The sequence below is a fragment of the Dromiciops gliroides genome, chromosome 1 (genome assembly GCF_019393635.1).
Source record: "Dromiciops gliroides isolate mDroGli1 chromosome 1, mDroGli1.pri, whole genome shotgun sequence".
Lineage (NCBI taxonomy): Eukaryota > Metazoa > Chordata > Mammalia > Microbiotheria > Microbiotheriidae > Dromiciops > Dromiciops gliroides.
In genome coordinates, this window is record NC_057861.1 from 179059562 (window position 1) to 180212994 (window position 1153433).

Genomic DNA, 1153433 nt, shown 5'->3' on the forward strand with positions numbered 1-1153433 from the left:
AAGGAACATAAATAAACTGTTGGGGGCAGAGTCTATTCTCCTTAGAAGTATTTGTGTTAAGTAATGAGAGCATTTCAGCATTCTGAAAGCAATAATGTCATTTCCCACTAATTACCTTTCTGGACCTGTGTGGCCCTTGTGGTAGATAATTAAATAAATAGATTTACAGTTAGAATTCCTAGTCTTTGCTATTTCACATAATAAGTACTTTTGCCTGAAGACGTAAAGCACATCTTGATGTTTCTAATGATTCCTCGGATTCAGCTTTGTTTTTAGTATGCTAAGCTCTTGATTACTTTTATTGGGAAGGACAGGCTCACTGCCATCCAAGCCTCTGTTGCCAAAGTCAGGGAGAGTAATACATTGAGCTAAGAGGGCAGGAAAGCAGAAGCTGCCACCAATATCCCCAGTGAGGCTGCCAGCATTTGAAAGCAGTCATGATTAGAAGATGCTATGAAGATGACACAGTGACAATGAAAATATGGTGACAAAGTCAAGGTGTCATGGTGATGGTGATATGGGGAAATGGGAATGATGATATGGGAATATAGTGATGGTGATGTGGTGAAGGTGAAAAGTTGACAGAGTGATGGAGACACAATGGTAGTCCAGTGATAATGACAAGGTTACACAGTGAGTATGAGATGGTGATGATGGCAGGGTAATGGTAACTATGTGACATGGCAACAGTGACATCAGGGCATGGTGTCATTGACACAAGAACATGGTGATTAACATAGTGACAGTAACATCGGGCCATAATGGTTGTGACACAGGGACATCATGATGTGATATGATAATGGTGAAAAGTGGCATAGTGACAGTGACTTGGTGACACAGTGATGTCAACATCCAAGTGTCCATGTCAAAATACAGTAGTAGAATCTGGGATCTGAACCAGAAGTTAAGATTTGGGAATTAAAAGCTGGAACATGGAGTCAAAATTCAGAACTCACAATCTGGGGGTAGGAGGGTTGAGAGTCCAGTTGCAAGAGTCAAAATTCAAAAGGTAAAACCTGGGAGTCAAAATTCTGGGGTCCAAATTCAATACTGGGAGTCCAAATATGTATTTCAAAATTCAGGAGTCAAAGTTCAGGACTAGAAGTCCAAATCAGAATTCAAATCAGGGGGTCAAAATTAAGATTTAAGATGCAATGTTTGGGAGTCAAAGTTCCATATTGAGAGTTCAAATCAGAGAGCCAATATTCATATCAGGGAATCAAAATCCAAGAGTCAACTTTCAGGTCCAAGAGTCAAAATTCAGGACTGGGAGTCAAAAGTGAAAGTCAGTATTCAGGATCAAGAGTCAAATATTTAAGAGTCAAAATGTTTCTTTCTAAACTCAGCAGTCAAATTCAAAATGGCACTTCAAAATTATGGAGAAAAAATGGATGTGTCCCAATTGGGGATGTGGAGTCAAGTAAGAATTCAAGAATCAAAATACTGGAAGGGAAGGGAAATTACTAGAGCCATATTGCTCAGAGTCAAAATTCAGGACTAGCAAAGCGAATAGGAAAGAGGTAAAAACTTGGAAACAGAGTCATAATGACATAGTGATATTGATGTGGTGACAGTGACAAGGAGACAAAGTGATGAGGTGATGGAGGAACAGTGACCAGATGAAACCAAGAAGGTGACAGTGACAAGGTGACATAATGACAGAGACAAAATGCCATGGTAATGGTGACATGGGGAAAAGGGGGTGGTGATATGAGAATGTGATGATGGTGACATGGTAAAGGTGACAAGTTGACACAGTGATGATGACACAATGTTAGTTGCTATAGTGATGATAACAAGGTTACACAGTGACTTGGTGGTAACAGGGTCATGGAGACCATGTGACATGATGATAGTGACACAGCAACAATGATATCAGGTTATGGTATCATTGACACAAGAAAATTGTAATGGTGACCAGGTAACACAATCTCAGTGACATTAGGCTGTGATGGTGGTGACACAGTAACATGATGATGTGACATGATAATTGTAAAAAGGTGACAATGACAACATGACAGGGGGATGTGATGACAATGACAAAGTGATGCAAGGACAGGATGACATGATTACAGTGACATGGTGTCATTGACCATAGTGACAATGAAAAATGGCATGGTGACAGTGATAAAGTGACATAGGGATGGTGTCACAAAAACATAGTAATGTTGTGGTGGCACTGATATAGTGATAGTGACAAGATGATAGAGTGAAAGTGAAAATGACATGGTGACAGTGACACAGGGACATGATGACATGGTGAAAGTGATATGGTGTTAGTGAGAATGACAAAGTGAAATGGTGGCATTGAAAATGACATGGGTACAGTGACAAAGTTATATAGGGACATGATGACAGTGACCACAGTGATAATTACCAGGTCAAAGTAACAAAGGAACTTAGGGACATGATGACATGGTGGCAGTGACCATAATGACAATGGCCAAGTGACATAGTGACTATGACCAAGGGACATGGGAAAATGAGGTTGGTGTCACAAAGACATGGTGATGGTTACAAGCTAGCACTGACCATGGTGAGAGTAATCCAATAACACAGTAACGAGATTATAGAAAAATATAGTGACATGGTAACAGTGACCAGGTAACACAGTGGTAGTGACCATGAGGACAGTAACAAGTGACAGGATTATGGAGACACAGTGTCACAGTGATGGTGACATGGAGACAATCCCAATGTGACACAGTGACAGTGACTAGGAGAAGGGGTGAAAATGACTGTGGCAGTGAGCATAGTGATAAAGAAAAAGGAACAAATTGTCCATGACAATGAGATGGTGAAATGGTGGTGGAGAAATAGTGAGAGAGACAAAGTAACAGAGTGATAGTGACATGTTGACAATGGCAGAGTATGCACTACCTAAAAGTTATTAGTATTATTACTATAATTAGTATTCTATTGATTAGTAACTTGCTATTGTCATCAATCCGGGAGCCCACTTTTAAGAGCCAAGGACTCTAAATCTAAGAATCCAAATCCAAAATGGAAAGAGTCAAAATTAGGAGCAAAAGGCTGGGAATAAAAATTTGGGCATGGAACTGAAAATGTAGCCATCTAAGTCTGGGTGTCAAAATTCAGGAGTCAACATCTAAGTCTGAGTATCAAAATTCAGTAATAGAATCTGGGATCCAAACCAGAAGTCAGGATTCAGGGATCAAAACCTGGGACAGGGAGTCAAAATTCACAACTCTCAATCTGGGGGCTGAGTCAATTGTAGGAATCCAAATTCAAAAAGCAAAATCTGGGAGTTAAAATTCATGGGTTAAAATTTAGTACTGGGAGTCCACACTTGGGTGCCAAAATTCAGGACTGGAAGTCCAAATCTGAGAATCCAAATAAGGGAGTCAAAATTCAGGAGTCAAAGTTCCAGACCAGGAGTCCAAATCAGAAAGACAAAATTTATGACAGGGAGTCAAAATTCGAGAACATTCAGGTCCAAGAGTCAAAATTAGAGAGTTAAAATTCAGTACCAAGAGTCAAAACTGGGAGTCAATATTCAATACCAAGAACCAAACATTTAAGATTCAAAATGTTGCTGTCTAAATTTGACAGGCAAATTTAGGAAGGCAAGTAAAAACTTAGGAGTCAAAATTCCTGAGCTAAAAGTCAAAATCTGAAAATCAAAATGAGGAAAACAAAATTCAAGACGGAGAATCAAATTTCAGGAATCATAGTTCAGAACTGGGAGTCTAAATTGGAGAGTCAATATTCATGACAAGGTTTCAAAATCAGAAAGTCAACATGCAGGTCCAAGTGTCAAAATTAGAGTCAAAATTTGGGACCGAAAGTCAAGGAGAGAGTGAATATTTAGGTGCAAGGGCCCAACATTTTAGAGTCAGAATAATTTTTTTTGGTCTAAATTCAGCAGTCAAATTTAGGATGACAAGTCAAAATACAGGAGTGAAAATCAAAATCTAAAAATCAAAGTCAAGGAGACAAAATTCAGGGTAGACAGTCCAATTTCAGGAGTCATAGTTCAGAACTGGAAATCTAAATCAAAAAGTTACTATTCATGACAGGGTTGAAAAATCAGAAAGTTAACATTCATGTCCAAGTGTCAAAAGTAGAGTAAAAATTCAGGACCAAAAGTCAAAAGAGAGAGTCCGCATTTACAACCAAGGGTCAAATAATTAAGATTCAAAATGTTTCTCTTTAATTTAGACTGGCAAATTGAGAATGGTGAGTCAAAATTCAGGAGTCACAATTCATGACTCAAAGTCAAAATCTGGGATATCAAACCAGATGGTCAAAATTCAGGGTTAAGAGTTAAAGTTCAAGATTCAGAATTCAGGAAAGGGAATCTAAACCAGAGAGTAAATAATTCAGGAGAGGGTGTCATAATCAAGAAGTTAACATTCAGCTCAAAAAGTCAAAATTAGAGAGTCAAAATTAAGTACCCAAAGTAGGAGACAATATTCAGACGTAAGAGTCAAACATTAAAGAGTTAAGATTTTGTTTTTAATCTAAATTTGGAAGTCAACTTTAGGATGGTGGGTCAAAATTCAGGATTATGTCAAAATTGAAGAATCAAAATTCAAAGTTGAGATTCAAAATATAGGACTAAATATTCTGGACTGGGAGTATAAAAGAGAGAATCAACATTCATTACAGGGAATCAATATCCAAGAGTCAATAGTCAAGTTCAAAACTCAATATTAGGAGTCGAAAATCAGGACTGAAAGTCAAAAGTGGGAGTCAATATTCAGGAATGAGAGTCAAACATTGAAGAATTAAAATTGTTCTGTCTAAATTTGGCATACCAATTCAGAATGGTGCATCCAGACTCTGGAGTTAAAATTACCAAGTACAAATTTAGGTGTCCAAATTGGGTACAGAGAGTCCAATTCTAAGTAACAATCTACAGTCCAAATTATGGTCAGGAAGGGAAATTGCTGGAACCACCATGCTTGGAGTCCAAATTCAGGATTGGCAGAGATAATAAGAGAGAGGAAAAGAACTGGTAACAAAGGGGACATAAGGACATTGTCACCAAACACATGGTGACAGTGACAAAGTGATACAGGGACATAATGATATGGTGGCAGTGACCACAATGTCAATGACAAAGTGACATGGTTACAGTGACAAAGTGACAAGGGGATATGGGGACAGTGTCACCAAAACATGGTGATTATCTAGATAGTCAAGGTGGCACTGACCATGTGACAATAACAAGGTGACACTGTGACTAATTGACATAGTGACATGGTGACAGTAACAAAGTGACACAGGGACAGAGTGGCATGCTGACAGTAACAGGGAGACTGAGATCATGGTGATAATGTTTAAATGACATGGACATGGTGATGATGACCAAGTGACACGGGGATGGTGTCACCAGGACCTGATGATGGTGGTAAGGTGACACTGAAAATTGTGACTATAACAAGGTGATACAGAGACACAATGACATAATGATAGTGACATGGTGACAGTGATCATGGTGACACTGAGACAGTGAAAGGTGGCATAAGGACATGGGGACACTGTCAAAAGTCCATGGTGATGGTTACAAGGGGGCAATGACATTGGTGACAAAGACAAGGTGACCCAAGATTCCAGACCAGCAGTCTACATAAGAGCATCAATATTTATGACAAGGAATTAAGACCCCAAAGTCAGCATTCAAGTCCCAGAGTAAAAATTCAGGAGTGGGAGTCAAAAGTGGGGAGTCAGTATTCAAGACTGACATTGAAGAGTCAAAATTTTTCTGTCGAAATATGGTAGACAAATTCAGAATAGTGCATCCAAACTATGGAATCAAAATTATTGTGTCCAAATTGAGGTGTTGGAATTGGGCACAGAGAATCCAATTTCAAAGTAGCAATCTATAGTCAAAATTCTGGACAGAGAGAAAAAATGCTGGAGCCACAGTGCTTTGACTCAAAATTCAGGACAGGTGAATGGAAATGGAAAAACTTGGCAACGAAGGGGGCATAAGTAAATTTTCACTAAAACATGGTGACAGTGACACAGGGACACAATGACATGGTGGCAGTGACCATGGTGAAAATGGGACAAGGGTACATAAGCACAATCTCACCAAAACTGGTGATTATTAGGTGACATTGACCATAGTGATAGTGACAAGTTGACACAGTGACAAAGTGACAGAGGGAGAGAATTATGTGGTGACAACGACAAAGTGACAGGGATAAGACGGTATGGTGATAATGACAAGGAGACAAGAACCATGTTGATAATGTTTAAGTGACATGGCGATGTTGATCAAGTGACATGGGGATGGTGTCAGCAGGACATGGTGAAAGCGACAAGGTGGCACTGACTGTGGTGACAGCAACAAGGTGACAGAGTGACAGAAAGTCAGTGAGAAGGTGACAGTGACAAAGTGAAAGAGACACAATGATATTGATGATGACATGGTAGGAGTGACCATGGTGACAAAAGCAAAGTGACATGGTGACAGTGGAAAAATTATATAGGGACAAGGGAACTCTGTCAAAAGTACATAGTGATGTGATGGTGATGATGACAAGGAAGCACTGACAATGATGATAGGGACAAGGTGACACGGTGATCGTGACAAAATGACAGAGGGAAATGATGATAGTGACAGTATTATGGTGGCAGTGGCCAAAGTGACAATGACTGACACATTGACAGTGACAAAATTAAATGTAGACATGTGAATGGGGTCATAAGGACATGGTGATGATGATAACATGTCACTGGCAATGGTGACAGAAAAAAGGTGATCCAGTGTTGAGAGTCAAAGTTCCGGCGTCGAAGTTCCAGACTGGGTGTACAAATCAGAGAGTTAACGTTCATGACAGGGAGTCCAAATCCAAGAGTCAACACTTAGGTCTAAGAGTTAAAATTAGAGTCAAAATTTAGGACTGAGAGTCAAAAGAGGAAATCAACATTCAAGTCCAAAGGAAAGAGATTTAACTGTCGAAATATTTTTTGTTTAAATTTGACTGTCAGGGCAGCTAGGTGGCGCAGTGGATGGGGCGCCTGCCCTGGATTCGGGAGGGCCTGAGTTCAGATCCGGCCTCAGACACTTGACACTGGCTGTGTGACCCTGGGCAAGTCACTTGACCCTTACTGCCCTGCAAAAAAACAAAAACAAGAATTTGGCTGTCAAATTTGGAATGGCAAGTCAAAATTCCTGGGCTGAATGTTAAAATATGAGAATGAAAAACAGGGTGTCAAAATTCAAGGTCGAGAGTCACAGTTCAGGAGTCAAAGTTCCAGACCTGGGCTCTAAGTCAGAGAGCCAATATTCATGTCAGAGTGTCAAAATCAGAAAGTCAACAACATTCACATCCACGAGTCAAAATTAGAGAGTTGATATTCAGGCCTGAGAGTCAAACATTGAACAGTCAAAATGTTCTTTATCTTTATTTAACATTCGACTTTAGAATGGCAAGTCAAAATTCAAGATTGGAAGTCAAAATCTGAGAATGAAAATCAAGTAGTCAAAATTCAGGGTCAAGAGTCAAAGTTCAAACTCCCATGTTTCAGACTGGGAGTCTGAATCAGAGCATTGACATTCATGACAGGGAGTCAAAATCCAAGAGTCAACATTTAGGTTTAAGAATCCAAATTCTTGAATCAAAATTCAGAACTGGGAGTCGAAAGTGGGAGTTGATATTAAGACCTGAGAATGAATCTGAAGAGTCAAAATTTTTCTGTCTAATTTTGGCAGACAAATTTAGAAGGATGCATCAAATCTCTGGAGTCAAAATTACTGAACCTACATTTAAGTATCCAAATTCTGAATTGAGAGTCCAAATCAAAAGTAACAATGTATAGTCAAAATTTTGGACAGTGAGGAAAATTGCTGGAGCCACAATGCTGTGAGTCAAAATTCAGGACTTGGGGCAGTCAGGTGGATAGAGCACTGGCCCTGGATTCAGAAGGACCTGAGTTCAAATCTGGCCTCAGACACTTGACACTTACTAGCTGGGCAAGTCACTTAACCCCAATTGCCTCACACACACACACACACACAAATTCAGGACTGGTAGAAAGAATGAAGGAAAGACCTAGCTACAGGTTCATAACGACACAGACTGAAGCATGCTATTTTTCACTTTCTTTCATTTTTTTCTCTTTTATTTGAGTCTTCTTAAATAAAATATGGAAATGTTTTACATAATTGCACATTTATAACCTATATCTGATCACTTGCTTACCATCTTGGGGTGGGGGGAGGGCTAGAATTTGGAACTTGAAACTTTAAATAAATTTTTTTAATTTTAGAAATATAATTTATAGTTCATAAGAAAGAATACAAACAAAATAGACTTTTAGCACAAATCAAAGGTGCTTCTCATATGTAAAATAAAGCATTAATAAAAAAGATACCAGATATCATGGTGATGTTTTATTTTTGTTCTTCGGTTGTGCCCAATTCTTCATGACCTTATCTTATTTTATACATGAAGAAACTGAGGCAAGCATGGTTAAGTGACTTGCCCAGGTCCTATAGCTAGGGTCTGAGGTCAGATTTGAAGTGAGGAAGATGAATCTTCCTGACTTCAGGCCCAACACTCTATGCATTATACCACCTAGCTGCCCTATCTATAAAGCTGATTGAGAGGGAAGGAGAAAGAAGAGGGCAGAGAAGTACAGCTCTGGGAAGTATTATTACCTTGCTGTGATTGCATTTGCCATTTTGGGTCCTAGAAGAAGATGTGGCTGGGGCTGTGCTGTGAGCTTCCTGAGGTTTTAGGCATTTAAAAGGAGAGAGAGAGAGAGAGAGAGAGAGAGAGAGAGAGAGAGAGAGAGAGAGAGAGAGAGAGAGAGAGAGAGAGAGAGAGAGAAGGTGTAGCTAGGATAGAGCACCGGCCCTGGAGTCAGGAGGACCTGAGTTCAAATCTGACCTCAGACACTTAACACTTACTAGCTGTGTGACCCTGGGCAAGTCACTTAACCCCAATTACCTCATCAAAAAAAACCATTAAAAAATAATAAAAGCAGTAATGACTGTTTCATAAAATGAGTAACAGGTTCATCTTTGACAATGCCTTTTGAGCCTTTCCATATTCTCTTGGTTGAACTTGTGCCAGTGATCTTGGGACATTAGCAGTCAGTGCTTGTGGATACCCTAACCCATTTAGAATATATTGTCTTCCCCCAACCTTTTAAAGAATTAAAAGACCCTTTCTCCCCAACCTCTCCTAATAATTTTAACCCTGGACAATGTATCACTCTTGTTACATTCTTATATGATTTTACCCATTTTCCCCTTAACCTTCCTATTCTAACATGCTTAAATTTGTCAATTAAGTGAAGAGTCCAACACATGCCTTTCAAAGGCATATAGATTCCTTTAGCAATATATATTCTAATTTTGTTTGTTTTTCTCACCAATGCAGAAAGCTTCTGAGTACCACTGATTCCAAGAATTATTGTAATTAGCATTTTATGACTTGTCACCATCACCAAGCCATAGTTTTGTGCTTTTGTCCATGTCATCAGTTGTATGACCAGTGATGATGCATCACCTGCTGGTCACCTTTCTGTCCACAGTCCACTCTAAGCTTAGCTAGGCTGGTCTTATGATAATAGACAGGTAGGCTCTTGTCATCCTGGAGATTTTTGAAGGCTTCCCACCTCCCTCCAGGTTGACTCCTGATATGCTAATGCTGGAAGGGACCTGAGAAGTCATTTATTCCCTCATTTTACAAAAAGAACCTCAAATCCAGAGAAGTTTAGGGACTTGCTCAAAATTGAGCAGCCAGTAAATGGAAGAGCTTTGACTTAAACCCAGGGTTCCTTAAGTCTAAGGTCAATACCCTGACCACTCCACTTGTATAAGCTGTGAGAACACAGAACTATCACAAAGGCATCAGAGGAAGAGTTCCACAGAATTGCATCTCTCTGAAGGTGAACCATGATCATTTTCCCAGGTGGATCCCCATTTGAACTCTCTTCCTGCAATCTCATAGCTCCCACTCTCAGGAGATGCTGCTGCTGGGTAAAATGTGTTCCTAGCATCAGTCCACCTGCAAGGCCTTGGCTTTTTTGATGACATGGTGGGGGGGACAGGAAGGGAATAAAAACATAATGGAGGTAACAAGGCACAAACATCTCCAGGTCCATTTCTCAGAGGTGGTAAGCCCAGAAGGTAATGCACCATACTAAGGTGTTGTTGTTTTTTTTTAATTACCTCCCATGATCCTCATAATAATGTAAGTTAACACACAATTAATTACTAAGTGCACATCTTTTCTGGGTGTTTCACCAGAGGGATCACCAGCCCAGTAATTCATGAATGACTTTCTCTGTATAAGGCTGCTAAGGTAGGAACACATACCAGATAGTTGGAAATAAACACTAATGTTGACCTCCAATACACTTTCCAACTTAAGGACTGAACAGTAATTTCAGCTGCCATCTTCTCCTTTATTCACTAGTAACCCCATTTCTTGGGGATGGTTAACGATTATAGGAAGGCACTAAGACCAATAGCATCTTCCATCAACATTATAAGCCAATATTTATGGTTTATAATTAGGTTTCACAGAGTGCCAATCTTGTCCAAATTAATGCATTTCATCAGAATTAGAAGAAAGATGTATTGGTTCATGGGCACTTTTGTAATAATATTGCTCACTCATAATAATGAACTTAAAACCTAGTTTAAGAACTGATGACGAAAGCTATTTTTCAATTTCAAGTGTCAAAGTGCCCTCTAGTGGTGCAAGAGGGCAGTGCAATTGACGATGTACCATTGCAAAAGGTACTGGGGAGAGATGATTCAGGTAGTATTCATGATGCTATTGACATCTTACTTTCAGTCTGCTCATCAGCTCCCCTTGTGTCTGCTGCACTGCCTCAGAGTTTTTGCAGCCTTGCCTCCCTTTGTATTTGTAAACTTTTTCTTTAAAAGAATCTGCCTAAATACTAAAAAGTCGAGATTCAAAATATTTGAGCCTTTTCAGTGAAGTGAAGTATGCAGCCTTCATCATGTGCTAAGTCTGTCTGGCAATTTCTTTTATGTAGGCTCAAGATAAATCATACTTTGGGATCTGCTATTCAACTAGGAAAGATCCATATTATTGGAATGGCTAGAAGCATACTTAAGTCAGGTCGGTGGCACAGTGGATAGAGTGGCAGGCCTGGAGTCAGAAAGACTCATCTTCATGAATCTAAATCCAACCTCAGACACTTACCAGCTGTGGGACCCTGGACCGGTCACTTAACCTTGTTTGTCTCAGTTTCCTCATCTGTAAAATGAGCTAGGGAAATAAATGGCAAATCATTCCATTATCTTTACTAAGAAAACCCCCCAAAAGGTCATGAAGAGTTGGGTGTGACTTTAAAAAAAACACAACAAAAAAGGCATATGTGTTGTTTTATTTTTTTATTTGGGGGGGTTGGTGTTTTTTTGGGGGGGTTGGCAGGGCAATGAGGGTTAAGTGACTTGCCCAGGGTCACACAGCTAGTTAAGTGCCAAGTATCTGAGGCTGGATTTGAACTCAGGCCCTCCTGAATCCAAGGCCAGTGCTTTATCCACTGCGCCACCTAGCTGCCCCGTGTTGTTTTATAATACATTAGCCTGGATGGAGCCTTTGTTCTCCCCAAACTTGTTCTTTCCTTTGGTGGCCAGCAGCCAGCTGTCCTCAATGACCAAAATAATTTGAGGAAAGAGCAGTTTGTTTTTTAGAATTTGAGATTTTCTGATGAAAATAATGATGACAAGTCATAAAATGTTAATTTCAATAATACTTAGAATCATTGGTGCTCAGAAGCTTTCTGCATTGGTGAGAAAAACAAACAAAATTAGAATATAGATTGCTAAAGGAATCTATATGCCCTAGGAAAGGCATGTGTTTGACTTTTCATTTAATTGACAAATTTGAGCATGTTAGAATAGGAAGACTAAGGGGAAAATGGATAATATAGTGGAAAGAGCATTAGTTTGGGTTGTAGTAGGACCTGAGTTCAAATCCAGACTCTGTCACTTACTCCCTATATCATCTTGGACAAATAAAAAACTTGGGTTCTGTAGCCCCCAGTTTCCTTATCTGTGTAAGGGCCTAAAATTCTAGCTATGATGTCTAAAATCTAATGAGTGGTCGCCTTAAATTAGAAGCTTTAGCAAGAGTTTAGACTTTTAAGTATTTATTAAAGTGCATCAGAAGTTGGTGAGGAAAGAGAGAGAGAGGTAAAAATATAACTATCTCTAAGAGCGCCAGGCATCTCACCTGCCAAACCAAGGTCAGGAACCCCCCAAAAAGGCTACTCCCCTCCTCAGCTTCTCCACAAAGCCCCTGTGAAACAGGAAATAGGGTCATCCACAGACACAGCTCCAAGCTAATTGGCTGGTAGCTCTGATTGACAGGACCCATGAGCAAACATCACTTCCTGATGTCGAACTGACCTTTGAAACCCCAGAAAAGGTCATTTCCAGATGCTAAAGTCACATGGTTTCTTTTCTGGCCAGAGCTCACAATGTTCCTCCCAGCAGGGGGTGTCATTCCAATTCTCACATCTGGAAAAAAGGGAGGTTAGATAGGCTAATTGACTTCTAAGGTTCTTTCCAATCTGCCATCTGTGATTCTGTAAATGCTGTTAATACTCTATGAGAACCAAGCTAAACTGTGGACTTAATCACTTCTTCCCTCTATAGAGACTGAGGAGTGCAAGGAGAGAGAGGAACAAGACTAGAAGGGAGTATGTAGATTTGTGATAAGACCTTCTGAAGTAATTCCTTTGTAAAAGCTCCACTATATTACATTTATACATATATATGTATATGTGTGTACATGTATATCTATTTATACACACACACACATATATATACATATACATATACATATTTTTTTTTGCATGGCAATGGGGGTTAAGTGACTTGCCCAGGGTCACACAGATAGCAAGTGTCAAGTGTCTGAGGCCAGATTTGAACTCAGGTACTCCTGAATCCAGGGCCAGTGCTTTATCCACTGCATCACCTAGCTGCCCCCTACACATATATTTTTAATAATCATTCTCCAAAAGATAAATGATCAAAGGATAAGAGCAAACAGTTCTCAAAAGAATTGCAAAGAATTAACAACATGAAAGCTCTAAAACACTAATAACAATAGAAATGCAAATCAAAATAATCCTGAGGTTTTGCCTCACACCCTACAAATTGGCAAAAATAGCAAAAAATTACAACTGTCAATATTAGAGGGATCGTAGAGAGATAGGCACACTGATACATTATTGGTAGAACTGTGAAATGCTCAACCATTTTGGAAAGCAATTTGGAACTATGCAAAAAAAGGTATTCATACCTTTTGTGTGCTGTGGTTGTTAGCTCCAAGGAGCCTGGGCCCCTCCTCCACCTGGGCCACCACTACTGGAGCCTACTTCCTGGTTCGCGGCAGGGGTGAAACACCCAAGTTCTGCCTCAGTGCCAGCACAAACCCCTGTCATCTTCCCCCAGCCAACCACTTAGCACTCTCACCAGACCATGAGCTTAATTCCAAATGACACTGGCACTGGAGCTGATTCAGTGGTTCTGGGGGTCTCTTTCTCTGGTGAGGTCTGCCTGGGACTTGATCTGTGTTAGTATGATCACTGGGTTGGACTCCACTCTTGCCCCAGCACAGCAGCCCCCTCCTTCTAAGCCATCTTTGGCTAAAAAATGGTCTCAGCCTATTCTTTTGTGGGTTCTGCTGCTCCAGGAATTATCCTATGGCATTATTTGGAGGTTTTTTTGGAGCAATTGTGTCATGAGTTCTGAGAGCTTACTGCCTTTCCTCTGCCATCTTGGCTCTACCCCCAGAAGTCAAGTCTGTTCATATCTTTTGAAGCAGAGACACCATTACTGGGCATTTCCCCCAAGTTAGTCATTGATTTTTTAAAACTCCCTGCATACTCCAAAATATTTATAGTAGCACTTTTTGTGATAGCTAAGAATTAGAAATAAAGTAGATGCCCATGAATTGGGGGATGGCTAAACAAATGTGGTACATGAACATAATGGAATATTAATGTGCTATAAGAAATTATGTGAGATGAATACAGAGAAGCACGAAAAGATCTATATGAACTGATTGTAGAATGAAGTAAGCAGAGCCAAGAAAACAACATACACAGTAATTACAACAATGTAAAAGGGGGGGGGGGCAACTACACACTAAAAAATCAAAAGTAAGTGTAACAGGGCAGCTAGGTGGTGCAGTGGATAAAGCACCGGCCCTGGATTCAGGAGGACCTGAGTTCAAATCTGGCCTTAGACACTTGACACTTACTAGCTTGTGACCCTGGGCAAGTCACTTAACCCCCATTTCACTATTTTAAAAAAACAACAAAAAAAGGAAATGCAACAAAATTATGAAGATCAAAGAGGATTCCAGTGAAGAGACACAAAAAGACATCACTAACTTATGCTTTAGGAGAGGTGGGAGGTCCATAGGTATCACACATTGCACATGTTTTCAGACTTTTTCTAATATATTAATCACTTATAATGATTTTCTCTCTCTCTAAAAAATACTATTTATCATATAGAATGGCTCTCTGGAAGTCAGAGAACAAGGGATGCTTGGGATAACTACAGTTATATAAGAAACAGAAAATATCAATAAAACATTTTAAAAATCAAATCTTCAAGGAACTTTTATTTTAAAAATTCTGCAGTGAGGAGTAGCAAAGAGCCAGGGAAAGAAAGAGCACTGGACTTGGCATCCAATGACTTCAGTTCAAATCAGAGCTCTAACATTTACTGACTATAGGGGCAGCTAGGTGGTACAGTGGTGAAGAGAGTACTAGCCCTGAAGTTGGGAGGATCTGGGTTCAAATTTGACCTCAGACACTTGATAGCTGTGTGACCCTGGGAAAGTCACTTTACCCCAATTGCCTTAAAATATCCAGGGCTATTTCCAGTCATCCTGATATGTCTTGCCACTGGACCCAGATGATTCTGGAGAAGAGAGTAAGGTTGATGACCTTACACAGCCCTCCCTCACTTAAATCCAATTTGTTAAACCCAATCCAAATCAGGGTGATGTCATGATCCTCTTCAGGAACAAGGAACAAACAACAACAACCACCTTAGGTAAATTGCTAAACTCTGTCTCATTTTCTTCTTCTCTAAAAGGGGGATAATAATATTTCTACTGCCTATCTTATGGACTTATTTTTGAAGAATCTTCTAGGGTTGCTGCAGCTGGGTGGCACAGTAGATAGAGCACTTTCCTTGGAGTCAGGAAGACCTTAGTTAAAATATGGCTTTAGACATATAATAACCCAAGTCACTCTCTGTCTGCCTCAATTTCCTCATATGTAAAATTAATATAGCACCACTCCCATGGTTGTTATGAGGACCTAATATAATAACATTCATAAAACATTTTATAAACCATAAAGCCCTATATGCTTTCTATTATTATTATTATTTCTTCATCATCATCATATCATTGGGGGAAGCACTTTGTAAACCTTAAAGCTCTAGAAAAATTCAAGCTATTATTACTAGACCAATGAGTTGGAATAGACCTTGGAGGTTATCTATTACAATCTCTTCCTGAAGAGAAATTCTCAAGAATATTTTTGATAAATTGTCATCTAGCTTCTGTTTGAATACTTCCTATGATGGGCAACTCACTAATGAGATATCTCATTTTATTTATGGACAACTTTAATTGTTAGGAAATTCTTCCATGTATGTAGCCAGAATTTGGTTTCTGTAATATTTCACTCACTGGTCATAGTTTTGCCATCTCAAACTACACAGAATGATAATATTCTTTTTCCATTCCCTTTTTTCCTCTTTTTCCTTTTTTCTTTCTTTCTTTTATTTTTTTTTTCTTCAGGGCAATGAGGATTAAGCGACTTGCCCAGGGTCACACAGCTAGTAAGTGTCAAGTGTCTGAGGTCAAAGTTGAACTCAGGTCCTCCTGAATCCCAGACCAGTGCTTTATCCACTGTGCCACCTAGCTGCCCCCAGACAATATCCTTCATAGATATAACAGCCCTTCAGATATTCAAAGGCATCTACCACTTCCCCTCTAAGTCTTCTCTTCTTCATGATAAACATATCCAATTCTTTCAAACGATCAGTACATGGATCACCAAAATGAGTTACTTTTTAAAGGGAATAATCCTGGGGTAATGAAAATAATTAGTCACAGAGATGAAAGAAAATATCCTGTCCATATCTAAAATTCTATGATTCTGATAACTTCTTTCTCAGTTTCTATGTTTTGGACTTTCTTAAGATGATGGTACTTCTGCCAAATTTCATTGCTCTGGATATTACTTGGGGTTTTAAAGTTTTAGTTGTAGTTGGTCTACTATAAGCTTGTCAAGTCAGAGTCAGTTTCTACATCACAGTAATAGAATTTTAGCAAGAATGTGACAAGCTGGGGCACTAGATGGCGCAGTGGTTAAAGCACCGGCCCTGGATTCAGGAGTACCTGAGTTCAAATCCGGCCTCAGACACTTGACACTTACTAGCTGTGTGACCCTGAGCAAGTCACTTTACCCCCATTGCCTGCCCCCCCCCAAAAAAAAGAATGTGACAAGCATTAAATTAAAAGAAAATTAGGAGGGGCAGCTAGGTGGCACAGTGGATAAAGCACTGGCCCTGGATTCAGGAGGACCTTTGTTCAAATCCAGCCTCAGACACTTGACACTTACTAGCTGTGTGACCCTGAGCAAGTCACTTAACCTCATTGCCCTGCCCCCCCAAAAGATAAAAAAAAGACAATTAGGAATCAGATTATTAACATCTTAAAAGATTAACATTTTTTTTTTAGTTGTTGGAGTATGAAATACTTACAGGATCTGTCATTTCATAGAAGTGAATACTCAGATCATAGCCTTTCTACCCCTTAGTATAGTAAGCCATAGTTACTATGGCTTAAACAAAAGAAATAAATCATCATCTGGAGGCCAGCCTTTGATCAATAAGTCCATTTAAATTTAACCAGGCTAGTCCTTGAATGCATAATTCACAGCTCATCTTTCACAGTCTTCCACTGAATTATAATTTTCAATATCTTTTGTACCACCATGCCATACTACCAACAACCCTTTGAATTGAAGTCATTAAGGATTAAGAGATAATATAAATTCAGGTCTTTGGTCCAGACTTGTGGTTTGGAGTAGAGGAGACTCTACCAGAGCAGATCAACAACTTCCTATCACTAGGGTCTTAGAGTTGTGTGAGGCCCTGAGAGATTTAGTGACTTACTTCAGGGTCACATGACTAGTATATGTTAGAAGTAGGAGTTGAACCCAAGTCTACTTGAGTCTGAGACTATCCCTCCACTGCCTTCCCACACCACCTAGCAACATTTTGACATCGGACAGTCTTCATTAGTTCAGCAATGAATTTCTTGACCTCTTCACCTTTGAATTAGAGATTGGTACATAAAATGCAGTAGTCTTTCTGAAAATACTTATCATGGAGCAGAAGGCAGAGGAAGATAGTAGAGAGTTGACCTTTGTGTGGGGAAGACCTGCATTCCTGTGACACATACTGATTAGATAACTGTGTGCAATTCTCAGTGTCCCAGGCAACTATATAAGTTAATAAGCAAATTTATAAATTGCTGAGTAGTCACTGATCTAAATTGGTGGAGAAATTCTTTCAAAGCAAAGAAAACACAATTCTGAACCAAAAATAAACAAATGAAAGACTGAGTCTTGTAATAAGAGATGACCAAATGTCCCATGAGATGACATTTCTTTATTCCTTTTTCTTTTTTGCTCTTCTGAGAACCTTTAAACCATCTTTCCATTTAGCTGCAATTTCTTGTTTCCAGTTTGATTTACAATAAAAAGTTTAAGATTCAGATGATTTGGGCCCTCCCATTGTAGGTCCATCTGTTGGTGTTCCCTGGACAAGGGTCTTAAGTTTAAAGTACCAATCAGTTCATGTTCATAGACAATTTAAAAACAGGGCAGTTCTGAGGCAGCTAGGTGGCGCAGCGGATAGAGCACCGGCCCTGGATTCAGGAGGACCTGAGTTCAAATCCGGTCTCAGACACTTGACACTAGCTGTGTGACCCTGGGAAAGTCACTTAACCCTAACTGCCCAGTACAAAAAAATAAAAACAATTTTTTTTTTTAAAAAGCAAAAACCAAAACAAAACAGGGCAGTTCTGAGGACCCTTTGCCTCCTTTCCACACAGACCCAGTCAATGAAGAAACAGAAGGGGCTTTACCAAAGACTAAGGTATATTCTGTAATTGGCTTCATAAGGACAAGTAATTTGTTTCCAAGTGGCCAGCCTGCTGGTGATAGACCTCCATCCAGGTCTCAGAATGAGGAGATAATTGTTCCTGGGACCATGCTCAAAGCTTTCCTCACATGATGAAGTCTTCTAGAGCTTACACTTTGCTGGCATAACCTTCGGTGACCCAGAGTTACCTTCATACCACAATTGAGTAGGACTTTAGTGGAGGAATGCATTAGCTGAAAGAAAGATTAGTGTGGATTTGGGTTTGAATTAGAAATACAAGGCTCAAGTGAGGTAAAGGAGAGATGAATGGCAACAGGGAAGTGGGTAAACATTCATTACTGCAATGTTCTAGTAGTTCAGCAAATTATTTATGGAAGTAGTGAATTTTTAAAGAGAAAACTTAAGGATGCCTAGGATGTAGGTTAAAACTTCTTGGATGAATAATAGTTTCATTGAATGAATACTCATTCCATTCACATAGAGCAGCATGGAAGAAGGAAATATTTTCCCCTGTTCAAGCTTTTAAAGTATGCCCAATCCCCAGCTTTATAACACATGATTTAGCCTTTTAAGCCATGAGAAGATTGAGGTTTTCAAAATTATATGGTGGCTCCCTCAACATCCACCCCTGAAAACTTCCTGGCATCTTTACCCATTTCTTCCTCCTTTTCTCAGGTCATAAAGGAAGACCCTACTTGCAAATTAGGCTAATCTCCTCTACCTGCAACCTTGATACTTTTATTTTGTGTCTTTTCTATACAGTAACCATTTTCCCTCTCTTTCTTTTATGCATTTGTCTACAAACATCTTCAGTCTCCTATTCTGAAAAAAAAAAACAGCCTTTGCTCTCTCTAGCCATCCCATTGATCCTGTTTCAGATTATATAACTTCCTATTCACTTAGCTCTGGACTTTATTGATACTCTGAAAACTGGGCTAGCATCAAAACCAGGAAGATCTGGGTTCAAGTTATGTCTCTGATACATATAGGCTGTGACTTGGGCAAGTCATTCAACCTTTCAGCGTTCTAGCAAGTTTTTAAAGATAACAAACTGCAGAGCAGATGCAAATCTGTATTGTCAGAGAGAATCCCTTTTATTAATTTAATCATATCAGGTCCAAACAACTTTTTTTTACATATAATTCAGAGGCTACATCAACAGAAGCATTGTCCGTTCTAGCTTTTCTTAAGTACATATCCCCCCTCTCCTCCCTCTATGAGGAATGCACATGGTCTTACTGGCTTACTTCACCCATTTTTAAATGGGGGTTTGAATACCATTAGTCCTATTTTACAGATGAGGGGTTTAGAAAGACTGTATCATCTCAAATCCCATAGCTGATAAGTGGTAGAGGAGTCTTTTAACTTCAAGTCTAATGTTCATTTCTCTATACCAAGCTTCTTGCTATTGATCTTCTCTAAAACCAGATTGCACAGTCCAAGAGAAATCATTCCTACTTATTCAGCAACTATTTATTAAATACCTACAGTTTTTGAGTCATTTTAGTCATGTCCAACTCCCTGCAACCCCATTTGGGGTTTTCTTGGTAGGTATTCTGAAGTAGTTTCCTTCTTCAGTTCATTTCACAGATGAGAAACTGAGGCAAACAGGGTTGTGACTTGCCCAGGGTCACATAGCTAGTACATATCTGAGGCTAGATTTGAACTCAGGTTCCCAGACTCCAGGGCTAGTGATCCACTGTATCACCTAACTGCTCTAAATACCTACTGTGTGTCAGGTAACACAAAGTAAACTTCACCCTTGTCCTTATGGGATTTACAGTCTAACCAAGGAATAAAACATGCAGTACACAAAACATACTATATTCTAGGATTTCTGTTTTGCTACAACTTGAATAGATGGGTTTCTTTGTTATCTTTGCCCAGCCTCATGCAAGGAGGACCCTAAGCTCTTCTTCAAGTAAGAGTGCTTTGAGTTTTCTTCCATGAACTCACATAGATAACTAACTTACTAATCACTTTCTCTGCTTTCATATTTTCAGACTCTGCTCTTAAAATACTCTGTAACAAATACTTAGGGACCAGCTAGCACATCACCTGCTCCATGGATTATCAGAATGAGGAGAAAAACCTGACACTTTCTTATACCCAAAAGAGTAACTTCCAATTGTGGGGAGCTGTTTAGACCTTTCAGTTTTCATAAACAGATATCTGTTCTTTAAGCCCTGTTCCTAGAGTCTAACATTCAAATGTGTGCAATAACTGATACCTGTTAAAGGGGAAGTGGAAAGAGTGCCTGTCCTGGAGTCAGGAAGACCTGAATTCAAATCTAGCCTCAGACACTATCTGTATGATCCTGGGCAAGTCACTTAACCCTATTTGCATCAAGTTTCCTCATCTATAAAATGCACTGGAGAATGAAATGGTAAACCACTCCAGTATCTTTGCCAAGAAAACCCCAAATGGAGTCAGGAAGAGTAAGACATGACAAACCACTGATTAACAAGTACTGAGTGTAAAGCCAAGAATATTCCAAATAGAGTCATGAAGAGTTGGACACGACTGAACACAACAACAGCGACAAAACACCTGCTAAAAGGGCTGCTTAAAGTGAACTAGAGGGTTGAACCTGGAGAGTTAAGGAAGTTAGGAAACATAATCCAAATGAAAAAAGTCAGTTTGGTGCCTCAATTTTCCAGATTGGCTCTTTAAACTTTTCCTTCTGACCTTATATAACACTTTTAGATGTGACTCTTGAAAAGACTGTCCATCTAATTGTAGCCAGACAAGAGTAAGCCCCATGTGTGTAGTTGAGACTTCATGTGTTGGGAAGCCTGCTAAATGGTGATGAAGGGCTGACCTTGTGTGGCTCAAAGGGAGACAGAATAGATACATCTAGCATCTTCTCCCCCTACCCTTCTCCAAGGGAGACTTTGATTCCTGCCAGGAAGAGAAGCAGGAGTTTGGAGTCTATAAAAAATAATAACTTAATCTAATCTGAAAATTTATAGAACTGTACTTACATGAAAAATTATAAGTATATGAGAAATTTTAAGTTTAGAAAAATTATAATTTGGGCTGTAAAGCCCATCTGGGTCATCATTCAAATGTAAAAATATTTTTACTGACTTACTGGGGTCTAATTTGGCTGGCGGGACCTAATCTAACTGGAGGACTAATCTGGGGACTTTTGACTGGCTGACTATCTGATGGCTATTAATTTCCTAAGACAATCTGTTAGGGCCTTTTAAAAATTTCTTGGGGCGGCTAGGTAGCACAGGGGATAAAGCACCGGCCCTGTATTCAGGAGTACCTGAGTTCAAATTCGGCCTCAGACACTTAACACTTACTAGCTGTGTGACTCTGGGCAAGTCACTTAACCCCCCCCGTTGCCCCGCAAAAAAAAAAAAAAATTTCTCCACACTGCTTCACTCCCAAATTGATAAGCAAAGATTAAGAAGCCTCTTAAGTAAATAATCAAAGCAAAATTTATTTATAAAAATCAATGTAAACAATAAGGGTTAAGAAATGCAAATTATACAACCTGTCTGCTTTTAATATAATAAGGGCCATCTCAACCTCTTGCCTTAGGGTATGCTCCAGCTTTCTTCAACTTTCACTCTTTTTCTCCTTCACTCTAGCTCCCCTTTCACTGCTCAGCTCCTTTCTTCTAACTCCAAGCCGCTTTCACTTTGTCAACCACCACCTCTGTCTAACTTTCCTCTCCATACTGCCACGCTGAACCCCTGCGTCTCTCTCTCTCTCTCTCAGACCTGCTTCTCCTTGCATTCTCTTAGTCCTCTGGTGTCCACCTGCGTTTCCCCCAGCATAGCTTTTTTCTCCATCCTCCTCTGTGCTGACCACCTCTGTGCTGAGTGCCCCCCTTCAGCATCTCTAGTGTCTCCGTATCCTAGCCCTTTCTCACTTTCTCCATCCACTGTACCAACTTCCCCCCTTTTTTTGTTGTTTATTTTGTTTTGTTTTGTTTTTTGGTGAGGTAATTAGGGTTAAGTGACTTGCCCAGGGTCACACAGCTAGTCCATCTCCCCCTTTTTATCAACTCCCAGGGCTTAAAGAACAGATATCTGTTTATGAAAACTGAAAGGTCTAAACAGCTCCCCACAATTGGAAGTTACTCTTTTGGGTATAAGAAAGTGTCAGGTTTTTCTCCTCATTCTGATAATCCATGGAGCAGGTGATGTGCTAGCTGGTCCCTAAGTATTTGTTACAGAGTATTTTAAGAGCAGAGTCTGAAAATATGAAAGCAGAGAAAGTGATTAGTAAGTTAGTTATCTATGTGAGTGCATGGAAGAAAACTCAAAGCACTCTTACTTGAAGACTGAGGCCTAGTTTTGTAATGATTGGAATGACGCCACCTGCTAGAGACTTACTGTAGAAGAGTTCCGTCCATGAAGCAAAGGTCTTTGAGGGCCAGACCAGGAGTCTTTTCTTTGGCATCAGGAAGTGACGCGGGCTAGTGGGAGGAGGAAGGAAGAGACTGGCGCTCGGTCTCACTTTTTTTTTCCTGGGGACTCTGGCTGAGAAGGGAGCTAGAAACGTGCTCTCCCTTTAATAGATAGATGAATGTAGGCCTTTCTCTCTCTTTACCAAATTCTTATTCTCCTTAATAAATGCTTAAAAGTCTAAACTATTGCTAAAGCTTATAATTTATTGGCAACCACTCATTAGATATTTTAGACAGACTAGCTAGAATTTTAGCCATTAACAGTTTGACGCCTCTGTCTGGATAATCCGTGGGTCCATAATCTTGTATTTCTGAATAGTATTTGGAACTTCAGAGGAGGTGGTAACTTAAAAAGAGCTGGTCCATCTAATGTCAGTACAAAATTCACTAGAAAAAGAGAAAGTTTCAAGTGCAAAAAAAAAATCCCATAAGAAAGACTTATTTAGGGGCAGCTAGGTGGAGCAATGGATAGAGCACTGGCCCTGGAGTCAGGAGGATCTGAGTTCAAATCCGGCCTCAGACACGTAACACTTACTAGCTGTGTGACCCTGGGCAAGTCACTTAACCCCAATTGCCTCACCAAAAAAAAAAGAAAGAAAGAAAGACTTAGGTTCAAATTTCCTGGATTTGGTTCATATGTATCTAATGACAACTTTGGATAGTTCACGGTTGATTATGCATCTACTTCAAATGTTATTAGGTGCTTCTCCTCCTGCTTTTTCCTGCTGGCTGCCTTTGAGGCAGTGCATTCTAGGTTTGCAGTGAGGGGAGGTGATAATGGGGAAAAGACTGAGGCCACTAACTAAAATTGAGCTTTCACAAAGCAAATGAACTTTGATTATTGATGACCTCTTACTATGAACGACAAGGGAACTGTCTGCATTTTCAAGATCTCAAAAAGAAAGTTTCTTCCTATCTACCTTGATACATGGTGCTCTTATTCAGTTGACTTGCCCAATTCTAGGAACAAGAAAAGTTTTCATTCTTTGGGTCAAGGGCTGAATACTGGATTCTTTGTTAAGAAACATCAATTTTCTGAATGTTTGCCCTTAAACGCAACTATGGATACATCGTTTACTTACTTCCTTCTCTAGGGAGGTTCTGGATTGGGCTCTATGAAATTTTCCATCCAAACATGTACCAAGCCACTTAAATCTGTGGAAACAAGGGATCTATTGCAGCTGTAGTTCCCAATGACCTCATCATTACACCCTCTCTGCTCTACTTAGATGCATAAAATTATTGGAAATGTGTCTATTTCTCTCCATCATATTTGACCCTTGTCTATCCTTCCTCCCCTCTCCTTTTCATCCTGTCCATTTTCTTTTCTTTTTTCTTTTGAAAATAGTATTTTTCCTCAATCACATATAAAGATAGCTTTCAACATTCACTTTAATAAGATTTTGAGTTCCAAATTTTTCTCCCTCCCCTCCTTTTCTCTCCCCTTCCCAAGACATCAAGCAATCTGATATAGGTTATACATATGCAATTGTGTTAAATATATTTCCACATTACTCATATCGTAAAAGAAAAAACAGAACAAAAGGGGAAAACCACAAAAAACAAGTGAAAATAGTATGCTTCTATCTGTATTCAGATGCCACAGTTCTTATTCTAGATGTGGACAGCATTTTTCATTGTGAGTCTTTTAGAATTGTCTTGAATCACTGTATTGCTGAGAAGAGCTAAGTCTATCATGGTTCATCATTGCACAATGTTGCTATTACTGTGTACAGTGTTCTCCTGGTTCTATTCACTTTACTCAGCATCAGTTCATGTATGTCTTCTCAGGTTTTTCTGACATCTACCTGCTCATCATTTTTCTTATAGTACAATAGTATTCCATAACATTTGTAATGGTTGGAATGATGCCACCTGCTGGAGACTTACTGTAGGAAAGCTCCACCATGAGGAGAAGGTCTCTGAGGGCAAGACCATGCATCTTTTCTTTGGCATCGGGAAGTGACGTTTGCTTGGGGGAGGAAGAAGGGAGAGGCTGGTGCTCTGACTCTCGCTCTTTCCTGTGGACTCAGGCAGAGAGTAGAGCTAGGAATGCTCTCTCCCTTTAATAGATAGATGAATCTAGGCCTTTCTCTTTCTCTTCACCAAATTCTTATTCTCCTTAATAAATGCTTAAAAGTCTAACTCTTGCTAAATCTTATAATTTATTGGCGACCACTCATTAGATTTTAGACAGACTAGCTAGAATTTTAGCCCCTTACACATTCATATACCACAACTTGTTCAGCCATTCCCCAATTAATGGGTATTCCTTAAATTTCTAATTTTTTGCCACCACAAAAGGGCTGCTAAAATATTTATGTAAATGTAGATCCTTTCCCCCTTTTTATGATTTCTTTGAGATATGGACCTAATAGTATTGTTGAATCAAAGGGTATGTAGAGTTTGATTGCCCTTTGGGCATACTTCTAAATTGCTCTCTAGAATGGCTAGATTACTTCACAACTCTACCAACAATGCATTGGTATCCAAATTTTCCCGCATCTTCTTCAACATTTATCATTTTCCTTTTCTGTCATGTTAACTAATCTGATAAGTGTGAGGTGGTACCTCAGAGTTGTTTTAATTTGCATTTTTCTAATCATTAGTGATTCAGAGCATTTTTTATGACTATAGATTGCTTTAATTTCTTCATCTAAAAACTGCTTGTTCATATTCTTTGACCATTTATCAATCGGGGAATGGCTTGTGTTCTTTTAAATTTGACTTCATTCTCTACGTATTTTGAAAAATGAGGACTTTATCTTTCTGATAAAAATTAGCTATAAAAATTGTTTCTTAGCCACTCTGTCCATTTCCAAAAGTGTTTTGCCTTTGCCTTTTACATCCTCCAATCTACCCTCCCCTGTCAGCCTTCAGCCTTCTCTTATCCCTTTCCCATTCTACTTTCCTGTATGGTAAGATAGATTTCTATACCCAACTTAGTGTGCATGTTATTTCCTCTTTGAGCCAATTCCAATGTAAGGTTCATGTGCTTTTCTCCCCCCTCTCCCATCTTCCCCCTTTCCCTCTCCCCCCATGGTAAAAGCTCTTTTTCATGCCTCTTTTACGTCAGATAATTTACCCCATTCTACTTCTTCCTTTCCCATTCTCTCAGTGCATTACTCTTTCTCATTTCTTAATTTTTTTTTGACAATGATCCCATCATACTCAACTCACAGGCATGCCCTCTGTCTATGCATACTCCTTCTAACTGCCCTAATAACAAGAAAGTTTTTAGAAGTTACAAGTATCATTTCCCCATGTAAGAATGTAAATAGTTTAACCTTATTGGATCCCATATGACTTCTCATTTCTGATTACTTTTTTATGCTTCTCTTAAGTCTTATATCTGAAAGTCAGATTTTCAATTAAACTGTGGTCTTTTCATGAAAGTCTTCTATTTTATTGAATGTCCTTCCCCCCCCAAAGGATAATACTCAGTTTTATTGGGTAGGTGATTTTTGGTTATAATCCTAGCTCTTTTTCCCTCTGGAATATCATATGCCAAGCTGTCTGACCCTTTAATGTAGAAACTGATATCAACTAGAACGAACCAACCTCTAATCTGTGAATGGCCAGAGCTGAACAGAGCAGGCTAGAGGCAGGTGGGTCAGAAAGCAAACAAACGTTTAATTTCAAAATGTGGGAAACAGCTTGCAAGTAAAGTCCTCATTTCTAGGGAGGGGGCTCACCCACTTATGGCAGGGATAGGGTTTTTAATTGTGAAAACTACAAATGGCTGAACCACAACACAGGCATTCTTGGGTCTTGAGTAAACAGTCTCCAAGTCCACAGCTGGACTACAACAGTCTCCAAGTTGCTAGGTTTGTTGAGCCTTGTGGTTGTTCAGCAGAGCACAGAACTGGGGTTAGGGTGGCCAGAAGCAGCTGCAGAACACATGGTTCAGTTCACTTGGTGGTTACAAGGACAGGAGATTGTTGTTATGTCAAACTCAGGGCACAGCTTGCTTGCTGGGTCTTAGCTCTGGAAAACAGTCTCTTCTAATAGTATCTTTTTTTTTTTTTTTGGCAGGGTAATGGGGGTTAAATGACTTGCCCAGGGTCACGCAGCTAGTAACTGTCAAGTGTCTGAGGTCAGATTTGAACTCAGTTACTCCTGAATCCAGGGCTGGTGCTTTATCCACTGCACCACCTAGCTGACCCCTCTAATAGTATCTTAACACTGATAAATCTTGTGTTATCCTGACAGTGGCTCCTTGATATTTGACTTTTTTTTTTTGACTTCTTGCAATATCTCCTCCTTGGAGTGGGAACTCTGGAATTGAGCTATGATATTCCTGGCAGTTTTCATTTGGTATCTCTTTCAAGAGGTGATTGATGGGTTCTTTCCATTTCTACTTTACCTCCTGATTCTATAATATTAAGGCAGTTTTCTTTGATAATTTCTTGAAAGATTATGTCTAAATTCTTTATTTATGGATTTCAGGTAGTTGCAATAATGCTTAAATTTTCTCTCCTGGATCTATTTTCTATGTAGGTTGTTTTTCCAATGAGATATTTCTTTCACATTTTCTTCTGTTTTTTTTTCATTATTTTAATTTTGTTTTGTTGTTTCTTGATGTTTCATAAAGTCATTAGATTCCACTTACCCAATTCTAACTTTTAAGGAATTATTTTCTTCAGTGAGCTTTTGTACTTCCTTTTCCATTTGGTCAATTCTGCTTTTCAAGGCATTCTTCTCTTTAATGGATTCTTGTGTCCCTTTTCCCATTTGGCTGATTTCATCTTTTAAGGTGTTATTTTCTTTGGTATTTTTTGTGCCTCCTTTACCAAGCTGTTGACTCTTTTTTTTTCATGCTTTCCTTGCATCACTCTCATTACTCTTCCCAATTTTTCCTCTACCTCTCTTACTTTATTTTGAAAATCTTTTTGAACTCTTCCATGGCCTGAGATCAATTTATAGTTTTCTTTGAGGCATTGGATGTAGCAGTTTTGACGTTGTTGTCTTCTGAGTTTGCGTTTTGATCTTCCCTGAGACCATAGTAACTTTGTATAGTCAGGACAATTTCTTCCATTTGCTAATTTTTCTAGCTCATTTCTTGACTTTGAACTCTATGCTAAAGTGAAGCTCTGTTTCTGGAGTGGAGGGGGTACTGTCCCAAGCTTCAGGGTTTTTTTCTGTAGCTGTTTCACAGATAATTCTGGGGACCTGTAAGTTTTTGGTTCTTCCATGGTTCTTACCATCTACAGAATTGTATCCTTACTACTCTTCTGGCCTGTACTCTGGTCTGTGAGTGATCACAAGCATTCTTTTCTGCCCTGGAACTGTGACCAGGGTACCAGCTCCCCTGTGACCATCAGCTCTGGTATGCTAGTGCTCCTCCTTGCCCTGGGACTATAACCCAGATCTAACTATAGGCAATGCAACAGAGTCCTGCCCCTGGTACCAGCAAAGGGAGCCCTATAATCTCCTTCTGACCCCTTTCCTGTCTATGGGCCAAGAGGTCCAGAACCACCACTGCTACCTTTGATTCAGTTGCCTTAAAGGTCTACTGCTGGTTTTTTGAGATGTAGGTGGCACTGAACTATGTTCCACTCTCACCCTGGTGCAACAGACCTTTCCTACCAACCTTTTAAGTTGTCTTAGGCTGGAAAATTGTTGTACCCCATCCTTTTGTGAGCTCTACTGCTCCAAAATTTATTTAGAGACATTATTTAAAGTTTTTTGGAGTGGTTTTGGGAGGAGCTCAGGAAAATCTCTTTTTCTCTGACATCTTGGCTATGCTCACCTTTATATCTAACTCATTCATGATACCCTCTTGATCTTTTGGTAAAAAATTATGGGGGGCAGCTAAATGGTGCAGTGGTAAAGCACCAGCCCTGGATTCAGGAGGACTTGAGTTCAAATCTGGCCTCCAACACTTGACACTTACTAGCTGTGTGACCCTGGGAAAGTCACTTAACCCTCATTGCCCACTAAAAAAATATATATATATATATATATATATATGCTGCTTCTTTTATCAATCAAACCAGATGAGTGAATAAATTCACTAATTAAAAATAAAGATATTCGATTAAAACATAATAACAAGGGATTGTATCAGGTATTAAATAAAACTAGCGTCCATTCAAAATGATCACCACTCCTACAAATTTCTCTTGGGAAACTCTAGTCTTATCTCTCAGTTAACCACTGTTTCCATAATACCTCCTAACTCTAACTCATATCCCCTTTTTGTGGTCTACTGAACTGTGGGGTGGTGGTGGAGGGCATATATCAGTCACTGTCAGAAAGCTTCTGGAGAAATTTGATGTCACTCATAGATACACTGTGGTTCTGAGGATAATAGTATTAGGTTTCTCAACACAAGAAAATGTGCTTTCTAAAACCCCAGACTTAACTCACTCTTCATCAAAGGCTAGAAATGATGCCAGAGCATAGGACATATGCCATTTTCTTCCTCTCTCTCCTCTACTTATCTCCTCTAACTCCACACCTCATCCTTCATAAGACTTCTTCTAATGCCTTTCAAAGCATTCTCTGCAATCTAATGATCCTCATGATGTAATTTCACACAATCTTCTAGGGATATAGTTCTAAAGAGAACATAGAGTATATTACAAACATCTTACAGAATACTTGGGAAACCTCAAAAAAGAAACATTAAAGCTAAGTAAGGAAATAAATAATCAAGATACTCATTTGTACTAATAAATCATGACCTATGACTATAAGATTTAACTCTCAAATCATCATTAAATTCAGTTAGTTTTCACAAAGTTCATCTTCTAGAATGTCCAAATTTGGTCAATCGGTAGTCAGTCATTTTTTATTTCTTTGTGACCCTATTTAGGGTTTTCTTGGAAAAAAAAATGGAGTGGTTTTCCATTTCCTTCTCTAGGCCATTTTAGATGAATTAAGTGACTTGTCCAGGGTCATATACCTAGTAAGCGGCTGAGTCACATTTGAACTCAGGAAAATGAGTCTTCCTGACTCCAGGCCTGGCACTTTATTCACTACTGCACCTAGGTGCCCTGGAATGTCCAGAAACTACTCCTAAATGTGGCTATTGCAATATTCTTAGTAATATATTCTCTTAATCATAAAATCACAAACTCTCAGTGGGTTTGTGATGTAAAGAATTAATTGTTATTTCAGGTTTTTATGACCCCATCTGTTGGCTAGAATTTTTTTTAAAAAACCTCGGCACGTGCACTGGCCTCCGGGGCTCCGCAAACCACATGGTGCTTCACCCACTGGTTGTAGCCGTCGCCATAGAGCTGGCACCTCACATCATCACCACTCGCTGACGCCTACATAGGCCTGGCAAAATTATGATTGGAAGCCTAGTAAGGGCAGTCATGTGATTGTCAGAGCATCCAGCCAATTGGCTGGGGGCTGTCTGGGGTCTGCGGGGAAGAAGGGAGGAGATTCGCCATTCTAGCTTGAAGCTGGAAGGCGACAGGACACTGCTGTGTGTTCTCAACTGATTTCTGGGTGGTAGTGTTATTCAGGTTGTATAATTTCCCTTTTCCCCATTTTATTTCTTTTCCCTTGATCCTACTGATCCTGTTTGTGTTTTTTTAAGTTCATTATTGTTAAATAAATCCTGCTCTGTTTTGAGGGAGGCTTCCAGTCTCCTTCCTTGCCCCAATAGCGCAGTGAGCCACTTAGCTAACACTCCCCAATTAAAAATTGGTCCCCACACTGAGAAGGCCTGTAGTTCTAACTATACCTGAATAAATATCTAAACAGTGGTCCCAATAATGGTCATCCAGTCTCCATTATACACAGAACTTTCAGTTATCTTTGGAAAAGAAGTGTGAAGTATTTACATGGCTTTTGCCTTTAATAGGTGTGAAGACAACCTGATGAAATTATAAGGCAATTTCTCTTTTGAAGTTTATACTGCAGCCCACTAGTATTGCATAAGGATATTAGTAGACTTTGTATCCTCTGGCAAATGAACGGATCAGAAAATGGGAGTAAGCTCTGGCTGGAACAATCAATGCACTTGTCCCAGGGTGAAGATTACCTCTCTCAGTCCACTCAGTTAGTGGGCAAAAATGAGATATTTTTAGATTTTTAAAGTCTGGGATGGACCCTGTTCAAGAAAGAAAGGTCTTAGCCCTGTGGATTCAAGAGCTTGCTTCTGGAGAAGCAAGGTATGAGGTTTGAGAAAGCACCTGGAGCACAGATTCAAATGAAATAATTCGGGCAGCTAGGTGGCACAGTGGATACACTGGCCTTGGATTCAGGAGGACCTGAGTTCAAATACAGCCTCAGACACTTGACACTTAACTAGCTGTGTGACCCTGGGCAAGTCACTTAACCCTCATTGCCCTGCAAAAACAAAAACAAAAACAAAAACAAATGGAATAATTCCAGAGAGAAGTCAGGAGTTTGATGTCAAGATCCTGCTCAGGAGATGTCAAGCTACAGAGTAGACTCCTCTGATTTTAGGAGGTGACCTTTGGTCCTTTCGAAACGTGTATAACAGAACTCCAGTCTGGTGTCTGCTGAGCCTAAAGTTGAAAGTAACAACAGGAAAAACAGGAAAAACCAGAACCCTTTAAGAACCAGAACTATTTTTCTGGCCTCAGGGTTAGGCTTCAGGAGCCCCACGGACCTATTCTTTGCTCAGCAGAAATACCTTATTTTGTGATTTGGATCATTCTATAAAACAACCTCAGAAGAAGACTAGTGGGGAGGGGGTTGCTGTAGCACTAGGCATTATGAATGTGTTTCCTATTCTACATCTATGTATTTTCAAGAGAGTATATCCCAGGCAATGTTTTGTTTTTGCTGTTCTTTCTCTACCATTTCAGTATACCCCTTTGGTAAAGGCTACTTTTGCCTTCTGGCTGACTATTGAATGTGGCCACACGAGTAGGGACTCCTGAGCTATAGTTTTAGGATTGCAGACTCACACATATATAACAAGGAAGAGAGAAGAAGACAGTAAAAGGAAAAGGAAAATCATGAGCAAAAGAAGGCAGTGTGGCAGAGCCAAAAAAAAAAATAATAATCTGAGCTTCTCAGTTTAGCTTTTGACTCTGCCCCTTACTACCTATGTGAATGTGAATCTATGGTTTTTGTGCCTTCCAGAGACTCTTCCTTTGAGTGTGAGTTGGAAGAGTAGGGGATAACCCAGAGAGAACATTACATAGAGAACTCCCAACATCCTGAGGTAGGCAGTCCATTGCACTATTAGATGTTTTTTGCTATGAATTTCCCCCTTATATCCACCTTACCTTAGTCTCTTTTCAACTTCCAGACGTTGTTTTCAGTATTGCCTTAAGTGGCTAAATAGAGGAAGTCTAATTCCTCCACACATGGCAGCCCTTCAAATGCATAAAGAAAGCTACCATTGTTCCCATGAAACCTTCCCCTCTCCAAACTAAACACACCCTGGTTTGTTCAACTGATCCTCATGGTTTCTAGCCATGCCAAAATCATCACTGCCCTCCTCTGAACCCATTCTAGGTTATCAGAGCATTCCTCTGCTCAAAAACTTTCAAAATTCAGGCTGTTGCCTACTTTGCACTGAATAAGCCCAACCTCCTTTGTTTAACATTCTAGGTGCTTCAGAATCTGGCTCCAAATAACTTTGCTAGTCTCACTACTGCCTTTAATATAATCTTTATTCCATTCAAATTGGACCACCTAGCACTTCCCATTCTTTCCTGGTACTCCACATTTGCTCAGAACATTTCCCATACTTAGAATGCACCCTAGCTTCTACCCCCAATCTCCACTTGTTGACATTTTTTCCCTCTTTCAAGGTCCAACTCTCATATACCTCCTGTCAAAAAGTGATCTCACCCTCCTCAATGATCCTTTTTTTTTTTTGCACTGCTCAGATGCACTTATCACTTCACTTTCTACTTGTTGCAGCATTATAATTATTTGTATACATATATCCCTTACTAGATTAGAAGTTCTCTGAGGTTTTTTTTTTTCTAATTTATATCCCCCCTCAGTGCCCACCACAATTCCTTGCGCACAATAGGTACTCAATATATAAAACGTATATTTTGTTAAATTGTTGTTTAATTCCCTCCTGGGATTTGACCCACCATAAAGTCCATTTTTTTTCTTTTCTTTTTTTGTGTGGGGCAATTGGGGTTAAGTGACTTGCCCAGGGTCACACAGCTAGTAAGTGTCAAGTGTCTGAGGCCAGATTTAAACTCAGGTCTTCCTGACTGCAAGGCCAGTGCTCTATCCACTGTGCCACCTAGCTACCCCTTAAAGTACATTTTTTTCACTATTCTTTCCCCAAATATATTAATTGCGTATGTAGTTCCCAAATTAGGTAACAGCTTCATGTCAGCAGAAGAATGAATCCCTTACCAAAATCCCTCCCCATTTATGTGAACCTTGGTGTAACATGGTTACTCTGACCCTTCTCTCTCAGGGCCTCTTACATGCTCCCTTCAAGGTTCTCAGGTACACTGGGAGGGAGAGTTGGGAGTGTCTCTGCCCTCTTCTGCCATTGGTTCATGACCAGGCAGTATTCCCTCTATTTTTGAGGGTCTGTTTATGAACACTTTAATTCTATTTAACTACTTAAAGTGATTAGCTTTTTACAAAGTGATATTTACTTCACAAATATAAAAAGAAAAAATGTATAAACATTTCCCACAACAAGTTGGGAGCATAATCTCATCATATAAGTCCCTTGGAGTGGGGGATGAGGTGATTAAGCTCACAATTTAGTTAGTATATAATAGTAGTCATACCTAGTTCATCTCCAAATGTGGCATCATCGTCAGATTTTGCTATTACTTATGTGGAATATGCAGGTCTAGGGAGGCTAGATCACCTTTCTATTTACCTCAAGTATTTTTCTCTTTTGGTAAATTTTCACTCAGATTAGTATTAAAATCAAGATTGCATAGGTCCTTTGGGATTATAGAGATCAAAGTAAGAGCGAGATGCTTGAATTTTGTGTTATTATACTATTTTGGAGTGGGGTGGGGAGATGTGGAACACTTTGGTCATTAGTCTTCTAAAGGTAGAAATGTATCCTAGAGCTTTGATCATGGGTCAAGGTAGTTCTTTTCTGCTTAGTTGGCTGATAGAGGGTGACTCCAATTATTTCTTTCTTCTTCCCTCACTTCTTCCTGAGATTTGTTCATCTTGGTTAGGAATCTGTATTTAAAGGATTTTGATGAGGGTTTATGCCTCACGCCTGTGTTCAAAACCTCTCTGAACACCCTGCTCATAGAAGAAAGGACAACTGACAGCTCATTCCCATCTCAGACCTCAAAATGATATTGTTAAACCTGTAGTAGAATCGTAGGAAGGTCCTGGGATTCAAATGTCTAGATTAGATCGAAGGGAAGTATATTGTCCAGATCTCTCAAGATAGGAGTTTTCATATTTCTAGCATTGGGGCAGGTCTTCAGGGACCCCAAACCAATAGCCACAAGGTAGGAAAATGAGTTTTCTGGCTGATTTCTACCAGACTCCTAAAGGTCTTTCTTTTCTATCTTGACCTTGATATCCCTCATAATGGTAAATAGTCATATGACTCTACATCTAAAGCACATGTCTAGATAGACATTACATCACCAAATCTGGGAAGCCTGCCACTGTTGGCTCTTTTCCACGGAATTAGACCCAGGGCTTCACTGCCTGTTCACCCATACCCTTCATTCCTCCAGGACTTGTGCCTACTCCTTCTGGCATGCCATTTTCACTGGTTTTTTTTTCACCAATTCTGCTGGTCTACCTAAGGCAAAGTGGTCTTGAAGCTTGAGGTTCAGGTTCATCCTAAATATATCCATCAATACAGTCTCTTCCCAGCCCTAAATGGCTTTCAATTGGTAAAAATTAACTCCTTTGCTTAAATTAGGGTCTTATACCTTGCTTAATGCTTAACATGGAAATTGGAGCATCTTAAATCCTATGGAAATCCCTGTGGTAAGATTATTGGAATTTGGCTGACTCATTGGGAGGGGCCACACCTGGCCTGCCCTGAAGTGATGTATGCTGCTGATGTCAGAAGGAGAAACCACTCTCCATAGGCAGTTTTGAAGGACCTCCCCTTTTGGGGGAGAGAGAGTAAATGTTTGCTGAGGGGAGCTCATTTTCTTCTGGAGTCTTCATTCCTCCCAGTGGCATAAGCAGTAGCAGCAGCAGACAAGTCCTTCAGGCCTGGCTGTAAGCTGTTTTTTCCATTGAAGCTATGGGCTTCAGGTGGTGAGTTAACAAACGACCTCTGCTCCTTTGAACAGACCTAGGTTAGAGTTAGGAGGATTATCCTTATTTCTTTTTCCCTATTCCCTTATCTTTGATTTTATTAATTTCACCTTTTCTGTTTACTTTATTCCCATGAATAAAACCTAATTCATTTGTGGAAAAGAGGCTGTTAGGCTCCTTTTTTATTGGTCTGGGAAAAATATCTAAAAAGGCAGTTCGGAGGGGAGGGAGCTTTGAACCTAGAGGTCCCTCATTATTCCCAGGACCCCAATATTTCGGTGAGCCACTCAATTAACTCTCCATATATTAAATTTGGCCCTCACATCCCTAAACATTAAATGGAACCCCACCTACAAATGTGCCACATTCCCTCTAGCCTGGTGATCAGATAAAAGTATTTGAAGAGGGATTGGGTTCAAATCTCAACTCTGTTTCTCATTAGCTGAGGTTTCTGTATTAATGTGAGCATAGCTTCTTCCTGAGTAGTCAAAAGTATGAGTAATTGACTCAAAAGCAAGGGTTCTTAATTTTTCATGTCTGTCATGTCTGTCACATGTGTGACACATGTGTAAGTCTGGTGAAACCTATGGGCCCCTTGTCAGAATCATGTTTTTAAATGAATAAAATAAAATACAGAGAATTATGAAAGAAATAAATTATATTGAAATACCATTATCAAAGTATTAAAATAACAAGTTCACAGACCCTAGGCTAAGAACCCTCTTCCCTAAAAGGTGAGCTACCTCTAACTCAGGAATTTTCTGGGGGGGGGGGGGAAGAGCATAATCGTTGGCTCCTGCTGCATAGCCTGCATGGAAGGGTCAAGATACTTACTTGCCTAGGGTTCCTGTCGGGATTATAGCTACCATGATAATAAACTAGCATTTATGAAACACTTTAAGGTTTGCAAAGTACTTTTTATGTTAGCTCATATCCTCTTTCAAAAAACCTATTATTATTATTATCTATAATACTATTCTCATTTTTTACAGATGAACTGAGATACAGAGCAGTTAAGTGACTTGCTCAGGATCACACAACTAGTAAATGTCTGAGGCAGCATTTGAACTCAGGTCGTCCTAATGCTTCCTATGCTCTATCCACTGAACCATCTAGCTGCCCAACCCCCATGCCTAATCCCTGGAAAACCATCCAGTGTACTGGGATAAGGAAAATATGTTTCCTTGGTTGCAATATTATAAATATTAGGTTGCTTTATATTCCTCCAATCACCCTTCTTCAACAAGTTCAGCTGATGCTGCTAACTTGAAGTTTATCAGACTAGCTGTGCTATCACAAGTTGACCAGCTTTCCTATAACAATAATACATGCCATGTGGATAGTCATAAACCTTTTTAATTGATTTTTTCATAAAACTATAGCTTAGTTTTATTTATAGATTCTATAGTTTTCTTACTTTCAAATTTATTAATCTCTCCTTTAATTTTCAGAATTTCTTCTTTCTTTCTTTCTTTTTGTTTGTTTGTTTTGGGGTTTTTTTAATGAGGCAATTGGGGTTAAGTGACTTGCCCAGGGTCACACAGCTAGTAAGTGTTAAGTGTCTGAGTCCGGATTTGAACTCAGGTACTCCTGACTCCAGGGCCGGTGCTCTATCCACTACGCCACCTAGCTGCCCCTTCTTTCTTTCTTTCTTTCTTTCTTTCCTTCTTTCTTTCTTTCTTTCTTTCTTTCTTTCTTTCTTTCTTTCTTTCTTTCGGTAAGTGTCAAGTGTCTGAGGTCAGATTTGAACTCAGACCCTCCTGAATCCAGGACTGGTACTTTATCTACTGCACCACCTAGCTACCCCTAATTTTCAGAATTTCTACTTTACTAATTAATTGGAGATTTTTAATTTGTTCTTTTTCTAGCTTTTAAAGTTGCATGCCCAATTAATTGATCTCCTCCTTCTCTATTTTATTCATGTAAGCATTTAGAGTTTAGATATAAAATTTCCCCCAAGAACTTCTTTGACTGCATCCCGTAAGTTTTGGTATGTTGTTGTTGTCACTCTCTTGGATGACGTTATTGATAGTTTCTATGATTTTTTTGTTTGTAGTTGTCTACCTTTGAAGTAAGTACTGTAACTATTATTAGCTCCATTTTACAGATGATTAAATTGAAGATTATGGAGGTTTTCCCATAGTCACAAAGCTTAGAAGAGTTTGAGGTAGAAACCCAAGTCTCTTAAATGAAATGTTACTTCATTCAGCCTCTTCTTCAGGAGCCCTGGGGCCCTAGAGTTTTGGTTGGTGAAAGTTCTCCGTTATCTCCCCAACCCAGACCCAGTGTGCTGTCCTCTGTCTATTTTCATTCCATTGTCATCACACATTTCCTCCCCCTCCACTCCTTTCCACCTCTATGGCAGCAATAATCAAATTAACCCATTCATTCCCCGGAAAGGACATGTCAATCAACTATCACCCATTTTGTCTCCCCTACATATTATCTAGTCCATACCTTAGCAGTCTTTCTACTTCCTAGCACCTCTAAGCACCTTTGGAGCTGCTCATGCAGTCAAGCCCTCTGCTCCTCAGCTGTTCTGAGAGGGTGAGAGCTGTGGAGGGCACCATCTTTGATGTGGTAAGAGCAGCAGCTGTGGACCCCTCTGCGTGGAGGCCTTGAAGCAAGGCTGGCTCCTGGAATTCCACAGCTCTGACTTCCACTGACTTCAAATTATATTCACAGTGCCTATGGTTCCCACAGAAGTGGATCCCTGGATAGATTGCAGGTGGTCTATGAACTTGGCTGGAGAAAAAAATTACACATATATTTTTATTCACCTTTGGTTTCTTTTGTAATTCTTTGTATTTTATTTTATGCATTTAAAAGCATTATTCTGTTCTGAGAAGGGAGTCAGATGCTTCACCAGAAACCTAGGAAGTTCCCACATCTCCTCAAGCCCCAGCAACAAGCCATAAAATAGTAGGGGCAGCTAGGCAACACAGTGGATAGATAGAATGCTGGGCCTGGAGTCAGGAGGACCTGAATTCAAATCCAGCCTCAGACACTGACTAGCTGTGTGATTCTGGGCAAGTCACTAAACCCTGTTTACCTCAATTTCTTCATCTGTAAGATGATCTAGAGAAGAACATGGAAAACCATTCCAGTATCTCTTCCAAGAAAACCCCAAATGGGATCACAGAGAGTAAGACACGACTGAAATGACTCAACAACAATAAAATACCAATTTAGAAAAATCAAAGGTAAATTCAACTTCTCCAGAAAGGAAAAGCTTTCTTTCTGGGTACAGATTCAGTTCCACAGAATCATGTCTAATTAGTTGATTTAAAAAATCAGAGTAATAGTGTCTAGGAAGGGGATAGAAAGTTTGGGAATGAGAACAGATCAAGATGACAAAATGTAAAGACTGGGCCAAGGATGAGTGAGCCAAAAAGAAAGAACTATCAGGGTAAGTGCTTTATTATGCCAGCTTTACTTCTTATAGCTGGATGATTTGGGGTAAGTCACTCATTTCCTTCATCTATAAAATGAGAGAATTGCCATAGATGATATAAATATCTTTAGCTTATTTCTTTCTTTTCTTTTCTTTCTTTCTTTCTTTCTTTCTTTCTTTCTTTCTTTCTTTCTTTCTTTCTTTCTTTCTTTCTTTCTTTCTTTCTTTCTTTCTTCCTTCCTTCCTTCCTTTCTCTCTCTTTCTTTTCTTTCTTTACTACTTCCTTCCTTTCTTTTTCTCTCCTACCTTCTTTCTTTCCTTCTCTTTCCCTTCCCCCCCCAAAAAAGACCATTTATCCAAGCCAATAACAAAACAGAAATCAGAGAAAGTATACAAAGGGAAATATATACCAGACAATACAGAGTAAAGAAGCTTTCCCATTGGAAGTATAATTATTGTCATTTCTAGCTCTAAAGTAACTTGTCATGGACCCCTTGGAGAGCTGGGTAAAGCCTATGGACCTCTTCTCAGAATAATGTTTTAAAATGCATAAAATATAAAGAATTCCAAAAGAAACCAAAGGCTAGTGAAAATAGAGATAATTTTTCCCAGCCAAGTTCAGGGGCCTCCTGAAATCTATCCACAAAACCCCATTTATGGACTTCAGATTATGATCTCCTATAGTAAATTTGATGATTCTTTGAACCAGGAAAAACCTTGGAATTCTTTCCCAACTTTGTGCTCCCATTCGCCCCCTTGTGGTTCATTCTTCAGAAAGTTCAATGCATTCCTTTTTCATCTCTCCTCCTGACAAAATCTGCTCTTGGAAAAGGAATTTACGTCAATCATTTACAATTTAGTATGAATTTGGATTGAATGCTAACCCTCGGTGGTTATTTGCATTTTAAGTTTTATAATTAACTGAAAAATTAAAGACCCAATCCTCTGTTAAAGGGATTTCAGAGAGTATTCAAAAGATAGAAAGCTCACAGATCTACCTGAAATTACATCTATGTGATCTATGGATAGGGCTGACCCTTGATCTGGGAACAAAGCATATGGGGAGAAAAGAAAGAAAAACTGTATCCTTTCCACAAGTCCATCTATACTAATGACTGTTGTCTAGAGCCTCATCTCAGATTTACTCTAGCCTTATTTAGAAATGATTCCCCAATCCAGTGAGGATGAGCTATTCAAATTCTGTCATGATAAGATATCAGAAACTTGAGCTTACTATACTAGAAGCCTTGAAAGAAAATTGGAAGGGGAAGGGAGAGAAACAAACAAACACGTGCCTCACCTGAAACTGACAGGACAAGATAATACAATAAGACCTGAAGGAATGTGGCATGTTATTGATGGTCCCCTCTTTGCACAAATGGGCTTAAATCAACTCCATCAGCCATCCAGGAGCCAGGAAAACATGGTAATTTCAATTATAAAGGGAGAGGGGCAGCTAGGTGGCACAGTGGATAGAGCACCGGCCCTGGATTCAGGAGGACCTGAGTTCAAATCTGGTCTTAGACACTTGACACTATCTGTGTGACCCTGGGTAACCCCAATTGCCTCACCCCCCAAAAATATTATAAAGGGAGAGCTTTCGCTCAGGTGTATATCCAGTTCCTCTGAATCATACTTAATAGATAGGGTGTTGTTTTTTTCAAACTCAGAGCAATAGTAGTTAGACAGGGGACAGATAATTTGGGAATGAGAAGAGATGAAAATAAAGATAAGTGGAAAGGTTGGGTCCGGGATGGGTGGGCCAAAAGGAAAGAACAGGTGGGGCAGGTACCTTATTATTTCCATCCTATTTGAACCTTCTGATTAAGCTAACATCTGCTTAGCTGGGTAGCCTTATTTTGAGGCAGCAATGGGTAGATATTACAATGGGTACACACAGCATCCTCAGGTCCAGGCCATTGTTCAGCTAAGATTTTTCTTGGTTTTGATAAGTCCTCTCCCTTCTCCCCACCCCTCCACCCATTTCCATTATGTTTAGCAACTTCAGCAATTACAATGAGCCAGGGTCAAGGCAGGAATGGAAGGAAGAAAAAAGGTCTGCTGCTTTGGGATGCTTAATGAAGCTAATTATCCAGGTTCCCACAGGCTGGAGCAGAAGGACCAGGAGACCCAGAAGGGAAAGAGCCACTACATGGGAAGCCTGGGGATGTAGATTGTTTAGTTTCCCACAGTTTGCTGCTTTCATAATCCTAATCCCCATCCTAATTCCAAAGCAGGAGGGGGAAGCAATGGTGGGATTCCCACCACGCTCTCCCTTCTTACTTCCTCTCCTCTGCTCCTACCTTTTTTATAATTTCCATTACCTCAAAGGATGAAAAAGTAAATTGGTTCTGAACTTTACAATGGCCATAAGGAAGGCCTAAAGTTGCACCACTGGGAGAAAGTGGGACAAAGGGAGGAATTTTGAGATCATCCTTGATTTCAGGTGCTAGGAATTTGAGTGTTTGTTATTCCAAAGATGTACAAATACACAGGAACCACTGGGGAAGCACTGGGAAATAGAAGTGGAAGTTAGTGGGGACAATGAGCAAAGACTGAAGGTGTTGCCTTTTTAAATTTTTTTTAATGGCTAAGCTAATTGAGCAATGAGACTTCCGGAGCTCAAGTTACCCAGACCAACTTTCATCTCCTGGGGAAGAATTACAGATGTCACTAAAGATTACTTTTCTTGTCATCCAGAGCTTTGATTTCATGAATGTCAGGAACTCAGTTTTTGAAACCCCCTCCACAGATGCAGATGAGCAGCTCTCTGACAATTGCAATATTATTAAGGTGTCTATCCCAAAGACATCCCCCAAAAGAGAAAAAGACCTATTTGTACAAAAATATTTATAGCAGCTCTTTTTGTGGTGGGTAAAAATTGGAAATCAAAGTAATGCCCATCAATTGGGGAATGGCTAAATAAATTATGGTGTATGATAGTAATGGAATATTACTATGCAGTAAGAAATGACAAACAGGATGACTTCAACAAAGCTTGGAAAGACGTGTATGAAATGATGTATTGGAAAGTGAGAAGAACCAAGAGAACACTATACACAGAGATAGCAATATTGTTCGATGAAGAACTGTGAGTGACTGGACTATTCTCAACAATACAACAATCCAAGACAATCCCAAAAGAATATTGAATATTATCCACCTCCAAAGAAAGAACTGATATTGATGGAATAGACTGAAGCATGCTATTTTTCACCTTCTTTCATTAAGTGACAAATATGGTGATGTTTTGCATGATCATATATGTATTATCCATATTGGATTGTTTGCCACCTCGAAAAGGGGGGAGGGGAGGGAAGGGAGGGAAGGAGAGATAGAGATTGGAACAGAAAAATATAAATAAAAATGTTTAATCTGAAAAAAAAGGTGGGGGAGGGGTGTGCTGGGAAGGGTACCGGATGTATATATGTATCTATATACACACACATAAATATATATGTTGTGCATATATGAGTTATTTGTCTTATTTATATAGTAATTATATTTAAACAAATTTGTCATATATATTATTTATATAAATAGATATATAGATATATACGCATTATTTATAAAACTGACTGTTTATTAACCAAAAAAAAGGAAGAGGAAGAATTTAAAATACTAAGTGATATGTACCAGAATATATCTATCTAGGTATATCTAAATGTAATAACAGAAAATATTCAGTATATGTCATATATGTGTGTATATATTATATTTATGTTTGATATATGTATAAAATTTAATTATATCACAAATTTTAAAAAGGTATCTAGCATCACTAAGAGGTTGAGTGTCTTGCCTTAATTATATTCAGTAGGAACCTGGAACCTAGAACTTATACCCAGGCCTTTCTAACTTGAAGGTTAACTTTATATACACCACACCTCTTTGTAAAATCATATAATAATAATAATAAAAATAATAAAAGAATCAACAAATAATTAATAAGCACCTACTTTGGGGACATAAAATAAAGAACAAACCAGTCTCTAGTCTCAGTTCTAATGGGGAAATGAGAAGGGGAAGGTAGGAAGTAAGCATTTATATAGTGCCTAATATGTGCCAGGCATTGTGCTAAGTGCTTTACAAATATGATCTTGTTTTATCCTGGAAACAGCCCTCGGAATTAAGTGCTATAATTATCCTTTTTTTCATATCACTATTATTTATCTCTTCAGATGAGCAAACTGAGATATGACAAGTTAAGCAACTTGCCCAGGGTCACACAGCTATTAAGTGTTTGAAGCTGGATTTGAATTCAGGTCTTGCCTGACTCCGATCCCAATGTTCTATTCACTGAGCCGCCCAGTTGCCAACTGTCCCAGATGACAAGAACATATATACATATGTACAGCATTAATACAAAGTGAATAAATATAAATATGTGAAGTAGTTAAATACAAGGTAATTTACAAGGGAGGGTGAAACCAACTGGGGGATCTGGAAAGACTCCACGCAGAATATGGTGCTGAAGCTATAACATTTTATGCTTACCAAAAGGATCCTAAAGTATTTTATAGACTTGATTCAAATTGCACAAAGTGTTGCCTGCGCATTGTCCTTCTCACCAAGGAAATGTTTGCTTCTTTTTCCATGTCATATTTCTGTCCTAAATAGCTCTACCATGCTCCTGGGCCCTGTTAAAAATTCCAGAGAGTCATCCTAGTAGTGACTATTAAGGTAATTGTTCATTGCTTAAAATTTATTTCAGCTCTTTGGAGAAAGGTGCTCTATGAGTCAATAAATATGGAATGAGATTGTGATCATCATAAATGAATCTTTAATGGGAGCTGAGAAGTGCAAGGAAAAAGGGAATGGGAAGCTTTGAATTACGGCCCTACTCTGATGCTAGGATTGATCAGGACTGGAGAAAGAGAAAACATTTTTAGTACAAAGAGGGAGGCCCAGAGTCCTTAAAGGAAACCAGAAAGTTTCACCCAAAGAAAAGCCCCAAACCCTAAACACCAGGAAAGGGCATACTAGTCACTTACTCATTAGTGTATTGTCTCACCTGTGGCTCCAAGAAGCTGTAGTATGCGCAGCAACCACACCCCAATAAAATCAGCTCAGCAGATGGACTAAACCAGGTGGAAGGCAACTGACAAGGCACAAATCCATTGGTGAGTTAGGGGGATGAACCCTGAGCATGTGAAGATTCCCCCCATAGAATGGTTGAATAAGAACACTTTGTTGTGCTTAGAACTTGATTAGACATCAAAGACACCAAGGTCTTCCACTGAATCCTGGGCCATCGCCGCTGGGTCTTAATTTTTGTCTTCCCACTGGATTTTGATGACTTTGGAGGAGAGAGTAGGGCTGATGACTTTGTGCAACTCTGTCTCAGATAAATCCAATTCACACACAAGACATCACCTGTGTTGTCATTGGCCCTCCTTGAAAATGAAGGATGAACTACAACAATGCATTGTAGCAGTTTCCACACACCTAATGAGAAAGCCAAGGCTTCAGTATACTGACTCCTGAGGCATTCTTATATGGTAGAAGAACAGTTAGCCAAAATTGTGTAGGAGAAAACAGGTCACTCACTGTAGAGATTGTATGTGTAATATGTCTACTCCTTCCTCATTACTGGAAGTCTCTTTGAACCTCCCATCTTGAGTTAGCCCTTGAACCAAATCTTTGAGGTCAGTTTGAACAACAATCTAATCTTTGGAATTAATTAATGAGCTCTGATTCTTCATCATTTGTAAGATTTATTTTTTTAAACTGATTCCCAATTTCTATTTATCCTTTGATTTATTTTTTTTGGTGGGCAATGAGGGTTAAGTGACTTGCCCAGGGTCACACAGCTAGTAAGTGTCAAGTGTCTGAGGCCAGATTTGAACTCAGGTCCTCCTGAATCCAGGGCCGCTGCTTTATCCACTGCGCCACCCAGCTGCCCCCTATCCTTTGCTTTTTAAGGAAAGGAAACACACGTGTCAAACAGTAACCAAAAACCAAAGACTTCAAAGCTGGGGGAATCTTGGAAATCATCTAGTCTGATCTTCTCATTTTTATAAATTAGGAAATTGAGATTCAGCAAAGTTAAATACCTCGCTCGAGGTCATGCAGATAAGGGGCAGAGAGTCAGGATTCAGACCCAGGTTGTCTGACCCCAAGTCTGCTTTGCTCTGCCTACAATCCATGAATCTTGTCATTCATTTCAGATACCATTGATTAAACACAACATCTCCCCATTGTGCATTGTGCATCCTTTCATTCACTGTCTTCCAGCTGTTCACATCTACTGCCCTTGTCTGAGGCTTCTCTAAGGGTAAGACCTTGATTTCAGAATCCCTTGAAATCCATGTCACAGTTCAAAAAGCATGTCTTTCATTCTGAAGCCTTTTCTCCTGCTAAGGTTCTTATAGTCATTAGGCTTTCAAAAAAGAAGCTTCCTGAAGTTTAGGAGAACCAGCCTTACCTTGCAACGGGCAGACAGGTATCTCTCCCTCTTTCCATCTTGACTTGAGGTAATTTAGTAATTTGATGCCCTCTCAACTTCAGCAGAGGCAGCTAGATAGCTCAGAGGACAGAGTATTGGGCTTGGAGTCAGGAAGACCTGAGTTCAAATATGATCTCAGACACTTACCAGCTATGGGACCTTGGGCAAGTCACTTAACCTCTGTTTGCCTTAATCCACTGGAGAAGGAAATGACAAAGCACTTTAATATCTTTTTATAAGAAAACATCATTTGGGGTCACAAAGGGTTGTACAAAACTGAACGAGTGAACCACAAATGCTTCAATACTTGAGCAGTATTACTCCTTTCTATGTCAGTACCTCCCCAGGACTAGAGACTTAGAAAAGCACACCAATACCTCTCCAAATGCCATTCTCCCTGGGGCATCCAGGTTAAGTTATGCCAGTTACTTAAGGGTGCTCCCTGAAATATCTAGTAGAGACACAAACTGCTTTGGGGAAAAGAAATATTTCTTATTCTGCTTACAGTTAAAAATTATTTTTCTTATATAGTAAATGAATAAGAAACAAAGTTTGTCTCTGAATATACTTTTCCAGGTCTCTAAATAAGAGTGATTCATATACATTACACGCAAGATTAAGAGCAACAATCTCTGATTCATTCAGATTGAGTCCACCTCGGGAAGCAATCGGGCATCTATTCAAGGTTTTATAAGGTAACTTTCATTCAAGGCAGTTTTAGATTGAAGAGGCTAGAAACTCAGCTCAGTGTGGCCCAGTCTTAGAGGATTTTCCTCACCTGCCTTAGGGACATGGGAATCATATAATGTGAGAACTGAAATGGATATCAGAGATTCTCTATTTCAACCACATCATTTTGTATGGGGAAAATAACTGAGCCAATGGGAGGTTATACAGATTTGCCTCCAAGTTACACAGCTTGTTAACAGTTAAATTGGGACTAGAACTCAGATCTCCTTAAAGAAGCTGAGATATTCTGGATCCCAGTGTGGTGCTGGTTACTTGGGACCACTTTTTGTAATGCTAAATTGGGCCACCTTTTGTCTCAGTTCTTACCTAGCTCTTAGTCCTCATGAATGGATGTTGCCTCAGACAAAGTGAACCCTGGGAAAGACCTTAATTTAGAAAGGCCAAGATCATCCAATTGCATTCTGGGCCATTACCAGTCATCTTGACTTTTGTCTTGCTGCTGGACTTTGATGACTCTGGAGGAAAGAGTGAAACTGACAACTTTGCACAGCTCTGCCTTACCTGAATCCAATTCATAAGTCAGTCATCACCCTCATAATGTCTTTGGTCTTCTTCAAAAGCAAAAGATGAACAACAAACCTCCCAATATATGCAAGCCCAGAAGAAAGCCTCTAGGCATGAAAGAAGGAAGAACCTTTAGTCTAACCTTGTAAAAAGTCTTTTGTTTTTATAAATGTGAAGCTGGAATTATGAGAAAGGGGAATTTGTTGTGTAGGGGAAGGGATTTACTATCCACATACTATTCAACAATAGTTGAAGATATAGCATGAATTGAAATGGTTCTAATGTACTATTCAATATATGTCTATTGCTTACCCTATTTTAATTACAAGCATCTTTCCTGATAAGTTTCTATGTGGGGTTTTTTTTGTTTGTTTGGTTTTTTTTGTTTTCCTGATAAGTTTCTTGCTCATGTCCTTTCACAGAGGATTTTGGGATGTCTGTGTCTACATTTCCATGATATTCCACCATTGCTTATTCAGGCCTTTTTGCAATAAAACAATAGGGTCAATAGAGAGTAGCCACTCATACCTTCAAGGTCCCAGAGCTGACTTAACCCTTATTTTAAGATAAATTTATTCTGGGAAAAAATACAACTCAATATTTTCCACTAAGAAAAGAAGATGGGTAATTCATAGTCCAAGGAGCCTCTCCAATTAATTCAGAGTAAGCCTTTACTTCTTTGGGGGTTTTTTTTTTAGTCAAAAAGGACATTTTATCAAACTGCACACCACTGGCCAATCACTCATTCATTCAGCACTTAGCTCACTGCCTGGTCATAGTAGATGATTAATAGATGCTTCTTAGGGCAGCTAGATGGCGCAGTGGATAGAGCACCGGCCCTGGAGTCAGGAGTACCTGAGTTCAAATCCGGCCTCAGACACTTAACACTTACTAGCTGTGTGACCCTGGGCAAGTCACTTAACCCCAATTGCCCCTCAAAAAACAAACAAACAAACAAACAAAAAAAACAAAATAGATGCTTCTTGACTTGATTTGAAATTCACTGCTAGGTCATAGGCTTCAGTATTATTGACTTGGCTAGTTCTTCTTCTCTCACTCTACTCTGAACAACTCTGAGCTTCCATGTGGCTCTCCTGGCAATACTGCTGCATTTTGTTCAGCACTGACAATTTATCTGAGGGCAAATTTCTCCTGGCAGTTATTTCAGCTGGGGGACAAAACTCGATTTATAATTGGAACACAGAAAAAAAACCTGAGGGACAGTGAACTATTCTCTTTATTTTCACTTATTTTTATTTTTGCAGGGCAATGAGGGTTAAGTGACTTGCCCAGGGTCACACAGCTAGTAAGTGTCAAGTGTCTGAGGCCAGATTTGAACTCAGGTCCTCCTGAACCCAAGGCCGGTACTTTATCCACTGTGCCACCTACCTGCCCCCTCTTCTCTTTATTTTCAATAAATATTTTTTGTGGGCCTATTAAGGCCAAGGCAATATGGTGGATGCAAAGATGATTGTGTGACAACATCACAGAACCCTGGAGTTGGAAGCCTGCCAACAGCCATTTAGTCCATTTCATCCCTGAACCAAAATCCTATTTATCACACACACCCAACAAGTAGCCATCGTAGTTTTACTTAAAGAACTCCAGTGAGAGAAATGCATTCTTCCTGAGGCAGCCCTTTCCATTTTTGGCTGGTTCTTATTGTTAATAGTAAGCAGGCTCTTACAAAATAAAAGGACTTAACCAAAACCAGGCCCAGGAAGGTTTCCCGGGTAAAGCCTGACAAAATGCTATCTTAATGGCATCCATATCTCCTTTCCATAAATACATTATGGTTATTTTAAAAACATAATTCATTTTAAAATTTATGGAATAAAACAAGCATTTCCATAACATAGTATAACAAAAAAAGATGATTGTACATGAAACTGCAAATCTATTGTGCACAATTTGCTATTCCTTTTAAATATATAATAAAATTATCATTTAAATTCCCCGCTTTATTTTTCTTCTTCCCACCCTGCCCTAGAGATGGCTACCATTAGATACAAATAAGTACTTTTATGTAAAATTATTCTATACATCTATTTAGCCATTCTTTCTCTGGATGCAGATAATGTCTTTCTTCATATGTCCTTCATAGTTAATTTGGGTATTTACAATAGACAAAATAACTTATTTGCTCAAGTCATTCTTAAAACAATATTGCTGTTATTGTAAACAAGGTCATTTCTCTCTTCATTATTATATGCAAGTTTTTCCATGCTTTTCTAAAGTCATTGAGATCATCATTTCTTTTAGCACAGTAGTGATCATGTACCACAACATGTTCAGCCATTTCCCAATTGATGGGCATCCTTGCAACTTCCAGTTCTTTGCCACCACAAAGAGAGCTGCTATAAACATTTTAGAATATACAGGTTCCTTTTCATTTATTTAATAGATATAGGACTTTCCCAGAATAACCCTTTATGCAATCAGTTAGCCTGCTTCTGATAGTCAGAGCTGCTTCCCCTTCCTGGGCCTTCATTCCCCATCTGTAAAAGAAGGGCTTGGATTTAAGCAATCTTTAATGTCTCTTCCTGCTCTAAACCCAGTCATGTATCCATGAATAATATTTATTCATAGTTCTGCAGGAGATGCAAAGAGGTAGAACAATAATAGGTAATATTTTAAGGTTTTAAAGTGTTTTAAGGTTTGCAAAGCACTTTCTATACATTATCTCATTTGATCTCAACACCTTGGGAGGAAGGTGCTATAATTATCCCCATTCTTCCCATTTATATATCTTGTTTGTTTATAGTTGTTTACATATTATCACCCCCATTACAATGTGAGTTCCTAGATCACAGGGACTATGTTTTTGCTTTTCTTTGTATCTCCAACAATTAGCACAGTGTCTAGCACATAAAAGGTGATTTTTGTTGACATTTTTCACTCATATCTGACTCTTCATGACCCCTTTTGAGGTTTTCTTGTCAAAGATACTGGAGTGGTTTGCTATTTCCTTCTCCAACTCATTTTACAGATGAGGAAACAGAGGCAAACAGGGTTAAGTGACTTGTCACATAGCTAGTAAGTGTCCGATAATGGATTTGAACTCGGGAAGACTCCTTTTCTCACTTAAGGCCCAGCATTCTATTTACTGTACCACCTTGCTTCCAGAAGATGCTTAATAAATGCTTATTGTTGATGGCTATTACAGTGATTTTACAAATGAGAAAACTAAGACTGAGAGGTTAAGTAACATTTAGGGTCACATAGCTAGTAAGTATGAAGCTAAATTTGAACTCAGGTCTTCCTGATTCTGTATCCAATGTTTTATTTATAATAGAGGCAGCCAGGTGATACAGTGTATATATAGACTGCTGGACCTAGAGTCAGGAAGGCATGAGTCTATAGCTGGCCTCAGTCTCCCACTGCTCTGTGACTCTGGACGAGTCATTTAACCTCTGTTTGTCTCAGTTTCCTCATCTGTAAAATGTGGATAATAATACCACCTACCTCCCAGGGTTGTTGTGAGGATTGAATGAGATAATATTTGTAAAGTGCTTTGCATAACTTAAGTACATAGACATGCTAGCTACCATTATTACTGGGGGCACAGTGGATAGAGTCACAGAGTGGGCCTGGAGACTCCTCTTCCTGAGCTCAAATCCAGTCTCAGACACTTACTAGCTGTATGATTCTGGGCAAGTCACTTACCCCTGTTTGCCTCAGTGTCCTCATCTGTAAAAATGACCTGGAGTAGGACATGCATACCATTCCAGCATCTTTGACAAGATTTGGGGTCACAAAGAGTTGGTCCTGACTGAACAACAACAACAAAATCATTGTTATTATCCTCTTTTCTCCTTGGTTGCTTTGAGACTTCTCTAAATATTCCTTTGTGCAAATAGCTGACTTAATTTTTATAAAAGACCCACTCTACCAGTTTCTCCTCTGATTCATTTTGGGTTAATGGGTAACTGAAATATAATATTTCTTGCACTATGTTATTTCTTTCTGTAAACTGCCCTGAGTCAAAAACCCGGGCAACTCCATTAGGAGTCCTCAACCTTTTGGGGATAAGATCTGACTTCACAATTTATCCAAAACCTCAAGTTCATCAGGGGTAAGAGTGTTGCTGACCATAAAGTGCCCAAATGGCTTTTTGGGGCTATCGAATAGCCCAGTCCCTCAGCAGGGGCTGGTAGAGTCTGTGAGAGTACCTGGGGGTGAGTGGCTTGGCTCTCCCTCCAGCATGGAAATTGTGACACACCAAGGAGATGGAAGATACCAGAAAGAGCGGGAGTGGGAGGTGACCCTAACTAGCTTGTAACTATCTCAGTTAAAGTTTCAAGACTGTACTTTTTAAATGACATACAGAAACACACATAGGCACATCAACAGGGAGAGGGTGGAAGGCCAAAGATCTATACTCTTGGTTATAAAAGGAATTCAACCTTTTCCCACACATAACCCTATTTTAGAGAAGAAAGTGCTTCGTGGCCTTTACAAGGTTAAGGATTGTGAATTACAGTTATCCCTTCCACAATCCTGGGGATTAGGGGTGTGATACCCCCATGAGTGGAAAATGCATGTAAAATTTTTACTCTGAATGAGTATTGTGATGTTTAAAATTTAATGTGTGTGTCCTTACCTGCCCTCCCCCAGTGTGGCAGGGGACTAGCTAAGATTTACTGATAAATTCAGCAACAGTTTAGGCTTTTAAGTATTTATTAAAGTATTTTAGAAGTTAGTGAAGAGTGAACACAGGTCTCTGAAAGAATGGAAAAACCTAGCTCAGATCTATTCGAGATAGACAGAGAGAAAACCCACCTTCACCTAGCAGCTCACACTTCCCAAGAGCATGAGTCCCAGCCAGTTCTCTTGGAAGCCCCTTGTGGAACTGGAAGCAGAGCAGTCCCCACACACAGCTCCAAGCTAATTGGCTGGTCCATTGATTGACATGACTTACAGGTGGTTCTATGAATAGAGGCAACTTCCTGCTAGTCTGACCTTTAGAAATCTAAGGAAGGTCACATGCTTTCTCATCAGGGGGTGGGGCCCTGGTTCTCACAATGTCTTTCTCAGCAGGAGGTGGCACCCTGGTTCTCACACTATGGCATTAAAAGATAAAATATGTTTATATATACAATACTACACATATATTTTATGCATTTTTGAGTTTATAACTTCCACAAAACTCTCCACCCAAAATTCTCATTTAATTCTTGTGCTGATCCATGATATATCAAAACTGAGATGGGTAACTTTGTGATGTGGAAGGAATAACCATACTAATAGTGTGATTTTTATTTTAGCCATGACTGTATATAGTCCTGGGTCCATTCTTACCATTAAAGTAACAATTCACATTGTTACCTTTGGTCTCTACTCCTTGCCCACTCTATTCTACCCATTGTCATACTGCTTCCCGTCACATGTCCTTCAAACACAGCATCATAGCATTTAGAGTTGGCAGGAACCTTACAGAAAATCTGGTTAAGATCAGATCAAGCCATTCTTCTGCTCAAAAGTCTTCATTAGCTCCCTATTGCCTTACATATAAAGCTCAAAGTCTTTTGCCTGGCATTCAAGGCCTTCCACAGAATACTATCCCCTACCTATCCAGCCTTATCTCCTATTCCACTGCTCTATAACTTATAAGTCCCAGACAAACTGGTCCACTTGATACTTTTTTTTTTTTTAGTGAGGCAATTGGGGTTAAGTGACTTGCCTAGGGTCACACTGCTAGTAAGTGTTAAGTGTCTGAGTCCGGATTTGAACTCAGGTACTCCTGACTCCAGGGCCGGTGCTCTATCCACTGCGCCACCTAGCTGCCCCCACTTGATACTTTTTAATAATGATGTTAATATAATTTTTAATTTTTTATTTTGTTTGCAGGGCAATGAGGGTTAATTTACTTGCCCAGGGTCACACAGCTAGTAAGTGTCAACTGTCTAAGGTCAGATTTGAACTCAGATCCTCCTGAATCCAGGGCTGGGGCTTTATTCACTGCACCACCTAGTTGCCCCTTACTATTATTTCCAACCACTCCTGCATGAGGCAGTGGAAGGAAAACTAACCTTGACATGATAGGAGATCTGTGTTTAAATCCCAGATCTTATCTGCGAGCAAATCACTTGATCTCTCTATGCCTTGGTTTTGTCATCTGCTGTCTCCCAAACACATGATTTGTTCAAGTTCTTCCTTGTGGTTAGATTATCTTCCTTCTTCTCCTGTAATGAATTCTTAAGCATTCTTAAAAGGGAAGAGAGACTACTAGACTTGCCATTTCCTAAGAAGAGGGAACTCCCTTGTGAAGAAACTCTGTTTACCAATTCAAGTTGGTTCTTTCCCTGTCATTTAATCTTAGAAAGTTTCCTAGAGCCATTGAGAGGTTAAATGCACCTGGTGTCACCTAGCCAGTATATGTCACAGGCAGGACTGAAACCCAAGTCTTCCTGCCTTTGAGGTCTCCTCTCAATCTACTATGCCATACTGGCCAGCTCAAATGCTACTTCTGCCAGAAAACTTCCCTTGTTCTCACTGTTCACATTAACCTTCTTCCTCTAAACCCACATAGCAACTTGCTTTGGACTCATAATATGTTATCATGTATTCTAATTATTTATGCATGTGGTACATGGATACAGGGTACAATCCTACTTAAATTTTGCATCTCCCTCCCCACCAGTGCCTCACACAGTGCTCAGCACTTCACGGAAATCAGGTAGTTGAATTAAATTGAACCAGGTAATGCCACTACCCGCCCAACCACCTCAATTTATTCTTCGGCTGGATTGACAACTGTATAGTTGAAAGATGAGACTTCACAGATAAAATGCTATTCTGAGCTGCCACTTAGTTCACCAACAGAGATGGACTGAGCATTACAGCCAGCTGTAAATAGCATCAGGAGAGGTTGTCTTTGTCATCATCCACAGCCAGCAGAACTGAGAGAGGAGAGACAGGGTGGAAGAGTGTGCTAGAAGACTGACGATACTGGCAGCAAACTAGCCACTTGTTAACAGCTTGAACACATTGGCAGCTTATCTGTCCACAAGGGATCTGAGATAGGTTCAAGCTGCAGCCTGGTTTGTCTGTTCTAAAAAAAAAGACAAACAACAACAACAACTACCCATGAAGACTTGGGCTGTTTAATCACTCTGGCTTTTTGTTCCCCTTTTTTGATCACTTTCCAAGATAACATTTTTGAAACCTTCTGTAACTGTCAACTGCCTGTCTTGTTCAAGATCAGGGCATATGCCACTTGTACATTAACTCTCCACACTCAAAGAGCTTTACTGACAATAATTGTATCTTAGAAATGGGTTTGTGCCTATGTAGTCCTATAAGAATGCAGGACAGACCAAATCTAACTGAGGCAGTGAGTGAATCCCAAACAGGAATACCATTTCACGAGAGGCCTCGGACACACTTCTTCCTTCACTCCCAGCTCTACTTATTATCCCTATTGATCTGTCTCCTTTCTGGGAATGGGCTCCCTTCCCAACCCCCCACTCCTGGATTTCCAGCTCCCCATTATGTTTTGCCTGCTTTTATTAGAAGTTCCTTGAAAATAGATATATCTTATTTTCTTGTATTTGTGTCTTCAGCATTTAGCACTGTGACTGGAACACAGAAAGTATTTAATTATCTATCTATCTATCTATCTATCTATCTATCTATCTATCTATCTATCTACTTATCATCTGTCTAGCTTTACATCGATCTCTCTATCTTTACATCTATTTGTCTATCTGTCTATCTTTACATTGATCTAGCTATAGATTTGTCTATCTAGCAATCTATACATCTTCTATAGATCTTTCCATCAATTTGTCTATAGATCTATCTAGCGATCTATACATCTGTTTATCATCTATCTGTCTATCTTTATATTGATCTGTCTGTAGATCTGTCAATCTAGATATACATCTACCTATCTATCTATCTATCTATAGATCTATAATCTATTGGTCTGCCTATTTATCAATTGATTTGTCTATTTATCTATTGTCGCCAAAGGGATATAATATTGTTCACTCTTCCTATCTTTTTAACTTTTCTTTCTTTTAAAAATAACAAAAAACTTTGGAAAGTAGTGCACTTATTATCCCACTTTACAGATGAAGAAACCAAGGCAGCCAGAAGTCAAGTGACTTGCCCAGGGTCATACAACTGTTAAGTGTCTAAGGTAGGATTTGAACTCAGGTTTTCTTGACTCCAGGTTCAGCACTATTTACTGCAACTGCCTGTTGCATTTACTTTTTTTTTCTTCATGGAAACCAGTGTCTGAAGGGCAGCTGTGAGCGTATTTTTGGTAAATAAAGGCATCTATTCAATTAAAATGAGCAAAATGGAGGGCAGTGAAAGGAAATGAAGGAGTGCTGAGTGAGAGGAGGGAAAAAGAGGAAATAGCTCCTTTTGGGTGTCTCCTGGAAAATCAACAGACTAAATAGGTTGATTTTTACCCCATTGATTTTTTTAAAGTACTGATGATAGATGACATTTAGGGCTAAAAAGGTTTGCAAAGCATGTTGCCAGATATTTCTGTGTATTAATTGGTTTTATTGAATTTTTTCTCTTCTGCTTTTTCTTTTTCTTTATTTAAAATGAACTTTTAAGAGATAGGTCTCTTGAAGGCAAAGGGGAGAGAGATTCATGGAGAAATTTAGGCGGTGTAAAACCCAAAAGATATCAATGAAATTTATTTTAAGAAGAAAGTTTGCAACGTTTTGATTTTCTCTTTATATCAGTCCTATGAAAGAATATGCCATTATTATTGTCAGTTTTACAGATAAGGAAACCAAGGCATAGAGAGACTAATGAATTGTCCAGGGGCATACAACTAGTAAGTGTCCATGGCAGGAATCTCACCATGGCCATCCTGATCTCCTGTCCAGTCTTTTTTCTTACTACACCATGCTGCCATGTGTTTACAAGGCTGATTGATTAAATTTCCCTCAAAATTATGACTCAGATGAAGCATTATGAGAAATCAAGGAAGAGAAAAACTTAAAAACTGTGCTTAAGTGATTCAGTATTAGGGTTGGTAATTAAATTTATTTAAAGTGAAGTGTCTATCCATGCAAATGTGCAAAAAATGTTTATAATGAAATTACTGAACAGAAACCGATCAAATCAAAGGTCACAGAAAGGAGAATCCCAGAAGGTCCTCCCTTTGGAAGGAAGATTATCCTCCCTCCTTTGCATACTTCTTCCATCTTTCCACTGCTGCATCATCAGAATTAAGAATAAGTGTGGAGAACAGACAGTGTAATAGTAATATAATAAGAAAAACATTCAGGTTTTTAATACTCAATTTGTTCCAAATGGGGTAATCTCCCAGAGCCCAAGCTTTAAGCAGCTCAAAATGGCCAATTTTGAACATGAATGCTCCAAAGACAAATGGGATAGTATCAGACAAGTATTGTAAAGAAATAAAGTTTAATGATTTTTTTTTTTTGCGGGGCAATGGGGGTTAAGTGACTTGCCCAGGGTCACACAGCTAGTAAGTTTCAAGTGTCTGAGGCTGGATTTGAACTCAGGTACTCCTGGATCCAGGGCCGGTGCTTTATCCACTGCGCCACCTAGCCGCCCCAAGAAATAAAGTTTAAAAAAAATAAACATTTTTGTGTAAAATTTTGAGTTCCAAATTCTATCCCTCCTTACCTTCTTCGCCTCCCCCCTCCCCGAGGTGGTAAGCAATCAGATATAGGTTATACATGTGCCATTATGTAAAACATTACCATATTAATCATTTTGTATAAGAAAGCTTGAATAAAAGAAGAAAATGAAAGAAAGTGAAAAATAGCATGCTTCAGTCTGTGTTCAATCAACATCAGTTCTTTCTTTGGAGATGGATAGTATGCTTCCTCATTAGTCCTTTGGGATTGTCTTGGGTCATTGTATTGTTAAGAGTAGTTGTCATTCACAGTTCTTCATGGAACAATATTGCTGTCACTGTGCACAACATTCTACTGGTTCTGCTCACTTCACTATACACCAGTTCATGTAAGTCTTTCCAGGACTTTCTGAAATCGCCCTGCTTGTCATTTCTTATAGCACAATAATATTCCATTATAATCATATACCATGACTTGTTTGGCCATTTCCCAATTGTTGGGCATTCCTTTGATTTCCAATTCTTAATCACCCTAAAAAGAGATGTCAGAAATATTTTTGTACAGATAGGTCTTTTTCTTTTTTGGGTTGTCTTTGGGATATAAACCTAAAAGGGGAGGGCGGAGCCAAGATGGTGGAGGAGAAGCTATGACTCCCACAAGCTCCAGTTAAACTGGTCCACTCACTCCCAAATAATGCAGTAAAACAACAACAACAACAAAAACCCCAGAGTAAACCTAAAAGGGTATACCCTTTGAGCATAGTTCCAAATTGCTCTCCAGAATGGTTGGATCCATTCACAGCTCCACCAAAAGTAGATTAGTGTCCAAGTTTTCCCACTTTCCTCCCAACAACCAATATTTTCCTTTTTTGTTATATTTTCCACTCTGATAGGTGTGAGGTGATACCTCAAAGTTGTTTTAATTTGCATTTCTCTGATCAATAGTGATTTAGAGCATTTTTTCATAAGTCTATAGATAGCTTTGATTTCTTTGAAAAATTACTGTTCATAGCCTTTGACCATTTATCAGTTGGAAGATGAAATAAATATACTTTTTAGCCATCTGGACTGCCACATGAAGATACAGGGAGTAAATTTCAGGGAACTAGCAATCATATCTTCTTGCCTGGCATAGTTTTCAACTGGTAAATTGAAAGGTTGTTTTTCAGATTACATTGGGCTAATGCTTCATTGTTTTTGTACATGGAAATCAAAATGACCAGTCATAATATTTCTGCTGATATAATTCTGCACCTTGGAAACAATTTCTATATGTTTATGTGTATTTTTTTGTGAGACAATGAGGGTTAAGTGATTTGCCCAGGGTCACATAGCTAGTAAGTACCAAGTGTCTGAGGCCAGATTTGAACTCAGGTCCTCCTGAATCCAGGACTGGTACTTTATCCACTGTACCAACTAGCTGCCCTATGTTTGTATGTATTGGAAGAGAAGGGGTGTTAGCCAAATGTCATTGGTTTAAATATTTCCTTGGCTTTCTTTCACTTAAATGTACCTTCTATTAACTTCTGCGTGGTCTTGAATCTAAGATTCATTGGTATTTTTGGAACATAAAATCTTCACATGGGTCAGAATACGGCAAAGAATCATTCTCCTCCAACAGTTTATACAAATGGCATGGTGGTTCTGTCAATTCGTTCCAAGTTCTGCAAGATAGAGTGGGAAACTGTAGCAGCTAACGGAACTGTAATAGGGTAAGATGGCCCGAACTTTGTCCCAGGGTGCCAGGTGAGAAAAGAATTATTCCATTCTGCAGTAGTCCTCTGAACACAACCCATATCCTTAGGGAGGAATATGCTATTCCTTCACTTGTTCTAGTTTGGGATTCCCAGGAAACTAAAGATGTGATATTCCTCTCCCAAAACCTGTTTTCCTAGCATTACCCTTGTCTACTGTATGCTGTCTCTTTACCTCTTGCTCTTTCCAAGGTTTGGAGTATTGGTTGTATTTCTCCTGGGGTTTAGACAGTTGGAGTTCACTTCAGGGATACAGTTTGGATTCTCTAGGGGATGGTTTACCCCCTTTCTTGGAGCAACTATACCTGCAGTGGATTACCATCTTTTCCCTGCCAATGTTTTATCCATGTTCCCTCCCTACCCCCAACTGAATTTGCCTTAGCACAAGGACTCCAAGTTGGGGCTTTGGCAGCTAACACATCCTGCATCATTAACCCAGCCCCTTAGTGTCATCACACTGTCATATCGATCCCTGAAATCTCCATGAGAATCCCACCCCTCTCATTTGCTGTCCTCCGGATGTTCTATTCTATCTGGTGACATCATCAAAGGAATTTGCCCAGCCTGCTGATAGGAGTTATCACAACCCTACTTACCCCAGCAGTATACCTTCCAGGGATGTACACATAGATGATGAGGTTGCCACATGCATTGCCAGGACTACATTAGCATTTGGGAGGCTCCCAAAAAAGTGTGGGAGAGAAGAGGTATTAGGCTGCTTACCAAACTGAAGGTCTACAGAACCACTGTGCTGACCTCATTGTTGTATACCTGTGACACCTAAACAGTGTACCAGCACCATGCTAGGAAACTGAATCACTTCCATTTGAATTGTCTTAGGAAGATTCTGATGATCACCTGGCAGGATAGGGCACCAGACACCTAGTTCTTTTCTCGAGCTGAACTTCCAAGCATTCAAACTCTACCGTGGAGAGCACAACTCTGATGGGCTGGCCACATTGTTCAAATGCCTTTACATTTACCTTAAAGACAGAGAATTCACACAAGGTAAGTGCTCACGGGGGTGGGGGTAGAGTCAGAAAAAGTGATGCAAGGACACTCTCATGGTCTCTCTGAAGAACTATGGTATCAGTTGTGAGACACTGTCAGAGGACCACCCATTAGGGTGTGTTCACATCAAAGAAGGTGCCATGCTCTAAGAATGAAGCAGAATCGTGTTGCTCAAAACATAAAACGCACAGATTTAGAGCCATCTGCTCCAAATGTTCATATAGACTATTTGTGCCTGACCTGTGGTAGAGTCTTCTGAGCTCCTATTGGTCTGATCAGCCACAGTGGGACCTGCTATACCTCGATACGAATATTAATGTCATTTTGATCCTCTTCAAAACAGGAAGGACCACATCCAACCAGGTACTTTAAAAATGTTTGTTCCCTTCTTTTCTGGCCCTCACTCCACTTGCAGTGGCTGAAAATTTTCTTTCAGTGTGGCCAACCTTCTGATGATGGATTTCTCCAAATTTAGCTAGGCTGGTCTTCACAGAAAAGACACCTATTCCTTCTCCAAGCCTGATTCTAAACCTTTTCCCACATGGTAGAACCTGCCAGCTTGGGTACTCTGCTGACACAGCTGCTGAGAACCCATAGGCACTGCCAAGCCACAGTGACACTTCAGAGTAGCAGTTGAGGTCAGGAAGTATAAGAGAATGAGTGGATGTGACTAAGATGAGAACTACGATACAGGGGGAAAGGACGAGGGAGAATTAAGAAATCTTAGTGAGGTCTCATTGGCTGACTATCAAATGCTTATCTTAGTATATACAGGCTACATTATAAGAGCAATCCCAGGGGTCTGATTGCTTTATTTTGGAGGGCTATCTTGGTTTAATATTCATATTGGGCTGTAGTTATATTATGTCTTTTACCAGAACAAAATGCTGTAAAGAATATTATTATCAGGTTCTTTAAAAATTGGGATATTTTTGTTTTTTTAAACTTGAGGTGGTATGGTGCAGTGGTCAGAGGAATTGGAGTTAGAGTTCCCACCCTATTTACCAGTTGTGTGACTATAGGAAAATAATTGAATGAGTGCCTTAGTTTTCCCATCTGTAAAAAAAAAATGGGGTTTGAATAAATGACCTCTAAGATCTCAAAGTTCTATATAGTCATCAGAGTTGTTTTATCTTAAAGGCAACACTGATAGGCATAGGACAGTTAATTTTAAAATTCTCTTAAATATTCAGGTAACTGGCAAGAATTATGTTGTCTTTTGTTTCCCTTGACTGAGGAAGAAGAGAGGAGGAACAGGGAAGAAGCTGAGGAAGTCAGGTGGGTTTTGTTAACTGCATAATATCATTTGATTGGCATTTACATAATTTACTATTGTGTGTCTTTATCATAGGCTCATCAGCCCAGGGCTAGAAGGAAACTTAGAGGACATTTAGCCAAATCACCTTATTTAATAGATGAGGACTGAGTATTTTATCTAGTCAGGAAGATTTTATTGAATCTATTTCTGGCTATTAATGAGATCATAAAGCTGGGGGACCCTAGTGAGTCACTGAACCCTATTTGCCTCAGTTTCCTCATCTGTAAAATCACCTAGAGAAGGAAATGACAAACCACTCCAGTATCCTTGCCAAGAAAACCCCAAATGGGGTCACGGAGAGCCGGAGACAACTGAAAAACAACTAAACAACAAAAACCCTGGGTTCCAGGAAAATTCCAAACTTTTGGCTCATTGAAAACCCACGTGTGCAGGATCTATACTTGCTACTCTCCTCCATTGTTTTGTTTCTTTCTTTTCAGCAGAATCATTAAACATTAACCAAATGGATGTTTTTGTATTCGCTTATTAATTTGCTTAGAGGAGTAAGAATTCCTCAACCCTCTCCCACTTCCCTACAGACTCCTTAGGGCCATGGTTCTTAACCTTGTTTGTGTCATGGACCCCTTCTCTGAATGTTTTTAAATGAATGAAATGAAATACAAAGGAAACCAATTATACAGAAATAAAGGTGTATTTTCCCCCTCCAGTTTCACTTCCCACACACCCTATCCACAGATATAGACCCCAGGTTAAGAACCCCTGTGGTAGGACCTGATTTTCTCACAAGGGAGAGGCCTTGCTAAGTCACTGGCTGAGAAATTGAACTTGGTGTAAATCTCTAGAAAATAGGCAAGAAGATGCAAGGCTTCTCTCCTTTACCTTTAAATCCAACACCAGAGTGACACTGTACTCGGCATCTAGGCTAAATATGTATGTCCCCGGGTTCAACAAGAGTGTCATGATGGTAAACTGAAACAGGAAGCAAAATAAGAAAGATAAGGAAGGGTATATATAGAGTGTAGCCATGTGTGCCTATGTGCATATATATATATATATATATATATATATATATATACACACACACACACATACATATATACACATATATATACACACACATACATATATACATATAGATATACATACATACATATAGATATATAAACCATAACTATGTATATGTTATACATACACATTATACATGGATAGAGACACAGAGGAGGAAAGGGGGAGAGGGAGAGAGAGAGAGAGAGATTGAGAGAGATTGATTTTTCCTGTAGAAGGAAAAAATCCTGTAGATTTTTATATATTTTCTTTTAACCTAAAAAAGAACAAAAGAAGAAAGATAAGGGCATATAACGTATATCAGTTTTGCCTAGAGATAAATATGTATATGCAATTTATAACTAAATATGTGTTATATATGTATATATATGTATATTTGGAGAGACAGAGATAGAAAGGGAGATGGGGGGGAGGAGAGGGAAGTGAGAAAGAGAGATTCAGAAAGACAGAGACAGAGAGACTGGGAGAGAAAGCCAAAGATAGAGACAGAGAGGGGGAAAGATAGAGATGGGGACGGCGGGGCGGGGGGGGGGGGCGGGAGAAAGTGAGAGAGACACGGAAACAGAGACGGAAAGGAACAGAGAGATAGAGAAAGAGAAAGAAGGAGATATAGCCAGATACAGGGACAGAGAAGGGGAAAAGATAGGGTTGGGGCGGTGAGATAGAGACAGAGAAAGAGAGACACAGAGATAGCCAGAGACGGAAAGATGGGAGGGGGTATTGTCCACTGGGGCGGGGGGCGGGGTGCAGCAGGAGTTGTTTTCATGTATTTTTGTTTTCCCATCAGCTTGTCCTGAAACCTGGAGCTTCCTGTGGGATAACCATCCTTGCCCAGCCCTATTTTCCAGACACACTCAGTGCTATCGATTACTCTGCTGCAGTGCCCTGGCTCACACCCCGTTCCATTTGGAGGGAACGCTAACGGGAGTGGGGCGGGGGAAGGGAAGGAAGAAGGCGGGGGGGGGGGGAGGCACAGAGGGAGGGAGGAAGAGTGAGCCAGCTGCTGAGAGAGCCCAAGCAGGAAACAGGAGACAGCGAGCCGCCGGGCGTGCGCTCTGCAGAAGCCGGTTCTATAAACAGCCCTCTCCTAATAAAGCGATGGAGCGCCCGGCCTCCCAGTAATAGTCGCCGGCTACAGACCGTCAGCCCCGGCCGCCCCGCAGCCCAGCCACCCAGCGCCGCCCCTTCCCCTGCAGCAAGAAGGGGACTGCTCTCCCGGGGCCAAAAAGAGAGGGGTTGGCCGAGAGAAAGAGAGAGAAAGCCGTCCTGCGGATCCCACAAGATGCCCCGGGTAGATGCAGACCTCAAACTGGACTTTAAAGATGTCTTGCTCAGACCTAAGCGAAGCAGCCTCAAAAGCCGAGCCGAGGTGGGGGCCGAGCCTGAAGCCGCGCGATGCTTGTGTGTGCTTTGAGTTCTCTCTCTTTTCCTTTTCTTGGTACCTAACGTCAGAGTTCTGTAACATTGCTTTCCTTTCTGGGATTCTTGAGCTTAACGCTGGGTTCTTCCCCCCCCCCCCCCCCCCCCCCGGACCAGATGTTGCCAAGGTCAGCAAGTTTCCTTGCTAGGGCAAGGAGAATGCTTTAGGGCAAAGAGAGACAGGGGAGAATGGGGAGTTCTTATTTCTTAAGAGCAGGGTAGGGGTGGGGGTGGGAGTGGTAAGGCAGATGGAAGAGGAATCGAGAGTGGCCCTGCCACAAGTGAGCAAAGTAAGAATTGTTTCATCGGGATGCCTTTGGACAGGACTTTTATGTCTCTGTATGTGTGTGTGTGTGAGAGAGAGAATGTGTGTGTGTGAGTGTGAGAGTGTGTGATTGTGTGAGAGTGTGTGTGCGTTTTGCGTTGCTGCTGTTCTCAATATTGAGGGCTGCTGCTGCTGACTCCACACTTGTGAGTCCCTGTAGTTCTGTGACTTCGTAGATGTCTTTGACAAGGAGCTCCAGATGACATTCCGATTGCCTGTGGAGCCGGTGGGCCTGGTAGGGGGCTCTTTCTGCTGGGGTGTGGGGGGGTGTATTTCCATTCTAAATATAACACCAAGGAATCAGGCAAGCCTGCTGTTGGGTGTGGGGGAGAAAGATCCCAGCAGGTGGTTGCGCTTTTTGACATTTCTCCTTGGGGTGGAATGAAGGCCTTGTAAATGACTTAAGGGGAAAGAAGTGGAAGGGCATGGATGGTTGGTATGGTAGCCTGGCTGAGGAAGGGGACAGGTCACGGAATGGACAGGTTAACTTATTCTTTGTACATAGTGGTGGCGACACTTTGTGACAATAGTAGCTTAAGAAATTGGACACCATCACTGAGCCTAGAGACATAGGAGTAAACAGAGCAAGCCAAAGCTTGCTCTATAACAGTTTCAAAACCAGAAGCCTGAATACCTGAGGCAAGGACACATACCTGCCTGCCCTGTTGTCTGGGGGGCACCTGGTACTACCATCCAGAGAGCCTTATCCCAGCTGACTAGGGGCAGCTGTGTGCTTTTGCCCATGAATGAGGAGTAAAGTCACCTTTGTGGAGTAGCAGGGCTGGCTGGTTGGCTGGGGTGTGGTGCAGTGTGGTACAGGAAGAGGTTGGTCTAGAATTAACTCTCGCCACTCTAGCTGGCAGAAGCTTGGTACCTTTCCTTGCTGGTACCCTTCCATAGAGCCAGGGATGGAAAAGACTTTGGTGGGATAAGCTGGGCTTGCCACTTGGCTCGCATGATAGGCTTTCGGGGACCCAGGGAAACTTCCCTCTTCCCCGTTTTTACTCCTCCCCTCCCCCTCCCCCAGGCCCTTCAGAAATCTCATCCACCTCCAGGCTGAGGCCTGACATTCTTTTAAGGGATAAAATCTCTTGGATTTCATAACTGGGGATCAGGGTCAATCATGTGGCTAGGAGAGGTAATGCCATTCATCACTTATTCGGGAACCTGTTCCATGCCGATATTGGGGTGAAAATAGCTGAGATCAGCTATTTTACTGGATAATGGGAAAAAGGAGAGAGTGTTGGGGCACTGAAGGTGGCACTGAGGGATATTAGGGGGACACTAAAGGGAAACAGTTGATTACACAATAAATGTTCTGGGAGCTAGCCCTGATGATGGGGCAAGAGGCATTGTGAGAGACGACAGGGCAGAGAGAACAGAGAACCATCTGGCTTGGTCAGGCACTCTCAGGCTTCTGGCTGGCTGGGCCCCCTGGGGCCTCCCTGTTTGTAGAACAAATTCCAAGTGTGATTACTAGAATATAACAGGTGTTGCCTATTCACGAAACCCCAAATGTAGCAAATGACTGGGCCTCTTAGTGCCTAGACAAGCCTGCTTTTTGGTGCTTTCCATTTCTACCCTTGTCTTGTCCTTGGCCTCCCAATAAGAATATTGCCTAGGCATCACTTTATATGAATCACTGGGAAGGCCCAACAGCCTCCAGCTGTAACATCCCTGACATAGGAGTCATCTAGCCTTCTTTGGGAGGCCCCTAGTAAGGATCACTGCATCATTAAAGGAATCTTAGAGAACATTTAACCCGACCATCACATTTTGCTGATGAGGTCCACAGAGGTTAGGTGACTTGTCCAAGGTCACACAGGAAGTAGAAGGCAAAAATTTGAACCCATCCCTTCTGGGTCCAAATCCCATCTTTCTCAGCCCCCTTTCCACCAGGTAGAAATGTCTACTTCTTAAGTCAGTCCATTCCATTTTTGGACAACACCAATGATAAGGGAAGTTTTTTTTCTTCCGTTAAGCCTAAATTTTCCTCTTCCCATCAAAAAATTAGACAGATAAGGCATTTATTAAGTGCTTACTGAGTGTCAGCCATTTTGCTCAGTGTTAGGGATACAAATACCCAATAAAACTCCCAAACCCCAAGATGGTTCTTACCCTCATGGAGCTTACATTCTAATAGAGGAGGACAAAAACATAAATGGGAGCTGGGAAGGGTGGAGAAGGAGGAGCCTTTTGGAGGGTGAGTTGAGCTGAGAGTGAGTGAAATGAGCTCAGCCCACCTCAGGAAATGGTGATCCTGGTCTGGGACTCACCAGTCTAGACAACAGGTCTAGGGCCAGGAGCTGGAAGGGGACGTTAGAGGTAGTTTTGTCCAAGCCCTTCACTTTACAGGTTTGGAAACAGGGAAGTGACTCTTCCAAGGTCACAAAACCAGCAAGTAGCAGACCCTTGGCTTCTGGGATGAGACAAGAAGCCTTCCCTGCTCGCTGTGTATCCAGACGCTGCTGTTCTTCAGTGCCTCAGAGTAGGGGTGTAGCCATTTCATCATGACCAGGGTTCTTTTTAAATTTTAAATCCTACCCTACATTTCTGACTTCAGTCCTCCTTGCCTTCGATCTGGTCTTTGGAATGGCATGGTGATACTTACTGATGCATCATCCCTGGTCTGATTTAGGAAATCTGGGATTCCATGAGGTGTTGAAACAAACTGATGAGTCCTTTTCACACCAAAGGAGCCTGGGTTTGAGAGTGCACTCCTCTAATGGGGAGCAGACCTGGGGGTCATATCCTAATTATTCCTGGCTTAAAGGCCTCAGGGAGATCAGATCATAGTCCTTTGGTGAACTTAATTTTCACCCTAGCACTGGTATGGGGTTGCTCCCTATTTAACTAGTGCAAGTCACTTAAATTCTCCAGGCCTCGTTTTCCTCTTCTGTAAAACCTGTGGGTTAGACTAGATTGCATGTAAGGTCTCTTCATCTTCTAAATCTATGATTCTGTGGGGCAGCTAGGTGGGGCAGTGACTGGCCTTGGAGTCAGGGGGACCTGAGTTCAAATCTCACCTCAGATACTTAGTGGCTGTGTGACCCTGGTCTAGTCACTTGACTCCAAATGCCTTAAAAAAAATCCAGGGCCCTCTCCAGTCATCCTGATATGTATCTCGCCACTGGACACAGATGGCTCTGGAGGAGAGAGTGAGGTTGGTGATCTCGTACAGCCCTCACTTACTTAAATCCAACTCAGTACAAGTCATGACATCTGTCATGGTCTTTGAGAATGAAGGACAAGTGTCTTAATTTACATAATGAGAGTTGGAACATAAAGCTGCTTGCAGCTCTTAAGATCCTGTGATCTTTTAAACTTCTAGTTGGGCCTCAGAACTGCCTGAGACTTCTTCTGAATTTTGGGAACTAAGGGTGATAACTTCCTGGGGGGTCTCTCTAAACTACATATCCTTTAACCTATACTATCCTAGGCCAGAATCTCTTTTAAACACCCAGGTTAGATGGCACCTCAGTAGGCACTTCCTACAGGGCAACTGGGCACAGAGCTATTTGAATGAATACTTGTCTCCCCATTGACCTTAAAGGCAGTGAGTTGATTAAGTTATGTTCCTGCTTAAGGGACCTAAATCAGGCTTAATAGCTGGAATGTGGAGCCTTGTGGGCCTCCTCCAACCAGAGGCCAACCACTTCATATTAAATGTCAGCATAGTTTCTTAAATGCCACTGATATTTTAGAAGTAAATTATTTCATTGTTCATCTCTGTGTATTAAACTAATAATAATAATAGTTATCATGCATATACTGCTTTGAGGTTTGCAAAGTATTTTACAAATACAATCTCCTTTCATCTTCACAACAGTCCCAGGAGGTGGGTGCCCTTATCCCCATTCTACAGATGAGGAAACTGAGGCACAGAGAGGCTGAGTGACTGGCCCAGGGTCACATAGCTAGTAAGTACCTAAGGTCAGATTTGAACTCAGATCCTCCTGATTCCAAAGTCAATATTCTATCCACATTTATAAATGGCCTGAACAATGCAAGACACTATTAATAAATTATCTCATTTACTCCTTAAAATAAACTACTTAACAAGGCATGTGCAACAGGTATTATTATCCCAATATTATGAAAGAATAAACTGAGGCTGAAAAAGATTAAATGTTCTATCCAGGGATACAAATATACTAAGTGTCCAAGGCCAGATTTGGGGCATTTAGGTGGCACAGTGGATAGAGTACCTGACCCAGAGTCAGGAAAACTCATCTTCCTGAGTTCAGATCTGGCCTCAGAAGCTTACTAGCTGTTTGACCCTGGACAAGTCACTTAACCCAGTTTGCTTCAGTTTTCTCATCTGGAAAATGAGTTGGAGAAGGAAATGAAAACCACTCCAGGATCTCTACCAAGGAAACCTCAAATAGGGTCAGAAAGAGTTTGATGCTCCTGAAACTACTGAACGACAACAAACAAGTGCCTAAGTTCAAATTCGAACTCAGGTCATCTTAATTCCAAGTCTGGTTACCTACCGGTTGTACTGCTTTAGAACAGAGATTAATCACACATACCCAGACCCTTAGTAAATATGTAATGGAACAATTCCCCAAGAAGGAAAAAATTCATCTTGTATAAAGGTCTGGAGATTATCAGGGCTTTGTTGCCTTTTCCACATCCAGTTCTGGTTTCTATATGTTGCTAATAGTTCTTGGATTGCCAAGGCAAAACTTCCTATGATATCGCTAGAGTGCACAGCTCGAATCGAACTATATGAATCTTTTCGTCTTGTTTTTTGTTTTTCTAATAGCATTTTATTTTTCTCCCAATTACATGTCAAGACAATTTTTAGTATTCCTTTTAACAAGATTTTGAGTTACAAATTTTTCTCCCTTCCCTCCCCTCTTCCAAAAATGGTAGACAATTTGATATAGGTTCAAATATATGCATCTTGAAAGTATAAATGCAAATTTAGTTTTTGAAAGACTGTTTATTTAGGCCAGAACAACTAAATGGCAAAACCATTCTCTGTTCAGATCATGGCTAACCTGTTCATTAGTTGTATCTCAGAACTTGTCTCCTCATGGCAGTAGAACCAAGACTATGGATGGAGAAGGAGATAAGCTGACACATATTTATGCAATTATGGGATCTTACTTCTCTTCATTGATTGTTTGCTTTTTAAAAAAAAACCATTGGTGTGTGTTATATATGGTATTATTCATTCTGAGGAGGAATGAGCTTGATGTGGAGAAACCAGGCAGGTGGTTGGAATGTATACTGTCTAAAAATCTTTTCAGCCTAATAATAAGACCCAATAATTCCTGTGGTTAGACTGGCCACCTGCATAGTGAGACACTCTCTCATCTAAGTGGATCTCTCTTTTTACTGAACAGACTTTGGTGACAGAAATAGATATGCAATCACTGTATGCAAAAGCGGTGCTCTCAATATTCATTGTGAGCTTATTGGTCTGAGCTAGTCCACAAATTTTTCTACCTGGATGATGATCTTGAAACATGAAATTATTTTCAAATGAAAGGGAGAGGCCAGGTGAAAGGACAAAGAGACTCTAAGTATGTGTTACTAAAAAATGAATACTCTTGCCAATCCATTGGGGCATGGGGAACTAAACAAGTTATGGAATGTGATGAATGTGATGGGAAACCATTGTGCTATAAGAAATGATGAAGAGGATGGTTTCAAGAAAAACCTGGGAGGACTTATATGAATTGATGCAAAGTGAAATTAACAGAACCAGAACAATTTACACAGTAACAGCAATACTGTAAAGATAATCTACTAGTGGGGCAGCTAGGTGGCGCAGTGGATAGAGCACCGGCCCTGGAGTCAGGAGTACCTGAGTTCAAATCCGGCCTCAGACATATAACACTTACTAGCTGTGTGACCCTGGGCAAGTCACTTAACCCCAATTGCCTCACTAAAAAAAAAAAAAAAAAGATAATCTACTATAAAAGATTTAGTAACTGACTAAGACAATGATCCGCCAAAATTATAGAGGACTCATGATGAAATATGCTATTTATCTCCGGATAGAAAATTTCTGGACTTAGAGCACAGATTAAAGCATATTCTTTTTTTTTTCTCTTTCTTTTTTTACCATCCCCCCAACATGGCTGACGTGGAAATATGTTTTGTATGACTTCATATGTATAATAGGTATTGCATTTCTTGCCCTTTCAATGGGTGTTGGAGGGCATGAGGGGAAGGAGATAATTTGGAACTAAAAATAAAAAGAAAATTGAGTTTAAAAAAGAAAATGAAAAAAAAAAAGAAAAGAAAAAGAATACTTTTGGTTTAATTAAGAGCTATAGTGTTAGTGTAGACTTGGTTCCAAGGCATTATAAGAGCAGTAAAACCATCTCTGCATTTGTTCAATAATTCTTGGTATCTTCAGCATGGCATCTAGGTGACTGAAAAAAAAAGCTGCAAATGATCACTTTTTTCTAGGAATTATAGGTTGGCCAGTTGCACGTTCTTTTGTCAGTGTTTTGCTGAGTGGTGTGATGGTAAATGTTTAACAACTGGCTTCCCAGAAAAACAACAACCCCAAAACAAAATTAAAAACCTATACTCATCTAAAACACAAATTTAATCTGTATTATTAATTTTTTCTCCATTTCTTGAGTCTATACAATCAATAAAACAATCAATCAAGCCCTGGTTGGTAGAATTTGCCTTCCAAGGCATAAAAGCTCTCTCTGAAAATTTAACAGTTTGCCCTCTTGCCCCAGTTTGAGATAACTTCAACATATCTTCATGTGATCCCTCTTGGTGAGGCTACTACTGTGTCAATCATATTGGAGGTTGCTGATCTCGGGATTGGAAAGCTGCCCCCTAATCATGTCACCTCAGAATTCCAATAGAAGGAATGTCCCTCCTCTTCACCTCCTTGAAATCTAGAGGGGGTGTATATAAATATAAGCATTCAGATCTCTGACTTATCATGGGACCAACTACAACTGTGTAGAGTTAGACTCATAAGAGTAAAGCAGATGAGGAACTAGAAAAGATAAACGATTATGTGGAGATGATGAAACAGTTATTAAAACATCTGGGTATGGATGGGGCTAGTTATGAAGGAAGTGATTTTGAAAATGAACCAGTTTCAAAAGAGGTTTGGCAAAGACACTGGCAGGGAGAATTGTAGGACAGCCTGGTTTGGGCAATGTACAGAATGGGCAAGGGCAACAGATGGTCTTTCAGAGCCAGAATCAAGTATATGAACTAGGAAGTGCTAATCTAACTAGGTTAGATTTGGAAAGTTAGGAAAAGAAGGGCCTAATAGCAAAAGGCCCTAATACCTCTGATTGGGAGCTTCGTTTTGTGCCAGAACATTGTTTTTAGTCTGTATGAATCTTTTGAAGAAGTCATTGTAGCAGACTCAGCCAACAGAGATGATTTCAGCTTTTAACTTGGATACAGCCTGATGCCTTTTGTACTTGGTGGTATACAAAGAAGATCCTTTATTACTCTGTAGAAAATCAGTTTCTTAGCACCAGAATGGATTCACTGAATCATGTTCTTCATTTATGTTCTGCCTATTCCCCAACCCATCTCCACTAAATTCTTCATGCTCTGAACAAGCCACGTGGGAAAGCCCAAAGAGGACATGAAGAACTCACTTACCTTTTCATTTTTTCCCCAATAGGTAGATCTTAAATGCAGCTTCACATTTCGCAATTCCAAGCAGACCTACTCAGGGATCCCTGTCATTGTGTCCAATATGGATACAGTTGGTACATTCGAGATGGCAGTGGTGATGACTCAGGTAATCTGTTGGGGAAGAAGGATCTTTCTCTTTCTTCTCTGTAGTTGGGAACTGGAAAGTTGCCCTCTGGATGTTTGTAGGTTGATATGAGTTCCAATGAGTGTTTGATCAGCCAGCTGCAGATGCAGCAATGGTGGGAGGGGGAGGAGAAAAGAATTTCGTTTATTTCATTTGGGAAAGTAGAGTAGTTCCATTGGCCATGGTGGTTCTTCTCCTGGTCAGAAACTTTAGTGAGATCAGCTCTTCACTCACTGCAATCAAATGAAAATAAAGGTGATACATTCAATGGGGAACCATAAATCAGCATCCCTTCTTTTCCTGCCCATGTTTCATAAAAGCTAGTTTGGGGAGCTTGAAGTATTAAGAAGCTAAATTTCCTGGTTGACTCTAGAGAGAAGAGCTATGATGTCAGGATTTAAAGCATAGGCTTTTTAGTTGCACTTTAAATAAATCTATCTTTTAAAAAACATTTTGATAGTGCTATCAGAGTATCTCTTCTGGTCTTGTGGGGTTTTTTCCCCATTTATCTTGGACTTGAAATGTCAATTCAAGATGAGAGATAGACTTGCCACCCCACCCTAACCTCTTCCAGGAAATGCCTCTCCCATTCAACTTTAGTTACTGTCATTCTGAATTAGAACAACTATACACCCCTTGAAATTTTTTTCTTTATTTCTTGGGCTTCTTACTGCACAACACAGTGCTTTGCACATAGTAGACCCTTAATCAACATTCCCTTGACAGTAATGACGTTGCACATGATTGTAAATCTATTTTGGTGGCCAAAGTGAAAAGAAGGAAAAGAAAAATCTTTGGCTAAAAAATGATATTTCCCATAAATCTAGTCACAGGGGTTACTGGGGCTTATCATTATGATTAAGGTGAAAATTTTTTTTGAACAATGGCCATACTTAGCAAATGGAGTTAGAGTCATATCATTAAAATTATACCAGTGACCTTAGAAGTCATTGAACATAACCTTCTACCCAATGTCTTAGATAGGTAGTCATCCAATAATTTAATATTCCCAGCAATGGGGTATTTTCATTGTCATATAAAGTCAAGTTGACAAGCATAAGCACCTACATGGACCAGACATGTTGCTAAGCTCTAGGGATTCAAAAAAAGGCAGGAAACAATCTCTACTCTCAGAGAGCTTCTTGAAGCCCTTTAATGCTTCAAGTTTTTCACAACAAACAAGTGAGGTCAATAATCCAAGCATCATTATTGTAATAGCTAACATTTATATAGCACTTATTCACCATCAGACACTGTGCTGAACACTTGACAATTATGATCTCATGTGATCTTCACAACACTCCCGGGAGGCAAATGCTACTATAATCCCCATCTTACATTTGAGGAAACTGACTCAAACAGAAGTTGAGTGACTTGCCCAGAAACACACAACTAGTAATTATCTGAGGCTGGATTTGAACTCAGGTCTTCTTGACTCCAGGCCTGGTGCTCTATTCACTTCTCCACTTAGGTTATCATTTCTATTTTTAGATGAAGTGGCCCATTCCAATTTTAGACATCTTATTGATACAATGTCTTCCCTATATTGACTTGAAATATGGCTCCATATAACTTCTTCCCTTTGGTCTCTGTTTTGTCTATTGAAACCCAAAGACCAAGTCAATGAGTCAACAATGTAGCATGCCACCCAAGCAAAGCACACACAGTGTTAGGCTTCATTAATAGATGATACAATCCAAAATAATGGAAGTAATATTTACACTGTGCTCTCTACAGACCACATTTGGTTTATTTAGTTCAGAGCTTAAGATGTCACATTTTAGGAGACATGAGAATATCCAGATGAAAGACAACCAGGATGGTTAGAGGACCTGAACTTGGTCAATTCAATTCAATAAACTTTTGTTAAGCACCTACTATGTGCCAGGCACAATGTTAAGGATATAAAAAGAAGCAAAAGAAAGTTCCCCCCTTAAGGAGCTTACAATCTAATCTTGTAGCCATGCAAAAACCACTGGAAGAATATCACTATTGAAAAGATGGGCTGTTATTCTTGGCATGCCATTGGAGTTCTCCCTTCTTTGATATATCTCCATGTCCTCAAAGTGATCACCTCCAGGGTGGACTTTTTTTGGTGCACTTAATCTATTCCAGTTGTTCTTCCCACCTGTTTTCTTTAGTGCTGTTTCCACTTCCTAAGGCCTCCTGGCCTCTACAGAGTTCCTACTATCACACCACACTTCCTCTAACAACTCAACTCTTCCAGGTTTATGTTCAGTACAAGGAAGAGCTTCTTGAGAACCAGCCTTGGGATCAGTTACCAGGAAAAACACAGCTAATGCTTTGTCTTGGTGCAGCCCTTTCTGGACCGTGGGTTTGATTTAGAAAGAGAATTAAAGGTTCCCTTGACACAGGGATGATTGCCTTGGCCATTTGGTCCATTGGTGACATGGAGTCCTGAGCAGGAGATACAGAATCTCTGATGTCAAGGCCTTATTGGCCTGGTTATAGATGCTAATCTCATCGAGGGTGCTGTCTGATCAGGACAAAATTGCAAGCATGGTTTTATGAGTGTCATTACTTACCCAGACACCTTAGCTAACCATTACCTTCTGGGAACATATTCAAAGCAAGGTACATGTGAGTGTCAGGAAAATGGATTCTCCGAGGTTGTGAGATAATAACTGCCATATGGGCAGGAGGAAAATGGGCTGACTTGGCTTTTAACCCTAATGGTGTTGTTTTGTTTCCCAGCATGCCATGTTCACAGCAATTCATAAGCATTACACCCTGGAGGACTGGAAGCTGTTTGCCACAAATCATCCAGAATGCCTGGAGGTATGATCACATCATGATTATTGATCATTTCTATTGGGAAGAAAAGAAACCTGGGTTTTCAAGGGTATCTAGATTAGAAAGAGATTTTAAATGTAGTGTGTGATGTTTTTATGCAGAAAGCTGGCTCAAGTGGAGTGACATGTGCAGTTCTAAGGGCTTGGGTTAGATGACTTTCTGGCATCTCAATTCTGGGATTCACTTTTATGATTCTATGATCTTATTGCTAAGAGATCCTCCAGTGGTAGACTCAATTAAGCAGGCAGACAGTGATGCCTCCTGGGAGAGTAAAGACCTAAAAATAGAAGAAACTAGATTGATTTTTTAAAAGGGATGGGGGAGAGCAAAGGAAGACAGGTATATATATATATATGTATATATGTATATATATATGTATGTATGTATGTATATATATATATACACAAATACATATATATATGTATGTATGTATGTATGTATTGTCTAAGCAGCTGACAAGATCCCAACTAAGGAAAATCTGGTAGAGGTAACTATGTTCTACTGCTAAGATGGAGATGTCAAGAAATTAAGAGAGAAAAAGAGAGGAACAACAACCTGCTGGAAGGAAGCAGAGAAGCACAGTGGAAAGAGCACTGCTTCTAAAATCAGAGGATCTGTGTTCAAATCTTGCTTTTGACACTTAACTATGTGAGCATGAGTGAGTCACTTTGCTTCCTTGGACCTCAGTTTAATCAACAGTACAATGAGGTGATTGGACTAGATTGCTTCTGGGGTCCCTTCTGATTTTAGATCAACATTCCTATGATGGATCCTGTGAATAATAATTGTTCTAAAGACTGGAATCCAAAGATAAACTCTGTCATCAAAAGAGGGATCTATTTTCAGGTGTGTTCTGATCCAATATGGAATCACCAGCAAACTGTTCAAATAATTCTTTTTTTTTTTTTTTTTTCAGGGCAATGAGGGTTAAGTGACTAGCCCAGGGTCACACAGCTAGTAAGTGTTGTCTGAGGCTGGATTTGAACTCGGGTCCTCCTGAATCCAGGGCCAGTGCTCTATCCACGGTGCCACCTAGCTGCCCCTAATTATTTTTTTAATAGATTAAAGTGAGTAATGTGGAGTTTTGTATGACAGAGAAAACTCCTTACCTTTTTTCCCCTTGATAATCCTATTTTGTGTATGAATGTATATGTGTATATTAAGGGGGCAGCTAGGTGGTGCAGTGGATAAAGCACTAGCCCTGGATTCAAGAGGACCTGAGGTCAAAGCTAGCCTCAGATACTTGACACTTACTAGCTGTGTGACCCAGGGCAAGTTATTTAACCCTCACTGCCCCACAAAAAATAAAATGAGACTGGAGAAGGAAATGACAAACCATTCTATTACTTTTGCCAAGAAAATCCCAAATGGGGTCAGGAAGAGTTGGGCACAACTCAATAACAACAACAATTTTGTAACAATACCTGGAATTCCTACCTCCCCAGGTAGTTGTAGATAATGTATGGAAAGTGATTTGTTAATATTAAAGTGCTATAGAGATTTGGAAAGGAAAAATGACTCGAGTAGACAAAGAGAAAATGGCCAGGAATCAGTATCAGAAGAGGAATTAATATGTGGTGGTGTTAGAACAGAAACAATGGGGATAAAAGTCAGATGGGACTGAGTCACCTTAAGGAATCCAGTCATATACAATAGAAGGCACTCGTGTTTCTTAGAAAAAATAGCTTGGCTTTCCCTTGTGCCATTAATAGTTTTGAAAGGGAAGACTGGGGAATAGGACCTCTGTTTCTGGCCTGAAACTCCAAGGTGAATCCTATCTTAATATAACTTCTGAATATAAAAGCAGCAACTCCTTTCAAGCAAGAAAAAGCAAGTATGATGGAAAAGGAAGGCAGACAGGACCACCTCTGCTTCCTCTTTCTTCATTCCTAAGGGCTTTTTGTCAGTGGTTTCTGAGACAATGCTAACAGAAAATTCATCATAGGCCACGTTAGAGATGCTCCCCATAGGACTAAAAAAGGTCACTTTGTGACTGCCAAGTTCCATCACCTCATTCTAATTGCTTTTGTTGAGGCCACATGTAGTTCTCTGTTACCTGAGCAGGTCCATTAATTATGCCTGGATTCTGATTAATGAGAAGATGGTTCTCTAAGATAAAAGATTTCTGTGACTCCAGCTCAGTGACTGAGCACCTGATATTTTATTTTCAGTTTATAGTTTGCAAGTGAATGATGTCTGTTTTCCCTTCCTTTCCCTTTGTCTTATAACAACCTTTTGAGAAAATTGTGGATGGATAATCAATGATTTTTTCCAAACCTCCATTTCTGTAAATGCAGTTTTGGACGATATTTTATTATACAGAACCTCAACCTTCATTATGAACTGAAAATCTGATGTAGTCTCCCAGAATCTAATTAGAAAGTATAAATTTTAAGGCTCATAAGTACTGGGGAAGAACAGTAACCCAAACTCATGGAATCTCAGAGTTGCAAAAGACCTATCTAGACCAACCTGGGCCTTTCCAAGAATCCCTTTGGTGATATATTCAACAAATGGTCACACAGCCTTTGCTTGGGTTGAAGTCCTCTCCTGAAGGAGAACTTATTAACTTCCTAAGACATCCCAGTCCACTAGGGATCACTAATTGTTAGTGAGTCTTTCCTTTTTTTGTTGTTCAGTCATTTTCAATCATATTGGCTTCTTCCTGACCCAATGTGGGGTTTTCTTAGCAAAGATACGGCAATGGTTCGCCATTCCCTTCTCCTGCTCATTTTATAAATGAGGAAACTGAGGCAAACAGGGTTAAGTGACTTGCCCAGAGTCACACAGCTAGGATGTATCTGAGGCCCAGATTTAAACTCAGGAAGAGGTGTCTTTTTGACTCCAGGTTGGGCACTGCATCCACTGAAAACCTACCTGCCCTTGTCTTTTTTGCGTTGAAATCTTTCTCTCAATTCCACACATTATTCTAGGTTCTCTCCTTTGGGACCAACAAGAGAGGTCTAAATCTACTTCCACATGGATAGAGATAGGAGCTAGACCTGTGATTTAATTGGTACAGGGAATTCACGGATGAAGAAACTCCCCTCCCTGTACCAATCCAGTTCACCACCTTTGTTGCAGGCCTTAGAGTCACCTACAGCAGTGGGTGTCAACATCAAATAGAAACAGGGATCATTATATCTTACATAAGCACCCCTGTGGATGCATATTACTTAGAAAACCACATATTTATATTATCTATATTCCATTGTATTTTTTATTTATTTTGCTAAACATTTCCCAATTATATTTTAATCTACCTCAGCAGCACTCTGATGAATGTTTGATATCTCCAGTATAGAGCACTGAGATGAAAGTGACTTAGCCAGGATCACACAGCCAATATTTGTCCCAGGCAGGACTTGAACGTAGATCTTCCTGATTTCAAGGCCAGATCTCTATGGACTATGTCATGCTGCCTCCACATGATATCATTTCAAATGCTTAAAGATGGTTATCAAGTCTCCCCTAATTCTCCTCTCCAGACAAAACATCTTCAGTTAATTCAACATTTGTATGATTTGATTTCCAGGTCTTTGACCATTCTGGTCACCCATTCCTAAATACTCTTCATCCATGTTAGTTGCAACATGCAGCTCCCAGAACAGAATGTGCTCCATATAACTTGACCAGGAGGGCATACAGCAGGGCCACATGTCCAAGTAGTCTCTGGTGTATTTCAATGCCCATATACTTCTGTTTCTGTCTCCACTGATATACCCCCAAATGTTCTGTGCTTGCTTTCCCCTCCCCCCATGAATCTATCTTTGCAACATCCAAGTGCTCCTCTGTAACTCCTCCCTGCCCCCTCAATTTCACCCCCCAACATTCTTATGTTTCATTTGAATAAGGCACAATGGATACCCTTCCAATACCATATTGCAGTAATGGGCCCCATTCCCATCAAATCTCAGTGATACATATGAGATAAAATTTGCCTCCTTTAAAATTTAGGGGTAGTTCAGTAGTGACGTGGAAAGAGCACTGGGCCTAGAGTCAGAACTTTGTTCATATCTGACCTTAGATATTCACTAGTTGTGTGACCCTGGGCAAGTCCCTTCACCTCTGTCAGCCGGTTTTCTCAATTGGAAAATGGGGATAATAATAGCACCTATATCCCAGGGTTGTTGTGAGGATTAAATGAAATAGCTGCAAAGTGCTTAGTAAGATTCCTAGCACACGTCGGCACAATATAAATGCTAGATGATGTTATTGTTATCATTATCTTTATCATCTCTTGCCCACCTTGCTTATCACCCATACTCTGTGTATCTGACGTTGTGGCTTGACTACCATAGTTTTTCTTGGATTTTGTCTCTTGGTAATTTGAGGGATACATCTAGTGTTATTTTTCTTCCTGCTACTTTCTGTGGTTAAGAGCTAGGTAGATATACATAGATCACTTTCTTTCCCTCCCTTCACCTCTCTTCCTTTTCAGTTTTAAAACCCCTTTTATTAAATTTGCAAGATGCCAGGCATGTACATCTGATTCAATTTGGAAGACTGTGACAAATTTCCACCCTTAAGTGGGAGGCAGCTGGTTATAGGCTGAAGACTCCATCCAGTCCTGCTCCTGCCAGACTTAATCTTTTTGGGAAGTTTATTCAATCTCTTTGACCCTTAGTTTCTTTAACTATAAAATGGGATGAATAATATTATGCCACCTACATCAGAGGATTGTGGTGAGGGTCAGTTAAGATAAGGTATATAAAAAATTTTGATGTAGTGGAATTCTACATAAATGAAATATAGAAGGTAGGAACTAAGCAGAGATGAGGAAGGGCACGGGAGACAGCCAGTGAAAAGATACAATTAAGCGGATGGAGAATTGTTGTGGGGAACAGCAAAAAGGTTAGTGTCCCTGGATATGGATCATAGAATATGGTGGAGGTGAGCAAAGTATAAGACTGAAGAGGTAGGAAGGGGCCAGGCTGTAACAACCTTTAAAAGCCAAGGAAAGGATATCAATGTATCTATGTATCTATCTATGTATCTGTATATCTATCTATCTATCTATCTATCTATCTATCTATCTATCTATCTATCTATCTATCTATCTATCTATCTATCTATCCATCCATCCATCTGTCTGTGTCTATCATCTGTCTATCTACCTACCTACCTATCTACCTATCTATCATCTATCAATCTACCTATCATCTATCTACCTACCTATCATCTATCTATCAATCAATCAATCAATCTATTTTATTCTAATAGTATTTTATTTTATCCCAATTACATGTAAAGATAGTTTTCAACATTCATTTTTATAAGTTTTTGAGTTCCAAATTTTTCTCCCTCCCTTCCCTCTCCCCAGTGAAGCCAACAAGCAATTTGATATAGGTTACACACACACACACACACACACACACACACACACACACATAATCATGTTAAACATATTTCCCCATTAGTCATGTTGTGAAAGAAGAATCAGAACAAAACGGAAAAACCTCAAGAAAGATGAAACAAATAACAAAAACAGCAACAGCAAAGAAAGTGAAAATTATATGTTTCTATCTGCATTCAGACTCCATAGTTCTTTCTCTGGATGTGGAGAGCATTTTCCATTATGGATCTTTTGGAATTATCTTGGATCATTGTGTTGCTGAGAAGAGCTAAGTCTAGCACAGTTGATCAAGAAGATATTATTTTTGATCCCAGGGGTAATAGGGAGGCATTGGAAGCCTTTTGAGTATAAAGGTGACTTAGTCACACTTGTGATTTAGGAAGACAATTTTTGGTAACTGAGGAAGATGAATTGGAGTGGAAAAAAGAATTAAGGGAGGCCAATGAGAAGGCTACTGTAATAGTCCAGGTGTGAAATGATGAGGGCCTGTATCAGGCTCAGCTGTCACAAAGGGAAGAGTAGAGGTTCTAGAAATAAACTTCCTTGAGTAGATTGTAAACACCTTAAGGGCAGGGCACTGTACGTGTGTGTGTGTGTGTGTGTGTGTGTCTTCAGCACCTAATGCAGTGCCTGGGATTAAATTGAATAATAAAATCATTGATTGAGACCTGTTTAAGTTCAGAATAAAATAAAGATGCTGCAAATCAATCAATCAATCAATTCTAATTGAATTGAATTAAAGTTAAAAAAAAAAGATTTAGAGCTAGAAGCTTACATTGGAAGAAACTTAAGCACATAAACCAGGATTTGAATCTGTGTCTTTATGACTCAGCTGGGTAGTCTGTCACAGGGAGAGCACAGATGAGCAGAGAGACTTTGAAAGCAGACAACTGTCTCGTGGAGATCCATGCAACTTCAATGTAGCTGACTTTCTTAACTCACATTTCTGTAGTACTTCTGAGTCATCTTCAAAATTAGCTTAGGAGATAGGTAATGCAAGTATTATTGTCCCCACTTTAGAGATGAAGAAACTGAGACCCAAAGATGGTAAGTGACTTGCCTCAGAGTTGATACTGGGACCTCAGCACTCTTCATAGCTCACAGTTGCCTTAATTTATTGAGATGATACATTATGGTGGTACATTAGAAAGAAGAATGGTTCTAGAGTCAAGTCAACTCTATTGGACAAGTTACCTAAGCTCCCTGGGCCTCAGTTTCCTTATCTGTAAACCAAGGAATTAGACTAAATGGCCTATGAGGTCTTTTTGTTTTCTATATCTCTGATCTCTGTTAATATTTCTTGAATTACATTTTTCCCCTTAGATGGTAAGCTACAGGGGGCAGCTAGGTGGCACAATGGATAGAGCACCAGCCCTGGAGTCAGGAGGATCTGAATTCAAATCCTGCCTCTTAGTAAGTTAAGTAAGTGTCTTAGTAAGACACTTAGTAGCTGTGTGACCCTGGGCAAGTCACTTAACCTTGATTGTCTAAAAAAACTAAAAAACCAAAACATAAACTACATGACGACAAGCATTGCTTTGTTTTTTTATTCCTACTGTATGAGATGATTATGGATTTGAGTCAGATTAAACTCTGAGGATGGGGTCTGGAAGATACCCAGCCCCGCCCCAGTATAGTTAGTTTAAAAGTTTATTGCTTGTCAAATTCTCACTGTCTCCTTTAAGTTTTATTGCCAATTAACAGTATTTTTACTTCTGCTCAGTCTCCCCACTTGTCAGCTACATATTAGTTTTATCTGGAATCCATCATGTGTCAGAACCCCAGTCCCTGTTGAATGGATCGGGAAGTTTGCCCACCAATTCAATACTTGGGACTCAAGAAGAAAGGACAGGGCTCAGCACAGGATGCGGCAATTAAGTTGAGACCAGATGTTAAGTGACATGTCTCTTTTTCTTAGAACAGAATCCCCTTGACCCTAGGGTCCCAACAATGGATTATTTTTTATTCTTTATTCTATTTCTTTGATTTCCCAACATAGCCGAAGATAAATTTTAGCCCTGTCATTCTTCTAAAATTAACATGACTACAAAACAATGCTGAAACACCTGAGTGACTCTTCCTGTTATTCAAGTTGAGTATCTTTAGAGATAGGGGCCGAGAGAGGGGAGTCAGTGGGAACTGTGAGATCTGAAACATCTGACTGTCACTCCCCCGTTCCCTCTTCCTTCAGTTTGACCTTGTTACCCCTCCCCTTTTCCCCCTTGTTCCTGGAACACATATGCATGTCTCCATACATTGATCATGAGCTAAACACGCACCCTGGGTGAGACAGGATTGGATGTTAGATTGTGAGCTCACCCCAGTGTGCGTGGGGACTTCCCCCCTGCCCAACATTCCTATAAAAGGTCAAGGCATGTATTAGCTATGGTGACTCAGATATTGAGTTTGCCCATTCCTGCAGGAATGTAATAAATCTGTCTCTGCTTGACTTGGTGGTCTCCTCGAGTTATTTGGGTAAACTGAGGCAGTTTGCCCCAAACACTACCATTTAGCATATTTGTTGTTGTTTAATCATTTCATTCATGCTGACTCTTTGTGACCCCATTTAGTCTTTTCTTGGCAAAAATACTGGAGTGGTTTGCCATTTCCTTCTCCAGCTCATTTTCCAGATAAGGAAACTGAGGCAAACAGGGTTAAATGACTTGCCCAGGGTCACATAGCTAGTCTGTGTCTAAGTCTGAATTTGAACTCAGGTCTTCCTGACTCCAGGCCCAGTGCTCTATCTACTGCACCACCTAGCTGCCACCGCTTTGATTATATTTACTCTATGCCATTTACCTGATGTATTTTAAGTGCTTTATTAGTTGATTGATTGATTCTTGCCAGTGTATGGACTGATTAGGGAAATGAGAAGAGAGGAGGGTAAAGAGAGACTTCACAAATAACCAAGAACTTGTTGATTTCTGGAAAGGTCTTATGGCCAACATCCAGGCTTAAGGATATATGGCGGGTTAATGGTAGAGATGGGAAGTGAACTCAGGTTTCATGACTTGGTCAGTTTCATTTACACTGTGGTCTTGTTATCTCAAAACTGGTCACACATGACTGATAAGGAATGTGCCTCAGTAAGTTGCTGGTAAGTGGGTTGGAGTTGAGACTGTTTTCCTGAGACCTGCCATTCATGTCTGGTTTTGTTTTTTTTTTTCCATTTTTCCAGCATGTAGCTGTGAGCTCAGGCAGCGGGCAGAGTGACCTGGACAGGATGAGCAGTATCCTAGAGGCTGTGCCACAGATTAAATATATTTGTCTGGATGTGGCCAATGGGTATTCCGAGCACTTTGTGGAATTTGTGAAGCTTGTCCGAGCCAAATTCCCAGAACACACCATTATGGTAGGTATGGCAGAACACGCTGTTATTAGTGGAGAAGGAAAGGAGAAAGGGAAGCTGGAACAAGGGAGAAGCTGAGCTAGATAGTGGGCTCTTGGGGGCTTCAGTGCTTCTTGTAAAAAGAGAATCATCAGGAAAAACACAAGTAGCTACCATGGAAAACCTCATGGCTCTTCTCCATTCCTTACTAAAATGAAATCTATTAGAATACTTCATCAGCTCTTAAAAATAGCATTGCCTCTTATCTTTGTTAGATATTACCAAATACTTTGGATTAAGTCATACCATTCCCCAACATCTCTCATTTTGTCTCCAAAGATATTTGCTAAAGTAAATTTTGTTAATGTAACGCTTTGAAAGATCTGTCATTTCATTAGGATGAATACTCCTATATTGATACAAATTGCAAACATTTTATACCTAAGTAGATAATTTATGATTTCAATAATATTTATCTTTTATTGGCTAATCCTCTGGTGAGGAACCTTGATGAGCTTAGCTGGGCCGGTCCTTAGGGGCTAAACATCCCCATTTGTCAGTGTTCTCATCCTATCTGAACCCCTTCCAGGTCATAGGCTCACCAGCTCACAGATTTAGTGCTAGTAAAAGACCTTAGAGGTCATGAGTCCGAACCCCTCATTTTACAGCTGAGAAGGAGGAAAAGAAAGGCAAAATGGTTTGTCCAGGCTCACATAACAAAGATTTGAACCCAAGCCCTTTTGAGTCCAAGGCCAGTGCTCCATTTACTGCCTAAAACTATCTCTCAGATGGAAGGTCCTGCCTGATCACATGCTCAGATAATGACAGCTAACATTTATATAGTTTGGGAAGATTTACCAAAAAAATTCACAAAAATTATGTCATTTGATCTTCACAATAACTCTGTAATATGGGTGTTATTATTATCAGCCCCATTTTACCAATGAGGAAACTGAGGCTGAGAGGTTAAATGACTGAGAACCTGAGGTTGACTCTCCACTAAAAATGATAATTGTGTTTTGGTCTTGACATGTGATTTTACCAGCAGAGAATGATGCCAGTGCTTTCACTAAATTAGATGAGCAATTGTCCATGGCTTAGGGTCTTAAAAAGGTGCATGGGGTATTATGGAAGTAGGTGACTTGCCCAGGTTCACATAGCTAGTACATGTCTGAGTAGGACTTGAATTCAGGTCTTCCTGACTCCAAGGTTGTCTCTCTCAATTATGCTACACTGCCTGCCTTATCCTTTCCTAAAGTAATATAACACAACATTTTAAAATAATTTAAAATTGTCGACAAGATTCATTCTGTACCATTTGGACGTATCTCCGTCATGGTGGTCTTTAAACGTTTTTGCTCAGAGAACAGAATTATTCTTTGTTGTGAGGAATCTTGGCACAAGAGGGGAGACTCAATTAGAAATGTAGGTTCTGTATATTAGGGTGAGCCTGGAGTATGCAAATGGAAGTTTCAAATGATTCCTGGAACACTTGGTGGAAATCTGGGGGTGGGGGTGAGGTGGGTGAAATACCCTTTGAGAGCCACCATTCTGTTCCAACCAGTACAAGTAATTATTATTACTTCATTATTATGAAGATAATAGGAACAACAATAAGAACAACTAGCATCACATAGCTATGTGCTGGGCACTGTGCTAAGCACTCTATAAAAATCTCATTTTGGGCAGCTAGGTGGCACAGTGGATAAAGCACCGGCCCTGGATTCAGGAGAACCTGAGTTCAAATCTCATCTCAGACACTAGCTGTTTGACCCTGGGCAAGTCACTTAACCTCATTGCCTCACCCCTCCCCCCACCCCCGCTGCCGCCAATCTCATTTTATCCTCACAACAACCCTGATAAATAGGTACTATTATTATCCCCATGTAACAAATGAGGAAACTGAGAGAGGTTAAGTTACTTTCCCAGGGTCTCTGAGGCAGTAAGTGTCTGAGGCAGGATTTGAGCCTGGGTCTTTATGACTCCAGGCCCAGCCCGTTATCCACTGTACCAGCTAGCTATCTCTGAACACATTTCCAAGTGAACACCTTTCACCTTCATTCTGTTCAGTTATACTCGTTATTGTTTAGTTAAACCTATGGGACAAAAGCATAGCTGTGGCCAATAATTGATTGCTCAGCCTGGTTTGAAGACCATTGAGTGACTTTGTTAGCACCTTCTGGGAGGGAGGACGAGGTACCATCAGGGTGTCAACCAGAAAGAGAAAGTGAACTAGCAGTCCATTTTTCTGGGGAGCAAGGGAGAGGGAGAGAGAAGCAATTAAGGATCTTGTTAGAAGTAACTTGTCCAAAAGCAGGTTTTTGGTTCATATATGTCTTCCCCACACACACACACCCCCTTTCATTTTTTTAAAAAATAATTTTACTGATGCGTGTCTGTGGTCATTTCCCTGGCAGTGTTCTGCCCCTCCCATCCATGCCACTTCTCCTTTGTAACTAAGGATAACATTTTAAGCAAAAACAAAGACATAGCAACCATACCTGGTCTGACCAGCATATACCACATTCCACATTTTTGGCTTATCTTTTTAATTATTCATGTTTCTTTCTTCTCAGCTAAAATAACCAGTTATGCATCAGTGATACAGGCATAATTTTATCAAATACCTTTACTGACCTTAATAAAACCCCAGTTTCTGCCTATGCCAACCCTGTGGGGTAGATTCTATTAGAATCAGGGATTCTTAACCTATTTTGTGTCCTGGACCCCTTTGTCAGAGTGGAGAAATCTATGGACCCTTTCTCAGAATGTGTTTGTTGGCTACACTAATAATAGAAGGAAATGTTAAATTTCATTTGGAGGTTAGTGACAATAAAGATGTATTTTTCCCCATCCAAGTTCACACACCCTTGAAAATTTGTCCATGGATCCCAATGGATCTATGGACCTCAGAAGAAAAATCCTTGCCTAGATAATAAATTCCTTGAGAACAGGGTCTTGTTTTATTCCTCTTTAAATCACCATTAGTATTTAGCATAGTGAATTGCATACGATAGGCATTTAATAAATGCCAATTGAATACATGAATAGAGCAATTATTCCTTCTGTTTTCTAAATAGAAGGCACTTCTACAGCTCCTTAAATCTAAGATCTTCCAAGCACTTTTTGGGGACATAGATCTGAAATTTTATTTCACATATTTTAGGTAAGCATGTCTTACAACATTGTTGAATACTCATGTTTGCATCTCTTTAATTTAGGTGATTATGTTTTGAAGTTGGATATTTAGAAAAGTATTAAACCAGCATCACTTTCCATATATTTTTTCAGTTAATTTCTTTACATATGTTGCCCCAGTGCCAAAGCCCATTGGTATACACTCCTCAGTGGTGGAGATCAGTACCCGATGTCTGCTGAAGAGGTGGGAGTAGAGTTGGCAAGAATGGGAGAGAGTCCCACATCATTAATGGACTTTGGGTTACATAAACACACACACTATATATGTATATGATATGCATATGTATGTGTACGTATGTATATCTCTATATATACATATGTGTATATACATGTATATTCATAGTATCATATATTAGAAAATGGAATGGACCTTAGAGGTCATTGAATCCAAACTACTAATTGTATAGATAAGGAAGCTGAGGCATAGACAAGTGAAGTGACTTGTCCAAAGTCACAAAGCTAGTAAGAATCTGGGGTAGGATTTAAACCTAGTTTTCCATGCCTTCCTCCAAGTCCAGCATCTTATCAACTACATCATGTTAATTTGTATTTGGTTTTTACATTACTATTGTTCCTGGGAATAACCCCTTTCCTACAACCTCTAATTTGTATCCTCCTGTGTAAAAAAGGAAATTAATCAGTTAAGCAGAAACACCTCAAACAGTGGCCATGTCTAATAATATGTATGCTGTTTTGTTCCAGCGGTGCCCAATCTCTAAAGAAGAGGGAAGTATTTTTATTATCTGTTTCCAGGGACCATTATTTATTTTTAGTTGCCTTTAGATGAGCTTCCTTATAGTGATTTTTCATTTATATTATAATCAGAAGTATTATTCTTTAGGTTCTGCTTTTTTTTCACTTTGCAATTGTTCATACAAATCTTCCCAACTTTTTCTGAATTCCTTATATTAGTCATTTCTTATTGCATAACAATATTCTATTGCACTTATATAACACATTTTATTAAGCAAGTACTCAATAGATGGGCTTCTACTTTGTTTCTAGTGCAAAAAGTAGTGTAATTAATATTTATAAATATATTGTGACTTAGTTTCTATCTTTGACTTCCATGAGGTATAAATACACCATAGTGAGATGTTTGGGTAAAGGAGTTTAAGAAATGTAGCCAATTTTCTTGCATAATTTCAAATTGATATCCCTAATGTTTGGACCAATTTGTAGTCCCATCTAAAGAGTATTAGTGCTAGTCTTCCCAAAGCTAGGGGCAGAGTTCTTAAACAATCCATTAATCAACAAATATGGTTACTATAAGCATTGGGGATAAAAATAAATGTAAAAGCACAAACATAGTCTACCATCACACCCAGAAAATTGGCAAAGGTGAGGAGAGATGGAAATAATCAATGTTGGAAGGTTTGGGAAATGAGATATACTAAAGCACTGTTGGTGGAACTATGAAATAGTTCAGCCATTTTAGAAAACAATTTGGAATTATGTTAAAATATGTTTTAATTTAAATTTTCAGTTCCAATTACTCTCCTTCCCTCTACCCCTCCCTCATTCATTGAGAAGACAAGGAATATACTACACATTATACATATGAAATCATGCAAAACATTTCCATATTAGCCTTGTCGGGGGTCAGAAAGCAAAGAAAAAGTGAAAAAATATTCTTCAACTACACTCAGAGTTCATCCATTCTCCCTGGAGGAGGATAGCATTTTTCATCACTAGTCTTTTGGAATTGTCAGAGATCATTGTTTTGAGTCTTTCACAACTGATTATAATTACAATATTGCTATTACTATGTATAATGTTCTTTCTGCTCACTTCACTTTTCATTAGCTTACATAAGTCTCCCCAGGTTTTTCTAAAACCATCTCCTTTGTCAATTCAACACTATAGTATTCCATCACAATCACATACCACAACTTGTTCAACGATTCCACAATTGATGGGTATCTCCTCAATTTCCATTGTTTTTGCTAATACAAAAAGAACTGCTATAAATATTTTTGTACATAGGTGTCCTTTTCCTTTTCCTTTGAACTCTTTGTGTTATAGACCTATTAGTGGTATTGCTGGCTCAAAGGGTATGCAGTTTTATAACCCTTTGGTCATAGTTTCAAATTGTTCTCCAGAATGGTCAGACCAGGTCAGAGCTCCAATAATACATTAGTGTGCCTATTCTTCCATATCCCCTCCAGCATTTGTACTTTTACTTTTCTACCATGTTAGCCAATCTGATGGATGTGAGGTGGTATTACATGTCATAATACTATTGATTTGATGTCTTCTTCTGAAACCTGCCTATTCATATCCTTTGACTATGTAGCAATAAGAAATTACTCTTATTTTTATAAATTTGACCCAGTTCTCTATATATTTAAGAAAATGATCTTGACCAGAAAAATTTGCTGTAAATGCTCCACTCCCAATTTCCTACTTTCCTTCTAATTTTGGCTTCATTGGTTTTGTTTATTTAAATACTTTTTAATTTAATGCAATCAAAATTATCAATTTTATTTCCCATGATCCTCTCTATCTCTCATTTGTTCATTAATGCTTCCCTTATCCATAGATCTGAGAGGTAATTTTTCCATCCTCCCCTAATTTACTTATGATATCACCTTTTATGTTTAGGTCATTTACCCATTTTGAGCTGATCTTGGTATATGGTGTGAGATGTTGTTCGATGCCTAGTTTCTGCCACATTACTTTTCAGTTTTCCCATCACTTAAATTAAATTTTTTATTCATTTTAAACTTAAATACAAAAAGAAGAAAGAAAGAATATCTTCACATACACAGCATAATACAAAGGAGAATTCAATATAAAACCATGAATTTCCTTTTCCCACTGTTTACTTTTGAAAAACTATGTAATAAATACTATATATCATTTTCAAAACTATCTTGCTTTTCTATGTTAGGTTTCAGGTTTTCTTTTGTTCTCTACTGTGCACTTTTTTTCCTCCATCCCTTTCCACCCTGCCCTAGAGAAGGCTATCATTAGATATAAGCATGTGTGTATACATATATATGTATATAATTGCATACATATGTAAAACCATATTATACATACTTCTATTTATCAGTTCTTTCTCTGGATATAGATAGCATCTTCCTTTACAATTCCTTTGTATTTTATTTGAGTATTACTCAACATGACTTAGTGGTTCAAAGTTGTTCTTAGAACAATATTACTGTTACTATGTTCAACATTGTCTTGGTTTTGCTCATTTCATTCTTCATTATTTCATTCAAGTCTTTCCATGTTTTTCTAAAATCAACCAACTCATCGTTTTTTATAGAACAGTAGTATTCCATCAGAATTGTATAACACAACTTGTTTAGTAATTCCCCAGTTGATGGAAATCCTCTCAATTTCCAGTTCTTTGCCACTACAAAAAGCTGCTATAAATATTTTAGAACATATAAGTTCTTTTCCTTTTTTCCTAATCCCTTTGGGAAACAAACCTAATAGTGTATTTTGGGGCCAAAGAGTATGTGCTGTTTCATAACTCTTTGGGTACAATTCCAGATTGCTCTATGAAATGGTTGGATTAGTTCACAGTTCCACCAACTGTAAATTAGTCTCCCAATTTTTCCACATTCCCTCCAAAGCCTTTTTCTTTCCCCTTCTTATAGATCTTATAGATGTAAGATGATACCTCAAAGTTGTTTGAATTTCCATTTCTCTAATCAATAGTGATTTAGTGCATTTTATATGAATGTAGTTTTTTATTTCTAAATTGAAAAACTTACTGTTTATATCCACTGACCACTTATCAATTGCTGAATGACTCGTATTCTTATAAATTTGACAAAGTTCTTAATCCTTTATCTGAGAAACTGTCTATAAAATTTTTCTTCTAAATTTTTGTTTTCCTTCTAATCTTGCCTATATAGGCTTTATTTGTATAAAATATTTTAATTTGATGTAATCAAAGTCATCTACCTTGAAATGTTCTCTCTTTCTTGTTTATTCATAAATCGTTCTCTTATTCATAAGTCTAATAGGTAATATGTTCCATGTTCTTCTAATTTTCTTATATCTCTCTTTCTATCCAGGTCATGTATCCATTTTGACTTTATCTTGGTAACTGGTATAAGATATTGGTCTGTGTCCAATTTCTGCCAGTTTGCTCTCCAGCTTTCCCAATAATTTTTACCAACTAATGAATTCTTATACCCAAAGCTTGAATCTTTACCTTTATCAAACACAAGACTACTATAATCATTTGCTATTATGTATTGTATGTCTACTTTGTTCCACTTATCTACCTTTCTATTTCTTAGCCAGTCCCAGATAGTTTTGATAATTACTGCCCTATTGTATAGTTTAAGATTACTTAATGCTAAACCTCTTCCCTTTACATTTATTTCATTAGTTTCATTGATATTTTTGCCCTTTCATTCTTCCAAATGAATTTTGTTATTATTTTTTCTAGTTCAGTAAAATTTTTTTTGGTAATTTAATTGGGATGGCATTAAATAGATTAATTTAGTTAAAATGGTCATTTAAATTCTACTGGATCCACCCACTAATGAATAATTACTATTTCTCCAATTATTTATATTGTAGAAAAATTAATTGTTAATAACTATAACTAACATGGAAAAATTATATATAATTTGATTTATGAAAAATTATGATTATATGAAAACTTATAAATTTAGAAAAATTATAATTGGTCCATAAGTCCCTTCGTGGTCACCATTAAAATGTTAGAATATTTTTGAATTGACTAGCCTAATTTGGGGACTGAAGCTGACTGGAGGACTAAACTGGGACTTATGACTATTTGGCTATCTGACTGAATTTAATTTAATGTGGGCTGTTTATAAAGTTCCACCACACTGCTCCCAAACTGATAGACTAAAGATTAAGAAGCCTCTTAACCAAATAATCAAAGCAGAGTTTATTTATGAGATACTATTTCAAATTAGGAATACAGGGAAATAAAGTACAACCTGACTGTTTTCCTGCGGTCTCTTTCCACTGTCTCTTTCTCACCTGCTGCGCTTGGAACTTCTTGAATACAATAAGGGCCTTAGCCGCCTCCGGCCTCAGGGCACATTACACTTTCCCTGGTTTGTATTAAGGCCTATAACCTTCTGTCTGTCTGCTCTGTCAGTTTGAGCTCCCTTCTAGTCACCTCTCTAGTCCCTCTATCTAGTCCATCCTCAAGTCTTCTTCCTCTAGTCTGTCTCCCCTAGGCAGCCCTTCTCTTTCTAGTCTATCTAGTCCATCTTCCTCTCGTCAGCCCCTCCCTTGCTCCTTTAGTCCGTCCTCGAGTCTCCTCCTTTTTGCCGTCTCCTCAGCCGCCTCTTGACCTCTTCTTGTCTGTCTGAACCCCTGAGTCTTGTCTATCTAGTCTGTCCTCAGCCTATCCTCTAGTCCGTCTCCTCGCTCCTTCCTTAGTCCATCGTCCCCCCTAGTGTAACTCCCAGGTCTATATATACCTTTTCTTCTCTCCACTCAAATCTCGGGGCTTCCTTTGCCCCCACAGACCAAGCTAATCCACCAGCCAGAGCTGCAACTGGTGTGGGGGGGTGTGCTCTCCCCCTTCATGTGCCTCAGCACAGGCTATCTTTCAGATAGCTCCGCTCAGGTGGGAGGGAGCTGGGGGCTTTTTTGTTCCCCCAGCTGTCTGACCTGGTGTCTTGTATAGCCCATGGGGCTTTTTCTCTCAGCTGAAGCTGAGGAGGAGGGGGAAAGACCCTGAGGGCCTAAGGCTTTCTAATCTCAGCCTAAAGGTAGGGTCCCCAAATCAAAATAAATTTCCACAATATCAGACTTTATTTGTATGCAAAATATTTTATAATTTTGTTCATATAGTTCCTGGGTTTGTTTTACTAGGTATACTCCCAGGTATTTTATACTGTCTGTAGTTATTTTAATTGGGTTATCATCTCTTGTTATCTCTTCCAGTAGGGTTTTGTTGGTGGTATATAGAAACGCTGATGATCTATGTGGATTTATTTTATATTCTGCTATTTTGCTAAAATTATTTTTCCATTTTTAGTTGAATCTCTAGGATTTTCCAAGTATATCATCATATTGTCTGCAAAAAGAGATAGTTTTATTACCTTATTGCACATTCTGATTTCTTCAACTTCTTTTTCTCATTTTGTTGCTATTGCTAGCATTCCTAATATGATATTGAATAATACGGGTGACAATAGGAACTCTTGTTTCACTCCTGATCTATTGGGAAGGCTTCTATCTTATCCCATTACAAATAATGTTTGCTGATAGTTTTAGACAGATGTTTCTTTTTATTTTAAGGAAAAATCCCTGTATACTTATGCTTTCAAGTGCTTGTAATAGGAATGTGTTGTATTTTATTAAAAGCTTCTTCTGTATCTACTGACACAATCATATAATTTTTACCTTTATTATTATAAAATCAATTATGTTAAAAGTTTTCCTTATGATAAACCATCCCTGCATTCCTGATATAAATCTCACTTGGTCACAATGTATAATCTTTGTAATATATTGTTATAGTCTCCTAGCTAGTATTTTATTTAGAATTTTTGCATTCATATTCATTCCCTTTAGTTTTTGTCATACAGTAAATTCTTGCCCCATTGGTTTGGATCTTTGGATATGCTAAAAATTGACTGAAATGTTCATAGCCTTTGACCCAAAGATCCCACTGCTAGTCATATACATTAAAAGAATTCAAAGACAGAATAAAAGATCCCATATTCACCAAAATATTCGTAGTTGTACTTTTTATGGTAGGAAAGAACTGGAAAGAAAATAGCCATTGATGGCTAAATGAACTGAGATACATAAATATGATATTATAAGGCCATAAAAATGATGACTATGAAGAATTCAGGTAAGAATGGAAAGAATTACATGAATTGATGCAAAGTAGAGTAAGTATAACCATGAAAACACTATATACAATTCTTATAGCAATTGAAACAACAAAATAAAAGTAAATGCTGCTTAATTTCAATAACCAAGTTTGGCCTGAAAACAAAAGATAACGTTAGTTTTTTTTTTTTTAATTTTGAGTTCCAGGAGCAGCTAGGTGGCACAGTGGATAGAGTACCAGCCATAGATTCAGGAGGACCTGAGTTCAAATCTGGCCTCAGATACTTAAATACTTACTAGCTGTGTGATCCTGGGCAAGTCACTTAACCCCAATTGCCCTGCAAAAAAAAAAAAAAAAGAGTTCCAAATTTTCTCCCTTTCTCCCTCCTCTCCTGGGAAGGCAAGCTGTTTGGCACAGATTATACATGTGCAGTCATGTAAAACATATTTCTTTATTAGTCATGTTGTAACAGAAAACACAGACAAAAAAACAAAGTTTAATAAAAATATGATTTGATCTGCATTTAGACTTCATCAGATCTTTCTCTGGGGGTGGATAGCATCATAAGTCCTTGGGAAATGTTTTAGATCATTGTATTTCTGAGAAAAGCTAAACCATTTGCAGTTGATCATTATATGATATTGCTGCTTTGCTGTTTACTATATTCCCCTGGTTCTGTTCACTTCACTTTGTATCATTTCATGTAAGTCTTGCAAGGTTTTTCTGAAAGCATTCTGTTTGTCATTTCCTATAGCACAATAGTATGCTATCACAATCATATACTATAACTTGTTTAGCCATTCCCCAAATGATGGGTGTCCCTTCAATTTCCAATTCTTTGCCACCACCAAAAGAGCTGATATATTTTTGTACATATAGGTCCTTTCCCTTTTTCTTTGATTTCCTTGGATTACAGACCTAGTAGTGGTATTGTTGGGTTGAAGGGTATGCACAAGTTCATGGCTCTTTAGGCATAGTTCCAAGTTGTTCTCCAGAATGGTTGGACCAGGTCATAGCTCCAACAATGCATTAATGTTCCTATTTTGCCACATCTTCTCCAACATTTGTCATTTGGCTTTTCTGATATATTAGTCAGTCTAATAGGTATGAGGTAGTACCTCAAAGCTGTTTTTGTTTGAATTTCTATAATTGATTTTTTTCATATGACTATATATAGCTTTGATTTCTTCTGAAAACTGCCTGTTCATATCCTTTGACTTTATCAATATAATGACTTATATTCTTATAAATTTGACTTAATTCTCTATATTTAGATATGAGGCATTTATCAGAGAAACTTGTTATAAATCCCTCCCCTCCTAGTTTCCCAGCCTAATCTTGGCTGCATTGGTTTTGTTTATGGAAAACCTTTTTAATTAGATGTGATTAATATTATTCATTAAATGTCCCACAATGATCTCTATCTTTTGATTGTTCATAAATTCTTCCCTTCTTCATAAATCTGATAGGTAAAACATTCCATGCTACCCTAATTTACTTATGATATTACCCTTGATGTTGAAATCACGTACCCATTTTGACCTTATCTCAGTATGTGGTGTGAGATCTTGGTCTATATCTAGTTTGTGTCAAATTGCTTTCCAGTTTTCCTAACAATTTTTGTCAAATGGTGATTTCTTGTCCCAAAGTCTTGGGTATTTTAGCTTATCAAACATTAGATTACTATGATCATTTACTATTGTATACCTAATCTTTTTCACTGATCTACTACTCAATTTCTTAACTTGTACCAGATTGTTTTGATGATTATCACTGTAATACAGATTAGGGCAGCTAGGTGGTGCCAGGCCCAGAGTCAGGAAGACCTATCTTCCTGAGTTCAAATCTAGACTCAAACACTTAGTAGCTGTGTAACCCTGTTTGCCTCAGTGTCCTCATCTGTAAAATTAGCTGGAGTAGGAAATAGCAAACCGCTCCATTATCTTTGTCAAGAAAACCCCAAATGAGGTCACAAAGAATAAGATGTGGCTGAAAATGACTGAACAACAAAAGAATACAGTTTGAAATCTGATACTGCTAATTCACCTTCCCTTCACATTTTTTTACTGATTCCCTTGACATTCTTGACATTTTGTTCTTTCAGATGAATTTTGTTATGACTTTTTCTAGTTCTATAAAATAGCTTTTGGTAATTTGATCAGCATGAGCCTAGTAAGATCTTAATAAATGCTTGTGGACTATGTCTTTTTTCTCCTTCTCTGACTCTTTAAAGGAGAATGGGGAAGCTGTTTTCCGTGTGAAGGTCATGCTTGCCAGGAGAGTGTGAAGGTCATCCTTGCCAGGAGGGAATCTTTTGTCATTGAGTCAATAAGAACTTATGAGACCCCATTCATTCTCTGTGGGACAGTCTTTCACATAGCAGGAGCTCATTTGGCATTTGTTGAATTACTAGATGAAACAGGAAGCAAGTTTTCCTCCTCTGTGTCTAGGAGAGTGCATTGCTTATATCCTCCTAAGGCTAGAGGAAGAAAATGGTCCCAGTGATTGCTTTTTAAATCCCTTCATTTACAAGGAAGGAAGAAACCATAGAAGATTTGGCTGTCTGTCCTGTGCTTCCTTCATATTTCTCTGGGCAGCCAAGGACCTTTCTAGCCAGGCCATTTGGCATATGGTCTATCCCTCATTAAGCTGTAAAATGTCCTTCTCTCCACCCCCCCCACCCCCCCCCCCACTCCCTTGACTAAGAACTTAGAAAAGGGAGAAAAATGTTATTTTGAAATGACAATGGCAAGTAGGATCAGCTCTGGTTTGCAACTGATTAGACACTGAAAATTCAATGGGTTTAATAATTTTCATTTCCTGGGACAAGCCCTTAATACAACTTCCAGCAAGTTTTTGTACCCCTGCTTCCCTTGCACTTTGTAACTGGCCAGAACATTGTTATATGAGCCAAGGCAGAAGCAAATATAGGGAATGTTGTTATTATATAGCTTGGGTTAAAGAAAGAGCCACTGGTATGGCTCTTTTGCCCAAGAGATGGTGTACTATACCTGGAGTTGGGAAGACCCAAGTTCAAATCCCACCTCCAACACATACTAACGATGTAACTATGGGGCTACTCATAGTCTCTTAACCTCTGAGAGAAATGATTATTAATGACCATGAATTTAGGAGATCAAGAATTCCCCATTTTTCTTAAGTCCTCATTTCAAAAGCTCAGTTTCTGATGTTTGAGCTAGCTTTCTCCTCAATTCTGATCAGACTCCATTCAGTTTTATAAGGAATCTCTAATCTAAGGTGAATTCTTGCCCACTGTGTCCTATTCAAGTAAGTTTGGGTTGAGATAGATCCTTTGTCTAGATTGCCCAAGGCTGAGGATGACCTGGGTGTACATATAGTCTCTTCATCCAAGAGTGACATGATTTCACTCCCAGCCCTTCATTGGAATGAGCCTACTACTCATTGTAATATTCATTTTCTCATTAATTGTTAACAAATCAGAGTCGATCACCATACTCAGGAACACCTACTCTTCCAAGGGCATATAAACTGTGAGTCCACCACCATGAAGGGTATTTGGCATTTGAGAGTGCCCTTGACCCCTTTTATTAATAAAATGCTATCATCAATAAAATGACTACCCAGAAATTATCTCTCGAACTCTTAAAATGTCACAGTTCTCAGCCTCAGTTTCTCCACCTGTAAAACAGGGATAATATTGCTTGGATGGTCTGCCTTACAGGGTTGTTGTGAAGCTTAGGTGAGATGGTATATGTAAAAGTGCTTTGAAAACTTTAAAGTGCTATACAAATATCAGTCATTTGCATTATTTTTATAAGTTCTAGATAAATTGAATTGTACAAAAGGCTAGGAGGTGACAGTTTGTGAAAGAGCAAAATAACTTCAACATTAGCAGGAGGAGGGCAATGTGGTATGAAGGAAATTACATGGCATTTGGAGGCCTAAGACTCCAGATTCGAAACTTGTTCTGCTATCATGTGACCTCAGGGAGGTCATTTCCCCTCCCTCAGCCTCAATTACCTCATTTGTGAAAAGAGAGGGTTGGACTAGATTGTCTTTGAGGTCCCTTCTAACTTCAAATCCTGATATTGTAGATGATTTTTTTAAATCATTTTTCTCTTTTATAAAGCAATGGGGAGGAGGGAGTGAAAAATTACTTGGGGAGGACAAAAGATCCATCCATCCAGGAGCTCTCATTTTCAGCACAGAGCTCTACAGCACACTCTCCAAAAAGCTGGCCCAGAGCCAGCCTGAGCTGCCTGTTTCTTTAACTCTGGGGAGCCTGCTCTCCATTCCTAAGGGACAAAGAGCCAGAAGAGAGGGCAGAAGAAAGAAAGGAGGATGACTGAAAAAGACAAAGGGACAGTGCCTTCTTGTCATCATGGGTCTGGCTGGGGGATATCAAGCTTGAGTGTAGGAAGCAGGATTCCTACCATCCTTAGTAACCACTGGCAACGGCCTGTCTGGTACCTATGTGCTGGCCAGAAATGTGTTTTCATTGCTCACTGTGGGTTACTTAGAAATAGATTGCTGACCCTCCCCTTTGGCTAGGAAGATGTTTATTCCTAAATTATTCTTTTCCTGCCCTAACCTCTACCCTCCCCCTCATCTGTAATTCATTAGGAGGAATCAAATACTCCTTCACCCTCCATTTTTCACTGTCATTTTCATTTGTCATTCATGCCTCCCATGACTGTTGTGAGAATGAATTAATGTTTGTAAAGTGTTTTGGAGATGAAAGGTGCTTCATGAGTGCTAAGCATTATTATGATCATTACAATACAGTGAACAAAAGTGATGCTCAAAAATGCCCTTGGCAAATGTCAACAGATACAGGCCTTCTCATGACCGTACACAAGCATGCACATGTGCACACACGCACACACAAACAAGCATGCATGGGTCTTCATTTTCTTGTACTATGCCTATGGTGCTCTTGCTTAGCAATGGGTCAGGAATACAAACCTAAATGTTTCCTTGACCTTTGGGTCCATCTAAAGTCTGGGTCACGTGGAGATAATTAGGGTGGGGAGAAAGAATAGGGGATCATAGGAACATACTTTTAGAGCTGAAAGAGATCTCAGAGACCATCTACTGACTAGATTCTAGTCTAATCCCCTTATTTTACTGATGAGGAAACTGAGAAGCAGGCAAGCAGGATGGCTTAGTAGGAAAAAACATTAGTTTGAGACTTAGATGAATTGGTGAATTGGTGTTCAAATCCCTTCCTTACATATGTGACCTTGGACAAGTTGATTAACTTCCCTCAGCTTCAATTTCCTTCTCTGTAAGAGGGAGTTGGAATAGATGACTTCTGATGTCCCTTTCCCCTTTTGAGCTTTGAATGCATGAAGTTTAATAAGGTTACATGATTTGCCCAAGGTCACAGAGGTAGGAAGTCTCAGAAGTGGAATTTGAACCTGGGTCCTTGGACTGTAGATCCAGTGCTCTTTCCATTATATTTTACTAACAACATCCAAGAAGCAGCTCACTAGGGTAAAAGAGGGTTCATTGTAGAAATGGATCTCTGAACATGTGTGATTTTCAGGATAGCGCTCTGGGCCTAGAATCAGGAAGATTCATCTTCCTGAGTTCAAATCTGGCCTCAGACACTTACTAGCTACATGACCGTGGACAAATCACTTAACCCTGTTTGCCTCAGTTTCTTTATCTGTCAAATGAGCTGGAGAAGGAGATGGCAAACCACTCCAGTATCTTTGCCAAGAAAACCCCAGATGGGGTCACAAAGAGTCAGATATGATCGAAACAACTGAAGAACAATCACCCTTCACTTGGGTTTTGGTGAAGACTGGACATGTGGGAGAGAACTATAATAAAATCCCTGGATTTATATGATGTCTGTTCCTGAAGGTCATATAACACGGAGCCTAAATCAGTCATGCACCATGAAAGATAGAGGCCTCTGAAATAGTCTTCTAGCCAGAGGGCCCTGTGCAGTGATGGTAACTGAGCAGCAGGTAGATAGCTATTTTCTGAACTCTCAGGGAGTGAGAAGACTCGGGACATTCTCCTATTACACCCTTTGATCTGCTGTGAATACACCCTCTCCTCTACTGGGGAATGGAATTTCTCACAGTTAGGGGCCCCAAAGGAATTAATAAAAGCAAATAGAGAGAGAACAGTATGAAGGCAACATAAATTGCTTTCTTTTTGCCTGTGGCTTTTTGTCACTGGGGGGAAGGGGAAGGATCGGAGAGATGTTTTTATAATGGACCTTTTGTTTTTGTTTTGTTTTTTAAAAATTGAGGAGGGGAAAAAGTTATGTTCCCCTCCATTTTCCTTTGTTCTCTAAGCCTTCGTATCTCTACTTTTGTTGTGTCAAAGATCAGTTGTTAATATCAAGAATGTAATTGAACCTGAACGGTACATCCCATCCCCAGTGGGAAAAAAAACAGCCATTGGCAGAGCCTTCCCCATCTGCTTGCCATATTACATTAAAAGAGGAATTCCCTTTCTTTCTTTCTTGGGCCCACAGAGTATATTGAATTTTATCATGACTGTTTTAGTGCCAGCTTGTGCTATTTAGAGACCCCAAGGGACATGGAGGAAGCCAATCAAGTGCTTGAGCCCACTGTATGTCCCCTCTGCTGTATAATACCATGCTGGCAGCTCTGTATATGCTCAGCTCTATGAGATATTTTCTCAAAGATAAAAGTAGCCTTTTTAATATCCATGCTGATGGCATGTTTCACTCCCAGATTTACCAGAGCCCACACCTTCCAGCTCAAGCTCAGGAGCCCTATCCATTGAATTGGGCAGTACTTTACTGGATTTTTAGCAACAATATTTTAACATGTGGAAATGGTGAGAATCTTAGGGAGTTAGTCTGTGATGGAGAAGAGGATAACCTGACACATACCTTAGTTTGAGGAGAGAATATTTCAAAAAGTTCAAAGAAAGGAGAATTAGTTTATACTAAAATTCTCTTGGGGGTGCTAGGCCAGGAGGGAGGGGAAATGGATCTATGAAGATAAATAATTTTAGTGAGAAAAGGAGGGGATCTAAGTTAACATCTCAATAAAGATGACTCAGATCTAATTTACATACCCACAGCTAATTTCTCTTGAACTTGAGTCCCACATCACCAACTACTTGTTGGACATCTCCAATTGGATGTCCCGCAGGCATTTCTCACTCAACATGCACAAAACGAAACTATTTTCTTCTCTTTCTTCTACTCCCTCCACCAATCTTCTTCCAGATGTAAAAAAATCCCACTCTTCCAAACTTCCTGATTTGTCTTAAGGGTATCACCAATTTTCCTATCACCTAGGTTTGAAACCTCAGATGCCTACTCAATTGCTTATGATCCCTCAGCCCATATATACAACAAATTATCAAATCTTATCCATTCTACCTTCATAGAATTTTCTGAATCTACACCCTTCTCTCCTCTCACATAGCCACAGCCCTAGTTTGGAACTTTGTTGACTTTTTCCTGGATTATTGTAGCAGCCATGAAATTGGCTTCCAGTGTCTCCTTTTCCAATCCATTCTCCACCCAGAATAACCTTCCTAAAGCATAAATCTAGCTTTGTTACTCCCCTCTGTTCAAGAACTTTTAATGGTTTTCTCAGACAAAGTACAAACTTCCCAGTTTGGCATTTAAAATCCTTCACAGATTGTTTCTAGTTTTCCTTCCCAGGATTATTGCACTTACTTCCCTTAATGAAATCGATATTCCATCCAAAATGGCTTTCTTGCTGTTCTTGGAACTTGGCATTTAATTTCCTGACTCTATGCCTTTGTACTGGCTGTCTTCCACACCTGAAATATACTTCTCACATACAGTCACCTCTTATAATCCCTAACTTCCTTCCAAACTCAGCTCATGGGACCACCTCCAATGGGAACCTTTCTTGATGTCTTTAGTGGTTGGTATTCTCTTCATATTATTATGTTTATACTAGTCTGTTTATGTGTTTTTGTAATGTCCTCCCCTTTCCCTTAGTAGAATGTATGCTTCTTGAGGGTATGGGCTACTTTTCAGTACCTTGGACAGTACCTCAAATTTAGTAAGTATGTATGTTCTTATTGCATTGGGGGAACTCACCAACTAATTAGATTTGAAAGAGCCATGTACATAATATGGAGAGAAGGATGAATACAAAGACATAGCACAATTCTATAAGAATAGTGTCTATAATGCTAAGGCACATAATGAACTTGGGGGGGGCAGAAAGATAAGGACAACAAAATGGGGACTAGATTTTTTGAACTATGTTGGAGAAAGAGACTAAAAAGATCTTATGTCTAAAGTTGGAAAGAATCTTAGTGGTCATTGAATATATTCCCTCATTTTACATATGAGGAAACTGAGGCAAACAGGGTTAAGTGACTTGCCCAGGGTGAGTCAGATTTAAACTCAGGAAAATCAGTCTTCCTGACTCCAGGCCAGGCACTGTTGCCACTGCTCTACTTAGGTTCCCTGCCACAGGACTATAGAGGGGCAAATCTTATCCTGATTTTTAGAAAGGGAAAAGATGCATATATAAAATTATTATTATTAGAGGACATTGATTTTGACTTTTAATTCTGAAGATTCTACAGTGCATTATTAAAAAGCAAGGTTGTTAACATCTAGAAAAGGAATCAGTAACAACAAATAAGCAGTATGGTCCTAGCCATACCTGGCCTTGCTAGTCTAACCTTATTTCCTTTTTTAACAAAGTTATGGGATTTGTAGTTCATGGAAGTTCTGTAGAAAAGGTATACCAAGATTTTATCAATACATTTGATGAAGTCTTTTATGATTCCTGTAGAAAAGATGGGTTAGTTAGTCATGCAATCTAATGGTTTAGAAAATAGATGAATGGCCACACCCAAAGAGTTATAGTATTTTGAAATCATCTCGGAAGACTGGTACAGTGTCCCAGGAATCTGTGCTTGGCCCAATGCTATTCAACATTTTTCACAGTGATTTGGATAAAGGAACAGATGGAACTCTTTTCTTTTTATTAAAAATTAATGAAAAAGTATGTTTTGGTAATATACAAACCAATCTTTATCATATAATAAAATCATACGTAGATATTAATGACATAAAATAACTATATAATATTGATATGTTGTATGGGCTTGTTTTTTGGTACAGTTTCTCAAAAGGTGGCATCTTTAATGACACTGTTACTCATATTCTTTTTCAAATACTTATTTTTTTATTTCTTACATTTCTTATTTTCTTGTATTTCTCCGGTCCCTTGCCCACAGTAAACATATACAAACATACAGCAAAATAGCAATAACAACAAATCAGGTCCTCAAAACACACATGCATATTCTGGCAAAACAAATTCCCACTTTGACCATATCAAAAAACATATGTATCTTTCTGCATTTTTAGTTCATTATTTCTCAGGAAGAAAGTAAATGGCATGTTTCATCTTTATTCTTTTATTTGGAACATTTTTTCATGTTTGTTGACAGTTTGAATTTCTTCCTTTGAAAACTACTTGTTCATATCCTTTAATGATTTATAAATTGGGTAATAGACTCTTAGTTTTATAGTTTTGAATTATTTTTTCATATATCTTGAATGTATGACCTTGATAAATGTGCTGCAAAGATTTTCCCCCTAGTTTCCCAAATATTGTCCCTTCCAATTTTAACTACTCTACTTGGGAAAAACATTTAAAATTTTAAATAATAAAAATGGTCCATTTTATCTTGTATGATGTCACACTTATCCAGTTTGTTGATGACAGAAAGCCAAAGGGAATGTTACCATGATGGCTAACAGAGTCAGGTCTTAAAAAATATCCTGACAGGTTAGAACATGGAGAAAAATTTAAGAAGATGAAATTATCTAGGGATAAGTATAAAGTCTTACCCTTGGATTGAAAAAAAAATAAATTCACAAGGACAGGGTAGAGCAATTATGCCTAAACAGGAGTTTAAAAAAAAAAACAAACCAATATTGAGCTTTTAGTGGATTATAAGCTCAATATGAGTTAACAAGTGTGATATTGTAGCCACAATAGCCAACTTAATTTTAGGCTCTATTAAGAAATGAATAGTGTTCAGGATTGGGAAGGGGATTGTTCCACTATACTCTGCACTGGTCAGACCATATCTAGAATTCTAGATTCATTCTAGGAGCCACTCTTTAGGAAGCATATTAATAATATAGAGGGCATCCGATAGACAGCAACAAGGATAGGGAAAGGCCTCAAAATCATTCCATGTAAGGGTCAGCTGAAGGAACTGGGTATGTTGAGCCTGGAGAAGAGAAAACTTAATGGGAACATGGTAATTTTCTTCAACTATTTGAAAGGCTTCTGTGTAAATGAGGGACCGGTCTTGTTCTGACTCCAGGAGAAAAATCTAGTAGTAGTCCTGTGTCTCACCACTTCTAGTTAGTAGTGCCTGCCTGAAAACAAAACAAAACACCTCTCTCACTGACCAGTAGACACTGAAGATGCAGGGGATTCCCCTTGAGTAGAGTTCTTCAGGTGTTGCTTGGATGATCACTGGTCATATTTGTTCAAGTATGGGTTCAACTAGATAACCTCTGGGCTCTTTTCCAATGTTTAGATTCTTCTGTTTTATAGAGAAGGATCTGCTTCTCCTCTTTTCACTCCTCTGATCTCTACCCCCTTGACTTAGTTTCCCCTCTTGGTGATAAAACTGGATGTGTAGCTTTTTCTTCTTAGAAGAAAAACTCGCAAACACAATGATTTTTTTATTATTGTATCATCCTTTTCTTGATCAGTGGAGAGATTGTTGCTTTGTAACCAGTTAGTGGCTTGCATATGTTCTATTAGGGGCCATGGTCATGGTTTATGGGCAGGATGATTTCAGAAAAAGTACCTCTACTCAGTGCTAAATCCTCTCATATTCCAAACAGCACCTTTTTGGATAGGGTGAGCCATTGCTTGTCCTTTACCTTGAAGATAAATTAATCCATTCTAGCTCTGGACTGAAACACATTCCTACTGAATGAATTTCTGATGGCTATAGTAGGTCTTGGGCACTGCCAAGTAAAATTCTGTTCAGATGGCATCAGAAACTTTTTAAAAATAAAGCATGTCCATATTTAAAAGAAAAATAGCCATGTGCTTGGTTCAATGGTGGATTATTTAGAAAGCCAGCAGATAAGCTTTCAGAACCTTTCTTCTCACTCCTTTTTAAGTTCCCTTTGAATAATAGGGCTTGGGTCGGGGGAGGATAGGTGGCACAGTGGATAAAGCACCGGCCCTGGATTCAGGAGGACCTGAGTTCAAATCCGGCCTCAGACACTTGACACTTACTAGCTGTGTGACCTTGGGCAAGTCACTTAATCCCCATTGCCCCACCAAAAAAAAAAAAAATAGAGCTTGGTTGTGACTGAGAAAAATGGCCAGCGCTATATACACCCAAATGTGTCCAGTCCCCAGCAGTCAGCCTCTTGCCAAGTATGTTGTTCACCACTTTGGGGAAATCTGCCTGTCAGTGAGTTCTCACAATTTCTCATGAAGGTCTCTTCTGGGGAACTGCTATCTCTGACTTCACACCCCTGCAGCAAGGGAAAGCTTGGACTATTGCCAACCCAGATGTATGCTTGAGGTCTGTAGCTTCTTCCAGCTTCCTGGCTTTCTTAATTGCACTGCAAATGAATTTCAGAAAAGTAGCTATATGTTGTTTTCAAATGAAAGACAAAGTATGTTTCAGTGTCGACTGGTCAGCGAGAGATGTGTTTTGTTTTGTTTTCAGGCAGGCGCCTACTACTAACTTGAAGTGGTGAGACACAGGACTACTACCAAGGAGTGTGGTAAATTAGAAAGAACATTGAATTCAGAACCAGGATACCCAAGTCCTCTCTAGGGTTTTATATGTCACACGTTCACTGTGTGACCTCAGCAAACAGGCTGGCACACTCACTCACAATATATGATATTTTTTATTGTATCATTCACTTTAGCTCACTGTGCTGTGGTTTGCTCATCTGTCAAATGAGGAAATTGGAAGGTGACTTCTTACGTCCCTTCCCAATGACATTTTATGCACTTACTCTTCTAATGATCTTCCTATAGAGGTCACCAGGTGTCACAGTGGAAAGAGCACTAGAGTTGGAGACAGGAGAGTTATTCAGTCATGTCTGACTCTTTGTGACCCCATTTGGGATTCTCTTGGTAAAGACACTGGAGTGGTTTCTCATTTCCTTCTCCAGGTCATTTTACAGATGAAAAACTGAAGCAAATGGGGTTAAGTGACTTGCCTAGGATCATACAGCTAGTAAGTATTTGAGGCTGGATTTAAACTCAGGGAAATGAGTCAAAGACTTTGTTTCAAATCCTACCTCTGACACCAGCTTAAATTAACTCCATAATAAAACAAAATTAGGCGTTTCTTTCAAACTGACGAAATTTTGAAAGCAAAGTAACTCAAAATAAAGCACTTCCATCAAGCTCCTTTACAAAAGCAAATAGTTATCTAAAAAGATTAGCATTCATGTCAAGGATCATGAGGTGAACATGAAGCTAATTTGAAGGAATGGTAACGTTACAAAATATAATCAAAGTTTCACTTGACAAATGTAACAGTGCTTTCTGTTTTATACCTGGTCATCACAAGTTCAGTGACATACCTGAAAATTTGCTTAAAATTGGTCTCACTTAGAATCCTTTATGTGCCTCATTTAACACTGCATTAATGAGTTTTCACTTTATTTAGAACTCTAGTAGTCCCCTAAAAAGCAGGATTTTGCCAAATTTAAAAAAACATTGCTTGTGTTACAGTACCTACCAAACACAATCTAAGAAAAGACAAATTGATGGGATAGCTCTAAGACCAGAGGACGTGGCAAGAGTCCTCATGGGCAAGTCACTTCACCTGTCTTAGACTCAGTTGCTTCATCCGTGAAATGTGCATAATAACAGCACCCACTCGGGGCAGCTAGGTGGCACAGTGGATAGAGCATGGGCTCTGGAGTCAGGAGGACCTGAGTTCAAATCTGGCCTCAGACACTTAATACTAGCTGTGTGACCCTGGGCAAGTCACTTAACCCCAATTGCCTCAAAACAAACAAACAAAAAAAGTGAGCTTCTTCCCTGAATAACAGCACCCACTTCATAAAGTTGTGAGGATCGAATGAGATAATGTATATAAAGCACTTTGGTTCTTTGCATGCCTTAACATATCGTATAATTGTTAGCAATTGTTATTATTCTTCAAAATAGCTCTTATGGATCTTCAAGTCAAGTATCCAATCTTTTTACATCTTACCCTCTTACCCCCTACCTCTACCATTTGCTTTGCAATCCAGTGACCCCGGCCTCTTTACTGTTCCTCAAACAAGACTCCATCTCCAGACTCCAGGCATTTTCACTGAATGTCCCTCATGCTTGGAATGTTCTCCCCCTTCATCTCTGCTTCCTGTCTTCCCTACTTCCTTCAAGTGCCAGCTAAAATCTCTTCTCTTGGAAACCTTTGTTTATCCCCCTTAATTCTAGGGCCTTCCCTCTGTGGATTATATGCAATTTGCCCTGCATAGAGGTTGCATGTACATAGCTGTTAACATGTTGTTTCCCCGATTAAAAAGGTCCCCTCTTTGAAAGCTGGGCTACCTGTTTCTTTTCTTGCCTTTCTCTGTATTCTCAGTGCTTAGCATAGTGCCTGGCACATAGTAGGCACTCTTAATACATGTTTATTGACAGACTGACTTTATAGGGGAGGAAGCTAGAAACAGTGGAGCCCAGATCCCGAATCTTCTCTCCACCTTTCAGAAGAACACCTTGGGTTGACGATGCTGTTCTCTCTATCTCAGGCAGGTAACGTGGTGACTGGAGAGATGGTAGAGGAGCTTATTCTTTCTGGAGCAGACATCATCAAAGTGGGAATTGGACCAGGTAAGGATTGTCTGGAACACAGAATAGCCAGGATAGCATGTGAGAAGCTTGCCTAGGAGAGGTGGGGGGGGGGAGGGAGGAGGTCCTGTTGCTAGGGAGTGATACCTCATGAGTGAGACACAGAAGAGTTCAAGGAAAGCCTGTGAATCCATTGATAGGAAAGCGGCTGCTGACCCTGGATAGTCTCTAAGGGAGTTTGGCCATTATTTGCATACTGGCTTGTGGTTTCAGAACATGAGTATAGAAGGAAAGAATGCTGGCTTCATTGATTTCTCAGCCTATGACCCTCTACGGGGGAGGGTGGAACATCTGTGGGAAAAATGTTTTACTCTTCCCATATTAAATTCAAGAAAAAATGTATTAAGTATTTCTATATGTAAGGACATTTTTAGGCAGTGGGCATACAAAGATGGAAAATAACAGTGTCTGTCCTCAAGGAGCTTATAGTCTGATTGAAAAGGGGAGGGATAAAATGTGTATCTAAAATAAGTGACACAAAATAGAATGTGATAGGGACAAAGGATAGCCAAGAAAATATTCAGAGAATTTTGAGGAGAAAGGAATGATTGGAATATTGAAGAGCCCTACAAACGGCTGGTTCACATCTGAAGTTTTCATTGAGCTTCATGTCTTGGGCTTTTTCCATAACCACATTTTTCTCCCTTGACATGTAGGGCTGTATTTTTCTAGCCTGTTCCAGGGCACAGACTTCTGACTACTCTTCCTGTGGGTAGGTGGAGACCACACTCACTCACTCACAAAGGCCAGTTCAAGAAAAGCTCTGACCTTGGCTTCCTCTCATAATGTGTCCTCTGAGTTAACTCTTAAAACCCAGCTGGCTCTTTGCTCTGGGAAAGAACCACCAGCCCTATGTCAGGAAGTCTATATGTGGTGCTGGCTTTGCTGTATCCTCCAGGGGTCCTTAGGAGCTAGTTGGAAAACACATGAAGTGCATAGCTCCCGAGTTACTGGGATGCCTATGTGGAGATTGGATGTCAGTATTCCATTTATTCACTCAACATTTATTAAACACTTGTTATGTACCAGGCAATGGGCTAGTCACAGCAGGGATACTAAAATGAATAAGATAAGATTTCTGTTCTCTAAGAGGTTAAAATCTACCAAGGGGTTGAAACTCATACACAAATAACTCCAATACAAAATGGGCAGTGAGAAGTTCCTAAGAGGTACAAGTTGTTAGATGAGGAGAGATGGAGGAGGGTCCCTTCTGACCAGGAAGATCAAAGAGGAAACCTCCGGGGGAAAGAGGCATTTGAGCCATAATTTTAAGGACAGGTAGACTTTCAGTGGGCAGAGTTGGAGAGAAGTTGTACTCTAGGCATAGGAAACAGTATGAACAGAGGCAGGGGACATGCTAGGATAGTTGTAAGAAGTCTGAGTTGCATATTTTTATAATTCTCCCCAATCCCCTATTCCTCTATTTAATTGTGCTTTCATAGAATCATAAATGTAGAGCTAGGGGGCAGCTAGGTGGCACAGTGGATAAAGCACCGGCCCTGGATTCAGGAGGACCTGAGTTCAAATCTGGCCTCAGAAACTTGACACTTACTAGCTGCATGACCCTGGGCAAGTCACTTAACCCTCACTGCCCAGCAAAAAAAAAATGTAGAGCTAGGAGGGACCTTGCACATCACCTAATCCAATTCCTTTATTTCAAAGAAGAGGGAACAAGCTAAGAGGTTAGATGATTAGCCCAAGGTCATCAAGGACAGGATTAAAATCCAGGCATGCTCCTTTATCCATAACCACTATCACTTAAGTTTATTTTCAAGTCAAGGCAACAAGCATTTATTAATCATCTCCTATGTGCCAGGCAGTGTACCAAGTGCTAGGGATATAAGGAAAGAAAGGCAAAAAAGGTCTTTGCTCTCAAGGAGTTCACAATCTAATTGGGGAGATCGAATGCATAGTGATCTTATGTGTACCTTGAAGAGAAATACATGATAAACCAGATAGAATCTCAGAAAGAGGGCCCTAAGATTAAGGAGAACTGGGATAGACTTCCAGCAGAAGGAGGGACCTTTTCTGAGACTTGAAGAAAGTCAGGGAAGCCAGGATGAGTTGATGAGGAGGGAGAGAATTCCAGGAATGGGGGGCAGCCAGTGAAAATGCACAGTCAGCAGCAGAGGTCAATGACACTAGATCACACAGTGCCTGGCCAGGGAGTGAGGTGTACATAGACTGAAAGGGCTTTAAAAGCTAAGCAGAGGGGGCAGCTAGGTGGCGCGGTGGATAAGGCACCAGCCCTGGATTCAGGAAGACCTGAGTTCAAAGCCGGCCTCAGACACTTGACACTTACTGGCTGTGTGACCCTGGGCAAGTCACTTAACCCTCATTGCCCCACAAAACAAAACAAACAAAAAAAGCCAAGCAGAGCATCTTATATGTTATTTCTTCTCTTCTGACATATGGATTAAATGGAGATCTGGTAATAAGATATAAAGAGGTTTTCAGATAAATGAGCCAGATTGTAGAGGGGCTTGAGGGCTAATCTAAGGCACTGGGGCTCTGTGCAGTTGACAATGGGCAGTCATTAATGAATTCTGAGCTGGGATGTTACAAGAACTATCACAAATAGCAAGATTAATTGAGGAGTGGTGTTTGGTATGGATGGGAAGAGAAATAGACTGAAGGCAGGCTGACTGGTTGGGAGGCTGTTATAATAGCTCAGGTGAGAGGAGGGCAGTGTTCTCTCCATTTCTGGAGCCAATAGAACTACCTCTCAAGGAGCAAGCTGTGAACACGCCGAGTGATAGGAACACAGCGTTATTCTTTGTAATAACAAGTGGAGGTAAGCAGTTGGAAATGGTGAGAGTCCCCCTTTACTCTTGGCCCCAAGAGGACTCTAGTACCAGAAGGCTAACAATGAACCACTCAGCTTCAAATATAAGCTTTGATAATTTGTACCCTCCAAGGAAAGGTAACCACCTTGGTGGTCATGGTTGAGAGGGTAGAATAATGTCTGAAGCTAGATGTGGCACTAAAATTTTACTGGCATGAATTAGTTCAGTGCCGAGTTGTTGTTTCTTTTTGGTTGTATTATTTCCTCGCTCCCTCCCTTTCCTTCCCTTACCCCTCCAAAAAGAAAGGCTAGAGGGAAAGGAAGGAAAACAGAGATCTCTCTTAAGGGTTTCTTATGTACATCAGAAGAGAAAATGAGCATAAGAAATCTCACTTAGGCATAAGATAGTATTTCTTGGTTTGTCACAGGCCCTGGCTCTGTCACTAACAATTAAACATTGGGTAAATCACTTAACCTTTCTGGTCCTTGGCTTCTTCATCTGAAAAATGAGGAGGTTGGGGGCAGCTAGGTGGTGTGGCGCAGTGGATAGAGCATGGGCCCTGGAGTCAGGAGTACCTGAGTTCAAATCCGGCCTTGGACACTTAACACATACTAGCTGTGTGACCCTGGGCAAGTCACTTAACCCCAATTGCCTCACTAAAAAAAATAAATAAATAAAAATAAAAATAAAAAATGAGGAGGTTGGATTAGATGGTCTCTGAGGTCCCATCCAGCTTTGAACTGATGATCCAGTGAAAGGATGAGAATTGATGATTTGGGGAAAGTTGTGAAAAAAGGCCTCTTTCAAGGTTTCTTGAACTTGATTTTCCTTCAGCCTATAGTCCACACTTAGGTGGGTGCTTTGTCATTATTTTCAAGCTGTTTTCTGTGTGTGGCCTAAAGCAGGGTATCTTAAGGGTTTTGTTTGACGCATGGATCCCTCTGGAAGGTTGCTGAAGCCCACAACTCCCTTCTCAGAATCATCTTATTAAATGCATAGGACAACAAAATAAACCAGTTATTTGGAATTATAGTTATCAAAAATGGTTGTTGTTTTTTTTTAAAGTTTCCATTTCCCAGGCTAAGAACTCCAGTCTTGAAGGGTTGAAAAATCTCTAAAGAGCAGGAATACCCTATAGAGTTTGGTACACAGTAGATATTTGTATGTCTCAGATGGTTTAAGGTCTCTGCCTTCAGGCAAGTCTACACTTAACCAATAGAGTTCCTGAGATCTCCATACTCCATTGAGATACAGCAGAAAGACCACTGGATTAGAATTTTTGGATCTTATTTTGGGCTGAACTGGAAGATCTTAAAGGTCCCCTCTAAGGTTTAAGAATCTGTTACTTCTTACCTGTAGAGCATATTGGATTGCATAAACTCTGACAATCCAGCATTAATCTTCTATGAAATTATCCTTTTGTTGGGGGTCAGTCAGTAGTCAATAATAGTCATTAACATTTATTAAGTATCTACTATGTGCCAAGCACTGTGCTAAGCACTAGAGATACAAATACCAAAAAGAAAGAGAACCCCTTCCCTCAAGGAGTTTACAATCTAACAGGTAAAGACAATACATAAAAGAAAATCGAAAAGCTAGGAGGAGAGAAGGTTGGAGAGGGCAGGTGGATTGAAGGTTCTAGGCTTGGAGGGCATGGTGGAGAACTCAAAGAAGTCCAAAATGAATGCAATTGGCAGCCAAGGGGGTGGGAGGGAATGGGATATCTGTCCTATAGCTTCTAACCTTAAATGAGGGATGAGGAGTTCATGGCTCCACCTTCCAGAGTGTACTGATGAGATGTGAGTACAAAGGCTGATTGGTTCTTGCAGGACAACAAAGCTTTCCAATCATGAGATTACTGGGGATATGGTGGAGAAGTGAAGAAGTCCAAAATGTGCGCTGTCAGATAGGAGATAAGTAGTGGCAGTGGGGGAGTAGCAGATGGCAACAGATGTGGGGAGATAGGAACCACTTTAGGATGGTCAGACCTGTTTGGCTCCTGCTTTGCTTTTGGCTGAAGATAAATTCATTAAGATCAAGATGTTCAAATAATGTAAAATTAATATTAATGGAGGGACACATTGTAACAGTTTAAAGTTAAGTCATCCTCCTGGTCCACTCTCCAGACATTCCATGAAGGGTTGAGGCTGCTCTAGAATTCTGAAACCTTCCCTTTGGCTTGACTTAGGTTATTTGGCCAGGCCTTGGTTGGAGGAATGACTGCCCTTGGAGATGTCTTGGGATTCCATGTCATTCAATAAATCAGCAAACACTTGTGAAGAATCTACTATGTGTCAGACACTGTTCCAGGTGTTGGAGATACAAGGACAAAATTGAAATAACCCCTGCCCTTAAGGAGATTACAATGTAGGTGGAGGAAACCACATGTACATATATAGGTATATGTAAAATGGATACAGCTGTAGGGGAAAGGCAGCAGCAGCTGGGGGGCAGAGGGGTGGTGAGGAAAGCCTCTTGTGGAGGGTGGCATTTGAGCAGAGGCTAAAGGAAAACTAGAAATTCCAAGAGACCAGCTGAAGAGGAAGTGCACTGCAGGCCTGAGGGACAGCTAGAGCAAAGGAATGTTGATGGGAGATGGAAGATATGGAATGCCTTGTTAGGAGGAATGGCAAGGCCAATTTTATTAGACTTTAGTATACAGGAAGGGGAGTAGATGTAATGGGGCTAGAAAGATAGGCCGGGGCCAGGTTGTGAAGGGCTTAAAGGGACAAACAGGAGTTTCTGATATCGTGCAGTAAACCCTTAGATGAAGGGAACTGGGGAAGGGGCACTACATGGTGGGAGGGGATGGTTCCAGCAGGGTTTCCCTGAGCTGCAGTGCTGAGGTGGTTGTGGGTTTTGCCTCTTTATGTACTCATATGAGCCAGGGGCTGGATTGTTTCATCCTAGCTGGCATATGAGAAGACAGACTAATTCCACATGCCTGGCAATTGCAAATGGAAACCTTACCAAGGAGGAGACTTGGCCGTAGGGCACATAATCCTCCTCCAATCATCCTCACCCTTTTTATTTTAGGAAGACTCGCAGTACAGCTTGTGCTTCTCTGTAGGTGAAAGGGGGTGGGGGGAGAATGGAGTTCAAGATTAAAGTGATCATCAGAAAGCAAACTGGATGCCAGCCCCCTATGAGACAGAGCTGCCAGGGACAACAGGTCTTTCTGTACCAAGGGTGATGAGGTATGGTAGGAGGAAGACCAGGTAAGAAATTAGGAGACCTGAACTCTATGTTATCATTCTGACTAATTTATACGTATGTGTCCTTGCATAAATTATTTCTCCTTTCAAACCTAAGCTTCATCAATAAAATGGAGCTAATAATACTTGTACATACTTTCTAAGTTTACTGAAAAGAACAAATGAAAGAATGTATATGATACATTCTGAAAACTCTACAGCATTGGAATTAAGAGTCTCCGATTCGGGTTCCAGATTTGATACTGACTGGCTGTGTAACCTTATGCAAATCACTTAATTTTTCTGGGCTAAAGCCCAGAAACTAGTTTCATCATCTACTGGCCTCCCTGGTACTGGTGATCTGCTAAAAGGAGTGTGGTACAGTGGGAAAAGCACCAGCCCCTGAGTCAGAGGACCTGGGTTCAAATTTTACATCTTATGCTTGTTACCTAGGCAACCTTGGGTAAGGCAATTGGCTTCTTTGGGTCTTGATTTTCTCATCTGTAAAACAAGAAGGTTGGATTCAATAGCCTTTGAGTTCCTCACCAGATTTAGAACTATGATCCTATAATCTAGTGTTTCTTCTTTTAATAGTCTGTGCTGTACAAATACAAGACATGGTTATATCTTGAAAAATTGTAGAGTATGCATACAAAGATATTTTGATTCATTCTCTTGGTCCTGAAAGTGTGTGTGTGTGAGTGAGAGAGAGACAGAGACAGAGAGACAGAGACAGAGAGACAGACAGAGGGAAAGAGACAGAGACACACAGAGAGAGATATAGAGACAGAGAGACAGAGGGAGAAAGAAAGGGGTAGAGAGAAACAGAGACACAGATAGTGAGATAGAGGCAGAGACAGAGACAGAGACAGAGAGACAGACAAAGAGACAGACAGAGACAGACAGAAGGAAAGAGACAGAGACACAGACACAGAAAGAGATATAGAGACAGAGAGACAGAGGGAGAAAGAAAGGGGTAGAGAGAAACAGAGGCACAGATAGTGAGATAGAGGCAGAGACAGAGACAGAGAGACAGACAGAGACAGAGACAGACAGAGGGAAAGAGACACAGACACAGACACAGAGAGAGATATAGAGACAGAGAGACAGAGGGAGAAAGAAAGGGGTAGAGAGAAACAGACACAGATAGTGAGATAGAGGCAGAGACAGAGACAGAAAGAAAGAAGGGAAAGGTGTCCTTTCACTCCCCCACTTTGTCAGTGAACATTCCTTAATGCTTCTTATCTTGGGTCTTCTTTTCCCCTTGCCAGGCTCTGTATGTACCACTCGGACCAAGACTGGTGTGGGCTACCCTCAGCTGAGTGCTGTTATTGAGTGTGCTGACTCTGCCCATGGCCTCAAGGGACACATTATCTCTGTAAGTTGGGACTCCAGTCTGGTGGTGAGGCTGGGGTGAGGGCAGGTATAGGAGGGTCATGAAGGGTAATTATAGTTCTCAGCCCCAGGGGAGGCCTTTGTGTTCTCTGTCCAATGTCTCCTTCCTCCCTACTTGTGGGACTAAGCTCCTGGGGAATGTAGAATGACATCATAAAACTGTAAATGTTGCAGTACAACTTCATTAATGCAGGCTAAATGGGTGAAAGGGTTTGAACAAGTTAATAAAGAGTCCAAATCATAGTATAGCTCACGAAGAAATGTCTTGCTATAGTACGTTTGTATCTTAAAAAAGAAGATTATGGATACTAATTAACTGTGTGATCTTGAGGGAAGCTAGGTGGTGCAGTGGACAAAGCACTGGCCCTGGAGTCAGGAAGAAATGCATTCAAATCTCACCTCAGACAGTTATTAGCTGTGTGACTCTGAGCAAGTCATTTGACCCCAATTGCCTTAAAACATCCAGGGCCATCTCCAGTCATCCTGATATATATCTTGCCACTGGACCCAGATGATTCTGGAGGAAAGAGTGAGGCTGGTGACCTTGCACTCTCTCTCTCTCACTTAAATCTAATTCAGTGCTAGTCATGACATCATCCCATGTCATGGTCCTCTTCCAGAACAAAGAACAAACAACAACAACAAAACAACAACTATGACCTTGAATAAATCACTTTAGATCTCTAGGACTTGGTTTCTTTATCTGTAATAATGAAGGGATTGAAATAGATAATCTCTAAGGTTCTGTCAGGCTTGTAAGTAGCTAGGTAAATGGCACAGTGGGCAAAATGTTGGACTTAAGAGTAGGGAAGACCCAAGTTCATGATTCTGTCTCAATTACTTCCTGGCTGATTGTCTGGGGAAGTCAGTTAACCTTTCAGCTTCAGTTTCCTCATCTGTTAAATGGGGATAATTATAGCACCTCCTTTATAGTATTGTGAAGATAAAATGAGATTTTATATATATATGTATACATATATATACACATATATATGTGCTTATATATCTACATACAAACATATAAACATATAAACATGTGTGTATGTATATATATGTATATATATATAAAATGCTTTTCAAACCTTAAAGTACTATACAAATGCTAGCTATTGTTACTTTGAATGTTCATTCTCATAAGTGAATTATATTAGTTATTGACAAAATACACATAGAATCCCAGAATTTTAGATTTGGAGGTCAATATATCCAATTAGTTGCGAAGTCTCATTGATTCTCTCTTCACAACATATCTCATATCTGTCCTCTTTTCTCCATTCACATGGCCACTGCCTCAGTTTAAGCCTTTGTTGATTGTCAACCAGACTGTTGTAGCAGCCTCCTAACTGGTTTCTCTTCTCTACTTACCTCTTCCACACAACTGTCAGAATCATCTTTCCAGAGCACATATCTGAACATAAAACTCCTGTACTTTCAACCCTCACCAGCTACCCACTGATTGGAAGACAAAATAAAAACCCTTGAGCCTGTCATTTAAAGACTTACATAATTTGGCTCCCACCTACTTTTCTGTGCCGATGTCATACGAATCCCTTTCATGAATTCATTGTTCCAGCCAAAGAGAATTGCTAGTCATTTGTAGAATTTGGCGTTCTTTCCTTCTCTTGCCTTTCTTCTTTCTCATGGACTGTCACTTGTACCTTGAACAAACATTCCCTATTCACTTCTCGGAATTCCATCTTCCTGCAAAGCTCAGCTGAGCTACTACCCTTTCCATGAAATGTTCTCTCTCTCTCTCTCTCTCTCTCTCTCTCTCTCTCTCTCTCTCTCTCTCTCTGTCTCTCTCTCTCTGTCTCTCTCTGTCTCTCCTCCCTCTTCCCCTTCTTTCTCCTCTCTCCTCTCTCTCCTTCCCCGTCCTTTTCTCCCCCTCTTTTACTTCTTCCCTCTCCCCTTTTCCCCTCCCCCCTCTGTCTCTGTCTTTCTCTCCTCTCTCCATATAACCTTGTATTTATTTATCTGAGTACATGTTTTATCCACCAGTAGACTATAAGCTTCTTGAGGGCAGAGATTATTTTGTTTTTATTTTTGTATTTCCAGCACCTAACACAGTGCCTTGCACACAATAGGCATTTAATAAATATTTGTTCAGTTCAGAGAATTTTGAGTGCAATTCCTCCTCAGTAAGGGATCATTTCTTCACTATTGCTTACCCATGGCCATACAGTTTCTATTTAATTGTATTCAGTTAAGGGGCATTCACTGCCACTTGGAGAACTTTATTCCATTGTTGAATAGATATATTCAGTAGGGGGTTCTCCTTCATGTGGAAATTAAATTTATTTCTTTGTCACTTCTGCCCACTGAGCCTGCTGAGATCCAGTTTGCATAAAGAGCACTTGGCTTTGGAGTCAGATGACCTAGGTCCAACCCTAACTCTCCCTCTTATTGGCTGTGTAAACCTTGAGAAAGTAATTTAACTACTATGAGCTATAATTTTTTAACCTATAAAATGAACATAATGGTACCTGTATCACAGGTTTGTTTTGTGATGAGATGATGTATGTGAATGGTAAAGTACCATTTAAAATCAGCCATTATGGCTGATTCTAGTTCAGCTTTTGGGGGCAGCATAGCACAAGTCTTTTCCCTCTTTTTTTTCCCCAAGATACATGGCAGCCCTTCAAATAGTTATAACATTGCTCTCATATCTTCTCTTAGTCTCTTCTTTAGGTGGACTTTTTCCTTATAAAATATGGCTTCTATACCCTTCACAATGTTGGCTTCCATTTCTCTGGATTCATTCTGGTTTATCAATGGCCCTCTTATAGGGTGGCAAATGCCCAGGATCAAATATAATGACCCTTACAGGTATGATCTGACCTGTGTAGAATACAGTAATATATAGCTCCCTACTGATCAATATAAAATGCCACTGCCGATGCAGCCTCAAATCATGTTTCCTTTTTCAGTTATTGCATTACTCTATTGGCTTATGTTAAAAACATGATCAGCTAAATTCTGAATATCATTTTCACATAGGTGGCTGCCAAGCCAGATCTCTTTCTTCCTATACTGGTGGAATTTGTTGTTTGCACCTAAATGTCAAACTTTGCATTTATCCTTGTTGAATTATACCTTGTTGCTTTCAGTTCACCATTTCAGCCTGTTGTCATGGTGCTAGTTAGCCATACTAGCTTTGTGTTCTTTATCAATTTGGTAAATATGTACTTCTGTGTTGGTCCCCTCCCCCCTTTAAAAAGTTGAATAGTATAAAACCAATAGCAGATCTGTATGGCTTTTTGTTTTTTTTAATCTTTGTTTTTTGTTATTGTTTTGTCATATCTGACTCTCTATGACCCCTCTTGGAGTCTTGGGGTTTTCTTGGCAAAGACACTGGAGTGTTTGCCATTTCCCTCTCCAGATCATGCTATAGATGAGGAAATGGAGGCAAACAGCTAGTGACTGGGGTCACACAACTAGTAAATGTCTGAGGCCAGATTTGAACTCAGGAAGATGAATCTTACTGACTCCAGGTCCTGTACTCTATCCACTCTACCACCTAGTTGCTTTTATGGCTTTTCACAGAAAAGAGCTTCCTTTAAAGTTTTTCAATCAGTCAATCATTCAATCAATCAATCAGTGTTTGTTGAATTTCTACTATGTGTGTATCAGGCTACTATGATTAAAACCCCACAATGGTCTTTCTGTTTCCAATGCTGCTCTTCACTGGGGAGCATGCTTTAGATCAAGTTTTCTTAAACTTTTCCCACACATGACCCCTTTTCACCCAAGAAATTTGTAAATGACCATAGTTATATAGGTATTTACAATAGGTATACAACTGTCACATTTTTCATGAGCCCCACATTCAGTTATGTGACCCCCGTATGGGGTTGCGACCCACAGCTTAAGAAGCTTTACCTTAGATCTCAGCTGACAATGAGCCTGAGACTAATAATATACCTTACTTTGAAAGAGATACACAGTCAGTTAAACTAAGAGATCTGAGGCTTCTCCATTAGATGGGCTTCTTGAGAGGAAGGACTCTTTTCTGCCTTTCTTTCTATTCCCAAGACTTAGCACAGTGACTGGCACATAATTGCCAGCTGATTGGCAGACTGGGGTTGTCCTTCCTATTGCCTGCATCCAAGCAGAATGTACACTCTGGATGTTCCCCAGCACTGGGAATGGATTTTATGGACTCAGCTATGCTTCTTCACATGGTCCCCCTCATTACCAAACACACGCACACATGTGGGAGACAGCTGTGGCCACAGAACAAAGTGAGGCTAACTGGCCTGGGGAGGAAAGGAGCCCATAACCTTGACCTCATTAGTACTGAGCTAACTAGTTGAACTAGCTGAGGTTCAAAAGCATCATCACTCCTCAGCCACTTTCTAATGGTGTTTCCCAATTACATTTGTGTTGCCAAGAGTTCTGTAGCCACTGGAAACTCATCAGACTTTTTGGTTACTGCCTTTTTGTCCAATTGCCAGCTGTCTCATTTTACACTTTAGTTGTTAGTTGCTGAAATAGCACATCTGCTCTATTAAAGTGCAGAAGCAAGCCACAGCAAGGAGTCAGTTGGGCCCAGGGGGTTATGCTTGAGATAGTGTTTCTGTTTATTGTAACTCACAGAGTCTTTCTGCCATACTTAGAAAAGCAGGAGTGTTTTCCAGTAAAGGACAGATCTGAACAGTTCAGGGTAAGGCCAGCATATATCGAGGATATGGAGGCTGTCCCCTCTCTCTTGCATCATTCACTAGATCAGGGGGTCATCCCCTTTTTTGTGCCCTGGACCCCTTGGGCAGACTGTTGAAGTGTGTGAGTCACCTCTCAGAATCAAGTTTTTAAATGCATAACATTGGGTTTTTTTGGTTGGGCAATGAGGGTTAAGTGACTCGCCCAAGATCACACAGCTAGTAAGTGTCAAGTGTCTGAGGTCCTATTTGAACTCAGGTCCTCCTGAACCCAGGGCCGGTGCTTTATCCACTGTGCCACCTAGCTGCCCCCAAATGCATAACATTTTAAAAATAGGATCACAAAGGGAACCAACTGTATTGATAACACATATTTAAAATATTTAAACATCAAGTTCATACACTCTAGATATATAAGAGGAAGAGAGATTGGAAGGTACCTTCAAAATAATGTAGTACATGCCTGTCATTTAGAAGATGAAGAAGCCGACACCCAAATAAATGAAGTCATTTATATACTGTCACAGGGCTAGATAGATGGTGGCCAGGCTGAAACAAGACCCAGGTTTCCCTGACTCCCATTTCAACATCTTTCCTGCCATATTTTACTCCCTCTCTGTATTTGTCTTTAAAAAAATAATCATTCTTCCCCTAAAGCTCTTCAAAATGTCTGGTCTTTACATTTGTCCCAATATCAGCTCTGCAGTGTAAGTGACAAAAACAGTCTGCTCTTGTTTAACCATTTACAAGGGAATAGTAGCTTGAATCAATTTTAAGAAAAAGTTTTCATAATGCATTTTTTCTGCAGCAGAAATATTATTTGGTTTTCATAATGTATGTTTTAATGCAGCTAATCAACCTTATTGATTTTGTTTTGAGAAAACTAACATCAAGTTTTGCTTTTGGTTTTGCTCTCTTCATTATATATTTTTTCAATCAATGAAGATATAGGAAGCCTAATTACCAGTCTATAGAAGACCCCCCCAAAATCCCCTTAGAATAATAGCTAATATCATTATGACAGAATGAAGGTTGTAACATTTTAAAAAATTATTAATGCTGAACCAAAACCATAAAAGCAAATACTGTAAAATGTTATATTTAGCTTTTTAAAAATGTACAAATAATGAATGGAGCAAAGTTGGCTTGCCAGCCATTCACATGGCTCTCAGTACTTTAGCTGACCATAAACTCAGTCTGAACCAATGCAAACTTCAGCTGAAAAGATTGAAATGTAGCATTCTGGGAAGATCACGAGAAATAATAGTATCATTTCACTTTGCCACAGTGAGACCACATTTGAAGTATTGTATTCAATTCTCTTCTCTTTTAAGAGAGACAAAGACAATTCAAATTTTAGCAATTCCTTCACTACTGTGTCAACTCATTGTTCAATGGGAATATCTCATAATTAGAGTACCACCCATTAAATGAAATGTAGCTAGGTGGCACAGTGGATAGACTCTAGCCCCAGAGTCAGGAAGACTCATCTTCATGAGTTCAAATATTTCTTTTTTCTTTTCTTTTCTTTTTTCATGAATTCAAATCTAGCCTCAGACATGCATTGTGTGACCCTGAGCAAATCATTTAACCCCATTTGCCTTAGTTTCCTCATCTGGAAAATGAACTAGAGAAACAAATGGCAAACCAGTCCAGTACATTTACCAAGAAAACCCCAAATGGGGTCACAAAGAGTCAGACACGACTGAAAATGAATGAACAAAAAAAAATCTTAAAGTACTTTATGAACTGAAGACTATATAATATTACAGGCTTCAGAACAAGGCTTCTTTCAGGCAGGGATTTTATCTTCTGGACCACAGCTTAAAATAAAGAAATGCCAAGCCACTGGTCAGGTATGGAGTATACCTAACAAGGGCTGATAACAAGGTACTTGTCTGGTGTCTTATAAATTTAATGAAAGGGACTTTAAGATGAAAAGGAAAATATAGAAACAACCCTGCTGATGTATATTGACCAGGTGTAGGAAGAATAATATTAGAGATATTTAGATGCTCACAAAAGACCTTAGTAGGATGTGACCAATGATGGGACTATGGGTCTGGATGGATATGCTTTATTCAAAAGAAACAGGATATGTAAAAAAGGATCAGGTCGGAAGATTGCATATAAAGATAATATATGAATGTGAGAAAATAGAGGAGGAAATCATGAAGGAACAATGGAGGCAGAAATGGAAGTGATAATGCCATTGGACATTAGACAGAAACAAGACCTAAACAGAAACAGGAAATTAATGAGGTGTTGGGGAAACAGATCAAAAACCTATCAGAGGGGCAGCTCCAGTGCATAGAGCACCGGCCCTGGAGTCAGGAGGACCTGAGTTCAAATCCGGCCTCAGACACTTAACACTTACTAGCTATGTGACCCTGGGCAAGTCACTTAACCCCAATTGCCTCACTAAAAACAAACAAAATAATGTCAAAAAGAGGGTGTCCCCAAAGTTTTAGTGCATCAGAGCTTAAAACTACAGTAAGACTTTTGGAACACCTGTAGTTTATCCTAGAGGCAATAGGGAGGTTCTTGAAGAAGGGGTTGACATCATCAGACATATAATCTTGGAACTAGACTTTTTTTTTCTTTTGCCAGACAGCGAGGGTTAAGTGAGTTGCCCAGGGTCACACAGCTGGTAAGTGTCGACTATCTGAGGTTGGATTTGAACTCAGGTCTTCCTGAATCCAGGGCCAATGCTCTATCCACTACACCACCTAGCTGCTCCCCTGGAAATAGACTTTGGCAGCTGTGTGGAGAATAGATTGGAGAGGGAAGACAGAACTGGCAGAGAGACCAATCAGGAGGCTATTGCAATAGTCCAGGCAAGAGGTGATGAAGGCTTATACTAAGGTAGTGAACATTCAGTAGTTTAAATCTGGCCTCAGATGCTTACTAGCTGTGTGACTCCAGACAAGTCACTTAATCCTGTTTGTCTCAGCTTCCTCATCTGTAAAGTGAGTTAGAGAAGGAATGGCAAACCTTTCCAGTATCTCTGCCAAGTAAACCCCAAATGGGGTCATGAAGTGTTGGATAAAACTGAAAGAACTAAACAACAACTATATATGTTTGTGTATGTATGTATGTATGTATGTATGTATATATGTATATACACACACACAAATATACATATCTGTGCTACCAATAACTAAGTCTGATTGATTCTATTTCCAAACCATCATTTTTATATTTATGTGTATATGTGTGTATGTCTGTCTTTATATATGTGTATATATACATATATACATTGTATATACATTGTATATACATATATATGTGTGTGTATATACACACATATACATTATCTAGTGATTGGTAGTATATGGTGGGGTAAGTCAAGCCCACAAACATTTATTAACCACCTACTATGCACCAGGTACTGGGCTAAGGGAGAGCAAGGAGTTAAGGATAATTCTGAGGTTGAGAACCTGACTGGCTGACAGGATGGTGATACTCTCAGTAGAAATAGTGAAGTTAGAAAGAAGGCTGATTTTTAGGGAAAATATAATGAATTTTTAAAAGCATTTATTAAGCTCTTAATTTATGTCAGGCGCTGTGCTAACTGCTGGGAATACATATGGAAAAAGTGAAACATTCCCTGCTCTTTCTAGTCTCTTCCCTTCAAGATTATCTTACACTGAATATATTGTATATCTGCCTAGTTATTTACATGCTGACTCCACCCCCCCCATTACAATATGTTGTTATTGTTGTTCAGTTGTGTTTGACTCTTCATGAGAGTCGTTTGTGGCATTCTTGGCAGAGATACTGGAATGGTTTGCCATTTTCTCCTCCATCTCATTTTATATATGAGGAAACTGAGGCAAACAGGGTTAAGTGACTTATCCAGAGTCACACAGCTAATAAGTATTTGAGGCCAGATTTGAACTCAGGAAGATGTCTTTCTGATCTCAGGCCCAACACTCCATCCACTGCAACATGTAGTGGCTCCACATTAGAACCTGAGATCCTTGAAATCAAAGACTCTTTTGCCTGCCTTTGTATCCCCAGTGCTTAACACAGTGTGTGGCACATGGGTAGAACTTAATAGATTCTTGTTGACTGACTGACTGATTTTAAAGAGCTTCTACTCTAGTAGAGGGAGGCAAAACATAGAGGGGAGTTTTGATCTGGGGACTCAAATGGATGGTGAAAGGAGTCATAGCACAATTGATTGATGTGTTCCTTCCAGGAATTATACTATTGTTTTCATTGGGATGGGGGGGCCCCCCCCCCATTTGAGTCCAGATGGCCAGAGTACAATGTGGTGAGTCTTGCTACACTAGATATGGTGAACTCTCAGTGATCAAGAGCACAGGGCAATATTTATAATGACCAATATAGACATTAAAATGACATTCAGAGAATGGAAGCAAGGGCAGGTAACATAAGCTGAATCCTTTTATATTCAGGAGTGGTCTGGTCCTCTAGGAATAACATTATGAATGCTAAATCTCAGAGCAATCTGAGGTAGCAGAAAAAAGCCAAGGACAGCAAAAAATGGATTTTTAATAACAATATTGGAGAAGAGAGAAGGATCAGAATGGAAATAGGTTGAACCAATGTGGGGGAAGGCAATAAGCATTTAGATGGCACTTAATGTGTGCCAGGCACTCTCCTAAGTACTTTGCAAATGTCTCATTTGAGCCTCACGACAACTTGCAAGGTAGGTGCTGTTATCATTCACATTTTACCGTTGAGGAAACTAAGGAAGACAGAGGTTAAATGCTTCGCCTAGGGTCACACCAAGTATCTGAGACAGGATTTGAACTCAGGTCTTCCTGACTCCAGGTCCAGTACTCTGCCCAATGTGCTACCTAGCTGCCTCATTAACAAAACTGATGCTTCAAACAAAGATGACCCAATTGGCTAATCAGTAAGCATTTATCAAGCATCTTCTATGTGCCTGTTGATACAAGAATTCTAGTTCCCAAAGAGTAGACATTATCCAGGGGAATGTTATTGATATTGCTTATCTAGTCCTCAGCAAAGCATTGAACAAAATCTCTCAAACTCTTCTGGAAAAGACAGAGAGATGTGAGCTAGATGGGTGGTGTCAAGCTGAAATAGAAATGGATGCTGCAAAACTATGCATAAGGACCCCCTGGGTTGCGAATTGACTTAGGAAACCACAAATTAACACCATCTATGTTTTACTGGGTTTTTATTTATTTTGTTAAAGATTTCCTATTTATATTTTGATCTGCTTCTAGCCACCCTCAGGAGTGTCAGTGGGCTGTATATTTGACACCTCTCATCTAGACAATACTGTCAATATCTAAAACCAGTCAAATGGCTGGACCCATAGTGGTGTCATAAATTATTTGATACCGTCTTGGAAGGAAACTTTTAGTGGAGTGCCACAGAGATGTGTGCTTGATCTTTTGCCATTTAACATTTATCCGTGATGTGGATAAAAGCAGAAATATGATGCATGTCTAATTTACTGTTGACACAAAACTGGAAAGGATAACACATGATGAATGATAGTGATGATTCAAGATCTTGACATGGTAGAACACTGGGCCAAATCTAAGAAAATCATATTTAATAGGGATAAATGTAAAGTCCTTTACTTGGGTTCAAAGAAAAAAATAAAGCTCACCAGTAAAGGATGGCATGGTAGAGCTAGAGAGCAATTTGAAAACATTCAGGGACTCTTAGTGGACTGCAAGCTCAATGTTAGTTATCAGTGTGACATGACAATCAAGAAAGCTTATGTGGTCTTAGGCTGTACCTAGCTATTTTCCAGGACTAGGAGGCTGAGAAAAGAGGAAGTTGAATGGTCATTGTGCTCTCCTCAGAGAGAAGGGTACCAGTCTAGAATTATATCTCTGTTCCCTTAAGCATTACTAGTTTAAGAGATATAATTTTTAGGTTCAAGCTACACTCCTGACTGCTGTTCCCTAATGGAGAAAGGAGTTTTATATCAAAAGCTTAACCCCCTTTCAACCCAAACCATTAACACACATACACACATATACGCACACACAGAGCAAATAGGAAAGAAAGCCATTTATCCAAGTTGACAGCAGAACAGAAATCAGAAAATGTATGCATGTGAAACATATATGTATGTGTAATATACATATCTGAGTGTGTGTACATTTGTATTTATGTTAATACCAGATGATATAGATTGAAGGAATTCTCCCATTGGGAGTGAGGTAACTCAGCTCAAATAAGAGAATCCTGGATTTCACCCAAAGTCTTTCTCTAGTGTAGTAAACTGTGGTTAGAGACTTGATAGAGATTGTCAGTTCCTCTTGGGTAAGCTTCGTCCCAGTCTTTCTTCTTTGGTGGCCCTGAAGAGAAGTTAAAATTCTCTATGTGTTCCCTTTTAATGTTGGAGGCCAGAAAAAACCCCAAAGACTAAAAAGCTCAATTATTCTCTCTCACTCTCACCAACTCTATCCTGCTGCTCTTCATGTAGGTAGAGTGCATGGACCTCCACCAATGAGGAGATAGTTCTATACCAATGGAACTTGGGGCCCAAATTACAAATGGATAATCTACATGTTAGCAGTTGACCTTATTATTTTCATTAATAAAATAATGAGATTGAACTGGATGACCTTTGAGGTCCCTTACCACTCACAAATCCCATGAGAAAGGCTACTACTTGTAACTACAGTCAGCCCTAGGCAAAATTATTAAGTAGACCCATTTTGTTCTCCTTGACCCTTATCTACTTCCCCTTTGAGTATCTTTTTAATTGATTTTCATATATCCTGAATCTTTCAATCTTCTCTTTTCCTACTCTAGGTGCCTAATGAATTAGTGCTCTGAAGCCTTCCTTGCAGGAAGGAAAGAATCGGATAAATTTATACTCTTTAAGTCAAAGGCACTTAACCTGAGGTCTATGAAATTTAAAAAAACACAATAAGTATTTCAATTTAATTGGTTTCCTTTGTAATCCTATGTATTTTATTCTATGTATTTAAAAATCTTATTCTGAGAAGGGGTCCATACACTTCACTAGACTGCCCAAAGGGTCTGTGATACAACAAAAGATTAAAAGCTACTGTTCTAAGTTATTACTGATTCAATGTGTTACCCCTACCAGGAGTACTTGTAAAATAAGGGAGCATGATTCTCTAATGGTGGAATATCAGGCATTGGGTAGGGGAAATACTTTTGAGCAAGGAGCTATCCCTACCATATGTCCTAGGATTCTGCCAGAAATCAAATGATTCTTGCCTCCATTGTTTTTTGAGAGGCCATTATAAGGTAATATAAGTTGTTGAGCTATAGCAAATTTGCCCTTTTTTGCATATGTAGTTTTGGTGTGGTTATTTGCTAAAGACAAAACATGAAAATTATACCCCTTAAATCTATAAATAATGAGTACATGTGTACATATATGTGTTTGTATCAGATCCTGAGTCTCTCTCTGCTCTCTTGCCTTTCAGCCAAAAAAAAATTACTCATGATGAACTTTTCAATTTGCAATTCTTAAAAAAGTAGGCTTGAGAACTACTGGAAAAAATAGCCTTAATGAGGGCTCTAGGGAAGCTATTCAAATGATTCCCTGGGGGGGGGGGGGTTGACCTGAAGTACACAGAAGCAACATGTGAACAGAACTATGTGGACAACTATAATTAGAGATGTATTTGTGGAAAAAAATTATCTGATACATATATTTACTTATTTATTTATTCATGTACTCATTCATCTGTCATCTATCTACCTATCTATCCATTCATCCATCTTTCTTTCCTTCCTTCCTTCCTTCCTTCCTCTCTCTCTCTCTCTCTCTCTCTCTCTCTCTCTCTCTCTCTCTCTCTCTCTCTCTCTTCCTTCCTTCCTTCCTTCCTTCCTTTCAGTACAGATCTATGATGTCATTGGTGTGGGCTACTTTTGATAAGGAAACCTCATCTATCACTTCTGATCAGTAACTGTTCTGTACCTTACAGGAAGGAAGGAAACAAGCATTTATTAAGTTACTACTATGTGTCAGACACTGTTCTTTACAAATACTGTCTCATTTGATCTTCACAACATCCCTAGGAGGTAGGTGCTAATATTATCTCTATTTTACAGATGGGTAAACTGAGACAAATAGCAGTTAAGTGACTTGCCCAGGGTCACACAGCTAGTTAGTGTCTGAGGCTGGATTTGAAGTCAGGTTTTCCTGATTCCAGGCTGAAAATTCTATCCACTGTGCAACCTCGCTGCCTCTAATTACTTCCTTAAGTTTTAGTAATGTCCTGAAGGTCACTCAGCCAGCATGTGTCAGAGATAGGACTTAGACCCAAGCCATCCTGACTGAGGCTGGCCCTGTAGGCGCTGTTATTATCCTCATGTTACTGAGGAGGAACCTAAAACTGAGATAGATTAAGTAATTTTCTCAGTGTGTCAAAGCTAAATTTTCGTAGTTTTCAGTGTTTTAAGTATCTGAGGCAGGATTAGAACTCAGGTCTACCTCATTCCAATTACAAAGCACTATCGTCTATGCCATATAGTAGATAAAGCACTATTTATAGATATTTCTTAGGGCCCAATTTTTTTTTTAAATTTGATTGAGTATTCTTGCAATAATATATGGTGTTACCTAGAAATAGACACACTCAGAAAGGTAGCTAAGAATAATCACAGATAATCACAAAGTTAGTCACAGCATGCTCCTATCCCTCTTAGCCACAATAAGAGTAGAAAACTTGTGAAACCCATCTAATCACGCAGCTAGGTGGCACAGGGGATAGAGTACTAGGCCAGGAGTCAGGAAGATGCCTCTTCCTGAGTTCAAGTCTAGACTCAGACACTTCCTAGCTGTGTGACCCTGGACAAGTCACTTTACCCTGTTTGCCTCAGTTCACTCATCTGTAAAATGAACTGGAGAAGGAAATGGCCAACCACTCCAGGATCTTTGCCAAAAAAAAAAAAACCCAAATGGGGTCATGAAGAGTCATACACAACTGAACAATAATAATGACATCTTCCACAATTACTCCTTGAACTGAATCTTTTCCTGGGGATAATGTAGTTCCTAAGGATATTTGCCCATGTAGTGCCAATGGCCCCTTTTGCTACCTACCAGGTGGCTGGCACTTAGGTCTCTATCTTGGTCCTAATTGCTTGTTGGCAGTCCTGGGATCATAAAATCTCTGAATCAGAAGAGACTTTGTGGGTCATCTAATCAAACCCCCAAACTGATACATGAGGACCTTCTACAATATCCATGACTGCTGGCCACGTCAGTCTTTGCTTGAACACTTTGGGGAAGGGGGCCCTCACTACTATATCAGGAAATAGCTCGATCCACTTTTGGACAGTTCTGAGAGGCTGGAATTTCTTTACTTAGATTGAGCTGAAATCGGCCTCCCTGTACCATCTACTCACTGGTCATCGTTCTACCTTCCAGCGCCAAAGAGAATGAGTCTGATCCATCTTATATGACAGCCCTTTAAATATTTGAAAACGGTTCTCATATGCCTTTTGAGTCTTTTCCTCTTCAGGCTGAATTGCGCCAGTTCCATTAAACTATCTTTCTGTGACATGGTTACCAGACCTCCCCTGGCTCTGGTTACCTTACTTTCTTTTTTCCCCCCAGGGCAATGAGGGTTAAGTGACTTGCCCAGGGTCACACAGCTAGTAAGTGTCAAGTGTCTGAGGCCAGATTTGAACTCAGGTCCTCTTGAATCCAGGGCCAGTGCTTTATCCACTGCACCACCTAGCTGTCCCCTGGTTGCCTTACTTTCAAAGTGTTCCAGTTGGTCAAAGTTCTCGCTAAGATGTGACATCTAGAACAGGATATGACACTTCAGGGCAGAGCCCAGCAGGACTATATGACACTAGTCTTCTTGCAATGGAGACTATATTCACACTGGATTCCTTGGCATTTGCTGTCTGCTGTTGGCAGATATTGATCTGGTTAAGTTCATGTTTTTGTTTTTGTTTTGTCACAAAACTTGCTACTGTCAAACTGTTTTCCCCATCCTGTAATCATGCAGTCAATTTTCTTCCTCTCTCTCTGAGTCAATGGGGTTAAGTGACTTGCCCAAGGTCACACAGATAGTCTGAGGTCAGATTTGAACTCAGGTCCTCCTGACTCCAGTGCCAGTGCTATATCCATAGCACCACCTAGTTGCTCCTCTTTTAACTTCTAATTACAGTCCTAATTTATACCCAGACATATTTAAGCAAATGAGATGAAGGTATGAAGTAAATCATCATCCCCTTGGTCATTTTGGAAGGAGTGCTGGATTTTGAGTCATGAGGCTTGTGTTCAATACTCAATACTTGACTCCAATACTCAATAGATATGTGACCATGGACAAGTCTTTGAGCCTGTCTTCTTATCTGTGGCTAACTACTTGTACTTAAACTACTCCTCAGAGTTGTTGTGAAGAAAGTACCTTTAAACATGAACATGTGGGGCAGCTATTTGGCGCAGTGGATAGAGCACCAGCCCTGGAGTCAGGAAGACCTGAGTTCAAATCTGGCCTCAGACACTTAACACTCACCAGCTGTGTGACCCTGGGCAAGTCACTTAACCCCAATTGCCTCACTAAAAAAATAAAAAAATACAAAAAATTAACATGAACATGCTCATGAAATATAGGCTGTTATTTTGTGCTCTGTGGGAAAACAGTGACCACCCTTCCCCATCATCCTAGGGTCCTGGTCTGTCTCTCCTCCGCCCTATGTTAGAAGTAGAGATGCTATTCCTCATCACCATCCCAGACATATGTGTTCATGAAGAGAACATGGCACCGTCTTCCTGCTAAATATGAAGCCATTTTGAAAGGTTAGAAATGGGCTGTGTAGAAGATGCAGTGATGTGCAAGTGGGTCGGATGATATACACTGCCCTGAATGGTTTTTGAGTTGGCTTTAGAGGGATGGTATAAATTATATAAGCACAATAGCATTCATGTTAAGTGCGTTTTTTTTTTAAATGCAGGAAATAACCCAATATCCTTTCCCCTTCCCTCAAACTAATTTGCCATTTGTGCCAAAGAAAAGCCTACCCCATCCACCACCCAGTTGCTAGCACATTTCTTTTTTTTTTTTTTTTAGTGAGGCAATTGGGGTTAAGTGACTTGCCCAAGGTCACACAGCTAGTAAGTGTTAAGTGTCTGAGGCCAAATTTGAACTCAGGTACTCCTGACTCCTGGGCTGGTGCTCTATCCACTACGCCACCTAGCTGCCCCTGCTAGCACATTTCAAGCAGGGTTGGGAGGTTGGGGGGTGGTGGTGGAAGGCTAACAATTAAATCAGAAACTGAAAAGTGTTAGTCCTGTTTTATAAACACGAGCACGAATAGCCCGGGGAGAGGAAGATTCAAGCAGAAATAGCAGTGCCTGGATGGATTATGTAAGCCACTCATGTAGGATGAGGTCAGAAACTATTTCCAACCCAATAGTACACTTTCCCCACCTCCTGGGTGCACTGTGCATACACAATGAAGAAGCTTGCGATGACGGACTGGCTCTGGATGTTTAAAATGGGGTTGGCTAGAATGAAAACCAAAATAAACTCAGGGAGGCCATAGGCAGAAGCACATTGTACTGCTCCCTGGGGGCAGAGGAACAGGAGGTTCTTTGGCAAATGCGGCAGACCCCTGCTAGGGTAATGGGAAAGGAACTCTGGGGAAACTGATTTGATTTCTCTCCCCTCCTCCCCCCTTGCCCCATTCTTCCAGGGTAGTGCCTCTAGGTACCAGCGGACACTTTTGATTATTGCATATTTGGGCTTCCATTCTATTGTAAGCTCACCGGGCATAGGGTCTGAGATGTATTTGTCATCTTATCCCTAATATCTAGCACAGTGCCTTAAAATAGTAGAAACTTTTAAAATGGCTGCTGAATTAAATGGAAGTGATATGCTTTAGCACAGGTGCTGTTCTTTAGGAAAATGCAAAGTAAATCAGGTGGGGAGGCATACATGCTCTATAATATTTTTGGCTTTAGAGGTGAAAGGAAGCATAGACATCGTCTAGTTCAACCTCTCGTTTTCTAAGTGAGAAAACTGCCGTGCCTTTTCTATTATATCTATTGTCAATACTCTATTTAAAAATGTTTTCCCACTTCCCCCCACATATCTGTTTTAGCTCCCTTCCCCCTTCCTTCCTTTTCTCTCCTTTGTATATGTCTCTTCCTTCTTCCATCTTTCTATCCCTCGTCTGCTCTCTCCCCTCAATTTTTCTTTCCCTCTCTCTTTACTCTATTTTACTCCTCCCTCATCTCTTTCCCCCCTGTCCTCCTCCTATCTCCTATAGCTGAATATGACTTAGGGTGTGGGGGTATTTGTGTGTGTATCCTACACAAATCCCCTGGAGGTGAACCACTCCCAGAGGGCACCAGGGGCTCTGCCTTTCCTGACTGGCTCTGACTCCTTGCTTTTTCTTTTCTTAAGGATGGAGGCTGTACTTGTCCAGGAGATGTCGCCAAAGCATTTGGTAAGCCCAGGCACAAATGTTAGCCAGCCGCATCCATTGGGAAGAGGGGGGCTGAGGGAGGGACAGGTTCTAGACGAAGGAGGAACAAGCATGCAGGAGCTAACTTACGGGTCTGGAGGTGCGAAGCAGGGCATGATGAGGATAAGGAGAAAAGTTCTCAGGGCGCTCATTAGAACAGTCTCCCTTTGGGTTTCTGTTGATAACATCTCACTCGGTTTTGCTTATGGGACAGAGTCTACGGGAGGCTGGCCACCTCCAGAGTTCCCCTGACTCTGCTTGCTCTCCTAAGTCAGAACCTGGAATTTGGCACCTTAAGAGCTAAAGAGCCCTTAGAGATCATTTAGTACAGGAAAAGTGAAGTGATTAACCCAAGGTCACAGAGCAAGCTAGTCAAAGAGCAGGGAGCCTGGTCTCCTAACTCCTGGGTCTCTGATGAGCTCTAGCCCTTATCAGTCAGATGGAAGCACCCTTTTTTCCTGATCGAAGGGTGGGGCTTAGGAAGCCTTTTGGGAGAAGTGCTCTTAAAGATCAGGGGAAATGACCTATCACTTTCCTGCTTCTCCCTCCCCTGCGCCCCCACCTTGTACCCATTTCAGGATGTTGAGAACACTCTGAATATGCCTTTGAGGTACACAAGGGGGCAGCAGAGGGCAATGCTCAGAACTGCAGCAGGCCCATAGGCTGTAGCCTAAAACATTTCTACCTCCAGCCTCTCAGATTTACTCAGTGAAAGGGATGCGTGGCTAGGGAATTTAGCAATGGACACTCTGTGAGTTCTGCCAGTCAGGGGTTATGTCACCTTGACTAAGTCAAGTCTCCTCCCTAGTCTAGCCTTCCTTTTGTCCCATTGGAGCAGGCGGGGAGAAAGCAGTGGCCACTTCCTTCCCAGCACTCCCATTGGGTGCACTGAGCTAAAGGCATTCCCAAGCATGCAGCCGAGGAGAAAAGTCCTCTTGTGAACCTATGCCTGGTTCACATGGGAGGGGGCTCTAGCCTTCTCCACATTCCAGTCAAGAACACTGAGGAGGGATTGTAAACCACAGCCTGCACTCTGAATGTTCTTGTGTAGATCATTCAGAGTGACAAGTCACAAAACACTGCGGTCACCATTCAGGGGCAGACACCCAAATTCTCCTCTCCTTGTAAAGGCTTTGACCAATCCACTAACTGACCTCAGGACTAAAAGCTCAGTTGAGCATTGCTAAGAGGAAGCTAGGAGGTTCAGTGGATGGAGTGCTGGGCTTGGAGTCAGAAAGGCTCATCTTCCTGATTTCAAATCTGGCCTCAGACACTTAACTAGCTGTGTGACCCTGGGCAAGTCACGTCACCCCATTGGCCTCAGTTTCCTAATCTGGAAAAGGAAATGGCAAAATCATTCCAATATCTTTGCCAAGAAAACCCCAAATGGGGCCATGAAGAATTGGAAGCAACTGAACAACAAAAAGCACTAATATCTTTTTTTCTTTCTAAAATTTCATTAAATCTTTCCCAATTACATGTAAAAAATTTTTTTCATTTTAAAAATTTTGAGTTCTGAACTCTCTCCTCTCCTCCTCTCCCAGCCCTTTAGAAGACAAGAAGTGAGATGAAAAAGTGATACGAAGTGATAAGAAATACATGTGAAGTCAGAGCAGCAGTATCTTGCCCTGTGCTCAGAATTTAGGCCCTTGGTTGAATTTACTCTGTAGGATATATGGAAGATTTGTGTGTATTATTTAACTGAAAGGGTTCCCATTTGTATAGGACACACTGGGAGGTAGTCAACTTTGACAGTCCATGACCTTCAGGAACTGCTTATCCTCTCACCTCTCAGCATGATAACCTGGTGAAAAACTGATATTGCCTAATATTTAAAATGGGCGATTATTTATTCATATTAGTACTGATTCATTCTTATGAAATTATAGGCAGCTAGGAAGCGAGGGGGATAAATGTCTAGACCTGGAGTCAGGAAGACGAAATCGAAACCTGCCTCCAACGTGTGGTCCTGGACAAGTCATTTAACTTCTACTTGCCTCAGCTTCCTTATCCATAAAATGGGGATAATAAAGCACCAATTTCCCAGGATCATTGTGAGAATCAAATGAGATAATATTTGTAAAGTGCTTTACAAACCCTAATGTGCCATATAAATGCTGATGATGATTGAATGGGAGTTTTATATTGAGAACATGATGTCTGAGATATCTAAAGCCTTTCAGACTTCCAATGTTATATAAAGTATGATGCACTTGGGTTCCCTTCTGAAGACTCAGATTAGGAGAAAACAGTAATAAAGGCACAGCCCCCTTCACTGGAGGGTATTTCAGTAGACACTGAAAGAATAGTCAACAAGCATTTATTAAGCACCTACCATGTGTCAGGTACTGTGTTATATAAATCATTGTGGGATTGTTTCTGTCTAAATTATTGGGGAACTAGGCTGGGGTTTCTAAATATTGCTACTTATAAATTAATGGCTATTGTACCCATTTTTGGCATTAAGCATTTGTTATTATTAAATCATATTAAATGTTAATAAAGAGTTGACCATGTGGCAGATAACCCAAACCTAACCTCCCCCCCACCCCAGTGCCATATTTCTAAGAAAGAGAGCACATGGCTTCAAGCCCTACATTACCCAATGAGGAGAGTGCTTACCTACCAACCATGGGTACAGACCAAAAGTGAGTTCCAAGATGGTGCTGGCCTGGAGCCTCCTCTGCACTTGACTTTTATCCGCTTTTGATAGAATCTTGTCACTACACACTGATCAAAGCTTAATTGGTCATCCACATTCGATTCCAATCATTGATGTGACTTGAAGGTGGCCCATATTAAAATGAGTTTTACCTATGACCTAAAGATGGGCCAGGCGAGTGAAGTCCGGGTGTGGCTAATCCTATCAAGTCAATCTCCATTTCTATGGATCCGCCCTTGGGCTCCTGGGTTGGTCTCAAAAGAGATTAGCTAAAGTTTCTAAGAACTACACTTTCCCCCAAAACCCATTATTAATCTTTATTTTCTCATAGTACTAAGCTAAACCCTAGATTGTGGATTCTATAACTTGGAAGAATTCTTAGACTTCATTTAGTCTAATCTTTTCATTTTACAGACGAGGGAACCAAAACTCAGAGGGAAGTGACTTATCTAAGGTCATATAACTGCTGTGAAATAAGTAAATAAACAATCAACCAAATAAATTAAAAAACAAATGTATAGATAGATGAACAGATAAATAAATTAGCAAACACATAAGTAAATAAACAAGCAATAAAAAAATCAACAAATGACAGGAATGAAGAAAGAATAAATAAAGAAAGTCATATAGCCATAAGTAAGTGGCTCTGGGTGGGAAGTTGGCCCAGATGACCTCCATGAGACCCCTTCAGGCTCTTACCCTTGGATGAGCCTATGGGACTATTTTCACTAATACCATGAATCCACAGCACCAACTATCAGCTTTAATTGGCTTGCCTTTTGCCTCTGCAATTCAGTGCTCAAGTTATGTGACTCCTGGCTCTCTGGGGGGGAGGGGGGGGGCATCAGTCTATCTCCTTTCGGTGGCACAGGCGGTCTTCTTGGCTCTAGGTCATACTTGTTAAAAAAGCAGGGGCAGCTGGCACAGTGGATAAAGCACCAGCCCTGGATTCAGGAGCACCTGAGTTCAAATCTGACCTCACACACTTGACACTTACTAGCTATGTGACCCTGGGCAAGTCACTTAACCCTCATTGCCGAAAGAGAGAGAGAGAGAGAGAGAGAGAGAGAGAGAGAGAGAGAGAGAGAGAGAGAGAGAGAGAGAGAGAGAGAGAGAGAGAAAGAGAGAGAGAAAGAAAGAGAGAAAGAGAGAGAGAGAGAAAGAGAGAAAGAGAGAGAGAAAGAGAGAGAGAAAGAGAGAGAGAAAGAAAGAGAGAGAGAAAGAGAGAGAGAAAGAGAGAGAGAAAGAGAGAAAGAAAGAGAGAAAGAAAGAGAGAAAGAAAGAGAGAAAGAAAGAGAGAAAGAAAGAGAGAGAGAAAGAAAGAAAGAAAGAAAGAAAGAAAGAAAGAAAGAAAGAAAGAAAGAAAGAAAGAAAGAAAGAAAGAAAGAAATTTTCTCTTTGTTGTGCCCACAATAGTATCAGAGGCAATTCTGACTCTGCTGTCTCTTGTCCTCTTATGTTTTCTTTGTCCCTTTGCAGGGGCAGGTGCTGACTTTGTCATGCTGGGAGGGATGTTCTCCGGTCACACGGAATGTGCTGGGGAAGTGATTGAGAGGAATGGTCAAAAGGTAAAGCTCTTCTATGGGATGAGTTCTGAGACGGCAATGAAGAAACACGTAGGACGAGTCGCTGAATACAGGTGAGAGAGCAGCCTCCAGAGCATTCAGCCTTGGATTGGTTCTGTCTTCAATTTCTCCAGCTGCTTTGGGGGTGATGGAAATGGGACAGAGCTCAGCTGAAAGGAAATGAGCTGCAGGACTTTGCTTGTCTATTTTTCTTTTGGAAACTGCTCTGGGGAAAGGGCTGGAATGTACCCTGAGCTCATTTAGCAGGAGGGAGGCCTGTTCTTTTTTTTTTTCCCCGAGTATAATTAAAGCCTTTAGGAGACCTGATTTGGGAGCTAGTTATGATGCTTCCTTGCCTTTCTTCTAGAAACTTTCTTTCCCAAGCATCCCTTCTCTCTCCCTAATTTTCAGTCTTTCCTTGTCCATCTCCTTCCTTACTGCTAAAAAAGGTGCCAAATGCTCCTCTAGCTTTAAAAAAAACAACAAAACAAAACACCAAAAACCTTAATTTGATCCTAGCTAGCATCTCCTCGAGTTATTATCTTGTATTTCTCTTCACTTTTGCAGCCAAACTCCCAGGGGGTAAAGAAAGCTGTCTTCACTCTTCTCTCCTTTCTCACCTCCCACTCACTTCCCAACCCCTTGCAATCTAGCTTCAGACCTCATCACTGAAACTCGTTTCTCCCAGTTACCAGTGATCTCTTAATTATCAACTCCAGTGACCTTTTCTCAGTGCTCATGCTTATTAGCCTCCCTGCAGAATTTGTAACTTGACTGAATATCAGTGAAAATCCCTTCTTTCAGAAACCATTTCAGATCCACCCTTAATGTTAGTGCCTTCTCTCTAGGATTATTTCCAATTCATCAAATATATATGTCTTGTCATTACAGAGTTGTTTGTTTGGTGTTTTGTTTTTGTTTTTTGGTTCTTTTTGTGGGGCAGTGAGTATTAAGTGACTTGCCCAAGGTCACACAGCTAGTCAATCGTCTGAGGCTGAATTTGAACTCAGGTCCTCCTGAATCCAGGGCCGGTGCTTTATCCACTGTACCACCTAGCTGCCCCATTACATAGTTGTTTGCATGTTTAGACATGCTTGCATGCTCCCTCTAGACTGTGAGCTCCTCAAGGGCAGGGACTGTTTTTGTGTCCCTTTTCATCCCCAGTGCCTAGCACAGTGTCTGTCACAGAGTAAGCATTTAATAAAATTTTGTCCACTTGGCTTAAATGTCCCTTCTTCACTGAATATTCATGACACTGCCCTCTCCAGGTCCTTTTCTACCATTCTAATCTTTCCTCAATCTCTTCTGCACTATTGTCTTGTGTTCTGCCCCATGGCCTAGGCTGTATTCCAGGGTTCTCTTTTCCTCTTCCTCTGCATATCTTGGGAATCTCATCTGTCCCCTGTATCCAACTGTGAAGGTAACTCTTAGATCTATATGGCCAGTCCTTGTCTCTCTCCTGAATTCCTGTCCCACATTTTGTTCAGTCAGGTTTTGTTTTTTGTTTTTGTTTTTGTTTTTGTCATGTCCAACTCTTTATGACCCCATTTGGAGTTTTCTTGGCAAAGATACTGGAGTGGTTTACCATTTCCTTCTTCTGCTCATTTTACAAATGAAGAAACTGAGGCAAACAGAGCGAAGTGACTTGCCCAGGGTCACACAGCTAGTTAAGTGTCTGAGGCTGGATTTGAAGTCCTGAAGATTAATCTTCCTGACTGTAGGGCCAACTTTATATCCACTGCTGCCTTGTAAAGTGCTTAGCCAACCTGAAAGCACTTATTCCAGTCAAATCTACATAAATCTACATTTCTTCTGTTTTTCATACATAACATTTAATCTCCTGCCTCTATGTTTTTGCACAAACTGCCCTCCAGGCCTAGAATACAATTGCTTCTCTGCTTTGCCTCTTAGAATCCTTTCAAAGTTTGCCTAAGCCCATCTTGATCCCCTACCCTGTGGCTTCATCCCCTACCACTTGATTCCCCCTAAAAATTCCTTTTTGAGTGTGTACCTACATATGTGTGCATGTATGCCATACACATATATGTATATTTATGTGTGTGTGTGTGTATATATATATACATATAATGTGTATTTTTTCCTGTGTACTTGTTGTACCTCCTCCTTCCTTCATACAAAGTTTATCAAAGGGGGCAGCTAGATGGCACAGTGGATAGAGCGCTGGCCCTGGAGTCAGGAGTACCTGAGTTCAAATCCAGCCTCAGACACTTAACACTCACTAGCCGTGTGACCCTGGGCAAGTCACTTAACCCCAATTGCCTCACTAAAAAAACCAAAAAACCAAAAAACAAAACAAAACAAAGTTTATCAAAGGTAGGAAGTGGTTTATTTTTGTCCCTTTATCTCTATTAACTAGACTAGCCTGCCACATAGAAGACACTTAATCAGTGATTCTTGAATGGATAGTTTTAGAGAAGTAATGTGGGCTAGCTACCCTCTTATTTAGAGACGATTAGCCCATTGAGGTTAAGTGCACTGCTTGGGGCAACAGGTGGCAAAACTGGCATTTGAACCCAGGACTTATGACTCCAAATCCAGCACTTTTTTTATGCTAACAAGGCTTCTGGGGGATCTTGGATTTCCGCTGGCACTGCTGGGTCAGGAATATCCCGGAACCAGTCCTCAATGAGATCGAGACAGGGAGAACAGTCTGACTTCTCTTCCCCAGGAGCATGTGGGGAGTGCTCTGTCTAATAGCATCACCTCCAGCCTGTGGGGAGGTCATACAGCAGTCACCAGCCTTGGAAATTATGTCTTTGGGTGCTTAATAATGCAACTACTGTCTAGACCACAGGATGGTGTTCAGATAATTCCTTAAAGGCAAATTTACTTAAATGTAGCCAGTTTTCAAAGCTGCCTCGAGGCACAGATGGAAAGGTTGGACAGTTGATGGAGGCAGTCGAGTTAACCAATTATGTTACTTATTGCCAAGGGAGACTTTCATGGATGAACACCAATGATAACCTGGCCTTTTTCCTTTTTCCTTTTTCCTCTGTGTGTGTGTGTGTGTGTGTATGTATGTAATAAACCCTATAACATTATATTCATTCATACACTCATACCATTCCACAACATCTTACATCACTTAACATTGTTGTTGTTGTTGGTGGTGGTCCTTCATTCACTTTCTTTTTTTTTTTTTTTTTTAGTGAGGCAGTTGGGGTTAAGTGACTTGCCCAGGGTCACACTAAGTGTCTGAGGCCGGATTTGAACTCAGGTACTCCTGACTCCAGGGCCGGTGCTTTAACCACTGCACCATCTAGCTGCCCCTCACTTTCTATTACAGAAGTGGAGATGGTAGGCCAGACAAAGTGAACTGGATAGCCCTCAATTCAACTTAATTCAATTATCAGTCATCAATGATCAGTTATCAATTCCTAACAATTCAAATGAATTCAATTCAGTAATTATGTATTAAGTGACTACTATGTACAGGGCACTGTGCTAGGTGCTGAGGATATAAAGCTAACATTTCCATTAGGACATACAATATTTAATAACAGTAATGATAGCATTTATGTAACACTTTAAGTTTGTGAGGTACTTTACAAATTTGATCTCATTTTGGTCCTTGTTTCAGTTCTGGGAGGCAGGTGATATTATTGTTGTTGTTGTAGCTATTGAGAAGGTAGGTGCCACAATGGAGTCAAAGAAGACCTAAGTTCGAATCCAGCCTCAGATACTTACTAGCTGTGTGACCCTGGGCAAGTCACTTAACCTCTGCTTGCCTCAATTTCTTCATCTTTGAAATGGGGATAATAAGGCACCAGTCTCCCAGGGCTGTCATGAGGATCAAATGAGATAATATTCTTCAAGTTCATAGAACTGTGTCTGCCACAAGTATTTAATAGACATGTATTCCCTTGCCTTCCCATTCTCCATTTTACAGATGAGGATACTGAGAGGGGCTACAGCTAGTAAGCGTCTAAGGCTGAGATTTTAACTCGGGTCTTCTTGACTCCAAACCCAATGCTCTCTCGACTCTGCCACTTAGCAGCTTATAGGAAAGACGTAAATCCAATATGGTTTAAGTAAGAAAAAAGGACTAAGGAGTAGAGGGGTAGCAAGAAGGTACCAATTTAAAGAGGCAAATTCCAAGAGTTCCTTTTACTAAACTTATCCAAGTCTACTTCAGACATGTGGGAGCCTGGGCATTGGTACAAGAGATCAGCAAGGTGGTGCTAAAGTCAGGCTTCAGTGTAGGGAGCACAAAGTATACTAATGAGGAATAAGTCTAGAAATTTGGGCTAGAGACATAATGAGAAAAGTTCGAAATACCACTTAGAGGAGTTGGTATTTTATTACAGAATTAATAGGGAACTGTGGATGAGTGGATAGCTAAGTGGTGCAGTGGATAGAGCAATGGGCCCAGAGTCAGGAAGACCTGAGTTCAAATTTGACCTGGCTCTGACTAGCTATGTAACCCTGGGCAAGTCACGTCACCCTGTTTGCCTCAGTTTCTTCATCTGTAAAATGAACTGGAAAAAGGAAATAACAAACCACTCCAGTATCTCTGCCAAGAAAACCCAAACAGGGTCAGGAAGAGTAAGATATGACAAACCACCGAACAACAAGTTTTGAGCATAAAGTGTTACAATCGACTGTTACAATCCCTTCTTACCTAGGGTGAGTCACTTCACTTTTCTTAGCCTCAGTTCTCTCCTACATAAAAAGAGGGAGATGGACTAAATTATCTCTTAGGCCTTTCTGTCTCCAAATCTATAATCCCATGATGTCACCAGGAAGTTGCCTTTAAGAAAAATACTCTATAAGCAGCCGTCCTGCAAGACTCTCATTTTCCTCTTTTTTATTCTCTAATTTATGAGCCTGGAAGATGGTTAGAGGTTCCAGGGGGTGGAGGATGTTATACAAATGCCTTGGAACCTTCCGTACAATTGAGAACAAGAGACACAGCTCATCCCCTCAAAGCCTCAGTGGCCTTGGAAAGACTTCCTTCTCCCATGTGGTAAATGATACCTCAGGTTACATAGTGCTGCTAGGGAGAGGAGGGAGGAATTCCTACCTCCTGTGGGAGCCTGGGCCTAGTGCCAAGAAGCTTAATGATCTATCAGAATCCGTTGTCCCTGTTTGAGAGACTGGCACTACCCTGGACAGATACAGTTATATAAACGGGGACATTGTGGAGAAGAGATGGCTAGCTCCCCTGCCTAGGACAGATTGGATTTTTCTTTGAACCATTTTTTTAAACCTTTGCTTGTTGCATCTGCTTTTTATTCTAAGTTGGGGCTGGGGAGGGATGGACTCCAATTTAGCACACCAAAATAGAAACCTAGGAACTGAAAGAATACAAGTCTCCTGTAATTTCAGCAGGGTTTAAACATAACCGAGAATGAAAGATTCAGAAGTATCAAGGCACAGTTCTGGAAAAGAAAACACTGAAATAATTCAAGTCCCAGTCAAGCAAACCACTGGCCGGGGCTCCACTTACATGGCTAGGGCCCTCCTCACTCCCTGCGGTGCTTCTCAGGATGCTAGAAATGACTTATGGACAAGAGATGCTCATTACAATGACCTCTTCTTCATGAGGAGGCTTCTCCTACTTTGACGTTACATTCAATTAGGACGCAGCTCCTTATGCTTTAATAGTTCCTTGGCAATCATTTACCACTTATTCCTTGGCTCGTCCCTGAGAGGCTGATCAGTCAGGGTAATTACCTTCATTTTATAGCTTTAATTTTTCTCCTGAGCTCCAGTCCCAACTATCTATTGGATGTTTCCATCAGTATGTCCTCCAGGCATCTCAAACTCACTATATCTGAAATAGAACTCACTGATTCCCACCCCCCCTCCTTATTTCCCCAACCCACCCTTTTTTCTGAATAGATGTTAACACTATGCTTCTTTCCAGTCACTGAGATTCACAACCTCATTGTCATCTTTTACTGTTATACCACATACACAAATGGTTGGCCAACCTTGTCTTTTCTACAACTACAACATCTCTTGCATCCATCCCTATATTTCTACCCAAGCAAACACAACTCTTGTTAAGGCCTTCTTCATCTTTTACCTGCTCTATTAGGTGATATAGTGAAAGAGCACTAGACCTGAAATAGGAAAGTTGTTGTTGTCGGTCAGTTGTGTCTGACTCTTTGTGACCCCATTTGGGGTTTTCTTGGAAAAGATACTAGAATGGTTTGCCATTTCCTTCTCCAACTCATTTGACATATGAGGAAACTGAGGCAAACAGGGTTAAGTGACTTGCCCAGGGTCACACAACTAGTAAGTATCTGAGGCCAGATTTGAACTCAGGAAGATGAATCTTCCTGACTCTAGACTCAGAACTCTATCCATTGTGCCACCTTAGGCTGCCCAGTAAGGGATACAAACCCAAATTCAAATTCAAATTACTAGCTGGGTGACCCTGGGCAAGTCGATCTCTATCTGCTTTAGTTTTACTCATCCATAAAATGAGGATAATAATAGCTCCTACTTTCCAGGGTTGTTGTGAGGATCAAACGAGATAATTGTAAAACACTTTGCCAACCTTAAAGCTCTAAATAAATGCTAGTTATTCATTGGTTTCTTAACCTCCCTCTTCCAATCTATCTTCATTATAGCTACTAGATTATTTTTCCTAAACCATGGTTCTGACCTTGTTACTTCCTTTCTCAGCAAAACCCAGTCACCCACTCTTACCTTTAGGATCATATATAAAATCCTTTTTGGCATTTAAAACACTTCATAACCAGGTCTCTTCATACCTTGCCACCCTAATTCACCCACTCTGTGATCCAGTCTTATTGGCTTTTGTGCTTTTCTTCCAACATAGCATCTTATTTCCCATCTTTATGTCTTTGCCATGGTCCTCTTCCATGCCTGGAATATACTCCCTTCTTGCTTCCATCTCTTAATATCCCTCGTATCCTTCAAGTCTTTTGTGTATCTTCTACATGAAGCCTTTCCTCATCTCCACTCCTCAAATCACTACATATCTATTTTGTATATATTCATATATTTTCCTGCTATCTCCCCCAATGGAATGCAATCTCCCTGAGGGCAGGTATTACTTCACTTTTGTATTTGTGTCTCCCACATAACATAGTGCCTGGCATTTTGTGAGACCAGCTTAATAAATGCTTATTGATTGATTGAGGAGACACACACTCTGAATTCAATTCCATTCAAAGAATATTTATTAAAGTTCTTTCTGTGTCCTAAGTACTGTGCTAGGTATAGGGGATATAATACAAAGGAAAAATATCCCTTGACCTCATGTAGCTTATAATCTATTTGAATAGATATGCTATATATGTGGACAAGTAAATAGAAAACATATACAAAGCTATTTCGAGAGAGAGAGAGAAAGAGAGAAAGAGGAGGGCTGCCAATAGTGGGGAAGAAGGGTCAGGAAAGGTCTCATGTGGCAAATGAGCTATGCATGGAGGAAGCTAGGGATTCTAAGAGGAAGTGGCAAGGAAGAACTGCTTTCCACACATTGGGGAAAGCCTGGATAAATATGGCACAACTTGTTTGCAAAATGGTGGTGATGGGAATGCAGGTAACCTAGCATAAGTCCAATGGGAAACCAGAGAATCTCTACATTTATGGGGGGGGGGCGGGGCGGGAGTAGGGGAACTGGGGGAAGGATCTTTTGCATTGCTAGCAGTCTAGAGGTTGAGATAGGGAATCTTCTACCTTTCTTGCTGCCTGAGGTGACCAAGGGACATCCACCTCCTTCTTCTCATCTTTTCCTTTCTCTGTCCTCAAGAAGCTCTGGTTGGGAAGATGTCCTCAGCTTCAGGTTCTTGGTAGAGAGTCTTTTCCTGTTGTTGTGTAATTATGGGAAAAGTGAACATATCTCCTGGTGTACTAAGAAACACCTTTCAGAGCTTGGGAAAAAAGGAAATACCTGCCCAGAAATAAAACAATGTGTTGCTTCCTCCCTAGAATGTTCTAGACTATTGGTAATTAATGAAGTGCCTCTGGGTTAAGGCAGAACAGAAGGGTTAGTTGCTTTCATTCGGATCTGGGGTGGGGATTGTGATGCCACACATCTCCTGTTCTCTGTGTTGTAAGCTCAGATCTTTAGCTGCATCAGAAGTTGTTATGGAGGAATTTTTACTCGCTCAATTTGGGGATTTGAAAGCAAGTGGTAAATCTCAGGCACTGGAGACTGCTTTCATTTTTAGCTGAGATTTCATGAGTTTCAGGCTTTGAATGGGCCCAAAGGAGAAAACCTTGCCATCTTACTGAAATGCTAAAGCCTAGGTTTTTAAAAGAAAGGGATGAAGAAAGAAACGAAACCCAGAATAATCACTGTTTTCTCTCCCCAGGGCCTCAGAGGGCAAAACTGTGGAAGTGCCTTTCAAAGGAGATGTGGAAAACACTATCCTGGATATCCTGGGGGGGCTAAGGTCCACCTGCACCTACGTTGGTGCCGCCAAACTCAAAGAGCTCAGTCGGAGGACGACATTTATCCGGGTTACCCAGCAGCACAACTCAGTCTTTAGCTAATGTGGGGGGACCAAAAACCCTTTCGACTAGAGTGGAAGCTTTGACATGCACCCGCTTTGCCCACAGTGTCCCTTGTTGTCTTGTGTAAGAGCTTCCTCGCTCCTCATGTTGGAAGATACCTCCTCTTCTTGCTCATCCTCCTCTGAGCAGATGGAGGGCCTCTGGAGCCCATAACTAGCATCTCCTGCAGGCATGTAGCTGGGGATGGACTTAGTAGCCAAGCCCAGTGCTGCAGTGTAGAGTGTTTGCTGCCCTTGACAAACACTCTCATTGATGAAATCCATGTAAGACCCTTCCATTTTGTTTGTTTTTAAAGAAAATAGTTTTCACTTTAATATAATGCTGTGTCTTCACAAAAGATGGCTAGAGTCTCCACTTGCTGAAATCAAGTCTTGTGGTGACTCTTTGGACAGCTTTCTGCCTCTCCTCCAGATGTGGTAACAGTCACACTAGTATTTGTTAGTATTAGCAGTCAGACAGTGCTTCCCTAGTGGTGGCTACTGTCCACTGGTGGCTGGGCAGGCTCCCCACGGGGGAGAAGAAGATCCCAGCAAAGCAAAGCCAGATAGCATAGTGACCTTGGTTCCTGAGAAAGCACCAAGGGAAGATTGTAAGTATAAGAATATGAAGCATAGACTTTCAAAGTGAGCTCTGGGATATTTATGGGTTTGGCCCTTTATCTTTGACTTGTGGAGGCCAGAGGTTCATTACATGTGCCTTTTAGGGATGTCCTAACTACATATTCATTGAGTCCATTACTTGTGGAAGGCTGGGATGGTGTTGGCTTTCCCTCTTTGGACTTTTCCCCTTTCTCCCTCACCCCACCTTTTTATCTACAAAGAACATATGTTTAGTTGTGTTCTCACATTAAATATATTATAGTATCTTCTTATAAAGATCCTAGTGAAACATTTGTAATGAAGAGGCCCATCATTACTGGTAATGGGAGGGGAATCTCCCATTAGTATAGCTCTTTACCAGAATCTAGTGATAAGACTCTAAGTTAAGAGACTTCTTTTGGATATGGTAATGACTATTTCCGATAACATGTGACTACTATTTAATGGTGGAGTAATTGACAGATTTCAATGACATTTTCCAGGAAGTATGCATGATCCTCAGAGGAATCCCACAGAAAGTCATGGTGACATATTAACAGAATGAACACTGGATGAATTAATGCCTGGCTCCTTGTTTTAAAGAGTTACTTGGATACCACTATACTGGGAAGTTTAAGCAACTTAAAGTAGACTTTGTTTTTTCTAGACACAAGACAATAAACAGAAATTCAGTCTTCTTAGAGATGAGTGAGGTTTTTGGGAAAAGAGAATGTGGACAAAGCAGGAAGCTTGTGTGTCATTGCCCACTGTGACTTAGGCCCGTGGAAAAGGTCTACCTCTGGTGTTTGATCATGCTGAATATAAAATTCAACCTTACCGCCCCCCCCCCCCTTAAAGGTATTTGAAACACAAGGCATGGGCTGAAAAAATTATAAATCTTTCCATGGCCCCAGAGGCACATATCTTGCTAATACCTTCAAGTATTGTAGAAGCAATTTTACCCCTTGCCGCTCTCACAAATACACAAACATAGCTCTTAACGTCTATATAAAGATAAATGTGTAAGTGAGTTACTGTTGGGAAACAATGCAACATCTGGATAATGTGGGCGGTAGATGGGGATTCAGAATTGGAAAAAACCTTAGAGATTGTCTAGTCCAGCCCTCTCATTTTACAGAGGAGTAAACTAAGGCTCAGAGAGACTATGACTTGCTTACAATCACCCAGCTAATTAATGGCAGACGCAGGATAGAGCAAGGTGTGGGCCTATCCCGGAAATAGCAAAATATCACACTTTCGATGCTTTTTTTTTGGTAGGGGGAAGGGCATATGCCTTCAACTTCATGAGAAATAGGTTTCCTTTGTCCTATTTTCTTTATAGTTACCCTTTCTCTTTTGAAATGACTGATTCTAACCACTAGTTGAAGGAAGGATTTTTTTTGGAGGGAGGAGGAGGGGTAGGAGGGCAGGTTGCTGCTGATGGGTTTGGGAGAAGTCGAAGGAAAACATGAAAGGAATTTTTTAAAAGTTCCTTTCACCCCTAACAACAGACATCTTTTAATTATGGCTAATTTTCTTTCCTTTGCTCTTTCCCCCCAAACATTTCGCCCCCAAGGTGAAAACATGATGAGACACTTAACAAATCCCATACCTAGAGAGATGTGGTTTATTAGCTCATAACTACATAACTGCTGCCCATTCTGTGGGATAATGGGACAGGGTCCCAGATCTGTCTCCCACAGGACCTTATACTGGGACTTAGAAGGGACCACAGGGGATGTCTAGCTCAACCATTTCATTTTTCCCAAGGGCTGGGGAGACTGACATGTCCAAGGTCACACAAGCAGTAAGGGTAGAAGCCCAAGTCCTATACTCTTTCCAGGGCACCCTTTGCTAATCTTTGTTTTTAAGGAAATGGAGGCTGGCAGAAAATCCAAAGTATATATATTTGCAAATATCAATCTGCTTCCTCAGGATTGAGAATATTCCCCATCTAGGTTGGGCTTTAAAGGTTAAACGTGTTTTCAGAGACGATGTTTCATTTGATCCTGTGACAGGTATATGGAGCAGGACGTATTACCTCCTTTTTTTCTGATGAAGAAACAGAGGGCCAGATATTAAATGTGGTTTGTCGGGGGCAGCCATGTGGTGCAGTGGATAAAGCACCGGCCCTGGATTCAGGAGGACCTGAGTTCAAATCTGGCCTCAGACACTTGGCACTTACTAGCTGTGTGGCCCTGGGCAAGTCACTTAACTCTCACTGCCCCGCCCCCAAAACAAACAAACAAACAAAAAAGTGATTTGTCTAATCACTAAGACCAAAAATATTGTTGGGGCAGGGCAGAACCAGGATTGAAACCTAGCACCCAGGCAATGGAAACATAGCATCATAGATTTAAAACTGGAAGGAACTTGACAGTTCTTTAGTCCAACACTCTCATTTAACAATCGAGGAGACTGAGACCAGAAGAAATTAAGTCACTTGCCCAAGGTCAATGACAGAGTCAGGATTAGAACCCGGGACCTCTAGTTCTAATTTCGACATTCTTTCCATTGTATCACTGCTGAGTTTTGGATTCCACCATGTTGCCTCGGTGAGCAGCTAGGTGGTGCAGTGGATAGCATGCCAGGCCTGGAGTCAAAAAGACTCCTCTTCATGAGTTCAAATGTGGCCTCAGACACTTAACTGGCCGTGTGAACCTGGGCAAGTCGCATTAACCACGTTTGCCTCAGCTTCCTTGTTTGTAAAATGAGCAGGAGAAGGAAATGGCAAACCAATCTAGTATCTTTGCCAAGAAAACCCCAAATAGTCACGGAGAGTCGGACAGGATTGTAAAATGACTAAACAACAAATATTGCCTTGGTAGTGAGACTAAGCAGCACTCAGAGGGAAAGGTACCTAAGCTTACCCCCAGTTGGTATTTGTAGCATCAAGCTGCAGCTGTCATTTGCTTTGGTGCTGACTGAATGGACAGATGACACATGCATCCTGCAAAAGTTTTTCCATGTGTGAGTCAGAGGAAAGAGCACCAGGGCTGCTTTCCTAAATAAAGACTAGCTGGGAGATGTTGACACAGTGTTGGGTTTACTTACCTCGATCAACAACTGCTTTAAGTAATGTGGATTCTAAATACTTCTCATTGCTTTGGCTGACCTGCTATCATTTTACTGTATTTTCAAAATCCTCCCTATGCAGCAGAGTGGCTAAATGCTCCTAGCCTAGCCAAGCCAACCCATTAAAGAGTTGTGTACTGTCATGGACCCAGATCTTCCTGTCAGAATTGCCCCTGGCTATATTGTTAAAATTGGATCATCTGCCAAGGAGAGCAGGGCTAAGGTCAGACAGGTAAGAGCTTGGTCAGAATGCTTCGGGAGAGCTGCCTAATTTAGTGGCTTACTCATTTTAGCATGCCACCTTCCAGAGTGGGAGATGACCAGCAGCCTTCCTCAGTCCTGATTCAAAGTGGTCAGGCCTTTGCCTTCTGGCATGTAGGCACCAGTATTTCCAGGTCACTTGCTCAAATCTTAAATTTGATAAGCAGTGAAGAGTTCAGGTCAGACATGACAATGCTACCCAAGAGGTGGAGTCAGCAATTTTCAATTAGGCTAACAGAATGAGCTGCCTTCTGTGGCTTAGTTAAATTTTCGCATGAGAGTTTTCTGTTGACAATTTCCCCTTCATCTCTTTAATCTCCACTGGATGACATTTTGGGCTGAAAGCCTTTAGCAGGCAAGTAAATGACTTGGTGCCAGAAAACATACATCTTTCACCAGGAGGAAGCTGATGAATGATCACTTTTGGTCTTCCTGGAGCTTGGCCTATATAGGCTATTTCTAAAACACATACATGTATCAGTCGTCATTCTCTATGCACATTCACGGCCTAGCAACTCTGAGATGAACAAGTCATGCTAGTGGGAATCCACAATGGGAAATCTAGCACTTGTGTGTTTGTGATAAGGCACATGGGCATGCACAGCCACACTGAAGACAGCAGAACTGGATATGGTGTGTCCTTCATTTCCCATAAGTTCATGAGCTGCCAAGTGCTTGTTTAAAGCAAATATTCTTGCAAATGGCACCATTCAAGTCTTGAGAATAAAAATGTTTAAATGGATGAGCCAAGATGCCAGATGTGGAAATGTGCCTGTTTTCTATGAACTCTGTCTCCAGGATCCCAAAATAAAGTGAGGTAGGTGTGAGGCAGAGAAAGGGGAACAACTCTGTTCTCACTTGCCCCTTTTTGACAGACCTACACTATGGACAACAGTGGTCAAGGTGAACAAGGAAGGTGGGAAATAAAACAGGGATGGCTGTTTTTTTCTCTGGCCCATTGTTTATCTTTGGGAACCTAACAGAGAGGCAGAGACACAAGCTTGCAATTGGCACTGTTATTTTATTAGTACGAGTATACTGAAACAATAAACTTGTACTGGTATACAGACAATTTCTTTAAAACAATTTTGTTCAAATTTTGAATCAAACATTGTTTTATTATAATAATGAAATAATTTCTATCTAGAAAACCTGCAAGCACCATCAAAGAAAGGGACCATAAAATTCAATAAACAGACTCGAGTGTATCCTACAAATAGACACACCACGATTAGAAAATAGAATATGAATTCTTCCATTTTTTTAATATTTGTTTTAAAAAAGCTAGTGCAAGTACAATATTTTACACTGGAATTACAGAGAGTATGCACGCATATGGAAAAAAGTTCTCCTGTCACAATAAAAGCTCTTAACTATGTATGCACTTAAAATTTTTTTTCTTTTCAATAAGGTGCAAAACATGATTCCCTCCCTAGTTCTCCTTGGTACTGGCCATGTCAGTGCCCCAACAGTGCCCCCAACACAAATCTCCAGTGTCTCTTTTCACTTGGCCCGTGGGAGGCAGAAGATTGGAAGTGTGATGGGACGATGACCCAACATGAAAACATCCAACAGGACAAATCTCAGAGATGGTTCTGGGCCCAGGATGGATGACCCTGGCTAGAAACGAAGATTCTCTCTTTGTGCCTAAGGCCACGGAAAATACTGACAGGGCTAAGAAAAAAAAAAATAAAACCTCTTTTTAGTTGACACTGTAATTTGAGTTTATAATCAGTGGGTAGGGAGTGGGTTAAGGGGGAATCCCTATGTTAACACTGCAAAGAGGCAGTGTTCTTGGAAATAACATATGCTTAAGAACCAAGCAAGTCTATGAACTAAAGTATATAAATATCGAGTTTCAACATCCATTGACTGTCTATGAGGAATATTCCACTCCTTGACCATATAATAACTTAAGGGCTGGTAGGTCATCTAAGCTTCAGAGTGGGGGGGAGGGGGAAAAGGGGGGGCATGAACCTAGACTCTTGGGGTAACTGCTGATTAAAGCCAGCTGACACTTCCAGGTTGTTTTCTCCCATGGTACTTTGAAGGTCAGTATCTGCTGCAGTGAGTATGACTGTAAACAATACTTCCAATACAGGCCTACAGATTAGCCAAGGGAAAGGAGACAAGCTCTCTGACCACCCAGAAAGGAAATGAACCAACAAATAAAAAAGAAAGAAAATGTGGATGAAGTCTCCAATTTATGCTCAGTGGAAGACTTGAGTCCTTTTAAAGATAACAAGAAAAATTACTGAAATCCTTAAAGACTGTAATTGTATAGATACTACCTATTGGTCAAATGCACTTACATGTTAATACAGTTGTCATTTTTTATGTAAGTTTTGGGGATATCACAAACTAACCCCATTCTCTTCTCCCCTCCCCCAAATGTGGCCAGACAGACACCAAATATAAGGGAGGGGGAAAGATTCTGAAATTTTAAGAACTGTGGGTAGGTTTCAATGACCCTCAACCACCCCCATTCACTCCACAGCTGTTCAGGTTTCCTGCTGTCCAACCTGATCTTTGGACCAGAACAAAAGGGCTCTTTTCTCAGAAACTGCTCCACATTCCATTTATTTTGGCCTCTGAATCACAAGAATTAAAAAAAAAAATTAAAGTAAAGTAACCTGTTGCAAGGAAGTTGTGGCTTTCAAATGAAAATCCACGTCTTTACCACGGCCCCCATTTAAATGAGGTATGAGGGGAGGGTGAGACAAAAGGCCAACTTTTTTTTCTTCTCTAATGAGTCCTTTATTTATTGGTAGCTAGGATCCTTTGTTACAAACACTTCTTGTTCAAAATTATTTTCTTTGGATTTGTTGGAACAGGAAGTGCTGAAAATATCAAACATCATTTCAGGAAAAAGAGAAAAGGAAAGGAAAAGAGTTGCAATGGCTTATAAGTCAAAACTGGGAAGGGTGGGAGAAGAGGAGGGAGAAGTTCTGAGGACTTTCAGCACAGGTACAGGTGGACAGTGCTCTCTCAGCTGAGGATAGAGTTCCACCTCTCCCAAACCAGGGACTCATGTAACATAAACATAACATTAAGCATAGTTGTAGTTTAAGAGCCTTTTAAATAGTAACTCCTCCTGGCCATAACCATACAAATCCCATCATCTAGACACGACAAATTTCTATTTACAAAAAGGGAAAAAAAATAACCAACATGTAACTTTTAACCTTTCTCTGCTTTTTTTGTTTTTTTTTTTTACAAACAAGGTATGAAACTCACTGTTTCAACAGATCCATGTCTTTCAAACACTGAATGAATCATTTCAACATTCATTTTTCTTTTGTGCAATTAAAAAAAAATTACCTGTACTCCTCAATGTGAGTGCTTCAAAAAGTTTTTCTTAAGTTTTTCAAATTAGGTTTACGTTAAAAAAAATATTTCCACAAGGTATAGTGCTACAAGGAAAGATTCTATCAGTAAGGTAACACATCTGAAGCGAGGTCGTCTATGTAAAAGAAATTTTAGCTCTGGAGTAGAGGTGTGCAAGTTGTTTGGAATTTCCCTATTAACAGAAACACAACACTGTCCTTGGAAAATAGAAGAAATCAGTTGAACGCAATATTATATTGTATGTGCTTTTTTTTTATAAAAAAAAAGTCATTTCCCTATGTATCTCTATTACTCAAAGTGTTCTCAGATTTTACATTGATGAAATTTGGAATTAAACACACACACAAAAAAGGAATTAGCAGCCCCCACTCCACTTACAAAAGTATAATTCATTTCCTTTGCATTTCCCATCACCAGCAAAGCATTGGGTGGGACTGCAGAATCTGCAGTCCCAATTCTTCTGGGGTGCCATTGTAGGTGACACGAGAAAAAGGAAGCGTGAAGGGCTTTAGTAAAGCCTAGGCCACTGTTTGTCCTGTTCCCATTCCCTCCACGGGAGCCGAGACAACAGCCAGATCTTGTGAATGGGGCCTTCTAGCCTAAGTACTCCGATTCGCCCATCTCTGAAATAACACGGCGTTAGTGTCTTAGAAAGCTTTTCAGATTTGCTCTTCACCAAAAGGGAATTGATTTTCTTTAGTAGTAGTAGTCATAAGTGTTAACAGGGTATTGTCGATGGTTTCCTTTGAAAAAACAAAAACAAACAGACGAAAGAAAAAAAAAAAACCAAAGTTTTGGCAACAGATTTCTGTAAAGATCAAACTTTGTGCACAGAGTAGATTTTGTGATCTCTAAGAGCTACAGTTCGTCCTGAACGTGCAGCGTCGTATTGCAACCTATGCAGTCTCTAGAAAGTAGTCCACATGATGCAGGAAATCCAAACTCTCCTTTGAAATTGAACAGCCCTACCCCAGAACAGACAAAGTGCTGCTTCTGGACACATCAGTGCACCACACACACGCCAGCCCCATCCCTGAGTTAAGAGGTGTGAAAGGTTCCGCAACGTTCCTTGATAGGGGAGACAGAGGAGTGATGCCACTTCCTGGTACACACATACACAAAAAAGTTGACACAATAGGAGGTTCACAATTCAGAGTTACAACTGGGATCAAAAGAAAAAAAATTGTCCCAGCCCAAATTCAGATGACTTGAAGGCGAGTAGAGGTGAGATGGTAGGGATAGGGAGAAAAAAATCAATAAAAAGTCATCATGTGAATTAAAATGAGTATGAAATTTGGATTTCCACTAGGAAGGACTTGAGGTAAGTGGCATCGAACTCCATATCCCCCCCACCCCGATGTGGCCCAGACAAACTGAAACAATTCCTAAGTTAAACACTCTAAAGAACAGTCATTTATATATTTAGAAATCCCTATAAAGAGAGGTTTTTGTTATTATTATTATTATTAATATTATTATTATTTATGTTTGCCCTGACTAATTTCTTGGTGATTGTGTTCCATTGTAAACGAAAAGGCCTGGTATTAGTTAAAACAAAACAAAATGAAACAAAACAAAAACCCAACTTGGTAAATATTGCAAAGTGGGAATTGTACAGAGAGGTACATGACTGATTCTCTTAAGCTGAATGATAGCTAAATATTTCTATGCCTGTAATTGTTATTTTCACTACAGAAAATAAAAACCAAAACCAAAAACCCAACCAAAACCATCAGGTCATTGCAATGGGAGCAACAGTTCCGGAAGCCATGAGCTAAGGCTAACCAGTTTCTGTCAGTTGAAAGGACCACGGCCCCCCCCCCCCCCCAATACTTGTGAATCCTCTGTAACAGATGCCGCTGCTGTTGAGCAAGTCGCCACTGTTTGGCTTGGATTCCACTACTAGTAGCTGACAGCACAGTCCTGAAATGGCCCCAATGCTTATGTCTGGACAACACCCAGGATACACTGGGACCTGTACTCACCCAGAGACACAACTACAGGCATAAGTGAGCAGACAGGATTACTCACGTAGAAGACCATTTGGGAAATGGATTGATTCCTGGCTAAACTTCTGGTGAGCCCATCACATGAATGTCTGTTCCCTCCATTAACCCCTTCCATCTATAAAAATAGCTTTTGTTGTCACTGGGGGAACGACTAAGTCTTTTTTAAAAAATGATTTTCCTTCTCCTGGGTCTGGTCTGCATTTTGGATTTGTTGGTTGTTATTTTTGAAATGTGAAGACAAATAGGATACCTCTTCAAAAGATGAAGAGCCTCCTTCTGCCCCTGAGTTGTGCATGCAGTGCTCAGTGACAAGAGCAGGGAGAAGGGTGGCAAGGAATAATTTTTTGAATCTGCTCCATCTCTACAGAAGGTTCTGGGAAAGAGAAGAAGAATAACCAAATGGTGACAAAGTATGAAAGAGAGCTACCAGCACACAGGTGAATCTACATTGGCACACGAAGTATTGCACATGCTAAAAAAATAAATAAATAAAGCAAGAGAATCAAATGGGATAACATTGAGAAAGAACCAATTATTTTATAATTCCTATACCTGAAATAGAAAGCACATAAATTATGATTATGTTCCTATTGCTCCAAACAGTGTATGTTTTCCCATGTTAGTGTTGAATAATTCCTTATGTCCAGTAAGTTTGAAAGTCTTTGCTTCTTGGTTCATCAAAAGGTATGTGTCTTTCTTGAGTACGTGTGAAATCACCATCTATAGTGAGTGGTGCTGATGAAAACTAAGTCTGGACTGTGGCCCCAAAGTTCTCTTACTATTAAAGATTAAAAAGAAAAGAAAAAGAAAAGTGAAACCCATTGAATGGCAAGTGCCCTGAGCAGAGTATATGGAAGATTAAGCAAGTTCTCCGAGCAGAAACATTTAAAAAATACAGCACTAAATAAGCAGTGTGACTGCTATTTGCTAACATGCTGAGAGGTTAATAAAATTCAAGGAAATTCAAGAAAAGTTTCAAGCTATTTTAAACTTACTCAGATTTTTTGGTACACCTCAGAAAACGGTACAAAAAGAATTAGTTCTGGTGTGAGCTAAATTTCAAGTAACAAACAAGGAAGTCAAAAGTTGGGTTGATATTTGAATTTTCTGAAAATTTCTATGAGGAGTTGGAAGTATTGTGTTAAATGGCAAAGAAAATATCAGATGAGGATTTGTTCCATTTGGTTATTACAACTTGAATGTAGAAACTGTGAATTTGGTTTTCCCTCTTCATTGGTACAGTTTCTTAAAACCACTGTAAAAATGCAAACTCAAAACCCAAAATGTTTCAGATTTCTGGGAATGAAAGACTGAAAACTCTGATACCCTTTCCTGTTTTGTACCAAACTCTGAAATCTAGATTTGATTTCAAATGGAAAAGAAGTCATTATTAAAATAATAATAATAATAATAACAATAATAATAAAATAAGTTCTTAAAAAAACTCGATCACATATAGAAATGTCTATTATGGACAATTTTCAATGAATCTGAAGATTTTCAGAGTTGTCCTGCTAAGTCCTGGTTCTTTGTGATAGATGTGATATAAAGATCAAAATGAACTCTGAAAGGAACATAACCTTATAAAATGGCCTAGAGCTTAGGCAGATTAGAAAGAAATTGCTACATTTATTTATGCTCTTTCAGCCCCCTCCCTTCCCCATAACATTATTGGATAAAAACTGAAGGAACACTACATAAATGATAAACTCAAGATGTGCAAATTGCAAGATTCTTTAAAGTCCATCCTTTAAAAAAAACACTGGACAAAAATGAATATTTTACCTCTATCCCTTTTCTCTCATTTTTTTTCTTCTGTTTTTCTGTCAGCTCCATATTTTATTTTTTCTCAAGCATCAGAGTTTAAAAGTGCCTCCTTTCAAGTTGCCCATGGTGGACGTTTACTGTCACATACTGGTTTGTAATTCACATTCATCCCTTTAAACCACATAAAAACTTTCAACATCTTGCTCACGAGAAACTCTCCCTAACTGTACTAGGGTTGACAGTGTTGGGGGCAGGGAGGGATGGGAAAATAACTTCTCTGTGTGTTTGTTTTTCTTCCCAAACAGATGAAATGTGAGATACAGTACTAGTTGAGTGATAGACCAAGATGCTCGGTAATAAAGTGTGAATAGCATTTTAAGTGCTTAAAGACATTCTGTTCATTTTCCACATACCATTTGTGTGTCACACTGAAATCTGAAAGAGTGGCACCAGGTCGTCCATAATCATGAACTATAAACAGTACTAGAGTTAAAAAGACAAAAGATTTGCCAACTGAAGTGCAAACAGATTCGGTTTGCACTCTGTGAAGGGGCAGGACATATCTACCTCTTAGAAGCAAATGTCCATGGAAAAACCCAATCTGCTTTTTGAACACTGCATGGAAACTGAGAGTAGGCCTTAGCTGGCAGCTCTACAGGGTGTACCACTACCCTTTTCTCCATTTCCCTTGGAGAAAACCCAACCCAACCCAACCTCAACAAAGTAATGCAAGAGGGGGACTAGATTTTTTTTCATGAAGTTACACCCTTGCAATGTCATTAGCAAAAGCAGAAAAGGAATCCGCATGTGGCAGTTGCTCTATGAAAAATATCAGTGCAGTCAGACCCCATGGGGGAAAATATATGTTTATATATAGATATATATTTATTGGATTAAAAGTCATTTTTCTTGTAAAATAAGTTGAAGAGAAATGTGATTTTAAACTATTTGCTTCCTGCCTGATGCTTCTTGAAGATGCCTTAAAGCTGGGTTCCTAATGTTGATTTTGTGTGTGAGGATCTGATAATGACAATTGCGATGGAGCTGTAATCTCATGCTGTGAGTGAGAGAGACTGAGAGAGGCAGAAAGAAAGAGATAACCACTTACATCTGCATCCGTACCCATGCACACACAGATACGCACAGACACATACACACTCGCACACACACTGATTCTTCCATTCCTATTCCCTTTCTGTGGCCTCATGAGAAAGAATCAGCAGAAGTCAGCTGGACACTGGGTGTTTCTATACTGTCAGAAAAAAGGCAGGAGTCATGACGCCATGCTCATTCCCATTAAATATATGCGTGGAGCCTAGACAGCTCTTGCTGTAGCTCCTGACCAACCTAATTGCTGACAAATGCTTGTGGAAAAAAACAAAACAAAACATATGCACCAGTCTCCTGCATAATACCAGCTGCAACTATAACAACAAGGTTATAACATAAACCTAAAATAAGATGATAACATGTAAATACTGGGTTATTTAGCCTACAGTACAGTAATCTGGATAAAAATGACAAGGGAGAGCCTAATTTCCTTTCCCCCAAAGCGCCTTTACTTGCCTACATTAGATCGACCTTCAATGCAAATCTTAACCTCCTGAGGAATAAAAGAAGGCTTGGGGAGAGTCAAAGGCGGCTCCTCATCTGATTTCTCTAGTTTCCGTGTTTCCGGTGCAGACCACCTCCTCTTCCTCGTTGCCACGGGCTTGCTGGGTTCTGTTTTGGTGAGCAAGGGTGCTGCAGGCAATCCTATTTTTTCTGGAAACTTTAGTTCACCGTTCTCTGCTAGCATCTGTGAGCTTCCCTGATTGATCCCATTTTCCTGCTCGGCATACCTGTGTCTGCTTCCTACTAGACTATCATTCTTTGCATGCTTCAGCAAGATGCTGGCTGAATCCATGGGCTGACCCTTTTTAACAGAGCCATTCTTCAGGTTTTTGAGGGTGAGCGAGATGCAGACATCCCCAACTGAGAGTTTGGAACATGGCAAATCAAAGAGCTGGCTGGTTCTCTCGGGGCAGCATGATGACCAGCCTTGTCCAAATACAAAAAAAGGATATTCTACCAAGACTTCAACGCTGACCTGTGGAAACAGAAGAGAGAGAATACAAAGAGGGGGAGGAGAGGAGGAGGAGAAGAAGAAGAAAAAGAGGGGAAAAACTATGAAAATGTTTGCTTTTTAGTCATGGACATGAGGTATAACAAAAGCATGTTAGCCACCCAGAAAAATCTGAAATGACTACTTTATAACAATGTACTTACCAGATACAGTTATAGGAGAAACCAATGCAAATTCTAAAAGGCACCTTTAATGGTAATTCACTGGGCATTACTACTAGTATTATTACTTGATTAAATGAAACCATTAGTAAGTATTTAATGAGTTCATGCAATGTTCTTAGCCCTGTCCTAGGCACTCTAGGCATTTAGGAAAGTAATATAACATGTGGTTTTAGTCATCAAGGAAAGCATATATTAGTTGAAGATACAAGGCTAATGACATGAAACAATTAGAGACTAATCTGTGAGTACATGGATGAGCTGGGATTTCTTCAGAGTGGGGTACTCCAAGTATGGAAGCTCTCATAACCACTGCAGATCACAAATCATCCCTGATTTAGTTATTAAGTTCTAGAGAATTGCTTGAGGCACATAGAGGTTAAAAATGACTCGCCCGGGGTCACAAAGCTAGTGATTGTTAGAAGCAGGAGATGAACTTAGGTCTTCTTAACGCCAAGCCCCACTCGCTATACTATGATGCTTCTAGAAGACAGAAGGTATTTAGTGACTAAATAGTACAGTACAAGTCACGTATTGTCAAGGAAAGGTTCCTGAAGTAAGTGGGTCTTGAATGGGGTCTTGAAGAATATGTAGGATTTGGAATAGTCAAGGGGAAAAAGGAGAGCTTTCTAAAAAAGAAAGAGTGGGGGTGCCTAGGAAAATGAAACATTAATTCACACTCTCAGATCAACCCATCTATAATGTAGAACCACACCAGACAACATTTCTCTTCATCCGATTACTCATAGAGAGACAGAACTTAGGTGCTGGAAATAGACAAACAAAACATTGCTGCTGACAGCAATGCTTAATAAAGGCAGGAATGTGGACTGAGTGGGTTGGAGGTTGAGGGCTATTGCTTCTTTACCTGGCCCTAACTTCACTTGCATGCTAATCAAAGAGGTTTTTGTTATTGGGGCTCAATGGGGTACCCCGGCCTCCACTGAATTCTTGGGTTTTGGTTTTGTGGAGTTCCTGAAAAAGGTTTTTTGAGACTCAATGTAATGAGAGTAACAAGGGCCGTGATAAAGTTATAAGGAATTTCCTAAACCCTAAGTCACCTAGCTGTCTGAGACTAGATACTTGGTAACAGTATCAGACATAGGATATTTAAAGAATATTCTTAGTCTGAAGGCTTTTTTCTTGTGTCTCTTTCTGGCTTCTCTTAGCTTTCTTTGGCAGTGTTGTGAAACACAGCCGCCACAGCTACATACTAAGAGAGCAGTTAGCTGGCACCTGTCAGAGAGGGGCTTTCTAGTCACCACATCTTGGTAGATGGATGCAGAGAGCAGCTTAAAACTTAGAGTGTCTAAGAGATGCCAGCAAAAGATAATATGATTCAAGAACACCACCAGAACATCACTAGACAACATTAGCAGCTCTATAGTATCAGAGGCATGAATTGCCCTACCAACATATACACCTTGGCCACCTGTTTTTTATATGTATGGATGCTGGGATAGTCAAGCCAGCTTCCCTCCCAACATTCTCTTTGCTATGCAAATAAATTGGGACCCAGCTGAAAGCATGGAGTCATGAAGAGGATGAGGTCACTTTACACTGATATATTAAAGGGGTAAAACTAGGATACTGAAGGGATGCTTTTCTACTCATCACCTTATTCCTCTGTAATAATATCTTTCACTTTAATTCTGATCCACTTTCTACGTATGTCTTATGATGGTCTCATCCATCCCTTTCCCACAACTATAAATTCTATACAGATAATTTTTGATGTTCCAGGGATGGTCATTTCCTCTTAGTCATTAACCTTAGCACTTTCCTTTTATTCTTTCAGATTCTTACTTATTTCTAGCTGGGGTTTTTCCCCACAAAAGATAGCCTCTCCATAGGATTTCAAGATTGTAGATTAGGCTGTCATAAATTCACAAAAAGAAGTCCTCTGTTGGTTAAATGTACCAATGGGAGAAACTATATCCCCTCACATATGTTCCTTGCCCCCACTAATCTGTATCTTTCCATTTAGGGAAAGGGAAGAGATCTTTCCCTTTGCAAAGTAGGAGTGATGTGTCCAGAGGAGATGAAAGAAGACAATGGGCTGAACATCCCTATTTCCTGTGCAAATGATGTATCTTAATCCCACCATTTTTGGTATGTGAAGTTCATCTTTATCTATTCTTTTTAGCTTATTAGCCCAATGGACTGAGGCCATGTTCTCTCTCTGTTTTGTACTAGGAGGTGTCTGAACAATAACTGATCAGATGAAAATATCCTTAGGAGGACAAGTGGTTGTGTGCATCAGCAGTCTTGAAACAGCTGGTTTCTCTGGAATATTTAAACTCTTCAACATAATGTTATACATGAAAAAAAACCAATCTGGCCATCTAAAGACACTCACAAAAAAGCACATGCACTTTGCTACAATTGAATTTTTGGTGAGTATAAATAAGGAAATATCTATTTGATATTCACAAATAAATCTGTGGGGCAATTCTGGTTTACAAATTATTTCCCTTGTTAGGTTATCTATAGTCTCATTAGGATGGAGTTTCTCAGAAGCTTTCCTATCTGAATATGTTCTCTGTCACTCTAAGAGGTGGAATATAGATGAATCACTTTCATCAATTACTCCCCAAATGATTTCTGACACCTTACAAGTCAGCAGACTTGTAGCTTTTTGTTCCTTCCCATATCAAATAGTGGGTGGTATGGGGAGAAGCTTGAAAAGCCTACTTATAAGAAGGATTGTGGAGGAGAAGGGAAAGGGGAAGAAGGGTACAATAAAGGCCAAGTTTGAAATACATTCAATCCGTTGATAGTAATGTCTTATTTACGTTGAGATAGTGGATGGGAGAAAACTCTTTTTTTCCACTTCAAAGGTCTGTCTTTCATCTCTCCTTTTAAATTCTGGATGTCTCACTCCAAAGGTATTTCCCTGGCCCTGGAAAAATGGGTACTCTGACTCTGCTGTTACAGAGCCTTAAGGTTGGACTTGACCTTCACCAAGGTCCAATATTCATGTATGCAGTCAGTCAAAAGGCATTTATTAAACACTTACTGTATGCCAAACATTGGGGTAAATGCTAGGGATACAACTAAAGTTAAAATCAGGCTACTGCTCTCAAGGAACTCATGTTCTAATGGAGGAGACAACATACAAACAACTATGGACACACAAGATATATACAGGCCAGGTCTATAGGATATATATATAGTCCAGGTGTGAGACCCTATGCTAGGGTGGTGGCTTTGGGAGTATGGAAAAATAGGCAGTTAGAAGAGATGCCATGAAGGTAGAAATAAAAAGACTTGGTAATGGACTGGATATGTGGAGTGAGTGTGAGAGATGAGTTGACACCGACGCTGCAGGTAAGAGCCTGGGTGACTGGGAGGATGGCAGTCCACTCAAAAGTAATGGGAAGTTCTGAAGAGGAGAGGATTTGGGGTACAAGATAATGGGACATGTTGTATTTGGGATGCCTATAGGATATCCAGTTCAAAATATCCCAAAACGAGTTAGTACTGGGAAAATGGAGCTAAGGAGATAGGTTAGAGTTGGATATGTGGATGGATATGGGAATCATCTTCATAGAGATGATAAAAGATCTCATGGGAACTCTCACTAAGTGAGATAATTAGAGGAAGAGAGAAGAGGGCTCAGGCCAGAGACTTTGAGGATTCCCACAAGTGGGTGGGCATAACCTGGATGAAGAACCAGCAAAGTAGATTGAGAAGGAACAATCTGATAGTAAGGAGGAGAATGGGGGAACACAGTACCATGAAAACCTAGACAGGAGAGAGTATCTGTGAGAAGAGGGTGATCAACAGTGTCAAAGGCTGCAGAGAGGATGAGGCTTAAGAAAAGGCCATTACATCTGGCGATTAAGAAATCACTGGAAACTTTAAAGAGAGTTGTTTCATTCAAATTAGGGGTTAGAGACAGATTGCAATTGGTTTAGAATTGAGTGAGGGGAAAGGGAATAGGGCATGGAGTATGGATGGTTTTCTCAGGGAGCTTAGCTGATAAGGAGACAAGAGGTATGAGAAGTAGAACAACCAGCAGCTCAACAGAAGTTCCCTCTATAAAAACCACAGACACTAGGGTGTGAAGGACGTGGGAGCTAGATTTGGAGTAAGAGCACCTGTGTCTGAATCCTCATTCTGTTACTTCCTAGCTATGTGACCTTGGGCAACGTCACTTGGCCTACATGTCTTCATTTGAAAAATGAGAGGGTTTGACTAGTAGGCCTCTGAAGTCCCTTCCCCTTTATCTTTGACCCTATGAACTTAGACAAGAAGTCATTTAATCTTTACCTGAAGATAGGGAACTCATTATCTCATGAAATATCCCTTTCTAGTTTTGAACAGGTCTGTTTTTCCTTCTATCAAGTAGAAATCTCCTATTTTGCAATTTATAGCTACTTCCTTTTTAGGAAGACAGTTTGATTAGTACAGCCCCTTGAAATGGATTACTTGTTCCTAATGTCATCCCCTTTCCCTGCTCCCTCCCCCAGCAGTTTTTTTTGAGGGCCTGAATTATTTGGATAACTATTTCAATTCTCTGTATATGTTTGCCCATATGAATTTCACCTAAAACATGTTTCCCCCTCCATATAAAATTAAAAATCTTCTTGCATATCTTGAATAAACATCTTAAAACATTTATAACTAATAAATTTGTATTTCAAAATTGGGCTTACCATCAGAATTTTTTTTTGGGCGGGGCAATGAGGGTTAAGTGACTTGCCCAGAGTCACACAGCTAGTAAGTGTCAAGTGTTTGAGACTGGATTTGAACTCTGGTCCTCCTGAATCCAGGGCCAGTGCTTTAGCCACTGAGCCACCTAGCTGCCCCTACACAATCAGAATTTTTAAACATCTCAAATGTGAATTTAACATAAGAAAATTTATCTCACCAAAAGAAATTTCCAAAAGGACATGAATGCTATGTTCTGTTCTCTTAGAATTCCAAACTTCAAAAACTACTGTTAATTATACTAGCCATTTTCTATTGAATCGAGATTATATAATAATGGCATTACTTTTGAAGACAGGAAGCATGTCCAATGTTATTTTTAGCTGCTAAAGGCTTTACCAAGGCAGTCTCCCCAACCTCCCCCCCACCCAGCTTAATAACTACCTAATGACTAATTGTTGACTGTGGCATTATTCTAGGTTTTGCGTTTTCAAACCAATTCCCCAAATACTTATTGAGCACTTATTATATGCAAGTCATGGTAGGAAAACAGAAGAGATATAGAAGATATAGTTCTTGCCCTGGGGGACCATACAATCTAGATAAAGGAACAGTCATACATACATGATACAATACACCCCAACAGACATTTACTACAGATAACAGGCACGATTACAGATTACAGGATTATATGCCCAAATGAGTAACAACAACAAGTGCTACAGAAGTTCAGAAGAGTAACAAGTCAATGAGTGCTGGAAAGTTAATGGAACCAGGGCTTGAGCTAGATCATGAAGGATGGAGTGGGATTTCAATAGTAAGAGGGGAGGGGAAAAGATAATAAGGATGTGGAGGGAGGTATAAAAGAGAAAATGCAAGCATGAAAATAATATGTGTTTGGGTAAAGTTTAAAAATTATGACATAAATATGTAGCATTACAAAAAATCTTTATACAAGTAGAGCCTAATTTGTCTGGTTACCAAATGTTCTGATTTGTCTATCAAGTCAAAACAACTCAGTGTAATAGAAAAGGAGTTGGATATGAAGTCAATCACAAAACCTGGGTCTGAATGCTGGTTCTGCCTCTTATTGTTTGTGTGCTGCTAAGCAAGACACTCTCTCCTCTCTGCATCTTTGTTTCCTCATCTGTAAAATGAATTATTTGAATTAGCTAACCTCTAAGGTCCCTTCCAGCTCTAAAATCTCTGATCCTACTCTTTAGCAAGTTGGGGAACCAGAAGACCTTAACTTCTATCCTGCCATTTCTTCTTATGGTTTTCTAGGCCTTACTGTAGGTCCTGCCTCCATGCCTTACCCTTGCAGAACCTTCCCTCCTTTATCCCGGGATGTCCTCTAACCTATTGACATAACATCAGCACCTCTGGGCCTTACCATTGGCCCCACTACTTAAGGCTTCTGGGCTGAACTTTTTTGCACTGCATTGCCTTCTCCAATTAAAATGCGAGCTCCTTAAAAGCAAGGAATAGCTCACTATTTGTTTCTGTCTCCAGCACTTAACTAGTGCTTGAAAAATATAAATGCTTAGTAATTTTTTTCATTCATCTCTTTGGTGCTTACTCTGGAAATACAGGAAGAGTATAATGATATCTTTTGACACTAGAGGGCGGTGTTAAAATAATAGGCTGGCTTCTCTGAGGTCAATACCATAGGGTTCATTTCTGTTTAAACAGACTAACTTCTTGGCACCACTACTACTGGCTCTATTCACCTTGGTTTATTCTAAATGAACAGAATCTGTGGTTCTACCTTACCTCTCAAGGATGAATTTTGAGAGTAGAGGATATTAAACTCCCTTGTGGGCAAGAGGTTCATGCAAGAAAGACCATATTTCTTGGCCATGCGTTTGCTGCTCCACCTCTCTCTTCCCCTTAGTAGCATCTGTCACATACTGAGTTATGATCTTATTGATTAAATTTTAGTTATTTCCTATTTGTGTCAGTGGCTTCTATGCTCCTTCCTTTTACTTAAGCTGCTGTACATTTTTAAATCTCTAATACTTCACCTGACTAAAATCTGATGAATAAAAGAGAAGCAAGATAACACAAAGATCAAGTTGGCTTCATTATTCACCCTTTGTTCTAATTTCCTGCTCTTTTCTCTCCCACCCCTAACACCTTAATTCTCTCTCCCTCTCTCTCTCTCTCTCTCTCTCACATACATACACACACACACACACACCTCTTGCAACAGCAAAGGTAATTTGGAAAAAATCGTGTGTGTGTGTGTGTGTGTGTGTGTGTGTGTTTACATCAAGATTCAGATAGATCTCTTCCCAAACCACCCTTTTTATTTAATCTATATCATTCTGGTCCTCCTCATAACTGTTTACTCTCTCCTCTAAGTCAAACATCTCTTAACCTGATGAAACCTGAAGCCGGAAACTTAGTATCATTGGATTTATAGCTTAAAATGACCTTAAATATCATCTCATCCTATTTCCTCATTTAACAGATAAGGAAACTGAGGTCCAGTTAGATTAAGTGACTTTTCTAAGGTCACACATACATTCAGTGGCAGAGCTGTGATTCAAACTGACTCCCTGGAAGGGGAGTTAGAAGACTTAGCTGGATTCAAATAATAGCCCTATCATTTACTGACTAGGTAACTTTGGGCAAGTCACTTAACTTCTATGGACTATTTCCTCATCTATAAAAAAAAATGGGGTTGGACTAGATTATATCTCAGGTCTCTTTGTGTTCTAATTGTATAATCTCATGTGATTTTCCCCTCTGCCAAACTTATACTCCCTGTTGCTGCTGCTGCTTTTTTATAATAAAGGAACCTTCTTTCTCCAACCCACCATAACACCTAGCTGTATCATGCTTTCATTCATGAGAGAAACACCAGGGTGGGAAAGAGACTCTTACCTGATGATATCTAAAGAAGAACTAAATATATGTCATCTACCTGGCTGGCTGGTAACTTGCCTTTTATGCAATCTTCCAAGTGCAGTGTGTGCATAATCAATCAACAAATCAAGCAGAAAGCATTAAGGACCTTCCCTCCCCCCCCCCCCCCCCCCGTGTGTGTGTGTGTGTGTGTGTGTGTGTGTGTGTGTGTGTGTGTGTGTGTGTGTGTGTGTATTGGGCTGAGGGAGTGGGAAAAGGCCAAGCCCTGGGCAGTACAAAACTGCATTAAAGCAAACAGTCAATATCTACTGCATCCAAACAGCTCTACATATACACACATATATTTATATTTTGTTTGATTGTATATTTCAGCCTTAGATTAATCCATGTGTATATACACACATATGTACACATCACCAGAAACAAGATGCAGAGAAAACAAAACGTCTGTTGTTAAAATATGTCTCCCTTTTCCCTACCAAGAGGGCTGTGTTTTCACAAATGGGAAGGGCATCTGTTTTGTGCTCGGTGCTCTCCAAAATAGGAAAACCCTGCTTAGAGCAGGGGAGCAGAGAAGTCATTCTAAGGCCGGGCCACAGGGCAGGCAGCCTCCTTTCAAGTTTGGATTTTGCTTTAGGGAGGCTGTGAAATTGAAACCTGCTCATTTGGGTTCCTTCCATTGGTATTATTTCATCTTGTTTAAACCTGCAGAGAAGAATCCACTTCTCTTCTAAGTCCCCTTTTCTTAAGCATCCCTTTGAAACCAATAAAACCAGAAAATCCTGTGTCAATAATGAAGGGAGAGAGAGAGAGAGAGAGAGAGAGAGAGAGAGAGAGAGAGAGAGAGAGAGAGAGATTTCAGTGTTCAGAAATCATTAATAAAAAGTCAAAACTTTTCTGTGCAGTCTGAGAAAATCTGTGAGTGTTTCTATTTAAATCACTTAATCATGTTAATTCTAAGTCTGAATCAGGGTTTGCTGGAAGCCCATCAGGTTGTTCAGTAAACCCATGCCCCGTTGGCACCCAAATGATGCCAACAAACCATGCTGCAAACACAAACTTTAAATGAAAAAATCCAGCAGGACGGGGTACACACACTACAGCCTCTTTGCTCGCACAGAGCCATGATTGTGAGAGGGCATGCACATTAGGACCTTAAGTGCTGGCTCCCCACCATGCTTCATTTGACAAATCAGGAGGTGTAGATGAAAAGGGGTTCTGACAGGACAGTTTTTCACTGGGCCAAAACAGGCATTCCAATGGTCCTGTTCTCTTTCCTCTGGAGGGTGGGGTGGGACCTACAGGGTTTTCACAAAGGTCTGACACCTAAAGTAAGCACTGGTAAACGCTCAGTCAAGAAACATGCACATTAAAAAAAATCATGCTCTGGGGCAGCTAGGTGGTGCAGTGGATAAGGCATCGGCCCTGGATTCAGGAGGACCTGAGTTCAAATTTGGCCTCAGACCATTGACACTTACTAGCTGTGTGACCCTGGGCAAGTCACTCAACCCCTATTGCCTCACACACACACACAAAAATCATGTTCACTTGTGTACTCCAATAAATTGGCATAGGTGTTTAACAATGAAGACTAGCTTCAGCAGACAAGCAAAATGATGTAAAAACACTGGCCCCGGAGTCAGAGAACTTTGATTCAAATCTGCCTTCTGACACTACCTCTGACCTTGAATAAATTTCTTAACTCTGGATCTCAGCTTCCTCATCTTTAAAATGATGAGTTCAGACTAGATGGCCTCTGAGGTCCCTTACATCTCTAGATTTGTGGTTCCGTGGTCAGAAAAACCCTTGTGATTGGCCCTATCGTCTATATGAGGATGGTGCCAAGGACAGACACAACTGTCACCAATAAGACACTGCTAAAGTCAGGCAGGACCCCTCACCAGCACTCAGCACATTTCTACCACACATAGTAGGTGGCCACTCCATAGTCCTTGATTTGAAGCCTGGTTGGTCTATTTCAAGGTTGGCATGTTGATGGCTAAAAGACTGTGTGGGCTTATATGCTGTTTGCATTAAGTCTCCAGTTATTTTTAGGTGCTAGCTAATCCATGAAATGCATAAAGCTGCCATTGATGACTCATAGTCCACAGCAAATTAAAAAATAGTGGAGTAGAATAAAAACCACTGGTAGACATGTGGTGCTTTAGGACACCAAGAAGCAGTGCCCCCCCAACACACACACACACACACACACACACACACACAGAGGCAAAAGAGAGAGAAGACAAGGGCCTGGGATAGTCAGTCAAGTCAGGTGAAGGAAACAGTCACTGAGGTTCTAGGAAGCAACAGACAGCTGGTGTGATACATAAAGTGTAGTATTTAAGAATCATTGAGAGGAGGGGCAGCTAGATGGCACAGTGGATAGAGTACCGGCCCTGGAGTCATGAGTACCTGAGTTCAAATCCGGCCTCAGACACTTAACACTTACTAGCTGTGTGACCCTGGGCAAGTCATTTAACCCCAATTGCCTCACCAAAAACAAAACAAAACAAAACAAAAAAGAATCATTGAGAGGAATCTGCTGCCCCAAAGCATTTCATAAATATCATTTAATACAATTCTACTGAGCAATACTCTTCAGAAGTCCTGTGCTTGGCACAAGTGTGGGGGCAATGTAGGGGGTGGGTGTGTATGTGTATAAATGGTAGGAGGCTGATTATATGACATGAAAAAGAATCCCCTGGTCTTTGTATGGGAGCAAGGGAGAAGTAGCCCATCACAGGCACTTCTGTGGGTGGCCAGGTCTTCCTGGAAGAAGCAGAAATCCACCCGGACAGTTTGTGTTTGGATCTTTTCATTTGTTCCGGGTGAGACATCTATATCCCTGGCTTACAGGTCAGCTGTAGCTGGGTGCTATACTGTCTATTACAGTAGGGATTCATTAGAATGGGTGCTGATGTCCTTTTCAGAAGTCTGTTTTTAAATCTATATCTATATGTCATCTCTCTCTCTCTCTCTCTCTCTATATATATATATACACACACACACACACACACACATATACATGTATATACATCTATACACACATCTATATACACACATCTATTTAATACAGAGAGGCAATATACTGTATTGGACAGAGCATGGGACCTGGAGTCATAAAGACCTGGGTTCAAATCTTGCCTCAGATACTTACCATGAGTAAGTCCTATAACCTCCCTGGGTCTCAGTTTCCTCACCTGTGAAAGGTGGAGTTTGGACTTGATGTTTCCAAAGGTCCTTCCTAGCTCTAAACACAGGATCCTATAGCATGCTGCCCAAAAAGGTATATGCATGGAGATGGTAAAAGTGGTATATTTTGTATTTTTGGTTGTTTTTCCATGGTGGTATTTGACATGACAGAATAGATGGGGGTGGGGTGTAGAGAAAGAATTGAAATCTAGGTTCTAAAAGTCTAAGCCTAAAAGCTTGGTCACTTATCATGATAAACTACTTGAGTATATAACAGGGTGAAAATAATCCTCTGTGTTTTTTAGATAAATTAAGCCTTCCCTTTCAGCACGTTGGTACAAAACTCCCTTTCCTTCAAAAGGCTTAGACTGGAGGACACAGACAACATAATGATTCCTCTGAACCTGATTTTGGCCGGCACATTTCCCCACCCTCTGGGTCGACCTTACCCACTGTGGAAGAAGCCACTCTTTGATGCTTACCCCTTCTTTTCCAGGTTGCAGCTGTTTCAGCTGAGAATCCTCCAGCCCAAGGGATGCAGGCTGCTATACAACACAGATCTGTGCATTAGGGGCATCACGGTAGGCAATGATTCACAAGGGAAACAGGTTCTGTCTGCCAGCACACTGGATCGCCCAGCCACCACAAAAGGCCTCACAGCCACAGACCTGCTGGCTCTGAGGGGTGGGTGGCTCGTGCCACTGATTGCTCATCATTCTAGGAAGAGTGTGCCCTGACCCTTTGAGCAGGATGATTAGGGAATGCATAATGACTATAGAAAAGGCGAGTGAGTGCCTGCAATGGAAAGCAGTGGGCAATGATGAAAACTTTCTTTTGTTTCTCCTTCTGTTCTGAAGAATAACAGACAGGGAGAAACAACAAAGCTTGCAAAAGGAGAAGGAATTGTGTGCTTGGAGGAATAATGTGCTGGGAATGGTGAAACCTCAGATTGTGGTGAATGAGTGAAGGTTTTTGTTTTTCTGTTTGGGTTTTTTTTCGTTGTTGTTATTGTTTTGCTATACTGCAGTGTTTGGAACTTCAGCTGGAGACAACATTTTATAGCATCTCTCCACAGCAATAATTAAAAACTTGTCTCCTTAAAAATAAAACATGCCCATATTTTTATACAGGATGGGATTGGTTTCCCCTGCTTTGGGCTAATCTAACACGTTGGTGTTCAGTCATTTCAGTCTTGTCTGAGTCTTCGTGACCCCATTTGGATTTTTCTTGGCAGAGATACAGGAGTACTTTGCCATTTCCTTCTCCAACTCATTTTACAGATGAGGAAACTGAGGCAAATTGGGTTAAGTGACTTTCCCAGGGTCACACAGCTAGTAAGTGTCCAAGGCCAGATTTGAACTCAGGAAGATGAGTCTTCCTGACTCCAGGCCAGACACTTTATCTACTGCACCACCTTGCTACTATATTCTTTTTTTTGTTTTTTGTTTTTTGCTACCATATTCTAACATGAAGTCAGGACAATGGCAGTTGCCCATTTTCCCCCTAAGGTTATTGTTGGTGATGGTCAATGTTGGAAAAAATTACAAGGACAGGAACTGAAGTACAGAGAGCTAGAGTTTAGAGGGACTGGGTCTAGCACTTCTGCAAAGGATTTGATCCTGGAGGTGCCTGATCTACCATCTCCACAGTGCTTCATACCTACTCTGATGCCACATGTTAGTAATGACCTTTCCCCCATGGGTTCTAGATAGCTTGTACACTTCTCTTATTGATGCACACAAAAAGATGTCATTTTATGTTAAAATTATTTGTGTATGTGTCATATCTCCCTATGAGGTTTTAAATCCCATGAGAATGAAAGCTCATTCAAATTGTCTATCTCCCAGTGGAGAGATTGCAACTGATCAATCCATCTGTTGGATTGAAATGAAAATATAAACTAAAGAAAGATAAGGCTCATAGAATTGTATTGACTTGTCCAAATTCACAATGCTAGTAAGCTGAGACTAGAGCCCACATCTGTCAACTTATAGGTCAGTGCCAAACCCTGCTTTGGTAATCAATGAGCTAAAGAACATGGGAAAGATGTAATGGACAGAAGCGCAACAATTATTCTGCACCTTAAAATGAAAAATAAAGATGCATAGAATAATAAAGTTAGGAATTGTGAAGATAAAAATTTTGGAACTTTTCCTTTTATTTGAGGATTTAGGCATATGATTATAATTCTATTCATTTTTGACCACTTCTTCCCCTCATCCCCACAAAAAGCCAAATGCAACAAAACATTGTAATTCTGATAATTAACCTAAATAATGTCCTGTGGTCGGAGGCATCGTCTATTGTTTTACCCACAGAGATGAAATGGATTCCTCCGGCCAGGGGAAGAAAATCCACACCAAAGGGACACCACAGAGCTGGACAGGGACTCCCACAGCATAGAAGCTAAATTAAGCCCACAGATTAGTCATACTTCTATGTGACTTTCTCTGTGGACTCGGGAACCATCCCTTGTGAGAAACACAGCTGGTGAAGTATTTTAGCTGTGATGATGTAAGCCTGATTCTGATATGGCTCTCAGGAAGGTGACAAATCGTTTGTGGAGTTGATGCCTTGCAGTTCTGTTCTTACCGCATGAAATCCAAGACACCCCTTTTAGAAGTGCACATCATGTTCTTGCCTTCTATGTAGAAGATTTTCCCAGCATGCACTGTGACAACACAGGGTTGGGGGGGGGATGCTGTGCTGACAGATCTGTGAACAAGATTCAACACAAAGCCTACCTACTAATTTGCACCTCTGCTGAATGACTAGTGGTCTGGCTGCAAGGAGAGAAATGAGAGCAAGGATATGACTACATGTGGAAGCTGGTTTCTCTGTCTTTTACATTCTCATTTTGAAGAGTACTGAATAGGAAAAAATACAAATAGACATTTCCTCACTAAGAGCTGCCTAGTGGATTGTGAAGCCTGAAGAGGAATGTGAAGGTTACATAGTCTGCATTCTACTGATGCCATTGGGGATTTAGAGTGTAAACACCAAGTAACTAATACTGCTCCCCCTTCTTCTGCCTCTTAAAGGAATACTGTCAAGTAACACATTTTAAGAAGGATTTCCTTTCCAAAGTCACTAATGCTAAAACCATAGTGATAGAGACTGGGCCACAGGGGCAAGAAGACAGGGATCCATGTCCTGCCTCTTACATAGACCAGCTGAGTGACCCTAGGCAAGTTCACTTCTGAGTGCTCCCCCCACCAGGCAACTCTCTAAGATGCCAAGTCACAGACAAGTTGCTAATAGGAATTGGAGAGAGTTTCTACCTTAGGAGTTCCCCAGAGATAGGATCACAGTTCTTGGAACTCTAAGATTTTTTTAAAAATTGAATTAAAAATGCCAGGAAAAATCCAATTCAATCTCCATTTAAAAGAGATCTATGTGTTTACTCTACAGGTTTAGCTCAGACAGTGAACCAAGAGGTAGCCTATTAAGTGCTACTATTGCTACACTGTCATCTTTTTAAAACTTTTTTAACCCCTCAAGAGGAGGAAAGTAATAAAATGGAGCAAGATATTAAATTCTGGAGAAATTAATGTTTGTTTATTGTTTTTAAAAGAAAAATAATTAAAATGTGGTCTTTGCCATTTTTTAAAAGATCTGAAGTTTTCAAAATCTTCCTGGGTATTATTATAGGCAGGGCCAGCTAGGTGGCACAGTAGATAGAGCACTGGGCCTGGATTCAGGAAGACTCAAATCTGGCCTCAGACACTTACTAGTTGTGTGACCCTGGGCAAATCACTTTACCATATTTGCTTCAGTTTCCTCATCTATAAAATGAGCTGGAGAAGGAAATGACAAACAATTCCAGTATCTTTGCCAAGAAAACTCCAAAATGGGTTCATGAAGAATCAGACACAAGTCAACAACAACAATATCATTCCAGGCATCATGCAGAAAGAAGTTTGTAACAGAGACAGGAGATTTGGGATGGTTAAATCTGGGAATTGAAATACTCAGCAATAGATGGGTTATCCCCTAAAAACATAAGGCCACCACTTTGGGTCATCCATGTAACACTTCTGGAAAACATATCGTGAAACAATCATCCCTCCCATCCCAATCTTGATTTTTTTTTCCTTTAAAAAACACACATCCACATACCAATTCAAACCCAGCACAATGTAGAAGCCCTGACTTTTCAACATATTAACTCTACTCTTTTTAATTCACTTTCACCTTAAAAGCTGAATGGGATTCTGTACCATTTTGGTGCCTCCAGAGTATTCAATGGAAACATTCCAAGAAGATTCTTTGATTTCTAGTCATGGAAATTCAAAGCCCTGGCCAAATCAAACCCATTTGTCCTAACAACTGATTTAGAGCATTCTGAACAAAGGCCGTTGCTGTTCATTCCAAATGAGCTATGGAAATAAATGATTTCAAAGGATTTAGAGGATAGATGGGAAAGAGGGAAGGAATGTGTGGAAACCAGGAAGGGAAGGATACACTCTGGATGAATGGTTTGTCTTAATTTTAGCTGTCCTCTTGTTCTTAGAGTTCCTAATTCCTACAGCCAAGGAGATCACTCACGGTAATTCCGGTTTCTCTGAGTAGCAGTGGGATACAGGGACTTGTTGACCTTCACGTGATCATAGCCTGACCAGAAATCACTGATTTAGAGACAGAAGGGACTTTAGGGGTCTTGTAGTCCAAATGATCATTTTACAGATGAGGAAACTTACCCCTCAGAGAAACTTACTCGAGGTCAAACTGGTAATAAAAGTCAGAGCAAGGATTTGACCCTTGACCCCAAATCCAGTCCAAGTTTCACTTCACCACCCTGTATTAGCTATTGTTTCTTTTCCTCTTGAAATAGGGAAAATAGATCAGTTATTTAGGCTTGGATAAGGCAGGCCCTTACATGGGCCTTATTCTCAAGCACAAAATGAGAAGACACTCTCTCCCCACTTTGACTGAGTCCATCCATCTTGTAAGAAAAAAAAACAAACAGGAGAACATCTGAAGTGGGTTTGTGACTGCCAATATTTGTGAGGGAGGGAGGTCTGGGGTGAACATTACCTGTGCTCGGTGTTCTCCCACTGCAAACTGGATGACTGCAATGCCTGGGCTGGGGCTGTCTTCGATCCTCTCTACGGTGCTGGAGTCTATTTTCAGGTCATTGCTAATCTCAGCACTCTGGATGAAATCTTCTGTTTTCAAGTCTTCCACTTTCTTCAGCTCTCCATTGGCCAACTGGATGATTGACCCTTTCATGAAGTAAGGGGGCAGTGTTGGGGGAACAGCTGCGGAAGATGCAATGGACTGGACCACAGGGAGATGAATCTGGGCCTGCACCATGGCTGGGTAGGCTGCCTGAGTGGCCAGGGACTCTGCACTGAAATTCTCGCTCTTGGGAATGGTGGTAGTGACAAATGTATGAGGCACTGCTGCAAACTGTGGAGATGAAGTGACGATCGCAGGGGCCACCCCAGACGGCTCCATGTCGGCGCCGCCCACGGGGATGAGCAGAGGCTGGGTCCCAGGGATCACCAGATGCTGCGGCAGGTTGCCGGCGTAACTGATTGCTTGCTGTTGGCTGCTCAGGTAGCCGATGACGGGCGGCTGAGTCCCTGCATAGAAGGCCGTGGCTGGAAGTCCAACGGGGAGGGGGTCCGAAGCACTGTGGGTGGTCTGGATGACAGTGTGTGGTGAGAGTGTGGCCACGGCGGCCTTCACGCCCTCAGGGCCCAGAGCCTGCTGTGGGGACAGAGCATAAGACCGGTGGCTGGGCTTCCCTAAGTGGAGGCTGCTTTTGTCATTGAGGGTAGATGGGGAGGCCTCTCGGTGTGTGACCTGCTGGACTTCCATGTCTGTGGTGGGTGTGTTGCTATTGGGTAGGACCATCACGGAGGCCCGAGCCCCTGATGAGTCGCGGGTGCTATAGTCAGCGGGGCTTGAGTGGACCACGACGTGTCTGGTTTCATAGTGGTGAGAGGCTGTCTTCCCACTTGCCTTCACGAGGCCCAGGTCTGCAGAAGAGGGGACACCATATCTCCGGCTCTTTTCCATCTCACCATTCAGCATCTCCTTGGCCTGTATGGCCTGCTGTAGCCTGCTGCTCTCGGCCTTCTTAGTGGATTCCCGTGGCACAAAATGACCCCCAGAGTCTGTGTATTGCACCACCACCTGGGAGGAAGGCCCCAGGGTAAGTGTGTGGGGGATCATTGTCTGATGAGGATGCAGATGGACCGGGATGGCTGGAGGGGACATGGTACGCCCAGCACTTTGGGGAGAGCTGGAAATATGGACATATTGGTTCTGCTGTGTGGGTGGTGGGGACCCTGCTGTAATAAGCCCTGGAGTCCTCATCATATGCTGTTGCTGCTCAACCTTGTGCCCTGGCTGCTGGCTCAAGCTGCCCATGTTGGCTAGCAGAGTGGAATAGGCCTCCAGTTGGGAGCGCTGTGATGGAGTGGTGGCCACAGCAGCAGAGGCCACTCCACTGGTGGCAGGATTGGCTGGAGGGGAGATCAGCTGGGAGGGGATGAAGCCTGCATAGGGCCCACTATACTGGGAGGACCCGATGAACTGGAAAGTGTGCGGCAAGTGTGTGTACTGCACGGGGGACACAGGGGTCCCTGACTGCGGAGGAGGGTACACCGCAGGGAGCGTGGTAGTGGCTGGAACAGACCTGGGGGCACTGGGTGGAGAATAGTCCATCCCTGCGGACAGTGATTTGTGTAAACCTATTCCCTGCTGTAAACCGAGCTCTGTTGTTGAGGTCCCCCCAGGCCCGGGCCTCCCGCCCATGTTTCCTTGTCCACTCTGAGTGCTGGGGAGCCATGATAAGCTCTCGGCCCGGTGGTTGTCGTTGGGCACGACCACTGGCTTATCCTCCGATGGCCGGCTAGTGGCAGGAATCTCACGTTTTTTGGGAGGCAAGCATTCGTTGCTCCGTTCTTGGTTGGATTTCATTTTTCGCCGTCCCCCCTCCACTGTGATCGCTTCACTGTCTGGCTAGTTCTGGTTTCAGTCTGGTAAATGGAAAGTCGCATTTGATTTCTGAAGGGGATCCAGAGACTTCATGAGGAATCATCTCCCCGTGAGCACAATCTTCCAACAGCTGCTCTGGACTCTGGAAAAAGAAAGGGGGCAGTGAGGCAGAGGGGAAGGAAGGAGGGAGAGGAAATTACAATATCAGTCCTGGAGGTGGGGTGGGGAATCCTGAACAAAATTAAGAAGAGCTCTTTGGTTATTAATAGGATAGCCAAGATCCTATTTATAACCATAACATAAGAGGAGAGACAACACTGGCCATGCCAGTTAACACGTCATGAAAATCATTAAGCAAATCAGAACCTCTACTAGCTATAATTTCACTGTAGTTAAAACAACTTCTCCTTATAATTCTATTTCCCCATGCCTCTGCCTCTTTCCCAGTCTTTGTGCTTTGGGAGACACTGCATTCAATATACTCTCTCTTCAGAAGTATTCACCTCACCTCTTTCCCCTGTCCTGAACACACACCTTACCCTCTGCATCCTCCTTGATGACTAAACAAAATCCACAGGAAGGGTGTTCTAAGTTCAGGGCAACTATATGAACTTCCCAAAGATACATGTTCTAGGAATGAGATTGCTCATAACAGTCTCAAAGGATTACTTCTGCATTCTTTTCATCTCCCAGTGTCCATGTTAAGCATTCATTAGTTAGATTCCCCTAGTTCATACAAACACACACCTACAACACCCCTCCCTGAAATTCAGGATAGGGAGACACAAATGATTCTAATTTTTCAGCCTAAGTAGTGTTGCAATTCATTACCAATGAGCAAAATGATTGCTGCAAGTTGACGAGGCCTGTTTTTTAATTTTACTTCTTTACGTAACAGGGTTGGTAGGGTTTTTTTTTGTTTTTTTGATGAGGCAATTGGGGTTAGGTGACTTGCCCAGGGTCACACAGCTAGTAAGTGTTAAGTGTCTGAGGCCAGATTTGAACTCAGGTACTCCTGACTCCAGGGCCGGTGCTCTATCCACTGCGCCACCTAGCTGCCCCAGGGTTGGTGGTTTTAAAGCTTTCTTGGGAGGGCTTGCTTACTGGCTATTGCTTTTCTTCCCTTTCTCCTCCTTCTCCTCTACCTTAATATCTGTAAAAATGTCCACACAGAATCAACTCAAGCGACAAAATGCAAAAGGAAGGAAACCTCCTTCAGATAAACTGTACCTGCATGCTTAAAAACTATGAAGGCACCAGGATAGTGAGCCCAGAGCTAGTTCTTTACTGGATCTTATTTCTGTTTCTTAGTAACCACTGAACCGTGAGTCACCACGACTCAGCTCAGCTATTTCGTGTAACAAACAGATTTGCACCTGGGCAAGGGCAGAACGTTTAGCAAACCAATAAGAAGCAGGATAACAAGAAGCAGATTGAATTTAACTTCTACAGGAAACAACGGCTCAAGTTAGTAATTGGTGCCACAGGGCTGGAGAAGCAATAGGAACCGAAGCTTTGCAATTTAAAGTGGTCTTAGCTAAAACTTGCTGTGGGCATCGGCTCATCCTGACTCTCTCTTTTTTTTTTTTAACCTGGCTTAAAAACAACAACAATTATTTCATCCTTTCTCAGTTAAGAGAGTCACAGTGTTCAACACTGCTTCCGTGCAGGAGCAAATGATGTCGTCTTCTGCTCCCACCCACCTCTTCCCTTACACAGGACTACATTCCCCTTCCCCTAACATCCTCCCCTCCAAAGTCACATAATTGTCTGTTCCTGGTTGTCAGTTTTTCTTTTTTGGTTAGGATTTAGCCTTCCTTGTCCAAATTCTTTCAAGGGCAGATTCAATGAAATAACTGTGCATTAAACCCTTGCTATATGCAAAGTACTGTGCTAGGGACTGTCAATATAAAGATTAAAATAAAAAACCCAAAGGTTTTTATTCTACTTAATGTAAGAAGCAAAATTGCACAATCTGACTTTGGAAATCCCTCCCTCCCCCACTCCCTTACTCATTTTCATGATCGATGCTCGAGGTGACATCTCACACTAAAGGACTTTTAATCAATAAGAGCACTGCTTGAAAGGCAGAGAGGCACTTTATAGAATAGATATTTTTGGAAATTGAGGATGATGTGGAAGATCTAAGATGATAAGAGAGTGTATTTTAATTTGTGCCTGAAAAGAAATTTTGGCAACTGATGCCCTTATAAGGTGTGTGAATAAAATAGCTATCTCAAGATTGTTCTATAAGGCTCAGGACATGATTAACTCCAAATACCATTAATTTTTTGATAATTTTGCAGCATTTTAAACACTAATGTTGCAATTAAATCCATCAACATGCATTTATTAAATCTAAATTATAAATCTAACTTTAAAAAGCTCAAGAGATACTACCCTTCATTCTTTGCTGTGAAAGCTTTAATCATTACTTTTTTTTTGTTTTTAAATCTATCAAAGGAAATACATATATGTTCTGTTTCTCTGACCCCCCAACTCCTCTGTCCCATCCCATGCCACCTCAAGCTCACAAGCTATACCAACTAAAAGTACTCATTAAAAAGACTGTCCTAGAATTAAATGTTCTATGCTCCCCCTGCTGGCTAGACAGCAATACTGACCTAGTAAAGGCCGATAAGATTCAGTTCAATTCCATATACATTTATTAAATGCCTACTATGTGTGAGGGACTGTGCTAGGTATTGGGATGCGAATATGAAACCGAAATAGTCTCTGCCCTCAAGGAGTTTACGTTTTGTTGGAGGGATATAAGATTTAGACATATATATATGTGTGTGTGTGTGTGTGTGTATACATATATATGTACATGTATATATGTGTGTGTGTATACATGTATATGTACATGTGTATATGTATATTATGTGTGTGTGTGTGTGTATGTATATATGTATACTAAATGGAGGAGTGTCCAAGCACTTACACGTGGGGTAAAAAGAAAGTGCTTTGCATAGGAGGTGGTGCTTGAACAGAAGATGCCTTGATGCAAGCTAGAGATTCAAAGGGGTGGAGGAGAGAATCGAGTGCATTTCAGGCATAGGTGACAGTCGATGCAAATGCATGGAGGGAAGAGACAACATCAAGCTCAGAAAATAGTAAGGAGGCCAGCCTGGCTGGAATGCAGAATTCATAAAAAGGAGTAATGTTAAATAAGTCTGGAAATAGAGTCTAGGATCAGACCATGGATGGTTTTATATGCCAAGATGACAGGTCTGCATGTTATCCTACAGACAATAAGTAGTCACTGCATCTTCTGGAGTAAGAGAGGGTCAGACTTCCGTCTAAGGAATAATAATTTGGCATATAATTTTGGCCGGTGTATCAATTTATGAAGAGAGAGAATGGAAGTAGAGTGGCCAATTAAAAGACTCTTTTTGATAATCCAAGTCAGAGAATATGAGCACCCAAACTAAGGTAATGGTCATGTAAATAGAAAGAAGGAGATGAATGTAAGGTAAGTTGTGGAGATAGAATTGACAAGTGAAAAGACTTGGCACCAATTTGGACATTTTGGGATCATGTGAGGGGGAAAATGAAGTGTTAAGGAAAACTATAAAGTTGTCAACCTGAGTAATGTATCAAAAATAGGGAAACTTGGAGAAATGAGTTTAGAAAGGTGGATAATGAGTTTCATTTTGGACATGTTCTAACTGAAATGTTGATAGGACATTCAGGTTAGAGACGACCAGCAGACAATCGTCCATGTGGGGCTAGAGTGCAGGAGATGGATTAGAGCAGGAAAGACACATGCAAAAATCAGAAGTATAGAGATGATAAATGAATCTATGGGGGCTGATGAAAGTACCAAGGGAAAGAAAATGAAGTAAAAGGATACAAGATCAGGAGGACCTGGCCTCAGACACTTGATACTTACTAGCTGTGTGACCCTGGGCTAGTCACTTAATCCTCATTGCCCCACCAAAAAAAAAAAAGGATACAAGATGTTCCAGAACAGAGTTTGGGGGATATCTACACTTCAGAGGAGGAATGAGAAGGAAGAGTCAGAAAGGCAGCAGAGTCCAAAACCGAGAGAATGCAGTGTCATGGAAGCCAAAAGGGAAAGGAGAAAGGAGTTGGGTAGACAAAGTCAAAAGCTACAGTTTCCTCCTCTATAAAATAAGGGGTTTAAACCAGATCACTTAATGTCTCTGACATCCTTTGATTCCATTTTCCTGGTCAAGTACAGTCTATCTATTTGTGCCTTTTGAAGCAAGAAGATACCAGGGTTCAAATCCAGTCTCATATTTACAGCTGTATAGTTGTGGGCATATCACTTTCATCCTGTTCATGACAGAGATAATCATAATATCTGTCACATAGGGTAGTTGTAAGACTCACAATGAAATAACCCGAAGGTGCTCTACAAATGTTAGTTACTGTTACTTGTACTCCAAGACCCCATTAACTTTTTTGGGGGGCGGGGCAACGAGGGTTAAGTGACTTGCCCAGGGTAACACAGCTAGTGTCAAATGTCTGAGGCCGGGGGCAGCTAGATGGTGCAGTGTATAAGGCACCAGCCCTGGATTCAGGAGTACCTGAGTTCAAATCCGGCCTCTGACACTTAACACTTCTTACTAGCTGTGTGACCCTGGGCAAGTCACTTAACCCCAACTGCCTCACCAAAAAAGACAAAAAAAGTCTGAGGCCACATTTGAACTCAGATCCTCCTGAATCCAGGGCCAGTGCCTTATCCACTGCACCACCTAGCTGCCTCCCATTTGTGTTTTTGGTTTTTTTGTTTTTTGCGGGGCAATGGGGGTTAAGTGACTTACCCAGGGTCACACAGCTAGTAAGTGTCAAATGTCTGAGGCCGAATTTGAACTCAGGTACTCCTGAATCCAGGGCCAGTGCTTTATCCACTGCGCCACCTAGCCACCTAGCCGCGCCCCCCCCATTAACTTTGATGGCTGACATTCTATGCAGTTGTTTACATGACACTAAGACTGTACCTCTTTTCTTATTGACTATTGCTTAACCACACCTATTCCCATCCTTTTTTTTTTTTTTGTCGTTTGATTTAAAAATAATAACAACAACAACACCTTATCTTTATTTAATTTGACTTGGTCAGATCTGCCTTTATTAGTCCTAGACTGTCAAGATCTTTTTTGGATCCCAAGTTTATCAGGCAATATATTAGTTATCCTACCCACCTTTTTATCATTCATAAATTTGATAAGTAAGTCATCTATGTTTTCAATGAATTCACTTCTAAAATTTTTTGAACAATTATAGGATAATAAGTCTAGGGCTGAAAAGGACCTCAAAGGTAATTTAATTCACCCCCATTATTTTATAGATCAGGAAGCTGAAGCTCAGAAAAGTTATATAAATTCCTTAAGATTACACAGGTAGCTAAACCAGAATATCATCACCACCTCTCAATACTACAGACAACTCTCTGAGAGTGTAAGTTGCAGAGAAGGTGCCCCAATCCAGGAAATTCGCTATATCAATGAAATCACAACTCCAATACCTACCCCTTTAAAATTATATATTAACTTTAGTAAAAATAGTAATCAAATATTCTATTGGCTTTTATATCCTCTTCTGATCTTGTTGAAAGCTTTTTATATTTTTTAAATCTTTTTTTTTTTTTTAGTGAGGCAATTGGGGTTAAGTGACTTGCCCAGGGTCACACAGCTAATAAGTGTTAAGTGTCTGAGTCCGGATTTGAACTCAGGTACTCCTGACTCCAGGGGCGGTGCTCTATCCGCTGCACCACCTAGCTGCCCCTTAAAATCATTATTTATTTATTTATTTTTGCAGGGCAATGAGGGTTAAGTGACTTGCCCAGGGTCACACAGCTAGTAAGTGTCAAGTGTCTGAGGCCGGATTTGAACTCAGGTACTCCTGAATCCAGGGCCGGTGCTTTACCACTGCGCCATCTAGCTGCCCCCTAAAATCATTATTAATGTTGTTCAAAGGTAGCATGGTGTAGTGGCTAGAGAGATGCCCTGAGAGTCTGTAAGAATGAATTCCAAGTCTTGTCTGACTGATACTGGCTGCATGACCCTGAATAAGTTACTTAACCTTTCAGTGTTCTAGGCAGAGAAGGTGCCAACTTGTATTGGGTTAAAGGGGGTTTCCTAGAACAGTGAAGTTACAAGTCCAATACCTTTACCTAAAGAAAATTATATATGTAAATGTATATAAATGTATGTGCATATATATAATTATTGAATATATAAAGTATATATTTTATTTTAACACACACACACACACACATATATGAAAACTTTAGGTAAAGGGATTGGACCTGTAATTGGACTATCATCTATCATCTACCTATCTACCTATCTACCTATCTACCTATCTATCTATCTATCTATCTATCTATCTATCTATCTATCTATCTATCTATCTATCTATCTATCTATCATCTATCTGTTTATATATGTGTGTATATACACATATATCTTTTAAAATCAACCAAAAATAACAGTATCAATTTAATTCCTAGCTCAATGTAGCTATTTCTCTACTGAAGGAAACAAGAACAGAAGGTTTTTTCCAACTTAAGAACTCCATTAGAGTTTACTTTTCTGTACTTTTTCAGTACCACTAGCCTCTTGCTGTGGTTCTTCTACTAAATCTTTTGACTTGTCCTATGTTTCCATCCCCATTTCTTTCACATTCCTGGATATATTTAATAGCTACTAGATATTAATCCGCATCCACTGTTATTATTATTACTGTTAATGACAATTCAGTTCAGGAGCATTTTACGGTTTATAAGGTACTTTTCCTCATACAAACAGAATGAGGTAGATATCATAAGCATTAATATCTGCAGTGCAAAGAGGTGGAAATCAAAGCTAGAGAGTTTGAGTGACTTATGCAAGATCACAGAGATGAAAGCCAGGAGGTAAACTCAGGTCCTTCCATGTCCATGGGCATGGGGTAGTGTGCTTTGGAGCAGGCACCTGGGGCTGTGGGCATGCAAGTCTGTGCATTAGAGGAGATGACATAGGGGATGCTCAGGACAGCAGCTGGGCTCTGATATCCCTAGAAGCCAGCACACATGGAATGTCTCTACAGTGTCTGGGTAGCCAGTGTCCCCTGGCGGCCTGCCCATGCTAGAATTCCTGGAAAGGCTCAAGGCGGAAAAATAATCACTTGAAGGAATCACCATCTGGATATGTAATGGTCCCAACTGAATTGTTCAGCAGAGGTCAGAATCTGTGTTTTCAAGAAAAGCTGGAAATGCCTTTCTATAAAGACCTTCCTAGCTCAATACATGCACAAAGAATGCCCTGCTTTAATGGGTAATTACATGCCAGATTAACTATCCTGGTACTCTAAAACCTTTGTTTATCCACAGTGCTGGCCAAAGGCAGGGAAGAGAATCATTCTTAATTTATTATTATTATTATTATTTTTGGTGAGGCAATTGGGGTTAAGTGACTTGCCCAGGGTCACACAGCTAGTAATTGTTAAGTGTCTGAGGTCATATTTGAACTTGGGTCCTCCTGACCCCAGGGCCACTGCTCTACCTAGCTGCCCGAGAATCATTCTTTATGGAACCCATAATTAATGAGTCTTATCTCTTACCTGGAGGACTTGTGTCTAAGGATGAAAGTGATAATTCTGTCCTTGTTACCCACCCAATCAACCAGCTTGGCACAATGACTCTACTCAAGGGTGCCAGTATGGAAAATATTTAGTTTTTTGTTGTATATTGTGTATTACCATTTTCAAATATAAATAACATATTTTTGATGTGGAAGGGAGCTTATAGTTTATTTCATGCAACTCCATATAATTTTAAGTAAAGAAATTGAGGCCCAGTGAGAGAAAAGGATTTGCCTAGGATTATACAACTAAGCAATGACATAGTCAGGATTAGAATCCAGGTTTTCTCATCTCCAGGTCAGTAATGTTTCCCTAACACCATACTACCCCTCATATTTTCAATGGGTTAGGCTTTCATAGCTAAAAGCAAAAAAAAAAAAAAATACTCCTTACTAAACCGTTATAGTTTGGGGCATTTTTAAAGATCTCAATTTAAAATTATAATAATTCACTAACTTTAAATCACAATGAACAATCAAGTGTATTCTTTATGTCACTCCTAACTCAGGATTAAAATGGGAATTTTGATAGTTCATTAGAAGACTCTCTACTTATCTTCTGAATTAACCAACAATCCCTCTCATTCCTAAAATTCATATAAAAGAACTGATCTTTAATACATGATACTTTCTTTCTCCCCCTAGCTAATTAATGCACCTAGCTTTCTTAACAGTTTTAAAGCATGGGCCTTGAAAACTATTGCCACTGCTCTGTTGGACAGGTAGGCATTATTTTTGTCAAACTCTCATATACAAATTCAATAAAATGAATGGTTAGATGCTATGTTAAGGCTGTCAGGTCCTTCTGAGTAGTGGTGAGTATTATATTTCCTTGCCCCATCCTGCCTGCTTCTTTCATAATACTTTTTTTTAAAGGAAAAGTCCTAAAAGGTTTGGTTGGGAAATGCTGAATCTTCTTTCTACAGCCTAGTGAAATATGCTAGTCTTCTAAAACGAAGCTGGCCAGCTGTCTTTTCCCAAACATTCATTTTAGTCTTTTAAAAAATTTTTTAGGGTTTAGCTTAAGAATGGCCTGGTAATAGCTATATAAACTATACGAGGATGGAATGAACTCCCCCAGAAAGCTGAGAGCTGAGGTTTACTAATAGGGAATGTGGAAATCTTTGTGGAGTTTGAGAAATGCCTTCTCAAGGCTGAGAAGTCCCTGGTCAGCCCTGAAGACCTCATTGTCCTTGCCTTGTCCATATGCACAATGAATCTATACAAAACACTTACTTGCTGTATGTAGCAAGTGTGGTACAATAGTGGGTTTTTGTTTTTGTTTTGTTTTTTTTTTTGTGTTTTTTTTTTTGGTGAGGCAATTGGGGTTAAGTGACTTGACCAGGGTCACATAGCTGTTAAGTGTCAAATGTCTGAGGCCGGATTTGAACTCAGGTCCTCCTGAATCCAGGGCTCTATCCACTGTACCACCTAGCTTCCCCTCACAATAATGTTTTTACTGGTGAAAAGTTTAACTATTTTAAAACATAAAATCATTATCACAAACTCGTCACAAACTGACAATTATTCAACCGAAACCTTTTGCAGGTCATTAAAATGCCTACTCACTCACTGCTTCTAGTCAGTTCATTCTTCCTTGCTTTCTCTGTAATCATTTAGAAGGAGTTAGTGGGCAATTCGAAACTTCAGTTTAAGGACCTGAATTCAAATCCCAGGTCTGTTACTTAATGGCTGTGTGATCTTAGGCGAGTCATTTCTTTTCTCTGTGCTTAAGAATGTTCACCTCTAAAATGGTAAGACTATATTTTGCTCATAATTGCTGTGATGAGGAAAGTATATATATATATATATATACACAATATTTAGACTTATATTTACAATATAAATGTGCTGCTGCTATTACATTTATGAATTAGCTGCCTCCACCTCCTCCTCTGGTGAAATCACCCAAAAGCAGAGAATAGAGAATAAGCAAAAAGAAGACATGTAGATAATCTGTCAACTAAATTACTGTTTTTCTTTTGTTATTATTATCTTTAATAATAATGATATATGTATGTATCTGAATATATGTGTGTAGGATACACTCACACACACACACCAATAAACAGGCATTAGTTGAAGCAAAAGAAATAAATGCCCAGAATCTTTGAGGTAAATCAGAGATAAAAACTAAAAGAAGTAAATTTGACTCTATAGGTACTATAGAGACTTAGTAGGATGGGACCCCCTATACTTAAATATGGAAGAAGAAAGTTATTCCTTACTTTAAAAGAACAAGATATGTTTATAAAATAGAGAAATCTTACATATTAATAAGATATATTTGTGAGTAAACCTAGGAACCCGAGGGGGAGAGTGAATTTAGAGAACATTTGGATGAATAGAGGCAGAAACAATGATATTGTTTTATGGTTATTCTACATATCACCTGGACAAAATAAGGAGACAGATGAGGTGTTTGGGACGTAGGCCACCAGTCCACCATGGAGACATGATATAGAACTGAGTGTGACTTTAATTATCCAGATATCTTCTGGGGCTCTGTTTCTGCCAAATGCAGAGAAACTTTAAAATGTCTTGGTGTTCTGGGTGGCCTTTTTATTGGTCAGTACTGTGAGAAAGTAACTCATCTCACAATTTGAAGGGCCACTAATATATTAATTTCCATATGTAGAAGAAAAAAGAAGTGATGAAAGAAGCCTATGAGTAAACCAGATTCATTTATTACTTACTGTATGTTGAAAATGCCAGGACAATTACTGTTGTGGGTGTAGTAGATGCATGTTAACTTGTGTGTTTAGGGGAAAGGAAGAAGGGAGCAAGTATTTATTTTTAGTGCTTACTATGTGTCATGCACTGTGCTATACACTGTACAAGAATTACCTCATGTGATCCTCACAGAAATCTTGGGAGGTAGGGGCTATTATTATTCTTGTTTTATGGTTGAGAAAACTGAGGCTGACTGAAATAAAGTAAATTGCTCAGAGTCACAAAGCTATAAGTGTCTGAGGGTACAAGGAACTCAGAACTTCCTGACTCCAGGAGACACATTTCACTTACTGTGCCACCTAGCTGCCTGATTGAGAATAGCTGCAAGTAACCTATTTTCTATATCATCCATTGATCAGAATTGACTCACTAGAGCATCAGAGGTTCAGCATCCTCTCTTGGAAATAAAAAAGATGTATTTTTTACTTGCTCAGCTTTTGAAATGAACCATTCATTGCTTGAGAGTCATAATTTAGTCACCCATTCACTGAACATGTATCAGTCTAGTTAAGGGATTGATTTTTGAAAAAGACAAACATTGCTATCAGAAAAAGTTGCTAATAGTATTCTCTGAAGTAGATCATAACCACTTATAAAGCATTATCTTATCTATTAAAATCTTAACAGATTCTTTCCCCTTTTGTAAGAAGCCCAACTATACAGGGTTTTATACTCTCCTTCCAACATATCCACACCCACATTCTCTCTCTCTCTCTCTCTCTCTCTCTCTCTCTCTCTCTCTCTCTCTCTCTCTCTCCCTCTCTCATAATGGTAATTCTTCCAAAATCATGCAAAGAATAGTTGTTAGCACCTGCATTGGCTAGGACATTGACTGGACATTTTCTAAGGTTACTAAATATGCAATCCTTATGCTAATTATGAGAAACTCCTACTAAAAGTTTTCCATACAGGTTTACCCCAGTCTTTCCAAGCTTACTAGGGGGCATTAAATTCATGTCAAGGCTAAGTTTTCTCAAAACGACTAATCAGAAAGGTTATACACAAGCTCAAAGATGTGTACCTTGTCCGGTCAAAACTTCTCATACCTTCAAAGCCAGAGAGAAGATGAGAATTTGTTGTTAACCACATCACAAACAAGATCTTTTCTTTATTTGTGAGCCAAAGCAGCCCAGTCTCACATTGTTCCACCAAAGAACACTGCATCTTCTTTTTCTACACCAAATATATGGTAGCTAATAAGAAATGAAGATTCCTTATAAGCCCAGGAGGAGAATGAGAGCTAATCATATTTTAGTACTTTCTTCTATAACCTTGGAACCCAACTATCTATGTTACAACTTCTAGTAAACCCTACCCACATATTTATGTCCTGTGTTCTGATTTAGTTTTTTAATGTTATAATGAGAATTCTTACTGCCTAACCATTTATTCAATTCAATAAACTTTTATTAAGTTCCTACTATGTGCCAGACACTGTGCCAGGTGCTAGGTATTTGCTCAGAATATTTGCTATTAAAAGTTGGTGATTGGGCAAGGAAGAGTGAATACTGATTCAGCCTGTGAAATGATACCCTTGAGCCCAGGGAATCTGACATGTGCCTTATATTTTTGAAGAGCATATCTGAAAAGATTCAGAGAAATGAGATGTGATCCCATGCATTAAAATACTTTGTGAGAAGTCAGCCCAGAGGAGAAAGGAAGACCTCAAAAATGAAATTTTTGTAGATATATAAAATCAAATAATTTTGTTGAAGAAAAAAGGGAGAGTTGTATAAAGAGAAAATAATGTGGATGCAAAGGGAACTCGCCAATCAATTTAGATGAATAAAAAAGGACAGATTATGGAAGCAAAGGTGGGTAACAGAGGATGGATACAAAACCCCTTGGCACACTGTATTTAGTGATGGACAATGCATTTTGAGAGGCTGGTGAGCCTCTGGAGGAGGTAGTCAGCATGGCTCAAGGCTTTAAATCATCAATGAGGAAATAAAAACTAGAATTTTCTGAAAGCAGAACACTAGAGGTTTTCAAGAAAGGCTGAATGGCTATTTGTCAGACATATTATAGAACAGACTCTTTTGATATGGGTTGGCTCATTCAGTCCCCTCCCGATTCTGTGACAAGTCATTCCCCCTTTGACGTTCCATGGAGCATAGCATGCAAGTATAGTATGTGAGATCTTCTAGTTTTTGCTAATTTTAAACACTGTTGAAATTCCACATCCAATTAACCGAAACTATCGGCAGAGTCTTGGTTAGAATCCCAAAACAACAACTTTGTAAGCTGTGGGATTTGTTGAAAGCAATGTGTATTTATAAGCAGCAAATCCTCTATAACCATCTTGACTAAGTGTGGAAAGTGTGAGGGGTAAACTAAGTATTTAGCTGTAAGAAATTAACAGAAATAAGAATTCTTTCTGACAGCCTTAAAAAAAAATCAAGAGACTGATTCATATTCAGTGAATAGAAGGCTGAATTCTGACTCTCAAACCATGAATGGTTTATTTAAAAAACCAGGCAAGTGGGAAACCCACATTTCTTTCTACCTTCTATTTATTTCCAAGAGAGGATGCCGAACCCAAGATGCTCAAGCGAGTCAATTCTAATCACCAGTGAAATGGACAATGGGATGACTTGCTACTTGCAGCTGTTTTCAATCAGGCAGCCTGGTAATTACTGTAGCCCTCTCCTGTGGCTCACAGGAAGCCCAGCGTGGAGCCTCCAAACACACTCCGTGAGTTGAATTTGCTGCCAGATCTCCTACAGTATTACTCTGCCGCCAAGTTACTCTTCCCGCCCCTGGCTCAGCTTCGTTAACTTAATCAGGTATTCATTAAAAAAAAAAAAATGACACTCTCTCTGGAAAATAGCCAGTGCCCTCTACACTGGGGGAAGAGTCAAAACAATAGCTGCAGATAAAGGGCGTCAGTCAGCATGGGGTGTGGGGAGGTGCAGAACCTAGAAAGACACCGAATAGTCACTGTTTTCTGATGTGAACTCATTTTTCAGGGACCTTCTGAATTTGCCTCCAAAATTATGGTTCAAATGGCAACTTCTCCTAGACGCAGGACATTGAATTCAATTCAGTAAACATTAACTGGACCCCTACTGTATGCATAACATTGCTACAGACCCTTGTGATACAAAGATAGGAAAAGTAACATAACCCCTGCCTTCACTAAGATACTTAGATGCTCAAATCAACAAATTCAACAAATATTCAGCAAACTGTAATAGGTAGCTGGTGCTACTATAACAAAAACAACAACAACAAGAAGTACCTACCCTCAAGGAGTTTGTAATCTAATTGGTAGGCAACATACAGTAATAAAAGGGTAAAGTGTAATCATTGCCTCTGGAGTAAGAGGATGTGGATTTTTAACTCCTACCTAGCTTTTGGTATGATTTTGAACAACTCCTTTAACTTTTCTGAACCTCAATTTCATCATCTACATTATCTAAATAAGGGAGTAGGATTAGATCAGAGCGCTCTTACCCTGGCATCCTTGAACTTTTTAAGAAAGTATTTTGACAATTATATTTCAAGAGAAATAATTTCCTTTGTAACCTTATGCATTTTATTTCTATATTTAAGACATTTTCCTGAGAAGGGAGGTGTAGGCTTTGCTACACTGCTCATGGGGCTGACATTAAAAAACACGTTAAGAAACTCTGGATTAGAACATCTCAAAAGTCTTTTCCACCTCGAAATCATATATTCTGATGAAAGAGAAAAAGTCGTACGCTCGCAGTAGCTGTGTTGTTTGCTGTTGTTTAGTCGTGGCTGACTTTCTTTGGCCCCATTTGTTTTTTGTTGGTAGTGGGCTTTTTTTGAGGGGGGCAGGGATATAGGAGTGGCCTACCATTTTCTTCTCTAGCTCATTTTACAAATGCTGTTGTTGTTGCTGCTGCTGTTGCCATTGGTCCTTCGTTCTTATAGAGGACCATCAAGAAGGTGATGTCTTAACTTGCTTGAAAATTGGATTAAGTGAGGCAGAACTGCACAAAGTCTCAGTTTCTTCAGAGTCATCAAAGTCCAGTGGCAAGACAAAAGTCAAGATAAGGGACTGAGGAAAACAGGGTTAAGTGCCTTGCCCAGGGTCACATAACTAGAAGTGTCTGAGGCCAGATTTGAACTAGGAAGACGAGTATTCTTGACTTCAGGCCTGGCATTCGATTCACCGCAACACCTAGCTGCCCCAATAGTAGCAATACAAGTGAGAATTTGATTAGGTACACAGAAGAGGTCAAACATCAGAAAATCAAAGAGGGATGAATCACTTGGGACTAGAAGAAGGTTGTCAGCAAAGACTTTATGGAACAAGAAGCAACTAACCCTAATTAAATTCAAACAAAATTGATCAAGATCCTACTATATGCAAAGCATTGTAGTAGATTTAAACAATTCCTTGCTTTCCCAAGTATGGTGGACAGTGTATACAAGGGCAAAAAGAAAAAAAAAGGAAGGATAAGGTGTTTTTAATAGATTTTTATTGATATCTTTCCTTTTTATCTCACCTAGACTTCCCACTGTATTCTTCTCCCTCCTGGAGAGCTGTATTTTATTTTATTTTTGCAGGGCAATGGGGGTTAAGTGACTTGCCCAGGGTCACACAGCTAGTGTCTGAGTATCGGATTTGAACTCAGGTACTCCTGAATCCAGGGCCAGTGCTTTATCCACTGCGCCACCTAGCTGCCCCCTGAGGGCCGTATTTTATAATAAAGACTTAAAAAAAACAACTAAAAGTAAAATGAGGAATAAAAGAAAAAAATCAATAAAACCCATCAATATACAAAAATAATCTCATATTATAAGCAATGTTTCACACTCGTGCACTCCTTACCTCTTCAAACAAGTGGCAGGTGGTATCTTCTGATAGTTAAGATCATTGAGTATATCAAGGGGAGTAGCATAATTGGAAAAGTCAGATGAATCTATTTGTAGATTTGAATATCAGGTTAAGGAATATTTTATTTAGTAACCAATGGGAGTCACTGCAAGTATTTTCTTTGTTTTCCAAGAGAATTCACTGGTGTTGAAGGATATATCAGGAAATGAACAGGATATTATAAAAAGTATCAAGAAAATATTTTTAAAAAGGAAAAAGAGATGGGTTAGAGGCAGACTCATTAGGACTAGGTAGCTAAGTGGATGTGTGCTATTGGTAGTACAGTAGAGAGTTAATTTTGAGAGTAGAAATAGGGAATGATGAGTAAGAGTAGGGGGATCATCAAGGGATGAAATTAATGGTGGAGAGTCAAGTAAACAAGGGAAATGGCTCATGATAGGTTGGCATGCCTATAATTCCAGCTACCAGGAGGCTGAGGGTAGTGGATCAGTAGTTATGAGCTGCCTTTGGGCAATTGGATGCCTGCACTAAATTCAGTACCATTAATGGTAAAACCTTGTGGTGGGGGGTGGGAGGAGGGGAGGTCACTAGGATTCCTAAGGCATGGTCAACCAGCCTAGGTAATACAGAGAGCAGATTAAAGCTTGTAGAGGGATTCATTTTTTGAATGGCTGCTATTCTATATAAGGGAAGAGAGGGGGAAAGGTAGAAGGGAAAGGAGGAAAAGGGGAGGGAAAGGATGAGAGAAAGATATTTATATTTACATATATATATACATACAAATGTGTTTTATATATATATATATATATAGTGTGTGTATATATATGTATATATACACATATAAATATACACATATATACATATATATTATCAAGATGGAAGGGAGGACTATAGGATCAAAGACAAGTGATGAACTGGGAGAATAGGAAGAGAATGAGGATTATGAAGGCAATGGAAAGGTTCAGGGAGACCAAGAGTGTGAGGAAGATAGAAAGAAAGGAAATTATGGTCAGAGAGAGGAATTTCAGAATTCAAGATCTAAGAAGTACAGCAGTTTTGAGTGATGGTGAGTTCTCAAGCAAGATAACCTCAGGGATAGCTAAACTAGGTAGAGATGGAAATAAGAAGTCATCAACATGAATATTGGATTGACATAGAATGGTGGTAAGGGAAATGGAATGGGAGCACAACAATTTCACTTCAGTGCTTAGGAAACATTCCTCCCCACTTTGTATTTGTGAACACATGAAGTCCCCATTTTAAGCATTACACAAAAATCCCTTCTTTCCTAAGCAGTCTCCTACTCTTCACCTTCTTCACTTAGTTCCTCTGTTTACACCTGTGAAAAATATTCCACAGTCTGAGTTGTTGCCAAAGTAAATTCCTCACACACACACACACACACACACACACACACACACACACACACACACACACACACACACTCCCCTGCTCCAGTAAAGATTTTGGAGAAGACGATCTCTAATTAGATACCTCTTTGCCTTGCCTCCATTACTTAGGAAGTGCAAGTTTTATTTGTCAGTTCATAAAATGTACCAATTTACTCAATCTTATTACATAAATCAAACTGCCCTGGTGCCTTTTTTCCTAAATAGGGTTATAGCCTAGTCTGCTGAACAAGAGGCTAATTATATCTATTTTTAAAATATGAGGCAGTTGCACTACTGCTTATAATCTTGAGCTGGTTGCTGCTTATTCCCTAGGTCAAGAAAGAAATTCTTTTGACTTTGCTGAACACAAGGCACAGTAAGATTAATAACTACAAATCAGTTCTTATTTCTTTATTGGTTTCTTTATTTCAGACTAATCATGCCCTGATTTTCACTATCAGAAATAAAAAAAAATATCCCACTTGTTTTTGCATATTATCCTTCTGTGGTCAATCAACCAATTGCTACGTGTTTTGTTTTGTTTTTTTTGAGGGGGGTGAGGCAATTGGGGTTAAGTGACTTGCCCAGGGTCTCACAGCTAGTGTTAAGTGGCTGAGGCTGGATTTGAACTCAGGTCCTCCTGAATCCAGGGCTGGTGCTCTATCCACTGTGCCAACTAATTGCCCCAATTACTAAGTGTATAAGAAATGCTTCCTTTTGTTCCTCTTTTGTTTCTGAAAAGGACCAATGACATCCCGGGTGATGTCTTGACTTGTGGGAGAATTGGATTTAGGTGAGACAGAGTTGCACAAAGATATCAGCCTCACTCTTTCTGAGTCACTGAAGTCCAGTGGCAGGACAAAAGTCCAGATGAGTGGTAATGAACCAGGATGTAATGGATGACCTTAGTGTCTTTGATGTCTCACCAAACTCGAAGTGTTCCACAGCACCCGCTTCAGTTGCCTTCATGGCCATTGGAACAAATTGTTCTCATCTGCTCATTTTACTGGAGAAAATCTTCAAATACTTGGGGTACACAACCCCCTAACTCACCCTTGATGGGTTTGAGGCCTGTAGTTACCTTCACCTTTGTTTAGCCCATCTGTGCCAGATGGTTTACCAGCCTGGGGCTGCTGCTGTACATGCTATGGCTTCTTGGAGCCATAGGTGAGATTTAGGTGAAGGTAGACATCAAAGGTGGATGAGCAGCCCTGAAAAGGACTTAGCAAGCCCTCACACCAGAGATGCTAGTCTTCCCTGAATACCTCACTCCTCCCTGAACACCCTATACACATACCTAACAGGAGTTCTACGAATAGGTAGGACTTCTTGTCTCTCATAGTGGTACTAAAAGCCCAAGGCCTGTAGTGTCCTTTGCTTAAAGGTGAGACTCACTGGAATTGTGGCATTGAAATTCTATCAACCACTTAGGGACTACAATGAGTTCTTTTGTTGTTTTGCATTTTCTGTGGGGATAAAAGAAGGGCTATCCTGTATCTGATATGCATTGTTGCCTTGGATGCTTGCCTGTTTTACCAGAATCTGTAGAGATCTAACATAAGATCTAATATAATTTTGAGGTTCCCAGAGGAAACTCTGAGGTGTGGCAAAAAAACCACAGATAAATAACTTTTGAGAAGTCTTCTGAGATTGAACCTTGTCTATATAAACCTAGGGTTTGGAGTATTGGCCCATGGTTACACTTGTAACCATATCGTGATAAGTGATGCACTGTCTCCTTCACTGGGTCCATCTTTTCCTTCCTAAATATAACACACACGCGCACACACACACACACACACACACACACACACACACACACACACACACACAGAGTTTAGAGAAAAACTCTTCCATTCTCCATTCCTTTGAGAACTTATTCAAGCAAGAAGCTCCAGTTCCTTGTCTTGAATACCTTGATAGACATTTTCTCTTGAATTATCTACCAGCACTTCAAACTCAGCTAGTATAAAACTGAATAATGTATTTGTTCCACCAAACAAGCTCTCCTTTCTGACATTCGTTTTTCTAAATTATTCTCTGTTATCTAGATTCTGAGACCTCCTTCACCTTTCTATTAATCTAATCCCTAGTCATACGTCAAGGCCCAGTTCAAGCTGGACCTCTGACTACTTTAGCTTATGGTATTTTCTGAAACCTGAAAACATTCATTGTCTCCTTTGCTTTCATGGCACACCATTTGCCATTGTGATGGGAGAAATATCTTCTTTCTGAGTTCATGTGGTACATAACTGCTGCTGAAATTTAGCTGCCACAATGCAGAAATTATAGGGATAAAAACATAGGCTTTATTATTATGTGTAAACATAGGCTAGATCTCAGACATAAAAAATAAACTTGAATAAAGATTAGGATTCTAACAAAGCATCTTATGGACAAAATTATATCAGATTGACAGAGAAAAAATATATTTTACATACTGCCATCTTGTACATTCTTCCTAGATAATAAAAGCTGAAGAAAAAACAGATTGATAAACTTATGCATCCTATAATGTTATAAAAGCTGAATAAACTTAGTTAATAGAGTCATAATCTCATAGATAAACAAATTTAGTTAAATAGACTCTATAGGTAAAGTAGTTCAGGTTACAGATTAAACTACATTTAGAGGTTTACAAAAAGGTTGATTGAGGGGAAAGATTTACATGTCACCAAGATAACCATGAACATTGCTATCAGCAAGATCCTTCCTTACATAATTAGCTTGGAGAGCTAACAAATAACTAAACCACTTTGGGGAACTCAAACACCCCTTTGGCTTTTATAGAAGGAATATCAGATAGTCCTCCCTTAACATTTTTTCAGGAGTCAGGTGAAGTCAATATTAACAGAAGACAGGCTTTTAGTTAACCAAAAGTTAGAAGAGGAATGGTCCTGGTCCCTGAATAATAAAAATCAATGAAAGAGAATTTAAAACTCCTATAATACTATCTTGAATTTAGTTATTTCAGATGCATTCACCTCATCTCCCCATCTAGATCACAAGTTTTGCAAGGGCATGGGCCATGTTTTATACTTGTTTTAACTGTCCAGACCACCCAGCACAGCTTTCTTGTACATAGTAGGTTCTCAATAAATATTTGTTATTCAATCCTCAATAAGGATTGTATTTGGGTAGGAGATACAAAATTTTTAAAAAACAACAAAACTACTGAGCATTCCATTTATTATAAACCTAGATCTATTAAGGTATAGAAGTAATATTGCATTGTCTAAAGATCATGATCATTCCAAAACTCTAAAACATCTACCCATACCATTCTTTTTCTGGTTTCAATGTCAATGAAAATTCCTTTGTTACAGATGGGCTCAAATGCATTCTAACTATAGCTATCCCTCATTTAATTAAAAAATTAATATAATTCATAATTAAAACACACATTTTACTCTGTGGCACAGCACCCCTTAAATTACAGAATTTGAGTACTATGTTACTCTTCCTAATGTATTATCACTAAATTATGGCAACTACTTAGCAATCAAAAATGATCAAGCACATCAAAAACCATTTTAATGAAATAGTAGCCCCTAATGATGGTGCCCAACTGATAAGTAAATGAACAATTGCTAATCTGGTAAGTAAATTTGCTGATTGTTGTCACATATCACTCAGCTATAAGATAACTGCATGTCCCAGAAACCTCCAGGATGCTGTCTGGTATGCCATTCATTCCAAAGATGTTGCATTAAACTACATAGATGTCTTGAAAGAGACTAGTGAACTCAAATGGTGAACTAGAAATAAAATAACTTTTAAGAAAAGTTAGAAGCATAAAGACATTTTAAGTCTTCTATTCACCTTAAACAAGTTTTATGGTGTAGGCGCCAAATTTTAATTGAGGAGTGTTAGTTAGGTGGCTTGCCGCAATACTGGGGCAAGGAAGGAGATTAACAGCCTCTTTCAAAAACAGAACAGGGTTTATTAACAAGAACAAACTTAAAAACACAAGTAAGGGGTGGCTAGGTGGCGCAGTGGATAAAGCACTGGCCCTGGATTCAGGAGTACCTGAGTTCAAATCCGGCCTCAGACACTTGACACTTACTAGCTGTGTGACCTTGGGCAAGTCACTTAACCCCCATTGTCCCGCTTAAAATTAAAAAAAAAAAACAACCAAGTAAGATTAGTGGAATTAAGGGAAAGGACAAAAAGGAATGGGGGAAGGAAAATAATATGACCTGAATCACACCACTGCCCAGGGCTCAGCAGAGCATAAAGCTGAGCCTTGTCTCTTTCCAGCTCAAATGCCAGAATGGTGAATCTCTTCCCTTCTCCTTACCAGCAACCTCCTCTCTCCCAGGAAAGAGGGCAGACACACACACAGCCCAAAGCTAATTGGCTGGCAGCTCTGAGTGACAGAATTAACAGACGATTGTAGAACAGCCAGCCTCCCAGCTTCTGCAAACTCTCACCCGTGACTGCCCTTACCCGGCTTCCCATAATTATAATTTGGCCAGGCCCACGTAGACGTCAGTGTGAGGTGGGTGGAGCACTGTGCCAGCACGGAGGCGTGGCACCTGAGCCTTGGCCAGGGCACATGCTGGGGCTTCTAAATCACAATTAATTCTTTACATTCCCCCCCTTTGTTTCATCAAGAAACATGGGGTATTTCCTTGATGAAACAATGACTAGTACTACTATCATAAGACAGGTGATCTGACTAGCAAAATAATGAGTTAGGTTTTCATAGTCAGAATTCTTATTGTGATTTCACTATGGTACAGCAAAGTATTATTTGGAATATCTTGAGTGCTGCTAGTATCTGGTTTGAGCAAACAACGCAACAGCTTGCCTTTGGTGCACATGCCCCGGTATACCATAATATTTCAAAAACAATTTGCTATTTTGAGCCTCATTTTAAGTTTTTGTTTCTTAAATCTGTTATATCAAACAATCAAGTTTAGCTAAGTTTTAACTTCTTTTGTTTGCTTAATGAATTTAATGTATCTGTAATCTTATCAATTTAGGAATTTCCTCCAATGTTGCAGATTATAACTTATCCATGACTACCTATCTTGCATGACTCTTGTCCTTGTCCTCTTAAAAGTTCACCACAGGGTTTCCATCCAATGTATTAGATGCTTCCTTGCATTCTTCTGACATTTTTGAGGGTACCAGTGTAATACTTTGACCATCCACTGGTCACTCCTTGCTTTTGCCATGTGACCAGAAATCTTTCCTTTCGACCATTCTATTCTTGGATGAAACCTTTTATATTCTTTACCCTTCAATGTTCACCTGAATAAAATAATTCCCTGGGTGCCCATGCTAATAAAGAGTGCTATACCTGCCCATACAAAAATGTTCTTCCTTTCCCTTGTTAATTTTAAAGAGTCTGTTCAACTTACAACAGTATTTTATTACATTCAAGGGTCTTATTTAAAAATAAAAACAGAATGCAATTCTAATTTAATAATAAAAAATAGAGGAGACATTTAACTTAAATTCACTTTACAACAAACTTTGCTGAATGTCTTTTCCATTAAGAAATGAGGCCTGTATTTGATTACTTGATGTGGGCACATTCTGAGTATAAGACCACAATACATATTACTAAGGGTGAAAAAACTGTGGCTTTTCACATCAGAGTTGTATTTGGGAAACTGAAGAAGCATGGTCAAATAAATTAAACCGATCAACCAACTAAATTATATGCAGCAAGATAACTCAGTTTATGATTCTTTTGGTAAGGGAATAGTGGTAATGGCAGACAAAAGAAGGTGACTGTGAAAATCAAACCTTAGTAATTTCAAAAATGAAGGGAAAATTTCAAAATCCTGAAAACATATCTGTGTGTCTTGACAGTCTCGAGTCAAGAGACCCATCTCCAAAATGCCAGGAGGATTAGCTTATTTACTTTTTTACTTTTTTACAAGCTGAAGTTATAGCTGCTGCCATCTTTCTTCTGTCTTAACTATAGTACATTACAAGAATCAAAGGGGATAGAATCCACACACTAAAATCCTTATGCCCCAAGGTCCCAAAAGATCATAAATATACCTGGGACATAATAGACAAATAGTATGTTCAATCCAAAATAAAAGTTGGAATAGCAAACGCAGCAAAGTAATATATTATAGTAATATAATAATACAACTTATGAAGTACTTTGCAAAAGCTCATCTCATTTGATCCTCATGAAAACCCTTTGAGAAAACAGAGATGTTATTTTCTGAATTTGACAAATGAGAAAATAAAGGCTCAGTGAGTTTAAGTGACTCACAAAAGGCACCCAGGTCAGAAATCAAGTCTCTGATTCCTTGCTAGTAGCCCAGGGTCCTTTCTTTAAAAAAAAAAGGAATAAACATTTTTATTTATAGTTTTGGCTTCCAATTTTTTGGGGGTGGGACAATGCGGCTTAAGTGACTTGCCCAGGGTCACACTACTAATATGTGTCAAGTGTCTGAGACTGGATTTGAACTCAGGTCCTCCTGAATCCAGGGCTGGTGCTTTATCCACTGCGCCACCTAGCTGCCCCAAAGGCTCCAATTTTTATCCCTCCTTCCCTCCCTCTCCTCACCCCTACCTGAGGCAGGAATCAATCGGATATAGGTTATACATGTATGATTATGTAAAACATGACTATATTTAGTCAGAGTCCTTTTTAAGTAAACTCCACCATCTCCTGGACATTACAGACCAAGGTTCTTAGCCTTTTTTAGTGTCATGGACTCCTCTGGCAGTCAGGTGAAGCCTATGGACCTCTTTTCAGAATATTATGTTGAAATGTATACAATGAAAAGGATGACAAAGGAAATCAGTTACACTGAAGTACAGTTCTTAAAATATTTTTTTAAAAAGTTCACTCTTCAGGTTAGGAAACCTCTGGTATAGGTGTAGAAATCATATGCAAAATGGATACTTAATAAAACACTAAGTTGTATGATGGTGATGACGGCTAATAAATATTACTTTATATAATAAATTTTTTTCCAAAATTCCTAAAGGGCGCGATTAGATTTGCACAACAGCCACTGGGACAAGAGAGGTGTGCCTGATGTGCTAGTCTGATGACTTTTGTTTTCATCTTATTTTAGAACTTCCTCAAGGACAGTGTGGTAGACAATGTTTTAATTAAGCCCACAGATTTACAAACACTATCAAATTGGTTTTGCGAAGACTGTGCAGTTTACCATATTACACTGCCACCTTACTTGCTGGTCCACAAAATTCACAAAGTCTATATGGCTGTTTAGAGAGATGATTGTAGCCAGATGAACCATAAAAACTGGCTTCTGCAGCTCAGGGAAAGTTGTGATGATTAATGTAGGGCAGTCCCTCACACATAAAAAAAGGTGCCATATACCCCATCCAACGCAATGCCAATTTTAACCGAGTATTGAGACATCACTATCATGCGAGCATCCAAGTAATACTATTTTAGAGGAACACTAGTTTCATGGATGAAAAAGTGGCAAAGTGAACGAGGGAATAGCAAAGGATATCCAATTAGTTTGAATCAGTGGATTTCAAATGCCTAAGGACATTATGAAACAGCAATTAAAATATATGGAGGATGACAGGGGTAAAAATACAATAAGAACCACCCCAACATACCTCATCATTAAACTTAAAAGGTACAAAAGCTATTTAGCCTTAGAGAATAAATAAAACTTCTCTGTAACAAATACAGAACTCTCAGATCCTAGTTGTACAATAATTATGAAGATAGAATGGCTGTGTTAGCAAAAAAGAATGGAATTGCATATTATTAGCAGATGAAAGAGACCCCCTCTAGAATCGTGAAAGTAAAACACTAGACTAAGCTGCTTAACTTCCAAATACAATTTTACTCATTGCCTTTAATATTGATTAAAGTCATGTGAATAAGAGTGCTAGGTTTGAATGCTGGTTGGCATTGGCGGGAGAGAGGTATTATAATGAGAGCAAAGAAAGTTTTGTCCTCTTGAAAAACCTAAAAATATCTCAGGGTGGTGCCTTTTAGTCATTCTCCTTTTATCTCTACATCTTCTCCTTTCCTTTTTTCTTTACCCTCTCTGGGTCAGGCCTAAGGTGGTGGTGGTGATTGGAAGCATTAATGAAGTGATGAGGTCAAGAAAAAAGATGAACGATGAGCAGTTGGCTGGCAATTCTTAAGGATCTTAAGTTACTTTGGTTTCTTCACAATTTCACACTGTGCACAAGACCATACAAGACAACCTAAAGCATATTCAAATATAACAGCCAGCTACACTGGCCTATTCTTCTCCCAAGTGAACAAGTAGCTATTTAATTAAAAATATGTTCTTTTATCCTTAAATGATGACATACTTCCCCCAAAGGAAAACAAAATAAAACTTTACAAAATAACAGGGCTAAAATATGCTCTCAAAAATTTAAAAACACTACACACTCAGCTATGTGCCATTCTCTGGACTTCTTATTTTTCCTACCTCTAAAGTCTTATTGCCTACCATTTTCTCTGGAGATCTAGTATCTCTCTGATGAAAGGCATTAGGATGGTACAATGGGTGAGAATTCTGTACTTGGAGTCAGGAAGCCTTGAGTACAAATCCTACCTTAGACATTTACTAGCTATGTTACAACCTCTCTCATCCTCAGTTTTCTTCCTTATACCATGGGGACAATAACAATGTTTTCTTCACAGGGTTTTAATAAAGATCAGATGAGATAGCCTATGTTGTAGATGTTTGTTCTGTTTTCGAAGAGGACCAATGACATCACAGGGTGATGTCTTGATTTGTGTGTGAACTGGATTTAAGTGAGGCAGAGTTGCACAAAGCTGTCAGCCTCACATCGAAGTTCGGTGGCAGAACAAAAGTCAAGAAGACTGGCAAAGGCCCAGGATACAGTGGATTACCTTGGCGGTTTTGCTTCATAGCTCCTGCTTTATCTGCCTTCATAGCCATTGGAACAAATTGTTCTCATCTGCCCATTCAGCCAGGAAAAAGTCTTCCTGTGCTGAGGCCTGTCAATTACCTTCAACCTGGGTTAGCCCATCTGCCAAGATGGTTTACTAGGTTTTGGCTGCTGTTCATGCTATAGCTTCTGGCAATTACAGATGAAAGTTGGGTAAAGGTAGACACCTAAAGTGGATGAGCAGCCCTGAAAAAACCCTCACACAAGAGGTTCTAGTCCTCTCTGAACACTCCATGCACCCCTAGCATATTTACAGCACTTTGTAAACCTTAAGGCACTATATAAATGCTAGCTGTTATTATTATTAATTATACTAGTATTTAATGTTTATTCATATACATGTTTTTTATTCTAGTTTTAAGTTGTGTGTATAGAGCCTTGGCCTTATTTATCCTTTCCTAAGTGTCCAACACAACCCCTTGTTCACACTGGGCACAAGAAAACGTTGATGGATTATAAAGACTGAGGAATCTTTCCATAAGTATACATATTAAAGAAAATAACCCCCTTTTGCTTTGGTCAGTTTCAGTAAATTCTCCAATATTACCACCTAGGATATCTTATTAGATATTACAGCCTAATGGAGTTGGCACCCAAACAGAGGGTAAGGGAATAGTCAACAAGGACACAACATCAGGTAGGGGAGAGTGCACATGATTCACACAAAGCTAATAAAGACAACTCAAAATGATCAAGAGGAGCTTCCCCACACTGGAACCTGAGGGTGGCAAATCTGAACTCTCAACTTCTTGATCACACTATCACTTCTTTTACTCTAGCAGCTCCTTTGTTGACATTGTTGCCATATTTACATACAATGAGAGTTGAAAAAATTTTGAAGGACCATCTGGACCGACCCCCTCATTTTACAACTGACAAAACTGTAGTTTAAATTTATAGTAATTTATCCCAGGACAAACCATAGATCTGCAGCAGAAGACAGGTCTACAACCTCCCTGTCTATACTTTCAACACCTTTAAACACTTAATTCTTCCCATTGCGCCCATGCCAGCAATGATGGAATAGGTGGTTGACTACATGTGGTAATTCAAACAGGGCCAGGAAGGTGCTTATATCCATGAAATTCCAGGGCATTACAGATGCACTGCCTTAGCAAAAATTCCCTAAAATGCAGATACTCCTGGGAGGAAGAACACATTAATTTACTAACACCTGATTGTGAAATATTTTATTGGATACTTTTTTCTTACCAGGAGGAAACTGAGTGGAAAAGCACTATGGACCTAGGAGGGAAGAAGTAAAAGGAGACAAATAGTGCTTAAAAGGGAGGAGAGGGGAGATTAAAGAAGAAGAAAAAGCTTCCAAATGATTCCTAATTTTGTTTAAGTATTGATGGAGACATGCCAGGACAGCTAGCTCAAATACAGAGGAGGCAGTACTTTTCAGTCTGGTATTTTTCATAGGAGTGCATGTGTAAGGAGATTCCAATCAGCTGTTGCATGAATGGAAGCCATGAGGAATTGAGTGGGAGTGTGATGGGAAGTTCAGTAGTGCCCCAAGTTCTCCTAAATCATCTTTTCACAGCATGGCTTCATCATTTTTAGAAATGTGATGACTTTCTAGTGCATTAGACAAGCTTGAATTGACATATTCCAAAGTCATATGTAAATATTTACTTGATCACCTGCCATTTTGGAATATTCAGATAACCAAAGAATTATAACAATTAGCAATATGTATGCCTAAAAACAATAACACAAATGCACATTAACATACAGATTCTAATAATAACCAATGAAACCACAGTAAAGTTATAGTGGGAAAAGCCTTGGACAGGGACGAAGACCCAGTTTTTGTACTAAATATGCCACTCTCTACTTGTGTGACCATGGGAAAGTCATAGGCCTCTGGATCTCAATTTCTTTTATCTATAAAATGAGAAGGTTGGACAAAGGATCAGCAGAAAGAGTGATGCATCTGGAGTCAGAAGACCAAGGTTAAAATCTTGGGTCTGCCATTTTTGACCTGTGTGACTGTGGGTTAATTATTTGACCTCTCTCAGTCTCGTTTTCCTCATCTATTAAATTAGGCAGTTAGACAAGTTGATCTCTAAGGTCCCTTTTAATTCTAAATCTATGATTTTAAACGAGGTAGTTTCTAAAGTTCCTTTCAGCTCAAATACTGAGTCAGTCTTAGATTGGACCTGTGTGGTTGCATTTATCAATTAAATTGGGTTTTTACAAAGTACTTTATTATCAAAGGCCAATATGTTCAATTTATAGGGTAATGTAAATGGAGCATGGCTCCTCAGGTACAGTTAAAACTAAGGCACTAACAAATGTGTCTCAAACAATCAACCAACCTGTATTTATTAAATACTGACCATGTACCATGTACTGTAGATACAAATAAAAGAATGAATTCCTATTCATGAGCAACTTATTTTCTAATGGAGAAGAAAGCAAATATTTATATAAATATACACACAGAGAGAAATTCATTGTAGAAAATGAATAATAGAAATTAAATACAAAATAGTGATATACAACATAGTTTGAGAGGGAAAGTACTAACTTCTGGGAGTGGGAGGTGGGGAGGGAACAGGAAAGAAAATTTAAACATGAAGGAAAAGAAAAGACTTTGAGGAGAGAGTGAATTCCAGGCATGTACAAGGACATGGAGATAGAGATGGAGAATTGTGTACAAAGATGAGAGAGGACAGTTTGTCTGGATTGCCAAGTGGGGGAAGTGGAATAATTATGAATGAAAAGTTGAAAGAGAGATTGGGACCAGGTTGAAAAGGGCTTTTAAAGCTAAATGGAGGAGTTTGCATTTTGCCCTAGAGGTCAATAGAATTCATTATAAATCACTTATTATGTGTCAACAGAGAGGGAGACAGGAATATAGCTCTTGGCACGGCTTGGAAATGACTGGGAAGTATCATGGCAGCCTGTCTGGGAAGGTAAGGCTATTAGAGCTAAGGGCCCCCAGGAAGGGGATGAGGAGGATGGCTAGAATGTATGCAACATGGTTTGGAATGTCTGCAAAGTAACATAATGACCTTGTTCCAGGCAAGATAATGCTTACCAATCAGAGTGCAGGGTCCAAGGGGAAGAAGAGGGGAATGACATGGTTGGATCTATATGGGCTTAAGGAAAGTTAATTTGGTGGTATGGTCTGTAGGATGGACTAGAGTAGTGAGAGACTAGAGGCAGGGAGACCAATTAGGAGGCTTTTGAGAAAATGTAGATGAGAAGTGACAAGGTTTTGAACTAAGGTGGTAGCCACATGAGTAGAAAGTAGTGCAATATGAAATTTGTAAAAATATGTAGAGGCAGAAACAGTAAAGTATAATGCCTTCATTATGAATTTATAAACCTGGAAGGATGGCAGTACCTTTTGATAGAAAAATGAGAGTTTGGAAGAAGGATGTATTTGGAAGGAAGGATAATGAATTCAATTTTGGACACACTGAGTAGGTCCCCAGCTTTACCCCTAGTTTACCTGGAATATGCTTTGACTATTTCATTTCAACTTCAAAAGAAATAAACCTGGCTATATTTTCTCCTGAGGTATTTGTCACAAGGTTCAATTGACCACATTCTCTTAGACCATATTCCTAGACCCATGTGCTCACAAATAGCACCTTAAGAGACCTGAAGAAGGGCTAGAGGTCTGAGGAGCCCTTGCTACTTTCTTCATTTAGGTGATTCCCCCACTTCATTCAAGGAAGCAGGCACAAGCTTTACAATTTTATATACACACATATATACATACATGAATACATATGTATATTTATATATCTATATCTCATCATGCATTCATAGTGGAGACAATGGACTAGATAATATAAAAAAGAAATATCCAAGTTTAAAAAAAGAAAAGGGGAAAAAACTACTACTACTGGCTTGTTCAGTTACATTTCATATCACAGACACATATGAATGATCCTGCATAAAGATAGAGAATCCAATACCATGCCTATGAATCAGCTCATGGACTTTCTGTATCATCATGCTGTTATATAATACTCTTGACTTTAGCAGGCTCAGATGGTGCGTGCCAGAATCTCTAATCCTTTTTACTGCTATCTCTTGGTCTCTGTCTCTCCCTCTCCCTCTCCCTCTCCCACTCCTTCCTCCCCCCTTTCCTTCCCCCTCTCTCCTTCTCGGTCTCTGTCTCTCTCTGTCTCTGTTTCTCTCTCTCCCTCCATCTTCCTCTCCTTCCCCCTTTCTCCCTTTCCCCCTCCCTTTTCTTCTCCCTTTCCCTCTTCCTCCCTCCCTCCCTCTCTCTCTCTCTCTCTCTCTCTCTCTCTCTCTCTCTCTCTCACTCACTCAACTGTGAAGGCCTATGATGATTGTCTCAAGTCTCTTGACTCCAGGGCAACATAACTATCTCTCTAACTAGGAGGTGGGCAAAATAGGGGGAATGAAAAAGCTCTGTTCTGAAGATAAAAGCATTTCTCCAGACTGCTCCCAATCCTCAAGGCACAATTTGGCCACTGTTAGCATCTCTGTTACTGAATATTGTATGCCACAAAATAGCAAGTGACAATAATTCAACTTGGAGGATAACTGGAATGGCAATTTCCAGCCCGTCCTCCCTTTCTTCTCAGAGTGACAGGTGACTCATCCTACCCTTTTCAATCTGACTCCTCTAGCCAAAGAAACATAAAGCCTCTTCTGACCCTGACATATGATCTTGGTGATGGAGGGGGAAAAGCATCCAAATACAAGATGCTGGCCTTTTCCCCTCTGTCCTCATTCTTCATCTCATGACATCCTCCCCCCACCCAACTAAGCTTGGTTAGCTAGTCACCCAACCTTTGCATGAACAACTCAACATGCTCTGATGTGTTTAGTCAAAACCATGGAGACCCTCATCACCAACCAATACTTCTTTTTCTTTTAAAAATACGTAACAAAAATAAGCGTATTTAGCAATAATGTTGAGAAGATATTTAGCAACGATAAAAGACAGGTGCACGTAGATGCAGTTCCCATGTCTCCACAAGGAAAAAATGGCCAGAAGGGTCTATTCAATTACTTCTTCTTAAATATAATTCATCAACATGTATTGGCATGCACCAATGTCATGCCACTAATTTCCATTTGTTATTTACTTAATTTATTTTTATAAGAGCTATCAAGGCATTAACTGAGGGAAATAACTAATAAGGGCAGTTAGGCAGTTACAGCTTCTCTCGTTTACACTAAACATATTGAACTTTAAAACTTAAGCAAACACTGGATTTTAATTTCCTTGCATATTTGAGAAAATATTGCCAAAGAGCTGTTTTTCTCCCTCCATTATTCCCTATTTCTTGACAATTCCTATGAAGATGCAGACAAAGCACACTATTTCATTAATGGAGACCTCACTCTCTAAATAACTTGACTGGCTGTGATATGGCTGTCTCCTCAACACTCAACTGATTTGCAACAACTTTTTGGAAATTGAAGGCATAATTTTTTTTGAATCTATCTTATTCTTTTCCTTTTTAAGGCAAAACAATTTTTACAGGCATTTATAGTTCCCTTGCCTCCTGTTTCAAAGCAAAACTGAACTAAAAACCAGCTCTGTTTTATTCTGAGGGCATTACCTCTTTGCTATTGGTTTTAGCCATGTTCTAAGAATAGACAATTGCATTCTTTTTCTTAAGTGAATAGGATTTTAGAGCTTGAAGCTAGAGCACCCAATAGTTTTTTTTTATTATTTTCAATTGTATTAAAAACTGTTAAGTCATAGCTTAATTTACATCAATGTCTCCCTTTGTAATGTAAGGTGCCAACAAGACTCTTTATCTATTTATGGAGTAGAAATGTTGTGAAGACTTAAAAGCTTTTATCAGCAAAGTTGCCCAAAAATCGCTGATGAAAGGCATTTACTATCTATTGACAATTTTTGCTTAGATGGTTTCTCTCCAAGCTAATGGAATCCTACATTCTGCTTGATTTTGAACTGATTCCCTACACTGTCACTAAGTGTGTTCAGGGACTGAAAACTAATTTTCATATTATGTTAGGCAAACATTATTAGAGTGATGAGCCTATTGTAAACAGAAATCATCTAATACCAGGAAAAAACAGAAAGGATATTTTGATTATCAATTTAATAGTATGTAGATAAATAAGAGATCACATGGTAGAGTGGCTATAAATGATAGGGAATAGAGAATAATCAATGTAGGTTATGGGTATCTTGGGGGGGGCAATGAGAGTTAAGTAACTTGCCCAGGGTCACACAGCTAGTAAGTATCAAGTGTCTGAGGCTGGATTTGAACTCAGGTCTTCCTGAATCCAGGGCAAGTGCTTTATTCACTGCACCACCTAGCTGCCTCCAATTATGGGTATCTTTACATGGTACTGTTGCACTCTTTTCCCACTTCTGTTTTTAAATGTTGGCTTACATCTACATTTGATTATTTTTCAGGCTTTCAGGCTCAAACCAACATAGAAACACAGGATCTAAGAAACAAAAGAAGTACTTGAAGATAATCTAGCCTGACCTTTTTATTGTGTGTAAGAAATCAGAAGTCCAGAAACTATCTGGGACTAGAACCTAGGTCTAGTCATCCCAAGTTTAATGGTCTATTCATTGCAGCACATTCTGCCTCTCTACTCTAAGTGGCTGACAAAAATCTAAGTACACAATAACGAGAGACTAGACTAGATAGTAATTGTAATTAGAAGGGATGAATCAAAGGCAAATGTGAAATTGAACAGAAATTGGTGTCTGACTTGGGAAGGGAAAGAGTTTGGAAGATAGCATGGTCAAAAGGAAGAATAAGAAATAAGACCAAGGATGTGATAGTGTCTAGATGCTAAAATTGCCAGACCAAATATTCTATACTCTTACTTCCAATATAATCCAGACAGAGGTAGAACTCATGCACATACCCCAAAGACTGCAAAGGATCTAGACACTAAAAATTGACTAACTTCATTCCTTGGGGCCTAGAAAGGATTCAGGTGGTGCTGTCTTAGAAGACACTCTGCCTTCTGAACACTATATTGGTGGGTTCATGATGGCCCACCATACCAGTTTCTACTTTTTGTTTAAAAGCACATGCCAGGGAGCAGCTAGGTGGCACAGTGGATAGAGCATCGGGCCTGGATTCAAGAGGACCTGAGTTCAAATTTGACCTCAGACACTTGACACTAGCTGTGTGACCCTGGGCAAGTCACTTAACCCTCACTGCCCCGCCCCCCCCCCCCAAAGCACATGCCACCAGTATATGAAGCTGTGGAAGTGGAGGCCTTTCCGGAGTGATTTTGAAAAAAAAAAGACATTTTCGAGAATAATTTTGACAAACTGGACATGTAGAGGGAGATTGTGAATCAGCTCATTGATAAGTACATCATGTTACCAACAATCCCAACTGTATCCTTTGTAGGAAGAGTAATCTCTTTACTACTCCAAGGGCAGTGACCTGCAAATTTCACATATTTCGGTGCATGTGCCTTCCTGATCTAGTTTCCTTTTGACCCATTGACCTCCAGCATGAATTCATCAGCTCTCATTCTTCCATTCATAACAGCTTTTTCTCATAAAGCCATACACAGGAAGAACTCAGAAGACCATTTATGTAATCACTTCTAATGATGAAAAAAAGAAAAAAAAAACAGACTCTAGAGGATAAAGATAATGATAGTACCAGAAGAAGAAATAGTGAAGGTTAAAATGATGTTAGTGTTTAGAAGTTAAGTACAGTTCAGAACATGCATAGACATTCACAGTCTTGCCACTTTCCAGCAAATCTCTTAGGTTTTCCCAGACTTTTACAGATCAAATTTAGACATGCTGTGTTTTAGGACCCAAAGGTAGATATGTTTTGTTGGTAACTGAAGATACAGAACTGAAGAGTAGGGGAAGGTCAGGGCCAAAGAAGATTTTGAAATCATTGGCATTTAAGCCATAGGTGAAATTGTAAAGATGAATGAAGTCTTTGAAATGAGTGTAGAAGAAATAGACCAGAAAAGGGGTCAAAAACTTAGTCTTGGATTGACGACCACAACTTGGAGGTAGGGGGAGATGAATTAATAAAGGAGATGTAAAAAGATGGATCAGAGATGTAGGAGGAAAATCAGGAAAAAAAGAGAAATCTGAGGAAGTGAGAATTTAATAAAGAGGGGATGATCAAAAGTGTGATATACAGTAGAGAAGTTGAGGAAGGTGAGAAGTGAAAAACATCCACTCAGTTGGGCTAGAAGGTCATTGATGACCTCTGAAATAAGTCCTATAGTCTTGATTGAAAGGTGGAAAATGGACCAGATAGAATCTTAAGTTACTTTCTCTAGTCAGAATACTATTTATGAGTTTATATCATTGGTTGTTTTCTTTTTTTCTTCCTTCCTTTCTTTCTTTGTTTCTTTCTTCCTTCCATTCTTTCTTTCTCTCTTTCTTTGCAGGGCAATGAAGGTTAAGTGACTTGCCCAGGGTCACACAGCTAGTAAGTGTCAAGTGTCTAAGGCTGTATTTGAACTCAGGTCCTCCTGAATCCAGGGGTGGTGTTTTGTCCACTGTGCCACCTAGCTGCCCCAGTTATTTACTTTTAAAGTCATACCCATCGATGAGTATCAAAGCACATATATGAAAAGCAAATATGAAATTTAAATATCTCTTTTGTCTGGGACTGAACTTGCCGATCCTCCCACATCATCAGGCAAATGCTTGACTGAACAGATGGGCTGTGTACAGGGCCCTGAGAGCCAGAAAACATGGGCCGTGTGTCAATTACAGAGAACTAAACCATGGGAAACACTGTTCCTGCCGTTTACTTCCTCCCTACCTCATTTTAAAATCTGGGAATGATTAGTAGGCACACTCTGGCTGATTTCAACTTTCATGATGTAGAAGAGTAGGAGAGATCTCTACAGAAACATAAATCATCACTGTGATCCAATCATTACACCAGTGAGCAAACTCATGTTGAAGTGTACAATCCTGCACACATCCACATCCACACATCCACATTCCTCCAACTCCATCCTCCTCATTCCAACATGTTTTGTGGGTCCTTCTGGATTTCTACAGATCGAGAATTGGATTCTAAAATAGCTCTGAAACTAGAACACTGTGCACTGAAAAGGAGAAATACAACAAGGAAACAGCTTTGAACCCAGCACGAGGGAGAGCTTTGCAGAACCCTCAGCTGTACTGGCTAAATGATTCCCTGGGAGAATGCTGGAAGAATGTAAAGCAATCACATGCAGCCAGCAGCTTCCCTATCAATGTGTACTCCCATTTACCACTCAATTTGTTTCTACATATAAGAATACTTCACAGAAGAAACTCCTAGGTTCATATGAAAAGAATGTAGCAACCTAGGATCTGAAATACTGGAAGGCAGGGAGAAGGGAAATATCCATATTATGGAGGGTTATATCCATCTATAGGGTATACTGCCATTAAATTCGATTCAAGGAGAAGCAGAGAAGGAGGAGATCAGGGAAGGGTAAAAGATTGGATGGAAATTATAACTTATTTAGGTCCTGTTCTGAAATGGGATTGGAAAAGGATACTTGTATCATTTGGGATTCATTATTTTGGTTCATACATATGGCTAATTATTGCCACATCATTTAAGATTACTTTAAACCAAACATGTCTTGTACATACACACCCACTTCTTAAACTATCCTTTTCTCTGCCTCTTCTTTAGACCTTTAAGGAAAATATCCAAAGGATTGTGCTGGGGGCACTTCTCTGGAAGTAAATGTAGATTTTTATGATAAAAATGTAACTTGTCCTCAAAACTTGTATAAACAAATAAAAGAAAAGTACTTAGCAGTTCCTACTGTATAAACAAAATGATTCTTAAATTTCACTCTTAGATCTTCTTCATCTCTCAGCTATAATTTAGCTCTCAGAGAGCAGCCTGGTCCCTGTCTCTTCTCAGTTCTTTTTTTTGTTGTTGTTTTTTGTTTTTTGTTTTTAAGTGAGGCAATTGGGGTTAAGTGACTTGCCCAGGGTCACACAGCTAGTAAGTGTTAAGTGTCTGAGGCCGGATTTGAACTCAGGTACTCCTGACTCCAGGGCCGGTGCTCCATCCACTGCGCCATCTAGCTGCCCAAACTTTTTTTTCATACTGTTTCCTTGGATTACTTCTCCTTTTAGTCCTATCCGCAGTCATTTTCTGATTTGAACCCATGATCCCCCAATCTTTGTATACAAACTGAATCAACTGGTGACTTTTTCTTCTTTCTCTTTTTCTCTCTAGAATAATTCATTTTCTTCCTTTTTATCTTCAATTTTATTTTTGGTTTCAAAATCTCTCCCTCTCACTTCCCCCTCCTTCACCTATTGAGAATGCAAAAAAAAAAAAAAAAAAAAAGAAACCCATTACAAAATGGTATGGTCAAGCAAAACAAATTCCCACCTTGGCCATATCCCCCTAAAATATTCTTCAATATGCACTAAGTCAATTACCTCTTTACCTGGAGGTGGATATTATGTTTCATTATGACGTGTACAGGATGTGTATCAGGATTCCTAAGTCTTTCAAAATTGTTTGGTTTTACAATATTGTTGTTATGTATTAACCGTTTTCCTGGTTCTGTTCACTTTATTTCTCATCAGTTCATATAAGTCTTCTCAAGTTTCTCTGAAACCTTCCCTTCATTATTTCTTAAAGCACATTAATAGAATATTTCATTTTCAGTTTTATGTAAGTGTGGAAGAGCATGAATTTTTTTACCTGACTGAAGAGAATGAAGCATTAAATTGCTTTTCAGAAGTGATTTTTAATATTTTGTTCACCTAGTGGTTGTGTTCACATAGTGGCAGTTATAAATTCTCTCTCTCCTTCCTTCCTCCCTCCCTTCCTTCTTCTCCTTCCTCTCTCCCTCCCTCCTTTCTCATTTCTTTCTTTTTTTTCTCTCTTTCTCCTTTGCAGTGACAAGGTTATTGCTCCCTCAGCTTATTACTGCTTAGTTTCTGCTTTTATGCCTATGCTGTCCACACTAGACCAAATATTTAAAGTACCTGAGAAGTACAGCTGCAACAGAGCCCATACACTGGCTCGGAAGGCAATTCCAAAGAAAAATGTTTAGAGTTTTAAGCAAGGGCAGAATCACTGGAATAAGCACTATGTGTGCATGTGTGCGCTGTTGCACATGTGCACACACACACACACACACACACAGACAGAGACAGAGAGAGACTGATGAGACTTGGAAGGTATCGATTAAGCACCAATTATGTGCCAGGCATTGTGCTAAGCACTGGGGATAAAAAAGGAGTGAAAAAACATTCCTTGCCCTTAAGGGGACCACAATCTAAAGGGGAACATGAGTGTCATCTTCAAGTATCTGAAGGGCTTTCTATCATGTGATCTGTTGTACTTAGCCCAGAGTCTAGCTCCTAGTATGTGTTTTTAAAATGTTTGTTGCTGGGGGCAGCTAGGTGGATAGAACATTGGCCCTAGAGTCAGGAGGACCTGAGTTCAAATCAAGCCTCAGACACTTGACGCGTACCAGCTGTGTAACCTTGGGTAAGTCACTTAACTCTCACTGCCCAATAAAAAAACAAAAACAAAGACTAAAATGTTTGTTGCTTTAACTTGATTGTATTACACTTGACTCTTGCTTATGTGGACCCAGAGGGCAGAATTAGGAGCAATGGATGAAAATAACCTAGAAACAGATTTTAGTTTGATATGAAGAAAACTTCTCAATGGAACTACTTCAAAATGGAAAAGTTGAACTTAGGAGTCAGTGGATTCCCTGTTCCATAAAGGTCTTAAAGCAGGACTAGACAACCAATAGGCAGTGTAGTGTAGGGATGTTAAAAACACTAGATCTGGAGTTAGGGAAACTTGGTTTTAATACAGATTGATATTTATTAGGTATATGACTATGGGCATTTTATCTAACTTTTCTGAATTTCAGTTTTCCTTACCTGAAAAATGGAGCCCCAAACACCTGGATTATAGTTTACAAAGGGGCAGCTAGGTGGCACAGTGGATAGAGTGCCAGCCCTGTAGTCAGGAAGACTCATCTTCATGAGTTCAAATCCAGCCTCAGATACTTGCTAGCTGCGTGACCCCGGGCAAGTCATTTAACCCCATTTGCCTTAGTTTCCTCATCTGTAAAATGAGGTAGAGAAGGAAATGGCAAACCATTCCAGTATCTTTGCCAGGAAAACCCTAAATGGGGTCAAAAAGAGTTGGCCACGGCTGAAATGACTGACTGATCATGCTCCAGCCCTCTTAATTCTTGTCTTCTCTAGGCTAAATATTCCTAGTTCTTTCAAATGCTAGGAAATCTCCACCCTGTTGACCAACCTGTCCCACCATCCCCTGAACATGCCTCATTATGTTCTTTCTAAAATGTAGTAATCAGAACTTAATGTAATGTTCCAGATGGTGTTTGACCAGGGAAGAAAGAGTACAGTCTGATTATCACCTCCTTTGCTTTGGACACTACAAAATGTCACTGACATTTTTTGGCTGTCACAAAAGAACTTTAATTTATATGTTGAGCTCATAGCCCACCAAAGGCTTAAGGGCTTTTCAGCATGACCCACTACTTAGCCACACAATTTCCCCTCCTATACTGGTGATGTTACTTTTTGAAAATCCAAATATAGGAATTTATGTTTACCCTTATCAAGGTTCATTTTATTAGATTAAGTTTATTTTTCTGGAATTTCAGGATAATTTTCATGACCTTTAAACAACTAATAAGTTCTAGTATTAAAATCTACAGAAGAGGGCAGCTAGGTGGCACAGTGAAGGGCAGCTAGGTGGTGCAGTGGATAAAGCATCCGCTCTGGATTCAGGAGGACCTGAGTTCAAATCTGGTCTCAGACACTTGACATTTGCTAGCTGTGTGACCCTGGGCAATTCAATTAACCCTCATTGACCTGAAAACAAACAAACAAACAAACAAACAGAAAACCTACAGAAGAATTAAGCAGGGGAATTAAATACTGGCCCTGGAGTCAGAGAGACTAGATTCAAATCCTGCCTCTGATGTGACCCTGAACAATTTCCACATTGTCCACAATTTCTTCATTAAAAAAAAAAAAAAAACCATGACCAACATAGATACTTGTTCTTCTTGACTGTGTTTATGTGATATAGGGGTCCTGAGTTTCTTTTCTTCTTTCTCCTTCCAACCCCCAGAGATGGGGGAATATAAGAAGAAAAAACAAAATATGCTTGATAATTGAAAAAAAATAAATTTTAAAAGATTTCCTCATATGTATAAAGAAGTAGTTGGACTCATTGGCCTCTGAATTCCCTTCCAGCCTTAACTCCTATGATTTGTTTCAGATGGGGGTTTTAAGTTCCTTGCTGCTTAGGGGAAATTCCAAATAAAGCCACTTGGGCTTCTGCTTTGTAGTGCTATCTCTCTCCCCCGCCTCAGAACTTTCTCACAGATTTCCACTACTTTTTGGCTAACAGCCCTTCTCCCTCCATCATCACTATTATTATTGTTGTTACCACAGCACTCCCCTTCTCAAAGGCATGTTTTTAAAAATATTTCTTTCAAAACTGCTGGAGATGTGAAAAAGACTGAGACCCACAAGCATTAAGTCCATTGTTCACCCCAACTATGCCAGAATGAGACCTACAAGTCCTTTCTCTCAAGGTATTGATTGTGGTAGGCTTTCTTAGCATTGTGCTTCCTAGGGTGAAGAAAAGGCTGAGTTTATTAACAGGCTTCTGTACTTAATTTAATTCCCAGAGACATTCACTGATTCCTTGTTTTAGTCACTCATTCTTCCACTGAACGTTATTGGGTGCCTACCATAAGCAAGACACTGTGATAATCACTAGGGGGGATTCAAAGAAGAATATGAAAGGCTCTGCACCTGTGAAGAGTTTATAATCCAGTAGGCAATGATGTACACAAAAATCTATTCTTCCCTTGATTCAAGGCTTATTTCTACTAGTGCTTCCCCCCGCCCCTGCCATTTCCCCAGTCCAAAAGCATCTCCCTCTCCCTGTGGGATAGGGGAAGAAGCGGTGAATTTCGAATCAGAAAACCTTGGTTTGAATTCTAATCCTGCCATTGTGTGACCTTGGATAAGTCACTTAACTTCTTAAGGACCTCAATTTCCTCAACTGCAAAAATTCTCTATATTTTCTAACCCTTGATCTCTTTTCTAATCCTACCTCTAATACATCACTGTTGTATGACCCTAGGAAAAACACTTAAACTCTCAGTGCTGTGGACTTTATGAAGTTATAAGTTGCAGGGAAGACATTGTCCTCCATTGGTAGAGGGAGTTTTCTCACTTGGGATTTTCCTCTACCAAGGAAAACACAAGTCCAGGCACTAACTTTCACAAAAATAGTTATCAAAACGTCGCATTTGCTTCCATGTCCCCTTCTGATCTCTAGAGCTGTCTAGTTTTCCATTAGCATTCATATTGTCATCATGATTTTTGTTACCCACTTTTAGCTGATGGAGCACTAGCTATGGGTTCAAGTACTTCATTCAGTGTCCATGTATAAATAACTCTTAACAGGCAAACTCTTTTTTTCTTTTTCTTTCTTTTCTTTTTGCAGGGCAATAAGGGTTAAGTGACTTGCCCAGGGTCACACAGCTAGTAAGTGTCAAGTGACTTGACTGGGGCTGACCCCAGTCCCTCATATTCTGGGACATTGTGGTTTTGTGTCTCTGTGTAAGTCACTGCTCGAAGTAACTCAGTAGGACTATAAAGTTTTAGAGAAGGTGCTGCCCTGTGTTGGAAGAAGGAGTTTGATCTTCTGGGAGTTCCCTACAGTAATAACATCATAGGTCGATTCACCATCACTCTACTTGCTATTTCTGCTGTTCTCATTATTATTCATTCACCCATTTGTAGCTAGTGCAATATTATTGCTTTGACATACCATTTTGAATATTGCAAGCCAGGTTTCTGTTGGACTGTAAAGCAGACTAATAAAGCTGAGGAAAAAAAAGCAGTATGATTTTAAGTAATGAGAAAATGATTTCCACACAAGGCTCCTGCACCTATTATGAAAAACCACATTGCAGTATCTTGGTTTGGCTGGTTTTATAGATAATTTAAAGGCTATTATCTATGGATTTTTGTGCTCTTAATGGCCTACACCAAGGGCTGACTAGCTTGTTGTTGGGCTACTACAACAGTTTCTTGCCTAACTATATGCTTCTCTCCTTAACTCCCTCCATGTAACCCTTGACATTGCTTTTAGAATATTCTTCTTCAAGCATTCTTAGGATCACCCTAACATGTGTTCAAAGACTCTAAAGACCCCTCATGACTTTCAACCAGGTATTCTAATTAAAGGCATTGAATCGATTTATTCTATTGTTCGTAAATGTCTTCGACTCTTAGGATATCCCAGTTTTCACTTTTTACTTCACAAAACTTCAGGATGCTTGCTTTTGTTTCTGTAGTGTGGCTTATGCCTACTGAACATTAGTTTTGACCCATCTCTTCCATAAAACTATCAACTTCTCTGAGTCTCAGTTTTGTTATTTGTAAAATCGGGATAATAATACCCTAACTGCCCCCCGCCATGAGATTTAATTTACAAGTTCATCTAGACCAGTGGTATCAGACTCAAAGAGAAACAAGGCCACTAAACTGTACATAAAGATCCCTGTGGGCCACATATTGATTTAGTTTTAAAAAGTAATGTTATCTATATTTTACTCTATTTTGTTTTGTTTTGTTAAATATTTCCCAATCACATTTTAATCTGGTTTAGTCTATACTTGGTGTAGCTAGGTGGTTCAGTAGACAGAGTGCTGGGCCTGGAGTCAAAAAGACTCTTATTTTCCTGGGTTCAAATCTGGCCTTATACACTTACTAGATGTGGGACCCTGGTCAAGTCACTTAACCCTGTTTGCCTCAGTTTCCTCATCTGTAAAATGAGCTAGAGAATGAAATGGCAAATCACCCCAGTATCTCTGCCAAGAAAACCCCAAATGGGGTTGTGAAGAGTCGGACATGACTGAAATGACTCAACAACAACAAATGAGTATTGATGCTGACAGAATATAAGGTGTAGAATTGGGGAGAAAAGAGAGCTCAGTATGGCTAACCTCCATTTTTAAAAGTAAGATAAGAAACTCTTTTGCAGCAGGGTGCTGGTGTGGTGGGGGGAGTATACTGGGTGGCCTGAGGGGTAAAGAGCTTTGGAACAGACAGTGTATGTGCTGCTCCTCAATTGAGGAAGGACTTTTTTCTCTCCTCCTCATTCTTAGATTTTTCCAGGAGTTACCTGGAGTGGAGTTGTTAGATTAAAGAATGATTGTATGTGTATTTAATTTGATCTTGGACAAAAAGTGGAATGCTTTAATCAATGGGCTACCAAGTAAACTGTAGGGACTAGGACAGGGCTACTGAATACACACTGAGAACAAAGCACTGAATGAAAACATTTTTAAGTGAATCTAAAATAAGAGTCTTGACTTGAAACAGCTGAGTAGGTAAGAATCTCTAAGCTTTCAAACTAAGCAGGCTTTAAATATGATTATGATTAAAATCATTTTGCCAGCTGGATGCCAGCATTTGTTTTACAGGCTCAGATCTGAAAGTATCAAGTTCACATAGTTTGCCTGTTAGAGTTATTTATACATGGACACTGAATGAAGACTGAAAAAATTCAAAACTCTTTTTTTCTTTTTCTTTCTTTTCACAGGGCAATAAGGGTTAAGTGACTTGCCCAGGGTCACACAGCTAATAAGTGTCAAGTGTCTGAAGCCAGATTTGAACTCAGGTCCTCCTGAATCCAGGGCCGGTGCTTTATCCACTGCATCATCTAATTGCCCCCAGGAATACTCCTTATACCCTCCTCTTAGATGAGGGACTACTGATGTAGAATGTTGCATACTTTCTGAGGTGTTCTTCTGTGATTTTGATTTTTTACAAGAAAAAGTACAGTAACGAGCATGACAATACAGCAGAGACAGGGGTGGGGAGGGGTAGGCAAGCAGGCATTTGTTAAGCACTTGCTACATGCCAGGCACTGTGCCTGATACATCAGAGATATAAATACGAGAAACAAGACAGTCCCTTATACTCTTTTTTTTTTTTTTGATGAGGCAATTAGGGTTAAGTGACTTGCCCAGGGTCATACAGCTAGTAAGTGTTAAATGTTTGATGCCGGATTTGAACTCAGGTCCTGCTGAATCCAGGGCCAGTGCTCTATCCACTGCACCACCTAGCTGACCCCAGTCCCTCATATTCTAATGAAGGAAGATGATACAGGAACAAGAAAATGACAAGGAAAAGAGAGCCATTAGGGAAGGATAAGCTTGCTGGAGAGAAGGTGAAGAAAAGTCCAGGGAGAATGAAGTGAAATAAACATGGCTGGGGCCTGTCTTGAAATGGTGATCTAGACTGCAGAGGAGACCTCAGGGTGGAGGTATCTCTTAGGCTTCTGAGAAGAGGTGGTGAGGTGCTGGAGTTGGGAGTGGGAAAATATATTAGAAAAAAGGGGTTTAACTCTTTAAAAAAATTTTTTTTATGTGGCAGAAAAAAATCCTTAGGTACACAGAAATCTTACTAAGAATTAGAAATACAATTTTAAAATAGTTCAGCACAAATGTTCCAAAATGTGATTACTCCTTTGAGGCTCAAAAGAATTGTATCTAAGTTTCTGATTCTACTAGAAAATCAATGACAAAACAAAACAAAACAAAAAAACCCATCTTTACCATTCTATCAACTTGTTGCTAAGAGGTAAAGGAAATGCTTTTAGCAAAGGAGCTGGTGAAGTCTTAAAAAGGCACTGCTGGGTCTCTGATCTTCTTTCTTAGAAGCTCCACACATTGTTTAGGTTCCGATGGCTTAGAATGAGTGTAAATAGCAATTGTTTTCTTTTCTGACCAGAAACTCTGAGGGTCTTCTTTTCCCAGACTGATATCTTTGGGATGGTAAATGGGGCCATCTTTTGTCTCAATTTTTACCTAGCCCATAGTCATTGAATGGAAGTGGCCTCAGACAAACTGAAACCTGGAAGAGACCTGAGTATGGAAATGTCAAGATCACCCACTGAATCCTGGGCCATCACCAGTCAACTTGAACTTTGTCTTGTCATTGGACTCTTATGACTGGAGGAGAAAGTAAGGTTAACAACTTTGTGTGGCTCTGGCTCACTCAAATCAAATTTATGTCCAAGTCAAGACATCAACCTCATGATATCATAGAATAGAGTATGTGAACTTTGGAGGGATTTAAATCACTCCAGGTATGTAAGTGAAATGAAATGGGTCTCCCATATAAAAGACTAAGTATTTGCACATAATCTTCCACCATACACTCTTCATTCCATCCTTAAAAGGGAACTGCTGTTCCCTTTATAAACATTTCATCTCCTAACCTCTGTTTTCACTATTCATAGAATTCTTTCCTTACTCATCTCTAGTATGTAAAATTCATAGCTTTTTAAAAATTTCCACTTAAGTGCAGTGTCCTCCAGGAAGTCTATCCTAATCCTTTTGTTGGCTAGTACCAGCTATTTCTTTATAACTATTTTAATAATAGCTAGCATTTATATGGCGGCTAGGCAATACAGTAGATAGAGCATCAAGCTTGGAATCAGGAAGACCTGAGTTCAAATTTGGACTCAGAAGCTTACTAGATGTGTGACCCTGAGCAAGTCATTTAACCCTGTTTGCCTCAGTTTCCCCAATTATAAAATGAGCTGGAGAAGGAAATGGCAACCAATCTAATTTCTTTGCCAAGAAAACCCCAAATGAAGTTATAGTCAGACATAACTGAAATGACCAAACAAATCATTTATATAGTACCTTAAAGTTTGCAAAGCTTTACAAATATTATCTCATTTGATCTTCACAGCAACCCCTGGGAGGTAGGTGCTATTATAATACCAATTCTACTTATGAGAAAATTAAGGCAAACAGAGGTTAAGTGACTTGCCCAGGGTCACACAACTAGTGTCTGAGCTGGTTTTGAACTTAGGTCTCCCTGGCTCCAGATCCAGCACTCTGTTGACTGTATCACTTCAGTATGTTTGCATTTATGTACATGTATATGTGCACATGCATGTATGCCTTCCAGATATGTGTGTATGTGTGCTCATGTATGTATATGCAAGCATATATGTATACAAACACACACGTATATATAAATATAAAAATCTACATTTCCTTTTTTATGTATAGGTTCCCTATCAACCACTCCAAATACAATGGATACTGAGGTTAAGGATGGTTTCATGTTTGTCTCTGTATACCCAGCACCTCATACCATGCCTAGAACATAGTGGGAGCCTAATAAATGTTTCTTGAATGTTGATGAATGAATATACATAGAATGAAAGAAAAATCATAAAGCAACCAAATAAATAATTTACTGAATTATTATTATTGAAGACAAAGTGATTGAGTCTTTAAAATACATTTTTAGAATGTTTAGGTTCATACAAATGGACCTTGTTACTGTAAGAATCAGGGTGCCACCCCCCCCTGCTGAGAAAGACATTGTGAGAACCAGGCAATGCCCCCCTGAGGAGAAAGCATGTGCCTTGGTGAACAGAAGTTGTCATTATTCATAGAACTGCCTGTAAGTCATATCAATCAATGCTACTAGCCAATTAGCTTGGAGCTGTGTGTGGGGACTGCCCCTCTTCCAGTCCCGAAGGAAGCTTCCACTCCAATGAATGGGGAAACCCTTTTTTTTTTTGGTGGCTAGGACAAGCTCGTGGTGGCAGGAGGGGCAGCCAGAGTAGACAGATCTCCTAACTTTCTGAACTCCACGTGTTCTCTTTTTACTAATACCTGGTATACTTTAATAAATGCTTAATGCCCAAAGATTGGTGCTATAAGCTTCTAATTTAAGGTGACCACACGTTAGATTTTTAGTCATAACAGTTAGATTTTTAAACATAACAGTTTGGCAAACCATGAAATGGAATGCTGAACACCAGCTCTTCTGATCTTCCAGTTGGGTAAGAAATTTTCCCCTATTTCCTATGTGCCTGTCCCTTTAAATTTCAAAGTAGTGCTAAGTACCAGCTGTTTTCCTTTTAAATTTTCAAATGTTTTTTTTAAACATAACATTACTTTCTACCTGTGTGACTATAGATAAGTCATTCAGTTTAATTCCATTAAATGAATATTTATTGAGCTTCTACCATGCCCCTAGTACCAGATACTGGCCATACAAAGATCAATATGAACCATGCCCTGCCCTTGGAGTGGATGTTGACTTTCTACTATGGAAAGACCAGTATGCAGATAAGTAAAAATAAGATCATTTTAATAGGGAAGGGACTACTAAGCAAGAGGTTCGGAGAAAGATTCATGGAGGAAGTGGGGCCTGAGCTGAGTCTTGAAGGAAGATAATTCTGAGAAATTGAGACACTTGAGGAGAGTCCATTCCAGACAGAGGGAGTAACTTGAATGCATGTAGGCAGGCAATTGGAATTTCAAGTTTTGGAAATAGTTGTGAATCCAATCTGCTTATACTGGAAAGTACATTAAGAGAAATAATATAATTGAAACCTGGAAAGATAATTTGGAATCAGACTATGAATGGTTTTAAATACCAAACAGAGAGGACTGTATTTATCCTGGAGGCTACAGGGAACCAGTCCAGCTTTTCGAACAGGATAGTGACCTTAGGATGATTATTTGGTCCCTGCGTATGGGGTAAATTGGAGATTGTAGAAGATGGAAACAGGAAGGCCAATTGGCAGGTTATTCAGTGTCCCAGGTGAGAGATGACAAGGACTTGAATTTCACTGGTGGGTACATGAATGAAGAGAAGGGCCTGAAGTTGTTGCCACAGACTGGAATGTGGTGGTGGTAGGGGTTGTTGAGAGTGATGACTCATAGTTACAAACCTGGGTGTGGTACACTAACAATAATAGGAAACTCTGGAGGAGGGCCAGATTGTGGGAGAGAGAGAGAAAAAGAGAGAGGGGGTGGGGTGGTAGGTTGGACCTTCCTTTCCTTATCTATACAGTAAAGGTGTTGAACTGGTTGATCTTTAAGTCACTTTGAAATATTTTATGGCCTTTAAAATTTGTCTTAGTCTCAGACACACATGCTAAATGCTCATGCCTTCAACACCTAGTTAGGTCTATCTCCTGCTGCTATTCTTCATATCACTGGGATATAAAAGAACAGAAGAATCTGCCTATAGGACACATACTTGGTCTTCCCTCAAATGTAAAGAGAATAGAAAGGAAAGATTAAAACAATTTTTTTGAGATTCTTTTTTGTCCTGCCGCCTTCTCTTCCTTCATGGAATTAATTGCATTGGGCCCTCCCTGTTTTCTTCCAAAGACTGGCTGAACACTAAAGAGGAGGGACCTCTCAGGATTAACTCTTTTATGAATTATGAGAAAGTCGGATCGCCTATTATAATGAGGCGAATAACAAGAAGTACTCATTGCAAATGTTTGCTTGCTAACATAATAGTGATAATGAATAAATAAATAAATAAAAATCCTGAGCTTCTCTCTTCTGGAGGTCAGCCATATTCATCTGGCAGTTTCCCAGGAAACATGATTACATCACCTAGCTATATCACATTCATCCAGAGCATTCCACACAGCTGAAGTCTGATTCCCTGCCAACCAATCAGCTGACCTCATTGCTACTGTTAAGTGCAGTGTGTGTGTGTGTATGTGTGTGTGTGTGTGTGAGAGAGAGAGAGAGAGAGAGAGAGCCAGAGAGCAAGATAGAGAATGAGCGCCCAGATCACACTTAAAACTGAATTCTTCGATTCTGTCATTTGATCAGACAAGGATAAAAGAGAATCTCAGAGAAAACTAGAAATGTGACATCATATCATATCGCATGCCATATATGACATAACATAATATAACATAATAGTGCATTATAGTATGTATTTAGACATCAAAGCAATTGACATCCACGAGTAGCCACAAAGACAATGAATATGAGAATCAGGGTCAGAACAAGAAAATAGGAACTTAGGTCACATATTAATACAGGTACTAGTGTATTTCACAGTAGCATTTTTCTGTTGTTTGTTTTTGTTTAATCAGAACTCTAATGGGAATGTGTGATTTTCCCTTTGATTTCTTTTGGGATCATCTGACTGGGACTTAGAAGAAAAACTACACACCCAGAACATTTATGCGGCTTCCTCTGTCAATTCATCCAGGGAAAATCTACCTCCCAGGAATAAACATTATATCTTACACAGCATCGAACAACATTGCTGCAATTATTAGCATTGGTGTTGACCTCAAATAACCTTAGCAGGTGCATTGCTCTATGGAAAATACACATTGGCCCGTCGCTGTTAATAAAATGAAGTGTGAACAGTGCCAGGGTATGTGTATGTGCCTGTGACTGTTTGTGTGTGGGAGCATACATTATTGAGTTACTGTGTTTATAGTCATCACACCTTGCAGCAATAATCTTACTTCTTACAAAAATAAAACAACCCTAAGGAGTCTGATCCATACCTAAAAATAAAACTACACTGGCTAAGTAAGGCTTAAGACCAATAAAATGGTATATCCCGAGTTGGTAGACATACACTTAAGGTAATTCCAACTTCAATGACCAAGATAATTCTCTCAGTGTTAAGACTCAAAGAAATTTAGAGCTAGAAAGGACCTGAGAGGTCATCTGGCCTAGCTCCTTCATTTCAAAGAGAAGGAAACTGAGCTAAATGATGTTGAACAAGTTAATCAATTTACCCAACTAGTTAGTAGATTTGAATTCACATTTTCTACCTTCTTAAGGACTATAAAGCAAGAGATACATTTACTAGATTTTTAAGGATAGATAGCGCTCGAAAGTTTTATTTCAAGCTTTGTACTTCTGTTCCATCTCTTGGTTAAAAAAAAAATTGACCTTTTAATTAAAAATTTTAAAAGTATATTGCTCCATATCCCCTTAAAGAAAAGTTATGAATCAGCAAAACAGTCATAAAGGTGAAAAAAAGGTTGATTCATCATACCTATTTTATCAAATACATATATACATATTTCACATTTATCCCTCTATCTAGTCCAAATGTATTAGGCATGTAATATAGAAGACACCACATGCCATTGCAAACATAAAATCCAACCGTAGGCAGACTAATAACAAGCTGCCCTCCCCCCACCCCCCCACACCAAATTCACACAATATACAAATCCCATATTGACCTCTCTGTGGCATCTGCCTCAATGTATCAGACCTTTCCTCTTGACACTCTCTCCACTCCCTAGGTTTCCACAATACAATGTTGTCATAATTCTTCAAATAATAATAGTAACAATGATAATAATAGTTTGAATTTATACATTGCTTAAAGATTTACAATGTGACTTACAAATATTATCTCACTTGATCCTCACGACATCTCTGGAAGATAGGTGCTATGATTATCCCCATTTTACAGATAAGGAACTAAGAAAGAAGGAGGTTAAGTGACTTGCCCAGGCTTGCATAGCTTGTAAGGGTTTAAGGCAGGATTTGAATTGAGGCCTCCCTAACTCCAGGTATAGTGCTCTATCCACTGTGCCATATGTCTCTTTCTCCTCTGCTGGCTTCTCATGAACTTCTGTCCATTAACTGCGGTTGTTAGTCTTGGCAACATTGTTCTCTTCTCTCTACAATCTTTTCCCCTCAATGATCTCATCTACTCCTATGGATATTACTATTACTTCTTTGCAGATGTCTCCCCAGTCTTTATCTTTGCTGCCAATTCTTACAGTTCCATCCTTTATTTACAAGTGACTGCTGGTTGAATGCCTCACTAGTAACCTCAAACTAAACATGTTTAAACTGAATTTATCAACCTATATCAAATTGCTTTCCATCTTGAGGAGGGGGGAAGGAAGCGAGGGTGGGAGAAAAATTTGGAACTAAAAATCCTATGAAAACAAATGTTGAAAACTATCCTTACATGTAACTGGAAAACAATAAAATACTTTTATAATTAAAAAAAGAAAACATAATTTATCATCTTTTTTTCCTACATGTACTCTCCTTATAATGTCTCTGTTTATGTTAAGGGAACCATCTTCCTTCCACTACTTAATGAGCTAACATATTTAATAAGGCCATACAATCATACTTAAAGGGGGAAAAATTGCCTTGACAATAGAAATATAAACACAACTATAACTCACTAACTTTCTACTTATTCTTTGGTGCTTTGAGTATTTCCTGGTATTTGTCTTCAGGGGAAAAAATAAGGCCTCACTGGACAAGAGCTGGGAAGGAGTGTCTAGTACAAGTAATTTATTTAACATAAGAAGAAATTGAGATCACAGAATTAGTAAGTGGTAGAATAAGGAAATGAACCGAGATTCTCTGATCTTAAATCCAGGGCTATGTCCACACACCACTTTCCTTAAAAATGAATCCCTGCCCCCCCCCCCCCGCCCCCCCCGCCAAAATCTAACACTGATTTTTTTTAAAGATCTAATTTTGAAGGGGCATGGGAAATTTTATTATATGGAAAGTTCATACAATATAGTCTTACTTTTTTTGTTTTGTTTTGTTTTGTTGTTGTTGTTGGGGTTTTTTTTAAGTGAGGCAATTGGGGTTAAGTGACTTGCCCAGGGTCACACAGCTAGCAAGTGTTAAGTGTCTGAGGCCAGATTTGAACTCAGGTACTCCTGACTCCAGGGCCGGTGCTCTATCCACCGTGCCACCTAGCTGCCCCAGTCTTACTTTTTTTGAAAGCTTTTTCAGAATGATCCTGAAAGGTCCTAAGAATCCAATGGATCAATTGAAAAAAGAATCAACACAATAGCTTTATTAAATTTATTTGCTAAGAGAGGAAAATATAAGTCATTCTTTGCCTGTTTCTCTCTACTATAATCTCCATCCCATGTAACCTACAGAATTGGCCACTACCTTACTTCCTTAGTTCTTTATTCCTCTTCTCCACCCACTGAACATCTTTCTTCCCAGAACTGAGACTTTGTTCACATTGACCACTAAGCTGGAGTGTCCTCTCTCTTACTATATGCTTACCAATTTCCTACTTATCCTTGAAAATCCACATCAAATGCCAACTCCTCCAGGAAACCTTGCCTGAAGCTACCTTCCCAACAGTACTTTGTTTTTTAACTTTCTAACACATTCATCTTATAGCTGAGTGTTTTTTGTTGTTGAGTTGTTTCAGTAGTGTCCTACTCTCCACAATTCCATTTTTTTGGGGGGGGGCGGTTCTTCACAAAGCTATTGGAGTGGTTTTCTATTTCCTTCTCCAGCTCATTTTCTAAATTTGGAAACAGTGGCAAACAGGATTAAATGACTTGCCCAGGGTCACATAGCTGGTAAATATCTGAGGTCAGGTTTGATCTCATATCCTCCTGACTCCAAGGCTGGCACTCTATCCAATGTGCCATGTAGTTGTCCAACAGTAGGATGATTGTCTAAATGAATATATATATATATGTATATATTTGTGTGTGTGTGTGTATATATATATATATATAACATATATATGTCAAACCTGTTAGTTATTATATTTAAATGTTTCCCTTGGTTTCTTAAAACAATGCTAATAAGCAATAAGGATATAAATGCAATTACAAAAATAATATCATCTTCAAAGAGCTTACATTCTAATAGGGGAGACAATATATAAAGGGCTGTGGTGGCCAGAGAGGAGCATTCTGGTTTGCAGTTATAGGATGGTTAGTGAAAACATAGAGGAGGAGATTGAAACACCTTTTCCTACAAGGTTCTCAAGGTCAGAGACTGGGTCTCTAAATTTTATATTTTCCCCAATCCTAGCACAGGACTCAGTATATAGCATGTACTTAATTGTTGCAAAGTATTGTCGAAGAACTCTTCCCTGCTTCTCAGGATTGAAACTAGTCTGCTTATCTACAGGCTCTAATAGTTAAAAATGAAGACAGAAAAGTAGGGAGCATTTTATCTTCCTACTGTTTTTTGGACTGAGACATGTATCTCAGAATCCTCTTCCTTCTGCCCCTTCACCTGAACCAGGTGCCTCACGTGAGATCTTAGGACCACAGTAAACCCTATTATCAATGTATCAGGTCATTTTGTGGCAAATAAATCTAGATTTTTGTACTTTTGCTTTCAGAAGAAAGGAATAAGCTGAAGACAAGGAAAAGTTACTGTGACTACATCATATTAGTTGATTTTTACTTATTTACTGAATGCTTGTGCCTATGGAATAACCTCTAATATTTTCACTTTTCTGTTGTTTTTCACTTGACCCCCTGAGAGAGTTTACAGTCCTTTCAGAAATGTACTAAAGTATCAACCTTGTTTCCCTTAAGCATCCTTGAAGATCTCTTATCTCCACCAAACTACTTGCTTACCTTAAATGCAAACTGACTCTCCATTTCATTCCAGCTGTACTGGATCTCTGCCTTAAAATGAGTTTTCTTCCTCTCCCATAAAAGATGATGATTTTAGCTAATGATCATTAAAATACTAATGGGAACCAAGAAGTCACTTGTCATAAACTATGCCAGTAATTAGCTGTGAACAGTTCTTTTTTTCAGGTTGAAAAGCTGCAGGCCAACAGCAGAAAAACATATTGGCAGCTAGGTAGCACAGTGGATAAAGTGATGGGCCTGGAGTGAGGAAGACCTGTATTCAAATCCAACCTCACGCTTATTAGCTGTGTAACCTTTGGAAACACATTTAATTTTTGTTTGCTTCAGTTTCCTCAACTCTAAAATGAGGATGACAATACTACTTACCTTGTAGGGCTGTTGTGAAGAACATATGAAACAATATTTATAGAACAGTTAGTACAGTGCCTGGCACTATAGTAGGCACTGTATAAATGCATCATTAGAATTATTGCTGTTGTTGTAATAATGGGGTTCCCACATCTCTTTATCCAGGCACTACCATCTCCTTATGTTTAGGACTAGAAATTTTCTATTACAGGCCCTTTTCTCTATTCACAATTCTGAAAAGTATAGGTTTAAGAAAAGTAGAGAAAGCATTTAGATGTTTAGCAATTGCTTTTATGATCTGTGTTGAAAAGAAAAACAGAAAATATCACACAATGCTGGTCATGAGTTCTGGCAACTTGGGCCAATGATAAAGACAAAAGCTGAACTAAAAGTTAAGGTTATTTCAAGTGTAAGGAATTAATTGTGATTTGGAGTTTCTATGACCCCATCTTTGGCTAAAATTAGAAATCCTGGCAAGCGCCCGTGTGCACTGACCTCACACCAGACACCCTCATGCTTACTTGGGCCTGGCCAAATTATACTGTAGAGAAGCCCCGCCATGATCAGAAGCCTGGTGAAGACAAGTCAGGTGGTCTTCAGCGTCCAGAAGCTGGCTGGCTTGCATTTGTAGAGCTGCCTGTCAATTAGGTTGTTCTGTCAATCAGGGCTGCCAGCCAATTAGATTGGGGCTGTGTGTGTGTGCACATCCCTGTTTCCTGTGGGAGAGGGGGTTTCTGGGAGAGAGAAGGGAGGAGAGGACTCACTCCTGCACTCAGGAGAGAGGGAGAGAAATGCTGGTGTGGTGGTGAGTTTGTCTATCCCCTTTTTCATTGTCCATAGCTCTATTAACTTTACCTGTGTTGTAGATTTGTTTCCATTAATAAAACCTGTTTTTTTTAAGAGGCTGTTAATCTCCTTTCTTATCCCAATATTACGGCAAGCCACCCAATTAACTCTCCCCATACTAAATTTGGCCCTTACACAAGAGAAGCTTCACCTATGGAATCTTTTCATGTACATTTTCCTAGGCCAAATCTCAAGCTCTGAATAACATTTTTTTTATCTGGGGAAAAGGTAGAAACCTCCCTCCTCCTCCCCAACATCAACCTGGAGAACTTTTACTGCTATATTTGATAGCTAACCACCAAATTAAAAGCATATGGCAAGTATTTAAGAGTGCTTTGGGCACTCTAGTTAATGGATCTACAGTGTACTAATTTGTACCAAGGGAATTTGAAATTAGTGATAATTTGCCTAAGGTTGGGCTGAAGTTATCCTCTGCATGATCTGTGAAGATTCTGAGGTTTGCTTTGCAAAACTTAGGTGAACAAGATGGCAAGGATAATGTTTAATTTGCTTCAGGAGAATGTTCAAATTACTTAAACATAAATAACAAATATCCTAATCACAAAGAGGGCAGGTAGATGGTACAGTGGATAGAGTGCCATACCTCATCTTCCTGAGTTTAAATCTGGTTTCTGATGGTAGCTGTGTTACCCTGGGCAAGTGACTTAACCCTATTTGCCTTAGTTTCCTCACCTGTAAACTGAGCTAGAGAAGAAAATAACAAACCACTCCAGTATCTTTTTCAGGAAAACCCCAAATGGGGTCCAAAATAGTGAGACACTACTGAAAAATGACTGAACAGTCTATTTCTTCCCATCATTTATTAAGGACTGTTAGGTTATTATCCAAATATGGTGGTTCCACTGCCATTGATGGAGAAAAGAGCTGATTATAGAAATTTTACACATCTTTTCAATATATATCACAATGATCTATTCATTAAAGCAGATATAACAGGATGTCTATTTGGCAACCACATGGACAGATGATTTGCCTTATTACATGTACTTTAAAATGAAAAAAATACTATACATTGATATAGTAAGAAGTTTCAAGAAAGCTTGTTTGCAGACCCAATTAAGTAACAGAATTTGGAGAGAATTTAGGGATGACTGTTTTTTTAGGACATTATTCTTTCTTGTTTTTTGTTTTGTTTTGTTTTGTTTTGTTTTGTTTTTGGTGCCTGTCTTAACAATCCTTCAGTCTCCTTTCATCCATTCCCACTCACCTAATTGTGGGTGTCTTACAGGGTTTTCTCCTGGGCCCTCTTCTCTCTCTACACTCTCTTCTTGGTGATCTCATCAGTTCCCATGGATTCAACTACTATCGCTATGCTGATGACTCCCAAATCTACATATCCAGTAAATAACTCTGGCTGGATTCAGTCCTGAATCACTGATAGACATTTCTATATGGATATCCCATTCGCATCTCAAGCTCAACATGGTTAATACAGAATGTATCTTTTCCCTAAACCTATTTCTCTTCTTAAGTTCCAACTTTAAGTTTGGGGGGCATCACCATCTTTTCAATCACTAAAGTTCACAAACTAAGAGTGATTTTTGACTCTTCAGTATCTCTCACCTCACATTTTCAATCAGTTGTCAAGTCTTGTCAATTTCTCCTCAACAATTCCTATCAATCCTTTCTTCTCACATGGTTCAGGTCCTCATCATCTCTCAACTAGATTATTATAATGGCCTCCCGATTGGTCTCTCTGCCTACATTTCTCCTTCCTATAATCCAGCATCCTAATTGTTGTAAAATTGATATCCCTGACCATGTCACTCACTTGCCCAAGAAGATTCAGTGACTCTTCACTGCCTTTAGGGAAAAAACACAAATCCATCTATTAGCATTTAGAATACTTATCATTTAAATGATAGCATTAGCAGTTAAAGCCCTTCATATAGGGGATCCAAGTCTGATTTTGTTCCCCCTCATGAATGCTATATTCCAGCCAAACTGGCCCACCATGGGTTCCTGGTACATGCGCTACTATTACCTCCATGCTTTTTGCGCATGCTTAAATTCTTGCCTACAATGTTGTCTTTTCTCAATCCTAACTTCTCTGTTAAGCTCCTTCTAAGCTTCAGTACCATTGGCTATATGAAGCCTTTTTATAATAATTCCAGTTTTTAGTCTCTTTAAAATTATTTGGCACTCACTTTGTATATATTTTCTTTTACTTTGCTATGCACATAACCCCATTCTCACCCTCCCACTTCTAGTAGAATCTAGGCTTCTTTTTTGTTTTGTTTTGTAGGGCAATGAGGGTTAAGTGACTTGCCCAGAGTCACACAGCTAGTAAGTGTCAAGTGTCTGAGGCCGGATTTGAACTCAGGTCGTCCTGAATCCAGGGCCAGTGCTTTATCAACTGCGCCATCTAGCTGCCCCAGAATCTAGGCTTCTTAATGGCAGGGGCTATTTCCTTTTTGTCACCGTATTCCCAGCATATAACACAGTGCCTGTAACATAGTAGGTGCTTAATGAATATCCATCACTGAAACCGAAATGGAAGGTAGGCAGGAAATAGTTGAGAAATTGAAAAGATGTGTAAAATTTCTATAATCAACTCTTTTCTCCATCAATGGCAGTGGAACCACCATATTTGGATAATAACCTAACAGTCCTTAATAAATGATGGGAAGAAATAGAACAGGACCCTAAAGGAAACAAAAATAGACAAATCAACTGGTCTTGACATAGGATGCACAGAGGAAGTCCATGCTGGAAGTGACACAACTGTTGAGTGTGTTAAAGGATGAATTCTTAAAATAACTGAAAGATGGGAAACTAAGAGTTTTGGGGAGAAATCATGGACGTTATCACTTCTGAAACAAACAAACAACTCCTGAGAAAATACAAATAACTACTTATCTATAAGTCAACTTCTATGAAATTAAAAAATAATAATTATTTATTTATTTAGAATTTTCCCTGTTGCATGTATAGAGAAATGTTCACATTGATTTTTTTTTTTAGTAAGGCAATTGGGGTTAAGTGACTTGCCCAGGGCCATACAGCTAGCAAGTGTTAAGTGTCTGAGGCTGGATTTGAACTCAGGTACTCCTGACTCCAGGGCTGGTGCTCTACCCACTGTGCCATCTAGCTGCCCCCCACATTGATTTTTAAAACTTTGTGTTCCAAATTCTCTTCCTCCCTTCCCCTTAAGAACTCAAGCAATTAAATACAAGTTATACATTTGCAGTCATGTAAAACATTTCCACATTAGTCAAGTTGTGAAAGAAAACAGACAAAAAACTTTATAGAGAACTAACAAAAAATATACTTCAATCTGTATTCATCTACCATCTGTTCTTTCTCTGTAGATGGACTGCATTTTTCATAAGTCCTTCTGATAGCACCTTGCTCATCATTTCTTACAACACAATAGTGTTCCATCCTAATCTCATCCCACAATTTGTTCAGCCTTTTCCCAAGTGATGGGTATCACTCCAATTTCGAATTCAACTTTTTAAAAAAAATCTCTTTTAGGATACCAAACTAGTACTGGTATTGCTAGGTCAAAGAGTATGCATGGTTTTATAGCCCCTTGATCATAGTTCCAAATTGTTCTACAGAATGTTTGAATCAGTTTACAACTTTACCAAGAGTGTATTAATGTTTCATTTTCCTCATATCCCCCACAGCATTTATCATTTTCCTCTGCTGTCCTATTTCCCAAGTATAAGGTAGTGCCCAGAATTGTTTTGACCTGAATCTCTCCAATCAATCGTGAGTTGGAGCATTTTTTTTTTCATATGGCTATAGGTGGCTTTGATTATTTTATCTGAAAACTTCATGTCTTTTGATCATCTATTAATTGCTGAATGGCTCACATTTTGACAAATTTGACTCAATTCTCTATGTGTTTGAGAACTGAGGCATATCAGACAAACTTGCTTCAGATTTTTTTTCACAGTTACTATTGCTCACTGTATTTCCAGAGAGGTCCAGAAAGTTACTGTCTTTTCTCTGCCATCTTGGCTCTGCCCCATCTATGAAATTTTTATAAGAATAATCTATATACATATAGAGGGTATTCTTGATTAATAAAACTATGCTTAAAATATTCCATAATTCTGAATGGTCTTTTCATTCAATTCATCTATATTTATGAGGTTTTATTGCATAGTACTGACAACAATGCTTTTAACTGAAAGGTATCATTCTTTCTAATTAGAACTAGTTCTGTTTCAGGTGGGCAAGAGATTGGGAAGTGGTGGGGAAAAGTACATTGTGTACCAATGCATCCTTCCACTAAGAAACAATGTTGAAATTGAGTTGGCATAAGAGCTTTGATTTGGAATCTGAGTCAATTGAAATATACCCATTCTCTGATTTTATCCTTTAGTGGTCTGGCTCACCAAATCTGGATTTCTTGTAATCTAAAATAGCACTTTGTGATTACATATCAGACAGAATATGAGGCAACTGGAGTTAAATTCTACAGAATACTACTGACATAAAAGGCTTGGGATCAGTAGTTGATGGTTTTAGTAAATCCTTTTGTGCTCCCCTTTCTCTCTTCCATCATTCAGTATGCTACAATTTTCACAATAACATTTCCTTTTGCATACAAAGTTTAAAAAGAAGAAAATGAAAACTATGAACAACTTTTGAGACTGGTGGTTTTGAGAATGAAAAGAAAAACAACAGGAAAAGATTAGTAAAATGTGGCAAAATTGATTAAGGCTATGTACAAATATTCCTAAATATTTTTCGTAAGATAAGGCTTTGATAAGAGAGGAAATATTTGATAAGGGAATTTGTCCTGCAGTCAGGAAAACTTGGGTTCAGGTCCAGTCTCTGACCTTATCCCTTACGTCCCAATGCACTCTCTCTCTCTCTCTCTCTCTCTCTCTCTCTCTCTCTCTCTCTCTCTCTCTCTCTCTCTCTCTCTCTCTCTCCCTCTTTCTCTCTCAGTATTCTCAATGTTCCAGGCACCTCTCAAAGATGATAATCTGCCAAAAAGTTGCAGATCTGCAGTGGAAAAGGAAGCCTCCTTCTTTGGGAGCTCCTAGCATGACTGAAACCAGAAATATGGACCAAAAATAATCTTGAAAAGGTATCCATGAATTGAACTCTAATTTCCCATTAACGTGTGTGAAATAATGTAAGCTGTGTCTTTTGAGATATTCGTGTCCCAAATATTTTAGCTACTAACCTTCTATGGACAAATGCAGAGCCTTGGAAGGAAACTTGCCCAAGGGAGTTCATGAGCTGTGGCCACAGAAAGCCAAGAGCACTGGAGCCAGAAGACCTGATCTCAACTTCTCTGCTGTGTGACAATGGAAAAGTCACTAATCATCTCTCAGCCTCTGTCTCTTCATGTGTTAAATGGGGATGACAATATTTGTACTACCTACCCTGCAGCGCTGTCATGAGGAAAGCTCTCTCAAAGTACAAACTCACATTTATGAAAGGCAATTGACACATTCAAGGTGTTACTGACAGACTAAGTGGTTTTTGAGAAGTGTCTTCAGGAGCCACCCACACCAATCTCAGCAGGGAAAGTCAGACCACTCAAAGAGTAGCAGGCAATTCATCTTTAATGAATTAATAGTGCTTCCAAGTCCAAAAACATCACGTTCTTATCAGCTGCATTTCTATATAAAGGCTGCAGAACAGGGAGAATTCTGCAATTACTGGGTCTGTGCTGTGTTCCAGCAACAGCCTTTTTGGCACTGCTATTTATACAGGCTGGTTTCCCTCCCAGAAGAGAGAGCAAAAAGGGGTTTAAGAAACCTTTCTCCACTCCACAGTTTATCAGGGAGAATGAAATGTTCTTTAAAAAGTAAGAAAGAATGTTTCAGTGATAAAACAGAGATTAAATAAAGGACTGGAAAAGGCAGAGGAGACCCTGATCTAGGTCAGGAAGTTTGAGACTAGAGGAATATCACATTGATTTATTAACCACCTACTGTATACCAGGCACTGTGCTAAGTACTTTATAAATATCATCTAATTTGATCCTCACAACACCCCTGGGAGGTAGGAGCTATTATACTCCCGTTACAGATGAGGGACCTGAGGCAGATGGAAGCTGAGTGACTTGCCCAGGGTCACAAAGCTAGGAAGGCTGAGGTCAGATTTGAGTTCATGTATTCCTTATTGCAGGGTCAGCTCTCTAATCACATATGTACATAGCTACCTGAAAGGAAGGTAAGAAGAAACACTGACACCCTAGGCTAGGAAACAGGGATAGTCCTATCCCTGAAGAAGATCAAGTGTGATGCTCTGAAGAGAAAGCTGTCTGTCTTTTGAGGGATGACCACAAGTGGTCCTGCTGGCAGCTGAGGGATTTTCCAGTAAGGGTCAGAAGAAGAAAAGCTATGCTTCTATGGTTAGTGATTCTCAGATAAGAGATTCGGAAGCAGCCATTCGTCAACCCGATTGACAACAATAGAGAGGTCTGCCTATATGCTTAGGACACACATTCAAGATAAGAAATAACCTCCCAAGCTGGTCCAAAAAGATTACCCCTAACCACTTCTGGTGACTCATTCACATGAGCACAAGTGACTCTGGAAAACATGGCTAAAGATTTAGAATTTTTCAAGAGCAGGAAACTAAAGACCCTTAGGAGCAAAAGTGATCTTTTCTACCACTGCTGCCAAGGGAGGCAAGAGAATCAGAAGAGAAAAGATTTAGGAAGGAAAGAGCTGATTAAGATGATGGTTTTTGAAAACTGGATTTGAAAAGCTGTACCATGGCTTAGAAAATATAAGAATTACAGGGTTTTGGCCAGGGAGAGGCTCCTTTGCTGGATCATCATATGTATCACGGCCCCTAACTGTGGGTGTACCACAAAGTTTGGTCCAGAGCTCCCTTCTTTCTCTTTCTCTGTTCTCCTTCCCTTGGTGATCTCATAATTTCCCATAACTTTAACCATCCTCTCTCTGCAGGCAACTACCAAATCTCTATTTGAGAGCCTTACTTTCACTTCTAAGTTTCAATCCTACATCACCAACTGTATGGAACTTTGGAACTCAGTGCCCCATGCATTTCTCAAAACATAATGTATGTCTTCAAAACAGAAACTATTATTTTCCAAATGGAATCTTTTGAACTTCCCTTTAATATCAAGTGCACAACCACCCTTTGTGTCACCTAGATTCAAAACCTCAAAGATAACCTCTGAGACCCTGTCTAACTCTTAGATTTTGTGAATGTCGATGTTGCAGAAAATGACTAATGCCCCTGCTATGGGTTAATGGCAACTAGATGGCACAGTGAATGGAGTGCTGGGGTTGGAGTCAGGAAGACTTATATTCCTCAGTTAAAATCTGGCCTCAGACACCAGCTATGTGACCCTGGGCAAGTCATTTAACCCTGTTTGCCTCAGTTTCTTCAGCTGTAAAATGAGCTGGAGAAGGAAATGGCAAATAATTCCAGTATCTTTGCTAAGAAAACCCCAAAAGGGATCATGGAGACATGACTGAACAACAACTATGAGTTGATGTACTTCTACTCTAAGTGGCTGTTATTTCAAGAGTTGGAGAGGACACGATTTAAACTTCTGGTACAGAGGAAAAAATTCCACATTTGGAGTTAGAGGAGATAGGTTTGAATCCTAGCTCTGTTATTGAAAATGACCTTGAGCAAGTGATTTAACCTTACTGGGCCTCAGTTTCCTCATCTTTGAATGAGAAGGTTGTAAAAAATGATCACAAAGGAGTTTACTGGCTCTTGATCTTATACTATGTTAAAACATGTAATAGTGAGCTGTTATAAGAGGTCTACTTACATAGCATTCAATCAATTAAGTTATTTATAAATGCCTACTCGCACTGTTTTAGGAACCTAGTGGGTGGGGAGTGTGTAACTGAGATAATAGACATTTATCTGCACCTATAAATAATTTCCTTTCTAGGGGAGAAGACATACAAACAAGGACAATTCTAGAATAAGACTGCATAGGATGCAGTGTAAAACCTAAGTTTTACAATTTGGCATGTCTGAATTTTCTTGCTAGAAAAACTTATAGCTCAAGCTTGCTTAAGTATAAAACCTGATTTTCCATGACTGATTAGGTGGAAATTGGTTTATCACAACAACCATCCTTTTTTATTTTTTATTTTTTAGTGAGGCAATTGGGGTTAAGTGACTTGCCCAGGGTCACACAGCTAGTAAGTGTGTGTTAAGTGTCTGAGGCTGGATTTGAACTCAGGTACTCCTGACTCCAGGGCCGGTGCTCTATTCACTGCGCCACCTAGCTGCCCCAACCATCCTTTTTTTAAAAAAAATCACAACTCACTATAAAGCTTTACAACAATAAACTTCTCAGAGCTCCTTCCTGCATATCAGAATGATGAGATAAGTACCACCATAACCTATCTCTTATTACTTGAGTACTTCTGGATCTTAATGAAATATCACACCTCCAAATTGAGCATTAATTAAAGAACAATGTTTCCAAAGTTATATAAACTGTCAGAATAGACAAGGATCCAACCCCTGGACTCTATGCATTTAGGAAAGTCTTGCAAAAGGATGGCTGATGCTTTTCATAGATTGATTAGTACTTATGACACTTTCACTTTATAAATGTGTTGAACATAGAGCTACTTCAGAAAAATGGAATGAAATATGAAGCCAGTGAATGGAATGATGAGAATGTGGTTGAGAGAGGCAGAGAAAAAAGTGATGCGGAACAGAAAGCATAATGTTTGAGGAGTTCATTTTCAAACAGGATTTGGAAAAATATGACCTGTGGAGAGAAACTGTATTTAAACATCTCTAGAGAAATGGGGTGGGGACAGAGATAACCAAATGTCCCTGCAAATAACTACTTAGTCTGTTTCAATCATATTGCTTAGACAGTTGGGGGTGGGCTTCCAATGTTAATGTTATCACTCTACAAGAACAAGATTTAAGAGCTGGCACTTTGTTTTACAAAATTCTTTACATGTATGTGTGTGTGTGTGTGTGTGTGTGTGTGTGTGTGTGTGTGTGTGAGAGAGAGAGAGAGAGAGAGAGAGAGAGAGAGAGAGAGAGAGAGAGATTGATTCCATCTGATCTTTACAACTGCCCAATATAGTAGAAAATTGAGACTGGGAGATATTGCGTGAATTGCTCCAAGTCACTCTGCTAATACCTGATGCCCGATTCAAAATTGGATTTTCCTGATTCCACGTCCAGCAAGATACTCACTATGCCACCTGGATGCCACTGTTTATACCCAGAGACTATCAATGATAGCAAATAAACAAACAATAAATGCACTTGTCTATGAAGTAAAAAGAGAGAGAAAGAGGTCAGAGGCAAATATCCTGTAGAGAGCATCCAAATCTCTTTCTGTCTCTCTCCCTGTCTCTCTTCCTCCCTCCCTTTCTTTCTCCTCCCCCATTCCACCATCTTCCTACAATATTTATTTCAGTGTCCAAGTCTAAGTCAGCTTAGTACTTATGCTATGCCTCTTTTTCCCCTCCACATGAGTTAGCACCACCCACATCAGACAAATGTTACATTAGAGTAGACACAGTCTGCGCCATTTGCCTTTGAAAATACACATCATTCTAACAGTAAAGCCCACAGAAACACTGCTTCCTTCTGTTACTACAAAAAAGAAAAGGAGGCTTAAGGAAGGGGAGGGGGGAGGAGGAAGGCAGAAATTCAACACAGATCCATTAAAAGAAATAATGGGTTTATTTCAGTAACTCAAACTCTTTCCGCACAGCATTGGGACACTGGTACTTTTAACATTATGACACTGCAGCCTGTAGGATGGTAACCAGTACACTAATAGCACATTTATTATTAGATTTTCTGCATGGTTACATAAGTCTATAAAAGGGAAAAAATGTAAATGATTCAAGAAGATATTTTTCATGTAATTCTCATGAAATCTTTAGTATCTTAAGACTTAGGAAGAACACCCCCCCACCCCCAGCAAGATGCAATCAATTTTCATGCTTCATTAGAAAAAGATCTTTTAGTAATTTTAAAGAAATGGGCAAAAGAAGAAAAAAATTATACTTTGGTCTTGACAAATCTTCAAGGCTCTTTAGATGGAATTCTACTTTCATGTCCCCCCCACCCTCACTGATGGTATCTAAAAAGGAGGGAAATATTCACTTGGGATATGCAGGGATTACATTTTGACTAGTCAAATATTTGGCAAATTTATGACATCCAATAATGAAAATGCTACCCTGCAAAGTGAAAAAAAAAAAGAAAGTCTACACTAGAGAAATTGACTTTATCCCCTAGAGCCACATTATGGCTCAGCATATCATTATATGGATTTAGATAGACCACAGGATAAATTACATCCTCCAACATAGCAATTACATGCAGAAAAAAATTTGATATAACATGGTAAGCCTATAACATGGGTATTACTCCTGTCTCCCAGCACTAACATCATATCTTAAAATTGAAATTATATTTAAATGAAAGAAATCTGTAAGCTATCCTCTCTTTCTCTCTCCTTCCTGCCCCTCCCTCAGTCTCTTCCCAAACAAGCAATGTTACACAGTTAAATATGAATGATTTGGGTAATAGAAAGCAGCATGTTATAGGAGAGAGCCCATTGTATTGGACCTGGCTTCACATCTTAACTCTATTTTCTCACTGAATGGGGACAAAGTACTCTCTGGGCCTTGGTTTCTTCATCAGTAAAATGAGACAACTAAGCTAGTTGATCCCTGAAGTCGCTAATACCCCTAAGTTTATGTAACTTAGAATGGTTATCAACAAGTTATTTAGATCAAGAAGAAAGTCAACATTATAGCTATTCTGTTTGTGTAAGGAAACTGTAACATTTAGCTGACTTCTTGGATACAGTACATTATCTCAGAGCTAATTTTGTGATCAGATGTTCTAGTCTGAAAAAGAAATAGATCTTCAATTACTCAATAGCTAACTATATCTTTTTAAACAGTGAAATGGAGAAGCTGGAGTCCCTTTTGGCAAATAGGTGGTATCTGCCTCTTTAGTATTACAGCAATACTTTCATCTAAGTACTCATGACTCTGAAAAAGGGCAAGACTGATAGTTGGATGAAAAAGTTATGTCTGGTTCAGACACATCCACATTTCTGCTCTGATCTGGATTGTTTAACCACAAATCTCTATAGCTCATCCACTCCACCCAGTGGCTGGACTTCCTTGGTACCTCAAACCTGGTTTGTCAAAATAATTTCTGTTCAACCATGCTCTGCAATCCATTGTCCCTAATGCCACTCAGTTTTCTGTTTCTCAATTACATTTACTAGGCTTTTCTTAGAGAGAGGTTTCTATTTAGCTACCATTTAGCCTGCTTGGATTATGTGAACTAGGTATTCCTGAGAGAACACACTCTGTCTGGAAGTCACATCTTTTTTTCATTCTTAGGAAAGAATTGAAATACCTTTCCTAACTATTGTTGAGGAGAAATGAAATATTCTGGAGCCACTCAGTTCTCGAGAATGAAATAACTGAGATAGACTTGGACCTGCAGGCCTGAGGTCCAATTCATGTTTCAGATCACAATTTTATGTGATCAGATAGTTAGCTACCCTTAAGGAAAACAGGTGGCTTTCAGAGAAGGCTTACTGCTTTACCTCTTATCCCCCTGAAAACTTCAGAGCATGTGGATGAGTTATCAGCCTTTTACATCCAAGTGAGCCTATTCTTTTAACTCTGCTTGTGAGGCTTCCCCCCACCAGTCAGGCCAAGGTAGGCTTTGTATTGTCATGGATTCCGTGCTAGGCCAACTGTTTGGTTTTGTGATATATGAGCAGAAATAATTCACAATTCAATAATTCAAAGTTTTTACCTGGATGGCAAGTGGGTTTTTGATAGCTCTCTTCTGGCTAAAACTATAATGCATGAGATAAAGAGAAGTGAATAGTGCTAAAGATCAGATATTGACTGTGTCAACACCTCTGGACTCTTAGCCAAGAATTTCATTGGAATGAAATGGTGTTCATGGGAAAAAAGTGGATATCTAATTTAGTCAAGAATGTAATAAAAGAAAACTGGCACCCTTCTCCTCACATCCCCATAATATCGTTTAAGGACTGAGCGCCATCTACAATTCAGATACAGGAGAAAGCCCAGCTGAATGGTCAGCTCTAACAATAGGTCTGTATTCCAGCTTCTGAGAAACCAAATTCGGATGATGCAGTGAGAAAGAAGTTTGTGGCCACAAGTGAGGACCCTTCCTCCCTCTACTCCCCACAAACCTACATATATGCTCAATCTCTTCCTACAACATGGTCAACTCAGCCTTCATGATTTCCCTGACAAATACCCCAAGGGCACCATGAGGTAATGAGCTCAATTATGTGATAACCCAAACACCTGATCTCTATTACTAGGTTCTTAACCATTACATTTTCCAGATCTGAGCCCTGTTGAATTCTGAGGCCTACTTATATATTATAATTTCATTCAGTACAAACATTGAATAGCAACACATCTGCCAAATAACAAGTGACGACAGTACAAGAGAGATCACGAGGCAGTGTGTGATTAAAAGTCAAATGGTTGGGACAGACCAAATACCATGAGTTCGGGGATGGGAAAAGTCTAGAGTAGTCTAGGAAGACTTCATGAAGTCTACATTGTCCTGTTCCACAGCAGTAGTGATAAAACAAATAACAGCCAACCTCTCCAGATGGGGGGATACTCCATTGTTCACAAAACCAGTCCAATACAGGTCCACATAGGTAACTACCAAAAAGTCCTCACCTACAACATTGCCAGTTTATACCAGCAATTCCTTGAGGAAAACCAAAAAAGTTCACGTAGCCTATGACACAGGGTGACACCATCTTGAGCTTGTAGAATATGAAACTACTGTAGTCACTTGTCACTGGAACTTAGCATATCTCTCTTACTAAGAATTTTACAACCACCAAACCAACCTCTTGACCTTTTTGAGATTACATGGGCAACAAAAGCAGCAAGATCTATATAGCAGAATTTAGCTAACCTCTGCTACCACCCTAGGAAGACTATGTCAGATGGGCTCTTACTGTATGTATATGAGGCATCTTTTAAGTTCCCTCGGGGTCTGAGGACACTGTAACTGCCAAACAGGCAGACAGTCACGTTTACAGCTCTACATTTGATCATCAGGACTTTTGGTTGCTGTGGTTTCACCATAATAATAACAACAGTTAATCTACTTTTCTGCACAGTAACTCTGTGAGGTAGAGTACAAGTATTATTAATCTCCACACGTCTCTTTTTAACAAAAAGGAAAATGAGGCTCTTAAAGGTTAAGTCATTTGCCCATGGTCAAACAGCTAGTAAGTAGTGACTGAGGTGGCTTCAAACCTAAGATCTGACTTCAAGTCTAGCATTCTTGCCACATTTTGGCACATGTGCACACTTGAGTACATCCATGGGCCAAGAGCCCGGCAAGGAAATTGGCAAGGTTCTTCCTAACAACAACCATGGTTTTTCACCTCAGAGAACTTTCACAGAGTTGCCACCTTCACAAAACCAGGATGCCAGCAATCCTAATAAGGTCTTTTTATACTGTCTTCTGATGAACCAAATTAGCTTTAAACTCATTCATCCCTATTTCATGGTGTGGAGAGGAGAGTAATTATAGAAGCCACTGCTCAGTCCTTTAAACATACTCTCAATATTCCCACATCTGTTCCTTCACTGTTCATACCTTCCCCCTTGCTAGTACAATGCTCCCGCCTCCTTCTCCTCTCTGCTTTCCTAAATCCTCTTCATCCTTTAGAGGTCACTTTAAGCCCAACCTCCTTCATGAAGTCTTCCTAGACTACTCTAGACTTTTCCCATCCCCGAACTCATGGTATTTGGTCTGTCCCAACCATTTGACTTTTAATCACACACTGCCTCGTGATCTCTCTTGTACTGTCGTCACTTGTTATTTGGCAGATGTGTTGCTATTTAAAATGGTATGTATTTCTTTTCTTCCTGGTTAGATTGTAAGTTTCTAGAGGAAGAGGTCAAGCACAATGAAGGAGAAAGAAAGGGGAGAGTCAGAAAAAGAGAATAGGAGGGAGGAGAAAAAAAGACAGTAAATGTGACCTCACATGGACAATGCTTCTTTCCACAGAAGGGAATTGAATGTCTCTTGTTCCCATGTGCACACATTGTGTTTGGCCACAGTGCCTGTGTATAAGCCCCATCTAAGGGAGCTCAGAGCTGGCCAGAGAATATTCTCCGTTGGTTTGTCCAGGGCGCATTCTTGGCTCCCATCACTCACAGCTAAGGTTCTCACAATCCATACAAAATGTGTACACAGTGGGGTGGGGCATAGAGATGAGAAGCAGCTGGTCCATGTTCCTTTCCTACCCTCCTCCTCTTTTTCTTCCCAACTCCAGCCCAACTAGGAGAAAAGGGTAAATGCAGGCAAGGGAATGAGCAAGATCTTTTTTTTGTATCCAGGGCTAGAGAATACACATTATTTTGCAGGGAGAGGAAAATTAAGCCGAATCAATTTTTGTTATATTCTTGAGAGGTAGAAATTATTGTCTTCATTTAACGGGTGGAAAAAACAGGCATGTAGAAGGCTGGCTTTTCTGTGGTCAAGCAGCCACTGAGCACTGGGAGTCAGTGTTTCCTGATTTCTGCTCTATGGCTTTGTTGGGTAGACAGCGAGGAAATGACATCCACATGATACTCTTTAAAAGCTGTTGTAGCTGAAACTGCCAGACAGTCAATCATATTTCAGATGCACAGGCTAATGGGAAACTCCAGGTGGAATGAACGATCCATGTGTGTGCCATGAGACGGGGGTAGGAACAGCGTGACTTCTTTTTGCTTGTGTGTATGCGCATGCGTGTACACACACACACACACACACACACACACACACACACACAGAGAACAGCTCACAGTCTTGAAAGGACAAAAATAGCTCTTAGGGCAGCATGAGATTACATCACAAACTCTAGAGAAGCCACTATCTAAAATCAATGACTAATTTGCAGTCATTCGCTCAGACCCCAAATATGTTAAATGAAAGTCATATTATGTGTGTGTACATATATATATATATATACACACACACACACACACATATATATGTAAATACATGTATATATACATACACACACATATATATATATTTATATTTATATTACCCACATGTGTATATGAATCCAGAGATATCATTGTTTAAGGGAACAGATGAGATTGCTTATCTATGACAGAGCAACAGAGGTTCTGATTAGAACCAATTCATTTGTGCAACAAGGTACATAATACTCACTTAGTCCCTTAGTTTGTTATTTGCCAACTTGTACAAATGAGGGAGTTCTTATCAGAAGCTACAGGCCCTTGGACTATGGGGCATCTGGTCCTAAATGGGCAGCCATTTATGGTGGCGTATCTACACTGAATATCTTCACATACTTTAATATTGCTGTCTATTTGTGGGTTTAGCTCAATGATTTCACAGCCCTAGTCCTGTATCATCAGCTGCCTACTGGACATTTCAAACTGTATGCCTTTTAGGCAATTCTAATTTAAATCAGAACTCACTACATTTTGCAGCCAAGCCCATATATATTCTGAACTTCCCTTATATCTGTTGAGGATACCATGATCGCCCTGGTCACCTATGTTTATAATCTCAGAGTCATTCCTGACTACTCATTCTCTCTCTGTCTCAACCCACATTTCTAAGTAGGTGCCCAGTGTTTCTACCTAGACAGTTTCCTTCTCTCAACTCGATGGTTAACACCTTGGCCCAGGTCTTCATCATCTTTAGCCCAGACTACTGTAATGGCCTCCTAAGTGGCTTCCTTTCCTTAAGACTTTCTCTTCTCCCTTCTCTTTCTCTTTTCCCTTTCTAGCATCCATCTCCAGACAAATGCTGAAGTGATATGATTAAAGCAGAAGAGGCAGTTAGGTGGTTCAGTGGATAGAGGTCTGGGCCTAGAATCAGGAAGACTGGAGTTCAAATATGGCTTCAGACACTGTGTGGCCCTAGATAAGTCACACAACCTCTTTATGACTCAGTTTCCTCAACTGTAAAATAACAGCACCTACTTTTCCAAATGAGATAATATTGGTAAAGCACTTAGCACAGTGCCTGGCACACAATAGGCACTACCTAAATGCTTGTTACCCTTCCTTCTTCCAAGAGAGGTTTGACTTTTTTTGAGGTTTATCACTCATTCGCTCAATAAACTCCAATGGTTCATAAAAATCTCTAGGATCCAATACAAAGTCCCCTTCTTCAAAGTCCTTCACAATCCTGATCCAACTTGTCTTGACAGGCTCATTATATATTTAATCTCTTTGACACCTTCTGTGGACCTTCTTGTGTCTGACACAGGACATTTGATCTCCTGGGGAATAAGCATTTATTAATGCTTCCCACAACAGCCATGTAAGGTAGGTGCTATAATAATCCACAGTTTAGGGGGGCGGCTAGGTGGCACAGTGGATAAAGCACCAGCCCTGGATTCAGGAAGACCTGAGTTCAAATCCGGCCTCAGACATTTGACACTTACTAACTGTGTGACCCTGGGCAATTCACTTAACCCCCGTTGCCCCACCAAACCAAACCAAAACAAAAATAATCCACAGTTTACAGTTGAAGAAACTGAGGCTGAGGTTAAATGATTTTCTCAGAAGCCACACAGCTAGTGAGTGTCTGAGGTCGAATCTGAACTCGAGTCGTCCATCTATATACTATACTGCCCCCTGGCCACCTCTGTGCCTTTGCATAGACTCCCATGCCTAGAATGTCTTCCCTCTTCAACCTGGCTCTTAGAAACCCTAGTTCCCTTTAAAAGCTTGGTTCAAGTGAGCCACCTCCTACCAGAGGCCTTTCCTTAGTCCTCTAAGCTCTAATATGCCTCTTAAAATTACTTTTTATTTGATGTGTATTTTTCATTTGCTTTTCTGTTTCATACTTCCCACCCCCAATAGAATGTAAGTACTTTGAGGACAGGGAAGATTTAATTTTTGTCTTTGTATCTCTCAGAGCCTAGCACAATGCCTCAGAAATAGGAAGGGTATTGACCGATAGGAAGAAATCAGACAGAGATGGGACTGTTTTTGCTGTCTGCAGTATGAGACAAGACACATTCCTATACTGGTCAATCTCCATTCTCTCAAGATTTATGTTTCTTTGATTGTGGTTGTTGTTGTTTTAAATTATACCTATAAAGTATTCACGTATTTTCAAAATGCAGAAAGATCATATGAATTTAGACTCTACCAACAGCTTACTCATCATTTCATGCTGGGTTATACTGCAGTCTCTCTTTGGAACCTCTAGAGAAAAAGCATTATCTACACAAATTAACTTATAAACACAATTATAAAGATGGGGTAAGAGGGAGAAAGACAGAGAAGCAAGTTTACTTGAACTATTTAAGAGAACAAACTTTTCAAGCAGATTACCAATACTCATTTACCCTTTGTGGTAGTCTCAAAAAGGCTTCAAGTTTCCATTGAAGTAGGTTGGAGAACATTTCCACTTGGTGACACTTTGCTTTATTGTATTTTTTGTCTTATTTTGAAGTTTTTTAAAGTAATGGACCTATTTATTAAACAGAAACAATTTAAATAGTTTGCTAATTTAGATAGGCTATGTGCCCAGGTAGTATAAATTTGATCACAAATATATCATTTAAAATTTTGGGAATCAGGAAGACCTGAATTCAAATTCTTCCTCAGATTTGTACTAGCTGTTTGACCCTGGGCAAGTCACTTAAGCTTTCTCAGCCTCAGTTTTCTCATCTATAAAATGGGTATAACTTTGCAGGATTGCTAAAAGGATCAAATAAAGCCATGTAAAGCACTCTGTGAAGCTTAAAGTATTATATAAATGCTAGCTATTATTACTACTTTAAGATGACCAAAGTACTTTCCTCACAACAATCCTGTGAGTATAAATATTCTCTCTCTCTTTTTTTTCTTTTGGTGAGGCAATTGGGGTTAAGTGACTTGCCTAGGGTCACACAGCTAGTAAGTGTTTAGTGTCTGAGGCCGGATTTGAACTCAGGTCCTCCTGAATCCAGGGCCAGTGCTCTATTCATTGCGCCACCTAGCTGCCCTAAATATTCTCTTATTACCTTTATCTTACAGATGAGGAAATGATGGCTTAGAAAAATACATTTCTTTGCTATACCTTAGAGCTGGCAAATGTGGCATCCAGGATTTATATTCAGGTCTCCTCTTTCAAAATCTAATACTATTTCCATACTTCCTACAGACAGCTAAACTTCCCTGGCTAGAGTCACTGGGTTTTAATTTTAGTTAATTCCTATAGACAGTAAGATACCCTAGATGGTGCAGTTTATATATTAGTCAATTGAATACATCCACAATCCAAGAGGCTAGAGGGTTAGCTTGTCTTTTCAAAAGCTCTCAATGAAATAACAGCTATAGTAAGCCACTCACCCCACATAACCATAAATACTAACCGATTTCAGTGTCATTACCTTAACATGAGTTCTCAGGTGTGGCCATGCTGATATAATGATGGTTCACATTTACATAGTACTTTAAAGTTTGAAAAATGTTTTTACATACATACATTGTTGTTCAGTTCTTTCAGTCATGTCCAACTCTTTGTAATCCCATTTGGGGTCTTCTTGGCAGAGATACTGGAATGCTTTGCCATTTCCTTCTCCAGCCTATTTTATAGATGAGGAAACTGAGGCAAACAGGGTGAAGTGACTTGCCCAGGGTTACACAGCTAGTAAGTATATGAGTCAGAATTTGAATTCAGGTCTTCCTGACTCCAGGCTTGGTGCTTTATCCACTGTGCTACCTAGCTGCCATATACATTATTACCCCTATTTTGGAGAGGTATTAGGTAACTTGCTCAGAGCCACAAAGCAAGTAAATATTGAAAAAGAGATTTAAATTCAGTTCTTCCTTCCTCCAAGTCCAGAACTCTTCTCCTTACACCAATCTCTTTCCTGTGAACAAATCCTTTGGGAGCATTTTTAAATAGTCATTTACTGATAACAGAAGGGGTAATATGTATCCCCCAGTATGCCTGTAACATCTTCTCTCACATGTGCCTTCTAGTCAAATGAATGTCAGGTAACATATCAGAGTGTTCCCTGTTTGTATCATTCTTATCACTGAAATGCTTTTGAATCATTACACTAAAGCACGGCTGGCAAAATCAGTGGGTTCACTAGTTGGAAGTCACACAGCAGTTATCTCAAATGTGTGATGGTGCATGCTTGCTTACCTAAACATCTGGCTGATCCAAACCATTCCAGTCCTAGATCCTTTAAGCATCCTCCGTAGCTGACATGTCATCCCTACCAAGATTTCTACGGCTAAAATTATCCTGCTCTCTATTGTTCAGGGCCCAGACGTGGGCTAAAGATAATGCTGACCAAAAAGTTGTACAAAGAAGTCACCCTAGGGTACCCATAAGGAATGATATGTCACCTAGTGTTCCATTCAGTGGCACAGATATGGAGGGGATAGAAGAAATCATAGGTAGAACAAAAGCAGAGTCACCTAGAGGACATCTCAGTTCACCTTTGAACATCTCATATCCCGTTACCCTTTTACTCACTCTGAAACCATTCTAGTACAATATGCCCCCCCCTTTTTTTTTCTTTTGCAAAAGACTGGCACTCACTATCTTGCTCAGTCTGGAAGTGTAATGAAGCCAACTCACAGACCCAAGCTGACTGCTGATCACTATGGGAATTTTGACCTGCTCCTTTTCTGACCACAGCTAGTTTCCCCCTCCTTAGGCATACTGGTGCCTGGTCATGTCCCTCCCAGAGGCTCACCCATATTAGAGCAAGACGCACCACTAGTCTCAGCCTCCCTAGTTACAGGGATTACAGCTGCACCACCATGTCTGATTAGTAAAGGGCTTTACCAATTCACATTGGTCTACTTTAAGAGCTTCTGACTCATCTCATCACCAGGCTATCCTGCATATCCCTGCCTGCCTGATATTCTAAAGTCACCGCTCTGAGCGTTTGTTCGAGAAACAATTATTAAGCATGTTTTATGCAGAAGACACTGTGGAAGACATAATTATGATGTGGTCACAGTTGCGACATGCATCCCTCCAAAAAGCACAACCACAACCAGAAGAACAACACTCAATAGCTTTCTGTTGTCTACACCTTTTTTAATGTAGCATTCAACATCTTCTACAGTTTTTCGCAACTTCCCTTCCCAGGCTCATCTACCATTATTTCCCTGCATGAAGCTTCTTTTCTAACCTCATTATTTTCTTTATAGTTCCTTAAGCTCGACTTTTCACCTTCTTGCTTGTTTATCTAGGTTCAAGACCTAGTAAAAATCCCACATACTTCTTTTTTCTTTTCTTCCTCCTCCTCCCCCATATACTTCTTTCATTAAGGCTTCCTTAATTCAAGCAGACTGATGTTATCCCTCCCTTCTCTGAAATCCTAAGGCAAGTAGAGTCTGAATAATTAATTTTGCAATCATGATGCCTTTTCTACTATTTTTATCTGAAAATTTAGTTAAATATTTCATTGTTATTTAACTCTCTTACAAGTCAACACCTAAATTGATGGTAATGAGGACAAGGCCCTGGTGTCCTCAGTGCCCAGGACAGTGCCAACTATACATATTAGATATATTCTATAAAGGCCTGTGGATTCATTCTTATTTGATTTGAGGTCCTTAGGTAGGAGCCAAGAAAAACATATATTCTGCTTATGAAAATATGTCAGTATTTCCCTGATACCACTTTACTTCAGTGATGAAAGAGGAGAAGTTTTAACTTTAAACAGAAAGATAAGCACAAGCAGTTTCCTGATAGTGTGTGCTAATCTCACATGTATTTTCTGTCCTGATACAAGGCTATGTTCAGTTCATCTGATTATCACCAATCTTCCCTCTCCTTCATGCTCCTGAATCACCCCCCCATCCCCTCTGGCTATTAATCTTCATTATAAGCTCAATGAGTCATCCTAAGAATCTTGAGCTAAACCCAGGACAACCCTTTGGTCCCCAAAGACCTATTGGTTATTCTCATACAAAGTGACATCTCCACTGTTTAAGAAGTAGTGTATACTGTTAGATTATTTTTCCCCTGGCAAGGCTTCTAAAATTCAGTAATTGATGCAAAAAATAATTAAGTGAAGCTTGCCCCACAAAGTTTCCATCAATCATTTCTCCTTGCCATTCTGTCCTTCCTCAGATGACAATGTGTCAACTGCTGTTAAAGCTATCTACATCAAGCTCTCCCCACTGTTCCTGTTCCTACTTTGTAGATTGCTGGGTAGTGATGACAGCCTGTTAACCATGAAAGATGTGAGTTCAGGAGTGGAGGTGGGCTGAGAGAACATTTTAACATATTTGCAAAGGTACAAATTTGGCAGAACAGTTATATGCAGTGAACTTAAGCCCTCCCTCTCAGATCATGCTAAGCCCTTAACTCATAACTTCTGGATAAAAGAAATCTGTAGAAATCTTTGACTGGGCATTCCTCATAATGCTATTTGGATCCTCCCCAAGGAAAGAGGATGTGAAGGCTAATGAAGGGATGAGTCTGCATATTTGCACAAAAGTAGCTTTTATTAAGTGCCTAGCATGTACATGAAAGGTCCTAGGTTAGGCCCTTGAGGAATATCAAGTTGAATAAGACAAGAAGCTTATAACCTAGGAAAGGGGATAAGATAGTTATACAAAAAACTATACAAACTCAAATATGGCAAATGCCTAGTAGGTATTCAAGTAAATTTCTATGAGCTATCCAGAAAGGAAGACATTATTTTTGCTATAGGGGTATCAGCATCTGGATGGAAACAACAACATCTGATGTGGGCAGTGATTAATGGATTAACTGTCGGGGAGGGCATGGGGGGGGATGCATTTGGAGTACTGATGATAAAATGAGTAAAATCAGGGTAGCAGGGGAGGAAAACAAGATGAATTTTAGGACTAGTGAGAAATCCACTATGGCCTAAGATAGAGTAAATGAAGGGAAGTGGTGAAGATAAAAGGCTTCCAAGATAGAAGCCAGACCACTGAGGACCAAGAATTGTTGGGTCAAGATTCTAGACTTTATTCAGTAGGCAATGGAAAAACCATTTTTGGTAACAAGGCTTCTTAAAATGATAATAGCATGGTGGGAGAACAGAAGATGCTTCCTGCAATAGAAACAAAGGAAACAAAGACAAAGGAATATAAAGAAAGTGAACTTTCAGGGATAACAGTAGATACATGGATCAATACGTATCACTGGTCATGCTCACATATGAAATGCCTCTAACTCTGAGCATGGTGCTACTCCAGGAATGGGGCTCTTAGGAAGTCCCAGTATGGGAGAGCAAATGCAAAATATATGGGTGGAAATCTCTCATCCCAATCAACCATATCTGGCCTCCTGCTCTAAGGATGGGAATCATTAAAACCAAGGTCACAGAGTCGCCTTTCTTCCTCATTCAATGGTCGCTACTTCATCCTGGGTCAGCAAAAACTTCTGCCCAAGGTTTCAATCAACACGGAAAGGGTTGCATGTCCATGTCTGTCTTTCTATCTGTTGGCCCCAGACTAACTCCAGGGGTAACAGTCATATACAGTGGACGACTGATAAAGTCAGTCACCAAAGCTGTTGATCTCTCAAATCCTTTCTAGCTAGCACTAGGATCTAGGCTCTTATGACTGGACTTTAAAGCCTTTCCAACTTGATTAGACCTGTTAGAATGGACACTTTTTCACCTAAGTGGGACTGCTCTAATTCAGGCTGCAGGGTCTTTAGAGAATTCATTTCATGCTGCATGATGAGGCAGCCAAGTAGGACTCAAACCAAACCCAAAATATTCCTTTTAAAGGAAATGTCACTGTCATCATGATTGTAAATTGATGGCACAGAATGAGGAACCTAGCTCTGGACTGGGAACCTGGGTTCAAGTCCTAATTATGGCTACAGGCTAGCTATGTGACCTCAGGAAGTATTTTTGTATCCTGAGCCTGTTTCCTCAAATGCAAAATGGGAATGAAGAGAAAAGCCAGGGTGGGCTAGATCTTCAAATGTTTACTATAGCTTCAATGCCTGATTTCCTCCCATTTCTTTGTAACCCTGAAAACTTATGTTCATGGAGTAAGTTGAGAAAACCACTGAACAAAGGTACCTTGCTGCAGTCTAGATTTCTCAGCACACTGACAATCCTTTTGCTAAAAGAATTATACAGAAGCTAATAATCTGGTATGTGGAATACTTTCTATTCATTTTTCTTACAAAAGGGGTGAAAAATCACCACCAAGAGATGATCAATGGAAAACATCAACATAAAAAATTCCAGTGTCCTGTGACTAACGTGGGTATTCCTTCATTCCATTTCAGATAAGTGGGACTGGCCCCCAGGGGTTGGCACAGGTCAGTGCTCTGCTCATTCTGATGCAGCTATACAACCCACTCAGAGCAGAAGGAGGTGTCAGTGGGGAGACAGTGAGTAAGAGGACTGGTATACAGGGAAATCCTGCTTTGTTAAACTCTGTACAAATCTCTCCCCCAAATCAGAGACACAAGTAATGTTATCAACATTCACAGTGATATCAGGTATGTCATTGTATCATTTGTATTAATGTATATAAAATCAGAGAACCCTATAGAAGGTTGGAGCTGGAAGAGACCAAGGACTGATGATGCCCAATTTAATGACATTAGTTTATAGAATCAGGAAGGTGCAGTGACATCAAACTTGCTACCTTGATTCTATTTACTCTACCATAGGAAAAGGTTAAGTCACCCTGAAGGCTTTTATTGGTGGTGGTTATAATCTGGACCTATGAGTTTATCCATGTAGGGAATCCCCAGTATAGAAATAGGTTCCAGCAATGCAGATCAGTAACTCATCACAACTTACAGTTTTAGAAAATTGCCTGGAGAAGACTGAGAGGTTAAGTGAGGCAGTTCAGACTCAAAGAGCTAGTATGTGTCAGAAATCTGGACTTGAAGCCAAGTCTTGCTGAGTTAAATCACTGAGCCACATTGCCTCTTAGATAAAATGAAATATATATAAATAGCCTTATGTTAATGATAACAACAACAACAACAACAACAATAATGATAACCCCAAGTAGGATCGTGAAGAGTTAGATATGATTGAAATGACTGAACAATAACAACAAATTATAAAAAGCTTTGACTGCCAAAATCAGTATTTTGCATTTGATCCTAGAAGCAATGAAGAGCCACTGGAATTTATGGAACAGGGCAGTGATTAGTTGAGCCTGCAATTTAGGAAAATGATTTTGGTAGCTGAATGGAGGATGGATTGGAATGGGGAGAGCCCCTGGCAGACCTACCAGCAGGCTATGAAAATAATAGTTCAGGTGTGAGGTGAGGTATGCAGCAGGGTGATGTCAGGGGAGAGAAGGGAGCCTATTTGGGAGATGTTGCAAAGGAAAAAATCAACAGGTTTTGGCGACATCTTGGATATGGGTGGAGAGAGAGATAGTAAGGAATCTAGGATGACTCTATATTAGAGCCTGAGGGAATGGGGAAAAGGTGTTCTATCTACACTGACAGGTAAGATAGGAGGTGGGGAGGATCTATGGGAAAAGATCATGAGGTCCGTTTTGGACATATTGAATTTAAGATGTCTAATGGATATCCAGTTAGAGATATCTGAAAGGCAACTGGTCGGAACTGCAAGATTGTAGGTCAGCAGAGAGGTTGGGGCAGTAAAAGTTCAGCTGTGACAGCATAAAATTCTACCCCCCCCCCAAAAAAAAATCAGTGCTTCCTCCTGAAACATCCCCATTTTCTCCATGTCTAATTCTTATCCAGCCTGACTCACCTGATTCATTGCTAATGGCCAGTTAATACTGGTAATTCCTTGTAATTTTATAGTACCATTTTCAGCCTGTCACTAGTGTTAAAAGATATCCTGCAGTAATCCATGCTACTAATACATTAATAAAGAATAAAAACACCCTTTCCCCCCCAAAAAACCCCTTGAAGAGCAGATTCTTCCTTTATGGGAACTTAGCAAAGCCCAAACATCCAAGCTGACTGACTGCTGTTATGGGGAGAGACCCTTATCTTATGCCTACTACATCATCACATCTTTTCTAGGATCATGACAGTATAGAAAATAGAAATAGTGGAAAAGGAATTTGTGTCAAGGTGTGTGTTTTAGTTTGTTCAATTTCAATGTCCAGTAAGCTTTTTTTCCAGGTTGGAACAATATGTTGTTTCTCTCTATTCTTTTTATTATTATTATTTACAGTGGTATGATCATACTGGCACTTCATCTCATCTCCAAGGAAGCCTGAGAAATCCTGTACATAGAACGCCATGAAAGTCAAGAGTCTGTATGGTATAGTAGACAGAGGACTGGCCCAGGGCACCTGGGTTTAAAGCCTGCCTCTGACATACTAGCTCTGTGACCCTGGGCAAGTACCCTAAACAACTTTCTAAGATTTTACGTTGTGTAGAAAGTCCAGGCTATTATCATCTCTCTCCTTGATAACTGAATTTCCTACTAAATGGTCGAAGTGGTCTTGCCTCCCATCTCCCCCTTCTCCAATCCATCCTTTAGAGCTGTCTCTGTAGTATTGCTAATTTGCCACTTACATCATATTAATCCTTTACTCAAAACATTCGATGTCTCGCAAATAACCATCGAATAAAGTACACATTCTTTAGTCTGGCATTCAAGGCCTTCCACTATAATATACACAACTGATAACCTATCTTTTCACCTTAGTACACTATATTCCAGCCAAAATGGACTCATCACTTTCTGTTTTTGCACTGTTTGCTTCCATCTTCACACCTACGCTCACTTTATTCCCTCATGCCTAGAAAGCACTTATCCCACTCCTATCACAGCCCCTATGTCTATTGAAATCCCTATCTTCCCTTAAGAGATCCTCTCCCCTAGTGGGCCTTTCTGGACTCATCCAAATAGAAGTGATCTTTCCCTGCTCAAATTTCTCACAGTACGTTATCAAATTCTGCCTTATGTATAATTTGCCTTTTATTCCCTACTAGATTTTAAGCTTATTTAGGATACATAGGGATTGTGTTGCATTTTTCTTAGTATCCTTAGTGCCTATTACAGTCCCTTGCAAAAAGCAAAAGGGGCTGGACTGTGATCTCACTGGTATATAGAACTCCTTGGTGAGGAAACTCTTTCTACCAATCTCTCTACCTAAACAACTAATTAATGCTTGTTGAATTGAATGGAATTAATGAGATCACCAAGGGAGAGAGTGTAGAGAAAGAAAAGCACCAAGGACATAGGCCTGAGAGACACAAATGTTTCAGGGATGGGAGAAGGAAGAAAAGCTGAAGAAGGGGGCATCACAGAGGCAAGGTGAGAATGAGGAAGGTACAAGGTCAAGGGCAGAATGAAAGCGAGGGAGTCACAACAATGCCAAGTGATGCAGAAAGGATGAGGGTAGCTAAACAATGCAATTAGATTGGATTTGGCAATAAGGAGATTATAGGAGATCTTTGAAAGAACAGTTTCAGTTGCCTAGTGTGTGTATGGAAGGCTTCAAGGGGAAAGAAATAATTCAGGTTTGAACTATCTATAAGGGTTTTAGAGCATAGTCTTGGATTTGTTGGTTAATATAAAATTTTTCTTCTTCATTTGGGTGGTATACGGCTTCACTAATACATCCTGAAGATGTACCACCAAGCGAGTGGTGCAAGACTTCCAAAAGCATGTTCTATGGGTTTCAAGCCTTGGTTTGTTTGTATTAACCATGCAGATAACAGTCTTTAATATGGAAAAGATCTTAGAGGTTATATGGTCCATCCCTTCTATGATATCCTGATGGATATTAAGCCCTACTATGTCTTGGGAACCTTAAAAGAACTATGCAAAAAAAAATCATTGTTGTTAAATCTCACAAAATATCCCATTCTTTTGTCTGATGGCGGTATGGTTTAGGGTTTGGATAGAGGAGTTTCAATGGCTAGTATGGATTAAAAAAAAAAAAAACTTCAGGGAGAAAAATCCTTTACGTCTGAACTTACCATATGAATTTTAGAGCATAGTCTTGAATTGGTTGGTTATGCTCAGTCCCAAGCTGCTTCCCTTTAATATCTCCCCACTGATCCCAGTTTTATCCCCTGGAGCTAATTGGGTTTTAGCTCTGCCCTCTAAAGCTAAGGCTCTCTTCCACAAGACAGACCTTCAAATACTTGAAGACGGCTCTCATTTCCCTCCTATATCTAAAACTAAACATCCCCCTATCCTTTCCACATCCCTCATACGAAATGTCTTGAAGCTCTCTCAACTTCTTCCCTCACCTTGCCCTCTGTACTTCACTTTATCAATATACAGCCTAATATGTTGTTATCTAGAATTGAATATGATACTCCAAATGTGGTCTGACAAGTACAACACAGATAAGAACAATGACCTTCTTAAATCTGAACATTGTGTAAATGCAGAGTAAGAGCTCATTAGCTTTTCTGGCAGCAACATCACACTCCTGACTCGAACTGAATTTGTAGGCAACCAAAACCCCCCTCATGTTCTTTTGCCCAGTCACATTTCTTCTCTTGTACTTCTGCTGGTTCCTTTGGTTTAAACCTAAATGTAAGGCTTAGCATTTACCCTTATTAAATTTCATTCTTTCAAATTCCAGCCTGTCAAGATCTTTTTGGATTCTGAACGAATTAACTATTTTCCCCCTTAGCTTCATTTCATCTCTAAATCTGAAATGAATATCTTTTACATCTTCATTTAAGTCACTGACAAAAAATGCTAAACAATAAAGGGATAGTGTGCCCTATCGGACATCACAAGATATCTCGATCCAGGCCTAGCCTGCTCATTGTAGAAATCCAAGTACACCATGCTTGGAGCATTTCCTGATCCATCAGTTTAATGACCTCCTCAATACAGGAAATGAGGATAATCGGGTATTATTTATTTCTATTGAACTCACGATGTCTCACAAAGATCATCATTTGATTTTTGCTGGGGAATGATATCTAGCTTGCTAATTCAGGGAATCTACCTCCTTGAAAACTGGTAAAAACCATTGCTAGGTTTATGGAATTTCTTACATTCTCCATAATTCCTCAAGGATTAACGATGACAATTCATTCTCATTGTGGATATACTTGGTAGCACTGTGTGTGTTTGAAAGAACACATGTAAGAATTAATTTCTGCATCATTTTGAAGAATATAATCCTTTCTTAAAATTACTGTGTAAGGCAGGTAGGTGGCACAGTGAATAGAGTGCTGGGGATTGAAGTCAGGAGGACCTGAGTTCAAATGTGACACTTACTAGCTGTGTGATCCTAACCAACTTATTTAACCACTTGGCCTCAGTTTCCTTAAACCTATTAAAAAAAGAGGGGGGAGGAGGTAATAATACTAGTACTTACCTTCTAGAATTGTTATGAGTGTGAAATCATATTTGCAAAGTACTTTGCAAACCTGAAAGCATTATATAAATGCTTGGTGGTGGTATTATTATTATTATTATTGAATTAAATATGAATTAAAGGTAGTAAAGTGACCAGCAAATACAGTGCTAGAGTTGGAGCCAGGAGGACTTGAGTTCTAATCTGCTCTCTGAATTGAAGGTAGTGAAGTGACCAGCAAATATAGTGCTAGACTTGGAGTCAGGAAGACTTGAGTTCTAATCTGCTCTCTGACAATGACTTAGTTTTGTGACCCCAGCAAGTCTGCCTCAGTTTTTGAATCTGTAAAATGGGGGTAATAGCAGCACCTACCTCACAGGGTTGTTGAGATGATAAAATGAAACACATTTGTAAAGTGCTTTGCAAACTTTAAAACACTTTATCAATGCTGTCTATGATATTATTTGCTAGTTATTAGCATAAATTAATGCATGAATAATTAAAATTTTTAAAAAGATTATGAAATGTCTACTATTTGCCAGACAAGTACATCGAGGTACGTAGGTGGTTCAGTGGATAGAGCACTGGGCCTGAAGTCATGAAGATCTGAGTTCAAAAGTGGTCTCAGATACTTATTAGCTGTGTGACCCTGGGCAAGTCACAACCTTTGTTTGCCTTGGAGACAACTAGGTGGTCAGTGGATAGAACGCTAGGCTCAGAGTCAGGAAGGCATAAGTTCAAATGCAGCCTCAGACACTTACTAGCTGTACAATTGTGGGCAAGTCACTTAACCTTTACTTGCCTTTATCCACTGGAGCAGGAAATGGCAAACCATTACAGTATCTTTGCCAAGAAGACCCCATGAACAGTATTGGTGTGTTTTGCTCTGTGAGGTCATGAGGAACTTGATGTGACTGGGCAACAACAAATGTGCTAGATACCAGAGATAAAGATACAGTCAGGAAGGACTTATTAAGTGCCCACTAAGTGAAAGGGGAAAATGATAGGTTCTCATTAGTGCAAATAATGAAACTGAACACCCATGGCAAATTTCTATTCTATTCCATATTTTGCATAATTATAACTTCAAATAATGGGAATACAGTTCCTGTCCTCCACGAGCTTACATTTTAATAGAGGAGACAACCATATGTGGAAGGGAGAGTCTTAAGAAAGTCATTGAGAGGGTGAGCTGATCCACAAGACAATCAACTGATTCATCCTTTCCAGGAACAACAGCAACATGTTAGTATTGCCAATTGGAAATTAGAGTCACCTGCACCCAAGCCCACAGCCTGCTAAGGGTCCAAGACCCTGTTCTCTTTTTCCAACAACTCATACAGAAATCAACTTGACACATATCCAGCCCTAAATCCACTTAGATTTGACTTCCCCAAAGGGCTACAGGCATGTGGATGGACCTAGGGAGTGCTCTAGGATCTGTATCTAAGTGACTCCTACCAAAGGGAAAAAGACCCAACCTACTTCTGTGATCTGGAATTTTCTGCTAAATTAAGTCTAATCGTAGATAAAGTCAAGTCCTTGAAATAATGTACACATTCAATGGTGTCAAGTGAAAAAAATTGAAATGAGTTATATGGAAACTTGAAAAGCTGCTTTTTATTGGATATATACACATTTCATCCTTGCAATATGTCTAAAATGATTTTATGACTAAATCCTGGGAAAAATGTGAAGAATGCTTGGCTAGAAATGTGCTTTTCCAGTAAAAACACAACATGGCTTATTAACTGTGGCACTTGGAAGGGCCTTTCCAATGTGATGTGCACTTTGTGTGTGCGTGTGTGTGTGTGTGTGTGTGTGTGTGTATGTGTGTGTGTGTATGTGTGTGTGTGTGTGTTCGTTCCTAAAAGCTTAAGACCAAAAACATGTGTCTGGATCTAAGTTTTTTTCTGGCAAGTCTAAATGCCTGTGCATTAGTGGGTGAGCATTCAGGCACTTACATGGACATTTGTCATGGGGTATAAATGAAGTGTGAGAGCATTAAACATGCTTCAATGCTGAGAATCTCAAACCGGGGTCAAAACCTTCTGACTTTTTCTCAACCCATTAAGCAAAGATAACTATAATAACTGGAAGAAGTAAAGTCATCTGTCACCTCATCAGGATTCTTGTGGTTGTCCAGCAGTGGCCCTGTAATGGGAAAGCTTTTCAAAATCTCAACAAAAAATTCTAAATGTGGAGGCACTGAACTGTTGAGAAGTAAACCCTGCAGCTTGCCCATGAATCACTAGCTCCATGCCCTGTGAGAATGAATTAGGCAGTCCATCCGATCTCAGCACTGGGGTGGGTGTGGAAGGATGACTTTAAGTGATGTCAGGTTACCCAGCCTACATTTTCTTGGAAAGGAGTTTCCTCTGGCTTTAGCAGAATTGCTAGTAAGTAGTGAGAAGCCTCAGTATCATGTTTAGGACATTTGAAAGTAATCAGATTGCCAAATTAAAAACGGATATTTTCTTAGCATTTTTCAGGCCTGAAACAGTGCAAGGGGGCCTCTATTTTCCTGAATACCATGGCCAAGCCAGTCCTGCTTCATGGAACTAAAAGATCTCCTAAGGCAGGGCCTTCTGTTCTGGATGAAAGCCCCTGTTATAGGTATTTTATTTTCTAACAGCATGAAGATCACTGGTCTGGGACTCAGAAGACCTGGGTACTAATCTGAAACTGCTTTTAATCAGTTGCATTACCTTGGGTGGAATTTCCTAATTCCTCTTTACAGGATGGGGAAATATGTTAATCTTACAGAGGCATCAATGCATGACATACAAGGCTAGTTATTGTGCAGTGTATGCAAACCCCAAATGAGGCTCATTCATAGACTATACTAGTAGCCTAGATCTCTTAGGTTTTTTCCATGCAGCCTCTGCCAATATTTGGAGATGATAAGAAATATGGTAGGAGAGGGACAAGAAGAGGGATAGACTTTGAGAATTGCTAATGCCACTAGCTCAATATGCATTTATCTCAACTGTATGCCTTCCAGTTTGGAAAGAAAATGTGAAAATGGAGGTAAACACACAAGTAAAGTTGGCTTTTGTTCCAATAAGGATGTCAGTTCTCCTCTGAAATATCTCTTCCATAAAGTAGCTTTGGAAATAGCTGCTTAACTAAAATTTATTTTTTCCTTAGCTCACCGGAATACTGATTTCATCCACTTTGTTACCAGTGTATTTCCATGAAAGAGGGTAGGCTGATTAATCACTTTATTTGGATTGATTTCTTCTTCCCTCTTTATTCATGAGGGTGCTATAAAGTATGTTGCCATTAATTAGGGAGAAAATTTGACTCTCTGGACCATAAAACAGGTAAGGACATGGATGTTATATCACAATGTCAAGAATGTCATAAAATATTTTACTTGCAGGAGTCTTAATAGCTAAAGTGTTTGCTCCTAAAGGGAATTATGCTGGCATTATTTACAAAGCTGTTGAAAATGAAAACAGCAGCAGGAGAAACTGTAACTCCACCCATTGTTTTATTTGAGGCAGATAGGACAACTTAAGTATGTTCAAAGTTTTCAGTGAGAGGAGTGCCCCCTGGTGAAAACGTTTTCAGCCACTGTGTTTAGTAGAGTAACAACTAATGTGAATTCTCTTACCATTTTTAGCCTCCAGCAGCTGCAACACAGGTACCAGATTTAAATCTCCTGGGTAGAGAGAATGTTCCCCAGGTTCTCTCCTCCGCTAGTCCAAAGGCCCTGACCCAAGCATCACATCACTAAGAAATATGAGACTATTGCTTTCTCTCAATTTAAAAGGCATCTTTCCTAATCTACTAACCCACATGCCTGATGGAGAAAAGGCACTGACAAAGCATCACTAACTTGCCTCTCATTCTGACAATCACCTGATCATTTATTTTCCCTTAAGATGGACATTATTTAGAGCCTTTATCAGATTCCTTGCTGTCTTGGGAAGAGGGGAGAGAAGGGAGGGGGGAGGGAGGAAGAAGAATCTGGAACTAAAATCTTACAAAAATGAATGTTGAATATTATCTTTACATGTAATTGGGAAAAATAAAATACTATTACATGAAAAAAATCAAAAGGAATAAAAAAGGTGGAGATGATTATGTTTCTTAGTGAGTATTGACTCCTGCCTTTCCTGTACTCCCCCTGCTTTTGGGTACTAAAGCAGTTCCTTAAAGACAAAAAGTGGGGCCAGGTAAATTTTCAGTTTTCTACCTTGTTTGTTTTTTTTAATAGTGACAACTGTCTTACGGTCCTTTTCTGGTTAAAAACAGGCACACAGCAAATGAGCCAAGAAGAATAGAAAGATGAGAAAGACAGAAAACTCCCATAATATCAGTGATGTGCTCATTTCCACTGTGGAGCGGCTGATCTACAACTCATGCAAGGAATAGCTGGAACAAATTTAAAAAGCCGTTTCCCTTCCATGTGAAAATCATTTACATGAGTCTCCCCCTAGTCAATGCTTATTTCTCTGGGATCCAACTTTCATTGATATTATGCAGAAAGGGGTGGCTCCCTGATGTCAGAGCTGCTGGGCTCAGAGTTATTACCATTTCATCTCATAGTAGTGGCCAATAATTTCCAAAGGAGGAGAAAAGTAGAAAAAATAAGAGTGGAATGCTTTTTCATTTTTGATGTTTCTTCCTCCCTTCCTTCTAGGGGTTTGTATGTATATTTTTGTTCCCTTTAATGAGTGCCCCCCCATAGTTTTTTTTGCAGGACAATGAGGGTTAAGTGACTTGCCCAGGGTCATACAGCTAGTGTCAAGTGTCTGAGGCCGGATTGAACTCAGATCCTCTTGAATCCAGGGCCGGTGCTTTATCCACTGTGCCACTTAACTGCTCCCCCATATTTTTATACTATAGGGAACCCACTCTCTTGTTCTCCTAAAATCCATTAATTTTCTCCTACCCAAACAAATCAGATGGGGCAGTGAAGAGGATAAGAGCCGGATTCTGCATTAAGAAAACATGGATTCAAATCCTGTCTGAGAAGCAAGTTAATTCAGTTCTTCATGCCCCAGACAACTTTTAAGATTCTAAGTTACAAAGAAGTTGCCCATCTGCATTGGGTAGAGAAATGGTCTGACAGAGAATTCCTTATAGAAATGAAATCACAAGTACAGTCACATTGCCCAGTATTCGTGTGGAATCACATGGTTATCTCACAAATCTAGTCAACAGAATCTTAAGTTTAGGCATTTTGGATACTCTCCTTTGCCCTCCCTCTCCCCTTCTAGATTCAGTGAATGAATGGGCTAGAGAGGGGAACCCCTACTATAAGCTGTGTCAGTCAGTTTCCCAACCTATCAGTGCCATTCCTGCCAAAGAGTTCTACAGAGATCTACCTTATGGAAGGGGAGGCAAGATTTTTAAATCCCAGGCTTTAGTCAGTTAAGTATAAATATATATATTATGTGGGGTTTGTTTGTTTTTTAAAGAGAGGGAGTTGTTGATAGGAGAAAAGGTATGTGAGAAAGGTCAGATTCCTCGGGGCTATTCTGCCCCCAATTCTAGGAGACCAATCCTTGTCTTCCATAAGATATCTTTCCACTCTCATGGAATCATAGAATATAGAGTTGGAAGGATTATAGATTTAGGGGTGAAAGGAACTTGAAAGGCAATCTAGTTCTTTCATCCCAGATTACAAAATGAGGAAGATGAGGCTTAAAGAGGTTAAGTGACTTGGCCAAGGTAATTATAGATGCAATCTGAACACAGGCCCTCTGACTCCAAATTCCATGCTCCTTCTATTTCCCCCTATTGCCTTCCTTCCTATTAGACCTCCACCGCTTTTACCTGGCATTATATAGCCTGGGATACCCAATATGTAGTCCCAGTTTTACATAAGGCTCTACAAATAGCTTCAAGAATGGTGTTTACATTGAAGAATGGTCTTTAAAGCCAACATAGAAAAGTAATATCACACAAACTGTACTGATGTTGTGGTTAAAGTGCATTACATCCTTCAAAAGACCTAAAATACTTATATCTATATGCAGAGGGAGGTGAAGATGCTCCAAACAACTGATGGACAATAAAGTAATTTTGATGATGGTTAATTTTTAAGAAGAAAAGAAATAGGCCCTTTTTGATGACTGGTAAATTTGAACTTGTGCCTATGGTCAAGCTGTCTACCTATGATATAGCCTCAGAGTAGGGCAGTCAACAATATCAAGAGGAACTTGAAAGAACAACAATGACAAAAGATTTCTCATCCAGACATTTGGAGTATTATTCTTACTCTCTCCATTTGTGCTAGAAAACACAAATCATCTCTACTCTACTCTACTCTACTCTACTCTACTCTACTCTACTCTACTCTACTCTACTCTACTCTACTATACTGTACTATACTATACTATACTATACTAGGTTGCTGAAGAGTTATACCTAAGAGGAGGCATTTGAGACATCAAGGGAATCAGACAGGTAGATCTTAAACTTTTTCACCATTTCAAAAGGATACTTCCTTTTTTGTTAAGTGTCTACCCTTTCTACTTCCCCTCCTCCCCCAATCCCCTTGCTCCCTTGTCCCTGCCTGGTAGATAAAGGGCTGCACCTTCCCCTAGTGCCCTATAACACATGGCCATCTGCTTTTCTCCTTATCCTGGAATGAAGTGACTTCCTGAACACATTTGTCTTGTCATCTCAGATCTGCTGCCTGGCATGCCAAACTCCGTCATAGATGGGTGTGTGTAATGCTGTCTCGGGCTGGTTCTCACTGTACTCTGTCCCCTGTCAATTTTAGCATCCTGTTGTAGCTTTAAGGGTACACAGTAGCAAGTGTCAGGATCGATGTAGTCTCTTCCTCCGTTGTGCTTCCTTTGTTTGTCCACAAGTCTTCCTTCCCCACCTCTATGCACATAAGTAAACCCTTTCTGACCTAGTGTCACTCATATAATTTGTTTAACTTCTCCAAGGCTGAATCGTCTGTAAAATAGCAATGTTCCCCCCTTGGAACCTCATCTTTCAGCTGATAGCCTTAGGACAAATACACTAGACAAGCAAAATTCGAGGAGCAGACTGGGAAAGCCATCTAACCTTAAAGTCTCAAAGAACATTTTATATTCGTAATAACAAAACCATCTTTAGTGGGTATATTTCTCATTCATTCAACAGTATTAATTACATCTTATAGGCATAACACCCTTCTAGAAAATGAGGAAGACCAGTTATTCAAATTCTAGAGGCAAATATCTCTTTTATTTGGGTAGGTCTGAAGTAAGCATGACCTATCAGCAAGGATCATCATCATTTCATGTACAATTGTAGGATCATAACTTTAGAGCTGGAAGGTATTAAAGAGGCCCCAACCCCCTATTTTAGAGAGAAGAAAAATGAGGCCCAGGGTCATAGAGCTAGTAAGTTTCTGAAGTGAGACCCAAATCTGTATCCTTGTAGGGTGTCTCTGAGAATACAGACACTGCTAGGAAGGAAGGCACAGCTACATAGCCAATCCTTAAGGACACTCTCAGGGGAAACATTATAGGTATAGACTGGCTTACAATTAACTTCTTGATTATAGGAAGGGCACAGCTCATGCCTTAATCGAGATTAGACAACATAAAGACCCAAGTATTTGATAACTACATGCTCCAGGGAACTAGGTTGTGAGAGAACGTGATGAATAACCACAACTATGTATTTTCAGATGCTGGGTAACAATTTTATTTTTATTGTTTCTCTTGATTTTGCTTCAGTCCTACCTAATATTATTTTTGAATCAGTTTTCCAATGACAGAGTCCTTAGTGTAGTGCCTTGTTGACAGAGCTGATCTACAGCTGAATCCAAAATGCCTGTTCAGGGACTCGGAAGCAGACGTGAAGTAAAATAATAATGTAGGCGGCATCTTTTTTTTTTATTTAAAAAAAAGCAATCGGGGCAGCTAGGTGGCACAGTGGATAGAACACTGGCCCTGGATTCAGGAGGACCTGAGTTCAAATCCGGCCTCAGACACTTAACACTTAACTAGCTGTGTGACCCTGGGCAAGTCACTTAACCCCAATTGCCTCACTAAAAAAAAGAAAAAAAAAAGCCATCTATTCCAAGATCATAGAACATGGAACTGAAGAGGTCCTTAGAGATCATCTCCTCATTTTAGTGATGAGGAAGCTGAAGTCGAGATCAATCAAGTGAACTATCTGGTCACAAACTCATTCGTGTTTTAGAGAGAGAACCCAGACACAGGTCTCCTAAATTCTAGTACAGTGCACAGAACCAACCTGCCCTCTCCATTTAAGGTTAATGGATTTGTACCTCCATGAGTGTAGAAAAGAGGCTCATACTCTTTAGGGATTTAAACAACACGTAGATGCTAGAAAAACAAACCAAAACAAAATTAGATGCAGACATTTATGAGAACAGAAACTAACAGAGTACTGCAGAGGAAGGCCAGAGATGCTTAGCAGGTGTTCATAGGGGAGAGGGAGGAGTGAGGTAGTTCAGTTCTTTGGGAAATTTTAACTGTTCCCCCATTTTCCCAGGAAGAGCACAGCAGAGTTTATTGACTGTGGCACTAGGACAAGTAAAACAAGAGGTACATTTTTGGTAGCTTAAGATCCAAATGTCATCTTTGGCTTCAAGAGGAGGTTTGGTTTCCTGAATATCAAAGTATCTAAGCATTATTTGCCCACTGCCCCCTTCCCTCCTACCCTTTTATTTTTCCCCTTTATATTGTCGCCCTTCTTCCTCCTAAACCCCAACCTGAGGATAGTTTTTCTGAGGACGGGTAAGGGATTTTGGTCCCTGCCTTTCCTCCCCTCATATTCTACCTGTAAATTTTCCATGGCTTACTAACATATTAAAGAATTCTAAAAGAAGCATTCTGTAAATTATATTTTATTAATTAATTGCATTTATAGTATATTTATATACCTGTGAACTTGTTGTTTACCCCAGTAGACTGTAAGCTCCTTGAGGGTAAGAGCAATTTTCATTTTCTGCTTTGTATCCCCAGCACCTAGTATAGCACCTGGCATATAGTAGGTGCTTAATAACTAACTGCTTGCTGAATAAATGAATAACTGTGGAAGTTAAAAGGACCTTAGAGGTGGGGCGGCTAGATAGCACAGTGGATAAAGCACTGGCCCTGGATTCAGGAGTACCTGAGTTCAAATCCGGCCATGGACACTTGACACTTACTAGCTGTGTGACCCTGGGCAAGTCACTTAACCCCCATTGCCCCGCCAAAACAAAACAAAAGGACCTTAGAGGTCATCCAGTCCAATTGCTTCATTTTTTTCCCCTCAGAGAACTTAAGTGGCTTCTCGTGGTCACACAGATGGCAAAGGGCAAAGCTGGGATTTTGAACCCAGACCTAGGTCCTCTATTTCCAGATCCTGTGCTTTTCTCCTCTGTACTGCTATGATCTCCACCATTCAAAATGGCACAATGAACAGCATTCATCACATAAATTGATTAAATATACATCAGCCATTTAACATAACAGAAACAGCCTCATTGTAACAGAACAATGTCACAAGATCAATATCTCCTGCTAAGGAAATAAAGGACTCTGACTTTGCTTTGACATTTATTTTCCAAAACTGCCTCGGTTTTGCCCCGACATTTATGTGCCAGCAGGAGACCATTACTCGGGGACATTGTTCTATTTCATAGAATCTCCTTTGCTTTTGTTCCCTCTCCCCCAACACAACAATAATAAAAAGAAAATACAAATCATGGTAATTGTGGTTGTTATCGAGCACCTACTTTTTAAGGCAAATTAAAATTCTGATTTGCTGTGTATACAATTTAAAAAGCAGGCTTGTGTAGGGTTGAATTTGTTTTAATCAAATTTAACAGCTCTTACCCATGCAAATAGATGGCCCTCTTTTGCCTCTTTACTTTTTACATTGGCTTTAACTGGATGGTTTTCTTTATTATTATAAAAATATTTTATTATTTTCCAGTTACATGTAGAGATAGTTTTCAACATTTGTTTTTATGAGACTTCTAGTTTTAAATTTTTCTCCCTCCCTCCCCAAGACAGCAAGTAATCTGATATAGGTTATATATGTACAATAACATTAAACATATTTCTGCATTAGTCATATTATAAGAGAAGAATCAGAGCAAGAAGGAAAAACCTCAAAAAAGAAAAACAACAGCACCAAAAACGAAAGAAATAGTATGGTTCAATCTGCATCCATATTCCACAGTTTGTTTGTTTTTCTGGATTTGGAGAGCCTTTTCCATCATGAGTCCTTTGGAACTATTTTGTACCATTGTAATGCTGAGAAGAATTGTCTATCACAGTTGATCAACACATAATATTAATGATACTATGTTCAACATTCTCCTGGTTCTGTTCATCTCACTCATCATTAATTCATGCAAGTTCTTTAACTGGATGGTTTTTACATTCCATATTGTATATAGTAATAAGCCCCCAAACTGTTCTCCTCTTTCCTGCCCCATAGTAGAAGGAAAGGTAGTTTCAAGAATGCATCAATGTATTTAAATCCATACTAACCCAATGATATTGAATGGTGAAGATGCAAGGGGGCAATCATGCAACTGAAAAGTACATGACAATTTTTCTATTCTAACCCTTTATCCGGCTGATGTCCCAAAAGGGGATTTGCCCAAGGTCACATAGATAGTAAGGAAGTAAATTCAGGTTGTCTATGTCCAAATATAGTACTCTTTCTACTGTACCATACTGTTTCACATAAATAATAATAATATCCTCCATAACAACTAATACTACTACTAATAATAAATAACAACAATTCACTGGACAATAGTAAAGGCTGACAAGAGGGGGATGCCATTACATCTATCAAATATAACTGAAAGTGGTTTATTTCTTTATGGAGCCAATGGAATATCCAGGTTTCAACAATGAATTAAAAAGCCCTTCGTGGGTGACATCACCATCAATTCAAACAACAATCTGTTGACCAAAAAGCATTGAACAAACAGCTGTCTTAAAGATTTGTTTATAGAAATAGAGAAATTTATGATGGCAGTTCATCACTGCTAGAAATTATGAATAGATTATCCTTAAGTAGCAATGACACAGGGTTATTCAGTATCAATTCCCATCTTATATACTGTTATAACGGGCTTTTTTCTAGCTATAGTTACATTTTGGGGAGTCTGATTGGCTTGGAGGCATATTTGAATCTGTATAGAGGCGAGCTCTTTTACTTACTTATTAATTTATTTTTTGTGGGGCAATGAGGGTCAAGTGACTTTCCCAGGGTCACACAGCTAGTAAATGTCAAGTGTCTGAAGCTGGCTTTGAACTCGGGTCCTCCTGAATCCAGGGCTGGTTCTTTATCCACTGTACCACCTAGCTGCTCCATCACAAACTCTTTTAGAATAAAACTGCCTAACAGGGAAATCACTGAAGTTTGATTTAAGTAAACCCAATAGGTAAAAATTCTGAGTATAATACAGATGCTTTAGAACAAAATCATTCACTTTATAAAAGCATTCATATCACAGGATTCCTTTACATTATCAGGATCATATTTTTGGAGCTGGAGGGGACCTTAGGGATCACGTTCTTGCCCCTTATTTGATAAGTAAAGGCATTGAGTCTCTGGGAAGTAAATTAACTTATTCAAGGTCAGGTAGCAAGTAACTAGCGGAGCTGGACAATGGTGTGCTGATAAATGTTTAAAAATTTGCTTTCCAACAATAAAATAAAATAAATTCTACATACAACACACTTTTAAGTTTCATCTACATTATTAACATTTTCTCCATCACTTTTTTAAGTCTACAAATCAATAAATAACAAATCAGGCCCTAATTTATAGTGTTCATCAATTTCTGTAAATGCTCACATGGAAAAGTTAACAATCAGCTCTCTAAGCCTGTTCTTGCTGGTCCTAGTTCCATACCCTTGGAACTAGTAATTGAAGTTAGAACCTCTGATTCCAAGGCTTATAAGATAGTACTGAATTAATTAAAATTGGTTTAATACAGACAAATGTTCAGGAAAATATCTGTTGAATAACATGAACATAGACCATTAGGCACTTGATCAATATCTGCCATTTTGGTTTTTTTAAGGTTTACAAATCTCTCTTTTTAAAAAATAATAGACATTTTTATTCAAAGTTTTGAGTTCCAAATTTTATCTCTCTTTTCCTCCCAACTCCCTGAGGTGGCAATCAATCAGATATAGGCTATACATGTCTGCTCTTATCCTTGAGCTTGGAATGAGTAGGCCCCAAGATAGAAGGACAGGAATGGGTCCTCTCCAGAAGGCATCAAGATCTGTTTTTCTCAGCTAGGGGAATCAGAAACTTAAGCCTGTGAGTTCACACCATGGCCATTCTAGTTACCCACATAATAGTACTAATTCTTCCCATAGGCATCTTGTATGGATTTAAAACCACCCACCTCAGAAGTACAAATGCATTTCTGGAGGAATATATGGCTCCTGAGACTTAGGGAAAACAATGCAAATGGTCCATAAAATCCCAAAGTTGCTAATCACAGAAAAATTCCTAGGAGGCACCCTTGTTCCACTGACTCCAAAGCATGTGGATAGAGTGGATAGACCCACTGACATGGAGTGAGGCAGACCTTGGTTCAAGTCCTACCTCAGAATCCTCCTGGCTCTATCTGCCTCTCTGGACCTTAGTTTCTTATCTGTAAAAAGAGTGGGTTGGACTCCATGCCCTTATAAGATCCCTTTCAGCTCTAGAGCTATGGTCTTATGACCAGTCTTCCAGCTTATCATTTCCAGGTCTTACATTTAAAGAAATGAATGGAAAAAGAAGCCTGGCTTCTTAACATGAGGCAGATTTTTACCAGTGAGGCTATTAAAATGATTAAGCTGCCTCACAGAGCACTGTGGCCTGCCTTGTCCCCTAAGGCCTCTATTTCTGTATTGGAACCATTGCTGCCTTACCTCATGAGCCCATTAAAACATTTACAACTAAGATTATGCACACTCTACTCCACCCACTCAAGTATTTGATTTATATTACTTTTTCCTCTTTTTTTTTCTTTTAAACGCATACACACACACACTAAACCACCAAATCCCCCAATGAAACAAATCTACAAAATTGCATCTATAACAACAGGCCCCATATTTCATAGTCACCTTTAAAGCGCTGCCCCCCCTCCCAGTCCAACCCAGTGGGGGACATATCTGCTATAAATACTGACAGTCAAGAAAGACTCTTGGTACTCTAAAAACCCCAGGACTTCTCAGAGAAATAATTAAATCTCTTAGGACTCCCTCACCCACACCCAGCAAAATTCTGCCACTGCAAACTTTTTATTCTCTACCCAATACCATAAAAGTGAAAATGAACAAAAAAACATGCCCTTTACTTTAAAAAGTTAACCTTCCATGTCTTTGTTGTCCCCTTCTGCCTCCCCTCCTTCCTTCCAACCCTCCTCTTACAAAGTAATACAGTTCCAAATTCCACAAAGACTTCATTGCTTGGCAATGGAACATTGGGATCGTGTGTGTGTGTGTGTGTGTGTGTGTGTGTGTGTGTGTGTGTGTGTGTGTGTGTGTGTGTGTGTGTGTGTGGGCATAATTGAGTCTACTCTTCCTTTGGCTGTTTTTCAGAGCAGTATCTCTCTTGGGTGGGGTAGGCGTCGTTAAAGTGGATGAACATGGGTCATGGGGGAATAACTGTGTCCAAGGGGAGTGTGGTGTGCCAGGTACAGGCAAACCAGATGCTCTGATGTACTGAACCAGACAATTTGGTACCTAGATGCTTTCACCACTGGGACTATCTGTACAGGAAGAATACTTCAGTTCTTGGGGAGTTGGGGTGATAGGAAGCTGCCTGCTCCCAGCAACAAGGGAGCCACATTTCTCTTCAGACCTACATCCAATCCTGGGGGTAGGTGGAGGGTAAAAGATAAATTGGGCTTTAGAACAATCATGGATCATAATAATATTATTTCTTTTGCACAGAAGACCTGCCCCTCCCTAACCTATCATCAATGGGACTTATGTCCAGAAATGTTTTCCTAGGAGTGGAAAAAAGCCTAATCATGCTTCTACTTATTTTTGGCAACAGCAATAATAAAAAAATAGAACTTATTCATGCAGCTAATGATCCCTGTATCTCCATCAAATATAAATTTTAAGTCTGAAACATATATATACACACATATATAAATATGTGTATATTTACATATTTACAAATATATATATGTATAATACCACTTCAAATTCTACTCTACATATACACATTTATATAAAGTGGTTTATGTATGTATGTGTGTACAGGTAAAGTGGTATTTGAAGGATACATTAAATGTTTGTGCCACATCTAAGAGAAGCAAAATTACGGTATATTGGAAAGGGCACTAGGTTTGAAGAAAGAAGTCTTAGTAATTAATCTATCAATCAACATTTATTAAGTGCCTGCTATGTTCCAGGCACTGTGCTAAGCACTGGTATCACAGATTGAGCTGGAAGGGACCTTAAAGGTCACCTAGTTCAATGTCTACCTTTTTTACAGAGGAAGAAACTGAGGCCAACTGTTAAGTGACAGATAGGGTAATCAAGATAAGATTCCGATCCCCAAACAGTGTAGTTTCTCACAAGGATGTAAATCCTTCTTTGCTATTTAGTACTTGTGTGATCTTGTGTGAGTAATTTTACTTCTCTAAGTCTCAATTTCCTCACTTGTAAAATGAAAAGATTTAGGTCTAGGTGATCTAAGGTCTCTTCCAGTTCAAGGTTTATGGCTCTAAGGCTTGTACTGATTAATCCACATTCTCTTGTTTGGATTTAACTCTGTCCAAAGGCATCTACCTGCAGCATGGCTGGCTCTGGCTGGGAGTGGAATCTCTGGGTAAGAACTGAACTGAGGCAGGGAGACCCACACAGGCATCAAAGCCAGAATTTTAGACTCATCAATGTGGTTATTTAATCCAGTTTCCTAATCAGTATTTCAGGATTCACTGATGCATGCTGAAGACACCCTCGATCAGTTATGAGACCATGCTTTTCCTCACTGTCTACAGTGGCCTGCAGGCCATGGTATTGTTTTTTCAAGTCACCATGCCCCACTCCTAATCTTTAGCCTCAAGTCAGATGTTCTCTTCTCAAAGATTATGACTTATTTTCTGGGAAAACAAAATCCTACTTCATATTTTGATCAAAATTTCCAAACTCTAAAAAAAAAAATCAAACATGCAAAGTGGGCATAGAAATAAAGCTTGCCAAAAAAAATAAGCCTTATATTTGGAAAAATTAAACATTTTCTATTTGTTGCAAAGGTGCTGAAGTTTTGCAGATTTAGAGAGTCAACTACTTTAGAGGCACTGACTAAAATGGCAGGAGTGTGCTAAATCACCCCATACCTATTTTAACAACAACAACAACAACACTACAACCACAAAATCAGAATTAGTTCATGCAGCTAGCTGTTCTTGTATCTGCATCAAAAAGTAATCTAGGTCTAACACAGTATTGGAGTGCTAACCACTCCAGTTAGCCTTGAGCAACAATCTTATCCCCAGAAACATTTTTCCTAAGGGTTGAAGCAGTTTTGTATTGAAATTAACCTTGCCTCTTCCATAAACCTGCTGTGCTGTGATCAGTTCAGTTAGACTGTGGATTAGCAAGGGAAGGGAAACACCGGTGTAACTACGGGACTGATGACATCGGGTGTCTGGCATCATATTGATGGCATACAAAATCATACTACTTGTCAAAGTCTGCGCTGCAGGAGCCCTGATCGTCACTTCGTCCTGGGCTTCATTCTCTCCTCACTCAATATTCACTATGATATATTATGAGCTATTCCAGGAAGACCCAAGATAAAATGACTTCTACATTATAAAACCTGAAAGGATGGCACTCACCACACAACTAATCACTGGACCAAAGCTCAGCAAATTGTCCAGGCTTGTTCAGACTGGTTTGTGCTGGTTTCAACTTGTGTTTGCTGCTCTGTCATTGTTCATGAGCTACACTTAATAAATGATACAAAACCAAAAACAAATGAGGCTTGGACCTCTTTATCTTCAGCCATTCTATTTGGGTATCTAGCCAAAGACAGTAAAACCATGTTCAACCGATACTTGTTTATTCAAAATAAGGCATAGTTGGAAGCAACTGATATTTCCCAGGAGAATAGATGCTGTTTAAAAATAAAAAAAAAATGAGGTAGTCTGTGCATGCTCTAGTCAAAGTTAATTTCCTCTTCCCTCTTCCCTTCAATTTTACTATATAAGAAATTGTGAGTTGTTCGAAACAACTGTGAATTGGGAGGAAGGAGATGTGACTTTTTTGTAGGTCTGAGAATTAACTAAGTAATGCTAGTTAAGTGACTTTACCTCTTCTATCCATCTGCCAAACTGCAATCATTTCATTAATATGCAATAACTTAAAGGAGAAAAAGTTAAACATTCAATGAATATGATGCCTAAATTCAATAGCTAACCACTCTATGGGCACCTATACTGTTAATATTTTGGATTAACACGATATCCCAATAAAGATAGGCCAAGAAAATGTAATTTCTAATTTTAAAATCTGGGTACAAAATCTTGGATAAAACTTGGGAATAAAAACTTAAATACTGTAAATTTTCATTAACCTGAACCCCACTAATTTGGAATTTGCATCAATTTAGATGAGGGATGACTTGATATACCTTTGTACTACTTATAAAAAATGCAGTTCAACAAGTAAATTATAATTTGCTCACATAATTTAGGCTCTTTACTCCATGATATTTTTACTCTAGAATAGAGAGGGAATTACAGGGGAATTATTCCAACATCTGAGACTCAATCAACACTATTCACTAAGTACATGGAATAACCCTATAATTCTAAATTTAATCCTGCTTCTATGAGAAGTACATTTTACCTTCAAGAGAGGAGAAAAAGGATTAACAGGGAGATGGGTAGAGTGAACATTTGTTTTTGTCTCACTAGTCCAGCTCGGGGTAAATAATGGAGCTTGTTACCACTTTAAGTGACTCTTTGTTTATCCAGATGAGGATAAGAACATGTTAGGTGGCAGTAAGAAAACTGGACTTGGAGTCAGTAAAACCTAAGTTCAAAATTGACCTCAGGTACTTTCTAGTCTTACCTTGGGTGAGACAACTTCTGTTTGCCATTCCCTCATCTGTAAAATAGGGATATCATCACCTTCCTCCCACAGTTGTTATGAGGATTAAATGAGATAATGTTTGTAAAGTGCTTAGCAGTACCTGGCACATAGCAGGAGCTATATATGCTCATTCCTTTCCCTTCATCCCAGATGGTAAAACTGAGTTGCAATGAAAGTAAACCATATATACTTTCATTATCATGCTCAAAATTTGATCACTATACCTCCAGTTATGGAACTGAATTATCATTCTTTGAGATCTTAAGATACTGAGCTACCAAACGGATGGCTGTTTCTAGGTAGGGGGGAAATGTAGAACTGAGGACATTATATGGAGAAACACTTTTTTCTTGATTTTCTTCCTCAAAATTGATTGACAGAATCAAGAAGTAGAGAAATATCAGTAAATATGTTAATATGTAAGTGAATGGGAGAAGGTGGTTAATTTTTGAGCTACCACCAGCAGCCCTTTGCTATAGGAGAACCTACCTATGACAAGTACCAATTAAGGGGCAGCTAGGTGGCGCAGTGGATAGAGCACTGGCCCTGGAGTCAGGAGGACCTGAGTTCAAATCCAACCTCAGACACTTGACACTTACTAGCTGTGTGACCTTGGGCAAGTCACTTAACCCCAACTGCCTCACCAAAAACAAAACAAAACAAAACAAAACAGACAAGTACCAATTATCCAGTGATTAAAGCATTTCCTCTAGGTGAATCTTATTTATTTGAAATTAATAAAATTTATTCAAAATTATTTTATTATAATTTAGTCTAATGAATTTCAACAGGTTCTGCTCCTAAAAATTCATCATCATCAGAATATCAAAGCTCACACTGATATTACTCTTTACAATTTATATGAAGCTCTGACATGTCTTACAACTCTGCACAGTGTCCTACATAAGGGTTATGATGTTCATTTCTTCAGTTGAGGTAAGAGCGACCTCTGAGAAGTCAAGTGACATTTCTATAGTTACAGAGTAACTTCTGAAGTTATGGTCCTATCTCAGGTATTTTGGTAAAAAGCAAAACAACTGGAGTCTAGGGGTTGAGTACTGTTTTGATACTTATTATTCCTGTGATCTTGGGCAAGTCACTAACTCTGTGATACTCAGTATCCTCATTTGAAAGGGCTGGAACATGATGTCAGAGGTCCATCCTAGCTCTAAAATGGTGAAGATATTCTAGAAAAAAGAACAGTATTCTTACCATTATAAATCATTGCTTTCAATTATAGAATTATTATATTCAAAGAATTATCATTATTACACTTTTCTCTCATATTTGCTTTCTCTTTGTAACCCACATTCAAGGGGCTTTGTTATGGAAAGATTTCTTGTGTGAACAAGGAGTAATTTCCCATCCTTTAAAATATGAAATAGTCCTATTTTATTTATAATAATAAGAGCTAACATTTATGTAGCACTTACAACATTTAAAAGCATTTTATAAATAAAGAAGAGTTCAAATCTGGTGACAGACAGTTACTAGCTGTTCAATCCTGGACAAGTCACTTAACCTCTGTTTTCCTCATTTTTCTCATCTCTAAAATGGAAATAGTAATAGCACCTGCCTCCCAGGGCTATGGTAAAGATCAAAAGAGATAATATTTGTAAAGTGCCTGGCATTTTACACAATGCCTGCTACATAGTAGCACTATATAAATGTTAAGTATTATTCTTATTGTGGTTACTACTACTACTACTACTACTACTACTACTACTGCTGCTGCTACTACTACTGTTACTACTGCTGCTGCTGCTGCTACTACTACTACTACTACTGCTACTGCTACTTGCCGCTGCTGCTACTACTACTACTATGACTACTACTACTACTACTACTATTACAACTGCTACTACTACTACGACGAGGAGGACGACTACATCAGGCACTGTGACTGCTGAAACAAATAAAGGTTAAGTGACTCTCCCAAAGTCACAGTGCTAGTAAGTATCTGAGGCCATATATTCTTTCCAAAACTCACAACCTAAAACCTTTCCCATCTAATACTAACTTTAAAAACGACGAGGTGTTGTAGTAAGGGGCCGGATGCCAAGAAGACCTGAGTTCAAATGTGGCCTTAGATACTTGCTAGTTTAGGATCTTATTCAAGTCACTTAACCTGTTTGCCTCAGTTTTCTTGATTGTAAAAAAGGGATAATAATAACACCTACATTATAGGGCTGTAGTGAAGATCAAATGATATATTTGTACAGCACTTAGCACAGTGTCTAACACATAGTAGGTACTTTATAAATGCTTATTTTTACTTCCCTTCCCTGCCCAACTGATATGACAGCTTTAACAACTTATTGTGACCTCTGTGCTTCCATACCCAAAACTCAAACTTCAGAATTCTAGATTATGCTACAGAAGTTCTGTATTAGAATCCAAAGATGGGTTCAGGCTATTTCTACTTGTTACCACTGATGACAACAGACCCCTTCCTTGTTAAGTTAGGGTGATCATGATTTTGGGGGGCTTGCCGGAGAATTTTCTGAGACCAAGACAGAGGAGAAATAGCTGACTTTTTATATAGTGTTTTAAAATGTGAGAAGTGTTTTATTTCCATTAGTCAGCTAGTCCACAGCAAACATTTATTAAACACCTTCTGTGTGCCAGATACTATGCTGTGTTAGAGGTACAAAGGGAGTTAAAAAACAAGACAGTCCCTGATCTCAAAGAGCTTCCAGGGCAGTGTGGTGCTCTGAAAAATACACTAGATTTGTAGTGAGAGGACTTTGGTTCCATTTCTGGCTCTGTGTGTGATTGAGAAAATAACCTCTCCAGGCCTCAGTTTCCTCATCTGGAAAGTGAGAGGATTGGGCCAAATGGTACCTTCCTGCTCTAAATTTATGATCTTATGATGTCATTTAATCCTCATAACAACTCTGAGAAGTAAATACTGGGGGTATTATAACCCCCATCTTACAGATGAAGGAACTTGGGCTTATGTCAATGAAGTGACTTGATTATAACTAGTAATATCAGAAGTGGGAGGCAAACTCAGGTTTCTTCTGAATCCAAGTCTCACAATCTTTCTAGTAGACACTGCCATCACTTAGGAGAAAAGCCACCATCACCACAAAAACAAATAAGCAGCAACCACTTTTAAGAACTTTAGAATAAGAGTTTCATATAGAAACCAGAACAAAAACTTGAAAGCAACAGACTGCAAATGGAAAGAACCTTGGATATGGGGCTCAAATCCCACCTCTTTACTTCTTCATGTCCAACTTAGTCATGTCCAATTCCTTGTGATTCTACTTGAAGTTTTCTAGGCAAAGATACTGGAGTGGTTTGCCATTTTCTTCTCCAGCTCACTTTATAGATGGGGAAACTGAGGCAAACATGGTTAAGTGACTTACTCAGGATGACACAGCTACTAAGTGTCTGGGGCTAGATTTGAACTCAGGAAGATGAGTCTTCCTGACTCCAGGTCAGCACTTTATCCACTGAACCAACTAGCTGCCCCCAGTACACAGTGAGCACTTAACTATTGTTTACTGATTGATTGATTAAAGAGTATATATATCTAGTTTACTAAAGGTTTATTTAGACTTTATTTTGGGGGGCAATAAGGGTTAAGTGACTTGCCTAGGGTCACACAGCTAGTAAGTGTCAAGTGTCTGAGGCTGGATTTGAATTCAGGTCCTCCTGAATCCAGGGCTGGTGCTTTATCCACTTCACCACCTAGCTACCCCTAGACTTCTACCTAAAGAGAAATCCCATTGATCTGTCTACGGGGGTGCCAAGGATTTACATACTCAATTATTAAAGGGATGTCATAGCATTCCATTTGATACTTTATTATTTTAGGTTTGTCTCACAGATACCACTGAAACAGAAATTCCTGGTAGGAAAGTATATTCACAGGAGAAAAAGGAAATATGCTGCAGAGTAATTGTGGCCAAACATCATTACAGAAAATATGGTAGATTCTTTTGCAAATAATGATGGTAAGTGAAGTCAAATGAAGTCAAAAGTCAAATGTAGTTTTTTTTTCTTTTTTTTTTCCTTTGTTTTTTTGCGCAGGGCAATGAGGGTTAAGTGACTTGCCCAAGGTCACACAGCTAGTAAGTGTCAAGTGTCTGAGGCCAGATTTGAACTCAGGTCCTCCTGTATCTAGGGCCAATGCTTTATCCACTGTGCTACCTAGCTGCCCCTCAAATGTAGCTTTAATGTAATCACTAGGTTGTTAGGGATCTGTCCCTAGATAGATGGGTATGTAGACAGATGCCTAACAACATAGTGATTGCATTAAAAATACAACATGATCAACATATAATACATGTGATAATTCTCTCCCTCCACAGTATCATAAATGTCAGAACTGAACCTTGGCAAAACTGGAAAAAAACCCAAATATCTTTGGTTCTCACATAATGCCTTTGTTCAATCTTTCATGCCTTTTTGGACCCCCCACCCACACCCCTTCTCCTCTGTTGCCTCTGAGGTTGTCCATTTGGCATCCAGGAGGTTCTGAATGTCCTTGCTTTCATGAATACTTACATATTCTGTGTCCCATTCACTAACTGTCCTGCTCTCTGCTTGACAACAACGTTCGTAATGGATAATTAAATGAAGTAAATGGTCATTAACACATGCCCAACAATTATGCCTGGTACCATGTTGTCCCTAAGGAACACTGAGTTTGATATCACTAGACCAGTAATGTTTTCAACTTCAAAGAGGAACTTTATTAAAAGTATAATGTCACAGAAGGAAACCAGATTTATGTTTTTAATTTTTCTTATCTAATTCTGTAGGACCAGTTAGAAGGGAGAAACAAACGTCGTTTTGAAAAATCCTATTGGCTTTTTTTTTTTAAAGATGGCATGTTAAAAATATTGGGGTTATTCCCAGCTCTACCAAAGATTACCTGCATGGCCTTATCTCCACGTACATGATTTCCAGACCTACATAGACAGCCCTGTGCTTTTTCTCCTAACTTCCAATCTAGCATCACAAATTGCTTTTTGGAAATCTATAACATAATGTTCAATGAATGGACATCTCAAAGGCAACATGACCAAAACAGAACTGGTTATTTTTGCCAAAAGACCACTCCCCCTTTCAATTTCCCTAATACTGTCAAGGGCACTACTCTCCCAGTCACCCATACTTACAATCTGGATGTCATCTTTAACTGCCCTCTCACAACTCACTCCATACATGTGATCTATTGCCAAGACTTGTCCTTTCTATAGTTGCTACCTTCATAATATCTCCTGTATCTTCCCTTTCACTCCACCCTCATAGCCATTATGCTGGAGCCCCAAGCTGTGACTACTGCAATAGTTTTCTGATTGGTCTCCCTGCCTCAAGTTTCTCTGAAAGCATAGGTCTGACCATGTTAATTGCCCCTGCCCCCCAGGACTTCCCCTGACACAATAACTCCAGTGGGTCCTTGTTGCCTCAGGGATCCCATTTAAAGCCCTTCCTAACCCTGCCCTTTCCTATCTTTTCAGTCTTCTTGTCTTCTTCATTCTCTACTCTCTTTAGTGTATTTTATAATCCAAAAAGACCTGTCTTCTTGTTTTTCCTTGCACATAATATGACATCTCTCAGTTCTGTGCCTTTCCACTAATTCTTCCCCATAGCTGGTGTGCCCTCCTTCCTCATCTCTACCCCCTTGATCTCCTTTGCCTCCTTTAAAACTCACCTCAAACTCCACCTTCCTCAGGAAGCCTTTATTCATCATCTCCACCATTTCCAGTACCTTTCCTCCAAGATTACCTTCTCTGTGTGTCTATGTATTTAATAGCTGTCTATATGCAGTCTTCCCCATTGGACTGTGAGCTCCCTGAGGGCAGGAACCATGTTTCTGCCTTCCTTTGTCCCTTCAGCATTTAGCACAGTGCCTGGCATGTAGTAAGCGCTTAATAAATGCTTGTTGACCAGCTGACCTCTGAGCCAGATCCCACCATATTGGTACTTGTTCTTGATCTGCTTCTAGTGAGCAGCTGTGGTATCTGAAACTACCCTCCTGTTTGCTTCACCACATTCCTTCACTCCAGGTCATCACTCTTTTCTGATGCATGGAGTCATACTAATGCCTCTGAAAATGTTATAGCACCTATGTACATTTACTAAGTCATGGTGAAATATACACATAGATAGATACACACACATATATAAACACATATACATGCATGCACATATAGCATATATTGCTTTTGTTGGGTCATTTTATCAGTTATGTCTGACTCTTCATGACTCCATTTGGGGTTTTCTTGGCTAAGCTATTAGAGTGGTTTGCCATTTTCTTCTCCAGCTCATTTTACAGATGAAGAACTGAGGCAAATAGGATTAGGTGACTTGCCCAGGGTCATAAAGCTAGTAAGCTTCTGAGGCCAGATTTGAACTCATGAAGATGAGTCTTTCTGACTCTAGTGCACCAACCAGCTCTCCCATGTGTACAGACACAAACATATTTGTATTTATATATGTATAGATGCGTTTTGTTTTTCTTCCATTATGACTGCCACAGGAATTAGAGATAGGAGTTAGACTTGTGATTCCATTGGCAGAAGGAACCCTCTGCCAATGCAGCTTAGTGCCTTCTCTGCAATTTATATTCTTATAGAATTATCCAGAGAGTTTTCAGGGCAGTGGAGCATTAAGTGATTTGCCAAGAATCAGCTGGCCAGTAGGATCCTAGATAGGTCTCCATGGTTTTGACACTGGCCTTATATCTCCCGTGGTCCTGTGCCATCCTGGTACAGGAATTCCCTGTGGCATATTAGCTATTTTAAATGCTGCACATTGAGAATGAGACAGAACATAAGTGCAGACATGTGTTTGGAATTTGCATGTCACAACTATATGTTAGATCAAAGAACAAACAGAGGGAGTTTACTTATTAATGGGGATTGGATTTGTATAACACACAGTACTTGAAAAATGAAAAGAAAATTCTCTAAATGTATAACATTACAAATTTTCTATTTGTTCTGTGCCTGACAATTACCCAGGCCTTTCTGGCTATTTGGACAAAAGTCTTAGTGGAGAATTGAGCCCTTGTAGCATACACATTTGATTTATCACTGTTCAGATATTAATTTCTAAGGAACAGAATTTGGGGTGGGTATCATCCTAGGTAAAGATCTCCCAAACCAAAAGAAAATGAATCTCAAGGCAGCCTTGTGTGGCAAAGGAAATCCTAAACAGAAGTGTTGTATGGAAGGTGAGAGAAAGGAGCAAGCCATTCAATTTGCTTTGGTCACAGGAGTGTTTGCTTTGAGGAGTGGATCACTTACAAAAGCCCTGCAGGTTTGTTGTGTGTGTTTTTTTAATCACCAGCTGGCAGTTACCTCTGTCCCCTTCACCCATCCCCTGAAGTCCCCTTAGTCATTGGCTAGGAATCTTTCCTTTGGTTCCCTGCCCCACACTGCCAAGTGTAGAGTCTGATGAATCTGTCCTAATTAGCCTCATTGTATGCACAGCTCTAGGTAGCATAGTGGATAGAGCACTGGGTTTGGAATCAGAAGGACCCGAGTTCAAATGTGGCCACAGATACTAGCTGTGTGACCCCGAGCAAATCACTTAACCCCTATTTGTCTCAGTTCCTCATCTATAAAATGAGCTGGAGAAGGGAATGACAAACCACTCCAGTATCTTTGCCAAGAAAATCCCAAATGGGGTCATGAACAGTTGGACATGACTGAAAAAAATAGGCAATTCTAGCTCTGCAGAACAGAGGGATGAGGGATGGTGGGTAGGGAGCATGGCTTATATAGTGGGAATGTGGCAGGGGAGGGTGTGTGTGTGTGGAGGGGTGTCCTGGGAGGGAGGGGGAGGAGGTTGTGTGTTCTGTGTGTGGAGGAGGGTGTGTGTCCAAGGAGGTTTATGGGAACTTTTCCATATCAAAATGTTCTGTCAACCAAAATTCTGGCATAAGATATCTATGCCAATACTTACTTGTAGTTACTTAAATGTACTTTGCAAATGACAGGGAGTGACAAATAAACACAGAGTACATAAATACCCACTAAATGCTGTGTATCAAATGAGAATTCCAACAGCTCAATGTTCCCTAGAATGTGGGATGGAGTGTTTTGTACTGCGTTATTTGTACGGTATGAAGTCTTCTAGAGAAATGTGGAATGACTACTGCTGTCCCCTGGGGACCCTCAAACAAATGAGCTATCTTGTGAAGCAATCCCAGGGTGCCAACTTTAAAAATAAATATTAAAACACACTTACTATCTGTATTGAAGAGAGAGGAACAAAAGCAAGAAACCAAACACTCACATGCTTTTTCACTTAATACTCATTCCACTATTAGACACATTAGGAATACATTGAGGGGGGCCACAGCTTGGTGGTATAGTGGATAAAGCACTAGCCTTGGATTCAGGAGGACCTGAGTTCAAATCTGACCTCAGACACTTGACACTTACTAGCTGTGTGACCCTGGGCAAGTCACTTAACCCTCACTGCCCAGCAAAAAAAAAAAAAAAAAAAAGGAATACATTGAGGAATATCTGGATGTTATAATGGTGTTGGAGATATGTCTACAACACACCAAGAAAAGAGGAAATCTGACAATGTTCAAATCGAATATTGTTCATTTAACCACACTGGATAATCTGGGCCAAGAAAATCTCCTTTCTAGTAATACCCCAAAGAGAGACCTAATTTAGACTCACCATGACAAGTCCTTCATGTCAGAACTGAAGTAATGATTAGAAAGTGAGAAAAAGAGACCTCATATTCAGAAAGTTGGAAGATGGTTTTACAAACTTAAAAGCACTGGATAGAATGACCCATGAAAATAATCAGGAAGGCTATTTCCTTAGAGGATGTCTAAAAATCAAGGAAAAACAGCTTTTGTCTTTCCTGGGGTGGGATGGGGGATGGGGGATGAGGTGGTATTTTAATTAAAGTTTTGAGTGGCAACCGAAGGCTGAGAAACTGAAAACATGGACATGATTTCTCTTATTTTGCATGATTCCTCTTTAGTTGCATAGCTGGTTGTCACACTATTTGCCTGGGCTCTATATGTTCCCTAGCTGGCTTAGAGCATGTTGATGTAGTAGACTAATATGGAGGCTGAGTACTGATTTTTGACTCACACTGAAACCCTAAGGCTCACAGCTGGAAGTCAGTGGAGCATATGAAGACAGAGGATAATATTTTACTTGTATCAATTAGACTTAATTGCCTCAAGTTAGCAGTGGGGTGGTGCCCTTAATTTTTTTTTTTTCCGCTTAGCCACTCCATTTTTAGGTTTTTGTCAAACATGGTGTAAGGACACGTTTGTGTCCAAAGTAAGCCAACAGAACTTGGAACTAATGTCAGTATTGATCTGTGTGTGTGTGTGTGTGTGTGTGTGTGTGTGTGTGTGTGTGTGTGTGTGTAGGGGACAACTTACCACATCATCTGTTCACCCCACCCTCTCAGAGCCTTACATAAACAATGCCTAAAAAAGTAATTTAAAACAGCATATTTGTATTGCTCCAAGATCAGGAGAATCGAAAGCATCATACTAAAGTTGTTACTCATGCTTCTTAGGTTTGAGGGTTTTTTCTTTTTTTCTTTGAATGGGCAACTTTAAAAAATGTTTTTAATCCAAAAATCAACATTAGAAAATATTAGGCAACCACCTGTCTTTACCATTTCTTTCTATATCTCTGTGTCTCCCCCCACCTCAATCTCCACAGACAGACACACAGACACATTCCTATGCATAAAGCTGGTATTAATCAGTACAACCACAAGTATTACAGATTAAATCAAATGCAGCTGAGTCCTCCATTGAAGGTTTTATATAGAAATAAATATTAAAAACTAACTTCATTTTTACTCAAAAGAATTAACAATACCACACTTAGAAAAGTTTATCCTGGGGCAACTGTCCATATAGATGTTTTTTAAAAATTCTTTTAAATAAATATTCTATTCCTACCTGTTGCAAAAAAATCTGTAGTAAAACTTATTAATCTAATCAAGTGCATGAGGTTTTTTGTTTTATTTTCATTTTTTGCCCTTCTGCTTTAATAGGTCACCAGATCTTTTTCCCATTTATTTCAAGTCAGGGAAGAAATGCTTTGGCTCTCTGCCAACTCTGGTCTTCAGAGAAAACTATACTTTAAAGCCTGAGAGAGAGTAGGAGACAGCAACATCATCAAACAGCCAATGCTCAAGTACTAAGCAAATGTGACTGCCAGTGAGGCATGGAATAGGTTTTACATTCAAGCCAATGCCATGCCCAGTTTTCTTCACTTACCCTGATGTAACCACAGCTCTGGTTCTCTCTCCTCTAGGTGAAGAAAAGGAGTTGGATTTAAAGTCAGAAGACTGAGGTTCAAATCTGGCCTCTGACAGTTAATAACAGGGAGACCTTGGACAAATTAAAGACCCTCTCTGGGCCTCCTCATTTGTAAAATTATGGAGTTGGATTTGATAACCACTAAAGTGACCCCAGTTCTAAATACGTGATACTAAGGTGCCAGAGAATATTGCCTTGGTGATTAGAAACCACTCAGACATAGAAATAATTCCACTGTCTATCTCCTGGGTTTCCTAGCCTGACACCTTCCAAATCCTTGTCTCTCTGTCTCTGTCTTTCTGTCTCTTTCCATTTGAAGAGAAAGACTTAGAACAGACTAGATCCAGAGCTCTCTCAAATACAGTTTAAGGCCTCAAACAAGGCATTAATTAATCCTCTCGCTACCTCTAAAGCATTATCCTCCTTAGAAAATGAAGAAGTAGAAAGATTAAGAGATTCTGCCAGTCACCCGGCAGATCAGTCAGGAGACTGGAACTTAACCACCTAGGCAGACCTTTCTCACTCATTCATTCCTTCTCCTTATACACATTCTGAGAGATAAACCTTTTCCTCCAGAACTCCAGAGAGCATCAGTGCCCACACTGACTGTGAAGTAAATAATTGACATCCATAGGCTTTCTTTCCAGGTAATACCCCAGACAAGCATTTCTTAGAAATTAATATTTGTTATGAGCTGTCAGGTGAGAGGGAAGATGCTGCACCCCCAACCTCCCATGCACACACACACACACACACACACACACACACACACACACTGAGTCAATTCCCTTGGTGGAGAATATATGGGAGAATGTGGACAAGAATCTCACTGGATGGGCTGGCACAGAGAGCCTTTGATCTACATCAATGGAGGGAATAGCCACTTCATTGAGAACTCACATCCAAGTGAGTATTTGAATCTAATGTCTCTTATGCCTCGATGTGTGTTGTTGCTGGATTATGGGCTAATTTTATAACTCCCTCATGTAATTTTCACAAAGGAAAGGTCAGAGATATTCAAGGTGACATCAAAGATACAGGCATGTTTTTCACCAACCAATATTGTCATATATATAATAGCGGAATCTAACTCAGGTAAGGGGTTTTAGGGGGAGCTTGCTATAATTCACTTTTAATGAAGGGGAAATCCTTGGGGTTTCTCTAAGGGGAAACCCGAGTAGCAGCAAATCATTTACTTGGCCATCTTTCATCTGTGAGTAAATCAAATGTACAAGTTGGTACTGATACCTCTGCTGCATTACAGTTCAAGCTGGTTCTGCATCATCTCCACAGACCAGCACTGCCTTCTGTTGACATTCTGGATCATTATCCATTAGAACCTGAATCTGTTCTATCCTTCCTCACACTAAAGAACTCAATGTTTGTAAGCTCAATCCCTCATTCTTCTATTAGGTAAACAACACAGAGGAGAGAATATCCACTGATCCCAAACCAGTCAAGCATCTATCATCCAACTAGTGTTTTCTGAACATTTACTGAAAGATGTAAAGATTTAGAAGAAAATGTCATGATGCTTTATGTGACTTGATCACAGATAATGAAATCTCCCAACATCCTGAAAATTTTGAATTGCCAAAATACTTTAGCTTTGCAGCTTTACAAATTGTAGAGGGTTATATGCAAGTCATATTAACACATTCTGAGTTTAGGACAAGCTTGAAGTTGTATAGATTTTTTTTTTCCCTTCCTCCTATTCAACTGAGATTTCAGTTGTGTAGGGAACCTTTGGTAAGGTTCTACCAACTTTCTACCAACCCTCTACCAATCACTACAGGTCACTGAAGGCTGAAACATTTGAGTTTTTCCTGCAACTCTCTGTCTGGTTGCCTGTGACTTACCAGATTCATATCATTCATATCATTCTAAGGTAGAACTTGGAACCAGGTCTCCTTGAATTCTAGGCCTGTGCTCTATTTACAATGGCAGATATCTTTTTCTCCATTACAATATGTAAAGTGCTATGTTTGTTGTTGTTGTTTTTTGGCCAGGCAATGAGGGTTAAGTGACTTGCCCAGGGTCATACAGCTAAAGGGTCAAGTGTCTGAGGCCAGGTTTGAACTCAGGTCTTCCTGAATCCAGGGCTGGTGCTTTATCCACTATGCCACCTAGCTGCCACTTAAAGTGCTTTGTTTGTTTTTGTTTTTGTTTTTGTTTTTTTTTGGTGAGGCAATTGGGGTTAAGTGACTTGCCCAGGGTCACACAGCTAGTAAGTGTTAAGTGTCTGAGGCCGGATTTGAACTCAGGTACTCCTGAATCCAGGGCCGGTGCTTTATCCACTGCGCCATCTAGCTGCCCCTAAAGTGCTATGTTTGGAACAATAGTGTGACAGATCTAAGTAGTATTATCTCAAAAAAATAATATTATTGCTTTTTATAGAGGAGAAAAGGAAGGTTCAACAAATGACTTATTACAGTAAATAGCAGGGCTAGATCTTGAGCTCTGAAAATCCGATCTCCCTTCCACACCACCATTCTCCAGCTATTGTAGGCTACCCAATTTCTTGGGTAAGATGGGAGTCATGGAGAAGGCTTAAAAATGTATAAATAAGTTTCATTTCAATGTTGCCAGTGAGGGGAAAATAGTTGATCGATGAGGTGAGTAAAGAAGGAATAAGTAATAGGGGACCATGGAAGTATTTTGAGAGAACTCAGATGCATAAGCCTGGAAAAATGTTAATGGTGGAATAGAAAGTAAATCATACTGAAGGGCAATAAAGGGAAAATTGTATAAGCCCATGCAAACCAAATAAAGCAACTTTTCAAGCCACTGTCTATACTGGGCTATTAGCTTGAGGGGGAGAGGATTTCTTTAATGTATTGATGTGCAGGTCTATTCAGTGATATCTGATTACCATAACACTTAATGGTATTTTATTTTATGAGTTACCTTCTTGCCAGAGTTTACCGGGATTAGTTCAAAGTTAATGGAACACGTGAATGCGCTGCATTTGTTAGACTATTAACTCTTCCATGCAATTGAATTTGGCACTTACTAAAGGTTTGCCACAATGGCTTTCAAACTTTTGGTGAGGTGGGGGTGAGAAAGGTCTTATGGCGTAGTATCATTCTTGGTTGTGAGAGACTCGCATGTTTATGTGACTGCAATTTTAAGTTCCACAGAATTCATTCGCTGCATATCCTTTGAGAACTATGAGTCTATCGAATGAAAGACATTGTGATTGATGGTAAGGATACACAAATGAAACAGTACCTGCCTTCACTGTGCTTAATTCAACTAGGAGGGGTTGAAGAGTAGATGTGATATATGCACAAAACAGTAAACCCTATTCCACGGAAGGTTCATGAGAGGCCTTGGACAAGAGCCACATAAGATAGGAAGGAAAGGCTGAGTTGAGTGGTGCTCTGCATTGCTGGAGAGATGCAAAATATCCATATAGATCACAGATCCACCGATATGAATGAATTGGAATCTGAGGCCCAGGAAGATTAAATAATCTGCCCAAAGTCACATAGTCTGGGGGCCTAGCTGGGACTAGAACCCAGGTTTGCCAACTTCCAATCTCTTATTCTTTCTACTTGATGGGATTTTTTTTCTATTAATATCATGGATATGTTTACATATAAGTGGTGAAAAAGGATAGTATGTTGTAAGGAAAGGATGGGAATGAGAATGATTATTTAGTAAATTTTAAACTATTCATCCATATAGTCTAGAAAATTTAGGGAAAAAATGGATTTTCATATAGTTTAGCTCTGTAAATGGCCCTAAATTCATCAAACCTAATACCTGGCTGTGAAAGTCCTGGTTTTGAAGTCACAGTATCTGAGTGTGAATCTAGCCTTTAGGGGCAGGTAGGTGGCATGGTGGATAGGGCACTAGCTTTGATGTTGGGAGCATCTGAATTCAAATCTCATCTCAGACATCTACTAACTATGTGATCCTGGGCAAGTCACTTAACTCCAATTGCCTTAAACATCTGGGGCCATCTCCAGTCGTACTGATATATATCTTGTCACTGGGTCCACTGGATCCAGATGGCTCCAGAAGGGAGACTGAGGTTGGTGATCTTGCACAGCACTCCCTCACTCATTTAAATCAAATTCACTGCAAGTCATGACATCATCCTAATGTTATGGTCCTCTTCAAGGAGGAAGAACAAACAACAAGACTCTGGCCTATGATACTAGCTCCCATAATTCTTGGAGCACTGGTTTCCTTATATATAAAATGGATGCTTATTTAGTCACTTCAATCTTTTGCTCTTGCTGAGACTCCCCTTACAATTGGGAGGAGGAATTTGGGGGGGGAGGGAACTGTTTTTTTTAATGCTAACTAATACTCTGGGATATAAATAACAAAGTTGATGCTGTCCTTAAAGATTGTCTCAGAAGAGAAATGCATAGTGTGCATATCTCTTCAGTATGATGACAATAAAATTCAACCTCACTGTTAACATCAAGATTTATGGATTGATATTAGCTACTGTCTACAGCAAGCACATGGCGGGGAGGGAAATGGTTGGGATAGATCATGAGTAAGGAGACCCAATGGCATATTTGCCCACAATGTTCCTAAAGAGAAATAGCTTAGAGAAAGTGTGAGAAAAGGCACCCGTCCTCCATCACACACTGGAAGGGAACATGAAAAAAACATCTGCAAACCTTCTGAGGACAGAAGGCAATGTTGCTTTAAACTTATGAGTAACAAGCCATTTGAAGAGAAATAGGGCTAGATAATGCCTTCATGAGTGACAGGGTTTCTTAACAACAAAAATAGGGGCGGGAAGAGATGAAGGGGAGCTGGGAAGCAGGGACAGAGGGATGGAGCCAATCAGGCAAATGGAATGAAAAATTGCCATTTGGGACCGTATGGAAGAGCTGCTGGTAAGCCACCCTGGCCAAAGGAAAATGTTGATTTGACCAGTTTTGTGAGAGAAACAGACAGCCCTTATGCAAGCAGATGGGTGACAAATCTCTGGGAGAAGGCTGTGTTGTTCATGTGTGAAATACTCCAAGCCAAAGAGTAAGAGAGCCAAGCCATGTATGTAAGCACAAACCACCTGGCTTGTGCAGGGGGGTGGGGAGGGTGATAGGATACCCTTAGCAAATTCTCTTGTTCAAAACACCAGTTCCATTAACTCAGTTAAGCCTCTATTTGAGCATGCTCTTTCCCCTACCCTCCCCCTTGCCTTTCTTACCTCCTCCCTCTACTGCAACCATCCACACAATCCACTGCCCTCTTTCCACTCTCAGGTCTTCTTATGTCTTATGGGCCTATACAATGGAATCCTGGAGGTAAGGAGAAGAGGGAGCAAATCAATAAACAGATCAAGATTGAGGGTTTAGTAGTCAGAGAATCTCATGGAAAAAACAAATAAACAATAACAAAAAAGTAGGAAAAAATAAACAAGACCAGATTTTAAAACAAACCCCAAAATAACCAAGCTGATTTCTCTGACTTTTTTTTATAGGGGGGACCCAGCAGGACAGAGATTTATTTCCCTGGCAGCCAATAGTCTAGTCCTAAAAGGGCGAATTAAGAACATCTCCTTATAGAAAGAGATAAAGCTATATACCTCCTTTCTAGTCCCAATGCTGCACAAAGTATAGGAATCTGCCAGACTCTTTGTGCTTCTGTTTTATCTCATCTAGCTAGATATGTGGGGATAAACTATTTCACTCTCTGAAATGCAAATTGAACCTGGAGGTGTTCTTGCTGCTAGAATGAAGGGGAAGCACATGCAGTGAATCCATTCTAGAAACTTTGAGAAAAGGTTAATCTCATTTCAGAGTATTCCCATTGTGTCCTCTACTTTTTCTGTAAGAGCAGAAAGACTCTAATTAGTACATCAAATCTCACATTTTCAAAAGGATCTTAACATTTTCTCCCCTCACTGTTCTGGGCACCCAGTTTGATGGTGTGCCCTAAACACTCACTTGGGAGCACTTGGTTTAGACATATAAGCTCATTCACCTTCTACAAATTAATAACTGTTGGCATATGCAGGTCTAAAGCTGCAACTGCATTAAATTTTATACCCCAAAATGAAAGCTAAGTTAAGGCTACTTTCTGAAAATAGATTCCACAGGGCTCTTACAGTTGCTTTGAAATGATCTGATTCTTCACAGGTCTTCAAAGACATTCGTTTCAATGACTTGGCTTTTTTTAGAGGGGAGAAGGGGAAGAAACCCCATACCCTTCCTATTTTTAGCCAACTTTAAACCAGAACATTTACATACAGTTTGGATCCTAGATATCACAAGGACTGCGTGTCTTCCTAGGAACCCTATATTTGAACTCCAAGTCCAGTGAAGAATCATTTATTAAGCACCTACTATGTCCCAGGCACTGTGCTAAGTGCTGGAAATAGAAAAACCCACCCCCCAAAATTCAAATAACAACAACCAAAATAACTACCAGCCCTGGCTCTCAAGGAACTCAGTCTAAAGGACTCCATTTTGGTGGGACATTTCCTGTAAAGGAATTTTCCTAAGTTCTTTGGAATTCCTTTTCCTTTTTGTTTGGAGAGACCTTGAACCTGCTGACCTGCTGACCTTCAAAGCACAAGTCAAGTGCATTTGGTCCATAGACCCTTGCCTGAACACTTAAAACGAATCATTTTAGTCAAATAATAATCCAGTTTTACATATTTTCTCTCAAATGATCCACACAATAAGCAGTGATAGAGTTAAGTCAAGGCAGGTGACAGATGCTAATACTGAGACAGAGGGAAGGACAAGAGAAAGGAAACAAGCATTTATTGAGTGCCTACTAAAGAAAGGGACTCTGTTAAGAACTTAATGAATATTATCCCACATTATTCTTACAACAATCCTGGCAGGATGGTGCTGTTACCACCCCCATTTTACAGATGAGGAAAGGGAGTCCCAAATCAGTTAAATGACTTGCCTAAATTTACACAGATGAAAAAGTGTCTGATCCAGGCTTCTGACTCCAGGTCCAGTGCTATGTCCACTGTGTCACCCAGCTTTAACCTTCGAGAGGTCACACAGTCAGTTAATGCTAGAACTTAGAATTAGGTCTTCAAGATTTTAAGTAAAGGACAGAGATAAGAACTGGATCTGTGATTTTGTTGACATAGGGGATTTCCTGAAAAGGAAACTCCCTCTTATCAAAGCAGAGGGACAATTTCTCTGCAACTTGGTCTCAGTTGCCCAGAGAACACAGAAGGTAAATGATTTGCTCAGGGTCACACAAGCGAGTATCAAGTCTTCCTGACTCCAAGCCCATCACTCATGCTGCCTCTGCCAGTGAATGACTCCAACCAAAGGACTGTTTATATCATAAAATCCTTAGGGATGTGTGCCTGAAAATCTTGGTATTAGGCAAAGTTAGAGAGTGACAAAGAACATAGCAGGAGATTAATTCATGTATGTGGAGTGGTATTTTTTTGGTATGTATGTGATAGCAGCCTGTAAAGGATTGGAATCAAAGGGCTAAAGTTGTATATTTTTTTTAAAAATTAGGCACATTGTATTCGACAGTGCCCTTGTTACACAGAGGTGGCAGGGTGAGTCAGTTCTGTAGTGAAAAGTTTCATCTGCCCATTGTTATATTTCAAGAAATGAGTCACCAAACCCCATAAATTTCTGTATAGTTTTCCAGATAACAAGAACTACCAAAAGGAAACTGTATGCTCTTTGTATACACACACACACACACACACACACACACACACACAGAGCGAGAAGACAATGAGGGGGGAAAAAACCCAAAAACAAAACACCCCATCACTACCACCGATTAATACCAGAGAAGCCTGTACAACATAAAGCTGACAGTTATTATGTATAATTAGCACAAGGCAAGTTTCTGTATACACACCATCTCCAGACATGTTTTCGAAACAAGGGCTTTGCCTTTTACCACCAATAATTTGTCTTGTTGTATGTTGTTACTTACACAGATGTTCACATAATTTTGTGCATATGTCCAAGCCAAAGGAGGGTTTCTTTACCCCTTCCCAGCCCTACTCCCTCTGCTCCCCATCATTTCTTTTTATTTTTTTTTGGGGGGGGAGGGAGAAGGCAACTCTGTGCTCTAGGAAACATGAGAAAGAAGCAACTTCTATCAGTTACATACAGCAGTGGGATGATGGTGGAAAAGCGGGTACATTTTTTTGGTAACAAGATTCCAACCCCATCCCATCTGAAATTTTCTCCAGCCTCTCCCCAAGCAAATAATTCCCGTGGGATTTGAGAGCATTAAGCACGTTCCAGGTCCACAGTGTTCACCGGGATAACACATTAACAGAAGTCTCTCCAAAAAGGGTTTGAATATTTATAGAAGAATAAAAGGGAATGGGGGGGGGCATAGAATGTGAATACACTTGAGATTTTTTCCCTTTCTTTTTTTTTTCTTCCCCTTTTTGGCAGCCTTCTCATCTGAACACAGTAGAGTTTGCTCCCATTTCCGTGAACTTAGCGTAGTGCAGCATGCACATATACGGTATTCAGAGAGCAAGCAAGCAGCTCTGTCTAAATACATGGTGAGGAGGGGATGGGGGCGGCATCAGAGGGAAGATGTGAAACTCAGACATACTGGGTTTTTACAATAGAAAAATGCAACTTTTGCTGAAGGGGGGGGGATTTTAAAATATCTTTGCTTTTATTGAGATGCCACCAATTGGGAGAACATTCTGCTCAGGGGGATGTCTGCCAAGGACTTCTAATTCAGCTTGTTCCACTCATTTTATTTTTAAACCAAAGTGAAGAATTTTATTCCTGGAATGAAACAGGATTGGTGTGGGCAAAAGATGGGTAAATTTACTTCAGAGGTGTTTTATAACTACTTGGGGAGAAAACCCTCTAAAATGTGTCCAGGATATTTAAGAAAGGTATTTAATTCCTTTCTCTCAATTATGATGTTTTTCTTGAAATTTCTCCTTCTTTTAAGGAAAATAAAAGGAAGAGAGTTGATTTTTGTAGAGAGTAAGGAATTCAGGGGAACACATATGTATATGCACATGCAGAGAGACACAGACACAGACACACACAGACATAGACACAGACACACAGTTACACACACACACACAGACACACACACACACACACACACACACAACATAGATTCCAGAAATTTGAGGAATGAAGTTACAGTGGGCCTTTTGTGATACCAAGCAGTCAGAATGTTGGGCATTTGTTACTCTAGCAGGCTGGTTACTTAAAGCAAGTCTTTAAGCAAATCTTAGTGGGACTGGGACAGTGAAAAATGCCATGAGGTACCAGGACTGGGAAGTGATATGGAGAAGGCAAAATGGGGACATTAAGAGAGGGACTGATTTTGGAATCCTGAAAATCTTCCCATCCATCAACAATCACTAAACTTACTACGGTAATGTGTAAGATTCATAGAACACCACTCCATCCCCTCGCTCCTTCCCCCTCAACCCCTTTCAATGTATTTACTTTAAAAATCTATTTCCTCTGTCATTATTTATTGCTGCATTTTTGCACAGTGGTTCTGAGAACCCTAGTAGAAAATCACAATGTTACACTTGTTAAATTGACCCTTCAGGGCCTACCAGAACATGCCTCATCCACAGAGGTAGAATGGCAAGTCTGCCAAGCTCATGCTGGGAATATCATCACCCAATCTACAAGAATATGCAAATCTTTCTAGTCTGTAGCTCATTTGCATAGTTTTTCATTGGTTTTGTATAACCTCTATGCTGAACATCAATTTGCTTTACTTTCCTGAAGCTTATTAGCAGTATGAGATGTTTATAGCTCTTAAAGCAAACAGGTTTAATGGTTAAAGAATGAAAAGATATAATTAAAAGGCATCTGGGAAAGAAAAAACAGGCTTTGTTGTGATACATGAAGCATGGAGATTTCATTGGCCACAGAAATATAATTTCTGTGTTGCGAAGATGTAGAGGTCTCATACACACATGTGTCTACACACACATATGCCACAAAATTTTCTTAACCTATTTTTTGCCATATTCTAGAAAATTGGAAAGATTTGCTTGGAAAATACAGAGGGCCTGAACCTAGTCACTGAGTACACATTTTACTCACAACGACATCTGAATGGATGCTTGCCAGTGTCTGGGCTGACATTCAAACATGCTGAGTGCCTACGGATTCCAAGTTCATAATAATAATAATATTGATAATAATAATTTTTAAAACTTTCTCAATCATTTCTAAGACACTACAAGATTTAAATCTCTTCTTTCAGCTAGGCCTGGAGAGAGTCAATATAAAAGAAAAAAAAGATGTTCCTGAAATGTGCACGAGGAGCTTGGACTATGTAGTACTTGGCTTTATCTAGAGTGTCAATGAGTCTAATGGGTTTGTACCAAAGCATTTTTCCCATGTCCTGTGGGCCAGAAACTGGGAGAGAAAGGCCAGAGGAATCCTTTTAAGTCCATAAACTCTGACAAAACAATCATTTGAAATATGGGAGACTTAATATCTGAGTGGATAAAACTCCAAGGAATGTAGGTCTTCTAGCTCTTTCACAGTCTAGATAATAGTCACCTAGAGAATGAAATGGCACCCCACCCCTTACTAAACTTTATTAGTTAAGCAACAAGGGGGGAAAAAAAGCCGGATGTGGAATCAGAAAACCTCCACAGGAATCCTGGCTCTGACATTTTGTACCTGTGTGACCTTAGGCATCACTACTCTGCTTTGGGGCTAATTTGCCTGATCTGTAAATTAAGGGAATTAGATGAACGCTGTTTCCTTTTGGCTTTAAACTGATGAACCCAGGATCCCATGAACATCTATGTTACGATATACTTGGTAGTCCACACCACCAAGTATATCTCCAAAGATAGTTGGCTGACCCAACATGCATGATTTTTCTTTATCCTACATATGGCTTGCTTTGCATATATTTGTGTGTTATATCCCCCATTGGATTATAAACTCCCTGAGGGTAGGAAATTGTGTGTGTATGTGGGGGGTTTTGCCTCTTTTTGTGTCCCCAGTCCTTAGTTAGCATAGTCGTCTGACACATCCATAGGTGCTTAATAAATGTGGGGTTTTGTTTTTTTTGATTGATTGAATTTTCACATAGAAGATGGGAAAAACTGAGACTCTATACCAAATCATCAAGAATGTTTACTCAAATTTTAGAGTTGTTGGCTTTTAGAGAACATAATCACACACATATCCTTACAAGTATCTTTTAATATAGCGGTTCTTAATCTGGGATCCATGAACTTGTTTTTTTTTTTAATTACAGATAGATTGATTTATTGAGATGGAGATGTAGATGTAGATATAGATATATAGATATTTAAATTTCAACATAATTGGTCTCCTTTGTAATCTTATGTATTTTTTATACATTTTAAAACTTTTATTCTGAGGAGTCCACATTTCACTAGATTTTCAAAGGGGGTTATGATACAAAAAGTTTAAGAACTTCTGTTTTAAAGAAATAAAGAAAAATAAAACCCGTTATAGAAAAAACCTTCCCTCCTGATTAAATGTCTCACTGTGTGGGAGCACACAGGTGAAGATGATGTAAAGGCACCCATTGGAAGGTTTTATACATTTAGGTCTAGAGGCTCATTCATGTCTTGATAGCACTCAGCTGTGGGATGCCTTACCCTCAAACACAATTTATCCTGTTTTATAATCTTTTCCTGTGTCCAACTGTGATAGGAAGCTGGATGAAACAAATCGCTTTAACCTACCAGAGACAGGGCTAAAGGAAGAGAAGTTATTTCAAAGAACAGTGGGAGAAGTGATGGTGGTAGAGTAGTAATCTGGCTCTGATGTAGCCCTTACATGTGACCTCCTCCATCCAGGTCAGAGCCAGGATCAACCTGTGAGCTGGTCTGAGAGGTTAGGCAAGTCTATCACTGGTTCTCTTTTGGTTTTTCTCACATATAAAGAAGAGGTCATCATGCCTCTTCTAATTGAACACTATTCTGTATAAAAATGGGAAGTTTAAAAAAGTATTCCCACCCCTGTGTGCCAAATATTATTATGCACAATACTATATACTAAGTATTCACTCATAACTGAATTAGGCTGAGACAAATGAAATTCCAAATTAATTTATCACTCTCTTGTCACTGACTACATTTTTTGAAATGTACTATCTCTATTTGTAGGTTCATCCCTTTTCACATATAGAAACCTGAAAGTCTATATCCAAATAGCATCAAATCTTGATGGCCCTAGGGAAGACTTTCAAAGGTTCATGACTGTCCCCTTTCTTTCTGTCCATCTTTTAGCAATTTCAGCACATTCTTCAAGATCATGGAGTCTGAGTAGATAAAATTCCAATCACTGGAACTCCTTCATTAATAATAATGATGCCTTACATTTGTACAGTGCTCCTGTTTACATTCCTCCTTTAGACTGGGGATAAACAGTTGCACTATGACACTTGTTACAATAGTAAACTTGAGAAATTCGAATCAGTGGAGTGTTCATATATACTCACATATATGTGTATACATACAACATATACATAGACACATATGCCATTACTAAGGCAGGAATTTGTTTAATTTGTCTATATGTGTTTGTGATAGATTTTGTTTTTCTTGTTTTCTCAATGAGGGTGGAAGAAAAGGAGGGAGAGAATGCTGACCTGAAAATAAAATAAAATTGAATTAAAATATGAAAAGAAAAAGAAAAAGTCAATACTAAAAAAAAAGATATAGTGACTGTGTTATACTAGGCAAAACACTCTTCAGTGATATAGGCAGCTCTCTAAAACCCTAAATTTCAAAGGGTGGTGCCAACTTGCCAGGGAGTTTCCCTATATCACAACATTAGAGGCCCTATCTTATTTCCTATTTTCCACCCCAGAGTGAAGATGAAGTATATTGCCAAATGTCCTACTTGGAGTAGGAGCATATTGAGTATTTGTTAAGGTTGTGGCATAATCTGAACAAAACAAACTAAAGCAAGATGAGACTGAGGTATCCTCTTACTCTTAACCCTTGGGTTGGCACCATTAGTGGGGAGTCTCTGAAGGATAAGTACCCCAACAACTCCTAGGTGGTTTACTAGGAACGAAAGGATGACGCTGATGATGAATTCCCTAGCTTTGGTGAAAAGATTTCAAACATAATTCAGATATTGCTCTGGATGTATTGGTATTTTCTGGCTGAAATGATGCCTTTGGGGTAGAGGTTGGGAGGGTTCGAGGGTATCAGCTGTAAAGCACACATCAAGGACAAAATGGGTGGTTTGGTGAAGTAAGTGGCAGTCCAGTAAAGGAGGGGGAGGGGAATCATTCAGGTGTGCCATATAGATAAGGAAGGAGAATGCAATGGAAAGAAAACAATGAATTTTGCAATTGGAAGGCATGGGTTCAAATCTCACCTCTGATACACTGTGTGACCTTGGGCAAGTAAGCCTCACAGGACCTTAGTTTCTCAACTATAAAATGAAAGGTTTTGCCTAGATGACCTCTAAGTTCCCTTCCAGCTTTAGATCTATGATCTTATGATGATAGCTGAGGATGACCATTCTCATGATCACTTGTTGGCTTTGTGCCCTTGGGCAAGTCTCTAGGAATCTCAATTTTCCCATCTCTAAAATGGGAGTGATACTCCAGAGGGGTTCTTTTACTTGAGTCTGTTTTATGACATCAGGTCTATAAAGTCAGGCTATCCTGAGATGCTTCTTTGTATTCATATTCCAATTTGATTATTAGTGTTCATTTAAAGTTACCGGTCATCCCCCTATAATACTATATGAATATAATTCCTATTTGATTTCTATGGGAATTAACTCTTTAACTCCTAAAGACAAAACAAGTAATTTAGAGTTCCTTGGAATCTTAGTATCCCAATGAAAGATTGTCTTTTGTTTGGAAGAGGACCAGTAATATCACAGGGTAATGTCTTGACTTGAGGTGTATTGGATTGAAGTGAGGCAGAGTTACAAACTCATCAGCCTCATTCTCTTCCAGAGTCATCAAAGTCCAGTGGCAAGACAAAAAGTCAGGACAAAAGATGATGGCCAATTTTTAAATGCTCAACAGCACTTGCTTCAGCTGCCTTCATGGCTGTTGGAATAAATTTTTCTCATCTGCCCATTCCACTGGGGAAGTCTTCAAATGCTTGGGGTAGATAGTCTTCTAAGTCACAGACAGGTTTGAGAACTGTCAGTTACACTGGTTTAGCCCATCTGCCAAGATGGTTTTACTGCAGTGTGACTGCTATGCATGCTACAGTTTCTTGGAGCCACAGCTAAGAGTTGAGTGAAGGTAGACACCAAAGGTGGATAGATGAGCAACCCTGAAAAGGGCTTGGCAAGCTTTCACATCAGTGCTGCTAGTTCTCTCTGAAAACCCTAATGTATTGCACAATGAAAAAGGTCCAGGAGTCTAATATAAGTTCAATAAAATGTGTTATAAAGGTGCTTTATTTTAATATACAAATCTTTAAGTCAAGTATATTCTCACTACAGCTCTCATGTTGTAACTGGGTTAATCATGTCAATTAAGGGAGGACACTGCAATGTATTTAAGTTACTGGGAAGCATTTGTTGCAAGGCAATATGAGGGGAGGAGTGATATACCACTGGTTGTTATGGGGGAAGTGAAAAGCAAAACTCGAACGTGTCTGATGACTCCTAGAACCACATTTCTTGTTATTATAGGCATTTCATTAATCTAGACTCGATTGATTTTAATTTCTTAAAGTTTACTTCTGCAACAAGTATCATGGTGCATTCAATTATCCCCAGTCCAAAGGAGGTATGGAAACAAACAGATGGCCAAGGAGATCAATGAACTTAACTCATCAACAATCATCTGAGAATGAACTAAATATAGAGATTCTATTTGTAATGTGGTAAGAACTTCTCAACTAAGACAATATGCAACACAATACTTACTAACTGGGATGAAAAGGTGAGTGTAGGGTAGGCCAGTAAAAAACAACTTTGCAAAATAAAGTTCAGGATCAAGGAACTAAATACGCCAAAAGCTTTGTCTGGATTCTTCAAAAGCCTCTGGCATGTATATTGTCATCTTCAAAAAGAGGGCCAAAACAGGAAGTTTTCAAAAAAGGAAATGAAAAAAAATCTTAATAATCATTTGAAAAACACTCAACCTCACTAAGAACTGACAGGTTGCAAATCGAAACAACTCTGATGTACTACATTGCATCCATTCATTGGCAAAACTAATGAAAAGCAAAAAATTCAGTTCTGGGCTGGGGGGGAATGTGTTAATTTCTGGTAGACTGTTGTAGATTGTTTTATACCAATTTGACACAGCACTAACAAAAATAATCATAATCTTTGACCTGGTAATTCTATTAATGGTAACATCATGGAAATGTTATCAAAAAAGAATGACATAAAAGATTTATCTATGCATAGCGGCATCATATGTAGTTGTAAAAAGCTAGAAGCAACCAAAAATGTCCAACATTATGAGAATAGTTGAATGGTGGTACATTAATATAATGGAATGCTATAATGCAATTAAAATACAAAGTATGAGGAATACAAAGAAATCTGAGAGAGAAAAAAACTTTAAATAATGAAAAGTGAACAATGAAAACCTGAAGACTAAAAGTATCCCAATAAGTACAACCATCAGAATGAATGGACAAACAATGAATCCTGGTGGGACACTAAGGGAATACTTAAAGGATAATATCTTATGCATTTAAATGAATCGATTTGAATATAAATTGTTATTAAGCAAGTTTAATTAATCCTATCAATATTAAGATCCTAATAAACCATTTAATTAAAAGACAGTTGGAAGATGGATGTGCAAAAAACTAAGAATAAAGAACAAAAAATAAAATTGAGTACAACTTAGGAAAACAAATGGTTACTTACAGATGGAAGAGTCATTTTAGAATCAGCTGACTGGGTGATCATTTAATCTGATTATCCACTGACTATAGCAGAGACCAAAACAAATACTAAATCACAATAAAGTATACTGGTGTGAAGAAGACACTGTGTGATTAGAATAGCACCAACCCATGCTATTTAAACCATCTGTCAACTCTGAAAAAAAAATGAATGGATAAAAGTAAAGACATTGAACCTATCACTGTTTCTTAAAGAAGTTTAACTGTTACACAAGTCAACACAGGAAGGTGAAAGGAGTTAGAAACAACCTCAAGCCTAACACTAATTTCCTTTTGCAAGATACAGCAGAGAAGATAACAGTGGTTTATAATACCAACTAATTTCTAATACATGAAAGAAGAAGTGGAAGAGAGGAAGATGGAGGAAGATGAGCTAGTATCTCCTTTCAGTATGATGAAAAGCAGTTGAGAAGACAAGCCTTGCAGAGAACTTGGCATACGATCTAACTAAGCAAGATCATCCATCTCCAAAGTATCCATGTATGAAACCAGAAGTAAGGACCAATACATTAGTTAGTGATCTATTTTTATTGGTCCTGAGAGGAGAAGCACCACACTGGGACTCAATCATTGCCTTTTGGTCACCCCTGCTTCAGTACTGGATATACTATTTTAAAGAGTGGCAATTGGCAATTAAGAAGTTGAGAAAAGCAGCTGAACCCAACAAAATGCTTATAGAAGAAATCTGTGGAGGAGGGAGGTAGATAAGGACAAATTTTTTATAATTAAGGACTAATTTTCTTTTTCTTTTATTTTTTTTTCGGGGGCAATGAGGGTTAAGTGACTTGCCCAGGGTCACACAACTAGTTAAGTGTCAAGTGTCTGAGGCTGGATTTGAACTCAGGTCCTCCTGAATCCAGGGCCAGTGCTTTATCCACTGTGCTACCTAGCTGCCCCTGGGGACTAATTTTCAATACAACTCACAGAGGAAAAGATTCCAAAAGAATGGAAAGATCACAAGCAACCAGTAAGATTCTAACAACTTTCATACCATGTAAGTACTGGCTCAGTTCTTGAAAACTCCAAGAAAATAGCATGTGTATGCTAAAGGGGGCTTCTCAATGAATACATGAGAAAGGAACAGGTAGGTTTTCACAGATAATTGTCAACATCTTTACTGTCACAAAAGTGCCCGAGAGGTGAATTGAATAGAATATTCTATATTTTTAAAAAAATAATTTTAGAAAAATTTGAGGAGCAGCTAGGTGGCACAGTGAATAGAGCACCAGTCCTGGAGTCATGAGGACCTGAGTTCAAATGCGGCCTCAGACACTTGACATTACTAGCTGTGTGACCCTGGGCAAGTCACTTAACCCTCATTGCCCTGCAGAAAGAAAGAAAGAAAGGAAGGAAGAAAGGAAGAAAGGAAGGAAGGAAGGAAGGAAGGAAGGAAGGAAGGAAGGAAGGAAGGAAGGAAGGAAGGAAGGAAGGAAGGAAGGAAGGAAGGAAGGAAGGAAGGAGAAAAGAAAAGAAAAAATTGACAGTAGAACAAAATGCAGATTGGAAGACTCTCTTCAGACAAGGTTTTCCCCATGCATGTCAATATTTTAAAAGATTCTAAGAAAGAAACATTTGACTTCCATATTTCAAGGAACCATGGTTTTCCTGGTTGCAATCCTTCTACAATATAACAAGCAGACTCTGGGGCCACCTTGTAGATGAGCCCCTCAGAGCTCACTCAATGTTTTTTCGGCTTGGTATGACCTTCCAGAGCTTATGTTACATTGGAATGTCCTTCAGGGTCACCTATACACCATGATAAGGCATCAGATTAGGACTTGAGTAGTGATAAGTAAGAGAGAAAATATGTTCAAGAATTTGCAAGTATTGACATCAAATGAGGTGAAATCAAGGAAGACATATAATCAAATAATATGTTTACCACCATGGTGGAAGCTATCATGAAAGCTGTTCAAATAAGAGAAAGGCTCCCTTAAGTTTTCTGAATGTCACTATCCTTATCACATCAAATTTTAGAATACTCTAAAGTGGCCTTAACATAATACATATCACCATGAAAGATCATCCACACTAGAAAAATTTAATTAATGAATAACACTAAAATAAAGTAAATTTAATGAATGAATAACACAAATAAAATTTAATGAATGAATGCTATGGCATTCATCCAAATATGCAGCCTATTAAATTAGTTCACGAAAATGTATATTTTAAACTTAAGATCAATGAAACAACTAACTTAAATTCCAGAGGACTGATAATGAAACATGATGCCCACTGCTTGAAAGAGAGGTACCGTATTTAAGATGCAGAATGAGACATACATTTTTGAACATGGTCAATGTGGGAATTTGTTTTTCTTGATCATGTATATTTGTCACATGGGTTTTGTTTTTCTTTTTTGATAAGCAGAGGTGATAGGGAAAGAAAATTAATGTTTGTTAATTTAAAAAGTAAAAGAAAAATTTAAAAATCTTAAAATATGCATCTTGGATGGGTGCTGCAATGGACAATAAGTTGGGTCACATAATTGAGGAGAAGATAGGGATCAGGCTAAAAGGCATTTTGGAAACTGTACAGGGGCAGCTAGGTGGCACAGTGGATAGAGCACCAGCCTTGGAGTCAGAAGTACCTAAGTTCAAATCCTGCCTCAGACACTTAACACTTACTAGCTGTGTGACCCTGGGCAAGTCACTTAACCCCAATTGCCTCACTAAAAAAAAAGAAAGAAAGAAAGAAAGAAAGAAAGAAAGAAAGAAAGAAAGAAAGAAAGAAAGAAAGAAAGAAAGAAAGAAAGAAAGAAAGAAAGAAAGAAAAAAGAAAGAAAGAAAAAAGAAAGAAAGAAAGAAAGAAAGAAAGAAAGAAAGAAAGAAAGAAAGAAAGAAAGAAAGAAAGAAAGAAGCTGTACAGTGTTTTTGAAGATCCAAAAACTGCTCACTGAGATAAAAGACCAGTCTTTAACACCATTATTTTCCAGGAATCCTTTATGGTTGCAAATCCTCACATATCATGACTTCAAAAAAGTCAAAATTAGAATTAACCCATAGGGAAAGAGGCTTGGTCAACAGAAAACAGAATAAAGAATTTTGTCAAGCATTACTTATAGGAGAGAAGTGGCATAAAATGTTATATCAACTAAACTCTGATTGGACAAGGAGTTGTGTCTACATAGGGAAAAATCTACTAGAAAAATGTGAACCGAGGTCCATCATTAAGCAATAACACGTTTACTTGCTTTCTCATCTCTACAAAATCTTAATGAGAATAATCAATACACATCAAAGACATGTTTGATGAAAATATAAAAAAGGAATAGAGGAAATTTTGAGAATAATACCTTTTTTTGGGGGGGGTGAGGCAGTTGGGGTTAAGTGACTTGCCCAAGGTCACACAGCTAGTTAAGTGTCAAGTGTCTGAGGCTGGATTTGAACTCAGGTCCTCCTGAATCCAGGGCCAGTGCTCTATCCACTGCGCTACCTAGCTGCCCCAAGAATAATACCTTATAAGGGAAAGAAGAATAAAATTTGGAACTCAAATAATGCCTTATAGCAGACAAGATCCTTTATAATCACAGAATCAAATGAAAAGTGCAGAGCATACAAGATCTTATTATATTGTTGTTTGTTGATTTGGTGAATGAAGATGCCACCTTAAAGTCCCTAATCCAACAAGATGTCTTATACTTACATCAACATCAAATAAGATTCCCTTAAAGATGCAACACAGGTAACTTTGTTCAATGATTATATGATCATTATCACCAAGAAACACATAAAGCAATGAAACAAGTGAACAATAAAATTGTTTTCCACTATCATGGAGGATAACCAGTGCAGAATTCAAATAGAAATGGGATTTCCCAAAGATAGTGATGTCCTCCAAATGTTCTTCCTTGCAGATAAATTTATGCTGATTGTATTAAGCTCCACAACACTGTAAAGCCTCCTAAATGAGATCTATAATGACTCAATAAAGTTTGGCTTAACTGTCTACAGGAAAAAATATTAATGGATAAAAAATGTTTCTTATCTGGACTATGTTATACAGTTAGATGGACCAACCATAGAGCTGGTCTGTCAGTACATATATCAGGGACAGTTACCACAAATGACTGATCTGGGCCCAAAATTGAACAGGAAGAAGTGAATATACAGGATTGCAGCAGAGAAAATAGGCAGCATTTTCTATGAACCCCTACCCTGCTCCCAGCTTCTCCCTCAAATGAAATTCTATATTTTTAATACCAATATTCTTCTGGTAAACCTAAGAGGCTAAGCATCATGGATTACCATAATTTCAGGGAATCAAAATTATAGGGCATTCAAGGGGAAGTAGAGAGACATATGGTAGGCTTGAACAGGTTAATAACATCCCGTGATGAAGTGATGAAAAAGCTTCCTTTGATAAAATGTGTGACTAGAAAAGGAAGTAGCCTAGTTGTGTATTAAGAATGAAGGATAAAAGATGAATAGCCTCATTCTGCATTAGTACACCTGTGATACCAAGAGATTTAGAGGAAACTCCCCCCAGAAAGTGGAGAGGACACCCCATGGAGAATTTATGGGAGGATATGAACAGTCATTGCATAGAATTCAGTGATAACTTTTTATAGGTTAGGCTATATACCAGTAAAGGGAGTAAGCACATCAGTAAGATCATAGGTCGACTGAAATGCTAGTATATAGTATATAGTATAGTATAATGAAGTGACTCATCATATATTATGAATGATAACAATTGATGGACTGTTCATAAGGAACATTAGTGAATGCCCTTCCCAAACACACACATTACAGGAATAATAGGTAGGATCCCACCACATTGGGTAGATCTTATATGAAAATTTATGGAAATAAATGCATATGAATCTCTTAAGTTGAGAAGGAAAAATGTAATTGAGATCCATTCTAGTAGAAGGATTATCAACACAGATAAATTTGTGGATCTATCCCCCCAAAGGATTTTTTTTTGTATTATGTGTGAAAAAGATTGAAAGTAGATGAGGAATTGGTCAATAGCATGAAATGCTATTGATCATTGCCTCCCTCTTGACACACTCTATTTGCCTTGACTTCCATGATATTGTATTTTCATGGTTTTCCTTCTACCTCTCTGAACACTACCATATTACTACCTCCTTATCCTCCTCCTAATCCTTAAATGTGGGAGTTATGGTTCCAGTTGTGTCTTACTCTTTTTGACCCCATTTGGGGTTTTCTTGGCAAAGATACTAGAATGGTTTGTCATTTCCTTTTCCAGATCCTTTTGTAGATGAGGAACCTGAGGCAAACAGGGTTAAGTAACTTGCTCAGAGACTCACAGCTATTAAGTGTCTGAGGCTGGATTTGAATTTAGGTTTTCTTGACTCTGGACCCAATGCTCTATCCATTGTATGACCTAGTTGTCCTTAGAAATGTGGGTATCAAAGTTCTATCCTAAGCCTTTTTCTCTTCTCTCCATAATCTGTCATCCTGATGCTCTCATCTACTCAGATGTTTTCAGTTACCACCTGTATCCAAATGATGCTAAAAATCTGTATTCTATACTCTCCACCAAGGTTTCAGTTTCTTATTTATAACTCCTGGCTATATTTTTTTCTACTTGGATGTCCCATTGCCACCTCAAACTCTATATGTGAAAATTAAACTAATCAATTCCCCCAACCTCTTGTTCTTCAGTTGTCTCCATTTCTTTTGATGATGCCACCATCTTCCCAAGCACCCGGGCTCATAGCCTAGCAGATAATTATTTCTGACTCTTTCACCTATCTCTTCTCCACATATTCTGTCAGTTTCTTTTTGTTTCTACTTTGGCAATTTTTTCTACATCCATCTGATTCTTTCTATTTCTCTTTCAACTTTGTCCTTCAAATCCTTAGCTCTACTATTTCACTAGATTATTATATTAATTTCCTGCTTGATCTTACTTCTTCCATTTGATCCCTTTTGGAATTTAATCTCTGCAATTTCAGGCACATCACTGATTGAAAAATGTTTCTATCACTTTACCTTAACCACACTACTATCTATTTAAAAAAAAACAACAAAAACAGTAACAAACTTGAGCGGATCCCCATTATCTACCAAATAAAGCATAATCTCTTAATCCTGATGTTTAAGGTCAATCAATCAACATTTATGAAGTGTATATTATTAATAATTTGATTCCAACCTATCTTTCTGGACTGATCCTACTTCCCATTCAGATCTCTGTGTTCTAGATAAACTGGACTATGCTATCTGTCATTTCTACCCTGCCCTCTTTTCTCCATGCCTTTGTCCATGTCATCTGGAATGGGTTCATCTGTGTCTGTCCAATGTCATTCCCTTCCTTTAAGACCCAACTCAAGTACCATCTCCTCCGTGCATGTTTTCCTGGTCTCTTCCCCTGTGCCCATTCCCAGATGACAATGATCTCTTCCTTCTCAGATTTTCATAACCCTTTTGTAAGGACTGTTGCTTGGTATTTATTAAAATCTCCCTTGTGTTACAGTTTGAGTACATACTGTTTATACCCTTTATTGTAAGCTTCTTGATGGCAGGGTCTGTGTCCTACTTGCTCTTGTATTGCTGGCATCTAGAATAATGCCTCTGTGTGTGGTGGGGTGCTTAATAAAAACTATTCGTGGGATTGTTGAATTAAGCTCTTTTCAAGCATCCTCCTACACTTAGAATCCCTAGCTTCCTTCAAAACTCAGTTCTAATGCCACCTCCTAGAGCAGGCTTTTATTGATCCCATGGTGTTTAGTACAGTCACCATCTCTCTCCAAATTAGTCTCTATTTAATTTGTGCATGTTTTGCACGGAATATCCATGTATCTAACGATTCTTTTTAATAGAACTAAGCTCCTTGAGGACATCTAGTTTTTCTTTTTGAAGCCTCTACCTATCAGAGGACCTTACACATAATAGATGCATAATAAATGCACGTTAAATGAAATATCAACTTACTTAAAAACAACTGAAATGCAAACTAAAATAATTTTTGCTTTCTAAAGCTGTTCCAAGAATCCTTTTGAGGCTAGAGTTGGCAGGCTAGTTCCATTTCCTTGGAAAGTAGTAAAAGTACATTTCTTTAAAAAATATTTTATAATTCAGGTTTTGGAGTGGCCTTTCCCCTCAATTCATCTGAATCAGTGAAGTCTGACTGTATATGGGATGAATCATTTAAAACTAGAAATGAAATTTGAAAGAACTGTTGGCATACCATTGGAAAAGATACCATCTGTACGGGTAAAATGGCACCTAGCCATGGGAAAAACCTGATGAATTCTAAAGCAATGTTATAGCAAATATAATATAAAATACATTTAAGTTATTCTTACTACCCTTTGCCCTTTAAGGGTGCATAATCTCAAAAAAGAAGACATTATTACCCTTCAACTGATAGATCCAACAATATTATACTTACTAGTGATTTTTCTGGCACACTGAGTTAAAAGGATGATGGTCATGGTGGAGAAAGATATAACTATCTTTTTTAAGCATGAAGCCCTGTATTACTACTTGTATTAAGACAACTTAAAATCATTTGCAATGCATACACATAGTTTCATATACATAATCAAAATGTCTTTAGCATATACAAAGGTTTTATTTTGCTAATTTGTCATTTTATTTATTCTTTACCAAAACAGTTATTGACAAGTCCAATAACATAGCCAGGAAATTGTCAAAAACAATACAGAGAGCATCACCTGACTATAGGCCAGGTTATATGGAAGTTCAACCCTAGGAGAATATTTGGATTACTCCCTTTATTTACTCTATGGTTTTAGATAGTCTTTGGGGAGAATGATCCAAAATCTCATATAAAACGTTCAGCATATAAAGAACAAAATACTCTTCTATGTTGTCACCACCTCTGTAATTTATGAGAAAGCATTACTGTTACTATTGACTTTGCCATTTTCAAGGTAAAGATAATGCCATCTTCTTCTCCAGCTCATTTACAGATGAGGAAACTGAGGCAAACAGGGTTAAATGACTTGTCCAGGGTTATACAGTTAATAAGTGTCCAAGGCCAGATGTGAATTAAGGTCTTCCTGCCCCCAGGCCTGGTGCTCTATCCACTACACTACCTAGCTGTCCTTGGAATTATACATCTCTTTATAACTAATTTGTTACAGTTACTAGGAGTTGCGGCCGTAAATATGCTGATAACCTCATTTCATCTATTCATGATAGAGGTTTAGGGGTCCCAAGAGTTTTCAGCTATAAAATGGGTAGTATGCAAGCTCTCAGCAAATAAATATACAGATTTTTTAAAAAGCGAGATCCATGTAAAACATATCCTAGATAAGAAACAGAGTCATCATCCATTAGTATTCCCAGGTTGAATCACAAAGAGAAAATATCCATGCATGTCATGAAGAACGACTCTATTCACAGAAATGGCATTTGTCCTAAGAAGAGCTCATGATGGTATATTGTTAATCCTTTGTTTTTAAGGGCACTATTGAAGCTAAAAGATAATTAATCATTCATAAATTTGTCACCATGCTGAAGAACTCTATTTGGTGATATGTTATTTCAGCAAGCTTAACAAGCACCTATGCTAAAAATTTGACAATGAAGATGCTCAGTGGAAATTCAGAGAAAAAAATTGATAAAGAGCCTCATTCTTCACTATGACCTCTAAATAGATGTCGACTAAATATTTTCTGTGGGGACGACATAAAGAGTAGATATTAATAATTCAACAGGTCTAGAAAACTGAAACAAACATCATATTGCCTGGGGCTAGAATATACTTATAAGAGCTTGTATTGTGTTTCTTAAAAAAAAAATACTTTGGGGGGCAGCTAGGTGGCGCAGTGGACAAAGCACAAGCTTTGAATTCAGGACCTGAATTCAAATCCAATCTCAGACACTTGACACTAGCTGTGTGACCTTGGGCAAGTCACTTAACCCTCACTGCCCTACAAAAACCAAAAAACCAACAAGTCATTTAAAAAAATACTTTGGTCAAAATTTTCTAAAATTGTAAAATGGGAAATCATAGTTATTTCAAATTATATTCTCATTCATATGTGTTATGTATTTTATTTGGCTCTAGGTGTATACATATTAATATTAAGTCCAAACTCTAGCTTGTTAATATGAGCTAGATGGTTTTAACATACATCAACCCATTTCTGGTTAATAGTAACGTTCTGAAGAGTAAAAAGAAATGTGCAAAATTATCCTTACTAAATTGGTCAAATTAAAGATCAACAATTATCAACACTAGCTGCATCCATATCACACCTCTCCTAAGTCCAGCTAATGAGCAAATTCTTTTTTCTTTGAAAGACACAACATTATCAAGAGTTTGCACTTTCCATGTAACACATATATTGGCTATGAATATTTTTTAAAGGTCCAGTGCTACCCTCAAACAACCACCTCCTATAGAGTTTATGAGGATGAATGAGAAAACAAAAGGTACTGAAGTCTTTAAATTCCCCAGAAAAAGTTCTTGATGAATGAAAGATACTATAAACTGGAAAAGTATTATCCAATACTCACTTCATCTAACAGCTTAAGAAAAATCTTTCTAAAGGCAGATATTTTAATTAGACTGAAAAACTTTTTTTACAAGATTTAACATATTGAAAAAAAAAACAAGAAAAATACTATATTCCCAGTCATGGTGCAATTTACTACTGGGGGGGGGGCGGAAATGGTGACACTGGCTAGAAACAGTTGATTGTTGGGTTATAGGGGTATGATTTAATGGTAAAACCTGTTCTGAGGAAACTACAACTTCAAGGCAAATGGAATAGGAAACCTAGGCTAGGGTCCACTGTGTGTAAAGAATGTACTTCAGGAATACATAGACGTGCATACATATGTGTATATATATATATATAATATACATATAATAAACACATTCATATGTATATATACATATTCCTAATCTTTTCTTCCTATATTAGGAAGGGATCACTTGTCCTCACTGCTGTTTGAAAAGTTTTCCAGAATATGAATGGTTTTTGCAAAGTCTAAATTTAAACTCTAAAGACAGCACAGTTTCCACCATCAAGAACAGGAAGGGACATGGACTCTAAGAAGTAGGTCTGTTGGGACCAGGTCTTCTTGGGATAAAGGACCTTCAGGAATCTGGCTGAAAAGGACAGAAAAGAAAAGCATATGCTTCCTACTGTGTCTATCTGTCAGTCTGTCCTCCTTGGCCAAAAGCCTGGGAAAAAATAATGTTTGCCAATGGCAAGCTGGCAAACACGTTTTTAAAGCTGCCATGAGGCAGACTCTTTGAAAGCCTAAGCAACTCCCATGGTGTTGGTTGGGCATTAACTACAGCAGGCAGAGCCAGAGTGCTGGCTACAGGGAAACAGTGACTCACTCACTCACACAAGCTCTCTCTCTCTCTCTCTCTCTCTCTCTCTCTCTCTCTCTCTCTCTCTCTCTCTCCAGTGTCTCTGTCTCTTGATTCCTTGGTTTTTAGCTTGCAGATAATGAGAGCTCAGTCTTTCCAGTGTACAGATCTACTTAGGGGTGAGAAATAGGAAGAAGAACTGAAGGGAGTACTTTTCAGAAAGAGATATAATAAAATATTTCTTTATTCTGCATCTGGCAGTCTCATGGACTTACAGACTTCTAGAACCAGAAGGGACCCAGAGACCACCTAGCCTAATCTCCTTATTTTACAATAGTTCACATTCATACAACAACTTAAGGTGAACAAAACAATTTCTTCACATCAATTGGCAAAGCAGATAGAGAAAGCTCTATCACCCTTATTTTAAAGAGGCTAAATGATGAGTCTAACATTACATGGCTCATTGGTTGTCTCCCATCACTTTCTTACCCTCGTCACCCATCCCTCCCCCCTTCCCCTCCCCCACCTTGGAAAGTGCCTTGAGATTCTATTCTGGTTATCATTAGCTGGAATTCTTCTAAAAGGAAAATAAAAAGAAAGATCATACAGTGGAAATATTGTTGGGGTTTTGAATCTAGAGCTCTTGTGGTCAAATCCAAATCAATCAATATACATTGCCAATCAAAAAACAGTTTCAGGCACTGTACTAAGTGCTAAAGATACAAAAAGAGGTGAAAGAAGGTCCCTGACTTGAAAGAACTTACAATATAATGTGAGAGACAACAAGAAAATGTGTGTGTGCACACACACATATACATAATACATATATGTATATATGTGTATATGTATATAAGCTACATACAGGAAAAATGGGAAATAACAGAGAAAAGGCACTAGACTTAAGAGGTATTGGAGAAAGTTTCTAGTAAATGATGGGACTTTAGTTGGATTTTAATGGAACCTGGGAAATCAGTAGGTGGAGCTGAGGAAGGAGAATGTTTTAGGCATGGGGGACCTGCAGAGAAAGTTATTTTGACCTCTCTGAGTCTCCTTTTCCTCATTTGTAAAATGAGGCGATTGAACTAGATGACCTCTATGTTTCCTTTCTGGTTCTGTAATCTATGATCTTCTGGTCTTGTGATCCTGAGAACATCACTTAACTTCTTTCTCCCCTGAATCCCTATAATACTTATTTCCTTAACCCTTCCATTAAACTTAGCAAACACTATCTCAATCTTTTGTGCACATGCATGAAGTATATTAACCCCATCTAGACTAAAATTTCTTAGAGACAGAACTTAAACTTCTCTGAATCCTCTCAATTCATAATGTGATGTCTTGCACATAAGTTGAGCTCAGTAAGTATTTGTTGATTGATTCAATGGATCTATTTTCTATTATTATTATTCTTCCTTTGCTTCCCAATGTTCCATATGTATTGAAGACAGGCTATGGTTGTATGTGTAGGTGAAACAAAGAAAAAGGCAACTGTACATATGACTGTTCTTATTTTTCTAAGTCATAGTTTCTCATTAAGGCTAGTCAATGAAGGTATAAGGCTGTGGATCATGAAAGAATCTCCAAACAATCAAAACCACAAATTATTGTGGCAAAAGTGGATATAAATAAGGTGGCACAGTGGATAAAGCATTGGACCTGGAATCATGAAGAACTGAGTTCAAATCCTGCCTTGGACATTTATTAGCTGTGTGTTCTTAGGGAGGTTACTTAACCTCTCTCTGCTTCAGTTTCCACATCTGTAAAATGTTGATGATAATATATCACCTACCTTCCAGGAATGTTATAAGGATCAAATGAGATGATATTTGCAAACCTTGAAGTGCTATATAAATGCTGTTATTATTATTGTGTTATATAATAATATGATAATTATCACACACCTATTTAATATAATTATTTAATAATTTAATAATCACAATATTAACTGTAGCATATTATGAATTCTGGCCTATGTGCAAGAAGTGGCGTAAAAGACACTATCCAGGAAATATATGATTGGAAAATAAAAGGGCTAGTCATGTGACAAGAGCAAGGGAAACCAACTTGAGCTCTACACAAGGCTTGACAGACTATTAAAAGACCCAGAAGGAAGGCCTCCAGTATGTAAGAATGTGGGTTGGCACCAGAGAAGTTGAGCATTGGATGGGTTTTAACATGCATTACTGAAGGGAGTACCTGTGTTGATGGACTTTAAACTTTCATTATCCCCTTTTTGTCTATAAACATTCTCCTTGATGACAGGGGACTAAGTTATTTTTCTTCTTGGTGTCATCAGCAGCTAACATAGCATGTACATTAGGTATTTAATATATGTTTATTGAATTGAATCCAGATAAAAGAATGGGAAATTTTTTTCTATTCTTCTCTCCTGTAGCTTTCATTATTCCTCTACATTGCTAGTTAATGTTGAGGTATGAAACATAGTAGTAGATGTTTCCCAAATGCGCTGCCAAGATTTTGTCCATGTTATTGATGCATATGATTGGAAAATTATTGTATATAAAGTATCTTCAACAAAGACTCCTGAACAATTAAACAATGGACCTCTCATAAATTTCAACATATTTTATAAATATGAAAAACTCTTTAGTCTCCTTGGGAGTAGGGCAGTTAGGTGGCAAAGCGGATAGAGCATTGGGACTGGAGTCAGGAAGACTCCTCTTCCTGAGTTCAAATATGGCTTCAGACACTTATTAGTTGTGTGACTGTGGGCACGTAACTTAACCCTGTTTGTCTCAGCTTCCTCATTTGTAAAATAAGTAGAAAAGGAAATGGCAAACCACTCCTATATCTTTGTCAAGAAAACCCCAATTAGGATCATGAAGAGTCAGACACAACTGAAACAAACCAACAACAATAACAACAATTCTTAGAAGTAGAGAATATGGAAAAGCACTATACAAATATGCATGCAAATGTAAACTGTACTGTCCCACTGGATCTGTTATCTTATTTCCTTTGACACTGCCAGTGGCAACTCATTCATACTTGCTCTCCTGTGTTACTTTTTTGTTCATGTCATCTGAAAAAAATCTACCTCAGAAGCTTACCCCCCAAAATGCTTAGGGACATTTCTTCTTATTCTCTCAACACTATGTGGATTCCATAGGTACACACCTTTTGTCCAAAATTAATACATATAAATGCTATGGTATATATGGATTTTATTTTAGCAGGTTTTATTTTTACTGATATGATTTCTGAGGTCTTCCTAGAAGATGCTGAAAAGAGTTCTGATAAGTCAGAATAAACCAAATCTGATACTGTGGTTATGGCCTAGGTTAAAAGACCCCCCTTGTGAACCTGGATCATATGACTGGTACTTCATTTTATGGGTTCCATTGTGTTCAGGCATTTTGTTCAAAATGCCTGGTGCTATTTTTTGAGACAACACAGGAGAAGCCAAGGATAATTTCTGCACCTGCAGCTGTAATGCTAACAGAAAACCACTCGCTATGTTCTATCACTTAAACTCCTATTTTGTTCTGCCTGCCCACTTTCCAGGAATGTCATTAGTTAGCCAAAAGCCACAGAAATTTTAATTCTTTGCCAATCTGTAACTAGGTTCTAAAAGCCCACCCAGCTCTAATAGAGATTGGTCTACGTGTGCTATGATCTGTACAGATCTCCTAAGGAGAGTTCCCCAACAGATGAAACACTGATTTGGAATTGCCAGCTTGTTCCTTGTCAACCTAGATTGCACCTGCTGGTAGTTCCATTTCCTCAACACCTATTCTACCCATTGTAAGATGTAATTAAATTTTCTAAAAATAAAAAAGAGAGATTATTAGTGGAAAATCCTCCAAGATACCAGCGAATGCTTTAGGTGAGAAAACAAGTTCTCTTTGTACTGATTGTTTGTTGATTACAAAAAGGAATTTGACTTAGTAGAGTAACCAAATGCAGTTTTAAAGGCTATTCTAAAATGAGTTTCTCATGAAAAATTTTAAGATGGTGCAGTATTCACTAATAAATAACAATAAGGCTCACTTCTGGTTATTTTGGATGGCATTGTATGAATCTACATCATGTCCTAGAAAAACGAACAAAAAAAGCAAACCAAAAACAACATCAAAAAAATCCCCTAGCATTTAAATAGAGCCTACTATGTGCCAGTGCTTTACAAATATTATCTCATTTGATCCTCACAACTACCCTGAGAAGTAGGTGCTATTACTATCCCAATTTAATAGTGGGGTAAACTTAAGCAAATAGAGGTCAAGTGGCTTGTCCAAGGTCACACAGCTAGTAAATATTTAAGGCTAGATTTGAACTCAGGTCTTCCTGACTCCAAGTCCAGTGCTCTATTGCCTCTGCCACCTATGGCTTTCTCTATGAGATCCAAAATGACTCACAAGAGAGTGGTCTACTAATCCATACTGGAAAAAACAACTTTATGAAGAAAGTATCCTGTCCAGTATCATGTCCAGCATGATGATGAGGATGAGGATAAAAAGTTGTTGATCATCTCCATAGCAGAAAGGCCCAAAACAAGAAAAACCCAAGTTGGATGAAATGCAAAACAGGAAGTTTGTATTCAGCTGATATGATGAATGACAGCCTAATGTACTTTTGGCATGGTAAAATGGATGCTAATAGGTCTGGAAGTTATGCAAACAAAAACAATGTTAAGAAAACACAAGCCCCTTCTCCCAAGGTAGCTATAGAGAGATGAACACTCTCCAGCCCCTACCCAAAGAATAGAGGAGGAAGTGGGAGATTGACAGTAGTTCTTACAAAACATGATAAAACTAGTTTAAAGGTATACAGAAAATTTGGGGAACAAATAGATCTTACTTCACAAAGCAAGAGTAAATGATGACAACAGTTATATGATAGTGGATCTGATGACTGTAGCCAAATATGGTTTATCTCCACACTGAGCCTTTGCAGCAGCTAAGGAGTGGAAACAACAGGCACACTCCATGGGTAACACGCTTATGAACTCAACCAACCATCTGTTGTCGAAGAAGCATCAAACACACTAGAAGTATAGAATGAGACATGTTTTTAGACAATCAATGTGTGGATTTGTTTAGCTTGACTGCACTTATTTGTTATAAGAGAGGAAATTTTCTTTTTGGAGGTGGAGGGGAGGAGTGATACTGATGGCAAAAAAACAACAACAAGAGAAAGAAAGGAGCATTAATGAAATATTTCTATAAAAATACATGGTAATGACCAGTAGGAAATTCAGAAGTGGAGAAAGACAAATAAAGCAAGGCTAGAACTATCATGTTAAACTGCATCTTTACTTTTATTCTTTTTTTTAAAAGAAAAAGTATTAAACAAATGGCTTAGTCATGCTGGTTTGCATATAGAAATGGAGGGGTCTATAATAACAATTCAGGATTAGGTCACCAGAAATTGAAGAAAGGTGCCTGAATTTTTTTAACATGAGCAGATTATGCCATGAAATGATGGAAACTCTGGCAAATGTCATTGATAGCTATAAGAGTTTAGCATCTTCATATACCTAGGAGATACAATCAAATGGCTAGCCTTATATACCAGAAGTTCAGTAACTAATTTGTTGTTGTTGAATCATTTCAGTTGTGTCTGACTCTTTGTGACCTCATTTGGGGTTTTCTTGGCAAAGATACTGTAATAGTTTGCCATTTCCTTCTCCAGCTCATTTTACAAATGAGGAAGCTGAGGCAAACAGGGTTAAATGACTTGCCCAGGATCACACAATTATTAAATTACTGAAGCCAGATTTGAACTCAGGAAGAGGAGTCTCAAATAGGTGCCCATGAGTTAACATACACATAAAATATTTTTGAGCAGTCTACACTTTTACACATTTAAGTCCACACTTAAATCAGTACCTAACAGAAACAACCAACACATCTTTGTACTTCAGTATAGACCCCCAAATGCCAAATAAACCATAGTGAAACTAGGTCATCTTTACAGGCAGAATTGCTACCAATAACCACCTTGATTGAATACTGATCCATAAAAAATTTTAGTGACTTTTTAAAACCGATGTTCCCATGCAAAATACTTCTAATAATATCCAAACTATTAAAAAAAATTTAAAGCTTTCAAAATTTACAGGCCCACTAAAAGAAATTACAAACATGTAGTTAACAGAGCTAAGTAAGTTTCATCCTCTTTGCTGCTGGTGTTTTCCCGGAGTTACCTTCAGAAGATGAGCTTATATGCCAATATTTTTATTCAGTTACTTCTATGTATTTACACAATAGCCTGCAGAGCACTAAATATAAAAGAATGACAGCAGGATAGCAACTTCCCCTTGAAGTCTTTCTATCTGAACTCTCTCAAAAGATGTGAAGAACAAGATAAATGACAAGAATGGCAACATTTATATAGGGCCCAAGGTTGTACAATGTGTTTTGCACATCATATTTCATCTTCACAACAACCTTATCAGGTAAGTCCTCCAGGAATTATCCATTTGAAGATGAGAAAACTAAGGCTCAAGTGATTTGCCTACCTAGAAGTTAAAGAGACTTAACCATTGTCATATTAAAAGAAACTAGAGTTTTCAATGGCAATGAAGTAATCAGGCTGAGCTGCTGATAGACATGCATAATAAAGACAGGAACTCTGGGCTACATGGGAATAGAACCTTGCTTCCAGCCTACCTTTTGTTCAGGCTCAAATTCATTTGCAGCTAAGCCAGATCTTGGTAGTATATAAGCACATGGGGGCCCTGAGTTGGAGGGCTTTCTTTAACAGCAGACTTTGATCTCTAGATCAGACACAGGTTTGGAAAAGGAAAGACCAAATTTTTGCCTTGAAAGAATTCTGCAGTGCTGGTTGTTAGATGGGTGTAGTGGCTAACTAAAGAACTGTCAGTCTGCTCTTAGCAGGAAGACACATTAGTCACTATACTCTGAATTTATGAACCTATAACATATTGAAGCTGAGATGGCTTGATTGTCCCTAAATAATGATCCTGGAAGAGAAAAGCAGAGACCAATGCCCCAAGAGCAGCAAAGCAATGTGCCTAAGTGCCCAGAAGAAATCTCTTGAGCAAAGGCTCCATGACCTGGTGAAACAACCCACCCAGCAGAGATACCATGCCAGGCAAGACCAGAGAGAATATCATGATTACATTACAAGAAGTCCTGGGGGCTGCTAGATGGTGCAGTGGATAAAGCACTGACCTTGGATTCAGGAGGACCTGAATTCATATCCAGCCCCAGACACTTTGACACTTAACTACCTGTGCGACCTTGGGCGAGTCACGTAACCCTCATTGCCCTGCTGCCCCCCCCCAAAAAAAAAGGAAAGAAAGAAGTCCTGAAGGTTGGGAGGTTATGTGTTGCACTTCCACCTCTATCTTTACATGCAGATCCCTCATTCATGATTCTTAAGCAATATTCACCCTTCCCACCCATGGCATATATATATTTGAGATGGTGCTCCTTAGTTTAAGGGGATAAAAGAGAGTATACTAATACAAAACTTCTTAGTATACTATTTAATTCAATATATTTGAATAAATTTTATTTTCTGAGTAGAAAATCAGACATTAGTGGGGGCTTGTGGGCAATTATTTTGAGTAGATGTGTACCCACCGACTTCACTAAACACTGAGATAAATAAGCCAGTGTCCCATGTTTGAGAAAGTATTACCACAGGTGCTATACAAACTATCACATTGTCAGAGGAGGGATATTCAAACCCCAGTGATTCCAATGTGCCTCTCATAATCTTAACTCCATTAAAATTTCTACTACACCATACTGCTTCTCATGGGATGATGAGCAGGCCAGTGAGTAAGTTTACTTATTTTTCTCTCTTGAACAGGTACTTTAGATGGGCAGTGAGTTGGGCTCAGATCTGAATTAAAGGAAAAAAGTGGGCTGGAGTATATTTTTGAAATTGGGCACTGATTTCAGCAACTCCAAGCTGTTCCCCTAAGCACAAACCCCACCATTTTAGTACTAACATACTCAGTGATAGCTGTGGATCACAGAATCCTATGATCTCTGAGAAATCAAAATTGTGGATAACAATTTTGAGTGACAATTTGTGAACAGTGGTAAGAAAATTAGTGAGTGAATGTAGGTTGAAGCTTACTACCAACAATCGGTATATACAAGAAGTGTCCTAAGAGATAGAATCAAGGAATGTCCAATCCTAAGTAGTGAAAGCAAGGGGGATAGTGGATAGATTGCCCAACCATTGCCCTGGAAAGCTTTAAAAAAAGATCTGGAGCAGGAGTTCTTAATTTTTTTTGTGTTATGGACCCCTTTTTCAGTCTGGTGAAGCCTATGGACTCCCTGTCAGAATATTTTTAAAAAATAAAAAAAGGTAGGACTATAATAGAAATTAATTATATTGAAATAAAGTTAACAAAATATTTTTTAAAAGTTCATGGACACCAAATTACATACCTTTGACCTAGGGAAAGGTCTTTACCATATTGCTTAGGTCTTCTATGAAAGAGTTTATAGGAGAAGATGGACAAAAACAAAAGGCATCAATGAGTTTCAGTTTGCACCAGTGCAGGCAGTGGCTACAACTGATGAAATCCTGGATTCATTAAGGTATCACAGTAAAAAGCAAGAAATGCTGCAGAAACTGGGTCTCTGTGGCACCTAAACACAGGGACGATAGGGCAACAATTTCCATTCATGTAGGAGTCTTCCCTACATGATGCCAAACAGTTTGATATTTGGACCACAGAGATGATGATCTGAATATTTTGACTTCCTTTCAGTATGTCAGTATGGTTGGTATGGCTTACCACCAATGGGATCTCTGGCCCTGTATATCTTAGCTGCTTCTTACAACTAAGAGATGAGCTCAGCAATGAGTATCTGCCAGTAGAGTCAGCTCAGAAGTCAAGAAGATCTGAGTTCAAATCCTACCTCAGGTGCTTACTAGCTGTATGAACCTAGGCAAGTTACTTAATCTCTCTTGGCCTCAGTTTTTTCATCTGTAAAGTGGATATAATAATAGCACTTAACACGCAGGGTTGTTGTGAAAGTCAAATTAGACAACCTTCAAAACACTTTGTAAAGTTTTAAATGTTACATAAATGGTATCTATTATTATTTCTTAGTAGTAGTGATTCTCCTTCCTGTACCATTTCCATCCTACACCATCCTCTGCTGCTGTTAAAGGATGGACAGGATGTCCACTTGGTATCTGAGCCACTGTGGTGCAGTCAGTGTTGCCTTAGGGGTAGTACATGATCTCACATCAGTCCTATGTGCATAGTTTATGAAGTCTATAGAGATTCCTTCTCCCAGAATCATGTAATGACTCTTCATCTCGGTCCATTCAGCACTCTAATGTGATAGGCATCTGTGATGGAATCAGATCCAAGAGGACCTGAAATGAGAACAAATGTCCAAAGGGCAGGAACACATGTTACGAATGCCAACATCATACAGAGCTAGTTTGTGGTTCTTTGATGATTATAAAATTCTATCAGTGGGCACTGGAGACTATTTCTTTTGTTTAAATGATGCCTGTCTCTTCTAGGCCATGAATAAGGCACCTTCTCTTCACATTTACAAAGCAAACGTTTACCCCATCAGCCGTACAAATTATACAGGATTGAAAATAGTCTAGTTGAAAGCAAAGTGGCATTGGTAATTAGAGTTCTGCTTGTTTTTTTCCCCCCAAAGCAAACATGAACAAACTGAACTGAAAAACATTTGCTCAAAAGGTTAAAAGGTTTTCTTCCCCCTATCTGCTATTTAGTTTCGCTCTTTTTTTCTTCTTGCAAAGATGCCCACGATGTGCTTCCTTTATCTACAGAAACAATTCTAAGTAACAAGTCAGCAGCAGTGCTAGTCGTCTCTCTCTGCAGTGTCACTAAGACGATCCTCTCCTCCAGATAATCAAATGTCAAGCTGTATTTAGATTTCTTTTAATACAATCTACAATGGGCCCACAGTAGTTAATGAGTACTGCGAAAGCCCAATATACCAACCAGCACGCCAGACTCCATATAACACCCAGACTCTATGCTTACTAATTAACTTGTAGGAAAATGAGCCTTTCCAAGTTTTGTGGGTGGTTTAAGAAGGATCTTAATCCCATTTTAAATCATAGCTAAAAGCACCAGGCTGGTTCCCTGGCCCTGTATCTCTCTAGCTGTGGCCACTTATCCTCCAACTGCACAATGAAGCCTGCTCCAGGACCAGTCTGCTCCCACTCAGGCAGAATGCTCAGGAGGATGCCAAGCTCAGGATGTGTGCCTGTTCTGCTCTGAGCACAGGGTGTTAATCCCAGTTAGCCTTGTTAATGGATCTTGATGTCATCTGATTCAGTCCCCTCCATTTTCAGATGTGCAAGCTAAAACCCAGAGGAAACATGACTTGCCCAAGATCACAAAGGAAATAGTAACTAGCAGAACTTACAGAATAAATCTAGGTCTTCTGCTTCCAAATTCAGTATTCCTCCTTCAATATTATTTTATCCCGGTTTGAGACACTGGGTTCCCTCTTCTTAGTCTTCATGACCATGGCCAGTGGCTTAAGTCCTTTTCTTTGTCTTACCTTATAGTATACCTTTTCTGGTACTGATGGTCTGCCTTGCTCTTAACATAACAGGGCTACCAGACGCAGAAGTCTTCAATCCAATGCACTGCAACAAGTTCTTATTACTATTATTACTGACTTACATATATAAAACTTCATATGCTACATGGCATTTTTCCCACTACACTCCTATGAAATAGATAGTACATAAAGCATTATCCCCATTTCCAGGTGAGGAAACTGAGGCTCAGACAAGTTAAGTAATTTCTCTGTGCCCACTTAACTTAGTGTCAGAACCAGCATTTAAATCCAAGTATCCTTACTGCAGGTACGCTGCTCCACTGTGTTTGTCTCTGACCCCTGTCCCCCAAACTACACTATGCTCTCTTTACTTATTATGTGTCGAGCAATGTGTGTATGGAGTGATGGGGGATGTGAAGATGAAGATGATAGTCCCTGCCCAAAAAGACTCTACAATCTAATAGGGGATATATTACATATAAAAAAACCACAATGCAAAATTTAATATGATGACTGCATCAAAGACACAAAAATGAGGAGTTAGATGAGGACTAAGTGGGGAATGCTTTGCTCCCACCAAACCAAAGCCCATGTGGTAGGGGCCCTACCACCTCCTGCTGCCTACCATCCTTTTGCCTGAATTTCCTATTAACTGCCTCCACATTATGCAGATGTTGTGCCCCTCCTGCCTAGAAAGGCACTCACCACTGGATATTATTGCCTGCCTAGCTGAGTGTCCACCTGATTGACTAAGCATTAAAATGTAAAAGTAAGTTAAAAATAAACAGTTATTGCGTCTCCTCCTCCCCCTACCATGAGATTTTAAAGATATTCCTTCCTGTCAAGAGATTGTATCAAATGTATTTAAGGAGTCTATCTACATAAAACTTTCCTCCAGCTTACATATTTCCTGTTCTCAGATGGTGTGATCTATTCTGATCTCATTTTACCACATTGTTTCATAGCAGCATATAGGTTTATTATTATTTGAGAATGTCAGATAATTAATTCATGGCTTTATTCATTTAGAACCTAATAATTTAAAATTGTGATAATCTGAATAGGGCTCGAGTCAGGGTTTTGTTGTTTTGAGTATTATGTTGTTTTTTTAAAGGGTTGGTAAGCAAATGAATAATGTAGTGTTTGTATAATTTTGTAAACAAGACAGTCTAGTGTATCAGTGCATGTTTATTCTACTTAGACAATCAAATACCTGTGGCATTACCTGCTTAAATGCCAGCAGGATGCTGACTTCAAGTGATTCTTAGTCACTGCAGTAAATCTGGAGCAACAGTTAGTTAGCCCTGAGCAGTTAGCACATAGACTTGAAAGTGGTCCGTAGTTATTCCACTTTTCCCATATGGGCAATCCCTCACTAAGAGACAGCTATTGTTTTAAATTCCGAATGTATGTTGTAGTAGAAAGAGTTCTCAAGAACTAGTGTGAAGGAAATCAGTAAGGGCTAGTGTAACCTGTAAATAGAAAAGGAGGGATAATAGAGAGATGGACCTAGTATTGGCCTGTTACCCACAAAATGTTAAAAGAATCTGTGAGGAGAGCCTTTTGGCACATTGGGTTCTCTATATAGGACTTAAGAAAGGACATGGGCAGAAGTTAAACAAGATGAGAAGATATGAATAAGTTTGGTTTACGTTGGCGAATGGAGGGAGTTCCCCATCAGCAAGAGTATAGATACTGCAAAGTATCAAATTCTGGTGATAAACCTTCCATGCCAGATCATAAAAAACCATGATGTACCTGAACTAAGATAATATACTAAAATTAGATTATGATTCAATTACTTTGGTTTTATGTTTCTGCTCAAGGCTTCAACATGAAGCCTTTCCTGAAACCCCTGTCTCCCGAGTCGCTCACTTCTACCTTGCTTCTATCTTGTCTATATTTGGTAAATATGTTTACTTATGTATGTGTTTTCTCCCCAGGAGGAGAATGTAAGCTCTTTGAGGGAAGAGATTGTTTTTTATCTTTGTCTTTGTATCCTTAAAAGCTAGCACATTGCCTGGCAAACAGGTAAGCATTTAATAAATGTTTGTTCATTGACTGAGTTATATGGGAAAATTTACTGAAAGCTCCAAGTTGACAAAGCAGGAACACATTCCAAATCCCAACTCCTGAAGAAGGAATAGGGGCTACTCCAGCTATACATTATTTATGATGGCACTCATAGCACAGCATTGGGGCTCTGGAAACAAGAAGGTATGAAAATAATTAGAGAAGGTTGTGTGAAGGAAGTTCAGGACAAGGGATAGGGATTTCAGGAGGTCAGAATCCAGAGTTATGTGAATGGAGAATCCTGCTAATCAATCATAGCTGCCCTACATTTCTCTGTCTGTAACATCCTTTTCTTTGCTTCTTAAGGTACAAGGATTAGGGCACACGCTTCCTTTTCTATCTTCATTTGGTGCTTCTGAGAAGAGTAAAATTCGAAGAAGGTGGGAATAGAATGGAAAGTGTGTGCCTGGGGCCTGGAGCCCATGGATCAGAATCACCTGTTCTAGAATGGCTATGTGCACATAAACTCACAGGATGGCAGGGTTGGAAGAGCTCTTAAAAGATCACTTCATCCAGCTTCCTCATTTTACAGGCCAAATAAAGAGATTGCCTTCATATTCTCTAGTTCACATCGGCCTTTCCAATCTGAATGCTTCTACCTTTGGTGTACTACGCAGCATAAAGATTTACTTTTCCTATAATACTGGCATAATATGTAATAAATCAACAAGTCAAGGTTAAATAGCCTTTGTGGGGTGAAGAGTGAAAGAAATATTTTGCAACAAACACCCAGTTGTCTTGGGAGGAAAAAAAAAGTTTTGGATTTTAAATATTGGGAAGTAAGACAGTCATTAAACCCATCACCAATTCAGGTTGTAAAATCAATACAAAGTTATTATCTACACAGCATAATGGCCTTTATTTTAAAATCGAGACTTTTATGCTTTCCTGGGAGCTTGGGTACTATAATAAAGGGGGGATTTTGACATGTAAATAGGATGAATAGCATCAATACAGAATTGAACTAATTCACAAGCTGAGGTACTTTGGAGAACAAGTGACAATAGAAACTGAGTGAGGAACAATAGGGAAAAAATCCCCACCAATCTGTATTTTACCAAGAATAGGAATGAGAATAGGAAGAGATGAGCCAGTCATTCACCATTTATTAACACCTACTGCCTGCACAGTACTGTAATAAGAGTTACATGGAGTTACAAGAGAAAAAAGCCATAGTATTTTCCCATGAGTATCTTCTCATCTAACAGAGGAGTCAAAACTTACGTGGCTGAAAAAAGGAAGACGCACAAATCTGGACTTTCAGGTATAGCTTTTCATGAGTTAGCACTTTTGGAGAAGTATCAGAATCACTGAAGTAAAATGGCACTATCTTAGGAAGACTTTAAGAATTAAGTGGTTTCTGGATAAAGCACTGGAAGAAAAGACGGGAAACTGTCACAAGGGAGGTAGGAGGACATTCTGGATGCTGGCATGGTCAAAGGTTGGAGGTGGGTCCTGAAGTTCTGAACTTTGGTTGGGAAAGCAGGTTTGTTTGTCTGGGGTGCAGATCAGGAGCTGAGAAGTGCCAGATGATGACTACAATTAGGTAAAGAGGGGGAGGTTGATAGCTAGTGGAGCCCTTGAATACTCAGTGTTAGACTTAATTAGATCTGAGAGGCAATTGTGATCAACTACAGATACTTCTGGGAAGCCCCTTGAGGTAACCAAAATGTGTGAGAAAGAAGTCTCACTGTGCAGTGTAGGAGAAAAGGAAGGGAAGGTTATCAGAGGCAGGAAGATCAAGAGTGAGGTAGCTTGTGAGTCATCGGCTGTTGGAAAAGGTTAAGGGGGGAAAGAGAGACAGAGACAGAGACAGAGAGACAGAGAAAGAGAGAGACAGAGAGACAGAGAGAGACAGAGAAAGAGAGAGAGAAAGAGAAAGAGGCAGAGAGAGAGAGAGAGAGACAGAGAGAGAGGCAGAGAGAGGGAGGCAGAGAGACAGACAGAGACAGAGACAGAGAGACAGAGACAGAGAAACAGAGAGGCAGAGACAGAGAGGCAAAGAGACAGAGACAGAGACAGAGAAACAGAGACAGAGAAAGACAGAGAGACAGAGACAGAGACACACAGAAACAGAGAGACAGAGAAAGACAGACAGACAGACAGACAGAAACAGAGACAGATAAAAAGAGTGAGACTGGAAGAAGCCACTGAAAATTGTGCACAAAGAAGGTGGGGAAAGAGGAAAATATTTTTCAGTCATGTTTAGGACAAAGCAGTAGCTTCAGAGTATGAAAATGCAAAATAGTTGGCTTTCTAAGTTTCTTTCTAAGCATTCCTCTACAATGACACAGGAGGAAGAAAAGAAGGTAGAAAGAGGGATAACTGAGGCGTGAAGGTTGGTAGACAAAGAATAGGTATATTAGGAAGTATATATTATGGGGGAAGTAAAAAAAAATAATAAACGTATGGTCCTCTGCTTTTTTAATAATCCCTGAGGGGAGAGCTTGTTGTTGCATTTCTTTGTATCTCAGTGCTTACCACAGAGCCTGCAACACAGTAAACACTTATAATAAAAGCTTGATGGCTTACAGATTGTTTTCAAATCATTGATTCCTGGTTTCTTTAACAAACATTCATTCATTTACTAAGCCTTACTTGAGTGCCTACCATGTACTAGCACTGTGCTAGGTCCCAGGGAGACAAACAAAAAATTGTGTAGTACCTCTTCTCAATCAATCAATCAATCAGCAAGCATTGACTGTGTGCCAAACACTTAAGATACAAAGAAAGGTTGGGGAGATGGACACACACACACACACACACACACACACACACACACACACACACACACACACACACACACACACACCCTAGTCCCCCAGATGAAAATGAGATAAAGTACAAAGGACAGGTCTAGGCAAAGGGTGAGGAAAAAAAAAATCTAAGGATGGAGAATTTCCCCTGGGGCCATGAGGAAAAGCCAGAGAGAAGAGGCAGAAACATCTAAGCTGGACCTTGGAGGAATCAAGGGCCTTCGAGAGAGTGAGAAATAGTAAAGGAAGGGGAATTCATTCTAGGCGTGGGGGAATGGTGTGACCAAAGGCACACAGTGACAAAAGTAGGGTAAGGGCTAGGAACAGAGCAGTTTCATTTGGATGTTATACAGAGCACCAGGGAGCAGCACAGGTATAAAGTATGTGATTAGTACATAATTGTCAGAGATAACAGTCTGTGCCTGAATCAGATTAGTTTGCTGCCTATCATAATGTTAATTACCTCAAAAGCTATGTCCTAGTACAAAAAGAAAGAAAAAAGAATCAATGGAAATTCCTTTTAGCTGAAGCCACAGACAACAATAGAAGCAGCAGAAAACAAAATGCAAACAGCATTGGTTAAAAGGAGACTGAGACTCCCACATGCCTCTAACATTTATTTCCTTGGCTATGGAGGAGGTTTCTTGATTAGTTTAGATTTTAAATGTCGCTATTACCAAAAAAAAAGGGGGGGGGGCTAAAAATAGAACTAAAATGTACCAGATGAGCAGAAAATCCCCATGACACAAATTACTAATCTGAAGATAATGCAGTGGCAGGACCAAAAGCTAGCATGAATTAGAGTTATTCTACAACTGCAATGCTCCTAGCATCAAAACCACAGGGATGGGCCGCCCAATCACAAGGGGTCAGATTTCTCCATTTCCTCTCACAGCTTTCCTATGTTCTATTCTTACTTGATTACACACAAAAGAGGGTGTGGCTGAGAGAGAATATTTTTAATGACTGCATGTGAGATCCCACCAGCCTTATCACCTCTTCCTGAAAGAAACTATTGTAAACTGAAGTCATTTCAGGAGAGGACCTTGAGTAAAAGGCCACTAGTTACAAAGCTCTCTTCCTGCAGTGTCTTCAAATAGAATTTGCTGTAGATCAACTGTCCATTATTCAAGGAGAGATTATTTAGCCTATTAATTATTCAGGTTTGGCTTCTGCCCCCAATTTTCCCTCCGAGTACCTGCCCTTTGGTTGTTTTCATTTTTCATTGGCATCTTTACCATACCAGGAGCAAGCTGGAATGAGAATGGGAAAGCGGGGAAAAGAAACCAATCAGATTTACTACTAGTTGCAAATAACTCTGTTTCATACGATCCCAAGAGTTTTTAACTCTGTCAAAGAGCAATTAGAGCAAGAAGGGGTTGAATCTCTTGGCTAAAATGGAGTTTCAATTATTCAGGTTATCACTAATCTTCACTAATATTTGTCACAGAGTAGATGGTGGTCTAAATCTATAAGAGGTTGACTTTCTAGTCCCCTGGTACTTAACATTGTTTTGTGTCATGGGCCCCTTTGGTCATCTAGTAAAGAAGCCTTTGGACTCCTCAGAATAATTAAATACATAAAATAAAAGAAAAACCAGATTGCAAAGGAAATCAGTTTTACTGAAATACAATTATCAGAACATCTTAAAAAACATATTCACAAACCCAGTTAAAAATTCCTTGTCTTAAACAACCCCATTTTTCATAGATGAGAAAACTGAAGCCTAGCGAGGTCAGTTGACTTATTGAAGGTTTCACAGATGGCAAACTACAGATCTGGGTCTCAACCCGAAACTCCAAATTCAGGGGTTTTCCCATTATACAATGCTGTACTTTGGCAGAGGTAGGTGTGTGTGTGTGTGTGTATCATTATATTCACATATTCATAGCTATTTATTAAAGTGACCAATGAAATTACCTAGCCCTGTTTATTAAATATATAATTGTAATGATAATTACAGTAATGGTGGCCCAAATTACAATAAAAACATAGAAAAAATAATTTGTTTACTCTTAGCCCTGATAATAACAGCATAAAAATATATGTGATATATATGTGATGTGTGTGTATATATATGTGTGTGTGTATATGCATATATATATACATATATATACACACACACACACACACACACACACACACATATATATATATATATATATATATCCTAAGACAAAAACCTATGGTGATAATTTAGTCCAGGGTATGGTTATTACTTCACAAACAGGAAGTACTATCAAATTGTTATCAAAATAACCAGTGTGTATTAAAAGGAGCCAGTGTGAGGCTACTGAGCAGTTACTAGAGCCAGTAAGAAAAGCTACGTTCAGCTTTGGCTCTATCCTGAAAAGCACATCTTCACATAAACTGTTTGCAAATCAATGCAAAACTAGTGAGCTGAATGAGTCAAACTTCAGTTCCATTTCTAACAGGATTGCTGTTAACAGCATGCTAAGTAAATGCCAGCTTCTGAACAATGTAGTTTACAAAATGTAAATTCCTTGCAGTAGAAGAACTAATTATGGAGAGCCACTGTGAACACCAGCGCCTGAGGAGTTCTTGGCCTAAGCTAAAGAGAAGGGAGCAAGATTCCAAGGGAAATGCAGAGAAGAGTGAGCCAAGACCATAACAATATGGTCTTCATCAAAGAAGCTCTAACCCCAACTCCACTGTAGAGACTCAGCTCCTAATATTACTTTGTTCCTTGTTTCTAAGACTTGGGGTCAAGCTACATTTAGGCCTTTTTCTCTTTGTTTGTTTGATTTTACTTATAAGTGTTTATGTTGGAAATGTTTCTTGGTTGTCTTGGTTGCTTGCAGGTGGCCTGACTCAAATAGCCAAGAAGTGAGTTAACTTCAGATAGTCCTAGATTCATTTGTATGGGAGCAAAACACAAGCCTTGGTGATGTGTCTCCCTGATTGAACCTGGTCTCTTTGGCCTCAATTCTATATATCCAGATATACATGCATACTATATATTTATGTGTATATGTATATGCATGCACATGTGTGTGTATAATATATCTATTGCTAGAGAGTATACATTAAGTTTGACTCCAGCATCAAGGGGGAAATGATGAATTAGAAATCATGAAATCAACTTAAATGGCAGGACTGGAAAAAATTTGAAGAAGTAAACTAGTGCCTTCTATTCACTTTGGACAACTAAAAAATTAAGTCAGCCTAGGAGGGTGCTATTTCAAACAGAAGGATAGAACATATCTTAAATGTTTGTGCTTGAAAAATAAAAACCAACCAGAAATAAAATTTTCTGGACCTCAGGTTCCTGCTTTATAAAATGAGAGAGCTAGACTAGGTCATGTCTTTTTAGGCTCTAATATTCATGATTCCACCACATAAAAACAAAGCCTAAATTGTGAAGGAAGAGATGCTTGTCTTTGGCAGAAAAAAAAAGGGTTATGCTGATCTTCAAAGGGAAACAAATGCTTTAAGGAAGGATGATGAAAGTCAACTCATATCCCACAGATATCTCACATCTGTAAACAAGGCCAGCCTGGACCACAAACATGCCACAAAAAGGAAAATTAGAAATCATTTGTTTGGACCAAGTAGATTTGATCTTTCTCCATTTGGGGGGGGGCGGGGCAATGAGGGTTAAGTGACTTGCCCAGGGTCACACAGCTAGTAAGTGTGTCAAGTGTCTGATGTCAGATTTGAACTCAGATCCTCCTGAATCCAGGGCCGGTGCTTTATCCACTGCGCCACCTAGCTGCCCCTCCATTTCATTTTTAGGTGTTTACTCCAGTGCCCTATAAAGTAGGGGACAATGGGCTGGATATTTCTTTGGTCTTATAGTGTTATACAAATTGTAGATACATCTCCTAAAAGGGTCTAGGCAGACTCTAAATGTATTTTATGTATCATTAATAGAGTAGGGTGTCACCCCTATTATTGTGATTTGAAAAGTGCCAAAAAGGTCCTCCATTCTAAAACATCACCTTCAAAAGTAGCTGGGATTATACATTATGAGTGATTATTTCCCTTGTGTTAAACATTGCCCTTCCACTGGGTACCTCTTAAAATGCAAATATTTCTGAGAGGGGTCACACATTAAATTCCTAATACATCACTGTGAATGAGTTTATTATACTGCAGTTGTAAGAAGGGGAGGTGGGGGTATGCAGAGGAGTTCTGGGTTACATATAGGGTGATAAAAGCAAATTTTGCCTACTTAACTTTTTTTTTTTCCCTGATGGCTGGGGAAAAGTACCATGAGTCTTCTTCATTAGATTCCCCTATCACAGCCATCTTTCAATTTTCCTTCTTCTGTCTGACACCAGAATCATGGTATTTAAAAGTGACAACTCAAAACAAGAAAAGTGTTATCAGATTATGAACACATCTTCCAATACATTTTTTAAAAAAACACGGTCACATAATTGACTCACCATAACCCGTTTTAAATTCTTAGTTTCACATCCTGAAATAGAATTATTTGGCTAGTATACTATTATTGAGGAAAAAATTTAAATAAATGAAAATATGCAAAGTTATACATGGATACATGTGTAGACACATACATTTAGAAGAGGCAGTTTAGCACAGTAGGAAAAACAGTAAATTTGGAGTAAGAATTGGATTTTAATTCCATCTCTGCTACTTATGTGACTTCTGGCCAAGCCACATAACTTCTCTCCTTCTCATTCGTAAAATGAGGGAATTGGGTTAGCTGAGTCACTTGTCCTCTCAGTTCCAGCTCTGCCTCTTAGACTTTTTCTTGAATTAGCTCTCTTACTAGTTTTGGAACCTTGAGATGTGTAACTATGAGCAAGTTATTAAAACTCTTTCAACCTCAGTTTACTCAATTGTTAAAAAAAAGTATAATTTTATTAGTACCACCCAACTTAAAGAGTTGTGAAGACAGCATTTTGTTAACCTATTGAGGTGGGGGGGGAGAGGGAGAGAAAGAGGGGGAAAGAGAGAGAAAGAGGGGGGGGGAGGGAGGGAGAGAGAGAGAGAGAGAAGAGGATGGCAGAGAGAGGGAGAAGAAAGAGGAGAGAGAGAGAGAGAGAGAGAGAGAGAGAGAGAGAGAGAGAGAGAGAGAGAGAGAGAGTTATTTTTCGTTCTTTGCTTACCATAGAGCATTCTACTACTAGAGAGAGACCTTTTATTTTGGGGGTTTCACCTTATCAACCTTTCTAATATCTTTCTGAGTTCTTGTAGATGACTCTGTTTACTTTTAAAATTTAGTTAAGGACATTTAATTTATTAGCCTTTTTTTTTAAATGTCCCATCATTTCAGGTTTAATTTTACTCAGAAAGTTTCCTCAAAGAGGATTGCAAGAGGTGGTAAGTTGAGTTTTTATTGGGAATTTAATGGTACAATCACATCTCGATGATTATAGAAGTTTGTGGCTTATGGTGACAAAGAAAAGAACATCGAGCAACTCCAAACTCAAATTGAGGTGATGAGACCTCAATCTGGAAAAGGAAAAGTACATGTTAAAAAGATACAGGGATGACAGGATATAGTCAAATGAAGCATCTATCTCTTTTAGTGGTAGCTAGGTAGCATAATGCATAGACTACTGGGCCTGGAGTCAAAAAGACCTAACTTTCTAACTGTGTGACCGTGCCTCAGTTTCCTCAACTATAAAATGGGAATAATACTAGCATTTACCTTGCAGGGTTGTTGAGAGGATCAAATGAAATTAAATTTGTAAAATGCTTACTCAGCCATAGTTCCCTGTCTATTGTTGTTTTTTGGCTGTTCAGTCATATCAGACTCTGCATGACCCTATGGACAAAAGGGTTTGTTTCCCTTGCAAAGATACTGGAAAGGTTTGCCATTTCCTTATATAGCGTATCCCTATTTTACAGATGAGAAACTGAGGCAAATAGGGGTTAAGTGACTTGCCCAGGGTCACATAGCTAGCAAATATTTAAAGCTGAATTTTAACTCAAATCTTCCTAAATCCAGCCTCAGTGATCTATGCATTATACCACTTAGTTGCCTTCATATAGCAGACCCTTAATAAGTATTTGTTTCCTTCTTTCCTTTACAAAAAAGAAAAAAAAAATAGAACAACACTTTTTCCCTTATGTGAGACATCTATACTCTGAATAGGAAGGACAAGAAATGAGGTTAAAATATGCACTATTATAATGGTGCAAAGTGTGCAAAGCCTGATATAGCCCATGTGCTTATAAAGATAAGCTTTGAAGTTTAAATAGTTTCCTAGTGAATTGTAAAACTGAACTCACCCATAGACCTGGCCTTCCCTGCACTCTGGACTGGGCGTCAGTCTATATACTAAACATAACTTCTACAAGCAAACTATTTCTTCCTTTCAGTACAGAATGCAATGAGTCACTCCATGCAGTGATCAAGTATGAAAGTAAGCAAGCACAATCAGGAATTCCAAAACATGCCATATCTTTCTTTCCATTTAATGTGATTGTGGACCTTGCCAAACTTGGGCATTTTAAACTATGAAGTCTCCTATCGAATGTTACTCTATCAGTGCGCCACATTCATTGTCTGAGACGCCCTGATAAGAATGTCTAAAACTTCAGAGATGGTGCTGGGTGGCAAAGCAGTCCCATCAGAGTCTGACCTCACCTTTGGGTATTTAAAGTGCTTTCCTCATTTTCAAAACTGCTTTTCATTGATGAGAGGGTGCCCAAAGACAGTGCTGGCCATTCACAGCAGCTTGGGCTACTGGCCCCAAAGACATTAGGCACAACTATGCTTCATCTCCAAAGCTGACACGATACCCTGCCCTCAGACAAGTCACCCATATACATATACATACATACATACATACATATATCTGTATATACATACATATATCTATATCTATATATATCTGAGGCAATTGGGGTTAAGTGACTTGCCCAGGGTCACACAGCTAGTAAGTGTTAAGTGCCTGAGGCCCGATTTGATCTCAGGTACTCTTGACTCCAGGGCCGGTGCTCTATCCACTGTACTATCTAGCTGCCCCCCCCCATATACTTTTAGAAAAGGTGACAAGTAGTTCAAAGAAATTCAAGGGATAGGAGCCCCCTGTCACCACCTTGTTGAATAAAACATAAAATGTGTGGGTGTGTGTATGTGTTTTGCTACAAGAAACAAAAAAAAGTTACAATTCTTTTGAGAACTAGACTTTCTACATTTTTTTTTTCATTTTCACTTAAACACAATGCTGCTTCATGGGTTTTGGTTATAACAGTGAATAGAGAAAAATACCCTGTCCTGTCCCTCCCACCAGGTTTCAGGAAGTTTCAGTGACAACAACCACCACCAAGGGACTGGTGCAACCACAAGTTCTCACTCTCTGTGCCTTGAATTTAGTCAAATGAAACAATCAGTTCTATTTTGGTAAAACTAAATTATGCTTAGAGGTGTGGTTTGAAAAAGCAGGGTCCATATTTAGTGAGCAAGCCTCAGATCTAACTAGGGACAAAGGAACATTGCAGGCAGCACCTAGGGTTCCCTGGAATCAAGAGTGTATATTCAGTTTGGGGGGAAGCCCTGTAGAAAAGCAATAAAAGATTGAGCTGGAAGCTGTGTCATTATTGACGAACACAGTCCATTTCAGGACTATTTAAAGTATCAGTGGGTCAAGGCAATTATGTTGAGTGCTGGTGCCCAGAAAAGAATAAGTGGGTGAATGACAGTGACAAATGAAGGACAAATGTCCTTAGGTTCCTTCTAAGTAAATCCAGGTATCACTGCACAATAACAGACTCTTCTGAGATGCCTCCACTGTCTATTCTCCTAGGTTGGCAAGACAACTTTTCCTTTAGTCAATCAGTCAATCAATCCATCAACAAGCATCTACTAAGGGCCTACTATCAGCCCAGCACTGTGTTAGGTAGGGCTGGGGGTACAAACACAATTCCTAATCTTAAAGAATTTACATTCTAATGGGTGAGCAAAGTAAGTACAGAATAAATACAAAAAGGAGGAAGGTTCCATGCATAAAGGGTTACTTGAACTGTATTTTTTTTGGGGGGGGGGGCTGGGCAATGAAGGTTAAGTGACTTCCCCAGGGTCACACAGCTAGTAAGTGCCAAGTGTCTGAGGCTGGATTTGAACTCAGGTGCTCCTGAATCCAGGGCCAGTGCTTTATCTACTGCACCACCTAGCTGCCCCACCTTGAACTGTATTATTATTTTTTCTTTCTTTCTTTTTTTTTTTTAGTGAGGCAATTGGGGTTAAGTGACTTGCCCAGGGTCACACAGCTAGTAAGTGTTAAGTGTCTGAGGCTGGATTTGAACTCAGGTACTCCTGACTCCAGGGCCAGTGCTCTATCCACTGTGCCATCTAGCTGCCCCTTGAACTGTATTCTTGAAGGAAAAGAGGTGAGAAGATGGAATGAATGGTAGGTGTTCAGGCTAGTTGGTGCAAAGGCAATGACATAAGTAAAGAAGAGAGAGAATGTCGACTTGGTTGGATTGCAGAGTATGGGAGGGGGAGGAATGTATAATGAGATTCTGAATCTATATTTTCTTCTAGAGACAATAGGAAACCAGTGGAATTTACTCGGTAGGGGAATGACATGGTCCATTCTGCAGTTAAGGAAAATCACTTTGGCAGATATGGGGAGGATAAACTGGAATGAGGAATGATTCTAATCAGGAGACCACTGTAATAATCTACATAAGAGCTCATGATGGCTTGAACTAAGATGGGAGATGCATACATGGAAAGATGGGGTGAGAGAGATGAGATATTAGAGAGGTAGAAATGGCAAGCTTTGGCAAGTGGTTAGATATATGTTGGATATATGAGGAAAAGTTAGGAGTTGATAATAAAGACTGATAATACAAACCTGAGAAATTGCTGGTGCCTTTGGAAGAAAAAGGGAAATGTGGAAGAGGGGTAGCTTTGAGGGTAAAGATATTTTAGACGCATCTTCCCTTGTGGCTTTTTTTCCCCTTTTCCAGAGATGTCTTCCCACCCCTCCCCCACTCCCATCCTCTTATCTGTGTTTAGACTAATAGGGTTTGGGGTCCATTGAGATTAAGTTTTGACTTGTGCAGGTATAAAAAACAAAAACAAAAACCTTTGTTTGCAGTACTCCTCTTCCCAACACTCCTCCTCTCTGTTCCCCTACTTCCCCTACCCCTACAACACCTGCCCCCCCCCAAATTCCTGAGAAAATCTGGGTTTTAGGTATCTCCGTCGAAAAAACAATAGATTTAAAAGACATGGACTCAGGGCAGCTAGGTGGCGCAATGGATAGAGCACCGGCCCTAGATTCAGGTGTACCTGAGTTCAAATCCGACTTCAGATGCTTGACACTTACTAGCTGTGTGACCCTGGGCAAGTCACTTAACCCCAATTGCTTCACACACACACACACACACACACACACACACACACACACACACACACACACACACAAGACATGGGCTCTTATCTTGTTTGAGATATTCATTAGCTTTGTGAATTTGGTCAGGCCACTTAAACTTTCTGAGCCTCAGTTTCCTCAAATATAGAATGAGAATAATATTTACATTAATAAACTACCCCCCAGGATCACTGTAAGGAAAGCATTCTGTCAACAATGAAGCAGCCAGTCATGGTGGGTAACAGTTGTGATCTGTGCTTTTTGGGAGGATGGCTCTCTTGAGCTCTGGAATTCTGGGCTATGGTGGACTAAGCTGAGAGGGTGTTCACATGAAGTCTGGTGCTAATATGGTGAGCCCTCCCAGGAGGTGGGGGAGGGGTTGTGTTTCCCCTACAGGCAGCTGATATGGGCCTTCTACATCCAAATAGAATCCATTACTCCTCTTCCTCCTCCTCCTCTTCTTCTCCCTCCTCCTATTACAACCATCACCACCACCAAAACTACTACTATAATTACTACTGTCACTACTACTACTACAATTGCTACCACCACTACTACTACTAGAAAAGTACTTTCATTTTAGTAATCCACAGGTTTACATCACAGTGCAGTACAAATCTCTGTATAGCAGGGAAAAAAGTGTTATAAGTCCCAGTTGTTGGGCCATCTCAAGCAAAAAAATCTGATTTTAAAAAATGTCATAAAAATAAAAAAAATTTGGACAGTTACTTGAAGCATATTGCAATAGGAGGAAATCTACAACAATACAGTCATATTTTAGCCTTACAGATAGGCAGAAGAGTTTTTTAATCTTTTTCTCTATGATGCATAGAAAAGGAAAATTATTCTTTAAAGTTGGGAATAGGGCACAAGAGAGGTCACAGTGGCAGTTAATGGGACTAGAAGCCACAACTCCAAGTCCAAAGTTCAGCTAAGATGCCTTCCTGTATTTAACTATTTCTGCTTTGGCATCAACAATGAGTCTCAGGAAGTCTTTGAGCAGAAATAAATTGAGTAGAGATGAAAGCTTCTATTGTATTCCATGTAATTTTCCAATTCAAAACACTGTCCATCTGGGCAAGGTGTGAACAAAAAGGGAAGATCCTGAGTGAGGCTGGTGAGATGACAAAGGGCTTTAACTCAAATCCAAAACAAATATTTGTTTTAATGAAGTCAGTCTGGTTTACGTAAGGGAGGGGTGGGGGGGCAGGTAGTGTGGTAGAATCTGGGAAAACTAGGACTACATTCAAACCCTAGTTGAACATATTCTAATTATTTTTACTTTTTGTGTTCATTTGGGAGAATTATCTTCATCACCCATTTATCATGAGGAACATTTATCACCAAGTTTTAACTTGTAGAACGACCTCACCTAAAACCCTCTCAAGCTCAAGACACTGCTGGCAGATGTTTGTTGCCCCACTCATACAACATGTGCGCCACTGTTTAAACTCTGATAGCAGCTGAGAAGAGGGATCTGCTGGGCATACTGTCTTCTTATTCAAAAAAGTAGGCTTTGTTTTTATTTTTAATAAACAAATCTAGGGGGCAGCTAAGTGGCACAGGGATAAAGTACCAGCCCTGGATTCAGGAGGACCTGAATTCAAATCTAACCTCAGGCATTTGACACTTACTAGCTGAGTGACCCTGGGCAAGTCACTTAACCCTCACTGCCCTACCAAAAAAACCCCACAAAAAACAGAGAGAAAGAAGAAACCCATCTAAACCAAAGCATTCTGTTAATATTAATTTGCAACCAGCTCTGACTGCCTCCATCCCCACTGACACCAAAAACCAAAACAACAAAAACACCTTTTCTTTCCTCTAGCTCTACTCTCTGCTCTTTGTTACCTTTTCTCTTATACCATAACTAGCTTCCACTGCATGGACATAAAGTCATCTCCCTTGCAATGATGGTCTGGTACTGGAGAAATGAAGACTCCTTGTAAACTGAAATGACTGCAGACCTTCTTACAACTTAAAAGAAGAAGGAACAAGAGCTCTTCCTTATGTGCAAGTCCAATGTGCTTTGAACAATAGCCCATTCACTGGTGGCATTATCCTGCATCCAGCATCCTGACAAGACACTGAGAGTTGCAAGTACGAAGAATGTTAGTTGCCCCTTCTGTGGAAAACATTCTGTCTCTATGCTAACCCACTCAGAATCACTCCCAAGAATTTTCTTTGCAGAAATATCAGCTTGAATTAGCCTGGCATATACCATAGATATACATGGAAGGAAATCCCCAAGACATCCAAAGAAAACCTTCAATATCCAGCCAGAGACCCGAGTGAAAGCACAAAAACACAAACAGTCCAAGAAGTTTTAGATATTGATCCATAGGGTTTCTTTCTAGTCACACCAATATCAGAATAAGAAGTTATATTAATTCTCTCATTGGATGGGATTAGAGAGAGGACAGTAAGTAAACAACAAATTGAGGACAGAGTATGAGTAAGGAGTTTTACTTTATACCATTACTTGGATAAATTATTGGAGCTGAGTAGAACTGCAGTCGGTTACAGGGGTCTACTCCCAGCTCAAGTTTGTGAACAGGAAAATGAGCTAAAGGCAGCCGTAGTAATTCAGCTCTCCCCACTCCTGACCTCTGTGCCATGAGATGCCTCCCAAACATCTATCCATGTCCATTACTTTGAATGCCAGTGCTGATTAACAACCAGAAACATGAGCCTTGTTCACCAGAAAAATACTGATACTGTCTTATTTTCTGAGATCACGTAACATCCTGGCCCAGCTGTTACTGAATTCTACAGGCAGCTAACAGACCTGGAATAGACATGAATGCCTTTGTTATTCTCCATGGGATGATATCGCAACCAGTAAGGCTCTATGGGCCATGATCCATGGTAAATGACACTCTCAAGATACCTTCTTCTCTTCCTGGAAGCCTGCCCAGCTTAAGGAAATGGAAAATCTTCTTGTGAAGGAGCCTAACTCTTAATGTCTTTCTGACCCTCCTGAGGATGCCTGATGCCACTGCTACCCTTCTACTCATCCGTAGAGGTGCACCAACACATTGCTAGGTGTTAATGGCGTCACCAATGGAACACAGAAATAGATCAGCAGTGGAGCCTGGATTGCAACCTACTACCAAGATTCTCATTGTCAGTTAATCAACCCCTCTTATGACCCAAACTTTAACTTGTAGTTACCTCTCACCTCACCCAACAATCCAGAGCCTTAATGTCCTGGCCTTGAGTTTGATGTGAAGGTTGAATGGGATTGAAAAGCTGAAACTCTCAGATACTGACAGATTTTAAGAAGAAAAAAGGTGAGCTGATACATATCACACCCTGGATCTGTGAGCCCAAGACAGTCATTCCGGAGACCCCCTACAATTACAAACACTGAAGAGAAAAATGCATCTCCCTCTCCTTTAGAAAAAAAAAAAAGTTTCCATTTGGAAAAATGATACACTCTGAACAAATTTCCTGAAAAGAAATCTTAAAGCAGAAATATGGCAGTGAGAAGAAAGAGGAGTAGCTACAGTTGCCAAAAAGAAAAAAAAAATCTATTTGTTCAGATATAGCCATCCCCCTTTGTAGAGTGCTAAACTTACAACCCCCTCTTCTTGGAAGACAAAGAAGAAAAAGGCAAGGGTGACTGAGAAACTAGGGCTTGCCATGGTAGGGGAAGAACTGTGCCCAGTTTTCTTTATTCAGCAATGCTTATAACCAGTAGCAACACGTAGTAGCCCCAGGCATCAGGACTGCCTATCAAAGCCTTGGATTTTAGCCCTGGAGAAATTACAACTTTTCATTTCTTTGGAAGCTACAAAGGCTCGAGAGAAAAAGAAAAACGAATTAAAGAATAACTTAATAGAAACTTTGAAAAACTTTTCAACAGAAGAGGGTCTGCACATTGTCAGGCATGGAAGAGATCAGTATCCTGACAATCACATGCATGATGTCACACCCTGCTGATGCTCAGCACCAATGAAGAAATGTCCAAAAAGCTGAGTGGCTGCCCAGGTTACCCTGAGTAGCAACTTAGCCAGCATGATAGGAAGACTGTACCATGGTGACATGTGGGTGAGGCCTTGAGAACTAGAAGGTAAACTGGGAGGCAAAAGGAGAAGGAGTTAATATGAATTCTGACAGAAAGAAATAGTATTTGAAGGGGGGACTGGGTAGAGCATTGGACCGGAAGCACCCTGCAGATGGGTACTTGAATAAAGATTTGTTGTTGTTCTTCAGTTGTGTCTTACTCTTCTTGACCCCATTTGGGGTTTTCTTGGTAAAGATACTGGAGTGGTTTGCCATTTCCTTCTTCAGCTCATTTTACAGATGAGAATAGAGCAAAACAAAATGAAGTGACTTGTCCAAGGTCACACAGCTAGTAAGTGTCTGTCTGAGGTCAGATTTGAACTCGGCTCTTCCTGACTCCACTGGTGCTTGATTCATTTACAGAGTCACCCTGAATAAAGATTTAGGAGTAATTAATTTTGAAAGTTGTCAAAGTAGGAAGATGATCCTTTGCATGTAATCAATGTTTTAGATTACTATAACATACTCACATAAAGATAGCAATATGCTGTTCAAACCAATTGTTTATAAACAACACAAGCAATATTATGATAATAAAAATAATGGTTTAAAAAAACCCCTAGGGGCAGCTAGGTGGCACAGTGGATAGAGCACCAGCCCTGGATTCAGGAGGACCTGAGTTCAAATCCAACCTCAGACACCTGACACTTACTAGCTATGTGACCCTGGGCAAGTCACTTAACCCCAACTGCCTCACCAAAAAAACCCCCCAAAAACCAAAAACAAAAGCCAAACAAACAAACAAAAAACCCTAAAGCCAAACAACATTCCCACTTTAGCTTCAAGCAGGAAGCTTCATTATCTATTGAGAATAAGTGGGTAGGGGGGTTTTCCTAATTAAAAAATTACTTTTTCTAAATCATGCTATAGAATCATTTGGTCCCTGACAATGAGTAAATTTTAACTTTTGGACATTAAGGGAAAAGATATACTCTAGCTCTTTCAGGACAAGAATCTATATAGTAAATTAGTTCATCAATAATTTAATACCACCATTCAGAACTGGTAAAAAAAGATGCTATATTTTGTTAAATATTTTCCCAGGAAGTCAACTGAATATTTTGCAGTAACAAGAAGAAATTGGTGCCTTGAAATTGTTTATTCATCTTTTCAAGTAGACAGTTTTATTCAACTCTCCAAAGGAGGTACTATTAAAAAGGATAAAAGGTGAATTATTTATTGCTGCATGCCTTAGTTTCCCCCTAACTAAAATGGAAGCATTCAGACCTGTTGTAGAAGTTTACTTAAGAATTATTTGGAGCTTAGTTCTCATTCCTCCAAGAGTGATTACACAGCAAGCAACAAAATAGGCATCTCAACTACTTTCTTTTGTTTGTTTGTTTGTTTGTTTGTTTTGGGTTTGGTTTTTTTGGTGGGGCAAAGGGGGTTAAGTGACTTGCCCAGGGTCACACAGCTACTAAGTGTCAAGTATCTGAGACTGGATTTGGACTTGGGTCCTCCTGAATCCAGGGCAGGTGCTTTATCCTCAACTAAGTTTCAATGGCTAAAAATGATAATTGAACCTCCTCAACTTGCGGGATGTTTGCACCACAATGTCACTCTAGAGTGAAGAAGAAGACAGGAGAAACCAAGACTGTTGTGAAGTATGACTTGTACTAGGACCACTTCAGAGATATATCATTAGGGAAAGCCAGTTTTAGTTACAGCGTATGGCTCCCATCCAATACTCGATTTGTTATGCTAGAGTGACCAGTGCTTGGAGGCAATGATTTTTCCAGGGGTCTGTGTTCTTGCTGCAGCCTTTTTCATGTGAATGTATAAAATATCCCAAATGGAGGGCATTGCTTTCAAAGAACTGCAAGTTCCAGCTTTATCTCTGTCAGTGACCACATGGTTTCTGATAAAAAAAAGGACTGTGGCCCTGAAGCTATTAGTACACAGGGGGTAAAGACAGCTTGGAAACCAACTCATTCAGAACTTCAAACGGAATGTCAAAATTTTCCATCTACTCTCTATCAGGATTTTAAAATAGCTCATCCTTGCTCAAGTACACAGTGGTGCATCACTTCCACCCATGTGGCAACCCTGCCTTAGGACCAGAGCAGCCCTAGGGAGCTTCTGGGCAACCTTAAAACACAGCTAATAGGAGGTTCATTAACATTTTCTTTTCAGAACTTGTGGGTGTTCAGGGTTGTTTGTTCCCTGTCCTTTCATTGATGTTGCTTTTGCCATTGAACTTGGAGGAGCCTGGCATTTGGAGAAGGTGAAGAGGTTGGGGGTGGTGGGGGGGAAGGGTGTGCCTGGTATGTGCTAAACTCTGCCAGCCAATTCAGGAAGCAACTCTGACATCAACTCCCAGAAGGAGCTGCTCACTAATGGGCTCTGCCAAAGATTGAGGTGCTAGAAAAACAGCTTAACGGAAGCAAGGGAGGGTGGTCAGCATGAGGGCATAGCGTCAATGAGAAAAAAATGAGAGTAGAGTAGTAGAAATTTTAAATAACAACTACAACAATAGTGGTAGCTAATATTTATATAACATTTATATAATGTTTATGTAGTACTGACTATGTGCCAGTGACTGTGCTAAGCGTGCCATGATCCTCACAACAACTCTGGGAGACAGGTGCTATAATTATCACCCCCATTTTACAGATGAGAAAACTAAGGTAAACAGAGGTTAAGTGACTTGCCCAGGGTCACACAGTTAGTAAGCATCTGAGGCTGGATTTGAACTCCAATCTTCCTGACTCTACATCCAGCTCTCTATCCATTGAGCCAACTAACTGCCCCATGTGAAGTAGAAGTAGTAGCCTCAAAGAAGTTTAGCTAATAGAACTATCCAATTGTCTTTCTACTGCTCTATGTCAAGAGTCTGTCCTTCCTTCCTCCTGGCTCTTGATTACTCTATCTTTCTTAAATCATACAGTAAGTACAGTTGGTAGCACAAGTGGCAAACATTAGAGGATAGTAGGAAGACCTGGAATCAAAACCTGTCTCGTTTACTTAATGGCTGTCTGACCCTGGACATATTACATAACTTCTCTGGGCCCCAGTTTTCTCATCTGTAAAATGATGGGGCTGAATTCAATGACCTATAAGTTCTCTTCCAACCTGAAATCTAGGATTCTAGGTTCCTATATGAAATGTAACAAATTCAGTCAAGGACATAGGGGTATGTGCCTATCTGTGTTGGATAGGGTGTGCATTTGTTTAATTCTCCCACCCTGGGATTAAAAATTTAGTTATTACTTTTCAAGGTTTAAAGAAGATACCACAATACAGTACATATAGGCACAGTGGCATCTGTCTTTTTTTTTTTTTTGGGTGAGACAATTGGGGTTAAGTGACTTCCCCAGGTCATACAGCTAGTAAGTATTAAGTGTCTGAAGCTGGATTTGAACTCAGGTCTTCCTGAATCCAGGGCTGGTGTTCTATCCACTGTGCTACCTAGCTGCCCCAGTGGCATCTGTCTTATTGTCATCCCGCCCTTCCCTACAGAAAAACAAAATCTAGCACTCAGAGTAGGTTTTTCCCTCATTAAGAGAGAAAATTCATCATACATATAAATGTTAGAGATATTTATTCTTGTAATCCTAAAAAGCAATACCGGAGAATTCCTTCCTGAGAAAGCATTTCTGACCTCTTCCTTCCACACTGCAAAGACACTAAATTTGTACCAGCATATAGTCCTTTTATTCCAAGAACATGTATTGTCCAAATATAAATAGAACAAAAATTATGTTATTCAATAAACAGTGAGTTTCTAGGCAGAGAGAATGCATTAGAGTCTGCTCCTACTTTGGGAATGAATGTCGATGTAAATGGTGATAAAATGATTTGATTACAAGAGAAAAAATAGCCACCAAGGGTGACCAGGCAGGTTTCTCTCAAACATCTAACAATGTAAATTACTGAAATAAAAAGGAGATGAAATCACATTATTGCATAAATTTTTATAGATACAAAGCAGCCACCTTGGATTCTCTATTGATATTCTCTTTAACAGAAAATCTAGCCCTTCATTTAATTATGTACATTATGTCTCCTTTGCATTTTGTCTCTGGAAGGAAGATGAATAAACTATCCAACCCTGCATAGCTTCACTACTACCTACAGGACAAAATGCCTCAAATATTCCATCCTGGCTGACGGTCAATGTTTTTTTCATGAATCAGTTCTGATATTGCCTGCTTTTTCCTTTCAGGATGTCTCTTCCTGGTGTGGCCCAGGCCTGAACACAAGAAGCCTAGTCACATACACATACCATCTGTGGACATGGCAAATTTTACTTAAGAAAGCATGAGAAGAAAGTTCAGGAAAAACCCCTGGCTAACCTTTTGCTTCTACACTTAACATCCTCTAAAATATAGCTTGGAACATTCTGGGAATCTGGGGTAACTTTAGAACCAATTAAGTTCAAAAGTGTCACGGATTTCACATCCCGAAAAGGGCTCCAAACTTGGATCCATTGAGTTATTTTTACTAAGAATTATTCTCCTATAAAAAAAGACAATTAATACCCATGGATTAGCAGGGCAAGGTCGCTTACTAAATGGTACCATGGTGCTTTGAAAGAAGGCAAAGATGATCTTTTAACTCCTTTGGAGTCATTTACATCTGTTTTATGACAGTATAAAATTGAGTTTTAGAGTGACTGTGAATCAATCTTAGGAAAAACCCACTCCCTTTGAGGAATGTAGCAAGCTGACTCAGGATCTCAACTGTTCTGCCTTGTTACAGAATCATGAAATGTTGGTGATGAACAGAGGCTCAGAGGTCACCTAGTCCAAATCCCTCATTTTACAGATGAAATCCCAAAGAAACGATGTCATGAATGTGGGAGCCCAAGGTTCCTCAGTGGCAGGGCCAGGGCTAGAACCCAGGTTTCCCAATTTCTATTCCAGGGCTTCTTCTTTCAACATGAGATTGTCCAATATCAGCTGAATCTCTTTCCTATCCTAAAATTCTAGCTTTGGCTCTCTGTGAGTGAAGCCTGCTGTGTACTAGGCAGGTGTTCAAGGTGGAAAATAAGGATTAGTAAAAGAATACCCCCAATTCATTTTGATTGAGTTACTGTCTACAAGGAACTCAGAAGATGGAAACATTACCCACAGTGAGTGAAGGGATAATTATTTAAGCCACCACATACCAACTACTTTCCTTCTTCTAAGCAAATACACATTTTCATCACTGGCTTTTCAACTATAATGGCATACAATAACACTGACTTGGGGGAAATTGCTGTACTGAAACAAAGGGAAAATATGATCTCAATATCATAAAAATGCACAAAGATTATGAAAGATTAGTAATTTGCAAATTTACTAAAAGAGCAGAACAAGCCCCCAAGAAAAAGTGCAGTTTGACAAAGAAAGCCTGGCTCCTCAGTAATGAAGGCGTTTGCTGGAATTTGGCCCTCTGTACTCTCTTTCTTGACTTGCTCAGTTTATAAAAGTATTTTAAAACTACTTTTAAGCCTCCATTGTGGCATCTGAATGTTTATATTATGTAACTTTGAAAAACTCTTCTTTATGCCAGATGTTTGACAGGGCATCATATAAATGATGTAAAAGAATGATTAAACAAAAAAAGCAGATTGAATACCAAAAGTTAACTTCAAGACAATATAGTACAACATAAAATAAACCTTCTTCCTTAAGACTAGAGGTAAATTCAACTAGAGGTAAAAATGACCTCTCAAAAATCGGATTACAGGTAATTCTTAGCTACTGCCCCATTCTACAAAAGTTTCACAATTAAAAATATTCAAGTATCATTATAACTTTCTTTGAACCCAATCCCCCTAGGGTACGTTATTTATTGCCAATAAACTAGCTAGTTTGTATGATGCATTAACTTTTACACATACTGGGGAACTGTTTATTACCAGAGTGTCTCAGATAAAGCTGTTGTTTCCTGTGGCATATAAAACATACCTGCTAATGGATGAAATGAGTGCATCCTGGTGGTATATATGCCACAGAGTATTACATGGAAATGGCAGCTAGGTGGCGCTGCAGTGGATAGAATGCCAGGCCTGGAGTCAGGAAGACTCCTCTTCCTGGGTTCAAATCTGGCCTCAGATACTTACTAGCTGTGATACTCTGGAAAAGTCACTCAATCTTGTTTGCCTCATCTGTAAAATGAGCTGGAGAAGGAAACAGTAAACCATTCCAGCATGTTTGCCAAGAAAACCCAAAATGGGGTCATAAAAAATCAGGCATGACTGAAAACAACTGAACAACAATACATAGCAATAGAACAACATGGTGGCCTGAAAAAAATTAATGTACCTTCCAAAGTAGTCATCTAAAGCTATTTAAGGCAAATTAAATTCAACTTAAAAAACAAAGCTATTCACAATGAATATCTATGAAATCACTTTCATTTTAAAAAAATATTATGGTTGCTTTTCTTCCCACATCATGGACTTCCTTTTTAAATATATGAGAACTGACAAAATTTAATGAAAGACAGGAAAGCTTGTATCTCTGAAGCACTGGGAATTTGGAAACATTTTTTAAAGAAAGGAGTCCCTGGTTTCTGAGTGTCATGTTCTCCAGAGAGACTCAACAAAAGAAGAATTCCCTATCAATGGTGAGTCTAGCCAAATGCTCTTGTTTGAGGATGACATTCTATTAATTATAATGAGCCTGAGAATGCTGCAAGTCCACTCAGGAAAATAATAGCAATGCAAAAGAGAGTAGTCTAGTTATTTACTATAACCCCGCCTTCCCCCACGAAATTGGCAAAAATCATGGACTATCCATATTATTTTGTAGCAGGATGGGTAGCCTGTTGTATTAGTGATATACTAAGTATATATGTATATGTGTATATGTGTATGTGTGTATATATATATATACATATACATACATATATATATGTACAAATATCACATATATCCACACACACATATATGAATACATATATACATAGGTATACACAGTCTGTGTATGTGTGTGTGTGTGTGTGTATATATATATACATATATATATATATATAGTAAGTATATATATACACTAGTATTTAAATATACATATGTATATAATCATACATATATAGGATAGGTATTACTGAAGGGTCAAAATATAGGAACAGATTTGACAAGTTCAGCAAGAATGAATCTTGGAAAATGTGCAGTGCTTTTCATGATTCCACAATGTCCATGATTGCATAACACATCCCTTTAACACTAGTGTTCTCTCAGTGATCCTTGATCCAAGACCCATGGTAGAAAATATGGTCTTGGGAGAACTCAAATGACAAGTAACCCAAAGGGTAATGGGAAGCTATATGAATGAAAACAAGATATAAGCTCCTTAAGGGTAAGAACTGTCTCATTGTTGCACTGGTATCCCTAGCACCTGACACAATTCTTGTAGGCATGTAGTAACTGCTTCATAAAGCAGGCTATGAATGATACTGAATAAATGGCTGAATCTAGAGTCAGGAGGACTTGAATTCAAATGCAGCTTCAGACACTTACTAGTTATGTAAACCCTGGGCAAATCACTACACCTTTCTCAGTCCCAGTTTCCTGATCTGCAAAATGGTGCTAATATAATCTCAAATTCACAGGGTTATTGTAAAAATCAAATGAGATAATATATGCAAAGTACTTTTAAACCCTGAGGTACTATACAAATGTTAGCTGCTGTTACTATTATTGTTGATAAATACTTGTTCATAGTTTAAAGTAGGCTAAAAGCATGAAGTAGAATAAACCAGCAGTGGTTGAGTAAAATAACATGAGAGCAGAAAAGAAAGTAGGCTGTACCTGCATCAATTTTTTCACCTGAATAATGAAGCTAGTATATTTGCTTTATTTACTTTGTAGGGTTATTGTTGGGAAAAGCATTTTGTAAACATTATAGTGTATGATAATACGAGATAACAGGTAACCCAAGTAGTACACTGGAACTTGGAAGATATTAAAACAGAGGTCCTTAACCTGGGGTCTGTGAAATATTTTAAAAAGATATATTTTGATCATTATATTTCAACATAATTGGTTTCTTTTATCATCCTGTGTGTTTTACTTTATGCATTTAAAACATTATTCTGAGAAGAAGTGCTTAGGTTTCTTTGTTGTTGTTGTTCAGTTGGTTTCAGTCATGTCCAACTCTTCATTATGCCTTGCAGGGGTGGGGTTGGGGTTCTTGGCAAAGATACTGGAGTGCTTTGCCATTTCCTTCACCAGCTCATTTTACATATGAGGAAAATGAGGCAAAGAGAGTTAAGTGACTTGCCCAGGGTCACACTGCTAGTAAGAGTCTGAGGACAGATTTGAACCCACGAAGATGAATCTTCCCCGCTCTAGACCTGACATTCCAGCCACTGTGCCACCTAGTTGCTAGTTTGGTTTTGCCAAATTGCCAAAGGACTCTATAACCTGCCTCCCTGCTCCCAAAGGCTAAGGAGATCCTGCATTAAAAGAATTAGAGGAAGGTCTCCAGTGCTTTACATGTATGCTCTGTGAAGGATACACAGAAAAGCATAAGTAAGGATAGGAAAGCACAGAAGGTTGATGAGAATTTAGATCTATCTAAGCATTCCCTGGTGTCTCTCTATATTCCAAAATGTGAATTCCCATCCCCAGCCCAGGGTCATTTTTGTATCTCTTTGGTGGTTTATTTTACTGGTGAAAACTTGCTTCTGAATTTCTTTTCACTACATGTTTCAGCAAAGCACACTGAGGCTCCTGAGGATACCCTCCTAGGACAACCATAGCTAACAGCTCAGCCAAAGCATCCCCCCTCAATCCCTTCAATATTCAAACTAAAACTTTTTTTTTTAATGAAAATTAGCTGGGTACTGACACACAGGAGCTATTTAACTAATCTCAAAATCCCAATCTGGTGACCTGATAAGACTGTCCAAAGCATGCCAAATCTGAATAAAAAAACACAATAAAACTTTCATCTTCGCATACCTTCAGTTTAGCAAAAAAGTCACAAGCCCATACAAATCCACTGCAGCCTCGTGCAAATAAAAATACTGTTTAGGGAGAAATCTTGGCTACTCAATGCCAGACTCAGACCTATTATTCTTTTTTTTCTTTTCTCATTAATTACTCCACTATAAATTATTCACAGTCTGATTTACAGAAGCCACTATAAAGTAGATGTCCTTCAACAAGAGCAAGAGAAATGGTGGTTCTGTTTGAAGCATGGGGACACTTAGTGTTGCTTCCCCTCTAACTCCATAGGTTGGTTGTAAGTATTGCCCAAGAAAAGCTAAGAGAGAAGAAAATAAATGGCAAATGTAGACAAGCTCTTCTCTCTGATCATAATCAAAGAAAACAATTGATAATAACTAATAGTACCAGCCCTTCATCCCAGCTCAGTCAAATCCAGTGATTCAGAATATTTGGCAAATCATGTTACTACAGATGCCTCACCATGGCTGTTAACTTACAACATTCACTATGTTCTTTTGTAGGTAGTCCTGGTTTATTCTTCACCACGGAGATTTTTCAGAAGTTGCTGGATTGCTTGTAGGCTCAGGTGTCTTTTCTTTTTCATAAGATAGTGAGAAAACCCTAAGTTGACATGAATAGAAGGAAAGAAAAAATATCAGAAAGAGAAATATGCATCAAATTACTTATTATCTGAGCAGCTATATTCTTCTCTATTAGTTGGACTAAATACATTTCATTGGAGTCCAGTTTTCATTGATTTTTTAAAAAAAGTTAAGATTCTAACATTTTAACACTCGAATTCCATGTTCTGTAAAGGCCCAGTGAACCAAGGATTGTGGTGGAGGCCTTACTTTGAGATAAGTTTACAGTATTATCTTATAACCTGCCACCTGACCACTTAGCTTTACCTTCTGAAATACTGTAGATGGGGCAGTTATCTTTTGTACCTTCCAGACTTCTCAGGACTACTGGGAGTATCAAGAAGATCATGTTTGTAAAATATTCTCATTTTCTTAGAAGCCCCTAGTAAATACAAACTATTATTAGTGGTCATAAGCCTGTTACTGAACACTGAGCCAGAATATAAAAAGCAAGGATGGCTCAGAACCAACAATCATTATCTCTCCAGCACCCAAACATCTTCCCCATCAGCGATGCTGCAGCTTTTTCTTCTAGAGAAGGGGGTGGGTGGGGAGTGGAGGAGACATTGAGGAATTCTGAGTCTGAGAAAAAAAGACAAAGAAAAAAAGAAAGGGTAGAGACAGAGCGGGGAGGGGGAAAGGAATCGTAAGGGAGGAGGGAATGGAAGTGTAGAGGGAGGGGTGAGGCAAATGAAGTGCTCCGTGGTGCTTCATTACTTGGAATACACTCTGTGAGTGGCTGATATTGTCAGTCGACTGTGTTGTGTTCATGGTATGTGTCTATGGTGCTGTGAAATTTTCCACTTGGCTGTCCTCCATATCCACCCACTGAGAATAACGCTTACACATACTGAAAAGTGCCACAGCAAGGCCATTTCTCAAGGAAGCCTGGACTTTATTTTTTTTTTTAAAGAAAAGACCTACTCATGTCCTAATCATAAGTGTTTTGCACGCCTGAATTTCTGATATTTCTCTTTTCTTTTCAAGTGCAGCCAGGAATAGCTCTTTCTGGGCCAATATTATCAAGTTATTTTGACTTGTATGCCCTTGAGAAGCATACTTGAGGTGATGGAACTCACATTAGTGGTTTGGGGGTTTAGGGACTATGAAAAACATGGAATTTTAAGTGCTAAGTGAGGGTCCTTCCCTCTATTACCCCCCTTGCAAGCCCAATCACCCACAGCTGACATTCATTACTTCTTTTTCCAGGATAACAAGCTGACAGAGGACACAGGTGGGAGCTGTAGTGTCATCATAGGGGGTTTGCTAATATTTGCTGTGGAGACAAGTTGCCACTTAGCTCATCAAAAACAAGAATGAGTTACACTCAAACCTTATGCCTGGAATTGACACATCAAAACCAAGAATGAATTGTACTCAAATTTTAGACCTGACAAAAAGCATTGTCAAATGCAATTACAAACAAAGAATTAAAAAATACAGCTGAGTGTGAAGGTGATGTCTAGGAGCATAACCTAATTCTTTCATCCACTTCTTCTCTGTTTATGGTCCTTGAGGGCAGGGACAGTCTTTCTTATTTGCATCCCCAGTGACACTAATGCATTGTGGGTGGAGTTGTGAACTGATCCAACCATTCTGGAGAGCAATTTGAAACTATGCCCAAAGGCCTATAAAGCTGTATATACCCTTTGATCCAGCAATACCACTACTAGGTCTGTATCCCAAAGAGATTAAAAAAAAAAAAAGGAAAAGAACCTATTTGTACAAAAATATTTATAGCAGCTCTTTTTATGGTGGCAAAGAATGGGAAATTATGGGGATGGCCATCAATTGGAGAATGGCTGAACAAGTTGAGGTACATGAATACAATGGAATACTATTGTGCTGTAAGAAATGATAAGTAGTATGGTTTCAGAAAAACCTGGACCTACATAACTGAGACAAAGTGAAGTGAGTAGAACCAGGAGAACATTGAAGACAAGAACAGCAATACTGTATGATGATAAATTGTGAATGACAATATAATGATTCAAGACAATCACCTCCAGAGAAAGAACTAATATCTGAATACAGACTGAAACATATAATTTTTCACTTTCTTACTTTTTTTGTTCCAGTCTTCTTGTAGAAAATGACTAATATGGAAATGTTTTAGATGATTGTACATGCATAACCTACATCAAATTGCTTATCATCTCAGTGAGGGAGGAGGAAAAGGAGGAAGGGATAGAATTTAGAACTCAAAACTTTAAAAAAAATGAATGTTAAAATTGGTTTTACATGTAATTGGGAAAAATAAAATATTATTTAAAAAATAAATATTTGTATCCCCAGTGCTTAACACATTAGCTGGCACATAGTAGGTGCTTTATCAATGTTTGCTAAATTGAATTGTATCATATTCTACCAACTAAATTACAAGCTACATGAGGTCAGGGTATCTTTTCTGAATTTTATACCTCATCTAGCGTCATGCTCCGTAAAGAAAAAAAAAAGCATTTAGTAAATGTTTAATTATGGAATAACTGAAAGTTAGAATCAAGAAGAATATAATTGAAATGGGAGACCTAAATATGGAACTAGTTTCATGTAAGCCTCTGAAAAATCAACTAGGCGATCCAAGATTAGGTGCTTTCCTATAAGGGAAACCTTTCAAAATTTCTCTCATGAGCCTAGGATTCAGCTCAATTCAACACCTATTTCTAAGAATAATCCTAATTTACATGGGGCTCTGAGGGTTATAAAGTATATTCCTCAGTGGGAAAAAATGGAGGAAGCAGTTTAATTAGTATCCCTGCTTTTCCAGGCAAAAGAACAGGTTCAGAATGCTTAAAATGTATTGTCCCAGGCACACACAGAGAAAGTATCAGATCTTTGGAGTCCAGGTTTTTGGTGCTATCCTGACAGTTTTCTTTCCTGGTCTGGAAGCTAGTGTTCTGCTTTCTTAACAAGATGAATACCCTAACCCAGCAATATAAAAGGCACTGAAACTGTGCTCATCTGGACTTTTTCCACTGTTCACTCTATTCCAGGAGTTGACTTGGCTTCATCTTTCAGCCAAGGTAAATCAGTAATCCTCTCCCCCCACCTCATTTCCTTTCAGGTTCCCTAGAGCATCCTGGGACCGGTTCATTCATGTTTCCCTATGAATGAAGAGATCAACTTGTACCATTTTTACAGCTCATGCTAGCTTCATTGATTTCCTAATGAATATATCATTCACCATACCTTTAAACTAATCATTATTTGGCGGGGGGGGGGGGGTAATAATTATCAAAGGGATCTAGGATTTAAACTTTGTTTGAAACAAACTAATCCACCAAAAGGGAAATAAGATAGTGTGAGTCTTTATTTAAGATTATAGGAGGAAAAAAAATCCCTTACACCCCTGACTTCTAATCTTTGTACAATCTGAGTTATAGACTGAGTTTACAACCATTCACTAAGAAGATGCTCTGTGCTGATCTGCCTAGTATGAAAAGCTGAACAAAGAAACAGAGAATGACAGAAACAACCCTTGGAAGTTGTTCAGTCCAATACCCTGCCCCAAAGCAAATACCGAGAAAACATTTTCTACAGGCTAACAACTATCTCTTCTCTCCAGAGGAGAAAATGACACAGCCCACATTCCGTCTCATTCTGGATAGCACTTCCTGTCAGTACCAGAGACTTTAAGTGCTGATTATATTTAATTTACTGCTTTATCCTGTGGGGAGTGGGGGTGGGGGGAAGGTGGGCGTTTTGGTGCGGACCTATGATTGCATTAGTAAAATTAGTAAAGGGAACTCTCCTGCACAGAAGCATGTAAACCCCTCTTTGCTGATAAGATCACCAATTCTTCTATAATTTAAAGTCTAAAGAGCTGCCGAGGCACCTAAAGGCTAAAGGCTTGTCAATGATCACACTGCTAATGTATGTGTCAAGAGACAGAACTCGAATTCAGGTCTCATTGATTATATGGCTGGAGATCCACCATATTGGAACACCTCTCAGTAAACACTCACATAAACACGCACATAATATACGCACTACTCTTGTTTTCATTAAATATAAATCAATCTCCAGGATAAGGAGATACAAGTGCTTTGGTAGCAGAGTCTTGGATATGGTGCTAGGCACATAGTAAGTGATTAAAAAAAAATGTTGAATTGAAATGACCCCAACTCCTTAAGAAACCTGTTAAAGAGATTGATACTGCTATAATTTATGCTCATTTCTATCCCCCAAGAAGTTACCATCCTCCAAATAATAGTCCATCACATAATTGGAGTCATGTTATCTCTTAGCCTTGCCTTCTTTACACTAAATGATCTCAATTATTTGAAACTTCTATTTGGAGTCTGTTTTGCAATGTTATACATATTTTAGATGTTCTCTGAATCTGACTTCTCTGAGAAACCAAGATCTTTATTCGATAGAACAGTCAAATATAGTAAGCAGTCAATAAGCATTAAGTGCTCACTATATGTTAAGCACTGTGATAAACACCTGAGATAAAAAAGTAAGGCAAACTCATGATCTGTGTCCTTAAGAAGCTCACACTTTAACAGAGGAGTTGACATGCAAAGAGCTATGAGCATATAAGATATGTTGAGAAGAGTTGGAAGGTGACCTCAAAGGGAAGGGGGGAAGCAAGGGGTGGGGGGTACACGGAAAGGCATCCTGCAGAAGATGGCATCTCAGCTTAGTCTTGAAAGGGAAGCCAGGGAAGCCACTGAACTGAACTGAGAGCTCTTTCTTAGATTTCATACTACATTTAATCACAGTGTCACAGTGTGCATGTGGGAAGGGATAACATTAATGAACCTAAAGGATGATAGACCACTAGATAAAGAGCATACTTTAAATGTAAGGAAATGTTTCGTTCAGTTTTGGAAAACTTGGTGTAGCAGTTCCACATTGGCTTGTGCATATTTACTTGCCCTGCATCTATGTTTTCCATTGGCAATCATATGGAGAATCCTCCTCCAGTCACTTGTATAAAAATCATTCTAGAAACCCTAGTAAGTCAATAAAAGGTTTATAGGTCTCTTTTTCCAACTCAGAGCTGAAGCTTTCCTAAGGACCTAAGAGAAACAGACAGGACTGCTGGTAAGTGCCATGTTAGGAAATGTTTCTTCCATATGAGAGTTTGATTCAAAAGAATTATAAATGTCATTCACAATGGCCAGGGACTCACAGATTCCCAGGAAAGAATCACTGAGTGGAGAACATTCAGCACAGGAAAAATTCCTAGACAGGTTTCAAGGGGAATTCCCTTCTAGGTGTTTACTCTATTGGGAAAGCGAGAGAAGGAAAGTAAAGGCAGAAAGGATCTCCTTAGGAAGGTCACACATTTAACTTAATTTGAAAGGTGTGATTAAGCCATCATTGATATCCATCATCGTGACGATCTCCGTGGCAATGTTTTCTTCCCAGATTGGCAGTCTGCTGGCCTCTAGGATGCCTTGGGCTATCTCCTCCCTGCTATCAGTTAAAATATGCTCATGGAACACAAATTAATTTTAGCATCAGCTCCAGAATCAGTACAAAATGAGAAAACTCAAATGAGGAAAAACTCATGCTAGGAATAAGGGAGAGGGGAGAATGAGAATGGGGGATGAGAACAATTTGGTGAGACTATTGAATATGTTCAATCAATTCATTTTTAAACTTTTTTTTTTATTAATCACCTACTGCGTGCCAGGATTGAGAAGGCAATATGGCACTGTAAATAGAGAAGTGGCATTGGAGTTAGGAAGGCTGGAGGTCAAGTTCGGAAGGATACATACTGGTTTGGGCAAGTTAATTAACTTCTCTGTGGGCCTAGGTAACTCTCTCAGACAGTAAGTTGCTGAGGAAATGCTGATTTGCATGGGAGAAAGGAATTCCTGGGGCTAGGGGGAAGCAGTCCCTTCACTGAAGAAATCAAAGACTCAGTTTTTTAAAAGTACAAGGAGGGGGCAGCTAGGCGGCCCAGTGGATAAAGCATCTGCCCTGGATTCAGAAGAACCTGAGTTCAAACCTGGCCTCAGACACTTGAAACTTACTAGCTGTGTGACCCTGGGCAAGTCACTTAAACCTCACTGCCCTGCCAAAAAAAAAAAAAAGTACATCGAGGGGGCACAATTAGGTGACACAGTGGATAAAGCATTGGTCCTGGATTCAGGAGGACCTGAGTTCAAATCTGGCCTCAGACACTTGACACTTACTGGCTGTGTGACTCTGGGTAAGTCACTTAACCTTCATGGCCCTGCAAATAAAAAAGAAGAAGAAGAAGAAGACCCAGGAACTGTGCCAGATCCTGAGAAAAATAAAATGAATCAGCCCCTGCCCACAAAGAAGAGGAAAATAACCTACCTGAAGGGAAATAAGCAGACAAAAAGACAGACAGAAAAATAAATAAATGAACAAACAGATAAATGAATGAATGAATAAAGAAATGAGAGAGCATTAATTAAGCCCCCGGTATTTATGAAGCACTGTATCAACATCTGGGATTATTAATATAAAAGTAACCCCCCTTTTCCCCCACCCCCTCACAAGAAACTCCCAATCAAATAAAGGAGACATAGATGATAGCTATAGATAGTAAGAGATTAGCACAGGAAAGTAAAGGAGAAGCAGATTGTGGCAGGCCTTGAATGCCTATATCTGGCATTTATATTTTATTCCAAAAACAATGAGAATTCACCAGATGTTTCTGAATCAATGAGTCATATGGAAGGAACAGCTAATTCACTGGGAAAATTGCTTCCTAGGGTAGCAGTCAGTCAAGATGCATTTATATTAAGTATTTACTATGTGCCAGGTACTGTGCTAAGCACTGGGAATTCAAAAAAAGGAAAGACATCTCCCATCACAAGGAGCTCACAGTCTGATGGGGGAGACAGCATGCAAAGAACTATGTACAAACAAGCTACGGATAGGATAATTTCAGAATAAAAAGTGGATAATCAACAGACGGAAGGCAAAAGGATTAAGAAGGAATGGCGTGGGGCAGCTAGATGGTGCAGTGGTTAAAGCACTGGCCCTGAATTCAGGAATACCTGAGTTCAAATCCGGCCTCAGACACTTGACACTTACTAGCTGTGTGACCCTGGGCAAGTCACTTAACCCTCATTGCCTGCAAAAAACCAAAAAGAAACAAACAAAAAGAAGGAATGGCAAGGGGCAGCTAGGTGGCCCTGGAGTCAGGAGGACCTGAGTTCAAATACGGCCTCAGACACTTGACAACTTACTAGCTGTGTGACCCTGGGCAAGTCACTTAACTCCAATTGCCTCACCAAAAAAAAAAAAAAAAGAAGAAGAAGGAATGGCAAAGTCTTCCTTAGAAAGTAGAACTTTGGCTGGGACTTGAAGGAAACCAGGGAAGACAGAAGGTGAAGGGAAATATATTAGACATAGGAAGACCAGTTAGGAAGCTATTATAATAGTACAGGTACATCATCACGAGGGTTTGAACTAAGCTGGCTCTAGTGTGAGTGGAAAGGAAGGCATGAGTACGGCACATGTAATAATAGGGAGAATCAGCGAGCCTTAACAACAGTTGTGGGTAAGGGAATGAATGAATGAAAGCAATTAATAATAAGCACTTATTATGCGTTATAAGCATTTGGGATACAAATACGAAAGTCCAAGCAGTTGCTGTTCTCAGGCTGCTCACCCTCTAATTGAAGGAGACAGCACATACAAGAAGTTTCAGCTACAGTGTAGGTGGAAAGATAATGGAATTCTAAGACTTAAACTGTGTGTTGGATGGCATGGCCCACGTGTCCTTGGGTGATGGTACCAGAACAGATGACAGTGCTTGGAGTCTGAAGGTCACAGAGGAAGGGCAGTGGAGAGGAAATAGTCAAAGATGACTCCAAAGTTATTATAAACATACATCTTTATATGGCTGTGCCCTTTGATATGGGACTGGGATAACTCTGAAGTAGTTTTCTCTTTGAGCTGCAAAACTGAGGGGTGACCAGATAACAGGACAGATTAAGGGACTATTGAGGTTTATCTTGACCAACTAGATATCAGGACAGACACACCTAAGAAGGAAGGGGACACAAAATTCTCTAACAGGGAAATCCATTAGGCGTGGCTATTACTTGAGTGGCTTCAGCCAGGGGACCGAGATAACTCCGGAAGTCAGGGCCTCCACTTCTAAACAATAATCCTTTTAACTCTCAGCAATGATAAGCATGTAAGCTTTCCCCATCCCATCCCCAAAGGAACTTTCCATTTTCAGGTGAACACCCTACCTATACTCTATAAAATCAGTGTCCTTCATCTGGCTGGGGAGGTAAAAGTTCTAAACTTTCCTCCTGGTGGGGTCCACCTTGTACTGAATAAAACTGTTCTTTTTATCTTTAATCAGGATGTTGTAATTCTTTTTTTTGTTGTTTGTTTTTTTGCAGGCAATGGGGATTAAGTGACTTGCCCAGGGTCACACAGCTAGTAAGTGTTAAGTGTCTGAGGCCAGATTTGAACTCAGGTACTCCTGAATCCAGGGCCAGTGCTCTATCCACTGCACCACCTAGCTGCCCCTAGGGTGTTGTAATTCTTTACAGAGGAATACCTAAGGACCAACATCACCTATTTCCCCCATGACACATCTAAGGAAATAAAGAAGTTAAAGGAAGAAGAAGGTCTGAGAGGAAAAGGTAAAAAGTTTATTTTTAGTCAATGCTAGTGGTATTCTTCAATGTTCATTTATAGGCATCTCTAAATTAAAGGTCTACTGGCCAAAAAACATAAATGATCCTTTCAGTTTCCTCATATGGTCTATAAAGCTCAGTATGCATATTCACTCTCTCCACCAAGTAAACAAACATTTATTAAGCACCTACTAGGTGTGAGATACTGGGGGTACAAACAAATGCAAAATCAGGCCCTGGCCTAGAGGAGCTCATAATACAATGATTGGGAGTTTATAGATTATTTTCTTTAATAACAACAATAAACAATTTTGGAAGAATTAGATATTCAACACATTTTTTTTCCTCTTTGTGAGATCTTATTATCCAGAATCTTAATGATAATTGCCTACAAGACTCTACATCCTTATTGAAAAGCAATAGTTAATGAGTTAGGGAACATAGTCAGCTGAAGACTACTAACCACAGAAATTCTTTTCAAAATATAAAGTCAGTGACACTTTTAATTATGTAACTTCAAAGACACTTTAGTGATCAGTAGACATTTTACAGTTTCATTTACATCAGCCTCCTTGATCTTCCTTTTTGTCCTTTTTCTTTTTCTCTTCTATGAAGCCCAAACCAACCAAATAGGAAACTCTGCAGTATTTTAACCTCTTTCCTATCATCATTAGGAAGAGAGCCTCCGTGGATAAGTACTATGACTCTCCAAGAAAACAAGAGCACTACTGAAACCATCTCTCTTTTGCAGGGCGGTTTAATAAAATGATTCTAGCACAAAGCAGAGTTTTCAACAGGGCCAGCCATGAATGCTAAGTAATAGAGATAAATACCGCTTGGCATTAAGTGCAGGAATTACCTTTTGAAACAGTCAAGGCAGGTATACTTTGATGTGGGTTGCTTGGTAGGGTACAGAAGCCAAGAAATGTGATTATTCACTCTTTGTTTCTTCCTTTCTATGAATGGAAGCTCTGATTCACTACTTGGGGCATGGATTCGGCTGTATCCATTTAGATATCTTCCTGCATGTGCACACATGCCTGTTTGAGAATGTTTTCAGGAAGACTACAGAGTGGAAGCCTGCAGCACATGCTGGCTGGGAAGGTAGTGCATAGTAAGCCCAAGCAATGGGACTAGGTGAAAAAGAGCAGTCAATGAATGGAAGGTTCTGGAAAAAGTTACAGGCCAATCCCTTCAAGGAATAAGCAAGTTTTCCCCTAGTCCTCTGTGTTCTAAGAAACTGACATTAGTGGCTGAACTCAAGATTTCATCAATGACACCCAGATAATCCCCAACATCATACTTAATCTATATTAGAGCTTTTAACTTTTTTGTTGTGTTTTGTATCATCGACTCCTTTGGCTGTTTGGTGAAGCCTATGAACTCCTCAGAATCATGTTTTTAAATGTATGACATAAAATAAAATATATAGAATTATAATGGAAACAAATTACTTTTAAATACAGTTATCAATTTGGGGGTCTTTTTTGGTGGGGAAATGAGGGTTAAATAACTTGCCTAGGGTCACATAGCTAGTAAGTGTCGAGTGTCTGAAGGTGGATTTGAACTCAGATCCTCCTGAATCCAGGGCCAGTGTTTTATCCACTGTGCCACCTAGCTTCCCCCTATTGGTTTTTAAAAAAATGTTCACAGACTCCAGGTGAAAAATCTCTGTTCTAGATGCTTCTTACATCTCTTAAAAAAACAAAAAACAAAAAAACCCCAATACTTAAGCTATTTTTAAAATAATAATTGATTTTTGTTAAACACTTCTAGAATACACACACATATATACATGGCAAATGGCATGCTCTTATCTTTTGTCTAGGCAAGCTAATGGGTTTGATCTCCCTCCCCAAGCTCAACCTTCCAGATTTATCCTAATATCAAGGCTCAGGGGATTCTCCCACATACAACTCCCAACACATCAAAAAGGAGAGAACCTCTTTTCCTAATTGTTTTGTAGAATGAGCTCTCAAAAGTTCATTTTTGTTACCTTTTTCAGGCAAAATAAGAGACCTTTTAGAAAAATTCTATTGCTAAAACAATGAAATTCTCCTGGGAATGACTTCGTTATGAAAATGAAGTGACAGCTTCTTTTATCTAGCCAGGCAGAATGTCTGCATTTATAAAAGGCATTCACAGTGCACTCAAGTACAGTGAGTGGGAGGACATAAAAATGCTATTTTTAATTCAGATTTCAGCATTCCTCCCATACAGGTCTTCTGGCATAATAATAATAATAATAATAATAATAATAATAATAACAACACAGATTTCCTCCCCCCCCAAAAAAAGAAAAGGTTCCCATTTGTGCTGACCCCAGCAGGAATGGGGATATATTTTTTTTAATTATTAAACCAGGCTCTTTCCATTTCAGTGACAATTCTTCCAGCTCGGAGATCTATTTGAAAGCCTTACAAATTATACTATACATTATACTTTCAATTAAAACATTCAAAATTCTGCTAGTAAAAGTATGTCCTTAGACAACTTTGCATTTTCAGAAGTGTGATTTTTAGTATGAATGCATTAAAAAAAAAAAGAATCTTACATGGGCGGGGGTAAGGGTGAGGGAAGGGGAGACTGAGGAATCCCTTTTTTTTTTTTTTCCAGTTGGAAAACTTTGAGAAATCCTAGATCTGTTCCTGAGGTTCACAATGAGACCTAGAATTAAGTAATGACTTAGAGTGATTTTGATGGATGAAGCTAGCTGTAGAGTGAACAGAAATGGAACCCCAGCACCTAATTGAAACAACAGGAGGGTGACTCAGATGAGCAAAAGGATACAGGAACACTGGCATCTGCTTGGGTGAATTCAGATCTTGCTTGTTCAAATATAAAGGCACATGGATACGAGTTGTTTCATGTGCAGGGGCGCATTCATCAATTTTTGTCTTGCCCAAAAAAGGAACGTGTATGGTCCTAAGTATTCTCTGGGTAGTGCCTGTACACAGGAGGCTGTCTATAAATATTTACTGTGGAAAGAGTTATCAGCTGCAGAGCCAGAGAGTTCTAATTCAGCATTTTATTGGAGCTGTGTGACTATGGCTAAGTCATTTCATCAGTCAGTGAGTCAATAAACATTTATTAAGCACCTACTATGAACCAGGCATTGTGCCAAGAGCAGATGATAAAAGGGAAGGTAGGATTTTAGTTGGGATATGAAGGAAGCCAGGGAAGCCAGGAAGCAGAGATGAGAAATGAAAGCATCTCAAGTATCAGGTACAGCCAAGGAAGATGCCCAGAGTTGTAGATAGAGTTTCTTGTATGAGGAACAGCACAAAGGACAATGTTGGGGGCAGTTAGGTGGTGCAGTGGATAAAGCACCATTTTGGAAAAGCTCAGAACCAGTTTCCTCTCTGAGAACTAAGCTAGCTAAGCACAGAGAAACTGATCAATAAAAGAATAATCTCTCTAAAAGTTACTAGGTAATGAGTTATTTAGGTATAGTAATCTATTAAACACAGAGGGCAACAATGAACCCTGGTCCTTTGGAGTGACTCCCTCCCCTTCACGAAAAAAACCAACACTTTAGGAGTAACAATGATGAAGGAGCAGAAAAGGGAGAAAGGTTATTTGATTCAGCAATGCATTCCAAAAGAAGCAGCATGGTATAGGGGGAAAAAGTACTGCATTTGAGCCAGAAGGCCTGGGTTTGAATCTCAGCTCTCCATATTCTGCACGTGTGACCTTGGACAAGTCACTTAACTTCTCTGTGCCTCAGTTTCCAAATCTGTAAAATGAAATGTTAGATTCAATGACCTCTGAGATCTGTTCTGCTTCTAAGTCTATGGTCCTGCAATTATTAAAGATTCTATTTCTATTGTGGCAATGTCATTATTGATAAACACGTATTCTATTGAGCAAACTACTCCCCTGGTCACCCATGTGCTTGGTAGTTCAATTTATACTAAATTGGCAAATTTATTGTGGGTGTTATTTGCCTCACTAGTCAGAGCAAAAAAAAGGTGATAAATGTGAAAGTTGTAGTGGAAGAATTGACAGGACATGGAAACTAACTGTACATAGAAAGTGAGGGAGAAGAATTAGTTTATGAAAGTAGATGGTTAAAAAGATGTTTTTCTGGGCAGCTAAGTGGCGCAGTAGATAAAGCACCAGACCTGGATTCAGGAGGACCTGAATTCAAATCTGACCTCAGACACTTGACATTTGCTAGCTGTGTGACCCTGGGCAAGTCACTTAACCCTCATTGCCCCACATAAAAAAAAGAAAAGAAAGAAAAACATCTTTTCTTTTCTTTTTTGGTCAGTGAACTATTCCATAGTTGTTTTTTTTTTTCCAGATTTGGAGAGCATTTTCCACCATGAGTCCTTTGGAACTATCTTGGACCACTGTATTGCTGAGAAGAGTCAAGTCTATCACAGTTGATCAACACACAATGTTTTTGATACTATGTACAATGTTCTCCTGGTTCTGCTCAAGTGAGATAGATATTTTCAACAAAGAGTTGGTGATGGGGACCAAGAGCTCTGAAAAAAGATTAAAGCTGTATGCATAGATTTAGGCATCAGTGGGTAGCAATGATAACTGAATGCATGAGAGCTAATGAGCTCACTGAAAGCGTGTATAGAAAGAGAAAAGAAGGTTCATGGCACAGCCTTGAAGGACAACCAAACTAAAGGGGCAGGAAATATAAGATGATCATGTAAAGTCCACTGATGGGGCAGCCAGACAGGTAGGACAGTCAAGGTTCTCAAGAGCATAATAGAAGGAGGAGATGGGTGATAGACTTGGCTCTTCTCAGTGGTGCAATGATCCAAGACAATTCCAAAGAACTCATGATAGAAAATGTTCTCCACATCCAGAAAAAAAACAAAACAAAAACCCACAACCGTGTGGCTTCTGAATATAGATTGAACCATACTGTTTCTACTTTTGGGTTGTTTTTCTTTTCTTTTTTGAGGGTTTTCCCTTTTGTTCTGATTCTTCTTTCACAACATGACTAATGAAGAAATATGTTTAATGTGATTGTACATATTTAACCTATATCAGATTGCTTTCTGTCTTGGGTAGGGGGAAGGGAAGGGAGGGAGGGAGAACAAATTTGGAACTAAAAATCTTATGAAAACACATGCTGAAAAGTATCTTTACATGTTATTGGAAAATAATAAAATACTTTTATGACAAACTAAAAAAGAAACACACACACACATACAAAACAAAAAACAAAAGGAGGAGATAGTATCCAGGATAGGATGGTTGACCTTGTCAAAAATTGAAGAGAGGGGCAGCTAGCTAGGTGGCACAGTGGATAGAGCACTGGCCCTGGAGTCAGGAGCACCTGAGTTCAAATCCAGCCTCAGACACTTAATACTTACTAGCTGTGTGACCTGTGACTTGTGTAAGCAAGTCACTTAACCCCAATCGCCTCACTAAAAAAAAAAAAAATTAAAAACTGGAGTGGCCATGAAGTATAATGGCTGAGAAACGGCCATTGGCTTTAGCAGTTAAGAAATTTTTGGTAAACTCCAAGAAAGCAGTTTCAGTCAAACGGTCAGATTAAGGGGGTTGAGAATTGAGTAGGAGGTGAAGAAAGGAGGCAATGAGTGGGAGGTGGGAAAGAAGAGGACAACAAATAGATGGAAAATGGAACAAATGTTTCAGTCTTTCTGTGATGATCTATTACTCTCATTAGTGACAAAGGAACCATGACATTTGGGCTATAAGACCTCTGTCTCCCATAAGCTTTAAATGTTTAAATGACATTTAGGATGATGATAACAGAGAATGAACCAGAAAGAAGAAATCCATGTTAGAGGCAACATAATATTGAAAGCATTCAGGAATTGTTTCATAAGATGGGGAGGGTGGGGAGTGAGGGCTGTGAGAATCAGAAGAATGGGAGAAAAATCACAGATGATTTTATTACCCCAAAAAAGGCAATAAGGGGAATATCAGTAAGTAATGACCCATATTTAAACTTCCTTGTTTCTGTAAAATTTTTATGAGAATGAATTAAACATGCATCAAGAGTAATCCTTGATGAAAACATAGGAAGTCAAGTCAGTCAACAGGATTTATTAAACACTCACTATGCATTGGGCAGACTTCCTCAAACAATATTCTATTAACAGACTTTATAGCCATGCAATTGACAGAAAGGCACAGAAAATATGCAATCCCATTATGATTAGTGTTGGCTGAATTTTCTAAAAAAAAAAACACTTGATTTGTTAGTTTTTCCTTTAACAGCATATTTTAATATGAAGAGTACAGGTTCTAGGATTGGTGGTTATTTTTGTTACTCACTCATTTCATACTATTCATGACCCCATTGGGGGTTTTCTTGGCAAAGATATTGGAGTGGTTTGCCATGTCCTTCTCCAGCTCATCTCCCCCCTCTCCCCCCACCCCGGGGCAATGAGGGCTAAGTGACTTGCCTAGGGTCACACAGCTAATAAGTGTCAAGTGTCTGAGGCCAGATTTAAACTCAGGTCCTCCTGAATTCAGAGCCAGTGCTCTATCTACTGTGCCACCTAGCTGCTCCCCAACTCATCTTACAGATAAGACAAATAGAGTAAATTTACTTGCCCAGAGTCACATAGCTAGAAAGTGTCTGAGGCTGGATTTGAATTTAGGGAAATAAGTCTTCCTGACTCCAGGCCCATCACTCTTGTTGTTGTTGGACCTGGGTTAGTGCTCCATCCACTATGTGGACTTGAGTTCAAATTCTGACTCAGTCACTATCCATGTACCCTTTGGCAAATTGATTAACCTTTCTTGGCCCCAATTTTGCAATCTGTAAAATGGAAGGATTGGCCTAAAATGGCTATGAGATGCCTAACCTTAATCTATAATCCTACGATCACAGAAGAGTCCTTCAAAGAGACAAATGTAGGTCTGTTCAATTACCTCTTCATAATTAATATTGACTGAGTGATAAAACAGGAAGACGTGCTCACGTAAGATTACCGCCACTGTCACAGAGGATTTCCAATACAAGGTTCGAATGGATGAGAAATTACTTTTAGGCAGTAGAGTCCTTCAGTTACTCCTATTTGCAGATGATAGTGTGCAGATTGCATCATACCCCTAAATATTACATGGCCTCTTCAATGAGATCTATGATTACTCAGATAACATTGGCCTAAATTTCCACACTGGAGTAACCAAATGGATGATAAGTACTTATTGATAAAACTATAACATATACTTAGATGGTCAGTTTTTTGAGTTGATACATTGATAGTATATATATATTTTTGGGACAGGTGCTGGTAATGGACAACAAATATGACTCAGAATTAAGTGAGAGGAAGAATAAAAGCTGATTTTCATCAGAGAATCAGTATAAATGCTTTTAATGATCCCATGCTTTCCCCAAATTCAAAACCAAATCTTTTAACACAAATGTTCTGTTGATGCTGATATGGTTGTGAATACTGGAAAATCACCGTCTTCAAAGGAACCAAGTTGTAATCTAAAGAAAAATGGAAAGATGCATGGTGGGCTAAAGTAGGCTATAGTATATTTCTAATGATGTACTACACTCAAAAAGAAGAACTTGGGATGTCAAGGAAATATATAATCAGAATGAAGAATAATAGATGGACAGGTGAAATGCCCTGCTCATAAAATGGAAACAACACCTCCTCACCCCCCTCACCCCTCCCCCAATGGAATAAAACTGGAGTAGGGTTTCTTAGCCTGGGGTCCATTAACTTAAAAAAAATTGATGGGGCAGTTAGATGGCGCAGTGGATAGAGCACTGGCCCTGGAGTCAGGAGGTCCTGAGTTCAAATTTGGCCTCAGACACTTAACATTTACTAGCTGGGTGACCCTAGGCAAGTCACTTAACCCCAACTGCCTCACCCCCCCCCAAAAAAATTGATAACTGTATTTCAATATAATTGTTTCTTTTGTAATTCTATGTATTTTATTTTATTCTTTTCAAAGCAATACTCTGAGAAGAGTTCCAAAGGAGTCTTTGACTCAAAAAGGTAAAAAAACTCCTGGATGAGAAAGAACTGATATTTTTTAATACAGACTAAAGCATGCTATTTTTCACTTTCTTTCATTTTTTTCTTTTATTCAATTCTTCTTGTACAAAATGACTAATATGGAAATGTTTTATATGATTGCACATGTATAATCTATATCTGATTGCATACCTTTTCAAGGAAGGGGGAGCAAGGGAGGGAGGAACAGGTAGAATTTGGAACTCAAAACTTAAAAAAAATGTTTAAAATTGTTTTAACATATAATTGGGGAAAAATATATATACATACATGCATACATACATATAGAGGAAGGCTGCTAAACGATGGTTGGATGTTATTATGTGGAGCACTTCTGGGAGAACATCAAACAGAATTGCATGAAATAAGAATGCATGGGTGGGTTTTGAAAATCCAGTCCTGTTATACCAAACTCAAGAACTTATAAAAGATCCATGTCAGTACTTTAGTTGTCTTTGGGGGGGGGCAGGGCAATGAGGGTTAAGTGACTTGCCCAGGGTCACAGAGCTATTAAGAGTCAAGTGTCTGGGGCAGCTAGGTGGTACAGTAGATCGAGCACTGGCCCTAGAGTCAGGAATACCTGAGTTCAAATCCGGCCTCAGACACTTAACACTTACTAACTGTGTGACCCTGGGCAAGTCACTTAACCCCAATTGCCTCACTTAAAAAAAAAAGGAGTTAAGTGTCTGAGGCAGGATTTGAATTTGAATTCAGGTCCTCCTGAATCCAGGACCAGTGCTCTATCCATTGCTCCACCCAGCTGTCCCCCATGTCAGTACTTTAAGCATTATTTATTGTAGCAGTACAGTTAGGTATATGCCCAGCTTCCTTGAAATACACTTGTCTCCAAAGTGTCACCAAATAAATGGTCACTGAAGAGAGTACACATTCATAAACTAGCTTTCTCTCCCACTTAGTAGGGTGGTCCAGATGATAAAGGTCTGTTGCTAAATTCTAGAAGACAGGCCCTACTCATGTGGCAGGCAACTGCTACAGGAGACTTCTCGATCTCAACATCATATCTTATTCCTAGAGATTGGAAGGGGCCCTAAAGTTCATCTAATCTAACCCCCTGACTTTATAGATGAGTATATTGTATGTTTGGGCTCTTCAGAGCACTGTGTCTCTGGGCCTTGCTTGTCTGACTGTCCATTGGAAGCTGTAGATTCCCTGGCTCACAGACTCTTATCTGAGACAAAACTATTTGAGTCCCACCCCCAGCAAATTCTTGAGCCTTATTTCTCTTATCTGTAAAACAGGATGAATACCCTTATCTGCCGCACAGAGATGTAGTTAGGATAGATATCAGATGAATATATGTAAGTATGTAAAACCACTTTCTATACTGTAAAATATTACATACATATTAGGTATTATTTATTATGATGATGTGATATATGATAAACAGCAATATAAATAACATTACAGAAGATGTATTCTAATTTGTTTTGCTAAGGACCCAGGAAGGAGCAGGAGGGGTCTTTCCATCTGACTTACATCTGAAACCTCCTATATGTGTTATTTTCCCAATTAGAATGTGAATTCCTTGAGAGCTGGGCCTGTCTTGCTTTTCTTTGTGTATTCACAATGCTTAGTACAGTGCTTTTTATATAGCAAGAACTTAATAAATGCTTTTCCATTTATCCATTCGCTTGTTCGACTATATAAAATACTTTGCCGTTGCATAATAATAATAATTATTTTTAACATTCATTTTTTATTTTGAGTTCCAAATTCTTCCCCTCCCTCTCACCCCTCCCCCACCCGTTGAGACAATATGATACCCATTATACATGTGAAGTCATTGCATAATAATTATAATATTTTGTTACTTGAAGTGCTAGTTTTGAAATAATCATCTTTTCAATCAGGCCAAAGGCTTTTAAGTAATTGGTTAAGTCACATCCAGTAGGAAAAAAAATGTTCAAAAAAAAATTTTTTTTTAAAGCAACCAGTGGGGAAACATGATTGCTGAATGTAAGTGATCATGGGCTAAATCTTCCTCCACTTAACTGTGTAAAAAAATAAATAAATAAAGCAATGTGAACTCCAGTCAGCTAAAGATTATTATAAAAAACTTGTCCAGAGAAAAGATTCTCATTTGACTTAGGAATTTATCCACCCTTTCATTAATGTGGTTCTAAAGGAAGTTTTCGACTTGTTATTCAAGTGCTGTTTTTGACTGCCACTTTCATTTGCCAAAATATCAAGAGCCCATTTAGTTCCTTTCTCTGGGACAAAATTATACTGTTAAATCATCCTTAATGCACAATTTAATTAGTTTTTCCTTGTCTCTACAAAACAGCAACCTTTAAAAAAGTCTTTCCCTCTAAATGAACTTTCATTTAATTAAGCATTTTCTGTTTTGTTTTGTTTTTAATATCATGCTTTTGTTAAAAAAAAAAAAAAGACAGGTTATTCCCATGCAGTTTTCTGATTGGCTACTTTGTCTAATTCTACATATTATCAAGAAAGTTGTTCATTTCCATTTTAATAAGTTAACTAGCTTAATGTGACTGCTTTCTTATAAGGACTAATTTCTAAGAGCAGCAAAGTCCCTCAAAACTGCTTAGCTTCGTATTTCTTCAAGTACCACTTGTTTTGAACCCTTGAATAAAATGAAGAAACTTCACATCTGTGGTATTCAATACAACTGGTACAAGTTGGTCCTTAGCTCTTGAACTTTGGAAGGAAACAAGCTTTCACAGACATGAACTATTCTAATTAGTTCATGGTAACTATTTTTTTCAATCTTAATAGTATTTTTTCCAGTTACATGTAAAAATAGTTTTCAACATTTGTTTTCATGACATTTTGAGTTACAAATTTTTCTCTCCCTCCATTCCCTCCCCCCTCTCCAAGACAGAAAGAAATATGACATAGGTTATATATGTACAATCACATCAAACATATTTCTGCATTAGTCATATTTAAAAAAACATAAATGTAATAGATTTCTTTCTCATGGATATAAAGAAAAGATTTTTTTTCCTATTTTCTCTTTTATTCAAAGTTGTAAAAATATCTTTATTCAAGAGTTAAAAACAAACAACCCGTTAACTTATAGAGCTGAGATATCCCATCCAGGAAATGCATACTTGTCTATATTCTGTAGGTCAGTGGCTATTTGGTCCTAAAATAAACCACATCACTCAAGCCTTAGGCATTTATTGTTTGCATGTTTTCCCTTTATTTTTCTTTCCACTCTAATAAAAATCTTAGAAATCAGATGATAAATTTGTTTACATGGATATAGAAATGAGTCTTAATATGTTTCCTTTTTTGACCCCCTTCAGCTTAAGCCAAAGGCATAATGCTGTAATTAAGGAATATTGGCTATTAGTTATCTTAGGTAGGGAGTCTGTCAGTCTGTCTCTGACTTCCTAGAGATCAAACCATTAACAATAACTAACACTCATAAAATATTTTCCGGTTTACAACATGCTTTCCCCACAACCACCCTATCTAGCTGTATTCATTCCCATTTTTCAGATGAAGAAACTTAGGTACAGCTAATGAAATGCCTGAGGGATCACAGAACCAGGATCAGACCTGGGATTGGATTCTGAACCTCCCTGAGTCTTTGCCAGGTTTGCCTTGATCGAGGTGATGCTTCAACAATGTAACTGGGGTCCTCTCCAAATCAGACATTCTTTGTTTCAGTGTATCTAGATTTCCTATTCTTTCCACGGCATCATTCTCCCTCTATTGGCAGGTAAGTGTTCTGTCTACTCATAAAGCTGACTCTACAAGGCAGTCCACTTGAACCAAGGTGGCAAATTGGGGGTGAGTACTTTAGGAGTATTGGGCTTTTGAAACAGAAACCTAAGGTAAGAAACAAAAAAAATGAGTTCAAACATCAAAAATTCATTTAGGGAAAACGGGGTGGAGAGACAAAATAGAAATCTGTAGTAAGAAAGGTGCTATCAGTTATTCATCTGCCAAACAAAGGAGAGGAAGTATCTATCTTATTTTTACCATTCAAGCCTTGATTTTTGGTAAATCAACAAATGCCTATTTCCTACAGATTGTTTCCTACTTCTTTGGTGTTTTGAAACCGCTCTGTAGAGGGGTTACTTGTAATTCTCAGTTGATTAAAATCAATAGCAGTGACAACAACAACAACAAAAACTTGGACTGGTTCTACTATTGCTCAGCACTACTTATCATGACACTTTGATGTGTCTTAAAAGTATTCTAGGTTTCCCCACTCCCTTTTATTCAATTTTAACGAAAGGGAGTGGTAGAGGTAGAGCAAGGTACAAAGAAGGAAGAAGGCTCTGATCGTGCAGGGAGAGAAAAAGGATAGAGTAGGTAAAATGTGAGGGAAGGCTGAATCTGACAGTGACAAATTTTTGATGTTGTGAAATACTTCAACCTGATATCTGAGGCAAAGTGATAGACACTAAAGTGATAGTGACTCATTACTTCTTTTCTGCTCCCAGGCACTAAAATTGCTCTTCATCCTCATCCTCATCCTCACCCCATGTCCACCTCCAGCCTGAGATGGAATTCTAGTAGAATGTAATTCCTTGAAGGCAAGGTTTGTTTTTTTCCTTCCCATTTTCGTATTTATATCTCTTATACCCAGCATGGGGCTGGCACATAGACAGTACGTGAATAGTGTTTGTTGAATTGAACTGATTTGAAACAGCAGTACAGGATATGAGGGTCAGTACGTGACTACCTGACATCTGGAAGGCTGCCTAAACCAACAACACAGCGTGTCTATCATTGAAGTTGTTACCCTGACCCCAGCTGCAGTTCCAGTCATCTTCAGCAGTGCTGGGGCTGTGTTTGTTGACCATGAATCTGTTAACTTGACTTTCAGGGTAACTCCTCAATAACCTAGAAACAGCTCTGCTTTTAATTTTGACTTTCAACCTTGGACTTTGTTGATGCCCTAATTCCTCTAAATCCTAGGGAATGAAGCCCATGTGCTTTGCCCCTAATTCAAATATATTCTCCCACTGACTTTAAAGTTTATACCTACTTAAGAGTCAGCATTCTATCAACTTTATTCTGTCCTTAATTTTAAAGGTCTTATCAATGCTCATCTTTTTATTTCATTGTTACTCTGAAGTACCCTCCCTTCTCTGCTATACCACTCACTTGAATGCTCCGTTGTAAAAAATAAGTGAAGTTAAACAAAACAAATCAGCAATGAGTCATGACTTAAAAAAAAAAAAAGCATGACATATTTCACATGTCCAATCAAGTACTTCTCTGCCCTATTTCATTAGTTCTCTGAAGTCACCATTGGTCACTACTTTGACCAGAGTTCTGAAATCTTTCAATGTTGTCTTCTTTTACATCACTGTGGACATCATGTAAGTTCTCATTTCTGTTCTGCATCAGTTCATAAAAACCTTTTCAAGTTTCTCTGAGAGCTTAATATTTATAATTTCTTACAGTCCAATAATATCACATTACATTCATATACCACAATTTCTTTATCCCTTTTCTAATTGATGGGAACCCTCTTTCCTTCTAGATCTTTGCCATTACAAGAAAGTCATGTGCTTACTAAATACTTGTTAATTAACTGCCACAAATATCAGTTCATCCCTGGGATTTCTCTCTGACTTTGCCACAATTAGGGTACATGCCAAGTAGTGGTTTTACTAGATCAAAGAATATACAGTCTTAGTTACCATTTTGGTACTATTTCAAATTATTTTCCAGAAGAACTGAATATAGTTCTACTTACAGTACAGTGTACCTATCTTCCTATAGCCCCTCCAACATTTCCCATGTTTTAACTTTTATAATCTTTGACAATCTGATTTTTTTTCATTCTTCCAGCTCAACACCTATATGAACACAAAGCTTGATCAACTAAATGGAGCTGTGGAAAAAAAAAAAATCAAACCACTATGAATAGTTCCTGTCTTCAGTCTGAGAAGTGGATTCTGTGAGGACAGATTCTTAGTGGAAATGTCCTGAAGGTTTGCCATCTATGATATAAATTCCTAGTTAGGATCCATCCTTCTACCTCATGGGCCATTCTATTGCAGTGAGAGATTATAAGAGTCCCAGTAAAGAGAGGGGCAACTGATGGAGAATATTTGCAACTGATTACCTGTTAACAAGTTAGCCTGAGAACAGTAACACATGTATGTGGTTCTCTAATAATAATGGGAGGGGGAATGTTTGGGGGGGGTGGGGGGAGAAAGACCAAGCTACTGTTTCCCTCCTTTAACCAAATATTCATTAAACATACACACATATACCCCCCCCCCCCGCACACACACACCCTACCTAAAAACATGATTAAGAGAATATATATGTGTATGTATATATGTGTGTGTGTGTATGTATGTATGTATGTATTGCAGCATGGTGACCTTTCTGGCAGGATTATTATGGCTTGTTGGGAGAACTTCCATCCTGGATAACCATTCAGTGTGACATAGTAGGCTGGGTTAGCAGGTAAGGCACTTAGATTCTCTGCTGGAGGCTTTCTGGGACAGTAGAGGAAGCTGTTAGATGGAAAAGTGTTCACAAGTGGGAGCTGAGCCTGATGCAGTCCTAATTGTAGTGAAACTGTCAAATTTCTTTCCCCTGTTTTAAGACTTTACACTTCAAAATCCTTCCTTGTGTGCTCTGAATTGCTACACTTTTAAGCTAACTACTTCTCAAAATGCCGTTTAAAAATTGACATCTTCAACTACATTTCATGCTCAGAATACATCTGAATTTTCAAGGTCTCATTGGTTCTCATGAAAGTGCTACTTAAAAAAATACACTTGACAGCCAATCTCTTGAAAGTGATTTGTGCAGAAATTTTGCTCAAAATTACTTTATATCAAGACATTTAAGAGAAAATGTGGATTTCTTTGTGATATGCTAAAAATAGCAACAGCCTTCATATTTGATGGAACATGTACATATGTTGTATACACTGCAGTGTTTAAACAAATTGCAAAACAGTAGGTTGCTGGCTTCAGTCCACAAAGAAACCAAACTTACCCGACATATCATTGTAGGCATTTAAAAAAAAATAAGATTAGCTATGATTTTTCATGAGACTCAATCCTTCACAAAGAATGAGAGTTGTCAACTGAGTCCGAGGCATCAAATCATAAAACTCCTGAGTCTCAAAAACTTTGACAGGTAATAATAACACACAGCAAAAGTAATTACTGTAGACCAATCTTATATAGGGAGAAAATAGCACATGAGACAATTCAGGGAATTCAATTTCCACAAATTCCCATTTACTTGTATAGACTGGGCAATGTGGCCCCTAAGTCCATCCCTCATGTCACAGCACATCAATCATATCCTTGAATATACAAAGGTCTGTGAAATCCCCTCCACAGTTACTACACATTGTCCCAGGTCTGTTCTTCTCAGGTAACACACCAAAGGGAAGCCATGGATACAGAATGGCCTAATGTTATGGTGGCTTGGCTTGCCAAGCCCTGAGAGTCTGCTGGTACTATAGAGCATCAATTCATCAGGGACTGATCGACCAGTCTGTGGCTCACTCAAGTTCTTCCCTTCCTCCTCTTGATATTGTTGCCTATATTTTCCCTTTTTCTTGGCATATCCAATGGTGCATGGGCAAAGGAAAGATGGATAGATCATTTTTTTTTTTTTTTTGCTGGGCAATGGGGGTTAAGTGACTTGCCCAGGGTCACACAGCTAGTAAGTCAAGTGTCTGAGGCCGGATTTGAACTCAGGTACTCCTGAATCCAAGGCCGGTTCTTTATCCACTGCGCCACCTAGCCGCCCCGCCATAGATCATTTTTAATTAAGCCACCCAACTTGGCTATTTAGTAGCATGTCTGATTAATTAAAGGGACTTTTCTAATTTCCCCATGTTCTCTCTGGCTCCATTTAACATTGATTGTTGGAAGCTGAATGTGGTCTTTCAGTCATGTTGAGACTGTTATGGGTTTCAGGAATGTAACACCTACTAAGCAGATAGAGTACTGGGCTTGGAATCAGGAAGACTCATGTTTATGAGTTCAAGTCCAGTCTCAGCTGCGTATTAGAGTTTGTATGACCCTGGAAAAGTCACTTCACTCAGTTTCCTCATCTGTAAAATGAGCTGGAGAAGGAAATGACAAACCACTCCAGGATCTCTGCCAGGTATCAAGAAGAACTGGATATGACTGAGCAGGAATTTATTATTGCTTAATAAATGTGTGTTGATTTGTTGACTAAATACTTAAAACACACAGATACAAAGGAAAGCAATTATGTTGAAATAAAGATGTATTCTTTTCTTCCCTCTCCAAATTCATATATCCTTAGAAATCTATCCCCAGACCCAGGTGCAGAACTCCTGGTTTCAAGGCTGAAAGGAGGCTGACTTTGTATAGGAGTAGCAGAAAAATACATGAGCTGAAAGGCAGAAGAGCTAGATTTCAGTCCTGGGTCTGCCACAAACTAATTATGTGACCTTCAGCGAGTTGGTTGGGTCAGACAACATCTATGGATCCTTCCAGTTATAATATTTTATGACTATGATTCTCTGTAGGGTTCATAGAAAACAGCTTTCCCTCTTCCCCTTTGGGTGTCTGGTCTGTGACTCCATGGCATGGGAAATAGCCTTCCTCTCTTCTCAGAACTCCAGGCTTGCAGCTCTCCTTTTCCCTTCTTTAATTCCAGTTCTGTTTTCAACCATGGACAATTGCCCTTGCCATCTACTTCACATAAATTTTCTCTTGAGCCAAGTGTGTCCACTGCCTGGAGGACTGGATCTCATATAAGCAATGCCAGAGAGGTTTCTTTCCAACTCCAGCCAGCTCAAAGAAAGACCCAGCCATGAATCAGAAATCCAAATAGAGTCTTTGTTTGAAAGAAGGTAACTAGCCTTTCTGACAAATGAGGAACCCTATCTCCTTGGCAGTCATGATTAACCAGACACCATTACATTCGAGTCACTATAATACCCTTTCCCATTTTGTTTAATTTAAATCTCTATCTAGGGTGCCAGCTATAGTGCTAATTTTGCATCTCCCATCACCAGATCCAATCAGGAATTCCCAAACTCAAGGAATTAATGAGGTATATAACTAACATATACATTATGAGGGCAAGCGAACTGGGAGCATCAGAATGGATTGCTAAATACAGGACTAAGCTTCTGAGTTTTGTTCTCTACATGAAAAAAATATAATGATTTTATATGAGTATAAATATAAACCTTGACTGGATTTGCTTTTAAAGCTACACTTTCGTACTTGCAAAATTGTACACTTAAACCATGTTAAATACTGTACTATCAAATTGACCCATGTGCTTTGACATCATGGTCTAGTACTAAGTCCCACAGGTTAGAAAAAAAGGAAAAAAATCAGAATTATAATAACAACTTAAATTACCCAAGAAAGCAAATAATCATGTGTCTAATAACCAGCTACCATCATTGAAGTGTTTTTGTAAGTTTGATGTTGCCCTTCCTTGTCTGCCAAACAATCCTACAATTTGTTTTCCATAAATGTAGGAATGCTCAATGATGTCATGAATGCACAGAATCCCACTTTCTGGCTGTAAGAGAATACCTTCCTACCGTTTTTCTCCTTTTTACAGTAGCTTCACTAAAAGGAAAACCCTGAGCTGAGAGCAACTAAGGTTTCTCAGGAAGATTCCAGAAAGCCTAACAATAAATGAGTAAGAATATAAGGACATCAGAGGCACTTGAAAAAATAAGACCTGTTTCTGAGAGTAAAACGGAAGCTGAACTTTTTAGAATCTGATGCTTTTCCAGGGAGTTATAGTGCCAACTTTGAAGCTAATAATATTGTTTAACAGAAAAATCAATAAAAGAAATGTTTCATAGAATGGAATCATTTGGGGGGTTCCAGTGAATTTCCCCTGATCTAGGCAGTTGAGTGGCATTTAAATAGGCAACAGTTACAATGTCAATCCCCGCTATCCACGATAGCCAACAAAAAAATCTGCTCTCTTGGCAAGAGCCTGAGCACCAGAAAGTCTTGGCTTTAGTCTGAGTTTGGACCTTAAATTATTGTTTTAAACCATCGCTAAGTTATTTAAATAAACGGTGAGGCATGTCATCAATTTATAGGATGGGGGTGATGGGAGGTGGGGAGAATTTTAATGTCTCTCCCAGAGATGTTGGAAGGATTGATGGGTTAATGTTTGTAAAGTGCTTTACAATCCCCAGGTGTTATTATTATTGTTGTTTCTGCTGTCAGTGGCTCAGTGAAGAAATGCAGTTTGGTGGGCATAATGACTAGGCTGTTGCTCATGTCTTTGGGGTAAGTGAACATCATTTAACAGTACTTGCTTAAGCTTAACTCTTTTTTCTTTCCTCTGCTAAGAGACTAAGAAACCTGGCGGTGATTGCTGATCTTGTATTCAACACCATGTGGTACCCTGCTAAATGTAAACTAGAGGATACATATACACAAACACATATACAATGAGGAGGAATACAGCAAAGTACTCCTATACCTAAGAATGGCAAATATCTAGAACTGAGGCTACCTAATTGACACTGGCCTCCTAGTCTTTCCATGAACAACACATTCCATCTCTCATGCATTTTCTCTGGCTATGCCTCATCCCTGCAATGCTCTCTCTCCTCCATTCTGTCTACAGACCTCCCTGGCTTCCTTTAAGTCCCAACTAAAATCCCACCTTCTAGGGGAAGCCTTCCCCAACCCCTCTTAATTCCTGTGCCTTCCTTCTGTTAATTATTTCCTATCTATGCTGTATATAGCTTGCTTTGTATATATTTATTTGCATGTTATCTTCCCCATTAGACTGTAAGCTCCTAGATAGATGGCCCAAACTATCTTTTGCCTCCTTTCCTATCCCCAGGGCTTAGTACTGTGGAGTAGGCACTTAATAAATGTCTATTGATTGACTGATTGAAATGAATCCTCCCTCTTCATCTCATCACCAGAAAACCAAATTGCCATGCTTATAATCTTGTAACAACAGACTTCAAGGTTCTTGTATTGTGTGTGTGTGTGTGTGTGTGTGTGTGTGTCTGTGCACGAGCACGCATTTAACCAAATCCATGAGACTTCCAGATTGGAACTCCCAATTAGCTTGCCAAGATAAAGAGTCAAGTTATTCTGTGGTAATGAAGATCTTCTGGCATAAATAAAATTTTGTTTTTCATCTCTGGCAAGATACCAAAACCCATCAAATATCCCATTTGCACTACATTTAGACGCTATAGGGAAATGAGACAAAAACAATCATAGAATTACAGGGTCAAAAGGAAACCAGAGGGATTAACTACTCATGTCTAAGAATGATTCCATTTCAAACATCCCAGACAAAATGGGTATTCTCCCAAATGATCCATTCATTTTAGTTCAATAAAATTTAAAAAAAATTTATTAAGCACCTACTAAGTGCAATGTACTAAGAAAGAGGTCTGGGGATGAAAAGACCCTGTCTCAAGGAGGTTAATCTTACAGGGTATATACAATCTGCATGTGTGTGCGTGTATAGGTAAACTGAAAAATTAGCAAGCACCAGGCTGGACAATAAACCACCTATCTAGATGAATCTCATAGAGGTGAGGAGTTACATGGGTGACCTCCAAGGACCCCCTCCTGACTTCAAGATTATCAATAATAATGACCTAAAGTAGTGGACACCTGAGTTCACATCTGGCCTCACATACTTTCAAGCCACATGACCCTGGACAAGTCACTGAACCTCTGACTGACTCAGTTTTTGTCATCTGTAAAATGGGAATAAAAATAGGAGCCCCCTCCCTGGGTAACTGTGAGGATCAAATGGTATTTGTTAAGTGTTTGGCAAACTTTAAAATGCTATATAAATACCAGCTATTATTACATATTAATGTAAGGAGCCCTTGAGTTAGAACAAAGGAATAAACAAAGGCAACACTGAAAAAGTGGAGATGAATCTTTTCTGGGACACTCTGCAAAGACTGAAAGACAAATGATCAGGTAATTCATTCTGACCAGACTAAGGACGTTCTCTCTAATTGAATGCTAAGTTTAAAGTCCCTTTCTCTTTTTCTATTTCTATTCTTATTTGGAAGCTGAAACTTGATCATTTGGGTGGTGGATGAACTGAGTTTATAGGAACAGAAGATTTCCTCATGGTCATGTTTGCTGTCGAAATGGAGTTGTGTATTCCCCTTCTCTAGAAAGTCTTTTGGCCAAAACTTTGACCAAGGTAGATTTTCACTAATCTCAAATGTTTTGTTAATAATCCTTTTTCATATTTCTGAACATGAAGAGGGCTAGGAAGTAAAACTCCAAAGATGGATTTTGGAAAAAAAATTTATTGGGGTACTGTGTCAATCTTTCACATATTTTTTTGACATTGCAGACTAAGCTTAAAAATGTCCAGGTAGGTGCCTGAGAGCAATTTGAGTTTCTGGAAAGCTCAATAGAAAATTAGCCTGTTGTCAAAAGCCACAATATAAGACCTTTCCTTCAGGGTGCCTGGTTCTTGTCCTTACTGCAAATCTTTCATTTTTATTAATCATTCTGCAGCTATATTATCATGAAAATACTTATGAAGCAGTTCCAAAAGAATCAGTGACACTGGTGGTAAGGAAGATCTGGGTTCGAATATCACTTCAGAACCCACTAAACTGTGTAACCCTGTGTAAATTACTTAACCTCTCTGTTCCTTGGTTTCCTCATGTATAAAATCAGGTAAAGAGTGGACTTGATAGACTTTAAGGAACCTTCAAACTCTGGATCTATAACCAGATGGTTATGCTACCAGGGTACTGCTAAAACCTGTCCCATTTTTAAAAAAATTTTAAAATTAAAAAAATTTTTAAATTATAAAAGTATTTTATTATTTTCCAGTTACATGTAGAGATAGTTTTCAACATTTGTTTTTATAAAATTTCTAGTTTCAAATTTTTTCCCTCCCCCCTACCCAAAACAGCAATTAATCTGATAAAGGTTATATATGTACAGTAACATTAAACATAATTCTGGGGCAGCTAGGTGGAGAAGTGGATAAAGCACTGGCCCTGACTTCAGGAGTACCTGAGTTCAAATCCGGCCTCAGACACTTGACACTTACTAGCTGTGTGACCCCTGGCAAGTCACTTAACCCCCATTGCCCCGCAAAAAAACCCACAAAAAACCAAAAAAAAACCATAATTCTGCATTAGTCATGTTATAAGAGACGAATCAGAGCAATGAGGAAAACCCTCAAAAGGAAAAATAACAGCACCAAAAACAAAAGAAATAGTATGATTCAATCTGCATCCATGTTCCACAGTTCTTTTTTTTTTTTTTTTCTGGATTTGGAGAGCCTTTTCCATCATGAGTCCTTTGAAACTATCTTGTATTGCTGAGAAGAATCAAGTCTATCACAGGTGGTCAACACATAATGTGGATAATCCTGTGTACAATGTTCTCCTGGTTTTGCTCATCTCACTCATCATCACTTCATGCAAGTCTTTCTAAACCCGTCCCATTTGAACAAATTTAGGAGATGTGCAAATGACTAACAATCACACCTGAAAGAATGCTTCAAATCAAGGAGAGGAGAAATGCAAATTAAAGTAACTCTGAGGTTTCACATTATACACCGCAAACTGCAAAAGATGATGAAAAAAAAAACCCAACATCATTGGAGGGGCCATGGGGAAAATGTGCCCTCAATTACACTGTGGGCTGCTTGAGTTGTGAATTGGTCCAACCATTCCAGAAAACATTTTGTAATTATGGAAGAAATGTCACTGTGTTCTTGACCCAGTGATCCTACAGCTGAAGATAGTGCGTACTGAGGTCAATGACAGCAAGGTTCTCTATGTAACAAGATCATTACAGCATCACTTTTGTGGATCACAGAAAACTGGAAACCAAGTAGATCCTTACCAGATGGAGGAGGGACTGAATGAATCATTAAATATGAATGTGATGAAGTATTATTTCAGAGAAATATAGCAAGATTTCAAGGCAGAATAATAGTGCAAAGAGTGCTGGATTTGAAGTCCGAGGACCTGGGTTCAAATCCTGGCTTTGGCACTTAGTACTTTGGTGGTCTTAGTCAAACCAATCTGTTCCCAGGCCCCCCAACCACCACCACCAACTCCCCTGGCACCTCAGTTTACTCATCTGTAAAATTAGAGGGTTGTACTCAATGCCCTCTGGTCCCTTCCAGCTCTAAATCTAAAAACCTATGATTTTATTATAAATGATACAAAGTGAAGAACCTAGAACCAAGAGAATAATACCCAAAAACTACAATAATGTAAATGATAGCAGTACTAAAGGGAAGTAAACATTGAAAAATTTCTGTCCCAGAGAACTGATATAAAAGAATACGGCTCATGTTACAGTAGGGAGACAGGAAAACACATATATGGAATGTGTCATATGTACATGGTCAGTCATAGTCACTGGGACAGTTGGTTTTGCTGATATTATTTTTCCTTTTTTATAAAAGAGGCTTCAATTTGAGGTCTATCAAAGGGAAATGGTTGCAGAGCGAAAATAGGTGACATGGGCTTAGGATAAGTCAGAAGAAATTTCTCCTGTGGGAAGCAAAACCAAAGGTAACCAGATGATAGGACAGACATATCAAGGAATTAAGGGACTATTAAGGTTTAGCTTGGCCAACACCTAAGAAGTGAGAGGAGATAAAATTCTATAGCAGGAAAGTCAATTAGGCATGGCTAATACCTGAGCTAGGAGACAAAGATAATTCCAGAGGTCAGGACTATCACTCCAAAAGAAAAATCCCCCTGACTCTCAGGAATCTTTCCCCACCCTATCCCCAGAAGGAACTTTCCATTGTCAGGTGGTTACCCCATCTATCCTCTATGAAAGCTCTGGCCTTCCTTCTATTCTAGGAGATGTTTCTAAGCCACCTCCTCCTTTTGAGGCTAAGTCTTCAAATTCCCTCTTGTTCACTTTCCCTCATGCCCAATAAAGGACAATTAAAATTCTAACTGGACTGTATGTGAGAATGTAATTCTTTACAGAGGAATACCTAAGGACCACCTCCCCACTATCTCACCTGTGACAATAGGCATCTGTAAAACTTTGAAAGATAGGGCAGCTAGATGGCACAGTGGATAGAGCACCGGCCCTGGAGTCAGGAATACCTGAGTTCAAATCCGGCCTCAGACACTTAACACTTACTAGCTGTGTGACCCTGGGCAAGTCACTTAACCCCAATTGCTCACTAAAGAAAAAAAAAACTTTGAAAGATAAATTTTTTGAAATGTCTATCCTCTAATTAATATGAGTCATGTTTGACTATGACATCCTCCCTTTTGTGTCACATAATGTAATAAAAGCTTCTGTTTACATAGATCTTTAGGGGCAGCTAGGTGGTACACTGGATAGAGCACCAGGCCTGGAGTCAGGAAGACCTGAGTTCAAATCCAACCTCAGATACTTACTAACTGTGTGACCGTGGGCAATTCCCTTAATCCTGTCATGGGGCACAGAGCACCCCAGAAGTTCTCTGGGGCACATCAAGGAAACTTCTCCTTGAGAAACTAAACCAGAGGACAGATAGCCTAGAGAGATAAGCTGAACCAAACCGGACTGAGCTAGCTTGGGATTCCTACCCTTCATTCTGGTCTCCCTTACCCTGGGGAGATAAATTTGGGTGTAGCTGTGGCCTTTGCGTTCTGAAGAGGGATCTGTAGCCACCCCTCACCCAATTCCTCTAGTCACTACCAGTGGGGGATGGTCCTCTACTCTTCACCCAATTCCCCCAGCTACCACCAGTGGGGGATGGTCCACCCTCACTAAAGGAACTTTCCACAGGCAGATGGTCCACCCACATCAGTCCTCTATAAAAGTACCTTCCAGTCTCTTGTTCAAGGAGATTTGGTACCTCTGAGCCATGTGCTTTATGCCAATCTCCCCATGAAAAGTCCAAGGATTTCTTTCATGGTTTCCCTCCCCCCACCCTTCCCTTCCCTTGGCCCTAAATAAACTATCACCTTATTCTAACTACTTTTATGTGCAAGAGGGTGTAATTCTTTAAAGAGGAATTCCTAAGAACCCCAATTCCTACCCCACCCCCGTACCCCACTTCCGACCATATCAATCCTGTTTGCCTCAGGTTCCTCATTTGTAAAATGAGCTGGAGAAGGAAATGGCAAACCATTCCAGTATCTTTGCCAAGAAAAGTCCAAATAAGGACACAAAAAAATCAGACATGACTGAAACAACTAAACAGAGCTTTTTAAAGTTTGTAAAGCACCTTATAAATATTATCTCATTTGATACTCACAATATCCCCATTTTACAGATAGTGTAGCTAGGTAGCACAGTGGATAGATCACTGGCCCTGGAGTCAGGATGGTGAGTTCAAATCTGACCTCAGAAACTTGTAACTTAGTAGCTGTGTGACCTTGGGCAAGTCACTTAACCCTTATTGCCTCAAACATCTGGGGTCATCTCCACTTATCCTAATATATATCTTGCCACTGGACCCAGATGGCTCTGGAGGAGAGAGAGGTTGGTAACCTCAAACAGCCCTCTCTCACTTCAATTCACTGTAAGTCATGACATCACCTCCAGATGTCATGGTCCTTTTTAAGAACAAAGGACAAACAACAACAACAATTTTACAGATGAGTAAACCAAGGCAGAGAGGTTAAGTGAATTGCCTAGGTTCACATAGCTGACAAGTGTCTGAGGCAAATAGGGACAGCTAGGTGGCACAGTGGATAAAGCACCAGCCCTGTATTCAAGAGGACATGAGTTCAAATCTGGCCTCAGACACTTGACACTTACTAGCTGTGTGACCCTGGGCAAGTCACTTAACCCCCATTGTCCTGCGGGGGGGGGGAAGGATTTGAACTCAAGACTTAGCAGCTCCAAGTTCAATGCTCTAGCCACTGAGCCACCTAGTTGCTTAGTCACTTTAGCATCCCAGTGCACTAATCACATAGGGGGAAATATGGTCTAGAAATAACAAAACAGTAGGCACATTATTTCACTGGGAAAAGGCAGGGAATCAATGGTTTCATACTCAAAGGCTTATTTAACAAGGAAGGAAAATAGTTATTGCTTGATTATTTAAAAGCAAATGATGGCTTTCTGTATTTATTCAGAGTAACTGTCCTGCTCTTCTATCTCCCTCTGACTTAAGACATACAGGAATAAGTCACAACTTGTTTTTGCTTGCAACACATTCAGGATTTCTATTAGCATGAATACACTTGTAAAGAGGCCAAGCCCATCCAGCCAGCTATTATTGATAGATTCTCTTTCATTCAAGTGAGTCACCTCCTTGTATTCAGTGGTATATACAATGAGTGTCAGAACCATCCCTGCAGCAATAATAAATAATACTATACTACTGTTGCTGTGGCTGCTACTTCTAAACAATCAGAAACTTCAATATGCTTCCTCAGCTTCTACCCTAAAAAAACAAACCACACACACACACCAGGGCTTTGAATTAAACATTGTTTCCCAGATAAAGCGTCCCTCTCCAGTTCAGGAGAGGGGAGAAAATAGAGCAAGAAGTGTCAGCCCAAGCCTGGTTGGTCATTCCATGGCTAATGTAAAAACTGGATGATTGTTAATGTAATAGCCTCCTGCTTGGTCTCCCTCCCTCAGGTTTGTGTCGTTCCCCACCCCCCACCCCCCATCAATTCTCCATAGAGATGTCAAAATCCATACCAAACTAATCTTGCTCAATAATCTCTACTGACTCTCTATGACCCCTAGGATCAAATGTAAATTCTTCTTTGGGATATTTTAAAGCCTTTTGCCCATGGATCTAAGCAACCTTTCCAGCTTTATTCCATGTCACATTCTTTTATGTAGCCTTTGTTTCAGTCTACCAGATTTCTTGCTGTTCTTCATACATGACATTTCCTCTCTCATCTCCATGCTTTTGTCAAGGCTGTCCCAGATGCCTGGAATGCACTTGCTCCACACTTCTGCCTCTTAGACAACCTGGTTCCCTTCAAAGTTCAGATCAAATGCCATCCCCAAGAGGAACTCTTCTGATCTTCCTAGCTGCTAGTACCTCCTCCAATAATTACCTTGCAATCATTTTGTGATATATATAAATACACACACACACAAACATATATACACACACACATACATACATACACACATATACATATATATTTGTACTTATTTGGTGATTAGTTTGTATATAGTTATATTATGGAGAGGTAGTTTAGCATGGAGGAGAGAGAACTGGATTCTGACACGAGAGTTTGGGTTTAATCCCACTTCTGACACTTACTACTGTAACTTTTGCTGTTCAGTCATTTCCAACTCTCCATGACGCCATTTGGAGATTTTCTTGGCAAAGATAATGGAGTCATTTGCCATTTCCTTCTCCAACTTATTTTACATGTGAGAAAACTGAGGCAAACAGGGTTAAGTGACTTGCCCAGGGTCACACAGCTAGTGTCTGACACCAAATTTGAACTCAGGTCTTCCTGACTCCAGGCCCAGCAGTCTATCTACTGTGCCACCTAGCCACCCAATTACTATCACTGGGAGTTCTATATATCAATGAAAATACAGGTCTAGTCCTATCTCTACTTATTCGAACATAGATTTATATGTAAATATTGTACCCTCCTAAAGAATATAAGTTCCTTGGAGGCAAAGGGTGTTTGATTTTTGCTTTTACATCCCCAGAGCCCATCATAATTATTGGTACAGGAAAGATTTTTGATATTCTTGTTGGCTGACTGATTGACTGTTATCACCCTCAAGCCTCCTCAGCATAAGTCTAAAGTGCCTAACCATTCTCTGTCCTCTTTCTCAGCTGCTCTCCCCTCAACAAGCCTTGCCAATCTCTAAGTCATACTCACCAGGCCTGATACTACAAGGAAATGAGGTGTTAATTGGCAATGAAACACACAGGCCTTCTTCTCTATCTCAGACTTGGAGAGGGGCTGTTATTACTATAATAACTCCCTCCCTTATGAATGCCACTAAAGCTAATATTAGAGATTCTTGCCGTTCACAGTATTCATCCATAACTCCCTTTCCTCAGAAGACCCAATTTGTCTTTTGAGCACAGTCTTATATGCAACTCTCTCAGAAGACACAATTTGCTATAATAATTTGAAGGTACAGATGGAATTTATTATGATTAGAGAGCTAGGGATTTGTGTAATGTGAAAACAGGGCCTCTCAAATCATTCTTCACCTCCAGAGAAACTCTGAGTTTTAAATTAAGAACAAAGTAGTTTCCCTCCATTTTACTGTCCTCTGTCCATTTCCCATTTGACAAAGCCCCCGTTCCATCCAACATTTTTATCAATGACTTTTATATGGGAACAATAATCAGTAGCAGACATGGCAAATTTTCTCACTGAATAAAGATGGGGAGAAGAGGCTGATACCCTGGAATGGTGAGCTAAAACTAACAAGATATGAACTGGCACTTGAGTTCGAAAGATCAACTCCAACACCACAGTGTGGTAAATCATGGCTAGGTGTGATGTTTATTTATTTGAAAAAAAATTGGGGATTTTAGTTGAATGAGATCAATAAAGAATAGTTGGTTAGTTAATAAGTATTTATCAAGAGCCTACTATGTACCAGGCACTGTGCTAAGTGCTGGGGAAACAAAGCGGCAATGTGGCAACAAAAAGAATTCATTCAATCCGAGGCTACAGTAATAGAAGTCAAGTGTGCAGAGTGAGGGAAGTATTCTTTCCATTGCACTCTGTCCTGGGCATGCACATCTGGAAATATGTCTGGTTTTAGGGCCACAAATTGAAAACTGGAGAATCTGAAGATGAAGATGACCTAAAGGGTGTAGGGGCTGAAAACCATGTCACTAGATCAGTGCAAGGAATGAGGGATACTTATCCTGGAAGAGAAAGACTGAGGGGGAATATTATAGCAATCTTTCAATATTTAAAGTTTTGGCAGCACATGGAAGAGGAACGACTGGTTTTGTTGGACTGGAGGGTGGAATCAGTGAGTGGAAGTTAGAAGTAGAAATATTTAATGTTCGGATAAAGAAAAACTTTCTAGCAATGATAGCTAAGATTGGAATTAGTTACTTCAGGGGCTCCAGTGAGTTCCCTTGTACTGGAGGTAGTCTATCCACTTGTAAGGGACTCTTGTAAGTGGGATTTGTGCTTTGGCTAGTGGTTGGATCAGATGATTTGTGCAGTTTGAAAACTTGGGTTTCAGTCCTTCCTCCAGCACTTAATAACTGTGAATGTAGGCAAGCCTCTTAGCTCCTTTGCCTCTCAGTTTCCTCCACTATAAGGACAGAAACGTTAATAATTACCCTGGGGGGCAGCTAGGTGGCATAGTGCATAAAACACCGGCCCTGGATTTAGGAGGACCTGAGTTCAAATCCGACCTTAGACACTTGATAATAGCTGTGTGACCCTGGGCAAGTCACTTAACCCTCACTGCCCTGTCCCCCCCCAAATAATAATTAGCCTGTCTACCTTACAGGATCATTATGGGGAAGGTGCTTTGTAAAGTGTAAGGGGCTGCTTTAATTCTTAGCACCTCTGAAGTCCCTGTTAACTCTGAGATTTAGATTCTTATGCTCTCAAAGCACCACCAACATTGCTGTTTCTGCAATACCAAGGGTGATTTCTCTATGAAAGTTTTCTTTATTCCAAATTCTTAAGACCCATGCTCTTCTAAAAAATGATCCTAGACTACAGCCTGCTTTTCCCCCATGAACATACCAAAGAGGCATTGAAGGAACCCAAGCAATGTCCAGGCCAAAAAAGAGAGAAAGGTTTGCAGATAATCCTGATGTGATGTGCCTCCTTGATGTGTTTTCTATACAAAGCCCAAAGCAGTTAGGCCTTCCCTCCAACATGGAGAAGTGGGAGCAGAAGCACTGGCAGCCTCAGGATATACTCCAAACACAGCTACAGTAAATTTCCTACCCCCCAACTTACCCAACTAAAGTTGAAAAACAAACTCACAACTACTTTCTAGGAATGAACACACCATCACTCTGGTTCTGTGCGCCCTCGCACCCAGACTTCTTTTGGCCATGGGACTGGGTGACAAGAACCAAGAAGTGGCTGAATGGTCCCTAGAATACGTGCCTGACTCATAGTGGAAACAGGGATCCCAAGCAAACCTCTCAGCTACATTTTTTTCCCTTTCCTTTTCTCGGCAAGCATTTTTCCATATTTTGGCCAGTGGCTGATAAGATGTTTAGGACATTCAAAATCCCCCTCACACAAAGAAGGCCTATCTGCCAACAGAGCTCAACTCTGAGCCTGAATCCTTTCAGCCTCTGACTTGCGAAGACATATTAAATATCAACCAACATGTTTATCTTCATTAAACAGTGAACTTCCTTTCAAACAAAATCTAACAGGACAGAGATTACTGTTTAATGCTAATGGAAAGTGATCAAAAGACCCAAGATCCTTTGGCTAGCTTACACTGAAACCTTTTTCCTGCTTTATTTTCCATGAAAAGTACATCAAAAGATTATACATATCAATGGAGATTTGGATTTTTTTTTTTTAAGCCTCTGGTACTACTGGGAAACTGCACTTGAAACCACAGCAAATGAGGAACAAAGCATTAAAAATCGACCTCCACCTTCTTCCTACAACACACTCTATAAGTCCTATAAATAGACTGGCCTCTGGTTTAAATACACGTGTCCTCCAGAAAGAGATAGCATCTTCTCCTCTTGTGCCATTGCAAATAAAGCCCTTATAACTTAATCTGACAAAGCTGGTGATTTCGCTGATATGTTAAAGGGCAGGTTTCATAGGAGCTCAGTCAGACACACAAAGCTTCCTTCCCCTTTGCTCACTGGAGAACTCTGTGCAAAGAGCTCAGGGCTTTGGACAAGGTAAAGCATTTCAAGAAGAATACTGGTTTATGCAGGAACCACAACCAGGCAGGACAAGTGCTTGGACCATCTCCTTTCCCCACCTCTCCTGCCCTATCTATTGTGCCTCCATAAGGTCTTGGCCAGGAGGAACGAAGGGGTGGTAGTTCTTCCTACTCTCCTCAAAAAAGCAAGGAAGCAGGAAAGGAAAATAGAGGGTTAGATAGAGTCTCTCTTACTCCAAGTGTACTCACTTTAGCTCCATAATCCTGTAAGGAACTTTCCCTGGAGGAAAGAGGATGGGAGGGAGATTTGAGGTGGCAGGCATGCCCAATCACAGGAAACCTGAGCGACTCAGCTCAGATTCCTTATCTTCAATGCAAGCTACAAATGGCTGCTGCTTTTTTCATTATATCTCCTCTTGCCATTATAGACAGGCTCATATAAAACCCAACATAGCCAGCAGGTGTAAATGAAAATGTGAAAGCAGTATGCTTCTTGCTTCCCTCCCCTTTCCTCCCCTCCATCCAGTGACATTCTGTCTCTTTTCTCTGAAATCAAAATTGGCTCCTCCTGGTCTTCCCAGAAAGCAATGCGTAGTGGCTTCAGAAAGAAAAAAAATCTGTCAGCTTGCATTCAACAATACTTCCCTAGCTCAATTTCAAGGATCACAGTCAGATATTCATCCTTTAGCAACCTGAGGATACATGGTTCCTACAGGCTATAGCCCTCAGTCAGGGGGAGGAGAGTGTTGGGGGGGGGGGGGGCGGGACGGATTATCTTTTACCTTTTCTTTCCTGTCCATATCTAAAACCATTTTACTTCCTCTAGAGAGCCAGGGAATGATGACAATTTAATGTTTGTTTGCTTTTTTTAAATAAATGTAATTTTCAAGTAACTCAAATGTTAAGATCACAGAATTAAGGAATAGAAGGAGAATAGAGATTGTCCCATCTAGCCTCATTTTAGAGATGAGGAAATGTATCTAGAGAGTGCCTTATTAAGTTAGTGGCAAAAGTGGGACTGAAACCAAGATCCCTTGATTTCTAGTCCATGGTTCCTTCCACTACACAAGCCTAAACCATTGAGGCTACTAATTCCAAAGTCTGGCCCCTTCTAAATTTACAGTATTAGTTGTTGTTGTTGTTATGGTTTCCTTTGTGAACTATTCAGGCGAGCCAAACTGGTCTGCTAAAACATTCTTTTTTTTTTTTTTTTGGTGGGGCAATGAGGGTTAAGTGACTTGCCCAGGATCATACAACTAATAAGTGTCAAGTGTCTGAGGTTGGATTTGAACTCAGGTCCTCCAGAATCCTGGGCTGGTGCTTTATCCACTGTGCCACCTAGCTTCCCCCTAAACATTCTTTCCTACTCTGCCCCTGCCCACCCCAACAAACATTATTACAATTTTCTGCCTCACTGTCTTTATTTTCACAACTTCCCATCACTCCTTTAATTTCCCCCTTCCCTAACTATGTTTTCTCTTCCTAGGCTGTACTATCTATCCTTCAAAGTCAAACTTCAGTCTCCAGCCTTCCATCAAAACCCTTCCAAACCATGTAGACCCTCAATTATGTCTTTTTTAAAAAATTTATAGCAGTCATTCATTGTCTATACTAATTATTTATCAATTAAACATACACTCTTTTGTATTTGTTGCAACTTGTGTATTCATACCTTGTTTTCCCAATTGCTTAGTAAAATCCTCGAAGGCAAGGACTATATTTTTATAATCATTGTCTACTCCTATATCCTTCGTGCCAATCTAATGCAGCTCCTTACCCATTGTCGTCGAATTCATTTAATATATAAATATTTATTAAGCACCTACTACGTACAGAACCCTGTGTTGAGAGGAGATATACATTTAGTCAAAACATGGTCCCTGTTCTCACATAGTTTCCAGTCTATCAGGGGGATGAGACATTTTCATACAATACAAATTCATATATAAGGCAACGAGGTGATGCAGTAGACAGAATGCTGGGTCTGGAGTCCAAAAGATCTGAGTTCAAATCTGGTCTCAGAAGCATACTAGCTGTGTGACCCTGGACAAGTCATATAACCCCATTTATCTCAGTTCCTCATCTGTAAATTGAGCTGGAGAAAGAAATAGCACAGCACTCCAGTATCTTTGCCAAGAAAACTCAAAATGAGGTCATAAAGTGTTAGATATGACTAGTCAACTAAATAACACCAATAATAATTCCATATAATATGAAATATTACAAAAGTGCATTAGAAAGATTCAGAATAGTCTAAGGGAGGGAAAGCTGTTCCCAATAGGGGGCTCATGGCCTTACTAACTAATCTACTTTGCAGATTTGATTTATATGAAAACAGATAAAGCATTCACCTTCAACATGACACATTATACATAATGAAGAATAAAAAATAATACATGATACACACAATGTGTAGTACATATACACATAATGCATAATGAGGAATAAAACATACTTAGGAAAATGAATCCATCAAAAACAATTATTTGATGCATTTATAAAGGCTAAAAAAAGTTATTTCTGGGTTATTTGCTTTTATTCTCCATTCTTCTGCTGTTCTGAATTCTCAAGAGTTAAGTAAAGGTCTAAGCAGAGGCTGGGTGATTTATTATGCCCATATCTTATGTATAATAGGTACTCAATAAATATGTTTGCTGGGCAAGGTCAGCTTTTCTTACCCTTATCTGAACAAGGATACTGTCAGCAACATGAGGTGGGGTCATATTCATCTGAATACACTCAGAGCTAGGAACTCATTACAACTGCTCCTGAGGCAAGGCATTCCACTTTTGAAGAACTCTTATTTTTCCCCTTTCCTCTAATTTTAAGCTAAAATATGTGTCTGTCCAGTAGATTTCCTATGCTCCCAGTTCTCTCTACTCTGGCCACTGAGAATAAATCTATGCCCTCCTACACACAACAATCCTTTTTTAAGCACTTGAAAATAGCAGTTACCCAAATGAGAGTAAGCACTTAATACTTTTACTGAATTTAGTGCCCGTTCCATTAATGTCCTTGACTGGTAATCTCATCAGGCTTCTTGGAGTATCCCTCACGGGCTGAGACTACCTCTATCTAATGCTGTCGGCTTATGCCCCCATTCTGGTGCGTTCTTCCCAATGTTAGAGTCAAAATTGGTCTTAGACATTTATTAGCAGTGTGACTTTGGCCAAGTCACTTAACCTCTTTTGCCTCAGTTTCCTCATCTGTATAAGGAGAAAAATAATAGCATCTACTTCCCAGGATTGTTGTGAGGAACAAACAAGACAATACTTGTACATCTCTTAACACAGTGCCCAGCACATAGTAGGTGCTATAGAAAATGCTATGACTGGGGGCAGCTAGGTGGTACAGTGGATAAAACACCAGCCCTGGATTCAGGAGGACTTGAGTTCAAATCCGGCATCAGACACTTTACACTTACTAGCTGTGTCACCCTGGGCAAGTCACTTAACCCTCACTGCCATGAAAATAAGTAAGTAAATGAATGAATGAATGAATTAATAAATAAATAAGATGCTATTATTATTATTTTTGTTGTTTATTGTTGTTAAAAACAATTTCCCAATAAGATTCCTGTGCCGACTGGGATGATTACTTCAGTAATAACTATAGAAAGGGGGGGGGGGGAAGAAGAATAATTTTGAAAAACAGAATGCTTCACTGACTAAAAGTTAAGAAGGCAATGAGAAAACAATGAATTCAAAAGCATATCTGAAGTTCTCGGACTATAAAAATGATATGTTCCCAAAGCACAAGATATGAAGACACGCTGATTAGCCTTTTAAAGTGAATATGCTGCTGCTGAAACAGCATGTTTTAAAATAATATTTTATTTTTCCCCAATTACATGTAAAAACAATTTTAACCATCTTTTTTTTTTCCAAGTTCCAAATTCTATCCCTCCCTCTTTTCCCTCCCCCAGACTTAGTAAGCAAGCTGATGTAGGTCATACGTGTACAATCAAATAAAACGTATGAAATGGTATTTAAGTGAATTATAGGTCTAACAGGGGGACTGGCCAAAAGGGTCAGTCCTTAGGAGTGTGCACAACATGCTTTGCTGATTTTAAGCCCCAGGAGGACTTCAGAATATGCACAGGTATCCCATCTGTGTGCTTCCCACATGAAAAAGAGGAGCATTTTGACTGGCTTCTGAGCAGGAACTGAGACTGTTTACAAAAGCACTAACTGGGTGATTTGGTTTGCATTTCCTGGCTGTGTGCAAATTGGCCAGGGATGCTGTATGCCTTCCTGTAGGGAGAGAGGTCTCAGGCCTTTATTTACCCGCTCGTGTTGCTGCCGTGTGGTCAGCTGAGTGCACAGTCCTGCTGTTGATTCGGACTCTCAGGGTCTTTCTTTTCTCCTCTTAGCTGGTGGGGTTTTGGATAAAGAAGAGACTAGGCTGCAACACTATGAGATTTGAAAAGTCAAAGGATGCTGGTTTCTGGAACAACTTCCTCCACCAGCTCCAGCACATTGGGATGTGAAACTTGGAGGAGGAGAAAGTTTGTAGTAAGTACTTTAAGACTGAACCCACTATCCCCAGAAGGCAAGGTGCTATAAGGAAGAGCGGGTCCTTAGGTGATCTGGGGAATGGTTTTGTCCTTCGGTTCTTGTTATATCAGAAGGAGATAATTTTTTGTAAAAGTGAATTGATGTCAATTGTTTAAATGAAACTAAGGCATTAATCATTGAAGGATATCTATGATATAAGAGAGATAATAACCTTAACTCTAAATTAACAGTGGGAAGAACACACCAGAATGGGGGTGCAAGCTAACAGCATTAGATAAAGGTTACCTCAGCCCATGAGGGATACTCCAAGAAGCCTGAAGGGGAGATGTAACCCACCTCATTCTGGGAGAGGTAAGTCCAGAGTCTCAATACATTGTCATGATCAAGACAGTAACCTATTTCGTCTTGTTAGTGCTGACATATAAGAATCCAGGCGTTTAAAAAAGTGATTAGGGGTACAATATGAGTAAAAATAAGTCATTTGGGGGCAGCTAGGTGGCGCAGTGGATAGAGAACTGGCCCTGGATTCAGGAGGATCTGAGTTCAAATCTGACCTCAGATACTTTACACTTACTAGCTGTGTGACCCTAGGTAAGTCACAACCCCAATTGCCTCATCAAAAAAAAAAAAAAGTCAATTGGATCATATAGAGGTCAACAAATTCACACAAATTAATAACTATCACTTTTTTTATACTGCTTCAGTATATTTAATAATGAAAGGAGCGAAAAAAAAATAGCTGAACTGGCATTATAGACACCTTTCTAACTAGCTAGCACACTGTTCTTCACTGGCTAGTATGAGTGAGAGGGGCTGATTTCTTAAATGATTTGTGTCCAGAAGCCCCTAAGCAAAGGCTCAGATGTTCAGATGAGCACTTGACCTGCATGTTGTGGAGAGGATTCTTTAAGGGCATATGGTTTACCTAGGTGGTCACTGAGGGCCCTTCCAAACCTTAAATAACAGAACAGTTTGTTCAGTCATTTCAGTTGTGAAACGACAAAATAACATAATAAATTAATGTTCAGTCATTTCAGTTGTATTCAACTTTTCATGACCCCATTTGGGGTTTTCTTGGCAGAGGTACTGGAGTGCTTTGCCATTTCCTTCTCCAGCTCATTTTACAGATGAGGAAACTGAGGCAAACAGGCTTAAGTGACTTGCCCAGAGTCACACAGCCAGTAAGTGTCTGACACCAAATTTGAAGTCAGGTCTTCCTGACTCAGGCCTGGTGCTCTATTCACTGTGCCACCTAGTCACCACCACAATAACAGCTAACATTTATAGAGCATTTTAGAATTTGCAATGTGCTTTATAAATATTATTTTGTCCTTACTATAACTCTGAGAGATGGGTACTATTATCACCCCAATTTTATAATTGTGGAAACTGAGATAGCTGGAGGTTAAGTGACTTGCCCAAGGGTTCCATAGCTAGTACATTTCTGAGGTCAGATTTGAACTCAGATCTTGCTGACCCTGGGCCCAGAACTCTACCCACTGCACTATCTAGCTGCCTCCAGATTTTGTGACTGTTAACTTTTTGTCCTGTCATCTATAATATACCACAAAAAGATAAAGCCTGAAATTTATCCTTTATTCCCCCAAAGTGATTAAAGCGTTTTTATACATACTCTCATTTTTTCCTCAAAATTTTCCAGTACGGTGGGAAGATGAGGTAATAAACATAATAAATAACAATATAAGACATCAATGAAGGGGGTAGGCAATGAGTGCTCAAGGAGTTCAGAGGAGGCAGCATTCACTGAGGTCTACAGTAGCCAAGAAAGGCTTTGCTTACCAATGAGGAAAATGAAAGAGGAGAGTTTCTCAAATTTGCCTGAGGTCACATGGCTGGTTGTAAGCCATCAGTAAAACTAGGAGTAGATGGATTTCCTTTGTATGCTGTGATATGTACACACATGATGCATGTGCATGTATGTATATAATATATGTCCATCTGTGCATATGCACATGCACATACCAATGCAACAGAGAAAGATACGTGAAATCAACTAATGCAATAACCACTCCTTCTAATAGTGTTATGGAGTATTCTGGCCCCTGTAGCCAACCATCCCTCCCAAAAGATGAAGCCCAGTTCTCCAAGGCCAAGATGAGTCATAACTGGATCATAGCTCCTAAACTGCAAGGGACTTCAGAGGTCATCTATTCCAACCCCTTCATCTTACAGATGATGAAACTGAGGTCCAGGGAGACCAAAGAATTTGTCCAAGGTCAGAAAAGTGTCAGAGGTATATAATTCAACTTAATTTTAATTTTCCTTTTAGTCATATTCTTCTTCTCTCTCTCTCTCTCTGTATGCGTATTTTTCCCCTGGTTCTGCTTACATCACTCTGCATTGATTCATACCAGTCATCTTGGTAGTATTCTATTATATTTACAAAATACAATTGTTCAGCTATTACCCACTCCACACAAACCTAGAATATTTTTTTAATGTTACAAATAGTACTGTTCTGAATATCTTGATATATATGTGACCTTTCTCATGGTTCTTGACCTCCTTGGTGTTTATACATAGCGGCTGGATCTTTGAGTCAAAGGAACATCTTAATGACTTGTCTTGCATAATTCTAAACTTTTCCAGAGTGACTGGACCAATGTACAGTTCTGCCAACAGTAGCTTCAGCTTAAAACTACACTAAAATGTAAGGGACACCCTGCATATCATCGTATTTCTCTCCTTCCTATCTCCCAGTAGTGAGAAGCAGGGTGGTATTGTAAAGAGAACACAGGGTTTAAAGTCAAATGACCTGGAGAGAAGAAGCTCATGTTATTAAGAATCAGAAGCCAGATCACCCAGAAAGAATCTTGCCTGGGGACTGAATCCTGCTTCTTTTCCTTACTAGCTGGATGACCTTAAACTAATCACTTAATCTCTGTGAGTTTCAATTCCTTCATCTGAAACAGGGAGAGTAGATAGGGATAACATCAACCCTGCCTGCCTCAAGTCACGCGGAAGCTAAAAAAGCTAATGCCATCTTAGGTTTCATTAAAAGAGGCAGTGTCTAGAATGGGGGAGGTGATAGTCCTACCACACGCTAGAAAGATTCAGTTCTGGCCAACACCTTTTTTTTTTTTTGGAAGGAAACTGGCAAACAAAACAATCTAGAGAATGAAAATGGCCAAAGAACTGGAGACCATGTCATAAAAGTCAATCAATTATCTACATTTATTAAGTGCCTACTATGTGTCACACTGCTGGATTGAGGCAGTTAGGTGGCTCAGTAGATAGAGAGCTTGGCCTAGAGTTCAGGAAGACCAGAGTTCAAATCTGACCTCAGATAATTAGCCGTGTGACCCTGGGTAAATCACTTAGCCTCTGTTTGCCTTAATCCAATGGAGAAGGAAATGGCAAACCACTCCAATATTATTGTCAAGAAATCCACATGGACAGTATTGGTGTGCTATGGTCCATGGGGTCATGAAGAATCAGATACAACTGAATGATTGAACAACAACCAATCTGGAAGGTGTTCTTCTAAGTCCTGGGGATAGAAAGAAAGGCTAAAACCAGTCCCAGCTTTCAAGGAACTCACAGACTCATGGGGGAGACACTATGCAAACACCAGTGCACAAATAAGATCTATACAGGGTAGACTGCAAGTGATCTCAGAGGGAAGGCATTAAAATTAAGGAGGACTGAGAAAGGCTTCTTGTTGAAGGTAGGACCTTAGCTGACACTTGAAGGAAGCCCTGCAAGCCAGGAGAAGGAGGTGAGGAAGGCGAGACTTCCAGCTCTGGGCTCAGCCAGAGAAAAGGCTCCAAGTAGGTGGATGAATATTATGTGAGAGGAACAGCAAGGAGCCAGAGTCACTGAATCTCAGAGCACAGGAAGGGGAGTAAAATGAGAAAGAGAGGAGGGGACCTGGGCATGAAAGGCTTAGGGAAAAAAAAAAAAAGAATCATATGAAGGAACTGAAGCAGTGGTATTAGAGGAGACAAGATATCTGAGTTCCAGGATCTATAGGACTGTCCTATGAAAAATGGCTTTGACCTTTTTTTTCCCTCCTGGATGCAAAGGGTAGATCCCAGGTAGGAAGTAGTAAGAGGTAAAATGTAGCTCCAAAAAAAGGAGAGAGAAATGATTACTAATAACCAATGGTTTGGGGAAATCCATAGTTTTCCCTTTTGCTAAAGTCCTCTTTTCAAAAGTTCAATTTATTGAAGGCCATTACTGATGAGATTGGATTAACTTTCTTTTTTAAAATAATAAACATTTTTATTTATAGTTTTGAGTTCCAAATTTTATCCTTCCTTTTCTCCCTTTAACTTTCTTCTTCTTCTTCTTCTTCTTCTTCTTCTTCTTCTTCTTCTTCTTCTTCTTCTTCTTCTTCTTCTTTTTGGGCGGGGCAATGAGGATTAAGTGACTTGCCCAGGCTCACACAACTAGTAAGTGTCAACTGTCTGAAGCTGGATCTGAACTCAGGTCCTTCTGAATCCAGGGATGGTGCTCTATCCACTGCACTGCCTAGCTGACCCCTTCCCTTATCTTTCTTGGTTTTTTGTTTGTTTGTTTGTTTGTTTTTTGGTTGGGCAATGAGGGTTAAGTGACTTGCCCAGGGTCACACAGCTAGTAAGTGTCAAGTGTCTCAGGCCGGATTTGAACTCAGATCCTCCTAAATTCAGGGCCGGTGTTCTATTCACTGCACCACCTAGCTGCCCCCTTCCCTTAACCTTCTTAAAAAATTTTGTTTAGACCCCACCCAGGTGGGGAAGCCATTGTGTCCTACATAAATTTGAGTGGGGATAAATTCTTCTAATAGATTGCCCAGGGCTGGAGGTAACTTTGAAGTAAATATCATAATCAAAGTTCATTTGATTAGGTCCAGCTCCTCACTGTAAATATTCATTCTCTCTCATTGTTAGCCAATCAGAATTGATTGCCACCCTCAGGAACACCTCTCTTCCCAGGGTATATAAGCTGCAAACCTGCTGCCATGGTGGTCTTTGTCATCTGAGAGTACTACTGACCTTTTATTAAAATGCTATTATTATTATTATTATTATTATTATTATTATTATTATTATTATTAAAATGACCAATTACTCAGAAATCATGTCTCTGGAACTTTTCAAATGCCACAGAATGAAACACTATGAGGACTTTCCAACAATAGGGTGGGCTTTCTCAAGAGGTAATCGATTTATCATCACTCATCCTCAGACTGGATGACAGCTCATTGGGGAGGCTTAAGAGGGGACTGCCTTCAGGTAGGAGTTCTATCTACTGCATGACCTCTAGGGTCCCTTCCAACTCTGGGGTGCTGGGATTCCATTTTCCCTGCTTGCTGTGAGGATTAGGTGAGAAAAGTAAATGTGAAAACGCACTGTTTCCAAACAGTGAGTTCTTGGAGGGAGGGGTTGTGTATCATTCAGGTGGACTGAATTCAACATTTATTAAGCACCTGCTACATGAAAGAGATCATGTTGGGTGCTAGGAATACAACAGCTCCAGACCTCAAGGAAGCCCTTCTGGACATTCTAATAGGGGGATACAACAAATACACAGTTAAGTAAATAACAAGGAGGGAGAAAGCACTAATGTTTAGGAGCCTGTTTTTCCCCCAATGTCTAATAAAGTGCTAAGCACCAGTTGGAGCTCAAGAAGTACAGACTGAAAGAGCTACTCAAATGAATGAATGACCCCTGTGTCAGTATCTGACTCCCCCAGAATCCATCATGGTTCCCTTTCACTTTAAAAACAACAGTCAGCATTCCATCCAGGGGCGGCTGACCAAGAAGCAGAGGGAACGCATTTCCCACTGTGCTGTTCTCACTGAGCTGCCTTGTCCCAGTGAGGACTCAGAGCACATCCTGTCCATCTGCTGACTGTATTATCACAGGCTGACTTTGCCAGTCCTGGCTCATTCAAAGGAGGGAAGTATTTATTGTAGACACCGCCTTTTCCTCACTCTGCCCCAAGCCAAACAGCTTAAGAAGGTTCACACAGCCCTAGAAAAGATAGGCTGTCACAGGCTAATGTTAAGAACAATGTTTATTAAAATTTATCCCTCTTAAGAGTCACTGTGAGTAGGAGAGAGTAAAGTGGGGTAACAAATAAATCAGGGGATAAGAGTGGAGAATAGGAATTCACCCATTCTGTGACCCTGGGCAAGTCACTTCACTCTGTTTGCCTCAGTTTCCTCATCTGTAAAATGAGCTGAAGAAAGAAATGGCAAACCACTCCAGTATTTTTTTGTCTTTTCTTTTTTCTTTTCTTTTTTTTTTTGGCAGGGCAATGAGGGTTAAGTGACTTGCCCAGGGTCACACAGCTAGTATGTGTGAAGTGTCTGAGGCCGGATCTGAACTCAGGTCCTCCTGGATCCAGGGCCCTTGCTCTATTCCCGGCACCACCTAGCTGTCCCCCACTCTAGTACTTTATGCCAAGAAAACCCCAGAATGGGGTTACAAAGACTCAGATGTGACTGAAAAATAACTGAAGACCAACAACATTCTGTCAAAGGTACAGTGACCACCGGTCATTTCATCCTGGTGAATGGAGGCAGGATGCTAGGCAGGGCAGAAAAAAGGGCAGGGATTCTGGAGATCCATGTTCATATACATTTAGAGCTGCAAGTGACCTCACTTACACTATCTGGCAGCTAGGAAGCACAGTGGATAGGGTATCTGGCCTGGAGTCAGGAAGACTCATCATGAGTTCAAATCTGGTCTCAGAGGCTTACTAGCTGTGTGATCCTAGGCAAGTCACTTCACCCTGTTTGCCTCAATTTCCTCATCTGTAAAATGAGCTGGAGAAAGAAATGGCAAACCACTCTAGTATCTCTGCCAAGAAAACCCCAAATGGGGTCACGAGGAATTGGATATCATTGAAACAAAGGAACAACAACATATGGTTCTTTCCAAGCCTAACAGTTTAAATAACTTTTCACTAGTTTCTTGCAGAGATCATAGACACAGATAAAATCTTAAGAGGCCACAAAATCTAACATCCTTCATTTTACAGATGAAGCCACTGCTGCCCATAATGACTTATACAAGGTCACAAAGGCAGTATGAGTCAGAGGCAGGATTTGATCTCAAGTTTGCTGAATACAGAACCCTTTCCACTGTATCACAAAGTGTCCTAGATGCTACCACGGAACCAATGTATACACAGTCTTGGCATATGGCAAAAAAAAAAAAAAAAGAAAAGAAAAAGAAACACACATCAAAATGAGCAATCCACAGAAAAAGGTAGCACTGATAATAGTCCCTAGATTACTTTTTTCCATAGTGATATCATCAATTGTTCCTAGACTAAGTTTAGCTGGTAAGCTACAGATCTGAAATACATGTTATTAAATTGCTGTCCAAAACACCCAGCTTGAACTGCTGAAACTATCTGAGCTTCATGCTGGCCCTAAGAAAACATCAACATCTCTCTTAGAATCTCGCCCAATCTTCAATTACCAAATGGCACTCAATGTGCCATATGTTTTATGAACTGTGTATGCATGTGGTACATATGTATGTGGTATCCATGATTGGAATCATGGTTTCTAAGTGTCTTTCTAAAGATAACAAGCATGTGCCTTCTGTTATTGCCAACTTGGATCCAGAAAATGACTTGTAGGACTTTTAGTAGGAATTCAGGGTCTCTTGGAAAGCTTGCCCTTAAAGGAAATGCAGACCACCCAAGAGGAAAAACTGGTGGCCCTTCCAGTCCAACAAGCCACAATGCACCTGTTCTGGCTCTGGTGTAGCTGACTTTTTGGGCTCATTTTTCATTTCTTCCCTCACCTCTTTACCTAAAAGCAAACTCACAGTTTTATCCCAAAATACAGAACTTAAATTGGGCAACTGGCCCAGGGCCATGTCCAGTTGCTTGGCTACTGCGAATAATGTTTTCCAGACTTGCCTCAAGGCCATGTAATCCCCTTTAATTCATCCCCTTAACTTCACCCTTATCTAACTCATAGTTTCTCAAAGCTCCCTTTAATTATTCAGGCAGCAACATACCCCAAAGATTTTGCTTTGTGTAATACACATATACATATATGCATATGAATATACAATATATACATATATGTATACAATATATACATAAATATAATTATACATGTATATCATACACATGTTCATATTTTTACATTTATTTTTTGGAGTGGACCTTAATTCACTGCTATAGGAAGCTACTAATAAGGAAACTTCCTGTATCAATGCAGACCAATATCTGCTTTGCAATTTACCATCTGACAGTCTTAAAGAGTTGTCTATGGACCCTAAGTAAACTCTCAAATCATTAAACTAGTGACTTGCCCAGGATCACACTGACAGTGTCAGAGAAAAGATCTGGACCTGTGTCTTCCTGACTCTAAGGCAGGTTCTCTATGTTGTCACTGCACACAGTTGGTGATTAATAAATGTTTGTTTATGAAGAAATGTTTGTTGTGGAATTAAATCATCTCAGGTTTCTCCTGGTTTGTTGTTGACAGCAGGGGAGTCCCACATGTTCACACTTCTCAAGACTCTGAACATCTGTGCAAACTGAGTTGCCCAGGGCTGCAGAAATACAGATATTTCTAGGTAGATCACCTATGTCTGCTCTGGGGCAGAGCACGGGCAGGCATGTATATTGTTTTCCTTCTATCATAAGCTGACAAGTGGGTATGTCAATTCCCCTCCTAACTGCTCCAGTAAGTGCACTTTAACCTGGAATAGCTGTCCCATTTGTTGAGATAAAGGGTCTAAATTAAGACAGAACTGGTCAAAAAGCTTACATGTACATAGCCTTTCTGAAGGAAAACAAGCAAAGCTGGACATCACACACACACAAGAGGAAGCATGAGTTGAGATTAATAGATTGGCCCCAGGTCTCTCAGAAGCAGAATGAACTTCCCAGAAGCCTCACTGGGAATGATCTACAGATAGAGTAAGCTAACTGCCTCTTTAAGAGGTCCAGATTTGAAGTCCAGCCCTACTAGAAGCAACCTGGGCAACCTTGGAGAAATCATTAATCTTGCCAAATCTCAGTTTCATCTACGAACCGAGAAGATTGAGCTATTTGCTCTGTGTTGTCCCTTCCAGCTCTAAAGTCTCTGTTCCTTCTGAGTTTCAACTTGCCTCTTGCTGATTGATCAAACTCTCTCGGTGCCAGCCCTGGTCTTGCTGGTCTAATGGTCTTGCTAAATTACATCTTCTCTTTCAAATATACTGGCTGATGAAGAAGTAGTATATTTGTAAAAATTGCCTCTGTGACACTAGAATAAAGCTTAAAACTCCCTGGGGATAAGAATGAGGGACAATCGCCAAGGACAGTAAGAGGGAGGAGATGGGAGTCAGCAGCTTAGCAACCTAATACAGACAGACTCAGGCACACACATCTAGGATGTTGCCCAACAGCCATATTTACTTATCTCTGAAATCCAGGGGCTCAGGAATAATTTATAGAAAATCTGTCCCCTATGGGAATCATTTATAGAAATCTGTCCCCAGGAACTTTCGCACCATAAAGAAGCTCTTAATTAAACACTGACAGGTAAGTGGAATTGGTACATCTCTTCCGTTAAATGGCAATCCAGCTAAACAGAAATATTCCTCACTCCATAGACAACTAGGTGGTGAAGTAGACAGAGTACTTGGCCTGGTGTCAAGAAGGCCCAGGCTCAGACAAGTCACTTAACCTATTTGCCTTAGTTTCCTCAACTGTAAAATGGGGATAATCATAGCACCTACCTGTCAGGGTTGTTGTGAGGATCAAGTTAAATGTCTGTAAAGGGCTTTGCACAGTATCTGGACCATAGTAAGTTATTATCATTGCTAGTTATTATTATCTTAATACCACAATAAGTTATACCAGCTGTGACCTTATACCCTGGAGAATCAGTTCATGATATAAGATGGTTTCTGTTATGGGAAGAGCACTGGGATGGGAGTCAAGTTGGTTAAGGTTCTAATTCGGGCTTAGCAACTAACTGCCAACCTTACTTTGGGCAATTCACGGTCTCTCTGGTCTTCAGCTTCCCCATTTCTAACCCAGTCTAGAGCTAGATCACCTCTAAAGTTCTTTCTGCCTATAATATTCTATGATTCACCACCATGCTATTTATTCCACAATGTTAACATAGATTCTGAGCTGGAAGGGAATTTGGAGGTCATCTAGGTCAGTCAGTCAATAAGAATTTATTAAGTGTCTCCTATGTGCCAGGTTCTGTGCTAAGTACTGGGGAGGAAAAGAAAGAAAAGATAGTTCATCTCATCTTCCAATTAAAAGTTAAATAATAGAGAAGTGCGATTCCTCTTTTGGATGAGAATAATTCATCTAGTTAAGACCAATCTTCATATTATTATTACTAATTTCAATTAATAATAATGACAACTGCAGATAGATGGATAACATTATTAAATGTCATGATTTTTGTTGTACTGTAAATGAATACAGATTCTACATAGCACATGTGGGAGTTAAAATGATTACTGCCAAAACAAATAATAATAATAATAATAATTATTGTTTATGACAATCCATATTTATACATCACATCAAGAATCACAAAATTCTTTATTTTTCACAACAATTTTTTAAGTAGGTAGTCTAGATGTTTGCTGTTGTTTGTCCTTTATTTTCTTTTTTTTTTGTGGGGCAATGAGGGTTAATTGACTTGCCCAGGTTCACACAGCTAGTATGTGTCATGTCTGAGGCCAGATTTGAACTCAGGTTCTCCTGAATCCAGGTCTGGTACTTTTTCCACTGTGCCATCTAGCTGCCCTCTTGTCTTTCATTTTCAAAAAGGAGCAACGGCATCATACTGACATCTTGACTTGTGCATGAATCGGAATGAAGTGAGGCAGACTTGCACTGTCATCAGCCTCACTCTCTTCCAGACTCATTGAAGTCCAGTGGCAAGACAAAAGTGAAGATGACTAGCAATGGCCCAGGAAGCAGTGGATAACCTTGGCATCTTCAATGTGTGATCAACCTCTACACACTCTACACACTCCACAGTGCCGACTCCCTCCACTGTCTCATCTGAGCAATCCCTAACGAAGAATCTAAGGTTGGGGTTGGGGTAGCCACTCAATCAGATAAAACATTCATTGACTCTCAAGGTGGAATATCCATTTTCCAGGAAAAGCCATCCATATTTTTCATTCCTGTGCCACTTCCATGTGAGGGTAGGGTTCTTTTTAGTCAATAAATCTTGTTCTACCCCCATCTCATTCTAAATAACTAACAAGATGCTATATCTTGATACCATTTTCAGGTGAGAAATACCCCTACTGAATTAACCAAGGGCATTAAGTTAGGTGTGAAAAGTTCATAATATGAGAGCAATAAAAGCCATCCTTGGATAAAATCAAATGACACCACACAGGAAATATCTTGGGATTGGTTGAGGAAACTCAGTTGCATCCTCTGAGGCTTGTATAATAGAGCAAACCATTTCTTTCTTTTTTTTTTTTTTTCTCTCTCGGGGCAATGGGGGTTAAGTGACTTGCCCAAAGTCACACCGCTAGTAAGTGTCAAGTGTCTGAGGCGGGATTTGAACTCAGGAACTCCTGAATCCAGGGCCCGTGCTTTATCCACTGTGCCACCTAGCCGCCCCCGCAAACCATTTCTAAACCAGATATTCAAACATCTGGCCAGCTTAGTGTTGGAAGGGGTCCTAGAAAGCCAACCCTTAGAACACTGAAGGGAGATAGGATGGAAGGAAAGCAGCATTTATTAAGAGCCTACTGTATGTCCAGTGCTAAGTCTTTTACATATATTCTGTCATTTGATCCTCATAACCCTGCAAGAGGTAGCATATATATTATATATATATTTCTGTGAGGCAATTGGTATTAAGTGACTTGCCCAGGGCCACACAGCTAGCTGGTAAGTGTCAAGTGTCAAGTGTCTGAGGCCGGATTTGAACTCAGGTCCTCCTGACTCCAGGGCCAGTGTTCTATCCACTTCGCCACCTCGCTGCCCTTCTAGTCACCATTTTTATTAATGACTTGGATGAAGACATGGAATGCATGATTATCAAACTAGCAGGCACCAAGATAACAGGGTTAATGCACTGGGTGTAGAATTAAGGTCCAAAAAGTTCTCAGTAGATTAAACTGATGAAGTGAAGACCAAGTTTGATAGAGATAAATGCAAAATGCTGCATTTAGGTGGTTTTTTTTTTAATGTTGTTGTTCATTCATTTGTTTTTTAAAGAGAATATTGTAAAAGAATGGCATGGGGAAAGAAATGGCACTATATACATCTAGAGTTCCACCAGGGACCTAGGATCTCAGCTTCTAAAATAACTAGATCCCATGAGGGCAAAAAATAATGTGTACCAGGAAGGATCACATTATTTGAATTCATGTTGCATATTTCTATTGGCCTGGAACCAATTATCTTATTCTATCTAATTATACTTTTGAATAGCGTGAATTTGAAAACATGCCACCACTGCAAAGCATTCATTTCTTGTACTCACTGGAACCTGACTATATCAGGCTTCTCACCTGTAAAATCAGCCAATAGATCCTCATTTCCAAAACCTTGCCCTAGGGATAGTTAGGTGGCACAGTGGCTAAAACACTGGCCCTGGATTCAGGAGGACTCAAGTTCAAATCTGACCTCAGACACTTGACACTTACTAGCTATGTGAGTCTAGGCAAGTCACTTAACCCTCATTTCCCCATGAAAAATGGGGGGGGGCAGCTAGGTGGCACAGTGGATAGAGCACCAGCTCTGGAGTCAGGAGGACCTGAGTTTAATTCCGGCCTCAGACACTTGACACTTACTAGCTGTGTGACCTTAGGCAAGTCACTTCACCCCAATTGCCTCACCAAAAAAACAAAAACAAACAACAACAACAACAAAACCCCCAAAAAACCAACCATGCCCTGGACTAGAGTGTCAGACATCGGACCTCTTGCTATCAGGTTTTTATCTAAGAGTATGCCTACTGATGTTGACCTCTATCTCCCTTCATTTCTGGTTCTTAAGAGAGATAAAACTGATGCCTTCAACTGACATTACAAGACCTTGTAGGTAGGCACCCTAATCAACTGTAGTATGTCCTATGGCTAAAAAAGTCCCGTTCTTGCTCCCCTAAACCTAGTGAACCAGTAGTAGGTTGTCTAGGCAAAACCAAACCAAACAAAAAACTTTCCCTTAGTACCGCTTACCAATCTCTCATCTGTACCCATCTCTACTCTCCTATCTTCAATCTGCTTCTTTTCTCTTCTTTTGTGCCTTCAGAAACTACTGTTCAATGGTTAATAAACTTCACCTTAGACCTTTTTCTACTATATTTGCACTGACGAAAACTGGAATTCCTGTATCCCCAGTCACCCTCTCTAGTACTGAATCATGCAGCCCCAGTTTGTTGAGCCCAGAGAGGAGAAGGCATATTCCTGACTCCTTATGGCCACCTCCAGTCTTCTATTACTGCTCAACAACCACCCCTCCCCTTTAATGTTCACTCCACTCAAATATAATTCAAACCACATCCTGATAGCTGTTATCTCAAGGTTACTGTCCTTCCTTTCTCAGGGTATTCAATAATGGGCTCCCAATTTTCCTCTCCATCCCACCTTCTTTATGCTTGGAGATTTCAATATACATATTGGTGTCAATTCAAACCTACTGGTCTCCCAATTCCTCGATTCCCATGACTTGACCTTTCATCCAGCCCAGACACATAGAGGGTTGGTCATACCTTTACTCTCACTTCCAATTCCATGACCCAGAATTCTGAAACTCCTCTGACGATAACCTCCTAAATTTCTACTTCCTGTGCCTCATTCCTTCTATACTTATTCTTTTCCCTCACCCTGCTTTTCAGTTATTCTATCTCTCCCTACACTTTCTTGGTCCCACATCTTTGCTCTGGCCTCACTTTTCTCCCTTCACAATCTTGACCCTATAATTAAATAGTACTCTTGAAGTACAGTACCCTTTACCTTGCTCTGCTCGTGCCTTTCCAAAGTCCAACTGCAGATCACACACACACACACACACACACACACACACACACACACTTCTACCTCCTCCTCTCTTCCTCATGTACTGCTTAATGGTGCTGGAAGACATGCCAGTGTCAACTGGGTCTACAATAAATTTATGTATTAATCTCAAATGGGTCTTCACTGCTGCACAGAAATCCTTTTATTATTCCCCATTGCATTCCCCAAAACAGCTGTTCCCCATTTTCTTTTTTTAATCAAGCTTCCTATAGTACCCCTTCTCCACTCTCTATGCACAAACAACTCTGTCTCATAGAGGTCATCAAGCATGAGTCCATATTCTATACCTTACTGCTCCTTGACATTATTCCTCCACCATTTTCCACCTGGACTTCTTGATCTCTAGTAACTCATCATCTTGCAAGATGACATTAACTCTGAAACTCACATCTTCTCAGTACCCCCTGCCCCTCCCTTCCTCTAATTAGAGAGGGTAGGAGTTGGCCATTAGAAATCTCCTAAATTGGAGAGCTCCTCCCATATCCTCTGTTATTTGTCTTTCCTTTTCTTTCTTTCTTTTTTTTTTTTTTTTTGGTGAGGCAATTGGGGTTAAGTGACTTGCTCAAGGTCACACAGCTAGTAAGTGTTAAGTGTCTGAGGCTGGATTTGAACCCAGGTCCTCCTGACTCCAGGGCCAGTGCTCTATCCACTGCGCCACCTAGCTTCCCCGTCTTTCCTTTTCAAAGAGGACCAATAACATCAGGGGGTGATATCTTGACTAGCACATGAATTGCATTTAAGTGAGGCAGAGTTGTACAAAGTCATCAACCTTACTTTCTCTTCCGGAGCAAGACAAAAGGCAATGGCCTGGGACGCATTGGATGCTTTTGGTGTTTTCGATGTCTGACCAAGCTCTAAGTGTTCCACAGTGCCTGCTTCAGTTGCCTTCATGGCCATTGGAACAAACTGTTCTCATCGGTCCATTCTGTTGGGGGAAGTCTTCACAGGTTTGTAGTATACATCCCCTAACTCACCAATAGGTTTCAAGTCTATTGGTTACCCTCAACCTGGTTTAACCCATCTGTCAAGAAAATTTTCCAGGGTGTGGTGGCTGTGCATGCTACATATTCTCGAAGCCACAGGTGAAAGTTGGGTGAGGATGGACACTGAAGATGGATGAGCTGCCCTGAAAAGGTCTTGGCAACCTTTTACACCAGTGGTACAATTCCTCCCTGAACACTCCATACATCTCAGATTTTCTACCATTTAAGGAAAAAGCAGGGGCAGTCACTTCATCATTTCCCACCCTGGCTGCAGGACTTGATCATGTCCCGTGCCAGGCCCATTCTCATTTTCAGCTGTTTTTTATTTATGAAGGAGCTGTTAGCTCCTTCAGGACATGGATAATCTTTTGCCTTTCTTTGTATCCCTAGGACTTAGAAGAGGGCCTACTATAGAGCAGATGCTTAATAAATGTTTATTGATTACTGACCTCTTCTACTTTGTTCCAACTGCTACAAAGAAATTAATCTTTTCCTCCCAAATCTCTCCTTCAGAAGATTTTCCCTTAAATCATCTCTTCCTCTCTGCTTGGTCCATTCTTACCTCCTGCAGACATACCCACCCCGATTCTCAAAAATCGTTTACTTGACTATACCATTCCCTCACACTATCTATCCCATATAACTCTTCCCTCTACAAGAAGAAATCCAATCTTCGTCCCTGAGTTTGCATGATGCTTCTGCCTTCTGGTTCTCCTCCTACCTTTCTGATTACTTCTCAGGCTCCTTTAAAAAATTATCACGAATGTCCCATCTCTTAATGGATATATATCCCCAGACTCTATATTGATCTACCTCTGCTCTCTCTATTCTCTTCTCTTTTTTGTCTTGGTCTCATCAATCCCCATGGGTTCAATTACGTCTGTGGCAGTCATCATCAGATCCCTGTGTCCAACCCATATTTCTCACCTGATCTCTAGTTTCACTTCACCAATGGGTTCAGATATATCTAAACAGATATCACATAGGCATTTCAGACTCAACATGTCCAAACAGGAATTAAAAACTCAACATAAATATAAAATACATGCAATTACTCATTCATTCATTCAATCATTCACACATTTATTTATTTGTTTGTTTAATAATAAACCTCTCCTCCAAATGATTTCCATGCTTTCTAGATTTACAACCTTGGCATTTTTCTTGACTTCTTCCCTCTCCTTTCCCCCACCTATACTCACTCAATTGCTGACTCTTGTCAATTCTACTACTACAACATTTATGACATCATTCCCCTTCTCTGCAATCACATAGTTACCACTCTAGTTCAGTCTCTCATTGCCTCTTATGTAGAGTACTATAACAGTAAACTGGCTTGCAGTTTCTCACCTCTGTAATTCATCCTCCACACAACTGTCAAAATAATCTTCCTAAAACACAAGTCTGATCATGTTATTCCTCTGTTCAAGAATCTTCATTGGCTCACTATCATCATTAGGATAAAATACAGGCGCCTCAGATTAACATTTAAAACTATTCACAGTCTACCTGCAACCTACCTTTCCAGGTTTATATTTCAGCCACTATGGCCTACTTGCTGTTCCCTGAATGTAGCTTTCCATTCTTTCTTTCCATGTCTTGGTACAAACTATCCCCTATACCTGAAATTTACTCTTTTCTCACCTTTGTATCTTAAAGAGGCTCAACGTATGCACCATCTCTGATATGAAGTTTTTCTAAAGACCTCTCACTGTTATTGCTCTTGCTCCTCTATTGATATAGCTATAGCTATAGCTATAGCTATAGCTATAGATTAGGTATAGATATAGATAGATATTCCTATCTATTTACATATTGTAAATCATTACCACCCCTCCCCAAATAGAATTGTCATACTATGCTGGCTGTAGATGAAATGAATTGAGGGCTCAATATGAGCCAACAATGTGATGCGTTTGCTAACAGTGTAGACTCAGAGAAATGTTGCCCTGTATTCTTCCCTCATCAGCTTCTGTTCTGGGTACCACATCTAGGAAGATCACTGACAAATAGAAGTGGAATCAAGTAGTATTTGAGACTCATAACTATATCATTTGAGGAACAATTTAAGAATTTGAGGATGTATAGTCTGGAGCATAACCTCTGGAGAGGCACTAGGGAGTATGTGACAGTTTTCATCACATATCTGAAGGACTGTCTTCTGGAAAGAGGAAGTATAAAAGATTAAGACAGTGAACATAAAGGACCAAAGGACAATAAGGGGTTACTGAAGCAAGACAGAACAGACTGTTTTATCTGTATTGCATAAGGAACTATGTTAAATAGCCACCATTCTGTACAGTTCCAGATGGTAGAAGTAGGACTAATGGGAAGTTATAAGGAGGCAGATTTTGGCTAAGAGATTTTTAACAATTAGAGCTATCCAAAAATGGAATGGGCTGCTATCAGAGTTAGTGAATGTTCCATTTCTGGAAGTATACCAGCAAATGCTTGATGACCACTTGTCTGGGATAGTTCTAGAGGCAGTTAGTTCTTACACTAGCCAGTCAGGTGACCTTCAATTTCCCTTTTAACCAAAGAGTCTATGATGGTAACAATGATGCCAATTAACAATGAAACATATGGAGAGCAAAAAATAGTACAAGAATCTAGCCATTAAGGACAAAATCCTGCTTCCTTGAGAACTTCTGATAGTGAGGACTGAGGAGCCAAAAATACATTTTGTCAACTACAGGTCTAGTTACTGAAGGCAAAAGTGCAGGGAGGAAAACCTAGTCAAGCAACTCAGCTAGGAAGCATTATTAAAAATCACCCTTTTTTGGTAGAACTGTCCCTGAACGAACATTTCCTATGAAGTTAAAAACGACATGAGATTTAAGTGAAAACTGACCTTATGAAGAAAGCACGTTGCCTTCTCTTCACCAAGAAAGAGGTCTAATTTCTTTGGAAAACTGAAAGAAAAAAAAAAGGTAAGATTAAAAACAAGATTAAGTTTATTCTGCAAATAAGCACATCAGTAGTCCTGAAACCCTAAATGAAATAAGGACAAAACTATATGAAGTCAGCCTGGGGAAAGCAAGAAAAACAAAACAAACAAATAAAACCCCCTGTACATGCTAATGCATCATTGGTAGAGCTATGAATTGGTTAATACATCTGAAAAGCACCTTCCAAATGTACACAAAAAGTCATTAAACGTGGTATACCTTTGACCTAGAGATGCTACCTGGCTTTGTTCTTTCCATAGCAGCAAACTAACTTTCAAATACATCCTTTTATGACCTTGTAAAGTAGGGAAGAAAAAGCATTGTAGACTAGGAAATATTTTTATGGAGTATTTCTGGCTCATTTTTCAGATATACCCATGGGGCTTTTTAAAGTGTACTTTAATTACACATGATAGTGCTTTTTTTTTTCTTTTGGTCATTTCAGGAACTCATAAATTGCTGATGCCAGAGAAGGGGATTACAGAAAACAGGAAGCTGGGAAGAGGAAATGATTTTCCAGTAAAGCTGATGAATCTAGTCATGGAAGCGTTGAGCTTAAAGTGATGGATACTAAAGTGGACACATATTGTAGACAATGAAGTTGAGTTGAAGAGCTAGAGCCAGAAATGGTAACACAGAGGTAATAGTTGATGACATCTCTGATACCTCGTATAGGAGATCTCTCATATCATATGAGATCTCGAATGAAGTTAATTTGGAAGAAGAAAAGCAGAGAAGGGAGAAAGTGCCTTAGTAGAAATTAAGAAACAGAAAGAAGATGACCCAGATAGGAGGCAATGAGTTCAGAGAGTTGTTCAGAGACCTGTGCTGTGGAAGTCAAAGAAGCAAGGAGGGAAATAACCTATGTAAAACATCAAGTACAAAAGAAAGGGTGAGGTAGATAGAGACTGCCAGATGCTGGACTATTTGTCAAGGATGTCATAAAATGATTCACATAGAGGTCAAGGTCTATTCTAGTAACTTAGAAGGTTCTTTACAATTTGGAATCTATGACAAGATGATGATATTTAGTTAAATATTATTCATTACACACAATGCTCCATCTCCTAATTACATGCATTTCCCCTGGATGTTCCCCATGCCTGGAATGTTCTCCCTCCTCATCTGCACCTCATAACTTCCTTGTCTTCCTTCAAGTCTCAAGAAGCTATTCTCAGCCTCTTCAATGCTCTCCCTCAGACATTATCTTCCAATTACAGTCTCCATTTTTTTTCACGTATATAGTTGTTTACATGTCTCCCCCATTCAAAACTGAGTTCCTCAAGGGTAGATATGGCTTTTGCCTTTGTATCTTTAGTGCTTAGCACAGTGCACAACATATCCTAATCCCTTATTAAATGCTCGTTGGCTTGTTGACTAGAGGAGCAATGGCTGACCCTTAAAAAGAATAGTGTCAGAGAAAAGGTCTCACTGTCAGATCTCTCTACATATATACTGTGTTCATGTTCCCCTCTATGCTCATGCTTTGTGAAATACTCCTTCTATCTGTCTGAGTTCTGCCCTTTCTGCAAGGCCTAGCTCAAATCTGCTCCTGTAAGGTCTACTCCAAAGGTTCTAAAACTTAGTGAGTTCCAGCCCACTGAATTCTGTGATTACTGGCTATATACCACTTAGGTTGCCGTATGTCATTACTTTGTAGTATCATTTATCTTTTCATTTATTTTTCTTTCTAATGAGATTGAAAGCTCTGTGAAGGTAAGGGCCATATTTTAAACCTTTTTGTACCCTCAGAGTATAGTTTCTTGGGCTCAATAAATATATAAGTGAGGCATTATGGCATAATGCAAAGTATCTTGTATTCAAAACTCACAATTTTAGGGTTCATACCCCAGTTCTCCTGCTTTTACAACTTGTGTGACAAAACAAATAAGCGATCACTCTACAAACATGTGCACATGCACACATGCGCGAATGCACACGCGCACACACGCACACACGCGCACACACACACACACACATGAACTTGTTACAAATTCACAGTGAATTTTAGAGGGTACTAGTAGCTGGGAAAATCAGGAAAAGCCTAATTCTCTCATTTGGTCAGATATACAGTAGTGGACATGATATTTTTAGAGCCTAGTGTTAATTTGGGAAAAGACTATTCCTGGTAAGCATTAAATCATGCATTTGCAGTTAGGGAAGATGAGTGACCATCTTGATTTCATACACACAAATGAGACAGAAGTAGTTAAAGGATAAAGCAGAAGGCAAACTAGAAATTATACATCCTTAGGTGACCACAGATACTATATAAACCTTTCATTTAAACTTGGATACCTGTAAAAACACTGAAAGATGTCAGAACATTTAGAAGATTGCCAAGTAGTACATTTTGAAGTACACATTTTGTCAGGGCAGTCTAATTTTCTTCTAACAAAGACTAGCTAGCTTGGTAGGTGATGAGGAATTGATCACCAGAGCCTTGTTTCACAAGACTCTGGATTCTGTGTCTTAATTTCATCAAATATATCAGAAAAATATCATATGGAGGAAGGCTTAGAAACAGGTTGGGGATGTCAATATGACATTTGACCTTATTGCTCAACTAAAATTTCCCTCTCTAAAGTTACCAATGACCCTTAATTGCCAAATCCAATGGCCTTTGCTCTGTCATCCTTCTTGACCTCTCTGCAAAATCTGACACTCCTTGACTATTCTCTGCTCCTGGATATTCTCTCCTCTCTGAGGTTTCATGATACTGTTCTCTCTTCGTTCTCCTTCTACTTGTTTGCTGTTCCTTCTCAATCTCCTTTGCAGCGTCATCATTCATGTTCTGCTCTCCAACTGTGGATATAACCCAACACTCTGTCCTGGCTCTCCTCTGTCTATACCTGTTCTCGAGAGCCTCATAAGCTCCCACGTTTGAATTACTGTCTTAATACGGATGACTACTGCATCCAAATATCTAACCTTATCCTCTCTCACAAAGTCTCATCAATTACCAACAGCACACTGGGCATTTCTAACTGGATGTTCCATAAGCATATCAAACCCAATAGGTCTAAAATATAACGCATTTTCTCTACCTACCCCCCACCCCTAGGGAAAAAATCCTTCTTCCCAATTTCTCTATTTCTACAAAGGGTACCAATTATCCTTTTAGTTGCTCAAGTTTCCATCTTTGGTCATCCTTAGCACTTTATTTTCCCTCATTTCCCATGTTAAAAACTGGTCATCTTTTAATTTTTTCTCCATAATATCCTTCACATTCATCACCTTCTTTCCACTTACACCACTGCCACCCTAGTTCAAGCCCTCATAAACTTTTTACCTGGAACACTGCTGCATCAAGTCTCTCTGTTCTCTAATTCATACCTTATACGGATGCCAAAGCGATGTTACTGAAGTATGTAACCACCACCCCCCACACACACACCCCAGTCAAAGCACTCCAATGGCTCTCCAATGTGTCTAGGATAAAATATCAGTTTCTTTGTTTGGCTACTCACAGTCTGGCCCGAGCCTATCTTTCCAGTCTCTGCCTCTTGAGGAATGCTAAATTCCAGAGAAACTATACCACTTGGTGCTCCTTATATGCAACATTCCATCCTCATTTTTGTGCCTTTCCAAAGGTTTTCTGAAATAGAGATTTCGGAATTCAGCATCACAGAAAGATTCACCTCAACTCTTCTGTGAAGCAGCTGCCAATAGTATCAATGGTCACCAGCTGGCCAGTTATTTTTTTCCAAGTTCATATCTTTCTGATGTGAAAAGAGAGGTCGTTTCCAAGAAAGTAAGAGCTATCTGTAGCTTTCAGTGGAAGTCACTGAGAGGGCCAAAAGGCAGTAGATCTTAACTATCCAGGCAGTGTGGGCACAGTAGGACAGATGAAGGTCCTGACAGCTTCACCAGAACAGGAACAAATTGGCAAACATCTCCCAATTATTTCGCAGCTTTCTGATTATGTGTCACCAGCACACAATCCTATAATCAGCATATAGAAGGTCTTGAATAACCCCCATTAATATTTTGCTTAAGCTATCAGAGCATGGCAGAGAGAACAGACTCCCATCTGACCTAAACTCAAAGTTAATCATTGAAGCGAAGTCTTTCAAGGCAGCTCAGAGAAAGTCATAAACAACAACAAGGCAAGAACTTGGTCTCATTTGGATGCCATTAGTCACAGTAAGTACACTTGATATCTCCCTTGCCTGTACCATTAGACCCTCAGCACAAGCAAATGACTTTTATACATATCTCTGGACATCCAATCATCTGAAGGACTTTTTCACAGATCAACTGACTGATTGGAATGGAATAACTTGATAGAGTCTGTGAGCAAAATATAGGAGTCCTTAAAACCTTCAGTAATGATTAGGTGATGAACAAGAGAGTTTGCTCATTATGTTCATACACAAGAGAAAGTTGGAAGAGGTAATGATGCACCTCAGCAGAGGACGTGATAAGAATTCAAAATAGCCACAATAAATTGAATGAGTTATTAGTAATAAATGGAATAAAGGTAAGTCCAAGCAAGTTTAGAGCCCTGTTCTTAGCAAGCAAAAACATCATATAAAAATAAATGATAGGGAACAACTAGCTATATGCTAGTATGGAAGATGGGGAAAAGGTGAATCAATCAACAAGCATTTATTAAGCATTTACTATGTGTAGAGAACTGTGTTCTTTGGGAGACAAGACAAAAGTGAAACAATGCCTATCTAATGGAGTCAACATTGTCATGGGAAAGAAAAGATGTATTTGTCCATATAAGAATCCATGTGTTTACATACATATATGTACACATGAACTCACATGTATTTATATATTAAATACATATCATTAGTAACTATTACATATTAATAATACATTATATTATTACAAATGATGTTCTCTATATTCATTTGTATATGTGTATGTATACATATGCATACACATATACACATTCACAGCAGATAGTTATGAGAAAAAGCTTCATGTGAAAGATAGCACTTAAGCTGCATCTTTAATGAAATACAGGATTCCAAAAGATGTAGGTGAGGAAGGACTATATTCCAGGCCTAGGAGTCAGCCTGTGCAAATGCACAAGAAGGGACATAAAAATGTCCTGTATGCACAATAGCATGTAAGCTAAAATGTCTGGATGGCAGATTTCCAGAAGGAAGGTAATGGGCAAGAAGGCTGGAAAAAAACAGGAAGGGACCCAGTTGTGCAAAGCTTTAAATGCCAAATTGGAGTTTGTCTTTTTATCCTAGAGGAGGAGAGTGGGAGGCTGTTGAGCTGATCAGACCTGCTCTTCAGGAAAATCACTAAACAGCTATGGTGGAAAATGGACTGAAGCAGGGAGATATTTGAAGCAGGAGTCCAAAAGGCTACCACAACAGGCCAGGTGAAGCAGGATAAAGAGCTGATCTAGAGTGCTAACTACGAGACCAGAGAGTTTCGAGAAAGGATGTGTGTGAGAAATAAGGTGAAGGGAGAAGCAACAAGATTTGGTAAACTGACTGAATATGTGGTGAAAGAGAGAGTGATACCATGGTTCCAAACATGGGGAAATGGTAGTTCCCTCAACAGTAATAAGGAAATTGGGAAGAAGGTTGAATTTAGAGGGAAGGTTACAAGTTCTGGTCTAGACATGTTGAGTTTGAAGTTCCTCTAGGAAACTGTCCCTCAGGTAGCTTTTGATCCAGGACTAGCTCAGTGTTATTTCCAATGTTATAGCCTATAACTCCAGAAAGAGAAGGTAACTTGAGAATAGGGTCAAAGAAAAATACAACTAATTTTTCTTAAGTACTGGCACATCTAACCTAGAATAAAAAAGTTAAAGTCAAGGCAAGAAGCATTTATTAAGCAATTATTATGTGCCAAGTACTGTGCTAAGTGGTGCTGAGGGAACAAATACAAGCAAAGAAAAAGGCAGGTTCTACCTTAAGGAGCTGATGTTCTAATGGGGGAAGATGACACATAAAAGAGGTATTTAAAATCTGGGGAGGGGGCAGCTAGCTAGGTGGCACAATGGATAAAGCACCAGCCCTGGGTTCAGGAGGACCTGAGTTCAAATCTGGCCTCAGATACTTGACACTTAATAGCTGTGTGACCTTGGGCAAGTCACTTAACTCTCACTGCCCTGCCCCCCCCAAAAAAAAAACTGGGGAGGAATTTAAAAATTAGGATTATTTAAAATAAAGAGACTAGCTTTCCTTCCATAGAAGGAATAGAACTGGATTTGAGCACATTTGACAAAACTTTCCTCAATATTATTTTGTACAATATGGAGAGATATGGTTTGGATGGTGGCACAATGAGGTAGATTCAGACCGATTAAATGGTCAGAACCAAAGCTTGCTAATTAAATGGACTAATGTTTATCTAGAACAGGATTTTTTTTAACTTGGGGGCCCTAGACATGCTTTTTTGTTCTTCTGGTATTTTGATAAGTATTTCAATAAAATCATTTTCTTTGTAATCCTATGTAATCTATTTTATTCATTAAAATATTATTGGATGAAAAGTTCCACAAGCTTCACCAGCCTTCCAAAGGGGCCCAGGACACAGAAAAGATTAAGAGCTTCTTGACTTAGAGGGAGGTCTCTGGTGTAGACCCCTGACCAACTCTGTTCTGTTCACCATTTTTAATAACTGATCTAGATAAATGAAGACAGAGGTTTTTATGTTTATTAAATTTGTGGAAGATATGAAGCTGGATTCTACTGAGCAGCATAATTATGACCTAAAATTTCATGTTTATGACATGGTGGACTGGTGGTCTGAATTTAATAAGATGAACTTCAACAGGGATTAATGTAAAGTCCTGCACTCGGATTAAAAGAAAAATTCACTGCACAACTGTAGAAGAGAGGCGAGAGGGCTAGATAACTAACTGTCCACATAAAAAAGACCAAAATGTGTTAGTAGACTACAACTTCAACAATGAGTCATCGGTGTGGTGAAGCAGTTTTTAAAAAGTTACTGTGATCTTAGAAGGTATTCAAAGACACATTCAGAAGATGGGAGGTGAAAATTCCCAGTATATTTTGGTCACACCACATCTAGAATACTCTATTCAGTTCTGAGTACCACAGTTTAAAGGGGACATTAACAAACTGGAGCAAGTTAAGAGAGGGTAACCAGGACGATGAGTGAACTCAATTCTAAACCAAATCAGGATTGATGGAATGAACTGGAGATGTTTAGTTTGCAGAAAAGGAGTACACAGCAAGCAATCAGTGCCTGACCATCTGACATGACTCTTGTCTATGTTCTCCCACAAGTACAGCACAGAAAGTCTACTCTGTGTATTGGAAGTTTTTCTCATTTTCTCCTGATACTGAGAGGATCCAAGAGCACATAGGCTTTCCATCTGTCATCATTTGCTTTGCTACATGGGCAACTCAGCTTCTTTTTCTACTATATTATCTTCAATGGATCCTATTTTAATCTCATGGCAACACCACAAATCCTACCTCAAAACCAATAAATACCACACTGCTAGAATTAGGAAGTGTTCAACAACTAGATAAAAAGTGGGGGGGGGGAGAGCGCATCCCTTAGAATAATCATTTCTGAATCTAGTTTTGGCATAACCCAGGACATCTCTAGTTGTTTATCTCTCCTCTCTGAATTTTAATCTATTTTTATTAGTAATATATCTGTTCTCTATAATGCTCTTGTGAAGAGGTAAGGAACAAGTGTTATATAATCTACAAAAAATGGATAATAAGTAAATACATTCCATTTACTCTCTCTTCACTACCTCAAATAATTGTGTCAGAAACCTAAAGAACTTAGAAATCACTATCTTAAAATTTCATATCCACTGTAGGCAAAAGAAGGAAAAGTATACATTATTACTAGAGTGAAGGATAATACATCTCCCTCCCTCCCTCCCTCTCCTCTTTCTCTCTCTTTGGACAAGGCAATGAGGATTAAGTGACTTGCCCAGGGTCATACAGCTAGTGTCAAGTGTCTGAGGCCAGATTTGAACTCAGGTACTCCTGAATCCAGGGCTGGTGCTTTATCTACTGCGCCACCTAGCTGCTCCCCACATTATCTCTTAAAATAAATTTTATTGATATCTTTTGTTTTTTGTATCACAGGCATTCCTGACAAAGCACTTCTATCCCAGCATTGATCCCTCCCCCTGCAACCACCACCACCAACAATAGCAACAACAACAGCAGCAGCAGCAACAACAACCACAACAACAAACAACAATTCAGCAAAAACCATTATAGTAGCTAAGTCTGACAGTATATGCATCATTCTTTCTCCATAGTCCCCTGTTTCTCTCCAGGAGGAAAGAGATAGGTATCAGTATCTGCTCCACAGGAGTGGGCTGTTTATCACAACACAGCCTTCCCTATTCAAGGCCATCTCTGGCTATGTTTTTCCCTCCTTTCCTCTCCCGTCTTAGCTCAAAGATGGAGGGACTCCAATCAAGTTTAGTATGAAATATGCGATCCATCCAGGGAGACTGGCAAAAGTTGGGTAATCTGTACTACTTGGGAAAAGGAAGGTGAACATACAAAGTAGATCTGCATTTCATCTGGCTACCGTATCATTAATGATGCTACAAGAATGGAAGGAAGCACTCATCAAAAGCCCTCATCACCTTTTACTTGGACTACTACAGTAAGTGATCTTGTTTCAAGTCTTCCCAGTCAAATCTATCCTCAAAGCAGTCTGTCAATAAACATTTATTAAGTCCCTGCTATATGTCAGCTACTATGCTAAGTGCTGGGAATACAAAGAAAGGCTAAAGACGTCCTCTTCCTACAATCTAATGGAGGAGACAATACATGAAAAGAAGGTGAAAAGTTCATTTTGCAGAAAGATGAATTCCTGGAGACAGTGATGAAGCCCAGGAGAGCAGTCAGGTGGGAAATGATGAGGTGGCTGCCCTGGCCCCACACCTTAATCTGGGAGGGGCTCTCCACGATTTTCCTAAAGCATAGGTTGTCAAATCCCAAAGGGTTTGAGTGGCTCCCTATTTAATACCCAGTCATACTCAATTTAATAATTTGTAAAATGTAAATATAAGAAATAATAGTTTTACATATTATCTAATTAATCTATACTATATATTAGATAATATACATATATGATAAATAGAAATAATATTTAATAATAATACTATCTAATAATTTAATATCCAGCCTCAAATATAAAGTCCTCTCTGTGGCATTTAAAGGTCTTAATAAATTGGTCCCTCTCTAGCTTTCCAGTCTTTTTCCATTTTACTCTTTTCCATGTACCATCTGACACAGCTATGCTGGCCTACTTTCAGTTCCTCAAACATGACACTGAATTTCTGTCTCTGTGCCTTCATACTAGCTGTCTCCAAAGCCTGGAATGTGGTAAACCCTCATTGCCACTTCTTGGTTTCAGCTCAGATCCCTTCTTCTGCAGAAGACCTTGCTCAGATCTCTCTCCCTACTCCACAGATACTATACTTCTCCTCTCAGACTGCCTTCCTTCCATCTGCTCTGTATGTATCTTGTATGCATCTCAATGGGTATGTCTCCCCCATCGGAATGTAAGATTCTTGAAACTGTCTTTGACTGTCTTTTCATTATCAGTATTCAGTACAGTGCTTGGAACATATTAAAAACTTAATTTTTGCATGTTTACTGACTGACTGTAAGCCACAAGAGGACAATAAAAACCAAAATGGCTAGAAAATCACAGTCTAGGTACAAAGTAGATGTCCAATGAATAGTTGTTGAAGTGAACTCAAACTCTTGAATCTGCATTCTTCTTTTTTTTTTAATCACAGCTGTTTTATATGTAACCCTAATCCTCCTCATATACGATTCTCTTCACTGGTAGAGGGCAATGCCTAACACCAACAGAGCAGAGTTGATAAGAGAGAGGGGAAAAGGGGCAGTCTCTTCAAGTCTCCTGAGTCTTCAAGCTCTCTAGGCTCCGAAGTCACTTCATGTGCTTCTGTCTCTGTTTCAAGAGAAAAGATGAGCAATGCCAACCTAACTTGAGGTTGCTGAAGGGGGGATAGATTCCAGGAAGACACCAACCTCAAAGAAGCTGACAGTCTCCACCGTGTCCTTATCCATACCTTGCTATACAACAGTCTTTGGGAATTTCCCCATTTGGATAAGATGTTGAACTCTCCTTGGCTGAGCTGAGTTATATCACTCCCAATGGGAGACCTCCTTCATTCTATAGTATGCCCCATATATGTTCATATGGATACTTTCTCTGATTTCTGTTTTGCTATCAACTTGGATAAATGGATTTCATTGTGGCTTTCTATGTATATTCACTGCAAAACTGGTATTCAGTAGGAAGGGAGTCAAGCCTTGGATATAAAGCCTTCATCTTCCTTTCCCCATTAATAAACAGCAATCAGATTTAGCTTGAATTTTAAAAACTGTATCTTCTAAGGTGATATTAGTTTCCCTTTTACTAATGCATAAATGAGGTTTCTAATGTATGTAATTTAAATACTGCATGTCATTGTAATGGTGCTTGGTACTATTTCTGTGACCACTTCTTTTTTTTTTTATTTTTAGTGAGGCAATTGGGGTTAAGTGACTTGCCCAGGGTCACACAGCTAGTAAGTGTTAAGTGTCTGAGGCCGGATTTGAACTCGGGTCCTCCTGACTCCAGGGCCGGTGCTTTATCCACTGCACTACCTAGCTGCCCCGCTGTGACCACTTCTACAATAAAAATTTGTTACTTTGAATGTTTTTACTTCTAAAAATACATTTCTATGAAAAATTGTTTAAAAACTATATCTTCTAGATGAATAATATCTAAGGGAGGGGACACATATAATTCTTTTTTTTCCTCTTTTTTCTTTTTCTTTTTTTTTTTTTTAAGTGAGGCAATTGGGGTTAAGTGACTTGCCCAGGGTCACACAGCTAGTAAGTGTCAAATGTCTGAGGCCGGATTTGAACTCAGGTTGACACATATAATTCTAACCCAGTACCTCTTCTCTCTGAGGAGACCAGAGTAGTGGCTTCTGCCTTCCACCTCCTTCTTCACTTTCTGGCAGGAATTAAAGTCTCCATTTGAAAAGGGTAGGGAGAATTGAGACTAGAGATGTTTATTCTACTTCCCTTTGAGCCATCAAACATTATCCTCATGATACCTGTGGGTATGACCTTGCTGTATATGTAATACTCTTCCAACAACCTATTGAGGAAGAGAGCAAAAGCATTTTTATCTTTATTTTATAGAAGAAGGAACTAAGGTTCAGAGTGGCCATACGGTAAATAACAAAACAAGCTTTTGAATCCATGTCATTCTGACTCCTGGTCCATATTTCTTTAAAAATTATGCCACATTGCCTCATAGTAGCAATCAGAAGTCCTTCATAATTTAATAAAGTCTCCTTAGGGCTATTAAGATTTCCTGTAGTGTGTGGCAGAGGAGCATTGCTGCAGCATCCAGGAAGATACACTCTGCAGGTCTGACTAACTGAATGACACACTTCCCCTCAAAAAGTATTTATTGAAGTAGGTATTTAGCACTCTGTTACACAAAAAAGACCTAGAAAACATCAATGAACTAGATTAAGCCAGTTTACATCTCTGTTTCAGTTTCCTTAGGTAAAACACAGGGATAATAATACCTACTTATCTCCCAGGAGGTTTGCAAGGATATCAATGGGTTTTAAAAGCATTCAGTAACATAACCTGCAGGTATTATCAATATTACTTATTCTACTAGAATCTAGGCTTGACTTAGACCAAGATACTGTCAAGCATTTATGCAAGTAGTGATTTGCCAATTCTCTATAAGGTGACTTCTGCTAGAATGAGAAGTTTAGAAAGTATATTAGGCACAATGGTAGGAAGACTACAGTCTAGATGGAGGTTAACTTAGCTGGCCTCTAAGGTCCCATCTAATTCTGAGATGATATGTTTGCTCCCTCTCTCTTTCCCCATCTGGCAGTAGCTAATAGCTGTGATGGAAGGATAAAACATAACACATATCCCCATACATAGGAAAGCTTGAGAGAAGGGAAGGAGGTAGAACTGAGGCCATAGGTTGGCATATGTCTTGGTAGAATGAGCTCAACTGTTTTTAGTGCTTTCTTTTAAAGGCTGCAACTCAAAGATTCAACTTTGTGGTGAAGCTGGGAGGTGGGGCAAATGTGGATCAAGAGAAGTGTTGTAGATTGGTATGAACATTCCAGAGGGGTGACAATTATTATACTTATGACACAGAAGGGAGGGAAGCATATAGCTTGGGTGGACCAAAGTTTAAGGATTATAGATTATGAGGGTAAAGCCTTGTATCTCATGGGATTAAAGTGAGAAACCATCATCTCCTGTTGAAATGGAAAAGTTTTCTCATTTCCTTAACTCCCATTACTCCCACATTTGGAGATGCTATTTTATTAGAGTATAGTCACAGAAGTATGGATGTATGTACATATTCATATGCATACATATATATGAATATATGTATACAGTTGTCTGGATATATGTATACAGTTGTGTGCTGCTGATTCAATTGAATCAAGAAACTATATCCAAGCTCCCTTTCCACTTTAAATCCTAAATTGTGAAATGCAAACTTTTGTAAGTTTAAGCTTGCATCATACCTAACTTGATTCCATGCATTTGGATTTAATACAAGTAGCCTGGAGATTATCTGTTTGTTGTTGTTGGGGAGGGGGGTCTGGGCCTGTGATTTCATCAGTGTAGGGAATTCCAAATGATGAAACTCTTTCCAGTGATCCAGATCAGCAACTAGTCTGTGGTTTTTTAGAAGTCTTAGACACCTGCCTGCAGCACTAAGATGAAATGATTTCCCAATGGTCCAATAACTAGCATGTATAAGTAGCAGGGCTGAAATTCATGTCTTCCTTACTCCAGGGCCAGGGCCCTATCCACTCTGTGACACTGCCTTTCTCATTATAGTGGTATGGGCCTTTAATTCTATGACATTCTATTCTACCAGGTGCTACATAATAAGCCTTTTCCATACAAACAGTTCTTAAGTGGGGAAAAAGATATAAGTCACACTGATAAAGCATAAAGGTTGCCCCTATTATCATGCAATAAGATGCTTTACCATGCATTCATCAGTCAACTGGAAGGTTGGTTACCTAGTTTTATTACATAATATTGAAGGAAATAAATGCACACCTCTAAATCAACTCAACAAGTTGTGTGTGGGGGGGAAATTTCTCCTTGACAACAATGACCATGTGTAACATTGGCTCTGTTTTGACACCTTGTCTATTACAAGTCCATGTTTATGAAGTCAAAACAAAGTAGAAAGTTACACAATTATCTGGGAAATTTTAGACCATATGGTTCTGATTCAATTATCCAGATGGGTTGTGAGACTATCCCAAATTCATAGGTAACAGCAGAACTTTCTGTTTTGCTTTGTTGGCAATGCAATGGCCAGTGAGCACTAACAAGGAATTTTCATTCACATTTTGTGAACAAAGGATAGGTTATGATTTTTGTTGTTATCTTTATACTTTTCAGAAAGCTAGCAGTATTGGAATATATATGTATATTGTATATATACTGATATATGTGCATACATGTGGATGTGTGTGAGCTAAAGAATTATTCTCTTAATTCATGGTAGAAAACCAAAATTTATATAGTTAAGGAATTCCATGCGTCCCTATTGCCTCCCCCAAACAAACAGATAAAAAACCAAGGGACTATATTAGATTTCCTACAATCAAAATAACATCACGGCATATTAAGAAGGAACTCTGGGCTAGGAGTAAACAAACCTTAGTTCTAGTATCCGCTCTTTCACACACTTCAAGCAGAGTATGTTACTTACCTCTCTGGGCCTTAGTTCCCTCAAGTGTAAATGTGGATATGATACTGCATCATCTCTAAAGTGTTATCAGGCTCTAGGAGTCTATCTATTATCTTTCAGAGATCCCACTGAGCCCTATATTTTGCTCCCATTACTGCCTCCATACTTTGCTCATGCTACTATCCCAGTACAAGACGTCTTCCTGTCAACTAAAACAAAACTTGCCCCATCTTTCAAGGCCTATTTTGTCATCATTGTCATCATTGTCATCATCATCTTCTTCTTCTTCTTCTTCTTCTTCTTCTCCTTCTCCTTCTTCTCCTTCTCCTTCTTCTTCTTCTTCTTCTCCTTCTTCTTCTTCTCCTTCTCCTTCTTCATCCCCAACATCACCACCACCACCACCATCATTCTCATAGTGTCCAGCACTGAAGCCAGCACTTCAAGGTTTTGAACCCCTTACATACCTTATCCCATTTGATCCTCACAATAACCCTATGAGACAGATGTTATTTTTATACCCGTTGAACAGATGAGGAAAGTGAGGATAAAAGAAGTAGAGTGACATACACAGGGTCACACAGCTATCTTAGGCAAGATTCAAACAGTTCATCCCATCATTTTATCCACAGTGGCACCAGCTTCCCTACCTGTGTCTTCCAAGAAGCCTCTGCTGAATACCCTGTTTCTAAATATTTTCATTTACTGAATCTCTATCATTTTTATGTCTATACCACAGCTTTTTGTACTTGTTTACACTTTTTAATTGGACTATCAGGTCATTCATAAATCTAGAGATGGAAAGGATCTTAGAGGCCATGTAGTCCAACCCCTAGATTTTAGAGATAAGAATCAATGTCTAGAGCACTTAAGGGACTTGACCAAAGTCACTCTGGTATTAAGCATCAAAGGTAGGATTTGAACCCCCCACATTCCTCTGACTTCAGAACCAATGCTCTCTCTGCGATTATACTGCTTCCCATGGTTACTCATGGGTAAGTCCTTGTCTTCTGCTTGCTCTCTACATATCCCTTAAGGTAGCAAAAAGCAGTGCTTACTATCCAGCAGGAGCTTAATCAATACTTTCTGATCTACTTGTTTTATGACCACTGCCTAGCTTAGTCATCTATGGTTGGATGAAGACTATACCAGTAGTACTTGTAGAAAGATTATCAGTTCGGGACTTCTTGCTACATTCAACTTTCCCACGCAGCTTCCTAAACTAAACATGCTCCACAATTCTTTGAGATGTCTTGTTCTGATACAACATAGGTAATGTTAATTTCTAGTTTTCTTTTCTCTTTCTTTCCTTCTTTCTTTCTTTCTTTCCTTCTTTCTCTCTTTCTTTTTCTCTCTCTCCTTCCTTCCTTCCTTCCTTCCTTCCTTCCTTCCTTCCTTCCTTCCTTCCTTCCTTCCTTCCTTCCTTCCTTCCTTCCTTCCTTCCTTCCTTCCTTCCTTTCTTTCTTTCTTTCTTTCTTTCTTTCTTTCTTTCTTTCTCTTTTCTTTCTTTCTTTCTGGGTAAAGCAATCGAGGTTAAGTGACTTGCCCAGGTTCACACTGCTAGTAAGTGTCAAGTGTCTGAGACTGGATTTGAACTCAGGTAATCTTGACTCCAGAGCCAGTACTCTATCCACTGTGCCGCCTAGGTGCCCTGAGATGTCTTGTTCTAGTGGCAAATTGGAATCACTGCAGTATTTTGTTACTTCCTTTCAGTATTTATGAATCATTTTTAGCACCATATGTATATGGGGGAGGGCAGAGTGGGTGGTAGAGAGAAGAGCAGAGTATCACTATCCTTAAGAGTTTCACTAGACTTAGCATAGTGTTAATATTAGCCAGATCTTGTTTTTAACAATCATATAATGTATATAATATATATGCATTATTTTAATGGTTCCTCTAGTGAGATCAAGCTATTTTTGATAGGCAGCCCAAATGCATCCATTGGTACTGAGAAAATGTCAGGAGAACTAGAGAAATTCTGCTCCTCCCACCCATAGAAAGTTGAGTGGATCCTTCTCCCTCACCCCCATACCCCACACCCCACACTTGCTCCAAGGATTCATGGAAACAAGAGTCACACAGGATAAAAAGGTTGAGAAGAGTTGAAAACTGCATTGTGGGAGGGTGCCAACATTATGAAGATCACAGATCAAAGTATTGAAATAAACTATTTTTTAAACAGAAAGAAAATGCTAGTACATACATTGCAATTTAATTTTTGTGGTCTTGCTATCATTCAAGTTTCCTTTCAGGAAGTAAAAAATGTATATAATACCAGTTTGGAAGCTGGAGGACAGGGAACATGCCTCTTTGACTAATGTTAACAATAGCAACTGCTTACATTTATATAATGCCTTAAGATTTACAAAATAATTTTTGTTGTTACAACCATGTGAAGGAGATGTTACAAATATTACTAACCTCATGTTATACTGGAGTACACTGCTGCTAAGACATATGAAGGGACTTGCCTGACATCATGTAGACAATATCTCTTACAGTACCTCTCAAACAATAGATTCTCAGTAAACATTTCCTGAATAAATAAATTCTAGGAGCTGGAGAGCTGATTCATTAACAATTTCTTTCATATTTAGCCTTCCCTCTCCATTCACATTGCCAGTACCCTGTTTCATATCCATATTAGCTCAAGCTTAAACTAATCCAATAAACACTGTTGCTAGACTATTCCTGCCGAAGTCAGAGATAGTGGTTGTCCTATGCAGGGTCCTAAGAAGCAAGGACCTGATGTCAGAACCGGTAACTCTCTGAGGGAGCTTCTGTGAGAATCCCACAACTGGCCATGGAAGTAGACGCCCTAGGCATTTAGAAATAATTCAAAATTCTTTCATCTGCTGGGCTGGGAACCTCCCAGGATTTCTGGCACATTGCAAACTGTTTATGGACTCAGGACTCCCCACATCTGATGTCAAAGTAGCCCACCTAGTAGGAGAGACTGTGTGTCCTTTGGGTCATCCTTAGTTCAGAGGAAATAGCACTATTAGTGAAGGGAGGAGGAGTGTTCTACAGGAGCCCAAGAAGACCTTTGCCAAATGTTTTTGATCCAGAGTTTGCAGAAGGCAATTTCCAATTGAAAAATGGTCAAAGGAAACAAGCAGGCAGTTTTCAATAGAAGAAACCCAAGCCCTCAACCAGCCATATGAAAAAGTGTTCCCAATCACTAATAATTAGAGAGATCTAAATTAAAGCAATTCAGAACCTCTACTTCATATTCATCAACTTGACAAAAATGATGGAAAAAAAAAGGAATATTACAAATGTTGGCAGGGGCTTCAGAGAAACAGTGCATTGATGCACTGTTGATAGAGTACTGAATTGTCCAGTCATTCTGGAAAGCAATTTGGAACTGTGCCCCCAAAGTAACTAACATGTCAGTCAGTCAGTCAATAAGAATTTATTAAGCTCTTATGTGTCAGACACTGTGCTAAGTTCTGGGGATACAAGTAAGGGCAAAAGATAGTCCCTGCCCTAAAGAAGCTCACAATTGAATGGGGGAGACAATAATCAAATACATAGGAATATGTCATAAACAGGATAGAAGTCAATAACCCGCAGAAGTAAGGCACTATAGTTAAGGGATTGGGAAATGTTTTCTGTAGAAGGTGGAATTTCAGTTGGGACTTGAAGGAAGTCAGGAAAATTAAGAGGTGGATATAAGGACAGAGAACATTCCAGGAATGGAGAATAGCCAATGTGGAATTGAGAGAAATGTCTCATTTGTGGAGCAGCCAGGAGTCTAATATCCCTGAATCAAAGAGCATGTGGGAAAACTGGAAAGGTTGGGACTAGGGTGGGATTTAGTTTACGAAGGGCTTTGAAAGCCAAACAGAAGATTTTGTATTTGATTTTCCAGATAATAGGAAACCCTTGGAGTTTACTGATTATGGAGGTGACAGGGTCAGACCTGCCTAACTGTACATAAATACTCTTTGACCAGCTGGGGAATGGCTGGACAAATGATCAAATACTAATTGATGGAATATTACTGTGCCACAAGAAATGATGAATACAATTATTTCACAGAAACCTGAGATTTGTATAAACTGATACAGAGTGAAGTGAACAGAGTCAGAACAACTGACACAATAACAACACTATAAGGACAAAGAATCTAATCAATGCAAAGGCCAAAAACAGTTTCAGAGGACTAAGCACACTACATAACACCTTAAATAAGGTGATAGACTTAAGGAGGAGAACAAGACATATATTTTTTAGACATGGCCAATGTGGAAATTTCTCTTTCCTGATATTCATTTTTTGTTGAAGAGGATTTGAGCTTTTTTATTTTTTGGGGGGGTTGTTTTTACTTTTTTTTAAAAATTGGGGAATAGGGCAGCTAGATTTTGCAATGGATAGAGCACTGGCCCTGGATTCTGGAGGACCTGAGTTCAAATCTCGCCTCAGACACGTGACACTTACTAGCTGTGTGACCCTGGGCAAGTCACTTAACCCTCATTGCCCTGAAAAATAAGTAAATAACTAAATAAACAAACAAATGAATAAATGAATGAATGAATAAATAGATAAATAAATAAATTGGCAAATAAATAGGAGATAGGAAAAAGAAAAAATGCTTGTTATTTGAAAAAAGTAAAATAAAATAATTCATATAAAAAAAGTTTCCTATGACAAAATCACTCCCTCATTCAGAAGCAAAAAACCATAACGAAATATCCCAGTTCTTTCTGGGTCCTAAATTAGGACTTATCCTGAACTTCTTCCCTGTTGGAGAAATACTTGGAAGTTTTGGCCCTATCAGCCAGAGTTCAATTGGTGGTCTGTGTTGGAAGTACAATTTTGAGGATATTAAAATAATGATTCTCAAGCTATCTGAAGGGGCAGGAGATAGTGTACACCATTATTACTAAAACAAGGTGATCAAGAATTATATCTACAAATTTTATATATATATATATGCACCAACCCATATGCCTAGTTTGCCTACTTTCTCACTTCCACAAGTCTTTATGAGAATGACTTATATTTTAAAGGAGGGCATTTTTTTTTTATTGAGGCAATTGGGGTTAAGTGACTTGCCCAGGGTCACACAGCTAGTAAGTGTTAAGTGTCTGAGGCCAGACTTGAACTCAGGTACTCCTGACTCCAAGGCTGGTGCTCTATCCACTGCGCCACCTAGCTGCCCCTAAGGAGGGCATATTTGATACAAATTCGAAAAGGAAACACACAGGCTTTGGCAAAAAATATTCTATATAAGGACACATTTTATCATCACACATTGGACTGAAATGTGTAGAGAATACAAAATCCCAATATAAAATACATGTTCCCTGTTTGTTGACTTTTAAAAATATATTTTTTAAAAATCACTGCTTCTCTAGAGTTTTTACTTAATGGCTTTCTCCTCTAACAGGGTGTCTCCCATGAATGCTTCAAAATCATCTTAGATTCTTTGATAGATGCAGCAATGGAGACAAGTTTATTTGACAGTCCTCTCATTAAAATGAGGATGAGGAGTGATGTAGCCTCACCAAAGGAGTTTGGCATTATCATGGAGGAGGTAAAGTTCAGAGTTGAAATTGAAGTTCCTATAGATAGAGAAGTCCTCCAGATGTTTCTATTTGTAGATAACACTGTGATGATTGGCTCAATTCCAAGAACACCACAATCTCCTAAAAGATATCTACAACCACTCAAGAGAACAGCTTAACAATCCACACAGGAAAACCCAGTAGATGAAGAATGTCTGCTGTACAGCCTATCTATGATATATAGTTGGATGGGTCACTCTTTGAGTTAGTCCACTACTACGTTTATTTTGAGCAGATGTTGCAAATAGACAATGAATTGAGTTCCAAATTAAACAGGAGGAAGGTAGCAGGCTGAACTACATTTAGGAAACTTCCCAACCCTTTTAATGACCCCAAGTTTCTCCCTGAAACAAAAGTCTATCCTTTTTTAAAAACCGAAATCTTTCCAGTGATACTATGTGGTTGCAAATCATGGAAGACTACAATCTCTAGGGAATCAAAATCGCAGGCCACCCACAAGGCAAAATGGAGAATTTTAAATCGTGGGAGGAAATGGTGGATTACAAGCAGAAAGTGGTATAAAATGCATCTTCAAAGAGATGTGTAATCAGAAAAGGAGGTGGGTCAGGCACATAACAGGAGAAAAGTATAACAGATAAGACAACTCATGGTTTGCACTGATATTCAAGTAATTTTAGGAGACCTTCAGGAAGACCTTTAGTTCCTGTCCTATGGAGGACTTATAGCAGGGCATGAACAAATGCAAAAAAGTATGGATAAGATTGTGATCTATATACCCTTGGAAGGGGTGCCCAAATTGATGAGGGCACATGTCTATTAAAGTACTCCTATTGGTAATAGATTACCTGCAGTGAATTAACCGAGGTTTATACGAGCAACCTGTCCATGATTCTACAGAACTGTAGTTGCATCAAGTCAAGACTAAAACTATGATGGTCCCTTTGGCATGCTTCTGGTTCCCCTTCCAGGATCTCAATGCATTGTGGAAGCAAGAGGAATTTTAGCATGGGGTTATACAGGTTGGAAGATATTGAGTCCAACCCATCCGTTCAAATAAACTCTAATCCCCACTTAGTCCTGAGGACATCCATGGATTAGCCCAACTGCCCCTCTAAGTGCAGGGAGTAAATTTGTACCTTCTCTCAAAGTATTCCCACATTGACTTACCTTTATGACCCAACCTGCATACTATCTGTTCTTGACTATCAAAATCAAATACAGTATTCCACTTTTGGTGGAATTGGGAGCCACTGTGAATTTAATAAGTTTGGTCTCTATCCAACAAGAAGTATCCCTGCAGCCTTGTGGCTCCTCCATTGGTGTTGGTTGAAAGAGTAGATGAGTGTTCAATTTGGTCTGTACTTAACTGGTGATTCAAGAAACCAGGCTCATGCAAGCCAGAATACTAGGTGGTATTCACTCTGAGTATAATTTACTCTCCATCTTTCCAGTTTCTTTCAACTATTGAGTGGTATTTGAGTAAGATCCAATTCTACTGGAAACAGTGCCACATAGCAGATATGTGGCCTCTCTGACTATGGCTCATGCTAGACCTTAAGCCAGAATTCCCTCACTTAGGATGAAAACTTCCATGATGTTTTTAACACAGGTGAAAAAGAAAGGAATTGGGTAACCAAATATCAGGAACACTGATTCCAACCAGCTGGATCTACTTGTTGGCTATGCCAGAGATTTAGATCTGAAGGAATTTCTTAAAAAAAAAAAAAACAAAAACTGGAATAAGGGATTCACCTAGCTCTCTCTATCTCCCGCTAGAGCTCCCCATACTATTTTTTTGTTTGTTTGTTTTTTTGTTTGTTTTTGTTGGGGGTTTTTTGGTGAGGCAATTGGGGTTAAGTGACTTGCCCAGGGTCACACAGCTAGTAATTGTTAAGTGTCTGAGGCCGGATTTGAACTCAGATCCTCCTGAATCCAGGGTAGGTGCTCTATCTACTGCACCACCTAGCTGCCCCGTCCTATACTATCTTTTAAGAAAAAGCAGAGGTGAGCTAAGGCTCTCCCACTACTATATCCTAAATGTCATACCCCTTCAGGCTTGATATCCTCTACCATGCAACTGGTTGGAATGGTTGGTAGGTCCAAATTGGACATCCAAGGAACACATAATCTGATTCATAAATGGGAAAGTGATGAATGAAAGGTGGCCTTCTGGACCTATGATCACATAAAAGGTCACAGTTATGTCCTCCAGGCAGACAACAGTTTTCCACAGGTTAAAATTCAGAATTTTGTCCAACCAGGTGATGCTCAGCTATTTCAATGTTATTTTCATCTACTTCTATGACTATGGTTTGTCAAGCATAAGGAATTGTTCTAGGCCAACCTTGAAAATCCATGCCACCAATGTCCTTTTTTCTAAATTGGAGAGGTGCCAATTCACATAGAAATATATGAATTAAATGACTGGTCAATGGTGAATCCATATGGATGCATGTCATGCTACCATAGGTGATCTCTAAAGCACCAAAGACCTACAGTTCTTCCTCACTGCAATGGATAAATTTGGAGTTAGAAAATTTAGGTTGGAATCCTGCCTTAGACAATAACAAACTATGAGCTCCTGGCAGGTGATTGGGGATAATAATGATCCTCACTTTCCTGACCTGTCATGAAATTCAAGTGAGATGAAGATTACTGTAAAGCCTTCGGCAAACTTTAAAGTACTACATAAATTTTATCTATTATTACTGCTATTGTTAATACTTGTTTTTGTATTCCTCAAATTCATTGGAGTTAAGAAAGAAAAGGTCCTGTGACAAAAAGCTATCCTCCTGTTGATTTTTTAAAACTTAATACGTGCACGTGCATGAGTGTGCATGAACGTGTGCATATGTGTTGTCTCCCCTAATTAGGCTGTAAGCTCCTTGGAAGAAGGGATTGTCCTGCTCTTTCTTCTTTTTGTGTTCCCTGTGCTTGCACAGTACTTGGCACAGACCAAGCACTTAATAATTGCTTTAACATTCCACTGCATTCCATTGTTCAGGGAACTATTGTGAAAGTGATTAAAATGTTTGCTTTTAGTACTTTCAGAGAAGTGTTGGTATGTAAGCTCATCTTCTAAAAGTATATCATCATTGTCATAAAGATACTTCCTATCCATGGTTTCCATTCTGCCTGGGCCTCTCAAGAACACGCTGAAATAACTCAAGCCTTTCAGCGGACAACAAAGAAAGAAAGGGGCATTTGACAAATTTAAGAACAGCTTTCACTTGTTCTCTGTCTTGATCTACTCAGAGGCACATAAATATTTGCTGGCAGAGCCCATCAATGTGGGGTCTGTATACTCATTGGCCTTTCTACCCTCTTCTATATCCTAATGTGGGGGCAGCTAGGTGATACAGTACATAGAGCACCAGACCTGGAATCAGGAGGACCTGAGTTCAAATCTGGCCTCAGACACTAGACACTTACTAGCTGTGTGACCCTGGGCAAGTCACTTAACTCCAACTTCCCCAAACATCCTGGGCCATCTCCAATCATCCTGATGTATATCTTGCCACTGGACCCAGATGGCTATGGAGGAGAGAGTGAGGCTGGTGATTTTGCACAGTCCCATCTCACTTAAATCCAATTCATTGCAAGTCATGATATCTGTTATGGTCCTCTTTGAGAACAAAGGACAAACAACAACAATATCCTAATGTTCTAGGAACCTTTCACATAAGCTTACTTCCACCAAAGGCACTGATATCATACAGGAAAAGCTGCTGGCATTACAGAAATACCTGAGAAATGGAAGTAACATCATGAGGAAGTATAGTACCCCCAAGATTAATCATTAGAATCAGGGGCACCTTTAGACAACCTGGCATCTGAAGCAATGTCCCCAAAATGACTAAATGACTCACTCAAATTGTTCATTTTGGGGGGGGGGCGGGGCAATGAGGGTTAAGTGACTTGCTCAGGGTCACACAGCTAGTACCTGTCAAGTGCCTGAGGCTGGATTTGAACTCAGGTCCTCCTGAATCCAGGGTTGGTGCTTTATCCACTGCGCCATCTAGCTGCTCCAGGGTTGTATATTGATTTAGCTTTAAATGTAATGCTGCTTATATCTTATTGTTTTTCTATATTTTGTTAAATGTTTCCCAATTACATTTGTTTTTGTTTTGTTTTTACAGGGCAATGAGGGTTAAGTGACCTGCCCAGGGTCACACAGTTAGTAAGTGTCAAGTGTCTGAGGCCGTATTTGAACTCAGGTCCTCCTGAATCCAGGGCTGGTGCTTTATCCACTGTGCTACCTAGCTGCTCCTTCCCAATTACACTTTAATTTGGTTCAGGACATCAGGGTTGCAGGCCTCATGCACAATCTGACACCTCTGCTTTATAGCATCTAGCCACAAATTTTCCTGGACAGTGATTCATAACAAACTTTTATTTGCAGAAAACCTATGAGCAACTGATTTTTGTTCTATGGTTGCTAAGTTACTTAAAACCAAAAACAACCACCTATCATCATAACAAAATATTTAATTTATTTATCTGGCCCAACTGTATGTTTGATTATTTTCTGGCATCATTTTTTTAAGCAAGGGCGTGTTTTAGAGAAGACCTAAAATGTATTTCTCTTCTTTTTTCACTCTTTTGCAAGGCCTGCCCACTTTGGCAGAGAAAAACAAAATCTTTGCCAAGGTTTTTTATATGTACATCCCTCAAGTACCCTATCAAATAATAAGTACTACACCAATGGATATTAGTACATAAAAGGTAAAATTCAATGTCTGTCGGGGAATCTGCTCAGCTCAATAATAGTCACCAGTCTTTATGTCATGAATAGCACATTGACTTCCACACTATCTAATATTTCAATGTGGATTTGGAAAGGTTTCAATACCTGCCCTTGCAATAGGAAATAGACAGTGCTCCACTGAATGGACACAGTAAAAGGATGGCACGTTAAAAAAAAAATCTGTAACTTCCATGATTCCTACTTGCTGGTTCCTCAGAAAGTCTTCATTAAAATCACTACTCCATTTAATCCATTTTAAATATTTCCTGAAATTGGTTGTCTCCTGTTATGGTGGTCTGCAAAATGTGGTGAGATTGTTGCACCTGCTGAATTATGCTGTGCTTGCTGAATTTAACGGAATGATCTTGATTCAACTATTGTCAGCTTTTCGGAAGGGAAGGCATGTGAATAAGCATTTATTAAGCACCAACTCTTTGCCAAGCACTATGCTAAGAGCTTTTTAAAATTATTATCTCCTATGATTCTCACAGAAACTTTATTTTACAGTTGAGGAAACTGAGACAAATACAGGTTAAGTGCCTTGCCCAAGGGAAGTAAGCATCTGAAACTGGGTTTGAACTTAAGTCTATGTGATTCTAGGCCCAGTGATGTTTCTACTCTGCTACCATCTACCTATAATAGCTAAATCCTGTGCTAGTTCACTTTAAAGTTGGGGTTTTTTCAAGGGGAGGGGTAGAGGATTTGGATTACCTGACATACTGAACATCTTCCTATACATATAATTAACGCAATCATTGAATCATAGATGTAAAGTTATATGGTACCTGAGAGCTCATCTAACTTAAATTCCCTCATTTCACCAATAAGAAAACTGAGACCCAAAGAAGTTAAATGACTTTTCCAAGGCTACACAGGCACTGATTAGCAGAGTCCTGATTCAAAGGCAGGACACTATAGGGAGAGAGGGGAAGAATATAAGCTAAAGCCTATGTCAAAGACATTTGAGCATTATTATTATTATTAGTAGTAGTAGTAGTAGTATTATATTTGTCTGCTAAAAGGAAGTACTCATAGGGAACAAATATTTTGTGCCTTTGTGTAGGGTCATGCCTAACCCAGGCCATGACTTATTTTTTAAAATGCTAACAGTGACTACTGTCATATTGTCCCTAAGAATCCCCTTCACCCAAGACTTAAACCCACTTCCTGCATGGAAGAAGCCAGATGGGGAAATGGGCAAGAGCGGCTGGCAGATAATACTGAAAAGCATTATTTGATTTTACAATGTGTTTAACTAAAGTAAGTTTCTAATTAAATATATAGACCATTTCTTTTTTTTTTTTTCTTTTTTTGGTGAGGCATTAAGTGACTTGCCTAGGGTCACGCAGCTAGTAATTGTTCAGTGTCTGAGACCAGATTTGAACTCTGGTCCTCCTGAATCCAGGGCTGGTGCTCTATTCACTACACCACCAAGCTGCTCCTATATCAACCATTTCTAACTTTTTTGAGAGGGCCTTTTCATAAACAGACTTTTATCACAATGATTATTTCCTCTCTTCATTTGCATTAGAGATGCTTTCCTCATCATCATTGTTGCCAGCATTTATGTAGCATTTTAATATTTACAAATTTCATTTTAATCCGTACAACTCTTCAAGGAAAATGCTATTATCGCCCCCATTTTACACATGAAGTAATCAAGACAAAGAATGCTTAAGTTACTTCTTTAAGTTAGGAATTGTCTGAGTCTGGATTTGAACTCAGGTCTCCCTGACTCTAAGTCCAGCACTCTCCCTATTGAGCCACCCAGATGCATGTATTCAAGAATGCATGCATGTGTGTACATCTTTGCATTTTATAAAAAAAAAATAAATAAGTCAAACTTGCTATAAAAATCCTATATATGATGCTATGAACTTAAGACCAACAATTTCATAGGCGTGGATATTTAAAAGGAAATGTAGGCCAAAAGAAGAAGAAGAAAAAATGGGGGGGGGGACACACAAATAAAGAGAGCTGAAAATCAGCTTGAACATCTTCACTGAGGCCTGGATGGTTCCACAAAAATTAACAGATACTGACTCTTAATTGGGGTTCATGTAGTGTGCTTGTAGTCAGTTCTTATTAGCAGGAATAAAACCTATCCACTTTTAATGTAGACATTTTGTAACCAGTGATTCACCTAGGTTGCTGGGTCAACCGATCTGCCTCAAGGTCATGGACTTGAATAACATGATAAGGATTACATCATTCATCCCACTATAGAACAGTCCTATCATCAATCAATACAGGAGATCTCAGCACAATATCAACAAGACATCATCTCAAAGAAACATCCCCTCATAGATCAGATTCAAATTACAACTTCAAAGGTGGGTCAAAAACACCAAAAACAAAATATCCTCTCACCAAACAAAGCCACAGTTCGATTTGGGAAGAGTCCCAAGTTCAAACTGGAGGGGGAAAAAACAACCAACAACAAGAAACAAAACTGAGTCTGCAGAAATCTTGGGACCTTTACATAGGTTTTCTCTTTCAGGTCTTCTTCCTTTGTCCTGGTGGATGTCCATACTAGCCTCCCTGGACTAGGGGTTATATATATGTCTGGTGACTCACAAGCAAAGGGGAGCATGAACCCAGAATGGGAGATAAGCAATGAGGTATTACAGCATACCCGTGAAAGGCAGAATGAGGGGACAAGGACCCTTGGCATCTTTACCAAGTATTTCCTTCCCGTTCATCAACTCTCCTAATGCTGCCATGAAAGTGGGAGTGTTTAGAGTCAGAGACATGAAGTGACTTACCCAAGGCTACTCCTAAACTAGGATTGGGCATAAAAAGTGACTTATCTTGGATTCTTATCTTTTGACCATCATGAAGGATACTAACCCTTCTCTTGTCCTAGCAGCAATTCTTATTTTTTCTCTTCCCCCTGAATAAGATGAAAGGCAGAGGGACCTAAAATTATAAATCTAGAACTGATAGGGACCCCATGGGAATCATTTTACAGATGATGCAATTGAGACATAAAGAGATTAAGTGACATACCCACAGACACTAAGAGAACTACGATTAACACCCAAGTCCTAAGTCCAAATCCAGTTTTCTTTTCTTTGTACTACGAAGCAAGATGGAATAGTCAATAAATGTTTATTAAGCATCTACTATATGTGTTAGGCACTGTGCTAAGTGCTGGGGGCAGCAGAGGTGGGAGACAAAGAAAGGTAAAAGACAGTCCTTGCTCTCAAGAAGCTCACAGTCTAATGGGGGAGAAACAAAGTGTTTCATTTTTCTTACCTTCTCTTCAAACACACTGTATCCATCCCATTCATTTTTCCTTTAGTTCTCAAATATGCAGAGTTTTCTGACTAACAGCAGGCAAACAGGGGCTAAAAAACTTTTGCACTTTTTGCAGTTATAAGTTGGGGTGTTAATTAGAAACAGGTATTGCTGCTTAGGGTAATGCCCAAGTATTTTTGATCTAGTAATTGGATCCTGAAAATAGGAGTCCAGATTAACTCAGCTGCTAAAAAAAGGCTAAGTATGAAGAGATAGCAGAATTCTGCAAGGGTCTTGTGCCAGGGACAAAGACTGCAGCTGGATCTAAATTTTGCAGCTGGATCTAAATTCTGCAGCTGCTGAACCACAGCAGGCATGGATACTTAAAATTTAAAAAAAAAACAGAGCTGGGGGGCAGCTAGGTGGCACAGTGGATAGAGCACCGGCCCTGGATTCAGGAGGACCTGAGTTCAAATCCGGCCTCAGACACTTAACACTTACTAGCTGTGTGACCCTGGGCAAGTCACTTAACCCTCATTGCCCTGCCCCCCCCCAAAAAAAATAGAGCTGGGAGAGATGTCATCTAAGACCCTCATTCTGAAGGTAAGGACAGAAGGTATGGTATGTAGGAAGTAGCATTGTCTCTGGAGCCTCCTCCTGATACTGAATACCTGGACAATTAACCAATATGCACCTTGGGTCCTCATCTATAAAATGGAGGCTGTGACATGACTGCCTTTGAGATTCCTTTCATCTCTCAATCTATGATACTATGTGGAAATTAAGGTCCAGAGAGATAGTTAAATGATGTTCTCAAAGTCTCACAGTTTATTAGTGGCAGCATTAGGACTAGAATCCATCACTCCTAACTCCCAGTCCAAATGCTTTCCAAAATACCCCATTATCTCTGGATGCAAAAGACTAAGTAGAAAAATTAGAACTCATTAATCCATTCAACAAAAATTGGTGTTGCAGGCATTACAAATATGAGTCAGATATGCTCCTTGCTCTAAAAGAATGCATGACCTAATAAGGGAGATAAAATATACATGCAGGTAACTATTATTCATGCCAGAATGGGAAAGGTGTCATAAGAGATTTTTTTTTTAACTGGTATAAAAATTCATAAGAAAGAGAACTTCTGGCTAAGTGTAAAAAGGAAAGCTGAACTCAGCCTTGCAGGATAAAAAGGACTTCAGCAAAGAGAGCAGGGAAAGGAGAGGAGGAATTTGGGGCTGTAGGAATGAGGTGAACAAAAACAAAGAGAAAATTTGGAGCAAAGGCTGATGAAGGGAACACTGAGTAGTTTGACTCAGTTGGAGTGTGAAAGGTATTTGAAGAGGAGTAATATGAAATCAAATCAGAAAGGAAGTCTAGGAGCTGGCTCATACCTTGAATGTTAGGCTGAAGTTTGTAGACTTGTATTAAATGAAGCAACACGGAATAATAGAAAGTTTGTGAGCAGAGGTGTGAAAGCAGTGGGCTCAGAGACATTACTAGTAAGTGCCAGAAGTAAGGCTGGGTCTTTCTGACTCCAAGTCCAGTGCTCCAACCACTCCATCACAATGCCTTTCCAGAAAGAAAATTAGATTCTTTCCATCTAATCATCAGGACATCCAGAGTCGAAATGAAACCACCCACGTACCTCTGCAAGTTCCCTCTGAACCCAGCAGAAAATAACCCTGATCTTCCAGAACTGTCTAAAGTCTTGTTGAATACTTTGAAGTCATTGGAGTACTGAGAGATGTAAAAAAAAAAAAGCAGCAATATGGCTCAATTCTTTCCACTGCTTAAATTCCCATTGGTAAATGTGGGAGACACATAAGTTGTTCCCTCTCCCCCTCAGACTCCTAGGGTTCCAGTCAAGGCTTTCATTTGGAAATAGGTAATAGCATTCACTGCACTGCCATCATCATCATCGCACACACATATAATCAGTAGCATATAAATCTGCATGCACTCCAGATGAGATATCAGCACCACATCATATTTATTCATTCCTTAATATAAATCTAAATTGCTCTCTTCAAATAGCAACATATACTACGCATCTTTAACAAACAAGTAACAGCATCATTCTAAGTTGTGATGCATTTCTTTCTCATATTCTTTTATATACCTCACAGGGCATAGATTAATAATGATCCTGCTGCTGGTGGTGGTGATAATGGTAATGCTGGTAGTAGTAGTTAGAATTTATGCAGAAGCTAAGTGATTTGCCCATGTTCACATAGCTAGTAAGTTTCTATAGTAGAATTTGAACTCAGATTTTCCTGACTGCAAGTCCAGCATCGTACCCTAGCTGCTTCAAGGCTAGATTTCATAGCCTCAGTTTGTCAAGACTTGACCTAGGACTCCATATGCTAGAAAACATGTCCTTGATTTTTGTTGCCAGTGACAAAGAACTTACTGGTAGAAATACACTATGCTATCACCTTTCTCTTTAAGTTATGCAGACCCTTCAGTCTTAGGATTAAAGGAGTAAAGAAGAAAACTCATAAATCATCTAGCTCAACATGATCATCTTGTAAATATAGACATTGAGATGCCCAAAGGAAGAGAAATTCTGTTAAGGTCACATGGATAGTAAGCAGCAGAAGGAGGATCTGAACTTGGATCCTCTGAGTAAGATTCACTTTCTACTGCACCACTCTATTTTTCCAAGAACTGTCCTAATTGTAGATAGGCATCTCCCTAGCAGCTAAATAAAAACAATAACTGGCAGGGGTGGGGGGAGGGGAGGGAGATACTGAGGAAATTATAAAAGCATGTGTGTGGCTCAGAGTTTCGTATTTTACACACAAAATGCTCCGTGATCTTAGAAAAGCTCACAATGAAGAACAAATTCCTCACAGATAATGAAGTATTAAAACACAGCATGTCCACAAATAATCTTTGGGAGTGACAGGACATGTAGCTCATAAATTGGAAGACTAGAAGACTGAACCAAGTCCCAAACCCAGATGCATTTCTGCCATCTCTCTATTGCTCACTCAGAGCTACCACCAGGTTCTATGTGGGAGTCAGCATGTCACTGGAGTATAGTTGGTTTTTATTTCCTTTGATGGGAAATAATTTATTGTGCAGCCTTGTGAAAAGACAATTGATAGCATTATCCAGTGGTTTGTATACTGCAAATGCCGTTTCTAATTCTATTCAGCTGAGGAAAAGGCAAAATTTGCTTGTTATTTTTGAATACATGGGTGTGAAGAAAAAAAATTAAACAAACATATTAGGCACCTACTATTGATCAATCAATAAAACAATTGATGGAGAAGCAGTTCTTAAGTACCTACCAAGTGCATTTCTAAAGTACCTACTTTGCTGGGGACTGAGGGAATGAATACAAAGAATGAAACTGGGCTTACTCTCTAGGAACTTATATTCTTGTAGTTTGTAAGTAGAGATGTGAGAAACATAAAATAATAAGTACAGATTCATAAAATACAAAATATTTGGGGAGGGAAGACATTGTCCTTTTACAAAATCAGTAAAGTCTTCACTTAGAAGGCAATATTTGAGTTGTACCTTGAAGGAAGAGGAATTCTGTGAGCTGGAGGTGAGAAAGGAACAGATTCTTCACATGGGGACAGACAGTACAACAGCCAGGAGATGGAGTGACATATAAAGAACAAAGGACAGTTAAGCCAGACTACAACGTGTAAGAGGGGGGTTAAACTACAGTTTAACCATGAAAGACAGGTTGAGGCAAGGTGGTTAAGGATTTTAAATGCTAAACAAAGGGGTGTGTGTTTATTTTACATACATGGTCCCATCAGGTACTGTGGTTACAAAGGTGAAAAATACCAGAGTCCCTTTCCCAATGACTTCATAGGAGGGGTTTGGGGGAAGGAGTTGATGGTGATGGTTAAGAATGATATGCCATTGAACAAGTTGTGGTATATGAATGTAACAGAATTCTATTGTGCTGTAAGAAAAAATAAGCAGGTGGATTTCAGGGAAACCTGGGAGGACTTGCATGAACTGATGATGAGCGAGATGAACAGAACCAGGAGAACATTGTACACAGTATCATCAACATTATGTGTTGATCAACTGTGATAGACTTCATCCTTCTCAGCAATACAACGGTACAAGATAGTTCCAAAGGACTCATGATGGAAAAGGCTCTCCAAATCCAGGAAAAAAAAGAACTGTGGAATATGGATGCAGATTGAACCATACTATTTCTTTTGTTTTTGGTGCTATAGTTTTTCTTTTTTGAGGTTTTTCCTTTTTGCTCTGATTCTTCTCTTATAACATGACTAATGATGCAGAAATATGTTTAATGTTATTGTACATACATAACCTATATCAGATTGCTTGCTGTCTTGGTGGGGGGAGGGAAGGAGAAAAATTTGAAACTAGAAATTTTATAAAAACAAGTGTTGAAAACTATCTCTACATGTAACTGGAAAATAATAAAATACTTTTATAATTTAAAAAAAATAAAGAAAAGAAAAGAATGCCACGTACTCAAACAGCTATAGCCTGAGGTAGAATGGGAAAAGAGGTCTCTTTAGTTTACCCCCCAAGTGAACAGAGTGAAAGAAGGAATGAACAAGGAACTGACCTAGGAAAAGGCAGTGAGAAGAATAGAAAGACTTATGTGTAATCTGAACTTCCTAAACTCATGATAACACAGGAAACCCAAGTTTCACCCCAACCCTGTAATAACTATTCTTATCTGCCATTTTGATAAAGACTTCAAGAAAGTCAGCCTGATGGCCAGAGTGTTTGAAGTGTCTTCAAACAAAAAAATCTGTATACTTTAAATATTTCCATTCTTTGTTAAGGATAGATACTTTCATGGTTAAAGGATAGACAATCAAAATCATTCTCTGACTTAGGGGCATGATGCTAGAAACAAGTACTTTTACTAAGAGCAGTAGGAATGTAAGAAATGTTATGAACTAGATTGACTAAACTTTTGATTAAATTTTGTATCATCCATGTAGCACTTTCCTTGTAAGATACCACTGCACTCTGTGCATCCACACTCCTTAAACTATACCTCACAAGCCCCTACCAGTGTTCATAACTTTAGTATTCAGATAGTAGACACATATAGGTCAAAGCAAAGATATTTACTGAGATTGCAAAGTAAGAACAGTAGCTATAAAACATTCTTTCCCTAAACTTAGGACACATATACCTACCAACACATATAATATCTGTGGGAGGAGTGGACATATACAGAGCATACTTTAGTAATATGGTGTTTTCATAGGGAACACATGGCCCAGGCAACTCATGCTTCTGGCACTAAAGGGCTCTAATGTATTTTTTTCATGGTATTCTCAGGATGCTCCTTGCTAGATATGAAATCTCTGCTAGGCAGAGTTGGTTGCCTGGGCCTGCTCTTCCTTATATTTCTACTCATAATTCTCAGGGCTAATTCCCTTAAAAATCTATAAGTAGGGTACTTCTTTGCTGCATGAAGCTTCCTTGACTAATTCTAGAGCTGGCAAGCTTGTTTTTTAAAAATCATGTGTTGGGGCAGCTAGGTGGCGCAGTGGATAGAGCACCGGCCCTGGAGTCAGGAGTACCTGAGTTCAAATATGGCCTCAGACACTTAACACTTACTAGCTGTGTGACCCTGGGCAAGTCACTTAACCCCAATTGCCTCACTAAAAAAAAATAAAAAATAAAAAATCATGTGTTGCCAGCCAATGGCAACTTACCCTCTAATTCCATCAAGTTTGCTCCCAATAAGTCCTTTATTCCTCATAAAGGGATAACAAAGAATGTGTAATTTGTCCCTCTGTGCTTCATTTTAAACTTTAATACCCTGTAGTCTCTGTTATCTATCCCTTACTTTCTGTGTTACACCTGGTCTGGGGACCAAAGGGGAGAAAATCAGTTGTTCAGGGGTATCCTAATCAATTCCTTCATTACTACATGAACATATGATAAAATCAAATAAATACTTCCAGCAAAATCATTTTTGCTACTCTTCAAGAAAAGCCCAATTGAGAGAAGAGTATGGTATGGTAGAAAGCACACTAAATAGAGAGTCAGATGACCTAGGTTTGACCCTAGCTCTGTCACTAGTTAATTATGTGATATTAAGCAATCATTCATTCAATCAGCAAGTATTTATTAAGAGTCATTATGTGCCAGGCACTGGACCAGGTAGTGGGATAGAAAGACAAAAAATTAAATAGTCCTTTCTTTCCATGAGCTTATATTGTAATACTGAAGACAAATGTGTGTATGTGCATATATACAGAATAAATGTAAAGTAGTTATATAGGCTGTGATTAGGGAGAGGGGGTACTAGCTGTTGGAGAAGGCAAGACACAATCTCTCTGGAATTTGGTTTCTTCATTTCAAAACATGGGGAGAGGAGGTGGATAATTCTAAGATGATCCCTCAAACTTCCAAAATAATCTTTCACTTTCTTTTCCAGCAAGGGCCCAAAGTGTTGGGGGAAGTCATGTCTTTGACCCCTGAGGAATGTGACAAAGGGTTCCCACAGTAACTAGAGCCAACTGTCAGGGCAGACAGTCCAAATCAGTGCTTATGATCTCATAACTGGGGCTACTGAGAGACTCCACTTCAAAGCCAAACCAGCTCTTCCCCAGTTCCATTATTTCTAGATCGAAATGTTCTGAGAGGAACAAGACCATTACAAGGTCTTTGGCTCTAAATTTTTCATGAAGTCTATAAGGAAGCAATCCCAGAAAAGATTCTACAGCCTGAGTTCAAGTTCCGTCTGATGTCTGATACATATCGATTACATGATCTTGGACAAGTCACTTAATAGTGCTCTAGGTAAATCTCTCAGACTCCACAATAGGTAAGGTGCTGACAGGCATCTGCAGGTGGAGTTTCCTCCTCTGAAAATTCTCGATCAAAGAAGAAACACAGATCAAATCTTTGCCTTTTCTGCAATAATAGTTCATGACTTCAAGTTGCTAGAGTGAAATCAAAGAACCTGAGTTCAAATCCTGCCTCTGATGTAAGCATCATATGTGTGTGACATGAGGCAAGTTATTTAACTTTACTAAGCCTCAGTTTCTTCATCTGTATAGTTAAGGGCTTGCACTAGATGGTCCCTGAGGTTCCTTCTAGTTCTAGATCTGTGATCCTAGCTCGGGGCTTCTTAAACTTTTTCTACTCGTGACCCCTTTTTGCCCGAGAAATTTTTATGTGGCTCTTGGGTATATACAATAGGTATACATAACCTTTTATTGTTGCCAAATTTTTCATGACCCCCCACATTCACTTAGGTGACTCCATATGGGGTTGCAACCCACAATTTAAGAAGCCAGGCTATAGCTCATCCCTTCTCTCTTTACCAGTGAATCCAGTCAACGCTTAACCCTACAGAGCATTCTGATTTTACTTATCCCTAATGGAGCCACTGTAGGTATTTCCATGTCCACCCAGAAAAGACTCTGTCTCCCGCTGGTCAATAAAAAAGGTCTTTATACATAAAGTCAGGGTAGTTGGTTTGTCTTTTGTAAATGCAACTTATGGTACTAGTTCTGCTTCCATTTTACTTTGTTCTGATCCTTACCCCCTCATTGAGAGGACTGACATGGTCTTTGTAACCTATATGTTTCCCACCCTTACTGAAATTTTCTTTAGTTTTCTTTCCAATTCATACCCCATGGATCCTAGAGTTGATTTATTCAAAAAACATTTTAGTGCTGACTCTTTGTCAGTGCTAGGCACTCTGGAGATATAAAGATAAAAATTATACAATGCCTACTCTCAAGAAGCTTACAGTCTACCAGGGAGAAACAATACTATCCAGTGATCAAACTCAAAGAGAAACAGATCCCTGCTGGCATTGATATAGAAGACCACAAATTAACATTATCTATGTTATATTGTATTTTTATTTATTGTGTTAAACATTTCCCATGGACATTTTAATCTGATTGAGGCTGCACACTGGAAGTTTGTGGACACTTGCCTTTGGAGAAAGTCCGATACCTCTGTTCTACACAGATAAGTAAATGCAAAATGCTGAGGGGAGTTAACCACTCACTAACAACTAAGGGAACTGTGGTCCTTTCTCTTTCTAGTGATTATTATATTATTGTTTTCAGTGACTCCAAATTGTCTCAGGCTAGCCCTAGGCAAAGCAAGATAATCTCTTAAGATTAAGATAAATCTCTTCTCTCTCTAAAATCCTATGGTTCTTTTTACTTGCCAAAGGGTGCCTATCATAAAGTCATTTTTGACAAGTATATGAGTATGCTAAAAAAATAATCCAAATCGGTGAAATGAGAAAAGAGATAAGATTTTGTCAAAGGCAAGTGCCTAAATAGCATACCCATTTAATTCTTCTTTCACCCCAACTCCTACCCCCACCTAAAAGGATGATATATACAAAGAAGATGACTAGCTTTTGTATAAACATGTGTGTTAAATGAGAGCTCAAATGAAGTATCCCAGAGCAGGATAAGCAAGAGTTTTCCTTAGCAACAGAGTTCCATCAGAGTCTGCAGAGGACTGAAGTCCTAATATTGGTGGTTTAATAAAAAAAAAATTATTATTATTGTTTCAAAGAGGATAAAAGACAAAGGAATTGCAGGAAGGAGGTGTGGGAGGGAGTCAAAGCTTAGTAAGAAATAAAGACTTTCAGGGCAGATAAGTGTTTTCTTCCTACTGTCTTGCCATATGACTTCAACCACAGCTTCTGGGTATGATAAGACTAGATGAACATCTTCAGCACAAGAAAGACAACTGTAGACATGGACATAATTTGAAGGAATATATAAGTTCCTATCAGCACAACTAAAAAAAACACTTTTCTAATTGACTACTTTCCTAGAAACCACTGTATTTTGTACAGCTTTCCCCCACAAACCTTTGCAAATGGAGAATCTTTCAGAAAAAGAGCTGGGTGATTCAAGTTTCATTTAAAATTCTAATTTAACTTTCATCACCGAAGAAATATGCTCTCTGAAAACAATTCAGTTCAACATGAATTTGTAAATATGGCATTCATGGCTGGACTTCATTATTAGAAGTGATTAATGAAACAAACCTTTTTAAACTTGTCATTCTAAAGGAAAACAAATAGCTCTCAAGGAATAATTCAACAACAAGGGCTTCCACTGAGGCCAGCCAACAGAATAGGAACTCTCACAGAACTTCCCAACGCTTCAGTTTTCCCAGTTTTTAAAATGGAGGCAATAAAAGTTAAGCTATTTATCTCAAAAATTTTTCTAAGAAAAGTGCTTTGTCATCCTTAAGGTAATAAAGTATGAAATAATAGTATTATTAATCATTATTATTATTATTAATTTATCCAATGCTCTGTCAACTATGTCATGCTGCCTATCTTTGGAGATTTTTCCAACATGTAAAACAATAGAAATGGTGCGATTATATGTGAAAGTACTTTGTAAACGGCAAATGTATGGTTATTTAAAGAAAAGAAAACTTGTTTTAACCTATTTAAAGCATGCAAGTCTGAGTTTTACATCTTTCTTACATCTAAAGCTTCTGAAGACATCGGGTTCTCTGCCTCTTGGAATTGTTCCAGTAGATCTTTATGTTTGAAGCAAGAGTTTTTAAGTTTTTTTTCCCCTTACACAACTTACTAAACTTCCTTGATCACTGAACCACACCACTCAAGGAAACCCCTGTGCCTCTTTGTCCTTCCAAGGTTCCCAAGTTGGCATGCTCCATGAAATTCTGAATTCTGCCAACCCCAAACCTGATCAATTATCTGTCCTCTTCCTTGTGCTATTGTCACAACCTCTTGGAGCTCAGTCTTAGTGCCCCTGTCCTTCTATCTGTCTCCACACATTCCAGAACCCAAAAGTATTCTTCCGAACAAAATGAAGGTGCTCTCTGGGATTTATTTTCAAGGGGTAAGAATATAAGCAAATTTGGAAGCAATACAATAGGGTAAGTTCACTTAAAAAATGCAGCTAAATCAACCTACCTCCAAATTGAGTGGCAAATATGTATTCTAATCTGATCCTTAACTAAAACCCTATACCTTTGGTGAGAAAAGAATAGCATCCACATGGCAAGAACACACTTGAGATTGACTATGAATTTTATCCCTCTGGGTTCAAAAATTCATTCTTTTTTTTTTTTTTTTAAATCTCAGGCTTATTCTAAGCCAATCAGGAATCTTTCTAGTGTCTCTGGAGAGGTTGTAGTATTCCACTCATGTGGAATTAAGCAATCATTAAGATGCCTGTCCCACCCCCAGTCTGGGATGGGACAGAAGAACCAGCACAGAATTTTTTTTCTCCTCCATCCCCATCAATCACCACAAAAATCAGGACAATTCAATCTAACACACGAGTCACCCTGGAAAGTCCCCTTTATAAGCTATTTTCAACCAGGAAACCAACTAAATAAACCATAAGTTTTTTGAGGAAGATATTTTCATTGAAATGGTTGCTGATAAGATATTTATAGAGCTCTATAAAGAATAAAACTGAAACCTTCATATCAGTAAAAATGTGCTTACAACAGGGGTCAGTCAGCTGTGCCTGTTTTTGTATTGACCACCAGCTAAAGAATGGTTTTTAGATTTTTAAGTAAAGTTTTATTGTGTTTTTCTGGTCCAAATTTGGCCCTATGGCCTTTGAGTTTGCCAATTCCAGTTCTAAACCTTTTATTCAAAGACTGCCTTAGGAGGACCAAATGTCCTTATAAAAGAAAAGACAATCAAAGTTGTCCCTATCCTCTCCCCTCTTGCTAACTTCCCTGTTTCTGTTAAGAGCACCTTCATCTTTTCAGTCTCCTAGGTTTCTTAACTTTAGTCATCCTTGACTTTTTAGTCCCATTCTTTTGGGGTTTTTTGAGGCAACTGGGGTTAAGTGACTTGTCCAGGGTCACACAGCTAGTAAATGTCAAGTGTCTGAGGCTGGATTTGAACTCAAGTCCTCCTGATTCCAGGGTCGGTGCTCTATCCACTGTGTCACCTAGCTGCCCCTTTTAGTCTCATTCTTGACCCTTATTCCAATTTGATTACAGATTAGCCTGCCTCATCCCCTCTACATTCTGGCCCAAATTACCTATGTGTTTCTTGTATATAACATTCCAATTCTCATATCTATGTCTTTGCACAGGTTGTCTCACAGGCCGGGAATGTCCTCCCTTCTCATCTCTTGGACTCCCTCACTCTCTTCAAAGCTCAGCTTAAATGTAATATCCTAAATAGAAGCAGCTGGTGCCATGGTGGAGAGACAGCTATGCTTGGAGTCAGGAAAACCTGCGTTCAAATCCAGCCTCAAGTACTTGCCAGTTATGTGATGCTGGGCAAGTAATTTAACTTCTCTTTGCCTCAGTTTCTTCAACTGTTAAAAATAGAAATGACAGTATCTACCCCTCCATTGTTGTAAAAAGCATTTAGCACAGTGTCTTGAACATAGTAGATACCATATATATGTTTATTCCCTTCCATAAATTAGATTTCCTGGGTTAGTAACACCCATCCCCAAATAATTTTGTATATACTTTTGTATTTATATCCTTTTTCTCTCTGTTTTCTTTCCTTGTTGCTACTGGCGTCCTTTCTACCACCACCACCAGCCCCAATATATATTTTAGTATATTTTTATTTCATCAAATATTTCCCAATTACATTTAAATTTTTTTAACATTTAAAAGAAATTTTGAGTTCCAAATTCTCTCTCTTCTTCTCACCCCTCCCCAGCCCTTGAGAAGGCAGGCAATATGATATCGATTATACATGCAAAGTCATGCAAAAATATTCACCATATTGCAAAAGAAAACACACAAGAGAGAGAAAAATATAGAAAGTGAAAAAGTAAGTTTCAATCTGTACTCAGGGTTCATCAGTTCTTTCTCTGGTCACCTCCATTATAATTTAAGGGCTTTGATTTGTGTTTGTTTATTTCCACCCCACCAGCTAGCAGAGTGCCTGACACATAGTAGGCATTTAAATATATTATGAACTGAACTGAATACCAAGTAAGCAAAGGATATAAAGATTGAAATGAACAACCCTGTGGCAAGGCATGACACATCACCAAGGCTAAAACATGAATTCTGAGCTAGGACTTGAATTTTAAATTTGAACAAAAAGTAGGCTTGGACTGAACATGCAAAAGTTGTGGTGGTATGTTTAAATGGGTGCTATATCTGTACTTATGAATAGTTTAGATCCTGAACAGGTGGCATTCTGTAGCAAATAAAGCACTGAAAATATGCCCATTTAGTGAATGCAGTTGTATGTGTAATTAGCTAGGGTTTATTTAAAAAGCACTCTAATCTTTTGTATTCTGTTTCCTACAATTCAGACTAGTGAAGAAGAGAGAGCAGCTACTGAATTCATTATGGAAACACTGTCATCTTATTACACATTTCTTTAAAAATAAAAGAGACATCTATAAAACTATATATACCATACAGAGGCCAATGAGGAGGAGTATATTATTTCGGGGGAAAAAGTTGATATCCTATTTTATTAGGAATACGGAGGGAGGGGGATACTTTGGTTTGTGGAATGGGAAGCTGTTGGGGGTAAATCTGAAATGGTCAATACTGTATGGAACAGGGAATCAAAGAGATTAAAGGGATATATTTTAATATCCTAAACTTTGAAATTATCTACTGAGCATCACTAAAATTAGTGCTAGGCCTTCCTGAAAAATCTCTAGACCTTAATTTCCCCAGATAATAGGGTGAGAAGATAATCCAATGTAGAAAAACAGAGTAGCAATGCCTAGATGGTTATCCTCGAAGTCAGCAAAACCTAGCATTTTAAACACCCTGGCTATCTGACCATAGGCAAATCCCTTATCCTCTCAGTACCCTGGGACACTTTCTAACACTATAACTTGCAGAGCACAGGCAAGTTTCCTCACCAGAAATTACTTAACTGAGCTGAAATCACAGATGGAGGCCTCCCCACCCCTGCCTCGCAAAAACAAAACAAAAGAAAAAAACCCCTAGGTTATTATTGACAAGAGATACCTTTTAAAGGTTCTTGTTGTTTCTAACAGTAAGACTTTCAACTTGAAACAACCAGTTGTTTTTGCAGAGAAGTGGGCAAAAAGCAGTTGGAAGCCATCAATTTTACAAAAAGGATGCTTTCAGTTAGATGGTGCTGTCTATGTAACTAGTACAGGGCAGTCATCATTATGTAACTGCACCCTGAGAGCATTTCCATGCAAAGCTTATTTATTTTTCACATATAAATTAGAACCAACTATTTCAACATTTTCATGCTGAAATGGAAATCTCTATGAAAAACAAATGTTCCATATAATAAAAATCAACACTTCCTGAAGAAGGCAGGCCCTCTCCTTGGGGGAACTCTAAACTCTTTCATAGGAAGCATAAGCAAGTCCAAGGAAAGTGGGGGGACTGGCAGAGAAAGTGAAGGGGAAGCAGCAAAAAGAAAAAAAAAGGCAAAGAAAAGTCATTTCTTGTTTTTAATGTAAAACGTTACTATATCAGTCATTTTGTATAAGAAAACTTATAAAACAAAAACAAACAAACAAAAAGAAAACTTGAATAAAAGTCAAGTCCTTCTTTCGGCGCTTGACTTGCCAAATCTAGAACCTAATTGAAGCTTTCTGGAAATCTCACTATGGCATACTAAAAATTCTCCCTAGTTTTCCTTCTCTTTCTATTCTCTCCACCTGTTTTCTCAAGCTGTAATTTAAAGCACAAGTGACCAAGCAGAAGAAAAGGCCTAGCAGCATCTTGGACATGTGACTGCAATACATTATTCCAATACACTCATTTTCCTTTACAAGCACATACCATACAAGGATATGCTATTGGGGGGAAGTGGGGGGGGGAGTGTGCAACCTGGGGACCAGGGAAGAAAGGTAATTACAATGTCTGCAAAGCCTGATCTAAATGAACCTTGAGATTAAGTTTTAAATGCACTTACTTATAAATGTAAAACCACAGGTAAATTTTGTCAATATTAATACACACTGAGTCACAGGTTGGTGCCATGTGCACAATGACTATAAAAGCTACACTATGTGCCAAATGCCACAGAGAAGCAGTTGGGATTAGGGAGAAATGGCCATTAGTTTATTGCCTCAAATTGGAAGACCACCTGCCATGGCTCAAGGCAGGTGGGTAAGGAAAATCTGGCAGCTACACTAGATCATAAGTAATAGAGGGGTCCTATACTGCCACGGGCATGCATTATTTGCCTGACTTCTTCCAACCCCTTAGGATTTACAAGAGTTAGCACTGGCCACTGCTCAGAGCGAACAATGAGGCATCGTTCATATACCTTATGCCCACACACATTTAAAACCGTCCTTCATAATGGCTACTGTACCAATTATTCCTATTCTGAGAAATACTGCTTTGTAAAAGGCCTGCTATGTCCAAGTCTGGTCCGATTGCCAAGAAGCCATAGCAGATTTAGGCTATTGTCTAAATACTTAATTCACTGATCTGGTCTCATGGTCTCTCAACCTGAAAAGCCTTTCTCCTAAATGTGCATCCTATTTCTATGTGTTCACACTAAAAATTCATCCATCCACTTCTCTACTTTTAATGCAAGACAGAAATATGAATTAAGGGAGAGAATCAAGAAGGATTTCTGCCTTATGTGGATAGCCTCCCTTAAAATAACTAATGGGTTTCAACATCATTAGGCCAAATAATATTAGAAGCAGCATCCAGTTTAGTAGTAACAATGTCACAATTTGGGGGATACATTCCCAGGTGACCAAAATTCAAACTATACAAGTTCTTTCATAACCTGAGACTATAAAATCTTTACGAAGTACTGACTCCACCTATTCCCCAAACTTCCCCTTTCTCCACCCCAGATACCTCAGAGGTTTCTCACCTAGTAGGCAGGGTGAGGACAAAAGGAAGGTGCAATAGGCACTCAATTCTATTGCATTCAACAAGCATAGCTAATTACTCTCTGTCAGGCACAGGGCTTGGTGTTAGGAATACAAAGGACAAACCAAAACAGTCCTTGACCTCATTTTATTTGGGGGTTTGGGAAGGGGGAGAGATACATGTATCCAAAGAACAAAACAAAACATATGCCAAGTACAAAGTAATTGTGGAGAGACTAGAAGAGAACAAGGCTATCATCTAGAAGATGGCACTTGAGCTAAGAAGTAAGCATCCTAAGAGGTGGAGGTGAGAAAGGAGGCCATGCCAGGCATGGAGGACAAAGACACAGAGGACAAAGACAGAGAGGTGGAAGATGGCAAGTTGAATGTGGAGTACAGCAAATAGGCTAATTTGGCTAGAATTAAAAGTCTGTGGTGGGGTGGCTAGGTGGCACAGTGGATAAAGCACCGGCCCTGGATTCAGGAGTACCTGAGTTCAATTCTGGCCTCAGACACTTGACACTTACTAGCTGTGTGACCCTGGGCAAGTCACTTAACCCTCATTGCCCCGCAAAAAAAAAAAAAAAAGAGTCTGTGAAGGAGAATGATACAAAACCAATCTGGAGAAATAGATTACAGCCAGACTTTAAATCTCAATCTGTGGAATTTGCATTTTTCCCCTAGAAACAATAGAAAATAAGAATGGCCTCTCTAACATACATGACTAGTGGTCTTGCAACCTTCACATGACAAATTGTCAAATACTTGAAAATGTTTATCCTGATGTACCCAAAGTCTTTTGTTTTCTAGCTAAACTTTTCCAATTCTTTCCATTAATACTCATATTATATAATCTTTTTTTGGGGGGGGTGGGGCAATAAGGGTTAAGTGACTTGCCCAAGGTCACACAGCTAGTAAGTGTCAAGTGTCTGAAGCAGAATTTGAACCCAGGTCCTCCTGAATCCAGGGCCGGTGCTTTATCCACTGTGCAATCAAGCTGCTCCCATATTGTATAAACTTTAGCCCTTCCTTGCTCATTCTTGTGGAAACTCTCATGTTACTGTCCAATTTACCAACATTCTTAAAATTTGATGCATATGTTGTTGTCTAAGACAGAGTACATTCAGATAAATGCCTCCCTAATCCCACAGATAATCACTCTTTTAATGCAGCCCAAGGTGATAGTAGCTTTCCTGCTGCCTTCACACACATAGAGGTTGAAGTCAACCAAGCCCTACACCTCAAATGTTTTTCACATGAACTACTATCTTGCAGTTATTTTATTTAGCCCAATACTTAATCCGACCTCAGACACTTAACACTTACTAGCCATGTGACCCTAGGCAAGTCACTTAACCCCAATTGTCTCACCAAAAAAAAATGTAGTGACTCTACCACAATGATAATGAGTGTTCACATTTATATAGCACCTTAAGGTTTGCAGAGAGTTTTACATGTATTACCTCAATAGATGCTCATAACAGTCCTGTGAAACAGGTATAATTATCATCTCCATTTTACTGAGAAAACTGGGGCTTGCAGAAGTTAGTAACTTTCCCATGATCACATTGCTAGTACATGTCTTAAGGTAAGAGTAGAATCATATCTACATGAATACAAGTCTAGTCCTATTTTCACTATACCAATGAGCTCTGAGCATGTGTATACACAAATCATTTTTTTAAATGTTAAATAGCACAATGCCAACAAGAGATCCCTGGGGTACTCCATTAGAAAACTTGCAAGTTAACAAAATCCTTAATGTCAATAAGGACTTCCCTTTGGTAAAGCCTAGTCAACCAGGTCCAATCCAGTTAACCATACTATCATCTAATGGTTAGAGTCTGGTCCACAAGAATAGCAGAAGCGATTGTCAAATGCTTTGATAAAATCTAGATAAACTATATACTACTCTCTTAATCTATCAGTGTAATAGCCTAGTCACATGAAAAATGAAAACAGGTTACCTATTCCTGAAGCAATGTGGACCCTTTATAATCACTGCTTCGTTTTTCTTCTCTTCACTAATTGTTCCTTTAGTAAAAAATTCTAGAATTTTGCCAGAAATACAAGTGAAGTTCACTGACTTACACAACCTATTCTCTTTGAAATTCTGAAAGTAGAGACATTTGCCTTTTTCTGAGCCAACAGTACTCTTGTTCTCCAGTTTATTTCAAGAATAAAAGCCATTGACAGAGGTTGGGCTGTCCCATCTTCCAGTTCTTAAAAACCCAAGGACATGGTGGTCCATCCTGACCTGATGATATGGACTTATCAAAAGCAGTCAGAAGTTCTCTGATCAAATCCTTACTTATTTTGGTTATCATCTCCCATTTAGTCATTTTTGTTCTATCTTTTCCAATTGTGCTCCTTGGCAAAGAAAAGCAGTAGATGAGTATTACCAAGAGAGAAATCATTTGATATGAAACAAATGATGGAGTAATAGAGCCTAGACTACAAAAATAAACAGGATAAGATAAAAAATAACTTCTCAAATGCAAACAGTATAAAACCATATACTGAAAAGTGAAAGAGATCTGTGATCACCTGATCCAACTCTTTCATTTTGCAGCAGAGGAAACTGAGGTTCAGAGAGGATAAGTAGTAGATATACAGGTGAAGAAAGATTCTAAACCCAGATCCTTTGATTCCAAAGCCAGATATTTTTCACTGCATGCAGCTAATTATGTAGAACTTTTAAAAATTCTTCTTTCAAAATACAATGACACTTCTTATCCCTACAAACATCTTGTAAATTGGTTTTATTCTCATGTTATAGCCACAGAAGCTGAGGCAGAAAGAGATTATATGGCTTCCTCAAGGTCACAAAATGAATCAATAACAGGGGAATTACTGCAACTCAAGTCTCTTTCGCCTCCTAAACCAATGTTCTTTCCACTGGATGAATGTGATATCCTAATATGATCTTCTAGAGAGGGAAGGAAGTAATATCTTTTGAAATAAATCCAACAAAACGTGTTAACTGTTATAGATTACACTTGGGGGTAGAGGGAAGGAGTAGGAAAGAATTAATAAATCCCACACTACCTATAAGTCTAAATATCCTACGAGCTCATTTTTAACACCCTGTGGTGTACATATGGAAAGAGATAACAGGTGGTAGCATACCTTTAAACTGCAAACTTGAAAATCTGGTGCTAGGTGTTAAACATTTAGAGCTTACAGAAATCTGTCCTCAATTTGTCATTGGCTTATTCATTAGGTGATACAGTGCAATTACCTCAGGATGTACAGAACTTGGACAACATTGCTGTCACAGTGGAATGCAGGATGCAATCCAGAGAGATGCTGTTATAAGCCTTCCTTTGTACAGGCTGTTCAGATAGGAGAAGGGTCTAATGGGATTTGTGCTCTCTTCACTGGGGAGAGTAGAAATAGATGAGGGGAAAAAAAGAAGTTATACGCGAGTGGGGGGGGGGGACTGCAAGAGCAGCAAACTGTGCAGAAAACCATTTTAGTCAACTCCTTCCTTGTCCGCCCCCATCCTACCTATCCCTGGTTTCTTAGACTGATACAGTGAGGGGGGCAGGGGAGGGTATTGACAAAGTGCTGTCTGAGTGCACTTAACTACAAGCCAGAATGACTTTCACTGTCACTCAGAGCTGCCACCCTGCTCTCATAGATGCCGGCTCAAGAAACAACAATTTAATGTGCAGAATAAAATCCTGAATTGCTGAAATTTTCAAATCTTCAATGCTATTGTACTAAAAATAACCCATTCTCTTCTTTTCCCCCACCCTCTCCTCCTCAACTCTATCAACCAAGTAATAGGTGAATTATTCTGATTCTGGGTAATTTGTTTTCCCCTGAGGATAGTAGAAAGGCCCCTGAGATTGAGTTTAGTTTTCCCTTAATTTCTGCCCCACTTTTGCTTGCTCAAAAGATACAAGAGCATGCAAACCCTCCCTCTGGTAGAAAGAAGAGATAAGTGGAATCCTCCACAATCTACCTACATAGCTCCTTAATTCATTCAAGGGCCTCAGGATAAGGGGAAGGAAGAAGCAGCCATCAGTATAAGACAGTGCCCCTTACTTCTGGGCATAGCATGGAGTTCTTCCCTCGCAGTCTTATTTTGAAACGATTCTCCTAAACAGAGGAAGTGAGGTGTTGATTCCTACATACATATTCACTCCACTGAATTCCCCAAAGCTCCTCACACTTTTCACAGCATGCTAACCACCCCCAAAACACTCATCTTTATTTATTTCAGCAGTGATTTGGGCTTTTGTCACACTGTTGTCTCTGCATGTGTAGCTCTGTGTCTCCATGTGCTTTTTATATGTTAGTTCTTGCCAATGTTGTCCATTTGGGGTTATAGGCTTTCAAAAGGCAAATGCAATATCTATTTAAGTCACTCTGTGGCTCCCCACAGCATCTTGCTCTAGGATAAGTTTTAACTAAAAAGGATTTGGTCCAAGATCTCATGTCTTAGGGTGGGGGTATATTATCCCTTCTGGGCCATACACCAATTAAACAGTTACAGGGTAAGTAGACTGGCTTCTGTTTTGGTGACTACTGTCCTTGGGCTTCTATAAATCTGCCCATTTTTCCTATATGTTCTCAGAATTCTATCAGTGATATCTGTCAAAACCATCCAGAAGTCAAAAATGTCTGTCAACCATGTTCAGAGTGCCAGGGACTAGCCCCACATGCTTTCATTAGATTATAAGCTCCTTTTGGGCAGAGACTGTCTTCTGCCTCCTTTTGTATCCTCAGAGCTTACTATGATGCCCAGCACATTGTTAAGCAGGGGCTTAATGATTGACAATGATTGACCGATTGATGATATAAGGAACTTTCAGGTGAGGAAACTCTCTCTACCAATGCAGGTTGGCATATCTCCATGATTTATAATCTTAAAATATGATTATAGCACTGAACAGTTAAGTGACTTGCCCAGGGTCACATGTGTCTGTGTGTGTGTTTTAAATAAACTACTTTGTCACATTGTTTTTCACTCCAAATCAGGACACAGCATCATAAATGCTGCAATGATTCTATGTCTCATGTCATATTTCTCCCCAAACAGAATACCTTCCCAAGTTATGGTTTCAATATTCCTTATTTTAAATCTCTGACCTTTGGTCAGCCAATCTACCATAGGTCCAGTTGCCTCTTGTTCCCTGGTGTTGCCACAAACCCAGCCTCACCTTTCTCCATTGGATGTTATTCCTAACCCACAGAAAACCTGAGGAAAGATTTTTTGAGGGGAGATTACCAGCCCTCCTCAGTTAGCAACAAGATGCTATAAGGTTTTGTTAAAGAAAGCTTCTCATTATGAGAGGCAGCAAGGTGTTAAGGAAAGGGTAGTCAATTAAAAGTCAGAAAGCATGTTTTATTCCCAGAAGTGCAGTATTATAGAATTTAAATCTAAGAAAAAATTTAGGGATCATCTAGTGCAGGGGCTCCTAACCTGATGTCAATGTACTTTATAAAAAATATATTTTTTTAACTATCAATCAATAAACATTTCTTAAGCATCTGTCAGGTACTGTGCACTGTGTTAGGTACTAGGGATACAAAAAGAGGCAAAAGATAGTCCCTACCCTCACAATCTAATGGGGACAATGTCAATTAAGAGGAGCTGGAAGATGTTGATTGTAGAAGGTGAAATGTTAGTTGTAACTTAAAGGAAGCCAGGAAGGTCAGTAGTAAAGGAAGAGGAGAGAGAGCATTCCAGGCATGGGGAACAGCCAAAGAAAAATGCCTGAATAAGGAAGGGGCAGCTAGGTGGCACAGTGGATAAAGCATTGGCTCTGGATTCAGGAGGACCTGAGTTCAAATGCGGCCTCAGACACTTAACACTTACTAGTTGTGTGACCCTGGGCAAGTCACTTAACCCCCCTGGCCCCACCAAAAAAAAAAAAAGTGAAGGTAGAAGGGATTATGCAGTTTATTTTATGCATTTAAATACATTCATGATAACAAAACAATAAAAATAATAATAATTAGCCTATATAGAGCACTTAAATTTTGCAAAACACTCTACAAACATGTTCTCATTTGATTCTCACAACAATCCTGTGAAGTAAATGTTATTATTAGCTTCATTTTACAGATGAGGAAATTGATGTGTCTAGGGTCACACAGCTACTGTATGTGTGAGCTTGGATTTGAACTCAGGTCTTTCAGATTGCCAGCTCAGTGCTCTATTCACTATCCCACCTACCTGAGAAGGGGTCCATAGGCTTCACTAGACTGCCAAAGGGGCCCATGATACAAAAAAAGGTTAAAAAGAGAAGAGTGGGGGCAGCTAGGTGGCACAGTGGATAGAGCACCAGCCCTGGAGTCAGGAGTACCTGAGTTCAAATCCAGCCTCAGACACTTAACACTTACTGTGTGACCCTAGGCAAGTCACTTAAGCCCAAGTGCCTCATTAAAAAAGAGAGAGAGAGAGAGAGAGAGAGAGAGAGAGAGAGAGAGAGAGAGAGAGAGAGAGAGAGAGAGAGAGGAGTGTGATCTTCTCACTTTACATATAAAAGAACTAAGCCTCTGCACTTCAGATAACTGTATAGGAATTGCTCCCAATTTCCTAGAGAGAAATTCCAGAAATCCCTGGAAATAGAGAGATCTGTGAAGAATGTACTTATGCCCATAATAAAGATTTATGTGCAAAGGGAGATTTGTGGGAAGCAGAATACTGATAACCTGCTCTGCTCTGCTCTGCTCCATGCTGCACTGCCCTCATCAGTTTGAGGAACACAGCTTAGTAGGGACAAGAGTAAGTCAAAGAACATGCAGAGAATAGTCTCAAAAAGCAAAGACTTGGGGGGAGAGGGGTTAATAGCTAGTTTTAAGTATTTATAGGGTTGTCATATGGATGAGAGATTAGATTTATTCTGTATGGTCCCAGAGGGAAGAACCAGGAGCAAGAATCAGGATAGAAGTTGCTAAGAGGCAAATCTAAGTCTGTTGTAAGGTTTGATATAAGGTAAAACTTCGAAACAAAAAGAGCTATACAAAATTGGATTGAACTGCTGCAGAAGATACTGTGTTTCTTTCCACTGGCAGTCTTCACAGAAAATCTAGACAACCATGTACTAGGTCTTGTTGTTGTTTGCCCTTTGTTCTCAAAGAGAACCATGACATCACTGTCATGACTTTCACTGAATTGGATTTAAATGAGGGAGCGCAGGGGCAGTTAGGTGGCACAGTGGATAGAGCACTGGCCCTGGAGTCAGGAGGACCTGAGTTCAAATTCAGCCTCAGACACTTAACACTTACTAGCTGTGTGACCCTAGGCAAGTCACTTAACCCCAATTGCCTCCAAACAAACAAACAAACAAACAAACAAATAAATAAATAAATAAATAAATGAGGGAGGGCTATGCAAGGTTACCAATCTCACTCTCTTCTCCAGAGCCATCTGGGTCCAGTGGTAAGATATAGATCAGGATAACTGGAGATGGCCCTGGATGTTTAAGGCAATGGGGTTAAGTGACTTGCCCAGGGTCACAGAGCTAGCAAGTGTCTGGGGTGAGATTTGAACTCAGTTCCTCCTGACCCCAGGGCCAGTGCTTTATCCACTACACCACCTAGCTGGCCCTAGGTGTTGAGTGGGAATCCTTTTTTAAGAATGTATTGGACTAGATGGTCCCTAAGGTCCCTCCTCTTTCTTAAATTCTATCATTCTGCATGTGATGAGGTAGTTTGGATGCCTATTTTTAATCTATTGATATGCTCCAGAAACAAAAGCATAGACTTTTATATCATAAAAATGGAGGATGAAGAAGAATATTTGCCCTGGATCAAGTGGATGCCCTCAAAGGTGACCTCATGGTGATCATCACATCAAATGTTAAGTCTTAACCTTGAGCAGGCAATGAAGGGAAGGTAGCAGGTAGGGAGGTATGCAGAAGAAGCATGTGCCCTGTAATCAGGACAGTAAGACAAAACACAACCACGAAAAAGGTTTCTTCTCTTGCTCTTTTTCCACTGGATGCCCAACTTACTGATGCATATGGTGCAACAGACCTCACCATGCCATACATTAAGATGTGTATGGGGGACAGGTAGGTGGAGCAGTGGATAAAACACTGGCCCTGGATTCAGGAGGACCTGAGTTCAAATCTGGCCTCAGACACTTGACACTTACTAGCTGTGTGACCCTGGCAAGTCACTTAACCTTCATGCCCTGCCCCCAAAAAAGATGTGTATGATTCATGCAAAGGCTTGGCTTTAGCGCCTTTTGTTTTCAGTCATAACACAGGATAGATTATACGCCAACGCTGGATATTAGCTGTTTCCAACAAGCATCAAAGCTTCAATTGTTGCTGGGGTTTTTTGGTTATTGTTCTGCTATGGCAAGGGACAGCCTGTTCTAGTATTTATTACTAGAGTAATGTCAGGTTTGGGGTTAGCACATAAAATACCTCTCTGGATTGGATCTCTTTGGAAGAGATCAAAACACTTTTTATGAAGGCAACAAAGGAACCAACATACACATATGATTTCAGCAGGCATTCTTTTCTCCTTCAGTGATGAATGGATTTCTCAACATGCCGAACCCCTTATTAGCCTTATTTCTACTGATTAAGTATTCTTGCAAGGAAATACTTCTGTCTCCTTTAGCCACTGTGTAAGCCTCTTTAGGATAACTACTTTGTGGGTTTTGCATGACATCATCTCAGGCAGAAAATATCCCCCAAATACTTTGGTTTGCCACCTTTTTAATGGGCAAAACATGGAATTGTTCCCTGGCAAAAGTCATGATGATCCTCTGAGTGCTATACATTCCCATAGACTTCTGACTATTTTCCTTTCATTGGTAAATGGAAAATGGCATGAAATTAAAAGATAATTGCAGACTTCTTCCTTTATAGCACGGACTTCCCACTCATAAACTCCTGTCAGTGCTAGCGAGGAAAATCAGTCTACTATTTTATCTCTGCAGGAGAATTAGCATATCATGCCATACCCTTGCACTACTCAATTATAGTCAGCATTTACAAAATGCCTATCACTCATTAGAAACCCTAATTGTACAACATATCTACCTACAAAAGTCAAATAAAGAGACTAAACATGGTAAGGGCCCTGAAATCCAAACTGAGAAAACCATGCAATCTGATTTGAGTGGAGGTTTTCTTGGATTTTGGATTTGTGTGTGTATGTGTGTGTTTTAATTAAGTCTTTTCTGTTCTCATAAAAGATACCAAAACGGGCCACCCAGGAGACCAATCTCTGCTATTCATAGAACAGATGCAACAAGTTAAGGAACAGCACAAGCTTACTATACACATCACCAGATTAATGTACCTGAGCTCTAACAGGGATGAAGGGAGGGACCACCTCCAGGATTAAGAGAGTAATTCAGTTTTTATAACTCATTCAAATATGGCCTCTGCTGGGACTGGAGAAGTGCCAAGTCAAAGGAAGGGGAGTTAGATTTGTTTGGAGGACTCAGAGAGGAAAGGTTTTTTATTTCATATCCACTTACCTAAGTTGTTTAGCTCCCCCACTGCCCACCATCCAAATTTAGAACAAAGCATCTGTAAAATGTTCTGACAATCACAGGAACGAATTTATCAATTAATCATATATTTGTGCCTTAAAAAAAGAAGGAATTTTGGTGGTACATTCTTCCCTAATTTTTTCTTTTGCAGAAGCCACTCTTAGCTACTCATGCCCAGCTGTACAAATCTTCCAGCCTATAATGGTTTGGTACAAATAAAAGAACATGGGTCTATACAAAGCTTTTCCTTCTAGCCCTCCCACAGAGATTTCTGTACTCGATTTGTCAATGTTTTCAACTCTTTGGACAAGTAGATCCTTTTATACAAGTTTATGTTTCTGAAAGACAGCATGGTTCACCAAACACTGCATGGATGACCTTCCTTCCCCTCTTGGCCAAGTCTCCATTATCTGCAGTGACAGGGGCCCATGTGGTATATGGATAGATGCAATTCACAATTAACTAAAAATCAGCATTTTAACCAGTGTTTTCAACTTGTTCTCCAGACAGCCCTTTTGCCATCAGAATTGCTACTAGCTCTTCTTCAAGAAACACAAGAAAACAATGTAAAGTCCACAGGGCAAGGGGGAAAATGACCATTTAAGGGTGGATAATCCACAAACTAAGTAAAATTTTTAAAAGAAAATGAGAAAAGATAGACTACAAGACAGATACTTCCCATATAAATGGCCTTAGTATAGTTGTTTTGACCTGTCGGTTCCCTTAAATGTATACCTCATTTGGCATACCAGAGGGGACGGTTGGAGGGTACTCTGGGGGCAATTCCTGGCAGTAATCTGTTTATACACTGTTATTTACCATTTTCAGAGCTTGGGAATAATTTGAGCATTACCTTAAAACTAGTGAGATAAGGGATAATAGTACATTAGGGAATGATGATCTTTTAACACTGTTGTGGGCATTAATTATTTTTTGTTTAGGCTAGATAATGTGAAAAATAAATCTAGTCAGCTTCCCTTTTCTGCACTGCCAGCCAGGTAAACAAAGCAGGGTACTAAGAGCTGTGGGCACCCTGGATGTGGAAACATTTTTCTATCATTGTACCCTCTGAACATCATCTTGCCAAATGCACTTTTTAAAAAATCTCTTTAATCTTTGTCACTGTAATGTTTAAGAAATAAAAGGTCAGAGGAGTAAGGTCAGAAGTTTTATTAAAGTTCCAAACTGGCTCCAGCATTAAAAGTGAACTCTTTTCCACATGTACTGTATTGGCCGCAGTAATACTATGTTAATTCACTTCTACTACTAAAGCAAGAGAATCACAAAAGAATAGGAGAATCTTTCACTGGGGAAGTAATTCCATTTTCAGTCCAGAAGCTCCATTATATTTAGTATGATCTCCTATAAGAAGCAGCCTGATGTAATAGATAGGGAGCCAGTCCCAAGCCAGGAAGATTTGAGGTCATGTGTTACCTCTGATGTATCCTATGATCCTGAAAAAGTTGCTTAATCTCTCCAGCCAAAGCTATCTTATCTGATAAGGGATGATGGCCCAAGAATACCAACAACCAAATAAGCAACCACAATGATATATACAGAACTTCTCCTGCAACCCAGTGGCTTGTTGTTTATCTAAAGACAATGCTTCGATTCTGCTGTACATCATGCCATCTATCTAAACCTATCTACCATCTCCTGATCACCCACAAATGGTGAGAGAGCATCCATCAGGCTATCTCCAGTTATAATGCACAGAACGCATAAAAGCTACAGTGCACGGAGCCACATACCATAGGGGCTCAAAATATTTGTCAGAGATATGCAGCACAGACTTGGTCAAAGCTACTAGAAGATGCAGAAGAAATTGGAAATGGAACCTTGATTGCAAGGGTCAGTAGGTTCTGCAACCCATACAATATGGCCGCTTCATGAAAATGTCCAGAGATTACTCCAGTACTACATCCATTCCTTCTTCTCATGGTAGGAAGGAAAGAAGGAAACAAGCATTAATTAAGCACCAACTACATGCCATACATACTGTGCTAAGCACTTTACAAATATGCCATTTTATCCTCACAACCATCTTGGTGATATTACTACCCCATTTTACAGTTGAGGGAACGGAGAAAGAGGTTAAGTGACTTGCCCAGGGTCATACAGCTAGCAAGTGTTTGACACTAGACTACAGGCCCAAGCTCTAGTTTACCATTCTGAATACCAAGTTTCATTAGAAGGATGTCAAGAGGCTAAGAACAAAAAGGAACCCTAAGCAAAAGGCATCTTGAACCCAAGGTATACATCACTGAATTTGCACCTAGAAGGAGCCTTAAAGATTCTTGGGTTCATGCCCCTCCCTCTTATTTTACAGATGAGGAAGTTCAGCTCTAGAAATTGATGAACCCATGAAGTACATCCTAGTAGCAAGAGCTGTTTAAGTTCAGAATGGCAGCCAAGTACTAAAAACCCTGAGAAAAATGGACCATCTCCCGGAACTCCATTTCCTTCTAAACAGCAAGATGACCTTCTATTATAAACAGATATCAAGTCCCAGAGAACCACTCTGGAAAAGACATGGATGTCCTGACTTTATATTAAAGTCAGCTTTGGCCATATTTTCAGTATTCTTGTTATAAATACAAATGGGAACATAATTAAAAATGATATTGTCTAAGCAGTAACACTGAGATCTTGGTTTACTGTAAGAAATAGTTGAGTATTCTTTTACCTTTCAGGGTGAAACTGGAGAGTTCCCCTAAAGATAAATAGAATTCACTAAAGGAAGACTAGTCTTCCAGAATGTATTACCCCATAACAACTCTCTTCTCCAAGTAATTTTTGATTCAGAGCAGGGTGAAGGAGAGAAGAGGGAGGAAGAAAGGGATGGAAAATTATGTGGCAGACAAGTTCATGGAAAGGAAGAATAAATATGGAATGACTAAGACTTCAAGATGCTGTCTCAATTCTGATTGTTTTAAAGTAAGCTACACAATTCATGGCCTTTCCTGCCCAGTATTTATGAATGAGGAACTTTCCAACAGATTCAAAAACCAAGGTGAGATGACTTGAACTGAAGGATTATATAAAAAGTAGGACTCCAATCTACCCTTCACTAATGAATTTGAGAAAATATTGATCCTTTCCCTCCTAAGAAACTCTTAGCTCACTAAGTAACAGAAGCTATTTCCCCAATCCTTTCTTCCTCAGCAGATTCATTCCAATCTGGGTTATTGCATGTTTTCTACTCTTCTAAGCACAGTAATAATAAATCAGTGTCTACTTGATATTCCATGGTCCTATACTGCTGGCTCCCATTCACACTTTTCATACATATTTTCAATCTTATAGACAAGGGTAGGCAGACAGTCCTTACAACCCTTAGCATCCCTTATTTATCAGCACTCCCATATAGGGATGGTTGGATGACAATGCATACTGTGCCATTCTCTTCTGCCCAATAAGTAACCCACCTCAAAGAAGGAAAGTATTCAAAATCCATTTCTACCTTTCACGGTCTCTTGGCTGACTATGCCTACAAGTGGACCAATTAGAATTAATGTTGATGGTAGCTTTGTGAGGTCCAAAAGACCAATTCCTTTCACATAAAACCATAAAAACATTTTTGCGCCAGTGGCTTAAAAATATTGACTTGTGAGTGTATTATTTTCCCTGCTTTAACATTTCACGAACCAAATAAAAAAAAAAGCAAAGAATTTCAAAGTAAAACCATTTCTAAGTGTAGGGTTAATAAAAATTCCTACATTAAATTTTAAACAGTGTGGCTTCAGACCAAATTATAAAGCACAATGTTTTATAACAGGTTACTCAGGTCACTGGAGTGTCAGCTGCAAAACATAAACTACTGAGGCGAGCACATTCAGTGACTATAAAGTAGCCCATTGGGCCCAATTTTCACAAAAAGGTGCCAACCACATGTTAGGTCTGCAGAATGTTCGGATGAACACAACAGCTATTGGAAAGGGAAACTGGAGGCAAGTGATTATCTCTTGTCTGAGCATAGACTAGAAAGAAACTTAACAGAATGAATGGGTAATTTTCCCACATTCTTTTTTTCTTTTTTTAAAACCAAATAAAGGGTAGATCACAGAGCCTTTTAGCCTAACTGGTACAATTAAAGTTGCTATGTGTAGCCACCAAATACTAAAGCAGAAGAAATTGATGAGACTGAGTGAATCGACCAAGCTGGTTTCACTGAATTTATGGATATATAACCCTTTGTTAGCCTTATACTACTTTGCACGGTGTGATGCTACAGTATTCTGTGCTTGCATAATAAAGTAAGACACATACTGATGGCACCCATTTTTTTGAGATGCCTAAAGTGCTGGCTTCAGAATTTTGACCTCCACAATTACTTCTTAACAATTAATCTACCAGAGACCTGGGTCCCAAACAATTTGGGTGCAGCATAGAGGTCACTTTCCCCATTCTGACAACGATAGACTTTGACATTTCCATTTCTAAGAAAGCAGAATATTTCAGGGTTTCTGGCTCTGTTTGCCACTTAGAAATATTCTTTATAGGCAAAGTGGATTTTGATTTAGGTTTCCTCTGTTTTAATATCCCCTTCTATTAAAAGCATTTGCAATTCACTTTCAGCAGGGGCCTTATAAAAGTACTTTCATATATAATTTTTTAAGATACTAAAAAAATCAAACATGAATGTTTTATAGAACTTGCAAGGACAACATGGGTCCAAATGGTTCTAGCGTGGTGATGAAACTGTGATGGCATTAAAAAGATTACTGTCCTCATTCTGTTAATGGAGAAAACCCATCAAAAGGCCCAACCATAATACATCAAATTATAATAAAAAGGGAACAATTCTTTCACTAGCTGCAGTGCTGTTTTAAACTGCAGAGAGAGGTCATTAAATAGAACTGTTTATTCCTATTCACTAAACATTAACTACTTTAGAGGCAGAACCTAAGTCTTTCAATGCAGGTCAGAGTAATAGAGGAGAAATGGTTCACCACCAGTGACAGAATTGTATTTTCTCCATATGGAGAAACAGATTATCTTGGTTTTCATTTGACATCTGTATAGTTCCAAGTGCTCTATTTTAACCTTCTAACAGAAGATCAAAGCCACAAAATCTGAAATGATAGTCTGCCAATTTCCATGTTTTCATTTAGAATTACAGCAGATTCAGAGAATATATTCTTTTAGATAATATATCTAAAGAGGAAATATAGTCTACCGGGAAGGCCTGGGTTTGAATCTCACACCCAACACTCACTTGCTGTTTGACAATAGACAAATCACACAGTATCTCTGAGGCTCAATCCCCTCATCTGCAAAATGAGAATAATAATACCCAGAGTATCTACTTATTGTCATGAAGTTCGGATTAAATAAAAATGTAAAGTGGTATATAAAAATTAGGTAGCATTTATATAGCTCTTTAAGCTTTGCAAAACACTTTTACAGACATTATCTCCGGTGAAGTAGGTTCTATTATTACCACCTTTTGACAGATGAGAATACTGAGGCAAACGTATGTTAGGTGCTTTGCCTCCAGTCACAAAGCTAGTAAGTGTCTGAGTCTGAATTTAAACTTAGGTCTCCTTGACCCCAGGTCTAGCACTTTATCCACTATGATACCTAACATTATTTAGCTACTAAGCCTTGGGGACAAGCCATCTCAAGGGAACTTCCTTCTTTTTTTTTTTTTTTTTTGGTGGGGCAATGAGGGTTAAGTGACTTGCCCAGGGTCACACAGCTAGTAAGTGTCAAGTGTCTGAGGCCAGATTTGAACTCAGGTCCTTTATCCACTTTATCCACTATGCCACCTAGCTGCCCCTTACTTTCATTTACCCAGCAACTCTTGAAAAACTGTTAGGCACACCACATATGCACAATACATATTCCCTGATGTTGCTAACTTTGCTATATCACAAAACTCAAACTCTCGAATAAATAAGGCATGTGATATGCAGATTAATCCCACAGAATAAGTAACTTAGTTTTTAGATATTTGCAAAAACAAATACAAAATCTCTACAAATGATTGCTTATTGCCAACCATTTAAAATATTCTGTAGTCTTACTTTAACAATATATTTTGCTTTAAAATGACAGGTTGGGGGCAGCTAGGTGGCACAGTGGGTAAAGCACTGGCCTTGGATTCAAGAGGACCTGAGTTCAAATCCGGAACCTGGGCAAGTCACTTAACCCTCATTGCCCCGCAAAAAAAAAAAAAAAAAGTTATAGATTTTTTTTCCCCCTTGTATATGCAGCACATCTACTTGGGAGGAAAAAAAAGGAAAACTAGAATTCAACATTCTTTAACCCACCACAACAATTACAGAGCAAGAAATCTACCAAACATAAAAATCCAAAGGAATGCTTTTCTTTATTTCCTTAAAACGGCTCTCATGTTTTTCTACAATGTACCATCTAGCTACTCATAGTGAACAAAGTCTGCTGGGAGAGAAACTGAAATCACCATGTAAAACTTCAAAGATTGAGTAGTATTTCCAAAGAAAATGTATCTCCCTATTGAATGAAAATATTAAATGGCAATGGATATTCTATCATGAAATAAAACAAAAAAATAATTAATTAAAAATTATCATGAAAAATTTGTAATGATAAAACACAGATAAATGCTGCCCTATGCTACATTTCCAGTTCAACTAAGCAGTACCCAACTTATAAACAGACTTGTTCCAAATATTGGTCTTAATTAAGCAAGTTGCCTGGAATTCAGGATATAGTATAGCATAAAAATGGTATAGATTATGAGGTTCTCGTGCCAGTTAACAAAAGCCTATTTATTTAACCCATAATGCAGCAGAAATGAGATTATGCATGTGGCATAATGAATAGAAGAGTGAGCTGAATCTGGAAGTCCTGGGTTTAGATCCAAACTCTGACCCTTTTTAGGTGTCTGGATAATGCTAGTATTTTCCCTCTGTTGATTACATCCTATGTAACTGGTATAAATTTTATTTGTACATGACTGTTTGCATGTTGTCTTCCCCATTAGACTGTATCCATATAAGGTCCAAAAGCTTTTTAGCCCCCTCCCCTTTTGCCTACTACTGTTCAGAAAAACCCTCCAATGTGAAGGAAAGAAATGAGAGAAATGGATACAGATGTCTTTAAAGAGGTGAGAAAAAGGAAAATACTTTTGTGTCTCCCTTCCTTAGACAGGTTGGTGCCTTTCTTATTATCCTTGGCTTTTAGCATAGGACCTGGCACATAGTAGGTGCTTAATAAATGCTTGTTGACCAACTGACTTATCTCATTTACTACCTGGTTAAAACCTTAACCTCTAGATGCCTTGGTTCCTCATTTGTAAAATGAGAGGCTGGATTAGATGGCCTCTAAAATCCCTTCTAATTAAAAAAAATCTATGATTGTGAGCATAAGGGAACTTCTTAGTACTTGATCCACATAAGTTATCAACAGGCTATGATCTGCCCTGCTGAAGGAAATTCCCACACCAAGATATTCCCCACACTGACCAAATTACAGGTAGTCTGGGGATTTTTGTGTTTTCTCAATAATGGAAATATGGTACAAAGAGAACTTATCCTGAAATAGATATGGGATGTCAGAAAAAAGGCTATACTACTGAGGGTAGGGAGTATTAAGTTTGTTCTCCTTTCCTTTCCTGAGTGATGGCTGTAGGCAAAATTCTGAAACAAAATGCATTTGGTTCCTTCTTACTTCATATTCCATGCCTTCTATTCCTACTGCCTATCTCTCCAGTTCTTCAGACACAGTGTCCTCATGATTTCTCAAACACCCCTTCCCCCAATCAGGTCACCTCATTAAAGGTTTCCATGTCTCCAAAACGTTCAATATTCAATTAATATTGAATTTAACTTGCCCTTTCCTTGTCCTGCAATTAAAACTTTAGCGTAGTTAACTTAAGCCAGGTGTTAAGAAATCTGATTAAACAAATGGACAATGCCATATAAATGAAAAAATGGCCCCTAAACCCTTTAAGGTTCCATGATCATAAGGTTTAGAGCAAGAGTTCTTAAAACTTTTTAATGCTATGGATATGATTAAACAGTATAAGATCTAGAAAACAAAGTATATGGGATTATAAAGGAAACTGATTATACTGAGATAGTTATCAAAGTATTGTTAAATGCCAAGTTTACAGACCTCAGGTTCAGAACTTGAGAGGTTTAGAAGTACAATGGACTTTAGAGGCCAACTATCTAACCCCTTCATTTTACAGATGAAAAAACCTGAGTCCCAGATGGAATAAGTGACTTGCTTGAGAGGACATCAAACATAATCAAATGGACCTCAAACTAGTGAGATTTCAGACCACATAACCAAAGCAAAAGTGAACAAGGACAAATCATATGAGGCAAGATATTCCAGGGCAGGAACACTATTCTCTCCTGGGGTCATCCTGCCTAGGAACCTACTCCTGGAGTCTTGAATAGTCCATCTTTTTTCTTAGGATCCCCACTTCCTCCGATCATAAATTGTTGTTGTTTCTTCTTTGTTCTTGAAGAGCACCAATGACATCAGAAGAGTGATGTCTTGGATGAACTGGATTTAAGTGAGGCAGAGCTGAGCAGTCATCAGTCTTACTCTCTACTGCAGAGTCATCAGGATCCAGGGGTAAGATATAGGTCAGGACAACTGGTTCTGGTCTTGGATGCAGGGAGAGACCTTGGTCTTTTTTTTTTTTTAAAGGGCAATGAGGGTTAAGTGACTTGCCCAGGGTCACACAGCTAGTAAGTGTTAAGTGTCTGAGGCCAGATTTGAACTCCGGGCCTCCTGAATCCAGGGCCAGTGCTTTATCCACTGCTCCACCTAGCTGCCCTGAGACCTTGGTCTTTTTAAGTTAAAGCCCTTCCCAGGTCTCGGTTCATCTGAGACAACACCCATTCAGTGAATAAAGGCCAGGCAACAATTGATGGTGATGGAAAATTATTGTGTTATAAGAAATGACAAGCAGGATGACTTCAGAAAGTCCTAGAAAGACATGTATGAAATGATGTATACTGAAGTGAGCAGAACCAGGAGAATGTTGTGCATAGTGACAGCAATATTGTTTGATGAAAAACTGTGAATGACTTGAATATTCTCAATAATACAATGATCCAAGACAATCCCAAGGACTATTGATGAAACATACTATCCATCTCCAAAGAAAGAACTGATATTGATGGAACAGACTGAATAATGCTATTTTTTACTTTCTTTCATTTTTTTTCTTTTAATCAAATTTTCTTGTACAAAATGAAGAATATGGTAATGTTTTACATAATCACACATGTATAACCCCTATGATTGTTTACCGCCTCTGGGAGAGGAGAGGGGAGGGAGGGAAAGAAGGATAAAAATTGGAACCCAAAACTATAAATAAAAATGTTTATTATGTAAAAAAAAAGAATTGAGGCAAAAGGTGGCCTAGTCTGCCTTCACAAAAGAATCAATCCTGGAGGGGAAGACCCTCAGAATTTCTGGCCAGAACAGAAACAATTACGATTTATACTGTGAGCCATCAAAACACGAACAATTAGCAAGGCAGGCTTGGACTTAGAACTATTATTGGCCAACCAGTGAGAGCCAGAGTGATTTGAGTTTAAAGGTATACTCAGGTAGTTCTGTTTGGATCCCAATGGGCTTTATGAAAAGCCTAGTTTTCCAGAGCTATATTTCAAGAAATCATAAATGAAAATTACATGAGACAAAAGAATAAATGGAACTCAAAGCCTGAAGGTTGTAGGGAAGGTATTGGAGGGGGGAAAGGTAGTTATTTGTATCAGGGGTTATTTGCAATTCAGGAACTTCCAGTACTGGTTAATTAGTGCCTAAGAACAAGCACCTAACCATAGAATCTCAAATCACTACACTTTGTTCTTAGAATACTTGTATTCTGTCTATCACTGAATTCTGTACCTGTCCACAGTCCAGGAAACATACTCCCCAAAGAGAATTATTTTTCACCCATTTCTAAAGCGATGTCAAGCAAGTGAATACTTGTTTCTGGAAATAATCCAAGGGAATATGAAAGCTCAAATGTAAAAAAACGGGACGGGGGGGGGGAGAAAGGAAATCAGACATGTAAAATTGATATATTCAATGCACTAAGTATGATAGTTATATCTCATTTAGATGCTACTGTAAAGGGTGGCTGTACTTTATTTGAATCTTCCAGATAACGGAAGCTTTCGAATTTTGTTGCCACTGTTGTTCATTAGTTCATTCACGTCTGATTCATCATGACTTGTTGGATCATAGCATACCAGAACGTTCTATGCTCCACTGTCTCTGGAAGCCTATCCAGGCTCACGTTTGTTGCTTCTATGATACTATCTATCCATCTCAATCTCTGCCATCGACTTCTCCTTTTGCCTTCAATCTTTCCCGTCATCAGGGTTTTCTCTAATGAGTCCTATCTTTTTTTTTTTTTTTGGTGAGGCAACTGGGGTTAAGTGACTTGTCCACACACCCAGTAAGTGTCAAGTGTCTTAGGTTGAATTTGAACTCAGGTCTTCCTGAATCCAGGACTGGTGCTCTATCCACTGTGCCATCTAGCTGCCCCCTATCTTTTTATTATGTGGCCAAAGTATTTAAGCTTCAGCTTCACAATTTGTCCTCCCAATGAGTAGAAGCTTTCCATTTGAGTACCTTTAAAATGAAGTCTTAAAATTTATTTACTAATAGAATAATAATTTAGAGCTGGAATGTGACATAGAAGTCACTAAATCCAATCCCTTCATATGATGAGGAAATTGAGTGCTAGAGAAGTAAAATTACTTGCCCAAGGCCCCACAGGCTAGCTAATAGCTGGGCCAGGATTAGAATTCAAATCCCCTGATTCTTGATGCACAGATCTTGGCACTTTATAACCTCAGCATTCCTTTTTGTTCTTAGCCTCTTGACATCCTTCTAATGTGCAATACATAGTTGTTGAACTGCATTAAATAACTCTGAAGTAAGAATTTCAAGTATTATTATCTCCCTTTTACAGCAAAGAATATAATGTAAGTGAAGTTAAGGTGACTTGTCCAAGGATGAAAACAGGACTATGATTCTTGTCTTCTGATTTCCCATCTTTCATTTTAGAACTCATTTATGGTTACCAACATAATTCAATTAAACTCAACAAGTATTTACAGAGCACCTACAATGTGCTCAATATTAGAGGAAATATGCTATAGCGGATAAAGAACTAAGTTTGGAGCCAAGGAAGACCTGAGTTCAAATCCTGACTCTGAATCCTGTCTGATCTTGGGGCAAATCACTTAACACCTCTAGGCTTCAGTTTCCTCATTCATAAAATTAGGAAAGTTGAATGGATAAATGAATTTATTAAATCATGAAATACATTTATTAAAGCAATTCCTACGTGTCAAATACTGTGTTAAAAGTTGGGGATACGATCACCAAAGCCAGATGGTCCCTAATCTCCAGGAGTTTCCATTCTAATAAGGGGAAAACACATATAGGGGAATAGTGGACAAGGAAAGAAGTCACAGTCTAGGAAGTCCCAAAGGTGAGTGGAATGATACAGTAGTCTATTAACACGTTTTCCAGTAGTACCCATAGTGGTGATTTGATTACACAGTTCTCAATGAAAGATAAGAGGCAGGGAAAGGATTCAGCCACAACAGGGTAGGAAATGGTCAAGGTGAAGATGACGATGAGAAGGGGTACCAGGGAAAGTAGGCCAAGTAGCTTAGATCCTCCCAGGCAATTTAGTAGAAGTAAATGATCTCTTAAGTCCCTTCTGGTTCTAAATCTATGATCTTATTTTATTCAGGGTTTGAAAACTGACTGGCATCCTGGGATCTGTAGTTCAGAGAGACAATATCTCTCAGCCTTGAAAGCAATTTGAGACTACTGCAATCTTTGAGCTGGAAAGAGGACTTGAGTCACTCCTAGGAGATGTTAGAAGCTCACACATAATGTTTGAGGCACAGACTGAGAGGAAGGAAGGAAGGGAATGGAGATTTTAAGATGTAACAGCTTCAGCAGTAGAAAAACAGTATCTCTCCTCCCAGAATTTGATAATTTAGTCATAAAGAATTCACATTACAAGAGCAATAGACAAAAGGAAAAACTAAAAGGAGGGCTGAGCTTCAGTAGAGAAGAGATTGGGGAAGGCATCTTAAGGAGAAGATAAGCTGATGCTACTGGTTGCACCTACCTACCTAAAGGTCTGCTCTTTCCTCAACTTCCTCTCCCTGTATCTATCCAATAATAGGCACTGCTCACTTTTTCTACTTAAATATTTCCTGTACCCTGATTTTTTCATTAAACATAAGCCAGGAGTTTACTATAAATAAGCATAAAATAAAAATAGAATATTGACTTAAATATCAACTTTAATGTTAGGAATTTTCCTAACTGGGGGCTCTCAGCTATTGCGATTATAAAATCATTTTTCCAACTGATATAAACTCCATAAAAAAGAAGAGTACCATGTGGACCTGTGGGATATTTTATTGCCCCTACTCTAGTGTACTGACTAAAAAGCAAATTGACCATTGTAACAAGGTATGATTGATTAAATCTCCAGAGAGAAGAAAGTAGGAAGGAGAGCATCCTGAGAAAAGATCATACCCTAACTACTCCACCCCCACCCCAGATAGGCTATAGGAAAGGTGTAGGAAGGATTTAGCTCTTTGCTATCCATCAGGGAGAAGGGAAGAGAAAGAATTGGGTACTGAGCAGCCAACTCTACTCTCCACATAGTTACCTACCCATGTTACATTATGATCCTAACCATATACCTCAGGCAATGTCTAAAGGCTTATACATCAAGTTTTAAACAGGTTGAAAATTTGAGATCTTTATTGGTGAAGGGTTTTCCCATGCTAGGAGCTCCTTATGTTGAATGATTCATAGATCCTTCTGTTTGTGAGGCACTGGGGATACAAAGACAAAAAAAATATATCTTTCTTCATGAAGTTTACATTTTACTGAGAAACAGGTAACTTAAACAGATAACTAAGTGAAGGGGAGTATTTGATTAATCACATTTAAGGGTATCAATCACCCCACTTAGAAAATTATAGATTCACCACAGGTATATCAGGTCTTTCCTAAAAAGAATATGTAGAAAACAAACCTTTTAATATTGAAGCCTATTTTCCTATTGATTACCATTATAACTCTGAAACAGTTATAAAAGTTAAAAAGGATTTCGAGCTAGAAGAGATAATCTATAATAAACCTCTCATTTTACAGATTAGGAAACAAGAGTCCAAAAGAAAGTAACTTGTCCAAGGTTACAGAGAGTACAAGTCAAAAAGCCAGGATTTATCCTGGGTCCTTTGACTTTAAAGCCCGATGCCCTTTCCATTAATAACTATTTTATTTTTTGTTTTTAATTTACAAAATTATAGCATCATATAGAATATATAGAGGAAATTAATTTACATTATGTGTGAAAAATCAAATCTTATAAATGGTGAAAAATAAAGAAAAAATAATTTTCAAAATGTTATTAAAACAGTGTGACTTTGGGCCCACCCTGTTACTACAAGCCTCCATTGGGGAGGGACAGGGGAGGGAGGGGTGGTTGACCCTGGTATATAAATAAAAATGAGATGAAAGGCTTCTGCATCCTTTCAGTTGCATTATACATGTCATCAAAGCAAACACACAGAGAGGAATTCTAACATTCACTTCAGAAAGCATTTTTTTTCTGAGACAATAGACCATCTATATGCAGTTACTTCTCCCAGAAGTTGGTCATAGTTACAATTATTTAACATCATTCTGGGTCACACTGGTAATAAAATATGCCACATAGTTAATTCCCATTGCATTGGGAGCTCTGACAACAAAGGGCTTGCAGGTTTAAAAGGCCATGCTGGCTCTGCCAAGAATTCAGCTAAAATCATTCCCTGGAATAAGCTGCACTGGAGATCCTACTTTCAGGAAATGTGCCTGCTATCAATAGATGCTTACTGATGCCAATAACTGAAGAATGTCGATTCAATTCAATTAGCATTTATTAAGCATCTACGATATAGACAATATTATGATTAAATAATGGGAGTAACAGGACAAAAATGGAACATCCTCTGTATCAACAAAGTTTAGATGGTGGAGGGGGGGGCAAGGAATATAATAGCTACACAGGTCCAAAAAAAAGGCAAATGCAAGGTCATTTGAGGTGAAAGAACACTAACAACTGGGAAGGGGGCCTGGGGACAGGACTTGGGAAGACTTCCTGGAGAAGGTGGCATCTGAACTGAATCCTGAAAAAAGATAAAGATTCTGAGAAGCAAAGGGGAGAGAGAAAATGTTCTACAGCAGGAGCTCTTAGTCTTTTTGTGTCAAGGGACATTTTGGCACTTTGGTGAAGTCTATGGATCCCTTCTCAGAATCATGTTGATAAATGCATAACAGAAATATGTAGATTATGAAGAAAATCGATTATGATGAAATAGCACACCTGACTGATGTGGAAATATGTTTTGCATGACTTCCCACATATAACTGATATCATATTGCTTGCCTTCTCAAGAGGGTGGTGAAGAGGTGGGAGGGAGGGAGAGAATTTAGAACTCATAATTTTAAAAAATGAATGTTAAAACATTTTTAAACATAATTGGAAATATTTAACAAAATTTAAAATACATTTTTAAAAATAATTTAAAAGTCTGTATACCATAGGCTAAGGATCCTTCTAATAGAGGCACAGGGACCAGCCTGTGCAAATACAAGAAAGTCAACTTCAGAGAAAAGCTAATAGTCCAGACATACAGTGCATAAAGGAGAGGCATGTAAATTAATGCTGGAAGGGTAATTTGGAGCCAAATTACTTAGGACTCTTTAATATTAGGCTGAAGAAATTGAACCTAATTCATACCAGGTAATACAGATATTTATAATGTTAACTGAGATTGGGGCAGGTGGGTTGAGGTGGTAGAGTGACTTTTTCCAGGTTTCTGCAAGTACTTCAAGTCTTATCAACATACTTTAATGGAACTATGCTTTTATACATCTGGGTAATATTTTCACTGACAGATAATAATAATGATAATAACACGAGTTATAATAAACATTTTTTAAACCATTTATAAACATTATTAAGCACCTACTTTGTCCCAGGCCTATGGATAATGCTGGGAATACAATAAGAACCAAAAGACAGTCTCTGCCTTCAAGGAGCTTACAATCTAATGATGATGAGGATGAGGATGATAGCTAGCATTTAAATAGTTTTTACTATGTGCTAGGCACTGTGCCAAGTACTTTACAATTATTATCTCATCTGTGATAGACTTGACTCTTTTCCACAATATAATGGTCCAAGATAGTTCCAAAGGACTCATGATGGAAAATGCTCTCCAAATCTAGAAAAAAAAATAACTCTGAAATATAGATGCAGATTGAATCATACTATTTCTATTTTTTTTGTTTTTCTTTTTTGAGTTTTTTCATTTTTGCTCTGATTCTTCTTTCACAGCATGACTAATGTAGAAATATGTTTAATGTGATTGTACATATATAACCTATATCAGATTGCTTACTGTCTTGGGGAGAGGGGAAGGAGGGAGAAAAATTTGAAACTAGAAACCTTATAAAAACAAATGTTGAAAACAATTATTATCTCATTTGATCAAGACTAATCCTTGCATGCTTGATGATTTAGTGAGATTCTTATCTGCATCTTCCCACCAAAAAATGCCAAAAGGAGTCAGGGGAGGGTGTGTCAGCAATTTACTGGATGCAACTTAATATGTTGAGGGATTTCCTCTAGGTTTTCTCTTTTTGTCCTACAGATGCCACTAAAGCACTTAGGCAAGCCACTGGTTATATCCAGCTATCCTTACATGACCCATCTATCTTCTTTTCTAGCATATACTAACCCACTTCTCCTACGCAGCTCCTCATGTGTAATGTGTGGCACCTCTTCATTATCCAGTGGTCCTCAACTTCATTTCACCATATCAATACAAAGATCATATCACTGCTAATCTTTATAGTAAGTATGCATTCACATAAAATGAGTGTAGACAATGTATATGTATCTATACTAGAGCAGATCGAAGCAACAGGAGGATCTTTTCCCCAAGTTTAATTTGCTACAGAATAAGTAAGCAAGCATTTTGTTTTGGGGGAATGGGATTCCCTTCCTATCTGAGGATATAGATGTGTTAGACCCCTGATAGCCTTTTCCGAAGACCACAAGATTCTACATCTGAACCTGTATGGGACCTGAAAGGCCATCTCATCCAACCCACTCATTTTACAGATGATTAAAATGAGGCCCCAAAAGGTCAGATGCCTTATCTAAGGCTACTCAGAAAGTGTGAGAAGAAGGGTTTGAAGTAAAAAATAACTATAACTATAACACTGTAACATGCTCCTTTTCAAGACCACCAAACAGTGAGGAGCAACCCAAAGGTTGTTGCACTGAGTTATGGTGACTTTGCCTGCTACCCAGAGTCAACCAGTTCTGAAATGCCTTTAACTTGTATTCCTATTTAGGGAACATCTGTCTATTTTTCCTAAAAAGAATTGTATGAAGTATTTTATTGAATGCTTTGCTAAAATCTGTATATGTATGTCAAAAGCATTCCTATAATCTACTGTTTTAACAATCTTGCCAATAAAAGTAAATAAGGGTAGTGTGACATGACCTTTTCTTGGTGAAGAGTGGTTCTTTGTGACATTTTCTTGGCTCTTTGTGATTACTTCTTTTTCTAGGTGTTCCTTAGTCATATTATTAATGATCTGTTCTAAGATTTCTACCAGGAATCAGTGTCTGTACTGTCTGTAGATTCTATTCTCTTCCTGTTTTGGTAATTTAGACATTTATCTTTCTCCAATCCAATGGTACCTCTTCAGTATCTGACCATCATATTTTTTTTTTTTTTTGCAGGGCAATGGGGGTTAAACGACTTGCCCAGGGTCACACAGCTAGTAAGTGTCAAGTGTCTGAGACCGGATTTGAACTCACATACTCCTGAATCCAGGGCCGGTGCTTTATCCACTGCGCCACCTAGCTGCCTCCATCTGACCATCATATTAAGCAAAAAGTTTGCTGGGCTAAAAGAATTGTAGTCATTAAAAAATTACTTTCCCTCTCCTTCAATAACCTATAATTAAGCTGCCACTGAGACCAGTTGATTCTTCCTTTAAAATATTCCCTCCAATTTATCATTTCCTCTCCATTATAATTCTTGCTTCTATGCCTTTGTCTATGTTTCTTCTCTGCCTGAAATCTCCTTTCCCTTTTTCTCTCTCTTAAAATCCTACTCATTCTGGAAGACCTAGAACAATCTTCACATCTTCTAAGAAGGGATCAAAGTCAAACAAATAAAAACTCTGTCCTCAAGGAACTATCATTCTAAGTACAACTCTGCCTCCTCTGAATTATTCCACTTATAGGGTATATTACTCCATTCAGCACATGATTGCATATTGTCTTGTTTATCTCCCCAAGCAATGAGTTTCTTCAGAGCAAAGTCCATGTTTTATACTTCTATTGTTTCTTTTACTTTCCCCATAGTACTTCTGTAAACGCTTGCTGAAACACTGTAGCTATCAATTATAGCAACTCATTTAAACAACATTTAAGAGTTACCTTTTCCCCCCAACAACAGCCTTATGAGATTGGTGGTACACATATTATTATTTCCATTTTGCAGACAATGAATCTTAGGAACAAAGACATAAGCTTGTCACAGAGCCAGTAAGCATCGAGCCTGAATTTGAACCCCTTTCTAGTAGTCTTTGCACAACGACACAGGAATTATGCTTATGTTGCAACTGGATTGATAGTTAGCTATCAGGTTAGGCCACATATTAAGCTCTGAACAAGTAAGGGAAATAGCTAAACATCCAAAAATTATAGACTACTTTTCAAAATGTCTGTTCAGGCTCAGACCACAGGCTCATAGGTTCAGAACCAGAAGGTTCCTCAAAGATCCTCTGGTCCATCTCCTTCATCTTATAGATGATTCTGCCATATTGTGATGCTTCAAACAAGAAGCATCGTATATTGTCAAACTTTTGGTAATTAGGAGTCAGTTATATAGGAGATATTATCATATAGGTAGAGTGACCAAAAATTCAAAATGGAACTCCAAGGCAAGGCATTTCAAGGAAAAGATTATTTCAGGCAAGTTTATTTCTTCTAGGGTAGGTTCTGTCTAAAACAGTTGTGAGCCACTGTGGGTGTGGGCAGCACAAATTACTGCTATCGTTGGGCTCAATTAAGGCCATTTCCCTCATACAAGCACCTCAAGTGCCACAGGTTTTCCTGGAGGCCACTGGGAGCTCTTTAGTTGGTGTTACATAGTCCTATTCTCATTTTCCCCATCCTGCTCTGCTCTCCTTCCTTAGTCACCATATGGTTAAAATGGAAAGCATCCACTTCATACTGTCCCCAAATACCCATCAATCTAGCCCTAAAGAAATGGTGCTAGTTACCTACTGCAAAAGCTCTGGAGAACGTCCTCCATTGACTGGGAGAAGAGACATGACACAAGCCCAGGTCTCATCAATCTGCCTTGCTTGTAGCAGAAAGAAGTATATTTTTAAAAATAGCCCCAAATCTGTAATTTCATTAGTTTAGAAAACTTCCCATATGGAAATTCTATCCACAGGTGCAGAGAAGCACCTTCTCTGGTAATTTATCCATTTTAGAGTTGCCTGGGAGCACTGAGAAGTTAAGTCACTCACCTAGGATCACCACACTGATATGTATAAGAGGCAAGACTTGAACCCAGGTCTCTCTGACTTTAAAAGTGGTACTCTGGGGGGGGGGGGGGCAGCTAGGTGGCATAGTGGATAAAGCACCGGCCCTGGAGTCAGGAGGACCTGAGTTCAAATCCAGCCTCAGAAACTTGACACTTACTAGCTGTGTGACCCTGGGCAAGTCACTTAACCCCCACTGCCCCACAAAAAAAAAATTTTTTTAAATGGTACTCTAGTCACTCTCCCACACACTAGGACAAATAAAAAACCTGAAGTCCTGTTAATATCAGACATTTCATGAGGTCACAGATTTCGAGCTGGAAGGGATTTAATCCCATTGAGCCTAACAACTCTCTCATTTTATAGATGAAGAAACTAAGGCCCAGAGAAGTAAAATTAATTGGCCATGGTCACACAGGGTATTAAGTGGTTAAGCCAAGATCCAAACTCAGATTCCCCTGACCACAAACTTTTTCTCATTTGCCTCAAAGAGATGGAGCCCAAATATGCTGAGGACCCACTGGATAATTCCTGCACCAATCCTAAGAATTTAAAACAAGCCAAATATTCATTAGCCTTTCAGAATGAATGAATATTCTAAATGCTGACAGCCTTCAATGTCTGTATATATCTGTATGGATTAATAGAAAATCAGGAGATAGCTAATGATAAAAAGCACCCTCAAAAGTCTTTTTGGGGGCGCAGGGAAATCAGGGTTAAGTGACTTGCCCAGGGTCACACACCTAGTAGGTGTCAAGTATCTGAAGCTGGATTTGAACTCAGGTCCTCCTGAATCCAGGACCGGTGCTTTATCCACTGTGCCACCTAGGTGCCCCCAAAAGTAATTTATTTTAATCCAGTTTTCAAATCCAAACTCCATAGTTCTTCCCTCACAGGGAATAATGAAGAGGAAATAAGAGGTGTTCTCCATCAGAAAGGAACTGCCCAAGCAGCTTCAGCTATTGCATTTCAACATCCTTCTACTCTAATTTGCAAACAAAGTTGTGCTTTTCTACAGGCAAAGAGTCCAGCCCCACAAACATCCTAAAAGATAACATCCTGAATGATGGGGCAAATTTTCTGCCATAAATTGTATTCTGCAACATCCTTTATTCAAAGCATTTTGCATTCCAAGCAAGCAGAGACACATCTGAATAAAGTACAGTACCTTACTGCGGAGCTCCTCACAATAGAGAATTTGTACTCCCAGGCTTTTATTGACGTTTAAATCTGTTAAATATTAACTCCCACTATTGTTCTAAATGATGAATAAGCAAACTCTCCTGCACATACACACAGGCAGCATGTTACATCATCATGTACTTTATGATAGTAAATGCTGAAAGCATTTGCTCTCTCTGCTTCACATGGCTAATTCCTAATTAATGTCAGCCCGAGTCTTTGCCTTGCCATGATGCATTCGGTAGACATACCTAGGCAGTGTAGGCTCGTAGGGATCATAGAGTTAACAGTTGAAAGGGACCTTGGAGGTTCTCTGGTCCAAACCTTTCATTCTACACAGGTGGCAACTTTGGTCTACAGAAGTTGTGACTTAGCCACGGTCACACAAGTGATAAGTGGAAGGAGCAGAATCAGAAGCCAGTGTCTGACTCAAATCCCAAGTTCCCTTGCAGCTGACTCTCAACATTCACACCTATAAACACCCTTGAACACACATGCAAGCACTAGCATATGTATATGATTACATACTCCTAACATTAGTTTCCCTTCTTGGGCATGCACGTGCATACACACACAGTATATAATCCAACTGAACCGATTTCCTTCCCTTAACTTTTGTGGAAGATCAAGATAAAAAGCTAAAAAAAGACAAGTAGACACTTCATGGAGTCTGTGATTAAGAGACAGAAACTAACGAGACAGATGGGCTGATGCATAAAAGAGAACCTCAGCCTGCAAACCCACACTTTTTTTTTCTAAAGATCTACAGGGCTGTACCTTCTCCATTTCAATTTTTATATCTATCAGCATCCTACTCAATTTAACTCTTGTTCATAATTCATAGTACCCCCACCCTTTCCTGTTCAGACCTCTTTAAATGAGGATTATTCAATTAGGCCAGATGATATCATAAGTAAAAATTGAATCAACTGTCTTTCTTCCACTTTCTTTCATCTTGTAATTCAAGACTTATACAGATGCAGTATTCACTATCAAATAATTTGGTTTCTATTTCAGTAGGAGAGTGGGTACGACATACAGAACACGGTGTTACAAAACTCAACAGAATGATTTTTTTAACATCTTAGGAATAGAAATTCAGGACAAAAAGAAAGGTATACAAAAATATAAGTTGATTTTGCAACCATGTTTAATAGACTGTTCTCTGCATAGGCATTTAGATACTGCCTTAAGGTAAAGTTTACTTTGGTGGTTCCCATGACAGTCACTAATAGTCTATTCTAAATATTAATGGACCTTGCAGACATTTGAAAAACAGCATACCATCTTCCTTCCTTGATTCTACTTTCAATCTATTCTGATTGCATTTCACAACAGGATCAAAAGCATATTTGTACATATTTCCTTTCTAACTCTGCCTTTACCTTGGAATACACAATCTCCAAATTCCTCTTAAAGTTTTCCAGTCTAAAAAATAATATTCCTCCCTCATCTGCTGCTCTCCTTCCTATCCTTCCCTAAAATCTTCATTGTAAAATAAGGAGCAGTATTCAGAGACTTTCAAACGGGGCCTCATTATTCTTTCCCATGTTACTAACAAAATGATTTTTTGGACCTGTGTTTTGGTGTTTACTATATAGCTAAAGCTTTCCTTTGGTTTTTAAGGCTTCTGTGACCTGTACTAAGAGCTTTTTAGTTTCATCCTTGACTGATTCTGATTCTTTTTTTCCCCTAAACTATACCATACTGCTAGCACTTTGATCACGCTCCAGCAGAATTCTATATTCTTACCCAAGCTCCATTCAACTTGCCAGGTACTTTTTCATGATCTTCCTTTCCCAGAATTCCCCCAATTTCTCCTTTCCTTTCACAGCTGATCTCCAGAATCCCCAAACATATAAACAGAAGGGCTCTCCATTCTACTCTGCTATTTCTTCCTGACTGAACCAAATTCGAATGATGCCCTCCTACAGTTGTGAAACTTACCCACAACCTCTATGCCAGTGAATTCTGATGTCCTAAAATACTCAGTGGTGACAATATTGTATGTATTGGGCAAGGGGAGGAGGCTGGTTATAAAAATAGGAGCTATTTATGTGCACACAGAACCTGATAATTAGCACACAGAAAAGATATGGGGAAAACAAAAGCTATGGCACGATGGGATCCTAGACTAGCCTGAATATTTTGGTGCATGTGGGAGATTCCTGACTGGGGGTCAAATTGCCTTCTGTGTATCCCCACAGCCTGTGTTAGTAGTGCCTTCCCGTTGCAAAAGGATCTCATTAAACCTTCTGGAACCGAAATCTACCTAATTTAAACAGAGAAGAGAGAAGCCGACTTGGGGGTACACCATCTTCTCCCTAACTTAACTCTCCCTTCTGTTTTAATTGGATTTATTTTGGAAACTGCTATTTCTGTTTCACTCCTTTCCCTAAACTGTCAAAATGAGTATTGCAGCTTGGCTATTAAACAACTGCCAAATTTACTCCAGAGATGGATGGATTTCAGTGGCAAGGGAAGTGAAGATCCCTCTGTATGGTTTGTGTATCAGTTTACAGTTTCAAGTACTTGGGGAGAGGAGGATTTGCAATTGAAAGGAGTATTTATATCATCTTCTGGGAGAAGCTGGTCATTAGCTCCACCTGAGCATGCAGGCAGAAAGGAACAAAGAAGGGGAAAAAAAAGAAACTAAAATGCATTGAGAGGTTACATAAACAATACTCTGCAAGGACCCTGAAACATTAAGGAATAGAGTTACAGAACAGAAAATGTAGAATTTTTTTTTAGGCTGAAAGTACTCAGAAGAAAACAAATAAAAATTTCTTTGAGCTGATAAAACGTTAACCATCTTTTAAAGCCCATGACAACTGGACTCCAACTGATCTTTTCCCCCTTATTAGGCACTGCTCCTCTTCCTTTCTACCTTTTTTCCCACTCTACCAGCCAAAGTGGCCATCTCTCTGTTCTTTCCACATTACACTCCACTCATCTCCATTGCACTGGACATCCCATCTGCCTGCAATGTACTCTCTCTTTATCTCCTCTTCATAGAGTTTCTCCCTCCCCCCTCCACCCTTCCCAATTCGTTTAAGACACAGATCAAGGGTGTATCTTCTGCCTAAAGTCTTTCCTGACTCTCCCAAACCTTTGGTGCCCTCCCTGCCAAACTACCTTGTATTTAACTACTATTTGTATGCTTGCATTTATTCATATTCTTTATTATTTTATGTTTCCTTTTTGTCTCCCCATTTGAATGTAAGCTCCTTTCAAGTAGGATCTGTTCCTTTCTTTGTCCTTGTATCCCTAGCATCTAGAAGAGTTCTTGGCAGATGGTATAGGCGCTCAATAAATATTTAGAGACAGCTAGATGGCACAGGGGATAGAGGGCTAGACCTAGAGTCAGGAAGATTTGAGTTCATTTCACCTTATAAACTCAGTAGCTGTGTGATCTTATGCAAATCACTTACCCCCATCTGACTCAGTTTCCCCACCCATAAACTAGGGGTAATAATAGCACCCACCTGTGTAATTATATTTTTTTTGCAATGGGAAAGCACTACAAGAGAAGGGTGGGTAGATACGCAGAGGGCTGTTGTGGGGATAAAATAACATCATATATGTAAAGCACTTTGCAAACTTTAAAGCACTATATAAATGCTTGATATTATTTATTATTGCTTTTATAGATAAGAAAACAGTGGCTCAGGGAGGGTTAATGACTTGAATAAAATCACATGGACAGTAAGTGGCAAAAGCAGGGATAGGTCATCTGTTCTCTTGCCATCTCTTCTCACCATGTCAGGGGTTCTTGAGTCACAACAACCTGATGAAGCCTATGAACCCCTTCTCAGAAGAATGTTTTTAAATGCATAAAATGAAATATGCAGGATCACAAAATAATAATAAAATACAGTTACCAAAAAAGTTTCTTCAAAAAGTGAACAGATCACAGGGCAAGAACCCCTGCCCAATACCATAAAATATTTTGACACTCCAAAAAAGCACTTAAAAGATTCACAGTAATTGATACTCTATGACGCTCTACTGGCAGATAAAAGTTTCAACCTGGAACCATGGTATCATTATAGCTTATTAAAATTCCAAGGAAGGGACAGGCAATAGATAAAGGGGAGAAAAAATGAAGAGGAAATATTTCTTCGCAGGGAAATAATTGGTGGGAGTGGGTAGGAGAAGAGAGGCAATTTGCAGAATATCATTAGCAACAATGGCATTCGGTCAGACCACAGGCAACAGGTACTGCCTTGATTAATCTTAGTGAAAACCTCAATGGGCATATCTATTCACCAATTCAGTTTTTCTGGAGCACCAACTGGCCAACAAAGGCAGAAGTCTGTTGTTTCTTTTCTTTCTTTTTTTTTTTTTTTGAGTGAGGCAATTGGGGTTAAGTGACTTGCCCAGGGTCACACAGCTAGTAAGTGTCTGAGGCCGGATTTGAACTCAGGTACTCCTGACTCCAGGGCTGGTGCTCTATCCACTGTACAACCTAGCCGCCCCAGCCTGTTGTTTCTTGATGACCTTGATTTAGCCGTTTGAACCCTAAAGCCACCAGCCCTTGATGACATTTCTGAAGCATGCACTAACAATGACTATGTCAAAAATTGATAACTTATAGCTTATTTCAACAACGACAAAACTAAGTGTTGAAGGAAAAGTTGGATGGCCATATGCCTATCAATCAATCCAAACATATTTATTAAGAACTTACCATCTGCCAAGCACAGTTCTAAGCACTGGAGATATAAGAAAAGGTCAAAACAGCCCCTTCCCTTAAGAAGTTCACATTCTAAAGGGGCGGGGGGGTGGGGAGGAATATAAATACCTAAGTACATACAAGATAAATACAAATTGGATGGAAGGCAGTTCAAAGGTTGTTTGTAGGCAGCAGGGAAAGAGCCAGTAAATAAGGAAATACTGAAGAAAAGAGAGAGCGGAGAAGATAGCTGAGGCAATCTGGTGAAGATGGAAGGAAATGGAATCATGGGTACATCTACAGGGAATGCTTTGGGAAGTTGAAAAATAGATCACTTATTGCTTCATCTGAGAATAGAGTGAAGAGATAGCTGGGGAAGAGGTCTGAGTGATGTGAGACAAGGAAAGGTGAATAGGAAGTTTTTGTTGAGAGCCAGACACAACTGAACAATGATCACAATAACAATGATTTGTCTTGGTAGAGTATGAGGCAAGGTCACTAGCAGAGTGAAGAGTAGGGATACCATAGGAGTCTTGAAGAGACATGAGTAAGTGACATGGGCAAGGGATCTAGGTAAGGGATTTCTGTGTTTGGTGCTAGGTTGGCCCAGAATACCTTGAATGTCACTTTGAGCCCTAAGTTTCTACTGTAAGACATGTGTGATTTTAGAAAGCAACACCAAGTATAGGAACTGCCATATGGACAAGTTACCTTTTGATCTGTGCTCAATGCCCTTTGCTCTGAAAAATAAGCTTTGTCAATATATAAAACAGCAGGATTGGATCTGAGGAGAAAAAAAAAATCACTGAAATTCTCTGCCTATTAAGGTCAATGCAGAAAGCTACCAAAGTTGCCTTAGATACATACCATCGTTCAATAATGTTTTACTGTGTCAGTAACAAAATGTTCTACATTTTTGTGGCTCTGTGGGCATTTGTGACAAGGTCAATTATATCTTGTACAAAACCTTCAAAGAGTAAATTGGTTTATACCTAAGCTGGCAAATTATTTTAAAACTCAAATACATTTCAAGACAGTTTTATAAAGGTTGTGCCCTCATGGAACGAGTCACATACATTGAAATGTTTTCAAATGTGAAAATTTCACTTTGTCAGAGAAACAGACTTGTCAAATATCACAAAACCATGGTTTCATGCTCTCCTTCACCTAGGAGGAGGAGGGACTGAATGTTAACCTGAAGTTTGTAGTGGACTACAAGCTTAATATGAATTCCTAGTGCAAATCAACTCAGACACCAAAATACCTAGACATGGTAGCCAAGAAACAATGCAAAATTAGGCTATGTAAATAGAGTCATAGTGTCCAGGCCCAGGGAGGTGATTGTTTCAATGCACTCTCTGCCCTGGCTGGATCACAACTGCAGTATTGTGTTCAGTTCTGGGCACTTCATCATAGGAAAGACACTGATAAGTTAGAGAATGTTCAAAGAGGGCCAGTCGGAATGAAGACCTCAAAAATTATGCCATGTGAGGATCAGTTGAAAGAAATGAGGAAATTTAGCCAAGAAAAGGAAAGTTCTAGGCAAGGTCTAGTGTTCACAGCTATGATCTATCTACAAGGAAGATCTGACCTGTCCTTCTTGGCCCCAAAGGATAGAATGTGAAGCAATGGCTGGCAAGTTACATAAAGGCAAATGTAGCTTTGGAAGGAAAATCTCTGTAAGAATTAGTTGTACCAGGGGCAGCTAGGTGGCGCAGTGGATAGAGCACTGGCCCTGGATTCAGGAGGACCTGAGTTCAAATCTGATCTCAGATCCTTGACACTTACTAGTTGTGTGACCCTGGGCAAGTCACTTAAGCCCAAATGCCTCACAAAAACAAACAAACAAAAGAAATAAAAGCTTTCTAGGGGCAGCTAGGTGGCACAGTGGATAGAGCACTGGCCCTGGAGTCAGGAAGACCTGAGTTCAAATGCAGCCTCAGACACTTAATACTTACTAGTTGTGTGACCCTGGACAAGTCACTTAACCCCGATTGCCTCACACAAAAAAAGGGATTAGTTGTACCAGAGTGGAAGGTAAATGGATTTTTCCCTTACTACACACCTTGAAGTAAAGTATCACCCATGTTATGGAAAGGTTTCTTGCTCAGGTACAAATCTGACTGGATGCTAAAGTCCCTTTTAACATAGAGACAGTGAGATAACTTGGGAGATATCCTCGAGGGAAATGAACAGGAGAAAGGGAAGGAGAGGAAAGTGGTGAGAGAAGGGAAACAAGAGAGAGTTGCTAGAGTCAGAAGAAAAAAAAAAAGAGTCCAAAACATGTTATCTTTGCTAGAGTAACAGAAAAGACCTAAGTGGAATTTAAGTATAAAAAATTGCTTTTGATCATCTATTTCTATAGTGATACTAGGAAAAATGAATGATTTGATACCTACCTAGAAAGTCACAGAATTCTGCTTTAAAGGAATAATGAAGACATACAGCTTTTAAATTAGGAATCAAAGTATTAATATTTTAATGCAAAAAAAAAATGCAGTTCTTTTCAGTTTGAACTGAACTTTAGGCCAAAGCTAAGGAAGCTTCTATATTTAGAACTGGTTTGAATGACTTTGCAAAGCAATGTGACATATAGTGAACAGAGTGCTACTGCCCTTAGAGTCCAGAAAACATGGGTTCAATTGCTGTCTGTTATCCAATGTATCCTGTCTATAGCTTGTTTTCACATAGTTATTTGAATGTTGTCTCCCGCATTAGATTGTTAGTTCCTTGAAGGCAGGGAATGTTTTTATCTTTCTTTGTATCCCAAGTTCTTAGCACAGTGCCTGGCACATAATAAGTGTTTAATGAATGCTTATTGATTGACAGCTTGTGGTTTTCGAATTTTAGTCTTGTACTTACAAATTTTGCCTCTCTTCCTCACAGTTCTGTATTGATTTTAATCAGTAAGTGTGCCTCCCAATTCAACAATCCATAACAAGCATAGGAAAAAATGGAAAAGTAAATGACTCTAGACTAGCTTCAACTTTTAAAAAAAATTTTTCCCATTTTAAGACTTAGAGCATTATATTAATTTAAGCTCCTGTGGCTGTTCTGTTTGTTTATGTGGGTAGTAAGAAATCAGCATGAAGAATATTGAAAGGATGGCCAGAGATGTTGGTCAAGCAGGCTAAGTCTGAATTGTCATTAGAATTGAAACTACAAAGATTAGTTTCTCAAAGATTGACCAAGTGACTAGATCAATGACTCCATCATTTACCCGTCTGAGTGTTTTAAAGCACACTGTGGTGAAAATGATCGATAGTAGGCCTGGGTCAAGATAGAGTCCCTGAAAGTCCTGAAAGAAACCCTAGAAAATAAATCAAGAATATGCCAAATGAAAAATCTGCTTCCATTTCTATTTGAAATGCACTGATGGTTCCATTCCATTGGGCAAACATTTACTGAGCACCAAGAAAGAGCCAGGCACAAAGAGAGAAATGATACAATCTTTGCCCACAAAGACCTTACATTCTACTGGAGAAGTAAACATGTACATGGATTATTAAATGCAAGCTATATATAAAGTGATACAAAATAATCCCAAAGAAAACCTTAACAATGGTGGTGAAGGGTGAATTTGGAAGTATCTCCCATATCTAAGCTACATTGTGAAGGAAGTAAAGGATTCTGTTAGGCAGCAATGAGAAAGGAGACAATTCTAGATACAGGAGATACAGCCAAGGAGGAACAGAGTCTGAGGATCAATCACAAATTTGTTTACATGGCTACTGTCTTGCCTTCAAGTGACCATAAACAGCCACTGCCTAAAGACTTGAAAACTACACTGTAGCATGACTTTGGGTAAACAAATACTTATGCTCTTTATTAACAGGCTTTATTCTTCTCCCCATCCCTTTTTAAAGAAGTAACATTTTATTATTGCAGACATGCAGGATATAGACATTAGGCAGTGCTGAGAAAACCCCTTAAAATCTTTAAATCTCTGCTTTCTCAAAAAGGAATCTCATTAAGCTTCACTCATGCCACTGGAAGTTGTATGAATTCTCAGGAATAAAATAATGTAACTTTTGTTTCTTTGACTTGCCAGCCAGAATCAGTTCCATACCAGTCACATTTGATACCCATGTGGTGAATCTGGAAGTTTTTACTTTGGCACACCAAAACAAAATGACAACGTGGCCCAGAGTTGGAGCAGAGCAGGGGTTGGGGTAGGGATTACCTGTACCATGTGCTTTCATCACGATGAAGAGGGTGGGAGTGAATTCTTTCTCCCTGGAAGGTCTTTTCAGGCCGATGCTGCTTGAGTAGAAAGCAATGGCAGAAGGGGAATTCAATAAATATTGACTGTCCAAGTCTGTAAAATATAAAGACAAAAGAAAAAAGTGAATTACAAAGCTAAAAAAAATTCATTACACTTACCTTTCAGGCCCCTTCATTCTCTAATTTAGCTGCTCTCTCTCTCTCTCTCTCTCTCTCTCTCTCTCTCTCTCTCTCTCTCTCTCTCTCTCTCTCAAGCCTATATGCCTGTCATTCAAAGTGCAGCCTAGAGAAATTTAGGGAGACTTATGACCAGGTTGGCTATAGGATGATGAACTTTCCTGATACAGCAACTCTCCAAAACCATCTACTAAGCTGTAGCTCAAGCTGAGACCCATATTAGAGGCATATTTGATCTAACCAAGATTCCTGACCTACTGGAGAAGGATTATAAATCACTCGGTCAAGAATAATAATGCTCCAAATAGAATAATTCCAGATAGTAAACAATTTTAAAAACCTAATTAATGTTGGCAGCTGGGTGTCATAGTGGATAGAAGGCTATGCCTCAGGTCAGAATGACCTAAGTTCAAATCCAGTCTCAAACACTTACTAGCTGTGTGACCCTGGTCAAGTCACTTAACCTTGTTTGCCTCAGTTTCCTCATCTGTAAAATGAGCTGGAGAAGGAAATGACAAACCACTCCAATGCCTTTTCCAAGAAAATGCCAAATGAGGTCACAATAAGTTGGCCAAGACTGAACAACAACAAAGAACAGAAATAAAGGATGGAGTGGCAGCCACAAGGCTTGAGATAAGGTTAAACTCTATCCCACTAAAGCTAGAGGCAAAATCCTTGTTTCAGGAATTCACAAAACCTGTGAAGGCACAAAAGAATCAGTAATGGAGAAGTATTGACTGAACAAAATCTTCCTGCCAAAATCCAAATGCCAGAAATGAGTTATTATAATTCAAGTTTCATGAGCTTTTAGCCCAAGTAATTATAAAATTTTGCCATATATTGTTTTTGTTGCCAGGCATACAAAACAGAGGTTGATGTTCATCAGTTACCAGTGATTGCTGGGCATAATAATGCCACTCCATAAATGCCACTCGGCTATTTGTCTTAATTAATATTCCATAAAACTTTATGAATTAATTGTAAATATTTTCTATATGTTGTCCACGTATCTAATAGCTGGCATTTAAAAAGCACTTTAAGGGGGCAGCTAGGTGGCACAGTGGATAAAGCACCGGCCCTGAATTCAGGAGTACCTGAGTTCAAATCCGGCCTCAGACACTTAACACTTACTAGCTGTGTGACCCTGGGCAAGTCACTTAACCCCAATTGCCTCACTAAAAAAAAAAAAGAGTATTAAAAAGCACTTTAAGGCTGGCAAAGTACTTTAGGGATACCATCTCATTATGTCCTTATAACAGCCTTGGAAAATGGGTGTTATTATTTCCCTCATTTTACATATAAGGAAACTGAGGCAGGTAGTGCTTAAGTGACTTGCCTGGTAAGAGTCTGAAGTCATATTTGAAAACAACTAGCTACATCCCTAAGTAAAATGAAATAAACTATAAAAAGGAGAAGAAAAATGGCATTAGTTTGGAACCAGGGTTTGCAAAAGGAAAAAAATAATGATCAATAAAACATCTTGATAATAATGTGCCTTAAGACAATTTAAAAATATATGAAGTTTTTGTTGAAGTCATAAAAATATCTTCATACACATATGTATATATATTTGTCCATATTTAATATTCTATGTGCTATATCGGGGACAGCTAGGTGGTATGGTAGATAGAGTACCAACTGTCAAATCAGGAGGAGCTGAGTTCTTTTTTTTTTTTTTTTGGTGGGGCAATAAGGGTTAAGTGAATTGCCTGGGGTCACACAGCAAGTAAGTGTCAAGTGTCTGAGGCTGGATTTGAACTCAGGTCCTCCTGAACGCAGGGCTGGTGCTTTATCCACTGTGCTACCTAGCTGCTCCTAAGGACCTGAGTTCTAATCTGACCCTAGATACTTACTAGCTATATTACCCTGGGCAAGTCACTTAACCCTGCTTGCCTCAACTTTCTCATCTATAAAATAAGCTGGAGAAGGAAATGGCAAACCTCTCCAGTATCTTTGCAAGAAAACCCCAAATGCAGTCATGAAGAGTCAGACATGACTAACAATTAAACAAAACTTAAAAAAAAAAACCATGGGATATCAGTCAAAGTACTGGACATAGAGTAAAAAAGCCCCAAGTTAAAATCCTGTCTTGGACTTTTACTTAGATATGTGACTCAGGCAGGTTGCTTAACTGCTCTCAGCTTCAATTTCCTCATCTATATAATGGGAATAATAATTGCACCTACCTGACAGAGTTGTATAGATCAAGCATAAAGAAGATCAATTCGTAAAAGGTTTTATCAACCTTAAAGTGCTATATAAAATAATACTAGTTGTTATTTATAATAACAACAATAATTATCATCATAATTATTGTTAGCAGGATCCCTCTCTATTCACTCAATTATAAAACTCAAGGTAAGCAATTTTTCATCTAGTCCATTAATATCCTTTTTTATTGATTCATTAGAGTGACAGGAGAAAACAAGTTATATGGAACAAATCCAAAGCCCCCAGCTAGTTCATTACCAGACCTTTAAATTGTAACATGATCTTATCCAGTAGTCACATTTATTTAGCAATGTAATCTATTTTGCCTCCATCAAAATCCCCCTTTCAAGTCCCATGGCATGACATGAAGATGACCCCATGTTCCAGGAGCCTATGCCAGAAGGGCATAAATTCCCTTAAGTTCTCATAAGTTAGAAGGGCTTTGAGACCAGGCCCATGATATCCTGTGTCTGTTGTCTACAGACCAGACCAGTTCAGAGCAAATAAGCTCATCACCAGAAATATGCCCACCAAGTAGTAAAATATTTTCTGCCACAGCCATTTTTATAGGTAGACCATCTCCTTAGGTATGGAGGGATTCTGATTTGCACCAATAGAAGGATTATGCACATCTGGAAATCAGATGTATAAAATACTAAAAATCCAAGGGTCTGCATACCACAGGTACTCACTCACATTAACAAATTAAGAAAAAAACAAAAACTGCAGAAATGTTTACAAAGAAAAATTCTATACCTGCACACACACACACACACACACACACACACACACACACACACACACCCCTATAAAGATTTACCAATAATTCCATCAGGATAACATTTATGTTTGTGAAAAAAATTAGATCAATTTAAAGGATAGTATACAACAAGGCCTGATACCACTAGGGCTGCGATGGTCAATTGTCAAAGAAAGCAATAAAGCTACAAATATTTCTATTTTAACGGAATGAAACTCAGCATTTTCACTTCCAGATGTCACTATTATATTAAAAATGTTGAAATTACTTTTCAAAACAATTATAATGTACAATTCCCTTCTAAAATCATATTCTAAAATATCAAGTTATAGACATGTCTCTGGGTGTTCTCAGGGCAAAAAAAGTATATTTAACTATATGCATTTATGTATTTGTGTGTGTGTGTGTGTGTGTGTGTGAGTGTCCATAAACATACATATCTGGTTTCTAATAAGTGGGATTCCCCTTTTATTTTTTCAGATTAGTTCAACAAAACCACTCAGTATTAAAGCTAGCAGGGAGCAGCTAAGTGGTACAGTGGCTGGAGTGTTGGGCCTAGAGACAGAAAGACATGAGTTCAAATCCCTACAATTTCTGGTTCTATGACTCTGAGCAAGTTATTTAAACTCTGTCTCAGTTTCCTCAACCGTAAAATGGGAGTAATGACGGGGCAGCTAGGTGGTACAGTGGATAGAGCACCAGCCCTGGAGTCAGGAGTACCTGAGTTCAAATCAGGTCTTAGGCACTTAACACTTACTAGCTGTGTGACCCTGGGCAAGTCACTTAACCCCAATTGCCTCACTTAAAAAAAAAAAGGGGGGGGAGTAATGAGTTGAACCCACCTCCCAGAGCTGTTGTAAAGATCAAATGATATACTATTTAAAATACTTAGCCCAGTGCCTGGCACATAGTAGGTACTTGTTTCCTTCCTTTCATTTAGTATAACCCACTTATTTTACAGATGACCAAACTGTAAAGTGAGGCACAGAGAAGCAATTTGTCTAAGCCAAGACTAGAACTCAGCTCGCCTGCCTCCTAGTCCAATGGCAGCAACTACCCTATGCAGCCTCTTCCATCACATCACTGTTTCAAGATACAGTATGTATCCAACTACATTTGTATACATGAATTATTCTTACTGGCAGCTGAAAAAATAAGCATAGATCCCTCGGACAATTCCCTTTATCTTTACAGTATTTCCCAGTGTCTTAGTGACAATTAATCTGCCAGTAGAGAGCGTCAGTGACTTAAATAATTTTAGAATCCATGATGTAACTCATATTTTCCATCTTATTATAATTTTTACTTCCAAAGGCTCAATTTCTTACATATCTGTCCCAATTTCTTTCAAGTCCTGGATCTCTGTGTTTGTGTTGGTTTACCTGGTTGCAACACAATGCACTTCTTGAAAGGTCAAACTGCATATTTAATGTTGACAGGAAAGAAACGAAGACCTCACAAGGGACTAATCATGTTCATGGGAGCCTCCTTCTATGTTCAGAACCACCAGATCATCTACTATTTAGGTCTGGTGTCCCCAACAGTTAAACTAGAATCCACCAGGGAACGGTAGGTGACTCAGTGGATAGCGTGTCAGGGGGCCTGGAGTCAGGAAGACCTGAATGTAAATGAGGCCTCAAACACTTACCAGCTTTGTGACTCTGGGCCTCAGTTTCCTCAACTGTAAAATGGGACTAATAATAGTACTTACTTCTAACGGTAGTTGTGAGGACCAAATGAGATATTTGCAAAGTGTTTAGCACAGGAGTCCATAACAGGAGCCTAATAACTGCTTGTTTACTTTCTAAGAGCAGATTTCAAAGCATTACCTGGCAGAGTCCTAAACTGGCTGCCCCTTCTAAGCCATATCTCTACCATCCCTCTTTCAGAACTTTTTGGGCTAACAGTAGTATCCCCTAACTTTAACTACTTTAGGATTTTCTGTCAGCATATCTTTATCATCACACCCCTCCCCATTTCACTATTTCTTTGTGATCTCAAAGCCTTAGAGAAATTAAAAGTTCTCTTCACAAAAAGTTTGTGAATTCCTTATTTTACAAGACTTACCCACTGGAGTTTGGCCAAGGGCAAACTCTGGGCTACCCTTTCATTTTTTCACAGCTGAATCATTGTAAGATGTAAGAGATCCATTTTCTTCTCTTAAGCTGTTACTGTTTTTTAAAATTTTACTGGCTACAGAAAAACCTTTAAACCTGGCACAGAGTGATGGATGTAAATACAAAAAAGGCATTTCCAATGTCCTAGAATATAAATATGTATACTAAACATTATTTTCACCACCAGATACATGGTAAATATGAGGGAGCTATTTTCTTAAACCTACTTTTGATTTTGAATGAATAGGGGAAAGCTAGATGGCGCAGTGGATAAAGCACTGGCCCTGGATTCAGGAGGACCTGAATTCAAATCCAGCCTCAGACACTTGACACTTACTAGCTGTGTGATCCTGGACAAGTCACTTAACCCTCATTGCCCCACCAAAAAAAAAAACAAAAATAAAAAACAACAAAAAACCAAACAACACACAAAAAAACCCCCAATGATTTTGAATGAACAAAATATTAGAAGAGGAAAGTCTAGAATGAGAGCAAAACACTGAAGCATCAAATAAAGTCCACCTAGTATTCATGCTGTCCATTAATTCCTGGCTATACTGGAGACAATGGCACCAAAAATTCATCCCAGGCAATGAGGTGTGGTGGAAAAAGTTATGGTCTGATACTTACAGTTTTAGCTCCTTTAATTACTACATTGGTTTTGTGATGTTAGATGAGTCACTTAACCTCTGAAATTTCAGTTTTCTAATGTAGAAAAATTATGGGGGAGGGGAGCATGCTGGAATTTACACATCTCACCAAGGTCTTCTGTCTATCTTTCTAGAGGGAGAGTCATAGTGACAATGAACTGGAGCAAGATCACCCTTAATTCCAAGTACTTGGTGCTTTATCAACTTTTGGGCATGCCACTTTTTGCACTTAGCATTTATGAGTAGCCAAGAGCTAGAGAAGGAAATGGCAAACCACTCTAGTATCTTTGCCAAGAAAATCCCAAATGGGGATCACAAAGAGGAAAACAGAGCTAAACAAGAACAACAAGAGTGCTTAAAGGAGGCAGCTAGTCGGATAGAATGCTGGGTCTGGAGTCAGGAAGACCTGAGTTCAAATCCAGCCTCAGACACTTACTTAGCTGTGTGACCCTGAGCAAGTCACTTAACCTCTATTTGCCTTAACCCACTGGAGAAAGAAATATCAAAGCACTCTAGTATCTTTGCCAAGAAAACCCCATACAGGGTCACGAAGAGTCAGTTAGAAAGAACTTAATGACTGAACAACAACAAAGAGTATATACAATTACTATACACAATAACATAAAGGCAATTTGTGATTGGAGATGGGGTGGGGAGGAAAAGAGAAAAGAAGGAGGGGGAGGAGAGGGAGGGAGAGAGACACAGAAAAAGAGAAAAGATGAGAGAGGAAGAAAGAAGAGAGAGAAACAGAGAAACATGGATAACTCCAAACAATGAATATCTTACAGAAAGTTTTGTTTGGCTTCTGTGAGTTTTATTTTATAATAATTATATCCTTCAGATTTTGTTTTCCTCTGGCACTTCATTATAATTAGCTTTGAGAGGAACACAAAAGAGTAGTATTTCCCCTCATTCCACTAGACAGGAGTCAGAGGCCCAGGCTGATGAGCACCCTCTAATAGATAAAACTCAGTTTTGGGCTGGTCCGTGTTTACCAGGTGCCTCCATATGGATCAGCCCACCTTGGGCCTGATTTGCTAGAACTAAGTGTCAGAGCAAGCAAAAATGTACAGGAAGAGAAAAAGGAGGAAATACACAGGGAGTTCAAAATTCTAGTCATGACATCTTAGATAGTCAGGCTGCAGCCAGTAGTGGGGTGCCACACCAGAGCAGAGCAGAGGACACTTCTGAAAGATCTTGGGAAGGAAAGAGCCCCACCCAATCTATCAATGAAGCTCTAACCAAGCCATGGGATGTATGTGTGAAAGATATCCAGATGGTTTGGACCTTCTCAAACAAGTCTTTCACCAGACATGTTGGAAAGAGCTAAAGGAAACCTCCTTTACCTTCCCCAAACCAGAGTCTCAATGGTAGCACTTAACATTTATTTGAAAACAGATTACCTTCAATTTAAAGCTTTTGGTACTTTGCCATCTGATGAGTTTGAATCAGAATTAGGGTTTAATCATGGCCAAAAGAGCATAAAAAAATCAGAATTAGGGTTTAATAAGGGCCAAAAGAGTATAAAACTCTAGTGTGAAATAAGATATGGTCAATTTGTGATTATTAAAATAAAAAGGCAGGGGAGGGGAAAAAATGGACCATCCTAAACCAGGAACATCTCAGAGGAAGACTTTATTTGGCTACTTAACAAATATGATCGCCATCTCGCAGTAGCTCTACCTTTCAGACTATGGTTTGCTTAGGCACTTTCTTCATTGCAATTAGTCAAGGGGAGCACAAAAAAAGAAATGCTTCTCCCTATGGGGAAGGTGGGAGGGAGAACAGTCACAGGTTGACAGCAAAGGGGAAAGTAGCAGAATAACCTGCAAACTGGGAAAATCCGCCTTTGAAAAAGTTCACAAAAGAACTATGGGGAAAAAAAAGACTGGGAATTAAAAGCAACCTTGGAAATCATCACACCCAACCCCCTCCCCCACCCTTTTCTAATGTATGTGCTGCCAAAGCAGGCACAACCCCTTCATTTCACAGATGTAAGCAAGGAGCTCCCCTCCTCACCTCAAGAGATGTAGTCCCAGAATGTAGTCATTTTAAGGGAGGGAGTGTGAAGCAATAGTCACACAGGTGATAAGCAGCAGAGCCCGGATCCAGATCTGACTCTAAATGTAGCATTCTTTCCCATTACACTATGCCTCTTTTTAATGCCCATTTTTGGGGTGCCTAATAATTTGGTTATCTGAAGATTCAGGTTAATATCCTGGGTTCCGGAAGTCTCTTATTAGGTTTTCACACTGTTTTAATTAAGCATGGTTCCAATATGGCTCTCTCAATTTAATCACATCACTGGTACTTTCCCTTTTCAGTTGGGTAAACCCACTGGAATGGAGCCAGACAATAACTATGGGAGGGAACATTCCCTGCTCAAAAGAGGAAGCTCTCGGGCTTCAGTTTGTTTACTATAAGGTACATAAACAAAGTGTCTGCATTTTGTTTTTAAAGTACTTGGTGCTGTCGCCTAAAAACATGAAGGGGGGTGGGGGGAGGTTGGGGTTTGTGTCTGGAACCATTCAGGTGAAACTCAGACTATGAGACAGCTTTCAAGATAGATAAGTTCTAACATCAGCATGTTCTGAAAGATCCCTTTGTGCTGTTATGTATAGGACCCATTAAAACACTGTAATTTTTCACCAATGTGAAAAAGAAGTCTTTGATTTAAAATGACTTTGTATTCTAGTGCTATTTTAAAGGTGAGTCTGGCTTTTTATTCATCGACTAGATTATCTTTTCAGGAGAATTATCATAGTTCACTGTAAGTACTTAATGAGGCACTAATTAGTACTCCTTTTTTTTTTTTTCATTTATAACTCCTCTGGGAAATGAGGTCAGAACCTGTTTTAGTGCACGAAGCAAAACCTTTCTGAGGTTGTATCAAATACTACATGAGTACTTGTCGAATTCTTTTCTTCCAAAGGGGAGCCCTAACCAAACTCAAAACAGATATAAAAAAAGGAATCTTCATTAAGGACTATTCTCCTTGCTTCTTATTCTCCCCGACAGCACAAGGAGCTCCCCAGTGTTTAAATTAATAAGCTGCAAAGGAGCTGCTCAGACAAGCTGGGCCAGCTGCCCCCAAATGAATCTAAGCAACCCCTTTCATTTACTTACTGCAACAGTGACCACCTTTCTGTTCCCTGATTGGCTTTCTGGGTGGCCAACATGCAAACATCCAGGACAGCTGTGCTGGAAGGAATGGTTGTCCCTCGTTCACCAGGAAGTCTGTCCCCTGTCTTATTTGCATCTAGTGCAATGGGCAAACTGGAGATGAGCCCCACCTTTCTAGGGCCCGGACTGTGCAGCAAGCTCAGTGGCAGTCTGCCAAAGGACTGAGGAGGGGTGAGCAAATTAGAGGTTGGAAACACCTCTGGTGGAAAGAAAATTCCTTTGGGCTTCGTCAGGGAACTTCATCAGTAAGAAGGAGGAAAACTGAACCTGAACTTCGTCAGAGCTGGGTGTCTCCAAGGTGTTCAACCTACATGCTCACCCATACTCCACAGCCAGGCTGGGTGTGTTTCCACTGCACATCAGACTTTGCAATTAGGAGAGTCAGTGGCTGTCCAAGGGAAATGATGTGCCTTTGTAACATAATCTCTTCTTGCAAGCTCTGACCTACCTGGCTGGCCCACAGAGAAGCAGAAGCAGAAGGCTATTCTGGAGTTCAAAGGGGGACATCTTGATAGGCATACGTGGGTATTCTATTTCAATGAAGGATTACTACAATCCTCAATCTAGAAAGAACTGAGTAACCCTGGTGGGGCAGAGGGATGGGGGAAGGCAAAGATAAAGTGACAGGCTTACACAGAGGCATATAGTGGCACAAGTAACATGAACAGGATGGTTACGTGAGGATACTTTGAGAGGACAAACCCTTCACCATCCAAAGGAAAGAAAAGCAGCTTGGCATACTGCTATGAAGGTGATGCAAAAGGGCCACATGCCTCAATTTACATGAGGAGTATGCAGCTAGGGGGATACTGAAATCCCAAACCAGTTCCTGGTCAGACAGACACTTAGTTTAGGCAAAAGAAACAGCCATTTATATAGGCCTAGGGTGCTTCAGAAGTTAACTCTTTCCATCATATGACCTTTTCAGAAGGAAGCAGCCTGATCTAATGTAAACACATAGAGGGCCTGGGATCAAATGCTGCCTCTACTGTTCATGACCTTCACCTTGGGAAAGTAACAACTTCCATGGCCCTCAGTTTCCTTATCCAAAAAATGAGGGAGTTGAAATAAATGGCCTCTGAGGGTCTATTCTAGTTGTAGCTTCATGACCATACCTGAAACTATACAATTAGAGATTCATTCACTTGATTTAAAAGTTCTCAGAATTCCAAGGTTAAAAGGTTCTAACCTATGGCCAGACAAGAACTGGCATAACATATCCATCAAATGGTCACACGACCTATATTGGAAGAGCTCCGGTGAAGGGGAACCGACAACCTCCTGAAGCATTCTATTTTGAATATTAATTTATATTTATTAGGGAATTTTTTTTTCTTTACATCAAGCCTAATTTTACCTCTTTACAACTTCTGCCCAGTATTCCCAGTTCTGGCCACTGGGACCAAGCAGAAAGAATTTAATCCATCTCCTCCACCACACTCATTCACACACTTAAATTATCACACATAACCCTGACACCTCCTCTTCTTTAGGATAAAGGCTTTGTGTGCTTCACTCAATATTTTTATGGCTTCATCTCATAGCTCTTAACCAACCTTGTTGTCTTTTGGACACATCAGCATCCTTCCTAAAATGTGGTATCCAGAATTGAAAAACCACACTCCAGGTATAGTATGTCTAGGAGAATACAATGGACTTATCAGTTCCCTATTGGACATGAAGCCTCTCATAATGCACTCTAAGTCTGTATTAGTTTTTCTGAGTGTCATTTTATACTTTCATTTGTAATTGAGTTTTCAGTCCACTAAAACCCTCCCAGATCTTTCCCAGATAAACTTCTATCTAGTTATACCCCAATTTTACTTTTTTTTTTTTTTGTGCTACAGGGCAAAGTGACTGGGGTCACACAGCTAGTGTTAAATGTCTGAGGCTGGATTTGAACTCAGGTCCTCCTGACTCTAGGGCCGGTGCTCTATCCACTGTGCCACCTAGCTGCCCCTATACCCCCATTTTATAAGTCAATTTCCAAGGGTAAGAATTTTCATCTATCCCTACTGAATCTCAATAGAACTGATCCAGTGTTCTAGCCTATCAAAATTCTGATTTCGTCATCCAGTATATCAGGCAAGCCCTCCAACTTTGGATTGTCTGCTTATACGATGAGCATAATATCTATATTTTTATGAAAGTCAGTGACAAAAGTGGTAAACAGTACAGGTCCAGGAATACATCCCTGGGGCACTTCACTGAAGACTTTCCTTCCTGTGAATATCAAATTAGGTCTTTAGATATGGCTATCTAACCAGTTCTAAATCTCCTCATACCTCCTAAACTGATCCATAAGAATAACCTGAGAGATTTTATTAATTGCTTTGTTACAACTGTATCTAAAACATTCCTCTCATTTACTATTCTAGTAAGCAGATCATAAAAGGAAATTAAGTTAGTCTGGCACGAACGCTTTGTGAGAAAGTCTCTTTGTGATCACTGCTTCCTTTTCTAGATGTTCCCTAAGCATCCCTTTAATAACACATTCTAGAATTTTGCCAGCAATAGCCTTTAGTTCATTAGCCTTTAGGATGCAGTATCCATTCTTTTCCTTCTTTTGAATATTGAGATATTTGTCCTTCCCTAATCCTCTCTTACCCTGTCCAATTCTCAATCCTTCAAAGTTAGCTCAGAAATCACAATTGTCAGTTCTTTCTGTGTCTAAAGATGTGATTTTATGAGTCAGGAGACTTAAACTAATCAAAGTCAACTAAATGCTCTCTTATCTCCTTAGTGATCTTGGCAATGGGCCATTTTGACTGTCCTAGTCCAAAGACCATTCTTTGATCAGAGAGAAAAAAAAAAGAAAATGTCATTAGCTCTATTTTTCTCCATTGTTGGTTATCATTGTCCCATTCATCCTAAACAGTAGTTTTCTCAGTCTTTTGATCCTTCTCTTTCCCTTAACGTAGCACAAAGGTACCAATTGGCTATAGCCTCAGCTCATCCTCACCAACAGCATTCTTACTACTCTTTTTACAACACTGCTCCATGCTTTAATATTCATCCTTCATTAGCTGCCTTTGCTTCCATCTTTTATACATTGGAAAATTTAGGTGGGTTGGTGAATTCTCTGTTCATTTACAGCAGTCTCTTTAGACAACCCCCCTTTTTCATTATTAAAAAAAATTCTCCTAGTAACTTCAGATTTTCATTCCTGAGAATTTCCATCCTTCTTGGGCTAACTTCCCCTATAGCATTTTGGTGAATTATTCTCCCCAAATCAAGCACACATGACAGACTATTTCCAAATTTCCTCTTCCTTTTCTATCACAAATCCCATCAATCAGTTCTTCTCTGTTGTTGGTGAAATCAGATCCATAATAATAGCACATCCCTTTGTTGGTTCCTCTGAGGTTTTTTTTTTCTTTTAATCCATTGATCAATCAATCAATCAATCAATCAGCAAACACTTATTTAACTTCTACCTGTTCCATGCACTGTGTTAAGTGCTAGAGATACAAAGACAAAGAATGAAACAATCCCTGCTATCAAGGAGTTCACATTCTAATGGGAGGAATGGAGGATAAAATTATCATTAAGGCAGGCTCTGCTTTTGACAAAGAGAGAGAGAAAGTCAGAGGCAGAGACAGAGACAGAGACCTCCTGAAGATGAGCTGCAGCCTCCAGCTCCTTGTAAAGCCAAAAAAATTAAAAAAGCCCTAACAGAGGTAATACATATATATATAAGGTCTCTTGGTGTATCTGAGATCTAAAATGTAGGAGTTTATAAAGTCCTTACCTGAGATTAAGGGGTTTTTTTGTTTTTTAAGTGAGGCAATTGGAGTTAAGTGACTTGCCCAGGGTCACACAGCTAGTAAGTGTTAAGTGTCTGAGGTCAAATTTGAACTCAGGTACTCCTGACTCCAGGGCCAGTGCTCTATCCACTGCGCCACCTAGCTGCCCCTAAGATTAAGTTTTGATGAGTAAAGGAGATGGAAGAATCTCGAAGGCCCTAGGTGGGAAGAGGGAGGGATAAAGGAGAGCCCTAGATCTAGAAGAACAAATGTCTACTTCACAATTTTGCCTAGGGCTGCTCTTGCTTCACATGCAAATTCAGAGGCTGGGAAAGTCATTTAGATGACATTTAGCTGTAGTTTTGACCAGCCTCACAATCAGGCCAACTGCTTAATTAAGAACTTAGAAAACCTTCCTACTTATACCAAGTGCAAAAAAATAAAAAAATAGAATGTTAGCATCCCGTGTCCTTTTAGGTCCCTTCCTGATGAGCTGTCTTGGTGCAACTCACCAGCTGTGTTCCCTGACACCTGAGGCATGGGGAGAAGTGATGCTTTCTTCAACACACAACTATGAAAAATTGATTTTTCAACTAACAGGGCTCTTCACAAATTCTGATGGGCTGTGGGTCAGACAGAAAGATCCACTTAGCAGAGTTAGCATAAGCAAAATAGCTGAAGTACTGTTTGTTTTCAGAGGTCACGAATTCAGAGCTCACCTTTTTGCTACTTTGTATAAATGGGGGAAGTGAAGCCATTGGCCAACATCCCAGAGTAGTAGAAGGGCTACTTACTGTTCCTATTACTATTATACCAGGGCTTCTTAACTTTAGGGGAAGTGTCATGGACCCTTTGGCAGTCTAGTAAAGCCTGTGGACCCCTTCTCAGAATAAAGATTTTTAAATACCCAAAATAAAACACCTTCATCCATAAGTTGAGGTGAGGACACATGAGAAGTGTGTCAGGTGTCTCATCAGACATCACCCACTCTGTACCTTCTGAGGTATTAACTCAGTAACTTGATTATTTAGTATAATAATGGTGATGGTGATGGTGATGATACCATTTATATGATATTTCATGGTTTACAAAGCCTTTCCATATTTTATTGCATTGGGTTCTCACAAATACCCTGGGAAGTCGGTTCCATTATTATCTCCATTTTATAGTTGAGGAAATTAAGGCAGAAAGAGATTAAGTGACTTCCCCAGGGTGACACAACTAGCAAGAGTCTGAAGCAAAATCTACACTAAGTTTTTGATTCCAGCCCCAGCACTCTATGCACTGTGTACCTTGTTGCCTCTAGGGGCAGCTAGGTAGCGCAATGGAGAAAGCACCAGTCCTGCATGCAGGAGGACCTGAGTTCAAATCCAGCCTCAGACACTTGACACTTACTAGCTGTGTGACCCTGGGCAAGTCACTTAACCCTCATTGCCCCGCCAGAAAAAAAAAGAGAGAGAGAGAAAGATCTTCAAAATACAAAGATCAAGAAACAAAGTTATGAAAACTCACATAAGCAACATATTTCACTCATTCTGCTCCCCTTCTGTAAATGTGGTACTGTGGGAAGAACACTAGGAGCCAGAGATCCTGGATCTGAATTTTAGCTCAGCTATTTACTGTCTATGTAGCTTAGGCAAATGTCTCCTATTCTCAGGGTCTCTGTTTTTTCCATCTATATGATGGTGAGATTACATTGAATGACAGCTACATTTTCTTCCACCTCTAAATTTATGACCTTTTAACAGACTGCAGACTATGTATACTAAAAATAATAACCCATATTTCAGAAATACTTTAAAGCTTACAAAACACTTTCTTTACAACAAACTTATGAGATAGGTATTAGAAGTTTTATTGTTCCCATTTCACTTATGAATAAACCAAGACTCAGAGTTTAAATGACTTGCACAGTATTACTTGTACCAGTAATATTCAATGCCTCCTAATTTCAGGCCAGGCTTTCCTCCCACTCCACTATACAAAAAATACACTAGCCAAATTAGGGTGATGAAATAGCATCAATCACCCAGTAAATCACAACCAGGCATAAAAATTGACCTACAAGCCTTAAATTCCTAATCAAGTCACTCAGACCATACTGGTAACATCTTTGAACACTCTCAGTATTTACCCCCTGATAAAGAGCACAATTTTAAATGACTGTTATTTAGGCCAGATGAAATAAAAGCAAAGCAAAGAAACCAAGGTGTGCCTAGTTCAGAAATCACACTGGCTGTCCAGGAAAACAAAAAACTTAGAAATTCAAAATGGCAGTATTAAAATATAAAAATTTTTCATCATTGTTATAAAAGTCCCTAATAAATTAAAGATTGTATTACTATTAAAGATCATGTTAACGTCAGGGACACAAAATATATTTGGACTTGAAAGTTAAGTATCAGATGTCTTTTTCTTTAGGAGAACAAGAGAAAAAGAGAGATAGACAAACAAGACAGAAATAGAGATTTAGAGATAGAGAGACAGGGAGACAACTGGAGAAACAGAGTTTCAGAAATGATTTTAGTAATGCAAGAATTAAATAAATAGTTGTCACAAGCATGCACTGATGTTACATGAGCTCTTATGTTTGGCAATAGATTGACCTCCATCATAAGACAGGCACATTATTGAAACTTGATTTTTTTTCTTTCACTAACTTAGCAGAACCACATTTCATAAGTAGAAAATCCTGATTCTCCTTCAGTAGGCTTCTGAAGCCAGATGGGAACATAGGTCCCATTTAGAGTATTCAATTCATCACAAGAAACACTTACTCAGTACCTACCTGCTGTAGTAAGTTATGTACATACAAAGATTAAAAAAATAGAAAAATAGCCCCTGCCCCCAAAAGCTTATTTCTTAAAGGAGGATCTGGCATGTCAGTCAATAAGCATTTATTAAACAACTACGACGTGCAAGGGGGATACAAAGATAATATATAGTTCTTTCTCTCAAGAAGTTCAGAGTCCAAAGGTGGTAGAAACAGGAGAGGGAACAATGTGCAATATAACTCTATGTCTACAAGATACACACAGGATAAACTGGAAATAATCAACAGAAGGAAGCCACTAGAATTAAGGGGGATCAGGAAAGGCTTCCCATTGAAGGTGGAATTTTACCTGGAACTTGAAGGAAGGCAGAGCAGTCAGGAGGTGGACTAGCATATATACAGATATGTAAATATAAGATAATATGAAGACAGAGAGGGAACTCACAACTAACTTGTTGTATCCAGCTAAGCTTCCTGTAGGAGGTAGTACCCTGAGCTTTGAAGGAAACTAAGACTTCTAAGGGAGAGGTGAGTAGGGAACAAATTTGAGGTATGTGGGTTCAGATGATAAAAAGTCAGAAAGATAGGGATGGAGGCTGAGTTTGGGAAATAGCAAGTAGGCCAATTCACTGAAATATTACTGGAATATCATTCTTATGGGGAAAGGGTATTATGACTCTCTTGCAAAATGACTTTTGGAATGTGAACCACTCCTAAGTTGAAGATTGACATGTAAACAAATCATAGAAATATAGAAAAATAGATTTAAAGCTGGAAGGGACATTCAAAGTTATCAAGTCTAATGTCCTCATTTAACAGATGGGGAAACTAAGATACATGAGGAGTTAAGTGTTAGAGGTAGGATTTGAACTTAGCTCATACCCACATACACATACAAACCAGAGATGATTAATTTCTGGTCTATAAATACTTAATACATGTGAAACCCATATTAGCATACATATAAATGAATGTTAATTCAAATTCATTACTTCAGCTATGAGTCATTGACATAAATTCAGAAAAAAATTGAGACAATGAGGCAATAGAATTAGATTGACCTACTAAGTTCCTTCTAATAGTCTCTCTCTCTCTCTCTCTCTCTCTCTCTCTCTCACAGCGGCAATCAAGGTTAGGTGACTTGCCCAGGATCACACAGCTAGGGAGTATCTGAGGCCAGATTTGAACTCAGTTCTTCCTGATTCCAGGGTCATTGCTCTATCCACTGTACCACCTCGCTGCCCCAAGTGTCTTGTTCTATTATTCCCCATGGATAAACAAGGAAATAAGAAGTGAGGTCTTACAGTTTTCTAGGTTCAGTTCCTTGTCATAGCCTACTGACTTGACCCTTGGTCAATCTATCCACAAAACTATAAAATGACCCATAATCTAGGAATGAAATCATATGAGAAACTGAGTGCCAACATAGTTCCCAGAGATTCACAAAATATCAGAGCTTTTCTCCAAACCTCTCCCCTCATCAAAATAGGAAAATATCTGGTATCAATTTATTGTTAAATCAAGGATAGATGATAAATTTAATATGTTTCAGTCACTGTTTTACCTCTCCCAGGCAGTGATTCACCTTTTAATTCTAACTGTGGTAAAGAAGACTTTAAACAATTATAAAAGGACTTCTAAGCATCAGCAAGGAAAAGGGAAGGTGGGGGAGGGCAGTAAAGAGGAGGAGAGGCCAAAGGCCTTTAAGCTGTACCTGAAACTACATGATGAGTTTAGCTTTAGACATGTTAAATTGAAGATGGCACTCAAATATCCCTCTGGAAATGACCAGCAAACAACTAGATAAGTGGGATTAGTGTTCAGGAGAGACCTAGAGTCATCTACTTAAAGGTTATAATTGAACCCAGGAGAGCAGATGTGATCCCCAAGAAAGAATGTTGAAAGAAAAGAACAAAGGGTAAAGGACATAGGTTTTAGATAGAAGGAAGGAGGGAAGGAGGGAGAGAAGGAAGAAAGGAGAGAGGGAGGAGGGAAGGTGAGAGAGGAGGAAAGGAGGAAAGAAGGGAGGGAGGGAAGAAAGAGGGAAGGGGGAAGGGAGGGAGGGAAAGGGGAAGGGAGGGAGGGAAGGAGGGAAGGAAGAAAGGACAGAAGGAAGAAGCAAAAAGGGAGGGAAAGAGGGAGGGAAGGAGGCCATCATGTCCCACTATCCATGGTCCACAGAAATTAGAAATAATATAAAAAGGGAGAAAAATCTAGAAGCCATTAAGATTTCAAATGTCTTTGGACCAGAGGGATACAGCACAGTTATAGCCTATTGAGATTCCCTCCCCTTGTACTATGGAAACTGAATTCCACACACCTTCCCCCAATGCATCATATATTTCTCATCCACACCCACAGAGTTCTCCTCACCACAAAAAAAAAAAAAAAAAAAGAAAAGAAAAGTTGAAAGAGACAGAAATAAAGAGAGAGATACAGACAGAGATAAAGAGACAGAGAAATGAAGAGACATTCTGTTCTACAATTGTTTGTGATCTTGAGGATTAGAATATCCTAGGAAATTATCACCCAGACAGGGTCTGTGCTCGCTCGCGCTCTCTCTCTCTCTCTCTCTCTCTCTCTCTCTCTCTCTCTCTCTCTCTCTCTCTCTCTCTCTCTCTCTCTCTCTCCCTCATTCTCGTTCTGAGTCACCCTGGTCAGCTGTCAGTAACTGAAGTCTGAAGTCTGGCAGGCAAAAGGGCACAGACTGAAGTCAAACACTCCACCATGATTACATCTGCACTGAGCTGAGGGAGGGGCCCATAACCTACCTCTGCCCACGTGCACTTTGCTTCTACTTGGTTGCTTCTCAGCACACTTCATTTAGATGGCAAAGAAACTTTTGTTTCCCCTCCCATTCTTGTTAGAAAACATGTAACACTATTGTTCTTTGTTTCCTCAAAATCCATTGGCATCCTTGCTCTCCAAAGGGGAAGGCCTGAGGGAGTACTGAAATGGATGTGGTGAAGAAATTTTCTGAAAGGATAAGTAAGCGGAGCCCTGTCACCAAATGACTGTGGGAGGAGAGCAAAGGGCAAAATGGGTGTCACTTCTTAACCATAAACATTATTATTGTTGGCAAAGGAGCCTGGGTTTTCATTAGGGTGCTACTCTGTACCTATTTGGAAGGCTGACTACTATACTTTGGAGACCCATTATATAACCCCTAAGTGCCTCACTTTCTATTAAGGCGATGTCTCTGGAAAGTTTTAAATCCAATTTTTGTACTCTGGTCTATGTTTCTTACATACACTAGAGAAGATCACTCTTTAAAGGAATCTTGATAACAATCTGTTTTGTAAATTCGAATTTCCACATAATCTGATTTTCCTAAAGAAGGGTTGTCTGTAATGAAGATAGAGAGGGCAAAGTAACCACAAATCTAGAATACAAGACAATGAAAAAAAGCAGATATCCTGGGGTTTGGCCAAATTAGTAGGAATGGAGGATAAACAGGAGCCTTGAGGGCAGGAGGGAAATGGCCCACTGGAAGGTATCCTCTCTCCCAACAAACATACTTAGAGAAGACACTGTTCTATGACCTTAGAGAGATGATGTGCAATGTAAACCTGGATCAATGAAGATCTGCCAGGGTTTTCTCATCAATAGGAAGGCCAGGCAAAGGTCTCTCCCAAAGGAAACTGGGTGACCCGTTGGAAGGCAGTGTGTTGTTAATCAGAATATCAGCCCACAAACAGCCCCCAGGAGAAGCCTATTACAGCGTGGCATATTGCAATAAAGTTGCTGCTGGTTAAATTAAAAGGAAACCAAATTATTCTTTATGTTCTTCCTCCTGCATTTGACACATTATTGCCTATCTCTGTGCCCTTGCATTGGCTGTCTGTTCCCCACGCCTGGAATGCCCTCCCTCTTTACCTCTGACTCTCAGAATCCTAAGTTTTACTCAAAGTTTAGTTTAAGTACTTCCTTCATATGAAGGCTTTCCTGATTTCCCTAACTGTTAGTGCCTCCCCCTACCCCGCCCCCCCCCAAATTAATTTATAAGTCAAGTCAATTCAACAAGCACTTACTATGTTCCAGGTACTCTGTTTAGTGTGTGTGTGTGTGTGTGTGTGTGTGTGTGTGTGTGTGTGTGTATGTATGTACACACATATAGGTGTGGATATGTGTGGATATGTAGATATGTGGATACACATAAATACATATACCCATACACACACATACATGTGAACATGTCTCTGCCAAAAGAATGTAATATCCTTAAAGACAGAGACTTTGCCTTTCTATCCTCAGTGCCTGGAACATACTATAGGTGCTTAATAAATGCCTGTTGCTTTATAGATTGAAAGGGAAGGAATAAATAAGAACCAACCTGGTCTAATGAAAAAAAGCACTAGACAGAGAGTCAGGAGACTTGAGTTCTAGTTTCAGCTTGTTCACTAATAAGCTGATTCTTTTACTTCTCTGAACCCTCATCTGTAAAATAAGGGGATTGACCTACATGGTCTCTAAGGTACTTCCAGTGTGATGACTCCATTAAAAAAGAATTGTTAACACTCCCTCAAATATACACCAAACTACAGCTTCTAATCCTAGGAGCTTTTGAATATCAAAGCAAGCCTTTGTGTTTCAAATAAACTAAAAAAAATTAAAAAAAATAAATTCAAACATCCCAGGCATCCCTACTGTTTATGATACTTTCACTGGCCAGGCCATTTCCATAAATCTAGCTGTGTTATAAAAGCAGAAAACAAATTCCGATGCAAAGACCGAGCATGTATGGAGCACAAGGTCATTAGATACCATTAGGAGTGGCATAACGGCACATGCATTTAGGAGATAACAGAACTGAGTGGGTTATCTATAAATCATCCTCGCTCTTCTTGCCTGCCTGTCTCTTTCACAGTTCCAGACCCACTAGATTGCTCACTCCAACCTCACTCTGAGAGCTAAGACAATAGCGTCAAACAAAGCTGGAGTGCTAAAGCATTGTAAATGTTTCAGTTGTCTCTGAAACACAGGAAAATTCCCACATCTGCAAGACAGTAATGGCCCTAGTGATGTGCATATTTGTTTGTAATGAGGGTACACTCAGCAATACATACAAAAGATGATTGAAAAGAAAAGGGAAAAGACATATGCAGCAGATAATGTCACACAAAAACCAATGAAGAGTGCTACCAAAAGAAAAAAAAAGGAGAAAAAGAAATGTGAAAGAAATAGGGAGGATGAAATGGAAAAAATAATTACAACAAAATAATAAGGTAAGACTCTATTGCTAAACCCAATGGTCTTTTTTTTGTTGTTGGTTTGGTTTGGTTTTTTGGTGAGGCAATTGGGGTTAAGTAACTTGCCCAGGGTCACAAAGCTAGTAAGTGTTAAGTGTCTGAGGCCGGATTTGAACTCAGGTTCTCCTGAATCCAGGGCTGCTGCTCTATCCACTGTGTCACCTAGTTGCCCCTCCAATGGTCTTTCTTAAAGTCTTCTCTCTTCTTGACCTCTGTATATTTTTGATACAATTGGCCAACCGCTTCTGAATGCTTTCTCCTCCCTGGGTTTTAATAATAACACTGCTCTCTACAGATTTTCCTCATTGTCTTCTACTGGTTATTCTCAGTCCCTTTTGGTGAATTTGTCAGCTCTGTCCCAGCTCCTAAGTGTGGATTCATTCCTGGGGCCACTCATTTAGATGGCTGAGTAGGTGACACAATGGATAGAGCTCTAGGCCTAGAATCAAGAAGACATGAATTCAAATTCTGTCCTAATAGCAGTGTGATGCTGAGTAGGTCACTTAATATCTATGTATATCAATCTCCTCATCAGTAAAATGGGGGATTTAGACTTTTAAGGTCCTTTCTATTTCAAATTCTATGAGCTTGTTATCTTTTTTCTCTTTATATCATAAGCTTGATGGGTTCAATGATCATTTCTATCCAGATGAGTGCCAAATCTACTTCACAAGATCTCAACTCTCTCCTGAACTCTAGGCTATCATCTTCCAACTGCCTGCTACACTTCTTGACCTGAATTCCCCATGATTATCTCAAATTCAATATGTATAAAATGGAACTCGTTAGAACAATATCTATTCTACCTATAGTGTTTTGCAAAGATCGAAAGACAGGCATGTAAAACACTTAAAGCACAATGTAAATAAATGTGAGCTATTGTTTCAAATTTCAATTACTCTCTCACTAAACCCAGGCCTTTTCCTAATTTTCCTATTGATGTCCAAGGTGCTACCATCCTTCTAAGTCATCCCAGTTCCAAATTTTGGGGTCTTCCTCAACTCTTCACTCTCCTTTGTCTCCCTTATTTAAATCACTTGGAAGTCCTACTGATTGATTCTACTTCTACAACATCTCTTGTACATCTCTCTATTCCAGTTTATTTGTTGCTCAAATGGGCCTGTCTGTGGCGGTGAGCAGAGAGACTATAGACCTAGAGGCCAGTGGAGGTTAAGAGGAGTAGTGTAGCAACACCATTGCAATGTTGGAGGTTCCTGGGGTTTGGTGTCTTCTGTATAATTTGTTCCTGAGGTGTTCTTGTCTATTTGAATCATGTGTTTGTGCTGTTCCAGAGTCTATACCATGTCAACCAGATTAAAGGCAGTTGAGCAATGAGGATGTTATGTTTCTGATTCAGCATCTGGCTGCCTATCTAAGTCTACTGGCTAAACACACTCCTCCTCTTTCAGGCAGATGTCCTATGGTAGGAATTAGGGCATGATGCTATGAGCAATCTAAAGAAGGAGGGATAGATCACTTCCACCTAGAGAATCAGACAAAGTTTCATAGAGGATATGGTACCTAAGCACCACTACATTTGTCCCTTTTTCATTTTAAAATCATAATTCTTTTTCAGATACAAAAATTGCTCAAACATCATAAACTAAGACCATTTAGGTACCAAAATTTGGCTTCTTTTGATAATAGATCCAATTTTCAGGAGCTAAAATATTTTTAACAAAAATTTTCTGGGGAACTATGCATCTGTGTCTACCATCCTTTTGCTTTTTACTTGCCTACTCTGTGGTTATGGTGCCAAAAATACTGGTCTTACTGAGTCAGGAGGTCCTGCATTTGAATCTTGCACCTGGCATTTGGAAACTATGTAACCTTTGGCATGATATTTAACCTACTTGAACCTCAGTTTATCTGTAAAAATAGTACTTACCCCACACAGTTATTGAGATTAAAAAAAACAATGTATATAAAACGATTTGTAAATTTTAAAGCACCATATGTTAGCAATTAGTACTGTTAGTATTATTACTATAATAATTATTTTTACATACTTAAGATTTGCATAGGAAAATCCCATGGGACCCTAGATTTTAGCATTACATAATTATGTGTTCCATGAAAACAATATTGTTAAAATAATTATTCATGAAAGGAGAGCAGAAGGTTCTTTTTCTTTGTCTGGGGAAAGGTGGGGAGATATAGGCAGAGGGCTGAGGGATAGAAGAGGAGTCTTTTTTCCTCTGATTTAGAGCAGTAAGAGCAGTAGGCACTGGACAATGTTTAGCAAAGCAGCAAGCATTGATGGAAAGCTCAGCCTGGGATGAGAGTACAATAACGGCAAGTTTTAGTAAAAGTTAATGGCGTGGCCAGTGGCCAAATTCAAGGAAAGTTTCAGAGAGGACAGAGGCTATAGCCAGAGACCAGACACCCTAAAGAATAGAGGCAGAGCCCAAGAGTCATGGGAACACAAGGAATATACAAGGTCAACCTTTCTTTTAACCCTAAAGACCAAACATGAGCTCTTTTCATAGCTTGAACTGACTTGTTATTTGTACACTTAAAGGCCTGGGGTGCCAAAGGACTATATAACATGTGATCTAGAAAAGCAGCCCAGTGTTATCCTTGTTTCAGTTCAAACTAATATTAATTAAGTACCTATTAACCAAGATCATGTACTAGGTTATGTGGCTACAAAGACAGAAATAAGACAGTCTTTGCCCTCAAGGAAAACAATGGTTTGTGCCAAAAAAGACAATATATGCAGCAATGTTTCAGTATGAAAATAGGTCATTTTACCTTTTTTTTTTTAAAGTGAGGCAATGGGGGTTAAGTGACTTGCCCAGGGTCACACAGCTAGTAAGTATCAAGTGTCTGAGGCCGGATTTGAACTCAGGTTCTCCTGAATCCAGGGCCATTGCTCTATCCACTGTGCCACCTAGCTGCCCCTATCCACTGCACCACATAGCTGCCCCCAAAAGTTGGTGAGGCAACTGAGGGTTAAGTGACTTGCCCAGAGTCACACAGCTAGTAATTGCCCTGGAAAAAAAAAGGCTTTTTTTTTTTGAGGGAAAGGGCATATAGAACATTCAAATGGCTTGAATGATAGGTATTTTTATCCCCAATTGCTTGTCAACTCAAAATTGGCTTGTCCACAAACCTGGTCTTTCAGAAAGAATTCCAATTCTAGGAAATTTTCAGGAGAAGAAATCAAAGTTATCAATAGTCACATGACAATGCTCTCAATCACTATTGATCGGAGAAAGGCAAATTAACACAACTCTGAGGTACCTCATCATACCCACCAGAATGGTTAACATGACAGAAAAGGAAAATATTAAATGCTGGAGGAGATGTGGAAAAATAAGGATACTAAGATACTACTGGTATAGTTGTGAATTTGTACGATAATTCTGGAGAACAATTTGGAACTACCGTGTCTGAGAAATGAAAGCATTTCAGTTTTTTAGAAAAACATATGTCCTAAATATCCAAAGACATTTTCACCATTAGAACATGCTAGGTTTCTAAGGGTGCAAAATAAAACAAATAAGATTACAAAGGAAACTAATTATATTGAAATATGGTTATCACAATATTTTAAAAACAAGTTCATGAACCCCAGGATAAAAGCTCCTGTATTATACAATATTGCTTCAGTGGCATGATTTTAAAATTTGTATTTTATTTGTTTTCAGTGAATTAAAATATCTCTCTCTCTCCACCCCCCCCTCCATCATTGGACCAAACTCTTGTAACAAATATGCATAGTTAAGTAAATCAAATACTTTCATTGGCCATGTAATTTTTTCTTAAGTTTCTATCTATACCCTGAGTCCATCACCTCTCATTCAGAAGGTGGCTAGTATCTGGAAGTGTGATTGGTCAGTAATCTTAAATCTTTCAAAGTTCTCTGTCTTCATAATATTGTTGTTACATAAATTATTCTTTTGGTTCTGTTCACTTCCTTCTGCATCACTCTATACATGTTCTTCCCAGTTTTCTCTCAAAACATCCTCTTCATCACATTTATATATCTTACTTTGTTTAGCTCTTCCCCAATTGATAGCATCTCCCCCCACAATTCTCATTCTTTGTCACCACAAAAAGAGCTGTTATAAATACCATGTACATATGTATCCTTTTTCTCTGTCTATGATCTCTTTGTGGTACAGACTTACCACTGGTATCAAAGGATATGCACAATTTAGTAATTTCTTAATGGCATTTTAAAATTACAGCAGCTCAATGCAAATGTGGATATTGGGGCTCTAAGGAGGAAGATACAGAATTTACTTGTTTGCATTAAAGTGTCTGAAATTAACATGGCTTTGTTTTATTTCAACATGGAGAAGGATTTAAAAATCATAACATATTTGTAGAGAAATTTAAAGTTTGTAAAGCATTTTCCTGATAATAACTGTAAGATAGGCATTGAAAGTACTATTATTTCCATTTTACATCTGAGGGAAGTAAGACTCCAGAGAGGTTAACTGCCTTGCCTAGTGTCACACAAGTAATCCTTGAATTCAGACTCAAGTAACTCAGAACTCTAAGCCCCACTCAGTCTCCACTATTGCAGGCTACCATAAGCACATTAACATTTCACATGTGCAAATCACATGGAAAGCCCCTCAGACTGGGCATTTCCCTCACTTTAAAATTTGTTTTGAGCAATATAAAAGTTCAGTTCACAAGTGAACCTACAAAAGCATGATCTGTCATAGGTGAGAATGGTAGAAAATGTTTAAAAAGTCACAGAAGTTTTAAGTTACTTGCTCTCATTGCAACCTCAACACAACAACTTTGCACATACAGGGGCTTAAACTTAACAGAATATGCCACAATTCAGAAAATACTACTACCATATGCCCAAGGGAACTGAGTCATGCTTTTTCATTTTCTAACTTCTGCATATTTTAATTTTCAACCACATGACTGCTTTGACCTTTAATTTTGCCATTTAACATTGAATCCATTTCCTCTCTTTTACATTGTCTATACATGTGGTGTTTATGTTTCTGGACAGCCTTAGGATTAGTGGACACCCAATAAGTGTTAAACAATGAAAACCATACATGCTTTTTGGAAATAGAACAGCCAACCTTCTCTGATACTATCCTTTATGCCTAAGAACAACCTCCCACTCTTACTCCCACATCCATCAAACTAGCTACATCTCATCCCTCTTTCAAAGCTCACCTTAATTCACTTCTCCTCTGATTCTATAATGAAGCCTACTCCAATTAAAGCAGAGGTAGGGAATAGATTCTTAACAACTGTTAGGGCACACAGTGTGGGATTGATTCATGGCTGCAAGGACAAGGAGGGGCATTAAAATTGCCTTCTCTGTAATGGCCTGAGATCTGCTCTAATGCTAAGATACCATGATTCTATGAACCATGGACTCTTTTCTTTTTCTTTTCTACAAGAGTAGCTTGGAGTTTTAAATGGTCTACATGTTAGTTGTGTCTACGTTATCCTCCAGTGGCTGGATAGGTCATGCCCCAATGTTTTTTACACAGTATCAGAAAACATTATCAATTCCTTTTCTAATATAGATGTGTAGCACCCTCTATCCCTTGGCTCCCAGAAGGCTAGTCCCCAGGTTCTGGATACTTGGTGAATCAGAATTCTCTTTAAGCCATAGCCCACAAGTTTCTGTCAGTGTGTTTATTTTTATTAGTCAGCCAGGGAACACACAGTTCAAAGAAATAGCATTTAATGAAATAGCATAGTAATGAAATAACAACAGAACATTCCCCTTATATGGTTTGTTCACTCATCCACAAGTACACACACTATCCATGGAAGATTGGACAGGCATAGGCTCATGCCTTAGGCATACACATAGAAGAAAGAAATGGAGCCAGGGTATCTGCATGGGATACATAAATGAAGGAATTGTGTGTTCAGGCACATGCGTGGAGAGACAATTCATGCTTCTAATGCTGTAGTTGCTAATTTGTTCTGATAATGTTCTCTGCTAAGCCTATTCTATAACTGGTGTAATGTCTCCACAAGGCATCTCATTTCTGCTGCTCCCTGTCTCCCCTTCCCATGGTGTCGAGCCCTTGCTTCAGCTAGTTTTCAACTATCCAGCCATCTTTGGGGCCACCTAATGTTTTGTTGACCATTCACCCAAAAGATGCTATGGTTAATAAATTTCTCCTCTACAGTTTAAAGCTACTTCTCTTTCAGGTAGCGCCTCCCATTGGGCCTCAGCTATTGTATTCAATTGGGTGATGTCTTCATGGGTAGCTGCTACAACATCTGCCATTCACAGAGGTTTGGGGAAAGTGCTATAATTAATAAGCTTTTCCCCCAACAGGGGAAACTTTTTCAGCCAGTGACTATGAAACAATCCTCCTTAGACACACTAGCTTATAACATAAACTAGCGAAAGTCCAAGCTAAGATTACATCAGCTCTTTGGGCTCCTATCCTCTGTACTTTTTTTTCCCACTAACTGCCTCAATTGAATGCTCATTTGACTTATAGACAGAAACACATTGGAATTCTTGTTGTCGGTCAGTCGTTTCAGTCATGTCCAACTCTTCATGATCCCATGTTGGAGTCACATAGGTAGTGTCTGAGGCAGGATTTGAACTTATAAAGATGAGCCTTCCTGATTCCAAGCCCAGTGCTCTATCCATTCTGCCACCTAGCTGCCCTTGGATTTCTTAGTTCTTGGTATACGCCTCATGGTTCAGGGGTGGGCAAGTATTCTCAAGGCACTACTTAAACAAGAAAGGTACTTAATGAAATTGTGAGTGGGAAACTCTTTTCATCCTTTTCTCACCATCACCTCTCCACAAGAGGCAGGATAATTGGAGAAGACCAAAAAGACCGATGACCTTTTTCTTTTTCTTTTTTCAGGGCAATGAGGGTTAAGTGACTTGCCCAGAGTCACACAACTAGTGTCAAGTGCCTGAGGCTAGACATGAACTCAGGTCCTCCTGAATCTAGGGCCATTGCTTTATCCACTGTGCCACCCAGCTGGCCAAAAGACCAACGACTCTTGTCTCATTTCTCCTGAAACACATTAGAAACTCATTTCTGACTGGTCTGTCTATAGTCAATATAAATGGCTGAGTACATTATCAATCCATACAAAAAAAGAGAGGACAGTGTACTACCATTTTCGGCTTCAGAATCAATTCATCAATATTTACTGACTCCTTATGAAATTCCAAGTACCAACAGATACAAAGAAAGGGATATGACAAAATTCCTGTCTCAAAGTTAAGTCTATTATATGAGACAAGACATATATACCAAGAAACAGATGAAACTTAATTCAAGTCAAGTCAACAGACATTAAGTGCCTACTAAGTACAAGGTACTGTACTTATACTCTGAGTATACAAAGTAGGAAGCAAATTAAAACCACCACCAACAACAACAACAAGAGTCCCTGGTGTCAAGGAGTTTGCATTTGAACAAATAAGCAAATACACAAGTTGAAGATAGTTAGAACACTAATGTCCAGGGGGATAATGACTATAAACATACTTTGGAAAGCTCAAAGCTGTCTTCCAATGTAGTGTCAGTATAATCACTGTAACCCATAATCTAGAACCCCAGCTCTGTGTTAATACAGACTAGGCTTAATATTGGTGGAGTAGAGACAGCTAGGTGGTGAAGTCGATAGAGTACCAGCCCTGGAGTCAGGAGGACCTAAGTTCAAATCCAGGTTCAGACAACTGACACTTACTAGCTGTGTGACCATGGGCAAGCCACTTAACCCTGACTACCTTGTAAAAAAAATTGAGGGAGTACCCCACAAAATACAGTCTTTAATTCATACCTCACCTAGAGGGAAGGAACATTCCATCAGAATATGACTCATGTGTGGGTCTAGTAATAATGAAAGTTAGGTCCACACTTTTTTCTCCCTATTGTGGCTCTGCCTCCTACTGCCCTTCAGCTTTGCCTCCTGCTTGGTCCAGAATTTCAATATGCCCCTATGAAATCCTCCTCCTCTCCTCTCTGTTCAGAAACTCTGGTCAGGAATTCTTCTATTAGGCTACATTTTCCACCATTGCCCTCTTGTTTTACAGATGAGAAACAGAGAGAGATACAGAGAAGTGTGTATCAGAGAACTGTCGGAGATCCCAGAAGTTTAAGTGTGATGGATGTAAGCAAGATGTAAGCAAGAATTTGAACTCAGCTCCTTGAACTCCAAATCCTGCACTATTCTCACTTTATTATGGGTTCAGTAGGAAAAAAAAATCAATTCTAATTTCAGGAAGTCAAGGAAGGCTTTACAAAAGACGCAAGATCTGAATTTACACCTTAAAGGATAGATATGATTTGAATAATCAGAAAGGTACAGGGAGGAGGAAAGGTATGGCCAAAGGCAAGGCAATGATAACATATATTCAAGGAATAGCAAGTAAATCAATTTGGATTGAGTAGAGTGTTTGTGTAGTAAATAATTCTGGAAAAGGAGACTGTTGAAAGGCTTAGGGACTAAGCTAAGGAATTTGAACTTTATCCTTTAAACAATGGGGGATGGGTGAGGGAGGGGGTCATTGAAAATCAAATGCTTTTGAATAGAGGAATTACATGTTGAAAGCAATGTTTTCAGAATATTTTTCTGGCAGCAGTGTGCAGGATGGATTAGAAAGGGGATAGACTGGAAGGGGAAGGATGCTCTCCCAGTAGTTCAGCCATAATATAACAAAAGATTGAATAAGGATAATATAGCATGGAGTGGATACTAAGGGAAAAGCCCAAGAGAAACTGTGAACCAAGATGACTTGATGATTGATTGGAAATGGGAACTGAGGAAGAAGGAAGAGTCAAAGAGATGATTCAGTATTGGAGCCCACTTGATTGGAAAAATGTGCATGGACATTTTTTGTTCCAAAATGAGATTTAGCCAGAAATCACAATAAAGTGATTGGGGAGAAAGATGCCTAATTATATCTTTAGAGTTAGTTTGCTCTATTATTTTTAAAAATAGTTTTGTTTAAATTTTGCTCAATTTAGCTTTTCAGCAATAAATTTATAAAAATAAAGATATTTTATCTGAAAAAAAAAACTCTAAGCAAAACCTACCAATCTTGTTATAAATCAATCAAAAACACTTAGGGTCTATCCCTTATTCTTCACACTGCATGGTTAGAGCATCATACTACCATTGGGTGGCAGTATGCTTAATTTGAAAAACACAAATATTTGAAAGGTGAATAAAATAATTTCCAGGCTGAATTAGCAAAATGACAGTTATTAAGAGACCCTGGACAAAGTAAATACCTACATCATGTAGCCATCCAAATGAACTGATAAGAACGGCAATCATCCAAAAAGAAATGTATCACCTCCATCTGAGCTATAAACTTACAGCTATCAGTACCCCTACAGTGAGAGAAAATATGTTCTGATGAAGCACCATGTCTTATTCTAAAGATATTTTCTATCTTGAAATATGTGTCTGTCTGTCTACGCAGCTCTGTGGTATGGTGCAACAAGCACCAGACCTGGAATCAGGAAGACTCATCTTCTTGAATTCAAATATGACCTCAGACACTTACTAGCTGTGTGACTCTGGGCAAGTCACTCCACCCTGTTTGCCTCAGCTTCCTCATCTATAAAATGAGCTGGAAATGGAAATGGTAAACCACTCCAGTATCTTTGCCAAGAAAATCGCAAATGAGGTCACAAAGAGGTTGGACACTACTGAAAATGACTGAACAACAAAATAAATAAATGATATGAAAATGTGTGTCTGTATAATATATACATATATGTGTGTATGTAGACACATGCAGCTAAATGATGCACTGGTTAGAGCACTAGAGCTTGAGTCAGCAAAAGCTGAATTCAAATCTAATCTCAGATACTTACTAGCTGTGTGACCCTGGCCAAGTCTCTTAACTTGCTTGCCTCAGTTACCTCAACCAAAAAATGGGGATAAGAAAAATACCAGGATAGTTATGAGGATTAAGGGAGGTAATATTTGTAACGTGCTTGGCACACCACAAATAACAGTTGAAAAGCTAAGGACTCCACAGTGGTGCCAGACTCAATGCTGCCTTGAGTTCTGGATTCGAGACTGTGCCCTCTTCCGTAAGGCACTGGTCACTAGAGAAACTAAAGCCAGGATGGCCATGTCTTTCAGAAGCCTGGCAGAGTGTAGTTCTATTGTGGCATCAGACTCAAAAGCAAAATCTAGGGAACAGCCAGGTGGTGTAGTGGATAAAGCACCAGCCCTGGATTCAGGAGGATCTGAGCTCAAATCTGGCCTCAGACACTTGACACTTACTAGTTGTGTGACCCAGGGCAAGAGACTTAATGACTTAATCCTCATTGCCGGGGCAGGGGGTGAAATCTATATCTGGGTAGTGGCAGCACAGAATGGACTGGCTTCTTGTGATCAAATGGAAAGTGTAGGCCTGCTAGACACAAATCAAGCTTAGCATCTACAAGAGTTTTCATCAGCTGCTCAAGAGGTGTCCTTAGCTTCACCTGCAAATTAAGCTGACTATTCAACAGCAAAATCCAGCTATAAGGTCTTAGGACAAAGGCAATCTGATAGCATGAAAATGGGGGATTCACTACAACTTGGCTCCCCTGGTCTGTTCAGGTGGTGTGAAAAAAAAGCACAAGATTTTTGAGTCAGAAAACGTAAGTTCATCTCCGAGTCTTGCCAGTGTGCCCATGTGCCCATGGACAAGTCATTTAACATGGTTAGGAGAATAGATTGTTACTTTTAAGATCTCTTCCTACCCTAAAAAACAGCTCTGTCTCTATGGCCTAGAAACAAGGGATGAATAGAAAAAAGTTAGAAATACAGTTGTGGAGAAGCAGAAGAATGAATCCAAAAGGTCTTTAATGCTGCTGAATGAATAACAATTACTCACATTAATGTGGCATTTTACAGTTTACAAAGCATGTTCCTTGGAACTACCCAATACAGCAAACACTCAAAGCTCCATTAGTCCCATTTTTATGGATGATGAAACTGAAATTCATTCAATAGTTCATTAAGCCAGCATTTACCGAATGCCCATTGTGTACATTTGGCCTTACTAGATACCATAGGCTATGGATTCTAGTTCCAGAACCAAGTAAAAATATGCCCTATAAGAGAGGAAGGAGGGTGTAATTCAGAGGTTCCCAAACACTCTTGGTTCATGGTGCCCTTGTTGTTTCAATGATTTTTCACAGAGGCTCTAGGCCAAGGGAAATACTTACCAGTTCTGTTTATTAGTTTGGTCAAAAAGTTTAATATCCTTGTGTACCCATCAATTTTCTCTAAGGGTACACAGTTTGAGAATAAGGGAAAAAAGAGCTGGCCTGGGAGTTAGGAATACCTGGATTTGAGGACCATTTTTTGACAAATACTGGCTGCTTGACCCCAAGGACATCCCTTAAATTCTCAGAGACTAAAAGTTTTGGAGCATACATACCACTGCATTGGTGGAGGGTGTTTTCTCCCTGAGATTTCTCTATATCAGTGAAATCACAGGTCCAGTCTAAAACTATGGGCTGTATGCATGAATCAGTGACAGTCCCCATACACATCCTTTGACAATCAGTCTCACTATTTTACGGTGACCACTTGTATGTATGTGGAAAGAAAAAAATAGCATGTGTGTTCCCCTTTCCCCACACTAGTACATATATTCTGTGATGGCTGGTCTTGTTTTGTTTTTTGTATCCCATACCTAAAACACAGCAGTCATTTAATAAATGCTTTTAGAACTGACCTGAAGGCAGCACAGTGGATAGAGAACTGAACCTGGAGTCAGGAAGACTCCTCTTCCTGAGTTCAAATCTGGTTTCAGACACTTACTAGCTGTGTGATTTGGGCAAGTCACTTCAGCCTGTTTGCTCATCTGTACAATGAGCTGTAGAAGCAAATGGCAAATATATCTTTGGTCAAGAAAACCCCAAATGGGGTCATGAAGAGTTGGACACAACTAAAAATGGAATGAACAACAAACAACAAAACATACGGGATGGGAGCTACTCTGATTCAAATTTAAGTATAAAGTCAACACTAAAGGAACTACAGAAGGAAAGGTGATTAATAGGAGGATTCATTTAGAAAAGTCTCCTGGGAAGAAAATATGAACAATTATTTTGATGCAGATGTTGGGAACAAAAAGAGTAAAGGTTTCGGGAATCCGGGCCTGGGAGGCCATTGTCTGTTACAATGGTACACACTGAGCTATGTATCTGTAGAGGGAAGAAGAGCATAAGCAAATGCTGTAACTTCTCTACTTTGACACTAAAGTTGCTAATGATTACAGATGAGTTTCCTAGGTAATGAACTAAAAAAAGAGTTCATGAAGTCACCAACAGTGAACACAAAGCAGAGAGCTGAACACATAATGATATTTGTCAGAAGACATTAAGCAGGAATGACAGTAACAGGAATCTGCTCACAGAGAGGGCAATTCAAACCATAAAATAGTCAGGTTTAATACTGAGAAGTGTGGATATTAATAGAAATAGTATTAAATGCATTTGCTTATGCAGTCTGTCTGCTTGCCAGGATTACACCCAGCAAATTCTGTATTCTTGCTATAGCAAAAATTAAAAGGATCTCTTCTTATAAGTTAGAGGACGGGCACATTGTATGTTCTGTGACTGCAGATGATTACCATCTGTTCTCCCTTTAAACTATCTCTATTTTATATTTATTTTCTTTCTGTTTATTCTGTATATATACATATATGTATGCATGCATGTGTCAATATGTTTGTATATGTGTGGGTGGTATGTGCATGGGCAGCTAACTGGTACAGTGAATAGAGTGCCAGACTTGAAGTCAGGAAGACTTGAGTTCAAATCCAGCTTCAGACACTTACTAGCTATGTGACCCTGGGCATGTCACTTAACCCAGTTTACCTCAGTTCCTCATTTGTAAAATGAGCTGGAGAGGAAAATGGCAAAGCACTCCAGCATCTTTTCCAAGAAAACCCCAAATGGGTTCACAAAGAATCGGAGATGACAAAAACAATTAAACAAAAATATATGTGCATAGGGGCCCACTGCACATGCGCGTGCATGTGTGTGTGTGTGTGTGTGTGTATGTGTGTGTGTGTATGTGTATGTATGTATAAAATGTCTCCTTGCCATCTTCCCCATTCAAAGGTGAGCTCCTTATGAATGGGGATTATTTGCTTTTTTTCTTATTAACCCTAGCAATGTTTCTGGCACAAAAAATAATTTATAGATACTTGTTGATTGAATGAATGATCCTGGAGTCTCTATAAATCCTTGTGGTAGGCAAAGCCACAGCCCAACGAGCCAGAGAACTAAGGTCCTGGTTGAGCTCCCTATCTTTCCCAAAATTTCCTGTTGGCTCGGACCACTCCATGACTTTATTGTCTATATCTTCTAAAACTTTATATGCCACTAAATCCCCTTGAAAATCACTTAACTAACTCAAGCCAACTCTTGGAATATTTTGCAGATTAGAAAGCCACAATATTAATTAACAGAGTCTCACCAGAGCTCAAGAGAAGCACCCATTGTCCTGACCTCCCATTCTTTCTAGAATTGCAGCCATTAAAACCTTGAGATAGGTATATGTGTACTTATTTACATTTTGTCTTTTACATTGGAAGGTAAGCTTGAAGACAGGACTGTTTTGTCAATCTTTCTTTGTACCTAACATGCAAAAGCAAGGTGCCTAGCACATAGTTAAGTGCTTAATAAATATTGGTGGAATTACTGATTGATAAATCGGGAGCTATCCACAGGCTTCCAAAAATCTCCAAGAATAAATGAGATTTATCGCTTCCACAATCCCGAATGCAGACTCTTACATCCTGGCTCCCAATTCCTGAAGGTTTTATTTATGCTACAAGTTCAATAGGGTGGAGAAACCTCCTGAAAATTCAATTACCCAAAGAGTATACGTTACTATCATGAGAACCCCATAGTCTCAGATTTGGAAAAGACTTCTGATGTCATCTAACCCAACTTGCACCTGAACAGGAATGCCTTCTATAATATTATCAACAAATGGCCAAGCAGCCATGCTTGAAAACCTTTGTAATGAGAAACCACTTCTATGCCATGTTGATGGTTCAGTAATTGTCCATTTGCTTCAGAGCTAATTTTTCCAGTCTAGCAGACCCATGCCCTTGCTCAACTACTTTACTATGCTTCTCTGCTGTGCTCTCAGGAAATCCACCTCTCTTCTGGAAAGTATTAATTATAAGGAAGTTTGTCTTTATATAAAACTCAAATCTGCTGTTCTGCAGTCTGTCAACGTCTCTCCTCAGGCACTCCCTTCTCCAAATATTGGGTATTAAATTCAATCTTCGAAAATCCACACACACTTGCAAAACTTTATGTTCACACACACACATACACACACACACACACACACACACACACACACACAGCAAAGTTTAGAACTTTCCCCAACAAAAGTTACATTAGAATTACTAAGAAATAGTTTAGGGGCAGCTAAGTGGAACAAGGGCAGCTAGGTGGCACAGTGGATAAAACATCAGCCCTGGATTCAGGATGACCTGAGTTCAAATCCGACCTTAGACACTTAACACTTACTTGCTGTGTGACCCTGAGCAACTCACTTATACCTCACTGCCCTGCAAAAAAAAAAAAGAAAGAAAGAAAGAAAGAAAGAAAGAAAGAAAGAAAGAAAGAAAGAAAGAAAGAAAGAAAGAAAGAAAGAAAGAAAGAAAGAAAAGGAAAAAAATAAGCTTTTTCTACCTTAATTTCTCCCGGTCACTGACTTTTTGAGTATAAATGTATAATTTCCAGAACCATCAACATGACATAGAAGTGGTTTCTCATTACAAAGGTTTTCTAAGCCCCAGAGCCACTACACAACCTTTTGCTTTGTGGAAGCAAAAGGAAGACTAAAGAACATTCTTTATTTGGATTTGGTTCATGAATTACCTCAGCCAAATACTTCATAATCTAGTGGCTAACCTGCTGTTGATGCTTAATTATTAGGCATAGTCTTTTGCTAGGGCCATAGCTGAAGCTAGCATAAGCTCTGAGAAATCTGAGTTAGCTTTAAGGTAAAATGTGTCATAAGAATAGGACATTGGGACCAAATATTAGATTAGTTTTTCAGTTGTTTTGGTCATGTCTGACTCATTGTGACCCCCTTAGGGGTTTTCTTGGCAAAGATATTGGAGTGGTTTGCCATTTCCTTCTCCAGATCAGGAAACTGAGGCAAACAGGGTGAAGTGACTTGTCCAGGGTCACACAGCTAGGAAGTGTCTGAGGACAGGTTTGAATTCAGGAATATGAGTCTTCCTGACTCCAGGTCTGGTATTCTATCTACCTACCTGCCCTGAATATCAGATACTTGAATGCAAGAAGTGAAGAAGAAGTAGATCATGGAAATCCATAATCTGGAAAATCTGTCATTCTTCATTAATATATAGCTGAAATTAATAATAGATGCCTAATAAGTTGCTTCCTCTACTAGGGGGCTCCTTGATTCCTTACTACTCTCATGTCTACTATCTCTACCCACAATTTGCATGGCAAATGGTCAGAGAAAGTTACAGCTTTTGTTCTCCAAAATTCTCATCTGAATTTTTCTGCATGAAGAATTCTTGTTAATTCTCCTCAAGTGTTCAAGTAAATGAGACAAACAGAAAAGCAAAACATGGCAATCCAAGAAAGATATGGGGCTACTGCTCTAGGAACAAACTCAAGAAATATATGGCTGCTCAGCCATTGACACATTATCCATGAATTAGTCCTGGAAAAGTCTGGAGGGATGGAGCAATGTTTCTTTTTGTTTTGTTTTGTTTTGTTTTGTGGGCCAATGAGGGTTAAGTGACCTGCCCATGGTCACACAGCTAGTAAGTGCCAAGTGTCTGAGGCTGGACATGAACTCAGGTACTCCTGAATCCAGGACTGGTGCTTTATCCACTGGGCCACCTAGCTGCTCCTGGAGCAACATTTCTTGCCAAACCATCAGCTGCACAAGTATAACTAGAGTTTCTTATCAAAACACCAGTTCTCTAAGAATCCAAGTCATTCCCCAATTGAGAAATGGTCAAAGGATATGAACAGGCAGTTTTCTGATGAAGAAATCAAAGCTATCTATTGCCATATGAAAAATGCTCTGAATCACTATTGATTAGAGAGATGCAAATCAAAACAACTCTGAGGTACCACCTGACACCTATCAGATTGGCTAATATGACAAAAAAAAAAGGAAAATAATAAATGTTGGAGAAGCTGTGGAAAAATTGGAACACTAATGCATTGTTGGTGGAGCTGTGAACTGATCCAACCATTCTGGAGAGCAGTTTGGAACTATGCCTGAAGGGCTATAAAGCAATACAACTTTTGGGTCTTTTTCCCAAGGAGATCATAAAAAAGGGAAAAGGACCCACATGTACAAAAATATTTATAGCTGCTCTTTTTGTGGTGGCAAGCAATTAGAAATTGAGGGGCTGTCCATCAATTGGGGAATGGCTGAACAAGTTATGGTATATGAATGTAATGGAATTCTATTGTGCTGTAAGAAATGATGAGCAGGAGGAGTTCAGAGAAACCTGGAAGGACTTGCATGAACTGATAATGAGTGAGATGAGCAGAACCAGAAGAACATTGTACACAGTATCATCAACATGATGTGTTGATCGACTGTGATAGACTAGATTCTTCTCACCAATACAACGGTATAAGAAAGTTCCAAAGGATTCATGATGGAAAAGAATCTCCAAATTCAGGGGAAAAAAGAACTGTGGAACATGGATGCTGATTGAACCATACTATTTCTTTTGGTTTTTGGTGCTGTTGTTTTTCTTTTTTGAGGTTTTTCCTTTTTGCTCTGATTCTTCTCTTATAACATGACTAATGCAGAAATAGGTTTAATGTTATTTTATATATATATATATATATATATATATATATATATATATATATATATATATATATATATATATATATATAAAACCTACTGTCTAGGGGAGGGAGAAAAATTTGAAATTGGAAATCTTATAAAAACAAACATTGAAAACTATCTCTACATGTACCTGAAAATGATAAAATACTTTTATTCAAAAACAAAAACAAAAAAACACCAGTTTTCAAAACACCAACCCTGATGGAGTTGTAATTGTAAAATTTCCTAACATTCTGAAGCCATGAAAATATCCCAAAATGTAGGGATAAATTTTAAATGCTCATATTCCATAGAATTTAATGACTATAGACTTTAAATGAATAGGGATTCAAAAGAGATGAGTTAAAATTCTACCTCTAAAATTTACCAGCTATATGTCTTAGTTTCCTCTTCTATAAAAGGTTAATAATACCTGCATACCCTACCGAAGGTTGTAGTGAGAATCAAATGAGATAATGTATGTGCAACAGGCATACTCCAGGAGACATAAACCCCCATAAGTCTCCTTGACAAATTGTGAATTCCTAAGCCAAGGCATGAGTTCCCCTTGCTCTGAAGCCACCTTGTCGGACTAATTAAGGTCTTTAATCTACCCCTGAGACTCAAGTTCAGGACTAGTTCACACCTCTGAGCTACACTCTTGGGCTACGGCCTCATGGGAAGCTGGGAAGAGGTCAGACACTGAAATATGTAACTGCCTGGAAAAAAATACATACTAACTCAGAGATACAGACTGACAGGGAGGCAGAGATGTGAAAGAAGAGAAGGAAGAATAGCAAAAGGGAAGATGAATACAGCCAAGAGCCACAACATAAAGGAATATCATGGAACCATATCTTCACTGGTACAGTAGGTCATGTGATTTGAGTTTGGGTTTGTTGTTGTTTATCCTTCCCTTTTGAAGAGGACCAATGACATACATCATGGGATGAAGTCTCGTCTCGTGCATGAATTGGATTTAAATGAGGAAAAGTAGCACAAAGTCATCAGGCTCAAGAGTCACTGCAGTCTAGTGGTAAGACAACCCCTGGATGACCTTAGTGTCTTCAACATGTGACCAAGTTCTAAGCACTACATAGTACCTGCTTCAGCTGTTGGAACAAATTGTTCTTATCCACCCATTCTGCTGGGAGGAGCCTTCACATTATAGACACCACCCCCCAACTCACTGAAGAGTTTGAGACCCATAAGTTACCCCCAACCTGATTTAGCTGTCTACCTAGATAGTTTAATGGGGTGTGGCTACTGTGTATGCTACAGCTTCTTAGAGCCACAGGTGAGAGTTGAGTGTCAGGTAGACACCAAAGGTGGATGAGCAACTCTGAAAAGTGCTCAAGACAGAGGTACTAGTTCTTGAGGAAGACATCTAAGAATTAGGAGGTTTTCTATAGTCTTTGCAGGGGAGCTTCCCCAATGGAATAATATAAGCCCATGAAAAAGTAGAGTCCACTATAAGATAAAATTTTCCTATGTATGGATTGCTTCAGGCATGAGTCTTTTGAATTTGCTATTACATTAAATAAAACCGGTCCTATATTAAATGTTTCATTTGCCTGAATACTTTCTTGGGGTCTAAGGGTCTTTTAAAATATTGTGTGAATTCTTATACTCTTGGGGGGACCTGGGATACAAGCCAAAGAGTATGGTTATTGAAAACCACTCAAGACTGAATCTGGTCCTGGTGAGATCAGACTTAGAATTCCCAGTCATCTCTAAATCTTGCCATTTACAACCCAACCATCCTCCATGTCTCCCTCTCATTGGAATATGAGCTCTGTCTGCAGCACTCTGGGCTCTTCTGGTGAGGATTCACATTATCTTGATCAGAACTAGGCCTCCATTCACTTCCTGTCATTTCCAAACCATGTCATCATGCATGTTGCATCTTTGCATGTTTTCTTTCTCTACAAAATGAAGCTCTTTGAGGGCAAAGACTGCCTTATTTACTTGTATTTGTATCCCCAGTGCTTATCACAGTGTGTGAAACATAGTAAAGTTAAACATTCATTAATTCAGTTCTAATCCATGAGTTACCTATGGAAAGCACTTTGCAAACCTTAAAGGGCTATATAAATGTTTTATACATACACACACATAAATACATACATATATATATATATATATATATATATATATATGTGGACATATATACATACACATATGATTTGTATATAATGTGTGTATGCTATATTTTTTCAATATGGTGTTATAAAATGCATTATTTATAATATGGTTTACTCATACAATGATCAATCATATATATTAAGTTTAATTATGTGAAGACCTAAGGGTGAAGAAGGTAAGGAGTTAATGGGCCAGGGGGTGTGCAGGATGAAAGAATGTCGTTTTCTTCTTTTCCTTTTTATAGAATTATTTTTGTGGAGAAATTATCCTTGGGGGAGACCATTCTCCCTCAATTTTTAGTTTATTTCTATTATTCGCATCTCTGAAATGACAAAACAGGGTAACTGAGAAGAATCCCCAATTCCCCCAGGTGGCCCTGAAAACCCAGGGAAATGGGGAAGTGAGATCCCCTACAAACTCAACTTCTTCAAATTCTCAAAATGTTCTCCCTGTCCTTGTCAAAGATCACTTGTCAAATGTTGCCAGTAGGAAACTCCTAGAAGTATTGCAGTCCCATCTTTGTGTGTTACTTCTGATTTGACAACAGATATTGCTACACACATCCCGGAGGCTGGCAGGCCAAAATATGGTGCCTATACATAATTTTGGCCTTGGAGGAAAGTAGCATATGACATCTGAAAACTCAAATATCCCAAGAGTTCTTCTGCAATTAAAGTAACTATGCCCTGGATAGTCTTCAAACGACTATGTTGTGCTAATTAATGGAAAATCTGAAGTAAAGATGGTGACAGCTCAATTGCAGGAATGTGAAGCTCATATCATTTGACACCAGAAACCCAAGATGAAATTTCTCTAGGGTATGACACCATTGCATGTACCTTATTTGGTTACCAGACAACCACTGTTTTGTTTGAAATGTGTGAGATGTAAAAATATCTGACATATTCATTCATATGCTACCCTGATGCTTAACTGTGGGTGAATCTACACTATACTTTTCTACATTAGACAGCATCACACTAAACAATTCTCTACATTTACTGCCCTTCCTACATAAATGATACTCCATGTTCCTCCTTTGTACTAGCTTTTTCCCATGCGAGAATGCATTCCTTCTTGGAATACCTGCTTGCCCTCAAGAATCAAACCTGCCACCTTCTCCAGAAGACTTTCCTCGTCCTCCAGATACCGCTACCCTCCTCTCCAAGTTACCTTGGGTCTCTACTGTACATGCTTTGCATATGCCTAAATATGCAGAAGTTGCCTCTCCCAATAGGAGGTAAGCACCTTGAGGACAAAGACATTTTTTTTTTTTTGTAGCCCAGACTGGTGCCTATCACACAGCAGGCAATTAAATGTTGATTGACTGACTTATTTGGTACACACCTACTAATCGCCTCTTGCCTTGTTATGCTCCCATTCATGCAGTGTGATATAAGGGAAAATGTGCTCTATCACATTTCAGACTCAGAGTAGTTATGTCCAAATCCTGGCTCAGGTACTTATGACCTGTGTGATCTTGGGCACATCAATTTGCCTCTCTTCACCTTACTTTCTTCATCTATAAAATAAGGAAGCTGGACTAGATGACAACTAGGATACTTCTCAACCCTGATCTACGAAGCTAACTGGTGCAGTGGAAAGAGTTCTAGGACTGCAGTCAGTAAGACCTGAGTGCAGATCTGACCTTGAACATTCATTGCTGGCTGTGTGATCCTGGGCAAGTCACTTAACCCTGTTTTCCTCAGTTTACTCATCTCTAAGATGAACTGGAGAATGAAATGCCAAACTACTCCAGTATCTTTGCCAAGAAAATTCCAAATGGGATCACAAAGAATCAGACACGACTGAAATGACTGCACAACATGATGATCTTAAGACCACTTCAACCAAACTTGCCTATTTGTCATTTACCCTCCCTCCCCTTCACTTCCTTACCAAATAAACTTCTCCTACCTCTGAGTCCCCACACAGACTACTTCTATGCCTAAAAGGTCTTTTCCCCCAATGCTCCACCAAATCATTCTGTTTTCTTCTTTCCAAAATCAGCTCAGGACATTTAGTCCATAGTGTCTAACCAGACTACATTTACTGGGTTCCAGTCTCCCCTGCAAGTCCTCCATCCAATTTCTTAGCACTCCTACCACTGTCTGGATAATTAAAGTTTGCTATGTCTGTGCTTGATGGTCTCTGTCACTTGGATTTAAATATTTGCATTTGTCAGTCACTTCATCACAGAATTCTTGAGAGCAGAGAATATATCTCCTAAACTCACTGGACCATCTAGTATGGTGCTACATTTGATTGAAACGTCCCCAGGGACAGGAACTCTGGTACTTTTCATTTTTCTATCTTCTCCACTGCCTAAAACATAGTCTTGCACATAGTAGGTGCTTAATGTTTGTCAAATTTAACCGAATTGTTTTGAATGCAGTCGTATCATAGATCTTAACCTCTAAAGATCATGGATCCTACATGTAGGGCTAGGGGAGACCTTTAGAGGTTAAGATTAATCTTATTTTACAGACAAGGAAACTGAGGCCCAGGAAGTTTAAATGACTAGCTCAAAGCCAACACACAAGTATTGTGTCAAGCTCATCCCCAAATGTTGACTGAATGACTAACTAGGTTACTTGGCAAAGACTCAAGATAATTCAGACAGCACGTACACTACTGATAAGAATAGCTCATTCACATATGGGGAATTCAGCCACCAAACACGTAGAAATGTATCTGATTCTTGTGAGCAGCACAGACTAAATAAAACTGCAGAAGAATAGATCTGCATCATTTCCCAGGTCTTCTGTAGCTGCGATTAAAAAAATAAATCTCCTGTGGCCTATGAGCACGCCCAGAAGAAACCTAAGTATGTGAGGGTACAGCTTTTGGGAAGGCATGCAGGAGTGACAAAAAGGCAGGCAGGATCACCTTACAAGAGGTAAAACCAAGGCAGGTGTGGATGTGCGAGGGAATCAGTATAAGATGGAACCACTGTCCCTTAAAGGGCAGGGCTCAGGGAGGCAACTGTGCCTAATAGGAAGGAAATTCAACTTAGACACAGGGGATTGGTAACCCTGCTCTTACAGTTACTAGTTGGGTGATATTTGAGCACATCATTTTAGCTCTCTCCAGGTATAAAATGGGGATGAAAATACTTATACTGCCTTCATTACAAGGTTATTGTGAAGAAAAGGCTTTGTAAGACATCACATACTCTGTATGAACAGACACCCTGTGACTCCGCTCCGGATGCTGGGAACATGCAGCTCCCAACGGCTCAATTCATAATGGGTGACATTTTTCCCTTTTCCAAGAATCTTTCAGCTCTCACCCTTGCCTTTCTCATTTTACAGATGAAAAAAAAAAAACAAAAACTGAGGCCCAAAGACACTGTGATTAAGGTCCTACTGCTACTAATCAATCAATCAATAAGCATTTAAACTGATGACTTTGTGCTAAGTGCTGTGGAGATGCAAACCCTGCTCTCAAAGGGTTTACATTCTAATGAAGAAGACCACATGTCCTCCTTTAAGCTAAGAATGATTACAGCTGCACTAGGATTTTCGGCACTAGGATTTTTCAGGAATACATGGGAGGGAGAACACCAACAGCTAAGGAAAGGGTGTGGGGGCAAGGAAAGGTCCTGAGGACCTGCAGAAAGTGGTGTTTGAGTACAGCCTTGACAAAAAGCAGGGATTACAAAAGTCAGAGGTGAGAAGGGAGTTTATCCCAGGCATGAAGGTCAGCCAGCGCAAACAAAGGCACTGAGATGATGGATGATGGAGTACTTTGTGTGTAGAACAATGAGGAGGTCAGTTTGGTGAGATTTCAGTGTGCAATGAAGGAAGTAATGTTTAAGAAGAAGAATAGAATGGTAGAAAGGGACTAAAATGTGAAGAGATTGAATGTTAAGAAAACAAAAAGAATTTATATTTGAGCCTAGAGGCAATAGCGAGCCACTAAGGTTTACCGAGAAGGAGATAGAAGTGACATGATTAGACCTGCATCTTTGGAAATAAAAATGCTTTGGTGACACTTTGGACAGAGTAGTTTGAATAGAAGAAGGTTACTGTTAACAGTCCAGGCAATGGGCAATGAAGGCCTTAACCAGGGTGGTGGTCACATGAGTAGGAAGGAAGGGATAAATGTGAGAAATGTAAAGATAGAAATAGCATGACATGGAAACTGATTGGTTAAGTGAGGTGAGTGAGAGGAAGGAGTCAGGGATGAAAACGAGATTTAGAACTCAGGTGACTGGAAGGCTGATTTTACCAGGACATCAATAATAACTTCAGAAGGGGAGTGAGTATGAGAGGAAAGAAAATGAGTTCTGTTTTGGACATGTGAATGGAAAAACTGAGACTAATTTTCAGGTCTACTGGCCTAGTCCCATGTTCTTTTCCACTATACCCCACTGCCTATTTGCGTTCCTCTCTCCCTAACACTTGTTTAATCACTAGGATATATTTTGGGGTCAAGTAGGCCCTCAAAACAGTCATTCTACTTTCTAAGAAAACAAACCGTAGGTGGCAGTTTTCCACTTTGGGGCATCTTCACCCAACCAGTGAACACATGGGATATGATAGTCATACCAAATATCCCTTAATTCACTGACTGATTGCTATAATAACCTCCCATAGTTTTGCCTCTTACCGACTGTAAAATGCAAGGAGTGAATAAATTTTGTAGGAAAAAGCCAACAACAAAAACCTCAAGTTAGTATCCCTAGACATATGTACACCTGCTTCCTCAAAAAGATCAGGGCTTATGTTTTCTGGGGGTCTTTTCCTCTCAAGTCAGAGTAGTGATGTTTTCTGCAAGAAATTTCACAGCTTGAATACCAGCTGCATTTTTAAAAAATAATCTAAGCTAAATTAGTTTTTACACCTAACAACAGCCTGAGAACAATAAAGGAAATCATTTAAAGAAGGAAAGAAAAACTAATTCAGCATACTAGAAATCAACAGCTGTTTCTCAAATCATAGAGTCACCTACCTTCCCTAGGCTTCAGCTTGTAGTTTATCTTGAACAAGTGAGTTATTACTAGGGTAATTACTTACCCTAAAATAACAGCTTATTAAGACAAGAAAAAAAGCTTTTAGCATATGACCATTAAATTAACTTTCTTCTAAGTGGTATATGAAAGGATACATTTTAAGATTCCTGGGTTATATTTTTTTGGTGGTGGTTTTTCCAGTAGCACTGCTATACTACAAACTAATTCAAATGGAAAGGAAATGATTGGGAAAGAAGGAGAAATTCCTAGTGATATGAGTCATCATTATTATTCAGTCACATGAAAATACTAATACCATGGCCTAGTTTTATTGATCATCATCATTTATATTTATGTAACACTTTAGAGGTTATAAAACACTTTCATTATATTATCTCATTTGATCCTCATATCAATCCTGTGATGATAAATACTATTATCCCCATCTTACAGATGTGGAAAATTGAGGTGTAGAGTGATTATGTGACTGCTCTATAAGGTTCCTTCCAACACTAATCAATGATTCTCTGACTTGCCTAAGGTTACACAGAGACTTCACAGGGGAGCTAGAATCTGAAGAATCTGAAGAATCTTCTAACTCCAAACCCAGTGCTCTTCCCATCATGCCTCCTTGCATTTTCTCTTACTATATAATATGATTGCCAGTTCTGTCTCAAATCCAATTCAATTGAAAGGAAAGACATCTCTCTTGTGATGTCATTGGTAGAATGAAGGACAATGGCAATAACAATCATAATATGATATCAATTCCTTTAAAATCTCAAAGCAAAAAATCTTTAGAAGTCCAGGAACATCTTCGGATTTTCACTATATTAAGGAATGAATAGAAATATGAAATTCTCAAAGCAAATTTTAAAGAAAAAAATGAAATGTACATGCACATATCATGTATGTACATTTTCTCTCTGTGTATGTATAGTCATTTAAGGGCGTGTTTAATTACAGTGCTTGGCCCCTCTACACTCTCAATATTTACCAAATTGAATTGAATGAGTAAGAAATGTGAAATGTTTCAACGTTACTTTTTAAGGATTAAAAAAAAAAACCTTTTTTTCATTAATTTACCTAAACAGCTTTTTCCAATAAGCATCAAGGAGAAAGGTATTGAGTATACAAGGGACTTGTTTTAGAAAATGGCACACACTCATGTTCTATATCAGCGCTTCTTAAACTTTCTCCACTCTTGACCCCTTTTCACCCAATAAATTTTTATGTGACCCTGGGTATATAGGCATATAAAATTGATATATAAACCAAACATTTACTGTCAGATTTTTCTCGATCCCCACATTCAGTTATGTGACCCCATATGGGGTCACAACCCACAGTTTAAGAAGCTTTGTTCGATATTGCTTAGGCAACTGTTGGAAGAAACAAGTGAAAGGGTCCCTTGGGTGAGCACACAAAACTACCATCACAATTCAACCAGGTCACTGGGGGAAGAAGTGGAACACACATGGAAGAAGAACAAATCCCATGTGTTTATAGCACCGACTAAAGAGAACCAAACGAAACGGTCAGCTCTTGCTTGCCCATTGCCCCTGACATGAACATGATTGGTCTGGAGTGCCGACAAGGAAATGTGAGATGACAAAGAAAAGGGCCCTCTCCAGGAAGTGTTGTGCTTCTGTTGCTGGGCTGTAAATCAAGTCTGAAAAAAGAAGCCCCAGCTGATCAGATCTGTCACAATAACAGTGAATAAGGAGACAGGAAATCTTTCCAAGAGCCTTGATCTTACATTAATTCATAATATCCTTTCATCAAAAAAAGAAAGAAAGAAAGAAAGAAAGAAAGAAAGAAAGAAAGAAAGAAAGAAAGAAAGAAAGAAAGAAAGAAAGAAAGAAAGAAAGAAAGAAAGAAAGAAAGAAAGAAAGAAGGAAAGAAAGAAAGAAAGAAAGAAAGAAAGAAAGAAAGAAAGAAAGAAAGAAAGAAAGAAAGAAAGAAAGAAAGAAAAAGAAAGAAAAGCTGTTCTATGAAGGGAGATTCAGAAAGCAGAGGCTACACTATGGCAAACCCCTACCTTAATCCAGTTATGATGATGTTACTGCCACACCAAATTTTAGAGTCGGTAATGCCTTTCTTTGGCTTTTAAAGAGCCACAGAATCTCAGTGTTACCAGGGGCCAGGGAGGCCATCTGGTCTAACCTGTACCTGGACAAGAATACCTTTGACAACATTTCCAACAAGTGAATAGTAAGCTTTTCCTTAAAGAGCTCCAGCGAGGAGGAACCCACTACACCCCCAATGGGAGCAGATATCAGTCACTGTGAGAGAGTTCTAATTGGCAGGAAGTTTCTGCTTAGCATCAAACCTAAATACATTTCTTTGCAACTTCCACCCCTTTCTTTCCTCAGGTTTTTGGAATAACAACATGGTGCCAGGGCAACAGAAGGGCTTACACATTCACTCTGACACGCCAACTCACTATTTTTAATCGTGGCTCATGAAAGACACAAATAGAAGAATTTAAGTTCACCTCTACTACAATTCCACTGCTATAGTGAAATTATAAGGCTCTGGATTTTGCCCAGAAAGGTGTTCTTAGGCTTAAGTGATAGCGCAAAAAGTTCAGAAGGAGCTCCACCACATGTTTTTGCCTATCATCGAGCACAGGCAGGCAGGCAGGCAGAATGAGTAATTTCAGAAGTGAACAAAGGGAAGAATGAAAGATGTGTCAGTTGAGAGGTGGTGTCTAAAAAGACAAGCTTTCAAGAAGCCTTACTACTACTAAACTGCATGTCTGCTCATAGAAATACGGCAAAGTAATTCGATCTAAACACGAACTGAAACTAAAACTTTAGTGAGTCAGTTCAGAAAAGAGACAGAAAACTATATCCCAAAAGGGGGGGGGGGAAGCTTAGTTGTTGCTATATCATTTTATTTTATTTCAATTACGGGTAAGGAAAGAAAGGTTCTCATTTGCTATCACTGTCCCTTTTAGTTATGGGCTGGCTTCCAAAATTGTGATAAGAATTATATAAATGTGCTTTTACTTTGCACAATAAATGTATTCTTGAAAAGGATTTTTGTAAATCAAATTTCTGTAAATCAATCACATTTCAAACTACACTTAAAATAATCACCTGGCAAAATCCTCAATGGTGGGAAGCCAAGGTGGGGAGCCTTGTCCTCCTGGCAAGCTGTGGGAATGGTGACTTTCTGACACATCTTTAGAGGGGGAAATGCAGAGGATGAGCCAATATCCCCACACTGACTTTCATCGTAGAGGCTGCTAACCACTGCTTTAAATGCTCTAAGGGAGTTTGGCATCCAAAAAGGATCCTCTGGGGAGTCCTAAGGTTAAGAGAATAATCACCCCAAAATTAACAGTTGTGTACATCTAAATGTTCAGATATTGGGTTTGCTTCAAGAGAGATATGGCTATAAATTCTCCAGCTATGGCATTTTGGTGGCTTGTATTCCATTTCTCTTTTTACTAAATGTCATTTAAAGCTCAGATTAGCACTAAAAAGGCAAATACTGGTTTGGCTCTTCCAGGATATGTTTTTATTGAATTAAATTTAAATACACTCAGGGGAGCTGGAGGGGTAAAGTTAGTGGTTTTTTTTACCTAAAGATCTGAAGAGCTCGCCATGTTGATTGCCCCAGGCTGCTACCTAAAAGGCTGATCGCTTTTCCTATCCTTGTGTCACAAGTTCCTGGGAGATAATGAAGGTATGTGTTATACTGCAAACCTGTGGGACTTTAAATGCTGGCTTGTCAACTATGTCCTTGGGGGGAGGGGGGAGAAGCAGTGACCTTGGTGATGGGGACAGGAGGACTGACAGGGATGGGGCATAAAGGGCAAGGCATCACCTAATCTCTATCCTTCCCAGTTCTAGATTAAGTCTGGGAATCAAATTTGATTGAACAAATATCTGACTTTTAAGGCACTTGGTTAAGAACTATGGAAGATTAGAAGTATAAAATATGGTCTCAGTCCTCAGTTTACAGTCTAGTTCAGAACATAAGATATGTATAAAATAGAAGGCAATGTGTGCCGTATTTCTTTCCCAGGAACAATACAGGCTAGCAGTTCTGAAACTTCTTGGTCTTAGAACCCCTCTATACTCTAAAAATGAGGTTACCCCCCAAAAGCTTTTGTTTATTTTTATTATTCCTAGATATATTTAACGAGGTGGCACAGTGCATAGAGCGCTGACCCTGGAGATCAGAAGGACCTGAATTCAAATCTTTCCTCAGATACTTTCTAGTTATGCCACTCTGAGAAAGTGATTTAACCCTCTTTGCCTTATTTCCTCATCTGTAAAATGAGCTGGAGAAGGAAATGGCAAACCACTCCTGTATCTCTTCCAAGAAAACCCCAAATGAGGTCACAGACAGTGTGGGACATAAGTGAAACAACTCAACAACAAAATAAATATTTATCATATTAGAAATTAAAATGTTTGGGTATTATTATGGAAATAGTTCTGACCTCAAGAACCTTCTGAAAGGGTCTCAGTGTCCCATAGGGGTCCTTGGGATATACTTTGACAACCATTATATAGACACAAAGTCCTGTATTCATTTGCTAAGCTATCAGTTTTCCCAGAAACTTAGAAGTCATGTGGTAGATGGTAGAATAGAAAAGAAAAAAAAAACATTGGGCTTAGAATTACAGGACCTCAATTTGAATTTTGTCTCTTCTACTTACAACTTGTGTGACCTTGAAAGCCATTTCATATTACTAAGCCTCAGCTTTCTTTCTTATAAAAAACAGGAATAATAATACTAGTACTAGTTACTTTACAGTCTAAAAAAACACTATGTAAAAATATGATACATGATTACCATTGTTGTTGTTGTTGCTGTTAACAGAGTTGTTCTCAAGACCTAGATTTTTCCCAGGGGATTGAAACACCCCATGTTAATTTAAGTTGCTGTGTTTTGTATTTAGAATATGAAAGAATATGAAGTGATCCCTAATCATTTCTCTTTCCTTGGCTTACCTATATGAGTTCAGCATTACTGAGTTATTTCTATTATTATTTCTTTTAAGAAAGAGTGAACCTGGGCAGCTAGGTGGCGCAGTAGATAGAGCACCGGCCCTGAAGTCAGGAGTACCTGAGTTCAAATCCGGCCTCAGACACTTAACACTTACTAGCTGTGTGACCCTGGGTAAGTCACTTAACCCCAATTGCCTCACTAAAAAAAAAAAAAAAAAAGAGTGAACCTGAATATAACCAGAAAGATTTTGCATTGATGGATTACTTTGATAGGTCATCAACCAAAATATCATAATATCGACCCACTGGATAATATGCTGCCAAAATTGTTCAAAAGAAGGGGTGGAAACCATGTTAAACACCTGGAAAAGGGAAACCGCTGCAGTTTAGCACCTTTGTCACAGGGCAACTAGAATGCTTCCAAATAGTGACAAACACAAAAGCAATGTGAGCAAGGATGCAGCATCCATCTTAGATTAAATGCACTGCAACAGTAAGTGATGAAGACCACAGCTGCATGTCATCTTCATATCTTCAATGTGAGAGAACAGCTCAGAGCATCCATTCAGTCACCTGAGTCATGCCACGTCACACTGCAAACACTGCCCAAGGGTCAGGCAGTGCCACTGTGAGATTCCTTAAGCAGAACGTGTGAAATGGGATAGGAAATCTACACGAAACATTTAAAATTGATGTCATTCAATTCAATTCAACAAACAACTATTTCATACCTACGATATGAAAGGGGCGGTGCCAGGCACTGAGGAAACCAATGTGGACAGGACAGGAACTGTGTTTTCAAAGAATCAGCAATCTCTTCAGGAAGATAAGACAGAATGAGAAGACAGAATGCAGCCAGTAAAACACAAAAAAGGGAATGATCTAAATGCAAAGAACTCCACACAAATTATTATAAGAAATCTGAGAAATGAGAGATGACTTTCAGCAGAGGTATGGGGAAGGCTTCACGGAGATGTTGATCCTTCAAAGAATAAAACAATTTCAAGAGGCATAAAGAAGGAAGAAGATCCCATTTGAAGCACTGTGGGATAGAGAGTGGGGTAAATGTACAATGAAGGGAAAAAGCAAAGTAATGCCTAGTGTTCTAGTTCGGCCAGACTAAATGTAAAGGTAACATAGTTTAACAGATTTAATAGATTCTTTTTTTTTTTTTTTTTTAGTGAGGCAATTGGGGTTAAGTGACTTGCCCAGGGTCACACAGCTAGTAAGTGTTAAGTGTCTGAGTCCGGATTTGAACTCAGGTACTCCTGACTCCAGGGCCGGTGCTCTATCCACTGTGCCACCTAGCTGCCCTGATTTAATAGATTCTTAACATAATTTAATAGATTTAGAAATAGAAGGGACCTTAGATTAGAGACCACCTAAGAATCTAACTCTTTCATTTTCCAGATAAAGAAACCAAGTATCAGAGAGGTCAAGTTACTTGCTCAGAGTCAATCAGTAGGAAGTGGCTGAACTGAGATTTAAACCCAGGTAATCAAGTGGATGGAGTGCCAGGCCTGGGGTCAGAAAAACTCATCTTCCTAGGTTCAAATATGGCCTCAGACATTTACTAGCTGTGTGACCCTGGGCAATTCACTTAACCTTGTTTGCCTCAGTTTCCTCATCTGTAAAATAAGCCCAAGAAGGAAATGACAAACCACTCCAGTATCTTTGCCAAGAAAACCCCAAATAGGGTCATGAGTCAGACACGGCTGAAAAACAACTGAACAACAACCTCTATCTCCAAATCTAGCAGGTTTTTTTGTTTGTTTGTTTTAATACTGTACCATACTAACTTGTTCAAGGAATAGTGTGCAACAAGGCTAGAATAAGACTAAAATAGACCCTGAGTTAGTATTTTATTCTAAAAGAAAGAGGAAGCCACAAAAAGTTTGTGAACAGGGTACTGACATAACCAGATCTGTGAGTCATCTTGCTGTATTATGTGCTGTTTTCTGTTACATTCAGTTCAGTGTTATGTTTCAAGCAACTGAGCTAAAGAACAGTCCAGAATTTTCATCCCAATTTTGTAGAGAAGAAAACTGAGATCATTTCAAGCTCAAATCTTCTCCTCTAAAGTCACTTCCACCTCTAAATTTATGGTGCTAAATTTGATCCAATAAACATATATAAGGCCAAAATTCTAAATTACTAATCTGAATTTCTCTACAAGGTTATTCCCTATATCTTTTTGGAGGGGGGTTTGGGGAGAGGGAGGATAGTCTTTGAAAAATTATCCCTAACGTTAAAACTATGGTCCAGATTGAATATATATACTTCACCAATCTCAGCAAAATTTTGTTTCATATACCTGGTTCACATCTATAAAAGGGTTTTTTAGTTCTATTTTTCATTTAGTAGTGTTGGGAGGGGGAAAAGTATCTTACCACTTCCTTTCAAAAGAAACTTTAAAGGATGCCAAAGTAATTTGGGTGATTCCTCCTAATTTTATTCAAACCAAGATAGATTTCTTGTCTTTTGCTATATTTTCCACATAGGTCTGAGGAAACAACAAAACAGTAATGAATATATTTCTATATTTCATAAATGAAAATTATGCATTTATCGTCCATTCAGTTATGAGGTCTTTATTTTTTCTAATTCTAAGTTCATCTTTGGGAAAAACACAAATTCATATAATATTGATGGCATATTGGACATGGCATTTAGTGATCTAATTTGGCAAGATATGATATGTATAATTAAAAGGCAATTCTCAATAACCTCACAGACTAAATTTAATTTATCCCAATAAAAGGCAGAATTCACTAATGCTCCAAACTCTTTGTAGTTATCAGACTCCTCGGATCTTAGAATTTAGAGCTAGAAGAATCCTTAGAGATCATCTGCTCTATCTCTTCAACTGACAGGTCAGGCAACTGAGACTCCAAATGATCAAATGACTTGGCTAAGAGCACGCAAGTAGTAAAGTGCCAGAGCCAGGATTTGAACTCAGGTCTTCTCATTTTTAGTGCACCTAGATGGCACAGTGGATAGAGCACCAGGCCTGGAGTCAGAAAAACTCCTCTTCCTGAGTTAAAATTCAGCCTCAGACACCTACCCTGTGACCCTGGGCAAGTCACCTGATCCTGTTTGCCTCTGTTTCCTCATCTGTAAAAAGAACTGTAGAAGGAAATAGCAAACCACTCCAGTATCTTTGCAAGAAAATTCCAAATGGGATCACAAAGAGTTGTCTGTGACTAGAATGACTGAACAACAACTTTTGATTCTAAATACTCTTCCTGCTATACCACAGCCTCTTTAGAATCTAGTGTGGTTTCTTGCAAACTTCAAAAGAATTAAGATGAGCAGAAAGAGCTCTTTCTAGCCCCTAGCTTTGGAGTCAAATCCCAATTCCTTCACTTTTCTTTTGTGTGACCCTGGGCAAGTTACATAATCCTTCATGACTACCTTTCCCTCCTCTTTAAATTGAAGGAAATGGATTAGATGATCTTGACTGTTCCTTCCAGCCATAATCCACAATCCTTTGTTGTACACCCCAAAAGCCTGCTCATTGTCATTGTAACAGAACAAAAGGCACAGTTGGTTTTATCTGACAATTCATCTAATGGCTCACTACAAGGTTCATCTGGGTACTTCTGGATGGGCTCCTTCCTGTAGGGACTCCAACAGTATGCAAGTTAATTCCAAATTATTTCCATTCCACTCACAGGCAAATACCTCCCTTCAAAACTCCTTGACAGTCGCCAAGGTGAGAAAGCTTACAAAATAAAGAGGCATCTGTTTGTATGTTGCTTACTGTCAGAAAATTCACCCAATTTTCTGAATTAGTAAGATTTCCTAACAGCCATGCCAAGCCAAATAGCTTTTGTGAAATATAAACGCATTTATTCCTTCTGTGATTTTATCATTAAAAAGGCCAAGCCAGAAGAGATCAACAGTCATTCATTCATTCATTCATTCATTCATTCATTCATTCATTCATTCATTCATTCATTCAAGCATCTAATAAACTGTAAGGACCTCCTATGCACAAGACATTTTGGAGTCAGCTGAAGACTATAATGCTTTAGGAAAATGAGTCTCTGAAGTACCACTCTGGGTGTTTAGAATAAATGAAAGTCACTTTAAAGAGGAATACCTCTGAGCAACTTTTCAGTGACAGGGAGAGGTGGAAGGTAGGAGTGTTGGGTGGGGAGAATGAATTGCATTGAGGACTAAGCCACATTCATATTGATAATCTTCAAAAATCTGCATTTATGGCTTAAAATCCCCAGTGGACATTTTTCCTTCTTTTTCTTTCAATATTACATCACGTCAAAAAAATGTTTTGTGAGGTCTCAAAGTCTGTAAATGTGCTTTCAGCATCAATTTTTCTTTAAAAAAAAATCTACGGGGGCAGCTAGGTGGCGCAGTGGATAGAGCACCGGCCCTGGAGTCAGGAGTACCTGAGTTCAAATCCGGCCTCAGACACTTAACACTTACTAGCTGTGTGACCCCGGGCAAGTCACTTAACCCCAATTGCCTCACTTAAAAAAAAAAAAATCTACGGCTACCAATAAAGAAGATATTCAGTGAACAACTATGTAGTGCTAAACAGGTTCTGCAGATTAGGAATTGAAACTCCTCGTTGGTGTCTCACTCAAATTATGGCTTTATTATTTCCATACATTCTTTCAGCTGCACAACCATGTCCCTATTGTCCCTTTACCAAGAAACCATTTAACAAAGGCTTACACACTTATGTAAACAAATGAACAATTCTATAATGGGGGCTGACAGAGCACTTGCTCTCCTTCTGATTCACAAAAGGAGCACTGCTACCCTCCCTTGAAAGAATCCACATGATAGGGACTCAAAGCAGGTCACTGGGAAGCACACATATAATAAAGGCCTCATTTCCACTTAACACCAGTTGCTTTGGGAACCAATTCAGTTCATTTCAAAAACATCTTTTTTTTCCCACTAGCTGAGAAAAGGTGAAGAAAAATCCCCTGCTTTTGATTCGATGTGGGTTATCTTCCTTCTAAATTACATTTGGCTCAGGTTTAAGCTTAAAATAAGGTGGGGGTGATGTTACCCCCTGCAAAGAGAAAATGAATTAATTTTTTTTAAAACCTCACTTACCTAAATTCAGAATTGACTCAGTTCCTTCAAGTAAAACTGTATCTATACAAGAGTCAAATCTTGACTCCAAACTATAGAATAATTGATGAACTCAGTGGCTATTTTAGTACTTAACAAATAATACACGTGTGCTTTTAAAAAAATTCTTTTTAGTCTTGCCTTCTAAGGTAGACTATAAAGAACTCTTTGTATTGGTTCCTGACTGACAGGTATTCCTCTGTAATCCTCATCAGACATCAGATTCTGTAATCCTCATCAGACAGGAAAAAAGATCATCTAGGGGAACAAAAGTCATACAGTGAAAAAATAAATTGATGACCCCACCCCCAAACACAGTCTCCCTGTCCCTACTGAAAAAAGGAGGAGGAAGAGAAGCAAAGAGTGGAGAGAAATAATAACAGCTAACATTTATATGGTACTTAACATGTACCCGGCACTATGCTAAGTGTTTCAAAATCATTATCTTATTTGAGATTCACAACAGATGAAGTAACTGAAGCAAATGGAGGTGAAATGACTTGTCTAAGGTGACAAAGCTAGTAAGTGTCTGAGGCTAAATTTGAACTCGGGTCTCCCTGACTCCAAGGTCTAAAGTTGCCCAAGCCAACCTGAATATTTTAATTTGTCCCTATTTAAATGCCATATGGTTTCAGTAGTGAGAACATTGTTGGCAATGAAATTAACCACCCCAAATCTCTCACATCTGAAACTGAAAAATTAAAATGGTAAGAGAAGTAGAGAAGGCTTGGACTTCCAAATAGAAAACTGTCATATATAAGTGAATGAATGAAACCAATGAATGAAAAACATTTAAGTGCTTACTATCAACAAAACACTCTGCTAAGTGTTGAGGAAACAAAAGGAAAAGCAGTCAGTGCCTACACTCAAGAGGCTCACATCCTAGTGAAGGAAACAATACATAGATAAAATTTTAGCTCTATGTTAGATGGAAAAATCCTTTGGTCTTCAGGATACAGCAGTAAAATGGATGGTATTGCATTTTATTTAATATAACTTCCACTGAGGGAACTATACATTTTTCTGATGTTGAACCAATTGACCATGTCAAAGATTCTTGTGGCAGAAATTTCTGTTTTAAGTAGCTATGGCTACAGCAGCCACAGGAACAGGAACCAGGACAAATCCCCACAGGCGCTGCTTCCTGGGATGTTGGAGCCAATTGGAGGAAGCTGGTCATGGTGGTGGCAAAGATGAGGTAACTGAAGCAAATGGAGGTGAAATGACTTGTCTAAGGTGACAAAGCTAGTAAGTGTCTGAGGCTAAATTTGAACTCGGGTCTCCCTGACTCCAAGGTCTAAAGTTGCCCAAGCCAACCTGAATATTTTAATTTGTCCCTATTTAAATGCCATATGGTTTCAGTAGTGAGAACATTGTTGGCAATGAAATTAACCACCCCAAATCTCTCACATCTGAAACTGAAAAATTAAAATGGTAAGAGAAGTAGAGAAGGCTTGGACTTCCAAATAGAAAACTGTCATATATAAGTGAATGAATGAAACCAATGAATGAAAAACATTTAAGTGCTTACTATCAACAAAACACTCTGCTAAGTGTTGAGGAAACAAAAGGAAAAGCAGTCAGTGCCTACACTCAAGAGGCTCACATCCTAGTGAAGGAAACAATACATAGATAAAATTTTAGCTCTATGTTAGATGGAAAAAATCCTTTGGTCTTCAGGATACAGCAGTAAAATGGATGGTATTGCATTTTATTTAATATAACTTCCACTGAGGGAACTATACATTTTTCTGATGTTGAACCAATTGACCATGTCAAAGATTCTTGTGGCAGAAATTTCTGTTTTAAGTAGCTATGGCTACAGCAGCCACAGGAACAGGAACCAGGACAAATCCCCACAGGCGCTGCTTCCTGGGATGTTGGAGCCAATTGGAGGAAGCTGGTCATGGTGGTTGCAAAGAAGATGAAGCCTTTCTCCATAGTGAGGGTTTCCTTTAATGATGCCTAAAGGGTCTGGTCTGGAAACACAACCGGTAGTCTGAGGGGCACAACCAGTCCCAGAAATCTTAATTCAGGGTTCTGGCCATCAGGATCTGCTGGAAAGTAGCAGTCAAGGTAATGGTGGCCTTGATTTTCCTGGCACATGATGCTTCTTTACTCTCCATCAGGGGGCCTTGCAACTTTAGCTAGGCTGACGTGCTGGACCTATGTGTAGCTTCATGGAGTAGTGGATACAGTTCTGGCCTTGAAGTCAGATCTATGTTCAAATCCCAGGTAAAAATTCACTTATAAGCTGTGTGACCTTGGCCAAGTCACTATCTTTACCTCAGTTTCCTCATCTACAATGGGGATTGGACTCAGTGACCTTTAAGGTATCTTTTGGTTGTTAGACTATGATGCTATAAGCTAGGATCTTCCAGATCTTTAGTTATGCCAAGTAGTGGCATTAAAAAAACAACTAGGTTAGTAGCCCAAAGACTGAGGTCTAAGTTTAAGTCTGTTCCATGCTGCCTGAATAATCTTGGGTAAGTTTTTTATACCCTCTGGATTTAAATTTCCATACTTGTAAAAGGGGAAATTGGCTGAGGTGAATCCAAGCTTAGAATCCTATGATATTTATCTCTGATTAATCCTGCTGTTCCAGCAGGATTCCTGGTGCCCCACCAGGAATGGCTGCTGCTATACCAGACCTACTCACAGGCTGCTATCACTGTAGGAAAGTTGGAAATAGATGGAAAAGACGTTGGAGATGTTCTAAAGGAGGCCAGTGGGGCTAGAGGATCTTAAAGGTTCCTAAAGTGTCTGTAATCAGGAATTGCATGGAACAGACAAATAAATAAATAAAAACACTGTACAGCAGAAAGGGGAAAGGCAAAGGAGATCACTTTCAGCTAGCCAGGAGAATGATGGAAAGCATGGAAGAAGCACAAGAGGTAGATCTTAAAGAAAAAGGATTTTAAAATGGGGAGAGAGAGAGGAGAGAGGGAGAGGTAGAGAGAATGAGAATGTACTAAGAACAGGGGACAGCTGGCACAAGTGCACAAAGGATGAGACCAGCTAGTATACCACTCTGGCTGGAATGTTGAATGCATAATGGGGAATGGGATGAAAGACTGGAACCCACCTGGGAAGTCTGTAAAAGCCAGGCTAAGGTATTTTTATTTTATCCTACAGGCAACAGGTAATCAGTGGGGGTAATGAGGATAGAAATGACAGTTGGACTTTTAAAGTGAGAAGGCTATTCTGGCAGTCATGTAAAGACTGTAAAGATGGGAAAGAGAAGAGAATGGAAAAAGAAAGACCAGTTAGAAGACTTTTACAATAGTCTAGTTAATTAGTCATTCAACAAACATTTATTTAGCATCACCTTGGGGATACAAAGAAAGTCAAACAGGCTCTAAATGAGCTCACAAACAAATGGGGGTGGGAAAACACCCAAACATCTCTGTGTGTGCAAGATACAAACAGTGCAATAGGCAGGTAATCTCAAAGGAGAGGTACTATCATTAGGGGGATGGCAAAGGCCCCCTGCAGAAGGTGAGATTTGACCAGAATCTTAAAGGAATCTAGGGAAATTTAAAGCTGGGTGAGGAGGGAAAAGATTCTAGACATAGGGAATAGTGAGAGGTGAGGAAGAGCAAGTAGGTCAGTATGGCTATATTGGAGAGGATATTTGGGGGAGTAAAACACAAGAAGACTAGAGAGGTAGAAAGGGAACAGATTGGAAAGAGCTTCCCATGTCTAACAGTGTTCAATCCTAAAAGTAAGAGGGAGCTGTTGGAGTTTATTGTGCTGGTGGAGGGAGGGGATTACATGGTGAGTGGAAGACAGATTGAATCAGAGATTCTTGGGTTTGATTCTGATAGATATTGAACAGAACTTAGCAAATGACTGGATGCGGTGAGAAGTAAAGAAAACAAAGGTGAATACGCAAGCTTGGGTGACTCAGAGGATCCTAGTGCCAGCAAAACAAATAGGAAAGTTGGGGGAAAAGTGAGATTTTCAGGGGAAGATGATACACTGAGTTTGGGACAAGCTGAATGAGTTGTCACCAGGACATACAGGTGGAAATGCATAGCAGACTATTCGAAATATTAAAGTAGTGAACAAAGGAGAAACTGGAACTGGAGATAAAATTTGGGAGTCATCTTCATAGAGATGACAATTAAAGTCATGGAAATGGATGATGTCTCTAGTTAGAAAGAGTAGAGAGAGGCAAAGAAGGCACAGGGAAGGTCCTTGGGGGATATTCACATTTAGAGAACTGAGGGAGGGAAATGAATAATTAAGATACTGAGAAAGAACAGTCAGAGAGGTAGGAAGCAAGCCAGGAAGAGACACGTTTCCATAAAGTCAAAGAAAGGGAGAGCAACACTTGTCAAATGTGTAAAAACATCCTCAAAAATGAAGACTAACAAAAAGCCTTTGAATGTGGCAATTAAGATGTCACGGGGGACCAAGGTCCAGAATGGTGATGTCATTGGTGAAGGGAATTATCTTGAACAATGCAAATCAGTAACTTATTCTAACATTCAGAGTGTTACAGAGTTCTCCTAGAGAAAGCAAATTTCAACAATGATAGAATTTAAGATGGGGTTTATATGGCGTTTCAGAATCAGTGGGTGATAAAGAAGCCAATGAGTAAAAGCTACTCCCTTAGGAGTTTAGTAGTGAATGGCTTGGAGATATAAAATAAAGTTTGATGGGATAGAATGGTCAAGGGAAGCTCTTCTTGCATGTGTTTTTCAGAATTATAGGATCAAAGATCTAGAGCTGAAAGAATTCTAAGTCAAACCTTCTCATTTCATAGATAAGGAAAAACTGGGAAGATATGAACAAACAGCAGACAAAAAGAACTAATAAACAACAAGAAGAAATGAGAGACAGAGATAGAGAGACAGAGACAGAGAAACAGAAAGGAGGGAAGAGGGAGAGAGAGAGAGAGAACCAAGTATCACAAAATATAAGATGAGAGCAAGGATATATGGAGTGTAGTAAGGAAGAAGGCCACTTCATTCTCTGAGACTGGAGGGAAGCAGCAAAGGATGGGTAAGACATATAGAGGTATATGATTAAGTGCTAAATTAAGTGGTATAGGCTATGGGTTATAAGAGTTCAAAGGAGAGGGAGATTAATGAGGACTAGAAGAATCAGCCAAGATTCCATGGACTTGAGCTAGGCCTTGATGGATGGGTAGGGTTTGGATCCACAGCAGGGAAGGGAGGGCAGCAAACAATGGAGCGTGACCAAAACTTATGATTCGATATGATATGGAAAACATGTGCAGATGCAGCATAAATGGAGATGAGGATATCATGCCACATACAACTCAGCGATCTGCAGCAGCCCACAGGTAAAATGTGCTTTCCACATTGATTTCAGGGAAGATATTGTTACCAGGAGAATTTTAACACTAGCATTTTCTGACCTAATTGGGTTTGAATTTTCTATCTTAATGTTGCATTCATGTGGTTTCCTGCACTTCATAATTTAACATTTGTAAGAGAAAAAAATGCAGTTATGAAACCCAAATAAGGCACCACATTCAGAGGCAGGCAGCCAGCTGCTAACCAGAGTGACATCCAAGCATCATTCAAAGTGTCGCTCTCAGCTCAGCTTCAGAAAGAGGATGTTTAGAAATGAGGAGGAAAATAAATGTCGCTAAATATAAACAGGAGTTACAGATTTCACAGGGGAAAAGGATAGCAGGTATGCCATCTACACCATGAAAGGCAGCAGGGAAACTATAGATTTCCTATAGAAGAGGAAATAGCAACAGCCCAAATGAAGCCTCTTTGTCATTTTTAATTGGCTTCTGTAACTGTACTGCATCTTGCTATCTCTTAAGTGGTGGTACATTACTACTCTAAGAGAATGCAATTTCTCACTTACCAAAGGCCAGGACCATTAGCATCTGTAGTAGCAAGGAACTCCACAAGTTTAAACTGGAAAGCTTAACAGTTTTGCAAATGACCATTTCCCAAGGCAAGTCATTCATTATGTGAATGATGTTTGAAAAAATATAATTATTATTTACTTAATTAATTTTAGTACTTATATATATATTGTGAGGGGGTAGGCAGTTCTAAGGGCACATGGGGTAGTACAGTTAATACAGTTTTAGTACTTATGTCAAGGCCATACAGGTAGTCAAAAGAAAAGTCAGATTTTATCCCGGGTCATCTGACAATAAATGCACAGCTCTTTTACTGAAACCCATGCTGGCTAGCTCCAGCTAAGCCTTCTAGCTACTCTTCATATAAGAAGGAAGGAAGGAAGGAAGCATTTATTAAGTGTCTATTTTCTATCAGACACTACAAATATTATTCCATTTGATCTTCACAACAAACCTGGATGGTAGGTAATATCACCTCCATTTTACAGATGAGGAAATTGAGGAAGGCAGAAGTTAAATGACTTGTCCTGGGTCATACAACTAATAAGTATCTGAAGTCAGATTTGAACCCAGGTCACCCTGACTCCAGCCTCCTCTCCAAGTCCACTGTGCTACCTAGCTGCCTCAGACCATTGATCTCCTGCTTCTATATCTTTGCATTCTCTTTCCTCTATGCCTGTATATTCTCTATCTCTCTCTCTGTCTTTCTCTGTCTCTCTCTCTTCCCCCTTCCCTCCTCATCTCTACTTCTTGAAGCTTCCAGTCCCTTTCAAAGCTTAGCTCAAGTACTGCCTCCTTCGATATGCCCTTCCTAGTTCCCCCAGTTGTTAACCTTGTCCTCACACCTTTGTGTGTACTTTGCTTATATCTTGCTATAAACATGTTATTACCCCTTCCTCTGTCTACCCACTGTTAGAATGTCAGAGGAGAAACCATCCCATTTTTTTGCCTTTCTATCCCCAGTGTCCACCAAAGTGGACATATAACAATTATTTAATGGATGCTTGCTGACGGGCTGACAAACTGACTGACTCATGATCAGACATTCAAATTCAAAGAAATGAATCTCCCTTAGTGATAAGATCATAAATTGATAGCTAGAAGGAGCTTCATAATCCATCTAGTCCAGTTCCCTCAATTTTAGCCATTTTATCCATGAGGAAACTGAAGCTGAATGAGGTGGAAGGATTAGCCCAAGGTTCAACAAGCGATAAGTATCAGAGGTAGGATTTGAATCAGGTCCTAATCCCTGTTTTGTCAATCCTGGTATTCTCAGCTGAAATTGCAGCTGGACATGATTCTTCCTACCAACAAATAAAGTTTATTCAGACAGTATCGTTTTGTTAATTCCCGAAACAAACACACCATGTACTGGGTTCTATTACTTGGGTTTCTCATTAGGAAAACAAATCCTCCAACATCCTTCTGCTTGTGTTGGAGAGAAATAGCAACGCAGTCTAATTAGATGTTCTGGGACACAAAACACATGATACTTAATGAAATTAAAAGCCAATAGGCACCAAGCCCTTCAGTTCATAAGACTTACCTAAAGTCACGTATGTTACAAGACCATTCGTGCAGTCCTCTGTCTACCCTTGCTCTCTTCCTCACTGGGGGCAGCTGTACTCCTGAGGCCTGGGAATAAACTCTTTCATTGTGCTCCAATAGGCTGTGGTATAACAAAAACAAAAACAATCAAGACAAGACGTCAGAATGAAAACTGCCACTTCAAGTGTTTGTTCGGTGGCTCCGGGGAAATCCCTGGCCTTTCTCAAATATGTATCTTATAACCTCAAACAAGCATGTTCATCACTAGCCCATCAGCTATCAGACAACTGATCTACATCAAGTCCTTTTGGGGTAACTTTTAGTGACAACTCAAACAGCTGAAAATATTCTTTAAACCCTGAGGCAGTAAGTTTTAGTAAATTAAATGAACATCAAGGTATGCATACTCCATGGAGGCTCTAGTTACAAAAATGAAGGCTTACTTGTGGAAAGAAATCAAATATGGAAATGGAGAAGAGATTAGCTGTCAGAGGATTTTCTCATTTTTTAAAAGTTTATGCAAGGTCTGAATGTCTGCCTAATGACATGGCAGAGTTTAGCTCCAGAATGTGTAAGAAGTTAGATGTGTTTCAAATTGATTCTCTTTCATTCAATAAACATGTATGGAAACACTACTATGTGCAAAACACAATGTTAGGTTTACTGAGAGGAATATAAAGGTGAACAAGACACAGGCCCAGCCTTGTAGAAAATAATGGGAGGGGTTTTGGGGGGTCCAAATCTGTGATATTATCAGTGTTGGGATGTTTTAGTGTGAAAGTCCCCCTCTAAGGGCAGATAGGTGGCACAGTAGATAAAGCACTGGCCCTGGATTCAGGAGGACCTGAGTTCAAATCCAGCCTCAGACACTTGACACTAGCTGTGTGACCCTGGGCAAGTCACTTAACCCTCATTGCCCCATTTTTTAAAAAAGGGAAAAAAAGGAAAGTTCCCCTCTAACAATGCAGATCTGCAGCTCCCTGATAACTTATGATCTTGGTTCTTCGGGGGCAATGAAAAAAGCTTTCTCACCATAGTCACATAGCTAGTTATATGTCAAAGGGCAGCACCTGAACTCAGGTAATCCTGACTCAAAGGTAAGCCAGTCTTCTGTATACCATACCAGGCTTTCTCTCAATATGGGATATAAAAATGAAATTAAAATTGAAGTTAAATATGAGAAACACCATTTAGAAAGCTACCAAGTGTCATTGGGTTTTTGGGATAAACCTCTTCAGCATGTCATATTATGACTTAGCAAAAGGCTTGTAAGGGATTATCAGAATGATTTCAACTATTATTAATATCTTGATGTGAGTTTTATAAAGGCTAAGAAGATAAGAATGTAATAAGGAAAGAGAATTTTCCATTTCGATTTAGAAACAGAAAGTTGATAGGTTTGGGTTGTCTGACTCAATTGTGATAAAAATCTCTATATAAATCTAAAAGTTAGTGTGAATTTTAAATGCCTGGTTAAGAAGATGCATGTCTCTTGTCCCCCACTCACAACAACCACTCAAGCCTACACAGTAGAGCTACTACAAGTCAATGTCATTGTGAAAAGCTCTCTTTTACCTAGTGTTCACAATGCTCATGCGAGATTGGGTACAATCTTCAGTGACTTTTTTTCTAGTGTTCCATTAAAGCTGTTTTGTTCTTTGGTTTGAAGAAATAGTATAAAAGCATTGTCTGCATTTTTCTTTTAGGCTAACGTGTGCTTGTTCTTTCCATTTCTATCTGGAGAGATGGCTGGGGACAGTTTTCAGCCCTTGCTTAGAGCCAAGGATGAGGTGCCAGTCATGCCCCTGACCTCCAACCTCTACCCTCTCTGCTCCTAAGCATCTGAGTCAATCATTAATATTCTCACTTCAAGTGTGTCAACCTTAAACTAAGAAAGATAATGGCTGTTTACCTCACACAATTAGCTAATATTTGGAAAGTCCTCTGAAGATGAAATAGTTTGATTTTCTAAAATTCCTCTCCCCTATCCCTCTGAGCTTTATATATGGTTCTGCTCAGGCACAATGGAACCATTTAATAAATACTTTCTGATGATGACAAAAATGATAATACAAATAGGTGAAAGCTAAGCAGATTGATTTGAGTGATTTATGTTGAGCTCTGTTGCCAAGCCAATGGATAGAATGGAGGTGAGACAATCATCTGAAAATGGCTGAAAGCAATTTGGATGTTTTCATGTCCTTCCAAACTTTGAAGGATGAAGGCAGATCCCTAACACTATGATCTGATCTACTGATGTAACCCAAGGACCCTTGGGCTTTACCATACACAGTACTACAGCACTGGTGGGCCTTTATCATGTATTCCTGACTAGTCCATCTGTTCTGTATCTGAACTCTTTTATGTGCTGTCTCACCAATTAGAGTGTGAGCTCCTTCAGAGAAAGGACTGACTCCCCTTTTTATGTATAGTCTCAGTGCTTAGGACAGCTTGGCACTTAGTAAGTGTTTAATAAATGCCTTTTCATTCATTCATCCTATGAATTTCCACAATGAAGTAGGATTGTAATGATTTCACCTGTTCTTGGAGTTCTATTCAACTCTTTTCACCAACTCAGCTCCCCACTCAAATGTTTGAGGAATAGTTAACATATAGATACATGATTCAATCACCCTAAATCAGGAATTCTGAAAGGCAACAAACTGTATTTATCTTGCCTCCACCACGGAAACAGAAATTTCAGGCGGGAATATTCAGATTCTTGCTGAGTTAAGACCTGGATACAGATCTGCATTTTAGTTCCATAAACGACTGCAGCAAAATGTTACTTGGAGAAGCTAATGTGACAGAAACAAATAACAAATAAAGGGGAGTTGGAGACTTCCAGGAGAAGAGCAGGGCTTAAGCAACAAATAAGTATGATGGGGCTCAGGATTTTTTGGTTTTGCTATGTCATAATGTCTTATCAAAATTATTACAAAACTTCAAAGTTCTGCAGGATATGCCTGGATTTTATACTATAACTTTTATATTATTTAAATGTAATTTTAAACTTTTTTCTCTTAAACCTAATCAATGCCATAACATATAATTCACTGTAGTGTTCTCTCTTGAGCCCTGTGTAATATGTGTGGATATATGCAATTTACTTTTCCTGAAATTAAAAAAATGGTGAAATTCATCACTCCACTGTACTCTTTTCATGTTTCCTCAACCAGTCCCTTGGAAGCAAGATGACTTGATGATACTAGAATGTCCTTTTCCCTGGGTAAAAACCAGGCTTGTAGTGTGAAAGAGATTATACTGATTTTTGAGAAGAATTAAACTAATCTCACTTGAAATCATCTCTAGTTATGATGATTATTTATCACCAAAGAGGGTAGGGAGGAAGAGATTCAAGTGATATATTATGTGAATTAGAGCCAGCTCTCACTACACTTGCTTTTGGGGGAACCTAACATCAGTTGCATAAAAGAAATTTCCCCCAAATTCTCCAGACCTCATTTCTAATATGAATTCCAACTTATACCTCCACCAAACCTTATTTTAAAATAAAACAGAACTGATAAATAGTAAAACAAAGTGCTGAAGATTTCATCTTAATTCCCCCAAACTACCTGTCCACTGAGGCCTGACAGGCCTTAAGTGACCTAGACAAAACTCCAGAAAAGGGAAAACAAAACAAAACAAAGCACCAACCTTCAAGAGATCTGGATAACTCAGGAGTACCTGAGTTCAAATCCGGCCTCAGACACTTAACACTTACTAGCTGTGTGACCTTGGGCAAGTCACTTAACCCCAACTGCCTCACTAAAAACAAAAAACAAAAACAAACAAAAAAACCTAACACAGTAATTTGAAATATGCCTAAATAAAAGCTTACATATTAGAGAAAAAGCAAATGCCACAACTGTTCTTATTGCAGTTGTTGCTATGATGATTATAGTGCTTATAACACCTCTCCAATCAATTTGTTTGTGACCGTGAACAAGTCATAAGCTTTCTGGACTTCAGTCTCCTACCTACAAAGATGAACTAGAATGTCAATATGGGTATATTTCTATTACTTACCATATTGTATCAATGCACTGGTCACTGAAAAAAGATTATTACATCAAAACTATCAACATTTAAATTCATGTTTTTAGATGGCCTAAGATCTATAAGATCCTTTGTACCCTCTGTTTCATCATCCACCACTAAATCACCATCACTGGGGATGATTAACAAGGCCCTCTAGGGCAGAGTGCCACTTTGTATATCTGTGTATTCTATGACCAAAAAGAAAAAGCTCTTTCAACTCTCGGGGCCAGGCTACTGACAGTTCCTGAGGAACAGAGAGAGTGGAACAGGACACTGGGGCTGGAGGTGGGAGCACGTCTCTGAAACATTCCACTAAGCCTGAGAAAAGAGCTCTGCATCCAGCTGGTCCAGTTCTGATGACCCCAAAATTACCTGGGACAGAAGCCTAGACTGCTGAATTGTGAATTGAAGAGGCTGATACACTTTGAGATCCAACCCCTAAGGTAATAACTATCACAGTGGAGGGAGTCATACAGTGAATAAGGGAAAAACAGGACGAGGAGGGAAAGACTAAAATTACCTAAGATTTCAAGAACAAGGAAACTCAAAGAACTTAACATAATAAGCAGCCAAAAGAACATGGAAAACCTTAACAGCTGAAGTAAATATGGCCTCCAAATTTAGTAAATGAGGTCAAGCATCTATAAATTAATTGTTGTTGTTGTTTAGTTGTTTCAGTTGTGCCCAATGCTTTGTGACCCCTTTCAGGGTTTTCTTGGCAAAGATACTGGAGTGGTTTGCCTTTTTCTTCTCCATCTCATCTTACAGATGATAAAACTGAGGCAAACAGGGTAAAGTGACTTGCCCAGTTTCACATACCTAGTACATGTCTGAGGCTGGATTTGAACTCAGGTCTTCCTCACTCCACTCCTGGCGCTATGTACACTGTACTACCTAGCTGCTCTATGAATAAATACCACAAAAAAGGGAAATGATTTAACACATGAAACAGAGGATTCTGTAGAATATGAGAACATGGAACCACAATCCACTATTCCTGAGTGGTTCCAAAGAGAAATGAGAATTATGACAGCAGAATTTATGGCCTCTACAACAAAATAATGGGCAGAATAGAAAAACTAGAATTTACAATTGCAAGTATCACCAAAAAACAAAACCCAAAAAATGAACAATACATTGAAAATACAAAAATAAAGAAATGAAGAATAATTTAGAAGCCCAAAACAATAACATTAAAAGAAAATGCTTTTGTTGCAAGCAAAAGATACTGATTTCATAAAAGTATTTTATTATTTTCCAGTTACATATAGAAATAGTTTTGAACATTTGTTTTTATAAGATTTCTAGTTTTAAATTTTTCTCCCTCCTTCCCCTCTCTCCCCCCGTGCCAATCCGGCAAGCAATCTGATATAGGTTATATATGTACAATCACATTAAACATATTTCTGCATTAGTCATGCTGTGAAAGAAGAATCAGAGCAAAAAGGAAAAACCTCATAAAAGAAAAAAATAGAAACAGTATGGTTCAATCTGCATCTAGATTCCATAGTTCTTTTTTTCTGGATTTAGAGAGCATTTTCCATCATGAGTCCTTTGGAACTATCTTGGATCATTGTATTGCTGAGAAGAGTCAAGTCTATCACAGTTGATCAACACACAATGTTGTTGATACTGTGTACAATGTCCTCCTGGTTTTGCTCATCTCACTCAGCACCAGTTCATGTAAGTCCTTCCAGGTTTCTCTGAAATCTGCCTGCTCATCATTTCTTTTTTTTTTTCTTTGCAACAAACATTAATTTTATTTTTTCCAGTTACATGTAAAGGTAGTTTTCAACATTAATTTTCATAAGATTTAGAGTTTCAAATTTTTCTCCCTCCCTCCCTTTCCTCCCCACTCCACAACACAGCAACCAGGTTATATATGTATGATCCACAAGTGCTCTTTTAATCAGTTCTTCCTATGGGGGTGAATAGTATGTTTCGTTATTAGTCCCTTAGGATTGTCTTGGATCATTGTATTGCTAAGAGTAGTTAAGTCATTCACAATTGCTCATCAAACAATACTGCTGTAACTATGCACAATGTCCTCCCAGTTCTGCTCACTTCACTATACATCTGTTCATATGAGTCTTTCCAGGTTTTTCTGATATCATCCTGTTTGTCATTTCCTATAGCACAATACCATTCCACTACAATCATATACCACAACTTCTTCAGTCATTCCCCAATTGATGGACATTCCCTTGATTCCCAATTCTTAGCCACCACAGAGTTGCTATAAATATTTTTGTACAATTTCCCCCATTTTCTCTTTTTCATGATTACTATTGTTAACTGTTTCCCTCCATCCTATTCCCTTCCCCATGATATTTACTCTATTACCTATCTTCTTTCAAAAACATACTGATCTCAAAGAATAGATACAGAAAAACAACCTAATGATCATAGGTTTCCCAGAAAAACCATGACAGGAAAAAAACCTTAACCCCATAATACAGGAAATAATAGAAGAGAACTTCTGAACATAGAAAATGAAATACCAATTTAAAGAATTCACAGATCACCACCTGGAAAAAACAAAACAAAACAAAACCCAAGGCTGCAATTCCAAGACACAGAGTAGTTAAATTTAACAATTTAAATCTGAAACAATAAGTTCTGTAAACAATCAGGAGAATGACCTTCAAATACAAAAGAAAGGGTATTTGAATAATGCAAGACTATTCTGTACTCACCAGAAAATACAGGAGGGAATGGAATAATGTGTTCGTAAGAGCAATAGAGCTCAGGATGCATTCCAAGGCAAATTACCTTGCAAATGTGAGAGTGATCATAAATGAAAAAATGATGGATGTTCAATAATAAAGGAGTTTGAAACATTTTTAGAAAGAAAACCAGAACTGAAGATATTATTTGCTTTTTAAACACCCCTAAAAACAGAAATGAAAGAAGAGTGAATAAATGGAGCAGCCAAGGACAGAGACATCAAAGAGACTAGTAAGAAACCAGGTACAATAGAAAAGGACAGTCTATGGAGCAAGCTCTACAAGGAACAAACTCCCTAAGGAAAAGAGTCTAGAATGGATAATTTGGAAGCTTTGGTTTCAAGAAGAGTAAAGAAAAAAGAGAGAGACTAGATAATTATAGGGGTCGTGAATCAGAGAATGAAGATTTAAAATAGACAGAAAGAGAAGATGGATAATGAAGAGTGAGAGAAATCTTTTTTGAAAAAGGGTACAAAAGTTATATTTTAAAAGTTAATGAACAGGACTAGTTGAAAAGAAGGAGGAATCTATTTGAATAATTGAGAAGAACAAAAAAGAGGGAAAGTAATATATAGCCAGGTAAAAAACAATACAGAAAAAGTAACTAATAAGCAAAACCTCAAAGGGAAAGGGGTAACAAACAAGAGCAGAAGACTGAGCTTGAGGGAGAGAGAAACAGGAAGACCATGGCCACCTTAAAAGATTAAAGTAAAGTAACTGAACAAACATATGACTTGGTTTACATCAGAAGAGGGCAAAATAATCATAACTTTAAAAAATATATTCAAAGGGGGCAGCTAGGTGGTGCAGTGGATAAAAGCACTGGCCTTGGATTCAGGAGGACTTGAGTTCAAAACCAGCATCAGACACTTGATACTTGCTAACTGTCTGACCCTGGGCAAGTCACTTAACCCCCATTGCCCCACAAAATATATATGTGTGTGTGTGTGTGTGTGTGTGTGTGTGTGTGTGTGTGTGTGTGTGTGTATTCAAGACAGATGAAGGAAAATATTAGCCTAATAACTTAAAATGTGAATGGATTAAACAATCCAATAAAATGAAAAAGAATGACAGACTACATAAGAAAACAAAACCCTACTAATGTTGCTTGCAAGAAACACATTTTAAAAACAAAGATATAAAAAATAAAACTGAGGGGATGGGGAAAATGTTGTTATTCATCAAATAAATCCAAACAAGAACGAATTTCAATCATGTTATCTGACAAAGTAAAAACAAACATTCAAAAAATAACACTGGATAAACAAACAAACAAAATCTGTCACTTAATAGTTCAACTTCAGGATGAGCTTCTCTTTACTTAAGTTACTCCTTCAACAGAAGGCCATACTGGGAACCTTTGCAGCTTTCAGTTCTGGTAGAATTTGAGCTTTCTTTACACAGTCTTCAAGAACCCCAGGCCCACCTCTATGCCCTGATGAGGCATCCAAGTAGAACTTTTGTAAAGGAAAACATTTTTATGAAAGAGAAGTGTCAAAATATAGCAGAATTTAATTACAACAGCTCATTCTCATACTGATTCAACTATACTATAAATCAAATTATCTCTCTTACCATCTCTCTCTCTCTCTCTCTCTCTCTCTCTCTCTCTCTCTCTCTCTCTTTCTCTCTCTCTCTCTCTCTCACACACACACACACACACACACACACACACACACACACACACACACACACACCCCTAGTTGAAATCTGTTCAAATGTTTTTAAAGATTCTGGGAAAAGAATATAGTGCTTTCAAAAATTAGAAGGAAGTGCAGAGGAACTTTTTAGCTGTGGACCTTGAAACTTAGTCACTGTTCTACAGTTTCTTCATTTGTCAAATAAGGGGTTTGAACTAGTTAACTTCCTAGGCTTTGGCGAACTCTAAAAATCTGATCCTAGGGGGGAAAAGGAGGTAACTTCTCTTCAGTACAACTTCTTTTTTAAGCATACATTTCTCATAACTTCCTCTTTCCTTAGTATCATACTCACCTTTGCCCCTTTGCTTACACACAGTGCTTAGCAACCTTATAAGAAATATAATAAATCACTGTTTATTTCTTCAATCTTTGTTCAACCCTCCTATTTCCTTGGTGTATTTGTTTGCCACCAGTGTTATGTATCTTCAGTGGGAAGTTCTGAAAAGGTGAGTTCTAGATCTGCTGAACTCACTTTTTTTTACAATGTCCAGGCACAAGAGCAGAGCCCAAAAGCTTAAAAGTGCATCATCAGTACTTTTGCTAAAGCTAATGATGGATCATACTCAGTAATTCAAACTCCAAACATGACTCACTGTTAAAATATGAATCCCATGACAAAGCACTCTGGTGAGTTTCAGTATTTTTTCAACTTTTATTTTTAGCTGTGGTTATTTAATGATCCCTTGGGAACTAAAATCTAAGTCTATATGCTCTCCCAGCCCAGGCCTGTCTACATGACGCCAAAAACAACTGTTTAAAAAGTGCAAGGTTCAACTCCGCTGATGGTTGAATTTTTATGATTACAACCTGTTTCATAGATAGCTTTCTCTGAATTGGTTGACTTTTCAAGAAAAGTAGCTCTTAAATTTATATAGTGATGCCTTCACAACCACTGAGAACTGGTTGTTTTTACATTGTGTACATATGGGCTAAATCTTTAGAAATTAGGATGCTAGGTGGCAAAATGGATAGAGCATTGGACCAGGTGTCAAGAAGATCTGAATTCATATCTGGCCTCAGACATTTACTATCTATGGAACTCTGTTCAAGTAATCTAAACTCTAACTGTCTCAGTTTCCTTAACTATAAAATGAAATACTTACAGGACCTACCTCACAGGGTTGTTGTGAGGATCAAATCAGATATTTGTAAAACACTTTGCAAACCTCAAAATACTATATAAAGACTAGCTATTATTGATGATCTGGCAATCAATAATGTTGGCACATTTTTCAAATGCTGACTTATCCATGATTCTGCACGTCTGTTTGCCCTTACACATGTGTATATTGTAAGTAAAATATCCTAAAATCAGTGGCAGTATAACCTGGGCTGTATGTCTAAGAAAATAAATTGAATGAGATATCACCATGATGGCTTCCACTTTAAAATTAAAAAACAGAGAAAAATAAGGACTGGACATGTGATTGCACATCTATTGAGAAAATTTCCAGTTGCTGCTTCTTCCAGCAATGCAGGTTGGTGTTTCTTTGCACCTTATGGTCTTAGAGTTATCTAGAACCTAGCTTCTTAAACTGTGGGTTGCGACTCCATATGGGAGTCATGTACCTGAAAGTAAGGGTCAGGAAAAAATATGGCAATAGTAAAAGATTAGGTATACCTATTCTATATACTTATAAAGTTAGGATTGCGTAAAATTTTCTCAGTTGGAAAGGGGTCACAAGTGGGAAAAGTTTAAGAAACACTGAGAGATTAAGTGACTGGCCCAAGATTATGTGGTAAATGTGTTTCCAGAAATGAGACTTGAACCCAGGTCTTCCTGACTTCAAAAGGTCAGATCTTTATCCACTAGGTTTTCTTGAAATAGGAAACAAAAATGACAATTACCACTTCAAAAGATGAAAATCTCTAAAGAAAAGAAACAGTATCAAGCTTCTGAGTGGACCGTAGCATTCAACCTAGCACTACTGTCACTTGTGAGTACTAACAAATATCAGTCAACAAGAAAAACCTTGTTACTATATAAAAACTTTAGTTCTCATAATGGTATCCCCACCAGTAATCTAGATTGCCAACCACCCATGATTGCCTACCCTTGGCAAGTCATGTCCTTGTCCTAATGAAACTATGCAAAATGCCTTTTAATTTTTCTTTTAAATAATTAAGACATTATTCACTGTCTGGCTGCCTGTCTCTGACATAAAAAATGTAGAAAGTCAAAGAAATTAACTCTGCACTTCTGCCCAAAAAGGAATGCACAAAGACATTGTGTCTGAAATGAGTAAACTTCTGGCAGTTTGCTTTGAAAATCATCCTTATTTTACCAGCAGGGCAATGCCTATAATCAACAGGCCAAGAAAGTGTTCCTCTTTCCATGGGACAAAATAATTTTCTTTTGTTCTAACTATTAAGACTATGACCACAACTAGGGGAAACCACAATACTGGAAACAAAGACTCATGAAAAGGAAACACCACAAAGCCTGCTGACATTTATAAATCTAACTGTGTCAAGAAGTTACTCTTTTCACAAAGGCATGTGATACATTCTGAAAGGGTTTTTGTTTGGTTTGGCCACTTTAAAACACCCCATAGTAGTAATACATCAATATATAAGATGGTACCATCTAACCTGTTATTGGAACAGTGTGAGAAGGGAATAAAACTCTTTTGTCTCACAATACAAAGAGGAAATGATGCTTATTAAAATGGGAAATAACTGAAATGTTTTCTTAATGTATTGTTAGAAGTTTATCTCATTCATTTTATAAAAGAATGCTAAAATGTGCTGAAGGGAGGGAAAAAGGAAGAGAGGGAAGAGGGAGGAGGGAGGGATTAAGGAAACAAAGGAGGGAAGGAAGAAGGGAGGGAGGGAAGAAGAAAGGAATTGTTAAGTGCTTACTATGTGCCAGGCACTGTACTAGTGGTTAATGGTTACAATGCTTCCTGACCACATCAGATCATGAAATGACAAACTTCAGAAGTAACACAGTATAGTTTAAAAAAGAAAAAAAGCTTCAGAGTCAAATGACCTAGGTTCCTATATCACCTCTATCACTACCTGCATGACCTTGAATAAATCTCTGAATTCTTCCAGCTCTCAGGTTCTCTTCTATAAAATGACCTCTTCAGTTCCTTCCAACTCTGTATCTATGAACCTGTGATCTGATTTTGCCAAATAACTATGAGTTAGGATGCAAGACTGATGATACTTCACTAAAAAGGGTTCCCCTGTGCCTAGGACTGTCTTCTAAGCACCACAGACCCTGTCTAGTTTCAGAACTAAATGATCTACCATTTTGTGATTATTACAATTAGCTTACACTTATGTTATACTAGGTTATAATTTTCAAATCAGCAGAGGAGTAGGCAACACTAATGTTGGCCAGTTATCTAATAATCTTGTATTCATTTTTAAAACATTTAAATGACATCTCATTAATTCAGATTCATTCTTAATTTATTAAAACAAAACAAAATGAAACAAACAAAAAAATTCCCAACAACTCCAAATAGAGATTGGGCTAATGTTTTTTATACAAGATATCTTCCTGGCTAGGTTGTCAGAGTTATAAATAAAGTTATAAGTGAAATGTTTAACTTCTTTATTATTTTGAAGGATCTATGAACTTGCTCCCACTAATGACATCACAGATCAATGATAACAAAAAGAACTCAACTAGAAAGCAAGTGTTAGCTCAACATGAGTTTTTCTATAGTCTTAAAAAAAACTTTTTTTAAAATAAAAAACTCCCTCCATTTAAAATATTTATTAGTTTAAGCTTCATTAATTCAGACAGCTTGCCCCTGAAATTACTACAGATTAATGAAGTCATCTTATGACTTTATTTTTTTGTTTTGTTTTTGCGGGACAATGAGGGTTAAGTGACTTGCCCAGGGTCACACAGCTAATAAGTGTCAAGTGTTTGAGGCAGGATTTGAACTCAGGTCCTCCTGAATCCAAGGCTGGTAGTTTACCACTGTGCCACTTAGCTGCCCTCTTACTTTATTCTTAAAAAAAAGAGGACCTGCCTTCTAGAGTGCTCAGGTCTACCTGCTAATGACCAATGAGTAAAAGTTCCTTCGTCTCCAACATAGATAACTGGCTAATTACATCTGATATGAAAAGGGCAAATGTTTTGGGTTTTTTGTTGTTTGTTGTTGTTGTTGTTTTGTGGGGCAATTGGGATTAAGTGATTTGCCCAGGGTCACACAGCTAATAAGTATCAAGTGTCTGAGGCTGGATTTGAACTCAGGTTCTCCTGAATCTAGGGCTGGTGCTCTATCCACTGTACCACCTAGCTGCTCCCAAATGTTTTGTTTTAAAATCATTTATTTCCTATTCTACAGAAGAAAAACTTGAAGTTCTCTAATGACAGGAAGATTAACAAGTACATGAATGTTCCTGGTGTTCAAAAGACAATTCCTAAGATACGTACCAGCTCCACCATCCTATCCTCCTCCCCCAAATGCATACTGAGTTCCTTTCTTATATAGATAAATCCAACATTTCTATTCTGCTTATGTCAGTCTCCTTAGTATCTCAAAAACTCCTTACATTCTTTGGCATTTCTTCCATTCAATATTTTTTATCAATGATTTAAATGAAGTCATAAACAATAGCTTCATTAAATTTGAAGATGAAGGAGCTGCAAGTAATAGTTCATATATAAGAGGACAAAGTTAGGATCCAGAAAGCTTCTGACAGGCTAGAACAATGGACTCATCCTAACAAAGTGGGAAGGTCTTACACTTGGGTTCAAAAAAATCAGCAGTAGAAGGAGATGGGGAAGAAGGTTGATGAGAGTAGCAGAACAATAGTTCAAATGAAAATGACTGATATTACATTGTGCTATAAATAAGCAATTTTACTAGGCAATGATGGCCTCCATCACAGTGGGTTTTCAAACAGAAACTGGATAAGCATTTTCTGGGGGTGTTGCAAGGAAGAGAAAGGAAGGGAATAAGCATTTACATAGTGTCTACTATGTGTTAGGCACTATGATAAATGGTTTACAAATAGTATATCATTTGATCCTCACCCCAAAAAAAGAAAAAATCCTCATGAGACATGTGCTCCTATTATCACCATTTTACATTTGAGGAAACTGAGGTAAACAGAAGTTAAGTGACTTGGCCATAGTGTCACAGCTAGCAAGTATCTGAGTCAGAACTTGAACTCAGGTCTTCTTGATTCCAGGCACAGCATTCAAGCCACCTCGGACGGGGGTGGGGGGTGGGGGGGGCGGCTCAAGAAGGTTCTTGTTCAAGTCATTGGACTACAAAGCCAGGTACTGATTAGACTATAAAGGCCATCTGACTACTGATATTCTATGATTTGGATATAACTAAGAGAAATAAACTCTATTGTAGAATGACTAATTAAAATGTCTTTCTACCCTGCATAGACATAAAGGGCTGGGTAAATTCACATAATCTCACAGACATCATCTCAGAACCCATCAAATAACCTGAAACCAAATATGAGGATTCCCTCACTTCTCCACAATTCCCTCAGAGGTGGGTATCTGGTATTTTCTTGAAGACATAGAAGGCAACCCAGTATCCTAGTGAATACAGAACACTGGTCCCACAATAAGGAAGACCTGGCCTCAGATGAGATCCTGGGCAAGTCACTTAATTACTCTCTGCTTCAGTTTCCTCATCTATAAAATGGGGGTAATGAGAGCAGTTATTTCACGGGGCTGGTGCATGGATCAAATAAGAGAATGTATGTTAAGTACTTTGCAAACCTTAAAGCAAAATATAAATGCTGTTAAAACCTCCAGTGGAGAGAGAGATTTCTATGATAGACCATTCCATATTGATAGAAAATAAAAAGGATTGTGAGTGCATAGATAATCACCAGAATGTCTTACACTCTAAAGACACTATGAAAAGGCAGTATTTGTCACTAGAGTTACTCTACCGTTTCCCTTTAATCCTCTATTTTTTTTCTTATTTTAAATATGTTTCTCTGTGAGCATATCACACAAAAGAACTGGCATTGACCTTTTCAAAGAATGCCATTGCTTAAGCTATACACCACAAGATTCAAGGGCCCAGGACCTGATTTACCTGCTTATCCTCCTAACTCCTCTTTAAAGACTTGCACCCATTGTTTCTTAAAAATGAAGTTTAAGGGGCAGCTAGATGGTGCAGTGGATAGAGCACAGGCCCTGGAGTCAGGAGGACCTGAGTTCAAATTTGATCTCAGACACTTAACACTTACTGGCTGTGTGACCCTGGGAAAGTCACTTAACCCCAATTGCCTCACACATACAAAAAAATGGAGTTTAATATCACAGAGCAAGAACAACAGGTCCTCTTTTAGTGTGTTAGTTATCTTCCTGTCAGACAAACCAAAATGCCCCTCAAAGTGACCCCAGTTACTGAGGCTCATCTATTTAAAATGTTAATGATCTGATGTGGATTTGTATCTTCTACCTTTTCAACCTTCCTTAACCTTCTAAACACAAAGTGTCAGAGGCAAGCCATTCCATAAGTCCAAACCTGTTTCCTTTCTTAATGTCCTGTGAAATTTTCTTGCTCAACTCAGCCCTTGGATTTCCCCTTCATAGCCCTCACAATTAAATTTGTGGAACCATTAAAATGTTCATCTTAATCTAAATGTAACACACTAACCTTTCCCTTCTTAGAATATCATACTGGATGGAAAGGAGTGATAGCTATTATTTTGGGTTTGGGAACAGCTAGGTGGTGCAGTGGATAGAGTACTGGCCCTGGAGTTGGAAGGACCTGAGTTCAAATTAGGCATCAGACACTTGACACTTACTAGCTGTGTGACCCTGGGCAAATCACTTAACCCCAACTGCCTTGCCAAAATAAACAAATAAATAAATATAATTTTTGGTTTGACTTTACCAGTTCCACATACAATGCCTCACACATAGCATGTTTGCTAAATTTTAAAATCAGTAATCCTTCCTAGCATTATTATCTTCATTCTACACACACACACACACACACACACACACACACACCTTTTTGAACAATGTGATTTTTTTTTTTTTTGCTAAGTAGAATCCTCATTATTTTCAAGGAAAACTATCTAATCTTTTGTATTACTACATAATTACTACTATCATTTGATAAAGGTTTAACATTTTTATTTGGTAAAAATCATGTTTTCAAAGAACAAAATTAATTGCCAAAAACTTAAACTTAAAATTTAAATTGAGAGCTCATTTGGAGCCCATCATTTCATGATGGTATTTTAGGTTCTGAATGCCCTGAATACACCTTCCACATCCCCAGTATTCTTGCCTAAAAGAAAACCTAAATTTGGCCACTAATGAAGTGAATAAAAACCTATAGAATTAGGTAGGAGTGGGGGAAGAGGTAAAGGGTGGTGATAATTTGAATAATGTTTGAATGTACTGCATCTTGTGACACCATCAGCTCATTTTATGAATGAATAAGAAAGGGGGAAGCAGAGGTATGTCAATGTCCTAAGTGCTAATTAATGTTGAGGCAGTACAAAATAAATTTCACTACTATAAATGAGAAAAAGCACACTCTAGATCTGTGTAGCCCACCTGCATTTTTTGGTCAGTTATTAAAATGCAATTTGACTTTTATTCATTCCAAAGTTATCCCAGTAAGAATTTCTGTTACTCAATGCCAAGTTTCAATGATGCATTTTATAACTGCCTCAAAGGTTAAACACTAAAAACAATACTAAAAGCCAAGGTAAAAGAAATAAAAATAATTATTTCTAGGTTTTTTTTTCCCCCTATGGCTTCCTCACACAGAAATGAATGGGCCATTTTAAAATCTCTGGTCCTTTGAGATCAGTGGAAAACTGCAAAATATCTACATTCATTTTACAAAGCAATGTGGGTTGATCATTTCTGCTCACTCAAGTCACACCCCTGACTCTGGTGTAGTTTGTTTATTTCACTGTTTCTTTAATTTTTTTTTCTTTTCTTTCTTTCTTTCTTTTCTTTTTTTTTTTTTTTTGCAAGGCAATGAGGGTTAAGTGACTTGCCCAGGGTCACACAGCTATAGTAAGTGTCAAGTGTCTGAGGCTGGATTTGAACTCAGGTCCTCCTGAATCCAAGGCCAGTGCTTTATCCACTGCTCTACCTAGCTGCCTCTATTTCACTGTTTCTTTTTCCTGAAAGTGACATCTTTAAGAAGCTTCTCGGGAGAAACCCCAGTCTTGGACCCTGAAGATGTGAGCTTGAGTCCAACAATGCTTTAACATTTTATAAGCAGTTTGACTGCGGGCAAGTCACTTAACCTTTTTGTTTATTTTCAAAATTATCTAAGCCTTTTTGTTTATTTTCAAAATGGTGAGGTTCATACCTACCCTGAAAAATGAGATTTAATGAAGAAACCTGATGTGCTCTCTGAGAATCAGACTGAAAAGTTGCTATGATATCAAATGCATAGAAATTAATTTACATGTAAATTTGGTTGTATTGATAGTTCATTATTAAGTTTCTGGGCAACTAGGTGGCAGATAGAGTGCAAGGTCTGAGTCAAGAAGACATCTTTCTGAGTTGAAATCTGACCTCAGGGGCAGCTAGGTGGCGCAGTGGATAGAGCACCAGCCCTGGAGTCAGGAGGACTTGAGTTCAAATCCGGCTTCACACACTTAACATTTACTAGCTGTGTGACCCTGGGCAAGTTGCTTAACCCCAATTGCCTCACTAAAAAAAAATCTGACCTCAGTGACCCTGAGTAAGTCCCTTAATCTGCCTGCCTCAGTTTCCTCATCTGTAAAATGAGCTGGAGAAGGAAATGGCAAACCACTTCAGTATCTTTGCCATGACCCCAAATGGGGTCATGAAGAGCCAGACATGATTGAAATGACTGAAAAACAATTAAATTTCTAATAACATTACTAAAGACAAAGTCATCTCACCCAGAGTAATTTCACATTAGTCCCCCCTCAAGCTCTACATTCATGCCATATGACCTAATTGCTGTTTCCTTCCACCATATTGTCTCCCATTCTTGGAATGATCTTGATTCTCCCTGCCTCTATCTTTTGGAATCCCTAGCTCACCTGCTACAAGATTCAGTTTCCTGATGCTGCCCCATTTCCCAATTTGTTAGTGCTCCCCCTTTCCCTAAAATTGATTTGTATTTGCTATCTGAACATATAAGCAAACTCTCCCAGTGAAATGTAAGTCCCCTGCAAGCAGGGGCTGTTTCATCATTGTCTGAAGTGTTTCCTGTAGTTAGCACTTAACTGATGAATTGTTGAGCTGTCCCCCTTAAGTGACATCATGTAGTTGTGGAAAGGATCAAATTAAATTAATTCCTGTGAAAATACTTTGTAAACCATCACACAAATATAAACTTTTATTATTGCCATGCTGCTACAAGAAGACAAATTAGCAATACTGTAGTTAACATAAATCTCAACAAAATTAAATGTTCTTAAATTTGTTATAAAAAAAATCACAAGTCAAGATGTATTTATTTTTTGGTATTTTTTTTCTACAGGATATAAGATAACCAGTATATAGGAAGAATGTGCCTTCTCCTCTGCTACTTGTTTATTGTTGTTTTTCCATTGTTTTTCAGTTGTGACTGACTCTTCATGACCACATTTGGGGTTTTCTTGCCAAAGACACTGTAGTGGTTTGCCATTTCTTTATCCAGCCCATTTTACACATGAAGAAACTGAGGCAAATGAGGTTAAGTGACTTGCCTAGGATTACACTACTAGGAAGTTTCTGAGGCTAGATCTGAACTCAGGATGATGAGTGGCTTCCAGGCCTGGCACTCTATCCACTGTGCCACCTAGGTGCTCTGCTAATTATTATCATCCAAAAACACTCTCTAGTCCCTAGACATAAACTCCAGAGAGAGTACTGGACAGGGTGCCAAAGGATCTCTGCTACCTACAATTTGTTTGACTTTGCACAAATAAATAATCAAATGAATAAGTCATCTGGCCCTCAGTTTCCTCATCTGTAAAAATGAGAGCACTCTACTAGATCATCTCTAAGGCTTCTTCCAGGTCTAAGTATCTGATCCTTCTTGCAATTATTCTTCTAATCCCTCTGCATCTCAATTTAACTCCCACCCCCATCCCTGGTCTCCTGTTTTTACTTTCCCAATGTGCCCTTTAGAACTCTAGTTCTATTATAAATTATCTCATTATCTTAATACCTTCCCACTAACGCTTGGCCCTCGTTGACAGCTGGCTTTTCCCTGGGGATCAGCCCTTCAACCACCCATCTTGTCCTTCCTTGTAAGGCTAGGAACACAAACATATTCCCATGCTCTCCAACACCACTTTCAGACTTTAGTTAGTTTAGACATCATTACTCAACAGCTCTGAAGTTCACACTGCACATCGTATCCTTTCCAATCCTTGTCATTGTCATCGAGCAACTGAACAACTACTCCCACCTCCTTCAGTGACGCTCTCTCCATCCCATTCCCAGTTATCATCCACGCCCACTTCGATAAGCACTGGTATGGCCTCTCAGCTCTTCAAACCCCAAGTCCTCCACTCCACTTCCCCTACCCAACCTCAGATCTCACCCTCACTTCAAAAACTGCTACAGCTTCAAAATCCTGAGCTCTAGAGTTCCCTTCTCTAAGCGGTTTCCTATCCTTTGTTTTGCCCTGTACTCTCACTCTTCCAGACACTCCTCTTTACTATAGTAATGGCATCCAGTCACTCCCCATTCTCCTAGTCCATTAAGCCTGCTTTGACTCCACTTTCTTTCATCAACTTGACATCTCGCCCCTCTCCTTGATCTTCTGCTATATTCTGTTGGATGATCTCCATCTGTGGGCTCCCCAATACCACCATTAGCCTTCTCTAATCCTATTCTACAACTGTCAAGTGCTGTTAGAGGAAGTCACAAAATCTTGATGCCTAGACCCACTACACATTTTTTGCTGTCTAACTTTAACTGAGACCTCACAGATACAGACCATAATACCCAGTCCCAAACCTCCTTCCCTCAAGCCCACAGTAGTATCACACCAACTCTTTCTCTCAGTAGTTGCAATTGCTTTCTACTGGTTTTCATTGTTTAGCCCCTGCCTACTGACTAACACACATACCTTTGGTATTTAAGGTCCCTCCCACCCAACAGGCTACAACTTACTTTTCAAATTTATATCCATATATGCCATGTTCCAGCCAGACTAGACTACCAGGTATTCCCAAATCTTGTCTTATCTTCTCTTATCACTGTAAAAATGTACGTGCTATTCTCCCAAACCTAGAATGGATTCCTTTTCAAATCTTTATCTACTAAAATCCCTTTCCTCTTTCAAAGCCCAATTCAGGTGCCCATCTCCCTCCATGAAATCAGGTCTAATTGTCCTACCTAGATACCTTCATCCCTCAATCTCATGCCTTTCTATCACATATATCACATTTTTGTTTATGTTAAAGCTATCTGTTTATACCTATCAGAGGATCAGCCTGAGATTAGGTCTCATTTCATCTTGGTAGCCTCAACATCGATATATGGTATACAGCCCTTCATAGGCACTTAGGTCCAACCCCCTCATTTTATAGTTAAAACTGAGCCACAAGAATATGAAATGATTTGCCTAAGACCACCTGGGTAGTAAGCAGCTAACAAGTGTTTGTTGAATTGAATTGAAATAAAGGCATGCTACATTGATCTGAGAGTCTTGTGTAATTTAATTATAACCTGACAGGGCTTGTCAAGAATAATAACTGGGTCTTGGTTTAAACTACTTCATATGGGGGAGACCATTGTTTGTTATCATTGAGTCTATTTCTTCCTATTCGTATATTACCCTTCACCTGTAACACAATTTGGAAGGATAGGGGTAGATATCAGAAGGACTGTAAGAAGAGAAAGAGTTGGAAGAAGCAACACTACTGAGGTCTCTGGTGTTCTGTGACCATAAAGCTTGCTTGGCCTATTTCTTCCCCTGCTCTATACTTCAAGCTGAGAATAAACTACATCACCTCTTAGAATGCTACAAATGAGAAAAACAATCAGTTTTCTGCAAACTCTCAGATTATTCATATCTTGGACTAATTGTTTTGGTTGAAAACTCTTTCTCTTCTGGGACATCCCATCATGGTTGTGTTGAATACTGTAAATAATTTGTGACTTCATTGGTGGGTATATGTCCTCTATGTTCCTTGAGTCACCATGGTGCCCAGATTCATGACTTCCTGGTGATGAGTCTCTTTTAACTTAGGTAGACTCTTCTTTAGATGATAAGAGCCTCTCTATCACTAAAGCCACACACCAGGTCTTTCTAGAGCAGGAAGGCCAACCAGAGCTTGAACACCACTAGGATGAAACATCTGAGTTTGATATTCATACAGGATTAGATTATGTGAAAATATATTTAATTAGAATGAAAGGCTGGCTTTACAAGTAAGAATAACCAAGGAAGAAGTAAAAAATATCCTTACAAAGCATTTTACATTTTAAAGCTGGGGTTCGTAACCTTCCTTGGGTCATAGACCCCTTTGGGTAGTCTCCTGAACCCTTTTTCAGAATTGTAAATTTTTTAAATGCACAAAACAAAAATTTAAAGATGACAAAGGAAAGCAATCATGTTGGAATACAATGATCAAAATATTTAAAAATCAAGGTCACAGACCCCAGGTTAAGGACACCTGATTTAAAGGATATGTTATTTCATCTGAGAACTCCTTTGAAGTAGGAGAGGAAGTCATTATTGTCACCATTTTACAAATAAGGAAACTGGCTCGATGTGGTTATGTAACTTGCCTTAAATCATCCTGCTCCACAGGAAGAGCATCCAGTGTAATTCCAACTATACCAAATTTGAAACTCTTAAAAGGTATCTCGCTATAGCATGGGTTTGCCTATGCCAAGGGACAAATTGTACCCCAAAACATAACCATATATAACAAAAGCCACATATGAAAAGATTCTCACGTTAAAGCAGGTCTTAGCTATAGCCTCTAACATAAGCCTTATAAAGGGATTACACTAAGTCAGCTTTGGTATATTCCTTCCTACTTGCTAATTTATTTGTTATGTTCCTACTTGCTAATTTTATAATGTAAACAGATTTTCATTTACTCACTCATATTTCTATGCTGTCTAGCCTTACCCATCTCCTTGTTTTCTGCCTCTGACATACAAATTTCTCTTTTATTGGAATATGTTTGTGCTGGTACTTCTCAACACTATGCAAAATGTTTTCTGTGACATCTACATTAACTAAAGGAAAAATTGCTTCTCAAGACAGTGAAATGACACCATTACATTTCCAAAAGACAGCTTTTGCACTCTTCTCATGACCCCTTTCCAAATCTAGTCCACATCAATGAAATGCTTCAGTATTAGATGCCTTTCCCACTTCTTTGTAGAAAACGAAAGTAAAAGCTTAGGACATCTCCAGCCTGAAATCCTTCTTAGAGCAGCACAAATATTCTTCAATTTTAACAAACTGATTAAAATATGGCATCCCATAGCTATTTCTTAATCTCCCTTTAAATAAAACTCTTTGATGACTGGAGCATTTAACTACTGGGTGGCCTCTTTTTTCCCAACCCCCCACCCCCACTCCAAGATTCCATCTAGAAATCCAGTCTCTCAATCCTGTTTTACTCCACAAAACTAGTTGTGGCTCCTACCCCATTATCATTTTCCAGAGGGCCTCTCACCTTGAACTCTGTGCAGAAAAAAAAAAACAAAAACAAAAACAAAAACAAAACAACAAAAAAAACAAAAAAAAAAACCCACTGTGCAGGCTGAGAAGACCCTCACACATCATTTACTCAATCAGCTCCTACTTCACTGTCTTGGACCTCTCCCATGCAGGGAAAGCATTTTGGGGGTTTTTTGTGTGTTTTTTTTAGTGAGGCAATTGGGGTTAAGTGACTTACCCAGTGTCACACAGCTAGTAAGTGTTAAGTGTCTATGGCTGGATTTGAAATCAGGTCCTCCTGACTCCAGGGCCGCTGCTCTATCCACCAGGCCACCTAGCTGCCCCAGGGAAAGGGTTTTAAGGCATCTGGCTATATTTGGATTGGGCCTGGTCTTAATCTGCCTTGCCATACCTGCATGTGCAAAAACATCAGCCTTTATAAAAGACACTTTGTCAAAATCCAACCTCAGAGACACGATGAAGGAATCCTCATCCATAGGTTAGGATTAGATGTATGTAGGATTAGATGTATGCCATCTTATAAATTTAACGTTTTAAAATATATTTTAATAAGTGTCATTCATAGTTGGTGTGCATTGAATAAATAAGTGTGTAATGAATGAAACTGAATTTCAGTTTTCTTCCTGATCATATGGTACTAAAAACTGTCTGCTGCATGTTATACCCCAATCGTGAAACTGGAAACTTCTGGAGATGTCACAAAGGGCAGCTAGGTGGCAGAGTGGATACAGCACCAGGTCTGGGGTCAGTAAGAAGTGAGTTCAAATGCAGCCTCTGGCACTTAACTAGCTGTGTGACCCTGGGCAAGTCATTTAACCCTGTTTTTCTCAGTTTCTTCTTCTGTAAAATGAGCTAGGGAAGGAAATGGCAAACCTCTCTAGTACCTCTGCCAAGAAAACCTCAAATGGGGTCATGATTAGTCAGACATACCTAAAAACAACTGAACAATAAAAGAAATGTCACCACCTAAGTGGTGCCAAGAGTTTTGGCCAATGATAATAAAAATTCAGAAAATGAGACATATGGATCTCAGAAACAGAGAATGGTAGGATTACAGATTTAGTAATAGAAGGGGTGTCATATAAAGTATATATGTGTATACATATATGTATCCATAGACACAGAGTCCAATTTTCTCCTTCCATCTCCATTTTACAGATGAGAAAATTGAGGCTAAATACTGTGGCTCTGAACCCAGCATCCTTTCCAAAGAATAGGGTAAACTAATAATGCAGGTATTATTATTATTTTTAACATGGCTTTATTTATTTATGTGGGGCAATGAAGGTTAAGGGAATTGCTCAGGGTCACACAGCTAGTAAGTGTCAAGTGTCTGTGGCCACACTTGAACTCAGGTCCTGCAGGTATTATTATTAATGGTGATGATGATCATGGTAATAGTAGCTAACTTTTTTTTGGCAGGGCAATGAGGGTTAAATGACTTGCCCAGGGTCACACAGCTAGTAAGTGTTAAGTGTCTGTGGCCACATTTGAACTCAGGTCCTTCTGAATCCAGGGCTGGTGCTTTATTCACTGCACCACCTAGCTGCCCCTATATTAGCTAAATTATATATATATATATATATATATATATATATATATATATATATCTTTGAGGTTTGCAAAGCACTTAACATAAATTTTCTAATTTGGTCCTCATAACAACCTTTTTAAGTGTGTGCTATTATCCCCACTGATTGTTGAGAAAACTGAGGCTTGAGAGGTTACGTGATTTACCCAAGGTCACACAAATAACTGTGACCAGCACATATCAGGCACTTAGTACTTGCTGCCTGAGTAAATTGTTGACAGGGATGATGGAACTATCTTCACTACCAACCTCCTGTGGTGTAACATAATGGTATAGATGTGATCTGACCCTGGGTTCTCAAAGTCTATGCCAGAGGAAAAGAAACTTTGTCATACCCTACTAAGTTAAAAAAGCTTTGAGTCAAAAAATATTGACATCTTTATCATGATTTATATCACTTAAACCTCACAACAACCCCACGAGGTAAGAAATATGGGTATCCTTCCCATTTTACAAAGAAACTGAGGCTCAGGGGGCTTAAGTGACTTGCCCACTTCAGAAAGTTAAGTGAGTATCAGAGACAGGATTTGAATTTATGTGTTCCTGACTCTGAGTCCCCTATCTTCTATTCCACATTGAGTACTATTCCAGCAATGGATCAGATATCTGTCATTTGAGGAGAGGCCCAGCTAAATAAGGGCCTCATTACCAGAAGCCTGGCCAACAAAGAATGGTGTGTGTGTGTGTGTGTGTGTGTGTGTGTGTGTGTGTGTGTGTGTGTGTGTGTGTGTTTGGTGGCAGCTCACAAAAGCCATCTATTAAAGCATATAGAAGTTGTGATCTATCAGAGGCACACAAGAATAAAATCCCAGTGCCTCAGAGTACAGAGAATCAAACAAAAGCTTCCGCATCAGGGGCAGCTAGGTGGCGCAGTGGATAAAGCACCAGTTCTGGATTCAGGAGGATCTGAGTTCAAATCCGATCTCAGATACTTTACACCTACTAGCTGTGTGACCCTGGGCAAGTCACTTAACCCTCATAGCCCAGCAAAAAAAAAAAAAAGAAAAAGAAAAAGATAAAAAAACTTCTGCATCAGAACAGAGTAACTGTTCCATAATAACACATCATACTACTAGAGAAACAGATCAATTTCTTTGCAAGCCACATGAAGGTAACAGATTTAAACTACTCAAAACTTAAACTATGTCCTCTGGGTGCTTTTTCATTCAATACAGTCCCTAAGATGCAATGCACAATTTCAACACTGATGCAGCATAGGAGCATAAAGTCACAGGCTACTAATTTTACTGCATTTTGGAGTACAACTACCATTCCTCGCAGTGGAACTAAATGTGTGGTAGCCATATTGGCCCAGCCTGAAATTTAGTTGGGTTCAATTGATTTGTATAGAGCATAAAGGCTCCTGCAGGCAAGGAAAGGACAGATTATTATTTTTTCCTCCATACAAGCTGCCTTATAGATGGGATGGTGGAATGAAACCAGAGTCTTTTAGCTGGACTAACTCTACTGAGATACTCATAGACCAAGCCTCAATCTCTTATTGCCATATTAACCATGACAGACATTTCCTAATAATGCCAACTTTTAAAGTCATTCCAGTAATGTTTGCTCTTTGTGACCTTATTTGGGACAGGGTTTTTTGTTTTGTTTTGTTTTAACTTTTTGTTCTTTGGCAAAGATAATGGAGTGGTTGCCATTTCCTTCTCCAGCTCATTTGACAGATGAGAAACTGAAGGAGACAGGGTTAAATGACTTGCCCAGGGTCACACAGCCCATAAGTATCTAAGGCTGTATTTGAACTAAGGAAAATTAGTCTTCCTGACTCCTTCCTGTACCACCTAGCTCTCCAAATAGCAACTTTACCCACACATTTCTTCCCCTGGGCTTTTCTCTGCAAGGAAGAGAGAATGTGAGGTGAGAGAGGGTGTCTTGGATCTCTGATTTTATTGGTATAAGGGAATTTCAGGTATAGAAATTCTCTTGAACAATGAAGATCGGCAACTGGACTATAACATATAATACTAGAGAGTAGCCTAGAATACTCCTTATCATTGCCTTTAATTATAGCACTCCTGTTTATATACTTTATATAAATACTTTAAGATTTTCAAAGCCGTCATTTTACAACAGCCAGATGAAGCAGTGGCTAGAGCACTGGTCCTAGAATCAGAAAGACCTAAGTTCAAATCCATCCTCAGACATTTACTGGCTATGTGACCCTGGGCAAAACATTTTACCTTTGCCTTCCTCCATTTCCTTAACTATAAAAACTGGGATAATAATGGCAGACACCTTGCAAGGTTGTGCTCTGAGAATAAAATGAGATAATATTTGTAATGCACTTTAAAAACCTTAATAATGATCCAAAGAGGCTAGTGTTAGTTGTTGTTATTATTATTATCAATCCTATAAAGCAGAAAGTTCAAGTGTTTGTCAGGCATGCAAACTAAGGCTTAAATGGGTTAAGTGACCAGCCCAAGGTCACAAAAGTAGTAAATGTCATAGATAAAATTCCAACTCAGGTTTCTCAACTCTGTACTATACCATATTGTCTCTGTCCATGATGTTCCTTATTTTCTAATAAAAGAGACATTAGGTAATGACCTTATATATAAAGAATGTTGCTTCAGGTTTACAGAAAAATAGTTTCCAATAAAATAATGCTCAGGATGGCATATTATTTCAAACCACAGTTTCTGGTATATGAAAAATGAATCCAGGCTGCTCTGTGATCTTGTCTTGTTTGTCATTTTTAGAATAGATTTGAATAGGGCATTGGAGCTGAACGTGACCTTGGAAATCAGCCCTCTTGTTTCATGAGTGATGAAAATGAAGTCCACAGAAGTAACATGAATTGTCCAATGTCATAAAGTTGGCTGGTGGCACACAGAGAGACAAAAAACTCAGGGCTCTGGGCTCCCAACTCAGTGCATTTTCTACTATATCATACTATCTCTTGGGAATTGTTATTGTTATTGGGGTCTGTAGGGTGAGAGGGGGGTAGAATCCTAAAAAGAATTGAAATATTTTATGCATTAGAGCCAAGATGTAGAGGCAACAACATAGTTATCTTCTTTTGCAGGGCCGAGGGGGTAGAGGGGAGAAGAGGACTGGGGTGGGGGGTATTGACTGAGACTGACAAGGTGGAACAATATACCTTCTATTGAAGATATCAGTCAAGAAGCATTTATTAAGCACCTACTATTTGTCAGGCATTGTGTGAAATGCTGGGGATAAAAAGAAAGGCAAAAGACAATCTCCACTCTTAGGTGCTCCCAATCTAATGGAGGAGACACCACGTAAACAAACATCTACAAATATATATATACATACACACACATATACATATACATATGTATGTATGTATGTATGTATATAATACACATACCACACACACACATACATACATACATATATATATTCAGTAAATGGGAAGCAGAGTTGCATAACCTGCTCTATGCATGAGGAAGATTAGTCTGACGTGGTCAGACAAATAGGGGGAAGGAGAGTAGAAGCAGAAGCATTTATTGATAAGAACACTGTAGTCTATTTCCATTAATCAAATTAATGAAAAAGCAGAGATTCAGGTGCGTGGGCTCCCAAACAAGTATGTGTATATGTATGTATGTATGTATATATATATATATATATGTATGTGTGTGTGTATCATATGTATATATGTGTATACACACATACATATGCATACACACAAGATAAATAGGAAATACTCAACAGAGAAAGGGCATTAGAATCATTAGAATTAAGAGGAATGAGGAAAGGCTTCCTGTAGAAGTTAGGATTTCAGCTAGAACTTGAAGGAAGCTGAGGAAGCTAGGAGGCAGAGATGAGGAGGAAGAACAATTCAGGAATGGAGGGCAGCCAGAGAAAATGAGACGTCTCATAGAAATAACAACTATGCCCACTAATACCACATTTAGGAACTTGAAGATATCTCCATAATGGAGAATAAACAAGTCAACTTGCTGAGGGTACTTACTGGCCCATTTATGTCATATTAGCAGTGACTGACTGAGTCATGTATAGTGTTCATTTGAGCCACACCTTTGGACTTGTTCTCTTAAAGGGAGTACAAGGCCAGGACAGAACCCAGAGCTGAGAAAGTAAACAGGAGAGGGGTTACATGCAGGTAGTAGACCTGTGTTCCAGGTAGGGAAAAGGCTTAGTCATCCATATAGCCATCCCCAAGGACCTTATCCACATCAGGGATAACAACAGCGGAGAGGTGGTGGCAAAGCAGTGGAAACCCTGGGTGGGAGGACAAACCTATAAGAAAGACCTCAAGGCTGAAACCAATCCATGATAAACCTGGTTCTGGACTATGGAGATTATAGATCACATATAAAAGGAACTTGACGTTTTGTATCTCCTTCCTGATTCCTGGGACCTGAACTACATCATCAGTTGTTGGATGTTTGTGGTATTACAGGTATTTCAGTATAATCATTTTTGGTTAGAAACACATTCAAAGCAGCTTTCATAGGGCTACAAAATTTGACTGTGGTTAGTTTCCTTCCTGAAACATGCATTCAACAAACTTATAAACTAACTGAAGAAGAAATGTTCCACACTAGCTCCAATCACCCCATTTTCTTCATGTAAGCTAATTATTCATGCTTTCACAGCAGCTATTTCTACAATTCTGAGGACATCATATAAATGCATATACAGATACATATCACCATAACAATAAAAACAAGAGGGTTTCAAAATTATTTGACCATGTGTCTTTTAGACTATTTGTAATAATATAAAATAACATTATTTTAGATGTAAATTTTGGGTTAGATTTTGTTTCCAATGAGCTATTGATCAAATTAAAAGGCATTCTTTTGAGTATTTGTTGTTGTTCAGTCATGTCCAATTTTTTGTGACCACATTTAAGGTTTTCTTGGCAAAGATATTGGGATAATTGATCTGTCATTTCCTTCTCCAGCTCGTTTTACAGATGAAGAAACTGAAGCAAACACAGTAAAGTGACTTTCCCAGGGTCACACAGCTAGTAAGGGTCTGAGGCCAGTCATTTGAGTATACTTATTAAATTAAAGTCATGCATGCAGTCTGAAAAGCTAAATCAAAGATTCTGGAATGTCATAACTTTGGTTACTAAGAATTAGTTCTTTTGAAATTCCCCAATAATTTCTATTGTTATTTGCATAAGTGTTCCTGTTTTGGCTTCATTTTTAGGACTATATTCATCAATAACAGGGGTTAAAAGACCTATTTACTGTTAATTCTCATTAAATCCCAAAATATATTTGGAGAGAATTAAGTAAACACTATTCATTTTTCTGCTTATTTTCAATTTTTTTCACTATGAATTCATCCATTCAGCATAGTTATGGCTGTTTTTCCAAAGTACATAACCTTACTCTTCATGGAAACTCATTGTGAGTATTTGCCTTTCTGAGTAGCTAAATTTGTTTACCTGCATCTATTTTTTATTAGATGAATAATTTTGAATGTAAGCAAAAGATAATTGGTTTAATTAAGATATACATTCTTACAATTTATTCTTAGTGGGCTTAATATAGTCTGTTTTTGTCAAACAATTTTCAAATCCTATCTTCTGTATGTACAAGACACTTAAATCTCTCAAAAGACACAGCTACAAGTTAAAACAGAAAATGGATGCCTAAAAAGATAAAATCTGGTTCATGATTAAAAAACATTCTTATAAATTCATAGAGTTTTAGAACTAGAAAAAAATAGAGTTTGAGTTCAATATTCTCATTCTTCAGATGTAACTCAAGTCAACAACCATACAGTTTCTGTTCTGTGTAGAGATCATAATACGTAGATACTATATATGTACTATGGGAGGTGTGTGTGTGTGTGTGTGTGTGTGTGTGTGTGTGTGTATACTATGGGAGAAATACAAAGATAAGGTAAGATATCACCACTTTCTCAATATGGGATGTCCAGAAACACAATGCACCACCTTGAAAGATGGTGGTCTCCCCACTCCCTCTATGTTTTCCAGAGTAGGCTGGATGAAAATTTGTTGGGGATACACAGTAGTGGGGATTTCTTTCAAGGCAGATGGCCAAAGAAGTCCCTCATTTCTCTATAATGACTCTACACAGCTCTGCCTCACTTAAATCCAAATCATTTGCAAGTCATGGCATTACCCTCTTGATGTCATTGGTTCTCTTTGAGAAAGAAGGACAAACCAACGATAACAACAACAATGAAACTCAGTCTAGAAGAGGGATAAGATACAAAAAGATAACTTACAATATTCAATGCTACATGCTATAGAGTTGTAAAACAAAGTGCAATATGAGTTCAAAGAGAGTTTTGCCAATAAGAGGTCAGAGAAGGCTGCATAGAAGAAGAGACATTTTTATTACTCTTTGAAATATGAGTAACAACAATTCAGCAAGTGAAGTGAGGAATGGGATTTCAGGTATAAGGTGTACTGAAAAAAGCAAAACACATAGAGGTAGGAAAGTTCAGGGAACAACCTTGCAGCAGAGAACAGGCAGAGTCCTAAGAATCATAACAGTTAGCACTGAAATACTCACTACCTGCCTGCCCAGTAATCTGATTCACCAAGAGCAAGAGGTGAGTCATGTGACAGGATGGGGTCAGACTGTGTATTCCTTGAATAAAAGGCAAAGAAATTTGAACTTTATTCTGTAAATGGGAAGCAGAGTTGCATTACCTGCTCTATGCATGAAGAAAATTAGTCTGACGTGGTCAGACAAATAGGGGGAAGGAGAGTAGAAGCAGAAGCACTTATTGCTAAGAACATTGTAGTCCATTTCCATTAATCAAATTAATGAAAAAGTAGAGATTCAGGTGCCTGGGCTCCCAAACAAGTGTTCTTTTCACTAGGCCTTCTCTCACAGCCTTTGCCAGGTACTCTCTTCCCCTATAAAAACCTACGGGTAGTTTGCCTACTAAAGTATTCATCAAATCAAAATGCCACTCTTCTGAATGTTGGTCATTATTTAGGATGTTATTTTTCATTCACTAAATCTTTTTTAACCCAATCATTTAAAATAAATAGTCACCAAATGAACTATACTTTTCCTTAAACTTCGAAAGCTAAGAACTGCAGAAATCAAATTATGGTTTCCATATCATGTCGTAACAGGGAGATTGAGTTACCATTTCATGAAAAGCAGATGTTTTGCCCCAAGTAAATACAATATTATTTCTGTGGACTACTGTAATAATTTTTGTCAAAATTTTTATGTGCCCCAAATCTTCGCTCCATGGCCATGAAATAATTTATATGTCTATATTAATAATGGAAGTCCAGACAATTCCTGATTATCTGAAGTTATTTAGGTAAATTAATTTATTCATTCAATAACCATTTATCCAGTCTTGCTATATGAAAAAAGGAAATACTGTTTTCATGTTCTTATTCATTTTGTCACCTACATAAATCAGATACATGAAGGCTTCCTTTAGACCTCCTGGGAAAAGAAAGGCTTTCAAACTAAAACCATTACCCTCCTGTTCCATGGGTAATGTTGGGTGATATAGTATAGCTAGGCATTAGACTCAACCCTTAAATCAGTGTGAAAACTGATAGGGTCCTTTCAAAGCTAAGAAAGAAGAACTACAGGAATAAGTGAACAGAAAATCAGGAGAAGGGAAGATATTTAGTCAGACATTTAAGACATAATTTGTCATTTAAAATTTTGTAAATTACTTAAATACTTGAGAGACTCATTCCCTTCACCACCATATTTAAGTATTCTCAAACTGTCAATCATCCACCACTGTGGACTATAGCTTTATTTGAAACTCAGGTCTTCCTGGCTTTATGCCTCACTCAAAAGGGGGGGGGGACAGTGAGGTAAGGTGGGGAGAGGGAATCCAATCTGTATTATTTTCTATTACATGTGTGATACAGAGTTAAACCTAAACCTGAGAAAGAAGAGAAAATCATTATTTTTCCCATATGTCCACACCACTGAATGTCTTTGTTATTTCTGCAAATGACCTAAGATTGACTACATTAGCATTTCAGATTTTAATAATAATAATAATAATAACAGTTAGAATTTATATCAAGCTTTAAAGTTTTGCAGTGATGCACTTTACAAGCATTGTCTCATTTGATCATCACAGCCATTCTTCCCTGGACTTTCTGAGCTATGTGATCCCAAAGTAGGGAGTGGCATGGACTTCATGAGCACAGAATTTACAATCCTAAACCTTAAGTGTAGGCAGAATAGGTAGCTGCCTAATTAGCATTCTGGGAGGGATACAGGAAGCCCCCACCCACCTCAGAAACCTCTTCCTCCCTATTCACTCCCCCTGAATCTATTCACTGGTTCCATAATAATAATAAAGGTTTATAAAGTGTTTTTCTCACAACAGCCCTATGCCATAGCTAACAACCCTGTGAGAGAGACATATAATGTCACAAAATTCCACCATGAAAAACTAACCCATTCCCTTTTAAGGCTTCTCCTTACAAAACAACTTTACTACACCATAATTCACTCACCCATTACATGTTACACCTCAATCATAAATTTTAAATATTAGGGCACTACGCTGAAGCTTTCAATGCAGTGGGGGAAAGGAAGGAAAGAAAGAAATAAGCATTTATTAAGTGCTCACCATGTGCCAGGAATTGTTAAGTGCTTTAAAATCATTATCTCATTTGATCCTCACAACAACCCTGGGAGGTCGGTTATTATCCTCATTTTACACAGTTGAGGAAACTAGGGAAGGGGGAATAGAGGAAGAAGAGGAGACCAAAAGGAGGAGGTGAGGCACCAAAGACGAAACCCAGATATTTATTTCCTGGTACTTCTCCAGGACAGCAAGGCTTCAAAGTACTGACAAACTTTCATTAGCTCTTGTGCACATGGAAACATAATTGAGTGGAATGAGTACAAAATCTTCTAGGGCGGTAGTCTCCAAACTTTTATGATCTTATAGCCCATGAGTAAAAAAATCTGAGCATGAACCCTTAATGTAGGTATATTTATTTGTGAATATATAAACATATATACATTGCACTTGTTACATACATTATAAAAATTTATTAAAAATAGAAAAGTTTAAAGGACAAGATAAAGGTGAATAAATATTTAATCCTAGAGGCAATAGGAGCCATAGAAGTTTAATGAATAGAGGAATGACATAGTGAGCCCTGCAGTTTAGGAATGTTGCTTTAGAGGTTGTATAGAAAAGTAAAATGGGGCAGAGACCCACTGGGCAGGGAGATTAATGACTATTGCAGGGGGGCAGCTAGGTGGCACAGTGGATAAAGCACCCACCCTGGATTCAGGAGTACCTGAGTTCAAATCTGGCCTCAGACACTTGACACTTACTAGCTGTGTGACCCTGGGCAAGTCACTTAACCCCCATTGCCCTGGAAAAAAAAAAAGAGACTATTGCAGGGGCAGCAAGGTATCACAGTGGATAAAGCACTGGCCCTGGATTCAGGAGGACCTGAATTCAAATCCAGCCTCAGATACTTGACATTTACTAGCTGTGTGACCCTGGGCAAGTCACTTAACCCCAACTGCCTCACAAAAAAAGATTAATTTTGGGGCAGTTAGGTGGCACAGTGGATAAAGCACCAGCCCTGGATTCAGGAGGACCTGAGTTCAAATCTGGCCTCAGACACTTGACACTTATTAGCTGTGTGACCCTGGGCAAATCACTTAATCCTCACTCCCCTGCAAGAAACAAACAAAAAAAAAATACAACAGACTATTGCAACAATCCAGGCACTTGGGGATGAGGACCTGGAGTGGGTGGTGGCTATGTATACTGGGAGGGAAAGAGACAGGGAGGAGACCTATAGAGGTAAAATTGACAAGAAGGGGCAACCAAATAGATATGTGGATGAAGTAAGAGAAAGTGAGGGATTTGTTCAGCAGAAAGATGGTTTTCTGGGGGAAGGATAGGGAAAGATAGCTTAATATCTGAGATTCAGACCACAATCCATCCTATCTCTCTTCATACTGCACCTGTACTTTGCCCAACTCAAAATGAAAACTGAGATCTTAATCACTGGTCAACGTCCAAAAGCATAGAGTCAACCATTTTGAGGAGCAAGTGTCATAGACTATGGTAACCACTGGAGGCAGATATTATAAAAACGGTTTTCCCAATGACACCTGAGTAGCAGCTTTAGATAGTGGCTAATTTAGGTTAGAATTGCCCTGAGGGGAACACTGGACTGAGAAGGGCTTTGTGGTATTCTGGTCTGGGTGGGGAAGGTTGGGAGCTTGAATAACAGAAGGAGAGGGAAATGGGGAAGGGGGGGAGATAAACACAGGTGTGACTGTGTTGGAGACAATTCTGGGACTGGACATCTTAGTGTGGGAGGAGGGGTGTGACCTGTCCTCGGAGACTACTGGCTTTAGAATGACCAGTAAGAATGTCCTTCTCCTCCTTGGTGTATCCAGGATAGGAGGGGTGAAAAGGGGTCTGTCATTTCTTTACTTACTCCTCTTTCCCCCACCTCTCCATGTCTGACCATTGTCCTGGAGTTACAGGAAGAAACACACTCAATGTTTCAGAAGACATAATATCGCATCATCATTTGCAAGCCATCTTTCATAGCATATTTGGTAAAAAAAAAATGTTCAGTGCTATTGCAGCAATTTGTGGATGATGAAAGAGACTGGTTTGCAAAGACCCTGAGTGATTTATTTTTTAAAAAGAAACTCAGGTCTTCTTTTTAAAAAATAAATCACAGAATGAATTAATGGCAGGGTACGGAAGAGAAAGCAAGGACTCCAATTTTGTGTCCTGTAACAACCAAAAGAAAAATTAGAATGAAATTTACTGTTACCTAAAGAAATTATGTCATGTTGTTATTATTGTGATTGGGTGGGGGCCTTTTTAAATTCCCTCTGGAAAGACTGTCTGTATTGCTGATAAATTTGGTGGCCCACTTCATTTAGTTGCCTTTTGTTGATGTTGTTTTTGAGATTTGCATTTTAGCTACTATACTTCTTCTTGGGTCACTGTTATAATGAAAAGGTCGCTCAGAAAACTGGACCAGAGACTGTGCCAATCAACAGTGCTCCTTAAACAGGGCATTGAAGCGGGGCTGCAGAAACAAGCTAAAGCACTCCCTCCCCCCAAGAACCATGCATGCTGTTTCCATCATAATTCTATCCGAAGAAACAAGAGAACTGGACTGGGAACACAATGTCAGGCTTCTTGGTGTGACATGCGGAACGATGCCTTGAAAGCCCACAGACAGGCTGGCGATATAAATATTTGTCATAGTCGGTATTTAAAGGGAAAAGAGGAAAAAGGGAAAAAGTTGTAACAAGTGTAACATCCACATCAAGGAATATCCAGCCGCCAATTAGGACTACAATTTGGCACTACTGCCTCATGCATATGAAAAAGGACAAGCCATCAATGAACATTAATGCATGCATGGGATCTGTGGGAACAGCTCAAACTTCCATAGATCAAAGGGCTTGCTATACACCTCCATCTTTTTGATGCTCATTAGCTCACCCTCCTCTGGATGAAAAGAATTTTACAGAATCAATTGCTTATGTTGAGTTGTTTATATATTTTCTACAATCCTGATTAGGCCATTAGTCACTAAGCATATTGCAATGAACTGGACAAATTGCAATTATCCAACTACCCAAGTTCACACTCAGGCCATTAAAGGGAGGCTATAAAATGTCAGCAAAATGTGAAATGGAAAGGATCAGCTGGCAATTTTATGGACCAAGAATTTAAATATAATAAAGGGGGCAGAGAAGACAGAGAAGCCCAAGGAAAGAAAGGCAACAATTCCAGTATATGATGCTCCTGGTCTACACTACCTGAATACCTACACTACCTGACCCCTCCAAATCACATTACTCCAAGCAAACTAGCCCTTCCTATAATGGCTGGAGTGGATTTTCTTTTTAATTTACTCATTTGCCACCCCCTCTCCCCTACACACACACACACACACACACACACACACATGCAAGTGCACACCTACGCATGCCATTTCCTAAAGAACCTAGGTATTACCTGTCCTTCAAGGTAAAAGATCAGTTCTGATCTTGACTTTGATCCTAGATTGAGTTCAGCAGCATCAGGGGCTCCCTGAAAGGATCAGGTGTACCTCTAAGGAACTCTTGTCACACTTGTCAACATCTGGTTCTGAATACTGTCACCTGTAAGACTGCTCTGTGGGAATCTCCTTCTGAATTCTATCTGTCCTCATCATTTATTCTCTAGGAAATATATATTCCTCATTCCCCAGCAAATTAGAATCCCCACATAGCTATAAGTTTAAGATTTGATAACTGAGTAACAAGAATATTTGTGGTAGAAAAAAATGGGGGAAACAGTACAATTGGACACAGGATTAATTAAATACATTTAATTTCTGACACCAAGAGGATAAATAAGCCATTTCCACATGCTCCCCAAAATGAACAAATGCTAAAATTTAAGTAAAGTTTTTGCAAAGACCTTTGAGGTCTCAAATTATGAAAAACTTCATAAAGAAAAAATAGAAAATCATGGAAATTTGTGATAGGGTCAAATTGTTGTTGCTGAGTCATGTACAACTCTTTGTGACCCCATAGACTATCACATGTCAATACTATCCATGGGGTTTTCTTGGCAAAGACAATGGAGTGGTTGGTTATTTCCTTCTCCAGCGGATTAAGGCAAATAGAGATTAAGTGTCCAGAGTCATAAAGCTAGTATGTGTCTGAGGCTAGATTTTTGAACTCAGGTTATCCTGACTCCAGGCCCAGAGCTCTATCGATTGAGCCATCTAGCTATCCCTACAGAATCAAATGCCCAAACATATATTATAGAATCAAATATTACAAATGAGACTTTTATGAGAGTATTCTATATTTCCATGGCAAAATGATTGCTTTCCTGTCTGCTAATCTTCCCTTTCCCATTTCTATTCCTATACTTTATATGAGTTTATGTGTCTAGTGATATATTTTTCCCAAACTTAATATGACAGTTTTTTTAAGGGTTTGCCAGAATATGTCTCCAAAGTCAAAATGACCTAGAAGGAGCATCAGAAGCCTAGCTCAAAGTTACTCTGCTTTGACAAGCTCCACAGCCAAAATGAACCAAGAGTTGAGAAAATTCAGGGGGGCATCCTTAGGAACAACACCCAGAGAGAAAAGTGTGCTTCGATTTAAAAATGTGTGTATTCCTAAATTGAAGTTTATTTTCAATGTCGCAAGGGAATTTACTATTTGACAAAATCCAAGGGTATGATTCTTCCCCATTCCCCCTCCACTCCACCCACAAGGAGATTAATCAGTTTCTCATTTACTAATGATACAAGTCTGGATTTTCAAACATCGGTTTGCTTAAAGTGAGGCACACCTGCAGCTCTCCACCCAGTACTTAAATAGGGTGTAAAAACCAATGTGCCCAATCAGAGCACACTGGCAGCCTCCAATATAGCAGCTCCCTAAATTAACTAGTGCAAGCGTCTCCATTGACAGCCTTCCAGAATTAATTGTAGCTGCCAGGTTGTCTGGCAGTTTCTCAGACTGAATGCCCTAAAGGTTACTACAACTTTCCAGAGCTCTCAAGTACTCTAGAGAGCCTGTAGAAACAGCGGTACCTCCCTGACTATTCATAAGCAGGAATTTTGTTGTGAGTCATGAAGGAATTCCCACCCCTTATTAAAAGACATGGAGATCTGAGCCCTTCATCATCTTCCATATTTTGAAAAATCCTCTTTTCCAGACTCCTTGACATGGGCTATGTTGGTACCACTGTGACAGAACCATCTAAAATCACTAAGCAGCTCCCACCTCTTCTACACAGAGCCCTGTGCAAACTCCTCAGGCTTATGATCAGAAGAAACTAACTATTCACACCTTTACTCTTTAAAAATAAAATAAATAAAAATCGTAAGTGGTTGCTTTCTACTTGTGGTTCTGATTTCTGTGCTAGTACAAAGGAATCCAAATGGTTTAGCCCAAGGGTGGATACTCCGTGGTATGCAGGTCAGAGGGTGATCTATGAGTTTATTCTGCCTGGCACAGAGGCCAGAAGGCTGCTGCCACCAACTTGGATACCACTGCATAGTCCCTGCCACTCTCCTGATTCATGCTCACTGTACCCCACACCAAGCAGTGGAGGCACAGTGCCAAGGAGATGTCAGCACTCCAGCAGTGACATGGGACATGCCACACTCCTCCCCCTGTCCCCTCCTTTGGCCTGGCCAAAGGAAAAGTCGTTTTGAGGCATCATCAGTCCACAGCACCAACAAATCAGGAGTGGGGACCTCTGAGGGGTCACCCACAAACACCAGGCTTCCCTGTAATACCAAAGGAATAATTTGTTCACATATGTGTGTGGGTAAAAATGGAGAAGAGAGGTCAGGAAAAGGGGAGAGGAGCTCCAAAGAGGGTCCACGACATGATCATTGATGTCCCAGACTTTCTAAATATTCTATTACTAGCAATTTAGGTGACTTGCCATCCATAGTACTGGACAAGCCCTCCTTTCCCCACCACTCCACCTCAGAAATCTAGATCTTTTATCAAGTGACTAATGATCTAAGACGGCAGCTATGTGGTTCACTGGATAGAGAACTGAGCCTGGAGTCAGGAAGTCTCATATTCTTGAGTTCAAATCTGGCCTCAGACACTTATTAGCTGTGTGACTTCTGGGCAACTCACTTAACTCCAGTTGCCTCACTTTCCTCATCTGTAAAAAGACTCGGAGAAGGAAATGGCAAACCACTCCAGGACCTTTGTCAAGAAAAACCCAAGTGGGTAATGAAGAGTCAGACACAACTGAACTGACTGAACAACAACAACAAATGATCTAAAACCTGATTCCCAAAGTATTGGCTGCCAAGAGTAAGATATGGACCACTCAGTAGCCAGGAAAACAAAAGTGATTCTTTGAATTAAGAAACTTTGTTGGGAAAGGATGGAGACAGTGCAATTTTACTTTTCTATCTGTCAATTCTGTTTCACAAAGCTGTATTTCTCACAATGTGGAGCAGTGCAAAGCTCTGCTCCCTTTTCTTCTCCCTTCCTTTGGCAAAGTTCCCAGACTGTTCTGAAAAGTAGCAGTCTACTCATTCCCAACCAGATTTAGTCTTCTACCTACCAAAGATATGGGCTCATTCCATATGGACTTCATTTATATAGTAAAACCTCACTAATGTAGGTTTATAGAATCTCAGACAGTTTGCTAACCTAATCCAATGGCCTCAATCTGACAGAGGAGGAACCTGAAGACTAGAAAGGTCAAGTCACTCATCCAAGGTCACATAAGCACTAAGCAGAACCCATCAATCATCACCAAGGACTTATTCAACAATTACTTTATCTCAGACACTGGGGAATAAAACCCAGCTCTAAACATAAATCTTTAGACTCCAAGTCCAATACTTTCTCCACTACAACAATGCCTCTTTTGATGGAGAGTTTTCAGTAACTCAGACAAGCTATTCTTGAGTGGAAAGTTCCAATGATTCCAATGATAGTTTTATCCTATTCTGTTTGTTAGTTAGGAACCATTTATCTCTTAGTCTATACTAAATGCAAATTAAAGCAGTTTGGGGGCAACCTACTATGTATTGATGCTGGAGAAAACAATTATGAAAAATATAGTCCTTGCCTTCAGGGAATTTACATTCTACAAGGGAAAGGGCGTATATAAAGACAAATAAATACAAGTCATAATGTGAGAGGATAAAGCAAAAATTCAGACAAAATGGTCTAGGAAAATGTGAAGAGTGAGCAATCACTTTTAGCTAGGGAGATTCTGGAAGGTGTCAGGAAGAAATCTGAAATGACTTTTGGAGAAACAAAAAGATGTCAAAGGGGGCAGCTAGATGGCGCAGTGGTTAAAGCACCGGCCCTGGATTCAGGAGGACCTGAGTTCAAATCCGGCCTCAGACACTTGACACTAGCTGTGTGACCATGGGCAAGTCACTTAACCCCCATTGCCTAAAAAAAAAAAATGTCAAAGGATGGAGATGGTGATATTATGGGAGAGGCTAAGTAGAGTAGTGGATAGAGTGCTGGGCATAGATGCAGGAAGACTGGAGTTCAAATTTAGTTCCAGATACTTACTGTCTTATCTTGGGCAAATCACTTAACTTCTATTTGCCTCAGTTTCCTCCTCTATGAAATGAGGATAATGAAGCACCTATCTCCCAGGGTTGTTATGAGAATCAAATGAGATAATATTTATGAAGCACTTGACACAATGCCTGGTACATATGGTAGGTACTATATAAATGAATTTATTATCATTATTATCTATTATTATTATTTTCTTGGAATAGGAGAATAGTCTGACTAAATGCAAGGAGGTGAGAGAGGGAGGATTGTGTGACTGGAAAGTGACACTGAAGAAATAAGACTAGAGAGCACCTTAAATGACAAGCTAAGTAGTTTGTATTTTAGCCTATAGGTAGGAGGAAGAGGAGGAGGAGGAGGAGGAGGAGGAGGAGAAGAAGAAGAAGAAAATTGAAGGCAATAATAATGCCTAATATTGAATATAGGATAAATACAATAATGCCTATTATTGAATATAAGATAAAATATAAACATGTATCACTATTATCAACATTAACATTTATATAGCATATTAGGCTTGCAAAGAGTTTTACATGTATTATCTCGTTTAATCTTCAGTTACCCTTTGATATGTTGAGTTTAATGAGAAAACAACATTTTCTGATGGAGATGTCTCCATCAGGCAATTAGAGATGTAGCATCAGAGCTGCAGAAGTGAATTAACGGTTAGAGCGGGGACAGAGCTAGAGATACAGATCTGGGAGCCATTTGGTCCTACAATTAATAAAAGCTTTTTTCCAAAAATTCTAAAATTCAGATCTTTCACTAAATGAGACTGGTCTCTCTCTTCATTATTCGAAATTTGAGGGAGCCATGGAGTTGGGGTTTTTCCCATCTTCTGGTGAGCTACAGCTGTATGAGTAATTAAAGCAACTCAGGTAGTTCCCCCACCTACAGCCAACCATGCATCTTGCATATTTAAAAAGATATATGCAAAGATTGCTGTGGCACCTACACTATCACCCTAAAAGATTCAGGACTTTACATAAGATTCACCACTAATTAAGATCTGAGGAAGAAAAATCTACTTTGGGGAGGGTGGGTAGAGGAAGATAATTAAAGATAATCATAATAATACCTCATATTTCATGGCATTTTAAGGTTTACAAAATACCTTTCTCACGGTAACCCCATGAAATAAGTAGTTGGACCCATTTTTTAGACCAAAACCAGACTCAGAAAGGGGGAATGACCTGACTTGGGACACACTACTAATTGGTGTCTGAGACAGAACCTAAACTCTAGTCTCTTCTAATTCCATGTCTACCTAGAGTCTGCAATGTTTCTTTTGTCATACAATTACATCTGGATATTGGCTAGCATATACAATGTTTGTAAATAACAAAAAGAAGATGAGTTTAGTTATCAAAATGTGAAAGAGAAAAGAAAAACCTGCCAATGAATTGGTCTTGATGTATAGTGAAACACTGGATTTTTTTTTTTTTGCATGATTTTAAATAATTTCTTCACAGGGATGGAGTTCAGAGACACTGGCAAAAATACCAGCCAAAAAAAGCAGTGTCTTCATCAGTGCTTGCTCTAATAACATAACACAGGTGCTGGCACACTTAATGTCCCTTTTAGGGCATCTGTTTGATCTCTATTTTTTCATTGCAAATTAATCATGTTGAATACTTCTGAAGACAGAATGTATCTGAACTAATTTTAAATATCTGTAATTCCTTCAAGCTATTTTTAATAAAAAAGCTATCTCAATTATTTATACCAACAAAGGTATTTGAAGACCTCTCCATTCATGTACACATACACAAATTTTGAAATTCCAATGAATCACTCAAGGATAATATGATGTGTTCCACAGAGAGTCTTTCTGAAATTGTATCTTGAGGGCTCAATATTCCCTTGTGAAATAGAATTTTACATATACATGTATATATACACACACATACACATTCAGAGACACCCCCCACACATTGATATTTCACCACTGCAAAGTTCATGACCTCACAATGTAATGCAAATGATGAAAGATGTTGAAAATTTATCAGCTCAAGTCAGATAACAAAGTATTATTTTATCTCCCTACAGAGAAATCTGAAACCTTTTTGGCAAAAGGACACACTTTCTGAAGTAATGCCTCTAAGAAAACCCAGAAGCCATGCCACAACTGGGCAAACCACTTCTGGATTCATGGCTACCTTAGTTCTGACTGCCTGAGTCATCACTGAGGAAGAAGGCTGAAGAGCTCAGGTCTTCTGCCTTCACCCACCATACTGTAAAAATTTCTGGATGGACAGAAAATCAGTTTTACTTGAGAGATAAAACTGGCCCCTTATATGAGAGGGTTTACAGTAGAGTGAAAATTCTTATGTTAGGAACGATTGCTGATTATTCAGGTATATCTCTAAAGCTGAGGATTCTGTGACCCCCAAATATCTTAACACCAAGCTTGCAAGTAAGGAGAACAAAGAACAATAAGGACCAACTGATTTAATAAATAATAGAACATTATTTACAAAATAAAATTATATTTATACGATAAAATATAAATAATAAAAATAAACACAAATACTTTAAAACATTGCAAAGATGAGGCTATCCCCTACCAATAACCAAGTATATGTATATTTGTGCCTTAACATATGCCTTTTCTAATCTCTTTTGGAAGCCCACATAAAAACATCAATCACAGGCACTTATTTGGACACTTAAAGGTTGATAATTTAATCTCTGTAGCTTCTCCCACACTTACAAATGCAAAGGATAATCAATCTATTTGTACCTTAGAACAGGAGTTCTCAACCTGAGGCCTTTGGACTTGGTTGGTTGGTAGGTTTATTTTAATATTTTGGTAACTGTATTTCAATATAATTAATGTCCCTTTGTAAATTGATACATTTTATGTACTTAAAAGCATTTTTCTAAGAGAGGGTCCTTAGGCTTTTCCAGATCATCCAAGGGGTCCAGGACACATACACAAAAAAACTATGTTAAGAATCTCTGCGTCCTTAGTAGAGCATCCTCTTGAGTGGCTATGGCCAAATCAATCGCCTGGTGAACAGTTTTATGGTGATGACCCTCTTCGACATGAGCTGAGCTGATCCTCGGATGCCAAATATTCAGTCCATTCCTGGGGTCCCTGTGCTCTGGGGCTAGAGGCTTCTAAAGCCCAGGGTCACCTCACCAGCACACTAGGGCAGGAGAGCATGAATTATTTATAATTAATTTATGCATAAAATACTAATTTATGTGCAACCTCTCTACATACACCTCCACACTTGGAAGAAATGTGTGGGTTAAATTCTATAGTTTAATGAGAGACTGTCAATAAATCATTCGACCAATAAGTATTGACTGAGTGCCTTTTTGCTTGTCCAGTATTGTGCTTCTCTCCAAGTTCCTTGGACTTTCTGTACAATCAGAAAATTATTATTTTAATATTTAACTTTCTAATGCATTTTCAATAAATAATGTATCTTTCCATAATGTGCATAAAGCTGTAATTCCATCCTGTTTTTGTGATGACATTGTACCCCATGGATGAAATTACAATCTTAATGTGAACGATTAGGAAGTCTTACACTCAGAGAATCCATGATGAATTCAACTTCTAAAATACTAACCAGCAAGAATCTGGAATGTACTTACAACCAGGAAGGCAAATATAGTTGGATTGTGCCTTGTGAAATTCTCAGTTCGTAAGAAAACCAAAACTCATCAAAAACAAACACTACTTTATTTTTTTTGCCTTTTTTTTATGTGTGTGTGAGGCAATTTGGGTTAAGTGACTTGCCTAGGGTCACACAGCTATTAAGTTTTAAGTGTCTGAGGCTGGATTTGAACTCAGGTCCTCCTGACTCCAGGGCCGGTGCTCTATCCACTGCGCCACCTAGCTGCCCCTCTACTGTATTTTAAAGGAATATTGCCCCTACCCAGACCCCACCCAACCAAAAAATAAAAGTTTTCTTTTTCTTTTCTTGAAAAGATGGCTAGTCATTGCCCCCATGACAAAGGAGCCCACAGAAATAACCAGAAAGGAAGGCCAGCCAGATGAGTGGTGGTGGTTGTTTAGGCATGTCCAATTCTTTGTGATCCTATTTGAGGTTTTCTTAGCAAAGATATTAGAATGGTTTGCCATTTATTTCTCCAGCTCATTTACAGATGAGGAAACTGAGGCAAACAGGGTTAAGTGACTTGTCCAGGGTCACACAGCTGGTAAGTATTTGAGGCTGGATTTGAACTCAGGAAGATGAGTCTTCTTGATTCCAGGCCCAGCACTCTATACATTGAACCATCTAGTTTCCCCTAGCCAGATGAGGGAGGTTGCCAATAAGATAGTACCATCTTCTAACAACTACTCTATTCAGAAGTCGTCAAGGCAGAATAATCACTGAGGAGAAAAAAAAGCCTACAAAATTAGAAAATAAAGACATTTTCAAATGCTTTGCTACTCAATCTGACATGGGAAGAAATAAACCAAACCATATGCCTCCTAGCTGCAAAAGGGTGAGGGACATGGGCAACTGGACCTATTTTTTCTAATTGTTAAACCGAGGCTAACAGGGAAAATGCTTAGAAACAGAATGCCCTGGGGCAAATTGAACAGGGATGTTCAATTTGATGAGTCCCTCAGTAAAATGATGAAGGCTGAAGGGCACATCCCAGGAGAGTCCTGAACCTTCAGTTCCTGACTATCTTCTGCCATTTTATTTTTTCTTCTGAGCTGAGGTCAGAAATGATATATTTCCTGGGGCAGCTAGGTGGCGCAGTGGATAGAGAACCGGCCCTGGATTCAGGAGGACCTGAGTTCAAATCCGACCTTAGACACATGACACTTTCTAGCTGTGTGACCCTGGTCACTTAACCCTCATTGCCCTGCCCCCCCCCAAAAGAAATTATATATTTCTCGAGAGTGGACTTTCTATGCAAATTCTATAGTTTCTAAGATGGGTCATTTGGGTGCTGCCTCATAAAGGGAGATTTCCTCAACAGCATGATCCCAGGATTACCCTGTAGAGGAAGGACTAAAGATATGTCAGAATGAGGACAGGAGATCTGAACCTTGCCAACCCTCCATGCTATTGCTGGAAGGCGCTCAGATAATGCAGATCCTAGATGAATCCTTGGAGAGGCTAGGGCTGTACAATCAAAGTCTCTGCCCTGTGGGGTCAAGAACAATGGAGTAATGTTGCTGATGCCTCCCAATTCTTATAGTTGTCAGTAGACCATGTCAGTACCAATCAGAGATACCATATGCTAAACAACCAGGGTGGAGCTGTTACAAGAACAAAAGACATTGGGAAGTGGGTCCATTGCCAATGTAGTCATTGGGTGTCATGGCACCCTATTGTGCTGGCCACAGGATAATACCATCCTCCTAAGTTTACATGGAGTCAGGAAGAACTGGGTTCAAATCCTTCTTCAGACTCTAAGCTATGTGACCCTAATCACTTAAGTTCTACTTAAGTGTCACTTAAACTCTACTAGTTTCAGTTCCCTCATCTGTAAAGTGGGGATGATAATAGAACTTAACTTATGGGGTTGTTGTGAGAACCTAATAAATAATATATGTAATTTGCTTTGCAAACCTTAAAGTGTTATATAAATGTTAGTCGTCATCATCATCATGAAAGAATACTCAGTAGCCACAAATAATATTTACCTTAAAGAGGGGAAAAGGGATCATAATGGGCTATTTAAATGATTAATAATAATAATAATAGTAGTAGTAGTTAACATTTCTATAGTGCCTACTATGTTCCAGGCACCGGAAAGCTAAATGCTTTACAATTATTACCTCACAGGATACTCACAACAACCCTAGGAGGTAGTTATCTATTGTTTTCATTTTGTAAATGGGGAAACTAAGGCAAATAGACTTGCCCAGGGTAACACAGCTACCAAGTGTCTAAGACTACATTTTAACTCTCTTTTACCTCGGACCCAGTACTCAATCCATTGTGCCTCTTAGGAGCTTTATGTGTCTGTATTGTTCATGGGAGCCTCAGAGTCCCTTATATCTTATGAATTTTCTATGTTGAAAGAATAAAGATGGTCCCATACCTGATATTCATAGTGTACCCTGAGGGCCTGTGAAAGATCATGGAACCCTGTTATCTACATTTGGAGAAACCCAGACCTGAACTATACCAAAGTTTGTTTGTTTTTAGAGATTTTCCTGGAAAGATCCCAGGGGAGGCATGAACCAAAGACAGAAAAGCATCTTTTGGGGCCCAGGATTGAACTTAGTCAGCCTAAGCCTAGAATCCATGGGAGACCAGACAAAAAACATGATCTATCGAGTACAACACCAGCTAAAAGTGTACAAAATTCACACACACACAAAAGCACCATGAGAGGTTAAGGAGAGAGAGAGAGAGAGAGAGAGAGAGAGAGAGAGAGAGAGAGAGAGAGAGAGAGAGAGAGAGAGAGAGAGAGAAGAAAAAGAATACAAATCTACCTTTTTCCATCTGCATAGTTATTCTTAGTGCAAAGGAAGAATTACCCTGTTTCGTCAAGTACCTACATTTTCCAAATCAAGGTATCAGTGTTGTGCCATTATGTTATAAATGATTCCGTACTTGTCAGTAGCACCAAACCTCTGTCCACTTCAAGGGACACTGCAATTGCCATAGCAACTAATGTACTTCAGAACTGCAAAACTCAGAGGGAGACTAAAAAAAGGATGAGGGGGGTAAAGGAAGAAAGCAAACACTAGTTATATTGAATAAAGAGTACAAACAAAATATGTGATTGTCCTGATTACCAATTCTCCATCCCCCATCCCCAATTCTGAGCTTCTGACCCATGTCAGACCCACTTCAGTGAGAGCTCCTGCCGGCTAACATGCCTCATACAGTATTTGAATTAACAAAAGTATAGGGTTTTTATCCCTCTATAAACATAAGGCTTTGTATATACAAAGTATTCAAGGAGTGGTCAGTAAGATAAAATATAAAAAACATCAGTAGGCATAGTACACAGAATAGTAAAGAGTTCAATGTGTTGGCATATTAACATTTTTTTTTTTTTTAGAAAAGCATGGTCAGGAGGCAGCTAGGTGGCACAGCAGATAAAGCACTGTCCCTGGAATCAGGAGGACCTGAGTTCAAATCTGGCCTCAGACACTTGACACTTACTGGCTGTGTGACCCTGGGCAAGTCACTTAACCCTCATTGCCCCACAAAAAAAAAAAAAGAAAAGAAAAGAAAGAAAAGCATGGTCAGGGTATGTTAGTTGAATTGATGATAGGAGGAGGTCATAAGCCTGAGAACCAAAAAACATCTTAGAGATTATCTAGTTTTACAAGATAGATGAGGAAACTGAGTCCCAGAGGGATGAGTGAATAACTTTTCCAAGGTCACAGAGGTAGTAAATATCAAAGCCAGGATTTAAAGCTAGGTTCTCTGATTCCAATCAAACGTTTTTATTCTAACACAGAGATTAAAATGGAAATGATTAAATGATTTGAGCTGAATTGATAAACAAAACTGGATAGAATTAAACTGAAATGAACTGAAGGGCCCATATTATTACAGGAAGGAACTAGGAATGTTTGTCCTGTGGAAGCCAGAGCCTCCTCTGGGGTGAGCATCATAGCTGTATTCAAGTATTGGATAGGCTGTCATGTGTCAGTTTGGCCCCAGAGGGAAGAACTGAGAGCAAGGGGTGGTGGGTAGCTGGAAAGGGGCCAAATTAGGCTTCAAGTCAGGAAAAACTTCCTAGCAATTAGAGTTGTCCAAAAGCATAGTAGGCTGCTTGCAAAGGTGGTGGGTTCTCCCTCTTTGAAGGTCTTCAAGCAAAGACTGGATGACCACTTAAGTATGCTGCAGTGGGGATTCCTTTTGTGTACAGCCACGGAGGTCCCTTCTAAACCTCAATTCAATGATTTATATTTAATTAGCTTAAATTGTGGCAATTTCCTCAACTCCAGCAAGCTTTAGTTTAGACCCGATGACCTCCACAATCCCATCTTTCTCTAAAATTATGATTTTATGATTATGCATCTGTAGGAGGTATGTAGTTCTAAAATAGGCTCTGTGATAGGGCTGGCATTTTCTCGATGCACCCACAACACAGAGAGACTTTGTCTAAAATAATAACTGATTTGGCCCTGGCTTTCCTAACACAGCATGCTGGCCACTTAAAGGGGAAAAGATCCTAGACAGGCACCCAAGCCCCTAGGACTTGGTGGATTTCTGAAGAACGCTTGAGTTACCATGTTCTTCATCATAGGCTACTTTGACGACTAGGCTATTTTCCACACAGGGCTATTGTGAGGATCAACTGAGACAATATTTGTAAAGCACATAGCACAGTGCCTGGCACATAGTAGGCATTTAATGTTTATTCCATTCATCCCTACCAATCTGTAGAAAGGCGAGGAGGAGTGCTACTGCTATACTCTTGTTGCATTCCTGTGCTACATTAAGGCAAATTAAACCTTCGATTGTCAACTGCTCAATGACTCAGCCTCATTTCATCCCACCCTTGAACCTGAACTAGGAGAGTGCTGGCTTGAGGGCTGTCTCTGTGAAGACAAAGAAAAGGTAACCAGGATAAGGATTGAAGAAGCCATTTGTTGTAATAAAAAGAGCCTGGGATTTGGAATCAGAAAGCCATAGTCGAATCCTCGCTCTACCATTTATTATCTTTCTGACCCCTCCTTAGGTCCTGGCTAAACTAAACTGAAAGGATCCTGCCTGTCCTTAAAAATTCCATAATAAATACTCAACTCTCCCTACTAAAATAACTTTCTATAGTAGAAAAGACAGGTTTTCATTTCAATTCTGGTATTTGCTCACTGTGTGACATTAGGTAAGTCATTTCACCACCAGTTCTAAATCCTATGGTTCCAAGCACAGTTACCTCTCTGTGCCAGAGCAAACAGCTGCCAACACCGAGGAAGATGAGATGCACAAAGCTCAGGGGCTATGGAAAACCTCGGACTATGGATCTTCTCCATAGAGCTGCTAAATGCAGAATGGGACACTTAGCACCTGTTTAATATTGTGGGCTGAATATTTTGTGAGTAATAAACATCAAATGTGACAAGTTGTAATACCCTGTGACAGGATATAGCCTGACTCAACATAACACCACAAACCAAAAATGTAAAAGTAGTGGGGAAAATAGGGAGTTCTTTCTATGCCCACTTCCCACAAAATATTCTGGACCACATCCAAACTCCTTTTCCTTATGCACATTTTAATAAGTGGGACTCCCTAAAAAAGCAATACTGTTCTAAAACTACCAATAAACTCTTTCAATGAAATGGGATTAAAAGCTGGAGATTGCCACTAATGACATCCTTGAGAACCACCAAAAGCTGGTTAGAAGTCCATATTTCTTTTTCTAGGCTTCTCACCGCAGAGGAAGCTAGGAAGTACTAGAGAGATCCTTAAGGGGAAACTATCCTCCTACCTTCCCTATAGGTGGCAAAACATTCTTCTTGGCCCCAGCTTAAAAGTAAAACATGATAATCTACTACTTACCCTGAAGGATGGGTTCTGAGCCTCCAAGAACTGATAGAGAATGCATTAGGAATCAGAAAAGGTAAGTATTGTTTTGATGTTTAGATTTCTGGGACTGTTCTCCCGCCCCAAGTAGGAAAGTGTTTAAAAGGACAGCTTTTGCAGATAATTAAAAAGTCTAGACTGGTTCTGAAGCTAGCCCCCTTATTTGGAGGCTAGAGCATGAAGAGATAAAAGCATACCTATGGCTTTCATGTAGGAGACTGCGAAAGTCTCTCCCCACTCAAAATTCTCTGATGCTCAGTTCCACCTAGCACAATAACTTTCCATAGCTCATATTGCCAAGGGGCAGTGATGTAATGGAAAGAATAGAAGATCCAATGTCAGAGGACCTGAAGTGGAATCTCAGCTCTCTGCCATGTAGTACTTGTGTCACCTTGGATAAGTCATTTCAATCTCTTTGGGTTGGCTTCAATTTCCTTATCTGCAAAATGAGGAAGAGAAAAACCTCTCAGGGATCTTCCAGTTCTAAATCTTATGATTCCTGGACAAGGCTGAGAAGAATCTCATTCTGATTATTTATGGTACGACAGAAGGATTCCCTGTAGAATTCCCTTAATAGCACGGCCTCTCCCTTTTTGCAATTCTGTTTTTCTACAGGCATCATTAAGTCCTTAAGCTTGAAGAAGAGAAATGCCAAGGTATCTGAGCCAATTATAAGTGGAGATAAATCCACTGACATTGGTTCAATATACTAAAAACTCATGGTAAAACTATACATATATCCACATTTTAATGCTTCAAGAATCTATAGTTTTATCAGTATAAAGAGAGGGATTCCTTCCACCAATACATTTATAACTTAGTCATGGAGTCACCGAAACCCAAAGATTCATCACCTAGGGACTCAAATGAGCCTTGTCAGAATGTAGCTGGTATGACCCTTTATTCCTATACTTAAGAGCAGTATTATGACTGTGAGCAAGTGACATCCTTTCTGAATCTTCATTTCATCCATAAAAGAAGAAGAATAACACCTGTGATGCCCACCTCACAAGACTGTTGTCTAGATCTCTCTTTTGCTATTAAATCTTAAAACTGCCCTAAGGCTTTGGGGACACCCTGTATATGGATATCAATGCACGCGCAATTTCAGAGGAACATATGAATTCAAACACTCTATATTCCAGCTAAAGTGGCCTCTTTTGCCGTTCCCTCCAGTGGGACTGTATGGTGCTTAGACTGTTGGAAAATCTGGGTTCAGATCACATTTCAGATATTTACTGCATGATCATAGGCAAGTAACTAAATATCCCTGACACCCAGTTTCCTGATTTGTAAAATGGAGAAAAAACCAAACCAAACAATTTACTATCTCATAAAGCTGCTGTGAGGATCAAATAGAATAATGTATGTAGAGCGTTTTGTGAACTTTAATGGGCTTATACAAATGTGAGATTTTATTATTAGAATTCCTGGCTCCCTTTAAAACTTATAACGCGTATCTCCAATCCGGAGGCCTTTCCTGATTCTCCTACTTGTTAGCGTTTTCTTCCTCTTTCAATTATATTGTGTTTACTGATCTGTAAATGTTCTCACCAAAGCAAAAGTAAATTTCTTGAGAAGTTTTTCATTTTCATTTCATTAAGGACTGTTTTCCATTTTTTTTCTTTGCGTCCACAGCACTAAGCACAGAAATTGTTCATCTTAGAGACTCAAAAAATGCTTAAGCTGCATATAATGCAATCAAACCGTGGAATAATAATAGTGCTGAGAGGTACTTTAAAGATCACTTGCTTTTCCCCAGATAAAGAATAAAAGTGAAACCCAGGGAGTGTTACTTATCTAAGGTTATATGGCTAGAGTGCCATAAACCAAGTAGTAGTAGTACTGGTAATGCAAGTTATATTAACATTTATATAGAGCTCTAAGGTTTACAGAGTGCTTTACAAATATTATCTCATTTTAACCCCACAAACACTCCAGGTGGTAGGTGCTATTATTATCATACCCATTTTACAGATGAAGAAACTGAGGCAGGTGAGGTTAACTGACTAGCCCAGGGTCACACAGCTAGTAAATGTCTGAAGCCAGATTTGAACACAGGTCTTCCTAGATCCAGACCCAGTGCTTTATCCACTGAGCCACCTAGCTGCCTCTAAGCTTCTATGTTATTGTAACAATCAATCCCCCAATACCCTATACTTGGAAAACTTAGGTAAGAGCACATGAGCCTGAGTATGGATATACAGAAAAGGTAACAAGAAGGGAGAGTTAGAAAAACTCCATCCACCTAATGTTACCTACCACATGCTAAAAACAAAAAAAACCTTTCAAATATTATTTTTGGTTTAAATCCCATTGGGTATATTCCATTCTTTCCCCAATCTCAAACCCATAATTTACACCCAAAATCTTTCTAAAAATGTGTATTTCTCATGGTGAAAAGCATTTACTAAATTTCTATTATGTATTACAGCAGAAGAGTACTGACAGCCAAACAGTTCACCATCTGAAAGACACTGTCCATGGAAACAAACATATTAAAGGTCAAGGGACATGTTGGTAAATAAAGACTCCCCCAACCAGACATCTAAACAGATAAATCAAATGTGTTGGTTTTTTTTTTTTTGTTCAGTCCTTCAGTTGTGCCTGACTCTTCATGTACCCATGGACCATATTGTTCAGGGAGTTTTCTTGGCAAAGATACTGGGATGGTTTGCCATTTCCTGGAAGTGGATTAAGGCAAACAGAGGTTAAGTACTCACCCAGGGTCACACGACTACTAAGTGTCTAAGGCCCAATTGGAAACTCTGGTTTTCCTAACCACAGGCTCAGTGCTCTACCCACTGAATCACCAAGTAAAACAATGTAGATGTGGATTCAAGTCCTGCTTTTGAAACATACTGGCTAAATGACTGGCTAGTTTCATAACCTCTGAGCACCCCAAGCAATTCACCAAGACTGAGTTATCCAACACTTTGGGATCTGAATTGGGAGAGGGAGGCTCTTCATCAGAAGTTCCCTACATCATTGAAATCACAGGTCAGGGGGGAAAAATAGTCATCTACAAGCCACAAGGGAGTAAGCCACAGCTAACAGGGGAATACTGTGTGAAAAAGAAGTGCTGGAAATTTTGTACGTTCAGAAGGTGTTGGGAAAATCATTACTTTTCCAATTAGCCCTACACCAGTTATACTACTGACCTGTATGCAACTACAGAAATTAGTCATTTTGTCTGTAGGTCCCTTTCTTTATCCTAGCCTGTAATTTAACATCTGAAAGATAGTCACAATAAAATTTTAGGCCTGATAATGCAACAGATAATTTATGTGAATAGATTCAGAGAGAGGTAGCTAACAGTCTGAAATCTTAAAAACCAGAGCTTGGGATATAATGATGTTAAAAGGCTCTTTTTTTTAGATTTCACAAACATAAAGTGAATGAATTCAATTGATAGAGACACAATAAATAAAAGGAGGAATGTTTTAGTTTGAAATGAGTAGTTCTGGCCCTCATGTTGATACTATGAGCCAACTAAATCATGTGACAATTTAAAGAGCCATCCATATAGAAAGGAACTGATAACCACGGATAATAAAACTGTTAACCTCTCACCATACAAGAGGTCATGTCCATGTTAAGCTCTTTCCTGCTACAGGTTCACAACCAAGCAGGGACATGAAAAGCCTTGAACTCTACATCACTGTTTTGCCATTATAGCAAATGAAACTGCTAACTGTCTCCCTTTGAGAGACCTATAGTACCAAGATAATTTCATCACAATTACCTTGAAGCACTCGAAATCATAAGATATCTTGTGAGTCAATCACCGAAGAAAAATTAAACTATATTGTCTAGTTTTAACAAAAAGCATTTTTGATTATCTTCCAATTCTCTGAAAATTGGCTATATGAGTAGAACATGCTACTGTATGGTCCATATGAGCATCCTTCTGTCTCCCCGGTACCCTTTATACCAGCACTTTGCACCTTATGCATATTTGCATTATTTTGTGTTAGTTATTTGTATATGTGTAAGTTACATGTGGACAGGCAGGGGTGATAAGTCTTAATCTATATTTTTTATATCTTACCCACAGAAGTTAGTACAAAGCAGGTAATTAATAAATGTGTGTTTAATTAGAGAACTCACATTTTTCCTGTCACATTTCCTAACCACATTTTCTTCTTCCCCTCCATTATCCACTTATCTTTCAAAGCCCATCTTAAGCAACACCTTCTCCAAATGCTGCTCCTTCCCCCCAAAAAAGTATATTCTATTGGCATATTTATCTTATCTCCAATCCTATATTCTTGTGTTGTTTTCCCTGATAGACTATAACTCCTTGAGAGTCAAGGATAGTTTCATTTTTGCTTTGCATCCTCAGTGCCAATTGTGCTTAGCATGGGGCTTGGCAGGCAGCAGACAATGAATACTTGTTGATTGACTGACTTATTGAATTCCTACCAATTCTTTAAAGATCAACTCAAATACCATTCACTCCATTAAGCTCTCCTCTCCAACCCCATAATCTACAATAATCATCTTTCTCCTTGGATCTAAGATAGCACTTTATTTTTACATCTTTTTAATGTGCTTACTATTCAATGAATATTATAGCTGTCTGCGGACAGCCAGGTAGCACAGTGGATAAAGCACCAGCCCTGGATTCAGGAGGACAGGAATTCAAATCCGGCCTCAGACACTTGACACTTACTAGCTGTGTGACCCTGGGCAAGTCACTTAGCCCTCATTGCCCCACCAAAAAACAAAAACCAAAACCAAGACCAAATTATAGCTGTCTGTGTTTTTGTATTTTCCCCTCTATTAGACTGTAAGATCCATGAGGGCAGAGGCCATTTTTTTATCTAAGATTTGCATTGACCGCCCCCACCCCCGCCCCGCCCTGCACCAGACATGTTATTCTGGAACAGAGCAGTCATTTTAATAAATGTTTGTTTAATGAATGAATGCATATGTTACTGAGCATGAGCTCCAAAGGGGCAGAGTGTTGGCATTTCTTCCTTCTTATCTTTATAGCCAAGCACTTAGTGTACCACCATGTGGGTAGTAGGTGCTTGGTAAATGTTTGTTTCTCCTCTGTTACTTATTGCTAATGTTGATACGCTGATTCAATAAAAACCATGTTGGCTTTCCAGAAGGAACACAAGCCAGACTTCTTCTGGTTGATCAGACTACATCAGCTCAGTATTTCGTGTGAATGTCATCCATGATGTTGTTGTTGAGTCATGTCTGACTCTCCGTGACCCCATTTGGGGCTTTCTTGGCAAAGATACTGGAGTGGTTTGCCATTTCCTTCTCCAGCTCATTTTACATGAGGAAACTAAGGCAAACAGGGTTAAGTGAGTTGCCCAGGGTCACATTGCTAGTACGTATCTGAGGCCAAATCTCAACTCAGGTGTTCCTGATTTGAGGCCCAGAGCTCTATTGACTTCATGTCCTAGCTGCCTCATGCACATTTGTACTTGATTCGTTTTCTTTTTTTTTTTTTTTTTTTTAGTGAGGCAATTGGGGTTAAGTGACTTGCCCAGGGTCACACAGCTAGTAAGTGTCAAGTGTCTGAGGCCGGATTTGAACTCAGGTCCTCCTGACTCCAGGGCCGGTGCTCTATCCACTGCGCCACCTAGCTGCCCCTGTACTTGATTAGTTTTAGGGAAACTAATAAATAAGAAAAAAGAAGCTTCATGCTTCCACTTAAGTGCAGAATGGTTCAAATCAGGTCAACTTCATTTCAAAGATTTTTATCAGAATTAATTCTGAGTGGTTACTCAATTCAATACAGTTCATCTATACAGTAGTATATACCTACTACATGCAAAGCTTTGGCTTATTGGGCTAAGGAGCATACCAAGACCAATGTGCCAGCGTCTCTTTCTTTGAAGAGCTCACAGTAAAGCAGAGAAGATAACACAGGCACAGAAATTAGTGTAACACAAGGCAGAATGAGCTCATACCCTGAGAGATAAAAAGAGCAATGAGAGTTCAAAGGAAGGGAGGATCACTTTCAGCTTTGTAGGAGGAGAGGAGAAACGAAGAAGAGGAGGTAAACAGGGAAAGGTCCACAGAGAAGATGTCGAATAATCCCAGCATTGAACAACAAGTGGGAAAGTGAAAACAACAAGTGAGAAAGGAATGAGGGGAGTACAGAAGGAAAGGAAGGCAAGAAGGAGGGAAGGAAGGAAGGAGAGTGGGTGGCTGGGCTTTCCAGGCACAGGCAAGAGTGTGAGCAAAGAATAAGAGGCTAAAAAAAATATAAAGTCAAAGGTATTCAAATTCTCCCCATGTGATCTTCAAAGATCGTTAATCTGAGTAAATGTTCCAAAAGAAAGTTTTAAAATACTAAATGTTTATAGCTGTTTAAGAATCCAGAGCCACCTGCCTATGATTTTATTAGAGGTAGTATTTAATTTAACACAAACAATTGATGAAGTCATAAATAGAATGGAGACTAAAACCTCTGGGAACCAAAGTTTAAGAGGGTGTAATGAGATATAATAGGATGAGAAAAAGAGTGAGAATGATTCTTGTAAGATGCAAAGGGCAGGTTTAATTTGTTAAATTTGTGTCCCTTATAAATAAGGGAAAAGAAAGAATGGGGCAGGGAGAATTACTTGCATCTTCTGAGATAGGATTTGGCTGGCTTTGAGGCCCTCTGTGAGGTTCACCCATTTGATCATGTAAGAGATTTCAATTTTAACCACTAAGTCAAATTTAACTCAAAATTTAACTCAACAAATATTCACTGTGCCCTCTTTTTTGTGCCACTAGTATATGCGAGATGAGGCAAATTTAAATGAGTTAGTTTTACACATATTCTCCACTGTAACCCTCAAAAGACTGAGCTCAGGAAGAAACTTGGGTGAGGAGGAGGAGTGTGTATGTGGCTTTTGTTATTGTTATCATTCAGTCGTTTCAATCTTGTCACACTCTCCATGACCCCATTTGGGGTTTTCTTTGGCAAAGATACCAGAGTGGCTTTCCATTTACCTCTCCAGCACATTTTACAGATGAGGAAACTGAGTCAAACAAGGTTAAGTGATTTGCCCAGGGTCACACAGCTAGTAAGTGTCTGAGGCTAGATTCAGCACTCTATCCACTGTACCACCTAGCAGCCCGAGTGTGGCTAAGAGTTATTACTATCATGATTTTACCTATAGCATGGGCTAAGCCATGCTTGTCTAGAAATCTAACTATACTGTGTTAGAACTCTATACCATGAGTAAATGTACTTTGAGAATCATAAGGATAGTATATACGATGACCTCAGGTAGGTAAGTGAAAGAAAGCAACGTTAAAAACATAAAATAAAAATCAGGTAAAATGCAGTCTCCAAGTCTTAGAAGTCCCAGAAGACAAGATAAGGCAATAAACTTCCCTCCTTTTGGCACAGAGGTAGGACACTACAGGTGTGGAATACTGCCAATGCTGTCACTTTATTGGTTGAGCTTTCAGAATTGTTTTTCTATGATAAAAGGGAAGGTTATAAGTAGAGTATAACAGGAAGTGATGGGGTAAAAAAAAAAAGTCATCAATAAAATTTAGAAAAGAAATCAATGTGAAAAAAAATTTTACATGTAACTTGGGGAAAATTTGAAATAATAAAATAATTTACTAAAAAAACAAAAAACAATTTAAATTTTTTTAATAAAAAAATTTAGAAAAGAAAAGAAGAGAGAAAAAGAGAGAAGAGAAGGAAAGGGGAGAGGAGAGAAAAGAAGAGAAAAGATGAAAAAAAAAGAAAAGAAAATCATACATTTAGAGCTGGAAAGGACTGGGGAGGGGGTCCCATCTAGTCCAAACCCTCATTTTACAGATTAGGGAACTGAAGCTGAGGAGGATCAGTGACTTATGGTTACACAGATAATATCTTCTGAGTTCCAAACAACTCATTTACAAGCTTTTGGAACACAATCTGCTCCTGAATTAGGGCCTGTCTTCCATTATTTTTACTTTTGGGGGAATATTTTTTGTATGAAAGCTAATTAAAATACACTGTTGTCTGTTCTTTATTGATCTCGTTAACTGAATAAATGATCCGGCCCTTTGCCTGCAAATCCCACATTCCTCCTTTCTCACCTTCCTGGTAGAGAACCGATTCTATCCCAAAAGCTAGCTCTCCTCTACATAACAGAATCACACTGCAGGTAAGACTCCTTCCTCCTTGTTTTAATCCTGGAATCACAGATGGAGAATTCAAAGTCATCTAATCCAAACCCCTTATTTCACAGGTGAACATTCTGAGGCCCGGTAGTAAATGGGAGATCAAGGATTGGAACTTTGGTCTTCTAGTTTCCAAACCACATACTGTGTTCCTCTCAGCTTACCTAGGAACAGGAGTTATACTAGGGCAATCACTGTGACCACCGCCAGTGCTTGAGAAAATGCCCAGCGGACTCTGGACAATTAATAAAACAATAAAATGGGTACTGACATGCCCCCGCTTTATACATTAATTAACTTCCAGCAACCTCATAACTTTAAACATCCAGAATACAAGCAAGAACCCCTGAAACCCGAGGGAGGGCTTAGAATTGGACATAAAATGAAGCTTTTAGATTTAACAATCTTAGTGAGCTGGTTTCCCCTCAGGTTACGGGCTATTAGAAAGGCAGAGGGGGTGGAGCTGTTAGAAACTGCAATACTGAGAAGTGACAGCTAACAGTGAGAAAGGAAAAAAGCAGAGGCAGCTGAATCACCAATGTCGGATAATATTTAATGTAGGGGGAAAATGTGCCCCACCCCCCAAACTGGGACTCCCCAAGGGTGTCACTACATTACAGCCCACTACAATAACTGATATTCTAAATGATGACCCTAAAGTCATAAAGAAAAACTTAAATTATGTTCAGCACCTTCATTTTAAAAAGGCAGAGAAAGAAGTTCCAATACATTTCGGGAAAGATTTCTGTCCAATTTTTTTTTTTCTTTTTAAAATTTTGGTGCTTAAAGCTTTAATTATCTGAAAAGTGGAAACTCAATAAGCTCACATTTCTACATGACTCAAGAATGTAACATGTATTTTCTTCATAACAACTTTTTGGGGAAGATAGCACAAATATTATTATCCCCATCTTACAGATGAAAAAACTGAGGCTCTGAGAGGCTTAAGCGACTTGCTCACTCAGGGTCCTTCACACAGGCAGTGAAGTGTGAAACCAGAGATTCTAACCAAGACCTTTTCTCTTGCCAAGCCCAGCATCCAGCAGTGCTAATTAAGTAAGGCTGTTCTGTAGTTTGAAACTAATTTCCTACTAGGTTATAGCAAGTACATGTAAGGTGGGAATCACTGCCAAGGCCCTCTATGAAATGACTGGTGGGGTGCTGGAAGAACACCGAGAGAACCTGAGTTCCAATCCTAGTTCTGTCCTTTAGTCGCTGGGTGACACTGAGAAGGTAATTCCATCTCTCTGCTGTAGTTTCCTTATCTGTGAAATAAGGTGACTGGACCTTATTAATCAAGCAGGCATCAATAAAGCTTTCCTTTTTTCGACGTGCTTCTGCTGCATGCCTCTATTATTTTCATCGCTGATAATAATTGGAGGCAGGAGACCAACTTCTAAGTGTGGCTTTTCAGTGACTTTTAGGCATCAAGGTATTCACTCAGGTGGCTGCCCCACATGCCTAATCATATGAAAACAGTAAAAGTGCAACAGACAAATGTATTTTAAGGAGCCAATTAGCCAGTGAACTAACACGCTGACATTATTTGTGAATGATAATAATCAATAGGTATCATTTATATATCACTTTAAGATATGCAAAGAGTTTTAGAAATATTATCTCTGGGGAAGCTAGGTGGCACAGTGGATAGAGCACCGGCCCTGGAGGAGGATCTGAGTTCAAATCCAATCTCAGACACTTAACACTTACTAGCTGTATGACCCTGGGCAAGTCACTTAACCCCAATTGCCTCACCAAAAAAAAAAGAAAGAAAGAAAGAAAGAAAGAAATATTATCTCATTTTTTCTCACAACCACCCTTGGAGGTAGGTGCTGATAATATCATCGCCCCCATTTTACAGATGATGAAATGGAGGCCGGCAATGCTTCAGTCCCTTGCCCGGAATCACAGAGCTAGAAAGTGTCTGAGGCTACATTTGAACTTGGATTTTCAGACCCACAGCTCTCTCCACTTCATTGCCTAAATGATACTTTGTTTAGACAGGAGTACAATTCAATTAAACCAACAACTGTTACAGTCCTATCCTGTACAGAGAACACTGCAAGATGGCTGGGGAGAAAGTTTATACATGAAATAGTTCCTGTACTCATGGAGTTTACAGGCATTAGAAGCGTACATGTGCATGCACACGCGCATGCACATGCACACGCACACAAATAACCACAATACAAAATTAAATATCAGTACACAAGGAAAACACAAGCAAAGTCCTAGCGAGGACAGATAAGAAAATATTATTATGAGCATGAACCTCAGAATGGGTAGGAAGTCAATGGATCAGGACAGTGTGAAGGAAGATGAAGGAGTAGAATGTACGCATAGGAAACAATGACACAGTCAGGAAAGCGTAGGACACGTAAGGGTCTGACCAGCACATGGATTCCATGGAGTGTGATATGAAGCTGGAAAGCTTAAGAAGAGCCTGATGGGAGAAGGTCCTGAATGCCAGACAAAGAAGTTAAAGGTAACAAGGCAATAAGTACCACCCCCTAAAAAAGAAAAACACTTTTATACAAAGAAATAGCAGGATCAGATGAATACATAGCAATGAGATACAGTAAAGTGAAAGATGAAAAAAGCAGGTTCAGTTTTGGATGTGTTTCAGGTACCATAGAGACATCTAGATAGAGATATCTTGAAGGCAGCTGGAAAATTAGTTACTTTCACCTTCAAGCATAAGATTCCAAAACGCCCCACTTAGTACAAGTGTGAAGAGACCAAAAACTCCTGAGGACAATTAACTATCTTGTCACTGAAGCATCATAAGCTCCAGTATTCTCAGTATTTGCTTATTTTCTCTCACATACAGGCTGCTTCTGGCCCCTTCTATTCCAGCCTATATTTAATTATATTTGGAAAACAGGTTTTAATTACCTCTTTAATCCTACTCTTTGCACTAAATGCCCTCAATTCAACAAGTCTACTATTTATTTTATGTGTGCAGCAGTTCTCCATTTTTCTCAGCCAAAGAGATATATATCTCTACAGGTCTGTTGCTCAATCAAGCAACATTTATTGAGTGCCTACTACGTGCCAGTCACTGTGCTAAACAATGAGGATACAAAAAGAGGTAAAAGACTGTTTCAGCCACCAAGGAGCTTATAATCTAATGGGGGACACAACAGGCAAATATATATAAAGCAAGCTATCTACAAGATAAATAGGAATTAATTAACAGAGAGAAGGCACTGGAATTAAGAGGGGTTGGGGAAGGCTTCCGGAAGATGGTAGGATTTTAGTTGGAGCTTAAAGGAAGTCAGTAGTCAGAGTGGAGGAGGGAGAGTGTTCCAGGCATGGGGGACAGCCAGAGAGAATGCCTAAAGCAGAGAGAATGAATGTTTTGTTCATGGAACAGCCAAGAGGTCAGTGTCGCTGGTCGGAAGTAAGGTGTGAGAAGGCTAGAAAGGTAGGAGCAGGATAGGCTATGTAGAGCTTTGAAGACCAAATAGGGACTTTTATATTTGCTCTGAGAGGCAATGGCAAGTCACTAAGCAAGTGCAGTAAGTAACGTCACTGAGTGTGCCCCAAGATGTTCCTAATACAGTGGGGGAGGGGGGAAGTCACTAGGTCATTAGGAAATTCATTGGGAAAGACCCAATGTGACTTTTTAATGGAGGAGCCAACCACTTTATCAAACTAAACTAGGGCCAAACAAATCCAATATGATGGTCTAAATTGAAGAAACACAAGGGAGTTAAAAGAGATTAAACCTACACTCAATGACTGTGTGACATCCCTTTGGGCTGGTAGCATGGCCCTGCTTACTGGGGGAGTGCCTCAGCTAGCCAATGGGACCATAGGGAACAAAAGGTGATCACTACCCCAGGATCCCTGTCCTCAAAGAGCAGGGCCACATCTTTGCTTCCAGAGAGCTTAAGGGGAAATAGGATAGACTGCCAATTCACAATTATCTATGCAAAGAGAAAAGGTTCTCTCAAAAGTCAAGAGAGAGAAAAAAAACAGAAAGGAGAGAACACGTGGCCTTCAAGCTCCACCACATTATGAATAATTTTCACATGAATCCCATGTGCTCATTGAATTAAATATGTTCTTTATTTGAAGAGCATTCAAAGAACTTATACTATCACATCTAAACATAACTAAATACATCTCTCACTACCATTAAAGGCTCTGTTTTAACAAGAACATCTACTGAAGTTTTACTATTGAATATGTGACAGGAATAAAACTTCTATCGTTTGGAGATGTCACATAGCTTATAGAACTATCCCTTCAGCCTTCCCAAATCCTCTTACATTTATTCCCCAACACCTATCAAGGAATATTTATTGTTATATGTGTACAGATTACCCAATACTGGGTTTTCATGAGTTAACTCTTTCTCTAAGGAATGAATGATAGCCAGTAACCAGTAAGATTTCTTCAGTATTTGAGGGAAATTTAAAGCTCTATTCAGTCCATTTCATAATCATCTTTTATATTTTATTGTGCTGATTTTTAGTTCATAAAAATAATTCCAGGGGGCAGCTAGGTAGCACAGTGGATAAAGCGCCAACCCTGGACTCAGGAGGACCTGAGTTCAAATCCAGCCTCAGATACTTGGCACTCATTAGCTGTGTGACCCTGGGCAAGTCACTTAACCCTCATTGACCCGGAAAAAAACAAAACAAAACAGAATCTTTGGGGTGGCTAGGTGGCTCAGTGGATAAAGCACCAGTCCTGGATTCAGGAGTACCTGAGTACAAATCCGGCCTCAGACACTTGACACTTACTAGATGTGTGACCCTGGGCAAGTCACTTAACCCCCATTGCCCCATTAAAAAAAAAAAAAAGAATTGGAAATTTAAGGGGCAGCTAGGTGGTGCAGTGGATAGAGCACCGGCCCTGGAGTCAGGAGTACCTGAGTTCAAATCCAGCCTCAGACACTTAACACTTACTAGCTGTGTGACCCTGGGCAAGTCACTTAACCCTAATTGCCTCACTAAAAAAAAAAATTAATTAATTAATTAAATAATTCCATTCTACTTTTTTTCAAAGGATAGAGTAAAGATAAAAAGAAATTATTTTTAAAGAGAGTAAAACCATGATTTTCTCAGTCTATGTATTCCAGCACTAGACAAAGAGTCAAGCCCTGAATTCCCTACTACTTAACTCCGTAAGTCACCTAACTTCTCTGAAAGGAAATGGTCTAGATCAGTGATGTCAAACTCAAAGAGAAATTAGGCAACTAAACCATAGATAAGGATACCTGAGGGCTGCAGATTGACTTCAAAAAGTGCATGTTAACATTATCTATATCTTGTTGCATTTTTATCTATTTTGTTAAATATTTTCCAATTACATTTTAATCTGGTTTAGGCCCTCTACAGCCTGTGTCTGCTTGTTTGACACCTTTGCTTCAGAAGATCTAAAATCTCATCTATCTCTAAAATTCTCTCTTTTTTATGAATTCTCTAATGCAACAAAATAGGGAATGGAATAAATATTATTTAGATTTCAAACTAAAACCTCCAAAACACAGGGTGTCCCAAAAGTCTTCATGTAGTTCTCAGCTTTAATGGCTTAAAACTGCACTAAGACTTTAGGGATATCCTGTATATAATCATCCCAGAAAACCAACTAGCAAGAATACAGAAAAACACCATCAGGTATCTTTACGTTCTGCTTTACAAACTTTGCCCAGAAGTTTGTTTCTGGACTATACTTCTGGAGCAGAGAGGGGGAATTACTTCTATTTATTTTTTTCAACAACACTCTGGACATCACCAGACATAACAGATAGCAAAATACATGCCCATTGTACTCCATCTGCTCAGTTACAGGGCTCACTTAGTAGTTCCCTCCACTGCTGTAACAACCTCTCTATTACTCACCATTAATCACCATTTTTTTTAAAAGGGCATAGTAAGCAAGCAAAATCTTTTAGCCATCTGTCTGAAACTATTACCTAAAACAAACTGCAGGCTAATTTCAGACCCTCCGGTGTTACAAATCTAAGTTTTTAAAAATAGTGAACCATTTTCTTGTCATTCACACCGGAGGTGGTAAATAGTTTCCTCATAGGAAAAATCAAACCTTTTTTTTTTTTTTTACCCCTCCTCCTCTCTCTCAACATGAAACCAGAAGCAGAACACACACAAGCCCAAGCCCACTTCAAGGAAGGTTGAAGCCCCAGAAGTGGAGATTTTCATTTTCACCATTTGTTTATTTATGGCTATTGCCTCCTGCTCATCCATTTGAAAGACCCAAAACTGGTGGGGCAGAGTAGAGGCCTGAAACATAATGTAACTTCCAGGGAGGGCTAAGCAAGACCACAGTACATGAGTCAGCAGCACAGATACTGAAAGGTGATAAGAAGAAACAGATGCAGCTAGGCTTTATTAAAACAAGAAGTTACAGGCCTCCCAGACTTTCCAAAAAAGAAGTTTCAGGGTTTTGTCATTTTATATACTGATAACTTTTATCTCAGGTAAGAAAACTCAATTCAGTAATTGTGCAAATGTACCTCTTTAATTTTGACCACTGAGATGGATTCTCTCAGTGTTTGTCTCCTCTCTCTCTCTCTCTCTCTCTCTCTCTCTCTCTCTCTCTCTCTCTCTCTCTCTGAAGGGATACACAGACATATACCTGAATGGTCTCAAAAGTAATGAGATTCAAAAATAAATCCTACTTAAAGTACTTCATATGAGAAACACTTTTGAAACTGAATGGCAAAAAAAAAAAAAAAGAAACTGAATGGCAACTAAAATGATCTACTGAAAAAAAAGAAAAGCTATACTAAGACATAAAATAAACTATTAAGCCATCCATGGAAACGCACAATGCATTCTCACTCTCCCTTTCAATTACCGTTTTATTAAACACATGTGGTAGGGCAAACCTTGTAGCTCTGAAGAGAAAACTCTTAACAAAGTTGCTAAGTAAATTCAGTGATCTTGGCTTATTTACCTTGATTCCTCCTTTTAGCAAAGCAAGCCCAGTAGGAATGAAGGCTGAACCCTCTTAGTATTAGTTCTGGCAAGCTGAGGATGGATCTATATGGGGTGTAGACCAAAACACTCCCTGTTCTGACTTTGCTGTTATTCTCTTTCTGCATTTCCTTCCTATCCTCTTAACTCTTCTTTTATCATCCCTACCCTCCTCCCTGCTTGCTGGATGAAAATGTTGACCAAACCAAGGGCACCCAGAGGGGTGAAAGCCAGATTGGGTGCTTTAACTTTCACAGGAACCTCTAGTGATAGGAAGGGTCCAGAGTGGAGGAAATCCTGAGATAATGACCAAATATTTACCATTTACAGAACCACAAAAAACAAGTCCAGCTTCTTTTTCTTGCTTTTGCTGCTATGCCTGGCCCCAACAATAAAATGGCTTTCAGTTGTCCTGAGCTGTAGTGTTCTTATCACCTCCTTATAGACCTTTGATGTGGGCATGAGAAGATGAAGCTTCCTCTCATGGATCTGAATTTAAGGAGCTGCTAAATAAAGGATTTAAAGGGAATTTAAAATGAGGATCAGCCCTAAGGGTGTAAGTAAGGTTGCAAGCCAATCATTGCTTATAGCTACAAGAGTCTGCTTCACTGAGCTTCCACTTCATTTCTAAGTGGGAAACATATCTTAAGAAGGAAGGAAACTTCATGAAGACCTATATGGGTCTAGAGAAAAAGCCAACGTACCTTTTAAATCTCCTTCCACTATAAATAGAAGCACACAAAGAAAAATAAATGAATAAAAAGCTTTGTGAACAGAGTCTAAACTTGGCAGGGACAACTTCTCTGTCTGGGTCATGAATCCCAGATAAATTGGGGAAAGATGGGAACAATGATGACCTCTGCTTAAAATAAGCCCCTCATTTTTAAAGGTGCTAAGACTACAAACTACAGAACAGTTGCTCGGCTGCACTGGCAAAGGGAGTTTCCACACTTAGAAATCCTAATGTGGGTGAAATCATAGGTGTGGCATACATACACACTCACATACATCTATATATACATATGGATATACATATATTGCATATATACACATACAATATAGGTACAAGGTATATATGCACACAATACACAAATATGTACTATATACACACATATGCATGTCTACACATATGTGTAGGTATATGTACTATGTATATCTATATGCACACACATATATGCCTAAACCTATACATGTATATATGCACACTGTAACGATTGGAATGACGCCACCTGCTGGAGACTTACTGTAGAAAAGCTCCGCCATAAAAGGAAGGTCTTTGAGGGCAAGACCATGCGTCTTTTCTTTTGCGTCAGGAAGTGATGTTTCCTGGTGGGAGGAGGAAGGGGGAGCTGGGCCCTCTTTCTTTCGCTCTTTTCCTGAGGATGCTGGTGGAGAAGGGAGCGAGAAATGTGTTCTCCCTTTAATAGACAGATGAATGTTGGCCTTTCTCTCTCTCTCTTTACCAAATTTTTATTCTCCTTAATAAATGCTTAAAAGTCTAATTCTTGCTAAAGCTTATAATTTATTGGTGACCACTCATTAGATATTTTAGACAAACTAGCGAGAATTTTAGCTTTAACAACACACAAATAAACAAAATATACACACAAAAGGTGGGCAGAATTGCTAGAATAAATACAAGATGAGTTTCTACCTCAGCTTTTGAAATCACTCTCAAATAGCCCTTAGGTTATGATAGTAATACTGGTGTAACACACATACTCATCAATTGTTGTCCATGGGACCAGGAACTGGACAGAAGGTTTGCTGAACAGGTCTTTTCAGTCATTCTTATATAGCCTTAAGCTTCTAAGCACTCCTTTCTCAATTCCAAAAAAAAATGGCTTTCACTCTGCAGAATCAGTCAAGTGCTACAAACCACTTCTAAAGGCACTATGCAACACTCCTTCCTACCCTCCCTCTAAGAACTTCTTCAGATAAAAATCCATTGTGTTCAATAATACCTTGGCTACTGCTAAAACTTGGGGTGTTATTTCTTAAGAATAAAAAAAAAAGAAGATACTCTAAACTGATGAAAGTAAATGTCTTTTTGACATAAATCATCTTTAGCACTTGAAGATTCTTTGCCATAAAAAAATACTTCCCACACTTGGTTTAGTAGTTTCTACATTTTTTTTTCTTTTGAACTTCCAATGGAAAGAGATTCTACTCCATATGTAAAATGATTCATTAAACAGATTTATACAAAGGCTCCAGAGACAAGGGAGAGGGAATAGTAATAATAAAGCTAATCCATATTCAAATAGGAGACTGTTAAGGGCTTTTCTCTCTCTAAAAGGGTTAAAAGAGTTCTCTGATTTTTGTTTCCACATATAATATAAACAACTTACTGAAATACCAGTGATAGAGGCATTTGCAACTAACTACTCCAGGAAGCAATGAATACATGTGAAGTCAAAAACAGACTGGTTTCCGTAGGCTTTTACAAAGGCGTTGTCTGGACTCTGATGCAAACAAATTGCAGTAGAAATATATCACACAATAAAGCACTGGCCCTGGATTCAGGAAGGACCTGAGCTTAAATCTGGCCTCAGGGGCAGCTAGGTGGTTCAGTGGATAGAGCACCGGCCCTGGAGTCAGGAGTACCTGAGTTCAAATCCAGCCTCAGACACTTAACACTTACTAGCTGTGTGACCCTGGGCAAGTCACTTAACCCTCATTGCCCCCCCCCCCGAAATAAACAAATGAATGAATGAATAAATCTGGACTCAGACACTTGACACTTACTAGCTGTGTGACCCTGGGCAAGTTAACCCTCATTGCTCTGGAAGAAGAAGAAGAAGAGGAAGAAGAAGAAGAAGAAATATATCACACAGTAGGAAAAAGATTAGGAATCTATATATGGTCCAGATTCTCCTACTAAGAAGCTGTGTGACGTGACTTTGGACAAGTCATTTCACCTGCCCCCCCCCCAATTTCCTTGTTTGTGAAAACCCAGTTCTCCTGACTCTGAAAAAAGTCCTTGCTACCATGCCCTATACATTTTGCCCTTATCTGTGTTAGGCATTGTGCTAAATAATGAGGATAAGAAGGGTAAAACACAGTCCCTGTCCTCAAAGAGCTCACAGTAAATTTTATTATCTTGTGTTTTCTATTCACTGCCTTATCCAAAATGCAAAGAGTGCTAGACCTGGGAGTCAGAAAATGTTCTATTTCTGCTGCTGAGAACTACCACCTGTGTTCTGAGGGCAAAAGTGATTTGATCTCTCTGAGCTTCAGTCTCATCTGCAAAATTAGGATAATGATACCTGTAGCATGGACTTCACAAGGCTGTTATAGGGATGAAAGAAGACTAAGACAAGCCTTAAAAAAACACACTACATCAACTTCAGTTATTTTATTACCCATAAACCCAATGAAAAATGTCCCTAAAAAGGCCTAGATTGGACTGAGATCCCTTCAGTCATGAAAGGGAACATGTAAAAGTGTTTAGGTTTGTGAGTGTGTTATTATAAGCAAATTTTCTTGTACTTTAATTCTTTGAAAGTTAGTTGTTCCTGTCTGGACGAGTCATTTCCCTTTTAGAGGCCTCAGTTTGTTCATTTGTACAACAAGGGGGTTGGACCAGAAGACCTGGAGTTTCCCTTACACCTCTAGCTTGATGATTTTACTTCTGGGGATAACTGGATCCAATCCCCAAAGTCCGGGTCCAAACCACCAGGGTGGTTTCTTTGAGCAGTCACTTTTCAGGTATAACTACCTAAGTCTGTCATCTCTCTCTGCCAGCATCCAGCCTAACCACAAGTGCAATGCCATTTGAAAATGAAAGGAACAGGAGGCCTTAAGAACAAATGAAAAAGTATACAAACCACAGAGCAAAATATGACCCAGCCATAATGTATGTCATTACCATTATACCATCTCACAATGGTGGTACAGAATGGGCCAGAAGCCAGAAAAACAGTACTTGAGGACCATAAAAGGACAAAAAAGGGAAGAAAGAAAAAGCCCTCCCAAATCCAACAGTTACATCTACTACCTCTTCTTTTTGTATCATTTTGAGTATATAGTAGGTATTCAGCGAATACTGATTTGCTGAAAGTGGAATACAGGCAGAGACAGAGAGAATACTTGTGCCAAGAAGTGTTTTGCAATGGATCAGTCAGAAAATTACATTAGTTAATAACTACCCTCTCCCTCCCCCCCCAAAATGCTTTTAATTGCAACATGTATCTTTTGGGGGGGGGGCAATGAGGGATAAGTGACTTGCCCAGGGTCACATAGCTAGTAAGTGTTAAGTGTCTGAGGCCGGATTTGAACTCAGGTTCTCCAGAATCCAGGGCCAGTGCTCTATCTACTGTGCCACCTAGCTGTCCCTGCAACATCTATCTTAATCATCCTCACCTCTGCTTTTTTCCCTCCAATTAAGAGCCAAGTCTTTTTTTTTTTTTCGTTAGGCAATCAGGGATAAGTGACTTGCCTAGGATCACATAGCTATTAAGCATCAAAGTGTCTGAGGTCACATTTGAACTCAGGTCTTCCTGACTTGAGGGCCAATGCTCTATCCACTGCACCACCTAGCTGCCCTGAGAACTAACTCATGAGGACCATGTGCTGAATATCTTAAAATCTCAAGCAAGAGTCTGTCAAAAACCATCCAGGACAATCTGAGTCACCTCCTCCCACCTCCCCACTACCCAGCTGGTGTTCACTCATGAAATACAAACTTCTTTTAAATTAGTAAGCTAAGCATAATTAAGGAAGGTAAAAATCTGTCAGAAAAAAAAAATCGGTATATGCCAAATCAAAACAAAACAAAACAAAAATGGATGCCTATGTGGATACTCCATGCAACTGCTTCTCCTTTTCAAAAGAAATAGTGAATTGTCTGTATTAAAAAGAAAAAAAAAGTTCAGTTGTGATAAAAAGATGATTTAGCTTTCAATAACTTTTATCATTCTGTGAGATCATCAGTTGTTTGACCTACCAATTTCAAAGAAAAATTAATTTGCAGCCTCCTAGAAAACATGCACGTTAAGGATTACAAAAAACAATTATTCTTTATCTCTCTAGGTGAAAGGTAGGACAGCTCACTAATCTAACAACAAAAAAAAGTTTAGAAGATACACAATGCTAATGTGTTGCCTTCCAGCTTTATTGATCCAAATATTATTTAAGAAACATAAGCTAAGATGTAGAAAAGGTCACTTCAACTTAATATACCTAAAGAATGCAAATTGTTAATGAATTTATCAGGTTGATATATAAGCCACTAGGCCTTCAATCTTTTCCAACCTTTCAACACTTTCTACTCAACTGCAGGTTTCATAGTTTCCATGCTGGCCTGAATTCAAAAAGTATAATTGTTGCTGATGGTTAGTTACTAGCTGAGCAGTGTGTCAAATTTTAAATGATTTCTTATTAGTCTTGCTTAGTTTTATGCCTTCACATGAGTTAGCATCAATCACCAGTACTCCATAAAAATAAGTAATTTGTGAAATTGACTACTTAATGAAAAATTCTTGATAGTGTAAATTCTTGACCTTCTTCTGTAACTTATGGTGATCTGTAGTGAATGTCTCAAACTGAGTCTGTTGTCAAATCAAGAAAATAGGGATAATGAAATGATTTTATAAAGTACTGTGAGGCTTAACATTAAAATAAAAGGAAAACTATGCAATTCTGTGATTTATTTTTTTTTAACGTATAAGGTATTTTATTTTTTCTATTACATGTAAAGATAGTTCTCAACTTTTGTTTATACAAGCTTTAAAATTTCAGATTTTTCTCCCTCCCTCCCCTCCCTCCCCCCTCCCCTAGACAGCAGGTAATCTGATATAGGTTATATCTATATATCTATATACATATACATATATATATATATATACACATGCACACACACACACATATATATATATATATATATATATATATATCCATAATAACATTAATCCTATTTCTGCATTAATCCTGTTATAAGAGAAAAAATCAGGGCAGTAATACAAAACCTCAAAATAGAAAAAAAAAAACAACAGCACCCAAAACAATAGAAATAGTATGGTTCAATCAGCATCTATACTCCACAGTTTTTTTTTTTCCTTGGATTTGGAGATCCTCTTCTATCATGAGTTCCCTGGAACTCTTCTGTACCATTGCATTGGTGAGAAGAATATAGTCCATCACAGTAGGTCAACACTCAATGTTGATGATACTGTGTACAATGTTCTTCTGGTTCTGCTCATCTCACTCATCATCAGCTCACGTAAGACCCTCCAGGTTTCTCTGAACTCCTCCTGCTCATCATTTCTTACAGCACAATAGTATTCCATTGTATTCATATACCACAACTTGTCCAGCCATTCCCCAATTGATGGGCACCCCCTCAACTTCCAATTCCTTGCTACCACGTAAAGAGCAGCTATAAATATTTTTGTACATGTGGGTCCCTTTCCCCCCTCCATGATTTCTTTGGGAAAAAGACCTAAAAGTAGAATTTCTGTGATTTATTAAAGGGAAATTAAGGATAAATTCAAAGCATTATCACTAGTGGTTAAGTTCTATTTTTTAATTTTCTTATTGGAGATAAAACAAAAATAAAGACAAGTAACACCTCTGTGTACTGTGGATTTACTTTCTGTTTTGTTTTGTTTTACTTTTATCTACCTGGAGATTTCTAGGCCTGAAAGAAATGTGAACTTCTACTTACTAAGAGTATATATATATATATGTGTGTGTGTATGTGTGTGCATGTTTATGTATTTATATATACTTATATATAGTATGTACATTTGTGTGCATGCATGTGTGTATAAATGTGTATTTATATATGTAACATGTATTTATATGTGTAATATATAATGTGTACAATGCACATGTATATATATGTCTGCGCACATAAATGTGTGCGTGTGCACACGTACATATATACACATATAGCTTTCTCTATCATCTATCTTCTATCTTTCTTCTATCCATCCATCCATCTATCTATCTATCTATCTTCTATTACCAGAGAAGCAATATGATTTAGTAGAAAAAAGTTAAAAAAAGTTAAAAAAAAAGTCTGGCCTCTAGTTCAAGTTCTCTCTCTCTCTCTCTCTCTCTCTCTCTCTCTCTCTCTCACACACACACACACACACACACACACACACACAACCTCTGTGAACATGGAAGGACAAGTCAGTTAGCTTTTTAATGCCCAAGGCAACTGTTGAAAACTAGACATTACAGAGGAATTTGTTGATTGGCATCAGTGGAGAGAGTGTCCATCCTAGGAGTTCCCTACCCATATGAAATCACAGACCTAGATTAAGAACCAAAATCAAAACCAAAAATTCTGACATACTTTCAACCCCCAAGACAGAACTGTGAATAGTGATGACAGACTGTGGATGGACCCCCTCAGCTACAGTAGTAGTTACCTGGGGAGAGTTTCCACTCTATTTCAAATCTGAGAGTGAACACTTACGAGATTCAGTGGAAATTGTGTGGGGTGTGAAAAAAAAAAGACAATCATATGACTCTTCTTCATCTATTGGTTAGCAAATTATTCAGCTAAACTTAAGAGGAGTGTTAAGGAAAGATCTGGAATAGTATTTTCTTCATTCTACTCCAACTACCTCCTACCTAGTTAATCAAATTAAGAGTAGGTAGAAAAGAATCCAGTGAAGAAAAGTCATCCAAACGTACTTTTTCTTTTTTACTTTTCACCCTCCAGAAAAAAAAAAGAAAAAAACCTTTTCTTTTCTGTCAACATCCCACCTATGACATCAGACATGCCATTACAGTCACAAGGTAAGTGAGATTTGCCATTTTGGCCTCTACTCGCACAAATTTGTGTGATGAGGTTTTACAGTCTGTTCATTTCCTTAGTGAATGAATGAAAATATGACCACAAGCTCTTCTAAAGAGTATGCTAGTCTGTTGAAGATCAACCTTGCCCCAGGAACCAAATAACTTTTTTTTTTCTTTTCACTTAGGTTAATGAGACAATTGAGAGATGACTCATATGCATGGCTGATGAAGCAATTAATCCCAACTCTCCCTCTCTGAATCATCTCTACTCATGGAAAAAAAAAAAAGTAAAAATATTAATCCTATATAAAAAAGCAAAAAAAAAAAAGTAAGTGCTCATATTAAACTTTACAGCACTCAGAGTGAAAAGGGAGTGGTAGAAAAAGGCTGATTTTATTGAATCTCAATTGTATCTGTCTGGGGGAACTATGTGACTGTATGAAGTGATTTCGACAATGCTGATCAGCATTGCTTCCTCTATTTCAATTCACAAATCCTGTGTTTACAGGAACAGATTTCGAAGACATTCCTATACAATTAGCTTACTCACAAATTTTTTTTTAAAGGAAAAGGGAACAAAGGGATAACACCCCCTTATTGGTAAAGAGTTATGTGAGTGTGTATTCATGTGTAAAGCAGTTCTCTAAATTCCACTTAATACAGGAATACAGGGTAAGTGTGATTTGCTAATATCATTTAAGTGGAAGCATTGCTCAAAGCCACAGGGACTCACTCTGTGCACAGCATGATTGCTCTCTGCCAGCCAACAAAAACAAAATATGATCTTAGTCTTAGGACCTCCTTTTTTTTTTTTTAACATTTGGAGAAATTGAGCCCTAACCTCAAGAGGGGATACAACTTGTTCAAGGTCACACAGCTAATTATTAGACCTGGGATTAGAATACAGGTCTCCTGATTCCCCTTTCAGTTTTCTTTCCAGTCTGTCTGAGATGGAGGTTTGGTACACTCATGCATGTTTTTATGTTGTTGTTTGTTTGTTTGTTTTTGAAAAGGAAAAGCCAAACATCCAAATTTGAACGATTCATAGACTAAAACTGAGTAAATAATAAGTTTATGTCCTGTGTTCTAATCCTGGTTCTGCCTCACATCATCTTATAAAGAAATCTTCAAAATGTAAGTACCCACACAAAATCTTTGTGACCCCAGAAGCATGTTCTAATAGAGGATGCACTCAACTTGAAAATCTGACAACCTCATTCAGATTTCAGCTCTGCTACTCATTTCCTGTCTATATTGCTCTAAGTAAGGCAGTTGAATTCTGTGGTCCTCAGTTTTCTCATCTGAAAAACGAGAAGCTGGGACTAGATGCATTCTAAGGTCTCTTCCAGTTCTGAGTCTGTTCAATTCCACCCAAATTCCCACCCACTTTTAAATCCCCTTATCACTAGGTTTTAGGGGATTAAGATGACTGACTGTAGCCAAATACAAAGGGGAGTCCACCCATCCAAGGCAAGCGCCCATGAAAAATAAAAACTATGCTGTATTCCTTCACCACCTTCAGCTGCAGTCTGTTCAGCCCTCCAACATGTACACATTTCAAACTATATAGCTAAATTAACTACTTATGGGAGTCAATAGTGGTCATTTACTATCTAAATACTCTCATTTCAGCATTTGCAAACAAGAATCATTAATGAAATGGAGATCAATAATGAAATTCTTCCTAGGGGGATGCTTTTCTCAAAACCAATTCCAAGAGTCCTAAACCTCATAACGAAATACCCAGTATATAAACCTGGATATTCAATTGTTAGCTTAAGTTTCTTTATCCATCTCCTCCCCTGAAGGGCAGTGCCTGGGGAGTATAGGGTTTGGGATCCACTAGACTACAGACCCTGTCTACTATCTGGGCAACTAGGTGGCACAGCGTATCAGGCCTGGAGTCAGGAAGACCTGAGTTCAAATTTGAACTCTGACACTTACTAGCTGTGTGACCTTGGACAAATCACTTAACCCTTTTGGCCTCAGTTTCCTCATCTGTAAAATAAGCTCAAGAAGGAAATGGCAAACCACTCCAGTACCTGCCAAGAAAACACCAAATGGGGTTGCTGAGAGTTGGACATGACGGAAACAATTGAAAAATAACAAGAAGTGTCTGGGCAAGGAGTCATCTCACTGCAGGAGCTAAGGCTGTCACTTCCCCAAAATTGTTTCAGTACCTTAACTACCCACCTATGAGCTGAATTTAATTGGTGAAGGCAGTTTAGGAAACAAAAACCACCAAACAGCAATACTTCCATTAGTCAACAAAGCTTATCATCTGCCATAGATGAGAATCACAAATCTCTAGTGTCAATATGTGCTTATGGAAAAACATAGAACTTGGAAATCAGGGGACCTGGAACAAAGCCCCCACTGTAATATTAATTAAGTATGTGACCTCTTGAAAAGTCACAGATCTGTGCCTCAGTTTCCCCACCTATAAATTGGGGGGTGGGGGAGGAGTGGGCGGCAGGAGAGTTGAACTGAGTTCCTTCAGAAATCCTAGGCCATGTCTCAGAAAGGCAATTAAAGCATAGCAAGATGATCACTCTGCTGATATTCAACACACATACCTTCACCTAATGGTGTTAGTCCGGGTATAGCAACCAATATATTTTAAGAAACCTAATTCTCCTAGGGATTTATTTAGACAATGATATAACTAGTCCCAGTTTCCCCTAAGGATAAAAGGCAAAGTTCTTATCCTTACATTAGGCTAGCTTCTCAAAGACCCAGACAAAAGAGGAAAATGACTCCAGCTTCTCCATTCTGCAGCCTGAAGACCAGTGCAAAGAAAACATTAACAGCAGCTTATGTAGGTAATGCTTCCAGTTCCTCTGGACCACCAAATCTTTATGATGACAATTCATTCTGAGTAGGGAAGGGGGAATATCAGAGACTTTCAGAAACCGGCAGCAGTTTTTCCTCCACTGTTACTGGGCAACAGTTGCTTAGTACTCAGAAAAAATTCGGCCTAACAAGCAAAACTATGAACCTTACTTATTAATATTACAGGGGTGAGATGACAAAGAGGGCACCGGAAGTTCACTGACTGCCTTCCCTACCATACTAGGGCGATACAAGGCCAAATACCACCTCTTTAAGGAAGGAAAAACCGAACTACAAATGAAGCCGGAATGTGAAGCATCTCCTTTCCTGTTAGCTCTATGACATGATCCATTTTTCTTCTTCCTTCCCAAAGTTTCTAACCTTCAGGTCATGCTCATACCCACAGACAAACAGAGGGAGTTACTGAGCTGCTAGTCCCTAGAGGAAGTGCCTTATTTTTCATATTTGAGCTGTTTTACTGGAGCTGCTGAGTTCTGTTGCACAACCCTAACAGGAATTAAATATTATATACTCTTTGGTAAATTATCAAAATGTAAACCAACAGCTACAGCGGGACCAAGAAAGCTGCCAAGAATTTTAACACTGCGATGTTAGTAAGAGAGAACATTTTTTCCCCTGCTGTTGTCTTCAGCTGTATCAACCTCAATTATCATACCCTTTTATATGTGTGAATATAAATCTGTACATATGTGTTTATAAGTCCTTGCATTCACACTCAGTATTTCATGTGGAATCTCCAAATGGGACAATCAATGGAGAAATGGGGAAAAGGTTAAATTGCTATTTAAAAACCACTATGCCTACTTTAATTATTCTAGATTGTTCGCTGTCACCGATCACTGCATGCCATCAAGTCCAGTTAACGAGAAATGTAATGCCTCAAATGAATACACAAGGCAAATGCTCCTTAGCAGACAGTGTTAATTCTCTGAAGTCATCTGTTTTTATTCACTCTTTGCTATTTTTATTCTGCATCATCACCAGAATTTCCACATCAGAAAAATCCCCCTGGTCAAGGTAAATATGCATATTCTATACACTTTAAGAGAATAGAAAGAGACAGCCACTTTACCTTGTTTTCACAGACTGATAGATCCCATTTTGCCTTCATGATAGACTGCTAAGCATAGCAATGCACTGTCAAAAAATGTCAGAGGAAACAATTATTTATTAGTGCATTCAAATTTATGATGCATGTAGACTAATACATGACAATAACTTTAAGAAAGCATGTAATATTGAAATAGAAAAATCATCAGCCAAACCAGCCAGATAACTGTCAAGCTAAGAATGAACAACCAGAAAGAAAACAATGGCCTATTACCAAAAAAGAAAATGGTCCAAAGATCCCTATGTGTTAATGGTATTATAGAATAAATAGCTCCCTCACACAGACTTCATCCTACACTTTGATAGGAACCCTACTATCTGAATACAGACTTAAGAGGTCTTTTGAGTTCTTAGCTCTATTACAGCTTTTCTGAATAAAGTTTAAGTTCCTATCCTGTTTGAAATACCACAATAATTTTTTTTAAATGATACTGGAGATTTCAGCAGAAGGATTATGTTTTTTGTTTTTGTTTTTGCCATGGCATTCTAGATGTTTTGAATAAATTTGGACAGATGGGTGTAAATGACATAAGGAAGATGCCCTCCCCACCACAAAACATATAACACACACACACACACACACACACACGCAATGACTTCTTTTTTCATGTTTATCACCTTTTCATATTCTTTGTTGAAAATTGGTAAGGAAAAGCAAGGAAAGCCTGGACTTCTCAATAAACATATCAAGGAAGGCTAGAAAAACTGATCTATTTCAGTAGAAGTACTAATTCTGTTCCCCTCAAAGAAAGACAACCACTTTTCTCCAAAAAAAGAAAAAAAAACACCAAAGTACCTAATACTTAACTAAACTTCTCAGCAAATAATGTCCACCATTAAGCTCTTTTCTCCCTTTTCCTTTGACCCAATCTTAGAAGCCTTTCTCAGTAGTACTCTTTGATGTTAATACTTTTCCCTATAAATTTACTTTCCATTCTCTCTCTCTCTCCCCGCCTCCTTCTTTCCCCCATAACATATAGTACACATATATGTTCATGTGTATATGTACATGCACACATATATACATACATACATACATGCACATATATATAGTTTGTCTGTCTGTCTGTCTGTTTGTACTTAGTTGCTTACAAATGGTCTCCCCCATTAGACAGAACTTCCTGAAAGAAGAAATGTTTTTGCTTTCTCTGCATCCCTAATACTTAACAGTGTTTGGCACATAGTAAACCCTGAATAACTGCTTGTTGATTAACTGACACAAAATGATCACATCATATGGTTAGCCACATAAGGGCCTCCACAGATTGGTTCCATTATGTTTTTACTTCCAGTATATCCCTTCTCCATGTTCTGTATGAGGGTATATTTAGGAACTGAGGTGATATGGCCAATGACCCTAGTCCAACCCATCTAGAAATCAGAATTTCTCCACCTAGCCTGTGAATCCACTACACACAATGTGGGATAACTAGAACTCCACAGAAAGATACAATGAACTCTATGACACTACCCATCCACTATTTCTCCCATTAGTCAAAGTCCTGTCTGCCTCAAATTGTTGGCCTTCTAATTGTGTGACAACACAGGACCGCATCCAAAGAAGTTAATGATCCCTTTCTTGAAAGCCAACTAAGGGGTCGGCTAGGTGGTGCAGTAGATAAAGCACTGGCCCCGAATTCAGGAGGGCCTGAGTTCAAATCTGGCTTCAGACACTTGACATTTACCAGCTATGTGACCCTGGGCAACTCACTTAACCCTCATTGCCCTGCCAAAAAAAAAAAAGACAACTAAAAGCACTTCCCAAATTCAAGCAGTATTTACACAGAAATTAGGCATTTTCTTTTTTCCTGCCACTCTTGTTCTTTTCTTCCCCCAAAATTATAATGGCTGTTATCTTAGTTTTACTGTTGGAGAAATTAATCTATTTTCTTCAGTAAATTAAGCATACTACCCACCACTTGCTCTCTGAGAGGAATTTTGTCTTATTTTGTAATGATTTAACCTTTTTGGAAATGGTCACTCTACTCTTGAAAGAAGTATTCCTAATTTCCATTTTATGACTGTGGTTAATGCTTGTTAGGCCTAACAAGTTGTCAACCTTCCCACCTCTCCTCCTATTTCCAAATCCCTGTAAGTTCCCTACTTAAAAACTTGCTGATAAAATAATCCACAAGGGGGTCCTCATTTAGTTCTCCAATGATATCAAATTGATTTCCAACTTGGTGTAGTGGCAAGAGCACTCACTCTATGAGGTGTCAAGAGACCCGCAAGCTAACTGATGTCTAAATATAGGGAAAGCAATAGCTTTACATCAGGAAGTTAGAAGAATCCCTCCATTCCATAACAATTTGATGCTGAAATTCCTACAACATTATTTTTGAGTGCTTCAAAGTGAAATCCAATGACATCATTCTTTGGGGTTCCATAGCATCCAGGCCATGACCCCAAGTCCCTGAAAGTCATGAGAGTGGAGCATTAACTCTGTCACATTCATCCCACTATGGAAAGGCTTCACTGTAGGTCCAGAAAGACTAAACATTAGACAGATGGCTACCCAGTGATTCACGAAGGCCCAAGTACGATAGGGATGGAGGTGTGTGTGTGTGTGTGTGTGTGTGTGTGTGTGTGTGTGTGTGTGAGAGAGATCTATGCGGGTGCAGGGAATACTTCCACCAATCTACTCAAAGTATCATCTCACACACTATGCTACCATGAAAGCAAAGAAAGAAAGTTGGAATTCTCATCACATGTTTTATAGTTTTCCAAAATGGTACATTAGAATTAGGTATCTGTGAATGAGCAACAGGATGTACATGTATTAATCAGGTCCTCTAAATGCATAAAAGGGCCAGGAGTGAGGTCAATGGGAAAACTTTGAAAATTCACAAGAAAGTAAAATAAGAACAGAGCCATATTCTGAATCTACTAAAACAAGTACATAGGCTATTTTCTTTTTCACTAACTCAAAGACCACTTTCCTATGCTGCTCAACCCAGGTGTTGAAAATGTCTAAGAAAAAAATTAAATGTATTTTAAAAAAATCTAGATGTGGAAAAGCACAAGGAAGCACTTGCAGAATATGTGCTAAGAACAAACGAGAGGCTTTCCCATTTTGTCTGCAAAATTGATTCTGAAAAGGGAGCCACTAAAACTACCGCTTTTCTTGGCCCTTTTTCTTCTGCTGAAAGAAAGCACAGTGACATGGGAAAAAGCTAAAATTATACGCAGTGAAAATATCTCATATTATGAAAGCCTTTTTGAGTCATAACTGTAATCGAATTCAATTCTGGATCAGCCTTGCCAAACACTATCAATGGTTACCACAATAAAAATTAATATTTTGTCACTTGGCATCTGTAGTCACTTTGGTACATTTGACATGTTGGAACTGCGGCCATTTGGCTTTTCCAGCTGTCTTCCCATAATCTCCATTCATGCAGGATGATTTTATATATACAAGTGACATCCTCTGCCCCAACGAGGTCTGCTATGCCAAGAGGAAAAAAGAACGATAGAATAATTTTGCTCCTATCAGAGAAGGCACACATACGTGTCCACCCACACGACTATTTGGTTACTTTAATATGGCACATCTAGTAATCAAGAATACAGATGTTTTACATAATGCTCGAGGTGGTTTTACATAACATTTCTAGGCTATGCTTCAGATACTTGAGATTTATTTAATGTTCAGTGTATGACAGTCAGCTGTTAAAGAAAAAAGTTTGCAGTTGAACATTGTAACTATTAGCACACCTTAGGAACTAAAACAATTTAAAATGTTAAGACTTCACATTCTTTACAATTATTTTTTAAAAGGGAAAGGAAATTTTTTTAAAAATATGGTCATTAAATTTTATCTTTTCCTATACAAAAATCACAAGTGTACCCAGATCTAAGAAGGCCTCTATGTTTTAAAAAGTGATCCCACAGAGGATTCATCGGAAAAGTGGGGTCTCCTTTTATATTTAGAAAATAATTTGCTTTGCAACGATTCATTTTACATATAACTTTTTAGGATTGTATCTACAGTTTGAAGTGAGAGACAATTGTACTTAAGAGACACACCAAGAGATGAGACACCATTGCACATTTATACCCACATGGCATGCTGTACATTACCCATATAACTAAACCTTTTATTTAGAAATCTAACAAATTCCCTTGCGTAGGCTACATTTCCTTAAGCTTGCCTGGCCAGATTCCCTACATTCAACAGAACAAGATCCAATGTTTAGTCAGAAAAGAGGTTCCTTCGTATTAAGATAATTACACAATTTTAACTTCTTAGTATGTGTTTTTTAAATTAATAACAGAGTGGACTTCTTTGCTTAAAGGAAATTTGACTTAGACCATGTGACTTCCTTAATTGCTAAACCTAAAAGCCATTAAAAAAATATCCCTTCAGCCAAACAGTTTGACCAAATATTTAACACAAGTTGATTGTTTCTGTTTAACATACTCTTCATCTCCATATCTGTATTCCCGTCCTTCTCTACTGAGAACATGGCTGTACTAATATTGGCTCTCATGGAAGTTCTAGAACAGTGAGGAGGACCTTTCAAGGTTTAGTTTCAAACAGGATGACTTCAGTGGAGAAGATGAAACTCTTAGATGCAAAGTCATTCTGTTTGAAGCAACTCTGAAAGTTCCTCAATGTTTCTTAAATTAATAAAATTCAAATCCACAGCTATCATAATCATTCTCTTTAGACCCATTGTTTTCTTAAATTATTTATAACAGACCAGGTGAGAAAAAACATTTTGTTGTTGTTCAGTTGTTTCAAACTCTTCATGACCCCATTGGGGGTTTTCTTGCCATTTCCTTCTCTAGCTCTTTTTACAGATGAGAAACTTTGGTAAACAGGGTAAAGTGACTTGCCCAGGGTCACACAGTTAGCAAGTGACTGAATCCAGATTTGGACTCATAAAATTGAGTCTTCCTGATTCTAAGCCCAGTGGTCTGTCTGTCCATTATGCCACCTAGCTGCCCCTGAGCAAAGCACAGTACCTTCCAAATTATAAAATGATGTTTTAAATTAAAATTAAAATTTAAATCTTTTAAAAAATTAGACAAGGGAGGAGCAGCTAGATGGCACAGTGGATAAAGCACTGGCCTTGGATTCAGGAGGACCTCAGTTCAAATCCAGCCTTAGACACTTGACACTTACTAGCTGTGTGACCCTGGGCAAGCCACAACCCTCATTGACCCGCCAAAACAATTAAATTAAAATAAATATAAATAAAGTAGACACGGGAAAGAATGAGCCTCAAAGAAACTCTGCTAAAAATAAAATAGAAAAAAAAATGGCAAGGATGGATTCCTCAGTATTAACCTAAAGAAAATTCATGAAATCTCAACTTGTACAAGAGCTGAGAGAGCCTCTCAAGTATGGGAGACAAGCCAAAACTCTGACAGGATGGCAAAGTAAGTATTGAATCCAGCATTCTACTGCATGCTCCATAATTATGCCACAACCTGGGAGATAAATCTCTTCAGCCCTCTAGGCTTCCAGCTCTCCACCTGCTACAGTGAAAAGCAATCCAAGGAGTAGCCTGCTCCCAATTCTCAAAGCATCTTTCAACATACTTAAAATTATTTTAACAACAGAGTCAAGTTAATAAAATAAGCGTAATTGCTCTCATTTCTATACTATCCATCCTTGCTGGCTGAGGACAATTCTCCCAGAATCCCTTGGAGACTATCCATCAAGTATACCAAATCAGCCAGAAGCCACAGACTACTTAGCCACTCGAGGGTATTATTTTCCAGAGGGAGGTATGGCTGAAGACAGTGAGTCAGAAAAGTAATATCTTTTGTATCTTAATTTTAACCCTTCCAAATGAATCTTACCTGAAATGAAGAAGTTACAATGGAGGAAAAATCCTTTCCTAAACAAAATTTGGGTAAGATGACCAACTGGCAGAGATAGAAGAAAACTGATGACATGAACCTCTGGGACAGTTGTGCCACATGATGTTGTAAAAATGCCTTTTCTTCACCACTAAGAGTTGACCTAGAGATCATTCAGAGTGTTTGCTGGGTGAGAAGATGAAATAAAAAATCATAACTGTGCATCAATGCACCCCAGATTTATAAACTATTTCTGCTAGCTAAAAGACTTATTTTCTGAATACTCTTTTCAAAAGAGAAAAATTTCTGTCTATGGAATTGGAAATTATGAAAATTCTTCCATAGTCTTACTCAGTTATCCAGCCAAATCTGAGAAGGAATAATGTTACAATTCATTCATTGCATGGTCTCCAGAGTCTTTCTTACTTCAAGATGTACTTCTTGTATTTTTTGGATGTTTGACTCATTCTCCAGAACACAGGCTGAGTTTTCAATGTTTATTCAGTTCTCCAAAACCTCTAGTAGTAGCTACTATTAGTAGCTACTATTACATGTTTTCACTCCAGCTGAGTAACTGTTAATTTAAGGACAGATTTCTTAAGGAAAAAAAAAAAACATCTACAGAAAAGCATGAAATGCAAAGTGAGGAAAGCTAGACAATCGTTCACCAAAATATAAATGAATTGATGACAAAAGAAAAGGTATGGAGAATCAGCTCAGTCCTGTCCAATTTCAAGGTTAAATTAGCACAGATCAAACAAAGCCAACTCAAGCTATGTCCCCAAAGAATCCAAACTGAATCAAAAATATCTGGGCTCAAAAATCTTCATTTTTTAAAAACTTTTTTCTTTTTCCAAGTTAGTGAGTTCTCTCTCTCACTCTCTCTTTCTGTCTTGTGCATGCATGCACACGTGCGTGCACACGCACACGCGCGCACACACACACACTCCACATTGCAACTAACATTTGCAAAGTACTTTATGATTACAAAGTACTTTCCTCATCCAGTGACATAGGCACAGCAAGTTCACTATTATTCCCATTTTACAAATGAGGAGGCTGAGGCAGAGAGAAGTTAAATAACTTGATATGATTGTATATACCTAGTAACTGGCAAGGATTTGAACTCAGGTCTCAAAATTCCAAGTCTAATATTATTTCTTCTCTAAATGAGATAATAATTGTAAAGCACTTAGCATTTTTCCTGGCACATAGTAAACTACATATTAATATTAGCTATCACAATATAGCTAACATTTATTTTGTGTTTGTTTTTATTCCTCAAAGGTTGATTGTTTTGATTAAAAAGTTTTAAAATACACAATGTATTCCAAACACCTGGATGCCCCTGGCCACCCTAGCAGAGTTGCAGCTTTTTTCATTTTAAACTCTCTGAAATGATCCAAGTTGGTCTTTGACAGGGCCTGCCTTCAGGGACTGACCAATGAAGTTATGTATTTATATAGTGCTTACTAGGTGCCAGGCACTGTGCCAAGTGCATTTCAATTATTAACTCCCTCCTCCTCCTTCTTCTTCCTGATCCTTCTTCTTGTTGTTATACATGAACCTGTATAGTCCAAGCAAGATAAGGGACTAACTCAGTGGAATGCTAATATTTTTGCAAGTCTGAAAAAGGGCCTTTTTCCCAAAGGGCTGTTAGGCATGACCTCAAAGCCTGGAACTTTTTGTGTTCGTAATTCCTTTTCTATTAATGTGACCCCCTAAAGGAACCTTTTGTGTTCACTATGTTGCAATTTTCATTTTAATCAGAGAAGGAGTTACAGTTGTTGTTATTTTCTAAGTTCTCTTTTGTAAAAAGCTGGGCTATCAGAGCCTGACCAATGAAGATCATCAATCCAAGCAGAGCTGCAGGTCATAGCCCCACTCACTGTGCTTAGAAAATACAGCAGCCAAACAAGAGGGCAGGGTGGTAAAGGGCAAGGGAATCCCCTACAGGAACCTCTGTTGGCACTAGAGAGACGGGCTTAAGGAATTCAGTTAAGATTCTGTATGATATAGGGCATCCACGCTCAATTAAGCTGTGAGGAATAAGAAGGACTGCTAAGCACTGTACACTGCCATGAAGGGCACTTGATCACTTGTAGCAGAGTCATCAACACAATTTATGAAATATTTGGGTGTTTTATGTCAATTGTAATTTGAAATGCAAACATGGAATGTCTTTTGGGTTTGCCAGTGGAAGACACAGAAAAACGGGCCATTCTTCCTCGTTTGTAGACCAGATTTATGATTTCAATACTAGTTAGTACTAATTACAAAACTACTACTCCATAGCTATGTAAATGGGAACCTGCTCTGAAATTTGTAATCTCAGATGGCTGCCTAAGGGCATGAGAGAATGTATTTCCCAGGGTCACACCGACAATATAGATAGATGTAGATGTAGATGTAGATGTAGGCATAGGCATTGGCATTGTATATAGATTGTGTGTATGAGTGTGTGTATGTGTGTGTGTGTGTGTGTGTGTGTGTGTGTGTGTGTGTGTGTGTGTGCATCAGAGCAAGGATAACAGGATCACAAATCTATAGCTGGAGGGGATCTCAGAAGTCAAGGCCCACCCCCTCATTTTTTAATTTTTTTTTTTTTACGGGCCAATGGGGATTAAGTGACTTGCCCAGGGTCACACAGCTAGCAAGTGTCAAGTGTCTGAGGCCGGATTTGAACTCAGGTACTCCTGAATCCAGGGCCAGTGCTTTATCCACTGTGCCACCTAGCTGCCCCCTACATTAAATTTGTTTGTTTTTTGGGGTGTTTTTGTTTTTTTGTTTGTTTGTTTGGGGGTTTTTTTGCAGGCAATTGGGGTTAAGTGACTTGCCCAGGGTCACACAGCTAGTAAGTGTCAAGTGTCCGAGGCCAGATTTGAACTCAAGTACTCCTGAATCCAGGGCCAGTGCTTTAACCACTGCGCCATCTAGCTGCCCCCCCCACCCCCTCATTTTATAGATGAGGAAAGTGAGGCAGAGAAACTTGTCCAGGATCACCCAGCTACTAAGTAAGTGTCTGAGGTACCTTTGATCCTGTCTTATTCACTACAAGTCTAGTTTTTTGTACATTATGTCATGCTGTTCCTCCTTCTCCAGTTGAAACTCTAAGATCTTTAAGCTCATGGAATCTTGGTATTGAGTGGTATTGAGAATACTACCTCTGTATCTAAACAATATGGCAAATAGTCTTCAAAAGGTTGTCTTCAAGTGTGTGGACAGGGGTTATAGCAACTTATTTCTTGAATAATATCTTCAGAAAAGGTTATACATTTCAAACCTTAGAGGCCAGATTCCCATTTCATGGGAGTTCATGCAGAGTTGGTCAGATCTGGGTCAAAATATTATTTAAATTATTTATAAATCATAAGAATAACACTGAAAATATTTTACTGGCCAAATAAGTCTTCAATTTACAATTAGATAAATTCATAGAGAACAGAATAAGTGAAAATTACAAATAATCCTCAAACTTCCTCTTAAACATAAATTTCAGCTCAATTCATCAGATCTTCTACCAGTCACAAACAAGTTCAGATAAATCACAGGGACCGCTGTTGGTCAGAAAGAAATATGTTTCAATTACAGATTTTTCTTTAATCAATTCAGCTTTATTTCTTCCAAGTGCATACAGTATCAGTACCTAATGGCTAACGAAGTATTTAATGAATAGATTAGGATTACTTATAATTATCCCATTGTCTGGATGCCAACAGAGACTTTTAAAGTACTTGAAAACAGTTTTCCTCTCTTGAGTCGTCTAAACATTTACCTTTCTCCATGTTATTTACACTACTCATTAGCAGAGCAAACCTTTTTTCATAGATGGAAGGCAAATTTCAACCTAGACCTGTCTAAATTATCACAAATTCTAGTTTAGCAGGGGGTCAGAATTAATGAGGTTTTGATGCAGTAAAACTGGAAGATCTTAATTCCATCTCCAACCTTTTCCCAGCATATCATCAGGTGAAAATACTAATGAGCAGTGAAATGACAAATATCCTAAATGAGTAACCCAAGAAGCAGCTGTAATATACATAGTTTTGAAACCTTGGGTAGGGGCCAATTTCTAATATTTTGACATGCACAAAGTAGGCACTCAGTATTTCATAATAAAGAAATGGAGACTGTTCATACAGGCAAAACAGAACAACTCCAAATTACCCAACTCCAACCACATGCCTGTGTTAAGCACTTTTTACAAATACTATCTCATCTGATCCTCATGACAACCCTGATAAGAAGAAGGTGCTAATATAATCTCTATTTTACAGTTGAGGAAAATGAGACAAACAGAAGTTAAGTGACTTGTCCAGGGTCACATAGCTAGTGTCTGAGACTGGATTTGAACTCAGTTCTTTCTGACTTGAGGGCTGACACTCTAACCACTGCACCACAGTGTTTGGCTCCAGAATTACATGTTACCAACATCTCCATCATACAAGTTTATTCTTCTTGCATCATCATTCTGAGAGTTGCCATCATCATCCTTCTCAGCCCCTTTGTCATCTTATTACAAGAGATGTTTTTTGAAGCTTACCATAGTAGATCCAGAAGTTAGCTAGCCAATGCTCTACCAAGTATCTCAAGTAACCTGACTTCCAAAGACACTTTTAGTGATATTATAAGAGTGCCTTAGCAGGCCAGGGATGGTATGATGTTCAATGTCTGGCACATAGTAGGTACTTAATAAAAACAATGCTTGTCGACTGACTGGCCTACCTGGCAGTTAGGAAAGAAGAAAATATCATCACTAAAAGACCTCATCTAAAATATACACACAATTTGTTATATAGTCAAAGGAACCTCTGAGAACATCCAGTCCAATCTTATCTTTAACTTGAATTCCCTCTATAGAATTCTTACCAGTAGTCACCCAGGCTCAGCCTGAAAACTCACCAGTGACAGGGAAATTGCTACCTAATAAGGCAACATATTCCACTTTTAGATAGCAATAAACATCAGGGAGTTTTTCCTTTATAATTAGCCCATGTCTGTCTGCTTCCATCTTCTACCCATTTCCATCCATCGACCAATCAATCAACAAGCATTTATTAAATAAGTCACTAATGCTAAGTATTGGTCCTATTTCTGTCTTTGGGGGCCACAGGAATAAATCTAATCCTTCTTCCACATGAAATTTCTTCAGACACCTGAAAACTGGCTCTTCTATCCTCTTTTTGTCTGTTTTCCAGGCTAAGCAACCTTTCATCATAGGACATGGTTCTAAGAACCAAGATTGGAAATAACGACCTACCCTTCCATGCTTTGGATGAACAACTGTGCATCACCCCTCCCTCACTTTCAAAGGTGTGTGTGTTTATATTTTTGCCAAGTAGCCAAAGAATTGCAATGAGACATCAAATGGAAACTTTCTGTGAAGTTAACAGTAAATGATACTAAAGAGAGTATGAGTCATAAATATTTTCTTAAGTATATGGTTGTTTTTCTCTAATAAAACTTGGATCAAATTGCTATGTATTATTCACTCACACCAAAAATTCCATCTGAAAGTCCAGAGCCAAGTCCTTCCAAATAATCACAACTCCCAGATTCCCCTCATCTGCTTGAATGATGGGCATCCCAACTAACTCTTACCATTGGTCTTGACTTACTTTGGGCAAATAAATAAAACAGTTCACCAGAGTGATAGGGTTTGAACGTTTCCCAGTCTAAGTTTCCAGCCTAGACAGTATATCCTGAGTTGTGCTGACCAGTCAGTAGGTCCTTGTTACAGGATCGCATGACCCCTGAACTGAAACTCTAAAGGATTGTACTGACTGCTCCTCTGATTAATTTATTAAATATGTGCTCCTCTGCTGTGGTTGCACTTTTTTATTCTCCTAGTCCTGGTCTTCTGTTGGGCATTGGGAGCTTAAGGGGAAATAGTTCAAGCTACATCTAAAAGGCTCAGGGGTAATAGGAAATGATGGCCCATGCACCATTCTTTAAAATAAATATTTTTAAAACATATACCATTATAATTTTTGAGAATGTCAATGAGAACTTTGAAAAATATTAAATCAAGTTGTCACCATTTGACTTATTAAAATTAAAGCTGTGACATATTGAAGACAAAGGGTTCCTTGAGGGGTAAAGCTTACAGGAAAAGAATTAGGAACACAAAATATACCAGGATTTAAGGATGAAAGGTGACTGCTTGTGCTTAACAGACAACTTTATGTTTCCCCTCACAATTAGTCCTTTTTTTGCAATTGGCAAAATAAAACATCAGTGTTCCAGGTAAGCCCCACCCCTTTGGATTGCCCCATGTCCTGGCTGTGCCCCCAAACCAATGTGAACCTCAGGCAAATGCATTAACCTCATAGGGTCATAATCTTGTCATGTGTAAAAAGAAGGGATTGCACTGGATGACCTGCAAGGTTTCTTCCAGTACTTAAATTCTATGACTGTGTACCAAGACTTACCCTGCTTAGCCAGAGCAGGAAAGAACTGGGAGTGGGAGAAAACTAGGGGAGAAGAGGCAAGATTAAGCCTGAACTATAGAAATACTGACTAATAATTAGACACATCTAAAAGTAGAATAGTCTGTCCTGGGATGTGGGGACATCACCCCAAGCTTACTGGAGTTCTGCAGGTAGAAGAAGGATGACCCTTGGCTAATTATGTTGCAAAAATAATTCTTGTTCAAGTCAGTCTTGGACTAGCTGGTCTCTGAGATTCTCTGATTTTCTGGTTGTTTTGTTTTTGTTTTCTTTAGGATTTCTTTTTTGCAGGGCAATGAGGGTTAAGTGACTTGCCCAGGGTCACAGAGCTAGTGAGTGTCAAGTGTCTGAGGCTGTAGTTGAACTCAGGTCCTCCTGAATCCAGGGCCCGTGCTTTATCCACTGAGCCACTTAGCTGCCCCCTGTTTCTGTGATTTTCTGATTCCTTGATGGTATATTACACAGGGCTAATGTGTGTTTTCTCTTCTTCCCTTTTTTCTTTATCTTCTCATTGTGTGTGTGTGAGTGTGTGTGTGTGTGTGTGTGTGTGTGTGTGTGTGTGTGTGTGTGAATTTTAATCATCACCTTCACACTGGCTTTTCTTAAGCATATGCACCTTTTCAAGCTAAGTAAAGCACAGACTTCTGATTTCTAGGCTTTCTTATACAATAGGACAGCACTGAAGAAATTAAGAATTATTTACTCAAGTTCAAATAGGAAGCCAATGAGAGAGTCGAAAACATAACTTCTGTCTTTCTGAGTTCCAAAGTCAGTGTTTAGGGGGCAGTGCTACTGCCCCCTAAAGATTCTTGCCACTCACCCTCCAATACTTAAAGTGCCCCGATGGAAAGGCAGGAGGAGACGAGTGAAGCTTTGGCCTAATTTCATTAGAATTTCACCAGTTTGGACTCTGAGACCAATCTGATTGCACACACCCATTTGTTTGTGTCCTCTACATTTACACTCTCATTTAAAGACACTGGAATTTACTGAAGCATCTACAAGCAAGAGAATGCTCCCTCAGCCTAAGACATGGCTTCTTTCTCTCTTAAATACAGCTGGTTAGCTAAGCTGCCGGGTAAGCATTTTGTGCAGGAAGGAATTCTGTACAGTTGGAAGAAAGAGCACACTGCTTGAAGACTCCATTCTGAGATAAAACTAGCATTAATCATGTTTGGGAAGGGTAGAAAGAAAACTCTGAGAGTACAAGATGCATTTGGGGAAAGAAAGAAGAGGGAAAAAAAGACCAAAAGTACAGGGCTGCTATAAGAAATAAGGTCAACACAGCTGCCCTTTAAAAAAAAAAAAAAGAAAGAAATTGCATGTACAGATGCAACAGATAATGTGGATTCTTTCTTTGAAGAAAAAAAAAAGAGGTCATTTTTACATTTAGGGCCCCAGAAAATAAACATGGGTTGCCCATGGTTAAAAAGTACATGGCAGGCCCCGACTGCTTGCTGAAGATACCCTCTGATATACATCCTTATATCCTTATATTAAAAAGGGGGCAGGGGGCTACAATTCAAGTGAGCTGTTTTCACTTGCTTTAGCCTTAATTGGGCATTTTTCTGATATACAGTTTGAAGGAGGAGCTTCTAAACTTTTATTTTTATCTGATCATGTTTGCTGCTTTCTCTCTTACCTCTTTCTCTCTGCCCCATCCCCCCCCCCCCCACCTACACTGGCATTCTCTGTGGTCAAAGAATCTGTTTCAGTATTAGTGTTCAATATTGTAAATGTCAAGTACAACACACTACACATTTCCTGTGCTATTTAAAGCATCCCAAGCAATTATTTGCTGTGAAATATTAAACTATAATTTTTCGTAGCTAGTGGCAATTCTTACAGCCTCAGCTGTGGCAGATTCACCCTTGAAACATCCAAGTGGAATTTTTAAATCAAATGGATTATTTCTGCTACTGGGTAGACATGGGCTATTTTGCTTTGGGGGTAGAAAAAATACCCTTAGCAAAGATTTTTAGAATGTTCCTATTCTGATGACATTTTTGGAGATAACATGCAGACTATGCTAGAACAGTTTTTTGGTTTTTTGGGTTTTTTTCCCATGTAAACTCTTTGCATTCCTTGATTACTTAATAGCCATCTCAGGGACTTTGACTTTGACCCTTACATCTTTCAGTAAGCAAAAAAAGATACAAATACACATTTGAACCCTGTTGTAATGCAGTTCATCCAGACATAGCCATGACCCCCTAAGTGGAAAAAAAAGCAGCTTAATATATCAGGATTATCTTAAAGAGGCCTGGAGGCCCTCAGCACAAGCATAGTGAAGTTCCATTATATTTATATACATAGACACACCTGAGAAAATATTAACCAACAGGATGAAAAGAAATGCATAGATAGGTATGAATTATGTGTGCCATCATCTTTAGAACTTCAAAATTGACTACATTTTTGTAATTAGCTAAATTGTGGTTATTTTGAATGTGTCTTTAATTATGTTAGATATTTTTGTTAGAACACGTAGGTGTCTCAAAAGTAACAGATTTGCTTTTGCCGCACAGCTAAGGAGGCACTAAATTGCCACCCCTCCTACAGAGCTGGGCGGCATTTGAAGGCGCCTTCATGCAATATCGTACAATTTGCAAATAATGAATGCCTGCTCGCTCATTTAAAAAAAAAAAGGAATAAATGAATTATTGGAATACATTTTTCTCCTGAAGAAAGAATTACCTTACTGCCACTGGGCCAAAACACAGTGGGCCTTTCATGTACCATCCTGGGTATTACTCCTTGCTGAACTATGACACCCTAAGGCCTGCCAGTTAGGATGGACAAAATTGTATTGTTTCGATGGGTTCCATTTCATGGCTTGATCATGTTGTGTAGAAAGCCTTGGTACATAAGAGTACGCCATTATCTCAAATTTGACCCCATTCAGGACTATGTGTCTCCAACAGCCAACATTTGTGAATTTTTTTTATGGGTTTTACATGTATGATTAAGTAAAGCATTACCATATTAGTAATTTTGTACAAGAAAACTTGAATAAAAGAAAAAAATGAAAGAGTGAAAAATAGCATGCTTCAGTCTGTGTTCCATCAATATCAGTTCTTTCTTTGGACATGGATAGTATATTTCGTTAATAATCCTTTGGGATTCTCTTGGATCATTGTGTTGTTGAGAATAGTCAAGTCAAGACACATATGAAATGATGTATAGTGAAGCGATCAGAACCAAGAGAACACTGCAACAGAGACAGCAATATTGTTTGATGAAGAATTGTGAACTTGACTATTCTCAACAATACAATGATTCAAAAGTGAAGGTATAAAGTTTAAACAGTACAAAGGATGGCTCCTATAGTTTTACTTTCTTTTCTTTGGTTTTTTTGGTTTTTGTTTATTTTTTTTTTGGTGGGGAAATGAGGGTTAAGTGACTGCCCAGGGTCACATAGTAAGTGCCAAGTGTCTGAGGCCAAATTTGAACTCAGGTCCTCCTGAATCCAGGGCCACTACTTTATCTACAGCACCACCTAGCTGCCCCCAGTTTTACTTTTCTTAAGTGTATATGTATATTTATACAATCAGGATTCTGGCAATTTTTTATTTAAAAAAATGGTGTGATGCATTAGATATAGTATGATAATGAAATCACAGAATTGAAGAGACCTGAGACCTAGCTCTGCTACTTATGACTTATAGTACTACAATCATAGATTTACAGTTGGAAGGGCCCTAAAAGACCAGTTAATCCAACCCACTCATTTTGCAGAGGAGAAACTGAAGGCAAGAAAGATAAAGTGACTTTACCAGGGTCACACAGCCACTATCCAGGCCAGGACTGTAATCTTTCTGGCTCCACATCTAGCATTCTATCCTCCATCCTACCTAAGCTCTTGATCTTGGTTGGACAGGTCACTTCCCTTTAGGGATTGTGTTCTTTGCCAGATGTAAAATGAGGAGCATCTCTACAATCCTTTCCAGGCCTCAATCCCACAACTGCAATTTTTGTGGAAGCCAACACGCAAACCTAACCCATGATTGAATACTATCTACAAGATCCCAGTGGTCTTCCCAAGTATTTGAACAGTTCCAATAACAGGGACAGCTAAGTGTGCAGTGGGTTGGGGAGCTGGGCCTGGAGTTAGAAAGACTCATCCTTATGAATTCAAATATGGCCTCAGACATTTACTATAGTTGTGTGACCCTGGGCAAGTCATTTAACCCTGTTTGCCTCTGTTTCTTCATCTGTAAGAAGAAAATGGCAAGGGAGCAGCTAGGTGGCGTAGTAGATAGAGCACCGGCCCTGGAGTCAGGAGTATCTGAGTTCAAATCCGGCCTCAGACACTTAACACTTACTAGCTGTGTGACCTTGGGCAAGTCACTTAACCCCAACTGCCCTGCAAAAAAAAAATTTTTTTTTAATTAAAAATTAAGAAGGAAATGGCAAACTACTCTAATATTTTGCCAAGAAAAGCCAGATGGATACAACTGAAACAACCAAACAACAATTGTAGGGAACTCACTCAGTAAAAGCAGTTCACTCCATTTTAGAACAATTCTAAATGTCTGACAGTTACTGCTTTATTGAGCCAAAATCTGAGGTAACATCATATGTAAAAACAAACCCTCTAATGGAAAGACTTCCAAATACTTCCAAATAATACTCATGCCAGATATAAGTCATTATTAAATGCTTTTAAAATATCTACTTGTCATTCTCTATATAATCAGAATATACAAAGTCGTTTAAATCTTAAGAATTATTTCAACAGCATATCACATTCCAGGAAATATTCCTCTTATTTCATTTTTCTCCATGCCCTACAGAACCTAATAAAGCTACTTACATTTTAACACTTAAGGGGGGAAAAAAAGTCCAGCAATGGAAATAAAAGCATTTAGAAGCCTTCCAGCTCCCAATCTATGAAACTAGGCTATATGATGAATGATAAATATTATTAATAACATTATCATAGGATCATATTTCATAGAATCATAATGGATCTTAAGCTAGCTTGTAGGTTGTGTGATACAATGGAAAAGAATCTTGAATTTGAAGTAAGAGGATGAGGAATCACATCCTGGCTCTGCTACTTGTTAATCCTATTCAGTGTTAGCCAAATCTGTCGACCCCTCTGGCCCATTTTCTCACTCGCAAAAGAAGGGGGTTCAGGTAGATTTTTTTCTGGCTCTAAATATCTGAAATTTATGGAGATAATATTTTCCTCTCACCTGATACAATGGAAAGAATATTGGCATTTGAATCAGAGGGCCTATGTTCAAACTCTGGTTCTGCAACTTTGTAGTTCTGTGACCTGAGGCCAGTTGTTAACTTCACTGAGCCTCAGTTTCCTCATTTGTACAAGGAAGGTATTAGACTCATCAGTGGCCTTAAAGATCCCTTAAATCTATGACTCCTATGACCTCACAATATTATGAGCATGGCCAGCTCTCATCTTGAATTCCGAGTTCAATTAAAATAATGTTAAGAAAATCTCAACATTCCACAAGTTGTTCAGAAGAATAAATTCCAGTTAGTGATTCTGTGAGCTACACATAATGTGGTGTTCAGTGTAGGAATAGAATGAAAGAGTTCCTCTTTTTCCTACTTTTTTTTTCTTTGCATAAGTTTGAATAATAGCTGAGCTTCCTTCAGGAAATTTGTTTTCTGGGTTTTGCTATAAAACATGATGCCATTTTCTTTTTTAAAAAATCTTTAAAATAGATAAAAATAAATAAAATTTTCAAAGAAATAGGCTACATAAATATATGGGCAGCTAGGTGGCACAGCAGAAAGTGCAGGGCCTGGAGTCAGGAAGATACACTTTTGTGAGTTCCCCCAAATAATCCTAGCACAATGCCTCTCACTCAGGTAGTTAATGTTTGTTGATTGACTGACTGATTTTCCATGCCCTCCCCTTACAATCAGCTCAGTGGACAAATGTTTGTAGTAGGCTGTTCTTGACTTTGGAAAATGAAGAGAGTTGTCCTAGACCTCTGGAATGAAAACACCATTGAATTTGATTCCTGCCAATCAGTATCCAGGCATTTAATAGAAGTCAGCAAACACATAAAAAATGTGCCCAGAGATGGAAAAATCACCTGACCATATATTATACATACACACCCTGGGGAAAATATGTCATTTCATACACCGTAGGTCCCATACATCATTGGTTTTCTATGGATGCCATAATCTGTCAACACCGCAAAGAAGGCCAGAAAGGGTTCAAACCATAAATACACAGAGATGCATACTCAATAACTCCACTGGAGATGAAGGGGAGAGGCACAAAAACAATAGAACCAAAGTAGCTTTTTCAGGGAGGAAAAATAGTGGCAATTTTAAAATCCCAGTGAAAAATTCCCACAGTAAATAACCCAAACATTTTTCAACACATTTTTTTTCTTAAAAAAAAAAAAAAAGTCCTAGTATAATCACAGAACTGGCCAGAAATGGATAGTGTCTGAGGAGATCCTGCTTACCCACAAGAAAGATGAACGCTTTAAATTCCCTTTTAACCAGTCACCCACTTGTCTGTGTCTGTGTCACAAGAGTGTCTCAGTGCTTGATGTGCACGCATTCCAGGCACAAACCAGTTTCCAGTTAACATGGATTGCCTAATCTACCACACTCCCAACCGTAGCCTCATCCATCTGTATTTTGCATATATAAGACTAGCACCAGAAAGCCACTGGCCAGCTCATTCCTTCAGTTGATGCAGGGTCAAAAGATGCATAGATTTTATCAAGGTCAAATATAATGTCATAAGGAAACTTTCTGAGGTAGCAAAGGAAGAAAAAAGGTTTTTAAAAAATGAAGACCATAACAGAAATTAGTAAATAGTGTGTGTGTGTGTGTGTGTGTGTGTGTGTGTGTGTGTGTGTATGTGTATGAACATGGGTGGCACACACAAGACACCAAGCTACTTAACTTTCTCCTTTTCTCCTGACTAGGACTTTTGGGGAATTAAATTTAACAATCACTTTGATTGAGTTATGGTTCTGTACAAACACTGCCTGTGTGCCCTGGAGATTCACAGCAATAATATAAATAGCACCTATCCTCTAGGACCTTACATTTGGCCTGGTGGGGTGGGGTGGGGGAAATAATACAAGTATAATAGATAAGAGATAGCTGATAGGAACAACATACAAGGAAGTGGGTGGGCAATGGGGGGGCTGTATGTGTGTATTTTTTTTTTAATGAGAGAAATGCAAAAACTAGTGTTATTTAAATATCATGAAATATTTTGCTAACCATGCAGAGATGGAAGTACAGACATTTCTGACCACAGCCTAGTTCAGAAACTTTGCTCTATTTTTAATTATTTGGTGTGCAGAGGACCTGTTTGCTGATTAACTTCTGTGCTGGACGTCAAAGGCAGTAAAGCTCCTGACCCACACCTAAGAACACAGAAAGCAGCTTAATTATTTTTAAACAGCAAGTGTAATATTGCAAACCAGTGTGTAGGGACAGCTAATTTACAAAGGACTTTCTGATGGCTACTGTTGTTTAAAATAAGAGGATATGTTAGGAAAGCTGAAAATAACTTGATCGCTCACATAAGATAACCAAGAAAAGGGAGTTTTAAAAGAGAATAAATGTCCCACTTTGAAAAGTTATGGGAGTTACATGGAGAGGGGGCGAGAATAAAAGTTTTCATAGGTTAAATTGTGTTAGCCCTAAAACGTTGAGCTTTGACTATCTAAAGGCATTGGAATGCCAGTAGTTTTAAGCAGGAAAAAAAAAAAAAGTAACCCAGAACCAAAACACTTATAGCAAGGCACAGGAAATGGACTCAGAGGCAAGGAGAAGAGGGTTAGAAACCAAACAGTAGTACTCATATATGGCACACATGAGAAATGCTGAGCAAAGTGAAACCCCAGAGAAGGAGAAGAGAAGGGGAATTAAAGCCAAGAAGGAAGGGTTGAGGTGTAGAAAATAAAATGCATGGTAAGACAGACATTTTGCTTTTCTAAGTACTGCATTAAAAAACAAACAAAAAAAACCGGTTTCTAAGTTAGAAAACAAAACAAGTCCAAGAAATAAACTAGTGGCTACACTGAAAGGAAAGTGTAATTATAAATCAAATTAAGGATCTGGAATCAGGGTTAAATGCTACTGCATTTATCATATCCCTAAACAAACTAGACTTTGATAAATATCCCCCAAAAGTTGAGAGTTACTGTATTTAAGGGCTTCTGATTTACTTGGAGACCTAAGGTTCTTCTGAGGTACAGGTCAAACTCTATTATAACAAATCCCACAGGAAAATCACAATGTTTTTGTGTCACATTCTACTTACGAGGTGCCAAGAACCATTATCACCCCTTCTGCCCCACCAGACAGCTGGAGATGAAGTAAGCAGGAACCTCAATGAACCTGGAAATGGATACCAAAGGCATAGAAATTTTCTGGCAGAAGATATTTCTCCTGCTGCATGAATTCTGCTCCTGAGGTCACTGAAACTGATGGAGCTAAGATCTTGGAAGTGGGTTTAACCACGGTGTCAGAACCTTACAAGGACACATCCATGCTTGTGAATGATTTTTTAAATTGTCTAGTAGGAAGAAATATGAGCAATCATCACGTGAGAAGAAAATGAGAAAACCCATTCCTAAGAGTCTTCCTATGGCATGCAAGTAAGATTTGGGTTTTGGAAGTGGAGGTAGATATGAATGCTGGTGATATTAAGTAATGAATATTTTTTCTAAAAATGTTTAGTAAGCATTGTGCTAAGTACTGGGGATACAAATCGAAAGGGGAATGGTCCCTGTTCTCAAGGAGCTCACATTCTAAATGGGTAAGACAATATCTAAATGAGGGGATCAGTTGCCAGGCAGAAGAAAAAGTGGTGGCCCTTAGAGTATCAAGTAGCCATCACTGGGTATAAGTCTTGGGGCAAGAGGAGGTTGACAGATAAATATCTGGATAGGTAGGTAATTCATATTCTGTAAATTTTAAGGTTTTTAATTATATTAATAATGATAAAGTAATCAGTAAATTTTACAATAATGTCAATAAAATAATACCAAAGGTCCTTAATCAAGGCTTGGAAATGTTTCTGTTAAAATGAAATTGCTTACTTTAACAATATTCACTGTAATTAGATTTGACCTGTGGTTGTAGCCCTATAATACCCTTGCAAAATAAATCAACACTGAGTTCAAATTTTTTAAAAGTCAGGAGGAGCAAAAATTTAGTTATCCAAACACAAACTGCTTTCTGTGGGATCGTCTAGTTAAATGAGAGCTATTCAACTTGCCTCAATTGCTGTAGCCATTCTCTAATACACAGCAGATTTATATTTCAGAAGGTTTTTTGACAGAGAACAAAATGTTACTGAAATATCTCTTCCATTCCTTTTGTCCTACATAACATTCCACAAGCCAAACTCACAACAAGGGGCATATATTTGTCAGCTTCTGTTTACTCTTTTTTCATTCTAGTTTGTCCATGTTACAGGGTTGTTTTATTTTTCCCTTTTTTCACCCTTTCTTGGACAAAATGTAACACACTCATTTCTACCACGTGCAGTATCTGCATACTGGAAGGTAACTTTCCGCATCACACCATCTTAAAATACCTTTTTTTTTTTCCCCCAGGAGTTTTACTGAATTTCATCCTATAAGGAAAATGTTTATGGTAGGGGATAAAAACACTAAAAATCAAAGTTGAGTTCTAATCCAACAATTAACACACCCTATGTGGCACCCATTACTCCACAATTTAAGCCTTAGATCTATGAGGGGAAAACAGGATAAGACCAGCAGAAACAAACTGACACCAGATGAATCTGTCCTCTATTGCCTCTGCTCTCGGTCATCCCAGGTCTGAGCCTGCACTCAAATGACAGGCTGAAAGGCCTGGATTGGAGCCTTTTGGTCAATATCTTTATAGTAGGACAAAATCAGGGGTCAAGAGGGAATCCCTGATCTAAAAGGAACAAAGGAATGTAGCTATATGGGTATGGAAGTATAAAATTTTATATCATTCTGGCCTTGAAAAAGTAATTTTAAGCCAAGTGAATGTTATTTAGAAATAGATTTTCAAATAGAAGGGGAAAAACCCCAGGAGGGAAGTATGTGGGAGGGAGGGAAAAAAAAAGGTAGGTCCAAGAGGGGATTTCTGAAACTGGCCTATATAAAAGGCTTCTGATTCAATAGTGATGACGCATTTCTATGGGGAACTTCATACATACATGCATGCACACACACACACGCTATACATACATGCCATACATATATATATACTCGTACATGTATACATTTACATATGTGTATGTATACATACACACACATACATTTTTACTTTGGGGAGAAAATACTAAATCCTGGAGATTTCTATTATAAAAATGGATCGTGGGGCAGCTAGGTGGCTCAGTGGATAAAGCACTGGCCCTGGATTCAGGAGGACCTGAGTTCAAATCCGGCCTCAGACGCCTGACACTTACTAGCTGTATGACCCTGGGCAAGTCACTTAACCCTTATTGCCCCATAAAAAAAATAAAAATAAAAAATGGATCATGGGGAAATAACAGTTGTTCATTCAGCATCCTCATGGGCCACTAGAAATAAATCACTCTTAGTTACTCCACTAAGGCACCAAACAAAATTTCCAACTAGCACAAAGAGTCATATAGGGAAGATCACATTTGTCCCTATGCTGATACATCACTATATAGATGAGCTTTGTGTCCAGGTTTGTGTGCCTTCCCAAACTACCAGTTCAAAAATCTAGATATTAAGTCTATTTAAAGATTAATATAGGGTCAGTTTCCTGGTATTCCTGGAGTTAACGCACGCTCTTCACTCATCCAATTGCTTCTATAAAAGAAGCAACTCCCTTTAGAAAACATGGATTCACTTCTCACCAATGGTATGTAGTCATTTTTTCTGGCTTCCAAAATGGTACCTCGCATACAACAAGTGCTTAATAAATGTTTACCAGACTGAACTGAATAGAGTTGAAGAAAAATAAATTATTGTCCACATAACTGGCTTCAAGGGTTGGAAAGCCTTTTATATAAAAGATAAAGAAATGCTTTAGCTAAGAGAATAGGTAGATTGCTATCACTGAATGAGCCTAGTATCTAAGAGATAGAAAGGGAAGCTCTCTCTCAAGCCAAAGCAAGAACCATTTTAATTTGGAGGTGATTGAATGAACTTCCTCTCTTCTTCTCTGGAAAAAGAGGAGTATATGCCACCAGAACAGTAACCACAAAGGAAAACAACTCATTACAAATGGCATCAGATCACAGGATTTATATGTATTGGCTAAAGATGACTTCCATTTTAACCATACCAGCACTCTGTTAGTAAATCTGAAGCAGATGAAAAAAGAAGAGGAAAAAGAATCTTATACTTAAGTTTAAGCACTGTCAACTATATCTAACAACTGAAAAAGCAATTTAAAAAGTTTTAAGGGGCCATTAAAACATTAATATGCTTAGCAGTGAGTTAGGTTCTTGCTTTTCCTTAAGTTTTCAGCTCCATTTCAAATTTAGGGATCTAATAAATTCAATTAAACAAAGCTATCTCTGCTTACAAAAGACCTGGTCTTTTACAGATTCATAGAGTAACTATGTGTCTCCTAGAGCCCTCTCCATAAGGAGATTAACACCTAAATTACTCCTATCTGCAGATAAAAAGGGCTTTGAATTAAGAATGAAAGGGAAAGAAGTTCCTAGATCCAATTTCTAAACCAGACACCATAAAGAAAAAGATGGAAGGGTACAGCAGAAAGAATCAACAGTAGAGGTGCTAATCAATGAAAAGCATCAAGGGACTAGAACTTTAGACAACGGAAAGACTCTCAAAAAACCTTCTAACCTAAGTCCCTCATTTTCTCCACCCAACTGAGTGTGTATTCCTCCTTGAGCCAATTCTGATGAGATTGAGGTCTTTGAGCCAATTCTGATGAGTGTTAGGCTCATTTATTGCCCAGATTAAACAGATTACTCCACCCAATTGGGTGTGTGAAGTCCCTCGTTTTCTAGATGGGTAAAAAGGTCAGACATGATGCTCAGATGTCTATACACCAAAAGGTTGTAAGCCGCAGAAATGACAAAAAGAGTGGAAGGCTAGAACCAAGCCATCTTAGACTCTGAGCTGTGCTCTAAACTTGAGGAGACAGGCCTCAAAGAGTTCAGGGACAAAACACAGAGGATTTTAGAGTGAAACCATAAAAAGGAAGTCAGCTGAAGGCAGGATAGGAAGCACTCAATTAGAAATTCTGAGGATTTAACTGAAGTTAATTCTGATTAAGAAAGGAAAATGGGCTAGAGAGACCGATATTACTGCACAAAGAACTCAAAAATAAATTTATACTTTAAAGGACTTATCTAAAAGATGGAAGCAAGGGTGGGTAACTAAAGTTAACTTTTAAAAGTAGAAGAGTCCTATGCTAAAAGTAACGGCAAGGTAAAAAGGCCAATATGAGCTAAGGCTTGCAATAGCCACTAAAGAGTTTTGTTTAGCTTGGGTGGGCTGAGTAAAAGATCAAAGAAGAAACTGGTGCTCTTCTTGGAATGGATTGTAGAATTAAAGAGGCAATGTAGCAGCATGGAAAGAATGAATTTGGAATCCAAAGCCTGAGGTCAGTCTTGCCTTCGATAATTACTTACCTAGGGGATGGTACATAAATCACTTTCTCTCTCTTTATTAGTCTTAGTTTACTCAAATGTAAAATGAGGTGATATATATACTGCCTGGTTCCTAGGGTTGTTGTGACATGCTAGGTCAACCTTAAAACATTATATAGGGGCAGCTAGGTGGCGCAGTGGATAGAGCACCGGCCCTGGATTCAGGAGTTCCTGAGTTCAAATCTGGCCTCAGACACTTGACACTTACTAGCTGTGTGACCCTGGGCAAGTGACTTAACCCCAATTGCCTCACCAAATCAAAAACAAAACAAAAACACATTATGTAAAATGGGAGTCCTTGGAGGGAGCTAACATGAAAGCTCAAATCGTTGTTGTTTGTCCTTCATTCTCTAAGAGGACCATGATAGATGTCATGACTTGTACTGAATTGGATTTAAGTGAGGGAAGGCTGGGTCAAGTCACCAGCCTCACTCTCTCCTAGCCACTGAGCTGCCCCTACAGACTAAAGTTCAGGTACAAGTTTCTACCACATACTTACTGTTTGATGGCAGGCAAGTAATTTAACTTCCCATTGCCTCTAGGCAGAGTTCTCTGAAGCTGGAAGTGGCAGAAAAAGGGTGAATCTGCCCTCGTAGAAGGAGCTCCTCCCCCTCACCAATGGGGCTATAAACCAATGAAATCATAGGCCTGGGTAAAAGATACATATAATTCTGCCCTGATTTGTTTCTATTTTCTCTACCAAAGGAAAAATGGCCTTCAGACTTGAAAGGAAATGACAAAAATGGTCAAATGAGAATAGAAATTCAAATAAGTGGGGACAGAGTGGGGAGAAGACCTAGCTTCCTTGGATAGGTTCACATCAACAGGCCAGGACCCCGCGCAATGAAACAATGGAGTGGAGATGACTGCTGGGATAATGTTAGTGATCTCTGAAGAATCATGGTGAACAAGAAAGATGTCATCTACCCAGAGGTAAGTAAAGATTATCCTGTTTTCAGAAAGGGAAAAAAGATGGCTCTTCCAAACTATGGGCTAGTGATGATACCACTTTCCAGGTAAAATTCTGGGATGGGATGGTTTGTGAGCAATGGAAAAGGGGAGAAAAGGGATTCCCATCAGCTCACTTGACTTCTTTGAATCTAAGTCATGACAGATTAACCTCAATTTCTTTGTATGGAAGGACTGGACTAGTAGATCAGGGAAGTTGTTAAGGGCTAAATTCTAACTAGTCTGTCTAAAATATCTAATGAGTGGTCACCAATAAATTATAAGCTTTAGCAAGAGTTAGGCTTTTAAGCATTTATTAAGGAGAATAAGAATTTGGTAAAGAGAGAAAAAAAGGCCTAGATTCCTATCTATTAAAGGGAGAGCACATTTCTAGCTCTGCTCTTCACCAGAGTCCAAAGGAAAGAGCGTGAGACAGAGCACCAGTCTCTTCCTTCTTCCTCCCACTAGCCAACGTCACTTCCTGATGCCAAAGAAAAGACTCCTGGTCTTGCCCTCAAAGACCTTAACTTCATGGGTGGGAACTCTTCTACAGTAAGTCTCCAGCAGGTGGCGTCATTCCAATCGTTACAAAGTGCTATGAAGAGAGGATATGTATACTTCAAGAAAACACTCCACAGAGTCTGTCATGATATCTGCATGGCATACCTAATATAGCACTGTGCCTGGAGTCAGGAAGACCTGAGTTCAAATCCAACCTTAGGCACTTAACAACTGTGTGATCCTAGGCAAGTGACTTAACCTGTGTTTGCCTCAGTTTCCTCAACTATAAATAAGAATAATAAAAAGCCCTTATCTAAGAGCAATGGCTATCATTATAAAGGAATTTATAGTCCAGAGAGCTGCCAAGGGCACTGGGACATTAAGTGACCTGTCCATAGTATACAGTTCATAGTGACTGGGGAAAGACTTGAATTCAGGTTTTTCCTAATTTCAAGGCTAGCCCTCTATCCATTAAAACATTCTGACTTCTTAGTCTATATTAATTATAGTATACAGAACAAAGAAGAATTATGATCCTACTAGACCTCTACCCCCGATCAGTCATTCAGTTTATCCACTCTCTATGACCGATTTGGGATCTTCTTCGGCAATGATGGTGGAGTGCTTTACTGGTTTTTCTTCTCTAGCTCATTTTGCAGATAGGAAACTAAGGCAAACAGGGCTAAGTGGCTTGCCCAAGGACACACAGCTAGTAAATGTTTGAGGCCAATTAAGTGTTCTTGACATGTGTCATGGTACTCTATCTACTTCTCTACCTTACTGTCCTAACTTACGCTTTGGGAATATCACATTTACAGCTATGTATAGGATAGATTGGAGAGAAGACTTAATGCAAGGAAACCAATTAGGAAACTAATAGTCCTGCCAAGAGAAAATGAGGTCCTGAACTAGATGGTGGTCACATAGAAATAAGGGAACAGATGTTAGAGGTGTTGGTGAGACTTAGCAATCCACTGGATATAGGATGCGAACTTGGGGTGTTGATGCTCTCAAAAAAAATAGGAAAGCACAGAAGAGGGGGTAGGGTTTGTGGGAAAGATAATGAGTCTGAGCCATCCAAAAGTAGAAAGTACCACTCCATGATAATGAGTTCTTTATCACTAAACGTCTCTAGACAAGACTAGATAGAGGAACTACTTGTCGGTGATGCTAATAGATGGAATGTATGCTTTCAGTAAGGTTTACTCTAGATAAACTCTGACATCCCTCCCAGCACTAAAATTCCATGATTCAAAGGGTTTGTGTTGCATAAACTCCTGGAAGGTAAAATGGAAAAAATTTTGTCTCCTCCCACGATAGGAACAGCAAACCTAGGGTTTTGGGGCTTTTTTTTTTAACTTCTTTGTAACTTTGAAGCATACATTGTTGAACCTTACAAAAACTGGACCGAGAAAAGAAAGCTGGCTATGTTTAGAATTGTTCCCAAGATTCAGAGGAGAGGACAGAATTAAATGTACCAGAGGACAGAAACTGCTAGAAATCGTTAGGCCACCAAGTGTTCCATTCAAAGCAGTATCACCAACAGCCAGTGTTTGTTCTTTTCCACAGATTAGTAACACTCCTGTATAACTGGGTGCAAATCTATTGATTCTAATGGCGTTGCTTCCACATCTTGGTTGGGTGAAGGATGAGACTTGATTAACATGACACATATTGCAAAGTCACTGTCAAAAATATATGTTTAGCATATTTAAAGTGGCATTGGCTTCCACTAAGCCCTGGGAAGGAGAAACAGGTCTGTAACCTTGCAGGGGTAGAAAGGAAAGAAAATGGAGAGGGGAGAGCTTTCCTTCATTGCATCTATTTATACAGATTGTTATCACAGTATTGCTCATTAGGATATGGCTAAGGTAATTTTAAGTGAAAAAACAAAACCTGTACTGTTTAAATAGTAAAAGGCAAATACCAATTGCAGTAATGGTTTAGAGAACACAGGAAAGCCAGGTTAAAATATCAAACTTTGGGCTTACAGAGTGTCAACATGTTTCCTTTAAGATCAACAGAAATCAAGGTTTAAGGGCAGGAATGTTTTTTTTAAGGGACCAGATCGTCTTTCCATCAGTAGACACAGAGTAAATGTACCTGCCTTATCGGCCTGTAATCACCTTATCACCTAGATGACCTTGAAGAGGTGGGCAGAGGGACAGAAGGCTTCCACCTCTTCCATACTCTAAAACAAATCTGAAATTACCTTAATTTTTTAAAGAGAGGAATTCATTAAGCACCTCTGGCCTACTCAGAATTTGCTAAGGGAGATACAAAGTCTAATGTGATCCTTTCCTGACCACAATAAAAATTACAATTAATAAGGGGAGTCTGAAGAAAGTGATTCAAACAAATGAAGAGTAAATAACATAATCCTAAAGAATGAATAAATGGGTCAAGGGTATACTATGGGTTGCAAAAGTACTGGATTTGGAATTAGAAAATCTTGATTAAATCCTACCCAGCAACCATTTTACAACTTGTGTGACCTCAAATGATTTGCTTGACCTTTCTGGGTGTCAATTTCGTCATTTGTAAAATGCATGTTTTGGGCTAGTTGAAGTCCAAGGTTTCCTTCTAGCTCTTAAGTCCTGTGATCCTTCCTCCAACTTCCGCATGCTGCCCCCAACTGCTGAGGGTCCCTCCTCTGCAGGATCATGTTCTAGAACTAAAATTTAGTCCTCTTCTTCATCCTTACAAAGGGGTCTACTGTTAGTCTGGGAAGCAAATTCCAGTGGAGCAGGTGAGGGGGATTAATCACAGGGATCAAGGGACCCTAAGAAGCATCCTGTGGTATAGAATTAACTAATCAGGGATGGCCTACTGGATCCATAACAATCACAGCCCCACAGAAAGGCCAGCTCAGGTTGATAACTCCAAGTAGATCGCCCAAAACTAGATCTTTCTGGGATATTCTGGCTGCCTCTTCCATATGCCAAAGCCAAGTTCTGACACTTGCCCTAGTCCCTCATGGGCAGATTAATATTCAGGTCCAGGAGGCCCCAAATTCAACACTGGGAACCCCTTCTTCACCTTGTTCCTAAGCTTTAATGCTCCCTGGGGCTTTTTCCATAGGTTCCCTGAAAATAGCCTTGCAATGTCCTTTGTTTCATTCCTTCATTCATTCATTCCTTTATTTATTATATATTTTTTAATTTATGGGATAAACCAAGCTTTCCATAACAAAGAATAATAAAAAGATAAACTGCACATGAATTATGTCTATGTACAACTTGATCTATATAATATATATAATATAATAAAGTTATCATGTAAATTTTTTTCGTTTTTTTTCTTCCCTCCTACCTTAGAGATAGCTACCATTGTCTTGCCATTCTCTTTCTTCTAAAGTGTCATCCCTCCCACTTTTTTTATTTTTGCGGGGCCAGGGTCACACAGCTAGTAAGTGTCAAGTGTCTGAGGCCAGATTTGAACTCAGGTCCTTCTGAATCCAGGGTTGGTGCTTTATCCACTTCACCGCTTAGCTGCCCCTCCCTACACACACACACACACACACACACACACACACACAACACCCTAACCACTAAACAGTCTGTCCATCACTCAAGGTCTGGCGAGAAATGATACCTCCTCCATGAAGGCTTCACTGAATAGTAGGGCCCAAAGTGATCTTTTCATCCTCTCCTTTTTCAGCTTTTTGTTTGTATCACTCAGAGAACATTTATTATATGCTGTCTGGGAGTGTTCTTGTCTGTGCATATTTCTTATCTCCCCTTACTAGATTCTCTGTGTTTTGAAAAGGTGGAACTTTAAGTATATTCCCCATAGTACCTAGTACAGAAAATACTAAATATTCTTGAAAAGATTTAAAAAAAATGAACTCTCTAATGCCAAAACATCCAGGAGAAAGTGAAAAATCACTCAATAATCCAGAAGTTCTGTCAGTACAATAACAAATTTGAGTAGCTGGAAATGTAGCTTATGTCACCAGATACTGACATTATTAATAGAAATTGGCAAATCTTATGTTAGTAGATATTGACATATCTACTTATGTCAGTCAGTAAATATCACAAGGGAATTGTGGGAACTCTCTGTACTATCTATGCTAATTGTGACTGTCTACAACCTAATATAGGTGGCACAATAGATAAAGCACCAGCCAAGAGTCCAGAAGACCTGAGTTCAAATCTAGCTTCAGACACTTATTGGCTGTGTGACCCTGGCAAGTCACTTAACCTCTGTTTGCCTCAGTTTCTTCAACTGTAAAATGGGTATAATAATAGAACCTATCTACCAAGGTTTTTGTGAGGTATGAGATAATTATTGTAAAGTGCTTAGCACAGTGCCTGTCACACAGTATGCACTATATAATTGCTAACTATTAATTATTTAAGGCCTAGAGAGGTTAAGATACTGGCTTATGGTTATATAATCAGTACAAATGTCTATAGACCAGAATATATGTTTTACCTTTTATGTGGATACTTCAATATTTTTAGAGAAATAACCTATGTAAGACCACTTGGAGTTCTTAACAGAAGTTATCACTGGGTGTGCTATGTGTCTTTTGTTCTACAGAGTTTAAAATTGTAAACTATCCTAAGCAATCCTTCACAATAAATGGGATGTTATTTTTCTGACAGTCATATTTATAAAAGAATGACTAGCATTCTTTAAATATAAAATCATACCCCCTTCATTCATAATTGTTCTAACATTTAACTTAATAGGAATAATTAATTAAAAGAAACAAATTATGTTCACAGTTACCAGTAATGAAAAAAATAGTAGTTTCTGATGAGAAATTGCTAAGCTATCTCAAAAATGTCATAAAAATACCAACTCTGCAACAGTATCAGCTAACTCATGTTCTAGTGAATGTAGGAGATCCAATAACTTATGAGTCATTCCATATGTTTAAAACATGCTTAAGGAAACTTAAGCGGTTTATTCTTTTCCATATTTTAAAGTTACCTTTATTTAATATATACATTTTCGCTGTGCTTTAAAGGACACAAACTTGCAATGTATTCTAACAGAGTGTGACAAAAAACAAAATTATATTCATAGTCTTTTCCCATTCAAAAATAAAAGTGAGTTATTTATTCTACTGTCAAGTAATATCTACAACTGGCTTACTAAGACTTTTAAAGGTCACAGTTGGTCAAGAACTTTCCATACAACTTTCAATAAGTTAACAAAGAGAACAAATACAATGTCAATATAGTTTTCTTTATATTTTATTAAATTTTTTTTCTCTTTTAAAGAAAAAAAAAATTCAGCATGTCTGGCCAAATACAGAAAAGCTTTCCAGGTACTGTGAAAATAATACTGAATACAAATAAGAATGCAGAAGAGAAAGGGAAGGCCTCTGAGGATCTCCAGGGGTCAATTCCAATGACACCAACTGGATTTGCATATACACCTCAGTGAACAGTATGGCCTCAATACTATTGCTATCACAAGTCCGGTTTTGCACTGTTTGGAACAGACTAAAGCCATAACCGGCTGAAGGTTATTTTCCAGTTGTAATATACTCCACCTTATGAAACTAGTGTCACTTCAAGCACTCCAGTTAAAACAGTAAAAGGAGCTGACGGAAGCCGCAGTCAGGAAGTAATAAAGATAAAAGATGAATAGTCTCAGGTGTCCTCTGATGACCTACCAACTCTTTATAAATAATCACAAATTAACACAATGTCAGAATTGAAAGTCTGATATCTATTCCAATTTGTACTCTAAATTACTTACTAATAATGAAAATAGATTTCCAATTAAGCATAAACATATCAGAAACAATTTTTCATGTCACAATTGCAGGAGGAAGGAATCCTGATGCAATCTTTTTTTTTAAAGCGATTTTGCTTTGAAACCACAATTTAGAAAGATATCTAACTTTCTACATATAGCAAATCCCATTTCCAATACAAGTTTCATGAACAGGATAACTTAAAAAAAAAATCCTGGTTTTATTTATTTATTTGCTGTTTTGCACTGCTCAGTACTAAGCCTTGTATTAAGTAAAATATTAACAGGCCGTATAATACTTTCGGTGTTCTCCAGAAAATCTCAACAGAATTCATATGCTGCTCCCCCCACCCTCAAGGCCTACAAGGCAGTTTCAGAATCACACCATTAAAACTCAATGCTCTGTTCAACAAGCCCATCACTGTTAAGTAACTCATCAGAAAATAAAGAGGGAATTACCAAATGGGAATTGCCAAGCAATTAGTTCTCTGAGCAGATGACATACAACTGTGGTAGGGAGGAGCTTATCTCCATTAGTTGTTATGTCATCAAAGCCCACTAATCTGTAAATTAAAATGTATTCTATAAGACTGCAGCTGTTATGTATGCTGGAACCCCAGGTGATAGATTGATAATAAATTTTAATGTTGTTGAATGGGCTAATGAAATGAGAAACCTTACCTTTTTTTTTTTGGTGAGGCAATCAGAGTTAAGTGACTTGCCTAGGGTCACACAGCTAGTAATTGTTAAGTGTCTGAGGCTGGATTTGAACTCAGGTCCTCCTGAATCCAGGGCTGGTGCTTTAACCACTGCACCACCTAGCTGCCCGAGAAACCTTCCCTTTTAAAAAAAAAAAAACCACTCCCAACCCCCACTCCCAAAGAAACCAAAACACTTTTGCTGTTTTTAAGTAATTGTCTATAACTCAATGTGCAAGACAGAAAGGCCAATCCAATCCAAACTGCCAGACATTAGGCTACTTGATGGACAAAAGGCAGATGGAGGCTACCTTCAAGGAACTTATATTTGTACTAAGAATCAATTATATGATAGCAGACATCTAAATGCAACATACTATGAGAGGGATCCAAGAAGAGGAAAAAAATGCACTCTGCTTGTCTTCAACAGTCTAAGTTGAAAAGCAGCTGTCTTCTAAAAAAGCAAACAGGAGGAAGAGAACGGGCAAGAGAAAAGGGATGATAGGAGAGAGACTGCAAGATCTAGGCTTCAGATCATCCTCCTTCCAAAAGCATGACCTCCTTTCAAACAGCACACTGTGTTCCCAGCGCTTGCATTCATCACCACCACCACCACTACCACCACCTCTCAAACTGGAGAGATAAATAGTTTCTATCAGCCAAATCTTACAAGCCAAGCAATGACCCAATGAATCCTTTAAGAGTCAAAAGTTCAGCATCAGCCTGAGACTTTTCCTGCCTAGCAGCATCAAGAGCTCAGCTTAGGCATAATACATACACCCAGAGACTGGTAAATACATCATCCTCATTGTCATCTTTGGTTAATGGTTACTGAATGTGCATCCTGAGCCTGGCAGTGGACTAAAGAGAATGTAGGAGGAAGGGAGGGGATATTGCAAAGAGGACTTTAGGAAAGAACAGAGGACAGTGAAAGTGAACTCAACAGGCATGGGGCAGGCATCAACAAGCCAAGCTGTCAAGGCCCTGCCTTACATACCATCTCAGTTCGATTCAGTTCAGTGTTTGTTAATCATTTGCAATACCTCCATCAGCGGGTTTGATATAGAAGAGACAGAGATAAAACAAAACACTACCTGCCCTCTTGGAGCATACAATGTAGTAGCCTGTTCTATCAGAGTGGGCTGAACTGGTCTTTCTCTCCTCTTAAATCTACAGCATAGGGGGCAGGTAGGTGGTACAGTGGATAAAGCACCGGCCCTGGATTCAGGAGGACCTGAGTTCAAATCTGACCTCACACACTTGACACTTACTAGCTGTGTGACCTTGGGCAAGTCACTTAACCCTCACTGCCCCACAAAAAAAAATTTTAAAACTAGAATAATAATAAATCTGTAGCACTCTGAACCTTTCTTATAGCACTTAGCACGAATTGTCTCATAGCTTGTAAAGATGACACCTTCCCATTAGTTGCTTGAGAGGGGTAGGCCCTTGTTTTATCCTTTTTAGTTTTCCCTCAATGCTCTACTTTAGCAAGTTCTCCATAAATATTTACAAAATGAATAAACTGCTGTTTTAGTGGATAGCTCCACCTTCAGTGATTCCCTACTGTAGGCCCAGAGTAGTAAATATCATTGGCATACATTCAAGACACACCACAATCTGGTGCCACCTATCTTTCCACCATTATTTCACATTACTCCTCTCCATGAACTCTGTGCTCCATGCAAATTGGTCTAGCCTCTGTTCCTCAAATATTTCGTGTGCCTTTGCTAATGATGTTCTGGATTCCTGAAATGCCCTTCCTCTTTTTATTTGCTGTATGTCTATGTCATTTAAAGGCCAAGTCAAATCCCATCTCTTCCACAGTGCCTTCCGTGTCCCACCTAACCCCCACTCAATAGCAATCTTCTACTCTGAGCTCATGACTAAAACAAAGGATAGCAAAGATTTAAAAAAAGAAAGAAAGAAAAATTGTATCCCCCCCCCCACCAAAAAAAAATTAAAGGGCTTTGTACACGCAAAACTAATGCAGGTAAAATTAGAAAGGAAACTGTTACATTCATTTATCATTTATATGTCATTATACTCTGGGTATGGTTTGGAATTATTGTATATATCACTAGTATATCCTCAGCTATGCAGCATAGCACGCATTTTTACCATCATACTGCCTTTGGTGAAATTAATATGAGATTTAGGAAGTATGGAAACTTATCATTTCAGAGACTAACTTACTGTGAACTTTAATGAAGGCCCTAGAGAGAACATATGTGCAACAAAAGGAGAGACAGGTATACGTAAGTCCATGGTTTGCTTATGATGGCGACTATGTATAGCACAATTGCTAGACGCAGTCCAGTTTTGTCCTCTCTTCCTCCTAATATAACCTAATTTAACTGAACTTATTTTCTTTTTGTCTCACTCAGTCTAATCACCTATGGCCTAGCACAATCACTGGCTGTCTTGAAACCATGAGATATGGAATGATAATCTTTCCATAACATTTTTCAGGTGTTATGAAGGCATACTAAATTTGGCTTTGATCTAGACACATGGTGGTAAGAAGTGTTATAGTTTGCATAACTACCTAAACCCTCTATTATATAAAGGAGGGAATGTAATGGAATTTATTAATTTGATCATTGACAATGCTATGCTAAAGTTTAGTAAAAATCCAGCAATTTCAAACAGTTAAAGAAGACAATCTAGCTTTCCAGACCAGAGTCCAAAACCCAGTTTTCCAGACCAGAATCTAGCTTCCTCCTGATGACATCTTACCACTTCAAGAAGACAAGAGAACTCAGAGACTTTATATGAACAGTTTTGTTTTGTTAGTTTTTTGTTATTTCCTTCTGTTATTATATACCATCTGTAACATGTACTCTCTGTAAGACCAATGTCAAAGCGTCGCATTCATGAGGGACTGCCCCTCTGGACAAAACTTTTTTCTCTCCCTTTTTCTATATTGATATTATTATATTATTAGTTAGTATAGGATATTATTTTTGACTGTTTCATTGAGCAAACTCATTCGTTTTTCAAATGAAACAAAAGGGGGAATGTGGTAAAAAACGCAAGTTTTAGCTGAATCATTTGAGAGTTGAGCGCATGCTACTGAAGCGGCTTTTGAAGGACCGCCCTTTTTGGGGAGGAGACCACAACGAACGGCCATGTGCCTGCTGCTTCCCAGAAAGCTGGCCAAGCATGCCATGTCTGAGGGCACCAACTTCCGGGACAGCAGTTTAAAAACTGAGAAGAAACGGAAGTGGGGGCTCTCTGTTTTTTTTAAAACTTAGCCGTGGTGGTGCGCATGTGTGCTGGTTCTTGGCCTGGTAGGCAGTTTGGGATTCGGTGAGTTTTATAAAGGAATATAGACTAAGCTTAGATCTAAGATTATTCATTTGTATTTCTACTTTCCTATTTCCCTAATTGGTATCACCTTTTTGTTGTCTAACTAATTCCCAAACAATAAAACTAATCCCTCACTGATTAAAGCTCAGAGGCTTCTTTTTCTTAGTGGTCTGGGAGATATATAAGGGAAAAGTTAAAGGGGGAGTTTAATGCGTGTATATACAATTTTAAATCTCACATAGCAAAGTTTCTGATAAATGTTTCATTTCCAAGATAGGTGAGCAACTAATTCTATTTTATAAGAACAAGAGCCATTCTCAAATTGATAAGTGTTCAAAAGATAAGAACGGGAAGTTTTGTTTTTGGTAAGGCAATTGGGATCAAGTGACTGGCCCAGGGTCACACAGCTAGTAAGTGTCAAGTATTTGAGGCTGGATTTGAACTCAGGTCCTCCTGATTCCAAGGCCAGTGCTCTATCCACTGCGCCACCTAGCTGCCTCTGAATGGAAAGTTTTCGAAGAAAAAAAATCCAAATTATAAACACATCATATAAGACTTCAAATCACTCATAATTAGAGAAATGAAAATTAAAGAAGTTTTAAGGTTCTACCTCATAATCAACAATTTGCAAGATAGAAAAAAGGAAAATGAAACTAGGAGGGGCTGCTGAAAACTAGGTATTCTGAAAGTAATTTGGAATACCTGAGGTTAAAAAATGATGACAGAGATGGTTCAGGAGAAACCTGGAAAGATTTGTATAAACTGATACAGAGTGAAGTGAGCAAAACCAGGAGATAATTTGTACAATAACAACTTTCTGAAAACAAACAACTTTGAAAGACAAGAACTTTGTTCAATACAGTGACCATCCACAACTCAGAGTACCAATAATGAAGCATGTTAACCTACATCTTAACAAAAAGAAAATGGATTCAAGATAACATAATAAGATGTACGTTTTTGGATGTGGGCAATGAATCTGTTTTACTTGACTGTGACTATTTGTTACAAAGGTTTTTGGTTTTCTCTATTTTCAATTGGGGGTAGGGAGTATGTGAGGGACAGAAAATTAATATTAATAAAAATAAACAAAAGTTAACAATAAAAAACAAATTGCATTACCTGAATTTTTAAAAGCAATCTATCTAGTAATGTATAACCTATATCAAATTGCTTGCTAACCTCGAGAGGAGGGAGGGAAGGAGAGGGTGGGAGAAAAATTTGGAACTCAAAAAATATCTTTACATGTAATTGAAAAAAATTAAATTTTTCAAAAGAGGAATATAAGGTCTGGAGGGAGAGACCAGTGTGATACAGGGACTAATGTGCGGTGATGTGAAAGGAAAATATATTAAAAAATAAAATTATTAGGAAAAATGGGGATGAAGGGAAAGAATGGTTAGCATTGAGCATGGCACATAGTAAATGCTTAATAAATTGTTTATTGACTGACTAAAAAAAATAAAAGCAATCTTCCTCTTCAAACCTTGCATCCTGCTCTGCCAAGTCTCTTACCTACTTATCTCATATGTCATACATTACAATTACATGTGTCTGAGCTCTAATAGTACATTAGCTTAATGAAGACAAGGTCTTAGCTAAACTTTCTCTCCCCCAGAGCCTAGAAAAATGCCCTGTCAACAGAAGGCATTTAATAAATATCTGTTGGATGTATGAATGAATGGCTCTTGAACCTTCTGACTGCTGGCATTACTCTGAGTCAGTGGAGCTCAAAATGCATCTTGGCAATTTTTCAGGGAATTTGGGTAGTGTAGATAGAAAATTCCGATAACTTTGAGCATTTAAAAAAAATTCTGGCTCTACACTTAAACAAAATTCAACAGATCATTACCTCCATTTCACTTTGTGTCATGTAGATCTGGCCTAATCTTCCCTCTGGAAACCAGGCATTGATTTCTGACTTTTTCCCCAAAGTTGTTTTCTTTGCAGAAAAAAAAAATAATGAAGCCAAATTGTTTTACGTGTGTAGCTCTCAGTTAAGCTTTTTTTTTTTTAAATGCCATACTTAAGAAAGTTCATATGAACCTCCTGCAAAAGATACCAGAGTGAAGTAATGAAATTGCGAAAAGCATGGTCAATGAATTGCCACAAATAAGCAGTTGCTACAGGGTCAATGAGATGCCACAATGTGATTTATGGATGTCACATGAGATGAATAAATCCAGATCAAAGAAAAGGACTGTAATGATTGTTAAAATATATTGTGCATCACAGAAAATCCTCTGAATAAAATTGATTAAAAGAAAATGGAGGGATCATCTGTTTAAAGGAAGGGAGACACTGAACATTCTGAATTACAAAACCAGCTTTCCCTATAATCTACACATATGGTGGTAACTAGATGGTACAGTGTATAGAGCACTGGCCCTGAAGTTGTGAAGACCTGAGTTCAAATGTGGCCTTGGACACTTATTAGTCATCTAACCCCAATTGTCTTAAAAATCTGGGCCATTTCTAGCCATCCTAAATAGGCTAATGGACCCAGATGGCTCTGGAGGAGAGAGTGAGGTTGGTAACATTGCACAGCCCTCCCTAACTTAAATCCAATTCACTGAAAGTCATGACATCACCCTTCTTCTTCTTCCAGAAGGAAGGACAAACAACAACAACAGAGGGAAGAGCACTAAATTTGAAGTCAGAAGACCCAGGTTTAAATCTCAGCTTTGCCACTTACTATCCGTGTGACCTTGACCAAAGGTGGATTCTTCAAGCAGTATTTTGTTTTCTCTTCCACTAATTGTAAACTGCCAGAGGGCAGGTGTTGTATCTTATATTTATAACCTCATGGCAAAACACAGTAAGTGATTAATAAATGCTTTTCATTCATTCATTTCTATTATCCTCTTGGTCACCTACAGCTTCTTCCTGGACCCTGATCATGGTCCTTCCTCTTCATTAGACCTTGAATCTCTCTCCCTTCTCAATGGGATACTTCTCTCAGTCTACAAGATGCCCAGGCAGCTCCATAACTGTCATTCTTTCATAAACTGCTTAAAAGAAGATTCTATACCCAGTGCTTCTGTTTCCACCTTAATCACCATATTGATGTTGCTCTCCATTAGTTAGAAGTTTAGAATTTAAAAAAAAGACAATACCACTTTTGGATTATCTGGTTAAGAGATTCCTAGTGACATCCTAACCCACAAATCCAAAGGCTTTTTTCTTAGGTCTCAACCTTTTTCACTTCACTGAGCTTTTGACTGTTATTCATAGTCCACATGCAATGCACCCCTTCTTCATCTCCTTCTCTAGAAATCCTCATCTTCCTTCATACTCAGCTTGCTCCCCCCAATTGTTGGTGCTCTCTTCTTTATTATGTTGTACTATCTGGGATTTTCTTTATGCATGTTGTGTGCTCCTATGGAATGTTCACTCTTCAAGAGTAGAAGTGGTGGGGCACAGTGGATAGAGCAGCCACCCTGGTATCAGGAAGACCTGAGTTCATATCCAGCCTCAGGCACTTACTAGCTGGGTGACCTGAGGCAAGTCACTTAACCCCTATTGCCTCAAAAAAAAAAAAGAGTAGAAATGGTTTCATTTTTGTCTTTGGATTCCTAATACCAAGTGTAGTGTCTTGCACAAAGTGTGCATTATAATAAATGTATATTGAATTGAGTTTATCATCCTGTTCTCTCTCTTGATTTCACAATCCTGATTCACTTTTGCCAATTTAACTGTTCTTCTTATATATTCTTTGTCCTCCTTATCACCCTAAATGTAAGACATTGCTCTCTTCTTCTTCTTCTTCTTCTTCTTCTTCTTCTTCTTCTTCTTCTTCTTCTTCTTCTTCTTCTTCTTCGCAGGGCAATGAGGGTTAAGTGAATTGTCCAGGGTCACACAGCTAGTAAGTATCAAGTGTCTGAATCCAGGGCTGGTGTTTTATCCACTGCACCACCTAGCTGCCCCCATATTGCTCTCTCCTTAATGAAATAATTCATGAATCAACAAGCATTAAGTTCCTACTACATGTCAAGCTATGCTAGATGTTGGAGATACAAAAAAAATTTTTAAGTCCCTGACTTCAAGAAGTTAATTCTCAATCAAATGAAAAAACAAGGACACATATCAATAAATATATGTGTGTATGTATATATACATGCATATATAAAAGCATCTATTAAGTGGCTATTATGTGCCAAGCACTGTGCCAGGTGCCTAGGATACAAGTAACAAAAGCAGTAATGAAGGAAGGAATAAAGGAGGGTGGGAATAATCACTAAACTCAATAATTTAACAATCTAGTGGTGAGAGAAACAGAAATATTTATATATCTATAGGTGTATTATATATATATATGCATCTCTCTCTATATATGTTTATATGTATATATACCCAGAATAAATATATACAATACATACGAGACAATTAATACAAAGAAGTCTGGGAGGAAAAGCCCTAGAAATAGAGAGGATCCAAAAGGCTTCACATAGAAGGTGACGTTTCAAGTACATCCTGAGAAAAATGAGGGATTCTCTGGGGCACAAGTGAAGAGAGAGTACATTTCAGGATAGGCAGGGAAAAGATGGGAAATGGAGTGCCATTTGTAAGTCACAGAGAGAAGGCCAGTTTGACTAAACCATAGAGTGAAGGAAGAGTGAAGATGTATGAAGCTGGAGAGATAGGCTGGAGTAGGATTAGAAAGGCCTTTGCCTGCCAAACAAATGAATTTATATTTTATCCTATAGCCAATAATTAACTGGCTACCAGAACTTTTTAAGAAGAGAAATGACATGGTCAGACCTCTGCTTTAGAAATATCATTTTCTTTTTCTTCCTTCCTTCCTTTCTTTCTTTCTTTCTTCTTTCTTCTTTCTTTCTTTCTTTCTTTCTTTCTTTCTTTGGTAATGCATTTGGGGTTAAGTGACTTGCCCAGGGTCACACAGCTAGTTAGTGAGGTTGGATTTGAACTCAGATCCTCCTGAGTCCAGGGCCGGTGCTCTATCCACTGCACCACCTAGCTGCCCCAGGAACATCATTTTCACAGCAATGTGGAGAATGTCTTGGAAAATAGAGAAATTTAAAGCAGATATAGGTGTTAGCAAAGTGATTAGAGAGAAGGGGACAATTGTGAGAGATATCTTAGAGGTGGAATCAACAAGTTTTGGCAACTGATTAGATATTTGGTAATCTCATCCACTCTAATTGCTACAACTATCACCTATATGAAGATGGATGTGTCAATTGACAGGGACATTTGGACATGTTCAAATGCACATCTACAATCCTGACCTCTTTGCAAACTCCAAGCTTCAATATTCAAGATGTGCATTTCTAATTGCCCACTAGATATCTCCCCATCAAGCTATCCTGTCAGCAACTCAACTGCAACATGTCCAAACTAAACTCAGCATCCTTATATCTAAACCAGTTCTTCAGGCTTAAATGCCCATTTCCATTAATGACACTATTCTTCTCCCAGTGACCCAGGTTTGTAAACTTAAGGTCACTTGAATCCTTCCTCTCCCTCAACCCTAACACCTAACTACTCACTGACTTCTGTCTCTCCTACTTTCCCTGTGTCTCTCAGATTTCTCCTCTTTTACCTGTTCCTGATATCACTACCCTAATTCAGTCATTTTAATTGCTTTTTGCCCAAACTGTTGAAAAATTTAACCATTGATTATTTGCCAGCTTCCAGAATCCTATGATCAAATTGTTTTTCCTCAAATAAGCTCTGATCATGTCACTATCTTGTTCAAAAATCTTCACTAGATCCTCAATGCCTAAGAATAAAGTCCAGGTGTTTAACTCCAGGTGATCTGAGAAGCCAGGGGTGCACTGTAGCCTCTTGAACCTGCTGTGGAGAATCAATTATTACATTTTTAGTGTATTTGCACCTCAAGAACTAGCAAATGCTACAAATCAGGGCTTGATTTACTGTTTTATTGATTGTATTATTGATTTATATGATTGTCTATATTTAAGAAAATGATGGAGAAAATGTTAATATTGCAGACTAAACTTAAAACTATGTTGGGGATACATTTATTTTTCTCCCTTAGGAGAGCCATTTGTTAAACATTTTTTTTTTGGTGAGGCAATTGGGGTTAAGTGACTTGCCCAGGGTCACACAGCTAGTAAGTGTTAAGTGTCTAAGGCCTGATTTGAACCCAGGTCCTCCTGACTCTAGGGCCGGTGCTCTATCCACTGCGCCATCTTGCTGCCCCTTGTTAAACATTTAACAGCATATTCCTGACTGAGACCACAAACTGATAAAGGTCTAAATCTCAGTTTTATCAGTTTTCAGTTTAATCTCCTACTCTTCCCATGTACCAATACTGTAATGGCCAACCAAACTGTATTGTTTTAACATTCCCTAGAGAAGCCCTGGGCTTTCCTGCCTCCATACTTTTCCTCCTTTACCTGGAATTCAATTCAGTTCAATTCAATGCAATTTAACATGCATTTTATTAAAGGCCTACCATATACTGGGTACTGGGGAATCAAAGACAAAAACCAATGTGGTTCCCACCCTCAGGGTGGGGCTTACATTCTACTGGGGAAGAGGGAACAGGGGGAGAACAATATTCACACATATAAGAAAACACAATATATATGCAAAGTCAATTCAAAGTCACAGGGAGGTCGAGTACTTCCAACTAAGGAAATCAAGAGAGCAGGGCCTCCTATAAACGGTAGCCCTGGGGACTACGGCAGATAGAGATGAAGAAATAGAACATTCCAAGGAAAAGGAGCAACCTACAAATGTCCAGAGACAGGAAATGAATGTTGACTATGGAAAAGACTCTATAAATAAGTTTGATTGGAACATGCAGTATCTGAGCAGAAATAATGTGAAATAAATCTGGAAATATAACCAGATTGTAGAGGGCTTGAAATGACAAAGAGACAAGCAATAGGGCAATAGGGAACTACTGACACTTTTTGATTGGGAGAGTAAAATGGTTAGTCATATGTGCATATGTGCTCTGGGACTATCAATTTGTCAGTCTGGTAGCTATGTGGATGGATGACGGATCGCAAAAGGAAAAATGCCTTCTTCCTCATCTTTTCCAAATCTGACTATTAAAACCCTAACTGCATTTTCAAGCCCCAGTGTGCATGTCATCTCCTCTATGAAGCCTCCCATTACCAATCCAATTGAAAGAACTCTCTCTGTCTTGATCCTTTCCAGAGCACTTTGTTTTTAGCACCCACATGGTATGTACTGGTACGTACTCTACTTTTCTAGGTATAGATTTTACCTACCTTCCTAGGCAGTAAGCTCCAGGAAAATAGGATATATGTCACCTCCACCATCATATCCCTGAAAGGGCTATACTCAATTGTCTGTAGAGAGTAGGTAGTCAATAAATAGCTACTGAATAAATGAATTAATGAAGAATGTTTTTAACATGACACTGTCTCAGTGACAGTTAAATTCTCGACTTCCTCAAGCTAAAAAGCATTTATAAATAAAGCAAAAATAAATATTATCCACGTTCAATTTTAAACACACACACACACACACACACACATACCTTAATGATTACTCTAAAAGGGCAATGTGGATGACATTGTTTGTCTGCCCAGGTTTAATAGTCAATTGCACTGCCTATAATAAGGTCATTATTTATGCAAAATGTTTAGATAATGCTTATAATATTGCTTTACATGCAATCACAGGAAATGTCAGCTGCTTGAAAATCCAAGGTGACTTTGCACTACATTGTCAATAATACAATGTGGGTATTCATCAGACACTCAGACTTGATTAACACACTATGAAGAACTGTGTTTCTTCTCAGCAAGTTGCAAATATTGGCCAACAAACAAGAATTTGCCTGCGACTTCCTTTTTTCTCACAATAAAGTAATTTTCTAAAACCATGAGATAATTTTGTTAAAAATTATCTACTCTCCTTAATACCCAATGCAAAAGGACAGATTGCTTCTGGCCTGTGTGTACCACATGCAATTGAGTTATTTTTCTGCAGAAATTTAAAACATGAATTTTTAAGTGTTGGAATTCCTTGCCTAATATTTAACTCTTCCAGTGGTGGCAAAATAAACTGTATTCATTTAAGCCAACTTGCTACAGAAGGTGAAAGGCATGGATTTGCATGGAACAAACTACTCCTCAGTCTATTTCCATTTAAGAACAACACCCTACCCTAGAACTAGTATAATGTAGAATAATGTGTTCTATATTCTACAGTGATGTAGTATCCGTATTAAGAAGTTATTGTACAATAGGAATTTCCCTGATTGACTTTTCTGATGTAGAATCTAGTAAGATTCTGGAGCAAGTTAATTTTTAATAGCATAAAGCCAACAACCTTCTTTGTTTTTGAGCTAAACTGCACATTTCATATTACAACAATATGACGAACATTTGCTTTCTATGGTTACTATATTGTCAAGAAAGTAGAATTTGTATATTATTTTTATATTGTATATTTATATTTGTATGTAGTTGGCTAAAAGAAAGTTCTGAGAGTCATAGGATACAAAATGCTGGCACGGTTATTTTGCCCAGCTTCTAGGCAGCCTGCAATGTTAATAAAAAGAAAGAGAAAATAGGTAGATCTAGTTATTTAGAAAAATGTAAGGGGCCAGATGGAACACTTGTAATGACTTAAAATTAATGAGATGATAGATACATAGAGATAGCATATAACCTTTTATAAAATGTGTTCACTAAAAAGTACAGAAATCAAAATCATATTTTAAATGAATAAGTAAGGTGTGGCACTCTATTTAAGAAAGTAATATATTAATCTTTTTAAGGCTATAAAGTAAGAAAGTAATATACAAATCTTTTAAAGGCTTTTTTGAAAATAGCCATTGCCTAAAGTTTATAAAATCAGATTATGTTATATCACATTTGCTGAAAATGGGCTACACTTAAAATATGATATAGGAATAGGCATACAAGACAACTTTATCTAAAGTTTCTCTCTGCAGAAATCCAGTCAAATAAAAAAAAATCTATTTTTTTTCTGATAACCTTATTAGGTTAACCAAAATACAAGTTAAGAGTCCATCCCTTAAAGGCTAACTCAAATGCTATCGCCATCCTGAGGGCTTTCTGGATTCCTACTTTGCCCCTTTGCCTATTCATAAAGACCCTCTCTTTTGAATTGCATCTAGCAGCATGTTTTATATTTCTCTGACATATTTATCATGTATTGCAGCATATTATGATTATCTGTGTTTGTAATACATGACTCTACTAGATTATAAGTTCCATGAGGGCAGAGACAGTGTCTTAGTTAAATTTTACTCTAGCATAGTGGTCCATTTACACAAACATATACGTACATACAGAAACATGCAGGAGGAAGAGTTTTAATAAAGGGTTAATATAAATATGCACTTATCCTAACTTGTAGTTCTTTCTGCTTATACCAGATTCATTGAGGGTTAGGTATCATTTTTCAATCTTGTATCCAAAGATTGTGTTCCACCCAGAAGGTGTCTAAACAGTTCTTACTAATCTCAATCTAACCATTCCAGGGTTCTACAACCTTTTCTGCTGGAAAGCTCTCTCTTAGATCTAACCTGATTCTCTCCTGCTGTAATTTAATTTCCTCTTTTCCTGTCCTCAATGAAGAACAATGAGTCATCATCCTTCACAAACACTCAGTATCTGGAAGACTGTCTACTTACTGTATGTGAAGAAATCAGGAAGTTGTAAAATGCAAACAGGCCAAGAGAAAGACATACTAGAGTCACTCATTAATGGGTGTTTGCTACAAACCAAACAGATCCATTGTATTTTTTCCTTGCTGTCTAGATTGATCTTACATATTATTCTATAGCAAAGTCTAAAGGATTAAAATAATTTTATTTTTATGGTAATCATTTGGTAACAAATCTTTTCCATTTCTTTGATTAAGTAAAAGTAACCAATAAAATAACTAAATGCTCCTGCAACCACAAAGTACGTGATGGTCTGAGGCTGTGAAGTCCCCCAAATAATTGCAGTACAGGTTTCTCCATGAACAATCTATCCTACAAGGAACACCCTTACTCACTTCCAAAAGACTCATCACCAGAAGGTGGGCTGTAAGAGAAATGGGTTTTCTGGCCATAGCAACTGCCAAAGACCAGAATACCAAGAAGGGTTTCTTGTCTGTGTATGGCAGTAATCACAAATCCCTGAAGTATTCCAGCAATAATTGTATTAAGTCAAAATGTTTGCATTTCCTTGGTAATTGCTTCAATGTTCCTTTTTACTTTACTTGTATAGACATTGCTAGTCTTAGACCAGAAACAAAGTAAGTGACATGATTTCACCTTTGAAGGATAAGTCACATAGAGCTTTTCCAGCATAGTTTTCTTTATGGACCAGACTGCCTGAACCCTAAGACACAAAATAAATAGCATCATGAAACTCTTACCTGATTTCTAGTACACTTCCCGGTAGTGATGATGGGAGAAGAGACTGCTGTATAAAGACCATGGATAAATCCAAAGTTTGAATGGACCACCCTGCTGGCTTGCCTTGGGATGCAGCTGCAACAATCCGAAAGTAAAGGAGATGAAAACCAAATGGAAATCAAAATAAGTTGCCCTTTTTAGGGTTCAAATTTAACTTTAGAGGCATGTAAGAACAATAACTTCAGAGTGATTGTCAAAAACACAGAGAATCCCTCACTTCAACACCTGCACACAAACTCACAGGATTCTTGTGCATTAGGAGAGATGCATAGAAATACAAACCAGCTTCAAAGAATTAAATTTGCTTTGAATTAACAGAGCCAATGAGTAATATGCCAGCGAGGTATCACTCAAACTGTGATCACTTTAGCTTGGCTGACTAGACCCCAGTGTGAGGCTAAGGTTAATGGTTTGGTCCTTCCTCCATTTGGGCTACTTAGCTTGGTTTTGTTCCACAGCTTCATACGCTCCCCCAAACTCTTGTTATTTAGATAAATTCATGATCGATCACAAATGGAATTAAGTGAGCCTGCACACTAATAGTACTGTATCATCTAGGCATGTAAAGCCTCATTTAAACCCTCACTTAAACCAGTATCTAATATTCAGCAACATGCTGTTTCATTCATTCATTCATACATTCAGTGCCTACTGTATATGGAGCACCATAAGAGGCAGTTTCTCTTCCCTTGTGGAAAGTATTTATAGGCCAATGTAACTTGAGGGATAGCCATTAAAAAAATCATTGCTAAGATCAGAATTCTAATCCCACAAGACTAAAAACGCAAACAAACAGCATTTCCTAAAACACAGAAGATTAAAAAAAATTACAGCTATGATCTACTGGTCCCACATCTTCAGAGAAAAAAATTTCCATCTTTTTTATCCCTGCCCATCAAAAGACTTGGTACTTCTAGTTATTTTAGGATCATAGGCTAACCCTAACCAAACTTTTAAAGTGCAGGTAATCTTTAGTTGTGCGCACTAACTAGAAGAGACAATGCATCTAGTTGGCAATTCCCAAACCATATTTTTGACATTAGAATGAAATGATAAAACCTTTGATGTTGATATGCCTTCCCAATTATGTTCTGCTTCGAGCTTCCTGAGTGCATATGAAATCAAGTCAAGAAAACGAAATCCCAGAAGCATGTTGGGTGTCAGGGGAAACCAGCTTGAGGTTAAGAACCTGATGGTGATAATCCCCCACTACAGATAATGAATAACTGGGTAATTGAGTCAACTGTCCTTGGGAACATGCCAATGAATAACTGTAGTCAAATCCGTTTGCATCCATTCTAAACAGTTACCGGTTTGCTCCAGACTACTATGAGGAATCCAATCCAACTTAGCACATTTCTGGGAGGGAAAGGAAAACAAATCCATTCTGTGTCTAGTACTTTTCCAGGAGAATGAACAAAATGATGAAATTCTTTTTTCAACTTCAAATATGCATTAAAAAGTATTAATTTATATCAATCTACTGTGTGCTTAGTACTATATTAAGTAGCTATGAGAAGGATAAAAAAGTAACCTCTTCTGGACACAGTTTCTTCAACATCAACTCACTAGAAATTTACAACCCTCAGGTTATTCTGGTATTACTGACCCATTTGTCCAATGAGAAAACTGAGACTCCATGTCAAATAGCAAATGAGCATTAGAAGCGAGATTCGAACTCAGAACTAACTGCTTCCTTGTCTAGCTCTCTCTCCCTAGATCATGTTGTCTCCTCAATGACCTTCTCAGTCTCTTCTAGCCCTGACATTCCAAGTTCTACCAAAGCCCCAAGCCTTGGGTAGCTTACAAATGAATCAACAATTGTATAGGGGTTGTTAAAAAAAATTCTATTCAGTCACATTTGGCTTTTAGAAGAGCTCATAAATGGGTCTTGCTATCACCCAGGCCAATCTACAGTGGAGTATCAAATGCTTGAATAATTTTTGAACCTAAGTCCAGATAGTGTGTTTTTACCGATGGCTCTAGAACTTCATACATGTTGATTTATGCATTACTGGGCATGCATATATTTTTTTAACTATTACCTGAAAGATTAGGTTCTATAGAGTCTAAATTATAAGGTTTCAATGTATCCAACTACAGTGCAAAAGAATTGATCATGATACAAATTACATAAAATAGTAATTCCTATCAAGCTAGTATGTCTACTAGTTATACATAGATGAATTTGGTCTGCTATAGATTATAGGAATTAAGACAGCCAACACAACCTGTGGCACATCCATTACAAAGAAACCTGAGTGAAATAAACATATGACATAGGGCCAAAGAATTATAAACTTTTAAAAGATTATGTTTACTAGAGATGTTTACATTATGAATAGAACTTTTTAAAAAATTTAGCTATCCAGCATAACAAAATGTTCTGCATAATGTTTGAGATTCTATAGGCTTAAAAGAGAGGGAGAGAAGGGTAGGAGAAGGAAATAGATAGCTTCCCATACACTGACTGAAAAGTAAGGTCTAAAAGAATTTTAGAGGCATAAATCCTTACATAAAAGTCCAGTGAAATCAGCAATTCCCAAAACAGCGCAAGATTGCTTAAAGAAAACTCCTAGAAAATGGATTCATCAACAGGACATTATACTTCCTTACCCAGTGATCCTTCATCACCTAAAGTCTCAGTTCTGATTACACTAAAATGAGCTTACTACAAGGCAATTTTCAGCCAGCACAAGATTTACATTATGATAATTATCAGCATAATTTTCACTATTCCATGAATCAGAGGTTAAAAAAAGTTATGAAAAGTCAATGAAATATTTCTGTTGACATCACAGATTTCAAATAAAATATCCTTGTGACAAATCTAGACATTTTTTATATAATTTGGGGACTCAGTTAATACTTAGTACAAATATTTCTACACCACTTCTCTGGGAAGTTGATAGATGATATATAGATAGAAAGACAGATTGATTAGATAGATAAATGATAGATATGTGTGTATAATACATAAGATATGCACACATATACACATGTGTTTATATGTGTACATTTATATAAACACAGCTTTCCAATGTGTGTATGTATATACATATGTACATACACACACATAAATAATTTCTGTAAAAAGTTAAGAAAAGCCAAAAACTACTTCTACCAGTAATGATCCTGTTACCTACATAAGATTACTATTTATATTACTGCTACAGTTTTAAATACTGGAGTAAATTTAAACATCAGAGAAAAACCCTCTTTCAAACACTGGCTGCATCATAGCACATTTGAAAAAAAATTGAATCTATATGATTTTTTAAAGTACTTTTTTATCCTCACCTATTATTGTGCTAGTTCTACCCACAAAACAAAACAAAACACGAAATATAAACTAGTAAATGTATCTCTATCTAAAGTTTGAGTAAAAAAAAACCTAGTGTGTTAATAACTTAATAGACAGTAACAAGTTGAACTTTATAGTTTCAAACGTCCCAACTACACATAATTTCCTTGATTAAAAGTATTATCTCTGTTGATTTATTATGATATGTTTTGAAACTTGAAGGAACAGCTATTATGAGTGCAACTAGTCTCTTCTAGTTAATGTATATAACTAAGGATTACCTACATTTTAATACGTGGTTAGGGTCTGTCTACACTATAAAAATCCAATCCAAATAAACTATGACAACCTCTACAACATGGCCTCCATTAAACTTTGTTTTTAATGATTCACTGTTGCATATAAAATAAAGCAATCAAACCCTGTTTGATTATTTGATCATCATACCTGGTAATATTCCTATGGGAAACCAAATGCTAGATAACATACATGATTTTGAATTTTAACTCCAAATTTCTAATAATACACTTCCTTTATTGACTTAGCAACACCAATCCTCCTTCCCAAAATATATTATTTTCAGGAACAGTCTATTTGTGTTCCTTCACTAAAGTCCTATTACCAAGACAGGTATCTAAGCATTTCAGAGTCCAAAGTATGTGTTCGCTTTCAGACAACTATATTTTTAGGTATCAACATCCATGCTTCTGTTTATTAATAGTGTCAGGGGTTAAGTAAAGTGAGTTCACTGACTTTGATCAGAAAGGCAATGAAAAGGTGTTGGGATGCTAGGGTGTGTGAGTTGCTAGAGACAGAACTTGTTATGAAAAGTATTTTTTTTTAAGTAAAGCCCTCTTGACATGTCAGAATGGAAGAAAAAAATAATTTCTGAAAAAGAATGTGAGTCCTTGAACTCTTTACTGAGAAAGAAAACACCAGTCATAGAAATATGTTTACTAATATTTTAATACTCTCTTAAGGCTTTCCTTTCCCAAGACTCCTGGGCAATTGAATCGAGTGTGTTGAAACAAACTTAAATGAGGCCATCTTCAGATATTTGATACATAATCTAAAGCCTTCAGGATTTTTCTTTAATCTATTTCTTGGAGTAGAAGAGAATTCGTACAGGCCCTGAGGCCCTGTTATAATATTTTCAGTAACATAGCACTTCTTTTTGTGAAACCCTTTCATAATGATCTGGGCGGGGGGGAGGGAATGACAGTTTCTCCTAGGTCCTAATAAGGTACATAGTGTTCCCACTTTTACCACAACTTTACCTGTGCTATCCAAAACACAGATTTGCTTGCTACAATGAAGCACCAGAGAGCCAGTAATTTGCTGGGAATTACAAAACAATATTAGCTAGAGCTGGGCAGATGCAGCAGCTCCCACTGTCATTCTGTAAAGGCTTGTTTTCTCTTCAGGGGGTGATTTTCTTTTCCCTTGTCCCTAATTACTTTTTTTTTCAGCCACTTTTTTTTTTAATGTCAGGCAAGTTCCTTTCTACCTGTGCCTCAAAGATAAATATGCAGAAATGCTAACAACCTCTTTTCAGACTGACCACAAGACAAAGAAGCCACACAAACTCAGTGGGAGCAATGTTTCCTAAGCCTCCCTTGCTCCCAGAAATTCAAGAGAGCTATAGATTCAGATGTATAGCACCTAGAATTATAAAACTGACAGAGAACAACTTCTTCCCAGGCACCAATAACCTCTGTCATTTCTGCCTCCTTGTATAAAATGGATACATCTAGCTTATTTAAGTACCTGTTTTCTAACTATGATTGTCTAGGTATCAAGCTTTAGCAACTACAAGCAACTCTTACTTTTGAAACAATTTTTTCTTTGCTCAGTCTAAGCATCCAGAAGGATGATGGCCTAAATATATTATGAATAATAAAATGTCAATCTGTAAAATTCTCATTAAGTGTTAAAGTGACATGGTTCAACTGAATTACTGGGGGCTGTTTATATTTTTATATAGTCCATAGTTTGCTTAAGAGACAGAGACCTTTCCATGGCTCAACTATGCCAGGAAGAAAAATATAATTTTTTGAAATCAATATAAAACATATATAAAAGATCATTTACCCTCACTATGCAGCCTAAGATGAGTACACTGGAACATGCATGCCTTTTGTTCAAGACAGCTGTTATAAATGCAGGAAGGTTATTAATGTGGCAATGTGGACTCTTTACAAAGTAAAATACTTCATTTGGTGAACCCCTAGAATTTAATCCTATCAGCAATTTAAATTCAAAGGAAATGTGTGTAATCTGCAAACTCTAATGGGTTATAGAGTTCCCCCCCCCAAAAAAGGACCAGATTGCAAGAGAAAACTTCTTTTTAGTAAGCTTTGAAAAGGTTGCTAACAAGTACCAAATACTTGTTGATCTGTTAACAATAAAAGCCAATTGGATTGTCAGGCCCCTTTCACCTGAGGGATGCATTTACATATTGCACACACAGTAAGATTTGACTTACTTGTGTAGTAGTAGTTTAGGAGTGTCTTTCATAATAGGACAGTATAAGCCTAAAACAGTATCTTCCATCTAAATTACTGGAAGATGCAGTAAAAACAGTGAAGTCCTCTGTGGCTTGGTAGGCACAAATACAGTACATAAAACACTTGGAGTAGCCTAGTCACAAGACAAACCCACCTGAATGGACGAGGAATACTGTCTGTTGCCATGGTAGCCTGATCTAATTACATGACTGATCAGGGCTGGAGTAAGTGCACTGCAAACCTACACCACTGACATGTATCTACATGATGAAAAAGACATTCAGGCAGAAGGTTCAAGAGAACCCATCAACCTCTGCTTTATATAGAAGATGGCATTAAAGCCTATTTATTAGAGGGAGCTGCTAACCAGTAAAATATTGAATGATGCATGAACAGTTAGAGGGCAATCAGAGGAGATTAAATAGCATGGTATTAGCAGCTATGATGCAACCTCTTTCCAATAGCTTATTGTGGGATTCCCCCTCCCTTCCCTTTTCTCTGTTGGCTCCTCCGTCAATAACCTTCATTCCAAGGAGTCAGCGGATCAAACTATTTTCATCCTCTGAATAATGCAAAGAGGTTGTCCGAAGATGGCAAGGGGTCTCTGTTAACTGAAGGTTTCATCAGAAACCCAAATGCAGAAAGCTTACCTAAGACGTTAGCAAAAGTGTGCCTAAAAATATCTGATAAGTAACTAACCATTACTACATAATATATAACAATAACGATTAAATATTAAGTGCAGTTTGCATTATAAAAAACAAATGTCACCGAACTGGGACTACTCTATTTCTAAAACTGAACTTATTCACCTACACACACTGCTGTGGATTAAGGACCATTTTTGAGCAGAGAATGATATTTCAAAGCATCAGCTTTTATTCTTTATGCACAACGGGGTCTTCTGATTTTGTTAACTGTATCCTGAGCATCTTGTGGGGGAAGCTCAGAATCTCATCCAGGATAGATCCAGTTTGGAGGAGTCCCTACTGCACAGCATACGGTAAACAAAATAAAAATAGCTTGTTCTTGTTATCCACATAGAGCATTATATAACCAGCTTCCGACTTGCTTTTTTTTTTTTTTTGCCATTACTACTCTTCAGCAATTTCCCCATCTGCAAAAGTATTTAAATGTTCTCAATTTTTGTAGGGATGTAGCTATCAAAAACAACAAAACAAAACAGTGTTGGAAAGGGTTTTAGCTGATTCCAATGTCCTTGGAAACTGTGCGGTCTTTTCCCCCCCGACACACTCTCCACCATCAGCCTCAATCCCTCCTCCCTCACCCCCCACTAAGAAAATCTGAATTGTTTTTACCACTTCCAGCAAAAACCCCTGCATGGCCTGAAGTAAAACGAAAGCCCAGCACAGGAAGTTTGAGGCCAGTTGAGGTGGGGGAAAAGGTGAAGGGGTTGAGGCTGGTGCAGAAGAAACCAGGAGACCAGGGATGACCAAGCTCCCAATCTCAAAGTCTCTCTCCAAGCATGACCCCTTCCCCCAACACACACACACACACACACACACACACACACACACACACACACACACATACACACACACACAAACACGCCCCTCGTTACAACACCTCACTCCTACCTCTCCCCTTTCGGCCCAGCTTGCATACCCTCCCCCTCTCCCTCGCTTGCCCTCTGGGGACTGGCCTGCACTCACTCAGCACTGGAACAAGTAGGAGGCGGTGGTAGTGGTAATGGTGATGGTGTCTCCGGCCTGGCCCGGCCCTGAGTGAACAGCGGGGCTACTGGGCGCATCCCAATCCCTGCAGCGCCTCCTCCTCCTTCTCCTTCCCCTCCTCCTGGCTTCATTCACCCTCTCAGCAACCACACAACCCCTTTCACTCTAGGCACGGGGGCAGGACTTGCCCCGCGGCCACCAGCTCCTCTACTACTCTCTTACGCTCTTTCCCGTGCAACGTGCAGCCGGCAGCAGCGAAAAGCCTCCCCCCCCACCCCCACCCCCGGAACGGAGTGCTAGCCAGGCACCGGGCAGCAGCCGCAGCAGCAGCAGTAGAGCGACGGCGGCGGCGGCGGCGGCAGCGGCAGCAGCTGAGGCTCCACATGATCAGGAAGCAGCCGCACAAACAAGGCAGCAGCCAGCCAGGGCCGCCACTCCAGCCGCCGCTGCTCCGGGCACCCACAGACACACACTCACGCGCGCGCGCGTCCCCTCCCCGTTACCCTTTTCAGCTCAGCCTCAGTCTCTCTCAGTCTCTCTCAGTCTCTCTCTCTCTCTCTCTCTCTCTCTCTCTCTCTCTCTCTCTCTCTCTCTCTCTCTCTCTCTCTCTCTCTCTCCCTCCCCCCCCTCCTCGTTCCCTTCCCCTCTCGCCCTTTCCTTCTTTGCCCCCCCCGACGCCCCCTCCCCAATATTCCCATCTCTCTTCTCCTAGCCTGGGCAGTATGTCTTGGCCACTTGCAAAGTCCTGACCAGACCCCCCCCCCCTTCCCCTAGACGCGTGCACACACACACACACACACACACACACACACACACACACACAGGACAGTCTTTCCAGGCTTTGCGACCCCCAGCAGTAAGAAGGAAGAAGCCGGTAACCTGGAGTCCAACCCTCCCCAGAATCAACACATACCTACGCGTGCACGCTCACACACACACACACACACACACACACACAACCCACGGAGTCCCTCCTTCTCAGTCTGGAGAGTGCAAAGTGGGGGTGAGTGGGGTGAGTGTTGGGGGGGGGTGAGGTGGAGAAGAGTGCAGGCTGCTGCTGACTCCCCCTGCGCCACCCCGAGGGAGGGAGGACATTTCTTACATGCACTCGGGAGCCTGAGTAACAGCAGCAGCAGTAACAGGGGTGCAATGAATCTCCCCGGGCACCCAGGGACAATCCACCCCCCCGCCCCCTCCCCCCAGGGGCGCGTGTCCCCCACCCCCACTCCCGCCTACACCTATTCCATCTGCTTCCTGGCCTGTTCCCTTAGCCAATTGCCCCAGCGCTGGGAGTGGGGGTGTTGGCAACAGAGAGGCTGAAGCGTAGGAAGGTTGTATGTACACACACGCACACAACATACACACACACAACACAACGCGTATTATTTTCTTCTCTGCTCTTCCAGCTGTTGTTGGTGCCGCCGCCGTTTGAGGGTTTGGGTTGGATTTGTTTGTTGTTGTTGTTGATGATGTTGTTCCCGGGATAGCAGAAAGAAGGGTCTTAATCTATATAAGGGGAGAAGAGGACGGGAAGGTGGGGAGGGGGGAGAGAGGGGAGGAGAGTAAGAAGGGGGAGGGGGAGAGAAAGAAACAGGAGGAAAAAAATAGCCACTTACTGTAAAGTGTAAATGGATCTGGGGTTGCTTGGGGAAGGGGGGCAGAGGGAGAGAAACAATGTCTTGCGGCGGCTGTTGCTGCTTGCTGCTGCTGTTGCTGATCCACAGGGCTTGTTTTTTATCCCCCTGCAGTGAAACAGGTCCTGGACGTCTCTGCCACTGTAGTAGAAATGATGTCTGCGGTATACACTGCTCTCTCCTCCTCCTCCACTCCCCTCCCTCTCTCCCTCCTCCCTCCACCCCCCCTCCCTCTCTCTCTCTCTCTCTCTCTCTCTCTCTCTCTCTCTCTCTCTCTCTCCCTCTCTCTTTCCCTCCCTCCCTCCCTCTCTTGCTTGCTCGCTTGCTCCAGTATGTAAATGTGTAATAGAAGCCAAATATGGAGCAGTTGGCTGCCGCTGCAACCGCTCAAGGATCCTACGGGGGGGGGGGGGGGGTGAAAAGAGCTTGGGGGGGGGCGGGGGCAGAGGAGGTCGGACCGGGGTGGGGGGGAGGGGGAGGAGGCAAGGCAACTCTTTGGCTAACATCCAAGAGAGCCACACAGATTATTGCATACGCACAGCAGAGCCGGGCCAGCCGGGCTTAACCCTTCCTTGGTCTCTGCACAGCCTTCTTCTAAGAATTTACTGGGAGGGATTAGGGATTGGCGAGAGTGGGGGGTATAGCAGTTTTCATTCCTGAGTCTGCACCCACTAACCTTACTCGCCCGAAAAAGTAGCTTTCGGGGTGGGAGGAGGTGAGGGATGGTAGTAAGGGAAGAGTGTCAGAAATGAGAGGTCAAGGTAGTAGGGCTGGATTATTTAAACCTCGGGGTGTGTGTGTGGGGGTGTTCTTAGATCGCCGCCGCCTCTGCCTTCCCCCCACCCCACCCCTACCCGACACACACACTTCTTGCACTTCCTTGGCAAGCAGGCAGGGAAAGGTCTCCAGGGAGCTCCGACTGACTTTTTTGCTCAAACCCAAGGAGGTTACAGAAATGTCGACTAGAGGAGAGGGGGATCAAGGTGAGTGCCAGAAAGAGAATTACTCAATTGCCACTGGCCTAACCAAACTCACAGCTCCACTGGACACTGATGCTCAAAGTATCTTGCCTCTGCTAAATGAACAGTTCATGTCAACCTTGAATCCGGTTGGGCAAGCAAGTGGGTTAGGAATTCAAGGCTTGGAAATTCATTCTTTAATGCAGAAAATCGAGAGTGATTACAAGGTCCCTGAAATCTTTACTAAATTCTGCTGGGGAAACTTTGAGGGACGCCCCTTTCCCTAGATATGCATTTACCTCCACTATCCCTGAAGCCTAGTAATCGACTATCCCTTGCCCATTCCCTTACTTTCAAAAGCAGGCCCAGATTCTTTTGACCCGGATGTTCTGTAACTATTCTTAATGTCTAAACAGAGCAGCCAACTATGGCAGATAACATCATCTTCACCTGGACAATGTCAAGTTCATTGATTTAATCAGAAATGAGGTCCTAGTGAGAGATGGGGAATGGCAAACATCAAATGAATTTTAGAGAGCTTCAAGCACATCCTCTGGGCTCAGTAGTAAGCTCTTAGGGTTGTTAGCGTTTTCTTTTTCCTTTTTTTTTTTTTTTTTGTAATTAGTTGAATGTTACCTCAGTAGGAAGGAATCTCTTTCTGAGAAATATTCACCTTGCCAACAGGTGTGGCACACATAGAGGAAAAGAAGCCACATTCATGCTGAAGCAAGCTCAGCTTCCTCTTGCAGCAGATAAAGGGGGAACCTATAGGTGTCAGGACACTGTCTGGCCCCCTTCAGGGAGTTAGGCCGCAGAAACAGACAACATGCAGCTCAAAAATAAGTTTAGCGTTGCATTTTTATACTCCACTTGTTGCCTGTATGTTGAACTTGATGGATCTTTCAACTGCATTCATGTGTGACTGAAATACATTAGTCAACATGTCATGCAAATCCAGAATCACCAAAAGAAATGTGGTATCAGTTTGTAGCCCCCTTAAGGGCTACAAAGCCTTGTGCTTTAAATATGAAAATAAAATAGTGTGTAGAGTATGAAAAAATGGGTTTTTCTATCATTTTGAAAATGCAAGCACATAATTTGTTATTCATAAAGAATCATTGGTCATCATTACTCATTTTTACATTTTTATTTATTTTTACCATTTGAAAATCCAGGGTTTGCTATACAATGACATTGTTGGTCTCATTACAGCCTCTAGTGGACAGTTATGATCCATTTCTCAAAAAGCCGTGATCTTTTTTGTTGTTCCAGTTGACAGGCATTATTAGCAAAGTGAAGGTTAGTATCAAATAACATAACAAAACATAAAATGTTAACCTCCTCGTCAGAGTGGGATTTTGAACAAAAACGGGAGCTGGTTGGCTTTATGCAATAATGAATCCTCTTTTGTGAGCCTCAGGTATTATTACTGGCTTGTGAATAAATAGAGAGCTGCTGCTATTCCTTTCAGCTTCAGACAGCTTTCATAAAAACTAAATTCATCTAAAATATTTTTATAACAGAAAATATTGGTTGCCATGTTTTTGGCTTAAGTGAGACATTTTTATTCCAACTCATAATCTGCAGACTGTCCAATCCACCTCCAGTCTATTTTTAGTCATCTTGCATTAAGAGAATTTTTTTTAATAAAGAGCAAATATTTTTATTATTTCATTGACATAAGCAGTTCAAGTTATTTTAACAGCCTTCAGCAAATTAAAACTCATAATTCAGATTACAGTCAGTCAATTAATTTAAATGCACCCTTAAGGAAACTAAATCTGTATATTACTGACAGTAAAACAAGAATGTGCCGTTAATTTCTGAGATGAACACCAATAAACTATGACTTAAATCTGTAACTATTTCTTCCTGCAAGGCCAAGAGCTAAGCATAATTCTCATGATACTCTTTCATGATATAGGGTATTGGAGGCAGTTGTTTCAGACGAGAAAGGATTAAATTGCAAATAAGAGAGATCTGGCACTGTCTCTTTAAAAGTGAGACTATCTCATGCAAATAAAAGCTTAGTCAAAGAAGAGTACAGTTTTCATGAAGCAGTAAGCAAATGTGTAGTACTATAGTACTATTCACAAACCAGATATTACATTCACACACGGACAAGGCAAACTTTAAAAGGCAAGAAAATGCCTAGTAAAGCCTTCCATTCTGTCCCCTACCACCATTGTACTCCTGGATTCGGGGAATCTTCCTACCTAACATATGTCCTAGATTACTTAGCTATCAGGAACATATAATGAATTCTACCCATCAAATTTTATTGACTGCATGTTTGTGGGATTAGAAATATTGTATCAAGAATGCTTTTATATTGTAAAATGATTTGCTATAAAATAGTAGTTTCCAAAAAAGTTCACAACTCCCACAATATCCTACTTAACTCCTATGTTCACCCTTCTCACCACAGCCCCCCTTGTCTCTTCTGTGCCTGTTATTCCTGGATTTTTGTGTCTTTAAAGCCTTGGGGGGTTTTCTTCCTTTAAGAAATAATTATTTTCTGCCACTTTTCTGTTCTAGTTCACAAACTCCCTAATTTGTGCACACATCAGTGCTTTTTTTTCCCCCCCAAAGACTGCACACTGCTGAGAAAATTGTACTGAGGTCTTGATGAGTTAATGTTTCCATCAAAGCAGTAGAGGGAGCACAAGTGTGCTGAATGTAATAATTGTATGGGTCTCCAACTTAATGGCAATTTTAAAATAGTAGTTCATAAATAGGTATATTGGCAGTCACCCGATAGGTATGCTTTGTTTAATTATTGACAGAGATATGGAGTTAAAATATTTACTATCAGGTTATATCAGTTGGAGATTTAGACCAATGTAGACTTCTTTTCAAGTTTAAGGCTCAGCTCATATACTTATTTAAATTCTTTTTAAAAATTCTTTTATGGAATTTGGATCTTATTCCAGCATTCTCCCCCCAAACTCACAACACACCCAAACCAAACGCTGCAACTTTGGATAGGCCTTCCTCAAAAACAAAGTTAACTCATAATAACAGTCAACCTTATCTCATTTTAACTGAAGGACTTGGAGCAAACATATATTTATAAAAGCAAGCACCGGGGCAGCTAGATAGTGCAGTGGATAGAGCACCAGCCCTGGAGTCAGGAGTACCTGAGTTCAAATCCGGCCTCAGATACTTAACACTTACTAGCTGTGTGACCCTGGGCAAGTCACTTAACCCCAATTGCCTCACTAAAAAAAAAAAAAAAGCAAGCACCAGGGCAGCTATGTGGTCCAGTGGACAAAGCACCGGCCCTGGATTCAGGAGGACCTGAGTTCAAATCAGGCCTCTGACACTTGACACTTAGTAGCTGTGTGACCTTGAGCAAGTCACTTAACCCTTGTTGCCTTGCCCCCCCCCCCCAAACAAAAAGCAAGTGCCTCATCAAAATAATGTTTGGAATGAAATGTTATTTTAAGAATACATAGTAATGTTGATTTCTCATCAATCTGACTGCTTGGCTTCAAGGTATATGGTAAAAATTTATCTTATATTTGTATAACACCTTATATCCTTCGAAAGCCCTTTTACATTTCATCTTTATATATTTCTTTGAAGTAAGTAAGATGATAGATGAGGCACCTGAGATTCACAGAGGTTATATAATTTAGGCAAGGTTACAGCACATTGTCAGAACTTGCTGGAAAACCCAGGTCTACTGACTCAGTCCAGTTGGTTTGTTCCATCATAACTGTAAATTGACCGTTGAATTAATTTCTTATTTATCTGTTCAAGAGGCCTGGGTTCAAATCTTCACTCTATAATTTTCATCATCTACACAGGGTAGTTATTTAATCCCCCTGAGCATCACTTCTTTCTTTCATCTATATTTACCTGGGGCAACAAACCTAATTCTTTAGAACGTAAATTTCTGTTATGATGAACAAGGAACAGTCCTGCAATACTTACTGCTCAAATCCTATTTAGTTCTTGGTTCACTTATTCAGCAGCCCTCAGACTCACTGGGGCCTATTATATCAGTTCAGCAAACCAATATGAGTTACAAACCATATCATTTAAAAGTTGATTTTTTTAAAAAAGCCATATAGCAACTGAACAATACTTTATTTCTAGCTCAATAACTCAATTACTAATTTGAAAAAAATTAAAAGCATAGGCTATATCATATATGTATCTTTTCTCATTAAATTGATTAAAATTATATTAGCAAGCTCATGTGTTCTTTAGCTGGTAAATATATATTTATTTTTATCTTTTTTTAATTGCTGAAAATAATTTCCTTCTAGCTGAGGATAAGCAATGCCAAGTTTCTGCCTGTGGCAATTTGCTATGGCTGTGTAATAAACCTCAGCAAGCAAGACTTTATCATGGAAACAGTGACAGACCCTTAACTATGCTATAATAAGTAGGGTGTTATCCTACATGTGTCATTAAAAAATATGAGCAAATCATAATGCACATGGAAAACAAATACACTTTCCTTAGATTACACTCCCAAATAGAACTAGGCAGACTAAAAAAAGCAAAACAAACTTTGAAAAAACATACACAATAGACACTAAGGTCAAAATCACCACACCCAGACCAAAGTAGTCGGGCTGTATGCTTGGCACAAGGGAAGCTTAGGGAACATGCTTATGAATCATTTTCCTTTCATCATCTACCCATAATGTGGGACAACAGGCTGCTGGGTAATGAAAATGGCATCACTAATGCTTAAAATTAAAATATTTTGTATAGGATAATTTGCACATACTTCATGCTTCAATAGTGTTGGCCTTAGGGTTAATTTAAAATAAGTGTATGTTTGCAATTAAAAACATACACAATTGAAATTTGTAAAAGTTCTAAATGTCACCCTGGTCCATGATTAATACTGAGAGTTGGAAGATAGCCCAGGGATTGCCAAGGGACCCAGAGAATGGTATATGGAATCCAGACTTCCAGATTTAGGTTCTCATCATGTCTCTGTCTACAGTGTCCCATGTTAAATAAATCACTTAGTCACCCAAGTGGCTTCACTTCCCTCAGTTTCCCTAAATGTAATATATAAATATAAATTACTTTCTATTGTACTGTGTTTTGGAGGCCTCAGAGGAACATAATAGTGCCCAAGGGCCAAATGATACTACTTTTGAACAGGTATTGGCCTGCCAGAAAGTCTGTGTGACTTCTCTATGACTCACAATTAGTGGGCCTCACGATTAGAGCTTTTGAAAAAAAAAAAAAAGCTTAAACTCCATAAGCTCTGTCACAACATATCTTTTAAAAAAATGTTATCAAGTTGAATTTATTTGCTAGGTTTTGGGCACAGTACCAGCTACTCAGCAACTTGGGAGATTGATGTACAAACCTTTGCTCCATTTAGAAAGCACAGGCCCTCTAGATTTACAGCTGCTCTTGATGCTTTGGGTTGAATGGTCTTGGGCTTATACCTTCTAGTAACAGATGGTTTATGCACTGTGCTGATAATGAAAATGAAATAATTTGCCTCCTAACTAGAAAAGAGAAGAAAACCACCAGAAGGAAATAAAAAAAGAATGTGGTTTCTGTTGTTGTCATGGTATATTTTTTAACCTTCCTAATGCATTTAAATCTAATGTGAGACTTGAGAGAAAATAGTGATGCAAAAGTTTTAAATTACACTCTGATATTGAAAACGTGTCCTAGGTAAATTTTCATTCACACACATACATACATGTATACACATAAACTATATCCAAACTTAAATATAAGATAGTGGCCCTTAAAATGCTAAGGCTTCTAAATATTAAAAATCATATCACCAAAAAGTAGTAGTTCACAGATGCACAAAATACATAATATTGATTTCATGAAATTATAAAGGTTTTGTACAAGTAAAACTAAGGTATAACATAAGAGGTTAGTTAAGGAAAAAATCTTTGTATCAATTTTTTTTTAAGTGAGGCAATTGGGGTTAAGTGACTTGCCCAGGGTCACACAGCTAGTAAGTGTTAAGTGTCTAAGGCCAGATCCGAACTCAGGTACCCCTGACTCCAGGGCTGGTGCTCTATCCACTGCACCACCTAGCTGCGCACTCAAATATTTCTAATAAGAGTTTGGTGTCAGTAAGCATGTATTAAGTGCCTGCTATGTGTCATGAACTGTACTAAGTGCTGGGGATAAAAAGAGACTGAGAAGAATGGATCAGACAGGTAGGAGGAAAAACCAGGAAAGAAGCATACCATTAACACCTAGAGAGGAGAGGGTATCCAGAAGAGGGTGATCAACAGTGGCAAAAGTTGTAGAAAGGTCAAGAAGGATAAGGATTGAGAACAGGCTATTAGATTTCTCAATTAAAATTTGGTAACTTTTGTAGAGAGCAGTTTCAGTCAAATGATGAGGTTGGAAAAAGAAGGTTGAGAAAAAATTTAGAAGAGAGGAAATATACAAACTATGCAGACAACTTACAAATATAAGACCAAAAGTCATTCCCCAATAGATAGTTAAAGGATATAAATAAACGATTATTAAAAGAACACTTGCAAATTAAAAGAGTCATATGCTAGAATGTTCCAAATAAAAGAGATGTCAATCAAAACAGTTCTGAGGTTTCACCCCTCACCCAGAAAATTGACAAAGCTGATAAAGATGGGAAATGTTGGAAGGAGTATGGAAAGGAAGTTACGCCAATACATAGTAGAGCTGTGAATCTATACAACAATTTGGGAAACCAGTTTGGAATTATGCAAAGAAAATGGCTAAAATACCCATACCCTTTGGTCCTAGAGCTATTTCACTAAGAAAAAGAAAAGCAAAAATAATTATAACAGCACTTCTTGTGATATCAAAGAACTGGAAACAGAGTAGATTTCCATTGATTGGGGAATAGCTAAACAAATTGTGGTACATGAATGCAAGAAGGTATAAACATAAATGAATATAGGGAAAGCATGGAAAGACATTAGCTGATAGTAAAGTAAGCAGAGATGAATGCAAGAAGGTATAAACATAAATGAATATAGGGAAAGCATGGAAAGACATTAGCTGATAGTGAAGTAAGCAGAGCCAGAAAAACTATACACAATGACTACATCAAGGCAAATGAAAGGAACTGTTGCAACATGATAATGAATAGGCTTGTCTTCAAAAGAGAGATGAGAAGTGAAGAGTTCACAGGTATAGAAAGCAATATATAATGTCATATTTTTCTTCAATTGATTGATTGGTTTTGCTGATTTTTTCCCTCTTTTAATAAAATAGTATTTGTTACAAATGATGGCTTTTGAGTTAGGGTGGTGAGAGATACAGGAAAAATCTAGGTGATCTGAAAACAAAAGATAGCAGTAAATTCTCTTTTAAAAGCAACAAAATAAACAAACTATCAGGTTGTATAACCTCGATCTTCTAATGTAGCTCTTGGCACAAAGGGAAAACAGGCAGTGTTTCAGGGTTTAGAATAAGGGAGTTGAACTTTGCTTGCTATTGGCTAGGAGTATTTGGAAATCGACTAAAGCGTTCCATTAAAATCTTGGCATTATGCTACCACAAAAGAAGTTCATTCTTCAAATTCAAATCAAAGCCAAAAGATACTATTGGGCTATTCGAAGGGGCAAAATTTAAATCCAAACCACCTTTAGATATTTTGGAAATAAAAGGAACAGGTAAAAATGACCAAAATTAAGTATTTGATGGAACTAGATGTACCTAATTCTTCTGTAATCTCTTGTGACAATTGTAATGAAAATATTGTGGATCTCAATGCATCCACAATACTTTTGTTTCTTCCTGATTTGACCTCTTCCACCAAAAGCCTCCTTAATGAGGGTTACAAATGGTATTCCATTTGCATGACCTAGTGTGTGGGGTGGGGGAAGCACTGGACTGAAAATCAGAAGCCTCATTCTTATGTTAGCTCCACAATTTATTTGTTATGGAACTTAAAACGTGTTTCTTTTTACTTTTGTGAGTTGCAATTTCCTCATCTGAAAAACTAAGGGGTTGGATGAGTTGGGCATTAATCATTCTTCTAGCACTTACAAACTTTAGACCTCTAATATTGTCAAAATTAAGTATTTCCATCTCTTTATTTTTAAAATATAGAGGCAATGTGGTATGATGGTGAGAGTGTTAAGCTTGAAGTCAGGAAGATTTACTTGGTTTCTAACAAACTAACTATGTGACCCTGGGCAAGTCATTTACCCCATTAGAGAGGTTCAGATAGAATTTCTTACACTAACAAACTCAGGGATACATTAACTATTTTAAAAATATTTGCCAAAAGAAAGAATTAGAAATTGAAAGGATGCCCATCGGTTCAGGGAATAGCACACCAAAGTTAAGGTATATGATTGTGGTGGAATACTTTTGTGCTATAAAAAATGATAAGCAAGATGCTCTCAGAAAAACCTGGGAAGACTTATATGAACTAAAGCCAAGTGAAGTAAACAGAAACAGAACACTATACACAGTAACAGCAATATTGTATGATGATCAACTGTTAATGATCCAAGACAATTCCAAAGGACTCATGATGAAAAATGTTATCTACTCTCAGAGAAAGAACTGATGGACTCTGAATGCAGATAGAAGCATAATTTTTAACTTTATTTTTCTTGGGGTTTTTTTTGCCTGTATTTTATTTCTCAACATAGCTAATGTGGAAATATGTTTTGCATGACTGCACATGTATAATCTATATCAAATTGCTTGCCTTCTCAAGGAGGGGCAAGGAGAGGGAAGGAGAGAATTTGGAACTCAATTTTTAAAAATAATATTAAAATTATTTTTACATGTAATTGGAAAAATATATAAATATTTTTTTAAAAAAATAAAATATTTGCCACCAGGACATCACTAAAGTCCCTTCTCCTCAACATCTTTTTTAGAGAAAAATCTGCTGGCAAATTTGTATATTCAGGGAAACTGCCCATGTCAGGATTATTGGAGTTGTCACACAGTCTCTTTCATATTTGCGGAACCACTATTGAAATCTGTAAAAAAACTACATTTAACTACTACTTGGTGGAAAAGATATATAATACTCCTAAGATTGATTACTAAAGATACAGATTTGCTTTGTATCTGTGGCATGGACACAGGAAGAGATAGCTACTGCCACTGATGCTATTTGACAGAGAAGAATAATAGCCCTCAGCCTTACTGTAAATTATAAACAATCCCTTTCTAAGTACAAAATGAATGCATAGAATGGGGGACCCTGTCAGCTAGAATGTGAGTAAATCAAGTAGAAGAAGACAAATTATTCACTAACACCACTGTAGCCAAATTTTTATTCAGTTAGTGGTACTGTCGTTAGATCGCTTTTGTTCTTTGTCAGAGAGCTGGGAGAAATTAATACATTATAATTATAATAAATGTTCAGTGGTATCTCAGTAGCATCTCCTTTTTAAGCCAAGTACATTAAATTATCTCTCTTCCACTCTGTTCCCCCCTCCCAACCAATGCTTAAAACGGATTGCATAGAAAAGAATAGTAAGAAAATTCCTCTCCTGGGGCTATCATTTTCCCAGTTGATTTCATAATTTTATTCCCAACCCCCAACCTTCCCCCCTTTCCTTGCAGTGACTCATATTAAATTTAAGGTAACCTAGATGACCCAGAATGCCTTAATGGTCTCCTGTACATTCTTGTGCCAAGATGAGAAGTTGTTCCTGAGCCCGATCTCAGCAACACAAGCTAGGCCACCCTCCCCACCCTCCCCTGCAATGTCCCCATGTCATTGATCTTATAAGATCAGTGAGGAGTTAATTTTCCTAGATACATGGTGGTGATTCATGATTGTGTATCTCAGTTCAGGATCAGGTTCTTAGGAACATAGTTCGACCCTTTTTTGTAGAAACGAATACATCAGAGAAAAATGTTGGCAGGTCTCTGTGTGCAATCAGGGCAGAGGAATTTATACCACATTCAGCCCTTTGATTTCCACAGATCTCACTGTGGGTGGGGTTTCCACTTTTGTGCTTTGACAAATGGGGCCAATATTTAACCCCTTTATGTGCTTCTGCATGAATCTCTACATATGACTCTTGATTTATCATGGGTCAACTGCAAATTCATTGGTTTAGTAAGCATTTATTGAATGTTTCTTGATGATTCAGTGCAGGAGACCAGCACTAGAGTGGATACAAAAGTAGTCAAAGGTACAGGTCTTTTCTTTGAAAAGCTAACTGGGATGGACACAGGGCATGCCTGCAGATATACATGACACAGCCAGAGGATGTTACAAAAGAACTGTATATGTGAGATTGTGGCACAGATTAAATACATCAATGCTGAGGAAATCCATAGAAAAGCAAGGGAGAAGATCATCGTCAAGTGAGGTGAGACAGGGAAGGTTTCTACAAGGACGATCTTGGACTAAACTGTGAAGAAAATGTATAATTTGAATTAGAGATTGAGAGATAGTGTGGCATAATGGAGGAAAACAAGCAAACAAACAAACAAAAACAACACTGACTGTTAATGCTAAATGACCTGGGATGGGATATTAGCTTTACTTCTTACTCTGCAACCTTAAGCAAACCAATTCTTTCTCTGGGCCTGAGTTTACTGATCTCTGACATGAGAGGTATGGGCTGGATAATCTGTGGGTGAGAAAAAAAAAACGGCACAGGAAGAGACAGAGAGACAAAGAGACTCTTTAAGGCAGGTTAAAGAAACTAGTCGAACATTAAAGGTTTGTGTTATAGAGCAATATAGTTGAAAAATTTAGCCCAGGAATTCCTTGATATCCCCAAGACACATTTTTTCAACACAATACTAAGGTGTCTTACTTTTAATGTGGTCAATATTGCTAGATTTATCAATCTATATAAACTGATAACCCACTTAAAAGTTCTTTGCAAATGCTTCAATAATTTTGAAGAATATAAAGTAATTCAGGAACCAAAAATTTTTTAAATTACTGTTATAGAGTAATAGGAAATAAATAAAATTAAAGTAAATAATGTGGAACCAGATCATCAAATGTAAGGCTGATAAGTATGAGTTTGAAGGCAAAGAAAATAAATTTGCCAGTCAGAGGAGAGTTGGAGATAATGGAGGCCATGATTTTTTTTGAGGCCATGTGGTTTTTTTTTTTAATAGTTTTTTATTTTATTTTCCCAATTACATGTAAAGATAGTTTTTAACATTCACTTTTGTAAGATTTTAAGCTCCAAAATTTTCTCCCTCCCTTCCTCCCTCTCCCCGCTGCAAAGCCAGCAAGCAACCTGATATAGGTTATACATTATCATCAAGTTCAACATATTTCCATGTTAGTTATTACGTGAGAGAAGAATCAGAACAAAAGGAAAAAAACATAAGAAATAAGAAACAAACAAAAACAGCAACAACAAAAGTGAAAATAGTATGCTTCAATCTTCATTCAGACACCATAGTTCTTTCTCTGGATGTGAAGAACATTTTTATATCATTAGTCTTTTGGCATTATCTTCGATCATTGTATTGCTAAGAAGAACTAAGTCTATCACAATTTATCATCACACAACATTGCTACTGTGTACAAGGTTTTCTTGGTTCTGTTCATTTCACTCAGCATCAGTTTATTTAAGTCTTTCCAGGTTTTTCTGAAGTCTGCTCATCATTTCTTATAGCACAATGGCATTCCATTCCATTCATATACCACAAGTTGTTTAGCCATTCCCCAATTGATGGGCATCCCCTCAATTTCCAATTCTTTGCCACCACAAAAAGAGCAACTATAAATATTTTTTGTACATGTGGGTCCTTTTCCCTTTTTTTGAATCCTTTGGGATATAGACCTAGTAGTGGTATTGCTTAGGTCAAAGGGTATGCACAATTTTATAGCCTTTGGTTCCAAAATGCTCTCCAGAATGGTTGAATCAGTTCAGAACTCCACCAACAATGCATTAGTGTTCCAGTTTTCCCACATCTTCTCCAACGTTGATCATTTTTGTCATATTAGTCAATAGGATAGATGTGAGGTTGTACCTCAGAGTAGTTTTAATTTGCATTTCTCTAATTAGTAGTGACTGAGAACAATATACTGTAGAAAGCTTTAATTTCTTCATCTGAAAACTGCCTATTCATATACTTTGACCATTTTTCAATTGGGGAAGAGGCCATGCTTTTTTCAAGGAGATTAATATGATGTGGTATGCAGGATGGATGAGGAGAAAGAGAGAGGAATAGAGACAGTTATAGTTTTCAAAGGTTTTAGTGATGAAGATCTGGTTTGAGATGTTTCCCTTCTCTCCAAGAGCAAGTAAGTTTTTATAGGATGGCCTGGGTTTTGATGGTTTGTTTTTGTTTTTTGTAATCCCGGAGCTTATCACATGTGCCTGGCACACAATAGGCATTTAATAAATGCTTTTTTGAATTGGAGCTGGGAAAACATAGAGGAAAAATCAAGATGATTTGGGAACATGATAGGTCTTAGCTCCAAAAATTAAATCCTTGGAGATTGAGAGGCCAAAGGCATCTTGACAAACGTGAGAAAGTTGAAATCAGGATCTCTAGTTTGGAGGCAAAGTTGGTGACTTCATTTCTTGTTAAAATAGCTTCAGTGAGCAGTGTTTACTAATTAGCAGGATTAAATGATGGGGGATTTAATTGGCAAAGTTGGTGACTTCAGTTCTAGTTAAAAGAACTTCAGTGAGCAACTAATTAGCTGCATGAAATGATGACAGTCAGTCATCAACCCCATCACTCACTTAGTAAACTGTCTGAGCAAGTCTCTGAGAACTTCTGTATGAACCAAAGCCAATGGCCACTTTTTGTGTTGTTCCTCTTTGGCCTTTGTCTATACACAGATAAAGAACCTAGGGGACTAAAAGAAACACACTGGTGTAGAAAGGAGGAAGAAGGTGCTAGAACTTGTTCTTTCACCTAATTGGGATATATGGTGGGGGGGGGGTGAAGGAGGATGAACATCCAATAAACCTCACTCTTATCCTAATCATACAAAAGTGAATTCAATTCATGCACACGCTCAAAGTATTTCGTGTAAAAATACATCAAACAATAGGGAAACAGAAATGGGGTGTGTGGAAGAGAGGAGATTGGTGAGTAGGCCAAACAAAACAAGCTTCTTGATCCATAAAAGACAATTAAAATAGGGGAAAAAAGATAATTGAAACTAAGGGATGAGTGCTCATTGACTGGGGAAATGATTGAACAAATTATGGTATATGTATATAAAGGAATATTATTATCACACCATTCTGCCTTTTAAATCACCGTGCAACTTATGTCACTAAATTAGAAGACATCATCAGGTGTCATAGTAGAAATAATTAAAGTAACTAGATCTATTTTATTTAGCTCAGAGAATTTTAAAGGAAGATGTGGTCATTTTCTTTAGCGTTGTGTAAGAGGGTCAACCAAATGACCTCTGTGATAATTTCCAAATCAAAATATGACTATTCTATGAATTCCGATCTCTCTTCCACCATTTTTTCCTATATTTCATGGAAGACCAGAACTCATAATTGGAAGGGACTCAGAGATCCAACCCATACCTGAAAAGGAATTGGCTCCACAACATTCTGAATCATCCAGAACAACATACAAAAAAGCAGCCATTGGCTTTGGCTTATCTAATTCTAAAACAGTATTTGAATCCCAGATTAAACATACTGCATCTGATAGCAATTTTCCTATTGTTGTTGAAAGCACCACCATACTCCCAGTCACCTAGCTTACAATTTCAATATGGTCCTCAAAATCTCACTCCCACTCACCTCAGATATCTAATCTGTGGCCAGATCTCACCACTTTTGCCTTCATAATATCACTTGTGTATATAGGATATACATTCCCTTCTCTCTCCTCACATAGCCAGCACACTAGAACAGACCTTCATCATCATGCTTCATGCTTGAACTTTTACACTAGACTGTTGGTTGTTCTCCCAAGTGTCTCTCCACTCTAATCCATCCATCATTCAGCAAACAAAGTAATCTTCCTAAAATGCAGGTCTGACTGTGTCATTCTCTACTCAGAAAATTCTAGTAGCTTTAATTACCTCTAGGAATGTATGTGTATACCATATGTGTATATATGCTTATATATACAACACACATCCATAAAATGCAATATATATAAACATATAAACTCCTGTATTTACTTTTTTTTTCTTTTTTTTTAAGCAAGGCAATTGGGGTTAAGTGACTTACCCAAGGTCACACAGCTAGTAAGTGTTAAGTGTCTGAGGCCGGACCCGAATTCAGGTACTCCTGACTCCAGGGCCGGTGCTCTATCCACTGCACCACTTTTTTATCCCTTCCTAACTTTTTTCCAAACCTTTCTTTCTAGCCTTATTCTCTGTGTCACACTCTGATCCAGCCAAATGGGCCTTCTCTTTGTTCCTCAAACACAAACTCATTCTATCTCTGTATCTTTGTATTGGCTGTCTCTCATGCCTAGAATGCACTCCCTTCTCATATCTCTCTTACAATTCCACTCTTTGTTCAAGATGGATGCTCAACATTGTCTTTTCCATAAGCCTTTCCTGATTCCCTTAACTGTTAATGCCTACCCTCTCAATCCATGCACCTTGCCTAGAACTACCTTGTATTTATTTGTATTTTCTCTCTTTATAATTATATATACTTACATATGTTCATGTCATCTAAACTGTTTAAATGAAGGATCCTTGCAAGTAGGGATAGTTTTATATATGACATTTCTATTCCCAGTGCCCACCACAGAGTAGGCTCTGAATATTGTTGATTGGCCTGAGTTACACATCTATAAAATGAGCGAGTTAGACTAGAATCCATCTCAAGTCCTTTCTAGTTCTCTATTTGTGATCCTATGATTTCTAACCCTCGAGTTTTTAATCTATGATAGGATCGTTATTTTTTATGTCTGGTTGTTCAACCTTTTCTGAATATACCTATTCCCCTAAATCATCATTGAGCCAGCACCCATCCATCCCGTTCACAGGGATAGCATTATAGACATTGCCAAATGCCTAGCTAAAATCCATGTGTATCTCATCTAGGACATTTCTCTGGTATCTACTGTCTCCTGAAATTTAGGCATGTTCAACCTGATCAGTAGCTCTGGGAGCTTCTTTCCAGGCTGTTAAGACTTAAGAGAAAGGCCTGAAAACAACACACGATACTAGAAGGCAATCCTAGCTAAGTAAATTGATGCTTGCTACCAGAACACTGGTTCCCAGGTGATTAACTATTTTGCCTATTAAATAGAAACATAAAATGGCTCTCAGTTGTGCCCTTCCACTTTCAAAGTGCCAGAGGTTGGCTGGCAGGACAGGGGAGAGGGACTAAGAAAAATTCCATTTTTATACCATCTACAACCATTTATTTCACTCTTGGCACTCTTAATTTGGGATTTCTGTCCAACAACAAATGACTTGGCACACCACTGAAGGAACCGAACCCCATCCATATTGAATATTTTGATTTCAGTGAAATCAGAAGCTCAAAAGTATTTACAACTAAAGGGAAAGACAACCCATAGGCTCACCTCAGAGATGTGAAAAAGAACCAGATGAAGGCCAATAGCTCATTGGATAGATCCTCAGACGTGAATTTTCAGAAAAGCAAGAACAAGAATTGCATAGGAAGAAAACATGGAATATGCTCTGCATAGCTACCTTAATGAAACCGCAGATCCATCCAAATATCAATATCAAGCCCAATCATTATTCTTTGTCCTCTCTGCCAATTTCTTTTCAGCTGAGTAGATCAAAGAAAGTGCCAATAAGGTGAAATTTGAGCTAAGTTTTCAGAAATGGATAGGGCTTCTTTTTAAAAATATATTTATTTTTATCCTGAACTTAACAAACATCAAATAAATTAGCTTCTTTCTCTCTGTCATCTCTCTCTCTCTCTCTCTCCATATATGTATATATTTATATATGTACATATTTAAGCATATAAATGTATACAAGCCTACATATAAATATACATATATAAACATACATATACACATACATGTATGCATATATAATATATAAAAAGAACAGAGAAAACATTGTACATTAAACTGTAGATGTCTTATGTATAACTTACTTCTTTTTGAGTATAATAAATTTAACTTGTAGTTTTCAAAGCTATACTACTTGTCTGTGTTTCTTTCTGGCCTTCATTCTCTTCTCTTTTCTAAAATATGTCTCACTGACCCTCTTTTCTTTTGCTATATTAAACCTATCCACACTCCACTTCCCACTCAAAAAAAACTCAGAAAAACCAGGAGGCAGAAAAATTTAGGAGTTTTGATCTATGAAGAGATGGTAAATGACCTAGTTTAACCTTCATTTGACCTCACTGAGTCTTTGTCCTCATATGTAAAATAGGAGTAATACTCATATCTGCCTTATAAGGTTTGTGATACACAAGTGAAATAATATAAAATGCTTTGAAACTTTATAATTTTACATAAATGTCAATTGTATCATTAATGTTTGGCTTTTAGTATGTGATATGTATAGACAAATAGTAAAATAAAAGACTAAAGAGTTGAACCATATTTTGTAGGCAATAAGAAACCATTGAAGATTTGTATAGAATGGTATAGCATAATTAGAACTGAGCAAAAAAGATATTTAATCTGGTAGTACATGCATCACAGATTAGAGGAACAAGGACATAAGTTAGTAGGATATTACAGTTGTCCTAGAAAGAGATAATGAATATTAAGGCCATTTCTTGTGACACAATAAGAGATCACAATGGGAAATCAATGGTTATAGCCATGGCCAAAGGATCTGCATAGGCAAAAAGTCACAGGTTATGCAGGTAGCAAAGGATCCAGCAGTAGTGGGAGGGGGACTAGGAATGTTCGGACAATCTAAGAGAGAAGGCAGGAGCAGAAATAGAGCACAATCCAAGTCAGATAAAACAAGATATCAAAGGAAGAGACAGAAAAGATAGAAAATGAAACCTAGGGGTGAAGCAGCATAGGCAACTCAATAGGTTACATGGCATCCAAGTTGCCACTGATTTATACAACCTCCCTTTGAGTCACATCCAGAGGATACTGGCTATAACCTTAGATCTTAAAAAGAGATACCATGGGGGTAGTTAGGTGGTGTGGTGGATAAAGCACCGGCCCTGGATTCAGGAGGATCTGAGTTCAAATCCGGCCTCAGATACTTGACACTTACTGGCTGTGTGACCCTGGACAAGTCACTTAACCCCCATTGCCCCACAAAAAAAAAAGAGAGATACCATGTTGAGGTGTGGGAATCAATCAAAGAGATAATCAATTGTGGTGGCAACATGAATAGAAAAAGAGAACTTTCACAAAATTTTGAAGATATAGATTTGCCATGCATGACTAAGGTGGTTAATTGTCTATAGGAAGCTAGGAAGAGGGGGAGTCAAAAACAACTCAAAGATTTTGAATATTGGTAACTAGATATAGGAGAGTAGTAACACCATTAACAGAAATAAGGAGGTCAGAAGGAGGAGCTTTTCAGGAAAGAAAGACTATTCATGGGGCTTTGAATGCCAAGCTATGTAGTCTGAACTTGATCCATTAGGAGCTAACATAGGTTCTTAAGCAAGGCAGTAATGCTTTTGGAAGGTTCGTCTGGTAGCAATGTGGAATATGGATTGGAGCATGGAGAGAGAATATTTTAGAAGCATGACCTGATGAAGGCTTGTAAGCCAGTAAGACTCAAGGAACTAGAGAGGCAATAAGTAAATTGCAAACAAGAGATATTAGAATAAAGTTTTTTTAACATAACAATCTCAATATAAATGACCCAGAGTAATAAATTCCCCAATAAAGCCATGTACAACAATATAATCAATTCAATACAACTTAATAAATATCTATTATGTGCAAGGCCCTATATTAAATGCTAAGATACAAAGATGAAAAATAACCCTTCCTATCATCAAGAACTGTATATTTGAATGGTGGGGGTGGGGGTGGCATAGAAGGATGTAATTCTTTAGGTGCGGTATTATTTTATGTAACTTTACCCCATGAAATTTCACATTCTGATCATATATCACTTATTTAAATTGAATTGTTTTATAATCTGCAAATATATTTATTTTATAATTTTTCTTTCAAATTTTATGTAGGACTTCTCTATGACCAAGAAAATATTCAGTGTTATAAATGTTCCATGTGTACTTGATAAAAAAGTATATTCCTTGCTTTTCATTAAATCCTTCCCATATGCCTGGCCAAGTTTGAAGATTCTCAGCATAAAAAAGGTTTATGATAATTTTTTTCAGTCACATCAGAATTGAAAATTAAGGTGCAGAGGGGTTCTGATCTAAATTCTTAGGGTTTGCTCTAGTATAAATAGCACTGTGTTTTGAGTAAGAAAACCTGAGTTTGAATATTAGTTCTGCTTCTAATTAGTTGTATGACCATGAATGCATTTATTAACCTCCCTGGGTCTCAGTTTGCTTAATGTAAATGAGGAGGTTGTAATAGATGATCTCTCAGACCTCTTCCAGTTAAAAATTCCATGATTCTACCCACACCAATGAAGAACCATGGATTTTTGGTTTTCTTGGCAAAGATAATAGAGTGGTTTGTCATTTCCTTCTCCAGCTAATTTTATACATGAGGAAACTGAGGCAAACAGGGTTAAATGACTTGCCCAGAGTCACACAGCTAGTAAGTGTCTGGGACCAGATTTGAACTTAGAGAAATAAGTCTTCAGAACTCCAAGCCTGACACTCTTATCTACTGTGCAACCAGGCTACCATTTATATAAACCTGAGCAAATAACTTAACTTCTAGTCAGTTACCTCATCTGTAAAATTAGTGGGTTAGACTCAGTGAGTTCTAATGTCCATCACAGCACTATCATTCTCATATGAAAAACTAAATAAATAAGATTTATTTACATAGTTTAAACAAAATAATCTCCATATAGTTGTTAAATCCAGTTTGTTCAACACTGTACAAGCCTTTTTTAATTGATGTTTTAATTTCAGCACTTTAAAATTTCAATTGAATTTTGACAAATAGCATTAAAGCCACTCTAGATTTTCCTATTTTTTATTATGCAAAATAATAAATTTTGATTCAGTCTTTCATACTAAATATACCTAGACAGCTAGGTGAATAGAGCTATGGGCCTGGAGTCAAAAAGACCTGAGTTCAAATCTGGCCTCAGACACTTAGCAGTTGTGTGGCTCTGGGCAAGTTACTTAATCTCTGTTTGCCTCAGTTTCCTCAATTATAAAATGAAAATAATAGTATCACCTACCTCCCAAGATTGTTGTAAGGATCAGGTGAGATAATTTTTGCAAAGCACTTAACACAATGCCTGGCACATAGTGTATGCTTAATTAATGTTTGTTCATTTGTTCCCTCTTCCTATAGAAGTTGTTCATTAGATGCATTTCTAAAAGATATATTTTTGGCACATAGCAGGTAATATATACAGGCTTATTCCCTTCCCCTATGTACATAATTATTTACATCTTGATTCTTTCATTAGAATGTAAGTTTTTCTAGAACAAGGACTATGCTTTTACCTTTCTTTGTATCTCCAGAATTTAACACAGTGCCTGGAATATAGTAAGCACATCATAAATGTTTGTCAACTAAGTCTACCTCTCTGTGACTTCAACTCATGTTCTTTGGGACCAAGTAGAACTGGTTTAATCCCTCTTTCACATGTTAGCCTTTTAAGTACTTGAAGTCTTTTCTCATGGCATTTCATCCATTCTCCAAGCTAAAGACCCTCATTTCCTTCAACCAACCATCAATTTGGCATAGTTTCCAGTTTCTTCACCATCCAAATACTTTTTCTCTGAATGAACTTCTAGCTTAATAATATGCCTTCCAAAATGTGGTACTCAGAACTAAACATGATACTTTAGGTGTGGACTGACCAGGACAAAGGACAACAGGATTACTTCTTCCTTTTTCTAGGGCACTGTGACTTCCTAATGCTCTGTTCTGCTGGTTTTCCTGTTCTACTTGATATTCTCTAAGGTATCTGGCTTGGAAGATACATATAGACAATTTTCTTCTTCTCCTTCCATTTTTCAGTGTAAATGCTTATTTATTAGACTCATAAGCCTTTAGGGAACATGTATTTACATATATATGCACACACATACACGCGCGTATGTGCATATGCAAATGTATGTATGTGCATGCGTATATTCATATATACCTACCTATACATACACACACACACACACACACACACACACACACATATATATATATATATATATATATATATATATAAATAAATGAGAGAGATGAGGAAAGTCATTCAACCAAAGCAAGTCGGCACTTTCTTTGCCATTTATACTCTTGAATAAAACTAATATTTAACAAATAGTTTATTGTAATGAAAACTTTAAAGAAAGAATGGACATAGAGGATAAGGGTCAGGGTCTGAACCTATAATTTCACTAGAATAGGAAATTTCTTATTGAGGAAACACACTCCACCAATGCAGATCAAGACCTCTGTAATTTATATTCTTAGAAAGCTGCCTAAAACATTGAAAAGTTTGATGACTTGCCCAGGGTCATGCAACTAAGTGTGAGAGGCAAGACTATAGTACAGATTATCCTGGAACCAAGGCCAGCTTTCTATCCACTATAATATATGTATTTGTGTGTATATACACATATGTATATTATATACATAGGTATGTATGTTCACACACACATGGTCCACAAGTCCAAATTCCTATCTCAGAAAACATCTTATTATGCAGCTGTTCACTTCCCAAATCCAGTGTATTCTTTTGAATACTGTACTTTCAAATATCAGTTGTGATCAAAATACTGCCTGTGCTCCTAAGATCTTCATTTTCTAGCCCCAAACTTCATACATCTTAACAGTTTTTCTTTTTCCTACTAGGTTCCTTCTGGTGGTTTCATTTGTCCCTACATGAATATCCCAGAATAGATATTGGCTATCCCATTCAGTGTCTTAGGGAACTCTGTCACATCCCAGATATGTGCCCTGAAAAGACAGCTGACTTCTCTCTTGTTTATGTCAGGTCAACAAAGAGCCTTCTCAGTATACCTATGCCAGGGCTCATCGACTACCACTCCTTAATTCTTCCTCTAACCATGACTAAATGACCTTTCTCCTGATTGGATTTGTGGAGCCACATCATCATTCACTGGAGCACAAGAAGCTGTTTCTTCCTGAGAGGGTGCATCTCCCCACTCTATGAAAAGAACCTCATAACTATTTCTAGCTCCAAGTGCTGAGCAAGGGGTCTTTTTACTTCCCTTGCTTCTGTGTCATGTTTTTCTACACTCCAGCTAGGAGTGTAGATACCTTTCCACCTCTTCAGATCCCCTTTTGTTCCCCCTCCTCCTTTTGAAATACTTCTTTAATTCTTTTAAGGAATACTTCATTCTCCCTCATTATCTGAAGAGTCAAGAGGTATTTTTCCAGACCTTTCATTGTCTCCTCAAGAATCAAGATCAATCTAAACTTTGCCCACACATCGTTGTCATGTGTTCCATTTGGAAACCAACACATAATTCACTATTCACAAATTGTTACAAAACTCCCCTTGCCCTCAATACTAGATTGATCACAACAAGAAATATTTTAACCTCTTTGTTAACTATGCTTACTCCTTCATTTTAATCTTACTATTAAGACACATTGTGTCATAGCAAATAGAGCGCTGGCCTTAATGCCTGGAAGACTTAGGTTAAATCCTTCCTCTGACACATACTGGCCACAAGACACTGGGTAAGTCACCTAGCCTCTCAATGCTCTAGGTAACCTTCCAAAAAAAATAAATGGCAGATATTGGTGGTGAGAGTTTTCTCAATGAGAAGTCTCATACCAGAGAAATCATAGATCCCACCTCTATCACCTGTCTCCTATAGATGTTCTTAGAACAAAATTGTCACTGTGACAAAATCAAGGGAAACATTTAAATATGAAAAACCAACAAATATATAGGCAAGGCATGGGATCCAGGAAGGAAGGAAGGAAAAAAGGAAGGAAGGAAAGAAGAGAAGGAGGACAGAAGAAAAATAGGAAAGAAGAAGGAAGACTTGGTCATTTCATAGCAGGGGATTGCCCAACACAACCTGGCTATGGAGCACTTTTTGACTTTGAAATATATTGATGATTGAACATATTGGTCTAGATGTGACAGGTTGGGAGTATGTATTGGGATATACCTTCAGTGAAGTATGAGTAGACATTTTACAAAAAAATTAGAGAAATTTAACCTTCTTTTCATTCTCATTTTGATGCATATGTCACAGTGAAGGAGATAAGGTGTATACTTGGTTAGTGTTCCCAGGTGACACATGAAGCACTGTATGTGCCTACACATCATCCTACTCTCTGCATGACTATAAAAAGCTATCAGGAACACCAGCTACACATACATATTTTTAAGAATTCTAATAGAAACACAAGTTGTTTTTTTTTTTTTAACCAAACACAGTTTGAGAAACGCTGTTTTGAACAAAGTAACTGGGGACTGATTGAATTAAAAAAAAAAAAACTGGATGTCTCCTAACTCTTACCTCAAAAGAAGTTGTCTGTTTTTTTTTTAATTCTTACAAACTTTATGCCTCTCTTGTGTCCTTAAGAAGTAGGGAAAGTAACTTCTCATATCCCTTCTTAAGAGGCCCAGTTTAGTTATTATGATTTTATGTATTCAGTTTTTACTCTTTTGTTGTTGTTTCCACTTATATTGTTAAAATAATTGTTTATATTTTTTCCTTATTCTGTTTACTATTTATTTCAGTCTATATAAATCTTTCCATGCTTCTCTGTATTCATCATATTCATCATTTCTTGGGTCACAATAATATTTCATCATTATACTCATGTACCATAGCATTTTTAGCCCTTCACTGATTGATAGGAAGCTATTTTGTTTACTGTTCTTTGCTACTACGAAACATACTTCTATAAATATTTTCCTACTTATGGAACCTTTCTTGTATAATTGACCTTCTTCAGCTATATGCCTAATTGTAGAATCCCTGTGTTAAAGGAAACAACATTATGGAAACTCTCTCCATTTTTTCCCCTTTGCTTAGCACAATTCCAAAAAGTTTTCTAGAATGTTTGGACCAATTTACAACACCACCATTTGTATATCAAGTCAGTCCCAGTCTCCAGGCCATTATTCATATCTCATCCAACTATCCACCCTATTTCCTTGACACCTGTCTTGCCCATTAAGCTGTACCTACTGGGATCTTGCTCTTGATGATTTAATTAACTCATCCCATAGAACCAGTACCCTGGAAAACTCATGTTTTCCTCATTGGTAAATCAGGCAGTGTAGATGTGCATGGCCAATTATATTTAGCCTTTCCCGGAACATGCTTCACATCTCCAACCATACAGTTCAGCCATATCTTTCCCATTGACACTGCTGTTTTGTGTATATTCTTCCCCTCTGCCAAATTCTCTCCCCAGGCCCCGCTTGATGCCTTTTGTTCTAAATACAGGAATGAAATTAATATTAATATTGCTTCTGAAAATGAATGTCGAAAAAAGCTATTTCTGGGAGCCAAGATGGCCCAGAGAAGCCAGGAAGTTGCCTGAACTTTCTCATGTTTCCCTCAAAAACAACATTAAATGGAGCCTCTAGGGGCAGCTAGGTGGAGCAGTGGATAAAGCACCAGCCCTGGATTCAGGAGGACCTGAGTTCAAACCTGGCCTCATACACTTGACACTTACTAGCTCTGTGACCCTGGGAAAGTCACTTAACCCTCATTGCCCTGCAATAATAATAATAATAATAATAATAAACCGAGCCTCTAAACAGATTCTGGAACTACAGAACCTACAAAAAGACAGAGAGACACAATACTCCTACTTGAGATCATTTAGAAGACTTCAGGAAAGGTCTGTCTCACCTGGGTAAAAGGGGAGGGCGGCTCAGCTCAGCTCAGCACAGCTTGGCTCAGTGGAAAGCTCAACACTGCTGCAACTCAACACAGCTGAAAGTGGGGCAACGGAGAGTGGGGCAACTGAGAGCAGTAAGAAGCTTGCAACAGTGACCCCTGTGCCCCAGGGGCAGACTTCAACTTTATAAGTTTAAAAATAGAATACAACATGAGCAAGAAACAAATTACCGTTGACAGCTTCTATGGTGAAAGGGAAGACCAAAACTCAAACTCAGATGAGTTTGTCAAAATGCCTACAAGTGAAAACTCAAGTGGGAAGATGATTTTGTCTCAAGGCCAAAAAGCCTTCTTAGAAGAGCTCAGAAAGGCTTTTTTTTTTTTTTTTTTTTAGTGAGGCAATTGGGGTTAAGTGACTTGCCCAGGGTCACACAGCTAGTAAGTGTTAAGTGTCTGAGGCCGGATTTGAACTCAGGTACTCCTGACTCCAGGGCCGGTGCTCTATCCACTGCGCCACCTAGCTGCCCCTTAGAAAGGCTTTTAAAACCAAATGAGGGGGTGGCTAGGTGGTGCAGTGGATAGAGCACTGGCCCTGGATTCCGGAGGACCTGAGTTCAAATCCAGCCTCAGACACTTAACACTTACTAGCTGTGTGACCCTGGGCAAGTCACTTAACCCCAGTTGCCTCACTCCCCAAAAATGAGAGAGGTAGAAGAAAAAAATGGAAAGAGAAATGAGAGTTACACAGCAAAAAGAAGCACAAAAATTGACTGAGGAAAACAATTCCTTAAAAAATGCAATTGGCCAAATGAGAGGGAAAAAATGGCCAAATGGAAAAAGAGGTGCAAAATCTTACTGAGGAAAATAATGCCTTAAAAATTAAAATTGGGCAGATAAAAGCTGAAAACTCCATGAGACACCAAGAATCTGTCAAGCAGAATCAAAAGACTAAAAAAAATAGAAGAAAATGTGAAATACTTCATTGGAAAAACAACTGACCTAGAAAATAGATCCAGGAGAGATAATCTGAGAATTATTAGACTACCTGAAAGCCATGATCAAGAAAAAAGTCTAGACACCATATTCCAGGAAATTATCAAGGAGAACTGCCCTGAAATTGTAGAATCAGAGGATAAAATCATCATTGAAAGAATCCACTGATCACCTCCTGAAAGAGACCCCAAAAGGAAAACTTCAAGGAATATTGTAGCTAAACCCCAGAATTATCTTAACTGTGAATGGGATGAACTCTCCCATAAAACAGAAGCAAAAAGGAGAGTGGATTAAAAATTAAAATACTACACTATGTTGTTTACAAGAAACACATTTGAAGCAGAGAGATACACACAGAGTAAAGGTAAAAGGTTGGAGCAGAATATATTATGCTTCAACTGACATCAAGAAAGCAGGGGTAGCAATTCTTATCTCAGACAAAGAGATAAGGAAACTACAGCTTGCTAAAAGGTATGATAGATAATGAAGTAATATCAATACTAAAAATGTATGCACCAAGTGGTATAGCATCCAAATTCTTAGGAGAGAAGTTAAATGAGTTACAAGAAGAAATAGACAGTAAAACTATACTAGTGGGGGATCTGAATCTTCCCCTCTGAGAATTAGATAAATATAACCACAAAATAAATAAGAACGAAGTTAAAGAGGTGAATAGACTATTGGAAGCATTAGATATGATAGATATCTGGAGAAAACTGAATAGGGAAAGAAAGGAATATACCTTTTTCTCAGCAGTACTTGGCACATACGCAAAAATTGACCATGTATTAGGGCACAAAAACCTCATAGTCAAATGTAGAAAGGCAGAAATAGTAAATGCATCCTTCTCCAATCATGATGCAATAAAAATCACGTGCAATAAAGAGCCATGAAAAGGTAGACTGAAAATCAATTGGAAAGTAAACAATCTCATCCTAAAGAATGAGTGCGGGGCGGAGCCAAGATGGCGGAGAGGAAGCAGCAAGCTGCCTGAGCTCTCCTTCTGTTCCCTCAAAACAAACATTAAATCAAGCCTCAGGACAGATTCTGAAACTACAGAACCTGCAAAGAGACAGAGAGACACAGTCCTCCAACCAGAGATAATTTAGAAGACTTCAGGAAAAGGTTGGTCTGACTCGGGCAAAAGGGAGGCCCAGCGCAGGGCAGCAACCCAGCACCGAGGGGGTCAGGGCAAGTCAGCAGGAGCTGCGGGCCACAGCTGAACAACTGAGGCCCCTGGAACCTGGTTCAAAAATCTGGTGGCCAAGAAGGACAGTGGAAAAACCTACCTGCACCGGCCGAGAGGGCCACAAACGGGTCAGGCGGGATCAGACACCGGGGTCCGGCGCCTGGCTGGCCGAGCACAATCAGACAGGAAGTGCAGGGCGGGGAATCTCCACACACCATAAAGGCCTCAGAGTAAAAACCCGGTCACACAGCACCTATACCCCTGCACAAGAAGCCCAAAACAGGGACCCTGGTACCCCCAGAGCAGACCTCAACTTAAAAAATAAATAAATAAGCTGCAATAATGAGTAAGAAGCAAAAAAGAGCCCTCTCCATTGAGAGCTTCTGTATCAATAGGGAAGAAGCCAACACAAACTCAGATGAGGACAATAGCCTCAAATTGCCTACATCTGAAGCCTCACAAGGGAAGGTGAATTGGTCTCAAGAACAAAAAGCCTTCCTGGAAGAGCTCAAAAAGGATTTTAAAAATCAATTGCGAGAGGTAGAAGAAAAAATGGGGAGAGAAATGAAAGCAAAACAAGAAAACTATGAAAAAAGAATCAGCAGCTTGGAAAAGGAAGCACATAATTTCACTGAAGAAAACAAAGCCTTAAAAAATTCATTTGGCCAAATGGAAAAAAAAGTACATAATCTCACTGAAGAAAACAATACCTTAAAAAATTCATCTGGCCAAATGGAAAAAAAGGTGCATAATCTCATTGAAGAAAACACTGCCTTAAAAAATTCACTTGGCCAAATGGAAAAAAAGGTGCATAATCTCACTGAAGAAAACAATGCCTTAAAAATTAAAGTGGGACAGTTGGAAGATAAGGAATCCATGAGACACCAGGAATCAGTCAAACAGAATCAAAAAGATGAAAAAATAGAAGAAAATGTGAAATACCTCATTGGAAAGACAAATGATCTGGAAAACAGATCGAGGAGAGACAATTTGAGAATCAGTGGACTGCCTGAAAGCCATGACCAGAAAAAGAATCTAGACACCATATTCCAGGAAATTATTAAGGAGAACTGCCCTGATATCATAGAATCAGAGGATAAAATCATCATTGAAAGAATCCACCGATCACCTCCTGAAAGAGACCCCAAAAGGAAAACTCCAAGGAATATTGTAGCCAAATTCCAGAATTATCAGGTGAAGGAGAAAATACTCCAAGCAGCCAAAAAGAAGCAATTTAAATATCATGGAGCCACAGTCAGGATTGCTCAGGACCTGGCAGCTTCAACATTAAAGGACCGCGAGGCTTGGAATATGATATTCCGGAAGGCAAAGGAGCTTGGATGGCAGCCGAGAATCTATTACCCAGCAAAAGTGTGCATTTTCTTGCAGGGGAAAAGATGGACATTTAATGACATTGGGGACTTTCAATCTTTCCTGGTGAAAAGACCAGAACTGAATAGAAAATTCGATCTCAACATACAAGACTCAAGAGAAGTTTAAAAAGGTAAACAGAGGGGGGAATAAAAGGTTACCCTATTAGGTTAAACTGTTTATATCCCTACACAGAAAAATAGTACTCATAACTCTAAAGAACTGTAAATGTATTTGGGCAGACTGAAGGACTTTACATAGAGGGTATAAATATAAATTGTCTTTGATGTGATGATACAAAAGAATTAAGGGGTTAAAAAGGGAGTCTATGGGGAGGAGAGGAAAGGGGAGGTGGAATGGGATGAATTATATCATATGAAGAGGTGGAAAAAAAAACCTATTACAATAGAGGGAAAGAAAGGAGGGGGAACATTGTTTAAACCCTATTCTCATTAGATTTGACTCAAAGAGGGAATAACATATACATTCATTGGGATAAAGAAACTTAACTCATTCTTTAGGGAAGCAAAAGGGGAAGGGAAAGGGGGGGACTGATAGAAGGGAGGACAAAAGCAAGGGAGAAAAGGGTAAAGAAAAGAGAGGGGGGTGATAAAAAGGGAGGGCAGATCGGGGGAGGCAGGGGTAAGAAGTAAAACATCGGTGAGGAGGAATAGGGTGAAAGAAGGGGGGAAAAGTACAAAGGGGGTAAATAGAATGGAGGGGAATAGACAGTCAGTAATAATAACTGTGAATGCGAATGGTATGAACTCTGCTATAAAACGGAAGCGAATTGCAGAGTGGATTAAAAACCAGAATCCTACAATATGCTGTTTACAAGAAACACATTTGAAGCAGAGAGATACACACAGAGTAAAGGTAAAAGGCTGGAGCAGAATATATTATGCCTCAGCTAAAGTAAAAAAGGCAGGGGTAGCAATCCTTATCTCAGACAAAGTGCAGGCAAAAATAGATCTCATTAAAAGAGATAAGGAAGGAAATTACATCTTACTTAAAGGTACTATAGATAATGAAGCAATATCAATATTAAATATGTATGCGCCAAGTGGTATAGCATCCAAGTTCTTAGAGGAGAAGTTAAATGAGTTACAAGAGGAATTAGACAGTAATACTATACTAGTGGGGGATCTGAATCTCCCCCTCTCAGAATTAGATAAATCTAGCCAAAAAATAAATAAGAAAGAAGTGAATGAGGTGAATAGATTACTAGAAAAGTTAGACATGATAGATGTCTGGAGAAAATTGAATGGGGATAGAAAGAAATATACCTTTTTCTCAGCAGTACATGGCACATTTTCAAAAATTGACCATGTGTTAGGGCACAAAAACATCATAGTCAAATGGAGAAAGGCAGAAATAGTAAATGCATCCTTCTCAGATCATGATGCAATAAAAATTACATGTAAGAAAGAGCCAGGGAAAAGTAGAATGAAAATCAACTGGAAACTTAATAATTTCATTCTAAAGAATGAATGGGCCAAACAAGAAATCATAGAAACAATCAATAACTTTATCCAAGAGAATGACAATAATGAGACAACATACCAAAATCTATGGGATGCAGCCAAAGCAGCGCTTAGGGGAAAATTTATAGCTCTAAATGCTTACATGAATAAAAAAGAGAAAGAAGAGATTAATGAATTGGGCATGCAACTTAAAAAGCTAGAAAAAGAACAAATTAGAACTCCCCAATTAGACACTAAATTAGAGATCCTGAAAATTAAAGGAGAAATTAATAAGATTGAAAGCAAAAAAACTATAGAACTAATCAATAAAACTAAGAGCTGGTTTTATGAAAAAACCAATACAATAGATAAAATATTGGTTAATTTGATTAAAAAAAAGAAAGAAGAAAACCAAATTACCAGTATCAAAAATGAAAAGGGTGATGTTACCACCAATGAAGTGGAAATTAAGTCAATAATTAGGAATTATTTTGCCCAACTGTATGCCAATAAATTTGACAATCTAAATGAAATGGATGAATATTTACAAAAATACAAACTGCCCAGGTTAACGGAAGAAGAAATAAAATCCTTAAATAAACCCATATTAGAAAAAGAAATTGAACAAGCCATTAATGAACTCCCTAAGAAAAAATCCCCAGGGCCAGATGGGTTTACGGGTGAATTTTACCAAACATTTAAAGAATAATTAATTCCAATATTATACAAATTATTTGGAAAAATAGGTGAAGGAGTTCTACCAAATTCGTTTTATGACACAAATATGGTGGTGATACCAAAACCAGGCAAAGCAAAAACAGAGAAAGAAAATTATAGACCAATTTCCCTAATGAATATTGATGCTAAAATCTTAAATAAGATATTAGCAAGGAAATTACAGCAAGTGATCACCAGGATAATACACTATGACCAGGTGGGATTTATACCAGGAATGCAGGGCTGGTTCAACATTAGAAAAACTATTAACATAATCAACCACATCAATAAGAAAACCAACCAAAATCATATGATTATCTCAATAGATGCAGAGAAAGCTTTTGACAAAGTACAACACCCATTCCTAATAAAAACACTAGAGAGTTTAGGAATAGGTGGAACTTTCCTTAGAATAATAAACAGTATCTACCTAAAGCCATCAGCAAGTATTATATGCAATGGAGATAAATTAGAGGCCTTCCCAATAAGATCAGGGGTGAAACAGGGATGTCCATTATCACCCCTATTATTTAATATTGTCCTAGAAATGTTAGCTTTAGCAATCAGAGAAGAGAAAGGAATTAAAGGAATTAGAATAGGCAAGGAGGAAACAAAACTATCACTCTTTGCAGATGATATGATGGTATACTTAAAGAATCCTAGAGAATCAACTCAAAAATTACTTGAAACAATGAACAACTTTAGCAAAGTAGCAGGATATAAAATAAATCCACATAAATCATCAGCATTTCTATACATGACCAACAAAGTCCAGCAGCAAGAGATAGAAAGAGAAATTCCATTTAAAGTAACGGTAGATAATATAAAATACTTGGGAGTCTACTTGCCAAGACAAACCCAGGAACTCTATGAACACAACTACCAAACACTCTTCACACAAATCAAATCAGATCTAAATAATTGGAAAGATATCAATTGCTCATGGATAGGCAGAGCTAATATAGTAAAAATGACAATACTGCCTAAATTAATTTACTTATTCAGTGCCATACCAATCAGACTACCTAAAAATTATTTTATACAGCTAGAAAAAATAATAACAAAATTCATCTGGAAAAACAAAAAATCAAGAATATCCGGGGAAATAATGAAAAAAAATTCACAGGAAGGTGGGTTAGCAGTACCAAACCTGGAGCTTTACTATAAAGCGGCAGTCATCAAAACTATCTGGTACTGGCTAAAAAATAGAGTGGTAGATCAATGGAATAGGCTAGGCTCAGGAAATGCAGTAGTAAATGACACTAGTAATGTAGTGTTTGATAAACCCAAAGACTCCAGCTTCTGGGATAGGAACTCAGTATTTGACAAAAACTGCTGGGAAAACTGGAAGATAGTATGGCAGAAACTAGGCATAGACCAACATCTTACACATTATATAAAAATAGAGTTAAATACGTTCAAGATTTAGATATTGTAACGATTGGAATGACGCCACCTGCTGGATACTTACTGTAGAAGAGTTCTGCCCATGAAGCGAAGGTCTTTGAGGGCAAGACCAGGAGTCTTTTCTTTGGCGGGGAGGAAGTGACGCAGACTAGTGGGAGGAGGAAGGAAGAGACTGGCGCTGACTCTAGGGCTCTTTCCTGAGGACGCTGGCGGAGAAGGGAGCTAGAAATGTGCTCTCCCTTTAATAGATAGGAATCTAGGCCTTTCTCTCTTTACCAAATTCTTATTCTCCTTAATAAATGCTTAAAAGTCTAACTCTTGCTAAAGCTTGTAATTGATTGGCGACCACTCATTAGATATTTTAGACAGACTAGCTAGAATTTTAACCCTTAACAATATAAAGGGTGATAGCATAGAAAAATTAGAAGAGGAAGGAATAGTTTACCTCTCATATCTATGGAGAGGAAAATAATTTATGTCCAAACAAGAGATATTGAATATTATGAAATGCAAGATGGAAGACTTTGATTACATTAAATTAAAAAGGTTTTGTACAAACAAGCAATGCAGCCAAAATTAGAAGGGAGGCAGAACTCTGGGAAAATATTTTTATAGTTGATATTTCTGATAAAGGCCTCATTTCTAAAATATATCAGGAACTAAGTCAAATTTATAAGAATGTAAGTCATTCCCCAATTGAGAAATGGCCAAAGAATATGAAGAGGTAGTTTTCTGATAAGTCAAAGCTGTCTGTTGCCATATGAAAAAATGCTTTAAATCACTATTGATCAGAGAAATGCAAATTAAAACAACTCTGAGGTACCACCTCACACCTATCAGATTGGTTGATATGACAAAAAAAGGAAAATAATAAATGTTGGAGAAGCTGTGGAAAAATTGGAACACTAATGCATTGTTAGTGGAGCTGTGAACTGATCCAACCATTCTGGAGAGCAATTTGGAACTATGTCCAAAGGGCTATGGGACCGTTCATACCCTTTGACCCAGTGGTACCAATGCTAGTTTTGTATCCCAAAAAGACCATAGAAAAGGGAAAAGGACCGACATGTACAAAAATATTCCAATTCTTTGTGGTGGCAAAGAATTGGAAATTGAGGGAATACCCATCAATAGGGGAATGGCTAAACAAATTGTGGTATATGAATGTAATGGAATACTATTGTGCTTTAAGAAACTATGAGCAGGAGGACTTCAGAGAAACCTGGAAGGACTTACATGAACTGATGCTAAGTGAGATGAGCAGAACCAGGAGAACATTGTACACAGTAACAGCAGCATTATGTGATGAACAATGGTGATAGACTTGGCTCTTCTTAGCAGTGCAACAATACAAAACAGTTTCAAAGAAATCATGATAGAAAATGTTCTCAACATCCAGAAAAAAAGAACTGTGAATTATGAATGTAGATTGAACCATACTTTTTCTACTTTTGGACTGTTTTTCCCCCTTCTTTTTTGAGGTTTTCCCTTTGTGCTCTGATTCTTCTTTCACAAGATGTCTAATGTGGAAATGTGTTTAATGTGATTGTACATATACGATCTATATCAGACTGCTTTCCATCTTGGGGAAGAGGGAGGGAAGGGAGGGTGAGAGAAAAATTTGGAACTAAAAATCCTGTGAAAACAAATGTTGAAAACTATCTTTATAGGTAACTGGAAAATAATAAAATACTTTTAAAAGAGAAGAAAATGGGGCAGCTAGGTGGCGCAGTGGATAGAGCACCAGCCCTGGAGTCAGGAGTACCTGAGTTCAAATCTGGCCTCAGACACTTAACACTTACTAGCTGTGTGACCTTTGGCAAGCCACTTAACCCCAATTGCCTCACAAAAAAAAAAAAAAAAAGAGAAGAAAATGAATGTCAGGTGACTCCCTTATGGCCCTACTTACCTTTTCTCTTACTTCCTAAAACAAACTGCCCCCCCCCCATTCCACCACTCTCATATGTGTTACTTCCCCTAGTACAATATAAGTTTTCTGAAGTCAAAGAGTAGCTTGTTTTTATATATGAATCCCAGCACTTAGCACATAGTGTTTATTAAATGCTTTTTTTTTTAAAAGTTTTACTGGTGTTTTGTTTTTTTACATTACAAGAATTTATACTTTATTCTCACTTTGAAAGTAACAAAGTAAAACAATTAAGTAACAATAATAACAAACAAAAACTCATCTGAAAGTATATGCAACATTTCACATCTGTAACACTACCCCACTTCTCTAGTTTTATTTTTTCAAATTAACAAATTTATTTTCTCTCCCTCCCTTAGCACCTACTTCCCAAGATTGTTGTGAGGATTAATTGAGATAATATTTCTTTTTTTGGTGGAGGGAGGGCAATGAGGGTTAAGTGACTTGCCCAGGGTCACACAGCTAGTAAGTGTCAAGTGTCTGAGGCTAGATTTGAACTCAGGTCCTCCTGAATCCAGGACCAGTGCTTTATCCACTGTGCCACCTAACTGCCCCCTGAGATAATATTTATAAAGGCTATTAGCACAGTTCCTGGTACACAGTAGGCAGTACATAAATACTCATTCTTTCCCTTTCCCTTTCCTCACTTCTCCCTACCATCCCTTACTCAATAACAAAAATTTAAAAACCAAATTTCTAGTAACAAATATGCAGTCAATCAAAATAATTCCCCTAAAAGGCATATGTGCATATGTGTGTGTATCTATATGCATGTGTATATAAATTCTGCATTTCATCTCTGGATGGATAGCATGTTTTATCATTGGTCCTCTGAAATCATGAATGATCATAGTTCTTATGGCTTTTGAAGTTGTTTATTTTTACAATGTTTTATTATTCTCCTGATTCTGTTTATTTCATTCTTCCTCAGGTTATAAAAGTCCTCAAAATTGTTCATTTCTACAATATTGATATTATAGTATAAATTGTTCTGGTTCTACTCACTTCACATATTCATTCATCCCATTCTTCTCTGTATTATATTGATTTATGCAATCCTTTACTAGAAAGTATCCTCAACATAAAGTAATATACTAACACAATACTTCTTTACAAACAGTAAGCAATCACTAAATATTTGTTGAATGTCATAGAAGTGATTTGGAGACCACCTATCACAACAAGACTTTCTCAAGAAAATGAGAAAAATCCTCCGTTTGACACCTGGAAGTAATCCAGGGCATTCCACCCTATCTAACATTTAAGGTGTTATTTGCATGGAACATTACTCTAATGATCCATTAAAACATCCATTGAGAAGCTACTAGTTTGAAAGTGCTATGAATCCTGAATAATTAGCTCGTTATTATCTTATGATTATTTCATGAAAATCTTATCCAAAGCAAATCTAACTTCCAACTAAATTGACATTATTATCTACTGTACTTAACAATTTTTTTTTTAGATGACTTACTTCTGATACTGACTGAAGCCCAGGAAGAGTTGAGCTGATGAGAGCATCATACCCAGGCTCAGCTTCCAGGAAAGGCTGATAAGGATGTCTAAATCTTACCTTCCTTAACTTAAGAAAACATAAGGAGGGGCAGCTAGATGGTGCAGTGGTTAAAGCACTGGCCCTGGATTCAGGAGTACCTGAGTTCAGATCCGGCCTCAGACACTTGACACTTACTAGCTGTGTGACCCTGGGCAAGTCACTTAACCCCCATTGCCTGCAAAAAAAAACAAAAAAACAAAAACAAAAACAAAAAAACAAAACAAAAAAAAAGAAAACATAAGGAACCAATCAGGCAGAAAGGCAGCCTGTCATGGTGGGTAGAGTGTCAACTTTGGAGTAAAAAATATGGGTTCAGGTTATGTCTCTGTTATATTATCTGCGTGCCCATGGACAAGATGTTTGACTTCTTAAAGACAACTCTTTCAGATTATGTATGTTGCAGACAACATTTCATTTGTGGAGGGAATTTCTTCATTCAGAGTTCCTACACACAGATAAATAAGATTACGATTCTGGATACCCTTCCCACCTCATTCAAAAAAAAAAAAAATCAAGTGAGTAACAGATCCAGCTTTGAGAAAAAGAAAGGAAGAAAGGGTAGTTCAGCTTCAGTTGGTACCTTTCATCTTTCTAAAAAAATATTTCCACCTATATTGAAGGGTCTTAAGTATTAACTGATATTAACTAATTCAAACAAACCATTTAAAGTAACTAGGAATTGATAAGATAACACAGAGTCCTGGACCTGGAGTACAGAAAACCTGAATTCAGTTTTGATCTCCTACATTTAGTAGTTGGGTGACCTTAGACGAGTCATTTAACCTCCAATTCAGTTTCCTCATCAGTAAAATGAGGCTAACAACACCTGCCTTTCAGGGATAGTGCATGCAACATTTCACATCTATAACACTCCCCCACCTCTCTATTTTTTTCATTAACAAATTTATTTTCTCTCCCTCCCTTAGCGCCTAATTCAAAGGGTAGTTCTGAGGATAAAATGAGATATTTGTAATGCCCTTTGAAAACCTTATAACACCATATAAATGCTAGCTATTATCATTTCTCATCATTTTTGTTAGGAGAGAAAATACTACATTCAGTATGTGTCCCCAATTTCATAGTTTATTCTAGGGTGGTGCACACATCAGCAAATAAAGTCAGTTTCCTACTGAGGAGTATGCTTCTATATGACCCAGATGATTTTGGATCATCATACCAGCTGGCCTCCAATCTTCTCAACCATGTCTCTGGCTCATCATCTTGATTCTGCCTACTTTTTGGCAAGGAATGTCTAAGGCTTTAAATCCATTATTGCAGTCCTGATCTTCTTTTCTCCCAGGAGGGGCCTGACTCCCATCTGGTCCACCATGATATGGCAAAGTCCAGCCAGTTTTCAAACCTTCCTGAGAACATAATGTTTATTTCAGTTAGCTTTTATCCAACATCTGCTGCTTCCTTCTAGTAACTCCTTAAGCTAAATTTTGATGAGCATTCTATTACTTAGTATTAGCAATGAAAACCAAAGATCTGTATATCTAAAGAGTGGCTAGCCAAGTGCTAGGCACTCTATGGTTTTGTTTTTTTTCATTTTTAGGAAATTGGTCCTAGAACAGGGGTTCTTAAGGGATCCATGACATAGATTATACAAAGGTTAAAACTCTTGTCCTAGAAGCAGAAATGGCGAAAGAGGACCTATTCTCTTCTGACTATCACTCTCAGCCATTTAAGCAAACAAAATGGATCTTCCAGTGATGTGGGGGAAAGAAGCTTATTCTCCAAAGTTGGAAAGAGAAATGAAGACCCTATTTGTGGCTGTAGAAGAGGAAGAGAGCCCAGCAAGGAAACTACCAGCAGATGGTAAATACATTTTTAATTCCCTCTGTCATACTGTGTGGACTTGTGCACATTTGTCCTGCTGTGTTAGGTGCCTTAAATAGCTAGCCATGGAACTGAGTCGCAGTTTTGCTTCTGTCTGAAATATAGGAAACCTTGCTAGGTTGACAGAAGTGGAAGAATTGAGAGTAGGTCTAGGATGAGATGGATTTGCTTCCTGTTTTGCACTTCTGAAATATGTCATGTGCTGCAGTTCTTAATGCTTTGGGGATTGATTCCACATTGTGTCCTCTCCTCCACAGTTATGAAAGTCAAATAAATCAGAATATTTTGAATCCTACTAGTAGTGTCCATTATGTTGGGGCAAGAGGCTGCTTATTAAATGGGTAACATCCTTATGACAAATATCAAAGGATTAGCCTTTAGATCTGTGATGTTTAAAATCTAAATTGTGGTCACCTTAAATTAGAAGCTTCAGCACTAGTCTTTAGGCATTAAATATTTATTAAAGCATACGGGTATTCACAAGGAGTTCAGAAAGTTAAGAAAAAGCCTTTGTAGCCTAGAGTTCCAGCCTGGTTGGGTTCTTCCTCAAGTACTCCTCCAAGAGCCTGCTTTAATCAGGAACTCTCTCCAGCAAACTGATTGTGGAAGCTTTTTATAGGTCTGGAACAGAGGTGGTCCTTACACACTGCTTCAAGCTGATTGGTTGGCATCCTCCAAATCCAGTAAGGGCTATCCAGGTGTGATTACAATCTAGTTAACTTTGAAGTAAGCTAATCAGCAGTCAATCACTCTCACTTGATTCAATCAGTTTAGATTAATCTCCAGGTGGGTCTTTGAGTATCTGCTAAATCCCATTATTTTATCACATTTCCCCCCTTTGTTTCTTCTAGGAATAGGTGTTCCTTGATGAAACAGTAAAAAAATAATTAAGTCTTTGAAAGTCTTTTCTCAGGTGATTCTTGGGATGTCCTCTGGGTGTAGTCATGGAATGGAAGTCTTTTCAGGTGTTTCAAATGTGTAGATGCTGGTAATCAGCTAGGAAGTTTCCTACAAAATTGAGCTTAACACAACTTTAAAGAGTTTGCCAGTAATCAAATCAAACAATGAAGGTTCTTAAAAACATGAATTGAGAAGACAAGAATTTTTTAAAATCTTCATTTCATCACCTTTTGTATCATCTGCCTAATTATCCTCATGCCATTATGAGAAATTTTAAAATCTAGTATAATTGGTAACAGATGTCAAGGCCAAATACAACACTGTATTTATCATGACATCTGAGATAATTATGGGGATTACCATTGAGCAATATATACAGCACATGCAGTATGCCAGGCTTAAAATAGGTGGATGGGATATATGTCCATGCCACTGAACATATTGGAGGAAACTGAGTCAGGCTTAATGAGATGCATGGCACTGAGACGTCCATGGCATCAGGCATATTGTAGGGGAATAGAAGCCAGGTGTAGAATGAGATGGGTGGGATGAAAACTTCCAGCCATCTGTGCAGTACCTGGACTTCATAAGTGTCTCCCCTTCTGTGAGAGTTCAATGCCTGCTCTTGTATGTATTCCTCTCATGGGTAAAGGCAATTAATGTCTTAAATGGTAAACTCCCATAATCCAAGTCTCATATGGATTTTAAAATTTGAGGATAATAATGATAGCAAAAAAATGTGAAATGATCACAAAAACTGTGAATTTGCTTTGAGTCAGAATATGTTACAGTGTACAATGAATTCAAATAATATTTTTTTGCAAAAATAGTATTTCTAGAATTAATTTACACTTGTCATAGTAATCAATTTACCAAGGAAATACTTTATATAATTTGATCAAATAATCAGTTGGAAAAACAAAACATGATCTTAAAAGAATGAAAATCTCTATGAAAACAAACTCATACTATTAATTTCAAAATGTAGATACAATGGCATAAAAAGCAAACCTTTATGTAACATTTGAACTGACATTATTTCTCTGAGTGAATTTAGAGCATTTTAAATTTTGCTATCTAAAATCTCCACATCTCATATTAATATCTTGCTGTCTACTTCTGCATTTTGGCAAAATATATGCCAGTTTATGGCAATAGAAGCAGATTCTTGAAATATGATGATGATAAAGTTTCTCTTGTTTTTCTTCAACCCCTTTATTTTCTCTTTCATAATACCAATGCTTTATTTTATTTTTTTTGTGGGCGGGGGCAATGGGGGTTAAGTGACTTGCCCAGGGTCACACAGCTAGTAAGTGTCAAGTGTCTGAGGCTGGATTTGAACTCAGGTACTCCTGAATCCCGCTGGTGCTTTATCCACTGCTCCACCTAGCCGCCCCCATACCAGTGCTTTATAAAGTTATTAGTTAAAGGCAAAAGCAGGTAAAGATAAATCAAAATAGAAAGTCCATAAAAATGAAGCATTTTCTTACCCAATGTGAAAATCAGAAGGTTGAGGGTTCAGCAGTCCCTTTGTGGTCGCCAAACTGTGATGTTTAAAATCTAAATTGTGGTCACCTTAAATTAGAAGCTTTAGCACTAGTCTTTGGGCATTAAACATTTATTAAAGCATACGGGTATTCACAAGGAGTTCAGAAAGTTAAGAAAAAAGCCTATGTAGCCTAGAGTTCCAGCTTGGTTGGGTTCTTCCTCAAGTCCTCCTCCAAGAGCCTGCTTTAATCAGGAACTCTCTCCAGCAAACTGATTGTGGAAGCTTTTTATAGGTCTGGAACAGAGGTGGTCCTTACACACTGCTTCAAGCTGATTGGTTGGCATCCTCCAAATCCATTAAGGGCTAGCCAGGTGTGATTACAATCTAGTTAACTTTGAAGTAAGCTAATCAGCAGTCAATCACTCTCACTTGATTCATTCAGTTTAGATTAATCTCCAGGTGGGTCTTTGAGTATCTGCTAAATCCCATTATTTTATCACAGATCCATTTAATTATACCAACTCCTCTGAGGAGTGTCATACCACATGTGACAGCCTTGAATTCGAGACCTTGTGCTCTGTTATACTTTTATTCTTGACATAACATTCCCATAGAACTTAAGAGGAATTTCACCACCAGATTGAAAATCAAATATGATATTGGATAAAGCAGAATGAAGACTAGAAGAATAGGTTGCTAAACAGACCTTTATTGATGTTACAGCTGAGAAATTTCCTTAACACGGTATATTAAAGCTGATTCTTAATAGCCTAGTAAAAGGGAGAAAGTATGAAGGGTTCTGTTGCTGAAACAGCAACAACAGCACATCAGGATAAGACAGAGGTAAGAGAATATGTGAATACACCTTAACTATCAGTGCTCCCTGTAGTCTTTCAAAAAGAATTTCAGCAATATTATAAACTCATAGATGCTGGCTATGGACTCTTAGATTAATTATATTATTTTCTGTTGTTGGTTTGTTTTTACTTGGGAACTAAATTATTGAGAGGGACTCTGGGTACTAGAGTATTAGTTACAGGTACCACCAGAGGTACGTCAACAACTAGTCTATAACTTGGAGTGTTAAAAGAGTTGCCTGGACTACTGAGACTTTAAGTGACTTGCCTGTGGTCACATAGTTCATTTGTGTCAGAGACACAAATAGATTCAAATGCAGGACTTTCTGACTCTAAGGAGAATCCTTTATCTACTATTACTAGAAACAGGTCATATAATCATAGAACTCATGAACTCTCAGGGACTTGGGTGGTCATCTGCTCTATGACCCATCCTTTATATGAAAGGAAACTGAGACCTACAGATGTAAAGATACTTGGCTAAGGGCATACTAATAATTAATAGAGGAGTTGGGGTTAGAACTTAGGTCTTCTATTTCCCTATTCATTTCTTTTGGGGATACCACACATAACATGGCGCCTAGTGAAAAATAAAAATGCTACAGTGGATAGAACACTACCCTAGAGTCAGGAAGACCTGAGTTCAAATCTGGCTTCAGACAGTTATTAACTGTGTGACCATAGACAAGTCACATAACCTTCTTTGCCTCAGTTTCCTCAGTTATAAGATGAGCTGGAGAAGGAAATGGCAAATAACTCTAGTATCTCTGCCAAAAAAAAAAAACAAATAGGGTCATGAAGAGTCATTCATGACTGAACAACAACAGTTGTTTTTCAAAAGTCAAGTGATGGAAGAGTCCTAGTTTTAAACAGATGCACTCATGCTCATCCTCAGCTATTTAGCAGCAAGGTAACAGTAGAGGTCAATGTCTTTGTTCTTTTGCAGCAACATACAAAGGAAAGCAGTGGCAGTCTGCTCAGGAAGCTTTGCTTCACTGTATATATACTTCAAGGTTTAAGGGGAAATATATTAGCTTATTCCTATCCCAGTCTCCTGGGAATGTTTGTCTTAGATTTAAAAGCTGCTAGACTCCTTTGCACAGCTATCAACCTCTGTTCATGAGAATGCAGGGAAGATTGGTAGGTAAAGACTGAAAATCAGTGATAGAAGAAAATCGGGAGCTTCACACAGCACCCTCCCACACAATTCCTCATTCAGACTATTGCTGCTAACCTCTCTTGAGGGGCATTAAATTTCACCCTCACTTAGAAAAAGAAAGGAACATAATAAAACCACTTCTGACCACACTGCACAAATCTTCATTTTGTCACATAATTTAGCTTCTTCATGGCAGCCTGAGTCTTCTTTTTACACAAAGTAGCTCTTTTGATTTTTGTTTTAAATGATCACATAGTGAGCCTATTCAGCAATTGAATCCAACAAGTATTTATTAAGCACCTACTATGTGTCAGGTGCTATGGGAGGTGCTGGGGATACAAAGGTAAAAATGAAAACAGTTCTTACTTTCAAGGACCTAACATTCTAGGTAGGGAGAAGATAGGGAATGACATGTACAACTACATAAATAGAAATTAAACACAAGATGATTTCAGGTTAGGTGGGAAGAGTGCTCAAATTAGGCAGGACTTTTGAGAAAGACACTAGAACTGAGCCTTGAAGTACAGCTAGGAATTCTAAGAGGTGGAGGTGAGGAAAGAGAGGAATGCACAGAGAGAGGAGAGAGAATGCGACCTATGTCGATTTGGCTGTGCCATAGAGTAGATGCAGGGGACTAATGTAAGATAAGTCTGAGAAGACAGAGCAGATAATGAATGTCAAGCAGGATTGTTTGGGTCAGGGGTGGGGGGCGAGAGGTTCCTTTTATTCTAGAGGCAGTAGAGAGCCACTGAAGCTTCTTGAGTAGGGGAGTGACATAGATTTGTGCTTTGGAAATACCAGTCTGGTAGGATGGAATGAAATATTTCCAATGTTTTCACTTCTCATGTCATTAATCAAAAATATTTCCAAATCAGCAGTTCTTGAAGTTTCATATTTCAGATAAAATGGAAACAGTATTAGCAAACTATATAACTAACAACATTCCCATATAGGTCCTGTTAAATTCTAGAAATAATTATTACAGCATGTTGAAATTTACAAATACCAAAATTGCTTCAAAATACGAATTACAGGATTATTCTGCTTGTGGTCATTGTGCACTGAATCCTTTGTTAATAGAATAGAACTCAGAATTTTGAACATGGATGTTGTTGTCTCTACTAATATCCAACTCTGATGCTTCCAGTCTCAATAGGGTATGCCAAAATAAATTAAGCTGTGGGGGGAGGGGTCCTACCAAGCTGGAAAGGTGTCAAGGATAGCCTTGCAAACAAATCATGCATCTGTCATTCAAGGACCAACCTAGATAAGTTTGGGGAACTTTGTCACCTGGGGGCTGGCCACCAGGTGATAACTTAATTTGTTCACAGCTGCTCCTCAAGACCCTTTCTTGGTAGAGGTAGCATAGAGAGATTATAATCTCCATCAGTAGAGAGCAGAGCCACAAGGAGGAAATCATAGATCTTTACAGTATTAAAAGTAGAATGATGGTAAGTTTGCTGAAAACTACCACAGCTGTTTAAGATGTGTTGTACAGAATTATCTTGACTGAATTATTTTGAACAGTGCATCAATGAGCAGATTTTGTGTTACTCCATTCCTGTGTTCCAAATTATGTTATCTAGTTAATGTCATTGGGGAGATTTGAAGCCTTAATAATTACAGCTCAAGGCCTACAGGTTTTTTTTTAAAGAAATTATGTTAAATGCACATTTATTCAGAGAGTTACCTTCTGATAGCCTGTTGACTTATTTTGTTTGAGAAATAAATTAAAATCGAGATTCTTTAAGAGTTCAAGTTCAGTTTATTTTTGTTTAAAAATATTTCACTTAAGAATTGTCTAACATAGAAAGCAAAGGAATTACTTATTTCAAAGCATGGGAAAAGTATTCGATATTGCTTTCACCTTCTTGCTTATTGAAGAAGTTTTAGGGACTCCTTTCTTTGCAAAAGAATTCAGGTGTTTCATCCTAAATTAAAGTGTTCTTTTCATCTATGTGCATATACAGATCTGAAATTGCTCCTGCTTTGAGGTCAAGGACTCTCCCTATGGCTGGGTGCCATTTTTTCCCTTGTACTCCCATGATCCTCTGAAATAAATCAACTTTCTGTTGAAATCTTTTTGCCAGTTCCCCTTCAAACTAAAGTGTGCTGACTGGGAGCTGAGCTCTCCTTTGTGCTTTTGTTGAACAAACAGGGAAACAATACAGCTCCTGTCACTGAGAGACAGAAAAAAAAAGTGAAACCACTATTGTGAGTGTTGGAGGACATTGTGGGGGTGTCCTACCAACCTTTCCCCCAATTTCAGCATTTATTATTAGATGCCTTGGGAGAAGAAGGGGCTGTGAATAACAGTAGCAGATTCTAGCCTGTGCGTAGTATTGTTCACAAGGATCTCATGAGTCAGAAAGCTTGTTAGCAGGTCTGCCCACCTTTATGGGAGTAGTTCCCTTAGGGGAAAAAAAAAAGAAAAAAAAGAAAAAATGTGACTTGCCCTCTCAGAGAATGATTCCTCTACAATTCTTTTCCCTTTTTATTTCATTATAACTATGAATAAATACGCAACAGGCTTTTACACCCCCTCTGGAAACCTAATGCCATAGAGTGGTTTTCAGGAAATTAGACCACTTGAATCTGAGCTACACTGATTCATAAACCAAGCTGTTGAATGTTTCCACAACTCCAGGGAGACATTGTCTTTTTAGTTAATAGTGGTTTTTTTCCAAAAAAGAACAATATTCTTCCAAGAATGTTATATTTTCAACATGGTCTACCATTAGCATTTCTGCATGAGAAAAAGTCAGTTTTCAGGAATAAAACTAAATTCTCATTTCCCAAATCCTTTTCCCTGCTGAGCACTGGTACCTTTAAATAACCTTCTAGTCGATCCCCAACAGGATAGCACAAATCTCCCAGTTTTCAAAACCTACTATTAATAATAACTTATGTTTGTATAAGTGTTCTATGTGCCCCCTAAGCAGTTCCACATCCAATATTTTCTTCACATCCAATGAAAAATTCTTCACATTCATCCATGGACCAATGCTGTAAAGTAAGTGAGAAATAGGTACTATTGGACTCATTTTGTGAATGAAGAAACAAGGGCTCTGAGAAGTTGTCATTTGCCTAACATCATACAGCAATTTAGTGATTACAACTATTATTCTGAGTCTCATGCTTTAAACCCAAGTCCAATGCTCTTTTCACTAGACCATAATGAACCTTTCAGGTGCCATTGGTGGAAGCATCTACAGGATGTACTATATACACAAATATATTTCAAGCAACAAGGGTTTAAAATAAGAGGAAGAAAACAAATTAACCTGTATTTCCCAAGTGTCCAAACGTATACACTGAAGTAAAAAGTGAGTTGGCACAAATTTTGCCTTCTGAGAGTTCACAGTTTGATGAAATAACATTAAACTCTTGCAACTGAAAATAACATGCCTAAAACATATGTATATATGCACTGGGGAAAGGGTTTTGGCATTTGTTGACTCTCTTGTTCCCTAAAGCCAGGTATGTAATAGGTATTATAGCTTGGAAGTGGGGGGGGGTGTCAGATGAAAGTAGGTACTAATGGAAATTAAAAGAAGAAGTGTTACTATGGGAGGGGAGTACTGACAGCAGGAGTAGGACAGATAGAATAAATGGATTGTAAAATCCTAGAATCAAATAACTAGAAGGGACGTTATAAATCCTTTAGTCAAACTTTTTGCCCAGTGTATGAATTCCTTCTTCAGTGTCCTAAAAAAAAAATACATGTACCCTCTGCTTGAACACCTTAAGTGAGGGAGAACTCACTACCTATATTTGGAAGTGTTTCAGGGGAATCTGTGATACCATCCTGCATTAAATAATGATACATTACAGAGATACTGCTGGGTAACCTAGTGGTTAGAGGGCCAAGCCTGGAATCAGGAGGACCTGAGTTCAAATCTAGCCTCAGACACTTACTAGCTGTGTGACCCAGAGCAAGTCACTTAACCATGTTTGCTTCAGTTTCCTCATCTGTAAAATGAGAAGAAAATGGCAAACCACTCCAGTATCTTTTCTATATAAACTCCAAATAGAATCATGAAAAGTCAAAAGTGACTGAAAATGACTAAACAAAACAGAGATCCTTCTGGGCCTCAAAACCTTGGTCCAACAATAGTTTGTTTTTTGTTTTTTTAATGAAAGTTAGTCTAGGGGCAGCTAGGTGGCACAGTGGATAGAGCACCAGCCCTGGAGTCAGGAGGACCTGAGTTCGAATCCGGCCTCAGACACTTGATACTTACTAGCTGTGTGACCCTGGGCAAGTCACTTAACCCCAATTGCCTCACTAAAAGAAAATAAATTAATTAAATTTAATTAAATTAAAAAAAAGAAAGTTAGTCTGCTGATGCAGAAAGCAAGTGGAAGATTAAAGAACATAATAAAGTCTTCAAAGTCTTCAAAGAACATAATAAAGTCCTTGTCTTATACCATTAGAACTCTGGGTCCTAGGCCTGCAGTTGGTTGCTTTTGTCACAAGTAAACAGAGAGATTAATGAAGTAATGTTCTGTGCTTCTTAACTACAAAGGCCAATAGAAGTCCCAGAGTGCAATAGGGTATTTGTTTAGTGGTCTGTGGGTAACTTTTACTGTATTTCACCTCCCCACATGGAGCAGGGGGACTACAGATGCCTGCTACCTCTGTGAAAATCTGCCATGTTATCAGGGATCATGGAAATTTTTCTGGTTTGATTTGCAAACATGGCCTGACCCAATTCAGAAGCATGATTCTTTCTGTTGTTTCCATATAATCACTTGACCCTGAGTGCACAGTACAGTTTTGCAGGATGAGAAGGGATCTCAGAGTCCATCTAACCTGGCTCAAACCTAAGCAAAATTTCCCTCTATAGCATCCCCTATAAGTGCTAATGTATCATCTTCTTGAAAACCTCTACTAATAGAGAATCTATTAGCTCTCAGCATGGGACATTACATTTCTGGACACCTCTAATTTTTAGGAAGGATTCCCTTAAGTTGAGAGATTAAAAATCTGTCTCTGTAAGAAACATTTACCACTTTCCCCTGTTCTGCAATCTGAAGCCAAGCAACCCCTTTGCCACCCACCTTGGGCCTGGGAAGAGCCTTCCTTGGGGTACCAGATCCATTCTGTAGGAGTCTGTGTCCCCTGTTGCCAAGCCCTATTCTCCAATCACAGTCCATAACCCTGGTTCAGGTCTTGTCACTTCTTTCCTAAACTGTTTCAATAGTCCTTTCAAAGATTTCCTATTTTCTGTTCTCCAGTTCATCCTAAGCATCCTTAAAAAGCAGCCTGTCTCCTGGAAAGCCCCCTGTTCTCATCTTCATTTTCTAGAATCTTGACATTCCTTCAAGGCTCACTGATAGTTCCTCTGAGAAACCATCCCTAATCCCCTCCATTGTTAGTATCCATGCTCTCTGCAAATTACTGAGTATCTCTCCAGTGGAATGTAAACTCTATGAAAACTTACACTTTCGGCTCAGTCTGAGACTGACCATAGGAAAAGAGAAAGCTACTACAGCATTGGAAAAGGCACATACTTGATTTTCAGAGAAAGGAAAAAAATGAAATCAGAAAATTATGGCACAAAGAATTTGGCAATTCTTGTTTGTTTTTTATTTGTGTTTATTATTTTATTAATAATGCATTCTGTTATTATTTTATTTATTATTAAAGAGATAGCAAGTGAACATCCAGAAAAGGAAGCAGTAATCACTAAGAGCTAAAACAACCTCATATCAGAATAAGCTCATTTCCATTTTTGACAGGTTTACTAGACTTGCTGGTAAAGCAAATGCTATAGCTATAGTGTACTTGGATTCTGGCAAAGAATTTGAAAATGTCTCTTTTGTTATTTTTGTGGAAAATATGTAGAGGTGGGCTAAATGAGAACCCAGTTAAGCTGATTCAGAACTGACCAAATGGCCACATCCATTGATGATTTGATTAGGAAGACTTTAGTGGAGTTTCCTAGGGATCTATGCCAAGCATAAATAGCTCGCTCACCAATTGCAGATGACATAAAGCCAAGAGGGTTAGCTAACCCACTGGATGGCATATTCAGGATTCAAAAAGAGTTTTGCAAACTAGAACAATGGGTTAAATCTAGTAAAAATCAAATTTGTAAGGAAAGTATTAGTGAGTTCCCCCCTCCTTAGCTCAATTTAGGTACTCACATCTATATAGCCACATATTATGAGTTTTTAATGTGTTAACAAGGTATAAGATCCCTTTGATTGAATCAAGACTAGAACAAGATGATTTAGTGAGCAAACAAATTAGTCATGCCCCTGGGATCTCTAAGAATCTAAGTCCTGGAAGAAGAGATTGCCACCCAGAAAATGTTAGAGGAAATCAACTGAAGGCTGGGGTGGGTCAGGATTTCTTTCCCTTCCATACCAACATCAGTCATATAGCTTTGAATGGGAACTGGTAGAACAGTAGGACATGATACATCCAGGTTGGATAGAGACACAAACTTCAGATAGACACATAGAGTTGCACACCTGAGGGAGAAAGCATGACTCCTGACAACAGAGAAGAGAGTCAGCTATGAAGAGGTGTAGACCCCAGGAACTCATCTGACAACCCATTCAGTGGAGACCCTACATTGAAAGGGAAATGCATGGGGACCATACAAAGAGAGAAAGCCCTGCTAAGTAGGTCTTGGGAGTTGCCTTTGCTACCATGTATCCTACACATTGAGCAGCTAGGTGGCCCAGTTGGAATCAGGAATACTCATCTTCCTAAGTTCAAATCTGGTCTCAGACATTTATTAGCTGTATGACCCTGGGCAAGTCACTTAACCCTGTTTGCCTCAGTTTCCTCATCTGGAAAATGAGCTGGATAAGGAAATGGCAAGGCACTCTAGGATCTCTGCCAAGAAAATCCCAAATATGGGTCATGGTGAGTCAGACACAGTTGAAATGACCAAACAATAGCAAATCCTACACATGTGTCTCTTTACCATTGAACTCTAAATTTGAGACCACTTCCCTTGGATGCTGTGTGTATTTGTGGGAGAGTGTACCCCATATTTCTGGAGATAATTTTTTGTATAGTTCAAGTTTTTATTATTCTATCTTAATAAATGCCTTTGTTGTGAGCCAATTGTGTATGTTGGCTTTGTGTATGTTGGCTGAGTGTTCGTGGGAAATAAATGGAGAGTTCCTAAATTAGGAGTGCAAACCCACAGAGTCAACTCTTGATAGAGAGTAATCACTCCTCTAGAGTCCCAACACACAAGTGCAAAGACAATTTGAGGAAATAATCCATAGAAAGGTTCTATAAATTTAATAAGATGCATGTAGTCTTATACTTATGTTCACAAATAATAGATGAAAGTTACATAACTAGAATGCATGAGAGATAACCATACAAATGTCTGGATGAGAAATGGAGCTTCTCATTGGAGGAACAGCCAGGAAGCCAGTGTCACTGGATTAAAGAGTTCATGGCAGGGAGTAAAGTGTAAAAAGACTGGAAAGGTAGAGGTGGGCCAGGTTATTTGTTAGTTTATTATACTGATGTTTAAACAAACATTTCTTTAATCTGTTTTCTCATCAATGTGGGGACACCCCTATGCATAATTTTTGCCTTTGTTTACCCTACTTTCTGCCAACTAATCACCCTTACTACAGAAGTGGACTAAAGAGTAATTGGGTATTTTATATTTTTCTTTGTTTCATTGATTTCCGCAGCCAAAGAATTCAGCACCAAATGACCAGCTGGTACTCAGAAAGAAGCCATAACCTGTGGCCAGGTCCATACTCAAAGTCTTATCAGCATGGTGAAGTTTGTGTTCTGCTAGCATCACCCTTAGGAACTCAGGATCACATCCATGCCATGGAGAGTCATCACAGCAAGACTTTGTGCAGTAATTATCTTTTAAATAAATTAACCACAAATTAAGAACCAATCCATATTTTGGACACTACATCATTTCTATTCCTCGGAACTGTTCTTACAGTGACCAAAAAGAAAAAGAAATCACAGTGTCCATTGAGGCCAAGTAATGGTGTGGATGTTCTTTCCATTTTCCCATATTTAACATTTTAAACCATAATCCACATGCCTCATAAAAGAAAATACAACACAAATCTCAGAAATGCCATAGTACTGACATAAAGACCACAATTATCCAAAGAAAGTTTTAAATTTTTTTGAAAATTACTTATATACTTAGAATCTAGATTTTAGAAGGATAATCATAAGTACTTAATAATATGACTTTAATGTACAAAGGTGTACAAATGAGAATGTTCGACTCATTCCTAGGTATAGATACAAAATAGAAATACAAAGGTAGTGGTGGTGGTGGTGGTGGTGGTAGTAGTGGTAGTAGTAGTAGCAGCAGCAGCAGCAGTAGTAGTAGTAATAGTACTAAAATAATCATCTGAGTAATAACCACATACACTTTTCCCCTGAAGATGCATGATCTTATTTAATTTGCATCATATTTTTTTTCATTTCCCCAGTGCCCTTCTCAGCAGAACAGAAGCAGTGTTCCCAGGAAGAACTCCTACCATACTATAAAGAGTAAATTAGGTGGGTGAGATGACAAATTCTTTCCTATTATTCATCATCTATTTTCCTAGAATTTTTTGAAGGACACCTGCCTAAAAGGCTAAGTTTTCTTAGAATGGACGTTAGATGATAAATTATCAAAGAACTGCATTTGATGTCTATATGTCACAAAAAGATCACTTTGGGGAGAAATCATGTATATGCTCCTTAAGTCAGATGCACTGTTATGTCTGCTTTTATTCCATCATTTGTACAGGCCTCCAGCCAAAACTTCAATCATTCTGGAAAAAAATCCCACCAGAAACAAAATGATGCCAGTGGAAATGCTGAGAGTATGGCAGAAATTAACAATGGATAGTTGATTATGTAGAACATCATATCAGCAACCAGTGCTATTGTGTAGTCTTCTCTGAGGCACAATTCAGACGACCTTTGTCATCTTTGTATCTCCTTTGTTTTCAGAAGCCACATGACATAGTAGCACCACCCCCCCCAACTTCCCCCCCCTCCCATCCCTCAGCTCATCCTTTTGAAGATTCAGCAGTGGGAAAAGTCATCTATCTTCTCAGCTCTGGTGTGTTTATTATTAGCCCCTCATGACTATACATGCCCACATTTATTTTGCTGTTTATGTGACTCCTTAGGCAAACACACAGTCTACCTCGAAGCATGACTTTTGCCATACTGGCCACCTAATTAGGCACAGATTCCTGTACCCATTCCCACATACACTCCAAAGCCAATCTTTGAGGTTTATTATGCCACAGTGGCTGCATTTTTGTTAAACCGCCCACACAGCCAAACAAATGAATGCATTTTTAGAATTAGTTTACCAGCATTATATTTGTAATGACACTGACCCTTTTGGCAAAGAATCTTGAAATGCCCTGCAGAAAGAAGTCTATGAATCTTAGAAACCACTTTGAAGTCCGTAGGGGGTGAGTACTGCTATTCCCATAGATGGAGAAACTGGGGCAGACGGAGGTTATGTGACCGTAACACTTAGTCATGTGGCAAGGAGGTGGCAGCTGTGATTGGAACTTTGGCCGTTCCAAACTCACAATGCAGGTCTAACCACAGGACTCCATTTCTAAATTCAGCTGAAGAGAGCTCAGCTCTCGGTGTCTTCTGTTAATGTCTGAGTCATTTCTCCCTTTGAAGATGCTGGGCTTTATCTTGAACTCTAGGTTACCTCTGGATAATCACATGGTACTTCTGAAAAATAGTGCAAATGGAGGGGGTGACTTTATAAGCGTCCTTGTATCTCCAGCCTACGTGGATGTGGTCTCTCAGCACTTAGGGACTTTGTTTGACACTTTATTAATTTGTACTCACTCGTGTATGTTGTGTTGTAAATACTCTTAATCATTTTCATATGCACATAATGTTTGCATGTGAATGTCTTTAGGAAGTAAGGGAATGAGGATAGGAGTCATTTTGGGTCAGCAATAGACAGTAACAGGCAACCTTCTTCTCTAAGAGACCTGACCACTGACTTCTCTCCAACCCCTCCCCCCCCCCCCGTAAAACTGGTCTAGGATGACACCTTTTCTTTCCCCATCCTGCTTCTTTAATACATGAAAAGAAGGATTAGATGTTGATGTTTCCTCTGTATTTGCAGCCATGGATGGATGCCCATTTAGCTGGGGGTTTTCATGTTCTACTTTAATAAAACCTTAGAAAGTTAGAGATGGAAGAGACAGACCTTTGAAACCTCACCTGATCAATTCATGTCTGTCTTGCCTCATTTTACAGATGAGGAAACTGTAGAGTTTAAGTGACCTGCTCAACATCATGGCCAGTTAGTAGCTACTACAGGACTGTAGGTCTCCTCCTTTCCCACCTCTGTGTTCCTTATTTGACTCATTAATGGTGATTCTTGGCTGTCTGGACTCCTTCACTCACAGGCAAATTTCTTCAGAGCTCATCTGCTAGAATTATATCTGGGACTAAGCTTTTCCACCATTAACATTCTAAAATTTAAAGGGAACTCCTCAGCCTCACTGTTAAACTATACTCTAGTTCTAACATTCTTTGTCTGATTCAGGGCAGTCTTAAGAAACCCAAACCCAAACCCTCTGTCCCAGTTCAGCTTTAATCTCACAGAAAGCAGCAAAAATCTTTATTATTATTTTAGTGGAGACACTTCTGATGCTTTTGGCAGTATGAATAAACTACAAAAATCTTCTTTCTAACATGGAATCCAGACACAGTGAATCTCTTAATTTATATCTCACAACCCTTTTGGTATCTTTGTATTCAAGACTGAATCTTGAATCCTCATTGAGGATCCCCTATTAAAGTTTAAATCCTTATTGGTTAAGCTTTGGTTTTTCTCCCCTCTCCACCCCCTATAAGGTTTGCAGGTGCTGAGTCACACTGTTGGCATACAACAAATAATAATAATTATAATTAATGTTAAGTCAGCTATCCCTTAAAAAAAAGAATGCCTGAGTGCTTGCATGTAGGATATCACAAATCTAATTGCTACAGCAAGCAGGTGGGGGAAGAGAAAAATTAAATAATGAACCATTCATTTGATACTGTATATTCATATGACTAATATCTACATGGAATGCCACTTTCACCCCCCCTTTAAAACTGTACAGATGTTCTCCACAGAAAAGTGTATGAACAAACTTTAACCTCACGACTGCTATTATTTTGTAATAAAAGGCTTACAGCATAATGTGAGCTTTTTTTTAGATTATAAGTTCCATGTGAGCAGTGTGTTGTTAATTTAATATTAATGCAATGCGCCAGCAGGAACTCAGCACAGAATCTAAGGAAAAGAATCCTTTTCCTGCAGCTGTTAGATCTGATCAATCTAATTCTATTTGAACTACCTTTTACCTAAAATGAACAACTTCTTCAGATGCTCAGAGGAGGCCAGGATCTCACTAACCATTTTGGAACCAAAAAATGGATAATTCAAACCAAAACAGTCTCTCTGCCCTGCTGTTATGGGTGCTCAATAAATGTTTATTAATGATGATGAATTACTTGATATTGTTTATCAGTGAGGTCTGGATATACAGTTGTCTTTTAAGTGTTTTATATATAACAGATACAGACACATACCTTCTGTTAATACATATTATTATTTAGAGGCAGGTAGGTGGTACAATGGATAGAGCACTGGGCCTGGAGTTAGGAAGCCCAGAATTGAAATTTAGTCTGAAAAAAAAAAAGAAATTTAGTCTGATACCAGGTATATAACTCTGGCTATGTCACTTAACCCTGTTTGCCTCAGTTTCCTCAAATGTAAAACAGGAATCAGAATAACACCTTGCAAGGTTGTTGTGAGTATCAAATGAGATAATATTTCTAAAGAGCTTAGCATAGTATCAGGCAAATAGTAAATACCATATAAATGTTTATTCCCTTTCCTTTCTCTACTAGGATCACAGTCTTTTTGCACAGTACCAAAATTTTGACTGTATCATACAGGCTGTCTATTAATGAATTTCTTTTTATAGAATAACCTCTAAAATAAAATCTAACCACCACCTTTTTTTCCCCTGAAAAATCATTAAAGATTAAAAAAAATCTTTGGAAAATCTTCATTAAATTTCTCTATATTGGATTATAAACACTGTCTCCCTAGATACCTGTGAATGAAGCCCCAGTACTTTATCCAAGTTCAAGTTTTCTCCCCATCTAGTCAATGGAAGGCTATTCTCTGAAGTTGTCCTTGCCTTCCTGCTTTGTCACTTCACAAAATCACATCAGGTCTCTGCTGACAGTTTCTCTTTTCTCTCTTGTCTGTATCTCTTGGTATTTCCTCTGCCCCCATTTAATTAGATGCAGAGCTTCAGAGTCTAAACTGATGGGGGCACAGGAAAACAGAACACCAGGAAGGACAACAAGACATCTCCCTTGAGATGAATTGGGACTTTCCACCTCCTTGACCTTCCCCCTCTTCTCCTTCTTTAAACCTTTTAAATAATGACTGCAGACTTCCTGGGGTGGGGTGGGTGGGGGGAGCTGAAACTTGGAAGTTCCAAGTAACTCCTCAGATGGGTGACACCATTAATGAGTGATGGTAGAAGGAAAGGGGGAAGGGAATAACCATTTGTATAGCACCTATTATGCACCAGTCCTCTCCCCCAATATTATCTCATTTGTTTAAGATGGACTATACTCAATGCAAACTTCAAAAAGCTGATGGGCCAATAGAAACCTCAGTTCTCAGTGGAATGTTCATGAAAAGAGTAATTACTTCTTTTTTTTTTTTTTTTTTTTTTTTTTTTTAGTGAGGCAATTGGGGTTAAGTGACTTGCCCAGGGTCACACACAGCTAGTAAGTGTTAAGTATCTGAGTCCAAATTTGAACTCAGGTCCTCCTGAATCCAGGGCTGGTGTTCTATCCACTGCACCACCTAGCTGCCCCAAGAGTAATTACTTCTGATGAAATGGCCTTTTTTCCCCCTTTCTCCACAGCCCAGCTTCACCTAGCTGGTTCTTTTCCCCAGTCTCCAGGTTTCTCTTGACCTTCACCTTTGTTCTCTTTTTTTATTGTTTTGTTGAGTTAGGTTTTTGTTGTTGTTGTTGTTGTTGTTTTAAATCTGCTACTGCTAATCTAATGAATAATGAAAGCTCTAGTTCTTTCTTCAAAGGGTTATTACCAAGAACAAATAAGATAATGTTTGCACCTTGATGCGCTTATAGAGATGTCAGCTATTAAGTTATTATCACTACTTATATCATTACTGTTATTGGATGATAAGTCATCTAAATGGGAACATTTGCAAAAAAAAAATTTGAAGGGAGCCTGAAATGAGAAACAGTCAGTTGTGTTTCTTTGTTTAGTTTTAGTCTTTGGGAATACCTTACTCTCAGTGTAGTCAAAGCAGTTTTCTTTGTCTAGGTTGTATAAGATCCTTTGAAACTTCTTAGAGTAAGTATTGGAGGGGCTGTCTAAACATAATCCTCAGAGCAGTGGGGGTTCCTAAGGACGCTTTCAGGGGATCCATAAGGTCAAAACTATTTTCATTATAGTGATATGACATTATTTGCCTATTAAAATAGCACTTCTTTTTCCAACTACATGTCTGCATGAGACCAGATTTTCTTCATATATTTCAACTGAAACAACATTTCACAACAGATTGAATATAGAAGCAAATATGAGAATCCAACTGTATTCTATTAAGCCAGACATTAAAGAGATTTGCAAAAGTATGTAAAACAATGACACTCTTCTCACTAATTTTTTTTTGTTTTGAAAATATGGTTTTCATAAATATGTGTTAACACATAATGGATTTATTATTTTAAGAAAATTAATTAATATTTAATCTTTTCTCAATTTTAATTTCTAATATGGCAAATATAAAAATATATAGCCCACATAATCAAAAGCTCTTTGGGGTTCTCACTAATTCTAAGAATGTAAAGGGGTCCTGAGACCAAAATGTTTGAGAACCTCTGTTTTAGAGTAACCATCTGTTCATTTTGTAGCGTGGCATCATGGGCACTCAGATAGATACTAGATGTGTAAATAACTATTTTTTAAAATGATGATGATCAGCTTTATAAATAGCTTTCAGCTATCCTAAGGCCTGCAAAAACTGTTAGATTTAGCAATGATATTCTCCCATGTTTGTCACTGTATTCTCATCCTCTCCAGGACTAATTTTCAGACCTTCACACAATATTCTGCCCACAACAGCCACTCCATCATCACGATTGGCTGCCTGGCCTCTTTCCATTGTTTTGTTTTATATCTAGATCTAGATATAGGTAGATAGATAGATAGATAGATAGATAGATAGATAGATAGATAGATAGATAGATATCACCAAACTGAAGGAAGTGATCTGATTTTCTGCCCCTGCCTTCTTTTGTGGAACTTATAATACCTTCTTTACTGCTCTGATTTTTTTCTTCAAAATTTGGGATTAAATGTTGCAGTCATACTACAATTGTAGTCAAGTCTTGTTCCTCCTCCACACCTACTGTCTCACCCCAGGCTGGGGCTGTTTGGTCTGGCTTCCGTAGTTCTTAATAGTAGCCAACAACTCCTGGGCACAGCATTCCTCATTTAGCATTTTTAATTAAAACCCACTCCCAGACTGAGACTTGTGTGAGTGATCCTGCTGGTCTAAAACCGTCAGCCTTGTTGTGGTATTTATTATTACACCTGTCAGGCAGAAGATTCTCTGGAACAGTGCTGAAAAGGAGGGGGCAGAGATGAGGGTTAATAGTTCCTGAAAAATAGCATATTACTGACATGGCCGTTTGGTGAAGAGGACCAGAGAATGCCATGTGTCTGATACATTATTTTTCTCATTCTATCCCCTTTCCCCATTGTCATCTGACCACCACCAAGCAATTTTTCTCATGAATAATTGGCAAAGGAACAATTTCCAACAACAGTGTGGATAATATGGAGAATAGATATTGCTCTCCTTTTACAACTGATAAAGGTCTTTATCCCAGGTTTCCCTGTCTTTAAACCCCTACAGCATTGTTCTGAATGCTTTCCTCAATGTCATCCTGTGTGGAAAATCGTGCCTAGCATGAAGAGGATAATTTGACTTTTGATATTTTCATGCATGTGCTTTACAAACATTTTACATAATAAAGGTGCTGGGCTAAGGGAGAAATGAACATGTTATGTATATATGTAGAGGTATGTGTTATGAATACACACACACAGGTGTGCAGGTAAATGCTTAACAACTGACTCTCCAAAAAAACCAAAACCCCAAACCCCCAAACAAAACAAAACAACAACAACAACAACAACAAAAATCTACCAGCATACAGAGAAACACTTTTAAATTTAAGCTGCATTGTGACCATTTCTCCATCATTTTTAAGTGTAGACAACCAAAAGACAGTAAATCTATTATAGTAATGTAGTGATTTACTCTTTAGTGATTGGTGATTTCTGAGGTGTGAATATTCTCGCTAAAAACTTCACAATTAGCTCTGAGCTGGCTCTAGAATAACTCTGCATATGTCCCTTAAGAGACTCTAAGTTCTGATGAACTGGCCCACTTAACAATACCTTTATTTAACATTCCGTTTCCCACCTCCCCTCCGTGCTGTAGTACATGCTGTTTTGTATGCCTACAATTCCTTCCTTCCTCAACTCCACCTATTAGATAGAACCCATAGCCTGCTTCAGAAATCATCTTGTATGCCACCATCTAAAGAAAGTTCTTCTTGACCCCAAATCCAAATTATTAGTGTTCTCCCCCTTGTCAAATTGTCTTGTATTTATTTAATAGTCTACATGTTGGAACCCGTAATAGAATAATAGCTCCTTGGGGTCAAGGACTGTTTTGTTTTGGGGAGGGGAGATTATTTGTAAGACCAGCAATTAACACAATCTCCTGCACATCACATATGCTTAATAAACGTTTATTGACAATGTCTTATTTATATATACACATATATGTATATATGCTAACATATATATGAATATATACACATATACACATGCATATGTACGCACACATTTATATCTATATTTTATATATGCATAACATATTTATGAGCAGGTAGATGGCACAGTGGATAGAGTGTCAGGCCTGTAGTAAAGAAGACTCATCTTCCAGAGTTCAAATCTGTCATCAGACACGTACTAGCTGTGTGACCCTGAGCAAGTCACTTAAGTTTCATCTAATATCTTTGCCAAGAAAACCCTAAATGGGGTCATGAAGAGTTTTATATGACTGAAAAATGACTGAATAACATTCTGAATACTTCAGAATGGGTTAAGTAAGGTTAGAGGAAAGATCATTTTTTTTTTTAAGTAACAGAAAAAGTTTCACTGAATAGGATAAGGCAGCATTTGTGTTGAAACTTGAGTGCTTACTATGTGCCAGGCACTGTGCTAAATGCTTGGAATATAAATATAAATAAAAACAAAAAGGGGCAGCTAGGTGGCACAGTGGATAAAGCACTAGCCCTGGTTTCAGGAGGACCTGAGTTCAAATTCAGCCTCAGACACTTGACACTACTTGTGTGATCTTGGGCAAGTCACTTAACCCTCATTGCCCCACCAAAAACAAAAAACAAAAAAACCCACCAAAAAACAAAGACAGCCCCTGTCCTCAAGAGGTTTACAATCTGATGGGGAAAGACAACTCACAAAAGAAAACTGAAAAACTGGGGGGTGGGGTGGAGTTTTCTGGGCTTAATAAATCTTTGTTAAATTGACTAAGTAAAATTTCCTTTTCCTGAATTTAAGTAAGGAATTTTATAATTCCAGTAATACAAAGAATAACCATACTGTAAATGTCCCAAAGAGGAATCCTCAAAGCAGTGTAACTGGTGGGGAAATAAGAAGAAAAAAACTCTCTCACTCTCTCTCCATATATGTGTGTGTGTGTGTGTGTGTGTATACGTATATACATACGTATATATGTGTGTATATACACACACACACACACACCAAGGCAACAAAAGCCCCAAACAAACCAAACCCCTGTATCTACTCTCAAGGAGCTTCCATCTAATTGGGGAGACAACAAATGCAAACTATATGCAGATTAGATGGCTGGTAATCTCAGAGGTGAAGGCAATAGCAGTTTGGGGGCATGGGGTGGGTAGGGAGGTCTGGAAAGGCTTCCTGAAGAAGATGAGATCTGAGTAGAATTTTGCTTTGCTTTAAACGAAGGGAACCAAGAGACAGAGGTAAAAGATTCCAGGCACAGGGGACAACCAGAGGAAAGCCTGGGAGCTCTAGAAATGGGAGGAGTGTACTGTGAGAGGAAAGGCAAATGGGCCGTGGTAGCTGGATCCCTGTGTGTGTGTGTGTGTGTGTGTGTGTGTGTGTGTGTGTGTGTGTGTGTGTAGGGGTGTCCATTACAGGTTATAGAGAACCCCATAGGAGTTTGTATTTGAAGGTAATGGTGAGTCACTGGAATCTATTGGGGGTGGGGTGGGGTGACAGATCTGTACTTGAGGAAAATCACTTAAGTGAGTGAAGAATGGCTTGGAGCGGGAAGGACTTGAGACAGGGACAACAATTAGAAGTCCATTGCAATAGTCTAGGCAAGACATAAGAAGGACCCGAAAGCGGGTGGAAGCTATGTGAGTAGAGTGATGGTGACTTATAGGAGAGATGTAATAGAATTAGAAATTCCAAGATTTAGCAAAGGGTTAGCAATATGAATCGGGTGAGAATGAGGAGTCAAGCATGATACCAAGGTGTGGAGTCAAGTGACAACGAAAGTGGTGGTGCAGAAGAGGGAAGGTTTTGAGGGGAAAGATAATGAGTCCTGTTTTGGCAAGGCTGAACTTAAAATGCCTCTGGACATCTAGTCCAAGATGTTCAAAAAGTAATATAAAACTGGAGCTCAGGAGAAAGATTAGGGCTGAACTAAATATGTATGTAGTAAACATAGAAGCATATAAAATATATTATATATTCTAGAGCATAAATCTATATTATTCATATAACATATAAGTTATAGTTCTATAATATGTATTTCTATAACAAGTATATGTTCTACTTATATAACATGTTATATAACATAAGTATGTATTCTACTTATATAAAATAAATATATACAAGTAAATAGTATACTTATGTAAGTATACATTATGCTTAGATAAGTATATATTATATTTATCTAATATACAAATTAAGCCTGTAAGTATATTTTGTGTATATTCATATCCATCTATATATGTATATATGTGCATGTATACAAGCATGTAGGTGGTGCATTTACACACATGCACATATGTCTATCTATCTGAATCACCTTCATAGAGACAATAATTGAACCTATGGGGCCTGGTGAGATCACCAAGTGAGATAATATAAAATGAACACATAAGAAGACCCAAGACACAAATGATAATGAGCATTATGTAGCAAAGAAGACAGAGAGTATAGTGAGAGAGGAAAACAATATGAGAGCAAGGTCATAAAAACTTAAAAGAAGAGAGAATATTCTGGAGAGAGTAAATGATAGTATCACATGTTGCAGAAAGGTGAAGAAACCTGAAGATTATACCAAGAAAGTAAACCATGGGAAATAGACATTCCTCATTTTTTAAAATGTTGAGATTTCAGGTCTCTCCTAGCTTGAAAATTGTTATCTTTTTAATCTAATCTTTTACTGGAGGTATGAGTAAACCCAGAATGTTCAGTGAAATTGATGGAGGTGTGGGTTTCAAAGGAAGCAGTAAAATTGAATAGCATCCAAGTGAAAAGTTATGTAGAACAGAAGTCTTTATATATGTGTGTGAGTATATACATATATACACACATATACACACACATACACACATGCATATACACATATATGTATATATACATATGCACACTACATATATATATATATATATATATATATATATATATATATATCACCAAATACACAGAAAGAATCATCTTGAGCTGCAAATTAGGTTTACTCCAGGATACAAAATCACCTTAGCATGGAGTCCCTAAGACTTAAAAAATTTTGGATTGCTATCTTTTTTCTACAATCTTTTTTAGTTTCAGTGCCTTACACATAGTAGGTATTTAATAAATGTTTTTTAAATTGACTAAGTAAAGTTTCCTTCTCCTAAATTTCAATAAGGAATTTTCTATTTTCAGTAAAGAAAAGACCAACCATACTGCAAGTGTCCTCAATGGTAAAACTGATAAACTAGCTTTTTTTCCCTCTCTTTCTTGATGTATGTTTGCACAAATACTTTATCTTGTTCCTAAGTATCTTATCAGATAGTAAACAAGGGTTTTACCTACTAAGAATTTATGGAGGTAGCTTTGGAAAAGAAATGCGTCATCTTTTAAGCTGATTTACAACCCCAGATAATTTTTCCTACATGCAAAGCCAGTTTCTTCCTTTAACAGGCTACTTTGAAAGAAAGGGGGGAAAAATGAAACAGATGGGGGAGGGGAAATCATCCCCTTCCCACCTACTCTCCCCCCTGATCAGCTTAATCCTTAAAAGCATCAAGAGCCCCCAAAGGAAAACAAATTTTATGTGGAAGAGAAAAAAAAAAAGAATTGGCAACTCCAGTTTCTGCATTAGGTTATAAAGTAGAAAGACTTCAGGAAACCCACAATCCACAGAACAGCACAATGTCATCATCAGGTGCTTAGCACTGACTCTGACCTGTAGTACCCCCAGTCCTGCAGCTGACAGCTCAGCCTGAGCCCCCCTCCCCCCATCACTTTATTACTATTTCAGCTTTTTGGCCTCCTCTGATTGGCCCCGGCTTCAGCCATCTCTGATTGGCCCTGGCTTCTCTGACTTAGCAGCCCAGCCCAGCAAATCAATAGTCAGCACTCAAGAGCATAAAGATGAATTGTCAAAGCCTAGGCCCCTGCAGGGGGAGAAAAAAAAATAACATAGAGGCTGCATCTGGAAGGACACTAAGAAAGCCTTTTCTGTTCTGACAGAAGCCTTCTGGACTCGGTATGTTTGCACATCAACTCCATGGCACCCTTCCAAGATAATTTGTGAACCCTAGTTCACACTATTTTCAAAGTAGGTCATTCAGTGTAATCTCAGCAGAGGAGGGATATACTGTCAGCAGCAGCCACCAGAGACTGTGAGAAGGACAGGATCTTGCAGGCAGAGGGCTGGTCGAAATTAATACCGGGGAACCATGAGGCTGCCAGCACCAGGGCCAGCTGGATCAAGGTGTGTTTGCCTGACAGCTGACAGGCAATAAGACCAACATGAGAAAAGTGAATCTAATTGCACCCATATTTCTTTTGTGCAAATAGAACAGCTTCTTGAATCAGCTCCCTTCCCCTTGCCTACTTTTCTATGCAAACTACCTGAGGGATTCCTGCTCACTCATTTCTCAAAGGGGTTGGCTGTGTGTTCATCCAGATTATGCCCAGACACAATGGCTTTTGCAGAACTGTTTCATGGGCTGGGTGGTACTGTAATTCTTCCCTTCATTGTGTGCTTGGAGGTGTCCCCTTCCAATTTTATTATTGCTGTTATTAGATGTCCTTTGAATAAGGCCCATCGGGACCTGCTCCAAGCTGGCAACATGGAAACACTTGGCATACACTTTGATGTGGTTTCCAGATGCCAGGGCAAGTTCCTTAAGTTAGGTCCAAGTGGAGAAGCAGGGTCATTCTTTGCCCCTTCTTCCGCATATCTTGTGCCTTACTGAAGAGGAAGCTACTGTATACTTTTCTCTTTCTGAGCCAGCCCACACCAGCCCCCTCCCTCAATATAATCACAGATCTGCATGTGCAAACATGCACATATGTGCCCAAACACATTTTCAAGGTACTCGTTCTGTTGTTCACAGTTACAGAAACAAGACTCCCTATCTGTCAAATTCCATAAATCATTCCCCAGCTAAGCCAGGCCAGATGAATCCCCAAGCATAAGTTAGCACTGAAACATAGTCATAGGTCAAAAATCTTGTTACATTGATCCCGATTTTCTACCCGTGCAATGAGGGTACCACTGACACCTGTTATATCACGGCTGGGTACCCTATTGAGCACTCCAGCCATTGTTGATATGGGGGTTCTGAGTAAGTGATGCTTTTCTCTCATAGCATTAGGTCTCCAAATTGCCCTAATTTAGGTTCTAACCACAATAAGATGTATTTGAACACCTATTCTGTGCCCAGCACTATGCCAGGAATACAAGGGAGAATAAGACAAAATCTGTACCTTCAAGGAGTTTCCTGTGTAATTTGGAAGATGACTTGAATGTAACAGAGGAAGAGTAATAGACTAAGGTTTTATTGTTTGTTGTTCAGTTGTTTTCAGTCAATACTGGAATGGTTTATCATTTCTTTCTCCAGCTCATTTTACAGATGAGGAAACTGAGGCAAAAAGGGTTAAGTGACTGACCCAGAGCCACACAGCTAGTAAGTGTCTAAGGCCTGATTTGAACTCAGGAATATGAGTCTCCCTGACGTCAGACCCGGGACTCTATGCACTATGGAGCCGCCTAGCTGCTTCATGACTAAGACTTACTGGAATACATAGAAAGACACTGATATCAAGGAATTTCTCATGGAGGAAGCCAGCCTTGAGCTGGGACCAAAAGGTAGAATAGGATTAGAGTATGTGGAAAGAAGGAAGAAGGTATTTCAGGCTGAAGAAGTAGCACTGGAGGCTGTCCTAATGTAGAAGATGTTTTGAGCATAGAATTGAACACAAAGTCAGATCTATGTGATATATCATTGTATATCACACTGTACAGTTTGTGAATGACTATTTCCATATATATATAGATAGATATATAGATGTAGATGTGTGTATACTCTATATAGATGTCTACTATATACCAATATGTGTATACCTATACTTTCTCCACATATACATATAGTATATATACATATATATGTACATATACTTTCCATGTATACATGCTATATATGTGTATGCACATACATATATATGGGGAGAGAGTATACATATACATGTGCTTATATACTATGAATGTTTGCATTCATGTGTATGTTTCTCAAGAAATTATTTGAGAATGTAGTTTTATTTTTATTTTTGTGGGGCAATGGGGGTTAAGTGACTTGCCCAGGATCACACAGCTTGTAAGTTTCAAGTGTCTGAGGCCAGATTTGAACTCAGGTCCTCCTGAATCCAAGGCCGGTGCTTTATCCACTGTGCCACCTAGCTGCCCCTGAGAATGTATTTTGAATGTACCTGTCCACTATACTGGAATTTTCCTTGAGGCTTACCATGCATCCTGAAACCAACCAAACAGACCCCAAACCCACGACTAAGAAATAGCCATGAATTGTCTGGTAATATGGAACAAAAACATGAATAAAGATTGCATCATATTATTTATATTGAATTGTCATCCTGGTTAATATTTAATTCCATCTAATCATAGATAATCCAAAGGAAAAAGTTGGTTTCTATACAGTATGACCAGAAAAATGTCTGTCTTTGTTGTATAAAGAGATCAGCACATGGATTTACTGGAGAAAACCACCATGACCCATACCTAAGCTCACTTCTTTCTTGTTCCCTTTCAGTTCCTACTATTACAATGCAATTTATAAAAGGAGTATGACCTTTGAATATCTTTTTTGAAAGTCAAGAGTAATTCATACTACAACACAGCACAATGGAGACAATAGCCATCTGGAATCAGAGGATGAGTTCAATCCTGGTTTTGCCACCTTTTACAGGGAGCCTTTCTCAATCCCTCTTAATCCCATTGTATTCTTTCCAATAATTACTTGTTATTTATCCTGGATAGAGTTTGCTTTGTAAATACTGATTTGCATGTTGTCTCCCTCTATTAGATTGTAAACTCCTTGAGGGCAGGGACTATCTTTTTGCTGCTTTTTTTGTGTCCTCAGCACTTAACACAGTGCCTGGCATGTAGTAGGCCCTTAATAATTGCTGAATCTTGAGCAATCATGTAACCTCAAAGGGCTTCAGTTTCCATACCTGCAAAATTGAGGGTATTAGATTAAATGAACTCTTAAGGACCATTCCAGCCCCAAATCTATGATCCTGTTGTAAACAAAAAGAAAAGACATATACATACATATGTGTGTATACACACATATACACACATATATGCATACATATACACACATATACATATACATACTAAATATTATGTAATTATAATGACCAAGCTTGCTGGGGAAAAAAATGAGACCATCTCTTTAGAGAAATGGGGCATTGTAGAGTACATATCAGACCTCACTGATGTGTTGCTTATTTTCGTAGAACTGTTTTTAATTTTTCTTTCTCTTTAAATCATTCCTTCTAAGTATTGCCGTAGGTGGCTGCAGCTGTTTGGAAATAAATATGATTTAAAATAAAAAGGTATCAATAAAAATAAGAAAAATTGTTTTTAAATAATAAATAAAATGTCACTATTCAAACAATTGACTAGAACTGAACCAAAGGCTGCTTTTTAAAGAGTCTTTGCTTTGGATGAGTGTGAAATGACAAAGAAGTAGCTGGATAGTTAATCAGCCACTAGAAAATGAAACATGTAAAGCAACAGCTAAAAGATGCCATCTTTTATCATTATGGGCCCACTTGACCATTCCACTTCCTTGCTTGGTCCTCAGTGTGCTGAAAGTTTAAAGTATGTACTATGTAACTCGGGGTGGTTGCTTCAGACGAAATGTCTTTCCTCCAAAGGCCCTGATCTCATATTGGGTTGTAGCACTTTGTGAATCAGAATCGGAAAGAATGAGGTTAGCTGGATCAAGATCAGGTGTGCTTTTCTTATCTGGCCTAGTACAACTCTTAAGTTATAATACTTGGCAGAGGACAGAGGAGCAGTGATGAAACACGAAAGAAAACTAAAGAAAACACTAAAGAATACAATCTTTGCTTTATTCTAGCTATATGTTCTGCATGATTGCTGCAGCCAGAAATTCAGTTGGCTGACTCTGTGGAAGGTGCTCTTCCTGCTTCCTGGTCTCAGGCAGCTGTTGTGTGGTAAGAGGCCAGAAACTGCTTCCCAAGAGGGTACACAGGGAAAATTGAACAAGATCAAAATTACACCCCCTTTAGGGGCCCATTTGCTATGATTTTCCTAAAACAAATGATCACATACAGCAAGCCTGGCCAGGTGAGAAAATAGTTTTGCATGCCTGACTTTGTGCTTCATTGACAATTTCACTACTAAAACTACTCTGATTACTAACCATCTTGTAATAAGGCCATCAAATTCTTAAAGATAAGAAAAAAAATCTTCATCTTTTTGTGGTAGTTTTAGTACAAAATTGGCATTTGTTGTTCAGTTGTGTCTGATTCTTTGTGACCCCCATTTGAGATTTTGTTGGCAAAGCTACTGGAGTGGTTTGCCATTTCCTTCTCCAGAACATTTTATAGATGAGAAACTGAGGCGAACAGGGTTAAGTGACTTGCTCAGGGTCACACAGCTACTAAGTGTCTGAGGCCAGATTTGAACGAAGGAAGATGAGTCTCCCTGATTCTAAGTCTGGAATTCTATCTGCGCCACCACCAAGCTGCCCCCAAATGTGCATTTGAATAGGCATAAAGAACTTCAGAGTTGGGTAACTGGTAAATCTGATGAACTAGGATACAATGAAAAGAACCCTGACTCTGGACTAAGAGGACTTAGTCTGGATTTAAATTCCACCCACCCATGACCCTAATCACCTCTGTGATCATAGGCAAGTCACTTAATGTCTATGGGCCTCAGTTTCCTCATCTATGAGATGAGCCTTTAATCTCTAATCCTTTGATATAATTCCCTAGTTCAGAAAGAAATTCCCAAATACCTACAGAACCCTTTGGTGTATTTGAAATATGCACTCCTTTGACAACATTAGTAACAGCATTATTGCTGTCTTCAGTTCTCTTTAAGGAGTTAGTAAGTGGGAAAGACTTTTAATAAAAAATATAAGCAGCAATGCCTTTTATTGATATTACTCATTCCTACCCCCGACCCCATAATACAAAAATGCTGCAATTGTTTAGAGCTACCTTTCCCTGTTTGGGGTTCCCCAACTATCATCTTGATTTCCTAGAATCACAGAATCATAAAGCAGGGAGAAAGCAGAGAAGCCTCCCAGTTCTGTGGTCTCCAAAGTGGGGGCTGCAGCCTCATTAGAGGCCATGACACAGTATGATGGGCCACACCCCAACCTCCCTCTGGGGCTTATTTCCAACACAACCACATCCCTAACATTAAACAATCCTCCCTCACTAACTCCATGTCTGTGCAAGCTGCCAACCTCTTCCCTTCTCTACCTGGTCTTGGCCTCTCTGAGCAGTTATAAACTAACCGTGATCAGCACTTACAGCATCAACTTTCAAGGGAAAATCCCTCTGCTTCTAGTTTACCCAGAGCCTGTTCCCCAGATTACCTCAGAGCTGGTGCAGGTCCCCTTAGCAGGGTAGATTCTGCTCTCTGGGGCAAAGGACAATCAACATTTTGGTAAGGCTAAGTAAGAGAATCAAACTGAAGAAGTAGGCATGAATGGGTCAGATCTCATTACATTTCTTTCCTTGAAAATCCACAATTCTTTCAAACTTCCCCATTTCATTTGAGGGCAGCAGCATCCTTCTAATTACCCAGGTTTGAATCCTGGGTTTCATTTCAACTCCTCTCTTTCACTCATCCCACAAATCTGTCTAGTCAGTTGCCAAATCTTGTTTCAATTTCTACATCTATTAACTATCTTCTCTTTTCTATACTCTTGTCTAATAGGCATCTTAAAATCAACATAGTGCCCCCCCCAAAAAAAAAAACCAAAAACACCTCATTATCTTTCTCCCAAACCTTCCCTTCTTCCCAGCTTTCCTCTGTCAAGGGCATCATCATCTTCCCTCCCAGTCACCCAAGTTCCCAACCTTGGTATGATCCATGATTCCTCTCTTTACATCTTTACATTCATTCTACATATCCATTCTGTTGCCAAATCTTGTCATTTCTACCTTCACAACATCACTCATGTTCCAGAATTTTTAAAGAATTCCAGGACTATTAAAGGATGTGTGAATGTGGGTATTTATGACAGTTTGCAGTCTTTGAAAAATCATAAAGATTGGGGGAAGTGTGCATAATTGAAGATTGGCAAATTTCCTTCTTTTCAAAAAGGGAAAGAAAGTCGATTTTTCAAACAAGAGGCTAGAATTTGATTTTTGGCAAGATTCTAGAATGAATTATTGAAAGAGTGGTTTGGAAAGGGTATGTATAGTCACTGTGAACCAGCATGGACTCACTAAAAACAGATCCTACAAGACTTACTCTCATTCCTTTGCCTTTTTTGAAATGATGGCAAAATAGGTACCAAATAGCAGGGAAATTCAGAGATGTAGCATATCTAAATTTAAGCAAACTATTATGTAAAGTATCACATGAAAGCCTTGTAGACAAGATGAGGGGATGCAGGCTGCATGACAAGGCAGTTAGGTGGATTGAGAATTATTTAATTGACCAGAACTAAGGAGATGATTAATGGGTGTAGGTCATCTGGTAGGAGAGCTTTATCTGAGTAACACAGTTCCTGTTCTTAGTTCTATTTAGTACAATTAAAAAAAAATTTGGCATATCTTCTAATGTGCAACAATGCTATGGGATCACTTTTTCAACTCTAATTCCATGGCAAGTTGAGTTCTTAGAGCTTTCCTACTGTATCCTTCCCTCAGAGTTCTAGGGGTACCCCTGGTTTGCAATAGGGTTCTTCTAATGCTATTAGCTTTAGTTCCCATCACTGTTAATTGTCCTAATAACATTTAGCAGTGCCATTTATTATCTTCCCCATGTCATTTAACCCATTGATATTCTTTATATCATTGATAAGCAATTAATATCAATTAGCTTTGTAGGTATTCGTAGTACATACCTATAATCCCTACTACTGGGTAGGCTGAAACTGGTGGATCACTTGAGCTTAGGCATTCTAAGCAATAATATAATTTTGGTATATATCAATATATACACACATACATATACATATGTATGTAAGTATAGAGAGATAAAGACAATCAGTTTTCTGTACTAGGTCTAGTGCCAATATGGTGAGACCCCTAGGGACTGGGGCGGGGGGGGGGGGGGGGAATAGGCTCCTGCCTAGGGATAAGCAAATCAGCCCATGTCATAAAAACAGGTCAGGTAAAAAGCCCATGTGGCAATCAACAATGGGATCAGGCACATGTGAAGCAATTGCACTTCTGAATGGGAGACATAGGGAGAGCCAATCTCAAAACAAACAAACAATAACCAATAAACTAGCATGACTTCACAACAAGATGGCTGCCTGAACAGGAGGCAAACGAACTGGCTTCTACATACCTCCTTCAACCCTGAAGTTTGTACCAAGCTGAATAATGATGAAGCAATAAAATGAGAAAATGAGTAAATTTCTTCTTTCATCCCAAAACAACATCAAAAGTCAACCAGAAACCTGAGGATAATTGAAAAGGGTGTCCTTCCAAAGGCAGTGCCATCCCAACCAGAGATAGGACTAGTCTTTCAGGCATGTAGCCTGAAAGGCCCTTTCTCTAGAAGCAACAAGAAAGGAAAGCTCCTGAGACACCGGGGAGGGACAATCCAGGCCTCTAATCCTCAAAAATAGGATGAGGAGACCTATGGCAGGGGAGGGTTGGAGCTTAGAACAAGAACCCACCAGACCTAGAGTGAGACTACTCAGGACCTTCTATCCCACTTCCAAATACAGCAAGGGTCAAAAAGCTCTGGCATAAGGCCCCAATTTAGGAACTAAAGCTGGAAAAATGACCAAATAAAAAAAAAAACACTGACCAGTATAAAAATTATTGCAAATCTTGTTGTTTGTCCTTTGTTCTTGAAGAGGACCAATGACATCAGGAGGACTTGCAACTGAATTGGACTTAAGTGAGGCAGGACTGTGCAAAGTCATAAACCTCACTATCGCCTCCAGAATCATCTGGTTCCAGTGGCAAGACATAGTCCAGGATGAATGGTGATGGCCCCAGATGTAGTGGGAGAGTTTAGCCTTTTTAAGCTAAGGTCTTTCCCAAGTTTCAGTTTGTCTGGGGCAACACCCATTCAGTGATTTAATGCTAGGTAAGAAATGAGACAAAAGATGACCTAGTTTGCCTGGGGGGGGGGGGATCAGTCTTGGAGGAAGACCCTTAGGGTTTCTGGCCAGAACAGAAACAATTACTATTTACACTCACTCTGAGCCATCAAAACCAAAGAATGACCGAGTAAAAATCTAAAGATTCTCCCCACAAAGAAAGATAGAATAATTTTGTAATGACTGTGAACAGAGACTTAAAGGGAAAATTAGATTTTCCACAATGACTACATGAATATCTAGAAAAAAAGTGAAGCAAGAGATATTAAAAATGAAATAAAGGCCAATGAAGGAATAACTGATAGGAGAAAAAAGTAGCTTAGAAGACAAAGTGGTAAACCTTATCTAAGAAATGGAATCCCTGAAAACTAGAATAAATCAAACACAAGTCAATGACTCCATGAGACAGCAAGGAATATTAGAACAAAATCAAAAGCTGCAAAGACTAGAGTACAAAGAAACCTAGAAAGGTAAATTTATTTGAGCAATTGAAAGGAACTATATGATAATATAATGCTAATATCCTAATGGGGTTGAAAAGACAAATGTCCCTTGATGGCTTTAATGTCCTCAAAAGGTATAGAAGTAGTGAAGAAAAATAGAAGCAATTATGTGTGGATTGGTTTTGTTCTGAGGGTTTTAAGAGGGAAGAGAGAAAGTAAGGTATACGGTATACACTAGTATAGAAAGGAGAAAGAAGAGACTGGAACCTATTATTTCTTTTTTTTCTTTCTTTCTTTTTTTTTTTTTTTTAGTGAGGCAATTGGGGTTAAGTGACTTGCCCAGGGTCATACAGCTAGTAAGTGTTAAGTGTCTGAGGCCAGATTTGAACCCAGGTACTCCTGACTCCAGGGCCGGTGCTCTATCCACTGCGCCACCTAGCTGCCCCTGTTATTTCTTATCATTGGGATGACTGAGAAGAATGTACAAACATGGATGAAGGAGTGGGGGAAATAGAAATGAGATGGACCTCATTCTTATATGAAGCAGACAAAGGAGGGTTGAAGAACAAACAAAACAGTTTGGTGCAGAAATACTTCGAACTCAACAGGTAAACAAGTGGGGATGGGGAAGGGGCTAAAAGAAAGAATCATACTGGGGAGGAAATGGTTAAAGCAAAATAAACTTCCTGACCCTAAAAGATAGGGTGGGGAAGAGGGTAAAGAATTAGAATCTAAAGGATACCTTGAATTGCCTTTTAGACAATTGGAGAATGGCTGAACACATTGTGATTTATGAATATGATAGAATATGATTACAACATAAGAAATGGTGAAAAAGATGTTTTCAAAGAATTCTGGGATAGTATGAATTGATGCAAAGTGAAGTAAGCAGAAAATAGAACAATTTATACAAGTACAACAACATTATAAAGAAAAATAATTTTGGAATTCTTGAGAAGTCTGATCAAAGTATTGACTAAGCATGTCTCCAGGGGACCTATGATGAAGCATTTTATCCATAAGCTGATGGTGTACAAAGTACAGAGACACATTTTTGGATATTGTTTCTATATGAACTTGTTTTGCTTTACATGCTGTTTAGTTATGAAGGTTCTTTTCTCTTGGTTTTTAATTGTGTGGGGGGTCAAGGGGTTCGCAAAAGCAATATTTTAAAAATCATAGTAACTTTTTTTTTCATGGTAACTTTTTAATGAAGAGAACAGAAAAAATTCTGAAGGAAACAGATAAATAGTATAGTTTTGAAAGTAATGTGTAGAATTTATTATATACTTGGAAAAATAAGCAGACTGAAATAGAAATTCATTTTTTCATGTAGTATTCTCTGTGCATATGGAAATGTTCTTTTTGTGTATATAAGTTCAGAATTTAAAAAAATTAAATAATTAACTTTTACAAAGGGATATTTACTGAAAAGTCATAGCAGGAACCAAAGTACAAAAATATACCCCCCGCCCCCAAATCTGGCCACACTCTCCCTGTTACTAACTTACTCCCTGAGGACAGTGGGCTCAGACTTAAAGTGGTTGCTACTAAGCAATAAATTTATTAACAAGTATTCATTAAACATCTAGTACATGATAGTCACTGGGATACAAGTACAAATAATCAAATAATCAAATAATCTCTACTCTCCAGTAACTTACATTATAACAGGGGGAAACAAGAAGTACATATAAATATATACATCACACACACATACACATATATATGTAACAAATTAAAATGAATACAAAATAGCTAAATAGGTGGTAACTTGGGAAGGAAGGCATTAGCAGTTGGGGGATAAGGAAAGGTTTCATGCAGAAGATGGTTCCTAAGGTGCATCTGAAAAAAAAAGAGGAACCTTATGAGGTTGAGGTAAGAAGAGGGTTCATTTCAAATATGGGCGACCCCCAGTGCAAAGATGGGAAGTAGAATGTTGAAAGTGAGGTACCCAGGGAAGGCTACTTTGGGTGAATCTAAGAGCACAGGATGGGGAATAATGTCTATTGAGGTTAGAAAGATAGTTTGGGATCATGTTGTGTAGGGCTTTAAAAACTAAAAAGATAAGTGTATATTTTATCCTAGAAATGATAGGAATTGGTTGAGTAAGGGAGTCACACAGTCATATTTAGGCTTAAGAAAAATGACTTTGGTAAGCAGTCAATCAACAAGCATTACTAAGCATCCATCATAAGCCATTATATGTGCTAAATTCTGGGAAAAAAATTGTAATAGATTGGAGTGGTGAAACACTTGAAGTAGAAAGATCAATTAGGAAGCTGTTGTCATAATCAAGGCAAGAAGTGATGAGGGCTTGAACTGAGATGGTAGATATAGGAAGGAAGAGAAAGGGTCAAATATGAGAGATAGTGTGAAGGTTGAAATTACAAGATTGGGAAACTGATTTTTATATATGAGGTATAGGAGAGTAAGGAGTATAGGATAATTTCCAGATTACAAATCTAAGACACTACAAGGATAGTAGAAATTTCTAAAGAAATAGGGAAATTTATAAGAGGTACAATTTAAGGGGAAAGCTAATGAGTTCAGAGTTAAACATGTAAAGTTCATCACTTCCAAGTGTGGCATACTCACTAGTCAAGTCATTTCCTTGCCTACAGGGCATAGAATCTCAGCTAGCAAGTAAATTCATTTCTATTGTGGGTCATAAAAGTATTCTTCCGGGGGGCACTGACTCCTTACCTAGCTCAACTTTGGCATTATGACAGTATCTGCTCTGAACTCCTCATTGGACTTCTCAAAATTCGCAAAGTTAAAACCTAGTCCTCTCTAACTAAATACTCATCCATTAAAGAAAAAGGAGGGAGGAGGTAGGAGACACAGTGGATAGTATACCAGCCCTGAAGTAAGGAGGACTTGAGTTCAAATCCAGCCTTAGACAATTTACACTTACTAGCTGTGTGACCCTCAGCAAATCACTTAATCCTGATTGCCAAAGGAAAAAAAAGGAACAAATGCAAAGAGAAAAACCAGGGATACCGTGCATTTACAGATACATACCAGCCCAGGTAGGGAGGGTATGGCAGCTGAATTGGCTTTTGCTTCCCCCATCCAAGAGTTTATAGCAGTTTTTCTTTCTCATTCACCATCAGGCAAGAAGAGAGCCCCAGGTTCTGTTGCATACAAGAGGTTGTATGCGTTCATAATTCTTGCTCAACATGACCGACAGGAGACAGTCACAGAATAACTGCATGTGCTCTGAATCTGGGAGATTGAACTATCCATCATAAGTTATCATGGACTTACAGGAGCAGGCCCACCGCCCTTACTTTCCCTTAACCCCCCACCCCCACCCCACCCCATATAAGCCGGCAGCAGGCAAAGTCTCCTAATCGTCTGTTCTTACAACTGGACTCCCATTGGTTAGACCCATCATTCCACATGGATGAAAACCACAGAAGGCATGCTTATAAAATCTACAAATGGTACCAATCTAGAAGGGGTAACAAACTTTTCAACAAGACCTAATAGTTTAGAATGATGGGCCAATTTGAAAAGGGTACAATTTGATACAGATCAATATAAATTTGTGCAGTTGGATTTTTTGAACCAGATTATACCAAAATGGGGAAGATGTACCTTGATGGCAGTTCATCTGATCTGAAAAAAGACCTTTAAGTTTTTGCAAATTACAAACTCAATATGAGTCCATGGTGTGACAGACAACAACAGTGAAACTATTGTGAACTTAAGATATATTAAAAGAATCAGTGACCAGAATTTGAAAAATTTTACTACCATGCTTTATCCTGCTTAGTCAGTATCTAGGAGCTTAATAGTTTCTCAGAGGCAGCCCATTCCACAAGTTCTTCTTGCTATTGAGCCAAAATCCCCCCCCTCCAAGGCTTTCATACTGTCTTCTAGCCTTACTGGGACCATGTCTCCCCTAAGTCTTTTATTCTCCAGGCAAACAGACGTAACTGCTTCATCTGATCTGCATGTGATCATTTTGGGCGACTCTCTGGAAATGGCCTTTTTCTCAATATCCCTCCTCGTGTTGCTCCCCAAAATAAGCACAACGTGTGAGACCAACATGTCCAACTAAGGCAGAGCACAGTGGAACTATTGTTCCCTTCTTTAGGGCCATTATGCTTTGGTTAATGTAGCTTACGATGGCATTGGCTATTTTGATAGTCAATCCACAATGCTGATTTGCTTTGTGCTTATTTACACTCCTCTAAAATCCTGACATCTTTTGGTCCAAATAACTGTCTCTCCACATCTATCCCATCATGTATACATGCAGTTGATTTCTTAAACCTAAGGGATGGACTTTACATTTCTACTAATTACGTGTCACCTTGTTAAATCTGGCTTTTCATTTTGGATCCCAATTCTATCAACCAACTGGATTCTTATAAATGAACAATTCAAATGAACATAGGTTATAGAAATAAAAACTGATTTTCTTGGAAGACTCCTAAATATGGCAGTTCTCCTCTTTAGAATTAGTCTGTAGTCCCTAATATTCCACCAATAGGTGAAAAAAGTGTTACTATTTTTTTTAACATGAAATTGCTTAGCTTTAACTTCTGGTTCTATACATATATTTAAAAAAAAATGGAAGTATCAGGTATTTTCCAGCTGGAAATAATTGAAAACCTTCAGATTATTGGAACATTTTATGTAAATATTGTAGTATTTTCCTAGACAGATAAAAATTTGTGGCTAAAGCATTCAGATTTTGTTCTAGTAGCTGAAAGGAACTAGGAAAAAGCCATCTAGTGGACACAAGGGAAATCATCCCAAACCAAGAGCTAACTTCATTAGAAAAGGGTCTATTATTATATTTGTTAGTACATCAAGGAGTGTTTTATACAGAGGACAGTTCTGAAAGTCTTTATTAGGTTTCTAATGATTATACAAGTTATGACTTAATGCAATATTATTTTATGTAAACATAAGGAACCTTACATGTAGCAGGTGCTTAATAAATGTTACTGAAATGGTTGCACCAAATTAATGATCAATGTTAACTTTTTTTCCTCTTTGACTTAAAGGAAGTTAATACTGGAAAAGGCCTTATTATTATTATCAGCAACAACAACAACAGCAACAATAATAATAGACATTTATAATTTTAAAGTTTGCAAAATCACTTTTCATGCATTATTTCAATAACTGAGATATTTGTAAAATGCTTCGCAAACCTTAAAGCACTAAATAAACGCTATCATTGTTTATTATAATAATTATTATCATTATTATTATTTTACATTAGGTTCACAATAGGCCTGTGAGGTAGGTACTACATGTATTATTATTCCCATTTTATAGATGAGGAAAGTGAGGCTTAGAGATTTTAAAGGACTTGTGTATGGTCACACAGTGTCAGTGGGGATTTGAACCCATGTTTTCTGAACTCTAAATCCAGTACTCTCTTATGCCAAGCTACCTCTCAGTATCATCTAGATGAACCCACTAATTTTATAGATGAGAAAACTGAGAATCCACTTAGGTAATAATATAAAATTCATCTGAATCATAACACACCATCTAGTTATATCTTCTGTTCTAGAGTCATGCCCAATATAATGCATAATTTCATTTTACTTTTAAGATATATGCTGTCATTTGTATAAATAAGTGTATCCATCTGGAAAGAAGCATGTTATCTACAAACTGCCTAACTTTACTCTGCACAAATAGAAAGGACAATTTAGTACCATTCAAACCTTATTATTATTAGGATAATAATAGCTAACATTCATATATTGTTTTACAAAGCACTTTGAACATATTAGGCAAAGTACATTTGATCCTTACCATAAGGAGGTAGGTAAGGATCCTTCATAAGGAGGATCCATAGGGATCTTCACTGAAGTAGGTACTATGATCATCCCCATCTTAGATGAAGAAATTGAGACAAAGAATGGTCAAATGACTTTCTCATGGCCACACAGTGTCAGAGTCAAGATTCTCACTGAACTCAGATGACACCAAGTCCATCACTCTGGCCTGTAGGTTACCTAGCCCATCTACATAGAGTAGAACTATTATAGCTGAATGAGATAAGCAAATAAAATCTCAAAGTCAGTGAGGACTAATTTTTTTCTGCTATTCAAGATATCAAAGCAAAATTTTCAAAGCCTGCTTATCTTCTAAGCACCTTCTGATGAATGTAATGCTTAGCTTTGCTTAACATAAGGCAGAGGTAACTTTATAGGACTCTTTTCAAAGGCTGGTGCCTCTTCATATTCATTAGCACTAAAGGGTACTCATTTCATGTAGGGCTATGTGACCAGTAGAAAATAAGGTGGTATTTTTTATTTGCTAGTTGGTATGTTTCTGTTGAAAGAATGAAACAGATGTATATTATATCTGTACTAGAGGTTTAAAAATGAGATGGTAACAAGAAACATTTAGCACTGTGTTTTCATTAGGCTAAATGAACTCATTACATAATTTCTAGGGCTCACAGATGAAGAACTGTCATCGTTCCAAGGCTAGAAAATTCTCAACCAATGAGCTGAATGGTGAGGGATGTGATAGCCAACCGGTCTTCCATGGTAAAGGCCTGAGTCTTGGCATCAGAGATAGTTCCTGGGGCATCTGGAAAGACAGAGTAAGCCCTTTCCTACTCTATTTCTCCTGCCCCTGGAGCATTATGAGCCAAGCAGCTTTGATATTACAATGGAGTGAAAATGTTGAGCTAATCTTTAACTTTTAAAAATTAACTTTTCTCAAATGTGAGGTGCTAGACAATGAAAATAGACTGTGATCTTAAAAAAAAAAAAAACACCAACCTACCAGTGAAACCTCAAATAATAGCACAGTCCTCCACTAAGAACATTTTCAATTTTGATTCAAATCCTATGGGATGTCTGAGCTCCAGCTAGGTCCTACCTGCTTCTCTGTAAATTTCCTGAATGTCTATCCAGTGGAAGGTTTCCCTTGAGCTTTTTGTATTTCTTCTTCCCTCTTCCTTTTTTCCTGCCAACTTTGTGGCTGGACTCCCTGCTTCTAACTTCTTTGTAATGAGTTTCTGACTCTGTATAGCCTTCTCCCTAGAATAACCACCTCTTTCTGTGCTATGCAGGTAGTTCTCTGCATTCTCCTCCCTGTGTCTAATGGCTGCTTCAAAGACCTATCCATCTGGAATCTCCTTCCAGTCCTGCCAGATGGTAAGTTTACTACCAGATGGTAAGTTTACTGGGGAGAAAATCACACTTACACTGAACATGAGCATCAGAGTGGTTGAGAGGGCCTGGTTCCTTGTTTCTCTTGGGGATTCTGCAGAGCGAGGACTGACGAGATGCACTTGAAGATTTTCACAGGATTCCTTTTCCCCTTCCTGTCTCTCAAACTGAAAATATATGAGATATAATTAACTGTTTTTGTATAACCGGGTTTTTGGGAAAGGTATTCTGGGCTTAGGCTACTACTTATAACCAAATACATAAAGGCCCGAGCACATACTCTTGCTTCTTCTGCAATCAAAGTTGGAGAGATGGTTATATAAATAAGCCATTTCCAAGTTTCAGAAAGCCTTCATGAGCCTTTGTTGTCAAGGTGCCACCTACTGGTTATTTATGGACATACTGATGGCTATAAAGAACTGACTTATTTGAATAACACTAAGCCTCCCCAGTTTTTTATAAGATCATAGAACTAGAAAGTCATCTTGGTCACACCATGCCTCATGAGGGACATTACTTAATTGGTTTGCTCATATAAGTGGAAGAGCTGAGATTTGAACCCAGTTCCTGTGGTTCCAGGGCAGCTAAGTGGTGCAGTAGATGGAGTCCTGGGCCTATAGTCAGTATGACCTGAGTTCAAATCTGGTTTCAGACATTTACTAGCTGTGTAACCCTGGGCGAGTAACCTAACCCTATTTACCTCAGTTTCTTCATCTGTAAGATGAGCTGGAAAAGGAAATAGCAAACTATTCCAATATCGTTGCCAAGAAAACTCCAAATGAGGTCACCACGAGTTAGATACGACTCAAATGACTGAACAACAACAACCTGTGATTCCAGATCCAGTGCTCTTATTCTCTTACAACAGGTTTCATCCTCAGGTAGGTGATATAGTAGTTACAATTATTGTTCTCTAGCATAGGCCTCAGCTTTACCTCTATAGAGAGTTTTCTTTACTCAAAATATCAGAGTTTGAGTCAGGAAGGCTTTAATTTGAAGTTTGCCATATATACTTACTAGCTATACAACCCTGGGCAAGTAACTTCATTTGTAAGAAGGGAATTATAGTACCTACCTCACGGGATTGCTGTGAGAATGAAATGAGCTAAAATATATAAGTGCTTACAAATATTATTATTATCCAGTTAGATAAGAAAAAAGTTATTAGTATCTTCTGAACAAGTAGTGTAAACTTGAACTTTAGGAGCCAGAGCAAAAAGTTAGAGCAAAACTTGATTAATTTCTCCCATATGTCTTGTGTTCAACACTAGTGTGAAATGTTTCCATTTTATTCACCTTTCATTTTTCTCCCTTTTTTCTTTATAATTTAGCTAATGGAATAAACTGTAAGTCCTAGTCTTTGCATACTTTAATACTTTAAGGAGCCATGATTTCTTCAGCATAGGGCTCCTTCTATCAATGAACACCCATACCTGCCCATGTCTTAGATGGTTCTGTGATCCTTTGTGACCAAAATCTCATCTCGTGCCCAGCCTTCTGATTATGAGCGTCTCTGAACTTGGTAGACTTTCTTAGTCAAAAGACACACCAGCACACAAAGCCCTTACACCTTAGTAGGACTTGCCAGCACACGGTGGCATAGTTTTTTTTAGAATCGAACTTGAGGAGGTGGAGTCAAGATGACTAGCTTCCCAACCAAACCTCTTCTACCAAGATTTAGAAAAAGGCACCAGAGCAAATTCTTATCAGGAAACACAAGAAAAAGTCACAGTGAATCACTTTTTCAGCCCAGGGCAGTTTGGAGAGATAGGTCTGTAGACACTGGGGATGGGATCTGACCAAGAATGAGCTGCACATGGAGCATTCCGGTGCCCAGGGGCTGAAAGGGAGTCTAGACCGAGCACCAGGGCAGGAAGAGATCCCAAAGGACCCTGAAGGGTCCAGGAATGAGTGCTATTTGGCACTTCTGTCATTCACTCCCCAGTTTCTGTTTGGACTGAGGGGGAGATCACATAGGGGTGGTAGAAATGAGTAGTTGCTAGCTAGCACAAGCTATATACTGAGCAAGGAATAAGTTTGGAAACAAACTGTAGCTGTATGGCTCTGACCCCACAGACCAGGGTGTAATCCTGGAATGGAACAACCAGGGCAGGACTCTTGTCCAAAGGGTAGCCTCGCATTCAGTTCCTCTGAATCTGCCAACAGTACCTGCATCCAGCAGCATTCTACTGAAACAACTAACCAGGGACAAGCCAATAGATCTAACTGGATCAGGAATTTGTGGACCTTGTATCAGGAGGGCAGTAAGCAGACTTCAACCTGGGCGATATCACTTTGGGAACACTAAAAACTCATAGGCCCCGACCTGAGCAGTGAAAGCAAGAGAAGGACATAAGAAAACGGAAGTCCAGTTCAGATAGACATCATCCTTGCCCACCCCATTCCCCCAAGGAGTACACAAAGTCTGGCAATATCATGAAATCCAAAGTCAAGAAGTAAACAAGAAAATTTCTATAAGCAAAGCCTCAAAGAAAAATAGAGCTGAGACAGAAATCCAACCAGAATTCATGGAAGAATTAAAGCAAGAGTGAAAAAAATGAGCTAAAGATGTTTTAAAAACCAAAAGAAAATGGTAGAAGGAAAAATGGAAAAAGGAATAAGAAAAAATAAGAAGAGAGAATAACAGCTTGGAACCAGAAGTACAGAACCTTATCCAAGAAAAGAACTCATTAAAAATTAGAAATGACCAAATAGAAGCTAATGGTTCCATGAGAAATTAAGACATATTAAAACACTGGGGAAAATAGAAGAAAATGTGAAGTATCTCATAGCAAAAGCAACTAACTTTAAAAATAGATTGTGAAGAGATAATTTAAGAGTCATTGGTCTATCTAAAAGCCAAGACCAAAAAAAAAAAAGACCCTAGACATCATATTTTAAGAAGTCATAATAGAAAACTACCCAAATCTCTTAGAACTACAGGGCAAAGTAGAAATTTAAATCATCTACCAGCTGCTTTCTTAAACCCCAAAATGAAACTTCCAACAACGTTATAGTCAAAATCTAGAGCTCCCAGGTCAAAATAAAAATACTGCAAATAGCTAGACAGAAAAAGTTCAAGTACTGAGTAATTACAAATCAGGATCACACAAGATTCAGCACCTTTCACTGCATGGAGGTATCCAGAAATACCTCCATGTCATGATGGGGTGCAGCAATAGGACTTTGGCAGACTGATTCTTAACCACTTTGCAATAGTCAAGTGTCACAGTCTTTTAGACTTGAAGTTGCAAAGGACTTTAAAACTCTCTCTTCTATATCCTACCAGTCCCTACCTCTTTTTTCATGTAACTTTTGTACTTCTCTGAGTATGAGATTGATAGTGAAGCTGAAAGAGAGAGAGAAAACAAACAAACACTCAAATATTCCCTCCTTTGGCCCCCACCTTTGGAATATTGGCATAACTGTCCATAACCAACCACATCTCTTCTCTTCCCCCTAGGTCCTACTCCCCAGCCACAGACCTCAACACCACTTCTGTAAAGAGGTTTCTCTGCAGATACTTTGAAGAGAAGAGGGAAGAAGAGAGATGAGGGAGTGAGACCACATGACAATAGCCAAGCCTCATCTCAGACAGCAAAAATGTCATTCTTACTCACTTTAGTCTTGGAGCCAACAAGAAAAATCCAGATCTACTTTAGTTCTGCCTTTTGGGAATTTTATCCAAAATCTATAAATCAGAACCATAAGATTCATTATCATTTTAGCTCAGTTCCCAGACAGGAGAAAACATGGCACTTTGGAACAGATCTGGAGCCTCCGTCCTTTCTGTGTCTCTGCATATCAAAACCAAGCACGGTTCCTCCATAATGCAGATTCTGTTCACAATTAAGGACAGCCGGGAATCAAAAAGCAGTTAAAATAGGTCAGGTTTTATCTATAATGAGTTGCCTTTTAAAAATAATACTTAAGATAGCAAATAAACAATTTTAAAGAATAGAGAAACCTGAATTGTATGAGAGTCCTCTGGGATGCGAGAAAGGGGAATGTGGTTACACCAGCTGCCTGGATTCTGAGCCAGGAGGAGGCTCACCAGCAGTCAGACACTCTCTATATTCTGATCATAGCTGTCCCTTCTGCCTCAGGGTTTGAAGATGCCCACCACCCCAGTGCTCCTTTCCCTCACAGTTCCTCTGTATGGGACACATGCCATTGTTCTCCTCACAACCAGCCACCTATGCCACCAAATAATATTCAGTCCCAAATGCCTGCCCTAGAGCACCATTTCTGCTAAGGTCTGAACTCTATTCCAGGCAGGAAGAAGACTGCTCTGTGTTTTTCAAACCACTCTTTCAGGTTCCCAGGAAGTCAGACTCTCATTTCAAAAGTCCATTGCAGGGGTAGCTAGGTGGCACAGTGGGTAGAGCACCGACCGTGGATTCAGGAGGACCTGAGTTCAAATCTGACCTCAGACACTTAACAATTACTAGCTGTGTGTCCCTAGGCAAGTCACTTAACTCCAATTGCCTCACCAAAACAAAACAAAACAAAACAAAACAAAAAAACGTCCATTACATTCAGATGAAGAAGTCCGGAGATGAAGTGACTCTGCCCAAGGTTACACAGGAAATAAATAGGAGAACTAGGATTTAATCTGGGTCTAAATTCAGCATGTTGTTGTTGTTGTTTTTTCACCATACCAGTCTGTCAGTTGACAAGCATTTATTAAGTACTTACTATGGGATAGGCATTATGCTAAGTGTTGGAGTCACATGGTAAGGCAAAAACCTGTCTCAGCCATCAAGGAGTTCATATTCTAATGTGGGAGATAACATACAAATAACTAGATCATGAGATCCTTTCTCATTAAAGACAGTGCCATCTGGCATCCCCTGAACAGGAAACATAATTTTGGCATCTGGACAGTGGTGCGATGGAAAGGAGTTTTTGAGTCAGAGGAGCTGGGTTTGAATCCCAATTCTGTCACCAACCTACTGTGAGACCCTGAATGTCTTCCATATGTTCTCTGGGCTTTATAAAGTGATGGGATTGAACAAGGTATTCTCTAAAGTTCTCTTTCAGCTCTGTCTACGACCCTAAGCAAAAATTTTTGTGTTAACTTTAATTTTTCCTTTGCTGCTTCTCAAGCACGTGTACATGCACACACACACACACACACACACACACATACACACACACAAGCACAGACACACACTGTCTGTGACAACTTTGACCAACCTCTTGAACAAAATCTCTTTGGGTTCTCTGTCTCACCTCTAACCTCCCACATGACCAGGACTAGGTGAGTAGAATGTGTTCCTGCCCTGAGATAGACATTTTGCTTCCTCCAAATTGCACTGTAGGCCAACCACAGAGCTTATAGAGCAGTCCAATGTGAAGCCAGAAGCTACATGTGCTACCTCACACCCTGATAACCTACAGAGATAGGAATGGAATGGCTTTAACCTTGGACTTCAGGGCCATGGCCTAGACTGCTAGATGACCAGAAGGTCATTAAGCTTTCTTTTTACCCCCTGCACAGATTACAGCTATTCATGCCCAGTCTAGTTGTGGGGGGACAGGGGGCATGGAGAGTAATGCAGGACAGGTTTCTATTTTTCAGTAAGTCTTCCAGAGAGACTGCTAATCAATCATCCTAATTTCTCTTCAATTAAATAAGAACACTGGAAGGCCTAATTAATTCAGATTCTACTAACTCAAAAAGCATGATTATAGCAATAATGCTTTATGTTTGTATAGGACTTGAGAGGTTTCCAAATGCTTATTAGAGGTTATCTCAGCTGAGCCTTAGGTGAGTAGACAGGACAAAGGATATTTTCTCCACTTGACTGACTCAAAGTGGGTAAGGGACAGACTTGTGCTCTGGATAAGAGGTGGAGCCAAAACTGGATTCTAGGCCTTCTAACTCAAGAGTCCAGAACTCCTTCTCCTGAAGCAGGTCTATCTATAAAAGAGTTTGGTGAGTGAAGTAATAATGGAAACACACAAGATCAGGTGTGGAAGAATGTGTAACTTACAGGAAAACACATTGCTGTTCTATTCCTTTGAATACTGTAGAATCACCTAGTCATATTCAAGTGATTGGTATTCTGACTTCGAATCATTCTTCTCTCTTCATTAAAGTAAATTCCTTAGGAATTAAGGGGAGAGTATGCCTGGTAAATAGAAGGTGTCTAGTAAATAAATGCTTGTTGAATTGAATTAGACTGCTATTAGGACCCTAATCACACTTTCTTAATCTAGTGCCAGATAGTCTTATGTATGTGAAAGTAATAAAATTCACTTTTTAAAAGTTCTCTACGATTTCTTTAGAATCTTCACAATTCAGGTGAGCCTTTCCCTTGCATTAGGCTGAACTGGAGAGTTTTTACCCCATTCACACAGATTAGAGGAGCAAAGTCATTTATAAGAGGCTTTGAGAGCATTTAACTTCCAGGCAAAGCTGTACCTAAAACCCTTGTTGACTCACTGAGGGTTTATCCTATACCCCAGTTTTTGTATCTCTTTTTGTTGTTGTTCCACTCCTGTAAGACTGTTAGAGGCAGCCAGGCAGAGTCAGGAAGACCTGAGTTCAAATCCAGCTTCAGACACTTATTAACTATGAGACCCCGGTCAAGTCACTTAAACTCTGTTCACCACAATGTAAAATAGGGATAATAAGAATTGTTCTGAGGATCAAATGAGTTAATATTTATAAATCAATTAGCACAGTGCCTGGTGCTTAATAATAATATTTACTTGCTTCCTTTCTTCCTATAACTTAACCCAGGTAAGGTGGGGTTTTTTTGGTTTGGTTTTTTGGTATTTTTGGTGAGGCAATTGTGATTAAAAGACTTGCCCAAGTTCACACAGCTAGTAAGTATCAAGTGTCTGAGGCCGGATTTGAACTCAGGTCCTCCTGAATCCAGGGCCAATGCTTTATCCACTGCACCACCTAGCTGCCCCGGGGTAAGGTGTTCTTAATAAGAAAATTGAGTCTTCATTGAAGATCAGCAACTGTTCTGCAACATGTAGATCTGCCTGGGCCTCTGAGAGAGTGAGGAATTTGCCAAATAGTTTGTGTCATAGACAGGACTTAAATCCAGGTCTTCTTGAGTCTGTTTCTCTATCCACTATTCGATTTATATAATTTTTACTATTAAATGATGTTACTTAGACATTGTTTTATTTATTTATTTATTTTTTTGCATAGTTCTTGAGTCCTATTTTCTTCCTGTCCCTAGAATGGCCATGAAAGAAAAGACTGAGTGTCAATATTTCATGTGACAAACAAGGAGGTTGAGGTAGGATATCTGAGGGCTCCTTGCCTCAGTGCCTGCCAGTTATAGAGATAACACAATTCACTACCTTTCACTTTCCTGGGGCTTTTTGAGAAGGGCGATTGACAACTTCCCCCACTCAATTACCTGTGAGCATTTTCTAAAGAACAGTGCCTGCGCTCTCTTGCTCGGAGGTGTGGGAGCACAGTCTCTGGCTACTCAAGGGTGATCTGGTTACTTTGTCCTGCATATTTGAAAACTGGACAGGCAGGATAGGAATGTGAGTAGGAAAGCAGTCAGGTGACAGTGGATGGGAAGCAAAGGGAAGGGTTTTTCTGACCCTTCCTTTTCTGTATTGTGTGGGACTGCCCCCAGTTGTCCAGCACCCTCTCCACACTTCCAGTTTCCTCAATACTGAATTGGATGAGGAATCAATTGAATAAGGGGTCGATGTTCCTTTACCATGTGCCTGAAACAGTGAAGGCCACGGACTTAACAGAAAGGCACTATAGCTATAGACAAGGTAGTCACCTCCACCTCCATGGGCATGGGGGTGGCCATACACAGGAGAGACTCTTTAATTTCTTTTTCTTTTTTTTTTTTTTAGTGAGGCAATTGGGGTTAAGTGACTTGCCCAGGGTCACACAGCTAGTAAGCGTTAAGTGTCTGAGACTCAGGTACTCCTGACTCCAGGGCTGGTGCTCTATCCACTGCGCCACCTAGCTGCCCCTGAGACTGTAATTTCTGACATGCCTGTATTGAAAAAATGGACAGCTGAGATTACTGTCACAGTTACTACTGATAATTTCTTTTGGTACTGCCTGTGTTTGCCTGGCAAGTAATTCCCACCTGGATCTTTTGGGTGAAGATGTGGACCAATACTTGTGAGTTCATTTGGTCCTGTCCTTTGGCAGAGGCTAAAAGTATCAATTAAATACCTTTAATAAGGATTACTAAAATTCAATATGTCAAGGGTGGGGGCAGGGTGGGGAGGATGTATACCTTTCAAGCTATAATGTTTGCTTGTGGAGGGAAAGGCAGATAGGCAGACAGTTTGGTTTAATGTAGTGGATTGAGAAATAGTCTTTAGAGTTGAGTTCAAGTCTTTGACATATAATAACTGTGTGACCTTGGGTAAATCCCTTAACCTCTTAGTACCTGGGATAACTTTCTAAGATTACAAGTTGCAAAATAGTTGTTAATCTGTATTATTAAGAGAATTTCCTCATAGGAGTTCCTTAAGCTAATGAAATCATAGGTCTGGAATATACATGCATACATATATACATATACATCCATGTGTGCATATTATATGTGCATATATGTAACATATGCACACAGTATTCATATGTGTTTGTTTATGTGTATTTTATCTAGATTTGCCTAGAGCATGGGGGGGGTGTGTGGTTTGAATGGGTAAGGGACTTGCTTAAGGTCACACAGCCATTATGTGTTAAAGGTGGGACTTGGACCCAGGTCTTCATGACTCTGAGGTTGGCTCTCTATTTACTATAAGATCCTCTCACATATGTATATAAATCTTCTCTAATAGTTGTATTCCAGACCCATTACTACATTGTAAGAAATGGTGAATTTGGTGAATACAGAGAAATGTACAAAAAGATGTATGGACTAATACAGAATGAAGTAAGCAGAACCAGGAAAATAATATACACAATGACTACAGCAATGTAAAGAACAATGAAAAGAAAACAATTGAAACTGTACACTGAAATTGTGATGACCAACCTTGGTCCCAAAGAAGAGATCTGCATACGCACCTCCCTCCCCTCCCTTCTTTGTAGAAGTGGGAGACTATTCACTCGGAATGATGCATAGAATGTCGGATTTGGTTGATGTATTGCTTGATTTGGCTATACAGTTTTTCTTTTTTCCTCTCTTTTTCTCCGTATAAGGAATGGTTCTCTGGTAATAGGATGGGATGTACACTTTGATAAACAGATGATATAAAAGCAAAGGATATCATTAAAACATAATACAAAAGAAAGAAAATGGCAATTATTAGTGGACTTACTTGTGCTGAGTGGAGCTTAGAGGAAGCAACATCCTCTCAGGGCATGGACTGTGCCCAGAGCAGGGTTAGAGAAGGATAATGAAACTGGAAAGTGGCCAGACCATTGCTGGCAAGGTGTCCAATGGCACTATTTTTCTCCCTTAGAAAATCCCAAGGGACAATCCTCCCACATGCTTTCTATACACAGACACACACTCATTGGAGAGGGGTCAGATTGCTGGGCTTTTTCCGTGCTTACCATAACTAAAATACTTCCCAAATGTAGATGTTGTCAGTAGATCTTCCCAGAGCAGATCAGTACAAGGGACTTGGAAAATTTTTGTCTCAGCCTACCTTGAGCCCCATCAAATAGAATAGAAGAATTTTTTCTTAATTTTTTTTTTCCTGTGGAAAAAAAATTACTTTTTTTCCCTCCCATCCTTTAGTTAGCAAGGATGAGAGACAGGATGTCAACTCAAAAGTTCTTTAGGTCATTTTCTTGCAGATACCTAAAAGTCCACTAATTTCAAGGGGCTTATTCCTCTTTTGCTACTAGATCCCTCTCAATTCATCTGAAGAAAAGTATTTTGAGTTATTTAGAATCACTTTGGTGGCTTGAGGGAGTTTGGACAGCATGATCCCCATACCACAAAATAGCATTTCTCCTGCATGAAAACCTTTTCACTATGCAATATCATATAATTAGGGCAGAATTTTGATTCTACTATCTGACTATGGACTAAGTTCAGGAAAGATTCATGTCCAAATTAGATAGCAACACTCTCTTCATAGGTCAGAATAAGACATGACTGCCATATTGTCTGAACTGCCTCTTTGAGTAAGGCAGAGGTAAGAAGTTGGGAAGTCTTACTCTGGCTTCAAATGAATATAATTGAGTGCCTTATTAGGGCCACATATACTGGAGGCATTCCTCATCACAACAGGAAATCAGGTATTGGCTGGATGACCACTTGTGTGGATAATATCTAGAGGATTCATGTTTCAAGATGAAGTTGGACTAGATGATCTATGGGACCCTTTCAAATTATGAAATGATGACATGTGCATATGTTTATATTAACATGCATATCTATATCTGTATATCTGCATGTACATATATGTATAGGTATACACATTATATAACCCACCCACTAAAATTCCAAGGTCCTTTCCCACATGAAATGCTTTCTAGTAATCTTTTATATCCTTTACTTAACCAGTTGAATTTTTACTCTAATTGTTACACTTTGAGCACATTCAAATTAAATTTCATCTTATTGTTTTTGACCCATGCTTCCTGACTGTTGTATTCTAATTTTTCATCCTTCCATGTCCCATAACAGAGCACTATGTTACATTATTCTTTCAACTAATAGACACATGGAGATCACACAACACGACATCCCTTCCCTCATGGAGTGCTCAGTCTGTTGGGGTTTAGGACAATTATTGGGTATAAGACATCATTCTAGATAATTATAATTTGCAATGTTACAGGACAAGTGTATTGGAGAGTTGCAAAAAGGTCTGTGTAAGGTCCTCAAGAAAGATCAGGGGCAGCTAGGTTGCACAGTGGATAGAGCACCAGCCCTGGAGTCAGGAGGACACTTGATGCTTACAAATCACTTAACCCCAATTGCCTCACATAAAAAAAAAGATCATAAGTGCTTGGTAAGAGCATTTTTAAACACATATTATTACTATCACAGAATATTAGGTTGCAGTAAGAACTTCTTACTGCATATTAAGTGAATCAGCATTGGGATAGGATTGTAGAACCTCAGACCCTTGGACATTCAAGGAGTTTTAAATTGGCATGATGAAGGCAATAGTTGACCAAGATCCTCTGAATTTTCTTCACTTCCTTTTTACCAGAAAGCTTAATAAGGATCACATAAATAAACAGAATGCACTAGTTAGCTAAAAATGTCAGCTTTACAGAGGAATTTGATCCTGTGAGGAAACTGGATCTAACTGGGGCTAAGTGAAACAAAGAAATCATGGGGAGCCTACTCTTAAAGGGAGGATTCCAGGGACCCATACATGCTTGGGAACAGTGTGCAATGCTATATAGGTCAATTAACAAGTTGAAATGAGCTAATGCTATGCACAAATGTTGGGTTGTTCATCAACAAGCAGTGAATAAAGCTCTATCAAGTGTTTATGTTGTCAAGCATTCAGGGTATTCTAAAGATAGGAGGTAGGTTGTTGGGGAAAGATCTGGAGATATCACAGGCTACATGGGAAATCTGGAAAGATTTTATGTAACTTAACATTGTAACGATTGGAATGACGCCACCTACTGGGGAGTTACTGTAGAAAAGCTCCGCCATGAGGAGAAGGCTTCTGAGGGCAAGCCATGCGGTCAGGTCCTTGGCATCAGGAAGTGACATTTGCTTGTGGGTGCTATCAAAGCTGCCAGCCAATTCGCTTGGAGCTGTGTGTGCATGTGAGGAGGGATGTTCCCCGCTTCACAGGAAGCGTTGGGTCCTTTTTGTTCCTGACCTCACCATGGTAGGTTGGATGATGGGGTCTCTTAGAAATAGTTAGATTTTTACCTTTCTCTCTGATCCTAATGCTCTTTAATAAATACTTAAACACTTAAATACTCTTGCTAAAGCTTATAATTTATTGGCGACCACTCATTAGATTTTAGATAGTATAGCTAGAATTTTAGCCCCTTACAACATTGGGTTTGGATTTGAAGTGTGGGTAAAAATTTAATAGGCAAAGTGGGAGGATATTCCAGGTTTGAGGAGTAGCAATCAATCAATTAACATTTTAAGTGCCTACTATGTGCCAGACACTGTTCCTTTCTTTGTTTTATTTAGCTCTAGTCAGATCCAGTTTCCTCCTAGGATCAAATTGCTTTTCAAAGCTGCAATTTCTAACTAACTAGTGCATTCTATTTATATGATCCTTTTGATTTAGCATCCTGGTAAATAGGTGGTGAAGACCATTCAGAAGATGATGCTTATCTACTGCTTCATTGTGCCAATTTCAACTCTACCTCGTATGTCCAGAGGTCTTGAGGTTCCACAGTCCTATCCCAATAATTATACTACCAAAAAGAGGCAAAAGACAGTTCCTGCCTTCCAGGAGATAACAGTTTAATGGGGGAGAAAATATGAAAGCAGATATATATAAAGCAAATTATGTATTGGGTAAATAGGAGATAATTAACAGAGGGAAGGCACTGGAATTAAGAGGGATTGGAAGAGGCTTCCTGTAGAAGCTAGGATTCTAGTTGGGACTTGAAAGAAGCCAGGGAGGCCAATAGTTGGAGTGGGAGAGGGAGAACATTCTAGGCATAGGGGAAAACTAGAGAAAATTCCCAAGCCAAAATGAAGTTTCTTGTTCATGGAAAGAAGAATATATGTATGGGCATAAGGTATAAGAAGACTAAAAATAAGAGGGGACTAGGAGATGAAGGGTTTTGAATGCTAAATAAAGCATTTTTAAATTTACTCCTGAAGACAGTAGGAAGCCACTGGATTTTGAGTGAGGAAGTGATCCAGCCTGCACTTTAAGAAAATCACTTAGTGGCTGAATGGAGGATTGATTGGAATGAGGAGAGACCTGGACAGGCCAGTCCACCAGAAAACTATTGCAGTAGTCCAGATGTGAGGTGATGAGAGCCTGCAATAAGTGGTGGCAAGGTCAGAGGAGAAAGGGGCATATTAGAGAGATACCACAAAGGTGAAATCAACTACCCTTGGCAACAGCTTGAATATGGGAGGTGAGAGAAAGTGAGAAATCCAGGCTGACTCTTAGGTTGTGAGCCTGAGGAATGGGAGGATGGTGTTGCCTCTAGTGTAATAGAAAGGTATGAGAGGGTAAGGATTTAGGGGGAGAGGTAATGAGTTCTCTTTTGGACATAATTGAGTTTGAGATGTATACCGGACATCCAGTTTGAGATTTCTGGGGATATGAGATTGGAGGTCCACAGAGAGTTTGGCGCAGGATAGGTAGATTTGAGAATCATTAGTGTAGATATGGTAATTAGATCCATGGAATCTGATGAGATTACTAAGTGAGGTAGCTTAGAGAGAGAAGGTTTATCTACCATACCCATGATTAGAGAGCATGAGCTGGAAGAAGATCCAGCAAAGGAGACAGAGAAGGAGTAGTCAGATATGTAAAATGAGACTTTGGAGAGAGTGGTGTCCTAAAAACCTAGAGCATAAAAGCACACAAAGGAGTAAAGGGTGATAATGTCAAAGTCTGAAGAATGAGGATTGAGAAAAGACCATTGGATTTGTCAATTAAGAAATCATTAGTAACTTTGGAGAGAGTAGTTATGGTGGAATGATAAGGTTGGAAGCCAGATTGTAAGGAGTATAGAAGAGAATGAGAGGAAAGTAAAGGCACCTATCATAGATAGCCTTTTTGCCTATGAAGGGCAGAAGGGCTAGAAGGGCTAGAAGATGATAGCTGGGACAGAAAGATCAAGTGACGATGTTTTTTTCAGGCTGGGGAAACACGGGCATATTTGAGGGCAGTAAGAAATATATATAGAATGGTTTTAAACATGCACACATCCACACACACACACACACCACACACATAATATTTATGTCTAATGGTAATCTTTTTTGAGGGTGGGAGGGAAGGAGAAAAAAGGAAAAGCAAAAGAAAGTTACATAACTTTATTATATATTTAAATAGAAAATAAAAGTATAGATTGTATAGTTAAATAGAAAATAGAAGTGGTACATTTGTGGGTGATGGCAAAAGCAAGGTTATGATTATCTTTGTGTGTGGCTGAGGTGGAGCAGAGGAGTAGTTTGTGGGAGGTGAGTAGGTTGAAGAAGTGAGTGGTTAGGGTATTTGAAAAAACAATCAGTAATGTATGTTGTAGTCCTCTGGTATGAGGACAGGAATTGAAGAGGAGAGAAAAATGATGAACCAGGTAAGAAATTCATTGGGAAAGGGAGGGGAGTGATCTGAGGGTCTGTAGTCAGTGGCTACCAGGGCTTTGATTGGGTGGTAGATATGAATAGCTGCAACCTAAAAGGAATGATGGCATGATGGTGGAAGGAGAAGATTTTGAAGGTGGCAATGGGGAGCAAAGAATATTTCATCTCTCCCCTGCCTCCACCAGGGATCCAAGGAGAACAGTGAAAGGGCATCTGGTACTGGATGGTCAGAGAGCCTGCCTCATCTGAAGGGAGCCAGGTTTCAGTAAGAGTTAGTGGATGGAAGGAATGGGAGAGGAAAAGATTCAAGATGAAGGGAAGTTTGTTGCCTATGGAGTAGAGGGCACTGTGTAAAGGGTGGGTGGAGTTGGGTTGAAACTTTGGGGCAGGAGGTTTGAGGGGAATGGAAATGGGGAATAGGGTGGTAGGGGGAATGAAATGGGGTTTGGATGATAATCTATAGGAGGTCACATCCACTGGGATGTGAAGTATATTTCAAGGTGTGAAAATGAGCAAAGGTACAGTACCTATCATAAAGAGCATTTGAGAGGGTCGGAGAACAGCCCAATTTTACTGGAGTGTAGGGTATATGGAAATGAGTAATTATGAGGGAATATTGGAAATGTAGTGTGGTACTAGATTGTGGGGGATATTGAATGTCAGGCTAAATCATTTGGTCTTTATTAGGTAGGCAATAGGGAATGAATGAAGATTTGTAATAAAAAGAATGATGTGACCTGTAAATCTATAATAAAAATAATGCTGGAAGCAATGTGAAGGATCAGTTGGAGTGTGGGAAAAGTAGATACCCGAAAAACTGTTAGCAGACTACTGTAATCATCTAGATAAGTGAGTGATGAAGGTCTATGTCAGAGGTGGTGCTCTGTCCCTACATGCCTTGGGACTTCATGCCCATGCTCTGCTAATGGTAGTTGCCTCAGTTACCTCTGATATGTAGGCCAATCTTCATTCGCTCACGGACATCTCACCAGTCATGTTGCTGGAGAGGTATCCCTATGCCCCTTCTTGGTACGACTCCAGTATTTTTGCCAAGAAAACTCCAAATGAGGTCACAAAGAGTCAGACATGACTGAAAAACAACTGGTCCATGACCTGAGGGAAAGAAGAACAAATGAGTGATAATACTAAGTCATTTTGAGAAATGGAGGAGGGTGGGGAAAGTGAGCTCATATTCAATAGGCTCAGTCTTTTCCATGAAATAGTAGGCTAGATGATCTGCTCTATGTGTGGGAGGTATGAGAATGGTTTGGGGAACACCTAGCTTCCATGCCATGTGCAAATCTAGTGCACATGCTATCTATGACTTTATCTAAGTCATGGATAAAAATGTGAAACAGAACAGAACCAAGGAAAGAGCCCTCTGACAGCTCACAGGAGAACTGCCTCCAGTGTGAGAATGATTCATTAATCACTGCTCTTTATACCTGCTGGGTCAACCAGTTGTGGATTCCCTTAACTACAACATAGTTCCATCTTGTCACAAGGATAACATGAGGCTTTGTCAGATGCCCAAGGAGGTAGCTTAGAGCAATAGAAAGATCACACAGGCTTTGGAATGAGAGAAGCTGGATACAAATCCCAATGCCGATGTTTATTAACCCATGTAACCTTGAGGAAATCATTTAAACCTTTATGGGCCTCAACTTTCTCATTTGTAAAATGAAGACTAGACAACCACGAGGTCTCTTCCAGGTCTAGCTCTTCAGTCTTTTCTTAGGGTCCATGCCACCTAGCTGCCCCTATGTTCTGATTTTAAAAAGGCAATAGAGAAGAGATAAAGGCAGGTAAATGAGGATGAATACAGAAAAATAGAATGGTATTTTAAGAGTATCAAGACACTGGGGGCAGCTAGGTGGCACAGTGGATAAAGCACCAACCCTGGATTTAGGATGACCTGAGTTCAAATCTGACCTCAGACACTTGACACTCACTAGCTGTGTGACCCTGGGCAAGTCACTTAACCCTCATCGCCCCATCAAAAAAAGTATCAAGATACTAAAATCCAATAATACACTGTTTTTTTGGCGAGGCAATTGGGATTAAGTGACTTGCCAAGGGTCACACAGCTAGTAAGTGTCAAGTGTCTGAGGTGGGATTTGAACTCAGGTCCTCCTGACTCCAGGGCAGGTGCTCTATCCACTGTGCTACCTAGCTACCCCAATAATACACATTTTTAAAGGCTTTTTCAAGGGGGGGAGGCATGGAGGGAAGAAGAACAGAAACCAAAAAAGGGAGAAGATAATTGGTTTGGAGAAAGAACAGGTTGAAGATATCAGATGAGAAAACAGGAGGAATCACTCAGCTCCCATTCAGTTTTCTCCACTAGGGAGGATGAAAAGTATAGAATAAAAATTGTTAACAAGTATCTGAAACTCAAAAAAAGGAAGGAGATGATAAAAGCACCTAGCTGCCCAGTGCTATACTCTGTGGAGCAATAGGAAGGCCACTGGATTTCAAATTGGACGAGTGGGATCAGAGGCCTCATTCTACCTCCTAACCAGTCTTATGAACTTAGATCATAACTTGTCAGAGTTCCAGTTTTCTGAGAGGTTTCATAGGGATAAGAGTTCCAATCTACCTGACAGGTGGATTTTTGTATGTTTAACAGGTATAGATCTGGAAGAGACTTCAGAGGCTATCCCATCCAACCCCTCATTTTGCAGAAATTTGCCTTAAAAACACTCAAGGGGCACTTAGGAGTTGCAGTGGATAGAGCACCAGCCCTTGAGTGAGGAGGGCCTAAGTTCAAATCCAGCCTCAGACATTCAGACACTCAGACACTTAGCTGTGTGACCTTGGGCAAGTCACTTAACCCTGATTCCCTCCCCCACCTCCCCCAAAAAAATCACTCAAGAATTGTTATGGTTGGAGGCTGGACTTCTGACTTCAAATCCAGAACTCTTTTTCCTGAACCCTCTCTAAAGGCATACATAAATGTCATCTATAGCTAAATTCGACTACATACTCTAAGATAGTAAATTTAAGCAGAAGTTTAACAAGGTAGTGGTGGTAGAGACTTGGCTTAATTTAAAAAAAAAAAAAGCTTATAGATCTTGGAGTCTGGAGAGTCTAAGATTCAAATCTTGCCCCTGATATTTATTAGCTGTGTGACTCTAGAGAACTTATTTAATATTTCCAAGCTTTAGTTTCTTTGAAGATCTGTAAGGGAGAGATAAGAGAGAGATTGGCATGGGAATCAGAGAGCTGACCCAGAATCAAGAAAACTTATTTCAAATCCACTCAGAAGCCACTTAACTAGGTGTGCAACTATGGGTGAGGTAACTTGTATGAGACTCAATTTTCACATATGTAAAATTGGGACAATACCTACACTCCTACTTCCTAGGGTTGTCTGGCACGAGCTGCAAATGGATAATGTAGGTAAAGTGCCTGTGTTCATTTTAAAGCGCCATGTAATAAATGTTAGTTATGATTCCCCTCCCATAAAATTACTTATCACAATTTCCCCCTGCTCCATGAAATACCACAGGAGTCTGTGAATTTCATACATAAACATGGACCTCACAGAATTTTTGTAAGATTGAAATGGCCTGCCTCTGCAGGATTAGCTAGGCAATGAGCCTAGTGAGGCTGGAGGTATTCATTCCTTTTATAAAAATGCAGTTCTATTCTAAGGAAGGAGAATGGCCAAGGTGCCAGGTATTTATTATTATTATTATTATTATTATTATTATTATTATTATTTCTTCCACAGTGAGAACGTAGAGTGGGAAGCCTCATTCCCCACATGGACAGGCTCCTGCCAAAGACACATTCCACAGACAAGCTTTTTGTTCAAATTTCTCCCTTTCAAGGAATGACATTGTTTCAGGAAGGACACCAGTGACTCTGTCGTTAAAGCTACAGGCTCCATTTCTTTCTGACCTCTTCTTTTGGTTCAACCACAGCACCCAGGGCTCTGGATGCCCATGCAGATTCTTAGTTCAAAGAGGAGGTTTTTTGTGTTTTTTTAAAGTCAGGGAAAACCCGAAAGACCTTTTCCTCTTCTATATGTAGCTCACAATAATCAAAAGAAGAAGCAGAAAATGTTGAAGCCACCTAGTTCATTTCTGTGACATGCAAGGATCGATTGTAGCTACTGTCTATTTTATAATATGTTGCTCAATCTTGGTTCAAATGGCTTCCTGCTAATCTAACCAAGAACTACGTACAACTTCAGAGCACTTTTGTAGGCCTCATCATGCTCATCATAAGAAAGCACTCTCTCTCTCTCTCTCTCTCTCTCTCTCTCTCTCTCTCTCTCTCATCTCTCTCTCATCTCTATTTATCTATCATCTATCTATCTATCTATACACGCACACACACACACACACAAGCCATCTGGTCCTGTAGATAATAAAGGCATTATTTCCCCCATTTCACAGAGGAACAAAATGTCCTTACCTTTTTGTCCTTTCTATTTCTTTTTTTTTTGTTTGTTTGTTTTTGTTTTTGTTTTTTAGTGAGGCAATTGGGGTTAAGTGACTTGCCCAGGGTCACACAGCTAGTAAGTGTTAAGTGTCTGAGGCCGGATTTGAACTCAGGTACTCCTGACTCCAGGGCTGGTGCTCTATCCACTGCGCCACCTAGCTGCCCCGTCCTTTCTATTTCTTGTCCATGTTTGCTAATAAGTCATCCATAAAGTATCCACTCCATCCTTTTCATGTTCTTGACTTTATCAGTATAGCCCCCAAACCTTCCACTTAACTGTTTCTTGTTGTTTTTTTAATTATAACTCACTTCCTTGTCCAGTTATACACACTCTCAACAATATACTTTATAACATTTCTTAATAACAGGCAATTGCTCATTTCCATTCAACAAAAATTTATTAATCACCTACTGTGTGCAAAGAAATTGCTAGGTTCTAGGAAGATAAAGACACCCCTCCCAAAAAAAGACCTTATCTTCCATAGCTTTGTATCCTACTGTGAGATATGGCACCTACACAGAAAATGAAATACAAGGTTATTTGAGAGCAGTAGGAACTAGAAGAATCAGGGAAGATTTTATAGAGGAGATAACACCTGAGCTGAGACACAAAAGGAGATAAGAATATTGAGAGGCAAAGATGAGAAGAGAGGCAGTTCTAAGTTTAACACCGTCGCCTTTGTGCCTTCACATAATCCAGGATCTACATGCTCCATTCTGGATTTGGGGTTCTGTTTTGAGTCACCTCTGCTTTGAGCCCACATCCATGGTATTCTTTCATAGAACCAATCAGATTTGACACATGAAATAACCAAAAACATTCATTTCATGAAGGCAAAGCTGCAACGTTAATTTAGGGCATTCTCTTGGCACTCATCTGTCATGGCTGTCCCAACAAATGCCTAAGCTAATAACAGAGGTGTTACAGGTCAACACTGGCAGCAGCCTTTCATCCAAGTCACTTCCCATTCCATCTTGCCCTAGCAGCCAGTTTGGGGAATTTGGACTGCTTGGGAAAGCCTCCACATGAACTGCACTCACCAGGGCTCCCTGATGAACTCTTACTGAAACAGCTAGAAGGCATGGCGGAGAGCTCTGCTGCTGCATTTGCCACCTACGCTAGCCCTGAAAAGTCTAGATGTCATCATTTCTCCTCTCTCCCTGTCATCTTTCTCATCTTTCCCTTCCTGAAGCTTTTTTCTAGCATTTAAAAAAAAATCTTTCACCTCAGAGTTGCTCACACAATGAACTCATGCATAACCGTCTGAGGGATTTAGTTCCAAAAAAACATGCTATTCATGCCTGGACATACTCCCTTATGGGAGACAGCCTAGGCAAAAACATGGAGGCAGGAGGTGAGAGGTCAAGTTTGAGGGAAAGCAGGTATGGCAATTTGGCCGGAACAGAATGCATGTGAAGAGGAAGGAAGGAAGGGGAAAAAAGGAAGGAAGGAAAGAAGGAAGGAAGGAGGGAGATAGAAAAGGGGGGTAGGCAGGAAGAAAGAAAAAAAGAATGAAGGGAGGGAAGGAGAGAGGAAAGGAAGGAAAAAAGGGAGGGAAGAAAGGAAGGAAGAAAGGAAAGAAGAAATGAGGGAGGGAAAGAATAAAGAAAGGAATGGAGAAAGGAAGGGAGAAAAGCAGTAAGGTATTTATTAGGCTTCCATTCCATGCCAGGCACTGTATTAAATGTTATACAAACATCTCATTTAATGCTTTAAACCACCCTCAGAGGTAGGTGTTATTATCATCTTCATTTTATAGTTGAAGAAACTAAGGCAGACAGAAATTAAATTACTTGTCCTGGGTCATATAACTAGTATGTGTCTGAAGTTGATTTTGACTGGAAAGGTAGGTTGGAATCCAGTTGCGAAAAAACTGAAATGTTAAGGCAAGCATTTGGTATTTTATCTTTTTTTGTGGGGCAATGAAGGTTAAGTGACTTGCCCAGGGTCACACAGCTAGTAAGTGTCAAGTGTCTGAGGCCAGATCTGAACTCAAGTCCTCCTGAATTCAGGGCCAGTGCTTTATCTACTGCGTCACCTAGCTGCCCCCCGGTATTTTATCTTAAAGCAGGATTAAAAAACCAAAACAAAACATTTTTCAAGTTATGCTTCTTTGGTGTTTGGTGAAGCCCATGGATCCCTTCTCTAAATATGTTTTTAAATGTCTAAAATAAAATATGTAAGATTGCAAAGGAAAGCAATTAAATTGAAAAAATAGTTATCAAAATATTTTAAAAAAACAAGTCATCTCCTATATTAGAGGCAGTAGGGAGCCACTGAATGCCCCTAAACAAGAGAGTGACAGGGTCAGAGCTATGGCTTAGAAAAATTCTTTTGGTAGCTATGTTGAAGATGAATTATATAGGGAAGATCCTGGAAGCAAGAAGACCAGGTATGATGTTTTACCACAGCCTAGGCGAGAGGTGCTGTGAGCCCAGGGATATGCTGGTAAATATTCAACAACTAACTCTCCAGGGGAAAAAAGTAGATTAATAAAGTTTTAAGTATAACATGCATTATTAACATGTTTTCTGTCAGTAGATAATCAACAAAACAACAAATCAAGCCCTGACTTGCAAGCTTTGCTGAGGTATAAATGAAAATTTAACAATTGAGTCTCAGGAGCCAGTTGGAGCTCTAGTATGCCCCGGGTAGGGCTGAAGCAAGGTCGTGGCAATGAGTGGAAAGAAGGGATGAATACAAGAGACTATGACAAGACCTGGCATTAATTAGAAATGTGGAGGAAAAGTGAGTGAAGAATTTAGGATGACTCCAAGACTGCCAACTTGAGTGATTGGAAAATTCATGGCAACCTAGACCAAAATCATGAAATTTAGAAAATAGCTGGAAGGGAGTAGGGTGGGAGAAACTTTTCAACTCAATGTCAAGGGAAGAGTGAAGGAAAGCCAAGGTTTGGAAATTTGTGACTTGGGAAGCTAGTGTGACATGATGCAGCCTGCTTTCATCCAATGTTCATTTTCTCTTATTTGCTTTTTGTGTTATTTGTAGGTACTGGACAAATTATATATATATATATATATACATATATATATATATATATATATATATATATATATATACATACACACATATATAAATGTATATATGTGTATATAGATGGGTAGATAACATAGATGATAGATTAGATAGATAGATGAGAGATGATAGATAGATGAGAGAGAGAGAGAGAGTTGGCACCAATTGTTGGTTGCACCAGGTTTGAAATTGAGCTTCTATGCTCAGTTTTCTTGGTTTCTCTGTTGTAGTAATACAGTTGGCAAAAATGAAAAGGAGGCTTTTAGAAGAAAAGGGACTCTAGTCTTTAAAAATGAAATACTATTCAGACTAGAAGGAGAAACATTTACCTGAATTTATCCCTTTTGAGGTTGGGTTAGACAGCTAATTTTCACTCTGGGATGTACATAGCTATAATGTACTCAAATGATTAATGTTTGAGGAGAAGTCAGAACTCCCTGTCCCAATTACCCAAATGTTCTGAAAAACAGTTTGCTTGTCCATTTTGGAGAAATATTACAGTAAATTATATAGAATTCCATGCTTGTATGAACTCTGTCTTGCATTGAGATGGAAGAAGCTCAAAGAATCCCATATATTCATATCTAGGTGTAATAGTTTTATCTAAAATATCATCATAACTGGTCTCAGGAAAGCAAAATTATGAAAGAAGCTAAGTTTGCCTTGAGGTGTCTCCCTCCCTATTCTGTTCCCTTGTCCCTTTCTGTATCTCAGATTTCACCTCATCCCCTCTCCAATGGCTAAATCTTCATAATCTCTCCCTCCCATGCTCTTAGGACTCTTATGGATACAGACAGAGACACACACACATGCATGGACTCTCACACATAAACACACAGAGAGAGAGAGAGAGAGAGAAAGAGAGAAAGAGAGAGAGAGAGAAACTGCCCTTGATAAATCTCACTGCTAGAATGAAACCTGGATGGTGGAACCTCAGGTAGCAGCCAACAGAAATGCATGGGGAAGAGGGGAGAGGCTATTAGGAGATGAGGGGGAATGAGCATCTTCTATGAACCCTCTAACCACCCTGTGTGACTAGTCACTTATTCTGCCTATGTGTAAGGCCAGTCCATGACTAATGAGAATCTAGAGCATGCAATGTCGCATCTCCACTGTAAGGGCAATGAGTTAGATTAAGTGGATATTCAGTAAATAACTGCAGTGTTAATTCAGGACATTTGTCATTTTTCCTTCTCCCCCTTCTTCTCTCCTCCCCAGTAAATAAATAAATAAACTGGTAGTGTGATTTAATGTCTTTAAGAAATGCGAATGAATAACTTGTTTTAATTGCATAGAGAAATAGATTCAAATAAGTAATTTCAGAAAGCCAGGCATGAGTTATTGATCTCACATACACTCAGCACTCCAGAGAATGCCAAAAACTTTCAAGAAACAGAAACAAGTAAAAGAAAACCTTCTGGGTGAATCTCAGGATAAGCTGAAAACAGTCTAAATAGGAAGTTACCTTCCTCCTTCTTTTTGGTTTTCCTCATTGTTCTAATTTGCAAATTTTTCATGTGTGACTCTAACATTCTTCTGTGTGTTTGGAAGTTATCCGAGGCTATGGGCTCTGCTTTGGTCTATGAGTCAGTATCCATATCCTTCTCATCAATAACAACAACAAACATTTCTTCACCAGCTCCTGTGTGGGTGTTATGTTAGGTATTTATACCGAAAAGAAAAAAAAAGATAATTTCTGAATTAAATGAGCCCTGTAAGAATACACCCATGCAAATGTAAAATGAAAGGGTCCTTTAGCCTTCTTTGAAGGATAGCAAATGAACTAGACATTGGTACAGCCTGGACAGGTCTAGATTTTATGAGCAGGAGTTAAGAACCTGAAACATTTGTTAGAGGTAAGGACTTTAACATTCAGTTAGTATCTCTTTCCTCCACAATCAAGTGGGAAGCCCTTCCATGATTGTGGAGGAAAGAGATATTATATAAATGGGGTTGGAAGATGGAAGGGTCTTACTAGAATTGAAGAAAGCATCCAAATATTGGTTGCCAACTCATTGTGGAGATGAATGCTTTGGGAGAGCTACTGGAATTCCTACTTAAAACTAGTAGCAAAATAGCCTCAGGACCACTTGCCCCCTCAATCACAGATTAGTCTGTCCAGCTGGCTTTGTGACACAGTGACAAAATGAGACTTGCTCCTTCTCAGACTGGCCCGGCCTTAGCAGGTACCACTTGAAAGGTGCTAGGCTTCCTTACTGGCCTTAATGGACAACAAAAACCTGTCTTGTTTCAGAATTTCCCAGGCTTAACAAGATAGCTCCCACTAGATTGTAAACTTCTTCAGGCCATGGACTATCCTTTGCCTCTTTTTGTATCTCCAGTGCTGAGCACAATGTCTGGTGCTTAATAAATGCCTATCAATCAGTTGGTTGCTGTTTTCATGTTGTTGGTTTTTTCTTCTTCTCCCCTGTAGTATTCCTGTGCCTTGAATGAGAAACACTCTGAGGTGCAATGGAAATGAGAATTGAATTTGGAGTTAGAGGTCCTGGGTTTGCCACTCACTAGCTGCATAGCCTTAGATAAACTACCTAATCTTTCTGGGCCTCAGTTTCCTCAATTGTAAAAAGAAGGGGTTGGATTAAAAGTCTTTGAAAGACTCTTCTGTCTCTAAAATTATGATCTTCCTGTTCCTTTGCCCAGGTAGTCCTCCGTATTGAAACATACTCCTTCTTTTGGAGTACCTTTTATTGTTTGTTTGGTCATTTCAGTCATGTCTGACTCTTTGTGATTCCATGTGGGGTTTTCTTGGCAAAGGTAGTAGAGTGGTTTTCGCCATTTCCTTCTCTAGCTTATTTTACAGATGCAGAAACTGAGGCAAATAGGGTTAAGTGACTTGTCCAAGGTCACACAGATAGTAAATATCTGAGGCCCGATTTGAACTCAGGAAGATGTCTTCCTGACTCCAGGTCTAGTGCTCTATTCTTTTCACAACTTCACTGCCCTTAGCACGTAGCCTACCTGGGATCTATTTCTATTTGAATTTGACATTAGTGACCTAGAACAGGGTTTTTTAAACTTTTTCCACTCAACCCCTTTTTGCCTGAGAAATTTTTACTCAACCCCAGGCATATAAGCATATATAATAGGGATACAAATCAAACATTTACTGCCAATTTTTTTGCAACCCCTGCATTCAGCCATGTGCACCCCCACAGCGGGTTGTGATCCACAGTTTAAAAAGCTTTGGCCTAGAGCAATGAGGGGCTAAGTGACTTCTTAGGGTCTAAGGTGGGACTTGAACAAATTTTCCTGTCTCTGAGACCAGCTTTCTATCCACTACACCACGCTGCTTCTTTTTCTTTTGAAAGTAATATGTAGGGGCAGCTAGGTGGCACAGTGGATAAAGAACCAACCCTGGATTCAGGAGGACCTGAGTTCAAATGCGACCTCAGATACTTGACACTTACTAGTTGTGTGACCCTGGGCAAGTCACTTAACCCTCATTGCCCCACCAAAAAAAAAAAAAAAAAAGAAAAGTAATATTTATTATTTCATATCTAACAACCCTTCTAGGCTATTTCCCCAATCTGTCAATCGTAAGTTTGCAGATTAGGTCCCCAGGGTAGAATGACTTTTCTCAGGGTGCAAAGGGTTTTTTGGGTCTATAGTCTTAAAACTATAGCTCAGTAGACCCCACTAGTAAATTACCTTTAATAGTCAGCCAGCAAACCCAAATAGCTCAAAGCATGGGCATTTACTAAAATTGCATGGTAAGAACGGTAGCTACCAAACATTCCTCACATAAACCTAGAATGTTCTCTCCCACAAACACACAATGTCAGCTGGAAGAGTAGACAAAAGCTTAAGAGTTCACTAGTGATAAAACACAGGCATAGGAAATACATGTGGCCAAGGCCACATATGCCCCTAGTATCACAGTGCTCTTTCTTGTCTCATGGTCCACTCCTGCTGCTCCTCTCTGGCCTCAATGTTTCTGCTGGATATCATGCTCAGCTGGGATTCTCTAGCTTTGATTCTCTTCCACCTTCTCTAGAGGGGGGAGGAATGGACATCTTCCAAGAACCCTTTCTTTCCTCTTCACAGGTCAGCTTCCATTTTTTCTCCCTTGAATCTGTTTGGCTTTCTCCTCTGCTGCCAGAGCTCATGTGCCTTGAAGCTGCTTCCTATCTTGAACCCTTACTACCTCTCTGTGTCCAGACCCATTTGAAAGGTGTGTGTCTTTGTTCCCTGCTGGATGAAGTATTCTCTACTGGGTGGGTAGACCCGCTACAAAATGGATGATGGAGAGGAGGAAAGGGAAGGGAAGGGAAGGGAAGGGAAGGGAAGGGAAGGGAAGGGAAGGGAAGGGAAGGGAAGGGAAGGGAAGGGAAGGGAAGGGAAGGGAAGGGAAGGGAAGGGAAGGGAAGGGAAGGGAAGGGAAGGGAAGGGAAGGGAAGGGAAGGGAAGGGAAGGGAAGGGAAGGGAAGGGAAGGGAAGGGAAGGGAAGGGAAGGGAAGGGAAGGGAAGGGAAGGGAAGGGAAGGGAAGGGAAGGGAAGGGAAGGGAAGGGAAGGGAAGGGAAGGGAAGGGAAGGGAAGGAAGGGAAGGGAAGGGAAGGGAAGGGAAGGGAAGGGAAGGGAAGGGAAGGGAAGGGAAGGGAAGGGAAGGGAAGGGAAGGGAAGGGAAGGGAAGGGAAGGGAAGGGAAGGGAAGGGAAGGGAAGGGAAGGGAAGGGAAGGGAAGGGAAGGGAAGGGAAGGGAAGGGAAGGGAAGGGAAGGGAAGGGAAGAGTAACACAACTTTTCTCTGCCTTGAATTCCTCCAATGCTTGCAGGCTTCCTGTTTAAAAGGTTATCAGCAATCCAACAAATGTTTTGTTAGTCAGTAAGAAACTGTTTGCAATTCATTTAGGGAACTCCTTTGCATTTCCTAAAGGACCAGACAAATCTTTGTAGTGAACAGAGATACAAGGTGTTAATACTTTATCTATCCCTTAGTTTTCTGTGATTACATCAGCTGGAGGGGAACCAAATCCCAACCTTACCATATAAGGTTTATTTATCTCTGCACTTGATTCATTCCCCCTTTGAAATTTGAGCATCTTGTGTGCTATGTACTAGACGTGGAGTCAGACACTTCCCCTCTGTCTGCCTCAGTTTCCTCATCTGTAAAATGAGGCTAATAATAGCATCTACCTCAGGGGTTTTATGAGAATCAAGGGAAATAATGTACATAGGGTTTTTTGAATACTCTCGAAAAGCAGTATGCTAATAGCAACTATTATTGTTATTTTTATTGCTGTTCTTACTGCTTTGTTTTTGGTCTTTGGATCTGCCTAGTATAAGTGTCTTGCACATATTGTCTAGTCCAATCCAACTTCTCATGACCCCGTGGATCATAACATGCCAATGCTGTCCATGAGGTTTTCTTGGCAAAGATACTGGAATGGTTTGCCATTTCCTTCTCCAGTGGATTAAAGGCAGACATAAGTTATTAAAAAAAAAAAAGTTCAGTGACTTGCCCAGGCTGACACAGCTAGTATGTGCCTGTGGTCAGATTTGAACTAAGGTCTTTCTTAACTCCAGACCCAGTGCTCTATCCACTGAGACACCTAGCTGTCTCTTGCACATAGTAGGAGCTAATTAATATTTGCAGAACTGAACTGCTAAATAGCCAATGCACTTTCCTGAAGTTTGGAACCTGAGGAGGAAGAAGCACAATTGGAACCATCATTTGCCCCTGGAGTATGGGGATCTATAGTAAGGAACAGGAACAGTTAGGAAAGTAGTTATTTCAGGAGCAGGGTAGGGTACCACTGCTATATATAGGGGACACTAACTATATCATTAGCCTTCTCATTTGTCTGTTTAGTTACTGAGACTGGCTTTTTGGAAATCAGGTTACTTTTAAGTAGGGCACAGACAAGGCTAGCCCTAGGCAAAATTATGAAGCAGGTGAGGTTATTAAACCATTTATCAACACGAAGTGGGGGGATGGGGAGTAGGAAAAAAGCAGAGCTGGCAAATGGTTTAACAATCAGCTCTCTGAAAACCCACAGCACATTTTAAAATTTAATCTATATCATTACCATTTTCTCCATCACCTTCTTAAGTCTAGACAATTAACAAAACGATAAATTAAGCTATGACTTGTCACAAATTTCACAGTTAGTTCTAGGAAGCCACATGGCTCCAGCACACACATGTCTTGCTCCCTCTATTAACCTAGACCAGTCCAATCTCATTCCCTCAAACCTTTTTCTGGGTCAATTTAGTTTATGGTGCTACCCCTCCCAGGAAACATCTTTGTATGTTAATAAGGGCCTTCTAGAGACAATACCTTAGCCAGAAGGTTCTTCATTGTCTTTTCCTCTCATGGACCTTAAAGCCTAAGGACTCCTTCTTAGATTAATATGTTTAAATGCATAGACTAAAATACATAATATTACAAAAAGAAAGCAATTACATTGAGATACATTTGCCTTCTTTTTTTTAAAGCAAGTTCACAGACTTGTAGCTTAAGAACCCCTGTTTTAAATAAAAGAAATTTCTCTAATCCCAAGACAGGGGAGTAGGAGAGAGACATTTGCTCAAGCAAATCTTGGTCTGGATCAAGGCCAATCCTCTGCCTCTTCTCTCTCTTAATTTTTTTCAAAGTCAAGGTGCACGTATATATCGTACAAAATTTGGGCTTTATTCTAGGGGATAGAAGTGGGACATCTTGGAGACAGTTTCAGAGAAGAATAATAAAGATTGGGAAGGGTTGGGAATTATGAATTATGAGGAAAAGGTAAAGAAAATGAGATAACTCCGATTAGCAAAAAAAGATTAAAGAAGGATTGATATTGATCTTTGAGCGAGAGGCAATGTGACATAGTAGAAAGAATACAGAATGTGAGTCAGGGGATCCAGATTCTAGTCTGGGTGCTGACACTAATTAGCTGTGTTCTATTGGGCAGGTTAATTTCTCTGGGTCTTAGTTTCCTCATCTGTAAAGTGAGTAAGGGTTGCATTAGATCAGAATTACCCTAAGCATGTTCAGTGGGATGTGTAATATTTTTAGAAAATGCCCATCCTGTTGCCTCTTGTGGATTGGCATGTAGTTGGGCACCAATTTATACAACTCACCAGTATGGCTTGGAGTCAGAAAGACCTGAGTTCAAATTTAGCCGTAGACACTTACTAACTGTATGGCCCTGGACAAATCACTTAACCTTTGTTTCCTTCAGTTTCCTCAGTTGTAAATGGGTATCATAAAATGCTCACAAGGTTGTTGTGAGATCAAGTGAGAAAATAATTGTAAAGGGCTTGGTACAATGCCTGGCACAAAGTAGATGCTTAATAAGTGCTTATTTTCTCACGTTAAACCAAAGGGGGTATATACCAGGCAGGTGGCCTGTCTCCCTAGCCCATCCTTGAGCCCAGGTTTATAGGAGTGAGTCATAACCTGGCAAACCAGACACCATGTGTTCCCATTATAGATCGGGAACCATACAGTACTCCCTTTCCATGCCCCCAACTGCCTGTCCCCCACCCTGAAATGTAAGAGAGAAGATGTAGAAAGGAAAGCTCCCACAGGTCTGATCATTTACTTACACAAACACTTGTCATGAAGATGCCCTCTCCTGAGCAATCTTCCCCAGAGTGGCAAGCAATTGAACAGATTCAGATATGAAGTTAGTGGGCTAAATCTGTAGGATGTCATCATTGCTTGCTTCCCTTATATGTATTCTGATTCTTGGCTCCAGAGCTGTTCAAGAGCCTATTATGTACCATAAACACACTCAGGAGAACTCAGACATGTCACATAAGTGCTTTACTGACTTCTCTGGAGTACAACAACCATACACACACACACACACACACACACACACACACACACACACACACACACACACACACTAATAGAGACTGGAAGGAAAGACCAGACTGTTTCAACTTGGCTCTTACAAGCATCTTATTGTCTAAATAGGTTATCGATGACCATATTCTCTCACATACTAACTATACTAAGCCTTGTAAAGTTAGGCTGGTCTAATGGTACAGGTAGCTAGGTGTTTCAGTGGATAGAGCAGTAAGCCTGGAGTCAGAAAGAACTGAGTTCAAATCTGGCCTCAGACACTTACTAGCTGTATGACCCTTGGCAAGTCACTTAACTTCTGCTTGCCTTAATCCACTGGAGAAAGAAATGAGAAACAATTCCAGTGTCTTTGCCAAGAAAAAAACCCCATGAATAGTGTTGGGAGTGAAATTTAACAAAAGGTAAACAGGCAATTCTTTGAGCAAAATGACATTTATTAGCAGGGGCATCCCGCCTATAAATAAATGGGTCTGTGGTTTGCCTCTATTTATGTCAAAGACCTTGAGGAAAAGGACAGTTCCCTTTCTATAGGTTTTAGGGAGTACAGAACAAAGAAAAGAAAAGGGCAGATGACATCATGGGATTGAGGGCAACATGATTGGTTAAAAAGCTGAGGCTGAGATACTAACATGATTGGTTAGAAGTCTGGTAATGGAGGGGCTAGCAACAACCCCCCCCTTCTTCTCTCATGAGTCTAAGAAGTGCTTATTATTGGAGTCTGGGTTCAAGGTCATAAGAAAAAAAACCCATCTCTTTCTGGACAGTAAACAAGACATCCTTAAAGGATGCCAGGGTAGTGTAAAGATACTCAACTCCCCTATGTTCATATGCATCCCCTAAGGATAGCTAAATTCCTTAAGGCAAGAATAGATCAGTGATTAGCAGGAGAGCAGCATTTCTAAACTTAACCCACTACAAACCAGCTGAACCAAGTTCAGAAACAAAGAGCCATGACTTAAGCAGTTACAGGACAAAAGCAATTCATGGAAAATAGGATCAATAAGAAAATGATACAGGATCAAATTTAATCTCAACAGCATTGGTGTGTTATGGTCCACAGGGTCACAAAGAGTCGGACATAACTAAATGACTGAACAACAGCAAAATGTTGACATAGCGGCTCTGACGGCAATGCCAAACTAATTTAAATGTCTTCTCATTCTCTTAATCAGGTATGGATATTGTTCCTGAAGGTGATAGTCCCAGTGGTATTCCTTTGCTCTTGTATTTACTGCTCTGTCCAGTGGTAACTCTGGGCTCCCACTCGAAGTCAATGTTCTTGACAAAGGAGCTCTGAATTTTTGTGTCAATATATTTCACAGCTCAAAGTGTTCTGTAGCAAAATTAATTTGGGAAATGCTAACTTTGCTATCTAAGCTCCTCTTCACTTTTAAGAGTCTGTGATTTTATTTCTACAGCTCCTAGCCTGAATATTGCTTTCATTCCCACTGAGAATAAAATAAAAGTTTTGTTTTCTTTTTTATTTGCAACAAAGAAGATATAGGCTTAGATTTAAAGGAAGACTTTCCTGAAAAATGTCCCTTAGATACTCACTGAAATGTTGGAACTAGAAAGAACCTTATGAACTACCTCATTGAACCCCTTAATTTTATAGATGAATAACTTAGCAGCAGCTAAGCTGTGGTGAATGAAAGATCCATAGTGGTATTTGTGATACGTGTTTTTCTTTTGGAGTATGTACAAAAACCTGCACTTTTGTGATGGACAAATGCTAAACACCAGTGATTTTGTTGCTAGCAGGCATGCATATCAAGACTGGAATGTAGAACAAAGATGAAAATATGGACCTACTGGCTTCCCATAATCCTTTTGTCCTTTCCCAAAGGCCTATTTGCTTGTTAATCATACATCTGAAGGGAGCCCAGCCACCCTAGCTGGGGGATATACCAGCCCTTCTATGATTTTGTTGGCTAGAGGCTCCAATATGTACTTTGTGAACACAGACTAATAATCAGAGATTTAATATGAATTAAAAGGAATTCTCTAACCACAAGTCAGATAGTTGTCTGGGGTGAGGGACTTTGGGTCAGCACTTAAGGAGAAAGTATTAAAATAAGAGATTTACTCTTAGCTGGGGTGGGGGGAGGCTTTTGTTAGAGGTTGTTGGTTACCTGGTTAGATATGGTGGCTCCTAGCACTAGGCTATAAATTTAAAGAACTTTAGGTATCCCTTGGCAGGCTTTCTAACTACTCTACCTGAGCACTTGGTAGCAGAGAGCAAAAGATGGCCCCAAAGAAGCTCAAATCCAGCAGATTATAGAAGAGAGCAGCTCGGCAACCATTACACCTAAAGAAATGCTCAGCAGAGAGTAAAGGCACAACATAATCCAGGCATAACAATGTCCAGAGACATTGCTACAGAGAATAGAGATGCAGTAGCCAGCAGAGATGATGTGACATCCAGTGGAAAGCCAGGATATGATAGCCAGCCCAGAGCAGCACAATACTACTAAAGGACATTGAAGGCTCTTTAGTGTTGGAGTGACCCCAATGCACTGTTACACATATACCTTCTGGGAGCATTCCCCAGTCAAGTACGTTAGCTGCATTTATGCCCTCTCCCACCAAGGTGGGAACTTGTGTGCCGTATGCATTTGTGGAGAGATTTATAATTAAATATTAATTAAACCTTTTTTTCTTTGTACTAATGTATCCTGTGTCATTGGAAAAAAAATTAAACACATCAGTGGAGGCTTATAAACTGCAGATTGGAATGAGTGCTGGCTCACCAAGCTTCAGGAAACCCTCAGGAGAAGGGAAGGGGATAAGGATTTATATTGTGCCTACTGGTGCCAAGGACTGTGCTAAGAACTTTTTTGTGAATATCCCATTTAATGCTCACAATGATGCTGTGGGGTAGGTTCTATTATCCCCATTTCACAGTTGAAGAAATGGAAGCAGACAGAGGTTACAAGATTTTGCCTAGGACTATGCATCTAGGAAGTATCTGAGGCTGGATTGAAAATCATGTCTTCCCGATTCCAGGCCCAGTGCTCTATCCACTGCACCACCTGGCTGCCTGCATGTGAGTGGGATTCCAGCTGCTATAAGTAGAAGAGGTTCTCAACAGTTGCAGAACATTTAAACTACTCTCTTCTAATTTAAGTTTGTGCTAAACTCGTAGGGACAGACTAACTGGCTCTCCTAATGCTGAATAGCTCTTAGTCCTTATTTCAGTTCTAGCATACAAAATAGAAAGGTATCACCTAATTCAGTTCACACAGATAAAAGCACAGGGCACACAGTATGGTAATACAAGGCAGCCACTTTGCCCTTTATGAAATATTGAACCAGGATCTGTTCTCTTCCCCTCAGCTGATTTCTCCATCTCTTCTCTCAGCCCCAGGAAGAGTGTTCATCATAGGTTAGTCTAAGCCCCAGTGGTTGAGATTTATGGCCCCATATTTTCAGAATTATTGCATTTTTACTAGTTCCGCTGCCAAAAAGCTAAATATTTAGAAATCAGAGAACATACCCTACTGCCAAGTTATAGCATTTAAATGAAGGTCATATTTGGGGTCTGATATATTAGACAGCATCCCTTAAAGAGATCTCATCCAAACTTAACATGTGTTTTTAGGGCTGAGTGTTTAGAATGTTATACTCCTCCCTTGCTCCCCCAGCCCACAACCCCTCAAATCCATCCTTTGAGATTAGAATCAGCTCGGCTTCTCCATGGATATCTTAATGTGTCTAGGGCTCTGATGGCATTTCCCCATTTCCTTTCTGATCTAACATAGAATCCTCCAGTCCTCCCTTTACACAATAGGAAAACTCTTCCTCTTGATCTTACTTATAAAAGTGGGTCACCAAGTAGTGCTAGCTTTTCCATTTCTGGGGATTTTTAATGCCTTCCACATTCTTGCCTGGTGGTTTATTTCCAAAGGAAAAAGAGAGAGAGAGAGAGAGAGAGAGAGAATGCCCTTTGGTATATGAAGAACACCATAGCCTGCCTGACCTTTGCCTCCAGAAATTGACTCAAAGAACCAAGCTAGGGCCTGGGACAAAGAACTGACAGCACCCTGTCCCAGAAAGACCTAGAAATAGCTGATTAGCTGTTTAGGGATGTCCCCAATCAACCTCTCCACTCTGTTCCAACCCCCTCCTACAGTGATATTTATTTAGGGTCTCCCTTCTCTCCCCTCTGCCTCCCCCACCCTCAAGCCCCATCTGAGGATCCCAGAGGAGGTTTTCTATTAGTGATGAATGCTGGAACCCAGGGAAAAAAAAGCACAAATTGATTTTGCAAGCAGTGAGTGACTGGCTTTCTCGATACAGCTGCTTTCTTCATTAGAAACTAAAAATAGCCCTGATCATAGCAAGCTGGTTTCACTTTAAGCTCTCTGCCACATCCATTTGTATATTCCATTCAGGGTTTCTGTGTGTCTATGACACTGCGATACTATTTCAGACTTAAAGTACATTGAAGAAAAGGCTTGTTTCCCTCCCCCCATGTTCACTCCAGATGTCCCATAATGTCCAATACTGTTTTATGTTTGGGGAACTCACGGGAGTCTTTTGGCATTCTTCTCCATTCCCATCTGCTCCCCTGATTTCTGGAAAAATAAACATCATACAAATTGCTAGCTAAAACTCACAATTAATAATTTCTCAAGGAAATAAGTGTGGCTTTCTATGGAGGGCCCATGAAATCTTTGGTCCAGTTATCTCCTCTAAAGGATGAATGCTACCTAGCAGATTCTCCCCTTGGTTTGCCTTTGGAGCCTCTGGGAGAGGCAAATTTCTTGTGTGGATCTAACAGTAGTGAACATGAAGGATCTCCATGCTATGATTTCCCGTGGCAGTACTTCCCCAGGGCTAATGAATTTGAGTTTGTAAGCTAGTGTTGTGATGTCAGACCAGCTTGAGCCTTCAGCTCCAATGGGGGCAGTGGAGCCATGTGCCTATTGTCCATGATAATCCACCTTGAATTTGAGAGACAGGATATGACATTGCCCTTTTTCCTGCCTGGGAAGAGGGGGTTTGGCAGAATATGAGTGGAGTAAGGGAAATGAGTATTTTGAGCAATATACTTTTATGAAAGATAGATTTGTGGGAATTTTAATTAAGATGGAGAAAATCAATGTGGCAGAGTGGAAAGACCCAGTAGGAAGACCTGCTAATGGTATGACAATAAACAAGTCACTTAAATTCTTGGTGTTTTCTGCAGTATTCCCAAACTGCATTATCTGTATTGTTTAGGGGATTTTTCATACTAAGAGTTTCCTATCATCAAAAAATAGAAAACTAAAATATAAAGTGAAGCTTCTTGGGGGATGGGGAGGAGCATAAGTAGAAATTACTGGTATAAAAACAAAAGACAACACTAAAACAGAACAATTAAGCTTCTTATAAAAAAAAAGTTTTAACTCAATCATGGTTCACATACCACCAGAATGGAAAGATTGTTTTAATGGCTTTTGTAGAACTGAAAATGCTGAAGATGTGAGCTAATGTTGCTATGGGAACTTTTGCATTTCTCAATTATGGTACTTTTATTTTAAATCTGCAAACTGAGTCTCACATTAGCATTCTTTTTTTTGCTTTCAGTTTCTAACTGGTCTCTTAAAAAAGATAAAAGGAGAAAACTGCATATCACACCAGTGTTTTTATTAAGTTCATAGTCTAAGAAGTGGGTGGTGGGTGATCTTTTCTCTATCCTTTGTAATTGCAAGAAAACCTTTAAATGATGACTTGATAAGCACCACGTCTGAAAATGGCCTCATTTTAAGATATCATTAGCATAGTTCACAGGTTGGGGGGGGGGGGTGTTTTCGTTGTTGTTTTTCTTCAAAATTGTAGGCATTTACTTTTCTTTCCAGGGCCAAACTAAATCAATAGTCCAGAATTTGTGAGGATATTCCTCTATTTCATCAATTTGATTCATGGCACTCTTACCAAAACTCAAGGACTGATGGCCAAAGATATCTTCATTCCTTGACCTTAATTTCATTTGTTTGTTTGTGGGTGGGGTTTTTTTTGTTTTTGTTTTTGTTTTTTTGTGGGACAATGAGGGTTAAGTGACTTGCCCAGGGTCACACAGCTAGTAAGTGTTAAGTGTCTGAAGCCGGATTTGAACTCAGGTCCTCCTGAATCCAGGGCTGGTGCTTTATCCACTGCTCCACCTAGCTGCCCCCCTTGACCTTAATTTCAACTGTCACAGCATACCATGCCAACCTTGTGAGCATGAAGTCATGTGAAGCAGATGGAGTTAGGGAAATCATCACTTAACTGACATTCCAAAAGAATGAGTATCTATTTAATCCTGGTGATCAATCCTGTTTAACTAGTGGGCAAACATCTGTCACAAGTCCCCTCCTCCCCCTCTCCTTGTTCTTCAATAAATGCATCTGTGATAGGGGGATAAAATTAGAGTGAGGTGCCGAGAAATAAATGCTGCTCTACAGTGAAGCCAGAAGGAGTCTCGGCAGCCGTGTTTCCCAAACAGTGGATTCCCATGGTTTGGTGTGTTGGGAAGAGGCTCGAGTTGTGTCAGAGCAAACTAGTGAACTTGAGTCCCAGCTTAAATTCTGTTCCCTCCCTTTGTTGTTGTTGTTTCCTTTCATATTTCCTCTACATCTTTCTCTCTATTTCCCTCCTTCTCTATTTCTAGCCTTCATTATTTGAGTTAAACACTGGTGTCCCCAGTCTTTTCCATGCAGGAATCTGCTTTTCACTTTCCAGATGCGAAAACAGCCCTGAGGTAGGGAGGAGGTTGTTATAAGTATAAGATGGGGTGTGTGTGTGGTGGTGGTGGGGACAGGAAATGGGGCCAGGGGAAAGTTAGAGCAAGGGGCTTGTTGTTAGCATCTTTCTCAATAAGGAGTAAGCATTTATTAGAGTCCTACTATATATGCTGGGCATTTTGCTAAATGCTGATAATTCAAAAAGAGGAAAAGGACAATCCCTGCCCTTAAAGAGTTTACAATCTAATCTGATGGGTGATATAATTCCATAGAGTACAGGCTAGATGGTTGTCATCTAGTTACTATCTCCAGCTCCCTTCCCCTAGCACAATTGCCCTAACTAGCTGGATGAACTTGGGCAAATTGCTAATGTTTCAGGACCCTTAGGTCTTGAAAAAAAAACAACCCAAAACTAGAGGCTATGTAAGGTCCTTTCTAGCTCTAATTTCTGTCATTCTGCATCTTCTCCCTACTCCATATGAAAGTGGCAGTCATAAATCAAGCTCTTTTGAGTATTTTATTAGAAAATCACTCTGTAAATTCAGACTCATATTACTCAAACCTAAAACTCTAATGAGGTTCATGGAGAAAAAAAAGCAAACAACCAAAACTCTTTAATGCAGAGTTTTAAAAAGAAAAAAGAATTATCGCCCACTTCTGCACTTCCTGCTTTTGGCAGAGACTAGAAGTGGAAATCTGAAAACACTGTGAGACAGTCTGTTCTCATGGTATTTCTAGCTGAGAACAGGAAGGAGGGGAAATCTCATAAGAGTGAGAGAGCCTGTTTTTCAGTGATTAGCTGGCCAAAGAAGTTTCGCTGGGCAACCAAACTCGACAGTACCTTTAAAAGTGTTGGAATTCTTTGCCTCTACTTGGTCAATATAGATAGTTCTATCATTACCATTTATAAACATTTAATGAGTGTCTATTTTGTGTAAGGCACCATGTTAAAGGTATACAGATATATGAGACATAGTCCCTGACATCAACAAGTTAATGCTTTAGCTGGACAGGGGAGATATGTGCAAATGAAAAGATAATTGTAATACAAGACAGCACCTACAGAGTGCCAAATGAGTGGAATCGTTCTGTGTTCTAGGAGTTCAAAGGTGGGACTCTTAATCTGCCACTGAGAGTACTCATTTTCTGAGTAATGTGGAGGGAGAGGATAAATTCAAACTCAGAGGGGAGAAGTGAATGTAGAGTCTAAGTATATGGGTTGGCTACTACTGATTACCCATGTGACCGCAGACAAATCATTTCTCTCCACAGGGCTTCCATTTCCAAGGCTATTAAATAAAGGGGTTAGACTAAATGATCTCTAAAGATCCTTCCAGCTCTAGACCCTATGATTCTAAAACCCTATGGGGCCCATAGGTACCAAGATTTATTTTTCTGGTGGGGAATCTTTCTCCATAGTTAATTACATTATGAAAACTAAACTCTGGTATTCTTTTTTTTTTAATCCTTGAATAAATGATAATCTAAATATGTAAGATAGTTTGATGTTCTATGATTTAATTTAAATGTTTATAATATTTTAGAATAATATTTAAATATAAAATAAGTTATTAATACTGCCAAATTTTGGGGCGGCTAGGTGGCACAGTGGATAAAGCACCAACCCTAGATTCAGGAGTACCTGAGTTCAAATATGGCCTCAGACACTTGACACTTACTAGCTGTGTGACCCTGGGCAAGTCACTTAACCCCCATTGCCCCGCAAAAATAAACAAAACAAACAAACAAAAATACTGCCAAATTTTTATTTTTAGACCATAAGTAGTGGGGGCAGCTAGGTGGCGAAGTGGATAAAGCACTGGCCTTGGATTCAAGAGGACCTGAGTTCAAATCTGGCCTCAGACACTTGACACTTAACTAGCTGTGTGACCCTGGGCAAGTCACTTAGCCCTCATTGCCTTACAAAAACAAAAATAAAAACAAAACCTAGACCATAAGTAGGACTTAGAAAGTTTTAATAAAGTTATTAGAGAATGCAAATATTTAGTCAATTGCAAATTGAATGAAATAATACTTCAATACTTAGAGGCCACATAAATGTGGCCTTTCTATCAAAACAGATCATAGACTCTCAACCATTTATAGAAAATAAAGCAGGACTCAGACTCTCCCTGGGAAACAGCAAACTATAAAGTATAGACTACTTTTTGACAGAGCTTTGGAAGGTAAATTGGTTCCATGGTTTTAGCAAGCATCCCAGAGAACTTCTAGAACCTGCTCTATTCTACTTCAAGCCCCCCACATTCTCTCAAAGGACCAGATTAATTGGTATGATAACATTATCAAAGTTAGGCCTGTCTTTCTTCATGGTGTTGTAATTCAAGAGGTGCAAGGAAATCTCCACTGCAACAAAAATCTGGACAGTCCCTGCATTTATTATAGGTTTCCTTCCTAGAAAAATCATTATAAATTAATATGATACATGTAGGTCTATTATTTCCCCATAGAGGCAATGATAATATAGAATACCATTTTTAAACTAGTTAATTAAATGACAAATTATGTACTTGTGTATTGTCTAAAGCTTTCTAAACAACATATGTCAATTAGATAAGAAAAATAACAGATCACACTAGATAATATTTAAAAATATTATAACCAAAGTTTATTTTACAATATTTTTATTTCCAGTTTGCAAGCTTAAGAAATTATCTTATTTTTCAGAAAGTCTTTGCTTTCTTTCCTGCTTTTTTTTTTTGTGGGGCAATTGGGGTTAAGTGACTTGCCCAGGGTCACACAGCTAGTAAGTATTAAGTGTCTGAGGCCGGATTTGAACTCAGGTACTCCTGACTCCAGGGCCGGTGCTCTATCCACTGTACCACCTAGCTGCCCAAGTCTTTGCTTTCTTGAGCTGCCATGCCATCAGTACAAGCTGCTTTACTTTATACCCTAATGTTATATTTATATATGTATGTATATATATGTGTGTGTATATATATCTGCCTCTAATATGCAGGAATCAAGTTTTACTTGTATTATATTTTCTTGTCCTTTGATCCTTTACCTGGCTGTAATATTGTAATGTCCAAAAGCCTCAAAACTTTGTCTTGAATTGTGGCAAGACTAAGCCACAACGCTGTGTATACAGGATTTCTGACTTTGAATTTTATCTTGAATCTCTAAGATTAAAAGTCTTTCCATTTTAGTCAGAATTCATACATATTACTTTCAAAATAGTATATTATGACTGATGTTAGAGCACTGTACTGCCTTTTTATTATCCATTTAAGAAATGATGGGGGGCAGCTAGGTGGCGCAGTGGATAAAGCACTGGCCTTGGATTCAGGAGGACCTGAGTTCAAACCCAGCCTCAGACACTTGACACTTATTAGCTGTGTGACCCTGGGCAAGTCACTTAACCCTTATTGCCCTGCAAAAAAAAAAAAAAAAAAGAAATGATGTTGAGGTGTGACTATAAAGTAATGAGCCTGAAGGCCTGTCCCCTGGGAAACATACTTGAATTTATGTAGCCAAATAAACCTTGTTCTTCAAAAATAGTTTTGGAATTATTTTCAGTGCCAGAACTGCTGGGTGAATATCCCTACCAAGGCAAAAATTTTCATAAAGCTGGTAAGAGTTCAAAGTTGCTAGTGAGGGGGAGGAAAAGACTGGAGACTGCATTGAGTGAGGGGTGAAGTGAGTATGGTTGGAGGCCCTCATGAAATAAAGGTCTTGGATAGGTAATCATTAATCAGAAAAGCAGGCCTAAGAATGGAGATATCTTTAGGGTGGGGAGGCTACTGGCTAGGAGGTAGAGAAATTTAGAGAATGAGTTGATCCAAGAGTGAATGGGTATTTCCTTTTTATTATTTCCTTTCCTTCTAACTTGTTTATGATGTAACCTTTTATATCTAAGTCATTTATCCATTTGGAATTTATCTTTGTATATGAGATATTGGTCCAAACCAGATTTTTGCCACACTGCTTTCCATTTTCCCAATAGATTTTTTTATCAAATTGTTAGTCCTTTCGCCAGTATATAGAGGTCTTTGATATTAAAGAAGATATGCTACTACCTTCATTTGCATATACATGTTATTCCCCCAATAGTCTACTAATGGATTTTTTGGGGGGACTAGCATTAGTTTTGATTATTGCTGCTTTTTAAACAGTTTGAGAGTTGGTACAACTAGATGTCTTTTCCCTTTTTTTTTTTTCAGCATTTCCTTTTTTGGTTATTGACATTTGTTACCCTAGGTGGATTAAAAAATTTTTTTTCTAGCTCTATGAAATAATCTTTTTGTATGTTGAGGGGATTGCATGAATACATAAATTAACTTAGATAGTATTGCCATTTTTATTGGGCTCTGCCTAACCATGAGAGCTGAATATCTCTCTAATTATATAGGTCTATTGTTATTTCTGTAAAGAGTATTCTTTTGCTGAATTCATCTACCTCCTCTTTGTTCCTTGATAAGTAGAATCTCAAATATTCTATTCAATCTGTAGTTATTTTAGATGGTGTTTTTCTTTCTATTTCTTCCTTGTCAGTTTTGTTGGAAATATATAGAACTGATTGTTTGTGTGGACTTTTTAAATATCCTGATACTTTTCTGAAGTTATTGTTTTGATTAATTTATAGTTGACTCTCTAGAATTGTAAACCATCATTTTTTAAAGCAATGATTTTATTTCCTTTTTGTGCTAGTATTGTTAACTTATTTTTCTTGTCTTACTTCTATTGCTAACAATTCTAACAGTACATCAAATGAAAGTGGTGATAGTGAACATCTTTGCTTTACCCCTGATCTTATTAGAAAGGATTATAGTTAATCTCTATGACATATAAAGCTGGCTTTTCATTTTAGATACAAACTATTTTCTATATTAAGGAAAGGTCTATTATTCCTGTTTTTTCACATTTTGAACAGAAATGGGTCTTATATTTTATCAAAAGGCTTTTATGCATTTATTGGAATAATTACATTTTGTTATTTTTATCATTAATAATAATCAACCCTACATTCCTGGCATAAGCCACACAACTTGACACTATGTAATGTTTTTGATATATTGCTCTAATCTACTTGGTGATTTTTTTTTACATTTTTTATGTCAGTGTTCATTAGGGATATTGACCTATACTTTTTGTTCTTTTTTCTTTCTCTACAGTAGGGAATTATGTAAACCCTCTTCTTCTTCTTTTCTTGCAATGAGTTCATATAATATTGGAATTAATTATTCTTTGAATTTGATAGAATTTGTTTATTTTTATTTATTTATTTTTAACTTTAATAATATTTTATTTTCCCCAGTTACATGTAAAAGCAATTTTTAACAGAAAGAATTCACTTGTAAATGTATTTAGTCCCAGGTTTTATTTTTTCCCTTTGAGAGTTCATTTATATGTTGTTAATTTTTTTCTATATTGAGTTATTGAAATACTCTATTTCTTGTTCTGTTAATGTGCATTTCATATACACTCACACACATATTCATTCAATTTCTTTAAGCTATTGGTTTTATTGGCATATAATTGGGCAAATCAGTCTCTAATAATTTCATTTGATTATTTTTCATTTGTTGTCAATTCTTCTTTTTTATTTTGGCAATTTGGCTTTCCTCTTTTTTTCTTCATTAGATTAGTTAATGGTTTACCTTTTTTAATCCCCAGGAAAACTCACAGTTTTACTTATCAATTCAGTTTTTTAAATTTCAATTTTGCTCATTTTTTTTTCTTTGATTTTTAGAAATCCTATTTTGGCTTTTGGTTGTTTTTTTTTTTTAATTTGTTGCTTTTTCTAGTTATTTTTGTTACTGTATTAACCAGTTCACTGATCTATTCTTTCTCTCATGTTGATAAAATTATTTAGATATACAAATTTTCTCCTAAGGATGGCTTTGTCTTCATCCCCCAAATTTTGTTAATGTTGCATCATTATTGTAATCTTTATGATGAAATTACTTGTGTCTACAATTTTTTTTGACTGAACAATTCTTCAGAATTAAGTTTAGTCTCCAAGTAATATTAATTCTTTCTTCAGGGACCCTATTTGAGATAATTTTTATGTATTATAGTCTATTTGGGATATGTTTGATATTTCTGTTTTTTAAAATGTGTGAGGTTTTTTTACCCTAATATATGGCCAGTTTTTGTAAAGGTGCCAGGAACTGTTAAGAATTATTTATACTCCTTTATATTCCCATTTAGCAGTGGTCAGAAATCTATTTTATCTTAATGTTTCCAAAATTCTACTCAGGTCCTTAAGTAATGTTAATTTTCTTATTATTTTGTCTATGTCTAAAAGGTATTTATTGAGGTTTGCAGTTATCATAGTTTTACTTTCCATTGCTTCCTATAAATTATTTAACTTGCTTTTAACTATTCTATTCTGTCTATACATGCTAAATATTGATATTAATCCATTGTCTATAGTGCCTTTAAGTGCATTATAGTTTCCTTGTTTGTTGCTTTTAAACAAATCTATTTTTACTATTGCCTTGTATGAGATCATGATTACTATATTTCCTTTTTATAGTTCATTTTATGCATAATTTTTATTTTGCTCCAGCCCCTTATTTCAGCTCTGTATGATACTTTATATTTATAGTGTACTTTTTCTAAGCAACATATTGCTCGATTCTGCTTTCATATGCATTCAGCTATTTTTTTCTATTTTATGGGTGAGATCATGCCATTCATATTCATGGTTATGATGGTTAATTGTGTATTTCCCTTCACTCTATTCTGTACTTATAGTTTTCCCTCTCTTTGTCTTTTATAACACTCTACAAAAAAGAAGCCAGTTGTTGGAAAGAAGTGTGCTTAGCATTAATTATCTAAATTTATTGCACGCTGTTTCTGTTTCCTTGTCCTTCTTCTTTCCCCCTGTACCATAACACAATCACAGGTTTTACCTTTTCTTTTTTTCCTTTTATACCTTACTTCATGATCCTTTCTATGAGGCTAGAATTGGTTTTACTTTTGTATAATGCCTTCTTGAATATACCTTTCCTTTTATTCCCTCTTCACTTCTCTACCCTTTCCTTGTTCAGGCAAATATATTTCTATAGGAAACTCTTTATATGCAAATATGTATATATCTTTATACATATGTGTGTGTGTGTGTATTCTACACTCTGTTCAGTTTAGATGAAAGTGAGATTCAAGTAATGTTTGCTGCCTCCCTGCCCTATCCCATCCTTCTTCCTTCATGTTTGTAGACTCCTTGTGCACCTGGTTATATTGGATTGTAAATTCCATCCCTTCTTCCCCCTTTCTTTTCAAGTATATTCATTTTCTCTTTCCTTTTACTATTTTTCCTCTCCAAAATAATAAAAGTGTAATAAACCCACCATTCGCCCACATTTTATTTAATTCCCACTATGACTGTTGATGATGTTAGGATTCTGAGAAATTTGCTTCTTTTCAAACTATCAGAATTTAAATATTTCATCCTTTTATAGTTCCTTCCAATTTCTCAATGGCATTTATCTTTTTTAGTGTTTCTATTAATTCCTGCTTTTGTATTTCACAATAATTATTCAGTTCTATTCTTTTCATTAGGAATGATAGTAAGCCATCTATTTCATTAAGGATCCATTTCCCTGCCAGAAGAATTATACTCTCTTTTACCAGATAAGTTATTCTTAGTTGCAAGCTTTTATTATTTGCGTTATGGTGTATCATATTCCAGGCTCTGCTTTTCTTTTATTTATGGTTGCCAAGTCTTGTGTCATCCCAACACTAGTTCCTTAGTATGTGAAATATGTCTTTCTGAATTCTTGCAGGATTTTGTTTTTCCATTTTGGAAGTTCTGGATTTTGGCTGTGATGCTCCTGGGAAGTTTTAATTTGGTGGTTTCTTTCAGGAATGACCTGATTCAGGAGGTGATTTGGGGGTAGGGGGCTATTTTTATTTGATCCTCTGGTTCTAATAGATCTGGACAGTTTTCATTCATGATTTCTTAAAATATGATATTTAAGCTCTTATTCTCTTCTTACATTTTCTTATATTTTCTCTCTTTAACTTTTTTTTCTAGGTCAATTGTTTTTGGTTTTGTTTTTCTAATAATCTCATTTCATTTTTTAATGGAATTTTATTTTTCTTTTCAGTTCTAAATTTTCTCCCTCCCTCAATCCTTTCCCCTACCCATTGAAGGCAAGAATTATAATATCTGTTCATTCTTTCTTTCTATCTATCTCACAAAACACACTTCTGTGTTAGGTATGTGAGAGAGAGAGAGAGAGAGAGAGAGAGAGAGAGAGAGAGAATGAGAAAAAATGAGAAAAAGTAAGGTTTAAGCTATACTCTGAGTCCATCAGAGTATATTTGGAGGTGGATAGGATTTTATCATGAGCTCTTTGGAATTGTGGTAGCTCATTCTATTGATCATAGTTAATAAGTCTTTCACATTGATTAACTTTACAATATTGTTGTTAATATGTAAATTGTTTTCCTGGTTTGGCTAACCTCACTCTACATCAGTTCATACAGGTCTTCCCAGGTCTTCCTGAAACTATCCCCTTAATAATTTATTATAGTACAAGGATATTCCATCATATTCATATAAAATAAATTGTTCAGCCAATCTTCAATTGATGGATATCCCTTCAGTTTCCAGTTTTTTGTTTTTGTTTTTGTTTTTTGTTTTTTGCTACCACAAAAAGAGTTTCTGTAAATATTTTTGCACATACAGGTCCTTTCCCTTTGTCTTGGATCTCTTTGTGTATACCTAGCAATAGTATTTCTAGGTCAAAGAGATATCTTTCATTTTCTTTTATTGTTCTAGTCTTTTTGTTTTGTTCTTGTTTTTCTTGTTCTCTTAGTCACTAATTTCTGTTTTGTCCATGTTAGTTTTCAGGGAATCTGTTATTTGGATGAAATTTAGCATCTCTTTACTAAACTGTTTATTCTTCTTCCAAATTTTTCTTCTAGAATAGAGGTTCTTAACCACTTTTTATGACATGAAGACCTTGATAGACTGGTGAAACCTATGGGCCTCTTCTCAGAATGATGTTTTTAAATGCATAAAATAAAATGTATAGCATCACAAAAAATTATATTGAAATTACATTTTGTTAAAAATAAGTTCATCATTGGACCTGGATTCAGGAGGACCTAAGTTCAAATCTGGCCTCAGACACTTGATGCTTACTAGCTGTGTGACCTTGGGCAAGTCACTTAACCCTCATTGTCCCACCAAAAAAAAAAAAGTTTATGCATCCCAAATTAGGAATACTTGCTCTAGAACTCTCATTTGTTTTCTTGTTCCTTTCTCTAGAGCTCTTATTTAATTTTAAATCTAATTTAAAAACTCTTACTTCACTTTGGGGGGGTGGGGCAATGAGGGTTAAATGACTTGCCCAAGGTCACACAGCTAGAAAGTGTCAAATGTTTGAGGCTAGATTTGAACTCAGGTCCTCCTGAATCCAGGGCCAGTACTTTATCCATTGCACCACCTAGCTGCTCCCTCTTACTTCACTTCTAAGAATTCTAGTTGACCTTTTGGCTAAGTTGTATTTTTGTTTCAGGCTTTGCTTGTAGATTTGAAGTAATTTTCTTCTGGGTTTGTGTCTTGAATATCCTTAGACCTATAATATTTCCTTATCTTTAGCATCTTATTTTGTCTAGTCATTTTTCCAGCTTTACTTCCTGAATTAGGATGCTCTACGTCAGGTCCAGACTTTGTATACACTTCTGAAAGGCATAATGGGGCCTTGTTAAGTTCTGATCTATATTATCTGGGATCCTGCCACTTCTTCCTCTGGGTATTGAATGTTGTTGTGCTATTCAATGACTTCATGATAGTGAGCTGCAAACTTCCAGTGCCCTAACTGGTCTTATCTGGGGCATGATCTGATCACTGCTTTCCAGGAGTGTTACAGGCCCCTGACTCTGTTCAAGGTATGAATAATCCATTTATAGCATCTCCCCTTTTTGGAGTTCCAATATAGAGCTGCTGTCCCTAGCCCCTATCACCATGCTCTTCTATGGTAGAATGACAGATCTACCTTTCATGGTATAAAGCTATAGGCTCCAATACTATCTCATGGAAAGAAACTACTTGACTCCCTGTTTGAGGCTAGAGACACACAGCTAAAGACTAGCTCCCAGTTCCCACTTTTAGCTTATGTACATAGCCTCAGATTCTAAGCCTGGTCCATGTGCTGGAAAGATCCTTCATGGGCCTTCTTGGCTGAAGTCCCGCCCATTGCCACAGGCCTCTGGCCAACTCTCCATGCCGACTGGGCTTGAAATTGGTTGTCCACTATAGTTTCTCCTCAGATTTCTTGATCACCATTCAGTCTGATAACCTTCCTCAATCTTTGCTGGGGTAGTTGTATAAGAAATCTGGGCTGCATGCTTTTCTCACTCTGCCATCTTTGCTTTCTTCAGCTGTTAATACTTTTAGTGATATTTTCTTTGGATTCTTTCCCAATCTAACCCAAAGAAGAAAAAGAAGATGTAATAATCTGTCCCCTTGAGGAAATCTTTTGATTTCCTGGGTGAAGAAAGTTCTAATGATAATTTCACATAGTGTTTATAATATGGATTAGCATCATTATTTGTAAGGTTGCCAGATTCCTTCTCACCCATTTCCCTTAGCACTCTCTCCCAAGAATGGAAACCAGAGGCAGTTTTGGCTGTTTCATGATTTAGTTAAGAAGTATTTGAATGAACCTTATAACTATTACCATAGCTATCATTCTTACTGGAATACTCAGTAGTAAGAGGCATTAAAGTAAAAACAAAACAAAACAAAACACCATAAATCTTTCTAGAGACAAAAGCCCATGAACAACCCTTCCTTCCCCACTTCTACCCCACACAGTAAAAGCACATGCACACATACACACAGGATATAAGGGAAGGAAATCTAAGGTAAATACCATTGCTGTTAAGTCCCACATCCAGTCCTGCTCCTCCTAGGCACCCACTTAGTCCTTACACAAAATAATGCATGGTTCAAAAGTACCATTGATTCTCTAACCAGGTCATCACTCATGTGCATCACCTTCTGCCATCTACTAGTTAACAGCCTACTTTCTGACTCTCTTTAATAAAGACGCAGAATTAGAATCAATCACTCCCTTCTCCAGTTTGTATTTGTGAAGAGCTGTACTGTGTCTCTCCCTTCCTAGCCCCACAGCAAGTTGATTTCCTGACATTATTCATGAGTGTAAAATAAAACAATATTCTTGTTATGAATTTACATCAGCTGACATTTTCTCATGAAGTGTATAACATTTCTCCCATGTCAACAGATAAACATGAATATAGAAGTGTCTGTCAAATTTTAAAAAAACTTTTAAAATTTAATTTAATAGGTTGTAGCTTTAAATATATTTAAGTTTCTCCAGTTGATTAGTTGCCCTAATTTTAGTGTGACATATACAGTATACATGCTTATAGTAAAATAAATTAATTGGTTAAAACCAGCAGGCCAGAAGACATATATACAAAAAACACAGAGTCAAGTCAGCCATTTCAATTTATTTTTTTAAAACCATTTAAAAAAATTATCATGTTTCAACAGCAATAACAAAAATAATAGCCAATATTGATGTAATACTTACTATGTGCCAGGCACTGTGCTAAACACTTTACAATTATTATCTGATTTGATCCTCACAACATGTACTATTATTATCCTCATTTTACAAATGAGGAGGCTGATTCAAACAAAGGTTAAATGTCTTGGCCCAGGGTTACATAGTGTCTGAAGCTGGATTTGAACTCAGGTCTTTCTAATTCCAGGGCCAGCACCCTATCCATTGTGCCATCATCATAATAACTATTGTAATAATAGCTATTGTAGAGCTATTAATATTATATAATGCTGTTTATATTAATATATGGTATGATCTAATAGAAATATTATATAATAATAGCTACTGTAAAGCACTTTACAAATATAATAGCATTTTATCTTCACAGTAACCCTGAGAGGTAGGTGCTATTATTACCCCCATTTTACAGATGAGAAAACTGGGGCAAACAGAGGTTAAATGTTTTGTCAAAGGTTGCATAACTAGGAAGTATCTGAGGCAGCATCTGGACCCCAGGTCCAGTCTTCTATTTACCTAGCTGCCTTTTATTTGGTTCCATGAGGTTAGGTTCTTATCCTGTGGCTTCTCCCATTTAGTGGAAATTTCCAGTCCAGAGAACATAAAAAGAATATCAGTGGAGGGCTGAATCCCTTTGTACCTATCACACTTTGTTTTGTGTCTTTCTGGTGTACTTATCACATAATATTGTTCTATAAAGAGCTTTGTGAACTTTAAAATACTGTATAAAGGTAAGCTCATATTATAGTTGTTATTATTATCTATGGATATATCACATCCCTCTCCCAGACAGAAAGCACCAGCACAACAAGGAGCCACTGTGCCTTGTCCAAACACCATGTTTCTCTTAGGATCTAGCATGGTGGGCTGTGGATAGTGGATGCAACTAATGGATGATGCTATATGGGTTTGGCTGGCCATAGAATTCCTCTATATGACAAATCCATCTTGTCCTATACAAGTCAACTGTCTTGTACTATCTGATTGCAAATCCCTAGTTGTTGCCCCAGTGAGTCCCTTATTTATTTTAGCATATTCTCTCTTGCTCTTTTAGATCCAAAGGTCCATGGTATTTAGTGATAGAAAAGACTTTAATTTTACACAGAAAAGAATCGAGTCTCAGAGAAGTGAGGTGACTTGTCTGAAGTCACAGAGCTAGAAATGAGCAGATCTGGATTGGAACTCAAGTTCTCTGATTTCATTTAGTGAATATTCTTTCTATTACGCCATGCTGCCACCTCTAGGTGGATGAACTAAAGGGAAAAGGAAGGTAGTAGAGGCGGCAGAAAAAAATAAACAACTTAGGCGTGCCCACGAACAAGGAAAAGGGAAGCTAATAAGACCACTGGGATACATTCATAATTTTCCTCCACCCTAAGGGTGAGCTGGAATAGCTTTAATAGTCACCGAGGCAGGGTGAGATTGGCATTCCTCAGGGCTTGGGGACAGTTATTGGTCAGCTATTTCTTATTTATATCCTTTGCCATTTATTCATTTATTTAATAGATTAAGTCCCTACTGTGTGCAGAGCTCTATAAGTTCTGAGATACAAAGATTAGATAAGATGCGGTTCCTAGCCCCCTCTTGAAAACTAATGATCTAAATGGTGTCCCTATTATACCAGCCATAAATTAACAACTTTCTATCCTACTAACCTTGTATTAAAAGACAATGGAATATTGTGGAAGAGCATTCACAGATTAATCAGAGATCTGAGTTCAAGTGTTAGCTTTAACTGTTACCTTACTTGCCATATGAGACCCTTTGATAAATTACCTAACCAATTAAAGCTGATATTTCCTCATCTGTACATAGGGGTAAACATACTGTGTCGCACCCACTTCACAGGGACAGTCTAAAGAAAATTTACTAAGATACAAACATATACATATAGTGTATAATGTATATGTGGTGTATCATGTATATATAACAACCTAACATATGATACATACATCTGTATACATACCTATACCTATACTACACCTACACCAACATGTATATTGACACCTACATGCATATATATGCATACATGCATACACACATACATACACACACAGGGGAAGATATATTTTTTGAGCCATACATTATTTTGTATGAGGAAAAGAGATTAGATATAGATATATAAATGATATAGAGATATATACACACATATATCCATACTAGCTGTGTGACCTAGTCACTTAACCTTTGTCTGCCCATTTCCCCATCTGAAAAATGGGAATAATAATAACAATAGCACCTATCACCCAGGGGTGTTGTGAGGATAAAATGTGAGAATATTTATAAGGTGCTTTTTAAACCTTAAGGCATTATATAAATGCTAGCTATTATCATATACTATATAGATAAATGTGAGAGTTCATTGATTTTATAATCTTTATTATGAATAAGGCAGAGAATTGGGGATCTGTTTTGGCAGTGTTAAGATGAAGAAACTCATGTGTTTCTTGTTTTAAAAATGACCCTCCCCTATCTAGACCTTATAAGTTAACATTTGAGCTTTCTAATGGCGGTATTCTGAGGCCCAATTTAACCAGAAAGCTACATTTGGGCTCAATTGAAATAGGGCTTTGAAATGACAAGGTCAGACCCTGCCCACTCTTCTAAGGGCAGAACACTCAGGTTATATGGGTAAATACTATCTTAATCCCATGTTTCATACTGTTATTTATCTGATTCATTTATACACAATACATTTAATTAATCCTTTCAATTAAAGAAGACCTTAAATTGCTCAAATCTTTAGGAAAGAATCCATGTCTGCTGCCTCATACCCTTAATCAGCACCTGATTGGAAATATAAGGACATATTAAGAAGGATGAAAAGCCTAATGCGTTGTTGGTAGAGTTGTGAACTGGTCCAAACATTCTGGAGAATAATTTGGAACTACACCCAAAGGGCTATTAAGTTGTGCATACTCTTTGACCAATACTACTATTACCATTATTAGGCAATACAACTATTAGGCCTGCATCCTAAAGAGAGTGAAGAGGGAAGATGACCTATTAGTACAAATATATTTATAGCAGCTCGTTTTCTTGTGGCAAAGAATTGGGGAATAGCTGAACAAGTTGTGGCATATGATAGTAATGGAATACTATTGTGCTATAAGAAATGTTGAGCTGGAAGGTTTCAGAAAAACTTGGAAAGATTTTTTGAACTAATACAGAGTGAAGTGAGCAGAAAGAACCAGGAGAACATTATACACAGGAACAGCAATATTTCAAGGATGATCAACTGTGAAAAATTTAGCTACTCTGATCAAAACAATGATCCAAAACAATTCCAAAGGACCATGATGAAAAATATCATCCACCTCCAGAGAGAGAAGTAATGAACTCTGAGTGCAGATTGAAGCATACTTTGAAAAAAACCCAAACTTTATTTTTCTTGGGGGAGCAGGGTTCATATGTGTTTTTTTCTGTAACATGGCTAATATGGAAACCATGTATATTATATTAATTGCTTTCTCAAGGGGTGGGAGGGAGAGAGAGGATTTGGAACTCAAAATTGTAAAAAAAAATGAATTTTTTAAGGGAACAAAGATTTTATTTTAATAAATTATAGGATACAACTTTTAAATCCTGCATTTTGGTGCCAGTTCCTCCCTTGTTTGCTAGTTTACAAAGTTGTGAGCACATTACATTAAGGCATGGTACACTAGTAAAGAAATGTGGCACTCCAGTGTTTCTCAGGCTTCTCTTTCACCTATACTCATCCACCCAGTTAATGAAACCTTGTGATGACAGAGCTGTGGCAAGGGTATCAGGGAATAGGACTTATGCCTGTCCCACATGAGCATCTTCTTCCAAAGGCTTTTCCCTCAGTCATTTGAATGAAACTCGCCAGAAAGTTTACTTAGAAAAACATGGTTAAGACTTTCATGAAAGCAGAACCAAGAAAACACTGTATACAGTAACAATATTGTTTTAAGAACAACTTTAAGTGAATAAGCATTCTGACTATTATAAATACCCAAATTAACTACGAAGGACATATGAAAGGAAGATGTTATCTGCATCCAGAGAGAGAACTAATAAATAGAAGTGTGTATAGAATGATTTTACATAAACATACAGGCATACACACATACATGGATGCATAAATACATGCATAAATACATGCACACATATTTGTGTCTACTGGTAGCCATCTCTAGGGTGGAAAGGAGGAGGGGAAAAGAAATTTGCATGATACTTTTATTATATATTTTAAAGGAATAGAAATTATAAATAATAGATTTCCAAATTCATGTGCAGTCATCTTTTTAAAAATTATATTTTAAATGCTTGTTTTATTCGATAAATTAAAAATAAAATGAATAAAGTCAAAAAGAAGTTTAAATGTTTTATATATAATTAAGAAATATTTTACAAAATAAAGGAAACTTTTTTTATAATAAACATTTTTATTTATAGTTTTGAGTTCCAATTTTATCCATCCTTCCCTCCCTCCCTTCCCTCATCCCTAAGGTGATAAGCAATCAGATATGGCTTATACATGTGCTATTACATAAATCATTACCATATTAGTCATTTTATACAAGAAAACTTGAATAAAAGAAAAAATGAAAGAAAGTGAAAAACAGCATGCTTCAGTCGATGTTTGTTCAATATCAGTTCTTTCTTTGGAGATGGATAGTATGGAAAACTATATTTTAAAAAGATATTGCAAATCATAAGTGTTAAAATAATAATAGTTTTAAGAGAGTAAGTTTCATTTTGTCTTTTGTTTTGTTTTTTTTAGAGAAAGTGAAAAACTCTCAGCAGACCAAGTTAGCTTTGACTGTTTGGAGATTGGTAAATGAGTGTGAGGGGGATCACCTTTCTAAGAGGCTAGCAATTTGTGAGCACCAAAAATTAGCGTGTGTGTCATACACCCTGAGCCACTGATGTTCAGCCTGGCCTAAAAGTAGCTATGTGTGAAAGCAATCATCTTTAAATCTTAGCCATTACCTCATGCATTTGCCAGCTCTGTGATAGCAACCTGTCTCCCTGCCAAACAACCAAAGAGCACAAACAAAAATTGATCATTCTTGTTTTTTATAGTTGAGAAATCCGCACCACCAAATCTATAAATTTCCTCTGAGATAATAAATCCTAAGCCTTAAATTTCATCTATTTTTTAAAAATCTAATCATGTCAGGAGTTATTCTTCTGAGAAGCCCTGTGTACCTAAGCAGAGCTTTTTTTTTTTTTTTTTTAGCTTTCAGATACAATTTGCAGAGAGATTCAACATCATTATTGCTAGTAATAGTCAGTGAGTGCACCAAGGATTACCCCTGTAATCAGAAAATCCTAGCTTCAAGTGTAGAATATTCTGTATCCATTAGTCATGCCTGATACCCCGGAACAACCTCCAGGAAGTGATCAAAGCACATGCAAAGATTCCAGCCCCTTCCTCAGGAAACTGAGGCAGATTGAAGTTAAGTGACTCGTCAGGGCCTCCCACTCTCTATGTACCATATTCCATTCTCATGCTTCATTGCAGTGAGAGGTGGTGGCTATCACATAGAAATGGTGGGAAATGGGGACAGAGATTGCTTATCCTCAAAACCAATGACTGCTCTTAAAACACAGGATGAGGTATAACCATGGCAAATGGCCCATGTGCTAACAACTCTCCCCATCCTCACCATCTTTGGTGTGCATACTGTAGATTGGCAGTCCATGACCTACATTCACAATTTCCAGATATCACCAAATAATAGAGAAACTATGATTATATAGTATAATATGTTAGTGTTATGCTATGTCAACTACTTCAGTACTTTTTTTTTGGTTAGGCAATTGGGGTTAAGTGACTTGCCCAGGGTCACACAGCTAGTAAGTGTCAAGTATCTGAGGCTGGATTTGAACTCAGGTCCCCCTGAATCCAGGGCCAGTGCTTTATCCACTGTGACACCTAGCTGCCCCTAAGCTATGAACTTTACTGTAGGAGGCAGAGGGCTTGGTCATAACACCATTTACATAGTTTATTTGAGAGTGAGACTTCATATATCACAACATGCAATCAGTCAAGATTATAATTGAGGATGTTATTACATTTCCATATTACCAGCTCTATAACATAAATTCATATAACTCTGAGCTCAAATGACCATAACATGCATTTTATGTGTGTACATTAAACCCCAGTTGCTAAATTAGCTAGATGTTTCACTCGAAGAATTTAGTGCAATCCAACAAATATTAAGCACCTACTATGTGCTCAGCACTGTCTGGGCTGAGGAAGCGATAGTGTTTACATGAGACATAGACTCTATCATCCTGAAGCTTATGGTTTGCAAGAATGTTCCCCATAGGACCTGCATGCAGATTCCCGGGCTGCTTGGGGGAACCAGATTAAAATGTAATCAAGAAATATTTAACAACATAAAAAATAATACAACACAACATAGATAATATTAGTTTATGTTTTTCTAAGTCAATATATGGTCCACAGGGATCTATTTCTATTTGAGTTTGACATCACTGGCACAGTGGATTAAGCTAGTCTCAAAGTGAGAACAGCCTGGGTTCAAGTACTATTGCTGACAGCAGGCTAAGTCACTTAACCTCACAGTTCCCATGTAACCTTTAAGACTACAAGTTGAAGGAGCCCATCTACCTTGGTAAAAAGAGTTTCCTTACTCCAAGTTCTCTACATCAGTGAAATCACTTCTGGTCTTCACTCCCCAAACCTTTCCCTCCAAATTACACACAGATGCATAGAAATATAGTACAAATAGTATACAAATAGTAAGAATATGTTACAGATACAGAACTGACTTATTTTCCTGTAACTCTTTGCTGGCCACTGGACAATAAGAAACCAGACAGTACTGGTCTCTGTCCCAACTTTTAGTGGCTAAATAAGAACTAAGGATTTTGCAGCAGAAAAATCCCCGAAGGATTATTCGTTTTGTTGGGATGCAATATCTTGAAGAAGTTCTATTACACTTAGGCATAGTAGTGTTGAAATATTTCATTTACAATTCTATAAGCTTGGGACAGCTAGGTGGCATAGTAGATAAAGCACCAGCTCTGGATTCCAGGAGGACCTGAGTTTAAATCCAGCCTCAGACACTTGACACTAGCTGTGTGACCTGGGCAAGTCACCTGAACCCTCATTGCCCTGCCCCCCCAAAATATCTATAAACTTATCATATGAGGCAGCCTAGGTGGTACAATAAGACTTGGAATCAGAAAAACCTGAATCTAAATCCAAAATCCCACCTCAGATACTTACATGATGTTGTGGTCCTGGGACAAGCCACTTAGTTTCTCCTCTGTAAAATGAGGTTAATAATGGCACAGGGTTACAAGGTTGTTGTGAAGATCAAAGAAGATAATGTATGTAAAGTGCATCACAAACATTAAAGCACTATATAAATGCTAGCTATTGTTGCTATTGTTATTGCCATTTATTTATTTATCTATTTATTCATTCATTCATTTATTTTGTGGGGCAATGAGGGTTAAGTGACTTGCCCAGGGTCACACAACTAGTAAGTGTCAAGTATCTGAGGCTGATTGAACTCAGATCCTCCTGAATCCAGGGCTGGTGCTCTATCCCACTTGCGCCATCTAGATGGCCCTGCTATTGTTATTTTTATATCATTAATGGAGCCAGACATGGTAGATAGAGTGTTGGGCCTGTATCAGGATGTCCTACATTCAAATCTGCTTTTGTTACTTATAAGTGGGGTGACTTTTGGCAAACTGCCAAACTTAAACTTATGTGTGTCTAGGATGTACCTACTGTGATAAAATAATAGGACTTGGCAGACACCCAGGAACCCCCATCTGAAGTTTGATTTGGAATTGTTTGAATTGGGTGAGACTGAGAGACTAAGTACCTACCTGTGATGATTAAATCGGGCCCACACCTGGCTGGCCCTGAGTAGGGTGTTGTCCTCAGAAGTGGAACCTACTTAAAGTTGATTAAATTGAGATCACACGTGGGCAACCCTGAGGAGAGTGTGTTCTCAGAGGTTATGGACTGAGACATCAACAGGAGACTACTCTCAGCCAATCAACTTGAAGAACCTCCCATTTCTGGGACGAGGACGGAAGTAGGAAGTTGGGGCTGGCAGACTGGAGTTTTGCTCTTTTGGTTTGAGACATCGGCTTGGTGGCAGGACTTCACGTGGGCTCTTGGGAAAGGAAAGGTTTCTATCTCTCTGGCTATACAGAATAGATCCAAGCTTTAATAAATCCTTAAAAGCCTAAACTCTTGCTGAATTTATCAGTGATTTTAGCCAGTTTCCCCCAAAAACTGGGGGAACAGATTAGAACCCACATATAGATTTTTAAACAACACACTACTCACCTACTATGTCACAAATTGCAATCTACCTTTTACAAGGGTGTTACCATACTGAGAGATCTACGTGCTAATGAAATCACAGAACCTTTGGGTATACTTTACCATTTAGAGTTGGAGAGATTTGAAACTGTTAAAGTGTATGAGATCAGTTTTTATCAAAATGAAAGGGTTTTTGCTGGAAAGATTTACATGAACTGATGCAGAATGAAGTGAGCAGAATCAGGAGAACATTGTACACAGTAATAGCAATACTATATGATGAACAACTGTGAATCACTTAGCAATACAATGATCCAAGACAATCCCAAAGGACTTATGATGAAAAATGCTATCTGCCTCCAGAGAAAGAACTGATGGCATCTGAATACAGACTGTAGCTTCCTTCCTTCCTTCCTTCCTTCCTTCCTTCCTTCCTTCCTTCCTTCCTTCCTTCCTTCCTTCCTTCCTTCCTTCCTTCCTTTTCTTTTTTTAGTTTTCTTCCACAAAATGACTAATGTGAAAATACATTTTACACAATGGCATGTGTATAACCTACATCAGATTGCTTACTGTCTCAGGGAAGTGGGGAGGGGAGGGAAAGAAGGATAGAATTTGGAATTTTAAAAAAATGTTAAAAATTGTTTTTACATGTAATTGGGGGAAAATAAAATATTTTAAAAATAAAGTGTTTTTTCAAAACGCAAATACTATATAAATATGAAAACATGAGTTTAAAAAAAGATGATAGGGTTTTTCAATACCAGGAAAAAATCAGGTTATGCTCAGCCTTCCAGGCATACTAGCGTTATATTGGATTCTTACTCTACATAACTATATTTGGGGAATATAATTTGACCTATGGCATATTTGATCCATAGAATCATGACCTGGGTATAATAAGATTTTACTCCATTTAAAACACTGCAGTTTCTCCTTTGATTTATGAGGTCTCATCTTCTCTGAAGTGCTTAATGACAGTATTCATAGTGCATGCCTTATTGGACTCTTCCATAATCACTAGTTTGAGAGTATCACCAATATCATGTATGAATGCCTGCTTTGGAGTAAAATGTCAGTGTGGTGACACTGGTGTCATTAAAGGCATGCCTTAACCGGGCTGACATTTCAAAGCCCACACAGGGAACACTATTCTCTGTCTCCTTTAGTAAATCTGAATGGATCATATCAATACTGCCATGTTTTTATTTTTAAAAAAGGGGGTGACTCATACATTACTCTGAGAAGCAAATCTGAATTCTTAGATGGTGTTACTTCACAGAGGCACAATGTGTCTTTAAAAAAAGACTCGGCCTCTCCCCAAACCTCTGGTTAGCTCCTATGTTCTATCCACAAAGAAACCCAAGGACCCACCAAGTGGTAAGAAGTGGCATGGGAGACGTATTGTGTCCCCAGGCCAAAATGTTCAGAAATGTCTTCATTTCATAGTGGCTGATTTAACATCTTGGTTACAGAACAGACTTTAACTGGAGAGGCAGATAAAGCTAGTTTTTATGTGGTTCACTGGCAGTAACCACAGAAACCAAGCAAGCCTAGTCCTCATTCATCAGTTCTGATTATTTTAGCCCAGTTCAGACTCAAACTCTTCCTTGGGTCCTGCAGGCATCTCTCCTTAGCTCTGGTTGTACCACATTCCACAAATACATTGCTAACATTTAAATGCATCTGTTGCAGAGACAGAAGCACTGAGGACACTAGGGAAATTTCGGACCACATTTCAGTACTGAGCTTATAAAAGTGCTGCACCATCTGTATGAATTTAGCTTACATGCCTCACTACAATCTAGGTGGGGGGTGGAAAGCATGGAGAAGGATTTTCTTTTTAAAGATGGAAAGGGAGAGAATGGAAAGAAAAATGAAAGAAAAAAACTGCATAGCAGCTACATGGAAAATTCAGGTGCTTTTATCAGGATGTGCTCCTGTCTGTCATTTGGGTTTGTCAGAAGTCTACTGGGCTGGCCTCCCACTGTGGGGTATGGTTTGTGAAGTTCTAGCTCCCTGACTCTGTGCCCTCGGATTCCTTCCCTTAGGGCCTACATCCTATGCATTAAAAATCCTGGACACACACACACACACACACACACACACACACACACACACACACACACACACACAGAGTCTGAGCCTCCCACTGCTAGCTCCCCACTGTTGTCCTGAGGGCTATATCTGTCAGGCTTCTGCACTCCTGTCATTTCCTCTGCAAACCTGATTATTTTCTGATAGGCACTTTACATTTCTATAACTGGAGATAAGAAGGGAAGTTTCTTCAGCATCCCTTTAATAGATGATCACTCTCATTGTCTAACAAGCTTTTCATTGTTTGTGATTTTCATTTCTCTCCATGGTTCAGGGCACTTTGAAAAATTCTATTCAGCAGTTTCCCCCTCATAATTCAAGAAAAAAGCGTCACGCAAGTATATAAGGATAATTAGCTCTGACTGAAAATAATAAGCCTGGCACCACATATCCCCCACTACTGCACACAGTATCCATTTATCGTTTTTGTGTACTCTCGTCAAGGCTAATTACTGCTCCTGTAATTACTAACCTGTTGAGAGAACAAAGGAAAATTGCATCTAACTATGTACTTAAATAAATACACTGTTTCTTCTAATATCATCTCAATAAACTCTCTGGGAGCACGAAACTGTCCTTACAATCTTAAAGTTAAAAAATGCTGTTGTTTGTCCTTAAAAATGCAATTTGCTATTCTAAGACTTGAACACACTTTAATATAAAAAAAATAATTTTCTGATATATGTGACTAGAGGGTGGAATGCCTTGGGATTTGGTCTTGAAAAAGGAAGTGACCAGCTCATTCAGACCCGATCAAACTCCAGCTTTGATGTAGCACTTTCCCTTTCCATTCATTTAAATTGCTACTCCAGGCAAGGGGTGGCAACCAATCCTGTGGAAATGATGGGGTGCTGCTGCCTCGGTAAATGAGCCTTAATCAGCCCAGCACTCCACACTTCTCTTCTCCTTCAGAGGGAAGCTTGCTGCTGATCATGCAAATTAAGATGGAGAAACAATCAAATGTAGTTCTCTGTTTTCTAGGGGTGATGCATGCTGGGAAGTATTAAAAGGACTGTTTCTAATTTTCAGCCACTTCATCCTTTATTTAGTGCCCTGTCTTTCCTGCTCCCATGTTCCAGTTTTGCTTCCCCAATGACCTTCTTTTTTCTTCTTGTCTATATGCTCTAGGCTTGATCTACCAGGAAATAGCTATTGCCTTTGGCACCATCAGCTATCCAGAAGGTTACAGACTCTGGCTTTCTGAGATGCAGAAGCCTGCTGTGGCAATACAACACACTCTTTCTACACCAAACTCAAGGATTCCAGAAATAGGCTGATGTAGTGTAGAACATGTTCTTTGACAGGCAGACACATCTACCTTAGTGGGTTACTCAGAAAAGATGTTTACCCTCTCCACCCTCTTGTTTATGGGCATCAAAACAAATTAAAAGTGAGAAAGTGAAGACATGGTTTGCATGGATCAACTGACTTTGCCACCCTTATATAAATGGCTTGAACCCTATGTGGTTCTTGCACAGAGATTTGTGAGGTTAGTACATTTATCTGGCTGGCTAGATCTTGGAGTTCCTCTCACTGGAACAGTTGGCGACCTTTCTGGCATGATTTTTGTGCCAGAATCCAGCCTGTAACCAATATTTTTGTTAGACCGTTTCACCAAACCAACTGAAGGGGCTCATAGCCAGGCCTCTTCAGGATTACTTTGACAAAGAGAGTATTGTCCAAACATCCGAGTAATCTTCAGCTTGTTCGAAATTGTATTAGTCAGCATGCCAAACTGCCAGTTAATAGCACATGCATGTTAGGAGGTACAGTGGATAGAACACCAGGCCTAGAGTCAGGAAGACTTGTATTCAATTCCAGCTTCAGACAACAGCTATATGAGCCTGGGCAAGTCACTTTACCCTGTTTGCTTCAGTTTCCTCATCTGTATAATGAGCTGGAGAAGGAAATAGCAAGCAACTCCAGTATCTTTGCCAAGAAAACCCCAAAAAGAAGTCACGAAGAGTCAGACATGACTAAAAAATGGCTGAACAACAATAGTTCTATTCCATTAGGAGTCACGTGAAAATTTAGGGGGAAATACAGGCTATTTAAATTGTTTGTGCTGTCTTAAACTAGGATCCAGTTTAATTATTTTGGCTACAAAACTTGTCTTTATTGCATTAGAAAAGACTAATTTAAGGAAACAAATCATAAAAAAATAACTTTATTAAATACTTCTGATAGTCTGACATCCAAAATGTATAAGGAACTGATACACATTTATCAGAGTTAAGAGTCATTCTCCAACTGTTAACCAGTACTATTATAAGAAAAGGGAATTGTCAAAAGAAGGAATACAAATTATCAACCACATATAACATATTAATGCTCCAATAATCAGATGGATGCAAATTAAAACAACTCTGAAATTTCCCCCTGCCCTCATCAAGTTGGGAAAAATAATAAAAAATTAGAAAATTGTATGGTGGTATGGCTCTGGTAAAATAAGCACACTATTATACTTTTGTTGGAACTGTGAATTAATCATCTTTTTGTAAAGTAATATGCATTATCCAATAAAATTTACCAAAAAACAAATCCCTAACTCTTTGATTTCAGTGGCCCTACCTTTAGCCTATACCCAAAGGAGGTTATTGACAGGAGATTAAAAAGACCTAGTTGTCTGGTCTAAGGAACTTACTTTAAATATCAAAAACTTAGAAATAAACCAGGAGTCCAACAAATGGGGAATGACTATATGTTGTCATGGCTGGGACCACAAAGAATAGAGACAAAACTTCAAACTCAATTGATCTAGTGGCAATTTTTTTTAAAGCATGCAGATCCCTAGGGAATGCACTCATTCATATAGAGAAAATAAACAGACATGCATACCGCCTAATGGTCAATTGCTGATTTTTAAAAAAATGAAACTACACACTTAAAGGCTCTCAAGAAGTAAGATGTATCAATAATTAGTATGACCCTGTAGGTGGGGGCTCAACCAGATATTGATTGACACATAGTACTATAAAAGAAGTCAGGATATGAAAGTGAAATAACAGTGGGGGTGAAGGGCTGATTGACAACTGGTTTTGTCTTGATTTTTGATAGAACCTAGATTCCTTATACATATTATATTTCAAAGGATGGACAATATTTGTATTATTAGGTTAAAATAAATAAATGTATCTTTTGAGATGGACATTGGCCAATAATGGAAACTTAAGATGTGCGATTATTTCCAATTTATGGTTAGTCAGTCATCTAACAAACATTGTTAGGTACCTACTATGTGCCAGGCACTGGGCTCAGCACTGAGAATACAAAAAGAGGCATTTAAATGACTTTCTCTGCCCTCAAGCAGCTTACAGTCTAATGGGGGAGACAATAAGCAAATATATTCAAACAAGCTATATACTGGGAAAATAGGACTAAGAAAGAGAAGACACTCTAATTAAGAGGGCTTAGAAAAGGTTTCATGCAGAAGATAGAATTTTAGTTGCAACTTAAAGGAAATCGGGGAAACCAGTAGGTGGAGATGAGGAGGGAGAACATTTTAGGCATAGAGGAGACAGTCAGGAAGAGAACTCAAGTCAAGACATGGAATGCCTTGTTTGTGGAGAAGCCAGCAGACCAGTGTTATTAGAGTGAAGAGTACCTCTTAGGGAGGAATGTGTAAGAAGACTGGGAAGGTGGAAGGAGGGGGCATGTTATGAAGGGCTTTGAATGCCAAGCAGAGCATCTTCCATTTGATGCTGGAGGCAATAAGAAGCCATTATTGAGTAGGGAGGTGACATGATGAGACCTGTTCTTTAGGAAAATCACTTTAGTGGCTGAATGGAGGATGTATTGGGGTAGGGAGAGATTTGACACAGGCGGACCCAACAATGGGCAGTAGTCCAGGTATGAGGTGATGAGGGTTTGTACTAAAGTGTCAGAGGAGAGAAGGGGGCTTATTTGGGAGATGTTGCAAAGGTGAAATCAACAGGTCTTGGCAACAGATTGGATATGAGGAGTGAGAGAGAGTGAGGAGTCCAGGATGACTCCTAGCTGGTAAGCCTAAGGAACTGGGAGGATGTTGTTCTCTATAGCAAAGCTACTTAAACTGTGGATCACAACCCCATATGGGTATACATAACTGAATGGGGAGGTTGCAAAAAATGTGGCAACAGTAAAAGGTTATGTATGCCTATTTTATATACCTATATACCTGGGGTCATGTAAAAATTTCTTGGGTGAAAAGGGGTCATGAGTGGAAAAAGTTTAAGAAGTCCTGATCTACAGATAGGGAATATGGTAGGGGTTTAGAGGGGAAAATAATTTGGATATGTTGAGTTTAAGATGTTTAGTCACGTTCAGTTGAGATGTCTGAAAGGCAGTTGAAGAATTTGAGATTAGAGGTGAATAGAGAGGTAAATTTGAGAATTATAAGGATAGAAATGGTAATTCAACCCATGTGAGTTGATGAGATCAACAAGTAAGATAGTTTTAGAGGGGGGGAAGAGAAGAGGGCCTGGAAGGAACCCTGTGGGACACTTAGGGTTAATGGGTATAACCTGGATGGAGATCCAGCAAAGAAGACTTGAGAAAGAGTGGTAAGATAGGTAGGAGGAGAACCAGGAGAGAGTTGTATCCCAAAAACCTGGAGAGAAAAGAGTATCAAGGAGGAGAGAGTGATCAACAATGTCAAAGGCAGCAGAGAGATCAAGGAGAAGGAGAATTGAGAAAAGTCATTGTATTTGGGAATTAAGAAGCAATTTAAACACTAAAGATACAAATAGAAGCCAAAAAGAGATAATCTTTGTCCTTGGGGAGCTTACATTTTAATGGGGAAGATAATGTAAAAAAGAGGAGTTAAAAGCAGAGGAGGGAGAGAAGTAGGTACCCTATGTTAGGGATATAGTGTCCAACCCAGACCATGAAGGGATGGCTGGTCTGGCTCTTCCCCCAAATAAAAGATTATGGGAAGAACTCACTCATGGAAGAAGGGACCATAGAAAAAGAGTCAAGCAGCCTGAAGCATGCAGCTAAGTTCTTAGAGTCAAGGATGGTTGGTCAGGGTTCTTCCACAAAATAGAGATTCTTGGAATAACTCCCTAATAGGAGTCTCTAATTCTGCTAGAGGCAGCTGAGGCATGGTGGCATGGTTTATTCCATCAACTTCAGTTTTCTCCAGCAGATTACCCCTACCATTGTTCTCTCCATGCCATTTCAACCTCTCTTTTCTCCTGACTCATTTCCTATTGCCTAAGAAATAGGCCCCAATCTCCTCCATTTTTCAAAAGCTATGGTTTGAGATTACTAGAGCCTGGTAACCCTGCTGGCTTCTTATCTATCTCTCTTCCTTTTCTAAATCAAACTACTTGAAAAAGATGTCTACACTCAGTGCCTCTACTCTCTTCCAAACCCTTCATATATCTGGCATCACTGAATTAAAACTGCTCTGTCCAACATAACCATCATCTCTTAATTGTCAAATCTAACATGCTCTTCTCATTCCTCATCAATCTCCACCTCTTTTCATCATTTTACATTGGTGAGTTTTTTTGTTTTTTGTTTTTGACAATTAAGAGATAACTAACCTAGGCCAAGCTGGGAACTCCAGCAATGCAAGTAAGCCTTGTAGAGTGATATATGTGAGTTCCTGTTGTTTCATCAAGGAAACACCCTATGTTTCTTGAAGAAACAAGGGGGGGGACTGTAACAATTGGAATGACGCTACCTGCTGGAGACTTATTGCAGGATGCTCTGCCATGAGGAGAAGGCATCTGAGGGCAAGACATGTGGCTCTTTGGTGTCAGGAAGTGATGTTTGCTTGTGGGAGGAGGAGGGGGCGAGGCTGGTGCTCTTGCTCTCTTTTGTCAGGACTCTGATTGAGAGTGGAGCTAGGAATGCTCTCTGCCTTTAATAGATAGATGAATCTAGGCCTTTCTCTCTCTCTTTACCAAATTCTTATTTTCCTTAATAAATGTTTAAAAGTCTAACTCTTGCTAAAACTTGTAATTTATTGGTGATCACTCATTAGATATTTTAGACAGACTAGCTAGAATTTTAGCCCCTTACACTGTCATATCCAGGAGTTTCTGGTTCAAGTTAGAAGCTGCAGGAACCGCAACTGAGCAGCAATAAGGCATTGAATCACAATAGGAAAGAGCAAATATGGCCTTATACTTCACTGGTACTAGGTTTATTTGAACTACAGAAATTGAGGGACTGTATTGACCATGATGTTTTTTAAATTTATTTTTTTAGGGTATCTCAATTCTAGTTGGTGCTGTAAATATGCAGCATCAGCATAGATCTCTGGAAGGGAATGGTTTATTTTGAGGGAAAGTATTTTTTTTTTTTTAGTGAGGCAATTGGGGTTAAGTGACTTGCCCAGGGTCACACAGCTAGTAAGTGTTAAGTGTCTGAGGCTGGATTTGAACTCAGGTACTCCTGACTCCAGCGCCAGTGCTCTATCCACTGTGCCACCTAGCTGCCCCAAGGGAAAGTATTCTTAACTTCCATTTGGGATCAGATATAAATGTGTTCTATGCTGTTTTTATATATTTAATAAATGTCTATATTCCACACATTGTTGGCTTGGTGTTTGCACAGGAATTGAGGGACTTGTTGGACATAAGCCAAGTCCTAATGTTCTCAGGGGAAATCTTAGGTGACCACCAAAGAGACATATTAGAGGCCTTTGAAACACACTTGGACACTATGAGCTCAGAACTTCAGTAGGGAGCTAAGGGCTACACAAAGAATGCAAATTTGTTTTTCTTGGATAAAAAGTATATCAAAAGAGAATCATGGGGGCAGCTAGGTGGCACAGTGGATAAAGCACCAGCCCTGGATTCAGGAGGACCTGGGTTCAAATCTGGCCTCAGACACTTGACACTTACTAGCTGTGCGACCCTGGGAAAGTCACTTAACCCCCATTGCCCTGCAAAAAAAAAAAAAGAGAGAGAGAGAGAGAATCGTAAGTGGAAGTGGAAATAACAGTGATGTTTCTGCCCTTACAACACATTATTATTAATAGCAATAGTAAAGAAGAGGAGGAGGAGGAGGAGGAGGAGAAGGAGAAGGAGAAGGAGAAGGAGAAGGAGAAGGAGAAGGAGAAGGAGAAGGAGAAGGAGAAGGAGAAGGAGAAGGAGAAGGAGAAGGAGAAGAATGATTAGATGGGGGCAGCTAGGTGGTGCAGTAGATGGAGCACCAGTCCTGGATTCAGGAGTACCCGAGTTCAAATCTGGCTTCAGACACTTGACACTTACTAGCTGTGTGACCCTGGGCAAGTCACTTAACCCCCATTGCCCCGCAAACCCACCCACCCCCCAAAAAAGAAAAATTATTAGAAACTGTCTCTATAATCAAGTGTTTTAGATTTTGCTGGAAATAGAAGTCAAGCTCACAAGTTTGCAAATTCTATCCTCATACCATTTTTGAAAACTGGAAGAATATTTATTTGCTTTTCTTCAGTCTTGTGATGTCACTAAGACATTTCAAAGATTATTGAAAGCCACTCAGCAGTCCCTTTTGCCAATTCTTTCAGTACCCTCGAATGCAATTCATTCAAGATTGGTCATCTCAGCACAGTAAGAACAGTTAGATACTCTTACCATGTCCTTATTTATCAAGGGTTTCAAGTCTCTGTTAACCATTTTTGCTCTGGTCTTTCCTGTCCAAAGATCAGTTGTCTTGGAAGAGAAAATAGAAACAAAATAAAAGTTGTACTTAGCCTTCTCATCATCATCCATTATCATGAACATCCAATCAATAACCTTCTATGATTCTTCTCTACTTCAATACATAGAAAAAAGGCAAACATTTTCCTTACCTTTCATTGATAGATTCAGCTCATTCTGTGCTTTAGTTCTTCTCATGCTATTCTGACTGGACTGTCATTTTGTATGCTCATTATTGTTTTATATGGGTCCCTCATTATTTGCTCTTGATTCCATCCTCTATGCAGGAATGTTTTAAAATTAAGTTGGTTAATGAGTTCCCTGTGCAGCCATATCAGTCTTTGCAGAAAGTTGCCCCTCTTCCTTTTGTTCAGGATAATTTCTACTAATATCCAGAATTTCATTCTTGAGAGCTTCCTATCCTTCTTGGGTCAACCTCTCCTACAAAATATTAGGTCACTTTATCCTACTTATCCATTGCCGGAACCTTTTGAAATCAACTTTCATAAATCTAGGTTGCACTTGTGATGTTTAAAATCTATATTGTGGTCACCTTAAATTAGAAGCTTTAGCACCAGTCCTTGGGTATTAAACATTTATTAAAGCATACAGGTATTAACATGGAATTCAGAAAGTTAAGGGAAAAGCCTATCTAGCCTAGAGTTCCAGCCTGGTCTGGTTCTTCCTCAAGTTCTCTGCCACAAGCCTGCTTCAATCACAAACTCTCTCCAGCAAACTGATTGTGGAAGCTTTTTATAGGTCTGGAACAGAGGCAGTCCTTACACACTGCTTCAAGCTGATTGGTCAGCATCATCCAAATCCATTGGTTCTGAAGGTGTTCTCAAATTGTGATTACAATCCAGTTAACTTGAAGTAGGCTAATCAGCACTTAATCACTCTCACTTGATTCAATCAGTCTAGATTAATCTCCAGGTGGGTCTTTGAGTATCTGCTAAATCTCATTATTTCATCACACATTTTAGAGTATGCCTGACTTTCCTTTCCAACCATTACTACTTATACTTTTTGGGTTGGAATTGTTTCCAGAATAGCATTTCCCTTTTCTCCCCACTCTGACTTTTGAAAAGATAAAATTATAATTAAGGCAAGTCACACATGCTTTAGTTATTCTTCTTTTGTTGCAGAGAGACAGAGAGAGTGAGAGACAAACACACACACACACACAGATAGATAGAGAAAGAGAGAGAGAGAGAAATCCATCAAATGTCCAGATAATTTAATTCTCTATTACTTCAATAACATATCTCTGTGTCAGGCTTATGATATATTCCTTAAAATTATTATCTAGTTCTTTTTCTCAAATTTAGGACATAGGGCAAGAATTCAGGACCAGGAGAGCCAAGACAAGGCTGAGAATGAAAGGTATGGATTAAAGGCAAGATGGACTCATGGTTGTAAATCAGGCTAGCAGCAAGCAGTGGCTAAGGAACATGAAAAAGTTAGAGTTAAAAGTCAGAAACAAGAGAAGTGCAATAGTTAGAAACTGGGAAACTTATAAGCACCAAAGACTATGATAAGCAAGACAAAACTGGTGATAATGTAATGTGTCAGAAAGTAGACATAGGGAGTCATTAACAAGAAAATTTTGAAACCAAGGTAATTCTTACTTCAGCTAGGAAATTATGGGATAGAAACCAATCTGAGGATGACTAACATGGCCCTTGAAAGTAAGACACAATTGGGGCAGCTAGGTGGCACAGTGGATAGAGCACTGGCCTTGGAGTCAAGAGGACCTGAGTTCAAATCTGGCCTCAGACACTTAACACTTACTAGCTGTATGACCCTGGGAAAGTCACTTAACTCCAATTGCCTCACCCCCCCCCAAAAAAAAGAAAGTAAGACACAATCAACCACATTAGGGATATGATAATTAAATTATATAGACTAGAATAAGGAATATGGGACAAGACATAAAGGCAAGTATTTCTATATGACATATTCATAGAACTCTCAAGTGGGTTTGTTTAATTTATTCTCAATATTTTTCTTTTAGAGCAAGAAAGGAAATAACTAGTATAATATATTAAAAATTCTCCAAGTTGGTAAAGTGGGAAAAAATGTGCTGCTGAACTGAAGTTTTGACCTAAGCAGCATCTCAGGCTACTTCCTCCATAACCACCAGATCAATTTTCAACATGACTGTAATGGTGGCCTTTTCCTCTCAGCAGCAGAAAAACCAAACTGGGTAATTTGTAATGAAGACACCTTTGGAAAAGAACTTTAAAAGCCCCAACTCTGCCCAGTCTTCATGAAAATTAGAGCCTCCCTGACTTTTGGGCAACAGAAGAAATTGCTTTGCTTTTTTTGTTTTGTTTTGTTTCTTTTTGGTTTTTTGATAAATTTACTAGATTTGGTGAAAAACCTAAATAACTAGACTATCACTGTAGGGTATGTTCTGTTGAAACTTTAGAGTATCCTGGCCTTGGGGACATATGTATAAGAGATGCAACAATCCATATGGCTAGTGGGCCGATCAGGTAGACAAATGCTAATGCAGGCTGACTTTTGGAAACACATTATTTCCCTCACCTGGGCTGAGTACCATCCATTCAAGTACTTTCTCAAGGAGGAGGAAGATTAGAGTAAGAGAAGAAAATCTATCATGATAGACCTTAAATGAGCCATGTAATTGAACCCCCTTGTTTTACTGATGAAAAAATTGTGATTCAGAGAGAATAAAGGGATTTGAGCCGATATTTCTAGGCTTCCTTTACTTGATTTACATAGATATTTTGACAAGTATATAAAAGGCAACATGATAAATACATTTTAGAATCAGAGGACCTGGATTAAAATCTTGACCCTGTCACTTACTACCTGTGTGGCCTTAAGCAAGTCATCTAAGAATCGTCACTGTCTTACACCCATATCCAATCTGTTGCCAAGGCTTGTTTACTTTACCTTAATAACAACTCTTGAATATACCATCATCTCTTCTCTGACCCTGCTGTCACCTTGGTATAGGCATTCATCACCTCATACCTGGGCTACTATAATAGCTTCCTGGTAATAGCTACCACACATTTCTCCCTACTCTAGTCAATCCTCCATTCAGCTGTCAAAGTGCTTTTTCCTAAAGCCCAGGGCTGACTATGTCAACCCCTACTCAATAAACTCCAGTGGCTCCCTAACACCTATAGAATCAAATATAAAATCCTCTGACATTCAAAATCCTTCCTAGCCTGTCCCACTCCCCACCTTTCCAGTCTTCTTACATCTTACACACCCCTCTTTCTTCTCTCCTCCAACCCCATAGACACTGTAATCCAGTGATACTGGCCTCCTTGATGTTCCTCTAATAAGACACAGCCAATTTTGGACACTTTTACTGGCTGAGCCCCATGCCTGGGATATTCTCCTTCCTCATCTCTGCCTACTGGCTTCCTTCAAGTCTCAGGTCAAATTCTGTCTTCTGCAGGAAGTCTTTCCTGATCTTGCTTAATTTGAATACCTTCTTTCTGTTGATTTAAAAAAAAATTATATTTTACCTTTCCTCCAATTACATGTAAAAACAATTTAAACATTTTGTTTTAAATTTTGGGTTCCAAATTCTTTCCTCTTCTTTTCCTCCTGCCTCACTGAGAAGACATAGGTTATACATGTGCAGTCATGCAAAACATATTTCCATGTAAGTCATATTGTGAAAGAAATCTTTCGAAAATTTCTAGTTCGTCCTATGGTGTGTTTCTGTATAGTTGCTAGCATATTGTCTCTCTTACCAGGCTGTGAACTCCTTGAAAGCAGGAACTGTCTTTTGCCTTTGTGGTAAGATTATTGGAATTTGGCAGACTGATTGGGATGAGCCACACCTGGCCTGCCCTGAGTGTGCTGCTGATGTCAGCTGGAGAAACCACTCTCCACAGGCAGTTTTGAAGGACCTCCCCTTTTGGGGGAGAGAGAGTAAATGCTCGATGAGGAGAGCTCAGTCTCTTTCAGTGACTCTCTTTCCAGTGGTGCGAGCTGCAGGAGCAGATGAGTCCTTCGGGCCCTGGCTACAAACAACAGTTTTTCCGTTGAAGCTACAGACTCCAGGTGGTGAGTTAACATACAAGCCATGCTCTTTTGAATTAGCTGAACTGGAAGTGATTTGGGGGATTGTATAGACTTAGGTTAGAGTTAGGAGGATTATCACTATTTCTTTTTCCCTATTCTCTTGTCTTAATTTCACCGTTGCTATTTATTTTATTCCCATTAATAAAACCTGATTTGTTTGTGGAAAAGAGGCTGTTAGACTCCTTTCTTATTGGCCTGGGAGAAATATTTTAAAAGGCAGTTTGGATGGGAGGGAGCTTTGAACCTAGAGGTCCCTCATTATTTCCGGGACCCCAATATTACAGTGAGCCACTCAATTAACTCTCCCTATATTAAATTTGGCCCTCACACCTTTTTATCCCTCAGTTTGTTGATTTACTGACTCTTTGGTCCTTAGTTTTCTTATCAATGAAATGATTAAATTGGATTAGATAACTCCTGAGTTCCCCTTTCAGTCCCAACTCTTTGATTCCATGATCGTAGTGTGCTATAACTGTAGAAGGGGAAATGGAGGGCATTCTTCCAACAGACTTTGGCCCCGATTTGATTTTTTTCAGTTGTGGATGACAATGAGCCAAAAGAGTAACAGTGAACACACCATACAAATTAAACAAATAGGATCACTTTATAGTAGATCCAGTGGGCTCTATAAAAGACAAATGAGCCAAGTCAGAGGTGCCAGTCACCTAAGGAAATTCCCACAGAATAGCACTTACTTGAATGCCCATATTGACCCCAAGAGTCAGATGGATGGGCGTTTGGCTGGGCAAAATGAATGAAGCACTCACATGAAGGACTCTTAGCAAATCAATTAAGAGAAGTCATTTCTTACAACTCATTTAAAAATCGGGACATTTGTATTTGTCTGTAAGCCTGCCATGTGCTAAAGTGCCAATGCATGTTATCAATAAAGTTACAGCTTTGACTGAAAAACAAACAAACCCAACAACAACAACAACAACAACAAACAACACACTCCTTGGAAAACATAAAGCCTAGTTTTGTGGGAGAGTTTGGGGAGGGGAGAGTATAGGAGGAGGGGGAGAGAAGTGAGGGAGTATAAACTGTTAGAGTGACTTTACTTTTCATTAACAATTTTAAGAGGAGAGTTTATAGTAGGATCTGTGACCCACAGATCCAAAAGTGTTAAATAAATAGCACAGGAAACTGCAAAATGATCTTATGTAAAGTCACTCTACAAGATGCATGTTTAATTAGCACCTACTAATAAAACAGATGTATGTGAAAATATTTCAGCTGACTTTTACTATTCTGAACAATACAATATCAGCTCAGGGTGCCACGGGCAAGCAACATAACCTCATTTTAATTGAGCATTTTATCACCAGACAAAATAAGAGACAGCTTGTGTTTTATACTTTTTTTCTGTGGTGCATCACTATCCTACAATAAATGCAAAAATACACTTCAAAACCAAACTTTAAATAGGAATTTATGAAAAAGCACAGATTTAGAGGCTTTAGCAATCCATGGGTTTTTATGTGAAAACCAAGAGGTGGGTAGAGATCATATTGGTTATTTTAAAAGGAAAGTTTAGTGCTTAATTATTCTTTAAAACTTGACCGCACAGAAATATTTTCAAAAATTACAAGGAAAGTCTTTGAAGAATAACCCTACTGGTCTTAAAAACGCAAGACTCCCATGTCCAGGATTTATTTTATTTTCATAGGAACTCCAAGAGGAAGTTTACTTTTAGATGGATTAGATGATTTTTTACTGCATATTATGAAAAAACACAGTCAAGGAAGAAACTGATGAGTCAGATGGTGAAAAATAGGGAAAAAGAGATTGTAAACTTTAACCCTCTACAGCTATCCAGTTTGCTTTGTCTTGATGACAGTTAAGGATGGTCATGCTAGGCAGTTTTGAAGTGACTATACTATGTGAACCTTAGGTCTTTTTTTTTTAGTGCCTTTTGATCTATCTTTCTACCTTTTCTAGCTTCACAATCCTGTAGGTACCATGGGTAGCTAGGTAGTATAAGGGAGAGAACAATGGACTTGGAGTCAAGAGGATCTAAGTTCAAATCTTGCCTCAGCTACTTAGGTCACACACTAGCTGTGTGACCATGGGCAATTCATTTAACCTCTCCTGAGCCTCAGTTTCCCAATCTGTAAAATATGGATAATAACAGCACCTACCTCCCAGGGTTGTTATGAGAGTCTCAAATGAGGTCTATTTCTATCAAATGAGATGATACATGTAAAAAAAAAACCCCATAAACCTTAAGGTTTACAAATACTCCCAAGAAAAGCATTCCTCAAAAAAAAGATAGCTTTATTTCTCTGCTGGAACATGAGTGTGTAAAGCTCTGAATTTTAGTCCTAACTTTACAAGTTTGTGATCCAGAAGCTAATGTAAAATTTCCTTCTTTCCTTATCATAGCATCATAGATCTAGAGCTGAAAGTGACCTCAGAGATTATCTAGGGACCTGTGGTTACCAGTGTAGTTAACAATACAGCACTGACCCTGCAGTCAGTAGGACTTGAGTTCAAATCTAGCTTTAGGGGCAGCTAGGTGGTGCAGTGGATAAAGTACCAGCCCTGAATTCAGGAGAACCTGAGTTCAAATCTGGCTTCAGACACTTGACACTTACTAGCTATGTGACCCTGGGAAAGTCACTTAACCCTCATTGCCCTGCAAAAAATAAAATAAAATAAAAACAAAAAAATAGCTTTAGACATGTACTAGCTGTGTGACCCTGGTAAAGTCATTACTCTTATTTGCTTCAGTTTCCTTATCCATAAAATGAACTGGGGGAGAAAATGGCAAACCACTCTAGTATCTTTGCCAAGAAAACCCCAAATGGAGTCACCAAAAGACACAATTGAAATGACTCAACAAGTTACCAACGTATTATCTAAACAAGATTTTAGAATATTGTGCTGTTTCACAAAATTCCTTCTGAATATTAAACAAATGACATCTTTGGAGTTCTTTAGATGGTTAGAATACTGATCAAATAAGACACAACTTGTGGCTATTACATTATACTAAGGTTCACAATACCCCTTATTTATTCTTCTAATTCTTCATTTCAAAGGTTCTTCTCTTGCATGTATGTTCTGTGTTCATCATTCCTGTGTTTTTAGTATAGCTGTCTGACTTCATGCAAGAGTTAGGCATAGTTGAAATCTTACAGCATAATTATTACATTTTAAATTATGTAAAGGAGTTTTCCATTTAAAGGCATATAGTAGTGAATAATTTTCATTTTTTGGAATCCAATCTAATAAACATTGATTAAGCACCGATTATGTTCAAATCAGTGCTGAGTACTAGGCATTCAAAAACAGTCCCTTAACTCAGGAATTGAGACTGGACTATTTTTATTCTATTGGAGGGAATGTGAAATGTAAGCAGACACATATAGACATAATAATATGAAGAAGAGGGAGAGAGTTCTAACAACTAAGGGTATCATCAAAGGTTCCTAAAGGAGGTAGTACCACGAGCTGAACTTTGCAGGAGGCTAGAGATGGGTCCAAGAGGTATTAAGGAAGAAGAATAATACTGGACAATTGATTAGATATACAGTGGTGAGGATGAGAGAGACAGAAAGACAGAAAAACAGAGACAGAAACAGAGAGATAGAGAGACAGAGATAGATAGATAGATTGATTAATTGATTATAGGATAACTGTGAGGCCATAACTTGAGTAACTAGAAGGATGATGGTACCCTCAACAAAGATATGGAATTTTGGAGGAGGGGGTCTGGGTTTAGGTAGAAAGATAATAAATGAGTTCCATTTTGAACATGTTGAATTTCTAGGTTATAACTTTGATCTCTACATGCTTGGATTTCTTTAAAGGTGTACCGGTGTAAGGCAGTATATCTGGGTATGGGTTCCATGTTTCCATAGTGCTTGGGACTAAGAGGGTTTTTTTCATTGAAGGAAGTTATCTTTGGATTGCACCTCCCAGGAATCTCTGCATGAGTTCCATAGTATGGTGAAATCATGTAGTGCCCTAATTAGATAGGCATGCTTTCAAGGCAATGGTTTAATAGGACCGACTACTGCAAGAGAGATGGGGCAAAAAAAAAAAAAGATTTGGGGCTGGGGGCGGGGCAGCCAAACCATACCAGGTCTATTGTGAACAAAATAGCAAAAGCAAGGGAGGCAATGGGATAGAGCAACATACCCCAAACTGGAGTCAACTTGCCTTAGACTGAACTTGTTTTTCTGAAAGAAGTTAACAATGATCTCAGTGATGCTCTTCAACTGCTATGCCATACTGCCAGAGTTCCCAAGACTGCGAATACAGGAAATGTCCCTACTAGCTTTCCATGAGTGGAATATGTCCTTCTCTCACTGTGTTGGAGAGACTGAGGGGTTAATTGGGAGTCATCTAGAACCCCCTGGAAAATCCTAGGAATGACAGCCAATTGGTAATAGATACTGAGAGCATTTATACTAGATTCAATTCTTATTTCCTTCTAATTCTATTTTAATTTAAATTCTTTTCTTAAATTAAAGTTTCTTTTTAATTCACATTGTCATCTGACTCAGTTGGGCAGAACAATATCTAGGGCCTGGCAATCAGGGCTTTGTCCCAGGGAACTAAAATTTAGAGAGTGCTTATTACACTTAGACTAAAAAAAAATAAAAAAATAAAAAAACAACAAAAAAACTCCCCTAAATTGACTATGTCTATAATTCTGGCTTGGGGTCTTATTTGGTGTTATTTGCCTTTGTGAAGCTTTCTCCCAGGCCTATTATGTGAAGAGTGTGAAAAAGTGCTAATTATTTCTCTGTGGTCTGATTCAAAGGTGCTACAACGGTGGAGGCTCAGAGATGTGATTTTGCATCAATGACTATCCCAACAATACCACTAACTTTGGGGTAACTAAGTTGGAGACCAAGCTGAAGTGGTCCTCAGCTATTCCTCTGTTAATTTGGGGATGGTGAGTGGGACAGAGATTCTTGATCCCGTAGTATATACTTTTTATGGAGCCTTTATCAAATGTATGAGCAGAGATAGCCAATATCTACTGTATGACACAGCTGAGATTCAAAAAGATCTATATTTCAGAGAAGGAATGATGGGTTGGAACTAATAAGATAAAACCTTGACAACAAATAGAAAATCTTACAATTCAGTTTAAAAAAATAACCATATGGCGGCAGCTAGGTGGCGCAATGGATAAAACACGAGCCCTGGATTCAGGAGGATTTGAGTTCAAACCTGGCCTCAGACACTTACTAGCTGTGTAACCCTGGGCAAGTCACTTAACCTCAATTGCCTCAAAAGAAGAAAAGAAAAAAGAAAAAAAAGAAAAGAAAAAATAACCATACAAATACAGGTACATGTTGTTGTTCATTTTCAAAGAAGGACAAAAGGGGGTAATGTCAGCTCATGTGAATTGGATTTTTGAGGCAGAGTTGCATTAAATTGTCAGCCTCACTCTTTCTTCCAAAGTCATCAAAGACAAAAGTCAAGATGACCAGCGATGGTCCAGAATGCAGTGGTTGATCTTGGCATCTTTGATGTCTGACCAAGCTCTAAGCTCTCTGTAGGGCCTGTTTCAGCCACCTTCATGGCTGTTGGAACAAATTGTTCTTATCTGCTGGCTTCACTAGAGGGATGCTTGGGATAGAAGTCCCCCCTAACTCATCAGTGGATTTGAGGCCCTCAACCTGGTTTAGCCCATCTGCTGAAATGTTTTACTGGTATGTGGCTGCTTTGCCTGCTACAGCTAATTAGAGCCACAGGTGAGACTTGAGTGCCAGGTAGATACCAAAGGTGGATAAGCAGCCCTTTAAAGGAGTCTTCAGCTCTCCCACCAGAGGTGTGAATCCTCCTTGAACAACCCCATATACCCCCAAAGTTGCATAAAGACACTATTGCAAGTAAAAAAAAAAAGAACTGAGAGCTTTAGAGGACTTCAAACTTAATATGAATTAAAGGGTGATATGGCAGAACAAAAAAAGAAAGTTAATACAAAATCATGGAATTTCAGATTTGGAAGTTCCTCCCAAGATGTCATCTTGACCAATCCATTCTGATTAAGAATCTCTGTAGACTGGGGCAGCTAGGTGTCGAAGTAGACAAAGCACCAGCCTTGGATTCAGGAGGACCCAAGTTCAAATGCGACCTCAGACACTTGACACTAGCTGTGTGACCCTGGGCAAGTCACTTAACCCTCATTGCCCCACAAAAAAAAAAAATCTCTGTAGACTTACAGTCATCCCAAAGTGGAAAGTGCTGATTCTGAAGTGCATGTAGTCAGGAAAATGGGACACCAGAGGGCCTAGAGGTAGAAGAGAAATAAAACCATCCATCACACACAGATCTCCTGGAAAGTCCTTCAGTGTCAGGCATTAGAGAAAGAGCCGAACTAATTGCCTACTGATCTGTCTCTAGAACTTCCACCCGAGTAACTAGGGGAGCTGGAGAACAGGAAAAGACATGTTTCTAGGACCAAACTAGCCTCTGCTTGCTGGAGGGCAGAGTAGAATGAGGACAAATTAAAACTAGGAGGAATAAGGTAGCTGGCCCCCCAAAGGGTTTGGGCCTGGGTTTTTTTTTTTCCCTCCTCCTATGTTGTTATTGTGGTCAGTGGGAATGTTTGTGCCCATCTGGTGGTGGTGTTTGTGCTGCTCTATAATTGGAAAAGTACACAATGTTTATATAAAAGCTGTAATTACATTCAACCTTGAGGTCTCTAGCTAAATGCTGCATGTTGAGTTTGTGCCTGATTTCCTATCTCTAGAAAATGGTGGCTTTATGTATGTATGACATTGTGAGGTGGTGAGTTCCCAGTCATTAGAGATCTTTAAGTAAAGGCTAGTTTACCACTTGCTGAGCTACTGTGGAGAGCCTCTCTGCTCAACTATGGGTGGATCTAGATAGACTTTGAGGTAATTTCCAACTCTGACTGATATTTTGATATCTTTTTTTTTTTTACCAGACCTTTGATGATTTTAGTATAAGGAATGCCCTTTACCTCTGCAGAATGACACCTACTCTGCAACTTGTCACTGCCAGGGTCACTTAGCCCCAGCATATGTCACAGGTAGAACTTGAATACAGGTTTGTTTTTTTAACTACAGTGCTTATCTCTATCCACAAGATCACAATGCTTCTCATTATTTAGCATCTATCGATGTATCTATATATCTATGTATCTATCTCATCTCTATCTTCTGTCTATCATCTATCTATTTATTTATCTATCATCTATCTGTCGTCTTTCTATCATCCATCTATCTTCTATCTATCTATCAACTATCTTTCTGTCTATCTATTGTCTGTCTGTCTGTCTGTCTAGCTATCTATCTCTCAGGAAGAACTGAGTTTAAATCTGGCCCTCAAATACTTACCAGCTGTGTAACCCTGGGCAAGTCACTTAACCTCTACTTGCCCCAATTTCCTCATCTGTAAAATGAGAATAATAATTGGCACCTATCTCCTTGTGAGGATCAAATGAGATAATAATTGTAAAGTGCTTAGCACAGTGCCTGGCACATAGAAAACACTATAAATGTTAGCTACTATTATCATTATTATGATTATTATTTTATATATATATAAAATATTCATTAATATACACATGCATGTGTATATTTATATATATATATATATATACACACATATCTATCTATCTATATTGTAAATTACCTTCTTATAATAGGAGCTTACTGCTGTTTTGCCACCACACAGTACAAGGAAATGAGACTTCCAAGAAATTTCCCCAGTAGTATTGATGCTGTTTACTTACAGGGCATTACTATGACCTTGAGCTGGACATACTTAATTAATAGTAATTTTTCTGCTGAAGACCAGTGCCTGTTGTAATACAAATTTTAAAAAGACGAATCAGCTAGTCTTCACTCTGGAAGATATGGTCAATTGAGTATGTCACAGTGTAAAGCTTCAAGTATAACACACTTCCCTGGTGAGCATTATTTTTCTTAAAAGCCAAGACTGTAAGCCCTTTAGCCTCCTCCAGCATCATTGGTGGAGAAAACAAATTTTCAGATCTTTTAAATATCAACAGAATAAAATATTTTGAAGATACACTATTCACATATGGCTATCCCAGAATATCACAATCTTTGAATATGGGTGGTGTTGTTTTTCCTTTTTTTTTTTTTGTTCCGCAAGAAAGCTTCACACACTCTTTCACAGATATGCCAAGTATAGCTTGATTCATAATAGATGGTAAAAGCCAAATATATGAACTGACTGCAAAGCAGTCATCCATGTCTTTTTTTGGTGTGAATAACTAATTTGGGTTGGGGGTTGGGGTTGGCCTGGTAATGGATGAGAGACTTGGCTTTAAGTTTCAAGTTTACTATTTATGTTGTGACCTTGGGAAGAATCACTTTCCATATCTGTGCCTCAGTTTCTCCTTCAGTAAATATTTACTCTTTTATCATGATATGGAAAGTTAATAAAATGTTATCTGCAAAAATCCTCTGAGCTGCCTAGGGAGAAAGTACTACAAAGAAATGTATGTTTTATAAAGAAACTATTATTGTCTATGTTCTCTTGTGTTGTGAATAGACTGAATATTGGATTGAATGTTAAAAGACTTGGATTGGTATAGACCAACATATTCATACCATATACCAAGATCAAGTCAAAATGGGTACATGATTTACATTTAAAAGCAAATTAAGAGAGCATGGGATAGTTTATCCGTCAGATTTTTGGATAAGGGAAGAATTTGGGACCAAAGAAGATATAAAGGGCATTATAAAATGTAAAATAGATAATTCTGATTATATAAAATTAAAAAAGGTTTTGCACAAACAAAACCAATGCAACTAAAATTAAAAGGAAAGCAGAAAACTAGGGGGAAATTTTTGCAACAAGCATCTCAGATAAAAGCCTTATTTCTCAAATATATATAGAACTGAGTCCAATTTATAAAAAATATAAATCATTCCCCAAATGATAAATGCCCAGAAGATATGAATAGGCAGTTTTCAGACAAAGAAATCAAAGCTAGCTATAATCATGTGAAAAAAAATGCCTTAAATCACTATTGATCAGGGCAGCTAGGTGGCACAGTGGATAGAGCACTGGCCCTGGATTCAGGAGGACCTGAGTTCAGATCCGGCCTCAGACACTTAACACTTACTAGCTGTGTGACCCTGGGCAAGTCACTTAACCCCAATTGCCTCACCAAAAAAAAAAAATCACTGTTGATCAGAGAAATACAAATTAAAACAATGTTGAGGTACCACCTCACACCTATCAGCATGGCTAATATGCCAAAAAAGGAAAATGTTGGATGTTGGCAGGGATGTGGGAAAACTGGGACAATAATGCATTGTTGTTGGATTCATGAACTGATCCAACCATTCTGGAAAGTAATTCGGATCTATGCCCAAAGGGCTATAAAACTGTGCATACCCTTTGATCTGGCAATTCTTCTGCTAGGTCTATGTCCCAAAGACATACAAAAAAAAAAAAAAGAAGGAAAAGGACCTATTTGTACAACAATATTTATGGCTGCTCTTTTTGTGGTGGCTAAGAATTGCAAATCAAAGGGATGCCCATCAATTGAGGAATGGTTAAACAAGCTGTGGTATATGATTGTAATGGAATATAATTGTGCTATAGGAAATGACAAATAGGATGATTTAAAAAAAAACTTGGAGATACTTACATGAACTGATGCATAGTGAAGTGAGCAGAACCAGGAGAATGTTATACACAGTAAGAATATTGTTCGATGAAGAATTGTGAATGACTTAGCTATTTTCAGCAATACAATGATCCAAGACAATTCTAAATGACTAATGATGAACATATTATCCACCTCCAGAAAAAGAACTGATGTTGATTGAACACATACTGAAGCATGCTATTTTATCACTTTCTTTCATTTTTTCTTTTATTTGAGTCTTCTTGTACAAAATGACTAATATGGAAATGTTTTACATAATTGCATATGTATAGCCTATATCTGATTACTTACTGTCTCACAGAATGGAAGGAGGAAGGGAAGGATAGAATTTGGAACTCAAAACTTTCAATAAAAATGTTATTAAAATTTTTTAAAGAGATCTGGGTTCTAGTCCTACCCTGTAAAATATGGGGATTAAATTAAATAATCTATAAAGTCCCTGCTAGCTCAAGTGTTCTATGATTTAATCATGAGCAAGGCACTGTACCAGGCACAGGAGAATTGGTCCATCAACAAGCACTTGTTTAGGTGCTTACCACATTCTAGGCACTGAATTACAAGCACTGGAGATACAAAGAAAGGTAAAATCAGTCTTGCTCTAAAATTAAAATAACTTTGAAAATAAACAGAAAACACGAGCCACCTCTAGGGAGTGGAAACTCAAACAAACAAGATAAAAGAAAATAATAACAGCCTAATCTACCAAGGCTTGTTGATTTTACAGGTGTAATATCTCTCCTATGTGGCCCCTTCTCTCCTTGGCAGGCCATCACCACCTCTTACCTGTATGATTACAAGGGCCTGCTGGTGGGTATGCCTGCCACAAGCCTCTCCCAAATCCAGGCCAACCATCTACTCAGCTGTCAAAATGATTGTCCTAAAGTAAAGATCTCACCCACCCCACTTCTTCAATAAATTCCCATGGCTCCCTATCACTTCAAGGATCAAATATGAAATTCTCTTCTTGAAGGATTATTTATAACCAACCCCCCCTTACCTTTCCAGTCTCCTTATACCTCCTGATGACCTTTCCCCCACCTCCCCCGTCTACTCTGTGATCCAGTGACACTGGCCTCTTGGGTGTTCCTTGTACAAGTTATCTTCTAACTCCAGGCATTTTCTCTGGCTGTCCCCCATACCTGTGATGCTCTTCCTCCACATCTCTGCCTCCTGTCTTCCCTGGATGACTTCTATAGGAGGCTTTTTCTGATCCTCCTTAATGCTAGTGTCTCCTCTATGTTGATTATCTCCCATTTACCCTGTATATAGCCTTGCCTTTAGTGGTTTGCATGTTGTCTCTCCGCTGGATCCCGAGCTCCTTGAGAGCAGAAAATGTCTTTTGCCTTTCTTGGTAGCTCTAGTACTTATCACCTGGCATGTAGTTGGTGGTTAATTAACGTTTATTGAGTGCTTTAAGATTTGCAAAAATACTTTATATGTGTTAATGCATTTGATCCTCACAACTCTGTGAAGGAGGTGCCATTATTATCCCTATTTTACAGATGAGGAAACTGAGGCTGAAAAAGTTTAAATGACTTGTGTAGGAACATACATACAACCAGGAAGTGTTTGAGGCAGTATTCAAACTCAGATCTTTATGACTCTAGGTCCAGTATTTTAACTACTGTGTCACTTAGCTATCTTCAATATCTCTTGAGTTTTGCAAAAGGTCAAAAAAGTAGTAGATGACTGGAAGCAGGGTAGAAAATTGGAATTAACTTGAAAGAGATAATTGCAATCATTGCTTGTAGGTCTCCAACGTATTAACCACAACTTTGTAGACTAATGGGAAAACATCAGCCCATTAGATTATTCAAGGAACTTACAGGGGAGATATTACATCTTTATTTATGACTCTCCAGCTATATAGCCCTTAAGGACAGAGACCAGTGCTTGTGCCTCTTTGTGCTCTCCACAGTGCCAAGTTAATTATACTGTATAATTGAAGTTTATTGTTGCTCTCTGTGGTAGAAAAATCTAGAAACAAAGTAAGCACCTATCAATTGAGAAACTGCTGAGCAAAGTATGATATCAGAATGCAATGGAATATTATTGCACTGGAAGGAGTTAGCCGCATGAAATGGCAAGTATGAGGACTCCAGAGAAACATAGGAAGACTTGTATGTAGTGATACTGAGGGAAGAAAGCAGAATCATTGGGAATAAAGTATGCACACACTAACTACCAGAATGGAAGCAATAAACATAATAAAAAGTAAAACTCTTTTCTTTTGTAATGAATAGCCCTAGTTTTGGATAACTGATAATAAAACATCCCTCCTCACAAGAGAAGTAAGGATTATGAATGTGGAATAATAATCATAATAGTGACAGCAGACAATGATAAAGTTTGCAATAAGCTTTTTATACATTATTTCATTTACTTCTTAAAAAGTCCAGTGAATTAGATGCTATTATCATTTTACAGTGAGGAAACTGAGCCTCACAGAGATTAACAAACCTTTTTTACCCCCTTAAGATCAAACTAGCCTCTGCTTCATGGAGGGCAAAGTAGAATGAGGGCAGATTGAAAGTAGAAGGAGTAAGGAAGCTGGCCTTAGTTTGACCCACCATCATATAGCCAACAAGTATTTTTTTTTCCTTTTTAAATTGTACTTTATTTTTTCTAATTACTTGTAAAGGCATTTTAAAATTATAAACATTTTTATTGAAAGTTTTGAGTTTCAAATTTTAATCCTTCCTTCCCTCCCTCCCTTGCCCCTTCTCTGAGATAGTAAGCAATCAGATATAGGATATACATGCATAATTATGCAAAACATTACCATACTAGTCATTTTGTATAAGAAAACTTGAATAAAAGAAAAAATGGAAGTGAAAATATAGCATGCTTCAGTCTGTGTTCAATCAATATTAGTTCTTTCTTTGGAGGTGGATAGTATGCTTCATCACTAGTCCTTTGGGATTGTCTTGGATCATTGTATTACTGAGAATAGTTGTCATTCACAGTTGATCATCAAACAATATAGTTTTCTCTGTGCACAACATTCTCCTGGTTCTGCTTACTTCACTATACATCAGTTCATACAAGTCTTTCCAGGCCTTTCTGCAGTCATCCTGCTTGTCATTTCTTATAACACAGTCATATTTCATCACAATCATATACTACAGCTTGTTCAGCCATTCCCCAATTGATAAGCTCTCCTTGATTTCCAATTCTTAGTCACCACAAAAAGAGCTGCTATAAATATTTTTGTACAAATAGTTTTTTTTTTCTCTTTTGGGGGATGGGAAGGACAATTTTAGCATTCTTTTTTAAATTTTATTTATTTATTTTTAGTGAGGCAATTGGGGTTAAGTGACTTGCCCAGGGTCACACAGCTAGTAAGTGTTAAGTGTCTGAGGCTGTATTTGAACTCAGGTACTCCTGATTCCAGGGCTGGTGCTCTATGCACTGCGCCACCTAGCTGCCCCCTTAGCATTCATTTTTAAAAAGAAAATTCTGGACTCACTGCGCTGCGCCCCAGCCTGCTCAGCTCTCTATCCACCGCTCTGCGGTAAAGGTATCTGCATCACCATCTCAAAATGGCCAACAGGGGACCTGCTTATGGACTGAGTCGGGAGGTACAGCAGAAAATTGAGAAGCAGTATGATGCTGACCTGGAGCAGATCCTCATTCAGTGGATTACCACACAGTGCCGCAGAGAAGTTGGGCGGCCCCAGCCTGGGCGGGAGAATTTCCAAAACTGGCTCAAGGATGGCACGGTGCTGTGTGAGCTCATCAATGGGCTATACCCTGAAGGCCAAGGCCCGGTAAAGAAGATCCAGGCTTCAGGCATGGCCTTCAAACAGATGGAACAGATTTCTCAGTTCCTCCAGGCAGCGGAGCGCTATGGCATCAATGCCACTGATATCTTCCAAACTGTGGACCTCTGGGAAGGAAAGAATATGGCCTGTGTGCAGCGGACACTGATGAACCTTGGTGGGCTGGCAGTGGCTCGGGGTGATGGGCTCTTCTCTGGAGATCCTAACTGGTTCCCCAAGAAGTCCAAGGAAAATCCCCGAAACTTCACAGACAACCAACTGCAGGAGGGCAAGAATGTCATCGGGCTGCAGATGGGCACCAACCAGGGGGCATCTCAGGCGGGCATGACTGGTTATGGGATGCCACGCCAAATCCTCTGATCACCACTCTTCCTTACTCTCCCTTGAATGGTTAATATATTTCTAGCAGTGACATTCCCAGGAAGCCCGTGGAAACCTCAAGCCCCTTCTGTTCCCAATTCTTCCTCTTCTCCCCTACTCTCTACCCACTGGGGGCACTGCTCCTCGTGTTGTGCCTGAGCCGCTGCCTTTTCACCTTGAACTTGCCGTAATACACTCCCTCCCCGCCCCCAATCAGCAAAACTGGACCAACTGCTCCATCCTTCCCCATCCTGGACCAAAACTGGGGGGCGCCTGACCCCTTCAACATTCCGATTCATTCTCCCACCCTGGCTTATCCTCTCACTTCGGAATTTGTACCATTACAGTCATTCCTTAGGCCAGGGTTCAGGGCACTGCCTTGAAAGGAGCTGAACGTGGGACCAATTTCTCTTCCACAAGATTGTTCTTTCTGCCACCCCCACCCCCCAGCCTTGCCCCTGTGGGGACTTAATTTATAGGGAGGGGCCTGTGGTGGCTGCTGTCCTGACCACAGCTGAACTTTGAAAGCCACACATCTGGGTAGGCCTCTCCTTGGCAAGGGCCTCTTTATCCCTTGGTCCCTCCCTTCTTGGCATTCCCTTCCGCCTATTCCCCTCAACAGGGTGGAGGGGTGGAGGGGATGTCCAGGGAGGTGGGTTGGCCTTGCCTTCTTTTCTCTCCTCCCTCCTTCCCCTCTTCTTCAAAAGACCCACCCAAAGTCTGGGGCTTGAGGAATGTGAGTTTGCTGATCTGAATAAAGATTCCCAGTGTTTGTAAAAAAAAAAAAAAAAAAAAGAAAATTCTGAGTTCCAATTTTTTTCCTTCTACCCTAAGACAGGAAGAAATTTGATATAGGTTATACATGTGCAGTGATATAAAACCTATTTCCATATTAGTCGTGTTTTGAGAAAAGAAATGAGAAAAAGAAAAAAGCTATGAAAAAATAAAGTGAAAATACTATTCTTTGATATGCATTCAGACTCCATCAGTTCTTTCTTTGGAGTTGAATAGCATCTTCTATCATGAGTCCTTTGGAATTGTCTTGGATCATGGTATTGCTGAGAAGAGCTAAGTCAATCAGTTGATCATTGCACAATGTTGCTGATGTTGTATACAATATTCACTGCACTTTGCATCAGTTAATGTTTTTCCAGGTTTTTCTGAAATCCACCTGCTCTTTTTATGGCTAATAGTATTCCATTACAATTATATACTACAACTTGTTCAGCTATTCCCCAATTGATAGATATCTTCTCAATTTCTAATTCTTTGCCACCACAAAAAAAAGCTGATATAAATATTTTTGTACATGGAGGTCCTTTCCCCTCCCTTTTTTTAATGATCTCTTTGGGACACAGTAGTGGCAACCAATAATTCTCTTAGGAAGGATTCAAATCCAGGACTTTCTGAACCCAAATTCAGTACTCTTTCCCCTACTCCACAGAATATGATACAAGTTGTAAGCTATTCTCTCTTTGTCCTTTGGCTTTGCTTAAATGTTTTTCTTTGTTAAAAGCAAGGATTCTGTGAGAAAGAGGGAGGTTAAAGGGAAATGATTGTAGGGGTAAAAGCAAAAGACAATGAGAAATATATTAAAGTGTTGCTGATATAATTCTAATGTCTCTTATACTTCCTTGCATAGTACTAGGCACATAGCCACATATTATGTATCCCAACTCTGTGACCTGGATTGTTTTTTCCCTTCACTGGACATTTTGTGAGTGAAATGCAAATCCAAGAGAGCTGCAGAAGAGAACAGGAATCCAGGAAACTGTTTAACACTACAAATGTCAGAGTGTTTGCTGATCTGCATTGATAGAAGGAATTTCCTCACTGGAAGTTTGTAATATCAGTAAAATTATAGGTCTCCCAAACTAAAAAAAAATTGTCATTTGGGATCTATGGTACAGATCAATCCATCTACACCTCATTCAGTGTATTTCTTTTTTTTTAAAATTAATTAATTTTCAAAAAGAAACTTAGCTATTGTCTCTTTTTATTTTATTTTTTGTGGGGCAATGAGGGTTAAGTGACTTGCCCAGGGTCACACAGCTAATAAGCATCAAGTATCTGAGGTCAGATTTGAACTCAGATCTTCCTGAATCCAGAACTGGTGGTGCTTTATTCACTGTCCCACCTAGCTGCCCCAGCTATTAAAATTTCTATTTATTTATTTATTTTTGGGTGAGGCAATTGGGGTTAAGTGACTTGCCCAGGGTCACACAGCTAGTAAGTGTTAAGTGTCTGAAGCCGGATTTGAACTCGGGTCCTCCTGACTCCAGGGCCAGTGCTCTATCTACTGTGCCACCTAGCTGCCATTCAGTGTATTTCTTATCCATGTCCTTGACAGGGAATCTACCCAACATGCTAGAGGTCTTTATTTAGGTCTTTTAACAATGTATGGGTCCTGATAGAACTCTGCATTTCCATGTGTTAGTATTCATCCTACCTGTATGAATAGCCTACCATTTCCAATAGTGTTTCCTGAACAGGAGCTGAAAGAATGGACTAAGGTCCCAGAACTCTGAGTAGGTGGGGATGTCCAGCCTTGCTGAATGAAAGCTAGAAGTATAGTGTATCCCAGAGGGTTCCAAGAGTGCTAAGTATCAAGATTCCTGGGTATTCCAAGTTTCCCATGGGCTTTACAAATGAACTTGCCCAGAGCAAATTATGATTAAAAAATGTCATGACAAAAAAAGAACTTGGATGTTTTATTTCAAGAAATCATGAAAAGAAGCCAGAAGAAGGTATTTTAAATGTGGTATCTTTTACTTTCTCTTCTTGCAGGGTATTGTTTGTTATATAGGAATATTAATGATTTATGTGGATTTGTTTTATATCTTACTAATTTGCTAAAATTATTAATTGCTTCAATTGAAATTTTAGATGAACCTTTGGGATTTCTCAAGTATATCATCATATCATCTGCAAAAAGAGATAGTTTTCATTCCCTATTCTAATTCCTTCTATTTCTTTTTCTTCACTTAATGATATTGCTATTATTTCTAACACAATATTGAATGCTATGTCATTGACAAACTTATTTTATTCCATACATTAAAAATAACATATTAAAAAAAGAAACCAGAAGACAAAGTGAAAATATAAATCTACCATTCACTTTCCAAAAGAAATACCAAAATAAAAACTCCCAGGAATGACAGCCCAAATCCATAGCTTACAGGTTAAAGAAAAATATTGAAAGCATTCAGAAAGAAAGAGTTCAAGTACTGACGTACCAAAGTTAGAATCCCACAAGTTTTAGCAGCTACTTCCATAAGGGAGTAGAGTGTTGTTTAAAATTCTAAATGTGGGTTCTAATCTGCCCCCCGCCCAGCTTTGAGGGGAAACTGGCTAAAATCACTGATAAATTCACCAAGAGTTTAGGCTTTTAAGGGTTTAGTAAAAGAAATAAGATGGTAAAAAGAGAAAGATTGAGAACAGATTTCTTATAGCATGGAAATCCTAGTCTTCCTAAACTCTACTGTAAAGTCCTGCCACCATACCTATCTCTCCAGGCAAAGAGGAAGAAGTTCCCTACCAGCATTCTCTTCCTCCTTCATGTCCTCCTCCAAGAAATGGGAGGTTCTTCAAGCTGATTGGCTAGTATCATTCAAATTCATTGGTTCACTGGACCAGAAGGTGGTCTCGATGTAAAGTTCAAAGTTTTTAGTTTCTTAGAACAATACCCTCTTAAGTACCAGCCAGATGTGCTTACAATCTAGTTAACTGGAAGTAAGCCAGTCACAGCAGTCAGTTGCTCTCACCCAATTCAATCAGTTTAGATCAGTCTCCAGGTGGGCCACTGAGTATCTGCTAAATCCCCTCATCTACCATATTCCATTATCTTGACACAGTAGAGAACTTGAAATGTGTTATTTCAAAAGGCAAAAAATATAGGCTTAGAACTAAGAATAACTTGCCTTGCAAAAAGTGAGTATAATACTACAAGGAGAAAAATAAACCTTTAATGAGGTATGACTTCCAAGCATTCCTGATTAAAAAAAAAGACTACAAGTATAAAGAGTAAACATAAGAAGATAAATACAGGTAAGCAGTTGGAAAAGACTTTATAAGGCTGAAGTGCTGGCCTCCTAATGGGAAGAGGATAATGATATAAGCAACCCCTAAAAACCCTAATGTCATCAAGAGGGAGTTAAATAATTTGGAGGGTGGAGCAAGCATTATTGAGCTTAGCTTTTGTCTGAGCTGGTCAAAGAAGGGTAGAACACACCCACATCTACCTATACAGTTAAGAATTTGATGTATAAATACATTCAAGAGGGCAGCTAGTTGGTGTGGTGGATAAAGCACCAGCCCTGGATTCAGGAGGACCTAAGTTAAAATCTGGCCTCAAACACTTAACACTTGCTAGCTGTGTGACCCTGTGCAAGTCACTTAACCTCACTGCCCCACCAAAAAAAAAAAGAATTTGGTTGCTTTACCATTTGGGGCAGCTAGGCGGTGCAGTGGATAAAGCATCGGCCCTGGATTCAGGAGGACCTAAATTCAAATATGACCTCAGACGCTTGATACCAGCTGTGTGACCTGGGGCAAGTCACTTAAGTCATTGCCCCACAAATATATATATATAATATACAATAAATATATATATATATATTCAACTCAGTAGGAAACAGGCAAACAGAAGAAAAAGAGAAAATTAAGAGGAAAGGTAGATTTCAGGAGGAATTAGTCATAAGCAAAACAAACTCAATTCAGAGCAGAGATGGTGAAGAGAGATTTAAAATGAAAGAAAGAAAAGGTAATAACCTGTGAATGGGGTCTGGGTCACAAAAGAGATGGGGTCAGCAGATTGGAAGGTGTTTGCCGCAAACATAGACCATTGGTGCTGATCACAACTTGATTTTGTGTGTGTGTGTGTACACACATACGTGTATGTATGTATGTGCATATGTATGTGTCTGTGTCTGTGTATGTATGTGTATATATGTTGATAGATGTAGATGTAGGTATAGATATAGATGATATAGATATAAAACCACGCATTTATTAAGTACCTACTATGTGGCAGGTGCCATGCTAGAGTGGGCATGAAAATAAAAACCATTGGGGGTAGCTAGGTGGTGCAGTGGATAAAGCATTGGCCCTGGATTCAGGAAGACCTGAGTTCAAATCTGACCTCAGACATTTTACATTTACTAGCTGTGTGACCCTGGGCAAGTCACTTAACCCCTGTTGCCCTGCAAAAAAAAAAAAAAAGAAGAAAAACCATCCCTTCCCTAAAAGAACTTAATTCTACTGAGGAGATACACAGATAAACAAATACAAAATAGGATCACAGAGCTTAGAGCTAGTAGAGACTGCAGAGGCAATCTGGTCCAACCCCCTCATTTTATGGATGAGAAAATTGGGGCCCAGAAACTTTAATTTCCCAAGGTCACACAGGTAGTCTGTAGCAGAGCTGAGATATAAAAAAATAATAACTGACATTTTAAGTACCTAATATATGCCAGGCAGTGTATTAAGCACTTTATAATTATTATCTCATTTGATCCTCACAATAACCCTGAGAGACGGATGCTATCATTATCCCATTTTACAGTTGAACAAAGTGAGGCAGACAAAAGGTAAATGATTTGCCCAAGGTTACACAGCTAGTAAGTGTCTGAGGCTGAATCTGAACTCCTGTCTTCCCCATTCCAGGCCTGGTGCTACCCAGTGCTTTTGATTCTAAATCCAGAATGCTTTCCACTTTACCACAGTGCCTATAATAGAAAAGAATTTTTAGGAACATTAACATCTGGGGAAAATTGGCGAAGGACTTATGTTGGAGATGGTACTTGAAGCAGGCCTTTAATGAAAGTGGGGATTCTGAGAGGCAGAGATGAGGAAGCATTCCAGGCATGAAGGGAAGCATAGTCAAAGACTCCAAGAGATGGACTGTTGAGTATGGGAGAACAGCACATAGGCCAGTTTGGCTGAAATGTAGAGCATAAGATGGGGAACATTGCGAAATAGTCTGGCAAGATAAACTGGAGCCAGATTGTGATGGACTTTAAATGCCAAATGGAGTTTATATGCAATGCCTATCAGCTTTGCTCCCTCCCCTTAATAGCTGACACTTGCAGGGTGGATTCCCTAGAGAACAAATATCCCAGATCTCACGTCCTCTTTTGGTCTTCACTCACAAAGATATAACTGAGAGGCCCCCACCAATGTGCTTACTTTTTTCTAGTCACACAGAGGATACAGGGAGCTTAGAGCAAAGGTGTTTCTTGAAATAGCACAGTAAGTGGGTTTATAAATAAATTTATAAGTACAGCATTCCTTCCAAAAAGTTAAAGCACATTCTCCCCTAAATATAGCAATGCCAAGAGGAATAGTAGATACACATGGAGGTCAAGACAGCCCCTAGGTGGTGTAGTGGACAGAGTGACTGGCCTGGAGTCAGGAAGACTCATCTTCAAGTTAAAATCTAGCCTCAGATACTTATTAGCTGTGTGAACCTGGGCAAGTCACTTAACCCTGTTTGTCTCAGTTTCCTCATCTGTAAAATGAACTGGAGAAAGAAAGGGAAAACCACTCCAGTATCCCTGCTAAGAAAACCCCAAATGGGGTCATGAAGAATCAAACACTACTGATGCAAATGAACAATAAAATAGAAATAAAGAGTAAAGAGTCCCAAGTATACAGAATCTGGCCAAGGCACATGGAAGAGATAACTACTCACACCTCCAAAGCTATGGGACTTCTGATTCTTTTGCACTATTATTCCCTTTAACCTTTGGTCTCAATATCTCTCCCAGACCCTTCTCCATTGCTCACTGCTAGATACTACTTGACTATAGTCTCCACAACCTCTATCTTCTCGCTCAGTTTAAACCCTTCGCTAGCCTCTTTCACAGTGAAGTAGAATCCTTACCCTAGCACCAGCCTGCCTTCCTCTCTCTCAGAGTCTCAGCAGCATCAGAAGTTAGGCTTAACTGTAGTTACCAAGCTCTCTTTTCAATCTCTCCATGGTCAGTTCTTGCCACATCACTTTTTAAATACTTGCCAAGGGGGCAGCTAGGTGGCACAGTGCATAGAACACCGGCCCTGGAGTCAGGAGGACCTGAGTTCAAATCTGACCTCAGATATCTGACACAGACTAGCTGTGTGACCCTGAGCAAGTCACTTAATCTTAATTGCCTCACACACACAAAAACAACCAAAGGGAAAAAATAATAAATACTTGCCAAGGTTATCTATGGCTAGGGACAAGTTCATTGTCTTTGCCAATCACTTTGCCAGTCCTTGACCTGGGCTCCTGATCTTTTCACATGCAAATGAACAATTCAAAGTCTCAGATACTTTTTGCAAATTAGGAATGGGCCACTCAAAGTGTAATGCCCTTAACTGTATTTTATCCTAGAAGCAACAAGGAGTCTCTTGAATAGGGAGTGATATAATCTTTTTTTTTTCTCCCATAATATAATCTTCCTTCTGGTATCACTTCCTTCATTTTATAATCTTAATCCTGTAACTAAGCAATAAAATTCTCTCTTCCTTTCTCAAAATCTATACCTCCTACCTTTACTTTTGTTATCTATGCTCTACTAACTCCCCAGTCCTTGTTACCTCTAAAATCTTCCTTTTTTGCTCCTACAGCTGAGATACTGAATGGTATTGGGAGGAAATTATGATCCATGAAGACTAGCAGCACTATAATTTTTCATTATTGATCCTCAACTGAGCTCTCACTGTTGCACAGCATTTTACTTTATTCTTCTCTAATTGACTTTTTCTCATGCCACTCTGTCCACGAACTCTTCCAAATCTATCTCCTAAAGTCCAAAAATGAACTCATTAGGTGCTGCCTCCTGTGTAATTGAAAAGATTGAGGCCATCTGTCATAAATTACTCATTCTCTTCCCCCTTCATACCACAACACTTCTCTGCTTATCCTCTCCTCCTTTTCTTCAGTCTCAGAAGATGACATAGGAGATTTTTCTTAACAAATCTAACCCCTGATACCTTTGACAAATCATTTAACCTTTCTGCCTTCAGTTTTCTCATCTGTAAAATGAGGACATCGGTCTGTCTCTCTAAGATCCATTCCATCTCTAAATCTATTATTGTATGATTCATATAACAGTCTCTTAATAGGTGTTCCCGCCTCAAATCTCTATCAAGTTAAGTAAAATCAACTGATATTTATTAAGTGCCTATTCTGTGTTGAGCACCATACCAAGAACTGGGGATACAAAAAGAGACAAAAATAGCCCCTGCCCACAAATAACGATCTACAAATTGGAGGTCATCTGAGAGGGAAGGCTCTAGCAATTAGGTGGACTGGGAAAGGTTTCTTGCAGACGGTAAGATTTTAGCTGAGACTTGAATCCAAAGAAGCCAGGAGGCAGAAATGAGCAAGGAGAACATATTAGGCATGGGTGACAGGCAGTGCAAATGCACTGTCTGGAGATGGAGTTTCGTAGTGGGAATAGTACTTCTCATTCCAAATCCATTCTCCAAACATCTGCCAAAAGGCTTTTCCTAAAGTGCAGTTCTGACCACATCATTCTACTACTCAATAAATTCTAATGTCTCCCTATTCTTTTTACAAGCAAATAGAAATTCTTCTGTTTGATCATTTAAAACCCTTCACGGGGCAGCTAGGTGGCACAGTGGATAAAGCACCAGTCCTGGATTCAGGAGGACCTGAGTTCAAATTCGACCTCAGACATTTGACACTTATATGATATACATATATGATATGTAGAATGCTTGTAGAATTCCTAGTTTATTTTAATTCAAGTGCCACTTTCTACCTGAAGCCTTTTCTGATCCCTCACCAGTTACTTGATGGCTTATCCCCATACCCTTCAAATTATAAGTATGTATTCCAGGGCAGGGACTATTTGACTTTTGTCTCCATATCTCCAATACCTAGCATGGGTTCCTGGCACACAGTAGATAAAATAATAAATTTGATAACTTGATAAATACTTGATAATCGATTGATTTTTTACAGTGATGTTTCTATCTCTGTGAGAGAAAGAAACCTGGGCCAAAACATGGGTTTGACTTAGTATGGGTAGTTTTAAGGGGAGAAAAGGCTAGGAAGAGGGAGAAAGAGGGAGAACCTCAAGCCCATTCCAGTTACAGGCTTTTGTGTAACAGTCAAAACCATTGCTCTGCTGGATATATACTTTCCCCCCCTATTCAGTCACTCCCTACTCCCTCCCTCCAAATCCACTTTAGGCCTTTCCACCTCTTGCCTGGACTATTGCAATAGCCTTCTTCTCCTTCTTCTCCTTCTTCTTCTCCTTCTCCTTCTCCTTCTCCTTCTCCTTCTCCTTCTCCTTCTCCTTCTCCTTCTCCTTCTCCTTCTCCTTCTCCTTCTCCTTCTCCTTCTCCTTCTCCTCCTTCTCCTTCTCCTCCTTCTCCTTCTCCTTCTCCTTCTCCTTCTCCTTCTCCTTCTCCTTCTCCTTCTCCTTCTCCTTCTCCTTCTCCTTCTCCTTCTCCTTCTCCTTCTCCTTCTCCTTCTCCTTCTCCTTCTCCTTCTCCTCCTCCTCCTCCTCCTCCTCCTCCTCCTCCTCCTCCTCCTCCTCCTCCTCCTCCTCCTCCTCCTCCTCCTCCTCCTCCTCCTCCTTCTCCTTCTCCTCCTCCTCCTGCTTCTCCTCCTCCTTTCTTTCTTCTTCTTCTGGCAATGAGGGTTAGGTCCTCCTGAATCCAGCACCAGTGCTTTATCCACTGTGACACCTAGCTGCCCCTGCAATAGCCTTCTAATTGGTACACCCGCCCTAAGTCTCTAGACACTCCAACCCATTCTCCACACAGCTTGCCAAAGTGATTTTTCCTAAAACATAGGTATGACCAAGTCATCCTTCCTCTCCCTGCCCCAACTCCAATGGCTCCCTGTTACTGCTGTTAAAGAAAAACCCCTGTAATTGTTAAACAGAGGAAACCCCAGGCCCCAAAAGGGGAACCTGGTATGAACTAGAGTCTGATCATAGTTTATATGGATTATAAATGCATTTTATTGCCTGAGAATAGGCTTGCAAGTTGGAACAATGTCTGTTCTGACATGTTCGAGGCCCAGTTGGAAAGACTGAGATAGTTATATGTTTCAAACAAACAGAGGCAGGGAATTTGGGGAGAAAGGTGGGGATGAGTCAGTCCTTATTCCCTAGGAAGGGAAACCCAGAAGAGGAAGTAAGGAATTCCAGGGGTAACACATGTGGCTCTTTGATACAGAAGTCAACCTGACAGTTCCAGCCTTGGACACAAACAATAATATGAGGGGTTATAAAACAGGATGTGTCCTTGAGCCCCCATAACCAACAATTAGGTGAGCCTCTGGAGATAAGGATGTCTCTTGGAAGTCCATAAACCACCAAATGGCTCAGGGTCTACTTCAAAGCTGGTATGAGCTTAATTGACTTTAGAGTTGTTGATTTTCCACACCTCCAGCTGGGTTTATTCTTGGTCACTGCAAAGGATTTTGGGTATGTCAAACCCAATCTTCATACAGTTCTGGTTACCTGGATAATTGAGGGGGAAGGGGCTCAAGCAAATCAAGGTATCCATTTTCACACTGCTAATATCAAATTTAAATTCTCTTGTTTGGTATTTAAAACTCTTCACAACCTGCCCCTTCCTGTCTATCCAATCTTCTGACACTTTACTCTCTTATATGGATTCTATCATTCATCAAAACCAGACCACTTGCTATTCCTCATTTAGAACTCTCTATCTTTTGTCTTCATACTTTGACACTGGTTGTGTCCACCCCTCCCCGCCAATTCCTTAAATGCTCTCCCTCCTTCCTGACACCTCTTTTGAATTCCTAGTTTCATTCAAGAGTAGGCTCAAAGGCTTCTTTTTATACAAGGTGGTTACATCATATCTGGGAATAGTGTCGGACCTGGAGTCAGGAGGAAATGAATTAAAAGCTTGCTTTGGATATTTACTCTGTGACCTTAGACAAGTCACTGAACCTCTTCTGAGCCTCAGTTTCTCCATCTGTAAAACAGGATTAACCCCCCCCCCCCCATAGATTGTTGTGAGTATCAAATGAGAGAACACATGTAAAATGCTGGACAAGTCTTAAAGTAAAATGCTAATCTTTATCTACAATTTAACTGGAAAGGTTAGCTTCTTCAAGGCAGGGACTATACTGTATTTTGCTTGTGCTTAGAAAGTTCTGGACAATTATATAACTTAATAAATGCTCATTGACCAATTGAGATTCAGGAGACTTGTAGTCCCTTAAATTTGAAGACTGAACTTTAGGAACTACAATCCTCCTTCTTAAAAGAAAAAGGGAATAACTGCCCCACTCGGTATTTGACAGAGAATAAATTAAATGGTTGTGGAATACTGGTGAGGACCAAGTAGATCAGAGCTGAAGGTTCTTTGAAAAGTGAAAAGGGCTATGCAAATGTAAAGTACTATTATTATGCAGTGTATTGAAGAACTGAGCTATTATTATGTACTATTAGTTAATTGATTTCCCGTTTCCTGTTCATTTACCTAAGAAAGGAGGAAAGAAGTGGGCTGGGCAAGCCCTGGTAGAGAGTTTAAAAGCCAGCAAAAAGCAAAGACGGGTGGGGGAGGCAGGGAAGAGAGAAGCTTACCTGGTAGAGTACCTGGAAAGAAAACAATGATAAAATATTTAGCTTAGTTATAAAAAGATAGGGTAGTAGGGCTTTAAAAAAAACAATTAGTTATTTAGAGTTTAAGTGAGAGTCTGCACTACTGTATATCTTCTGATATGCTTGCTGCCTTTAATCCCATTTTTAAGGAGATAGACATTCAGTTCTTAGGAGGGTTTGAATTTAGTCCTGCTTCTTTTCGTCTAGTGAAAGCGCTTTCACTCCACCCTTGTCAGCAGCTTTCCATGTCTAATTTGCTTCTTTTACTGCTTTCTTTCTTTCTCTCTCTCTCTCTCCCTCTCTTCTTTCTTCCTTCTCTCCTCCTGAATTCTCCCTTCTTTTCCTTCCTTTAAGAATGTGGGAGCCTGGGGAATGGGAGGAAAAGGAAGGAGAAAAAGAACAATTACCATCTCCATTTTCTCCTTCTGTCAAGTGTGGATCCATAGCGTGCAGTCTTACTTCTGCAACATAAGGTTTCTATTTCCTTAACTTATTGACAAAACAGCAGAAATATTTGTTGAACAATTTTTTTTTACAAGAAAATAGCAGTTTGCCAGAACAATGGAAAAATAAAACCACCTTTTAAAGGGGGAAAAATCATCCAGAACTGTAGTTAACATACTGTCTTTAATACTCAGACAGAGAGAGCCAAGAGTAACTAACCACCAGCTAACCTAGAGGGCTGAGAGCAAGAAGGTGAAAATGAATGAGGTAATTTGGCTAAATGAATTGAATAGGGTTTAGCAGAAATTGGAAGTCAGTGAGCCAAAAGGGGCCAAGAATGACCTCTGAATACATTTAAAGTTCTATCTCTCCACTGTTTCTCCTCCTAAAGTGACAAGGATAAACATTCCTCTACAATTAGACTTCCATAAATTTCCTGCCACCAATACCCACAATCTGTGGCATAAGATTAAATTCCACTCTGAGTTCTTCACCCTTCCCCACAACAACTGAAAAAAACATCAGGAAGGGCAGCCTTGCCCTTGATAAATTACAAAACAAACATATATCCCCCAGAAAAGAGCCAGATTTTCTTCCTGTTGTGTGGTATCTATGTGCAGAGCCTCACATTTTAATGAAGACCCTCCAGCTCCGTCTTATCCCCATGGTTTTCCCAAAATGAAGCCCACAAAGTCCTTGAAATACTTGAAGAACAAGTTTAATGTCTGTCACTGCCTCCTTATGAAACTTGGGAATTTAGACCTGGGTCCCCGAAAATTAAGGGGAAGATAAAAGCATAGTGGAAGGCAATGTCATTTCTCTCTTTCCACCCATCTCACTGAAAAATTGTCTGTGGCTCCTTATTGCTACAGGATGAAATATCAAGTCCTTGACCTGGCCTTTAGGGCTGCAGAGCTAAGTGTTCTGTCTCTTGTACCACGCCCACTCATCCAGCATGGCCTAGAGATAACCTAGAATTCTCTAAAGCTGCACAAGCAGATGGAAGTTTCAAACTCAGTGAATTTAGAGAATGGGTCTAGTGATGGTCCAACACTTTATGTCTTGAAATGATGATAATTATAGCTCACATTTATATAGCACTTTATAACTTACAAAGCATTTTCCTTATAAGAACCTTAGGAGGTGGGGGTGGGGGAGTGGGGTGGGGAATAAGCATTTATATGGCACCAGTGCCAGACACTGTGTTAAACACTATAAAAATATTATCTCTTCTCTTCCTCATAACAAGCCTGTTATTATCCCCATTTTCAATCGAGGAAACTGAGTCCCACAACAGTTAAGTGACTTGCCCATGGTCACACAATACATGTCTAAGGCCAATGGCAGTTCAGGTCTTCCTGACTCTAGGCATGGCGCTCTATCCACTGTGACACCCAGCTGCCTCTGAAAGTATTATTATTCCCATTTCATAAATGGATAAATTGAGGTTGAGTGAATGACTTGCCCATGGTCATATAGGTGGTAAGAAGCAGTATCAGGTTTAGAACCTCCATCCTCAATTACCTTTTCTTTGCTGCTTATACCCCAATGAGAAGCAGCAACTCTCTTTTCAAAGTATAAAATTCTAATAGGAGCCTGACAATATATAGGCATTGTATCCTCATCTTATCTGCCCTATCTGCCTCCTCTGCCCCAGCTATTAATTAATTCCAGCTTGAAGGGACAGAAAACAGAGACTTCAATGTTGAGGTGGAATGGCAAAGAGACTGGAAGGAGAAGAGGGAGAGAGAGATGAAAATGGTGATTGTCATGGACCCAGTCCATTTTTACCATACTCTGTCCCCAGGTGCATTTCCTTTGCTAAGTTTTGAGACCAAGAACTGTTGTGGTCATGAGCCAGATTCAGGTCTAAGTCGTGAATGACATGGAACTGTGTAAGAAGCCCCTACTGTGTTCTAGATGCTAAAGGCCACATCTTGAGTGTGGGGTCAAAGACAGATTTCCTTGGAACCCTCTCTGCTTCAGCCAAATAGACCTTCTGCCTGTTCCTCACACATGATACTCCCATCTCTGTCCTTGAGCCTTGCCACAAGGTAATAATAGCAAATGGTACTAACATTTTATATGGCACCTCCATGTGCTAAGCACTATACAAATATCTTCTCATCTGATCCCCACAACAACCCTGTGAGGTAGATGATGTTATAGCTTGGGTGACCTCTAAGGTCCCTTACATCTTTGAATCTTTGATCCTATAAATTCAGTAGATGCTTGTCAAGCATATCACACATATTAGGAACTTGCCAAATGACTTCTGCTTGCCTTCTCCCTTATATCTGGCTCAATCTGAACATATTTCTTGGTATCTGTGACTTGAACCTCACATTAACTTTTTACACAATTTAGATTGAATTTATTCTAAATTAATAAGCATTTGCTTTTTCTCTTTCCGTCTCCTCTCCCCCATTAGAAAAAAGAGAAATAAGAAAAAACAAACCCTGCCTTGTAACAAACACATAGTTAAGAAAAACAAATTCCTGCATTGGCCATGTCCAAAAATGAGTCACATTTTGTGTTTGGTCCACCACTTTTCTGTCAGAAGTTGGGTAGGATATGGAATCATGGTTAGTCACTGAATCCATCAAAGTTCTTAAGTTTTTTAAGGTTGTTTGTCTTTAAAAAGTTGTTAAGGTAGAAATTGTTCTTTCTATCTGACCAAGCTAAGGTCATCCATTGCACCCCAGGCCATTCCCCGTCATTCTGACTTTTGTCTTGCTACTGGACTTTGATGGTTCTGGAAGAGAGAGTGAGGCTGTTGACTTTGCACAGCTGTGCTTCACTTAAATCCAATTTACTAGCAAGTCAAGATATCACCCCTGGATGTCAGTGGTCCTCTTCAAAAACGAAAGATGAACAAAATGCTATTATTCCCATTTTACAGATCAGCATCTAGGTGGTGCGTTGGATAGAGTACCAGGCCAAGAGTCAGGAAGACTCATCTTCCTGAGTTCAGATCTGGTCTCAGACCCTTACTAGCTGTGTGACCCTGGGTAAGTTATGTAGCCCTGTTTTCCTCAGTTTCCTCCTCTATAAAAAGAGCTGGAGAAAGAAATGTCAAACCACTCAAGTATCTTTGCTAAGAAAACTCCAAATGGGGTCATGAAGAGTCGGGCGTGACAACAACAATAACACAGATGAGGAAACCAAGATGCTTGCAGGCCTGGAATGCATTTCCTTTTCAGTTATGACTCTTAGGATTCCTGGTTTCCTTAAAAGCTCAACTCAGCTCTGCCGTATTTGTAGCCTTTTTTGGTTCTCCCAAAAGTCAGTGTCTCCTCCCCAAAATTATCTTGTTATTTTGAGATTTATCTTGCATATGTGTAAACATTGTCTTCCCTGATAGAATGGAAGGTCCTTGAGAAATGGGACTGGGTATTTTCTGTCTTTGTATTTCCAGCACCTAGCACGGTTTCTGTCACACAGTAGGTGTTTAATACTTGTTGGGTGTGGAGAGTGAAATCATAGTGAGCTGAGTAATGAGTAGAGCAGAGGCCCTCAGGAATGTAAGTGAATGAGAACTGATGAGTATACTGATAGCAGAGTGATTAGAACTAGGAACTGAGACATAATCCTGGACCAGGAATGAACTGAATAAACCATCAAGTGGGTTTCCCATGCCCTAGGCACATCAAATCTTCATTCCTTTTGGGGAGTTTGGGAAATTAAAACTTGTGTTTGTGTGAGTGAGAGTTAATGTTGATGCTCACTGACACTTGTTTGTTACTATATTTTTGTGACTTTCATTAAATTTATTTCTAAATAAATAGCAGTAGCCAGTTGGCATAGTGGATAGAGTGCTGGGCCTGGAGTCAAGAAGACCTGAGTTCAAATCCAGCCTCAGATGCTTACTAGCTGTGTGACCCTGGGCAAGTCACTTAACCTCTGTTTCCCTCAGTTTTCCCATCTGTAAAACGGGGATGTTACTAGCACCTACCTCTCAGTTATTGTGAGGATCAAATGAGATATTATTTGTAAAGAATATGAAACAAAATAACCACTTAAGAAAAGCTTGTTTCCTTCCTTCTAATTATGTACAAAGAATGAATAATTAGGAAATATAGGGGGGAAGGAGATAAAGGGGAGGAGTTTTCTTATTGAGAGCTATAAGATCTGTTTGGGGAACCCACATGTATCATCCTTAGATTCTTAACCTTGGAGTCATGAAGACCTGAGTTCAAATCTCACCTTAGATACTTACTAGCTGTGTGATCCTGGGCAAGTGATTTAACCCCAAATGCCTTAAACATCCAGGGCCATCTCCAGTTGTCCTGATGTACATCTTGCCACTGGACCCAGATGGTTCTGGAGGAGAGAGTGAGATTGGTGACTTTGAAAATCCCTCCCTTACTTAAATCTAGTTCAGCTCAAGTCTTGACTGCACCCTAATGTCATGGTCTTCTTTGAGAATGAAGGACATACATACATACATAATACATGCATGCATACATGCATACATGCATGCATACAACCTAGGATCTACAGAGGTTGCATGGATAGATTTCAGGAGTCGACAATGCCTGGCATTACTGCTGAATAAGGCATTGATCACTAGTTTTCTCTTTCTCTCTCTCTCTCTCTGCTATAGAATCATAGACCTTTAGAGCTCAAAATAACCCTTGATCTAATTTAAACTATTTCATTTTAAAAATGAGGAAACTGAAATTCAGAGAAGTTGTGACTTATCAAATGTCATATAATCAGTAAAGTCCTTTTCCTACATTCCTAATATCTCTGCTCCCCTGCCAAGCTCCTAAAAACGGGATAGCTGTTATGTCCCACCCCCTTCCTAGTCTCTTCTTTCTCAGTAATGACTTGGAGGTAGGAATGAGTATTACAGGTGTGAAGAGACACCATCCTGTGCCCCATCCCTACCTGGCTGGGCATTTAGTCACTGATATATTGCTGTCTCCTTTTTCCCACTTAAGACTCCTAAAATGAGATCAGGAGGCCATCCTGACTTCTACACCTTGCTTCAAGGCCCCTTCTGGAAGGTTATGACAAATCTTTTATTCAAGTCTCAGTGATAAAACACAAATCATAGATGTTCACATTTATCAACAACAATGATAATGATTCAAATTGACATGATACTTCATCGTTCACAACTTACTTTCATCCAATAGCTTTGTGACATAGAGCAGCTCTTATTAACCTTGTTTTACAGATGGGGAAACTGAGGATCAGGGAGTGAAGTGACTTCCCTAGGGTCACACAGGTAGTGAGGATTCCAACCTACATCTTCTGACTTCAAGTCTACTTTTCTTTTCACTCCTCCACAGCAATCTTAATTATGATTACGCTGACTAAAGTTACTGCTACATTTCTCTTGGTGAGAACTTTGTGGAGTAGGTGTGGGCATTTAAAAATCATTTGTGGAGGAGGTGGGATATAGAGCAGGAGAAACAATATCCAGCTAAAAATCCAATCTCAGGTCATGGGGGAGGGAGCAGGCCATTTCCAGATCATTTTTTATCTTCCACTTGTTTGGGGCTCTTAACTGGGTCACTGTGCTGGTAGGGGGCATCAGCTTCCTCCTTTTTCTTTTCACCATTCTCCCTCATTTCCTGAAGGTAAATTGTTGCTTCTTAATGCATCCATGCATACTCTCTATAACCTGTTGACTGGGGTGAATTTTAACAAAAATAGGTCATCCTTGAATAGGGTTTGGAGGGAGGGGGACTTTGAAAAGAGGTCAACTCCTGTGGGTAAAAATCATTTTTGTAAATGGAGATGAGTTATCTCCCAGATTAATTTTGTCCTCTCCATTCCCTCTGTCATTTGCCTGGTCTGGACTTTCATCACCTCCACACATGGATTCCTGGAGCTATCCCTAAACAGCTTTCCCTATTTACAATTCCTCTTCATCTGCAATGGGTCCTGCACACAGCTACCAGATTAATCTTTTGAAAATACTGCTTTCATCATGTTGCTCCTGTGCTGGAGAAACTGCAATGACTCTCTCTTTTCTCTAGAAGCAAACCCAAACTCCTCAAAGCAGTGCCTTCAGAATCTGAACCCATTTCACAATCCAACTTTGTTTCTTCTTAGTCCCCAACACAAACCCTCCACTCAGCTCAAGAAGGGGCACTTACTGTCTCCTCACACCTATAGTACTCATTTCTACCTCCAAGTCATTACTGAAAAGGAGGAGACCAGGTAAGGGGTAGAACATAACAGCTTTCCATAAGTATTTTAAGGGCTATCACAGGGAAGAGGAATGAGTTTTGTTCTGCTTCATTGTGGAAGGCAGAAAACTAGGAATATTGGGCAGAAGTTGCAGAGAGGAAATGGGTTACCCTGGGACATGGTGATTTTCCCCTCACCAGAAGTCTTCAAGCACAGGTTGAATGACTACTTGTCAGCTATGTTGTAGAAGATTTCTTGTTCAAGTGCCAATTAAGCTAGATGGCCTCTGAGGTCCCATTCAATTATCATATTCAGATTATTTTACCTAGAAAGTCATCTCTTCTTGTTGCTTATCCAAATCCTCTCTTTCCTTCCAGGCTCTGGTCAAGTCCTATATATTCCATGAAATTTCACCTTACTACTCTCATTCTTCCATGAATTTCTATAGCTTATTTTATACTACACATTTTAACAATTAAGCACAAAATATAGAATTTTTCTATTTTAGTTTTCTCTTACCAACATGACTATAAACTTCATAATTTTCTCCTCCTCTTTTTCCTCCCATTTTTTCCCCTTCTTCTCCTCCTTCTATTTTTGGGGGAAGGAGGGAATAAAGTTTTCCTCCCTAGAGACTGAAGTTGGAAATGCAGGGGCTACTCATGGACGTGGCCCAACTCTGATTGGTATGGGAGGGTTTTTTTGCTCTATTTACAATCTGGGCTGGTTCCCCTTTTTAAAGTAATTTACCGGTCCTTTGCTCCCAGGGGTTTTACCATATGAATGTGTAAGATTGCCCTCTGTAAGGGGCTAAAATTCTAGCTAGGATGTCTAAAATCTAATGAGTGGTCGCCCCAAATTAGAAGCTTTAGCAAGAGTTTAGACTTTTAAGCACTTATGAAAGAGCATTAGGATTTAGTGATCAGAGAGAAAGAGGCCAAGATTCCTTCATCTATCTGTCTAAGGGAGCCAGCATCTCTGCTTCACTCAAACCAAGGTCCGGGCCAAAGAGCTTGCTCACTCCTTCCTCCTCCCAGAAGCCTCTTCTGAAACGGGAAACGGGAAACGGGGCTGTCCACATACACACAGCTCCAAGCTAATTGGTCGGCAGCCCTGATTGACAAGTCTAACAGGCGGCTCTACGGATGCAAGTTCCAGGATGCTGGCCAACTTCAGGAGGCTCAGGTCACATGGCTTGTCCTCACATGCCTTCTCCTCATAATGGAGCTTCCCTACAGTATCTCTCCAGCAGGGGTGCCATTCCAGTTCTCACAAATGCCAGACTTAGTGTGGACACCTAATTGGCTTAGCCCACTTCAACTCAGAACTTCCCAGCTGAAATTATCTACCAGGTTCAGTTTCCTCAGTAGCAGAGGTTACATGAGCACACACCTCTGTATCTAGTATCTAGGGTAGTCATCAAATCTTAGATTTCCTTGGGTCTCAGTTTCTTCATCTGTCAAAAGAAGGGGCTGGGATTATATCATCTATGGAGTTCTTTTTTGTGCTAATAATCTATAATTCTATGATGCTCCCAATCTAGCAGGATCCAGTTGAGCACATACTCATTAGCACTAAATGTTGCATCTGCTCTATTACTATGCAGGTGGAAAAATCCAACTTAAAATAATTACTAACTCTGAGGAAAAAGGAACTTTTTTTTTCCTGGACTCTGTGAAATGATTCCCTTGATGCTTGATGTTGTTTTAAATCTTTTAAAAAGGAAGGGATGTTACAATTTGGTTCAAAGGAAAAATGCATTAATTTGAAATGTTACAAGTCTTCATTTATGAAAGAACAAAAACAATTTGGTTCACTTCAGTTTTATTATGGCCATAGCAAACAATCTTCTGCCTATTTGGGAAGGAGGGAGAGTCAAGGAACAGCTGGCTGACAGGAATGAAGGGTCTGAAGAATAATCCAAATACTTGTCTCATCTAGTTGTTAGCCTATATAGACAGTCTGTCCTGTTGTAGATGGACCAGAAAAAGGGAGAAACAATTAACATTGTTTTTATTTTCTGCCTTTTTCCCTCCTCCTCATTGACTTCAACTTGAATAGATCTTATGCACCACCATTCAGTGTCTTTCTGAAACAGAACAGAGTCAATAGGGGAAAGAAATCCAAGGAAAAAGATTTAGAGAAGTCATTTTTAGGTGCAGCTAGGTAGTGCAGTGGCTTTACCACCGGATCTGGAGTCAGTAAGACCTGTGTTCAAATTCAACCTCAGATACTTATTAGCTATGAGACTTTGGACAAAGTCACTTACCCTCCGTTTCCCTCAGTTTTCCTATCTGTAAAATAGGGATAATAATAGCACCTGCTTCCCAGGATTGTTGTGAGGATAAAATGTAATGTTATTTGCAAAGTGCTTAACAGTGCCTTGCACATAGTAGGCACTATATAAATGTTAGCAATTATTATTGTCTCTTGGGATTTTTGCAGGCAGGTGGGAATGAAATAGTCCAGTTTTTCCCCAAAAAACACAGACTTGGGTGTTTAAGTGAATTTAGGTACTCCTTTAAACCATCTTATAACAGTCATCTTCTGGGTTGAGGATGAGGGCAATTATGACTTGATGTCACCTGGGGTAAACTTCATAACTGTGACTAGCAATTCCTATTTAGATCTCACACTGAGGGCCAAACAGATCTTTAAAATCAAAATTTTGGTCAGTTCATATGATTGCTCTCTGCCACAGTGAGAAAGTAGACAGAGAATACCTGTGAACTGTGGCATCTAGCATTGAGGAGCCACTGCTGGATCTATGGTTATGGGGTACTATGCAAACTCCTTGGTATGGATATGGACGTATAGTATAGACTTGATTCAATAATGGGGGAGCTTGGCCTCTAATGAGAGATATTAAACTTTTTTTTCTTATACTCTTTGGCTTATTAAAGCTTGTACCCTTACCACCCAGGGACAAATTTACTTATAGCTTAAGGTACGGTTTATGTCTATATTATATTTATTATTACTTGAGTCTATATTATTATTTATTCTCCTCAAAATGGGGGATAAAAATGGCAGCTATGTGGCACAGTGGACAGAGTTCTGGGCCTGGAGTCAGGAAGATTCATCTTCCTGAGTTCAAATTTGGCCTCAGACATTGACTAGCTGTGTGACCCTGGGCAAGTCACTTAACCCTGTTTTCTTCAGTTTCCTCATCTATAAAATGAACTGGAGAAGGAAATGGCAAAGCACTTCAGTCTCTTCACCAAGAAAACCCCATATGAGGTCATGAAGAGTCAGACACGACTGAAAATGACAGAACAATGTATAATATAAATCAGGTATCATTCAAGTATTTTATTTCCTTCACACAAAAGGAATGCTAAACACAGAATATTCACAAGGGTGCATTTGACCAAAACAAACTCAGAACAGAATTCAGTAATTTAACTTATAATTATTATTGCAGCCCATTGAGAGTAAGATATTTAAACCTCATCAAAACATAAAGCAGTTTTCAGGACTGCTAATTAGGCATTTTACATTTCACCTGGGCTCTTCACTGTCCAAGCAATTCCCAGTATAGTACATGTTTCCTGGTAGAACAGTCAAGCTGGGGCCAAGCTTCTTGTCAATGACTATCTTCTCCACCTGGACATGTGGAGTACTTGCCAAGGACTTTTCCCCTGCTGCCATCCAGGGGAGAATCACCTGATGGGAATAAAATAATTCAGACCTTTTGTACTCACAAGATCACCTCCCAGACTCAATATGCTTTTTTCTTGAGGATAGATGCTATTTCAACTAAGATCAGGAAGAACAAACACAAAAGAAGCAGCCCAATCCTCAGCTCAGGCTTGCTTAGATAGGACACGTACTCTAAATGTTAGGTGCTCATTGCTGGATGGGGCATAGGGAAAGCTGTTCATTACCAGGGGGGGTCCATCTACCCTTGGGAAGTGGCTTAAATCAGTGCTGACACAATCTGCATCTGGAAAGGAGGAAGAGCTGAGTGTAGAGTCACTACCTTTTATATATCCACCTAAATATCAGCTCTTCTGTCTCCTCTGCCTACTGGGGGACTCTTCATCATTTCAAAGTGTAAGCCCTTTGAGTCACACATGGCCAGAAGCAGCACCCAAGGCTCCTATATGATCAACTAGAACCAGGAATGATCATTCTGAGTGGGTTTCATGGGATGAGTCCTAAAGGCCAATTCAATCTCTGTTCCATATGTATCCTTATATGGTACATGTGTTTTATTCAGCTGTTTGTGGTAATGGAAGCAGGCAGTATAAAAACCCAGGATCCCATAACAAAATCATTTCACCTAGTAGTTTCCTTTTCCTCTCTCAAACTCTCGTTACAGCTATTAACCTGTAGCAAAGTTAACTGTTCTTAGTCCAGACTTATTTGATTTTGGGGGGTTGACTCCTTCTCACAGAAGAGCTAATTTTTCCAAGCAGATGACTAGAGGCAGAAAGAAGAATGTTTAAAGGATCAGACCAGGTCTCAGACTAAGTAATTAGATCTGGATTGTAAGAAGTCAATAGGACTGATTTCACAATGTCTAGGCATGGGTTCCCTACCATTTTCAAGGCACTGATTCCCTTCTCAAACTTGTCCTGTTATTTCAACCACACAGGCTGACCCCTCTTTTCACCTACTGATTGGCTTACTTCCTCCTGTTCCTGGGCTTGGGCCATGGCTGTCAAGAAGGTATAAGCTGACAGACAGGTCAGTTTGCCCCTAGCAAGGAGTAGTAAAGCAACTTTAAAACCCTAGTCCCTTTTGGCTCCAAAGTACTGGTTCTGCCACCTTCAGAGGACACGCTGTTTCCTGGGTGTCAATTCTACTGAGGCTGATTCAATTTGGGTCACCTAAACATTTTCAATTCATCTTTACGGATCAGAGAGACTTTTCTACATCAGATCCTCTTTGAACATTCAAATGAAATCAGTGATAATCATCTCCATACTTTTCCTTCCACGTGTCAGCTTTAAAGAACATGCTATTTAAAAATGGAACTCATTTAGACAAATATTTATGGAAAACACATGTGTTTTCTCAGGTTGATTTCTTGGAAGGCAGGAAAGAAGGAAGGAGGGAGGGGAGGGAAGGAAGGAGAGAAGGAAGGAAGGAACTCTCCAAAAGCAAAGAAGAAATAGCAGAGAGTAGAAGTAGAGATAACGCCAGTCATATTTACAATATGTGTCTCACTGAAGGAAGACATCTCAGCTGAATAATTTCTAATCTCTGTGAACACGCTTGCCTCTGTCATTTTGTATTACAGCCGCAAGAACCCTATTATCTGATCCTACAGAGATCTTGTTTAGAGTACACAAAACTTCCCTGGAGGGCTTTCCATTTAAAGAAAGAAGCAAATCAGCAGCATTCTGGTACAAGACTGTAGAAGATGCAAAACACGAAATTGATTTTCATTGTGAGAGATGGATGTCATTCATTTGCTTCCCGGTTTTCAGTTCAAGCTCAGTGATGAGGTTTTGCCAAGAGCTGGGAGCCTGCTTCCAAGAACATCAGGGAAACAACAGCCTTTGCTCGGCCTTCTATTTTTGCTCAGTTTTTTTTTTTTTTTTTTAACACTGCAGGGCTTTGGAGGAGAACCGACAACATTTTCAATGTGAAGTTCATTCAGTGTTTCTGTGTTGCTACAATTAGATGCTTCAAAAGCATATGTGCGTTCTCTCTTCATTTCAATGTACTTGTCCTCTCTCATAGGTCACAGACAAAAGCCAAGATAATGAAATTCTCACCCTATCTCAGGATCTAGACACATTAGCGTCGGGCATTTCCCAAACAGCCTAAATCTTGTATTTCCCTTTCATGAGCTATTGGAATTATATTGGAACCAAGCAAATATCATGTGAATGTGACCTAGGAAAGAATTATGAGGTGACTGCCAAAGTTCTTCCTGGGGGCTCTGCATCATGGTAGATTTGGAGTCAAAGTTTGAGTCTTGGATGCGTCTGCCTTCCTACCTATGGGACACTGTGCAAGTTATTAAACTTTGCTAAACCTCATCTGTAAAATGGGCATGATAACTGCCCCGACTCATGGGGTTAATGTAAGAAACAAATGAGGTAATGTAGTTACAGACGTTTTGAAAGTCATAAAGTATCTGGTACATCGCAGGCTTTTTTTGGTTTCTTTTTCTTTTCAGGGCAATGAGGGTTAAGTGACTTACCCAGGGTCGCACAGCTAGTGTTAAGTGTCTGAGGCCAGATTTGAACTCGGGTCCTTCTGAATCCAGGGCCGGTGCTTTATCCACTGTGCCACCTAGCTGAACCCCATAGCAGGCTTTTAAAATATGCCTAAATGAATATTATATCATCATAAATCCCTAAGTACAAGGGATCATTTGCATTACTATTATAGCTGTTAAGACTCATTCCCATACTTTTAAAAACTGATCAAATCCTGGCTCATACACTAATCTATTGTTATTCTTGTGGCTATGACCATTAGGCTATATCTATGCAAAGTAAAGTGGATAGCTCAGAAAATTATATAGATAATTCAGGCCAAATAAAGCCTAAAAAAGTATGAAGACTCATTTTTCTGCCCCACCCACTCCCAAAATGGCAGCCTCCAGTCAGGCACAAGTACTAGTTAGATCTCTACTGGGTAATGCTGAGAGAGAGAGAACCACAAGTTCACCTCCTACAATTACAGAACTTATGTCATCAGAAGGATAGGAGAAGCCTTCAGAGAAAATAAAATGGTTTTTGTTTTTTTTATGGGGCTAATGGGGGTTAAGTGACTTGCCCAGGGTCACATAGCTAGTAAGTGTCAAGTGTCTGAGGCCCTATTTGAATGAACTTAGGTCCTCCTGAATCAGGGGCTGGCACTTTATCCACTGCGCCACCTAGCTGCCCCGAGAAAATAAAAATGTAAAGGATTCTGCACAAATACAAATTCTAGTGAATAAAGCCAAAAGAAGCCTAGAAATAATTTGGCAACAGACCCACATTAGTGAACTGTATGAAGCTGACAAGCTTGTTATCGAGAATCAAAAGAAGCCCAGGACCTAATCAAGTTGGGTGGCTCTCTAGCAGCAGCTGTGGACCATCAGCAGCAGTCTGTGCCTAAGGATATCTCCCAGCATGCTTTCTGTTGCCTCTTACATCACCTTTAAAAGGACCTGTTCTCTGCCAATAGAAGCTGAAAAACAGAAAAATGTTTCCAGTCTTTTGCTGCCTTAGTGGTAGATCACAATTCCTATGGTTCATGTGCTAGTCAGTATAGCTGGAGCTCAATCAAAATAGTCTATTATATTTTTTCACCTTCATGTACTAGTTCATCATCTCTTATGGAAAATATTTCAAAACTGTGTTTCTTGGTCCTTTTGACAATAAAAAATGCATGTAAAAAAAAAAGCATGAAGACTTTTCAAATTTGAACTAGTCAGAGGCATTACTCAGTCTCTTTTTCTTTTTTTTTTTTTTTTGTGAGGCAATTGGGGTTAAGTGACTTGCCCAGGGTCACACAGCTAGTAAGTGTTAAGTGTCTGAGGCTGGATTTGAACTCAGGTACTCCTGACTCCTGGGTCAGTGCTCTATCCACTGCGCCACCTAGCTGCCCCTATTACTCAGTCTCAATCGCCAGTTTAACTCCTTCTCCATTTTATGCTGCCTGGGGAGGGTCAGTCTTAAATTTGCTCTTATGATTCTCAATTCCCTAACTTCCTCTAATTCGTGAGAGTAATATAGCAAAGCATTCCTCCCCCAAGGAAAAGCCATGACAAGGTTCTATGGTAGAAAAGGTTATATGGTGACCAGAACATGTGAGGTATCCTGGGTTCTAGAATTCTCCTTCACCTCTCAGTGGTGGTGGTGGGTGGGGTGGGTAGAAAATAATAGATTTGGAGCTGGAAGGGACTTATCACAAGAAAGGTTGAGGTTATAAAATGAACCCTTCCCCCATTTTAAAGAGGAAGAAACTGAGGCTGAGAGACATGAAGTAACTTGTCCACAGTCATACAACTAACAATGCAAGATTTAGACACAGGTCTTCCTGACTCCAAGTCCAACACTCTAAACACTACGCCTGAGGTGTCAAACATGGATCCCACATTCCTAAACCAGGTTAAAATTTAATATGGAAACATTGAACAAAATAAAAACAGATAGAACATAGATAACGTTAATGTGTGTTTTTTCTAAGTCAATATGAGGTCTGCAGGAATCTCTATGTATGTCTTAGTAACCCCATTTCTATTTGAATTTAATATCGATTTACTGCATCGTGTTTTCCATAATGGAGAAAGAAGGTGGTTAATAATGCAGGTGTGTGTATGTGTATATATGTATGGGGAAGTTAAAGGGGGAATTAGCTTGTGTTGATGTTGCGTTGTTGCAGTTGTGTTTGACTCTTCATGAACTCATTTGGGGTTTTCTTGACAAAGATACTGGAGTGGTTTGCCATTTCCTTCTCCAGCTCATTTTACAGATGAGAAAACTGAGGAAAAGAAGGTTAAGTGACTTGTCCAGGGTCATACAGCTAGTAAATGTCTGAGGCTAGATTCAAACACATGAAGATGAGACTTCCTGATTCCAAGCCCAGTGCTCTATCTACTCTGCCACCTAGAAGCCTCTGGAAATAGCTACACACAGAAAAATTTAATGAATCTGGGTTTGCTTCCTGACCATCAAGTAATATGGACCTAGGAGAATGGCTGTAGCAGGAAAATATTATCCAGGGCAGGCTGGATAAGTAGTCACATGGAAATATATTTCTATACATTAAATAGAAGAAACATGTCAAGGGGAAGGCCCAGGGTCCAGAATAGCACACAGCTAACCCCTTCTCTGATGTAAAGGAAAGTCAGGCCCATTGTGGCTGAATCACAGAATGTCAGAGCTAAAAGGGACTTTCTAGATCACCTATTCCTCCCCCCACTCCTAAATGATTTTGTAGACAAGGAAACCAAGGCCCAGAACAGGTAAGCGACTTTTCCAAGGTGTCACAGTTGGGTATGAAATAGAGCCAAGACTTAAACCTAGGCCTTCTGACTCTAAATCTGGGATTCCTTCCAATGCACAGTCTACAGAGTGCTCTTTATTGATGGCAGAAAGCACATTTCTATTTCTTATTGAATAGCAGTTGTTATTTTGGTTTTAATGAGGGTAATGAGATTTCATTGTGATTCTTCAGTACCCACCAGGTTATAAAGCCTCTGCCCACTCTCTAGCCTGAACCCACTTCACAAATGACATGTAAAAAATGGCTGTCATATTAATGTTGGACAGCCATTTTCCTAGGAGAGACATACTTCTTTCTATTCCATATTTAATAAATGTCCATGAAGTGCTGGACAATGGCCAAGACACATAGACAGCCTCTGCCCACACATAGGCAAGTGTAAAAACAAGCTGGCAAACAGGGATGGAATATGCTTTCCTGACCATTGTGAAAATCATTCTTCTCCAACAAGAGTATCAACAGAAACTGGGCTTCGCATTCCTTCCAAGAAAGCTAAAGAAGATAAGCAACTCGCAACTTTGTGTGACTGGCAAGGAAACATGACCTAAGCTGATTTGGGAGTGACAATCCTAAATCTCTCTGTTCTGAGGGGGCTTCAGTCTGTGATCGCTGGGGAGTTTTGGAGCAAACCACCGAAGCCGTCTTTCACATCCATTAAATGAGGTGACATTCAGATGGTTGTTGTATAGATCAGTGAATGTTTATTAAGATTTTGGAATGCAGAAGGCAACTCCATGAATACTAAGTTATAAATAATACAAACACAACTTGGTTGTAATTATTTTAGAAGGCAGTTAAAAATCTAAATACAGAGATCTGGGATGAGAGATTCATTTGATTTTTAAAGGCTTTAAGATGTGTGTTAGGTTTTCTGACCATTATGGAGAACACATTAATATAGAACATATAATATGTAATGTATACATGTGCCTATATATAAACACGTGCCGAAACATGTACAGACACACAATATCATTGAGTTCCCTAGAGTTCCAAAGAACATGAATAAACATATGGACTGTTCTCTTACACCTACCCCACAAGTCTGAGTATTGAGGATTTATATAGTTGAGACTATGTGGTGTAAATATGTATAAATTTATATTGTGTTAATTTATGGCATGCGGTACAGAAGGCTGTTTGCGAGTTGCAGTGTACTTCTTCCCACGTTTCTGTTGAAATATTCATCTCCCAGTTCCTTTCCCATGTTTTCCTTCATCTCCCCACAGATGTTTGGGCAGCTTGTGTTAAGAGGAGTGAATGCATCTTAGAAGTACATTTGCTTGCATGTAATTCAGGTGAGGAGAACAACAGCGTGGTGAGGATGTGGAACGACTGAGGTGTGGTCCTGCTAGCCTCTGATGTTATGGGGGATTGCTCTGTTCAAGTAACTAATGGTGCTGTCCCTGTCCCACAGATTGGATGTTCTTATGTCTGAATATCAGTGCAATGCAAGAGACTTTAAACATGGAATTAAATGATTTATGGGGTTAAAAAAATGGAACCACCAAACCTGTGCTGGAGCTGTTCTGGAGATGTTAAAACAGCTTGGGACATGGAGTCAGAAGACCTGGACTCCAGTCCTGACTCAAATAATTATTATGCATGTGACCTTGGGCAAGCCTTTGGTGTAGATCCCCACTCTTTCTTGTCTTAGTACAACATCTTTATGAATTCCTTTAGAGAAGAACAATCATCACCTATAGGCCAGCCTTCTGTGGATGAGCCCTTTTGACTGTAACTGAGTTGGTTCTTGGAGGATAACATCATTCATCACTAGGCTAGCACTCCAAGCTTTTCCTGTGTGGTAGGAAATGCCGGAGATTATGCTCATCTAGAAAAGCCTTCAATAAATCCAGGTTCATCTCCATGACCTGAGGAGGCATTGGAATAAGATTTTAATGGGAAGATCTTGTGGTCAAATGTAATCTATTTTTCTTTCTTTTTTTTTCTTTTGCAGGGCAATGAGGGTTAAGTGACTTGCCCAGGGTCACACAGCTAGTAAGTGTCAATTGTATGAGGTCAAATTTGAACTCTGGTCCTCCTGAGTCCAGGGCTGGTGCTCTATCCACTGCACCACCTAGCTGCCCCAAATGTAATCTATTTTTGATAATTAAAAGTTACTTTAGGGAGTAAAAACAATGACGGACCAATGGAGTCTACCTTGAGATCTATATTAGTTTCAATCCCTACCTTTACCAGAGGATCACAGATTTAGAGCTGAAAGTGACATTAGAAGTCACTCACTTCAATTCCTTATTTTATAGAAGAAAGAACTGAAGTTCCACAATGTGACATTGGGTAACTTGCTAATGGTTAAACAGCCAGTAAGTATCAGAGGCAGAGTTTGAGTCCAGATGTTCCCGATGCCAACACTCCATTTGTTATGAGAGGACATTGGAAGTGAGTAAAGCAGTAAATGAGTTCAAATCCCAGCTACCATGTATGATCTTGGGCAAGTCACAATCTCTTTAGGCCACAGTTTCGCCATGTACAAAAATGAAGGGGTTGAACTAAATGACTTATGATGTGCTTTTGGCTCTAAACCTATGAAAGTGTAGTCCTAAACTGAATTGTTTCAAAGTACTAATAATGACCGATTTGAGTTCATCATTCATCTCTTTTCCTGTCTTCTGTGTGTGTGCACGCGCACACACTTGTGCGCACAAGCATGTGTACTGCTAGGTACTAAGACTGACCTAATAAATCCATAAATTGGCTGATTAATCCCTGATTAATCAGAGGATACCTTAGAAAGAGAGATTTAAACTATGAATCTTCTAACATAGAACTGACATTTTCTTAGAGTGAAATCTGCTTCTCTGGGTTGAGAGGGTCACTAAGTAGAATTGGGTATTTTTAGACTGTAGCAGCACCCCAAGAGTCACATTCCTTGCAAGTTGGCTGGCAGGAGACACTTTTGGCAACATCCAAAGGATCAGCCTAATATACCCCACAGGTACCTGGAGCTATAAGTTCTTTCCCCTTGCTGCCTGCTGGGCCCCCAACTTCTAACTGGGCTCCCCCACATAGGTTGTGCTTTGCAATTCTAAGCGGCACCTTGATTTTTCCTTTGATTTTTATTACAACTCTGTGAGGGAGCTGTGTTTACAGAGATTTTTTTTAAAGGATTCATTTATTTAAAGGATTTATCCAAGCTGTCTGGCACATGGTAAAAACTTCATAAAATGCTAGTTGTATGGATATGTGCTCGTGGACTGACTGACTGCTAGCCCAACTCTTACTTGGGCCTTTGGACTATGAGTCCAGTGTCCTTTCCAATGTATCATTGAAATATATTCAATGGATGTGACCTTGACTAAATAATTTTGCTTTTTCTGGGCCTCATTTTCCTCACCTGTAAAAGGAAATTAGCTCAATATCTCTTTAGGTTGGTATGGTTATCATGATTCCCTTACTTGGGAAAATGTTTAGATGGGGGTTTGTAAAGGAGAGAAGAGGGCAAATCTGTTGTGCTCAATGAAGTTAGGCCATCTCCTTGGTGAGCAAACAGTTTCTATCTTCCTCCCTTGATGTTAGAAAGACTAATGCCTGTTTGTGTCTCCAGGGGTAGAAAAATGGACTATCTAACAGCAGGTGTCATATTTGTGTTTTCATATGTGGTGGGGAAGGAGGCTAGAAGGCCCAGAGCTTTTCTTTTTGGATTTTTCCATATTTAGTGAAAGCCACGACTAGATGTGTGGGTGTATGGTGGAAAGAGGGTTAATGACCCAGGGACTAATGTCTGTAAAATGCAAGAACATTTAGCTCATTTTATTCACAAAAGAAAGGTCCTGTTTATAGCTCTATTGTGAAGGAGAATCATTTGTTAACTTAAGTGAATAAATGTGCCTTAATTGCAACTGTCTGTCAATAAGTAAAGATTGAGTGAACCAGGGTTCTAGCTAGAAAATGAAAGAGTGAGATTCTCACTACAAGTGAAATTCAAGCATGTCAGCCTTTCCCTGGAGCCATTAGTGATTTTAATGAAGGTGGTAGTAACTATTAGTCCAAACAAATAATTGAATAGAGTTGGAAAGGTGCTTAAATAAGACCCTAGATAAGAAGTTTGCCTCTGGATGCTAATTACTATGGGCACATTAAGATGCTTCCCATGTTAGGGGCAGCTAGGTGGCGCAGTGGATACAGCACCGGCCCTGGAGTCCGGAGTACCTGAGTTCAAATCCGGTCTCAGACACTTAACACTTACTAGCTGTGTGACCCTGGGCAAGTCACTTAACCCCAATTGCCTCACTAAAAAAAAAAAAAAATAAATTAAAAATAAAAAATGCTCTTTTTTAAAAAAAAAAAAAGATGCTTCCCATGCCTTCTGATGATGTCATCATGTTGCTCTCTCTGTCAGGTCTATATTTCACTGGACATTGCTTTCTACCATTACCTGATGTATACCACACCTCTGTTACTCCAGTTTGCTTTCAATTATCCAGTTAACTTCAGGGCTACCTGATAATTGACCCGACCGCCATCCACTAGGGATTCTGTGATTAATGAAACTCTTTTCTTTTCAGAGGAAGGTCACAATTCTTTTAGCCATTTCTTTCAACTATCTCCAACATCCACTGGGTGGTGCTGGGGTTATTAAACCTTATTTGTGTAGCGGATGATCACAACTCTTTTAGGCAACACTTGTAGCCTACTCTTTTAGCCACTGGACCTAGACCGGCAAAACTTTCCTACAGTAAATCTCCAGCAGGTGGCATAGAGCTATAGTGCTATCTTCAGTGCCATCTGCTAATTTTTCCTCCATCTCTAAGGAAAGGGATGCTATGGTTAGTAAGCCTCTCCCCTTCAGGGGAGAGCTACAGTGCTTTTCATCAAGCTCTTATCCAAGGGCTATGAAGCTCTTATCAGCCAGCTCTTCCAGCCAATGTCTATGAAGCTCTTCTTCCCATCCAAGCTCCTCTCAGAATGCAGCAGATGCCCAGGCAAGGATCACATATGCTCTTTTAACTTTTCTTCAAACTATTCTTTCTTCTACTAACTCTTCTGAGTCTTATGGGTTTAATCCATATTTAATTTATTATCAGGAATCTATTTTCATTCTTTGTCCTTATCATGCCTAATTAAAGTAAATGCCCTCAGCCCTATTTTGTCCAAGATACAGTTGAGTAAAATTGGTGGGGAAAGAGCTTTTAACCTCCCCCATCATGCTCCTCTATTCTATGACAAGGGTTAGGCTGTCGATCTTTGTCCTATTTTACCTAAGCAATGAATCACAGTCTTTCTTTTTCTGAATATCTACATATAAACTTGCCAGGCTGGCATGGAGGCCTTCTACTATTCAGCTCCAACCTATCTTTCCAATCGTTTTTGTACTCTGTGTTCTAGCCAAAATGGCTTTTGAGCAGCTGCCCAAACTTAACATTCCATCTCTGGCCTCTACAAATTCACCCAAACCATCCCCTCCATTTCTAGAATCAGAGATATAATAGGAATTCTGATGTTCAGGGGAAATTCAGCTGAGTGGGTTCCATAGTCAAGCCTGAAATCCTATGGCATGAATGATGACCCCTGGCTGTGTTAGAAAAGGGGGAAGTTGGGAAGGGAGGCCCTAGCAGAGATGGCAAGGTTATGAGGGTGTTAGCCCAGGCCCAGGTGAGGGATTGGGAGTAGCCACAATATGGGGCTGGTAGAGTATGTATAGCATGAGTAGAGGGTAGAAGCAGTGAGTTGTAGCAACTCTGTAAAAAGGAAGAACAACCTAGATGCTGACAACCCTCTTAGCAAAATGTCTGCCCATCTTGCCCTTTCCTAGAATTATCTTCCTCCTTATTTCCACCTTTCAGAATTCTTGTATTCTTCTGAGGCTTCACCCAGTTGCTACCTCCTCTGTAAAGGATCATCTTTCCTACTTCTCCCAATTGCTAAAGCTTGGCTCCTATTCAAATTATATTGTAATTACTTATCTGTGCACATGTTGTATCCCACACTAAATGTAAGCTCCTTGCGGGCAGCGACTCTTTTGTCTTTTTATGCCCAGAGCCACATACCTTAATCATATTAGGTGCCTTAAATCTTTTTTTTTGGGGGGGGCGGTGAGGCAATTGGGGTTAAGTGACTTGCCCAGGGTCACACAGCTAGTAAGTGTTAAGTGTTTGAGGCCAAATTTGAACTCAGTCCTCCTGACTCCAGGGCCTGTGCTCTATCCACTGCACCACCTAGCTGCCCCGTTAAATCTTTATTGAATGAGTTGGATAACTTCAACATCCAGATTGATGACACCCTATATCTACCCCCTCTGCATTCTATGGTCTATTATTTCTATGCCATGAACCAGTGGTTTGATGAGCAAACTACAACTGGGAGGTTGATATGAGGAGATACGGCTGGAAATGTAGCTTGGGAACAAATTGGTTTTTTTGTTTGTTTTTGTTTTTGGCTGGGCAATGAGGGTTAAGTGACTTGCCCAGGGTCACACAGCTAGTAAATGTCAAGTGTCTGAGGCCAGATTTGAACTCAGGTCCTCCTGAATCCAGGGCTGGCACTTTATCCACTGTGCCACCTAGCTGCCTCTGCTTGGGAACCAATTGTTAAATTAAGAATAGATCAATAGAGAAATGATGCATTTATAAATGCTGACTATGTGTCATGTGCTGTGCATATAAGCAAGAGACAGAGAGACAGAGAGGCAAGGAAAGAGGGAGAGAGAGAGGGAGGAAGAGGGGGAGAGACAGAAAGAGACACAGAGAGAGAGGGGGAGAGAGAGACAGAGAGACAGAGAGAGACAGAGAGACAGAGAGAAACAGAGAGAGATCAATCCTGCCCTCAAGGAATTTACCTTTTAATTGGGGAACACAACACATTTTTTAAAAAAAGAAGAGTTAGGGAAGGGGGAGGGGGGAGAGTCAGGAGTGGAATTGAGAGAGAAGAGCACATAGATGGCTTGGGTATTTCTAGAAACTTTGGTGTTGGTCAAGAACTCATCAATCAGAGGAGGCGGGGGAGGGGGGGGGACAGGGAGAGGGGCATTTCCAGGGCAAGGAGGCTTTTGTGGCTATGACAAAGTTAGGAGCAGATCCAGGAGAGAAGTTATTGGGAATTTAGCCTACAATTAATGATTTTTGAGTAGGGGAGTAACATAATAAAAGTGGTGTTTTAGGATGATTGACTGATAGTGGTATGTTGAAATGAAGAGACCAGAGGAAGAGAGAACAAATAGGAGGCCGCTGGGGAATTATAAGCACAAGGTGATAAGAGCTACTTCATTTAACAAAGTTTTATGTTTTTAGTCCTTTTTTTCAGTTGTGTTGGACTCTTTGTGACCCCATCTGGGGTCTTCTTGGCAAAAATATTGGAGTGGCTTGCCATTTCCCTCTCTAGCTCATTTTATAGATGAAGAAACTGAGGCAAATCGAGTTAAGTGACTTGCCCAGGGTCACATAGCTACTGTGTCTGAAGCCAGATTTGAACTCAAGAAGATGAATCTCCCTGACTCCGGGACCAGCCCTCTATCTACTGTGCTGCCTCAACAGAGTTAAAAAACCTCAATTCAAAAGACCCTATATCCAGGGGCAGCTAGGTGGCACAGTGGATAAAGCACCTGCCCTGGATTCAGGAGTTCCTGAGTTCAAATCCGACCTCAGACACTTGACACTTACTAGCTGTGTGACCCTGGGCAAGTCACTTAACCCCCATAGTCCACCAAAAACAAACAAACAACAAAAAAACAAAAACAAACAAACAAACAAATAAAAGACCATATATCCTCAGTGCAAAATTCCCTCCTTCAGGACTATGGTGTAGATTATTGCTATTCTTGGTAGAGAATACCAGGGAGACTTTTGGACTTTAAACAGATTATACTCATTTATGTGTATTCCTTTTCATTTGACAGATATGAGTAATAGACTTCATTTACTAAGAAATCCAAGCACAACTTAAAAACATGCTACTAATCTAAACGAGAGGGTATTCTTCACTTTTCAGAATAGACTCAGAGCAGCATGTGTGAGAGAACACAACAGAATAGAAACTGATTATGTAAAATGTGAGAGAGGGTCTGTAGTGTTCTCTGACATGTGGCAGTCCCCATTGGTAAAGGAGGACTGTGTCTCTTTGGGTGTTTTTTGACTGAACACATCTTTGCCCAAATGACAGGGGAGACACAAACATATTTAAGATATGGCCCGGCAGAACATGGTGAGCCTTGTCATACACAAAAACTGGAATTATGATAGGTATTCTTTATATTGTCCTAAGTTTATAAGGTTATGTCTATATGCTATCTCATTTGATCCTCACAATTGTTTCCATTGTTCAGTTGTTTTCAGTCGTGTCTGACTCTTTGTGACCCCATTTGGGGGTTTTCTTGGGGCAAAGATACTGGAATGGTTTGCCCTTTACTTCTCCAGCTCAATTTACAGATGAGGAAACTGAGGCAAACGGGATAAATCGACTTCCCCAGGGTCACACAGCTAGTAAATGTCTGAGGTTAGATTTGAATTCAGGAAGATGAGTCTTTCTGACCCCAATCCCAAGGCTCTATTGTCTCTATCCACTGATTCACCCAGCTGCCCCTTTCTCACAACTGAATGAAGTGGATATTACATAGGCATTATCCCCATTTTATAGATGAGAGAGACTGAGGCTCAGAGAGGTTAAATAAGTTTCCCATAGTTTCATAGTCAACTCTTTTCTTACTCCAAATCCAACACTCTTTTCACTATATATACCATGCAACTTCCCACGTTACTGTAGGACATAGAGAATTGGCAGAAGGGACTGATATCTTGCAGCTGTGGTAGTCACAGTTAAGTGGAAAAGAAAATGCCATTTTTCTGTTCTTTGTATGTATATGTTGGAGAGTAGGCATTATCTAATGAGGAGGAAGATACTCCCACTAGCAGTGCCCTCTGAGGACAAAAGAGCCTAATTTGAGCACCCTTTGGGGGCTCAGGGACAAGGCCCTCTCCTCCTTAAATGAGCTGGAAGGGACTTTGGAAGTCATCTAGTTCAACCCTTACATTTTATTTTTATTTATTTATTTTTTTGCGGGGCAATGAGGGTTAAGTGACTTGCCCAGGGACACATAGCTAGTAAGTGTCAAGTGTCTGATGCTGGATTTGAACTCAGGTCCTCCTGAATCCAGGGCTGGTGCTTTATCCACTGTGTCACCTAGCTGCCCCTATCCTTACATTTTAAAAGGGAGGAAATGGAGACCAAGAAAGGTTGGGAGATTTGTGTAAGGCCATACAGCAGTTACAGAACTAGAAACCCACCTTCTGCTTCCTTCATCCAGTTCTTCTAGCCCATACTTCTTCCCATTCAGAGACTGTAGGCCCCCTAAAGGATCATTCCTTGCTTTTTACTGAGCTAACGCTAGGGGATAATAATATTGTTGTTGAATAGTTGTTTTTCGGTTGTGTATGACCCTTTGTGACCCCATTTAGGGTTTTCTTGGCAAAGATACTGGAGCGGTTTGCCATTTCCTTCTCTGGCTCATTTGCAGATGAGGAAACTGAGGCAAACAAGGTTAAGTGACTTGCCCAGGGTCACACAGCTAGTAAGCACCTGAGACTGGATTTGAACTCTTGAATATGAGTCTTCCTAATTCCAAGCCCAGTGCTCTATCCACTTCACCACCTAGGGATGATTATAATAGCTTTCAGTTATTATAGCAGTTCAAAGTTTTCAGAGCACTTTACAACATTATTTCACTGGGGCTTTACAACAGCCCTGGGAGAGGGATACTATTATCCCCATTTTATGGATGAGGAAATTGAGGCTCAGAGATGTTAAACAATTTGCCTAGGATCACAGTCTGTAACTGTCTGGGGTAGGATTTGAACCCAGGTCTTCCTGGTTCCAAATCCAACTTTCTAGATACTTAATTATCCTGCCTTTTATGAAGTCTATTTAATAGGCAAAGAGTTCCTACCTTTTTAGACCTCTTTTAAATTACTTTCCATCATGTTTTCTTTGATCTTGCTACACTGGCCTACTTGCAATGCCTCTCTTCCCACCTCTTCCTTTCTCTCTAAAAGAGTTAGAGGTCAACAGTCACATGACTGGCTAAAACCCACTCCACTGAATTCATGCTGAACATCAGAATTTCCTTTTTGTCTCTGATTCTATGAAAGGGGGGAGAGAGATAGTTTGTGTGAATTTGTGGAGGCCAGAAATGGGATGTTAAGTTTGAATAGCAGCTACTAGACCATTTCCTTTAATTTGACCCTTCATTTCCCAATTCTCTGCCCTTATAATGGCTGTCCCCCATGCTTGGAATTCTCTTCCCTCTCATTTGCATCTCTTAGATTCCCTGACTTCCTTCAACTCACTTCCACCTCCAGAAGAAGTCTTTCCCACTCCCCACATCCTCCCGGCTAGTAGTACCTTCCTTCTCAGTTTGAGTTTACCTTCCATGGACTCTGTATATATCTTGTATTGTCTAGTTTATTTACATGCTGTTGCTCCTTGAAGAATGCATGTTCCTTGAGGCTACGGACTATTTTTTTTTGCCTTTCTCTGTATACTTAGTGCTTTGCACAGTGCCTGGAACATAGTAAGTCTTTAATAAATGAGTACTGACCAATGGACTAGAGAAAAGACAGAGTCAATTACAAAATCAATGTTTCTGAGATTAAAAAATCTCATATGTAGCCTTGGGAGGGATTTCTAACTGGTTATCTTTTCTAGTTCACACACACTGAAGCTTGAATTCCATCTCTATAAACCCCCAAACTCCTCAACAAATGATCACCTAGCCTCCACTTGAAGATATTCAATGACAGGAAACTAACTCTCTCTCTCTCTTTCTTCTTCTTCTTTTTTTTTTTTTTGTGGGGCAATGACGGTTAAGCACAATCTCTTAATCATGTTAAGATTAACATGTTAGATATTCTATATTAGTTCTAAGTGTTAAGATCTTTCTTATATTATATCAAATGGTCTATCCCTGTGATGTCCCACTTCTGGCCACTGAGGTCAACTCAAATAACAGTTTAAAACAGATCACGTTCCTTTTGTTTTCCCCCGTTTGCTTCAGCCAATCTTCACTTGATATCTTTTTGAAACCCTCTGGTGGATACATTTTGTTTGATCAATAATTGCCCTAAAATGTGGGACTGGAATTCTGGGAATACCCGTTCTTGTTGTTTGTCCTTCATTCTCAAAGAGGACCATGACATCGGGGAGGTGATGTCATGACTTGCAATAAATGAGATTTAGTGAGGAAGCGCTGTGCAAAGTCACCAACCTATATTGATAGATGGAAGGGCTATGGCTTACAGACTGTGTCATGACTTTTTGGGCCTATTTAAGATGTGAGGAATTATAATATACACTTGACTGGTGTGAAATGTTAAAGGAGAAAATAGCTCTAGAATATGTTGAAGGAGGTTTAGCAGGGAGATTGTTGATAAAGACTTAATGCTGGTGTTCAGTCAGAGTGCATTCAAGAGAAGCAGTGAGGGGATGGTAGGAGCTCAGAACTCAGGCAATTTGAGCCAGAAAGTTTGTGTGTTGAGGCTAGAATTTGTAGTTTGTCCTTCGTTTGAAGAGGACCATGACCTCAGGGAGATATGACTTTCACTGAATTGGATTTCAGTGAGGGAGGGCTGTGCAAGGTCACCAACCTCACTCTCTCCTCCAGAGCCATCTGGGTCCAGTGGCAAGTTATACCTTACAATGACTGGAGATAGCCCCTGATGGTTAAGGCATTTGGGGTTAAGTGACTTACCCAGGGTCACATAGCTAGTAAGTGGCTGATGTGAGATTTGAACTCAGGTCCTCCCAATTTCAGCTTTCCCCTAGGCTAGAATTTATAGTCTGAATGAGTGGGCAGAGATTCTGTGTGAGTGTGTATAGGGGTGGTGGGGGTCAGGCTCTGTTCTGAATCCTAGTAGCCCCCTTTGAAGTGATACTTGCATTGAGGAACCATGATGAGGAGCCTGGTAAGATTCTAGATTATACATCTTATCTGAATGGCACCTTTACTGATGATCTCCACAGTTCCCTATGATCTTCAAACAGGAAGAGAGACTCCTTGATAGGTAGAAGTAGGTTGAGGATGGGGAGAGAAGTAATCTAAGGGCAACTAGAGAATTATGCAAAATAGGCCTATAAAAGTAGCACCTGGAATTAAATACAATATTCCAGGCGTGATCTGAAGGTACCCCTATGTAAAATACAGGGGTCATCACTTTATCACCTCTTTTTGTAGCTGCTATGCTTCTATTGATATAGCTTAATATTGCATTAGCTTTTCCCGCATCATCCTACTGATTCAAGTTGATCTTGTCATTAATTAGAGGTACTCAGACTTTTTTTTCTACCTGTCTCACCAGTCTTATATTTATGCAACTGAGTTTTTGAACTCAAGTTCAGTATTTTACATTTATCTATAGATTTAGCTCATCATTCAAACCTGTCTAAACGTTTTTGATTCCTGATTCTGTCAATAAATGAATGTTAGACATTTCAACTTTAGCTCACCTAAAACTTTGATACATATAGCTTCAAATTTCTAAGCCATTTATAAAGAAATTAACGAAAACTATCTCAGTCTTGTCGCATTCCACCAGAACTACCGCCTGCTTGACCATGAATAAGTGGCTTTGAAATGTCTCTGAATATGGACAAATGGGGTAGTAAATAGAGGCCAGCTTTGAGGAAAAGGAATACTTAAGTTAAAATCCTGCTTCTGATATAGCTAGCTTTAGGATTATGGAAAAGTGCCCCAGACAATGTTTTAAGTATGTTCCAGATGAGTAGTGATCTGTATCAGGGGAGGGAGATATCCAACTGGGAGTTTCATTCACTGTTAAAATCATATGTCCAGAATACACCCACAAAAGGAAAAATAAAGGTCCCAAAGCCACCTACTTCACTTATGGAAAAATAGAAACCTAGAAAAACACAAGCTCTAACACTCAAAAGAAGTGCTAACACAAGTCCAAATACTGAGGAAAGTCCTTAAAAGGTGTTCCTTCACTTTCTTATTTGTTGAGATAAAAATAAAGCAGGAATTACAACATAAATTTTTTAAAAAAACTTTATACACAATGATATTCTATCTTGGGGAGGGGCAGGGGTCAAGATCTGTGATTTCATCATTATAGGGAAACTCCCTATGTAGAAATTCACTCCACCTACACAGATGGCCAACTCATCTGTAACTTACAATCTTAAGACAGTTTTCTGGTTCACTGAAATAGTTAAGTAACTTGGCCAAGTTTAAATGACTAGTATGAGTGAGCTGCAGAACTTATACTTGAATTTTCTTGATTCAAATATTGGCCCCTTATCCATTATTCTAAGCTGACTCTGTCTTCTATTATGTTAATAATGTCATATAATCATCTCATATTGGAATGAGGGCACTTGGGTGGTAGAGTGAATTGAGTGCTGGGCCTGGAAGACATGAGTTCAAATTCAGCCACTTACTAGCTGTGTATCTCTGGGCAAGTCATTAAACTCCTGTTTGCCTCAATTTCCTCATCTGTTAAAAAGGGATAATAACAGCACCTACCTCCAAGGGTTGTTGCGAGGATCAAATGAAATGATATCTGTAAAGCACTTAGCACAGTGCCTGGCACATAGAAGGGCCCATTTAAATGTTAGGTATTATTAGATGCAGTATGCTCTATGGCCAGTAGACCTGGATCTAGCTAGAACACTCATTAACTGTATGAACTTGGGTTGGACATTTAAGCTCTGAGCTTGAGTTTCTACATTAATAAAATGGGGATAATCGTACTACCCAAATCACAAGGTAGAAGAGAGAAAAGAACCTTTAAAACCATAGACACACTATATATGATGTGTGTCATGCTGTCCTGCTTAATTCATTTATCTGCAATTCATAAAATTTTATTCTGTAGATGGTATACCAGTGTGACATTTAAAGTTGGTCAAATACTTGATTAAATATGGCATTTGTGGTTGTTTCTTAAAAAAAAAAAACAACAACCTGGATGGGCATCAGGCCCTTGGTCAAGTATGTAACCCCTGATCATAATATCGTTTAAAAACAGATTTGATTTCACATCACTTTGACTAACTGCCTTTTCCAGGAATGTAGCCTTCCATAAATTCAAGGACTCCCTGGAATCATCTTTAGAATATACTTATCCCAACACTGCTGCTGTTATTAAAAACATGTTTGGAATTCTTTTTTGGACTTGCCTTCATGGCCAACTTATGCACCACATGAGCCAATCTCACCACTTCACAGTCATCCCTTATTTTTTGTCCCCCAAACTGACCATCTACCTTAGGGACTGGACTTGGCTTTGAGTGGCATTTTCTTTTTCCAGAAACCAAATACACCCTCACAGGATGATTTTCCACCACTGAATATGTATTCAAAAGAATGTGCCATGGACTCTGAAGGAATTTTCAAAGACAGAGTTCCATAAATGTTTTGAGTATTGGCATCATATGATTGACCATGGACTTAGAAGCTGGACCTGAGAGGTCTTCTAGACCAAAACCTTGATTCTATGGTGAAGAGACAGTACTAGAGAAATGAAGTGACTTCCTTAGGTCAAATTAGAAATTAGTGGCAAAGCCAGTACTTGAAACCAGGCCATTGCTTCTAGATTCAGTACTCTTTCTATAACATCAGAACTGACTTCCATCACTGTACCCCACAGGATTGTCCTCAGGATCAAAAAAGATATCTAAGCAAAACAGTAAGCAATGATTCATTTGGACTCCTACTCAATTCTAATCAGTATTAATCAATCTGATGTGATTCCACAGGGGAAGTGATTATCACTTCTGTATATTAGGCCCCAGAGTTGTGACCTACAGATTGTAATTCATTTGCTTAATCATGGGAAGCCAACTAGAAGCCCTTCACCTTTGTTTTCCTTTGTTACAGCGACCAAGCCCATCACGGCAGAGATGACTCAATGACATGGAAAGTCCCCCAACCTATTTTTTTTTTTGGTGAGGCAATTGGGGTTAAGTGACTTGCCTAGGGTCACACAGCTAGTAAGTGTTAAATGACTGAGGCCGGATTTGAACTCAGGTCCTCCTGAATCCAGGGCTGGTGCTCTATCCACTGCATCACCAAGCTGCCCCTCCCCCAACCTATTTATGAACTGTCAGACCATTCTATTTTGTCCAACAAGAGCAGGTGACCATCTTATGACCACTTAATCAGTGGAGATGCCCCGTATATAGCCCAACTTGAGGCCCCCCTGATGACCTACCATTTCGAGCTGATGTATCATTTTTTGGCCCACGAAGCAAGGTCTGTCAACCAAAGGGATTCTCTACCTTGCAAAGCCTATTTAAAATATTTAGGTATCAAATCTGCTATCAAAACTTATTAAAAATAAGGCCCTGGGGGGCAGCTAGGTGGCGCAGTGGATAGAGCACTGGCCAGGACTACCTGAATTCAAATCTGACCTCAGACACTTAACACTTACTAGCTATGTGACCCTGGGCAAGTCACTTAACCCCAATTGCCTCACTAAAAAAAAGTAAAAATAAAAATAAGGCCCTGGAAGAAGGGGGCATCTCAGATCATGAGGAAGATCTGAGATCTCATTAGAGCGGGCCATGGGCCCTTGAATAAAGTGCCATTGGTTCAGAGCTTTGCCTCAGTCACTTTTATTGTAGGTTGGACAATTTTAATCCTCACAAAACATTTTGCAAACCTTAAAGAGCTATATAAATGCTAACTATTACTATTCTTGTGGTTGCAGCAACTGAAGAGAGCCCTGATTGATGTAAAAGTTTTGGAATGCTTGTTTAGGAAAATCAGTTTTCTAAAAAAGAATTGTAAATGATAAACGACCATGTGAAAACATACCACAAATCACCAATAATAAGAAAAATGCAAATTAAACAATGCTAAAGTTTCACCTTACATCTCCCTACAGAGTCTGTAGCCCAAGATAGAAACAAAGTTCCATATGTAACTGAAACATCCATAGCAACACTTTTTTTTTTTTTTTGGTAGCAAAGACCTGGAAACAAAGCAGGTGCCCATTAATTGGAGAATAGCTAGACAAAGTCCTCTCCTCCCTTCTCTTTGCCTCGCCTTCCTTCCCCTCCTCTCTCCTCTTCTTACTGTTTTTCTCCTTTCAGGAGAGGTGTACATGGAGGGTATATCTGGAAATGATTGAAGTAGAGACAAAAGGCATCAGGAACATTCGTCAAATCAATTACATTTTACATTAATTCATAGTCACACTTTGTTTCCCAGAGCTACAGCATTAGCTAAGGTTGCCTTCAGTCCTAACTCAAAGGATGAAATGAGAGGGATATTGCCCATGGAATGGCAGTGTTGGGCACCACATTCACCTTTGATGCCTTCATTGAATGTATTGATTGGTATTGGTCTTATGTCAGCCTCTTAACACCCTCCCCTCCTTGTACTCACAGTCCAGACAGCCCTATTTGCAGTCACTTGAACAGGACACTCCACCCCCTATCTATATGTCTTTGCACTAACTCTTCCTTGTCCCTGTGCTGCCCGCACCTTCACATGCTCCCCAGTTTACCTAGTTCTGTGAAGACTCAACTTGAATCCCACTTACTACAAGAAGACTTTTCTCTCTTCATATTCATATTCCCCTAACCTGCTCAGGTCCTTCTTTGTTCTTAACCTGTGGTCCATGGACTTTGTTGTTGTTGTTGTTGTTTTTGCAGGGCAATGAGGGTTAAGTGACTTGCCTTAGGGTCACACAGCTAGTAAGTGTCAACTGTCTGAAGCTGGATTTGAACTCAGGTCCTCCTGAATCCAGGGCGGGTGCTTTATCCACTGTACCACCTAGCAGCCCCATGGACTTGTTTTTAAAAAGTATTTTGAGAACTATATTTCAATATAATTGGTTTCATTTGTAATCCTATGTAGTTTATTTTATGGATTTTAAAAGTCATCTCCCTTGACCTCCTGCAAGAGTATGTCTTTCTTTTTGATTTCACTTTTAAATTTTCTTTTGTTTTTGTCTTTTCCCATTAGAAGGTAAATTCCTTGAGAGTAAGGACTTTCTCTTTTTGCTTGTTTTTGTATTCCCAGTGCTTAGCATAGTGCCTGGTACATAGGACAAGCTTACCCTCCCTTTGATGTCAGCCTCCCCGTCTCCTGGTGCAGCTGTCCATGGAGGGTAGAGTGGTGTCCTCTAATCAATGATGAACATTTTCACACCTGGTCATACTCTTCATATCTGAGGGACCGAACTTCTGTGCATCATTAATCCAAACCCCATTCATTCCACATCCCATACCAGCTGATTTCTCATTCTCATCCCCTTCACACTTCCCACATCAAAGTTTTAACCTAACTCCACTGAGCCCTTCCCAGTGCCCTCTGGAATGCTTGTTCCATAGACAACAATCTTCCCTTCATCTTAAATCTTTTCCTCTCTCACTCCTTCCATATACTAACACAATGAAATCTGGCTTCCCCTGATGACACGGACTCCATGGCCATCCTTTCCAGTACTGCCTGTACCTTCACTCATTTTACTTGCCTCCTTGTACCCCATTGCCATTCCTTCATTGCTCCCCACTTCCTTCTTTACTCAGTAACCTCTCTTCCATTGAGAGTCATACTTTCCATATCTACCATCTAATGAAAATCCCCATACTGGTTGTCTATAGAACCCCAGGTCATTCATTCCTTTCCTTCTTCAACCAGATCAGAGCCTGACTCACAATTTTTCTCTCCTCCCCAACTCCTGCCCTTATGCTGGAGGACTTCAATATGCATATTGATGGGGCAGCTATGTGGCACAGTGGATAAAGCACTAGCCCTGGATTCAGGAGGACCTGAATTCAAATCTGGCCTCAGATACTTGATACTAGTTGTGTGACCCTTGGCAAGTCACTTAACCCTCATTGTCCTGCTAAAAAACAAAAACAAAACAAACAAAATAAAAAACAAACAAAAAATATGGGTATTGATTCTCTCTCAAATAACGTAACCATTCACTTCTTCAACCTATTCACCTCCCATGAGCTATTCCTTCATCCCACCTCAGCCACAAAGATAGTGTAGGGGCCAAATTTTAATTGGGGAGTGTTAGTTACATGACTTGCCACAATATTGGGGCAAGGAAGGAGATTAACAGACTCTTTCAAAAACAAAACAGGGTTTATTAACAAGAATAAACTTAAAAACACAAGTAGGATTAGTAAAATTAAGGGAAAGGGAAAAAAAGGAATGGGGGAAGGAAAACAAAACAACCTGAATCACACTACAGCCCAGGGCTCAGCAGAACACACTGCTGTATCCTGTCTCTTTCTGGCTCCAAGGTCAGAATGGTGAAACTTCTCCCTTCTCCTTATCAGGAACCCCTGGGCTCCCAGGAAACAGGGTGAAGGGACACATAGCCCCATGCTAATTGACCAGCAGCCCTGATTGACAGAATTAACAAGCCGCTCTACAACTGCCACCCCCCCTTCAGCTTCTGGACTCCGGAGGTCACCTGACTGGCCTCACCCAGCTTCCAGTCATGGCGGGGCTGCCCTCATTATAATTTGGCCAGGCCCATGCAGTCCCATGGGTGCGCGCTGGAGTGAGGTCAGGGAGTATGGGGTTTCTAATTTTAGGCAAAGATGGGGTCATAGAAACCTCAAATCACAATGAATTCTTTACAATAGTGGTATGCTTGTTCTCACCATCATCTACAAATATACCACCTTTATGTTCAAGAATTCTGAAATCCCCTTACCTGACCCTAATCTATTGACTTTTTACCTTTCCCTCTGCCTTCCCTTATAAACTTAATCTTCATTTGCATTGTGGTCTCTGACCCCTTGATGCCTCAATTTTCTCCCAGGCCATCTCATTCTATCAAAACTGCTCTCTCCAAAGTTACTAAAGATCTCAGCCCCCAAATTCATTGGCCTTTTCTCAGTCCTTATTCTCTTTGACCTCTCTGCAGCCTTTGATATTGATAATCACTAATTCCTCCTTGATGTTCTCTTCTCTTTAGGTTTTTGGGACACCATTCTCTCCTGGTTTTCCTACCTATCTGACTATTCCTTCTTTGCCTCCTTTGCTGGATCCTATTCCTAATCATACCCTCTAACCATTGGTGACCCTCAGCGTTTTTTGCTGGGACCTCTTTTCTTTTCTTGCTACTGTGTTAAAATTAAATTCGGCTGACTCATTTGGGAGGGGCCACACCTGGCCCGCCCTGAAGTTAAGTATGCTACTGAGGTCAGAAGGAGAAACCTCTCTGCATAGGCAGTTTTTGAAGGACCTCCCCTTTTGGGGAAGGATAATTGGATGCTCACTGAGGGGAGCTTGAGGCTCTTCCAGAGCTCTCTCTCTTCTTCCTCCCTTCTGGCGGGGTGAGCAGGAGGAACAGCAGCCAAGTCCCTCAAGCCTGGTTGTAAATTGTGCTTTCCATTGAAGCTACAAGCTACAGGTGGTAAGGTACTCTGCTCTTTTGAATAGATTTAGGTTAGAGCTAGGAGGATTAACCATATTGCTTTTTCCCTACTTGCTTGTCTTTGATTTTATTAATTTCACCTTTGCTGTTTACTTTATTCTCCCTAATAAAATATCTGTGGAACAGAGGCTGTAAGGCTCCTTTCTTATTGGCCTGGGAGAAATATCTAAAAAAGGCAGTTTCTGAGGGGAGGGAGCTTTAAACCTAACGGTCCCTCATTATCTCCAGGACCCCAATATTTAGGCAAGCCACCCAATTAACTCTTTATATATTAAATTTGACCCCCACACTACACTACTCCACTTGGTGATTTCATCAGCTCCCATGGATTTAATTACCATCTCTATTCTGATGATTTTCAAATCTGCCTTTCCTGTCCCATTCTCATGGCTGACCTCTAATCTCACATTTCAGATATCTTTAACTGAATGTCCAGTAGATATCTTAAACTTAATATGTCGAAAATGTTTCCCTCCAAACATTTTCCCACCTCCTACTGTCCCTATCAATGTAAAGGGAAACACCATCTTCCTATTCCCTTAGGCTCTTAACCTAGGAATCATTTTGTATTCCTCATATCCCACACTCTCCACATGTAACCTGTTGCTGAGGCTTATTGGTTTCATCTTTGCGACATTTCCTAAATATGCCCCCTTCTCTCCTCTGACACTATAAGTACTCAAATTCAGACCCTTGTCACTTTATGCCTAGGTGATTGCAATAGCTTGCTGACTGGTCTGCCTGCCTCAAATTTCTCCCCACTCCAAACCATCCTCCATTTATCCACTACCATGATTTTCCTAAAGTGCAGATCTGATCATGTCCCCCCCACACACACACACTCATTTGTTAATTTAAAGAATACCTTATGCCTTTACTATAGGTGTTACTATGGAATAGTGTTGTCGAACCTAGATCTTTCTTGTAAAACATATGCATTTTTTTAGACCTGTGATTTCATCAGTATAGCAAGCTTGTAGTGAGGGGTGAGGAACTCCTCTTACCAATACAGCTTGGAACCTTCATTGTGAGTTACCCAGGGCACTGAGAGGTGAAGCGAGTTCGATTAGGTCACCTAACTAATATATACATATATATATATATATATATATATATATATATATATATATATATATATATATATATATATATATATATATATACACACACACACACACACACACACACACACACCAGAAGTAAGACTTAAACCCAGGCCTTCTTGGTTCTGAAGTCAATTTTCTATCTACTACTCTATGTTACATCTTTTCATAAAATATAAGGTATGCAAATTCAACCATGTTATTGAAACAGCACAAAGTAATTTAGGCATAACTTATCATAATCATAATTTGAAATAAAAACAAGAATTGTAAAAAAATAACCCATTAAATTGTTAGCCTTGACAATGGAAGCATCAGTAGATAATTGACTCATGAATTTGACCATTGTCCTTCATGTCTTTGGATATTGCCATAACCATACTATGTCAAACATACTCAGTATTTAGAATTATATTATGCTGTCAAAAGGCAGTTAAGTGATGCAGTAAATGGAGTGCCAGGCCTGAAGTCAGGAAGACTAGTATTTCTGAGTTCAAATCTGGCCTCAGACACTAGCTGTGTGACCCTGGGCAAGTCATTTAAACCTATTCACCTCAGGTTTCCTCATCTGTAAAATAAGCTAGAGAAGGAAATGGCAAATCCCTGCAGTGTCTTTGCAAAGAAAACTCCAAACAGGGTCACAAAAGATGGATGTGACTGAAATGATGAATAGCAACAAATGCCATCAGAGCTATACTTGACATTAAACTGTGTTAGATGTATATGGAGACTTTAGGAACTACTTGAATAACAGATGGGCAGAAGCTAGAATTGTTATAATCTCAAGTAATAAGGAAGACAGACAAGTTTGAAGCTTGTTGAGCATGGGGAATTTATAGGATTAATGACTAGAAAGGAACTCTGAGATCAACTGATCCAATCCTCTCAGGTAACTGATGCCTAATAATTGAAAGGAGTTTCCCAAGGTTACACAGCTAATGACTAGCCCAGTCATCTTGTGAGCCCAGGGTTCTCTGATCCTAATCTCTGTTCTTTTCTGAACATGAACAGGCTCATAGATGAAGATATTAAAACATCTGACCTTGACCTTTTCTTGTGAAAAACAATATGGCATACAACTTAATCAACTTTCAGAAGCTAAAAGAACTAAAAAAATGTTCGTTAGTTACTTACTGTTTGTCAGTGTAACAAGAATTCTGGAGTGCCCAATAAAGCAATGTCATACTCAGCGAAGCATTTTCAAAATTGCTGAACAGATAATAGGAAAGGAATTGGACTAGTCAGAGGTGATGGGCAATAGCAGAAGTATGAACTCTTCCTATAGCATATTGTTCATAAGGGTCATACAGCACTCTGTGGTGTGTGTGTGTGTGTGTGTGTGTGTGTGTGTGTGTGTGTGTGTTGACCCTCAGCATTTTGTGCTGGGCCCTCTTTTCTTCTCTCTCTACATTACTTCATTTGGTTCTCTCTCGCTCTCGCTCTCACACACATGTTTACCATAGAGACAGACAATCTCCAACTTAAAAAAAAGGTCGCAGGAAGCTAGATGGTGCAGTGGATAAAGCACTGGCCCTGGATTCAGAAGGACCTGAGTTCAAATTCAGCCTTAGACACTTGACACTTACTAGCTGTGTGACCCTGGGCAAGTCACTTAACCCTCACTGCCCCGCCAAAAAAAAAAAAAAAAGGTCACATTTCAAAAGTATGATGCAGTAAAAAAACAAATGAACAAACAATAGATTTGGAACGAGTAGATACTGAAGCAGGCCAATTAGAAGTCCAGAGGAAGGGAGTAATTGGTTAACATCTTTTAGTGTATTTCCTGAAACAAAGGGAACTTTATCAACTTCAGTGCTTGGTTTTATTGACTTGACCTAAGATTAGTGTCACTGTTGAAAGTTCTAGCTCCTTTTACCTCCCTTTTTATAAAATCCTAAAACTCCTAAAATTTGTGGGCCATCCAAAACCAGTCAGCTACTTGGGCTAACTGGGTGAAAGATACCTATACAAATCCCTTTGCTTCCCCACAATGCAGTGAGAACCTGAGGATGTCAGTGAGGTAGAGAGTATCCAGATATTCTGAGTAAATAGTGACTATCAGTAGCTTGCATGTTGTTATCTGATAAAACCATTAAGTGTGGTGCCATCCCTGTTTTTTGAATTACCCAGACTTGACTAAACTAGGTATGAATTCAAGTCTTACTTACTAGCAATAGTATATGATTTGGGGCCTTAAAATGAGATTAGACTCCACCCTTGATCATACTGCTTAGGAAATGCTGAAAGTTTGCTGGTCCTTGGCCTGAGCCACCCTTGATGTCTTTGAAGACAAGAGGACTCACCCAGAGAAATCATCAGCAGAACCTCAGAGGATATAGAACAGGACCAAACAAGGCCTCAACCTTCCCCTCAGAGGTGTGTGGAGGCTGACCCTGATATAAATTCCCAATTCAGGAAGTAGGGCTAGAAGAATGAATAAATAAACAAACAAAAAAAGGACACTGACAAACAAAAGCTATTAGGGATCTGGGAACACCCAAGAGACAAATTGAGAAGAGAATAATTCTGTCTATAAGTAAAGCCTCAAAGAAAAATGCATTCCTAGAAGAAAGAAAGCAAGAATTTTTAATAAATCACATTATAAATAAAATAAAATCTTTTGAGGAAAGAATTAGAAGAGAAATGGGAGTGCTTGAGGAAAGACTTAGAAGGAAAATGAACAGTTTAGCAAAAGAGGTGTAAAGTCTTACTCAAGTAAGATAATTCCTGAAAATTAAAACAAATTAAATGTTAATGATTCCATGAGAGAAGAAGACATATGAAAACAAAATCAAAATGCTGAAGAAAGTGGAAGAAAATATAAAGTACCCCATATAATAAACAATTGACCTGAAAATAGGACAAGGAAAAAGAACATTCAATAATGATTTAATTTTTTGAAATATATGACCTCCCCCCACAAAGGTATGAATTTCAAGAAATCATGAATGAAAATTTTCCAGAACTATTAGAACCAGAAGGCAAAATGAAAAATAGAAAGAATCCATCATTTGCCCCCTGAAAGAAACTTCCAAATAAAAACTTCCAGGAACATCAATAGCCAGAAAAAAAAATTAAGTGTCAGGAAGCTACAGTCAGTATCACACAGTATTTGACACCTGCCATTATATAGGAAAGAGGGGAGATAGAGCTAGGTCCTGTTTAGTGTGAAAACCACAAAGTGGTTGCTTTCTTTGAATTCAAACTGCATGTTTGCACTGGCCTGGAACCAATGACAATATTTTACATAATTGTAACTTTGAATACTGTGAATTAGAATATATGTGACCACTTCAAGGGATTCATTATTCACATTAATTTGGACCTAGCCATATAGACTTATAACCAAGAATAACTAAGAAAAACTGAGGATACTCCTATGAAAGTCAAGGGATGCGAATGAACCTTTTATGAAATTGAGGACTTTTAACTGTTTTTGAAGAAAAGACCAGTGTTGAATAGAAACTTTGGAACAAAATCACAGGAATTAAGAGAAACATAAAACGGTAAAATATTTTGAGCAACTAGGAGGGACTATATAAGGATGAAATGCTTACATCCTGAAGAAATGATTACTTTCTCAGAATTCTAATATCATCAAGGATTATAAAGAAAGCTAAAAAAGACAAGCAGTGGGGGCAGCTAGGTGGTGCAGTGGATAGAGCACTGGCCCTGTATTCAGGAGGACCTGAGTTCAAATTTGGCCTCAGACACTTGACACTTACTAGCTTTTTTTGATGGCAAAGAATTGGAAATTGAGCAGACATCCATCAATTAGAGAATGGCTGAACAAGTTGAAGTATATGATTGTGGTGGATGAAAAGGATGCTTTCAGAAAAACCTGGGAATATGACATATATGAACTGATGCAAAGTGAAATAGGCAGAACCAGGAGAACATTGTATACAGTTACACCAATATTATATCGTGATCAACTAGGAATGACTTAGCTAGACTCAGCAATACAATGATCCAAAACAATTCAAAAGAACTTATGATGAAAAATTTTATCCACCTTCAGAGAAAGAACTGATGGAATCTGAATGCAGATTGCAGCATACTTTTTTTTAAAACTTTTTTATTATTATTGTTTTTTTGGTCTATGTTTTCTTTTGCAACATGGCTAATATGGAAATGTTTCACATGACTGCACATGTAAAATCTACATAAAATTGTGTGTTTTCACAAGGAAGGGAGAAGGGAAAGGAGGGAGAGAATTTGAAACTCAAGATTTTTTTTAAAAAAGGTTAAAGTTTTTATTTACATGTAAATGAGAAAAAATAAAAATTAAATGACAAAAAAGACAAGCAGTGGTTTGGTTTTGTTTTGGAAAGGAGAGAGAAAGAGGAGAAAAATTGATAGGGGTAAAGACAGGAGGAAAGGGGGTAATTTACTATATTTTACATAATCTGGATATGCAAGTAGGAAATGCAAGTAGGAAACTATGAAAACAAGGTAATAGGGATTAAGGGGTTTGGGAAATCATTTAAACTTGCTTTCATCTGATCCAATAGAGAATAAAACATACAAACAAAGAGTTTATTATAGAAATATTCAATTTAATAGAAAAAGAGAAGGGAACCGAGAGAGGAGAAAGGGAAAGAAAAGAGGAAAGATAGATTTAAGGAGAGATAAGAAAAAAATCTCCTGGACCAGATGGATTTACAAGTGAATTCTATGAAACATTCAAAGAACAATGAATTCCAATACTACAAGAGCTGTTTGCAAAAATAGGAACAGAAAAGATTCTACCAAATTCCTTCTATGACACAAAGGTTATCTTTGCTGGATCCTTGTCCTCAGCATGACTGCTATATTGATGTGTCTCCAAGGTCTCTGTTCAGGCTCTCTTCTCTTGATCTCATCAACTCAAACAGATTAAATTATCATCTTTATGAAGAAGACTCCCAGCTTTATTTATCAATCCCTATCTGTATCCTGGGGAAGCTAGGTGACACAGTGGATACAGCAAAGAGCCAGAAGTTGGGAAAACCTGAGTTTAAATCTGACCTCAGACACTTGCTAGCTGCGTGACCCTGGCCAAGTTATTTAACCCCAATTGTTTTAAAACATCCAGGCCCATCTCTGCTTCTCCTGATGTATACCTTGCTACTGGACCCAGATGGCTCTGGAGGAGAGAGTGAGGTTGATGACTTTGCTGGGCCCTCTGTCACTTAAATCCAATTCATTGCAAGTCATGACATCACCTCCTGATGTCATGATCCTCTTAGAGAACAAATAACAATAGGACAAACAACAACAACAACCTGCATCCTAATCTCCAAGTTTGTCCCTTCAACTTCCTTTCAAGCATTTCATATTGTACATCCAATAGTCATCTTAAACCCAACATGTTCAAAATTGAACTCATGATCTTTCCCCCAAACACTCCTGTCTTCCTATATCCCTATCAAGAGCACCCCATCTTCCTAATCATCCAGGTGAAAAACCTAAGTGTTGTCTTTAGTTGCTTACACTTTCTCACCTCTCATATTTTCAATATTTTGTAAAGTCCCACTGATTTTTCCTTGGTAACACCTCTCATATATTACCTCTTCTCTCCTCTGACACTGCTAACATCTTGGTGCAGGCTCTCATCAACCCGTACCAGGATTATTACAATAGCTTGCTGGTTGGTCTGTCTGCCCCAAGTTTCTCTCCACTTCAGTCTATCTTTCACTCAGCTGTCAAAGTGTTTTTCCTAAAGCCCAAGACTTTCAATATATTCCAGTGGCTCCCAATCACTTATAGAATCAAATATGAAGTGCTCTGTTTGACATTAAAAACTCTTCTCAACCAGTCCCCCATCTTTCCAATTTTCTTATACTGTATGTTCCCTCTCATCTTCTTCTCACCTCACATTCTCTGTAATCCAGTGACACTGGCTACCTTGTTTGTTTGTTTATTTCTAACAAGACACTCTATTTCCCAACTCTGGATATTTTCACTGGTTGTGATCCATGCCTGAAATGTTCTGTCTTCATCTCTGCCTACTAGCTTCCTTCAAGCCCTAGGTAAAACTCCACTTTCTATAGGAAGCCTTTTCTGATCCTTCTTAATTTTAGTCCCTTCCATTTGTTGAAGATTTCTAGTTTATCCTGTATATAATATTTGTATATAGTTGTCTCTCCCATTGTCTCCCAGACTGTGAGCTCCTTGAGAACTGGAACTATATTTTATGTCTCATTGTATCCCCAGTGTTTTTAGCAAAGTACCTGGAAAACTGTTTTGGTTTTTTTTAATATATTATATTTTTTTCCCAAATTACAAGCTAAAACAAATTTCAAACTTTTTTTTTTTAACATTGTGAGTTCCAAATTTTATCCCCTGCCCTCCCTCCTCCCTGAGATGAAAGGAATTAGATATAGGTTATACATGTGCAATCATGTAAAAGATTTCCATATTAATCATTTTGTACAAGAAGATTTGCATAAAATAAAAAGAATGAAAGTGAAAAACAGCATGGTTCAGTTTGTATTTAATCCATACCAGTTTCTCTGGAGGCAGATAGTATGCTTCATCACTTACCCTTTGAGATTGTCTTGTATCATTGTATTGCTGGGAATAACTAAATCATTCACAGTTCTTCATCATGCAATATTGCTGTTACTGTGTACAGCATTCTCGTTCTGTTCACTTTACTTTACATCAGTTCATATAAGTCTTTCCAGGCCTTTCTGAAATCATCCTGTTTGTTATTTCTTATAGCACAATAGTATTCCATCACAATCATATACCACAGTTTGTTTAGCCATTCCTCAATTAATGGGCATCCCTTTGATCTCCAATTCTCAGCCACAACAAAAAGAGATGCTATAAATATTTTTGTACAAATAGGTATTTTTCTCTTTTTTTGGATGTCTTCAGGATATAAACCTAGCGGTGGTATTGCTGGTTTGTATGTGGTATGTTTATTGACTGACTGACTCTCTGGGCCTCAGATGTCTTATCAATAAAATTAGAAAGGGGCAGCTAGGTGGCGCTGTAGATAAAACACCAGTCCTTGATTCAGGAGGACCTGAGTTCAAATCCAGCCTCAGACAATTGACACTTAGTAGCTGTGTGACCCTGGGCAAGTCACTTAACCCCAATTGCCTCACTAAAAAGGCAATAAAATGGGAAAATTAGACTAGATGGCCTCTGATATTCCCTATCAACTCTAGATCCATGATCCTATGATTGTAAGGTGGAAGGAGGAATGAAAAGGATTCTTGGGACACTTTTTGTTTTTGTATTATTTTTCAAATGAATAATATTTTTCCCCCAATTAAATGTGAAAACAATTTTTCACATTCATTTTTCAAAATGTATGGGTATGCATAGCTTTATAGCCCTTTGTGCATAATTCCAAATTGCTCTCCAGAATGGTTGGATCAGCTCACAGCTTAACCAATAGTGCATTAGTGTCTGTTTCCCACATTCCCTCCAACATCCATCATGATCTTGTTTTGGTCATATCAGTCACTCTTATAGGTATGATATTGTCATTTGGAGTTGTTTTAATATGCATTTTTCTAATCAACAGCAATTTACAGCATTTTTTCATGACTATATATAGGTAGTTTTGATTTCCTTGAAAACTTCCTATTCATATCCTTTGACTTACTAGCTGTGTGACCCTGGGCAAGTCGCTTAACCTTGTTATATAGGGAATGACTTGTGTTTTTATAAATTTGACTCAGTTCTCTATATAGTTGAGAAATGAAACCTTTAGTAGAGATACTTATAAAATTTTCCCCCAGTTTTCTGCTTTCCTTTCAATTTTGGTTGCATTGATTTTGTTTGTACAAACCTTTCTCATTTTATTTACTCAAAATCATCTATTTCACATTTTGTAATGTTCTCTATATTTTCTTTAGTCCTAATTTCTTCCCTTATCCATAGATCTGACAAACTATTCCATGCTCTCCTAATTTGGTAATAGTATAAACCTTTATGTCCAAATTATGTACCCATGTTGACCTTATCTTGGTATTTGGTGTGAGATGTTTGTCTATACCTAGTTTCTGTCATACTGTTTTCCAGTTGTTCCTGCAGTTTTTGTCAAATTATAAGTTTTTGTTCCAAAAGCTTGGTTTGTTAGGCTTATCATATACTAGATTAATGTGGTCATTTGCTATAATGTAATGTATACCTAGTCTATTCCACTGATCCACCTCTCTAATTCTTAGCCAGTACCAGGTTGTTTTGATAATTATCGCTTTATAATACAGTTTGAGATTTGGTATGGCTAGACCTTTACTTTTTAAAATTTACTTTTTTAAATTCCTTTACTTTTTAAAATTAATTCCCTTGATGTCCTTCACCTTTTGTTCTTCCAGATGAATTTTCTTATGATTTTTTTCTAGCACTAGAAAACATTTTTTGAAAGTTTGATTGGTATGGCACCGAATAAATAGATTAATTTAGCTAAATTGTCATTTTTATTATATGGTATCTGGCATATTGTAAGCACTTAGTAAATGTTTATTGACTGACCGACTGTCTGGGCCTCAGATGTCTTATCAATAAAATGAGAAAATTAGACTAGATGGATCACCTCTAAATCCATGATCCTATGATTGTGAGTATGCTGTGAAGGTGGAAGGGGGAATGAAAAGGATTCTTGGGACAGTTTTTGTTTTTGTTTTCTTTTTCAAATGAATATTTTATTTTTTCCCCAATTAAATGTGAAAACTATTTGTCACACTTATTTTTCAAGATTCTGAGTTACAAATTCTGTTTTTTCCTTCCTGATGGTAAGCAATTTGATATAGGTAAACAATTTGATATAGGTACATGTATATGTGCACTCATGCAAAACATTTCCAAATTAGTCATGTTATAGAAGAAAACACAGACCAAAACAAACAAACAAACCCCAACCTCATGAAAAATAGTATGCTTTGATATGCATTCAGACTCCATCAGTTCTTTCTCTGGAAGTGGATCACATTTTTCATCATGAGTCCTTTGGCATTGTTGGGACACTGTTTGGGCCCCTGATTTGACTTTTTTGAATAATGGATAAGAATGAACCAAAAAAGTATCAGGGAATACACCATGCACATTAAACAAGTAGGATCACTTTAAAATTGATCCACTGGGCTCTATAAAGGACAAATTGACCAAGCCAGAGATGCTAGTTACCTGAGGAAACTCACACATCCCTATCCACAGAATAGCACTTACTTTTGTCTCCATATTGGCCCCAAGAGCCATATGGATGGACATTTGGATGAGCAAGATGAATATAACACTCACATGAAGGACTCTTAGCAATCAATTAAGAGAAGTCATTTCTTACTACTCAAAACTTGGGACTTGTGAATTTGCCTGTAACCTGTGCCAAAAGCAGCAATGTACGTTAAATTACAGTTCTGACTTTAAAAAAATCTCCCTGGAATACTTCCACTCAGCTGTCAAATTAATCTTTTCAAAGTGAAGATCTGACCATGTTCATCTCTACCCCTTATTAAATAAACTCCAATGTTCTCTATCACCTCCAGGATCAAATATAAATTGCTCTGTTCCACATGAAAAACTCTTCACAACCTGCCTTCCTCCACACCTTTCCAACCTTCTGCCACCTTACAACCTCTCTCCTCCCTCCTTATTTGACACATTCAAAGTTCTTCACAATCTGGTCCCCTTCCTACCTTTTCAATGTTATACTTTTTACTCAGACACATATTCTGTGACCCAGTAACACTGGCTTCCTTTCTATTCCTTGTATCTCCAGACTCCAGACATTTTCACCATCTGTCTCCTGTGCCCAGAAACCTCTCCTTCTTCATCTCTGCCTCCTGACTTCCTGGGCTTTCTTCAAGTCTCAGTTAAGATCCCACCTTCTACAAGAAACCTTTCCTTATTCTCTAATGCCAGTGCCTTCCCTATCTTGATTATATCCAATTTTTCTTCTATATATCTTGTTTGTACATAGTTGTTTTCATGTTGTCTCCCTTCATTAGACTGTGAACTCATTGAGAATGAGAACTTTTTATCCTCCTTTGTATCCCTAGCACTTAGCACAGAGCCTGTAACATAGTAGGCACTTAATAATAATGGACACTTATTGGCTGACTGGTTAACTATTGATATCTAAATCTGAGAGAGTCAAAATAGAAGGGGAAAAAAACTCCAGCAATTATTCATTATTCAGCCATTTTAATTGTGTCCAACTCTTCATGATCCCATTTTGGGGTTTTCTTGGCAAAGATACTGGAATGGTTTTCCATTTCCTTCTCTAGCTCATTTTACAGATGAGGAAACTGATGCAAACAGAGTTAAGGGACTTGCCCAGGGTCACATAGCTAGTAAGTATCTGAGGTCAGATGTGAACTCAGGAAGATGTCTTCCTGACTGCAGGTCCAGCATTCTATCTACTGTGCCACTTAGTTGCCCTTAATGAATATTGATCAAAAATTGAAAAAAAAAACACCAATATAAGCAAATAGAGTACAACAACCTATCAAAGAGATTATATCTTATGAACAGGCTGAATATGTACCATGAATTCAGGAATAAGATGGAAAAGTCTCATGGTTCTTAGAGTTCATTGGCAAAGCATATGCATGAGTCTCTCTTCTTCTTCTTCTTTTTTTTTTTTTTGTGAGGCAATTGGGGTTAAGTGACTTCCCCAGGGTCACACAGCTAGTAAGTGTCAAGTGTCTGAGGCCGGATTTGAACTCAGGTCCTCCTGAATCCAGGGCCAGTGCTTTATCCACTGTGCCACCTAGCTGCCCCAACAGATAATATATATTTTTTTAATTAATAAAGTATTTTTTCCCTTTACATGTAAAGATAGTTCTCAACTTTTGTTTATACAAGCTTTACAATTTCAGATTTTTCTCCTTCCCTCCCCTCCCTCCCCCCTCCCCTAGACAGCAGGTAATCTGATATAGGTGTTTTTATATATATATATATATATACACACATAATAACATTAATCCTATTTCTGCATTAGTCATGTTATAAGAGAAAAAATCAGAGCAATGATGAAAAACCTCAAAATAGAAAAAAAACAACAGCACCAAAAACAAAAGAAATAGTATGGTTCATTCAGCATCTATACTCCGCAGTTCTTTTTTTTCTTGGATTTGGAGATCCTCTTCTATCATGAGTTCCCTGGAACTCTTCTGTACCATTGCATTGGTGAGAAGAATATAGTCCATCACAGTAGATCAACACTCAATCCCAACAGATAATATTAATATGGTGGAAGGTTTTTTTGTGTTTTTTTTTTGGTGAGGCAACTGGGGTTAAGTGACTTGCCCAGGGTCACACAGCTAGTAAGCATCAAGTATCTGAGGCTGGATTTGAACTCAGGTCCTCTTGACTCCAGGGCCGGTGCTCTATCCACTGCTCTAACTACCTGCCCCATGCCTCTTCTTTAATATCATTTCCACTGGAAAAATCTTACCAGTTTCTGATGTTGAACAAATTGATGCTTTCAAAGACTTTGACTTGCTTTCTATTCTGGATTTGTGGTAGCTATGACTATACCTTCAGGAGCAATTGGCAGGGTATATTTCCACAAGGGTTTCTTCTCAGGATGATGTCTTAGAGCACTGAGCTAGAAGGTTTTACTATTCTCCTATCCCTATCAGAGTCTGAGAAGAAATGGTCAAAGTGGTAGGGCCTACCTCTTGTTTCTCCTTCTATAAATATAATAGACTATATTAATAACAAGAACAAAGGCATATGCTTTTAGTAACTGATATCCAAATAGCTTTTGATGAAATACGACACTCATTTCTGTTAAAATCAAGATTGTGTAGGAATAAATGGATCTTTCCATAATATGAACTAGTATTGTGATGTAAAAAAGTTTCCAGATACATAGTTTCTGGGTAATTAATAATTTGATTAATCATGCTAGCAAATATTAATAAAAAGCACTCTCAAATGCCAGATTCCTAATGGAACCCACTCAGTGCTTATAAGCCCTGAAGGTGGCAATGAACTCTGATTGGTTAACAATTAATGGAAGGAATGAATATTATAATGAGAGGTGGACTTATTCTAAAGAGGAACAGGGGGACATGACTTTGATCATTCAGTCTTAGACTAAGAGACTTATCTCTTTTTCAGACTGCCCCTGCCTTGACCAATATAGACAAAAGGGGCTCCACCTCTTCTAAGACCTGGCTGAGTAGAATACAATGAGCTAGAATTCACTTTAGATTAAATTTTCTGTAAGATTTTCCACTTGGGTAAGGCATCAACTCCCACCCAGGATCTAAAGGCACCTACTCCTGGTATTTGGGCAATCTCATCCATCAACAGTGTCCTTCAGATGCTGGCTTGGCCTAGTAGAGAATGAGGATCTAGGAAGGAAGAAAAATCTGAATTTCCTCAATAATTGGTTATTTAATAATCATTTCTCTCACTATCTTTCTAAAACCAAGAGTCAGCCTTGGAGTAATGGGGATAAACTAAAGGTCTTTCCAATAAGATCAAGGATAAAGCAAATATGTTCTTTATCACTATTATTATTTGACATAGTTCTAGAGATGCTAGCTATAGAAATGAGACAAGAAAAATAAAATGAGGGACTACATAGAGGCTTAGAGGGAAAAAATGATTGGCTTTTGTCTGGTATAGTCTACTTAGAGAATAGAGTCAACTACAAAAGTAATTGAAACAATAACTTGAGCAAAATTCCAGTATACAAATAAATCCTCATAAATCATAAGTACATTTTTATTACAAATGATGCCAACCTGGAAGAGACATAAATAAAACTTCCATTTAAAATAACTATAGAAATATAATTCTTGGTAGTCTGCCTATCAAACTATGAACAGGAACGATATGAATATAACTGGAAAAACACTTTTAAAAAAATAAAGATAGATCTAAATGATTGGAAAAATATTAATTGCTTATGGCGAGGCCTAGGCAATATAATAAAAATGATAATACTTCCTGAATCAATATACTCATTCAGTGCCGCACCAATCAAATAGCAAAAATTTGCTTTGTGGAGCTGGAAAAAAAACACAATAAAATTCATCTGGATTAGGGACTTCAGGCAGGCTAGTGAGAAGGATGTATGTGGAAGATCCTATGCCTAATAATAATAATGATTATATTGCATTATTACATTAATAATAATAATAGCTATTCTTGTTGCTCACATTTATATAGCATCTACTTACTATGTGGCAGGCACTATGCTAAGTACTTTACAGTTAGTATCTCATTTGATCTTCACAACAACCTTAGGAGATACATACTATTTTTATGGATGAGAAACTGAGGCAATCAGAGGTTAAGTAACATGTTCAAGGTCATAGCTAGTAAGTGGATTTGAATTCAGGTGAGACTGACTCCAAGCCTGGCACTCTATCCATTATACTACCTAGTCGCCCCTACCTGAACAAAAATCCTTTCTACAACATTGCTGCAATTCATGTATTTTGCTTCAAGAACCCCAGCAAGGAGAAAACTATTCCACTTAAAGATAGCCTTTGTTGTTATGACATTTTTCCTTACTTAGTTTAGCCTAATGCTGTCACTCTCTAACTTCCACTGATTATTCTCAGTTCTGCCTTCTGTGGTCAAGCAGAAGCAATCTAAATGATCTCTTCTCGACAGCTCTTCCAATAGCTAAAGACTATTATCAGGTGCACTCCAGCTAAAGATACTCAGTTCTTCAATGGATGCTCATTTGGCAGGGTCTCCTATGCCCTCAACTCTACTTGTTCCCCTTTTATGAACCTGGTCCAGTTTTATTATGATTTTTATAAAATGTGGCACCTAGAACAGAACACAGTATTCAGAATATGATCAAATAACAAATATTTATTAAGTGGCAACTGTGTGTCAGGCACTGTGCAAGGTGTTAAGGATACGAATACAAACAGTCCCTGCCCTCATGAAGTTTATAGTCTAACCAGAGGAGATATCACGTTTCCACGGATACATACAAAATAGGTATGAGGTGATTTCGGAGGAAGTACAAGCAGTTGAGGGCATGGCATGTTTGAAATCAGGAAAAGCTTGATGTGGATGGTAAAGTATAGGCTGAATCTTGAAGGAAATTAGGGATTCTTAGAGATGGAAGGGAGAAGGGAGTGCATTCCAGGCAGGAGGGACACCCTGTGCAAAGGCATGGAGATGGGAGGTGGAGTACAGTATATGAGAAATAGTAAGAAGGACAGTTCTGTGAGGTTACAGTATATATAAAGGTAAAGAGTGTACAGTAAGATTGGAAAGGTCAGAGGCAGATTAAATGTCAAACAAAGGAGTTTATATTTGCGTCTAGAGGTAATAAGAAGGTTTGTTCTTGTTGTTGTTTAATCATGTCTGGCTCTTTGTGACCCTATTTGGGGTTTTCTTGGCAAAGAAATTAGAGTGGTTTGCCATTTTCTTCTCCAGCTCATTTTACAGATGAGGAAACTGAGGCCAACAGGATTAAGTGACTTGCACGGGGTCATATAGCTAGTCAGTGTCTGAGGTCAGATCTGAACCCAGTGCCCTATATCCACTATGCCACCTAGCTCCCTCATAAGAAGATACTGCAACTTAATGAATAGGAAAATGACATGGTCACACTTGTCCTGTAGGGAAATCACTTCAGCAGCTGTATAGAGGATGAATAAGAGTAAGGAAAAGCTTGTGACCAGGGTCTAAATTATCATCATCCTTGCCCTGTACATAGCTTCTATAAATATAACCTGGGCGGAGGCAGCTAGGTGGCACAGTGGCTAAAACACCGGCTCTGGATTCAGGAGTACCTGAGTTCAAATCCAGCCTCAGACACTTGATACTTACTAGCTGTGTGACCCTGGGCAAGTCACTTAACCCCCATTGCCCCGCAAAAAATAAACAAATAAATAAATAAATAAAAAATAAATATAACCTAGGTAATTTCCAATATCGGTTCCAAAGGACAGAGAAATAAAACACACCTTCATCCTCTTGGTAGAAAAGTTGGAATTATGGGTGGCAAAGATAGTATAAATTGTCAGATTCAGTAGCTCTGTTGGTTAACTGTTTTTCTTTATGACAATGGAAGCATAATGAATAATCAGGAAATGGCTGTGGTATAAAAGATAAAAGGAATCAATAAAACATAAAACCAAATAAGTGTAAACTGGGATCCCATTAGCATTTGGGATGCTAGTGTTGGGATGATGTCACTCTACTTACTTATATTAAGCTTGTCCACTAGCCCCACTTCCCTTGTCCTGTACTTCTGTAATTTGAACCAGAGTATAGGACCTGACACTCTTACCTAATAATTCTTTATTGTATTTGATTTAGTCAAGTATTCTAAGCCAGAGGTGTTGTATGCATTTCCCGAAAGCTGCATTCAAACCACAACATTCCCAAGTAAGGTCTAACCAGATTAAAATTTAATTGGGAAATAGTTGATGAAATGAAGAAAAATGCAATGAAACATAATAATATTAAGGTGTGGTTTTCTAAGTCAATGTGTGTGTCCCCCTGCCAGCAATCTTTATGTAGAATGTAGTGGCCCCTGTTTCTATCTAAGTTTGGCACCACTGTTATAAACTATCAATGTATTTTTAGATTTTTGACTCTGTCATCCAACTTTTCTAGTAAGTATAGAATGGGAGCTATTCCTTGAACTTGACTCACCATTTTCCACCTTCAGACATTTATACAAGTAATCCCGCCCCGCCCCACCATCAGGAAAAGGCCTCCCTCCTTATCTTTTCTTCCCAGAATCCTTGTTTTTCCTTTAAGACTGCTTAAATGTGCTAAGGGAAAAAAGACCCACTGTTAACAACTTTACTTAATCTATAGTTATAAGCCAGGGCATGTAAAAGCATTGATTGGCCTTAGAGAAGGGAAGTCTCTCTCTATAAGTCAATTGGTCTTTTGAATATGAGTCATCTCCCACAAGTATTTATTTATATTATAAGACAAGCATACTGTCATGCTGGTTTGCAAATGATCATCCACTGACCTTAGGGACAGTTTGCTGTGTTCCAGGTGAAGGGACAGCAACTTCCAAATCCATTAGTTCAACGGGGTTTGAGATTAGGCAGACATTGTTTTGTCCTTTGGCTATCCTCCCACAAGAAGTACAGTAAATGGGTTGGGGGTGGGGGCAGCTGGTGGAGCAGTGGATAAAGCACCAGCCCTGGATTCAGGAGGACCTGGGTTCAAATCCAACCTCAGACACTTGAAAGTTACTAGCTGTGTGACCTTGGGTAAGTCACTTAACCCTAATTGCCCAACCCCCCCAAGAAAGAAAGAAAGAAAGAAAGAAGGTAAATTATAAAAAAGTATATAACACACAAATACCCAATTTACACTGAAATGAAGACTAATTCTAAAATGGATTTATTCAAGAAAGAGAGAATAATAAGACTTCTCCTCTTTATGCCACCTTCTTTATGAAACTTTCCCTAATCTCCTTGTCCCAGAGCTCTGAATTTGGAGACAGGAAGACCTGAGTTCAAATCCTGCTTTAGATACTTACTAGCTGGGTGACTCTGGGCAAGTCACTAAACCTCACTTAGTCTTAATTTCCTCATCTGTAAAAAAGGGGGTAATAATAGTACCTACCTCACTGGATTGCTGTGAGGCTCAAGTGAGATAACGTGTTTTATCTGTGTTTCTCCAGAACCAAGTACAGGGCATTATATACAGTGGGCATTTATTAAATATAGAAGTGAACTAACTCTAACATGGCAGACATTTCCATCAGCTTCCTGTCATCTGCACATTTGACAAGCATGCCTTCTATGACTTTACAGATGTTGAACAGCACAGGATTATGAACAGATCTTTGGGGCATTTTGAACGAAACTTTCTTTTGTGTTCATTGACTTAGAACTAATTGGAAGAGACCTCAAAGATGATCTTTCCCATCTATTCATTTTAGAGCTAAAGAAGAAACAGAATCACAGAGAAGCTAAGTGACCAGTTCAGGGTCCCAAGAGTAGTAAGTTCTTGGTTGGCAGCATCCAAACTCAGATCCTCTGACTCCAAATCCAGTGCTCTTTCCAAAGCTGATATTGACCCCATTGATAGCTATTCTTTAAATCCAGTTTTGAAGGTTCTCGCTGTACTAGCAGATAGATCCCATTTCTCCATCTTATCCTGAAGGACAACATGGGATGTTTTTGCCAATTGTTTTGGCAAAATCTAAATATCTGTAGCATTTCCATAATCTGTTAGGTAAGTGTCCAAAAACCCCCAAACTAAACCAAAACAAACCAAAACAAAAAACCAACAACCTACCTGGATGAATACCAGTGACTGTGCCTATGGAAGATCATTTAGAACCTGGAACTCACAAGCTCACACCTCAGAAATACCCTCTGTCCCTGAAATGCCTCTCTCTGATTGAAAAATATAGAGTTCCTTACTCCCAGAACTTTCATTTGAGAAGAGTGCCTATTCCAGCTATCTATTCATTTCCTACTAGGATTCACTCCAGAGCATTTCATCTCCTCTTTATGTATTATCTTCTCCATTAGAGTGTAAACTCCTTGAAGGCAGGGATTGTGTCTCTTTCTTTTTTGGTTGTTGTTCATTTGTGTCTCTTCCTGGCCCTGTTTTTGGCTTTGTTGGCAAAGATACAGGAGTGGTTTGCCATTCCCTTCTCCAGCTCATTTTATAGATGAGGAAACTGAAGCAAACAAGATTAAGTTACTTGCCCAGGGTCACACCTCTAGTAAGTGGTTGAGGCTGGCACCAGACCCAATCCTCTTTCCCTGTGCCACCTAGCTGTCCTTTGTCTTTCTTTTTTAGAAATGGATAAAAAGCTCTTAGCAATCAATCAATAAATATTTATTAAATGCCTACTATGTGTCGTGGTTCAGTAATTTTCAGTCATCTTTGACTTTTTGCAACCTCATTTGGGGTTTATTTGACAAAGATATTGGAATGATTTGCCATTTCCTTCTAAAGCATATAGTAGGCATTTAAAAAATGTTTGACATGACTTAACTATGAAACAATTCAAGGGAAAAAATTTTCACAGTGCCAGACCATTGGACAAACGTGAAACTCTTTTTTTTTTTTTTTTGCAGGGCAATGGGGGTTAAGTGACTTGCCCAGGGTCACACAGCTAGTAAGTGTCTGAGGCCGGATTTGAACTCAGGTACTCCTGAATCCAGGGCAGGTGCTTTATCCACTGCGTCATCTAGCCGCCCCCGTGAAATTCTTTCGGTTAAGCTTTTCAGAGATGGGATTTGTAAGAAGCAGGTTTTTAAAATTTACTAGCCAGTTTTTAATGACCGTGTCATCAGATAATTTGTACTCAACTAATTATAAAGCTAGATACAAATAGAAATCAGCCATACTGTTGAATGAACAAAATAAAGTCATAGAATTAAGAATTTTGGAATTGGGAAAGGCCTTGATAGGCTAACTTCATACAACCCAACACATCCTTTCTATGACATTTACCCTTTCTCATTCCCAGAAACATTTGATGCATTGCCAAAAGTCTCTCGGGTAACAAATGGAAACGTTTGCATTTGTATTCAGCCCTTCCAGCCCCAAAGCCAGTATCCTTTCTACTCCCCCTCCGTGAGCAGTGCTGACTAGGCTTTGTTTGACCCAAACTGCTATACCAATTAGGTTACAATCTCTTGGTTGTGGTCAGGCCAGGTTGTCCAAAGTCCTAGCCCAGCATTATTATTACCTGATAAATACGGATGTGCTGTCACAGAGTCAGAGATGTCAAGTTATAAAGGATTGCCTCTACCACCCTTTAGGACACTGGGTTCTTTAGAACAAAGTTACTTCTCTAGATCACCTCTGTAATGAGTAGAAAAGTATAGTGGAGCCCCTGTGGTGTTCATACTAAATTCGAATTCTTTTATGTGGCTCTGTTCAAACTGAAGTTCAGAAATTTAAGGTCCAGAAAGTGAAAAAGCCACTTTCTGACCTCCCATTACTTCTTCTATTACTGGATTGTAAAACTTATGAATATACAAGACACATGACCTTGGCTAGAGGATGATTTCTTAACCAGGACACAAAGCAATTGAGCTGTCTCTTTGTGTTGTCTGTTCTACTAATTGAACATTTTATGTGCTTTTTCAGAACACTATCATTTAATCTCAGATAATGGACAACAGTCTGTTGTATAGTTTTCCTTCTTTTCCTTTCTTTCTTTCTTTTTTGTTTGAGGGGCAATGAGGGTTAAGTGACTTGCCCAGGGTCACATAGGTAGTAAGTGTCAAGTGTCTGAGGTTGGATTTGAACTCAGGTCCTCCTGATTCCAGGGCCAGTGCTTTATCCACTGTGCCCCCTAGCTGCCCCCAAAGGAAGCTTTTTTTTTTTAAATTTTTTAGTGAGGCAATTGGGGTTAAGTGACTTGCCCAGGGTCACACAGCTAGTAAGTGTTAAGTATCTGAGGCCGGATTTGAACTCAGGTACTCCTGACTCCAGGGCCGGTGCTCTATCCACTGCGCCACCTAGCTGCCCCAAAGGAAGCTTTTTTAAAAAAGCAATGATATGCTTTTGTTTTGTTTTGGTGAGGCAATTGAGGTTAAATCACTTGGCCAGGGACACATAGCTAATAAGTGTCAAGAATCTGAGGTCAGATTTGAACTCAGGTTCTCCTGACTCCAGGGCTCTTTCCACTGTGCCACCTAGCTGCCTTGTATATTTTCCAAAATTTAACATTAGCTTCCTATAGATATCAGGTTTTCTCTTGTGGATTTTGGGATATATTTTTGTATTATTCAACTAAAATTGCCCAATATTATATAATCATAGGGCTGGAAGGGATCTAGAGATCAACTATTTCGTCCCCTTCCTTTTACAGATGAGGGAATCTAGGCCCAGAATTGCACAATGACTTTCTCAACATTACACAACCAGTGTGAAGTCCAGTAATAGACTTCTTCGTCTATGGAACTTTCAATAGCGGTGGTAGTTGTTGTTCAGTCATTTTCAGTTATTTCTGACTCTCCATGACTCTATTTGGGGTTTTCTTGGGAGAGATACTGTATTGGTCTGCCATTTCCTTCTCCAGCTCATTTTACAGATGAGGTAACTGAGGCAAACAGGGTGAAAGGACTTGGCCAAGGTCACACAGCTACTAAGTGTCTGAGGCTGGATTTGAACTCAGAAAGATGAGTTTTCCTGACTCCAGGCCTTGCTCACTATCCACTGTGCTACCTACCTGCTGTCAATAGTAGACACTGAGAACAGCTCTTATTCATCTTTTGACTCCTGATAGCACCTATTAGTGCTTTGCACATAGGAAATGCGTTATACATGGTCGTTGAATGAATGAATTATATCAATAGTTTTATCTCATTACTTTTTTCATTTGCTAAAACAAAATGTCTTTTGAAAAGCATGTATCTATCTATCTATCTATCTATCTATCTATCTATCTATCTATCTATCTATCTATCCATCTATCATCTATCTTTCCTCTGCATACACACAGGGATATGAATGGAACTTGTGACTTCATTGGTATAGGGAATTCCCAGGTTAGGAAACTTCTTTTATAAATACAAGTCATTATCTTCTCTACAACTCTAGTCTAAAAAAGGCTACCTCCTTGAGAAGTCAAGTGGCTTGCCAAAGGTCACATATTCAAAGTGTTTCAGAGGCAGGTTTTGAACCCAGATTTTCTTGGCTTTGGGGTAAGCTTTCTATCCATTACCTCACATTTGCTTGGGATCCAGGGACCTTTTGTCCTGGAGGTAGGAATGAAGTATGAAGTTCTCCAATTCTAGGCAAATTCATTGAAGTTTCAAGACAACATGGGGAGACTGAGATGCTAGCTTCTGGGGATAGATCATAAAGTTAATTAGCAGATGAAAAGTCTCTGGTAAAATTGTAACACTAATGCACTGTTGGTGGAGCTGTGAACTGATCCAACCATTCTGGAGAGCAATTTGGAATCATGTCCAAAAGGCTTTAAAACTGTGCATACCCTTTGACCCAGCAATACTGCTACTAGGTCTATATTCCAAAGAGATCATAAAAAAGAGAAAAAGACCCACATGTACAAAAATATTCATAGCTGCTCTTTTTGTGGTATCAAAGAATTAGAAATTGAGGGAATGCCCATCAATTGGGGAATGGCTAAACAAGTTGTGGTATATGATTGTAATAGAATATTATTGTGCTTGTAAGAAAAAATAAGCAGATGGATTTCAGAAAAAACCTGGAAAGACTAACATGAATTGACCCTGAGTGAAATGAACAGAACCAAGAGAACGTTGTACACAGTATTGACAACATTTTGTGATAATCAACTGAGACAGACTTGGCTTTTCTTAGCAATACAATGATCCAAGACAATGCCAAAAGACATGTGGTGGAAAATGCTCTCCACATTAAGAAAAATAACTATGGAGTCTGAATGCAGACTGAAGCACACTGTTTTCACTTTTGTTGTTGCTTTTTAAAAAATTGTTCTTGTGTATTCTTTCTTGCATTTTTCTTTTGTTTTGATTAATGTGGAAATATGTTTGACATGATAGTAATGTATAACCTATATCAAATTGCTTACTGGCTTTGGGAGGGTGGGAGAAAAATTTGGAACTCAAAAAATATCTTTACATGTAATTGGGAAAAATTAAAAATAAAAATTTTTTAAAAGTCTCCTGTGTGTTTATCCCTAGACTCATACTCAGTAAGGGTTATTATGACTCCACTCAGAGGTACACAACCTGTACTCTGGGGTAGGAAAGAGATAGCATTTATTTGTTCTCAATCAGCAAAGAGTGAGACCTGGGGACCTAACAGAGTAGTGACATTTTCCCTCAGGGAGAAGATTCTCTCGTCAGCAGATGACATCTTTAGCAAATGGCAGCAGCAGCTTAGGAGAGAAGCACATAATGTCACTTTGGGGAGCAGAGAGGAGCAGCAGGTGTGAAGGTGAAATGAAATTGCACTTCTGTGGAGGACAGCTAGGAAGGTAAAGTAGAGTGGAAGCTGCCGGCTGGTGTAGCAATGGCAAGGAGACTTTGGGAAATACATGAAGTCGCTAATGAGCAGCAACATAACAGCCAGTTCCTGGGAGGAGTTGTGTAAGGTGTTCCAGCTGAGACATAGAAGCCTGAATCACCCAGAAGCATGAATTTTCTGTTTTACTGTTTCTTTTTCTATGGATATAGAAGTTTATGGATGGGCAACCAGGTAATGCAGTTCATAGAACACTAAGTCTGGAGTCAGGAAGTTCAAATCCAGCCTCAGACACATGCTAGCTATGTGACCCTGGGTAAGTCATTTAACCCCATTTGCATCATTCTCATCTGTCAAATGAACTGGAGAAGGAAATATCAAACCATTCCATTCTGTTTGCCAAGAAATCCCCAAATGGGGTCATGAAGAGTCAGACCTGACTGAATGACTGAACAATAAGGAGTCTATGGAGATTATCTCTTCTTGTGTGGCTGAGCTGAGAATGATTCTATCGTGTGATTTCCCTGTTATTTACTTTGTTTTGTTTTGTTTGCTTGTTTTATTTGCAGGGCAGTTGGGGTTAAGTGACCTGCCAAGGGTCACACAGCTAGTAAGTGTTAAGTGTCTGAGGTCAGATTTGAACTCAGGTGCTCCTGAATCCAGGGCTGGTGCTCTATCCACTGTGCCACCTAGCTGCCCCCATGTTATTTACTTTGCTGTTCTGTCCTAATGAAAACTTTTGTCATTTTATCTATTGCTTCTGTCTTGTCTTTTGATAGATAATATAAAATATGTATGACTGGGCACCATTCATATATTTATTACTACCCCAAACACATCACACTGAATCTTTGGTAGTAAAAGGTTCCAAAGTCAAATGGGACCCATGTTACATTTGTAACGTCTAAGCTCATCTGTAATACTTATATTTATGAATTGATGGATTGTGCTGTATCATGTTGAAACTATCCATATTAGCTGTGTACATTGGAGGATATGGTATGTGTGTATGTGTGTGTGTCTGTATGTGTGTGTGTGTGAGTGTATACATGTGTACCTCTGTATCTGGGTGGGGGAGAAATGAGTCTATATTGATGGTTAAAAGGTTAAATGTCTTCTCCAGAATCACATGTCTATTTTGTTTCAGAAGCAGAACTTGAACCTGGATCTTCCTGCTTTCCAGGTGAGCTCTATATACTACACTGTTTCCTCTTTGAGCACAAGCTTTTTAGTAATTGGATAACCACTATGGCAATGTCATGCCAGCAAGGTATGCAATATCACTTTGACGCAGTTACACATCGATTCCTTAAATCATAGATTGTATAGATTGACTGAGGTAGCCTTGAATAAAAAATTCTATTACTTAAGTTGCTAATGCTAGTAGCATCGAGGATCTTTTTCTTCCTTAAAGTCTACACCATCATTTTGCAATAGTTTGCATTTTAATGGTTCAATTGAGCTATTCAACAAGCATTTATTAGCTGGCTATTATGTACCAGGCATTGTTCTAGACACTGGAAATACAAAGACAAAATATTAAGCAGATCCTGCCCTTGAGGAAGTTACACTATATGTGGGAGGGAGAAGCAACATGTTTGCATATAAACAAATGCAAAATGTCCTTCCTTCCTTCCTTCCTTCCTTCCTTCCTTCCTTCCTTCCTTCCTTCCTTCCTTCCTTCCTTCCTTCCTTCCTTCCTTCCTTCCTTCCTTCCTTCCTTCCTTCCTTCCTTCCTTCCTTTCTTTCTTTCTTTCTTTCTTTCTTTCTTTCTTTCTTTCTTTCTTCTTTCCTTCCTTCCTTCCTTCTTTCTTTCTTTATTTTTTGGCGAGGCAATTGGGGTTAAGTGACTTGCCCAGGGTCACACAGCTAGTAAGTATTAAGTGTTTGAGGCCAGATTTGAACTCAGGTACTCCTGAATCCAGGGCTGGTGCTCTATCCTACAAAGTCATTTCTAGGGGAAGGTTCAAGCATAATATGATGGGAATTCAGGCTCTATCAGCCATCCAACCTTGATTTAAGGAACCAATGTGAAATGGTGTCAAAATGATATTGCCTACCTTGCTAAGGTGACATTGACGCAGTGGCTATCCAATTACTAAAAAGCCTGTGCTCAAAAAGGCAAAAGGGTAGTAGACATAACTCACCTTGAAAACAGGAAGACCCAGGTTCAAGTCCTTCTTCTGAAACATATTGGAGTTATGATCCTTGGAAGACATTTAACCTCTTAGCACTCTAGGCAATTCTGTGACCATAGTTGTAGAGGAAGTTCCAACTTGTAGTGGTAGAGGAAATTTCCCCATCAGAAAATTCCCGTGCCAATGAAATTATAGTTCAAGTCCCTATCCCTTTTACTGAATGGCAGTACTTGGCCCTAACCTCAGACTATTCATTTTTTGAAGGGGGAAAAGGGATTCTTATTGATTGAAATGATGAGTATGTTGGAAGGACTTTATACTATGCTGAGGATACTTCTTGACCAAGTTATGAGTTACCTAAAACTGAGGTTATCCCTGGTCCCCAAAGTAAATATTGTACAGGGAGTTATTGGGAAATTTATTATGTCTCTTCCTATTTTTTAAAAGATCAGTTATATTGTTTTATGTTTTTATTATTTTTATTAAGTTCTTCCTTTAGTTGTTAGGTTTGGTTGAAAATTATTTTAGTAGGGCAGTTAGGTAGTACAGTGGATAAAGCATCAGCCCTGGATTCAGGAGGACCTGAGTTCAAATTCGGCCTCAGACACTTGACACTTACTAGCTGTGTGACCCTGGACAAGTCACTTAACCCTCATTGTCCCACAAAAAACCTAAACAAAAACAACAACAACAACAACAAAACCCCAATAAAATTATTTTAGTTCTGAAATATCCCCCTAGAAAACTTTTGGGACCTTGCCACTAAGGGGAGGGATGTGTTAAGAACTTGGTTGTCATTGCCTGACCTTAGAGAGTGTGTGGCTATAACCAGAATGTCTTCCTCTATCACCTTTACCCTTTGCCCATTCGTACAGTGCACTTTGCATACAAGGTGGTGGTTCCCAGAGTATGGGCAGGTTGATTCTTTAGAGGAGTAAGTAGGACATTTGGATGTATGGTGGCTAAGGTATAAGAGCTTGGGTGGTGGAGTAGGGTTAGAGATGATTTCTGAGCTACAAATGCCTGTAAGTTATAGCCCTATTTTTCTTGGCTGGGTGACTATGGAAGGGAATAATATTGCATATCCTTTTAACTTTGAAGTATGTGTTTGTTTTAGTGTCTAATTAGTAAAGCTGGTTTCAATTGGATTTTATTGTCCATAAGTACTTATTGTATTTTAAATTTTGCACTCAAATGATTGGACTAGTCTAATTGAGACCTAGCCTAAAGTATCAGCCAACCTGTACTATCAAAGAGGAGTCCATAGGTAAAACTACAGTGGTTTTATTGGAGCAGGGGGGAGAAGTCCCTGTTAATCAGGAGAGGAATACTTTGAGTCCTGACTAAAAAACACCATGGAGGTTAAGTATGAATTTTAGGGTATTTAGGCTGAAAAATGTAGGGCTAATGCAGTGAGGTTGGACTGAGTGTTATTTCCCAGAACACTCAATGTTTACAGATGCTAGATTGCCAATTTTATGACACTGAAAATGTACATGATAGCTATGTGACATTCCTAGATAGGATCCTTCAATAGGAAGGAGAAAAGGCCTCAAGACTGTACTAAATTTGGAGAGCCCATTTCAGATAGTGACTATCAAAAAAGGTACCACTTGTGAATAGTGTGGACCACATTAGACTTACCGAAGTGATAAGGCATCTGGTACATGATCAAATGTATGGGTACAATTATTGGAGTGTATGAGTATGTGCTTATGTAAACTGAAGTATCTCAATTACATGAGTTGTTAGAGACGTGGAGATGACAGTAAGTAACAGAGAGAATAGGCAAAATCAATCAAAGGTGACTCCATGTGGCTTCAAGATGTGTCCTCAGTTATGAGCCTCCAGCTAAAGGGAGGACACTGAGAAGTTTGACTCTGGACACTTTGAAGTGCCTGAGGATTGGAAGGATTTTCTGGGAAAGAAGCTTTGGTATAAGAGCCAGTGTGTTTTCATTGCACGAGTGGAATGTAGGGTGTGCCCATTGAGCAAAGCACACAATGAGTCTCAATGACTCCTAACCTTTTTTAGAGTGGTCTTGGTAATTTGCCCTCTCAGAGATAGGGGACTTCAGAAACCCCTGAAAAACCTGTTGCTGTTCAGTTCTTTGAATCATATCCAACTCTTCGTGACCCCATTTGAGCTTTTTTTTGGCAAAGACACTGGAGTGGTTTGCCATTTCCCTCTTCATCTCATTTTATAGAGGAACAACTGAGGCAAACAGGGTTAAGTGACTTGCCCAGGTCACACTGGTAGTGTGTGCCTGTGTGATCTTGGGGAAGTCACTTTACCCCCTGGGCTTCAGTTTCCTCATCTTTAAAATGAAGGGATTGGCCTAGATGACTTTTGAGGTCCCTCTGAGGGCCATGATCTTATTTCAGTGGGGTGTGAGAATGAATAATGACATCAAGAAGATGGAAGTGTTCTTTACTTGATGATGACTGAGTAATACCTAAAGCTCTTTGCTTTTGTCCTGAGTCATTCATATAACGTAGATTTAGGAAGAACTGGAAGGGACCTTATAGGTCATCTAGTATAGCCTTCTTCTTTTTTATGAATGATGGCTTCATCAGAGAAGGGCCCAGAGAAGAAGTGATTTGACCAAGGTAACATAAGTAGTAAATGGCAGAGCAAGGATTTTAACATCTAGCCCTTTCCCACTGTTCTATGCTGTACCAGTAATCCTTTAATTTTACTTTTGCCAATAATAGAAATTGCTGTGATTACTTATTTTAAAACCATGATCTTTGAATTCCATATTAATGAAGCAATATGGTAGAGTGGACTTTTAAAGTCAGGTAAGGCCTGAGTTCAAATCATGTCCACTGGTTTGTGTGACCCTTGGCAAGCAGTGTAACCTGAGGTAGCTGGGTGGCACAGTGCATATTGTGCTAAACTTCAAGTCGTGAAGGCTTGAGTTAAAATCTGACCTCAGACATTTACTAGGTATGTGACCTTGGGTAAGTCTCTTAACAGACATTTAGTAGGTATGTGACCCTGGGCAAGTCACTTAAGTCAGTCACAGTTTCCTCATCTGTAAAGAGTTGTGAGGACAAAATGAGTTCATATTTGTAAAGTGCTTTGCAACCTTTAAAGTACTATATAAATACCAGCAGATAATAATAATAATAATAAATCACTTAATCTCTCTGAGCTACAGTTTCTGTATCTATAAATTGGGGATAATACTCTCTGTAATGCTTCATAAAGTTGTAATGATCCTTAAGGGAAAATATGTATGGAAACTTCTTTACAAACTTTAAAGTCCCCTATTTGAGATCGTTTGTGAAACAAAAGGTTAATGGTGTCACCTCCAATAAAACTTTTTCATTATTCATCATTCTCTATAGGTTATTATCTGCTATGCCCTTTGATCCATATGTATGCATGTCTCCAATCTGTCATGCTGGAAATAACTGTTATGTAATCGGTGTCTTTATTATATCCTAAACAGACGATCCAAAATGAAATTCTCTTTTCTCTGGGGCACACCCAATGGTATGTTCCATCTGTACAATGAAATGCAGATTTCCCATTAAGAGGCAAAGTAGCATGTCAAAAGATTGACTGGGATGGGATTAAAAAAAAATAATTCCAGCTGGTTAAATTTAGGACATGGAAAAAAAAGTATCCACTCCTCTAAGGATACTATTTGGCTCTGAAGCCAGAACCATTTTGGTTTAGATCAAATTTGCAATCCATTTGATTGCGAATTAGTTACATTTTCCTTTAACTAGAGGCCCTCAGTCTTTTGTTCCTCCAAGACCAGCAAACAAGCCCTCACAGCTCCTGGCCTGGAGAATGTGGCCTCCCTGCCTTAAGTTATCGACAGTGGTATCATTGATACTTAGATAGCCTTGTACTTAACTGGTGCCTTCCAGCCAATGTACTCAAAATATTGATACTTACCTAGTTAGTTTCCTGTACTATCTTTTCATTAGCTGGGCCTTTCTTGATCTCTTTCTTTCTTTTGTAAAATAAAGAAGCTTCTAGCTCATTCTGTCAGTTCATGAATTTTTTAGACTCAGAATTGTCCTCCCTTTGACCTTCAGGCTTTTGGGCTGGGCCTTTCACAAACCAGCTATGTGAACTTCCTTATGGCCAAATTTCTCTTGGACTCTGAGCATCTGGGTTTTCCCTGCCTTTATTCTGCACAAAAACCTCACTTGTCAAAGTCAAGGTCTTCAATGATATCATCATGATTCTCCTGATGCTCCTCCTATCTCCACAGCTTTCAATGGGATGCTCTTTCTTCAGAACTTGGATTCCTGTGTTGAATGCAGCCCTCAGAGGTCAGAGAAAGCTTGACTCAGCTGGAGCTGGTCTTGTGGTTTCCCTGGAAACTCCTCCTTGCTGCACCTGGAGCCTGCCATTCTTACCAGATGTCCCCACTTCCTGAGCCTAACCAGCCTGTTCTGTAGACTTTTGGCTATTTTGCAAAACAACTTATGTAACAGCTTTGAGAGGTATGCCTTCCATCATATTCCCTCCCCTGTTGAAGTATATTTAAATCCTGCCCCTTCTGCCTCTCCTGGGTGGGCACTCCAATGCTTCAGTGCTCTGTGGGGTCCTGAATTGCAATTTCCTTGTCTCAATTAAAGACCCATCTTGTTGCTACTGTGGTAGTCTTATTTAGTTCAGCTTAACACCTGTAAATTTGCCTTGTCTGTCTTCTACTTAGACTGTTTCTATAGTGTTTTTTTTTTGTTTGTTTTTAGTGTTTGCTCATCCAACTAAAGTCTATAGTCTGTAAAGGCTTATGAGATTATTGATTGAGAACTAGAAGTGACCAAGAAATCATTTAATTTGACCATCTCATTTAGAGAAGAGGAAACTGAGCCTCAGAAAAATTAAGTGACTTGCCAGGGTCACATAGGTAGTAAGGGGGCAAAGATAAGATTTGAACCTTGACTTTGTGATGCCAAATCTAGCACTCTTTCTATGGTATCAGACCTCCTGTCCACTGAGATACTCTTCTAACTATAGGCTAAGAGTATGAGCATCAGTACAGACCCCTAAAAATATCCCTTTCAGCTCTAAATCTATGAACCAATGATCATGTCATAGAGGGTATGGAGATCCAACATATGTACTAGGTGAGGTCAGGAGGTGGTATGGTGTACGGAAAAGAATACTAGATTCAGAGTCAGAGAATCTGGGTTCAAATCCCATCCTTGTTCCTTGCTATCTCTATGACCCTGGGCAAATCACATTGGAAAACCTAAAAACTTTAAAAGCTAAGATCAACATGATGACTATTCATGATTCCAGAGGTGTAGTAATGAAACATGTTATCCATAAAAAAAGGTGATGGATTTGGGATGCAGAATGAGACATATGGATATTTAAATATAGCCAGTGAGGGAATTTGTTTTGCTTAAACTCTATCTATCTATCTATTTTTCTATCTATTTATCTATCTACATCTATATAGTACATCTATATAGTATATATTGTGTGTATATGTGTGTATATGTTATATATATATATGATATATATATATACACATATATACATATATACATGTATATGCTATAAGAAATCAGTTTTTCTTCTTTTTCCAGTGTGGGAAGTAGGAGGGAAGAAAAATAAGTTTCTATTAATTAAAAAGAGAGAGAGGGGCAAGGATGTGATACAGATGTGAAATGTTGCATATGATTTTAGATGAGGTCACCATATTATTTTGTTATAAGAGATCTCTCTAAAGGAGGAGTAATCTATAAATGTTTGTAATGTAAAACCAAAACATATCATTAAACAGGTAGTAATAAAAAAAATCCTACTGGAAGCAAAGTTCTCAGCCCCACTCAACCACTTACTATATATGTATATTATTTATCTACATATGAAGAAATTGGGCTAGGTGGATCCCAGGTGCCCTAACTCCAAGTCTATGGTCTAATGTTCTATAGGTAAAAACTGAAAAGTAAGTTTATGACTAAGGTGAATGTGATAATAAATATGGCACTTTTATTAAAAAAAAAAACTTCCCTGAGCTTTGGTTTCATTATTTGTATTACAGACTCAGTGGTCTCTAAGACCCTCTATTTATATTCCTGTGATCAAGGATGAAGAGCCTGGATATATGAAGTGGAAACAAAGCTTGAGGTAAGATGAAATATCTGGGGAAAAATGCAATTCCATGACATGAGTGAGAATCAGGCAGGTGAGCTGGAAAGAACTACTACAAGTACTGTCAAGGTTGGGACAAAGAGTAGATCAAAAGTCAAATAAATGGAGGTGAACTCATTCACAGGGGCCAGAGACCAGTGGAAGGCTCAAAGACAAGTAAAGAAACAGGAGGTGGGATAGTACAGCTAAAAATAATTGTCAGGGTCTCTGAGTCTAGTGCCCCTGCCTTGGCTTGGTGGATAATAATAATGGTGAAGAAGAAGTGTGAGACCATTCTTCTGAACCCAGGAAGTATTTGGGCTCCTCTCTAGGCTCCTCACTCTGGCCCTGGTAAAATGTCTATTGGGAAATTAGTAAAGGCCCTTTTAATCCAGACACATTGACCTTGTCAGGGTAGAGGAAGTTGAGTACAAAGATTTGAACTACCCTAGCTTAAAATAAAGCCAAAAGAATCAGGTTCTTATTCTAGCAACTGTTGTTATGTAGCTTTTCTTTCTGGCAGTAATGCAAGATGGAGAGAGTTCTTCTGGGTTGATCCTTTAATTTTAAGCATTACAGAAACCTCGAAGAACTAACTTTTACATGCCATCTCTGACCCCCAGGACACTGGTGGCTAAATCAGCCCTCTTGACCAGTTTCTTTATAAGCTTAACTCCTGAGGACCTAGACCATTAAAGGTGGCCAAAATTCAGGTGTTTGAACATTCAAAAATTGAAGCAGGCAGCTAAGAATCAGGAGATCTTCAGAAAGTGAAGGAAAGAAATTAGATGAAGAAGAAAGTTAAAGTACTAGTAATTTCATTTTATTCAACAAGCACTTATTAAGCACTTGCTACATATCAGACTTTGTTCTAAATCAGTGGTTCCCATTTAGTGATTTGTGAACTCCTCGGGCTTCTGACAATGGTCCAAAGGGTTCACACTAAAAATTCTTTGTGTCATAAGTAGGAAATAATTCCCCAATTTTTTGGAAAATATATTTTTGCTCTGTGACAACAAGCATGGATGTGTTTGAAGCATTATGGTACCGTATCGCTTACAATGCAACAAAACTATCACCATCTTGCACACAACAATTTTGGTTCGTGCGGTGATCACACTGTATGATATGATTATGAATTTGAGTCAGATTAAACTCTGAGGATGGGGTCTGGAAGGTACCCAGCCCTGCCCCAGTATAGTTCGTTTAGAAGTTTATTGCTTGTCAAATTCTCACTGTCTCCTTTAAGTTTTATTGCCAATTAACGGTATTTTTACTTCTGCTCAGTCTCCCTACTTGTCAGCTACATATTAGTTTTGTCTGCAATCCATCATGTGTCAGAACCCCAGTCCCTGTTGAGTGGGTCGGGGAGTTTGTCCACCAATTCAATACTCGGGACTCAAGAAGAAAGGACGGGGCTCGGCACAGGATGCAGCAATTGAGTTGAGACCAGATGTTAAGTGACATGTCTCTTTTTCTCAGAGCAGAATCCCCTTGACCCTAGGGTCCCAACAATGTGTTATTCTTTTATTCTTTATTCTATTTCTTTGACTTCCCAACATAGCTGAAGATAAATTTTAACCCTGTCATCCTTCTAGAATTAACACAACTACAAAACAATGCTAAAGCACCTGAGTGACTCTTCCTGTTATTCAGGTTGAACATCTTTAGAGACAGGGGCCAGGAGAGGGGAGTCAGTGGGAACTGTGATATCTGAAACATCTGACCATCACTCCCCTGTTTCCTCTTCCTTTGGTTTGACCTTGTTCCCCCTCCCCTTTTCCTCCTTGTTCCTGGAACATATATGCATGTCTCCATACATTGATTACGAGCTGAACATGCACCCTGGGTGAGACAGGATTGGATGTTAGATTGTGAGCTCACCCCAGTGTGCATGGGGACTTCCCCTCTGACCAACATTCCTATATAAGGTCAAGGCATGTATTAGCTGGCGCGGTTCAGGTATTGAGCTTGTCCATTCCTATGGGAATGTAATAAACCTGTCTCTGCTTGACTTGGTGGTCTCCTCGAGTTATTTGGGTAAACTGAGGCAGTTTGCTCCATACAACACCAAACTCTGATCATATCTAACAAAGCCCAATGTATTTTTTCACTTTTTAAACCTGTCATCAAATTGTTTCCAAATCTCCAAAAAAGGTTCAGTATTTGAGTAAAAGCCGATAAAAGTAGATGGTCAGATGTATGTGCATAGTCTTATTTGTACTCTGCATCCTTTACCAGAGTGGTTCCCTTACTGTCTTCCTCTGTTATGCTATAATTGTCTCTCATCAGCTACATAATCGCATGATCAAAATATTACAAAAGTTTGTGTTCTTATGGCATTAATTGAAGGCTATTTGAAAACCATGATATGCATTATAAGCTATCATTAAATCATCATGTACTCTCACAAACAATCTTCAGAAACAAATCTTATGTTGCTTTTAATTGCAGTATTAAGTATTAATACTGTTTTCCTATTTACACGTATCCTCAACTTATGTAATTATTCTGTCAGATTTTCAAATGAACTCGTTGACTACAATGGTCAGTTGTTCAGTGGAGTTTTTGTGAGAGCATACAAGAGAAAAAAGTCATGTCTGAAGGGATTTTTTTCCCCTCAGAATGGTTAGTTTCCATATAGATAATGTTAAAAAATGAAGCTATATATATATATATATTTATCATTTATGGCATATTTATACATATTATGTGTACAGAACATATATACAGTTATATACATTTATATACATTTATATAATATATACATTTATCATTTAAAACTCTGCTTATCATTAGCCAGTGAAAAAGTAAAAGTTTTATTAGCAATTCATTTTGCTAGCTATTAATTTTTGATTATTGGTTAGGTTTTATATTCTGTTATGACAGTTATATAATTAAAATTTTAATCTGAAGGGTTTGGGGGCAAATGTTACTATACTTATAGTAAGTTTTGAACACATCTAAGATGATAAGTAGAATGTTAAATTAACCTAGATGTTCATAAAACATTTTTGTTATTGTGGAAAGACATTTGTGTTTTTTTATATTTAGAATTTTATTTTCCAAATTACATGTAAAAACAAATTTTGACATCAATTTTTTAAAACTTTGCGTTCCAACTTCTCTTCCTCCCTCCCTCTCCCAAGAACTCAAGCAATTCAATATAAGTTATACATGAATAGTCATGCAAAACATCTCCACATTAGCCAGGTTGTGAAAGAAAACAGTCAAAAATAAAATTTCAGATTAAGGAACTATCAAAAAAATTATGCTTCAATCTGTTTTCAGATACCATCAGTTCTTTCTCTGTAGATGGATTGCAATTTTCATAAGTCCTTCAGAGTTTTCTTGGATCATTGCATTGCTGAAAGTAACCAAGTCATTCACAGCAAATCATCTTATAATATTGCTGTTATTTTGTTCACAGTACATTTCACTCTGCATCAGTTCATGTAAGTCTTTCCAGGTTTTATGATAGCATCCTGCTGATCATTTTTTTTGTTTCTGATAAAGTAACTATCAAAAAAAAGTTTCAATCTGTATTCAAATACCATCAGTTCTCTCTCTGTAGATGGCTTGCATCTTTCATAAGACCTTCAGAGTTGTCTTGGATCATTGCATTACTGAAAATAAATGAGTCATTCACAGCAGATCATCTCACAATATTACTGTTATTTTGTATACAGTAGATTTCACTTTGCATCAGCTAATGCAGGTCCCTCCAGGTCTTTCTGATAGTATCCTGCTCATCATTGTTTTTTTATAGTAAACTACATTTATATAGTACTTTAAAGAGAGATTTCCTTACAATAAACCCATGAGGTTGATTATTGCAACAACAGTAATAGATAACTCTTATATAGTACCTTAAACTTGACTAAGAGTTTTCTTTACAATAACCCAGCAAAGTACCATATATTTTGCCATCATCATCAATGAATCATTAATAAATCATCATCCATTAGTCCTCATTATCATTCTCAGTCAATCCTTATCATTGTCAATCAATCTTTATCTTCTTAATACGATCCTCCTCATCAATCAGTCCTCATCTCCTTCAATCATGATCAATCCAATCAATCCATCATCATCTTCAGTCATCATAATCTTACATTACTCTTGCCTCTGCTTCAAAAATTTTTTCACAATTACTATTATTAACTCTTTCCCTCCATCCTATTCCCTCCCCATGATATTTACTCTATTTTCTATCTTCTCTTACCCAATCCCTCCTCAAAAGTGTTTTGCTTCTGAGTGCCCCCTTCTCCACTCTGCCCTCCCTTCTGTATAAAAACATTTGCATAACAAAAATGTTGGAAACCATCGTTCTAAGTCATTGAGATACAAGAACAAAAAAAGGGAAGTATTCCCTGTCCTTAAGGAGATTATGTTATATTCTAAGGGAAACAGTTTATACTCAAATACCTCCCCATAAATAAATAAGTGAATGAATGAATGAATGAATAAACAAATACATAAACAAAAGAATGAATGAGCAAATAATTATATGAATAAATAAATGAATGCATAAATAGATGAACAAAAAATGAATGAATAAATAGACAAACAAGCAAACGAATGAATGAATGAGTGAATGAACAAATAAATGAATGAATGAATAAACAAACAAATAAATACACACACAAAGTAGGTGGAAAAAATAAGGTATTTATACATTCAAAAGCTTAAGCAAGTAGACTAATTTGTGGTGGACAGCACTAGCAGCTGAGATGCCTTTGAAGAGACCTCATATAGGAAGAAGCATTTGAGTTGAGCCTTTAAAGAAACTAGGAATTATAAGAGGCAGAAGCAAGGTAAGAGAATTCTAAGCCTGAGGAACAGTTATATGAAAATATACAAGGGTAAGTGATATAATGTCATTAATGTGAAATAGCAAGGAAGGTATTTTGGCTGGGACATATAGTACACGAGGGAAAGTAGAGTGAAATTACTTTATAAAGAGATGGATTACGGAATACCAAATAAAGAGATTTGTGTCTTATTCTAGAGGTAACATGGAGTTACTGAGATTTCTCCAGAAGAAGACTGATATGTTCAGACTTGTGCTTTAGATGTTCAATTCTAAATATCAATTAATGTCAATTTGGGAATATGCATTTGTTAGCTATATGGTAGAAGTATTGGAGAAGGGAGACATTATATGCTAGAAGACCAATTAGGATATTGTTATAACAGTACAGAAGAAAGATAATTTTAGCCTGAATTAAAGTGGTGATCATGTGGGTGAAGAAAAAGGGAAAGATGCGAGAGTTGTTAGAGTCATAAAATTAATAAATCTTGTTAGTTTACTGGGTATTGGGATTGAGGAAGAATGAAGAGCAAAGGATGACTTATAGGTTGTAAACCTATGTAATATAGGACTTTTGTAGTTGTTCTGGTCAGGAAACCTAACTGGGCATGGTAGATATGTTTCCCATTAAGGAAATATCCAATTCAAAATAATGGCTACTATATAGCTTGAAGAATGAGTTAAATGGAAGTAACCAGCTGAAACAAGGAGTGAAGAGCCAGAGACTGTGGTGTGCATTGACAGGTGGATTCTAAGACACTAGAGTACAAAAAAAAAAAAGATTTAGGCTCCATGTAAGAAAAAGCTCCTCCAAAATTAGATCTATCCAAAAGTGGAATGAGCAAACTTGGGTGCTAGTTAGTTTTCCCTCACTTGAGGTCTTCTAGTCAGGCTGAATAGGGACGTTGTTTGGAGAGCCATAGAAGAAAGTTGGGTTTAGGTGGTTGTTGTTCAGTTGTTTCAGTCATCTCCAACTCTTGATGACCCCATTTGGGGTTTTCTTGGCAAAGAAACTGGAGTGCTTTGCCATTTCCTTCTCAAGCTCATTTTACAGATGAAGAAACTGAGGCAGACAGGGTTTAGTGACTTGCCCAGGGTCATACAGCTAGTAAAAGACAGGCCAGATTTGAACTTACCAAGAAGAGTCTTTCTGACTCCAAGCTTGGCAATCTATCTACTGCATCCATCACCTAGCTGCCCTAGTATAGGTTATACCAGATGCATTTGGAGATTACTTCTGACACTTGAGATTCTGTATTCTATGTTTTGGTACTTGTTCAACCACCAACTGGGTAGTACATTTCTTGTATTCATTATCTAGAAGTGAGCTTAGGCTTTGTTTTGAGACTTGTTGATAGAACCTCTCTGTTCCTCCAAGCTATTAGGCCAATGTGACCTAGCTATAGTACTCTATCATTCAGTTTTTGCTAGAAGCTGAATTCTTTTAGCAAAGGGTCCACAACTAGAAACATTCTCCACCTTTGGGTAGACAGTTTAATTCATCGATTCTAGGGAAAGAACCATCTGGTCAAATGCCTGCCTGATTGTGAAAAGACTGGCAAATGGAATTCTGGCCCATGCCTTTTAAAAATATCCTTAGATTCTTAAATTTGCACCTTAGTAAGCAGTCATTTTCAAAAGCAAATAATCTTAACATTACTTTATTGTAGAAATGACAAGAAAGGGTCATGCAAGATCATTTACATGTATACATCCCCCATCTCTAGATGGGAAATTACCCAAAGTCCTACAGCAAGTTAGTGTCAGTACCAGCTTTTCTGGTTTTCTATCTGGTGCTCTCTTCATTATATAGACTGCCTTATAGTGGGTTACCAATTCTTAAAGGATTAGAATGCAATAAAATACAATAAAACTGTACATAAAATCATTTAATCTTTCTTTGATGGTTCAGATGGGAACGGGCATCTTAACAAGATCAAAGTCATCATCTTACAATAATTCTGAACATTAATCATAATTCACAGTTACATAGGATATATAAGTTTTTAGCATGTTTTAAGGTTATTATATAACTCCTCAGATCAGAGGACTCAGAGCTAGAGGGGGTATTTTATGTCAGCCATCTCATTTTATAGGACAACTCCATCATTTTACAGAGGAGGAAACCAAGTTGCTGGTGTAACGATTGGAATAACGCCACCTGCTGGAGACTTACTATAGGAAAGCTCCACCATGAGGAGAGGACCTCTGAGGGCAAGCTATGTGGTCAAGGTCCTTTGCGCCAGGAAGTGACATTTGTTCATGGGTACTGTCTATCAAGGCTACCAGCCAATCAACTTGAGGAGCCTCCCATTTCTGGGAGGAGGACACGAAGGAAGAAGGAGACGCTGGTGGGACTGTGCTTCCTCTTTGGCTGAGAGACATCCGCATGGTGGGAGGGAACTTCAGAAGTAGGAGATTAGGAAGGCTAGGATTGCCAGGTTATAAGAAATCTCTTCTCAATCTTTCTCTATCTTTCAATAAACTCTTAAAAAATTCTAAACTCATTTATCAGTGATTTTAGTCAGTTTCCCCCCAAACTGGGGGGGACAGATTAGAACACACATTTAGAATTTTAAATTACACACTGGAATGTATTGGTTAACAGGTCCAATTGATAAAGGATGTTTGTAAATCAGTTTCCTCCCCCCCCCCCAATTGCAACCTGAGGCAGATGCCATTGCTGTGCAACATTCTTTTCTTTAAAACATTACATCCCAGGCTTAGTTGGCAGACCCCAGTCGTTGACCTCCAACGTAAAACTTAGCTTTGAAATCGCTGGCACATCAGAGCATAAAACTCTGTCAAAATTTATGCTGAAAAGAACAGATTGCAAACTTGTTGGGGTGGGGGTAGGGGGAAGAAGACTAAATTGTCCTCTCAGTATCAAACCACAAAGACAAATTCAGATCTGATGTCTCCTCTGAAAATCCCTGACTAGAAGTCTAGTTCCAGAACTCCCATATGAATCATCTATTAAGAACTTAACGAAAAAAATATAATAAAAATAAAAATAAAGCATTGACCCTGGATTCAGGAGGACCTGAGTTCAAATATGACCTCAGACACTTGACACTTACTAGCTGTGTGACCCTGGGCAAGTCACTTAACCCCAACTGCCTGCCCCCCCTCCCACACACACACAAAAGAATTTTGTGAGTGAGACATTTACCTTTCTTTATATCTCCAAGAGCTAAGCATTATGTCTGACACACAGTAATTGCTTTAAAATGCTGGCTGACTGGCTTTCTGGTACCAATATGGGGAGATAGCACCCTAGAAACCCCATCGTAACTCAGGGTCCCTTGAAGAGGCCTGGTGGACTTGAGTTAGGGAGCCTTGACAACTTGAACCCAGAATCAAAATTTATACCACTGACCCTGTATTTTTTTTTTATGATGCAAAAATAGGACCTCTCTTTGGAAACCCACCTCCCTACAAGGCAAGGAATAAAAAAGGGGGCAGGAAATCTGTCACACTACTGAAACTACTATGGACCCTAATGACTTCTTCTTAATTTCCCCACTCTGGATTGCCCATGCCTGCTATAAAAGTTGCCACAAGGTTTATATAAAGCTGATTAGAACCCACAAAATCCTTGAGTCCCACTTCTCATTCCTACAGGACATCTTTCTTCCTCTTTCCCTATCCTTTTTCTGTGCTATAAGAGAGGGACCCAGATCACTAAGCCAAATTGGGTAAGCTCAGCTCTGGCTAGAAAGAAAGAAAGATGAGTTGTGTTTAAAAGGCAGTATGCCACCTATTTAGAAACAACCTGATTTCAGGAAACTCAGCAATCTCCTGAAAGTTTTACTAAAACGAACCATCTCTGTTTCAGGGTCACTTGCTTGTATTAATAGAATTCCATCTGCAGAATGTGGCAGTCGCTGTTCTTGTCCCTCCGCCTGTAACCAGATGGATACTTGGTCAATGTGGGATGCTGTCTTTCACGCAGATGTTAACATATATAAAAAGACAACGTATTGGTGGAAATCATAATAAATGGAGATTAGGACCATTCTAAAACAGATTTGCTTCTCTGTATCTGACACAGAAAGTGTTTACACCAATTCACAGGAGCTGCCTAAAATATACTAGATACATGCTGAAGATAATCATTTACACTACTTACTAAAAAACAATGCTGTCTTGGAAGTTGTAAGTCCAAACATTTTTCAACTCACATACCTTTCTTCTCCTACTTCCCATTCCTCCTTCTAATACTGCTGATCTTTTTAAAAAAAATCTCTTACTTATGAAGGTTAAAGATTAAAATAAACAAAATCCACATTCTTTTGTGATTACCTGGGTTTAATTGTTAGGAATTTAGGGAAGTAGGGGAGTGGTCATTTACAAAGTTAAATTGCTTACATAAGATGTGCAGAGTGACTGTTCTTTAAAACAACACAAGCTCTGGCAATTGATAGGGGAAAATAGTAAGAAAGACTGGGGAATAAATGAGGTGAGTTATTCTCTCCTTTTCCTAGGCAGCAGTCAAAATTCATAGATTCATTCATTCATTCATTCATTCATTCATTCATTCATTCATTCATTCAACAAGCACTTACAAAGAACTCACATGGTTGCTGTGCAAATCAAATGAGGTAATTGTATATCAGGTGTTGACTATGCTATTGTGACTGAAGACGACTATGACTGTGATGATGAGGATAAATACAATATGGAGTTAGGAAGATGAATCTGAGAAGACTCTAGACATTCTACAAGCTTGCTGATGAAGCTGCTAAGTCATCTTCTTTCCTGTAGTCTTCTTCAAGAGCTAATGGTCTCATAAGCAGCTTAAAGCATTCATTATTTTCCCCATTGCAATTGGTAGGTCTCCTCAAAACCAACAGTCCTTAATGACAGTTTCTTCCTACTATTGAACAGCAGTTTTCTAGTGACTGGGTAGCCATGGTGGCCAGTTATCCCAACACATAATATTCAGTGGTTTCTACAATTAAGTTTTCATAGTTTCTTAATAGGGTCACAACTGAATAAACTGCTCTATGTACCCTAAAAAAAGTAATGCAGCCTTTACTTACATAAGATCAATGCAACCTAGAACCACAGTTAAAATATACTCCTGCAATGGCAGTGCAGATAACTTTACCCAAACCATACATATTCTTCCCAGGCAACACCCCACACCCACCCCTACCACACAGCCAATGGGTTTCATCACTTTTGGATTTTCTCAGACTTAGATTCAAATTCTGGTGACTTTTGAATAGTAATTTACCTCTCAGATCATTTGTTCCCATCTGGTTTGAAAACTGAGACTTTCTAAAGTTAATTTAGGACAATGTTATTCAGTTGCTCAGAATGCTAACAGATCCAGACAAGGAACAGCTCTGAAACAGAAATATTTAATTCAGGACAGAATGAATACTAAAGTCATGTTCCTAAATGATTTCAATACCTTCTACTTCTTTCTCCATATTCCCAGTGTAGTTATAAAGCTAACAGCTCCAAGACTACTGCTCTTTTAGAGTAAGGTATAATAAGAAAGGTCCCTTTGCAACTGGAATGAACAGGTTGAAGCCTTAAATGGAGACAGTCTTGGTTATTGTTCTTTGTCCTTTGGTCTTGAAAAGGACAATGACATTGGGGTGATGTCATGACTTGCACTGAATTAGATTTAAGAGAGGGAGGGCTGTGCCAAGTCACCAGTCTCACTCTCTCCTTCAGAGCTATCTGGGTCTACTAGCAAGATGTATTATCAAAACCACTGAAAATGGCTCTGGATGTTTAAGGCAATTGGGGTTAAGTAATTTGCCCAGGGTCATATAGCTGGTAATTGTCTGGGGTGAGATTTGAACTCAGGTCTGTCCAACTTCAGAGCCAGTGTTCTAAAATCCACTGTACTACCTAGCTGCCAGGACAGTCTTGGCAATTCTACTTGAAAATATTCCTTCTCTACTCTCTTTTCTTCATTGTTAGCCCTGATCCTTCCAATTGTTAACGCAATTACTAGCTTGTTTGCCTCAGGTAATATTTGCTGCTCTCCATCATGTTTTCCTCTATGCTTCTATTCCTTCTCTCTTTCCTTGCAGTCACAAACCAGAAGATGAATTGATTACTCCTCCATCTTTCTGGCAAAAATGGAAAAATCCCTATTGTTGTTGAAGAATTCACTAAAAGCCACAGGGAGAATGGCTGTCCTTAGCTGCCAACAGTGAAAAAAACTCCTTCAGTTCTCTCTGATGCAGTGAATATCGCTTTCTGGTTGGCAGTGGTAGGCAGGGTGAGAGTTGCCCACAGGCCTCCTCTGAGCTCTGAGGAGCTTCTGGCTGTAATTATGCTAAAAAGAAAGAAGTGGTTTTTATAAATCTTCCTTCAGAAGCAGAATATGTTCAGAAGTTTCATTGCTCATGCCAGTTATATCCAAAAAATCCCTTAGGGCAGTTCTAAACCTTAATGAGGGGATGAGCCATTGTGTTAAGCAAATGTTGACAAGGGAGGCAAAAGTAGGAGTGGAAGCAAAGCAATATGGTGGCCAGTAAAGCTCATTCAATCTTTTACTGCAGTGAGAGGCAGAGCATCTTAGAATAAGGAGATAAAGGCCTCCTGTACTATGACTTAGTCAGATTGAAGATGGAGCATTATATTCAGTCTGGGGGCATTACACTCTAGCAAAGACATTGATACATCAGAGAGCAAACTGAGGAGGGTGCCAGGATGGTGAAGGGCTCACATTCATGCCATATGGGTACCAGCTGAAAGAGCTGGGGATGTTTCAGTTTAGAGAAAGGAAGAATTAGGGGAGACGGGATAATTGGCTCCAAGTATTTGGAGGAGGAATTAGATTTGTTCTGCTTCGTTCCAAAGGGAAGAATGAGAAAGAATAAGTAGAGGTTGTAAAATGGAAAATTTAGGTTTGATATAGAGAAAAACTTTCTAATAATTAGAGCTGTCCCTTTGAAGGCTTCAGGTTATTATGTACTTTAAAAGAGAAGCAAGTTGTACATAAGAGACCTGAAGTCTTGTGTACAATTTTCTTTTTAAAATAAGCTTTTATTGAAGTCTTCTCATTTATTTTTTATATCATCAGACTTATACTCAATATTTCTCCCACTCCCCTTTCCAGAGATCTGTCTCATATAACAAATAGTACTTTCAAGAGTTTAAAAAAAAAAGAAAAAGAAGAGGAAAAATTAATGACTGATTAATATGTCTGAAAAAGTCCAAAAATATGTGCAAAGCCCAAGACCTGTGAACTTCTCACCTCTACAAAGGGGTGGATTGGGAGTGTCCTTTCCTATTTCTACATTTGAGTCATACCAGATGTTTATGATTTTGTTACACTCTGTTGGTTTTTTTTAGTGGTTATTCTTTCCATTTACATTGTTGTAGTCATACACACACACACACACACACACACACACACATAAAGTTTTCTTTGATCTTCTTCACTCTGCATCTATTCATATATATCTTTCCATGCTTTTCTGTATTTATAATATATTTAATTTCCCACAGCACAATATATATTCCATTACCACAATTTGGTTAGCCATTCTTCAGTAAATGGGCATCTCCTTTATTTTCAATTCTTTTCTATCACACACGTGCAAAATACTGCTATAAATAGTTTGGTATTTATTGGGACTATCTTCTTATCAATGCATTCCCTGGAGTATTTACATAATTCCAACTTGCTTTCCAAAATTGTTGTACTATTTTATAGCTCCACCAACAAGATTAAATATGCCTGTCTGTGATTCCTCAGATGTAGATTATTGACATTGTAATGTTTAAAATCTAATGTGTGTCCTTACCTACCCCCCTCCCCAGTTTGGGGTGGGGGGGAAACTAGCTAAGTTTACTGATAAATTCAGCAACAGTTTAGGCTTTTAAGCATTTATTTGGGTTTTGGAGGTTGTTTTTTTTTTGTGAGGCAATTGGAGTTAAGTGACTTGCCCAGGGTCACACAGCTAGTAAGTGTTAAGTGTCTGAGGCCGGATTTGAACCCAGGTACTCCTGACTCCAAGGCCGGTGCTCTATCCACTGTACCACCTAGCTGCCCCCTTAAACATTTATTAAAGAGTAAAGATAACACATGGAGTACAGTAAAGCAAGAAAAGCCTATCTCCTTTCCTCTGTCTCTCTGCCACCAACCCGAAGTCCTGGAATGAAAAAGGGTGATCCTCAGTGGCTTCTCCCAGAAGCCCCCTGTGGAACAGGAAGCAGGGCAGCCCCCACACACAGCTCCAAACTAATTGGCCGGTAGCATTGACTGACATGACTTAGGGGCGGCCTATAAATAGACATAAGTTCCAGATGCTAGTTACATGCTTTCTTTTTCAAGGGGGCATTGCCCTGGTTCTCACAATGCCTTTCTCAGCAGAGGGTGGCACCCTGATTCTTAAAACATTTTTTATCATCTTTGATGATTTATAGATACAAGATCAAATCACAAGGTTGTATTGATAGACATTTCTCTTATTATTAGTGATTTGGAGCATTCTTTCATGTGTTTTTAAATATTTTGAAATTCTTTTGATAAGTGTTCAAAGGATATGGACAAATAGTTATATATATTTATTTTCTATATCTTGGATCTGAAACCATTATCAGAGAGATTTGACACAAAGATCTTTCCCCATTTAACTACTTTCATTCTTATCCTAGGTACATTGATTTTGTCTATTCAGAAGCTTTTCAGTTTCATGTGATCAAAATTATCTTTTTTTCTCTTGTAATTGCCTCTATCTCTTGTTTGGTAAATGCTTTTTCTCCTACCCATAGGAGCTGTGAATGCAAAGCATCTGTTTTTCTTCTAATTTTGTAATAGTATAAATAGAGTGTTACACCTGGAGTCAGGAAGACTCATCTTCCTTGGTTCAAATCTGGCCTCAAACATGTATTAGCTGTGTGACCCTGGGCAAGTCACTTAATCCTTTTTACCTCAGTTTCCTCATCTGCAAAATCACTTGGAGAAAGAAATGGCAAATTGCTCCAGTATCTCTGCCAAAAAAAGAACAAAACCCAAATGGGGTCACAAAGAATCAGACACAACTGAAAAATGACTGAACAACAAATATCCATCGAAGATATATTGTGGAATATTGTATTGGTGTAAGGTTCTAATTTTACCAGCAGTTTTTTTTTTAATCAAATAAGGAGCTTTTTCCTTGGTAATTTATATTGTTCATTTAATCAAACACTTGGTTATTGAGTTTCTTTGTTTCCATTTCATCCCTATCATATTCCATGGATCTATGTTGTTGTTTTTTAAACTAATACCAGATGGTTTGGTGACTTCTGCTTCATAAGAGAGTTTCAGGTCTTGAAGTCCTATTCCCTCTTTGTTCCTATCTCTTTTCATTATTTTCCTTGATATTTCAGATCTTTCGTTTTTCCAAATAAATTTTATTATTTTGTCAAATTCTATAAAATACCCTTAGTAATTTTCTTTTTATAGCATTAAAAGTATAAATTAACTTTGGCAGTACTGTCTTTTTAAATTTTTTGCAGGGCAATGAGGGTTAAGTGACTTGCTCAGGATCACACAAGCTAGTAACCGTCAAGTGTCTGAGGTCCAATTTGAACTCAGGTCCTTCTGAATCCAGAGCCAGTGTTTTATCCACTGTGCCACCTAGTTGCCCCCAGTACTATCATTTTTAATATGTTGGTATGACCTACCCATGAGTTCTGAATATTCTTGCAGCTATTTAAATTGTTCTTCATTTCTTTAAGGAGCACTTTGTACTTGAAACTATACCAGTCTTTTGTGTTCTTTGGTACCTCAATCCCCATATATTTTATGCATATTTCTGTTATTTAGAATGGGATTTGCTTTTCAACTTTTGCTTCTTATATTTTATAACAAACATGTAAAAATGAAGTTGATTTTAAATAATTATTTGTAGCCTACAACTTTTCTGAAGCTATTAATTGTCTTGGTATTTTTGCTGATTCCCAAGGATTTTTCAAGTATATCACCATATCAAATAGATATAGTTTTAACTCCTCTTTACCTATCTTTATGACTTTGATTTATTTCTCTTGTTCTACTACTGTTCCTAACATTTTCAAAACTGTATCCAATTAAAGTGAGGAGAGTAGGCATCCTTGCTTTATTATCATATTTATTGGTAAAGATTCTAGTGTATCCCCATTACATATGTTAATTAAAAATTTTTTTTTGGTAAGACAATTGGGGTTAAGTGACTTGCCCAGGGTCATACAACTAGTTAGTGTCAAATGTCTGAGGCCAGATTTGAACTCAGGTCCTCCTGAATCCAGGGCCAATGTTTTATCCACTGCACCACCTAGCTGCTCCCATCCCCATTACATATGATACTTGGTTTTGGTTTTATATAAATCCTTAATATGTTATTTTTTAAATGTCTCCTATGCTTATCCTTTGTCTAAGCTCTTGGTATAAAAGAGCATTCTACTTTGCCAAAGAAATTTTCTGCATCTATTGGAATAATCATGTAGTTTGGGTTTTTAATATGATTGATTGTGCTGCTTATTTTCCTAATATTGCACTATTCTGGTATCCCTGATATAAATCTCACTTGATCATAATGACTAATTTTTGGATAAATTGCTATAGACTTTTTGCCAGGATTTTGTTTAAAATTTTTGAATCTATATTCACCTATCATTTTCCTCGTGTGTTTTATTCTTACCTGGTTTAAGTATTAAGATGTTATTTGCCTCCTAAAAGGATTTTATTATGGTGTTTTACTTCCCTACTTTTAAGAATAATTTGTAAACTATTGTTACTAATTGCTTTTTAAAAGTTTGTTAGAATTTTCCTATCAATACTCATGAATCAAGACCATGAGGTTGTTTTTTGCTTTTGTTTTTTCCCCTACAGTAACTCATTTGTAGCTAGTTCAATTTACTTTTCAGACATTAAGTTAAGCACTCTATCTAGTCTTTGATAGTTTGAATATTTTATATTTTTTAAGGTATTCCTTTATTTCTTTTGTGTTCTCAGTTTCATAAGGATGTAACTGTGGAACCAGAGACCCAAACTGCCAACATCTCCTGGATTATGGAGAAAGCAAGGAAGTTCCATAAAACAAATTTACTTTTGCTTTATTGACTAAACTAAAGCCATTGACTGAGGATCACAATGAAATTTCTTAACTCCTTAAAGAGATGGCAGTCCCAGATCACTTGACTTGTCTCTTGAGGAACCTGTTTGTGGACCAAGAAGCAACAGTTAGAATTGAGCATGGAATAATTGATTCGTTTAACATTGCAAAAGGATTATGACAAGGCTGCATGTTGTCATCTGATTTATTTAACTCATATGCAGAGTACATCATGTGAAATGCCAGGCTGGATGAATCAAAAGACAGAATTAAGGTTGGCAGGGAAAATATCAATAATCTCAGCTATTCAGATGATATCACTCTGATGGCAGAAAGAGAAGAGTAATTAAGAACCTTTTGATGAGGGTGAAAGAGGAGAGTGTTAAAGCTGGCTTGAAGCTTAACATCAAGAAAACTAAGATCTTGGCAACTGGTCCTATCCCTTCCTGGCAAATAAAGGAAGAAGAAATGGAAGCAGTATCAAATTTTATATTCTTAGGCTTAAAGATCACTGCAGAGACTGAGACCATGAAATTAAAGGACACTTGCTGCTTGGAAGGAAAACTATGGCAAATCTGGACTACATACAAAGAAGAAACATCACTTTGAAGACAGGTACGTGTGATCAAAGCTGTGGGGTTTTTCAGTAGCAATGTATGGCTGTGAGAGTTGGACTAGAAGGAAAGCTGAGTGCTACAGAATCGACAATTTCAAACTGTGGTGCTGGAGAGGACTTTTGAGAGTCCATTGGACAGCCAGGAGATCAAATCAGTCAATACTTAAAGATTAATTCAGGCTACTCATCGGAAGGTAAAATACAGAAGATGGAGTTAAAATATTTTGGCCACATAATGAGAAGACAAGACTCATTGGAAAAGAACCTGATGTTAGGAAATATTGAAAGCAAAAGGAAAAGGAGATAACAGAGGATGAGATGGATAGATAGTGTCATGGAAACAATAACATGGACAAACTTCAAGAGATGGTAAAGAATAGAAGGCCTTGGTGATCCATGGGATCATAAAGAGTCACACACAACTGAATGACTGAACAACAATGACAATGACAATGACAACAAAATGTTCCAATTATTATCTTTATTTCTTCTGGCATTGTTGCAATTTTACCTTGCTTATTTGCTATTTTATTGATTTAATTTTCTGTCCTCTTCTTTTTAATCATATTAGCTAAAGGTTTATCCATTGTGTTAGTTTTTCAGTAAACCAGCATTTAGTTTTATTAATCATTTATGTGTTTTCTTTTAGTTTCCAAATTTATCTATTTATCTTCTAAATTTTAATGTTTTAAATTTTTGCTAATTTTAGCTTATTTTTTTCCTTTCTTCATTTTTCTAATTTTTAAAATGCATATTCAGTTCACTACTCCTCATTTTTTCCCATGCTTTCTTTTAATGCTATTGCTTTTCTTTTTCTACATTGTGAATTCTGTGTATTTACATTCCCAGTTGGTTGTCCTTCTCTTTTGTTTCTTTAGTGAAACTTCCCATCATTGATTCAAATTTTTTTCTCTTTGAAAAATTATTTCTTCTGCACCAGCCATAAATTCTGATTGTATAATTTACAGTTGTCTTTTAAATCAGTCAGGAACAGTGTGTTGTGGGTTCATAGTCTCCTCAAGTTTTATAGGGTCCTCTGCCTCATCAAATGGTTTTTGTTTGTTTGTTTGTTTTTGTGGGAAAATGAGGGTTAAGTGACTTGCCCAAAGTCACACAGCTAGTGTCAAGTGTCTGAGGATGAGTTTGAACTCAGGTTCTCCTGAATCAAGGGCTGGTGCTTTATCCACTGTGCCACCTAGATGCCCCCATCTTATCAAATGTTGTGTCATTTTCCTTTTTTTATTGTAGTTTATTGTATTACTGGGCATCTAGATGGTGCAGTGGATAGGGAAGTGGGTCAAAAGTCAGGAAAACTCATCTTCCTGAATTCAGCCTAGCCTCAGACACTTATTAGCTGTGTAACCCTTGGAAAGCCACTTAACCCTGTTTGTCTTAGTTTTCTCATCTAGGTGGCATAGTGGCTAGAGTATCAATTCTGGATTTAGAAGGACCTGAGTTCAAATCAGGCCTCAGACATTAGCTATGTGACCTTGGGCAAGTCAATTAACTCTGTTGGCCTGTTTCCTCATCTGTAAAATGAGCTGGAGAAGGAAATGACAAATCACTCCAGTATATTTGCCAAGAAAACCCCAAATGAGGCCACAAAGAGTTGGACATGAATGAAACAACTGAACAACATTGTATTTGCTCGTAAAGACCTAAACACATTACTTGATCTGAAGGCCATATTTCCTTCTATTGCTAATGTTTCACCTTTTTATCTATTTGTTTATACTCAAGATTTTTGTGTTTTCTTTGTCCTGAGATCTTTCCACCACTCCTCCCCCTTTATTTTCCCTATTTCTCGCTTTCTGACTCTTTCCCTTTGATGGTAGTTTCTCTGTGGGCTGGATCTCAAAGTGTCTCAACCTTCTCTCACCCTGAGCAATTTATGGTTCACCTGCCTTGGTCTCTTCCTCAAATTATTTTTAAGGGAATAGAATTGGACCCAGTTCTATGCTGGACTCTTTCCCTCAGGCTTAGTGGAGTGTCACCCCCTACCCCAACAGAGTCATGTTCCATTCCCTCTCTTCTTCAGTTCTCTGGCCTGCCAGTAATGTGTCAAAATCTTGCAAACACAAAATCAAATTATGTAAAACAAATTAATGCAACAAAAGAACATATTCCATATCAAGATTTTTAAAGATATAAGAAGTTATAAGGTTTATTACATGTAAACACATTTGATTATTTAGATCTTTCCAGAAGTATAACAAACTATCATCATAAGAAAAGCTAACATTTATACAGTGTTTACTATGTGTCAGGCAGTATGCTGAACACTTTACAATTATTATCCTCACAACAACCATGGGAGGTAGGTGCTATTATTATCCCATTTTACAGATGAGGAAATTGAGGCAAAGAGGATTTAAGTGACTTGTCCAGGATCACACAGCTTGTGTCTCAGGCCAAATTTGAACTCAGGTCTTTCTGCCTCTAGGCCTGGCACTAGTTTTCATGAGATTTTTTAAAAGTTTCTTCTTTTGAGAGGAGGCAGGGCATTGAGGGTTAAGTGACTTGCCCAGGGTCATACAGCTAGTTAGTATCAAGTATCTGAGGCCAAATTTGAACTCAGGTCCTCCTGAATCCAGGGCTAGTACTTTATCAACTCCACCACCTATATGCCCCTTCATGAAGTTTTAAGAGATGATAAATTTCTGTTCATTGGAGACTGTCAAACAAAGGCTAGATCACCTCTTGTTAGATTTGTTATAGAGAGGATTTTTGTTCTGGTACAGATTAAACTAAGTAGCCTCTGATGTTCCTTCTAACTCTGAAATTGAGTCATTCTGTGATACAAACTACACATTTATCCATAAAATTATGTTTATATTTTCTTCACATGTCAAGGCAAGCCCCTCTCCCCATTTGTTTTGGATTGAGCCTATAATTTCATTCCTGATGAAGAACATGGCTCTACCAGTGCAGAATAGCCCATTCTCTGCAATGTATAGTTTGAGGGAGTTTTCTGAGGTCATTGACTGATTAAGTGACTTGTCCAGGATTACACAGCCAATATATGTTGGTAGGTAGTAGGACATGAATCCAGGTTTTCCTGACTCAAGGCCAACTCTCCATAAACTCCATTATACTGTCTCTCAAGGTACTTTTTTTTTCTTTTTTCTTTCCCCAGGGCAATGAGGGTTAAGTGACTTGCCCAGGGTCACACAGCTAGTTAAGTGTCAAGTGTCTGAGGCTGGATTTGAACTCAGGTCCTCCTGAATCCAAGGCCAGTACTTGTATCCACTGTACCACCTAGCTGCTCCCTCAGTGTACTTTTTAGAAGACAAAGATATTGTGTAAAGTGGGGAGACCTAGGCTAAAACCATGTTCTATCCTGTAAGTTTTCCATTTGAGAAGAAAGATAAGTTTCTAAGGGCAATGAAGACCAACTGAGATGAGGAAGGCTTCAGGCTTTGGTGTGACTTTTAAATGTAATTTTGAGCTTGATACTAATACATACAGACACAAACATATACACACAGACATATATATATATATATATACACATACACACTATATATACATACATACACACAAGTGGAAGGTCCATATACATGTATAAATACACATACATATATAACATGAACATATATGCATGTTCTACAAAGAAACAAATATTTAATATATCCTACATGAAATTCAAATCTATAGTCAGCAGAGTAGGCTGTCAAGTGATAGTCTACATTTTACTAGGTCTCTTGCATATATTGCTAATGCATATTTACTGTGAATAGAACCCTAAGCTGCCTAATCACCATAGTTGTGTTAAATGCTGGTGAAATTTGATGCTATACTGTATAGTTCTGGATGCCAGTTGTGCCACAGCTGATTTTGGCAAAGGACTGCAAAATTCCATACTCCAAAGAAGAATGTAATAGTAGTTTGAGAACTGACTGGAAGCTTAGGACAAGAATTCCTTTCTGAGCTCTGAGAGTGATTCAGGACAATCTTGCTCTTGAACTGCACCTGGACAAAGAACATACCGAAGTGAGATGCATACTAAGAAAAAGAGTGGGAACTTCAAGAGCTGAGTAGGAATAGCAGTGGGGACAACCAACTCATTAATGAGCTGAGCTGGAAAGAAAGGGGGACATGAATCAAAAAGAGAAAGTAAAACTAGGGCTGAGTTGAAGTGGAGGAGAAAAGGATTGAGGAGACTAGTTGCCTATGAATATACTGAAGTGGCAGGCTCAAAGGTGAAATTTTCTCTTTAAGCACTGAGGGAAGTTAAAAAAAAGTTAATTCCTTTTCCAAGTTCTTTTCCCTGTGGTTGTCTAGTCTTGGATAATAGAATTTGCCATCCGTCCTTTTTTTAAAACCTAAATATTTCCTGTATATTGCTTTTTGCCTCAAATACAAAGAAACTAGGATTCAGAGAGAGATAAACAATTTAAACTAGGGCAAAATCTCTGCCTGAATATTAGGAGTTTACCTAACTGGGGGCTTTGAGCTATTATGGTATATTTCTAATTTTCTACTGCTTGAAATTCTACAAAACAGCAAAGGAGAGAACTATATAGAACCAAGAAGCCATTGTCTTGACCAATGAACTTTACTAAAAGATAAACTAATTGTTATAACAAAGTTTGGCCATATAGAGAGAAAGAAAGTGGGGAGGAGAAGACAGTGACACGTACTGGAACATACTCACTGGTGTTACATAAGGAAACATGCTGAATCCTAAAAGTAGAAGGTGAATTTAGGGGTTATTTAATTTATTTATAGCTCTATGTAAGTGAGTCCTTTCCTAATTATCCGCCCCCCTCAAATGAGTTCAAGTTATAATTTTAATAATCTCTCAGGGAAAGAGAGTCTATTTCAGTCCTTGGTTTTGAGATCAATCAGAGGATTGGGAAAGCTACTTCAACCATGGCTAAGCTTGCCTAGTGTGTATGGGCAAACAGTAAACTGACAAGACGAACCAAATTTGCTGTATATACAGCATGCGTCCTGAGTACCTTACTGTATGGCAGCAAAACATGGACTACATATACTAGGCAAGAGAAGAAGCTTAACAGCTTCCACATGTGCTACCTTTGGCGCATCCTTGGCATGTCTTGGTCAGATAGGATCACCAACACAGAAGTGCTCCAACCCACGAAACTTTGAAGCATCTACACGCTACGGAAACAAAGATGGCTGTGCTGGCTCGGTCATGTGCACTGCATGCAAGATGGAGCATTCCTAAAGACCTACTCTATGGCAAGTTAGCCTCAGGCCAAAGACCTGCTGGACACCCCCACCTTCGCTACAGAGATGTATACAAGCAAGACTTGAGGGCTCTGGGAATAGACATCGGCAGCTGGGAGGTGATGGCCAAGGACCGTGCCCGGTGGAATTCAGTACTCAGGAGCAGCTTGCGTGCAGCTGAGATGGGCCTTCAAGCTCAGGAGGAAGAAAAACAAATGAGACGCAGGAACCGACGGACAACAGAGAGTACAGTTTTTGGATGTGCTTATTGTGGCAGGATCCGTGGCTCCCGTATTGGACTGCACAGCCACACTATGGCCTGTGGCTCTTTAAGGCACTGATCCATGGTTGTCCAACTGGTGGAAGCCTACTACTACCTACTTAACAATCCTTTGATCTTAAAAAAAAAATTACCTTTTTTTAATTGAGATATTTTGTTTTTCCATTACGTTCATTTCCAAATATATTCCTCTATCCAGAGAACTATCCCTAGTAACAAATATTAAAAACAATGAGAAACAAGTATTTCAGGAAAGCTAACCAGCATATACGTGTAATACTATATATCCATAATCCCCAACAGTAAAATGAAGGAATGGAGGCACACTCTCTTCTCTGTGATAAGTTTAATCTTTTTCAATGATAACTCTTACTCCCTGAATTTCCCCACACATGTAAAAATTGTAGACAGCAGCTTGGTCAACATAGACCTTAATCTTTATTGGATTCTCCAGTGCCTTACACATACAATAGTGGAAGATCCATATATTTTTGTTGACTGACAACCAATGAGTGAAAGTTTGAGTTTGTTTTATTTGGTAATTCATCTTTATAGAGTCATTTAAATTCTGGGCCCTTCCTGTATTTCAGAAAAGGCCCTTTGCCCCTTGAGTATGGCAAAATTAATGGATTTCTGGTGGGAAAGGGAGACTCTTTCCTGGGACTCCCTAACATGCCAGAATCACTTATATAAAGCCTTTATTTTTATAAGGGAATAGTATTTACCTGTATGCATGCAGACATGTATGTGTATACATAAATGTGCATGTATACATGCACACATGCAAGCATGTATATATGCACATGTGTGCATACATGTGCGTATATACGCATACAGTTATTATGCATCTTTTTTCATAGTGGGCTAGAATATCAGAAAATAAGTAGGGTATGTCTTAGGCTTTGGTGGAGACAGGACTGGTGAAAATTTCATAAAGTGTTTGCTTTCCTTTCTGAATTATTTTCCCTGTCTCTTAGAACATGAGGTTCTTTGTGTTTATCCTACATTCCTCTTGTTGCAATATAAGTACAGCAACTCATGTCTTCAGATTTTTGTTCTCACACCAGAGAATGAAGTTTTCACTTTTTTGCTTTCATTTTGTATTATTCCCTGGTTTTCTTTTTCATTTTGTTTTGACTGCTTTGTGCTTTGATCCCTTGAAAATGCTTTTGTATTCAAACTGCTCTGGTCACATATGGCATGTAGAATGGAGAGAAGACTGACTCTCATCCTCTTTGTGGGTTGCGAGCTAAAACTCAAAGGACTTAAAACTCTTCTCTTTGGCTTTCTTCATATGGAACACTAGAGACACCAGGAAAGTACAAAAGGAATCCAGATTCCATCAGAAATTACAATGCTTCTCTCTCAATATGCTAGAAGGCACTTGGAGTTTGATTTTAGGATGTACAAAGAACTGGAGCAATTATCTGGATAATTCAAGACTCCCTACCCACCCTACGCCCCGCCCCCCACACCCCCACCCAAAAAGACCCTGAATTACTTGCCCAGGAAATTCAGGTACAAAAATTCTCTCCTTCATTTCTTTTAATTATTTAGATAATTACCTCATTTCTCCCCACTCCGTTTTGTGTATACACAAAATTATATTTGTATAGAGCTTTAATGTTCCCAAAATTCTTTCATCAAAACAGCCTTGTGAGGTAGGTACAAATATTACATAGATAATGAAAAGGAGGCTCAGAGGGGTTGCCCAGGGTCTCATAATTAGCAAATGTCAGAGGCAGGCGAATCAACAGCTGACATACATAGACTGCTTCAAGGTTTGCCAGGAATTTTACTTAAATTATCTCACTTAATCCTCACAAAACCCTGAGAGGGATAGGATATTATTAACTTCATTTTAGAGATAAAGAAATGAAGGATCAAAGAAGGTAAGTGACTTACCTATGGTCTCATAACTAGGAAGTGTCAGAGCCAGGAATTGAGTATCATTTTCTGGAAACCCATCTGTGGGTTGGGTTAACTGATTTTTAAAGTACCTTCCAGATTGAAATCTATGATACATTGTCTCTCTACATAGTGAAGAGAAGATTTCTATTTGAAGAAGACTTGGAGATTAACTGAGGTGGTTATTATTATTGTTATTATTATTAGCAGATATCTCCCTACCATGTTAGAGTTTTCAAAGATGGTTTTGGATAGTAAAATTGAACAAACTGCTAAAATGTCTATGATTTCTATTTCATTGGAAGTTATGTTTTCATTATTGCTAAATCATTCTCGAACAGTCTGCACTAGAAAGACCTCTGAAATCCCATTCAACATCGAGATCCTGTGACCCCATCTGGCCTTGCTGTAAGAGATAGATCACTAAAATGACTTTTTATTATTATTTTTTAGGATAAAAAAAAGAAAAGATGAACAAAATTCTCTACATTATATCAAAGGGACTTTCATCATTCTCTAAGCATTTATTGAGTCTGGAAATCTAACATTTCATAGGCTGGTTTGTTTAATGTTATTCCCAAAGTATCCAATTTTGCTGTCACACTCAAGGTCTGAGGAATTATAGCTATTTCTTTCTCCTGCCCAGGTGTTATGTAAAAGTAAGCCCTTGAACTTGTTGGTCTTTGTTGGGTGTCTCTTCAATCTAAAGATGAATGATGACCCTGAGCTTTCTGAGCACCAGCGACTGGTTATTTCAGGATTTTCTCCCCAATAGACCAGCCTTATTTTTCTTTTATCTATTTTAGAGTTAAGAATTGGCAGCAACAGCCTTGTCCTCTGACTTTGGGATTGACTAAAAAAATTAAACTTCTTAAGAGAATTGTTTTTTCATCTAAGTTTTTTCTTTAAACCCCTATTTCTTAAAGCCCTTAATATTGCTTTCTTTAAAAAAAAAATCAAAACTGATTTTCTCAAAATCTTTTCAATTGTTAATCAGGAAATGCCCATTCTACTTATGTATGCAATATAGTTTTCATCATCATTTTTACAACTGGAAAACTGAGGCATCAAAGTGAGATAAAAAAAAGAATAGTACAGTGCTATAGATTGTTCGTGGTTAAGGTGAGACTAGAAAGCAGAACTCATTCTATCTGTGTAAAACTACCTTTCATTTCTCTTTTCCTTTATTAAAACCTCATTAGGTTTTGAAGAAAACTTTTTTAATATAAATTCGTTCTCCTTTCCCTCACCTTGGATAGAGAGCCATCCCTGGAGAGCAGAGCCAAGATGGCGGACGGAGTAAGGCAGGAAATTGCCTGAATTCTCTCCCAAATTTGCCCCCAAAGAATTAGAAAATAACACCCTAAGCCTCATTATGTTTTTGTTTGTTTTTTGTTTTGTTTTGTTTTGTTTTCAGGGCAATGAGGGTTAAGTGACTTGCCCAGGGTCACACAGCTGGTAAGTGTCAAGTGTCTGAGGCCAGATTTGAACTCAGGTTCTTCTGAATCCAGGGCCCGTGCTTTATCCACTGTGCCACCTAGCTGCCCCCCTCATTATGGGTTGGTTTTTTTTTTGGTGAGGTAATTGGGGTTCAGTGACTTGCCCAGGGTCACACAGGTAGTAAGTGTTAAGTGTCTGAGGCCAGATTTGAACTCAGGTACTCCTGAATCCAGGGCCGGTATTCTATCCACTGTGCCACCTAGCTGCCCCAAATATGACTGCCTTTTTTTTTTTTTTTTTTGCAGGGCAATGAGGATTAAGTGACTTGCCCAGGGTCACACAGCTAATAAGTGTCAAGTGTCTGTGGCTGGATTTGAACTCAGGTCCTTTTGAATCCAAAGATGGTGCTTTATCTACTACACCACCTAGCTGTACCCCCCTATTATGTTTTTGTTGTTGTTGTTTTTTTAGTGAGGCAATTGGGGTTAAGTGACTTGTCCAGGGTCACACAGCTAGTAAGTGTTAAGTGTCTGAGGCTGGATTTGAACTCAGGTACTCCTGACTCCAGGGCCGGTGCTCTATCCACTGCACCACCTAGCTGCCCCCCCCTATTATGTTTTAAAGAAAACTATTCATGTAGATTTGTTCTCTTTTCTTTCACCTTGGGTAGAGAGCCATCCCTTATAATAAAAAATGAAAAATGAGTGGGGAAAAACATTTTAGGCACAATTAACCAAAATATCAACCAAGTCTGACATCAGATGCAATGTTTCACATACATAATTGTCCACCTCTACAAAGAAGGTAAAAAGATATATCTTCATAGCTCTTCTTTGGAGCCAAGCTTGGGCATTATATTTCATAGCATTCAGTTTCAATTGTTTTGTTTTTGTTGTTCTTTTCATTTATATGGTCATAGTCATTCCATATATTGTTTAGCTGGTTCTACTTCAGTTTGCATCAATTCAGATGTCTTCCCATTCCTCTCTATCCTTCATATTCATTGGTATTAGGTAAAAGTATTCCATTACATTCATGTACCACAGTTTATTTAGCCATTCTCCAAGAGATGAGCATTTGTTCTAGTTCTTTGCTACTATAAAAGATGCTGCTATAAACATTTTGCTGTGTATGGATTTTTTTTCCTATATTTAACCTCCTTGAGATATGAAGAAAGAAGAAAGGACAGATAGGTGCATTTATTAAGCTCTTACTATGTGCCAGACATTGCTCTAAGCACTTTATAAATATTATATTATTTGTTCTTCACAGCAGTCTTGGGAGATAGTTTCATCGATTTCCTATTCCCTACATTAAAATACAAACTCCTGAGCCTAGTATTCAAGACTTAGCATAAGGTGCCAACATACCTTTCCAGTCTAATTTCAAAGTATAAGCCTTCATGTGCTCCATACTCAAGTTAATTGGACTTCTAGTTATTTATCCATCTCATTTTGTATTTTCTCATCTCTGTGCATTAACCATCACTCATGCCTAACTTGATCTCATTACTCCCTCCCAACCAAGCCTACTTGTTGAAATTCTTCTTCCCTAGTAAACTAAGGTTCCATCTCCTTCCTAATCTTCCCAAATGAAAATGTTGTCTTCCTCTCCTCAAATCAAAGGACCATGGAGATTTAGAGCTGAAATGGGTGCTAGAGAATATCTAATCCAAGCTTCTCATTGGACAAATGATGAGACTGGGTCAGTACATGTAGCACATGCGGGGAAGCCCTGAGATTTGAATCTACATCCTCTCACCCCAGAACCTGTGTTCTTTCTACTATGTCAGGTTGCCATTCTCATTTGATCAATTAAATTTCTTTTTCTTTTCTTTTTTTTTAAGTGAGGCAATTGGGGTTAAGTGACTTGCCCAGGGTCACATAGCTAGTAAGTGTCAAGGGTCTGAGGCCGGATTTGAACTCAGGTCCTCCTGAATCCAGGACCAGTGCTCTATCTACTGTGCCACCTAGCTTCCTCTGATCAATTAGATTTCAACCAAGATCTTTTTCATTTTGATAAAGTAGATTTTTGGCAGTATAGTAGTTCATTCTTTTGCCACTGACGAATTCTAATGTATTTAAAATAAAGTTGTGTATATGTTTTGGCCACTGAAAACCCTTGGTAAGCATAATTAGGCAATTATCCATTGACCGAGTGCATCATATGACCAAATCGTTCTCTGGTCTGCTGACAATGGTGAAGAGATCTCAATACTCTCAGCAAATGGTGGTGGATAATGATGAATGATGACTGACTAATCTCCAGTCCAAGGCAGGAATTGGTAACTACCACCCACACAAACAGGAGCCAAATGGGAAGGCCCAACTCATTAGGAGAGAACCACAATGAAACTTAGGTGACCTGCATTTCATAGTCTGCAAATTTCTAGGGTTGAAAATGACTTTGGAAGAATCACTGGATTACAATATCTGGCCTGCAGTAGGAAGAAGAAATGTTAGAGACATTCTGGGAACCTTGCCCAGCTCTTTTATTATTCTGAGTAGTAAAGTTCCATCCTGCCACATGCAAAGCTTGATTTGGCACCTAGAATACAGCAAAGCTTTAGTCAGTCACGTCCCTTTATCATCTGCTTGGTCCCCTGTCAGGATTACCAGTATTAATGATGAGTGACTGAAAAGGATGGCAGGTTTGGGTCAGTTCTGATGTTACCGCATGTTATCTTAGCTGTAATCATATTGGTGCTGTTGAAATTCTCCCTTTTATTTCCCTGAAATTTAACTCCTAACTCTTATTTGGTTCTTTAGGAACTAAAAATGCCAAGTCATTTTATATCAATTTTCTCCTGTCTAATAATTACTGCCCTGAGTACTCATCCCACTTGCAAAGATAAATAATTTGAGGATTTACTGTTGATTCAATTTGTATTAACAATGGTACAACATCAACATTTTCCTCTGGGCTAAGGTACAAATGACACATATTTTCCATGTAGGGTGTGTGCATGTGTGCATGCATATTCAAGAACTGTTTTCATTAAAACAAAGCAAAGCCGACTTCCTGTGTGAATCAATGTCTTCTTAAACTGGTAAGTTTTTTATTTCTGTCCCTCTTATGTGTGTGTGTGTGTGTGGGGGGGGGGTGTAGGAATGCTCAAAGGGGTAAGGGGAGATGTGACTAAAGGTTTTCATGAGGATGCGAGTTAATGGGAGTCACATAGAAGGATCTGAGGACAGGAAAAGGAGAGGAGTACCTTAGAGGTTGAAAAGTGACTTGGAAATGGACAATCAACCATGCATGGCTGAGATGATTAGTGTAGAATTAATAGTGTGCTGAGTTGTGCTCTCCTCCTGACTTTGGTGGGCATATAATATATATTTCTATTATCAAGGTAACATAAATGAATCCCAATGTCAAGCTAAATAGGACAATGGTCTCATTAACCACCTTCTATACTCCAAATCAAACTCAAAGGCATGAGTTTGTGAACAATAGTAAAAGGACTAAGCTCTAGAATCACCAGAAGTTAGAGTTGGAAGATTCCTTAAAGATTTTCCGGTCCAATGTCCTAATTTTATAGAAAGAAAAAGTGAGGCTTGGAGAGGACAAGATATTTATTTGCCCAGGGTCACCCTGCTCTCCAACCTCCTCACCTGTGCCTTTCTTTTCTTTCTTTCTTTCTTTTTTTGGGGGGGGGGTGGGCAATGAGGGTTAAGTGACTTTCCCACGGTCACACAGCTAGTAAGTGTCAAGTGTTTGAGGCTGGATTTGAACTCAGGTCCTCCTGAATCTAGGGCCAGTGCTTTATCCACTGCGCCACCTAGCTGCCCTTTCATTCCTTTCTTATACCTTCATCTAGAATGTTCTGAGAACACATGTATAGTAGAAATATGGGATGGCTTGTTAGTAATACACCCTAGGTCTCATTTTAAGGCTAATAATCATGTCTGAGATACTCCCACCACCCCAATCTCTTAATGCCCTTTTTCAGATATATTGAGAATTTATCCCTCAATACTCTCAAAAACTAAAATAGGAAGCCTAGTCTTGTTGCTCTTCATCACTGGGCTTGGAGCAGTGGGGAGAGACAAGAATTATGCTAGAGTCCAGATGTGGTGGATCCACCATCATTTACGGTTAAAAGAACTTGTAACAAAAATCTCTATAGAAATTTCCTACTTTTCTATATAAGGGTCAGGCTGAATTGAGAAAATGGATCAAATTGCCCTACTCCATTTCAAGTAAGTGATTGTCTCAATTGATCAATCAAAGACCCCAGAGTAAGTGCAGAAAAATTCTTTGATTGATATAAGTGACACTGCACAAGAAATGTGTGTGGATTGCCTGAAGAAACTTGGTCACCCTTAAAGTGTCACTTAAAAAATATCTAAGCAGGGGCAGCTAGGTGGTGCAGTGGATAGAGCACTGGCCCTGGAGTCAGGAGTACCTGAGTCTCAGACACTTAACACTTACTAGCTGTGTGACCCTGGGCAAGTCACTTAACCCCAATTGCCTCACTAAAAAAAGAAAAAAGAAAAAAATATCTAAGCATCTTAGGTGGGAAGGGAATAAGCACTTGCTAAGTCCCAGGCACTGTGTTAAGTGCTTTTTCCAAATACTGTCTCATGTGATCCTCACAACCACTCTGAGAGGTAGGTACTGTCATTATCCCCATTTTACAGTTGAGGAAACAGAGGCAGACTTGCCCAGAGTCACACAGATATTAAGTGTCTGATATGAGAGTTGAACTCAGGAAGATGCTGAAGGACAGACAGTGACTCCTTGGAGCTCTCCCCCAAATCCCTCCAAATCCCTTCAAATAATGCCATAAGACAATCCCTGGAGCAGCAGAACTCACAAAAGGACAGGGTGAGATAATTTTCCAGGCAAAGATGGCTTAGAAGATTGGCAGGAAAGGTCTGTTATACCAGGATGACAGTGGAGTGCAGATCCAGCCCCAGCCCCAGAGAATCAGGCCTCTGAAGCCTTGGAATCAGCTGAAACAGCGGCTACTTCTGGAACTCAGCTCACAAACCATGAGGGGGTCAAGTGGTTGGCTAGGGGAAGATTGCAGGAGTCTCTGCAGGCACTGAAGCAGAATTCTGTTTTGTGGCCTGTGCTCAGAACCAGGAAGCAGACTTGAGTGGCAGCCCAGGTAGGGGAGGGGCACAGGCATGCTGGAGGTTGTAACCACAGTGAAACAGAATTCTGTTCCCAGGTTACTTACAGACAAGAGCACAGGCCAGGGGAGTGTAGAATGTGCCTCTCCTTAAATTTTACCACCTGAGACCTCCTGAATCTTGGGACAGTGTGCCCTGGAAGCAGTGCCCCACTTTAAGAAGGAGTTAAAAGTCAAGAAATAGGCTGGCAAAATGAGCAGACAGAAAAAAAATGCTAACACTAGAAAGTTTCTTTGGTGACAAGTGTGATGTTTAAAATCTAAATTGTGGTCACCTTAAATTAGAAGCTTTAGCACCAGTCCTTGGGCATTAAACATTTATTAAAGCATACAGGTATTAACATGGAGTTCAGAAAGTTAAGAAAAAAGCCTATTTAGCCTAGAGTTCCAGCCTGGTCTGGTTCTTCCTCAAGTCCTCTGCCACAAGCCTGCTTCGATCACAAACTCTCTCCAGAAAACTGATTGTGGAAGCTTTTTATAGGTCTGGAACAGAGGCGGTCCTTACACACTTCTTCAAGCTGATTGGTTGGCATCATCCAAATCCATTGGTTCTGAAGGTGTTCTCGAGGTGTGATTACAATCCAGTTAACTTGAAGTAGGCTAATCAGCAGTCAATCACTCTCACTTGATTCAATCAGTCTAGATTAATCTCCAGGTGGGTCTTTGAGTATCTGCTAAATCTCATTATTTCATCACACAAGGAAGATCAAAATACAGCCTCAGAAGATACCAAAGTCAAAGCTCCTACATCCAAAGCTTCCAAGAAAAATATGAATTGATCTCAGGTCATAGAAGTGCTCAAAAAGAACTTTGAAGATAAGGTAAGAGAGGTAGAGGAAAAAATGGAAAGAGTAATAATTGGCTCTTGTGAGTCAAGAATGCCCTTTAGTATGAATACTTTATATCTAATTTTCTGAAATATAGAAGCTTCCCAGATTGGAATGGGCTATTTCAGGATAGAGTGGGTTCCTCTGCATTTGAGATCTTTAAGAAGAGGTTCCTTTGGGTGTTTTTGAAGAAGAGGCTCTTAGTAAGGGGAGGCTTGGACCAGATGGCCTCTGGGATCCCTTTAAAATCTTAGATTCAGTGATACTTTGACCTTCCATTCTTAAAGGTCATGTCAGTGAAACTTAAATTCTGTAACTTCCCATGAAGATGAAAAAGTTTTGGGAAATAGCTTGTTGCTGGGATGTTGACCATGGCTCTGACCACCCAAATTCACAGAAGGTTTTCACTGGAAGATTGTTCCCCTCGTGAGGCAACTCAGTGTCAGAGTGGCTAGAGCTCCAGGCCTGGAGTCAGTAAGGCTCATCTTTGTGAGTTCAAATCCAGACTCAGACATTTACTAGCTGTGCGACCTTGGGCAAGTCACTTAACCCTGTTTGCCTTAGTTTCCTCATCTGTAAAATGAGTTAGAAAAGGAAATGACAAACTATTCCAGTATCTTTGCCAAAGAAAACCCCAAATGGTGTCATAAAGAGTAGGACATGACTGAAATGACTGAACAATAAAAACACAAAATGTGAAATCACAAATCTTTTTCAACTATCCAATTAGTATTATTTGTCATACATTACATTGTGATGATGTGACACCATCTGCACTTAACTCTACTAACACTAAACTCTGTTCAGTTTGTCCGACTTTATATAATAGCATGAATAAATTGCTTTTAAATTATGTGGTAACTAGTTCATGTTTTGCCAAATTTTGTGCTCGAATACATCCCCAAATATCAGCTTTCAGGATCATAGAAGCCACAAGGAGGCAGGAAGAATCTAGAAGTCATTCTACAAGCATTTATTAAGTGCTACTTTTTGCCAGCCTCTGTGATAAGCTGCCTTAGCCAGTAAACACTTGATCTCCTTGCCAAATAGAGAGATATGAAAGCCAAGTGCAACACCAGTTTATAGTATCAGCTTATAAATCACTTGTGAAACCTTACAGAAGACGATGCTGAAAGATTACCGAGTAGCACTCAAATGGATTTGTGATCTCATTAATTTGGATAAGCCTTCCAACAGTACAGATTGTAACTCAGCTACTCCGGCCCGGACTGTATGACCTTGGTCCACATCCTCCCCTTAGGTCACCTTAGGAAGGCCTTCCAACAAACTAAGGCCTCCTTCCTTTTCTTCTACATTTCAGGAATCCCAGTGGAGAATTCAAGCTATCATTTTACATCTTTGCAACATGACTAGCCCATTTTCTATTCCTGTTACACATTTTTCTATGAAATCTCCTACCTTATTCTTGGTTGAAGTTCCTCATAAGTTAAATAGTATAATCTGCCTCTCTACTGAAGTCTGTATGATACTCATTTTCAAATCTTTGAGATATTAAATATAAAAATAAAAATAGACAAATAAAATAATTAAATGCCTCAAAAAATTACAAGAAGCTATAAATGGAAAAGAATTACAGAAAGCTTGGCAAGAGACAAATTAAGCCAGATCTTCCCAAAAGCATTTAAGGATGCAACTGGAAGAACAACAAACAGATGAAAAATGTAAAAGATCTGCCAAGATTTTTATAACAAATTCTTTTCTCTATCAAGAGCAGTGGAGCCACTATACTTGGCCTTTAAGACCATAATCTGCCATGTGTTGTATAAGAAAATAGAAATGGTACTAAAGGGAAAAAAATTAGTAAGCAGCTGGACCAGAACAAATATAAATAGAAGAGACTGATGCTGGAGATGACACAGTTTTTAATAATAATAATAATAATAATAGCTTGCATTTATGTAGCACCTACTATATGTCAGGCATTATGCTAAATGCTTTACAAAGATTATCTTATTTGATCTTTACAACAACCCTAAAAGGTAGGAGCTATTATTATCCCCATTGTTACAGTTGAGTAAATTGAGGCATGCAATGTTAAGTGACATGCCTAAGGTCACACAACCAATAAATGTCCAAGGCTGGGTTTGAAATCAAGTCTTCCTAACTCCAAGCCCATACTCTGTCTACCTCTATGACTCATTTTTAAGGACAGTGAGGCTGATTCTCAGTATAACTGAAAAAGGAAGAAGGCTAAATCTTTGATTAAAAAAACAAACACCATAGAATTTAGTTATTATTACCAGTAAAATGTCCAAAAATACAAATAATTACTGATACTTATACTTATTTTTCATCTCTACAAAATTTTTATGAGAATAATCTACACATATGCCAAGGGCATCTTTGATGAAATAAAAAAAGAGAGCAGGCTGACTTTTGAAACTGATATTCTTCAGTTGACCATTACAATAAAACAATTGACTAAAAGGTAATGAGTATACAATATTATGCTTTTCTTATTGTTTGCTGACCAAAAAGTATTTTGATTTGGATAGAGTAAAATATTACACTAAAGAGTAGTGTAGTACATAGATAATCTGGCCTAAGGTCAGGAAGTCCTGACTTCAAATTTGGCCTCAGACACTTACTAGATGTATAACCCTGGGCAAGTCACTTAACGTCTCTTTGCTTCAGTTTTCTCAGCTGTAAAATGGGGGAATAATAATATCTACCTCCCAGGCTTGTTTTGAGGATGAAATGAAATGATAATTGCATGGTGCTTAGCACAGTGCCTAGCATATAGTAGCAACTGCATAAATGTTAGCTATAACATTAGAGGCTCGAATCAAATGGCATATCTCCCATATGCATGTCAAATGACAAAATATTCTTTGAAATAGGACACCAAAAGGATAACCCTCTGATTATGATCAAGATAATCATAAAGTAAGTAGGACAATGTATGATCATAAACCATATTTACCATTTTCATAAAGGATGCTGAGAGCAAGATAGTAGAATCCCTCCTATGTTTCTTTTTAAAGATAGTATATTAAATCTCATTATAATTGTAGTAGCTTACCTAAAGATGATTATACTAAACCTCAGAACATTACAGTGTCCTAAATGAAATCTAGAATTACTTAAAAGTTTAGCCTAACTATCCACATAGGAAAAACCAAGTGGATGAATACTATCATTCAGATAATGATATGTAATCTGATAGACAATATGCAGAATTTATCCAGAAATATACATATATATTATATACATTCATACAAACATATAAATATGCATGCATACACATATACATACATATATATGTACACGCATATCTTAGAGAGACATTGCAGATAGTGAATTGGACCAATAACCAAAGAGAAGGAGGGGAGAAGATTGTATTGCTTTTTGACAGTTGTTCAGTACTTTTAATGACTCCAAGCTTCTCTCTGAAATGAAGATCCATTTTTTTTTAACACAAATAATCTTTGGTGATTCCATATGGCTACAACTCCTGTAGTACCCTGGTCTCTGAAGAAATAAAGTTGAGAATCATTCAAAGGGCAATGGAAAGATGCATGGTGAATGGGAATAGTTGCAGTACAGTACAACTGAAAGCTTGCATAACAGAAACACATGTACAAAAGAGAAGTTGAGTCAGAAGAGGTGGTGAGCCAGTCATTTAGCAAAAGAATGGGATTGCAGGTGAACAGCTTGTATTCTCACTTGAGTTCTTATACAATGTCAAGAGAGCTAGAGGAAGATCAGCAGCATTTTTTTTGGACCCAGTGTAAAGAATTTAGAAGAGGACACAGACAAGAGTTGTATAGTTTAAGAAAGCATGGATAGGTTAAGATCTGTACTCTTAGAGGGAGTACTTGCTTTGATGAAATGACAGGTCTATTGAACTACTGAAAAATCATAGATTTGGAATTGTTATGGGCATTATTCATAGAGGAGTGTGCTGGAGCCAGCTCATATTGGGAGAGCTGATTGTTAAATTTTCATTGCAACCATTTACTCCTTGGAAATTGGCAAATACTACAAATCAGAACTTAATTTATTGTTTTGTTGATTGACTGGACTTAGAAAATTGAGATAATTTAATTTTATTATAATATATAAATTATATGTTAATTATGCAGATTAAAATTAAAAGTGTGCCAAGTATATATATAGAGAGAGGGGGGGGGAGGGAGGGAGGGGAGAGCTGGTTATTAAATATTTACCAGCACATTTGATTCCTAGAAATAATCTAGTCCAATGTTTTCATTTTATGTATGAGCAAACCTAAATCCTGAAAAGTTAAGCAACTTACACATGTTTTTACAGCTAGGTAATAGCTAAGTTGGGACTTTACCCCAAGTCTTCTGACTCCATGTCTGGTCGCCCATTCTATGACATTATCTAAATGCAGTTGATACAATTGTTACTGAACTATATGTTGGGTAATTTAAAAAAATCTCTTAATTCTTTTCCTTAAAAGTACATCTCATCATCCCAGGGGAAGCTAGGTGGCACAGTGGATAAAACACCGGCCCTGGATTCAGGAGGACCTGGGTTCAAATCTGGTCTCAGACACTTGACACTTACTAGTTGTGTGACCCTGGGTAAGTCACTTAATCCTCATTCTCCCCTCCCAAAAGTGCATTACCCTTCACCCTTCATATGTATGATAGGTATCCAATTTCTTTTTGTTTTTAATAGAGGCAATTGGTGTTAAGTGACTTGCCCAGGGTCACACAGCTAGTAAGTGTTAAGTGTCTGAGGCTGGATTTGAACTCAGGCACTCCTGAATCCAGGGCGGGTGCTTTATCCACTGCGCCATCTATCTGCTCCAGTATCCTATTTCTTGCCTTCTCAATGGGTGGGGGAAAAGAGGAGGATAAGAGAATTTGGAGTTGAAAATAAAAATAAAATTCTTACAATTTTATTATTTTTTTTAAATAATGTATTACCATGGAAGGATGTGGGCTAGTGAAAAATGTATATGGCTGGTAATTTTTTTTTCTAACATAAAAATATCATGGTTATTGAATGAGAAAGGAAGATCATTCTGCCATAGTTCTTGGTTAACTCCCTTAAACCTAGGGTTGGACTACATAAAAAAGAACACTTAACCACTGGTAATTTTCTTTTAAAGGTGAGATAATCTGCTGCTTTTCTTTCTTTCTTTTTTAATAGTTGGATAGAATTTTATTTTCCCAAATATGTGTAAAAAAACCCAAAAAAACAAATTTTGACAAAATAAAAAAAAAAAAACTTCATGTTCCAACTTCTCTTCCTCCTTCCCTTCCCACCCCCCACCCACAAGAACTGAAGCAATTCAAAATAAGTTATACATGAGTAGTCATGGAAAACATTCCCACATTAGCTAGGTTGTGAGAGAAAAGTTAAAAAAACAAAACTTCATATTAAGGAATTGTCAAAAAAAATTTTTAATGTGTTTCCATCTGTTTTCAGATACCATCAGTTCTTTCTCTGTAGATGGATTGCAATTTTCATAAGTCCTTCAGGGTTATATTGGATCATTGCCTTGCTAAAAATAACCACATGCTTCCCAGCAGATCATCTTACACTATTGCTGTTATTTTGTATACAGTACATTTCACTCTGCTTCAGTTCATGTAGGTCTTTCCAGGTTTTTCTAATAGTATCCTGTTCATCATAACCTGTATATAGTACCTTAAACTTGACAAAAGATTTTCTTCAGAATAGCCCAGCAAAGTAGGTACCATATGTTTTGCCATTATAATCAATCATCATAATTATTTCCCTTCATCCTATTCCCTTCCCATGATATTTACTCCATTTTCTATCTTCTTTTAACGTATTCCTCCTCAAAAGTGTTTTGCTTCTGATTGTCCCCTCCCTCACTCTGCACTCCCTTTTTTCACCCTTCCCTCCTTATCCTCATCCCCTCCTACTTTCCTGTATGATTAAATAGATTACTCTTCCCACTTGGGTGTGAATGTTATTCCCTCCTTGAGCCCACTCTGATGGGATTAAGGTCTTTGAACTAATTCCTTGTTCTAAATTTTTCTTCCTCCCTCCCTCTTCAACACTCCCTATGAAATCAAGCAATTCAATATGTCATACTTCTGCAGTAATGCAGAACATTTTTGCCTTCCTTGAAAGTGTTTTGCTTTTTACTTCTCTCTCCCCCAATCTGCCCTTCAATCTTTCTCCTCTTTTCCACCCCCTTATCTCCGTCCCCTCCCTCAGGGCAAAAACATATTACTATACCTATTTGAGTATGTATGTTAGTCCCTCTTTTAGCCAATTCTGATGATATTAAGGTTCACTCACTCCCTCACTCCTTCCCCCTCTTCCCCTCCCCTCCATAAGCTTTTTTTTTGTTTCCTTCATGTGAACTACCTCTCCCCTTCCCCCTCCCCCAGTCTATTCCTCCTACATGTCAACCCTATGTTAAAGATGTCATCATGGTTTAGTTATGTGGCACAGTGGACAAAGCACCAGCCCTTGACCCAGGAGGCCCCAAGCCCAAATCCGGTCCCAGACATAAGACACCCCTCCTTGTTTGCCTCATAAAAAACAAAACATAAATGCTTTACAGATAGTATCCCTTCATATTCAGTTCAGACCTGTGTCTTCTGTGAATTCCTTACTGTGAAAGTTCTTATGAGTTCAAAGTATTATCTTCCCATGTAGGAATGTAAACAGTTTGATCTTTTAATATCCCTCATGAAGTCTTTTTCCTGTTTACCTTTTTATGCTTCTCCAGGGTCTTGTTTTTGAAAGCCAAATTTTCTATTCAGTTCAGGTCTTTTCATCACAAATGCTTGAAAGTCCTCTTTTTCATTGAAGTCACATTTTTTCCTCTTAAAGATTACAACCAGTTTTGCTGGATACATGATTCTTGGCTGTAGTTCCTGCTCCTTTGCCCTCTGGAATATCATATTCCATGCCCTCCAGTCCTTTAATGTAGATGCTGCTAGATATTGTTTTAGCCTTATTGGAGCACCACAGTGTTTGAATTCCTTTTTTCTAGCTGCTTGCAATATTTTCTCCTGGGAGCTCTGGAATTTGGCTATAATATTTCTGGAGGTTTTCCTTTGGGGATCTCTTTCAGGGGATGATTGGTGGATTCTTTCTTTTTAAATAAAAGTATTTTATTATTTTCCCATTACATGTAGAGATAGTTTTCAGCATTTTTTTATATAAGATTTCCAATTTCAAATTTTTCTCCCTCCCTCCCCTCCCTCCCCTCCCTCTCCCCCTCCCCTAGACAGCAGGCAATCTGATATAGGTTTCATATAGATATATATATATATATATATATATATATATATATATATATATGTATATGTATATGTATATATATGTATATGTATATATATGTATATATATATGTATATATACACATACATATACATAACATTAAACATATTTCTGCATCAGTCATGCTATAAGAGAAGAATCAGAGCAATAAGGAAAAACCTCAAAATAGAAAAACAACAGCACCAAAACCAAAAGAAATAGTATGGTTCAATCAGCATCCATATTCCACAGTTCTTTTTTTTCTGGATTTGGAGAGTCTTTTCCATCGTGAGTCCCCTGGAACTTTCTTGTACCATTGTATTGGTGAGAAGAATCCAGCCTATCACAGTTGATCAACATATAATATTGATGATACTCTGTATAATATTCTTCTGGTTCTGCTCATCTCACTCATTATCAGTTCATGCAAGTCCTTCCAGGTTTCTCTGAACTCCTCCTGCTCATCATTTCTTATAGCACAATAGAAGTCCATTACATTCATATACCACAACTTGTTCAGACATTCCCCAACTGATGGGCAACCCCCCAATTTCCAATTCTTTGCAGTGGATTCTTTCAATTTCTATTTTGTCTTCTGATTCTAGAATATCAGGGCAATTTTCCCTGACAATCTCTTGGAGGATGGTTTCTAAGCTCTTATTTTGGTCATGGTTTTCAGGTAGTCCAGTGATTTTCAAATCATCTCTCCTGGATCTGTTTTCCAGGTCAGCTGTTTTTCCAAGGAGATATTTCATATAGCCCTCTATTTTTTTATTCAGTTGGATTTGCTTTACTGTGTCTTGGTTTTGCATAAAATCACTAGCTTCCATTTGTTCAATCCTAATTCTTAGGCGATTATTTTCTTGAGAGAGCTTTGCTATTTCTTTTCCCATCTGGCTTTTCAAACTGTTGACTTTTTTCTCATGATTTTCCTGCATTGCTCTCACTTCTCTTTCCATTATTTCCTCCATCTCTCTAAATTTTACTTCTATCTCCCTTACTTTCTCTTCAAAGTCCCTTTTGAGTGCTTCCATGGCCTGAGACCAATTCATATTTTTCTTGGAAGCTTCGAATGTTGGAGCTTTCACTTTGTTATTATCTTCTTCTGAGGGTGTATTGTAATCTACCTTTCCCCCAAAGAAGTTTTCAATGGTCTGCTGATTTCTCTGCCCACTCATCTTGGCCATCTATTTCTTGGCTTTTAACTCCTTCTTAAAGTGTAGTGCTGCTTCCAGTATACACTGTTCAGTTTACAGCATGGCCCAGGAGGTGATTGGGCTTCTTCTCAGCCTGCCTGGCCAGTGAGTAAAAACAGCTGCCTTCTCTTTGAACTAGAAACAGAAGTCTGAGCGGACTCTGTGCCCCTACCCCACTGGGCCACCACCACTCAATTCAGCCCACTGGTTCAGAACCATGGTGCTTTGCCCCAACTCCAGCAGAGACTTCACCCTTCCTACCTCTGAACCCCCTCACCAGTCTGCAATCAGAGCCTCAGAACCTGCTGGCACTGAAGACTCTGAGGCACTCTGGAAGCACTGTCTGTTCCTGGCTGGGTCTGGACCCCACTCTGAGCTGTTCAGCCTGATCAGTAGGTGATCACAATTGCCCTCTTTTGCTGAAAAATAGTCTCACTCTGTTCTTATGTGCATTAGGCTGATGTGTTTTTTTTTTTAACTGCATTATTTGGGAGTGAGTAGACAGGTTTACCTGGAGCTTGTGGGAGTCCCAGTCTCTCCTCCGCCATCGTGACTCCACCCCCTAATCTGCTGCTTTTCAAGGGCAGAAGATGAGTAGAAGAATTGTTGTCCCAATTAGTCGTCAACCTTTAAAACTCAACCCTAGGGCCCAATATCATGGGCATTTTGCTGGACTACTTGTGGAGGTCTCTGATCCTGCCCAAGACTTTTTTTTTTTTTTTTTGGTGAGGCAGTTGTGGTTAAGTGACTTGCCCAGGGTCACATAGCTAGTAAGTATCAAGTGTCTGAGGCCAGATTTGAACTCAGGTCTTCCTGACTTCAGGGCTGGTACTCTATCCACTGAGCCACCTAACTGCCCCAACCCAAGACTTTTTATTTATTTATTTATTTTTTTTAGTGAGGCAATTGGGGCTAAGTGACTTGCCCAGGATCACACAGCTAGCAAGTGTTAAGTGTCTGAGGCCGGATTTAAACTCAGGTCCTCCTGACTCCAGGGCCGGTGCTCTATCCACTGCGCCACCTAGCTGCCCCAACCCAAGACTTTTTACAGCACTCTTAATGACTAGACTTACTCTCCAGTCAGCCAGAGTATTGACAGATTCTATGTTTATCTAGAACTAAGCCTAGCAAATGACAGCTTGGAGTATCTGCTTCAGTTCCTGAACCCTAGGTTCAGAGCCCTTCCCCACCCCCTCTCCTGGCTAGGAAACATTAACTTGGGTAGTGATTCAGGCTTAGAGCTACTGAAGAAGGAGGTGACTTAGCTACAATGTCAAAAGGTCCAAATTTTCCATGCATGCCATCAGCACAGAATATCTCCTTCGAGTCTCATGTAGGAATGGTTCTCCTCTTAGCATATTCTTCCAAATTCCTTTGAGTTTCCTTTAAGAAACAAACAAAAACCACAATTGTGATCCTGTATCTGCCTCTAACTAGTTGTTAGACAGATATGGAAGTACACTGACATCACTAACCAACTAAGATTTTAAAAGACATGTATTAATGACAGAAGCAAGAATGAAAAATGGAGGATGAATATACAAGTGTAGCTTGGTCCTGAGAAAAAAAGAAGAAAGAAACAAGTATGTATATAGCTCCTACAATGTACCAAGCACTGTGCTAGGTCTCATTTGATCCTCAATCCCCAGAGGGAGGTGCCAAGAAGATAGTATTAGGGATGTTGTTCTGTCATTTTTCAGTTATATCTAACTCTTTGTGACACCATTTGGGGTTTTCTTGGAAAGTTTACTGGAGTGGTTTTGTCATTTTCTTCTCCAATTCATTTTACAGATGAGGAAAGTTCACATAGCTAGCAAGTTTTTGAGGCCAGATTTGAACTCAGGAGGATGAGTATTCTAGACTCCAGGCTTGGTATTCTATCCACTACGTCACCTAGCTGTCCCATTATTAGTATCAATAAAGCTCAAAATTAAAGGCCAAGGCCGACAAAAAATTTGTGCTTTTACACTATATTGGAAGAGGATGATCAAAGAAGGGCAGGGAATCACTACTCAGAGCATTGATAAATCTAGGGTTAAAAAAGACCTGGATAACTCATCCAACTCCTTCATTTAACAGAAGAGGTAAAAGAGGCCCTGCGAGGGCCAACGACATCTTAGTTTCTATAGGTCATAAAACTAAGCAGCTTATTGAAACTGAAGCCCAGTTATTTTGAATCCAGTGCCAGTGCTTTTTCCACTATACTATACCACTTGACCCTTTGGAATGGGAAGATAATAACTAATGATAGGGAGTAGGCAGAATTACTACTCCATTTTAACCAGTCAACCAAAAAACATTTATTGAACATCTATTATATGCCAGGCACTGTGCTAAGCACTAGTGATACAAAAAAGGCAAAAGTCAGTCCCTGCCCTTAAGGTGCTTACAATTTATTGGATAATTGTTATTGTTCAGTCATTTTCAATCCTATCTGACTCTTCATGACCCCATTTGAGGCTTTCTTGGAAAAGATATTGGGGGGCAGCTTGGAGGCACAGTGGATAAAGCACCAGCCCCGGATTCAGGAGGACCTGAGTTCTAATCCAGCCTCAGGCACTTGACACTTACTAGCTGTGTGACCCTGGGCAAGTCACTTAACCCTCATTGCCCTGAAAAAAAATAGATATTGGAATAGTTTGCCATTTCCTTCTCCTTCTCATTTTATAGGTGCAGAAATGGAAGCAAACGGGGTTAAGGAACTTGGCCAGGGTCATACAGCTAGTAAGTGTCTGAGGCCAGGTTTAAACTCAAGAAGATGAGTCTTCTAATTTTCAGGCCCAGCTCTCTGTCTGCTGCACCTACTTTCCATCAGATGGCCTTTCTGAAATATTAATCATTAAGAGTGATGTCAACTTGGAAGAAACTCTCTAGTGGAGTGTTCCAAGGCTCTTCAATCAGCTCTGTGCTGTGTAACATGTTTACCCATTCCTCAGAAGTCATTGTATGAGATTTACACATGATTCCGAACTGAAAAGGGTAGCTAACACACTGGGTGTTCAGGATGATGATATGTCTCAAGATTATGACCTATAAGGATCAGTGTCAGGAAATGATTGCCAAGCTTATAGAAGCTCAAACTTTGGGGTGACACAAAGGATGTCAAGACTTTGAAAGGCTTTAATGTAGAAGGATTAGACTTTTTCTCCTTTTCCTCATAGAACAAAACTAGGAGTAGAGAGTAAAAGTTTCAAAGAGGTAAATCTAGGTTTGACTGGATAGTTGTGACTTAAACATCTTGGGTCTTGGTTTCTTCATCCACTGAAGAGATTCCTTTTAGTGCTAATGTTCTATGGTCCCTTTACCATCATAGGAGCCCCTGATGTTCATATCGAATTATTGGGATGGACCTGGAAGCTTAAATGAGTTTGGTGCCTTTCTTCTATTGTCATCACATTATCCACTAGATCCCCGGGTTTGTTTTCTCATGTTTTAATGATTCCCCTGCAAATCCTATGAAATCATGGTTCTCATTTCTGATGAATCATATTTACTTAAATAAGGATTAAACCTGTGCTGACATGATGGGGAAAAGAAGACTGGGAGAATAAATGAATTATTGAATTAGAATTTCTTCTCCTTTTTTCCCCTTCTATTTTGGTGGGTTTTTTTCCCCTTTTGTTTCTAAGAAAAGAGCTCCAGATCCCAGCTTCCCAATTGGCTGTCAATGAGTCAGTTTCCCACTCTGTCTTATCTCTAACACCCTCTTTAAGAGATTAAACTGTTGGGAGGTGGAAAGACTTTCTTGGTCCAACAATAGACCACTGTTTGACAACACTAACCTCCAGAAGAACTTGAGCTTTAAGAGCAGGGCTGAGACTTGAAGAGGATCACAGAATGCAGGGTTACTGCCAGAAGGAACAATAGAGAATCATCAATCTGCTCCCCTATTCGTCCTGTCATTTTACAGATGACGAAACAAGTTTGAGAGGTGAAATGATTCCCACAGCTAATTACTGGCAGAACTGGAAAGTTGCTTTTTGGAAAAATGACCTTGGCTTTGTTTCCCTTTTCCTTACCACTGTACTTTCTATGTGGTAAGTGCTTAATGAATGCTTGTTGTCTGCCTGTCCTTGTCCAAATGCATGTATGTAACAGTGGCAGAACTACAGGGTTTTGTTTTGTGGGTGGATTTTTTCCCTTCTTTCTTTTGTAATTGGGGTCAGGCATATGTGCAGATACCATCAGCTTTGCTAAGAAGACATCATCCATGTGGAAGACTATAGGAACTTGTTTCTGGGAGAATCCAGTGAGGACTACAGCAAAAATAGACATTCTACACAGCCTACCATGGGGTTGAAAGCAGTGTTTTTTCCACTGGCTGCATAACCAAAATCATCAAGTTCTTTAAAAAAAGACTTGACTCAGAACCTGCAAAGACTTTTCATTTCATTCACATCTGATGTCGAAAGTGACTCTAACTCACAACAATCCTCCACCCTTTGGGCTATTTGGCCCTGAGAAATGGGAGTAGGTCTTGGGCCTTTGGGGTCATTGTGTTCTATATGTAGGGAGTGGAGTCTCTGACTAACCCAGTGATCCAGTAATCCAAGACCATTGTTGTAACCAACCTGTAATACCCTGATGGGGACCCATTTGGGACTTGAACTTGGTAAACTAATGCTATATAGAAACTAAGCTAAGTTGTGAGCCTAAGTGTCCCACTCCCCAAAGATGCTGGAGGTAGGGAAAGGGGTAAATATCTGTACGTTTGTTTTTTCTAAAAATGAATCTGATATTAGGTGGTTAAATGGAAATGGGGTGCTAGTCACAGGGCCCCTCAAGATTGGGTAAGCATCCAGTGGGGATTGGAGCCAAAGGAAAAGAAAACAGAATTCACAACCAATTCAGGTTACTAGAGAAACTTGGAGAGGTGGAGGAAGACAGGGACAAGGGTGAGAAGGAGTTAATATGTGACAAGCCTGCCTCTGACAGGGTAGGACCAGCATTGTCATGTTACACTTTCATTCACAAAAAAACAAAGAGTATATGAAAACAGGACTTGCATCTACTGCCCTAAGGATTTCCTCAGAAACCCTTTGATTTAGACTTGTAAGGCTTTACTTCCTTGGCTCCCATCCATGTCAATCCCATTTCTTAAAAAGTCTCCCTCTTTGACTTTTATCTACCTTTTCATTATGCACTCAAACTTCTTTTCTTTAAAAAAGTTAACTGCCCTTTTTATTATACCACGTGTCCTCCTGCTTGTATATTTTTAATATATTTTGTATTTAATGCGCAGTGATGAACTGGCTCAGTAGATAGAGAGCAAGGCCTGGAGTTAGGAAGACTCATCTTCCTGAGGTCAAATCTGGCATTAGACACTTATTGGCTGTGTGACCCTGGGCAAGTCACTTCACCCCATTTGCCTCAGTTTCCTCATCTGTAAAATGAGCTGAAAAAAGAAATTGTAAACCACTCCAGTATCTTTGCCAAGAAAACAGACATGACTGAAAATTACTGAACAAATACATGTTTACCTCCTATATAATGTAAGCTTTTGAGGGCAGGAAAATATTTCTTTTGTCTTGGTATCCCCAGCATTGCGCCAATGTCTGATAGGTAGTAATTATTAAGTACTTATTTAATTCAATTGAACTTTGTTATAGCAAATGAGATTTGCAGTAAGCTAGAAATTCTAAGAGGAGATGGTGAGAGAGGAGGATATTCTGGGTATGGGGAACAGCTTATACTAAGGCATGTAGGTGGAAGATAGAATGCTACCATTCAGGAAGCAGGAAGCAGGTTGATTTTTGAAAAAGTTTTTGAAGTTCTAATCTCAGCAAACAGTTTTTGTTGTGGTCAGTCATGGTGTCCACCTCTTCATGACTCCATTTGGGTTTTTCTTGGTGGAAACAACAAGAGTGGTTTGCCATTTCCTTATCATTTTACAGATCAGGGAACCAAGGTAAACAGGGTTAAGTGATTTACCCAGGGTCACACAGCTGGTCAATGTCTGAGGCCAGATTTGAATTCAGGAAGAGGAATCTTTCTGACTCCAAGCCCAGTGCTCTATCCACTGCACCACCTAGCTCCCCAAACACTTACTAGCTGTATAACCATGAATGATTCATTTAACCTCTCCAAGCTTCTAGTCCTCATTTGTAAAATAGTGATGGTGTAGGGTGAGGAGGAGAGGAGGTTGGACTTGATGATTTCTAAGATCCCCTCCAACTCTAAATCGATGATTTCCTCTTCAAGTATGAATTTATAACAATGTTTACGATTGCTATCCTTACCCAGGATAATCATATTTTAACAAAAGACGCCATCTTATCTCTAAGTAGAGAAGGTATTAGCATTGGTGTCCAGGTTGCCTTTCCTAGTGTCCTTGAAGTAAAAAAAAAATCAGACAAAATAAAGTGAGGGGCTCTTCCATACTCTAACACCTATGCTACTCCTATACTAGGAAACATTTGTTCCATTGAGACTGAAATCATCCAAACAGATTACTTTTTAATTGTTTGTCCAATCCAAGTGAAATGCCTGGAGACTGTAATAATGGAAGTGTGGCTTTAAAACAAAAACAAAAAAAAAAAACTATGCCTACATTGCATAATAACATGTGGGCAGTGACAGGAATGGAAAAGATTTATTCTGGAAACCTTCAGGGTTATACTGTTCACCCATTTTCATACTGCTAAATGTTTTATATATGATTGGAATCAGGTAGTTATGGACCAGCAAGTGGCTCCCTCATTTCTGCCATTCTGTGCTCTATAATGACCTCAATTCAAAAAATCCTGAAGTATCTTTTAAGTGTAATTTTTTTCATTCGTTCATTCATCCATTTATTTATTTATTCATTCATTCGTTTGTTTTTTGTAAGGCAATGAGGGTTAAGTGGCTTGCCCAGGGTCAGAGCATACAGGGCAGATGCTTTATCCATTGTGCCACCTAGTTGCCCCCGTAGGTTATATAATTAATATGTAAAGAAGGTCTACCCTTTCATGCCTTGCACATAGTGCTTTCCAGCCATCTCTTCACCGCACTGCCTACACTCTGGCCATCATCCTCATCTTTCTCCTCTTCCACATCTTCCCCTGCAGCTTTGGACCATCTTCCTCATCCTCAATCTAAGTGAGCCTTATCTTGCCTGAAACCAGACCTCCTTGCCATTTTCACACAATGCTACTATATGCATTTTGCCTCCTCACCCCTTTTCTCCTTATATGGATGGTCTTCCCCCATTGGAATATAAGCTCCTTGAGGGCAGGTATTGTCTTGCTTACTTGTGTTTATATTCCCAGCATTTAGCTTAATTCCTGGCACATAGTAAGTGCTTAATAAATGCCTTATTTATCTCTCTTGTTCATTGATTTAGTGACTTAATGTCCCTCTTCTAGAATTCTCTATTTTTCTTAATTGCTCCAACAATATTCCAGTCACCTGGCTTCAAAAACACCCACTCTGGAGCATCTTAACTCTTCCACCTGCAATAATTATGTGCATCCCTGGTACACACCAAAAAAAAAAAAATAGAACAACAGGACTGACTCCATTAGCAAAACAATCTTGTTAGCAACATGAGTTACAAAGATTGCTTATGAAGCAAAATGTACCATAAACAGTTTCTCTTCTCTGTTCCAGGGTGAGACTACAAAACCCCTAAAATATTCTAGCTGTAGGAATTTTACTTGTTGGTGAGGGAACATTCACCCAAAAAAGTGTATGTCTATGCTTTGCACAACTGAAAAGGTGCTCAGAGCCTTCTGGGTTTGTTTCCCCTTATTCCCAAGTAGAATTTCTTTTTGGCTCATGTGACTGGACTTTGTCCATAGTCTATATTCGCCCATCTCTACACTACTGCTGACTCTTTCTTTATGGAAGGAAGGAAGGAAGGAAGAGAGGGAGGGAGGGAGGGAGGAAGACTATCAACTATGTGTCAGACCTTGTGCTAAGCATTGGGGATATAGATATAAACAATTAAAAAGAGGCAGAGATAGTCCTTGCCCTCAAAGAGCTTACATTCTTATAGAGGAATACACTAAAGGAGCTGAAAATCCAGGAAGTAGGAGATAAAGGTACCTAATTCAAGGGTATGATTTTTGTTTGTTTGTTTGTTTGGTTTTTGGTTTTTTTGTAGGGCAATGGGGGTTAAATGACTTGCCCAGGGTCACACAACTAGTAAGTGTCAAGTGTCTGAGGTCAGATTTGAACTCAGGTACTCCTGAATCCAGGGCCCATGCTTTATCCACTGCACCACCTAGCCACCCCCAAGGGTATGATTTTGAAATCCATAAAGAAAGTCAGAAATAAGCCCAGAGGAGAAGGTAGGTAGGCTGGCCCCTGTTCTTCTACAAAGAACTCACCAATGGGAAATGGTTTGGGCTTGGGGGGTGGGTGGAGAGGGATGGCAATGGGAATGTATTTCCCTTTTACCATATGTCGATTCCTACATATCCTTATGAGGCAGAGAGGTGGTATAATGGATAGAATATTGGTCCTGGAGTCAGGAAGATCTGAAATCTGAATTAAGATCTTGCCCTAGATCCTTTTTAGCTATGTGACCCTAGGCAAATCACTTATATTATAGTGAAATTCATTTTTTTCACCTGTAAAATGAGCATAAGTACTGTATAAATGTTAGCTATTATTTAAGCACAAATTGAATTTTTATCTCCTCCATGAGGCCTTCAGCGATTCCTTCCCAAGCCTTCCCCCCAAATTTGTTGTAATGTTCAGCAACAATAATTAGTTAATTTTAAGCTCAAGAAGCCTTCTTAAGCTTTCTTACCTGCAAAAGGTAAGAAAGTGAGAGGGATAATTAATGGAACCCCACCCTTATATAGTAATGAGGGAGAAGGCTCACTCAGATCTCAATGGGACTTTCTTTTTAAGCTTCTCCTGTGTTTATAATGTATTATGTTGTATTAAATATGATCCTAGATAGAGAATATTAAGAAATGCAAGATGGATGACTTTGATTATATTAAATTAAAAAGGTTTTGTACAAACAGATGCAATGCAGTCAAAATTAGAAGGGAGGCAGAAAGCTGGGAAACAATTTTTACAGTCAATATTTCTGATAAAGGTCTCGTTTCTAAAATATATCAGGAACTAAATTAAATTTATAAGAATGCAAGTCATTCCCCAATTGAGAAATGGTCAAAGGATATGGACAGGCAGTTTTCAGATGAAGAAATAAAAGCTCTCTATTGCCATATGAAAAAATGCTCCAAATCACTCTTGATTAGAGAAATGCAAATTAAAACAACTCTGAGGTACCACCTGACACCTATCAGATTGGCTAATATGACAAAATAGGAAAAAAAATGTTGGAGAAACTGTTGAAAAATTGGAACACTAATGCATTGTTGGTGGAGCTGTGAACTGATCCAACCATTCTGGAGAGCAATTTGAAACTATACCCAAAGGGCTATGGAATTGTGTTCATACCTTTTGACCCAGTAATGCCACTACTAGGTCTGTATACCAAAGAGATCATAGAAGAAGGAAAAGGACCCACATGTACAAAAATATTTATAGCAGCTCTCTTTGTGGTGGTGAAGAATTGGAAATCAAGGGAATGCCCATCAATTGAAGAATGGCTGAACAAGTTGTAGTATATGAATGTAATGGAATACTATTGTGCTGTAAGAAACGAGGATCAAGAAGATTTCAGAGAAATCTGGAAGGACTTACATGAACTGATGCTGAGTGAGAGGAGCAGAACCAGGAGAACATTGTACAAGGTGTCAACAACATTGTGTGATGATCTACTGTGATAGACTTGGCTCTTGTCAGCAGTGCAATGATACAAAACAATTTTAAAGAACTCATGATAGAAAATGTTCTCCACATCCAGAAAAAAGAACTGTGGATTCTGAATGCAGATTGAACCATACTGTTTCTACTTTGGGGCTGGTTTTTTCCTCCTCTTTTTTGAGGTTTTTCCCTTGTTCTACTTTAACAATATGACTAATGCAGAGATATGTTTGGTGTGATTGTTGTGATGAAATAATGGGATTTCGAAGATACTCAAAGACCCACTTGTTTGTTTTGTTTTTTGTTTTTTTTTGCAGGGCAATGGGGGTTAAGTGACTTGCCCAGGGTCACACAGCTAGTAAGTGTCAAGTGTCTGAGGCTGGATTTGAACTCAGGTCCTCCTGAATCCAGGGCCAGTGCTTTATCCACTGCGCCACCTAGCCACCCCTTCAAAGACCCACCTGGAGATTAATCTAGACTGATTGAATCAAGTGAGAGTGATTGACTGCTGTTTAGCCTACTTCAAGTTAATTGGATTGTAATCACTCCTGGCTAGCCCTTAAGAAGGTATTGTTCTCAGAAGCTAGACTGTGAACTCAATTTGAGAACATCTTCAAAACCAATGGATTTGGATGATGCCAACCAATCAGCTTGAAGCAGTGTGTAAGGACCACCTCTGTTCCAGACCTATAAAAAGCTTCCACAATGAGCTTGCTGGAGAGTTCCTGATTAAAGCAGGCTCATGGAGGAGGACTTGAGGAAGAACCCAACCAGGCCAGAACTCTATGCAAGATAGGCCTTTTCTTAACTTTCTGAACTCCATGTTAATACCTGTATGCTTTAATAAATGTTTAATGCCCAAAGACTGGTGCTGAAGCTTCTAATTTAAGGCGATCACACAATATAGAATTTAAATATCACATTGTGCATATATAACCTATATTAGATTACTTTCCATCTTGGGGAGGGGGGAGGGAAGGGAGGGTGGAAGAAAAGTTTAGAACTAAAGGTTCTATGAAGACAAATGTTGAAAATTATCCTTTCATGTAACTGGAAAATAATAAAATACTTTTATAAATTAAAAAAAAAGATGATACTATCCTCCTAACCATGTGGGCTTTGTCTTATCTGAATTTATCTGAATTTTTTATCTCACTGTGCCCCAGGGGCACACAGTTGACACTTAATAAGTATTAAATTGAATTGAAAACAATCTGCCCACCTGTCTCCCAATGGGGTCCTCTGTGATCCTTTCTATATAAGTCTGTCAGTGTAAGGAGTAGTAGTCATTATGTGCATTTACTTATCAGAAACCTTCCATGATTCCCCCATTGCCCACCACATAAAATACAAACTCCTTTGCTTGGTCAAGGAAGGACCTCCACAGCCTGGCCCCACCTATCTTTTTTAGCCTTCTCTTTGATCCCTCTTCTTCACCTACTCTATGCTCCAACCAAACTGGATTAGTCACAATCCCACAAACTCCCCAAACTTTCCTTCTTCTGTATCCATTCATACTTTCTCTCCACTTCCCTACATATTTCTATTTGTTAACATTCTATTTTTCAAAGCCCAAGTCAAATACTTCCTATTCTATGAAGCCTTCCTTGACCTGTCCCCCTCATAATGCCTCCCTATTTTGAACCTTCATCTAACTTTATACATCTCTCATGCATTTATCACATTCTAATTTGTATAATAATGTACCTGGTTCTTATCTCCTTTAGTAGACTATAAACTTCTTGAGGGCAGGTCATTTCTCACTTTAGAATCCTCCACAGAGCCTAGCACAGTGAATTGCCCTTATTAGTGTACAAGTCAATAAGCATTTATTAAGTGCCTACCAAGTGCCAGGCCCCCTGTGCTAAGCTGGGAATACAAAAACAAAACCAAAAAAAGGCAAAAGAGACTGTTCTGCCCTAAGGACCTCTTGATCTAATGCACTTAATCAGTGTTTTTAAAATTAAATTGAATAAGATGAGTAAAAAGTTTGTATTGGGCATTGTGACATAAAAAGCTATCATTTGGGGGCAGCTAGGGAGCGCAGTGGATAGAGCACCGGCCCTGGAGTCAGGAGTACCCGAGTTCAAATCTGGCCTCAGACACTTAACACTTACTAGCTGTGTGACCCTAGGCAAGTTACTTAAACCCAATTGCCTCACTAAAAAAAAAAAAAAAGCTACCGTTTGATGGTAGATTTGGTATATTTATTTTTCAACATGAATGTTTAATCTCCTCATTCTAAGTCTCTATCTTAATGCCTTCTTGACTTTTTATTTTAAGGAATACAAGTATTTTTCTTCCTGGCAGTGCTCTAATTTGTCCTGGTACTCTTCTAGAAGTCAGCTCTATCATTATTTTACGACTCCCTTTTTGAAAACCAGGAGTGGTGTCTGATTCTCATATTTTATCTGCCAATTTATTAATAGGAATAGCTCTTTGGAGATCTTTATTCCATCATGTAACATTATCCCTGTCAAGAGCTCAACATCTAGAATAAATTTAATGTACCTTTTAAAACCACACTATTGAAATATTCACAAGCTGTAAATGTTTTCTAGGTCTGTATCCGTAGGTAGAAAGAGGAGGAGGAGGAAGAGTGGAAATGAAGTAGGAGGGTGGAGAGGGGAGCTATCCGTACCAGAAAATATAATGCTTATATTTTGCTTTAGGTAGCAAATATAAATATTTTCCCAAACCAAAAATTGACATTCAAGAAAAATGTGACTTTTGATTCTTCTTCACCAAGCAATGAAGGATTCCTTCCCTTTCATTTCTGAGCCCTCAGCATCCCCCAAATATCTTAGCCTTCTTAGAAAAAGCTACCTTTGTCCCTTCTGTTCTCAAATATCTCGATTTAGCTAAGTCAGCACTGAGTCAAGTGTCTGGTATCATCCATGTGTACTTTGAGGAGGGAGGGGGAATGGTTGGGGGGCGGTCAGGTTACATGGTAACAAGAAATTGCTGGCAGTCTGGTTCAGTAAACAGTTCCCCTTGTGCAGGATATAACACTAGCCCAGATGATAATAAATAAGTCACTTGAACAGGGGGCTGAAAAATGATCCATGACATAGTTTGAGTGAAGCAAATGTCTTCTTGGAAAAGGCTTCTCTGCCCATGGAACAGAACAGGAAAACTGGGCTCTCATTTGTCATCTCCTATGAATGGTGTATCAGGGAGGGTCCATAGCCCTAACCTCCTGTCTATTGCTCACTGTTTGCAAGGGTATGGGATAATAGACCCGGATTTATTTGAGGACCACACCATTTCAGGCATGGATAAGTTAGCTCATGTGGACATTTTCTTACAGTAGAATCTGATAACGTGTGAGAGGGCTGACCCAGGTGAGAAAGTGTTGGAGTGTTGGTAGTATTGTTAGCTGGAGGATTGATGTAACTGAGGAATGAATGAATGAAAAAGCATTTGTTAAACACTGTGTGCCAGGCAATGAAAGAGAGGGAATGGCTCTTCGGCATTACCCCCCACTCCCACTCCAAGTAATCTCCTAGAGCTCAGGGAAGGACATCTTTGAAGTTGTATGGATATTCTAGGGAGCTTTGTATGGTGGGAAAGATGCTAAATCAGGAGTTCAGAGAGACCTGGGTTCAAAGTCTGTCTCCACTACTTTGTAGTCATGGATGAATCATTTTCCTCATTGGGTCTGTTTCCAGTGGTGTGCTGGTGAGTGTTTAACAATGGACTCTCTGAAAAGAAGAATGCACTTTTTTGTTTTGTTTTGCGGGGCAATGAGGGTTAAGTGACTTGCCCAGGGACACACAGCTAGTAAGTGTCAGTTGTCTGAGGCTGGATTTGAACTCAGGTCCTCCTGAATCCAGGGTCGGTGCTTTATCCACTGAGCCACCTAGCTGCCCCCAGAATGCACTTTTAAAAGTTTAAACTGCATTATTAACATTTTCTCCATAACTTTAAGTCTAAATAATTTACCAAAAAATGTATCAAGTCCTGATTTGTAGTGATTTCTGACATGTAAATTTTCACACTGAAAATTTAACAATCAGCTCTTTGAGAGCTAATTTCTGGCCCCAGCAACCCACCCCTGCTCAGTTGCATCTGTAAAATTGGAATGCTGATAGCTATAGCATTTACCTCACACTGTGATTGTGAGAATTAAATGAGATAATGCAAAACATCAAGGTAAATATCAGCTATAAATGCTTTGTGGGTGTTTTCCATGCGCTCAACTTTCCTCACTATCTGTCTATGGGAAGGCAATTGATGAGGCATTTGTATAGTGCCTCTGTCTCCATCTCCTAGAGGTTTTGCTATTCTCTGGCTGTGCTTGGTCAAGTCAAGTGAGTAGGCATTTATTAAGAACTTAATGTTCCAGGCACTGTGCTAAGTGATGAGGGATACCAAAAAAAAAAAAAAAAAGCATAAAACAGTCCCTGCCCTCGAGGATTTTACAATCTAATTGAGTAGACAATATGCAAACACCTTCATTAAAACATGATATATACAGAGTAAATTGGAGAGAATAAACAGAAGGAAGACACAAGCATTAGGGGCGACTTGATAGTATAGATATAACCCAGGCTATAGAATTGATAAGGAAGCTATTCTGAAATTCTGCCCTTTCTCTTTAAGGGCCCCCTCTCTTATAGAGATTGTCCACAGCTGATCTGGATTCTACTTCCTTTGAGCTGCCTGTTCTAGCTGGTGCTCAAGGCTCATTCATCATTTTAGGGTCTCAAGTTGGTCTGGTCTACTGTATCTGGAGAACACTGATTCATAAGCCCCTTTCCTCCTAGTTCAGGCAAGATGGGGCTGAAATTTTTCTTTCTTCCTAAAATAAACTTTATTAATGCTTTTGGTTTTAAAATCACAGTAATTTCCAAATGTAGCCTCCTCCAACCAAACCCTCCCCCCATTAAAATTGAACCATTTCTTACAATAAAGAAAAAATAGTTAAGTGAAAAGCAATAGAATGACAGAATCTGCCATTTTCTTCAGCATTCTTTCCAACTAGTATCCTACCTGTCTAATAAGATCATGATGTGCCTTGTTATTCAATGTCATTATCGGTTTTCCAGTTTTCCTTTTAGTGATCTTCTTATTTATATTGGTATATTTCTGTACTCTTCTGGTTTCTCTTTATTTTATGCTATATCAGTTCATACACATTTTCTCATGTTTCTCTGAATTTGTGATTTTTTTACAGCATAATCATATCTCTTTAACTTTTACATATCACAGTTTGTTAGTCATTCTCCATATCAGTGGGTGCTTACTTTCTTTCCAGGACTTTGCGGCTACCAAAAAAAAATTATGCTATGAATATTTTGGTGTATACAAGACCTTTATTTCTTTCTCTGACTTCCTTGAAGTATATACTTTATTGGGTCAAATGGTCTGAACAATTTAGACAATTCTCTTACACAATTTCAAATTATTATCCAGGATAGCTGAACCAATTTACAGCTTCACCAACAGTACAGTAGTATGCCTGGTTTTTTTTCCCACAGCCCCTTCAAGAGTTGGAATTTTTCAAAAGGAACTTTTGCTAGGAAACTAAGAGAAAACAGAATGAAAACCACATATTCACAGAAGCGAATGAGTTCACAGAGTTCAGATTTCTAACTTTAACTGATGTCCAGCCAAAGATTGGCTTGGCTGGCATATTTTAGGGGGCACCCAACTCCAAGTTTCTTTCCCTTGCCCCAACCCTGTCTGGACTGGATACTAAATAAAGACACTCAGGTTTTTCAGCCTAAGGTAGGCTTTTTTTTTAATTGCTTTTAGATACAAGTGTGTATGTGTCTGTGTGGAGGGAGGGGGTGATGGGTGGGTGGGTGGATGTTCCTGCTCCCAGTTTTATCTCTGGGTTTTTGCCACCCAGGTTGCCCACTGTAACTGTAGATTGCTCTGCTCTTCAATTCAAGGCTGGCCCAGCCCCTAAAGGTTTTCATTTTCTTAGCATCCTTGCAGAGTAGAGATGAAGACCATACTCTAAGCATTTCCTAGTTGTTTTACTAGATGGGACTACTTCCCCAGGGGTCTCTTTCTATTCAGGTGGTGCCCCTCACAAATGGTTTTATAGGGCCATAGATTTGAGCTAGAAGGGACCTTAAGGCCATGTAGTTCAAATCCCTCATTTAACAGAAGAGGAAACGGAGACCAGCCCATGGTCTCAGGGAGGTAGGATTTGAACCTGGATGGTTGGTTCCTGAACCAATGCTCCTCTTACTGTACCACACTGACTCTTCCAGAATCCCATCTTTATCATTTTATACTACTAAAATATCTTAAGCACATAATAAAGATAACAGACATGATTTCCATCAGGGACAGAGAAGGGCTCTTCCCTCACATCACTCCAGCAAAATATTTGACTGAAACAAGTTGTTTGAAGTAAGTCTGGATAGCTAGAGTGAGCAGAGACTTTTCAGCTCAGTGCTTCTTGCTTTTTTTCTTTCCTCAATCAATATCCCTCAGGCAGAGGTGAGGAACTTTTTCCCCTCCTATTTGGAGCTACTGACCCTAAAGGGGGAAAAAAAATCATTTGATGGCCACATAAAAATAAAAAAAACTGACAAATGATTTAAGCTGTATCTAGTTGGTTTTTTTAAGCAAGAAAAAGAAAATGTTGAATTTACTTTTAAAATTAAGAACAGGAAAAATAAAATCTATTTAATAAGTATAATAAATAATTTAAAAGGTTCTCACTTATGTACTATGACTAAAGAGAAAGGAAAATAAACAGAGAGAGGTAAGGTCCTTCTGACTCCAAGGCTGGTGCTCTACCTACTGTGCTATTTAGCTGCCCCTTCTTTTGAGGCAGAGTTAAGTGACTTGCCCAGGGTCACACAGCTAGTAAGTGTCGAGTGTCTGAGACCAGATTTGAACTCAGGTCAGAGAGGGATGTGGAAAAGGAAAGAACCCAGGATGTAGAAGAGAGAAAGGTCATAGGAAATTGGTTGTTGACTCAATTTCATGACAGGGAATTTCGATGCTTGGGTTCTGTCACTGTAAGGTCCTCCCTCTCCTTTCCACCCCTTCTTACCTTTCACTACTGATCAATCTCCCTCTTACTGAATTGCTATCCAAGTCATGCTGATTCATCTATCATGCCCCACTCCCAGCTTCAATTTCTCATCCTGCCCTGACTTTGGGGTGCCCCAATTCTTGTCCATGCCACCAACCCATCAGGAATAAAAACATATGTTTGCAATTTACCAATGTCAGTCTGTCTAAGATTTGTTTCTTCTTCTCTGGAAGCACCTCCTCTAGCAAGTGCCTGCCTCTGCAAAGCATAGTGGGGCTTATGTATTACTACCAGTCATCTCTTTCAGATATTACTCAATTAAAGAAAAATAGGGGGCAGCTTGGTGGCACAATGCATAGAGAACTGGTCCTGAGTTCAAATCCGGCCTCAAACACTTATTAGCTGTGTGACCCTGGGCAAATCACTTAACCCTAATTGCCTCCCCCCAAACTCCCATAAAATAGAAGAATAGAAATATGATAGGATGTTCATGCCCTCAAAGAGGAAATCCAAGTACAATAGTACCTATATGTATGTATGTGTATGTTTATGTGTATGCATGTATATATATACATATACATATACAACACCCACATGGACATGTGTGAATATACATATATACACACAAGCAAGCAAACATGTACCTATACATATACACAATATACATATATACACATGTGTACTTGGATACACATACATATATACACATTAGATGTATATATGGAAAGGCATGTGTACACATGTAAAGATGTGTAATATATGTACATGAAATGCCTTGCACACACAAATTTATACATATGTACAATTGTATACACATACACACATATGCACATGCAACACATGGGCATGTGTGAATATACATATTTATACATATGCAAGCATACATATACCTATACACAATATATACATATACACATGTGTACTTGGATATATACACATACATGCATATATATGCACATTATATGTATATACGGAAAGGTGCACATACATGCACACATGCATGTGACATGCATTGCACACACAAAATTATACTGATACACATATATGTGCACACCTATACATGTGTGTGCACGTGTGTACATATGTACATGTGTGTCTGTGTGCATATATATGATTTTAGAAATGATCGAATTTGTGCCACCCTTTTTCTGCTTAAGCTCTTTTTTTCCCCCCCAGGGCAATGAGGGTTAAGTGACTTGCCCAGGGTCACACAGCTAGTAAGTGTCAAGTGTCTGAGGCCGGATTTGAACTCAGGTACTCCTGAATCCAGGGCCAGCACTTTACCACTGCGCCATCTACCTGCCCCCTTAAGCTCTTTTTAAAAAAATTTTATTTATTTACTTATTTATTTTTAGTGAGGCAATTGGGGTTAAGTGACTTACCCAGGGTCACACAGTTAGTAAGTGTTAAGTGTCTGAGGCCTGATTTGAACTCAGGTCCTCCTGACTCCAGGGCCAGTGCTCTATCCACTGCGCCACCTAGCCACCCCATGCTTAAGCTCTTTTTGGCAACTATCTGCTGAACCCAACTTAGATGTCATTAACTAAATCAGTGAGAGGGCAAGGACTCAACTTTCCCTGATCCCTCTCTTTTACCCCAGCTCCAAGAAATGGGTCTGGGGTGTTTGTGTTCTGTATTGTTTGTCCTAAATTTAAACTGCCAGAGGTCTATGGGACCTTGGAACTAGGGCTATATAGTGATGCAGTAAGTCAGCCCAGTGGAAGCCCTGAGAAGCCAGGGTGCCTGAAACTCGAGTCCAAGAAGGGATTTGGACTTGGAGCCTGGACAGTGCTCAATAGGAACCAAGGTAAGCTATGAACCTAATAATTCTACTATTCTCCCCAGAGACTGTTGCTTATCCTTTGTTCATGAAAAGGATCAATGACATCAGGAGGGTGATGTCTTGACTTGCAAGTGAATTGGATTTAAGTGAGGCAGAGCTGTGCAAAGTCATCAGCCCCACTCTTTCCTCCAGAGTCATTGGAGTCCAGTGGCAAGGCATAGGTCAAGCCAACTGGCCGTGGTCTAGGATGTAGTGGGAGACCTTGGCTTTTTTAGGTTAAAGTCTTTTCCCGGTCTGTTTGTCTAAGGCAACACCCATTCAATAATTAAAGGCTAGATAGAACTGAGACAAAAGATGGCCTATTTTGCCTTCACAAAAGAATTAATCTGAGAGGGGAAGACCCTCTATTACCCTAGAGATTGAGGTAATGGCGGTAGCCCATGAGGGAGATTTATGCCGCGAACATATTGGAGAAAAAACTTTGTATATTTTAATTATCTTTTGAAGTAAATATTTCTTTATATAGTCCAATTGTTAGTGGCTAAATGGAACTGGGGTCAAGGGAACCCTCTCTACAATTAATGAGACACCATTGGTGGAGGCTGGAACCATTTTCAGAAAGCCTAGATCTCACCCAATGCCCTTAAGGGTGACAAAGAACGCTGGGGAGGAATGAAATCCAACACACCTGAACTTCAGGCGGCAGGAACCAGGTGGTCTCGGTTACACTTATTTAATATTTCATAGGACACGATTTCATCAGTGTAGGCTCTTCCACCATGGATACTGTCTCTAACCTCTCCATGCTTTAGTCGATGGCCAAGCATTGTGACCAAAAATTTACTGCTGCTGAAAAACCTCCTGGTGATCAATCTCTTTGTAACTAACTTGGGTTTGGACAGCAGAGTTCAAGCACAGTCCCACAACCAAATGGGCATTGAACTGGGGATAGAGAAGTCTAGAATCTAGTGGTATGATACCACACGTCAGCTCTAAAAACAAATGACCAAAGAGTCACGGGGATTATGCAACTGCTGTCGACTCTAAAAAATGCCAAGGAGCTCACACAGGTTATTTCAACCACAGTTAACTCGGAAAAATAAAATAAAAACAAAGAGCTAACGGTGGTCATAAGCAAAATGTTTTCTTTATTCCTATGGAGAAGAGAAACAAGACACATGAGTTGGGGCCTCCTCTGATACTGAGTCCCTTTCTCTGGGGGGAAAGGAGGTTTCCTCATCTATAGAATGGAGGGAGTGATAGAGCCTTCTCTCTCTTAATTATTTTATTGTAATTCTTTTCTATTTATCCCGCATATGGGTTGCTTTGTATATATTTGTTTACATTTGTCTCCTCCATCAGATTGCAAGTTCTTTGAGGGCAAGGACTATCTTTTACCTCTCTTTGTCTCCATACAACCTGGAAGATATTCTCATTGTCCCTTCACCTTCTGCTCAGAGAAAGGGAAAATGGAAATGTCTTCTGTCCCAGAACATTCCAGCACACGTGGTCCATGTTTTATGCATACCTGTACATATGCTGGAAGGCTTTTCAGCTTAGTAGGAATGGTCAAAACTTTCATTCAAGGGGCAAATAGGTGGCACAGTGAAAAAAGCACTGGCCCTGGATTCAGGAGGACCTGAATTCAAATCTGGCCTCAGACACTTGGCACTTACTAGCTGTGTGACCCTGGGCAAGTAACTTAACCCTCATTGCCCCACTAAAACAACAACAACAACAACAACAACAAAAACTTTCATTCAGCTTCTTTAGTCTTTAAGAACAGATAACAGGATTGCCTTAACATCAAGAAGAGGTATCTTCAGATAATGTGAAGGCAGCTAGGTGGCACAGTGAATGGAGTGCCAGGTCTAGAGTCAGGAAGGTTCATCTTCCTGAGTTCAAATCTGGCTTCAGACATTCACTAGCTGTGTGACCCTAGGAAAGTCCCTTAACCTTGTTTGCCTCAGTTTCCTCATCTGTAAGATGAGTTATAGAAGGAAATGGAAAACCACTCTAATATCTTTGCTAAGAAAACCCTAAACAGGGTCACAGAGCGCCAGACACAACTGAAAGGACTGAACAACAGCAACAAAGAACATGTTTATAGACTAATGGGAAAAAGGAAAGGAACAAGGAATTATTAAGTGCTTACTACATGTTTGTTAGGCACTATGCTAAGTACTTTATAAATTTCATCTCATTTGATCCTCACTACAACCCTGGGTTGTAGATGTAATTGTTATCTCTGTTTTACAGTCGAGGAAACTGAGGCAAACAGAGGTTAAGTGACTTGCCCAGGATTACACAGCTGGTAAGTATCAGACCAAATTTGAACTCAAGTCTTGACTCCAGATCAATATGCTATCCCCTACACAACCTGGATGCCTCGGAAAACAGTAAAGAGGGAAAGGCCACGTATTTTATTTTTCTTCAGAGATTGGAGATGGCATCAGGATAGTGGTGATGAAGTTGGGACTGAGGACATTGGGACGTTGAGGAGAGTGAAGGAAAAGAGCTGAAGGAATTTACAATTGGAGTTGAGACTTATCAATGATATGGATGATTAGAAAAGTTGGTTGACAAAGTTATGAGAACAAGAGAAAAGAATGAATGGTCATCAGGCTCCATTGCACATATAAAACAGAAGGATGCCCCCATTGCCCAGGATGGTTGGTAAAACATGAATGAACTTGAAGAGGATGAGAAGGTGGAAAGGTCGAGGTCTTCATTTGTAGAGGAGGGCACATTCTGCCCTGCCTGTATGTCCACAGAGCCTTCATTCTTGTCATCTGCTCTCATCCTCCCTTCTTCATGAATAAATAAGCCTCTTCCTTTTTTTTTTTTTTTTTGGAATGAACTGAAGCAAGCTAATACCTGCCTTTTAGCAGCTTAAATTCAGACAAAGAGAGACAAGGAGAGATCCAGGAGTTGATGAATGTGAAGAAGTGAAACATAAACACTATTATTTTTCCTGTGATGCAGTATTTACTTTTTTTTTTTTAAGATCACTTCTTTTGAGCAGAGTGGAGAGGGTGGAGGAGGCTTGACTGGTTTGGCTCCAGCATTTTCCTTCACAGAGTATTTTTCCCTCTCCTAAAAATCCTCTAATTAGATCATTGGCCAGACTGATTGACAGGCAAAGTAATGGAAACATTTTTGAGTTGTCTACCATGGTCCTGGGAACTTTGTTACCCTGTGCAGCATTTCCCGGCAATTTAATTGCTCTGCAGGTTTATTGTTGAATATTAAATATTTGATTTCCCCCTATTTCAACATGTGATGAGAGCCCTTTTCAATTTCTTATGTTTACCTCACTAAATAAAACTGGCTTTTACTAACTGAAGACATATTTAGTCCTTTAAGAATTCTGAGAACTAGCTTTCCCTAAAGTTAAAAAAAATATATGATTTCTTTGAAATCTGACATGGTCCTGAGTGCACTCTTAGCAAAATAATTTTATGGGCTAAAATGGTACAGAAATCAGGCTGCCCTTTGGATAAACACTCAATTGAGAAATGTAGTTTCATAATTCTGTCGAAGTCTATTTAAATTGCTTTTGACTAATATCCTGTAACTGTGAGGCTATATTTTTATTCTCTGTGTCCCATTCTCTCAACTGTCTGAAAGAGGTGGAAGCAGGAGCAAACAGGGCAGGGTACAAGTTCTGGAACTCATTGTCTTCTTCTTCAAACTCCCCTAGTCTCTGAAGGGGACCACTGCTTTCTAGACACATATCACAACTTTCAATTTATATTCAGCTCTCCACTCTTCCTTGCTCCTGAGAGCCAATCAGACCAATCAGACTGTCTATTCTGTAATTCCATTTTCTCTGGAGCATCACTCCAGATCAGACCTTCATCAGTCTTCACCTGAACTATTGCAACAGCCTCATTGGTCTCCCAGCTTCTTGTCTCTTCACAACTGCCAAAGTGATATTCTTCAAGTACAAGTTGGACAGTGTTACTGCCCTATTCGAGGAACTTTAATCACTCCCTATTCCTTGTAGGGTGAAATACAAACTCTTCCATTTAGCATTTTTAAGCCCTTTATAATTTGACTCCAGCATTTCTTTCTTTTTTTATATAATGGTATTTTTCCAATAACATGTAAAGACAAATTTTAACACTAATTTAAAAAATTTTGAGTTCCAAATTTTATCCTTCTCTCCCTCACTCCCCCCTTCCCTAAGACAGGCAATTTGATATAGATTAAATATGTGCAATCGTGTAAAATCCATTTCCATAATAGTCATGTTGTGGAAGAAACAGACCAAAAGAAAAAAAAAACATGAAAAAAATAAAGTGAAAGTTGTATGCTTCAATTTGCATTCAGACTCCATCATTTCTTTCTCTAGGGGTAGATATCATTTTTCATCATGAGTCCTTTGGGATTGCCTTGGATCATTGTATTGCTTAGAAGAGCTAAATCAATCATATTTGGCCATCGAACAATGTTGCTGTTATTGTGGACAATGTTCTTCTGGTTCTGCTCACTTCACTTTTCATCAGTTCATGTGAATCTTTCCAGTTTTTTTTCCTGAAAGCATCCTACTTATCATTTCTTATAGCACAATAATATGCCATTATATTCATATTCCACAACTTATTCAGCCATTATCCAATTGATGGGTATCCCCTCAATTTCAAATTCTTTGCCACCACAAAAAATCACTTCTCTAAATATTTTTGTACAAGTAGGTCCCCCCCCCTCCGCCTTTATCTCTTTGGAATACGGATATAGTAGTTGTATTGTTGGATCAAAGGGTCTGCTCAGTTTGATTGCTCTTTGGGAATAGTTCCAAATTCCAGCATTTCTTTCTATACTGATTTCATATTACTCACCTTCACATGTTCTATGTTTTAGCCAAATTGGCCTGATTGCTGTTACCTGCATATAATGCCCCATTCTCCTATGTTTATATATATATATATATATATATATATATATATGTGTGTGTGTGTGTGTGTGTGTGTGTGCGTGTGTGTATATATGTATATATATATATATGTATATATACATGCCAATCTCTAATTTATGAATAGTTTACATTCAAAAGTTCTTTTATAATTAGGGATTTTGAAATTGTAGGTCATTTTCCCCATAGGAATGGCATTTCAATTACATTTCAGTCAAACTGGGTTATATGTTATTTCCTAAACTGGGACCCCTATGTCTGTCTTCCTAACTTTGCATCATCTGATCCTATATACCTGAAATTTACCTCCCTCCTCACCTCAACCTCTCATTATCCTTCCTTATCTTCCTTCAGAGCTCAGGGTTCTACCTCCTACTGGAAGCTGATGCTGATGCAACAAGTTAGTTGTTAGCTCACCCTCTCTTCTCGATATTATCTTGTATTTACATGTCTATGTATATACTAATCTACGCTCTGGATTCCTTCAAGTCCCAGCTACGATCCTCCATTCTACAGGAAGCTTTTTTCAATACCTCTTGATTCTAGTGTCTTCTCATTTTTTATTATTTCCTATTTATACTATATATAGCTTATTTGTACATAGTTGTTTGCACATTATCTCATTCATTAGATTGTGAGCTTCTCAAGAGCAGAGATTGTCTTTTGACACTTTTTTTTGGCAGTTCAAGTACCTTAATAGAGTCTCTGACACATATTAGGCATTTAATAGATGCTTATTGACTGACTGGACCCATTTCCTTATTTGTTAACATGAGTGGGTTGGACTAAATGACCTTGAAATCTCTTGCAGCTCCAAGAATTTGTTTTCCAACTCGTCTCAATTGGTCCCAAGATGCTTATACAACATGTCTCTGGCTTGTCCCAGGGGAACCCTGAGAATATTTTCACCTGACTTGTTTAGCACTTCCTAAAATGTCCCTCAGCTCTCCTTCAAGCAGTTAGGTTGACAAGACACCAAATAGAGGACAGATTTTATTTAATGAGACAAATATTGATTGACTCAGGCTGCTCCATGGTGTACATAGCACCCTGGGGGGCTAATTTCTGTGCTTCGTCCAAGGGTAAGGTCCATAGGTTTTCTTCTTCCTCTTGGGCTTGTGTTACAATGTCAGCACCTCCACCTGGTGAACCATCCTTGGTGAGCATAGTTTCCTGTAGTGAATATTTGGTTTTACAAGCCTCTCTCCAGGTTTGTATTTCCATTTCTTCTCCTCGAAGTCCACAAATCTTTCCCATACCCACAAGTGGATAGGTTCTTGTATGTGGACTCTAGAAAATCTCCCATGAGTTAGGGTTAGGGGCTTACCTGGATGCTTAACACATATTCAATGTATTGCCTTGGAGGACTTAACCCTTTCAGCTCTGTAACTCCCACCTAGTGCCTCCATATCTGGATAGCTAAGGTATTCATGTGGTTGAACCAAGCTTCACTTTTTTGCCCTCTGGCCATCTTCTTACCAATTGCTTTACCTAACAAATCATACCCTCCCCACCTACCTGATTTCTAGTCCTATAACCATAACCAAATTAATACTGCCATTGCTACCAGAAATGGCATGTCGATTTGTTTCTTTATGGTTTCCTTCATCATCCCTGTAACTTTCCAAACCAAAATACCACTCCCTGGACACCATTTCCATAAATGTGTGTATGTATAGATATTTGCATATAATACATACTTAAACAAACACATATACATATGAATGCATGTTGCATGTATAAACATAGTATATGTGTGTACATATATGTCCATGTGTTGCACATATAACACATATTTATGTTGTTTCCATTAAAGGAAAAGTTTCTTTCCCTTTTTATTTGATTCCCCAGTGTTTAGCACAGTGCTAGGCACAGAATAAATGTTTCACAAATGTTTTTTTTTTCACTCATTCATCAATCCTTAAACACAACACTATGCTAGGAGACTATTGCTCTAGGTATAGGGTACAAAGGGTAGTGGGTAACCATCAGTCTTTCTCAGGCTATACACAGGCTCTAACTCTCTGTGTTAGAGCTGCCATTTGTAGAGCCTGGTGCTTTTTATGACCTTGTCCTTCTGATGAATTTAAACCAGAATCCTGCTTAAAAAGGACTACCCACACCTGAGGAATCTTTCTGTACACCAGACTGAGCTGTCTAATGCTGCAGTTTCCCAGCAGCCCCCTGCTGTAAATCTGTGCTTCAGAAGTGTGATTTGAGGGTTTTTGTTTCAACTAGGGGGTTTTCTAGAATGACTTAAACCACTCATAGCAGGAAGAGAATTAAGAATGGTATCTTGAGTCTTGAAGCCACAGGCAAAGAAGCTTTTTTTTTCCTAGTGAACAGGATAATTTCATTAATGGATTGTGGTATATGTGACATATAACAAAAGGCCAAGAACCTACATGTGGTTTTTTGTTAAGAGGACACTGGGCCAATGAAAGCTATTTCAATTGTAATGCTTTTAATTCATGTGAAATTTACTGCTCAAATTTCTAACAGCATTGTTGCCTTTCCTACTCAAAATATGAGGAAGAGGTCTAGATATAACAGTGTTCTGTATTATGCATAAAAAAGAGGACACCACCTATCTTTAGCTTTGGCATCATACTCAGTATTTAAGGGGAGAGAGAGAAGTCAAGACGATACATTTGTATCTGGCTTAGATTCAACCCAACCTAGGGACATGGTCCCTACCTTTTATGTGACCTTCATATTCCCCACAGGACCAGATCAAGTATACATAAAGAAATTCAATCTTGGAGGTAACACATGTCTGTGGGCTTTGAGGAATAGGTTCTTGAATTAACTGAAGCTGCTGAAAAACTCTTGGGATTGATGTAAACCCAAAAAAGTAGAAGAGAAAGTATTGGCAACTATTGTACCTATATGCCTACTTCTTCATCTATATAAAATTTTAATGATAATCATATATAGTATATTTAGTGCCGTTGCTGAGGGCACTAAAAGGAAACAGTCAGTTTTGAAAATTTCAATCAGATATATCACATCACAGAATTTATTGAAAGATGTAGAAAGTACAAGATGCACCAATGTTTATTATTTATTGACTATAAAAATCATTTGAATCAGTTAACAAGTTAAGTTTCTACTACTACTATGCATCAGAAACTATACTAGGCTCTGGAGTTGACAAATATCAAATAGTCCCTGCCCTCAAGGAGTTTATATTCTTTGGATAAATTGATAGTTCATCAATAGTAGAGCAAAACATCACTTTAAATATTCTCCTCTACCAAGGTATCTCCTATTCATATATAAAAATTTTGCAAAATTCCTTAAAAGAAATAACACCAGAGGTAGTAAAATTGTTCAGCGATGCTCTGATAACCAGTATTCATCAAGGCATATAATAGGAAGACATGTGTTCACTAAATATGTTTGCCACTGTCATGTAAGAGACCCAGTGCTGAATCCAAGCTGGAAAAATGATTTACTTAATCTGATGAGTATCTCCAGGTGTTCCTGTTTTTGGATGACATTGTGCTGACTGCAACAAGCTCTGGAATGAAGGAAAACCTCCTGAATGAAATCAAAAGAGTTCAGCCTAATCATCTACACAGGAAAAACTAAATGGATGAAGAAAAACAATTGTGCAAAGTATGAAATGCAGTTATGTAGAGAACCATTGTAATCAACATTTGTGACTTAGATATACACTACAAAAGAAGTGTTGGAACCATGATTAAACAGGGGAAAGAGAGTAGGCTGGATTACCCTTGGGAAATAGAAAAACTCTCTGATGACCCAAAACTTCTCCCAGGAACAAAGACCCATTTTTAAATTCCAATATTGTAGTAGTGCTGTTGTGTGGCTGAAAATGATGGAACCCTACCATATTCAAAGAAAAATGATTATTAACATCATGGTTATCTTCAGTATCATTTCTCCTCCCTTTCCCTGAGAGCTATTCTATAAAGCAAATAGTATGTCTTAAAAAGGGAAAAAAATCAGAATGATACATTGAAAAAACCCAAAACATGTATAATGTATTATAGATGAATCTTAGAATCCCTAATTTCCTCAAAACTCAATTCAAATATCATTTTCTAACTATATCCTCTTTATCCTGAACATAGCTTATTTATACATATTTACTTGTGTGTTGACTTCCCCATTAGATTGTGAGCTTCTTGGGAGCAGGGGCTGTTTTTCTTTGCTTGTTTTTGGTTTTTTTGCCTTTCTTTGTATTCCCAGGACTTAGCACAGTGCCTGGTTCATTGTAGGTACTTGTTGAGTGACTGATTACCTTTCCTGATCCTTACAACTGCTAGTGTCGGGGCAGCTAGGTGGCAGTGGATAGAGCATTGGCCCTGGAGTCAGGAGGACCTGAGTTCAAATCTGGCCTCAGACGCTTGACACTTACTAGCTGTGTGACCCTGGGCAAGTCACTTAACCCCAATTGCATCACACACACACACACAAAAAAACAAAAACCAAAAAAAACAAATGCTAGTGTCATCTTCCCAACCCCCCCCAAATACCTTTGTATTTTTGTATATGTACATTTATTTTCTGTTTACTTTTAGATTTCATTTCCCACTATAGATTGTAAGGTCCTTGAGGGCAGGTACTATTTTACTTTTATCTTTGTATTCCTAGTGCCTGGTACAATGCTTGACTGATAGTACCATTTTAAATAAATGTTTATTTATTGATTGATGAGATAAGCAATCAAGTCAAAACCCAAACAACCCAAACCACACAATTATATCAAATGATACAGAAAAAGCTTTTAACAAATACCATTCTCATTTATGTCAAAAACCTTAAAAAGGCATAAACTTTGAAGCAGTTTTTCAGTATTTTAAAACATATATTTCTAACATAAAAAACCTGTGCTATTTGGAATGGAGAAACAGAATCTTTTGCAGTAAAGAGGAATGCTAAAGCAAGGATGCTCCTTCTCTCCACTATTTTACATTGTAGAATTAGTGATAATGATAAGACTAGAAAAAAGAATTAAATGCATAAACACAGGCAAACAAAAGACAAAACTGTCCCAATTTGCAGACTAAATGATAATTTTACCAAGAAAATCATAGGGAATCAGCAAATAAACCAGCAAAAAATTTGAGACAGTAATTTCAATAAAAACCCACAATCTAAAATAATTCTACATAAATCATTGATATTTGTATACAGAGTAAATGTTATATAAACAAATGTAGTCATAAGAGCAGAAGCAAATAACAAATATACATTTGAGGATAATGACTAAATATAGAAATGTACTGAAAAAAACTGCAAAATATAAAAAAAAACCCTGAGAGATAATTAACCAAGACATGCTCAAGATTTATGGGAATGACATTTATATGCATTATATATGTGCATGCATGCATGCATATGTCTGAATACACATGTGTATATATGTGCGTTTACGTGTATGTACATATATGTTTCCCTATCTGAAAAGTAGGGGATACTTATAGGCTCTATACCACTGAAGACTAGTACAGGAGCTTTAACTAGTTCCACTTTTGTCCCAATCCAGGCTTTGCTTTTTCTTAGGTAACTTCTTTCCCCAACTCATTATATTAATATGGGGACTTACCATATTAATGCTGAACTTAGTGTGGATATATGATTGCTATAGCCTACTGCACCTCAGAACTACCAAACTCAAGAGATCTGCCAGCCTCAACCTCCCTAGTAGCTGAGATTACAGGTATATGCCACCATATGCTCTTTAAAGAAATAAAAGAAAACAAAATATCTGAGGGATATTTATTGTTCATGGTTGGACTGTGCCAATATAATAAGCACAATGATATGACATAATTTACAGATTTAATGCTGAAGCAATCAAATGACCAAACTTTCAATTGATTAAAAAATACAACTTTGCATCATATAGGGGTCTGAAACCCAAGATACACACATATACACAGATATGTACATGTACACACATACATGTACATGTACACACATGTACACATATACACACACCTACACATATGCATGCAATACACATACATATATATGGAATTGGCACAAATATGTATGACCAAAAACCATTCCTCAATAGATAAATGGTCAAAGCATATGGAAAAAAAAAGTTTTAAAATAATTACAAAATATTAAGTATAATTTACTGCTAGGTGCTACCATGGATAGATCATTGGGCTTGCAATCAGGAAGATTCATCTTCTGAGTTCAAATTTGGCCTCAGACACTTACTAGTTGTATGACTCTGGTCAAGTCATTTAACCCTATTTGCCTTAGTTCCTCATCTATAAAATAAGCTGGAGAAGGAAATGACTAACCATTCCAGTATCTTTGTCAAGAAAAACCCAAATGGGCTCACAGCAAGTCAGACATAACTGAAATGACTCAACAACAAACTGTCTGTTTGATCTTGGACAAAAGTCACTTCAACTCTTTGGATCTTACTTCATCTGTAAAAGAAAGTGGTTGTACTCAATGACCTCTAAAATCCCTCCCAGATCTAGGTCTATAATCCTGTTAAAGATCACTCCAGGGGCAGCTAGATGGTGCAGTGGATAGAGCACCAGCCCTGAAGTCAGGAGGTCCTGAGTTCAAATCTGACCTCAGACACTTAACACTTACTAGCTGTGTGACCCTAGACAAGTCACTTAACCCCAATTGTCTCAAACACAAAAAAGATTGCTCCAAATCACTTATAATAAAGGATATGAGAATTGAAATTACTCTGAGGTTCCACCTCATCTTCAGCAAGTCAGCAAAGATGATAAAATATGGAAATAGTCAATGTTGAAGAGGCTACTAGAAAAAAAAGAATACCAATATATTGTTTGTGGAGCTAGGAATTGATCTAACTATCCTAGAAAACAATTTGGAATGATAATAATAATTTTTAAAAGGTGTTAAAAGGTGTTTGATCTAAAGATCTCAATACCAGGTATGTACTCCAGTGATGTCAAAGACATAAAGAAAAGCCTTATATACATCAAAAGATTCATGCAAATATTATTCGTAGTAGCAAGTAACTAGAAAGGAAGTTGATGTCAAAATATAATGGAATATTTCTGCATCACAAGAAATGGAAATACGTAGAATTTTCATCTCTGATACTGACTACTCATATGAACTTGGTCCAGTTCCTTAACCTCCCTGGAGAAGATTGGGAGGGTCACGTTAGAAGGTCCATGAGGTCCCTTTCGGCTCAATTTATGATCCTATGACCTATGACTCTATGAAATTTAGATAAAAATAGGAAGACTTTGACGAACTGATTTGGAGTGAAAGAAGAAGGACAAGAAAAAATGTAAACAAAGATTAAATAATACAAATGGAAAGAACAATAGAATGAAAAGCTGGGTCAGTATTGTGACCAAGTTTGTCCCCCAGAGAAGATTTTATAAAAATGCACCTTTTTCATTTTATTGCAGAGCCGGGGAACCATTCGTATGGAATACTGCATATGCTGCCAGAAATGGTCAATGTGTTCATTTTTCTCAATAGTTTTTTGATGTCTGCTACAAGGGAAGGTTCACTCAGTGGGGTCATGGAACATTTGTAAATAAATGTGTTGTAAAAGCAAAAGAGTTGACCAAATTTCTATTTTAAAAAAGAAAGAAAATGAAAGGGTTAAACTAGTTAGTCTTTTTTGTGTGTGTGTGAGGCAATTGGGGTTAAGTGACTTGCCCCAGGGGTCACACAGCTAGTTAGTGTTAAGTGTCTGAGGCCATATTTGAACTCAGGTCCTCCTGACTGCAGGGCAGGTGCTCTATCCACTGTGCCACCTAGCTGCCCCTAAACTAGTTAATCTTTAAGATCCCTCATGACTTTACATTTATGTTCCTATAATCTTTACAGCTAGTATGGGAGAGGAAGACTGAATAATAGAATGAGCAGTCCACTGTAGAATACAATTTGAAAAATCTGTCTGATCCCATCTCCTATTTTCATTTTTGTGCCCTCTACAGCAGTGGTGTCCACACAAATAGAAATGGGGACTACTAAACAATACAATAAGATCCCTGGCAGCTCAAATTGACTTAGAAAACCACATATCAGCATTATCTATGTCTGTTGTATTTTTATTTATTTTGTTAAATATTTCCCAATTTGTACATCTAGTTTCAGCCTCACTGGGGAGTTTTGAGCTAACCCCTCTGCTCCAAGATTAAGGATGGGGCTGGAAACTGTGATTTCATTGATATATGAATTTCCCAGATAATGAAATTGCCTCTTTCAATGTTACTCAGTGACTTCTCTTCAACTTATACTATTAAGGGCTGTGTAGAGCAATAAGAAGTTAAGCGACTTAGAACCAGTCACACAGCCAGAGTGTGTCAAAGACAGGACTCAGACTCAGGTCTTCCTGACTCAGACTAACCCTCTAGTCGAGACTATGTGGCTTTGCTATGTCCACAATAATGTGTCGATTATTTTCAAAAAAGATGAGAAAGAAAAATCAATTAGTTGCCAATGAAATATAACATGGTAGGCAGAGCAATGAATTTAGAGTCATGAAGCCTGGGTTCAAATCCCAATTCTGTAACTTTTGACCTGTGTGACTTTAAGTAAAATATTTAAATTCTCCAGAAAGCACTAGACTACAAACTTGTTCTTAAAGTATTATATTATGGAGAAGGAAATTAGAAGATTATGATCAGTTTTGCTTCATTAAAACACAGAGAGAAGCAGTGAAGGGTAAAAGCATACTTAAAAATTTTGGTGAGACATCCAACTAAGCAAAGATCCTTAGGGGATTTGAAGATGAAGGTGGAACGGGGTCAACAAGTAGGACAAAAATGAAAAAGATCTGTGAACTCTTTTTAAAATAAACTTTTTTTGCATTAAGGAGAAAGGAGGTACCACATGTTAACTCTTAACACCATAGTCTCATGTGCTTACTGAGAAGTTAGTAATGGAACAAGTGGGAATAAAGTCAGGAAATACAGATGGATTAGAGGATCTAGCTGGATTAGATGGATATAGAGGAGATCTGTGCTGGAGGCAACCTAATTGGGAGGGCATAGAGGGATTGATATTCAGGAGGTGTCTGAAGGAGAGTTAAGAATATTAAATGTGTGGGAAAAAACTCAGGCCTTCATATCAAAAAAGGCAATTGAGAACACCAACAACTAACAACCTATATTCCTTCTCTCCTATTTATCTAAAATCATTATGAGAATCATCTACATACCCATCAAGGGCATCCTCAATGAGGATAATAGCATGGAATAAACAGGAAATTTGTAGGAAATAAATGGGCAATATCTCACATTTTTACTGTCACACAATTGAACAACGTGGAGCATATAGGATCCCACTAATCGTTGATTATTTTCTTAAAGTATTTGACAGCACAAAATACTGCCTTAAAGTCTCTTCTAATAAGGTAGCTATCCTGAAATTAAAATTCTTCAAGATTTCTTTAAAATTTTATTTATGTATATATATATATATGTATATGTATGTATATATATATGTATATGTATATGTGTGTGTGTATATATATATATATATATATATATATATATAACAAGAAAGATAAGCTTATGTCAGGACCCTTTGATGATTAGTATCAAGCAAGGAATAAGAGGAAAACGTGTATTCCCCAAATGGCCCTGACAATGTGGTTTAAGAGATCCATTTGGAATACAAGTTGAATATACATTTCCTGTGAGTTGAAAGGTTTTCTTAGATCTTGAATTGACTCACTATGGCCTGAAGGCCAAATCTGTCCCACTGTTTATTTTTGTATGACACTATCCTTCATACCCCATTAGATAAAAATGGTGGGGTTTTTATGTAGTCTGTTCTAGATATTTGTGTTTATGTATCACAGTGTGCTGATTTCATAAAGCTCTGAAACCTGGCCTCCTGAAAGAGATCCATGACCACTCAAAAGAGTGGCCTAACCATCCACAAAGGCAAAATAATGTGGATGAAGAATGTATATTACCCAGGATATGACATGTAATGTGATGGATAACCTCTTGAGCTTATCCATCAGTAAATATACCTAAGACAAAATGACAATGGACAGCATTTGGGACTCAGAATTAAAGAGGAGGAGAATGGTCTACATTGCCTTAAAAATGACAAATCTCCTTTAATAACCCTTAAAAACATATGCCATACTTCTAATGCCAATATCCTATGGGTGTTACTATATGAATGTGAGACATTAGAAAGCTAGCCTCCAAGGAACTACAAATGAGTATCATTGAAAAGGCCATGGAGGGTCAGCTAGGTGGTGCAGTGGATAAAGTACTTGCCCTGGATTCAGGAGGACCTGAGTTCAAATTCGGCCTAAGACACTTGACACTTACTAGCTGTGTGACCCTAAGCAAGTCACTTAACCCTCATCACTCCCCCCAAACCAAAACCAAAACCAAACAAACAAAAAAAAAAAGAAAAGAAAAGAAAAAGAAAAAAAGAAAAGGCCATGGAGAGACACATATGAGCATGTGGCAGAGGTGAGCAGGTTGTAACAAATATCAAATTAGAAACTTTCTAGAAGAATTGGAGTAAAGGATATTAAGGAAAAACAAAATTAATGCTTATTACATACCAAGCATTTTTCTAAGTCCTGGAGATATACGTAAAAAAAATGAAACATTTCCTGCTTTCAAGGAGCTCACACACCATTTTGGGAGGAGATAGCATAAATAGGAGGTACAAGGCAGATGGAAAGTCCCAGAGGTCCCAGGAGTGTATCACAAGCCCCAGGAGTCCTATGGCATAGCAGCAGGGCAGATGGCATGGTGAGAGGAAGGGAAAACATTCCACTTAGTGCAACTGCTTTCAACATCAGAAGAATGCAAGGAGGCCTCCCGGGAAATACATGGCACCCATGTGATGATATTATGGGAGGAGCCATATAGGATAGGCAGGAATGTTGCAATCAGTATGATTGAAAGGAACATTTAAATGAATGAAATAATGGAACAGCTGAACATGTTGTATATCATTATATGGTGGAATACTACTGTGCTCTAAGAAATGATGAGCTTGATAATCTTAGAAAAACATGGAAAGACTTATACAAAATAATGAAGAGTGAAATGAGCAGAACCAAGAGAACATTGTATGCAATAAGCAATATTGTTTTAAAAATGACTTTTGATTCTTTTTTGAGGTTTTTCCTTCTTGCTCTGATTCTTCTCTTATAATATGACTAATGTAGAAATATGTTTAATGTTATTGTACATATATAACCTATATCACATTACTTGCTGTCTTGGGGAGGGGGAGAGGGAAGAAAGGGAGGGAGAAAAATTTGAAACTAGAAATCTTATAAAAACAAATGTTGAAAACTATCTCTATATGTAACTGGAAAATAATAAAATACTTTTATAATAAAAAATTTTAAATGACTTTTGAGTGACTAAGTAATTTTGATTATTGTAAATAGTCAAATTAACTACAAAGGACAAACAAAGGCAGATACTATCTGCATCCAGAGAAAGAATTGATAAATAAAAGTATGTATAGAATGATTTTACATACACACACATATTTGTTTCTTATGGTAGCCATCTCTAGGATATTGTGGGAGGAAAGAATAAAAGCAGAAAAAAAGAAAAAAATGCATGATAACTTTATTATATATTTAAATGGAATACCAAGTTTTACATGATAGATTTGCAGTTTCATGTGCAATCATTTAAAAAATTATACTATGTTATTGAAATGCTTGTTTTATGTCATAAATTAAAATTTAAATAAAAAACTTTAAAAATAAATGAATGAAAACACAAATTGAATTGACTGTATGAGTAGAGTAAAACTTATTCTGCATGCGGATATGTATGTTTTTGGTCTCCCTATAATCTCTCCTTTTTATATGCTTTCTCTCAGTGTATAGTTCTCTCCCCACTCCCCATTCTTCCCTGCTCCATAAAACTTTACATTCTGTTGTTTACATCCTAGAGTGAATTTGTCAATAAATTACTTCTTTCAGGGATAATGATATTTTAAATGTAGAATGATAGGTTTTGTCCTTAGATTAAAGGAGTTTTAGATATCAAGCCTTCAGGTAGGGAAAACATCCTGGATAACCTCCCCATCACTGAAAAGTCATGAAAACCACAGTCTCACTGAACTTTGCAGCTAGTCAGATCATTATCTAGAATGTTGTGTTCAGTTCTGGGAACTACATTTTGATGGGAACACTGACAAGCTTGAATACATTCAGAGGATGAAGTGTGTGTGTGTGTGTGTGTGTGTGTGTGTGTGTGTGTGTGTGTGTGTGTCGGGGGGGGGGAGGGGTTTCATTGGATAAACTCCAATTCTACAATCATACTGATGATGAACTTAGGGAAGGAACTTGAAATTACATCACATGAAGATAATTTGAAGGAATTACTGATGATTGGTCTCAAGAAGGGAAGACTGAGGGAAGCAATATTATCATATTCAAATGTTTGAAGGATTGTAATATGGGAAAATGTTGAAGTCTTTTTTATTAAGGGACTAGGGGCCAGTTCTTAGTTATCAGTTAAAGGTAGACAGCTAAAGCTCAATGTGAGAAAGAACTTCCTAACATTACAGTTTGAGAAGGAAACAAGCTGTGCTAAGTAGGTAATGAGTTTTCCACCAGTGTAATGTACAAGCAGAGAATGAACCACCACTTGTTGGGACAGATGTTAGAGGGGATCCATCGAGGTAGAGAAGTGACAAATGGTAGAGAAGATTCATCCATCAGATAGGATGGCTCATATTAGATTGATGATTTCTGATATTCCTTTCAATTCTGAAATTATAGGATCATTATTGTCGAGTCATTTCAGTCATGTTTGACTCTTTATGACCCTATTTGGAGTTTTCTGGCAAAGACACTAGAGCGGCTTGCCATTTCCCTCTCATTTTACAGATGAGGAAACTGAGGCAAACCAGGTTAAATGACTTGCTCAGCTAGTAAATGTCTGAGGCTAGATTGATTTGAACTCAGGAAGCTGAGTCTTTCCGCCTTCAGGCCTGGCACTCTATTCACTGCCCCCACCTAGCTGACCAGTATAGGCACATAGGACTGCAGATTTGATGAGGAAACTGAGACTCAAAGAGACTAAGTGATCTGCTCAAGCTTCCATTTTAAGCAAGCCATGCTCAGTCCTTTGACTCCCAATTCATTGCTGTGCCCTATGAACCTTGACATCTTTAAGTATGAATGGCAGTTTTAAAAGGCCCATTTTAAAAGGTGAAACATTATTATTAGGACACAGCAGCAGTCAAGGTGAGAACAGCAGTGTTGCATCAGACTATCGTTGCCTGGGTCAGAAACTCCCAGGGTGGGCCCAGCCCTCCTGGATCTGTGCCTTTGTTTAAGGGCCAGACCCTCTGGACCCTCATTGCTTGTATGTAGAAACACTACTCACCAATTTCTTCTCTCCTGCTGGGGTATTCAATAGGGAAAAAATGGATCAAAGGACCAAGCTGGAACATTGCTAAGGGAGAAGGGGAGACTTTAGGTGAGCGGTAACTCTCAAGAGCTGGATGCAGTGACCTTTCTTATTTGCAGTGTTGTCATTTTGCAGTGGACACAGCATGAGCCCTGGCATCAGAGGCTCTGATGGCCCTGAGGCTGTGTTGGAGAGGAAATAAATTAGCATGCCCTACTTTGAGCCACTCATATACTTATCTCTGCTATATGGAATTGGTTGACTGGGGAAGGAAGACTTGTGTAAAGGAATGACCTCTAGTGGTGAAAACTGATGGCTGCATTGCCCATGATGACTAAGAGGTGAGGGCCAAAAGTTTAAACTATGAGCAAGGGATATGGGAGTCAAACAGCAGCTATTCATTGAACATTTGTTGCATGTCCCTGGACTCTACTAGGCCCTTTGGGGGACACATAATAAAAGAGAAAAAAGAAGTAGTCCCAGTCCTTCAGCAATTCACATTCTGGCTAGAGAGATAAATCATGAGAGAACAAAATACTAAGTGTCAGGTTATATCAACAAAAGCAACAACAATAATCATGATGATGATAATAATAATAATGCACATAGTACTTTAAGGTTTGCAAAGCACTTTACATATTTTCCCCTAAAATCTTGTCCACTCTTGTCCACAAATATATATAACACCAATGGGAAGGCTGGATATAATAAGGGAACACATATGTACGGGGACACATTGAGGGAAAACAAACATGTCCACGATAGATAAGTGGAGACCCAGCTCAACCCTCTGATACTGCATTATACTGTCACATGGTGGAGTGATATCAGAATATTGTGTTTATTCCCCACTGGTCTGTCAAGGCACAGTGTTTCTACCAGGCCTCCCTGTTGCTCTCACTAAAGCACTGCTAGAGAGTTATCTGCTGGTCCCATATTCGCTTCTGTGAGTAAGTCTGATAGGATTTTTCTCTGTTTCCTCTTCCTACTTTGAGCTGGAGGTCTCAACGGAGGAATTACCTACATTCTCTTTAATCAGAAGAATAGGTGCCACCATCTACCTTTTAGTTTAGAATCCAGAGACTTAATTTTCAGCTTTTTAGGGCATCAAGTACTTCACATACCCAGTATCAGACCAGGGTAAAATCTTCAGCTGCTTTTTCTCACAAATGGAGAGCTAGTGTATTTTTGGTGCATTGACTGTGTAAGGCATCTCCTCTCCAAAAGGAGAGTCTTTGTCTTCATGGGCCAAGCTTCTTTGGGAACATTAGCCAGTCACCTTAAAAGTCCATGTAAGACCTTAATTCTAATTATAACTTCTTCCTGCCCAACAGGGACAGGGTTTCTGTACCAAGTTTCTATCTGACTTAAAGTTTAAAAGTCATTATAATTTTTGCTTAATTACCTTATGGGGATCCTATGTCCCTCAGTTAATTTCAGGGAGATAATCTACCAAGGAAACTGCATAGAAATATATGAGTTTAACCCTCTACAACTTTTTTCTAATACTTCAAATTATTCTGGCTCATGCTATACAAGCTAATCTAAGCAATCACAAGACCTAATTTCTAAGGGCAAGGTCATTTGTCTTCCCTCTGTCTGGTTGTAAGCATATCTTTTTATGTAACACATAAATTCATATTTATATTAGGCTAACAACAAGCTTTCCTACCCAATATTTTGGGTAATTTTAGTGTTGTTTGGGGCAATAGAATTTTAAAAAATTCATTGTCAGAGGACTAGAGACTGGAAGGAGATAATGAACATGAAAAGGATAGGTAAATATGTGTTATAAGGGGGGGATGGTCCAAATATACCACCTACCTATGAGTAATATCCTCCACTTTCCTTTTTCTTCACCAGCTACTTAAAATCCTTAACAATTGACTTAATTCCTATTTGAAAACAATCTGTTGTTGTTCAGTCATTTTCAGTTGTGTCTGAGACTCTTCATGACCCCACTTGGGGTTTCTTGGCAAAGATACTGGAATAGTTTGCCATTTTCTTCTCCAAATCATTTTACAGATGAGGAAACTGAGGAAAGAACGATTAAGTGACTTGCTCATGATTACACAGCTAGTGTCTAAGGCCAAATGTGAACTCAGGAAGGTGAATTTTCCAAGTCCGGGCCTCACATTCTATCCACTGCACCACCTAGTTGCCCCAGTAATAACAATAGCTAACATTTACATAGGACTTTAAAGTTTGCAAAATACTTTATATATATATAATATCTTGTTCAATACTCACAATAACCTTGTGAAATAGGTGCTTTTCTTGCCATTTTATAGATGAAGAAATTGAGATTGAGAAATTAAATTACTTGTATGGGGTTAAAATAAGTAGCAAATGTCTGAGTCAGGATTAGAATTTAGGTCCTCTTGTCTCCAAGTGCAACATTCTAAGCCACTTTTCCATGATGCTCTTTGTCTTTCTGGGTATGAATTTTCTCTTCTGTAAAATGAGGGCACTGGCCTAAATGACTCTTTAGTTTTAAATCCTATGAACCTGTTAGCTGTGACACTATCTGAGAAGAAAAGAACTCTTCTAGTTCTCTTGCGTTACTGATAGTTAAATAGGCATAGGGCATTCAGATTTATCTTAGATAGAAAGAAATCTTCATCATGCTATCAGGAGGAGAAATATGCTCTGAGGGTTGTTTAAAAGTTATTTTTCAGTAGGGGAAGCTATTTTCCATTTGTTTTCTTACTTTCTATGTCTAGACTACTCTCTTCCCCCTCCCCTTTCAAGTTCTAATGAGCTTCTTCCTATTATTCTAATATTTCAATATGCCACCCACCCCAAGAAGCCTCCTCTGACATTTGTTTTGCCAGTGATGATTTCTCCCCCCTTTCCTGAACTCACATAGAACTTTATTTTACAGCTCTCTAATGTACCTGAGGTTTAAAACTTACGTTGGCCTAAGTCTCCAAGCTCCTCAAAGGTAGAAGCTGTGTCTTAGTTGGCTAAGCTTTGGATCTCTCCTAGAATCAACCAATAAAGAAACATTTATTACATTCTCACTGTGTGCGAACACTGTTCTAATGGTTATAGATAAACAAATGTAAGACACTCCCTGCCCTTGAGGGGGCTTATACTTTGGGAAAAAAGATACAGCAGGAACCTATATAAGCAGACTGAGTGTTGGACTGGCCTCTAAGAACCAGTTCTTAAAACATGAAACAGGTATTCCCTGCCTATTTCCAACCCCACCACTTGGAAACTATAGTGGGCTTACTTCTGGCCATGGATAGTTGAGGGGTTAGTACTGTATGATGACAATAATTCTTCTAATAGAACTCACTTTGCAGACCAAATGGACAGTCCACCCATTTATCAGCCTCCTTCCTTCCTGGCAGAGAGCGAGGTAGGGTTGTTTTAAACTGCCAGGTGATGGAGGGGCAAAAGGCCACCTTCCCCCACCCAGCCACCACATGTCCATGAGCACTTGGCACCTCTGTCTCTTTGTATCCTTTCTTATTCTTAGGTGAATATGTACATTGAGACTGTAATGCCCAATGTACAAAATAGATACAAGATAATTGGGGAGGGGTGGCACCAATAGCTGGGTGGGTGAGTGAGACAGGAAAGGCTTCATGCAGAAGGTAGTGCTTGAGATAAGCTAGGAAGGAAATTGGGGGTTTGAAGAAAAAAGATGAGGAAGAACTTAATAAATATTTGTTGGACAAAATAATTAATTAATTGATACTATTTGTAAAGTTGGAAAAAGAATGCCTTATTAGGAGTCAGGTGACACAGGGTCTCTGCAACTAACTAGTTGGATGACTTGTGGCAAGTGACATATCTCTCAGGACATTCATTTTCTTATGTATAAAATGAAGAGATAATATTGGTTATGTGATAAAATAATAGAATTTGGCAGATGCCCAGGGGTCCCACCTGATTGATCTAGTATTGTTTGAGAAACTGACTAAGTACCTACTTGAGATAATTAGATATAGGCCACACCTGGCCTGCCCTGATGTCACTAGGGGGACCACTCTTGGTCAATCAACTTGAAGGACCTCCCTTTTGGGGGAGGGAGAGAAAAAGTAGAAAAGGAGAATGCTGAGGGTGGGAGCTGGCTTTTCCTGTTGGTGAGCTTCTGAGAGCAGAATGGAGAGGGGCTGCACAGCTGACTCCTATAGAAACTACGGACCCCGGGTGGCAAGTTAATAGAAACAAGGCCAGCTCTTCGAATTAGCTGAGCTAGAAGCAAGTTTGGGGAATCTGTCAGTCTTTGCTAAAACCAGGGAGCTTATCCATGTTTCCCTTCTTCTATTCCCTTGTCCTTGGCTTTATTAATTTCACCTTTGTTATATATTTTATTCCCATTAATAAAACCTGATTTGTTTGTGGAAAAGAGGCTGTTAATCCCCTTTCTTATTGGCCTGGGAGAAATAACTAAAAAAGGCAGTTTGGAAGGGAGGAAACTTTGGATCTAGAGGTCCCTCATTATTTTCTGAACCTCAATATTACGGTGAGCCACCCAATTAACTCTCCCCATATGAAATTTGGCCCCTACAGTTAGAACACATCTGGGTTGGGGCAGCTAGATGGTGCAGTGGATAGAGCACTGGCCTTGGAGTCAGGAGTACCTGAGTTCAAATCCGGCCTCAGACACTTAACACTTACTAGCTGTGTGACCCTGGGCAAGTCACTTAACCCCAATTGCCTCACTAAAAAAAAAAAAGAACACATCTGGGTTATGTTTGATTATGAATGCCACCTTTTAAGATGGACACAGACAAAATGGATATATCCAAGGAGGGATATAAGGATATAAAAGTGTTTAGAAACCATTTTTGTAAGAGTCAATTGGAGGAGGGCAGCTAGGTGGCGCAGTGGATAGAGTACCGGTCCTGGAGTCAGGAGTACCTGAGTTCAAATCCATCCTCAGATACTTGACACTCACTAGTTATGTGATCCTGGGCAAGTTACTTAACCTTCATTGCCCCACAAAAAAAAAAAAAAAAAAGATTCAATTGGAGGAACTGGGGCTGTTTAGCTTGAAGAACAGAAGACTTAGGGAAGCTATTACTGCTATCTTCAGATATTTTAAGGATGCAATGTAGAAGTGGGAGTAGGCTCCTGTGTGGCCACACAATGAGGTACTGAGATCCCTGTCATTAGAAGTATTCAAGCAAAGACTGGCACAACATATACATCTGATATGTTGTAGAGTGGTATTACTTCATGGGATAGGAACTGAAACTAGCTGACTTCTAAAGTCTCTCCCATCTATCAACTTATCAACAAACATTTATTAAGCACCTACTTTGTGCCAGGTAGGATGCCAGGCTCTGGAGGTACAAATGCAAAATGAAAGAGTCTCTACCCTCAAAGAGCTTACATTCTACTTGATGAATGCAATATGTTCACAGATAAGTATATACAAGATATTAACAAGATAAATACAAAGTAATTTATGGGTGTGGCAACTACCAAATGGGGGTATTAGAGAAGGCCTCTTGCAGAGCATGGTTTTTGAGTTGCACCTTGAAGAAAGCTAGGGTTTCCAAAAGACAGAAATGAGAAGGGAAGACATTCCAGATATTGGGCAGGAGGTAGGCAGGGCATGTTGTCTATATTGAAACAAGTGGTCTAGTTTGGTTGGTGATAGAAAGTAAAGGAGAGATTAATGCATGGTGGTGGTAGTGGTGTGTCCTTCATTCTTGAAGAGGACCAAAATGATATCACTATGTTGGAGTCAAGGTATAGTGTGTCCAACTGGAGCTGATCAGAAGAGATCAGAATACTCTACCACAGGTTGAGCCTTTGAGATATCCAAGTGGAAATGATGAATAGGCTGTTGGAAATGTAGAGCCAGAATTCAAGAGAAAGATGAAAGATGGATAATGTAGATTGGGAATCATCTACATAGAAATGATTGTTGAATCCATGGTAAATCTGAGATCACTGAAAGAGAATATATAGAAAATAGGATGGGACAGATTTCTAGGCTACGCATAGGCATGTTTGTGGGATATATATAATAATCCTGATTAAAAAGACTTAAAATAACTAGTAAGACAGGTAGGGAGATAAATATGACAGAATGGTACCACAAAAATCCAGGGAAGAGAAAGTATACAGAAGGAAGGAGTGGTCAACAGTGATGTTAAGGGCTAAAATTCTAGCTAAACTGTCTAAACTATTTAATGAGTGGTCGCCAATAAATTATAAGCTTTAGCAAGAGTTAGGCTTTTAAGCATTTATTAAGGAGAATAAGAATTTGGTAAAGAGAGAGAAAGGCCTAGATTCCTATCTATTAAAGGGAGAGCACATTTCTAGCTCCCTTCTCCGCCAGAGTCCAAAAGGAAGAGAGTGAGACCAAGAGCGAGCGCCAGTCTCTTCCTTCCTCCTCCCACTAGCCCGCGTCACTTCCTGACACCAAAGAAAAGACTCCTGGTCTTGCCCTCAAAGACCTTCGCTTCATAGGCAGAACTCTTCTACAGTAAGTCTCCAGCAGGTGGAGTCATTCCAATCGTTACAGTGATGAACACTGCAGAGAGATTAAGAAGGATGAATAGTGATTTTTTAAAAAGTCAATGAATTTGGCAGCTAGGTGGCACACTGGATAGAGTGCTAGGGCTGATGTCATCCTCCTGAGTTCAAATCTGGCCTCAGACACTTAGTAACTGTGTGACCCTGGGCAAATCACTTAAGCCTGTTAGTCACAAATAGTCTGAGACAACTGAATAGCAACAACAATGAGAACCTAGTGGGAGGTGAGAAAGCGGAGGCAATGAGTATAGACAACTTTATCTAGAAGTTTGTGACTAGGGGAGAGATGAAGAAATGGCAGGATTGAATGAAACATTTTTCAGAATGAGGTGATCTGGGCACGTTTTTAGGCAACAGTAAAGGAGCTGGTGGATAAGGAGAAAGTGAAAATTAGGGAGAGAGACAGAAATGACTCAAAGAGTTAGCTGCCAGACTTAATAGGAGGGGACAGAATTGAGGGTAGGAGATTAGAAAGCCAGGAATAAGCAAGGAGAATTCCTATTGTCGTTTGTCCTTCATTCTCAAAGAGGACCAATGACTTCAGGAAGTCAATAAAGTGTATTGGATTTAAGTGAGGGAGGGCTGTGTAAAGTCTCCAGCCTCACACTCTCCTCCAGAGCTATCTGAGTCCCCTGGCAAGACATAGGGAAGAATGACTGGTGAAGGCCCCAGATGCAATGGGAGACCTTGGCCTTTTTTTTTTTTTTTTAGTGAGGCAATTGGGGTTAAGTGACTTGCCCAGGGTCACACAGCTAGTAAGTGTCAAGTGTCTGAGGCTGGATTTGAACTCAGGTCCTCCTGAATCCAGGGTCAGTGCTTTAGCCACTGCATCACCCAGCTGCCCCCAAATTTGGCCTTTCTAAGCTAAGGTCTTTCCCAGGTCTCAGTTTGTCTGAGGCACCACCCATTCAATAAAGGCAAAAAATGGCCTACTTTGCCTTCATAAAGAATCAGTCTAGGAGGGAAGACCCTCAGACCTTCTGGCCAGAACATAAACAATTGCTATTTATACTCTGAGTCATCACAGCCAGAACAATGAGCAAGTGAGGCTTGGCCTAGGCCCTATTATTGGCCAATCAGTGAAAGCCAGAGTGGTTTGGATTTAAAGGCTTAATCAACTAACTCCATTTGAATCACAATGGGCTTTAACAAAGCCTGATTTTTCAGAACTATATTTCAAGAAATCATAAATGAAAACTCCATGAGATAAAAGCTAATTGTCACAGTTTCTTTTTAAATGATAGAATAAATAGGGAAGAAAAAAAATCTAACCCCCAAACCTCATGGTGCCTTGAGAAGAATACACGATCAAAATTTATATTCCTTTGGACAGAGCACCCACATACAAGTATATGATTCCCTACATGGATAGGGGAAAGGAGGAGGAGAGAAGGAGGAAGAGGAAATAGCAGCATTGGGCAATTGGAACTGATCAGTTGGGTATTCCGGGGAAGCTACTACTCTTTACAGATTGTTGTTTGTCACTCTTTTTTTGTTTTCTTTTGTTTTGTTTTTTTGCGGGGCAACGAGGGTTAAGTGACTTGCCCAGGGTCTAACAACTAGTAAGCGTCAAGTGTCTGAAGCCACATTTGAACTCAGGTCCTCCTGAATCCAGGGCCAGTGCTTTATCCACTGTGCCACATAGCTGCCCCTTGTTCTTCACCCTTAAAGAGGATCCCTTATTCTATGAGATTGGAGCAAAGGAGGAGAGAATGGGGATAGTGTTGGGGTGTTTTGACCAGTGGAATTGGAAAAAGCTTGCTATGGCTAGCATCAACTTTTCCAGTGAAATTAGGTCATCTGATAAGAGGGAAGGGATTCCGTAGGTAGCTTGAGAAGAGAATGTTTGGACTAGCTACTACAGAGAATATAAAAGAAAGTTAATTTGGAAAGACTAAAGGGATTGTTGTGGAACAGTGAGGGCTCATTTGAGATTGGATGACAGAAATTTGTAGTGGACCAGTTAGCATGGTTGTAGGACTAGAAGCTCTCTAAGGTTCTTCTGGCTATAAGACTGTATGATTCTATCATCCTGAGTTTGGAAGTGTATGTTCATTTCAGCTGACCTCACCTTTGATGGGCTTAAAAATAAGAGAATGCCCAGTTCTTGGCACAATATTCCCCGACTAGTTCAGTCCTTGGTGAATCTGCCTCCAGGCATGTGTAATAGAGGGGCCCTTTCTCCCACTTTCCCCTGTAACCACTGTGTTGGTTTCCTCTGATTTTTCTGTTTGCTTACTGTGAGAACTGAGTATGAATGCAAAAGTTACAGTCAAATGACCCCTGACTGTCTTCCTTAGCAGCTTTCAAGTGAGGATAATTCTGAGGGTCCAGGGGTAGGAGGGGCAGGAACCTCAGCTGCCTTTGTTTTTGTTTGTCTGTTTGTTTGTGTTTAGTTTTTTTTCAAGGCAATGAGGGTTAAGTGACTTGTCCAGGGTCACACAGCTTTTAAATGTCAAGAGTCTGAGGGCAGATTTGAACTCAGGTCCTCCTGAATCCAGGGCTGGTGCTTTATCCACTGTGCCACCTAGCTGCCCCATCTCAGCTGCCTTTGTCACCTCACTTGGTAGTTATGTCTGTAAACATATGGCACCTCTGTTTCTTTTGTCTCTTATAAACATTCTTTCCTTACTATCGTTGAATGAGTATCCTGAAATAGGAGCACCCCAGAAACACTGAGATTGGGAAATCCATCAAAGGCCCCACTGACAATAGGAGGCAAAGAATTATAGCAACTGAGTCTAATGAGGGGCCTGAAAATCAGCAAAGCAATTTGCATGACTTATTCCAGTAGCAGAGTGGCCCATCAGCCAAGAAAGCATGTCCTGAGAGGTGTCAGGCCTGCTGAGCAAGGGAACAATTCACGCCAAGTCACACCCAGAAGTTTACTTGATGGGGATGAAGAGGAGGGGGAAATGCACTCTTTTGGCTAATAGGTACTCTTTGCCCATATGTGTCCTTTACATGTGTAATTTTGTGTTTAAGTCTGCACCCACTCTCTCTAGGACATGTGTGAGCAGGGAAGATTTGGCCCCTTGGGTTTGGGAGATGTTTAACTTCTGCCCTTGTTTTACCTCTTGATAAATATCTGCTTGTAAAAGTTTATTGGTATCAACTAGTTAATTGATATGAGGGGATTACACTGGATGGAGGCTCATGAGTATTAGAAACTGCAGTAGAGGGGGCAGCTAGGTGGCGTAGTGGATAAAGCACTGGCCTTGGATTCAGAAGGACCTGAGTTCAAATCCAGCTTTAGACACTTGACAGTTACTAGCTGTGTGACCCTGGGCAAGTCACTTAACTCTCATTGTCCCTCCAAACAAAACAAAACAAAGCAAACAAACAAACAAAAAAGAAACTGCAGTAGGCTAGGGTTAACCAGTAGAATATGAAATTAGGTCCTCTGATAAGAGGGAACCATAAACCATCCTCTGGAGCTGCAACCTGCCTCTGTGAGAGTGGGAGTTGGGAGAAAGAGCCCAAAGGGAGTATAGCATTTGCTTTCTTCCAGTCATCCTCAAGTGAAAAGTACTGTGTACTACAAAGATGATGCATCTGCCCATTCCCAGAACCGAGACCTTCTAGTGCATCTGGGCTCCTCCGATTCACCCTGTGTTCCTGAATGGAGGCAAGAAAACAGGGTGAAGAGTTGCAAGCGGAGCCGTGTGGGAGGCAAGCGGTTCATTGGCACACTCCCCCTTTCCACCAGGCAGCTTTTCAAAGCTCCCAATCACACTCTATTCTTGTCTGGGCGGCCTGCCTCTCCATAGTCAGCCGGCTTTCCTCTCCAATAGGCTGTCCATTTGCAGATCTGCTACAGAGAGCAGGCTCTGGACCAAGCAGGGCTGTGGGCTCTCACAAGGCCTCTGCTCACTCTTTTCATCAAGCTCTCGCTTGGTGGAAATATGCCCAAGGTCTTTCTGCAGCCCTAAGAACCAGTGAGGGGATGGAGGGGAAGCACCCTTATTTCTTCCTCTCTCCCTTCCCTTTTCTTTCTCTTCCAACCTCTCCACGTGTACAGTAAATATTAGCAATGCACATGTTAAAAGTTTCTTTTCTCCTTTCCTGGGAGATGACTGACAGTTCTTAAGTGCAGTGTCTTTTATAACTGAAGTGACTGACAGTCTTCAAGGAGAGAGCACTTTCCACAACTTCCAAATGTGACTTTGTCTCGCTAATGTCGGTTTGTGCATGCCTGTGTAATTGTGTTGCTCTCGGTGCTTTTAACCCTCTGTGGTGGCAGTTTTCGTTTCTTGTGCCTTGATGTAGGCTCTGTAGGGGAATAAAGAAACAGCATAAAAGAACCCCAGTGTGGATGCCACCAGCCCAGGGACCCCAGTTCTGCAGGATTTCTTTTTTGGAACCAGGGCTAAGTGAAACCTCCAAGTTGCTAATCTCTGGGGACCTTCTCAGATTTCCCAACTCAGAGGTTTTAAACTTTCCTATTGAAAGTGGATTAGCTAGGCAGCAAATGGGGAAGAAAGAAAGAAAGAAAGGGGGAGGGGAAGGAAGAAAAGGAAAGTGAGTCTGGCTTCTTTCTTGTATCAAGAGAACAAGGAGGCAGCTAGGTGGTACAGTGGATAAAGCACCGGCCCTGGACCCAGAAGGACCTGAGTTCAAATCTATCCTCAGACCTTGACACTTACTAGCTGTGTGACCCTGGGCAAGTTACTTAACCCTCATTGCCCCACAAAAGAGAGAGAGAGAGAGAGAGAGAGAGAGAGAGAGAGAGAGAGAGAGAGAGAGAGAATAAAACTAAGGCAAGCAGCAGAGGTAGGTAGGTGAAGGACGAAAGACTGAGAAGAATGAAAGAAAGAATGAGGAACATGGAGGAGGTTCATTTAAGAATCATATACATGGGGTAGCTAGGGGGTGCATCAGCCCTGGAGTTAGGAGGACCTGAGTTCAAATCTGGCCTCAGACATTTGACATTTACTAGCTATGTGACCCTTAACCCCAAATTGCCTCACCAAAAAAAAAAAAAAAAGAATCATATCCTGTTAAAAAGTAAGCCTTCACCCAGCAGCAATTTCTCATCAAAATCAGGAAATGATACTTGCAGGGAGTTATTGTTTTAAAAAGATTTACTCCTTTAAATATGTGGAAACATACAAGCAACATAAAATGTGCTAATAATAATGTTAATAAATGTGCTAAATAAGTACTCCATATCTGGAATGGCTGAACAAGTTATGGGATATGAATGCAATGGATTGCTATTTTTCTCTAAAAAATTATGAAGAAAATGACTTCAGAAAATACCTGGGAAGACTTATATGAGTGGATGCAGTGAAGTGAGCAGAACCCAAACAGTTTATACAGTAAAAGCAACATTGTAAGGACAATCAACTCTGAAAGGTTTAGGAACTCTGATCTACATGATTGACCAATCACAATTCCAAAGAAGGTAAGATAAAACATGTTTTCCATCTCCTAAGAGTGGTGAGCTGATGGATTCAGAGTGCATAGAAATGCATATGTTCCTTTCCTTCTTTTCTTTCTTTTTTCTTTTTTGGACATGGATAACATGGGAATTTGTTCTGTATGACTACACATATTTATAATGAATTTTGTTTTTCTTGCCTTCTCCATGAGTAGAGGTAATGTAAAGTAAGGCTTGGCTGGTAGGATGGTTAAAGCTGTGGATGGCTTTAAATACCACACTAAGGAGGCAATGGGGGGCATTGAAGATTTTTGAGCAGGAGGATTTGTACATTAATAAGATTATTTTGTCAGATCTATGAAAGACAAGCTTGAGAGAGAGAGAGAAAGAGAGAGAAGGGAGGGGAAAAGGAGAAGGAGAAGAATAAGGAGGAGGAGGAAGACAGACAGACAGACAGACAGACAGAGACAGAGAGATTATTACAGCTAGGGACAAGTCCTAATGGTCTGAACTGGTAGGGGAAGGCAGTGAGATTGAAGAGATGGAAATGGCATAGGAAAATAAAGCTTGGAGATGAAAAGAACTATAGATGGTTCAGCTCAGGGATTGAAAAATGACACCATTCAGGGGTTCTAGATAGTGACAAGGGGGTTGGTGTATTTGATATCTAGGCTCTTTTTTTGATCATGGCTTTCAGGTAGTCCAATAATTTTCAAATGATCTCTCCTGGATCTATTCTTCCAGGCTATTTTTTCATTCTTTTGGCTTTGCTTTATTGTTTCTTAATTTCTCATGAAGTCATTAGCTTCCATTTGCTCAATCCTGATTTTTAAGGAGTTATTTTCTTCAGAGAGCTTTTATACCTCCTTTTCCATTTGGCCAATTCAGCTTTTCAGGTCATTCTTTTCCTCGCTGGCTTTTTGTACCTCTTTCACCATTTGGCCTAGTCTGTTTTTTAAGGTGTTATTTTCTTCAGTATTTTTTGTGTCTCTTTTACCAAGTTGTTGACTTTTTTTTTCATGATTTTCTTGCATCACTCTCATTTCTCTTTCCATTTTTTCCTCTATCTTTCTTACAAAGTTCTTTTTGAGCCTATCTATGGCCTGAGACCAATTCAATGTTTTCTTAGAAGCTTTAGACGTAGGAACTTTGACTTTTTTATCTTCTTCTAAGGATGTATTTTGATCTTACCTTGTCTATGGTCAGCATTTTTTCTGTTTTCTCATTTTCCCAGTCTATTTCTTGACTTTTAACTCTTTGTTAAAGTGGGACACTCCTTCTAGGGTGGAAGGCACACTGTCCCAAGCTTCAGGGGGGTTGTGGAGCTATTTTCAAAGATACTTCTAGGTATTTGTAAGTTTTTTAGTTCTTCCATGGTGGTATGATTTAAGGAGAGGTATGTTTACTACTCTCCTGGCCTGTGTTCTGGTCTGCAAGTAACCACAGGCCTGCTTTTCTGCCCTGGAACTATGAACAGAATCCTGCTCCACTGTGCCTGCAAGTTCTTATGTACTTGTGTTCCTCCCCTGCCTGGGACCACAACCCAAGACTATGACCTGGATCTGAGCAAGGGCAAAACAACAGAGTCCTGCCTCAGTGATAGCAAAGAGATCCCTGTAATCTCCTTCTGGCCAATTGTGCAACCAACCCCCTTACCTTCTGTGCGCTGAATTCCAGAAACAGTTGCTGTCCCTGCTGATTCAGAGACTCCCGAGGCTCGTTCCTGGTTTGCTTTGACTAGGGCTGGGTCTGCGCTGGCCCAGCCTGCACTGGACTATGCTCCACTCTCACTCCAGTACAAACAGACATTTCCTGCCAACCTTCTAAGTTGTCTTTGGCTGGAATATTATTTTACCTGTCTTTTGGGTTCTTCTGCTCTAGGAATCATCTTATGCCATTATTTGAAGGTATTTGGAGGGGTCTGGGGATAGCTCAGGCAAATCACTGCCTTTCTTCCACCATCTTGGCTTCTTCTCTCTGATAATTTTTATTTTCAGTTTATCCTGTTTACAACCTGTTTGCACAGTGTGCATACTGTCTCCCCATTAGGCTTGTGAGCTCCTTGAAAGCAGGGACTGTGTTTTACTTTCCTTATTCTCCCCAGTGTTTAACTCAGCACCTGACACATAGTAGGCACTTAATAAATGTTTGTTGACTAAGGATGTAAGCCCTCTGCTCAGGGATTATTCAGTATTTAGAGTTATGAAATATTTGGGTCACATTTCCATAGCACTTTAAGATTTGCAAAATATTGTACATATGTTGTCTTATTTTAATTTTTATAACAACCCTGGGAGGCAGGAGCTATTATTATCCCCATTTTACTGAAAAGGAAACTGAGGCTACCAGAGGTTAATGGATTTGCTCAGTATTACTCGGCTAGTATGGGACTTAGGCAAGATTTGAACTCAGGTCTTCCTGACTTTTAGTGCTCTACCCCCTAGGCCACCTGACTGTACAGGACACTAGATAGTGAGTTTTAATGGTGGATATTTGGCAAGTTCAAGACCTTTGCTCAAAGACACTGGCTGAGAGCCATTTAGCCCCCAGGGAGGGCATCTCTCTCCAGATAATCTATGGGGATTAATGACAAGGTAAAACATCAAAAGAGGGAGTTTGGTATTTAGACAACAAGGAGAGGAAGGGGAGGGTCTGATGGACAAGTGAGAGAGTGCTAGCCTTCTGAAAGTGGAAGCCAGCTGGCGAGAGCATCCATCTCAGAGCTGGCAGTAATAAGCACACCAGGGCCTGTGCTTTGGGGTCATGAGATATTAAAGCTGGAAGGAACTTGGGAAATTTTCTTTTTTTATTTTTACTTAATAGTATTTTTTCCCAATTACATGTAAAGATAGTTTTTGACATTCATTTTTATAAGATTTTGAGTTCCAAAATTTTCTCCCACTCTCCCCTCTCTCCAAGACAGCAAGCAATCTGATATAGGTTATACAGTACAATTGTGTAAAAAAAATTCCACATTAGTCATGTTATGTAGGAGAATCAGAACAAAAGGGGAAAAGCACAAAAAAGGAAAAGCAAAAGCAAAAAGAAGCAAAAATATATGCTTCAATCTACATTCAGACTCCACAGTTCTTTCTGTGGGTATGTAGAGCATTTTCCATTATGAGTCTTTTAGCATTGTCTTGGATCATTGTATTGCTGAGAAGAGCCAAGTCTAGCACAGCTGATCATCACATAGCGTTGCTGTTACTGCGTACAATGTTCTCCTGGTTCTGTTCATTTCACTCAACATCAGTTCATGTAAGTTTGTCCAGGTTTTTTTGAAATCCGCCTGCTCATCATTTTTCTTTCTTTGTTTTTATTGTTTCTTTCTTTCTTTCTCTCTTCCTTCCTTTATTTTTTTTTAGGTGGGGCAATGAGGGTTAAGTGACATGCACATGGTCACACAGCTAGTAAGTGTCAAGAGTCTGAGGTCAGATTTGAACTCAGGTCCTCCTGAATCCAGGGCTGGTTCTTTATTCACTGTACCACCTAGCTGCACTCTCATCATTTCTTATAGTATTCCATTACATTCATATACCATAACTTGGTCAGTCATTCCCCAATTGATGGTCATCCCCTCATTTTGACTTTGACTAGACCAAACACCTCATTTTACAGATGAGAAAACCAAGATAGTGCTTTTATGAGACTTGGTTAAGCTATACACCAAGTAAGAGACAGAACCTGGATTAGAATCCAGGTGGCAGAGTTCCTGGCCCAACAATGCCAGTGGTCCTGAGCTCAGAATAAGAAAGAGGAGACTTTGGGAAGACAATAGAGAGTGAGAACTAGCCTACTAGGGGTAAGCTAAGAGGTCAGTTCCCTAGGACAAAGCCATACTGGTCTACCTGCCCATCTTTCTGATAATGCCCAGTATTTCCACATCTTGGCTAACATAAACTACAGAGAGTATGAATACTTAAGGGTATTGTGGCATCTACCATTCCAATCAGATCATCCTTGTTCATCTGATTTAAGTGCACAGTATCATTTCTCCTCAATAATCTCTAGCAAAAAAAATGAAAAAAATTTTGTTATAAGAGAAAATTCATTGACTCAAGTAAGAAGAAAGGGAATATCCAGAAATGCATATATGATATAAAAACAAAAGGCATAAGTATAAGTGTACATTCTTTTAAAAGTGACATTGAAGTAAATGAAGAATTGATTAGATATTTGGCTAGTATGTTAGATACATTGGTAGTGGAAGTATCCCATAACTATCTCTCCTCCATGATAGTTGTTTTTGCTTTAAGAAGGATAGGTGGGGCAGCTAGGTGGCACAGTGGATAGAGCACCGGCCCTGGATTCAGGAGGACCTGAGTTCAAATCTGGCCTCAGACATTTAATACTTACTAGCTGTGTGACCCTGGGCAAGTCACTTAACCCCAACTGCCTCACCAAAAAAAAAAACAAAAACAGGATAGTCACCCTTCATAAGAATCCTAAGATGCAGCCTCACTCATGTTAAAGCCTTTAGTATATCCCAAACCAACCATTATAAGAAGGAGTCTGCTTAGGTTCTATCTAAGATGTTACATTCAATTACTTAAGAGCAATTACATCCAGTTATCTAGCTTTAATATGATTCTGCTGTCATGCTGGAATGGACATTATATCTAGGATTAATAAACATATAAGGGATAAAACAAGTCCTCAACATGAACATACTTTATTACTACAAAACCTAATCTAAAAATCACAGATTCACAAAACACTATTATGCAACTATTATGCAACATGGGGCAGCTGGGTGGCGCAGTGGATAGAACACTAGGCCTGGAGTCAGGAAGACATGAGTTCAAATCCAGCCTCAGACACTTGCTAGCTGTGTAACACTGGGCAAGTCACTTAACCCTGTTTGCCTCAGTTTCCTCAACTGTAAAATGAGCTGGAGAAGGAAATGGCAAACCACTCCAGTGTCTTTGCCAAGATCCTAAATGGAGGCACAAAGAGTTGAATACAACTGAACAAGGACAAGATGAAATTTTTACTTATAGTACCTCACTTGTAGGAGAGGTAGTATACCAGTTAGAAATGGTCTTTTGAGTTAGGCAGCTAGGTGGCACAGTAGATAGAGTGCCATGCTTAGAGTCAGGAAGACTTGAGTTCAAATCTAACCTCAGACACTGACTATATGAACCTGGGCAAGTCACTAAACTTCTGTTTGCCTCAGTTTCTTCATCAGTAAAATAGGGATTGTGAGGATCAAAAAAATTAATATTTATAATATTTGCATATTATAGGAATCGCTATATACATATATGTGAATAGATATAAGTATATATGTACATAAAATTAATATTATGACATTGCCTTCATTTCCAAATTAATAATAATAATAATAATAATAATAATAGCTTTTATATAGCATTTTAAGGTTTTCCAAATGCCTTACATATGTTATCATTTTTGGTTCTCACAATAACCCTGTGAGATAGGTGTCTCCATTTTACAGATTAGAAAACTGAATATAAGAAGGATTAAATTATTCGCCCAGGACAACACAGCTAGGAAATGATAGAAGTATGATTGAAGTTAGCATCTTCCTGATTCCAGGTCTAGCATGCCATCCACAACATTCTCTGCAGCCTTCCTCCCCATCCCTCCCTACTCAGCATGTCATTTCTTTATGAAAAGGGTCATAAAGAATCAGACACAACTAAGAAGCAACTAAACAACAAAACTTGTGTAGCAGCCTCCCCTGCCATTCACATAGAACTCTGTGTGTGTATGTACTTGTGTGTCTGTGTGCCACATGTGTTGGCAGGTGACAGTGAGACCTCATTACCCATCTCAGAGCGATGCTATGCTATTTCTATAATTCAACAGTAGGAGTTTTTCCTTTTTCTTTTTCAAGGCCCAAAACAAAAGTTTAATGGGAAGATAAGAGCTTCAATGGTGAGCTGTGAAGAGTAAGAGTCAATGGGGTAAAGAGGAAGGAGACCGACACTTTTGTTGAAACTCCCTACTTTGTTAGCTCCTTAGACTGCAATTGGTTGTTGTTCTTCATTCTAGAAGAGGACCAAAATGATATCACTGTGTTAGAGTCAAGTTACAGTGTGTCTCATTGTGGCTGATCAGACCAATATGAGCTCAGAAGGCTCTACTACAGATTGGGCACAAATAGTCCATGTGAGGGGTGCAGCTAGGTGGTACAGTGGATAAAAGTACTGGCCCTGGATTCAGGAGTACCTGAGTTCAAATCCGGATTCAGACACTTGACACTTACTAGGTGTGTGACCCTGGGCAAGTCACTTAACCCTCATTGCCCCGCAAAAAAAAAAAAAGTCCATGTGAACATTTGGAGTGAATTCTCTAAATTTGTGCATCTCACATTTCTTTTGAACTACTTCAATTCTGCTTTGCTCATAGAACACAGCACCCTCTTTGATGAGGGCACATTGGGCACCACATTGGGCAGTCTTGATTTTTTTCTGAGGGAATTGGAGTTAAGTGACTTGCCCAGGGTGACACAGCTAAGGAAGTGTCTGAGGCTGGATATGAACTCAGGTCCTCCTCACTCCAGGCCCGTGCTCTATCCACTGCACCATCCAGCTGCTCTAGGTTGCAATTACAAAGGGTAATAAGGGGGGGAACCTTCTTCAGGGAGGGGACTTAGAGATACTCTGGCAAAACAGAGAGCTAATAGCACATACACTGAATAACAGAATCTCAGCATTAGCAGGGACCTCAGAGGCCATCTAATCTAACCCATAAATGATTAAGAATGCCCTCTATGGGGCAGCTAGGTGGTGAAGTGGATAGAGCACCGGCCCTGGAGTCAGGAGTACCTGAGTTCAAATCCGGCCTCAGACACTTAACACTTACTAGCTGTGTGACCCTGGGCAAGTCACTTAACCCCAATTGCCTCACTAAAAAAAAGAATGTCCTCTATAATGTACCTACCTAGTCACTCCTAATTTTGGAGGGAGCAGTTTCCATTGAATGGAGAAGTCAGAATTCAGATTGCAGAGTGTTTGGAAACAAAGTTAGAGGACTAGAAGTGGAGGCAGTCAATGTAGACAGGTTTTTTGAGGAGTTTAGCTGAGAAAAGAAGAGATATAGGATATATCTATAAAAGCTAGAGTCTCTATAAAGCCATAGTCTATAGAAAAGTGTTAGGAGAGATATAGGACCATAGCTCTCATGTATGTATGTATGTACATGTGTATGTGTGTATACATACACATGTATATACACATGTGCACATACATGTATATATAAACAGATAATTTTATCTATTTAATCTGACTCTATATGTATGGTCAGATTAAATGAGAAACTTTTTGCCCCATCTAGATTGGAGGCTTCTTAAAGACAAACATTATCCTCTTTGCTCCTGTGTATGGATCCCTCCACAGTACCTCACATGGGGCTGGCTATATGCGTAAGAGGTGCTGCAGAAATGTGCACTGATTGTGTATGGGATGAATGAGAACAAAGGTTGGTGAACATAGCTGAAACTCTGCCAAGCAGTGATCCTGACTAAGGTCCTTTAAGAAAACGGGCTGATGCTTTGCAGGAAAAGGACCAACTTCTCTGTGTGGGTGCCTAGGTTGTAATAGATGGCTCTGAGTGCACACAGTCTCAAAGATAGACACTCCTAAAGATGGATTTCTTTGGAAAGGGAATTATGTGACTGCTGGCATCAGACAATTCTCATTGGTTAGGGTTTTTCCTTGTATAATGTCAGAAAATGCACACATGCAGACCTTACTCATGTGCAATACATTTAGGAATTATAGAAAAAAGCCCATCCAGTTTTAAAAATGATGTTGCCATATAAATTCTATTAACCCTACAATGTAATCTCCTCTAGACCAAAATATTGCAATTTCCTTCACTTTTCACTTTTTTTCCCCCCCATTTAATTTGATTTTCGTTTTCTTCGGAGGATACACAGTAATCAGGTCCAGTTATCACCGCTGCAGCCTTGCCTTAAAGCACCTTCCCTTTTGACTTCAAACTCTTTCTCAACTCCCTTAATCCACTTTTTTTTTGCCCAGTGAATATACCCATGTAGGAGGAGACAGAGATAAATCATTTTTCCTTGGAAACTTATCGGGCTGAAAAAATAAACTAACGCTGTTCTCCAGAAATGTAAAAAATTACATTATTCTAAGGTACTGGGCTTGTTTGGATGGCCAATGAAGTCCTGAGGACTGAAGAAATGCCAGAAATAATAAATAAATTCGATACTGGAGTTATTTTGATCTGGATTCTGATGAGGATTTTAATTGTTTTTTTGGAGGGTTGTGACTCACCAAAGCTCTGGAGAAAACAACAACAATAATCTTGCAATTTCAGCTATTTTGATAGTATGTGGAAAGGCTTGCCAGACCCTAAAAGTCCAAGGAACATTTGGTATAATAACATATTAATCAAATTAGTCAAGTTCTTTGTGTTGAAAAAACAGATATACCTTTCTCTTCCAAGATCTCATTGAATTCATGCCCCACCCCACCCCCTTTTTTTTTGCCCCAAGGACGTAGAAGGCAGATCTTAAATTGTAGAGGTTTGGCAAGAATAAACTAGACTGGGGAAGATGAAGAGAAAGTGAAAACCTTCTGCTCTTTTCTCAGGAAGGAGTTTGTATTTCATCTCAGCATGGAAACAATCAATCAGTCAACAAGCATTTATTAAGCAGTTACTCTTGGAACTGACACTATGCCCTAGAAACAGGTCTGTGTGTATCCCTAGTGCCTAGCACAGTGTTTGGCTCATAGTAAGGCACTTAATAAATGCTTGAAAAATGATTGGTTGATTCCATACTTCAGGTAGGGAGAAGAATAGAGGAGAGGCAAGGTGGCACAGTAGAAAGAAGACATATCTGAAGTCACAGGACTTGGGTTCTGTCCTTGACCTGACATATATGTAAGACCTTGGGCAAGTCTCTTAATTTCTGTAGCCCTCAGTTTCCCTCATTAGAAGAGGGCCTCTGAGGTCTTTCATAGATAATAAATCCATGATTTTATAAAATAGAGCTACAAAACTAAATTGAGACACTGGCATGTCTGTCATTTGTGTGAAAGTCATAATGGTTGCTATGACTTGGTTCTCTAGGACAACTCAAAGAAAAATGAAGTTGTTCTAAAGATGGACAGGTACCCTCACTTCATCCCAAGTGTTCACATATGCTAAGTCTTCTACTATCCAAAGTCTGACATACTTATACTTTCTAGCCCTACAGGTTGGCTGTCTGCTTTACTGGGATTCTGACATTTATTTTATGATAGTGTAAGTTGAAACTTGGGATGACCTTAAAACAGACCTTTCTATTGTCTGGTTTGCTGTTGGGTACTATGGTTCCATTATAAAAGGCTTTAAAAATGGGTAGATATACTTCTAGGAAGGTGGTGGAACAATAAGTTCACAAGGGATCTATTTGTTCAAATTATAACATAATAATACAATAAAATCATGTTTCATTATATTATTTCATTTGATCCTCACAACAACCATGGGAGGTAAATGCTACTATCACCCCCGTTTTGATTAGGTGACTTGGCCACTGTCACAAAGCACTAGAAAGTGTTTGAAATTAGATTTAAACTCAGGGCTTGCCCACTCCAGGTTCAGCACACTATCCACTGTGCCACCTAGATACTTATAAGAATGTAGAAGTTAAGAAATGGAGAAGTACATGTGAGGGGAATACTCACCTGTGAGAAATAATTATTAGTAATCAATAATTGGGTGGGGGAAAATCAGAGCTCTCCTCTTCTTCCAAAGTCCTGACTTGATGTCTAGTTGTTCTTATTTGCATTAACTCTCCTCATCTTGGTCAGACCCAGCCCAACCTTGCAAGGAATTTAATCTACGGTTGGGAAAGCCCATTTTGTTTTTCTCAGGTGTGGGTGGGGTATGTATTCTTTGAATTGCTAGCCTAATCCTGTGTGTGTGTGTGTGTGTGTGTGTGTGTGTGTGTGTGTGTGTGTGTGTGCTGATAGATACATACACACAAAGGAAATAAGAGAAAAATAAGGGTCAGCAAAAATTCATAGAATATGGTTCGACTCACTTAATTTATAAAAAGGGATGCTGAGGCCCACAGGCATAAAGAAATATTTGAACAAGAAAACTCAGGTGTCTGGAAATCAGGGTTGAAAGTATTCCAATATACATGAAAGAAGGCAAAATCACAATCAACATATTGGAGGGCAGAATGGCACAGGGCATAGAAAAAACAAAAACAATCCCAGAAAATAATTGGGAAAATTGGGAAGCAAAGCAGAAAAAAAGAAGATGTATTTGCATGCTTTTGCAATTTTTATGGAATCTGGAAAATATTGAAAAAACAATCTGACCACTATTTTCAAGAAATTCAACAACAACAAATTTCTCGAAGTATGGGAAATGACATGGCAGACTGGATATAGAGTGAATTCATAGTGGGCCAATAAGGAAGAAATCAACATTCAACTTACCCTGAATATGACTGTCTTGGAAATACAATGAAAGGTCTCAGGGATCTTGTTCCCTACAGTAACAGTGATATTGTTAAGAGTGATCAGCTATGAAAGACTTAGCTACTTTGATCTATACAATGATTCAAGATAATTCTGAAGTTGTGATGAAAAATGCTATCCACCTCCAGAGAAAAAAACTGATGAACTTTGAGTGAGTACAGATCATAACGTAACTTATTTGCTTTCTTTATATTTCTTGCTCTTTATTGTTTTTGTGCAACATGACTAATATAGAAATATGTTTTCATGACTTCACATGGCTAATTAATATCATATTGCTTGTCTTCTCAATGGGTGGGGGAAAGGCAGGAGAGGATTTGGAATTCAACTTTTTTTAAAAAATAAATGTTAAAAATAGGGGCAGCTAGGTGGCACAGTGGAAAAAGCACCAGCCCTGGATTCAGGAGGACCTGAGTTCAAATCTGACCTCAGACACTTGACACTTACTAGCTGTGTGACCCTGGGCAAGTCACTTAACTCTCATTGCCCCACAAAAAAAGTTAAAAATAAATAGTGATAAAAACGTAAATTATAAGAATCTTGCTCCCCAGAATTCCTTTCAGAAGTAGTCATAGAAATACCAAAAAGAGATTAAACTATCAGAAACCATTATAAGATTCAAGGAAATGAGCTAGCCAAAGTTCTGACACAATGAAATATCAATAACTTAATGTATTTAGTTTGTTTTTTGTTTTTGTGTTTTGTTTTTTTTTTTCAGACAATGAGGGCTAAGTGATTTGCCCAGGGTCATACAGCTAGTAAGCGTCAAGTGTCTGAGGCTAGATTTGAACTCAATTCCTCCTGAATCCAGGGCTGGTGTTTATCCACTGTACCACCTAGCTGCCTTCCAAAGCCTTTGCTTTAAAATCTGCAAGATGGGACAGTCTCCCTTCCTTCCCTTCAAACTCTTTCTGGCTACATCCACTTGTAGTGAACTGCACAGGCCATTTTTGTTTCTATTCTGTTTAATTTGTTTTTACTACTTTTCAGTGCATGCAATAAACTTCAAGGACCAGGAGTTTGAGCCATGGTGACCTTGGAACCAGGATTTCAAGAAGAATATTGCAGGTAGATAGCCTAGAAGTGAAACACTGAGATACTAAGGTGCCTAGGACTTGAGCCCAAGGCGTAGGGGTAAGGGTTATACTTGGAACTGGGACTGTGCTGTATAGGACATGAACCTGATCTCTTTCCCATCTCCAGAGACCGAAGTGATGTTGATGAAGGGAAGAATGGGAATTATACCTCCTATATGTTGAGGAATATTGTTGGGGCCAAATTTGATATAGGGAGAGTTAATTGGGTGGCTCGCCTTAATATTGGGGTTCAGAAAATAATGAGTGACCTCTAGGTCTGAAACTCCCTCCCCTCCAAACTGCCTGTTTTGGATATTTCTCCCAGGACAATAAGAAAGGAGCTTAACAGCCTCTTTTCCACAAACGATTCAGGTTTTATTAATGGGAATAAAATACACAGAAAAGTTGAAATTACTAAAGTCAAAGACAAGGGAATAGGGAAAAAGAAAAATGGATAATCCCCCTAACAAAAAACCTATACAATCTCCAAACTTGCTTCCAGCTCAGCTAATTTCAAAGAGCCAGGTTTATTAACTCACCACCTAGGGTCCGTAGCTTCAATGGGAAACAGCTATAAAGCCAGGCCCCACCAGAGAAAACTTCCAGGAAAAACCCCTCTCTTGTCCGCTCCCAACAGCTCACTTGACCAGAAAGAAAGACTCACACAGGAAAGAAACTGAGCTCCCCTCAGCAAGCATTTACTCTCCCTCCCCCCAAAAGGGAGGTTCTTCAAACTGCCTGTGGAGAGTGGTTTCTCCTGCTGATATCAGCAGCATACATCACTTAGGACAGACCAGGTGTGGCCTATCCCAATCAGTCTGCCAAATTCCATTATTTTACCACAGTATGTTTATATATTTGTTATTATATATTTGAAGTAAATATTCCTTTGTAAAAGCTCATTGTTTTAAAAAAATAACAAACATTTTTATTTATAATTTTGAGTTCCAGATTCTGTCCCTCCCCCTTCCCTTCCTGAGGCAGTAAGCAATCAGATATGGGTTTTACATGTGTAATTATGCAAAACATTACCATATTACTAATTTTCTACAAGAAACTTGAATAAATTTTTTAAAAAATGAAAGTGAAAAACAGCATGCTTCAGTTTGTGTTCAATCAATATCAGTTCTTTCTTTGGAGGTGGATAGTACGATTCATCATTAGTCCTTTGGAAATGTCTTGGATCATTGTATTGCTTCATCAAACAATATTACTGTCTCTATGCACAATGTTCTCTTGGTTCTGCTCACTTCACTATACATTAGTTCATATAAGTCTTTCATGGCCTTTCTGAAATCATCTTGTTTGTCATTTTATAGTACAACAGTCCATCACCATCACATACCACAGCTTGTTTAGCCTTTCCCTAATTGATGGACATTCCTTTGGTTTCCAATTCTTATCCACCACAGAAAGAGCTGCTATAAATATTTTTGTACAAATAGATCCTTTTCTCTTTTGGGGGATGTCTTTGGGATATAAACTTCGCAGTGATATTGTTGGATCAAAGGGTATGCACAACTCTATACCCTTTGGACATAGTTCCAAATTGCTCTCCAGAATGGTTGGATCTTTTCACAATTCCACCAACAGTTCATTAGCATTCCAGTTTTCCAGTGTCCAATATTTTCCTTGTTTGTTATATTTGCCACTCTGATAGGTGTGAAGTGATACCTCAGAAAAGCTCATCTCTTGATGGAAAAATGGAACTGGGGTACGGAAGACACCCCTCTATCTGAGGGAATCCTATCAGTGAAATCTGGAGCCAATGAAAGATAGTCTGGATACCACAAACACTGTTGAGGGTATAGAACCCTGGATTGAGGGTGAAATGTAACATACCTAGCCTTTAGGCAATGGGGACCTAAGTAGTTAGTGTTATACAAACATCATTAGTCCCATTTTATAAATGAAGATAGTGAGACTCAAAGAGGTTAATTGACTTGCCTAAAGTACCAATAGTAAATGATGGAGCTGAGATTCAAACACAGGTCCTCCATGACTCAAAGTCTAGAATTCCTTCTATTAAATCACACTGCTTCCAAAAGTATGCCTTAAAAGAAAATATAGGCAAAAAGGAAATATACTCAACTGCCAAAAGAAGTGCAGAAATGAAAATAGAACTTTAGAAACAACAAAATGAGTAATAGATTCATTAAATGAATTATGTTCAGTTGTTTCAGTCATGTGTGACACTTCGTGACCCCTTTTGGGATTTTCTTGGCAAAGATACTGGAGTGGTTTGCCATTTCCTTCTCCAGCCCCTTTTACATAGGAGAAAACTGAGGCAGGGTTAAGTGACTTATCCAGGGTCTAGTGTCTGAGACCAGATTTGAATTCAAGAAGATGAATCTTCATGACTCCAGGTCCAGGGCTCTGTCCATTGCACCTTCTAGATGCCCCAACAATAGTAATAGCTAGCATTTATGTGAGGTTCTATTATTGTTGTTGGAGGTGTTAAAAGTCTGTAAAGCACTCTACATGCTTTATTTCATTTTATTCTTCAACATTCCTAGAGGGTAAGTACTATTATTATCCCCATTTAATGGATTAAAAAAACAAAAAAACCCCAAAACCTGATGCAGACAAAGGTTAAGTGATTTGTCCAGGGTCACAAGCTAGTAACTCGATTTGAACTCAGGTCTTCCCAACTCAAGTTCCAGCCATATATCCACTGCACCACCACAGAACTGTGAAATTAACATACTACAAGACGAAATAAAGAAGGAAATAAATGTGTCATAAATCTCAGGACAAGATGATAAACTAAACTGCATGGTCTATTTCAGAGATTATGTGATTTTGTTTGGATCAAAGAAAAAATTATAGAAATAACAGTTTACTTAAATGATAATGATGACAAAAATAAAGGAAGGCTAGGCTACAAGAGCATAATAAGCTCTGGAAGATCCTGAAAAACTGAAAAGGCTTTGAATAGGGACCCAGTCACTGGGTTGTATGACTATTATCTGAATATGAGCCTAACTAGATTCAGAGGGGTTCATCATCTTAGACTTGGTGAATAATAGCCACAGGGTCATGAATTTTTCAGGCTTAGCAAGTCTCAAATCGCCATTAAGACATAGAGGCATGTGGCAGCTAAATGGTGCAGTGGTTAAAGCACCGGCCCTGGATTCAGGAGGACCTGAGTTCAAATCCGACCTCAGACACTTGACACTTAATAGCTGTGTGACCCTGGGCAAGTCAACCCCCATTGCCTGCAAACCCCCCCCCTCAAAAAATAAAAGACATAGAGGCATTACAGCTTCTTTGGTGGAGAGGTCACCTATATTAATGAAACCACAGATCCTTGAGGTATTGGTGTAAATATAAACCATGTTATATCTATAGAAATGTTGTATGCAAATACAATCCTTAAATCCTAAGGGCATTCAAGGATGGATAAGGAAGGAGAAAAACAAACACAAGAAAAATGGGAATCACATGCAAATATTCAAACTACTACACTTAGATTCTAAGATCACAGAACTAGATGTGTTAATAGAAGAATTAGAAATAATACTAAAGAACAAAGAGAGGAAAAGCAGCTGTCCTGGGCCCAGGATAGATATCTGTCCTGGGGGTGAAACAATTCTGAGGGGACTGAGGCATCTTTTCATAAGGGATCTGAATAAAGAGAATATAACAGGCAGGCTTTCATAAGGGATATTTTACAACGAAACACGTTTTTCCCATGTCATAATTGACTGAAAAGTGTAGAGAATACACTATCTTGTTATGCTTGTTGATTGTGAAAAAGCATTTGACACAGTAAAGCAAAACATCACCTTACAGGCTCCTTTTCATCCAGGTGTCTTCTATCCATACATCACAATTATTCAAGGAACCTTGAAAGATAACAACAGATATAAGCTTGTTCAAAGACCATCTGATCATAAATATCAGACAAGGAAGGCATAAAAGAGGAAACAGCTGCTTCTCAGAGATGCTTACCACTGTGATGGAGGAGATCCCAAGAGCGGTCCAAATTGAAGAGGGATCCCTCATGGAATATTCCTGTTTGCAGATGGCTTTAACTTAGTATCACCAAACCCTGAAATGTGGCAAAGCCTTCCAGGAGAGATCTGTAACCAGTCAAAAGCATTTGGCCTGACCTTCAAAGGAAAAAACCAAGTATATGAAGAATGTCTATTGCCTAGATCCTAGCTTTTTTTTTTTTTTTTGCAGGACAATGAGGGTTAAATGACTTTCCCAAAGTCACACAGCTAGTAAGTGTCAAGTATCTGAGCCCAGATTGAACTCAGGTCCTCCTGAATCCAGGGCCAGTACGTTATCCACTGTACCACCTAGCTGACCCCCTTCTTAAGAATATGGGCCACCACCCCATAGGGGGAAACATAACTGAAACATAAACTGGGGGTGGCAAAAATTTGAGAATAGTAAAAGGTTATGTACATTGATTTTATATGCCTATATACCTGGGGTTGAGTAAAGATTTCTCAGGTGAAAAGGGGTCTCAAGTGGAAAAAGTTTAAGAAGCCCTGGCCTAGACTATGAAATAAAATTGCATGGACCACCTATAGAGTTCTCCATGAAAATGTATATCTAGGACAGACAGTAGAAATGGTGAGTTGGACCCAGAATTAAAGAGGAAGCAGAAAACATTGCCTACAGAACATTCCAAAGTCATTTCAATGAGCCCACATTTCTCCTGGAAACAAAAGTCTAATCTTTTTTAATATCAGTATTCTAGGAGCGGTATTTTTTAGCTGTGTGACAGGGAACACAATAAGAACTGAACATGAATATTTCACAGAGGACATGGACAGACACATGATGACTGTGAGTAGGCTATGACATGTAACTAAGAGGAACAAGAGGAAGTGACTCATTTTAGGGATGTATAATAGACAGATGGATGGCTCAGTGAAGAGAGTGCAGGGCCTGGAGTCAGGAAGGCCTGAATTCAAATCCAGCCTCAGACACTAGCTGTGTGACACTGGCCAAGTCACTTAACATCTCTTTGATTGAATCCACTAGAGAAGGAAATGGTGAACCACTCTACTATCTTTGCCAAGAAAAACCCACAAAAAGTGTTGGTGTGAAGTGATCCACAGAGTTGGACAAGACTGAACAACAACAACAGGTAGAGAGAATGAGCTGGTCACATGACAAGGATAAGAAAGGATAACATGTCACTAACTCAATTTCTCCATCTTCTCGACGTCAGAAGAAACTGAAGAAAGCTCTCAGGCCATTTGGCAAAATCACACAGGACAGTGAGGTATGGATTATTTGTAATCTACATCATTGGAAAGATCCAATTTGGTGGGATCACAGATCCATGTGAATATTTGAGTATAAATATTTGAGTTTAAATAAATAGATTTATGACTCATAAATCTAAATTTCTTCATGTAATGATTTAAACCTATACATTTAATTTATCCATGTATATAAATATACTTTAATGCTCCAAGGATCCATGATTTCACAAATGTGAAGACTCCCCTGAAGTGAGTTGCAACCTTTCTACAACAGTGTTGTTGCTATAGCTGAAAAAATTCATCCCTTGGTGATTGGTATCTTTTAGAGATGTTCATCGGAGGATTTAATTCAATTGGTCTTTAAATTACCTACATATGACTCATCAGTGCTAGCCTTTCTAGTTTACCAGGGCTTCACCATTCTTGTGGTCCTCTGGACCAGTCTTGGAGAATGCAGGGCCATCTCAGTGAGACAATGAAGTAGGTCTTGGGTGGAGAATAAAAAATATAGCTACCTGTTTTTAAATGACCCAGTTAAAGTACTTGTGGTAATATCTATACATCACTCAAGTGATCAGCCTTGACATTGTTTTAATGCTACATTTAATCTCCCCCTTTGAAATGGAAGGGGAAAAAAACAGAAATAGATATAAGCCGAGGAAGAAGTCTGACATCAAGTCATTGTCTCGTCTTGTACATATATGCAATCTCGACTATAAGTAATCTTGTTGGGGAGAGAGGAACCCAGGTGCCTTAACTAAAATTGGAAATGAAAGGAGAAGGTGGGGGAGGGAAATCTTATATTTTATGAAGGGATAGAATGTTTTCCCTCATCACTAACAAAATTGGCCTCCAGTCTTCCAAACACTTTACCACTGGGCTGATGTCAAACAAGGAGAATTTCAGTCTGAGGAGAATTTTTGTGTTTTTTTTTTTAAGACGTGATCTGTCACTAAAAACAGAGGGAACAGAGAGAAAAAGAGATAGATTGAGCATAATAATGGAAACTTCTTTCCAGTCATAACTGTAGTGTTAATGTGAATTCTGTAGTGAGATTGGTATCATTGAAGCAGACAAGTCTTATTCCTATTACCCCACCACTCAACCTGCCAAGCTGCCATCAAAGTCATAGAATTTTAGTGCTGAAAGGGACCTTGGAGATCATTTCAAAGGAGGATTTTTTCTTCCTCATTTTTATTGTTCCTCAGCATTTGCATTTGAGGACTGAGATTGTGTCATTTTGTTCTTTTATTTTTTGTTCTTTTGTTCTTTTATTTTTTTTTATCTGCATCTGCACTGCAGCCCATAACATAATGTCAGTAGCTTTGGTAAATAAACATAATAAAAACTCCATGATTATAAAGAATGACTCCAGTCCTCCAATGTAACTTGAGGCATAAGCCATAAGTATGCCTTAGGGCAAACTGTTGTTTAAGTATCCTAAATTTAGTTAGGTCTTCAACCTTCTCTTAGTGCAGAAGGAGGACTGCTACTGTGTCCTTATATACACTGAGTTGTATTGATTCTGAAAGTTCTTGAACAAAAGACTGTTACCCACGTCAGAACCTACCCTTCACTCTCTGTTCCCTATTCCTTATGCCTTCAGTGATGGGGAGGGCCAAGGCCATATGGTTATATGCTTTCTATGGATACAAAATGAAAGTAAAAGTTCAGGTGGGAAGGATCTACAATGCCACTATTAGGTATGTCTTGTTCCTTCAGCTGAACATTCTTCCCTTCTGATTTGGATCTAGGAATTGGTGACTTAAGGCATGGGTACACATCATGACATCACCACAGAACCATTTACTGGTGTATTGGTAGACACAGTGGAGAGAAGGAGTCGGTCGAGAGAAGAAAAGGTGGACATGGATTTGGAACTATGCCCAAAGGGCTATAGAACTGTGCATACCCTTTGATCCAACAATACCACTGCTAGGTTTATATCCCAAAGACATCCCCCAAAAGAGAAAAAAGACCTATTTGTAAAAAAAAAATATTCATAGCAGCTCTTTTTGTGGAGGTTAAGAATTGGAAATCAAAGGAATGCCCATCAATTGGTGAATGACTAAACAAGCTGTGGTATATGATGGTGATGGTATATTATTATGATATAAGAAATGACAACAGGATAATTTCAGCAAGGCCTGGAAAGACCTGTATGAACTTATATATAGTGGAGAGAGCAGAACCAAGAGAACACTGCACAGAGACAGCAATATTGTTTGATGAAGAACTGTGAAAGACTTAACTATTCTCAACAATACAATGATCCAATACAATCCCAAAGGACTAATGATGAAATATACTATCCACTTCCAAAGAAAGAACTGATATTGATAGAACACAGACTGAAGCATATTTTTCACTTTATTTCATTTTTTCTTTTATTCAAGTGACTAATATGGTAATGTTTTACATAATCATACATGTATAACCTATATCTGATTGCTTACTGCCTCGGGAAGGGGGAGGGGAGGGAGAGAAGGTGGGATAAAAATTGGAACCCAAAACTATAAATAAGAATGTTTATTACTTTAAAAAAATGAAAAGGTGGGCATGTGGATAGGTCTGTGGTACTCTACCCATCTCTCTCCAATCTAGTCATGTATTCTTCCTTTTGAGTCTATGTTGAGAATGATGACCTTTGGAGTGGTGAACAAGAGAAGGTGGTGAGATCACACCTCTCTGTGTCTAAGGTGGCAACTTCCCTTGGCTCTTTCCCAAATCTAATCCAGCCCAACATGGGCCCTTCATCTAAAGTTAGAGAAGACGGCAGTCAGCTAATGGAGGAGTGGTAATAACTAGTAAGAATAGAATAAAGGAGAGTTTAGGGTAGTAGAGGAAGAAAGGAGGTTGATAAATGTCTATTTTGCTTTTTCATAGCATTTCATTCTCCAGTATTTTGTGTGTTCAATGGACTTTTCCTTAAGATATGTATGAAACATAAGTATATTCATATGTTCATATTGTAAGAATATCTATCTATTCAAATATACCTATTGATAGAAAGAATAAAAGATAAGAGAGTAATATCTCAAGTAGGGCATTGACATCCTTAAGATATTAAAACCCACAATTTGACACACTTCTGTGCCAATGAATAATCTTTCTGTCCTACTAGCAGAGAAACCAACGCCCATGAGTAGTCAAGTGAGAGGTATCCCAAACAAAATACCCAGAAGTGTAGGGCATATTAGCAACTAAAAGTTCAGCCCCTTGTTGTTCTAGGAAGAGTTAGAAGGTTTACATTAAGCCCTTGAACTTTTTATTCCTTTCATCCTGTAGAAAGATAAAACTCTTCCCTTTGGTGACGGGGTTAGAATTGAGATGGTTGACAGTTCTGAAATATATGTATTTACTGGTTATAATTTATTATCCTCTTACCTAACCCAATTAAAGCATTTACTGAGATTTACTGCTTTTCATAAATGCTTTTGGTTGACAGCTGTGAAGGAAAACAGAGATCAGCTAATTAGGTGGGGGCTGAGCCAAGAGATTTTCACTGTTGGACACACAAATGTGTCTAGAACTACATAGGAACTGGGTTAATTTTCTGCAGAGGGTAGAGGTAATGAGTGAGTGGTAACAACTGACAATCCTAATAGGCCAGACAGCTTTACTGATACCTACTCTGCCCACCAGTGATGATCACATACAGATATATATATTTATTAGATATATGTGGGAGAGAAGAATAGGGAAAGAAAGAAGGTGTTGTGACTTAATTACTCTTCCCCCATTCCCCACTTCTAAATGACTTTGCCTCTATGTTTTTACACTTATCTATAACTATGTCTTATCAACAGTTTAAGCTGCTGAGGTGTGAAAGCCTGAACTGCTCAACTGTGAGCTGGACATATTTCTCTGATAGAGTAGCTGCCATAAATGTATTCATGCACATGCCATTCTGGGTATTTACAACTGACTAACGTCTATAAAGAGTGACTGGGTGAGGTGAAGGTTGAAGGGTACTTGGACCTGTGGTATTTCTGTGTTTATGCACCATTAAACAAGTATTTCTTTTAAAAAGAAACATTTGTTTGTTTGTTGTTTATTTATAGATAATATGAATTTTTATTTATAGTTTTGGGTTCCAATTTTTATCCCTCTTTCCTTTCCTCCCCTCCTCCTCCCCAAGGTAGCAAACAATCAGACATGGGTTATACATGTATGACTATGTAAAACATTACCATATTTGTCATTTAAAACAAGTATTTCTACAAATTACTATGGGCAGTATTCATAATTTTAAAAAGAGCAGAAACATTTTATGGTTAAAGAAGGAAATAGGAAATGGTCTACTTACAAAAGGAGCACTGTTTGTAAATATCTCCAAGAAATTCTCTTGTTCTTGTGTAGAAATAACTTCTGTTTAGGTGTGCTCTCTAATCAAACAGAGTGATTAGCCTTTATGCAAGTCAAAAAGTGTTCCAAGTGTTGGCATTTCCAAATCAATGGGAAATAATGTGCTTGGGGATGGAGAAATGATAGCATATCAGATGTTTGCTGGAATGTCATTTCACCTTGGTTAGCCTAGTTGGCTAGTTGCCAATAAGGTCAAGATCATGGAACTGGGAATATTTAGCCTGGAGAACAGAAGACTTGGGTAGGGGGAGGAGGTAATATTAGATCTATCATCAAGAATGCTTTTTGGATGAGTGATTGGACTTGTTCTGCTTGACAGGCAAACTAGGAGCAATGCCTGTGCGATTAGAACCAGGAAAGGAAGAGTTTGAGGAGGTAGGTCATTATTTAACTGATCTCAGGAGTCAGCCCCACTCTTGTAAAACATTTCAAAATACTCAATGAATAGAGGATCAGTAACATCATTTTTATTTATTTATTTGGAATATTTCCCCACCTTACATTTAAAAACAAATTGTTACATAGATTTTTTATAACTTTGTGTTCCACATTCTCTTCCTCCCTCTCTACTCCCCCTTAAGAACTCAAGCAATTTAATAGAATCTATATATGTAAAGTCTTGCAAAACATATCAGACAAAAAAACCCTTTAGAAATAGGAAGTAACAACAACAACAAAATATACTTCTATCTGTATTCAGATACCATCAATTCTTTCTCTGTAGATGAATCACATTTTTTATAAGTCCTTCAGAGTTGTCTTGGATCACAGCACCACTGAAAATAACTAAGTCATAGATAACTAGAGATCATCCTGTAATATTGCTGTTATTTTGTATATAGTACATTTCACTTTGCTTCAACTCCTATAAGTCTTTCTAGTTTTTCTTCTGATAGCATCCTGCTCATCTCTCTCATCTGTATCCTATGTCTAAATTTATTCCTATCATATCCCCTAATACTGAGAAAGTTCTTATGTGTTAGATGTATTACCTTCCCATGTAAGAATGTAAACAGTGTAACCATTTAACATCTCTCATGATTTCTTTTTCCTTTTTATGATTCTCTAGAGTCTTGCATTTGAAAGGCAAATTTTCTATTCAGTTCAGGTCTTTTCATCAAGAATGCCTGAAAGTCCTCTTTTTCATTGAAGCCCCATTCCCCACCCCCTGAAAGATTATACTCAGTTTTGCTGGATAGGTGATTTTTTGGTTGTAATCCCAATTCCTTTGCCCTCTGGAATATCATATTCCATGCCCTCCAATCCTTCAATGTAGAAGCTGATAGATCTTGGGCTATCCTAACTGTGGCTCCAGAGGACTTGAATTGTTTCTTTCTGGCTGCTTGCAATATTTTCTTCTTGACCTGGGAGTTTTGAAATTTGGCTATGATACTCCTGGAAGTTTTCATTCTGGGATCTCTTTCAGGAGGTGATTGGTGGATTCTTTCAATTTCTATTTTGCCTTCTGGTTCTATAATATCAGGGCAATTTCCTCTGACAATCTCTTGGAAGATAATATCTAAGCTCTTTTTTTGATCATGGTTTTCAGGTAGTCCAATAATTTTCAAATAATATCTCCTGGATCTATTTTCCAAGTCAGCTGTTTTTGCAAGGAGGTATTTCATATTGCCCTCTATTTTTTTATTCACTTGGATTTGCTTTATTGTGTCTTGATTTCTCATAAAGTCATTAGCTTCCATTTGTTCAATCACAATTCTTAAGGAATTATTTTCTTCAGAGAGCTTTTGTATCTCCTTTTCCATTTGACTTTTCAATCTGTCGACTTTTTTCCATGTTCCTCCTGCATCACTCTCATTTCTCTTTCCATTTTTCTTCTACCTCTCTTACTTTTCCCTCTACCTCTCTTACTTTGTCTTCAAAGTACTTTTTGAGAGCTTCTATGGCCTGAGACCAATTCATATTTTTCCTGGATGCTTTGGATATAGAAGCCCTGACATTGCTCTCCTCTTCTGAGGGTGCATCTCTATCTTCCATGTCACCAAAGAAACTTTCTATGGTTCACATCTTTCTCTGCCTGCTCATCTTGCCAGTCTATTTCTTGACTTTTAACTCCTTCTTAAAGTGGGACACTGCTGCCTGGATGTACTGTCCCAAGCTTCAGGGGGTCCAAGGTTGTACAATTTAAGGAGAGGCAGGTTTTTCACTTGCCTGACCTGTTCTCTGGTTTGTAAATAGCCCCAGGACTACTTGCTCTTTAACTCAGAACTAAATTTGGTTTTGTTAAGGTTAAGAGCTCTGACAAGCCTGTGCCCCTTGGTCAGCACCAGTAGAAACCCCTGCAATCCCCCCCCGCCCCCAGCCAACTTCTCAGCCCTCTCACCAGATTGTGAGCTTAGTTCCAGAAGACACATGTGCTAAAACTGACTCAGAGGCCCAGGGGTCTCTTTCTCTGGCGTAGCCTGCCTGGGGCTGGATCTGCAGGGCACAGGCTGGATTTGGATCTGTGTCAGCATGGCCACAGGGTTGGGCTCCACTCCACTCCTGCCCCGGCACAGAAGATCCATTCTGCTGACCTTCTAAGCCATCTTTGGCTGGAAAATAATCTCACCCTGTCCTTCTGTGGGTTCTGTTGCTCTAGGAACAGTAACATCATTTTCGTATACATTATTTCATTATACTTAATACTGTACCCATAATGTAATCATCAATAAGTCACTTAACTTCTCTGTGCCTTGGACGCTTTCTGAGGCTAAAATGAATGGATGAATGAATGAGAAAGCATTTATGAAATGCTTACTGTATACATTCTAAGCTTATTATGTACTATGTGGTTCAAAGAGAGGGGGAAAAAAGACAGTCTTTGTTTTCAGTGAACCAACACTCTAATTTGGGAAGACAATACATATATAAGTTTTCAACTGTAGGTAGGATTACAAGTCTCGGGGTCTGCCACCAGGTTAGATGACAGTGGTGAGTGCTTTATAGCATCTAGCAGCAGGGCAGATGGTCTTTCATCTCATCAAAAGCCTTATAGCTATGGACTCCAAGCTCACCAAATTGGTGTGAACAGTCATGTTCTGATTCCTACGGTGAAGGAGAAGGAAAGGGTGCCTCTACTGGTAGTTCTTCTACTTAGCCAGCCCATAAAGGGTTACAGAAGTGTTGTTGATCTGCATTGGTTGAACACTTTCCACGTTAGGAGTTCCTAATGTTTATAAAATCACAGGTCTAGACTCAAAAAACTCAGCCTCCCCTTCAAAATAAAAAAAAAAAACCCTAGGAAAATTGTATTATAAATTGCTCCTTAGTAGCTTGAAAAATCAAATAATGCCTCTACACATGCCTCGCCTTTATATCTGGTAGAGTCTGGATCATACAGTCTTGGAAAAAGGTCATGAAAATATTTTTATATGAGAATGTGCAAAATTTGAGTGACTCAGCCAAAAACTTTCACTTAATGGAGGCAATTGAGGCAGTAGTTCCTCACTTGGCTAACAGATACATAGAGAATAGTCAGCACATTATATGTACTAACTACAAATCAACTTCAAACTCTTAAACCAAAAAGATCCACTGCATTTTCTCAACATCAATTATGTCATTTTTGGGGGGGTGGGGAATACCCACAATGAAGAGGGTGAAAAAGCTAAGCTGTCAAATTACTTCTAAATCTTCAAACATTTGAGCTCTGGTAACTCAGACATGAAGGATTCTACAACTGCAGCTACTTTCCAGGTCCCAAAGGAAATTTTAGGAAGTGAATAAGCATTCCCATTTCATGAAGGCTTGTTGGACCCTTAAAAAAAATAAAAGTGGGAATTTTAACAGAATTGGTAACTAACATGTATTGATTTTTTAACCAATCAATAAAGCCTTCAGCAAAAAAAAAAAAGTTTAGTGTAAACAAGCCTTTAAAATACTTTGAGAAAGTCTCTTGAAACGTGAGTACCACAGTAAACTCTAAAAGTTACAGTGAGAACAGATTGATTATATAAACATGTTAGCTAATTGAGAAGGAAAAGTCAGATCAGCTCCAGGAATTTTTGAAATCCCACAACTTCCTCAACATACCAAATTTTATGCTAGTAAGAGTCTAACTTAATTACTAGAATGAAATGCTCCAGTGAAAAACATCCAAACATTTTCTGTAATGTAAGAGCCTAACCAAGAGGCTATGTATGTGAAAGTGGTGGGCAGAGAGCTAGCTAGTCAGGAAGACTTCACAGAGCCTTGGATTCTGATATAAACTTGGTGGCTCTGGGCAAATCACTTAATCTCTAAGTGCCCCAAGGAACCATCTCTTACTATATAGATCACAGATGAGTTGCTAATCTGCCTGGTTCCTTTAGAGTGTAAACTCCTTAAGGGGAGCAACTGTCTTTTGACTCTTTTTGCATCTCCAGTGTTTAGCACATCAGCCTTTAACAAATGTTTATTGACTGAGTAGTTGGAGGGAGTTTCCAAACCTACAAGTTATGGATACTAATGAAATGAAAAACAATGAAACCAACTAACCTTGTTTCTAATGAGAAAAATCTAGGCAAGTGCTGAAGGGCAGCTCTTGACAGGAATTATTTAGTCAATTCTTGTTATTGCAATTTCTAAACTACAACTGGATTATTTTAGAATCTAGTCCTAAGCAATAGGATAATTATATTTTATCAGGTAACATGACAAGCAGTCTGGTATAGTGGGAAGGACATTGAATTTGGAGTCAAAAGACCTACATTCAAATTGTGAATCTATTACTTATAGATTCACATTAGATACATACAGATAGTGTGACCTTGGACAACTCATTCTGCCTCCTCAGTCTCAGTTTCCTCATTTATAAAATGAGGGAATTGGACTAGATGACTTAGGAAGTTTCTTCCACTTCTGAATCTATGAGTCAATGAGTCAATGATTCTATGAAGGGTATAGGACAAAAAAAAAAAAAAAAAGATCATCCTAAGAATCAGAAGACCTGAGAACTAAGTCAAGGCTCTCTATTATTTACCTCTGTGTGACCTGGAGGAAGTCCATTAACTTCTCTGGGACCCAGCATATTCATCTGTTAAAAAAAAGGTTAATATTTGCTCTGCTTACCTCTCCCAACTGTTGTGATGCTGAAGTGTGATAATGCTTAGAAAATGTATTTCAAAAGCTGTAAAATCTGTAATCATAATAAAAATAACAGTGCAGTGGCACAATGGGTAAAGCACTGGCCTTGGATTCAGGAGGACCTGAGTTCAAATTTGGCTTCAGACACTGGACACTTACTAGCTGTGTGACCCTGGGTAAGTCACTTAACCCTCATTGCCCTGCCCCAGAAAAAAAAATAATAGCACATCTTTTTTTTTTCTTTCTTTCTTTCTTTTTTTTTTTTAGTGAGGCAATTGGGGTTAAGTGACTTGCCCAGGGTCACACAGCTAGTAAGTGTTAAGTGTCTGAGGCCGGATTTGAACCCAGGTACTCCTGACTCCAGGGCCAGTGCTCTATCCACTGCGCCACCTAGCTGCCCCAATAGCACATCTTTATGGTACTTTTAAAAGGTTTACAAAAGTGATTTCCTCAAAACCACCCAGTGAGTAGGTAGTACATTATTATTCCCATTTTGTAGATGATGAGAGTGAGGCTCAGAAACTTGTCCGAGTCAGTTGGAATAGCTAATAAGTGAGCTGAATCAAAACCCAATCACTCAGTCAGCAAACATTTATTCAGCACCTACTATGTATCAGGAGAGAAATAATACCTACTCTGTGTCAGCCACTGTGTTGAGCACTCTACACACATTTCATTTAATCCTCACAACAACCCTAAAAGGTAGGTGCTATTATTTTGCAGTTGAGAAAATTGAGGCAGAAAAAGGCCAAGTGACTTGCCCAGGGTCATACAGCTAGTGAGTGTCTGTGGCTAGATTTGAACTTAGGGCTTGCTGACTCCAGGCCCAGTACTGCACTTGGTACTGCACTATGAGAGGTGTTGCCTAGGACGCACAGACAAAAATGACACAGTCCCTTTCCTCCTCTAGTTTCCATTATATTAAGTCTCCAATCCTGAAATTTATAAGCCTGGTTTTCCAACTTCAAAAGCAGTGTCCTTTCCCATACTACATTGCCTTGATGTATTTATTGTACAATAGTTTGGTTTGTTTTTTTCCACCCTTGGGAATATTCCAGTGGTATATCCAAGTTCAGCTAATGACAAACTTTTATGATAGGAGGGGTTGGCTCTATAGATTGTATATTCTATGATTGACTGTTTTTCTCCACAGCTCTCCCTGTATTTGAAAAGGCCATGTTGTGCCACCAGCAGGAACCATCTGAAAGATTTCTGGAATAAGTGAGTTGTAGCCTTGGCCTTTTGATTTGCTAAGGGGGCTGGAGTCCAAGAACTTCACAGATGTGGGGACTTTTGATACTGCTCCAACTGAAACAAAAACTTTCAACAAACCCTGTAGAGGGTTCCATTCCGTAGGATGAGCTAACCAGGGAAACAGTCCCTTCTGGCTGGTTCCCCGGCATTACCAGCAGCTGTGAACTGGGTAAACAGTTCTGCTTTCTGGTTGTCAAAGTACTGTTAAAACAGATGTGAAACTCAAGGGGGATTTAAAAAAACCCACAAAAGGTTATATAGCAGCTGAACATGAAAGGGAGAGGGATGGCTCCCAGAACACTGAAAACGATATAGCTAGATACCCGAATGTGGTTGGGGAGAGGGGAAGAAACAGGGTTGAATGTGGGGGCCAGTCCCTTGTCCCTCCTATGCAGACATCACCTGGGCAATGCAGTTGGGAGCAATGGTGTGGTCCTTTTAGCAACTGAAAGTCTAAAGATTTAAAAAGAGAAACACCCCAAAATGCCTTTTTTTTTCCGGGGCAATAGGGGTTAAGTGACTTGCCCAAGGTCACACAGCTAGTAAGTGTCAAGTGTCTGAGGCCAGATTTTAACTCAGGAACTCTTGAATCCAGGGCCGATGCTTTATCCACTGCGCCAACTAGCTGCCCCCCAAAATGCTTTTTTAAAAAGGAAGGGAATAGGGGCATCTAGGTGGTGCAGTGGATAAAGCACCAGCCCTAGATTCAGGAGGATCTGAGTTCAAATCTGCCCTCAGGCACTTGACAGTTATTAGCTGTGTGACCCTGGGCAAGTCACTTAACCTCCATTGCCCCACCAAAAAAAAAAAAAAAAAAGGAAGGGGGAAATCCCTCCCCTTTGTGAAGATGGCTTTCCCAAGTTATAGGAGCCTTCCCAGAACCCCAGTCCTATAAAAGGGTTTTCTGATCTCTGCTTGACTGTGATGGAGCTGGAGCCAGAGATAGGTAATGCCACACTGAGTGAACTTTGCTGGGGTTGATTTCGTCTTGCCACTACAAATAGACAGCAAAGCTCAGTTTGTTTGATTGGCAGCTCTCCAAGATGCCTTTCTTGCAGTTGGAATTGTGACCAATAGGACGATGAAATAAAGGCTTTTGACATGAAGGTCTAGGTTCTACCAGTTATATTGAAACATGTTCTGATGTCTTCTCTGGGTGCTTACTAGCTTTTTCTTTCTTTCTTCTTCTTTTTTAAAAAATATATATGTTCTCTCATTTTATCATTCTCTCTCTATTTTTTTTCTCCTAATTTTGGACCAGGCTTAAAATCTTCAGTTGGAGAAACTTCTTTGAAGAAGATTTTGAACACATTGAGCCGAGTCTTCACTAGGAAAAATAACATTATTAATTGAATTAAATTGGAAACACCCTCAACATTTTTCCCCTGTTGTTTGTCCAGGGACCTCACTCTGCAATTCTGTATACTGGCTGATGAAAGCCTTGCTCTGTCTACCCAGGCAGCAGGGTCCAAAAAGGAATTTCAGGGGTTCTGAAGGTTTTCAAACCAGTTTTGTCCAGCCAGAGGCCTGATGGGGTCTAACAACAGACAATTATATAGAGCTTTAAAGTTTACAAAGCCTGTTATTGGCACAGTGGAAAGAGTACTATACAGAGTCAGAGGACCTGTGTTCCAACCCTGCCTCTGATGCTTATTGCCCTTGTTACCTTGGGTGAATCATTTAACCTCCATTGCCTCAGTTTCCTTATTTGTAAAACTAAGGGTTTGATTCTAATGGCTTCTGAGGTTTCTTGCTCTCAATCATTTAATTATAATAATAATTGCTAATATTTATATCAGGCTTTAGAGTTTGCAAAGCACCTCACATATATTATCTCATCCGGTCCTCGCAATGTCATTGTGAAATACATAGCACAGCATATGTAGGTATTAGAACTTCTTGCTTTTGTTTGCTGAAACTCAAATTGGATGGAATCTAGTCAAAAACGTGAGCAACGCATAACTCACATGTGATGGGAATTAAAATAAATTTCGATATTTCAAGATTCTGCCTTTAATAAACCAAAGGAGACGGCAAAAAGGGGAAAAAAACCAGACTGTCAAAGTACAACTATCAATCAAAAAGCTTTGTTGCGGTGCTTTTCTGCACATGGTGCATTGTGCCAGGCACTCTCCCTACAATCAAGTGAAACGGGGAGTCTCTGCCCTGAGGGAAATGACAACTAAAGATCAAACTGATGTGGACAGACAAGAAGGGAATCACACTCACTTCTAGCCTCACCGCTTTTAGCATCCTTCCCTCCTCATCCCCATTCCCAGATACTCAGTTGCCAGGATCTTACATTGAGTTACCCCCACTTTATCGTACCTTCCTGCTGCAGACCTTTATGGACTCACTCAGTCAAAAGTGACCTCCTGTGCCCCATTGGTGGGCTCTGCAAAATGGCATCTGTTTGCCTGGGCAAAATGTCAGCTCCTCTAAGGCAGGGAATGTGCCTCTCTTGTTTATCTCATACAACCTGGCACACTGCTGGGTACACTGTATGGGGGTCTAATAAATTCTTGTTGAGAAACCAAATGAATAGTTGTTGACAACTTCCCTTGTGTATCTTTGCACTATGGATTGATACCTAAAGGAAATCCAAACAATCATGACCCAAAGTGAAAATTCAGCTGTTCTGATATTGGTGGCTCAGTGGACAGAGCACTGGGCTTGGAATCAGGAAGACTCATCTTCATGAGTTCAAATCTAGACCCTCAGACACTTACAAGCTGTGTGACCCTGGGCGAGCCACTTGATCCTGTTCACCTCAGTTTCCTCATCTGTAAAATGACTTGGAGAAGGAAAAGGACAGTATCTCTGCCAAAGAAAATTTCAAAATGGGGTTATGAAGAGTCAGACACAATAAAACGATTTAACAACAAGAGTGAAGATGGCTACTCATGTGCTAATGGGCTTTGTCTCCATCTTCCTTCCTGGGTTACCTGTGCTCCCTGACCCCTCCCCACCTTTTTTAAAACCAATAATAGAGTTTGACTCACCCTGGAAGGACTTGCATGAAATGATGATGAGTGAGATGAGCAGAACCAGAAGAACATTGTACATAGTATCATCAACATTGTGTGTTGATCAACTGTGATGGACTGGATTCTTCTCAGCAATACAATGGTACAGGAGAGTTCCAGGGGACTCATGATGGAGGGGCCTCTCCAAATCCAGAAGAAAAAAAAAAGAACTATGGAATGTGGATGCTGATTGAGCCATGATATTTCTTTTGATTTTGGTGCTGTTGTTTTTCTATTTTGAGGTTTTTCCTTATTGCTCTGATTCTTTTCTTGTGGCATGACTGATGCAGAAATATGTTTAATGTTGTTATGTATGTGTGTGTATATGTATATGTATATGTATAAATGTATATATGTGTATACACATACACACATATATACATATATATACATATATATATACATACACACACACACATATATCTATATAAACCTATATCGGATTGCCTGCTGTCTGGGGCGGGGGAGAGGGAGGGGAGGGAGGGAGAAAGATTTGAAATTGGAAATCTTATGTAAACAGATGCTGAAGGCTATCTCTACATGTAACTGGAAAATAATAAAATACTTTTATTAAAAAAAATAGAGTTTGACTCACAACATTGACTCCAAGAGTGGACATTTTTGGTGGCAAGGTACTTCCATTGCACTGGAGGGCAAATAGCTGTGCCCTAGTACATTATGCCACCTCAAACCATGCCACATGATAATCATGCACATATAAGCCCAGTTCTGTATACAGATGTAGCAGTAATAGGATCAAGGCTGAAATGTTTATTCAGTTTTTACTCACATGTGTAATAAAAATGTCAGTTTGCATCTCTATAGTGCTTTATAATCCATACAGAGATAGCATATATATGCTCTCATACACATCAGATAAGTACAGGAGCCAAAGCAATGGCAGCACTCTACCCTTTCTCCCACCCCATCACTGGTCCCACTTCCAACACAGGTCTCACACCCATCATTTGGGCAAGCAGCATTTCCTATGAAGAAGTGACCAGCCATCCCCCACAACTGCCACACACAAGGCAGGCAAACCAGCGTAGCTGGAGCAGCAGATCCTCTGAAGGAGAGACTAGAGGTAGCATATGCCACATGACTCAAGCCCCCATCACCACCTTGACCACTGTCTCCCCTCAGACCCTGATGGAGACATTCCAGGATGCTGAACCCAAGAGCCTTGGGAACTGCAACGCTTCCAGCCTGGTGCCCTCAGCCACCATCCCGGGATGCAGCCCCTGTGGAGATGCAGTCTGGAAGCTGCTTCTGCAGGTTTTCCAGCCACAGCAACTGAAGACCCGGAAAGAGAATTCTTGCCACCCAAGTCCTTGGCACTGCCACATGGTCCAACACTAGAAACTGATATAACATTAAAGAAGAGGCACTACCATCTGCTGTGCTTGCTACCCCCTAAGGACTATGGGACCTTTCCATCTTACTTGTATCTTAAACCTTCCATATGTATCGTCTCTCCTGTTAGAAGATGAGCACGGGGATGGTCATACTTTTCTTTTCATATCCTCAGTGGTTAGCACAGTGCTTTGCACATAGCCAAATATCTAATCATTTTTTTTCCTGTATATAACTTAGTCCGCACAGCAACCTGGTAGGGGTCAGGGTAAGTATTGTCATCATCACCATTTAGCAACTGAAGAGAGACAAGCAGTGAAGTGCCTGAAATCATATAACCAGGTAATTGAGAGGGGTCTGGGGTTGTTCCCCCTGCTTCCCCCTGCTTCTCACTTAACAGTGAAAGAATTAGTAGACATCATCAAATCTCAGTTGGGATCATGGAAATGGGACATTCAGGCAAGAAACGTCCCCAAGAATCCACTACCTTTCCTTAGGAAAGGCCCTAGATTTCTCTGCAAATCCTATTCCTGTTCCTTGCCCCATGTCCCAGGCCACCCTGTGAAGTCAATAAATGGCAAAGATGGGACTTATTCTCTCTGTATTTCAATTAAGGAAAATGCAGTTCAGGGAAGATAAATGCTTTGCCCGAGATCCCACAGGAAATCACCGGTGAACCTCAAGAGGGTAAACTGGGATTTCAGATTCCCAGGCAATCTCCTTTTACCATGTCATATTATTGCCTTTGATCTGATGATGACCTTGGACTTGTCCCTAGTACCATTTTTCAAGTGGGTGAGGGGTACAGTGATGATAGGAGGGAGCCAAGCAGAGAGGGTTGGAAGGGAGAGGGAGCTAAGTAGGTTGGTGGCAGGGCGGCTTTGCCTTGCTCCTAGGGAGTAGAAAAGAAAAGAATTGTGCCATAGTAGGGCACTGAGCTGGAGATAAAATACCTTCCTGTAAACTGGCAGTCTAGGGCCGCCCCAAGCCCTTGGAATGACTCTGCTATTCATATGACTTAATCTATGTCTTTGCTTGCCTGTCTATGAAATTTCACAGAGGTGATGGTATTCAAAAGCACTTTGAGATTCTGGAATAAAAAGGAACGACATAAAGGCAAAGTATTATCATTATTATAAGGAACCTGTCATAGGCAGAAACAGACACCACAATGCATAATTTAAAAAAAATAATAAATACCATGCTGTCAAATTGGATAGGGACTGGTTGTTAGATAATTTGGCAATGGAAGCAGAGCAAATGTTCAGGAGAGGTGAGTATTTTTCCACTATTCCAGAAGGCTGGAAGCATAAACAGCAACAATTTGCACATCAATCTTTTGGACTTGTCCATCAAATGCAGCTTTCCAGCTTTCTGCCGAATAAAGTACCCCAAACACAGCAGAGAGCAGACCCAAATTGAGCATCTTGAAAGTGGCAAGCTTGCAAGAAGAGCGTGTACATTCCACGTGTACATTTCAGGAATGTCAGAATATGTAGCACATTAAAAAGCAATCTGTGAATTTCTTTAGCGCCTTCCTTCCCTTTTAACAATCCAAAGGGAATTCATTGCTATGACTGTAGGATGTACTGTTACAGCAGCTCGGGCATAGTTGATGCTATCACAAAAGGGGGAGAAAGACAGTCATCTGGACACATCAAACCGAACAGTAAACTAGGACACTCTGAGGTGCAGAGACCAACCTGATGGAAACCATCTGTGGAAGGGAGAATGGGGAACAGCTGCAATATCTGACTTTGCTGGAGATCCCTGAGATGTATTTATTAGAAAATGGAGCTGTAGAAGCCCACATAAGCAAAGGTGCCTGGGTAATGATAGCTGTGTTTATGCCTGGGAGGATTAAGGCAATGCCAGGAGGGGAAGCTAAAGACATTAAATGTCAGGAGGGCTAATTTTGGAAGAATGGGGAAGGTGCTGAGGGAAATTAAACAGGATAAAGCAGTGAAAAGAGAAAGCCACGGGAGGAAATAGAAAGTGTTCAGAGGTAAGTTAATGCGTGACCAAAATGACTACATGCTATTCAGTCATAAATATTCTCAGAGTAAAAAAGGCCAAGGTGGATTAGCAAGACAGTGGAAATATCTGGCCAGAAAGATGTAGAGAAGGCACAGAGAGTTGTTACTGAAAACTGAGAAAGAAAACTGTTCAAGGAGAAGAAAATGGACAGTGGACATGCCTTTATTTATATGTGATAGGCATATCCTTTGCTTCTCTGAACACAGTCCCTTTCCCCTCTTCCCAATCCCTCCTTCAGGTGGACTGCATATAATACTGTATCTACCTTTCTTGTAATACTCTTTCCACTCACCTCAGTAATTCCCCTTAGCAATAACCACCAGGATATCTCCTCCATACCCATAGGACCCATCACCCTTTGGATGGTTAAAAAGGCATATGGAAAATGGCCCAGGAAATAGGCAATGTCCACCCTGTCTTTTATGTGGAGGTATCCAGGAAAGCCCATCACAAAAACTGAGATAATTGTTTAAAAACTGTACACAAAGACCAAGTCATTGATGTAGACAACAGACATTTAGAGTCTTAAATAGGACACAGGGAATCTGGCACAAGCAAAGTAGCCAGCTTTGCCTCATTGCTCACTGAAGGTACAATTGCATAAATGAAACTAATGAAAATGAAATAAATAAATAAATAAATAAATGAAAAAATCTGAAATAAAACCCCAGGTGTGGGCATGTGGGTGTGTCCATATCATAAACACGAGGAAAGACTCAAAGTGCTACAGAAAAGACCCTTAAATGGCAGGGAGAACTGTGTCTGTATTAGCAACAGCACAAAGAGACATTTAAAAACTACAAAGGAAAATGAGGAGGAGCATACGAGAACAGAGTTAAAAAATGAAAGAAAAACATTATGAATGCATTTGTGACAAATAGATTCAATCAAGCATTAAATAGGGGAGGGGAGGAGGGAGGGAATGAAAATAATCTATTAATTTATGAAAATCAAATGTTTTTTAAAAGTAATTTGAAAATGCTTTGCCATCCCAAAGAATGCTGTCTCTCTGTATTTCTCTGTCTTTCTTTTCCATTCTTAACCTCTTTCTCCCTCTCTATGGTATGTATGTGGTGGAGAAATACATTTTTGTTGTTGTTTTGATGGATAGCTTGTGTATATATATGTATATGTGTTTGTGTGTGTGTGTGTGTGTGAGATGGCATACCTAGCAGAAATGAAAATTTGTTATAAGTACTCTAGAAACTAGATTCAGAGTATACAAATAACTCATATTTATATGGTATGTTAAGGTTTTTAAAGTGTTCTATACATATTATCTCATTTGATTTTCATAATAGTTTTGTATTTTTATCCCCTTTTTACAGATGAATACACTGAGGCTCAGAATGATTTTTCCCCCAAAGGAGGTACCATAAAGGTATCTACCTCCAAATTACCTTGTATTTGATATATATTTACATATAAAGCATTACATGTATTTTGTATATACATACACATATACACATAGATATACATATACATATACATATGCAGCTAGGATCATAGAGGATAGAGCACTAGGCCTGGAGGCAGGAAGATCTGAGTTCAAATGTGGCCTCAAATACATACTAACTGTGTGACCTTGGGCAAGTCACTTAACCATTGTCTGCCTCAGTTTTTCCAAAATGTAAAAGAGATAATAATAACACCTACTTTCCAGGATTGCCATGAGGATCAGATCAGGTATTTGTAAAGCACTTCACACAATGTCTAGCATATAATAGACATTATATAAATGTTAACTATAACAACAATAATAATGTATGTTTTAATTACAATGTATTATTATATTGTAAATTATATTGTAATTATATTATAAATTATATATAATACATGATCTATAATAATTATATCTATTCATACATTCATGCATGCTACACATACATACATACATACATACATGTCATCACCAATGGAATGTAAGATACTTGAGGACAGGGACAATTCCATTTTTGTCTATATTCCTAGTGCCTAGCTCAGTGCCTGGTATATAACAGTGTGATGAAATCATGGGATTTAGCAGATACTCACCTGGAGATTAATCTAGCTTGATTGAATCAAGTGAGAGTGATTGACTGCTGATTAGCCTACTTCAAGTTAACTGGATTGTAATCACTCCTGGCTAGCCCTTAAGAAGGTATTGTTCTCAGAAGCTAGACTGTGAACTCAATTTGAGAACACCTTCAAAACCAATGGATTTGGATGATGCCAACCAATCAGCTTGAAGCAGTGTGTAAGGACTGCCTCTGTTCCAGACCAATAAGAAGCTTCCACAATCAGCTTGCTGGAGAGTTCACGATTGAAGCAGGCTCATGGCGGAGGACTTGAGGAAGAACCCCATGTGAATACCTGTATGCTTTAATAAATGTTTAATGCCCAAAGACTGGTGCTGAAGCTTCTGATTTAAGGTGACCACAATTTAGATTTTAAACATCACAACAGGTACTTACTACTTGTTGATTGTCTTGCTCCTGCATAAAAATCCAGTGAGCTTTTAAAGGGGAATTCGAACCCAGTATTTCTTGACTCTAAGCCCAGCACTATTTACCATGTGGAGCTGTCTCTTGTAATACCTTACCAAAAACACATATTTCTAGCAATCATAGATATTGAGAAAACATGGAAGAACCCAGAAACACTTTTTCATTAAATCTAACCTTATTAGCACTCCTCTTACCCTATCCTTAACATTTCTCTTCTGCCTACCTCTAAATATTCTATTTCCCTATTCCCTTTTATTCACAGTCTCTCTTCCAGTGTCATTGGAGTCCAGTGGCAAGACAATGTTTGATGATTGATGATGACCTAGGATACACCTTGACCAAACTCTAAGCATTCCACAGGTGCTTCAGCCACCTTCATGGACATTGGAACAAATTGTTCTCATCTACGTGTTATCAGTAGAGATCAGCCATATGGCATCACCAGAAGATAGTAGCTCTGCAGCATCAGAAGTATAAATAGCTTTTGGGGGTTACATATGTGAGGGTGCTATGCAGATATCTGTTGTTATTATGATGAAGATGAAGATAATAATGATGAGGAAGCTCTTGGGTTTGATATAAACTAGATAATTAACTGGAACTTTCCCTCTCCCAATTTCCTATCTCCATTTTTTTTTTTTGCATCCTATGCCTTCTGTCTGAGGTTCTTTTCTTTGTGTTTCTACCTATTAGAACCCTACTCATTCTTTTCAGACTAGTTCAAATGCCACATCTCATTTCAATGTTTCCCTTATCCCCTCATTAGAGAGTGAGCTCAAACAGACAAGTGATTTGGGCAAGTTGTCTTACCTCTGTGGGTCCTAGATTCTTCATCTATAATAATAACATTAATGATCATAATAATATAATAATAAATAGCTAACATTTATACAGCACTTTAAGGTGTGAGAATAGCTATATATATATATATATATATATATATATATATATATATATAATCTACTGTGTTCTGTAAAATAAAGGGGTTCATGGCATCTCTGATTTAGAATTGTAAGGGACCTTAAAGGTTATCTACCTTAACCCTCTCTTTTTACAGATGGAGAAACTGAGGGCTAAAGAACTGACTTCACAGAGATAGTAAGTGGCTGAACTAAGATTCAAACCCATATCCTCTGACTCTAAAATCCAGGATTCTTCACCATTCTATACTATTTCCCCACCTGGCCCCAGCTCTTGAGGGTAGATAAAAACTCTTTTGTTGTTCACTTGTGTCTGACTCCTTGGGACCCCATTTGGAGATTTTTTTTGTTTTTGTTTTTGTTTTTGTTTTTTAAATTTTAAGTGAGGCAATTGGGGTTAAGTGACTTGCCCAGGGTCACACAGCTAGTAAGTGTTAAGTGTCTGAGGCTGGATTTGAACTCAGGTACTCCTGACTCCAGGGCTGGTGCTCTATCTACTGTGCCACCTAGCTGCCCCATGAGTTTTCTTGACAAAGTTACTGGAGTGGTTTGCCATTTTTTTCTCCATCTCATTTTACAGATAAGCAAAGTGAGACATACAGTGTGAAGTGACTCACCCAGGGTCATACAGTTAGTAAATATCTTAGGCTGCACTTCCTGACTCTAGGCCCAACACTCTATCCACTGAGCCACCTGGCTGCCCTTACCAAATCTTATTTATATACATATTCTTTGTAGTACCTAGCAGTGTGCCTTGCACACAATAGGCACTGAGTAAATATTTGTTGTATTGAAGTGAAGTGAAAAAGGCTTCTGAACCCCAAAAATAAGTACCATAAAGTGGTCTATAGACCCTCACTTAGAAAGTTTTATTACTGTCCTCTCAGTTCTAAAAAGCTGAGTCAACTGGTCTTTGAGTTTATAACAATTTAGGAGTTAGAACATTATAAACAATAGTGGGGGTACCCTGGGGAGCAATTCACTGACAGCAAATGACTAGGAATGAGACAATTGTCAGCCTGATAATGAGGAGGAAAACGGAAAAACTATAAAGAGCTGAAGCAAATTAAAAACCATTGTAAAAAAAAAGAACTTGTGAACACCAGGTGGCTCAGTGGAGAGAGTGCTGGGGTTTAGAGACAGGAATACTACTTATGTGACACTGTGCCTCAGTTTTCTTATATGGAAAATAGGAAGGTTAGACTTAATAGTCTCTAAGATCCTTTCCAACTCTAAATCAATAATCCTATGAATGGCTTTGCTGAGAGAGTGGTGAGTTTCTCCTTACTGGAGATATTTCCTCAGTAACAGGCTGAATGACCACATGTTGGGTGTGTGGTCATAAGGATTCCTTTTGAGGGAGGGGTTGGATCAGAGGGTTATTGGGAATTTGTGATACAACACCATAGAAGCAGTTTGGGATCTTTTAACATAGGAGCAAATAATCCTACATATTTCTCATAACCTCTGAGGGAATCACCGTATTATTTCATCAGACAATTAGGACTAATTATGAGGGGCAGAATAGTGAATGGATAAAAGGCTGGCTTCAGAATCAGGAAAACTTGGGTTCTAATCCTACACCTGAGAGATATATACATACATACACACACATATACATACATACACATACATATTCGTATGTGTCTATATATGTCTGTCCGTTTGATGTATGTGTGCATGTATGTATACTAGCCCTGTGGTTTTCTCTTAGTTGCATAACCTCTCAATGCCCCCAGGGGACTCCCCAAAACTTTAAGTTGCCAATCTGTATTAGCAGAAGGAGTGTCCTCATTGGAAGTCCCCTGGGCCAGTGAAATCACACATTTGAACAAAAATAATTATGACTCAAATTATCAAGAAAGAGATAGGTAGTATAAAAAATGCTGCATTTAGAGACAGAAAAACTAGGTTCAAATTCCAGCTTTTTACTATTTGACTGACTGTTGCTGTCATTGTTGTTCCTCTCTTGTTTTTGAAGAGGCCCAATGACGTCATGGACTGATGTCTTGACTCCTGAGTTACTGACTGGTTTTGTGACCTTAGACAAATCACTTTGGGCTTCTTCATTTGTAAAATAAGTAGATTGGACCAGATTGACTAAAAATTCCATTCCTATTCTAAATCTCTGAACCCATAAACTCAACTAATATTTAGTAACCTCTATTTAAGGGGGCAGAAAATTGTGTATGATATTTTGGAAAGATTTTCATCAAAAATATTTTTTAATTGGATACTTAAAGGGTTAGTCAAAACTCACACATATGTAATCACTGTTATGCTTGCAAATGTCTTTCCTTACAACAACTCTATGAAGTAGGTGGTACAAAGATTGTTATTTCCATTTTACAAATGAGGAAATAGCCTTAGTGAAGTGAAAGGCCTTGCCTAAAGTCACGAAGTAAGCATTAGGGCCAAGTAGCAAAGATAGGCCTTCTGGCTTCTAAGCCAACACCCTTTTGAATAAGCTGAGCTCACTCCATGTCTAACAATTGACCTCAGTGAAAAACCTTACTCCTTACAATGACAAATAAAATACAAAAATCAGAAAATCTGGAGCAGCACCTTTGAGAGAATAATGCAAGATGACACACCTGTGCCTGGCTAATCCACACTGCTGAGCCCCAAAGGGAAAAGGGAAAAGAATAAGGAATAAAATTCACATTTACACAACATTCTGCTGAAAAGGAACAAAAAAAAAAAAGAACTGGGGGATGAGTGGGAGGTGAAAGGGGGATGGGAAAAGGAAATAAAAACTAAGATAACTGTGCCAAAAGAATTTTTAAAATCCTATTTGACATGTGTAGCTCTTTTGATTCTCCAGCACTTTTATGAATATTAACAAATTGGTGAACTCACATGACATTCTTATTAAGCCAATATATCTGGCTCCATTTTGCAGTTTGTAAAACAGAAGCAAACACTGAATATGATACGATTGTCGGATCTAAATGTTCAGAAGGAATGAAGTCAGAGGTAGGGGAAACATTTGGTCATTTCAAACTAAAATTAGCCTACTGTTAGGACACTGGACATTCTTCAGTAACAGCTACTTGGAGCAGTGGACAAAGTGCTGGACATATAGTCAGGAAGATCAGAATTCAAAGTCAGCCTTAGATACATGAACTCTGTTACCCTGGACAAGTCACAACCTCTATCTGCTTCAGTTCCCTCAACTGTAAAATTGGGATAATAATAGCACTTACCTCTCAGGGTCATTGAAAGCATAAAATGAGATGATATTTTAAAAACACTTAGCACAGTGCCTGACACTTAGTAGGTGCTTAATAAATCCTTTTGGGGCATCTAGGTGGTATAGTGGATAGAGGACCAGGCCTGAAGTCAGGAAGATCTAAGTTTAAATATGACCTCAGACACTTACTAGCTATATGAACCTGAAGTCATTTAACCCCTATTTGCCTCAGTTCTTCATTTGTAAAATGGAGACACACTAAAGAAGTAAATGCTAAACCAGTATCTTTGCCAAGAAAACTTGAGTTTAGAGTCACATGGAGTTGGTCACAACTGGATGATTGAACAACAATGATGACTAAATGTTCTTTCCATTACTTTTTTTCATTCATTTGATGAGCAATTGTTAAGTACCTACTATGTTCAAAGACTCTGCTAGCTTCTGGGGTTACAAAAGGAAAATGACAGTTTTTACTCTCAAGATAACCCCTCCTACTGAAGGAGGGGGGAGAGCAACATGTACATAGAAAACCAAATACAAAATACATATGACATCAATGCTAAGTAATTTGGGAGAAGACAGAACTAAAACCTGATGTGTAGTTGGGGCAGGAAAAGGAACTTGTAGGAGGGGGTACTTAAGTCGAAACTTGAAGGCAGCTAGGGATTCTAAAGGGCAGCTGGGTGGCACAGTGGATAGAGTGCTGGACCTGGAATCAGGAAGATTCATCTTCCTTGAGAGTTAGGAAAAAAGCTAAGCTTGGAGGGAAAGATTTTAAGTTCCATTTTAGATATATAGAATTTGAGATGTCTGTGGGACTTACAGTACAAAATGTCCAACAAGCAATTGGTGATCCAGTATTAGAGCTCAAGAGAGATTAGAGCTTGCTATATAGATCTGGGAGTCACTACAATAGAGATAAAAATGGAATCCCTTGGTGCTGATGATGTTACCAAGGAAGCATGTAGAAAGAGAAAAGAAGTGTGCCTTAGAAATTAATTTAAAGAACTCCATTATGGGACTAAACACAGATGAAGATCCAGTAAAGGAGACTGAGAGAGAAGAACAATGTCATGAAAACTGAAGTCAGAGAAAATATTTGAGAGGAGGGCAGGCTTAACACTGTCAGATGCTGTACTCCATTTTTTTCTCAAGTGTGTAGCTATTTTAGCCTTCTTTGCTATCCAAAACAAACAAACAACAACAACAAAACCAAGCAAGGTAAACAGCCAAATCTATAGTTCATGATCTTCTCCTTATTCCTGGTCACCATATGAAAAAGGAAAGACATGAGGGAGGTGATATGAGAAAGAAAAATATGTAATTTGGGGTAGCTCTAAACTCAAGGGCCAATATAAGTTAAAGAAAAAAAGCAGAATCAAGCCTTGTGAACGTGGTCTATAAAATGGTCTGAATTGAGATGTGACTTTAATTTAGAATGCAGATGAATTTGCCTCAGGAGACAGGCATCTCATTTTCTAAGGGAACCCACAAGAAATAGCAGTCACCAAGCACTTTTCTTGCCAACTTCATTTCACAGAAACAGCACACAGCAAGCATATTCACCTAACAACAGACACCACCAGTCCCTCAAATTTTAGTTCTTTTAACAGTGACAAGTCTCCTTGAGGTGTTGACAAAAGTGGGTTTCTAGTTTCTTTTTTCTTTTTTTCTTAAGGTAGGAAGTCTAGGGCTTGTCACTGCTTAGAATTCCACAGGAGTAACCAAAGGGCAAACACGCACGAGAAGAAGTAAAACATTTAGGAGCCCCAACAGAAAGACTAATGTCAATGAAATGAGCAAAAGGAGGAATGTGTTGGCCAGAGTGAGGACAAGAGAGAAACGAAATTTCAGATTTCCAAGATTTTCTCTGTAGTGACACTTGGGAGAACATAGACCATAGTTCATTGCCTATAAATGCTTGTTTTGGGCACCTTTGACAGTGGCAGGAGATAGAACTTGAAATGGTTCAGCAGGAATAATAACAGTAGCTTTGTTTATATAACACTTTAAGGTCTGAAATATGCTTCATATGTGTATGGGGGCTCAGAGAGCAGAAATCACATGACTGGATATGTATACACAAAAGATGCAACAATTTTGGATTAAGGGATCTGAAGGGAAGGCTTCATATAGGTGTCCCACCTAACCATTTCCGGTCTTATTTTCCCATACCCATTTATTTGCATGGGAGAACCAAAGGATTGTGGGGTATGACTGAAAACCTTGATACCCCATGTTCTCATAACCCACTGAAGTTGCAGATACCTCTCTGATCTAGTTAATTATTGCTATGGTGGTTTTGGAGGAAGAGGAAAGTAATGATTTTTTACTTTGTGACTTTTAAATTTTGACCTAATATCCATTTAAATTAATTCTTTTATTTGTAAGGTTTATTTTCACTATATTTTATGAGCCATGAGTACTTCAGTATTTTAACCCTTGAGCTTGAATTACCAGACTAGCCTAATTTAGTCTTGACCCCTAATACTAGACATGGGTGATTCCTTTTCTAGTGTATTTGAAAAGTTTTTGATTCAATACATTTAATCATTTATTGGTGCCATCCTTGCTCTACTGATATTCTTAACACTAGAAGGAGAAGCAAAGCCCCAACCCACAGAAAAAGCTATTTCAGTTAGAGATAAACTCTTTGGAAACTATTCCCAAGATGACATAATACATTTTTCTTGGGATGTTTTCTAACAAATGATAAGAAGAAAGGAGGAAGAGACTTGGCTATTGAGTGTACTTATGGCTGAAAAGAATAGCACTCCCACATATAATTGGAGCTTTGCAAAGGAAGAAGATATCAATCTTTGGAGCACCCTAGACCCAAAGAGAACACTCAACTAGCACTATCTTTATTTAGATATTATCTGCACTTAGATGTACAATTATCCTTACTGAAATATTTTCACCATCTCTGTACATTCCCATATGGGATGCTGATGTTTTTTTGTTTTGTTTTGTTTTTTTGGTAAGGCAATTGGGGTTAAGTGACTTGCCCAGGGTCACACAGTTAGTAAGTGTCAAGTGTCTGAGGCCAGATTTGAGCTCAGGTACTCCTGAATCCAGGGCCGGTGCTTTATCCACTGCGCCACCTAGCTGCCCCGGATGCTGATGTCTTATTAAGCCCAGAGCTTCAAAACATTCTAGTGGCAGGGAATCTGATGGAAGATTTGATTCTGGGACACTATCCCTTCCACTTCCCCAGTAGAATTACCAGAGGTTCTGGATATCCTTAATTGTTTAACAAGGGAGTAGGCCTCACTCTGGGTGAATGAAAATAGGAAGACAAGGGCAGTGAAACTAAATGTATTTTTAAACCAAAGCACATTCCCTGGACCTGTTCCAGTCTAGGAAACGAAAGGAGACATCTGTAACTAGCAATTTAAACACCTAGGGCAAGCAACAAGAAGTGCAAATGGAGTTTGTCCTACATGTTGTGAAAATAATACAGGAAATAAATAAGACAAAATTGATTAAATGGAAAGGAAAATTAGTTACTCTATTGGATTCTATACTTATGAAGGAATGCACATGTTAAATCTTCCCCTCTCCAAGTTCAGTGCCCAGTTGTCCCACCTTAGTTACAGCTCTAAAAGGGTGCTCACTCCTAGAATAACCCTTTATAGGAACAACTTGTTTTATTGTGCTTTACTTTATTAAGTTTCAAAGAAATTGTGAGTTGTTGTTTTGGGGTGTTTTGGTTTTTTTTTACAAATTGAAGGTATGTGGCAATTCTGTGTCAAGAAACTATATTGGTGATATTTTACCAATGGCATGTGCTCACATTGGGTCTTTGTGTCACATTTTGGTAATTATCACATTATTTCAAACTTTTTTCATTATTATTATAGATATTATGGTAATCTATGATCAGCATTCTTTGATGTTATTGTAATTGTGGGCACCACAAACTATGCCCATATAAAGACAGCAAACTTAATAAGGATTTTGTCTGCTTTGACAATTCCACCAATTGGCTGATCCCCCATCTCTCTCCCTCTCCTTGGGCCTCCCTATTGCCCTACACAACAATATGGGAGAATATTCCATAAACTTAGTTGATAAAGTAGCGGTGGGTTTTGAGAGGATTGACTCCAATTTTGAAAGAAGTTCTATTATGGGTAAAATGCTATCAAACAGAACTGTATGCTACAGAGAAATCTTTCATGAAAGGAAGAGTAAAATGATGTGGGAAACTTCATCAACACCTTATTCTAAGAAATCACCATAGTTACTTCAGCAGCCGCCACCCTGATCAGTCAGCAACCATCAACATTGAGGCAAGACCATCCGCCATGCAAAAAGAGTATGACTCCCTGAGAGCTCAGATGGTGGTTAGCAGTTTTTAGCAATAAAGTATTTTTAAATTAAAGTATGTAAATTTTTAAAGTGTGCTATTGTACACTTAATAGACTCCAGCATAGTATGAACATGACTTTTATATGCACTGGGAAACCAAAAAATTCATGTGACTCGCTTTATTGCCAAATTCACTTTATTGCCATGATCTGAAATCAAACCCACAGTATCTCTGAGGTATGTCTATATTTGTTGAGGTGTGGTATGTCAACTCCTCCATGGTAGGGATCACCATGTCATTTTTCTATCGTTTCTCTTCCAGAGTTATTGAGTACACAGTAGGTGTGTACGCACATAGTACATAGTATGTGATTAACAAATGCTTGTTCAGGATGATTTCAGAAAGGCCTGGAAAGACTTATATGAACCGATGTATAGCGAAATGAGCAGAATGAAAACATTGGACACAGAGACAGCAACATTGTTTGATGAAGAACTGTTATTGACATAGCTATTCTCAGCAATACAATGATCAAAGACAATCCCAAAGGACTAATGATGAAATATACTATCCACTTCCAAAGAAAAAACTGATGTTGATGGAACACAGGATGAAGCATACTATTTTTTCCTTTTATTCAAGTTTTCTTATACAAAATGACTAATATGGTAATGTTTTATATAATTGCACATATATAACCTATATCTGATTGCTTGCTGCCCTAAGAAGAGGAGAGGGGAGGGGAGAGAGGGAAACAGTGATAGAATTTGGAACTCAAGGCTAAATAAATTGCTTATTATTTTTAAATTAATAATAATAATAATGAATCTATGATTCCATGAAGAAAAATAAATAAATAAATGCTCATTGATTGTTAGGTACTTAACATGTAGTTGCTGAACGAATGAGTAAACCAATGAGCAAATGAGTACTTGTTGAACAAACTTCTGTATTGTCTTTTTGTTACAGTCCTCAAAGCAATTAATACCCATACTTTTCATTGGATTCTAGTTCATGGCCCCATGCTGACAAAGCCTCACTCATACATAACTTCAGCTGATGGGTGAAGGTGCTGAGGGGAAGCTGCCTTGGCATGGTGAGTACTTCAGAAGTCTAACTGAGCTTGGGCCAAAAGATTTCATTTTTCAAGTGATTTTGCCAAAATGTTCAGAAATAAAGCGAGCAGAAACTGCTCCAAACCTGGTTTGCTTCCTCCCCTGTTCAGGGAGTGACTCTGGCCCACTTTGAAACTGGTAAAAGATCTCTAGGGGGAAAAAACAGTGATCATTCTTCTCCAATTTAACTACAGGTAGGTAGAACAGTCAGTGAAAGTCCCTCGAGGATTAAATAACTTGTCCCAGAACTTTTATTTGGGTTTATCTGAAACAGTGCTCTATTAGTGACTTGATAAAGAAGGGGAAAACAGCACTAAAAATATTCTCTGTTGGCTAAGTGAAAGGTACAAGATCGGAAATTTTCCACCCATGATGCTACCGTTGTGACCTTGCACAAGTCATGTAACTGTCCTGTAAAAGGAGTAGCTTCTGTGGTCCCCTCCTGTTTTAAATCTGGAATCCTGTGCTTGAGGAAACCATCTTCAATACCCGCTTCTTAGTCACCATTCACTGTTGCTATCAACAGCATTGCAGGACGGTGCCCCTGCCCCTGAGGATAATGTTTCCCTTGCCACTATTCTGGTTCCTGCTGAGAGCTGGGGCTAAACATTGCATCCGGGAAGTCCCCAAATAGCTGGGAGTAAAAACCAGATAGCTTTGGAGTTGCCAAGGTCAGAAATAGGAGGCAGGGGCTGAAGGCAAAAGCAGGGTTAAAAGCAGGAGGTGGAACAGGGTCGGGGGGGGGGGGTCAGTTTATTGCCTTTGGTGGATCTGTGGGTGGATGCTGGTTTCTTTGCATAGATGTGTGGAGGTCGGAGCTTCCAGTTTCTTCTGAAATCCCTCCAGCTAAAGAGTACGTATTGGCTTCCTCATGGTTCTCCATGGCAACAGCAAAGTCCATATAGCAAGTTGGACAGAACTCGAGGTGGTCCTGGTGATTGCTTGTTATTATTTACTGTATATATGAGACATTCCTTCCCATCCCCTCCCCACTAGTCAACCTGAATTAAAGGGAGAATTTTATTAAATCACTCCCTGGGGAGGAGATGGGAGCTATGACTCATCAGCTTGAGGTCAGGGAAAGGTGGCAATCAATCACTGGGTCCAGGGGCATTAGTTCTCTTTAGCTAAAGTATAGAATACGTGGAAGAAGGGAAATAGCTTGCCATGCTAAGGGGTATTAAGGGTGTAAAGGGAGGACTAGCCCCGCTGGTATGAGGGCTTGCTGAGGCCTTTTCAGGGCAGCTCATCCACCTTTGGTATTCACCTTCACCCAACTCTCACCTGTGATTCCAAGAAGCTGTAGCATGTGCAGCACTTACCCCATGATGAGCCATTTCAGCAGACAGGCCAACCCAGGTGGAGGGTAACCAACAGGCATCAAACCCATTGGTAAGTTAGTGACATGTCTACCCCAAGCATGTGAAAATTTCCTCTGGTAAAATGGGCAGATGAGAACAAGTTGATCCAATGACCATGAAGGCAGCTGGGCTGAAGCAGTTAACGTGGAGTGCTTGGAGCTTGGGCAGGCATCTTTGATGCCAAGGTCATACACTGTATGCTGGGCTGTCTCTGGTCATCCTGGCTTTTGTCCTGCCACTAGACCCCAGTGACTCTGGAAGAGAGAGTGAGGCTGAGCACTCTGTGCACCTCTGCCTCACTTAAATCCAACTCACACTCAAATCGAGACATCACCCAGTGATGTCATTGGTTCTCTGAAACAAAGGACAAACAGCAAGGAGCCTGCATTTTATGCAGTAGGCCACAGCAAGCCAGTGAAAGCTTTTGAGATGAGGTTGACATGACTACAATTATGTAAGATGAAAATTAGTCTGATAGTGATGAATAGAAGTAGAGTGAACCCCGGGTGAGACCTTGTAGGAGGCTTTGTCATCAGACAGGAAGGCTGTAACAAGAATCCGAGAAGTATTGATAAGATTTAAATTTGAAAGACATCTTAAAGGTCATCTAGCCCAACTCCTCCATCTAATATGTGGGTAAACTGAGGCCTGAAGAGGTGAAGTGATTTACCTAAGATTACATGGGATTTCAAGCCCAAATATGAATCCTACATGCTTTCCATTACACGACACTATATCTACCACCACCCTCTCAAAGATCTAGATAGCACCACTTAAAAATATTATTAATATGAACAAAAGTTAACTTTGTTTTGTAAATCTTGTTATGCTCCCTTGAATAACTAGAGGCATTTAGGTGTGGAAAAACCACAGCGGGAAATTATTTCCCTGACTTAATGACATTATATGGGAAATTGAATAACAGGCAAAAGTTCTGGATGGATCACTAGGATGGTAGCAGTGAAGAGGGAATGACTGTGACCAGAGAATAGACAAGAATTGGCAACTGGTTGCACAGAGAAAGTGAAGTACGAAAACCCTTTTAGGAAAAAAATTCTATTTTTAAAAAAAGGAAAGAAAAGAGGGAAGAGAAAAAAAAGAGCAGTTTGTTGTTTGCAGACAAGAGGGCCAGGAAAGAAGGGAAAATCTGTCATCTGGCAATCATGGTGTGGTAGAGACGGAGAGTGGTGGGTTTGGAGACAGAGATCAGGGTTCAAATCCCAACTCCCTTGGGGGAGTTGGTCATTTGGCCTCTCTGGGTCTCAGTTTTCTTATCTCTCAAGCGAAAGTATTAGAGACTGGATAACTTCCCAGACTTCTCATAGCTCTAAAGCTATACCAGTCCCCAGGCAAAGGTAGTGACAGTGAGAATCTGGCAGCAAGCCAATTGTAGGGTATTTTACTAGGGCAAAATCAGGTCACTGGATGCAGTAAGCCCATGGCACCCAAGTAATTTAATAGCAGCTTCACATAGTTTATGGAAAACAGACACACAGAACTGAGCCCTAAGAGCTCAATATACAGCTAACAGGGGAAATAAAACCACATAAGGGAAACATCAATGCATTAAGATAAAGTGGGGGAAAATAGCACAGGGAAGACATGATTAATAATGATTATTTCAATATTTCAAGATTATAATGACAATTAACAATACATTTAGCTTGTCTAATAGTTTGATCCATCACTGGCAGGTTAATAGAAAGTTTCCTAATGAGTATGTGTCTCCTCTGCATGATCACCTGCAAGGCTGGGTTCTTAGCCTCCCCTTCAAAACTTAGATGATCTTTGCAATGCAGGCCACAAGTTCTAAAACACCAGAACACCAAGCAGATTAAAAACATACACAAATAAATGCTGCAGTAGTTCCAAAGAGGAGAAGATCACTGTGAGCAAGGTCGGGGGAGGCGGGTTGAGGTGTCAAGGAACAAGTCAATTTAATATAGTTGTGAAATGCCTAGTTGGTGCAGGGAATGCTAAAGATACAAAGTTGAGATACTAGGCAGCTCCTGCCCCTGTGGAGCTCACAGTCTTATAGAGGAACCTGACAAAAACACAGATAAATAGGAGACAAAATGCTACATGGTACGGTTTCATAGAAGAGGTTGGATTTTGATAGATTAGAGGAAAAAGGCAAGACGGGAGGAAGGAAAAGGGAGGGAAGGAGGAAGAAAGGAGGGAGGGAGGGAAGGTGGGAAGAAGGGAAGGAAGGAAGGAGGGAGGGAGGGAAGGAAGGAGGCAGGAAGAGAAGGAAAGAAAAGAAGGAAGGGACTAAGCATTTATTAATTGCGTGCAACATGCCAGGCATTGTTCTAAGCACTTGACAAATACTGTCTTATTTGATCCTCACAACGACCCTGGGAGGTAAGTGTTTATCCCCATTTTATAGTTAAGAAAACTAAGATAGAGGCTAAGTGATTTTCCCTTGGGTCACATAGCTAGTTACGTGCCTGAAGTAGGATATGAACTTGGGTCTCCTTGACTCCAGGCCCATTGCAGTACCCACTGTGCCACCTACTTGTCTTGCCAAGAGTATGAAGGAATGATATAGGCAAGGGTATGGAGGTAGGAAAGCAGAAATTATCTTCAACAGGCCAGCTTTTCTGGAGCAGAGCATTCTATCTTACTTTATTTCCCATTAATGACCAATATCTATCTTTGACTCCAGTCAGGCTAGTGTTTTTAAATGTTGTCACCACACACCAGGTCTCTTTTCCACTTCAATATCTTTGCTGGTTGCCTTTCTTGGAGCTGTAAATGTCTGGCCCCCTTTTCTCTTATCACTTAAATCCTACCTATCCTTCAAGCCCCAGTTTTAGTTCCCCCTCTCTCAAATTCAATTCAACTGGAGAAACTGTAAATCAGAGGACTGGGTGAAACATGCCTCCCACCTCTTCAGAGAGAAGATGGGGACATTGTAGGTGTGGAATGAGGCACACATTTTTAGACATGGACAATGTGTGGTTTGTTTTGTTTAATTGCATCTATGTTTTAAAATGAAGGGTTTTTGGAGGTGGCCACTGGGAAGTGATAGTAATACAAAAAAGAAATCAGTAAAAACAATTTGAGAGAAAATCAAAACCTATGATTACAACTAGGAAACAAGAAAAAAAATGTCATTGGATCTCCTACTTACTCTTCAAACTCACTATGGCCCAAACTGGACATGTCATCTTTTCTCCTAAACTTGAGCCTCTTCCAAATATTCCTATTTCTGTGTTAAAGGTGCCATCATTCTCCAAATTGACCAGGATAAAACCCTTGAGTCGTCTTTGGCTCTTCTCTTTCCCTCCTCCCCATAGCCAATTAGCCTCATCAGTTCCTTCCTTCCCAATCACTTGAGCATCAGCATGGTTCAGGCTCATTACCACAGGATCATAGATTCAGAACTGAAAAAAGATCCCAGAGGTCATGTGTCCAACCACATTGGACACTTCATTTTTACAGCTGAAGAAATTCAGAAGTAAAGTGATTTGCCCAAGGTCTCAAAGGTAAGAAGATCAAAGTTGGGATCTGAAGCCAGGTCTTCTCATTACACACCATACTGCCTCACCCCCTTGTCTGCACTATTGTGGTAGCCTCCTAATTGCTTATCTGACATCTAAGTCACTTTCACCTCCAATCTTTCCTCTTCAGAGTTGCGTCAATAAGACACAAATCTGAACACGCCATTCTCCCACTGCCTCAAGAATAAAATACAAAGTCGGTTCAATACTCCCTCCATAGTTGGCACTCACTCTTGCTATTGTTTACCTTGTACTATGGTATGAGGTGCCCAGATGCCTCCAATCCACCTTTCCAGTCACATTAGCCTGCTTCTTACATTCTTTGTTTCAGCACAACCGATCTCTGGGCTATTCATGAAGTTGGCATTCAGTCTTCTGCTCTTGTATGTCTGTACCCAGAAAAACCTCTGCATGGAAAGCTCTTCATCTTCATCTTTCCTCTCAGAGTCTGTACCTTTCTTGATGATTCACTTGAAAAATCTCCTCAAGGGCAAGGCAGAATATACTCTTCCCTGGGCCACTCCCCATAGAGAAAGGCCTTCTCATTCCCCTTCAGCCTTCATGGGAAGCTGTTTGATCTTTCCCTCTTCCTCCTTTGCTCCTGAATTTGTATTATATTTACCCACACTCCTGCCATCCTCTCCTCCCACCCACCAAGCAGGATTTAATGAGAGCTTGGTCTGATTGTTGTTTCCTTCTTGTCTTGCATCTCCAGCTCCTAGAGTGCCTACTATTAATCAATCCGCTCACTCACTCAATCAAGAAGCATTATTAAGCGCCTACTATATACTAGGAGCCTGAGGCAGATACTCAGGATACAAAGACAAAAATGAAACAGGAGGCAAACAAATATCTTGTCAAATTGAATTATAATTATCATTTAAGTATAAAAATTATGTCACATATATGAATTGATATGAATTATAATTGAATTTTGTTAAAATGTTGAAAACATTTGTTCACCGGTTATTGTTGATGTTCAGTCATTTTAGTCATGTCTGATTCTTTGTGACCCCATTTGGGGTTTTCTTGGCAGAGATACTGGAGTGGTTTGCCATTTCCTTCTCTGGCTCATTTGACAGATGAGGAAACTGAGTTAAACAGTGTTAAGTGACTTGCACAAGGTCACACAGCTAGTAAGTGTCTAAAGTCAGATTTGAACTTAGGAGGATGAGTCTCCCCGATTCCAGTCCTGGAACTCTATCCCCTGTACCACCTAGCTGCCCTAACAGCAGCAGCAACAACAATAACAAGTGTTGATAAGTATAGCCTGTGGTCCACCCACTCAACTCAGCAAGTGAGATATTGACAATTTTTTTTTCATAAACAGACATTTGATTTAATCAGTGTAGGGAGCTTCTGGGAAGTGACTTATTTCCTCATTCAAAGTCAGTGAGCCTGTCTCCCTAGGGGGAGGAGAACCGCATCTCAGACCCACCAGCAGGACTAAGATTCCTCAAATCCATAGAACCAGAAAATTATAGATCTTCAGAGGTGGTATTTGAACCTGCTCCTCTAACTCCAGGTACTAAGTTAGAAAGACTTCCAATCCTGCCTCAGACACTTACGAGCTATAGAACCCTAACCTAGTCTCTAAACCTCTTGCAATCTCAGTTTCCCCAGCTATATAATGGGAATGATAATAAGACCACTTACCTCCCAGGGTTGTTGTAAGGATCAAATGAGATGACATGCATGTGCTTTGCAAACCTTAAAGCACTACATAAATGCCAACTATCATTTCCACCCTACTACTAAAAAGATTATAGTCTACAGGGTTGGGAGATGACAATTTATTGTTAGGCTCTCCAGAAAAAGAAAATACAGAGCCAAATTGACAAATGGCTGCTGGAGCTCTGGTCCATAGTGGTCTGTCTCTTCTCTGAATATCTCTAACAGTCCACATTACCAACTTACAAACTCCCCTGCTTTGTTCTCTAAGTTTTCTCACATGTTTACCCTAATTTCCCCAACTAGATGATAAACTCCCTTAGAGCAGGAATATCATCTTATATTTCAATTATAGCCCCAACTGTTCCTAGCACAGTAGTGAGTAAATTCATTAATTTACAATAATAAAATTTTATTGTTGTGATTGCTAGCTGGCTGAGGTCAGGGGTGGGGGTGGGGGGAGGGAGGGAAAGGAGGGTGGGAGAAAAATTTGGAACTCAAAATCTTACAAAAGTTAATGTTGAAAACTATCTTTACATGGAATTTTTTTTTGGTTTTGTTTTGTGGGGGGTTTTCGGGGCAATGAGGGTTAAGTGACTTGCCCAGGGTCACACAGCTAGTAAGTGTCAAGTGTCTGAGGTCGCATTTGAACTCAGGTCCTCCTGAATCCAAGGCCAGTGCTTTATCCACTGTGCTACCTAGCTGCCCCTTTACATGTAATTTAAAAAAAATAAAGGTCTGGTAAGATGAAAAAAATTATTGTTGTTTCTGAATGAATATTTGTTGATTGTCCTTTAGCCTTGAGGTTAGTTAACACTACAAGCGTTGTTAATTATTTTAACTCAATATCAAGGTGTATGTGGGACAGAAAAGTGTAAGGAAATACCAAACTTTTTATAACAGTGGGTACATGGTCTGGGGTAAATTCAAATTCCTAAGACCATTCTTTACCAAACCCCAAATTTGACTTTCTTGTTTCAGCTGTACTTGAGAAAATAAAAGTAATCCTGCACTGTTCTCCATTATTCCTCTTGGCTGCAGGGGCCCTGACCAGAAGTATGATCTGGATGTGCTGGAATGAGCTCCAAATGGTACAGGGAATCTAAGCAGCATTTACCTTGGCAAGACACTTCATTGTAAGAAGTCCTACAAAATTACTTACAACTGTTCCTTTTTGGAAGAGTACATATCATTACTGTACTTTGAAAGGATTTCAGAACATGTCAAGCAAACAACTCATGGTATCAACTCATGGTAAATTATATAGAGGGATATTCAAACATGGTGGCACATGCCTATAATCACTGATGCTGGGGAGGCTGAAGCTAGTGGATTGCTTAAGCTTTTGAATTCTGAGCTGCAGGAGAGCTAAAGCTGATCAGCATCCACACCAAATCAGTCACCAACAGGGTGAGTCCCTGGGGAACAGAGGGCCTATGTGAGATGAGAAGACCCAATCTAGGAAGGAAGGAAGGAAGGAAGGAAGGAAGGAAGGAAGGAAGGAAGGAAGGAAGGAAGGAAGGAAAAGAAATAAAGCCCAATCCCCCCAAATAAAAGTATATCCTCTACAATATATTCAGTAAATGTTATTGTAGCTTCTGCTTAAGGCCTACAGTGAGGAAGAAATTACTATCAGCTGAAGAAATGCATTACACATTTGAACAACTCTAAGTATCATAAAGTTGCTAAGTATCATAAAGCCTAAATTTGCTTCCTTTCAACTTCCAGCCATTGCTCCAAGTTCTGCCCTTCTAGGACAAAGAATGGGTCTAAGCTTTCTTTTACATGACAAGAAATAACTTTCAAATAACTGAAGAGAGTTGTCTTGTGCTCCCATATGTCTTCTTTTCTCCAGTGAACTACGTGGAGAAGAGAATGGAATGTTGGGTCTGGAGTCAGAAAGACATGAACTCAAATCCAGTCTCAGACACTTATTAACTTTTTGATTTTAACTTCTATCTGCCTCAGTTACCTGATTTATAAAGTGGGGATTACAATAGAATCTACCTCTCAGGGTTGTTGTATGGATCAAGTAAGATAACATTTGTAAAGTGCTTAGCACAGTGCCTAGTACATTTTTTTATTGTTGTCATTGAGTTGTTTTTCAGTCATGTCTGATTCTTTGTGACCCCATTTGGAATTTTCTTGGCAAAGATACTGGAGTGGTTTGGCATTTCCTTCTCCAGCTCATTTTATAGATGAAGAAACTAAGGCAGGCAGGGTTAAGTGACTTGCCCAGAGTCTCACAGTTAGTGTCTGAGACCAGATTTGAACTCAGGAGGAGCAGCACTCTATCCACTCACCACCTACCTGCCTCCCTAGTACACAGTAGGCAGTTAATAAATGCTTGTTTCCTTGCTTTTCTTCTTTCTAGGCTAAACATCCACGGTTTCTTTGGTTAATCCTCTTATGGCATGAACTTGAGGCCTTTTGCCATCTTTTTGCCTTCTTCTCAAGCATCTATCAATATCTTCCTTAAATATAGAGCCCAGAAGTGAACACAATATTACAAACTATTACTTCCTGATTCTTGGAAGCCATGTTTCTCTTAATGTAACCCAATACAACTTTTCTTCCTTCCTTCCTTCCTTCCTTCCTTCCTTCCTTCCTTCCTTCCTTCCTTCCTTCCTTCCTTCCTTCCTTTCTTCCTTTCTTTCTTGTTTTCTTTCTTCCTTCCTTCCTTCCTTCCTTTCTTTCTTTCTTTCTTTCTTTCTTTCTTTCTTTCTTTCTTTCTTTCTTTCTTTCTTTCTTTCTTTCTTTCTTTCTTTCTTTCTTTCTTTCTTTCTTTCTTTCTTTCCTTCTACCACATCATGCTGTTGATTCATATTAAGCTTAAAGTACATCAAAAACTTCAGATCTTGATATTTAAGCATTTATTGAATACCTGCTTCTGTATTGTATTAGGCATCCTGCGACTTTCCTATCTTCTTTGCATGGAGCATATTTCCAAAATTATGATTAATAGGAGGTAGCTAGGTGATGTAGCATATAAAATGCTAGGCCTCTAATCAGGAAGAGTCATCTTACTCTTGAGTTCAATTTGGCTTCACAGATTTACTAGCTGTATGACCTTGGGCAAGTCACTTAGCCCTGTCTGCCTCAGTTTCCTCACCTGTAAAATGAGCTGGTGAAGGAAATGGCAAACTACTCCAGTGTCCTTGCCAAGAAAATCTCCAAATGGGATCATGAAGAGTCTGACCTGACTAAAAATGACTGACAACAACAACAGTACTAGCAGAGAAGTATCCTGGTGTAAGAGGGGAGAGACTGAATCAGGAAATTCAGAGTTGTCCCAGCTCTCCCACTTACCAATCATGGACAAGTCACTTAACCTATTTAATCTTCAGTTTTCTTATTTGTAAAATGAGGACAAAACAGGGTTATTGGGAAGAAGTCGACATAAGCCACAAATGTGAAGTTTTATTATGGTGGAGGCAGAGAGGGAGGGGAGACAATAGAAGTCATTCCCACCCCGCATAAAGCATCCCTTCTAATCTCATAATGAATTTGTCAGAGCAACCAGCAAACATATCATTTGTAGATAAACATTTACCTTTCTAAGAAAGCATGGGTACTTTGGAGTTAGTTGTCTCCAGAAAGAGAACATTGGCTATTGGGTGGTGGCCATAAGAACTTAATAGTTACCCCCTAGAACTTCCAGTCCTGTGGAAGGAACAGCTGAACAAAGAAGGAGAGGAGTTAACAGTTTTGAGTTAAACAATGCATTACCTCCAGCACACTGAGTGACTTGGTATTCTCAGTAGCTGTGCCAGGTGAACTAACAAGGCTAATAAAGTAAACACTGAAATTAAGCTTGATTGAAGTCGAATCAAAGCAAGGCCTCCAACTTAGTTTAAAGAGGGGGGGGGGAATTAGTTCCCCACGTGATGTTTCTAAGATTGTAGGCTGCCAGGAGCAAGGCCTCAAGACATTGCCTTAGAATAGTGTTTCCTAAACCCTATTTTGCAGACTCCTGCTGTCATGAAGCAAAGATCCAAAAACAGTGGCAGCGCAGGCAATATTTTTTCCTCACAAAAACCTGAATATGAAATATGGATGTAGCCAAAAAAATTACATGAAGGCAGAGATAAAATGATATTAAATTTAATTGCATCTATTTTGCCCCCAAACATCTTCCTCTTGTCCCTCACCTCTGGGATATTCTTTATCCTTTACAAAAGGCCCCTAGAGCAACATTGGCGGGGAGGGGGTTGTTGACTTATTTCAAGACCCAATGTGTTCTGTAGTCAAATTAGTTTGGTAAATGGTGTTTTAGAAGAAAAAGGTCCCACATTGTCTAAAGCAGAGCAATTGGTGGTGGCTGCAGCTGGGCCATTTTCTCTGTTGTCAAACAGCTCCACCTGCTGGCAGAGGCACAGATGAACACTTCTGTAGGCCGAGACAGACTCAAGGGAAACGCTGACAAGGACCATTGGCATAAAAGTCATCTCGTTCAATTAACACTTCTTGTTTTTAACAGATAAGGAAACTGAGGCTTAGAGAGGTTAACTGCCCAAGGTCAGAAAAAGGAGCAAAACCCAAGTCTTGATTCCCAAGCTACTGTTCTTTCTTCAGTGCTAGACTGCTCCTCTGCCCCTATACTTTCTCATGTGTGGAAAAGTAGATACTCTTCATACTTAATCTTTCAGGGGTTCTTTTCTGGGATCTCAAGCATATTAAGTTCTAAACTAGAAGTTCTTAGCCATTTTTGTGTTGTGGGCCTCTTTTGTAGTTCAATGAAGCCTATTAACCTCCTCTCAAAATTTGTAAATGCACAAAATATATATGGGATTCCAAAGGAAGCCAAATATATTGAAATGCATTTATCAAAATAAAACAACTGAAATCACAGACCTCAGATTAAGAAACCCTGATCTACAGTCAATGAAATTTAATAAAACAGCTGGCAATAGGTACGTAGTAGCCTGTGGCTATTAGTTTAATGTTATAAACTCAGAGTAGCCCCCAATTGATTCTACAGTCTTCAGTTAGGAGAATTGCCAAGCCTATAAATGTCTCCCTCTAAATGGAGAAAGAGGGTATGACTTGAAGAATATAAGTTCCTGGTTTCTGTGGTAACAGACAGGACTATTTCAGCACTCCACATCCTATCTAGCACTTTATTGTTGCTCAGTCCTTTTTTAGTTGTGTCTGACTCTTCCTGACCCTGCTTGGTGTTTTCTTTTCAAAGATACTTTCTTTTGCCATTTCCTTCTCCGGCTTATTTTATAGTTGAGGAAACTGAGGCAAGCAGGATTAGGTGACTGGCCCAGGATCACACAGATACTTATTAGTAGACACTAGTGTCTAAGGCTGGATTTGAACTCAGGTCTACCTGACCCCAGGCCTAGTGCTTAGTAACACCTTAGCCCTTATCATCATGTGGAACTGTCAGATGACCTCTGCTAAAATCTCAGCTCTGCCATCTAATATATGTTTGACCTTGGGAAAAAAAAAACACCAACCTTCCTGTGCCTCAGTTTACCCATATGTAAAATTAAGGGACTGTGATTCTTCCTTTCTCCCTCAATCACTTAAGCCTATTTTTCTTCATTGTAATCTTTGACCCTTCCCAGTAATTGTAACAACAATAACAACAATGATATGCATAGAAGTCCAGGAATATAATTTATAGACCAATAGAATGTCAGATCCTTGAAGCTAGAAATCCCCAGCATCTACCACTGTGCCCTGCATGTGGTAGGCATTTAATAAATGCTTCTTGAATAATTGAATATGATATCTAAAAGTTTGCCAATAATTATTCTGCTGTCTAAGAGGTGGTATGGCAAAGTGGATAGAGGGCCCACCTCAGAGTCCTACTTCTGGGGGCTTTATCACCCTAAGCAGATCATTTCACCTCTCAGTGCCTCACACACTAAAACGCAAAGTACCTGCTGACTGGCACCAGGAGGGTCTCCTCACTGGCAGCTCCATATACAGATGAAATCACAAATCTAGACTAAAACACATAATGATAGTTCTCTCATCTGTCTCCTTGGCTGTTGATCTCTTGCCTTGTCCTCCATAGTCAGTCTTGATCCCATGATCAGTGATTCACTAGTTCCATACACAGACTCCCTTCTCCTTAAGCCTTCTGCTGGTTCTGACTGACCCCTACTCAGCTCTGCATAACTTGATCCTTCCCCTTCCCCATCCAATTCCCCTCCCTCTTGCTTCTGGGTTGCTGAGCTTGCTGAACAAAGTCACAATATCATGTTGGTTTCACCCACTACAAATTGATGCTGCATTTCTTCAGCAATCTTATTCACCTATCATGGTTCCATACTTAAATCTTTTCATCTCTCCTCAAGATTCCCACCCTATTCCCAGATACCTGGCTGATGACCCAGCCTTTTAGTTTATTGAGAAGACTAAGGTTTTCTAATGAAGCACACTCAACTCCACTCTTCTATAGTAGACTACATTGGTGTTGGAATCAGGAAGACCTGGATTCAAATCCTGCCTTAAACACTTACTAGCTGTGTGACCTCAAGTATCTTAACTTCTCTGTCTCATCTATCAAAAAGAAGAATTGGGCCAGATGGCCTTATAGTTCTAAATCTGTGATCCTACAAACTCAAAACTTCTCCATATAATTCCCTATTCTTTCCTCCTTAGAGAACAGAAGTGCGGGGGGGGGGGGAGGAAGAGGGGGAAAGGTACTTTCACAAAGGAGAGAGCAATTAAAATGGACTTTACAGGTAGGGGAAGAATTCAAAAGACAAAATGAAGAAAGGAGGATATTCTAAGAATCAGCAGCAACATGTACGAAGGCATGGAGGTGCAAAAGCTCAGGAAATGTTTATGGGACGTGGCATAATCCAGTTTTACAAGAGATTAGAATGTATGGAGGAGAGTTGTATGAAATGATGGGGGGGGGCACCAGATCATGAAGGCCTTTGAGCTTTATTTGGTAGGGGATAGGAAGCCACTGAAGATTTTTGAGCCGGAGAGTGGCATGATGTAGCATTTATACTGGAATAAGGTTCCTTTTGAATTATTGAATTAGTCTACTTTCTGGCCTCTGTTTTCATGTCTCTTTAATCCTTCCCATCCCCCTGCCTTTATTCATGGCACCTCTGTGATTGAAATGGATGCCTTCTTTTCCTTTCAAATCCTGCTTCCTAATATATAGTTATCCCCACCACATTGCAGGGGTTCAGGATGCAGTGCCTCTGCAATCTGGAAAATCCATGGAAAATTTTTTGGCCCTCCCTTCACACTAGAGAAGAAGTTTGAATGATTGTGGTATCAAAAGATAAAATATGTTGATATTATACAATACTCTACATTTATTTTGTGTATTTCTGAGTTTCTAAACTTTTTCTGTGTTGTCTGCTGGCCTTTGCATGTTGTCTGCAGCTTCCATAAAACTCCTCCAAAATTCCCATTTAATTTCCTATGCCTACCTACAATATATCGAAACCTTGATGAAGAAAGTTGTGATGTGGAAGGGATACCTGTACATCCGTTGAAGTTCTTCCCTTCCTTCAAGCCAGCTCCTCCATGAAGCTTTCCCTACCTTACTTTTTGCTTGGAGCTTCCCTGTACACTTATCTTATTCTTTCTACATATTTATGTGTATGTATTTTCCATTCATTCCTGGATTTTAAATTAATTTAGAACATGGTCTTTGTTTTTATACCATATCATCTTGCTGCTATTCAGTTGTTTCAGTCATATCTGACTCTTCATGACCTCATTTGGGGTTTTCTTGGCACAAATATTGGAGTGGTTTGCCATTTCCTTCTCCAGCTCATTTCACAAATGAGGAAACTAATGTAAATGGGGTTAAGTGATTTGCTCAGGGTCCCACAGCTAGTAAATTCTGAGGTCAAATTTGAACTCAAGTTTTTCTGGCTCCAAGTCCTGGCATTCTATCGGCTGTGCCACCCAGCTACCCACTTTGCACACAGTAACTATTTATTAAGTCCGTTTAGTTAAATAATCCACAACAATAACAGTTGATATTTTTATAGTGATTTTATGGTTGCAAAGTTATTTATATCCATTATCTTATTTGATCCTCACAATAGCCATGAGATGTATGTTCAATTATTATCAGTCTCATCTAACAGGTTTGAAAACTGAGGCTCAGAGAGTTTAGGTGACTTGCTTATGGTCACATAGCCAGTATTAGATGTGGGATTTGTCCCCAGATCATTCTTGATTGTCCATCTAAAATGCTACCTACTTTACCATGATATCTCACAGAATCCACAGAGATTTAATACAGTGTCTAAGATACTCATTTCCTTAAAATATGCCCAATACCTCTTCAAGAGGACTTCAGACTACTACCACTCCCCTTCTTGTTTTGGGGAGACACTCCTTGTGTGACAGAGCAAACATATACATGTAGAGAGACTATTGGATGATGAACGAGGATGGAAGGAAAGGGGTTGGGGTATTATTATTTAGAATTTTTGTAAGCTCATGATACCTTATTTTCTAGTAATTATTAATATTCTCTTAAGCTTTCCTGGGGCTCCCTAAGTACCTAAAAGCTCAAATAATGCATATTAGAATCTTAGTATATGGGTAAGGTTTTTTTTCTTTTTAGTACATTTCTGCTTGGTTATTTATTTATTCTGGAAAGTATAATGTTATCCATCAACTCAACTGATGGATGTAACATGTACTGTCCTGTTGCCCTGAAGCAGCTCTGTGCTTGCGGGCAGGTGTCTACAAGGGAACAGATTCCCATGTGGCAGCCTGCAGGAAGTCTCTCAGAGACCATGCAAATCAGGCCAACCTTTCCAAGTGAACAAATGAACCTACAGCGGCCTCCCAGGCACAAGTATATTTTAGGACAGCAGCACTGCATATTTAAAAGCCAACTAAATCCCCTGCTGCATATGAGACTTGCTCTGTCTCTTGTCTCTTTTTCACTCTCTTTCGTTCTCTCCCTCTCTCCCCCCGCCGTCTCTCTCTCTCTTTGTCTCTCTCTCTCTGTCTCTCTCTCTCTGTCTCTGTCTCTGTCTCTGTCTCCCCACCCTCTGTCTTTCTCTGCTCCATCCTCTCTTTCTTTCTGTATGACTCTCTGTCATTCTCTTTCACTTTCTCTTGCTTTCTATCTCTCTCTCCTCTCTCTCTCTCTGAATTTCTCTATCTGATGAAAATGTCAGAAAAATGCAATGCCAAGTTCTCAAATAGCCTGCCACCAATGAGCAGACCATGTGTTCAGGTATGTGTCATATCCTTGACATGCCTCTCATACTCCCCTTTTGGATTCTCATAAGCTCAGTGGCAAAGAATTTTGAAAGGAAGGAGACTGAGATGGATGTGTAACCCTGAGACTTCAAGGGTCAGACATTTACATATTTAGAGGATATCGAACCACATGGGACCTCAGAGATAATTTAGTTAAACTCCTTCATTTAACTAAGAGCACACTAACTGACTGCCAAAAAGATGATGTGTCAACATCATCTAATGAAGAATGATACTGGCCATTCACAAGAGTGCCTTGTGAAACCAGCAGAGCCAGTACTACCAATTCAGGTCTGCCAATATTCATTGTTCCATAATCACTGGTGTTTTCTTTTTTGTTTTGAAAAATCATCTTATTGGGGCAGAGAAAAAGGCAGGGAATATCCTAAGCTCTCCCAAATTCTCCTCCAGACAATTTTTCTTTTCTTTTTTTTTTTTGTTGAGGCAATTGGGGTTAAGTGACTTGCCCAGGGTCACACAGCTAGTAAGTGTCAAGTGTCTGTGGCTGGATTTGAACTCAGGTCCTCCTGAATCCAGAGCCAGTGCTCTATCCACTGCGCCGCCTAGCTGTCCCTCTACAGACAATTTAAAAATCACACCTCAAATTGAATTCTAGAGTGGCAGAACCCACAAAAGGATGGGATGAAACAATTGTCAAGCCCATGACAACCTAGAAAGCTGGCAAGAAGGGTCTGTTGCATCAAAGTAAGAGTGGAATGCAGTCCAGTGCAGGCAATGCCAGGATAAGCCAGCAGCAGGCTTTGGGGGAGACTGAATCAGCTGGGGCAGCAACTTCTAGAGCTAAAGAGGTCAGACAATTAATCAGAAAGAGATTACAAGGGTTCCTTTGCTGACACTGGGGGCAGGACTCTGTTGCATTGCCCATACAGTCCTGGGTAACAGTCCAAGGGCAAGGAGGAGTATTAGCATGAGAGGGCTTATGGCTATAGGGGATTGGGTCCCCTGATCACGATTCCAGGGTGGAAAAGAGTTCCTGTGGTTGCTTACAGACCAGAGTATAGGTCAAGAGAGTAGCAAACATGGCTCTCCTTAGATCATACCTTCTTGGAAGAACTGAAAATTTACATATGCCCAGAACTAGCTCTGAAAATAGCAGCAAAAAAAACCCCCAAAAAACAAAAACAAAAACGAGGCTTAGAACAGTTCCCACTCCACCCCAGGAGCAGAACCCAACTTTAAGATAACATTTCTTAAAAGTCAATAAATAAGCCAGAAAAAATTAGTAAACAACAACAAAAATAATCTGATCATAGAATGTTACTATGGTGACAGGGAAGACCAGCAAACTCAGAAGACAACAAAGTCAAAATGCCTATTTCCAAAGCCTCAAAGAAAAATGTAAATTGGCCTCATGTCCAAAAAGAATTCTGAAAGAGCTCAAAAAGGATTTTAAAAATCAAATAAAGGGGCAGCTAGGTGGCACAGTGGATAAAGCACCGGCCCTGGATTCAGGAGTACCTGAGTTCAAATCTGGCCTCAGACACATGATACTTACTAGCTGTGTGACCTTGGGCAAGTCACTTAACCCCCATTGCCCCGCCAAAAAAAAATCAAATAAGAGAGATCAAGGAAAAATTGGGAAAAGAAATGAGAGTGGTGCAAGAAAATCATTTTTAAAAAAGAATCAACAGCTTGGTTAAGGAGGCATTAAAAATACTGAAGAAAAAAAACATCTTAAAAAACAGAATAGGCCAAATGTAAAAGGAGCACAAAAATCCACTGAAGAAGAAAACTCCTTAAAAAGCAGAATAAGGGGGAGGCTAAGTGGCACAGTGGATAGAGCACCGGCCCTGGAGTCAGGAGGACCTGAGTTCAAATCCGGCCTCAGACACTTAACACTTACTAGTTGTGTGACCCTAGGCAAGTCACTTAACCCCAATTGCCTCACCAAAAATAAAAGCATAATAAGCCAAGTATAAAAAGACATGAAAATTCACTGAAAAGAATTCCTTAAAATAGATTTGAAGAAAAGAATTCCTTAAAAATCAAAATTGGGCAAGTAGAAGCTAATAAGTACATGAGATATGGAGAAACAATCAAATCAAATCAAATCAAAATAATGAAAAAATAGGAGAAAATATGAAAGATCTCACTGGAAAAACAACTGACCTGGAAATTATATCAAAGAAAGATAGTCTAATAATTATTGTGCTATCTGAAAGCCATAATCAAAAAAAGAACCTGGACATCATCTTTCAAGAAATTTTCCAAGGAAAACTGCCCTGATATTCTAGAACTGAAGGTTAAAATAGAAATGGAAAGAATACACTGATTACCTCCTAAAAGAGATCCCCAAATGAAAACTCCCAGGAACATTATAGTCAAGTTCCAGGGCTCCCAGGTCAAAGGTAAAAGATTGTAAACAGCCAGAAAGAAATAATTCAAATATTGTGGAGCCACAGCCAGGATAACACAAGATTTAGCAGCTTGTACATTAAAGGATCAGAATGCTTGGAATGTGATATTCCAGAGGGTAAAGGAGCTAGGATTACAACCAAGAATCGCCTGTGCAGGAAAACTGAGTTTCCCCTTTAGGGAAATAGTGTGCTTTCATTCCTGATGAAAATTCAAATGATGAGTTTTTATAATTTTATAAGAGGGCTCACTTATAATATATTAATGATATTATTTCAAAATTACATAAAGTTGAGCAACTTTATGAGAGATATGGCTGTGCCCATTTCAATTAACCTGCTTAAAATAGCTGGTAGTTTTTAGTGCTTGGATTTTTTGCTAATGTATGTGGGGACTATAGCAGACTTCTATACACATACTATCCACCTAATCCAAATCCTTGAAATTTTTATGACCAAGGGGTAGTAGGACTCCATATAATTGTCTAGCTGAACTAAGTTTTTTCTTATTTCTGGATTGTGCCTAGTATTGATTGATATGAATATACAAGGATATACATAAAGGATATCTATAAAAAGATGTTTGTATTGTATTATACTTTCTTGTCTGACTATAGCTGAATAGATATATCCCCGTCCCTACATGCTCATTGTCTACACATGTTAAATAGGACAGTGTCTACATACATCAAGGAATATAGAGAATACAGGCAATTAGCTGAATTGTTCAAGCTAAAAAATGTGTTTGCTCTTCCCTCCATCTGGTTTTCCTTTTCCTGAGCAACAAACAAAAAAGTTCAGAGGGAATAGCTAAGCAAGGTAGGGTTCATGGCAGCTAGTGTTGGACTAAGCATACTCTCTCCTTCTCCTAACCTTTCTTGATTCCTCTTCTCAGAGGTGGTATGGCAGATTTAGTGGATCAGCATAACTACCTGTATGAGCCAGGGCAGGGGCTCTTGACTTTCATGGACCCCTTGGGCAATCTGGTAAAGGAAGTCTATGGACCCCCATCTCATAAAAAAATTTCAATGCACAAAATAGAATATTATATTGACCTACAGTTATCAAAATCACAAATTAAATTATCTATGTTAATTTTATTTATTTTGTTATATATTTCCCAACTACCTTTTAACTTTCTTCAGGTCACCACTTGAGAGTTTTGCAGGCCATGAGTTTGACTGTGCTGGACTAGATGATCTTTAAACTAAGTTTTACATATATAGTTATGGACATAGACATAGATATATAAATGTGGATGTGAATGTAGAGTGGATGTGGATATATTTATGTGGTTATATACATATACATATGTACACAGAGACATAACTATAGATATACACACGTACATAAATATATATCATATATACATATATAGTGATATGCATGTATGTGTATATGCATATATATGTATATGTTGTGGTTGTTATTGTTGTTGTTATTGTTGTTGTTGAGGGGTTCCAGTCGTGCCCAAATCTTTGTGACCCCATTTGGGTTTGTTTGTTTGTTTGTTTTGGCAAAGATACTGGAGTAGTTTGCCATTTCCTTCTCTAACTTATTTTATAGATGAGGAAACTGAGGCAAACAAGGCTTATGTGACTTACCCAGAGTAACAACATTCTATTCACTGCACCACATAACTACCCAGGGATGTATAGATAGATATTTTAATATTTCAGGCAAATGTGAAGATTGGTGGCTAGCTCGTACATTAGAGTGCTGGATATTATAGAGTCAAAAAAAAAATGAATTTGAACACCTCGGACACCAAACCCTAGGCATCTATTTCTATTTTAGTTTTTCATCATTGCTCAGTTTAACCCCTTTGTTTTATAGAAGCATAAACTGAGGATCAGAGACCCTATGATCCTAGGCAAGTTATTTAACCTCTCTCAGCCTCAGTATTCTCATCTGTAAATGGAATTAATCATAGCACCTACCTCCCAGGGCTGTTGTGAGGATAAATGATATAACATATATAAAATACTTTGCAAACCTTAAAGTGCTATATAAAAGCTAGCTATTATCATTGTTATTTTCCAATATAAATGCCTCAGTTATCTTATTGATTTTGTCTATATAGACATCAAAACTCATCCATTCAAATGACAATAGATTATTGTTTCCTGCTTTTTTACCCTAAATAGGGTTCACACCTAAAAAAATCATATTAAATGCACCTTTCTTCCCTTTTTTGTAAGGCCAGGCCTCATTTTGCATATTTGTCTGCCAAATTTTAAATTTTTTGCTTTTGAAATAGTCATAGTGTATGTATGTGCGTGTGAATGCAAGTGTTTTTAGGCATTAAGAAATCTATTTAATGTATCTAATCCTTCAAAGAGGATTATGAGGTCACCCCAGTAACCACAGAACCAGTGAAGAAAATGAGGACCACTTGTCCTTCAGTAGACATTCATTAGTGGTATTGGATGAGGATGTTGTAGGTCAGATTCTATTAATGAAACAACATAATATCAGGCTCCTTTACCTGGGGTTCATAGCTGGTTTGTTCAAAGAAATGAATTTAAGTAGACTCTCTCAGAGACAAGGAGGCCAAAATAATAGAACTTTGTAACCCTCAACATAGAAGAATCGGCTGTTTCATTCATCACCCTACCCTACCCCATCACTCAATTGACAAAACAAACGGAAATAAATAAAACTAAAATGATTTTTCAAATGATTTAAGCTTTTATCAATTTCCAGTGTTGTTAGAGCTTTGACTTCCTTCAACATCTCTTGGTGTTCATAATACTTTGGGTTTGGAGTCTTAAATACCTTCTCTCTTCATGTAGTTTTTGAAGGGCAGCAAGTGCTTTCCTCATAATAACCCTGAGGGTAGTTGTGCAATTCTGACTGTTTCTTACTCTCCAAATGACTTTGGGCAAGCCACTTCTCCTAAACATGCTTTGGTTTACTCATCTAAGAAAGGAAGAAGTTGAATTATATCAGGGGGTATTCATCTTTTTTTGTGCTATAGACCTCTTTGGAAGTTTGGTGAATCCTATGGACCCATTTTCAGAATAATATATTGTTGCCCACCTTCATAATTGAAGGAAATGTACATTTTAGTTAGAGGTTATTGGGGAAAATTATGTATGTGTGTATATATATATATGTGTGTGTGTGTGTGTGTGTGTGTATGTGTATATATATATATATATAGGTATGATATATACAATGTATATGTTTTATTTATTTAGTTAGTTTTTTAATCAATATACATTTTTATTTATAGTTTTGAGTTCCAATTTTTACCCCCTCAGGCTGTAAGCAATCAGGTACGGGCCATACATGTATGACTAGCTAGCTATCATCTAGCTATCATCTATCTATCTCTGTCTCTATACATACACACACACACACACATATGTGTGTGTGTATATGTGTATGTGTGTGTGTGTATGTATTTCCCATTCAAATTCACAGACCCCCTGAAATCTATCCATGAATGATTTGGGGGTCTATGTATCCCAGGTTAAGAACATGTAGACTAAATTATCTCTAAGGCCTCTTCCATCTTTAAATCAAGGACCCCATAACCTTATGACAAATATCATCATTTCCACTTTCCAGATGAGAAGACTAAGGATGAGAAGATAGAGATTAAGTGACTTGTCTACAGAATTCAGCTAATAAGTGTCAGAGGTGGGGTTCAAACCCAGATCAAGACCAATGATCATTCCACCAGGTGAGAAACTTTGTCTTTCACAGTAACTGGCGATGTAGGTGGGAAAGACTCAAACTAGGAACATATGGAACCTTGGAACAAATAGAAGAGAATGCTCAACCCTCATGAGTGTTGTGTGTGCTAGGGAAGAAAGAGGCTGACTAACAGAAAACTACTTGCTTTTTTATTCCCTTTCTGCTTTGTCAGTTCCATCAGGCTTGTTCACCTTCTTCACAGGATACTAGCTGAGAGAAGGTGTTTAGAAGAACTTTATGAGGTGATGCTCAAGTGGAACTGAAAGGAAATGCTATAAACAGACTTTGGTTGATGTTAAGTAAGTTAAATTATTCATTTATGTATGGATTGGCTCATAAATATTTATGAGCATATGCCTGAATATTATAAACATATCCTGATTATATATACAGTATATATATATACACACACAAACACACATGCAAACACATATACATATATCAGCTTTACAGATATGTAAACAGAGCAGTGACATGTAAGACCACCTAATCCATTAATGATCACATGGCCCCTTGCATGGGTTTGCTGAATATATTTCAGTTGAAGAAAGTGCTGCAAAAGGCAATTTAGAAAGTCATCTAGATAGAGCATTTTACAGTAAAACCAAATGGCAATTAAGTCCATATTTAGACATCTCTGTGGGTCACAGGGAATGAATGTGTTGGCTAGCCCAATGCTCCCTCAGAATGCATTGTCCCAATCCTATCTCCTTTGATGAATGCCTGAATTATTTCAGCAAAGGCAGACCTCCAATAAATCCTCCTGGGGGGCGGGGAGGGCTCCCAAAATCACCAGTGTCCTGCCTCTAGATTCCTTCCTATGTTATCCCCTGCTCTAACTATGCAATCAGCTCAGCTCATTTTAGTTGCATGTATCTTAGATGATGGAAAGCTGGGTGGTGTAATGGGTAGAGTGGCAGGCCTGGAGTCGGAAAGACTCATCTTCCCGAGTTCAAGCCTGGCCTCAGACACTTACTAGCTGTGTGACCCTGGGCAAGTCACTTAACCCTGTTTGCCTCAGTTTCCCCATCTGTAAAATGAACCGGAGAAGAAAATATATCTTTATCCAATATCTTTGCCAAGAAAACCCCAAATGGGGTCATGAAGAGTTGGACATGGCTGAAAACAGCTGAACAACAACAAATCTTGGATGATATATTTTATATCATATGTTCTGCATACTGTATTTCCATTAATTCATACTCAAATCACATTAGTTTTGTTGTCAACTACATCACACTTTTGACCAATACTGAGTTTATAGCTGGTCAGCTAGACAGTGCAGTGGATAGAGAAGTACATCTAAAGTCAGGAAGATTTGAGTTCAAATGTGGATTCAGGCACTTATTAGCTGTGTGACCCTGGGCAAGTAACTTAATACTGGTTGCCTCATTTCCTCATCTGTAAAATGGACTGGAGAAGGAAATGTTGAGTCACTCCATTATCTTTGCCAAGAAAATCCCAAATGAGGTCACAAAGTGTCAGATGACTAAACAACAACAATAACAACAAAGTTTATGGCCAACTAAAACCTTCAAATTTTCTTTTCATGCACATTTCTCTCTAGCCTTATTTTTCCCTCTTATGTTTGTGTAATTTTTTTAATCCAAGTATAGGAATTAACATTTATAATCCCTCAATTTCTTCTTGTTAGATTTGACCCAGAAGCTTAGTTTGCTAATTACCTCTTAGATACCAATTCTGTCATTAAAAGAATCAACTGTCATTCCTCACTTCATGTCATGTACACATTTGATAAGCAAGCCATCTATTTTTTTGTTGTTGTTTTTTGTTTGTTTGTTTTGTAGGCAATGAGGGTTAAGTGACCTGCCCAGGGTCACACAGCTAGTAAATGTCAAGTGTCTGAGGCCGGATTTGAACTCAGGTACTCCTGAATCCAGGGCTGGCGCTTTAACCACTGCGCCATCTAGCTGCCCCTAAGCCATCTATTTTTCATCCAAGTCATTAATAAAAATGTTGAACAAAGCAAGGCAGAGGACAAAACCCTGTGACTAGAGACCTTTCTCTAGGTTGAAAATGAACTTTCAGGCTCCAAACTCGGGTCATCTGATCCCCAAAGTTCTGAAAATGGGAGTAGAAGAGGGGTGGAAGAAGAAAGAGAGAACTAAACAATGGCACAAGACATCACATTCTTCAGGCAGAATTAATTAATACTCTTTAGATACAGTCTTTTGGCTGATTCAAAATCAAATGAATTGTCTCCTCATATTATCCACAAGGTCAGTTAGCCAGTCAGTCAATAAACATTTATTGAGTGCCTACTATGGGTCAGGCACTGAGCTAAGCACTGGCAATACAATACAAAAAGAGACAAAAGACATTCCCTGCCCTCAGAGAGCTTACAATCTAATAGGGAAGACAAAAAGTAAACAAATACACACAAATAAGCCAAATAAAAGCACTAGAATTAAGAGGACCTTCTATAGAAGATGGAATCTTCTTTTTAACTTGAAAGAAGCCAGGGAAGCCAGTAGGCAGAGATCAAGGAAGGAGAATATTCCAGTCATGAGGGACAACCAGAGAAAATGCCTGGAACTGAGAGATGAAGTGTCTTGTTTGTGGAAATGCAAGGAGGCCAATGTCATTGGATCAAAGAGCATGCAAGGGAGTAAGGTGTAAACAGACTGGAAAGATATATGAGTAGGGAGCAGGGGTTGGTTGTGAAGGGCTTTGAATCCCAAACAGAGAATTTTGTATTTAATCCAGGAGATAATAGCAAGCCGCTGGAGTTTACTGAGTAGGGGGGTCAAGTGGTTAGACATGGGCTTTAAGAAAATAACTTTGGTGGCTGAATGGATAACATAAGACACCAACGGTCTTGCTGAGATTCCTGTTGTTATTGTTCAGTCATTTTAAAAAATTGTGTCCAATTCTTTCTGTCCCCATTTGGGGTTTTCTTGGCAAAGATACCGGAATTGTTTGCCATTTCCTTCTCCATGTTATTTTACAGATGAGGAAACTGAGGCAAACAGGGTTAATTGACTTGTCCAGGGTCAAACAGCTAGTGTCTGGGGGAAGATTTTAATTCAGGCCCTCCTGACTCCAGGGCTGACATTCTATTCACTGTGCCACTTAGCTTCCCAAACATTTATTAAGAGAAGAAGAAGAAGAAGAAGAAGAAGAAGAAGAAGAAGAAGAAGAAGAAGAAGAAGAAGAAGAAGAAGAAGAAGAAGAAGAAGAAGAAGAAGAAGAAGAAGAAGAAGAAGAAGAAGAAGAAGAAGAAGAAGAAGAAGAAGAAGAAGAAGAAGAAGAAGAAGAGGCAAAAGACAATCTCTGCCTTCCAGGAGATTACAATCCAATGGAAGAGACAACAGATATATAAAGAGTCAGCAATGTACATGATAAATAGGAAATTAGAAGAGGGAAAACACTGCAATTAAGATGGGTTAGGGACGGAGTCCTATAGAAGGTGGGATTTCAGCTGAGACTTAATGTAAGGGAGATCGGTAGTCAGAGCAGAGGCATTAGCAATTCTGGTACTAGTGAATAGAGGTTACTAGAAATGAGATCTGGTTCAAGGATGAAGGATATTTGCTCAGTATCCTTACTCTTTGTTGTGGGTATGTTAGGTGGCCAAGAGTTCATAGATCTCTGGGTTCCTCATTGTTGTTCTTGTTTGTCCTTCATTCATGAAGAGGACCATAACATCAGAGTGATGTCATGACTTGCAGTGAATTAGATTTAAGCGAGAGAGGGCTGTGCAAAGTCACCACCCTGACTCTCTCCTTCAGAGCCATCTGGGTCCAGTGGCAAGATATCTATCAGGATGACTGGACATGGCCCCGGATGTTTTGAGGCAACTGGAGTTCAGTGACTTTCTCAGGGTCACACAGCTATTAAGTGTCTGAGGTGAGATTTGAACTCAGGTCCTCCTAACTTCAGGGCCACCTAGCTGCCCTTTGGATACTTAGGGTTCTCTAGGTAGTGCAGTAGAGAGACTGTGGGATTTGGGGGCAGGAAGACCTGAGGTTAAATCCTGGCTTAGATACTTATGGTTCTCCTGTGCAGGTTATTTGGCTTCTGTCTGTCTGAATTTCTTAATCTGTAGAATGAGAATAGTAATAGCACGTACCTCCTAGCATCCTCATGCTGAATGTTAACTGTTCTAGCAGCTCACTTGACAACACATGGGACAACAAATCCTCCGGTCCCTGTTTGGAAGACCTGGAGGAACAGGAGCCCACCCTGTCCTGATATAGCCCATTCCATGTTTGGAAAGCCCTAATTATTAGAGAGTATCCTTGTTTCAAGCCGAAATTTGCCTATTTGCACCAGACAAGCAGAACCTTAATTGTGCTCCAACACCGGGGCAAGGTACCCCCAAAGAGTATAGCTAAGCAGCTGCTGGTGCAGGTGGTTCTTAGGGAGGAGCTCACTTGGGGGATGGGAAGACCTTGGCATCCTCGTAAGACTTATTCCCAACACCTTTCATTTTCTCTGTGCCATGGTAGTTTTCCTGTGAGCCTCTGACTCACATAATCCCAGTATAATGCAAGAGTGGCCCAACAATTCAATATTGTCTGGACCCTGGGTGAACGGGGTGGTAGACGGCAAGGGGCAGGTAGAGAGGAGTAAAGCAGAATAGCAGTCATCTCCCTTGACCCAGTACAGAGCAAAGGGATCTCGGTAATGGCATCCATCATTCAATCCACGGGGCTCTAGGACAAGAAAATGATGGGATCAGGAATTGGGAGTTGGCAGCCCAGAGTCTAGGTGGAAGAGCTAGGATACATAGATTGGTGTCTGACTTTCCCACAAGACTTTTTCAGGAAATCCCCAACTGTGCTTCACTTCTAGGGTGGAGTGTGTCAATCTATTCCCCTATGGCTCTACTCACTATCCCAGTAAATTTCCCCCTCAAAGTGCTATTCCCTGGCTACCACTCCCATGGATATGTTATCTACCCCTTTAGACGATGCTTCTTGAAGGCAGGGGTTGTTCTTGCCTTTGTATTTATACTTCCTATTCTCTGCCTCATGGCATTTAGTTTTCTCCTCTTGTAAAATGAGTGTCTTGAACTAGACAATCTCTAAGGGCCCTTTCAGCTCTAAAGTCTATAATTTCTAAGACTGAGCATGGAGTAATCCTTTAATGAATGCTTCATTCATTCATTCATACATTCACTCATTCATGTGGGAGGCCACAATATGAGGAGGAAAGAAGACCTGCTAGGGGGATGAAATTTCAGCACCCTGGGAGGAAGCTCTAGTCACTCTGACCTAGTTACACATCTGACTACCATGAAGACCTTAACTAAGGAATGACAAAGGCACTTCATGTTTAGAGGAAGCAAGTGAATATTGCTGTCTTAGGAATGCAAAGATCTATCCTTATTGCTCCAGGTCAGGCCTGGCAGAAAGAATCCCTGAAAGCATATCTTATTATTACATTTGAATATATCTAGATGGCACTCCTGTAGTACATTAGGTAGCATGTAGACATGTGGCACTTCATCTGGGAGTCTGTATTCATAAGAGATGCTACTATGAAGCCAGCCAAGCAATAGCCTCTAAGAGAGGTCAACTTAACAGTGGGATTACCAGTTCCATTTACATTCTATTGTGTCTACAAATATTCATTGATGATACAGTATATAAAACACTGTGCTAGCAATGGGAGAGGAATGGCCCTCTGATTTGTATTTGGGTCTCTTCTTTTTTTTTTTTTTTTAGTGAGGCAATTGGGGTTAACTGACTTGCCCAGGGTCACACAGCTAGTAAGTGTCAAGTGTCTGAGGCCGGATTTGAATTCAGGTACTCCTGACTCCAGGGCCAGTGCTCTATCCACTGCGCCACCTAGCTGCCCCGTATTTGAGCCCCTAAAGAGAGGGCAGCTAGATGGTACAGTGGATAAAGAGTTGGGCCTTATTATTTACAATGGTCCCCAGACACAGGTGCCACAAAGACCTTCAGAGCCAGGAGAAAGCAGCCTCCAAGCTAAGAAGCCTTCCCTCCTGATCTGTGACCTCTCTAAAGAAGCAGAGGCTGAGCCATGAAGGACAGTGGTATTCTAGGGGTTGAGCGCCAGCCTCTATACCTTTCCCCTTCTTGTGCCTTTCCAGAGAGGCAGAATAATATAACAAAAGAATGGAAAAGCCCTAGACTGGAAAGATTCTAATAAACAGACACTTGTTGTGGAAAAAAAAAAAGAGTTGGGCCTGAAGTCAGGAGGACTCATCTTCCCAAGTTCAAATGTGGCCTCAAACACTAACTAGCTATGTGACCCTAGGCAAGTCACTTAAACCCATTTGTCTTAGTTTTCTCAACTGAAAATTCAGCTAGAAAAGGAAATGGCAAGCCACTCCAGTATCTTTGCCAAGAAAACCCCAAATAGGGTCACAAAGAGTCAGACACTACTAAACAACTCTTTTAAAGATGCAATGTAAAGCACATTCTATTTGGAAGCAGAAAAATATGGGCTCAAACCCCAACTCAGCTATTTAAAACCTTTGTTGCTTGGAAGAACTTGATTCATTTGTCTGAGATTCAGTTTCATCATCTGGAAAATGAAAAGATTGGACTAGATAATCTCTAGGATCCCTTGAAGCTCCAAAACCTATAATTCTACTCATTTTCTTCTGCAATGGAACAAGTTTTTGTCAGGAACCCATTCACATTGTTGTTTGTCCTCTCTTCTCTCTCTCTCCCTTCTCTCCCCTGAAACCTAAGCCTGAGCTAGAGCTAAAGTTGCCTGTAAATTAACATGATTAAATTGGAAGTTCTAGTCTGGGTTGGTGGGGTGTGGTGAGGTGGAGTAGCAAATACCTCAATACCTTTCTATTTTTCCCCACTTCAAATTTTGCCTGACAAAAACCAAAAATCCAAACCTTCATCAAAATGCTGGAACATGTTCCTCACCAGCTACAGAAAGCAGACCTTCATCCTCCTCCTCCCTTTAGTGTCAGAGCCTCTGAGAACCTTTCACCCCCACAGCTGGTGATTTTTAAACCTCATAAAGACAGACAGGTCATGCCGGCCCTCCTTTTGGAAGAAAGGGGTGGAAAACCGGATCTGCGAAAGCAAAGACAAGGAAATCTGGGCTATGCTGCCTAAAATAGCAAGGCTGCCTCATCACCTTTGAAAAACAAAACCACAAATGCCAGCAAGCTGGTGCGAAGCTGTGCGATCTTCATTTGAAGAGATCGATGTTTTCTCTCTTCATATATTAACTCATGCCTTAAATGGAATTTCTGTCAAGGGTAACTTTTGATGAGGGCTGGCTTTGAAACTTTGATGGGGAAGTAACAATGTGTTTCCATATAGGAGGTGTAGCTTTGCATCATCATACGTGCCCAGAAGAGTTGCTTCCAGTCATCAAAAGGAAAATTTGTGACTAATTATAGATTGGGGACTTGGGGGGGGGGTTGTGGTAAGTGGCAGGGCTTCATCAAGAATTCTGTCAATTAGTATGAAATGAAAGGTGAGACAATAGCTGTGATAATGAAAATGAGAATGCCAAAACAAAGCTGAATACCATCTAACTGTAATAAACAATGGAGACCTCAAAGAAGAGATAAGGAAATGCACGTTCCTCCTTTCCTTGGAGAGCTGGGAAACTATGGGTGCAAAACATGGCATAGGCTATCAGATGTAGTTGCCCTCTCAGTTGGTTTTGCTGAACTATTTGAATTACAAGGGAAGTTCAACTTTCAGGAAGGTGGGGGTGCTGGGGAGAGGTAGCAAGGTGGCACAGTGGATAGAGCACTGGCCCTAAAACTGGGAGTACTTGAATTCAAATCTCTCCTCAGACACTTACTATCTGTGTGATCCTGGGAAAGTCACTTAAACCCAGTTGCCTCAAACATCCAGGGCCATCTCCAGTCATCCTGATATATATCTTGCCACTGGGCCCAGATGAGTTTGGAAGAGTGAGGTTGGTGACCTTGCATAGCCCTCCCTCACTTACATACAATTCACTGCAAGTCATGTCATCACCCTGATGTCATAGTCCTCTTCAAGAAAGAAGGACAAACAACATCAAGATATGCAGAAATTATATAATAGCAAAAAATATCAATAAAACTTTAAACAATGAATGGTGAGATCTAGAAATAAACAAAAAAGGCACACATTTTTAACAATCATCAAGCATATTCATTAAGTACCTACTATGTTCCAGGCACTAGGTTAGATACTGGAGAGCTTAAAGAATAAAATAATGCCTCCTTTCAAGAAGCTGATATTCTAATTGAGGTCAGGGTAGGGGGGCCACTGGGGTGGGGGTGGGTTAACATACATCAGTAAGCACAGAATAAATGTAAAGAGAATAAAATCATTAAATGCAAAGTAGTTAGGGAAATAGGGTCCTAACAGCTGGGAGGGATAGGGATCAGGAAAGGTTCAAGTCAATCATTTTGCCCTCCTGAGAGCATCTGCATTAATTAGACAAAATACTTTTTTAAGTGATGAGAAATCCACAAAATGAGATTTGAAAATTACATCATAGACATTTTGTGGTTTTCCCCAGAGCAAATGAGAATATTCAAAATGTAAGTTTTTCCACTTATTCTCAAATCTGAGCATGGGTTGCACCTTAAGTCATGCATTCCCTTTCATCTTACTCATGGACAGCTAAAGTAGGAATCCTTAGCATAGATGGACCTGTCTTTGCTTACCAGCTGGATGAGTAGATGAAATCACTTCTAAGGTAAATTCAAAGCAATTCATGTCTTGGAGAAAAATGATTACCCATCAGCCTCTGACACTGGTTGGTGTTCTTTCGCTTCATTTTGTATTTGATAATTGTCCTGGAATTGAAGAGGAAAATTAATTGGTGGTTGGTTAGGAGAAAAATGGATCAAATCCTGCCCACTAATAAATACACATATCCTCTTTTCCAGGAGGAAATCCCAGTCTGCAGTCTCTAGGAATTACACACACCAAGGCAGGAGCTGGCTTGGTGCCTAGGAATTTATGAGGTCATGAAGCTTATTGCTTCATGAATGGGGAAGGAGCCAGGAGGACCTCAAACGATTTCACTTCTTCAGAGAATAGAAATTCCTGCTCCTCCTTTTCTTTTTTGTTTCTTCCTTATTTGGTCATCCAGGTAAAACCCAATTTCCAGGTGTTAAACTTTTCAAACGTTAGAGAAATCTGATATGTTTCCTTTCAACCCACATCCTGATCTTGGATGGGATTTTTTTCCTTGCTGTGTGGCATTTCAGCAGTTAATGTGGGTGAGTCAAATTATCCTACTCCAATTCATACTATTTTAGGATACTTAGATTTTCTTAGCCATGGTTTTCTTCTGTCTAAATCTGCCCGGCTGAGTTGGAAGCTGCCCAGAATCTTTCTCTTTGGAAATTACATTTATGCAACTAGGGTATATTTGTCGTTCCGCCCACTCTCCAGCCATTTTTGAGAAGTGCAGAACAAGTCATGTGACTGTCATCAGTGTATTTGCACCCTCTTTTTGTTTAAAAACATAATCTGCATTACAAATTGCACCAATTCCTGTATGTAGTAAGTCATCATTCAATAAAAAGCACAAATGTATGCCTGTCACATTCCACATAATAAACTGCAAGTAAATACATCTTTTCTTTTTCCAAATCAGTCTGTAAGTGGTATCTTTATTTTCTCCATTATATACCAAGTTTGCAATCAGCTATATTCTTGGTTGTCTAAGGCCAAGTCTGCGAAGCTCAAGTGAAGTGGAGGCTTGCAGAGTTACCTGGTGGGTTGGGGAAGGTATAAGACAGCTGTATGGCAAAAGTGATTCTGTTTTCTGATTCATGGAGTCACATCAGTTGTTGCTGTGGAATACAAGGTAGCCAGGCTGAGGAGTGGAATACAAGGTAGCTAGGCTGACCTGCTCCTCTCTTCTCCCAGGGACCTGGAAGGGGTTGGAACCAAAATCAGCATAGACCACACCTCCTCCTGGCTCAGGGGTAGAACTTGCTCTACTAGTCCCTCCTCCCACCTGTCTCCCTGCCTCCACTCTCCACTCCCCGATCCTCCACCCCCTGCCCTGCTTCTTCAGTGTTGGGGAAGCTAGAGAGGGTTTTAGCCCCAGGGGCTCACTTGTCCTAGTGAGCTCTACTCAGAGTTAGGATGATAATGGAAGTGTAGGTTCTTTAGTCATAGGGGAAATAATTTGCCCCAGATCCACATGGAGTCCTTTTTCCACTCTTAAGAAATCTAAAGAATTAAATAATTTATAAAAACTGTAATGATATTGTCTCACTTCCAGGTGTTCCCTTGACCATCAAGCAAAAACTAAAGGATGCTAGCTATATATACAATATAAGAAACCACTCCAGATATAGACTGATTACAAGTTAGGACAGACCCACAAGCAATGAAAAAGAAATCCTCACTTATAAGGAAGGAAGGGGATAAGCATTTATTGAACTTTTACTATGTTCCGGACACTGTGCTATGCGCTTCACAAATATTGTCTCATTTGATCATTGATTATAAAGAAGAATCAGCAATCTTTCTCTTGGGAAAATACATTTGTGATACTGGTACATCTATCATCATTAGCAGTAGGGGCTGGGAGTAGAGGTGAGAAAAGGACATTAGGAAATGGGGGAAGATTGTTTGTTTAGCTCATCCATACAAAAATGGATAGAGAGATTATCAGATTGCTTTCTCTGTGGGGGGAGGGAGGGAGGGAGGGAGGAAAATTTGGAACTCCAAATCTTATTTAAAAATGTTGAAAAAATGGAGAGGGAGACAGACAGACAGACAGACAGAGACAGAGAGACACAGAGAGAGAGAGAGAGAGTTAGTTCTCTACTGGCCACTGGGGAACATTCATCAAGCTTAGTATCACCTACTGGTCCAGTCAGTGCTGGCCAATCTGCCTCCAGTGGGTGAATCTTCTGCTCATGCTGGGTGCTGAACACTGGATGTCATTGTGCTGTTCCTTCTCACAATCCTCTCTGGGCCTACCGTCTCCTCTGCTCAATTCCTGAGACCAAAGAACTGAGCACTGTGCTCCATCCCTCATTCAATCTCTAACAAAATCTTATATACCGATCCCAAATCCCATATGATTTTTTTCCTCTATCATCTCCCTAGCTAAGAGGGAGGGGGGTGGGGTTGGAGGGTCCATTTCCCACAATGCTTTGTGATCTGTCCTCTGTGGGCTTTAGCATTATATCATAGAATATAGCAATGGAAGAGACCTTTGAGGTCATCCAGTCACACCCTCTAGATTCAAGTGTTGAGGAAACTGAGGCCCAACTAAGTTAAGTGACTTACCCACAGCTCCATAAGTAATATATTATTTAAACTTAAATTCTTTTATGTGATTTGAACTTAAATTCTTTTTTTTAAATCCAGCACCCTTTACATGCCTCTTTGACTAATTTATCTGTGTAGGGAGGGATGAGCTAATTTAATCAGTATGACCCCAGTAGGAAGAAAGGTAGAACCAATGGGCAGAAGTTATAGGGAGGACTATTTGCACTTAATATAAAAATGATCTTCCTAGTCTAGTAGTGGTATGGCATCTTGTGGCTATGCTGTACTGATGAGAGGGGCTCTCACTCCTTCTTACTCCCCTAACCTCAGACAGAGCTATTCTCCCTTTGTGATTTTCTCTTAGCTAAGATACCTTTGCCCCTGACTACTTCTGGAGGAGTTATTTTCCTTTTCACACCATAAAAGAAAGAATGGGGGGGGGCATCTAGGTATCACAGTGAATAGAGCACCAGCCCTGGATTCAGAAGGACCTGAGTTCAAATCCAGCCTCAGACACTTAACACTTACTAGCTGTGTGACCTTAGGCAAGTCACTTAACCCCAATTGCCTCACACACAAAAAAAAAAGAAAAGAAAAAAGAAAAAAGAAAGAATGGGAAGGAAAACAAACAAAAGTTGCACATTTAATACCAAGTCAGATGCCACAGTCCTTCTTCAGCCAATGCTGTCATTAACTAGAAAGAGAAGTATTAGAATATGTTTCCTTTGTTTTGGGGAGCTATAAAAGAAACAAAACTTTGTCTCTTTTCTTTAATTTTGTTTATTTCTCTGTGTTTCTTTTTCTCTATCTCTATTTCTATGACTCTCTCTGTCTCCATCTTTGTTCTATCTCTTTCTGTCTTTGTTTCTCTCTTTAGCTCTGAGCCCCCACCCAGAAAACCACTCGAACAAAATATCATAGATGTAAATCTCTCGGGGTTTTTTTTTCTTTTCTTGATGCTCCTTTATGGTCCTTCTCTGATGTATTTGAGCAAGACACACAGAGTTAAGCAATGTAAAGGTCAACAGCATTTATCATGATACCTGGTTTAAAGGACAGAGTAAACAAAAGGGTAAGTAAGCTTTAAAGAAACAGAGATCAATTTCAGGAAATAGGTGCATGCTTTTTCAGAAGGGAAAGAAAGGGGAGAAGGGAAAATAGAGAATAGCAAATATTTTAGAAAATAAAGAAATAGAAAAAATCATTGCCAGAAAGAATAGAGAATCTAGCATAGAGAATTCATTGCCAGAAACCACTGGCAGTAGTCCCAAGGAGATTTCAGCCACACAGCATTCATTCTTATAGGCTTCATGCAGCCTCATGGGCCCACACATCCCCACACACTCTAGAACTGAGGAGCTCACAGCTAAAGGGGCTTCCTCTGTGGTTTTCACTCTCCCCATGTCCTGCTTTTTCATCTCTAGCTGCTTTTTGTGGTAGCTGAAGCCCCGCTTTCACTTTCATGTGCTCCTCCAGAACTTACACCCTTGCTTCTTGCTTGGCTTCTGCTGCCCCTAAATTCCTAAGAATGGAAGGGGCTACTTTGAGAGTCAAAGTCTGTCCCTGCCTAGGCAACTCCCTGGTTGATCAAGAAGGGAAATGCTAGTGTGATTTCTTCCTGAACCAGCAGGCTATCCATCTCCAGCATTCTTATCTCCTTGGCAACGCCAAGACAGTGCTCCACTAGTAATTAAAGCTATCCAAAAATAGAATGATTTGCCTCTGTAGGTACTGAGTTTTCCATCACTTGGGGCTGTGCAGCAGAAGCTGTACAGCCATTCATCATACTTTGGCAAGGATCCCTGCCTTAAGTAAGGGCTGGACTAGAGGGCTTCTGAAGGCCCTTTCCAATGCCAGAATTGTAGGATTGATTCTATTCTAGCCATCATCACTACAACCATTAGCTTCAGCATTCCCACTTCAATGGCCTCCTAAGTGGTCTCCCTCCTCAAGCCCCCTCTCTTCCAATTTAGAGTCCATCCAGTTTACCAAAGTGATTTTCCTTAGGTGCTAAACTGACCATGCCATTGTCCTATTCCATAAACACCAAGGGAATCCCAAAGTAATATTGATGAAACATACTATCTACCTCCAGGGAAAGAACTGATATTGATGGAATAGATTGGGCCATGCTATTTTTCACATTCTTTCATTACATGACAAATATAGTGATGTTTTCCATGATCATGCATGTATAACCCATATCGGATTTTTGACCACCTCGGGGAGGGGGAGGCTAGGGGACAATGGAGGGATAGAGATTGGAACAGAAAAATATAGATAAAAATGTTTAATCTGGAAAGGTAAGGGACGGGTGTGCTGGGAAGGGCACAGGAGGTATATATCTATTTATATACACACACACATAAATATATATGTTGTACATTTATGAGTTATTTAGGTATGATTTATATAGTATTTATATTTAAACAAATTTGTAATAAATTATGTATATAAATTTGTATGTATTTGTTATTTATAAAGCCATTTTTAAGGAATTAAAATACTAAGTTATATGTAATAGAATATATCTAGGTATATCTAAATGTAATAATGTAGAAATTTTACATTATATATGTTATATATGTGATTTTATATCTATGTTTGATATATATATAAAATATAATTAAATATCACAAATAAAATAAACACTAGTGGCCCCCTGTTTTCTTTAGAAAAAAATATAAACTCCTCTAATTGGCTTTTAAAACACTTCACAACTTGATCCAAACCTGTCTTTCCTACATCATTGTTCATTACTCCCCTTCTGATGCTCTATGGTCCAGTTAAACTTGCCTTCTAGCTGTTCTGTACACATATTCTGCTCCATCTCCCAGCTGGAATGTTCTGCCTCTTAACCTCAGTCTTGTAAGTCTTGTACAATCCCTTACTTCCTTTAAAAATCAATTCAAGCATGAACCTTTTTCAGATTCCTCCAACTACCACTTCCTTCTCTTCCCAAACAATCTGGTCTTTATTTTTTATATACCTATGTATATAAATAGTTTCCCTAATAGACTGGTAAGCTCCTTGAGGACTGGTACTATTTTTTTTTCTTTGTAACCCGAGCACCTAGCACAATGCATGGCACATAGTAAGTCCTTTAAAAATGCTTATTAATTGGTTGATTGATCATTACCACAATCATCATGACCATCATCCAAAAATACCTACAGGTGACACTGTGATATATATAAGGTACTATATCAACTCCTATTCTTGAAGAAATTAAGAGCTAATATTAATATTGATGTGTATACACATGGATGCATTTTTCTGAAAAAAGAGTAAATTTTAAGATTTCAAAAACATAGTCAATTGAACAACACTTTAGTGGTACATAATTATGTTACTGGGCAATACAACAACACTGAGTACAAGAAAAGGGGGTTCATGCACATCATAGGGAACTGAGCAGCGGAGTGGCAGAAAATGGGAAGCCCTGAGAAACTATGTTTTCAGCCCTAATGCATTGTTGGTGGAGTTATGAACTGATCCAACTATTCTGGAGAGCAATTTGCAACTATGCCCAAAGGTCTATGGGGCTGTGCTTATCCTTTGAGTCAGTAATACCACTACTAGTTCTATACCCCAAAAAAATCATAAAAAAGAGAAAAGGACCCATATGTACAAAAATATTTATAGCAGTTCTCTTTGTGGTGGAAAAGAATTAGAAATTGAGGGGATGCCCATCAATTGGGAAATGCCTGAACAAGTTGTGGTATATGAATGTAATGGAATACTATTCTTTTATAAGAAATGATGAGCTGGAAGGCTTCAGAAAAACCTGGAAAGACTTAAGTGGACTGATGCTGAGTGAAGTGAGCAAAACCAGGAGAACATTGTACACAGTAACAGCAACAATGTGTGATGATCAGCTGTGATAGACTTAGTTTTTCTCGGCAATACAATGATCCAAGACAATTCCAAAGGACTCATGATGGAAAATGCTTTCCACATCCAGAAAAAGAACTGTGGAATCTAAATGCAGATCAAACCATACTATTTTTACTTTTTTTGTTTTTTTTTTCCTTTCTTGAGGTTTTTCCCTTTTGTTGTGATTCTTCTTTCACAACATGACTAATTAAAAATGTTTAATGTGATTGTACATGTATAACCTATATCAGATTGTTTGCAGTCTTAGGGAGGGCAGAGGGAAGGAAGGGAGGGAGAGAGAAAAATTTGGAGCTCAAAATCTTATAAAAACAAATGTTGAAAACTATCTTTACATGTAACTGGGAAAAATAAAATACTATTAAGATTAATAAAAGAAACTATGTTTTCAGATTTAAATAGGGATAGGAGAGATTTGCGACCTCTTTCATTTGAGTTGTCTACTTTGCTTGTTTATTATGTTTCATTCACTTCTTTATCCTACCCATCTCTATTATATGGCTATGCATTCGTGTAGAGATCTAAACAGCATCTCTATCAAGTGTGTTCCTGACCTGCCATTTTTTGTTCATAAACAAAAGTCAACCAAGAAGAGAAAATCTCATCGAGCCTTTTAGAAATAAAAGGAGGTTTTATTCCCACCAAAGGAAGGTGAGTAGCACATAGACCCCAGTAAAAATAAACAGAACCATAAAACTCATAGCAGAAACAAGAAGAGGTCTGAAAATGAACAACAAAGAACAAGGCTGCAGTGAGATATAGTGGCTGGTATTGAAACAATGGAGACTGGGCTGTGCTTTACCGGTTGTGATTAGAGTGTGTGGTTCTGCCTCCCTCTGTAAATCTTTTCTGGTAACTCTGAAAAAAACAGAGACTTGAGAAAAATTCACTAAGAGGCATAATGGCCAACAGTAAGATAACTGTTAGGTTGCTAGGAGGATTTGTTTGGGGAATTAGGACCCTAAGGGAAATAAAAAGAAGACAGACAATAGGTGGCAGGATATTAAGCTGTCAAGATTTTTGCCATAGGTTTGGGGGGAGGGGGCAAGTGTGATTTTCCTTTGATAAACTCTAAATACTATTTAAAGAAAACAATGATGTGATTTGTAGCCTTAAAATCCTTAAGTTTTATTCCCCTGTCCTGCACCTTTATGAAGGCATACCTCATTTTAAGGAAGACATACATTTTTGGAAAGCTGTCTGTAAAGCAAATTGCTACATACCAAACCAAAATACTTGTTTTTATTCCATTGATTTTCATTATGAAATCAGAGACATATTCTTTTGGGAAAATAGTAAATCTAGAAAAACAGGAGATACTGGATATGCTGTACACCAAATAACATCACAAAAAATCAAATTGATTCTATTTTAATGTACAAGAAAAATGTGGGGTAAACATAAAACCCAGTGGCTAACTAGGAGGAAAAAATGAAAGGATAAGGTAGGGAATTAAAGGATCTTCAGCTTAACTTATTTAAACAAACTTGATGCTGGAAAATGGATAAAGGAACTGACATTGACACTCACTATCACTAATTCCTAAAGAAGTTTAGCTGATGGAAATCAATCTCCAAAATGATAAGACCAAAAGAAACTAGAAACCACCTCTGCTAACAAATATGATTTCCTAGCTAAGTAAAGGAATATGACAGCCAAAGGCAAAACTAGTTCAGAATAAGAATGCATACATAAAATCTTATAGAGAAGTATTATGGAAGATTATAAGAAGTACTAGTGGGGCAGCTAGGTAGCGCAATGGATCAAGCACTGGCCCTGGAGTCAGGAGTACCTGAGTTCAAATCTGGCCTCAGAAACTTAACACTTACTAGCTGTGTGACCCTGGACAAGTCACTTAACCCCAATTGTCTCACTAAAAAAAGAAGAAGAAGTACTAGCTCATAAAATAGCAAAAAGTGGTGTAGGGAAAAACAAGATTAAAGAAATCTTGTTCAAAACCTAATTAAGAAATGTTATCCCAAAACTTTTTAAGGGTAAAACTAAAAGAACAACAAAATGGTGGAAAATGGAATAAGATTTATTAAGGTTTTTATAATGACTCCTTGAAGCATTAATGAAAATGGAGTAACACATGCAAATGTTAACATCACACGCCTGGATTAGTATATGGAGAAACAAAAGTGGTATTAAAAGAAAACAAAGATAGGAAAAGCAGCTAGATGAAACCAAGTATATATAGAGAAGATCCATTCTGGAAGTGATAGAATTTTGAGCATATTAAGGGATCAGTTCTGAACTAATTTAAAGGTGGGGAAGGGGAAATTTCAAAAACTTGACAAAAAGCTTGGACCTTATTTTTACACACACACAAAGAAAGAAAGAAAGAAAAGAAAATGATGACTGAGGTAATATCAGTAACTTGACCAATATGCCTACTTTCTCATCTTCACAAATAGTTATGAGAATGAGGGATTCTTGATGAAAATAATAAGCAGGGTTTCTCAAATTATATTCCACAGCAAACTTTCCATCTATCTATCTATCTATCTATCTATCTATCTATCTATCTATCTATCTATCTATCTATCTATCTATCTATCATCTATCTATCTATATTTGTGAGACTGAGTTTCCTTATCTCACTCATACAGAAAATACAGCAACCAATCATAGGCCACATAAGCTTTGATCTGCTCTATTTCCAATTTAGGCCTCCTTAGGAAGCTTCATGGTCACCCATTCCTACCGATCCACCATTTTGATGCTGGATCATTGCAAACATGAAATTGGCTTTGGCCCTACTGTAGCTCAGAAATCTTTAGTTTAAGCAACCCACAAGTCTCAGTCTTCCCTAATGTTATAGTAATAGGCATGGTCCCCCAACCAGGTAGACTATAGTGCAACAGGACACTGAAGACAATGTCTATGGGCAAAGAAGGGCTTCTGGCATCTCCCCCACTTAGGCCTCATGAATCCTTGACACAGCAGTAGCTGATGTGACCGTGCTTTCCCAGTCCTTTGGGGAGGAGAAAACTGAAGCATATGTAAGGAAGTGGATAGTCATCAGGACCTCCCAGAAGTTTGGTACCATCACACTGTGGGAGAAGCCACGATATTGTGGGGAGCCACTCTTTTCCAGTTACTTCTTTCAGGTTTCATGGGCATGACTTCAGTTAGTCAATACCCTTACTCCAAGACTGAGGGAAATGGAAGGTGGGACACTTGATCCTGCTGAGGAGAAGACAACAGAGAGAAATTTGCTGCCCCTCAAGGGTTTTCTCCTGCTTCTACTTATCACAACTTCCTCTCACTAGAATACAATTGGCTCTTTTTATGGCTAGGTATCAGTTCATATAGGGGGCAGCTAGGTAGCATAATAAATAAAGCACCAGACCTGGAGTCAGAAAGACCCAAATTTAAATCCATCCTCAGATACTTACTAGCTATGTGACCCTGTACAAGTCACTTAACCCTGTTTGCCTCAGTTTCTGTAAAATGAACTGGAGAAGAAATGACAAACCCCAGTGTCTTTGCCAAGAAAACCCCAAACGAGGTCATGAAAAGTCAGACACAAATGAACAACAAGAAGTCAGTCCTGATTCATTGCATTTTTTTTCTTTTGAGGGGAGCTATAATAACATGATTTGACTTGAGCTCAACACTGAGAAAAATCCTTCCCCCCCTCCCCACTCAGACTATAATACCATAATCCCACATAGATGCTTTTAATCCTCTAAGTATAAAAATTCAAAATAATACCTTAGAGAAACTATTTCCTTTTGACAACACATAGAAAAATACAGAAAGTGAACAGACTCTTAAAGAATGAGGGAAAGCCCATGGGGGCCAGAGTGAGCTAAAGGGTTGGGATTCAACTCTTCTGGTGTCACCAGCACAGCTAACCACCCCAATTCTATAGGAGTTTCAGCATGCTGGTCTTTGCCTTCTCTCTCATTCATTCTGGTTATTGAGTGGTTGAAGATGCTTGGAGGAAGAGGCTCTTTCCAGGTCAGGAAGTAGTGGTCCCATCTTCTCACGCTGTGCTGAGGATCTATCTCCCTATTGTGCCAATGCCAGACTTAGTGAGTTCTTGGTGATCCCCCCTTAGCAAACTTGCACATACTTCTCACCTTTCATGAGATTTCAGTTCTCCCCTCCCAAACAGTCCTGGGAGAGCAGGTACCACATCAGCCACAGTCTAATGACTTTCAGAGGCTTGAGCAGGGAAGAAGTCAGAATCCTCTCTTGTCTTTCAGCACACATCATTTCTAGTGCCCTATTGTAATAGTTGTACAACTGACTGAAAGGCATAAAGAATACAAGATCTCAATTATATTCTTTGCTTGCTGACTATAAAATAGCATTGAGTCAGTAAAACAAAATTCTGATTTACTATCTCTTCTCTAACAATGCATCTCCCATGTTTATGTGAAAATCATGCAAGATTCCTTAAAAGATATAACTCTGGTGACCCTCTGGTTATTAAAATCAAGTGAGATATAAAAAGGGAGATATACATATCCCGAAGATGTTTACCACTGTTGTAGAAGATCAGTGCCAGATTTAGGAATTTTTGTTCCTGGGGATAAGGAGAAGGAAAGATGTGCTATTTGGGGTAGACAGGGAATTAGTTTAGCAGATGTGTAAAGGATAGATTGGAGAGAGGAAAAATGGCCTTGTGCTTATTAAAGTTCACTACAGGATATCCAAAACTATTTTGAATTGAAGAAAGTTTTCCTATAGATGTCTAGGTCTTCTAGAAGTTCATTTTTGCACATGTCCTTATTCTGATTATAACAGGACCCACTACATTTTTATGCTTCCTAAATGAAATCCATAATCATGTAAAAGATTTGACCTAACTATTCACATATGAAAACCTAACTGGATGATATACATTTGGATAGACAAACTGTAGATCTGGTTCATCAGACTCTGTGTGTAGGTGTGTGTGCACATATATTTGCAGATCCACTATCAGGAATTTTTGTGCCTGGACCAAGAATAAGAAAAAATCCCTCAGTTGAGGGATGCAGGAAATAGATGCCAACCAGGACACCTGGGCAAGGGGGGGTGAGAGAGAAGAGCAGACTGTTAAAGATGATAAAATAGCTTATAATTCAATCTAATTCAACTCATATTTGTTAAGTGCCTGCTATATGCAAGAAACACTACTGAATGCAGTGGATGTGAAGATGAAACAAAAAGTAATCCACAACCTCAAGGTAGTTAAATTCTGCTGAGAGGAAGGTGATGTAAAAAGTAATCATATACACACTCATTTATTGAGGGACAGAAGACTAACAAATAGGTGGATCAGAAAAGCCTTTCAGTGACAGGTGGTATGTGGTCTAAGCTTTGAAGGAAGCCAGAGATTCTAAAAAAACTGTTTGAGCAATAAGTAGAGGGAAAGGGAATAATGTTCAGGGAAACTGGAAAGGTAATTTGGGGACAGGTTATGAAGGACTTTAAAAAGCTCAACAGAATAGTTTATATATCTATCTGAGGGGTACTAGGGAGCAACTGAAATTTATTGCGTAGAGGAGTGACATGGTCAGTTCTGTACTTAAGAAAAACACTTTGGTAATTACTTGGAGGACAGACTGGAGTGGGGAGAGACTTTAAATGGGAAGACCAATTAAGAAGCCAGTAAAACAATCCAGGTGAGAGGTAATGGGTGCCTGAAGTAAGGTAGTGGTCACCTAAATGGAGAGGTCAGACCAAAGAGATGTTGTGGACATAGAAAAATCAAAATTTGGAAGCTGATTGGATGTATGGGATGAGGGGGAAGCATAGTCTTTTTCTGTGTCTAATCCAATTGCTTTTCCCATTTTAGATTGCTATATTTTAGGACAGATTCATAGGGATCTAGATGCAATGTTAAGATTTGTAGAGATTTGGACACCTGTGAAAAAAAAACAAAAACAAAAACAAATCTCTTCCTTACTAAATATAAAGAAAAATCCATCAAGGATATAATGCCAGGTACAGCTCTCCAGGTCCCTGTCTATGGGGATGTAGGCAGGTTAATTACAACAGCTCTCATGGTAATACAAAAAACAAAAAACAAAAAACAAACCCAAACCAATGAGGTACTAATAACTACACCCTTTCTTCAACACTGTTCCATACAAGATTAGCCAGAAGGTAAACTTTAGCACATTTAGCCTATCCCTATTTAGATTCCCTAGACTAAGGGCTACACGTGTGCTCAAAGTCATTAAAGCCACGTGGTCCAGTAGGTCAGTCAATAAACATTAGTTAAGTGCCTGCTATGAGTCCGAAACCTGGGCAGAGCAAGTAATGGGCAAGACAAGCTCATAAATTCTCAGAGTTGAAATTTGAAAATAGGTCTTCCTGACTTCAAACCCAGCACCCTATCCACTACATCATGCTGTTTTTCACAGAAGTTAATTTGATATAATTTGGAGGGTTTTAATGAGTTCTTCACAAAATGTAATCCTCCTCATCCCTTATATCATTTGCAGCAAGTATTGGAACATAAGCTATAATTATTTTCATGGTGGTCTTTTTGCAAATGACTAGCAGGAGCACCACAATCGAAGATGACCAAATTTCCCATGAAATGATGGGTTGTCCTGTCACTGGACAGAGGACAAAACGCATGCAAAATACTTTATTTATGAGCTCTCCTTCTATTTGCTTGCAATTTCCTTTTGTCTTTTGGTTTCATTTGACAATGAACTTGCCTGAGTCCAATCCCATAAGCCAAACAGAGATTTAACTTGCTAACAAGGGGAGACAGAGTCAGATTGCTCTGAGCACTGTTCCAATTGTGCATGTTACCCAATTAACAAGAAAAATATCTACAATGACAAGACTTGGGTCTTATCCCTTAACAGAGAAGAGGAACCATTTCCAGAACATTTTGCTTTATAAACAATTTCTAGAGCTGACATTGTTTAACAAGGTCATTTTTGCTAATATAGCTCTTCATTCAGCCTGGAAGGAAGTCTTGCTCTCTCTTCTAAGATTGATCATGAGAATGTCAAGATGGATAAGATTTAGTCCTTACAAAGGAAAGAACACTGCTTATGAAGTAAAAATGTTTGGGTTCAACTCCCACCTTTATTACTACCTGTGTGGCCTTGGATAAATCAATTAGCTTCCTTGAGTCTCAGTTTCCTTATATGAAAAATGAGAAAGTTGAACTAGATTGACTCTCAGGTCCCTTACAGTTCCAGATTCATGATTTTATCATCCTATGTTTACCAATTTGTCACCACACAAGTAGCTCACATTTAAAGTAACAACAGCTAAGTTAATGTTTATTTGTTGTTGTTCAGTTGTTTTTTAGTCATGTCCAATTCTTTGTGACCCCATTTGGGATTTTCTTGGCAAAGATACTGGAGTGGTTTGCCATTTCCTTCTCCAGCAAATGTTTATAAGAAGCCTAAAAGCTGAATGATTCTAAATACTGTCTCTACCCTGATCTGCCAAGATTCCTGCAGGTTCAGACAAAGGCTGGAGAGGATTGAGCATCGTTTTGTCTTTTCTTCAGAGGTCATCATAAAAATGTTAAGAATATGGGGAATCACATCTTGGTGAGATTTTTTTTCACAGAATGGACACAATTAAACAAACAATTAGATTCACTTCACACGCTAGAGGTTCTCCACCCTGGTCGAGCCTACTGACAGTTATCCTCACCAGCGCCTTGTCCTAAAGCAGAAGCCTGGACATTTTGTGTTCTTCTGGTTCTGCCTCTTCTGAATCACACTTATGGCTCATCAGTTGTTCCTATTCAAAGTAAATACCAGTTACCGATAGCAATTAGTATGCTACCGAGGCTTCTTCCAGCAGCAAAGAAAATATGATGGTCACGTTTTAGTACAAGCAAATGACAAACCCAAATACATGGTATTTAAACAACCTTGTGCTAAAAGACCTTTGAAAAGCATTCCTTCGTGAACAAAAGCAGAATGCAAACGATTTGGTTTCTGTGCTTGTTGTTGTTGGGTTTTTTAGGTATCTGTAGATAAGTATATATTTATACTGTGATTTGATCATACAAAACCCCTTTAATTTCGCATTTATTACTGATCCTTTGGTGTCGTTTTGATTTGCATTAAATTCATGGGTGGGTTTTTTTTTAAGCTTTGAAGAATCATGCCACTAGTCAGACTTATACTTTGTAGTAAAGGTATATTTTGTAGGTCAGAAAGTAACAGAAAATGGGGCGGCTAGGTGGATAAAGCACCGGCCCTGAATTCAGGAGTACCTGAGTTCAAATCCAGCCTCAGACACTTGACACTTACTAGCTGTGTGACCCTGGGCAAGTCACTTAAGCCCCATTGCCCTGAAAAAAAAAAAAGCAACAGAAAATATTATGAGTGTTCTCCGATGCCAATAGTTGGTTATGCCTCACTGGCCATGGCATGCTGTCATTTGCAAAGGGCTTTCTATCCCATTATCTTGGTTGGTAAATTGGAACAGATATTAGCCTCATATTATATAAGGGGAAACTGAGGCTCACATAGCTTAACCAATTTTCTACAGTCACTTAGCTCTTAAATTGTAGAGTTGGGATTAGAACCTTTGCTCCTACTCTACTGTTCTCTATACCATGCCAGGTGCCAAGCCAGTAAGCATTTTGGTTTTTTGCAGGGCAATGAGGGTTAAGTGACTTGCCCAGGGTCACACTACTAGTAAGTGTCAAGTGTCTGAGGCCAGATTTGAACTCAGGTCCTCCTGACTCCAGGGCTGGTGCTCTATCCACTGCATCACCTAGCTGCCCCTAGGCACACCATTCTAAGCTCTGGGGAGACAAAGAAAGTCTAAAGCAGTCCTTGTCCTTGAGGGGCACACAGTCTAATGGAATAGGAAACATGCAAACAGCTGTGCATAAACATGACCATAAAGGAGAAATTAGAGATCATATCCCAGGAGGAAAGCATGGACTTTAAGAAGGACCGGGGAAGGCTTCTTGCAGAAGATAGGATTTCAGCTGAGGCTATCTTTTGTGTCTGCCAAGTCAGAAGTATCTGCAAGCAGAAGATCACAGGATCACAGTTTTACACCTGGAAGGGACCTCTGAGGTCACCTCGTCTAACCCTCTCATTTTACAGTTAAAAAAACTGAGGCCTGAAGGGGTGAAGCAATTTGCCCAAATTCACAAAGATGATTTAGCGTGAGGACCAGGAATGGACCATGGTTCCTTGACCACTGGGGTAGCTAGATGGTATAGTGGATAGAGCATCTGGCCTGGAGTCAGGAATACATCAGTTCAAATCCAGATTCAGATATTTACTAGTTGTGTGACCCTGGACAAGTCACTTAATCTTGTTTGCCTCAGTTTCCTCCTCTGTAAAATAAACTGGAAACGTCAAATTACCACCAGTATCTTTGAAAAGAAAACCCCAAACGGGGTCATGAAGAATCAGACATGACTAAAAAATAACCTTTTGCTGCCAATATGCCACATTTTTTCTTAATTGTGATATTAGGAATTATGTTACCATTGGTATTTGCTATAGCAGATAAAACCAATGCATATTAACAGCGTCTCATCCAGAGTGACACGTTCACATTCTATGATGCTTCAATTGATATACAATCTTTTTAATGTCAGTACAATACCCATACCACATCAACCATTAATGATTCTCATCCTATGTGAACCTTGTTGTGACCATCCTCTATTTAAAAAAATGTTCTGTGGGTCACTGAAGCATTTTATCTGTTATTCCTTATGCTTGCTGACTGACCTAACTGCCTCCTTTTCCTATTATATGTGTCCTCGGTGCTTTTTACAACACCTCTCAGGCATAATCCTGAAGCCTACTTGTGTCTACCCATGTGGCTTCCCATTACCATTTTGATTCTTCTGAGACTCTGGCATTCCATGATTCTCTGACACATGACATCCCTAGGAAAATGATAGTAAAATGATGGACTTTGGTTCTTGTTACCATGATCTTACCACAACTACAGACCAATAGATTCTATCAGACTTGACACAGCCTGAGGTCACCATCATTAAGAGGAATTTATTCAGTGGGTCTTTGTCTGGTCTAGATGCCATGCTGAGACACTGAGAGAGCTTCTCCTTTACCGGGGTCACAGTCAGAGACTGATAACACCAATGCAGACAGACAAAAGTATAACTAGATCTACAAATACCAGGGGAAGAAAGCTGGGAAATAGATGAACAAACAGAGGACCCTGGGACTTTCCTCCCCAAAATCACACTTATATGGAGAACAGTTTCCTGCTTATGTGAGATATTGTATGTGGTGGTCCAATACTTTGGAGAGAAAATCAAGTGAATTTTTGCTTATTTGGTACATAGAAATCTTAGAATTGTACAGTAGGAACCTTAGGAACCATCTTTTCTCTAGCAATTGGAATTATTTGGAAATAGAGTGGGATGCTTCAGGAGCTAGATGCTATGACTGTAGTCAAGTCACTGAACCTTTGGAACATTCATTTCCCCATTGGTAAAATGAAGGAGTTAGATTATAAGATATTTAAGGCCCTGACTAGCTCTAAATTCTATTGTCCTAAGGCTGCTTGTTGGAGAATACTGTGGGGGATATTTCTGACATTTTATAATTCTGCTACAAGGGTTAATACTTTATTTGTTCCTTTTGATGGGAAGCAGTGGTGCTTGGGTATTCTTGTGCCTGGAGGCAACAGTGGCAGTAATACAAGGATGGTAAAGGGACTGAACACCTGGTCAGAAAAAAATTAAATTGAATTTTTAAATTATATTTATATTTACGTGTTCTTATTTCCCCTCCCTACCACCATAAGTTTATTGAGTGGAGAGATTGTTTTATTCTTTGTATTTATATCCTTAAAGCCTAGCACACTAACTGGTACATAGTAGGTGCTAAACAAATGGTGACTGATTGATTGATTCTTGGTCCTGAGCTATGTCCAGACAAATCTTTTGGTTGCTTTAGCAGGCAGGAAGCATGTTCCCACTACGATCCTTCCCTGTCAACCTTTTAAAAACTTTTTAGAGAGAGATTATTTAGTACTTTGTATTTCCTCTAAGCCCCTAAAAAAAGGGAGAAAATCTCTTGGGGACAAAAAATCTTGGAGGGGAATTCCACAGGGAGTGCAAGGAATCTCTTGTTCTGTGCTAAGTAGATATAGTTAATGAAATAATTAGCAGCTGAAATTAACCAGCAATTATAAGCAGAGAGGGTTATCATCTTGCCTATTTAAAAAAAGGGAGGGGGGGTATTCTTTTTTATAGAATTCTATAGAATGACCTTTTTAGACCCAAATTATAAATAGAGAACACTAGCTACCAAAAATGTGTGTACACAGGATAACTGGCTATATTGAACACTGACCACACTCTAATTATCCTTTAATAAGACTTTTGACCACCTACACTAGTGACTCTTTTTACTCATTTGCCTCAATGATCATTTCTGCTCATTGGCATTCTATCAATATTTCAATACTCAGTTCAAATACCACTCTCTCCAAGAAGCTTTGCTGTGATCTCTCCAGCTGAAAATGAGGTCTCCTTAATCTGATGTCATAGTCCTTTTGACTTTCTCAATTCAAAATTCAATAAGTCTTTATTAAGTGCCAATTATGTGCAAGAAATTTAATGATGATGAATGACATAGTATCTGCCCTTGGGGAGACTACAATCTAATTGGAGAGATATGACATGTAAACAATTTAGTCTGCTACAAGGCAGCATGTGATAGGGCCAAGAGGGAATGTCAAACAAAGGACTCCAAAAAAAGCCAAACGTTTTAACTGTACATATCATTCACGGTTCTACCTCTTTCCTTGTGCTTTCTCATTTGCCAATATCATTTATTCCCAGGACTTCAATTGTCACTTCAATGCAGATGAATCCTCAAGTCTATTTTTATCCACCCCAGCCTGTTCCCTGAGCTTAGGGCCCACATCTCCAAACACCTGTGGTTCCACCCCATTTGGATGTCTCTCTGGCATTTCAAAATTAGTATGTCCCAAACTGAACTCATCTTCTCCACAAAACCTACCCTTTCTCCAACCTTCCCTATTTCCATGCAAAGCACCATCAGTCACCTAGGCTTTATATCTCAGAGTTGAGTTTAGATACTTCCTTCTCTCTTATCCCAAAACATCCAATCAGTTACTAAATCTTGTTGGTAACAGCTCTATAATATCTCCAACATCCATCCCCTTCACGCCATTCCTACTGCCAACACCCTCATTCAGGACTTCATCACTTATACCTAAACTACCATAATAAGCTAATGAGTGATCTCCTTCCCTCCAACTGCAACACTTGGATTACTTTTTCCTGTTTTACTCATGTGTTTTGTTTTTACATTAGAAATATTTACAGATTACTCTCACTCCATGAGAGGTCTCTTGTAATCAATTAAAACACTTTGGTATATTTAGTAACAGTAATGTGATCTGAAAGTTCTTGTAACATTTCACATTTGTAGTAGTCCTACCTCTCCAGTTTTGTTGGGGTTTTTTTGTTTGTTTTGTTTTGTTTATGGGGGTGGGGCATTGAGGGTTAAGTGACTTGCCCAGGGTCACACTGCTAGTAAGTGTCAAGTATCTGAGGCTGGATTTGAACTCAGGTCCTCCTGAATCCAGGACCAGTGCTTTATCCACTTTGCCACCTAACTTCCATTCCCCCCCACCACCACCACCACACACACCACCACCACAGCTTAGAGTTTTCAATGCTGGTTTTACAGTGTTGTTATATAAATTGTTCTCCTGATTCTTTTCATTCTTCATTAGTTTAGAAAAGTCCTAAAAATGGTTCATTTTCACAATATCGATGTTGTCATATAAATTATAAATTACAGAAGTCTCTGCTCACCTCACTCTGCCTATTCTAGGTTTCATAAGAAAGAAAAAATATATATATATATATATATAAGTACAAGGTGAAAGAGGTATGACTAGATAATGGTTTGTATGAAAATGATTTAGGGGTTTGATCTTGGGATTTTAATAGATAGAGATCATGAGATCATGCTATATGAAGAACAGTTAAAGAAAATGAGAATATTCATCTTGAAGGAGCAAAAATGGTGGCTATCGTGTAGTGGGGAAGGGATGATAGCTGTTTTCAAATATTTGAAGGACGATCATGAGGAAGAGTAATTAAATTTGTTCCATTTGATCCCAAAGGGAAGAACTGGAAGCACTGGATAGAAGTTGCAAGGAGACAAGTCTGTATTTTTTGGTAAGGAATATCTGCCTAAGGACTATCATTATTCAAAAGTAGCATGGGCTGCCCCTCACATGGGGCCCTCCAGCAAAGACAGGCTGACCATTTGGTTGGGGACACTGCAGAAGGGATTGCTCTTTTGGTATGGGTTGAGCCAGATGGTCTCTCAAGTCCCTTCCAAGTCTGAAATCCTGTGATTCTGTCACCCTGTCCTATTTATTTTTGTATTTTCCCTAGTGACTAATACAGTACACTGTATATACCAAATGGTTACTATCATCACCATCATTATCTGAGACTGGGTCTCCCTACCTTGTCCAGGCTGGAAGTGCAGTGATCACTCAAAAGCTCCATCCCAATACTGACAAAGCACAGAATCTTTTACCTGCTCCATTTCTTACATGGGCTGATTTATCCCTCATTACACTGGTAATGCCCTTGCTTCTTGGAGCTCATGATTTTGGTAATGGATCCTCTTTAGCCCCACTATAATGCAGAACTCTCAAATACAAGAAATCTACTAGCCTCAGTCTTCCCAAAGCAGAGACTACAGGCAGGTACCACCATATCTGGCTCACACAGCAGATTATCAATAAGTATTTGTGGATTGAATGGATGAATCAGCTATTCAGACTTTTTCCGGCTTTGCTGCTTTGATGGCATGAAGGCTACTTCAGGACTAGCTCTTGTTGGGTCCTCACTTTCCAAATGAAAAAATTACAGATCACTTACTTTGGGAGACTCAATACAATTAAAGGCATTGTTCAGCTAATGATCAATGTCAAGCCCAGGTATGTTAAAAATTCAACTGTAGGCTCAGTGAGAATGAGTTCTTGTCAGCTTACTGATGGGTCTTGTTAGAGAAGAAAGGGCAAAAAACAGAGGAGAGGAAGATATCAATAGTATGGGCTGAAGCTAGCACATCTACTCGGCCAAATATAGAATATTTACTCATGTATTCTTCATAAAGGGCACTCTTGGGGGCAAAAAGAAATTAGTCCTGATTCTTCAATGCAGCAGTTTCTTAATTACTTCCTGAATTCTTTCAACTATCTGTTGGCCTTATGTGAATAAAGCTAAAGAATAGCTGTCCTTTCTATAGCTCTTTAAGGTTTTAATTATGGTTTAATTTGATCTTCACAATAACCCTGGGAGGTAGGTGCTATTATTATCCCCATTTTGCCAATGAGGAGACTGAGGCAGACAAGGGAGGGTCACACAGCTAGTAAGTGTGTGAGACTGGATTTGAACTCTGTCAGGGCTTTCAGGGTCCAGGTCCGTACTACCTCACTGCCAAATAAATATTTTATATGTTGAGAAGTCAGTGTGACTGCTTACCAAGACACAATCAGGGTAGCTACAGAACTGTTGATTGGGCTGGACCTAGGATGTTCCAGGATCATAGGATTAAGATTTATAAGAGACCTTAGAGAACACTTAGTCCAGCCCTCTCATTTTACAGATGAAGAAACTGACACGCAAGGTGCTGAAAGAAATTGCCCCAGATTATATAGATAGTACTCAGCAGAAACTGGATTTGAATTCAGATCTTCTGACTCCATATGCATCCCACTTTACACTGTGCCATCCCCATGGTGGAGGAGAATTAAGGTTAAAATATGCATCATTTGTCCAGTGGTATTTTACCAATTTGAACCAATGCCACAAAGGATCTCTGAGGTCCCCCCTACTTTTTAGTGCCTCACTGAAAAAAGTGGTTGGTGACTCAAACTCATTGGAGGAATTTGTTTATCTGAAAGAACTCATCATATTAGGAAAAACTACTGAGGCATTTAGGTGGTACAGTGGATAAAACACTGAGCCTGGAGTCAGGAAGACTCATCTTCCTGAGTTCAAACCTGGCCTCAGATGCTTATTAGCTCTTTGAGCTTGGACAAGTCACTTAACCCTTTTTACCTCAGTTTCCTCATCTGTAAAATGAGCTAGAAAAGGAGGACTCAGTGGGTAGAGTGCCAGGCCTAGAGCCAGGAAGACTCATCTTCCTGAGTTCAAATCTGACCTCAGACATTTACTAGCTGTGTGACCCTGGACAAGTCACATAACCCTGTTTGCTTCCTAATAGTTGATATATGAATTAAATGGTAAAGAGAGAAATTCACAATGAGAGTAGAGAAAGAAGATGTAGCTCTGATGTAGAATAATATGCATGGCTATTGCAGATCACTTTCCATGAGGAAAAGTTATATTGAGATTGAGGCTCAGAGGATTTATTCAAGAACATGTGGACATTCTTGGGCATTATGTTCACAGTGTTTATGCTTCTCCATAGAAATGTTGATAATTCATTTTCATCCTTAGCCAGGTACAGTCCGTATTACAAAGAAATGTTTCCTTATTAGGGTACAAAGTCTATTGGAGGGTCCCTTCTCTGTAGAGGAAAAGCATGTATTTCTTAACTAAATGGAGAAATAGATTAAAGGACTAATAGAAAGAGACAAATGAAAAATCTTTATTAAACACAGACCCATGCATTGTACTGGGCCTATATGTTGTTCAGTCATTTTTCAGTTGTGTTGGATTCTTTGTGACCCCATTAGGGTTTTTCTTGACAAAGATACTGGAGTGGTTTGCCATTTCCTTCTCTAGATCATTTTACAGAGGAAGAAATTAAGGCAGAGTTAAATGACTTGCCCAGGGTCATACAAAACTAGTAAGTGTCTGGGGTCAGATTTGAACTCAGGAAGATGAGAATTCCTGACTCTAGACCTAGCACTATGGCGCCACCTAGCTGCTTAAGGCCCATGTGCCATGTCCTATATGTGTTCCTATTCAGACATAGTATCTTCTCAGAAGCAGGGAGGTGGCACAGTAAATAGTGTGTTGGACCTGGATGCCACAGAACCTGAGTTCAAATCCCACCTTGGATACTTGCCAGCTGTGTGGCTTTGTATATAAAATTCACCTACCTTTTCTGTACCTGCAAAAAGGGTTATAACAATAACACCTACCTCCCAGGGTTAATGTGAAGATTGAGTGAGATGATATTTGTAAAGCTCTTTGCAAACCTTAAGATACCAGATAAACTCTAGCTAGCTGTTATTATTAGTACCCACTTAACTGTCAACTTAACTGTTCCAACGTGCATATGCAAAGCAGCTTGATGTAAAGAAAACCATACTAACAGAATTGTAGGAAAGTGTAATGGGTTGCCTTAGGGATTTGGAAGTTAATAGAATCGGAAACTTCAAGCTGAAAGACAACTTAGAAGTGACCCGATCCAACTCTTTCATTTTCCTGATGAGGAACAGAAACTCAGTGTTTAAGGGACTTGCCCAAGGTGTACCAAGTAGGGAGTGTGATAGGCACGATTTGAGCCCAGGGCCTCTGATTCCTGAACCAACGTCTTCCCACTGCACCACACTGCCTACCACTCTTCTTCACCCCTAGAGGGCTTCAAGAGGAGGCTGGATGAAGAATGCTAAAGATACATGGGGAGGAGGTCACCTGTTTTGTCTAGGCTGGCCTAGTTTCCCTTTAAGGGGCTGGGGAGGCTGTTCTCTATATCAACATTGGTTTGGCTTTCTTGATACCTCAGGTATAAAAAGCCCAGACTCTGGAAAGATGATATCACAGGTTTTAGCAGAATTCCCATTCAGTAATACCTGTCTGACCTAATATGGCCCACTGGTAAATGTGGGGACAAAAGGGAGTTGTGTTTCATATGAATTGTATTTTTTTCATCACTTTTATTGCATTCTAATCTCAAGCCTTAATAAATCACTGCACTGGCCTAAATTACTGGCCAGATTTGTCTGGAATAAGGAGAATCATACTCAGGTAATGATTGAATTAGATGGCCTTTGAGGTTCCTTCCAATTCTAAGATGCTGTATACCTGTGACCATACACAGGCCCATGTACAGGTGAGACCTGCATTAGTGCAGAGAAACACTTGGCTTAAAAAAAACCCCAAACAATGAATTTAATCATTGCTTTGTCAGTGCCAGTGAACGAGCAAGAGATGTATAAGCTTCTACTCTTCTTTAAAGGTACCTTCTTTCTTCAGTGTTTGCTCTTGGGGTTAAAGACTATGGAGGGATGGAAGAGTGGGGGAGGAGGTACCCTTTGACACTCTGACAAATGAGTTTAGTCTGGGGTCATGATTCATAGGGTTCCAGAATTTAGAGCTAGGAGAAACCTCAGAGAGTCTATAGTACAGTCCCCTAATTTTACTCTAAGATGCCCAGTGAAGTGGCATGAGTTATACAAGATTATACAGCTAGTAAGGAATGGGTGTGGAATTCAAAACCAAGTCTTTTGACTCTAAATCCAATGTTTTTTCCATTCCACATTGCTGCTGGGCTCTCAAAATATGTCAGCAGAGAACAAACTCTACCAGGTAAGACCTACACCAAGTTAGAAAGGCTGCTGTCCTGGGACAGATGGTAATACAGTCCACCCTAAGTGATGATTGGGTAAAAAGGCAGTGAAGGTACATGAACTGACCCAAAGTGTAATGTGAAAGAGAATTCCAAGATGACTATGAGTAGAGACCTTCCCTGGGTGTCTTATCTTCTACCTACAAAGTCATGCCTTTTTGTCTAGAGTAATTAACTCCAACTATGATGTTAGAACAAGAGGGTAGATTAAAATCATATCACCAATGTTAGGGTTTCCCTGATGCTGGTTCTTATTGACTAGAGTGATTGATTTCAACCAGGGATGGAGTTGGGGGTGGGGGGGTTAACATTGGTTAATGAGAATATAGCTCATCTGTTGGTAAGTTAGCTGTTCACTATTCATCCACCAACTGCTTGCATAGTCATAACTCGTCTGTTCCATCATCTTTTACTGCCGTTATCACCATTTTAACCTCCAGAGTGGTATGATTTTCATTGCTCATATATAGTCCTATTTGTTATCTGGCAAAAATCTGTGTATTTGTGAAATAAGGTGTATCCTTATTAGGAAATACCCCCCTTATACCTTTCCTGATGAAAAACAATTCTGGTCTAACTCCAGTTTCATTATCACCAAACCATGCAACTGTAGCTGTTCAAGAGGAAAAAAAACCAGCAGCAAATCAAAAAGAACAGCATACAGTGGCAGCTAGGTAGAGCAGTGGATAAAGCACCAGCCCTGGATTCAGGAGTACCTGAGTTCAAATCCGGCCTTGGACACTTGACACTTACTAGCTGTGTGACCCTGGGCAAGTCACTTAACCCCCATTGCCCCGAAAAACAAACAAAGAAACAAAAAGAACAGCATATTAACATTGCATCACAATACCTTTTCATACAAAATAACAACTTTTTAAAAATTCTCCACACTTTTGAAATCAGTGTTTGGTGGTTCAGTCATGTTTGACTCTTCATGACTCCATTTTGGAGTTTTCCTGGTAAAGATCCTGGAGTGGTTTGTCATTTCCTTCCCAACTCATTTTACTGATGAGGAACCAAGGCAAAGAGGCTTAAATGACTTGCCCAGGTTCACAGAGCTAGTAAGTATCTGAGGCTGAATTTTAACTCATAAAGATAAGTCTTCCTGATTCTAAGCCCAGTGCTCTGTCTACGATGCCACTTAGTTGCCTGTTGATACCAATGTGCGAAGCAGTAATTAGTTTTTAAAATACTTTAATTGAATTAATGGATAATACATCAAATAAAAAGGAAATTAATTTTAGCAATGAAAATCCTTACCTGTTTTTTAACTCAAAAAGAATTATTGTGCTAATGTTTCAAAAGAAAGCACAGAATTCCATCAGTGTAGATATTCCTTCTAGAGAATTGTATCTTACCCTAGTGGATAATCTTTGAGAGTTGCTTCTTCCCCAAAGTGAAATTTTATGAAAAGTCATTGTTTCTTGAGAGCATGATGAGCAGGATTTTTTTAAAAACAAATGGTTTCTTATTCCATTCCAAGGAATCTTGAGTCCCTGAAGAGTTAGGGTGATAACCTACCACCCAAGGAGACTCTTTCTGAAGCTCTGAAGTTAAGAATAGAAGGCCTGCACTAGGTTGAGGCTATATTATATTAAGGTGAGGATATTCCTTCTGGGTGGAACCTATCAAGTGCACAGTGTCTTGGGAGGCATCTCTCCCAGAGAAAGGGAGTCTAGTACCAAGAATTTCGAGCTGCTTCTTTGCCCAACCGTCCAACATCACTAGCAATCAGTTAATCATGTTTTATTGAACATTGTTGATAAAGAATAAAAGGAATACAAAGAATAAAAAAGAAGTATAAGATATAGTTACAACCAAAAGAAACTTACATATATTTGGAGGAAAAATGCTAATTTAAGTGAAACAATAAAAATCAATGGAAGACAATCTGCTTGATACTCCTGTAGATATGTGATTTCATCAGTTGGAAGTTTCTTTCAAAGATACATATTTTTAATGTTTTTAATTGATTTTTAACATCATCTTGATTTTCCCAAATACTTTTCTTTTCCTCCTCTCAGAAAGCCATCCCATAACACTATTTTTAAAGACAAAAAAGGAGGAGGAAAATCAGCATAATTGATCAAAACATTGAAAATATGTACAATGAATAACACTTGTGGACCTCCCATTTCTACAGAAGGATAAGGAGAGCAAGGCTTCTCATATCTTTTCTTGCAAACCACAATTAATCTTATAATTTTGCAACATTCACTTTGGGTTGTTCAGTGATTTTTCTTTCCATTTACATTGCTGTAGGCACTGCCTATATTATTTTCTTGGCACTGCTTACTGCACTCTAAAGATATAGATTTAAACTTATCTACGCCTGCTCATCCTTGGTCTATCAATCAACAAACATTTATTAGGTACTTACAATGCAACAGGCACTGTGCTAAGTACTGGGGATACAAAAAACAAAAAAGGCAAAAATAGTCCTTTGAAGAGCTTAGATTCTAATGAGGGAGATAATATGTAAACAACCAAGTACACACAGAGCAGATAGAAGGAAATCTGAAAGGGGAAAGTGTTACTTGCTAAAAGGACTTGGAAAGAACTCATTTGGTGGGTGGGACTTGTGCTGTTTCAAAGTTGTGTTAAGATCAATTTTATAGGAAACTTTCCAGCTGATCATCAGTATCTGAAACACCTGAGAGACTTCTCTACAACCATACCCAAAACTCTTCAGCTGAGACTTGCTAGCTGATCATCAGCATCTACACCTCAAAGACTTTAACTTTACAACTACACCCAGATGACATCCCAAGAATCATCTGAGAAAAGACTTCCAAAGACTTAAATGGACATTTTCCTGTTTTCCTTTTCCCAATGCATACACTATTTGTAATATTCACCTCCTAAAGGGGACTGCCCCCTTTAGTTTTTGCAAATGTGTCGCTCAATTTCTTTTCTCTCTTTTCATTCCCTTTACATTGTTAGTCATAAGTATCTGTAATGTGATTGCTTCATTTAAGGAAACTAGGTTTCTTAATGAAGCACAGGGGGGTCTGTAAGAAAATAATGGGCTTTTGCCAACACCCCAAAGCCCCAGATTGATTTGCACTGATTGGATTGACTGAGAGTGATTGACTTCACTGATTAACCCACTTAAAATTAACTCAATTGAAGCCACACCTGCCTAACTCTGAAAAAGGTTCTGTTCTCAACTAACCTCAACAAGAGACCACCCTCAAGTACAGTGAACCAATGGGATTTGAAACAGTGTGTAAGGACTGCCTCTTCCAGGATGTAGGAAGAGCTTTCTCTCTCAGTTGGTCTCTCAGACAACCTCATGGGAGAGGACTTGAGAGAAGAACCAGGCCAGGCTGAATTCTTATCTCTCCTCTAGGGTAGAAAGGTTTCTTAACTTTCTGAACTCCACATGTTCTCTCTTTACTCTTTAATAAATGCTTAATGCCCCCAAACTGGTGCTAAAGCTTCTAATTTATAAGTAAACTCTAGCTAGTTTTCCCTATACTAGGGACAGAGATAGACCACCACACATTAGATTTTAAAGTAACAAAGATGGGGCAGCTGGTGGCACAGTGGATAGAGCAGCAGCCCTGGATTCAGGAGGATTTGAGTTCAAATCCGGCCTCAGACACTTGACACTTACTAGCTGTGTGACCCTGGGCAAGTTGCTTAACCCCAACTACCTCAAAGTAACAAAGGCAAAGAAGAGGGAAGGGTGAAAATCCAATAAATTATGGACAGATGAGGGCATTTATAAGAATTCTTGAACATTTGGTGGTGCATTTATGGGTGATGGCAAGATTGAAAGTATGACCATCTTTGTGTGTGGCTAAAGTGAAATGGAAGAATAGCTCATGGAAAGTGAGTAGGCTAAGGAAATGAGTTGTCAGGATATTAGCGGGAGAGTTAATTTGCTTTTTGAAATATGAAGGGGGCAACTAGGTGGCGTAGTGGATAAAGCACTGGCCCTGGATTCAGGAGTACCTGAGTTCAAATCTAGTTTCAGACACTTGACACTTACAAGCTGTGTGACTCTGGGCAAGTCACTTAACCCTCATTTCCCTGCAAGAAGAAGGAGGAGAAGGAGAAGGAGAAGGAGAAGGAGAAGGAGAAGGAGAAGGAGAAGGAGAAGAAGGAGAAGGAGAAGGGAGAGGAGGAGGAGGAGAAGCAAGGCAGAAATTGGGAAGGAGAGAAAAATTGTAAGCCATGTATACAACTGGTTGAGGAAGGAAGGGGAATGACTTGCGTCCTGTAAGCAACTATAAGCAACAGCTACCAGGATTTTAATTGGGTGATAGATATGAATAGCATGAACCACAAAGAAAGATAATTCACTAAGTGATGAAGGAAGGAGGTGAACTTGGAAGTGGTAATGGGGAGCAAGGATATTCCAACTCCCCTGCCTTGACCAATGAGCTGAGAATAATGAATAATAATTGAACCCATCCACAGAGGCCAAGGGGAGCTAGTGAAATAGTATAGAGGGAGAGGATAAGAGGACCCAGGAGAGAACCTTGGGGGAAATAACACAGATGAAGAACCAGTAAAAGAGACTGAGAAGTCAAATGGATAGGAGGAAAACCAGGATAGAATAGTGTCATGAAAATCCAGTGGGGAGAGATATCCAGGAGGAGGTGGCCAGTGATGTCAGAGGCCACAGAGAGGTAAAGAAGGATGAGGATTAAGAAAAGGCCTTAGCTTTGGCCAGTAAGAGATCATTGGTAACTTTGGCGATGGCAGTTTCAATTGAATGTGAATGTAAGAAGCCAGATTTCGCAGGGTTTAGAATAGAATGAGAGGAGAGGAAATGAAGGTACCAAGTGAGTGTGGATTGCTATCTAGGGGAGCTTTGTTATGAGGGGAGGAGAAGATATGGAATATCCTGTTGGACACTTTTCCATCTCCACCTATGAGTTTAGCCAGTGTTCTAGATGCCCACCTTCCTTTGTCCTGATAGCTGGCAGATACCAGGGAAGTACTCTAGTTATCTCCAGCCTTCCCTTAGCCTTGTCAATGACCAGTCCATCTTTTCTCCTTATCCTACTCTTCTTCAATGACCTCTTTATTCCTGTTCTTCTTTGATGTTGCTCATTAGTTATGTTGCAGTTGGATCACCGTGGGCCTTTCTACTGTCCTGCGTGATATTTACTTTAAGTTTTTCTGAGATTATTCACTGCCATACAGCAGTACTGGTAGAATGCTGGTACTGAAAAGAAGGGCCTTTGCTTTCATGAGAAGCTTGGGGCATTAATGGGGTTTTGCAGTTTCCCAAAGGCAATTAAGCCTGTTCACCTGTTCAGCTTTGAATCCAACTCATTGTCCATCTACACACTGTCTGTATCAGGTACTGTGCTGAGCACCGGGAATACAAAAGACATACCTTGCCCTCAGGGAGCTTACAGAAACTATTTGCCTCAGTTTCCTCATTTGTAAAATGAACTGGAGGAGGAAATAGCTAATCACTCCAGCATCTGCCAAAAAACCTCCAAATGGTGTCACAAAGAGCCAGATATGACTAAAAAATGACTGAAAATGAAGTGAACTAAGAGGTTAAGTGACACGGCCAGAAAATGTCACAGATGAGACTTGAACCCTTCCTGACTCCTAGGTTCGTTCTCTCTCTCTCTCTCTCTCTCTCTCTCTCTCTCTCTCTCTCTCTCTCTCTCTCACTGAAAAAAAGAAATAAACCACACTGCCTCATCTCACCTTTCATACACTTTGCTTTGACTTGCACTTCTTACATATTGTATCTCCCTCTTAGAACAAAAGCTGATGGAGGACAGGGACTCCTGTGTTTTTGTCTTTGAATGTTCCAATGGCCATGAAAGCAGCTGAAGCAGGTGCTGTGCAGTGTTTAGATCTTGGTTAGACATCAAAGACACCAAGGTCATCCATTGCATGCCAGGCCATCATCGTCTTGACTTCTGTCTTGATATTGGACTTCAGTGACTCTGGAAGAGAGAGTGAGGCTGATGACTTTGAGCAGCTCTGCTTCACTTAAATCCAATTCACTCACAAGTGAAAACATCACCCTTGTGATGTCATTGGCCCTCTTCAAAAACGATGGACAAACAATAATGATATCACTGCCTGTCTCAGATACACATACTGTTGGACAAACTCTTTACATGTTGTTATCTATGCAATAGACAGTTTTCATTCATTGGGTCTTTCCATGCAGATGGTCAAACCAAGCTCTTTGGGGGGTGTTTATAGATCTCTTCTACAGGAGCTCTGAAGTAGTCTGGGGCTTGTTACAATTACCACTGTGTCATCTGAAAATAGGAGCCTATGGAGAATCTCAACATCCATAGGGAATCCCTTTAAAACTTAAACTCTCTGCTAATCTCCTCCATCACTATGGTGAAAACCTTGAAATAAACATCTTCCTGTTGAAGCCTCCACTGATGTTTGTGATCAGAGGATACTGAAGATAGTTACCTCTATGTGTTTTGGGGAACCTAGAATGTTTGGGAGATCACTTGTTGGAAAAGAACCTTCAAGGTAGCAATTTTCTCTGCCAAATCAAATGTTTGGGGTTTTTTGTTTGTTTTTAATGGGGGCACAGTGGATAAAGCATTAGTCCTGGAGTCAGGAGGACCTGAGTTCAAAATCTGGCCTCAGACACTTAACACTAGCTGTGTGACCCTGGGTTAGTCACTTAACCCTCATTGCCCCCACAAAAACAAAACTAACTAACTAACTAACAAACAAACACCCAACAACAACAACAAATACAGTGAGGTCTCATTACCTCTCCATCTTTCAGTTGTGAAATGGTAAAAACATAATCCATTGCTAATTGTTTATTGTTAGAACCTGAATACCAATACCTCATCAAGGGTGCCCTAGATTTGTACACACAGATGATTCTCATAATGATTTTGTATAGATGAGAAAGTATGATAGAGATCAATGCTATTTTGTGGTCTTAATAAGATCCAAAATTTATGTTTCTATTCCTTTGGTATTTTCCTCTCCTTCAGATAGATACCCTTTATATTGCCCCTTCGACACTCTCACAATTGTATCACTTCCTGCATGGATCTCTCTTCTATGTACTTGGTCCAATCCAGCTACTTTCCCCATCTTTGTTACTTTAATGCCATGTCTACCTCCACTATAGGCACATCCCTAGCATCCCATGATTCTAGAGTGCCTATATAATGAAACATCAGATAGGAAGTATGTTGTAGAGGCATAAAGAGCAATATTTGGCAACTTATTGGACGTATGGGGGAAGTGAGAACATGGGGCTGTGGATGACACTGAGGTTGCATGCCCATGGTTCCTAGAGGCAGCTAGGTCACAACGTGGGCAATATCAGCAAACTTAGAATCTAGAAGCCCTGAGTTCAAATCCAGTCTCAGACACTTACTAGCTATATGACCTTGGCCTGTCTGCCTTAGTTCACTGACCAGTAAAATGGAGATACTAATAAGACCTCCTTCTCAGAGATGTTGTGAGGATCAAATAATAGAAGAGATGTATAGTTCTATGCAAAACTTCAAGGAATACCTAATTGTTAGCTATTATTCCCATGTCCTTGTTGGAGAAAATAGTTTGTTCTAATTTTTACAATTTTTTTTCTGTCTTCTCATGGTTACCCTCTTTTTATGCTTTCATCCTTATGTACCCTTGGGGTGACTTTGTTCAGTTTGTACATCTTGCCAAGCTTTCTTTAAGTTAGTTTTTCACCTCCACTGCTTCTCTGCGATTTATGAGACAATACTGCTTATAATTAGCCATTATTTTGCAAATGAGTTTATATTCAACCAATCAATTAACAAGCATTTATTAAGATGCTGGGATACAAATACAATATTGAAAATAGTCCATGTTCTGGAAGACCCAAGAGAAGCAGCTGTTACACATATAGGTATATTCAAATTAGATTTTTTTAATATTGAAAATTATGGGGGAGTGTGGGGACAACAGGAAAGACCTTATGTAGAAGATGGTGTTGGGGTTGAGCCTTGAAAGAAACAAAATGTTGAAAAATAGAGATGAGGAGAAAGCACATTCTTTGCCTGGGGGCCAGGCAGTGTGAAGGCATCACAGATGAAAGAGAGATTGTATATGAGGTATAGTGAGAGGCTCAGACTGGCTGAATCACAGTGTATGTGACTGAAAGGGAGTAATAATTAGACTGGAAAAATGAGTTGTGAAGGGTTTTAAATGCCAAATTTTATTTGATCCTTGTGGTAATAGGGAGCCATTAGAGGTTACTGATATCTGATGTTGACATGATCAGATATATATTTGCTTTTGTTTTTGTTTTTGCAGGGCAATGAGGGTTAAGTGACTTGCCCAGGGCCACACAGCTAGTAAATGTCAAGTGTCTGAGGCTGGATTTGAACTCAAGTCCTCCTGAATCCAGGGCTGGTGCTTTATCCACTGCGCCACCTAGCTGCCCCCCAGATATAAATTTTAGAAAACTGGTTTTGGTGGTTATATGATGGATGGACTGCGAAGAAGAGGAACTTTAAGGAGAGAGATCAATTAGAAAAGTATTGCAATAGTTCATGCAAGATTTGATAAGGGTTTGAATTAAGGTGTTATCTGTGTGAATGGAGAAGAGGGAACATCAGACAGGAAATATGTTGTAGAAGCATAAAGAACAATATTTGGCAACTTATTGGACATAAGAGGGAAGGGAGAACAAGGGGCTGTGGATGACACTGAGGTTGCATGCCCATAGACAAGGAGAGATGGTGATGCCTCTGACAGAAACTGGGAACTTTAGGGGATTTAGGATGAAAGTTAACAAGTTCAATTTTGGACATGTTAAGTTTCAGACATCTGTGGGATGTCCAGTTTGAAGTGTCCAGTAAAAGGGGTCAGAAGAGACTAGCATTAAAAATATAGATCTGCGAATCACCAGCATAGAAAACATAATTAAATCCATGTCTTGTCCACTGTTGCCTTTGGCGGATATCTCTCTCCATTTAGATCATGTAAGTATGTATGTACTCTCTTGGTCTCCTTGTTGTGGCAATTAATTTAAATTGACTAAACCTATGTAAATTTTTAGAATCAGAGTTTATTTCATTTCTGTTGTCCATTTCCCATTTTTGATAGCCACTTATTTATTCAAATATTTCAGAAACTGAATTGTCTTAATTGCACACCATATCTTTTTTATCATTATTCTTTCTTCTTGCTTTTTTACTAATTATAATCTTAGCTCCAAGAAGTTCATAGGCTGACTGTACACAGAAAACTGATTCTGGGATAACTTGCAAATCAATACCAGTCCTTTTCCATCTGTTAAAATATAATATATTTTTTAAATAATAAACATTTTTATTTATAGTTTTGAGTTCCAAACTTTTATCCCTCCTTCCTTCCCTCCCCTCTTCCCTCCCCTCTCCCTTTCCTGAGGCACTAAGCAATCAGATGTGGGTTATGCATATGCAATTATATAAAACATTAACATATTAGTCATTTTGTATAAGAAAACTTGAAAAAAAGAAAAAAAAGAAAGAAAGTGAAAAATAGTGTGCTTCAGTCTATATTCAATCACTATCAGTTCATTCTTTGGAGATGGATAGTATGCTTCATCATTACTCCTTTGGAATTGTCTTGGATCGTATTGCTGAGAATAGTTAAGTCATTCACTGTTCTTCATCAAACAATATTGCTGTCACTATGCACAATGTTCTCTTGGTTCTGTTCACTTCACTATACATCAGATCATATAAGTCTTTCTGGGCCTTTCTGAAGTCATCCTGCTTGTCATTTCTTATAGCACAATAATTAAAATATAATATATTTTAAAATTTAGGATGCTATTTTGTGCTCTCCCTATCCAGCACCTATTGCCTTTTTTTAAAAAATAGAAAGTGTTTATGACATAAAGGCATGAGGATTCTACATCTTTGGCCTTTCTCATTCATAGAATCTTTGCATATAAACTTAGATCTAGAAGGAACCTTTGAGACTATATAGCTCAATCCTCTGTTTACAGATGAGGTGACTGAGGAAGTGACTTCTTCAGGATTAGGGGATTTGAACTCAGGTTTTCTGACTCCAAATCCAATGCCCTTTCTACTGTACTACCCACTTTACACTGTCACTTGAGCTTTTCAATGCCATATTCAAAGTCTATGACTTTTCAAAGACATATCATAGAGGACTAAATCATTTAATAGACCAGGTTGGTGGTGGGAAAGGAATTGAAGCAGGATGGGTCAATGAAACTTGAAAGCCACTCAGGCTCTTTCGGCCAATAGAAATTAAATCCCACAGCAACGTCTGAAGTCTCTCTCCTTTCCAATCCATAGCTCACAAAGCCAACCAAACCAATTTTTCTAAAATGTATATTTGACGATGTCATCTGTGAATAAACTCCAGTGACTCCCTGCGGGTTCCAGGATCAAATAAAAGGATGAGGAAGGGGCAAGGGAGAGATCCATGTGGACCAGAATAGTTCACAAAGGCTTCACAGAGGACATAGGACTTAGAGGATGGAAAGGATTGAGCTAGGGAGTGAGAAGTAGAAAGGGCATTCCAGGCCAGGAGAAGAGCATGAGGAGAGTGAGCAGCTCAAACGAAATCTTTCTGTTTCAGCTTTTCCACTTGTAAAAGGAGGCTAATACTGGGCCCATCTTACAGCTGTATATTAGCTAATTAGTGATAACAACCAAGAACATTGGAATAAGGCCTGCCAAGGATGCCAAGAACTCTGAAGGAGGGTCTGTAGTTTATTAATAAATCAGAAACAGAAGAGGCTTTGTAAGATAAAGTCTGGGTTGAGGGAGACATGGTTTCTGCCAAGATGTGAACAAGCATATCCCAGAGAAATTCTTTCATGGGACTAGATATGACTTTGACTCTTCTCACAACCCTGGAGGATAATAATACCTGGTTTATGGCCAGAGTTCTGGAGTGTTTGTACTGGTCAGGACTCACAATACGGACTTCCATTTTGAGCAGTTCTCATTCTTTGGCAGACCTCTGGAAACTGCAATCTCAATAATGCTATATTAGGATGTCTTGCAACTGCTTGGTATTTATAAGCAAAGGCAAAGCAGGATAAAGATCTGGCCTTTACAGTTGTTTCAGGCATGGGGGTTGTCATACTTTCATACTCTTCCCAGTTTCCCTTGCTTATAGGGGATAGGATGGGGAGAAGAAAATGGTCAGGGCTGAATAAATTCCCCTTACCATCAGCACACTCTACCACCAACACAGTCAATAAAATGTGGAAGCAATGGTGTTTGGGGAATTGGATTGGCAGCAGTGAGAGGAAGGTAGATGTGGAAAAGGAATTAAGTGGGGTAAATCCATGCATGAGTCAGGAAACTCCAAGGCCTCTCTGGCATATTTCAATAGAAATGAAATCCCATAGCAGTGAACTCTTCCAATTCTTCAAAAGTGCAGGAATTGTGTTTTCATGAATCTTTGGTGAAGCTACTGGCTCATCAGCTGGAATATGAGGATATCTGGCCTGTGCATGTATGCTTTGTGCAATTGGAAACTTCACAAAGGTAAGTACAACTGCTCTGAGACATTTGTTCCCACAATTAGTTTCATGGTGTTCTTCGTAATTGGTAATTTTGCTTTTCTTTTACTTCCACTTTGTGATAAGTTATTGAATAACAACTGGGGACAGGAAGGTTGTGTAAGGGGCTAAAAATCTAGCTAGTGTGTCTAAAATATCTAATGAGTGATCACCAATAAATTATAAGCTTTAACAAGAGTTAGACTTTTAAGCATTTATTAAGGAGAATAAGAATGTGGTAAAGAGAGAGAGAAAGGCCTAGATTCATCCATCTATTAAAGGGAGAGTGCATTTCTAGCTGCCTTCTCCACCCGAGTCCTGAGGAAAGAGAACAAGAGCACCCACCTCACCCCCTCTTCCTCCCACAAGCAAATGCCACTTCCTGATGCCAAAGAGCCGGATGTCTTGCCCTCAGACGCCTTCTCCTCATGGCAGAGCTTTGCCACAGTAAGTCTCCAGCAGGTGGCGTCATTCCAATCATTACAGTTGCCATTTCAGCCAATCAACTGTCTTGTACTATGTGTGTCATGATCACAAATTTTAAAATCCCAGAAAATATTCTGGCTACATCCATAACAGTTATCTGAACTCCATGTATCTATCTTCAGGAGAGCTATCAAGTGTCAAGACACCCCTCCCAAGACCAAAACATTTCCTGAAATACATTGGGAAAAACTTATAGTTTCTCACTTATAATTTAGTCTTTCTATTAAAGGCAAGATTCTTCCTACCTTGATATATATTTTAGTGGGGGAAGACCCTGAACCTGTGGTTCCATCGGGATGGAGAACTCCCAGTGTGTGGAAATTTCTTTGGCCTATACAGATGGAAAAATCTGTCAAGAAAAGAATAATAACAATAGTATTTATATAATTCTTTGCAAACACGTTCCAAATATTATCTCATTTTATCTTCATAACAACCTTGGCAGGTATGTCCTATTATCATTCCCATTTTTACAGATGAGGAAAAGGAAGTTTAACTTGCCCAGGGTCACATAGGTAATAAGTATCTAAGGCTGGATTTGAACTTGGGAAATCCAAGCCCAGCACTTTATCCACTGTGCCACTTTTATTACCCCCACCCCCATCCCCTTTCTGTGTGTCTGTTTTTTTAATTAACTGCTATGGACACCAGTTATAAACACCTGGTGCTATAGACACCAGGGGTAAGCATATATTAATTTATCAATATTATACTAGCAAAGGATTGACCCCGTGTCTCCCTAAGTTCTCATGGTCTCTGGCCTCATAGTAGAGAAAGCAGAGAGAGAACTTCAGCATGCCAGTTAGCACAAGCAGGGAAAAAAAAAGCCCCAAAAGACCCATGTGGTCTCCCAGAGAGACAACATGTGATCTCAAAGAGACCCAAGAGAGAGTGTGTGAGAGAGAGAGAGAGACCATGTGGTTCCAGATCACCAGGAGAAGCTAACACAGCTACCTGTCCAGATTTTTTAACCCTATTGTTAGAGGCAGGTCATTATACATTAAATAAATCTAATTGGTTAGCACCATCCAATCATCCAATTCCATTGGTTGACATGACTTGAAGGTGGTCTACATTAAAATGAACTCTAGAGATGACATCAGGGAAAAGAATGCAAAAAACCCTTTATTCAAATTGCTTAAGACAGAGTCCATTATAAAGTTGTGATTTAATTCAGATCTAGACAAAAGAATCTATCTTTATTCCTTTTGTTCTTTTGGGTTTGTCCTGGATGAGATTTGATGAAGTTTCTCAAGGAGAACTGCACCTGGGGGTGGGGGGTTGGCAGGAAGGACTGATCCCTAGATTCCCAAGAAATCAGTTATTAATAATTATTTTCTCACACTTCTTAGAAAGTTGTCTGGACCGAGAGGTTAAGTGACTTTTCAATGGTCATCCATCTAGTAAGTGTCAGGCTTTCCTGGTTCTGAGCCAAGCCATTTGTCCACTGCCTGTCCACTCATCCCTCTGTCCCTTATCTAATTGTTTACTTTCTTCAGTACCTCATAAAATCTAGAACTTCATTCATGCTAGTATTCTCTTCACTAATATAGATTGCCAAGTTTCTATAGGGACTATGTTCTTTATGGGGCAGCTAGGTGGTGCAGTGGAGAGAGCATGGCCCTGAAGTTGGGAAGAGCTGAGTTCAAATCTCACCTCAGACATTTATTAACTGTGGGATCCTGGGCAAGTCACTTAACCCCAATTGCCTCAAACAGCCAGGGCCATCTCCAGTCATCCTGATATATGTCTTGCCACTGGACTCAGATGGCTCTGAGGAGTGAGGGTGATGACTTTGCATAGCCCTTCCTCACTTAAATCCAATTCAGTGCAAGTCAGACATTACCTCCCAATGTCATGGTCCTCTTCCAATATGACGGACAAAAAACAACAACAACAACAACCACCTTTTTGAATTTCTGTGATCAAAACAATTTCTTCCCAATCTTCTGGGAATTGAGTTCTTCAAATTTATCTAGGCTGGTTATCAGATGACAGACTCTGTCAGCCTGGGCCCTACTTTACTCTCTTACATTTCAGTAGGAACCATTGGAATTGGTGCTCATCTAGCATGATTTTGAAACCCAGGGTTGCTTTCATCCATGTTGTGGATACAGGACCAGAGTAAAGCTTTGTGAAAGAATCTGAATATTATTATTGCTGTTGTATTAATAGTAGTGTACTTTATTGAGTATTTATTGTTATTATAAATGCCCTCTTAAAACACATAGAATTTTGGGACAGCTAGGTGGCACAGTGGATAAAGCACTAGCTCTGGATTCAGGAGGACCTGAGTTCAAATTTGACCTCAGACACTTGACACTTACTAGCTGTGTGAGTCACTTAGCCCCACCTGCCTCACCAAAACAAAACAAAACAAACACATAGAATTTTAACATTTTATGAATGCTTAAAATCACTTTTTTTTTTTTTTAGTGAGGCAATTGGGGTTAAGTGACTTGCCCAGGGTCACACAGCTAGTAAGTGTTAAGTGTCTGAGGCTGGATTTGAACTCAGGTACTCCTGACTCCAGGGCCAGTGCTCTATCCACTGCGCCACCTAGCTGCCCCTAAAATCACTTTTACTGTTGTAAAACAATTGAGATGTTTTTCTAATGAGTTTTTATTTGCTGTTGGTATTTTTAAATGCCTATGACTTCAGTTAAACACAGTTGTGTGTGAGAGTGAGAGAGAGAGAGAGAGAGAGAGAGAGAGAGAGAGAGAGAGAGAGAGAGAGAGAGAAAGAGAGAGATGAGCTTTTGACATCTCATTAAGGAATATAATCATTCCCATACATTTTTCTTTCTTTTTTTTTTTTAAAGTTTGGAACAATTTTTCGCATTAACTCATTCCTTTACTGGTCCACACAGCAGTCACTCCACTTAAAATGAGATATCTCTTGTGTTTTGTTTTTTTTAATTATTGGGGGTAAACTGTGGTTTTTAAAATATTGTGGCTAATATATATTAATGGCTATTTATGTAAATATGGCTATCGCACCCATTTTGGCAGTAAAAATTTATTATTAATTAATATTAAATATCAATAAAATATTGACTGTGTGGCATTTAACACAAGCAGAAAACCTCCTGCACCATTTTGTCTTTAAGAGAGCACATGACCTACCAACCTACCCTGTTCTAAGAGAGGAGCACACACCAAGATGGCAACAACTTCAAGCCTCCAGTAGTCTCAGCTTTTATCCTCTTTTTTTTTTTGATGAGGCAGTTGGGGTTAAGTGACTTGAGCAGGGTCACACAGCTAGTAAGTGTCAAGTGTCTGAGGCCGGATTTGAACTCAGGTCCTCCTGAATCCAGGGCTGATGCTCTATCCACTGCGCCACCTAGCTGCCCCCAATTTTTTTTTAATTTTTGTGGGGCAATGAGGGTTAAGTGACTTGCCCAGGGTCACACAGCTAGTAAGTGTCAAGTGTCTGAGGCCAGATTTGAACTCAGGTCCTTCTGAATCCAGGGCCGGTGCTTTATCCACTGCGCCACCTAGCTGCCCCCTTTTATCCTCTTTTGATAGAGGCAGGTCACTATACACTGATCAAAGCTAATTGGTTAGCATCATTCAATTCCATTGATTGATATGACTTGAGAGTGGTCCATATTAAAATGATCTCTACAGACTATATCAGGGGCAAGTATCCAAAAAAACTACCCCGTAAATTGCTCAAGGCAAAGTCCATTATCAAGGTGTAGCTTAATCCCATCAGCCCAATTTTAATAGATGAAGGAATCTATATCTCCATTTCTATTGTATCCTTTGTCTATTCCCCAAACCAGCTAAAGTTCCTAAGAACTGGACTTTCTGGCGTCAAGTGGCAAGAAAGCCAACCAAAACTGGGTCCCTGGGTCTCCCCAAGAAATCCATCATTAATAATTATTTTCTCGGGGCAGCTAGGTGGCACAGTGGATAAAGCACCGGCCCTGGATTCAGGAGAACCTGAGTTCAAATCCAGCCTAAGACACTTACTAGCTGTGTGGCCCTGGGCAAGTCACTTAACCCCCATTGCCCCACCAAAAAAATTATTTTCTCACATTCTTAAAAGAAATAGGTAGATAAGGTGGTTATGAATACACGTATCTAAACACAATATGTAAATAAATCAATCGCCCATTTATCAAGTGTCTACGAGGTGCCAGGCATTGTCTTCAGAGCTGGAGATACAGACAAGAGTGAAATAAACAGTGCCAACATTTTATGAGGGGAGATGTACATAGAAATAATAAGTGGACCTCGGATTTCATTAGTATAGGGAGCTCCTGGTGAGAAATGTCCTCAACCAGTGGCAGTTAGGATCTTCTCTGTAATTTATATGTGGTCTTAGGCAGTTACCTATAACACTAAGAGGTTAAATCCCTGGCCCAGAATCACTCAGCCAATTGTGTGTCAGAGACAGGACCTGAACTCAGGTGTTTATTTCTAGCTATTTTAAGGCCAGCTCCCTATACCACACTGCCTCTTATGGAGAACAAGGCAGGGTGCAGAGAGAGGCATACACATACATATGTAGAGACTGTTTGTATGTATCTGTGTCTACAGAGAGACACCTGTATATATGTGTTTGTCTATGCATATTATGTATAGAGACTTACATGTATATTTGTGTTCTACAGCTTGCATGCAGCTGAGATGGGCCTTCAAGCTCGGGAGGAAGAAAAACGAATGAGACGCAGGAACTGACATGCAACAGAGAGCAGAGTTTTCCAATGTCCTTGTTGCAGCAAGAACTGCAGCTTCTGTATCGGACTGCACAGCCACACTGTGGCCTGTGGCTCTTCAAGGCACTGATCCATGTTCATCCGCGACTGGTGGAAGCCTACCACTACATATGTATTGTGTATATATAGACACATGTATGTATAGAGAGACAAGTATATATGGGTGTTTATGTGCATGGGCATGTCTAGAGATGCACATGTGTGCACATATGGCAATATAATGTGAGTATATACATGCATGTACATGTGCATATATACATACATATGTCTGTGTATAGGTATTGCGTTCGTGTTTAAATATACATATAAAATAGGTCTTATATAGAAATGCTTAGGCACCACCTAGCTGCCCTGAGACTTGTGTCTAAAAGGAAAAAAAGGTGAGAGGGGAGGGCATTCCAGGTATTGGGGTTAGTCAGTGCAAAGGCTCAGAGGTGGTAAATGAAGCATATGTAGAAGGAAGATTCGGAAGGCCTCCCTCCCAGCATTGTTTTGAAGATAAAGTAAGATAATATTTGTAAAGTACTCTGCAAACTTTAAAAAGCTATATATCATTATCATTATTTATTAATGACTATACTGTGGAGCATGAAGGGGAGTAATATGTAATAAGACTGGAATGATAGGTTGGAGTCTGGTTTTGAAGGGCTTTTAAATGTCAAATGGAAGAGTTTATATTTTATTCTAGGGATACATACACACATATATACATATATACTCACATATAAAATATGCATATACATAAGTATAGATATGTACATGTGCATATATAATGTCACATATACATGAATTTGTTGTTCAGTTGTTTCAGTGGGCTCAACTCTTCATGATCCCATCTGGGGTTTTCTTGGCAGAAATACTGGGGTAGTTTGCCATTTCCTTCTCCACCTCATTTTTTACAGATGAGGAAACTGAGGCAAACAGGGTTAAGTGACTTGCCCAGGGTCACACAGCTAGCAAGTGTCTAAGGCCGGATTTGAACTCAGGAAGATGAGTCTTCCTGATTCCGGGCCTGGCACTTTATCTGCTATGCCACCCAACTTCCCATATACATGAATACATATATCTATATGTCATTCTATATTTACAGTATATCTATATGTCTATACATACATATTTTCTGAAAAATAGCTCTGGTTATCAGTTGTACTCAGTGATTATGTAGGACAGATTGGTGGGAGGTGGGGGGTTGGAGAATACAGCCTGTATTTGGACCCACACCGTATGTAGTGCTTCACCAAAACAGCACTTTCCTTTCCCAATAAGGGAGCAAGCATGCAGGGATAAAGCCATGCTGTACATATGTCCCCCTAGTGGTCCAAAAGAGTGAGTGCACTCCTCGGAGCCTCTGACAGTGACTTGGACAGCCAAGAAATCTGGCTCTGCTTCTAATCAACAGGGATGGAAAGCATTCCTGAACTGAGAGGATTGGGATCATTTACTCCTACAGAACAGGAAGGTAGCAGCCTCTGCTTGGGAGCTTTATGATCTCAAGCAAATAACATCTCGGTGTGGCTTTTGACTCACTCGTTTGTCAAATAGGGATGGATGATCATATGAATTTAACTGTGTTCCCCTAAGCAGGGTTATTCTGGAATCAAGAGAGGTTGAGTCCAATTTGAACCGCACCAAATGATAATAGTGGAACGTCCTAAAAATAATCCAGATGCCATTTAAGCAACCAAGACTAACACAAAGGCTCAAAAATGTTGCTTTCCCCCCTTACCTGTCTAAAGCTGCATTTGCTGTTGCCATTAGTTTAAAAAGAAGTCATCGACCCCGTATGCTCTGTGGAGTTTCTGGCATCCACAAAATTCCAATGCACGAGGATGCCATGTGAATATCACTGCATGGTGTAACTCTGACACTAAATAGCTATCTGACATTATTAGGTAATTCTCTTTGCCTCTATGAACCTCAGTTTCTTTATCTGTAAAATGAGGGGGTTGGACTTGGTGACCTCTGGGTGACCTTCCAGGCGAACATTCTATATCTAATCTGACCCAGATTCTAAGCCAAAATTCTTATAGGTTCTTTGGCAAAAGAAAGGTACACAAAGATTGTTCCTGATGGTCATTTCGGGCCACTAGAAGATTGGAAAAGTTTCTGTCCACTTTCTGGGGATGCTATAAGTGCATCATCAAGAGACACAGAGGACAGGAAAAAACAGATCCCTCTTTTTCACTACTTTCACCTTTTGGGCCCTGGATAAAAGACAGAATCAATCCCTTTCAGTCCCAATAGCCTTGGTGGTCCCTGATAATGGATATCAAGAATGGATCAACTGGGGCAGCTAGGTGGTGCAGTGGATTAATGCACTGGCTCTGGATTCAGGAGGACCTGAGTTCAAATCTGGCCTCAAACACTTGAAACTATCTGTGTGACCTTGGGCAAGTCACTTAACCCTCATTGCCCCTAAAAAATTAAAATTAAAAAAAAAAAGAATGGATCAACTTTCCCCTCAGATACTGAAATAAATTAATAACATTTTTTTGAGCGGGGCAATGGGGGTTAACTGACTTGCCCAGGGTCACACAGGTAGTAAATGTCAAGTGTCTGATGCCAGATTTGAACTCAGGTCCTCCTGAATCCAGGGCTGGTGCTCTATCCACTGTGCCACCTAGCTGCCCCAATTAATAACATTTTTATAAAACATTTTAGGGTCTGCAAAGCACTTTACATGTCTTCTCTGACTCAATTCTCACAGTGCCCCTGTTGAGTAGGTTCTGGAGTTATTATTATTCCCATTTTACAAAAAAGGAAATTGAGGCTCAGAAATATCAAGTGACTTTCCCATCATCAGACAGCTAAGCAGGAGTCCAAAACAGGAGTCAAACCCAGTTCTCTCATCTTCAAGTACAGTGTTCTTTCCACTACATGATACCCCCTCTCATTGTCTGCATTCTTTCATTCTCTCTTATTTAGCCTTCATTCTCCTCCCATCTCCCCTCCCCGGTCATGCCCTCATTATCTTTTTCCTTCTAGCTCTGCCTCAGCAACTTCATCCCCTTTCCTGACCGCAGCAAGAGCGTGCAGGCAGACAGAAAAATAAAACTGTCCCTGAAGGAGATAAAGTCTGAAGGGGAAACCTAAACCCACACAGCTTTGTACCCCAGTCTCTATTCATCTCCATATTGGAAAATTAGGGGCCTGGGGACTGGTGTTATGTTATGCTAGAGTAATGAGTCTCTTAGTAGCCAATCACAAGTAACAGAGTAGAGGTGTTCAGTAGGCTGAACTAAGATTAGACTCCTAGGTGATGTGGCCAAAGTAAGAAGATTGTTATTACTTGAATGTCACTGTGGTATTATTGCCCCCTGGTGGCTATTTTAATTACTTAGCCCTAAGTAGTTGAGAGAAAAATGCTTTTGAAAATACTATGGAGCCAGGCCACCCAAACTTTCGGAAACAGAATCAACTATTCACAATTGCTGAAAAGGAGGATGGCAGAAGCTGTGATCAAGCCAGGTGGCCATGGAAAACTGATCATTTGGGAACCCTTGTTAAAAACATGGACATCGCACCTTTATACTTTGCAAGTGATCTTGGCATTTGGGGGCTAGAATTTTTTCTTCCCTATTAATTTATTCTTTCATTGTTGTTCCCCCCACCAAAAAAACAAAACAAAACAAACAAAAACTGTGACAACTCTTTTGTTTCATTTATTATTTCTTGAGATGTAGCTCTGAAAAACCAGGCTTTGATAAAGCACAATATCATTCAAATGGAGCTGCTAAACTATCCCTTTAAACCCAATTGACTCTGGCTCTCACTGATTGGCCAATAATAGGACCCAGCCCTAGCCTCACTTGCTCATTATTTGGGCTTTGCTGGCTCAGGTCAATGTAATTAGCAATTGTTTCTGTTCTGATCAGAAACTCTGAAGATCTTCCCCTCCCAGACTGATTCTTTTGTGAAGACAACTAACCCATCTCTTCCCTCAATACTTAGCTAGCCTTTAACTACTGAATTGACATTGCTTCAGACAAACTGAGACCTAGGAAAGACCTTAGTTTAAAAAGGCCAAGGTCTCCCACTGCATCTGGGGCCATCAACAGTTGTCCTCATCTATGTGTTGCTGTTAGACTCCAATGATTCTGGAGGAAAGAGTGAGACTGATGACTGCACAGCTCTGCCTCACTTAAATCCAATTCACTTGCAAATCAAGACATCACCCTGCTGATATCATTGATCCTCTTCAAGAAGGAAACATGAACAATAACATTGAGCATCTGTGGCCAATTGCACTCTCACAGGCAGCATTGATTTTTCAAGTGCATAAAAAAACAAACTATCATAATTAATCAAATATGAAGTTATAAGTAAATACCATCAAGCACTTAGAAAGAGTTATTCTAAGTGACTCATGAATTTGTTGTTCCCCATTGCAAAATGCATCCTCATTAATAGAATACAAAACTGCCTATTGGCCTACAATTTAACTACTCACCATCATCTAGCCCCTTTAATAGGTAACACTGCTTTCTACCCATACAACTCCAGGGGTAAACACCCCAGCAGAGCTCAGCAGCCATATAATGATGGACACTGGGAAGGAGGAGTTGAGCAGAATATGAGAAGGAGAATGATAAAATATCATCCAGTTAGCAGTACCCGGGATCTCCCTTTCTTGGCCATGTGGACAGGATGACCTTCCAAGGGGAACTGTTAGAACCCCTTAGGAATAGTCACATCCCTTTGAAGTAATTTTTCATTCTAATTCCTTTTCTACAAGTCATACTGAAGGAGAACAGCGTGACTACAGCTGTTACTTCCATGCTTGGATGAAGGGAAGACCAAGGAAGGAGGATGAGGGCAAAGAAGAAAGGGTGGTAGGGAAGAAGTTGAGGAACGATACATGGTGCCTGCATTCCACACCCTGTAGGGTAATTTATTTGTAGAAGACTGTTGGCAGAAACCAGGAATGTGTTGGTAAACATTTTAACAAGCGGCTTGGGTGGGGATGGGCAGAGGATGTACATAAAGCATATTTTTTAAGTTTGATCTGCATTATTATCGTTTTATCCATCATTTTCTTGAGTCTTGAAATCAACAAAGAAATAAATGAAGTCCTGATATGTAGCACTTCTCATTTCTGAGGTGTAAGTGCTCACACTAAAAATTTAGCACAATCAATTTTGGTGATTTGGAGTGGGCCCCAGCACATTCCTTCAACAGCCTTTATAAAACACATTTGAGTCTCACATTTGAATTCAATTAGTATTCATTCACATCTTCCCAATTTTTATAGATATGTGGATTTCTTCTGAAACTAATTGAATCAATATATCCCATTAGGGGAAATCCCAGGATAGCATCAGCTTATCTATAGGGCTCATTTAGAAAGTATGGCCTAAAAAAAATTTTTTTAAAAGAAAGTATGGCCTATATTCATTGTTATTCTGTGCTTAGCAGTTGAATTTTGATGTGGCTGATGCTTATGCTCCTAGTTAGACAGCAAAATAATGGGTTGCCGGTTGAGCTCCTAACCTTGAACTATGAAAGGTCCTTCTCTCTGGCATGGTTCCCACTGTGCCCTCAGGCTATTAACAAAGGGGCACCAGGCAACATAAAGACAAGGTGGTTCACAGTATTTAGGAAAGATAAATAGTGAATCCAGCAAATGTATTCTTGAACAGAATAAAAAACAGCAACAATATAGTTAAGTGGAAATAAGGTAGGAGTAGTCATTTTCTTTTGGCTAATTAGTTTCTCTCAGTGTTCTGCCTCCTATCAGTCAGTCAGTAAACATTGATGAGGCGTTTATTATGTCCCAAGCATTGTTCTAAGCCCTGGGAATACAAAGAAATGCAAAGGATAGTCACTGCTTTCAAGGAGTGTACAATCTAATAGGGGAGACAACATATAAATGTTGTTCAATCATTTCAGTTGTGTCTAACTCTTCATGACTCCATTTGGGGTTTTCTTAGCAAAGATACTAGAGTGGTTTGCCATTTCCTTCTACAGTTAATTTTACAGATGGGGAAACTGAGGCAAGAAGGGTTAAATGACTTGTCCAGGATCACACAGCTAGTAAGTGTCTGAGGCTGGATTTGAACTCAGGAAGATGAGTCTTCCTGACTCCAGACTTGTCACTCTATCCACCTGGCTGCCCCACAAACAAGTAATATAGAGGATAAATAGGAAATAATCAATAGAGGGAAGGCACTGGAATTAATAGGGGTCAGCAAACAGCAGAAAAGCTTAAACTGCAGAAGGTAGAATTTTAGCTAAGACTTAGAGGCAGCCCAGATGCAGAGATGAGGAGAGTGTGTATACCAGGTATTGGGGTAAAAAAATGCCTAGAGTGAGAACTAAAATAAAAACACACAGTCCCTCACCTCCCAACTTGTCCACTTAGAAGTCTTGAAAAGCTGAACTGGCCAAATGGAAAAAGGAGGTACAAAAGCTCTCTAAAGAAAATAACTCCTTAAAAATTAGAGCAAATGGAAGCTAATGACTTCATGAGAAATCAAGAAACAATAAAGCAAAACCAAAGGAATGAAAAAATAGAAGGTGTGAAATATCTCACTGGAAAAACAACTGACCTGGAAAATAGATCCAGCATAGTTAATTTGAAAATTATTGGATGACCTGAAAAACATGACCAAGAAAACAGCTTAGACATCATCTTCAAAGAAATTGTCAAGGAAAATTGTCCTGATATTCTAGAACCAGAAAGTAAAATAGAAATGGAAATAATCCACTGATCACCTCCTGAAAGAGACCCAAAAATGAAAACTTCCAGGAATATTCTAGCCAAATTCCAGAGTTCCAAGGTCAAGGGGAAAATATTGCAAGTATCCAGAAAGAAACAATTCAAGTATTGTGTAGCCACAGTCAGAATAACACAAGATTTAGCAGCTTCTACATTAAAGGATCAGAGGGCTTGGAATATGATATTTTGGAAGGCAAAGTAGCTGGGATTACAACCAAGAATCACCTACCCAGCAAAAGTGAGTATAATCCTTCAGGGGGGGGGGGAATGGGAATTCAATGAAAGAGAAGACTTTCAGGCATTCTTGATGAAAAGATTGGAGCTAAATAGAAATTTTGACTTTCAAATACAAGACTCTAGAGAAGCATAAAAAGGTAAACAGGAAAAAGAAATCATAAGGGATATTAAAAGGTTAAACTGTGTACATTCCTACATGGGAAGATGATACATGTAACTCATAAGAATTTTCTCATTATTAGGGCAGCTAGGTGGAGTATATTTAGACAGAGGGAACAGCTGTGAGTTGAATATAAAGTGATGATATCTTAAACAAATAAAATTAAGGGATGCACTGGGAGAAAGGGGAAAGAGGAGTTGGAATGGGGTAAAGTATCTCACATAAAAGAAGCAAGAAGGGGCTATACAGTGGAAGGGAAGAGGGGGGAGGTGCTGGGAAGTGAGTGTATGTTACTCTCATCAGAATTGGCTCAAAAAGGAAATAACATGCACACTCAATTGGATATAGTAATCTATCTTACCTTGCAGGAAAATAGATGGGGGAAGGAATGAGGAAGGGTAGTGATAGAGGGGAGGGAAGATTCAGGGAGGGGGCAGTCAGAAGTAAAACACTTTTGAGGAGGGACAGAGTGTGTGAGAAAATAATGGGGTTTGGGGACTTCCAGAGGCCCCCAATCAAGGGCCTAACCCAGAGAGCTTTGCCTGACCTTTCTTGGGGCCAGCCCAGAGTCAGGAGAATTTCAAAGGAAATGTAGAATGACCTTGTTGACTATCTACAGGAAGTTAGCTCGCTAACCTGAAAGCTTTTCCACAGAGGGTCTGCCCTCTGTACTCTGACATCAGCATGTACTTCTCATGGACCACCCTCAAGTCCAATGAACCAATAGATTTGAATGATGATAGTCAATTAGCTTTAAGCAGTGTGTGAGGGCTACCTCTGCTCCTGACCACAGGAAGCGTCTGCTGTGACTCACTCTCTTGGCTTGAAACACTCAAGGAGGCAGGACACAGCTGATTCTCTCCCCTCTATCCTATATAGGCCTTCTGATTTTTCTGAGCAACTGGGGAATGGCTGAATAAATTATGGGATGAATTATGGTGGAACACTAATGTGCTATAAGAAATGATGAGCAGGATGCTCTCAGAAAAGCCTGGAAAGACATGAGCTGATGCAAAGTGAAATGTACTATTTACAAAGTAACAGCAATATTGTAAGATGATCAGCTGTGAATGACTTAACTATTCTCAGCAATACAATGATCCAAGACAACTCTGAAGGATTTATAAAATATGTGATCCATCTCCAGAGAAAGAACTGATGGTGTCTAAATACAGATTGAAACATATTTTTAAAGTTTCTTTTTCTTGAGTTATTTGTCTTTTTCTTTCACAACCTGACTAATATGGAAATGTGTTGCATGACTACACATGTATAAACATATATTTAATTGCTTGCATTCATGGGGAGTGGGTGGGGAGGGAGGCAGGAAGAGAATTTGGAATACAAAGTTAAAAAAATGGATGTTGAAAAATATTTTTACATGCAATTGGGGGAAAAAATAAAATAAAATTCTAAATTAAAAACAAACAAACAAACAGCAAGCTGGCCAAAACTTTAAAGAACCAACTTTAAAAACCAGAAATTCTAAACCTTAGTCCCAACCTCTGATTTTACAGATAAGGAAACCAAAGCCCACAAAGACAAAGAACAGACTTGTTCAAGGATACATAGCTAGTCAGTGGAAGGGTCAGTATGATAACCTGTTCCCTTGACCCCAGGCCTATCCTGGTTTTAGCATCTCTACCCCATCACAGTGGAGCCAAGAACTGACTGAGCCATTGAAAGCCCAATGACCTCATCCTCTCTTTTCAGGTTTATGGGCAGCCAAATTCCCCTGGTCTATCAAGCAATAGGTTTAAGGACAGCATGTGGAGGCCATACCACTCTACTTGAATAGCTTCAATACTCCAGCCCACACTTTGCCAAAATTAGAAACAACTGAAATGATTTAAATATTACTGTTCTTTAATGGTGAGAATATTAGTGTGTGAAAATTGCCATGTAGAACCTGATGGGTTGTTACAGCTTTGTAAAAAGCATATGCCTTTCCAGCTGCTATTCATGGAGTATTTCTCTCTCTCTCTCTCTCTCTCTCTCTCTCTCTCTCTCTCTCTCTCTCTCTCTCTCTCTCTCTCTCTCTGTCTCTCTCTATCTGTCTCTGTCTCTGTCTCTGTCTGTCTCTGTCTCTCTGTCTGTCTCTTTCTCTGTCTCTGTCTCTATGTCTCTCTCTCTCTCTGTCTCTCTGTCCCTCTCTCCCTCCACACCCCCATTATGCCCATCATATAGCATTAGATCCATAGAGGGCCTAAACACAATTCAAAGCTGATTTTTGTGGTAAATGTGAATGAGGCCAAAACAATTCTGTTCTGAAACATTTATGACTACATTTAATAATATACTGCCATTCCCTGAATTATTACCCTGAAATTGGTATTTTCTCTCTGTATATACTTTGTATTGAATGAACAAACATCCAGAGCGTTGGCTCAAGGCCAAGATTGAGCAAACCGTTGTTTCCCTGTTTGTTGCTTTCTTTTTTTAATGTCTCGTAGGACTATCATACCAACACTCTTATGGTGACATTCAATGGCACTTGGCCACTGCCTTTCGATATGATCCCATTGATTCACAGCTATCATCACTGCCAACGTCAGTGCACAGATTCCAAAGATCTGGGTCAGGTGCTTCATGATTTTTCAGGAGAAGACTATGAAATTTGGGGGTCTAGCTTTCCTTTAGTGTGATACTTTTTCTTTTAAAATGCAAGCGTTCATAGACAGATTTGCGAGATTGCTAAAAGAGCTTGGTCCTGTTACTGAGGCAACCTGCCCCAGTGGATTACAGAGATAGAAACTTCAGAGGCCTCTCACATTGCAGAAATGGAATGTGCATGCTCAGGAGAGGACTGTTTTCCAAAAGCATTGTGCTCAGGTTAAAAAGACTGGACTAAGGCACATGAAGACCTAGAACAGTGGCAGGTTTTAAAATTAGCGTGTCAAATTCAGGATGGTACAGAAAACATCATGCTACTTCTAACAATCTGGCACTCGATTTCCTCCTGCTGTGGGAATCATTTTCTTTTCAGTAGTCTCACTTTCCCTAGCATTATGTGTGCAAGATGCAAAGCAATGGGAACACAAGTGAGGAGTCTTATTCTTTTCTCTAGTGCCTTATTCTCACACAGAGGGTTCCACTAAAGTAACTGTGGATTATTTCAGTGGGTGAATCCACTTAACAAAGATTTTTTTTAATAGGACTAGGAGTTCTGTCACTTAATGAGTCAGATTCTCCCAGGGTAGGAGCTATTCCCTGGAAGTTACACATTTTTGGAAGCTGCACAAACTCTTTTAGGCAATTGGGGCACCACAGAGTCATTTAACAAAATGATAGGTTGGAGCCTGGTGCTTTAAACCAAGCCCCTATTGTCATTCTAGAGCAGATATACCCAAAGAGTCATCAAAGTCTCCCATTTACTCATCTTTCGGAGTAATAGTTTTCACGTGCCCTGTCAAGTGAATAAATAGAAACAGAGTGAGGCTGCTGGTACCATCTTGACTTCAAATAATACATGAAGTGTTTTGCAAACCTTAAAGCACTTTATATATACTAGCTGTTATTATTAATTTGTATCTTTATTATTATCTTTACCCTGATCCAACTCCTGGATTGTAAGCTCGGTAAAGGAAGGTCCCATGTCATTATTTTTTGTATGCCTCACAATGCCTAGCATAAAATAGCCACTTGATAGATGTTTGTTGAGTTGATAAACATCCTTCAAGGGACTAGCCTGAGCCTTTGGTTTGCTCATCAGTAAAATGGAGATGATATCAGTACCTCCCTCACAGGGTGAAATGAGATTTTTTTTAAAGTAATAAACATTTTTATTTATTTTTTTAGCTTTTTAATTAATTAATTACTTTTAAAATTTATTTGTTCATTCATTCATTCATTTATTTATTTGTTTGTTTATTTATTGTTTGGGGTTCCAACTTTTATTCCTCCTACCCTCCCTGAAACGGTAAGCAATCAGATATGTTATACATGTACGGTTATGTAAAACATTACCATATTAGTCATTTTGTATATGAAAACTTGAATACAAGAAAAAGAAAATGAAAGAAAGTAAAAAATGGCATCCTTCAGTCTGTATTCCATCAATATCAGTTCTTTCTTTGCAGGTTGATAATATGTTTCATCAATAGTCCTTTGGTATTGTTGAGATTAGTCATGGGGACAACTAGGTGACGCAGTGAATAAAGCACTGGCCTTGGATTCAGGAGGACCTGAGTTCAAATCCAGCCTCAGACACTTGACACTTACTAGCTGTATGACCTTGGACAAGTCACTTAACCCTCACTGACCCACCCCCAAAAATAATTAAGTCTTTCACAGTTCTTCATCAAACAATATTGCTGTCTCTATGCACAATGTTCTCTTGGTTCTGCTCTCTTCACTAAACATCAGTTCATACAGTCTTTCCAGGTCTTTCTGAAATCATCCTACTTGTCATTTCTTATAGTACAATAATATTCCATCATAGTTATATGCCACAGCTTGTTTAGCCATTCCCTAATTGATGGGCATTCCTTTGATCTCCAATCTTTAGCTACCACAAAAAGAGCTGCTGTAAATATTTTTGTACAAATAGGTCTTTTTCTCTTTTTGGGGATGTCTTTGGGATACAAACCTAGCAGTGGCTTTGCTGGATCAAAGGGTACACATAGTTCTATAGGCCTTTGGGCATAGTTCCAAATTGCTCTCCTCAGTGGTTGGATCTTTTCACAACTCCAGCAACAGTGGATTAGCATCCCAGCTTTCTCACATCCCCTCCAACATCCAATATTTCCTATTTTTGTTATATTTGCCACAAAATAAGATTTAAAAAAAAAACCATTTAATGAGATAATAGGTAAAGTGTGATATCCAAATGGTAATTATTATTAGAAGTATTCTTAGAGTACCTGGGGGGGGTCACTGAGAGCTTAAGTGACTTGCCCTGGGTCTGACAGACCATTGAGTTGGAGGGAAAGGCAGAAAGGGATGGCATGTTAGCTGGAGAGCCTGGTTACCAAGAATGGAAGAAAAGAAAGAATAAACATAGAGAGGCACTGAGTCCTTTCCCCCCTAGACTTTTATCATCTTTTTTCCCCCAAGTGTCCATCACTCTCTCCTTCTAGCCACTATAATTCATTTAATAAATGTTATCTTCAATGTGCCAACTGTTGATTGTGACAGAGTCATATACCTCTTGATTGGGGGCAATCAGAACCTCTGAGTGTTAAATGAGTGATTAGTACCTATTTGTACTTTGCCAGAAGCAATCAGGGACCTTTTGATGTAAACCCTGATAAAATTGGAACAGAAAAAGGAGCTTGAAAAGAAACTTGGGGAGGATGTCTCCAACAGTGATGGGAGAGAGGATGCTCAAACCAGCTAATGGCTCCGATTAGACTGGCAAATTGGACAGGTTTGCACCAAGTGGTGACTTCCTTGCTTGAATTCCACATTCTCATCAAGCAGTCTTCTTGTTTCGATTTGATTTCCCATAATGGGAAGAGAAATTATTTCCTCTCAAATGCTCAACTCCACTCTCAGCTCTCCTTCCTTCTCTAGAACCTCCAAGGGCAGATGACACCATCCCCCTACTTTCCTAAGAGGATTAAAGCCATCTCACATTGAGCTCCTTCATTTCCTTTCCTCCACACTTCTTTGTTCTTCTCCCACAAGGTCTTCCTTTCCTCTGGTCTTAGAGAAATGGGTCTCTTCTTGGACTTCCGTTCCATCAGGCAACCAAAGATACAGAAAAGAATCCTGGATGTGGAATAGAAGGATCTGAGTTCGAATCTTTGCTGTGTAAGGTGTCATCTGAGTGATATTGGATGTTGTCTTTCTTTGTACCTCAGGTTTCCCCCTGTAAAATGAAGGGACTGTGGAATTAGATGATCTCTGAAGTTCTTCTAACTCACTCCTCTTATTGTCTGATAATCTCTGTCTCATCTTTAATGTCTTCTTCTTGGAAGCCCTTTTCTGCATACAAGCATGTTCATCTTTTCTCCATGCTTAAACAAACAATACAAACAAAAAACCATTCCCTTCTTCCCTTCTTCCCTTTTCCCCTAGTCCCCCTCCCAACCTATTTCAGTCCTCATTTTCACTGCCAAATTTGTAAATGTAATAGCCAACATTTGCTTCCTCTATCTCTTCTTACTCCTAACCACTCCCCTTTTGTGATCTGGTTTCCTTCCCCATCATTCTACTGAAAAAGATCATTTTAAGTTCACCAGTGGCCTCTTAATGTCTCAGTCTCACTGTCTTTCTATAACATTTGGCACTGATGATAACCCTCTCCTTCTTAATAATATCTCTTCCCTTCATTTCTACAACATTGCTCTTTCCTGGTTAACCTCCTACCTTTATGACCAATCCTCATTATTCACTGGGATCACTTCCTTGTCCTATTCTCTAAGTGTCCACCTAGATTCTCAGATTCTCTTCTCTTTCTACACTTTCTTCCTTGGAGTCTAATCCGATTTTCCCAAACAAGCCCCAAACTTATCTCAAACTCACTATTCTATCTTTTTTTAAAGTATTTTATTATTTTCCAGTTACATGTGAAGATAGTTTTCAACATTTGTTTTCATAGGATTTTTTATTCCAGATTTTTTTCCCACCCTCCCTTCCCACCCCCCTCCCCAAGACAGAAAGCAATCTGATATAGGTTATATATGTACAATCACATTAATCATATTTCTGCATTAGTCATATCATGAAAAAAGAAGCAGAACACAAGGGGAAAACCTCATAAAAGAGAAAAAATAGCTAAGAAGTAGAAACAGTATGGTTCAATCTGCATTCAGAATCCACAGTTCTTTTTTCTGGATATGGAGAACATTTTCTATTGTGAGTTCTTTGAAATTGTGTTGGATCATTGCACTGCTGAAAAAAGCTAAGTCTATCACAGCTGATCATCAGACAATGTTGCTGTTACTGTGTACAAAATTCTCCTGGTTCTGCTCCTCTCATTCAGCATCAGTTCATGTAAGTCCTTCCAGGTTTCTCTGAAATCTTCCTGTTCCTCATTTCTTACAGCACAATAGTATTCCATTACATTCATATACCACAACTTATTCAGGCATTCCCCAATTGATGGACATTCCCTTGATTTCCAATTCTTTGCCACCACAAAGAGAGCTGCTATAAATATTTTTGTACATGTGGGCCCCTTTCCCTTTTTTATGATCTCTTTGGGATACAGACCTAGTAGTGGTATTACTGGGTCAAAGGGTATGAACAGTCCCATAGCCCTGTGGTCATAGTTCCAAACTGCTCTCCAGAATGGATGGATCAGTTCACAGCTCCACCAACAATGTATTAGTGTTCCAATTTTTCCACAGCCTCTCCAACATTTATTATTTTCTTTTTTTGTCATATTAGCCAATCTGTATGAGGTGTGAGGTGTGTGAGGTGTGTGAGGTGGTACCTCAGAGTTGTTTTAATTTGCATTTCTCTAATCAATAGGGATTTAGAATATTTTTTCATGTGGCAATAGATAGCTTCGATTTCTTCATCTGAAAACTACCTGTTCATATCCTTTGACCATTTATCATCTGGAGAATGACTTGCATTCTTATAAATTTGATTTAGTTCCCTATATATTTTAGAAATAAGGCCTTTATCAGAAATACTGGCTATAAAGATTGTCAAACTCACTATTCTCAACTCATTTTCCTTCAGAAATCTCTGTCCTTTCTCCTACTTCCCTATTTTAAAAAATTAAGTCGAAATAAAAGTGGTCCCCCAGAGCTAATGATTTATCTGCTAATAAGTCAGACCAGGTGCATGTAGTTGCTACTAGAGTTGTTATTCAAGCCTCCATTCTTCTCTACCTCCTCCACCATTATCTTCTTATCTTATTCAGGTTAGAAGTAGGCTGTTACCCCATCTGACTCTGTCCCTCCCTCTTTCTATGTGTACAAAGAAATTAAGATTTCATTATCTTAGTAAGGTGTTTAATTGGATTGGATAAGAGGGTAATGAGATCTAAGCACCATTATTTCAGAAATAGCAATTATCTGGATTCCTCTCGATCCCTCCCAGATCATAGCCTCCTCATTTACATGTTTAATATAAAGCTCCTAGCTCCCAAGAGGTAGAGGATAAGAGGTATAAGTCACTGGTACAGGCCACAAACTGGGCAATGCTATTCTTTCTCTTTGTCTCATGCTATAGAAACCTCACCTCCATGCCTACACAGCGTGTTTTACTGTACAGGACTTCTTTCCACTTCAAAAAGCAAGATCCACTTCACCTTTAAATGGCTCAGTCAAAAGTAGGAACAATCACTTATAGCCAGCATTTTCCTGCACTGGAGAGAAGACGGTGCTTGTCACAGAGATGATCTCTTCTACCCACAGGCATACTCCCCACTTTTGTATCACTCCTAGGTTCAGATTTAGAGCTAAAAGAGACTTCAGAAACCATCCAAACCAATCTTCTTGTTTTCCAAATGAGGAAATAGGTTCAAGGAGGTTGTGACTAACTCAAAATGAAAAAAGTAGTAAGCATCAGTAATAATAAACTCAGGTCCCCACATTCCAAATCTAGCTTTCTTTCCATCATCTCACTTTCACCTTAAAGGTCTGTCCATCCATGTTCAGGCATCATACATGGGAAATCATTTTTAGGATGTGCATACACTCTGCCCTACAAAGCCTTCTGGGAGGTGCAGTTCATTGGCGAGAAGCCTGTTAGTCCCCAGATAGATGGGTCTGTTATGCTATTCTCCTAGTTCGTCATTCTCTACATCAATCAGTTGTCAAGTACTGCTTGACTGTAAGCTGCATTAGAGCCTCTATGGTACCATGCACACTGAAGGCTTTTAATAAATGATTTTTGAACTTAATTGAACACAAATCCTTTAAATTATAGCTCTGAAAATTTTCTTGAATCTGATTTTTTTTGGTCCCAACCTATAATTTCACTGATATAGGGAATTCTTGGTAAAACAACAACTCTCTTCCAATGAACATGAGTAACTTCTGCTAAGTGGTACAGTAGATAGAAGGCTGGACTCAGTCAGGAAGACCTGAGTTTAAATACTGCCTCATACTAGCTGTGTGACCCAGGGTAAGTCACCTAGCCTGAACCTTTAGTTTGCTCTTCAGCAAAATGGAGATGATATCAGTTCCTACCTCACAGGGTGAAATGAGATTTTTTTTAAAAGCATTTAATGAGTGTGATATCCAAATGCTAATTAGTAGTAGTAGTAGTAGTCTTAGAGTGCCTGGGCATCACTGAGAGATGAAGTGATTTGCCCTTGGTCTGACAGTCAGTATGAATCAGAGAGAGAACTTGAACCCAGATCTTCCTGACTCTCAAGCCAACTCTCTACTACCATAGGCTCTTAGATCTATCCCTTGCAAATATAAAGAAGGGCAGCTTGGTGATATGGTGGATAGAGAGCCAGGGTTGAAGTCAAAGACATCTTCCTGATTTCAAATCTTACCTTAGATACTTATTAGCTGTGTGACCCTGGGCAAGTCACTTCACTCTGTTTGTCTCAGTTTCCTCATTTGTAAAACAAGCCAGAGAAGGAAATGGCAAAATACTCCAGTATCTCTGCCAAAAAATGCCAAATGAGGTCACAAAGTTAGGCACAACTGAAAAATGACTGAACAACAAAAACGCAATGAAAAGAGTCATTTACCTTTTCATTGTACTTTAGAATTTATTTCAAATTATACTTTCTTCACAACAACCATGTAAAATGGGTAATAGAAATATGATTTTTTTCCTCATTTAACTGAGGAGGAAACTTGGCTCAAAGAACTTTTTAAGTTGCCCGTGGTCACATAACTAATACACATTGTAGCTAAGCCCCCATGGAGGCCTCGAGAAGCCCCCAAATCTGGTACTTTTGCTACTGAATGCCCGTTACATGCAAAGTACTGAGTGCTAGGAAAGACTCAAAGTGTCATTCAGATGAAGTTTCTACCCCCATGGAGCATCTAGTGCCTTCATTTCCACTGCTGTGGCCACTTCCCTCATTTCTTCTGTCTTGTCCATTGTAACAAGCTCCTTGACTGGCCTCCCTGCCTCCACCCTCGCCTCTCTAGCCCATCCTTCACAAAACCACCCAAGAAATCTTACTGATACATCTCTCTGGGTGCACTGCTCCCCTGCTCAAACCCTTCAGTGGTTCATTATTGCTCGCCAATTAAAATGCAAAGTTCTTAGCCTGGTTTTCAAAACTCTCCAGACTCTAGGTAATACCTACTTTTCTGACTTGATTTCATGCTTTTCTTCTTTGCATATTCTACAATCTAGTCAAACTAGACCACTTACTGCTCTTCTCAACTCATCTTCACACCATCCTCTATTCCTTCTCCTTTCTTGGTTCATCATGCCACTGTGGCATCCTACTTCTCCTCCTATCTCTCTACAGTCATTCCTTCTCAGTCTCTTAGTGGATCATCATCCATGTTTCATCCCCTAAGTTTGGGTTAACCCTTGTAACAGTGACTACTGTGCCTTTAAGGCCACATCTGTTACATTTTACCCCTCCCCAAAGTTTCCCAGTACCCTGTCTTATTTGGCCTCATGGCTTAAGTTAAAGCAAAGACCTAGGTTGGGGGATTTCACAAGAAATTGGTCCCTGGGAAGCTGATACAAATGTGAGCTTTATTATTATATGGCATAACAAGCAAGCAAAAAAAATCATAGACAAATACTATATGTCAATGCTGACAGAAATTCAGTCCCACAAATGCAAAAAAAAAAAAATCATTCCACTCAAGGGAGAGAGAGGTGTGTATGGTAACAAATATCTTAGGGGAAGTATATCCTCAAAGTAGGAGGGGTCTGAGGAAGGAAGTTTATATCCTAAAAAAGGACTAGATTGAGAACAGGTAATCAATGCCAAATAGGGAGAGGACATTCCTATACAGACCTAGATGCAGTGGGGAAATTTCTGACATCTTTTATCTATACCAGGCTTGGATTGGGGTCGGGGCTGGGGGGAGTCCCCTTATTAGGACCAGAAATTGGGTGAAGGTTTGAGTTGACTATCTAAGGCAGCAGGAAAGTGGTGGCTCACAAGGTGATATAGATGGCAAGGAGTCTTATCTAATCAGAATCTATGATCATTAGCTTCTTGACACATGGTTAGAATGGGTCAGAACAGTGGAAAAGTACAAAACTGTTATTGCCTATATGTTTTATGTGCACTAGAACCACTTAGCCTAAGTGACTCCATGTTGGAGTTATCATTATAACTCCAACATCAAACAATGTAAGTAAAAATTACAATGATCACATACTCTTTTTTAAAAATAAAAGTATTTTATTATTTTCCAGTTACATGTAGAGATGGTTTTCAACATTTGTTTTTATAAGATTTCTAGTTTCAAATTTTTCTCCCTCCCTCTCCTCCCTCGCCCCTCCCCAAGACAGCAGGCAATCCAATATAGGTTATATATGTACGATAACACCAAACACATTTCCTCATTAGCCATGCTACAAGAGAAGAATCAGAGCAAAAAGGAAAAACCTCAAAAAATAAAAACAACAGCACCAAAAACAAAAGAAATAGTATGGTTCAATCAGCACCCATATTCCACAGTTCTTTTTTTTCTTGGATTTGGAGAGCCTTTTCCATCATGAGTCCTTTGGAACTTTCTTGTACCATTGGATTGGTGAGAAGAATCTAGTCCATCACAGTTGATCAACACACTATGTTGATGATACTGTGTACAATTTGTTCTTCTGGTTCTGCTCATCTCACTCATCATCAGTTCATGCAAGTCCTTCCAGGTTTCTCTGAACTCCTCCTGCTCATCGTTTCTTACAGCACAATAGTATTCCATTACATTCATGTACCACAACTTGTTCAGCTATTCCCCAATTGGTGGGTAGCCCCTCGATTTCCAATTCCTTACCACCATAAAAAGAGCAGCCATAAATATTTTTGTACATGTGGGTCCTTTCCCCTTTTTTATGATCTCTTTGGGAAAAAGACCCAAAAGTGGTATTGGGGGGTCAAAGGGTATGCACAGCTTTATAGCCCTTTGGGCATAATTCCAAACTGCTCTCCAGAATGGTTGGATCACATACTCTTAAGGGGGTGTCTAGTATCTTTGCCATTCACTTAAGCCCCCAGTGATAATATTCCTCAAATTTTAGGGGTCTCCAGCACTTCAGTTCTGTTTAGCCACTTAACAGTCAATTTAGCTCTTTCAAAGTTCTATTTACTTCAAACAAGAACAAATATTCAAACATCTCATTCTGTGGGGCATAATCCTCTTCCATCCCACATCAGTCTCTGGGGAGGGAAAGAGGATTTGGTTCACAGCTTAATATAATTCCTATATATTATGGTTCCCAGCAAGTTTCAAGTCACAACCCCCTTACCCTGGGCTTTCTCCCTAGCACCCTGGCTTCTCAGGGCTTTCCTACTGGCCTGGCAGCAACATCCTGTCTGGAATCCTGCCCTCCAAGGTTACTATGGCTTGAATCAGTGAGCCCAGAGACTCTATTACCTGTGCCTAGAACTGAAAAAGGACAAACAAAACAGAACAAAACCTCGAGTCTGATTCTTGGGGTCATGGGGCCTAACAGGGAAGGGGGAAGAAGGTGACCTTTCCCCTTCACTCACCTCAATTCATGGTGCCTATGGTGTGGGTGAATATGGCCTTCACTTCTCCTAGACTGCTGGAAAGAGAGAGACAGACTATCCTAGTCTGGTAGTTTTAAAAACACAGCCTGTTTAAGCTCTGCAGCTAATGGAAAGAAGCTGTTCCCACCCAGGTAGTAAGGGAATACAGAATATCTTCTCCAAAGATCAGGGCGCTGGTTTGCCATGTGAGTGCTTCAATCTTTGGTGATTTAGGCAGGCATCAAAACCCTGTTGCTCTCAGTGCTCTGTCCTAAGCCTTCCTTTTTTCTGTCTCTATCTCTTTGTCTCCGTCTCTGTCTATTTCTGTCTGTTTCTCTCTCTCTCTCTCTCTCTCTCTCTCTCTCTCTCTCTCTCTCTCTTTCTCTCTCTCTCTCTGTCTCTGTCTCTCTGTCTCTCTCTCTCTCACACACACACACACACACACACACACACACACACACACACACACACACACACACCGCTCCCATAGGTTCAATTATCATCTCTTTTTTTTTTCTTTTTCTTTTTCTTTTTTTTTTTTTTTTGCGGGGCAATGGGGGTTAAGTGACTTGCCCAGGGTCACACAGCAAGTAAGTGTGTTAAGTGTCTGAGCCTGGATTTGAACTCAGGTACTCCTGAATTCAGGGCCATTGCTCTATCCACTGTGCCACCTAGCTGCCCCCATCAATTATCATCTCAATGTAGATGACTCCCAAATCTAAATACCCATCCCTATTCTTCTCTTGAGTTCTGATCCCATATCACCAACAACCTACTGACACCTCCCTCTTGATATCCCATAAACATCTCAAATTCAACATGTCCAAAACACAGTTTGATATCTTCTTCTACAAACTTACACTTTACACTAACTTCTATTTTTGTTAAGGATACCACCAGCCTTCTAGTCACCCAGGTTTGCAATTCTGACCTATTTTCAACTCTTCTTCCTTACTCTAAATATTCAATCAGTGGCCAAGTTCTGCCCATTCTTCCTCTATATAACATCTCTCATGTTCTTCCCTTTCTTCATATTCACACAGCCACCACCACCCTCGTCAGACCTTCATAGACTCTTACCTGAATTGTGGCAATAGCTCCCCAATCAATCCCCTTACCTCAAGTCTCTTTTCTCTCTAGTTCATCCTTGACACCACTACCAAAGTCATATTCTTAAATTACAGGTTTGACCATGTTATTCTTTTGCTCAAGAAGCTCACTCCCTATTATGTTTACAATAAAATACAAACTCCTCTGAGTCGTCAGCAGCAGCAGCATCCTTTTTGGCATAATTGTTATGCTAAAAGTTGCAGAGAATTAACTGTCTTGAATTATTAGAGTGTTTTGTCACATGAGAATTCCCTCTACTAACAAAATCATACATTTAGTTCCTATCTTTATTTCCAGTGTGATTGTTAGTATTTCATTCTTCTCGTCTTTTTCAATGACATTCAGGGAGAAGTGACATTCAGTTGCTATTCAGCTATTATTCTTTTACATTTAATGTGCTACAGACTGTTATACAGGTAGATAAAATAACTTTTGCAACTAAATATTATTACATCAGATACTTACTAGTTGCATAATCTTGGTCTATTCACTTGACCCTGTTTGCCTCAGTTTCCTCATCTGTAAATATGATGACAAATGTGGGTAGCATGAATCTCAAAGGAGGAGAGGCTCCTGAGTATTGATGGTAGAAGAAGAGTCTAGAAGTGTCAATGGAGAGTAAATAGTATTCTACCTCCCCAACTACCCCTGAGGAAGATGTGAGAAAAAGTATAGCTAGGACTAGAAAGGGCTGTGAGGAAAGTAATATCTTCAGGAGAGAGGCAGGCATGAGTGAGTGCCAGAAGAAATAAGAAGTGAGAAAGTCTAAGATGAAAGGAAACTTACTAATTATTGAATAGGGATTCCATATAATATATTGGAGCAAGCAAGCAGATGTGGAATGGGATATAGGGGAAGGGAGGCTTGAGGTCGATGAGGATGAGATAGTTGGGAAAGTAGAATACTATTTACTCTCCATTGACACTTCTAGACCCTTCTTCTACCATCAATACTCAGGAGCCTCTCCTCCTTTGAGATTCATGCTACCCACATTTGTCATCATATCCGGATCCTGGCAGCTATTATTTACTGACCCTCCAAAGAAAATTCTTGTTCCTTTCTCAATATCTAAATTTTAACCTCTCTCCACCCCAACTCCTGCCCTTTGACATACATACTGATGTTCCTTTAAATATCCTAATTTCCCAGTTCCTCCATATACTTAGTTCCCATGACCTGCTTTTCCTATACCCAAATAATCATAATTCCGATTTTCTAATGACCCACAAGTGATCCATTTCCATGTTCATGACCTCCAAAATTCTTTTATATGATTATAACCTTTTACCACCCCATCTTTCCTTATGCTTTAGGATGCCAATCCTGTTATTTAACCTCACCATGACCTCTCCACCTATGAGTTTTACACTAGGCTATTACCCTGGCATTTACTTCACTCTCTTCCTTTCCCAATCTTAACTGCTTGGTTAACAAAGTCAATTTTCACTCTTGAATCTCTTGTCTACTTGTACTATCATCAATCACAGCACATCAAACCCTAAACACAAGGTTATTACCATTGCCTGCTTCCTTTGCTTCTATTCACATGCTGCTTAATGGAGTCTGAGATAGTCACTGTGCTAGTTGCCACATATTTATCTTATCCAATCTTGGGTTTTCAAGTTTGGTGTCCTATCTACCGGGCCATGCTGCCATACTCACCTTCTGATCTGCTCATCTTCTTTTCCACTGAGACATGTCCTCAGTGGTGTCTTTTATACCACTTTTCCTAAGCAGATTATTATTGGTAAAATTCTTTAGTCTACTTACCTCTACCATGTGTCCCTTCATTGCCTTTTAGTTCCCTGGTTTCTGGATTCTTCTGAGATAGTAATGTTCTATTATTCATAGTCATGTAGCACAATCAGGAGAATATCAACATTATAAAATAGCTGTGCTTTATTGACACAGAGTAGCTTTCAGGTTCAGTGGGATACTGAAGGACATAGGATACTTGTCCTCAAAGTGCTTACAATCATGTGGAGGCATAAATTTTGACCACATCACTCCCTTTCTCAAAAATCATTGGCTCTTCACTGCTTCTGAGATAAAATACAAATACCTCAGCCCAGTATTAAAGACCCACTACACTCTGATTCCAATCTACTTTCCAGTATCATTTTATGCTATTCCTTTTCACATACACTGGGTTCCTAACCAAATGATGCAGGAGAGTAGATTCACTTTTTCCACTTCCCAACCCAAAGCTGCTAACAGTGATTCTCAGTAGACTTTGGGTCAAAGCAAACAGTAGTGGGTAGTGAAGAAAGAAGTGGGACAAAGTGGTTGCATGTCTGATATCTCACTGCAAGGAGTTCTCAAAGCAATTTTTTATCATGATGCTTCTAGCATCAACCTAGCTATGTGATCATCCTTATCTCCCATCATGTTGTCACATAAACCTCTTGCTCCAACAAAACTGGTTAATCAACTAGACCTGGTTTGTCCTGCCTTTGCACTTTTGTTCCTGCCCTTTTCATTTGCTGGAAAACTATCACACTCCCTCAATTCAATTAAATCCAATAGGCATTTATTAAGTACCTAGGATTGTACATGTAGTATTTGCAAGGCATTGTGCTAAATGCTTGCTTGACATGCAAACAAAATCATGAATCTCTGTCCTCAAGGAGTTTATACTCTGCTGAAGGTAGTAGGGAGAGATATGACATGTACACAGATATGTATAATACAAAGCAGGGAAAAAGGGGCTAAGGAGAAATTTGGACCATGTACCCTAGAGAATTAGATGAGACAGAAAACACTTTCAACTACAGGATGCAGTGAAGACTGGAGAAGACACGTCACCTGAGCTAAATTTTGAAGGAAGTTAAAGATTCTGAAAGGTAGAGATGAACTGGGAGTACATTCCAGGCTTTTATGAATACACTAGAGTAAGAGATGGATCATCAAGGTCAGGATTCATTCCCTAATGCCTGCTCAGTCCACTCATGTGATATTGGCCATCTCATAGACATACCCCTCTCCCATTCAGCACCTCAAGTGTCTACTATTAGTGACTCTGAGTTTCTTTCTCCTCTTTCCTACACACCCAAAGGATGGGACAGGGTAAAGTCAAAGTCATGTCCTCTCAAGCCAGTCCAAAGGATAGGATGAGACTCCCTGCAGAAAGGGTTAAGTAGGAAAATATTGGAGATTTCCACACCAAACCATTGGGCCTCCATCTCTCTTGTCTTCATCTCCCTGTCAACATCTGGAGAAAGTATGGCCAATCAAGGCTACAAAGCAAAGTTAAATTGTTCTAAATTTAGCATATAACATCCCTTACAACCTGTCCCTGTTCTGCCTATCCTGTCTTATCATCCATTACTCACCTGGACATGCTATGCGGTCCAGTCACAGTCCTTGTTACTATTCCTCATTTGAAACATAACTTTTTTAGCACCCTTGCATTGGCCATCTTCCATTCCACATTCCTTCCTTCCTTAAGCCTCTTGGAATCCCTGAATTCCTTCAAGGTTCAGCTCACAGGCCACTTTCTGCCTGAGGCCTTCCATGGTCTCCCTCTCAGTAGCTGGTGCCTTCCTCCCCAAGGAAACTCTGTACCTGTTTCATGCATGTAAATATATTTGCTTTTTGTTGCTCCCATTAAAATGGAAGTTCCCTGAGAACAATGCTGTTCTCCCTTTGTCTTTGTATCCCCAGCACCTAGAAGAATGATTTGCACATAGTAGATGTTTAATAACCACTTGTTGATTAAGTGAAATAGATTAGCTGAGCATTCATTGTGTGACTGGTAGCAGTAAGAACTCCACATGTTTGACTTGACTTTTAAACACCTCATTCTCATGTCATCTTGCTGATTTCTGAAATTTCAGAATTAAACATCCCCTCCTCTGGTGCAAGAGAATGTATAAGGAAAAACACGATGTTGTTACATAGATTTTCTCTCTATTTAGCATCTTTCACATCAACTATCTGACAATCAAATTTCAACAAACATTTATTAAATGTCTACTTTGTGTAACACGCTATCCTACTTGTTGGAGAAGACATTCAGAGACGCCATAAGTATGTTTCTATGTTACCCTCATTTGTTGTTCAGTTGTTTCAGTCACATCTTTGTGATCCCTTTTGGGATTTTCTTGACCAAGATACTGGAATGGTTTTCTATTTTCTTCTCCGGCTCATTTTACAGATGAGGAAACTGAGGGAAAAAGAGGGTTAAGAGATTTGCCGAGGGTCACACAGCTAATAAATGTCTGAAGTTGGATTTGAATTCAGAAAAATGAGTCTTCTTGGCTTCAGGTCTGGCACTCTATCCACTGTACCACCTAGCTGCCTTTAATACCTTAAGTTTTATTCCTTTTTTTCTCCTTAGGGTATGTATCCTTCAGAAGCTCTCCACATAACACCTTCATCTCTAGGGAGATTAGGGAAGGGGGAGTGCTAGAAAAGTGATAAATTTAGAGTCACAGAATTTTAGGTCTGGAAAGGATCTTAGAGCTGTAGTCCAATCCCCACCTACCTCTTTTTACCAATAAAGGAACTGAGGTCCAGAGAGATTAAGTGATTTGCCAAAATTCACACAGTGAGTTAATGACAGAGTCAAAACTAAACCTGGATCTCTTGTCTTCCAGTTCAATGATTTTTCTACCACTCTCAGGCCCCCAAAAGGGCAAACAGACAATGCAAAAAATAGCCTAACCTGTGGAATTTACCAGTTCACTTTTTTCATCTTGGCCTTCTGAATCCCATTCAAACATGAAAAGAAACACAGGTGCAGCAGTTTTGAAGCTAAACATGTATTTCCATTCAACTAAAAAACCAAGTGAAAGCTTTTCCATACTAAGTTCAGCAGACATGTTATGCACTTACTTAGTATAAGACTGTATACTGTGTTTAACAAAATAAATTAAAATATAATACAATATAGATAATGTTAGTCTGTGATTTTCTAAGTCAATATATGGTACGGGGATCCTTATATATGGTTCAATAGCCCCAATTCTATTTAAGTTTGGCTTTTGAGTAGAGGATTGACTGGAGAGGAGAGATCTAGAAGAAAGGAGAGCTGTTATTATAACAGGCTATTATAATAGTCTATAAGGGAGATAATGAAGACTCTACAACTAGGACAAGTGTCTGTATAAGTGGAGAGAAGGCCACAGATGTCAAATATGTGCATGTAGGATTAGCAAGACTTTGCAATTGAATGGTTATGGGGGAAGTGAAAGAGAGGGAAGAGTCAAGGATTACTAGTTTGGTGGCATTATTTTCCTGTAGAAATAGAAAAATTGGGGCAGCTAGGTGGCACAGTGGATAGAGCACCGGCCCTGGATTCAGGAGGACCTGAGTTCAAATCCGGCCTCAGACCCTTGACACTTACTACCTGTGTGACCCTGAGCAAGTCACTTAACCCCAACTGCCTCACTAAAAAACCAAAAAACCCAAAAGAAATAGAAAAAATTGGAAGAAGGGTAAATTTAGAGGAGGGGGAAAGATAATGAGCTATGTTTTTGGACATATTGTATTTGGGATACTGATAGCAACTTCAGGTAGAGATGACTAGCAGAGAGTTGTTACTGTCTTCCTCAATCCAAGGATGTTGAGATGCCAATCTCTGATGACATGGATTTGGTGATGAAGGACTAAAAATCAACAGAGAAATGTAGTGCAGATATATAGATTTATAAGTCATTTGCATGGAGCTGATAATTTAACAATAGTGGGGAGGAAGCTAGTTGGGAGGTGGCCCAAGTGGTAAAATCTCAAAAGGGGCAGATTAAAGGGCAAACCAGGTATCCATATTCTCTTACCCCTTTACAAAATGTGAAATTCTCTTTAATCGAATGAGAAAAATGACTTTAAATTGGCTATCTGAATGGGTCATGCCCATAGATTCCTTTAAAAAGCTACCTTGTGGGGCAGCTAGATGGCGCAGTGGATAGAGCACCAGCCCTGGAGTCAGGAGTACCAGAGTTCAAATCCGGCCTCAGATACTTAACACTTACTAGCTGTGTGACCCTGGGCAAGTCACTTAGCCCCAATTGCCTCACTAAAAAAAAAAAAGCTACCTTGCCAACTCTGAAAAGTCAATGAAGGGCATAAACTGCAAGGACTGTGACCCCCAGCAGCCTAAGTGAGAGACACCTAGGGAAGAAAAACTCAAGTTCTTAGAGGGAATTCATTTTTTTTTTTTTTTTTGCTTCTGGGTAGATACCACACCCAACAGGGATCAGGCTCAGGAAATCAAGGAAAATAGTTGCTGGAGGTAGCTTGACCCATCTGGCAGCAGTGAAAAGAGCCAGCTATGGATTGAGATAGAATTAGCACTGGCAGTTATGAGTTGAGCTTTGCAGAGGAGCAGGGGAGACAGAATGAGAACATCATGAGAAGGGATACTGGGGCCTGCAATGCTGGAAGCTTGAGTTGTCTTAGCAACTTGTGTTCTTTATGTGTGTGCCTCATTACCAGTATATTCTGTGTATGTGCCTCCTCTTCCCACTGATGCTGTATTATTTGTGGGAAAGCAAGACCCCCATTTATGGGAAGAGAACATTTTATAAGTATTGTTTTTACTATGCCATCTCAGTCAATACTCTTTCTTTGAGCTAATTTTGTCTGTTGGCTACCTAGTAAAGGTAAGTACACTTTGGGGGCTCATGAGCTATAATTTTAGGAATTCATTGAATACCTTGAATCTGTTAAGTTGCTTCCTTTGGGTCCCAACCTGCAACCTGTAAGTGCTTATTTAGGGGGACATCCCAAAGGTGAGGGGAGTTGTTAAGACAGGAATGGAGAGAGGAGTGCTACTGTTTGTTGTTGTTGGACCATAAATTGGGGTGATATGGAACACATGAGACCACCAAGGAGGAGTATAGAAAGTAGAAAGAAAAAAGAGAGCCCAGGACAAATTCCTGGAGGACACCTGAGCTTAAAATATGAGAGATAGGTGGGATGATTCAGCAAAGAAGCCTTTACAGCTATCCAGGATTAGAGACATCCCCAAAATACCCTTAAAATAGTGTACTAGTTATGGAAATTTCAGACAAAAGGGGGAGGGGGCCATGGTGACTGCAATGACATCAGGCAAATATCCCCAGATCAATTGAAGTCAGGAAAAGGAAGAAAAATGAGTGATTAATTACTCAAGGAAGCAGGGGAAATTAAATACAGTTCATGAGAAGGGCATAGGTCATGATATTTTCCAGATAATCTTGAGTCCAAGGTAATTTTTTTCCCCTCAGAACCTTAGAACCTTCACATAGCAAATATGTCACACTAAACTTTTTTGTCATAGCCCCATAAATAGCCTATTGTTATGATTTAAGCATATTGTAGGTAGATTGTTGATGCATGTATTTGCTGGATTGATGTTAATTGAGAGGGAACATAATTGTTTATTGGTTAACACCAGAAAAGTACCATGTGGTACTTTTATATAATAGATATGTATGTACATGTTTACACATGTATAATATATACACACATCAATAGAATGTATATATGTACACACATATCACACATATACATATATCACAGTCTATATCCATATTAT

At 39.1% G+C, this 1153433-nt stretch overlaps 5 protein-coding genes across 15 annotated transcripts; 4 read left to right on the forward strand and 1 right to left on the reverse strand.

The window, feature by feature from the left end:
• The first annotated feature begins 61544 nt into the window (after nucleotides 1-61544).
• Nucleotides 61545-147424, forward strand: GMPR (guanosine monophosphate reductase). Of its 3 annotated transcripts, none has more exons than XM_043964848.1 (9): nucleotides 61545-61926; nucleotides 69932-70051; nucleotides 72785-72868; nucleotides 81418-81591; nucleotides 105312-105393; nucleotides 112663-112769; nucleotides 129816-129858; nucleotides 134018-134177; nucleotides 142422-147424. In XM_043964848.1, the coding sequence occupies exons 1-9, from the start codon at nucleotides 61840-61842 to the stop codon at nucleotides 142600-142602; spliced, it is 1038 nt and encodes a 345-aa protein (XP_043820783.1). In that variant the 5' UTR covers nucleotides 61545-61839; the 3' UTR covers nucleotides 142603-147424. The 3 variants fall into 3 exon arrangements, with proteins under 3 accessions (XP_043820783.1, XP_043820784.1, XP_043820786.1); XM_043964849.1 differs by lacking the exon at nucleotides 61545-61926 and adding an exon at nucleotides 62219-62266; XM_043964851.1 differs by lacking the exon at nucleotides 61545-61926 and adding an exon at nucleotides 62419-62536.
• Nucleotides 147425-147446: 22 nt separating this feature from the next.
• ATXN1 (ataxin 1) lies at nucleotides 147447-681377 on the reverse strand. Of its 9 annotated transcripts, XM_043964843.1 has the most exons (12): nucleotides 681163-681377; nucleotides 672002-672116; nucleotides 625543-625607; nucleotides 598971-599212; nucleotides 549606-549728; nucleotides 487309-487443; nucleotides 407047-407107; nucleotides 346269-346392; nucleotides 287226-287316; nucleotides 171707-173762; nucleotides 155228-155750; nucleotides 147447-148211 (listed from the first exon to the last, which is right to left on the reverse strand). In XM_043964843.1, the coding sequence occupies exons 10-12, from the start codon at nucleotides 173600-173602 to the stop codon at nucleotides 147970-147972; spliced, it is 2661 nt and encodes an 886-aa protein (XP_043820778.1). In that variant the 5' UTR covers nucleotides 173603-173762; nucleotides 287226-287316; nucleotides 346269-346392; nucleotides 407047-407107; nucleotides 487309-487443; nucleotides 549606-549728; nucleotides 598971-599212; nucleotides 625543-625607; nucleotides 672002-672116; nucleotides 681163-681377; the 3' UTR covers nucleotides 147447-147969. The 9 variants fall into 9 exon arrangements, with proteins under 9 accessions (XP_043820778.1, XP_043820773.1, XP_043820776.1 ...); XM_043964838.1 differs by lacking the exon at nucleotides 598971-599212; XM_043964841.1 differs by lacking the exon at nucleotides 598971-599212 and having other exon boundaries at nucleotides 346252-346392.
• Nucleotides 661456-758308, forward strand: LOC122746901. The gene is made up of 7 exons (XM_043992988.1): nucleotides 661456-661563; nucleotides 679716-679878; nucleotides 680404-680549; nucleotides 718154-718338; nucleotides 730439-730614; nucleotides 731216-731285; nucleotides 758264-758308. Exons 1-6 carry the CDS (start codon nucleotides 661456-661458, stop codon nucleotides 731278-731280), a joined length of 843 nt encoding a protein of 280 aa, XP_043848923.1. The 3' UTR covers nucleotides 731281-731285; nucleotides 758264-758308.
• Nucleotides 758309-841283: 82975 nt separating this feature from the next.
• LOC122734347 (transgelin-2-like) lies at nucleotides 841284-842405 on the forward strand. The gene has a single exon (XM_043975106.1). The coding sequence runs from the start codon at nucleotides 841345-841347 to the stop codon at nucleotides 841942-841944; it is 600 nt and encodes a 199-aa protein (XP_043831041.1). The 5' UTR covers nucleotides 841284-841344; the 3' UTR covers nucleotides 841945-842405.
• A 24284-nt stretch (nucleotides 842406-866689) lies between these two features.
• On the forward strand, nucleotides 866690-867142 carry LOC122744033 (LYR motif-containing protein 4-like). The gene is given in 3 exon segments (XM_043989385.1): nucleotides 866690-866734; nucleotides 866737-866838; nucleotides 867008-867142. Coding segments are annotated over 3 exon segments (282 nt in total).
• Nucleotides 867143-1153433: the final 286291 nt, after the last annotated feature.

What these genes read in the sequence shown, in the direction of transcription:
- GMPR (XM_043964848.1), top strand. Translation starts at nt 61,840, where the DNA reads ATGCCCCGGGTAGATGCAGACCTCAAACTGGACTTTAAAGATGTCTTG. An exon ending in GCCTCAAAAGCCGAGCCGAG is followed by an intron (nt 61,927 to 69,931) that starts GTGGGGGCCGAG and finishes TTTCCCCAATAG; the next exon opens with GTAGATCTTAAATGCAGCTT. An exon ending in GGACGAGTCGCTGAATACAG is followed by an intron (nt 134,178 to 142,421) that starts GTGAGAGAGCAG and finishes TTCTCTCCCCAG; the next exon opens with GGCCTCAGAGGGCAAAACTG.
- ATXN1 (XM_043964845.1), bottom strand. Translation starts at nt 173,602, where the DNA reads ATGAAATCCAACCAAGAACGGAGCAACGAATGCTTGCCTCCCAAAAAA. An exon ending in TGGGAGAACACCGAGCACAG is followed by an intron (nt 155,751 to 171,706) that starts GTAATGTTCACC and finishes CTGTTTCCACAG; the next exon opens with GTCAGCGTTGAAGTCTTGGT. An exon ending in TGAAGGTCGATCTAATGTAG is followed by an intron (nt 148,212 to 155,227) that starts GCAAGTAAAGGC and finishes TTTTTTTCTTAG; the next exon opens with CCCTGTCAGTATTTTCCGTG.
- LOC122746901 (XM_043992988.1), top strand. Translation starts at nt 661,456, where the DNA reads ATGTGCCTGCTGCTTCCCAGAAAGCTGGCCAAGCATGCCATGTCTGAG. An exon ending in CAGCAGCCGCAGCAGCAGCA is followed by an intron (nt 679,879 to 680,403) that starts GTAGAGCGACGG and finishes GACCCCCAGCAG; the next exon opens with TAAGAAGGAAGAAGCCGGTA. An exon ending in AAGGAAACTACCAGCAGATG is followed by an intron (nt 718,339 to 730,438) that starts GTAAATACATTT and finishes TGATTTCCGCAG; the next exon opens with CCAAAGAATTCAGCACCAAA.
- LOC122734347 (XM_043975106.1), top strand. Translation starts at nt 841,345, where the DNA reads ATGGCCAACAGGGGACCTGCTTATGGACTGAGTCGGGAGGTACAGCAG.